At 37.2% G+C, this 1,145,035-nt stretch overlaps 8 protein-coding genes and 6 long non-coding RNA genes across 31 annotated transcripts; 8 read left to right on the top strand and 6 right to left on the bottom strand.

Annotated features, from left to right (window-relative positions):
- Positions 1-8,274: 8,274 nt before the first annotated feature.
- LOC148113134 (uncharacterized) lies at positions 8,275-23,122 on the top strand. The gene is made up of 3 exons (XR_015728342.1): positions 8,275-8,419; positions 20,785-20,863; positions 22,364-23,122. It is a non-coding gene; the product is annotated as an uncharacterized LOC148113134 (long non-coding RNA).
- Positions 23,123-67,307: 44,185 nt separating this feature from the next.
- MKI67 (marker of proliferation Ki-67) lies at positions 67,308-104,310 on the bottom strand. Of its 6 annotated transcripts, none has more exons than XM_087871635.1 (17): positions 104,181-104,310; positions 98,196-98,265; positions 97,172-97,278; positions 96,658-96,739; positions 96,439-96,554; positions 96,080-96,149; positions 94,972-95,050; positions 92,270-93,499; positions 91,451-91,692; positions 89,508-89,775; positions 89,254-89,372; positions 85,005-85,194; positions 78,588-78,683; positions 76,201-77,630; positions 73,260-73,329; positions 69,970-72,885; positions 67,308-68,965 (listed from the first exon to the last, which is right to left on the bottom strand). In XM_087871635.1, the coding sequence occupies exons 3-17, from the start codon at positions 97,261-97,263 to the stop codon at positions 68,856-68,858; spliced, it is 7,110 nt and encodes a 2,369-aa protein (XP_087727761.1). In that variant the 5' UTR covers positions 97,264-97,278; positions 98,196-98,265; positions 104,181-104,310; the 3' UTR covers positions 67,308-68,855. The 6 variants fall into 6 exon arrangements, with proteins under 6 accessions (XP_087727761.1, XP_034292347.2, XP_087727762.1 ...); XM_034436456.3 differs by lacking the exon at positions 104,181-104,310 and adding an exon at positions 99,163-99,283; XM_087871636.1 differs by lacking the exon at positions 104,181-104,310 and adding an exon at positions 98,818-99,190.
- LOC117676732 (uncharacterized) lies at positions 74,541-84,570 on the top strand. Of its 2 annotated transcripts, XR_015728341.1 has the most exons (3): positions 74,541-74,663; positions 78,327-78,439; positions 84,409-84,570. It is a non-coding gene; the product is annotated as an uncharacterized LOC117676732 (long non-coding RNA). The 2 variants fall into 2 exon arrangements; XR_004594482.1 differs by lacking the exon at positions 84,409-84,570 and having other exon boundaries at positions 78,327-78,605.
- LOC117676731 (uncharacterized) lies at positions 97,533-120,906 on the top strand. Its single transcript, XR_004594480.3, has 4 exons — positions 97,533-97,653; positions 98,017-98,152; positions 119,963-120,060; positions 120,769-120,906. It is a non-coding gene; the product is annotated as an uncharacterized LOC117676731 (long non-coding RNA).
- PTPRE (protein tyrosine phosphatase receptor type E) lies at positions 110,059-235,106 on the bottom strand. 5 transcript variants are annotated; one of them, XR_015728340.1, is made up of 22 exons: positions 234,887-235,105; positions 184,838-188,173; positions 163,234-163,340; positions 150,918-151,020; positions 150,521-150,594; positions 148,824-148,960; positions 143,410-143,500; positions 134,503-134,579; positions 134,349-134,385; positions 132,653-132,750; positions 131,599-131,718; positions 130,222-130,385; positions 128,795-128,930; positions 126,675-126,824; positions 125,603-125,696; positions 125,314-125,390; positions 123,986-124,120; positions 122,869-122,994; positions 121,032-121,183; positions 119,331-119,466; positions 112,173-118,525; positions 110,059-111,936 (listed from the first exon to the last, which is right to left on the bottom strand). XR_015728340.1 is itself a non-coding variant. In XM_034436462.3 (21 exons), exons 2-21 carry the CDS (start codon positions 184,864-184,866, stop codon positions 118,451-118,453), a joined length of 2,115 nt encoding a protein of 704 aa, XP_034292353.1. In that variant the 5' UTR covers positions 184,867-188,173; positions 234,887-235,106; the 3' UTR covers positions 110,059-118,450. The 5 variants fall into 5 exon arrangements, 4 of the variants coding, with proteins under 4 accessions (XP_034292353.1, XP_034292352.1, XP_034292354.1 ...); XM_034436462.3 differs by having other exon boundaries at positions 110,059-118,525; positions 130,222-130,382; positions 234,887-235,106; XM_034436461.3 differs by having other exon boundaries at positions 110,059-118,525.
- Positions 235,107-242,110: 7,004 nt separating this feature from the next.
- On the top strand, positions 242,111-261,397 carry CLRN3 (clarin 3). The gene is made up of 3 exons (XM_034436341.3): positions 242,111-242,441; positions 253,681-253,860; positions 257,501-261,397. Exons 1-3 carry the CDS (start codon positions 242,216-242,218, stop codon positions 257,770-257,772), a joined length of 678 nt encoding a protein of 225 aa, XP_034292232.1. The 5' UTR covers positions 242,111-242,215; the 3' UTR covers positions 257,773-261,397.
- A 55,296-nt stretch (positions 261,398-316,693) lies between these two features.
- Positions 316,694-320,690, bottom strand: FOXI2 (forkhead box I2). The gene is made up of 2 exons (XM_034436344.3): positions 320,043-320,690; positions 316,694-318,458 (listed from the first exon to the last, which is right to left on the bottom strand). The coding sequence occupies exons 1-2, from the start codon at positions 320,620-320,622 to the stop codon at positions 317,908-317,910; spliced, it is 1,131 nt and encodes a 376-aa protein (XP_034292235.2). The 5' UTR covers positions 320,623-320,690; the 3' UTR covers positions 316,694-317,907.
- Positions 320,691-467,026: 146,336 nt separating this feature from the next.
- On the bottom strand, positions 467,027-474,136 carry LOC148113133 (uncharacterized). Its single transcript, XR_015728339.1, has 2 exons — positions 468,008-474,136; positions 467,027-467,542 (listed from the first exon to the last, which is right to left on the bottom strand). It is a non-coding gene; the product is annotated as an uncharacterized LOC148113133 (long non-coding RNA).
- Positions 474,137-478,978: 4,842 nt separating this feature from the next.
- On the bottom strand, positions 478,979-906,611 carry DOCK1 (dedicator of cytokinesis 1). 4 transcript variants are annotated; one of them, XM_034436445.3, is made up of 52 exons: positions 905,595-906,611; positions 844,846-844,929; positions 838,217-838,257; positions 832,901-832,956; positions 830,219-830,315; positions 827,968-828,116; positions 824,754-824,889; positions 816,216-816,373; positions 814,983-815,064; positions 813,728-813,866; positions 811,800-811,872; positions 809,699-809,841; positions 807,266-807,391; positions 806,305-806,429; positions 803,997-804,095; positions 800,672-800,744; positions 789,919-790,022; positions 789,216-789,399; positions 786,774-786,871; positions 784,743-784,832; positions 783,454-783,554; positions 781,775-781,900; positions 779,926-780,034; positions 773,223-773,293; positions 771,110-771,216; positions 768,095-768,222; positions 763,911-764,006; positions 654,135-654,236; positions 644,388-644,482; positions 605,399-605,477; positions 602,817-602,917; positions 595,070-595,128; positions 581,370-581,518; positions 567,421-567,506; positions 567,127-567,283; positions 560,676-560,716; positions 557,105-557,195; positions 551,254-551,373; positions 537,571-537,660; positions 535,676-535,780; positions 534,174-534,315; positions 533,592-533,670; positions 531,825-531,909; positions 530,807-530,893; positions 522,604-522,780; positions 517,282-517,365; positions 511,035-511,172; positions 506,182-506,327; positions 504,805-505,003; positions 499,290-499,440; positions 494,432-494,577; positions 478,979-480,046 (listed from the first exon to the last, which is right to left on the bottom strand). In XM_034436445.3, the coding sequence occupies exons 1-52, from the start codon at positions 905,917-905,919 to the stop codon at positions 479,951-479,953; spliced, it is 5,925 nt and encodes a 1,974-aa protein (XP_034292336.2). In that variant the 5' UTR covers positions 905,920-906,611; the 3' UTR covers positions 478,979-479,950. The 4 variants fall into 4 exon arrangements, with proteins under 4 accessions (XP_034292336.2, XP_034292337.2, XP_034292338.2 ...); XM_034436446.3 differs by having other exon boundaries at positions 478,979-480,043; XM_034436447.3 differs by having other exon boundaries at positions 809,699-809,778.
- On the top strand, positions 690,056-746,955 carry INSYN2A (inhibitory synaptic factor 2A). 3 transcript variants are annotated; one of them, XM_034436449.3, is made up of 6 exons: positions 690,056-690,743; positions 706,999-707,081; positions 711,503-712,709; positions 719,042-719,134; positions 733,794-733,865; positions 746,712-746,955. In XM_034436449.3, exons 2-6 carry the CDS (start codon positions 707,012-707,014, stop codon positions 746,893-746,895), a joined length of 1,626 nt encoding a protein of 541 aa, XP_034292340.2. In that variant the 5' UTR covers positions 690,056-690,743; positions 706,999-707,011; the 3' UTR covers positions 746,896-746,955. The 3 variants fall into 3 exon arrangements, with proteins under 3 accessions (XP_034292340.2, XP_034292345.2, XP_087727760.1); XM_087871634.1 differs by having other exon boundaries at positions 690,077-690,743; positions 706,999-707,088; XM_034436454.3 differs by lacking the exon at positions 719,042-719,134.
- A 120-nt stretch (positions 906,612-906,731) lies between the features above and the next one.
- On the top strand, positions 906,732-988,027 carry LOC117676728 (uncharacterized). Its single transcript, XR_004594478.3, has 5 exons — positions 906,732-906,908; positions 922,344-922,412; positions 924,595-924,754; positions 966,143-966,296; positions 983,454-988,027. It is a non-coding gene; the product is annotated as an uncharacterized LOC117676728 (long non-coding RNA).
- Positions 988,028-1,028,084: 40,057 nt separating this feature from the next.
- On the top strand, positions 1,028,085-1,123,140 carry C6H10orf90 (chromosome 6 C10orf90 homolog). 3 transcript variants are annotated; one of them, XM_034436443.3, is made up of 9 exons: positions 1,028,085-1,028,412; positions 1,053,869-1,053,963; positions 1,061,792-1,062,881; positions 1,093,609-1,093,887; positions 1,100,318-1,100,511; positions 1,102,028-1,102,232; positions 1,120,540-1,120,603; positions 1,121,586-1,121,685; positions 1,122,321-1,123,140. In XM_034436443.3, exons 1-9 carry the CDS (start codon positions 1,028,109-1,028,111, stop codon positions 1,122,357-1,122,359), a joined length of 2,370 nt encoding a protein of 789 aa, XP_034292334.2. In that variant the 5' UTR covers positions 1,028,085-1,028,108; the 3' UTR covers positions 1,122,360-1,123,140. The 3 variants fall into 3 exon arrangements, with proteins under 3 accessions (XP_034292334.2, XP_087727759.1, XP_034292335.2); XM_034436444.3 differs by lacking the exon at positions 1,028,085-1,028,412 and adding an exon at positions 1,052,546-1,052,723; XM_087871633.1 differs by lacking the exon at positions 1,053,869-1,053,963 and having other exon boundaries at positions 1,028,350-1,028,412.
- A 10,647-nt stretch (positions 1,123,141-1,133,787) lies between these two features.
- LOC148113132 (uncharacterized) lies at positions 1,133,788-1,137,969 on the bottom strand. The gene is given in 4 exon segments (XM_087872363.1): positions 1,133,788-1,134,304; positions 1,134,920-1,135,754; positions 1,135,865-1,136,001; positions 1,136,003-1,137,969. Coding segments are annotated over 4 exon segments (3,456 nt in total).
- An 837-nt stretch (positions 1,137,970-1,138,806) lies between these two features.
- On the top strand, positions 1,138,807-1,139,988 carry LOC117676669 (uncharacterized). Its single transcript, XR_004594460.2, has 2 exons — positions 1,138,807-1,138,872; positions 1,139,471-1,139,988. It is a non-coding gene; the product is annotated as an uncharacterized LOC117676669 (long non-coding RNA).
- The last annotated feature ends 5,047 nt before the right edge of the window (positions 1,139,989-1,145,035 follow it).

The following is a 1,145,035-nucleotide window of genomic DNA, read 5'->3' as shown; positions in this document are numbered from 1 at the left end:
CTCCTGTGCGAGCTGCATTGGCTTCCGGTGGACTTCCGGGTCGCTTCAAGGTGTTGGTGATCACCTTTAAAGCGCTCCATGGCTTAGGGCCGGGGTACTTACGGGACCGCCTTCTGCCACCAATAGCTTCCCACCGGCCAGTTCGCTCCCACAGAGAGGGCCTCCTCAGGGTGCCGTCGGCTAGACAATGCCGGCTGGCGACCCCCAGGAGGAGAGCCTTCTCTGTGGTGGCACCTACCCTTTGGAACAATCTACCCCCAGAGATACGAGTGATCTCCGACCTCCGGACTTTTCGTCGGGCCCTAAAAACTCATCTCTTTCAGTTAGCCGGTCTCTCTTGATTTTATGATTTTATGGTTGGTTTTAAATTTTGATATGGATTTTAAATTGATAAATTTTAATCTATGGGCCAAATTTAATTATTTTAAATTTATTTTTAATCGTACTTATGTATAAATGTTTTTTATTTTGGCTGTTCACCGCCCTGAGTCCGAAAGGAGAAGGGCGGTATAGAAATTTGAATAATAAATAAATAAATAAATAATAACAGGAAAGACGTGGTCAGGAGGTGAATGTGGAACAAATCACAAAGTACTCCTATGAGGGTTCCCAGACGGACTATAACAGAATAAAAAAGCTAATCAGATTCCACAATAAGAGCTATATAGCCATCATTTTCAACAAAAACGCCATGAACCATAATCCTGATCTCTTTGATGGAAATAAATACTTTTGCCCTGAGTCATTTAAGATTATAAAATTCATCATCAGTCCTTTAAACTGTGCTCAAATGTGAATTAGCCATCAACAAATTTGGGGTGCGTGATTTTATATCCTTTTGTGTTTTAGATTAAATTTATTTTAACTGCCATATGGCAATATTTTGAGCCAAATGTTGCTTCCAAAGTGTTTTCAATAAACAAAATATTATGCCAAAAGGTCTACTCATAGACCTTCAACTCAGTCATTATTTTTCTCTTCTTTCATGACACCAGCTTCCATATATTGCCATGTATGTTCATGCTTTTATCATTAAGAAGTATATTTATATGCATTTCACTTGTAATTGTGCAGTCATGGCCATTATCATTTTGTCCAAATGCTATTCTGCAAAATAAAAAACTAAAATCAACCCCCGACATCACTTTCTTTTTAGTCTTACTGACACAACCTCGTGTGTTTTATCCTGACTTGTTTGGCTTAAAATAGTTCCTTTTTTTCATTTGAGAACTTTATTAAAATCATCACAATATAAAATACAAATGAAAATAACAATGAGAGGAAAGGGAGAAAGAGGAAGGGGAAAGAAAGGTGTAGGCACAGAGGGAAATAAAAGAAAAAGCATATTGACTTCTAACTTTTTTCAGCTCAATAAAATATAGAATAAAATTACTGCCTCAACCTTTTACTTTATCAACTTGAGATTTTCCCCCATTTTAAAGGAAATAATCAACAGAGTACCACAATTATAGAGAGTTTCAGTAATATATCTCTCTTTACTTCTTGCCACAAAGGTATTTTTATAACTAAAGCAGGGTATTTTTTATGGGTCAGATGTTCCTGTCCCATACCACAGTTTGTAGTCTCATGATAGAAAATGTTTGTTCTCTGCTTAATTTTTAATGTATGTATTTGTTTTTATATTAAAATTCAATAAAATTTTAATTATAAAAGATAATATCTCAACGTGAATTATACGTATGTGCAGAGAGATGCAGTTATGGTTTAATGACAGATATGCTTTTTACTCTCCTCTCTATTCTGTACATTTCTGGTGCAGAGTGTACGCCGATTTTAACTTAAATAAAATGTAAGCATGCAAACAACTTGACTGTTTTGAATATTTCAGGCCACTCAGTACAACTTTGCTGGAATATGTTTTAAAACGGCTGATTTCAATATTTCATCTATGAAACATGTGGTACAAGATAAAAGATTCAGGAAAATAGCCATCATTGTCCATTTTCTCAAGCGGAATTGTATTTGCTGATCTAATGCCTTTTTTACAGTTGGAAGATCCCCAGATTTTAGAAAACTTCATTTTCTTATGTTGCTTTTGAGGCCCAAAATTATTCAATTCACCATTTAAAAATACCAGGCTAAATGGGAATGTTGCAGAACTGCCCTGTTTTGAAAACTGACCTCTAATTCTTGCGGCCTGCCTCCTAATCTTCAGACAGTTCCCAAACATAAAAAATGATCTCTCTCTCATCTTACGTCATGTCTGAGAAGAATTTTTTATAAGAAATTTATTAGGAAACTTTGTAAAAGCCATGTGTACATCATCTTGATAGATGCATGTACTAAAAAAAATCAGTGCAAAAGAAATTTGATTCTTTCATACATTAGGTTAGTGTGTGTCTGTTTGTGAGAGAGAGAGGGGGGAGGGAGAGGGAGAGAGAGGGGGAGAGATTATCATTAATTTCTATCAATTTGCCTAAGGCAGCTATCAAATGAACAAGTCTATTGTTTATAGAAATATATAGTATTTTATCCCTATAAAAATATTAAAGTAATTATTAATCAGGTGTTTAATACAGCATAACATATTCTTACCACAACAAATGTCTTTCAAATCTAAAATAATTTTGGCTACAGACTGATATCTCATGATAGCATCTTTGGACTGCACCAAGGTTGAAAATCAATAACTATTAATAATGAAAAACTAAAGAAAAGATTAAAAAATTTCTGATTTTTCTGGACAATATACTTGCATTTTCCAATGTATGTATAAAGAATGTCATTTCATTCATGGTCATGTGTTAATGGGACATTTTAAGTTCTTTGTACAAGTTGTCCTTGACTTACAGTTACAGTTACACTTACAGTTCATTTAGTGACCATTCAAAGTTACAACAGCACTGAAAATAGTGACATGACCAAGAGCTAAAGTGACATAGTGGTTAGAATGCAGTACTGCAGACTACTTCTGCTGACTGCTGATTGACTGCAATTTGGCAGTTCACTATTTCACCAGATGCAGACTGACTCATCCTTCCATCCTTAAGAGGTCAGTAAAATGAGGACCCAGATTGTTGGGGGCAATATGCTGACTCTGTAAACCACTAGGAGCACTGTGAAGCAGTATATAAGTCTAAATGCTATGCTATGCTATGCTATGCTATGCTATGCTATGCTATTTTTCACAGTTACAACATTTGTAGAATCCTCATGATCACATGATCAAAATTTAGATGCTTGGCAACTGGTTCATACTTATGACTGTTGCTTTGTCCCAAGCCATGTGATCCCCTTTTGCCTGATAAGCAAAATCAATGGGCAAGCCAGATTCAAGGAGAGAAAGAGGTAGAGTGAGCCAGGGAAAAGAGGCAATTGGAGGGGAGAGAGGGGTGAGGCATGGGACAGAGGGATGGGACAGGGAGGAGAAAAGTGGGAAGGAACAAATGGGGTGGGTATTAAATGTTTTCATGACTTCATCCATGAAACTTACCAGAGGTAAGGGAAAGGAATGAAGAGGGAGAGGGTGGGAAATAGTGAGGAGCAGGGGTGGGTTCTACTTACCTTTACTACCAGTTTACAACAGGATCGCACGCGCCTTACTTCTGTGCATGCTCAGAAGCTTCTGCGCGTGCGCAGATCACCGATGATGACATCTGGGGCGGTGGGCAGAGCCTCCCACCGGTTTTACTACCGGTTCTTGCGAACCAGTCCGAACCGGGGGCAACCCACTACTGGTGACGAAGGGACAGAGGCAGAATGGGGAGGGGGATAGGTAGGAGGAAGGGGAGGGTGACAAAGTTGGAGTGGGACAGGGAGGAGGTATAGAATAGAATAGAATAGAATAGAATAGAATAGAATAGAATAGAATAGAATAGAATAGAATTAGAATTAGAATTAGAATTAGAATTAGAATTAGAATTAGAATTAGAATTAGAATTAGAATTGACTATAGTTTATGGACCCCACTTCTAATGCACCATTCAGATAGAATGCCTTATTTGCCTTTCTTCTTTGGTGACATTCAATTTCAGAGAATCCTACCTTAGGCAATGTAGAAGGGAAAGGAAAATAATGTTTTAATGTGCTAGTCTTCCTAAATTCCACTCCCTAAAATGTCAGTATTCAGATGTTCCAGAATCTCTAACATCAAGATTGCCATAAATGATCTTATCAGAAAAACTAAATTGGCAGAAGCTGCAATTTTGAACATATACTAAAAACTTTCAAAAGTCTCTTTTCTAAACATTTTTAAGTGAGCTATGTTGTAAAGCTTCTTTAAAAAAAATAAACCTTCTAAACTAGGAATTAATCTGGAATGTTTAAATTCTCCACTGAATAATAAATAAAAACAAAATCTCATAAATTATCCAGAACTTTCTTGGGCTCACTTTCTATGCATGGCCTTGCCCATATTACTGGTAAATGCCAAAATTTCAACGTTAGATTTTTTGCTTTCCACTTTTGCTGTATTTATTCTCATTAAGTTAAAGAATTCAAATTCAGAATTTATTTATTTCTCACTTACCCAAGCATCTCTGATTATGGGAATATCAAAGATGTAGCTGTTTGCTATATATCTACTTTTGGACAAACATGGCTTTGATGTAATATATTAAAAAGGGAGAGTGAACAGTTCTGAAAATATTGAATGTAATTATGGATCAATGAAGGGCAAAGGGAAAAAATAATGATTGTGTACCTGCATATTTCAAATATTCAAATATATTGGTGGCAGAACTTCTAAAAGCATAGTTGAAACAGAGCTGACCTACTGCTGGCTAAGTGGGTTTTCGGTGGCTAGTTTCTTCTTTGTACAGGTAGTCCTCAACTTACGACCACAATTGATCCCAAAATTTATGTTGCTAAGTGAGAAATTTAAGTGAGTTTTGCCCCGTTTTACGACTTTTCTTGCTACATTTGTTAAGTGAATCACTGCAGTCATTAAATTAGTAACATGGTTGTTAAGTGAAACTGGGTTCCCCATTGACTTTGCTTCTCAGGAGGTCGCAAAAGAGGATCACATGATCCCGGGACACTGCAACTGTCATAAATATGAACCAGGTGTCAAACATCTAAATGTAAATGTGAACATGGGGCTGCTGCAAGAGTCATAAGTGTGAAAAATGATCATGTCACTTCTTCCAGTGCAGTTGTAACTTTGAATGGTCACTAAGTGAACTGTTGTAGGTCGAGGACTACCTGTGTGGGTCCAGCCAAATCTGATCTTATGATTTTTGCCTAATCTGTACGATTTTGTTTTCTACAAATGAACTCCAATGTCTTGGTTGATAGAACAAAACGATTGCATGTTTAACTGAGCCTATGAAAACAGCTTCTGGTCTTCATTTGAGACTCATCTGAACATGACCACCAAAGGCGAGCTCAATGAGGAATAATACAGTAACATCTACATCATGGAAAACAAGAGTAGAGCTGTGTGTGCAGGACAGGAGGTCTTCTGATTTTCACAGCAAGGTGGACCGCACATAATACAAAGGGCTGAACATCAGCATGGGTGTTTTCATTGTGCTGCCATCCTGTGGGATAATTCAGCTAGTGTGGGCTTGAGAAGTGGCAGGGCTCAATGGCTACAGAAGAATGCTAATCTATGGATACCAAACGATTTGGATTTCTAACCCCAAAATTCTTGGGACCACACTGAACTACAGTCCTTTTGCATCAGTGCCATTACTATTCCCGCTAAGCAGACAATGTGGGTCTAACCCCCCCCCCAGCCCTCCCTTTAAATCAGGGTGTGAAGCATAAGGGAAAGAAAGATTCAAATTAATAATTCATTCCAAGCAACCCCCTGGAGCAGTTTTACTATGATATGCTATGCAGAATGCTTCAACACACTAATTAATATTTTCAAAGTGTTCCATGAGCTCCTTTTAAAAGCACTTTTGCTTTCTATTGAACGTTCTGCATTGTAAATAAGATCAACCCTGTCTCCAAAACCTATTGATGAGCTATTCCCTGCAGCTGATATTTTACAAATATAGAGAAATTTCCCCTCGCATCAAAAATAACCAAACCACTTTTTTTTTTTTTTTGGCATCATATAGGTAACCTAAACGTCTTTTGTTCCAAAATTAACAGGGATAAATTATGCTCCCTTTGAGAGGCAAGTAACTGCACAACTCAGGTGAGCCCAGGAGATATTCTGTAATTTGCACTTAATGATTGTATTGCAGAGTCCCCATTGCATTGCTCTTTCAGCTAACAGCGAAATAAAGTCACTGTAAATAACTTAATATTTAAACAGAAGCAAATTCTTGTTTTGTTTATAATAACGATTACAATGCTCAGTAACGAATTTGTTCTTAGATGCAGTGACTGAATCAACCTATGTATCTGCCATAATAATTCTCATTCCTACAAGGCTCTTTCTTTTAAGAGGTACCAAGGAATAGATTGATGAATTTTAATAGCCAAAAATGCCCGATATAAGTATCTGAAGACATTTACTTTTTTAGCTTGGAATGCCTGTTTCTTCCTTCAACACCTTGGTGACTACTAGAAGTGGTCAGATTGATGCCAAAGTGGTTAAGATTAGTCTTTTCTTTGGGAAGACAAGTCATTTGGGCTTTCTGACTCCAAGGCTAAAGGATTGTCACGTCTGGCATCGAGAAGGAATTTCTCTTTCTCAGATTTGATTAGTCGAGGATACAAGGGGATTTGTCTTTTCATTGGCTTTTTTTCCAGTTCCCTTAGATCAAGTATTTCTCAACCTTGGCAATTTTAAGATATGTGGACTTCAACTCCCCAAATTCCCCAGCCAGTATGGTGGCTGGGGAATTCTGGGAGTTGAAGTCCATATATCTTAAAGTTGCTAAGGTGGAGAAACACTGCTTTAGTTAATACACCATCACTAATGCAGCCTGCTTGTCAACATGAATCCTACAATGCTGCTACTGTTGGAAATTATAGAGATAAATTGTATACACACATAATAAATGCCAGACAGATTGCAGTATTATGTTGACAGCACTAGTTGCAGTATAAGCTTCCTTATACTGTAATTAAAAGCTGCTGAGCCTATACCTGAACTGTGGCTTGTATTCTTTGCCTGCCATCCTTGAGACCTGCAATGGAACACTTGTTTTATGAGCAAAAGATCCCAGGTACATCCTCAAGCATCTCCAAGTGGGCCTTAGAAAGGCTGCTGTATAAAGCCTTTGAGGTCTCCTGTAAGTTGACATAACTCACACAGAACTAACTAAATCAATGGTTTAAATCAGTATAAGGCAGTCTCCTAAAATGTGCTAAGTATAAGCATTGTGAAGCACCTTCTGTGTTTCTAGTAAGTGTATTCTTTGTCTTAGGTGTGCTTTAGACAGGTGGAGCTCTGCTCCCATCTGTTGCTAATTCTTTCTATTATCTAAATTAACCTATTGAGAATACAGCAATATGGGGGGAGAAATCTCATTATGCAGGGAAGGTTGGTTATTCAGAAACTAAGATCTCTGTGGCTTTCCAAGATACTGTATCTCATGAAGAAAGGTAAAAATGTGAGATCCTTTATCTGTTGTCACTATGTTTGCGATGTGATTTCAGTTCTGGTGGTGTCACTTTTTGGTTTTTCTGTATTCCTATAAAACATAACAGACTGTGAAATTTTACTATCCATTTGGGTTATTTTTTACCCCACTCTGTTCAACTTCTAGGCACTCAAGATAGATTGCATGTAGATGCATAACAGCCAATTTTCATATGTTCATGAAATCTATTTATCAACATTACCTCAAGTTGCACATTTTACATCTGTAGAATGTAGGACTGTAGAACTATTTTTAGTATCTCTGTAGGACTTGCTATATATATGACTGTTGCTCTATATATGACTTGGTTTGACTGAATACACTAGAGTGCTATATTGACAGAAAGAGGACAGAAAATAACCAAACTAATAGCAACAGTTATTATGCCTTCAGGTTATAACAAAGGAATATCTCTATTTAGAAATGGACAAGTGTATCAATATTTCTGAAAGGAACATGAAAACATCTATTTCTTGTCTTGCACAAGCATTTTGTCTCAATTAAGCAGTTTCTTTTCCTGCTTTCCAGGTAACATCTGGCAGATACACAATCAGTTGCAACAAGTCAAACTGTAAGCTGCTAAAATAATGGAATATTACATATATACTTTTCAAGGACTTTATAGCCTGTTTCAGCATGTGTTGCACTGTTATGATTTGTTCATGAATCTTTTTAAAGCATCCTCCAACTTCTGGAAAAGGCTAGGAGAGATTATTATTAAAACATGGACTTTTTCTGTCTCTCTCTGCTCAGAAATAATGCAGCATCAGCTACACGGCCACTTTTCAGTGCCTCTGAATCCACAACCCTCATGCTGATTTGGGCTGCTCACTTAAGAGTGCCTTCTAAATCCAGCAGCATCCGAGGAAGAGCCGAAGCTTCTCTCCGATCTCATTCAAAATTCGTTCTTGGAGGTAATTGCCATTTTCATGCAAGTGCTCTGAGCAGAACAAAGGGATTGCCTTTCAGCTGGAGAGTACCCAGGAACACAGATGGAAAGGGCTGAAAATTGCCAGCCAAGTCTGGAAATCATTGGGCCATTAGGAATGTAGAGAAGCTAACTGTGAAGGAATTAGGAGAGAGATTTGGTCTCAAGAATGTTGTACAAAAATGAGCCCTTGTTACCTTCTCACTGCAAGCTTAGCTGAGAAGATATGTGTGTTTGTGTGTGTGTACCTTGAGGTCAGTTTTTGACTCCTGGCAACTGGCTGGACTGGTCCCTGCAGTTTTCTTGGCAAGAGTTTTAGACCTGCATCCTTTCTGAAGCTGAGAGAGGGACTAGCCCAAGGTCATTCAGTTGGCTTTATGCCTAAAATGGGTCTAGAACTCATTGCCTCCTGGTTTTAACCCTGGTGCTTTAACTACTGCCCCAAACTGGGTCTCTAAGATTTATATTCTCATATTCAATTGTTCATTCATCCATTCATTCCCTTTCTCTCTTTTTTCTTTCTCTCTCTCTTTCTCTCTCCAATTGTTACTGACCCTTTTGCTAAGCACAATTCTTTCACCCAGTAACATAAAAATAAATATTCAAGTTTACCCCAAGTGCTGAGAGAATAATCCTATTCTCCTGATGTTTCATATTATGGAAGTAGCTTCTGGGAAGAAGTCCCTTCTCCTGATAAAAAAGGAACTCCATCAATACAAAATGAGGTAGACTGTTCTCTTGAAGAGGCCCTTGCTATTACTGCTATTCAGAAACATGCTACAACTGACTCTAGAGCTTCTATTTACATATCTTGGAGCAAGCTGTTGGCATAAAACTTAGTTGCTTCATTAATATCTTTTTAAATTGTTTTAAATTTTGTATGCTATGTTTTACGTTGGCTGTTCACCGCCCTGAGTCCTGCTGGAGAAGGGTGGTATAAAAAAAATCAAATAAATAAATAAATAAATTGTTTCTAACATTCTTTCAAAACATGGGAATTAAATGCAGTCCTCAAAACTATGGAGGGGTACAACAGTTCACTGGTTTCCTGATCCCATGGCAGGAAACCAAGTATTAGTAAATAATATTGCTATGCCTAAAAATTACTCACTCACTATCTATGCCATTTTTATTTTAAGTTCAAAGAACCAAACCAGAATACATGAAGGAATAGTACCATATCTTATTTTATTTCTATCTATCTATCCATCCATCCATCATAAATTTATTGCTAAATACAAAGGGCTAACCTTCACAGACATTTACAGGTAAGGTAGAACTCAAGAATGACAATTTGAACTCAAGTAGGCACTATTTGCTTATTAGCTGCTTTGTTTGCAAAGTCTTTTCTACAAATGTAAAGTTCAGTGCCTGAAGCCCCAATCAACAGAAGCCCCAGCAAATGGAATGGAAACCAAGCCAGTCAACTTGGGTGGACAGAGGAAATATTTAAGGATGCGTTATTATTGTTTCTTAAAGCAACTAGTGTGAATATTGCCTTCTGAAATTAAATGGGTTGTAAAGTATCACACTTAACTGCCCTCTATTTGATGTTTTAGCTACTCTATAATGTAATACAAAGCCATGTTTCCAGGATTGGGGTTGGGGGAGAAACCCAAGTGATTTGTCATATCTCTAAAGGCAACATTGGCTCACTGTCACGTATGGTTCTATTGCATTGTCCTTCGATACGTTTTAAACAGTGGGAAAGAGGATGTCAGAGGTTGATCATTTCTTTCATACTAGCCAGTCTGTTATACAGCTCCTGAGATGAAAGAACTTGTTGCAGTTAGAAATCTAACCAGGGCAAAAATGCTCTTTTTCTTCCATGTTGTGAAGCCTAGCTATATACTGTAAATTAATCGTCTACTTAAGTCATTGCATGGTTAATTAATATATGCTTGGTCTAGAGTTTCAATCATATCAACGTTCTACTCAATAAGATATTTACACTTTTCTTCCTGCATTTTGTTGTGTTATATAAATGAGCGTGCACTCATTCCTTTATCTGGATGATAAACTACAATGCTACAGAGAGAAAAAGCTCAGCAAGTGACTGTGGCATTTGCTAGCACAAACGTAGCATGCCCTTATCACCAACATTCACACAAATGCAGTCTAAAATATGTGCTTGGACACTCGTTGAACAATAAACATATGTGGAGAGGTGGCAAACCTGGAAATGATTCTCCACAGCTCCAGCCTTACTGGTGTGCCATGATTGGCAGTCTCGCCCACATATCACTCCTTGAGTGGAAAAGGCCGTTGTAATAACTGATGACAGGAGTGGGTTTTTTTTTTTTAATATATTAAATTTAGATTTTCCTTGTCTGTGAAATGTCTATAATAGCAATAAAGTCTTCAGTTCAGGGGGCCATTGTTGTAAGCTAAAGTTCCGTAATCAACTCATCTGTGTCCTTGCTTGGATAGCCTTGGCATGTAAGCCAATCATTGGCTGATATCTAAGGAGAACATTTTGCTTTGCCTTTCCTTCTTAAAATGTGTTTCTGTTTGTTTTTCCACATCTGGATAATAGAATGTGTGTGTGTTGTTGGTGTTGTTGCTGTGTGTGTATGTCAGTGATCTGATCTAAAGTCAGAGTGATGCTTTCAAATTGAGCAATGGGCTGTGGAAGTTCCAGCCTCCCCAGAATTCAAATTATAATCCACAACACCAATTATATTACTAAAGCCTGAAAGGACCTTCATGTGGTTCTGATCCAGTAGCAATACTGACTAGAATCTTAGCTCAGAGTAAAACTCTAAAGAACATCCCTAGACTTTAAGAAACACAATTTTCCACAGTTAGGAACATCTAGAGAAGTCTAGCTAGCTTTCATGTCCACTTTTCTCTCTTTGCTTTTCCACACACACCCCCTCCATTCCCCCCCCCCCTTAATCCATAATCTTTTCACCCATGCTCTTGTTAGCCTATGGAACTCTTTATAAGAAGCTTAAGACTGCCATCTTGTGGATCAAAATGGTCAATGAGGGAAGGGTGTTTTCCTTTGTTTTATTTATTTATTTTAGGATGTCACTGAAATTTGGGCAGGATTTTTGTTTTGTTTTGTTTGCTTGTTTACTTAGCCTTGTTTAATTAGAGTGGTCATTAGTGATCATGTTCCACTTGGGATTTTCCAAATGGTTTGGGCCCCATTATCTCTTTATGAAGCCAGACTTTAGAAGCCATGAGTGCTGAATAATACAGAAAATTCAGGCTTGAGGTATTTCAGTTTAAAATTGGCAATGGATTTTTGTTTTAATTGTGCCCTTGGTATGGCCTTTTAAGTATATGCCAAAGTGGGGCAACTTCAAAACAAGAAAATGATCAGAAGTGTGATCATCTAATAGACCAAATGAGAAAAATATCCAACAAAATGCAATAATCAACAGCCTTCAGTAGATCTTGGATGTTTTTCCAGTATAGACATATTTCTTTTATTTTCTTAAAATGTCTCTTTTCATTCTTTTTTTAAAATTCTGGTCTATCCATTTTTATTTATAAGATTTTTAATTTTTTTTTTTTTGGTAAAGGTACAGGTATTTTACTATTTAAGATTTTTGTTGTTTTCAATGGCAAAACATTTTGACTATGATAAATTGAGAAAGTCAGCATTTATTTATTTATTAACAAAAAGTGCTTTTACCAAAGGCACCATCTAAAATTATTTTTATTATTTTTTAAACAAATTATGGGAGACAAACATAAGAGATATACTTAATTTCAAGTTCTCTTACTCTTTTTAAGAAAATAATTGACTCTCTTATATTTCTTTTTTTTTCTCCCTCAGAAATATTTTTTAAATCTAAAAATATCTAAATTCTTAGCTAGCTTGTTTGTTTAAAAACATAGTGCAGTACTGTATAATAGATCACAGGAAACCGGTGGACTAAATTACAATGCCTAATTTCTTTTGCTTTTCCTTATTAATAGAAGTAGACCCATTACAGCAAATTTCCCCACTGAATCAAGTTGTATAACGATGTTGCTCTTGTTTTAAATCAGATAACAAGTCTATATATATTTTTGCAATGCAGCATGTCTATTCAAATAGTGTCATTGATGATATTTTTTTCTAGCTGCATATGTATAGGATTTCAAAACTGAATTGTTTCTAATTAATATATTAATATTGTACATTTGTTATAAAAAAACATATACCTTAATTTCAAGCCTATGAGGATTCATATAATTTATTTATTAAAAAATAAATTGTATTTTAATATTTGCTTCTTATTGGAAAAAGAAAAGAAACATGTTCCAGAGATCCATGCAAGGAAGCAGTAATATTTTGTAAATCCCACATGAATATAGTTTTGTTATTCCCTGAACTAATCCTACCACTATCAAATCAATCTCAATGTAAAATCAATCCCAGATAAAAGAAAAAACAGATATCGTAATAATATTACTTTCACTCTGCTTCTTAATATATTTTTTCCTAGCAAAAAGCCCCTTAGATTATTTCACAGGACTTTTGAAAACATCTTTGCAAGTGGAGTTTCTTGAAACGTTCCTCTCTATTTTATTTTATTTTTCTCACTCTCTCTTTCTTGTGTCTTTGTGTTTATACAGAATATCCTGAAAAGATTATCAAAACTCAGAGTCAGTTAAATACTCACAAGTGTCAGAACTTCCCTTGGACTGGTATTTCAGAGCAATTTTGAATACACTCTTAACCACAAACAATTGATAGCGATAGGAGAAGGGAAATGTCAGGGACCATTTAGAATAAAACCTATTCTATCTTAGAAGAAGCTTATTCTCTGGAGTTTACACAGGAATTCTACTGCTTTGTTCAAGTAGGATCCTTGGATTTTATTAGAGAAACATCAACTTCCATTTTAAAAAGCAAGAATATCGTGAGGAAAAAAAAATGATTTTAAACCGCTTAAGGTTCACCTGAAAATAATTCATAACTAAATTTCCTTCATATGCAATTAGGAGCAAAGTGAGTTTCAACTGTGTAAGTTTCAAGTTCTTCTCTACAGCAAAATAAAAAGATTTTTTTTTCAGAAGTTTGCATATTTTTTCTCTCCTTTCAAATCATAATCGCATAAGTGGCCCTTATAAATAATATTGAAAGTAGCCCATGTCTATAAAAGGCAAGTTGTTTTTATTCTTCCTGAAACATCAAAGCATTGGGTGTGTTTTAACATCAAGTTAAATCAGGAAGCATTTTTTTGCAGTTTAGTTCAAAATTTGGGCTCAGACAATTAAGAGATTCCAGAGGAAGTAAGCAAATAGAATCTCCATCTCATTTATAAAGCTAACTGCACCTGAGATTTTGCACTATTTGCTTGTTTATTGAGCATGGAAGATATGTGCTGAAGATAATTTTAAAATATTAAAAATGATCCTCCAATTGTTGCTGTCAATTATATCCGATAAGTACTTTTTCTCCCTTCCCTCCAACCTAAAGATGCAGCTTAAGAATTACTTGCCTGAATTCTTTTCGCTCAAAGAGCTGTACAAAAGTCAATCTGGACATGTTTAAATTAGATTCTTCCCTAGTGAGACTGAATGAAACAATAGGCTTGAGGTCTAACCCAGTTTAAAAGACTACTGTTATAGACTCCAGGTTTTAAAGCAGTGACAATGTCCATCAGCCATCACTCTGTATCTATTTAGCTCCATCTAATGCCCCAAATGTATGGCCATTTAAGGTCTGGAACAAGCCCCATTTAATGGGCATTATTTCTATTACTGTGTTTGTCATCCGTCATAGGATGGTAATAAAATTTGAAGCTCTTTTGCTTACACTAGTGGTGCGATTTACCTAGTCTAATAGACAATGCAAATGCTAAAAGACACATATACATCTTCATTATATAAGCTAGGGCTTGAGTCATGTTCCTCCAGAGACAGTTTTATTCATTTTTATACAATTTGCCTACTGTACAGTACAGATGGTTTCTATTAAATAAAATGTCTATTTACTTCCTCCTTTCTTTCTTTCTTTTTTTTTTTTAGTTTCTGTGATTAAATTGCTTTAAAATGATGGTGTATTGTGTTATCTCATCTCATGACTTAATTTAGCTCTATGAGCACCAGTCATAACTTGAAAACCTGCTTCTGCCTACTTGGAAAACAGATATTTTGACTACATGCTGAGCTTTCTTCTTTTATACTTGCTACTGCATTAGCTAGGCAGCAATTAATGTCAGGAGCCTTAACTATGTAGGTTATTTTCTAAATATGTATTTAAACATAATATAAGGAGCATTGCTGGTTATTAATATCAGGAAAAGATTGCTATATTATTTCTCTTGCTATTTTACATTCATACTGATGTTGACAGGGCAATACCTAACACAATATGGGGAGAAGAGAAAATGTAGACAAAGAGAAATATGCAACTATACTGCCATCAGGTGGCTACAGTAGATATATCTTACAGTTAGTTGATAAAAGTTTCAAAGTTCATTTTTCATTTCTTATTTATATTAAAGCAAAATATTACAGCAGCCAGAAAAATCATAAAGGGCTCATCATAATCAAATATATAACTAAGTCATTGAGTTTATTGGACTTGCAAAGGAAAACTACCCCGAAGAACTTCTACATGATTTGAATGTTTTCAAATCCCTCATTTCCCGATGAAATATATCCTAGAGAACCCAAGAAGAACAAATGTCCTTCTCTTTAAGAAATAAAACATAGGAGCCCAGTAATGATCAACTAGTGAGGCTAACATAGATCCCCAGAAAGCTGTTAGCAGAACATCTTGAAGACAAAGCCATGGTTGCTCGACATAAACAGTTCATTTAGTGACTGTTTAACAGCACTGAAAAAAGTGACTTATGACTGTTTTTCACTGTTACAACCTTTGCAGCAGCCCCACAGTCATGTGATCAAAATTCAGATGTTTGGCAACTGGTTCATATTTATGACGAATGTTGTGTTCTGGGGTCATGCAATCCCTTTTTGCTACCTTCTGATGAACAAAGTCAATGGGGAAGTCAGGTTCAATTAACAACAGGGTGACTAACTTAACAATCACAGTGATTCACTTAACACGTGACAAGAAATATCATAAAATGGGGCAAAAATCACTTAACAACAGAAATTTTGGGCTCAATTGTAGTCGTAAGTCGAGGGCTACCTGTATTGAAGGAACTGGTTAAATAGCTGACCGGACCTCTGCCAGTTACTTTTGAGACGTGCTGAAAAATTGTGGATGTGACAGAGAACCCAAGAAGAACAAATGTCCTTCTCTTTAAGAAATAAAACATAGAAGCCCAGTAATGATCAACTAGTGAGCCTAACATTGATCTCCAGAAAGCTGTTAGCAGAACATCTTGAAAACAAAGCCATGATTGCTAAGGTCCAACATGGTTTTGTAAAAAATAATGTGAAACAAATCTTGTCTTCCTCTTTAACAGGGTAACTACAGTAGGGGCAAGTTCGCAACTAATAACAACAACAACAACAACTGACTAGCATGTGAAGTTTTAAGGACACTTCTGGTATTTTGAGGTTGGCAGCAATTGAAGGCAGCTATGGATTAGTTTCAAACTCCAGTGGTGATCTCGGGGAGTGAAAGTGGTAGCAGCATGCTTATTCCCTTTGAATAAGTGAATCATAGAAGACTAAAAGGAATAGTCTAGCACAGGGGTCCCCAATCCCTAGTCCGTGGATCAGCACTGATCCATGGCATGCCAGCAACCGGGGCACGCAAACAAGTGAAGCGCCATCAGAGGAATGCAGGCAGCATGCAAAACCACATCCCCTCTGGTCCGCAGAAAAACCTTTCTCCACAGAACCGGTCCCTGGTACCCAAAAGGTTGGGGGCCATTGGTCTAGCATTTCACACTTGCTTGCAGCTCACTAGTTTTAGCTAGCTAATCTTCTGTAGGTCAGTCCTACAGTCAACTTATAACATGCTGCAGAAAAGACTAGATGCATTGTTCTAAGTCAGTGTTTCTCAACCTTGGTAGCTTGAAGATGGGTGGACTTCAACTCCCAGAATCCCCCAGCCAGCCAGGTTGAGAAACACTGTTCTAAGTGATGGACCCATCCTTTACCTAACTAATCTTGTTGTATGCATTTTCTTATTAGGAAACATTTATGTATCTATACAGATAGATATATTGAAGTTCAACAAAAGTAGTGACTCTCAAATAGTGATATCAGCAAGTGAGCTCTTAAAGCTTTGAAGCTAAGATCTTGAATGCTGTAAGAAAAATAGCATCTGGAGATAAAGTAGGGACATTATCGATGCTTAAGATTATCTGGGCAACCATGAAGACAAACTTCATTTGAAGAGTCTCTTGGTGTAATAAAAAAAAACAACCCTGAGAAATAGAAATCGACTATAAACTACAAAAATAAATTATGCTTTTGATTTTGAGTTTCTGTATGAAACCTTCCTTTTGCATTTCATATAGCTATAATAATCATTCCCTTAAGTGTAGAATGTTTCCTATGAACTTCTCTCTCTTCATAATGGGACAGGATATTGCAGACGGATGAAATATGATCCCATGACTGAGGTACAGTAAAGAAGAAATGAAGAATTTGGAATGAAAGGTGATCAAAAAGAAAATAAAAGAGTTGTGAGAACAGAATAAAAGAAAAGCACTTATTGATTTTCTGCATTGACTACTCATCATCATCATCATTTTAGCCATTGTCTATTCCCTGCAGGATGAAGGCCTCTTCCACATGTTTCCAACCAATATGGTCCTGAGCTTTCTATTGACAATTGGACCCACAATGCTTGCTGGTGTCATCGACCCATCTTGTTTTAGGTCTTTCACGGATGCTTTTTATCAAGTGGGATCCATTCTATGACAGCCTGGATCCACCAGCAATCAGTTCTTCTTGCTATGTGACCAACCCATTTCCATTTAAATTCTTTTATTCTCTTGATGATATCGTATATTTTCGCTTGTTCTCTAATCCATGTGCAGGTCTTTCAATCTTATCTTGTAATGCTGAGCATGTATCCTTCCATGGCTCTTTGTGCCAATTGAAGCTTTTGTATTGATTGTGAGGTTAGTGTCCATTGACTACTATATATGTGTAAGGTATATGGTATTTGTTCTATATCACATTTCTGCCATGTTGTCTTTCTTAGTAGTCACTTGTTTTTCATCTCTTTGTAGTTGGATAGAAACATCCTGCTAACTCAATTGTTCTTTCCATGGTTTATTATATAAGCAACAATACCTGGATATGTACATTGTACAAGCCTTAAATCATGATTGCCCAAGGCAGTGTCAAATAAGTGGTTTGCAGGTCGGATACAGGTTGTGCAGGCCACGCCCACCCCAGCTCCGTAAGCACAAAAACAATCACAATACGGCCCATGATATGATCGGGTTTGACACCCCTGGCCCAAGGCAATCATTTACCTCCACACTGGATAAGTCTACATAGTATATTGAATGTACAAAATCAAACAAACAGCATTATGGCTTAGCACATAAGATGAATCCAGAGTTCATACATTATACTAATTCTTCATTTGATTAATCATAGTTTTTTGACTCAAAATTGATTGGGTTCATACAATATGCTAAGTCAAAACCAAACAAACCACATTATAATTTAACCAATACCTAAGTAAGACTTCTAGCAAAAGACTACACTATATTACTGATATTGTACTTACTGTAGTGAACAAGTCAATATTTATAAGGCCAGGCAATCCATGGTATCTGATCCCTGGTTATTTTTACAAATCATAATTTCAAGAAACCTGAGCTCCTTGACATGAATTATTGATTATCTTAAATGAAGAAGTGGATATTTCTGATCTTCCACATGCCATGGCACAAAAGATATGTTGTCATACTTGCGTAAGACCACAACTTTTAAAGTTATCACCAAAGTTTTGAAATGGACCAACTACCTGAAAACTAGCACATATCTATGTAGGTGTGTTCTTGCCATCAAATATAGCAATGCGGGCTACTTTGTCATGGAAAACAAATATCACAATGAAAGCAGTAAAATAATGGCATAGTAGCCTACTTACCCATATTGAAAGCTATTCATAATAGTGAAAATTTACTGAGTAGTTTACTTCTGCAAAAAAAATCATATTTACATATCTGTAACAATGTTCCCCTTAGACTAAGGGTAGCAAACTGGCAGTGTCACATTGCTATCACATGACATTTTGCAACATTTTTTCCCTTCGCGGAGCTGGGATGGGCATGGCCTGCATGTGATGCATCCAGTCCGTGAGCCATCAGTTTGACACCCCTGCCTTCGACAGAAGTTATGACTTAAGTAACTGCTACATAATTTCTCAGAAATAGATACACTTAAAGGAAAGAATGTGCCTTATTTACTGTATATCTAGAGTCTAACAAGAAAAAAATATTCTATATTGGCCTGAGGTGAACTAAGAAATAGAAAGAGTTATGAACACTCTTCAAATGCTTTTTCCAACAACTGCAACAGAAAGAAATATGGAAACCTCTCAGTCACAAAATTATCATCATCCCACTCTATACAACATTACCGATGATTCTCCAGCAGCTATCTTATTTAATAGATTATTTAATGGACATTGCAAGTCAAGTTGTCCTCATTATGGCAAACAGGAAAGCTCACAGATAATGCAGCTCTTTTTAGCTGAACCATGGTTTGGGACAAAATGGTGAAGTGACTCTAAGATCATACAATTGGATGATATTCCAAAAGTATAGTGCTTGAGTCAGTCAAATAATTTCAAGATATTTGTTTTTTATTTGTCTTTCTTTGAGGCAAAAAAAACCCCAAACCAAATCAATTTACATGTACAATAAAATAAGGCAATAAATATGCATAACATATGTTTACGGTTATCTAGAATATATCACGTTTAGCAGGCTTTTGCAGATGTTGAACATTTTTCAAGATGAGCCAAGATACAAGAGGGTCTTTCTTTGGGAAGCATGTACCATCTGCAAATAATGAAGAGCAAGTCTAGATTTTATGTTTACACCACATTTACAGATTATGTCAACTTAAATATTTGCAGGATCATGATTGATTTCTAAATGCACATAGAGACAATGAAGAAAATGGACTGATCCCATGAGAAGCTGAACACCTGCAAAGTGCCATTTGCTTTAGAAAGAAAGAGAGGAAATTCAGGCTTTCACGAATCACATGACAAATTCACTTCTAAACAGAGATTAAAATAGTTATGTTGAGCAAATGCCCTTGGGGAAAATTAATTTATATAGCTGGCCAAGAACTTGCAGGGATCTTGTCAATTAAATGGAGGCAAATTGAAAAAGTATTTATTCCTCAAATGATCAGAAATCTTTAAATGGTCATTTAAGCATATAGCTGGTGATACATATGTTATATTCAGTACCAAATCTTAAACAAAACAACTGCGAAAAATGTGCCTCAGTAAGTCAATTCACAAAATTGAGAACAAAGTCTGAAATAAGGTTCTAGCAGTAGTGAAAGGCTACAACTATTCTTTCTAAAAGCATTAAAACTACAATGAGAACAGTAGCAGCTCTTGGTAGTATCCTATTGCATCAGAGCAGTCGTCAGTTAATGTATGAATGAAGATGAAGAAGACTGGATATGTGAGATCAAAAATAAACAGAACAACAGCATTCTTGGTGTGATGTGGTCCAGATTTCTCGAGTATTCCTATGTACCCATTATAAGTTTACATCAGACAATGAGCACTGTTGGTGCTTTCAGTGCTCTATGGGCAAAATCACCCATCTTGTTCATAGATACACATGAGTATATGCGCATTTCACAAGTCAACTGCAAGTTGATAAGGCAGAAGGATATGTTCTATGACATGCTCATCCACAATTAGCTAAATCTTAATTTATTAAATATTATGGATGTATACAACAGACTGAAGCTAAGTTAATCATGAGTTCCCACAATATGCTATGCTAAAATCTGATTGAGTAATTTGTAAATTCTAGTTGAGTGCCTTATAAAAATATAGCCGGTGTCGTGCAGTTCCGGAAGACTGGGTTAATTGAGTTCAATTAGGCAAACTGAACATGTGAGCCACAACCTAAAACTGAAGTTGGTTGGGCTGAAAGATGAAAAAACCTTAAGAGCAATAACTTCGAAGTTGTCGTCAGTAGTTTTAGCTGGACAAGGGCATAAGCAGTCACATTTCACTTACTATAGTAATACATACAGTACTTCATTTAAATATATATGTGTATGTCCTTTCCAGGTTGACTCAGTCTTTCATCCTAAGGTTGGTAAAATGAGGACCCAGATTGTTGGGGGCAATATGCTGACTCTGTAAACCACTTAGAGAGGGCTGGAAAGCACTAGAAAACAGTATATATAAGTCTAAGGGCTATTGCTATCTATCAGAAACAAATACATAACATCTGCCTGTTTGTTTTTCTCTAGGTAAAAGAGTCTAAAGTGCAATCATTGTAACTACTGTCGTAAGAAAAATAGCAGAGTTCAAACTCCAACCATTCAGTAGGTGAGTCAATTCAGAAGCTGACAGACTTGCCATGCCTGTATCCTCTTTATACAATAAAATTTCTGCATTCTGCCTGCACCTACTAAAATTCCCTCAACTTAACAAGTAAACAATGGTGATGTCATATGAAAATGTCCTCTCTATGGCTGTTCAACAGGAACACTATATTGCTATAGTCAACAAATTCCTTGTCTATAGTAACTTCATTTGCTCATTGTAAGCGTAGCCTGATTTGTTGTTTTTGTGTTGATCCCAACTAGTGTGATTTGTGAAAAAATAGTTGTGTGAATCCAGCCAATTGGTCTTTATTTAGAAATAAAGATTGCATAATGCAATCTGTGAACCCAGTCAAAGACTATTAGAAACAAGTAAACATAAAAAGGTTTACTTAATTTGATTAGCTTGCTATAATTGTTACAAGCTATAAAGAGGGAACTTAACAAATGACATTTAATGCAAGTGGGTAAAAGAGAAAAGGTGTTCATTGAATATCATTTGTTAAGATCCTGCTTTATAACTTGTAATAATTCTACTGAATCCGCAAAACATAATTCTGAGCAATCCAGTACAACAGGGTCAATTTTCAATATATTCCAGGATATGCTACTATAAATTAATATTTAAGCAAAATTGAAATCCAGAATCATTAGCTGATCTATAACAGTTTTGGCTTCTTAACACATTCTTGAAAATTAATGTGCAAAACTTTCAGCATTTTAAAATGAGAGATAAATATTGTAACTTACATGCATTCTTAGCTTTCTGTTTAGAGGAAAAGTCTATTCAGTAGGATGATGTACCCATAAAGGATGATAATTCATAGAGGATTGGTTCCAAATAATATGCTTATGTATGTTTCTATGTATCCCATAATGTTTGTGATTAAGGATTTTTCACTATGTGAATAATGAGATATCAATTCATTTGTTAAAATAATTGTGTTATAGAAAGCTTAGATTGTGGTGTGTTGGGAAACTGGGATTTTACTATTATTCATATTAAATTTACTTAATATGAACTGAAAAGTGGATCACTAGGAAAAATACATTCATATATGAAAATTTTACCACAGCCAACATTAATAAGCATCAGAATATCTAATATAAAGTGTGAACTGCAGTGTCCTTAAATGTAAAGGGAAAAAAATATATCTTGGTAAATTAGTTCTCTGGAGGCCAAAGTTAAGAATGAAATGAAAGAGTATCTTCATTTTCAGCAAACACCAATTCTTTTTCATGATAATACTATTAAGCTGTCAGTGGAGTATTTTGAGGGACTGTTCCAAGACAAAAGGACAATTTCCTTTGGGGAGATTTTGTGTTGCCAAGTAATCAATATTTTAGCAGTGCTTTACCCATTTAGCTGAGGCTTTCTGGAGTATCAAAACAATAATTTATTCATTTATGGCAAAGTTCAAGGTAATAGTTTCATTCATTTATTACCGTCTCTTGATGATGTGTCTGCTTTCGCTTTTTCTTCCCTTTTATTTCTCTGTCACAGGTAGAGCATTATGACATGGATAGAGCAACAATTGTCTATGCAGCACTGAGGGATACTTGTATTTTTTTATATAAAATGAAGTTTAATAGAAACATTTCACCACATAACCTATTTTACAATAAATAAAACAGTCTGTACAAAAGTGATATTGGAAGTGCGCTTGACATTCTTCCCATCATCTAGATTATGATTAGAATCAATTAGTTTAGATTACAATCGATCAATTAATTCTTTATAGCAGAACAAAGGAAAAGAGATAACAAAGGGAACAACTAAGATAGGCTGCAGAAAGACCTGTCTTTCTCTAGTTAGTAGGGTGAATTATAGGATGAAATCCAAAAAGGAACAGATAATGCAAAGCAAACTGTAGACCAAGGAAAAGAAGGTATACAAGTAGACAAAGATAGACAGAGATCTATTGGAAGAAAAAGATTTAATGTAACAGAAATGTAGCACCAAGAACTGGCATACATATTGTATGGTGGCACAGAGAAGGAGAAAGAGAGCACCAGGGAGTAGAAATAGAAAAGAAATGGGTTAGTGGAGAAAAGAATGCAACAGTTTCCTTAGGGATAAAGGGAGAAGAATGAATACACTACATGCTACATGAACCGAAAAAGGGAAGTCGTGTATAAGACAACAGATGTAAAAAAAAAAAAAAAAAAAGTGAATTAAAATATTTTTTTTAAAAAAAGAACCTCTTTTCATTGCTTTTAAATTGGTTAAAATATATCAAAGTGCCTTGATATATACATGGCAAAAAAAAAAAAAAGAATCCTGCAAGTTTACAAGATGGATGACATAAGGAACAAAGCTGTTACAGAATCTAGTAGTCCTGTTATAGATACTTAAAAACCTCCTCCCAGAAGGGAGCAACAGAAATAGACTGTGAAGTGGGTATGTGGGGTCTCTAACAACCCTTTGAGCTTTAAGCACATAGCGCTTATAAGCACTATATAAACACTGAATAAAAGAAGCGAGCTTCCTATAATATTCTCAGCTGTCCTTACCACTCTCTGTATGGACTTTCTATCTGAGGCACTGCAGCCACCAAACCAAACAGGGATACACTTTGTTAAAACGCTGTCAGTCGTGTCTCTGTAAAAAGTGGACAGGACACAAGAAAAAAGATGTGCTCTCGTCATCCGACGCAAGAAATGCAGAGTTTGGTTTGCACACTTCACTAAAGAGAGAGAGTCTGCCAACTTCTCATAACCTCCAGGCTGAACTATCTGAAAAATATTTAAAGCTTTAAAGGTAAGAAAAACTCTGAGAATGTGCTGTTTGCGCATGTCAAGGACAGCAACATGTGACCTTTTAGTGGTTGAATTTCAGTTCTATCCAGCCTGGTAAATATAGCCTTGTAGTCCTTCATTTGAAGGAGTACCTCAATATGCTTATTACGTTGCAGTAAAACTTAGATTCAGCAAACTATTCCAGGGAGAAAGAGGGGTCTGTTAAAGCCCACTTTATGTCATTTGTGTCCATTTATGTCATTTGCTTAATCAGGGTAATGTGGCAAATTGATGCAAATACCAATTTAATGTTATTTGAAAAACTGCATAATTATGCAAGTATGCAAATGATATGAATGACCATAAATCATCTGGAATATTTCAGACACAATGAACTTAGTCTATTATTTGGGATGAGGATGCCTGAGCAGAAAATTTGTCCTTGTATCTGACTTCCACTACACTTAGGTCCATTAAATCAAAGGTCTATTGAAGTGGTGGAAGAGCAACATTAGCTACTAAAGACCCTCATTCAAAATCCTGGTCCTCTTCTTTAAAATTCTCCATGGGCTTTTCACAGCATGATGGGGCATTTTTAGAATTGGCTGTGTATTTTTCAGTGAAGACTTTTATGCTTTTTTACTGTATTCATAGAAGCTATGTAACACAGCTATTCATAGCAAATATATACAACATAATCCTAGTGTCAGGTTTACTCCTGAATATCTGTTTCAGAAAATATGTTCCCTCTGGCTCTCTTACTAATTGCTTCACTTCCTCCTCCTTTACTCTGTCACTCTCTCCTGTTTCTGGGCTTATGAGGTGAGTAGAAAGAAAGGGATTTGCTGGATTTGCTGCTTGCATGCTGAACACAACTTGACTCCTTCTCTTGGATCTGCTTATCCAAGCACCTTTTCCTCCGTTGGGGGAAAGAACCTTTCTCGGGGTCTTCTGCTCAGTCCTTTCCCAGAAACCAGGATTTTACTGACAACAGCTAATTCCCACCCCTCCTTCTTAGAAGCCACCAATGAATTATTCTTCTCCTTCTCCAACCAGAAACCAATGACTGCTCCACATATTCCTGTAACTTCACCCGCCACCTTTTTAATCCTCTCCTCTGTTGCCAATTTTTAGTCAGACCAGCAGCATGTCCCCCAGCAACTGAGGAGATGGGTCTCCCTTGCCTACATGTCCACCATATCCTGCATGTCAGGTTGGACCAATGGGATTGCTATTTCTACATCTTCCACAACAGCCCCGGCTTTCAAGGTCAGAACTGAACTGCTTTTCCAGTTTACCTTCCCCATTTTCTGACTCACACTAGCACAGGGCTGCAAACTCAAGGCCCAGGGGCTGGATGTGGCCCGTGGGGTACTTAGATCTGGCCTGCGGGGCTGCCCTAGAAATAGCAAAGGACCAGCCTGAGGTGCTTCTGCCAGTGAAAACGGCCCTCCCCAGCTCCATTTTCACTGGCAGAGGATTGCAGGAGGCTGTGGCAGCCAAAAATGGAGCTTGGGAGCCCATTTTCGCTAGCAGAGTGCTCCGGCCACCACAGGCGCCCTTGACAGGAGTGACGTCGAGCTGGCCATGCCTACCCCACCAGCCTCCCCACCCCCAAGGTCAAACACAACCCTGATGCGGCCCTCAATGAAATCAAGTTTGACACCCCTGCACTAGCACAACAACCATGCGCAGCCATGAAATACTATATGCCACAATGCTTTAAAGCTATTCGGGTAGCATCAGTTCTCTTACCAAGTTAAGATACACAAGGAGGCATTTTCTATTTGCCATCTCCAAATGAATTTTGATTTGCAATCTAAAAACAGGGTCTTTTCTATAGGTGCCTCAACTTTGGTATGCCTTTCAACAGAACGGACAGAGCAGAGCAACAGAGTTGGGAGGGACCTTGGAGGTCTTCTAGTCCAACCCCCTGCTCAAGCAGGAAACCCTATACTTTTTCCGATAAATGATGGTCCATTTGTCTGAAGGCTGCCAAGCTCTAGTAGTGCATTCCTCCATTTGCCAGGCTCAAATATTTGCAAAGGCATTTTTAAAGAAAAGGTTCAGTGATTTGGCTTTAAATCTCCTAATTATGTTTTAAGTTTAGCTTGTTTTCTTCAGCCCATTTTCAAATTACATTTGCTGGGAATATTGCCTTGATATTCTTTCTGGAATGAAGATGCAAATATAAATCTTAAAATAAAATGTTAAAATTTGAAACAGTCCATAAGGGATACATTAAACGTAAGTAATAAAAATATTCGTGATTATTCTTCTTTCAGTAGAACAATAGTGTTTTACTGAATTGTGTATTAAGATTTCTACTATTCCAGTTAGCAAATCTAGCTATTCTGGGACACTCCAACATGGAAAGATCTTGCTCTGCATGAACCTGTATATTTATGAAGACAGAATATTTAATTTTCCGATTTTAGCCACTCTGGTATCTTAAATATTACAAAAGTGTGGGGGCTTTATTAAAAAACTTCAATAAACAGCAGACTTTTTGGACAAAATGAGTATTAAAGGGTAAACGCTAAATGCTACCTCTTAGCAGGACAGTAGTTTAAATTGCAATAGTAAATCATCAAATGGGCTCCATGAAAAATATTCTCATAATTATTTGCTTAATTTTCTCTCATGCTGTTACTATGGGGCCATTATTACACAGATAGTTTTGCCAGCAGTATATCTGTTTTACAGCTAAAATAACTTTTTAAATGTGTGCTAAAATACCCAACACCATTAGGTGACAATATTACTGCAGAAACTGATGATAACAATGCTAAGAACTTAAGGTGACCCAATCTCAGGGCCAGAAAAAAGGCACATTTCGCTTAGCACTCTGTTACCACATTGATCCACAGGTGTTTATGGAAAGCGGGATAAGAATGCTGCCCATGTATGTTTTCCATCGCCTCTGAGCTATTTCGTCTCCAACACAAAGCCATCAAGTAGCTACTAATAGCCTTAAACTCCATAGTCCCTTTTAAAGCTGCCAAGGACACAACAAGAAAGCAGTGTTGCAATGCTGTTGCACAGTTCACAAATAGGAAGAAAACTATGCTGGTTATGCCACCTTCATTGCCAGTCTCTATTCTGCCTCAGTAATGAACCTGGCAAAAGGTGCTATCCTTACAATTTTAATGTGATTCCTCTGGCTTTCCCATCAACTGTGAGCAGCTGGTGGGAAAAACCACCTCTAATCCCTCTTCTTCATATGGGTCAATGCTTCAAGCTAGACCAGACTAGAAAGTCATAGTTACGACTGCTACTACCACTGTTATTATAAGGTTACAGTAACAGAATCTTGCAAGTCTGAATGTGCTTCCTCTCTGGCACACTCCCTTTATCTTCATGAGCTGTGATTCTTTCTCAGATTAGATTTCTGCCCTGGACTTAGATTTCTTTTATCTGACCTTTATCCTGCTTGCAGATTTTCCTCCTCCTTCTCAAGATGATTCCTACTGCATATTACATTTTGTAATAAGATGATAAGTATAGGGTGATGCTTAGCCACCTGTCACACTTCCTAACAGTCACAGGTAGGCGGACGCTTCGTGCCTGATACCATGTCAGTTTGACTATTTATGAGCATGTATCTACTGCTTTTCTCAAAAAACACCAAACCCTTGTCCAAAAATAGTGGGAAAGGTCACAAGGGTGAAGGAGAGGTCAAAGCTGGAAGGCGTGATCAATAATAAATAGGATACATTCTTGACCAATACTGTGTTGTGGGCCGCCAGCGGCTGCGCGGATTGTGGCTGATCCCGACGACAAGGAGTCTGGTGTGGTGTCGCGCCAGCAGCCTGTGCAGCTGGCGCTCAAGTCGGACAGCAAAGAGGCTGAAGAAGATGTGGTGCCAGAGGCAGAGACTCAACCAGGGCCTTCAGAACCTCCAGAGGCTCCTTCAAGTGAAGAGAGTGAAGTGGAGGAGCCTCTTCTCAATGCTCGAGCACGAAGGGCTGCCAAAAGGCAGGAGTGGCTACTCAGGAGGAGGTCTCCTCGAGAGTAAGGCTTGGGATTAATTGGCCACTCTCTTAGCCTATTTAAGTTTGCACACAGATAGCAAATGTTGCTGGAAACAATGTTTGGTCCTACGCAGAGCATTTTGAGAGTGAGTTTTTGTTGTTACAACTTGGTTTCTGGGCTGATTGCCAACCTTGTCGGACTTTGTTTAATCTCTGTAATTCATAGCAGGCTGATAAGGACATTTGTGGTTAAAGCCTGCATTTTGAAAGGGGTCTGTTTGTATTTTAAACGGAGTTTTTGGAGCTGTGTGTGTGTGCTACACTTCTTGGGACCCGTAGCTGGGGCAGAACATACTGCAAGGGACTAGCAGTGCTGACAGTAAATATCTATGGGTATAACATCTGGAAGTAGTCCATGGAGTCCACATACCTTCTTAGGCAGTTTTCTTCAATCTAATTTTATAACAAAGAGAGAGGTTCACTTCTTCATGTAGCCAAATTCCTTGAAAGCTCTCCTCAGCTGGAAGGACTACAGATATAAGAAGAACACAGCAGAGGTATTGGGACTAGCTGGTAGTCCTCAATTTATAACCACAATTGAGCCCAAATTTCTAAGCAAGCTAAACAAGATGGTTGTTAAGTGAGTTTTGCCTCATTTTACAACCTTTCTTGCCACTGCAGGTGTTAAGTTAGTAACATGGTTGTTAAGTGAATCTGGTTTCCCTATTTACTTTGCTTGTCAGAAAGACATAAAAAAGTCATCACATGACCCTGGGACACTGCAACTTTTTAAAATACACGCTAGTTGCCAAGCATTTAAATTTTAATCACATGAACATTGGGATGCGGCAACTGTCTTAAGGGTGAAAAATGTGTAGTTCCCAGTCTGAACGCATATTTATTTATTTATTTATTTATTTATTTATTTATTTATTTATTTATTTATTTATTTATTTATTTATTGCATTTCTATGCCACCCAACTCCCTAGGGACTCTGGGCAGCTCACAGCAAAAAACAATATCCCATAAATTTTTTTTAAAAGAAAACATTAAAAACCCATACACTCCATTCCATGGCCGGGTCTCGCAAGATCGCCGTAGTGAGATCAACGGCCCCAAGCCTGCCGGAAAAACCAGGTCTTCACCGCTTTCCGGAAGGCCAATAGGGTGGGGGCGGTCCAGACCTCAGGAGGTAATTGGTTCCAGATTACCTCAGGAGGTAATTTGTCTTAAAGGCCTGGCTTTTCTCCAAGGCTAGCATGGCTGAAGTTTCTTGCTGGATGAGGGATGCAGGTTGGATTTTGTGCACTGGATTTGCCATTTTGATTCATATTTAAAGTTTTTATCCTATAGTATAGATGTAAGCTGCTCAGGGGTGGTTTAAAGTTGGTTCCATGAAAATAAAGTAAAATAATTCATCTTATTTTCTTTCCTTATTTTCCTTGTTTGTTCACTTTCCTTCCAACTGTATCATGTCCCTTCATGCAACATACTTTTTTATAACTGAAACTACTATTACATTACATTATATTAATATAATAAAAGCACATATGGCACATGTTACTACATTTGTATGTACCAAATAAGTTGTTCTCGGAATGGATCCCTTATAGGAGTTATTGTAAAGCTGTGCAATGATTTGCATTCAGTTCCAAAAGTTGCTTTGAAAATTCTGAGAATATAAATGCAGTATGTATCGGCTATACTCATTAAAATAGCTGAGTTTGTTTCCAGGATCATATGACTGCTCCTTACAACAGCCATATGATCCTGGAAGAAAGCACAGCTGCCTTTGTAAATTGTTTTTCTGCTTACCAACCCTTTAAACTCAAATCTGAAAATATTGCACAGTTTATTTATTAATCAAAAGGTCTCCAGAACTATGTGCAGTCAACAAAGAAAGTCTGATCTATTTCATTCTGATTATTTTCATATGGATTATTAATTGAAATCCATTTTTTTAAAAAAAACTTTCCAGACCAGCAAGATAAATGTTAGCACATTCTTATTCAAACTACTTGTGATTTATAAAATGTGTTGATGTCGTAAACTTTTTAAATGTCATTTACATCTTTGAAAGTAAAGAAATAAGTTTGACTAGCAAAGGTTTCTTTGATGGCCAAGAATTGTATATGTGTGTATATCTAAAGTTGTCAGTGTCACCCTTTTCTTTATTGCAAAATGAACTCATTTCACTTTGTGGTGCCTAATAAACTTAAACCCTTTGGCTTTTATTTGTCCCTGTTGTAAACTATGGAGTGCTACCATGTTTCTTTAACATCTGGGACTTATCACATCTTTTCTAATGACTCACTGGGCTGCAGAAAATGCCTGCTGAGACACAGATGCGTGGTGTCACACAGACTTAATGGGATACAAAGGAGAGAATAAAAGGTGCGCACTGCGGAGACGAAGGTTGGGATGTTTGATCCCAAAGATGGAAAAGCATTTAAGAAGTGAACAGAAAACCAGTAAAAAGAATAAATCAGATCAAAAAATATATTATATGTCTACGACACTTGTCAGAAGGAAATGTGACTGTAACCATGCATTGCTGTAAGCAAGCACATCAAGCACCATTTCCATGAGGTCTTGTGGCATGCTCATCAAGATATTTTGAAATACTAATTCCACAATATTATCCTACAGGCAAGAAATTATCTGTTTGCATATTATAAACTGCTTTATTTTAAAAAATGTATAACCTACCATTTCTGTAATGTCAAACCATGGTGCCTTTGTTGCTAACACAATGGATGTGAACTGCTTTTACGGTTAGTATATACAGTTCAAAAGTGAGGCAAGCAGCAAGAATTGTATAATTTGAAATAGAATATTTTAATTGGGATTGGCAATATGATTGTCTGAGAAAGTATAGGAGTTTTCTCTAATGTTACCAACTAATCTGGAAATAAAATTAAGCCAGATTTGTTCCTCATCCCAGTCATCCCAGGTTTGCCCTGCTGAGCAGCAAGGACGGAAGAACATATAGAAATCTGTTTTTTATCTGATCATAACATACTATGAGATGGGTGAAAATGTTGCATGTGTCATCCCTGACCGCAATCAATTATTGACTTTAGATAAACAAATGAAGGCAGATTCCTTATAAAGCAGCATTCTGGGAGAATTTGGGAGGGGGGGGCAGAGATCCAAAGGGCCCAAATGTCTTTAGAGCCCACAATATATGATAGTTGGATCATAGAGATTTTGTAATGCACATGTAGTTGTGTCCAATTTCCATTAAAAACATGCACCACTTTTTATAGCAGTTTACATATTACAGTTTATGACTACAATTGAGATCTAGATCCTTTAGCGAAAAGTAAGCCATCAGCAGCAGCAAAATGAATGAAGCACATTTACTTATTTATGTTAAATGTTTCTCTTCTATTGCATAGTGATGTTAAACGCAACATTTCTTTCCTGGCATATGAAAGCACTTTCTCACATTAGCAGAGTAGTAGTGGGTTGCCCCCGGTTCGCACCGGTTCTATAGAACCCGTAGTAAAACCAGCAGGAGGCTCTGCCCACCCACCCTGACATCATCAGAATGCTTCTGCGCATGCACAGAAGAGCGTGCATGCGTGCTCGCTTCACTCGCGCGCACGCGCACAGCCCCATTGCAAACCGGGTAGTAAAGGTAAGTAGAACCCACCCCTGTAGCAGAGGTCTTATTCCGTGTGGTTGTAGGGCTTTTATTTTCAAGCGAGCTTTCAAACCTGAGAATGTACTACTTCACAGAAGTTCCCATGTTCTACAGTCATCTGAGAAGCAATCCTAAGAAGAGCTACCAGACTAGTTAGGTCCTCTCTGTATAGTTTTGTGCTGGAGAAGGCATTTTGGTACCCTCCAGATGTTTTACATTGCAACTGTCATAATCTCTGACCATTTTCCAGGTTGGCTGGAGTTAACGGGTCACTACATTTGCTGATGCAATAGACCAAGTACCCTATTTTCCCAGAAGAAAAGCACAGATTTTTAACTTCTCCCCTGTAACTCTTAGCAAAGAGGTTGCAGGCTAATGGGATGAGACATAATAGCCTTTTCTATGCTGCACTTAGCCCATTCATGGCAGTTGCCAGTGGCTGCTATAACCAAGCTGTTGCCTTGTTTCCTGTATCACCCTCCAAGCACCCAGTTTAAAGGTTCTTATGCTCCCCATCTTCATTGTGATTGTTAATCCTTTGTGTAATAATCTAGATACTAATGTGGCACCATGAATGACATATTAATCTATGCATGAAAAGCACATTAGAGTCGAGAAAAATCAGTAGATATTCCTTTAATAAAATAATATTGCTTTAAAAGTGAATGTCAGGAAGAAAAAGAAAAGCAGCCGTAATCAAAAATACAAGGAGATTCAAAACTAGATAGGAAATTATACTTAAGGATGGCTATGTATTAGGATTTTTATTACTAATTCATTTCATTCTTAATCATAAAAATCCTGAAGCGAAACAACTACTTTGGAATTATCGTTAATAATTACTTTGATACCAAATTCCTTTGGATGAATAATACAGACGACTTAGAGATAGGACTCTTTCTAAACCTCCTGAGTGTTTGTATGAAGTTTAATTCATTTCCTATCTTCAAGTCTGCAAATGAAGTGTGAAACAATTCTTTATTTTTACAAGGTTGTCACAATTCATGCACAATGCCTGGTATATACCCAGCTCGATTAATTTAGTGGATTGGAGAGATGTTGTCATCCAGTATAACCTGTGTCATTCATTCAGCCAGTGAGGTCATCCAGGCACAATTAATTATTACAATTTATTGAATGATGACAGGGTGCTTGCTACTGCCATGATGCCCCTGTATCAATTCACAGCAAGTCCTGGTTTTATAACAATTCAGCAACTCATTGGGAAGGAAAGGACATGAGCAGTCACACAGCAGAAAGCAGATAGGGGCACTTAAGGCAGACCTACAAGGGAGAATGAGGTAAGGGCTACATTCCCATCATTAGGAATTCTTTATCTTTTATCTGCACCCCAAGAGATTATCATTAGCTAGGCCCCCCCTCTTGACGTCAAGATGGTTGACTAATGAGACGCTGTGATCCAAAACTAACATCTTTTTGGATTTAGAGCTTGTTAGCAACTACTACAAGGTACCCTGGCATCAAGACTTTTCCCTCACTACTTGTTTAGGATCTGTTTTGCAAAAGCCATGAAGACGCCCCATCTTTCACTCATTTCTATTAATGAGTTCATTAATAATTCTATAATTCTATTTCCCTGAGAAATAGCTATCTAGCTTATAAAATTTTCAAGATCTCTTCATTAGGAATATTTTGTATATTTTATTTTCTTGTTTTCACCATCTATTGAATTGTCATTTTTAATTCATCGTCATTTTTAATTCATTGTGTTTTACTGGAGAGAAAGAGAGACAGAAAAAACTTCGTTCATGAAGCTGCTCAAAAAATAATATGAGCCGCTAGGATTGATGGGTAGCACCCTGCAGGTGAATGTCTTGGCCCCTTATTCAAGAGTCTGGGAAATAATCAATATGACCCAGTCAGAGCATAACACCCAGTGATTGCATGAATAACCAACAATCATTATGGAAATGAAGTATATTTGTACTTGGTTTCCTGTCAGCAGTAACTGGGCCAGCAGTGTGTTGCAACTTTTAATACTTGTTTGGATAGAAGTTAGTAGAAAACAGCAAAGTGGAACAGAACTAACATTTTTTACATACACAATACAGAAGATGGATATGCTGTTGCCTTCAGAACTAGTCAACTAAACATGGAGATTTTGTTATAAATATTGCTTATGGAGACCATTTTTCAGTATTGCCTGTGTGAAATTAATTTTAGAAAGAAAACCAGATTTAAATAAGCAACAAGTCAAAAAAAACAATTTCATTATAATTTCAACAATATTCTGTGTTGTTGGAACATGATACATTTGTAGCCTTGAGCCAAACATCCAACCTCTGTCTGATTTGGTCCTATTTTTTTATATGGGATCTGGACTTCAATTATTGACTATTTTATTCTTATGAAGACTGCCTCTCTTGTTTTTAACCTTTTAAAGAACTTGTTTATATTTTAAAGTATAAGCACATTTTCTTGAACACTGGCCCCTATCTAACAAAACGAAATTCAAAATGGTGAAAAAATCAAGGTTCTACATTTAGGCAAGAAAAACCAAATGCAAGGTTTAGTGTAGGCGGTACCTGGCTCAATAATAGTAAATGTGAGAGTAATCTTGGAGTCCTAATGGATAATCACTTAAATATGAGCCAGCAGTGTGCTGCAGCTACCAAAAAAGCCAACACAGTCCTTGGCTGCATTAATGAAGGGATAGAATCAAGATCACGTGAAGTGTTAGTACCACTTTATAATGCCTTGCTAAGACCACATACGAATACTGCATCCAGCATTTTGGTCACCACATTACAAAAAAGGATATTCAGACTCTAGAAAGAGTACAAAGAAGATAAGTAGGGGACTGGTGGCTAAAACATAAAAAGAGCAGTTGCAGGAATTGGTTATGTCTAGTTTAATGAAAAGAAATACTGGGGTGACATGATAGCAGTGTTCCAATATCTAACAGGCTGCCACAAAGAACAGAAGGTCAATCTATTATCCAAATCACCTGAAGGCAGGACAAGATGCAATGGATGATAAGTCCATCTTAATATGCTATTCCTGGTATGTGATGTTTTGTATACATACAGAGAAAGAAGCACTCTTGTAATCTTTGACTTTTATGGCTTGCTGTCAAACATCAGCCATAATACTAATGACTGTTGAACAATATGCAGGTTGTATTACACGAATGGCTATTTTATATGTGAAATTATGACTGAAATATTTCTGCACCTATATTGGTTCACACTGTCAGGAAGTTTTTCCTTAGTTTTAGGTTGCTTCTCTCTTTGTTCAGTTTCCATCCATTGTTTCTTGTTTTGCCTTCTGGTGCTTTGGAAAATACATTGCCCCCCTCTTCTTTCTGGCAGCCCCTTAAAAGCCTCTTGCCTATCACACTCTTGGGCAAAGCATGTGAGCCATTTCCTCCTTTCAATGGTCCATGAAAGTGCATCTATAGTATGTAGATAATAAAGTTGAAAAAAGGTGAACAACATTTTTACAGAACTATAGATACATTGAGGCTGGGTGTGACAAGGAATGGCTGGGAAGGGAGGGGCCAGGCGAGGCACCCCTTGACATGAGTGACATTGAATGGCCACGCCTACCCAGTCACATGACCATCAAGCCACGCCCACAAAATAAGCCACACCCATAGAACTAGTAGTAAAAAAATTTAGAACTTACCCCTGATGGAAACTAATCAAGAAGAGAAGCAACCTAGAACTAAGGTGAAATTTCCTGAGAGTGAGAACAATAAACAGTGGAAAGGCGTGACTTTGGAAGTTGTGGATACTCCATCGCTGGAAGTTTTCGAGAAGAGCCATTTGTCCAGAAAGCTATAGAGTCTCTTGCCTGAGCAGTGAGTTGGAGTAGAAGACCTCCAAAGTTCCTTCCAACTCTGTTATTCTGTTATTCTATATTTCATATTTCCAAACATTGAGGAGGGAGGACAAGCAATAGTTTTTTCTTCTGCCCAGCAAACTTTAGAAGAAAAGTTTTTAATACAAGCCACTATGTACTTAATAGAATCCAATGTATGTCTGTGAACATTCCAAGATCCACCTTAAAAGTACGTTACTATGGACAAAATCTGATCACCTGTTGTAGTTCTCTCCCTTTTTTTAATAGACTTTTAGTCTAAATAAAAGTTTTTAGCCATTCAAAAAAAATTTAAATATGTGGTAAAACATAAGTTGACCTAATAAAATTATTGTTTTTCAAAGTATTATGGCCCAGTTTTATGCTTTTATGTAAAACAAATTTTACATAAAATTTTAAACTTTACAAAAATTTTAATTTTTTGTTATCTATCTTTCTCACCCATCTGACCACTGCTCTTAGATCAGTTGCACAATAGTGATACCAGCACTTCAAACAAATTTATCTTGAAAGTAGATGCAGAAATATCAGCTGATGTACCAGGACAAATGTTTTCAAACAATACTATCTTAAAGCATGTTAAAATGTTTATTTAGGAATTCCTTATGTTATTAACTTTTAGCTCAGCTTGATCTAGGACACATAGTGGGATGGACAAATATTAAACATGCATAAAATATATTCCAGTAGTGGGCAATCTTAATAAAATGGTTGTACTGTTGTGCAGAACAGCATATTTGTATGCAACATTGACATCAAACTTGAACTCTAAAATTCACTAAATGTCTTGTAGATCTCCTCCCTGGTGATTATTGCCTATCTTTCAATTTCTTCAACACTGAAAAGCTATATGCAGTTACTCAGGAAGTACCCTACGTATTTCTACAAAAAGGTAAAACATATTTCTATATAATACTTAGGATCATTTTTGTATGGTTTAGTTCTAGCAATAAAGAAAGCATTCCTATGAATTTTGCTCAATTAAAAAAAGGATAAAATTCAATGAAGTAGTTCTCACTGGAGTTGCATAAGACTGTACTGTGAAATACACACACACACACACACACACACACACATATATATATATATATATATATATAATTTATATTTTGCTGATAAAGAAAATATAAATTTGGTATAAAATGGTTTGTCGTGAATGCGACTGCTTGAGGGCTCCTGGACTGGAGCTGAAAGGCGAAAGGGAGCAGAATGCCCCCTCCCACATGTTGCGGTAAACCAGGTGTCTCAATAGAAAAACACAAAACCAAGATTTTTATGCAGCCCTAGTTCAGTGAAATTCCAATCCACTAGTTTCTAGGCTTTTTTCAGGCAGCCAGCAAGCACCCTGCTGCCCATTGGGAGACTAAGGAGACTTAGTGCTTGCTGGCTGCCTGAAAAAAAGCCTAGAAACTAGTGGATTGGGATTTCACTGAACTAGGGCTGCATAAAAATCTTGGTTTACATAGGAAGAACCTGGCTAAAGAGAAATACACATAAAGGCCACGAAAAGAAAAGAAGACATATATATATGTGGGTGTGTGGGTGTGGGTGTGTGGGTGTGTGGGTGTGTGCATGCAAGTTTTGGTGTGTTCGGGTCTTTTCCCATGTAAGATTGAGAGTATCTTGGCGACGTTTCGGCTTCGTGCTTGTGCTTTCCTCGCACAAGCACGAAGCCTAAGACACCAGCCTGAAGATGACGAGTGAGACCTTGTCGAAACGTCACCAAGATACTCTCAATCTTACACGGGAAAAGACCCGAACACACCAAAACTTGCATACCTCTACCCGTGAAAATCTATGAAAACATATATATATATAGTATATTTCACAGTATTGAAATATTAGCCACAATAATTCAAGAATAATAAACTGTTCTGGGAATCGAATAGAATCGAATAGAAAAGAGTAGAGTAGAGTAGAGTAGAGTAGAGTAGAGTAGAGTAGAGTAGAGTAGAGTAGAATAGAATAGAATAGAATAGAATAGAATAGAATAGAATAGAATAGAATAGAATAGAATAGAATACTTGGCCAAGTGTAATTGGGCACACAAGGAATTTGTCTTCGATGCATAAACTCTCAGTGTACAATAGTGAAACTATTAACTAAAGTTAATTAAAGTTAACTAAAGTTAATCAATTAATCAGTTTTAAAATAGAAATGTATAGCATATAGCTTTTCAGAAGCATTTGTTTTCTTACAGGAAAAAACCCCACTCACACCCCCACCCATCTCCTCTAATAAGACAGAGCCTTGTAAACAATGAAGAATTTGATATAAGAGTAAAGGTTTTTAATCAAAAATCTTCAGTCAGTTTCTTCTTAATTTCACCAGTAATAGATTCTGTGAGCTTTGTTTGATGTGACATTATATTTTGTAAGTTCATAAAGGTTCTGCTTTCATGTTTTCTGTCATAGCATCTTACGCTTGTCTAAGGTATGGATTTTCTTGGCTTCGTCTCATCTGTCTTCTGTCTTTTATTTTCCATTACACAACAGATGACCTATCAGATATTCTTCTTCTCTGCCAACATACCGTATATTCTGTTGCCAACCATCAATGGGAATAAAACCAGATAGTCTTTTTATCCTCATTCTATTGCAGTTGCCTGCTGAACCACTCTCATTCCTCTGCTGGCCTGCTAAAGATTATTTGCCAGGATTGTTTTCTTAGCGTGTGTTTAAACTAAATGGAACAAGTAGTCCTTTTTGAACTGACAATTTTTACTTCAGGTTGCTTGTAATTTTTTTTTTCAAAGTAATGACAGATACTTCCAGGAAGACATGGCACACCTTTCCAAATAAAGAATTGTGTTAAAACAAAACAAATGAAATGAAACAAAAGTACAGCTCAATGAAGGCCTTTCAAGGAACAAAAGTCATCCGTTCAGGAGTTGGAAGAAAATAAATCCCTTGTGAATATATTTAATTTGATTGGACTTTTTCCATAGCAAATATAATTAGAAATAAGATGTTCTGAACTAAACCAATTCAGAATAATCTTCATTTAACAGACAAACATTCCCTGTAATATTCAGATGCTGAAAATACCCTCAAGTGGTGGATTGGAGATCTGCAACCAAAGCTTGTCACAGATTATTCCTGCTGTTGAAAAGGGACTGAAGGCATTTTAGATAACCTGTTCTTCACAAGTTGTGATCATGTGATGTTTCACTTAACAGCTGCATTAAAGAGTTGCCAATCTCAACTGCAATTGTTAAGTGAGGATTACCTTTATCTAAATAGCCATTCACATATTTTAGCATTAGATCATTGAAACTGCTATCTTCCACAAAAAGGCCACAGGGCATATCTGCTGAGGGGAAAAAAAGCCCTGATCATATTCAAATATTATGACCTGCTTTAGATTATCAATTTAGATTATCACTCAACACACCTTTACTAATAATCATAAAGAGTTCAGAAAATTGAAAAGGATATAATAGATCAGTTATCTCTGGAATATTTGTTTCCTTTTTTCCTATTTTTTTTTTTTAATTTGATTTATATGCCGCCCTTCTCCGGAGACTCAGGGCGGCTTACAGTGCGTTAACAATAGCCTTCATACTTTTGTATATTTATACAAAGTCAGCTTATTGCCCCCACAAACTGGGTCCTCATTTCACCTACCTTAGAAAGGATGGAAGGCTGAGTCAACCTTGAGCCTTGGAGAGATTCGAACCAGCAGTAAATTGCAGGCAGCTGTGTTAATAACAGGGTGCTTTAAACCACTGTAGTACCAAGGCTCTATTCTTTTGTATAGGTACAATAAGTTTCTGATGTGATACAAAAGTCTACAAAAACCTGATTAACAAGACAACAAATGGACAAGAAAGAAAACAAATATGCTCTATAAACAATTATTCTATTAAACACTTGCCCTTTAGAACAGGGGTTTCAAACTCGGGCCCGCGGGCCAGATGTGTCACGTGTTGGCCACACCTACCTGTTTTAGCGAAGGGGAGTCATGACGACGTGACGAGGAGAGTTTGACACCCCTGTTATAGAAGAAAATTGCAGATATCCAGCACTAAATTTGGGTCTGAAATAATAGGTTCCAGAAAGTGAGAAACACTACTTTGAAAGGATCAGTTACAGCTTCAAACCATGTTTAAATTTCTTGACACATTTTTTTGTACTTTTCTTTCCGTCTTAAGATCGTATTTCAACAGCATTTAATCCTGGACCCTTGCATGTCTTCCTAGCATACGACCAAGGTATTTGTACACAAACTGCTTACTGAGAATGACTGCAAATTTGAAGTTATGTAACTTTCACTGCCAGGAGAAAAGCACTGAAAAGCTTTGAACGTACCTCTTAAAACAAAATATTCATTCACTTTATTCAGAGTTCTTTACATGTGTTTATGGATGCATGCCCGATATGCATGTTATGTCAGAAGCAAATCACTCCAAGGAAAGTGACAGCCAATGCAAGAGAGAAAAGCTTTTCCATATCTCCAAGAAAAATCAGTGAAAAACAAGTGATGAATTTGCTTCAAAGGCAGTGCAAAATCAGAGGGTGGAAATTAATTCTTCCCATTCTGCATAGTTCAACTGTTTTGGGCAATGATGTTACATTCACATGCCATAGAGAAAGCCTTTTAGGTAAATCGGATTTAATTAAAGAATAGTTGGGGGGGGGGTACATGGTAAAGTCAAAAAAGTCAAGATGACAACCGTGACAGTGAAATTAAAACTCCACCCTTTTTTTACATGTATCACACATAAAAAGTAGATGGAGCTTTGACTGCACCGTCATGGCCACCATCTTTTCTGTTTTCCTAATACCCTGCAATTGAATGTAAGTTTGCAGTGTTAAAAGACAACATGCAGTTTGGTTGTCTATGCTCCGCTCATTTTTAGAAGTGTTTGTCACTCAGTTTCTTGTACCAGCTTTATTAGGAAGACTTCTCCATCTTGTTTTGCGGAACCATTTTTAAAAAGAATATAGGCTTTTTTCATAGTGTCAGATTCCTGTTTCTGTGTAAGATTATTGTATTCTTTTTCTCACAGTGACTTTTTTTAAACAAAAAATAATGTCTGTAAATGTAATACTTCAGTCTTGAACATTCAGACATTAGTACAGTTGCACTAACCTATATTGCAATTTGAAGATACACAGGTATATATCAACAGAGTCTTAAAGTATCTTCAGCACAACAGGTTCTACAATAGATCAAGATATTTTTCTTATATTTATTAATTAATATAACATTATATTTAGATCAAGACTAGACAATTTGCCCTTACTCCCAGGTTGCATATTGCTTGAGACTATTTACTGACATCCTCAGAATCTTCATTAAACACAATTACTGAAAATCAGCAACATGATACCTCTCCATTTGGGGTAAGAATGTGAAAAATGTAATTAAAGTGAAAAATAACCCATTCATTCAAAAATTCAGGAAAACTAAAAGCAAAATATTGTAACTCCATCTACATATGTAAAAGGCCTTACTCAATCTACATCTCCCTGCAACTCTAGATCTCAAATGCAGCCCCTGGATATTAAAGTCTCCTAGGTAAGTCTAAACTATATTAATTCTTACCTGATCAATCTATTAGGTCTTCATTACTAGAACTGTAACATCATATCTAAGAATGTTCAATAGGAAGCATCGACATAGTCATAAAATATGTCCTTGTAGAAAATAGTATTGTCATTCAATCTTTTATTCTTTCAATGAAAATCAAGGTTATACTACTGGAAACATGAGAGTTAGCACAGCCAGAATTCATTTTAAATCAACTGATGGAAAACACCTTTCCACTTAATCACATTCCTTGGCGTCATTGCTTAGGAAAACACAACTGTATTCAAGTCTCCATTAATGGCAGTGGAGCTTAAGCTTTATTAGTTTAGTTTAAGTTTAGTATAATCATTTGATCAGCATGAGTGTTACACATAATATATAATATACTACAAGCATTTGGCAAAATTTACATTAATCAAGACATGTTGTGTTCCTTAACCTTCTATCAGTGGGTGGTATGTAATAGTGACACTAGCCCAATACTTGACTCCATCGCTAGAGATACTCTAATCAGCTAAGACATAACTGATATAAAAGAAATAGCGGGAGGTCCCCTAAAGAGGATTTATGATTTAGATATGAGTCCCTATAAAAAGGAGAGCACTGTAACACATGACTCACAGAATTAATTTTTCCTTGATCACATAGAAAAACTTTTTTGAGCAAGCAATTTTCTGGAATCTACCAAACAAGAACATGAAAATGTATCACACTAAACTGAGCCATCATTAAAGTCTACTGGTACTTTAAATTTGTAATGAGTTAAATAAGATATTTTTATGAGTTAAATAATTATTTTTTCATAATCTCCATATAGAGATATGTAAGACTAGCCTTAAATTTCTTTGAGGCTTCATATCCTAGATTAATGCATAATCTACCATAACTTTTCTTGCATTCTCATAATTTATCTTTAAGTCTATATTGCTGAAACCTACAAGTTAGAGTTCTTAGCCAAGTAGATTTACAGTTATTAGAGAGTCAAATCCAGCTGGAGCATATGTAAATTCTAGATATAAATTAAACACTGATGTCCAACTTCATTTGTTGTCATAACCTATTTCTAAACGCAGCTAACCTGTATGCTGTATGTATGCTATATTTTATGTTAGATTAATCAGTGGACATTTTATGATTATTAGATGAATAGGTGGATCAGATAGGAAAATACGTCCAAATGTTGCATTTTTAACAAAATACATAAAATAACTCATAAAATTGTCACTGGAAAACATTTTGCCAGTTTGTGAACATTTCTTATCATAGTTGAAATTCAGAAATTAGAAAAGATATTACAGTCATATCATTTGATGACTTGCATAATTAATCCAATTATGCACAGAAAGGGCTTTTACTCTTCACAAATAAATTCACAAATAAAAAGGACATAAGACAGGAGTATAATATAATAATATATTATAGTAGCTATAATAATATAGCCACATTATGTGGTACATCCCTCTCAAATCCTGCTGGGTTTTTAAAAATCTCTTATTGGACAGATTAAGGACATTTTTTCCATGAGTAGATATCATGGATTGGTTCAAGAATTAGAATACATTTTATCTAAATTAAGAATTCAGACTTTTCAGAATTCATAGGTTCCATTTCAAAGCTATCTTTTTTTTAAAGCCATACAGAGAAAAGAAGCAGCTTCTAGCTGACTTTGGCTGCTCTTGAAAAAGTTAAGCTCAACCAGTCCTGATTAGTACTCAGACAGAGTACAGGCTAGCAGGAAACACCAAGACTATATGCTAGACTGAGGAGTTAAAAAAAAAAAAAACTCCTGGAAGATAATAATTACAAAGCACTTCCATAATGTTGCTAAGGAAAATTACATGATATAAGCCAGAGTTGGTATTCAGCAGGTTCTGACTAGTTCTGGAGAACCGGTAGCAGAAATTTTGAGTAGTTTGGAGAACTGGTAAATACGTCTGACTGGCCCTGCCCCCATCTATTCTCTGCCTCCTGAGTTCCAGCTGATCGGGAGGAAATGGGGATTATGCAGTAACCTTCCCCTGGAGTGAGGAGAGAATGGAGATTTTACAGTATCCTTCCCCTGCCACCAAGCCATGCCCACCAAGCCATGCCACGCCCACCAAGCCACGCCCACAGAACCAGTAGTAAAAAAAATTGAATCCCACCACTGCTATAAGCATGTAGTCATCAGGAGTGGAGTTTGATTGAAGGGCTTCTTTATTTTTATTTATTGGTGTAGAAGACAATTCTAAAGGGATTACAGGGTCGTAAAAAAGGAGGTTTTTGTAGAAGACAAATCTAAAATATGATACTGTACACAAACAGTCATATTATCGTATTTATTCTTAATATATACAGTGAGAAAGTTAGCACAAAACTCCTATTCATGCATTATTAACTCATATAAACATCAGGCCTGTACATTCATCCTGGTCTCTACTTAATGCAAATCAATGAGATAAGTATGAATATGTGAAAAATAATCACTAACTGGGATAGCTTTTCTTTAAAAAAAAAAAATCAAATGTCCTACATATGATTAAACATAAGTTACATTCTACTGTCCATTATATGATGTATTTTCAGGACTATCTGTGATTCCTTGTTTCACCTATCTGTGAATTGAGGTCATCTACTAATGCCTTTCTCCAGGTATGTCACCCACAAATGGTGACTTTTGGCTATATTTCCACACTAAACAAGAGAGTCAGCTGATACTAACACTGCCGATATTTAGGTAACATATAAAAATATTATGTTTATTCTAGATTACATAAATTGATCAATAAATTTTGAATTCTGTTTTATTATAATTGTAATGAATATAATAATTATAAGCCATCCTTGTTCCACATTAGAGAGCAGCATGTAAAGAGATTGGGTGGGGCGATGAAGAGAGAAGGTAGACTCTATTTATGTATCTTACTAGGAACTTCCAATTTCTGTTGATCAAACCTTGATCTGCATGCAAATATTTTTAATCATTTTTAGAAAATATGGGAAATTATCTTCTACATACAGTATAGATACATTATTGATTGAAACCTAGCAGTATTCCTATAAAATTGAGTTTGTGTGCTATTTAAATACCCATTGGACACATTTGGACAACATAAACCAGAAGCATAGATTTTCAATGAACCAGGCACTTTTTCTTACTTTCCCTATCTCCAGAAATGCAGCAGTTCCTATATAAAGAGTAAAGAGAATCCATCACACTGTTTTTAATGCTGTAAATAGAAAATAGTACATTATGGATCAGTCAATTAAAGGTTTCTAACTAGAACTCACAAGGAATCGGTGGTTTGTGACACTTTAAAACATCTTCTTATTTCCTTTTCTCATTGGGACATAGATCGGTGTTAACATCTACAGCATCTATTGTATTCATTTTCCATGAATATTATTCAATTCCATTTACAATAACTGGCATGCTCGTGTCTAGATCAGCTTGCAGGATTTACCAAAACAATAAATAACTATGCACAGACCAAATATGATTCTTTCTTTTCTGCTAATGATCCTTTTGTTTTCTGCTAATTTCATATCAGTAGTATAAGTTAAATGGCTGCTAGTGTTAAACAAATAATACTCAGTAATCTATTGCTACTTTCTTCTTTCCCAATAAATAAGTAATTTGGGGGAAGACAAGCAATATCAAATGTTTAGCAAATTCTCTTTATAAAACAAATGGCATGAGTAGGACTCCAATTTATAGAATTCCTCCTTGAATATTTTGCTTGGTAATGCTTTATGAGGGGATATTATTCTCTGCTTATTGGTCCTGCACACATGTAGAAAAGCTTTTGTAGTCCCCTGAACATATTAGTTAAGAACTCTAGTTCAATAGTGTTCTTTGATATGGTTCTCCAATATGCTAACTAGAGCCAATTGCACAACTGACAATCTAATTGAGATTTGGCAGAGTATTTCATATTCAGATAAAGAGGAATTTGAGAGTAGACAAGGGATGCTCGGCCCCAGGCCAATGGGCACTTATTTAGCATGTCTCATAGGTGATTCATTCAGTCATCCAGCAAGGATGCTGCCAATGGTGCTGTCTCAGCATCTCTACTAGCTGATCCACGGAGTTTTACTCTCATCATTTCCAAAAGGAGCCACTTGTGTGTTGTTAAGGACAGCAATAAAGTATGATGTTGACAGCAGTGATTCAGAAAAAGAGAGATGGAGGAAGAACCAATCCAGGACGTTGGCTAGAATATCTGACACATAGCAAAAGAAAGAGAGAGCAAAGCAAACCAAACCTGGGCAATGGCCTTCAGAGGCTGGAAAGAAAACCTTATTGCTGGAAGTTTGAGAAGCAATAAATATATTCTATGCAAAGTATTCACCTATTTTGCATCCATAAGATGAAAGCAATGGGACATGGTTGAGAAAAATCCAAAACAGTGGAATTGGGATATACTTTGATAGTGAAATCCTTGTCAACTAGAGCAACCTAGCAAGAAATCAGAATTTAGCCAGATTGGTTAGAAATAGCTGAAATGTTGAGTAACAAATACAACACATATTCAGGATTAAACTTGGATTATTTTGGACACCCTTGGTTGTGGCAGATATATTTAGGTATTGGGGCAGAGGTATGCTTTTACATGTAGAAGAAACCTAGTCATATAATGATGATTTGATTATTTTGATTTTGATTTGATTTTTTTAAGGTGACCAATCGTCCTCCTTTAGGGAGGACAGTCCTTCTTTTATAAATTCTGCCCTCTCTCGAAAAGTGTCCTCCTACATGTCCTTCGTTTCAATATTTGAAGACTAATCTGTAAATCTCCATATTCGATCGATGCCGATCCGATCCGTTGCGTGTGATGTGACGTATTTGTATTTGACATGACGATTCATCAAGGCTCAGTACGGTGCGGTGAGAGGCGATTATGAGACACATGCGCTCCACACAGGAGAATTCTTTTGAAAGAGTATGCCACGCACAAGAGTGCGCCGCGTGCAAGTGGCTTTGTTTATTTCTTACTGAAACACGACACGGCACACACGCACGTGTCCTCCTTCCCATTGTAAAAAAGTTGGTCACCTTAATTATTTATAACTGAGATGAATAAACACATAAGAAACTCCAGATTTGCAAAAGTATCCCTTGTAGAGCAACAAATACAATGTTTTTTTTTTAAATCTAGAAATCTTTTAGCAGCTTAATAGCAATCCACAGCACCACTTTTCCCATTAAATCAAAAATACTCTCAGCTGGTTTACACAGAGAAAAAATTAAGAAATCCAATCATGGGTCTCCTGTGGCCTGTCCTTTTTGGCCCTTATATTCCAAGCCAGTTTTTCAAACAAAAGGTAGCCTAATGCTAATTGACTATCAAGCAATAGTGGACTCAGGAAGGTTTCTACAGCTTCCCCTGGTGTCTGCCAGTTCTGTTTCCCTTTATTTTCTGTGAATAGATGGATTTCGTGAAAGCAAATATATGGCTTGATTTTTTTCTGCCATAAATTTTTTCCAGGTTATCTCAGAATAGTGGCAATTTGTCACCTAAATAGGAGGGCCAAAGAATAAGTTTTGGGGCTTGGAGCAAAATCCCCACTCTGCCTTGTATCTTGGTTATCAGGCTAGGTATTTTTCTTTTCACCCCATGACATTTTCCCCTCTGGAAAAGTAGTGTGGTGTGTCTGTGCCACAAACTGTAGCAGACTGGATTAAATGTTGTCCCTGCAGACATACCTCAAAATTCCAGATATTTCTACCAACCTAGTCGAGGAATGCTTGAGCATTTATCAGGACTTAGCTGGGGATGGACTTTGCTAAGGTACATAAGCTTTACCCTTTACTCCTTATATGTGAACTGATGACAAAAAAGTTGAACAATTGATTTTGAAAATGCAAAACAACATTTCTCTGGGATTTAATGCACTTGTTGAAAAATGCAACAATCATATCTAAGTGCATGAATATTTAGAAGGGGTCCCAGTTCATAAAGTATCATTTTAGAGGCATATTTGATTGCATTAGATATGAAATTTTTAACAACACTTCAATCTTTATGTGGTATATGTAAAGGTTCAGGTAGACATGCCTAACAGTCTTAAAAATAAACAATAGGAATCCATATTTAACTGAGATTATTTTTAATAAGACACTCATGATTTAAGCCTGAATCACCATCAAGCAGTGGTGGGTTGCCCCCGGTAGTAAAACTGGCAGGAGGTTCCGCCCACTGACCCTGATGTCATAAAAATGCTTCTGCGCATGCACAGAAGCTTCTGCGCTTGTGCGCGAGTGAAACAAGTGCACGCGCACGGCCCCATTGCAAACTGGTAGTAAAGGTAAGTAGAACCCACCCCTGCCATCAACTGATGAAAGACCACACAAAATGCTACAGCTATGACCTCCACTGCAAAGTCCACAAATATCTTGATAGAAAACAATACACACCGCTTCTACACTGTTCCTAAGAAAACTACATGATGATCTCTACATACTTATCAGAAGTCACTTTTCCTTGACAGTTGCGTGAATATTAATGCATTATGAACAGTTCTGCTAGGATATTCTGTTGTAGGCATTCCCTATATACTCATAGCCTTCACAAACATTTTGAACATGTGCATTGTAAGTATTTACCAGGTATGTGAATATGTGTCATCTCACTTACTCTTCCATGGAGCTGATTGCTTCTTGCAAGGACTTGGACAGTTATTCATCATATGAAGGTCAGAAGGGAGAAATGACCCATTCATAAAAATATGTGTAAATACATTATGTGAGCAATTCTAATAAAAAGAATGCTTTGACAAATGCAATGACAAGGTTTCAAAAAGTTTCCTCTAATCAGGAAAGAGAAAACTTTCCTGTAGTTTTATCCACCCTCTGCAACATTTTGCTCCTAGAAACTATCAACTTTCCTACAGTTTTTTTGCACATTAACAATGTGTTCATTTTATATACATATATATATTATTTTATTTACATTCAGATGATGACTTATGACAGCACAGCTGAAATACTAATAATTGTGGCTACGCTGTTTTCTTCTTGCATTTAATTCTACACTTCTATGTATTTTAAGCAAATAATAAACATGTTGGTTCAAAATACTATATCACATACAGCCAAGAAGAAGTTACATTTATTCTTCATCAACCCATTTTTCACTAACTCTTTTTATAATAATTAGACAGGAAATACATTTTTTTAAAAATTCTACTATAGCAACATTAACCATGAATATGGGAAGAGGAACTATTTGATTTTGCCCACTGTGTGGTTTCCAAATGTCCCTTTCTCGGAACCTAACTTGGCTTTAGAGCACAGGTGTCAAATTTGCGGTGTCACGTTGCCGACACTTGATGTATTGTGATGTTTTTTTTCTTTCGTGAAGCTGGAGTGGGTGTGGCCGTCGCATGATGCATCCGGCCCGCAGACAGCCAGTTTGACACCCCTGCTTTAGAAGGAAAAAAAATCTCAGTTCTCAAACAATCATTAGGGAAAATGAATTTAATTTTTATTGCCTTTTCACCATCTTTTTAAATGTATATACACTCTCTTTTGTTTTTAACTACCTCACCTCTTATGACGATATCATGATAAAAAAGAGGTGATGCTTTTTAAAACAAGGTACATTTTTCAATGCCCGTCTTGCAGGAATGCCAGTTAAAAATGGGAGTGCTTGAGAGAATCAGGTTCAAGGTTTGAAAAAGAAAGGGAAAAAGAAAAAGCCTCAGAACTTTCCTAATATATATTCTTGGAGTGGTGTTTAATACTGCTCCTTTTGTTTGTTTCGACAATGGATCTTATCTTTTGGTAAGGACTGTGTTCAAGACTATTATTGCCCTATAGAAAAGGCGCCTCGTCTTTCTTTCCACTTGTTCAGCACACCAGAGTGGCATAGCAAATTTAATCGAAGAACGCAGCTCCAGGGAGGGTCTTTTGAGACTCTTCCCTTTTTCATAATACTGTTATCTCCCCTTCCTTGTGTTGGGGATGCATAAAAATCACAAAAAAAGTCATTCTGAGCATATTCTTCCTGATAATTATTGTCAGACTCCAAGATAAGTACCTACGTGATGTAACGTGTGTCAGAACTGGCTCTCTGAATGCAAATCTAGAAGCACTTATAGACCCAAACAATGGTGGCCCAGATCACCAAAACCTAGTATTTTTCCACAGACAAGAGACAGCTTTGATTTTTGTGTGTGTTTTGATAAGGCACAATCTGGGTGCCTTTATCTCAGCTGTTATATTTAAAGATGACACTCTAGCCTTGCAGCCTAGCCTTTTGTTTTGACCCTGATTATCACCAAATGTTGTTGTTTAGTCAAACTCACCAGCTTAATGAAAGGCCTGCTCCTAATTTAAGGGAAATTATTTAAATGCAGAGTATCCTATACACTGTGGTTTCCAAAAGAACTAGGTGGTTAATCAAAAGTTAATTGTATAATTCTCATGCAGATTAGGGCCTCTTGCAGACGAATCCCAGGTTGTGATTACAAAAAAGAGGGGAGTGTGGTGTAATGCACAAGGGGTCTTCAGGCTGGTAAACAATCAGCAAAGGTTTAATTTGTGGTAAACAAAGTGATGATACTCTGGGGGACTTCAAAGGAGACAAAAAGGTGAAAATAAATTAAAAAAACAACAACACAGAGAGATGATCTTTTTGTTTTTCAACATCTTTCAAAAACATTAGCTAAATGAATAAAAAGTAATCCATTAGTATTTACGGGCAGCATCCTTGCTATAAGCAAATTCAGAGCAATTCTATAATTACACTGCAAAACTCCCAGAACAGGGTGCTGCCAGTAACCTATCCTATTACTCTCTTTACAATAAGAAAGCCGTTACATAATGAGGAGCGAGATGACAAACCACTTTGATATAAGACACCAAGCTGCTCCGGTTGCATTAAAGAATGATTATGGGTTCTAAAACACATAAGTATGTGTGATTTAGAAGCACATGTGATTTAGAAGCACTGAACACATATGAACATTCTCTAGAATCACTCCTGGAGGAAAAAGGGCAGTTTCTAAATATGATATATAAATATACAGTAAATGAGAGTAGATATGTGCATACAATAGGTCAACTAAATCTTAGCTACACAAGCTTTGAACTGTTTGTTCCCCTATCTATGAACATAGTGGCTTATTATTGTAGTTCTGCTTGCTCTTGATTCAATAGGGAACAAATTGTCTGCTCATTAAAAAAGACTGAGTCTAACGCTTGTAAAGGCCCATATTTCAGGTAGGTACTACTTGATATTCTTGTAGAAATTAGCACCCACTCCTTTCCTAGAAGAATGAAATATTTTAGGAAATATTAAAAAGGCAGAATATTATGTTTCCCTGGATGAGAAATGGAGAAGCATGTTTTAAAGATGAAACAGCTTCCATCTTCCTGCCCCCACACTTTGTCAATGGGCCAGAGGCAGAAACTCAATCTTTGTCAATGGACCATCATCTGTAACACAATAGAACCCATCTAGCAACAGAAACTCACCACATGGCACCTGGGAAGATTACATCAGCCAACAAGGCTAGCTAAGAACCCCATCCCCGGGAGTCTGACAACCAATCAGGATACTCTTTCTGGGCCCCAGGAAGTTCAAAGCCAGAGAGGGCATAAAACCGAGAGACTCACTGTGTCTCGCCCCTTTTCTGTTCAGGAACTCAAGCCATGTGATCCTGTCCACCATTAAACCATCTTTCCAAGCAGTCTCCATGTTTCCAGTGTCTTTTTCCCCACTTGGAGCTGAACCCAGAAGGATATTTCTTCTTACATTCCCGAGCCCTGCAGTTTCCCCTCCTTTGCTGTCTTAGCCTGCCTGTCATTACCCACCTTGCTCAAATGAGTAAATCTTGAGAGCTACCTTCTGTTAGTAATAGTGCATTTTTGCAGTTATGCTGTACATCTTTGAAAAGGTTGGTGTTCTTCAAAACGAAAAAAACATCATATATTTATAAAGTGCCTCCTAAGACAGCAGGCCTGTTGTCATTAATCATCCGCGAAGAAATTGCAACTATTTCTTTACTATATTCATTTTTTTTTCTAAATAAATTGTGTATTTTGTGCATACACAAACAACAGAAAGTATATTTTTTTTCTGATCAGAGATTTCACTCCATACTGTCTTTGTAAGAAACTAACATTAAACTTCACAAAATAACTTAAGCTAAATTAATGTTCCTACGTTTGTTATAGGACAAGTCATTTATTTTAAAATTGGTTTTAGATACGCAGTTATAATCAGGATTGCAGAAACTATCCTTTTCCAGCCTTACCTACTAATACTGAAACCGGTCTGGCCATTTATCTTATGTTTAAAACTAAATCTACCATTTTTATCTCTGCAGTGGTGATTCTCCTGTGTGAAATGTATTCTTAGAGCTTTTCCACATGTTCTAACCTTGGAGATATCTCACTATACATATTTAGAGGACACATCTTCATGATATTTCCTTTGCCTAATCCCCAGCTCTGTGTAGATCAGCCTAAATTCATTCTTAGCTGTTCAAGTTCTAAAATAATAAAAACTCAAAAGCTCTCACAAACTCTACATACCTACTCATCCGTATTTCCCAGAAGTCCATTTAAAAATAGCATTTTCTGAATTTTTTTTCAACAGGATTCTTGGTGTATGTGACCTCAGTAACAATGGCCAGCCAATCAAACAGTCCGAAGTCAGACCATGACTCAGAAAAAGCCGAACAAATAACATCCGCACTAATTTGCATCATATAAAAAGGTATTTAAAGACCAGTCCTCTGACAGATGACCACAATTCAAAGCGCACTGATGATGTTTCCTCGAATGGTGATGAAACATTTGTAAACAAATTGCCAAGCTCGGAGCTCAGACCAACAGCCCAGCTACCAACCCAAGCTACTTTTATTCAAATACATTTCAATTAAAAAGGTGCCCATCAGTGTAACTGAGAAAAAGATACATTGCTTGCCTTGTCTCAAATTAGTTGTCTAGCACTGATTTTAGTGCTAGAATCTGGCACTGAATTATAGGAGAGGCTATTTCCCAAGGAGCTATGAAACGAATAAGCACTGAGTCCTTGGCATGCAGAAAGATACCCAGAAGAAATCCTCCCTAAACCTTCACAGACAGACTAGAAGCTTGGTAGACCTAGGTTCATAAGTAGCCTGAGGGGAAAGTCACCAGGGTGAAGCATCTCCAACCAGCATCCTGTCATTCAAGTTTGAAAGGTGCGTAAAACGTCTATTGCAGCTAGCTGCCCATGCTCATTGCTCAACAAAGCTTACTTCACCACAGTTTAAGAAGGCCACTTGGTAGGTAGTCCTTACTTTGGATGGAAGGGCAGAAAAAGCCAGAAAATCTACTAATCACTGGCATTAAATTTTTCCACAGTAAAGATATAAGAAGAGGACCACCCACAAGCTTTGTTACTAAAGCAGATTAAAACTCTGTCCTCAGCATAGTGCAAACTAACTTTTCATTCTAATTGAAGGACTGGAGGGACGCACATTAATATGATTAGCAAAACAGCCATTCCTTTAGTCAGATAATGTGGTATCCCCAGTGAATATTCACACTGTCCAAAATATTTAATGATAGTAACAAGAAGACAGAAACACCCAATAGTCCTGATTCATGAAACAGCCTGGCATCCATCCCTTTGCAATCTTCTCTTGCAATTTGCAAGAAATTGTTGCACTAAAAAATAAGGTATTTTCCCATATTCATTGCTGATTTCTGATTCAGAGAAACAGGATGCCATTATGTGCCACATTGTAGTATTCTAACAAGACATTTCGAACATATGTTAAGGAATCTATCAGCCAACTGTACACTCTATGAAGGAGACTATTAAAGAGTTTAGAAAAATAAATAGCTAGCTGTAAAACTACAAAACCTGGCAGTCCAGCACTTGGAATATTCAGATGCAATATTGTTACGAACCTTTAAAGACTATAAAGTCTTTATATATTCTTTTCCTCCTTTAATATTTGCAGCTTCTGTTCCACATCTTAGGAAGCAGCATTAGTTAGGAACATCTGCACATAGGACTTCAGGTTTTTTTTTTAAGTACAGTTTGGATCCAAATATCTCATTCTCAGTTCTGTTCAAATTAATGAAAAAATGTTTAGCAATATCACTCAGTCCGATTTCTTAAAATATTCTGTGGTCAAATATGCATAATGAAAATCATAGCTGGAACCCAAACTAGTTAAAACATGCATTTCCAGCTTGATGTTTTCCATCAATAAAATCCTCTGTGAATTACAAGCAAGATATTTCAGAAATTAAGTTTGCAAAAGCTTAAGAACGTTGAATAATATGGGATAATTCTTTCCCTCCCTCCCTCCCTCCTTCTTCCCCCCTCCCACTCTCTATCTCTCTCCTACCCCTCCCTCTCCCTCTCCCTCTTCCACTCTCTCATATCCTGGTTTTGGTACACCAAATACAAATACATACCTGTGTCTGGAAATACTGCATGCTAGACTTCAGAATTAATCCTTAAGACTGGAGTGAGTTGTCTATTACATTCAAGTGTTATTTCAGAGTTGATGTAGTCAATGGAGACACTTCAATATATATGTTACACACACACACACACACACACACACACACACACACACACACACACACACATATATAAGACATACATTACACTCATTACGTTTTTGATAATATAACTCCCTCTGTGCCCCAGCCAGAGAATTATAATATGAGCATTCAAAATTATTTTTAGGACTACATCAAGGACTGACGTGCATCACTGCTTCATTTGGCTATGACCTTCTAGGGTACAACATTCTTGCATTACAAAAACTATTGAAAAGTCTTTGAAGTAACAAAATAAATTCTGGCTTTCTTCCTTGATAAAAACTGAATTGCTTATTTAGTACTTGGATGAGAACCACCAGGGAATTCCAGAGCTTTAGGCTAAACTAGGAAGTGAAAAAATAGTCCAGAAGACAAGGCCAAGCCATTATTATACTGTTTACCAAAGAAATGCATGGAAGTGTCCATATTATCAGCAGGAGTTGAATTTGATTCAAGGGCATCTATCTATTCATCCATCTAGCCATCTACCTATCCACCGGTCTATTTACCCACGTCCTTCCTAATCAGCTTGTTAAATTGACCAAGATTTGAATGGAAATATTGGGAAACCTTTCCCAATATTATTAGCTAAGAGTGATTGTCAACAAAATGCACTTAAAATATACTGTAATACTTTAAAGCTTAGAATATGTCAAAGCTTCTATTGGTAATTACTGCTGGAAACTCAAATCAATTGCTTTCATCTTGATCATAAGAAATAGAAAATAAGTACCATCTTGTTGAATTACAATTTCAAAACACTCCAGGTAAAGACACCACAGAGAGAAACATCATAAAAATCGACTATAGCTTGAAATCATGGCAATCCTGTATCTTAAATTTGAATAGGACTATCCATCATTAGGACTAGAGGTAAAATAGGTAGTCCTATTGAATAGGACTACACAAAAAGGGACGTGGTGGCTCAGTGGCTAAGATACTGAGCTTGTCAATCGAAAGGTCGGCAGTTCAGCAGTTCGAATCCCTAGTGCCGTGTCAGAGGGTGAGCTCCCGTTACTTGTCCCAGCTTCTGCCAACCTAGCAGTTCGAAAGCACGTAAAAAATGCAAGTAGAAAAAATAGGGACCACCTTTGGTGGGACAGTAACAGTGTTCTGTGCACATTTAGTCTTGCTGGCCACATGACCACAGAGACGTCTTCGGACAGTGCTGGCTCTTTGGCTTTGAAACGGAGATGAGCACTGCCCCCTAGAGTTGGGAACGACTAGCACATATGTGTGAGGGGAACCTTTACCTTTACCCATCATTTACTATCCCTAATTCTAATGCAATAGGATATCAAATTGCTTGGAATGGTGTACCTTATTCAAGTAAATTAAAATTCACTTTCCATTCAAACCTTGCTCAATGTGAGGAAGCTGAAGAGTGAATTAAGAGTCACAATGCTCAGTCTACCTGGAATGAACATGCAGGTTGTTCCAGCATGACACTCTTCAGTAAGAAGCCCAAGGAAAACCACCTGTGAAAGAGCAGAGGTGGCAAGACATAGAATAGAGGTAGTAAGAATAAATATTAGCCAGATTAGGAGTAGATTGAGACTGCTGTAAAAAACTAGTGCTTTAAGTGCAAAGACTAGTGAAGGATAGTCATAGCCAGGAACAAATTCTGAAAGTGACCCAGTTTTGAGTGACAAATTTTGCTTTCATATATTCATCTAATTTGCTATCAGACCATGTCTTACTCTGGCCAGATAAGCCAGCATGTGGCTTACCCAGGAAAAGTAGGAGTCCCATCAAAGCTCATTTAAAGTTTACTCTGCTAGAAGGCAGCATTGCTATTTAATTTGGGCAGGGGTCTCAACATTTATTATTTTAGAGCATCATGGCACCCAATGTTTGAGAACTCTGGTACTGAAGACTATCCAAGCAATATAAATGTTTTATTGTTACTAGACTTGAGCTGTATATAAATTTAAAAATAAAAAAAATAAAAGTAAATTATTATTATTATTATTATTATTATTATTATTATTATTATTATTATTATTATTATTATTAATTCAATTTATATCCCGCCCTTCTCCTAGTGGACTCAGGGCGGTGCACAGCCAGAACTAAAACACATATCAATACAAAATTTAAAATCATTAAAAGAATTAAATAACTGTGGCCCCAAAATTTAAAACATTGAAAACTAAAACCCATTTGACAATTTAAAAAGCTAAAAAAGACTAAAAAGTTGGGGGGGTTTCACGCCAGCCCTGCTTGATAAAAAAGAAAAGTTTTTAGGGCACGGCGAAAAACCCAGAGATCCGATATCCTTCGTATCTCCAGGGGCAAATCGTTCCAGAGGGCAGGAGCTGCCACAGAGAGGCCCTCCTTCTCTGGGCACTGGTATGATGTTATCAGAAAAATCTTGTAAGCAGTTATGTAAAAATATTTCTATATGATTTTGCTATAGATCTCAAGTGGATGTAGCGAAGTTAACATTCTTTACTGCAGGTAGGGCTATGGACCACATCAAGAAGTTATATAATCACCAACTCAAAAGCACCTCAGAGAAAATATCTGCCGTCTTTTTAATTATTGAACCTCCAAAAGTGATTATTAGATAATCAAACAGTAATATTGCTGTGTAATATTGCTTAAACATTATTGCCCAGTTTTGTTAATCTTCCTGTGGTCCTGTCCCACTATATTTCTGTTCTCTGAGCTTCTGCCCCCTGACACTAACTATGTGATAATCATGCAAAATTGTGTTGTGGTTTTGGATATGAACAAATGGAGACTTGAATGAGACATGAAGTTCATTTTACATTTTGATCATCTGAGCCACAGTCTGAACTGAAGTCGTTAGAAATTTCCATAAATAGGACAGGACCATAGGGGCACACACAGTTGGGCTGAGGCTACAGCTGCAGGGTTTCAGCTGAGATCGAGGCAAGGGCACACAGACAAAAAAGGTCAAATTTATTCTGCAAAAGTTGGAGCAATATTGAAACTAGAAGCATCTGCACCCTTATACATGCTATCTTAATTATTGTATGGATTCATAATATATTCCATTCTGCTATTCTGCTTCAGGACTTAAACTTTACAGTACCAGAAGAATTGCTACAATAGTAATAATAATAATAATAATAATAATAATAATAATAATAATAACAACAACAACAACAACAACAACAACAACAACAACAACAACTTTATTGTCATTGTACGTGTATACACAGTATACCCATACAACGAAATTCACTTAACACCCAAAGACCAGGTCCAACACACATAACAATCCCCAAACATACTCCCACCCACCACAATTCTCCACTGCTAAACCACCCAAACATCCATACAACAGACCAAGTAATACTGTCCAACAGCTCACTGATGGTGGCCCTTTAGTTCATTGTTGAGTGCAATTATAGCTCTGGGATAAAAACTATTCAGAAAACGTGTGTGTACAAATGACTAGTGTGTCTTTAAATAATTGAAGGAAACTTTTTAGTACCTTAACAAAAATCCAAAAGCATCAATAATGAATGTATCTTCTTAAAATAAGCTGAAATAAAAATCAGATTGTAGTGAATAAACTGATTTAAATACTTTGGTGGGGGAGAGGGATTGCCGAATTTGAAATGTAAAAATAAGAAGGAGGAAGACATGAAAGAGAGAGCTGAGCATGGTGAAAATCCCAGGGCCACAGGTCATGATAATTTTAAAATGGATAAAGAAGATGCTGTGAAACGCATGAAGCTCCTTAAAATTGTTGAGGAATAGCTTTCCACAATAAACAGGAAAAGGAGAGCAAAGTAGAATAAAACAGATATAGATAGCAGTGTTTCTCTAATATTTACTCATAAATAAGTGTAATTTTTCCAACAGTCTAGAGCAACTTTAAGCTTCTTCCTTTCAGCTTCTATTTCTAATTTTGTTCTGCTTCAGTGTGGATTATCTTTATTGATGAATTACAGGAATTACGTAGTTAGTTCCTGTACCCCATAGTTCTTTTTTTTGGGGGGAGGAAATCTTACTGGTTTTTACTCATCCTATCTCTAAATTTTCTCTGGTTGTACAATAGCACTCCCCTCTATAATTCAAAACTGACTTTAGGACAATTGAAGCAAATATAATATTAATAATGCCAAACTATACTGGCAGGTGTAAGGAAACGGCAAATGAATATTTTAATTAATAGTGGGTAGATTTTAAACAACTCAGTACTAAATAACAGGTATACAAACTTTTTCTCATTAGATGGAGCAGGATAAGAGTGAAAATCCTGACCTGGGGCTATAAATAATACAATACAGAACATACTGGAATTAAGATTGTGCTAAGGATTCACTCTAATTATGCATTCACAAAAGGTTGAGAAATATTGCTTTAGAGTGCTATTTTAAGACTGGAAATTGTTTCAGAGAATACCTTCCTCTACAATGGTATTAATGCACTTGCAAAATCCTGGCTTTGGACACATTATGAGTCCTACAATCTCTCCCTCTTTGTACAATTTCTGTTTAATAAGTCTACCAAATATTGGCAGCAAATATCTGAAAATCACAAGATGGCAACAAAAAGGCAGAATTGTCTGTATCACTTTCCAGTCATTAGATAATCATATTATATGGCTTTACTTGGTTCAGGTCTGGTAAACCTATTATTTGGGTCATTGTAACAAAGTTTTTTTTTAAAAAAAATTCACTGCAAAAATTTAGTTATTTCCAATTGTCTTTAGCTTAATTAATTTTGAAAAATGTTCTATGAGTTACATATAATAGCCACAAGGATTTTGATTTCACAGCTAACTTCACAGGACCTAAATGTCAAAGTGTTTGTGAATAAAAGTCAGGTTCTCCAGAATTATGGAAGTTTTCATGGTAGGTAACCATCCCCAACATAGCATCTTCTAGATGGGTTTAAGTCTTGGACAACTCAGTGTCACAAACCACCTGCAAAGCATCATATTGGGGACACTCTGGTAAAAGACGCTTTTCCTCTACTTACATCTAGTATAGCCTTTTAGGCTGTCCCAAAGTCTTCTACTTGGCTTGTGTAGTTGAGGTAGAAAGAACCGAAGTCTCTTTTTAATCTAGTACCTTATTAACAGTACCACACTGACTGTACTCCATTCTTCTACTGAGGAGAGCCATGCCTTTCTTCAAGATTCTATATGCCTCTGGCTTCCATTTCTTGCTCATTCAGTCAAGAAGCCTTCAGTAAGCATGTTCAGTCCTCATTAAACTATTTGGGGACCTCCCTCCTCCCAAACACAGGTTTTTGTTTCCTAAATGTTTGCTCTTAGTTTTAAAAACTCATGTCTGTTGAACTACTTGTCTTATGAAGGAATATCTTGTTTTGCTCTAAAAGTTTCTGCAAATGGGAAAGGAGTTTGCTATTAGTTTACAGCTGCCTTCACCAACTAGGAAACCTCCCTATATTTCCCACAACTACAACATGAGCATTGCAGTTTCCATATTTCTGAAAGTTGGAGAGTTCGTGTATAGGTTAAAATAACTGGCGTATATGGAGCAAGCACCATTAGCAGGATTCCTACGTCAAATCTGTACTAAGTTCCCTTTTAAAAAAAAACAAGTTCTGTCATTGTTGCTTTCATAGCAACAAAGAGCCTTGGTGGCGCAGCAGACTAAAGTGCTGTTAAGTAGCACCAGCTGCCTGCAATTACTGCAAGTTCAAATCTCACCAGGCTCAAGGTTGACTCAGCCTTCCATCCTTTCGAGGTAGGTAAAATGAGGACCCGGATTGTGGGGACAATAAGCTGACTTTGTATAAAAAAGAACACCGCTTAGGGGGGCCTGAAAGCCCTACTAAGCAGGTATATATAAAAGTATGAAGGCTATTGCTTAAGGCATTGTAAGCTGCCCTGAGTCTCCGAAGAAGGGCGGCATATAAATCAAACCAATAAATAAATAAATAAATAAATATACATTTCATCTTCCTTCCTTCTTTCCTTCCTTCCTTCCTCTTTTCTTTTCTTTTTTTCTTTTCTTTTTGTATTTGGTCTCAGCATTGTATCTCACACAATATTCTTTTTGTGCTGGGAAATGGGCAGCATGGCATCTAGGAGCAAGAGGATCTTGAATGGTAATTTAATGCTGTATGTGTGAAGCAGAATACATTGCTGGGACAGATTTTATAACAATTTCAGTGGTTGTGTTACTAAAAAACTGATTCAATATTAACAGTTTGATATTATGGCTTTAAATACTGTTTCCAGGAATGTCAATGGATAGGAAATTGCTTGGTATCAGCTTTGGGGGCATAGGGTTTTTTTCCTATTAATTCTTACAATGTTCCATTTTTATTATTGTATGCCACACATAGGTTTTTTGGAGCTTTACATATATACATATAGTACATACAAACATACATTTTAAGAACTACTATATTATTTAAACATTCTTACTATTTTCCTTTTTTTATTTTTTATCACTGTATGCCCACTCATAGACTTTTTGGAACCTACTGGTAGCATTATATACTTTGGAAAGGAAGGAAGGAAGGAAGGAGGGGAGGGAGGGAGGGAGGGAGGGAGGGAGGGAGGGAGGGAGGGAGGGAGGGAGGGAGAGAAGGAAGGAAGACAGATTTGTAAGAATTACTATTCTTTAAAAATATTTTACAACACTTTTCCAGCAGTGTTGGAAAACAGTTTCATTGTTTTATTTATGGTATCATTTCTTCTTTTTCCCCCCTAACAGTTTATTTTCCTAGTTGATCCAGTGCATAGCCTGCTAGGGGAGTGACACGCGTCAGTAAACAAGCCCTATAGTTTGGTTTTGATCTAATCCACATGTATGTATGAATGAAGGTCTTTATTAACAGAGAACAGAGGCAGGGTTCTGGAAGGAGAGCGGCAGTAAAGGAAATAGGGCAGTTCTTGCCTATATATTTAATTTAAGATTTTTTATTAGACTGAAGTATTTTACAGCAACATACTAAGTTTTCCCAGAAAACTGAAGACAACAAAAATTCAAGACAACTCATGTGCACCTTACAGCATATATTTTTGATCGTATAAGAAATGCAAAGTTTCTGTAATGAGAAGCTATGTGTAGGTTAATCATTTTATCTTTTTTTCTATATTCATTAGCAGCAGATGTATGTTAATTTAACATAGTATGTTTTTTTTTCTTTCTAGCTCTAGACTGTATGTGTGGTTCTAGTCCTTAAACATGTACAACAAGGTTTGGTCCTAGGTTTATGACAGAATGCCCAGAATCATCACTAGTGTTAGAAAATGAAGGAGATATTGTGAAGTTTTGTGGGGGAGTGAATAGCTAGAGCAGATGGGTTAGACAGATTAAAGATTTACTTCTAATAACCTATCTATATTTTAAAACTAGAAAACCAGAGTGTTTAATGTACACAAAACAGAGCAGTCCAAAAATATATTTTGTCACATCGTCAGACCTATTTTGGAATAACCTTTCTCCAATCTTCCACCTCAATTACTATTGTGTATTCCGGATAAGGGGTGCCCCAGATTATTTAGCTTACCTCTTCACTTGTGAAGTTAAATAAAGTACCTGATATTATGTCCTATTTTATGAATTCAAAGAGCACTAAGTAGATGTCTGTTTTCTGCTAACACAGGGACATATGCATCTTTCTCAAATTGGAATATGCTTTAAAAACTGCAATTTGTATTTTTACAAACAACTGATGACTTAAAAACGAATCCTTCATTTCTTTTATCCAGAGTCCTCTGAGAGACAGATGAGTCATTTTGCATGCCTAAAGCTCTCTCTTTCACTATATCTAATACTACAAGTCAGAATGGCTTAAACAATTGAAGTCAAACTTCCCTCTCCCTTTTCCTAGTTTTAACTGGTCTATCAAGGGTTAAGTGTAACAAAAAAAAAATTAGAATTATTACAAAATCCAAGTTGTGCTATTAAATGTATATATTAATCGATAGTTTTGAGAACTCTGAGTTTATTTTGAGATAAGTATTCTCAGCATCTTAATTGGTTTACTATGATGTAGTAAATTATGTAGGGATATGGAATAACATCCTTGGAATGTCTAGAGTCATTAGTTCCCAAGACTACATGCAGAATATATTAATATATTAAAATATTATTTTACCTTCTATCTCACTTTTTAGGCTATTTGCATTTAAACATATGTTAGCGATTCAGAACTGAAGGAACTATAGTGCTAATTTGAATAACTTTTAGTAAACAACAAGAGGACAAACAATTGTAACACATCATCAATCCACATAAACCAACCTTTGCAAAAAGATGCTCTCAATAGAGGATACATTTTTTAACCAAATCAAAACAGAAGCAGCAGAAAATTGACATTGTTTATAATCTTGTTCTCCCAGAGACACAATAACTAACTTTAAAAAAAAAAAAAAAAGACTGACAAGGACTCTCTTGAGGGGACAATTTCTTCCTCTATTTGCTAATATACTCAATGGCAAAGAATGACAGTTTAGGAATTTGTGTTTAATTCAGCATCACAAACTCTATTATTTTATCTTGGTTCTTTTTAAAATAGAAAGATAAAATATTGACTATCTTTGAATATTTTTCATAATGATTATTGATATAAACCACTTGGAATCCCTCCAATTCTAAATTGAGAAGATTGTTACTGAATATAAACATTTCATGGATACAAAAAAGATAACAAAAATAAGAATAACACAAGCAGCATTTCATTTAGTAGTTCTAGAAACTTCTACTCTAGTTACTGTGTTTACCACTGCAAACTATGAGTGACAAAAAGTTACAGAGTAAGGGAGGCTTCCACACAACTAATTATGATCCAAACCACACCTGATTCTGTGGGTTGGGGTTTAAATGGGTCCTTTAAAAGAAATCACCAATCTCTGAAAAAAGAAAGAAAAAAAAAGATCACAGAAAAAAATGTTAATGTATATTTTAAAATAATAGCCCTATATAATCTAACTTAATAATACATTTTACTGAACTTAGAGGAACATATATCTGAATTGACAGATTGTAAATGTTGTAACTGGACAGATGCAAACTTTTGCTCTATCCACAAACCAGCAATATGTATTTCAATAAATGTACCACCATTAAAAATAGTATGCTGGGAATGAAGAAAATCTTGCTTAGTCTATTAAATAGTTATAATTCAACTGTTGTTAAATTTTTAATTTAATTATGTAATTTACCAAATTACATTTATAAAATTGTTTAATTATTTAAATCATTGACTATCACATTATTACCAAATTTTAAACATTAAACAAAATAATAAAATATATTTATCCACTTAAAATTAAATAACTTTGAAAGGGAAAGTAGGAAAATGTCTTATCAGTTATTAATTCATGTTACATTTGATTTCTGTTTACAAAATTTAGTTCTTTTTTTAGTATGTAAAACATTCATTAATTTTAAAAGTCAGTTCATCAGTTTATCAATGAAGAAAATTTTCTCCCAACATATTCATGGCTTAGAGCATATAAGTACGACATACTCAGATAATGTACAATAAAACTACAAAAGAAATCTTCTTTAGCAATAAACAAAATATGTCTGCACGGATAGTGCAAGGCAATATGAGCAAAATGTGTCCAAAAGATCAATCACTCCAGATGTTGCTGAAAATACCCTTCCAGAAATGGATGCTTCCTGAAATGCTTCCTATTATGTATGAATTTAATTCCTGTGTATTTTGCTGTTGATTTGGCTTTGAAATGCTTTTTGCGTGTACTCTACATGCTTTTACTATTTATATACAAATATATGTAATAGATGGTTACAACTGCTCTTCTTCCAAAAGAATATGCAATTATTTTTTACCTTAAAAATTATGGTAGGTTTAAAATGAAAGCTTTTTAAAAGCTACGATACCTTCTCTCTTTTTCACAAGGGGGACACTGTTTTAAGAATAGAACAATGAACTTGGGAAATGATAAAAAATTTAAACTTTTTGACCATTATAATTACCATGTTATAAAAGTCTACAGTTGTATCTTCTCTATATACAGGTAAAAATAGAAGTGAAGAGTTGAACTGTTGCCAGCCTATTCATTAAGTTTCCTACATGATAGCGAAAAAATATACTGTTCAAATAAGATTATTTTGTTTTCATATTTGAAACATGTGAACTATATTTTCTCCCAATAATTATAACTTAAAAATCCACACAACCTATGTATCTGTTTTGTTCAATGACTGGTTTAAAATTTTAATAATAAACCCTAGCTAGCTCATTCAAAAAAGAAATTAGTGAGGAAAAAAACTTTGGTAGTCTCTCATCAGTGAAAACTGATTTAGTTATGCAAATTACTGCTATGAATATTAAACCACTGATGAAAGGTTTTAATGAAGGGATCTTTTGTTTTGGAAATGCAAGGGTATATGCTTTAATTTCTTGCTAATTTACTGTTCTTTGATAATGTTCACATTTTCCCCAAAGTGACTTCACGGATGGGTTTAATACAGTGAATAGAACTACAGGCCAACAATACTGGTTTTGACAAGCCTTCCCCTGTGTAACAATAGATCATGATTTGCAGCCCCTTATGCACAATTCTATTAGGGTGAATTTTGTCTACAGGGCTTTCCCTGAAATGAATTCTCATTTTAATGTTAGCCTCCTGCAGTTTTTAATTTTTAATCTGTAATATGAAATTGCAAATTTTACAAACATCATTTGAAAAAGCCACTAGGACAGAACCGAATGCCAAAGTTTACATATTGTCTAATTAGACTGTTATGAGAAGCAGCTTATCAATGTCAAGCCAAAGATCATCAAAAAATCCAATTACTAATTTGAAAAACACATATATTTATAGGTTAATTTTGTTTAATTTGCATCTGATTCACTTAATCATTGTTTAAAAACTGCATTTAGCTTAATAATTTTGGTTGAGTTAGCAACACACCTGGGCTGTGAATATGGCTTAACAGCTTTTTCAGTTGCTTGTGTCATCCACAAAAAAAAAAAAAAAAAAAAAAAAAGCTGTAACCCTCAGCATAAAGCAGAGAAAATACAATAATCAGTAGCAAACCAATGTTGAATATGAAAAAGGCATTAAACCTGTTTACTAATATGATCAGTGTTGTCTATTTTATCCTCTGCTTTTTGCATGCCTTTTACCTGAGTCCAAGAATTAAGGATTTTAAATAGACATGAAAAAATAACACTCATGTAGCATTACATATTATGCAGAAGAAACAATAGTTAATTCTAAAACCTTATTTAAAAATCTGTTTTGCTTTAATAAAATACCTTGTCTTTTAATACTTCCCTATTAACACAAATAAAGGGAAAATTATCTAAATGGGACAATCAGCAGCTTTTTCTGTCTTTCTGCTTTTACCTTGTCCATGCAAAACAGTGTTAAAATTATAGAAGGTTTACTGTGGGTAGCATCAGTTTACAGGAAGCTTTCAAATACCGTATATTGAGACTGAAAGAACAGAGAGCTGCAGTACCCGGAAGTAATTCAATTAAATAATTGCACTGCTCCAAACCCTCTGCGTGGAGTGATACATAAAAAATCCAAAATAAAACCTACATTACACCTATATATTAAGATACCAACATAAGTTACCATCAAACCCAGAAAAATATCTCTAGGAGCAACAGCTTTTAATCAGACTTCACCTTTTATTATTATACTAATGACTACTATGGTTAGGCAAAAACAAACAAACACTAATGTACTAAAAAAAAAATGACTTGATAGTTTCTTTAGAGAATACTGGCTGGGGAATTCTGGGAGTTGAAATCCAGACATTTTAAACCTGCAAGGTTGAGAAACATTGCTTTAGAGTGCTATTTTAGGACTGGAAATTGTTTCAGAGAACACCTTCCTCTACACTGGTATTAATGCACTTGCAAAATAGGCAGACCAAATTGTTTTTCAATGTAAATTAAAGAGTCACATCCATAGTGTATTGTAACATGAATATCATTAACATGAATAGCACAATTTTAAGAACAAAAAGATGTTGGTTGACCAGAAAATTTAAAATGGATTGCCTCATACTTCTATCTCCCAATACTGACTGGCAAATGCCAATTTGCAAGTGATGGCAAACCTATGACATGTGTCAAAGGTGATATGCCAGTGTTCACCAACATCCAATTACTCTTGAAAGTACACTGTTCTCATGCAATTTTCTGGGGAGTGCTGGGCAATCACACTGTTCCCCAAAAAGGCTTGCACCTCTTGAACAGCGTGAGGTGGCATTTTTGATGCCACCAATGGTGCTAGGCCTTAGGTTGAGGCCCAGACCTGTCACCAAATGCTGCAGATTAGGGTGGTTTTGGGGGGGGGGGAGGAAAGAGATTAGAAAATTATTTCTATTGTTTTGGAGTGTGTTAACATGCCAGCGGAGTCAAATTAGGCATTTTCCAAGTTTCCAAGTTTTTGATAGGGCTTGCCATCTTATGAGAAGACAAACAGATGACAATATGACTTACCTATTATACAGTATCCCAGAATGCTCCCTGCCTCCATTTTCCTTTGGAATATACTTCTCAGCAAAACTCTTAGGATACTACAATTTGCCATTTTTTATTATTGAAGAATTCTTATGAAGTATAAGTTCAAAAGGCATTATTAGAAATAATTTGAAAACTGCCATGTCCCTTGCAGTGTTGTTTTTTAAATAAACATTCTTCAAATTGAACACCTTTTCAACATTTTAGGTCAGGTGGGGCACGATGATCAACAAGGCAACAACTGGACAGTGTATGATTGACTCCAGGCCTAGTGCTGATGTTGTGCCTTGATTTTTTTTTTAAAAAAGTAAATAAATATGAAGAACAGATAAGGGCACCTGATATACCAGTTGGTCAAAAATGTCACAAGAGTGGCACAATCACATAACCAAGACAATAAAGGCATACTGGTTCATTCATTCAGCCATCTTGACTTTTCGTGACTCCCTATAAAACTGGGTTTCTGGTTCATCTGCACCCTCTCCAGAGACAATTTTATCTGCTAGTGACGAAATAGTTTTATCTGATAGAAAGACAACTAGTTAGATATTATAAGATTGGTTTCTTCTTTCCAAATAAAATCTGGGAAGAACAGTCAGTTTTTTGACTCCTCAGACAAGCCCAGCTCTTATCTCTTTTGAATTGCCACTTCGATCACCAGCTGTTTTCCTGTTGCAATTTTAAAATAGTCTTTTCAAGTGATCTTCTCCATGTGGGCCAGAGCACTTTACTTTCTTTGCAGGCTAATTCCAGTTCACTGGCTGCTTCCAGAAGGCAGGATCACTATCTCTATTGAGACATATATTAATCTGAAACACTTTGCTTCCTATCCAGCAAGCTTCATCAGTCAAAATAGGAAAAATATTTGGGGAGAAACCCCTGCAATTGGTGAGGCAAGAATTGTATCATTCCAACAACTCCCACCTATTTTTTTCTATTTTGACCAATAAAGCTTCTTGGATGGGAAGCAAAACGTTTCAGATTAATAATTTGGTCCAGTTGTCCTGATTTAACTTTTTAAAAATAGATTGAGATAAACTGTCTTGTTTATCAGCAGAAATTTTGAGCCTCATTTTGGTCATGTCAAGGACTACCTGTATGTGTATGACTATTAAGTGGAAATAGTTAAATCAACAAGAATTCTTAGCCTGGGGCTTCCTTTTATCAATAATGTACAAGAACACATGGAAATAGGAATGGGGTACAAAAATGAATGGGAATAACAAGAGATTAATAAACTGCAGATGTCCAGTAATGCTACTGATTCTCGGAAGTTTTAAACAGTTTTGATATTTATATGCATAGGTAATGCAGCCAAATATCTTTTCTTAAGTTATGTTTAATGAAATGACACTTAAGGGGGAAAAAGAATTACAGAAAGTCTTGAAGAACACTGAGATTTCATATAAAGCCTTGAAGAATTCCTATCTTAAAATTACTCAGATAGACTGTAGTTCTGGCCTACTAAATCCTTGACAATATCAGGCTGATCTATGAGGATCTGAAATCACAAAAATGACTTTTGAAAGATTATTTGACCTAGCACAAAGGCATATAAAACAATTAGTTATTCTGCACAAGCATGTAAAGAAAACGGAAGCTGTCAGTTTAGATCAAGTGTACCAAATGGCACAGTATTGTTAAGAAAGCATGCATGGGACGGTTTATTTTTTCCAATTCTCTCTTTTAGAAGTCAGCATTAAGTTACACAAGTCATCTTCATTAGAATAAATATCCTACACTTAATAATGCAGTGTTTAATTTAATAATTTTATTAGTCCATACTCAGAAACAGCTTGTATTTCAAAGAAAATTAAATAAACCAAAAAATTATATAGTTCCTGATTATAAATTGTGTAGAAGCCTCACATGGAACTACGGTTACTGGTTTAATCTACAAGTAATTATTTCATCAGAAATTAATGGCAATATAGTACTTTTAAAAGACACACAGGTAATAGCCTCCTGAATTTATGGATGAACATCTTAGCAAGTAAAGTTGCTGATGGGTAAAAATGTTAGATTGCGAGTTTACAATTGCCAAGTGCTTCCTAAAGATGTTTGGTAGGTGAGAAGTCAATTCAATGTGATATGTAGAATTTAAATGTCAGATTAAAAAGAGGTAGATAAAATGAAAAATGAAAATAAGAACAAATCCACCAATCACATATACAAAATTTGAATATTAAAATTTTCAAATATCACTTTCTCACTAGCCATTTTATATTAATTGGAAAAAAAGATATTTAAAAAGTGTAATTAAAGAGGTAAGGAATGGAATGAACTAGAGATTCTGGATATGCAAAAATAAGGTTAGGAATGTACAAGTGGTTTCTGGAATATTCTAAGCAGAATTCAGGCACCATCAGGCAGTACCAATACTCATGATGTAACAGTATGTTCAGAGCCTGTAATATTTTCAAATTAGTGAGTATTTCTTAAGAGAACTATCTTTTACCACTTCAGGAGCCCTTAGTAAAACTAAAAACGTTGGGAAGAGTCCCAAGCGAAGGCAATCCAACTGCTGAAATTTCTATAATCTTTTCTTTCAAAAAAGCTTGTGCACAATAAAAAGGTAGGGTAGATGGATAAGCACACTATACTTGAATTTAAAGGCTATGGGGCAGTAAGGTCCTGGGAAGCCCCTGGATTCCCAAGGATCTGGGTTGGCAAAAACTTGGGACTATCTAACTTAATTGCATTTTGCTTTGACAGTATGATAACATGTCCAGCAGTTTATTCAAACTTCCAAACCATGTTTTTTCTAGTTGGGTACATACCCTTCAATAGGATTATGGATCATGCTTCCAACTGCTAATCAAACATCTTCCAGGCTTGCCTTGTACAAAGCAGCAAGACTCTAGGGATAATGTTAAACAAAGAAAACACTGGCCTTGTACAAATTCAGATTTCTATGTTCTGAATAGCTAGTTTTTCACCCTGGTAATCATCAGTTACTGCAGTGTGGAAGCAAATACTTAGCATCAATTGGATCATCATATAAAACAATACTGCTTAAGTATGTTTTTAATTTTGAAACACATAAGTACAGTAACATTAGCATTTTAAAAATTCTAGACAATGCAAATAAAAACAGTTAAAATTTAAATTCCTAATCCTTTAATATTTTAAACAAAAATCTTAAAAATAATTTGAAAAGCTATTTACAAAATATTTGCATCAGATATTATCAATGTCAACGGTTAAGCTGAAGCGAATGTTGAAGCATTTCAATTTCAAAGTTTTAAGGTCGTAATTTTTCAGATTAAAAAATTAACTCAGAGCAAATATTGTAATCTATTTTCTTATTCTTTTGCTTGCTCTCGTCCTGCCTTCGGTTTCTTTAGGCAACTCAGTCATCAGAGTGGTATTTTCTTCTTTCATTTTCCTTTTACCTCTTGTTTGCACTGTATATATGGAAAAACAAAACAAATATGATACCAATATTTACAAGAATTCTTTCTAGAGTAGGTAAATTATTTGGAATACACATACACAAATGGAATTTTGGAATAATTCAAAAGGATTAAAATCAATTAAAATTCAAGAAAATCTTCTGCATATTTTTAAGAAATTACGAAGGATGAATGCACACTATTATTTCTCTAAAGCCCCTATAAATATAAGTTCCAAAATGTACAGAATAGAATAAAGCGCTGAGCAATTAATTTTATATTATTTCATTCAAACTGTGATAGCATTAATTAATCTAATGCCTTTTAGATATATTTTTTGATATATGATAGATAGATATATCAATTAATGATATATAGCACAAAGAATTTTGAAAAGTGTAATCATAACACATCTACAAGTTTTCAGGCTAACAAAGCACATTATTTTAGAGTGTTAACAGAACAGTACATTTCTGGGCAGGACAATTTAGTCTATTCCTATGAGCAAAAAAATAAATTAAAAAATCCTTCAACAGTCAATACTCAATTGAAAAAGATACACAGCACACATGTAACTAAAGACCCATTATTAAAAGAGCTCCTTCAGATTCTTCTGAAAATTCCTGCACCTATGGGGAAATTGGCGTTCTAAATTGCATGCCCATAATCAAGAAAGAAAAACTCTTTTAAGAAAGTGGAATATATATTGATCTGGACTGACTTGAGTTCTCAATGTTACTCTGTGTATATTCTTCTGATGAATTGATACCGAGGACCCAGAGTGAATTTTAAAATGCAAAACCTGTGTATTGATTTGTGCTGGTTTGTGGACCTTTTAGGCTGCACCCTTCTTAAACTGTTGTGCTCTATTGATATTAAGATTCCAGAATAACTGAAAATCCTATTCAAACAGAATTTGGGAGATCAGAAGGAAACCTGTGCTTTACTGGATTATCTATTCAATTCTAAAGAGTAAGAATAAAGCTTACTAGTTTAAGACATAAAAGATAACATACCTGTTTTAGGTACTGTTGATTTATTTTCTGGAATTATATTTTTCACGATGTTAGAAGTGGTAACTGTTTTTGAATTAATTTTTCTTTTTGCACGTTCTGATGAATTCTTTTCCACCAGCATATTTGAGTGCTTAAGATTTTTATTTTGGTCATAATTAGACAAATCATTTTGATTGATGTTTTGCGTCATGGTTTTTAATTCAAGAAATTTCGGTGCCTTGCCCATTAAGGAAACTTTTTTATTTGAAACATTATTTAGAATTTGTCCATTAGGAAAATTATCACTGCCTGCAGATAATGTACATTTTTTTTTGAGGGAAGGAGAAACAGCAGCCTCAAGTTTATTAATTTTTCTTCTACCTCTTCTTTGATTGATCACAGTTGCCGTAGCTGTTTTCTGCAAATCTTTGTTTTGGGTTTCATGAACAAGCTCTTCTTTTGGAATAACATACTTTCGAGAGCGTGTCGTTATATTGTATGTACCTGAAAGTTTTGCTAATTCCTTTTTTCCAACAGAATCTTCGCTGTTTCCACTTTGATTTTCATTAGCAGAAGGTAATGGTGACAAAGTGATGCTTACTTTCAGGGAGGGAGAAGCTAGTGATGCAATATTAGTTTCTTCTCTTTGCTTCTTTGATTGATGCTTTTTTCCAAAATTGTTTTCTAAAGGACCAACATTATCTGTTACTAATGGACTCTTTTTATTGTTAATTCTTAGTTCATCATTATTCTCTGTTGACGTTCCACAAAGTGTTAATAGTTTTCTTTTATTTCTGGATGTATTTTGTTTTGATACAACTTTTGAATCTTTCTTGCCATTTTGTTGAATGTCATTATCAATAAATTCAGATTTTTTACTGGAAAAAACTGAGTTTGCTGAAATTTCACGAACACCTTTCCTTTTTCTACAGTTGTATGTGAAATTCTCATTTGCATTATTTGCTGTCCTCAAATCTTCATTTGGCTGTTCATCTGAATGTTCCCCTCTGTTTGATGACAACAAATGACAAGAAACAGGAGAAAGGATTTTCTGAAATACAACAGTGTTTCTTGTTTTTCTGCCTACTTTTGACTGATCCTCCTTTGCAAGACAAGCATTTTTGCCATCTATATTTTCATCTATTATAGGGGTTATGTGTGTATTGTCAGAATCTGTAGATACATCTCCAGAAATAGTTTTTTTATGTCTGCCTCGCCTGGGTGGATTCTCTTTCACTGTCTTTTGGCTCTTCAGTGAACAGAATTCTTGAGTATTTCTCTTCCCCCTTGTCCTTTTGGACTGATTATCCTCTTGTCTGATGGCCATATTTGGACCTTGGACATCAGCTCCTTTATTACCGGATGGCTCATTGACTTGCTTGCTTCTTCCTCTCCTGGGTGGATTTTCTTTTACTACCCTTTTTGGCGGCATGTGCCCTTCATGATTTTGTACATTTTCTAATGGCAACATTTCAGATTCTTCAAAATTTTCATTTTGAACTTGTGGCAAAGAACATCCGCCTTGGGATGAAGGGCATACGTTCGCTGTTGAATCTCCAGAAGTATTATTTTCTAAAGGAATATATTTGAGGAGCACTTGATCTTTCTTCCTTCCTCTGCCCCTTCTGGGCTGATTTTCTTTTAGACTGACAATCACATCATGATCTTTCCCATCAGAGGCCTGATTGCTTTCACTTTCTACACAAGGGCTGGAAACTGATTTTTTGCCTCTACCTCTGCTAGGCAGATTCTTTTTTGATAGTTTTTCCATTCTGGGCATACTGGCCTCTGCAGGAGTTTGCATGCTTTCCAAGGGAACCTTTGGAATCCCATTACAAATGTGTTCAGTTTGACTTTCTTCTTCTTTATGAATATTACTCTCATATCCAAGTGCACATTTTTTTTCAGAAGCCTTAAAATAATCTTTAAGTAAAAATTGAACTTTTTTTTTCTTCCCCACTAAATTTTCTTCCATTGCTGTTAGATTATTTGCTGAAGCTTCGGTTTTACGTATTTTAGATACTGTACATTTTTGCCTTCCTTTCTTATCTGCATTCAAAGTTGTGATTAATGTTTCTGGGCTTGATTGTATTGCAGCAAACTTTCTTCTTTTATTACTTTCTTCCCCTGATATTATGTCATTTGCTTTACCTTTGGCAAATGTTGTCTTTACGTCACTCGCACACTTTTTTACATTTCTAGACCGTAGCATTGTTTTGACAGTTATATCACTTTCATGTTCTTGAATTGGTCCATTTTCTTCCAAATCCATACTTCTAACAGTTTTTCCTTTTCTTTTAGTTGCCACTTTTCTCCTGTTTACAGACTGTTTTTCCACTGTTTCTTCCTTTAAAGATTTTTCTAATACCTGAGTATGGTTTATGTTGTCAGATCCTATATTCCCATTTGTTTCAACATGCTGCTTCTTTGGTCTTCCTCTCTGAGATAATTTGGTTGTTTCAATTGTTGCAAAATTGCTTTCAGATTTGTGCAATGGATTTAGTTCTTTGTGGCTGTCAAAACTTTCACTGACTTGCTCACAATTAGCTGATGTTGATCTATTCTTTGTAGGCCTCTGAATCATCTTTGTATATACTGCGGAACTACAGTTATTTATTTTCCTTCTAGTTCTAGCCAAAGCAAGTGGTTCAGGTTTTTCTGTTTTTAATGCATCAGAATTTTCAGCTGCTTCCTTTACAAAATCAATTTTGGCTTCATTTTTGGAAATCATTCCATCTGGCTCATAGTTTTCAGAGAGAGAGGTTCTTCTGGTTGTTTTTTTGAACTCTGTTTTCAATTCATTAAATGAATTACATGCAACATGGCCTATATGGTTTGGAACACTACTGTTATTTTCTGTTACTGGAAAATGAGATTCTTTTTCAATTTTAATTTCCAGGTTTGCTTCACAACTTCCAGGCACATTTTCCATGGACTCTGAAATAAAACATGTTCAAATATATGTTTAAGTTCACAATCATTAAGAAAAATGAAGTTTTAAACTGATGTTCTGGGTAACTTTTTTACTTTGGAGAAACATTTATGTAAGTAATTCAGTAATGATATAAAAACTTTTTAGAATACTGTTCTAATATTTATATGCTATAATTTGTACTAATTTTAAATTTACAGAGCAGTTCTCATTAATATTCACTGCAATGAAACAATTTGTATCAAAATTAAAATGTCAAAATTTTAACATTTTTTTTCTGCAGAAATAAATCAAAACCACATCTTCATTCACCTATATTATAGTACACTTTCAAAAGAATATACAAAGCATTTTTTAATGAAATAAACTTTATACTTACCCAGTTTATTTCTGGAACTGATATAAGATCCATTTTCTTCCACAAAATTCAGAGATTCTGGCATTTTAGCCTATAAATATTACAAATTATTAAAATAGCTGACATCAAAATATTTCTCACATAAAAACATTCCAGTACCCTTCCTTGAATGATACAGCTGTGTATTTTGTAAGGCTGGACTTACAGCTGAACATTCCAAATTTCTTTGAGTGCATGCAGACTATACTTGTGCTATAACTGCCAGCAAATCAAAGTAACTGTACTTACAACATGCATGCATACATACGCAAAGCACAGCATTTTAAGAAGCTATGCTTCTCAAGGAAATGTTTTACATAATCCTGTTTTATATTAACAGAGATTGGGTGCTACAGAAATTTATATTATGTATAGTAAAAATATAATCTACAGTATAGCCTTTATTGTCATTGTACATCATGTATACAACGAAATTGGTTTTAGCCTCACTGGTGTAATCCATGACAAAAAATACAAACAACATAAATAGTATAAAGAATAATCCCTATGCAAGTAATTAGGGGAACAAAAGAAAAACTAGTCATATGTTTCCGCGTGTGCGTGGAGTGATTGTGGTTGTGTTTAAGAGTCTGACAGCTAGGATAGAAACTATTTTTAAATCTATTTGTTCGGCTGGCTATGCTTTAATGTATTCTGCCCAATGGTAGAAGTGCGAAGAGACACTGACCAGGGTGTGAATCATCTCCGAGTATCTTTCTTAGTCTGCTAAAGTAGCGAGACCTGGCGATGTCATCTAGTGGTGTTAGAGGGCAACCAATGGTTTCTTGTACTGAATTGATCACTCTCTGTAGTGCCGTCCTGTTCGCAACAGTTAAACCAGCGTACCATACTGTAATGGAGGATGAGGACATTTTCTATCGTTGACCGTGTTGGCCCTTGCCAATCACCAGGGACGTGTTGTTTTTCCAGGTGAGATCTTGACTAATAAACGCTACCAAGATTTTAAAAGAGGAAACCCTCTCCACACAGCCCCCCTCGATATACAGTGGGGCAGGTTCCTCTCTGTGCTTCCAGAAATCTAGCACATCTTTCTTTTACTAGTATTTAGATGTAAGCTGTTTTTTGAGCACCATGCACCTTTTTTGAGCACCTTCTGGACTTCTTCCCTGTATGCTGATTCGTCCCCTCCAGTTATGAGACCCAGCACCATTGTGTTGTCTGCAAACTTTATTATGATGTTGGATAGATCAGAGGGTATGCAGTCATGTGTACACAGCGAGTACAGGTAGGGGCTGAGCACACAGCCCTGAGGGGAGCCGGTGCTGAGCTTCAGGGTGGAAGACGTAAAGAACCAACCCTCACTGTTTGTGGACAATCCGCCAGGAAGTCTTTGATCCAGTCACAAGTGAAGGGAGGGAAATTCAGGTCAGTCAGATTTTCAATAAGAATGCCTGGTAAGATGGTATTAAAGGCCGAGCTATAGTCTATAAAAAGCATTCTGACATAATTCCCAGATTTCTCAAGGTGGCTCAGTGCAATATGTAGAGCAGTGGCAATGGCACCCCTGTCGACCTGTTGCTTCTATAAGCAAACTGGTGTTGATCGAAATTTGGTGGAAGACAGGACCTGAGGTGTTGTAGGACCAATCTCTCAAAGCACTTCATCACTATAGACAGTGCAATGGGTCTATGGTCATTCAGGCTGTTTATGGCTGGTTTCTTTGGACCTGGGATACCGTATTTTTCGGAGTATAAGACACAGCTTAGTTTTTGGGAGGAAAATAAGAAAAAAGAAATCTGCCTACCAGGTATTCATCTGGCTAGCGTCCTTAGTCTGGTCAGCTTCAGCACATTAGTTTGGTTTTTTATCCCCTGCTTGGGGATAAAAAAACAGCTTCTAAAGCACAGCTGAGAGGAAGTAGCAATGAGAAAAACAGGCAAAGCACAGGGGAGATCGCTTCAATCGGCTAACACCTAGTTAGGGCGGAAAAAAAGCTTCTAAAAAACAGCTGAGAGTCGGAGCAAAACATGGAGATCGCTTCACTTGCTAGCGCCTCGTTAAAGCACAATGGAGAGTCGAGGCAGGCAAAACTGGAAAGATCACTTGCTAGTGCCTCGTTAGCATCTCGTTAGGACTGAAAAAAAGCTTTGAAGAAGCTACATTCGGAATATAAGACCCACCCAAATTTTCAGCCTCTTTTAGAGGGGGAAAGATTGAGTCTTATACTCTGAAAAATACGGTAATTGTGGCTGCTTTCAAGCATGATGGGACTCTAGCCTGTTGCAGGAAGATGTTAAAAATCCTTGTCAGGACCCGTTAATTGGTCAGCACAGGTTTTTACCACTTTCCACAGCACCCCGTTTGGACCCGCAGCTTTGTTGGGATTTACAGCCTTCAGCACAGCTCTCACTTGATGTTCATCCAGGGTGAGTGGCTGGAGGTTAGAGGGCCTTTGGGCTAGAGCCACAGAGACAGGTCTTTTGACGTTAAAGTGGGTTAAGAAGCTATTTAGCTCCTCCACCAGCAGGGCATCAGCATTGGGTGTTTTTTTCGTATTGCCCTTATAGTTGGTATGATAATAACACGATGGACTATATGTTCAAATATGAAGTATTACTGCTGGCAGTGACAGCAAGATGCAGAGGAACATTTTTTAAAAATCTGTGTTTTGCAATATTAACAGCTATAATTAAGAATCCAAAATATTGTAATTTTAGTCTAAAATTAGTAGCTACTTACTACAAGATCACACTGTTTAGCCCTAAATCCAAAGACCAAAGTAACTATCGAATTGCTATTTGAGTTTTCTGGGATCAAAATAATTAATCCCAATATTTCCAAATGTTATTATGGAATAAAAATGGATTACGTGAATTTTTTTAGTTACTAAATTATGGGCTACCTAAATAAAAATGAGTACAAATATTTGATATAATAAATACAAATGAATAAATGATAATACCTTATCATTTTCAGTGTCCAACATCTCTTTGACACCTGTATTATCTATATCAGGAATTATAGAACTCTCTCTAGGTTCAATCATAAATTTCTGCAATCCCAAGTAGTCATCAATTGGCAAAGATTTTGATGCTTTCAATGTCTGACTGCTGCCAACCATATTATTTATGGGTTCAAATCTTTCCTTTGGTGACGTCATTTGAATATTTCCGCTATCTTCTATTGGCTTCACAGTTTCCTTAACTTCCTCAGTAATGCCATTAATATCTATATCTTCCATAATTTGTGTTTTATTTTTGGTAACACTTCCAATCATGTCTTTTAATAGTTCTTCAGTAGATAACCTAGTATCATCAGCAAGAGGCTCCATAGTCTGTCTGGGTGTTTTCAATGTCTTGATTCCTGAAAACACTGCCACAGGTTCTGATTTTTGCTCAGGTGTCTCTAAGAGCCTCTTGATCCCTGAAAGGTCCTCAACAGGTTCATATTTTTCCTTAGGTATCTTAAAGAGCCTCTTGACGCCTGAAAAGTCCTCAACAGATTCAAATTTTTTCTTAGGTGATTTAAAGAGCCTCTTAATCCCTGAAAGCCCCTCAACTGGCTCTGACTTTTGCTTTGGTGTCCTCAAAAGCCTCTTGACTCCTGAAAGCGCCTCAATTGGCTCTGACTTTTGCTTAGGTGTCTTCAAGGGCCTCTTGACTGCTGAAAGTGCCTCGACTGGCTCTGACTTTTGCTTTGGTGTCCTCAAAAGTCCCTTGACTCCTGAAAGCGCCTCAATTGGCTCTGACTTTTGCTTTGGTGTCCTCAAAAGCCTCTTGACTCCTGAAAGCGCTTCAATTGGCTCTGACTTTTGCTTAGGTGTCTTCAAGGGCCTCTCGACTTCTGAAAGTGCCTCGACTAGCTCTGACTTTTGCTTTGGTGTCCTCAAAAGCCTCTTGACCCCTGAAAGCATCTCATCAGATTCAGATTTTTCCTTAGGTGTCCTCAACAGTCTGTTGACTCCTGAAAGCGACTCAATTGGCTCTGACTTTTGCTTAGGTGTCTTCATGAACCTCTTGACTGCTGAAAGCGCTTCGACTGGCTCTGACTTTTGCTTTGGTGTCCTCAAAAGCCTCTTGACCCCTGAAAGCACCTCAACAGATTCAGATTTTTCCTTAGGTGTTCTCAAGAGCCTCTTGACTGCTGAAAGCGCTTCAACTGGCTCTGACTTTTGCTTTGGTGTCTTCAAAAGCTTCTTGATTTCCAAAAGCTGTTTGACTGGCTCTGATTCTTGTTGCAGGTTTTCTTCTTCCATTCCCATTATATTTCTTTCATTTCGTGATACCATTAAATTATCATGAATGGGTATTTGTGATACTTCTTCCAATATTACATCTTGATTGTAAGATCTTTTTGGGCTTGAAATATTAACATCCAAAACAGACTTTTTTTCTAATAAAAATAGAAAAATGATACAGTAATGAAACTTCACTGATGGAAATGCACTTAAATGTGAAGAAATATTATTTATAATAATTATGTATTAGACTTTGTTTTAGAATGAAACAAAAAACATAAAAAGCAAATTACACCAAGAATATTAAAAATGAATTAAGTCAAATTAAAGTAACTGTTACTCATAATGGAAATTGTGGAACTTCTCATAATGGAAATTACATATTGTAATTGGGATTGTACGATAAGCAAACTAGTATCTGAAACATGGCAACTTCTAAGTAGCAGAAGGACCAAAATCTACAACCATCTAGGAAACCTTCTACCAATCAGAAGGAGAGTATGTTTATTCCACTAATATAAATTGAGAAATCAAATACAGAAACAGTTTTATGTATTTCTCCAACCCGAGACCTAAATTTGAAGCCATTAAAATTGTTGCACTTTGAATGAATCTAATTATCTCAGCTGGCTAATTAATTTTCCCCTAAAACATCTTACAGGGTAACACAAGAAATGACATATCCTGTTTTCATTATCACATCATCATAAAACTTTATTTGGATAAGACTATATATTTTATTCAGTATTTACAACTTGATGTAGCTCAGTGACTTAATAAAACACCATTATTCTCTGCCTTTGATCATCTGGCTTGTATCTCTAAGTGGATTCTCTTCTTACTTAAAGCAGCACAGTCGTTAAAGCAACACCTGAAATTATGATGGGTACTGCAAGGAAAGAGTGACCTGAAATTTCTACAATAAGGGAAGAGCTCCACATAGCCTTAGCAGTTTCAAAGAGAGGTATTGATGCAGAAGAGGTTTCCTTCCATTCTAAAAACCAAACCTCATTGATTTGTAGTACTTATCTTTGGGATGAATGATAAAAGTAATCTATGCTAAATGGCTGTATGAAAGTCATTATTTAAAATGTATACACAATAAAACATACCAAATTCTTCTGATGCATTTATTTCTGATATCTGAGTTTCTGGTACAAAACTTTTCTGTTTTCCATTTGGTGGACTGCAGAACATTTCAGCCAACCCTGCAAATAGCATTTAAATCTATTAATGTTCAGTTAGCATGTAATTAAATGCAAGAGCAGATATAACTATAAAGAATATATTTTCTTCACTTGATTGCTCCCTAGATTTGTAATGCAATCAGATTCCAGCATTATTTTTAAATATTAATATTCATAGCATATTTAAAGGGAAAGGACTTAACACCATTTACCAGGATAAAAATTCCTCCTTCAAGCTCTTTCAGGAGATTGTGGATACTTTCTATCAAACACCATCTTAAGAGCAAATTCTATTACAAATTATGATGCAAGTAATTAATTTGCCTTGTAAAATAAAGTTAAACTTGTGATTCCTTCTATAGTGATATAACAGTAAGTAGATTTCTGTCAAAATGACTTACGCCTATCAAGTACAATTTGTAACAAATGGTGTGTGCCTATACATGAATGTGTATCTCTCATAAATGTTTAACAGAACAAGGAAGAAAAAAATCTTCCTCTGTTTGAAGTCTAAGATTTATTATGACTGCTGGGGTGGAAGTGCCAGGTTAGCAAGCGCTGCCTCAAACATTTTTCCAGTAAAAACGCAGCCTTGTTTAAAGTGCCATCTTGGCCCATGAGCAATTTATATAGTTTTCCATGGATAAAAAATTGCAATACAGGTAGTCCTCAACTTACAATTGTTAAGTTAGCTGAAGCAGTGAAGGGTTGGACAGCAAGAACAGTTATAGCTAATTGGTTAAAGAGAGCTAGCCACTGCATGAGGCAATCTGAGCTGTGATTGGTTGCTGAGTAAAGGGGGAGTTTCTTTGTTTCCCACCTTTTTCTTCTGTGTGCTTTCCATTGATTTACCTCCTGATCTTCCTACTATGTTGATTTATATGATGCTCCTGTTCTTATTTAACACTACAAATTGGTGTCAGCGTCTCTGACTCCGTTTGGACACTGGCTGCACAATTCCCTGACAACAATTGAGTCCAATATTTCTGTTGCTAAGTGAGACAATTGTTAAGTGAACTTGCCCCATTTTAATAATGCCCCGTTTTACGACGTTTCTTGCCATAGTTGTTAATCACTATTAGTAACATGGTTGTTATAAGAATTTTGTCTGTACCAGAAAACAATTCCTTAATACCTATTTCTTAATTTATACCTAAGAAATAGGTATTTAAGGAATTGTTTCTTGGTACAGACGAAATTCTTTTAAAAAGTGGACTATATTCTCCAGCCACAGCAGAAAATGTCATTCTAAGCCCAGCATTTTCTGGCCAGAGTGCTTTAAAAATCTTATAAAAGCAATCCAAGTAAGTTGGGCATTTCTTTCTAAGTAGATTTAGAAACAAGGCACTATTTGCTGCAAGCCTCTTGTGTCAAATGAAGCATCTGATAAAACCAGTGGTGGGTTGCCCCCGGTTCGCACCGGTTCTATAGAACCGGTAGTAAAACTGGGGGGAGGCTCTGCCCACCGACCCTGATGTCATCAAAATGCTTCTGTGCATGTGCAGAAGCTTCTGCACTTGCGCACAGCCCCGTTGCAAACCGGTAGTAAAGGTAAGTACAACCCACCCCTGGATAAAACTCCTGAATTAAGACTGAATTGTCTCACAAAGGGAAAGGCTTAGGAGCTTGTTGCTACTCTTCACATATACTAAGCAAAGCACTGATGGAAAAGTTGGTTGAACTGCTCACAGGTATATGTAATAGGTCTGTATAAGTTAACTGCAATCTTAAATACATATATCAACACAGGAAGATATCAGAAAAGGAATATCTTAACGCATAGGTGCATATAGATGAAGTCAATGCAAAGAGACAGTCATTTTAATGAGTTGGGTTTCAAACCTGATCCAAACTTATTTTATTAATACATTTATATAGTCATCCATCTTATAACTCGAGACAACTCCCAATTAAGTCTTTTGAGTCCTAGCAATGATCGATATAGATCTTTTATAAAAGACTTTTGAAAGACTTGATTACAAGAGTCTTAATTTCCGAAAAATAGTAAACCTTAATAAACTTAATCTCTTCTCTCTGCTTCAGTAGAAAAAAAGCTATTTTACATATCTAGATCATTGATGTCCTGACACAAGATGTCAGGATAAAAGTGGCATAGAAGTGGGCTTGAAAGGCTTGGCATTCTACTTCCAGGCACCGATTTGTATCTAGGTATAGCTGGACTACTTTGCTAAGGTCCAGATGGCCCACTAATTATATGAAAACAACCCAATGCATCTGGGAACTAGGAATCGGTGGCTGGGTATTAAGCTACTAGAAAACTCTTGACTATTCCTAGGTCCAAAAAGGATTGGATGTTAATTGGAGTAAGAACCTTAAAGACCTGTTTGTTTAAAAAACTGAAATTGCTGTGTGAAAACAGTATCCAGGAATCTGTGGCAGTCAATTCTTAATTGCTATTCTATTTCAATTTCTTTTGTCTAACTGGCACGAGAAGTGAACAATCAACAGTACCAGCAAACTCAAATCTAATGCTAAAGGAATATTCTCTGCAACTCATAAATAATCATCAGTGTAAAATACTCCTTATTTTGCAAGACTCAATTAGATTTGGAGAAAAGAATAAAAATCAACCGAGGAAAAATTGTATTTTCATCTTTGGTATTTGTCAGGGGCAGCCCCTGCGAAATGCTCTGCAAAACATCAAGCACAATGATACTCTCTTCAGCTATGCTTCCCCACAGGGAGAGGAAGTCACTTTTCAAGCTCTTGAGAAAACAAAGTACTTGCATCAGCAGAACAACTTAACAAGAATTGCTTCTCTGATCCAAAAGTATGAGACCACATGTAAGTCTGTCACAGGAGAAAAACAGATGTATTCTATTGTATTCTGTTCTCTATAAAACATTCTAATACTAGGAAAGAGAAGATCAGCTGCAAGGTGAGGGATTCAATTGCAGTGTTGATGAGTGCATTGATGATAGATCAACACGGGGAAAATCTACCTTGTTACTAGGAGTCAAAAATAACTTAGTGGCACATAATCAATATTCTATGTGCTGCTTCATGTCTAGGTCCATGGGTCCCTTGGCTCACTAAAACGAATGATAACCTAATTGTCCCCAACAATGAGGCATGGTAGGTTTCCCTAAACTGACTGCAGACAATAGGGAGGGAGGGTGTAAACTACTTTCTGTTGAAACTGCTGTTGAAAGGAGTATGTCCCAAAAATGGTGACCCAATCACTGGAATAGTTCCCAGTAAATCCAAGGAAAGTGAGATTTCTGGGTCTCAGAGATTAAACTGCCCAAATGTATTAGACAGAAACACAATAAATTAAAAAAGGGAAGAGACACCATTTCTCTCATAGCATGTGATCAGGGGAAGCAAGGCCACTGGTTTCTTTGTATATGCCCCATTATTGTCTAATATTTTACCTCCAATAATTCAATGGCTCCTCCCTAATAGCATATTGGAAAGCAGTTCAAATGTAATTAAATGACTTTTAATTAAAATCTAATTGTGTAGGGAGGGGACAGTTTACATGGATGCTGGATTTAGGCCAGCTTTTATTGTTTTAATTATACTAAATTTAAAATATAATTTTACAAACCAACTAAACTATGTAGATCAATAAAGACAGACTGGTCATCATACAAAAACTATGTCAATCTCACACTGAAAATAATCCATTATTTAGTATGATGTGCAAATGTTTTAGTTCAATCTGGCAATTTTGAGTTCTGATTATGAAACAAAGCTTGGCTTTGTGTACAGGTATCATTTTGAGTGTTTCCTCTGATCTCAGCAATATTAATCAAGCTACTGTTTTACAGGAGGCATTTAAACATATTTCATCCTCAGTAGCAGGAAACTAAGCTCTTGGTTAGTTCTAGGAAAGAAGGAGTTAAACATACAACCCAACAAAAAGTTTGCTCAGAGCTGATCTAGATAATCCTTAAAAGGGGAGGGGGGGTGGGAAAGTTTGCAATAGAACTTGAGAGCACAAATAGCTGGATGAATGGGTTGCATGTGTGTTATACTGCAACTAAGTAATATAAAAATGAGTATGCATGTTTATTTTGCACCAGTTTAAATTATATAAAGACTACTTGTACAATGACTTTTGTTTTGAAATTTTGAAGAACAAGAATATCTGCAAATCTTTCACCAGAAATCTTGATTCTTCCTTCCAAAATGGTCCAAATGTAGGCTGCTAAGGGAGGGAGGGATTTAAGGGTAAGAGTAGTATTGCTTTCAATTCTAAATTTCTAGTTTCCATTACTACTGTTAATACTGCAATATGCACCAAAGCCCCACTACCAACATCATTGCTGATCATGGCCATTCTGCTGAGAATCTCTTATTATATCAGTAAGTATGCTATTATGCTACACCGTACTTTGCTAATGGATTACATTCTTACACAATCATAGCACCATCTGTTGGCAAAGCAAGGAGTTGATATATTGGTAACCTTTAAGAAAATCAATCCACTGCAAATCTAATTTCTCACACATCACAATTTCTTAATCAATAAAATCAACCTTGATTTTATTTCCTCTCTGTAGATAAACACACAGACAATAAGAATGTTCAACTATTTTTTAAAAAACTTAGCAATTGGTTAAATCTGCATACATAGATGCATGGCACCAATGGAATATCTCTTGTTCATGGAAGAAACATTTCTAATTTAACATTAAAGAGTTCTGCAGGAAAACCCCAAATTTACACCTTGAGAGGTTTTTACAACAGATAAGTAGTCCTCTTGGCGAGTCTGGTTTTTCTTTTTCCTAGATTTGAATGCAATGTTTTAAATGCATGTGTTACATAGTTTTATCAAACTTATTCAATTATTTGTACATGTTTATATAATTCAGATTATATATCTATATTCTATTAAATATCCTTTCATTGGTCACTCTCCCTTTATTGATATTTGGCAGGTTTTTCTAAACAATCATCTCTTTGCCAATTTTCTGTATGCTCTTGTTCTCTGCAGACTGTTCAAATGCAACCATATTATTTTAGTTTACAAAGATTCCTGCTCGCCTCAGAAAAAAAAAAAAGGTGTTAATACGTCTGAATTTCTTCTGAACATTATGACAAAACGTAAGAGCACATGCACCGCTATTTTAAAAAAACACTGCAATGTGATATTTCCATTTATATTACCTCAACAGACTTAGAAGCATCTTCATAAAGCAAAGTTATCACATAAATCTATTTATATTATTTGCCCGAAGAACCACAACATTCAGAGCTCACATCATCTATCCGTGAGATGCTTTGAGGGCAAATGTTTCAAGATAACATTTTATATATATTTAAGGGATGTCTCGAGTGTGCAGAATGAAAATAATGCTTTTCTATAACTCTTTAAAGCATCTGCATCATATGGCAGATCAGAAAAGGAACCGCACATTCCCAGGAAAATATACAGCTGCTTTGAAGTGTTGGATATGCAATTATTTTTTCCTGTCGGTTCTAAGGCACTTTTTCTAAATCAGCAAAAAAGCAATTCATAGCGCTACTATATCCATCTATCAACAATTGCTGGGATCAACAGCAAGCAGATATTGCCCCGATGTCCTTTGGAAAGTAGGATAATAGATTATCAGTATGGAATTTATAAAACAATATCTGTACATATTATCTTTCACGCATAGTTCAGTACAAAAAGACCCTCTACCGCACTCTGCTTTTTATCTACGTTATATAATTATCAACCTCTAACTTAGAAGGGGATGGAACATCTCCCTTATTGTTTCTGGCTATCTGGCAGATGTTATTGATGCCATCAATCAAGGAACATCACCTTGTGGGACCCAAGAAATGAACTTTTTCTGTCATAATGCCATTCCTTTAGAACACCATTCCCTCAGAAATTAGATTGGACCTGAACCTGCCAACCTTTCACAAGGCTCTGAAAACATTTCTGTTTCCAGGTATGGGGATTGTCAGTTTGAGCCTATAAGATGGCTATGTTAATTGTTGTTTGATTGCTTTTTAACTTCATTGCTAGTTGTGTATTTTATTTTGCTGTTCTGTTTTTAACTGCTATAAGCTATCCAGAATCACTATGTTGAGATAATGGGAACATACAATAAACTGCAATAAATAAATGACATGCTAGGGTGTAGTAGGACAATTTTTTTGAATCTTTAAAAAGCAATTGCTATTATCATCTGGTTAATTATTATATAATGCTTATATAAATATTATATAATGCTGCACAACTCATAGTGTCAGAGTTATACAAAATAGTTTCATATAACATACAAGGTTTTTTCTGTATGACATATTTAATTTTTAAACAGGAAACATGAACTCATGTCATTTGGCATGCAAACGTATATTAAACAAAGGCCAAAACTTTACCTGTAAAACTTTCATTGAGGTCACAATGCTTTTTCAAAGGATAACTGATTACCACCTTAGGAACTTGTGCAGTTATGTTCAAAATTCCAGAATGAGCTTTTCCAATCACAATTGGAGCAGGAGAATTTGCATGTCCTGTTGAGAAGTAACCGCTGATTTTTCTTTTTGGTGTTTTTAATGAATTGTTATTCTAAAAGCAGAATATATTAAAAATCAGTTTAATGAAACATGCCACTATAGATACAAATATAAATTTAAAAGTCTAGTGATAATAATAGTTTTCTATTTATTTCAGTTCTGGGGAATATGTTATATGATCTTTTGAGAAAAGTCTTAATTGGCCCAATTTGTATAGGCTGAAACTGCACAAGGTTTTCTGGTTTGCTTCAGACAATTCTGGGACAATAAAAATATCCTCTCAATAGGGGCCTGGTGGCTCAGCAGACTAATAGCATTGTGATTAACACCAGCTGTCTGCAATTACTGTAAGTTCGAATCTCACCAGGCTCAAGGTTGACTCAGCCTTCCATCCTTTCTAAGGTAGGTAAATTGAGGACCCAGTTTGTGGGGGCAATAAGCTGACTTTGTATAAATATACAAAAGTATGAAGGCTGTTGCTTAACACAGTGTAAGCCGCCCTGAGTCTCCGGAGAAGGGCGGCATATAAATCAAATTTAAAAAAAAAAAATAGGGAAGAATTCAATAATGTGCAAACATCATTTTGGAGGCAGAACAATCCAGGAAACATTGGAACTTCTTTTTCTCCTTTCCAAATGACACTAGTTTTTTTATCCAATTCAATCCAGTTTTTTAAAAAAATAAAAATTGTCAGAAAGGAACCTGTTTTTTGGATTCATTATATGTCACTTATGGTTTAGAACAGGAGTGTCAAACTCGATTTCAGTGAGGGCCTCATCAGATTGTGTTTGACTTCAGGAGGGCCAGGGGGTATGGCCAGCTCGACGTCACTCATGCCAGGGGCGCCTGAGTGCTCTGCCAGCAAAAATGGGCTCCTGCGATGCATGGTTTTCCCTGCAACCCTCTGCCAGGGAAAAAGGAGCTTGGGAGGGCTGTGGGTGGCTCTCCCAAGCTCCGTTTTTGCTGGCACAGGCAACGCGGGCCGGTCCTTTGCTATTTCTATGACGGCCCTATGGGCCACATCTAAACACACACTCCCAGGCCTGATCCGGGCTTTGAGGGCTTTGAGTTTGACACCCCTGGTTTGGAAGATTCACTTTTTAAAAATTACTAGATCATCTGTAGATCATTTGTCTAAAATGGTATAGGGTCTCCTGCCTGAGCAGGGGGTTGGACTAGAAGACCTCCAAGATTCCTTCCAACTCTGTAATCCAATCCAATCCAATCCAATCCAATTCTATCTCAGGAACAGCCAAGTCAGTGCAATGCAGTGCAGTACATAAGGAAAAAAAGAGAATTTTTCAAAAGAGAAGTTTTAAATATCTGTGAAAGAGGAGTTTGTCCCTACTACTCACTGTTAATATCTCCCATAGCAACATATATCCTGTGACACATATACTCCACATATATCAGAAGTGGAGAGGTGGAGCGGAGGAGTATTAAATTGGGTGCTTGCAATGAAGTAAAACTATTTAGAGTCTTTTTTTATAAGTATTAAAATAGCAAATTGGAGAAGTTGGAAACTGAAAAAAGAACAAAAGTTACAAAGTTCATAGAAAACAAGCACCTCAAGGCTCAGTAGACTTTTCTAGTATATCTGCCAGATCTGATGGGATAGCTAGAATCAGAAAGTGATGGGCTGCAGAAGGAAGGTTGAATTTATGTAGGTGAGACACGAGTAGGGAAGATAGTAGTTCAGCAGACTGAAAGCCTCAGAAGTTCAAGGAAAAGGTGACCTGGGAGAGAAGAGCACTCTTGCATTTCACCCAATACTTTGTTATATATCCATAATACATTATGTGTCCATTAATCAGGACCACAAAGAGGAAGGAAAGCCAGTAAAATAAATTCCCACATATAAAGGAGAGTTCTCACATAGACAGTAAGGACAAGGACAGAGAGAGAGATGGTATCAACAGAAAAAGAGTGATGGCTATTCAAATTTGAGCTCCCAACCTTAAGTCCCTGAAGGGAAAAAATGAAAAATTCAAATTCTTCAAATTCAAATATTCCGGGGGTGGGTGGGGGTGGGGCATGTCGAGATATTCAGAGTGAAAAAAAAATCTAAAAACTAAAGTTAAAAATAGAAGAATCAATAAAGTGTCACCAACAAAGGAATTAAGTTAAAATAAGATAAATGGCAAACCTTTAGAAATGTAAAGGATAAAGTTTAAATTGGGTCCAATAAGAAACCAGTGTTTTTGGTATCGGAAATATATAATTTGAACAATAAAGAAGTCTTGGAATATAAGGTTGATCTGTGTGGTTGCCATTAACTTTTATTAAAAAGGAATCTACATGAATACATAAACATTAAATTCTGAATTATATAAATAAACACATGATCCTTAATTTTTTTTCAAATAATTTTCTTCCAAGACTCAAATCAACCATAAATATTATTGTCAAAAATTTACTAAGTATAAACTTTAAAAATGTTGTCCCAAAAGTGGTTTTCAAAAGGCAACTGGACTTTCTTGGTTTTTTCCTTTGAAAATGTTTTGCTTCTTATCCAAGAAGCTTCTTCAGAATTGAAGTGAAATGTTTTCAAGGAAAAAACCAAGTTCATTTATCTTTTGAAAAGCATTTTTGGCACAACCATGACCTGGGTGATTGACAATCTCTACAGGGATTTTAAAATACCTCATTTAAATTTTCAAATTACAAGTATGTCTAAATTTGTATTTGCAGCTGGCATTCATTATTACTAATTCATTCAGGATGGTTTTCTGCTGAAAAATTAAGCAACATTTTTGGCTTAAAGTTCTCACCCTCATAACAACAAGTTTTCTTCTCCATACATAATACAATTCTTAATGTAGCCCCTCTTTGAAGAAGGGGAACAATGCCATCTTTCATTAGCTGCAGATAAGACAGTCTAAATGTATTGGATAGGCTATAGGTTAGTTGATATAATTGTGTGGAGGCTTGTGCTCTTATTCAACCAAGGTATTTTCAGTTTAATTATGGAGCTAGAGTCACTCCCTAGTATTCTAAATCAAAGTACTGATAATCTCATTGGGCAGTTATATTTGGGCCCTGGTACAGGACGATGTCAGAACATTTTGCCTTGTATTTTACCATGTTACCTACATGTCTTTTTAATCTTTTTTTTTTTTTGCTGCTCAAAAGAAACAACATATACTGAGCCTTTATCTCAGTAGCTATACAGCCAGAGCCTCATTTCTCTCATAATAAACTGAAAAAGTAACTGGAAGGTTATTACAATCATGCTTATTTTTTTTATTATTTCATGACTGAGAAAAATTAAAGCATGTAAGTTCTTATATATAATTTGATAATTATCACATTTAAAAGTATCAAATACATTTCATCAATACATTCGTAATATGATAAAATTTGGCAATATCAATATTTGTTAAACATTTTAATCATTTAATATGCCTTATTTCAGTAACAGTTTTGGAAGGCTGTCTGATGCTAATATATATTCTGGTTAATCTATTTCAGGTGGGGTGGGGTTTTTTTTGCCTCAACTCTTATTACTGTGAAAGCCACGTCTTTCGCCTTCAGCAAATTTTACATCTGTAAAATTTACATTTACTTACATCTACTTCAGCTATTTGTTAGCTGTTTTTAAAGCAATTTTCAAAAATTATTTAACTTACGTTAATCTTTGTTCTGAGTGGCAAGCATGGCTATTTGAAATTGCTACTTTTTGCCGACGAATAATATCCATATCCCACTTATCTTAGATATGCTTTCTTTCAATTGTTTATTACATATAATTCATTCATTATTTTCCCCAATTCTTTTTAATTTTAGAAATATCAGTAGCTAAAATGTGCATTCCTACCTTTATACTTCATCATGGCAATTCAGGTCATTTTCATTCTCCAAAATGATGCACTAATAGAACATACTGCCTTCAATTAAAAGATCTTAAATAGGTTGAAACTACCCTATATTTTCTACTAAAACTGTTGGTGATTTTCCATTAATAAAAGACAATTTTACCTAGAAATACTAGAGACAGAATTTAGAATTAACAAAGTATCAAAAGGATCTCCCCAGTACAATAATCCAGATTCTTTTAGTTGAGCACTTGGAAAAAAGTTATTAATTATACAATTATCTGTTTTGGCTATACCTTTGATGATTTTGAAGCCACTTTCTTCATTGATCTTGTTTTAGGGGCCTGTTTTGAAGCAGACTTCAGTTGCACTTTTGGAACACCTTGTTTCACTACTTCCGCCCAAGACTTCACAACTAAAACATCAATTGTTGAAGATTATTCACCTTAATCATTTTTAATAAAATATCTGTTATATACTGTGTTTGAAACATAAAAGGTTTAATTCTGTTTTTGTAAATTATCTAGCAATAGATACAATTGTAACACACCCATCAAGTTGGCTTCAGAAGCACCACTTCGTCTTTTGGAGTGAATAGTACCCATAGCTCCACTTTTTCCACGTACAGAACTTCTCCTCAAAGCACAGGGTTTGCTCCTTCTTAATGATGAAGTGGCATTAGATACTGTGGTTTCTTCACCCTCTGAAGATTGACTTGCAACATGAGGATCAGAGATACATTGTAGCCTCTGGGGCACACTAGGCGAGTCAGCTTTCTTTAACACAATATTTTCATATTGCTTCTTCTCAAAGGAACCCTGCAGGAAAACAAATAGGTAACACACAAAAAAATCAAACTTTAGATTTTGAACAAACGGCAATCATATCTATTTCCTTCAGAACTTCTCAGAAAAATGAATTGAACAATTAGACATTCATAAAAAAGGCACAATACTTTGTAAGGGGTTGCCTTTGAAGACTATGAGGATATTACAATTAGTCCAGAATGGGGCAACATGTCTTAGGTTTCAATAATGGGAACAGATCACACATACATTGAAGACCCTGCGCTGGTTACCATTTCAGCTCCAACCACAATTTAAAGTGCTGGTGTCAATATTCTTCATAACTTGACGCTTGGGTATCTATGGAAGAGCCTCCTCTAACCAGATTTTATGCAACCTATTGCATCATTTAGGGAGGGGCTCTTTGTTTTTTGCAGCAGCACCAAATTATGGAAAGTGGATCCCTTCGATAGATTTTAGGAAATTATTGAAAATGGAGACTTACTGTAACAGCATTTCAGTAATATCACCAGTACCTCTTGTCATTCTTTTTTCCCACTTCAATTTTGGTTTTCCAATTTGAATTGGAAACAAATGAAAATTTGTTTTCATTCTGTTGTTTTTTTATTGTAACATTCTAACCAATAATAGTCCAAAAGACTGTGATGGTATAAAAACCAAATAAAATCACACAACACTTAGCTCTAAACCCTTTTCACTTGCCAATTTTGTTTAATATAAATTAAAATTAACTTTTCAAATCTATTACTTAGCTACTTTATGAAACTATGAAAAGATGTGAAGCAGTAGATAAAAAAGAAGTCAGAATGGCCAAATCTGTTCATCAGACCACAGAGTTGGCCATTCTGGAGATGGTCTAGCAATTTTTTGGAAGTAAATAATCCAGAGCAAGGAGTGGTTCATAATCTAGCCCTGGAGCGGACTTTCTTGGAACACTATCCCCAGAGACAGAACTTTTTGTATTACTTTCCAGGTATCTACAAATATTTCCAAGCTCTCCACTTTTCTCTGAAATAATTTTATTTCAGAAATTTGCTTTCTCAAATAAATATTTGGTAAGCTTTAAAGATATTATTTTGAAAATGCCCCAATTTAAAAATAAAAGTCAGTAGCATAGATTCTGATTTCAAACATCTTATATAAAGCTAAATGTGTAGGTCATCCACAATAACCAAAGATGGCTACTTGTATCTCTGCTGGAGAGTATTTCATTTTTTTTTAACAGAATGTGAAATATTTACCCAATTTTGTTTTGGGAGTTTCTAACAATAAAATAGGAATAAATATTTTATCAACAGATTTATCAATTTTATTACATTTATTTGCCGTTACATTTCTCTGAAATAAAATCGCCAAATTTTAAAATAGAAAAGAAGCATTCAGGTACAATATATCACCAACTCCTCGCAGAAAGAATTCTAGGGGAATATTTAGGTATACTAAGAAGTGCAGAGCTTATATTCCTCCCCCCAAAAATATTTCTAAATCTTATTTGATTTAAAATTTCTGATCAACTGTTTTAACATATTTGTATAAGTACATTATTTAAAATAAAAAGTTTTCAGTATGAAGAATAGTGAAGTATAGACAAACATATGTATATATATTGTTGTGGGAGTAAGAGCAATTCTTTGGTTAAAATGTAGATATTCCTAGCAATCAGTTGTTCCGTCAATCAATCACATACCTGTGTTACAGACTGCTTTAATTCTGCAGCTTTTTTCAGAACTGCTCGTGGTGAGTTTCCAAATGGCATGCTTAGTCTTGCTGGAATGGCCCCCTTTTTAAGTGGTGAGTTTGGAGGTAAGCGCTTATCAAAGAGTTCTGGACTCAGTTGGCCACCAAAAGACACTCTCTTCCTCTTTCCAAGTGATTGGACTAGAAAATCTAGTTCTGTACCTCTACGCTTTTGAGGTGATTTCTTAACCTCTATAAATGAAGAGTAAATTACAGCAAAGTGAACATAATGCCTTTCAACATTAATACAATTAAAAAGTTTGTGCTGAGAATACAATTGCTTAATTTTTAAAAAATTAAACTTAAATTTATTTACACTTTTTTGTTGTTGTTGTTTCCTAATATGATTTGATTGCTTATTTGTTCCCTACGACTATCATTAAGTGTTGTACCTTATGATTCTTGACGAATGTATCTTTTCTTTTATGTACACTAAGAGCATATGCACCAAGACAAATTCCTTGTGTGTCCAATCACACTTGGCCAATAAAGAATTATTCTATTCTATTCTATTCTATTCTATTCTATTCTATTCTATTCTATTCTATTTCTATTCTATTCTATTCTATTCTATTCTGGTGTCAATATTTTCAATCATAACTAAGGCACTAATATTTCAAATAATTTAACCTCTATTTCTAGTAACAATGTCAAACAAGCCAATTAACTGACAGAAAAAATAAGCTGGTAAATTTTTTTATCTTAACTAGTTACTGGAGACAGCAAATAGCAATTATATAGTTTTGATATAAAAGAAAATTGTATTTACCTGACTTTTTATTAAGTGGACATAACACATTCATTTCAGAAACAGCATTAACCTTGGCTGATGTTTGAACTCTGCTTTCATAACTGGAAAAAGTAGGTATATCGTTTTTGATATTAATGTTCTGCTCACGGTTTTCTGTTCCTATTTTTTTATTTTCATTTGTAGGATACTTTGCTTCCAAGTTTTTTTCAGGAATCTCATTTGCCATTATTTCACTGGTTTGGGAAAGATCTGCAGGGATTATTGATTCTTTATCTATTGCCTCTGTATAAGAATATTCATTTGAAATAGTTTTATTTAGTTCAATGTTGTTATTGCAGTTTTCACTAGTATTAAGATGAAGTGAACTGAAAACAGTACTAGAATTTCCATCTTCTGAATCTTTCAGATTTAGCGCTGTTTCTGTGACCAGTTCTCTATTTTCATTTGTTTTAGAATATATATTTTCAATCAAAATATCAGATTCATGTTCCTGCCCACTAACTTGTACAGGGCACTCTTTCATTTCTCCAGAGCTCTTCATTCTGTTCAGTGAATCTATTTCAACCCCTGTCCTTCTGGACTTGGAAGATCTTCGAGACTTTCTAGAATGTGGACTGGGATAATTTTGAGTACTCTCCTGGTTAGGCTTTGTTTTGGGCAAAGTATTTTCTACAGATGTGAAAGCATCTGTTACGTTAAATTTGTTAAGGCACTTAACCTTTTCTGCATAGTCCAATGACAGTATACATGATTCAGAGAAATGCTGTCCGCTCTGCTGTTTGGCTTTAAAATGTGCATACTTTTCCAGTTCATTATCTTCTATGTTCTTAAAATCTGACTGATTTGCACCCTCACATTCTCGTTTCTGTTGTATACCACAATTTTGAGTGCTTGATAATTTTTCAGAGTTCTTCTCTTCAAATGTTGGTATTGGACTTGCTACAATATCATGCTTTCCTTGAATTTTACTATCTTCAGATTGTTCAACTTTAGTTAACTTTGCTCGACTCATTGCAGACCTCCTAGATCTTGAGCTAAATACATCTTCCAGCAAGTTCTCATTATCAGTATTTTCCTTTACATTGCCTGTGCTATCTTCATGTTTCATTAATTCATAAAGTTTGCTAAAAGGAGACAATTCATTTGCTTTTTCAGTGCTGTGCATTTTGTACTTAAATTCAGATGTGCTGTATTGTTTTTGAAGTCTTTTCTCATTTCTTCTAGGAGAGCAAATTTCAAATTTCTTGCCTACAGGAATATGAAATTGGCAGTTTTTAAAATGTTTTCTTGAATAAAGTTAAAACTATTTTTGAAGCTTTATACAGATAAAGTACTAATCAGAAAGTAATTTTTGAGGAATTAAGCAGACATTTACAAATTCTTAGAAAAAAAGTGCTTCACAGCACACAGGAGTGTGTACAAAGCATCTCTTTTCAAAGGAGTCAATTATTTTTCCCAGCCTCAAGCAACAGCTTTGTAAACTGCTTCCAACAATATTCACATGCTTGCGAATGCCCACTTTGAAACTTTTCTCAATGGCCTAGAAACCGTTTAGGAAGCAACTGCATGAACCTGCAAAAATATATGACTAATTTAGTGATCATAAAAGATGTGCTTTGGACAGATCTGCATACATTACAATTTACCTCCTTCAAAAGACTTGCACAATTCTATTAAGTTCAACAAATCAAAACTTATAGAAGCCAACTTTTATTTATAATTGCCTAACAATATAGTATAAATATATGCAAGATTATTTGTAATTTTCCAAATCACTTTCACTTACCTTAAACATGGTTGTAATCAGCTAATTTTAAGGAATAGATGTGTTCATAAACTATTTTATGAAAGTTACTGAATGGACAGGAAAATATATGGGTCACTCTATAAAATGTAATCAGCTGTGAAATATTATTTCTAATATAATTTTAAGACTAGCCTGTGTCTCAACTCTTAATTATCATGGTTTAGAGTATACTCAGAAACTGGGTCACTAACAGACTCAGAAAACAATTCATCAATTTATGGTGGGACAGGTAACAAATAAAATAAAATAAAATAAAATAAACATGGATCCAGTTAGATAGTCACTGAAGGGCCTTTTTTGTTCTTAATATTGCAAAAGAGAAATTGCTTGCAATTATACTCAGAACACAGACAAGGACATTCTTTGCCAGGATGCTTACTTCAAGGCCTCTCAGTTGTCACAGATAAGAACAGTCTACGTGATTTACACCTTGAGGTTAAAGTGACAGAGATGTCCACTTTGTTGTTTCAACAACAGATAAAAGATATGCTTCAGTAATCTACAAAAAGAATTATGACTGTTTTGCAAAGAAACTCTGTAATTAGGAAATGTCAACTAAAATTGATAAATGTATAGGACCATATGAATTGCTGACCTAACAGAATCCTTTGTCTAGAAGGGTATAAAACCATTGTACCTAATTCCTGTCTTTGTTCAACGCTTCATGTACAGAGCCTTGAACCTATTGCGCAATATATATATATAAAATCTGTCTCTGATTAATCTAAAAGTTGTGTTTGTCTTATTAAATCCACAACAAATTAAACCAAATCCATTCATGTATTTTAACAGCAAATTTCTAGTGGCTGCTTTCATTTGTTTTACCACTCACTAGTAAACACATCCTTTTTATTAATAAAAAGTCATTAATACAATGAAGCATTTATAGAAAAAGAACAAAAAAATTACCAACCAGTAATTGGAGAACTTTTGTAATCTGAGTTGGGTGGGTGCAGCAAATCCATCTGTTGCATATGCTGAACATGAAGAATCTGTAAAATTAAACACAATGCAATAGAACAAGGAATTTAATACTTCTTTTAAGCTTGCCATTTTTCTTGTAAAATAAGTTTCCACTGGTGATTTCTTAGAATAAATGATTGAAAGATAATGCAGTATTACATTCACTTCTTATCTGAAGCCAAGAGTATTAACTATGTGTCAGGACTAACTCAACACTAGAATTTTGAATTGAATTTCAGAATTCAATATGGATATCCATCTATTACTATGCTTTCCAAAACTTATGAGCTTTCCAAAAACTTTCCAAAAGTTCTATGTATAACAACTAATTATTTACAGTGAAAGAAACATATTTACAATAGTTCTCTGAACATTAAGTGCTGTGCAGATACATCATGAAGAATCTAAGGCTGCAATACAGTAATACCACTGATAAAAATTCCAGTTAATATTAGATTCAGTACATACTTTATGAAAATTAATGCCACTGTCAAGATCTCAATGACACATTTCTTGTCTCGCCTTTCAATATTCCACTTATATAAAATCTGTTTAACAGACCTCAACATAAAACATTATGTAACCTATTTAACAAATTATGTAACTGACATAATTTGATTAAAATAATGTAAATCAAGACTTAACAGTCTTCTCCCTCTTCTTAAATGACATTAAACTTTCAATGGATTCATTTTTATACCTATTTTTAAGTTCATCTTAAGATCTTACAGGTTTTCTACTTTCAATTGGATAACCTAACCCATCTCATGATAAAGTAGAGAAACTATTAATAATCTTTCATAGATCGAATGTCAACTTACAGCACTAACTCGCTTTCTTAAATATCTTAATTTTCTAAAGCTCAACACCAATACCAAATTTTGTGTTTCCTCTGAATTATAGTTAAATGTGTGGAATACAATGACTAAAAGTGAAACGTAACTGATAATGGCCAATTACTAAATCAAGCCAAAGAGCAACATTCAATTTATAAATTTCTAAATTTTATTATTGTCCCTTTCCCCAAACTAAGGAAAATGTAATGATTTTTACTTTACCTGTAATGTTTCCTTCTCTTGAGATCTAGAAAGTCTCTTCTGAGGAAGTGATGAAGGTGGATATTCAAATCTATTCAAGTACAAAGATTGCTTAAATTAAAATCAACCCAACTTTAAGTTATTAAGACTTTAAGAAGTTATTAAGTCCACTTGATTCAAAATTATTAGTGTTTTCATCTCCAACTCTAGTAAAGTACAGTTTTAGACTAATAGTTTAGTTACTCTTTACATAATCTGTTTTCCTGTTTGGGGAGTTTTCCTATCAATCAAATTATTTTAAAATTTCCTTGATCTTCAGCTTCTAAAAAGCACTGGCTATTTCTGGCACACCAATATTTGCTTATATTATTGTTACATACCTGAAAGAACGATCAATAATTGTCAGTATATCTCCATGTTTTAAGTGTGTGGGATCTTGAAAGAGATTCCCATTTAGCTGTGTTGGATTTGCAGAACTCAAGTTAAACAGCACTGCCTAAAAATACATAGGAATAAAATATGTATATCCAGATCAATGAATAAAGCACAAGTACCAGAAATATTAGGATTGAGTAAGTACCAAAAGTAATAATACATACCTCTTTATTTTCATTGACTTCAATTTTACAATGTTCTTTAGAAACTTGAGGAAGCTGGATTCGAATATCACATTCTTTTTTCCTTTAAAATATAAAATAATTACAAGATTATTAGTTCAAATTATATAACTACATGTTCTTATATTGACATCTCTTAAAATATATTGTGATCTCTAAATCTCTAATTCATTTCCACCTATTATAAGGCAATGCAGCTGTTGCTGAAGATGCAGACAACCTGATTTTTAGATTGAATTTTAAGAACTTCTAAAATAAATGGTTAGGTTTTTGATTAGATGAATGTCTTGCATAAATAATAATGCACTAAAGCAGATCAAATCCATTATGTAACATACACTGCACAACTAAAGAAATTATATAGAAGACAAATGAAGGAGTCCAGGAAAGTAAGTTATGACACTACCTAAAACTTGTTACAAAAAGGACAGCCCTACATCAAATTACATAATGAAAATCCTACACAAATAAACCCCTTATCAATTTAAAGTCTTACCGTCCAAACAAACAAGAGTTTGCAGTGAGCGGAAAATGAGTTCCATCGGTTCCATTTCTCTTAATAACAACAATTTTCCCCAAAAATGGCATTTTCAATTTCTATATCTAAGGAAAAAATAAAATAAAATTATTGCAGATTTCAACACATCTTGGTATGTGTAAAATATATGGTTGTGGATATTGTTTGCTACCACAACAGGTCACAGATCCTTTTCTATTTTTTTAATAGAAAAAAAATTACATTATAACTACAGGAAAAATGTGTTTTAACTCTATAATGGACTTCCGGCTGTCATAAAGCATTGTGTCACATCCCCTGGTCATGTGATCTGGGTGCTGGGCAATTTATTTGCACTTATGAACAGTTGCCAAGCATCCTGAGAGCCTGTGGTCACCATCTACAATCTTCTGATGGCTTCCCCAGAAAGTCAATGAAGACTTATTTTAACAGTAATTTGTTCATAATTGTTGACTATTTAGGTGAGTAGTACAAGCAAATTTTTAAAAATCCAGAAAATTAAATTGTGAGAAAAATCAAGAGGGAAAAAGAAAAATTACAATAATCCATTAATACAATGTAAAAGGATTAATGCAGTCTACAAAACTTTTCTTCTTTGGAACCCGGAACTTAAATTTATTCATTTTATCTTACATCTTGAATTAGATGTAGATTATATTAGATTACATGGATTAGAATTACCGTTAGCAATCTCAGTTGCTTTAAATATTAGGTGGGTATCCCTATGGCAAATAATCCTCTAAATGTTTTCTGGAATGAGAATGCAACCTAGGACATAGTGGTAGGTAGACTATATGCTGCTTCCCAATGAACTATTTCGATAGACTTTACTGGGCTTGGACCTTGAGAGGCTGAACTACTGACTACGTGAACTTGGATTTCATTCCTCCTGGAGCTGGGAGAATACCTTGTGACATCAGAAAAAGAGCAAGGGAATTGAGAAGCAGGCCAATGTGCAGTGTGAGTAGCAAACTCATGTGTCTGATCTTAAGCCTGACATTACCTGCTTAATTAATGCTAGAGAAGTTTCCTGCATGAACTGCAAGTTTACATTTCTTTACCTACAGCTGTACCTGCAAAAGAAAAAAAACAGATTAACTCATAAACTGAAGCCTTCTGTAACTTCTTAATAGAAAGGAAAAAGCAATAAACCTATTTATTGAAAAACACTAATATTTTTCTTACATCTAAAATGGATCTGTCTCTCAATTTGTACTTAACTCTTCCCTTCAACTAGGTTCACATAGTACAGGCAGAAGACCTACTGTTTTGTTGTGTGTGTTAGATTAAAATAACAAGCCAATCACAGTACCTAAAATATTCCCAGAATGGTTTTATTTTATATGGAAGCTGGTATAAAACCAGTATTGTTCAATGACAGGGTACAAATCTCCTGCAATATGGGCAAATTACCCAAGTTTGCATAACTGACACCAGCTAGTTTCAGCTTTGATTTGAAAAGACGAGTAGCCAAATTCAAGGATAAAGCCATTCAGACCTACCTATAGAATTCTTAAGCTACAGTATTGTGCTGATATCTGCTGGAAAATCTGTCATTACCAATAATCGCATACCACATCATGGACATTGTCCTACATCAAAAACCCTCCTAACAGAGTTCTTACCGAAGCACACCATAACAGAGGAACTGCCATTTATCTTATAAGGCATAAAACCAGTTCGTTCATTTGTTGTTCCTCTTCTGCTTTCGTCTGAAGCCACGATTTAAACTATCCTTTTTAGTTACCAAAAATAAATCCTTTTAAGAGTCTTAAGATCCGTAGGCGTCCTGTCAAGGGCCACGTGCGAGCTAAGCTCCGCTAAACAAACCAAGGAACCAACTAGCCCCCGCTTTCTTTAAATATCCTGCACCCGTCAGTCTATTTCCACCACCCTCCAGCCTCAGCACCACCGCGGACAACAGCCTCCCTCGCACTGGCGCCGTTCTCACCCGGACAAGAGCCCCTCACCTGCCCCGCGCGTTCCCCGTCAACGGCACACCCGGACCCCCTCTCGCCTCAGAGGCAGCACCACCGCGCGCGCGCGCCAAGTCTCCCCTTCCGCTCATTCAAACCGGCCAACTCCTCCCCCGCCCTCTGGGATTGCTGCAGCCTCACGTGTATCCTTCCGCCGACTCTCACGACTGCGCCGGGCGGCCGACAGTTAATTCCTCTCTGTGACGGGACGCATTACCTGAAACCTCGCGCGCTCGTTTGCAGATCCAGACCTTGGTCAGCCCTGGAGCTTAAGCGCAAGCATCGCGCTTCTATCACCACCTGTGAATTTGGGTTTTTCAAAAGCGGTTGGCGGACTCTGATTGGTCACTGTAAAGTGACGTCAGCGCACAAGTAATCCAATGAGGGAGTTCGGACGGACTTCAATTTCTAAACATACCGTACAAGATAGAAGACGGTGGTATACGGCATGGGCAGATACTATTGTTTTAGAGGGTTACGCCCATGAAATTTAAATTTATCCAATAGTAACTCCTGTTGTATTATGGCAGCCTTACTTGCTCTCGGAGTTATATGATATTGCGAAGTGCCTTGTGTTATTAAGGCCAAAATGTCATTCGGAATATTGGCGACATTAAGGAAATAAACTATCTTTCCCTTATTGGACACAACCATCCATTTTTGTTGTCTCAAGAGGGCTTCTTCGACATGGTAGTGAAAGCCAATTAATACAGAATAGGATTAACATGATTTATTTGAGCAAATAAAGCATACAAAAAATGTTCCAGAGCATGCACAATCATTAAGTCTTGGATGTTTTACATCCTATTGTAAAAGTTACAGCATAGTAATAGGAATCTGGAACTAACTTTTCCTTGAGCTTCTCTCTATCCTACAGAAATTGTCTTGTTGCTTTAGCAGTTTCCTCTAGCAGTCCTTATAGTCATCTCCATGTATATTAGCTAAGGTATCTTTGTAACTAAGCCTCTTCTCTGTCCATTTAACTTATCAAAAGCAAACATCAGTTCTCAGCTGGATTCATCCTTTCATACATAATTAAGGCCTCTAATTGGGTGGAAGAATGTTGGATCCAACCAGTAATCAATGCCTTTTTGACTGAGGATTTGGGAGTGACTATGATTTGGGCAGTCTCCTTGGCTTATAGAACCTACTTCAAGAGCAATAGTGGTTATGGCTAAAATCTTTCACACAGATCTTATACATTAATTGCAACCATTATTTGATCGAGCAGCCCCACTCACAATTGTACACGTACTAGTTTACCTCATGTTTATTATATTACCATAACGCACTTTACATGGGTCTGCCCTTGGAAAGCTACAGCTGGTCCAAAATGTGGCAACCTTGACAGTGACCACTGGCTTTGCCCTTGTTTTCTGGATGCAATTCAAGGTAGTTATCACCATTTAAAGCCTTTCAGATTATCTGACATATTGCCTTCTCTTGTATTCATCTACCTGTCCAACTAAATCAAATATAGTCAGCTACTTTGAGGTCCCAGTCCTATAGGATTATCACTTATAATTAATATAATTATATTATTATAATAGAAGGGAAACTTACCAAATTTGCAGATGATACTAAGCTGTCAAGAATAGCTAACACCCTAGAAGATAGGCTCAAGATCCAGATGGATTTTGACAGATGTGAACACTGGACCCTATCTAACAAATGAAATTCAATGTAGAGAAAAGTGAAGTCCTACACTTAGGTAAGAAAAACCAAAAGCACACATATAAACTGGGTGAAACCAGGCTTAATAGCAGTGACTATGAGAGGAATCTTGGAGTCTTAGTGGACAACCAGCTAAATATGAGCCAGCAGTGTGTAGCAGCAGCCAAAAAAGCCAATCCTAAACTGCATCAACCGAGCGATACAATCAAGATCAAATGAAGTACTAATACCACTCTATAAATCCCTAGTAAGACCACACCTAGACTACTGCATCCAGTTTTGGTCACCATACTATAAAAAAGATGTTGAGACTCTAGAAAAAGTGCAGAGGAGAACAACCAAGATGATTAGGGGACAGGAGACTAAAACATATGAAGAACAGTTACAGGAACTGGGCATGACTAGTCTAGTGAAGAGAAGGATCAGGGAGACATGATAGCCGTCTTCCAATATTTGAGGGGCTGTCACAGAGAGGAGGGGGTCAAGCTGTTTTCCAAAGCATCTGAAGGCCAGACAAGGAATAATGGATGGAAACTGACCAAGGAAAGATTCAACCTAGAAATGAGGAGGAACTTTCTGACAGTGAGAACAATCAACCAATGGAACAGCTTGCCTTCAGAAGTTGTGGGAGCTTCATCACTTGAGACTTTCAAAAGATTGAACTGCCACTTGTCAGAAATGGTGTAGGGTCTCCTCCTTGAGCGGGGGTTGGACTAAATGACCTATAAGGTCCCTTCCAACTCTGTTAATCTGTGTATACCTAATAAAGCTTTGGAAGCTGGTATTTTCAGTAATCTCATGACTCCAGGTATTCCCTCCTAGCAGAGATTCACTCAGCCTTGTTCCTTTTCAGCTTTAGGAAAACTTTTTGAGTATTCAGAACTGAGTGATATACAAACTGATTGAATAAATAGAACATTGTGAAACACATGCTCTTATTGTTGCTAAATATTGGCGTAACAATTGTGAATTTTTTGACTTTTAAGTCATTTGAAAAGCAGAGTGTCGTTAGTTGTTGGGAGCATTTGATTTCAGTGTTATCATTAATCTATCTTTACACTCTGCATTACTTACTTTCGCATTCTTTTGCTCATGAAGACTTCTTCAAGCACATTCAAAAATGCAAAAAATATTCTATAATAGCTAATCTTAGGTGACTTTATACTCTGCATATTCTTGGTTCCTACTGATGTGGATGCCCTTCAAATATCATTTGAAGTATCATCTTTAAATGTTATCCAAATTCCTTGCAATCGACTGAACAAAGAATGAATAGAAGGAACATGCAGATCTAAAGTTAGTAATCCATTATCAATATTGCTGTCTCCCTCTCCCACAACCATTCCCGAGTCTATGTTTTTAGTTTTCCACAGGGTTATATCAAGGCATAAACAACAAATTTATTTCAAAACATGTTTATATTATGTATTATGTATTTATGAAATGACTAGAATTTAGCATTTTATGCCAGAAAATATTCCTACTGTGAAAGAAATTGCAAGAGTTGCATCATGTATGAAAAATTAAAACACAGAAAAATTTTACCCTCATATTTTTGTGTGTAGTCCACTGGAACAAAACCTCAATGTCATAAATATTCTAAGCAAATAAACACTAGAAACATTTTATTTTTCCATCATAGCAAATAATGTGAATTTAAAACAAGCCTCCCTGCTATGACTTTACCAGTAGATCAGATATTACTGCTGAATACATTTCCATTCTAATAAAACTTTTGTTTTAATTTGATTTTTAAAAATAGGCAACTTGGAAGAAAGTTTAAAATGTTCAACACAACAGCCACACACAGCCCAGCAAAAAGCAATTTAAATTACACTGACAGAGCTTAAGAATAGTTGGAAGAATTCCTTCTCTCTTGCAATACAGTCCTGTTTCTTGTATTATAGCACTAACATCCATGCAAGCTTTCAAATGTAAAAAAAATCAATTCAGATTCAATTCGGCATAACTGTCTTGAATTGAGGATAAAACAATATATGCAATTTGTTAACAAATGTGTCAGGGTTCCAAGCCATTTTTTTGTTGGATCTTCTGGCCTGCCAAAATGTACAAAAGCAAGCATGTAGCTTTATTTTCAGAACAAAACCTCTATCAACCTCATTAGCAATATTAAAAATGCATAAACAGCACTTTTCATTTTCCATATTTAGACTATGGGGGGGAACGGGGAACCATGAAAATGTACTTTGAAGGAGACAACATCACATTTACCCATGAACTGAAGGTTGCTCTAAATTCTCCATAGCAAGAAATATAAAAAGATGTCTTGTTTACTCACAAGCCAAATGCAACACCTGAAACATCCTTAGTCGTTTTATTTTATGCGGAGTTGATATAAAACCGGCATTAGGACCGGGTAAAACTTTCTACAATATAGGCAAATTAAACTAAGCTTAGAATATGAAATCAGGCAGTTTCAGCTTGGAAATGCTAATTGGAAATTAGGTTTTTATGATTTAATAGACCCCTAGCCAGGATAAAGCCGTTTAAAGCTACATCTGGCATTCTGTAAGCTATGGTGCCGATTTCTGCTGGAGAATTTCATAATAATCGTATACCAGATCACAGAAACTGTCCTACATCAAAACCTCGTCTCCTCCTAACGCAGCGCTCACCGAACAGAATGATTCAAAGAACAGTAAGAATAACTGCCATTAATCTCAAAAGGCACAAAACCAGTTCGTTCATTTGTTGTTCCTCTTCTGCTTTCATCTCAAGCCACGATTTAAATTATCTTTTTTAGATCGTACGTTAGCAAAATAAATAAATAAATCTTTTTCTTAGATACAGTCTTAAGATCTGCTGATGCCCCGTCCATGGGCCATGGAACTGGGCATCTGCAAATGTTGGACTGTATCTAAGAAAAAGATTTACTTTTCCTAACGTACAAGCTAAAAAGAAACAATTTAAATCGCCACGTGCGAGCTAAGCTCCGCTAAACAAACCAAGGAACCAACTATCCCCCCCCCTTTCTTTAAATATCCTGCACCCGTCAGTCTATTTCCACTGCCCTCCAACCTGAGCACCACCGCGGACAACAGCCTCCCTCGCACAGGCGCCGTTCTCACCCGGACAAGAGCCCCTCACCTGCCCCGCGCGTTCCCCGTCAACGGCACACCCGGACCCCCTCTCGCCTCAGAGGCAGCACCACCGCGCGCGCGCGCCAAGTGTCCCCTTCCGCTCATTCAAACCGGCCAACTCCTCCCCCGCCCTCTGAGATCGCTGCAGCCTCACGTGTATCCTTCCGCCGACGCTCAAGACTGCGCCGGGCGGCCGACAGTTAATTCTCCCTTCCTCTCTGTGAGGGGACGCATTACCTGAATCCTCGCGCGCTCGTTTGCAGATCCAGACCTTGGTCAGCCCTGGAGCTTAAGCGCAAGCATCGCACTTCTATCACCACCTGTGAATTTGGTTTTTTCAAAAGCGGTCGGCAGACTCTGATTGGTCATTGTATAGTGATGTCAGCGCACAAGTAATCCAATAGGGAAGGAGTCCGGACGGACTTCAATTTTTAAACATACCGTAGGATAGACTTGAGTGGGGTTTTTTTTCCTTTACCTGCGTGGCGTTACACTTTTACTATTTTGAACGAGAGACTCCATATTGTGGCAATCTATTCCTTTTTTTGTTAAGAATGCTCCACAAAAATTCCCTGAAGCAATTAGTAAAGAGAGATATTATCCGGATTGCATAATACTGAGTATTGGCGCCCCCACGTTTACATTTTAGATAGTGAAAACAAAGTAGTTTTTGAGCACCAATTGTATTTTTTAAAAAATGCCAGTGCTACTGTAAGTTTTAGTGTAGCTGAGTTTCAAAATATCCTCGTCGTAGGTATACCTATTAATACATTTAAAGGAGCCCTTTTGGTCTTTTCCAGTCCCATGGTAACTAGATAACATTTTCCTAGAATGGGTATCCTATGGTGAAATCACAAACTAAATATCATGAGAGGTGGTATTTACAGCAAAGGAGGAAATGGATTTCTTCAAAGTCTAATTTTATAGTCTCTAGATCAGTGATGGCTAACCTTTTCTGGACTGAGTGCCCAAAGCGCGGCCGAACCCCCAAAATGCAATGCACACGAACTCCCATGCATGTGACCCCCCTGCTTGCCTCTGCACATGCGCACGTGCCCCCTCATGTGCCCCATTCCCCCTACTCATGTGCTCGTGGTTACCCGCACACACCCTGCCCCCCCTCCCCCGTGCATGCATGGCAGTGACCCAAAGACCTGCTGGTCAGCGGGAGGCCTGCATGCATGCACGGCAGAGCTGAACTGGGACAATGGCTCGTGTGCCCACAGAGAGGGCACTGTGTGTCACCTCTGGCACGCATGCCATAGGTTCGTCATCACAACTCTAGATTATTGCTTTTATAGCACAATTGTTACTCTTCCCTCCATGTTTCTTCCCCTTTCTCAGCACTGATTTCAGTTGGTAGTAGTTGGGGAGAATAGATGCTGCCTTTGGCCCATCTATGTGGGGAACTGCAGGATTTGGTACTCTCTTATCTTCTATTTAATGTCTGCATGAGGCCTCTGGGTGAGCTTCTTTGCCAAGGGGTGAAGTCCACATTATGCAATTTTCTTCCCTGGAAGAGAGGTTATTTCCAGCCCTTTCAACATTCAGAAGTCTCTTAAAACCCTACTATGCTGTCAGGTCTGGAATTCCAAGAAATCTTGCAATGGTTCGCTGACTGCTGTTAAAGTCATTTCTTTCTTTTGTGCTTTTGTTATAGTATTTGTAGTTTTTATTTTTGTTTTTAACACATTTTCCCCCTTTTAGTACAGTACCCAGTCATTCTGTATTTTTGTGAGTTGGACAGCTATAAAATTATGATAAATCAAATGTGTACTGTTTTAACATCTTACATATGAACACATGGGAAACTTTTGTTTTGGATTTACATATATGAATTTCTTACATGAAAATTGTACTACTTTTCTTTCAGACTTGGAGATTAAAAATTTACTCAGACGTGTTAATAAAACTGTATGACCAAAGATGATCAAGCTCAATGCTTCCAATTAACAGCTCTAATTGCCATTTTAACCAGGAGCTCCCACTAAGACGACTTCAAAATTCCTATCTATTAGCTATAACTGTTTGCTTCCTCACTTATTAACTGTTGTTTTAGGATTTTCTTGCCCTTTTCTCACTTCCTTTTTACAGGTATTGTATTCTCAGTCTTTTAATTGTGTTTGGACTTGGACAATAAATAAATTCAATTTATTTTCTAATTATTTTTGAAGAAAGAGTAAATATAGTATTCAAAGGCAAAGAGGTACCTGTCAGGTTTTACCTCTGTGTGTCATTCATAACAGAAGATGTTATTGGACAGAATCACTTTGGCTATACATAGCAAGTTTGAATTATGCATTCAAATAGTATGCAAAATGAAACACTCAAAGTTTTTCTACATCTATGGGATAAGTTAATTGTAGTGTTATCACATCAAAACAAAAATATTTATATACATTCTTACAAACTGATTTCTTTGGCCTAGAGAGTAGTGAATTGACTTCCAAATATTGTCAACATTGTTTACCATATATTTTTTAAAAAAGAATAGAATTCAATATGAGTGGCATTCTTTTTAATGAGGATAGCTAGGCAGTATGGTATAGTTCAAATATTGGACTAGAGAGACCCAAATTCATATCCATTCCCATCCTTGGAAGCTTATTCTATCACTCTGAGATAGCCAATCTCAGGCCAGATGACCTCATGGGTTCTCGTGAGGAAAATAAAATCTTGTGAGAAACAAATGCTATGTGCACAACCTTGATTTCCTGATTGAACCTTGATTTCATGAATGACAGGCAGGATTAAATCTAGTATCAAAGATATGAATATTAATTATAAATATATTAATGTAAACAATAGTTCCTTCTTCTGAGACTCCAATAATTAACATTTTTATGCAAGTTTGCTGGCACGCCTTCTCTATTTCATATTTACATTTTTGTACTTATAAGAATGAAGAAGTCTAATCACGAGAGAAAATATTTGCATACATTTATGAATGGATTCTATATAAAGATTGCATTGAGATTTAAAGTTCTTCCAAGTAATATCTTTAAAAAGGAGATGGCATTGTAGCAAATAAAAATATCAGAAAGTTTATATACAGTAATAATCTCTCACAGCGCTATATATTAGCATATCAAATAAAATTTTAAAAATCAGGTATGTATTCTGTTCTCTATCTGGAGTCTTATGCTTGTGATAGAAATCAAAAAGCTTTTGATTTGCTCCCCCCCTTCTTTTAACAACCTTCTGATCTGAGGTCAGAGAAGCCCATCTCTCACAAAATGCAATGTTTCCTTAAAGGCAATAAATCACTGACAGGCAGGAATCTGGTGCTGGAGCCAATCAATATTTAAAAACCTTTGAAATTTAATACTGCTGCCTGGCCAGGAAGATCCTTCCTAATGAAGGAGATAAGAGACAAAATATTTTCTAAGTTTCTCTGGCCATAAAAGTATCCCGTGTTTCCTTTTTCTCTGTGGCCAGAAAACTCACTCTTGTGATCTCATGTCTTACACAAAGGGCTCAAAATGATATAAAAACCTTACTGATGTGCCAATCTGTGGTCTGCTGCCTCCAAAAACAAACCTTATATTGTTTTTGGAATAATAATAAAGCATCCTCCTTTCCAAAAGCAGCCAGCCTTTGCATTTCTTAGCTCACAAGGAACCCAGAAATTCTCCTAACAATTGAATGTGGGTTATTTTCTCTTTTCTCTTGTGACCTCTGGGATATTGCATTCTTGTGCATTTCTGGAAGTAAGTTTTCATTTGAGCTGCAAACTTTTGTTTTCGGTAGGCTTCCTCAGTTAGACAAAGGTAGTAGGATTCCAAACCAAGTTTATCCGACATTTCTTTTGCTGTTGGTAATGGGCTCTCTGCTTCTATACTGCCTCAATTTCTCCTGTTGCTTAACTTCAATTCACATTTGGGGAACATTTGCCTTCCTCATTTGATATCACTTCCTGCTATTTATTGTGTATGCGAGAGAGTGAGTGTGAAAGAAAAAATCCTAATACAATGTTTCTCAACCTCAGCTTTTAAGATGGGTGGATTTCAACTTCACAAACTGTTCACAAATTCCACAAGATCACACTTCTTAAAGGTGTTGAAGTTAAGAAACACTGATCTAAATCATAAGTCATTTTCAAGGGTGAATGCTTCAGTAGGCTCAAAGAAGCAGTTTTCCTTCTAATCTCCCTGATCTTCACATGAATGATGCAGTAGGGATCAGAGTTAATGCATACTCAGTGTTCAAACTAATTCTCCCAAATGGGAAAAAAATAATTTTACAACACAAGCATGTTGTAAAGCTCTCTGCCTATCTCCTCAGAAGTAAATGCCATTGATTTTTAAGAAACATTCTCCCAACAGAAGTGTAAGAAAATTATATACTTAAGTGCTTGAAAATTCCCAGACTGAGATTTTTTGTAGTAATTAGAGTTTTCAAATATATACTCACTTAAAGAATCCAATTAACTTTAATATATCATATCCTACTGGAGAAGTTACTGCTGACATATTTGTTTTGAAAATAAATTATAACTCATTTGTGGGCAAAGTAAGTAACATTTAAAATTAACAAACCCAATCATTTCTATCATATAAGATTTCATTCATTGAATACCTAAAGTTTGGATAATTCCATCATTCTGTTCTGTAGGTGTAAACCATAATGGAGTGATGTACCTTTTTGAACTATGTCATAGTTAACAATCATTTAATTAAGACTGCTCTTGGGGGGGCAATGTCAGTTTTCTTGGCAATATTTCAGAAGTGTTTTGTCATTGCTTGTTAGGACTGAGAGTGATTGGCCCAAGGTGTCTAAGGTGAGACTAGACTCATAGTATGGTGCCTTAACCACTATATAAAACTGGCTGTCAGGGTTTCAAACTAAGATTCATAACATTACTTCTCAGAAAAAAATCTTATACACATACCTTATAATTTCCTCCCAACGAAGTGGATCAGCTGCTTGGGAAGCCACATTTGACCAGAGGTCCTCACTCCTTGCCCAATGTGGCTTGTTAATTCTAGTTTGGAAGTTATTATAAGTATCATAATATTACAATTTTTTTGAAGATTTTTGTTTAAAGGAAGCAATGATTGAAACTCTTCTAAAACTTGGAGAGTTTCAGATCTCTTAGGCAAGCCATTGTAATTTACCATAATTAGATAAAACAATCAAAAGTATGGGAGCTTCACTTCAACAAGCAATCTGGAGAAAGCAGGAAACATTATAGCTTGAGTCATTTCAAACTGGTGTCTTTTGACATTATCAACTATGACACATCCTTCTGAATCTCTAGAGTGATTTACAAATAAGAGATTCCGCTTGCTTCCTTTTCTCTCAAACAGATTTGAGATGGTGTTAAGGATAGTTGTTTTTCAGAAAGAGAGCTATTACATAGTGACACTAGTAGTATATAGTAATGCAATGCTTTTTGAAATGAAAGCCTATGACCACACGACAGTATAAATTATAGTGCATTAAAATCCAAGCAGAGGTGTTTACAAGGAGGATTACCGTTCGAAAAAGCTAGTAGAAAGCTTCCTGTTCTGAATAGGTTTATGCTGTCCCAGGAAAAGCAGATATACAGTTTGGGGGATGTTTCTGAATCTCCCAACCCAAGACAATGGCCAGAAGCACTTTTTTTTTTTTTACAACTTTGGCTGATAAATTAACTATGTTTCTCCCTGGAAGAAAATGACCCTAAATTCTATGGTACAAGTGTTGGTAAACTCCAAGTTTGATTATAGTAATACAGTACATGGGGAAAGGTCTCATCCAGAAATCACAGTTAGTGCATAACCTAGGACCACGTTGTCTCTGGAAGAACAATGTATTGTATTAAAAGCACTGCACTGGCTGCCTGTTTGCAAGTGAAATACTAAGTGCTTGATTGTAGTGTTACTGAAAATGCTGCAAGGAGGGGCGATCAAAAATGATTTGCAACAGGAATGGAGAGCCTTTGGCCCACAAACAGAGATAGGGCAAAGAGAATCAGGCCTATCCTTTGCTAAATAAAAGGGGATAAATCCCCGGTCTCTGTTTTGGTGAAATCAAGTAATGGGATAAAAAAACCAAAACAAAAACAAGCTGAAAACTTAAATGGCAGCTTTTTGTACACGTCTGTCACTAAATAAAATCAACTCAAAAATCAAGGAATTATTTATTTATTCAAGTTAGATTTCCCTCTTTCTGTTGATGCAACACCCAGGGCAGTTTACAGTAGTGCTTTAAAATGTGTAATGGTCAACCGTTTCAGGAAAAAAGACCATATGTAGAATTCTGCTGTGGATTTTAAATAAGTGGAACATTAGAGGAACATTAGGTGTGTGGTGTTTGTTGTAAAAAAAAACAAAAAAAACCAACACTGCCCAGAAAGATTACATTAGCATTTGCATAATCCACTGGGATAACTAAGAAAAATGATTACTTTTATTCAGATTTAGAATAAGTATGTGTGTTCTGAATGAATTATTCAACTACCATTTTACATTAAATATTATACCTAAAGTGCTTCATTTAACACTCTTTCTTTTGTCAGAATAGAGGTCTGTGTAAAATAACCAGAATTTGAACAGTTTGGCAAAGTAATTTAAATAAGGGGTTTTACATTCTTTATAAAATTGCAATATTTAGTTTAAATGAGCAAACAGGAGAGGAATTAAATTAAGAGATTTAAGGAAAGAAATACAGCCTGAAAATAAAATGAAGCCTTTGTTCTTGCATTGGAATTATTAGATTTGCGGTCTGCATATACAAATAATTCAGCAACATTCACTGGAATTATAAATACTGTACAGCGAGATCAAATTATAAATGTAATAAAAGAAAATATCACTATATTACATACATAAAATGTCCTTGACATAAATTAAATAGGGTTTAGCATGTACATAAAAAAGGTTCAGTAGCAATACATTACAAATTACAATGCCTAAAGTAAACATTTCAAACTCCTGGAACAAAGATTCAAACTCTTTTTAAAACAGATTCATAAACATCCTTTTCAAAATGATCGATATGATAGGCATTCTTCTTTAGAGCCTTTATAATTCAAGTATTAAGTGTATTTGAAACCATTAACAAGAATCTTTTTTCACGTTAGTTTCTAATGGTTACTGTAGATATGAGCCTATATAAAGCATGTATACCACTGAACCAAGGCTGTCCTCTGAATTTTCTGGGCTGTGTGTCACAGATGGCAGTAGGCTTGTAGATAAATATAAAAGAACCATAGATACACGTAATTATTGTGAAACATTCTCATCAAGCACAAAAAATAGAAAAGCCCCATCCAGGTATTTCACTGCAGTTCGGAAGAGCTATGATGATATAATTGATATGCATGTATGATTTTCAACTTCCTCAAGCACTTGGCTGCTTCCAAATGCATTTGCGTTATGCAGTGATTTGAAATGCTGCGATAAGCAAGCCTATTTTATGTGCTTTGAGTACTTTCTGCAATGTTGGTCATAATCCAACTCACAAGCTGTAGATGTAGTTTTGGATAGGATGATAAATACACTTACAATATGGTAAGCAGGCATACTGTAGCACTTGCTTACACTTCCATGGTCCTCACCAAATTGTTTACTTTACCTATACTTCGAAAAATACCTGCATATAGCTCTACCAATCCTTTCCCGGCATTACTCCAAATAAGACCTAATGCATAATGGAGATACTCAAAAATTAATCTGCAACCTTTGCAAATTCAGGATAAAGTTATGAAGAGAGATTAAATGTCCATCAGTGCAAGAACTTAAAATCTCTCAGAGACTGCTAGGAATAGAGGCCAAAGCGCCAAAGCTTTCCTTAAGACAAAAGTATTCAACAGAACCTTTTTCTTCTTTTTTGGAGTGGGGGAGGGTGCCTTCTATTCATTCTTGATTCCCTGTAGTTTTCTTGGCAACATCTTTTGGAAGTGGTTTGCTACTGTGTTCTTCCTAGGTCTGAAAGTGACTGGCCCAAAGTCATTCAGTTGGCTTTTTGCCTAAGATGGGCCTAGAATTCACAGTCTCTAGCTAGGTGCCTTAGCCCAGTGGTCCCCAACCCCCGGTCTGCGGACCGGTGCCGGGCCGTGGAGTACCTGGCACCGGGCCGCGCAGCGGCCGGGGGACATGAACGCTGCAGCGCAAAGGCTCCTGGGCCGTGCGCAAAAGCTCCTGGGCCGTGCGCAATGGGCCGTGCGCAAAAGCTCCTGGGCCGTGCCCCCACCCCTGCGCGCGCTCAGCGGGCCGCGGCGATAAAAAGGTTGGGGACCACTGCCTTAGCCAATGCACCAGACTGATCCTCTTTCTTCTTCATAAACCATTTCTAGTGTGACTTGGAATAATACCCAATAGAGTTTCTTTCTTAAAGAGAAAACATGTGCTTGTTTAACTTTTCTGCATCAAAGATTAATTGACTGGCTAAAGTGAACTCTGAGTTGGGCTGTCTCTAAGAGACTAGTTAGCAATAGCAATAGCATTTAGACTTATATACAGCTTCACAGTGTTTTACAGCCCTCTCTAAGTGGTTTTCAGAGTCAACATATTGCCCCCAACAATCTGGGTCCTCATTTTACTGACTTCAGAAGGATGGAAGGCTGAGTCAACCTTGAGCCTGGTGAGATTTTAACTGCTAAATTGCAGGCAGCCAGCAGAAATAGCCTGCAGTACTGTTAGTTAGCTCATAACTACCTCTTACCAAGCACAGTCGCCTTTATATAGGAAAATGGAAGAGGACAGGCAGGGCAAATACAGATTTAGGCTATCCAAGTCTCACAACAGTATCCGGACTAATTTAATCTTCAATTAATTTAGTAGCTGACTGGTACAAATCCCATGGCAATATTTATCTGAAGCACATCTGTAAGCAACCAAGTAGTAGCTCAAAACTGGGTCCCTTTGGCATCATGCCAACATGTTTACATACAGATGTGTGTTATGAGAGCTATTCAGCAGTTTTCTAAATAGCAGCTGTTAGTCAAGACTGCCCATCCCTCATCCCAGGCATATGTAGAATATGTCTAACTCCTGTGCTTTGCATTGAAAGGGAATATAAAAAGCAATTTATAATCTTTTATTTTGGTTAGCTAATTGCTTAGTTAATAATTTTCTCCTTAATGAACTTCTGATATATTGATGAATGCAGGATTTTTCTAGAAACATAGTTTGAATTAAATGGCTTTAATATTTCTAGTTGTTCACGTGTTCCAAGTTAAACCGGAACTTAAAACTTTGGTAATCAGTGTCTATTACTGCATAAGACAAAGTCAATCACATAGTGACTGTTATGCAGATCAGAATATATAATTTCTAATCTTTATTTGGCATTTATTAATGATGTTTCATTCAGTGTAAAACAAAGCATGAAAAATATTGTATGCTATATAAAGTATAATAAGTAGCCTGATCTGATTAAAAATTTCTGAACCCCAAATTAAATTCTCTAATGCTTCAATCTTCAACCTTTCTATTACTGGTAGTCCTGGACTTACAACAATTTGTTTAGTCACAGTTCAAAGTTACAATGACACTGAAAAAAGTGACTTATGACCATTTTTCATATTTACAACTGTTGCAGCATCCCTGTGGTCATATGATCAAAATTTAGACACTTGGCAACTGGTTCATATTTATGATGATTACAGTCTCTTGAAATCATATGATCATCTTTTGCAACCTTCTGACAAGCATAGTCAATGGGGAAGACAGATTCATTTAATAACCTTACTACTAACTTAACAACTGCAGTGATTCACTTAACAACTTTGGCAAGAATGGTCGTAAATGAGCCAAAACTCATTTAACAAATGTCTCACTTAACAACAGAAATGTTGGGCTCAATTGTGGTTGTAAGTCTAGGACTACCTGTATTGTTAGATTCAGAATTAATTATTTTATACAGAGAACAAATATTGGCATCAAATGGAATTACACAGAACCAAATATACTGTATAGTATATTTGGGTTTTTTTCTCCTAGAATCCAACATAATTATCAATCAGCTATTGTAGAAGAAATGTTATGTTAGGAGAAGATTATTTGGATTTATATTTTGAATTACTAGTTATATTGCACCAATTCCAAGTATTCAGGTTTCTGAATTTCTCATAGCTTAGCTGTTTGCTTGCAGATGTTTTGTTACCTGATTAGATAACATCTTCAGTTCTAGAATAAGTGAGATTTGCTCTCTACTTATATACAGTAGTTTTCCTGCCATTCAAAAGAGACAATAAAAAAGAAACAAAAAGACCAGAACAGTTCAGTAGCAATCAGCAAGGAAAACACCAGGATTAAAACCAGATAAACAATCAAGCAATAAAAAAAAATACCCTAATCAAGGAACTACCAATTCAGTCAGCAAACAGCCTAATCAAAGAACTACAAGAAAAGAAAAGAAAAATCCTACCAACACTGATTGGGTAAGCTACTGTAAACAGTATAACAGGGAAACTCCACTCCCTTCTAGCACTGAAGATGTTATCTACGTGGTCAAAGAATGAAACATCATCAAGCACACAACTAAATTCAGACAGCATCAAGGACTCCACAGTTGAATCCTAAACTACAGTCTGCTCAGTTGAAATCAGTCCTTTTCATTCATGGACCTTATGTGCATTTTTGACAGGTTTTGTTTCTCTATTATTTTATAGAATAACAGTTCTGTTTTGTTTTGTTTTTAACATTGAAGCATATGTCTACAACAAGCAGGATTTTTCTTGGTTTTTGATGGGTAATTTAAATACAATGTGTAATGCTATCCCTTAAGTGATTCACATAGGTGCAGTTACTTTACAGAACTTTCCAAATGTAGTTTCCTCCAAATGTGTTGGAGTCCCATAATTTTTCCAACAATGATACAATCATTAATCTTTGAGTAGGAGATAAAGTACTATACATCTGGGTGGTGCCAGTTTATATAGTAAGCAGCAAGAACTCACTGGTATGGTACCGATAAAGAAGAATATTGTAGCTCAGGTTGGAATGAGGGGTCTTTGGTGCTCTCTGAGCATGGTTGTTTTCTTGCAGCTGTTTCATTACTTAAATTAGGTATCATCTGCACTAGTAAGAGTAAGGCTCCCTTACTAGCACTGATGTTGTTACCTAGTTTGGGTAATGAAGCGTCTGCCCAAAAACAACCAAGCTCAGAGACCACCAGACACCCCTCACTGTTATGGGCATGGATGAATAAACATCAGCCAGTTGTAGTACCCTGGATTTATCTAGGGATATGGATTAAACTAGTGATTGTTTTATATAAAGTGCAAAGTTGCTACTGTATTTGGATAGATCCTTAGGAAGGAACTGAGGAATCAAGACAGATGAAAGACATGTATTTTGTTCAAAATTTCAAGATGCTTAAAATAATTTCTGATGTTAATCTCAGGTCCGCATCCCATCCACAATCTATATAAAATGACCCTTTTATAGAAAAACAGCTGGGACAAAAAATTGCCAGGGTTAATTTCTACTTAACTCATGTAGAAAATGTTTGATATTTCTAAGGTTGCTAGCAGCATTTTCCAAAGCAGTTTATGGAAATTGTTCAACTTTTGGACTCAATGGATTTTTGTCTATATCAAATTGGAAAATTTATTTTTCTAAAGTTTTTAAAAATTCTATCAGAATTTTCTAATATAGAAAGTTTACTCAATATTTCTTAACATAACATTTTTTTGAGGTTAGAATTGTTAATATCAGTCACTTCATAAAATGATTCCCTATGTGCATACAATTGTATGTACATAGGATTTTTTCCCCAGAAGATGTAAACAGTTGTCCTTAAAAACAATATCTAAGTTGCTAACATAAAATAGTTTAGCAATTAAAAGTAATTGGCCTGATATGGAAATTGTGTTATCTTCTGGGTTAATAAGTATTAATTTTTCTTCTCCTTTCAGAAACAATTTAAATGTATGTAGAATTAAAAAGAACAACATCTAAAGTAGAAAGACCATTTTGCAGTCTACATAATTTTAATAAGGCATTTATAATTCATAAAACAACCAGGCAAGCCAGATATATTGCATATTCTATAGACATTTGTATATAAATTTATATAAATTATGTTTGTGCTTTTAGATATATACCTTTTAAAATATGGGGAAATAAAATGTTCTGTCTATTTTGTTACTTCACTGTCATCCTAGTTTTGTTCAGACTTTAGGTATGATCCATATTTCTGCAGAGCAAAGTTTTTTATCAGTTGCTCCACAGAGGAAGGAATGGGTGGACTTTTCTAAGAATATTTCCATATTTATTCTTATACTATTCCCTACATTGTTCCAGAATAATTTTAAAAATGTATGGGGAATGGAGGGGGTGAAAAACTATAAGATAAAGAGTATAAAAATAATTTATCCTCTTTCTTCTTGTAGCAGCTTCTGCTATTTCCTGAAAACAATGGAGTTAATCATACGTGAATCCAGGTTTATGCTATTTTGTTTTTATTGTTTGTCTGTGCTGGTATCAAGAAAATGTTTCTTCTGTTGTAAGAACTTTGAAATCTTGCAGCAGCCCATAAGATAGAACTATATGGTGCAACTTCTATACAAGTACTATCAAGATGATTGGGTTTTGTGCTTTTTAGTACATGAGTGTTTGCACATGAATAGCTCAACCAGAACACCTATAGGTATTCTGGTATCTGGCTTCTAAGTTCTAGATTCATGTAGGCCACATTACAATAGAAAAAAGACCTTTGCTCATTTTGGAACTAAATGTGCACTCTGGAGAGAAGGAGCAACTGGATATTTGGGAATACAGTGCAGGGAATCATTATTTTTTATGTGCCTTGTGTATCAAAATAACTCAAATAATTAAGGGCTTTACTGTGAATTGAATATTGAATATTTGACATTCAACTAGGTTTAAAAATGATAGCTATTTATTAAGTTTTATTACCTTCTACTAAAGGTGATGCAAGTGATGAATTAATTTAGATTGCTTACTAAAGAGATACATTTTTTCTTTATATAACTGTAGTATCTGGCTTTATAGCTATTTATGACAACAAAACAAAATTTCTTGATACAAAATAGTATCAAATATTGATCAGCTAGTTTATAAATTAAATATATTTTCTCTTAATGCAATAAAATGATAAAATTATATTTTAATACTACTTAAGTAAATTTAAGAAATCCATATTTACACTATGGTATTAATTGAGAACTTGCATTAAAACAGAATTTCCTAGAGTCCTATTTTTAAAAATATACATTTTTTAAAAAGTTAAAATGATATCTTATGTTGTTGCTTATGGAAGATTTGTGTTCCTCTCTATTCTAGTTGTGCTTAACTATAAAGATCAAAACAGTACCAAAAAGGCAAATGATTCTAATTGGTATTGATAAAATAAAAATAAATATTTCGAATATTTTCATATTCTAGCACACTTTGTATATTATCTACTTCAGTGAATTTTCCACATTAATATTAGTGATGTTGTATCAGGATCAAATATGTTAATGATCACAATAGCATCAACATAAGAAAATAAGAAACAGATGTAAATCTTATTGAAATGAAGACTCAAGAACTTTTCTGTCTATTGTAGAAAGCCCACATTCCTTTCAGTCTGGATGGTATAATATCTTTGTGGTGTAGTCATTAAATGATGCTTGCTTTAAATAAAATATTGCTCAATAATAGCAAGATGATTTTTTTAGCTCTAAAAATGTACTCTTTTCCTTATTATTTTTATATAAATAATAGGGACTATATACAATAAATTAAAAATATATAATTTCAAATTTAAGATTAGAGATAATGAATCACAATTTTTCATGTATTTAGGCAAAATATGGGAAAGATTCAGCCAAAATTAAGGAGATTTGGAGTTCTATTAATATATTTTGCTCTTACATGGGCTCAGAGTGATCAGTGGGCTGTCATCCAAGCCACTGATCTGTTTAATTTCAGAATCAGTGCTTTTGAACATTTAGCTGGACTCAAAATCCCATTAATTTCAATGGGAAATATTTAAGCATATGCTTATTAAACCCACTGAAATCAGTGAGTCTTAAATATGCCTAACATAGGCTGAATTGTGCCTGTATTCACAACAGTATATACTGCACTATATTGTACATGGGCCTCAGTTATTTAAAATTAAACGCAACAAAAACACAAAGCAATGACCTAGATAGGGTTGTTACACATGCAGACACAGTTTTTTGCACATATTTCTTCAGCTGAATGAGTAGTCCAACATGCAATTATATTCTGTGTATACCACTTTCCTCCTTTATCAACCAGCTGGGGTGAATATATTAAGTCCTTTCAAAACTATACAAATCCCATAAATCAGCTTTTTCCTTTTGCCACCAAACAGCTGACTAGAAGTTTATTTTATTGTATGAAAAGAGTCTGTGCATACTCCTTTGGATCAGGGTTGAAGCTTATTTGAATCATACATACACCTAAAGAGACATTCAAAGCAAAACATACATAATCATATGTACATTTAGATTTTTTTTTTTAAAAAAAATGGAAATAAATTAACATGATTTACAAATCTTTGTACAGATGATTAAATAAAAAAAATGGCAGGTGTTTTCACTTGAAATTGGCATAATCAGAAAATATATCAATGAAATCTTGTACCACTTTGTAGCAGAATTCATACTGTTCCTGCAGGTGCAAAAAAGAGACATTATTATGTTTGAACTCTGTTGAACCGTATTTAACTTCAGAACTGTAGAATCATGATAAAATATACAGATAAAATGTTTTTCACTTTTTGTTACATGTTTCAGCACAATTATCTATCAAGTGACACTGCCTAGACTAAGACTACTATGTGTAAAACAATGAACAAAACAATTATTTCCTTTGAAGAACTATTTGAATGGGAAATGAATCCTGGTACTTTTGTAAGTTTTCATTAATATGAATGCATTTTCAGTTTATTGACCTACATTTGAGTCTATTAATGCAGTACTCACTTTAGAAAAAGTTTTCATAGAACAAACAAAAGACCAGTTCTAATTTTTGCTGCTGGCCAGAATAAAAACTGAGTAGATGTTTTAATCTTTTGCCTTTCTCTTTTTTTCCTATGCTCTTATTCATAAGTGGTTTCCAGCTCTTTTAGAGCATGCCAGCAAAATAAGGGGACCTGAAAATAAGGGGACCTAACATAACCTCTTAGGCATTCTATAACTGGGTATTTTTACCATTGGGAAGGAATTTTGAAGTAAATTTATATAGATACTCCTCAACTCACAACCGCCATTGGGAATTTCCGTCACTAAATGATATGATCATAATGTGTGACAGCATTGCTTTGCAATCCCTGCAGTCATGGTTGCCATCATCAACTGACGCCCACAGTCACTATGCTTGACCAAACCAATTCTATTGTATGAATATAGATAAAGCCTCTATTTTACTCTCAAAATATTAGTGCCATATTAACAATTGTGGTGAAGCAACATACCAGTGTTTGCACCATATGAGGTCTTTGCAGCCGTAAACTCTTCACAGCTTGAAATACATCTAAGAGCCCCTCAGCTTTGACTCGTTCCAAAATATTGCTGAGTGCTATGAATGTGCCTGTTCTTCCAGCTCCAGCGCTACAAGAAAAATACAAATAAGTTGGCCTATCATATGCAGAAAAATAAAACATACATGTAGAATTGAGCCTCTGCTAATATAAATAGGCTTAGTAGCCTCTATAATTCTTTGCTTCTTCAGCAGTACCAGATATGGCGTTCATTTTGCAGATTTGCTTAAGTCATACAAACAGTATATAGATTTTATAGAACCTTCTTCCTGTTACTGTAAAAATAAGCTTTTTAAAAATTTAAACTTTAAAACTATTCAGGGAATGAATGTTGATGTTGTAGTTACTTCCTTATAAACAAAGTTTCCTCTGGAATAAATTTATCCATCCACCAAGATCCAGAGGAAGTTTCACTTGAAAAAAGGGGAAACAATGATTATTTCAGTGTTGATTCAGAGTGTTCTTCAACTTTGTAGAACAATATAGAATTAGGCATTGGGATATTTCAGAGCAGTTTGAAAAAAATGCCAACTTTCATATACTTCTGCAATTGTGTCTCAATTTAGCTTGTGTAAACTGCTGTGATGGAATGTTTACTAGATCCCAGGAAGATGGAGAGGGAAAGAAGACTCTCACAAATAGAAATCCTTCATCCAGGGGAAACGTAAGCATGAGAAAGAGGCTCAGAATAGCTCCACTGTATTTACATTAGCTATAACTGATCTGGAGAATTGCTTTGGCAAGCTTTCAAGATTCTGTTACATTACAGTACTTTGTTAACAATAAAAATCTTTTCCATTCTTTATTTCAATATTGATAATTTATGAGCCTAAAGCAAAGCGTGAATTATAAATTATAGTGAACAAGATTAAATGAAACACATCTTCAGGAATCTGAACAATTTATCCAGTAGAAGTAAAGGGATGTTAAAGATTTGTTAACAACATAATTTTTTAAATTCATCTGGAGTTCCAAGTGCTCCGGGCTCATGCCCTACAGAATCCTTTATGGAATCATCTGTTAAGACAACTATAGAATTGTGTAGTACTACATCACCACATCATGTGCATTTCATGCTGTGATAGCATGATATATACCATGATAGCTCTTTTTCTACAATTCACTTCTTTCATTTCTGACCAGCAATAGAAGCTTGTGGGGTCAGCTATCCATGCTCTAGTAACTGCCAGATTACTCTGTTTTAATATGGTGCATGTGAGACCACCTCTGGGGAAAAAAATGGAAATTATACATTGTTCACAAAGTAGGAACCAGATCAAAAGTTACATTACATTGTGCTTTTTTGTTAAGTCCATTGACCCTCTTGTCAGTTTTTAGGACCAATTCACTGATGGTTATTTTTATCTCATAGTCTTTTAGGGCTTGGGACCAAATTATCTGAAGCATCATCAGTTTGTGTATACACTTGCCATTATACTCATCTTCATCATTGGCCAAAACCTGCTTTCCTATCCTGCAGCTGTAAATAAAGTAAGCTGGAAGAAAGCTTTCTCAATGTGAAATGTTCTTTCAGGTATCTACTGCCTCTACTACAGAGCGAAAGTCCTTGCTAGCTTTCAACTTTAAAGCTGCAAAAGAATATATGAGGAGAAAAAAATGTAAGAATGTGTTTACCTGCAGTGTACTGTAATGGGATGGTTTCCTGTCTGCTGTTGCTGTTTCTGAACAGCTGCGATGAGGTCAATCATACCTTTCCCTTCAGTCGGAATGCCTATCTCAGGCCATCCATGAAAATGAAACTGTCGAATAACTCTGCCTTGCTTCTCCTGGTTATTCAGAAGTGAGAAATCCACAAGTTTAAAATAATTTTAGTAACAGAAAGAAATAGTTTTAAATACCAAAGCCTCGTCTGCTTTTCTGAGAGTAATTCCATTAGACATAGCAAGATTTACTTTTAAATAGATTCATAAAAGCTTTCAGAGTCTATTACATATTGCAACATTTTTATAAGTAGTGACAAAAATTATGCAATTTATATCAGCTACCTTTTCCTCTTAACTGCCCAATGTAATATTAGAAAATATATTTAAAATACTATATATATATATATATATATATATATATATATATATATATATATGTATGTATGTATGTATATGTATATGTATATGTGTATATATATATATATATATATACGTATACGTATACGTATATATATATGTATACGTATACGTATATGTATGTATGTATGTATGTATATATATATGTATATGTATATGTATATGTATATGTATATGTATATGTATATGTATATATATGTATATGTTTATTTTATTCGGCTTATATGCCGCCCTATCTCACAATGGACTCAGGGCGGCTCACAACAATAAAACACAAGCCACAATAAAAATAAAGACTAAAATCTAAAAAATTTAAAATTAACCCATTAAAACCCTTAAAACCCCGTCATCAGACCAGGTCAAGGGATTTGAAAAGCCAAGTTTTTAATTCCCGGCGGAAGGTGCGAAGGTCAGGCGCTAGTCGGAGCTCCAAGGGGAGTTGATTCCAGAGGGTGGGCGCCCCAACCGAGAAGGCTCTACCCCTGGGGGCCGCCAGCCGCCACTGAGTAGGCCGACGGCACCCTGAGTAGGCCCTCTCTATGGGCGTGAACCGGGCGATGGGATGTTGTTGCTGGCTGTAGGTGGTCCGCCAAATATCCTGATCCTAAACCATGTAGGGCTTTATAGGTCAACACCAGCACCTTGAATCTCACCCGGAGGGCAACCGGTAGCCAATGCAAACCGCGCAGGAGGGGTGTAACATGGGAGTATCGGGACCATGGTACCATATATATATGGTATATATACAATATATATATGTACCCAGAGTTTCCATTTTTAACATTCTCCAGTAATCTGAACACTAAATTGATGAAGAAAAGTTCTTCATTAATTTAAGGATTGAATAGAATCAAATGAAAGAAATATATTGCACACTTCAGGTCAAGGAAACAATAATTCAGATCTGTTGATTTGAAAAGGCTTACAATTTAAACCTTGGTGCTGCCACACCATGCATACAAACATATGTGTGTGTGTGTGTGTGTGTGTGTGTGTGTGTGTGTGTATGGTATATACTGTACTTATATACATATAAGTGTGTATATATGTATGTATGTGTGGTAAGTGCATGTGCATGTATGAAAGATGACTTGATTTCTGAGTTCTGCAGTATACATCTTCTTTCTTGTCTGCAAATTGTAGCCAAGTCAACTTGTGAAACTTGCATTGTTAGCCAATTACAGAAGGGTGGGATTAAATTTCTCAGCAGTGAAAATTTCCCTGTTCTGATATTTGTTCCTTTGCTTATTCCTGATAGAATACATTTGTTAAAATAAGATATTCATAAACATTGACCAGTCTGCTAAATATGAAGTAAAATGTATTTAAGACAGTAAGAAACAGTAAGAAAAAACCTGAAGTTTAAGAAGTAGGGAAATTATGAAGAATACCTGGTTGTGTGTAATCAAAAAGTCCCTTATGCTTATAGTATCAACAAGCAAGTCATTCTTAATATCAATGGTAATATCGCCATAAGAAACAGAACCTTCTGATGGCCAATACTGAAAACATTTTTCCTGTAAAATTTAGAAACAGAAAAAAAAATGGTGCTTTTAGATTTCTTATTGCTATCTAAGCTATGTCAATTATGTCTGGGAATGGTGATTTACAAATTAATTCCAATCTTCCCCACCCACTTATATTGTACCATAACAATATGTACCATGTAATCCGACTAATGAAAAGAATCATACCAAACTGGTTCTGATATCCCAATTAATATAACACCAAATATACAGCATTGTTACTATAAGGAAATTGCAACATAATAATTAAACATAATAAAATCTGAGCAGAGAATCACATTTAATTCCCACTGAATTTCCTGTCATTTGATTGTATCTTCCTCTGAATTATGATGACTTTTTTGGGACTTTGGCTATGGCACAAGGTATGATAATTAGAATTCTACATTTTCTGAAAACATGTGATTGTAAAGTAGTTCAAGCTTTTGCAAACCATCTGTTTGTCTGTGATAGTCATGGTAGCACAGTGGTTAGAATGCAGTATTGCAGGCTAATTCTGCTGATTGCCGGCTGCCAGCAGTTCGAGTCTCACTGGATCAAGGTTGATTCAGCCTTCCATCCTTCCGAGGTCAGTAAAATGAGGAGCCAGATTATTGGGGGCAATAGGCTGATTCTGCAAACTGCTTAGAGAGGGCTGCAAAGCACTGTGAAGTGGTATATAAGTCTAAGTGCTATTGCTACTGCTATAGACAAGTGTTTGCCTCAGCAGCAATTCAAGAGTATCCAGTTTTGCTCCTTCACAGGAGATTTCATTATTTATTGAACAGTTAAAATCCTGGTCAATAACAAAATCATCAATTGTAGTTCCACAGCCTCAGGATTGCAAAACATTTGCTAGGACAAATTCATGCTAGGCCTTTGAGGTACTACATTTTACAGATCAATGTTAATGATGTATAATGAGTTTCCCATACTCTTGTTCTGTTTTTTAAAAAATATTAATAACAAAATATTTACAAGATACAGTACAAAATGCTCATACTTGCTCCCTTTCCAGAACTTCTGTAAGCATAACGATGGTGTGGCATTTCCACTCCCATACCATTCGCCAGAAGTCTTCCACAGTATGAGGAAGAGGTCCTTGAGTTGCAATGAAGTAATCCTTTTGGCGATAACCCTGGACATAAAGAAATATTTCATCCTTTGACAATTGTTATCTAGATTCTCCCCTGTTTGAAAGGAATTTTATATTAAATAGATCTATCCGAATAGATGCTTTCTTTAAAATTCTAAAGGTCCTTCCCAGTCCCATTCACTCTGATCCACAAATCAAAGAAATTAGTTAAGCAAATTTAGCCCAAGTCTTCACTGAGGTTTTTGTATTTTGTCAGTTACAATGACTGAAAAGAAGACATGTTGGAGGGTGGCACCAGAGAAGGCAAGGGTTTGTTAAGTTAATAAATAATGAGCTCTCTTTCATCTGAAAGGAGGATGTGAGAGGAATACCATTATGTTGACTACTTCACTAAACCAAGAAAACACGCAACTTCTTCTCACAATCGTCTGTTGAGCTAGCCACAATGGCCAAATTTAAATGATATGGTTGGAAGCCACAGTTTACAAAACACAATGGTTGGTTTCACAAAAGTCAAAATCAAAGAAATGATATTGTTTACTGCCAATGTGTGTGGCTCTTCTTCTACAGTTGACCTTTGAGAAGAAGATCAGAATCATAGAATAGATGGGACCAGGGCAGTAAATGATTCCTCTCGTGTATATTTACATGTATTTAAATTAATTAAATATAGTTAATATGACATTTCTCAGTCATGTCTGTAATATTTTTTTTGTCCTATTAACAATACAATTAGATGACAAATTTTGGAGATATCTGTGGCTTCAGTCAAAGCACTCTGAGCATCATACACTTTTATGAAGCTTAACATATGCAACTTTGACAATAATGCACTATATGAGTTCAATACTGTGTAATGGACATTCATCTATTGTTGAAACACCAAGAAAGAACATATTCTTCACCAAAATAGAGAAAAGTTTGACAGCAGCAAAGAAAGTTATCTATTTCTATTCTCAATTAAATAAAACAAATCCTGCCACAGTAAAAAGTAAATTAAACATGGTTCTAATAAAAAAGCAAAGATGTTTGCTTCTTTATGTTGATATTTTAAATACAAGGTTTTTTTATTGTTATTATGAGTCTCTGATTCCTTTTAAAAAAATTAACAGGATATTAACATATAGTAATGCTGAAGGTCATGCTCTTTTCTAGATGAATTTTAAACAAATATTCTGGAAAAGATGTGAACATCTCTTACAGTATGTGCATTTTCTGTACAGAAAAGTACTTACATCTATAAAGGAAGCATTGATATAATCTGTGTACTCCTGACCTCTTTTCATTGAAAGAATCACTCTGTTAAAGTCATCTAGGGAACAAAAAAGTAGATTTTGTAAAATTCTAAATATTTTATCATCAATAATAACATAAATTATGGTCAGCAGGCTTTTATAAAATTTAGTTATATTTCAGTTTGCAATGCCACCTGCTGTTGCTTCTAAAATATTACAATATTCTCTTAGGTAAGTTTTTGTCAATTAAATTATACAATTTGTTTGAATATGCAATTTAATTTCTTACAAGGGATTATTTGGATAACTCTGGCTTTCTTCATATTTGCTGGCAGATTACCAGTTCTCATGTTTTCTTTCATTATTCGAACATTTGTTAATTTCTAAAACAAAAGTAAAAATTAGATAATGACTACAAATGAAAATATGAAAACTCAATGTGAGAACAGTAACAAATTCAACCAAAATGTCTTAATCATATTTTCTTCTGAAAAATTCTGCTTGATAAACCAACGTATCATATAATTACATTTGCACAGAAACTTTGTTATATACTTCTATATAAGGAAATTTTAAAACTCATAATATCCACCATATAATGTCTACTTAGTGTTGATTGGTCTATAAGCTGTATGGGAAGTTAAGGACCAGTTTGTTACCATGGTTCCCCAAAAATAAGACCCTGTCTTATATTTTTTTGAACCATGAAATAAACGCTTGTCCTTAATGTCATGCCCTCAAAAATCTGATTGGGCTTATTATCAGGGGATGTCTTATTTTGGGGGAAACAGGGTATATTATACTGGTTACGGTACTTTGGCGGGTGGAGAGAGAAAGAAAAATTGTTTTCTTTTTTTTAATGAAATAGCATCAGCTGAAAAATTCACACATCTATAAGAATCTAAAAGAATGTTTTATTGAAATACTATTTGTTAGTTATGTTAACAGAGTAATTTTTCCTTCACCAATACAAGTTTTTTTTTGGACAGGAATTTTTGAACATGACTATTTTTTCATACTTAACACTATAAATGTACTTATGTACTCCCAATCATTTTTTTCAAATATTTGCTTGGGTGAGGTTTTTGTTTTAATATTTTCTTTATGATCCTGCTTTCATTTCCATAGCACTTAGTTTCAATAAAAAAATTAAAAGCCTAGAAATAAAAAAAACTTTAATTTTAAAATTTTACATAACTTGATATTTTAGGTATAAATAACATGACAGATATTGCAAAAAAAATATCAAATATTTTAGGAGGAAATAATTAATGTATTAAAAAAGAATATTAGGTCAATCACCAAATTACATTTTAAAAATGTACTTTGTTTCATATTTTATAACATTTTTAAAGGCTTACTTTAAACTCTTCTTCCAATCCTATCTTAACAAGATTTGGTGTGGTGCTATTTGATGGCTGCAGGTGTTTTTCTAAGGAGGATACATCCAGTTCTGTGTCACCATAGAGGTAGTATTCAAGTAAGGCTTGATATATGAAGGAATACTGCATCTGTAAAGAAACAGAATACTCTACATCACAACCTTTGAAACATTTGTAGTTAAATAGAATTCAACAACATTGTTTTACAATTAAAGATTTCACTTATTTTTACAATGTGTACAACAATGTGTACACACTCAACATACGACCACAATTGAGTCCAAAATTTATATTACTAAGTGAAACATTTGTTAAGTGAATTTTGTCCCATTTTACGACCTTTCTTACCACAGTTGTCAAAATGAATCATTGCAGTTGTTAATTTAGTAACATAGTTGTTAAATGAATCTGGCTTCCCCATTGATTTTGCTTGTCAGTAGGTCGCAGAAGGTGATCACATGACCCTGGGACACTGCAATCGTGATAAATATACCCTGTTTTCCCCAAAATAAGACATCCCCTGATAATAAGCCCAATCGGGCTTTTGAGCGCATGGCAATAAGGACAAGCGCTTATTTCAGGGTTCAAAAAAATATAAGACAGAGTCTTATTTTCAGGGAAACACGGTAAGCACTTTGATCACATGGCCATGGGGATGCTGCAAAGGTCGTAAATGTGAAAAACAGTCATAAGTCATTTTTTTTCAGTGCCCTTGTAACTTCAAGCAGTAACTAAATGAATTGTTGTTAGTCGAGAACTATGTGTATAGCCTCCCCCAGTCCAAAAATACTCTGGATTTGGAAATAATAAAATAAAGCTGAGAACAGGGCATTACAATCATATTTAGGCAGTAAAATTCAACATATAATTCTGATTCATTAGTGGTGACATTCAATTAAACAGCACTGCTTTCACTAATTTTCAAAATGCCTCTAGAATAGGGGTTATTTGTAATTCAAAGGGGAATTACATCAAATGGGGCTGCCCCCTAGAAGCCTGCCATCTGGCCTACAATCTATGAACTTTATGAGGAGGTGAGACCTGGAAAAGGGTCTCTCTATAGAACTGAAACAGATGAATATATTTCCATTTTCATTAGATATTGCCTGATGTAGTCCAGTATTATGCTGCAACAGGTTTTTAAGGTGATAATTCACACTTTGAATTGAGCCAGGAACCTATTGGTAACCAATGCAACAAGTGCAGGATAGATATATTCTCATTGACAGGACTGATATGTCAAGAGTATTTTTAATTGCCCTGAAGGTATGGGCAGTTTTCAACCTACATATTTCATGCACGCCCACAGTCCTAGTGCACATTGGTGAAATGTACTGTCCAAGCTGCTGTTTGAGGAGCTGAATTTTCTGTAAAAGTTACAAAAGAGGTTAAACTCAAACCTTTCAGAGGTCACTTGGTAGCCTGAAGTCTTAAATGCTACACCTGAGACTTAAAGACGGAGAGTGGTACCTACTTATTACAAAATAGCATCAATGTTCTCGTAACAAAAACAATAAAAAAGGTCAGGTGATATGGTAAAAGCTGCAAAAATCTAACAAAGAAATGAATCTCTCCCATCTCCCATTTGATAATCTTAGATAGAAACAAGAGCATATACAGAGGATTGTATCAATTCTTTTGTGGAAAATATTTTCAGTGAGAAAAAGTGCTGTCCTCTGACTTTTTTAAAAAAAAAACCTTCCTATTTGCTATGAACAGCTAGCTCCTGTTTTAACATCATTTAAATAGATGGTGATTCTTCTAAACACTAGGATATCATCATGTCAGCAGTGAGAAAATGAGATATGTGACAATCTCGCTGTGAATAAATACAACTGCTTTAGGGAACAAGAATGCCTGATGTATTTGAGACAGAATACAATATCAAATTAAGTTGCTATGCAAATTCTTTTTGTTTCTCTGTCATTTCCAAGATTTTAACAGTGAGAAGAAGAAAATGTTCACCAATAAAAAATAACTTTTATTGATGTACATGCAAAAGATTCATATAGAAAAAGGCTTCCTATATTTACTGGAAATAATATGTATGTATGTATGTATGTATGTATGTATGTATGTATGTATGTATGATTACTTACATCTGTCTGAACCATCTGTGGACGTTGGCTACGAATTCTTGCCACAAACTCGAAAACATCAACTTTTTGTTCAGCATGCATCATGTCAATCATGGCATCTATTACTATGAATGTGCCTGTACGACCCACACCAGCACTTGGGGAAAAAACACAGTTGCAACTAAACAAACCACAGTGGAATAATGCATCTTACTACACACTGCAACAATATATCTTACTTCCAATATTATTGGTTTTTCTTTATATTCTACAGCACCTACCTTTTAAATTAATAGTAAGAATACCAGCAGCAGTGATAGAAGCATGAACATCTAGTTCACTGGGAGGTAAAACTCAAAACAAAAAAGTATAAACATATAGATTCAAAGTCTCTTAACTCTAAGTTCAGACATCTAACAGATAGACATGAAATCATGCCTGAAGCACCATTGGACAAAGTGAAAATCCAACTAAACACAAGTGAAAGTCCATATTTGAGCCTCTATTGTGGCAATAAGGGTGGCAAAACATTATTTCTTTGCCTTTATTATATTGCCAATAGCTGGACCAATTTCTGGACCCATTTCTGAAAGGTTTCATATGAGGGTGTTGAGGAGGTACATAATTTAGGGGTCAGTGGGTTCATTGATACATTTGTAAAACCCATGTTATATTTCTATGATTGTTTTGATTGTTTTATTCTAGACTGCCTGTTAATGTGTAAGTAATCTGTTTGTTTGTTGTTTGTTTGTTTATTGGATTTTGTGAGTTGGCAGTTTACTTACTTACTTACTTATTAACTTACTGGATTTTGTAAGCTAACTGAAAGCTCATTACATTCACAGACAATCCTGTTTAACCTCCTGAACAACCACAAGAGGGAGCACAATTATCATAGATTGCTGTTTAAATTGCCATGGCAAATAATCTTCAGCCTTCCTTGAAAAGAAAAAGGCATGGCATCCTGTGCTTGGCAGAGACTTTTCCTATGTGTTACATCGGTTACTTGTTTTTGCTTATGATATCATTGCAACTTCCTCTCTCCCTCTAAATCTGCCACAGCTCATTTTTTTATTGAAAGTTTATTAATGATATGTTTTTATTTCTGAATTTTGAAGCTCAGCTTCCCTGCAATGTTCTTTCTATACATTACTATGCAGAAGACTGTGGAATAAGTTACTAAAATTAGTCTACAGGAGTCTATAATTTCCAAGTATTATTTTTCCTGTATTTTTATATCATATCTAAGCTCACTGTCTTGAAGTTGTATTCAACTATATCTCTTAGAACCACCAGATTTCTGTGAATGGAAAAGTAGGGTAGTTTCTCTTTCTCTTTTACACACCTTCCAACATTTGTTCCATGGAGCATCTTTTGGATTAGCGCTATTAATCCCACACCCTGACACTGGTAAAAATAAACATCTCCAGTTCCACATAGATACGTACCTACAGTGAACCACAATTGGTCCAGCATGTGCAGGATTCAATGATTTGACTTTCTTTAGGAATTTAAGCATTCCAATGGGGGTAAAAGGCACTCCAAAATCAGGCCAGCTGGTGAAATGAAGCTGAGTGACAAGTCTCGGTGCTTTACAGCCATCAGAAACCTGCTGAAGGTCCAGAGACAAAATATGAATACAATCAACTACATTTTAGAATGAAGTCAACCAATAATTTAGTTACTTGTTCCTTGACTTTTTCCTTCCTCTTTATGATCCACATTAAAGAAAAGAATTAAAGCAGATATAAAATCAATCATGCACCAAAAGCATGATGAAGGGTGTGCAATAAACAGATTTATCTTTCCACAATGACATTCCAATCTGGAATATTCTCTGGGTTCAATTTATCAGGCACCAGCATTATACCCAGAGTTTTAAAAAATCATCTGAAATTTTGCATTTTAATATACTGTCAAAACAATCATGATGCTGAACCAGACCAATAGTCAAGCTAATATAACTAAGTGCCCAGAGCAGCAAACCAGATATCAACAGGAAATTATATGAGAGCTATAAATGCAGTATAGCAATAGCAATATAGCAGTAACATTTTGGCTTATATACTGTCCAATAGCACTTTGCAGCACTCTCTGGGCAGTTTACAATGTAAGCATTATTTGCATATTGCCCCCAACAATCTGGGTCCTCATTTTACTGACCTTAGAAGGATGGAAGGCTGAGTCAATTTTGAGCCTTCTCAGGATCGAACTCCAAGCTATGGCCAGAGTTTGCTTGCAATACTGCACTTTAACCACTGTACCACCAAGGGCTCCCTGGTGTATATCACATTCAATAAAATTTCTACAAATTTGTTTGATTAAAGCCATTCAAAAATCTTTCCACCATACAATTCCAGAGCAGGTCAAAATATCTGCCCATAGTTTTGAAATTCTATTGCATCTGATTCTATTCCTCTCATTTTATTGTTTATAACATTCTAAAAACATTACTATTGAAGGAGGCATAATTTATATTGTCATTTCTTATGATGTCAACATAATTTGAATTTTATAGAAAGTATTAACTCAGTACAGCTATCTATAATCAATTACATTTGTTGGAAATCATGAACTCCCAGAAGGGACTCCAAAAAAGATGCTAGTATAACATTGGGCTCAAAGTACGCATAGAATTTCAAATAAAATCTCAGTATGAGCTCTAAAATAATAGTATCAAGAAAATATAACTGAAAGTTAAATAACTGGAGTTTTTATCCTTGAACAAAAACATATACTGTAATTCCAAATATTCCTTATTTTAAAAAGAGTGTGAAAAAACAGTTAATCATATTTTAAAGGAATAATATGAGAAAATGAAATACCGGATGAATACAAAACTTTCGAATGGTGTAATCTACAAGAACTATACAGTCCTCCACACAAACTCGGATGTTTCCATAGGTCCAGCATCCTTGATCAGGCCAATACTGGAAACATTTGTCCTATATAAATGTTAAAACACAAACATAGCACATCAGCATTTTGCATGTTTCACCCAAACGGACAGGTTAAAAACATACAATTGTGTTGCAATGATATGGAAGGAGGATAGGGCTAATTCTGAAATTGAAACCAAACAAAACTATATAGCTTTAAAATATATTCAAAATAAGATCAGGATAAGTTGTGAGGTATCATAGCACTAACATTTGTTGAGATACAATTTTACCATCCACTATGTCTGATTTTTCTACAGACTCATTTCTTCAAGTCTGGGTCTATTTAGAAGGTAAAAGAACTTAATATAGTTTGGAACTAAAGTCAGCACAGACAGGTAATTTCATATTTCTTTCAAAAATATAGCCTACATATACTCTTTTTTCCTCAATTTATGTGCTAGGAGAGGTCATCCTTGAGCAACAAAAAAAAAATCATGCTTCATTTATCGCAAATCAGCATTCACTAGCTACTGCTACTTACTTTTATAGGTGTGCTGCAGGATGCAATTTTCATATTGAATTTAATCAATGCAATAATAATGGTAGAAGGAAAGTTGGACCTTAAGTGTACTACTAATACTTTTTGGACTTATGAAATTGTAAATTTTGTCTCTCAAACAATGCCAGGAAATCAGACAAAGAAAAATGCAGTCAAGTAATTTCAGATCATTTGTTCATATAACACATCAATTATTAAACTTATATATATCTTGTCTGAATGGGGAAAGATTCAGAAAAGAGACAGAGAAGATGTGAGCAATGTGAGAAAAATTATGTTATGGTCAGGTATTAAAATTACTGCAGAGCTGTACTGTATCAAAGACACTGACATTTTACTGACAAGATGATACAGGAAGTGGTTATGTTACTAATAGTTTTGTGGGCTATTGGACTACTCTAAACCTGTTGGAGGGAAATAAACTTTAAAATGTCTTACCTCTTTTCTCTCTTTCACATTTGTTAACATGACAATAGTTGCAGACTTCTGTTCCCATATCATCCTCCAGAAATCATTTACTGTGTCCTGTTTAGGACCTAGATATAGAAAACAACTACAGAATTAACAGCTATACAAAGCACAGAAACATGTTTCTCATCCTATCTATTGAAAAGAATATCAGATTTACAACATTCAGAAAGTCCAAAGAAAAGAAACCAATTTAAAAAATACATATTAAAATTGAAATAAACAGGCAAACTGGGATTGGGATTTGACAATAAAAATGCTTCACTATCTCCATCAAATAAACTATCCCTCTTTTTAGCAACAGAAACTCTACACTATGTTTGTTAATTTAAAACACATTCCTCCTGAAGCTTCAGGCTGAGGTATAAAAAAATGTGCAGTGGCCCTGAATCCAAAGTTTATTCTTGCTAGTGAGGTGAATATATCACAATAAAATTTTAATTGTAAAAACATATCTCCCTAATCCTTTATTCCTTAGAAATATAAAGTTTAATTGGCTCAAGCAAACCACAATTCATGCTTGCGTTCCACTGCATTCTTCTTGCATCTTGATAGAAAAATCTATACACTAGCATAATTGGACAGTTACTTGCCTATTCTTGCTCAAAAAATAAAATGAAACAGAAACAGTAGAATTAAAGAGATTTTGACATCTACTATAAATATATTTATATAATCCTCAACAGTTCATGGGCCACATCAATCCCTTGTGTACATATTTTCAAATTGGAAAATTGGATTAAATACACACGTGCACGCACAATTACCAAAAGTGACACTCCATAGACAATTTATTATATAAATTGCATTAAATATTCAAATATGTTGCCATTTTCCTATTTATCTAGGACCTCCCCTGCCCCCCAAAAAGTCTACATCTTCATTGTTTTCATGCAAACTATAACTTTGATAAACATGGTGATGAAATTATATTTGCCATGTTAAACTTTAACCCTACTCTAAACTTTTCATTTTTACTTTCTAATGATTACTATTAAGAGCCAGATTGTTAGTAGTTAACGAAACAGGCTAGAAACTTGAGAGACTGGATTTTAGTCGTATTTTCAACAGGAAGCCAGAAAACTGCAGTGACTTGTCTAGGCAGTCACCAGTGAGTCAACATTGACGTGAAGGTACACACACATACACATAAACCAGGGGTGGGTTCTACTTACTTTTACTACCGGTTTGCAATGGGGCCGCGCACGCGCTCTCTCTTCTGCACATGCACAAAAGCATCCTGATGATGTCGGGGTTGGTGGGCGGAGCCTCCCGCCAGTTTTACTACCGGTTCTATACCGGGTTGCCCCAGTGCGAACCGGGGGCAACCCACCACTGACATAAACTGATCTCTACTAACTCTCCCTTGGTTCTGTATATATCTAATTTTTATGCCAATGTCATATAAAGAGTTACGTCAAGACAGATTGCCCACTTCTCCCTTTTCCTCTGATACAATGCACCACTGTTTCTCCAAATCAGTTCTTGGTAACTTGTTATTCAATCTAAAGACTCTTCAGAAAAACACTTAGGTGTTTTGGCACACTCATTAACCTTAGACTAAATAAAACCAATCTACAAAATTCTTAAAATCTTACTTCAGTTTAGACAAAACTAAATATTTCTGAAATTGTTAAATTATCAAACAATAGAAATCAAAAGATACCTTGAGCCGCTATAAATTTATTCTTTTCCTTGAAGCCCTATGAGAAAATAAAAATGTGTGTTATTTTTACAAGAATATACATTAAAGATGCTTTTAAAAACATGTAGTTATTTTGAGAAAATAAGTAATTGAAAAAGAAAAGGATTTCACTTACATCTATATATGAAGCATTAATATAGTCTGAACACTGAAATCCATCTATTTGCATTAAAGTTACTCTGGAATGATCATCTGTAAAAAGGAACACAGTTAGAACTATATATTTCTAACATGGATGAAATGTGGATAAAGCTCTAAATGTGTAATTTCCTTCTGGGAAAAGAAGCTAACCTAAAAAAAGTTGATACAGCAATGTATGACGATTTATAAATACTGTATTATAGCTTCTATACTGAATAACACCATGCACTCATCCTACTAAAATAATGATTTTTAAAGCATCAATTTAGCAATGTATCATGAACATAAATGCAAAATCTTAGAAAGAAAGAAAGAGTGATTAATAACAATTAATAGCATTAATTTTACCACTACAAATGGACATAGACCAAGTAATTTAGGGACAACCTCTTTACAAATAAAGCTATGACACTCTTTTTTCTGATAGTGATTCCCGGATTACAAACATAATAAAGTTCTGATGTCCTCACACAACACTCCCCTGTTGATCTTACTCTCCTAGAAATAATTAGTAGATATCAGAATTAGCAACTGGTCTCATGAATGTATCTAATTCCTTTTACAATTATCTAAGGACTCTTTCTCACCCCATGAATGATATGTTATCTCAGGTCTCTGAAACAGAAGGAAAATATATGACATGAAAAGCTGCTGTTCCCGTGGCATTTCTTTTGATGCTCTATTGAAATAAAGCCAGCAACATTGGTACCCTGAGAAGTTGGTGGTGCAGATTATAACCTTGTAATTCTTGTGAAGAGAGAAGATGGCAGGATGACTAGAAGTGGGAGCTCAATATTGGGGAATCTACATCCTTCAGACCCAGTTACCCATCTGTGGTACCCAGGCTGAATCATTGCACCAACTGATGCCACCCTTCCCTATTCCCTGGCCGCACATGGCCTTTCTAATTGGGCATAGCTTCTAATGTAGACAAAAACCTTGTCAATTTGGTCATTACTGAATCTGCTTTGGAATCTCAGGATCAGAAAGAATATTATTGTTTAATACTTCTAGGAGAATCTTGTCACCATCTCAGATAGTATCATCTGGTAAGACCCTCCCATAAGGGAGACAAATAAAGATAAAGCAGCTTTTAATTGTGCCCAAATTAATATAATTAATTACATTTAAATTAATTTAAATTAACTTCCTCCATTGGAAGATTTCCAGATTACCTTACAAATACCTGTAAATACTACTGGATTATATTCTGGATGTTAACACTGGAATATAATCGTCACTTACTACTTTCCATTAAAAGTATTAATCTTGTGGAAGGTTTTCCATTAGATCACTAAAAAGGCTGCAGGCAAGACTTACTTTCAACAGCCAAGGCAGAAATGGCCACGGAAGCACAGAATTTATGGCTGGCTGAAAGGAATGATCTGAAGTAAGATAGATGAAAACCTGTAAGTCACCAACCTACATCAGATTTGTCCACAGCACACAGACTGTTCATATAGGAAGCTTTTACAGAGGTGGTGGTCCTACCAGACGTTCCGGAAAGAGGAAATGGACAGTAGAATGTCCCTCTTTCCCTTAAATACATAGAAGTCTCTATTTCAGGTACATAGTGAAATGTATCCAAATATTTAGTGCACTACATCAGCTAATCTTAAACATTCTATTTAATATCTTGCTCATCCTTGGCATGAAACACTTGTGTACGGTGGCGTGACCCTCTCTATTTTTAACTAGAACCATCTGGAATAAACAAGACATTTCTTGCCTTTGGTGTGGCTTTGTTTTGACACTGCTAACTGAAATCTGTCAAGATAAACGTCGTGTTCTTGGCAAGGTCAGATAGACAAGTTGATATGATATACCTATCATCCCTGTGCTTGGTGTAAATGCATAGGATATACATATATTATTATTTATTTTCTATGACCTGTGTAAATCAATCAGAAGCACCTGCAGTAAAGAACCTCAGTGAAGATCCACCCTGAGAGGTGCTGTATAGTTTTCAGTTTGGAGAAGGGATCACAGACACTAATATTCCAATCTTCATCATTAAAATCAAAAACAATAACAAGTAAAATATAAAATAAAGTCAATACAACAAAACAGAAGTATAGCTGAGACAGAGTATAACAAATACTTTCACAACAAAATAAGATTATCTATCATCTTGGTTCAACACAGGGAGAAAAACATCAATAATTAACACCGTATATTCATGGTAGAAAATTCCATGGTTTATCAGTTTATTTACTGATTTATTCATACATACAGGTAGTTCTTGACTTGTGACCCTTAATTCAGCAACTGTTCAAAGTTACAACTGTGCTGAAAAACTGAACTTACAATCTATGCTGTTCCAGCACCTCCAAGGTAACATCAGAATTTGGGTGCTTGGCAGTCTGCCTGCACTAATGACCACAGGGGCGTGCCAACTCCTCCCCTTCACTTATCTCCCCACATCTCTGTCCTTTGGCTGTCCTGCAACTCTCTGTTGCAGGATGACAAGCAGCAGCACCATTACACAGCTCTGGGGTTATTTGTCATATGCCAAAAAAGCGAACACAGTTCTAGGCTGCATAAACAGAGGGATAGAATCAAGATCACGTGAAGGGTTAATATCACTTTATAATGCCTTGATAGGGCCACGCTTGGAATACTGCATTCAGTTTTGGGTGTAAAAAAGATGTGGAGACTCTAGAAAGAGTGCAGAGAAGAGCAACGAAGATGATTAGGAGACTGGAGGCTAAAACATATAAAGAATGGTTGCAGGAACTGGGTATTTCTAGTTTAATGAAAAGAAGGATTAGGGGAGACATGATAGCAGTGTTCCAATATCTCAGGGGCTGTGTTGTGGCTCCGACCCCCGAGGCCGACTTATCGGAGGGATAAGTCTCCGAACATGAAAGAGAGGAGTTGGCCAGGCCTCCCTCTCCAGGACCCTCCTCTCTGGCAATGCCTCAGGTGTCTCCCGTAGGAGAAGAGATTGGCCAGGAGCCAGGTATTTCCTCACAGTCAGACAATGAAGGGGATAAGTCTTTGCTGGATCCACGCCAGCGTCAGAGAGACAAGCGCACGCAACAGAAAAGAAGGCGTGCCAGAGATTAAGCTGAGTCACAGGGGATATAAGGGGGTGAGGTGGCCATTCAGACTCTGTGATGGACAAAACTAACTACTATCGAGTCACACTGCATCTTTGGAAACAACATTATCTGCCTTGGATTTAATTACGGACTGTACTTGACAATTCGTGAACTGTGTGTATCTTGTTTATGAGTAAAGTTCTTGGCAAGCAGCTACTGGGTTGCTGCCAATTCTCTTATCGAAAGAATTGGTTGTCTGCCAGTTTATTTAACCCGCGGCTGTCTGTTTGTGTGCGTGTGTGAGACGGGGACAGAACAGGCTGCCACAAAGAAGAGGGAATCAAGCTATTTTCCAAAGCACCTGAGGGTAGGATAAGAAGCAATGGGTGGAAACTAATCAAGGAGAGAAGCAATTTAGAACTAAGGAGAAATTTCCTAACAGAACAATTAATCAGTGGAACAACTTGCTTTTAGAAGTTGTGAATGCTCCAACACTGGAAGTTTTTAAGAAGATATTGGATAACCATTTGTCTGAAGTGGTGTAGTTTCCTGCCTAAGCAGGAGGTTGGACTAGAAGACCTCCAAGGTCCCTTCCAACTCTGTTATTCTGTTCTGTTATATCCCGGGAAGCCACAGCTGCCCTATCTCATCTACAGTGTTTGTTTGTTTTTTGCTGTCACTCCTGATGAATTGTGCCCACCCTGGCGCACTGTGATCTAGGTTTTTGAAAAAGACGCATTTTGGCATGCTACCATTCAGGGACTCCTTTTGACTTTTTTTTTCTCCCTGCAGACAAAACCCAGTCCACCCCAGCTAGTCAGGCCAGGCACTCCTTCTAAAGCAGCAAGAATAAAAGAAAAGAAAAAACTGATGAAGATGAGCTGAAAGGATTGAGGCTTTCCAGCTAGACAGTTTCAGGAGTATTTGCTACCTTGCAGTGCAGGAAGAGTGCAGAGCAGAAAAGGGCCAAAGATGGGAGGGGAAGAAAGAGAGGTGCAGGAAGTTGGAAGCAGCCTGCTACATTACTGAAGCTTGGGACGGGAAGAGACCAAGCCTGGAATGGCTTGGATTGGGGTACATTCTTGGCTAATGATTGATGAAATTCATTTAATTGTCAAGATTGTTGTTGCTAAGCAAAGTAGTCATATGACAGCTTGCTTTACAGCCACAATGAACTTATGGTGGCAATCCTGTCCCAACTATGGTCGTTAAGTCAAGGGCTACCTGTCTATGAACACATACATATAGTATAGAATCCACCTGATTCCCAGAAACTCTGAGCAGCTCATAAGAAAAAAAAAAGCAACCAAAAATAAATCATAAACCACCTGACAAAAAATACTTTTTGAAAATCATCTAACCATCACCCTGTCCCAAAGCCTGAGAGTACAGCTAAGTATGTAATAATTTCTTGCATGACCTCATGGTGGAACCATCCAGATCTCTGCAATTATCGAAGGCACCTACCGCAGCACAGAAGGCATGGTTTCTGGGTCCCAGTAGACCATACATAATGATGGGATCCAAAGCATATTGTATGTGCCTGATACCACTGGATGGACAAAAAGAACGGGAAATAGGCAACCCCACAGACAACAACCAGACCCAAGCCCATGAAGGGCTTTATAGCTGATAACCAGGACCTTGAATTGTATTTGTAAGTCAATCAGTAATCAGTACAGCTTATGAAACCGTTGGGTCACCTGAGCATATCAAGGCATGCCTCTTACTACCCATGCCATTGCATTCTCAATGAGCTGTAGCTTCTGAGTGGTTTTCAAGGGTGAGCCATATAGAGCATGTTAAAGGAATCCAATTGTGAAATGATTAAGGCATGAGTGACTATCTGAATGGCGTCCTAGTCCAGGAAAGGGTACAACTGGCATACTAGATGTATCTGTGGAAGGATCCACTTAGCTACATCTTCCATTTGCTCTTCAAGCAGGAACTGTAAATTCAAGATGACCCTCAGATTACATACCAGTCTTGATGAACAAGTCCAATCCCATCCAAAATCAAAGATGGAAGATCCCCAGGCCTAGGGGCTCCAAAGGCTTGGGACAGGATTTAACCTAATTGTGTTCCAGTTGTGCACAACTTCCATATACTGGGACAGAAGCCTGACAGCATCACTTGCTTCTCCTAGAATTCAGATGCATATTTTGGTATATGTACTACACCAGGTGTCAAACTCAATTTCATTGAGGGCCGCATCAGGGTTGTGTTTGACCTGAGGGGGGGGGAGGCAGGTTGGAGGTGGCCAGCTCAACATCACTTGTGTCAGGGTGCCTGTGGTAGCCTGAGCACTCTGCCAGGGAAAATGGGCTCCGTTTTTTGCTGCGACGGCCTCCTGCAACCCTCTGCCAGCAAAAGCAGAGCTCAGGAACTCGTTTTCACTGACAGAGGCACCGCAGGCCAGCCATTTGCTGTTTCCTGGGCAGCCCTGTGGTCCAGATCTAAGCACCCCGTGGGCTGGATATGGCCCCTGGGCCTTGAGTTTGACACCCTTGTACTACACTGATGCACTGATGATACTTTGCTCTGAACTGACAGATGACCTCATGTAGCACTTCTACGTAGATGTTAAACAAAAGGGTGACATTTTGAGATGCCATGGACTGACTGAACTAACCACAAAGAAAAGCATAGCAAAACAGTGCCCCCACTCAAACTTTGCAGCCAGTCTAAAAAAATACCATGATCACCTGTATCAAAAACTAATAAGAAATTAAGAAACAGAAGGATGATTGCACTACCCCTACCCAACCTTGCCACAGGCCATCAACAAGCATCAACAAGCATGTCCAAAGCTATCTTTGTGCTGTAACCTGCCTGAAAAGGGCCCAGACAATCTATCTCTTCCTGGATCCTCTGGAGCTGAAGCCCCACTACCAAGTATACCTTGGTTCTCCAAAGAGCTGCAGGAGATGAAGTGCCAGAAAAGATGCTTGAAGCAGTAATGATGAAAAATTAAAAGCTGGAGACTGGACAGAATCTGTCCAGGGCTTTGATGTTTCTTGAGGAAAAAGACATACCACAGAAAGACCTTCTCTCTCAAAGGAGCAAGTATCACTACATGGACCCAATTGCATGTTACCTCCTAGGCCTTTGACCAACCAGGAAAAATATGAATCTAATTAAGATAGATAGCTGTGCTCAGAGTTCCGGGGACTCTGTCCACTTCATCAGCAGTCACAGAAATCCTATAGAACTCTATCTAAATATTTTCACTGGACCTATCCAACTGGAGTCCAACTCTGAATAAATCTGAATGATTTTATCCGCCAGACAGCAAGAATAGTCCTTAAAACAGCACATTGATTCTTATTCAGGTTAATCCGACTTGCTCCTAATCTTTCACCACTAGTGTTTTAGGGCACCTCTTCTGGAATTTCATCTCCTGCAGCTCCTTGGAAAACTGAGGTGCACTGCAGGAGGGGTACATATAAGAAACTGCAAAGGAGCAATCCAATCCACCTCAGCTATCTACCTATTTCAGTTGAACTACAACCATATCCTCAGAGAAAACCCCAAGATCCCTCTGGAATCTATCCAGGTATTAGAATTTGTGAAAAACTACTTCCTTTTGTCTGTAATTGGAAAACTTCACTTAATTCTACAAGAAGTTTCTGGCAGTTTTATTTCCTATATAATCTCCAGAAACTAATGAATTAAATTGCTGGGCAACCAGCCAAGAAGACCTCAGCAGCAGATTAGAATTTTAAAAGAAATGATCTTTCAAAAGTGTGAATTACCAGCTATGTGGCATACAACATGACAACCTTTTAGAAAAGCAACAGACACATTCCCTTAACAGTCTAGTGCTCTTTTTGATTGTATACACTCTTAAAGCAATACATGATTTTATTGGCTTATATTAATATGAATGACTAGCTGAATACCCATGCTCCGCTATGAAACTATATGATCGGGCTTGATAAATCGACACAGAGTTTAAAAATTAATGAGTAGTTACGATCGGCCTATCCTTTCCCCTTCTCTCCCTCAGGCTGGCCCCACAGAAGCCTCTCCTGTCTTTTCCTCTCCCCTTCTCTCCCTCAGGCTGGCCACATAGATCCTCTCCTCTCTTCTTGTCTCCCTCAGCCTTGCCGCACAGAAACGTTTCCATTCTGTGGAAACGTTTGGATTAGTTTGGGATAGGGGGAGTAGAACGTCTAACTAATTAGCATCAGAGTGTGTTATAATAATATAAGAAATATTAATGCTCTGATGGTCATTTTGAAAAATCCTTTCTTAGTGAGCACCTAAAAGCCAAGAGGAACATATGTGGCAAATTTCAAGTTTGTAGGCTTTACGGTTCTGGAGATTTCGTGATTAATGCGTGAGTGGTTTTTACTTTTATATAGATAGATAGATTACATTTAAAATAATATGTAATTTCTGCAAGTGAACTGGCTTGTTTATTTGCTGACACCAAAGATGAGAAAAAGCAGGTATCATCAGATACAACTTATAAAAGCAATGTTATAAGATAGTTTGATTAGGGAATTGATGGCTAGGCCAGGAGAATGGGATTCTGAGGTTTCCTCTAATTTCATAGTAACTGTAGTTGTTACTTTTATGTCAAACTATTGATAATTTATCTCTTACTAAATATGCAAATATATGTATATTGGCCTGGGTCAGATATATAAGTGAGAATGTTATTATTTTAATTCTTTTGTTATAATGTCTATGGAGATTGTTAGTCATCCAGGTCATGGTTGTTCCAAAGGTGCTTTTTCAAGAGGCAACTGGATTTTCTGATTTTTCTTTGAAGACGTTTTGCTTCTCATCCAAGAAGCTTCCAGAAAAAGCAGAAAATCCCGTTGCCTCTTGAAAAAGCACCTTTGGGACTTTTGTTATAATATATTACATTTTGAATTGCAAACTTCCCAGGGTAAGTATGCATGTATGCATGCATACATGCATACATGTATGTATGTATGTATGTATGTATGTACGGATGATGATGTGCAATTGGGCATATGTATGTATCATATTTCTATGGTCACCCATCTCATTAAATGTGATTCTGGGTAGTATACTATCAAACAATAAAAGCCATTTTTTTAAAAATTGAACAAATAGAAAAATTAAAATTATTATTAAAAAGCTTAGGAGATACTTTCAGATACTACAAGCAATGGAACAACCTCATCAGATCACCACTCCCTTGTGACCCACTGGCCTGTTGACACAACCAGGATTTGAGGATCCCATGGCCTCCAGGCATTGGGATATGACATCAACAACACTGATTAATTTGCTTAAGGGGCAGACATGTATAATTGGATATCATCAGTGTACTGATAATACCTCACCAGAGGGTGACAGGTGAGTTCACTCAGCAGTTTCATGTAGATACTGAATAGGAGAGAATAGAGCACTGAATCTGTGGTACTTGCATAATAAAAGCAGAGGGCAGGATTTCTCCCTCCCCCCAATCATCACCAACTAGCATCAACCCCAGAGGAAGGAAGAGAACAAACACAATAGTGTGCTGCCCATCCCCAATCTCCAGAGCTAGTCCAGAAGAACCCATCAAAAGCTGCTAAGAGGATACTTAGCCACTCCTGTCCAGCTCTTGCTACCAAAAAGCAGGACTAATGCTATTTTCATCCCGTATTCAGATCTGAATGCTGACTAAAAGGATTGAGGTGACTTATAAATATAATTAAACAAATAAACAAACAGATGTTTATATCACCTTAAATTTATCAGACTTGATCTCATAAGACAGTTGCCTATCTTTGTTAGCTGTTTTTAACATGACCAGCTGCCTGGTCATACTGGACTATTTAGAATTTTGAAATATATATATTAGCAATACTTACAAGGTAATATGTTGGGGTATCTGTTTTTTTCTCTATTTTCCTCTTTGTTTGCCATCTCAAGTGTTCCTTGCAAATATCCAGGTGGTAATGACTACAGAAAATATAAATTGTATGACTTAAAACAGCAATCAATAACAAAAAATGGATGGTTAAAATACATTTTAATACTTTATGAAATTTTATATTATCTATATCAGAATATTAATTGTCATACATTCATCCTTAAAGTCATCTGCAAAATTATTGAATGCACCAAGCAAGAACAAGCTCTATTCTTAAACTAGATTTTTTTGCATTATTTTTTCTTGTATGATATAAACCTCTTATTTGAAAATGACTTATGTATTATGGATATCATAAATCTATCCTGAATAAGAGCTGTCTATTTTTACTTAAAATTGTTAAATAACCTTCTTGCTTAGGTTTGTAAGTATTCATATTGGTAAATATAAAATATAACTGAATGCAGAGTTAACATTAATAACTATAGAATTCAACTTCTTAATAGCATGCATTGAAAATAAGAAATTACAAATGCACAAGAGAATGAGCCAATCATGTCTGTGTGACTCTGATAAAAGTGGAAATTAGTAAGGCTGTGCAAAGCTTTGGTTTTTCCACAATGCATCTTAATTGCACACTCAGTAAGGTCAAAAAAATAGGAATCACACAATTGAAGCCTTATGCCTTTACACATACTGTATGTTTGGTATTGATGCAGGTGCAAAAGAGGTACAGCATCACGTATATAAATGGAAGTTGCAAATAGTACTGAATATAAATTTACAGATGACAGTCTAACCCGATCTTGAGCACATCTAGTGAAGGGAATCCATCATTTGTGGATAGTGGCTCCATTTTCAGACCATTTTTCAAAGGACTTAGCATCTTATTCTCTGATAAACATCACTGGTCTTCTCTGTTCATGTTTTTGGAAATATTAAAAGTGTGATGCCCAGAACAAGATTGGACACTTGAGGGACCAGATCTATACAGTATAAGATGGAATGATAAAATTTCCCAGTTTATATATTTTTCCCTATACAATCATATGGACAAGTCCCTGTAGTTTTTTGGACAAGGTTTTTCAGAAACAGTTTGTCATTGATTGCTTTCTAGGGCTAGGAGGAAGTGACCTGCCCAAGGTCACCCAGATGGCTTTGTGTCTAAGGTGGGACTAGAACTCACACTTTCACAGTTTCTAGTATGATGCCTTAACCACTACACAAACTGGCTTTTCCCACTACTATGTTAAAGAGCTACCCATGATCCATGCAGTCTGTAGCCACTGCAATCTTTATCTTGCCTCTAGTTCCAAATCACTGCTGAATGGTGTTGTCCTGAGTGAAGCCAATCCAGACTTCATAGACATGAGAACTGGCTTTATCTTTTGATTTACTGCCAATCCATGTCACCACCAGGCAACAGGAAAAACATCAACGAATCATAACACTAAAACCAGAATGAGGGAGGGCTGATTTCTCAATTCTGACTGGCTTTCTTTGGAGGGTTATTTGTCTGCTCCTCAGCACAGACCCCGTCTGACAATTAGTTCAGTTCATTTTCAAAAATTCAATATTAATTCAATTAATTCAAAATCACACAGAAAGATACCAAAGCAGAAATATCCCTCAAAAGAAGAGAAAGATATTTCCAAGATTCTGCATCTGGTTAGGTCTTATAAAGTGAGAGAACTAAAACTGATAACTTGAAGACTTGAAACTAATTAACAACAAAGGCAATTCTGTCAGAAAATTACTGTGTATAATTTCAGATTTAATTTGCATCTAGTATAGTCCTGGTCAATCCCTATATCCAGATCTGAGCAAACACACAGGCCACTCAGTATAACTAGGGGGGAGAGAGACAGAAAGAGAGAAAGGGGGAGGGGGAGGGAGGGAGGGAGGGAGAGAGAGATTTCACAGATTCTTTTTCTTCATGAGATAAAATAATGGAGCTCTGCTGTCTTTCTGTTGAAGCCTGGAGAGAAACTGATAAAAAAAAAATAGGAGGAGGTATGGATGATTATGAAAGGGACTCAGAAAGAAAATGCTAATGAAAGCAGCAAATTCTGAGAGAAAAAAATAGCTGATCTGAAGCTGGATAGTGGTGGTAGGATGAATTAACATGCCCGTCCCTTCCCAAATGCAACTCTAATGACACCCACAATAAGTCAGCTGACCTTACACATTTTGCACATCTTGAAGCTGCAGCAAGAGAGTGTTAACTTTAAATCTGAGACATCTAATTATAAATTACAGCTATTTCGCTCAGCGAGAGCTTAGGATAAACTGCAGATGAGGATCAAGTTCTATAAATACTTCTTGGTTGTTGAATGGAATAAATTGCACCTCACAACTACTTACTCTATTATTATATATATCTCTCACAGGGATAGAATATATCTTTTGAATTGCATATTTCCAAATTAGACAGGGCAGAATTTATGTTGTATTTCTACAACTAGTAAATTTTAATTTACAAATAAATGTTGTATTCCTACAACTGATTTTAAAAGAAGTTACAGTAGGTTTAGTACTGCAGGCTAACTCACTGCTCACTCCAGGAGTTCGATTCTGAGCGGCTCAAGATTGACTCAGCCTTCTATCCTTCTGAGGGGGGTAAAATGAGGGCTCAAATTGTTGGGGGTAATATGTTGACTCTGTAAACCGCTTAGAGAGGGCTGTAAAACACTATGAAACTGTATATAAGTCTAAGTGCTATTGTTATTTGGATGGAGACTTACATTAATCTACTTTAACCCATTGGCATTACTGCTAAACTGATCAGAAGCTGTCTCTACTGATCATATGCTATTTGCAATATGAAGGAAGATCAGCCTTTTGAGAAGTAACAAAAGTGGGTGTATATGGATGCTTGAAAACCCTAAGAAAATAATAAGGGGAGCAAAGCTTATAACTTATACATATAGATCCCCTCTGTGAGGAAGATGGACAGTTAAGAGTTTGATTGATAAATAAATAAATACATTATGGTCTTAATCATTACTGAGTTTAAATCAGATGTGCACTCTGAAGATTTTTCTTTGAAAACTAGCAAAAACCAGGTTAAACAATTAGTGTTTACTAGCTAATAAGGAAGTCTCTTGTGTAGGTTACATTCTGTTGCCACAACATAAATGTGTCATATTTGTTGCTTCAATATGTATGCTTGCTTTGGCTTTGTAACTTTTTTCTTTAAACAGAACATCACTCTCCCTCCTCCCCACCCCACCCCACCCCTCTCTCTCTCTCACACACACACACACACAAACAAACAAAACAGGAACATAAGTAACTGAAAACTGACCATGAATAACTATAAACTAAATATACTATATATTATTTTTGATACTCTGGTTTTTTTTAAATTTTATTTCAATATATTTGGCAAAAATAAAAGAAAGAAGTGAGCTTTTATGGAAGCTTTTTAAAAAATTACTTTGCCCTTTGAGTACTTTCATCTTCTTTGCATAATCAGACAAATTGTGTAAAACTGGAAAACTGAACTTCCCTTTGTTATGTGGGGCAAGGGAGTTTTTTTTTAAAGACTTGTTTCTATTTTAGTATTTCTCCAGAAAGCCGCTTGAGAAACAAACACAGAACAAGCATAAAATCAACTTTTATACCCGCTTTAAGCATGACCATTTTCATTGGAGATTCGTATTGTTGTCTTTTCCTAACATATTTAACCACACAACTCAATATACCCACATTAATTCAGACTTGAAAAGGCAAGTTTTAAATATGTAATCATAATGGCTGACATACAGTCCTGCCAATTACAAAGCTACACTCTAAAGGGCATGATTCCACTCCTGGGAGTTTAATTGGCAACCTTTTCACTTAAACTTAAAATGAATGTAAGCATGTGATCATCATAGCTACATCAGAGAACTGCTGAAACCCAACCAGAACTGAAGGTAAGTTCATTTTAATGCATCTGGCTTTCAGAAGCTAGGGACAGATTATCTATCAACTATTCACGAGCCCAACAACCCATGCAACCACAATGCAGCAGGAAGCAAAAAATATATTCTGAACTCTAAAGTGAGACACTATATTTAGTTTTAAAGCAATCCTTCTTAACTTGGCGCCCTTGAGATTTGTGGGTCTTCAACATCACTATTTCCAGCCTCAATGAGAGGGAAATTGAAATGGGATAGCTGTTATGATTATCTCTCTTCGTTCTTACTATCCATTTTTTTCTTTGAAAAAAAATCCTGTAAGAAGGTAAAAAATCACAATTCCTACAATTGCTTGTTCTTGGCCTCTCTGGCTAGGGCTGGTGAGAGGCACTTATCAAATGTTCTGCCACAGCTTTAAAAACTGGATGGCTTTTAAAAGGCAGGGTTTATAATTCTGAAAAGAAGAAGGATCTATAAGTATGAAAGAAGCAACATGAAGGAGAGACTAATGTCACATGATGAGCTAACATAGCCATAGCACTTAGACTTATATACGGCTTCACAGTGCTTTTACAGTCCTCTCTAAGCGATTTACAGAGTCACCATATTGCCCCCAACAATCTGGGTCCTCATTTTGCCAACCTCAGAAGGATAGAAGGCTGAGTCAACCTTAAGCCTGGTGAGATTTGATCTGCCAAACTACTGGCAGCCGGTGATCAGCAAAGTAGCCTGCAGTTCTAACCACTGTGTCACCGTGGCTCAATAAAACATCCATGTTTATTGAAATAAACCACAAAGGTTAGGTTTAAAACCATGGTTTTAAAACCAGAATGTTTGGGTCCAAATAACACATTAAGAAAGAAGCAGTCATGTTTCATTATTATTTTAGTATATGAATCTTTCTTTTGTCACCTGGTTTTAAATATTTTGGAATCGTTATGAAGTTCACATAACCCTAATTCCCAAGGCTAAAACTTAAGGATTCTGTAAGATGTAAGAATTGCTGGGAGTCAGGCATCATATATTATTACAGATAGTATTAATATAGATTATTACTCATGATAATGTAAAACATCTAGAAAAATGTCAACGAATTTGCCACTTAGCTCAGGGGTGTCAAACTCGCGGCCCATGGGCCGGATGCGTCATGTGCTGGCCATGCCCATGCCTGGTTTAGCGAAGGAGAAAAAAGTCCCGATACATCACGTAATTCCACCATGACAACACAAGTTTGACACCGCTGACTTAGCTGAACAGCAGCAAGATATAAGATTGGAAATCTCATTTCCAAAAAAAGGTAGAGACCCCTTTAAACTCTGATTTTGTTAATAATAGATATAATAAGAGTTTACACAGCATAGGAGCATACAATATCTGAACAATCCAAAAGCATGAAAGTGATAAATACAAAAGCAATTTTTATTGTTCACTTAAAATTTTGTTCATTTTATTTGCAATCTTTCATTTAAGAAAACCAAAATGAAGTAACAAAATAAGGGCAACTTACATTAAACTCTTCCCGAAACAACTTCCCATCATCAGCTGCTCTTATCCGGATTTCTTCTTCCAAGAACTCTACTGGAATAGGAAAATACTTCTTTGGTCCAGAAGGAGACTGTCTGAGAAGCATCACTCTCTGCTGTTCTGTGAAAAGGAAATGAAAGCACACAGCATGCATTTATGTATTTATATTTCATATTTCTAAACCACCCACCTCTCTCAGACGGGGCTCTGTATTGTGTCAGTATAATCAACATATAGGCAATATATAAAATTAACATTAAAGTGTTAAAATTAATTTAATATTATTTTTAATTATAAGATTACAACATTATAAATTCCAAGATGGCCACTCCATTAGTTAATACAGGCAGGGGGGCCCTCATGGGTCTGGCTGGCCTGTCACACAGGCCCATGGTTTTCTGTGCCCCACCCCCGGCAAAGCCATAGAGCCAAGTTTTGACTCCTTTGCAGAAGGCCAGGAGAGTGGGGCATTGCCTCACCTCTGGGGGCAGATGTTCATAATGCAGCGCTAATACCAGAAAGGCTCTCTTCCCAGTTCCAACTAGCCAAAATCCTTTGACTGATAGGTCTTCAGTACCCTCCATGTTTTATTGAGTGGGATGGGCTGATTTGATGGGCTGAAGTAAATTCTATAGGTAGCCTGGAGTCTATGCCAGGTGATGATCAATACCTTGAACTGCACCTGGAAGCAAACTGGCACCCAGTGCAGTTCATGGAGCAAGAATGTTATGTTTGCCCTTCACTGGGCACCCAATATGGCTCACGCGGCTTCATTCTGTAGCAATTAAAGCTTCCGATATTTTTCAAGGGTAGCCCTACATAGAATGCATTGCAATAATCCAGCTGGCTGTACTATATGCACAGCCAAAAAGCAACATACTTTACTTCCATTGCTCATTTAAAATAAAAACTTAAAATTAAGACCACATCTGTACTGCTACCATAAATGGAAAACTTCACAAGAATTACTAGCTTTACAGTATTTTCAAATCCATTTTTCTGAAAAATGGATTCTGACTGCAAGAATGATGTAATGGATTTACATCTAAAACCAGTTAATGTCTCAATAACTAAGGAGAACATACTAATAAATCAGAAGAATGATTTAGAAAGCTTTCTTATTCTGGATTTACAAAAGGAGTGTCTTAAAGTACTGAAACTGTTAATGCAAGAAATGTATGTGTTATTGTACTGTATTTGTTACATTATGAAGTTATGTAGGTGTTCAGCATGTACAGAAACTCAAATTTCTTTTGACCTTCCTCCTTTATATGTTAATTCATATTTTTTACAGTTCTGTTTATCATATTTGTCATTTAATTCCTTATTTAAAATAATTATGCATGCAGTTCAAAATTGATTCCATGAAAATTTATATATAAAATTAGTTCTACATCTAACACATATTTAAATAGAATTCCTGAAATTATAACTTGATACAATGCAATGTTCTAAAAAAAGATCTTTCTGAACCAAATTGTAATGTAAATGTAAATGTTAATATGTGAAAAAAAATAAGTGAACATAATAGGTGAACAAATCTTCTCTAAAGAGTAACAGTTCTCAGATACACTAACAACTGAATAACCAACCCTGTGAAATCTATTTGCTTCCCTTTTCAACATTACATTGTTTTAAAAAAGTATATCTTTATATACGATTAAATAAAAAAATAATTACCTTGCTCTTCTAAGATTCCATTTGGCATTTTTTTATCAGTGGAATTTACAACCGCTTTTCTGTGTCTTCGGAACCTTAATAAATATAAGAACCATTTAGAAGGCCACAGTATAGGTCTCATGAGATTAAATAAATTACAAAAAATATTCTATATTATGGCTCACAAACCAAGTAACTCTGGAGAAGGTTCTTCTAATCATTGTTTTTTCCAGTTATAAATGTTATATTGTAGCTGATGCACAGAAACGGTGTGTAACATCCTCCATCCACTACACTGATTAATGTGGGAAACTACAGACAGCACAGCTGCAGCTATGCAACTTTCATTTCCTTATGAGATCACATGGTAATAACAAGAAACAACTAGTTTCACATCAAGAGTCTGATTCATACATACCTAAAGAAATAGCCAGCTAAAATAATTAAAATTATGAACACTAAAATCAGGATCAGCACTGAAGTCAGTAAATGCGATGGCTGACCATTTTCTCTTGGAGGATCTAAAAATTAAAAACAGAAACATGAGATGGTGCTAAATCACCCATTGATAACAAATAGAGAATTAGCAAAGCAGAAGCATATGATTTATACAGCGTTTTGTAAGTAATATTTTTCTGTCGCTACCAGATATAAAGAAAATTTATTATGATGAAGATTATTTTAAATATTTTAAAGAAACAAGTTAAAGCACAGAAATATTTTGGAGCTTTTTTTCTCATTAGTACTTATGTGTACTGTACATGTAGGTAGTCCTTGACTTATGACCACAATTGGGCCCAAAATTCCTGTTGCTAAGTGAGACAGTTGTTAAGTAAATTCTATCACATTTTACAACCTTTCTTGCCATGGTTGTTATGTGAATCACTGCAGTTAAATTAGTAAGTGAATCTGGCTTCCCCATTGACTTTGCTTGTCAGAAGGTTGCAAAATGAGATCACATGACTCCGGGACACTGCAACCGTCAAAAATATGAGTCAGTTGCCAATCGTCTGAAAAATGGTCATAAGTCACTTTTTTCTGCATCATTGTAACTTTAGTAACAGTCACTAAATGAACTGCTGTAAATCAAGGATTACCTGTACAATGGCAGATGTCACTCTGCCACTGCTTTTATTGGAATGCATGTAAAATCTGAACAATCCAATGTAATATATGTTTTTATTTATTGCAGGCCGAAGCAGAGGAAGTTGAGGAAATGTGAAGAACTAGAGTGTAAAGGGAACACAACAATAATTCCCTATGCCCTGTTTCTGAATGATTGAAATAAAGAGCCAAGCATTCAATCAAGTGCCCATAAAATATCAATTTTATCAAAATTATAAATAATCAGTTAACCTCAAACTGAAAATTATTTTAAAAAGGGGGGGAATTAATATTTATTTCTAGTATCATACTAAATCATGGTATGGTATATCATGGTATGGTATACATGGTTTTGCTACAAAGGATAACAAAAGTAGATATGGCACAAAACTAGACCGTAATACAGAGGTGGGTTTCAGCAGGTTCTGACCAGTTCTGGAGAACCGGTAGCAGAAATTTTGATTAGTTTGGAAAACCGGTAGTAAAAATTCTGACTGGCCCCACCCCCATCTATTCTTTGCCTCCCAAGTCCCAGCTGATTGGAAGGAAATGGGGATTTTGCAGTAACCTTCCCCTGGATTGGGGAAGGAATGGAGATTTTACGGTATCCTTCCCCTGCCAGGTCCACCAAACCAGGCCCACCAAGCCACACCCACAGACCGGTAGTAAAAAATTTTGAAACCCACCACTGCCGTAGTATAACATTTAAGAGGTTCAATATTGTGAATAATCCCTCATGATATTAACAGCAACTCAAGAAAAAGAAAGCAAAAAATGAGCTATGGCAAAAGGAATAAAAAACAGTATATACTAATAACACATATTTGACACAACACTAACATGTTTTCAAAATACAGTAATCCTCAGAAGATACTCTTCATGCCAAAGTATGTCAGGACTTTTAACCCAACCTAAATATTTAAGTTCAGAAGAAAATGAATTGTTTTAACCTCTATTTATCTTTGTCCTAAGCAATCCCACAAATAATGCTTATTAGAAGAATTTAGCTTAAATATGAAGTTGAAAAAAAGTTTTAGTGCATTGTCAGGTTTTTCCTGAGCATGCTGATGATAACCCTCTTGCTTCACAGAGGTCTTATTTTGGCTGTAATTTTGTCCGTAATCACTAATTTCACAGTTTGGGGGGGATAAACTTTCTTAAATGATGTTTACTGTGGTGAATTTCTTTACTCAGTGATTTTCCTCATTATGCCAAATTACACAAGCCATTGTAAATTATATACTACAAAGAAATCTGTGTGAAAATTGACATTGTTTAATAAGGATTTTACTAACAACAAAGAATATCTTGCTCAATGAAAATGTTGAGATAAAATACCTCTGACCATTTTTTGAACAGCATTGAAAAAATACCCATAAAAATATTTGTAGAGTAGGGATTTTGTGAGATTTATAATTCAACCTCTCAGCCACAGTTCAGCTATTTCACTGAAAATATGCTAAGCGTAAATTTGGAAAAAAGATATATTATCTACCAATTGTATGCAAACTTTGCATTCATAAATTTCCCAATCCATACGAGGCTTTATAGACTTCCTGTTTTAAAGGTAATACAACATAAGGAAATGAATGGTGTTCTCAAAATTACAATTTTCAAGTCTTCATCTCTTGCCAAGATACAAAAGACAAGAATAGTAACAAAGCAACTCTAACTAAAACAAAACTAGATTTACCCAGTTGAATTGGGATCCATCAGATTTAAGAATTATGTTGTGTGACTTCAAATCAAAAGAAGCAAAAGATGAATTGAAATAAAAGTGCAAACTATATAACCCAGTGGAACAGAAAGAGAAAATCAATCAAAGAGCAGAAATATACACTGCTCAAAAAAATAAAGGGAACACTTAAACAACACAATGTAACTCCAAGTCACACACAAATTCTGGAGGCAAGACATTTCACTGATTAATTGTTCTCACTGTTAGGAAATTTCTCCTTAGTTCTAGGTTGGATCACTCTTTAAGGATCTTCCACTCATTACTTCTTGTCCTGCTCCCAAGAACTGAACTCAGAACCAAACTCAGAAATTTCTGCCCACTCCCAAGTCCTTTTTCTATGCCTTCCAGATGAGGCCAATATGAGGGCAGGATGGTATTTGCGCCTGCTGTAGCTGAAGAAGCCAGAAACAAGGAAGGAGAGTCTACCTCTTTTCCACTGTTTGCCTTTCTCTCTCCGCTTCTAACATGGATCCCTTAACTTCTCCCACCATAATCCCTGACCTTACCTGAAGCTAGCAAGCATGGAGATAAGGCAGGCCTAGCATGGTAGGAGGCAACAAATTAATACTCACCATTAGCTCCTAACCACAGGTAAAAGAAAAGGAAGGCCCAGCTGCCTAATGAAGCTTTTCTCTCTAGCATTTAAAGAAACAATAGCAATAGCAATAGCATTTAGACTTATATACCGCTTCATAGTGCTTTACAGCCCTCTCTAAGCGGTTTACAGAGTCAGCATATTGCCCTCTCCCCCCCCCCCCAATCTGGGTACTCATTTTACCGACCTTCGAAGGATGGAAAGCTGAGTCAACCTTGAGCCTGGTGAGATTCAATCTGCCAAACTGCTGGCAGCCGGTGATCAGCAGAAGTGGAGTCCCGTGGCCAGAGGGGAAAGGTGTAATGAACCAATTGAAACTACTGCTCACCAACCTCCTTAGGCTGCCATGTCTATGCAAATCAAATGCTTGTAAAGCAGCTTTTTTGAGATTTTCCACTGGATAACTCAAGTTTCTTACCAGATTAACAAATTGGTAAAGAGACAATCCTAGGGCTGCAACTGGAGTCCGAATGGTGCTTAAAGCTGTGTCCAACACTTCCTGTTTAATTAATCATATGCCCTTGGATCTACCAAATTTCCTACCACTGAGATATAAAACTGTCACTGAATTCAGCCAAGTGTTTATTTCAATAGACTGGAGAAGATAAATCACTCCATATTCTAGTTATTCATATTGCAACAAGGCTCAGAAGGGAATGCCAAAATATCAGCTTATATTTGTAAAGAATCTCCTTGGTCTTTGTACTGCTCAAATACTGCAGTTAAAACTTGTAGATAATTTTTAAAAATTTAATTTAAGATGAAGGTCCATATCATTTCCTTCATCATTCAAAAACCCAGGAAAATGGAATTATTATAATACCAAGATAATACATTGTAAAATTGGATCTAATATTTCAAACCACATAAAATACATTTTCAAATCAGATTCAACCTTAGATTGCAGAGAAAAACAGACTCAAATACCTTGAAGAAGTGTAGCGTTCTCATTTTCCTCACTGGATTTAGAAAGATGTCCAAGTAAAAATGTCTAAACCAAGTACAATCAACAGTTCCACATAATTTTACTGGGACATAGCTGGGAGTGATTCTAATTCAAAAACTAGCATGTGTCAGAATGGGAGTTATACAGTTGTTCCTCATAATAATTAGTCTACATTGTTCTGCAGAAAGATTAGTCTTCATTGTCCCCATCCCCCCTACGTGCCATCGGTTTGGAATCTCCTTGTTCTGCCAATAAAGATATACCCTCTTCTTTCTTCTTTCTTTCTGATCAGGATTTCTTGGCAACATGCCTGTAATTAGCAGGAACATATGCACAGGGATGTTTTTTTAGCTATGTATTTAGTTACTGAATGTCTTATTTAGCATTCAGTAAAGTGGAAATTAAGTGAGAATCATCAAGAACTTCTTTAATAACCTTGGGTAAGATTAGTCAGCTTCTTTTTCAACATCAGTCAATAAAATGCTTCAGAGTTCATACTTCCTTTTAATGCTATTCTAAGAAGAGGAGCTTTTCTTTCTCTAAATTTGAGAATGCTCTATTGTACATTTTACTACACTCAGTAATTGCTTTTCAGAACTGAAATTACATATATTATATACAGTATATGTTCATGTTCCCAATACAGATTGTCCTAAACTTAAGTTTGTTCAGTGACCGTTCAAAGTTACAACACTGAAAAATGTGACTTACGACTATTTTTCAAAGTTGTGACTTTTGCAGTATATCTCCATGATCATGTGATCACCTTTTGTGACCTTCTGACAAGCAAAGTCAATGGATTCACTTAACAACTAGGTTACTGACTTTATCAACTGCAATGATTCACTTAACAACTGTGCCAAGAAAGGTCACAAAATGGGGCAAAACTCACTTAATGTTTCACTTGACAACAGAAATCTTGCACTCAATTGCGGTTGTATGTCGAGGACTACCTGTATATAAACTTAAATTACATTCTTAATATTATGGAAATAGGACAAAGCAAGGTATTTAAAAAAACAAAAATAAAACTGTTTGAGTCATAAATATAACAATATATGTATTTATTAAACATTATAGGAATTTCTGCTACATCATTTATATTTGATATAGACAGTTGTGGGTTGCTACCGGTTTGGTCCAGATCTTCCGAACCGGTAGTAATGGCGGCGGAAGGATCCGCCCACCCACCCAGACGTCATCACGGACACTCTGCACATACACAAAAGCTTCTGCACATGCGCAGAAGTGTTACGCGTGAGCAAAGCAAGCACAAGTGTGCATGCGCTCCCGGTAGCAAAGATAAGTGGAACCCACCCCTGGATATAGAACACATTATATAGCTTAAGTCCAAAGTCGCTAGAGTAATTAACACATGACCAAGCTCAAATATTTTAATTAATATATTGAATAATGCTCTGAATGCAAGGAGCCTAGGAGAAATCAAGTGTAAAGGACCTAGTCAGGAGATGAAACATTAGAAGGAAGAGGAAGTATCGTGTCCAGCTTGTGGTTGATAGGTCTAGGGACTTTTACCTGAGAAGTTATACAAGGAGATATTCAGTAGGCCAAGTTATTGTTCCCTTTTTCTAAGAAATTCCAGTTTTTTTAAAAAATAGTTTTCTTTACCAGATGAAGCAGAGCTGCGTATCAGCAATAGGTTTACTGAAAAGCAGGACATACTCCTGCAATCCCAACACATTTTTTTTGTCCCTTTGAGTCAATTGTTCACTCCTGGCAATTGCCTGAACTAGCTCTTGCAGTTTTGGTCAAGGTTTTTCAGAAGTGGTTTGCCATTGTCTGCTGCCTAGGGCTTTCCTCCACAAAGTTGAGGTTTGGCACAGAAAACCTAATTAATTATTACATTATAGTCCCTCTGGAAGAAAGCTATCTTCCATAATAAATAGCTAATGCTTCCATAAATCAGTGGAGTACAATCCACTCAAGGAGGAAGAAAATAAGAATTTGGTTTTGAAGTTTTAGAAGTAATGAACCGGAAACATCAATTCCTTAAGGTACTAGCAAATTCAGGAATCATCAACATAAACAGGGCATGAAGTTGAGGGAAACTGGAATGTTCTTAGGTATGCAATATTCCATTCTAGTCACAAACCCGATAGTCACTGATAGATTGAGATTCCATGAAATTGCTCAAATCTTTCCATATTTTATCTCTGCCATTTGGAAAACTACGTTTTTTAAAAAAAGAAATAATAAAAAATTAGGCATTTGAAAAATTTAAAAAGTTCCTTTCACATTCACATGATGGTATTATCTGGTAGCACCTTTCTGTCCCATGGAGTTCTTGGTACTCTTTGAGCTTGTTTCCAGACATTTCATTACCCAACTACCATAGGTAATACTGGTACCATCATGTGAGTAAGAGTGGAATCGGTTCCCTCTTTGTTTACAGTAATTTGCCTTGCCAATTTTGGCGGGGTATGATTTTTTTCTTTTTTTTTTTATTGAAAAGTTTTACAAAAAACAAAAATTTTCTTCCCCCCCCATATTCCCCCCACCCTTTCCCTCCCCTCATCCGACCCTCCCCCCCAGACTTCCCAGAGCAAAATACAAGGTGTTTCATTTAACAATCATAAACTAGATTAACCTACTTATCCTCAGACTACTAACTCCCCCCCTGAAACCTTAACTCCACTATAGATAACATAATACTTCTAATACTTAACGTTCATTCATAAGTTATTGGATATTTTCTTGTCTGATACTTATTTTGAATATAGTCAATCCATCTTCTCCATTCCGATACATATCTTTCTTGTGTATAGTCCTTCAAGTACGCTGAGATTTTCACCATTTCTGCTAGGTGATTAACCTAGCAGATTTTTTTTCTTTAATAGTTCCTTGATTAGAATAGTATTTTCAGATAGTTTATTTGTCTGGTGTTTATGCTTATTATGCTTATCTGGCTGCTGGAGAGGATGTGTGCAGGTCTGCTTCCTTTTTACTTTATTTATATTTCATATTTCTTAACTACCCATCTCCCTCAGAAAGGGGGTCTGGGAGATGTACAATTTAATCAATAAAATTAAAATTAAAATTAGAAAAAGAATAATTTAGGATTATTTTTTAAAAAAATTATAAAATAACATCATAACATTTCAAAAAGATGGAAGTTCCAAGATGGGGATGAGTTGTTATTACAGGTGGGGGGAGGGCTCTCATGGGGCCCAACCAGCCCATCTCCCTCAGAATGGGGCTTTGAGCAATGTATAATAGTTGGGTGCTATGGTGATGTTGTATGGTTGTAATCATCTGTTATTTACAAGAAGTTTTTGATGCATGGTAATATTATCCATTTCATATGTCATGTCGGTTGTGCTGCAGTTGATTGAGTGGTCAGGCATTTTTTTTTTTTTATAAAGTTGCATACGTATCCATTTTGTTGGAATGGATAGGTGGTTTGTTTCCTTTTTCTGGTATTCTGAGTTCTGTAGTGAGTTTGTATTTGTCTGAATAATGTTCTTACCCAGCTCCTCTTATGGAGCGTTAGATTGCTACTTTGGTATGGAGGAGTTTGTAAGTGTGAGTTGTTTTTAAATGCATTTCTATTTTGGCATTGTTTCCTTTGCTGATAGGAATAATTTATTGGTAATTAGTAATAACTAAAGAGAAAAGAACAAAAAAAAATGAAAAAGGCCAATAAGAATGTTAAAAAAATAGATGAAATAAGATATCTATTGATTTATCAGTGGCATAAAGAAAGTGAGTCTGGAAGGTGATGTTATGTTATTATGCATTGTTATATACCACTCAACTCCCAGCAACTTTAGTTCACAGATAAACCACACAGAACAGTAAAATAATGCAATGATAAAAACAAAGAACAAAATATGTCCAAACCATATAACAATCAAAGCAAATCGATTTTACCCAGAAGATAATATTCAAATGTTTAATATCTAAACCATTGGCGTTCTAATGATACTAACAAATCCACAAAACTGGCTTATTCTCTTGAGTGCCTCTGAATGCACATCAGGTAAAGGAAGGACAGTTTTTTTCTGTAGACTAGCCAGAACAATTTGACAACAGAGGACTATTAAATCTAAATGTCAAGCTGTATCAAAAAGGCAACACAATAAAAAACAAGTAACAGACTCCATTTCACCCTGCTGGCAAGTAGTAGTCAATCTTGGATTAAGCAGCACCCTTCAGATAGAACAGAAGGGAGGGACATAGGCCTTTCCAAAGAGGAAGTTCTTTGCTGTGATACAGTCAGAATGTTTGTCACATAATCTGCTGGGGTAAAAGGTCTTCCATCTATACCAACCCTGTATGAACCAGGGATATATTCCAGTCATTGTGAAGGTCAATATCAGAAACATTGGCTTTCAATTCTAGGTTGGCTGCTCTAATCTTGATTAATTTAACTATTGAACAGAGAGGCCATGTTTTCTAAATTGAGTTCATTGCCTTTTTTTCAAGCTAAGTAAAAACTACCCAGGAGAGTCAGAACAGCCAAAGAGCTTTCTATTGAAATAAATATAGTTTATTTCAATAGAAATAAATTATGCTCACTGTGGAGTGAGGCCTTACTTGTTGAAGTAAGGCCTCACTCCACAGACAACAAAGATTTGGGAATGTTCTAGGATGCTCAGAAAATAGATATTAATTTTTTTACTGAACTGCTTCAGTGGACATGAGATCTTTATCAAAGCAAATCTGGGAGCTATCATAGTATAGAAAGATAATAATCTTAGCTCTATAGATATTAAGAGCAGTGGGCACATAGTTACTTTCAACCTCTACTTCCTGCAAAATACAGGATTGCGCTGGCAGGTTCATGAGCTAGGAGCTTTTCATTATTCCTTCCAAAATTGCAAATGCCTGAAGGGCTATTCCTAGAAATTTAAAAATCTTAGCTTGCTGAATACTAGTACTGTTTATTTTATAACAATGCCTTTTACTGAAGACCAGAATAATTACAGCAAGTCTTCCCTCTTCAAAATGCAATGCAATGTAATCTGAAAGTTACTTAGGTTAACTTGAGTGTGGAGCAAATCTGCAAAATGGAGAACCGAGAAAGGTTCATCCAATTTGAGTGGACGGAATTCAGTGTGTTTTACAGCTTGGATTATGGAGTATGTAAAAATTAAAAAGGAGAGGAAGAAACAGATAACCATTCTTCACTCATTTTTCATTGGGAATTAGCACCAAGAGACATCCTGGAACGTATTTTCATATGCTTCCATTCAATCAGAGGCTGCCAGAAAGATGCAAAGTCCATCACTCAGAAATAAATCAAACATCACTTTAACAGTGATGAAAAACAGTGTTATATCAGCCTCCTTTTGGATGATATGCATATTTTCCCCATGAAATGTAGTAGAATTATGGGGTGATCAAAAATGAATCTATCTGTTAAAATACAGGTGACTCCTTAATCTGAATCTTATTATGAGCCAGCCAGCAAGCAATTTCAAATGTAGGCACATAGAATACACTTTACTAACTGTAATTAGAAAAATAACTGAGTAGAAATTAGCTGGATCAAAACTTAACTTTTTTTTTTTTTTATGAAACCAATTCTTCAAGATCTAGTAAGCTAAGGTGACCAGACGTCCCGCTTTTGGCGGGACAGTCCCGCTTTTGAGCAATTTGTCCCGCGTCCCGCGGCGTTTCAAAAAAGTCCCAATTTTTCTTGAGCCCCAGCTGATGGCTAGAAGAAAAAAAAAACTGTTTAAACTCTTGCCCGGGGCTTCAAAGGGCCGCCCTACAGGCAATCAGTGTAAAGCAGTTTTTTTTTCCCCTAGCTAAGCTTCAGAAACGAAACCGAAACCAGGGTCTTTGGTGCAGCGTGACAAAATGAGGCAGAGAGAGATTTATTTTTATTTTTATTTTTCCTCCCCAAAAAAGGTAGGTGAAAAACTGCAAACAATGGGAAATTTAGGAGGAGAGTTCAAGATTTTAAAACACAAAGGAAAAAAAGCTGTATTTAACTAGGGAATTGTAATAATTGAGATACTATTAATTGTATATTGTGTTGAAAGCAGAAATGGTTAAGTTGTGGTTCGGAGGAATATATGGGAGAAATTATTTGGTTTATTATTATTGGTAAATATAATTAATCGATTTGTAAGAAATTGGATTGCATGGAAATAATTGGAATATTCATGTTCATATTGATTAATATACAAAAAAGATAGTTTTATAACTAATTGATTTATATTAAAATGTTGAATTTGTATTAAACAACTGTATTACATAATTACATAATTAACCAATGTGAGGATGGATATAAAAATAGATGACAATGGGAAGGGGTATAATATAGAATAGAAGGGAAAAATTGAATTTGATTAAGATTAGAGATGAGGATGAAGGGTAATATTGGTTTTTTTAAAAAATAGATGAGGAATAAATATGGCAAAAAGGAAATATAGAAATTGTAAATTTAATTGAAATGACTAAACGCTGTTTAAATTTGTGAACCAGCCAAATATTCTGTTCAAAGAAAATACATTGTATGTTTGTATGTGTGTTTCTAATTATTGCTATTTATTCATATTTGTTCTCTTTTATTCTTTAAAGTTTAACAATTCATTCTTTATCTTAATATCTTTATATTTGCTTGGGGTTGGCTTTCTTCCCTTTCATCTTTTTTATTGTACAGCAATCTTTCTCCTCAAACCTACCACCTCTCTCTTTTCTTTCCTTCTTACTTTCTCTTCCCCCCACCCTCTTTTTCTCCTCCCTACTTCCTCTTTCTTTCTCCTTCTCCTCCTCTCTTCCTCCCTCTCTTACCCTCACTCCTACTCTAATTTCCATTCCTTCATCCCTCTCTATTGCTGTAATCCTTTAATGCATATGGACTACTCAGAGGGCTGAAAAAGTTATTTTTGACTGGTCCTCACACTTTTGACCAGTCCTCGAACTTACGACTGTCCTCACATTTTACATTTTTGCCCTATCTTGTCACCTTGTGGAAGAGAAGCAGTTGTGAAATGAGTGACATGGTTGTTAAGAATGCTGCACGGGCATAAATGTGAGGATGGTCATAAGTGTGAGGACCAGTCAAAAGTGTGAGGACCTGTCAGAAATGACTTTCCAGCCCTCTGAGTAGTCCCTATACACATAGCCATGGCCACCCGGTCACATGACCAGGTAGCCACGCCCACCCAGTCACATGACCAGCTAGCCACGCCCACAAAATAAGCCACGCCCACAATGTCCCTCTTTACCAATGTTAAAATCTGGTCACCTTATAGTAAGCACAACCTATATAAGTAAACAGCAGGCCCACTAGCTGGGATTTGCCTTTAGTAATTCAGCCACAAACAAATCCTTTCTGAATGCCTTATTATTATTACAGGGGTGTCAAACTGGCGGCCTGCAGGCTATATGCGTCACATGCAAGCCACACCCACCCCAGCTCCGCAAAGCGGAAAAACATCGCAATATGTCATGTGACGGCAACATGATGTTGCAAGTTTGACACCCGTTCCTTACTATGTTACAACTGGAGGATCAGAGTGAATGTCTGCAAGGATTATGAAGGACCAATCTTTAGGATAGCTTTAGAAGGACTGAATTCAGTTAATCACTGAATGAGGAAATGCTTCTAAATGATCGATCTTTAGAATAATTGACCTAGATGCAACTTAACCCTTTAGAAAAGAATAGATTCTCATGCTGAGAGGTTCATAATCATGACTATTTGACCTATTGTACCAATTATAGTACGGCTTTTGTTTTTTCTCCATTTTAAAATAGAATTATAACTTTTTTAAAAAACCAAGTCCTAATTTTTGAACTAATCATCATTATTGGCTAAATAAGCTCTGTAATGTTAACTAACCTAGATTGGCCATAACACAATCTTGATCAAACCATGACTTGAATATGGGTTAGATTCTCATATTCTTCACTGGAGCTTTAGAAATAAATATTTTCTGAATTATGAAGACTATTTGATGAAATCTAAATCATATGTCTGAGACTTTCTTCCCAGTAAAGATAAACTGGCAGAACACAGTGGCTCTAAAATAGCTAAAACTTTATCATAATACTATTTCCAGCTCTTTAGATACTCTAATTTAGCATACTCATTATTGAGACCAATTAGTCATTGATAATAATTAATAGTAACTTTGTGTTTAAAGCATTTTGTTCATTCTCTAATTGCATTTTATATATACTCACACATATGACCTAAGTTCTGTTTCTTTGTGTATTAATATTAAACGAGATGTATTATCATTAAAAACTCTAGTAGTACATAGCTGAATGTTTATGCTTGCTAGAAAACATGGAAATTAAAGTCTAAGTTTGGAAAGAAAAATATATAGATTAACACCATATCAAATCACCAAAACTGAAGTTTTCCCTACCTGTTGTTGTTTCATTATGTGATGCAGTTCCATTGTCATGTAATGCTTCAGAATGTAGAAAACTAATGGAAATTAGTAATATTGAACAAAAATATTCCATCTTGGATCTGCCAAAGAAACAATAAGTAAATAAATAAATAAATTTGAAACAAATATTTTAAAAGTCATATTAACAGTATAATTTCCTCACATCTATCAGAGAATTTAATTTAATTTACTATTAGAATAAAAATTTACTCTGTCTCCGGTGGTCTTTTTACTTTTGTCTAATTGCTAGTTCATCTGCCAGATCTAAAGACTTGTGTTGTTTCATGAAAATATCTGTAAGAGAAAATGCTTTTTTGATGCTGCTTAGTTGATGCTTTTTCTTTAACCATCTCATTTCTCTCTTTTTCATCAGTAAAACACAACTTTCTCAGACTTCTCATTGTCTTGCTCTTCTTTCATGTATTTCTTTGATTTGTTTCTAATCATTCTGTTTATCACATAATCACATCAACATACTTCTTCCTTAGAACATTTCATATCCTACCCTCCATCGTTCTACCAGTATTTGTTCATGAAAAAAAATATTTTCCCATCTTCACTTTTCTCTCCAACATAATTGTTTGAATTAAACATTAAATATGACACTCTACACCAGGGGTCGTCAACACCCAGTCCGTAGACCAGCGCCAGGCTGCGGGATGCCAAAAACCGGGCAGCGCAAACAAGCAAGGCCCCATCTGCAGGATGCAGGCAGCACATGAAACCACACCCCCTCCGGTTCACGGAAAAACCTCTCTCCACAGAACCAGTCCTTGGTGCTCACAAGTCTGGGGGCCACTGATCTACACTGCCTCATTCAAGATATGTAATATTCTCTAGAAACAATTCAAGTTCCCTTGACAAAGGGATTATCCATATGCAGTAGAAAAGTATAGAGATAACTCCAAATTCCTAAATTTATCCCAAGCATTGCTTTTATATGTATACATATAAACATTTAATAGTCAAATCCTTGTCATAGTCCCTGCTTAGTGTTGAAATCTTTTGCTAATCATTCTCATTTTTTGTAAACATATACCACAAACATATAACACATGCAAACAGATCTGTAGTCTCTTTCACTTCATTAATACCATTAAGCATCTTTTTTCTTACTTCTTATTATAGCATGCCTAGACAATTCTCTGGTACTCTGTAATTAATCATTCTATTCCAAGCACCATCTGTATCCTTTTTTTTTTTTACATCCACTTTGCATTCATTAATTCTGTTGGGAAATTATTCTACTCAGTCTTTCACTTTTATAAAGGTAAAGGTTCCCCTCGCACATATATGCTAGTCGTTCGTGACTCTAGGGTGCGGTGCTCATCTCCGTTTCAAAGCCGAAGAGCCAGCACCATCGAAAGACGTCTCCATGGTCATGTGGCCGGCATAACTAAATGCCAAAGACGTACAGAATGCTGTTACCTTCCCACCAAAGGTGGTTCCTATTTTTGTACTTGCATTTTTTACATGCTTTCGAACTGCTAGGTTGGCAGAAGCTGGGATAAGTAACAGGAGCTCACCCCATTACACGGCACTAAGGATTTGAACCGCTGAACTGCTGACCTATCGATCGACAAGCTCAGCGTCTTAGCCCCTGAGCCACCTTGTTCCTCTTTTTCACTTTCATATCTTTTTATTACTAAATTAGCTGGATACCCGTGCTTCGCTACGAAACTATGTGATGGGGCTTGATAAATCAACACTTATAGCTTGAAAATTAATTAGTAGTTATGATCGGTCTTCTCCTCTCCCCTTCTCTCCCTCAGCCTTGCTCACAGAAATGTTTCCTATCCTATCCCCTTCTCTCCCTCAGGCTTGCCCCACAGAAGGCTCCCCTCCCCTAACCCTTACTCTCCCTCAGGCTTGCCCCACAGAATCCACCCCTATCCTATACCCTGGTTGCTGCTGTGAAAGTAAAACTGAAAGTGAAACTCCTCTCCTCTGCTTGTGTTTTGCATTTGGAACAGATTTCTTTTCAGGTGGGGAGGGGGAGTAGAACTCCTTAGCATCAGAGGGCTGTTTGGAAAGTGAAACAGTATTTGCTGTATGTAAAATATCTTTTCCTAGGAAAATAGTGAAAACTAGTTTCCATTTTTATTTGTTCTTGGATGGCCAATCAATTTTTGTGTACTTTCCCATCTCTATGCCACACATTCATTCGTTTCACCTAATTCAATTTCCCCCCCCCCTCTGGAATGCATATACTCAAGAGTGTTGCTATTTTCTCAAAACTCATTACCACTTCCTTCTTTCATACATATCCAAGTAATCTAATTAATGCCAATTCATACCTTGTGCTATATTTTAGCCCTTTCATTCATAATTAAGTCTACATGTCCTATTTTCCACATATATTTATCCACTAAATCACAGCATCTATATGTTGAAGGACCATGCGTCCATGTTTCCATTATCCCTCAGTTTAACAGTGTAGCAAACAATGAAGCAAAGTCAATCAAAAGGAGAGTCAGAACAAAAAGTGGTTGTGATTACAAATGTGCTTCTTACCTTATTCAGAATGCAACTTACATTCATTTTTACTCATTGATATGCCATCCTTTCCACCAGACTCTGGGTGGCTTACAGAATCACATCAATAAACTCTAACTATAAAATTAACATAAAATTATTCAGCCAGTCAGTCACCTAATAGCTAAAGCATATAATTATATATCTTCAGGGACAACAGCAGCTAACCTTCCTTCAACCTATTTTCCAAAGATTCACTTCAAAAGGAAAAGAACAAAGTCAGCACACCTACAGAGAAACCTTGCTTTTATACTGCCATTTCTCAGTCAATCCGGGAACAAAGGATCACTCGTAGACCTTCCCTAAAGCAGTGTTTGTCAACTATAACAACTTAAAGATGTGGGGGACTTTGAGGCCCAGAATTTCCCAGTCAGCATACTTGGAGAAGGCAGTTCTTTTAGAATCAAAAACTGGAGTTATGTCAGGATTTATAATAACAAGTCCTTTGAGTAGTATCTGAAAACTTAATGGCCCTCAATGTAGTCCTAGACTTACGACCACAATTGAGTCCAAAATTTCCAATGCTAAGCAAGACACTTGTTAAGTGAATTTTGCCCCCTTTTACCACCTTTCTTGCCATAGTTGGTAAGTGAATCTCTGCTTGTTGTTGTTAAGATAATTAACATGGTTAAGTGAACCTGGCTTCCCCATTGACTTTGCTGGTCAGAAGCAGTGGTGGGTTGCCCCCGGTTCGCACCTGTTCTATAGAACCGGTAGTAAAACCGGCGGAAGGCTCCGCCCACTGACCCCAACATCATCAAAACGCTTCTGCGCATGCGCAGAAGCTTCTGCGCTTGTGCAGAAGAGCGCACGCGCGTGGCCCCGCTACAAACTGGTAGTAAAGGTAAGTAGAACCCACCCCTGGTCAGAAGCCCTAATAAGCAGGTATATGAGTCTTCGGAGGAGGGCGGCATATAAATTGAACTAATAAATAAATAAATAAATTATATTAATCTAGGTTATACCTTTCAACATCTATTCAAGGAATGGCTGTATCTGGTGCACCAGCCACATTTGAGCATAAGCTCTCTCCACCTGCTGCTTCATGAGACTGGTTTCATTTGGGCAACTGTAGCCCTATCCAGAAAATAACCCTGATATTGGGAAAGATTGAAGACAAAAGAAGTGACAACAGATGATGATATGGTTCAATAGTGTCATCGCTGCAATGAACATGAATTTCAGCAAACTCCAGGAGACAATGGAGAACAGAAGGCCTGGTGAGCTGTGATCCATGTGGTCGCATAGAGACAGATATTGATTTAGGCAACTAAACAACATCAACAACTAATCCCTGTCAAAAATTAAAGAATACACTAAAGATACAGTAGATCTAGTACTTTCTGATTAACTAAAGCATACTCAATGTCTTCCTTGGCTTATGTAGGACCAATTAGTTCTGAGGTCAGAGGACATATAGGCATTGATTAATGGGGATATAGAATGGCACAGTTTGCAAGCCTTCAGACTGAGAGGCCTGAAGATTGATGAGCTAGCCCAGTGTTTCTCAGTATCAGTGACTTAAATATCTTAAAGCTGCTGAAACTGAAAAACATTGGCTTACAGGCTCTCTACTGGTGGCACAGAGTAAAATAGACCAATGTTTTCGACTATTTACTCCATATTCCCAGCCGTCAATTTATCCAAATGAAAAGCCTTGGTACACCCCTAACCACATTTTTAAAAAATCATATCATAAATGTTGGAAATGATTCCGCACACACAAAAAAACTTGGATCGGTAAGAAGAGAATTTTATTTATCAAAAAATAAATACGTAAAATAAAAAAAGGCAGTTTGCAAAGTGCGGTGCGTCTTGGCGGGAAACTTCAACAGGAAGTTCTAAGACAAAAGCCACACCTCTGAATTCAAAAGCAAGACATTTTATACACCCTAACGAGGCGCCCCATTCCCTCCCCTTTGGTCCCATTGGATAGGTCCTCTGGGGTTACAGCTAATCCGAGGTGCCTATTAAGAATACATTAATCCCTTTCCTGTCCTTGTTTGCTTACATGCCATTATTAGCCAAACTTCCTAGCCACGTGCTGTTTTAGTATGACTAATTCCTAATAGTTGATAATACAAAGGATTTTATTTTTGAATTTCATTGTTTCTTACCTAAATATATGGACTTATGGGAAGTGATTTCTATACAAGTAGGTTTCTATGCCTACTTCTTATAGACAATGGATGGATTATGCCTCTTTTTCATGATTCTTGCCTAAACCCTTAAAATAAGAGTTAAGAATAAAGAGTAAAGAGAATTGTATCGCTCAATAATAAAGCAAAAGTTATCCTGCAAACGTGGGGAAGGGGAACCCAGTTGTCCTGGTCCTTAGAGTTTTTTTCTTAAGAGAAAAAATACGGCAAACACAAAGACATGCAAAACCTGACCAGAATATATAAAAGCAGTCTTTAAAGGGAGATTTTGTTTTGTTTTTATAAAAATGGATTTATTTTTAAATCTGAAAGGAGAAGAGAGGATATTTTGAAGGACATTATGGAAAATAATATACCCATGCTCCACTATGGAACTATGTGATCGGGCTTGATAAATCGACACTTAAGAGTTTGAAAATTAATGAGTAGTTACAATCAGCCTTTCCTCTCTATCCCCTTCTCTCCCTCAGGCTTGCCCCATAGATCCTCTCCTCTCCCCTTCTCTCCCTCAGGCTGTCCCCACAAAAGCCTCTCCTCTCCTCTCCTCTCCCTTAGGCTGGCCCCACAAAAGCCTCTCCTCTCCTCTCCTCTCCTCTCCTCTCCTCTCCCTCAGGCTGGCTCCACAGAAGCCTCTCTTATCCTATCCTCTTCTTTACCTCAGGCTGGCCCCATAGACTCTCTCCTCTCCCCTTCTCTCCCTCAGACTGGCCCCATAGATTCTCTCCTATCCTATCCCCTTTTCTCCCTCAGGCTTTCTAGCCCCTTCTCTCCATGAGGCTTGCCCCACAGAAGCCTGTCATATGCTATCCCATTCTCTCCAGAGTTATTTTCAAATTGGGAGGGGGAGTAGAAGTCTAACTAATTAGCACCAGAGCATGTTATAATAATATAGGAAATACTAATACTCTGATGGTCATTTCGAAAAATCCTTTCTTAGTGAGCACTAGAAGCCAAGAGGAACATATGTGGCAAATTTCAAGTTTGTAGGCTTTACGGTTCTGGAGATTTCGTGATTAATGTGTGGGTGGTTTTCGCATATGTATGTTATGTATGTATGTATGTATGTATATGTATATGTATCTCTGTATTATAAATTAATTTATATGCTTATTTTTTACACCTTATTTTTATAAATAATTCAAGGTGGTAATCATACCTAGTACTCCTTCCACCTTCTATTTTTTCCCACAACAACCCTGTGAGGTGAGTTGTCCTGGGACAGAGTGACTGACCCTAAGTCACTCAGTTGGCTTTCAGTTGGCAGAATAAAGCTCACAGTCTCCAGGTTTCTAGCCTGTTGCTTTATCCACTAGACCAAACTGGCTCCATTAATGTCTGTCATTAAATAACTTGCTATATTATATAAAGTCCTAAACACTTAAAACTAATCTGATTTTACTCACACATCAATATAACAACATTTAACTGTACAAAATGAATTCTGGAACAGTGATTACTTTCACAAATAGTCTGGATGTCTCTACATCAATTTCTGGATGGGACAGAATATAAATGCACTAAATTAAAATTGGATAGATATGCTTCTGTCACCTCAGATGCAGTTTCTAAAAATGATAAACATCAAAAGTATAAATACCTACATTGCCTGTTCAATTATACCAATGCATAGCACAAATTTAAAATAATTGTTTATGAAAATCTGTAGAAAATTGTAGGTAGACCTCAATTTATGATAGGAATTGATCCTGAATTACAATCATAAGATTACAGGTAATTAAGGAGGGCACCACATACTGATCTTACTCTTTTGTAGCAGGCATTAAGCAAAACCATTTTCTGCAATGGGCATTTGTTGCTAAAACAAAAGTAAACACTGGTTTCTGACAAAAAAAAAAAAGTTATAAATTATGTTAATGTGAATGTGAGATACTGCAAATGGTTGTGAATACAGGCTAGTTGCTGAACACCCACCCAAAGGGAAATTGGCCATTGGAACTTTGAATCTGGTTGTAAATAGCCGTGTGTGTGTGTGTGTGTGTGTGTGTGTGTGTGTGTGTGTGTGTGTACTATTGTTCCCTCATCACTGTTTTTTTATTGTTGCACAGCAGATGGCGCTATGTCTGCACCATCTAACATATTTTGAGTTAAACCAAATATTGATTTCCTGCTTTTCCTGAAGATTTTTTGAGAAGTAGAAAAAAAAAGGATCACCACCAACTTGAATTTAAAAAATAGTGCTAATGGAACAGGCAACACCTCCCGGAACATTTCTAACAATAATTAGAATAATCTGTAAGATAAATATATACTGTACAGCATTTCTTAGAAGTGTATAAAAGTTTCATTTTCAGGAAACAACCACCCTTTTTATTTTAGTAATCAAAATTAAATGCAGATGATTGGCTGGAATACATATTATAAAGGATAAGGTTCCTCCTGATTCTTGATATAAATTTCAGCCTACTTAATATATGAGTTTTGATCCAGCATAAGCCTTCTGTAAACAGAAGGAGGAAAGAAACTTTGAAAGTTTCTGATTTCAACAGAGGTTTTTTGCTGTTTATATGGAGGGTGAGGCAATATTTACCAGCCTTCCTCCTATTCCAGTTCCTGTTTTATCCCGAAAGCTTCAACTTGCAGTTCCAATTAAATAAAGTTATTATTCTAATATTTATAATCTTTGAATATAGGGTACAGGTTACTACTTAAATAACAAACATAGAAAAATTAACACAAACACAAAAATCTTTATTATCAAACACAATATACAAGAATGCATTGGATGACTGCTTGCAGAAGTCCATTTATTAAGCAAAATGCATTTAATATATACAGTATCTTCTTCTCCTTCGCGTTATCCCCACGCTATGGCAGCTTAATATAATATAATTTATATAATTTAACATATACAGTATACGTATATGTAAAACTTTTTAGAACTTCTTGTACATTCTGTATAAATATGCATCAGAAAATCAATAAAAATTACTCAACTTGAGAACTAAGCCAATAATTATATTTAGTTCAATTATATCTGAAACTACAGTGATAACTCAAATAGAACTCTGAGTTCGCAAATGTACAAACAAATATGGCCTCCATGAGAGAATTTGGTTTAGCAAAATATATTTCACCCACTTTCTCCATATACATCAACTACATGAAATATATCATAGTAGTCTTTAAATAAACAATCTTTATGGCCCTAAAATGCTTTCAGACATTTCGGGTGTGATTAAAATATTCATATACTTTATACCTTCCTTTCATAAACTGGCTAAACTTCTTTATCAAAGTCTAATACAGTATAGAAATATAAGACAATCCAAGATTTTTAACTTAGAAATAAGTTAATATTAAAAACAAAAGTAAAATTAGAGGACAGGAAACTAGAAGTGCATGCCGTCCAGACATTAAAATAAAGAAACTAGATGGGCTAAGTGGCAAATTTCCTTTGCTCTACAATAGTTAAAAGGATCAAAGTACATATTGGTTTAGTTAACGAGAAAACAAGAGTTGTAAATGATATTTTCTCACATACATAACTAGTGTCACTAGCATTCTCCAGTCACACAAACATAAATTTTCATATCTATGAAACACATAGAAACAAATGTTAGTTTCCAGAACTATGGTGATTTAATCCTACAGGTTTAAGTTTTGCATTAATGAATATTGGATGATAGTATATAATTCTAACCTGCAACGGAATAGCACTTAACTCTAATAATAATTCAAATTGTTAACAAATAAAGAATTAGCTCAAACAATAATTTAAATTCAAAAGGGTATGGTTTATTTTACAGATAAATACACAGTTATCCATGTTTCAAAACATGGATACCATATTTTTAGGTGTATAAGATGCACTCCCCCCCCCAAAAAAAGTGGGTGGAAATGTCTGTGTGTCTTATAGAGCGAATATTGCCAAAGCTCTGCCCATCCGCCAGCCCCCACCCTTCGGCCACTGCCTCCCAGCAATTTTCCTCCTTGCAGCAAAGAGCAAACAGCTTGGTCAGCTTCAGCACAGCCTGATTTAGCACGAGCAGCTGATTGGTGATTGGATCTGCCTCCCGGAACACCGCCTATCAGCTTTTCCAGGCTGCGGGTATCGCCACCGCTGTTACCACCATTGCCGCCGCCTATCGCCACCTCTTCATGCCCCATTTTTGGTCTCTGCGTGCCCCATTTTCGGCCTTTACACATCCCGTTTTCGGCCCATTCCAGGCAGCGGCAATCCCCACCACCACTTATCCCCGCCGCCTGGAACAGGCAAAAATGGGGCATGTGGACACCAAAAATGAGGCACGCAGAGACCGAAAATGGGGCACATAGAGGCGGCAATTGGTGGTGACGGCGATGGACGCCAATGGGTGGCGGCGATCCTCGCAGACTGGAACAGCTGATAGGCGGTATTCCGGGAGGCAGATCCAACCGCCAATCAGCTACTCGTGGTAAATCAGGCTGTGCTGAATCTGATCAGGCTCTTTGCTGTTTGCTGCAAGGAGGCAAACTGTTGGGAGGCAGAAGCAGATTTTTGTTTCTTGTTTTCCTCCCCAAAAGCTAGGTGCATCTTATAGTCCAGAGCGTCTTATAGTCTGAAAAATATGGTATCTTGTTAGCAAATTCACTTTCTAGCTAAATACTAAATAAATCATTTTTTAAAATAATGGTGATTTCTATATAACAAATACAAGGCATTATTATTGAATATTATTTAGTGATTTGTTTCACATCAACAGATTACAATTAAGGCATTAAAAAAACTAAAAGTTCAGCTTAAAACATTATTTAGAAACACATTAACAAAATGTAACAAAATGTTTTCAGCTTATCAACTAAGCAACTTATATGTCAAAGGTTATTTGAACAAAAAAGTTCTTGCAAACCAGCAGGAAGGAAACAGAGGAAATCATCTGATCTTCACAGGATCTTCTCTTGAAGGTATTGGAGCCCACACAACTTCATAAAGGGAAAAAACACTTTTAAAAAATAGCCTGATCCCAAGTCACTTTATAAAGCATAACCAGTACTTTGAGTTATGCCAAGCCAATGAATTTATTTTAACAAGGGATATTCATGCTTATTACTTGCTTCATTCAATAATTTGCTTATTATGCTTTGAACTGCCAAAAGGTTTTGAATACCTTTCCAAGGTAACACTACTTAGACTATATTAAGTTGTCCAGACAGGAAACAATTAAAGTAGGTGTTATTGAGGTTAGATCTAATTTCTCCAGTAATGGCATGGCTACTGAATAACCTTTAACTTTATAAATACACTTCTAGGAATTTCACATCATCCAACGCAAAATGAATTTCTTCTCTTTGATCTTTTTTTTTTTACTGACAAGAAAGGATTTCTGTTTCAATTGAGTGTAGGTTCCCTTTCTTGACCTTTCTCAATTTATTACTGACGTTAGAGGCCAATGCTGAATTTCAAGAGCTGCTCTGAATTTAGATGGAAAAAATTATATTGTTACATATATGGATAATAATCTCTGGATACTGTCTTAATGCATTAGTGGCTTAATGCATAAATTCAAGATCATATAGAACAAGATGGAAATACGAAGAATGTTAGGCCAACAACCAGGAGTCACCCAATATGTCCTGTGGGAAGAATTTGTGCCATTGTAATTATCTCTAAATTCCACTGCCATCAGATAGGATTATCAAGTCACTGAAACAACACAAACAACAGGGACAATAATCCTGTGCTTGATTCCCAGAACAGATTGTAGATTAAAGCTATCACTGTTCCATATTCTCTGAAATTTAGACAGCAATTCTCCTGAGATTTTAGTCTTTAACCCGAGTAAGGAGATGGTGGCATTTGGTATCTTGACCAACTGAAGCGATGAAGTGACTTGAGTGATGAGTAGAACACCAACCAGTACGAAGAAAAATCCCATTTGTTGTAAGTATGATTTAAAAATGAGTCTCTTTACCGATACATACTATAATAATGTCTGAAAACCTAGATAGTCATTTATTGGAGATGCTTAAATCTGAATTCCTGCACTAAATAGTGGATTTGGATTTAAGGGCTAAATGGCTTCTTATAATCTTATAATTTCATAACACCATATGGTTAAGCAGAGATATTTAAGATTAATAGTTAGGTAAATCAGTTCTCAGAATACAATATCTTTATAAATTGTTCTTGGTGAGTAATTTTTTGGAAAAATATAGATAATGGCAATAGAGGTAATCCTTGACTTACAATTGGTCACTTAGCGACCATTCAAATGAAAAAAGTTATTCTCAATCCGAATTTGAAGTTTTGCACCCCACCCCGTGGCTATGTGAATGCATTTTGGGCACTCAGCAACTGGCCCACATTTATGCCTGTTGTATTGTCCCACAGTCACATGACCATAATTTACAACATTCTTTTGCTGGAAACTTACATTTACTTCTACTTTCCAGCAAAAAATGCCCATTGGTAATAATGGGTTTGCTTTAACAACATGGCGGCTCCCTAGGTAGCAAAGTGGCTAAGATGCTGAGCTTGCTGATCCAGAAAGGTTGGCGGTTCAAATCCCTAGTATAGGTCTCCTGCATGAGCATGGGGTTGAACTAGATGACCTCCAAGGTCCCTTCCAACTCTGTTGCTGTTACCACCATGGCATTCACTTTACAATGGCTATGTTTGCTTATCAAAATACCACGTAGGTGCCTTGACTAATGATCGTCATGATTTACAACTGAAATTCCTAGCTTCATTATGGTCATAAGTCAAGGACTACACAATCACAATTTTCATTCATTCATTCAAGATGGTGAACATATCAATTACACCTCCTTCCTCCTATTATCCCCACAACAACAATCCTGTGAGGTGAGTTGGTCTGAGTGTGTGTACTGGCCAAGGTCAGCTAGCCAGCTTTTATGTTTAAGGTGGGACTAGAACTCACAGTCAGGGGGTGCAGGGCGATGGCTCAGCAGTTAAAGCTGACAGCCTGGGTTCAAGACCCAAGGGCCATGAAACAGGGTGAGCTCCCGTTCCTGACCAGCTCCTGCCCACCTAGCAATTCCAAAGCATGCAAATGTGACTAGATAAATAGGTATCACTTTTGTGGCATGATAACAGCTCTCTGTGAACCTTGGCATATAGTCATGCTGGCCATATGATCATGGAAATGTCTTCAGACGACACTGGCTCCCACAGCTAAGAAACAGTCAAGCACCACTCACTAGAGTCGGAAATGACTGAACTGACTGAATTGGGAAAACATTTACTTGTATGGTATTTTTTATACACTATTCTGCCTAGAGGATTTGGGCATTTGGCACAATACGAAAATATTTTAAAATGCAGGCTAAACCTTAGTCAGCTGCAACACAAAATAAGATTGATTGATTAGATTTGTTTTACCTTCCATTGACAGTGGGGATTCAGGCTACATCAGAAAGAAAATCCTCATTTTAAATAGAGCAAAATTTTCATTTTAAATAGAACAAGTCAGTAATTTTCCCTCTATCTCAGATCTTCTCTATGGCATAAGGATATTGGCAGAGAATATTAAATTTCTCATTAATATGGGTTAATATGGATTCCTGAGATGTCCTGATTCAGCTTCAATCAGTTAAATTTCCAACTATTCAACCATGGCCTTGGGATACAAGATTAGGATAGACAAAATAGTAGCTGGGTTTGTAATGTTTGTAATGTAATATTTAATGAGTAATCACTGAAGTAAATGTTAAGTCCAGCATTTAAGAGTCCAATTTTTAAGAAAGGTTCACGGGGAATCCAGGAATTTATAGGCCTATCAGCTTAACATCTGGGCTGAGAAAGATAATGGCAGCTGTTATGAAAGATATAATTGCCAAACATCTGGAGATACAGGTCTTTCTCAAGGATACCAAGCATGGGTTCACTAAGGGAAGTCCTGTTTAACTAATCTACTAGAGTTTTTAAAAAGGTGTTAACAAACACGTGGATAAGGATGAACCAGCAGACATCATCAAATAAGATCTTCAAAGAGCCTTTGATAAAGCCCCTCACCAAAGACTTTTCCATAAACTTAACAGCCATGAAATACAAAGGCAGGTCCCCTTGTGAATAAGGAACTGACCCCCCCAAAAAAATAGAAAAAAAAAAGAGAGCAAGACTAAATTGACCTTTAATAAAATAAAGGTTCCCCAGATTTCTGTCCTAGCACTGATGCTTTTAAACGTATTTATAAATGATCTGGAAATGGGCTTGACCAGTGAAATACCCATGTTTGCTGAGGACACTAAATTGCACAGAGTGGTAAAGACAATAATAGTGGAGAAAGAGAAGATTCAGAAGAGGGCAGCTGAGATTATCAAAGGGCTGGAGCAACTTCCCTGTAAGGAAAAGTTGCAACATGTGGGGAAAGAGGCAAATGAGGGGACATTGTTAAGATGTATAAAACTATACATGATGTGGATTAATAGACAAGGAAAAGCTATCCCAAAATACTAGAACCAGAGGTCAGGTCACCAAATGAAACTGAATCTTTGAAGCATTAAGACAGATAAAAGGATCTTTTTTTTCAAAACCAATTGTAGCTTTGGAGTTTGCTACACCAGATGCGATATTCCTTTCTAGCGTGGCTGGCTTCAAAAAAGAAATTGACCAATTCATGTAAATCATAGGGAAAAATGAGTATTAGCCTTAATGGCAGTGTGACTCTTTCTGAAGGCCATCTGCTGGAAGACTAACAGGCTTCCTTGTGCCATTGTGAGAACAAATTGCTGGACTGGATGGGTGAGGAGTCCAATCAGTGTGATACTGCTTATTGTCTCATCACACTTCTAAAATACAAATATCCAAGCCACAGGGGGGAAATATTATTTTTAACTGAATCTCTGCTTGCATTGTGATAAAGGAAATGACAAAAGGAAAAGGAAGGGAACAGAATGGCAAAAATAGGGAAGTTTATCTGTAATAAGACATTTTAATTTGAAAAAAATTATAGTTAGGTCTTTTGCAAATACATAGGTAAAATGCTAAGGTACTTCTAGAATATAACTCATAAAATGCAACATGCAAAAAACATAATTGTTGAAAAACATCCATTTTACCACAGCTTTATCTATGCTGACAAAGCAAGACAGCCAGAATGTTTAAAATGAGGTCACATATTTCATCTGGGAATATTGTAAATTGATTTAGTGATTTTAATACGAAAAAAGTTTAGAAAACTTCAATTAAAAGAAAATAAAATAGAGCAGGGAATCCAAGGGAGGTAGAGCGGGCAGATGGGAGGGAGGGAGGAAGGAAATCATGATGAATGGAGGGAGGGAAGAAGGAAGGAAGGAAGGAAGGAAGGAAGGAAGGAAGGAAGGAAGGAAGGTAGGTAGGTAGGTAGGTAGGTAGGTAATGGAAATGTGTGTTGATCCACAATAGGCCACAAACAGACTCTTTCATAAAGGGTTGTCTTCATAATTATTCTAATAATACATCATGAAGCTTTATCAATATAATGTATCAAAACTTTATCCACTTAATTTAAGAAACAAGTTCCTAAATGCATCGATACCTTAGGATCACTAGACACTGAAAAATATCAATTGATATTACTATATGCAGACATGTGTGCCCTATAGCTGAACATTTATAAAAGGATGAAGAATTAAGCAATAGACATGGCTACCGGATATTTCTGGATTTGGTTTTGTGAACAGGAGATATTGGGTTTATCAAAAAGCTGGTGGAGGATGAATCTGTAGTTGGAGACCCAGCAGAAGCCACCAGGATCCAAAGAAGAGACTAAACTGCTGAGAGGCCTGACTGATGGAGAAGGCTGCAACTTTTGAAAAGCAGCGATTTTGGAAATCACTGACGATATCTAGTCGAAGGTGTTGGAATCAAAGCGGCTTAGAAAATACTTATTCTTCTTCTACCACCTATTTCTCCCTAATCAAGTAGTGAAAGAATTGTGAGAAGTTGTGTGAGTCAAGGAAGGATGGAATGAAACAGATAAAAGAGACTTCTGAAAAGCTCCATTTGGAATGGTCTATCTATTGTGTAAACTATATGTGTAGTTAGCCACTTTATCTGTTGGAAATATACACAAATTATAGCACCACCACACAAAAACTATAATTGAGAAACGAGAAGTGTGTATTTGGAAAGTATCTTCCCTTCAACACTGAACAGCATGGATTAAAATGGGCCCGCCAGCAGGAAAATGGACATAGCAAAAAAGCCCAAAATGCTAAGGAAGTCAAGACTCCAGGCGCTCCAACATGCTACAAATTGGGCAAGGCAGACCTGTTGGATGTCTTTGAACATAAAGAAAATACAACAAATCAAATGAGATAATTTAAACAGAAGACTACTCAGGGACAATCAGAACTCAAGGGCAAATATGCCAACAAGTGAAAAAGAAACTAAAGTGGTTTGTCAGGTACTGTGCCTAATTGCAGAGAGAGGGCAGAGTTCTCACCAAACAATTCTGCAATTTTTAGAATATTCAGACACAGTATGTTTTCCACATACATAACTCATATGTGTAACAGGAAAAAGGTTGTATTGAATAGAGTTTAGTCCTGAAAGAATTCTGGGGTTCTTTTGTTTCCTGATTTTTAAAAAAGCAAATAAATAAACTTTTACACAAGCAACCTTTAATTTTACAAGCTAGTCAAGCTGACATTAGCTTCTCTTTTTATAAGATAACTCATTATAGAGATATCAGCCTCATTGCTGATTGATTTTTAAATTGACATAATTCAAGTTACTAGATTGCAAGGATTATTTCCCATGAGAAATGAACTGAGGCAGCAGCAAAAATCCTTCAAGGGCTAATTCTGGCTAAACAAGTTTACCTTACACAAAAAGGCATTAACATTAACACTTACTACATTCCAAATGTAGAATATAAGTTACAAAAGTAAATAAATAAATCATTTTCTCACTGCAAGAGTAGAACATACTTGAATAATAGAAAAGCCTAAGTTCTCTGCAAATTCCTTCTCTGCTATATTTTTCTAAAAATATTGGTATTAAATGAAATTAACTGATAGACTATTCCTAACATTTATTGAAGGAAGAGCACTTTGGTAGAGGGAAGAAAATAACAGCTAGCAGACAATGAGCAAGAAAATGTTAAGGAACTAGTAATATGGCTTGGGCAGTTTTAATGGCAACAGTAATATGAAGAGCAGAAAGGACATATTTTGTAGGTAGAAAGACCCTACAGGTAGTAAGTTGGACAAGGTAAGTTGGCTGACTTAAATACAGAGATATGAATCAAGCAAAGTTATCAGTGAAATTCTATTCTCCTGCAGTCTTGATCAAGAGCATTGGAGGGAATCTAAATCAAACCTTCCTCTTCCAATCAAGATCATAGAGCAAATAAGTCTTATCATCTCCCACCTTAGTATGCAAATACAATAGTTTTGTCTATTATTTAATTTCCTTGCTTCAAGACAACAAACTTCATTGAGATAGCCAATTCCCTCCTGTTCTTTTCAATAATACTCCATACTTCCAATAATACTTCAACAACACTCCAATAATACTCCAGATAACATATTATTGCAAAATAAAGTAGCATTTTGTGAGCCATATAGACAATATTCAAGGCCTGCAGACTAATCTATCATTCATAGACTAAAAACACTATTAGCACTTTAGTCCCCATGTGAACTCCAAATATATTTCTAAAACCAGCTGAGAAAACAGAATAACTAGCAGTTTTCCAACTAAAGAGGATTCATCATAAATAGAATGGATTCATCGCATAAAATAATAAACAGCTGACCTTGCACTGAACAGAAGCTGTGAACAAAATGGAGATATATATTACCATCTTCAACTCCTAAATACAGAGAAGTGGTAGATGAGGTTGTATAATGTACTAATTAATCTACAAACATCATAAATACACTAAAACAATCTTTCCCAAACCATTGACTTTAAAATAATAATAGCTCAACAAGTGCACAGTACATATTATGAAAATAGATCTCACCCCACAAAGCACCATAAAGTTCTATAAATAGGACTCCTAAGAACACCTAGGAAGAGCTAGCTTATGTACATCCTGAGCTAATGACTAAACTCCCAACATACATAACAACATTAGTATTTGTTTCAGGGAAGGTAGTAATGTGTTCTATCTTTAATCTGTTAAATCCAGCCACGCAGATACTTTAATAATAATAATAATATTAAAAACTATAAATGTTACTAAGTTAGCATTTGTACTAAAATACTAAAAAAAAAACACACAATAAAATTTGCATTATTCTAATGGCAAAGGAAATATATTCATAATATTTAGCACTGATAAATAGCCAAGAGCTTTTGTTTAATCAAGCACATATTCAAGTCTTTCAGCTGTACTCTCTAGAGCTGCTATCAAGTTAACCATAACTTTTGAAAGAGAATTAAAATTCCTATTACTTACTATTTCTATTTAAATAAAATATTATTATATAAAGAAAACTCATGTCTAAAATGAATAAATATGTAATTGTCACTGCATTGAATAACCTTATTGTAGAAACACTGAATTACAGATAAACATGTTCTAAAAAAAATTATGTATTTTTAAAAGAACATTTTTAGCCCTTGCATTATATTGAGAAATCCTTGGAATTCTCAGAATTTTGATAGTAGTTGAATTTTTAGGAATTGCAGTACTAAGACAATCAGGAAGTTGAGGAAGCTTAGTTCAAACATTTCTGGGACTAAACATTTTGCCTTTAATACAATCCTACAATGTATATATGTAGATATGTATGTAGGTATGTATGCATTACATTTGTTTGCCACTTATCTCTCCATAAGGTGACTCTGAGCAGCTTACAACACTAAAAGCAATAAAACCATTAAAATAAATGTTTCTAATAACAATAAAAATACAAATTATAATTAAATTATAATGAAAAGATGGGGAGGGATGAAATAGGATGTGCAGAGGGGAGGAGGTCTTTTGATCCATCAAGCACTTCCAGGATGATATTTTCCCATTGGGGCCCCAAGCCAGCTGGCAGAGCCAAATCTACAAGCTCTTTAACAGAGCATTAACAGCTGAACAGCCAAGATGCTTGGCAGGAGAGGTCATTCAATAAAAAGAGAGTAGCTAATTCCGGCATATATATCATGTGAGAAATATGACCATCTAAATTTTGAACATCTTGAAATCTCTTCCTTTGAATCTGAAGACACTTTGTTCCCTCCAAAATCAGCTAACCATTGTCCTCCGCTTCCATTACATCACGTAGCAGGATTTGACTATGTAGCTACTAATTCCAAGCGTTGTCTAGGGAAAAAAATCTCTCCAATCGTCTGGATTATAAACTAGCAGCTACAATTATTCCTTGTACTGCACATACTAGGTGAGCTAAATTAGATCCAGAAATTGCATATGTATATTTTTGATACTTCTCCATGATATTCCACAGGTTGTTTGATTAAAAAAAAAATCCATGCCTGATTCATGGAAAGAAGCCTATAAGTCTTTGATATCCAAAGAGGGACAGGATTTAACCTCTGAAAAATTGCAGGCCTATTTCTCTTCTTCATAGTGATAATAAATTGTATAAATCACAATTTTAGGTGAGAGATTTAAACAAGATTTTCTGAAGTACATACATGGATGTGGTTTTCTACCCAGAAGAAAATGAAAGGACTATGTTAGAGTAGTATTGGACATAAATGAACATTTACAACAACACAGTGACATACAGCTTTGTAAATTTTTTGGAATGCAGAAAAAGTCTTTGATATTTTGAACAGGGATTTTATGTTTAAAGTAGCTGAAAAGATGAATTTTGGACTCTGTTTTTTATAGGGATTGAAGTCCATTTGCACATTCCAGAAAGCTGGGATCATGGGGAATGGATATTTGACAAAACTATGTGAAATTCAGAAAGGAACAAGACAGGGATGTCCTTTATAAATAATCTTGGTATTGAAATTACTAAACAGGGTCATCAGACAAGACAATAATTTAAAAGGATTACAAATCAAAGCACTTAAGTATAAATTTCATGCTTTTGCCAATGACTTGGTTTTGATTTCTTAAGATCCACTGGAGAATATTGAACATGCTATAAGGATGCTTAAAACATTTGGAGAAATGGAGGGTTTGAAATAAACAAATAAAAGATGACAATACTGACAAAGAATGTGAATGAAGAAGATCAGACAGAGGAAAATTACATACACCAGAGGTCTTCAAACTTGGCAGCTTTAAGACTTGTGGACTTCAGCTCCCAGAATTCTCCAGCCAGGTATGCTATACTGGCTGTAGAATTCTGGGAGCTGAAGTCCACAAGTCTTAAAGCTGCCAAGTTTGGGGACCCCTGACAGACAGTTAGGTACTAGTTTAAAATGAAAAACTTCAGTTACACAACAAAGCCTGAATAAATGTTCTGAATAGCAACATTAATGCCATTGCACTCAGTTTGAACCAAGGGCGGTCTAACTCTTCAGCTCTCAACCCTTTCATGAAGTTTGATTTTTCATTGACCACCAAAGATTTACTAGATAAAAATAATTTTATATGATTTTAACAGTGCTGCAAATAATAGCAACAATAATGGATAGTTTCATTGACCCTGGTTTCTTTGGAGAACTCTGGTTTATACCAAGATACAAGTCAACAAGGAAAATCATTAAAGTAGGATATATGAAGGCATCTTGTTTCCCCCTATTTGGGGAACAAATATAACATTTGGACTTTAATATAGTTTTCCAAATGATTCTTCGAAGTGCAGTTAAAGGATAAAAACTCTCTGAGTCTTAACAATATGTGTTGATGAAAAGATCAATCTTGCAGTCCTAAATAGTTTTAAATTGTTTTGAAAGAGACAAGAATGAATATGATTCTTAATTCACTATCTCAGCATGACAAATAAATCTTCCAGAGACATCTTATTAAATAGTACATAAATTTAAATATTAATAATGCCAATCTAGTCAAGGATGTGTTCCCACTAATCAGTCAAGCTGAGCTGAAGTACATTTTAATCATTGTTCTTCTGATGCTTCCCACAGAATAATATTAAGTTTCAGGATACTCTTTTGTTTTGGTGGACTAAGATCAATCAAACACGTTCTAGCCTTTGTTGGAAGCATCTACATACAACTAAGTCTCCTAAAGCCAGTAATTTGACATTCTTCACTCTGCTTAGTTTGGCAAACTTTATCTTAGACAACCATAATGACATTTAAAGCTCAGTCTCCACCATTGGAGAGAAATGCAGATAAAAATTGTGAATACAGACATAGAACCTGCAAACTTTCTTTTAAACAAATTGCAGTGTGAAAAAGAGAAATATAGAAAAATATAAATTTAAAAAATAAAAGCAATTATCCAACACATTACAGGTAGTTCTTGACTTACAACCATAATTGAGATTATAATTTCTTGCTATCCTCTCTCTTCCACAGTATATTTCTCCTTTTTCATTATTTACTAAACTTTATCTGTTAATATATTGGCTTGCTTTGGTGTTGTCATTTCCCCCCCTGCATTACAGTTCTTTCCTGTACTTTTACAGCAACAACTGCTGTGCTTTTAGCATCTTTTAAACCATTCCATTGTTATGCATCAGTTTTGGGATAAATAAATGAATAAAATAAAAATAAATAAATAAATAAAAGGAGCACAGATCCTCAGGGCCTGGGCCTTCAGCTGATGTTATGCAACGCCAGGTCCGTGGTAAATAAAGCCCCCCTCATTTGCAATCTTGTTCAGGAGGGGGGAGCGGACCTGGCGGGTATTACGGAGACCTGGTTGGGCCAGGAGGTGGGGTCCCCCTTGTTGAAATGTGCCCACCCGTTTTTCGTGCATTTCATCAGCCAAGGTCACATGGGAGGGGCGGGGGGGTGGCAGTTGTCATTAAAGAAGGTCTTGGGCCGAGGGAGGTCACTGTGCCACAGACTGCTGGATGTGAGTCCCTCCTTGTGAAGTGGGGTCATGGGGTACAGATGGGCGTGCTGATCACGTACCTGGCTCCCTGCCACGTGGCAGTAGCCCTGCCCGAGCTGCTCAACGTTATAGCCGCGGTGGCAGTTGATACCCCCAGGGACAATACAGTTGTAATACTGGCTGAACAGCACAAAAACATATAATCTTCACTCCTATTCTGTTTTAAGCATTGCAGATTTTAGCAGATGATCCTAAAGGTACATTACCAAATTCTGGCCATTTGTTTCCAAATTTCAGCAGCAATTATTATTCCTGGAAACTGGAAACCACATGCAGGTATGGGCCACTTGATTGTCCAACTCTATCAGAGATGGGTTTCAGCAGGTTCTGACCAGTTTTGGAGAACCGGTAGCGGAAATTTTGAGTAGTTCGGAGAACTGGTAAATACCACCTCTGACTGGCCCCGCCCCCATCTATTCTCTGCCTCCCAAGTCCCAGCTGATCCAGAGGAAATGGGGATTTTGCAATAACCTTCCCCTGGAGTGGGGTGGGAATGGAGATTTTACAATATCCTTCCCCTGCCACGCCCACCAAGCCATGCCACGCCCAGCAAGCCATGCCCACAGAACCGGTAGTAAAAATTTTTGAAACCCACCACTGAACTCTATGTTAAACATTACTTTCCCAGCTCAGATCAATTAATAAATAGAGTAATGGATACTAGGAAAAAATAGGTGAGCTTTATTTATAATTTTCCTTGTTCAAAATTTATTAGTGTTCCCAATTCTTACAGCACCTATTAGGTGAAGGTATCTACATGTGCTAATAATCTGTTTAGCACCCTTGAATTGTCACCAAACATAACATCAGGTGCACTATATTTTGAATCAGAGCCAATATTCACGAATAGATATTAAATAACAAACTAAGTGCTAAAACATAGTTTACCATAGGTAGTATCTTTCTATTGACTTTTGAATTTTCAACCAGATTTAAGGAACCATAGATTACACAGGATACCCTATAACATATAGGATAACATATTAAAAAACTCACATTTTAAGTCTTTTCAAAACTGTAACCATGTCTCAAACGATCTTCAATCCGAGATTGCAACCTAAGAAAAACTCATTTATACATTTAAGAATAAACTACATCTAACTTTAATATTCCTTATGCTAAAGGCATACATAAAAAAAAATGTGAACAATTACACCATGTATCATAGTATAAGAACAGGCATAAACCTTGAAATATTAAGTATGAGTTAATATATAAATATGCAGAATAATCTATTAAATTATTTGCTTCTTGGATACTTTTCTTGTGTTCTGTTAACTTTAAACTTAGAAACTATTACATACTATTTTATCATATAAAATTAAATCAAACTACTATATTTACCTCCTTTTCATTAATGAAAATTCTTATGAATAACAGCCTGAAGTCCATTTTGCTTCTAATCTGGAAGTAACTCCTTATCAGCAAACTGTTTTTCAGGAAATTCTGGCCAATATGCAATAGAGTTCTTTTTAAAAGGCAGAGTAGTAGTTTCCCCACCTCCTTTTTTCATCCCTTTCCCACCCAATTCCATTCTTATAAATTGAAATCTTGATTTCTGATTTCCACCCAATTCCGTACTTATAAATGGAAATCTTGATTTCTGCACCCTGTAATAGGTTGCTTTGTCATGTGATAAACAATCAAACAGCTTAAGAGGAAAGGAAAGGGCTGTTCTTTTTTAGTGTAAAATATTTCCTCGCCTTACAGGAATAGGAAGCCTTCATTATGATCAGTGATTTAAAAATTACTAGCTTTGCAGCTCACAGTCTCTTCCACGCAGCTGCAGATTCTATGCAATTCTTACTCTTTAAAAAAAAAGTATTAAGAAATGTCTTGAGTCAAGAAAGGCAGGAGAGAATGAGTGCTCTAGAAATACAATATACTATTTGAATTACAAGGACAAAAATTCAGATCTTCGATGTTTTTCAAACACGGCTAGCTGCTTTGCAACAGTTCTTGTCACTTTTATTTTAACCCTGAAATGTGTACATCACTTTTTCCAACAATCACTTCGTACTTGACTAGCTTAACAGCATGGTCAAATTTTAAACTACTGTAACATAGTAGTTTACTAAAACAAATATTTTGATGCAAACAGCAGCATGTACTCTGCATGGAACATGCTGCTCTGAATGGAATATATCATTCAGCTTTCTTATGTATCTCTAAGCACAGAAAGGTTCCTCAATTATTTATTTGTCTTTTCAAAGGGAGAATGAACAAGGCTTAATAAGAGGTTTTAATAATTTTATTCTTCAGAATAAGAGTATTAACTCTCCTTCTTAAAACCTCAGGCAAGATTCTGAAGTCCAGTTCATCACTTGAATTTTCTATGCTTTAGGCTTTCAAACAGTTTCCTTAAAATCCTGGAAACTTAACTACAATTATCAGAAATCCAAACAGAAAGCTTATCGAATGATTCAGGAGTTCTGGGATTGTAGTCCCAAACATCTGGAATGCATTAAAGCTTATGTTAGAGTCAGAATGAGTATTCTCAACCCACCTACTAAAGGAAATTCTGAGTTGCAAATAAGAAAAAAACAAACAAAATACAATTATCAAATTTATCACCAAAACAAAAAATACACACTGAAGCTCCAATAAATGTCACCACACTATTGGCAGAGTTCCATATTTCTTCAATTACACAATGCCATTTATTGGAACTACAAAAGTAGGCCTTCTCTGATAATACCATCAGTGACAAATAATTATCAGTCAATTGCAAAAGGCAGTTTTATTTGGAGAAGTTTACATTCTGTGACAATACCTTTAACACCAACATCTGCATATCCAGTTCCTTGGAAAGGTTTCAATACATGGATAAAAATGCCAAATCCAGTTTAAACATCTGGCTGACTATGCTACCAGCCATAATATTAATGATGCCAGCTCCATCAATATCTTGTTTCCAGTGCCCACATTGAGGGGTGGTGGTGGTGGTCTTAATTGCTTTCCTAAAAACCAGCTGGGTTGGGGTCATATATAATTCCAAAGGAAGGATGAAGAGCCATGTCTTCAGGGCCTTTAGAAATGCATAAACCAAGCACAGAAGCATAAGATAGGCTACACTTCAAAGTTAGGCAAGAGCCACAGCATGCCCACTGTGCCAGATCTATTGGGTTAGAAAGAAACTATTGGAATAACTAGTCCCATAAGCAATTTAGCCTTACAAGAAGGACTTCAAAGGTGATAATCAGCTCCTAGAATTGCATTCAAAAGCCCACTGATTTTCCAGTGGTTGTCCTATATTGGTGTACATTTTTCAAAGAAAGATCTATGTAGAGCCTGTTGCAATAGTCCAGTTGGGAAGTGACTAAGGCATGAGTGAGCACAAACAGTACATCCTGATCTAGGAAACAGAGGAACTGGTTGCCAAAATGTATTTGTGCAAATTTCATGACTATGTCTACCACTTGCTCATGAAACAGGAGCCTTGAGTCCAGAACTGATAGATTAATTCTGACTGGGTGTGTGTGCATCCCAGCCAGAGTTAAAGATGGCAAATCACTAGATAGTCTCTAAAATCCATAGCCACTTATTTGAACAAAAGCTGATTCTTCCCCAAAATACTTTACTGACTTCAGGCACCATGAAAGCATTACTTGGACAGTCTGGGACAGGGATGTACAACTAAGCATCACATAACAGATTAGATCTGCCTCCCCCTTAGGGGTAAGATGGTCCAAAGGGCAGTAGTGATGGTAGAGATGGTAAAGATGGTAAGCTCCTGGATACAGAGAAGATTTCTACCCACAGCCACTCTGTCCAGAGTTCAGCTGAAGCCTGTTGTTCCAGCTATTGTGAAGGGATATCCACAATATCACTTACTTTCTCCAAGATGGAGATATACACCTGGCGTCATCAACATAGTGATGATACTTCATCTGTGTCATATCATATTTTTATACAGAGAGAGAGAGAGGGAGGGAGGGAGAGAGAAAGAGAGAGAGAGAGAGAGAGAGAGAGAGAGAGAGAGTAATGGGCTTCAGATCCCTCAGCTGAGATATATAACACTTTTATTTTTCAGTATATCCTGTTGCATGCTTGGGGGTGTGCATGCATATGTGTGTTTATCCTCAGAATTCACATCTCAAGAAAACTCAATACTGCAGAATCTAGCTTAATGAATACTATCTCCACTTGTGCTGATCTACAAAATTTAAATATAGCCAAACTGCTGTATATAAATATAGCTCCAAGCTGTTAACTTTACATAGCAATATGAGATGTCTTTAAAAATGAAAAACACATTTGAAAGTACAGGTGATTAATTTGTAATTGTTAAATTGAACAATGTACTCACCTAATGGAAGACAATGCTATAGGCTGCAAAAAGAAAGAGAGAATAGTTTAAAATGTTATTGCTTTCTCCCATTTAAAATACAAAATTGTTTTAAACTCATTATGCATACCATTAATTATACATGCAAGTGTTTATCTTCAACTTAATTAGAAGAAACAGTTAATATGCTTTTTTATTTGTGCAACCCAGAAAGAAATAAGAACACCTCACCATGAAATTTGAAACACTTAAAGGTACTAATTAACAAGGAGATATATATTTGGCTGAATGAACTGCAAACATAAATTGACAAAAGAGTTGTTTAGGTAGGGGTGATCACATGATGAAAGGAGGAAATTGAGATTGCATATATCAGCCCCTTTCCTAATCTCACAAAATTGCAGACCACTGGGGCTGAACTTAAAATAGTAGATGTGTTTTGTTTACTAATAGATAAACCGAGAAGTTCTCAGTTCAGCTACACTGAGATCTGAAGCATTTTTGTTGTTTTGCGTTTCAGTTGAAACACATTTTGGTGCGCAATCTTACAGAACAAATAGGGCAAGACTGGTGCATATCTCCCATCCTTTTCTACTCAGATTGTTTACCAGCATGTTGACTAATCTTTCCAGCATTTTTCACCTCCTCTTGGTTACCACAACATAGGGCAGGTCAGATGAACATCTGAAGATTGAGTTAGGTATATTGATGTGGATGATGTTCATACATAGACACCAGGAAACAGTCTTGATATCAGATGGACTTTTTAGCAAAACAAGGTACAGATAGAAACTCTCTCTTCCACTTACAAGAAAGTAGCTATTATTCTGTTAGACTGTGTAGGTAGGAAAAAGATTTGAACTTATTTCACTATAAATAGACTTCCATTCTGATGCAGAGTGGTTGTTGGAATTCTTTTTTTTTCTTAATGACCTCTTTAGGTTTTTCTTTTATTTATTTATTTTTTTACAATAAATCTGCTTAACAGAGTTTTTGTGCCCAGCCACTGAAGTCTTCTGCTGCGGTCTGTTGCTTACCCAAGCAAGACAAATCTGACTTCTAATGAACACATAACAAACCTAGGCCAAGAATAATTTATCCTACCTGAATCCAAAGGATACCACACCTAATTGCATGCACTAAGAAATATTTGGAGTTATACTTCTCAAAATAAGTGCTTCATGATAAGAGTATGAAAAGTAATGTGGTATGCAAAAAAAAAAAAAATCTAATATACAAAGGAAGAGGAAAATCAACATTTTTTTCTGTCCTATGGAACCCACTAGTTCCTAATGTTCTAAAGCAGGAATAACTATGATGTCTGATCCATGACAGATATTGGAAATGTGGAATTATTTTACATAAGTAAGCTTATACCTTCTTTTAAAGAATAGACTATAATATTCCTAAAAGCAGCCACAGAGTACCAGTATTTACAAATAACTCAAAGCAGAAAACATATCCAACACCTATTTTCCCCACAACAACAAACTATGATGAATAGATTGGGTAGATGAATTGTATCAATAATAAACAACTATAAACTTGGTCTAAAAATATAAATTTACTCCCCTTCTTCCAAGATCCCTAGCCTACCATGACGATATGAACAATATACAGGTAGTCCTCAATTTATGACCGCAGTTGAGCCCAAAATTTCTGTTGCTAAGCAAGACAGTTAAGTGAAATTTGCCACATTTTACAACCTTTGTTACAATTGTTAAATGAATCGCTTCACTTATTTAGTTGGTGACATGGTTGTTAAGTGAATCTGGTTTCTCACTGACACTGCTTGTCAGAAGGTCGCAAAAGATGATCACATGACTCAGGGACATAGCAACCATCATGAATACATGCCAGATGCCAAGCTTCCAAATTTTGATAACATGATCATGAAGATGCTGCAATGGTCGTAATTGTGATAAATGGTCAAAAGTCACTTTTTTCTGTGCAGTTGTAACTTTGAATGGTCACTAAACAAATGGTAGTACCAGTACATGTGAACTAAGCTATTCACAGATACAACTCTAAATACCCTTTAGAATATAAAATTCTAAAAAATATCCCTTGTAGTTTTCAAAAGCTACGGCCCTTAATTTCCCTTCATTTCTTAATGCCTTGTGAAAAGTTAGCAATAGGCTAATGTACCGCTTCATAGTGCTTTATAGTCCTCTTTACAGAGAGTTGTAAAGCTATGTTTACAGAATCAGCATATTGCCCTCAACAATCTGAATCCTCATTTTACCAACCTCAGAAGGATGGAAGGCTGAATCAATATTGAGTCGGTCAGGATCGAACTCCTGGCAGTAGGAATGCAGTGTTAGCTGAAGCAATGGCACAAACCACAAGGATTTAAAATTGATAGATGAAGCTATCAAAGTCACAGAGTTTAAGTTGGTTCCAGAATCTGAAGGCATGTGATTCTCAATGTTATTTGATCAAAGATACAAGGAAGATTCCATTTTCACATACCTTACTGTGAGTTTACCAATAGTATCTAAATAATCTCCACGAGACAAAATGATTGACTATACAGATGTTATATCTGATTCAGGTTTTTGGTTGTTGTTGTTGTTGTTGTTGTTTTAGGAATGTTTGTGTGCTTCTCCAAAATGCAGCCTTCAGGATTTATTTGTCCATTTATTTTTCATGGACATAATACTCTAGATTTTTATCTACCTACACTAGTAGAAAAACTTTCAAAACATTGTTTGACAGAAGGATTTTATGCACACCATTTTCCTTCGTATATCCAGATCTGGTTTTATGTGCGAAAGAGTAGCAAAGAATTTTTTTTCAATCTAATGTAATCTCTAATTACATTATCCTTCCTTCCTTCCCTTATAACTCCAACAAAATCTGTACAAAACCCACAAGTTTTTAAAATTATCTAATCCTCCTTTTTCCTCTTTCTACAGAAAATAGGCCAAGAAATTAAGTCACAGAGGTCTGTGGAACTAGGATGATACAAATCCGAACACTAATATAATCTGTAGCAATGTATCTACTTTATTATGAATCTTACAGAATTTATTTATTTTGGAGGTTGTTACTCTGCAGGACACCTGATTCAGTAATTTCAGCTGCATTTGCAGCACACCAAAAGACACAGAGCTAAAGCTCATTTAGCAATCATTCTGTATTATGAAGTTTAACAAGCTGAAAATAGTTCCAGTAACTGGTGAATTGAATGAAATTGATTAGCTCTTCCCTTCCTCTAACACAGCTGCCCTCATTACCTATAGTATTCTCTGAAGTCCCAACGTGCTCTCATCCCTTTGCTAAACCTCTGAGTGACTAACCTTCAATTTGAGAGAAGCAAATGTCCCACATATACAATTATGAAGGCAATTTCTACAGGCCCAAATCATTTAGGTATACAACCGTGTAATTACAGTTGATTGTTATGCAATATATAAAGAACATTTCTATAAAAAATATTGCTTAATATCTCAAGTGAAAATAAATTGCAATAGTCCATTTTTCATTCCACTATTTCTATTAATATTTTAAGTTTTTTTTTTACATACTGTTTAGAAAGCCTGAAATTCCCAGGTATATCAGACATTAATACAATTGAACGAGTCCAGAGGCATTTCACGAGAAGAGTACTCCATTCCTCTTCTCTCAATAGAATACCTTATGCCACCAGGCTTGAAATTTTGGGCCTGGACAATCTAGAACACCGCCGTCTACGGTCTGACCTAATCTTAGTACACAAAATTGTCTGCTACAACGTCCTACCAGTTATACAAACTCATAATAAACCACTCCAAACTCGATTTCAGAAAATACGACTTCAGCAACAGAGTTCTCAACGCCTGGAATGCATTACCTGACTCTTTTGTTATATCCTCAAACCCCCATAACTTTAACCTTAAACTGTCTACCATGGACCTCACCCCATTCCTAAGAGGTCTGTAAGGGGGTATGCATAAGCGCACCAGCATGCCTACCATCCCTGGCCTACTGTTCCCATTTATTCGTACTAATTTCTTATGTTTATACTTATACCTGTTTATACTTATATGTTTATATGTTACATTTATACTTATACTTATTTTCTCATACATGCTTGACAAAAATAAATAAATAAAAGTAGACTAGAAATCCTAGATGCCTGCTAATGGTCCTTTTATAGCATGCAGCAATATAAACCGAATTTCCAGTCCATTATTTATCAGTGCCACTGGTGGTAGATGAGAGCCACTTTGGTGTGGTCCTGGTATAGAAACCAGGAGACTGAGTTCTATTCCTGCACTAGGTATGAAGCCAGTTGTATTCTTTTTTTTTATTCTTTGAAGTACAAAAGAAATCAACAATAATGTTGTCTTTTGATCTCTAATTCTGCAATTTAAAGTATTATGGGGATACAGGGATTTGATATATCATCAGATAAGAACTGACAGGTTAGCAATTAGGCTTAAGTGGAATAAGGAAGAAAAGTTATCCCTGATGTATTGATATCAAAACTAGCCTTTATTTCTAAAATTGAGAAAATATGCAAGGAAACATTTAGTTTTACAGAAAGATTTTTGTTAATATTGCCTTGGAACAACATAGTAAAAATTATGTTCTACAATCTTACATTATTTGGTTTATATAGAGTGATACTAAAAATTAAATTTTGCATGTATAAAATTACAGAGTTCTCTTGACTTACAAGATCATCAAAAATAAACTCAGCTGTTTAATACTTTATCTTGGAGAATTACACATTCTATACAACGTTCCATATCTTTTCTACCCTGTGTCCCTTTCTCAAACATACACATACAGAGGTCAGAAAGAAAGAAAGGAAGTAATTACTAAACTTCCTGATTCCAAGCAGATGTTTCCTGGAACACTAACGTGCATTGAGTCATGATGGCATATAAGTAGCTATATAGGTAAGAACTTAACCTGGTAAAATGTGGTTACAGTGTTCTATGGATACATGTTCCCTAGATCTTATATAAACATATGAATTTAAGTTCACTACAAATAAATACTGAAATTTCATAATTATACTTAAAGCCAGCTATTTACAAATAAACCCAATCCCCCATTCCAGAATTATCCCTCTAGTCTTCAAGTGGGGTGACTTCAATCATTCCTTCATAAAAAAAAAAAATTCCCTCAAGCATCCTCATTCTTTACAGAGTCCAAAGTACTTGCAGGCATTGAAGTCTGACCTCATTCAATAGCTTGGGCTTGTGAGGTTACTGCAAATAGAACTGTTGAAGGAAATGTGGCATATATATGACATTGGTCCTACTAGCAGGGAACACTTGAGTAGCCTTTTAAAGAATAAAATAATCCAATCTGACACAATTTTGTTTTTGCTCATCATTTTTCTTGCATGTTTGCAAGGTCCTCTTGTTTTTGCTCTGTACCCGCCCAGATCTACAGCAAAGCAATCAGTACATGATACAGTGAGTTTTGTTGATCAGGAAGCTTGTTGCAAAACCCGGTAATGAGCATGACTGAGAGGGAATGACTGACCCATAGTTACTCAGCTGGCTTTGTGGGAAGACTAGAACTTGGTTCTTCTCATTCCCCCCACAGCATTCTATCCACTATACCATGCTGGCTCTCCTGATTAGGATTACAGAAGTCTGGAAAAAGATGAACATGTTCTCCATGTGGTAATGATAGCTTAAAATCAAGTATCATCTGACTTTTTTAGTATCTACAAACTATCTCTTCTTGAGCAGTTTTTTTCTCCTGGTGCTGAGCATTCCCCTAATAAATTCTAAATGCAAATTAAGAAGCTCAACTCTGTGACCATAATTTGTTAATTTAGTACCCTCCCACTGGCTTAGCTCTGCCTGAAACTGACAAGACCTCAATCAGTTATACATTTAAGATTTTTGCCTCTTAACCAGCTCAAGCACTATTGAAAAAAACAGCCTTTCTGATGCTAGGGGAAAAATAATTCATCTGAATGTAGATTTAAGTACACGGGGGAGCAGTTTTTCACTATAATTTTTGTTAAAGGTGCCAAGTCCTTTCCCCCCTCCCCTCCAATTATCCATGTCGTCCTTTGCATTTTCAGATATCTGGCAACATAATTCCTGACCCTCCTGAGTTGAAACTTTAAAATCTCTTCCACCTTAAATTCTTCCCCTCCCCCTCCAATATAATAGTGTGGCTTAGCTACCTAAGTCTCAAAGGAATTATTTCAGGATCAGGAAGGAACAGTGGAAAACTGTATTTCTAGAGTTTCTGAAAACAGCCAGCAAGAGGTCATAAGATTGTGCTTATAATTACCAGAAACAGACAAATAAACACTGGAGCTATCTTCTTGGCCATGTTTATTACTAGTCTCTAGCCTGCCCCACTGTACTGATGGCACTAGTGAACATATAAATCACTTCCGACTTGACATTACAGGAATGTCAGCCCTGCAAACTGATCCCATATTCTTGTAACATTAATTATAATAATTATACTAAATTTATAACTTTAATAGAGTTTTTAACATTTTAATTTGTGTAATTTTAATATGTTAATGTATTAATCACTTTTACTTGTTTTATAACTTTTCAGCCTCCCAGAGTCACCTTGGAAGGGGAGAGATGGGTGGCATAGAAATTTAATAAGTAATAAATATATAATTATAATTATATTCATATATATAATTTTTATTCACTGGCTTATTCAGAAAAAGGTTCACAGAAACATCATGGTTGTATTTTTTTGAAAATTGCAGACAAGAATAAAGCTATAGAAGATATATCCATTGTGTTACACATACCGTATTTTTTGGTGTATAAGACGCACCTACCTTTTTTGGTGAGGAAAAGAAGAAAAATAAATCTCCCTTTGCCTCTGAGCAATTCTGCCTTGTTGCAACAAACAGCAAACAGCCTGCTTTGCTTTCATTTTCGTTTTCAGCATAGCTTGATTAGCACAAGGAAAAAAAAATCTGCTCCAGCAATTTACCTCTTTGCAGCAACCAGCAGAGCCTGCGCAAAACAGCTGAGAGCAAATCAGCTGAGAGTCGGGAGGCCGATTCAATCAACTTGTGCTAATTAGGCTGTGCTGAAGCTGAAAGGAGCTGTTTTTTCTTGCTGTTTGCTTGCAAGGAGGTAACTGCTGCGAGGCAGAAGCCAAAGGTTGGGGGCCAGTGGGTGGGCGGGGCTACATTCATTGTATAAGATGCACCTAAATTTTCACCCCCTTTTAGGGGGGAAAAAGGTGCATCTTATACTCCGAAAAATATGGTAAGTCAAAGCCTTTATGTAGGTTTTAGGCAACATCATTTACATTTTTTGCTCCAGCTTTTAAATTTTTGAGGATGTTTCTCCTGGCTTTTTTGATTTTAGCCACTGTTTTATTCAACATAAGAGTCACTTGGTCTTTATTTGTGTCATGGGTCTCTCTAATCTCTGGTCTTCTCTCACTAAGAAATATTAATCTATGTAAGAGTTAATTTCAAGAGATATAAAATTTAATATTACATAAAGTTATGTGCTGTGAACCAAACATAATATTTTTAAAGGGTCCCTAAAACTTCCCAAGATGATAATCATGGAGAAAATGAATGGCTTAGTCACAAAATAGTTACTCAGAGACATACGGCAAGTCATAAAATAACAAAGGTGTAAGTCATATTTTATAAATAAAAATGAATCATCGCAGATCAGTTGCTTGCCAAAACTACCAGGAAGCAATAACAAAAATCCATAGCAAAAAATTCATGTGTCTCTCGTTTTATTCTTAAAACACAGTTTATAAGATTTTCACATTTTTCTAGACAAGCAAAGAACCTACCAATGACAATGTATTATGCAAATAATGGGGAAGGGGAAATGGAACACCCATGATTATCTGTTCCAAATATAAAGTACAGGTTGACAACTCTGAATTACCTAAGCATCACTAACTCCCCCCCACTCCATTTTCCCTGCCAAATAAACACATTAACAAAATACCTACAAACACGATTTCAGAAACAAAAAATTGGGAAACTGTTAATATCCAATTGCTAAATATAGCAGGTAAACTCGGATTTTTTTAAGAAACCAAATTATTTATTTTGATGATACATCAAAGCTATAATGCAAATGCATTGGTAAAAGCATTTCTTTTATAGATCTTTCCACATATGCATTTCAATTCTGAAATAAATTAATTTTAATTAATTGCATAATTGGGGAACTGTTCATGGTGAAGGTTATCAAGGCCAAGCAAAATGCAACACATTTAAAGGGAATTTTAAACAGGCAAAAAATAATTGTACCAATTCATTTTGCAGTAATTTTACAACATTACACCAGCTCCTTTTATTCTTTAGATATAAAAAAGTAATCTGACCAAGATAAATAAAAATGTTTCCCTCTGCACATAGAAAATTAAAAAGCTAAAAAAAGCATTTTCAGAAATGAACCCAAAATGTTACATAGCTTTAACCAAAAAAACCCCACTGTATTTTATTCCAAACTCACATTGTATAAAAAAGACCATACATTCTTTTAAATATTATAAGAAATATGGTACATTTTTAATAGTATTTTCTCCTTTTTCCCTCTGCCACACTCCTGCAATTTTTGCAAGTACGCAAGAGTGATTGTATGAAGAAAGCAATGGCAAGCTGAAATGCTGAAATGAATCAAGAAAACTGCAGGGATTTGTCCAGACAGTTGCCAAGATTCCACACTGACTTAAAGGCATGGGGAAAAAAGAAATTAAAGACCATGAGCTATACAAAAGGCAATGAGATTTCTATGAGGTTTCTAGGATGTCTTGCTATGGTTCTGAAATATGAAATTCTACATTTCCTTTACAGTATCTAGATAGTGTCATGAAGCAAATTAAACTAGGCACAGTTGGACTTTTTAGAGATGAAATCTACATGTGCATGATTTGAACTAGGAATCAACAGTTCTAGAAATTGTTTTAAACAACTAGTCTGCTTCAGTGCCAAATATTCATTAATTTGAAAGAGTATAAGAACAAAGTCATATCAAAACTTATAGCCCTGAAGATGGACTCCAGCACAAGTCCGAAAGTTCGGACGAGAAAAGCTCTGGTCCCGGTGACTGACCCAGATTGGATCCTGCAAAATCATAGTTGTCTTGAGCAGAACTATTATTTTGTCTTCATTATCTGGTAAACAGAATATAAAACAGGATTATTGTTTATGCCCATGTCTCCAGTGAGATGGGCTAAAGATTATATTAAATACCAAAGCTATATCTTCTGGCAGCATATCCTTCGTTGCAGATAATTTTCCTCTTCTGATTGGCAGCTTACACTAATAGGACTAAAAAGTTCCATGAAACAATTAAAGCTTCTATACTTACATGTCAAAATTCCAGAGATATACAAGCCAAAGACAAGTTCTGGGAATTTTGAATTTAAAACATACATTGTATTAACAAGTTATGGGCAACAGTCCTTGAAGTGTATGTTTCACCTTCTAGAGAGCTGTGAGACAAGGGAATGAGGGTCATCAGAAAATGCCTCTTGAAAGTCCTCTTCTAGTAGGCTTGCTAGTTTTATGCAAAGGTATGCTAAATATAAAGCAACATATTGGCTCCAGTGCCCTATATGAAGCCTGAACAGTGTGAGGTTTTGTTGTTATTTTATGTGCATTGTATTTCCTTGTGAAAGGGAGATTAATCATGGCTGGAGGCCATACAATTTCTATGCAAAACTATGACTATCCTATCTGGCACTCTCTCTGCAGAGAAGGGGAAAAGACTATGAGGATGCAGCTGGTAGATAATTGGAAGAGCAAAAGGATTTACAAGCATCAGTCTAGAAAGGAAAGAAGCAATAGACTGTGGCTTTTATGTCAATTCAGCTCTACTGGCAGGGAATGGCAAAGGTAACATACAGCTTGTTAGTGTTTTGCAAGCTTAAGTGTGGTTTAAGATAAGTTGATTTTAAGATAGGAAAAGATCCTTTAACTTTGTGAATGAAAATGTCTGCCTTCATAATGAAATCCAGATTTCAGGAATTATGCAAAAGCAAATAAGGTTATACTTTCCAATTAACAATATGGTTTTATTTTATCTGTCTGCTTATTTCTAGTGAAGAATTTTTTATAATGTTATAAAGTGTATTGTCTTATTTAATATTTAAATTTACATTTAAGTGGCATATTTTAGGAGCCTGAGTGGCGCAGCAGACTAATGCTGTTAAAGGTAGTATTTAGCTTCCAGCTGCCTGCAATTACTGCGAGTTCAATTCTCACCAGGCTCAAGGTTGACTCAGCCTTCCATCCTTTCAAAGGTAGGTAAAATGAGGACCCGGTTTGTAGGGGCAATAAGCTGACTTTGTATAAAATATACAAAAGTATGAAGGCTATTGCTTAACGCCTTATAAGCCACTCTGAGTCTCCAGAGAAGGGCGGCATATAAATCAAAATTTTATATATATATATATTTCTTACCCAAATCTAATTTCAATGACATTAAATTTTATTCATACGGGAAGGGTTCAAATCCACTTTAACTTTTTTAGAATGTTGTGATATTCTAAAATTTGAGAATCCCTGAATTAAGTCTCTCTACTTGCTGTACAAAAAAAATCAGATGTTTTCAACAACAAAAACTATAACATTTCATTTTCCTTCCTAGCTTTAAAAATTAAAGCTGTCGTCTATAATATTCTTAACTTAACTGCTATCTGCAAGTTATGTTGCAATTAATTTACCTTCTGATGTTTTCATATCTTTCTATATTATTCCACTAAGCATTATTTAATCAATATGAACCCCCCTTTTGTATTTCAAGGTCAGTTATTCATGTTATTTACTATTCTATGAATTTTATTTCTATTGCTTCAACTTAATTTGTCATCATATCCATCATGTTCAATTTCTTGATAGCTCTCAATAGTCCTAACATTTTTTGTTGAATTAGGAAAAAAACCTTACTTGAAGTATATACAAAAGTGTCTGAGATATTGATCACTGATTATTATTCTTTTTAATGAACATATCTATAATCTCATACCATGAACTACTTCTTAATTTACATTAGTGTTTTAAATGAATTCATCACATAAGTTATGACATAAAAGAGACGAAACTGGAGAGGAACATTCTTTTAAAAAAATTACAAAATGTATTTTTATTGTTTGTTATATTTATTTTCAGCGTTCTTCAACAAATTATTTCTTTAGTCACAAAAGCTGTTTAAAATGTCTAAATAAAAATATCTTTATTTTGCAAATCATAGATACACCATATCAGCACTATTTGAAGCTAAGGATTATTTTCAATTTGTTAGTAACCAAATCTTACTCATTTTGAATTTCAGTGCAGCCTACTTCCAAGTACACATGGTTTCGATTGCTGCTTAAATTTGACTGATATATATATATAAAAAAGAAAAACGAGCAGCAACAATTGAAACTACAAGTATAAACACATCTGGCATAGTTTGTGACCAAAGTACAGTAGATGTTGTCATTTTGCTGGCATCTTGTCTGAAGTGATGATACACATTGAATTCTATGCAGATGGCAAAGTATTCAAAAGCACAAATACAGTGTGGTTCCCACTACAGATAAATAGGCTAGAGGAATTACACCCTTTCTTAGCTAATGAATCAAGACAAAGCTATTACTTTACTACATTTAATATAAAGACTTATTTTTAATGAATTGTTCAGATTTATTTCAATACACATCCTACCTTGACAACCTTCTTATTTCCAAGTATTAACATTGCATTTGAAGAGAAGTTAATTTAAGACTAAGTTCAGAAGGTGCAAGCAATGGTATTCCCTGTGACACTCTTAGGAACTCAAATTTGGATTCTGAAGAAGTAAGCTAGAAAGAGTATTGATGCTTTTGAAATATTGTGCTGGAGATAACTACTAGGAATACCATGGGCAGCCAAAAAACCAAATAGATCATTGAACAAATCAATTCAGAGTTCTCCTTTAAGGCATAATGACCTATTTTGGACACATTATACAAAGACCTAGCTCTCTGGAAAAGGCACTTAATACTGGGGAAAGTGGAAGACAAGAGAAGATTATCATCAGCAAGGAGGATGGACTCAGTTGCAGTGGTGATGAGTGCATGCTTAGAAGATCTGAAGTATCAAGCTAGGGACAGACCATAATAAAGGCCATAATGGAGAAAATCTATGTAGTTGCTTAGAGTCGATAATGACTTGAGCGTATGTAATCAATCATCATGAAAAATATAAGTGATTGCTAAGAGTTGACACTGGCTTGTTGACCCATAATCAGTCAATCAAGAATAAAAATAGAAGCTCAAGCCTATAAGAAACCATTTATAATGCCTAGTAAAATAATTAAATGTAGCGCATTAAGCAATAGCAGAGATTCAAAATAAAAAGTAGTATCGCAATATATGTACAGTAATAACATGATTACCATAGACTAAGTTCATGTATTGAACAAAATATTTGAAATCAATACTTTAATACTTTCAAAGATGCATTCAAAAGTATTTCTTTGATGAGCATAAGAAGTAAAAGAAGAAATATGCTTCTTTGCTGAGTATATTTAATTTAAATTTTAAAAATGGTTGAGACTTGACTTTTAATACGGTAGGATGTAAGTATTTTTCTATCTCCTGGAGAAAAGTGATGCTTGAAATGTAATATTGCCTGTGAGACAGTCAGCACTGTAGTTGTACCATTATATCTGTTTTGTCAGAATTAATTTGGGTACCTGTTGCTTGGTTAGTTGGTGAATTAAGCATCTGTTGCTATGGCTGAGCATGAATATGGAAAGATGAAGCTTTGGGATATTCAGGATTCTTGGGCTGAAATCAGAGGTGAGTTTCAGCAGGAAACCCTGGAGAACCAGTAGCAGAAATTTTGAGTAGTTCGGAGAACTGGTAGTAAAAATTCTGACTGGTCCTACCCCCATGTATTCTCTGCCTCCCAAATTCCATCTGATTGGGAGGAAATGGGGATTTTGCAGTAACCTTCCCCGGGATTGGGGTGGGAATGGAGATTTTACAGTATCTTTCCCCTGCCACGTCCACCAAGCCACGCCTACCAGGCCATGCCATGCCTACCAAGTCACACCCACAGAACAGTAAAAAAATTTGGAACTCACCACTGGCTGAAATAAGGTACCTCTGTGTGTGTGTGTGTGTGTGTGTCTGTGTGTGTGTGTGTGTGTATACACATCTAATCTTGGATTTCTCCCTCCATAAAAATCAATAATATGTTGGTTTTTAGGGAATAAACATGAAGCCAATTCACTATGACCAGGATGAATTTGGTATTATTTGCAACTTTATCTTATTCAAGAAAGCATAGCTGAAGGATAGTTTAGCGAAATCTGTGAGCTGAACTACTCTATGTGTATTTATTTCCCAATATAAGTTTTTTTGCATGCAAAAGAAAGATACAAAATCCAGTCTCAGTATCAAAGGCAAGAAAGCCTATTATATTACAGGAGATAGTAAATCAAAAGCAAATAAGGTAAAAAAAAAAAAGGATTATTTTCATATAGTATAATTTTAAATAACAGATAGTTAGGTATGGCTCCACATTTCCACAGCACTTGCAAAATCTATTTTTTTAAAAAAAAGTCTTGATCATATATGGCCTAACAACTTTCTAAATTGAAAACATTACACGTACATCTCTTATTCAACTACGGCTTTTGAAAAAAACCAGCAACTTGAACAGATAAATAAGCCTGTTTTCATGTCAACAGTTAATGTAAGCATCTTTTTATCCTCCACCCCGCTGCCTTCTGAGAAACTTCTGTGAACTCAACATGAATGCTTCCTCCACATGAAATAACACAGCTGTATTCATTTATAAAACAAAAACACCACTGTAGGAAAGTATGCTGCTCTTCACTTCGTTGGGTTATCAGTCCAACAAAAGGGTAATGTTAAAAATGGAAGGAACGCTATCTGGAAAGGTCAAGTACTTGTTGAAGTAAATCTCCAGTGCTTTTGTGACATACTAAACTTTAGGTTTGTGGAAGCATTTTAAAGACATGCTTCAAAAGGCACGTTAGCATAAACAAAGCATCTTTTCTTGGAATGTTAATACAACCAGGTTTTCTGGAAGGCTCATGGGCCTGCTTCAAGGCTGAGCATGATCATTTGCATGCGTGTGGCCATGTACAGACAACACTTCCATGGGAATCTGTGTGCGCATGCCACACACAGAAGCACTGAAAGCCATGCAATCTGTCCAAAGGATGCAGTGTCTTTAACATTTGGTTATTATGTTAGCACCAGCCTACTTTGTGAATGAAGCACCATTCAAATACTGGGCACAGTACTACAAAACGTTTCTGAATTATCACAGGATATTAATAGAGATAGCACTGTAAATATGAATATGTTAAATACTGTCTAAAAGTTGTCTTAACTGTTTTAACATTATATCAATGGAAATTGTCATTTCATACATCAAAACATTTTTCCTTTCATAAATATATATTTGTAAATTTGTAGTAGTCATTCAAGAGTGCATTCTACTTTTGTTCTTAAATGGTTAAAGCAAGCATCTACATTTGAAGTCATGAGTGTCAAACTTGCCACGTTTGATGCCACGTTGCCATCACATGATGTTTCACATTTTTCCCATTCACGGAGCTGGGATGAGCATGGCCTGCTTATGACACATCCACTCTGCAAGTCGCCAGTTTGACACCCCTGTTTTAAGCAAGCTGTGCATGTATTGGAAAGAACATACAGTATATATGACAAAGGTAAGTATGCACTTCCTTTATATTCTATTTCAATAAAGGCTAGTATTTTCTACATAAATAACCATGGTAGATATTATAGTTTGGCTTATGATAGAATGTCCTATTATTTATTTTAATTTAATGAAGTTTGTTACCAAGAGACAATAAACCTTCTAAGTTTTCTTCAGACCGTTCCTATATCTGTATATCTTGCTCATCTTTTCAACTTTTAAAAAATTAAAGTTTTAATAAATTTTGTTTACAGGAAAAGTTCTGCAACTTCTTTGTTTTCTACATATTTTCCATTTCAAGGGTGCAACCAACTGTTCACAGACCTGTGTACAATATTATCTCTAGTTTATAAGCTAGTTATAAACTAGTTAAAAGATCAGTCTCCTTTTTGTATTTGTACTCCAAAACTCTTAGAGATATTTTCTGTTTTCCAATTATTGATCAATAAAATAATCAATATACTATATAGTTCTTTTACTAGGAACATTTATCACAAAACACATTTCAGTAATCCATGAAATTGATTCTCCAATAAACGTACAAATTACATTCAATGATCTCACTTTCCTACTCTAGGTTTTCTCAGTGTTAAGAACTATATAAACAGTAATAGGCACATATTTATATTCTTATTAAAACTGCCATCCATAAGATGATTTTCAAGGTTGCCAATATCCTATAGGTACCTTGCATTTAATTCCCATCTGAAGTTTTTATATGTATATTTTAATTAAAAAAATCTCAAAACTACAAATAAATGTGCAGCAAGCTAGGACTGCTAGGACTGCAGAGCGTTTTAGATTCAAAGGATCAAAAGATACTTTGGAGTGCATAGAAGCATAAATGTAACACCTTTCTATAACTCCTTAAACTAAACATTTTTTTTCTCACAAACATATTGTTCCCTTCTGCAACTACAGCAAAATCATCTGAAAAGATGCATTTGGTTTAACGAGATACTGAAAGGGTCTTTTACCAAATGATTCTATTTCACAGCCCCACTGCAAAACTAAGTGCCAGATTTCAGTACCGACTTAGTTTCCAAAAAATTCTTAAGAACTTAAATGGATGTCGTAAGGTTTCCTTAAAAATATACATACAGGATAAGTGAAACCCAGTACTTTCTTTGGAGTAGTCTCATTTGCCCAGGAAAAAAAATGTCAAGAATAAACAGAACTATTCCTTTTAGTTAAAAGTGGTTCTAAATACATAATTCAAATAAGTAGAAAAGTATTATGATTTAAAAAGTGAATTTACCAAAGTTTTTGTGAACTGAAAGGCTTTAAATGAGGCATTGCAAATCATCAGTCAAACTAAAAATTGAAAGAATGGTTTATGAAACAACAGTGTCTAAAATAGAACTGGATGCTTTACGTTAATTTTTTAATAACTATTTTTAAAAAAAGATAAAAGATAAGCAGAAATAGGAAAAAGAAAAATGTAGAAAGAAGTGCAGAAAAGAAAAAAGTAAGGAAAATAGGAAAAAAATATTCTTTGGTACAGATATAGATATAAGAACACAACAAACTCTTATTCTAAAGTTAACATTTGTCTGCATTATTTCTTTTTTTTTAAAAAAAAATTTTTTATTATTAAAATATAAACACAGATATAAAGACAATACAATACAAAGACAAACAAAAAACCCACCACCTACGAACCCACCTAACATTTTACATTTACGCTTTTGTCATCAACAGAATATATGTCATTGAGCTTATATAGTTTAATAAAGAGTAATTATTAAATGTCTAATTCCAATGTTATAACTTTTCACTACCAATTTACATTTCTTATGGGTTCATCTCCTTGTGAAAGTCTTTACCCTAATTTCTGTCCTCTACATTTTTGCTGATTTTCCTTTCCAGCCATTGATACCATTGGTGCCATACAAGATAGTATTCGCTTTCTTCCTTTTCCTGGAGTTCCAGCGTCAATCTGTCCATTTCAGCACACTCTGTTATCTTTGCAACGATTTTGTCTTTGGATGGGAGTTGGTCTGATTTCCAGTTTTGCGCGAACAGTAGTCTTGCTGCTGTCAAGATATGTATGATGAGATATTTCGTTTCCTTAAGATGTTGTGCCGTTATCATGCCAAATAGAAAAAATTCTGGACTGTTTTCTATTTGAATGTTCGTTATTTCTTCGATAATATTTTTTATATCTTGCCAATAGTGTTGGGCTTTCCTACATTTCCACCAAGTGTGATAATATGTCCCCTTTTTTGATTTACATTTCCAACACAACGCCGAAGTGTTTGGGTGTATTTTGGCAAGTCGGGCTGGTGGTAAGTGCCATCTATAAAACATCTTAATGAGGTTCTCCTTGTAAGATGTGGCTCTTGTCATTTTTATGTTCTGCTTCCATAATTTCTCCCAGTCTGCCAATTGAATATTATGTCCTATGTCCCTGGCCCACATTGTCATATTATGTTTAACTGTTTCTTCTATTAATTTGTCTCTCAAAAGGTAGTTATATGTTTTAGTAATCATTTTCTGGTCTGCTCCTAATAAAATTCTGTCCAGTTCGTTCAGATCTTTTGCAATTCCATATTTGATTTTATCCGTATTGTATCTTGAGTGTATTTGAGTGTAGTGCCACCAATCAATATTTATATCGCCATTTTGGAGCTGATGTCTTGGAGTGAGTTCTCCTTCATGATTCAGTAAATCTTGGTATCTCATCATCTTTCCGATTTCAAGGGTATTTGGAAATATCAATGCCTCCATCGGGGACCACCATTTTGGTATTTTAGTATAATAAGTTTTCTTAATTCCCTGCCAAATCTTGAAGAGTGAGGCCCGAATTATGTGTCTTTGGAAGTACATGTGTTGTTTGTCTGGTCCATCCCATAGGAACGCGTGCCATCCTCGTATGAGATCAAAGCCTTCTAGATATAACATTCTTTTGTCATCTAATCTCATCCATTCTTTGATCCAGGTCAATCCGGCTGCTTTATAATATAGCTCCCAGTCTGGTACTGCAAGGCCTCCTCTGTCTCGTGTGTCTTGTAGCGCTTTAATCTTAATTCTGGCCTTCTTTCCCTGCCATATATAGGTCATTGTAATTTTGTTGAGATTTTTGAAGAAGTCCCTTCCTGGATGTAATGGTACTACCTGGTATAGATATAGTACCCTTTGTCTGCATTATTTCAATAATCCATATACTAATCATCAAAACAATATTTTTGAGCTAACAAATAATTAAAAATTCTTTTGAAACTTAAATCTTAGAAATAAGCTGCTTTATGATAACAGAGCAATGCTTCTCCAAAAATTTGACTACTAGTCTGACATGTCCACAGCCCTACTGCTGAATATAGGAAACATAAGTTATACATAAGTTATACTTTAATTTCATTTATTTTAGTGATTTTTTGTTTTATTTTATCTATTTTATTTATGTCTGAATTATCACCCTGTCATCTAAAATGACTATTTGACTAATAAATATGGGTCTAAAATTGTGCCAAATGCCAAGTGGGTAGAATGAAAAATCACTGTTGATGAGACCCAGTTGATAAATGTAAACAGCTTTTAATGCTTTGGACAGCATTAGCTTGAGCAATTTCTTTGGCAAAGAAATTGATTCCATGATCAGCAAGGCCAGCCTGATACTGGGATAGCTGAATATTAGAGTGCTCAATCAACACAACATCTGTAAATCCACACAGCTAAATCTACAGAGCTGTGGTTTATATCTTCTCTCCTATATGAATGTGAGTATTGAACTCTGTACTAAAGGCACATCAAACATCAGGAAAAAAATTCTCATGTGCCTCTCCACTCAACATTCATGTGCCCAACTTGAAAGTCCATCAGTATTGAGTCCCTCCTTATCAAAGCCCAGATGAAATGGGCAGGACATGTCACCACAATGGATCACTGCCGTATGCCTTATCACTTGCTCTATAGTGTACTGGACTCTGAGAAGAGACCCTGAGATTGACCACACAAGAATCACAAAGATGCAGTGAAAGAAATTCTATGCCACTTTGATATCGGCCAAAGAAACTAGGAGCTGCTACCAGAAACCACTACAGGACCTGTGTTATGAAGCCTTCACCAGTCTTGAAGACAGCCACAGAAAAAAAAAGTCAATCCATTCAAATGCTTTTTACAGCTTTTTACACTACAATTAAAAATACTCAAGGAATATCTAGTTAAAAATTCTAGAATTAAAAAAATTACAAATAAAGTCTACATTAAAATCATAATTTGGTATCCTATATGTCATCTGCATGTAAACAAGTCCTTAAGTTGTGAGGGTCTACATTCATTAGATACTAAATGCAACAAGGTGATAATACCAAAATATGTAGTGCAGATAATTGTATAAAATAGCTATAATTGATTATTCATCAGGTTCCAATGAATCTTTAGTGCTGCTGAGCAGAATCTAGCTACCTGTGCTGGGACTACTATCTATTTATCTTTAAGCAACCACTGAAGATAAAGTAAACTGTGTTGGAACAGCCAGGATACCTATTAATTATTGGAAAGATAAATTTTGTTCAAATGTCTCTATAAAAAGACCAGTAAAGACGGATGTGTCCAGAGGTTTTCCCATGTCTCAAAAAGGAACGTTGGTCTTACCTGATATGATCCTTCTCGTTGAGTCGAGGCAGCATCCAGGAATGGGTTGTCCTCATCTGCTAGCCAATAGGACTGAGACTGTCAAAGCTGCGAGGACACGCCTACACCAACGGTCTCCAGCTTTTGGCAAAGGAATAGAAACAGCCTCGACGTATGAACTGTGAAAAAAGAAAACTCCCCCCCCAAAGGACTAAGGGCCAGCCCAGAACAAGGGTGGGGCTGGATGATGCCTCCACTCAACGAGAAGGATTGTATCAGGTAAGACCAATGTTCTTTCTCCATTGTAGTGGAGGCAGCATCCAGGAATGGGACATACCAAAGCAGTTCTGTCCTCACGGGTGGTCACAGCCTGGCCCTAGGTCCCCTCATCAGTATGCACCCGTTGGAGGACCCGTCTCCCAAATGCCGCCTCAGCCAAGGCATATGTGTATCCAATTTATAGTGCCTGATGAATGGTGACGGGGAGGACCAGGTAGCCACCCGGCAAACCTCTTCCAGAGAGGCCTGCGTTGCCCACGCCCACTTGTGGCCACACTCTGAGTGGAGTGTGCCGTAATACTCTTGGGCAGTGGAACGGCTTGCATCTCATAAAATCTGGCGATACACGCCCACAATCGATGGAGTGACCTTGGCCCCCAAGGAGGCCGGCTGGAATGAGACAAAGAGAGAATCCATATTCCTGAAGGAAGAAATTTATTTTATATATATCCAGAGTGCTCTCCGCATGTCTAACATGTGCCATTTCTGCTCCAGCGCATGTACTGGAGTGGGACAAAAATTTGGGAGCACCAGCTCTTGTGCTCTGTGAAACCACGAATTAACTTTTGGAATGAAAGAATGGTCCAAACGTAACACCACCCTGTTGGCATGAAAAACACAAAGGTCCAGACGGACAGAAAGGGCTGCCAACTCCAAAATCCTCCTGGCCGAAGTTATGGCCACCAGGAACACCACCTTGCAAGAAAGGAAGCGTAAGGAGGTCTCTCTCAATGGCTCAAAGAGTTCCCCAGTCAGTGCCTGCAGGACCTTGGTGAGGTCCCAAGTCGGAAAACGGTGAACCACCAGAGGCCTAAGGTTCGTGGCACCCGATGAACCTGCAAATGTTTGGGTGGCGCTGGGAGTTCAGACCCCTGTAGGAAAAATCCGATGACAAAGCTGCCACCTATTGACGTATCGTGTTAAGTGCCAGCCCCTTGTCCAGCCCTGCCTGCAAGAAAGCAACTATCCCAAACTAACGTTGGGTCCAAGTCCGACTCAAAACAACAAGAGCAAAAGGCTCGCCTGGTGGCATCATAAATTCTGTCAGTAGAAGCCCTCCTGGAGGTCTGGATGGTATCAATGACCTTGGAGGAATAGTTGTCCTGGCTCAGAGCCCGCTGCTCAAATGCCAGGAGGTCAATTGGAACCACTGAGGGTCCAAGTGAAGTAAAGCCCCCTGGCTGAGGGAAACTCTGTCCAGCGGTATCCTCCAAAGCCTGGCCACTGAAAGGGCGACCAAGTCGGCAAACCAAGACCTCCTTGGCCAGTGCAGAGCCAGAAGGATCACCTCCGCTCGTTCTGCAAGGATCTTCCTTACCACCCTCGGGATTAGGGGAAGAGGTGGAAAAGCATAGAGCAGTTCTGCCAAGGGCTGCGAAGTGCATCGACTCTCTCCGCTCCCAGAACCGCAAACCTCGTGAAGAACCTGGTCAAGTGAGTGTTGTCCAGGCTGGCAAAGAGGTCCACAGTTGGCTGTCCAAAGTGCTCCGTCAGCTCCTGAAACAAATCCGAATGCAGGCGCCACTCTGCATGGTCAATTGTGGCCCTGCTAAGCCAATCAGCCTGAACATTGGATTTCCGATGGAATTGGGGTAAATGTGGCCTCTGCAGGTAAAACCTTAGATCTGACAGGCTGTTGCCAAGCTGTAGAGGCAGAAAAGGGATCTAGGAGGGAGCCATACAAGGTTTCCCTGTTGCTGGGAAGATTGCCTGCTAAAGGCTGCTCAGCAGCGCCATCTGGTGACAGAGAGCGGTTAGGCCTGCTGCCAGAATCCTGAGGCAGAATAAATTTCCGTTCTGCATAATGGCAGGAAGAATGTGTCCCTGAAGCTTGTTCACAGCCCTCAGGAGGGCTTCTACTGACAGAATTTATGTACCTCCTTATCAATCGCTTTCTGTCTCCTAGCCGCGTCTCTCTGTGCCGCTTTGGATGGCTTAGGGAGCTTCTTCGATCTCTTGGAGATCTTTGCAGCTGCTTTTCTGATTGCAGACCTCGATCCCGAGGTCTCCGCATGCTTTCCTCCCAAAATGCCAATCTCTGAGGTAGCCAAAGTGACAGGCAAATTCCCGCTGATGCAGTTTTCTGCCGCAAGCAAACGGAGCCCTGGGGTTCTTCCGAGCATGCTCAGGCAAGCAGAGGCTTGGGAATTGTGCCCACGTCCGAGGGCTCTTGCTGGCTCCCCTTGAGTATACTCGTAGCGGGCAGGGACCCTTTGAGCGTGGTCTGACGTGGCGGCGGCTGTCACTGACAGCCCAGGCTTACCTATCAGCCTGGCTGTCCTTCGACCAGAAGCGGAACGCTAAGCTTACCGCCAAGCCAGAATGCTTTGGAGCCTTGTCCTCAGGCTCTCGGGTCAGCGCTGCTCAACTGGCTGCCCAGCAGAGTCACCAGCCAGTGACCTGACTTGCCGCAGGGCGCCCTTCAGCGGGCTCGAGCTAAAAGCTCTTCACACTGGAATTAATGGTGGCACAGCAGTACAGTGGTGATATAGCTGCCACAGTCAAATACAAACAACTGTCAGAAATCCAGAAATAGATTGCCCTATGCAAAACACATGTCTGTCTTCAGCTAGGATTGAGACAAAAGCTGGGCGTTGGTGTAGGTGTGTCCTCGCAGCTTTGACAGTCTCAGTCCTATTGGCTAGTAGACAAGGACAACCCATTCCTGGATGCTGTCTCCACTACGATGGAGAATGACAGGGATGGAGCCTTTCAACCAGTAGTATCCCTTTACATTTGCTATCCAGGATAGCTGATGGAAGCATATGGCATTGTGCAAGCAAAAAGGCTTTCCAATATCAAACCCTTTGTCTCAGGGTTTGTTTTGCCTGATAACATCCTCAAAAGTATTGAGGGTGGAGAAAAGCCTAGTTTAACAAGATTGGACTCAACAGCTTTGATTCATGAAGAGTAGAATTTAGCATAGAGGATTAATTATGTAAGGCCCTGAGAGAAAAAAATAAGTTTTAGCCAAAGATTTCAGGAAGCTATACAGATTCTTGCTTCAACTTTTATCAATCTTGTCTCTTGGAGTAGAAGTGCGTTTGAAGCACATTAGAAGAGTGGCATCACAAAATAACACCCATAGTTACAATTATGTTCCTATGACAATATCATCTAGCTAGACCTAGGAAATGTGCTTTCTCTGCCTCTATGGCTGTCTTAAGAAACAGCATCCCAAGACCTGGATAGACCTAACCCCGTTAGCCTTCTGGAAAGCCTTGAAAACCTGGCTTTTCCCACTGGGGTTGGGGCCAGGTTATTAATAGAGCCTGCTGTATTTGCTAAGATTGGACTATAATTATAGGGATCTGTGTTTAATAGCCTAGATTGATATAAATTCCTAGATATAAATTCCATAAATAAATACATTTAACTTTTTAATTTTGTTACCCTAAACACTTTGTATCATCTGCAAATTGTCTTACTCTTCCTTAAACCTAGATTGTATAAACAAATTAAAAGCACTCATCCTTGAGTGCTCTACTTTGAATGTTTTTTCCACTTCAAAAATTGACATTTAATTCTCTTCGTCAGCAAATTATTGATCCATGAAGCACGTGTTGCCTTATTCCACAACTGCCAAGGATCATTGGGGACAGACTTTGTCAAAAGTTCATTAAAAGTCCAAACAATGTGTGTTGGATCTTGCCTATTTGCAATGTTTATTGACATCCTCAAAACTTCTACAATATCATCGAGAATTTTCAGGTGGATACCAACTGTATTCAAAAATATATTTATTTTAAAGTTGTTAATTAGATTTCTCATTTCATTTCATTCCAACAAGTCACTTTCTTGTTCCAAATATATTAATGCTATTTTTCATAATGTTTCCTTGCAACCTGGACTTGATCCTTTAAAAAAACCTAAACAATTCTTTTAAATTATTCTTTAAAAGTCAAACATAATTGCAGTGGACATTTTTTTTAGAATTGCCCACTTTATAAGCATCTTGAACAATAGAATTATTTACACTGTTTTCAGTTGATTGTATCAATTATTATTTAAGGCATAATCTTTAAGTTTGTATTGTTCATGTCCAAAACACAAAATCTCCAGTCTTTTCTAGACCAGTTTGATTTTATTTTCAATTTGAAGAATCACTTTGAGTTTCTTGATAAGTTTCAAAATTCTACCCAAATGGTTGGAACAACTATCCAGATTTTAAGGTGAAGTATTTTGAGTTCAGAATATTTCAGATTCAAAACAGCTTGAACTCCCCTAGTAATATTTACTGTAACCTACATATGGCATTCAGAAGAACGACATGATTTAATTCGTTAAGAGATATTGTTACACAGTATCTGTGCCAAATTAATAGTATATTTTATGGCATTACACAATATGTTAAAGGATCTACTATCATAACAATAAAAGATGAATACCATTATGCTAATCCAAAATATATAAATGAATAGATATAAGAGCACAATTTCCATTTTCTTTAAAATTCCATTAACTAGTCCATCAATTAAGTTCTAAGGCTATGTTAGTGATAATTTTAAAATATATCTAAAAATATGTCTTGTCTACGGACTTACTTCTTCAGAGAGAAATATGTTCCACTGCCTGTCAACAATCCGTTGTAGACCTTGACTTACAACCATTTATTTAGTGACCAGTAAAGTGATTTATGACTGTTTTTCACATGACCTTTGCAGCATCCCTGTGATCAAAATTTGGACACTTGATGATTGGCATGCATTTATGATGGTTGCAGTGTTGTGGAGTCATGTGATTACTTTCTGAATCTGTGGTGGAAGATGAGCTGGAACAAGAACTGACAGCGAGTGAGAGGGCAGCTCCATTGGCCTTGGAGGAAACTGGGGAAGGGCAGTCAGTCCAGGCAAGGCTGTTAGGAATTAGCAGGAGAAGAGGCAGAGCTCAGACGAAGAGGAAGCACCAACCTCTCCTGATCCAAAGCCTCGAAGAGTACAGAGAAGGCATGATCCATGCAGACGGAGCAGGCCACATACGAGGACAGTGCCCCGCCCAGCTTCACCAGGCACACCTGGGGAATGAGACTTAAGGACACGCCATGGGGAGGGGCATTTGTCGTGAACAAACACTGATTTCCTGAAGTGTTCTGTGCCAACATTTGAACCTTGCATAGTAACTTAGTAACTGTAGCAAGGAAGGTCATAAATCAGGGCACAAGTCATTTAACAACTGTCTTGCTTATCAACAGGAATTTTGGGCTCAATTGTGGTTGTAAGTCAAGGATCACCTGTAATGTATAAAGACTACATAAAACACAACACTGAATATTGGTAAAGTTTCAGACAATAGCACAACACTTCAATCTATGAATAGAAATTGCATTATTTTATTTTTGTTTATATTGTTTTGCATGTCACAATCTGAATTACCTCATCTTCAAGCATTCTATTTCTTAAAATCTGTTTCCTATTTGAATTTTGCAAGATCCAGTTTTAACAAGCATAGTACATATCAGCAATATGAAAACTGTGAAGAATTCAAGACCCTTCATTTTTTTCTCTCTCTTTCAAGTTAGTGGTTGCCTATGGATACATAATTATTTTGACAAAAGCTTTCCTACCAGAAAATTAGGGACAAAATTCATTTTGTATGTTAAAATAGGTTATCGCACAGGAATATGTCCAGTGTTTACTTAATTATTAATAACACATAATATACTGCATGTAAGCTAAGATACATCTAAATTCAAAAACAAATAGTTTAATAGTTGGAAAGCAAATAAAAGCCAATTTACACAATGAATCAAATGTCAAAACTCTTGTCAACACATTATGCAATATGTTCTCCAATGAAAAATACTACCTTTCTTGACCTACTGTAATAACTTCATACATATTAATTTGAAAGAAAGTGTTCCCCAGTGCATATGTCTTTGTAGTCTTCTGAAATATCTCATAGAACATTATCTCATATTATAACAACAGGTTTACTATTACTATACTATGGTCATTTACAGTTTTAATCATATATACTGATGAATCTGTTCATTGAAATATCTTATGTCTAATAATCAATTTTCTACTTTATTAACAATTAACAATAGTAATTTGGGCTGAAAAACTAGAGAGAGAATATGTATTTAATCTATATGTTAATTTACAGAAAGAGTTTTCTTAAATTTACAGAAAGAGTTTTCTTAAATAAGGTATAACGGATCCAGAATTAAGACAGGAATGCCTTGAAGTAAATGGTGTTTCTTTTAAATTCAGTAAGGCACTTTTTACTAATACACTGCATATTTTATTGTTTTTCTTTAAATGTAATTCTAATTTTGATAGTCAACTGAAATATGGAAAATGGCTAAGCACATGGTAATAAAAAATATGGTATTGCCTGCTCTAAAAGTAACTCAGTTTCCCCATATAACAGGACACAGAATATTTAACTGTAAAACAATAGACAATTAAACCTGCAACTCATTCTCTTTTCAAATCTTTCACCTTTGTTCTATTATTGTGATAATCAGATGGACTCAAAAATAGTAGCAGGAGAAAAGACTAGGTAATTGGCTATCTTGTATATTATGTTGTGACCTTGAGATGGCCTACTAAAAGTATTGTTCTAATTCGCTTTTCTTATGGGTGACACAGCTATATTACTTTTGTATGAGCTGAAGACTGCAGAACCCTGGATAAAGAGGAATCGTATTGTCAGAGTTAAATTAAACTATTTGCATTCTTTGTTGTTGTTGCTGTTATTTTAAATTAGTACACCATCTAAAATTATCCTTATCTGTGTTTCTATTTTCATCCTATATGAAACTTATGGTTTATAATAAAATATCGCAACATTATTTTTCATTGTCTAAACACTGCCCCAGTTATTTCAGACCCAATAAATTCTCATTTCTCTGGCTTATCAGACTGAAAAGCTTTGTTTCAAGGAATGAACAAAGCCAGCTAAATTAATAGAAAATTTTATCAAGCGGTTCCATGTAATGACATAAATCCGAAAGATGACTGACTACATCTCTTTCTCTCATGCTACATTAAATGCATATTGTTTAAAATATATACAAATCCTCCTTAATTTTTATCACATATATTTCAATATTGGTAAAAGTATTCAAAATTATTTTAAAATGTCAACACAAACTGTAGAATATAACCTGTTGTTTTCAAATTATCAGAAAGGATTATTTGAGAGACCTCCCAGATTATATCTATCTGTTCCATCAGATGCGGAAGGAGGAGCATGCTAGGGGTCCCATTCATCTTGTGGGACCTAGAAAGAGAACCTTTTACACCATGATGCCTAGTCTTTGGATCATTAGAGATTAAATTAACTCATAGTCATGACAATGAGATGGGCAGCCATAACAATTTAACAATTTAACTGAATAAATATTTAATTTTCACATCTTTCCATCAGGATCGTACTTTTGCAAAAGAAAAGTGGAACAGGAACAAAATTATATAATCAAGCTTTATAATCAAACATTTTGGACATTTGCCAAAAAATAGCAAATTTTCATTAATTTATTTTATTTATTTATTTATTTATTTATTAATTAAATTTCTATACCGCCCTTCTCCAATAGGACTCAGGGCGGTGCACAGCCAAGATAAAAACAAAGCATACAAAATTTAAGAACAGTATTAAAATAATTAAATATTTTGGCCGAAATTAAGATAACCCAATTTAAAATCAATTTAAAATTTAACTCAGGCCAGCCCAGCTTGTTGAAATAAATAGGTTTTCAGGGCCCGACGAAAAATCCGGAGGTCTGTTATTATACGTAACTCTGGGGGAAGGTTGTTCCAGAGGGTGGGCGCCGTCACAGAGAAGGCTCTCCCCCTGGGGGTCGCCAGCCGACATTGTCTGGCGGACGGCACCCTGAGGAGGCCCACTCTGTGCGAGCGTACTGGCCGGTGGGAGGCTATTGGTGGCAGAAGGTGGTCTCGTAAATACCCCGGCCCTAAGCCATGGAGCGCTTTAAAGGTGGTCACCAACACCTTGAAGCGCACCCGGAAGACCACTGGGAGCCAGTGCAGCTCGCGCAGGAGAGGTGTCACATGGGAGCGCCTCGTCGCCCCCATAATCCCCCGCGCGGCCGCGTTCTGGACCAGCTGGAGCCTCCGGGTGCACCCCAGGGGGAGCCCCATGTAGAGAGCGTTGCAGTAGTCCAGGCGGGAAATGACTAGTGCCTGAGTGACTGTGCGTAGAGAGTCCCGATCTAGAAAGGGGCGCAGCTGGCGTATCAGGCGAACCTGATAAAAAGCCCCCCTGGCCACGGCCGTCAAATGATCTTCTAAAGACAGCCGTGCGTCCAGGAGGACGCCCAAGTTGCGAGCCCTCTCCGTGGGGGCGAGTGATTCGCCCCCAATAGCCAGCGATGGCGTCAGCTGGCTATATCGGGACGCTGGAAGCCACAGCCACTCGGTCTTGGAGGGGTTGAGTCGGAGCCTGTTTCTCCCCATCCAGGCCCGCACGGCCTCCAGACACTGGGACATCACTTCAAGGGCATCGTTGGGGTGGCCTGGGGTGGAGATGTACAGCTGGGTGTCATCAGCGTACTGATGGAACTCCACCCCAAAGCCACGGATGATCTCACCCAGCGGCTTTACATAAATGTTGAACAGAAGGGGCGAGAGGACCGACCCTTGTGGCACCCCACAAGCAAGGTGCCTCGGGGTCGACCGCTGCCCCCCCGTCAACACAGATTGCGACCGGTCAGAGAGGTAGGAGGAGAACCACCGCAGAACGGTGCCCCCCACCCCCAACCCCGCCAACCGGTGCAACATGATACCATGGTCGATGGTATCAAAAGCCGCTGAGAGGTCTAACAGGACCAGGACAGAGGAGCAACCCCTATCCCGAGCCCTCCAGAGATCATCCACCAACGCGACCAATGCCGTTTCCGTGCTGTACCCAGGCCGGAAGCCGGACTGGAGCGGGTCTAGATAGACAGCTTCATCCAGGTACCGGGGAAGCTGTTGCGCCACCACACTCTCAACAACCTTCGCAACAAAGCGAAGGTTGGAGACTGGACGATAGTTAGCCAAAACAGCCGGATCCAGAGAGGGCTTCTTGAGGAGGGGCCTCACAACCGCTTCTTTCAAAGCGGCCGGCAGGACCCCCTCACTCAAAGAAGCGTTAACAATCTTCTGGAGCCAGCCTCGTGTCACCTCCCGGGAAGCCAGTACCAACCAGGAGGGACACGGGTCCAATAAACATGTGGTCGCGTTCAGCCGTCCCAGGACCCTGTCCATGTCCTCGGGAGCCACAGGATCGAACTCCCCCCAGATAACACTCTCAAGACCTGCCTCAGTCATCCCGTCCGGACATACCCAGTCAGAGGCCAGTCCTTCCCGAATCTGAGCGATTTTGTCATACAGATACTGCACAAAGTCCTCGGCTCGGCCCTGCAAGGGGTCATCCCGCGCTTCCAGATGGAGGAGGGAGCGGGTCACCCTAAACAGGGCGGCCGGGCGATTATCTGATGACGCGATAAGAGCGGCAAAATAACTAGATTTCGCCGCTTTTATCGCCACTAGGTAGGTCTTAATATGAGACCTCGCCAGTGTTCGGTCGGATTCGGAGCGACTGGTCCTCCAACTACTCTCCAGGCGTCTTTTCCGGCGCTTCATCTCCCTGAGCTCCTCGGAGAACCAAGGAGCTAGGTGAGTTCGGTGCCGGGTCAGAGGCCGCAAAGGCACGACACGGTCCAAGGCCCCGGCAGCCGCACTATCCCAGGCGGCCACCAGGTCCTCAGTCGAGTCGTGAGCCAGAGTCTCAGGAAATGGCCCAAGCTCCATCTGGAACCTATCAGGGTCCATCAGGCGCCTGGGGCGGAACCACCTGGTCGGTCCCGCCTCCCTGCGGCGGGGTGCGGCGGTTAGAAAGTCCAGTCGAAGGAGCGAGTGGTCAGACCATGACAAGGGTTCGATGACTATATCCCCTGTATCAAGGCCACTCAACCACTGACCAGAGACAAAAACTAAGTCCAGAGTGTGTCCACCCGTGTGAGTGGGGTCATGAATTAACTGAGTAAGGTCCATGGCCGTCATGGAAGCCATGAACTCTCGAGCCACCTCAGACGTTTCGCCGACAGATGGCAAGTTGAAATCCCCCATGACTAGAAGTCTGGGGGTACCAACCGCCACCTCAGCTATGACGTTGAGCAGCTCGAGCAGGGCCGTTGCCACGCGGCAGGGAGCCAGGTACGTGATCAACAAGCCCATCTGTACTCCACGACCCCACCTCACAAAAAGGGACTCACATCCGGCTATCTGTGGAACAGTGGTCTCCCTCGGATCAAGACTTTCCTTTATAATAACCGCCACCCCCCCGCCCCTGCCCTGAGCTCTCGGCTGATGGAATGCTCGGAAACCTGGTGGGCACATATCCACGAGGGGAACCCCCCCCTCATGGCCCAACCAGGTCTCCGTAATACCTGCCAGGTCCGCTCCCCCCTCCTGAATAAGATCGCAAATGAGGGGGGCTTTATTTACCACGGACCTGGCATTGCACGACAGCAGCCGAAGGCTCGGGCCCTGAGAGTCTGAACAGCCTGGGATACGAGAAGGGCTATGGGGACCGGGGCGTGCCACCGCTCGAAGATAGCGAGTGCGCGCCCCCACTACATGATGCGGCCCCCTGCTCCCACCATATCTGCCCCTCCCACTCAACACATTGATAGAAAAGCCCTCGACAGAATGGACTCTGATGTCCCCCTTACCCCCGGAATCTACACCCTCCGTGGCCCCACTAACAGCTGGGCCGGACCCCTCCCCCCGTGGGTTAACCCCCAAACCCACACAACCCTCCCGCCCCTTAAAATCCCTTAAAAATCTATCAAAAAGTTTCCCTAAAAAACCCCTTAATCCCCTTTTTGCAGCATGCCACCTCTCGGGGTGCCAAAGCCCGTCATAAAGGTAGGCCCTTGATAAAGTGGAGGGCCACACCTGCGAGAGGGGGGAGTCTCGCAGAATAAGAAGTTCTGTTGGCGAATACATCTAATCAATCAATTAATTAATCAATCAATCGGGGGAAAATCAACGGCCTGGGGGTAATCAAGATAGTCCAAAGTCTGGAAAGGGATATTCAATCAATTCCAAGTCAATAAACTCCACTGCTCTCTCACAGCAGTGGATGGAGTCTTAGGCCGCTTCGAGGCCAGATGTTAACACCAGCTGCCCTCTCACGAAAGCTGGGAAGGGCCAGAAACCGCAGTCATCGACCGGCACCATGAAAGACTTGAAATCCGAATATTTCCCTCTTACAATTGGGGGCATTGATAACAAACCACCAATCTACAGGTTCACGGGCCCAGAGAAGACTCTGATAACTCTAGCGGCTGCACCTTAGGCGAGTAGGGAGGCGAATCGGGAGGCTATAGATGTCCATGTCCATGGGAGGCAGGTATCATAACAAGTATCGTATCATATTATTCAGAGGCATCTCCAGATGATAAGTGGCCTCCTGGAGGCTGATAGACCACGTAAGGCATAAAAGCCTGGCCCAAGGTCTTTTGTGACCATCAAACAGCAATGTTTCTAGCTCACCCCCATCCAAATGAGGGAGGGGGGGAGCCTCTGGAAGGACCAGGAGTGGGCCCCCTCCAAGTGGGCCTCCCATCCATAGCTGTAACCGGCAGTTCCAAGAAACAAACATTGATGGTCTGATTCAAATCATGGTCAGGATGCCCCTCGCTCTCCCTATTCAGGCTCCTGTCCCTTTCCGGCCTCTCTGATGTTATCTCTCCCAGCCGTTCGTCCCAGTGTTAAAGCGAGTGCCAATCCCGACGATGCCAGCTCTTAAAACATCCCCGTCCACCGTTGGGTCTAACAGGAAGCCCCTGTCATCCCCTCGGAGTCCCTGAAGCTCCAGGGAGGGGCTGCATCGCCGACGCCGCCACCGCCCGTTCCACTAGCTCGGCAGCTGCGGGGAGATGCCGAGGGCGCTGAGGGCGCTCTCCCCGCTCATAGAGCCGCAGCGCAGCCGTCTCCGTCTCGTTCGTGGCCATCGTGTCCTGGAGAGCTGCCAGCTCTCAAGAAGATGACACAGACTGGTGAGAAGCTCCCCTCACCAGACATGGGGGTCAATTAGCTGGTCGAACCCCCGGAACCCCCAAAACCCGGGGGATATCCCCCGAGTATCGCCGCCGCTCAGCTGGGAGCGGCCATCTTGGACATGCGCAGAGGAAAGAATTATAGTGCAATCAATGAGTATGTGATTTAAAAAATCTGGTGCGAAAAAACCAGTTTCACACATGAAGGTTCAAATTAATTTACTGATTTATTGCGAGAAATCTATCCATCTATAATGGTTAGAACTTGGTTAGGTTCAACCAGGTTAGGGTCCATAAGGTCAACATCAAAGGGATTGAATTTAGTATGTTTGTGGCTACGTAATGACTCTAAACTGATCTATCTTTTTACTCCTTCCCTGGCTCTGCGAGTCTTCCTCCTACATTCTGTCTTGAAGGTCTGCACAATTTTAAAATGGCACAGGTAATATCACTGATCTGCTAAAAGTGTAGAAAGTGACATATATTCTGATCAGAAGAACGTAAAATTTGGAAAGTATAAACATCCTACATATCTGTTTAATTTTCTCTGTTAACATGGAATTTCCCATTAATGGCCTGTTTATCCATAAATAATTATAAAAATAGATGTAAAGAAGAAATATATGTTAAAGATTGAATTGAGTATTGATTTTGTGTATTGTTTAATTTCAGTGACTTAAACAGCACCAGACCATACAGAAAAAAATTTGATTAATTCCACATCAATTAACCTTTCCTAAAAGACGCTCTGTGGTAATTCTATTTTATCATGCACTTTTAAAAAGTCAACACTGGTTTCATTTCAATCCAAAGCGAAAACCAGGGTACTGATCCAAGCTTTTGAAACGTAGGTTTGGTTCACCCCTGATTTCTTAATGATATAAGAAAAAACCCTCAATACATAAAAATATTTCAATAAATAAAGGACAAATATTTGTTTCACTCAATAAAAAACAATAATATCCAATATAGTATGAAACTTATTGTGACTACAACATTGCAGAGCCAAACAGTTAAAGTATCAAAGTGGTAATTAACATATCAAAATGAAACCAATCCATTTCATAAATTTATTACACAACTTTTCCTTAAGAATGGTTCTCTTTTAGAAGATCCAACATCTCTGAAAAAAAAGCCCATAGAGTTGCTCCTTTTATTTCAAATGTTCCATAATATGAGGGCCTCCAATGAGAAAAAAAGAATACATAGCATAACCTAATTTGTTCAGGAGAGATGATCCAGGAAATACATAGATGCCTTACAGAATCTATTGGATGGAAGGCTCTTCGCACAATACAACTTGCACTCAATACCAGTATATAGTAGTATAACTGATAAGTCTTGTTTGTGTGTGTGTGTGTTTACGTAAGAAACATATAAAAGTCAATTTATATGACTTTATATTTTGCAATAATATAATATTGTCTTTAAATTAAAAATGCTGACATAGTTAATATTGGTTATTAACATAGTTACATATGCTTAGATAGCTTATAATGATAAAACAAACATAACGAATATAGCAAGTTATATTTCTATTTAAGAAGTACAATTATGCTTGAAAGATGTAAACATTAAACATTTATCTATTTAGCCATTTATATTATTTACCCTAATTTATATGGCTGCCTATCTCATGTCCTAATATAGCCATAGTTCCTCAAAAACAGATTCCAAAGTTTGCAACATTATTCAACATAACATTAAAGATTAAATGTCTTTAATGTTAAAAGTGTCATCAATGTACAATCTACAGTACAATATTTTAACATCTTAAAGAATGTTCCAAAAAGAGTCCAATAACCCTAACAACCAAACCATAGACCTCTGTTTTTTTAATAATGTCACCCAAAAAATCTGATACCCATCCTTTCAAATGCATTCTTGGCGTGTCTAAAAAACTCAAATTTTTTTGGATGCATTAATTTTAAGTCAATGAAAGTAGTGTAATATGCTTCAGAATATGCAACCAGTGATGTTCCTTTATCAGATATTCCAATTTTTAGTCCATGCATCATAAATCTCAATATCAATTTTGAAAAAGTTCTTTAATTTTTTTCATGCTATGATTTACAATTTCATGTAATTTCTTCCTCTCTTTGAAATGTACAGATACATAACATGTATATTCCTAGTGCAGATTTACTGGAAACCTCCAAACTTAAGAAAATATCAATCAAAAAACAAATGTGTTCAAACTGAAAGAGACAATATCACAAAAGACGGAATTCTACTCTATATTGAAAGTGTTTGCACCTTTTCAATATGATCAAAGTGACTGAACTTAGTAGCATATGAGAAAGCATTTCGTGTAAAATAAATGCAGGTATGAAAAGCAGCAATACTGCTGTTTTTTATGATGCTTTCTTCAAGTTTGTCAAAGGGCTTCTGTTTATTTCGGAGTGAATAGAAAGATCTCCTTTCCTTGAGGGTTAAAGATGTTCCTTGTTTTCTAAGTTCTTTCTAAGTTTGAAATCTCTTTGTAGAATAGCTAAGCTTATATACTGGAAAAGATGCATCGTATTCTTGTCCACCCATTTTATTGCCTCCAGCTCACCAATAAAATATCTCATGTGAGTAGTAACAAATTGTATAATAATATCTTGTGGGGGGTTTTTTTCTATTCTCATAAGTCTAAAGCTGTATATTCTATGGACACACATCTTTCTCAGTAAATTTACTGACAAGTGATTCTTTTATGCATTTTCCCACTACCTTGAATCCTTAAAATGTTCTTTCTGTTTTCTATTAGGAACATTGGTCAAATCCAATTTCATGTTTATAATACTTTGTAAATTGTTCCAATATCTCTCATTTTTACTGCAGTGTCATAAGACTTGCTAGCATCTGAGCAATCTGAAATCTGTTTAGTCATACCTTGAACTGTTTTTTTAATAAACCAGACATGCCTTAAAAGTCTTTACTCATATTGATTTACAGTATTCTAATTTTAATTCCTGTTTAATTTGTTCCATTGTACATTGAATTGTTATATTAGATCAATATCCAATTTCAGTGAGAATGGTATTTGGATTTTAATTATATTGTACTTTCTGGAGATCCTCCTATTCCACCTCCATTTCTTATTTTTTGTTACTGGAAGGGGTGCTGCTTCAACTCTCTTTAATCATTCACACTTTTATTCCGGGGTGAAATCCAGCAGGGTCTGGCAGGTTCTGGAGAACTGGTAGCGGAAATTTTGAGCGGTTCAGAGAACCGGCAAATACCACCTCTGGCTGGCCCCAGAGTGGGGTGGGAATGGAGATTTTGCAATATCCTTCCCCCAAAGTGGGAAGGGAATGGGCATTTTGCAGTATTCTTCCCCTGCCATGCCCACCATGCCACACTACACCCACCACGCCACTCCCACAGAATCGGTAGTAAAAAAATTTGGATTTCACCGCTGTTTTTTTCCTTTGCCTTTACCAATTATTCTTATCAGTCAGTTAAGTTTCAGTCAAAATTAAATAAGATTTTCATATAGCTGATTCAGGATAAGCACAATCAGTTCAGCACCCAATCTTTCTGCTGACTAACCGAAAAATTAGACTGAAAATCAATTGAAAAAAATTGAAGAAACTTTAGCTTTTAATGAAAAACACAGAATGACATTCCTTAATCCTGGTATTTGAAAAAAAAACAAAAAGTTCAAAATACATTCTCTATTGCTCAAAGTGCAAGACATGGAATAATCCAACTAGATGTTAGGAAAAAATTCTTAACAGTAAAAGTAGTTTGATAGTAGAACCAATTATCTACATAGTTGGACCTTCACTGGATTTATTCAAGCAGAAGCTATCAGCTAACTATTTTACAGAGAACAGAACACTGTACTTGGTAGCGAAAATGTTCCCTATCAAGTCTACAAGTACAGACACACAGACAGAGAGAGAGCTATTTCATCCCATTCATGAGAATATGTATTTATTTATTTAAAGCATTTATATAGCCACTTATCTTGTACCAAATGCTGGATGGCTCATAACCAAAAGAAAAAACACCTATTTACAATTTTAAAAATATTAAACCCACAAGTACAGATTTATGATGGCAATTTGGAAAAGTAATTTTTGTCACTAAGTAATGTGGTCAGAAAATGGAACTATATCCCTCAAACCTACAAATTCCACAATTCTTGTTGTTATGGATCAAATTCCACCATCATTAGATGATGCAAATTCCTGCTGGCTTCCCAACCAACTTAATGGGAAAGCTGGAAGGAAGTTGTCAGTCCCAGGTGGCTTGCAAACAGGCCAAGGGGCAGGCAAGTGGCTGCTGCCAATTGGGGGAGGTTGCAAGGACATGCAAGAGGCTGCCATGGTGAGAGTTGGAGAGTGTGCATGAGGGTGTGAGAGACGTGTGATGAGGCTTCAGAGAGAGATACGCAGGAATGCAGGAATATAGTACACACTATACTATATGAGCACTGTGATCTATAACTGAAATAAATTCTCTATCGGGGTCTGATGTTTGGGCATGCCCTGACTACATGTAATATATTGTATATATGGCTACATATTTCACTAAATAGAAGAGGATTTTTTTAAAGATATAAATGCTACCAAGTGTGGGCATTCACCGTGAATTCTACCGTTATCGTAGCATGTTTCAGTTTCTATATCTATACTCTATCTATACTCTAATTCTATATTCTATATAGTATTATCCTACCTATATATAGATATGCACAAGTATGTATATATATACTTTGGCAATTCAGTCATTGAGAAAATTGGAGAACATAGATATTGTAACAAATGCAATAAAGGACTAATATCAGATTTATATTTATTAACTCTGACTAATATCAGAGTTATATGTATTAAGTGTAAACTGCATTTGTACCTATGATCACTTTAAATTCTGATATATACACATATTTAGATGATAACATTGGACTTAAAATATGCAAAATTCAGCAGGACAAATAACATCAGTCAATTAAAATAAATTCATTATTGAGGCTGAAAAAACCCTCAAGGATAGAACTTTAACTTAAATATATTTTGCATTTGAATACAACATTAGCATTAAAAAAGTTTCATGTTTGTTTCAAGTATGAATTGGTTTGCATGGTTTAGAAAGTGGGAGTATTTCATTAAATTTAAAACACAATCTAATTGTTTTTCCTGATGGTACAGATTCAGATTGGAACAAACATGTTTGGCTATTTAGTCTAACTAGTTAAAATAATTAAGAAACTGATTACAGTTTGACTGATACCCTTAGCCTCAAGTCATAACAAGTCCACATTTAACGTAGAAATTAGTTTTCTTTTTCTCTATAAATGTAGCATGATTAGAATTTATAATAACCATAAAATATATGGGATATTCAGTAACAAACCTCTATAAATCAACCAAGTTTATATTTTATAGAAATAATAGTAAGGAAACTGGTTTTGTAAAAGAAATCAGTTTATACAATATTGGCATTAAAACAAAATGCAGTTAGCATAATAACACTGGCCTTGGGCAAATAAACACCTTTATTATAAACAGAAAATAAAACACAGTGCTTTAAAATAGTATGTTTCATTTATGAGACATAAAAAGGCAGCTAACTTTAATCTAGCCTTGCAGAATTTTTGAAATCAATAGGAGAACTGTGACCAAAGAACAATGGTTTGTTCACCACAAATGAAATCTTTCACATTTAGCTACAAATGATCCTCAAAAGGCCCTTTGTGTACCACAGAAACAAGATACAGGCAGATGCAAAAAGCCATATTCCCCACAGGACATATTTTATACTCTGTATAAGAATCTGCAAGCAAGCTGCCTTGTGTCAATATGTAACCCCTGGGGGCAATGAATATAAGAGCCCTGTAATCAAATATACGCAGGGGATAACTATTTATTTTTCAAACACATTCTATTAAGTAACACCCATCAGGGTTAAACTAGATGTGACATTTAGCCTGCAATCCTACACAGACTTTTCTTGGAATAAGACCAAGACTCGTTCAACAACCAAAAGGCCTTTCTGAGTAGATTCATACATTTCTTTTAACATGGAGGCTTTTAAAAAGTGTTAGCATATATTTAGGGATAGGTAAAAATAATTTGGATTGCAGTGCTTAGATCAAAAGGGATTGCAACATTTTCATTTCCTAGTTCTAAAATAAGTATATCTGGAGATACTTTTTTTTTTTAATTGAATTGGTTTTCCTCCCTAGGCCAATATCCATTTTGGATAATAGATTTCTTTCAAAATCATAGCAGTAGAAAAAAGGTTTCATGTTGCCCACCTATTGCCAGTCCAGCAAAGAACCAGTGAGTTGTTTATATATTTTAACAAATGCAATTCAATGCAAGACCATGTTTAGTTTAGTACTATTATGTGTGCATCCTCCAGCTGTAGGCAGTATATTGTTAAATGTGTAAAGCATGTGTTAACTATCCTCATTATTCATGCTTACGTGCATTGAATGCATCCCTACTGGAATCCATTAGACATGTCTCTTTTAATACCAAAGGTATTAAGCACACATTTCTAATATTCAATCCACTGGAGTTGACAATGTGGTACTCATAAGGTAAAGCTCTTATCTCCTACCAGATCCCCATCCCTCTAATTTTTAGTGCTTATTATTGTTTTTTAATCAGCTAGGACAGGGAAGTCAGTCTGTGGGCCGGATGTGTCATGTGCTGGCCACGCCCACTCCAATTTAGCGAACAGGAAAGTCACAATATGTCACGTGACGACAATGTGACGACGTGAGTTTGACACCCCTGAGCTAGGAGGTTGACCTGATGCAAAAGTACCAGCCTACAGGTCTAGAAACTATTTTATTTCCTTGTTGACTCACCTGAGCTTTGGAGATATTCTAGAATATTCTAAAGTGACTACATCCCAGTGCTTTATTTTGACCTATGTGCAGAGTTTCCCACTCTTAAAGAGGAAATCTGGAGCGGTAGAAAGGAGAAGCATGTTGATGGGGTATGGTGATTGCGAAAAGGAACTCAAAGGATGGCAATATCAGCTCTAGATTTTATTCCAGCAGAAGTGTAACATTAAAAAGAGGAATTTGGGAATTACAGATGAGGGAGTCGCAGATTCCATGTTTAGATATACTTCCACCATCAGAGAAAGAGTGATAAGAATAATTTTAGAGCCAGACTAGGCTAGCATTGCACTGCCCTGAATGCATTGAAGATTGTATCTAATCAAGTAACAAAACATCTGCAAGAAAACAAACAAGCTCGGGGAACACCAAGGAGTCCATAGGTTACAATTATGACAGTCTAGGCTATTAACCTGCTAACAAATTATTAAGAGCTTTTGTAAGTCATGAATTCGCTTTAGTCGCAGCTACTTTATTTTAATTACTTTTTCTATGCTTTTGGTTTATATAGCCATTGTTAAGATGACAATTAGTTAACACCTACTTTGACACTTCTCAGAAGAAGCTAAACAGGCTGACCATAAATGCTTGAGTTATTGGAAGTGCTAGTCTAGCTGGCAGATTGTGGATTTGCAACTGTACTGAAGAATTTTGCAAATGGGGCCAATTACTGGAACAAGCAAAGGTAGCATGACATTTTGCTTAAGCTGTGATTAAAAATGTCCTGGCTAAGTTCTGGAGGTTAAACGCTCATCATTAGCATGCTAAAAAAAACACATCCAGAGGTGGAAAGAACAATGCACAACAGATTTTCATCTTGACTTCCTTGCAAATTGTTTTTCTTTAACTTGGCATTTTATCTTATGAGAAATAGGAATTTTGTGCTTGCCTCACCCCCTGTTGCTGCCATTATGTAAGAGCATTTGTCTATCACTCAAACAGTTCTCAAACTATATTTAAATGCTTCATTTTAAAATAGTGACATTTCTCTATATTTGAATTTTTTTATCATTTACAGGCTGCAACCATTTAGTTGACCAGAATAATATCTGGTTTTATGCCACTTGAATTCAAATAATTTTTGATCAGATTTCAGCCCATTATAATCTTATACATTCAAACTGCTAAAATTTACATCCTAAATTTCTTAATCTTTTTTTTCTTCCCATTCTAATAGCAGAAGTGTTTTTATGATAGCAACCACTATGCAAGAATACATCTGTTCCCAAAATGAACCCAATGTGATAGTAAACTTGTTTTATTCCTCCTATAATCACAAGCTGGCTAATTGAGTCGTCTTTCGAAACAGGAAAAGAAGCAATATTACACACTTGACAGATTCCTTTAAAATAACAATTATATTGTGGTAACTGTGAAGTATTGGCTTATTTGCTACAAAACCCTGAGCATTTCTCTTCTTTTGATAAATACAGAATGAAAGATTTCCATAGAAGTTAACCTGAGAACATAAGCATATGTAAGCTGCCCTGAGTCTCCGGAGAAGGGCGGCATATAAATCAAATTTTTTAAAAAAATGACATTTAGTATTCAGAACAGCTCATAAAGTAGCTGCACTGATTATTATAGCTTAATATATATATATTATACACCAAAGATTACAGTCAATATTCAAATTCAAAATTTTACCCAATCCTCATCGTTGCGACCATGAGATGAAAACACACATACAGAATTAAAAATAGTATAAATATATAGAATAGAATATCATATTTCTTCATCCTTGTCTACATTCTGAGTTCTTCCCCACATAAGATCTGGAAATCAAGGTTGTGATCCATCATTACCTACATTTAAGATAGCTAGTTCAGTGACACTCATTTCTAATCAAACATGCACAGTGCAGGCAGTCCTCAACTTACAATCATATCTGAACCTGGCAATTACAGTCATAAGTCATGATGATTGTAAAGCAGGTCATCATGTGACTAGATCTGATTTTACAACCTTTATCGCAGCAATCATTAAGTGAATCCCTCAGTTCTTAAGCAAACCCATTTTTATATGGGGCAGTTTTTGTGGGGAACCGTAAAATATTGCAATCCATTGTAAATCATGGTCATGTGATTGCAGGATGCTGCGAACAGCCATAAAGGGAGTCCAGTTATTTATTTATTTATTTATTGGTTTGATTTATATGCCGCCCTTTTCCAGAGACTCAGGGCAGCTTACAATGTGTTAAGCAATAGCCTTCATACTTTTGTATATACCTGCTTAGTAGGGCTTTCAGCTCCCCCCTAAGCGATGTTCTTTTTTATACAAAGTCATCTTATTGCCCCCACAAACTGGGTCCTCATTTTACCTACCTCGAAAGGATGGAAGGCTGAGTCAATCTTGAGCCTGGTGAGATTTGAACTTGCAGTAATTGCAGGCAGCTGGTGTTATTTTAACAGTGCATTAGTCTGCTGCGCCACAAAGGTTCTTTTTGAGCTGAGTGCCAAACAATTGGTCATGCAATTGGGGAGATAGCAATGTCAGAATTTCGTAATAGGGTCATAAATTCCTTTTGGATGGTTGGTCATAACCTTGAACAGTCGCTTAAGCAACCAGTCATAACTGAAGAACTACCTACAGTAGGTATCTATAGAGATTCTCAGTCATCCAGGTCATGGTTGTCCCAAAGGTGCTTTTTGAAGAGGCAACTGGACTGTGTGGTTTTTCTTTGAAGACGTTTTGCTTTTCATCCTTCTTGGATGAGAAGCAAAACGTCTTCAAAGAAAAACCACAAAATCCAGTTGCCTCTTCAAAAAGCACCTTTGGGACTACCTATAGTAGACTATGCATTTATTTAAAATCTTAAAATGCCATTCAAAGGACCATGATTGCTTACATATACTAAGTTATCCCATTCTGTTCTAAGCTAAACCAGATATCTTTGGCTTTTATTAAACAATGTTTGTGGATCCAAACATTGCATGTTAGAAACCATTGTTTATGACTTAATACTGCATAGGTATTAAGGTGGTGCAGTGAGCCGAGGTGGCACAGTGGTTAGAGTGCAGTACTGCAGCTACTTCAGCAGATCAGTGGATCAAATCTCACCGGCTCAAGATTGACTCAGCCTTCCATCCTTCCAAAGTGGGTAAAATGAGGACCCAGATTGTTGGGGGCAATATGCAATTTAGGATACTGTCTTTGGTATAAGACGCCCAGAGTCCTCAAAGAGTGGGCGGCATAGAAATATGACAAATAAATAAATAAATAAATAAATAAATAAATAAATAAATAAATAAATAAATAAATAAATAAATAAATAAATAAATAAATAAATAAGAGCTGTGGTGGCACAGTAGTTAGAATGCAGTATTATTGTAGGCTACTTCTGCTGATTGCGAGCTGCCTGCAGTTCGGCAATTCAAGGTTGACTCAGTCTTCCATCCTTACAAGGTCGGTAAAATGGGGACCCAGATTGTTGGGGGCAATATGCTGACTAAGCAGTTTACAAACTGCTAAGAGAGGGCTATAAAGCACTGTGAAGCGGTATATAAGTCAAAGTGCTATTGCTATATGAAAGATTTTTGCAATTTCAAAAGTCTTCAGATTATCACGATGTGTGAAGTACAGAGAACAGCATAAAATACATACCCAGCTACTGTAATTTACTGACAAGTACATACTTGCCTGGCACTTGGGGATATCCTGGTAGACCTAATATTATAGAAGGCTGGATTATTCCGTTTAGGTGTTCAGCTGAACATATGGAGGATATTGTCTAAGGGATTATGGGAATAGTCCTGCAATTCTTTTCTAATCTGCATATATTTAGCTGACGCTGAAAATGAATTATATACTCATCTGTTCTCCATGAAAACTGTGACTTTGCTTTTTAGGGTCCTAGATCAAATGGAGAAATGAATTTATGCTCAAATAATCAGAATCCTGGACCTCAACAAGGATGCATTCATGGGCCTCTTTTTTACCCTTCTTAGCCATCTGTTCATTTGGCACTAATAACACTTGAATGCCAAGAACAGAACAGAAATCAATGCAAATTTTTAAAAATGTTCCAGAACAATAATATGTAACTCTGTAATTGTTTTACAGCAATCTTCCCATCTCCATCCCATTCTTTTTAATCTAGATCATGGATGTCAAACTTGCCCATTTGCGGAGCTTGGGCGGGTATGGCATCCGGCCTGCAAGCTGCTAGTTTTATACCCCGATCTAGATGAATCATGAAAATTTCAAATTCAGAACCAATGAGAAAATTGATTTGGGCTTTTCTTAAAGAAGTTGTAAATAGCTACTGCTGCTATTTGACTATTTATTTATGCCCAGGTACTGCAAAGCTCTTAGAATTAAATATTTAATGGAAGCATCACTACTTAAGGCTAAGCCAAAACAGAGAAAGTGAGATTTATTTACAAACACAAAAGATTATATAAAACAGAATTGGCTAGATATATACTGAGATTATAAGCATTTTTTTTTCTTACCAAGATTCTTCATGACACTCTATTATTACACTACAGTATACTATGGCTTGCATAATAAAGGGGTAGAAAAAAACCTTTTAAAATTTGTGTCAGTTATAATCTTGCTGTTACTTGATCCATAAACAAAATGAAACTATAATGTTACACTGGTAAATATAAACTTGTCTTATTTTTTTCCAACCAAGAAAAAACCTGTAATGCTAGCATAAAAATATGTATACATATTAGACATACCCGGCAAGGATACCACTAGATTTAATTAAATTCATTTGTCACATTAATGCCCCTAAGTATCATATGCTATGTACTCAACAGGGTAAGATTATTTAGTGCAGTACTAAGGGAGTTTAAATACTAGGAATTAATGAAATGCAACAATGAACAATTTCCGCTTTCAGTGACCCACACAATAATCTTAATTTTGCTCTACAAGATGTGATTGTAAAATAATCACAGAACTATAAATTGCTCCTTAATTGGACAGCATTCTTAAAATTTATGAATATAAAGATAAAATGTTACTTTAAATTTGTTCCTTTATTTATTCACTTGTTTGTTACCTCAATCATGGAGTCAGGGGCTCACAATAATCAGCATAAAACAAAGGATAGAAATACAAATATATCATAAAAACCATAAAATGTAGATTCCCACTTATTACTGCTCCCACTTTTAACTAGAAATCCATAACATGCATCTAGCAAAATTAGCTACCAGCTTTCAAGTTTTGTACCAACTTCTATCCAGACCATAGATAGCTTTGCAAGTATTGCAAGCATACAATTCTTATAAATCACAAGAAAAACTCATTAAGTAACACTATAACAGATTGCTCAAAACTGATAGTAGTAGATTGCTCTATACTGAAAGATTTAAGCAGCCCTGGAACACAGATGAAAGCTGATATAATATCATTCCTGATTTTCAACAGCAAGTCATAACAGTGGTACATGAACATATTATATTGGCTGACAAAAGTGCCACATAGGTTGGCAATTGTATCTATAATTCTAGATTGTTGCAGCTTACTTTTTCCATATATTGTAATCCTGAAGCCAATTTTCTGTATTCTGTAATATATTACAAAAAGACATATCTAAACCCCAGACTACTATTAAATATTAAAAAATACATGACTACTTCGAAAGCCAACTTCTAGCACCATGTGACATTTACTACTTTGGTTTCTCATCAGGTTATATAAATCTTTCACCTTACAAAATGTATCTCTTTACATCATCACACAATCCTCATGTCTAATCCTATTCCATGCAACTCGCTTCTTCCAATACTGCAGTGTACAAAACCATGCCAAGAGACTGGGTTGCTTTTCAGAGTGAGATGAGTAGCATATAAATTTAATAAGAAGTAACTTTTACCACTGATTCTGGGGGAAATGGCACAGAATAATATAATTTTTTTTTAAAAAATGTTCATTATTGGCAGTCTCAAACTCTTCATAATGTATGGATTCTGTCTTAGAAGTCTATAGCTCTGAATGACACAAACTTCAGTGAGTATGGCCAGCTTCAGGCATAAACATTTATATTGATTCTTAGTTTCTCATTTGCAAACTAGAAATTATGACTGAAGAAGCTCAATATACTTAGCCTTGAGAAAACCAGGAAGAATATGAAAGTGTTTTTCAAGTATCTGAAGATGGTCACATAGAAAAAAAATCCTAACTATAACAACAATAAAGATGAAAAACAATTACCTAAAGAGGTGGTGAGTTAAATAGGGTTCAGACAGAAACTGAGTTACTGAATAACTTGAATACTACATGTTGCTCCCTTTCCCTTTTCTTCAGATTCACTGCTAAAATATTGCTGATTTTTAACAGCAACTTTAAAGTGACCATATTGATGACATGGCTATTGTACTGTTTTAAACCCTCAAAGCTGTAATTATAAAACACACACCAACCTGTTAAGCATTTGGGGACGGCCATATTAATATAAGGTACGAAACACTCATAAACTTACATGAATTCTTCAAGGCTGAATATCTTGTGTACTATAATGCTATATAGAAACACCTAGATTTAATAATCACAAATAAATAGGTTTGGTCTATAAGTCAATCATCTTCAATTTATTTTAGATTTTTGATATGTGGTAATATATATCCATAATGTCTTGTGAGATATATTTATTATAACACAGAATATATTTGAAAATGGCAATTAAATTAACCTGTAGCCATCTAAATGACTCTCTATACAGGAGACCTAAGATCTAACAGAACAATAGTACAGTACTGAATCTCAGCCATTACTCATCTAAACACAGGCTTCTCCATTCCAGAGAAAAGTACTGAGAAAATAAATTCCACAAATCAATATAAAGATTTTTACACATTATGTTCAATACCACTACAAGTAAAGAAATGAAATCAGAGCATATCAAATAGGTGCTTAGCACAGATTCCATTATACCAAATAGTCTAAACTATACGAATAAAATAAAATAAAATATATATTTTAAAAAAATACCTTCCTAGGATGTAAAGAGATAAATAAGAGCTAAAAACTCCAATAAAAAGCCTTGGCCAAAAGCCATACTACAAATGTATCTTTGTTAACTGTCCCCAAAGCTCCCTTGTTTAGCCAAAATGCAAGATATGCTATTAATCAAATGTGGGGCCACCGTTAACCTGGCCATCTCACAGTAGTACAGTAGTTAATCTCTGAGAATTTCAAAGTAATACACTAATTAATCTTGAGAATTAGCCTGCAAGCAAAGCACTCTATAAAATGTGTCATACTGGAGCCAGCATTCACACATCAAAATCTCAGGTGCAGAGACTGAAAGCATTAGGTTGCTAAGTTCCCCAGCCCAAAATCGTATGGATGTATCATCTTCAAGTCACCTAAAAGGGAAACTTCACTACAGAATACAACTATATACTTCTGAGGAAGTGTGCATAGGATGGTGTGCATAGGATGGTGGGGTCAATGTCTCCATTCCAATTTCACACCACCGCCAATCATGTGGACAGGAGTGAACTACCTTAGAAGATTGTAATATTTTTTTTCTCTGCCCTTTACCTAACCTTATCTACCAATAGTTTGATGGATGCATACAAACAGCTAAGCGCTCAAAATGGGGAAACAAAATGCTAGCTGGATGCCAAAGATTATATCCCTCATTGTAGTTTAAATGCAAATTTGCTTTTATTCCTCTTCTCAGGTCTGAGGTAAAGCAGGAGGGAGGAGTCCATGGGAATGTGATGTGACCCTGTTGAAATCCCTAAAAACTTTAATTTTGTTCAAGTAAAGCCAGCTAAAACCAAGAAGGACACCAAGAACATACCCTTCAGACCTGGAAAAAAAAAAGGAGGGGGATAGAGACCTTTCCATTTATCATGGCAGTCCTTCCCCCCCCCCCAGCCCCCACCCAAGCTCACTGCTGCCTAGGCAGCTGACTGGGCTCGCTTTTCATTCGAATTCACCAGGCGACTTTCCTTCCCGGCCACCACCTGCCTGGGAACTGCTTGGCTTCCCTCCTTCATGGCGCTTTCTTTGCCAAGGGAAATGCCATTTCCGTTCCTCACACTCCCACCTCGGGCGGGCAGCCAGCCAAGCAAGCAAGCAAGCAAGCAAAGGCAACGCGGGGCACGGCGCCCCAGCCTCTCCCCGTTCGCCTCCTCAGCAGCCTCCCTGCCAGGGCACGCTTTGCCCCGGGGCAGCCGGAGCCTCTTTGCGGCGAAGGGGAGGAGGGGTCGAGTCGGTCCATGCCTTGGCGCGCCACCGGGCTGGTGGGAGAAACCAGCTCCGCGTCCCGACCTCTGGCTGCGCTGGAGGAAAAAAAAACAAACCAGCCGGAGCTGGCCTTACTCCCGGCGGTGGGGAGAGCTTAGGCGGCGGCTAGCCAGACCCCGTTGCCCCGCTTGGCCACCCGGCCTCGTGTCCCGCCGCCTGCTCGCTTCGCTTACCTTCCAGGGGCTCGCCCAGCTCGGCTCCTCGAGGCACGCCGGCTCCTCATACCCTCCTCACCCCGCCGGTTGCGAACCGAGGCAGCAAGCAGGGGACGCCCAGGCATTCACCCTACCCGACGCGGCTGCAGGAACCCCGTTCGCAACCAAGCAGGAAATTTCCTCCGTTCTCCCTCGCTTGCCTGCCTGCCTGCCTGCCTCTGTGTGCAGCCGAAATTCAGAGGCGGTGCCAGCGGAGCAGAGGAGCCGCCTGCTGTCGGAGAGGCGCCGTTGCAGCAGCAGCTGCAGATACTTTACCTGCTCTGCCTGAGGCACCTGGAGAACAGCAGCAGCCTTTTCGCACCTGTGTCAGGATAGCCAGGAAGAGACTGCACAGAGAGATGGAGGCAGGCCCTACTTCAAAGGCTCTCTGGAAAAGGACAGGTTTCTCTCTTATAACTAGAGGGTGTTGATATTCATCTAAAAATGCTTCCGTGCCTAATATGAAGGAGGGGATATGAAAGAGAAGAGGAGAAAGAATTATTAAAGGGAGTCCTCAATTTACAACTGATGACAGCTGAGACCAAAATTTATGTTGCTAAGTGAGAAATTAGTCAAGTGAATTTTGCCCCCTGTTACCGCTGTTCTTGCCACATTTGTTAACTGAATCCCTGCACTTGTTAAATTAGTAACATGATTGTTAAGTGAATCGGGTTACCCCATTGACTTTGCTCATCAATATGTTGCAAAAGGTGATCACATGACCCCAGGACACTGCAGCAGTCATAAATGTGAGTCAGTTGTCAAGCATCCAAATATAAATCATGTGACCATGGAGATGCTGCAATGGTCGTAAGTGTGGAGAAATGGTCATAAGTCACTTTTTTCAGTGTAGTTGTAACTTCGAACAGTCACTAAATGAACTGTTGTAAGTCAAGGACTACCTGTATTTTTACATTACTCTGACAGCAAGACTTTGGCTGATTTCTGACGCCAAGTCAAGTTTCCCTTGGGTAGCAGTTGGATGGGAAAAATTAAGGCCTAGCTTATTTCCTGGTGCTGACTCCATTCATGGAGTTTTCTTGACAGGAAACAGATGTCATTTGCCACGGCTTTCTTCTGAGAGGCTCATTTGACTTGACAATCCAGCTCTGGCATTTGCTCCTCAAAGTACTAACAAAATTCAGCCCCACTTAGCTTCCAAACCCAGACAAGTTGCTCTATCAGGAATTATTGACTAGACTAGGAAGGTGAAAATTATTCAGAGGAAAAAGCACTGTCAAACCGTGCATATCACCTGGAGTCATACTCAACTTCAGCTCTAGACAATAAGTGATTGTATAAGCTATCATTCAAACCATCAGCTAGTCTATTGCTTTGATCAAAGAATCATGTACATGTATATAATAAACTTGTTTTTACAGTTCTAATGTAAACACTGTCTTTAGCCAATTTGTGTGTTTCATTTTCTGTTATTTTTCTTACATCTTTACATCCCACTGGATACGGATCATATGATCCAGAATGTTGTAAAAAAGTAATTTCCTCTTGTCTATTTATTGTATGAATTAGGCTTTCTTCTGGCCAAGATTCATGGATATAAGTTAAAAGGAAATTGGAAAGAATAATTAGGGAAACTATCTCCATGTCAAAAATTCGCTCATACACATCTTTTCAAGCCCTATTAATAATGTTTTATCAAAAGCATCTTTTGATCTACAACCAACAAATTATGCTTTGATGCTCCCAGCTTAGTTCACATATTGTGCTTTGTAAATAGACTTTGTGGCCTATTTTAAAACTATGGTTACAGAAATCAGGTAATGTTTAAACCCTTTACCTGTGTGTAGATCTAAAGATACAGTAGGTTGGACTGTGCTTAGAAGTGCATAATCAGTGTTGTTCTTTCTCACAATCTAACTCTATCCTTCCACAGTTACTTAAAAATTATGGTTATTTTTAGTATGTTCTTCTCCATTCCCCACTTCAAATTTTAAAGTTACTTTGCAACTCCGTTTTTATTTCTTTTAGCTGAACAAAGTTCTCTATGTCCATTTTTTTTTCTTCATAATGAATTACTTTGTTATTTGTTTCGTCGCTAGGTCATATCCAACTCTTTGCAACCGCATGGACCAAAGTATGCCAAGCCGCCATGTTCTCCACTGACTACTGGAGTTTTTCCAAATTCATATTCATTGTGCCAATGACACTATCTAACCATGTAATCCTCTGCCATTCCGTTCTCTGTCAACCTAAAACTAAGGAAAAATTTCTTGACAGTGAGAACAATTAACCAGTGGAATGGTTTGCTTTCAGAAGTTGTGGTGCTCCATCACTGGAGACATTTAAGAAGAGACTAGCCACTTGTCTCAAATTGTGTAGGTTCTCCTTGAGCAGGGGGTTGGACTGGAAGACCTCAAAGGTCCCTTCCAACTGTGTTATTCTGTTATTCTTTTGCCTTCAATCTTTTCCAACATCAGGGTCTTTTCCAATGATCCAACTGGTCTTTTCCAATACTTTGGCCACCAAATGAGAAAAGAGGACTCATTGGAAAAAAATATTGGACAAGAATTACTTCACAAGTAAAGAAAAGATCAATTGCTTCTTCTCATTAAGTTACTTTTTAGGGTGGATTGAAAGTGGATGGAGTATTTTCAGCAGTTGAGCTATTTCTTTATCACTGTGCCTGTAGCTTACAATCACCGTTATTAATTACTATGAGAATTAAATAAGGGTCGAAGAGATTTCTAGAAGAGTTAAGACTTCTTGGGGAGATGACAAGTTTGTTAATATCTGTTAAAGAGAAACTTAAGCCATTCTATTTCATAACTCTAGTTTTGCTTCTTGCTTTTTCTTTTTCTTTCCTATCATTTTCTTTAGATCAGCTTTTTATTTTGTGAAAAATCCTCAATAAATATACATTTAAAAACCAATACATTAATTATTAATTATATTAAATATTAACTTTTATTGTGTAATGTTTATAAATAGGTCATGGCTATAGCATGTCTTTAGACTATTCCACGAGGCACACCCATCAAAATTTGTTTTGTGTGTGCAAATATTTGGCAACAGAAAAACCAGAGACATTTAATAAATAATTTCATTAACACATTATTCATTTCATGGCCTACATTCTGATGTAGTATCATCTCAGTAAAAACACGTTTATTTTTCAGTCAATTTATCACAGTTTTGGATCTCTTTTTCTGTTCGAGAACATTACTGCCTTGCCCTCTGGCTTGAATAAATTTGATGGATTTTGCACTAATTTTATCCTACCAGATGCAAAACAAACTGGCCTACTGTTCTCCATAGGATGATTTGCAAGTATATTTAACATAATCAGAACACCATTCTCAAAAGTTCTATAAGATTTTCATGCTCATCAGCATTTTAAAAATTGCAGACTGAAGGAATCTAGTCTCTTTTTGTTGTTGTCAATAATTATTGCTAGGAAAGTTTCCAAATAATTAATTATGTTTAGGTGTAGTTTTACAGTGTTCTTATTTCACTCACAAAGAAAACTAGAATGGCTGTTATTAATTTTTTAGAAAAGATCTGGCACTCTGGCTTGCTGAAATATGCACCTGTGAATGTGTGTGTGTGTGTGAGAGAGAGAGAGAGCAGTGGTGGGCTGCAATTTTTTTAAAAACCGGTTCTCTGACCTAATAGCTGGCTGGGGGTGTGTGGCTGGGGAGGTCATGTGACTGAGTGGGTATGGCCAATTCTATGTCACTTGTGTGGGTGGTACTTGTATGGGACAGGCAGGGTTGGGGAGGGAATCCAGGGGTCTCCGGGGGTGGGGGTGGGCAGGGGTGGGTTCTAATTTTTTACTACCGGTTCTGTGGGCATGGCTTATTTTGTGGGTGTGACTTGGAGGTCATGTGACTAGGTGGGCGTGGCTAGCTGGTCAAAGTCATTTCTGGAAGGTCCTCGCACTTACGACCAGTCCTTGCACTTACGACCCAACTCATTTGTTTGCTTTTAACACTGATCAGCTGTAGGACGGCCCTTTGAAGCCCCACGGCAAGAGTTTAAACAGTTTTTTTCCCTCTAGTCATCAGCTGGGACTCAGGAAGCAGCAATAGATTGGGGGTGGGACCAAATAAAAGGTAAGAATAACATGGGGGGGAGAACCGGTTCAGTGACATCATATCGTCACCGCTACCAGCTCGGCCGAACCGGACCAAACCGGGAGGAATCCACCACTGGGGGTGGGGGGCGGGAGGAAAGAACTTGTCCACTGCTTACATGGCCGGGCTCCCCCCGCAGACCGGGAGTTGGGGACCCTTATTTTAAGGATTCAAAAGCTTTAGCAATGTAAAACACAATGAAAACATGAGGAATGCTTGTTACTCTTCACTCATCTTTCTCCTTCAAATCTGACAATCCATACACTTTATATTACATGGGGATATATCTTTGTGCATATGTCATGAGCCCTTCAAAGAATGTGTGATGATAGTCGTGAACTGGTCTTTTTTAAATTAAGATGATGATTGAATCAGCAAAATTATTTGTTGCTATGCCAATAAAATCTATGCAAAATATTATTTTCCATCCATATGTATGATATCAACTCCTACACATACTCTGTGAGTAACTTTATTATGCATAAATGAGATTCTTTACTGCTGCATAGCATTTAATATTATGTTTTGCAAAAAAAAAAAAACCTATTTAAGTTATTCTGATTACTACTAAATTATCTAATATTTGCCTGAACATTGAAGTAAGTGATTGGAAGATGTGAAATCCACTTTGTAAGCTTTGTATCAGCCATGAACTCAAAAGATTTACTGTGGTTAATCATATGCTTTGTTTGAGCCAGTGACTTGAAAAGTCCAAAAATGTCAGAGTAGCTGTTATCTTGGCTTCCTTGATCAAATCCATCTTTTCTATTTGCTCTAATTTTGCGTCTTTCTGATTTAGGCTGAGGCCTGGCACAATAGAAACCATTAGAAGTACCATATTTTTCAGAGTATAAAACACACTTTTTCCCCCTAAAAGAAGGTGAAAATTTAGGTGCGTCTTATACACCAAATGTAGCCCTACCCACCCACTGGCCCTCACCCTTTGGCCTCTGCCTCACAGCCGTTACCTCCTTGCAAGCAAACAGCAAGAAAAAACAGCTCCTTTCAGCTTCAGCACAGCCTAATTAGCACAAGTTGATTGGATCGGCCTCCTGACTCTCAAGTAAAGCAGGCTGTTTGCTGTTTGCTGCAATGAGGCAAAATTGCTCAGAGGCAGAGGGAGATTTCTTTTTCTTCTTTTCCTCACCAAAAAAGGTAGGTGCGTCTTATACTCTGAAAAATACGGTAAGCCAGGAAGCCATAAATAAAACGATACAATCAAGTGATCAAAAACAAACTATGGTTTCATATAGCTTGCTATCCCAATACCAAATAATTCTGTAATCAAGAAAACTACAATAATAGTTAGCATAATCTAAAAATCCAGGTTCAAGGAGGAGATATTAAGAAAATATTTTCTTACATCCATAATCTTATATTTTATTAGTGATTATGTAGAATATTTTAGAATGGTAAAATATTATACCGTAGTATTCAAAAGTAAATCTCACTGTATCCAAGCAATTGATTATACTTAAAGTTTAAAGGTTTCTCCAGTCCAGTTGTGACCAATTCAAGGGGGTGGTGCTCATATTCGATTCTCAGTTAAGGGACTCTGTTTTGTCTATGAGCTGCTTCCATCATCATGTGACCAGCATGAAAGTATGGAATGCAGTCATCTTTCCTGCCAAAGCGATACCTATTTATTTACTCACATTTGCATGCTTTCAAACTGCTAGGTTGGCAGGAGCTAGGGTGAGAATGGGAGTCACCCTATTATGTGGGACTTGGGTTTCAAACCTAGATTCTCAGTTTTCCAGTTGACAAGCCCAGCATTTTAATTGATAAGCTATTGTGCCACTCAGATTATGCTTATTAAAGCAGAAAAATTAGCTATTCTTTATCACTTAAATTTCTGGACTGCTGTCTCGCTGTCTTGGCCCATTGGCCAACTTAGTTTTTTTTGAGAACGACATGTTATATACTGCTTATGTAATTATTGACTAGGTTTCAGAATATGTATGTCATCACTTTTGTGTATGTCATTTTATTTTATGTCTCAAATTTATTCAAAATTTCATTTTGAATAAGTAGGAAAAATGATGATTCAAGTGAATTTCCGAATCATACTTTTTTAGAAGCTTAGTTTAATATATAAGAATACTAATTTCATTATTAATGTTCTACATACATACATTCTAAAATGCATTAAGTCTTGCTATTCCTTTGCGCCTCTCATTTTAATAAGAAGGATTCTGCATTCCAAGAGCTGTGCAATCAATCAACATGCAAGGAAACCCAAAGGATATTTACTGAGGAATTTCCCTAGTGTGACATTATTTTTTATATTTGTATCACTACTTGTACAGTTCAATTTCTAATGATAATTGAAACTGTGGCTACCATGTATCTACAATAGTATACTGACCACCATGTGATCAGTTTTGTCCTTTATTGAGACGCCTAAGACATGGATATCTTAGTTAAGCTACAGTTCAATCTCTCTATTGGGAATTGACCTGACAGAACTTCACAACTTAGATTTTTATGTACAACACATTCCCTTTAGGAACCATCTAAGTACTGGCACTCAGTGGTTGCAGGAAGGTATACAGGGAATCCTTGTTTACTGACTGCCTTGTACAGACCACTGTTGCAGCTACAACAGTGGTGAAAAATTAACTTTGTGAGCAATGAGCAATCCTTGCATTTATGATCTTTATAGACCTATAAAAGCCAAGAAAGCTGAAATAAAGTGGTAAGGGCAGTCATGTTTTCACTTAGCAATCACTTTGCTAAACAACCAGTTCGTCTTAAAAGAGGGTGGAGTGTATATGCCCTTCAGATCTTCCAAAATGAAGCAGTTCTTTATCTTGCCATGTGTTTTTTAAAGCCATGACCTCCCCCACCTCAAAAAATTGTAGAAATATCATGCATTCTGGGTGACACTATAAATAATTGTTTCATCATTCACCTTATGGAGATAAAGATTAACTTTTGAGGCTTCGTTTTGAAAGTCTCAGCATGTCATGAACTGAGAATTTTTCTTGTCACCATGGTAATGTTTTTACTGCAGACCAAAGTTCAGCTTTTTATTTCTTTATTACCATTACTGTTAGTACAAAGTTTATGGTGTAGGCAATGTGCTCTCATTTTTCAGGAAGAGTGGCAAAACCTTCATAGACTGGTATCCTCATCGAAAGAATTGCAGAATTCCGTATTGGTGGAGAAACCTTATTATAATTTAGGAAAACTCTCTTCTCTTTCTAACACAATGCCATCCAGGCAAAAGACCTTGATGTTCACCTCTGCTTTTTTCACCAGCCTGTGCTCTTTTGTTATTGTTTGCATTGTGCTTGCAACTAAAAACTGGGTGTCAAGTACCACTACCAATGTGAAAGAAAATCCAAATATGACACTAATAATTACATATGGACTTTTCCAAGGAGTTTGCTCAGATGTATCCCCTGGAATTAATTCAGCTCACATCGATTTTCAAGGTAAATAACAAGTGAAGGCAATAATGCTGGTCATTGACCAAAATTACTCTCTTTCTTTCTCTTTCTTTCTTTCTTTCTCTCTTTCTCTCCCTCCCTCCCTCCCTCCCTCCTATTGTTGGGAGTAGCTAGGTTTGTTAAACTTTTGACCAAGTATTCATTGTTTATACAATACTGTAAAACATTTACATTTACTTTAAAGTCTTTCACTCAGGAGGAAATTGTTGTACAATAAATAAGCTATAAAAAGTTTTTACAAGCCAAGTTTAAAAACTTGGCAATGTTACTAACTATATCAATAATAGTAGCAAAAAGTAATAATATGAATAAATGTCTTGTATATAATGTACATTATTGTAAATGTTCAGGTAATTACAAAGGTGCATTTCACTAAAGCCCTCTCTATAATTAATCTGTAGAATTCAGTCAAATGCAATGTAGCAATAGCATCGCTTGGATTGTTTTTTTAAAAGAAAATCTTGGAAGATGAAACTACAAATGGTTAATCAAATAGTTCCATATTTCTAGCTATCCAGTAGGAGTAGCAGCAGAAGAAGCAGACTCGGAATATATGAGATGAGGAAAAAATTACTCAAAAGTAAAGAATGTGAGTGTAGATAAAGCTAGGAGAAGTAAAAAAAATAAATGTTTTGTGAGATAAATAATGTTTATTTAAATAAACATTAAATAATAATGATAATAATTTTTGAATAAATAAATGCACTACTTCAACAATTAGATTATCTAGATAACTTTATAAGAAAATTACACACGTTTATGGAAGATAGTTTTTACAGCTGTTAATCAAAGTGCCATACATTGTCTCATATTACTGAGAATATACTTCTGAAGCCTAGTTGCTGTTGAATTATCAGGCTCATCTCCAACTGGTTGATCACTTTGAGAACCTAATCTGTTTTCGACTAGTGGAAGCCCCAATGAAATGTAAAAAAAAAAAAAAAAATAGAAATGGCAGTGATATCAAAGTCCTGCCCATTTTGTAGATGCATATGACAGTCATCTTATCTGCCTCTGGCTGTCTTGTTATTGTCTTATTTTTTAATAAAATGTTTCAAATATCAAAATATATGGGAAAAAAACAGAAAACCTTTGTTGCTGAACAAGCATCAGTGTGAAAGAGTACCTGATCCTCATAGTTTTCAGTTCTATGCAGGGTATTTTCAGATAAAACTGTCATTTATCAATCTATATAGTGTTCCTAAAAGAGACGCAGTGGCTCAGTGGCTAAGACGTTGAGCTTGTCGATCGAAAGTTCAGACGTTCAGTGCCGCGTAATGGGGTGAGCTCCCGTTACTTGTCCCAGCTATTGCCAACTTAGCAGTTTGAAAGCACGTAAAAAAAATATGCAAGTAGAAAAATAGGAACCTCCTTTGGTGGAAAGGTAACAGTATTCCGTGCTCCTTTGGCGCTTAGTCATGCCGGCCACATGACCATGGAGATGTCTTCGGACAGCGCTGGTTCTTTGGCTTTGAAACAGAGATGAGCACTGCCCCCTAGAGTCGGGAACGACTAGCACATATGTGCAAGAGGAACCTTTACCTTTACCTTATAGTGTTCCTACTTGTGATGCTATGATGGTACTTTGATTTTAACTGTTACATTTAGTGAGGCTTTTCTATATTATATTGGCATTTCATACATTATTTTTTTTTTATTGAAAAAGTTTTTCAAATACAAATTTTTCCCCCTTTTTCCCCCCTCCTCCCTAACCCCCCTCACCCCCTCTTCCCCTTTGACTTCTTCATAATAAAACCCAAATTCATAACAGATTATATCATACTTTGCTATCCACTTACTCCATCTCCATATACTGACCCTTTCTTTCTAATAAAATTATCATACCCCCCTTATACTATGCTGTAATATGCATTTCAAAGTGACATTCTATTATAACAATATCTAGTAACTCCTGATTTAACATAATGATATTATTATATCACCCAATTTAACAATTTCCGCTCGTGATCTACCCTTTTACTACCCCCATATGATATAACATTTCAAAGCATACTTCCTCTCTAAAACTATTCAATAAATCCTAAATTAACACTTATTCAATTCAACTAATTTCCTTCCCCCCCTTCATTACATACATTCAGATCTAAACATAATATCCCTTTTCTTTAAACTAAACAATCTGTAACCTATCCTATCTCCACCCACTTTCCTACAAAATTACCATAATTATTCTTAATATCTTTATTCTTCTGCCCACTCCCCTAGAAAAATATTCCCTTATGTAAATAAAATCCTAAAAGGAAAAAAAAACTTTTTGCTTGTAATCCATATAATGTCTTCTGTAATATCCTTCAACTGGATGATAAATTCCATCACCCATATTAGGGTAACATCGCATCCTTATTCCAACAGTATTTTCAGAATCTTCAATTACCATCTGCCCCCATCAGTAACGAATATCTTCATATTGGAAAAAAGAAACAAAAAAAAGCCCCCAACAACCACCCAAGTGACTTTATAATTATATTCCGTATAATGTTTATGGAGGTATCTTTTATCCAGATTATTAATTCCAACCATCGTAATAGGGTAACAACCAGATCTTCTGCGTGCCCCAATCCAGTAAATCTCTTGCCATGTAACTCGACATACACATAATATATTTATCCGGAAATCCAAAAATCAAACAAGATGTTTCCAACCATTCAATTTAAGGCCTTTTTCACATCCCAAAATAATTCAGCACTGCAGAGATCTGCCCTTTCCTCAGGATAAAATAAACCAATACTTTGCCAATTATCTTTTCATATATTCAGTCCTCTCATAAGTAACTGGCATTACTGTTGTTTAGTTTAAAAGTTTTTATGTTTGTGAGACCTACTTCTTCTTTTCTTGACTTTTTGTGGGTTGGATCTCCATCCTAAATTCCTTTCTGTAGATTGTATATCAACTATTTGGTTTTGCTGGTGTATAACTTGATCCTGTTGGGTTTGCTTTTGTGGCTGAGATCTTTCTGGTTCTGTAAATTGTATATCAATTAATTGACTTCCATGCTGGTTTGTGGTTTGACAAATCATTGCAATAGGATCCGGAACCGCCTCTTTTATATTAAATAATCCAGCTGAGACCTCTGAAAGAGAATCCAAAAGCGGCTCATCTGTGGAGACCTCTTTAACTTGTTGTTTCTTCATTGTCTCCATCTCCTTCTGCTTTTCTTGAATTTCTGTCTCTTGTTGATTTTGCTTTTTAAGTACCTTATGATAAAATTCTTCCGCTTTTTCAACAGTATTTATCTGATATCTTATTCCTTGATATCTCAGTATTATACCCACTGGGACATCCCACCTGAATAGAATATTTTGTCTTCTTAACTCAGTCACCAAAAAACCAAATTTCTTTCTATCTCTTACCATCTTAGGTGGCAATTCCTTAAATATCCAGATTTTTCTCCCATTCAGTTGTAAAGTAGAATTAAAAGATTTTTGCACAATATCATTCCTTATCTCTTTATCTGTAAAGTAAATCACCACATCTCTAGGCAGTTGCCTTTGTTTTGCAATCCAGGAATTCACTCTATAAGCCTTATTAATTTTACTGAATACCTCCTCAGGGTGAACCTTTAAGATCCCAGCCAAAACTTGAGCAGATGTTTTTCTTAAATCATCACTATAATTTTCCTGTAAGCCTCTAATTCTGATCACAAATTCTGTGATTCTGTATTGCAGCATTATGACCTCTCTTTCAATTCCTTGCTTTATATCTTCTGCCTTATAAGTCTCGTGACCAGCTTCCTTTTTAGACTTTAGTTCTGAGCTATTATCTCGAATATTTATTAAGTCCTTTTCAATTCTTAGTATTTTATTGTCCAAATTGTCAATTTTCTCCATTTTAGACTCTAACAATTTAATATTTGTATCCAACTTTATAACAATTTCTGAAAAACCATTAGTCACTGTTACAATCTTTTGTTGCAAATTGTCATACTTTTGTTGTATCATTTCTTTAATTTCCTGCCTTAAATTTTCAAATTTCTGGTTCACAGTCTCATAACATTTTGCCATTTCCTCCTGAATAAATTCTTTTAAATTAAAGCCATTCTGCAAAGTCTGTAGGCTCAGAGCTTGCTCAAACAGTTGTGAGTGGGGGAGCACCCCCCCCTTCTTGTCTATCAGATTTCATTAGTAACGCCATCCTTCCAGCAGGCTGTTCTTTTTTACCCCCCAAACAAGATCAAGTACAAATCTCCAAGAAGAGAGGAACTTAAAATAACTCTTTTTCTTTCAAATTGTAGCCAGCAGTATATATTCCGCTATTTTGTATCTGTTATGGAAGGACTCTTAGTTTCAGCTTTCTTCTACTTCTCAAACCTCAGCGGCCATTTTAAAGCTTTTTTTTTTTCCTCTTTCACTTTAAAATGCTTGTAAATTCATTAAGGATACTTGCGATTTAGGGTCCAAAATCCAAGTCTCATCTTTTTTAATAAGTCCATCTGTTAGTTTCGTTAGTTAATCCGGTTCCAGTGCCTAGCTCTGCAAAAAACGCAGATTGCACTCGATGCCTGGAGCGGCGGCAAGGGACAATAGGGAGCTCCAACCCCCCCCCTGTCCCGAAGAGTTAAAAAAAGACTCTGGGGACTTCGCAGAGGGCTCTACCCAACCCCGCCTGCTCAGACTCACATTTCCATCAGGAAATGGAGTTTTTCGAGCCGCCTTTCAGATGTAAAGGCGGCTCTTTTACAGGCAACGGGGCGGCGGTCACAAAGGACCATCTGGCGGCGCCAGAAGCCAGACAGGAAGTCCCTTCATACGTTATTTACAATGTAGAACAAATTGAGCATTCCTATTTATAGATTTGCTAAATAATATGCAAATGAAATTGTGATGGGCCACAGACAAGAATCACCTGTATAAAATTCAAAATAAAATCAGATAATACAATAGGGTTTTTTTTAATGATAAAGGGATAAATGTTAATTAATATGGTTTTATTCTGTTTTACTACTGCAAACCCTAAAAAAGGGTTAAGCAGTAAAACTAAACTAGAATAATAAAGAAACATCAGTATCAACAGAACAATTGAAATAGTACTGTAGTTATGTTATTCAGACAAACTAGTTCAGATCAGAGGCATGCAAATCTGACCATAACTAAAGAATGAATGTCCCTGGCCTAGCTAAATCCAAAAGCACAGATGGATTGCATCTCAGAAGGATTGCATCTCAGTCTTTTTTTTTTTTTTTTTTTGCATCCATAGTCTCATAATGTTTAGCACTAAGACAATGTTCAACTCAGGGTGAAATGCTCCCGGTTCGGACCGGATCGCCTGATCCAGTAGCGATGGAGGCGGGTGGTTTGGAGAACTGGTAGCAAAAATCCCTGCCCCTCCCCCCACCCAGCTGAGCCACACAATCATCAGAGGCTTTTTTTTTTACTTTTAAAAGCATTTTTTCTACAACCTGTTTGGCCAAAAAAATGCTTTTAAAAGTTAAAAAAAAAAAAAGCTTCTGATGATCGCGTGGCTCAGCTGGGATCCTCAAAGGCTTTTAAAAGAAAAAAACCCTTTTTTTCTTTTAAATGCCGCTGACGATCCAAGCTGAGTTGCTTGATCGGCAGAGGCATTTAAAAGAAAAAAAGTCTCTGCCGATCAGGCAACTCAGCTGGGATCGTCAGAGCCTTTAGGAAAGCACTTTTTTACAACCTCTTCGCTGAAGAGGTTGTAGAAAAAATGGTTTTAAAAGTTAAAAAAAAATTGGCCACGCCTACCCAGTCACATTACCCCCACCACCACCAAGCCACGCCCACAGAACCAGTAGTAACAAATTTTAGATTTCACCACTGGTTTCAACTGTATCTCCTGTTTAGGTCAGGGTTGTGTACTGATATAGACAGGATTTTGACTGGCCTTAACTAGGAGGTGACATCTTCCAGTGACTTCAGCTACATACTAAATAGGACGAATGAGAGAGAGCAGAGCCTCAGGCGTTCCACAAAGAAGGACTTTAGGATTCAACATCTCTGTTCCTATTGCCACCAAATGGAACCAACTTGTGAGAAGAGAATGAAATCAATGTAGCACAATATACACCAATTCCAACTGTTAGAAGTGATACAGATAATATCACTGATCACTCACATCAATGAAAGGCGAGATCTAGTTGTATTAGGAGGACCACCCTATTACCTAGGTCCCAACACAGTCATTCTCAAAAGCAGTCAGTACAACCACATTATTAGACATGATAGCTAAGTACAGCCTCCAAACTCAAAGCTAACAGTTGTGAAAAGAAAAGACAATGGGACAAAGGTTATTACGGTCATTATCGCTTACCCTCCACACCATAATGAGCTGTGATAATAACCTTAAGAAGAGGTGCCATAGCCAAGACAATAGTCATGCAAGAGATATCTCAGCCCACAAAAGGAATGGGGCTGGATAAAGCATCTTAGAAGGAACCCTTCCTAGTTCTCTGGAAAATAAAAGCAAGGGAGGGAAGGAGTGCAAGATTATATTATTGTAATTTGCAACAGTGCTAGTTCTCATGGTTTTGTTTGCTTGTCTGGACTACCTCAAAGACCTGACAGCCCCTTCTTCGTCTTTTCAATACATAATATATGGATACCATTATTAAAAGCTGTGTATTAGATTAAATTAAGATGCTTCTCTTTATTGAATGCCACACTGGATTGGATGGCTATGCTGAACCTAATAAATAAGAATGATTCTTACATCAGAACATATATTATTTTTCATTTTTTGTGAGAATACAAAATACATTTTATTATGTACCATAATACAACTGAATACATATCTTCTGCCATTCTTGGTGGAAAAAAGCAAGAGAACTAAATATGCAAAGACCTGTAGTATGAATTATACAGAGGCTATTGTGCATAGCATTTCTTGGGTAGCTTGAAATTTGTTGGCAAGAGCAATTTGCTTGAATATTAAAAGGTCAGTTAATTAGTAGCCTTACCACAAGTAAGGCATCTGATATTATCCTCCAGATTTCTCATGAGCCTTCCTGACTAAACAATAAATTTGATCTCTTACATTTTGCATTCTAAATGCGGAAACCACGACACACAATTAAACTAGCAGACACTTATTAGGCTGCCATTTGTGATTTATGTTGTGTAATAAATGACTGTAGGCTTTCTTGGGCTTTCCAGAAGAATCCTAGAATGAGATGCTGCACTTCATAAGTTATTCCTCACCTCCCAATATTAAAAATGTTTTATTCTTAAATAAATCCCCAATCCATTATGTTTGAAATGTTTAGCCATACATCAAAGGAGACTAACAATTTTGTTCAGTTTAGGTTTGATTTAAAATATGTTGCCAACGTTTAGCCACTTCTAAATAAGCATAAATATTTGACATTCTTATAAAGAAATCAACCCCCTTTACAGACATTTCTGTGTACCAATACAGATGGCCTACTCTCAAGATGAACTTGTCATGATGTGAACAATAGACAATTTAAGAAAATGTATAAGCAGTTTGCTGCATTATGTTTGAATGGGTATATTTGAACAGAAATAGTTATGCCTTCTGCTTTTATTTTAAACATGCATACAATAATATATTTTTGTCTCTTTGTTTTATTTTTTAAAACACAAGATTTTGGCAAAGAATTGTGGGATAAAATACAATCACGTCTTTAAAATATTAAACCACTATATCAAATTATTAGTGCTATACCAAAATGTTCTGGTTTCCTTTTATATGTCAGATAACAAATGGCTTCTATTTTTTTTCCAGAAAAGAAAAATACACTAGTGAAATTTTAATGGGAAGCAAATGCCTTGTTCTTAAGCTTACTTTGATATTATGAGATTGTTGAAACTAGGTGATACGCCTTTCATCATGCAATAATTTCTCCAGCAGATTGCAGCTTCATTGCTGTTCTACTCTACAGATAAATTCCAGAGGAAATTATTATGAGGTTAACTGCTCCCATAGGATTAAAAAAAAAAAAATCAGGAAAAAGAGATAGCCAGAGAGGTTGCGTATTAGAGGAGAGATGTACAGCAGCACCTTATACCTATAAAGTAAGCTCACAAATATCAGAAAATAAAAGAATTATAAAGCACTTCTAATAAGATAAACAAGGAGCAGTTTCTACTACTACGTTCAAGAAATTGGAAATATTAAGAAATAAAATCAAAGACTTTTCTCAGGGTTTTTATACAGGGGTTATATACAGTGAGTAATAAAAGATCAGAAAAGAAGAAGGTTCCTAAGACTGCTAAGAATGATTCCAAATTTCTAGAAGTCCTAATGCTATTCAGATCCAAGAATAACGAATGCATGGCAGGGACCTAACCACATTCTCAAAGATCTCAATAGAGATTAATGAACTGAATGAATTGTACATATATATATATATACATGTAGATTCAGCCATGGCACGATTCTATGGGTTGCCAAAGATCCACAAGACGGAGGTACCCCTACGCCCCATTGTTTCTCTCCGTGGCACCCCCACATTTGGCTTAGCCAAGTGGCTATATGGCCAATTGCAACACCTGGTTGAAGGGACCACCACCATCGTAAGATCTTCTAGGGACTTTTTACAACGGATGAAAGGAGTGGTAGTGGTAGGGGATGAGATAATGGTATCTTTTGACATTGTTTCACTATTCACATCTATCCCCCAGGGGTTAGCAATACAGACCATCCAAGATTTATTATTGACAACAGAACCGAGAAACCCCAAAACCCCCAGCACGGATGACCTCATCCACCTACTGAAATTTTGCCTCAAAACCTATTTTACGTTTAACGACCAAATGTATGAACAAACCAAGGGCACACTGATGGGATCACCAATCTCAGGGGTGATTGCGGAGGCAGTCCTCCAGCGGTTAGAGCAGGAAGTGATGAAAATATACAAACCCAAGTTTTGGGCACGCTACGTTGATAACACATTCACCATCATCAAACAAAAGGATAGTACCAGGTTTATGGGAATCCTCAATTCCATATACCTGGATATCCAGTTCACGATGGAAGAGGAGGCCAGTAATAAACTAGCCTTCCTGGATGTGCAAATCAGCCGCAACCCAGATGGGAGCATTGACACAGAAGTATACCGAAAGACCACAAGCAGGGATTGCATTTTACACAACGAAAGCAATCACCCTAATGTGCACAAAGTTAGCTGCCTTCGGACATTATTTGGCAGGATAGATACCCATTGCAGCACACGGGCAGCCAAAGCAAAAGAATGTGCGCATCTTTACCGGGTCTGCGCTCTCTATGGTTATCCGAGGGATTTTATCCATCAATGTATTACACCCAGGGCCCAGCAGCATGGAGGGCGCATGCGGAACAACAACGTGGAGGGTGCTCCCATACATACAGGGGGTGTCCGAAACTGCAGCACGCATCCTTGCACCACATGGGGTTAGAATGGCACACAGACCTGACCAAACACTGAGGAAGAGAGTAATGCTCCCGAAAGAAGCTTTGCCGAAGGAGGAGACTTCCTCAATAATCTATAATATTAACTGCAGCAATTGCGCAGGTCATTACATAGGAGAAACATCAAAATGACTGAAAACGAGGGTGCATGAGCACAAACTAGCGGTCAGATGTAAGGAACAGTGCTCCCAGATTTGGATGCATATGGAGGAGCATGGTCACGAGTTCAACTCCCAAGAGACCGAAGTCGTTGCCCACGATGAAACAAAAGGAGGACGCCTCTTGAAAGAAGCCTGGTTCTCTAACAACAACTCCCTCAATAGACATATTGACATACCACCGGCATACCAGGCTTTACGGCACCAGGAAAGACTTAAGGAGGACCTATCACTAAGACTGAATGGAGATCGGGGACAAATCTCCTCCTTTAGGCATGGAGAGTGGCCCAATGAAGGTGTGATAAACCCTGATAGAGGGCAAGAGAGTAGGTTAGGGAAACAGCAGAATGAGGAAGATGGAGGGGTAAGGAAGAACAACGCAAACCCATCACAAGATCATGGGTAAAACAAATGGGTTTAGAGGAGGCAATGTGTGTGCCTAAAAGGGAAAGGCATAACAATGAGGGAGAGAGAGCCGGGAGAAATACCTTCAAAGCAATGCCTGATAACCCTGCATTACCCCCCAGGGAGAGAAAGAGGCAACACACAATGGGGAAGGAGGCAGGAGAAAGTGCATCGTCATCAGTCAGCATGACTAAGGCAGAAAAAAAAGATAATTACAGGGGGAAGGCAAGGGTGTGGGCCTGTTACACGCGCAATGACTAAATTGATAAGCATCACATAAAAGCAAGCAGCTCCTCAATGGGGATTTTATACTCTGACGAAGTTGGTAGGAGCCGACGAAAGCTTAGCACAAGTTTTCAAATAAAAAATTTAAAACTTTTAAACGTTCCGGAGATCGTGATGTCTATCGCCTCTTCTATATACATGTATATATATGTACATATATATACACATATTTTCTTGATTTGATCAGAATCTTTATAAAATGAAGCACCATCAGTAACATTGCATACAAAGCTATATGCATTCAATTCTGCACAGATGTGCCCTGTCCAAACAATTAGAAGTATCCATGACTGTATGGAGGAAAGTCCATCTGCAAAATTCCAACTCTTGCTCATAAACTCCCATGCACAATAGTCAGTAAATGTTTTTATAGCGCTAGAACAGTCCTTCCTAATTTAATCAGTGTGTCAGTGTCCTTTTATCTGGACAATATCCATTGGGAAGAGAGAATTCAACATGCACGGTCATATTTGAAAGGAGTCATCATTATAATCAATTGCTTCTACTTTTTTAATTACCTTTACAAAAATCAGTTCATTCATGTGGATATTGTAGAGCAGGGTCCCCAACCCCCGGTCCGTGGACCACCACCGGGCCACAGCATGCCAGCAACCAGACCGAACAAATAAGCAAAGCCCCATCCACAGGGTGCAGACAGCATGTGAAACCATGCCCCCTCCAGTCCATGGAAAAACTCTCTCCATGGAACTGGTACCTGGTGCCCAAAAGCTTGGGGGCGCTATTGTAGAGAGAGTGATGTTAATATATGACAAAAAAATAAAAATAAAATCAGAAGACTGGTAGCTATTTTTCCAACCACCCACTGTAGGCCTCTAATGAATCAAGCTGCAGTTGATGGAAACTAATACTTTTAAATATTTTGCTGGTCAGAAAACGTGATAACAGGTTCTTGTGAAATATGTCTATATCGATATTATTTATATTATCTCTGCATCTTGTCATACTAATTATGAATAATTATGTTTCAGTTGCAGGTACTCTAGAAAATGATACTTTGAACATTTTCCATGGTGTAATTATATTTCTGCTGGTTGTAACTATGCTGAGTTCCTTCCTTAGTTCTGGATTTACCTGTTTCAATGCCATCAGCAACCCATACCAAACATTTTTGGGACCTATTGGAGTTTATACCTGGAATTCTGTGTCTTGTAAGTAATATACATTTGAGCAGATGTTTTCAAATAATGGATAATCTAATATATTTACATTGAGACACCAAACAATTGCAATTCAGAATGAAAAAAACAAAGGCAACCATCTTGATATTTATCAATATTATCAAAATTCTACTAAATTCATTAACTGGAAGTACAAACAGGTTTAAAACACATTAAGCAATCGCAATAAAAATAATCTCTGGTTAACTTCATTTACTAACTTTTAAATTTACAAATGTTCCTCACCTTTAATTACAGACTAGTAGATGATATAAAATAAAAACAAACATTATAGTCCAAATGAATCCAATAAAAATTAAGCATAATAATTAATGTTAAAAGCTTTATGTTTAGATCTTAAGAATACTAATTCTGTGAGCAGTCAGAATGATAACATTTTATGGATTATATTTCTAACAAAAAGACTCATTTTATTCATTTGTAATCAAGGTTCATATATGCCAATTTACGTCTTAAACTATCTTCTGGAATTGCTTTATCATTTATAATATAATCCAAATTACATCCAATATCCGCAAACATCATGGAAACTGGCTTAAAAGTGACACATTATGTGCCTATACAAAATTACTGGAAAAGGTCCATATAAATCTGTAAAATGGGGTAAAAGAAAGGGTACTTATACACATGTCTGATGGTCATATATACTGTTCAGAAGTGACTATATAGATTAATAATATGGGTGTAATAATTATTAGTCACAGTCCAAAGATATGTTTACTGTCGTTATTTAATAAAGCAGCTCAAAGAATAATACTAATTAACTCTTTCTGGAGAGTCTTCTAGTGATCCTCTGCTCTCTCTGAAAACAATCGTCAGAAAATACACATTCCCTCCCCATTACGGCTCAGGTGTTTCTTTCTATCTGGGTTAGAGTGTTTTCATTTTGCTTTAATGCTTCCTTTGCAGAGAAAGGACCACATCTAATGCTTAATGCTACCTCTAGTACCTTTTAGACTTCATTATTTTTTTTTACTGAGGCTGTTACAATATCTCATTCAGTATTGCTTTCACCTTTTAATCCAAAATGTGCTGCTTTGACACCTGGCAGAAAGGGTTGGGTTTTTTTTGTTTTTTGTTTTTAAAAAATCCTGTTTTTCTTTCCAAGCAACCATTTTTGCCACTTTAACTATTTATTTATTTTTCAAACAGAGCAAATTTCACGAATTTTCCCATCTGAGCTAGACTTCTTTTAAATACTCAGCTTTCAACTAGTCCCCCAAAACCTACAAGCTATCTGAGGGCAGGGGAGAAACCAGGGGTAAAATGTAAAATTTGTTACTACCGGTTCTGTGGGCCTGGCTTGGTGGTGTTGAGGGTAATGTGACTGAGTAGGCGTGGCCAACTTTTTTTTTTTAACTTTTCAAAGCATTTTTTCTACAACCTCTTTGGCTGAAGAGGTTGCAGAAAAAAATGCTTTTAAAAGCGTCTGATGATCCCAGCTGAGTTTCCTGATCATCAGAGAGGCTTTTAAAAGCATTTTTTAAAAAGCCTCTCTGACAATGAGGCAACTCAGTTGGGATTGTCAGAGAGGCTTTTCAAAGCATTTTTTTCTGCAACCTCTTCGGCTGAAGACGTTGCAGAAAAAAATGCTTTGAAAAGCCGTTGACGATCCCAGCTGAGCCGCGCGATCATCAGAGATTTTTTTTTAATTTTTAAAAGCATTTTTTCGGTGGAAGAGGTTGTAGAAAAAATGCTTTTAAAAGTAAATTTAAAAAAGCCTCTGATGATCATGCAGAATTTTCATTGTTCTTTGGGTTTTTATTTCTGAATTTTAAATCCAATTGGGGGATAATTAAGTAAGTAATATGCAACTGCTAGAATGCAGGAGGAACAGCAGGAGGAAGAGGAGGAGACAGAGGAAGAGGAGAAAGAGGAGGAAAAAGGGTGAGGAGGAGGAAGAAGAGGAGGGAAATTAAGTCTTTCTTTGCTTTTTGTATTTCTAATCTAAAATCCTTATTCTCTCTCAAATCTACTGGTATATATTTGCTATATACCATATTTTTCAGACTATAAGACGCTCCAGACTATAAGATGCACCTAGCTTTTGGAGAGGAAAACAAGGGGAAAAAATCTGTCTGTTCGCTACTGCTGCCCGTTCGCCGTGGCCCATTTGCCATGGCCCATTCGCTGCGGCTCATTTGCCACCTCCATGACAGTCCATTCACTGTGGCCCATTTGCCACGGCCCATTTGCTGCCACCACTGCACATTTACTGCCACAGCCTATTCGCCATGGCCCATTCACCATGGCCCATTCACCACCCCGGCCCATTCACCACTGCCCGTTTGCTGCCACCACTGCAGCCCGTTCGCTGTTGCCTGTTCACTGCCACCTATTCGCCGCTGCCATCGCAGGCCATTCTAGAATAGTTGATCGGCACCATACCAACCCTCCTCCCCCCCCAGCAATATTCACTGTATAAGATGCACAGACATTTCCATCCACTTTTTGGGAGGGGGGGAAGTGCGTCTTATACTCCGAAAAATATGGTATATGTTTTATACATATATATGTATGTATAACAAAAGGCCCACTGGCTCCTTTCATCACCAAGATAATGGAAATGACACAGAAGAAGAGCCCAAAGTTCCTTAAAAGTTAAAAATCTTAGGCCATCTGATCATTAATCTTTCATATCATGTCTATTTTGGCTCCTTGAGCCAGTAAGAAAAAAATACAAGGTTTCCTTAGTTCTTAGGAGAGCAGCCTGAAGAATGAAATTGCAATAGAGAAAAACATTGCTTAGAGACAAAAAGTAGAAATACACTTGCAGACAAAAACTGTTTTTTATATACATCAAAAGTAGTGAAATGTTATACTGTAAAATGAACTCATTCAGTCATTTCCCTGGAGCTACAACCCTTCAGTCTTCTATTAGACTTACATCAGGTTTCTTTTGATGTACTTTGCTCTCCTTATGATCCTGCTACTAAAATAACTCAATTTCTGATATTGAATTTGTCCCAAGAGATTCCTGCTTTTTAAAACAGGTCTGAAATAATTAGTGCAAGGGAGAAAACTGTATATATAAACGCCCAGCAGAACCTATGCAAAATCCTACCACAACCCAGGCTTTCAATGTGAACTACAAAAACCATTGTTCAAAACCATCACACTGTGATGGCTGGAGTGGCGCGGTGGCCTAGAAGTGGCACTCTCACCTCACAATCAGGAGGCTGTGAGTTCGAGCCTAGGTAGAGGCAGATATTTCTCTCTCTGGGCATACTGAGAATATATCTACTGAACAAAACTCCACATCGGTGATAGGAAGGGCATCCGGCCATTAATACACTCTGCTAGCTCCATTCAGTTGCCCAGTCTCCACCCCGCAAGGAATTATGGGGTGATTTAAAAGAAGATTATGATCACAGTGTGATTGCTGGGGGGGGGGGCTGGGGGTGATGAGAATTATCACCCGACACATGTGAGATATAGAATGTTGTTTTATATTTTGTATGAAGAAATATAACTCCACATGGATGATCCTTGCTATGTATCTCAATTCATTCTGGAAGCAATTGACTGACTTGGCATGTTTTACATTTAAAAGGAACTAAACACAACAGAGAAATGCACAATATCAGCAATCTTTTCTTTTTACTTCTAGGTATCTGCTGTCTCTTAAACCTAATATTGTTTGCAGTGAATGTAGAAGTAAACAAACTGTCTGCTGAGCTGGCCATCAATCATTGCAAAGTTTTCCCAGGCTTTGAACAAAGGAACTCATATGGATATTCATACTGGGTCATGCTTCTTATAATTGCCCTCAATGCTACAACTGTTATCATCATTGTTTTCTACCAACGGGCAAAGTATTCTAAGAAGAAGGAACGAGAGAGACCTTTGGACAGTGCACCCAAGGATGGGATTTTATTTTAATGTGATTATTTCTTCTGCTTTAAGATAAACTAAGCAGTCTCCTATTTCAAGATAAAGTATGGAGTTACGGCCATGTAAGGTTCATTGACTTACAGAGTATCATGAGGTACAAGGAAAAGATAAAGATAAAGATAATATAATAGAGACTATTAGGATTGGCATTTGAAGGGTCAAGCCTTGACCTAACTTGGACCCAATTCAAGGTAAAAGGTAAAATGTCTTTCAGGAAACCAGTATCTAGTATCTGTGCTGACTAGCAAGGAGAATCCTCAAACAGCTATAATGTCTTCATTCATATAACAGAATTAAAAGTTATGTCAGGAGCAGCAGAACATTTTGAGCACATGAGTGGAACCGCATTTGAATGAAAAAGCTACAGAAATTTGGGAAACTAGGTTCCTTTATTTTAAAGAAATAACATGCTGTTTTATTTTATTAATTGATCATATCAGATGATGTCTACAAGTAACAGCTCTGGCTTTGTGAATAAAGCCAGTGATAGAGCAAAGTTTCCACCTCTTCTCTATTTATATTAACTTACAATGGCACCGTTTTATCTTTCCTTCATTAACTCTAATACATTCCCAAATGAGTCATCAGGAGCTCAAGTCCTGAATGAACCAAATGGCAATAGAAAAGAAAACAGATCACTAAAAATACAGCTCTATCCAAGCTATTGTTTTCTTCTCTAGCCTTCTTGCTAGATACCTTTGGGTCTCTTGTCTGAGTTCCAAATAGGATTGAGTAGCATGGTTTTAGTTAAAGGGGGGAAAAAACCCAATAGTTTTTAACTCTATCTGCTGTTATATTCCAGAACTATGAATGTTCCGTCCAAGAAAACTGAGATGTAGCACTTATTAGAGTAGATCAAAAGCTAATTCTTTATTCACAACATAAAGTAAAATTCTGTCTTTCTTCTTTTATACTCTGAATCAAGGTCCTATCCACCATAACACTGTAAAGACCCAGAGGAAAGGGAAAAAATAGAATGTAGGATTATCTATATCAGGGCTGTCAAACTCCTGGCCCACAGGCCAGATGCGTCATGTGCTGGCCACCCCCACCCCCAGTTTAGTGAAGGAGGAAAAAGTCCCAATACGTCACGTGATGCCACCATGATGACGTTTGACACCCCTGATCTATATGGAAATAGGCTGGTACTTTAAGTAGCATGACTCCAGAAATCAGGGTCAATGGATGTTGGGTATCTGGGGGAGAAGACTGGGAGTTTTCTCTGTTTAGTGACTAAACAATGCAGTACAGTGCTGGAATTTGCTGTGACAGCCACATCTTGCTTGCTTTATATTTTATTTCAAGTCCACTCCTTGCCAAAAAAACAGAGGTGATAATGCCTTGTATTTAAAACTTGGCTACTGATACAGATTTGGACTCAATTGAAGTTGGACTAGAATAAGACTATTGCTTTGTCTGAATTGTATTTCTGCTATTGGTTCTCAAATTTTAACTCTACTGGACTCTAATAGGCTAATCTGTTCCTTCTCATTGTTTCTGAACATTGTGGGTAAAATTGCTTCAAAACTGCAACACAGACATCAACCTTAATTTGCTTGCTTTTAATGTGAAACGTGACTAAAGCAGGGAAGAATATATGTAATACTTGGCCTAATTTAATGTAGCCAACTTAATTTCAAAAATCCTTTGTAAGTAAGCTATTATGACCTCAGGCAAATTCAGTTTGTCTTTTCCCCAGTATCCTGTTGTATGAATTGGTTAAGAGAGTTTAAAGAAGTGAGAGAATAGATAGCACTATCTCTTTTGGGCTCTGACTCCTGCCATCCCTTACTTTAATCTTATTCACCATTTGCTTGCAACATGGTTCCCAACAGATGATCTTTGTATTCTACAATAAAAGAAAGGCATAGAACACATCAATTACTCTCATCAAGCATTGTATTCAGGGCATGCAAGTTATTACCGTGTTTCTCTGAAAATAAGACCCTGTCTTATATTTTTTTGAACCCTGGAATAAGTGCTTGGCCTTATTGCCATGCGCTCAAAAGCCCGATTGGGCTTATTATCAGGGGATGTCTTATTTTGGGGAAAACAGGGTATGGAGCAAAGCCAAATGATTAGGGACTGACCTCAGTTCTACATTTCCATTCATGAAAACCCAAGTGCAAATTTCATAGTAGAATCTATCATTAAATTATGATAGACAGTAAAATTTTATCAGCTACTCTGATCCTAAGAGAAAAATTCTGCATGCACAGCACCCAATGTGATCATTTTCTGATCCTGGAATAATTAGCTATCACAGAAACAGTCATGCAAGAAAAAAGAAGAAATCTGACTGTTTGTGCTTTAATTATGGCCTTAACTTAATTGAGTTTGAGGGTTATCTCCCTCAGATCTAAGTTCCATCATGCATGTCTTTTAGGGGCTGATTTTCACTGAACTCAATTGTAAAGTGGTATCAACTGAAAGCTGACCTGTATCTCTGCTTCTCTTCAGAAATCATCAGGTTTCTCTGCATGCCATTTTATATCGAAGTTCTATATCAATAGCACCAAGTATATTTAACTTACTGAAAGCCCCAAGTGCTCAAGGTGATTTCTATATGAAAATGGATAATCTCCTAAAGTTTGTCCAATGCTGATAACAGTTTCCTGCTGCTACATAGCAATTCAACCATGCTGAGGCACTTACTTTCAAAGTCCAAGACATGAGTTCCCTGATAATATAAACACCCTATTTCTATTATAAAGTCTGATTGTAGATTTAATCACGTTGCATGATGGATGTTGGCTCAGCAGAACAGTGACAATGCTCACTGAAGCTCACTGTGAAAATTTCTGCACCTCAAGCAGAATTGATAGTGCCTGTTAAGCCAGTGGGTACAAAATGTCTAATTATTTTAGACTTAAACATTGGTAGTGGTGTAAAGTAATCTATAAACATACCTCCTTATATAAAGGAGGTATGTTTTATAAAGGAGGTATATAATATAAAATTTCTACATCCGGAAGGAGGATGTACTTGTTTTATTAAAGAAATCTATCTTGGTTAGTTCTCATTAACTAACCCCAGAACCTGTTTACTCAATCCTTGTCTTGAGATCATCACCGTATTTGCTTACTGTAGACCACACCATTGAAGGAAATTGTGGTTTCTGAATTAAAACTCAGTTGTTGTATTGGATCTCTATGTCTTTGATGCAATAAATAATATGCAGCATGGAGGATGATTATGCACACAGCAAAGGATTCCCAGGAAGTTGCCACTGCATTACTTTCTGACCTGGAGAGGTAACACTTTTTCTACTTTGAATGTTTAAAATGTACATGAGAGAAGAACTTTGCTTTTTCAGCATAACAAAAACAATTTTTCCTCTGTTCTGGGTACCATATTTGAAGAACAAAAAAAGTAAGCTGAATTTGTCTATTAATCTAAAAAAGAACTTCAATTGTCATATAATATTCATTCTATATTGCTTTTTTCAGCTCATGTCATCTGTAATTTATAAAGAACCTACTGTGACTTCTAATTGTGTAAAGTTATACAATTGCATTGCAGTGGGCTGAAGATGGAATTTGATTTGTCACTATAAAATAATCTAATTCCGGATTAAAAATCACAGCAATAAAAAGAAATAATCCTTTGGCTATATTATGATCAATTGTGTCCTTTTTTTTCTTAGCCGGAATTTTGTCTGTACTCATGACTGTACTCATCACATGTTCTCAAAAATAATTTGCACATGCCTGAAAGTAGTTACTTTGTACTTTTCTTATTGTATTGCAAATTAAATATAACAAACAGCAGCCCAGAAAGTGAATGGGGAAAATCCTTTTAAAACAACCACATCTTTTAATTTCTTTCTTCGTATAATGTAAACAAGAACAATGTTTCCATAAATGTTATTCTTATCATTTTCCTAAAGTGGATTCAGTACTAGTCTTGTCACCAGGTGAGCTCCACTGTAATCAAACAGGATTGTGATCAGGAGCTAATAATTGTGTACAATTTGAACAGCTTTGTGGTGTCAGTGGATGGTGAACTTCACTTTTGAGACATGCTTGTATAAATTGACCTTTTTTCCTCCTTTCTAGCTTTTTCAGAAAAAAAAATCCATATGGTCTATTTGCTCATTAATGCTGGTCAATTATACCCATACTCACTAAATGTGTGTGCAAGAAGAATTGCAAAGAGAAAAGGCAGGGAACAAAACTGAAAACAATTTAAAAATGGTTTAATTCCAGATGGATTTTATGGTGGAATCAGAGAGGTGGTTGTCTGAATGCTTATATATATGACAGGTATTTTCCTGCAGAAAGAATATGACAACTTTAGCTTGAGGATTAGATCTGGAAATCAGTGGAGAACAAGTTAGCTTTAACTAGGTCCCATTCAATTTTCAAACCTACTTTCATTTGAAAACAAAACCCAGGATATCATATCAATGGATGTGTCCTGCCACATCTATATCCACTCTGACAGAAGTTCCCAAATTTGAAAGCCCATGAAAAGAGTATTTATATTGTAGGAGTGTCAACCGTACCAGGTAGACCAGACAGAAAACAGATAAGCTAATTCTACTTTATTGTACAGCTACATTAACAGAATCTTGCAAGTCTGAAAGCAAAACTCTCTTGACAACTGTTTTACAGCCCAATATCTTAGGAAGGATTCATCCTAAGCCTCGTGCTCCATCCACTATCCAGTTGTGGACTACACTCTCTCTTATCTGACCATTTCCTAGGCAACATCTCTTACCTAGTCTTCCAAAGATATTTCTACATACCATTACAAGGACTCTGAAGAACAACTTATCTATTTTTAAATTGTTTGTAAGGCTGTGTGAAGTAGCACAGCTTACTTTCTGGAGTTATCTTAACTACAGGTAATCTCAATTTATGACCATAACTGGGACTAAAGACTTCGTTGCTAGATACAATATCACAAAGTAGAAAATCATGTGATTGTGGTAGGCTTAAGGCATCACTTTTCATTCAGTCATTAAGCAAATCACCAGAGATGTTAAGCAAGGCATCATAGAGTAGAGATTTGCCATTTTATATCCACATTCCCCATTATCCTGCTTTTCGGAAGCTAATGGCGAAGCAGTCCAATGATGGGCATGTGACCACAGGATGCTGTAATTGTCATAAATGCAAAGACTGGTTGCAAAACACTGGTGTAATGGTTGTTAAATTAGGCAGTCAGTAAGTGAGGACTACTTGTATCAGTGCTAGAGCAATCTACCCCAAGGCAGTACCCACATAGCCAGTTGTTCCACCTGTTATATCTCCTGCACCAGATAGCCATCACATTTTCTGGAAAGGACTCTAGATTCAGTGAAATAACAAATTCAGTTAGGTTCAGGGAATTAATAGTTAAAATATTCCTGCCCATTCTTTATTCAGTTCTGCCGTTAGTTATCCTCTACAATAACTCCAGTATAAAATGTGGATTTGGGCACATCTACCTATTATATAAATTAGTCTAGTAGGTCAAGTTTGTAATAGTTTTTGCTTTTGGTAACCTAATGTTTGTTAATAATTGACATACAATGATCATTCTCTGACTAATACATTTTGAAATTTCTGGGGAAAAAAATAACATGAAATAAATACATCTGCTGATATGAAATAAATGCATTTGCTGATATTTAGTAATGATTTGTTATGCATTCTTCATGCTGCGAGATTTTCTTTGACACTTATTGTGAATTCAAATAAATTCTAGTAACCTTACAAACTGCTCTTTTGAGACAGAGATCACACCAGCTTATAAAATTATTCCAGGGAGACAAATAGTTTTAGTGTTTGTCCTAAGTTTATACCAATTACCATACGGATAGCTAAGTAGGAAGAGAGAGAGAAAAAAGACAGAGGGATGGAGTTAGGCAAGTCAAGCAGGTGGTGTGTAATTATAATTTCCCCATGAGCACAGAAACATAGCTCAGAGGTCACTTTGTTTTTAGCCAAACTAGGCATGTATTACCTAAAGTGGAGCATATAGTTTACTTTGAAATGATTAACCTAACCTGGAAATATTTTCTCACATCCCTTTTCCAAGAGGTTGATTTTTTTCAAATATTCTTGAACCTCCACCAGATTTTTGGAAATCCGTATCAGCTATAACTAGAGCTGTATTGCTGTATCTTCTATCCACATGCATATACACGCTTACAAACATACACTCTTTCTTACAGAACCAGGAAATAACAGGCTTCCCTTAGCCATGGTGTGCAATCTAAAGTGCATTGTTAACAGTCTCCGAAGAGCAGAAAATACAAGCTGTGCATCAGAATCTGCTGACTGCAGCGCTTTATAATTGGGAATTTTGTTTCAAAAGGCCATTACTCAGATTCACACATTGTAGTGTCTGTTCTGCCTTCCTGAAGAGGCAAGACAAAGGATCAACATAATTTGAAAAGTGAAAGGACTGGATGGCATCTGTAATATGTACAATAGCTTAGCTTTCTTTTAGTTAGATTATGAACCTAAAAATAAGATGTACCAAAGCTAAAATGAAAACTTTGCAATACAAATGGGACTGTTGGCTGTTCAAAGAAGAAAACATAGAAATTCAATTTTTCCTGTTTGTGGGCATGTGATTGATTGGAGCTGAATGTTTGCTGGCTGGATGCCCTTCCTGATGCCTTGTGTGCATGTGAGTGAGCAATGGCCTACAGGTGGAACTCTCGCCTCACATTCAGGAAATGTGAGTTCAATCCAAGGTGACAGCAGATATTTCTCTCTCTGGGCGCAATGAGAAATTGTCTGCTGCAAACACCACAAATGTATCAGGAAGGGCATCTGGCCAGTAAATGCTCAGCTCCAATCAGATGCCCTGACTCCACTCCAATGCAAAAGATTATAGCAGTGGTTCTCAACCTGTGGGTCGGGACCCCTTTGGGGGTCGAACGACCCTTTCACAGGGGTCGCCTAAGACCATCGGAAAACACATATTTTCAATGGTCTTAGGGATAATTTTATGGTTGGGGTCACCACAACTTGAGGAACTGTATTAAAGGGTTGCGGCATTAGGAAGGTTGAGACCCACTGGATTATAGGGTCATTAAAAGAAAAAGTGTGTGTGTGTGTGTGTGTGTGTGTGTGTGTGTGTGTGTGTGTGAGAGAGAGAGAGAGAGAGAGAGAGAGAGAGAGAGGGAGAGAGAGAGGGAGAGAGGGAGAAAATACAAAACATCATTCTTCCTTAATGGGCAACTCTTTTTATTCAGGCAACTCCACTTTGTCTTGAGAGGTTTTTTTTTCATAAACTTTGGAAATTATAATTTTTATCCTTCTGAAATTCATCTCCACATAATTCAATGTTTTTCCTGAGGTGAAATTTTTACAGAAGGCTAATTCTATCCCTAGGTTTTTCATCTTGAAAAGGTAATCATCATGAAAATTATGAAAATCATGAAAGTTTTTTTAAACAACTTTGTTAAATTTTAAAACAAAAATAAAAACTAAGAAGAATTAATCAAGAGAATAGAAGAATGAAAACATGTTTTGTTCATCAGTCTTAAATGATCTTGTATCTTCATATTTTTTGTTAACATCTTTGTTTATTCATCTTAAAACCAGCTAGTACATTTTATTTTTTTCATTAACAATTCTATCCCTTTCAATGGCTCTTCCAATATCAAAACCGAATCATTTACAAAAACTCTCAAATTTTATGTCTCTTTTTTAATTTTTATACTCATTATGTTTGTAAAATATTTTCAGTCTGTTTTTGCCAATATTGTAAATAATATTATAAACTCTATTATTACCGAATAGTGATCACCTATTACTAAATAATGATTTAGTAATAGGTGATCACTATTCGGTAATAATAGAATAGAGGAATAACAATTTTTAGTTGAGTTTAAATTTGTGGGTTTTAGTATTAGTGCAATATTAGCTTTTTTCGTGATGGCAGCATCCCCTTTCCTAGTAGAATATAGTTCATGTATTCTGAAGGGATTGTGAAATTTCATCTTCAAAATATCTATAATAAGCTCCTGGTAGTCCATCTAGCCCAGGAGTTCTCCTGGCTCAATCTTTTTTATAACTTCCAAGACTTCCATTATTGTTATAGGCCCGTGATGGTGAACCTATGGCACGGGTGCCACAGGTGGCACACAGAGCCATATTGGTGGGCACGCGAGTGTTGCTCTAGCTCAGATCCAGTGTGCATGCACGCACCAGCCAACTGATTTTCAGGCCTTCCGGTTCCACCGGAAGTCGGGAAAGTGGCTGTTTCCAGCCTCCGGAAGGCCTCCGGAAGAATGGGGAAGGCTGTTTTTGCCCTCCCCAGGGTCCTAGAGCGCCTCTGGAGCCTGGGGAGGGGGAAAAATGGGCCTACCGGGCCTACAGTGCCATCACGTGCCAAAAGCAGGGGGAAGTGTGGGGGGGTCACATGCACATGCGCGGGAGAGCAGGGCACATTGAATTATGGATGTGGGCACCCGCACCCGCGACCCCCCACACTCCCCACGCTATTGGCACGTGATGGCAAAAAGGTTAGTCATCACTGTTATAGGCCCATTCAAAATCTGTTTTTATATATTTGTTAATCGTGGTTAATTTTTCATTTTTAGCATTCTATTTTTTTCACAGAAATATCCTGTCCTATATACAAATTTAAATAGTATTGATAAAAAGTTTTTTTATATATTGTCTTTTAAAACAAGAAGAAGAAGAAGAGCCTTGGTAGTACAGTGGTCTAAAGCACCCTGTTATTAAGACCAGCTGCCTGCAATTACTGCAGGTTCGAATCTGCCAGGCTCAAGGTTGACTCAGCCTTCCATCCTTTCTAAGGTAGGTAAATTGAGGACCCAGTTTGTGGGGGCAATAAGATGACTTTGTATAAATATACAAAAGGATGAAGGCTATTGCTTAACGCATTGTAAGCCACCCTGAGTCTCCGGAGAAGGGCGGCATATAAATCAAAATTAAAAAAAACAAAAACAAAAAAAACAAAACAAAAAAACCCATAACTCCTTCTTGAAGCTTTACAATCATTTTCTTTTCTTTCTCTTTTCTTAACTTATAAAAATTCTTCCGTTTAGAGCAGGATTGTCTAACTTTGGAGTGTCCAAACTTGGCAACTTTTAAGACTTGTGGACTTCAACTCCCATAATTCTCCAGCCAGCGGACATGAAGTCCACAAGTCCTAAATTTGCCAAGTTTGGACACCCCTGGTTTAAAGTATAGTTTATTTTAGTTTCCATTTTTCTTACTGTCAACATTGATAGCTAGTCCAAATATAGAATTTTACGAATTAAAATATAGAATTTTAATTTGATATGAAATACATTGGCAACTTTTTTTTTTTTGTTTTCATCACCTATAAAATAGCCTGGGTTTCCCATTGTGCTTTCTTTTTCAATTTGCTATTATATTGTATTAAATAACCCATAATAAAGGTTCTGCGTGTATCCCAAACTGTTCTTAGATCTTTAATTAGATTATTCTCATATAATTCTGTTAATTTCTTTTTATAGTCCTTTCTTTTTTTAATAATATTTCATTTAATCTCCATCTAAAAGTTGTAGGTTTCCTTTTAAGTATCAAGCTCACTCGGTTATGGTGAGAAAAGGTATTTAGTAAAATCCCAATTTTAGAGGTTGTTCCCATACTTGTAAGACTTAATCATTGCTGTTATTACTTGTGAAATTACTATAATTTAAGCAAAGCCTTTTCAAAAGACAGAATTAAGAATGTGTTTCCCAATCCAGAAGTAGAATGTTGTACTTTTTATTCCTTTCTTATATTTCTTTGGCCCCTTTCTCACTATGGGGCTACTCTAGGCGATTTACAACAATAAAAATGAAAAGAAAAAAAAAGAAAGAAGTGTAAACAAAATAGAAGTAAAATAATAGAACAAGAAAATATACAAAGAAAAAGAAAACAATGAGACTACATCAGTATGATACCAAAAACCATATAATTGAAGTATTTAAAATATATCCTATCTTTAAAACAACTGGAATCTGTCATTTGAATTTTAACTTGCCAAAATATTAAGTGATTAAAAAAAGATATTTTGGAAAACAACGAATTGAATATCCACTGAAAAAGTATAGTTTTTATAATAAAAAAGCTATTTGAAAACTGAAAACATACATTTTAATGTAAAACATGTCTGATTAATATTATTTTATAATCATATGTATACAAAATGAATGTTATTCTATGTAATTTTAAGGACCTGTATCTATGTATATGGATTTTTATATTCTTGAGTCAGATTGAGGAAAAGGTGTCAGCCTTCTTTTCATTTAATTGTAGACTTTCGTTCGCTGTTGCTGTAAGAGCTTGACATCTTTGAGTTTGTATGCCTGAAGTCAAGAATGGTTAGGGAAATGAACAGATGGCATAAAACAGTTCTTTTTTTCCCCTGCCAAAGCTATATCGGATGTTCTTTTTTTTAAACCAGAAAGTCTCATATTTATGTCTATCAGAAGTATCAGGAAGGCAGAAAGCATGTGGAATGAATGATAAAAGGATTATCCTTCTTTATGTTTGGTTTATCTAGAAATTATGTTGAACTAGGTTTCTTCTCAGATATGCAGATAATGCCACTCTAATGCAGGGGTGAAATTCACTTACCTTCCCTACTGGTTTGCCAATGTGCGTGTGTACTGCGCACTCACTCCCTCCACTCCCGTGTGCCATAATCTCTGCATGCGCAAAGCCTTCTACCATGCGCAGAGGATTAAAATGTCACAAAAAAGTGATATCATAACATCCGCGCGGGTGGCGGAGTCTTCCACAGCTGGGAGTCTATTGGTCCGCCCGAACGGGTTGAATTTCATCCCTGCTCTAATGGCAGAAAGTGAAGAGGAACTAAAGAGCCTCGATGCGGCTGAAAGAGGAGAGTGCAAAAGTTGGCTTGAAACTCAACATTAAGAAAACTAAGATCATGGCATCCGGCCTTCTCAATTCCTGGCAAAGAGATGGAGAAGAAATGGAGGTAGTGACAGTTTTTATTTTCCTGGGCTCCAAGATAACTGCAGATGGGGACTACAGCTAAGAAATTAAAAGATGCTTGCTCCTGGAGAAAAGCTATGGCAAAGTTAGACAGCATACTAAAAAGCAGAGACATCACCCTGCCAACAAAGGTGCTTATAATCAAGGCTATGGTTCTCCCAGTTGTAATGTATGGCTGTGAAAGTTGGACCATAAGGAAGGCTAATCACAAGAATGGTTCTGGTTAATTGGACTAAGGACTATCTATCTGAGGTAAACATAAAAGTAATTAACATTATATAATCTTCAAATTTATCACCTGATTTTTCATTATTTCCCCTGCTTAAAAATAATTATTTTTCAGTTAATGACATCTTGAGGAAGCTGTAGGAGATTTTATAACAGGTGAAAAATGACATATTATACAAACTTCAGGTTGTATATGCTTAAGATCCTCCATCGAGTACAGATGACTTCTTAAGTGCAATTGAAAATGTTGGTTTTAGCCGATGAAGTTTGGTACCTAAACTTTAGCCTATAAAGTTTGATACCTAAGTATCCATTACTTAAGTACCATTTTCAACTGGAATCAACCTATCCAACAGAATTAAGTAGGAAGAATTTTATGCGATTAAACAAACTGAGATAAGGAGACAGTGCTTTTCTTAATGGAACCAATTTAACAGACTAGCTTATTTTTATATATTAAACTCTAATGTAGGGGTGAAAAGAAATTTGCTTTGGAGAAGTTTTTTTGCAGTTGATGGTAATCTTTAGAGAAGTATGGCTTGATTTTTTAAAAAAGGAATCTCATTTATGATTCTGTGTTGTATTTTGTTTTGAGTTACTGTGGATTATTTTATTGTGGATATTTAATAGGTAATGTTGCAGCTATTGAGATAGTTAAAAATTAATATTTTATCATTTGTGTCTCTTTTTGCATGTTGCTGCTTTTGATTTTTGATTGTAAGTTTCTATAACCCCATCAGATTTGATGGTATACATTTAATTAATAAATTAAACTTTACAAAATAAAAAAAATATTAGAAATTTACATAATTGCAATATTTAATCCAGATATGTGATTCTGTGCATTAGATAAGTAAAACTGGACTAAAACTTGGCTTAAATCTGTCATAAATCTAGTGATTTGGTTAACTCTTTCTATATCGTTATAATGATGTACACAAATATGATGTGCTTATAGGTTACTGCCTAGACTGAAAATCAGTTAAAAATTAAACCTATTTATCTACTATCTTCCTAGTCTCTCACTTGAAGCAATCTTAGTCTGCCTCATTTTCCCTAACTACTTTAGCCTGTGAGGCTCATTTTTCATTTTTTCAGGTGTCACGTTTAATGACCTCCCTCAAAGATTTGCTGTAAGGATCAATATAAGAAAACTTGTAATGACTTTGATGTGCAAAATGTGCTTCGTGAATAATGCTATCAATTTTCCAAGGCAATCATTTTTCAAATATAGTTCATCAGAGATTTTGCAGATTTACGAGTAAGCTCTAGCTGTACAAATTCCCTCTAGACCAACGTTCTCTCTTGTTATTGAAAGCTCTGAACTCCAAAGAGCAGTTGATTATATTATTTCCACAGAGCTATCAGCAACAGCCTTCAAATATTTACAGTATGTTTTCTCATTTGCCTTTAGCTACAACACAAATATGTCCCAAGCAACTTTTTAAATGTTGTATTCTCATGAAGTTGCCTTCCTATGATTGCCACTGTTGCCACGGTTGCAATTTGATTGCTTCAGTGACCATTCTATTGATCAGGTGGGATAAGCCTGGTATCTGTTGAACATTTTATGCTGATGGAGATATACTTCATTCCCTCCAGACTTTATGCTCTTTCTTCCTAGATCATTCTGCTTGGGCAGTTGAAAGTCTAATTCAAAGACTTGAGTTGCCTGAACAGCAGCTGATCAATCGAGGTGATGGGAGCTATAGCCTGCCTGTCAGCTGCTGTTCGGATTGCTATTGAACATGGATTTAGCAGTCATCCGGATCAATGGATTTAATTATTTGATTAATCAAAAATAAAAATAAGTATCTTTGATATTTAAAAAGCAGAGTGCTTTTCTTGTAAAGCCTAAAAGCATAATTGTCACTTCTGCAACTGAAAAGGTTCACCATAAAGGAGATTTTTTTTACAAGGAGACAATAAGAAACATTGCCTTTGAAAACGATCCTTCACCACACGCTGTAAACTAAATTACACTCTAGAAATAATAACTGTAGCAAATTTCCGTTGCTTCTGTATATTTTTTTGAAACCACTTTTTATGAATACGGTAGTGGATTAAAAGGAACCAGCTTGCCTATTATCGTAATCCACCTAGAATAGAACCCCTGTGAGATAGACCCAGCAAATAAATTTAAACAAATAAATAAATAAATAATAAAAATAAACCAGGCTCTGATTTATTAGCTTAGAAGATTTGCTGTTTAGAGGTGTTCAATTTTTTTTTCTGGTCTGCTTTTGACACTGAACCAACTCCCGGACTGAAGAAAGATTATCAGATGTTTTCCCTCAGCTAATGGCAATGGGAACCCAGTTTTGTTTATAATAGTTCTGTTCTAAATCCCTGGATTCTCTTTGACATGTGGCAGCAAACAGCCTCTGATGTAATGCAATTTAATTTCATTGGGCTAAGGGTAAAGTTATGGGACTTTCCTATTTCTTGCAACAATCCTAGCAGGATCCAGGTTCTGATATATGTACTGTATATATGTCCATGTGCACTATCAAGTATCATCAGATAATAGTGCAGTTCTTGGCTCCAAAGACATGCTCATTCATGACAAGGAAGGTTCTTCTAATCATTTCAAGCATCTATACATCAGAACAAATTAGGATTTGTGCAGTTACTGTTACATAACTTATATAAACCAAATTTACATTCATTCAGCAAATTATTTGGTGGTCCAAGGTCATGTTCAACTTTTGGGAGGAGTTCCACAGGGACTGAACTGATTATGAAGATGGGAATGATCAACATTTTAGGTTTCTGTTTCCCTACCTGTCAAGGAAGAATAATGATGTCTTTGTTCCACAGGTTTTTGCCGGGAAGGGGGTCAAAAAAGTCAACCAAAGCCCATCTCTATTTTACATGCATGTAAAATGTATATACCTTTGTGGGAATGTTATTAGTACGTGGACTAATAGTAACTTTAGCTTCTCAGTTACTATCATCTTCCTATTGAGATTTATAAAATAATATCTATTATTGTATATAGATGTTGATTTAATCATCTATACCGGTTTATGAGTTGGGTGGTGTGAAGATTTGATTTAAGAATAAATATAAGTGAATATCTTAAAAGTTGCCACCACAGTTTGATCACTCAGAATACAAGAAAACCATACCACTAAATGTCAGCGATTATAGTTAGAAAGATTCAAGGACCATGTGCAACACAGAGGTCCAGATAATTATCTAGCCACTACATTTACACAGTATAAACTTAGATGGAATTAAGGTTGAAACGGTGTTGTCTCAAACAGGTTCTACTTGATAGAGAACTTAGGTTTTTATTTAAGAACGAAATATTTTAAGCTTCTACAAAAGTTAGAATTCCTGGTAATGGAATAATATGGAGAGAATATGGAAATGGTCTGGGATGTTGTCTCAATTTCTCACATTAGTTTTTAACCCTAGATTCCCTAGTTAATTCTTGGTCAAGGATCTGCAAAGAGAGCAATTCTTGGTTGGCCTTGCCTCCACAAGTTGTAAATGCTCCAACACTGGAAGTTTTTAAGAAGAGATTGGATAACCAATTGTCTGAAGTGGTATAGGGCTGTGATGGTGAACCTATCGCATGCGTGCCACAGGTGGCATGTGTAGCCATATCAATGGACATGCGAGCTTAGCTCCGGCGCACATGTGCGCGCCAGCCAGCTGATTTTCGGGCCTTCTGGGCCCACCAGAAATAGAGAAACAGATTGTTTCCTGCCTCCGGAGGGCCTCGGAGTGGTGGTGGGGAAGGCCCGTTTTTCTCTCTCACCTGACTCCAGAGCCTTTCTAGGAGTCTGGGAAGGGCGAAAACGGCCTTCCCCACCACTCTGGAGGTCCTCCAGAGGCTGAAAATGGCCCATTTGCCAACTTCCAGTCCCACATTTCTGGCCTCTGGAGGGCCTCCGGGGGTGTGGGGAAGGCCGTTTTCACTCTCCCCAGACTCTTAGAGAGGCTCTGAAGCCAGGTGAGAGAGAAAAATGGGCCTACTCGGCCATCATGTGCCAGGAGCGGGGGGAGCAGGGGGGGTTTGCGCACACATGCGTGGGGGTGGGGCACATAGAATTATGGGTGCGTGACCCCCCCACCCCCCCTCCTGGCAAGCGATGGCAAAAAGTTTAGAAGTCAATGGGAGCCATGTTAAAGCATAGATTTCAGTTAATGGGAAAATATACTACTCAGAAGCGATGCAAAGTTTTGGCACAATAATATAAAGATTTTTTCCTAGATTTTGGATTACCAATATGAGTCGGAAATAATCTCCTGCTCTTCACAGACTAGTGTTTCTCAACCTCAGCAACTTTAAGCTGTGTGGACTTCAATTCACCAGCTAGCATAGACAGACATAAATTATGCTGTAAGAATAGAAGAGGTGGTAGAGAAAGTATGTTAAGAGTTGTTGTGAAGTACATTGGCATGGACTTTGGAGGCAAGTATTCTTTGCCAGAGATCTGTTCCTATGAAAAAATTCCCCTAGAAATAAGATCAGCATCTTTGTTAGTTGCTTAGGTGAGTATTTGGGGATTAATAACTTGATATATGTATGAAAAAATGTTGATTTGTCTGAAATTACATTTGGGGTGAATTGCTTAATCTTCCTTTCATATTGTTTGTTTTCTTAGAAGTACTTATCACTTTTTAATTCTTCCATGATTCCTTCAATCATTTTGCTGTCCAGATTTTATTACTTTTTCAAACTTATTTTTATTTTCTTTTTTCAATTTTTTTGTTTTAAATTCTGTAGCTTGCTGGTATCCTTTTAAAATTTATTTATTTTCCACTTTGGCATCTGGCTGGGAGTATACTTCAATGGAGATTGTCTTTGTCTTATACTTTCTTTTACGCATTCCAAACATTTTCTCTAAGCTTCTGTTGATATTCACACAATTGTGGCTATATTTTATTATTCTGAATTATCAGCCCAAAAGGCTGTTTATGTTGACTTTTGTAGCACATTTTTCTTTTATGGTTTTGAAATATTTTCTTTTTAGTTTATTTATTGCTCTACCAATCCATTGAGTTCTTTTTCCACACCTTTTTTTTCTGACTGTGAAATCTCTCTAATCTATAGGTAATTATTCAATGATATCTCATTCCAGAAATTTTATTTTCCATATTTCATACATTCAACTATGAATTAATGGATTTAATTCATCACAGCGTTTTATAATTTCTACTATTTCATTAAGTTTCAAACTTTTTGCAGTTTTTCTAGCCGTTGATTTGCAGTTCCTTGTTCTGTTGCCCAGAAGAAAAACTGAGCATACAATCCACTTGTTACCTGATGCTCAAGAACCCATAGCATTGATTGATCTGGGCAACAGCCTATCTAGTATTGAAGTTTGTTTTCATTTTTCAGGATAAATAATTAGGTCTCTCATGATTCAATCCTAGCAGTTAATGGGAGGTCCAACCCTTATCTACAATACCCCTCAGCTTCATTGAGATCCTTACACATCACCCCCTCAGCTTCATTGAGATCCTTACACATCACCACTATCACCACAACAAGGCAACACTGCATGGTAGTGATACTAACAGTAGTACTAGTAGTATTTTTTGAATTGTGAGTTTTTATCAGTGGTATTTGCAGAAATGAATCAAAGCAGGCCACCCTGCAATCTGAACCCATCTGATTTGTGTGTGTGTGCGTATGTGTGCATGTGTGTGTACACGTTGCATGATGTACAAAGGGATTTGGTTTTGACTGTATTAACATGACTGCCATCATGCCGTTTCTGAAACTCCTGAAGGTGGCCTCGATTTCTATGACTCCTCTGAACACATCTTGCAGTCTTACTTTGATTTTGGTTTTATTGATTCGTTGATTTAAGCAGGATACAACATTAAACCAACAATTACTATTAACTTGTATGAACTTTAATCTGGTGTATATAATTTACCACAATAAAAACAAAATACACCTCATGGTAATATAAAAGGAAAAAAATTAGAAAGACTGTACATATCCATATTGGGTACAACTCACTAATTATATTCATACAATAAATAATGGAAAATCAGCAAAAGTACAATTACTTTGGGTGAAGAAAGGGCATTTCAAACAGTAGGGAAAAAATAGCCACTACCGTATATGGTACTAATGGCACTACAATTAATTGAAAGAGAACCCAAGAGTAATCCAATTAATGATATGTAAAGATGTAGGTTGGTATGTGATCAAAGAGAAAAGAAGTGATTCAGATAAGTCAACAAACCTATGTGGATCTTGGAACTAGAGAGCTGTTTAGGACTCCCCCCCTTCCCAAAGTCTAAGGCAGGGATGAAATCCAGCAGGTTCTGACAGGTTCTGGAGAACCGGTAGCGGAAATTTTGAGCAGTTCGGAGAACCGGTAGCAGAAATTTTGTGTATTTCGGAGAACTGGCAAATACCACCTCTGGTTGGCCTCAGAGTGGGGTGGGAATGGAGTTTTTGCAGTATTCTTCCCCTGCCACACCCACCAAGCCATGCCTACCAAGCCACGCCCACAGAACCGGTAGTATAAAATTTTGGATTTCACCACTGGTCTAAGGCCTCCTAAATGATACTAGTTTAATGGAGGTCAAATAGCTTCTAAGTCAGGAAATAGTTCCCATTACTGGTTTTAACAAAAAAGATTTCCACATTTCTCCAAACTGCCAAAAAATGTGGATATTTAATACGGTTCTCTTTGTAAGCAAGTTCCAGCCTATTATCATTCTTTTAAAAGCAGTTGCAACAAGACCTATGTGTTGCCTTACTGAAAAACTGACTTGTTAAAATTGCAATCATGATTTTAGATTACGTAAGGTTTATTCAATATATTTCTTTTTTTTTATTTTAAATAAGAAGAAACAGTAAGAAAAGAAAATAGAAAAAAAAACCACATCAAGCAGTAGCAAAATATAAGATGTCAGGGTAACTGAAACCAATCACTCATTATTGCATGCATCTTTGAAAGATTGATTATTGGAGGAAGAACTAGTCATCTTAACTGCTGCTCCCCCAAGGGTTCTATAACGAATTCCCACGACAGTATACTGTAACTTTTTTATTCTAATCCAAGACTCTCTGTGTGTGTGTCTGTGTGCACGCGCGCGCACACACACACACGTGCACACACATAAATAATACAGTATTGGGTGTGAATCAAAAATAATATCCCACCAAGTTGTATTCATGTCTGTCACTTTGTATTTGTCCTTTCTTAGTTTTCTCTGTTTTATTTTCCATTCTCTGTGAATTGGTATAGAAACATCTGAGGTTTTGAGTGCCATCTACTGGTACCTCTATTGTTGCATCCTATCAAACTTTAGAGTCTACCTTCTGGCTTTCTGCTTCTCTCTTTGTTCTGCTTTCTAGGCTGTATATTTGGTTCTATGGTTCACTCCCTTTTATCTTTTTTTGTTCTAACTGAAGGCTATACTGCTAAGAAGGCAAGGCACCCGCAAACACTTCCTTTCCACCTTTTGTAATATGAATTGCATCACTTCCAGGAAATCTGGCAAACATAGACCTGGTATATGTCATTGTTGTGGAATCCTAACCCTTCTCAAAGGTTTTTAGTACCCCATTTACTCTTATATCATGATCCTAAAATCAAAGGATTAAAAAAACATTTTGCTCCCAGTTTCTACACTTCCTTGCTCAATATCCCATTGTTTCCAGAGATTCTTCTAAGGGGATCGTGTCATTTATGGACCAAGATATCTGTAGGTTTGAATAGTCTTAAGAACCTCTCTGATACATCAAGTATACAAGAACTGGAAAACAATACCCCTTCCACTACATAATATCAGGTCTGCATGCAGTTGTCTTGATTTGCCTTAGTAGGAAATCACCTTCCACCCCAACAATACTCTTCTTATCCAGGGTAGCTCTTGAATTTCTTCAGTCCATAGGACCCAAGTGTCTTGTATTATCTAGCAAAATTTGCTCAGATGGTTATGATCACCCTCTAGAGCATGGGTGTCAAACTCATGGCGTCACGTTGCCGTTACGTATCGCGACATTTCTTCCCTTCATGGAGCTGGAGTGGGCATGGCCTGTGCATGATGCACCCGGCCTGCAGGCCACCAGTTTGACACCACTGCTCTAGAGGTAGAACCTGGTACTGATTCCTGGATTCCAGTGGCACCAACTGACTCCTGATCTTCTTGCTTCCCTGGGTGACATTTTTTTCCACATTTTTATTTTTGTCTCTGCAAAAAAGGTTCCCCCCTCTTCTCTTATGTCCTCCTGGGTTCTCTGTCCTTCAGGATGACAGATTCAACTGTCTCGTTTAGGAACCTGTTATCTTTCCTGATGCAATTCAGTATAGCAACTTTTTCTTCAAATCCCTTACTCTCTTCTCTACAAAAAATGTAAAATCATTTATGCCCAGATGTATTTTTTTTTCCAGTGTTTCTAAACTATGTAAAGAACATTAAGGGTGCAGTGCTAGAATTACCGGGGATACATGGTGCTGTCCACCAATTGCTACGCAGATTCAGCTTTAAGATGATAATAGTACAGGTTGACAGATGCAAATCAACACTGATTTTGGTTCTCTTTTATGGAAGTTGGGAGCTTGAAATAGCAATAAAATGAAATAAAGATGAAACCAGATGAAATTAAAGCCTTCAACTGGTGTATCCTTAAGAAACAAAAGTGAATGTGAAGAGGTATCTTCTGCCATGCGCTGTCTACTTTCTATCATATTTATGTTCCTGCATAAAAAAAGCCTGCATATATTTTCAAAAAATGCAGAACTGAAGAAGAAATTGACATACTAGAGCAGCAAATGGCTGATTTAGCCAATAACTGTAGCAAGACAGCTTCCATAATTTATCAAGTCCGCTGACAATTATTACTTTCTGTTAATCCAGGGGGATTAATGATTCTGCAAAGAACAGCTACCTCCATGATTCCTTTGAAAGAAGTAACTTTACCATTCTGGAAATTCAGTGATCTTCTTACCCTTCCTTGAAGTCCCTGAAAAAAGGATATGAAATCATGTTTGAAATTTAATGGCAATATAGATGAAAAGCAGAGATGTTTTCTCTGCTACAAAAGAGATTGAAGTTCATAAAGACTGGTAACTATCTGTTAGTCAAAACACAGTGACCTTGATCAGGAATGCTGTAAACTCAGTCTTGTGGGAGCTAGTGATGAAAATCCTGACATAAGTAAGAAGCTCAAATAAAGATTTGTGCAAAAGAAAGTGGGAGCTTTGTTGTTATGGGGCCTGTTAAACCACTCAGTGAAAAATCAGAGTATTGGCTCATAAAGTTCATGGCTTTCATTTTATATACACTGATGCTCTGAATAGAGGGATAAACAAAATGAGCTTGAACTCCTCATATCAGAAAGAAAATATGATTTTATTGTGGAGATCTGGCAGGATGACTCCCATGATTAGAATGTAGCAATTGAAGAAACAATATGTTCAAAAGGAACAAAAGCAGTGGTGAAATCCAATTTTTTTCCTACCGGTTCTGTGGGCGTGGCTTGGTGGGCATGGCAGGGGAAGGACACTGCAAAATCTCCATTCCCACCCCACTCTGAGGCCAGCCAGAGGTGGTATTTGCCAGTTCTCCGAAATACACAAAATTTCTGCTACCGGTTTCCCAAACTGCTCAAAATTTCCGCTACTGGTTTTCCAGAACCTGTCAGAACCTGCTGGATTTCACAAAAGGAAGAGAAAAATATGAGTTACGCTGTATGTAATATGATGTATACTATTCAAAACTGCAAATGAATCAACTTCATAATATTGGACTATAGAGAGCACCTTAATTTAAAAGCTCCTTAGGAATACCTCAGCAGAAATTCCTAAATAGAGAGCTGGCATGGCTTGTTTAGGCTACTTAATTTAACTCAGCCAGAGGTTCTCAATACATCGCACAGGATGGCTATATAAAGTTATTGCCTATTAGGATGAAGCAACATGAAACAAATTATTTGAGGGTATACATTCCCTCTTTGAGGCAGTTAAAAATCCATTGATCCTTTTTCTCTTTGTCATGTGCTTCATGACATTGTTTATGCAACTGACATCTCTACCTGGGAAACATTGCTTTACCTTTCACTCATTATTCTCTCTGTTCTCCATCTCCTCTATCTATATGGTGGAAGAACCAGGAACACCATCTATCTGAGTAACAAGAAGAAAAATATTTCTCCCCTTTTGACCATCGTTTATGACATTTTACCATTTTATAACTCACCATCCTTTCTTCCTCTTTACTCTGGCTATTTGAAAGGAGATTGTCTCTCCCTTATATCCATTTTTATTTCAACTAGAGTTGGTGAGACTCCATCCATTTTCAGGGCTCATTCTCTTTCCTTTGGGTGGAGGTCAGCCTCTGCGTCCTTCTCTTCAATCATAGGAAACTCTGCCTCCTCCCTTCTATCAATTCTCTTTTTCAAAGTCCAAATCGCTTTTTTAAAATAGCCAAATGCAAACTTTTTTTTAATTTAACAAACAAAAATAAAATGGATGGGCAAAGAACATCTAAAGCAGGAGTGAAATTCAGCAGCTTCTGACAGATTCTGGAGAACTGGTAGCGGACATTTTGAGCCGTTCGGAGAACCGGTAGCGGAAATTTTGAGTTCAGAGAACCGGCAAATACTACTTCTGGCTGGCCCCAGAGTGGGTTGGGAATGGAGATTTTGCAGTATCCTTCCCCTGCCATGCCCACCAAGCCACACCATGCCCACCAAGCCATGCCCACAGAACTGGTAATAACAAATTTTACATTTCACCACTGATCTAAAGTAATACTTGGAAACAATCTTGGGACTCAGGAACAAGAGTATAGCCAGGATATCGGTCTGATAAATGAAACCTGAAGTCAAATGGGGAGGCGTGACTAAAACATGCTCAGTTTAGTTTTGGGGTGAATAAAAGTATGGGATAGGAGGGGCTCCTTCAGCCTTGTAAGATTCTGTTAATATAACCTTACAATGAAAATAGAAATAGCAGTCCTGGCTTTGCTTCTTGTCTGGACTCCTTCATACCCGATCTTGAACAGAATATTTTAAGAAGAATCCACAAAATAGGTTTGGAAAATTGCATCCAGGAATAAACTAGATATTAAATCTTATGAAAATGGATTAAAGGAACTAGTTTTGTCTAGCTTTGACAAAAGTCTATGGAGGGAATGATAGAACTCTTCAGATATGTGAAAAGAGTTCCTGGAAGAAGTTAAAATTTATTCTTCACAGTTCCAGAATACAAACATGAAATAATGGATTCAAGTTGTAGAAATGCAGAAAAGAAGAGCTTTCTATCCATAAGAGCAGTTTGATAGTGGCACCGATTATCCAAACAGTTGGTGGACTCTCCCTTTAGTAAATACAGAGCATGTTGACTCTTCCGAATGGGTCCATTTCTGAAGCAGTGTGGAGATATTTGTACACCATCTTTCTACCAAGATAAGCTCAAAGAAGCAAATGGATTCAATTCATTTAGTGGCTGTTCAAAGTTATAACCCTCTGGAATCAATTGCCTCCAGAGATAAGGAGAATCCAAGACCTCAGTGCCTTCCGCCGTGCCCTTAAAACCTTCCTTTTCCAGCAAGCCGGGCTGGCCTAATTTTTTTAAGTGTTTTTAAGTGTTTTGTTTATTGTTTTTAATCAATGGGGCCAAATTTATATATGTATATTTTAACTGTATTTTAATATTTGTATTTGATGTTTTTACTTGGCTGTTCACCGCCCTGAGTCCTCAGGGAGAAGGGCGGTATACAAATTCAAAATAAAATAAAAAAATAAAAATAAAATAACAGTACTGAAAATAATGACTTACCCTTCCAACTGTTACAGCATCCCCATGGTCATATGATCAAAATTTGTGTGGTTGGCAACTGGCATATATTAAGAACAGTTATAGCATCACAGGTTCATGTGATCACATTTATGACTTCCGATAAGCAAAGTCAATAGGGGAAACTGAATTTGTTTAACAACCACATAATTCACATAACAACCATGGCATAAAAAGTCATAAAATCAGGTACACCAGTGGTGGGATTCAAAATTTTTTACTACTGGTTCTGTGGGCATGGCTTGGTGGGTGTGACATGGATTGGTGAGCGTTGCAGGGGAAGGATACTGTAAAATCTCCATTCCCTCCTCACTCCAGGGGAAGGTTACTGCAAAATTCCCATTTCTTTCTGATCAGCTGGGACTCGGGAGGCAGAGAATAGATGAGGGCGGGGCCAGTCAGAGGTGGTATTTACTGGTTCTCAGAACTACTCAAAATTTCCACTACCGGTTCTCCAGAACTGGTCAGAACCTGCTGAATACCTCCTCTGAGGTACACCTCATTTAATAACCGTTTTGCTTAGCAACAAAAATTCTGGTCCCAATTGTGGCTGTATATGGAGCACTGCTTCTAAAAGCCATGTAGTTAAATCATCATTGAAAACAGTGATAAAAGAAAACCAACTCGTATTTATGTCAAAGCCTAGTTTGATACTCAGATACAACAGAGAAGTTTGTGTATGTGGGTGTGTGTCTGTGTCTGTGTATAGAAACAGAGAAATGACCTACCAAGAAACCAATTAATGCTGACTAGATTCCAGGATGTCTAGTAAATCTGCCAACTGACAATGTTTATATCTATTCTGTACATAAACAATGTCAGCTGCCAATGTAGTTGATCGGGGTATTACATATGTCACAAATACTGAGGCCAGCTGAACAGTTAGCAACGTTCTCCTCCTTCAGTGAAAACCTCACCAGCAAGTAGGATTCCTAACAAGATAACCAGATGCAAAAGAAAACAAAGTGTTGACATGTTTAACAGGGCAAATTTTGGAAGCTCTAGTCTAGGTTGTCTTTCCATTTTAGTGGTGATGGCACTAAAGATTACATTTGTAGAAGTAAAATGTGACAGTAAGATTTCCAGACTGCTGTCTAAAAAGGCTGTATACATTTAGGGCCATTTCTCTGAGTCCTTTATAGCACATAGTACAATAATAGTTGCTTGGCAACCATTTGGCTCTGTTTATCAAGCATTATTGCTTACCCTTTATTTCTGAATTTTACACAGAACAGCATAGCTAGAGATCATCTGATTGGGACATTTTGCACTACTGGCCAGACTCTAAAGAATTCAAGGTTTTAAAACAATTTTCCAAGGTACAAATAAATGTATTTTCAATAGCCAGCAATTCATTCATTCATTCATTCATATACTAATAAAAAGTATGACCTGTCATATTTTTATGTTTGTTGTCATACACCTTTATATCTATATCTATATTCACTAATGAAACTGATATTGAAAACAATAATCATGCTCTGATATTATTTAATATTGCCAGCAATTTCTCAATTTCTCCAACAATTTGTATTGTTGCATGACTACTGTTAAAAATGTTGAGATGTAAACATAGTGGAAACCTTTAAAATAGTCTGATTATATACTTATTATTTATTTATACATTGACTTATTACCAAATATGTATCTTGCTATAAGCAACACAGATTCCCAGTAGTTTAGTTAAGTTTAGAATCCAAAGCAGATTCTAAACTTAAAACAGCATAAACATATCAAACTCATAAAAAAGAATAATATAATCAGCCAAAATATGAATACACATAAACATATACATGCATAAAATTTTGGAAGGTGTGGAAGGGATAGAAGCCTGACATAAAATATATGTCCCAAAGATGCTTTTACAAGAAGCAACTGGACTTTCTGATTTTTCTTTGAAGACGTTTCACTTCTCATCCAAGAAGCTTCTTGAAAAAGCACCTTTGGGACAACCATGACCTGGATGACTGGGAATCTCCACAATTGATATGGTTTATCAATTCATCTAAAATGGCAAATTACTGCATAGCCTGGCTACTGCACACATCATTCATGCTGCAATCCACAGTGTAGCTCTTCTTCTATCTCAGAATGGAAGAAATAATGAAGTCCCTAAAGAGATGTGTTTTAAAAAGAACAATGAAGCTTCAATCATAGCTAAACAGAATTATACAGAAGTCACAAACAATTAAGGCTTGTAGAGACTAATAATATATAAATGGGAAATCAAACGACCGAGAGGTGACTAGCCAAAAAAATGCCAATAAAACTATGGCAATGCATCAGTGAACAATCAATTACACAATACAGCTAGTCCTCAATTTACAACAGTTCATTAAGTGACCGCTTGATGTTACAATGTGAGAAAAAGTGACTTATGACCACTTTTCACCCACTTACGACCATTGCAGCATCCCCATGATCACATGGTCAAAATTCAGATGCTTGGCAACTGACTCATATTTATGACGGCTGAAAATGTCAAAAGCAAAGTCAATGGGGAAGCCAGAATCACTTAACAACCATTTTACTAACTTAACAACTGCACTAATTCACTTAACAACTGAAATTTAAGAAATGTTTCACTTAGCAATGGAAATTTTGGGCTCAATTGCAGTCATAGGGAATACCTGTGCCACCAGAACATTGTACTTGTATCTAAGCAATACGGATGAAGTGTTGAAATTCAAAATTAGTTGAATAATTATTATTTTAAATAGAACACTGTATTTTTTGGACTATAATATGCACCGGAGTATAAGATGCACCAAGATTTCAAAGAGGAAAATATGGCCTCTGCATGTCTGGTTTTTGCCCTTCCTGGCCCCCAGGAGCACTCTGCAGGCCTCCCAAACCTTCTGCATATCCCGTTTTTGCAAAAAACGGGCCTGTTTTTAGCCTCTCGAACCCCACACATGTCTCATTTTTGCCCTCCCAAGCCCGCAGGAGCACTCTGCAGGCTTCCCAAACCCTCTGTGTGTCCCATTTTTGTCAAAAAAAGGGCCTGTTTTCATGAAAAACAGGCCTGTTTTTGGCCTTCCGAACCCACCACACATTCCGTTTTTGCCCTCCCCGGCTCCCAGAAGCACTCTGTGCAGGCCTCCCAAACCTTCTGCTTGACCCATTTTTGCAAAAAATGGGATGCACAGGGCAGGGTTTTGGGAAGCCAAAAATGGCCATATTTGGTCTATAAGATGCACCGACATTTCCACCCTCTTTTAGGGGAAGAAAGTCTTATACTCCAAAAAGTACGGTAAGTTGATGATTCTGATATATAAGACCTGGGTACATTTACATCAATGTTTTTAATTCAATTTGATATTTGTTTTAAATTAATTTCTATGTTTGATGCATATACATTTTGCATGATTAAACACTGATATTCAGCTCTCTTTGTCTTGTGCTCCTATGTTGAGTAGTAAAACCATTTAATTTCAAATAGAATAAAATAAATCATGTCTGCAATACACATGTGTAGAATGTTACTATTTTAATTTATCGCATCAGTTTTGACAGCAGCAAAAGTATATTAATTGTTCCCACAATTCCAGAAAGTTGGTTAGAAAATTGCTTCCTTAGCACTGAAAAATCTACAAATCTGCATACGCTCCAATCGTCTATCACAAGTTCATATGTTAACAGCCATAGATAGATTTTCATCTGTATGATGTGTAGATGAACAAGCACCTTGCATTACATATTCTATGTTCTTATGTTGCACCTTAATGAAGTACTTGTGCAAAAGAGAGTAACTGAAATCCTCACTTTTACTGAACATTGGTATATTATATTCATTAGTATGTAACACAGTTATGGAACATGATGAGATCTGTTAGATCATTAGCCGTCTCAAACTCTTTTCCTCCCTCTCCCTCCTTGTAAAAAGAGTAATCCTGAGAGGAGTGATGTTGAGCAGAGGTTTTAGAATAAAAAGGATAGCCCAAAGCAGTATATTGACCATCTGATCCAGAGGGCCCACTGGTTCCAGAGATAAGCATTCTGAATTACAAGTAAAAATTGTCTGGAATTTTTGCCTTAAATAGATTAATGGATTAGAAAAGATTTTTGCCAGGCAAAGCATGCTATAATTTTCAAGGAATCAGAAAGTTCTTTGATATTCTTTGAAAAAAAATATCCAGTTTATTTATTTATTTATTTATTTATTTATTTATTTATTTATTTATTTATTATCAAATTTATTTGCCTCTCATCTTGCAGTTCAGGCAACTCTGAGCGGCCTTATTGGTTTATTCATTTATTTTTATGTGCCTCATAGGCTTCTCCGATCATGAACAAGCTCTAGTGCTGTACAGCCCAGCTCACATAAATCAGATTTTTAAAAACCCACAATACTATCGTATTATTGTAAATGTAATACAAGAAGATTGATTAATCACTTAAGCCAACCTCAAAAATAGATATTCCACTGCCAGAGCAAGTAAGATTATCTTTCATTCCCTTCCCACTGCCATCCCCCAAACTTGCTGGAATACTCATATTTTAATGGATTTCTTGAAAACCAAAATCTGGTTTTAAAATAACTGAAATAAATAAATATCTGCAATCCTTTAAACATTTTACAATTCTGGTTTGTAGTAAATCAGTTCTGAAAAAGTACATTTAAACCAAATTTCCACAAGAGGGTAGCATAACCCTTTTGTTGTAATATTGTATGTACTGTGAAGCAGTAGCCCAGTATATTCTTATTCCTCTATTTCAGAATCTCTTGTCTTCTCTCTAATGTAAATAAAATGGATTTTGTTATAGGCTGCATACTTTAGATCTGATCAAGGGATAATATTCCTAAGGAACATTTGCCCACATATTTTTATGCTTTATTATTTTCTGTTTTTAAGTCTATAATCTTCTAAATCAAAGGAGTTGTTATATTAATCGATTTTTATATTTATTCGATAAAATGTTTGATTTTATCCTATTCTATACAATCCCATAGACTTTCATTCAAGGCACAAACAATCTCATTTGATGGACGAGAATAGATAAAAATAGAGTGCATGTTTTACATGAAATGATCCTTATCAGTTCCAGGTACCGGTGGAAACATTCCCGCATAAAACCTTGGAAAGCCACTGCCATTCATTGATAATGATACTTAGGTAGATGAACCAATCTACCAATAATGAATCAAAGCCTCTTTCTGAATGTCACAGTCATTATTACACACGTAACTAAGGGAATAAGAGAAACTGCACTTTACATGGAACAAAATTGCTTCTCTTTTACAAAAGAAGGAATCAAATTCCAGGCTGTCTCACCCCAAATTTCATTTCAGCATGCAATTGTATGCCATCATAAAATATACAAAAGATAAAAAATAAATTAATAAACTATCAGAATATAAAGAATAATTTCAGCAATAGCAAACAAAGCACTGATTCACAGGGAGATTTCCTTGTCCTTGGATTAAACTCATTGAAATCCTTCAAAAACAAAATATATTCTAATCTCAAAGTGAACCACTCCAAGGTGAAATATTCAGACGAATCAAATCCCTGCCAGATTGCAGACTAACAGATCAGAAATGCTAAAAGAAAAGTGGATACTGTTTTTTTTTCAATTTATATTTTTATCATTTTCCTCACAAAACACTTGTTGAGAGTAAAACGGGAACAGATTTATGGCTGATCTCAGTGTCCTACTAATGTGAGAACCTGATGTACTTGATATTTCTAATGATTTAAGGAAAACAATTCACCAAAGCAATCGTGTTTTTTGGGCAATTTAGTAGGCATTTAAGAAAGGTTGAGTATAATTTTTTATGATGAAGAAGTTACAAATGTTTAGGGAACTTCAAGATGCGTATTTTAAGTTTGCTATATTGTCTTCCCTCTTTAATTGAATGTTCATATTATTGTTAATACAATTTTGGAAAGAACAATCAGTGTTTATGTAATGTTAAATTAAACACTGAAAACTTGGAATGTACAAATTTAAGAAGACTTTCAGACTTATTGAACTTGAAAGATAGCATTTTATCTTTATCTGAAAATAGCATTTTTCATTGTTGAAATAAAGTACAATTCTAGTCTTAAAATCCTGGACTAAAAATTGTGTTCTCTCTATTTCGAACTTACTATCAAAATATTAATTAATATGACATAGAGTGAGAAAAATTCAATTCATTCTTGAAAAACCAACAGAATTACAGAATTGGGTGGAACTTGCATCTAGTTGTACAGGATCTCTAGCACAGAATACAATTTAATGTTCTTAATCAGATAACCCTATGCTTACATTAGACTATCATATCTGAGCTGCAAAAGTCCAAATAATTGCAACAAAGAGATATTATTAAATATTATTCTTAACATTTATTCCTTTACCTAATAGCATTCAGAAATTAGAAAGCTTCTCCAAAATTTAGCCAAATCTACTTCTCCGCAACTTCATTCTATAATATTAAATTATCACATTGCTCTGATATGCAAATGTGAAAAAAATCTTGCACAAGTCAATATTCATGTTACTGTTGGATGTTTGGGGCATGACATCAGATGCATTCTAGAGGCCAAGTTCTTTTTTGGTGGTTGAACTAGTCTCAATAAAACAGTGCTATGAGCTTGATCTTGCCGTATGATGATTATCTGCTGAATTGATCATATTACAAGATTTATTTAGTTGATGATCAATTAACATTTAGCCAACTTTAAATAAAGGAAAGTAAAACTGAATTGTTAAGGAAAAGGTAAAAAGAAATGTGTTACTTAAGGTATAAAATAATATAGATGAATTTCCTTCTAATAAGTGGCATTAATAAACAAATTTTTACATTAAGTTAAACTTCAATTAAAATTTATCAGGTACTCTTTTAAAAGGAACATAATAAAACAACATCCCTTAATTTTAATAGATGGGCAATTTACAATTCACAAGTTTCTCTTCAGGCCAGAAGAGAAACTGCCAATATTTATCTTTATATTGCCAATATAAAGATAAATAAGGAGTTTTATAAAAACACTCTTCAAGTATTTGAAATAATGTTTTGTAGACCAAGGCCAAGATCTGCGTTTCTCATATTAGAATACCAAATAATTGATTTAACCTGTAGGAAGGCAGAAAGCATTTCTTTATAGTATGAACTGTACGATATGTGAAAAATATGCTTGAAGGTTGCTCCTGCATCGGTTATATTCCAATGGAGATAGCAAGATGCTTTCAATTGAATTTTGTGCTTTAAATTTTATATTACATTCTCTTCCACTGCTGTGATTCTGTTATTTAAACTCTCCATTTTAACTACTTTATATCTATCTATCTATCTATCTATCTATCTATCTATCTATCTATCTCTATCTATCTATCTATCTATCTATCTATCTATCTATCTATCATGTTTTCCCGAAAATAAGACCCTGTCTTATATTTTTTTGAACCCTGAAATAAGAACTTTGCCTTATTGCCATTCACTCAACAGACCAATTGGGCTTATTATCAGGGGATGTCTTTTTTGGAGGGAAACAGGGTATCTATCTTCTATCTACCATCTATCTATCTATCTGTCCATCGGTCCATCCATCCATCCATCCATCCATCCATCCATCCATCCATCCATCCTCCATCTAATATGCTGCCCATCTCGTCATTCAAAGTGAGTCTGGGTGGCAATCCAAACCCCCCCCCCCCATAATATAAAAACCATTAAAATCAACTAGAGATAGATAACGACTAAAAACCAAGGGGAAAAATGGTACAGAGGTGTAATCTTCTCTATTACTCCATCAACCACTTCCAGCATAGTCCCCCCCCCAATTAATAGGTCTAATAAGGTTTCCTTTTTAAAGAAGGTAGTTGATTTATCCCTTTCTATTCCAGAAAGAATTACATACAGTAACGAATCCTAGTAAATATTTAAGAATAACATATTTTAGATCCAATAGTGCTCAAGGAATTAAAGTTCAGAGGAAAAAAAATCATTGGCACCCATTGCAAAGACAGAACTGTGGTTTTGTTTTTCTTTGAAATTGAGATGAAGGACACATACAGACATAGCTTTTGGCCCATGTCCAACTGTGAAGCGTAGTTCTCATTAATCTCTAAAGACAGCATTACATCCTGGTCTCAGAGTAATCTTTAAAATATGCAGAGATTGTTTTTTCTTTGTTGGGTTATTGAACATGGCATCTCATGAAATATGGAGTTAACTCATAAGTCAATTTGGCACGAAGGGACTGGAGAACCTTGCCATCCATATTAATAGGCCTTTCACAAATGTAAGATGAGAGAACAATATTAGGAATTCCCTTTCACTGTGCTAAAGTGAATTGATAAACTATTATCAATAAGTGATAATATCTCAGTTTTATCTTGTTTTGATATTTGAATATTGATACACACACTGATGTTAAACATTAGATATTACTATAATAAGATCAAATATTACATTATTTATGGAAAGGACATTTGTGTTTCATTATTACCTTATGATAATGCCATAAACCACAATAAATATCATCAAAATAATAATTTATTATCTAAAAATGCCATTTCAAACAATTTGCAAGGAAAATTAGTTTTTTTTTTAAAGGCTTCTTCTATGCAAGAAAAAATGAGTTTAGGGGATAAAATCAGATATTTACAACCAGTGCTAAAAATTCAGTGACTATTAGGAGGAGGAAAAAAATTGGTTTCTGGATCTCTTTGTTGCTGCTTAGTGGCTGTCATGTTCTTCTTCTTCTTTTTTTTTTTTACCTAAAAGTTGTTTTCTTGAATATATAGCTTGCCTAAGGAGCAATATGCTCATTTTGGCTATTTCAAAGATTTTAAAAAAAAATTATATATCGTGTGTGTGTGTGTGTGTGTGTGTGTGTGTGTGTGTGTGTATTAAATTTATTTGCCATCCATCTTATATATAGACAAACACTTCTAGATCTCTTAAAGATAAACACACTCACACAATCACTCTCACACACACATTGTTCTGTAAAAAATCAATAAAGGTTAACGATGATAAAAACTAAAGTTTGCTGTTGTTAAAAATGAAGTCCAACTTGGCCAGGAACAATATTCAGCAAACAAGATAAGCTCTGAATATGAAACCTTTTTAAAATTGATGTTTAATTCCACGTTCACTCAAGTAACAAGATCCCATTTCTGGAGATCAAGTTTACTCCTGAATGCCAAGCTTTGCCGATAAAAAAGAGAGAAAAATTGGAGAAAGAAGGAAGTTCAAATGCAACTTTGTAAATAGTAGCATGTGAAATTAAGTGGTGCACAATTTGTGTGTGTGTGTGTGTTTGTGTGTGTGTGTGAGTGAGAGAGAGAGAGAGAGAAAATTTTGAAGTGTCTATGTGCCATTGGGGTGAAATCCTCTTCAAACAACCCCGTGTTTCTAAAAGCTTCCATGCTGTAGTTCACAAAAAGATTCCATTTGTGTTAAGTTGATCGATTTTAGCTTGGCAGTGTAGCTTTCTTTCAGTCCCAGAGGCGATCTTACTTGGTTCCTGCTGTCAAATTCTGTTTCCCTCCTCCCCTCCTCATCTTCCATGCAGTGTAGAGAATTTGCCTAAAGCATCCTTGGTCTCTTGAACATTTCTCTCTGGGAGAAGCACTGAGTCATTGACATTCCTATGCAGCCCTGGCAGGCACGTCTTATTTTGCAAATGCACTGCCCCTACACACTCAATTTGTCACTGTCAGGACAGCAGCATCCCTTCCTCCAGAAACAATACCCTTCTAGATCTCTTAAACCAAAATACATACCGTACTCCATTCTGCAGCTAATTTTAAAATATTTTAGAATATTTAAAAGGATTTGTTCAGAAGCAAGTCGTATAGCAGAAGATACCAAACTCATCAGATGGCCTATAATATCTTCAGGAAACAATTTTCTTCTAATTCTTTTCAGGTCTTAAAAGCATCACATGCCTTTCTTTGAATCCATTTCTTGGAATTTTCACCCTGGAAATACGGAATGGGGAAAGAGTTCAATTGCTGTGCCTTGTATGAACTACCAACATCCAAGCAAGAGGGAACTCTTTTCCACGCATTTGGCAAAGCTAAATAATGAAACTATTTGTAAATAGGGCCATGTGTAAATAAAGAGACTTCTATGAAAAATACTTCCTTGACATATAATTACACCCTGCCCAGAGTTGCACTGATGTGGTCTTTAAATTTGATAAATAAAATAAAATGAATAAATATATACAATATACAGTAGATTTGAATTTAAGTCTGCGTTCTCATTCATTGAAACTTCTATGAATGAGCCTAGAAGACATTCATCTGCCTAGTTCAGTATTGTAGACGCTGATCGACAGTTTCCAAATTGAAGATTCCACCCCCCCTTTAAATTTACTTAAAGATGTCAATAATTGATCCTACAACCTTCTGCATGCAATGTCAGTACAATAGATATGAGGAAAATGGGTTAGAAATTGGAATAAATGGAATAGAAATTGTTGGAATGATTAAATGGGAAATATTTCAAACTATACTTCACTGGAACACAAATGATTTACTAATTTTCAATCTAATAACCACATGAGGGCAGCAGATATATATGGAACTAATAATTTAATTTTAAATATGAAGGAATGGATAGCAGTTGCTCAATTGGGAAAAAAAATAATGGTAGCCTCTCAACAGTTGCATCCAGTAGAAACATTTCAGCTATCAGAAAACCCCTAGTTCTATTGATGGCTGGAATAATCCACGGTTGTTTCAAATCTATGAAACTAAGGAACATTCAAAGCCTGCAACCTCTTTATAATATATCCTGAGGAATTATATACATGCTTATCCAATCCATTTCTAGCAATGTGTAGCTAGTCCTGCTAGCTGTGGCAGAGTGGGAGAACCCAAGATTGATAACGTCTCTTTCTTAAACTCATGTAAAATAGTTTTTATTTAGCACATATCTATTGCTTAAACCTTCATGACTTCCATCACTCTTGATGGAATGAAATCTGGGGAAATTGTAGCTGCTTCAGCACTGCCTCATCTTGAACATTCCATGACAGTTTCCCAGCCACTCACATAATCACTTGCTCCCTCCTCCATTCAATAGCAGCCACTTAGCTGCTTATAGGGAAGGGAAGAGAAGAGAAGGGAAGGGAAGGAAAGGAAAGGAAAGGAAAGGAGAGGAGGAAGGGGGAGGGAGAGGGGAAGGCGAAGGGGAAGGGGAAAGGGAAGGGGAGGGGAGGGGAAGGGAGGGGAGGGGACGAGATTTCTGTTGCTCACTGCCAGATTCCTTGAAATAAATTTAATGGGGAATCTGAGAGGAAGTTGGAAGTCGATCCTGCTCCCACTGATATTTTGTCCATTCATAGTCATTCTATTTCTCTGTGTATGTAAGGAAATATTTCTGAAACAATGAGATGTGAACTTCATTTACAAGTTCCAAACACCCTTTCCACAAGTCAGTTGGGAAGCCTAGGAAACCTTCAGGATCAATGGGGATTACATGGCCGTAGCTACTGGTGGGAGCTCATCATAGCACAATGATGAGTTTGGACTTGCAATTACTTCCCGCAAACGTGCCGGGAAAAAGTCAATGGGAAATCTTGTAGGGAAGTTGCAAGTTGCTCAGATAAGTGTTCACAACCTGCACATTCTCCACCAATCCCTTTGTACCACATTGTTCAGCCTTGACCCAACAGGCCATAGATTCTCTAGTAAAAGGGTGTCAAACTTGCATTGTCATGGTGGCGTCATGTAATGTATCGCGACTTTCCCCCCTTTTGCTAAATAGTGTGATTCATCTGCCCCGCGGGCTGCGAGTTTGACAGCCCTGCTCTAGTATTATTTAATTTCCTAAATACATTTTGATCTCGTTTATTCAAAAATTCATTTTGAAACATGAAAATAAATTCACATTATTGCATAGAAGATTAAAAAGCCAACTGAATCATGTAGGGAAATTAATGCATATGAGAGTTTTATGCTGAATTCCTTGAACCCTTATACACTATTATACCTTATAGAAACAACTTTCTAGATTACTTGCCAATATGCAAATTGATTAAGCCAATCTAATGTGTGAATGCAATATACAATTTCTGCTTTCTCATAGTGTTTTTTTAAAAATCACCCAAAGTCTTAGCTTGATTTAGACTCAATCACTTGTATATTTATTATCTTTATACTGGTGACTCGTCTGAATGTAATTAACTAAATTAAAGGTCTAATGCTTCTCTGCAGTCAACTAAGCTCTTATTCATCAATCTGATGGTGCTGAGTTCAATAAGTTAATTACAGAATAGAAGGGGAAAAAAGCCACTAACATTAGAAGTAAGCTACGCCAAGCATAGAAAGAAATCTAATTATATCACTTGTATTCAGAATTTATTTTACTACGGTTCCATAGGAAGAATGGGCAACCTCTGAGAGGACGTTGCAGAAGGCTGAAGAAGAACCTGTTCAATAATTAGCAATATGGAAATGGAAAAGAGATGGCTACAGAGAACTCCCTGTCTCTGAACTTAGAATGTTTGATGAAATTTGGGATCATTAGGCCATACAATATGGAAATTTGGAAATAGTTTGGCAGTTTACTAGAGGAAAATGTTCTAATAGGAAACTGTTTGTGATACTCTGGTTCTGTACTGAAAGCTATACTCCTGGAAAACTTTCAGACCATCTTGAAATAAATTGATTGATATAATCCAGAAGCAGAGCAGAATGTCCCAGAATTCCCAAGAACATTTTGGCTCAGGAAGTTAAATATTTTGCACAAATCAAATGATTATTATAGATTCTTCATTTTATTTATATCTTAGTTTTTCTGAAAAGAGCTGAGCCCAGCTTCAAATTTTAAGTGTTATCCCTTTATTCTCAGAACACATCAGGTTAAGCTAAGTTTTTAGAAGCTAATACACAATAATTAGTGCACCCCATAACAAAATTCCTATGTTTATGCAAGTTGGCTTAAAACTGAACTTTAATGACACTTAGTTCAACATGGCAGACACTCTGATTAGGCAAAAGTCTTGTTCCCATATTGAAAACTTACAGAAAATGAAGGTAGCCATGCAGGGGTGGGTTCTAAATTTTTTTACTACTGGTTCTGTGGGCATGGCTTATTTTGTGGGTGTGGCTTGATGGTCATGTGACAATTATTTAGGATTTAGCAGAGGTACTGGTCTACCAGGCTTTTAACTGCTTGCAGAGCTGTACTGATCTACCCATTTATTTTTGCAGGCACTGGTCTACTCATGTATTTTTGCAGGCACTCATGTATTTTTTGCAGGCACTGATCTACTCATGTATTTTTGCAGGCAACAGTCTACTCACTTGTTTTCTTTTACCACTGATCAGCTGTAGGGCGGCCCTTTGAAGCCCCGCGGCAAGAGTTTAAACAGCTTTTTTCCCTCTAGCCATCAGCTGGGACTCAGGAGGCAGCAATAGATTTGGGGTGGGGCCAAATAAAAGGTAAGAATAACGCAGGGGTGGGGAGGCGGGGCCAGAACTGGTTCGGTGATGTCATATCGTCACCACTACCGGCTCAGCGGAACTGGGCAGAACCAGGAGGAACCCAGCACTGCAGCCATGTTAATATACCAGTCAGAGATTCTTGCATTGCACAATATCAAAAAAAGCAGAATCTGTTTGTTACTTCAGAAGAATATGCCTGAAGAAGGCTTAAGCCTTCCCTTCATCTTTCATAATCATTGATCAGTTTTAGAGATTGAAAATAATTTGTCTTCTTTCATTTAAATGGCCATTGAGATATTGAATTATTTGATACATATTTTAGAAGAATAAGAAATCATACGGAAAGAATAGGAAAGAATTAAAATGAGTGAAGAGAATAAAGATAAGTGCAAGACTAAATTTGTTGAACGCAAATGACAAAAAAAGTTCTCGAGATGATTATTCTTTTTAGATTGTATTTGAAAATTGTCTTTGCACATTGTTTTACAGACAAAAATCACATTGACTGAATAGTAGAACAAAACCTAATAAGAAAACGTTTTTAAAACATTTAGGTATTTTTCCTTAGGAAATTGGTTCTTTGTCGACCTTTCTCAGATTCGTCAGATATCTTTAAACATCACAAAATGCCATGAAGTCACAAATTATATCTTATAATAGATACTATACTATATTAGGACTTTGGGCTGCATATACCATAACAATTTTAGATAGCACTTAAAAACATAAATCAACATCTTCTTCATAGTCCAAATTCATGAGTCAAAGAGGCAAAAGATGAATTTTGATACCAATGTGTGAAAGATAAGAAAAAAAAATGCTGCCTGCATCTTTACTAGGTGCAGTATTAAGGCATCAGACTAGAAAGTGGGAAAGTGGGAGTTCTAGTTCCACCTTGGGGACAAAGCCAGCTGGGTGACTTTATGCCAGTCACTTTCTGTCAGCCAAAGGAAGAAAGCAATGGCAGACCACTTCTGAAAATCCTCGCCGAGAAAACTGCAGAAACTTGTCCAGACAATTGGACACAATTGAATGGAAGGAAAAAAAAAATAGAAAATAAAATAAACTCAACAGTTTTCTTGACAGTAGTTCAGGATGGCAGAAATCCCATGTCAATTCACAGCCATAGGAAGTTGCTCAAGCTGAATATTCAGTTTAAGAACAGTTTATCTGCTTTGTAACAACTCACGCTCCAGCTAATTCCTGTCCCCAGGGAAAAATGAGAAGTGGGTCAGGAATATTCAATGCAAAGTTAAAATTCCTAAGAACACTGGAATAATACCATAGGGAAAATGCTTCACCATAAAGAACAGTTATGAAACTTATTTAACACAAAAGACTGATAAATGCATATATCTACAATATTTATTATCTATATATCTATTTATCATTCATTTATCAGTATACATATATTTACAAAGACTAGAAGCTAAACTCTAGTCAATTCACTTCACAAAATTAGATGACTTGTCTTTGGTTCACATCATTTTATATGAGTGTTAAATGTTGACAGTGAATGCAATCTCAATGAGATAGCATCGAAACCTGACACTCAAGTTGTTTTACCTGTTAGCAGGGCAGGAAAGGCAGGTGTGTCCCCAGGACCCTGTTACTTGAAACAATGCTGTTTGCTTTTGTTTTCCAGAATATAAATATCCTCAATAAGGTGTAAAAGGTGGCTGGAAAAATAAGTCTAATACATGAGGAAGAGAAGAAGAAGAGGAAGAGGAGGAGGAGGAGGAGGAAGAAGAAGAAGAAGAAGAAGAAGAAGAAGAAGAAGAAGAAGAAGAAGAAGAAGAAGAAGAAGAGGAGGAGGAGGAGGAGGAGGAGGAGGAGGAGGAGGAGGAGGAGGAGGAGGAGGAGGAGGAGGAGGAGGAGGAAGAAGAAGAAGAAGAAGAAGAAGAAGAGGAGGAGGAGGAGGAGGAGGAGGAGGAGGAGGAGGAGGAGGAAGAAGAAGAAGAAGAAGAAGAAGAAGAAGAAGAAGAAGAGGAGGAGGAGGAGGAGGAGGAGGAGGAGGAGGAGGAGGAGGAAGAAGAAGAAGAAGAAGAAGAAGAAGAAGAAGAAGAAGAAGAAGAGGAGGAGGAGGAGGAGGAGGAGGAGGAGGAGGAGGAGGAGGAGGAGAAGAAGAAGAAGAAGAAGAAGAAGAAGAAGAAGAAGAAGAAGAAGAAGAAGAAGAAGAAGAAGAAGAAGAAGATTAATGGGGCTTTTATTTTTAGAATTAAGAACAGCAGTGGAATATGAATAAGATCTCTGGCTATCTAATCCTCAGTTAGCTCAAAACTATGGCAAATGCCACCATGAAGAGAAGCTTCCAAGTAGAAATATCAGTCTTGCTCTCCTTGCTGGGAATAATGGAGAGTTAAATTAGAACTATATTTCTAAAGTTAATAAAAAAAGATACAGAAAATGTGATTTCAGTAATTTAAACCTATACAGGAAACCCAGTTTTTGTACTGAAAAAAGTTTCTTTAAATAATTATACAACACGATTTACAATTATCTTCACTTAATCACAATATTTCACTTATCAAAATAATAAAGAAGACATGACTCAGAAGTGTTGTCTCAATACAGATATGGAAGTTTTTGGATGAGGGAAGGAATTGTACGTATAGAAGCATAGTGAGAGAGACAGGGCTATTTAGAAATGAAATAGGAAAAGTGAAATATAAGTTGATGATGATTGATGATGATGGTGATGATGAGTTTAATTTTATTATCAAAGTATGCTAGGCATAGACATCAGTAAAGATACATCGTTTAATTCCTTATATTTAACCAAATTCTCTTGACTAATCTAAAGTCAACCAATACAGGCTTTAAAATGATTTTTTTAGGGCAATAAAGAGCAGGCAGAAAGTAGATCTTTATGAATTTTCCCCTGGTGATTTACTACAAATGTCATTTTTACTGTCTTGTTCTTTAAGGGTAGTAGCATGGCCTTCCTTTAAAAAAAAAATTCAGAACAAGGCCCAACTACTCTACCACTTTTGTTTTAATAGTATTACCCAAGATAGACAAACAAAGAACACAAGTTTAATGGCTGTCCTTTCATGCTTCTGGACACACAAATAAACCAACAAATAAACAGAAATCAGGCAATGTGTCCAACAGTCACATTTTTTTATTTCCTAATTCTCTGAATGCATATTAGATTATCTTGAATAGCAATTCCATGAACTAATTAAAAGAATTAGTTCCACCTTTTGGAAGCATGACCCTTAATGAATACAAATATAAGGTACAGAATGGTTAAATTTTGGGCTCTGCTAATTCATAACAAACCTTCGTATCATTCATGTTTGTTGGAAGATAAATTTCCTGTCGCATGAATGGCTTTAAAAAGGCGTTAATGCAGCCTTTCTCTATCGAGATTCAGTAGAAACCTAGGGTTCTATGAGATGTTGCTGTAGGTCAGTGTTGGCGAACCTTGTGCATGCGCACGCCAGGAAGATGTCTTCCGGGTTTCGGTGCGCACATGCGCACTGGCCAGCTGGTCTTCGTGCATGTATGTGTGCTAGAAACTAGAAGGCCAAGTGGCTGGTGCACATGCAAGCGCCGGAAACCGAAAGAGCAGCTGCCCTGCATGCGCATGTGCACAAGGCAGCTGCGCTTCCTGCGCTCCCGTACACGTGAAGACCAGCTGGCCAGTGCGCCAGAACCTGGAAGAGCAACTGGCGATTGTTTGCATGCCCAGAGAGGTGGCTCTGTATGCCATTTCCCGCATGCGTGCCATAGGTTTGCTTTCATGGCTATAGCAGTGGTGGGTTCCTCCCGGTTCGGTCCAGTTCGGCCGAGCCGGTAGCGGTGACGATATGACATCACCGAACTGGTTCTTCCCCCCTGTCCTCCCACCCCCCCACATTATTCTTACCTTTTATTTGGTCCCACCCCCAATCTATTGCTGCTCCTGAGTCCCAGCTGATGGCTAGAGGAAAAAAACTGTTTAAACTCTTGCCGCGGGGCTTCAAAGGGCTGTCCTACAGCTGATCAGTGTTAAAAGCAAACAAATGAGTTGGGTCGTAAGTGTGAGGACTGGTCGTAAGTGCGAGGACCTTCCAGAAATGACTCTGACCAGCTACTACGCCCACCTAGTCACATGACCTCCAAGCCACACCCACAAAATAAGCCACGCCCACAGAACCGGTAGTAAAAAAATTTAGAACCCACCCCTGGGCTATAGGTTCTATAAGAGATAATGATTTAAAAATAATCTGGATGTTATTCTTTGAACTTCATCCCATGCGAACACTCACAGTGGTGACAACGTTTTTATGTTATGACTTATCTGTTGACCTGCTGCTTTGTTGTGGCCGCAAACATTGTAAAACATTGTTTGGATTAGAAGTGAACTGTATTGTGAGGGTGGGGGTTTTTTTTTGTATCTTTGTAGTTTTATGCAAGGGTTCCCTGAGATCTGAGCATTATTTCAAGGGATTTTTTAGGTTAAAAGGCAGGGAAAGGCTGCCATACTAAGAAAGAGAGACTTCAATTAAATTAGAACACTTTTTGTCCACTGTAGATGTAGGTTTCAGTCTGAAATTGAACAATGCGGATGGGATAGGCGGGTGGGAAGTATCTGACATCTTTTTATTCCTAGAGCCCAGGATGAATCATCACTTCTTGCTATATACTGTACAAGCAACTGCAAAATATGTGAACACTGTTATTTCTAACTTAGTCCTGAAACAAATAGAAATCCCACCAATTTAAAAAATGTTCTGCAATCATTTGCAAAAGAATTGTTGTATTGAAAATTAGATAAATCTGAGAGTAAGATACAACCACAAAAATATTGACATCATCCTACTGGTATTTATGTGTGCCTTACTCATCTAATGTGCCAAAATGATTGAATTGACTGGATTGTATTGGAGACTTGAAAATACTTGGAAATCATCTCTATATCAAAATCCTAACACATTTTAAGAAAATAACTGTTATGGTTCCTTGGCAAACTAAAGCATAAGAACTATAAAGCATACAGACTAATAAGGGTTATAGGGTTATAGAAAGTAAATAAAAGTGTGTTTTTACATTAAAATAAATTATTGCCCGATCTTAAGGGCTTCTTATGACATTAGACATGTATATATGTATTATACGTATATATGTACATCAGGCATGTATATATGTATTATTTATTTCAAATCTGAATGTAACATTTCCAGAATGAATCTTCCAGTTGTATAAGATTACAATCTAAGCAATCCTCTTTTGGTACTTACTGAATAATTAACAAATGAACAATTTAAGCTATTTTAATAGCTAGTCAACAGTCCACTAGCGTATAGAGTCATAAAATTTACTTGCTCTAGGGCTTGCTGGAGGATTAAGGAGTTACATTTATAAAATGAGAAAGTGTTCATACTAGGATTGGAAGATGAAGAATAATAAATCCAGGCAGCACAATATTTATTAAATGAAGGAGCTGAAAACAAAAAGTGAGCAACTTCATGGGGACATTAGAACTCCATGTGTCATTTTTAGACCCACAATACAGGTTGTTCTTAACTTACGACCACAATTGAACCCACATTTATGTTGCTAAGTGAAACATCAGTTAAGTGAGTTTTGCTCCATTTTACGACTTTCCTTGCCACAGTTGCTAAGTGAATCATTACAGATGTTAAATTGGTTGTTAAGTGAGTCTGGCTTCCCCATTGACTTTGCTTATGAGAAGATTGCAGAAGGGGATCACATGACACCGGAACACTGCAACGGTCATAAATATGAGTCAGTTGTCAGGTTCCGGCTCACTCCAGTAAAGAAAACAATTCAAACAGGCTTGCTGTGATGATTCTTTATATAGCGCTCCGGCACGCTCCGACAAACACCCGTGAAGATGAAAACATTGTCAACTCTGTTTGTTCTGTGCTCCCCACCACCTTTTAAAGGTTCTCGCTTCCCTTCTCAGCTCCACCCCATGGCCCCGCCCTCCAGCCACCCCCTGCTTGCAGCCTCCTCATGTCAGCCAGCAATGGTGGTGTGCCATCTCCAATTTCCTGTGGCCTCGTCAGCAATGTTATTTGTATATTGCACCGAACGTCAGCTGGTTGCCTCCCAACAATATATCGGCAGAAGAAATGGCTGCCTTCCATTTTGTCATGGGTCTGCGGCATTTCACAGCATAGCGAGATGGTATTGGGGTTTCAGGGATGATTCCGGTCTGTTCTGTGGGTGGAATGCAGCAACTACATTGGTGTCAGGTTCTTGGTGGCTTTTCCTGTGGCTTCACTAAACCAGGGATGGGCGTGGCCAGCATATGACACATCCGCCCTGAGGGCTGTGAGTTTGACATCCCTGTTCTGAGTCATTTAATGTCACCTTGCATGATACCTTCTATCAGCTGCTGATGTCACAATTAGCTTATTCCATAATAAATCTTAGAATGAGTTTCAGTAGATTGAGAGCTGTAATATATAGGTGCCAGGAATATACTGTAACTGACAAAAATCAAAGACACACTGAAGATACAGATTTGGCTGTATAGATATGCCCCCTTTATTGAATGAATCTAAAGTTTACGAACAACATTTTACATCTTTTCTATTAAAATTCTGATAAGATTTCCTTATATTTAGTATAGACACTTTTATAATGTTGACCGGCAGTTTCTCTAATAAACAAGAAATTATTCCAATGAAGCCAAAGGAAAAGTAATTAAATGCATTCTGCTGGAGAATTGAAATTGGTGATCATTGTACTTTGGCAGATCTTTATGATTCAAATCTCTTTCGCCCTGTAACCTTAAATTGGAGCTTGCAAATTGGAGCTTTTTCTTGCCAATGTTTCACTTTTTAAATATAGTGGACGTATTCAAGTTATCCAGAAGGTTTTACTATTATTTACTTCTGTTTTTATTGATATAATCAGTGATCAAATCATTTTATTTCAGTCAATGACCACTTAAAATCAGTGACGGCTAAGCAGAGAAAGCAAAGGGCTAACAGCTATTCAAAACAGTGAAAATCAACTAAACTCAGGCTTGGCTCAAATGCATTGTCAACATAATAGCGGAATTAGGATACCAATTAGATAGGCATTGCAGTGCATAATCTGACGGTTGTTGAGGTTGATGAAGGATTATTTGTGAATAAGACAATAAGTTGTAAAATAGTAGTAGAAATATGCTTATCAGAATCCAAATGCCCACAGATCGTTTACTTGGGCTTATTCTTAACATATTATTATACAGATCCACTCACTAGTCCCTTATTGATCACATATACACCAGTGGTGGGATTCAAATTTTTTTACTACTGGTTCTGTGGGCGTGGCTTGGTGGGCATGGCTTGGTGGGCATGGCTTAGTTGGCATGCCAGGGGAAGGATACTGTAAAATCTCCATTCCCTCCCCACTCCAGGGGAAGGTTACTGCAAAATCCCCATTTCCTCCTGATCAGCTGGGACTCGGGAGGCAGAGAATAGATGGGGGCGGACCAATCAGAGGTGGTATTTACCGGTTCTCCAAACTACTCAACATTTCTGCTACTGGTTCTCCAGAACTGGACAGAACTTGTTGAATACCACCTCTGATATACACTCTTCAGGAATATCTCTCTGTTGGAACCTCTAAACTGCAGTATACAGATTCAATCCAGCATGTAGTTAAACAAAGAACATCAAAACCTTCTGATTTCTGAATGATCTATTCTTCTCTCCACCCCCCAATCAATTATTGTGCAATCTTGAATGATTCCAGAATGAAATTAAAAGGCAAGTTGGTTTTAAAGGTAAGTGTTGTGTTGGTAGTTAATTTCCTCATACACTTTAACAAACAGGATATGATCTTTTGTAAGAATGTTGAGGACTGCAGATTCATTCACTTTACTGTTTTCTTAATTGAAGAATATTAGAAGCATCTCCTTTGACAAGGTTTTGCCATATATTTCATTTTCTCAATCTAACAGTACTAAGACATAGAAATTATAAACATATTATTTTCCAAAATGAAATTCTTCCAATGGAAGATCCAATGGAACTACTATTTTCTACTAAATTATTTCTACAATTAGAACTTGGTTGATTTTGAAAAATTAGGGAAGGCTGGGCCTGACCAGTATTGATCTGTTGACTATCAGAAAATAAGAAAAGCATCCTACTACTTTACAATTATCAAGAAACTGGTCCATCATATTTATTAAGTTATCAAAAGTGGAGATAAACTCAAAAGAGATTTCATTTTATACCCTATGCATCATACTTATGCTATGCTCAATGTCTATAAATTTTTAATGTTTTGATTCAGCCACGGGTATGATTTCAGTTATTGTTTATTTGACTTAATATATTGACCAAAGTCTTTTGGGAGTTTACAGCTGAGATAACAATTGAAATAACATTAAACTTTAGCAAACAAGTCATAAATTGTTAATAGAAAATAAAAATGGCTAGATGATTTTGCAGTTTGATGTTTTACGACTTTATAGTTACTGCCTTTTTTGTTGTGAGTTGCCCAGATTTGTGTTTAAAGTAGATGGCCATACAAATAGTTTAAATATTTAAACTATTATTTAAGTATTTATTGTGCTTGTGATGCATCTATTCTGGCATAGGAAATCTGCCTGTTCCATTGTTACAGGCCCTTACTGTGTATTCCAAGACAAGATTAACAGTAAAAATACACGTCTCCTAATATTTTAAAAACTGTTTAAAAAGCGGACAATTATCAAAAGGACATTAATTAACACTATGTATGGGTTGAGAATATTTGTACAGAATTACTGTGTATAGCACATTAATTAATTGCATAATGATACCCTCAATGTCTACATATATGCCAAACTAGTCACAAATGCAGTTGTATCAGAAGTATGCTAATCATTTGCATATCAAATGTATCAACTAATCATTTGCATAATCATTTGCGTATCGACTGTATCAACTAAATCTCTTTCTTCAGTAAGAAGAGAAGAATAATGACAAGGATAATATGTATTTTAAATTTCAAAACAACACTATTTTGATATATTTAAATAGAGGTAGTCCTCAATTTAAAACAGTTCACTTAATGACCGTTCAAAGTTACAACGGCACTGGAAAAAGTGAGTCATAACCATTTTTCACAGTTACAACTTTGCAGCCGCCCCATAATCATGTGATCAAAATTCAGGTGCTTGGCAACTAATTCATATTTACAACGGTTAATCTGTCTCGGAGTCATGTGATCACTTTTTGTGATCTTCTGACAAGCAAAATGGAGAAGTCAGATTCAGTGGAGAAGTCAGATTCACTTAACAACCCAGTTACTAACTTAACAACTTCAGTGATTCACTTAACAACTGTAACCAGAAATGTTGTAAAATGGGGCAAAACTCACTTAACAAGGTCTCACTTAACAACAGAAATTTTGGGCTCAATTGTGGTCGTAAGTCGAGGACTACCTATCTAGGGTAACAATTAATTCACGAAAACTTCAACTGAGCACTTGAAGGAATACACATCAAATTATTCAAAATTGCATGTTTCAAACTAAACCTTTGCCATATTCTAATATGTATAAAACAAAACAAAATCCTGTGAAATGTTATATTTACATCAAGGCTCACTTTGACATACCCTTGTTTTTTTTTAAAGGCCAGATAAATTGCAACCAAGTAGGAGAACCACATTGAGTATATTTAAGTAGACCTGCCAGACTCCAAACCTACTATTTAATTTCTTCCCGGCTGTGGGAGAAAAATTAAAGATGTTGAATTTGGCTCTCTCAAAAAATAAAAAATCTTACACGTTTTAGAATGTTGGGGGATACATAGCATGAAATCACATTTCTAGAAGGATGGTCTCCCCATAGTCTAAATTAATGCCAGGAGACACTCCTCTGTGATCTCTTATCATTTATGTTGATTGATGGACTGTATGTGTGTGTTACTAGAATAATAGAAACTTTTTCTTCCAGGGGACAGTTGCTTTTTCAGTCATTGAGAATTGACTAATTTCTTTCCCAGCCTGAAACGAGCCTGGATAGCTCAGCAGACTAATGCATTGTAATTTAACTCCAGCTGTCTGCAATTAGTAAATTCAAATCTTGCCAGGCTCAAGGTTGACTCAGCCTTCCATCCTTTCTAAGGTAGGTAAAATGAGGACCCAGTTTGTGGGGGCAATAAGCTGACTTTGTATAAACATACAAAAGTATGAAGGCTATTGCTTAACGCATTGTAAGCCGCCCTGAGTCTCCAGAGAAGAGATATACATATAACTTCTTGTTCTGTCCTCACTACACGTTACTCTGTAGTGCAGCTTGAGATGCAGCTAAGCCCACCTATCCTCCAATAAAACAGACTGTGTATGTAGATCAGGATGCTTTATTAAAGAAAAAGGATGGGTGAAACAGTGATGCTGTGTGTATGGGATGTAGATTTTTGTCCTCAGATGAACATGTGCCACGGATTAGGCTGGATTCTTCCTGGAGCTTGTTTCCTTCCAAATGCTAAAGGAAATGGAATCTTGCTTCCCAGGATGCCCTTGTTTTGAGAGTGAGCGTTGATGGATAAAGATGACTCTCAAAGGGGCAAGTCAGCTTCCAAACAATACAGATTGATATTCAGCCTCCGACCACTAGATGGGGCCAGAAAACAAAACAGTATAAACACACATTATATGCTGGGACATGACACTTATTTTATAGCAGTGTGAAATGAACTGTTTGTTCTTTATAGAATAGCAAGAATGGCTGCCATTGTTTAAGAAAATTCTAATATTAATTATTCCTACAGACTAGAAACCAGTCCACATTTACTGAAGAAGTCCTGTGGATTTTAGTCCACTAGTCATTGCTGACTCTAGGAGGCCGTGCTCATCTCCGTTTCAAGGCCATTGAGCCAGCCTGTACGAAAACATTTCTATGGTCATGTGGCGAACGCTATTACCTTCCTACCAAAGTGGTACCTATTTATCTACTCACATTTGTGTGATTTCGAATTACTAGGTTGGCAGAAGCTGAGGCAAGGATGGGAATTCAGCACATCGCATGATGCTTGGGTCTTGAGCCTATTCTGCTGGCTTTTCCAGCCGGCAAGCCCAAGGTCTTAACTGCTGAGCCATTGTGCCGCCCCATTTACTGGATGGTAAAATTGAAAACCAAACAGAAATTTCACATAAATGAAAAACAGTCAACTAATATTTGTCCCAGGCTAAGTTGTCAAAACAGTAGATTGAGAATCAAATGTAGATCACTGGAATATAGAAGTTGGTTTACCATATCACTTGCCGCAATTGTAAGGGAATTGTACATAGGGGATCTCAGCATTTTAATTTGGGGAGGGATTTCTACTTGTTTTCAATGTCTAAACCAAACACTATTACAAGCCTCCTGTGGGAAAATGTCTGTGCTCCTGGTGTATGTATAGCCTCCTCCTTTTCTGTAATTTCCCATGACATCTAATAAAAATCATGAGTATACTAGGCTTTCTGACACTATAATCTGTGGCTTTAATTTGTCAAAGTGAACATTGATACAATCTCAGAGTGAAAAAAGGAGAAGAAATCTATGTATTAATTTAATTCCTTCCTAACAATTTATTGTAATCCTTATTATCTTGACAAAATGAACTTGGAACAAATCAGGTAATTTCAAACAGAACCCAAGACAGCCCAGTCAGGTAATGTAAAATTGCATATTATGAGCTGTCTATAAATAATGACATTTAGAATTATGTTGCACCTTGGGGGGACGAAAAAACACCCTTCTCTTATCCACTTTTCTCCCTTCCTTGCATCAATTAAGCATAAAGAATTGTTCCATTTTTAGAATAAGTAAAATCAGTCATTAAAAGCCATTCCCCACTCTTGCAGAGAACACATTTACTATGTAAAAGCTGATTTGGTCCTGAAAGTTCATAGGAAGCAGGAAGGTCTTAAAGAGGAAAATGTATCCTTCAGAAAAAGGGCAAAATTTAAACTGGTGGACTTCTTGGAGATCCAATCTGAGCTTGATTATTTGTTTGTGGACATTTCATTATCCAGATCTGATGAGGTTACTTAGCTGGGTAATGAAACAACTGCAAGCAAGCAAGCCCTGGTAGCGCAGCAGACTAAAGCACTGTTATTAACATCACCTGCCTGCAATTACTGCAAGTTCAAATCTCACCAGGCTCAAGGTTGATTCAGCCTTCCATCCTTTCTAAGGTAGGTAAAATGAGGACCCAGATTGTGGGGGCAATAAGCTGACTTTGTATAAAATATATAAAAGTATGAAGGCTATTTCTTAACGCATTGTAAGCCGCCCTGAGTCTCCGGAGAAGGGCGGCATATAAATTAAAAAAAAAAAAAAAAACCAAGCTCAAAAAGCACCGAGAGTCCATATCCAACCCTGAACTATAGATATTCTTTTCTATTAAAAATAGAAAATGTGAATTTTAAAATGAAAGCTGCAAGAGAAGTCTTAAGAGAGTTTAGCAGTCTATAGCTTTTAAAAAGAGGGATAGGAATTTTTAAAAACATGGATGGGAACACAGAAAACAATGTAGAATAGCAATAGCATCTGCTTGGCCGCTGCAAGAAACATGGTGCTAAATTAGAGTGGGTATTAACCTTACCCAGAAGGTCTATTCTCATGATCTTATGTTGTATATAAACTAAGTGAAGCAAAGATGCCCATTTCAAACTTAATAACTTAAGCTTAATAACTAGCACACATGCGTGCTAGTCATTTCTGGCTCTAGGGGACGGTGCTCATCTCTGTTTCAAAGCCAAAGAGCCAGCACTGTCCGAAGATCTCTCCGTGGTCATTTGGCTGGCATGACTAAACGACGAAGGCACATGGATCGCTGTTGTCTTCCCACCAAAGTGGTCCCTATTTTTCTACTTGCATTTTTTATGTGCTTTCGAATTGCTAGGTTGGCAGAACCTGGGACAAGTAACAGGAGCTCACTCTGTTACACGGTGCTAAGGATTCAAACTGCTGAACTGCTGACCTTCTGATTAACAAGCTCAGCATCTTAGCCACTGAGCTACTGCATCAAACTTAATAGCTAATATCAAAAGAACCAAAAATAATGCACAGAAACTGGAGGAAAAACTTTTATGGGAAGTAAAAGTTACAACTTATGAAACAGATATGAAACTTTGGGAATATTACAGAAGTCACATGAACAACATAATAAGTTAGGTGCCTCTCTTCTCAAAGGAGCAAGTAGAAGCAGCAATAAATAAGAAGGAGGATAAGAATCTAACAATTGAAAGAGGTACTTCTAGGTAATTATCAGTTTCCAGAAAATTTGCCTTTATTTTGTTTCTGGAACTGCACACATGCTAAAAAAAACCACAAACACACCCAAGCTAATACATTTACCTTTAACCAAATGCTATTCCCCACATGACAATAGTACAGCACATACACACATGCAAATGTAACATAAATTTTATTTCCACTATTAATATTTTATGTAAGATCATTCTTTTCTTAACTATAGGCCTAGGTAGTATTGTGTATTATCTCTCCCACCTTCAAATACACTAGGCATGTATAAACTGGTTTTATATAAAAAAATCAATGAGACAAATTTCTTTTTTCTTTTCTTTCAGGATCCTTTGAATCAGACAATCTATTTAATATTACAGGTAGATGTCACTTATCATGTGGCCCATTAGCTACTGTTTGATGGTGCTGAAAAATTAACTTTATGATTGGTTCTCACATTTACAATTTTCATAGCATCCGTGCAGTTTTATGATCAACATTTGAGCATTTCCCAGCCAGTTTCCAACAAGCAAAGACAATGGAGAAACCATTATTAAAATTACAATCATGGTCACATGATGGCTTACTTAATAACTTGCTTAATGATCAAATGGGAAGTGACATTGCAAGTTCATCATGCTCACATGATGTTTCACTTAGTGACTGTGTAAGCAAGGAGTTCTTGATTCTCACTGTTCAACATTGATAAGGGAAAGATGCTAATGCAGTTGAATAATATTAAGAAGGTCATCCATATAGTCCACCCTAGCTTTCCATAAGCATTTATAAACATGATACAGATAGTCCTCAATTTACAACAGTTCATTTAGTGGCCATTCAAAGTTATAATGGCACTGAAAAAAGTGACTTAGGACCATTTTTCAGTTACCACCTTTGCAGCATTCCCATGATCATGTGATCAAAATTCAGAGGCTTGGCAACTGGTTCATACTTATGACGGTTGCAGCATCCTGGGGTCATGTGATCACCTTTTGTAACTTTCTGACAAGCAAACTCAATGAAGAAGCCAGATTCACTTAACAACCAGAATACTAACTTATCAACTGCAATGATTGACTTAAGAGCTGTGGCGAGAAATGTTGTAAAATGGGGCAAAATTCACTTAACAAATGTCTCACTTAACAATAGTAATTTTATTAAATATATAAACATAATAAATATATGCACTTCTCCCTCTTAATATATCTATATAATAGTATAATGGTAATATTAAACATAATCCTAATAGTCATCATCATAGGGTTTACGTCTCTCTGTTAACATATTTTCTATATTTCATTAAACAACTTCTTTTATTTCCCTAATTTCCATTTTTATTTTCTAACCATCAATACAATAATTCCCATATAGTATTCAGTTTTTTCTTTCTCCTTAATTGCAAGTGTTAATCTATTCATTTCTGCATAGTCTAATATTTTCCTAATCACATTCTTGTCTGTAGTGATCTCTTCACTTTCCCAGTTTTGTGCAAATACAATTCTAGCTGCAGTTAATACATGAACAATTAGATAGGAATTCCCCTTACTATAGGTTTCGGGTAAAATCCCCAACAAAAATATTTCTGGTTTTAAATCAATGTGTGGTTCATGATTCTATGATTGTTATAACTATGTTGAATTTATGTGAAAACATTGATTATATAATTTTGATTACTGTTGATTTATTATTACATACAGTATGTACCCTATCCAGTGATGGGTTGCCCCCGGTTCGGACCGGTTCGCAAGAACTGGTAGTACTACTTGTTCACGTGATCCCATTGCGAACTGGTAGTAAAGGTAAGTAGAACCCATCCTTGACCCTATCATATCCATTAAGCTGCTTAAAGTCCTTCATTTTGGTGTGGACACTTGAATACCAAGAACTGATCTCCCTTATGTTTTACCTGCCTGGAAAGGGGAGGATGTCTTGACCATAATGCAAGGGAATTTCCGAAACAGCTTTACAACCAGACATGATCTAACATTTATTGAATTCCAGCAGGTGCCGATTGCAAAGCAAACATTTCCAGGATGGGTCATTTTAATTTCAAATTGCCACTGTGAATCTGAAACCTTCAATTAAAGTATTAGATATACTCCTTCTTCAGGCTATTTCCATCTCCCCAGCAATCCAAGCCAATCTGCCCCAAGGCTCATCTTTGCAAAGACATTTCCCACCAACACTTCAAGGTAAGTCAGTCAAACAGCCAGAGACACCTCAGCTCAGAATGCAAGAGTTAATGCACGCCTTAGGCAGATGAAGGGCATTGAAGCATTCAGGAGTGAAAAGTAGAATGAAGGTGATAAATTACCATAAGTGAGACCTAATGCAAGTCAAAGTATCAGAATAACTTTATTGATTGTATATCACTACCTTCGTCAGAACATATCATTCCTGTTTTCAATTTGGGGAATTTGTTTCATAAATTGGTTCACCGTCTTTCTTCCTTGTAAAGATATTGTATGGTAACTTTGCTCTGCCTATAGCAAAAAGGGCCATCTATTTTTAATTTTCAGCTCCTTTTTTTTTTTTAACGCTCTGGTCTCATAAATGAATCTGAATACTAGATAACTAGTTAGCTTTGGATCAATTGCCCTATAGGATATATTTGGAGGTTTGTGTTCCAGTGATGTGTAGTCTAATTCTGTGCACACGATAATGAAATAGAAACTCATAGGACGACTTTAACAGCTGGGTCAGACAGCAAATTTTGTGCATTGAGAAAGCTAAGAAAACAATTTATTTTGCCTTTTCTATAACTAACATGGGTGGGTGGAAAGTGATTGCAGGAATTTTTTTCCCTTTGTTCTAAATATTTGCATTTTGGATGGACAAGGAAGCAAGGATATCATTTGTTGTTCTGTCTCCTCCCCTGAAAAAATATCTTGGAGAGGGGCTACTCACTAACCAGCCATAGGTCAGATGGTATTCTTTTCAAATGAAAAAGGAATAACTGAATGCCAGGCCAGATTTATGCATATGTGCTTAATTTTTTTGTTGGTCTTGTAGTGGTGAAATAAATACACTCTCCAAACCCACAGCTTTAAAATATGACTTTCTTTTACAGAAATGATGATGTACTAAGCACGTTGCTTGGCTTCTTATTTACTACAATTCATCTTCAAGTCCCTGAAAGATCATGTGATTGTGACTGTAAACATACGTTTGAAGTTTTGTAGGATGGTGAAGTAGTATTTTATCTTCACAGCAACTTGTAAGGTGGCTTCAAAAATGAGCATGACCTCCATAGATTAGGAGCCGTGGTGGCGCAATGGTTAGAATGCGTTATTGCGAGCTAATTCTGCTGACTCCAGGAGTTCGAACCTGATCAGCTCAAGGTTGACTGAGTCTTCCATCGTTCCGTGATTGGTAAAATGAAGATGCAGATTGTTGAGGGTAACATGCTGACTCTGTAAACTGCTTAGAGAGGGCTGTAAGAGCACTGTGAAGTGGTATATAAGTCTAAGTGCTATTGCTATTGCTATTAACCTGGAAAACAATATGAAAGGGCCTTGGTAGTACAGTGGTCTAAAGCACCCTGTTATTAAGAACAGCTGCCTGCAATTACTGCAGGTTCGAATCTCGCCAAGGGTCAAGGTTGACTCAGCCTTCCATCCTTTCTAAGGTAGGTAAATTGAGGACCCAGTTGTGGGGGCAATAAGCTGACTTTGTATAAATATACAAAAGAATGAAGGCTATTGCTTAGCGCATTGTAAGCCGCCCTGAGTCTCCGGAGAAGGGCAACGTATAAATCAATTAAAAAAAAAAAAGTGCCTATAGAATCAACAGGAGTCAATCTTGACTCAAAGGACTTCTTAACTTTATTTTCCAGTGCCTAGTGGTGATTCCACCATTCCCATTTTAAGAGGGAATAGCAGCCCAATTCAATGTTTCAATGTGTGTGTGTGTGTGTGTGTGTGTGTGTGTGTGTGCGTGTGCGTGTGCACATAAACAAATGTCCTCACTTCTACAACAGCATCCTGTTTGCTTGGCAACTGCCGTCTTGAAACTACACAGCCAGAGACAGGCAAGCAAGCAGATCTGCAGCAGCCTGTAGCTCCCTACCCCACCTTTCCTCCTCTAAGAAAATAAGGTCGTCTCCTTCCCCCTTCTTCCCCTCCTCCAGGAAAATGAGCACCTCATTCCCACGTAAGGAGTTTCCATCCTATATAGCTAGATCAGGAGTCTGGGTTCTCTGGCTTGGCTGCTGCTGCATTATCACCTTAATTTCTCACCAGAGCAGATGAAAACAAAGTGGGCTGCTGGGAATCTGTTAGGAAATATTTTACTTAATTTACTTCCGTTGACTTTAGGAAAAATGTTTTCTCTTTTGCAACCTTTCCCCTGCAATTGTAAAACTTTTATTCACCCAGCCCTGAGGCATCACAAAACAAAACTGTTATAATATTGGTTGTACCCACTGCCAATCTCTCCCTTGCACCTGTTCTGAGCCACTGCTAAATGAAATTGTCCTGATTTATCAAAGTTTATTTCCGTAGAGAAAATGTGATTGGCTCTTTCCTCTGTCTTCCCCGACACCCCCTTCAGCATCTCCCCAGCCAATGGGGAAAACATCCACCAATCAGGGCCTTCCTTAGGAATGGAAGGATTGATCTTCAGAATTTTTCCCTCTCCTGTGTTAGAAAATATATATATATATTCTGAGGTTTTTGCGGGTGTAGGTCTTTGGTTATTCGGGTTTTCTCCCGCGTAAAATTGGAAGTGTCTTGGCAAGGTTTCGACGAAGTCTCATTCGTCATCTTCAGGCTGGTGTTTTCGGCTTCGTGCTTGTAGGAGCAATGTGTGATCGCAGCTGTTTCTTCCTTTTAATGGCCAGTGGGGGTGTGAACTGATTGGGTGGGAGCTTGTATGTGTTCTGATTGGGTGGAGGTATGTTCTGATTGGTTGAGGGTTTGGCTGTGCTCTGATTGGATGGGGGGTTGGCTGTGCTCTGATTGGATGGGGGTGTGTTCTGTTTAGGTGGGGGCTTGGTTGTGCTCGTGTTAGTCTGAGTTGCAGGGGGATTAGGTTGGTAAGATTACCAACCTAATCCAAAAAGAAACCCCCACCAAAACCCAAGACAGAGAAAAAGAAAACGGCAAAGCCCTCCTCCCATACATAAAAGGCATCACAGACAGAATCAGCAAGATCCTTCACAAACATAACATCAAGACAGCATTCTGCACAAACCAAAAAATATCCACCATCCTAAGAAACCCCAAAGACAAAATTGAGTTAGAAAATCAAGGAGTATATGAAATCCCATGCACTGCCTGCCCCACCACATACATCGGACAAACAAACAGAAGAATAAGTGCACGCATTGAAGAACACAAGAACTCAGTCAGAAAAGGGGAACCAACTTCTTCCCTGGTCCAACACCTTAAAGCCACAGGACATGATATTGACTTTATGAGATCGCAAAGAGTTGGAGTCAGCTTAGCGACTGAACAATAACTACTACTTGAAAACAAGTTTATCTGATATCAGCTTCAGTCTGGGAATGAGTTGAGGACCTGATCATGTAGCCAAGGACAAGGACTGTGCCTCATATGTCCTTATCAAATCCATAACAGGAGCAACTATTCTGTGCCCACTCAAAAAATACTCCTGGAACCTAAGCCCATTCCATTTCACAGACCTGAATTTTGCATCCTGGTAAGAGGGAGGGGAGGTATTTCTGGCTTCCTTTCTTAAGCTTGATTAGAATTTCCTTTTAGCTCCTTTCAGGATGTTTGCCAAGGAGCTGTGGGATTGCTCTGGAAAAACACCCAAGCATATTGGGTCTTCCTCTGTAACTTCCATAGAAGAATCTGTCAATGATTTCATTTAGAGCGTCAGTCACAGCCGGTTCTTCTGTGGCTGCCTCTCCTGAAGCAGTTTCTCAAGCTCCAACTTCTTAAGGTTTTTCTTAACTGGGAGATTGCATTCCAGACATGGTTAGCAAGATTCTTATTCAGTAACACGATAAAGCACTCCAAACTCCACTGGCAAGATAACTAAACCGAAAAAGGAATCCCTTTGCCCTTTGACCCCCCAGGTGTACATTAGAGGACATAAGTGTTATTTCTTTAAAGGGGAAGGGTGAAATCTGGAGATAAATGGACAGATATGTCTCACCAGGCTCCCACTGAACATCTATTGCGACATTAGAGTAGAATAGTTAGACAAGTAGAATAGTTTCCATACTACATTCTGGTAGAACGAAGATTAGCTTTTGAATCCATTCAGAGTTTCCTGAACTGATTTGGTTAACCTGCTTTTAGTTTTGCTACATTCTGCCTTAAAGCTCTGCTTCTCCACCTTTAAAGTATTGGAAAAGAGATTTATCTCCAGGCTTGTAAAATACTTGAGATTTTGCAAAAAATCTCACATTAATAGGTCCTCAACTAAAGTTCCCATTAAACAGTGAAAAAGCACCCATTCTAAAAGCACTTTCTGCACTTTCATTTTGTTTTATTGCTTTAAAGTGAATGCTCGGAACAACAGCAGGAAGGTAAGTTGCTTTTACAACAGCTTCTTTGGTTTAAAAGTACTCTGCTTGAAGTATCTTGAAACTTCACTGAAGTCTGAGGTGTTAGAATGGTTTTCCCTTCCCTACCGCCCATAACCCTCACAAATGCCCTATAAAGGCATATCCCTGCAAGAAATAAATAGGTTTGGATCTGATGCAGGGGTGAAATCCAGCAGGTTCTGAAAAACAGGTAGTGGAAATTTTGAGCAGTTCGGAGAACTGGCAAATACCATGTCTGGCTGCCCCAGAGTGGGGTGGGAATGGAAATTTTGCAATATCTTTCCCCTGGAGTGGTGTGGGAGTTGAGATTTTGCAGTATCCTTCCTCTGCCACGCCCACCAAGCCACACCACACTACACCCACCAAGCCACACTCACAGAACTGGTAGTAAAAATTTTTGGATTTCACCACTGATCTGACGGGACCCATAGGACCTACCTAATAGGAACCATCTTACCCTTTTCTGACCTATGAGAGTCCCATCAAAGTCCCTGGAAACGGGGACTTCCATAGAACAGGTCGCTGAGGAATCGGCCCCATTTCCCTTCTCTTCCTTAACTGCTGCTTTCCCAAGTTTTTCCACATAAGACAAGGGACTTCCACGGCAACCGTCTCCTTGCTTTTCCACTCCCACAAAGCAGTTAAATTCTGGAAATGGAATGTAAATGCGCTCCCATGTTGAATTCCAAATTCTTCACCCGAATTAAAGTGCAGGTATCTGGAAGGAAGCAAAGACGATCTGATGGATTTGTCCAAAGAAAAGGACGGTGCCAATTGAGAAATCTGCCAATGCTAAATTTGTCCTGAAGTGATGATAAAAAAAAAAAGTGGAACTTTTCCCAAAGACTCAAATTCTCCTGTTAGGTAGAGAAAATGGTTTTCCATCTTTCCAAAGAAGTGTTCGAAATAGTTACCAAGCAGCGGTCGGACAAACAATCCTTTGACAAATAAACCCCAGTGAATCAGCTGTGAGTTACTGTGACTTTTTAGAACAGTGATGGCAAACACCGAGTGCTGAAAAGGTTGCGCGGAAACTTCACACACATGTGCTCGTTGGGGCCATATTCCAGAAAAGCTGAACTTCTGGGTTCTAGTGTGAATGTGCACCCGACGATCAGCTGGCTGGCGCACATGCACAGACTGGTTTTCAGCTCTGCCACATGCGCGAAGGTATCGCGCTCCAGAAAAGCTGAACTTCTGGGTTCTGGCGTGCATGCGCACCCAACAATCAGCTGGTCGGCATGCATGCGCACATTGGTTTTCAGCACTGCCGCACGTGTGAAGGACAGCTGAACATCACGTGTGCATGCAAACCCAGAAGACAAACAGGCAAGGCCGGGCGTGCCGGGTGACATGGGTTCGCATGCCACTTTGGGCACGTGTGCCATAGGTTCGCCATCACAGTTTTAGAGGATCTTTAGGAATGCTTTCAACATTGAAGCATCTGGAGTAAGGAAAAGTGTTCCAACGCAGGAGGCAGCCAAGGTACTTAAGCCTGAAACCCACGCCAGTTATTCCGAAGTCAATTTTGCTATACGATTTACTTCTAAATAAAATCCCTTCTGCTTCGAACCTGCGAGAACCCACCGCTGCATTTAACTGCATTTAAATCAGGAGTGCCTTCTGAATATAGGCTTTCTGGTGCAAAGAACTGCAATTGGAGAGATGCAACTTAACGCACCAGTGACAGGGGTGCTGACTTTGAAGTCCCATAAAGGCACAGCTTTCTTTCAAAAAGAAAGTCATATTGATGTGTGCTTGCAGTTTGTGGCAATTTGTGGCAATTCAGGCAAGAGTTTGGGTTGTAAGATTCTGGTATTTCAGGAGCAAAGTAATGAGATTTACTTTTAAGATAATTTATGCCCTGACTAGTATGTATTAATAACCAGCTAATTCCCAGTAGATGTTCATCTTCAGTTAACTTCCATATGCCTAATATTTATTTGCTGTTATTTCCTGCAAATAAGAGAAATGTAAATAAATCCTATTTGTTTCAAATAAGCTGATTTAAATACAGACCTGATGCCTTTTCTTTTCCATTTATGATTTATGCACAATTTAAGCCTCTTAGCTAATACTGATACTTTTTATGGTTTTCAAATGAGCAAAAGCAATCACTTTTTTCTTTCTGAATACTTATTTCTAGTCTAGTACAACTAACCTCCCAAAAAATTGCATAAAATTAAAGCCCTTAAATGATTTGCCTGCAGGTCATTTCGTTATCAATAGCTTGATGGAGGTGTACCTGGGTTAGAAAAATTAAGCAGCATCTTAATGCTTGGCAGAAGAAAGTATTTACAATTAACTTGTTGAATGGTTTTTCCCATTCTCTGATCATTTCCATTTGTGGCTTCATTTCTTAGTATCAGAACTGTCGTCTTAAAGATGCACCCAAAGCACCTATTTATTTGTAATCATAGGTATATAACAATTGACTTTATTCAGTGGAAAAACAGCCATGGCTATTTTATGTTTATTTAGAAGTTGGCATGATGCAGGTTTTCCTCCAGAGTAAGAATGGTTATAACTGAAGTTTAAGTTTCAAACTTTAATTGTAACTTTATATTTTTTGTAAGATCCAATTATGGCCATGAATGAGGTTCTGGGTTTTAAATACTGTAAGACTTCACTTGAATTGAAGCCCTGGAACAAAATATTCCACAAAACATAGTAAAAAATGTAGCAAAAATTGGGACAAATTAAATTAACACAACATTTTATTTTGTTGACTTTTGGTCAGCAACTTTGATTTAATATACATTTATACATTTAAAAATCTAAAAAATGTCTCCAATATTTCTCAAAATATACCTACTTTCTTAAACTTGATGTCTATATTTGTTATATACAATTTCCAAAATATTTCTGTTATTGGTTAGTGCTTTTTAAAAAAAACAACTGAGGAATTTAGTCCATGATAAGGCACAATATTGAGAAAAGTACTAAATAATTGGGTGCTGGAACATTAAGTGAAATTATAGGATTTTTGCATAGTTCCTTGAAAAAGTCTGAAGTAAACAGCATACACTTTCAAGTATATGTTAAGGATTAGACGGTTGTTGATAAAGATGATGATGATGATGATGATGATGATGATGTGTGTGTGTGTGTGTGTGTGTGTGTGTGTGTGTATGTGTGTGTAAGAGAAAATGAATGGATTGTTAAGACATATTTACCATTCTCACAAGTTTATAATTACATTTAATTTCCAGAAAAGCAGCTGTTATAAGACAGAAAGTTAGTGATCCATAAAGCAAAAACAAAATATTTGGTATGTGATGAAAATCAGAAATGGCATCTCTTGCCACTAATTAGCAGATGATATATTCAGATGGGAGATTATTCTGTGGGAACTCTACTGTGCCATCAAACTGTTTTCTCGATAGATAGTATCCGGTAGATTAGAGCTATCTCACCATTTGAATGACACCCAGATCATGCTTGAAGAAGCTTTTCTGTACTACAGAAAACACTTCATCTTATAAAATGATATATTGGGGACCTAAACTGAACTTATGCCTTAGTCGAAAGTAGGTCTAAGTATACTCCCTTCAGCATTTGCTGCTATTTAGAAATTTACCTTTTGTTTTAAAGGACAAGTGAAAATGAAAGACAGCAGGATGAAAACTGGAGAAGAAAGAAAAAATAACAGAGATGATGCAAAATAAACAAAAGGTACAGGATAAACCTACTAAAGATAAAAATGATTTAAATGTGGATCTCATATCAGATTTAAAGAGGTCAAGACAGAAATGGCCAGGTTCAATGATCCCATTTTGGACATGTTATATGAAGACCTAACTCTCTGAGGAAGAGAAAGAGAAGACTAGGATGACCAGCAGTCAGGTGGAAGGACACAATTACATTGGTAATGAGTGCACTATTTGAAGACCTTTAAAACCATGTTAGGAACAGATCCCCATGGAGAAAAATCTACATGGTCACTGAGAGTCAAGACTCAACCAAACAGAACTGAAAATGCTGAAGGCTGCCTACATAAGGCAACCTGACTAGATGCTGACCCAAAGTTGCTTATGGGGCTAATGTGGAACATCAGCTTTTCAGCATCATTTTAAACTTCTGTCCCTTCTCTGCTATAAATCAGATTGTTCACACTAAAGGTGCTCAGGACAGGACTGTTGAGCCAGCTTGACTGCCCACCAACACCTGCATAGTAATTCATCCTGGAGTGGGACTGGGAACTGAGTTCAAATGCTGAAACCGGGATGCCATTTGAAGGAGAGCAGGAGTTCAAATTGGGTCCGTTCTGCCTTCCGGGTGTGAATTCGGATACTGGCCCACCAGAAAGCTGTCTGGGGAAGCCATTCCGGCCATGGGCCATAACATTCATGGTCGAGACGAATGTGGAGAAACAATGGCTAGAGTCAAGGCTGGGAGATTTGCAGTCATTCCTAGATCCCAGAGAGCACTGCAGCTCGCTGGAGCCCAAGCTGCAAGGTTCAGGACTTGGCTGAACAAGACAACTGTTACTTTTATCCTCCATTTTGTTATGCGCTCCAGGCCCACTGGCTGCATCAGACCGTCTTTTCCTCTTCCTTCTGAAGTTGCCGTTATCAAACATCTTCTCACAGTTGGGATCTAGGGTCCAGTAATTCCCTTTACCTAGGAATCAATGGAGAACATGTGGGTTTAGCAAACTATCTAGAAACCGAGTCGCTTAAATAATCAGAGCAAATGATACTAAAAAGGTTAAAGTAATTGGAGGACACAAGACAAAGGAAGTGGAGCAGACATCACCTAACATTGTCTTAAGAATTCATGGCAGAGCTGACATTCAAGTCCAGGGCTTCCTGATTTATGGGAGTTTTAGTCATGGCATTACACTTGGACCATTTTCTCACTTGTGATTTATATTCTCACCCAGCATGGCTGGGGTGACAAATCACTAACGGAGACAGATTTTCTATCACTATAGCAATGGATCAAGTGACATTATAAGTTGAGATGACCCTTTGATTGCATAGTTCACATTAGTGGCATAAGATAAACTTAACATGTCCTTGGAAGATCCATCAGTTGCTGCGAGGAGGCTTGGAGAAACAGCAAGGCAGAAATGGAGCAAACAATATTTACATTCTTGGCTGCTATGTGATCCACAGTAACTCAAGAGAAATCACCCTTAATTAAAATAGGCTTAGGTAAACAGGTGTAAGATTGCACTGCAAGCAGGTAAGTTACATTCCCCATGTCTAGAATATAACGCTTAGGGTGGCATATACATTCATCGTATCAGTTTTGGGATATCCGTTACATTTGCAACATTGCCATATGCACACAAATCAGGGTGCTTCAAAGGTGTTTTAGAACATGCATTGTTATTTTTACTCTGCTGTAAAAACTAAGTTTATCTATAGGCCCTTTCTCCAAAGTTGGGGGTTCTCCTGGATTTATGACTTCTGCTTGAAGAGGAGGTGGCAGTCGCGGCTAGGACAGCCTCTTTGCAACTTCAGGTTTTGTGCCAGTTGAAGTCTTTCCTGGATAAAGAGTCCCTGCACTCAGTCAACCAGGCCCTAGTCATCTCATGGTCAGACTATTGCAATGTTCTCTATATGGAGCTACATCTGAAGAGCATTGGGAAGCTACAACAGCTTCTTGGATGAGAAGCAAAACGTTTTCAAGGAAAAACAATGAGTTGCCTTTTGAAAAAGCACCTTTGGGACAACCATGACCTGGAGGACTGAGAATCTCTGTAGACATGTAGATGGCCAGACTGATTTCCAAAGAAACAAGCTCCTGAGGCTGCAACCCTCTTAGGTTCCCTCTGACAAGCGTGGAAAGGACAATCAATCAAACACCCAAATGTTTTCCATGCCTCTCAGAGAGAAAACAAGGAGAACCTGGGGATGGAGTTCCAGGGGCCTCCAAAGGTGATTTTTCAAGAGGCAACTGGACTTGGTTTTTCCTTGAAAAGGTTTTGCTTCTCATCCAAGAAACTTCTTCAGCTTTTTTTTTTCTTCTTTGAGCATCAGAGCTGAAGAAGCTTCTTGGATGAGAAGGGAAACACCTTCAAAGAAAAAGCAGGAAGTCCAATCCCCTCTTGAAAAAAAAAAAAAAAAGCACCTTTGGGACAACGGATGACCTGGATGGCTGAGAATCTCCATAGAGAGTTCCATAGGAGGCGCCGCCTGGTTCTCCGCGCCTGCGGTCGGGGCTCCAAGGGCGAGCGGTTCCGCCGGCCTTGCCTACCTGGGTCGTCCTGGAGCCTCGGCACCTTCTTGAAGCAGTCGTTGAGCGAGAGGTTGTGTCGGATGGAGTTCTGCCAGCCGGCTTTGCTCTTCTTGTAGAAAGGGAAGTTGCCGGCCACGTACTGGTAGATCTGGCTCAAAGTCAGCCTCTTGGCCGGCGCGCTCTGGATGGCCATGGCGATCAGCGCCGAGTAGGAATAGGGCGGCCGCACCAGCTTGAAGAAGTCCTGCTGGTGGCCCGTCAGGGACAGCCAGCTGAGCTCGGGGGGCCCCGACGCCGCTTGGGCGGCCAGCAGCTGCCGGGCGCCCGTCCCATAAGCAGCCGAGGGCACGAAGGCGCCGGGCGCACCGTTGGCCAAGTAAGGGCTCGGCGCCCCGTTGAGCCACAGATAAGGGCCGCCGCTTCCGCCGCCGCTCGAATCGCCCAGGCCGTAGCCGCCGTGATGCGGGACTTTGGGCGCCTGAGAGGTCGGGAAGAGGCTCCGGGTGTCGCAGAAAGTGGCCGCCGCATCCAGGAGGTCGCGGGCGCTGAGTGGCGGCTGAACCTCCAGCCCGTTCATCTCGCACGCTTCCCGCACCATCAGGTGGAGCGAGAGAAACCCGCCAGCAACGGGACCCGACCCGCCGGTAGCGGAGAGCCCGGTGGATTGGGAAGGAGGAGGAGGCGCCGTCCCTTTCGCCTGCCCATCTGCCCCTCCCCCCCCCACTCCAGGGCCAGATCTCACCTGTTCCTGCACCGACCCTCAGTGACCTCCTTCCGTCCCCATCATCTCTTGCACACCCCCTCCCCAATCCACATCAACCTTGCCTGGCCCCAAGCCTCGAGGGCCTCCTCTTCACAGAGGTGACCTTTCTCTCCTGCCAGTCTACCCTTTGGGCACCCCGGCCTCGTTTTCCAGGAATGTAATCCAAGAAGATTGGATCGTCCACTGAAAGGCAAGTAACAGCAGGAGTGAGAAATTACAGGTGGACTGTAGTACAGGTAGTCCTCGAGTTATGACCAGCATTGAGCCCAGCATTGAGCCTTAGCAATGTTGCTAGGTGAGACATTTGTTAAGGGCATTTGGCCCATTTTGTGACTTTTCTCGCCACGGTTGTTAAGTGAATCATTGCATTTATTAAGCTGGTAACCCGGTTGTTAAGTGAACCTGGCTTCCCCATTGACTTTGCTTGTCAGAAGGTTGCAAAAGGACAACACATGACCCCGGGACACTGCAACCGTCATAAATATGAACTAGTTGCCAAGTGGATGAATTTTGATCATGTGACCATGGGGATGCTCCAACGGTTGTAAGTGTGAAAAATGGTCATCGGTCACTTTTTTCAGTGTCCTTGTAACTTTGAATGGTCACTAAATGAATTGTTGTAAGTCGAGGACTACCTGTAGTTGGAAGATACAGAGACACTTTGCCATGGCTTAGGACCGGGGTATATACGAGACCGCCTTCTGCCACTAACAGCCTCCCACCGGCTAATATGCTCCCACAGAGAGGGGCTCCTCAGGGTGCCGTCAGCCAAACAATGTCGACTGGCGACACCCAGTGGGGAGACTTTCACCCAGGGGGAGAGCCTTCTCTGTGGGGGCACCCACAGAATGAGCTCCTCCTAGAGCTTCATCTTAGCCCCGACCTGCGCACCTTTCGCTGCGCCCTGAAGACCCTTCTGTTCCAGCAAGCCGGACTGGCCTAATATGAATTTTTAAGGGGTGTGTGTATGTTTTAAATGTTTTAAATTTTTGAACCATTTTATGTATTTGATTTTAATTGGTTTTAAACTTTGTAATTCTATGTATTTTAATATGGCTGTAAACCGCCCTGAGTCCTTCAGGAGAAGGGCAGTATAGAAGTCTAATTATAAATAAATATAAATAAAAATAAGTTCTCAACCTACCAAGGAAGATGATAGTGGGGGTGTTTACTGTGATAAGACAGTCTACTAAGTTTCAAGATCCTTTTATGTCCCCATTATCAGACCACTTTTTGGTCCCATCCACTGTACAAGCTCAGCTGGTGTGTTAACATGAAAATAAAAGTTCCACTGAGACATTTTGAATGATGCTTGTCAATCAATTCATCTCTGGAATTCCTTAAGCACACCTTTAGGAAACTTTTAATGTTTTATCATATATCTACCTAGACTGCGTCTAAGCTACACTTCAAGAACACATCCACAGGTTGAGAACCATCACAGGACTGTGGCTGATATCCATGTTTACATTTGTAAAGTTGTATCAGGCAAGCTTTTATATGAATTCACAATATTTATCAAACAGGTAGAAAACTCATTTGCATATTCGGTCCACAACATGCCAGCGATCAGGCCACACAAACAAAGCCCCATCCATGGGTTGCAGGTACCACGAAACCGGTCCCCGGTGCCCCAAAGGTTGGGGGCCTTGTTCTAGCAGCAATGGAAGATAGTGATTTTTGTAAAAGTCTACCAAATGCACAAACATCTTTTTATTGAAAACTTTTTAAATGTTTTACATAAATAAATCTGCTTTCCTCATCTTTGATACTAGGAATTTGTCACTAAATAATACATGTTCACATTATTTCCAGTGTTTATTGTCTCTCTGCAGTTGTTTGCTGTAACTACTACAAAAGAAAAAGGTGTAAAATTCTATTAACAGCATTCTTTGTCTTCCTTGCTTTGTTTTGTTTTTCTGATGGCTTTGATGAGCAAAAACGTAAACATGAACACATTAAAGGGGAATATCAGAATTTAAACATTGCTCTGTTCTGTTTAAAGCTTTAAAGCAAGACTTCCAATGTACCAAAGGTTGGATTGAATCATTTTATCAGAGCAGAACTGATGCAGAAACCCACTTCAGTGAAATGAATCATGAAGCACCCTGTAGCCTTTTGAAATGCTTCACAGATGCAATGACTTTTCTGTTGTTTCTAGGTTATTACATATGTAATATCACAACTTCACCTGCATATATAAAAAATACTGACACAAGAAACAGAGTGGTGTGATAGGTTCTCTGATATTACACGAGTAGATATCCATGAGTTTTCCCTCCATTAAACTCACAAGTTCTTCTCCCATGGTAACTCTACTCTTACTTTGAGCTTCATTCACTTTCTCAACTTTCAGCTTCCTTAGTGGGGCCAGCCACAAGTCTTAACTTTACCTTGTGCAAATGGAAAGTCACATATCTTACTGGCAATGTCAATATAAGTGGTAGTATAAATAACCTCTTAGCATTACAAACAGGGGCTTAAAGCTAGTCAGTCAAGTAGACAGTGATGTCAAACTGTTAATCTTGTAGGATTGGGGCAGTTTTAAGTGTCTCGGTCATGAGTGAATGTATGCCAGGCTGGCATAGGCGCTGAAATATTTACTGCTGTTAAGAATGGTGGGGAAGATGGCAAAGCTATAAATGCCGCTTTCTTTGTGACAGAACGAAAGTAGTAGCCACTACTGGCTGCCAGCCAACTAGATTGCAAAAGCTGGATCCCTGCCACAATCCAGTGATATACAGTAGGAGCTCAGGCAGAATTGCCTTTTGGAAGAAAGAAGTCCAATATCTTAGGAAGGCATCTATAAACATTGTCAACAGGCCTGGCATAGGTCAAGACCAGGACTCCAGTAAACAAGCGAACTATCCAAGGGGAAAGACATGAGACAGAATGATGTGGAATCGAGAGTTCTAAGCAATGCACAGCAAAGTAATTACAATAAGCTTGAAAATATGTTCTTCATGGGTTTCCCCCTCCCCCCAGGAACTGAAGCCAATAAATAAGCCAAACTAAGTTTCCACCCAAATGTACAGCTGAGGTGCATAACTCTTTAGAGTCTACTGGCCTGCTTCTTGACAAATTTCACCAACCTACATAGCACAGCTCTTTATATCATATGCCAGCGGTCCCCTATCTTTCCAGCTATGTGGGCCAGCAGTGGCAATGGCAGCAGTGGGTGGGAAGAGGGTAGTTGGATGGATTTGCACCTGTGTCTGCCGCTTGCAAAAATGGAGCTTTGCAGACTTGCGTGGCCCAGTTCCCAAGTGGCTACGGACCAGAACTGAGCTGACCAGGGATTGGGGACCCCTGTCATATGCTGCTGCTCACGTCTGAGTGGCTAAACTTCAAAGTTTGAGACACTTTCAGTGGGTACAGGTAGGATGTTCTGTCAGCTTTGGATTCATCTCAGTCAAGTGGAGTCAATGGCTCCAACCCTATGGATTGGCCCAATCCAGTCACTATATACACCTAGACACGACTCTTCCTCCTCAGTTGAAAAATATCCAACAGGCACCACCTTTTTCTTGGTGGCGTGCCTTTGTTGCGTTGTAACAGCAAATTAATTTCAATTACTGCCAACAAGCCCTAATATGACCCAAGCAAGTCATACACATAAGATTCCAACATTGCTAAAGAGTCTGTTTTCAGCCTGCCCTCACTAAAGACACTTATGAGAAGTCCCTAACAGGGTGGCCTAGGTTTGCCAGTCAAGTATGCCAACCTTCCTGGCATTCCACAAAACTCAGTTATTTGAACCAGGAAAGATGCATCACATCATCAATCAGTATTTTTCTAAGCCTTCCCAAAGGAGGACAAACTTTCCTTAATCAAGCTGGTCAGCTAATGATGAGGAAATTCTCCCCAGGGAATTAAAAATGTGCAAAAACTGTACAGTAAAAGGAGCTTCCAACTAGGAGCATTAAAGCTACCAAGATTAATAAGGAACTATAATAAGATTTCCTTTTGTTCTTATGGTTCCTCCTAGAATCACTCAGCCATTGCTGAAGTGATGGAAAACTCATCCAAATTGTTATGTCATCCCCACAATGATTGGATGATTGCAGAAGATACTGTAAATCCTTAGTGGGGATTGTGTTTCCTTTTTTGTTTCTGCTTTTGCTTTCCACGGTTGGAATAATGATTCTCTTAGAGTTTCCCCTCTTGTCTTCTTCCTACATAAAAATAGTCTTTTCTGTGAATTTCCCCAACGCTAAGGAAAAATTCAGAAATTAAGGTTTTACATGTAATTTCTTCAATAAATCTTACTCATCCTTTTAGAACGTAAGCATCTAAATAACTTTAGTGACTTATTTCTATTATGCACCGCTAAGTATAAAATCTGGTGACTGAACTGAAATATTCCAACTACAGTTCCTTCAACATTTATTTGACCTGTAGTTTTGTCAACTTTCATGTTTTTCACAAAATCCACTAGAGCAGGGTGTCAAACTCACGTTGACACGGTGGCATCATGTGTCGTATTGGGATTTTTTCCCCCTTCACTAAACCGGGCATGGGCGTGGCCAGCATGTGACGCATCCGTCCCATAGGCCGGGAGTTTGACAGCCATGCACTAGAGTCAAACAAGCTACATCATCCTACAGAAGCGAGACAGTGTCCATTCTTCAGTATTATGCCAATCCTGGCACTGCAGAAAAGCAGGCACTTTTATATTGGAATAGAGGATTTTCTGCATTGCTTTCAGCACAAATTAGCCATACATTTTTTGCTAGATAATCAGGAGACAGTTGGACTGTCCTTTCTTCAGTTCTGCTATCCCTGACTTTAAAAAGGAGATACAGGAGGAATATTTCAAAATGTTATTGTGGGGAAACTCTTGATGGAATTAGGTTACAACTTTTCTGGATTCAGCCTTCTGAATGGTTTACCAACCCTGCTTTCTTCATTGCATATTGCCAAAAATAAAGCAGTTACATATGTGGGCTGCAGAAACCCACTAGATGGCATGAAAAGATTGAATGCATTCTTTCCTACCATCCAGTGGTTCTCTGGATTTTTGCAGCCCTGATCTGATAAGCTCTAACAGCAATGATTCCATAAATTACTGAAAATGCAGAATCATTTGCTGGAAGGCTAAGCTTTTGTTTGTGTGTATCAAGACCAGCTTGAAATACCTTCTGTGCAGCTAAAAACTGCTGGAAAGGTGTTAGTGGAGCTGCCCCTATTAAACGTGGCTTCCCTTCAAACAAGGAAGATCAAGCCCAGTTTCTCCAAGTAAAAATAAACTAAGACAGTATAATTAAACCAGGGAATAATTCAGTTTCTTTATTATCATCCTCTCTTTTCCATGCAGAGTTAGTTTCCTTAGTGTCTTTGCCTCCTTCTTACAGTTTTTAGTATGGTTTTTATCCCAGATTTGGGACGATAAGTGTTATGCATATGAATGCTTTGCCATTATACCTAAACTAGCCTGCCATTGAATCTCAAATCACAAATTCAAATTGAATCGAATTGCCATTGGATCTTCAATTCAAATTAAATCAGAGCAGATCCCCAGAAGTCTAATTTATATTCAGGATACATTTCTCTCACGAATGAAGATGAATATACGTGTCCCGAATAATCTGGGTGGGTCACCAGGACCAGAGGTTTTGTCCTCCGACCTTTCGGACTCGTGCTGGAGCCCATCCTAGTTAAAGAGAAGTTCCCTGAAGATGGGCTCCAGCATGAGTCCAAAAACTTGGAACACAAAACCTCTGATCCTGGTGACCCACCCAGATTGGATCCTGCCTACATTATTCTTACCTTGACACCCACTAGCATAAAAATAATTACCAGGGCCACATATTTACTATGGGATAGGACTCATAAATAAAAATAACTGTGAAGAATTCAACTTATATGATTTCAGCATTTTTCTGATTTTCACTAAATAGCCTGACTTTTTTCAGGCTTCCCCATGAGCTGGAGGAGACAAAAAGTTACTTTAAGAATTGATTTACTGAAATGAATAGATTCTGAATAATAGGGCATCTTTTTTCCCCAGGATTTTTTTTTTTAAAAAAAGCCAATAGGATATGGCTTCATAGCAGAGAGATGTTTCACTCAGACAAATTTCAAATAAAGTTCAAAGTTTGCACAGGCCTACCATATAAATAAAAATGATAAAATACTTACTTATCCATTTACAATATGGTCCTATGTATGAAAATAAATATAATAACTTCTCTCACTTTAGTTTCCATGAAATTGATGACATCCTAAATATAAGCAAATCGTACTGCATTTTGTGGCTGTAATTCTCTATATATTTCTGTGTCAATAACCCCTTTAAACTCACTGATATTTAATCTAAACAAGCAAGCAAAATATTTCCCTACTTTATATTCCAAATACATTCAGTGAGGTTAGGTTGTTTTCAAATTCCCAAGAGCGTAAAGCCATTAAAATGAAGAGAGAAAAGGAATTTGGGAAATAAATTTTGTTTCCAAGATTGAGTTACTCTTGGTGAATGACATGAAAAGGTATCCAATCACAGATAAGCATCTCAAAATGCCTCTAAGCAGTGTTGATGGGAGCAAGACGGGGATTACATACTTACAAACAATGAGAGCTTCCTGTTTTCTTCTCTGCCTTAAATATATAATGGTTCCACTGGGATTTAGAACTTTAGAGAAAACTGTGAAAATTATTAAGTAACTTAGTTGATTAAAGTCTGCATCTTAAACAATTAAATATCCAAACTTTCTCCTGTCCCATAGATCACAGGTATGTGTTTTGCATCTACCTTTTAAATGGATTAATGAACTAAAAGGGAAGATAAAGAACAAAAAATATGATATTGTACCTAAGCAATTATTTCTTAATGGTCACTAGGCTCTGGCCTCTATCTCACATCAATTTTTCTTAGAATTTAGAATAAACTTAGAATAAACTTTTAAAAAGGAAAGGAAAGGAAAGCAAGGATTGTCCACACTTCACACTCAAAATGCTAATACTTTGCACTTCATTACAATACCTATTTTTTTTAAAAAAATGATCTGCCTGAAAAGATGATTGAAAGATTAAAAGATACCTTAGTTTAATAAGCAGATCCCTTAAAGCAATAGCATCCTTTTTTCAGCCTCACACTGAAACCTGAAAAAAGCTGGATGACGTAAGTAAGCCCAGGGATCCTACAGTGGTGTGATATCAGAAACAATGTTTTTCTGAATCATTTTGGAAGCCTACATAGGCCTAGAAGTTAGCATGCTACAAAGTCAGGTGCTGGGTTCTAATGTCACCTGTATTTCTGAAACTCACAGGTATTCTTAGGGAGAAAAAACTTGTACCAAATTGCAATCTATGCTTTGTCTAGAAATGTGCCCTTTGTTCAGAAACATAAAAGTCAAAAGTAAAACAGGCTGATAGCATGCTGGGACATTGGAGAAATTGCTTTGCCTTTTATTAAATGTATGCTTTCAGGCCAGTCCCTGCTGAGATGGCAGACATTTGAAAACAGTCAAGTCTCCTGGAAATCATTTTGTGAGAATGTCCACAGCATGTTCTCAATATTTCATCTCTGCTACCAACCCACAAAGACTGCCAGTGGCAGAGATGATAATACCATGCTAAACTTTTCATAAATTGGATTCAACCATCAATGGATTCTTGACTCTGGTTTGTAAGCAGGGGGGAAAAAATAGGAAGAAGATGTATCTTAAGTGTGTTTTCTGCTGTTTCACCTTTGGAGGTGCCTATCCAATAAGGCAAAGTTTATCCATGGTTAGATATAAATGTAACCAAACAAAACAAAACAATCAAATGCAGTTCCTCATAAGTTTTAAGGGCTACAGTTTGGAACTGCTTTCTTCTGGAACATACCTTTTATTTCCCTATCTACAAATGCCATAAGCATTGGAGGAATGGCATACAATCATTAACCAGGCCTAAGTCAGCTTAGCTTCCCAGCTCAGACAAGGTTGGCCAAAATGCCACTACTTACTTAAGGTCTTGCTGTTCATCCGAAGGGGTCAGCAGAAAACTCTGGCTGAAATCTACTTCTCCCCTTTCCAGATCAACATGTTGCCTCTGTAATCACCTGACTTCTATCAGGTTCAATCTCAACAACTTTAAGAAGTGAGGACTTCAGTTCCCAGAATTCTCCAGCCAGCGTGCTGAGGATTAAAGTTCAGACATCTACAGGTTGCTGAGGAAACACTGCTTTAAGGTAATGGATGACCAAACGGGTTTTTTTTATGGTATGAAGGGGTCCATAGATAGTATTACTAGAAAGAAAAAACATTACTTTATTGCTAGTAATGTATTTATTTAAAACACCCAAACACCCAAAGACCAGGTCCAACACACATAACAATCCCGAAACACCCACACCCACACAAATTCCCCACTCCTAAACCACCCAAACATCCACACAACAGACCAAGTAATGCTGTCAATAGCTCACTGATGGTGGCCCTTTAGTTCATTGTTGAGTGCAATTATAGCTCTGGGATAAAAACTTTTCAGAAAACATGGGGTCTGAGTTTTAATTGTTCTGTATCTTTGCCAGAAGGCAACAGTCCAAAAAGATTGTGAGCAGGATGGGAAGAGTCTCTGAGAATGTTATGCAACTTCCTCAAACAGCGAGATGCGAAGATGTCATCCAGGGCTGGTAACAAGCTCGATGATATTCTGGGCAGTTTTAATGATTCTCTGTAGAGCTTTTCTGTCCACTACAGAGCTGCTCCCATACCATGCCAGAATGCTGTATTTCAGGACACTCTCAACAGTGCTGCGATAGTAGGACAGAAGTAGATGCTGAGATAGATTTATCTACAAGTAAGAGAAGTTCAATATATGTATTTTTAAAGTAGATTGTAAAAATCCTTACAATGTTGCCCATAGGTCATTTGATAAAGGACTGTGATTAATACAATTATTAAGAATATACCATAAATGAAATTATTTTAACTACATTCTTCTCTACTGCTAAATTACTAGAAAGTTTAAAATGTTAGTCTTGAATTGGCATTATGTATGTGATGCAGTATTGCTTCTCATTTTCTTTAATTGTTTGATTAGAGTGCCATCTAGTGGACTATTATTAATTTGTCTCAGTTGATGGAAATAACCATATTTTTAGCAGTTTAGTTCATCCAGCGATCTTTAGAAATATATGTCTTTTAGTGTTTCTCTGAATACGGCACAAATCTTTTGGGGGAAAAACCTTCATTGGGTATACATTTATTTTTAAGCTTGCCCAGAGGGTGGCAAAATACTTCATTTTTTGGTATTATATTAAAACCTATTTTTTAAACATAGGGGAAGAAGTAAGGATGTGCAGATTTCTTAAAGTCTAAATCACTTGGCTTTGCAGAGTAACTATATTACATGTTGACAGCACTGTGCCCTCTTCTTGGTTGCTGACTTCCTCTGGCTGGGGCATATGGGATTTAAATTCCCATTTTGTACTAGAGTTACAATTCAATCTAGAATTCTGATATAGACCCACTGTGATAGCCAGAGAGGGGAGGTGGGAGAGGAGGACTTTGGTTTATGTGAGAACATAAAACAATCCATATATGGTGGCTTGGGAAGGGAAACATTTCAAGAGACTCCATCTTAATTTGCTTGGGAATTTACTCTTATAGTTTTCAAGATTGTGGTGTTTTTTTGTTTTTTGTTTGTTGACTGGCATTACTGATGACTGTTTGAAGTCTGTGTGATTCTCGCTTTGCTGGCCAGCCATATGGTGCTTGACACCTATGAAGTTCTTCATGGCTTGGCAACCTAACACTTACAGGACATTTATTTCAAACGGAATGGGACTTTTAGTCTCTGACTTTTCATTCTCCTCAGGTGTTTCTCCTCAGGCGATTCTCCCCCGACTTATCTCCTCAGCTGGCATGCCTCCAGTCATTTGCCATGGGGAATAGGCCACCGGCCTCTTCGTCCCAGACCTTTCGACACGGGCCATTCGCAGAAAGAGGATTCGTCCTGGGTGTTCCGCCCTCTGTGACAGTTAGCCCCGAACCAATTGGCTAGAAGGGGCGTAATAGAAATCCAGCCAAAGGAGAGAGGTGTAAAAGAATTTGCGAAAATGCCTTCCTTCCTTCCTTCCTCTCTCACCCTCCCCCCCCCAATACAGGGAGGAAAGTTGGTTTACTCAGAAGTAAGCCTCACTAAATTCAATGCTAGGATTTAAATCCAGCAAAAGGAGAAAGGTGTAAAAGAATTTGCCAAAATGCCGGCCTTCCTCCCTCTCTCTCTCTTCCCCCCCCCCCAACAATACACTGTTACTGAACGGGCTAAAAGCCTTCCTCCCTCCCTCCCTCCCTCCCTTCCTTTCTTCAACCAGTTAGTTAACCAAGTCTGGAAGGGTCCAATAGAAGAGAATTTTTCCTTCCTTCCTTCCTTCCTTCCTTCCTTCCTTCCTTCCTTCCTTCCTTCCTTCCTTCCTTCCTACCTTCCTTCCTTCTTCCTTCCTTCCTTCTTCCATCCATCCATCCATCCATCCATCCATCCATCCATCCATCCACCATAACAGCATAACATGGCAACTAGCCATGTTTGAGGCTCCTCTAGAGGGGTGGAGTTCCAAAAAACAATGTCCATATTCTTTTATTTTATCCTCTCCCCCCCCTCCCCAAATAGCTTGGTCTCCAGTTCAGGAGAGGAACCAACTGCTCTCTGTAGTCTGATCGAGTGAAATGGCCTTTTATCTCTGCACCTTCCTTTCCTTTCCTTTTTCACAGACAGACAGACAGACAGACAGACAGACAGACAGACAGACAGACAGACACACACACACACACACACACACACACACACCCTTTACTAAGCTCCATCCCTCTAGAGGAGCCTCAAACATGGCTAGTTGCCATGTTATGCTGTTATGGTGGATGGATGGATGGATGGATGGATGGATGGATGGATGGATAAGGAGGGAAGAAGGAAGGAAGGAAGGAAGGAAGGAAGGAAGGAAGGAAGGAAGGAAGGAAGGAAGGAAGGAAGGAAGGAAAATTCTCTTCTATTGGACCCTTCCAGACTTGGTTAACTAACTGGTTGAAGGAAGGGAGGGAGGGAGGCTTTTAGCCCGCTCAATAACAGTGTCCCTGTATTGGTTGGGGGGTGGGAGGAGGGAAGAGAGAAAGAGGAAGGAAGGAAGGCATTTTGGCAAATTCTTTTACACCTCTCTCCTTTCGCTGGATTTAAAATCCTAGCATTGAATTTAGTGAGACTTACTTCCGACTAAACCAACTTTCCTCCCTGTATTTGGGGAGTGGAGGGAGAGGAAGGAAGGAAGGAAGGCATTTTGGCAAATTCTTTTACACCTCTCTCTTTTGGCTGGATTTCTATTACACCCCCTCTAGCCAATTGGTTCGGAGCTAACTGTCACAGAAGGCAGAACACCCAGGACGAACCCTCTTTCTGCGAATGGGCCGTGTCAAAGGGTCTGGGATGAAGAGGCTGGTGGCCCATTCCCCACGGCAAATGAATGACTGGAGGCGTGCCAGCTGAGGAGATAAGTCGGGGGAGAATCGCCTGAGGAGATGAAAAGTCAGAGACTAAAAGTCCTAGACCCATTTCAAATGGGTCAAACTCAGTTGCTCATTTCGGTTGCATGCTGTGGGTTTTTTGCCCATAGGAAATTTGGGTGAAGAGCAAGAAATGATTTTTTTTTAATGATAGCAACCACCTTGTGCTTCCACCAGCGATCAGAACAATGTCTTCACTCTGAGCTTTAGGAAGGCTTGAAGACAGAATGATTCAGAAGGGCAGTTGGCAAAAGAGTTGACATCTAGTTGTTAGAATAAAGTCTGTTGTTTCTATCTCTTGCCCCCTCCCCTTCCTTCTGTATAGATTCATGGCATCATCTGGGCAAGAGGTAGTCCTTATTCGCAACATCTGCCTTAGGAAAATAGTAGGGAAGCATGGGAAACCCAGGACAAATGAAAGAAAGTAAATCTTCACAAAGCATATAGTTAAAATATGGAATTTGCTTGCAATGGGACATAGTGACAATGCTAATGCTTTTAAAAGAGCATTAGACAAAATAATGGAGAATAAACCTGTCAAAAATGACCAGTTATGATCATTCTACACTGACCCTTTTAGATGTCCCAAAGCTGCTTTTTCAAGAGGCAACTGGACTTTCTGGTTTTTCTTTGAAGATGTTTCGCTTCTCATCCAAGAAGCTTCTTCAGCTCTGGAGAAGCTTCTGAAGCTCTGGAGAAGCTTCAGAACGGAAGAAGCTTCTTGGATGAGAAGCAAAATGTCTTCAAAGAAAAACCAGAAAGTCCAATTGCCTCTTGAAAAAGCAGCTTTGGGACAACCATGACCTGGATGACTGAGAATCTCCATGGACATGGGTGACAAGCCCCAAACTCTAGAATTGGTTCTGCCATTCCCTTCGATGGAAACCCAAATGTTCTCCAAAGTGATTATACTAACTAGACAAAAGGAATTCTACATAATTTTTATTCTTTATATCCTAAGTATCTTTTGCTTGCTTAACAACAACAGAACCAACATCTTTTCCAAGAGATTTTATAGTTCTTTCCTCTTATTTAATTGATACTGATTGTTCTGCATCTTTGGCAATTGATGAGAATAAAGGCAGATGCATATACCTATTTATTTGTTTATTTACAGTCCACGACCAAGTCACAGCATTTTTAGAAAATGCAACACACTATTAATATATGCACCCCAGTGGTGGGTTCCTCCCAGTTCGGTCTGGTTCGGCCGAGCCGGTAGCGGTGACGATATGACGTCACCGAACTGATTCTCCCCCCCCGCCCTCCCCCCCACGTTATTCTTACCTTTTATTTGGTTCCACCCCCAATCTATTGCTGCCTCCTGAGTCCCAGCTGATGACTAGAGGGAAAAAAACTGTTTAAACTCTTGCCGTGGGGCTTCAAAGGGCTGTCCTACAGCTGATCAGTGTTAAAAGCAAACAAATGAGTTGGGTCGTAAGTGCGAGGACTGGTCATAAGTGCGAGGACCTTCCAGAATGACTGATCAGCTAGCCACACCCACCTAGTCACATGACCTCCAAGCCACACCCACAAAATAAGCCACGCCCACAGAACCGGTAGTAAAAAAATTTAGAACCCACCCCTGATGCACCCTATATACCTGCCACTCTAGTAGGGATAACATCTATAGGGGCTACAGAGCAGTGGTGGGATTCAGCCAGTTTGCACCACTTCGGGAGAACCGGTTGTTAACTTTCTGAGCAGTTTGGTGAACTGGTTGTTGGAAGAAATCATTAGGGCAGAAAACTGGTTGTTAAATTATTTGAATCCCACCACTGCTACAGAGGTATAATTCAGTCTGCCATATCTATCTGTCCAGCTATCTATTTTTCTGTCTGCACACACAGAACATAGATACAAATGCCAATATTCAGAAATTAATTGACAGAATAATTGGGCTTTCTGTAATAAGGAAAAATGCTTCCTCTCTAGAGAAAAAAAACAAACTTCTGAACATCAAATATACAGTCAGGTCCAGAAATATTGGGACATCAACACAATTCTAACATCTTTGGCTCTATACACCACCACAATGGAGTTAGAATGAAACAAACACAATGTGCGTTAACTGCAGACTGTCAGCTTTAATTTGAGGGTATGTACATCCAACTCAGGTGAACGGTGTAGGACTTACAGCAGTTTGTATATGTGCCTCCCACTTGTTAAGGGACCAAAAGTAATGGGACAATTGGCTTCTCAGCTGTTCCATGGCCAGGTGTGTGATATTCCCTCATTACCCCAATTACAATGTGCAGATAAAAGGCCCAGAGTTCATTTCAAGTGTGCTATTTGCATTTAGAATCTGTTGCTGTCAACTCTCAAGATGAGATCCAAAGAGCTGTCACTATCAGTGAAGCAACCCATCATTAGGCTGAAGAAACAAAACATACCCATCAGAGAGATAGCAAGAACATTAGGCGTGGCCAAAACAACTGTTTGAAACATTCTCAAAAAGAAGGAATGCACCGGTGAGCTCAGCAACACCAAAAGACCTGGGAGACCACGGAAAACAAGTGTGGTGGATGACCGAAGAATTCTTTCCCTGGTGAAGAAAACACCCTTCACAACAGTTGGCCATATCAAGAACATTCTCCAGGAGGTAGGTGTATGTGTGTCGAAGTCAACAATCAAGAGAAGACTTCACCAGAGTGAATTCAGAGGGTTCACCACAAGATGTAAACCATTGGTGAGCCTCAAAAACAGGAAGGCCAGATTAGAGTTTGCCAAACAACATCTAACAAAGCCTTCACAGTTCTGGAACAAGATCCTATGGACAGATGAGACCAAGATCAACTTGTTCCAGAGTGATGGGAAGAGAAGAATATGGAGAAGGAAAGGAATTGCTCATGATCCTAAGCATACCACCTCATCAGTGAAGCATGGTGGTGGTAGTGTCATGGCGTGGGCATGTATGGCTGCCAATGGAACTGGTTCTCTTGTATTTATTGATGATGTGACTGCTGACAAAAGCAGCAGGATGAATTCTGAAGTGTTTCGGGCAATATTATCTGCTCACATTCAGCCAAATGCTGCAGAACTCATTGGACGGCGCTTCACAGTGCAGATGGACAATGACCCAAAGCATACTGCAAAAGCAACCAAAGAGTTTTTGAAGGGACAGAAGTGGAATGTTATGCAATGGCCAAGTCAATCACCTGACCTGAATCCCATTGAGCATGCATTTCACTTGCTGAAGACAAAACTGAAGGGAAAATGCCCCAAGAACAAGCAGGAACTGAAGACAGTTGCAGTAGAGGCCTGGCAGAGCATCACCAGGGATGAAACCCAGCGTCTGGTGATGTCTATGCGTTCCAGACTTCAGGCTGTGATTGACTGCAAAGGATTTGCAACCAAGTATTAAGAAGGGAAAGTTTGATTTATGATTATTATTCTGTCCCATTACTTTTGGTCCCTTAACAAGTGGGAGGCACATATGCAAACTGCTGTAAGTCCTACACCGTTCACCTGAGTTGGATGTACATACCCTCAAATTAAAGCTGACAGTCTGCAGTTAATGCACATTGTGTTTGTTTCATTCCAACTCCATTGTGGTGGTGTATAGAGCCAAATATGTTAGAATTGTGTTGATGTCCCAATATTTCTGGACCTGACTGTAGCAGAGTATGTTAGAATTGCTAGAAAGATGATATGTAACTATTATAGCTGGCTCCCATTCACCTGCAAAGGAATAGCAAAGACAACAACCCCGAATAACCATGTTTGGGAATATATGAAGGCAAAACTGGACCAAACTCATTCTCTTACTCCGAAAGATCACCTAATCTTAGAACCTATACAAATATTCCCATTAGAATTTTCCAAATTGGAATAGAAGGCTGAAAAGTTATAGTCCTTGGTTTTCAGACTGACCAAGGTGAGAAAACATGTCATGGGAATGAAAACAAGTAATGGAAAATTGGAAGAGGTTTAAGAGAGCTGCAATTTTCACTGAAATGTGTTCACTTTATGCTTTGATTAAAGTCACTTCTCCTTTGCTTTCCAATACATTTGGTATCGCAAAAGGTTGTGCACCGTAGGCTAGAGCCAGTTCTGCTTAAAAATCAGTATGCTATAAACTGTATCCAGTAGTTCGTTCTCATTGTGATCTCTAGATTTATGAATACAGATATAAAAGCAGAAGATTCCTGGTTAATGAATTAAATTACTATCAGCTTAGACTTGTCCCATTCAGTTATTAGAAAGGGCAAATCTATGTGTTAGCAAATACATTTTTTTTAATCACTCTAGCCCATTTTATTTTATTTTCATTATTAGTTCATTTATTTATTATCGTTTTAATCCTTTTTTAAATTTGTTTCTGTAATACTTGTTTGTTTGTTTTTTTAAATGGTGACTGCAAAGTTCATTTTTTCTCCTTACATTACAAGGAGTTTGAGCAACAGCCCATGTTTCATTTCAAAATGTCTGTTGATCAACTGTTAAATCTGTTACAGTTAAACAGTGGGAATTGTAATTAGCTTATTTCTTGATCTGATATATCACTTTTTTTGCCTTATTCTAAGTTAATTACAGAGATTTGAGTAGAAGCTGGTTACAAATTACAACGTATAGCATGTGGAAGTAATTAAAAATACTTTATGAAGCAATAACGGTCACAAGTCTTACTGGAAGCAAACTTTAAATCAAGACCAAGACAACCAATTTCTGTGTATTCAAGGAGTATTTTCTATTACAAGGTTAAATAGCAAGTGTGTCATTTATGTAAAAGCAAAATATATGTTCAGCCAAGAATCTCTGACAGATTGCTTCAAGGCACTGTAATTCTCAGTCACTTGAGTATCATTGGAGGTGGAAATGTGTGTGTGTGTGTGTGTGTGTGTGTGTGTGTCTCTCTCTCTCTCGTGAGGTAAAAGCATTTGGAAAAAGATTCCCAAGATACTTCCGCTGGAGGGCAAAGAAAGAGAGAAAATGAAGTGACACCTCTTTGCCTTGAGGGAACCGAAGGAACGAGTTATCGAGGGTCTCTCTTCTAAGCCAGCTGAAAAAATAATCACACCAGCTCTAAAGGACTTCACGTTATAAAAGACCGTCACTATGCTGGCATACGGATCTTTCCATCACTGTGTAATTCTATCTCCTTCCTAGCCTCTATAATTGATTAAACACTTGCTCTGAGGCAAAAAGGCTTTTCAACACTGTTCAAACACAGAAGCGTTCTGTACAATTTCAGCAGGGTGACAGGGCATGGATTTCTATCTTTTCCAGGTGATAGAAAGGTAGGTGGGAGCACTTTGTCATGATTAATCACCAATGTGGCTAGGAAGTAAGCCAGAACCTTAATTAAGCTGAAGGTCAGATAGACATGTAACTTTTCCAATGGTTTTGTCTGTGTCCAGGCCTTTTCTCTCCCACACAGTCAAGATTAAATCTTGTCAAGTTGTATATATTGAGACAACAGAATATATTCTGTGATTCAAGAACAAAGAATTACTCTTGCTTGAGCCTTATATGTACATCCTCAGTCATTCAAAGCAGAACTTGGGTAGATTGGAGTATACAGAGCAATGAGCCACTTAAATATATATATATATATTGTGGCCATCTATGTAAGTTTGTTTTACATTGTCATAAATAGAATAATTTAAGATGACACCTTTATTGACACTGCAGTAGGCTAACATATCTGTTTCTCCGGGAATCGAGAATACTGAGAATTCTTAAAAATCTGTACCTACATGAACAATTATAGATGTATCCAATTTCAATCCTTCCAGAAATTTGCATATATGCAAACATTTTTAATCTTGATTGTTCCCCTGGATTTCTAAATGCTTATATAGTTGAACTCTCTTTGGATATAGTACTGTATTTTGTTCCTGATCTATGGATTAGATTGGGAGCACTACTTCAACCAATAATTCTATCTTCTTGAATTTGGCTGTCTGTCTAATGGAATCTTTCTACAGCTATGTACTCTGGATACTCTAGGGCAGGGGTCTGAAATCCCAGTCTGCAGACTGATATTAGTCCATGGTCTGTTGGGAACTGGGCCACACAGGTGGGTGAGTGCACAAAGGGCAGGACAAGAAGCAATGGGTGGAAATTAATCAAGAAGAGAAGCAACCTAGAACTAAGGAGAAATTTCCTGACAGTTAGAACAATTAATTAGTGGAACAACTTGCCAGTGTTGTAAATGCTCCAACACTGGAAGTTTTAAAGAAGAGATTGGATAACCATTTGTCTGAAATGGTATAGAATTTTTGTTTGTATAAAAGTTTGGTATGAAAGTTTGCATAGTAGAGTTCTGGAGGAAAATGATTATAAACTCTTTTGCACCTTTCTCTTAATTTATACTTTTGTGTGCAACTTTAGCTAATACACACTTTTGCAAGCCATTTCCCCCGGGATATCTTTTTAACATCACAATTTATATTATTGTGCAGACACTTATCATTTGTTGAGGTTTGCATAGAAAATTTGAATGTACATACGTTCGCATTAAAATATAGCTGAGTTAATTTTCCCCCATCTATGTTTTACAAGCAGAAGCTCCATAAACATAAATTACATTAATTGAAGAGACATCTGAGCTGATATATATGTCTGGTGGGAAGACCTGTTACTGCTTCTTAATTTAGCACCCCCTTGCCATCATCAACATTTTGTCAGCTACTTAATTTTTTTTAAAAGAAATACTCTGATGTTTCACATTTCAATCTGTTTGAAATAAAAATTATTGTAGCATTAGTCATCACTATGGAAGCACTAATAATGCATGGAATAGAGACAGAATGATATTTTCCACAGATCTTTTCACATCTTTTGAGCTGCTAAACAAAGAAATAGTAGCACTACAATATGGGGATATTCAAACAGCACACATTTATAGAGATGCATTTAGACTTGGGAAAGTCAAGTACTACTAAACCTAGGTAATTTCTGGCTTTTATAATGATTGTGTGTGTATGTCTGCCAGTTAAATGCTTTGGCCACAAATATATTGTATAGATAAGGAACCACGCAGTGCTTAAACAGAAGAGCTCCCAGCTGCAAGAAGAAAGCATTCCATCTTTTTATAGTAGCTGATTTTTCTGATCAACTCCTACAGAAACAAAATATTAGACTTGTAATGTTTGGATTTAGAGACGTGGAGCCCAGCTTGATACCAGCTACCATTCCTAGGAATATCTATGCAATATGTATAATCTCTTTCATCCTTTCTTTTCATCATCTCTTTTCAGGTGAAATGTTCAGCAAAAAGCAAAATCAGGTTATTTTTAAGGCCCTCTGTAGAACCAGATTTCTCAGAACAGCTTTTTTTTTTTAAATCGCATATTTCCAAAGCCTGTGCTACAAAACCCAGCAGTTTTCTCCATTATGCTATTCTTTGAAAGAACTGTCCTGTTCAAATATAATTTTATTTTATGAAACAGCATTCACACAGCTACTTTGATATTCACTGCTATAGTTTCCATTTCAAACTTCACAGCTGATTTGCTGGTATTAGAGTGGCATAAAACCTACTTCTGATGTCCTTCAAATACTCCTGCTTCCAATAGTTTGGGAAAAACTGGGATAAGTTCATCACAGTCTTATTATCACACAGAAGTGTCACCCTTTTTTCCTGTTACACATTTTAAAAGCAGCATATTTCTCTTTCCTTCTCACAGTCAAAAGCCTTTCAGACAACTCAGTAACTCTATTGGTGACAATTATGGGCATTGTAGTTCAACATGCTGGAAGATGCCTAGTTTGAGAGGTCTGCTATGTGCTCTTTACATTGGCACTGTTGCACTTGTATTGATGTATAATGCTTTACTTGTTTGGCTAAGGATATTACAATATAAGTTATAATCATGCTCTAATTTGCTTGAACTTTCTGATTATAATCCTCAGATGGTTTAGGCAGATATTTTCTTCCAAAAGAGGGGAATATATAACTCAGGTTGAACTGTGAAATATTTGGTGCTCTCTCAGCTTGGTTGTTTCCTTGAAGACATTTCATTACCGAACTAAGTAACATCATCAGTATGAGGTAAGATCGTTTAGGTAACATTTTCAATAAGCCGGTTCATTTGCACTGGCAATTGATTTTATTTACCAAATTTCTATACTGCCTATCACACTTGTGGGCCCTACTACCTAGTTAGAAATAAAATGTCTATAAGCAAACAACCAAACTCAGAAAGCACAATTGACATCATAAATATTTTATTCTTCTAAGTGGAAGGAGTAGGATAACCTGATGACACCAGAAAACTGTCTGAATAAAATTGAAAGCCTGGGATGGGTGGGGAATTAGTCTTCATTATGGCATCCAAAATAATGAATGTGTTGGATTTAAAAGAAAAATATGTCCTTTACATCTTTACTTATTTCTTTACTTATGCAGAGTGATTTTATTTAAGATTACAATTTACAACAATGATGACTAATACAAACTAAAAAATAAAATAAAAATAGGTGAAGAAAGAAAAGGTAGGTAAAATGAGGACCCAGATTATGGGGGCAATAAGATGACTTTGTAAAATATACAAAAGTATGAAGGTTATTGCTTAATGCATTGTAAGCTGCCCTGAGTCTCCCTTCTTACAAAACACCTGTGGCCTGTCATTTCCACTGTCAAATCAGTCTCAGTCATGAGGGGTAATACTGGTTTCTGTTCCACAGCATCTTTTAAATATATTCTATCTATGGAGGCAGATACTCTTAAAATTAGTCCATTGTTAGTCAAAAATATCCTTCAATATGTTCAATCTTAAAATATTTTGCTTTGTCCTGTATTAGTAAGTTGAATTTGAGTCTTCTTTTCCTTTAAATTATAATCTTTAGGTTCTTCTAGTTCCTACTGGTGTCCAATTTTTAAAGTCTTAAGGTTTTTTTTAAAAAAAGAATTCAAGTCAAAAGCATTTTCCTGAGGGAAAGATTCTCTATAATTAATTCCAAAATATTATTTCAAATTTATCTATACCCTTAGTCCATTTGTAATCTTCTAAAATGAAAGTTTTAATTACTCCTTTGCTGTTTATTCCAGAGAAAAAAAATGTACTTAATTTTGTATTTAAAACATCTTTCATTAAGGTTTGAAGGATACTGGCCTGGTACTGGAAAAACCTTGTCAACCAAAATGTCCCTAATTGCTGAAAAGCAATTTCCAAAAGTGATTAGAAAAGGAAGTATGCAAATCCAGTGTCCTTCAGATGAATTGATAACTGTTTGAGCAAGATGGCTATTCCCTGTTCTCTAAGCCCACTGGGAACCATTTTCTTGCGGTATCCATGGGAAGAGTAGCTGTCTGGAGCAGTTATGAGTGACCTCCAATTCTTTCCTCGTGTATAGAGGGATTTATGAAAAGCCAATCTATTCACTAGCTTTTTATTCTGCCATGGTTGTCAGTTTCTCTTTTCACAGAGTCATCTTCAGTTCACCTTTCCTTCCCCAGAAGTCCCACTTCTTTGCTTATTCCAAGGGATATCAGCATGTTTGAAATAGTACTAGAATAATGCTACTACTATCTATTGGGCAACAACAGTGGTCTCCCATTTAGTATTAAGGCAACAGGTATATTCGTTCCAGCATTGTATGTGCTTCCAAAACAAAATGGATTCACCCCACTTGAAAATGCAAGAAGTGACGAACTTCCTTCACCAAAGAAGAGCCTTTGTTTTCAACAGATAAGAGTAATAAGAGAAGGATAAGAGAAGGACCAGGAGAGACATGATAGCAGTGTCCCAATATTTGAGGGGCTGCCACAGAGGAGCGGGTCAAGCTATTTTCCAAAGCACCTGAAGGCCAGACAAGCAATAATGGGTGGAAACTGATTAAGGAGAGATTCAACCTAGAAATAAGGTGAAATTTTCTGATGGTAAGAACAATTAACCAACAGCTTGCTTTAGAAGTTGTGGGAACTTCATCACTGGAAGCTTTCAAGTAGAAACTGGACTGCCATTTGTCAGAAATGGTTTAGGGTCTCCTGCTTGGGCGGGAGGTTGGACTAGAAGACCTACAAGGTCCCTTCCAGTGGTGGGATTCAAATTTTTTTACTACCGGTTCTGTGGGTGTGGCTTGGTGGGCGTGGTATGGCTTGGTGTGCATGGCTTAGTAGGCATGGCTTGGTGGACGTGGCAGGGGAAGGATACTGTATAATCTCTTTTCCCTCCCCTTCCCCTTCACTCCAGGGGAAGATTACTGCAAAATCCCCATTTCCTCCTGATCAGTTGGGACTCAGGAGGCAGAGAATAGATGGGGACAGGGCCAGTCAGAGGTAGTATTTACCTGTTCTCCAAACTACTCAAAATTTCCACTACCTGTTCTCCAGAACTGGTCAGAACCTGCTGAATACCACCTCTGGTCCCTTCCAACTCTGTTAATCTGTTAAATCTGTTAATGACACATTGAGGATACTCCATGGCAAAATAAGAAATTAAACGGTGACTCCAAGTTGTCATGAATTCATCAAAATGCTTGAAGAGAGCAGCTTGGGAAATAAATCTTGACAGTTCTTGATGGCTATTTACTTCAAATAGCTATTCAAAGATAATGATACCACCTCTAGTTGATCCAGTAAGTTCCTGTCCCCACTCCATTCACTCACATACCCATCTACCCACATACACAGAAAGAGAGAGTGAAAGAGAAAGAGAGCGAGAGCTCATAAAAGTTCATACATGCTATTTCTCCTATTTATTATCTGAAGTTATACCACTGTTCTCTTCAGAGACTGCATTTTGCAATAAGCTTGCTTATCAAACTAATTTCTTGCCTTTTTATTGTTCATTAAACTTAAGTATTTTGCAACTTCCATTTCCTTATAAAATCGATATAATAAATCTAAAACTTATTCTAACATTAAGTCCCCAAGCTTTTCATTAGAAATGCCACTGCTAAACATATATAATCCCGTTTGAGACAGGACTTTAATTTGATGCATCTTGTAATTTGCTGTTCTCGACATGAATGCTGAAACACAGAATAAACTTGGAACTTATTTCACACGTTCACTGAGTCCATGAACTGATGCTGAACCATATGCTATTTTGCTTGTATATAACTAAGCATACTTTAGTCAGTAGCTGGGTAGACTGATGAGACACTCTGAGCCGAGAGCAACTGGCTGAAGAGCATTGCTTCCTGGGGGAAAAAACATTTTGAAAGAAAATTCATTCTTGGCACAACAAATACTTTGTTTTAATCTCCTTGCTCTCTAAAGAATAATTTTCTTTCTTCAGAACAAAAAACAAAACCTCATTTTGTCCCTAGAAACCATATTTTTTCCCATCAACACATGGACTCATATTATTTTTCCAAAGAAATGTACTAGGCTATATCATAATATAATATAACTTGTTCCCCAAGAGTAGAAATTGTCACAGAATGGCATTTAGTGCGTAACTGAGGGAAACACAAGGCCCCAACTCATATTCTTGGGGGGGGGGGGAGGTTCTTTAGAGGGTTGAAGCATGAACCATAAGGCATATTCTATTCCATGCAATGTCTACTAATGGGAGAAGAGAATGGTTTCCAAATTGATTGGTAGATCAAAACACTTTGCTTTCCAACTTTTTGATAGAATTTTAATGCTGTACCAACTGCTGCCTTAGACAATAACTTTACCTAGAGCAGGAACAAATCCTAAGAGGACAGCTTTGGCAATTCTGGAGTCACTTTTGCTTACTCTTATGATCTTGTGGTTAGTAATAGCGAGGAGCTGTATGTCTGTACCTCTTTCAGCAACAAATGGATCTCTTCATTCTGCATGTCACTGCTCTACTCACCCAGTATTCTCCCAATGGGCAATTTTGAAAAACACCTATCATTATTGGATAGTTACTTCTTCCTTCTACTTTAGGAAAAACTTTTGTCTAGTCCAGTGTTTCTTGCACTTGGCAATATCTGTATGTATGGGCTTCAACTCCTAGACGATTGGGAATTCTGGGCACTGAAGACCATACATGAAGAAGTTGCTATGCATAAAGACTTGCATTTTTGCTATTGAGTCCACATTACTTTATGGTTCTTTCATTCCTGTCCCCATTTGTTCCAGCTTGGTTTCACACACTTCAATTCCAATTGAATTCAATTATTATTATCAACCTTCTTTTACTTCCATACAGGAATGTAGGTTAAAAACATCCTTCGTGTTCTCTCATATTTGTTTTTGTTGAGAAACTTTCATTCTTCATAATGGACCATATATTACTCACTATGTTTCTATCCATCTTAACATTTCTCACTCAATTTTCATATCTTTAGAAAGCATTCTGTCTAGATAGAAAATGCATCTACTGGCATACGTACATATTCAGGTTCATCACCAACTGCATGGCATCACCTGCACGTTTGATGAATGTTGTACAGTATTAAAACATCAAAGTATCTATGCATTCCTACACTGACATAATACCACCTAGAACAATCAGGGTGATACTAAAAGATTCTAACAATTTAGCCCTATATAACAAATCTATTCATGATAAATGTACACCATCATTTACATATGAGTTTTTGAACTCCACTACAACAGATTAGAACAATTCTACCTTTCACTTTTCTTGTAATTTCACAAACACTTCTCTTCTTCCTTTGCTTGCCTTCATTATATACACATCTTACATTCTACATCACAAGCTTTCATATTTCAGATAGGCCCACAGATACTGATCTACACTGCCCATCATAGTTATAATCAATCAATGTTTTCATGTAATGCTTTTTAGTAAGAAAAGCAAAGAATAAAGTAGGTTACCAACTTAATTGTGCCAAATCCCATATTGCATTCCCTGTAATAGTTGAAGGTATGATTACAGCCCATATCGGCATGTTTTGCCCAGTATGCTACAACCTCATGCCAGTTTTAGCCCAATCTTGCTCATGATATTCTATACAAGTTAGGATCTCAAACATATAATTGCTCATATCCCAACAATTGATAGGTACATCTAACGTTATAGACATTTTCAATTCAAACTCCTGGTCCAGACCCTTCCCTTTAAAATGTGGTTCCAAATGTGATATTCCTGCTTTTGAAGCCCTATAACTTTTGCTTTGTAATTTCAAAACTACATGCAGAATTTGCCACCTTCCATTATGAAATTTTTGGCTTTATATACAAATTATTTTTGTCCTACTTTTCTATTAAAATACTGTATTTTTTGGAGTATAAGATGCACTTTTCCCACCCCTAAAAGAAGCTGAAAATTTGGGTGCATCTTATACTCCAAAAATAGCGCTGCCCACCCACCAGCCCTCACCCTTCGGCCTCTGCGCGACCTCTTCCTGCTTGCAGAGATTGCCAACGACAATGGCTTGTGTTTTTGAACTCCTCACGTCGTGTTTTCAGCCTCCAAACACTCCGTTTGAGAGCCCTTCAAGGCTGTGGGGATTGCCAAAGCACATCGCCGCCGATCGCTGCCCCAAAACATGACACATTTGGAGGCTTAAAATGCAGCGCATGGTGCCCAAAATGGCTACCCAGAACAGCTGCTGCCTTCTCATACCCCTTCCGAGCTTCACAGGAGCTCCCTCCAATGATCACCTATGCTTTCCAAGTTTTTTTGAGCCCTAATGAGGTGCTAGCAATCTTCCGTACTTTGCCTGCTTTTCTCATTGCTGTTCCCTCGTACAATCAGCTGTGCTTTAAAAGCTGTTTTTAAGCCCCAACTAGGGCCTTAAAACCAGTGAACTAATGTGCTGAAGCTGTCCAGGCTAAGGACACTAGCCAGATGAATACCTGGTAGGGAAAATATTTTTTCCTACCATGTTTCCTGAAAATAAGACCCTGTCTTATATTTTTTTGAACCCTGAAATAAGTGCTTGGCCTTATTGCCATGCATTCAAAAGCCCGATTGGGCTTATTATCAGGGGATGTCTTATTTTGGGGGAAACGGTATTTTCCTCCCAAAAAACTAAGGTGCGTCTTATATTCCAAAAAATACGGTAATAACAAAAGTGTTAAAAATACTATATAATGTTTTATTATATAACACTTCATTAGAAGACGGCAACAATAGAAGAAGAAGAAAAATAAGCCATGGATGAGTCGGATTTGCTACCTAGCACAGTTTGCAATTTACTGGAGGTCTTTTCCTTCATGATTCATACTTTCAGTATCTCTCATTCTCTGTTCCAACCTCTCTTGCCTATTACTAAGTCTCAGATTTCTATCTCCCTCTTTAGCTATTAATCTTAGGCCTCCAGAAATAATTTTCTTTAATGTTTTCTTCTTTAGAAAACATTCTAAAAAGTTTTCACATTTTTACTTGATGATTGATCAAATATAGATGGCTAATGGTCAACCTGTTAATTAATAACCAATCCATTAATTTTGTTATAAACTTGTGAATGGACTGCAATCCATGGAAAGCTGTGCCAAAATGAAATTGTTAATTCCTATGGTCCAAAAAACCCCCAAACCATTGGTGTTTTACACAGGTCATGCAACTACAACAATAATAACAACAACAACATCAGTGTAACTCAAAATACTCTTAAAAGGATGCCAAGTTTCTTATTTAACCATAATTAATGCCATCCCCTAATCATGCAGGAAAGGAAAGACAAGTCTGTGTTTTTGCTTATATAATTCCTTTCTGCTATGGCACTGGTGTCAAACTCACCAAGTCATGTTGCTGTGACATCACATTTCGTGATGTTTTCCCCCTTTGCTGGGGTAGGCGTGGCCTGCGCCTGACGCATCCAGCCCAGGACCGCCAGTTTGACACCCCTGTGCTATGGCATATGAGCAGTACTAAATCTTTATGTGTATTTAATGAATTGTAAAAGACAACAGGAGAAAAAAAAGCTCCAGCATTTCCCATGTTGAAAAAAAAGAGTCCAAATACCAAAACAAAAAGTGGTTTTTTTCTTCAGGTATGTCTCAGGGGAAAAAAGTGAATTACCCATTTAACACTTTTTGGTTTGGACCCCAATACTTTTTTTACTCACCTGTTAGGCATGAATAACCAGGAACATTCATTGAATTTAGATCAGAGAAGAGTTTATTATTGCTACCTATACACAAGAACCTAGACGACTAACAGTCAAAGCTATATTGGCGCTAGATAAGAGTCAAGAGAATTCAAGGGTGACTGGACTTTGGTCTCCTGTGGTAACGCAATGAGTCCAAACTGATGACATATTTAACCCAGCTTTCTAGGTAAGCCTGCTCTTCTCCTATCCCTTCGCACCATTCTAACCCCAGTATATAGCTCCCAACAGATTTTCCATGAAGATAAACAGCCATTGGGGACTGTTCAGCACCCGCCATTCTTCTACCAATTCCCTGCAGATATCCACTCTAACTGAAACAGAGATACTTAAGGGATAGACATAGTCCAATAGCAAAAACCTATCTCTCTTATAGCAACAGTTTGCTATTTCAAGCTTTAGAAAACTTCTGTCAATCAATCCAGATAATACAACAGAGCTTTGACCCAAGTGATATATAAGCATGATGGAACATTTCCATTCAGTGCATATGGAAATTTCAGACACACTTTCCTACAGTTGCAGAATGTTAAAAATCCAATAGAAAACTTTTTAAAAAATTGTTAACAAGTTTGAAATAATCATGGGTCTAAAAGAGAAAGGAAGTGGGTGATGGTACGAAAAGCAGTTTTTCTCTATTATATCTCTTAATCAATGACTTGATCTATTTCTTCAAAATGAAGGAATAACCCAATCTCTTGCAACTAAACCATACTGAGAAATCTGTCTTTTGATTGTCACTACTCTCACTTTAGGAAAGCAGATGCTATTATATTGTGAATATTGGCTGACTTTATTTCTAGTAAAAGTCAGCCAAAAGGCTGTAATTATGCTGAACAGTTTCCTGGAATCTTACTTCCATAAATGATGGCATTTTTTGAGTAATGTATCATCACTGTGCCTTGCTCAGATTATTACTCTAATATATCATTAGAGGAATAGCTAACTGTAGTGATGGATTAGTCTAATACAACTTTAAAGCAACAGTTTTCACTGATAAATCTAAGATGCTGTCTGACTCTCCTGTGTAAGTACAATGCAATATAATATTGCAAGTGGATACTCTGAAGAGACAGCTTTCATTAAACAGAAGAAAAGCTTTATCTTGAAGTTTCAGTGGACTACTGGATAACCTGTAGCCTATTGGTCATTGTTTCAGGGATAGTAGAATGACCATGGGTGTGCAAAAAAGCAGTGGAAGTGGGAGCAGCTTCCAATTTCCTGCCAGCTTTCCCAATGACTTTATTATTTATTATTTATTTATTTATTATTATTTATTAAATTTATATGCCACCCCTCTCCGGAGACTCAGGACGGCTTTGTAGAAAGCTGGCAGGAAGCACTGGAAATGCCAAATCATGTGACTGCAACTGAATGCTGCAGCATGGCAGCACTGAAGTGGCCACAACTTTGCCAAATTTCAATCCAGTGGAAATAATGGGTGCCGGATTTTGGACATAAACTGTAAGTTATCCGATTTGAGGTACGTTTATTCAAAAATTGTTATCCTGTGCTGAAATGTTTTGCAGAATTGAAGATTATAAACAATCAAGCAGACACAAGAATGAAAATAGTATACAGATTTAGGGTTAGACAAAAAAAAACCTCAAGACACAAAGTAAACTATTGTCATGTGAAATCCATCTTTTACTGTTCCAGGATATCAGTCATATCATCTTACGTGATCTTTTATTAACGTACTTTATTAACGTAACGAAATCCTATTCATATAGATATTTCCTGCTGAATTTTTATTGAAGAACATCTTGGATTTTTTCTAAATCTATCAGTATCTCCTTTCTTTTGTATATAGCAACATTTTGGCTATATTACAATAGTATTGTTTTTGAATCAAAAATAGAAATGCTCCCCCCTCTCTCATCTATCTATCTATCTATCTATCTATCTATCTATCTATCTATCTATCTCAGGTTAATACAAGTAATTCATAATGTACAAACAAGTTTTAATAATGGGCTAAATAGTCCAAAGTGACATAAAATGCAAAATATAGAAAACATTCAACTGTCATGATATGTACTTCTTTTTCCATTATTTTACTATATTAGTCCTATGAAAAGAAAAACTGGAACATCATTTGACTAAGTTATAGAGGCAAACTCTGTTCCCAAACACATTCTGACAATTCTGTCAGATGTCTAATAATCAGTCTACCACTTAAAAACTTGTTTTCTTTGTTCCAATGCCATTTTGCCTTCAATCAAGGACGAATAGGTCAGAGGCATCACAAAAGAATAAATGGCTCAAATCTGACATCAGAAATGGCAATATTTAAAATAAGTAAATGAAAATGTCCATTTCTAATACACTCTGTCCCTTTGAAACATGGAATTCTTTAGTGGAGGAGTTTCAAAAAGGATACTCCAAAATGAAATAATTGAATTAGATATATTGAAGTATAGCAAATTCCTAATCCAGCAAAAACAATGGTTTTTTTATCCTCCTAAAATCATTAATTTACTAAGCTATTCTAAAACAGTGGTTTTATCACCAATTACTGTAGTTTCCAATGGTTGCTGTGTTTTCTTTGCATACATTTAAGTTTTAATTGAATTGTCACAGTCTTAACATCTTGCATTTCATTACCATTCAAATTATCAACATTTCATTTTCCTCTCTGCCCATCTGTGTGCACCTATCTGCCAAATAAAGATTGTGTGCATGTGTACACACACAAACACATACACACATATATACATCTATATCTACATCTACATCTACATGCATCCATTGAGGTAGAGCCTAGCTTTTAAGGTGCCATAAGATCTTTGTTGTATTCAAAGTGTAAGGTGAGTCTTGAGTTAAATTACAAAAAATATTAGAAAGTCAGGTTTATCAGTCTCTATTCTAATTAGCTATGGGGTATTTTGAATATTAGATGGTCATCAGAGTGTTAAGAATCAAGTATTGTTAGACAGTTGTTAGATATTCAAATTTACAGGATTAAATAGAGTGTTGGCCATTTCAAGATAATGGGTAAGAAATAACCAAACGATAACAAGATTTTTTTAACAGTTCTAGACAGATAATTTATGGCAACTCAGCAAATCCATATAAAAGACAACCAAGTTTAAAACTGAAATTTAATATTGAAAACCATTAATCTGGATATTTATTTATTTAAAAGATGAATGTCACCATCCATTTTACATAACTCTGGGTGGCTTACAACATATATATATTTTTATAAAATATAGTTGTAACTCAAAGGAGATTTAATTGGAAGGCAAGTGTGAAATAAAGAAACAAGGATATTTTATGACACCAATACATGAGGCCATGAATAACACAAAATCACCATCATCATAAATTACTTTGCATTTCTGTTATAAAATATTAGTAAAGGATCTCTGTACTGTTCATATATGCCATTTCTTTCCCTCTTTGTTCCTCGTCCATGTAAATTCTGCACCAAATACGTTCCTGGCATCCTTTATTTCTCACATCTATATTAAAAAAGAAAAAATGGTAAGTAGACCAGTTTTCCTAAGTGTTCATTGTAATCAAGCATGTTATTTCCTTTTTCTGGTCCAGTTTTCACAATAGCAATAGTAATAGTACTTAGACTTATATATGACTTCATCATGCTCTACACTACAGCCCTCTCTAAGCAGTTTACAGAGTGAGCATATTGCCCCCAACAATCTGGGTCCTCATTTTACCAACCTCAGAAGGATGGAAGCCTGAGTCAACTTTGAGCTGTCAATCAGGATCGAACTCCTGGCTGTGGACAGAGTTACCCTTCAATACTGCATTCTAACCACTGCGCCACCACGGCTCTTTATATTGTCATTGCTTGAACTATTCCACTCTGATTGCACTCACTGAAATGCCCTTAGCCTTCATTATCCTGTATAAAGTCATATCCCTATTCGCACTTTTAATACAGTAGTATCATGCTCTTTCTGCCCCAATCTTCCCCTTGAATTTACGATGTTGCCCTCTTGTTATGATCATCCTATGAAAAAAAAACAAAACCCAGCATTAAGGCTGCATTAAATCTACAGGGTTTAGAATATTTTCTCCCTTGAGCTGATGTTATCCCATCACAGTTTTGAGATAAATAAGATCTCTAATGCTTTGTTGACTGTTACCTGGAGGTGGAATGAGCTGACCTGTTGTGGATATCATAAGAATGGATGTTTTTACAGCTGAAAAGTAAAATAATCTTTATCTTTTAATACAACAGCTCCACTTTTCCTCATTCTGGGAATTTACCGATATTCTGCAGTTCCCAAGATAAATGGAGGAATGTTAAACTAGACCTTTGTTGCTTATTTGCTACTTTTCCTATATTTGTCAATTTTAATTACTACCCTGTTCCATATAAAACAAGCAGTATAGTTGGCCAGCAGCTGGCCATTTTCAGTTCTCTACTCTAGTGCATCTAGCTATTTGTGCAATTTATGCAGTCTGGCTCCCTTCTCTCTGGGGCTACAGTATTTCACTTACTGGATAATATATATGTGGGCATATGCATAATTTTTAATTTATTTAGTCATGTTTCAGTAGTGTATATCGGAGGTGGTGACCCTTTGAGAGCTGTATGCAACTAAATTTCATTTTAATGTATGCCGATTAGTGTACATTTAAAATAACAATAACGTTATTCTAAGTCTAAATCTATCCCCCTGTAATTTTCTTTATTGTACTTGATTTTTACTTGGGAGGCATTCAAGTGGGAGTGATTTTTACTTGGGAGGCATTCAAGTGGGAGAAGAGGCAGACTATACTAAGCAAAAAAGCTGGGCCATAATTTTGTCATTTGGCCCTCATCGTTCTGGATGTAGTTCCTTGACTAGTAGATTTCTTCCAGGCTGATCAGGCATGTATTTAAAGGGGAGGTAAATAGCAAAGCTAGATCAGGAAATCAATTAACTGGCCTATAATGGACTGGCCCATTCACAAATCAGGGCATGCAGCTTGGCTGTGAGTCACAACAGATGCAAGAAAGAGAGGACAGAGTTTGGCAATGGACACAGCAAATGAAACGCAAGCATGGTTTGGTGTCTACTCCAGTATAGCTGCATAGCATTCACTTACCAGTGAAGAAAGATCCCGTCTGTAATCCTGTTTTTAACTCTGCATAAGATCAAAAGGTAAGGTAACATACGTAGTAAGGGGTAGACTGCAGATAACTGGAAGAATTTTTAGAAAGAGTTCCATTTCTCTTTTCTCAAATAAGATGATCCATATAACTTATCCAAACAATGCATTTCTGCATGTGTTCAACCAAATGATTGCTATTATTATAAAATTCATTTTATGCCCATGTCTTTGAGACCGTTGGTTCATGAGGCTTTCCCCCATTTTTCCCTCCTATCATTTCCTAAACCTTTGCTCATAAATTATTTCTTAAGAGTGATGAAAACATGTTTACACAGTGTGATTATTTTGTGTAATGAAATCTCGTGAAACATACCTAGTGGAAGAGAAAAACAGTTGGTTATGAATTCAACTAGCCTAAAATAATATGCGGGTGATATATTCCAGCATTCTTTATCCTGTTTTCTCCTAATGTTCTGTAGTTATTAGGAAACATTGTGATATTTACAGTAAAATTTTATTTGGCCTTTTTCTAAAAAATTACATTGCTTTAAAATAAATAATTTGTACAAAATGGTAATGTAACAATTTAACACACCAAAGCAATTACAAATTACAATCAATAAAACAAGGTTCACACTATGACAGAAATCCTCCACTCCACTCAGTGAAAGAAGTTTTAGGTAAATGTCTGGAATGTCAATTTATTCCTGGAGAAAATTCTAAATGCCATTGTTTAGTCCTGTGTAAGAGATTTTACTGCCAAAGGTCATGAGTGGGTGTGGCTATGGAGTAATGCTATGGAGAGAGATTGCTATGACCATTAAATTTCAGTCCTATTGTAGGCAATAGTGTGATTCAACCTTGTTCAAATATGATCTCCAAATGTGTTGAACTTCGTCTCTTAGAATTGCCAGCCAGTTGAAAAACATTGTCCTGTTTCTGTCACTATTCAAATTCAGTTCACATGTACTGTGAATGTACTCTATAGTTTACAATATAGTATGAACTATTGGAACTTTTAGCTAAGGATTCTTTTTTTTTTATGATTGGTTCATTGCAAGCTATGAAAATGCAATTATTTGAAACAACTGTGCTTCCTACATTATTTGGCCTTCTATGTTTTCTTTTTGTCACTGCGTTATTTTATTTGCCAGCTGAACTCATCATTTCTGGACTGTCAGACTCTCCGTAGCTTGCCAACTTCTTATCAGTAAGCTACGTATTTCCGTATCCACCCACATTCCTTTCTCACACTCTTTCCTTTGTTCTCTTTCCAGTAAGGTCCGGCTGAGATAGCCGCCAAGAATTACTTTCAAAATGTAGCAATTAACTTTTCTTAGTTAGTGAGGTGTTTTATTTTCTTTATAACAAATAAATGAGTTTTATTAGAAACTTTTCCTCGCGTTTCTTTTTCGGAATATTGCAAACAAGGAGGAGCCTCGATTCATCTCCTCTAATTAAACCAGGGTAATTAGTCCCAGAGCCAAACATGGAATTAATAAATGCCCTGACACTTTTCTTCTTCCAAGTTGCAATGACAGTTTCTGTACAGCTTTACCCAGGGGAATTCAAGATCATGTCTGAAGAATAACATGGATTCAGGATTATGCATTGAAGTTTATGGTTTCTTACGACAGTTTTTCACAGTGATGAAAACATGTTTACACAGTATGATTGTTTTGTGTAAACCTCATAAAATCTCATGAAACATACCTAATGGAAGAGAAAAGCAATTGGTTATGCATTCAACTAGCCTAAAATAATATGTGAGCGATATATTTGAACATTTTTGCTGAATTAGCTAGGAGGATGCCGTTGTGGTTCTAGATTGCATATTGCCTGTGTGGTAAATAGTTTGATATCAGGCTTATATTGTTGCATTGCCATTAAATATTTGCTATTATGAGGTCATTACTAGTACCCAATAGCATGACTGATAGAAATAGGAAAAACATCTGATACAAGTATTACCTTTATAACTCCATAACACTGGTTTACATATTAGAAATTTCCATTATTCCATTTAAAAGCATAAGTGGAAACAGATATATCTCTAAATATTTTTGTCCACTAGCCATTTTACTTCCTCTGGATTTTAATCATCTGGTTTGATGCAGGGGTGGGTTCCACTTACCTTTACTACTGGTTCACAGCGGGATCACACGCGCTCGCGTGCTTTGCTTGCGCATGCACATGCTCTTCTGCGCATACACAGATCATTCATGATGATGTTGTGGCGGATGGGTGGGGCCTCCCACCGGTTTTACTACCAGTTGTATAGAACAGCATAGAATCGGGAGCAACCCACCACTGGTTTGATGGACATATCAGAAGCCTGAGCATTGGTAGCCTAGGAGAATCCAGCATGGTATCCCTAGGAGAACCCAGCATGGAAGCTCTGAGACCTTCTTTTCAGTGTTGTGCTATTATTTATTTTTTTCTTGAGACATCATTGCACAGTCCCCTTTTTTGCTTGGATTATATAGGGTCATATTGATATTGTGCTGATACAAGACATCCTTAGCCATTTGATTGAGTTTTTAAATACCCTATTTATAAAAATGTCCAAACTCTTACTGATTTTAATGGTAGTGGCTAAATGTTTTGAACTAAATACTAGTTTTTAAATCCAAGCTTACCCAGATCAATATTTAGACAAATATAAGTTTGGGAGCGGGGGGGGGAGGGGGGAGGAAGTTTAGCAAACAAATTTTTGAATTTAATCGTCAACAAAATTATACTGCAAATCTACATTATTATTTGGATCTCTATGTTAGAAAACTGCATTTGTCAAGGAGAATTTGTTATATGAGGGATGGTCACACCAGAGAGGCTCAGAAATGTTCATTTAATTTTGCTCATTTAACTGAATTCTAAATACATATTTCACATTTTTTTTTAGAAATGTGTGTTAAGCACATATGGCATATAAATAACTAAATTGCTAATGTTATTAAACTTTTAAAGTGGCCAACTGTGCATGAAAAGCATCTTCTTCAAATGTGTTTATGGTTCCCAGTTCTCATTTTATATGCAGTCTGTTGTTATACAGCAGCGCTTCTGATAATCGTGTCAAGCTGTCTAATTATTGGCCCAACATCTTTATAAATTGATTATCAGACAACAGCACTGACACCTGTTCTCCATATTGACCAGTGACATGAGAGATAGCTAATTAATTCAAGCTTTTTTCTTTTCCAACTAACTGCTATGGAACTATTAGTTATTAGTGGGAAGGTCCATAGGTCCACAAAGGTCAAGATGGCAACCATTACTGTGTGATTAAATGATTACTCATTTTCCATGTATGTTGCATGTAAAAAAGGGTGAGCTTTAATCACACAGACACAGCTGCCATCTTGCCTTTTTTTAGTATGTACCCGCTGCAATTTCCCCTGATTTTAGCTAGCAACTGATTATATCTCTCAAGTGGTTGGTTCCCAGGTATAGTTCCTAATGCTGATCCTGAGTGGTCTATGATGGGAGTGAGCAAACCCCAAATCCCATTTTTACAGTATCGATGGTAGAAAGTCAGCACCCATCCACTCTCCTAGAGAATGAAATATTTTGGGGAATATTAAAAAAAGGCAGGATAGAATATTTCCCCTAAAGGAGAAATGGGGAAAAAAAGTCTTAAGGGAGGCAGAAACCAGCCCCAGTTTCCCAAGCAGAAACTGAGGAGGCCAGCTTTTAGAAATTCAGATTTACTAATCCATTCAGAAAGACTGGATCACACAGAAACTTCAGATAAGCAATGAGCCAAATGTTGACAAGATTAGTTCAGACAAACACGTAGGAGTTGCATTTCCCCTTTTGCCTGTAGAGACAGCCATGAACTCTACACAACCCCGTAGGAATCCAGAGGGTATAAAACCCACCCATTCTAAATTTCATTTTGTCAGCTGTCCCAGAACTGAACATGTGTGTGTGTGTGTGTGTGTGTGTGTGTGTGTGTGTTGGTTCTGTTCACCAATAAACAAAATCTTTCTTTCCAATCAGCCTCCATTTTATTCCCGGCTTGGAACTGGAACTGGATTTTTCTTCCAACATTAGGAGACCTCTAATCACTATTGCTGAACATTATCAGCTCAGATTCCCACTATATTCAGGCAGAAAATGTACAAATTATGGATTGCAAACCCTAAAACAAACTTAATGCCTATCAAAAAATCCTCTTATTCTAATTACAAAACGCAAAGAAAAAAAATGAGAAAATTGGGTTCCCTACTTCTACATATCAAGACATTACTTATTTTCCTCCTTTTTTAAAACCACTCTGGCTTTGGTCCTCTAAAACTGATAATGGCATCTTCCTCTATCAATGATTTTCCATTTCTTTTCTCTGGCCAAGGTGTTTGAAAAAACATAAATCTTTTTGTTGTGCTCATCTTTGGAGTCTGTCCTGTTTCTCTCAATAACCTTTCTCCTGAGAGGCAGCTTTTTAGTCCTGGAAGTCATTTTCCTGGGGGCCTTTATCTTACTGCCTCAAGAACACTTTTCTGACAGTTGTTGAAGTTTTTTTGTTTTTCTTAAGAAGGCTTTGTTTTTGTGGTTTCACTTGCTATTTTATCTAAGCCCTCTTAGGTTGTGGAATGAAATATCCCAGAATGCAGGAAGAAATTAAAAAAAAAAAGAATAGAGACTATGTGCAATGAGTAACTACAAAGCAATGCAAGATTGTGATTTATATTTCTATGTGTTCAGTCTGAGTCTTGTCCAGTTTCCTTCAGAACTATCCTTTCCTTATTCCTAATTCCCATTTTAGATTGTTTTACTTCTTGTTCCTATGTTCATGTTTCCTCTTTGAATTTGAATCCTTTTCTTTAATCCTAATACCTAGTCATGATTTTCTTTGTTATTGTATGCTATTAATAAACTACAGATAATTATTTGAAACAGGAAATTGTTGATGGGAGTAAGGTTGTAATCTGATAAGGTGCCTCAGAAAATCTAGGCTTCTCCAGTTTGATGACTATACACTGAATTTAAGGTGCCTATAGGTTCTTCAAGTAGCAGAAAGTGGAAGTCAGTGTACTTCTTTTGACCTTGTTACTGTAATTATAACCTTGGCTAAGGAATGGCAGACAGATCTGGCCTGCAAAAATGTGACCAAATATGATTTGGCAGCAAAAAAGGCAGGCTTCTTTCCATATTTTTTACTGCCATTAGGTTTTGATGTCCTTACCCATTTCTGGCCTAGAAAAGGTTATTGTGAACCAAGATATGCTATTTAATTATTATTGTTGCTCACATCTAAATAAAAGGAAGATGCCAAAATAGATGGAAATCATACATCTGACTCATCTATGAGCCCTGGTGGCACGGTGGTTAGAATGCAGTATTGCAGGCTAACTCTACTCCTAGTCTGGAGTTCAATCTTGATGGCTTTCGAGGTTGACTCCGCTTTTCATCCTTCTGAGGTTGGTGAAATGAGAACTCAGATTGTTGGGGGGCAATAGGCTGGCATTGTAAACTGCTCAGAGAGTTCTGTAAAGCACTATGTAGAGAGATATAAGACTATTATAGCAAATATGTGATATGTTCACAGTTTTAAATGTAAATTATTGGGGGAGGGGGATGAAATATAGTTTTTCTTTTCAGGTAATCTGGCCCCAGATTGCCTAGCCGTCCACTTTTAACTGACATATTTTGACAATGTGATCATCATTTCTTAGCCCCATAGAGGCAACCTCTAACTTGCCTTTAGCTGGGATTAAAAACAATGCTTTGCATCTCCTAACATAAATTTTCTCATATGAATGATCTATTCACAGTGTTAGTGATAATGTCATCAAGGGTTGGTTTCCACCCAACTGCTATTGACCACTTTAGGCTGCTGCCAGACATGTCCCTTGACTTCTTGTCTCTGGACACTAGACATTGGATTGCTTTAGATAATAAAAAGACTGATTTTTTCAAACAGGACTTTACTCCAGCATCTTCCATATCTCCAATCCCATAGTGTGTATTTGTGGACTCAGAAGTTGAAGAGTTAAATGGGCCATCTTGAAGTTAGTTACGTCTTCTTCCAGCCTGATGGTGGAGTGGTAACAGAAGCAGGACGTATGAGTTATTTTTGTTTTCTACATCAGGTCTTTAATTAGAAGAAGGCAAGGGAAAGTTAGCCATATCAACAAGCCCTGAGAAGGGAGAGGGTGTGATGAAGCAGGAGAAATCCTACTTCACTGCACAGCCCATGTGATGCCTATCAGGTCCTTTGCAATCAGTTTATAAATATTGAGTTATCACTCTTCTGGATGAAAAGTAGCTCAAACTAGGGAGTATTATTTAGGGATGGTCCATGGTCGTAATAAGCACAAGCCAGTTCCATCCACAGTGAGAGCACGGAAGTTCCTTTCCCTGCCTCCACTCATGTTAAGAAGGCTTTAATTGACCATCCACATGACCTTACCCAAGCATCTTTACACTTGACGTCACTCAGAAATCTATGAAAAGTAGGTAAATTCTGGATACATGTGTCCATTGTAAAATAGAAAAGGAAGGTGGGCCCAGCCATAGCAAGCAAGTCCTAGCCAAATGAAGTAAAGACATAACAACCTTATCAACTTCTTCTTCAGATGGGCAAGTAGGCTGAGTTGGCACCCTCATCCTTTTCTTATGGAAGCTTGTTTGCTGTGATCGCTGAGTATGCTTCCAACCAAATTTTCAGTGCATCTCATCTCACCTTGAGAAAGCATCAAGCCAAAATGAAAGAACAAGCAAGATAAGAAAAGCATTTTTTAAACAACCTATTTGGCCAAATAGGTTGTAAAAAAATGCTTTTAAAAGGTAAAAAAAAGGCTCTGATAATCTCAGCTGAGCTGCCTGATTGTCAGAGCCTTTTTTTAACTTTTAAAAGCACTCTTTTACAATCTATTCAGCCAAATAGGTTGTAAAAAATGCTTTGAAAAGTAAAAAAAAAGATCACGCGCCACAGCTAATCACACCACCCTCACGCTGTTCTACTTACCCCATGCCTCCTTTTGGCATGCACTGCATTGGCACATCTCACATTTGGTGCGTGGTGCGCACTGCGCCTCCATATGCGCAGCACGCATGCGCAGCCAGCGAACTGGTAATAAACCGGTTCAGGTTCCACCACTGCTCCAAATCTTTTATTGACTTCTTTCTCAGTTGCAGTCCATTTCAGAAGAATAGCCAGCGACTGTATCTTTTCCCACCTGGAGAAAGCCAAAGGAATCCACTAATCATGCTTCTTAATTTTCTGCAGTAAATATGTAAGGACAACGTTCTAAATCACAGAAGAGGACTCAGTAGCCAGGACAGTATTACAAATGTTAACAAATTTTTATCCTACCTCACGATTTGGAGGAAGTTGAAGTGTGAGAAAATGTTCTTAGTAGCAACAGCTTCTTTCCTGGTGCTTCCTTCACTAGTACTTTATAATTTGTTATATGTATGTATGTATGTATGTATTTCTCTTTAGCCAGGTTCTTCCTATGTAAACCAAGATTTTTATGCAGCCCTAGTTCAGTGAAACAAATATATATATTTGTTTTCTTTCCTTTTCGTAGGCTTTAGGTAGGAAGAACCTGGCTAAAGATCTATCTCTATCTCTATCTCTATCTCTATCTCTATCTCTTTCTCTATCTCTATCTCTATCTCTATCTCTATCTATCTATCTATCTATCTATCTATCTATCTAACTAACTAACTAACTATCTAACTATCTAACTATCTAACTATCTAACTATCTATGTCTTCTTAAGTTTTCGCAGGTGTGTACATGCAAAAAATTAAAATCTTGGGTGTTTTCCCGCGTCATGTTAAATAAGTTAGTTAAAATGTTTAAAATTCTGGTTAAAATCCTAGCTTAAAATCTTCCAAAAATCCTTACAGAGCACTCTGCAAGGTCCTTTAAAACCTTAGCTAAAATCCTACCAGTACCTTAAAAGTTTTTCTTTCTAGCAACATTTCAACAGGCTCACAACCCTGTCATCTTCAGGCTCTTGTTTAGTTTAGAAGCTATGGGTGTGTTGCGAGGTCGGAGCTGTCGCTTTTCTATGTTTGCTGCTGCTGACGTATGCTGGTTAGCTTGTAACTCTGTGTCCTGATTGGAGGACAGCAGTTTTTCTTCCTGCTTCCTAATCCTGGCTGTTTGGCTACGTGTTACAGGCCTAGCTTTCTCAGGTTCTCTATTATTATCTGTCTGCTGTAGAGGGGAAAGGATTCTGGTAGGCATCCCAGCACCCTTGATTGTTAGTTGAGATCTCAGCCTGTCTTCTGGCTTGATCCTCTTTCTCTCCCTATTGCTAGCCACCCTCTGCAAAGAGGGAAAAATTCTGGCAGGCCTTACAACACCAGTGGTTGCTTGTTGGAATCTCTGCCTCTCTTCTGATGTTAACACTTGAATTTCTCTCAGTGCAGGTCCCCAAATACTTGATAACCTAGAGGCGTCGGATTGGATGGGGGGTTGGCTGTGCTCTGATTGGCTGGGGGTGTGTTCTGTGTTCAAATCCCCCTGCAACTCAGACTAACCCGAGCACAACCAAGCCCCTACCTAAACAGAACACACCCCCATCCAATCAGAGCACAGCCAACCCCCCATCCAATCAGAGCACAGCCAAGCCCCCAACCAATCAGAACACACCTCCACCCAATCAGAACACAGCCAAGCTCCCACCCAATCAGTTCACACCCCCACTGGCAGTTAAAAGGAAGAAACAGCTGCGATCACACATTGCTCCTAGAAGCATGAAGCCGAAAACACCAGCCTGAAGATGACAAATGAGACTCTCAAAGTTTTTTGAGTTGTATGTTGTCTTTATTTTTCTTGGGGATACCTAATATAATTTTTTTCTTGCTTTGACACTGGAGAATTCACTCCAAAAGGGTTTGAGATCTTCTGAACTAATTTCAAAGCTGAAAACACATCCAAAACAACCAAAAACCAAATGCTTATGTATAGTGCATATTAACCCCTCCCTCAGATTTCAATTATCAGCCAGAAATAAGGATGCAAGGAATGAATGCACTTTGTCGTTATGGGTGGAACAATGTGTATTTTGTGTAATGTTCTGAACGTTAATCAGTGGATGAAGTACTATGATTTGGAGCCTTTAGAATTATAATTCGCAGGTGGTTAACATTCAATTCCCTATGAAAAAGAAAGATGTGTTCAGAAAATTTCCTTGTCAGCAGACAGGCATGGAAAATGAAAGCTTTTTAGCACTAGTATAATTATTTTTCTTCTAACTAGGAAAATATGCAGCCTTATTCTTTTTATTTGACTGAAATATAAACAAAGAGGGAGGGAAAATTCGGGGAGAACATGAAAAAAGAGCCACTAAATAAATATTGAGCCATTTATCTTATACAGCATGTTCTGCAGTTTGCTGGACAATGGAAATGGACAGTGGAAAACTGTGGTAGAGAATTGTACATTTTTATTACTCTTTCTTAATGAAAGGATATTCGTGCTAGATTCTGTTTGGTAGACCAACTACTCAATCATTCATTAAATGGGTGCCCATTCTCATTTCTTCTCTCACACTTTTGATTCTGTATTTATCTGCCTGGTGTTTTTTTCCTCTCTCTGATGTTCTCATTCATTGAAAAACACAGTTGAAACAGCTTTCTATTGTCAAAGGTGGCAAAGCAGATATGAGTAAGTGACAATGAAGTCAGGAATGTGGGTGAAATCTCCATTTTTAGTTAGTGTGATGGATTCATTACTTTATTTACTTGCTTATCTTAGCTCAGCTTAATAGACCTTAGTTTAACCTCCTTATGAGGTTTCTTTGGGGCATTCTGGAAATAAAAAGAAGATATTGCAAAAGACAGCATACTTCCACAATGTGTACATGGTTGACACAACAATATTGAAGATACTGAAAGACAGCTTAGCATAATTTTAAATACTGATCTGATTTAAATAATTGTTAACTGCATTCTATCCTCCTTTGCCCAATCTTGATTCTCAATCTATTCCCTTGTGCTTTAAATTCTCCTTATAGGAAGGGAAAAGTTGACTGCAGTAAAGGAACACAGTCACCTTTTATTCATGTGGGAATAATGTATGTATAAAAGTAATTTCTACTAAAATATGCTTCTCCAAGTACAATTTTGTTCAACACAGGAAGCATAGTGGCTATATTGTTGCGGGGCTGCTATCTTTGCTAGAATGTACTACCTATTACTAAATTTGAACAGCAAACTGCAAATGCTCCTTGCAGTTATGAATTTAAGCAGCTTAAGCTAGCAGGTGCATGTTGTGTCAACTTACACTAAGTATGAATAAATGAGCAAAAAGTTTAAATAGGCTGAAAAAGGCCAGCATGAGATTCAAGAACAACTGAATGTACACAAAAAGAAATATAATAGAAAAGAACTGCAGGGGATAAGAAAATAACAATCTGGAATGTCAACAGCCATGTAATATCTACTGAGAGAAACATTGGGTTCCTGGAAAAGTACTGATCAGCTCACGATCCAACACAAGAAAGAGGATCTGAACGATTCCTTTGTGGTAGATTCCAGTTAATGATGGACAAGATACCACAACCAGACAGAAGAATAAAAAAGGGCTGTTTCAAATAGTAAAACACAACATAATGGCAATCGTAATAATACCTTGTCCCAGAAAATCTGAACAACCAGTGGATGTGACATCTTAGACATAAAAGCCATAAAGATAGAACAGGTCTTCCTTCCAAGCAAGAGAACGTTCAAAGGGGATAAACAAACAAAACCTTTGTGAGATGACCAATATAAAGGAAATAGCACCTTCAGGCAGTGATTATATCATTATGTAGATGATTATATGATTACCTTCTGTTCAGTTATAGTTCACCTTTGGGTACTCTTTGGATATAAGCTTTCCAAGCTGTCTGTCTCTTGCCAGGTAATGCAGTATTAACAGGCACATCCCTATAATTTTCAGTATTCTATCTTGCCTCCTCCTCCTCCTCCTCCTCCTCCTCCTCCTCCTCCTCCTCCTCGTCACGAGTGTTTTCAGAATTGCTGTGGCTACTTGATCAGTCACAAACAGTATGGATCCAATCAAGCCATCTCCTGTTTGCAATTAACTGCAAGCCTTCCCCGCCTAGTTAATTGCAGGTTAACTCCCCATATAAGCACGGACCTTTCTGCTTGCTATTTGGGCCTAGACGCTGTTTAGGCCTAGATGCAGAGCCAGTGCTAAAGCACCTGGACGCAGAGCTGCAGAAGGGAGGAGACTTCAGCTAAGGAGTCCTGACGGCTGCAGCAGAGATAACAGCAGAAAAGGAGCCGAAGAGCTGTGTAAAGATACTCCCACGGAGCTAGCTGCAACTGTGAGTTGAGATAGCTGGGAGCCTTTTGAAGTCTCCAATTTCAGCTTGCCTTTTGCTGAGTTGAAGCACGCAAGCCAACATCTGAACTGTTGCTGCTGGACAGTTTCCCTCCCAGGAGCTTCAAGCCACGTTTGCTGATTGAATTGTTTTTCACAGGTGACTTTTAGCTGTGAAGCTTACGCTGCTGCCCTTCTACCATCTCGATGATGTATCAACACCGAAGCTGCTTAATGTCATGTTAGTTTTTTCTTATGGACTGTTTCGGTATTGTGGAGAGGAATTTAGGGAGATGGCCTGGCTTCATTTAACCAAGATAAGACTTTGTTGTTAATGTGCTTTTTTAAAGATATAGTGTTTTTTAAACATTTTCAAGTAAAGTATATTTTTATACAAGACTCCTCTGCTAGTTTTATTTCAGTCCTAGTGTGTTTGCTCGTGAGCTGGTTCACGGTTCGGGGACACCCCTCAACCCCATCCTAACACTCCTCCTCCTCCTCCTCCTCCTCCTCCTCCTCTTCCTCCTCCTCCTCCTCCTCCTCCTCCTCCTCTTTTACTTCAATCCATTCAAACCTACATAATAGTTAGAATCCTGAGTTTCAATCAATATTTGGGCTTGAGTTCCCTATATCTAAGAAAGCCAAAAGGATTCTAGTACTAAAAGTACTTGAGTCCTTTTGGCTTTCTTAGATATATACAACCAGATTTCTTCCAAAGGAACTCATTTCTTTCCTCTGGCTCTTGTGGAGAATCCATATCTCACATCCATACATCATAACAGCAACAATAAGCAGTTCATGACTTTCTCTAATCCTTATCGTGTATTTTTGCTCATTCTTCTTCTCCTCAATATCTAGAAATAGTCAACAGTTTGTGCAAGGAATACTCCAGGACCATACCATCTTCAGTTGCAAGGAAAGAAGGAAAGAAAGAATGATCCTTCTTTCCCAGTTACGTCTCATATCCTGTCCCCGCTGCAGCTTCAGTTCTACTGGCTTTTATTCCCTGTTGCCTGACAGAAAGGAAAAATTTGGTGCAGAATCTTCACTCAGGCTTTTTAGGGCTATTTGGGTTTCAGGAACAATCACTGCATTCTACAGTGAAGCCATAGCTGCATACTCACATTACATGATGCAAGACGGGATTAGCATTTCATACAAAATTAGTTGCTAGGATTGCCATAAAAAGTGCCAGCTGTGTAAAAGAATTAAAGAACACATAACTGTGACAAGAACCATGCTCATAAATATTTAACGATTATTACCCATGCCCTCAGTACAAGCATCATATTTCACAGAGAGCCACAGAGCACTGATGATGTTACCTAATTGGGGAATGAAATGTCTGCAAGCAAACAACCAAGCTCAGAGACCATCAAGGGATCTACTGTGTCTTCTGTCAGGCTTCAGTGCTATCTTAAATAAACTTCATTCTCAAACGCAAAGTCTCTAATGAAATTCTTTTATTTAAGAATAGAAAAAACACGACATGCCTAAACTCTGGTTGCAGCCAAACTGGCCCCTCCTTCCAACAACCTCCCCTTCCGCTCTCCAACCCCAATATCCCATTGGGCATCATGCAGATCCATCTCTTCGTCTTGGCACATTCTTTTCACAGGAATTTGCCCCCACCCTCTGTCACCCAGGTAACACTATCTGTTGCATGCAGAAAACTAGGTAAAAGTTCATCTCATCAATAAATCACCACTTCTGCTCTCTGTTTCATTTCATTCATGTCAGCGTTGGAAGAGAGCCTAACTTGGAACGCTGACATCTTCTACACGTGCAAAGGCTGCAATTTCAGGATTTTAGAAATCAGCTGCTGAGCATTTTAAGGTATGTGAACTTCAACTCCCAGAATTCCCCAGCCAGATTTCATGCCACATTTCTGACATCTTGTCTCACAGTTCTTCCTCTCCCCCCACTAATTTGTATTGTGTGTGTTTGTGTGTTTAATCATCCACTTAAAACTAGTCCATGTCACTAAATTTCAACTAATTTAACACCATTCCAGATAAACAGGCTCAGACTTAACCCAGACAAGACCGAGTGGCTGTGAATATTGCCTCCTAAAGACTATGTTGATTGTCCATCCTTGGTTCTGGGGGGGAGAAATTGTCCCCCTCAGAATGGGTTCGCAATTTGGGTGTCCTCCTAGACTCACAGCTAAGATTAGAGCAACATCTGACAGCTGTGGCTAGGGGGACCTTTGCACAGGTTCGCCTGGTGCACCAATTGCGACCCTACTTGGATTGGGAGGTTCTCCTCACGGTCACTCATGCCCTTGTCACCTCACAGTTAGATTATTGCAATGCGCTCTACATGGGGCTACCCTTGAAAAGTGTTCGGAGACTACAGTTGGTCCAGATCGCAGCTGTGCGAGCTGTCGTGGGTGCACCTAGGTACACCCACATTACACCAATTCTCCGCAAGCTGCACTGGCTCCCTATTGGTCTCTGATCACAATTCAAGGTGTTGATTATTACCTGTAAAGCCCTACATGGCTCAGGGCCAGGGTATCTTCGAGACCGCCTTCTACTACATAACTCCCAACGACTGGTAAGATCCCACAGAGTTGCTCTCCTCCGGGTCCTGTCAGCTAAACAATGCCAGCTGGCGGGCCCGCGGGGGAGGGCCTTCTCTGTGGCTGCCCCAGCTCTCTGGAACCAGTTACCTCCTGAGGTCCGGACCATCCCCACCCTATTGGCCTTCCGAAAAGCGGTGAAGACCTGGTTTTTCCAGCAGGCCTGGGGCCATTGATCTCACTCTTGCGATTCGGCGAGATCCGGCCATGAATGGTGTGAATGAGTTTTAATGTTTTTAATTTTTTAATGTTTTTTATAATGATTTTAAATGCATTGTGAGCCGCCCTGAGTCTTCGGAGAGGGGCGGCATACAAATTGAATTAATAAATAATAAATAAATAAATAATAAATTAAGCCAGTTTGTTCCAATGGTTAAGGCACTAGGTTAGAAACTAGGAGATTGTGAGTTCTAGTCCCTCCTTAGGCATGAAACAAGCTGGGTGAAACCAGCTTGTTAAAGGTTTTTTAAAAAACTTTAAAAAAACCAGATATAAATAAAACCATGGGAGAAAAGACTAACAACCTTCACACAACTTTCAGGCTTGCTACTTCCCTGGGATCCCCAAGTCTGTTGAAAGGACCAGGTTTTAAGACATTTTCTAAATGTCATTTGAGTCAGGGTTAATCTTAGTTTGGATTGAGGTAATAGTATTCCAGAGAGTGGTGTCATAACAGAAAAATCCCACCTCCTGAGTCCCATCAGATGGATCTCCTTAGGAGACGGGACCACTAATATGCCACTCTTGTCAGAACCCATTGGATAGGTAGAGGCAGTCTCTCAAATAACCCAGTCCCATGTCATGTAAGGATTTAACGGGCAAAACCAGAACCTTAAAGATAACACCAGAAGCAAACCAGCAACCAATGGCATTTACAGAACAGAAATGTTAACATTTACCATTCTAGGGACATATTGCCCATACCTCTGCATTTTGTACCAGTTGAAGCTTCCAGATGGTATTCAAGGGCAGCTCCATGTATAGTGCATTACACTAGTCTACGGGTGTCAAACTCGCTGCGTCACGTTGCTGTCACGTGATGTTTCACGATGTTTTTTCCCTTTGTGGAACTGGGGTGGGCATGGCCTATGCATGATGCATGACACGGGCCACCACTTTGACACCCCTGTGTCCATACAAGAAGTGACCAAATTATGAGTAACTGTGAGCAGAGCTTTTTGATCCAGGAATGGTCACAACTGGCACAGAACATGAAGTTGTGTAAATTCCTGCATAGGCATGACTGCCATCTATATTTCAAGCAGGAATAGTGAGTCCAAGAGGATGCATACTGGATCTGTTGGGGCAATGCAACCCCGTCCATCACCAGATGATCAAGTCCCAGATCCAGAAGACTCTAAAATCCAAACACATGCTTCAGTTGTAGCCTGTTATTTCCCATACAGGCTCTCACAACCTCCAGGCACCAAGCCAGTACTTTAACAATGTCGCTTAATTTACCATTAAATTAAAACATTATGAAAAAAAAAGTTTAATAATTTAAACAGATAAATAACAGAGAAAGATAAAATACTTTTTTTAAACTCAGAGAATCCCAATGAGTAGGCTGTATCCATACAGCATCCTAACTGGCCAACTCATCTTCTGGAACAAAGATATTTTGCTCTAGAATGGAAGCCATTTTGTGAGTAGACATGAACCCCTACAGGAGCCTTTTGTGAGTCACCTGCTTTTTATGAATCACCTGCTTTTTTGTGAATCACTTACTTTTAAATCCAAGATGTGCAATGTATTCCCAGCACAAAACAGTTGCCAACTATGAAGCAGTAGAGTAGCAGAAAAAATGAATGATGTCAATGTTCTCATTGAAGAAAGAAGTTAATTTATTGGATCATATAAAAATGCAATAAAGAAATGAATAAATAGTAGTGGATCACTTAGAGCTAATTGTTTCCCGTTGAGTCATGGTGTTTTGATCTACCATCTTTGACCACCTCTCAGTTCATTTTTGAAATGTCAGTCTCCTATGATGACAGCATGGGAGAGAGATATTTGCCAAAACTCAGCATGGATGGAGAAGTGGGGAGGCTTGCTCTCTAGCAGTTTGCAAAAGGAAGAATTGTATTCTTTACTTATACATATGGATTCACAGTGTTTGTAAATAACATAAATCCAGCTTCCCGTCAGCAGGCATGAAAATGCCCGAGGTTCATTAAGCCAATTTCTATAGGAAAGGATCAGGAATTACCTAAAAGTTGAAACTAAAGCAAACAAGATTCTTTGTCGTCTTCCTTGCTAGTCCATTTTTGAATTTGGCTGTCCAAACATTTTCTTCCCACAACTTGTTTTTCAAGCCTCAGGACTAAGTAAACAGAGGAGCAAATGGATAAAGGAGGAACAAAAACAGAAAACAAAGAACACTTTAATATTATCAGAGGAACAATACACATTCCCTTCTATTCATTAAATACCTATAAATATATGGTCCTGTTATTTTTTGTCTTCTTTAAAAAACTGAATAGTACTCTTATTTATTTATTTTATTTTATTTTATGAAATTTATATGCCGCCCTTCTCCTGAAGGACTCAGGGCGGCTTACAAAGAATAAAATTCAACAATTTAAATTTAAATATCAATTAAAATCCAGTTAAAATTAATTAAAATTATTACAATGTAAAAGCCCCTAGATGGGTCAGTCCAATTGATGAAAGAGCCACATCTTCAGTTCGCGGCGGAAGGAGAGGAAATTGGGGGCTGTCCTAAGCCCAGTGGGCAAACCATTCCAGAGAACGCTCTCCCCCTGGGGGCCGCCGGCCGACATTGTCTAGCCGCCGGCACCCTGAGGAGGCCCGCTCTGTGAGAGCATACAGGACGATGGGAGGATGGCAGAAGATGCTCCTGCAAGTACCCCGGGCCTAAGCCATGTAGGGCTTTATAGATTAATACCAGCACCTTTAAACAGACCCAGAGGACCACCGGCAGCCAGTGCAGCTTGCGCAGGAGAGGTGTTACACAGGAGTAACGAGAAACTTCTGTAACAACCCACGCGGCCGCATTCTGGACTAGCTGAAGCCTCCGGGTGCATCCCAAGGGCAGCCCATGTAGAGGGCATTACAGTAGTCCAACCGAGAAGTAACAAGGGCATGAGTGACCATGGTGAGGGCATCCCGGTCTAGGAAAGGGCGCAACTGGCGCACCAGGCGTACTTGTGCAAAGGCCCCCCTGGTTACGGCCGTCAAATGATTTTCTAGAGACAGTTGTGAATGCAGGAGGACACCCAGATTGTGAACCCCTTCTGAGGGAGTAAGTACCTCCCCTCCTATCACTAGTGATGGGGTCACTAGATCACAGGATGCTGGCATCCATAGCCACTCAGTCTTGGATGGGTTGAGTCTGATCTGTTTCTTCCCATTCAGGCCCGCACTGCTTCCAGGCAAAGGGACATCATGGAAAGGGCATCCCCAGGGTGGTCTGGGGTGGAGATATAAAGCTGAGTATCATCAGCATATTGATGATACCTCACCCCAAAACCACGAATGATCTCACCCAGTGGCTTCATATAGATGTTAAAGAGCAGGGGGGAGAGAACCGACCCCTGTGGCACTCCACAAGTGAGGGGCCTCGGGGAGGACCTCTGACCCCCCGTCCATACAAACTGCAAGTGACCCGAGAGATAGGAGGAGAACCACCGCAAAACAGTGCCCCCTACCCCCAGCCCCCCAAGTTGCTGCAGTAGGATACCATGGTTGATGGTATCAAAAGCCACTGAGAGGTCAAGTAGGACCAGGATGGAGGAACAACCCCCATCCCGGGCCTGCCAGAGATCATTCACCAGGGTGACCAATGCCGTTTCCATGCTATAACTGTGCCTGAAACCCAATTGGTACGGGTCCAGGTAGTCAGTTTCCCCCAGGAACTGAGGGAGCTGCTGTGCCACCACGGACTCAACAACCTTCACTATAAAGCGAAGGTTGGAGACTGGACAATAGTTGTTAAGAGAGTCTGGATCCAGGGTGGGCTTCTTAAGGAGGGGTCGAACCACTGCCTCTTTAAGTGTGGCAGGGAAGACCCCTTCCTTTAAGGAAGTGTTGACAACTGCTTGAATACAGCCTCCAGTCACCTCTCTGGCTGCAGAGACAAGCCAGGAGGGACAAGGGTCTAATAAACACGTGGAGGCACCCAGCTGACCCATAATTCTGTCCACTTCATCCACCAAAACAGGCTCAAACTCAACCCAGATGTTACCTTCAAGACAAGCCCTTGTCTCCTCGATAGAGTTAGTCTAGATCTGAGAGATTTTATCTTGCAGAAACTGTACAAAATCCTCAGCTCTGCCCTGCAAGGGGTCCTCCCTCACTCCATGATTGAGAAGAGAGCGGATCACTCTCAAACAGGGCTGCTGGGTGGTTTTCTGCAGATGCAATGAGAGCGGCGAAATAATGACATTTCACCGCTTCCATCGCCACAAGATAAGACCTAATATGGGTTCTTAACTGTGTTCGGTCAGATTTGGTCTGGGAGGATCTCCAACCGCCCTCCAGGTGTCTTTTCCGATGCTTCATTTTCCTAAGTTCCACGGTAAACCATGGAGCCACCCGAGATCTGCATCAGGTCAGAGACCGCAAAGGCGTGATTCGATCCAAGGCCCCCACCACAGCCTGTTCCCAGGCCGCCACCAGGGCCTTGGACGAATCATGGGTTAAGGAGGTGGGAAATGGCCCAAGCTCCATCAGGAACCTTTCAGGGTCCATCAGGTGCCTGGGGCGGAACCATCTCACTGGTTCTGCCTCCCAGCGGCGGGGTATGACGGAAAGAAAGTCCAGCCTAAGGAGGGAATGATCAGTCCATGATGACATTATTATGACAAGCAAACCTGTATAGAACTTTTTTGACAACAAACAAGTGTGGCAACTTATTTTATCAGTTGCTGTGTAATATGTCTGATATTAGGGCTATGAATTACCAAAATGTATTACCTAAACATTCTTCTCTAATCTTGACACATATCTCTCTTTGGAGGGCAAGCTTTAAGGAATGCTATCCTATCTGCTCACCTCATTCAGATCAGTTCCTATCTGGGGAACGGAAAGGCGAGGAAGAATGGAGAGAGGAGAGGAGAGGAAAGGAGAGGAGAGGCCCAGTAACTGCCAATGTCAGAAAATTCCTATGATAATTTACCTTTTCTTAACAACCTTGTTGCTTATAGCTAGAAAAGATTAATACAGAGTGGATAAAAAAGATTCCCTTACACTGAAGGTATTTTCTAATCATCCAAACTATTTAAACCTCACAGTCTTATTGACCAATTTATGAAGATGTTTGTGAAATGGTAATCACATACCCCAAGAAACAATGACTGTGGAATAAATTCTCATATGACCTTCTGAAGAAGCAGCATAATTAGATACTTATTTGGTAAAGCTTACAAGGTGGAGCCCAAAGGAGTAGGATTTGTGGCACACTTTATGATCTTTAGGTGACATTGAAATTGAAAGGATTAAACCAATAGTACATTCAACCTTAATAATATAACATCTCTCTGTAACAGAGAGCATAAGGAAACATTAATATGGATGGTTTGGATACTCACTCAAAAGATTTCTGCTGAGTTGAGGGTCACTAATGCACACACATTTTACATTTTACAACTTAGCTAATGAAAGGTGAAAATAAGAGACTCCTCAAAAATAGAATAGTTGATGCATATTTTATTTTGCCACCTATACTTGAGGATTTCAATTTTTGAAAGAGATTACAGTTCTGCTTGCATGTGAGAAGAGCTGTCTTGCACCTTTAAACAATTATGCAAGAAGTAGTTTTTGAAACCTGTTTTAAACTAGGAGCACAATACTTTAGCTTGAATATGGTAAAACCTCAATTTTAATAATGCATTACAAAAAAAGAATTTATTCATATTTTAGACTCTGAGGTTGCATCAAATTCATCTGTCAAGATTTCTTGTGTACAAGGGATCATATTATGTATAAAGTGTGTATGAGCACAGATCCACAGTTAGTTCTTTCAGTGGGTTTATAGAAGGTTCAGAGAAGATGGGGACAAAGAATCATTTTCCTTGATCAAAATAAGCCCCCTCCTGCTCTAATCTGAACAGCTTCTTGAGCAAGAAAGCAAAAATGGATTTTGCATTGCTGTACACAATAAAAATTAGAGGAAGGCGCAAACATGCTTTTATTCAATGACATATCCTTTTGATGTTGCCTTCATCTCAGTCCCATCCTACAGTGGGAACAGTTTAAAGGTATTTTTAGCTGTTCCAGTTTTCAAATAGTATTTTCTGCTCTCTACTGAGTCAATTTTTCTCATGGACACAATTTATGACTCTGCATTTACCATCTGGATGATGACCTTTGACAGATCTGGGATCTGCCCAATTCCATTTTAGGATGCTGTAGGCATGCTCTCTCCCTCCAGTTGCAAGGCCATGCCATCTATTTTGGGTGCAAGAGGGACCTGGGACCACTGAGGCAGCTGCTCTACTCTGTAGACAGTTCTGGGACTGCCAGCACTGTTTTTTTCCTTGCAACACAAGTCAAGGATGAATCAAAGTCATGAACACAACCCCCTCCTCTTGGCTTATGACTATCAGTCAAGCTATTTCTCAGCATGAGTCTTGTGTATTTGTACAAGAATGCTAGATTCATGTTCAGAAATAAAGAATTGTAGGTCACAAATGTAGTACATCCGTATTTGCAAATCATCTGGGTCAGGTACCACCTATGCATATTCAACTACTCCTAAAGCACAAACATATTAAGGGTAGCAGGAGATATATGATAGGAGGGGAAAGATGCCTGGGAAGTCACCAATCATTTCCCTAATTTGTCTTGTATTAAAACTGCAAGGATAGCACCACTCACCCTGTAGGTGTACAATACAGGAGAAGACAATACTGTTTTCTTTTTAATCAAGGATTGAAGAATAATATGTTAACAAAACAATGAAGAAAGAGCCCTTAGACTAAGCAAACGGTATAAGACAAGGTTTTGGGAAAAAAAACCCAACAACTTGAACCATTCTCTTTTGACATTGTTTCTTCATTCAAATGCAACTAATCCATTCCCCTGTAGAGTACGGTTCCTTCTGTCAGGTTACATCAAAGAAAATATTGGTGAGAAATCAGATCATTGTTGAAAGATAGCTAAACTGGGAAATAAATAATTTTAAGTAAACACAGAAATAAAAACTTTAAATCATTGTATACTTGCTTTGAGCTTGGAGCAGCAATTATCTTTAAAATATAAGTATGGATTTTAATGCCAACTTTGTACAAGAAAAACCTACTACTGCAATTAGATAAGAAAAGTCCTAACCATTTCTAAGGTCAATTAAATGGGCTTTTAATTTTCTCATGTAAGTTTCTGTGTCCAATGTAATTTTATAAATAAATCGAGATCTGAAAAGGCTCAATTATGAGCAAAGTATGGTTGCCTAGAGGAAAACAGTATTTTAACATTTCTTAATAATTGGAGAAATGTTAGGATTCCAGGAAGAGCATGAGCAATTAATTTCTTCTTTAGGAGTATACTTCAATCATGCCATAGAGAATCTGTGGTGCACTGAAGTACAAAGCTTGATGCAGCATTTATAAATTAATAAGATAAAAAAGAAAAGTTGAATTGGGCAAAGAAAATCCAAATCCAAAAAAAATGTGATTTATTCCCATTCCCAAACCAGATGAAGGAACAGAGAAACCAACTAGATGAGTATAGGTTCCTTTCTTAAACAAAGCAATCCAAAGGGAATGGGAGAATATGAAAATCATAAGAAAATCAAGAGGGGACTGAAGCAAGACATTGTCTTTTTAAAAGCATTTTCTGTGCTATGGCTCCAATGGGAAGAAAAATATCCATACCAGCTGCAGGGTTAATTTTCCTTAGTTCTGATCAGAGAAAAAGACATACATGCGTTGACTTCCGGGACACTTTTCATGGGCCATAAAACTGCACCTTTAATTTCAGAAAATATATTTTTCTAACCCTCATAATTTTCTTCACATTTTGATGAGAAGTAGCCATTAGGTGACATGTCATGAGGATGTTAGCCTTTTATTCCAGTGAAATCTCCTGCCACAATTTGATCCTGATACTAACATTTTAGAGCAATAGCCAAAGACCTGTCTCCTGTCGGGGATAAAATAAGATGTGAAAGTAACAGTGCCATTTAATGCAATTTGTGCTCATATTTACCAGCTGTTAAATTCTGCATTTTCAAAGCCATTGGAGTATTTTTTTTAATATGTTATTTGTACAAGATGTTCAAGTATAACTTGCCATAATTTATGGCCCACGTTAACTTCCAATGATTTGCTTTCTAGGTGTCCTTAAGACTGCAAGGTTCAAGTCTCCAGTTAGCTAGGTAATGCAGGGATGTTCTAGTTTATGCACCTAGATTTTAACTTCAGACTATGTAATATCCTACGGTGAATTGGAGGGTTGGAATAGAAATTGCTTCCATCCATGAGGAGCATTTTTATTCCTGCGTATGAGGCAGTTAGATCCAAATATATGTATTTCACTTTGGATTTGTAAGACGGACTAATGAACCATAGCCCATCAATCCATGCCCCATCAAGTTCTTTGAAAAAGCCAGTAGAAATTGCCTCTGGTGCAGTGTTAGAGAGTGCAAGGATGGTAGTCTTGGGAGACATTAATACACATTACAAACAACATAGGAGTACAAATTTGGGCCTTTACAACTGTCATGAAACAATAGAGGTCTCTGAGAATGTCATTTTCCCAGCAGATTAAGCGTTCAGATTTTCAGTTGTATGCAGCTGACATTAGGAGAGATGTCTCTGTGATCTCATTGTCATGATAAGCACAATGCTGGGTTTTAGTAGATGATGGCCATTCCCTTCCATAATGCAACAACCAGTGAAGACGGTCTATATCAAGAGACTTAACAGAATGTAAGAGAGTCCTGAATTTTTGGGGAACACCATTTAATATAGCATTAATTTAGCATTGTAATTGAAAAGACCTTTGAGCATTATGATAAAATGGACATATTCTAATGTCATTCCCATATAGTCTTCTGTTGAATCTAGTTAGCTTTCTAGTTTTAGTTCTAGAATTTCATAGGAAATTCTGAGCTATTAGAACATAGAGGTCAACTTCTAGAGTATAGATAAAAACATGAAAATCTCATTTGGGTATAAATGAAATATTTAATATTCCTTCCTAGGTGATAGTACTAATAGCAAAGTAGCTATTTCCAATTTACTGAGTAAGTTGTTAAACCAGATCCAGATAAAGAAATAATTGAACTATTGGGGGCTTAATGTTACAACTTTGCCTTGAACCAAGGACAAAATCATTGCAATGTTCATAGAACATATAAATTTTCAGAACTACAAATTCTCATCATTCCAAACCACTGCAGAGAAAGTGCTTGGAAGAGTACAGCCAGGTACCAATATCCCTGAGAGTTTCTGCTAATACTAACTAGCATTATAACCAATCTCTTGAGGTGATTGACTGAATGAATTCAATAGGACATGTGAGACCTATCCAAGTCCATTGAGAATGCAATTCCTGAATCTCCTCAATGCTGTAAAGCAGCCACAGCCACTCAAAGGTTTGCTATGACAACTTCAGGTTATCCCTGATCCTGAATTGGTCTGGTCAGTAATAGTTCAGTAAATGCCTGGCTGGATTACTATAATGAAGCTGACCCAGGACAATGTAATGGCCAGAACTGCTATCAGTATAGGTAGCAGGAGTCAAAGATATTTCAAAAAAATTACTTTTATAATACTTGGGCTGCAGAAAACATGCTTCATAATTCATTTTATTAAATCAATGATAGCTTTGCTTGTGTCTAAAGCAGGAATCCCTAATCCCTGGGCGAAAACCCACTACTGGGTGTGGCCTATTCAGAATTGGGCTGTGTCATTGGTGGGTTGCCCCCAGTTCACACCGGTTCTATAGAACTGGTAGTAAAACTGGCGGGAGGCTCCGCCCACCGACTCCGATATCATCAAAATGCTTCTGCGCATGCGTAGAAGCTTCTGTGCATGCGCAGAAGAGCACGCGCACACGTGCGAAGCAAATGTGCGTGTGTGGCCCCGCTGCGAACCGGTAGTAAAGGTAAGTAGAACCCACCCCTGGGCTGTGTGAGTGGCTGACCAGAGCACACGCATGTGTGCGCATCTCAACTTGCATCAGCAGTGGGCCAGTAGGCACTTGTGTGCGTGCTAGCCCATTGCTTGCACAAGGGCTGCATATGCATGTGTACCAACCTGCTACTCACGTGTCCCAGTTCCCCTTTCCCCTCCCAGACGGGCCACCAAGCTGCAAAGGTTGAGGACTTTAAAGCATCCTCTTGCATCTTTTGAAAGAAGAAGAGTACCTATCCTCAGAAAAGATTCTCAAATCAATAGTGTCTTCCAGAATTTGGTGGTGGCAGGATATGGCTGTTTTAAGTAGCAATTTGTCTTTACAATTCCAAAAACAAAGGAAACACTGGTATGCTTCTGCAACTCCCAAGGTCATGAATTCAGTTTTAATTAATTATTTTCCTGCCACGTTTAAAATTACTAATGTTATTTTGACTCTTGAAAGCTGCCATGGCTGCTTCTATATAAATGGAAAGATGAAAGATAAATCTGGTAAGTAAATAAACAACAATGAATAAACTGAGAGTGAGTTTAGTGTAGTGGTTCAAGCACCAGGCTAGAAACCAAGAGACTGTGAGGTCTAGTCCCACCTTAGGCACAAAGCCAGCTGGTGACCTCTCTCAGCAAACCACTTCTGAAAACCTTGTCAAAAAAACTACGGGGATTAGTCCAGTTGCCAGGAGTCAAAAATGGACTTCAAGGCATTATGTCCATATCAATACTGTATATCTATAATTATACTGACATTGAAATGAACACCATCTAAGTCTATGTCTATATCTCCTTTGATTGCAGCTCTACTTTGCAGCTCTACATTTGTCGTAGCACTTACCTGAAGAGCAACACAACCACTTTGTGTCCTTGTTAAAGCTTCTGCATAATCTAGAGCAGGGAAGTGAACAGATTGGCTTAAATTTCTGACACTGGGAAGCATCTAAACAGAAAATGTCCATCTTCTTTGCATTTGGCTTTCTCACTTACTAATGGTATTATGTAAGCTCCCTTTGAAACAGCACACATAGGAAAGTTAATTTGAGTATATCAGTGGCTGGGTTTCACACCTGTCTCATATAATTTTTTTTTTCATGGATACCATGCCAAGGGCGATTTTATGTATCTCTTCAAGAACTGAAATGAGGATCACATCACCATAACTTTGCATATGCTGTTATTTTAGCACTTCTGAAGCAAAGGTCCAGGGTTTGTGTCTTATATAACCAAATGAAGAATTGTTTGATATGTATTTCTAAGTAATTCTCTGAAGAGTAGAAACCATATTTCTTTAAATTTAAAACTGGCTTCTGAAGGGATATTTGCAGGAAGGTCTGCATTACAGACAGAAATAAAAGAAAGCTAAAGGCAGTGGCCATTTAAGCAATAGGGAAGGTTAAAATTACCAATAAAGAAACAGAACATGGAGGTAACTGAAAGAAATGGATACCTGTCAGGCTTGACTTTACTCTCCAAAATTTCTTAATTAGCAAAACTGGAAAAAGATTGTCTGATTTTCTCTCTCCCTCCCTCCCTCCCCCTTCCTTTCCCTCTCCCTCTCTCTCCCTTCCCCCCTCCCTATCTCTCTTACACACACACACACACACACACACACACACACACACACACACACACAAATGCGATCTTCAGGGAAATCCTGAAGTGGATTTGAAGCCTAACAATTATGAGCAAATCTAAAACCTTGATTTTAGACAGCAGTGGAGTATCCAGGTTACTGAAGATAGTGATGGCCTGTCCATTCCACTTTCCTTAGCACTTCCTTCCTATCGTTTCAAGAGACATGGCTTTGACACAGCTAAGTACCCTATCACAACTGAGCACACATTCACTGTATGTCTTCTGCCGTAGGGCCACATTTGCCACACACAATCTTGGCTACATTTGTTTTATTTTCGATGTCACATAAATGATCCGTAATAATAGTTTTAGCAATTAGTAAGTAGAGTGGTCATGTAATGTTTTTAAATAGGTGGACTTTAATAAACACTATAGGTATCAATAAAGGAGAATATTTGTAGCTCAGGGTTGAAATGAGGGGTCCTTGGTGCTGTCTGAGCTTGGTTGTTCTCTTGCAGATGTTCCAGTACCCAAACTAGGTAACATCATCCTGCACTGATATTGTTACCTAGTTTGGATAATGAAATGCCTGCAAGAGAACAACCGAGCTCAGAGAGCACCGAGGACCCTTCAAAGAGTATAAGATCATAGCTTTAGCCTTTAGCCTTCTAAAGCTAAATGATAAAGAGTATCCCAACTGCCATATAATGCCTGCCTTGACGGGGTTTTGTGAGGAAAAAATGAAGAGAGCCTGTTACAAATAAAGATATGGCTGCCTGAATCAACCATGAAATTTCTTGAATAAGCCAAGTTGATTGCATAAAAAATGCTTCATCTGGAAATGTTGAAGAGTTGAACAAGGTTATCCTAGAATCTTTCATCTCCAAGTACACTGGCCTCTCTCCAAGAACAGATTGTTTCTTTCTTTCAAGCTCAGGCTACAATTGAAGTGAGATGCTATTAAGACTACAAATGTTTCATAGTAGTCACCTAAACTATCTCACGAAAAACACTCTTGGAAATCACTGTGAGCAAACCAGCCATTCATCCTTCTGCCAGACCTTAACTCCATATTAAAGTAAACCTAGATTCAAGCAAATATTTCCACAGATGGCTGAGCTTCTGATTGCTTTGCAAGGTGAGGCAAACATTTTCTCTTCTTTCTTGCATAAAGAGAGGAAAGAAACACATTTAAAGTAGGTGATGCAAGGTATCAATAACTTCATTACAATAACATAAAAAAGACCCTACAAAGGTTTAGTGTTGATGCCATCACATTCCGTTACTGATTCAGTTTCCTAGTTAATAATTTGCATATCTACATAACCTTTTCTTTTTGGGGGACCACAAATGATGGCACAAAGGATAGGATCATTACCTGTAGGCAAGCTTACATATTTGGTTATCTATTTTAACACTAAGCTGAAGGTCAAAAGAGATCTTTCCCCACCTCTATTTTGGCTGACAAAATTGATTACATGAGTAAATAAAAATATTTATCATCATACTCTGTGTATTCATGAGGTAAATTCATCTCCCCCTAATAAAAAGAAATTTCTCAAGCCAAGCAACCATATATAAAATATAAGTGAATTTCATGTGAAGCTTCACTTCCAAGCTATTTATTATCCAGCTGGTGGCAGTGTTTTCTTTAGGAAAATATTACAAATACTGCCATCATTTCTCCCAGATCCACTTGAAACATTTTAAAGTGGAAGAATCACAAATGCTTGAAAATTCTCACTCAAAGTCTAAGGGCATTCTTATAAGAGGCAAAAACATTTGGTCATTTCTAAGACTGCTGGTATTTTGGAGAGTCATTTAATACCAGGAAAGAAAAAGAAAAGCCAGATGTTTTTTCTAGTTGGGCCTCATTGCTTTTTTATTGTGCGACTGATACAATGCTGTTCAGTTGCAAAGATTTCACTCTGCTTGGATAAGCTAGAACAGAGATATTAAAAAGTACAATGTGGAAAGCATAACAGATTTAATATGGTTTTACATTCTATTGTTTTCATGCACTACAGTTAAGGGGAAATGTATGCTATTAAAGTGGGGAAATGCCTTGCAGCAAATGTTTCTCCCATTCCCACATATTCCCACTGGCCTATTCCCATCACCTCCATAACTTGAGTAGTAAGTGGAACAATAACAAAGGCAGGAGGAGAAATTTATGACAAAGAATGAAACAGTCTAATATTCTTAGCATCCATCACAACTTATTAAAAGAGACAAACAAAAAACATTAATAACTTCGACTTATGTTATCTTTCTGCAGTAACATCGCTTAGATTCCCTTGCTGATTACAGAGGAAAGAACACAAAACATTCTGACTCTGGATTTCAAATCATTCTATTCTATCTGCAAAAATGTGAATGTGCCCATCACAGATATACTGTTTGCATCAATTCCATCTCATAAAAGTTTTACCTCTTTACAATGGCCTTTCTCAAATTTCCATTAATGTCAGATATTTACTTACTTCCTAGATAGACTAATATAGTTGGGAGCCATCAGGTTGAGGAAGGCTATTTTATGCCTAGGATTTTGTCTTGATCTCTTGTTCTACCTTGATCTATCTATTCCCGTCAAATACCCCTGCTGATCAACAAAAAATCTTCTCTATAGCTAAATAGGACAAATCAGTGCTACAACTGAACCAGTTCAGTTCAATTTGAAAGGTAGGAAAAGTAGGATATTCTTCTAGCAAAACACAGTCTAGATGATATAACTTTGAATGAAGGCAAATATACATGTCCCAGGTTAACGTTGCAGGATCCAATCACCACTACTAGGGGTTTTAGTCTTCCAAGGTTTTGGATGCAGTGTGTACTAGAGATAAGTTCACTGAAGATGGGCTCCAGCATGAGTCCGAAAGCTTGGAAGACTAAAATCTCTCGTCTTGGTGACCAACCCAGATTGGATCTATATCCAATAGATATATAATAAATATGCAATCCAGATTGCAATATAACTTTGCTTTTACTTCTGCCAGGTTGGCCCTACCATTTGAAAAAGTGGGACAATCCCTATAGAGAGCCAATTTTTCAGTTGTTACAAAAAGGTAAACAAATTATAGTTAATCTATATTTCTTTTATTTTTATTTCAGGGGAAAAGGATGAGATTACTTGTGGGATTTTTCTGCCTCAATTGCCATAATAATTTAGCTGACTTTGGAAATGTTGCACCAGGAATAGAAAGGGCTTGCTGATATGCCTCTGGAAATATTAGGACCAACTTTGTTCACACTTACTTGATAGCAGTTAATACAATGGACTTGTCAATGTGGAAGCCATCTAGCAATCTTTTGCCTACTTTATTAAGAGCAGGCATCTTAAAAACAAATACATTTTTCCTGTCTTTCCCATCTTCTGTTGATCAATTTTGTTGATTGATTGCCAACCTTCAGGAAAAGACATCTTAATTTATACATTCTCTCTGTTTTTCTACCTTGGACTCTCCCTCTTTAGCACTTAAAATCAGTGAGCTACTATACAAATCTATATAACTAGGACTGTGCAGAACCTCCAAGAGGCGTGTTCCAGAATGCCCCAGGATAGATGTGAAGTGGAAATGGACTCATGTGTGAGTGGAGTCAGCCAGGAGCATTTTCTGAAGTAGCTGTGCAAACGTAGAAAAAAGTCACATCTATTTTAACTTGTTCCTACAAGTTCCAAAGCCCCTCTTTTGAAAGATTTGCACAGCCTACTGAATAATCATCATCCCTTCAATAAATATCAGCAATACATAGGCATGAATGCTATTATAAAAGAATTCCCTCCTTTGAAAAGAATTGCAGATGGAATAAAAGGAAATGCTTGGGCCCATCTGTATCATGGCCTGCTAAGGATAAATATTTTCTGAGGGGGAGTGGTCTGCTTCAGAGATGAGAATTATTCTCTTCAGTAATGTATTCTTGAAGTCTTTAGTGCTATTTGATTACTTCAGAGATAAATTTTAATAATAATAAATAATTTAATAATATTCTCTTTTAATAAGCTAAATAGCAATGGTGGAAAGCAAAGATTTCTGTCTTGTGGGCTAGAATTATTGAAACGACGAATCACAATATGGTAACTAGTGAGGTTGTAGTTTGAAACAATAGGACATTGTTCAAACTAACAATGTTAGACATACTGATGAAGCATAAATCCAACTTCTGCCTGATATGATCATAGCTAGATAGTTTTTTATGTCCAGGTCAAAATATCGTAGCAGCTATCCAGATGTCACACAGAAGTCTCTTTTATCTTCCTGTCTCCTTTTTTTAAAAAAAAAACAGAAGATTATTGACCCTGAATACAAAACAAATTCATGAACTATTTCACCAACTCTAGCAGTTGGTGAACAACTGCTGGTGAACAATCTAGCAGAGATGGGGGAACAATGGCTCCCTTATGACTTGTGGACTTCCAGAATTCCTGAGGCAGCCATCATATGAGCCGCAGTGGCGCAGTGGTTAGGGTGCAGTACTGCAGGCTACTTTTGCTGACTGCTGCCCGCAATTTGGCAGTTCAAATCTCACCAGGCTCAAGGTTGACTCAGCCTTCCATCCTTCCAAGGTCAGTAAAATGAAGACCCAAACTGGTGGGGACAAGATGTTGACTCTGTAAACTGCTTAGAGAGGGCTGTAAAAGCACTGTGAAGTCTAAGTTCACACCCCAGCTATAGAGGAAGAGTGCCAAATATTGGGGGATAAACTGAAGAGACTACCATATGGCTCTTATATTTACTTGAAAGCATATCAGAAGGATGTTGGAGTTCAATACAAAACACTTTCCCTTAAAATTGCTTCCTGAGCCAACAGTGGTGGCTTTACTTCGACTTGTAGAAGCTACTAGAACTGTCGGCCACATAATCGCCAGGGCCCCTCTATAATTCTGTATTCATTGCTATGAGGTTGTAATAAGCAGAAACCTAGAGTGAAATAGTTTCTGGAGTATTTGGCTTGAGGTAACAAGAGATTTTTAACATGGCTTTTAAAAAGTATAATTTAAATCTGGCTTCCTGGGAGGAAGGGGCAAATGACCTCTTTGTTACACTTTATGCAACCGTTCCCACTCTTCATCAGTTTGGTATATAGAAATCAGACTTTTTAGTCTTTTGCTATTGTATAACTCCCACTGCAATTTTTTGTTGCACTCCAGGATAACCTGTAGATTATTAAACACCCTGAAGAAAATGAATGCTTAGGGAAATAGAAAGTCAGTGCATGCTTGCACAGTTCCTGAATATGGTGATTATATATTCAAAGCCCCATATTGCTCACTTGATGGATTCAGCATTTTCAATTTCAGCTTCGTCGTAAGATCTGGAGAGAACACTGCCAACTGGTTGTACTGGGCTTTTCTTGAAGCCCAATTACAATATAGATACCATTGTTCTTAAGTGTCTTTTTTTATTATTTCAAGCCCTAGTTATTTAAGACTCTTTACTTGGAGGTCAGAAACAGGTTAATAACTCTGGCAATCTGCTGACCTCATTCTTCTTGTGAAAATGCAGCTAGTGGATTCAAGAGTGTCTCATCTGGGGATGACTTTGAAACGGCAGCACATGCAATTAACACCCCATGAAGCTTGATGACTATAATTCCCCTCTTAGCATTGCATTTTCATCTAAAGCTGTCTTTCTCCACTTCGGCAAAGATTGTATGAATTTCATACAATGACTGTGTGTGTGTGTATGTCAGTCAGTCCCACTAGGTAGTTCAGACCAGGAAATCAACTCTACACTGACAACAACAAGGCCTGAAGTACCTTTACTGAGATTGGTTATAATATCAGAAACTTGCAAGCCTGATTACATTTTACCTGTTCGCCCCATTTTCTGAACCCAGTGTATTAGGAAGGCGTGTATTTGAGCCATTTCTAAATATTACCTTGTTTCTCATGTTTTAAAAACGGTTTTAGTCCCCTTTGTCTAGGTAACAGTTCTTGCACATTTCTGTCAAAGTCCTCTTCCTCTCTGAAGAACAAGCCATCAAAGCACATTGCAATCCCAAATCACACTTCAGTGAGTCTTATTCTGGAATTAGCTAATTCTAGATGGTATCCAACTATTTCTCTTACAAGAAATTTCTCTTTTACGGAACATATCAAGAAGGAAATTTTCTCTGTTTTATAAATAAAATCAATGTGTTATTCTTGGCATATCTTTAAGGCATTTATTTGGGGATCTATCATTATTATTTTATTTATTTATTTATTTATCAAATTTATATAGCTGCCCATCTCCCAAAAAGTAACTCTGGGCAGAATACAACAAAACATTAAAAACAATAAATACATAAAACAATTATTGTTAAAATGTAAAGCAGACATTATTTTAAAAATTAAAACTAGAAGAAAATAATTATCAGCCAAGTGATGAAGCCATTGTAAGATTTCACCCAGTCCCCTGGAAACCAAGGCCTTGTCAGAAAGCCAGGTTTTGAGGGACGTCCTGAACTTCAGCAGAGATGGAGCTAGCCACACTACATGAAGGAAAGTGGAGAAGAAGAATAAGATAGATTGTCAGCTTCCAAGCTGCCATAAGGACGGAGAGGAGAGGCTTGAACTTTCACCTATTTAATTCCCCTGAAGAACTGTCTCCACGGAGATGGGATTGGGGGGGGACATTCCTGTGAACTGACGGAGATGGGATGAGAAGAGTGACTTGGAAGATGGCCAATGAGACGCAGAGAATTGGGAACTGGAAAGAGAAGTTTGGGGGGGGGCAAAGTTCAGTGCTAACTGCGCATTGAGTCAGGGTCAGTTCGTTATGCTCAATAAAGAGAAAAATTTCCTCAAAGATCGGGCGTTTGGAAATTCATTTATTTGGAGATAACAACGAAGCTTGACATAGATATCATGACAGAGAGGGCCCACATCCTGGGGCACACCAAGTGTAGCTCTCTAGCAGATGGGACCGGATGGGCTGATGTTATTGGGGAGACCCCCTCAGATAGCATAATGAAGATTATCATGCCACGAAGGGCTTTAAAGATTAAAACCAGCCCCTATAATTAGACTCATAAGCAAATTGGCAACCAATGCAGCTTGTGGAACAGAGATATAATATGTGCCATTCTGGAAGCACACATTACTGCTTGCATTACTGCATTCTGTATCAGTTGAAGCTTTCAGATACTTTCAAGGACAGCCCCATGTAGAACATATTATAATTAGTCCAAACAGAAGATATCTAGGGCATGAGTGACTGATCTAGAAACAAGCATAATTGGTGCACAACACAAAGCTATTCAACATGAAGATGTTAAAAAGAAAGAGCATCGAACCACATAAGCACCTCATAAGGAACTATCATCTCAGCAAAAGGAGATTTAGAGATTTTAATCTTAGTTGGAAAAAAAGGTTAACAACTTACTTTTGTCTTATGCTAGAAAACCCACAAAAAAATCATATTAAATATTTATAATAACTAAGGTTAAATCTGGTCTGCTACATTCAGGACTATTGGGAATCAATAGAGGGACCTGAAAGGTTTTTGGTTCACTAGTTAAAATAACAAAAACCACAAATTTTTATATTTGGAATTCAGGCCAGCAACATTCAGTTATGTACTAAAACTGTTACCAGTTTTATGATTTTATATTCAATTATATAAATAGGAGATACCTCTAACTAAAGAACAAATTATTAATTCCTTTGGAAATATTATAATGGAAGGATATCTGAGCAAGAGGGGAGAAACTGGCATAAGAAATAAGAAGAGAAACATAGTTCCCTTCCATTGGAGGGAAACCCTAAACTTGATGGATTTCCTGTTGAATGGTGTAGAACAATGTTTCTCAATCTTGGTGATTTTAAGATGAGTAGAGTTCAACTCCCAGAATTCTGGGAATTGAAGTCCACTCATCTTAAAGTCGTCAAGGTTGAGAAACACTGGTATAGAACTTTATGGAATGCATTGGCACCTATATTGTTAGAGGTTTACTACCAATAATATAATTGTTCTGTATGTAATTCATCATTTTATGAGATGTTAATTATAGTAATATTAAAGCATCACCAGATGTTCAATTTGCAGAATTGTTATATATCTTTCTTTAACATAGGTGCTAAAACATTAACTGCAATACCAGCCAAGAGACTACCAAAAGTAATACTGGGAATAAATCACCCATCTCAGTCTGCATTTATAAAAAAATAGACAAGTATCTGATAATAATGTTTGATGATTAATATTTTGGTCAATGCACCAGATAAATTAGACTTGGCTATTTAATCTCATTGGATGCTGAAAAGATCTTTGGTTTCTTTTTGCATTTGTGAAATATGGTCCAAGAAGATATGGGTTTTCATCATCTTTTGTCCTTTGGATTACAATTTAATATCTTTACCCTATGGCTATAAACATCACAAAGGGATTTTTTTCCTCCAACCAATCAGGTTATCTTGTGGAATGTTCAATGTTCCGCTTTCTCCATTGTGTTGGTGCAAACCACTTGGAAAATTTATTTCATTTATCTGAACTATTTATATTTCTTGAAAAAGCTCAAAGCAATTTCCTGCTCCAGACAGAACAATCCAGAAATGATTACTATTAGAAATGGAAGGATCATCCTATTCTGTGTTTTTGAATGAGTTTAATCATGTCATTTTTATGTATTTTCCCATAACATATATTTTTGTGGGGTTCTTGGTGCTCCCGGATCATGGTTGTTTTCTTACAGATGTTTCACTACCAAACTAGTAACATTACTAACATTGATGATGTTACCTTATTTGATAATGAAACATCTGAAAGACTACAACCAAGCTGAGAGGGTATCAAGGATCCCGCAGTTCAATCCTGAGCTATAAATATTCTCTTCTGTTGGTACATATATTTTTGTATGCATAGTCCTTAAAGAGAAGCACATTGGTTTCTAACTTTTGTACTGATAAATGTGTACTTTGAAAAATAACTCATTTCAATCTGTATTTTAATTTCAGTAAATTAAGTTATTCAAGGAATAAACTGTTCAATCTGATCCAGAGTAAATAGTGTATAGAAAAAGAGAACACCCTTAATTTATATTTAACAAATTCAGATAAATCTAGCAAATGTCAGAAATGTTTTGGGAATGTGAGATGAGGTTATTGTTGAAGAACTGATGTGATATTAGAAAAGATTCTTTTAATATCATGCCATATCATTTAAAAACAGTTAGCAAGATATCCCTCTGGTGCATCATCAGGAAAGAAGACTGAAACCCACAATGCAAGAGCCATTTTTTATAAGAACCTATTGCATAATGCAAAATGCAGCTCTATAAAAGACCTCAAGGAAAACATAATTTATCAAGCAAAGATTCTGCAGTCAGAACATTCCAAGAATGAGGATAAATAATTTCCGATCAGAAACTGTCAGATCTGAGCAACTGAACTGTGTCTTTAAAATCTTCTCACATATGTCAATGGAGCAGATAAATAATTCTGCAGCAAAAAAGAAAAAGAAAAAGAAAAAAGGAAACTACAATTCAACACTGCAGATAAAGCGGTTGGAATATTTCTTTTCATGCTAAAATGAATTCACTCCCTGCATCAATATATCAGTGAAATTAATTGCTCCGCAGCAAGATCTAATCATGTCAAGTGATGTATTTCTCCCCATCATAAAAGTCTGCAGATTTTTGTGTTTCTTTGAATACAAAAGTAGGCTCTTTCTGAAGAAGTGTAATCTATAGAAGCAAGAAAGAAAACTGAAAGAGCTCAGGGGAAAATGTTCAAGCAAGGGAAGAGAAGAAGCTATCTTCTTGCTAGTTGCAGAATTTAATCCCATAAAGACATTGTTCCATATGTTTGCAGAGTTTAATCCCATAAAGCTATACTGGTTGTGGAGCTTAATCCCATAAGGCCATTGTCCATTGATCGGCACTGTGCTCTGGAAAGCAATACAATGTTTGAAAACTGTTCTCTGAGGGAAAGCGATAACAGCCTGTACTGTATTACACCCTTCCTTTCCTTCTGACATCTTAGTGAAGATAAATGCAGTTCATTTCCCAAGTATAGTATATAAATAACACTTTAATTACTGATCATAAGTTGTGATTTGCAGGGTTGCGATATCCTAATGTCTAAACTGCTGTAATACATTGTAAGGCAAGAGAATGGAGCAATCTATTCTTAAGGAAGCTACTTTAAGCCTACCTACAGCTTTCTGTGCATCTTTGGCTTTGAATAACGCCATGTACAAAGATCTAACAATAGTATGTCGAGTCAGCATTTTGAGGTGGAAAAGCCCATTTTGCAGCCGTGTATCTTTTTTAAAAAAAGGAAAACTTAAAAAAGGGACACAAATGCAAAAATGAAAAAGAACTCATAAGTCCCTAAGTATGCTTAACACTATTTAAAAATGAATGAGCAATTACCAAGATCCTGCGAAAACATTCTCCTGAGGCCTTTAATCCTATAGATGTGCTGTGGGGCAGTGGTGAAATCCAAATTTTTTTACTACCGGTTCTGTGGGTGTGGCTTGGTGAGCGTGGTGTGGCTTGGTGGGTATGGCAGGGATGGTGGGCATGCAAAATCTCCATTCCCACCTCACTCCAGAGGAAGGATACTGCAAAATATTCATTCCCTCCCCACTCCTGGGGAAAGGATATTGCAAAATATCCATTCCCACCCCATTCTGGGGCCAGCCAGAAGTGGTATTTGCCAGTTCTTTGAACTACTCAAAATTTCCGCTACCGGTTCTCCGAACTGCTCAGAATTTCCGCTACCGATTCTTCAGAACCTGTCAGAACCTGATGGATTTCTTCCCTGCTGTGGAGACACTCACCCAATCCTCCCATTGCTCTGCTGATGTGCCTCCCGAATTTCCATTTCTTATTGCCTGTGCAGATACACACACACACACTTAGAATATAATATAATATACATATATGTATTATACATAGAGATGCAGTCATACAGAGTCATATTAAATTAAATCTACACGAAGTTAAGTTTAATTTTATGTACCCAAAATTATAGCATCAAAATGCACATATAAGATAGCCCGGCAACCAAACTTAAAGTGCAAATTCCTTTCTTGCATTTCCTCTCAGCTGTTCCTCAAGGGTATTTGCTGATGCTTCTGTGACAGGCCTTTCTCAGTGGTAAAGTGGCTACAATAATTGCTTGATGGGCAGAATATCCTTGGCTTGAGACCTGGCAGGAAGGCGGGCACGAAACCCTTCTATCTCATGGGACTGGAAGAGAAGTGCATCAGCAGCTTTATTTAAAAACTAAAAAGAGCCAAAGGAAAAACAGTTAGCTCAGCTAAAGAAAAATATAATTTTAAGAAAAGTTTCTGCTGGGTTTGAACCAGGGAGAAAGCCATATAATAGAACAACATCAGATTTTCTGGACAAAAGCTGAAAAATGATAGGTTTCATGTCCCAGTAGAGTAGTCAACCAAACCAGAAAGCTCAGCAGGCACATGGGACAGATATATAAGACTACTTTCATCTCTGAGCAGGAAGACATAGGCAGAGGTCACTCCAACTGTGGGCTCAGGGTGAGAAGAAGATAACTTCCAGCGATCCTGGTCTTTAGAAACATTGGGTGGTCCATACTCACAACCAGGCAACTTGGCAGTGCAGAGATGCCCTAGGTTGGGTGCCATATTCATGACCTGCCAAGTTCTGGTCCTGCCCAGCATGAAGTTGTAGAATATAACCCAAGTGGAACAGTTCATGTTTTCTATAAAATAAACAGGACCGCCTGATGCCTTTAGAAGAGAGATGGCTTTACTAGAGCTAGTCTGTAAAAGAACACAGATTTCAAATGGCAGCAAAATAGCAGTCACTGCCAATATGAGCTCAGTAAATGGAAAACAAGGAGTGCAGTTTGCTAATATCCTCGGTGCTCCCAAACCACGAAAGAGGAGAAAGTTTGGGAAAGCTGCCTCGCAGGAAGAACATATCTAAAGTGGAACAGATGTGCTCTGATGTTAAAAAAAGTTTGGGGGAAATCAGCAATCTCCTGTTTAACTTTAAAGTCTTGATTAAATGTTAGTTGGATAGCGGATTTATTTATTTATTCTTAGGCTGACCATTAAGCTTATAACTTTGAATCCATCTCTCATGCACATGCCTCAGACCTATTTGGATAATCAAAATACAGAAAACTGTATTATCCTGCTATACTGACTTCAAGTGCACTAGAAACATACAAACTGTGGTCCTTTTGTTTTGTCACAACCCTTCCCCCCCCCCAAATGTCCAGAAACACATACGCTGTCTTTATACATATAAAACATTGATGGATTATACCGATTCTTTTATTGTATTCCAAACAAATGAATGTTATTTTTCAGTGTCCACATATTTTTACCAATAACATTTCATATTTTTTTTACATTTAAAATAAGTATTGTAATTATTCCATATTTTTTGTATCAAAGAGTGCCACATCAAATAAATGCTTTCATAACATCTCTATGCAAGCATGCTGAGTTTGTGATATCATTTCTCTAAGGAAATGGCCACAAGGTAAAAGTCACACTAATAACGTATTTCAGCAGATGACCTTTCCTTGTTGAAAAAATCTACAATGTTTATGAAGTTTACAGCTATGAAGTTTATACTGCCAAAAAAAAAAAAGACCTTAAGAAAAAAAATAGAATCATTTCTATTCTACAACAGAATGTTTGTAAATAAAAATAAAAACTTATTTGTTAAAATTCATAAGTTTCATGAAATACTTTTGAGGGCACATCTACTACGTGTATCAGTGTTCTAACTGAATGGTCCCCAACCATTTTATTCCATATTACTATAGTAAACTTAGTTTTCGGAAACTCACTTCCTTCCCTTTGTTTTTTTTATCCTACAGTATATAGATCCATTTATGGTTGGACTAGAATTGGGAAAAACTGTTTAGCCTGGCAATCATAAACTTCACTGTAGTCCCTATATTATCTTTCAGCACAAACAACTTCGTAGGACTGTTGCAGAAATGAAATTAGAGGATCAGATAAAGTTTATCTCATCTTGAGATCCTGAAGGCCTTAATTTTGGGGTAAATATAAAATTTATAACAGGCGGAATTAAGCTGAAAATCACTTTTACATAAATGCAAAATTGTACAATATTCTAACTTAGAAATGTTTTTGAATGACCACATTTGTTTCATTTGGCTTCCACCATTTCAAGTAAACATCTGCTTTCATTATGAACAAACTGATACATTTGTTTTATTGGATTCATTCATGCACCACAAACAATTTTAAGCACATCCATTTTAACTTTATAGATTCTGCTTTGTGAATATTTCTTTAGGCAGCTGTTTATGACTTGGCTCTTCGAAAGGATATTTTTTTAATTCCTGATCCAACTCCGTTTCGAAAAGATCTTTTAATATCAGAATTCTCCAGAAAGGAACTGAACAAAGCTAGTTCTTCAGATCCATCCATCTTGGCTAGGCAACCATTCAGAAGCAGCAGGAAAAGGCAATCAGATTTCCTGGGCAGCTGGCAATTCATATAAAGGGGATTATTCCTCTGAAATTAAAAAAATAGATGAGAAAATAAGTTACCAATTTATATGTGTAGGACAGCCATACTCACATGCATAGGCATAGATAAACCTATTTAGGCTGTCAAAGGTATGGATGAATCTGTATTACCACTTGAGCAGGGATACTGAGTGTTGAGTTTTAATATCTGGCGATGCTAGCACAGTTTTTTTTTCCCTGGAATGACTGCATATATTGCAGATTGTAATATAATAATATTGTAAGCAAATGGTGCTCTGTTGTTTGGATTTCCTTGAAAACAGTTGCGGGACAGGAATGGGGAATGCGACTAATAATCTAGCAATAATCTTCTTGCCAAGAACATCAGCTTCACATAGCTACAGCTTTTGAATACAGAACAGGCACTTTCTGTGTGGATCTTTCCACTCTGTCTTTGGGATTTCAGAAAACTCAGGACATATGTATTATTTGTGCACATGCTGTACAACTTCCTGTGATTCAAAACTAGAAATTTATACCCTTTCTTACACACATAGACCTATCTATATCTGCCTAACAGTTTATTATTTCATTTGAGGCCCAAGAGTTTTGAAGGAAAAGCCAACCATTGCCTTCATGTCCAGTCGCCATATTTGGCCTTCTCCTTGGAAGACAAAAAACTAAGAGGTACTAAGATAAAAAGTAATTCTTCCTGGAAGGATGGCTCTTGATTTCAGGGATACGCAGGCAAATTGCAATTTCTTGTGCCTCTTTTTCAAACTTTGAAGTCATATGAGCAACACCAGGAAGATGAGTGTACTAGCCTTTTCATTTCCTAAGGACAAAAGTTGCATGGCATTGGGACATTGAGTGTATAGTTGCAGTGGGGGCTACTGAGAATGCAGTGCAAGCAAGAAGGAAGAAAAAAGAATGTTTAATGAGATCCTGGAAACAGATTGTTTGTTCTCAAGGGTTGCCCAAGAACTGGCCAGAGTATTTCCAATGCAACTCAGAAATATATACAGTATTGAACGAACAGATGGAAGTACTCACATTTCCCTCCCCATGGGGGAAAAAAGGATAAAAGAGAAGATATATTTTGCATACAGAATCAGCCAAGATTAGTCAAAATTTGGACAAAAATGATACTGCAACATTGTGATGAGGCAAACTCTGTTACTTTTATTACATGCACGAGATACCCCAACACATCTATAAAAAGGATGGAGCTTGCATCATAATGATGCAGGATTGCTTTTGTCACCAGCAATCTGCGGAACATGTGGTTGTATATGACAACTTCTTGTGCGCATAAAATCTTTTTCAATCGGCATCCGTCATATAGTTAGAAATGTAATATGAGGAAGATCACAATCAGGTATATCTGAGCCTGAAAGACAAAGTCCAATGTTTCTTCTCCTTATCATTCTTGATGTTTATACAAATGTTGGACCAGGCAACTTCTCAAACAGGAGACTAAATAAAGGAATATCCTTTGTAAAACAGGACACATGGCCATTCAAGCACCTTCAATGTTAATGCTGCAAATGACTAGGATAGTTGTACTCATCATGCTTAGAGATTAGGAGGTTTTATTTACTTACTTACTTACTTATTTACTTACTTGCTCATCTCACTGTCAGGCAATTCTAGGCAGCTTACAACAGTATAAAAACACAATATAAAATGATAAGAATATTTTAAAAAAATTAAAACCTTTAGGATTAAAAATTAAAACATTAATATTAATAAGATTAGGTAAATGGGACTATTATAAAACTGTAACAGTTTATAGATCATCTCCTCCTAATCTATTATCTTCAAAGTGGGATGCCCTTATCAGGGCTACATCTCAGTTGGTAGAACCAGATTTAACTCTGTCATACAATGAAGATAGTTCTGAATTTTTAACTTAAAAGTATAAATTTTGCCCATAGCATATTCATGGGTTCTTCATTGCTGAAGCATTTGGGTCAAACACCTTACTTTGCTTTCAGTGATTTATAATGGGCAGAAGATAAGTAATGCAAATAATTGTGAATCTCTACAGGTATAAGTAATTTAAAACTTTAAAAGTATTGGAGTGTATGGGAAGAATATAATCATGAATTCATTTAATGCTTTTTATTTTTGCAAGGATATCTGGAAATAATGTTGTTTGATCATGAATTCATATGCTGGTTAAAAGAAATATGCTGGTTTAGCTCAACAGACAGAAGCACTGTAATTTAACACCAGCTGTCTGCAATTAAAGTAAGATCGAATCTCGCCAGGCTCAAGGTTGACTCAGCCTTCCATCCTTTCTAAGGTAGGTAAATTGAGGACCCAATTTGTGGGGGCAATAAGCTGACTTTGTATAAATATACAAAAGTATGAAGGCTATTGCTTAACGCACTGTAAGCCGCCCTGAGTCTCCGGAGAAGGGCGGCATATAAATCATTTTTTTTTAAAAAAAAAAAAGAGGGATAATTCTTCCAAATAGAAGACTTTTAAATAAAATTTAATTTCAAAAGTTATATCATGTGAATAGCCAGTTCATTTTATTAATTAAAATATAATGTTCTTTTATGTTTCTAAATTTCTTTTTCTATTTCAGTTTTCAATCTTTTTTATAAACTTGAATTAACCTTAAACAGTCACTCATGTCCTAATAACCTTAGGGTTTGATTATTGCAATGTCTCAATGTGGGGCTACTTTTGAAGACCATCCAGAAGCTTCAATTGGTCCAGAATGCATCACAGTTTATGCATTGATGGGAATGCCTTGGTATGCCCATGGGACACTTCTGCTGCACTGGTTGCCAATTTGCTTTGGGTACCATTCCAGGTACTAGTTATGACATATAAACCCCTATATGTCTAGGGCCTGGTTTTTTGAGGGATCACGTATTTCCCATGATGTCTGCCTGATTGTCTTGAGCTGATAGGATTAGTACGTTCCAGGTTCCTTCAGTTAAACAGTGTCATCTATGATGTCCAGGGAACATCTACTCTGTTGGCCTTCTGGAAGGCCATAAAGACCTGACTGTCCTCTCAGGCTTGCCTGTCTGGAGCACATCTACTGGATATGAGGTAGTGAAATGTTTGCTGAGTTTGCTTGCTCCTTTCCCCCTTTCTCTTCTGTTCTTTTTGTGGCTCGTTTGTTGCTACTTGTTAATTTTTCCCCAAATCATCTAGACTTGTGAGCTGCCCAAATTGAATTCAATAAGTAAATAAATTTCCATAAGATGAAACAAATGAGTTTCTTTTCAAGTATAACAAATTAAGTTAAGATATGTGGTCTATGTCAAAATAATTCTTGGAAGACCCCATTTTAAAACCATTTCCTCCTGATTAGCCGAAAGGAAATGCTGTTGTTCTGGAAATGAGAGATTTCTGATTGTGAGTGTTTGCAAGAGTTCCCACCTGGGAAGATGAAATCCATCACAAACCCAATTCAATTGGGAGCCTGCAGCCTTTCATCCTAGTAATTAGATTTTAAGATAGCATCGTAAAATCAGCATAAATACACAGACAGACTGGAGGTTTAGCAGTAGTTTGCCCTTCATTTTGTTTTCTAAATGTCCCATTTTGAACTCTCAAGAAAAAATACTTCTGTTGTTGCTAAATGCTCCAGCAGTATAATATTTAAGCATTGTCATTTCCATGTGTCTAGACACTATTTTCTATTTTATTATTGGTCAACTAAGATTTTGCTTGAGGAAATTGTCCCTAACTAATTGCTTGTTTCTTCCTAAATTTATTTCATTATTTTATGAAATAATGTTTTTATTGTTTAGCCTGGACCCATTGCTATCATCCCTGGGCTGTAAAATGCCATGAAATGGCAGCAAATGGCTAATGTTTGCTGTCTTGCCCCCTCTTCCACAATAAACAGATCATCTATATTTTTTAAGGTATGGTGTGGTAGCACTATTTAGAGAAAGTGAAATACTGTACAACATCAGTTTTTTGTTTATCTATCTACAATATCTATCTATCTATCTATCTATCTATCTATTTATCTATCTATCTATCTATCTATCTATCTATCTATTTAATAACTTTATCTTTATTTATATTATATTCCATTGCCATTGGGATTAATAGAGTAGAGTAGAGTAGAGTAGAGTAGAGTAGAGTAGAGTAGAGTAGAGTAGAGTAGAGTAGAATAGAATAGAATAGAATACAATACAATAGAATACAATAGAACAGAACAGAACAGAACAGAAAGAACAGAACAGAACAGAACAGAACAGAGTAGAATATTTTATTGTCACTTTGAATGCAAACTAATTGGTATACATTACAATGAAATTACATTGCATACAGCTCTCGAAGGGTCTCCACCTCTAATATAAAGATAAACATAACAATATAAATGAATGAATAAATAAATAAATACAACATTATGCATGTACCCACGTATATTGTCTTATATTTGACACTTAAAGCTTATTTTTACAGGAACATCCTTTCCTCTGATCCTGATTCTTTTTCATGCACATGTCATTATGCCATTGACAGTTTTCCAACATGTGAATGAAAACAGCAATCAACATAATTTCTAGCTTTATCCTTTGGATAAAGGAGCCTTTCCCTGTATCTCCAGGAGATGCCAAGGATTAAATCTGGAACTTTTACATACAAACCAATTTCTGTAAATGGTTTGAGTTATAAGCTTTCTTTTCTGTGATGCCATGTCTTAAACATGACTTCATCTCAAAGGATGAAAATATTTAGCAGAAAACAGCAATGCAAAATTCAATCTTTGTTGCATGTGTAATTAGATTCTGTATAAAATGAGTGATCAACCTCCCTAAAGAAACTATTTTGTTATAATAGTATACATGCCCGGAGACAGCAAGGAACTCTAGATTAAATTTTATAGTAATGGGAAATGAAGAAACAAGCAGAACTTAATTATCATAAAAATATGTTCTAATTGGAAGTTCCAAAGTATTTATGACCATCCTGAATAATGTTTATGCTTTTTAGTGATGATTTCTTTTCATTCATGGATAATTTCCTTATTTCACTCTGTATCCAAAGAAACACACTGTTGTGTGTCAGATAAATTGTATCTGCTGCATGAGGACTAGACCTAATAAACAAATTTCTAGGGATTTGGTCTCACTGTTGCTCTGCTCGTTATTTGCATTACAGATGAAAAGCTGTTATAATATTTGAATTGTGCTAAATAACAACTATTTGAAAAATTAATGCATGGAACCTCCAATTTTCTTGCATTAAAATCATGCTTAAGTATACCTCATGTCACTATGCACAACTCATGTATAAAAGGGTTTTGATCATACAGTTGTAACTACCATCTTGACATTTTTTAATCAATGCACCTGTCCCATGGTTGTCCCTGGAAATATACTGGTGTCATCCACTGAAAACAAGGCTGCATCATGAAAATTGTAAACATTTTCTTGTTGACAATTGGCAGGAAGTGTGAGAAAAACTTGATATGGTTCAAAGGTAGTGATTGGAACATCCCATGTATTTTTCTGACAATTGGCAAAATCGCATAATTTAGATTTCATTATACTGAAAATCAACACTCTGCGACTGAAACCTGTTATAAAACCAGCTGTACCGGTGTCAATCTGAAGCAAGTAGGAAGGCTTTGATACTGAATAAGTCTATGAATTTTAACAATTGAAAGCAAATTAATATAATGTTTATATTTTCTGAAAATCATGACCGTATATAATAATTTGAATCCATTTGGGAAAGAACTAGAAATGTTATACTAATTATTATTTTAATTTTAAATCCACCAATGCAGACTCGTAAGATTAGCAAATAATACCCAATGATGTGCTCTGTTCCCAATGTCATTTGATCATTTATATTGGCATCAACATATCTTCATGCAGTAATTCATTTTTGAAAACTCATCATATATTCAATATGTGTAGATTCCTTTTTTTCAGGAATTTGATCTGCCACCCAACTAATTAGAACATTTGAACATTTTTATTGGAACCTAATATTAATAGTTTAGTTTGATTTTATAGTTTTAAATGTACACATATCATATATGTGCATATTTAAATATTATAGTTTGATTTTATAGTTTTAAATGTACACATACAGTATATATGAGAAGAAGATTTGTTGAAAAAGTATTGACTTAAATTAAATAGGGTTGCAAAAGTTAGATGTACCAAAAAAGTAAAAAGAAACAGTAGTAAAGCAGATATATAGTACTAAATATCTTAATTCCCAGTTTCATGCTTCAGTCACTAGAACAGCATACTTCAGATAAAGTAACTATAATCTACATTGATGGAAATCAATAAGTGCAAGATTAGTACAATTTTTACAGCAATGCAAAAAAAAAAGCTTAATAAAGCAAGGTACATGTAAAGATATATTACGAGTTACATAAAGAGGATTAATACATTTGATAATACTGGAATTTAAAGTAGCTTGACATGATGGTTTTAAAAGTAATAACACACTGCATCTCTAACCACAGAAATTTTCTTACTTACCATAGATGCAACAATTGGATAGCAGCCATTCATATTAATTGTCGAGAGCCAGATAATTAATACAGCATATAGCCTGAAGAGACAATAAGAAAACATGTATTATATTAATTTATTTATCAGTGATTCATGTAGAATGCTAATTTTCCAAAGATGGAAAACACCTATAACTGAGCATGGTTTTTCTTTTATTCTGTTTTATGATACTTCCACGTGGAAAGAAAAATTGACAATTGCACAGCCACATTCCTTATCTTTATCACCAGTCATTTCCTTAACTATCATTTTATACTAAGACTTTAGAAACAAAAATGTCACAGAATCACATTTATATGCGACTAATTGGCCACAGGTTGGCCTTTATTCTTGCAAAGTGGAAAGATGGCAAGGATGCAACTTCATGACCAGCATGGAGTCACCAAGTGATTAAACTGACAACATTTTTATGAAGAGGCCTTTAAAATCATTCAGCTCTGGCCAGTAACTTTGTGTGACCCAAATTGTCAGAAATCTTTTCAGCTCAAATATCTTGCATGCATTCACCACAAATGTTACGTTACTTCTACCTATTATATAAACCGTACCATCTGAAAGAAAAATAATATTCCTAGTTAATCCATTTAATGGGCAGAGCAAGCAATTTTAAAAGAGTTTTATTTCACGGAATTTTGTTTTGTTTCATACAATTCCAGCTTACTTGATAGAAAAAAGCTACTATATATTTCCAATATGTGGTCGGATGAATGGGATTCATGAAGGGAATTCAGTAAGATCAAACACTAGGACAGCGTTTGTACAAAATGTGAGTTGTGGTTTCCTGGAATAACCCAACAGATTGGATTCACAGAATACATTGGACCTTCACCTAACCAGCCTGATTGAGTTTTGCATAACACAAAGCAGCCAATTACAGATAGCAGATTGTGCAAACTCTAGCCAGGTGTCCATGTTAAAAAATCTATCATCAATTTGGTGGTTACTTTCCATAGTGGAATTTTGTATTGGCTTTAAAAATCGTATTTGTCACTGTTGGCTGATTGTAAGACCCTTATAGACTTTTTGCATGAAACAGAAAAAAATATATTTAACACCTGTGGTCTTGATGATTAGAAAAAAAAATGGATAATAGAAAAAAATGAAGTTTTTTGTAGTGTCATCATAAGCTAAGAGATAACTTTGTAATCATTCATGTATTTGCTTCAAAAGAAATCAGAATTTTTTTCTTTTTCTTTTTATCTTTTCTTTTTGCAATTTATCTCTCTCTGTCTCTCTCTCTTTGTCCTTTTTATTCTGTGCTATTTTGTGTTAACTTTTATGTTCTTTTAAAAACTTTTAATAAACTTTATAACAAAACCGATTTATCTGCTCCAAAAATGGTTGCTGAAGCATTTTCAAACTGCATTTATCAGGTCATGTGGAAATGCTCTCAGACAGTTGGGATTCTGCTGGATGTTTCTTCCTCTGAGTTACAGGGTGATGGAAAAGCTGTGACCTTGGCTCAGAAGGGCCTGAATACAAAAATGGAGTACTCCCCCCGGAGCCTTCTGCTGCATCCTGAATGACTCCACAATGGGACTCTCGCTGTGAACAATGAGAGGGATGTTTTTAAAAAGCCAGGAAAGGCGTTCAATGCTGTTCTATCAGACACTTTTGCCTGCTAGGTGATTGTTACCTATTGTCATACCAACTGAAAAAAAATTGCTCTGATGCCACCTAATGGCCATCTAGATTTTTACAGCTCAGCTACGATAGCCATAGTATCGAATTGTTGCAGCATTAGCTTTTTGGAGAGTGGATTTGTGCCTACTTTTTGAAAAAACTCATACTTTCCTCTACCATCCCATCAATCAGAATAGAGCTGGAAGGGACCTTAGAGATCTTTTAGCCCAACCCTCTGCTCAAGCAGGAGAGCCTATGCCCGTGATGGCGAACCTATGACACGAGTGCCACAGGTGGCACGTAGAGCCGTATTGGTGGGCACGCGACTGTTGCCCTAGCTCAGCTCCACCACGCATGTGCATGCTGGCCAGCTGATTTTTGGGCCTTCTGGGTCCACCGTAAGTCAGCAAATGGGCTGTTTCCAGCCTCTGGAGGGCCTCCAGGGGAGTGTGGGGAAGGCTGTTTTCGCTCTCCCCAGGCTCCTAGAAAGCCTCTGGAGCCTGGGGAGGGCGAAAAACGGCCTACCGGGCCCACCGTGGCATCACATGCCAAAACGGGGGGACCATGGGGGGATCACGCATGCTTGCACAGGGGGGGCAGGGTGCATAGAATTATGGGTGTGGCACGCACGTGCGTGACCACCCCCCACTCCCTCCGCTTTTGGCACGTGATGGCAAAAAGGTTAGCTATCACTGGCCTATACCATTTCAGACAAGTGGCTGTCAATCTTTTCTTAAAAACCTCCAGTGATGAAGCACATACAACTTCTGAAGGCAAGATGTTCCACTGGTTAATTGTTCTTACTGTTAGGAAGTTTCTCCTTAATACCAGGTTGCTTCTCTTCTTGAATAGTTTCTATCCATTGTTTCTTGCCTATCTTTCTTCATGAAACATAGGGCTATCCCAAGTGTGTGCTAAATGTGTGATCATTCGATAACAACAAGGAAATCCAGAGATTCTTTGCTGCCATCCAGCTCCTTTCCACATTTTGGCAGCCTATATAAAGATAAATTCTTAATAAAAGATTTAGAGGACTTCTAACTCCTTCCTTGTAACTTCTATTCAGGCTGGAGGGAATAGTCAAAACAGGACATCCTTGTTTTGGGGAAAAAAATATTTTTCCCATTTTGAGTGAAATCTCCCTCTGTGTAAGCAGAAGAGAAAAAGAACATGGACCAACAGAAGAAATAGAAGTCTTTCTAATTTCTCCACAGGGGAATCATGCATCCATACACAATGAAGGCTTAACTGGAGCTTATTCCTATTTCAACTATCCCTGCCCATCCTGAAAGTGAATCTAAGGCTAAATTTCATTTTATTAGAACCATATGTGATATAAGTAATCACAAACTCAGTTTCAATTTGGAATCATTTTTCCAATGATTAGTCATAAATTTCATAATACATAAATGAAAGTGATGTATTTACAGTGATTTCCCATATTTCTACAAGATCAGATATATCCACTGATGTACTATAATAAAGTACGGCTTTTTTAAATGGCCATAGCATAAATAAATATAATGCAATGGCAGAAATATATATTCTGTAGTCTTTTAGGCATGACTTTTTTAGTTCAATTTCTGGTTCATGAATTCATCTACTTCCTACTTTCTTTCTTTGTTTTTTAATATGATTTTTATTGAATCTTTAAAAAAAGAAGATAAAAATAATATAAAACGAGGGGGGGGAAAGAGTAAAAAGTGCAAGAAAGCAAAACGGAGAATTTATTTTTTAAAAAAGATACAAGTGACATACAATTATACTTTAACTTTCTCTAAAGTTACATCATGACATTCTTCTTTCTATCCTATATAATCTTTAAACTCATAAATTACAAATTCGTTTTTTTTCATTTTGTTTTGTTGGAAGCTCCCCCCAGAAGAATGGAATATTTTGGGGAAATATTAAAAGAGGCAAAATATTATATTTCCCCAAAGGAGAAATGGAGAAAAGACAGAAAGCAGCCTCCAGCAGATGCCTGAAGTCTTTAGAGATGGAGATTTTGTGCTCATTAAGAAATCCAGGCCAATCTATTCATAAATAAAATATCTTCAGCTCCAGGTGATGGGATTAAGAAAGACAGAACATGACCTTTAGGACATAATAGGATTAATCCACCACCAATCAAATAATAAAAGCATACAAAGCAAACCCCAAACTTACAAAATACTGTAAACTCTATAAAAATCCTTGCACTCATCAAGCTAATTTGTCAGCTGTCCCAGCACTGCATGCTGTGGTTGGTTCTGCTCATCAATAAACAGAGTCCTTCTTTCCAATTAGCCTCCATTTTATTTCCAGCACCTTTCTCCCGGCTTGGAACCGGACTGGATTTTTCTTCCAAGAGTTCATTTTGCTTCCCCCTCTCTTTCTGAAGCCCTACTACCTTAAAAGTTAATGTTTGAAATCCCTGTTCCTCTGGAATTTAGCCTCACTCTATCTGAGCAAGCATGCAGAAGATTTGTAAATAAATGTTTTCTGTTTCTATGGCATTTGGAGCAATAAAGATCCATTTTTCTTTTTATTACCTTAGTTCTGATAGAGCCTGAGAAGCAGCTTCAGCCGTACAAGCTGTCAGGAGGATTTTGGTCAATTTACATATTCAAACAGTTTAAGCCATATTGAGTGAGAAAATCCCATCATTTTAATAGAACTGAAAGCTGCAACAGGTACACTAAGTTCATTCCTATGAGATAAGTGGATTAACTGGGTGATTCTGGTACAATAGAAAGTTGTATCGGTTTGAGACTGTTTTTGATAAAGTTGAGGTTCAGTTTTAATTGGCTCTGCTTTTACTGAGCTCCATTTTTATGCAAATCCTCTCAGGGTAAGGGTGAAGGCAGCCTTAGCCAACAAGGGGTTGATGGAACAATGACAAGCAATGTCACAGTTCTTTAGGATTCTGCATTTTAGCCTTGCAGGGTGGGGAGACCCCATTTGTAAAGCATTTAGGACTCCTTAATGCATATAATTCTGTCCTCCAAAAGTCCTATGTGACGAACTATAGGTTTATGAAAGAGACAGCACCGTTTTCCTAAGCTCTCTGCTGTCAAAATGGTTCTTGATAGTCAGGCACGACCATTTCCCCAGCTTTCTCCTGCTTGTTATACACTTACTTTAATTGTGTTTTCGGGTCTGATTAAGCAGGTGACTATATGACCCAGTTTACTGTCTTTCACCAGCCTCTATTTCCTTAACAGGCTACCTGTTAAGAGATCCTGTGCAACCATTTCACATATTACTCTCGGTGTTTGGTTAGCATTTAGCAATTTATTTGTGGGTGTTAAAAGATGTATTATATGTGCTACCTTTTGTTATATTCTATTACAGATTGCCTAGTTAGAAGACATGGAGGATGCTTGCAAGTGAGCCATAGCTTTACAGAAGAACTGTAATTTCGCCTATTTTTAAAGGAGGGAGGAAGGGAGGGATAATCCTGGAGAAGGGCAGAGAGAAGATAGTGATATATCTAGGACATATTTACCTATGTCCTATGTATATTTTAATTTCAAATCTAATACTCAATTGCCCAACATATCTGAAAATTGGGAAATCCTCTATTAAACTGTGTAACATTGAAGATTATTGTATTTTCTTAATGTCTCCTTCATTTTTTGCTTTATGGTGAAACAGCCTTTTTCATTCTGTGTACTCATTTAAACTATGCTGGTTTTATTAGACTTTATTCATGGATTCATAGTTCCACTGAAGTAGTTTAAGCTAATTGCCTTCCAAAGATATTTGCTTATAATTGCTGGTCAGAAAATTAACATCTCGGTATTGTTGTGAGTACAACAGCCAGTTAAGGAGCAGGCAGAAGCCTTAACAGCAAGTCGCCTCAACTACACATTGTGATATCCTCCATTGCTCCATAGCTGTGTTCAAAATAATTCCTGTCATTATCTAAGAGAAAAGGAGACTGTAGAGGCTATGTTCTATTTTTCCATGCACGCAATCTAAAAAAATGTTTTGTTATTTGCTTTACTCAAACCCTTGCTTTTACAAAATTTTCTATACACGGTTTATTAATTGAACAGCTACCAAGAGTTTAATTATTAACTGTTTGAATTGCTCTAATGTCTGAGCAAAGTTTTTAGATTGAGGAAGTTCTTGCCCTTCATCTGAGCAGTGCTGAGTCTGATCAAAGGCGTTGCCGATGAATTTTATATGAAATAATCCATACTCCTGATAAGGCCATCTAGCATCTCTCTCTTTCTGCCTCTCCCTCTCCTCCTCTCCCGCTTTCACCCTCTTTCTCTCCCCTGTGCCCCCTCCTCTTTGCCTTTCAATGGGATGGCATCAGTATTTCATAGAGCTGGAAGCGTTGAGATGGTTATTATGCATATTCTTATTTTAAGCTCCGTCAGTACTGATTCAGAGTTGCCCTATTCTTTAATCAGCTTTCTGTCTCCTTTTAAGAGGACTTAGCCAAGGAGGGGAAGCGTGACAATGGTCTCTGAAATGGAAAGAAATGAGTCAGCTAAGATTTTGCCCTGGGATTCAGGGTTTCTTTGTTCGTGTGTGTGTGTGTGTGACTCTCAAAAGAAATGAACAAAATAATTTTCTGGTACATTTTAATTTGCTTTACAAAAACACTTTTATTCTCAACAGCATCGTAACACTTTTGCGATGCACTTGACAGTATGTCCAACCAGATAGTTTTGGAACTGAAATCTGTGTCTAATTTTCATGCTTGTTTTTTTCTTTCTGAAGCATAAGCTGGTACTATCACTAATAGGTCAACAAGAGCAGCAACAATAAATACCATCAAAACAATATGCCTTTCTTTTTACTCGCTAGATAGTGCATTAAATTCATACCCAAGAAATCAATAAAGCAAAACAATTTTGTCACCAGTGGATTAAAGTGAGAAACACAATGTTTTGTCTCCCCATATTGAAAAAAATTAGGTACCTTGATATAAAGATCACTGCACATTTTGTTTTCTTGTATTGAAATAAATACCAAATTAATTACTTGTTTTCTGGAATTTGTTAATAGAAGAAACACAGTTATTTAGATTTGCTAATCATGGTAAATACAAGATGGAAAAGAAACTATCATCGAAAATCACAAATTTTGATTCTTCTTGTTGTTAGTTGCGAAGTCGTGTCCGACCCATTGCGACCCCATGGACAAGGTTCCTCCAAGCCTTCCTGTCCTCTACCATCCCCCATAGTCCATTTAAGCTCACACCGACTGCTTCAGTGACTCCATCCAGCCACCTCGTTCTCTGTTGTCCTCTTCTTCTTTTGCCCTTTCCCAGCATTAGGCTCTTCTCCAGTGAGTCCTTCCTTCTCATTAGGTGACCAAAGTATTTTAGTTTCATCTTCAGGATCTGGCCTTCTAAAAAGTAGTCAGGGTTGATCTCCTCTAGGACTGACTGGTTTGATCCTTACTTGATGGTATTGCAAAATCTCAGTAAGATACAAATACAACAAAGCAATACTGTACAATTCAAGGAATAAGATTAAGCTCATACCTACCAAGCTCTATATTAGAAGTAGGAAGACAAGAATGCTATAATGGGAACATGAAAAATAAGAAACCAAGTCTCTCATTCCTAAATCCTTTACTTACGAGTAATCTGTGACTTCTACAACAGGAAGAAAAAATGCAGCAAGCACCAGGTCATCAAAATCTGGATTTGATAATAAAATATTGTTGTATAAATAATGGAGAATCTTGAGCCAAGATAATTTTATGACTGCATTCTCTTTCACACTTTCAGGTTTATTAAGGTGATAGATGTCTTCTCTGAATTTCAATCTGGCAAACAGAGAGAATTTATAATTCGTGCTCCTAAACTTTTTTCTAGTTCTGTATTCTTCCTCTGTATCTATTTCTATCACTTGTATCTATGCATTTATGTATGATGTTTCAGCTTCTCCTTCTGTCCCAGAGGTCTCTTCTTATGTTTAGGAATGTCCTACTCTAGAAGAAACATGGTAGTTGTATTGACCCCAGTGCTACATTATATTATTTAAAAAAAAAGCATGAAATATAATAAATTCCAAATAGGTTATAATAAAGGTAATATAGTAGATGCAGAAGGATCCTTCCTGTCTTCTTTGTTATACATCACAATGGTTTTAAACAAAACATCTGGTCTAAAAATGGCTGAATTAGAAGATACATGATCTTTACAGTTATATTTTTGGATTTGGTGTAAGCAGATGCAAAAAAATATTGCTTGCTGTTTTGCCATCATTTTCTATTTATAAAATGCAGTTCTTAATATGTGACTATGTACTTTTTTATCTCTATTTCTCCATCCCATTATAATTCAAATATACAGGGAGAGTGTGGGAAGACAAAGTGCAAGGTTTTTTTGCATAATTCTGACAATATCTGTCAATTCTGCCTTCTGTCTCTGAGCAGAAATTGCTAATCATACCAATTGTTAGATTAACAAAATGACTAACACTTGAATGTCTAACACAAATATTCATTGACACATCTCTTGCAGTTTCACAAAAGTAAACAAGCCAACAAACACATTAAAGGATTTCTGAAAGAACAACCCAGTTAGCTGGTTTAGCTCCTCTGACAAATAATAAGAATTTATTTTCTAAGAAAGCATAACAAAGCCAAAAATCCTGGTCTCCGAATAATCTCAAAATTCAAACTGAGGTCTGGCTAAGTTTCTACATGATTTGAACAAAGCTTATTTTGTTTACAAAATTCCAAAATGCAGTTATACTGTATATCGTCAGCTATTGTCAGACCTCCAAGTCTCTACTGCCAAGTCATCACAGAACAATTCAACATGGCCAATTTACCTCAGGGACAACTTGCCACAGGCAACTAGTGCAATAACTGGGTGGATGAGTGGGTGAGCAGAGTGTAGAACAGTGGTTGCAATGGCCAGGGGCTTCCCATTTTCATACTCGCATCCTCTGCTGCCACTGCAGGTCATTCTTCACACCATTTGGTGGTGGCAGCGGTGAGTGGGGCAGGTGGTGGGGAGATGATGGAGGCTGGGCGCATCTCATTTTCACATCTCCTGCTGCTGCTGCCGCCGCCGCTGCAGCAAACAGAAGCTCCATTGCCTGAACACTGCCACTGAACAGCCTGCAGTAGCAATGGTGGTAGCAGGGGATGTGTAAAATGGGAAGTCCCCAGCTGCCACTGCTACTCTGTACTCTGCACTTTGCCTACCCACTCACCTGCCCACCTGCCCATCTCTCTCTACAGCTGCCTGTGGCAAGTTGCCCCATGAAGAATTGGGCAGGTTGAGTTGTCCTGTGACGACTTGGCGGCTGTGAGTTGGCAGAGGTGATTTGGTGGTGGCGAACTGGCCATGCTGGGTTGTCCCATTCCGCCATGAAAGGCAGAGCTGATTACCACAATGGAATGAAGAGCCAGCGAGTAAACTGCCTTTTCAATTATCTCTTTCCAGAAACTAGTGCCCAGGAGGCCAAAGTTTTTTTTTAACCTGAATGCAAAAACAGATTCCAGGATGAAATTCAGGGTGTAATTTCATTCTGAAAAATGGTGTTGCTTGCTGTTTTCAAAAATTGAGCCCTTTGGGTGCCAGGGGAAGAAAATTCCGGATGCCAGGGTCAGGCAGGCAGATGCCCACGAGGCCAAAATTATTTTTAACCCGAATGCAAAAATGGATGCTGGGATGGGATTTGGGATGGAATTCATACTTAAAAATGGTGCTGATTGCTGTTTTTAAAATTGAGTCTTTTTTGCTGCCCGACGAAGAAAATTTCTGATATTAGACTCAGGGACACAAGAGCTGAGGAGGCCATTTTTTTTCCAATTTCAATGCAAAAATGGATGCTGGGAGGAGATTCAGACTGGAATTTCATACTGAAAAGTGGTGCTGATTGATGTTTTTAGAAATTGAGCCTTTTGGGTGCAGTGAGGACTTCAGATTACCCTTAAATGCTCCAGATACTTGTTTCTTGTGAAAAGATAGCAGCTGTCAACTGGTTTAGAGTTCTGAGAGATAAGAGAACAGCCATGTTTCTCAAACATCACCCAGTGTCTTTAAAATGACACTGGGTTCACACACTTTCTTTTCGAATCACTTTCTGAATTGTTAAATTTTCAGCTTTTAGGTACCCTTGGATTAACAGCATTGGGTCAGTTTTACTGCTGACACTCATTTGAACAGTGTAGGAAGAAATATCCTTCTGGGTTCTGCTCCAAGTGGGGAAAAAGACACTGGAAACATGGAGACTGCTTGGAAAGATGGTTTAATGGTGGACAGGATCACATGGCTTGAGTTCCTGAACAGAAAAAAGGGCAGTTACAGCGAATCCTCGGGTTTTTATGCTCTCTCTGGCTTTGAACTTCCTGGGGTCTCGAAAGAGTATCCTGATTGGTTGTCAGACTCCCAAGGAGTGGGGGTTTTAGCTAGCCTTGCTGGCTGATGTAATCTTCCCAGATGCCATGTGGTGAGTTTCGTCCTAGATAGGCCCTAATGTGTTGCAAATGATAGTCCATTGACAAAGATTGAGTTTCAGCCTCTGGCCCATTAACAAAAGGTTGGAGGCAGGAAGGTGGGAACTGCTTTAAAACATGCTTCTCCATTTCTCATCTAGGGAAATATAATATTCTGCCTTTTTAATATTTCCCAAGAATATTCAATTCTTCTAGGAAAGGGGTGGGTGCTAACCTCCTACAAACAGAATAAATATTTTCCTTTGCTAAGGAGAACTCTGCGCATCATAATCTAAGAGATCCAATTATGATTCACTTCCTGTTACATAATCTTGTGGCTTTCAAAGAGTATTTGATAATAAGGAGTCTTTTATTAAACAAAATATTATTTGCAAAAGGAAATGTTGAGCATGACATTCTGGCCACAATTCTTATTGTGAAAGGAGGAAGAGGAGATTATTTTTTGTTTTATTTTTTGCCCTATTATTAACTACCTTTTTCTCTCACTGACATTTTTCTTTGTTCCCGAGCTTCTCCAGTCTGATTTTATTCTGTCCTTTATGTTCTATGAATTTTGGATCCCAGGTTTGATTGTGATCCCTCCCCAGGTATAACATTTTTTTTCTGCCTCCCCACCTCATGTCTGCAATGACAGCTGCAGAAAGGCTTTGAGGAATTTTAAGTGGGCTTTTAACCTGAAGGAAAGTTTCATGGTGAGCAAAAGAAAGGCATCCTTTTAAAAAAAAGTGTGCTGAAAGGATACAAATCAGGCCGTTCCCTGGTCTTCCCATGCAGTGTTCAAGCTGGAAACATAAAGCTGAAAAGCAGAGATTGAGAAAGGAGAGGGTAAAAAGCAAGTAGCAAAAAACTTACACATTTCTGCTCGTCAGTTATCAGATTTTACCCTTTGTTCAATTGATGAGTGACAGCTTAGAGCTTTACTGCCCTTGGAAATGTCAGCACTAGATCATTATTTGATGACTATCACTGCCAGCATAAAGATCCTTGTGAAGAAGGAAGCTAATGTTGCTGTCATACAATTCAGTGGCCAGCTTGACATGCCTTTTGTCTGAGTAGATGCCATGGATCTTCTCCTATCAAAAGATTCAACCACTAATATCATATACAAAAGGGATAGAAGAGACTTAATTTCTCCTTCACAGTTTCCTAGGGTGATGAAATGTTATCATTTTGTAAAGAGACATAATTTCAGAAAGAAGACCAATTCCAAACATTAGCACACCTTGCTTTGTGAAGATCTCTCTTTCCCATTTTTTCCCAGTTAATTCTCTTCACCTTAATGATGATATAAAAGATAGAGAAATCTAGCTCAGGTAATTAACGAAATTACAACAACTTTTGCAAAAGTGGTGGCTCTTTTTTGGCCTCCAAGGCAAACCTTTCAGATGGCTTGTCAATGATCTCAGAGCTCAGGACAATCCCTGCCCAGCTGCAGCAATTGACGATGGGTTGAACAAAGAGTAAAGAAAGCTACCATGGCCACTTTTGCCATGTTACCAATTTAGTGATTGTCTAAAGATTATCCTTCATTAATAAAGGAAAATATTTGTAGCAGCTCAGGGTTGACATGAGAGGTCCTTGGTGCTCTCTGAGCCTGCTTGTTTTCTTGCAGATGTTTCATTACCCAAATTAGGTAACATCATCAGTGCTAGTGAGGAGTGCTGTTTGCTGTCAATTTATATTCTAGTGGCTTGCCTATCAGTGTTGGTGGGGGTGGTCTTAAGAGATTCTTTGGTTGGGCTGTTTGCTGTTGGCTTCTTTGGCAGTTTCTTGATTGAGGTATTGTTTACTTGATTGTTGGTCTGAATTTGACCTTGAAGTTAATCTATGCTGATTTGGGTGCTGATTGCTGGTGGAGAGATGCTTGGGTCTTTCTGCTCCTTTTTGGGCTGGGTGATAGTTCCTTCTGAATAGTCTATAGATGTTGTTAATGTGTCTATGTATGTGTCTATTGATGGCTGGTTTGTCAGAAATTCCCTGGTGTTTTTGGACTTGGCTTGGTCTAAGATGGTCACATTTTCCCAATGCCCAATTCCCAATATCAGTGTTGGAAGGGGTACTCTTAGAGATTCTTTAGTTGGACTGTTTGCTATTGGCTTCTTTGGCAGTTTCTTGATTGAGGTATTGTTTACTTGATTGTTGGTCTGAATTTGACCTTGAAGTTAATCTATGCTGATTTGGGTGCTGATTGCTGGTGGAGAGATGCTTGGGTCTTTCTGCTCCTTTTTGGGCTGGGTGATAGTTCCTTCTGAATAGTCTATAGATGTTGTTAATGTGTCTATGTATGTGTCTATTGATGGCTGGTTTGTCAGAAATTCCCTGGTGTTTTTGGACTTGGCTTGGTCTAAGATGGTCACATTTTCCCAATGCCCAATTCCCAATATCAGTGTTGGAAGGGGTACTCTTAGAGATTCTTTAGTTGGACTGTTTGCTATTGGCTTCTTTGGCAGTTTCTTGATTGGGGTATTGAGAAAATGTGACCATCCTGGACCAAGCCAAGTCCAAAAATACCATGGAATTTTTAGAAGCCTGGCACTCTGACAAATCAGCCATCAATAGACACGTAGACATTCACGTAGACACGCAACACGTTCACTTCCGAACCAGTTGGGAAGGTAAGTAGATTTCACCCCTGCAGGAGTTGTATACGATATTTGAAAGCAGTTAGCTGAAAGTAAAATTTTTGAAAGTGAATCTTACCTGGAAAGAAGCTTTGAAGAAAATGCTATTGGCCAAAGACAAATAAGGTATATATTTGAACTCAGGGAGAGAAATTTGGGACAGATTTGGTATTTTTCTCACAAAATGCTTACCATAATTGAAGTGGCCACCGGGGAAAAAACACCCATTTGCTGGTAGGCAAAATTATTTCCAACTACGTTTCTTTAGTGTCTAGGATTTCACGATTTTGTACAGATAGTCCATAACTTACAACAGCTCATTTAGTGACTGTTTGAAGTTACAACTGCACTGAAAAAATTCTCTTAACCATGTTATTAATTTAACTACTACAGTGCAGTGGTGAAATCCAAACTTTTTTACTACCTGTTCTGTGGGCATGGCTTGGTGGGTGTGGTGTGGCTTGGTGGGCGTGGCAGAGGAAGGATACTGCAAAATCTCCATTCCCATCCCACTCCAGGGGAAGGATACTGCAAAATCTCCATTCCCACCCCACTTGAGGCCAGCCAGAGGTGATATTTGCCAGTTTTCCGAACTACTCAAAATTTCCATTACCAGTTCTCCAAACTGCTCAAAATTTCCGCTACTGGTTCTCCAGAACCTGTCAGAACCTGCTGGATTTCACCCCTGCTACAGTGGCAAGAAAAGTCGTAATGTGGGGCAAAACTCCTTAACAAATTTCCTCACTTAGCTACATAAATTTTGGAGTCAATTGTCGAGGACTACCTGTATATAACCTTTTAATTTTGGAAGAAAAGAGGTAATCTTGGAAATAAAGATGATACTAGAGCTGGATAATTTGATTTTCAGGTTCTGTTTTTAAAAAGTTTAAAGAATCCTGTGGAAGAAGAGCCAGATAAAGGTCTTCTGTATGACTTCTAGGCCTTCAGTTCAACTGAGAACAAATTTCTTGAGAAGAAATATTCTCTTCTTTTGGTATTTCATTCAGCTGAAAACTGAAGACCCCATTCTTCCAGAACTACAGAAGACATCCAAGATGAGCAGCTGTGGTGCCATCAGAAGAGCAAGACAGAAATAAAGCCTATCTATTGGAATAAGAGATTTTTAAAAAGTCAGTAACAAATCCAGATAATTAAATAGAATTAGGAGAAGCAGGAAACCTCATGAATGGACAGAAAGAGGCCCAATGCCATGGATATTGGGATGGCTTCTTTACTGTGACTGATAAGAAACTGAAGTGGGATTATTCCACTTTGTCAATCAATATTCTGTAACCAGTGAATGTGGGCAGTTTTCCACCATCTGCCTGGTGGTGCAATGGACTAAACTACTGTTAAAGTAGTATTTAGCTGCCAGCTGCTTGCAATTACTGCGAGTTCAATTCTCACCAGGCTCAAGGTTGACTCAGCCTTCCATCCTTCCGAGGTAGGTAAAATGAGGACCCGGTTTGTGGGGGCAATAAGCTGACTTTGTATAAAATAGAACACCACTTAGGGGGGCCCAAAAGCCTTACTAAGTAGGTATATACAAAAGTATGAAGGCTATTGCTTAAAAGCATTGTAAGCCACCCTGAGTCTCCAGAGAAGGATGGCATATAAATCAAACTAATAAATAAATAAATAAATCTTTCATCTCTTTATTTTCATATACCTACAAACTGCAGAGACTAATTTTTTTAAGAGGCTGATCTTCTGATTCTGTTCTTGTTAGTATTCACATCCGTATTCACTCCCGTCTTATAGAAAGTGGTTGTAATGTTAATAAAATTATCAGATATTTTTACTGACATGTACATTTTTTTATCCTCCAAGTCTAGATATTTCTTGCAACATATTTTCCTGGAAACCCAACATGTAAAAAAACAATGCTAGTTTAGCATTATGGAATATTTGTTAGTGAATATTGATAATGCTACTGTACATCCTTTCTGCTGTGGTGGCAAATCTTTGAATCTAACTGTTGGAAAAGAGAACATCATGAGATTTATTATGCAAGATAATATGAATGGGATAGAACCAATATAAAATCTCGTAGCCGTTTCAGAAACAAATTTAGATAAGAACATGCTAATGTGCGCAGAAGTGTTGTGTCAGCAAAGATAAAGGTATTGCTTGACAATTTATTAGTTTGTTCTAACTTATCCATTCCAAATTGCATTTTTTTCCCCCCTGCAAACATCTTGAATGAAATCACTTGTAAATCACCTATTTAAGCTTGGAGAGATTAGACGTACAACAAATGGTTTCATAAATTAAGGCCGGATGAAGACAACTGTTTGTGAACATTTTATCTTGCCTAGCAAAGAAGCTCAGCAAAACTAACTTACATATGCAGAACTATATTTTGGACTTCAAAACTGATCAGGGAGATGGCACTGCTATGTTGTGATAGAAATATTTGTTACCACATTTAGTTAGTATTAGTCCTGCTGGCACATCATTGCGTGGACATCAAGTTCTACCTTTTGATAACCACAGTAAGGTTTAATTTTTACATGGAACCAAATGAATTATTTCTGGTTTGGGGGGGTTTACAATTACACAATGTTCTGTATATTTTCCTTTTAATATATTATTGCTAATTGAGAAAAAAACAAAAAAAAATCACTGCAAACCATCAAAAGGACTATGATATTCTTTCACTGATTTTGAAGAAATCAACCACTCAGTATTATAAAACTGACATATTTATTTAAAAGTTTGTTGTTGTTGTTGTTAGTTGCGAAGACGTGTGCGATCCATCGCGACCTCATGGACAACGTTCCTCCAGGCCTTCCTGTCCTCTACCATCCTCTGGAGTCCATTTAAGCTCATGCCTACTGCTTCAGTGACTCTATCCAGCCACCCCGTTCTCTGCTGTCCCTTTCTTCTTTTGCCCTCAATCTTTTCCAGCATTAGGCTCTTCTCCAGTGAGTCCTTCCTTCTCATTAGATAGCTAAAGTATTTGAGTTTCATCTTCAGGATCAGTAAACCCTTCATGGATTACTGTCTTGTCATGGCGAAGGGGCTTGCATAGTTCAATGAAGCTATGAGCTATGCCGTGCAGGGACACCCAAGACAGACAGGTCATAGCAGAGAATATTGTGGTCCACCAGCAGCTTGCAGAGCTGGCAGCAGAGTCGGACAGTGAGGAGGCTGGGAAGGAACATGGGCCAGTCCTGGAGTCTGGGGAAGGCTCAGGTGAGGGCTCTGCATCGGAGGCAGAGATGGGATCAGGGCCATCTGGGATTTATGTGCAGACTCCAGAGCCTCCAGAATCAGACATCAGAGAGGCAGAGGAACAGGGGGACCCTGTTCCTAGTGCGCGCATGCGCAGATCTGCCAGAAGGCAAGAACAGTTAAAACAAAAGGGACAACTTGGGAGTAAGGCTTGGAGATGATTGGCCCCTCCATAAGACATAAAGGAAGAGCAAAGGCATGTGGGCCTTTGCAGGAAGCAACGCTGTGGATGGTGTCAGTTTGTACTTTGAAGCTCCATTTTTGACTCTGTGTTTCCGTGTGGTCTTGCCAAGATAATTGCCAATTAGGTCTTTGGCAGTGTGTCAACGAAGATAAAGGTGGGGTGTTTACCAGCCTTATCCGAAGGACTGTGGCAGACATCTGTTGGACTATTTATAAACTCTTGGTGATTCAGCACATGCTGTGAATGAAAGAAATTCACAGCCGCTAAAATTAAAAAGGGGGGGGGGTTGGGACTAATTATGTGCTTTTTACTATATCAGGAAGCCTAGGGCAGAACAGAGAGTTCTGACAAAATGTGATCCACTGGAGAAGGAAATGGCAACCCACTCCAATATCTTTGCCATGAAAATCTTGGTAGTACAGTGGTCTAAAGCACCCTGTTATTAAGACCAGCTGTCTGCAATTACTGCAGATTCGAATCTCGCCAGGCTCAAGGTTGACTCAGCCTTTCATCCTTTCTAAGGTAGGTAAATTGAGGACCCAGTTGTGGGGGCAATAAGTTGACTTTGTATAAATATACAAAAGGATGAAGGCTATTGCTTAGCACATTGTAAGCCACCCTGAGTCTCCGGAGAAGGGCGGCATATAAATCAAATTTAAAATAATAAAAGAAAAATAAAAAAAACAACCCATGGACAGTACCATGGGATTTTTCCCAAAAGGGGAAAAAAAGTTAGTATATCCACCCAAGTCCAAGTTGTTCGCAACAGCTGTAAATCCAATAACTATAAAACATACTGCAACCATAAAGTAATAAAACAGTAAAATGATGAGACAAAAATAAAAATCATTGCCTTAGGATGCCGCACAGCAAGTTCCAATTACCCTCATTCCATTCTTTCTGGCCTATTTTATCCTATTTAATGCCTTGATAAAAAGCCAGATCTTGATGACCTTTTGAAAGGCTAAAAGGATGTGGACCTGCTTCTGAGAATGCACTAGATGACAGGATTTCAAGAAAGAGATCTGGTCCCTATCTGATCTAGTGGGAATGGGCAAATATTCTTAGGGGCAGGCTGTTCTGCAAATAACCGGATCACGACAGGTACAAAAGATTGGGCCCAGTGGTGGGTTTCTACAGGTTTGCCCCAATTTGGGTGAACCGATAGTGGAAGCAGCAGGAGGCTCCGCCCACCACCCAGATGTCATTATGGATGCTCTGCACATGCGTGTTCACAGTTCTGAACTGGTAGTGAAGGTAAGTGAAAAGCACTACTGATCAGCCCATATGTGAAGGTGCAATTAAACTGATTTATTACTAATCAAGCCTATGCATAGGAATCTTCTCAACTAGCAGCTAGCACCAGCTTGGAATACGATAAGGGTTCATTGAATTCAAGGGAGGTTGGAATTACTTTGCTTGTGGCTACATAGGGATTCTAGGCTGATCCCTCTTTTAACTCTGCCCTCAGGTTCTGCTACTCCTTCTCTACAGATCCTATGCCACATACGGTTTTAGGAGATGATAACCAATACCTTGGATTGCACCTGGGAGGAAACTTGGAGCTGCTTGCACAATAGATGTGTAGCACAGGTAAACCTACAATTCGCAACACTAAGTGTTCTTCTGCATTCTGGGCCATTTGCAAAATGGTCTTTATGGGGAGCCCCATATGAAGTTCACTGCAATAATCCAAATAAGAAATAATTAAGGCATGAATGATCATGAGCAAGACCTTGCAGTCCAGGAAATGGTGCAATTGGCACATAAGGTAGATCTATTCAAAGTCCTATCTTGCTTTTTTTACCTGAACTAACCAAAATGTTTCACAAGTTAAGGAACATAATTTTCGTAGATCCCTCAAAGCACCAGGGACATTGTTGTCACGCATGGTATTATTTTTATGTTACAAATATATATGTTATCCACTTTCAAACAGCTCTCAGTGGCTTACAGTATAATTATATGCATTAAAAATTATGTCAGAATTTAGAAAGATGAGTGAGGTCCATCCAGAATGTATGATCAAAGAAGTTGAGATGAAGTCACGATGGTGCATTTGAAGTTCTGCCTGTTTTTATGTTCTTTATCTTCTTCCAGCGCACTTTTAAAAAGGGCAAAGCTTCAATCGCAGCATCACAGCCTCCATCTCAGCTTTAAAAAAACAAAACAAAAAAAAAACCACCATACTTTGTGGATGCTCCTGAGAGAAGCATAAAATCTTTAAAAAGCTAAAAAGCCTCAGTAAAAGGAAGCTTCCTTCAGTTCTAGCAATGGTTTGTTTTGCAATGAAAGCTCAGTCAGGGTTTAAGTATTATCCTGGGATGCCAACAGTATGGTCTCACTATTCATTGGCTGGCAGAAGCTGAAATGTAACATGTGGTGCCATTATGCTCTATTGGTTGGATGAAAGCCAGAGAGTTTTAGGTTCAAAACCACATTCTTCCAATAGGGTTCATGAGTCATTTGGGACTACTTGTTCTCAGCTACAAACCCTCCTATTGCTGTTATTAAGACAAAATGGGGAAGGGGAAATTTACCTGTCACAAATGTCACCTTGAGCTCCTAGAGGACACATGGAAACAACCAAACTTCTGGTACTCCAATGGCTTATTGTCACTTTTTTTTTCCAGTGGACGTGGCTAATGAGTAAGTACCTCTTAAAGCCCAATTTATTGAAAATAATTTTTAGGAAGCTCTTTGTGATTGCTTACAAATACTGTATATCAATTGATAGCTAAAGTAAGAAGTGAGCCAACATTCAGTTCTTCCATATCCAAGTTTTTTTTTTCTCAAGGGGTTTGGGGTTCAACAAGTTCAACAAGGTTTTTTTTTTCCCTCAAGGGATTTGAGGCTTATTGATTGACAATAATATCCCAAATGCAACAAGGATCCATCAGGACTATTGCACTTGGTTGATTACCACTGAAAAATCCATGCTGACATTGAATCTAAAGCTGATCAGAGGAAAATTCATCCATGAGTTTGGAATGCAAAAACATCTGATACTCTCAACTCATCAGCTCCACCTGAACATAACAGAAAAGCAAGAGCTTGTGCAGAACTAGCTATTAATAAGTCTACATTTGCTAGAATAATATGACATCCCTGAAGAATTTGATTTCTGTGTAGAGCTTACTAGCTTCTTTTCAGAAAAATCTGCTTTTTACTTTGGGAGTTCTGTCCGAGGATGGATTGAGCATTATTATTACAAAAATAAATAGAGAAATCCTACTGCTCTATTACATTATTATTCATTCTGCCTAAAATTGTTTCTACACTACGAATATTCCAGCTTGTTATGCTGATAAATGGTGGTGTAGTATGAACAGCCAGTTGGCATTTCCTGAACTGCAGTAAGATCCTTTTAACAAAATCTGGACAAGGAGTAGTTGAGCATTGGACACATAATTTGATGACAAGGAATGAGAGGAAACATAATGGAAAACAACATTTTATTTCAGCCACTCATGCCAATTTCTGCATTTATGATGGTGGCAAGACACCATCAACAAAGATATGCAAACCGTGAGCCTGGACCCTGGAGATGCAGCTGACCAGGCAAAGTGGAGTTCAATGATCTGAAAAGCGGAGCCTGCATTTGCGGGAATACGCTACGAAGGAGAAGATTTTGGTCCACCTTTAGAATGTTGCTTTTGTGGGGAGATATTCGGTAAGTGTAGAAGAAGACTGCAATAACTTTATATGGTACTAAAATAATGGAGAGGGGAGAAGTAGGAGAAGCATGGCGGGATAGAAAATGGCTTATCATAATTGTGAAAAGGAGAACAATAGGAATAAGAATGTAAAAGGAAGGCTCTCTGTTCCTCCAGATCACTTAAGAATCTATTAGACTTACTCCAAGCTTTGAAGGCAGCTTAGCTGCAGGACAAAGAAGAGCATATTGCTTCAGCCTTGATTGGCAGCAGTCAGGAGTACTTCTCTAGACCATTCCCTCCCCCTTTGCAAAACCTTCTCAACAGAAATTTGACAGGAATTACTGAGATCACGCTGTTAGTCCAGATGAAAAATGGAGAATAAGGTGCTTGAAACTGTGACATTTAATAGGTAATTTGTTTGCCTGTTTGAGGTGCTTTTAGTCAATTTTATACGATTTGCATAAGCCCTTTAACTTCCTGGCACATCACAAACTAGAAAATAGAGTGTGATGCAGGATAATATCTATCAATAAATGTTATCTGCAAGCTTCAAAAAAAAATAACAGGCATTTTTGCATAAGATTAATTTCTTCTTGAGCTGAACCGTATGTTGTTATACTTCGCTAAATGAAATTCTATTGGTTCCAAGCTTGCTGCCACATTCTCATTTTATTATTACAGATGCATTTTGCATTGTGACAATGAGAAAAGGCAGAGCTCCAGAGTGCTAAACATAAGCCAAGGAGATGGGGAATTTAAATCTCTCCTCAGCCTGAGCTCACTTCTATGTTTCCAAGCAAATCATTGTTGCAAAGCCTCACCTTCCTTTAAGCTCCTTGGGTGTATTGGATGGGCTGTGGGAAATGAGATCACCTGCAGGATACCAGGATTCGTAACCTAGATTCATTAACAGTGGGATCTCCTTTGCCTTCTCATCTAAATGAGAGAGCTGCTTTATCATCTCATTGCAATGAGCTGGAAGCTGATGGTGTAGATCAGGGGTCTCCAACCTTGGCAAATTTAAGACTTGTGGACTTCAACTCCCAGAATTCCTCAGCCAGCTGCTGGCTGAGGAATTCTGGGAGTTGAAATCCACAAGTCTTAAAGTTGCCAAGGTTGGAGACCTCTGGCGTAGATAACAGTTTATTTTTATTTTATTTTTTATTTTATATTGGATTTCTATACCGCCCTTCTCCCTGAGGACTCAGGGCGGTGTACAGCCAGATTAAAAAACATGCAGAACAAATATTAAAAACAATTAAAAGATATATAAATTTGGCCCAATTAAAACTCATTTACCAATTAAAAACGTTTAAAACATTTAAAAACAGTTAAAAATTTCATCTTAAGCCAGCCCGGCTTGTTTAAATAAATGGGTTTTAAGGGCGCGACGGAAGGCACTGAGGTCTTGGATTCTCCTTATCTCTGGGGGGAGCTGATTCCAGAGGGTAGGTGCCCCCACAGAGAAGGCTCTCCCCCTGGGGGTCACCAGCCTACATTGTCTGGCTGATGGCACCCCGAGGAGGCCCTCTCTGTGGGAGCGCACGGGTCGATGGGAGGTCGTTGGTAGCAGCAGGCGGTTATCAGGAGACATGTGATAAAAGGAGACTATAGGGTTTAATAAAGATGCTAATTTTGGTATATTAAATGGGGGACATAGTGTCCACCGTTAAATAACTTTTTGTCCATCCAAAACTAATCCTTATATTTTCTCCCTTTCTTTTAAAAAATAATTTCATCAGGTACCTGAGAAGTTTTAAAATCAGTAACAGTAACAGAGTTGGAAAGGACCCTGGAGGTCATCTAGTCCAACCCCCTGCTCATGCAGGAGACCTGTACTAGGGATTCAAACCGCCGAACCGCCGACCTTTCTGATCGACAAGCTCAGTGTCTTAGCCACTGAGCCACCTAGTCAGGCTCAAACTACTCTGGGGTGACTGCATCAAATATTTTCCTTTTCCTGGCCATAAAGTTCAGATAGTCCGATATGGAAATATGCTGACAGAATCAAGATTATTATTGATCAGGATTACTACTCTATCAGGATCAGGATTACTATAGACCCCGTGACCTATTATTCAAAAGGTTACAGATAGATTTAAATGTTCTTGAGAAATATTTTTTAAAGCGGTTGGATGGAAAATGATATAAATTTATCAGAAAGGGCTAAAAAAGAATATCCCAGCAGAAGCATAGGAAAACAATGTGTAATTTGAGTTAACTCTCTTCCCTAATCAATAGTGACAATGGGCAGCTCAACTGTCAGCATTTGCTTTGTTCAAGAGTGGATCAACTGTACCATTCCTGAGCTTTGATTTAGAAGTTACCAGACCAGTGGTGGTATTTAGCTGGTTCTATCTGGTTCGGGCAAACCGGTAGCAGCGGCTGTGGGTGGCTCAGGGGTGGGTTCTACTTACCTTTACTACCGGTTCGCAGCAGGGCCGCGTGCACACGCTCACTTTGCTAACGCACACACTCTTCTGCGCAAACGCAGAAGCGTTTTGATGACGTTGGGGTTGGTGGGCAGAGCCTCCCGCCGGTTTTACTACTGGTTCTATAGAACCGGTGCAAACTGGGAGCAACCCACCACTGGGGATGGCTCCGCCCACCCGCCCAGACGTAATCACATCCCATTTATCCACGTTTTTATCCATGTTTTTGACGCTCTGCGCATGCGTGGAAGGCCTTGCACATGCGTGCGCACTCACATTTGCGAACCGGTAGCAAAGGTAAGTGAATACCACCCCTGTAGCAGATTCATCGTCTTACTGGTGTCCAAAATAGACCTGGGGCACCAGCAGTAGGGTTCAGGGTTATTGACAATAGAGCCAATATGATTGCTGTGGTGGATACTTTGTTAGAAGCTAACAAAACAAAAAGCATGTTCAAGCCTCAGGAACTGTCCCAAGTTGTTCTTCAAGAAAAGACCTAATTCTGAGTGGTGGAACAGATACAGATAGTCCTCGACTTACAACAGTTCATTTAGGGCCGGTTCAAAGTTACAACACCACTGAAAAAAGTGACTTCTGACTGTTTTTCACAATCACAACCATTACAGCATGCCCATGGTCATGTGATTAAAATTCAGACGTTTGGCAACTGACTCATATTTATGATGGTTGCAGTGTCCCAGGGTCATGTGATCACCTTTTGCAACTTCTGACAAGCAAAGTCAATGGGGAAGCCAGATTCACTTAACAACCGTGTTACTAATTTAACAGGTGCAATGATTCACTTAACAGCAGTGGCAAGAGAGGTCGTAAAATGGGACAAAACTCACTTACCAAATGCCTCACTTAACAACTGAAATTTTTGTGGTCATAAATCAAGGACTATATTTTCCAATCCAGTTCCTATTCCAGATTTGAGTCCCAGATTTAGCCTATGCCCTGCATCTGGGGAAGTCCTTTGTACTCAAGGGACACAACTGCTAAAGAAAACCTGGCATAAAATCTTTTAGAAACCCTACACAGTTTCAACAAGCACCCTGGTATTATCATATTTGAATGGCACAAAAAATGTTCAGCCTACCACCCTGTCATTTTACTTAAGTTTTTGGTCCTTCTTCCATTACCATGTTGGAATGTGCCGCCATGTGATGACCAGACAATTGGAAGGTTTGTTTCTAAAATATTCATAGGAATTGTAGATCCTTATTAGGCTAGGAGGTGACCATGTTTATTCTATTCAAAATATGAATGAATTCTTTGGATAATATCAGCTCTTTGAGGTAGGCATTGTGAAGCAACAGATCCCACAGGAAGCAAAATACAGAATAACAGAGCTAGAAAAGGCCTTGGAGGTCTTCTAATCCAACCCCCTGCTCAAACAGAAAAACCTATACCATTTCAGACAAGTGGTTGGCCAATCTCTTCTTAAAAACCTCCAGTGATGGAGCACCCACAACTTCTGGAGGCAAGCCAATAAAGGATTAATTGTTCTAACCCTCAAAAAATTTCTCCCTAGTTCTAGATTGGTTCTCTCCTTAATTAGTTTCCATCCATTGCTTCTTGTTCTGCCTTCAGGTGCTTTTTTTTTTTTTTTTTAATTTGATTTATATGCTGCCCTTCTCCGGAGACTCAGGGCGGCTTACAATGCGTTAAGCAATAGCCTTCATTCTTTTGTATATTTTATACAAAGTCAGCTTATTGCCCCCACAAACTGGGTCCTCATTTCACCTACCTTAGAAAGGATGGAAGGCTGAGTCAACCTTGAGCCTTGGAGAGATTCGAACCAGCAGAAATTGCAGGCAGCTGTGTTAATAACAGGGTGCACTAAACCACTGTACTATCAAGGCTCTCTCTTTGGAGAATAGGTTGACTCCCCTCTTCTTTGTGGCAGCCCTTTAGATATTGGAACACTGCTTTTTTTATTGAAAGTCCTTCTTTTTAAAAAACTACCGGGTTTCCCCCAAAATAAGTCCCTGTCTTATATTTTTTTGAACCCCGAAATAAGCGCTTGGCCCTATTGTCGGGGAGGTCTTATTATTTTGGGGCACGTGGAGCAAGATGGGGCTCCTCTTGCCATCTTACCTGATTTCCAGCTCTGCGTTTAAATATTTTTGGGGAGGCCTTATTTTTGAGGGAGGCTTATTTTAGCGCATGCACTCAAAAGCCCAATTGAGCTTATTATCAGGGGATGTCTTATTTTCGGGGAAACAGGGTAGACATATCCAAGCAGGTTATAAAGGAATTGTGACAGCCTGCTTGTGCTTTACTTCGCCTCCCTTTTATAGCCCACTGAATCAGGGAAGAGCCTGACTGGGTCTCTTCTAAACACTGTTGTTTCCCAGGATTTAAGGAATGTTTCAGCCTTTTTTGCTTATAGAATGGTTCTTGTCTATTTCCCTCAAGGTCATCTCTCTGACTCTGCAGAGAAAGATATGAAAATGTAATAGAGTTGGAATATATTAAACTGAGGAAGGACTGCAAACACAATGCAGAATGTGACCAACTCTCACAATCTCAGATATGCATAGGGAAAATGAAGGGATAAAGTCGATGTCATATTTTTTTAATGAAAAATATAGGGTAACAATGAAAGAATACATAAAGCTATAATATTAAATTACAAAAAAATAAAATGAAAAAGCATCCTCGTGCGCTGTATGATCAGTAAGGCAATTATAAAAACTGTGCTTATTTTAAAATCCATTGGAAGAAAAAATGGAGCAAAGGAAATAATGTTGTGGGACAATGCCGACGGCACAAAGGACTCAAAGCGATAAACACAAAGATTCAAAAATTTCAAAATACAGGAAAGATAGTTTGAAAAAAATCTGATCTATCTTTACTTGGTTTAGATCAGAATTCCCTAACGCAGATTAAGCCTGTGGTCTGCTTGGGAAGTCCTTTGTACACATTAGGAATTTAGTGTCTACATGTTATAGACACTATCACAAAATAATAATTGTGGCCAGTTATAAAACATCAGCTTACTATAAACCCCACTGCCTCTCCCTTGCTTTCGACTGAACATGTGGGCAGACTAAATACTGGAATTGTTTACAATATAACTTTGGTTTAATCAAAAAATATCAATATATAAATTCAGATATTGCATAGAACCTGAGTGGAACAAAGGGAGGTGTCTACAGCTTTATTGGTACCTATGAACCCCGGGTGGGACACACATTCTAGATGGTGGTACAGATTTTGGTGACATTATTCATTTATTTATATCATTTATAGCCACCCATCTCATTAATGTGACTTTAGGTAGCAAGCAACATTTAAAAATACACAATACATACCGTAAAAAAAAATTAAAACCACAAGGTGGTTGCTAAGATACAAAACACTAATAATGTGCCCTCAGGTCAGAGGTGGGTTTCAGCAGGTTCTGACCAGTTCTGGAGAACTGGTAGCGGAAATTTTGAGTAGTTCAGAGAACCTGTAATAAAAATTCTGACTGGTCCCACCCCCATCTATTCTCTGCCTCCCAAGTCCCAGTTGATCGGGAGGAAATGGGGATTTTGCAGTAACCTTCCCCTGGATTGGGGTGGGAATGAAGATTTTACATATCCTTCCCTTGCCACGCCCACCAATCCACACCCACCAAATCACACCACACCCACCAAGCCACACCCGCCAAGCCATGCCACGCCCACCAATCCACACCCACAGAACTAGTAGTAAAATTTTTTGAAACCTACCACTGCCTCAGGTATGCTCCTGACCCCCATGTATATGAAATAATCACACTTCAAGGCTTTATAAAAGGTAACCAGATTCAGAGCCAATTTAACCTTTTCTGGAGGGCTAGTCAAAGCTATGGAAAAGGTTTGTTTATTCGCCTCACTAGAGACAATCCTTGATTGATGGGAATTGAAGCACGCCCATCCTGCCTGAATTAATGCCATGGTTAGAAACAATAGGGATAAGATGGTCCCTCAAATTCACATGCCCCATGCCATGTAAATTGCATCTCAAAGGCAATTGGAAGCCGGTGCAGTTCGCAATGCAAAGGTGTAACAAGGGCATTATGAAGCCCATCCATAATTGCCCTGGCCATCACATTCTGGGCCAATAGAAATTTCTGATGTTCTTTAAGGATAGCTGCATTGTAGGAATCGGCTCAGGAAGAGACAAAAGCAGGAGGGACTATTTGCAGTGCCTTCTGATTCAGGAAGAGGCACAATATGCATAACCCAAAGCTGTGCCACAACACCCCCAATCACATTTGCCACTTGCTCTTTGAACAGGAGCCCTGAGTCCAGGATCCAAGTTGTGCAAATAGTTTTGTTTGGGGTAGTGCAACCCCATCCAGAACTAAATATCTAAGATACTAATTAATTTTAAAAAGTGTAGTTTTTAATATTTTAATTATTTTTTACTTGTTTTATAACATGTAAGCCATCCAGAGTCACCTTGTAGGTGAAATAGAGGGCAAGAAAATGTAATAAATAAAATAAAAAATAGATAAATTCTCCCAAATCCAAAGCCACACCATTTGCTAGGATTGAGTTGAAACTTGTTCTTCCCATTCAGACCTCTACAGCCTCCGGACACCAAAACAGAACCTCCACAATATCACTTAGAAGGCCCAGAGTCCACATTTTGGACAGAGATGACCACTGGTTTGAAAGTGGGGTCAAAGAGGCCATCTATGTGAAAATTGAACAGCTCTCTCTCAACAGAGGGGGAGGGGTACGACATCATCTATCTCCAGTCTACAACACAGTCCTTTCAACGATTCCAAGAAGGCTCCACACCCATTTATATTACTCAGGTGACCCTGAGGATACAGATAAACCTCCAGGTGGTCTCAATGACTCTCTAAAGCAGGGATGTCAAACTTGCAGCCCACAGGCCAGATGTGTCAAGCGCTGGCCATGACCACCCCCATTTTAGTGAAGGGGGAAAAGTCACGATACATGACGTGATGATAACATGACGCCATGAGCTTGACACCCCTGTTCTAAAAGAATGCAAATGACTAGCGGTCTGCAAGGAGTATAAATCCTTCCATTTCCCACCATCCAGTCAGAGCTGAAGAAACTTCTTGGATGAGAAGCGAAACGTCTTTAGAAGAAAAACCAGAAAGTCCAGTTGCCTCTTGAAAAAGCACCTTTGGGACAACTATGAACTGGATGACTGAGAATCTCCATAGACAAAGCCCAGAGTAGAAATATAAAGCAGGCTATTACCAGCATACTGATGAACCTCGCCCTGTGCTATTGAATGAGTTCAATCAGTGACTTCATATAAATGTTTTAATTCCTTCAGGGGGGAGTTGAGCCCCGAGGCACCCCACACAAGAGGAGCCACAGGTACACACATCAACACTAATATTAACCCCAGCAGAAGAAAAAGAACCCGCATAACACGGTGGCCCCAATTCTGAAAACTTGCCAGAAACTGCTAAGAGTTCAAGGAGAGCATGGAATTATGTACTATCCCCATGCGGCTCCCTCCATAGTCATCTATCTCTGTGACCAATCTGCTTCCCTAAAAAAAGGAAGCTTGAACACAGTTTTATCCCAGGCCTAGGGATGGCTTTTTGAGGAGGGGGCAAATCATTACCTTCTTAAAAGATAGGGAACCATCCACTAGTGCGCAGAACCTTCTGTGCATGCTCAGAGTGTCCGTGATGATGTCCGGGTGGGTGGGCGGAGTCTCCCACCGCCGCCACTACCGGTTCACCTGAACTAGGGCAAACCAATAGAAATCCACCACTGAAACCACACCTTCTCTTAAAGAGGCAATTACATTATCTTTGTAATATGATTCTATAAGAAAGGCAGGGTGTCCCAACATTCCAGTATAGGGACTGTCCAGTTCTGAATCATTCAGCTCAAGTATGTGAAGGAAAGCTAACCAAGATGTTAATAGACACAGTGTGGTCTACAAGAAAACATTTTATTTTATGTATTTATTTATTTATTTATTTATTTATTTATTTATTTATTTATTTATTTATTTATTTATCAAGAATGTATTAGGTAAAAGTATAAACATAGATTGAATATATAAAATAGATATAAATAGAATAAACATTAAGACAGGGACGGTAAGCACGCTGGTGCTCTTATGCACGCCCCTTACAGACCTCTAAGGGGGTTTGGGGAAGAAACCACAGAGTCAGGTAGTGCATTCCAGGCATTGACCACTCTGTTGCTGAAGTCGTATTTTCTGCAATCGAGTTTGGATCAGTTTACCTTAAGTTTGTATCTGTTGTGTGCTCATGGATTGTTGTGGTTGAAGCTGAAGCAGTCATTGACAAATAGGACATTGTAGCAGATAATTTTATGAGCTACGCTTAGGTCATACCTAACATATTCCTCCCAAATCATAAAGAGAAAAATTAGACACATGATAAATAAAGTTTGCTATATTAACATTGCTCCCAAATCACTCGTATTATGATATTCTCCTTTACATGCAATCATCTGGGGGGGGGGAGGACTAAGATTTAAACTAAAAAAAACAATTATCTGTGGTATATTGATCCAGTTTTAAATATTTCATCTCTAGCTCTTTCAACATGCCATGATTTAATTGGAAACCTAATACCGGATTCAGTGAAGGGCTTAGAATATCAACTAGATAGAAATAAAAGCATTATTATTTCAGGTAGCAGCAATACAATACAATATTTTAAAGATTCCAGACAGAACAAATGATTTATTTTTTATATTAAAATTAAAAAAAGAATTAAAGCAAAACAAGCACATTACTCCACTCCACTGTATTAAGTTTGTTGGAATCAACTGTAATAGCTAAATACAATTTCTGGGTATAGAAGATTGAAGATACAGGCTTACAATATATAAAAAGGGCTGTTCTAGATGATTGAGATGGACAACCAGCAACTGCAGACAGCATTGGAAAAAAATGAGTTCAACTTAGCATTAGGCAGATATCCAAGTTTTTTAGCTGCTTTTTACTTGGAACTCAAGTTATTTCCAAACAGGTGTATTTATAAGGATCTTGAGGAACACTGCTGGGATGTGCCAAAAATCTGCAGTTGCATTAAAAAATGGTGCAATAAAAAAAGAAGATAAATGTCTGAAATGGCCAGGCTTACTTCGTTCATTTGCATTAATGAAGGATACAGCAATGGGTCACTTTAAAGGAAGAGTTTTATTCATTTAAAAAGCATTATAGTGGTGAGAACTTCATTTTCCAAATTATATATCGGAATGGCTTAAACATTTCTTACTTTTGTTCAGTTCTTTGGATTGCATGCAGAATAGTCAAAGAATTTAAAACAATGCTTTAATCAAAGACAAGACAATGATGTTTATGATCCTAATTAGGTAAAACAGTGCTTGGGTATCTTGCTCACTGCAGTTTGTATTCCTAGTGCACTATATAGTGCAGCAAAAATATACATAAAATATGTATGTCAATAGCTTGATCTTTCCTCAATTACTGTTCAAATGTTTTGTAGAGAAAATATCATGATTTACTTGCATATAGGCATTTTAATTTTTACAGAAAAAATGTATTCTGTAAAACCTCACAGCTTTCTTACTGTTATGATGGCACGCAATTTGAAAAGGAGTGTGTGTATTTCACATGCAGGATAAAACTAGTTTCTTTCCTTTGTGGTTATATTGTCTCCATGGAGATTTATTATATGTGTGTATCTCTCTATTTCTACACATCAGCTCTCTAAAATGACAATAGTTCTGATCTGGATGGAATATTAATCTGATCCAGCAAAGTGGCCCTTGTCTTTGTCAACTCTGTTCCTAAATTTGTCCCTGAGTAAATGTTAAGTTCTAATTAAACACCACACTTGTCAGCTGAGTATATGATCCTTGAAACCCTTTCACCAGGATTCTCATGTTCCCAAGAGGGATGGGGAGAATGGACAGAAACTCAGATAATCTTGTCCTCAAGAGAGAAACTCTGAATTTCTCATTAGAGTTGTCTGTTCTGGTCTTGAGCCTTGGGTTTCACTCCTGAACAGCAGCAAGTGGAATTCCTGAAATGACAACAATAGCAGCTCTATTTTATGTGGGCTGGGCTCAAGGAAGTGGCAAAAGCAATATCTAACAACTAATTTCCCAAGCCTAGTTGACTTCTTGCAGCTAACTTTGCAAGAAGTCTAACTTATTTGTTCTAAAAGGAATCCAGGCTTCAAAATACTTTAGCAGTACAAAGTGGCATATAGAACCTCAGAACCTTGTCCATTTTACTGTACAGATTTTTGTTTAAATTGTTAGAATTAGTTAGGGCTGAAAGAAAGGGTTAAGACTTTCTGAACGCACCTTTGAAGTATTTTCTGTTACAAATATTGATAGCGTACTGCTAAATATTGAATGGAATTTCAAGGTATTAAATCTAGCAACAGATATGAGAGTGCAGCTTTTATTTCTCTGATAATCCCATAACATTTATATTCTCACTGTGGGGACTTCAAATTAATGTTTTAAGATAGTTCAGGATCATCTGCAAACTAGCTTTAACACCATCTATTTTGGAGAGTTGAGTATACTGCTTTTTACTGAAAACTTAGTTTTGAGATTACCTATAAATCCAGAAACTCATCTTTTTGGACAACCCATTTTTCCACTGGTGTGAATTCTTGTTTCACTTCACCCACACTTCCAAGGTTCAAATCAGCTATTACAATAGCAACCATAAGGTAAAGGTAAAGGTTCCCCTCGCACATATGTGCTAGTTGCTCCCAACTCTAGGGGGCAGTGCTCATCTCCGTTTCAAAGCCGAAGAGCCAACGCTGTCCGAAGATGTCTCTGTGGTCATGTAGCCAGCATGACTAAATGCCAAAGGCGCAGGCAACGCTGTTACCTTCCCACCAAAGGTGGTCCCTATTTTTCTACTTGCATTTTTTATGTGCTTTCGAACTGCTAGGTTGGCAGAAGCTGGGACAAGTAACAGGAGCTCAATCCATTATGCAGCAGTACGGATTCGAACTGCTGAACTGCCAACCTTTCGATCGACAAGCTCAGCCACTTGGCCACTGAGCCATCCTGTCTCTAATAGCAACCATAGAATGGATCTTATTTCCATGTCTTCCAAAAATTCCAGTGTTCTCTCTTTGTGTAGTTACTCCTTAGAATTTATCTTCTTCAGTGTTCTCTTCTCTAATCGAGATTTAAATTATGACCATGGCTATTGCGTAAAGTTGAAAGATACTGTGCCATTGTACCATTGTTAGACATTACAAGAACTTTTTAGTTCAACATACTACAGTGAACAGGATGCTTTGAGGGATTTTCATTGTGTTAATCTTTTTTTAAAAAAGATCTTCCTTGTCTACCCAAATCTCTTCTTTATATTTTTTCCCCATTAACATTTTTACTGAGTTATGAAGTATTATAAAATACAAAATACAAAGTAAATAGAAAAGCAGTGGGAGGTGAGGAAAAGGAGAGGTGAGGTAAGATAAAAAGAAAAGAAAAAGAAGCATCGACTTCCATCTCTCTCTGTTACAGTAAAATAAGGAATTAACATCAAATCACAACTTTTTACTTTTTCATAATAATATAAAGCCATTTCTATAAAGATCTATTGGTCTCATCAGTAAAACCCAAAGTCAGAGTTTCATTCTTCTTCACATCAAGCACAAAGTTCAGAAGCAGTTTCCGTGTGGAAACAAAAGTATTTATGTTCTTTTCTTTAATCAAAGTAGTCAGTTTTGCCATTTCAGCCAACTCCATCAGCTTCTGCAACCATTCGTCCATAGTAGGAATCAAAGTGTTCTTCCATTTTTGTGCATATAATAGTCTTGCTGCTGTCAACATATATAATAACAAAGTTCCAATTTTTTTCTCTAATTCTTTTTCATTAAGCCCAAAAAGAAAAGCTCTGGTTTCATTTTTATCTCCATTTTTTTTAAAAAAAATGTATTAAAATATGAATTATACGGCAATTTTTTTTTTGCTTTATCACATGTCCACTATAGATGATAAAAAGTCCCCTCTTTACTTTTACACTTCCAACATTCATTTGACATACTTTTATACATCTTGGATAACTTATCTGGTGTTAAATACCAATGATACATCATCTTATAAACATTTTCTTTTAGATTGTAATTGAATCTGAATTTAAAACCCTTCGTCCACATATTTTCCCATTGTTCAAGCATCACATTATATCCAAAGTTCCTTGCCCACTGGATCTTACAATGTTTACATGTTTATTTTCCAAATTCAATTTCAATAACATTTTATACTGTAGATCTTAGCAATATGTTCATTGTTGCCACATAATAAAATTTCCAGTTCATTTTTAACAAAGTCAAATCCATAACATTTTTTTAATCCAATTTAAACCTTTCTTACAGTTGCTGATAGAAGTAAACCAATGGCAAATATAACCTTCTGATTCGAGTTCTTCCCTCGACTCTTCTTTATGTTTGTAAACATTTTTTGTTTACAAAAAGTGCCACACAGGATCTTGGAGAGGGGAGGGGGAGGTAGGTTGCTGTGCTAGCACTTTTATCTTCATTAATCTACAACTGTGGTAGCTCAGACTGAGGGACATTGATTACATGAATTTTTTTGCACACTCCTATATCTCAACTGGTGAGACAGAGAGTAAATACAAATTGACTTATAATATTCTTTGTGAGCTTGGTACTTGCAAGTGTAATGCAGTGAGTTTTAATGTCAGGAGATAGCTGCAAGTAGAAAAGTGAATTGCAGATTTATTTCAAAACATCATTAACTGCTTGTTAGTGTATGTTCCTATGCAAAGAAACATGGCATGCAAAATAGTGAGCATGCCATTTTGTGGGTAGACTGACTGTTCTGACCTCATCCTTAGACCACTGAATCCACAAGGAAGTAAAGATAATTTTTGGTTAAGCTCTAGGTGATTAACAGCTTTTACAACAGAGAGGAAAAAACAAATGTTTGGGGACAGTAGACAAACTTTCTAAAGTTTTGTGGAAAAGCTTAGCAGGATCCAAGTTTGAGCCCTTTTGGAAAGGGTAGTATATAAATTGTTCACATAATAACTGAATTAAACAGATATACTATTGCAACTCTGAAGTAGCAGCTCTTGTCTTTGCATAGCAAATGGGATGATTTCATCATTCAATTGAATGATTTTCAATTAATCTTTATTGGAAAATGCTACAAAACACTTTAGTTTGTTAAAATAAAGACCTTGCTTTTGTCATTTTAAATCTGGATATTATAGATACATTGGTTAGAGAGCACTCTTAATTGCTACCAAGGAGATGGGATATTCTATCTGCCAAAGAGGTGGCCACATCCAATCCCAAACACGAGCTGATCTAGAGGTTACTTTCTGGCACCATTTCTAATCTTCAAAATACTTTGTATTATCTTGGCTTAGTTAAAAGGATTTGTTCAAAAATAAAAGAAAGTAGGCAGGTTGTACGTCTAATTAGTGACCAGAGGCTTCCTATAGAAGCAGCATTGCCTTGCTCATCTATAGAGGGATATTTTCAATATATCAGGGGCTTTTCTTCATCTATGACAGGGGAGACAAGTGAAAACTGGTAAGAAAGAAATTATAATTTGGCATAGAAACCTTTATTACATAATTGGGGGAAATCTGAAGATGTGGATTGTAATGATGGTGGAAGTGACAGCTGCATATTTAATGATCACATTTCAGAAGCAATAATGAAAGTAGTTAATGCTAAGATCTTGTTCTGGCTAATAATCAAGAAATTGCAAAGAAAGAGCTGTAATGCAAGCGGTTATGGTAAATATGATCCAGCACAGCAGATGTAAAAAAATAATGCCAGAATTAAAAAAGCTTGACTTTAAATTAGGGAGGCCAGATATAAATGGGACTTTAACAAATTAATGGGTCAGGCCAACAGATGAAAAAGATTGTTCTTCATTTTGAAAGTGTTTATTAACATTTGAAGAGACATAATTGCATGTTAACTCCAGTGACTTTCTTAAGAAAGTGAACTAAATAATATTTTATGTTGTCACAATTTAAGTGAATACTCTATCAGTAAAATGCAATGCCAGAGTTGTTGGAGTCCTACAGAATGACTGGTTACCACTGTAGCTCTTGAAGGCTAAAGCAAGATGCTATGTTTCAGAAATAAATAGTAAAAATATCCAAAAGTAATAAAGTACCATTTGCAATTAACTCATTGAACATCAAAGGAAAAAAGAGGATTTTACATCAAATAGAATACTCATCTTTAGTTCTGAGGTGAATTTGAGTTCTGGGCAAGAAAAGCAATGGTAAAATTTTTGGAAGATTCCAAAATCTGGCTGATTTTGGAAGATTCCAAAATTGTCAAAGAGAAAAGTTCCTCTTCTATTGTAGAGCAAATGAAAAATATAGTTGTATTTTTTGCAACTTAAAGGAAGCATATTTTATTCAAAACAGCTGATCAGTTTGCTCCAGGTGTTTCCCCATACTTTCTCCCATTCAAAATATTCAAGAGTTTGCTGTGACTAAAATAACAGCAATATTTTCCAATGATTGTCTACAGTTTTTTTAAAAATGTATATTTTATTTAGGAGAAACTATAAGAGAAAATATATTGCCCAAAGCCCTTAAAACAGCATACTTTTACTTAAAAGTCAAGTCAAAGTCTTCATGAAAACTTAATGGCATGTTGATTGTATCCTGCTGTGCCAAATATGATTCACTTTAAATAAAGTCAAGGATTGTGAAAGCTTTAGATTAGTACCTAAAGGACCAAGCCCATAGCCCAAATTTTTGCTTTTGATGCAATATTTATTTTATTTATATCCCATCTTTATTAGCTGTACAAATAACTCAAGGCAGCAAACATATCCAACACATCTTCTTCCTATTTTCCCACAACAATCCTGTGAGGTGAGTTCAGCTGAGAGAGAGTGACTGGTCCAATTTACCCAGCTAGCTTTCATGGCACAGGTGGGATTTGAACACAGAGCCTCTTGTTTTCTAGCCCTGTGCCTTAAACTAGAGGTCTCCAACCTTGGCGAAGGTTCACTGAGGAACCTTCGGGGAGTGGAAGTCCACAAGTCTTAAAGTTGCCAAGGTCGGAGTCCCCTGCCTTAAACAATAAATCAAACTCGTTCTTAGTTTTTATTTTATGCCTTTATTACCAATATACCGTATTTTCCGGCGTATAAGACGACTGGGCATATAAGACGACCCCCAACTTTTCCTGTTAAAATATAGGGTTTGGGCTATACTCGCCGTATAAGACTACCCCTCTTCCAACGCACACCAAATAAAAATTAAAAAACATCAACTGGTTCACCCACAATGTAAAAGCAGCTGTGCTAGACCCAAAATGGCCCCTGCAACAAGCAGGAACCTCACACAGCCACAAAAAGCCCAAAAAAACAACTTTCACACTTTACACACACAAAATTCCACATACAGCTTTGTGAGATTTTGTGTGTTTGTGTAGTTAGAGTGAAACACTACAGAAACACACTAAATCTCAGAAAGCTGCACAAATATTATTTTATTTTATTTTATTTTATTTTTATTTTTATATGAAAACTAAATTTAAAACTTCCTAAACTTTAAATGGCTAGGTCTAAAAAAGAACAACTAAAAAAACCCCAATTAACTATTTTTTTTAAAGCTCCCAAAGGGGAAAAAAACTTACCCAATAGAACAGGGGTCTCCAACCTTGGCAACTTTAAGACTTGTAGACTTCAACTCCCAGAATTCCTCAGCCAGCTTTGTTTTGCTGGCTGAGGAATTCTGGGAGTTGAAGTCCACAACTCCCTGCCTGCTTGATTGCAGGCAGGGAGTGGCTTGCTGATGGAATGGATTCAGGCAAGTGAAGCAAGGAAAGCGTTGCGACTAGCAGCTAAGGTAAGCAAGCTGGAGGGGGAAAACTTTTTTCGTTTTACATGGCTCTGGCGATCCCAGCTGCGTTGCCTGATTAGCAGGCAAAGCTGGGATTGTCAGAGCTTGGATCGCCAGAGCCATTTAAGGCTCGTCAGAGCCTTTCGGGCTGGTCTGCCTTGTTACAGGAGAACGACACCCAGTGTATAAGATGACCCCCGACTTTTGAGAAGATTTTCATGTGTTAAAAAGTCGTCTTATACGCCGGAAAATACGGTACCTTTATTTTAGATTGTCATTAAAAATTTACTGTTACAACAAAGTATGTAAAAGTTCAGTATTATAAATTGCTTTTCCCATTAATACAAGCAGTTTTTCTCTATCCCTTTCCCAAGCTTAGAACTCGGGGTCATCCATTAAAATCAAACATGGATCAATATATATCAAGATCTATATAAAGAAAATGTTCTTTGAACAACGTATGGTTAAACTCCGAGATTTTCTGCCATCAAATACATTGATGACATTTGGCTTCCAATTTAGATTATTTTAAAAGGGAGTAGACTAATTGAAGGAGTTCAGTGTATCCATCTAATTAAAGGCTATCAGTGTATTTATCTCTCACTTGTCATGCACTTCTTCTGGCACTACCGTAGCAGAATGCTCTTTTCCTAATTTTTCTTGCCTGTAGCCTATTTCTGTGGACCAGAAACAAGTCTCGCTAAATGGTGAACTATCTGCTTTTCTCTGATACATTTACTTCATGAACAGCTCACTCGGTCAATGATTGCATACTTGACATTTTCAAACTTATTCAACATCTAGCCATTGTCCTCTGAGAAAATACTATATTTTGTGTGAGGCCAAATTATTTTCCAGGTTAGCATTTTTTCTCTCTCATTTTTTTTCAAGAATCCGTGACAAGAAAGAACTGAGTGGCAAGAGAGGTCAGTGGAAGACCAGCTATACATACAGAGAAGATGATCTTCTGGCCTCGTGATGTGATTTGTCCCAGCCCAATTCCCTGTTATGAAAGAAGCAAAAGGAAATAGATCCTGAAATGCTGAAGAAACCAACTGCATTTACTTCCATCATTTGCTATGGAGTGCAGATTGTAAAAATGACAGTATCATCTGAAACTTGAGCCTTGGTAGTACAGTGGTTTAAAGCACCCTGTTATTAAGACCAGCTGCCTGCAATTACTGCAGGTTCGAATCTCGCCAGGTTCAAGGTTGACTCAGCCTTCCATCCTTTCTAAGGTAGGTAAATTGAGGATCCAGTTGTGGGGGCAATAAACTGACTTTGTATAAAAAATATACAAAAGGATGAAGGCTATTGCTTAGCACATTGTAAGCCGCCCTGAGTCTCCGGAGAAAGACGGCATATAAATCAAATTTAAAAAAAAAAACTGAATGTAAAATTGTCTTCAGATCGAGGTGTGTGTCAGGGGTGGGTTCTACTTACCTTTACTACTGGATCGAAACGGGGCCGCGTGCTCTTCTGCGATGTCATCATTTTGATGATGTCGGGGTCGGTGGGTGGAGCCTCCCGCCGGTTTTACTGCCAGTTCTATAGATCAGGGGCAACCCACCACTGGTGTGTGTGTGTGTGTGTGTGTGTGTGTGTGTGTGTGTAACCAACCAGAAAGGGTGAAAAACTCAATAACCTTGGAGTTATCCCTGCATATATGTCAGCCTGAATGCTGAGATATAACAAAGGCAGTGTACTAAATAAACTGAAATCAATTTAACTCCAAACATCCTGTAGGTAATTCAGGACATGTTCTGTGCATTATGATTCTTCCTCTGATAACATTCGGAAATGTTTCGCACCTATATAAAGTTGTATCATACTATTTTAATGTTATGCAAAATGTTCACGAAGTCCTGCCAGGGTTCATCTGCCTTGCTCTAGGAAAGGCTGAGATAAGGTATTGCTCCACTTCATATCAGCCAGCAGAACCTTGATAGATTTCTTTCATGCTGCAGAATGATACTGCAGAACTCTGCAGGTGGTATATTGTCAGTATATAAATGAGAGATTACAGATGCATATTTACTGTGCTCAAAATTGTGTGCTAAATTATGCTGGAAATTTACAGGCCTCAACAGCTTGCTAAACTGCAATATTGAAAACAATGCAAACACTATCAGGAAAGCAAAATGAAAAATAATTCATGTATATTAAAAACTCCAGAAGGATCTGATTGGCACAGAGAAACTAGTTAATGCCTTCAATTTCTTAAGAAAATTTAAGGCTGCGATAACAACAAAGCATACATAATTGCTTAGTTTTGATTTGCAGAGAGGCATTGATGGACTGTTCTTTCCAAGCTAATCTTACAAAAGATGTCAGCTTTTGGAATGCAGCATTGGAATCCAGAAAATGGAGAAAGAGCTGGGTCATAACATAAAACAGATGTTATTTATCTGTGGCAAGCCCTCAGTGAATGCATTGTCATAGGTGCACATCAGAGGAATGGCAAGCATAAAGTATCTCTTAAGTGTGATTCAAGAAGTTTGCAGTTCATTACTGAGTTGAATAATTGACACTAATACATGGGAAACCTGGTCTTGGCAGATATAAAAGAAACACCTCAATATATATATATATATATATATATATCAAAAAGTCCGGCAATGCAGAATGGCGTGGAAGCTTTCAGTTTTGTTCGTCACAAGGTTTGACTGGCCACCACGCTCCTTTTATATCCTGTGGGGTGTGGTCCAGTGACTCAGCCTAATCTCAGGCACGCCTTTTCTTCTGTTGCGCCCGCTTATCTCTGCGACGCTGGTGTGGATCCAGCCAAGACTCATTACCCTCATCACTGTCCATCTGTGGCTGCGTGGACGTACTTGGCCCCGGCCCTATCTCTTGCCCTTCGGTGGACACCGAAGGCATTGCCAGAGAGGAGGGTCCTGGAGAGGGAGGCCTTGCCAACTCCTCTCCTTCACTCTTGGAGTCCTCTCCTGCCGATGACACAGACTCAGGTAACGGAGCCACAACAAAGAGATTGGACAAGCATTTGTCTGAAATGGTATAGGGTTTCCTTCCTGAGCAGGGAGATTTGGACCAGAAAACCTCCAAGCTCCCTTCCAAAGCATGTTATTCTGTTACTCTATACTTGCATATATTACCTTAGCAAGCAGGCATGAAGGTTAAAGCCCCTTGGGTCAAGTTGATCCTTGAATCAGGGACTAGACATGTTGATGTTATCCCAATTTTATATCAATGTAATATCCATGTTTTGGGAAAGGGATATTTTGCTGATTCGGGTTAAAATATTAAGCTGCATATTATTTGAGTTCAGATGTCCATTTATGCCAAAAATATTCTCAGTCATCCTCTGAATTCAAACTCCAGGGAGGCAGCAGCATCACTTTTGTACCAATTTTAAAAGAAAAAAAGTATGGAAGATGAAAATTACTAGTAGAATTGCCTTGGTGTGTCTGTCTAGTGAGACACTTGTAATTGGAGGATAGCATTGAAATATATGTAGCAGGAAAACATTGATTAAGTTGTACGGTTAGATAAACAGAAATGTGGATTGCATAGGGCGAAGTGGCAGTATCTTATGTAAGTGACACATATTTAGACATGATTTTGGCCAACTAAATCATGGATAATGTGATTCGCTAGTATAAGGAGCCGTGGTGGCGCAGTGGGAAGAATGCAGTATTGCAGGCTTATTCTGCTGACTGCCAGGGGTTCGATTCTCACCAGCTCAAGGTTGACTCAGCCTTCCATCCTTCTGAGGTCAGTAAAATGAGGACCCAGATTGTTGGGGACAATATGCTGATTCTGTAAACCACTTAGAAACAGCCATAATGCCCTGTGAAGTGGCATATAAGTCAAAGTGCTATTGCTATTGCTAATCTACAATGCTGTAACACAGTGGTGGGCAAATGTGGCCCTTTTACAACCTATGGACTTCAATTCCCAATTCTGGGAATTCTGGGAGTTGAAGTCCACAGGTTGTAAAAGGGCCACAGTTGCCCACCCCTGCTGTTATTAACTGAATGACTTATTTACCCAAACCAGAAAACCATGACACTGAACCCTTGACATGGCAAATCTGCTTTATAATAGTCGATAATGGCAACATTGTAGAGGTATTAAGCATAAGGTCACTGTGAAAGCAACATTATTGAGGCTGATAATTCCTGTTATGGAGTTAAAAAGCAATATTTGTATATTTTCAAATAGAACAAATACTTGCTTGTTACCAGAAACATAAACTGGGCTCAATTCCTTTTATGGAATTAAAAAGTAATAATTGTATATTTCCAAATAGAACAAATACCTGCTTGTTACTGAGCATAGACTATTTGCAAAGTACTTAATGAGCACCATTTAAGCCCTGGATTCATAAGCAAGGAAGAATGATCAAATCTGCTTCAGAAGTAATAACTGGAATTTAAAGGTGTCCCATTTTTCCCCTCTGACACAATGTATTGTGAAGGCATGAGAATCATCTGAGACACAATAGTCTCTCTTGGTTGATAAACTCATGAACCATGAAGAAATAACAAGGTCAAATGATTCAGAGAGTACAGCTCATTCATAATGATCTCTCCAACATTAAGCAGCCAGAAAGCATAACTTGCAAAGGCATCAACACTCAGAACAAAACCTCGGCAAGTGTATATTTGTCATCCAGGTGGAAATGACAAGCCAGGTTGACCTTCCTTTGAACAAAAGCTGCTCAGAGTTTGCTCTACAATCCCAATTCACCATCATGTAAATTATTTCAGTAGGAACTTCCTAAGGCTCCATTTGCAGTGATATTTCTCCAACCAGATTGGTCAAAATACTGTCTAGGTATCTGATCCTGTGTTAGTTAACCATCTAAGCAAACATCAATCTATACTTTCCTTATTTTAAGTTCTCAGGGGAGAAAAATGAGTTATGATATATCATAGCCTCAGACTAGAAGTTCCATAACTCCTCTCCATTCACTCAGCTGGAGTGGAGAAGAAATATAACATACATTTCTCTGCTATTTTAGCTACTTCCTGACCCATCAGACATTTTATATGGGACACATTTTGTTCTTACATCAATATACATAGTCATTGTAGAAAGAGGTTTTTTATGGTCCAGCTTTAGGAAGCTCTTGGATAGAACTTAGTTTAACATAATCTGTTGTGGTAAACCAAACTAAATCAATTTACCACAATCTATTCTTATTTCAGGCATAAATCTTTCTGCCATAGCAGTTTAGGTTAGCCTAATTTGCTGTTCCCAATTGCTTTGGCTGAACATTGGCATTTTTCTTTCATATGTAAACATGTCCAGGTTATAAATATGGTATTATCCCATTTATGCATGCTGCTCCTGTTTACAAACATTTCATTGGAAATAACCATAATAGCCAGTTGTAGTTATACAGCTGCGGCAACAGATGGAAAAATGAGGCAGAAGGAAGCAGCCTGATTCAAATAACCAAGCTTGCTTCATAAGCATAATGCAGCTCTACCACATTACTATCTCTCATAAGTAGAAATTAAAATGTATCTCTGAAGGATCAGAGGCCACTCTTGATAAATGCTTCTCAATAATATAGGAGATATGTGGAAGATGATTAAGTTGTATTAAAACACATGTCTGCCAAGTAATTTATAAATAGTAAAAAAAGATTTATTTAGAGCCTCAAAATAAGTTTACTTGTTACAAAAATTGTTTAAAGACAATCAATGCAATTAATACATAAAAATAATGTTCATTATGCCTTATGTTTGACCTCATCTAAAAGTTCAGATGACAATTGCTTTAACCATTAATGATGTTTTCTTTTGTGTTTATAGTTTAAAAAGCAGAAATGCATTCAATAGAGCAGAGGTGTCAAACTCAAGGTGCTTAGATCTGGTCTGCGGGGCTGCCCTGGAAACAATATGTGGTCCTCCTGAGCTCCGTTTTCGGCTGGGACGGCCTCCTGCAGCTCTCTGCTAGCAAAAACGGAGCTTGAATCACCACAGGTGCCCTTGACATGAGTGATGTTGAGCTGGCAATTCTGCTGTGTCCCTCAATGAAATTGAGTTTGACACTCCTGCAATAGAGGATTGAATTGAAATCTGATTCCTTTCTGTCTTTCTCTGAGACACTGTGATTGTTAAGGATTTCAAAAAGTGGGAGAATCTAATCCCTGAGACTATGGCACTATTGTTCTTGGGACTACCAGATCTGGCTTGCAAAAAAAATGGATGGCCATGAGAGGGCATCAAAGATACACCGAAAAACTAATGCTTTTTTTCCCAAGGATTGTCTGGAGTTTTGCAACCCAGATGGGTCATTCTGCTTATTCCCATATTTAAAGCAGAAGCTCCATTATAATATCTTCTGTCATCTATAATCGGTTCCTTAAGATCCCACACAATTAATTCTGAAATAGGAAGAACAAAGGCCATGAGGGATTAAAACAACCAATTTTTGCATTAAAATGGAGAGGAACAATTTTCCATATTTTTAAAAAATAATAATAATAATAATAACTTTATTGTCATTGTACTGGTATACACAGTATACCCGTACAATGAAATTCACCTAATACCCAAAGACCAGGTCCAACATACATAACAATCCCCAAACACCCACCCACCCACCACAAATTCCCCATCCCTAAACTACCCAAACATCCACACAACAGACCAAGTAATGCTATCCAACAGCTCACTGATTGCGGACCTTTAGTTCATTGCTGACTGCAATTATGAGCCTGTAGTACAGTGGACTAAACACTGTTATTAACATCTGCTCCTTGAAATTACTGCAAGTTCAAATCTCACCAGGCTTAAGGCTGACTCAGCTTTCCATCCTTTCAAAGGTAAGTGAAATGAGGACCCAGATTGTGGGGGCAATAAGCAGACTTTGTATAAATATACAAAAGTATGAAGGCTATTGCTTAATGCATTGTAAGCCGCCCTGAGTCTCCGGAGAAGGGCGGCATATAAATTAAAGGGGAAAAAAAATTATAACTCTGGGATAAAAACTATTCACCAGTAAAGAAAGGGTTGAAAACCTCCCAAGTATTGTGCAATAGTCATATTTCATCATTGTTTTTTCTATACAATTAATAAATAAATGTTGAATTAATTTAACATTCTCAAAAAGGGAAGGCATTTGTAACAATCATTGAATGGTGCTAATGAATAAGATTAACCATGAAGACAAGTCTCATAACCACGGCGGAATCTGTTCATTAGATAATGCTATGCTGATTTTTTTTTCTTCTCCCCATAAATCTGCTATGCACAATGAATTTACAATGTCAGCAGAAATTCATCTAATCCTATAGCAGAGGAAGATAATTTCAAAAGGTAATTGATATCTTTTTAACCTAGAAATGTCAGATTATATTGAGAATAATGGGCCCTGACAAGTCTAAAGTTACTAGAAAAATGGCAAAATTGATCCACGTTGGGTTCTGAATTTTAAACTAAATGAGCACTGCACTCCTACTGAAGCATTATTACAAGAAGATTTCCTCTCAGTTTCTTCCAGAATGAGAGCACATGACTTGTCAAATGTGAAAAAGCAAAAAACAAAAAACAAACCCACCCACTCTCTTCCTGCCTTCCTGACTTTAGTAGGCACTTAAGTCCCTCCCCCCCTTCTCACATCTTTGCTTATTTCCACTATGATTTTATATCACTTCCCTGTGATTTCCTTACGTCATACTTAATTACTTTCCAAAGTGGATGAAGGGAATATGATTCATCATGTATTAAGATACAATTAAGTCCAACGTTTCTTAGCTCACCTGATGTGCAAAGACACCTGGCTCTAACCCCTGACTGGGTGGATAAATTAACCCATCTATCCCATAGTAATAGCTGGGGCATTTAAGAGGGACAATCATGATTAACTACTAACTGAAAGAGATGAGAGTGCCAATTTTGCTCTGTTCTCTGTATTAGATCTTGTATATCAATATAGAACGGAGAGTTATTTTTCTATTGGTTAATAGTAGTTAGAAAGTTGTGTTTGTGTTTGCATTCTTTAAAAAAATATGCTATATTTTCTTCAACCTGGCTGGGCAGTAGTTGGCATCGATTGCCACCTACTTATCATAGCTATGTGGCTTTGGGATGAAAAACAAGGGAGTAAAGAACTTAGATGCTAGTGGTAGATGCCTTTAAAATACATTTTTTGCAAAAGTTTGCCTTCAGTATCTAAGATATTTATCAGATATGGTCTAGCAGTCTGTTTCATAGATAATGCTGTACCAGCTGTAAAAAAAATAATAATCTGCCTGTCAATGATATTAAAATGGGCATAAAAGTTATAAGGAAGAGTTTTTGTAAACAATTGGATGTTTCTAGATATTGAGCCACGGTGGTGCAGTGGTTAGAGTGCAGTACTGCAGGCCACTTCTGCTGACTGCTGGCTGCCTGCAATTTGGCAGTTCAAATCTCACCAGGCTCAAGGTTGACTCAGCCTTCCATCCTTCCAAGGTTGGTAAAATGAGGACCCAAATTGTTGGGGGCAATATGCTGATTCTGTAAACTGCTTAGAGAGAGCTGTAAAGCACTGTTAAGCAGTATATAAATGCTATTGCTATTAAAGAAGCCAAAAGCTTAAAATAAGTTGGCATTTCAGGAAGTGATTTTCACATACTTTGGAGAAAACTTTCTACTACTAGTGGTTTGAATATTAAATGGGAAAGAACACATGCTAGATCAGCCTTTAGTCTAATTCAGAATAACAATAGCAATAGACTTATATACTGCTGCATAGTGCTTTACAGCCATCTCTAAGTGGTTTACAAAGTCATCATATTGCCCCCACAATCTGGGTCCTCATTTTACTGACCTCAGGTAGATGGAAGGCTGAGTCAACCTTGAGCCAGTCAGAATTGAATTGCTGGCAGTTGGAAAAATTAGCCTGCAATACTGCATTCTAACCACTGAGCTACCACAGCAGGTATAATCTATTTTTTAAAATCTCTCTCATCTACCTATTTTGTGGTTATAATTATAAAGTGAATTGTATAGATTTCTGTACATTAAGTATACAGTTGAAATAGTTCAATATATAGGCTAGATTTGGATAAGTGTCAAACATAAGTAAAAGTAAAGGTTCCCCTTGCACATATGTGCTAGTCGTTCCCGACTCTAGAGGGCGGTGCTCATCTCCGTTTCAAAGCCAAAGAGACAGCGCTGTCCGAAGACGTCTCCATGGTCATGTGGCTGGCATGACTAAATGCCAAAGGCACACGGAATGCTGTTACCTTTCCACCAAAGGTGGTCTCTATTTTTCTACTTGCATTTTTTACATGCTTTCGAACTGCTAGGTTGGCAGAAGCTGGGACAAGTAATGGGAGCTCACCCCATTACGCAGCACTAGGGATTTGAACTGCTGAACTGCTGACCTTTCGATCGACAAGCTCAGCCACTGAGCCACCGCGTCCCTTTGTCAAACATAAGCTCCATCATAATAGCTCTCAGTGCATAATTTGAACACTGTTGCAGACAACAAAATAAATAAATAAATAGCAGTCTACAGTAAAACATTTCATTAAGATATTGAATATGCTCTCCATGTCAACCCTAAAACTTGTTCTCTCCCACCCTCCTAATTGAGGAGCATTTATGAATCCCTGATATCAGATAACACCATCAGTTGAGCTTAATGATGACAGAAAGGAAACAGTTGAAAAGATAGAGCATTGCCTCACGTATAAGGAATCAAGAATCAGTTATTTCAAAGAACCCTATGGATTTCAATACTTTTAATTACCATACATGCAAAACAAAATTTGTTATTTATAGATAATCATTGTTTGCAGTAACCACCCAGCAAATTAGAAGTAATTATTGACAATCAATTTCACCGCTCTGCTGCAGAGATAATTTCATATAACATTTAATGATGTCATAATATACTGTTTGGATTTACTGAAGAAAGCAGTTACTAAGATATTTCCTTAGATCTATAGCAATGATTTTTTTTTTTATCCTAAGACCCATTTTGTTATTCCCTATGGCTTTAGATTAATAAATTGTAAATGACAGTCAACTCATAAAACTTTCATGGCAGAAATTCACAGTAGTTGCCCTAAAGAATTATATCACATAAAGACAAAGATCTGAGTAGATCTTGTGCTTTGTGCTCCCCTGCCTATTCAGAAATAATAATCACTGGGCATACATATGCATATATTCATGTACAGGGTTGTAACTTTTCTATATTCTATGCTATAGTACATTGAACACACATGATTCTACTTATTTCACAATTCATTTTAAAATATGAAAAGGTGAACTTGATAATTCATTTCAGATTTGTTGTTATTAACTGAGAACAATGAACAAAGAATAAAGGTAGTCTCAATATATATATTTTTCCTCCGCAATAGTCTGCAATAGATTATTACCAGACTTTGGATACTAGAATCCATTGGAACCCTTAGAGCTCCAGCTGAAAGGGATGAGAAAACCAATTTGTACAGGTAGTCCTCACTTAACAACTAGCAAATGATTAGCAAACATTTGAAGTTATAATGGACCTTTTCAGAGCTACAGGTAGTCCTCAAGTTATGATCACAATTAAGCCCAAAATTTATGTTGGTAGGTGAAACATTTGTTAAGTGAGTTTGCCCCATTTTACAACTTTTCTTGCCAAGTTTGTTAAGTGAATCATTGCATGTTTAAGTCAATAACATGGTTGTTAAGTGAATCTGGATTCCCCATTGACTTTGCTTGTTAGAAGGTTGAAAAAGGTGATCACGTCATCCCGGAACACTGCAACCATCATAAATATGAACCACTTGCCAAGAATCTGAATTTTGATCATCATGGGGATGCAGCAATGGTCATAAGTGTGAAAAACGGTCATAAGTCACTTTTTTCGGTGCCGTTGTAACTTTGACTAAATGAACTGATGTAAATTGAGGACTACCTGTACTTACAACCTGGCTCTGGAGTTGCAATGGTCACATACGCACACACACACACACACACACACCTGCAATCATGTGATCACATTTTTGGAGTTTAGCAACCAGCTCATATTTATGGCCATTTGCAGCATCCCACAATTTCATAACTGCTATTTTCGGGGGATTTTTGCCTGGCAAAAAACACCAATCAAAGAGAATGGGTTTGTTTAACCACCATTGCATTTACTCAATAAGTACAGCATTTGCTTATTGACTGCTTAATGACCCCCAGCGTTTACTTAGTGACTTGCTGCAAAAAATGTTGTAAAATTGGTTATGGTCACATAGTGACTCACTTAATGACTGTCATAACTTTGGACAGTAATTCCAGGCTCAGTTACAGTTGTAAGCCAAGAGTTTTGAAGTGTGACTGAAAAAATTGGAGTTTCTCAGTTATTCCGATAAAGCACCATTTTAACTATGTGGAAAACATTGCAGTAGGCTAATTAAAACCTACTGCCTCATAGCAGGAATTCAACACCACATCACACATTTCCATATACCTTGCAAGGCAGGGTGTCTCTGTAAATAATTACTTATTCTACTTAGACACAGTGACATGCAGTCCATTTTCAGCTATGTTATACTGTATTAGGTAGTCACCTGGATACTATTCGCTGGTGAAAATATACAAAAGAAATTGTAACTTTGACACTGAAAGGGAGATTGCTCTATAGTTGTTCTTTGAGAAATAACCAAAGTAAAAATGAATATTTTAAAACAAATCCATAGGTTATTAAATAAATTTCTACATTGTTACCTGGTCTCAATCAGACAGAATGAATGAATGAATGAATGATCACTTTTTGTGACTTTCTGGCAAGCAAATCAATGGAGAAGCCATATTCACTTAATAACCATGTTACTAACTTAACAACTTCAGTGATTCACTTAACAGAAAGGTAGTAAATGTAAAACCCATTTAACTGTCTCACTTAGTAACAGAAATTTGGGGCTCAATTATGATTATAAGTTGAGAACTATCTGTACTAAAACTCCCATCTCAACTAGGGAAAAAAAAACTTACCCCCAATGACATATGTGAAGTGGCCAGATCCATTCTGCTTCATCTCCAGCCCAGTGCAGTTCTCATCGCCCTCAAACATACTAAGTGTTACCCATGTCAACCAAAAGATTACTCAATATTGCAGTACATAAAAAACAGCATTGTGATTACACAGTTTATATTCCAACCCAAAACTAAAGTTTTATTGGATTCACACACTATAATACTATTTTTTGTTTTGGGGTTACTGTAATGCATAAACTCACAAACCATGACTTAATGAGGTTTGTACGATAATTGTTAGAAACGGTTAAATCACAGCTGGAGATGAGAACTACACTTGGCAATGTCATAGATTTTTTGCATATTTTGCAGTCAATTTTTAAGGAGTTCAACTTCTGTCGTTCTATTGAACACTGGATTTCATTCCTTCAAGATGCTGGATAGAAAATAAATACAATTCTTAGTTATTAATTAAATTTCAATCCCTCTGGTAGTCATGATCCAGGAAAAGGTATAATTTGGATGAAAATCAAATTTTCAATAGGCTCCCCTTAATTAGTTTATGTTCCTCCTTTTCATGAATACTTTGAACTTCAAATTACCATTTATCATCTAATGGCTGGCAGTGATAGGTTTTCTTGAAATAATCCATCATCTTTCTCTTGTCTCTGGATTGCTCTAATTTTTTTGTACTTTGAGTACAAACTAATTACTATGAATTCTAAAATCAATGTTTAATGGTAAAAAAAATACTTTTAAGGTATGATTAGTCTTGGACCATAAACCAACAAATGTTGGGATCAATCTAACATCTAAATCTTTACTCTGAGGCCTAACTCAAAATGTGGGGTCTGTTTCAGGCCTGTTAAACTGGTGGCCCACAGGCTGGATGCGTCACACATGTCACATGCAAGCCACACCCACCCCGGCTCTGCAAAGGCAAAAAAGTCACAATACATCACGATACGTCAAGTGACACGATCAAATTTGATACCCGTGCTCTAGGAAGTACTGCATAAGAGACGAGGTACTAAGAACCTATATAACAAGAACAACTACAAGCAATCCTTGACTTATTATTGTTCCTCTAATGATGCTTTGAAGTTACGATGGCCATGTAGTTATTTACGACCCATCTTTAAAGTTCTAACTGTTGCATCATCATCATAGTTACGTGGTCACAATTCAGGCTCAATTCAAGACTAGCTCCCGTTTACGATAATTGCAGCATCTTGCAGTCACATGATCACAATTTGCCAGTAGGTTTCTGACAAAAAACTTGGGGAAGTTGTGGAAGCCGGATTCAGTTAACAACCATGATTCACTTAATTACCATTTAACAATCATGGTGATTTTCCTAACGACTGCAATAAAATGGTCATAAATCAGGTCCAGTCACATGATGGCTTGTTGAATAACCACCTCACTTAGTGATTGAAATTCCAGTCCCAACTATGAATGTAAGGGAAAAAACAACCAAGAAGGATTTAGCTAAGGATACCAGAAAATGCTGTTAAACCACATAGAATGTGAAATGATGAAATGATTACTGAATCAGTAGACTGATTTATACCAATAGTTCAAGTGACTAAGAAAACTATCCATAAAACAGCTGAATAAAGTCATTTAAAATACATCCTCCCTATCTAAATGACACTGTTCCATGATTTACATGGTAGAACTCTAATTGCCTGATGTTGGTACTGGATTGCGGCAAATCTAGTTAGACTTGGATTGTGCCAAATTACATTTAGCTGGTAGACCTTTTCCCCTTAAATCTACCTTCTAATGTTCTAAAAAGAGATGAATGCAATGATACAACAATTGGAGAACAATTTGCAGTCATGGATGACTTGCTTTATGGCCTTACTATGTAGGGACAGTCAGAAATTGTCTAAAATCCTAGCAACCATACTTACTACGGGTTTAAAATTGAATGAAAATAAATGTTCCTCCTTCTTAAAAGGACTGAATCAGCTTGAACATTACAAAAATGTATACCATGTAAACCCAGATCTAAAGAAGAAGAAAGAAATTCTTGGAATGAATAGATTATACTGTAGTCTATAGGTGAGTTAATTTTTTAAAAAATGAGAATTACAGTACCTGGGAAGTTTGTGTCATAACTGGCGAGGATTCTCCATCCTTTAAATGAACTACTCAAAACTGGCCATGAGGAGATAAGCAAACTGAAGCTTCCAGGAGTGCTAAACGCTTCTATGACAGCAGCTAACATGTTATATATTGCAGCTAACAGCTATGGAATAAGTGTGGTAATATTTCCAGATCACAAAGGAGAGCCAAACGAATAAACAATTGTTCTAGAAAATTCACAGATTCATAAATAGGATATATTGAGAAAAAGAGTCCTACAGCAGTGTGGCATGTTAATGATTCTCAAAATATTTTTATGGACTAAAATCCTTCCAGGTTTATTCCCACCATAAACATTTCCTGATGAACTGCAAAGATTTGGATTAGGCTTCAAAGGGATATCAGACACGTCTCTTCCAGTGATGGGATATAACTCCTGCTGAATACCATTCAGCAAAATATTTATAGTAGGAAAAGCTTCTGTTTAGAAATAGAGATTATGAAGCAGTATAATAGATCTCAAAACTTATTTTTAATAGTTATCTTCAGTATATATGACATATTATTGCTTATGATGCAGAGCTAAAGGCCGTATTAATATAAAATGATTACTGATCACATTTCTGGACCAAACCAATGGCTAAAGCAGCATTTCTCAACTTGGCAACTTCCCCAACATATGCTGTCTGGGGAATTCTGGGAGTTGACGTCCACATGTCTTAAACTTACCAAGGTTGAAAAACACTGGGCTCTATGAGGAACTATGAAATAATACCCAACTGTTCACAGAGAAAGTGATTTCCTTTCATAGAGACTTTTTTTTTTTTTGTGCAATTTTATTATAGTCCAATCAGGCCCTACTAATCCCACACCAATGGAGAAACAAAAAGCTCTTTAAATTAAAAATAAATTCTAACACAGCAAGATCCATCCTTTGCTATATTAAGAACACTGTCTAGAGTCATATGAGGGTGGCGATATACAATAGCAGTGAAGTAAATGAACTATTTTCTATGCCACCAAGTTTAACCCGGCACAGCTAATTATCTGCAGACCGCTCCAATTTTGGAAACTTGCCATATCACTGGCCGGATTACAAGGAACGATTACCTACAAATTCCACTGTGATAACTCTCCCAAGAAGCATCTAGAATTTCAAGTGTAAATTAATAAACTACAGGATAAGAATGGTATGGTGGCCTAGAGGTGGCGCTCTCGCCTTACAATCAGGAGGCTGTGACTTCGATCCTAGGTAGAGGCAGATATTTCTCTTTCTGGGCATGATGAGGATATATCTGCTGAATATAACGCCGCATTGGCGACAGGAAGGGCATCCGGCCAGTAAACATTCAGCTCCATTCAGTTACCCAGGCTCCACCCCGCAAGGGATTATGGGGTCATTAAAAGGAGATTAGATGATGATGACAATGAACAGAAAACCTTACAGCTAATTCCAGAAAGGAATCAGTTCACATCTTCAAAAGGAATTTCCAGAAACAAAGTGAAGTGCAATAAAGATACCAACACAGCCAACCTTTGAGTATCACTGAAGAATGACAACGTCACCAGACTCAGGATCTTCATTGTCAGCCCTGGAGTCTGTCATTTCAAGAGGCAGAGCGATGAAGAGACCGCATATTACATAGACTTGTTTCCAAAGGGGAAAACAGCATCCATTTATTGGAGGAGAAAAATTCCCAATAAGTGCTATTAGAGGCCAATGACTCTTTATCTCAGAAATAGGAAATAGAAAACTCTTCGGCTGCGTATTATTTATGATGCATTGGTAGATTTGTAGATTACCTAGAGCTCATGACTCAGAGAGTGTTCTAGAATATGTGATCTCATGATTTCTTTTCAGGCAAGGACGAAACCAGAAAGAACATAAACAGTTTCTTCCATGGTTTTAAATGGAATTCTTCCATGGAATTAAAATGGGCTAAAGACTATGGCAGTTTATTTATTATTTATTTATTTATTACATGTATTTATATGCCACCATTCTCCCGAAGGACTCAGGGCGGCGAACACAAGTTAAGAAACAAGTACAATAAAATCCCACTTTAAACCAAATAACTAATTAATAGTAAATAATAAAATCCGGAATCAGAGTCAGCCTATTTGTTTGAACAGCCAAGTCTTCAGGTCCCGACGGAAGGAACGGAGATCAGGAGCCGTCCAGAGCTCGGTAGGTAATTCATTCCAGAGGGTGGGAGGACCCACAGAGAACGCCCTACCCCTGGGCACAGCAAGACGACATTGACTCGCCGTCGGAACCCTGAGGAGAGCGGCCCTATGTGAGTGAACATGACGGTGAGAGGCAGGCAGGAGAAAGTCCTGCAAATATCCTGGACCTAAGTCATTTAGGGCCTTATAGATGAGAACTAGCACCTTGAAGCAGACCCTTGAAGTTTATGCATTGTTATTGTGGACAAACTAATTTAGTTTTGTTTAACCGAAAGTCTCTGGTCATTTTGATAAAGAAGAACGCATTCCCCATGAACATGAATAGAAATGCTGCAGACGTGACTTTGACATTTTTTTAAAATCATGATTGTTCCCTTGAAAGGATCTAATTTTGCTTTCCTCGTTCCAATTTTATTCAATAAACAAAAGTCGGATTTTCATGTTACTTGAGTTAATGCCACTTAGACCAAGTGTATATAGTGTTCCTCAACCAAACCATTACTGTCAATAACTACAGTTAAGTGGTACAAATACGGGTAGTTCTTGACTTATGAACACAGTTGGGACTGAAACTTCTGGCGCTAAACAAGGTGTTGCTAAATGAGTTGCACTGTCAGCCTCCGCTTTTTCATTGCTTGCTTGCTCAGCTGCCATGAAACGGGGGGAGGGGGAAGCTATTGGAATGCCTGGGAGGGGGGAAGTGAGCTGGTGGAGAAGAGAAGAGAAAGTTTTCTTCAGTGTTTTCTTTGAAGCTGATAACAATTCAAGGTCGACCATCGTGGCATAGCAGCACCATCGGACGTTGCACCGCATATGATTCCTGGAGGGGAATGTGGATTGGATAATTTTTGCTGGACGGTTGGGGGAAGGATTTTGGGGATGCTTTCTATATGCAGTAATATAGAGAACAGTAATTCTTGTGCCTTTTGCTTCAGACCTTGCTTTTCCTTGGTTGCATTCAGTTCATACTCAGTAAAAGTACCTTTCTCTATGAAAATGGAGTTGGGGTTTTTCTTTCTCGAGTATTGAAAGGAGGCACACCCAATTTTATAACCTCCCCCCCCCCCCGGTGATTGTTAAGTGAATCACATGGTCATTAAATGAATCCAGCTTCCCCCATTGACCTTATTTTCAGAAGCCAGCTGGGAAGATCACAAATGGAGATCATGTGATCTTGAGATGTTACGACTGTTGGAAATACACACTGATTGCTGAATTTTAATCATGTGACTATGGGGATGCTGCAGTCATTGTAACAGTGAAAACCGTGTCAAGATTGAACTACTTTTGAAACATTCAAATATTATCGATGTTCAACTTGCCAAAGAACTGGGGGCAGGGAAGGAAATGCAGAGATAGACTGTGAGATCCAAAAACCCACCAAGGTCACTGTTGCAGGTGTCTGACAAAGAAGTAAACTTTCTCAAAACAAAAGGACAATTCATAATTGGACCATGTGAACATACATGGTTGGGGAAAAGGCAAAGCTATTGTTTAACCATGCAAGCATTGTGTGGGAAAAACCAGATCTGGTTTTGATTCTTCAATACTGTAATGGTGTATCCAATAAAGTTTTGCTTTTGGGATTACAAAGTTCCTGAGAGTGCCTACTTTCATTGGGTCCGCTAGTTGGACCGTTGAAAAACTGGTCATAAGTCACTATGATTTTAAATGGTCACTAAATGAATAGTTGTAAGTCGAGAACTACCTGTATTTATAATTTGGAACCAGTGTGGTATAGTAGTTAAAGTATTGAACTGGCATCTGGGAGACCCATGTTCAAGTCCACCATGACTTCAAATGAACCAGTCACTCTTTTGTCCCAAAGGTGCTTTTTTCAAGAGGTAACTGGACTTTTTGGTTTTTCTCTGAAGACATTTCGCTTCTCATCCAAGAAGCTTCTTCAGCTTCTTCAGCTCTGAGCTTCTTGGGTGAGAAGCAAAATGTCTTCAAAGAAAGTCCAGTTGCCTCTTGAAAAAAAGCACCTTTGGGACATCTATGACCTGTATGACTGAGAATCTCCATAGACAAGTCATTCTTTCCCAGATCAACCTACCTAACAAAGCTGTTGTGATAAAATCCTTGAGGATTTGCCTCAGTTCCTTAAGGAAAAGCTGGATATAAATCCAATGAGTAAATAATACTTAAATTTGATTATGGTAGTTTTCCCCGCACTCCCCACCTAACCTTTCTAATTTCGTGCACAATTCTCAAAAATGTGCCATGTTATTTGGGAATTCTGGGGAAAGCAATCCAAACAGATTAGAAAAGTTCTAGATGAGGAAATGTGAATCAGGGTTTATATCCAAACTGTTAAAAAAACATTTTTATAGTTGAAGGAGGAAAGATTTCAGAAAGAACCTGCATTTGATAACAGTTACAAGCCATATAAACTAAGATTAATGGAGCTACTGTTGAATCTTTTACAGGACTTACATTTGAATAGTAGAACACTCATTTTGGTACTAAATTAAGGATTTTTAATGCTTACTTTGGGCAATAATAGTTGAAGACACAGGTAGGCACACACACAGACATGCACACACGCACACACTAAAAAACAATCTTTGTAAATGAGGATATTAATTTAACTCAAGGTTTTATTAACTTATTTTCACTTAACGCTTAGAAAGGAAATTTACCTGAAAATGATTCAAATTAGATGAGGACATCAAAAAAGAAAGTTTTGCAATTTGCCTTTCCCTTGGGTAACAATGTAAGAGCTCATGTTTGATGGTTTCTTAGTCAAGTACCCTTTATGTTTCTGAAGCAAAGCTCTCTGTTTATTACTAGACCCAAGATATACCACATTATTTCACTAAAAGCACATTGCTAACATATGCTTTATTCTCTTTTTAGCCAGCTCAGTTCTTGCCTGAAGATCCTTTTCTTCCATTCCATCATTTTCTCTTAAAATGAAAGGAAGATGAATACAGAATTAGTCCATTACAGGTAAATTATCACATTATAGTGAGGTACACTTTTTTACCACTCAATTGTTTTATCACAGAAATAAAATACTACAAGCATATTGAGTAATTGCTTCTACAAGATAGACACTAGCTGAAGCCATATCTTTAGCTATTAAAAAAAAATCACTTAATGGACTCCACCTTGCAAACGATTTAAGCAGTCTAGGTTTTAATAGAGTTTGAAATAAAAAGCTGAAAATGGATTAGGAATCCTTTTTCAATTGTAGACAGTAGAAGGGCTTTCTGAGATTTCTTGAAACATAGCTAGATTATTTTTGGGGGCAGGAATGCATTGATACATTTAGATGAATATTTTCTTTCTTTATAATGAGCATATCAAGAATATTTTTTTTAAAATGATCAAAAAGAGAGCAACTTTCTCTGTACTTTTTTAGGAAGTATGAACAACCAGATACTTATCCAGTACAATCATCTCTCTCCTACTGTACATCTACTCCTAGCAAAGATGTAAACCAACTGACTCACAAACAAATAGAAACAAAAATCATTTTAACATTTTTTTTCTTGGCAATCCAGTTCCTGATTGAATACCACCCTTGAAGCGGAGTTATAAACTATAGGTAATAATCCCACTTTGGATGCTTTTATTTTTTAGAATTTTTTTCCTAACATTCAGGTAGAATCTTCCTTCCTTCCTTCCTTCCTTCCTTCCTTCCTTCCTTCCTTCCTTCCTTCCTTCCTTCCTTCCTTAATTTAAGGGTTTTCTGCTCTGCACTTCAGAATAATAAAGACAGCTTTTATCTCCGTCCTCTCTCAGGGATTTGAAATATGTTATCATAGGCATGTGCACAACTGAGCATGAAACAGCACATTTAGGGTAGCCTTTGCCAATGTAATTCCTGGTTTGAATGTCCATGTATGAAAAGAAACATGCTGTTTGTGGTGGATATGTATCACAGCGTGACTGAGTTCTTTTGAAATTGGACATATATATAGGGTTACAAGAATGGCATTTGGCACAGAGAAACCAACACAGCAGAAGCTTTTATGCTTCTTCTTTATTAGTTACATTTACAATAGGTTTTCCAGCAAGATCCTGGCTTCAACTGAGCATTGGTTGTCTTCTTAAATCTCTCTCCCAGAGACTATTCCTCTCTGACTCTTCTCCTAAATGCTTACTTTCCTGTTCACTATCTATTTCTCTCCTATTTCTGGAATTACCAAGGGAGAGTAAAAGGAAGGAATATACTGAATTTACAAATAAGGGTCTTTCATCAATTTTCCTTGAATCCAGTGGTGGGATTCAAGTAATTTAACAACCGGTTCTCTGCCTAATGATTTCTTCCACCAACCAGTTTGCCAAACTGCTCAGAAAGTTAACCGGTTCTCCCAAAGTGGTGCGAACTGGCTGAATCCCACCACTGCTTGAATCCATTCAGTCGATCTTTATCAGCATCTCCTTTATTGGAGGATGAATGTCTCCCAGCAATTTTCTGCCCAATCCTTCTCCAGAGACTCTGACTCTGTATCTGTAGCCATAACCAGCAGTTTCCCTCCTTCCTGTCTTGGTTCAAGATAATGCTTCTCTGGGACTTTGCTTCTCTTACTCCAGAGAAACCATCCATTGACTTTTCGTCTCCTACTGTGAGTTAAGAAATCAACAATTATTCCATATACTTGTGTCAAAAAAACTCTCCAACTTTGTCTCCAGCCATTCTCTGCTAGAAGACTATAGTTTGTTTTAATTACACTGTTGTGGCTGCCATCTTGACCTTTTTGACCTATGAGGATAAGGATAAGGATAATTTTATTTCTATACTGCCCCTCTCCCGAAGGACTCGGGATATCCTGCAGACATCCTGTTCTCTTCCTCATCTTCTCTTGCCAAAATGGCAACTCTCTTTCCAGTTGCATTGTGAGTCACCTTTCAGAATTATAATACTTTCTTATTATACTTTTCCGTATAAAAACATTCATTTTAATACATTTCAAGGATAATTTTTGGAAAAGAAAGCAGTTCAGAAAAGAGGCAACTTTATGTGAACATTCTGTTTATCATTCTTCAACCATTTCCCCTGATTCTTAAGAAACAGCATTGTTAAAAGAATAGAAAAGTACCTCAGATTTCCCTCATTTTCTCCCTGCAAATATCTTCAGGAATGAGAAAGATACTGTTGGGTTTGAAACTTTCAATAAGGCAATTAACAGAATGGGGAAAAATAATTAGCAATGTCATGTGGAAGATGGTAAGAACCAGAAGCATACTCTTTTTTTTTTAATCCCAATTATTAGTGCGTTGTACTATACACTCAGAATCATTACACGGACCTCAAATTATCCAGGAAAGGGGATTATCAGCATCCTTAAATTAGCTTGCAGTGCTCCACTCTCATAGCCTAAATCAACTTATTGGTCTTGTGCTGTTATTCCAACAGTAGTTATGAACCCCACTGTGGCAATCTGCAATCTGTTGGAGGTGGATTATAGAAACAAAGAAGCAAGTGCCTTATAAATATGATTTGAGAAAGAAAGAAGGAAAAACATGCTTCCACCCACACTTTGTCTCTGTGTGTGTTTTTGTGCGCGCACATGTGCACGCACACATTGGTATCTGTGGTTCCTGCTCACTTTCCATTATATTGTTCCATCAGCTAAGGCTTGTTGTCAGCTAGAAACAAAGAGCACCAGAGGGAAACAAAAGTAAGAAATAAAACAAGTTCTAACCGGTGAAATTGTTTCTTTCTGGTACAGTAATGGCCTGAAGTAAAGGAAAACATTCCTACTGAAGTTAACGTAATTATGCGCTCGCTAGCCCTGTCAAAATCCCAGAGGAAGCCTGGCAATGCTGGCTTATTCCTATTAAAAATCAGTGCTCTCTTATATATTACCTGCCACCTTGAGATTATATAGTTGTGGGGACATCCCTTTCCTGAGCTGAAAACAAGCCATCATTTGTGCAGAGACGTCTTCCACAGGAAAGCCTACAGACCAAGGATGAATAGCTTCTGTCAGTTCAGGGGCTTTTCCTGAGATGCCAAAGACCATGTGCCTTAATTTGATGGAATCACTGCTTCTCCTCAATTTTTTCACTAAGCACTCATTTCTACCTTTTACTTTGTTTTTTTGTAGGGCTTTTGGCAATAGGAAATCCCACCCCATCCCACAAATAAGGAACCAGTGGGCTGGTAACATTGAGACACCTCTGTGTTTTAGACACAGTGATAAAAAAGAAAGTGCTGCACCTGTTTTTAACCAGAAGGAAAAGGAAGAGCCATTTTGATGGGTCTGGAATTAGGGAGAAACTGCCTAACAGTGAGAACAATTAACCAGGGGAACAGCTTGCCTTGAGAAGTTGTGGGTGCTTCATCACTGGAAGTTTTGAAGAAGAGATTGGACAGCCACTTGTCTCAAATTGTATAGGGTCCCCTGCTTGAGCAGGGGGTTGGACTAGAAGACCTCTAAGGTCCCTTCCAGCTCTATTCTGATTGATTGATTGATTGATTGATTGGAGGAGGCCATTTTGATCCCCCTATGCTGGTCTGTTATTGTAATAAAAATGAATTTGATTTTTTTTTTTTTACTTTATATGACAAAAAATAAGGTAGGGCTTGAATTGTAGAGTCATGATACCTTCTTTTTTTTTTTTTTTATTGCAAAAGTTTTACAATTACATTTTCACCCCATTTTCCCCCCCCATCCCACCCCCCGCTCCCCACCCTAACCCCCCTCAAACCCCCCCTAACCCTCCCCCCCTGACTTCCATGAAGTATAATCCCATCAAAGTCCCCTTTTTACAAAACTTGAACCCCTCAAACCCCCTTAGAAAAAAAAAAAATTCCCCCCCCCCTCACAGTATTCATACATTTCTATTTTTATATAATACTTTCAATGAAAAGCTATTTGGTATTTCCTAACTTGATATTTGTTCTGCACATAATCTATCCACTTTTTCCATTCCCATTCATAAGTCTCTTGTGAGCGATCTTTTAAAAATGCTGAAATCTTCGCCATCTCCGCAAAACTGGCCATCTTCAAAGTCCATTCTTCAATAGTGGGTAAAGACTCATTTTTCCAATATTTACCTATCAATAACCTCGCTGCTGTGATCATGTACAATATCAACTTAATTTCAGCCAGTGTAAAACCCTTTACTATACCCAATAAGAACAATTGTGGGGAAAATGGAATTTTTCTCTTCAAAACATTCTGCATAACCCACCATATTTTAATCCAAAAAGCCTTAACTTTCTTACAATTCCACCAAACATGATAATATGTAGCATCTAAACAATCACATCTCCAACATTTTGGCTGAACATTAGGATACATACAGGATAATTTCTTGGGATCTAAATGCCATCTGTAAAACATCTTATAAAAATTTTCCCTCAAATTCTGCGATTGTGTAAATTTAACATTCTGAACCCATATCTTTTCCCATGTTTCTAACATCACTGGTTCTTCAAAATTTTGTGCCCACTTAATCATACAATCTTTAACCAATTCAGTTTCTGAATCCCTTTCTAACAAAACATTATAAAGCCTTTTAATATGCATTGGACCTTTCTCTTTTATATGTCTGACCAATTCTTCCTCATGCAACATAATACCAGTTTTTTGGTCCTCTTTCCATCTCAATTGTAGTTGATTATATTGTAACCAAGTTAAATTAATTCCTTCATCCAACAGTGTCTGTAATGTCTTCAACTGCCATCTGCCCGCATCTGTAAAAAGAATCTCTTTATATAAAAACCCCCCGAGTGACATTATATTTGTATTCCACATAGTATGACCAAGATCCAGCCATAACGGTATTTTGTAATCCCATTTGAGTCGGTGCTTCTTCCAAACTCTCATCAAAGAGTCTCTAAGTATATGGCTTTTAAATACTTTATCCACTTTGTTATCATAAAATAAATAAGCATGCCATCCAAATTCAAGATCAAAACTTTCTATATTCAATATTCCAGTCTTTTTCCTTCCAAACCAGTCACTTGCTTGAGTCAAAGCTGCTGCTTCATAATATAACTGTAGGTTTGGAAGTTTAAGACCTCCCCTTTCTGGAACATCTTGCATAATTTTCAATTTCACTCTCGGTTTTTTCTCATTCCAGACAAACTTATTCAGTCCTCTTTGCCACTCTTTCAGTTGTTTATCACTTTTAAGCACCGGAATCATTTGAAACAGAAATAGAAATCTTGGCAAAATATTCATCTTTACTGCTGCTATTCTTCCAAGTAAAGAAAGCTGCAGTTTTTTCCATGTCTCCATGTCTTTTTGCACCTCTTGCCACAAAACCTCATAATTATTTTGAATCAGTTTCATATTAGATTCTGCAACCTGAACTCCTAAATATTTAACCTTTGACACAATCTCAAAACCTGCCCTCCTTTTAAGTTCATATTTTCGTTCTTGTGTCATATTTTTGACTATCATCTTAGTTTTTTTCTGGTTCAGTCTGAATCCTGATACTGCACCATAATCTCTTATAATGTCTTTCATCAGGATTATTGATTCCACCGGTTGTGTTAGGGTAACAACCAGATCATCTGCAAATGCCCTTATTCTGTAATCTTCTTGCCTTATCACTATACCTTTCAAGCTAATCGAATCCCTTATTATATTCAACAAGACTTCTAATGTTAAAATAAAAAGCAATGGGGATAACGGACAACCTTGTCTTGTTCCTTTTTCAATTTTGAAATCTGTTGTCAAACTTCCATTAATAATAATCTGTGCCTTTTGCTCTTGATAAATTGCTGAAACCGCCAATATAAATTGATCCCCAAAGTCCATTTTTTTCAAAGTCTTTAATAGAAAATTCCAATCCACTCTATCAAAGGCTTTCTCCGCATCCAAAAAAGCCAGCACTGCAGGGATCTGTTTATTCTTCTCAAGATATTCCAGTAAATCTATCACTTGCCTTACATTGTCCTTCATATATCTACCCTCTATAAATCCCGCTTGATCTTCATGAATCACCTCTTGAATCACTGGCATCAACCTGTTGGCTAATACTTTTGCATAAATTTTGTAGTCATTATTCAGAAGAGATATTGGCCTATAATTTTCCGGTTTTTTAGGACCCGCTTGCTCTTTTGGTATCAAAGAAATATAAGCTGTTTTCCATGATGGGGGTATTTTACCCCCTTGTTGTATATTACAAAATAAGTCTCTAAGTTGTTCCACCATTTCTGCTTGCAAAGTTTTATAATACACTGCAGTCAAACCATCTGTTCCCGGAGCTTTGGCAGTTTTCAGTTGTTTTATTGCTACAATTATCTCCTCAGCTGTTATAGGGTGATTCAGTCTTTCCTTTTGTAAGTTAGTAACTTTTGTAACTCTTTTATTTTCTAGATATTTTTCTATAAGTCCATTCTGTATGTCATCTTTAGCATATAGTTTAGTATAGTAATCTACAAAAACTTCTTTAATTAATTTTTGTTGATAAATTTCTGTCCCTCCAATGTCAATACAGTCGATGGTCCGCATACTCTGCTTCTTCCTTAGGGTGTAAGCCAGCCATCTGCCCGGTTTATTGGCATTACAAAATGTGTTATGCTTTGCATATTGTAAATTTGTTGCAACCTGGTCCGCCATAAGCATTTGGAATTGGTCTTTCAAGAGTTTTATAGCACTATGTGTTCTTTTATCTGTTGGATTTTTAATAAGTAACTGTTCTTTTTTCTTTATTTCTGCTTCAATTTCAATTCTTTTCTTTTGTCTATTCAATTTGTGCTTAGAGTTCATGTAAATGAGTACCCCTCTCATATATGCTTTACTCGCATCCCATACAATTTCAATAGGGGTACCCTTGTTCAAATTAATTTCAAAAAATTCTTTCATCTGCTTCTTAAGTTCTATTATATTTTTTTCATATCTAAACAGATTTTCATTTAGTCTCCATGATCTTCTCTCAATTTTTGCAGTCTCAATTTCTATCCATACTGGACTATGATCAGATAAAGTTCTTGGAAAAATTTTTGTTCTTTTTGTTTTGACAAGTAAATCATTTGATACTAAAATAAAATCAATCCTTGAAAAAGATCTATGTCTGTCAGAAAAGAAAGTATAATCCAAGTCTTTTAAGTTATGTATTCTCCAGACATCCTTTAGTTCCAAATCTTCTTTCATTTCAAAAAAAGTTTGTGGTAGTCTAATCTTTGACTTCGCCAAACTTCTTTTATCTAGCTTGGAATCAATTACTCCATTCCAATCTCCCATAATCAAAATTGATCTATAGTCCCATTGCAACATTTTAGTATGCAAAGTTTTATAAAAGTGATCCTGCTGTTGGTTGGGAGCATAAAGCCCAATCACAAGAATTTGACCATATGGAGTACACAGTTCAATTGCTACAAATCTACCACCTTCATCCGCTTCTATAATTTTAGCTGAAAATCTTTTGTTTATATAAATAACCACGCCATTCTTTTTTTCCAAATTTGATGCTATGAAATGTATTCCTAACTTTAAGTTTATTAAATATTTTTGATCTTGCGTTCTGATATGAGTTTCTTGTAAACAAATTATATCATTATTAAATTGTTGTAAATATGTAAATATTTTCTTTCTTTTCTGTGGCGAATTCAGTCCATTCACATTCCAAGACAAAAACTTAACCATCATGTATACCTTTTTGAAGCGACGAGCAGAATTGCCGGATGTCTTCCGAGGCCACCGACGTTGCTCTCCCCATGGCTTCCCTTTGATCTGTAGTACTCTTAGCTCCTTTTTTATATTGTTGTGCCGTAGCTCTTTCTTGCAATTGTTTTTCTTTAAGTTGTTTTGAAACTGCACGAGTTATTCGCTGGTCTTTAGCTCCAGCCATACGCTCTAGGTCCAGTGCCACATCTCTTGTAGTCAGAATTGGAGAAGATTCTAACAGGGGCTCATCCAGAAAACCTCCTTCAGCACCCTGCGCTTCCGTTGGATCTAGTTCAATCTGCTTAAGCTGCGCTTCCAATTCTTGCTGGGGTTGCTTCTCCTTCTCACTCTCCTTTATCTCCAGTACAGTAGATGAGCGTGGAGATGGTGACCTCTCTTTAAAAACATTGTAGTAAAAATATTCCGCTTTTTCAACAGTATTCAGTCGGTGTTTTTCCCCCTGGTACTTCAAAATTATACCCGTTGGGGCATCCCACCGAAATGGAATCTGTAATTTGTTTAATTCCTTTGCTAGAAAACCAAAATCTTTTCTATCTTTCAGCATCTTTGGCGGTAACTCTTTATAAATTCCAACTTGAGTTCCCTCAACTTGCACAGAGGAAAGAAAAGATTTTTGCAGAATATCATTTCTCATTCTTCTGTCTGTGAAATAAATCACCACGTCTCTTGGTAATTGCCTTTGTCTGGCCACCCACGAGTTCACTCTGTAAATTTTATCTATTTTGCATAAAATCTCATCAGGATCAATTTTTAACAACACAGCCAAGGCATCAGCACAAACCTGTCTCAGATCTTGCCGGTCACTCTCCTTGATACCTCTAATTCTTATAGCAAATTCCATGGACCGGAATTTCATCATCGTGATTTCATCTTCAACTCTCTGCACTTTATTATCCACATCAGAAATTTTAAAATCAGTATCTTTTATTTTAACATTCACTTCTGATTTAAATTCTTCCAATTTAGAGTCCACTTTAATAATAACTTCTGACAGGCCAGAAACTACATTTGATAATTTATCAGTCACCTTGTCATAATTCTCTTTCACCAAATTTTTCATTTCAGTAATTTCCTGCTTAATTTCCTGTTGGGATTTTTGAAATTTATCATCCAAAGCCTGCGTGATAAATTTTTTTAAACTTTCAAAATCAAACTGCTCTTCAGGCTTATGTGTGGGAGATCCCCCCCCTGCTGCCTTGCTTTCCTGTTTTTTAGAGGCCATTTTACCTCGTGAGTTAGATTTTCTAAAAAAAGAAATCCTTTTTCTTCTTCCAGCACCACAAAGTCCTCTTAGAAAATCCCCCAGTTTTAATCAGGTTAGAAGTAAGTAAATTTAAACTTGAGTGAAGTCAGCTTGTTTTAGAAAGGGATTTTTTTTTTCTCACCCCTCTTCTCCTGTACTCGCAACAAACAACGCTACAATGTAACTTGTTAGAATAGCTTCAAAGAGTCACTTTCCCTTTCAGCTTGTTAACTTGTTAGCGCTGGAGCAGCGCCATCTTTTCAAGCCACTCCCACTCACTTCAGTTTTTAGTCAGATCAAAAAGTCACAAAGAAAGGGAAATACTTGCAATTCCTTGGTTTCAGGGTTCGGGTTTTTTTTTTTTCTCCGTTAATTAGTAAGGTTAAATTCAATCGGCTGTGTTTGCTGCTGCCGGCTTGCTCTGCAGTAAACAGAGTCGTCCCACGCCGCCCGGAGTCTCTGCAAGTTGAAAGGGAACCACACCTGTTTCCTCCCCAGTAGCAAATTCCTGGGGGCTCACAGGGGCTCAACCTGCGCCTTGCCAACTCTCTCCTTCAAATCCTACAGATTCTGGAGTTTTCAAGCCGCTTCTCACGATCGAAGCGGCTCTACAAACGGCGGGGCTGGCGGACCTTAAAAAGGCACCGTCTTCACCGGAGCCAGCAAAACCAAGGGGAGTCATGATACCTTCTTGAGCCCACAGATGCTCCTGATTAAAATTATATGTAGTGAATTCCATTTGTTTATCTGATATAGGAAAAAAAACTTTCTGAGGAAAAGCATGCTGAAATAGATAACAACGTCTATCAAACATAATAACTAGCCCTGTTTATATGTTGAGTTTTGGGCCACTAAAACAGGATCAAATTTTAGCCCAGAATATTTTCTTCCATTTATTATGAACAAAAATGTAGAAATGTGGAAAACACTAAGAATTATAACCCTAAATTAATATGCAGCTTTAAAAAGTTCTGGTCATAATAGCATGCTTCGTCAGATTTTTTTCTTCTTTTCTTTTGCTCTATTTATTTAGATATTTTCTTTTGCGAAAGGAAAATCCATAGCCTCAAAACATTGAGGAATTTGCCTTATGGCCAAAAGCAAATAAACCATGGAAAGGAAAGGAAAAGACTAACATTTCATCTGCATGAGAAATTGTAGATGTAACTGGCACAGAACTACGACTTAAAGGTGTTTTTTTTAATGTGTATTTTGATACTTGGGTACTTTATATTCATTACTAATACATTGATTTAAAACTGGGGTTCAAATCCATGGATTGCATGCCTCCTCCCAGTATCTTTTGTGATCCACAAAGCACTCTGAGATCATGCCACTAAATTGTGGTTACAAAATGTCTACTTTTCCATGGCAATATTTTTCTCGATTCTATCATCTCTATCAGTCATGATGAGAATTCTGAGTAGGCTGAACCATTGCTTAGCTTCATCCAAAATCAGACTTTTTCATACTGTCTGCACTTTCAGAAGCCCTGTGTTTCAGAAATGATCAGAAGCTTTTTAAATCCAGGATCAGCAGCAATCTTCATCCTTCCGAACATTTCAATTGGGGTTTAGACAGGTGAGGGAAAAATAACTCTTATATTAGGACCTTGTAAAGTTGTCTATTGATTTTTCCAAGTTTTTGAAAATGGTTTGTACTGCCTGACTCTAAACCAATCTTATACATGCAATGTGACCTATCCTTAAATATCTTCTAGGACTTTTGGCTAAACATTTAGATTTTACAATGTATGAACATATTTACATATATATCCATCACATTCTTTCTTTTCATGATAAGCATATTAGGCAAAATGCAAACAAGGCATGAGATAAGAAAATGGTTTACTTCTTGAATAGATTCATATCCTGCCTTCATTTTATACAACTCAAGATGGCATACTATATATAATATTTTCTTCACAATACCAACAATCCTCTGAGTTGATGATGGCTGAAACAGAGATTGGCCCAAAATTTCCCCACCAGCTTCCATGCCTAAGGAAAAACTAAATTTCATAGCCTCCCTTAACTACTACACTAAATTTGCTCTCCTGAAATTGTGAAATATAAAACTTTAAAACAGTAAGTATTCCATCAACTCCATCCATTGTGTTGCTTCATATCTTGCTGCCTTTCAAACCATCTTTGCTCCTACTACACTGGTATGTTATCATGTTTTCTTATTATTTAAATTTATTTATTGTCCCCACAAGTTTAGCCTTATACAGCATCTCTTCTTCTGACCACATTCCTGTGGGCTAGGTCGGGTTGAAAGAGTGTGTGATCATCTTAAATGGGTGGCTTTAGGAGGGACTGCATCAAGGATGCTGGAGTTTGGTCTCTTAACTCTATTTCAACAACTTCTCACCTCTTTCTTCTTAGGATCTCATCATCCAGCCACAATTTTCCTAGTCCACCCCTTCTTTTCAACCCATTCACGCTTCCTTCCCAGATATGTTTGCAATTTGATCTCTGTATGACCAACATTTTGTACGTACTTTTACTATTTTTATTTAATTCTATGCTGTCTTGTTCTTCAATAAGCAGTCTATGATGTAAGGCAGCCTTTCCTAACCTTCTGCTGTCTAGAAGTGATGACACTGATCTTGCTGGCTGACAAATCTTAAAATCATAGTGCAACACATTTGGAGGATACCAGATTGAGAAAGGCTGACATCTAAGCTAAGTTTTCTTTATGAGACTTATAGCTATTGATAGGTGTGAACATAATAATCTTCTTATCATCACTGAAAGGCTGATCAAATGACATATTGAAGAGATAACTATCTTACAATTTCACTGGTAACAATCTCTACACTGGCTTCCTCATGCACATATCAGCACATGCTGCTTTTGAACATCACATTAGCAAGGCAATCACTGTACTGGTTGGATTTTTCCAAAGCATTCTTTATGTGCATTATATTTCCGACTATAGTTCCATGCAGAATGGCATTTTAGATTGACCTTCTCTTTCAGTTGGTCAAGGGAGACTGTGGTGATAACAGAAAAGACAAAACAAGGCCTTCATTTTGCATACCTCCTTTTACTAAGTGGATAATAGTACAAGTAGTCCTTGGCTTATGACCATAATTGGAACTGGAATTTCAGTTGTAAGTCACTGAATAAGTCACTGTGGTCATAAATTGAAGCACCATGTGACTGGACCCGATATTTTTAGGGCAGTCATTAAGCAAATCACAGGCTTTTAGGTCTGCATCTATTCTCTTGAATGGGCAAAGCAATAGCAGTAGCAATAGCACTTAGACTTATATACCACTTCTCAGTGCTTTACAGCCCTCTCTAAGCAGTTTACAGAGTCAGCCTATTACCACCAACAATCTGGGTCCTCATTTTACCAATCTCAGAAGGATGGAAGGCTGAGTCAACCTTGAGCTGGTCAAGATCGAACTGCCAAACTGCAGGCAGCTGGCAGTCAGCAGATGTAGCCTGCAATATTGCATTCCAACCACTGGCTACCAAAGCCCATGTGAACTGTCAAAAAATATCTCAAATTGTAGTCACAACCATGAGACAGTGCATCCAGTCATAAATGGGAACCAGTTGCCAAGCCCCTGAATTGCAGCTATGTGATTGTGGGGAGGAGGCTGCACAATGTTTTAGGATGGCCAGAAGTGCTTTACAGGCTTTAAGGGAGCCTTTCAGATGCCATCATAATCTTGAATCATTGTAACTTGACAATCACTTGTAGATGTAACTATTTCAAGAGCTTGTACCATATTATAGAAAAATACTAAAGGAACTACACATCAACAAAAATCCATCATGCCGTATTACTTAATTACCTTGGACAATGGGTGTAAGAGACAGTGTTCTTGCAATGTACATGTGCTCACTGTTTGTGCCTACCACCTCAATCCCAAGTGATGGATCTACATATTCGGACCACATATACTGAATAAAGATTGTTCAATCATGCCTGACTGCAGCACATTTTTTCCATTTTTCCATCTATAATCCATCTATAAATAAGAGTTCAGAACTTGGGATATTTCCATTATTTCTATCTCCATGTCCACCTCTTTTCTTTTCTTTTCTTTTCTTTTCTTTTCTTTTCTTTTCTTTTCTTTTCTTTCTTTCTCTCTCTCTCTCTCTCTCTCTCTCTCTCTCTCTCTCTCTTTCTTTCTTTCTTTCTCTTTCTCCCTCTCTCTCCCCCCCTCTGTGTGTTTGTGTGTGTTTTTAGCCATTTTGAAAATAAATAAAATATTATTGCATAGGATGTAAAAATAAGAATATGTTACAAATTATAGTTCTTCAATAACTTGCTATTTGCTATTGCTAACTTGCTCTTGCTATTTGAACAGCTAATGCCCAAACTGTTCAAACATTACTTCCTCAAAGTTCTTAGGAGGCGTCTCCCTGTAGGATGAAACACAACAGTAGCCTTCACTGCTGGATCACTATAGAGGACAAATTTTCCTAGTGCTCCGTTGAAATTTTCTTCCTTCAAAATGGTGTGGTAAAGGGTGTATAATGGGCACAATTTATGGAACCACATTGGCAAATTAAATATTATAAAATCTCCAATTAAAAGTATCTGGCTACAAAAGTCAATAAAATGAAAGGGCTTTTGAGGTAAAAATGCTGAAAGCTAAATTGAAAGAGAACAAACTGGATTCCTTATTTTTAATCTGATTGTCGTATCTGCTGATACCAATTAGATGAACTCAGAGCAAGGAAGGACCGTGAATGAAGATTCCTTGTGAAGATTCCTAATAAATTCCTTGAGTGGTTCTCATACAAGTGGACCTCCAGAAAATCACACACCAGTTATAAAAGAAGGCAATACAGAGATATTAGACATATTGTTTTATCTTTATACATCTACTTCGGCACTGAATATACTGATATAAATCTGGGAAAGAAGATGGGGTTATCTCTGATTATCGGTTTAACATGAGGGATGAATAAGTAAATATTAGATTAGAGGATATAAAAAGAAAATTGATGTTGAAGTATTTCAACTATCTATAATGGAAAGCTCAGCTGCCTTTCTTAATATGTAGTTCAGGTAGGTCTGTAAAGCAATTACTTTAGAAGCCTTGATATAGAAAAGTAGACTTAATTGTGTGGATGCTTTGCTATGCTTTGTAATCTTTTGGTGCTCTTTCTACCTGTTTGAACTTGTAGTGCATGAGTGTGGGAGAGAAAGGGAAGGAGAGAGAAAGAGACACAGAGAGAAACGGTACTTTTTCTTGAGCATATTTTATAGATAAGGTATTGCACATTCAAAATCCCAAAAAGGAATGTGACCCCAGGGAGTTGTGATGGTATACTTCAAAAACACTTCGTGTGCTCAGTAACTGCTACAGTACTAGCTTGTTAAAAAAGAAGCAGAAAGTTTTTAAACACAGAACAGTTGCTGATAAAAGAAACAAGGCTTTTCAGACAGTCCATCAAGGTCCAGCTTCTTGATCCACTGCAATGCAGCTGATGAAAGTCCCCTTTGGTGATATCAGCAGATAGTACTGTCTTGTTCTCACATATGATCAGTGGTTTAATAAAATATCCCAGTCCACGTATCATTTGCAGATGGCATGATGTGATCTTCATGCCGAAGCAATGCATCAACATCTGAATGCAGAAATGAAACAAATCACTTATATACTAACCTGTAATCTATTTTTGTTTGTCTTCTATCTCCGGTTCTAGGTGAGTCATCTATTCTTCCTTCTGTGTGACATTTCAATGAAATGGTTTTATTGCTGTAATGACATATGGAAGAGCATTTAAAACTACCCAATTTATATTTTACTAAGAAAATTACATGGATAGACAATACAAAGTGATTGACCCTAAATAAACCAGAAGATGATCCGCTCAGCTCAGACAGCACTCAACATACTGTTGAGGCAGAGCTGATGATCTTTCTAAGTACTAATTGTCGAGCGGCACGAAGCACTCGACACCACGACTCCGACCGCTGCAGCATGGGTGGCGTGCCCGATGGGGGGGGTTGGATATGGGCCACTGGGTGATGGTGAAGGGGCTAGAATAACGACTAGGCGTTTCTGCGCACGGGTGTTTAGCGGGGTCGTGTGGGCATAGAGGAGAACCTGCGAGCAACACGGCTCCGCCGAAGACCGGGATGGATGACGCCACCACTGCGCGCCCGGAATGACAGCTGCGGGAACTTTGAATCCCCCCAGCTGAAAGCACTCAGCACTCACTCTTTAAAAGGACTCTGTAGCCGGCTCCCAGCAGCCGCGTCTTTGTTTTGCTTGCAATCCGGTCTCCACCGGGAGCTGTTGTTACCGATTAAACCAAGATACTCCGATTCCTGGTCGAGTGTGTTTCTTGTGCGTTGGTAATCCAATCCAGGGGAGGCTGAGACTAATGGTGTCTATCATGTGGCCAAATTAAAGCATTCTGGATGGCTAGTTGCTGAAATTGTCATGGGGAAAAAAAAATCAGAAGTGTCAAAGAGAGAATTTCAGAGAGAACACGGATCATAAGAATTAGATGTATGAACATTGAAAAACAGATGAAATGACTCATTGACACATTGTTGTCTTGGGCATCAGCAACCTGAAATTAATTGGATACTTTCAGTCAGAATATCATGCTGCTCAAGAAGGAATGGCATTGCTTCCATAGTCAGAAATGACAGTACATGGGTACAATGCAGGCAGTGACCAAGTAATTCACAGACACCATTTTAATATGATGGTTATCTATGTTCATGTCTCAATCACTGATAGAAACGAAGAGGAAGTAGGTTAGGTTACATTAGGTAAGGTTAGAATCAATCTGAAATCAACAGAACATGCAACTAAAGTACGTTGCTTGTAATTGGAGACTGGGATTATTATTATTGTGGTTCATGGTACAGTCAACCAGATTGTAGAGTGGATTTGGCATTTTTGTCCTTCCCAAGGAGCTGGAATGTGGATGTTTGATGGCATTAAAGGTATTGTTGAAAGACGTAAGCTTTTCCAAGTAAAGCTGCCTTTTGCAATGGAATGATGGTAAATTTGTCAAATACCAATGATATTCAAGTGATGCTCCAGTTGTTTTGGGATTGCACCCATAGCTACCACCTTTGCTGTTTTTGGCCATGGATGTTCTATTTCTAGTTGCATATATTTATATTTTGTGATTTTCTTCAGTTCTTCCTCTTCTATTCTGCTGTCTACAGGTACTGCCATCTCCACTACTCAGACTTTTCTGTGGGTCCTTGGTGCTTTTTGAGCTTGGTGGTTTTCATTACCAAATTAGGTAACATCCTCAGTGAACTTTTTTGTCTTTATATTATCGACAGCTGTAAAATCTGGGGTGTTATATGGCAGGTGTCTGTCTGTCTGAATTATAAAATCTTAGAGCACTTTAACGTCTTCATTTTCTGTGGCTATCTATTTTATGGCCCAACATTTTTGCCGGCAGGCAAATAGTATTTCTTGCAGATCTTCCAATTCATCATTGTTGCTAGTTTGTCATGCCATTGTTTGGAATGGGACAACTCACCCTGCCTGGGTCAGCATGGTCAGCTCACCCCAAACTGACTCACCCCGGTTGACCTGCCCTGGCCAACTCATCCTGGTGTACTCATCCCAGGATAATTCACCACAGGATAACTCAATGCAAGTTTACTGTTATCTGCCACTGTTTCTTCACATTATTTTAATTTTTGTTATTCACATTTCATTTTGTTCCTCCTTTAGCATCCTTTAATGATTCTATTCCATCATTTCTTCTATATTATTCTAAATCAGGGGTGTCAAACTCGTGTTGTCACGCTATCATCACGTGATGTATCGTGACTTTTTCCCCCCTTCACTAAAAAGTGGGTGGGAGTGCTAGCACGTGATACATCTGGCCCATAGGCTGCAAGTTTGACACCCCTGTTCTAAATGTTATAAACTCATCCCATGGCAGGTAAGTTATACAACATTCTGCAATAGAAATCTCTGAACACTACAGTAGTATGCTTATCAATAATTACAGAGAAATTGCTAGAGACAATTCTTTAACTAAAATAATCCTCGCAACATTTTCAGTATTCAAGTGTTTGACTATGAACATATACAGAAATAATCTTCTAATTAAAATTTTTAAAGGAGACAAATACAGGGAGGAACCTGTTTCTTGTCTACTTAGACAAAAATGGGGTTTATTTGTTTGTTTCAATCATTTTTTTAAACAGATTAACAGAGTTGGAAGGGACCTTATAGGTCATCTAGTCCAACCCCCCCACTCAAGCAGTTATATATAAATAAAAAATTATTTGCGATAACTGCTTTTCGATAGCAAAAATCTACAAATATTCTCTGGGTTGCCTGCTTCCACATCTGATAAGATTGGGCAAGCTAATTGTGCCAAGCATAACTTGCCATGCTTGTGCTAAACAACAGCAGTTATTTCTGTATGGATGGGAATGAAGACCATATAATTTTCTTCACCCACTTCTACCTTTTGGTGGCTGCTACTATGAAGCAATGAGAGCATCAGGCATCTTTTGATCAAAGGAGAAAAATGGAGAGAAAAAACTGTTATATGCAGAGCAACATTTGGATGAGACCCATGAGGCTTCTGTACGTTTCATTCCTTTGATTGAAACGTCATTCTGTGTCAATGTATCAGGGGATATTGGGTTTTCAAGACGAAAGTTATGAGCATTCACTCTGATCCTTCCAACAGTAGAACTGTAACAACAATGAAAAGAATATCAAATAAGATCTTGTTTAATAGCAAAGCCACTGTCAAAATGTTAGGTTTGCAATGACACAAACCAGGAAGCAAAGCAGATGTTTACCAAACTGTTTTTCTTGAACTTAGAGTGAAATATGGAATCAAGTATACAGAGATAATAGGATTTCAACTGGGTGGACAAAGTATGAAATTTGTCACATTTTTTTTTTTAAAGATATCCATCAAACACATTACAGATAGATTATTTAATACATACCAGTTATTAAATTATTCATCTATTAGACATAAAATAACAAAAGACCAATTAGGTAAGACCAAATTTACCCTGGTCTTGTGCTCTCTTTGCAACCAAAACCACCTTCTGTTACTCTGAGAAGAACTGGTACTTTGCTTCCTCTGATTCTGGGCTTATCACAATTATTGGGATGAATATCCATTTGAAGGCCTTACATTCTGTGAAAGATAGGATTACCTTTCTTAAGCAAAAGTCTAGAATATATTAATTTGTTAAATTGATATCTTACCTTTTGTTGAGGAACTCAGAAGAACGCATTCAAAACTTAGTTTTGTCCCAGGCCTGGAGTTAATGAATTACTGAATGTGTATCTGTGTGAGTTCTTTTGTTTAATTTGTGTTGCTTTTAAGCTTTATGGATTGAGTTGTCTGTGTGGTTTCATGTTTTATCTGTTTTAAGAATATTTTTTTGGTTTTGTATGCTGCCCAACTCATTGTAGTTGGGCAGCTATAATATTGTAAATTTGAATGAAGGAATGAAAATGAATGAATGAATAAATGAATGAATGATGTGTATTATTTTCTCTTCCCATTTCACTTGTGAGAATAATAACCCTTCACAGCTTGAAAATACTGCATGAAGTATTTTGGGCTGAGACAAAGTCACACAGTGAATTTTCATGGATGGTCTCAAACCTGGGTCTCCTCTGAGTCAGTGCAACACCTAATCCCTTATACCACACATAGTAGGTCTCAAAAGAAATCAAGTTTCAATTGATTTAGGTTCTGAATTCTTGCTCTGTACATCTGCATCTCACTGCAGTTAATATTAAATGATATAAGCATGCAGTCATTGTTCATTATTATATAGTTCTTATAACCAATATTATGTTAGAACTGAGTACACTGAGAGAGTTCACATACAGTTACCGCATGCTTTTCAAACAAGCCATAATCCATTCGTTTATCTACATAGCAAACTGTATTGTACTACTAAAATCAATTACATTTTGATTCGCTTGTAAATCAGGCATTTATCTAATATTATTTTTCAGTTCCAATTACTGTTTTAGTACATCTTTTATCAATAACTTTATAATAGTCTATATTTTCTCGCATATACTTTCCTTATTTTTAACATTTCTATCCTCCATTTTAGGGGAAAATCCCTTCTAAGAAGTTTCTAGGAAAAACGAATGTCTACATCTAACAATATCAAAACAGCACTCTTGTCTCAGATGTTAACTTTCAACTATAATACAGGCAATAGGGTTGTGCAATGCACTTGAATCCGATGGTTCTCCTGCATGCTAGTCTGAGTCAAGCCTTCTCTTCCAAGCATTGAAGGAGGCCTCTTTATATCTTATAGATGGTCTGCATGCATAGACAACATTTCTCCTCGGACCAGCAGCAAAGCAAAATGCTTCTGTAGATGCACCTGGGAAGATTTGCAAAGGAGAGAATTGCTTTAATGCTTTGATACGTTACCATGCAGGGTGCAGCAACTGTTTCAAATCTTTTGCTCAAGTTACAGTTGAGCCAGGGGTTCTACTTACCTTTACTACTGGTTTGCAATGGGACCACGTGCACATGCTCTTCTGCGCATGCGCAGAAGTGTTCTGATGACATCGGGGTCGGTGGGCGGAGCCTCCCACCGGTTTTACTACCACTCAGTTGAATATCTTGCAAACAAGGCAGTTCCTTTAATTCAGTGTTTCTAAACCTTGATGAATTGAAGATGGGTGGGTTTCAACTTCCAGAATTCCCCAGCCAACCATGTTGGCTGGAGAATTCTAGAACTTAAAGTCTACACCTCTTCAAGTTCCCCAGGTTGAGAAAAACTGCTTTAATGCTTCAACAAGAACTCTAACCCTAACCTTAAATAGGACTATTATTTCATGCACTACCATGAAAGTATATCAGTCTAAACTCTTATTGTCTTCCGTTTGCAAATTGTAGGCTGAGCATTAAGGAAAACATGTTCAGCAAAAAACAGAAGCTGTGTTGTATTTTCAAAGTTCAGTAAAAAGACATCTTTACTTCTTCATGGGTAAACCTCATTTACTATAATTATTTGAGCCTTATTGAGTTTTTTTTTCTTTTTGCTTCAAGAAACATTTTGTAAGAGTGGGAAAAGTTAAAACTCACCGTCAATGCTATCACAAATAGAATGGCTGCTTTATTATTGTAGCTACCATTCATGTAAATGCTATTTATCCTCAAAAACTACCCGATATCACCCAAAAAATGGCAATTGTAAGACCCAAATTTATTTTAAATCTACCATAAAAAATGGAATGAAAGGAAATTGAAATGTCAGGGCAACTGGACCTTAGAGATAAAATGAAATGAATTAATGCTGATAGTAGAGGATACTCAGGGAAAGAAAACAACTTCAATAAACTGGTGGGGAGGTTTTGCACACAATATTGCAAAAAATGTCTGTCTTTTGTGCATCTCTTAAATGTGCCACAATTTATAGTCTGACCTTGTCCAGGTTTGGAAGCTAAGCAGAGTTAGGCCTGGTCAATTTTTAAATGGGGCACCAGCAGGGAATAGGAGACAGGCTAGACGGTGGCAGTTGAAAAGGCATTTTGAAAGAAAGGTTTGGCAATCCACTTGCCTTTTGCTGCCCAGAAAACTATATATAGGTATGTGGAGCTGAACTCGATGTGTAGGAGACCTGACCTTAAGAAACTAAGTAGAAAATGAAAAATGCATTGTTCTGTAATTCTACATTGGCTTTCCCCAATGTCATATCTAGGTATGTTTTTCCAACCAAAATGAGCACATCTGATAGATTTATGTCACCCCAGTCAATGACAGAAGCATATATCAAAATAATATCTATTCCTTCCCACAGAATAATTAGGACTTGCAAAGAATAAGAAACCAGTCTCTTTAGAGCTGAAAATAAGACCCTATAAAATAATTCAATAGCATACTGGACCAGCGAACACAACACTAGATTTGAACCAGTCTTGGCATTTACAAATTTGGAGAATGCTTGGGAGAAATTGGTTTTACTTAAGAATAATAAATTTATTGATTTAATTTTCCCAAATGATTTTTTTTTTTTTTTTTTACTTCTGCTCAATGAGTTCCAGGAGAGAAGGTAGTCATCTTGTCTCTTCTCCATTTCTTAAGACTTGGAATCCTGCTGGATCTTTTTAAACCTTCATATTAAAAAAAAAAGTATGATTGTTGAGACTATATTTTAATCCCATGAATTACAGATTTCAGCAATTAGGCATTCTGTTTGGCTATCAAAATGCCGCAAGAGGCTTACAAAAACAGTATGACTTCTAACTTAGATGTTGGCCCAATGAACCAGTGGTGGGTTCCTCCCGGTTCGGCCCGGTTCTGCTGATCTGGTAGCGGTGACGATATGATGTCACCGAACCGGTTCTGCCCTCCCGCCCCCCTCCCGCCCCTGCAATGAACATATACAAATATGTACAGGTTATTATAACTGAGCCCGGAATTACGGTCATAAACTGTTGGTCTTTAAGTGGATCGTCATACCTTTTTTGTGGTGGTAGTTAAGTGAACACAGAGGTCATTAAATGAACCCATTGTACTCAATGGGCAGTTCTTCCCAGAAACTGGAAATAAAGACTGGCTTCCAGCAAAAAAAAGTTGTAAATTATGGTCATGTGATAGAAGACAATGCAAACAGTCATAAACGTGGGCCTTCTGTCAAGCATCAAATGCAATCAAATGCAGATGGAACAGTTGTGAGCTCTTTGAAATTGGATCATAAGTAGCTCTAAGGAGATCTGTTGTAATAGTGACTGGTCGTAAGTTAAAGGCAACCTGTTCAGAACATCTGGTTGTGAAGATCATGATATTTTATTTCTGGAATTTAGTTGCTGGAATCAGAATATTCACAATAATCACAATATTATTATTTCCTGTACATCATTGCTTTAAGTATTAAGTATCTAATTAAGACTTAGTAGTAAGTCTTAAGTAGTGGGACTTCTTGAGCATCTCAGATATACTAGAAACTTGCCAGACACAATAAAACCCCTAGCATTGCTTTAATTACAGGCTTGAGGAAAACCAAGTTTACAAGAAATACAGACAGTCCTCAACATATAACAGTTCACTTAATGATCATTCAAAGTTACAATGGTACTGAAAAATGTGACTTAGGACTGTTTTTCCACACTTATGACCGTTGTCCATGGTCACATGATCAAAATTCAGATGCTTGGCATATGACTCATATTTATGACATCACAGTGTCCTAGAGTCATGTGATCCCTTTTTGCAACCTTTTAACCAGCAAAGTCAATGGGAAAGTCAGATTCATCTAACAACTGTGGAAAGTAAAGTCATAAAATGGAGCAAAATTCATTTAACAAATGTCTTACTTAATATAAATTTTGGGTTCAATTGTGGTCGTAAATCGAGGATTACCTGTATCGCCAGCAGCAGAAGGGGTTTCTGATTGCTCCTAAGTATGACTGAAGTCTAAATCTCTTCTTTGCTGGAGGGGAGAATATAGATTTTAAAAATCCCCAATGGGAATTCTTTTGGCCTGGCCTTCTAGTTTCACAGCACAATTTTGACTCCAATCTCGCTGGATGTAAGACTGTCTGCCTTCCTTTCTCATGAACAGTATTTGGATAAGGATCGCCCTTCTCCTTCCTTTTGTGTGACTGTAAGAAGCCAAGGCAAAGAAGATATACAGCTACATATTTACAGAAGGGCTGCTTTGACCCTCACACCTGCTGTGACCAAATGCTTTTAGTACTTTTGCTGTCCTTATTAGTCTATCTTCCAAGCCAGCTACCAATTTACTCCCAATTCTGTGATGTCTATCTTATTCATAGGCTGGGTGCACGTCTCTCTTCCTCCCCTTTCTTATTGCAAGAGTTCAGTGAGGCAAAGAAACTGTATTGGTCACAGTAACCTTTGTTCCGAATACAGAGAATAGTTGAGAAAAATAGCTTAGCTTCTCTGCAGCCTCAGGTTCTCCTCTAATAGAATTTATTCAGTTATCTTAATCATAAGAATATTTTATTTACACAGACAGAAAATGCAGGTAGCCCTCGACTTACAACAGTTCATTTAGTGACCATTCAAAGTTATGACGGCACTGCAAAAAGGGACTTACAACCGTTTTTCACACTTATGACTGTAGCAGCATCTCTGTGGGTATGTGATTAAAATTCAGACGCTTGGCAATTGGCTCGTATTTATGACGGTTGCAGTATTCTGGGGTTGTGTGAAGCTTCTTCAGCTCTGACTGGATGGTGGGGAATGGAAGGATTCATATTCCATTTGTATTCCATTCCCCGCCAACCAGTCAGACGTGAAGAAGCTTCTTGGATGAGTGGTGAAATGTCTTCAAAGAAAAACACGAAAATCCAGTTGTCTCTTGAAAAAGCACCTTTGGGACAAGGTCTGGATGATTGAGTATCTCCATAATCTGGATGATTGAGTATCTTCATAGAAGTTCACACTTGTTCTCCAGTTCGAGAGTGGAACTCTAATAAATGGAAATAATGGAAAGGAGACCCTAAATTCATTATAATGTTTATAATGAGAATTTCATCAGAATGCGATAAATTGGAGAGAAATGTTAAACCATTGTGAGATGTAGCATGCTTAATTTCATAGAATTTGGAAGCAAAAATTTCCAAATTATCTTGATTTTTTAAAGTTTTTTGTTGTTGTTTTGGGATAGAACTGACTGAAATTGGTAGTAAAGAGGGGGTTGTATAATGAGAAATATATGGAGCAAATTTCAGAATCTTGAGTTTTTTGTGCAAAAAAAAAAAAGAGAGGGTATTTTGAGAGATGATTATTCTTCCTTAATATGGAAGATCTAACTATCAGGAACTAAAACATAAATGCTATTTCATGTTTGTATGTTACACAAAGAATATTTAGTAAGATTTGCTGGAGATGCAATTAGATATTGGAATATTTTTATAGGGACTGGTCTTTTCGTATTATTGTAATATTGAGGACTAGGTAGGTCAGAACTTTATGGTGGTAGTGAATGTGATGTCTATTTAGAAAAGAGTAGTTAAATTAATTTGCTTTTCTACAAATAAAGAAAAATCTATTTTTAATTCCCCATTGCATTGATTCATATGTTAGTAGTTAGTAGATATAGCAGTATAATAGTACTATAATAATAGTACCGAATACATAGTGCAATATAGCAGTATGGAGATAAATTCCTTGTGTGTCTAATTACACTTGGCCAAATAAAGTCTTCTCTTCTCTTCTCTTCTCTTCTCTTCTCTTCTCTTCTCTTCTCTTCTCTTCTCTTCCCTTCTCCCCTCCCCTCCCCTCCCCTCCTTTTCCCTCCTCCTCTCTTCTCCTAGTCTAATCTAATCTAGTCTAGTCTGTATTCATGCACATTTAGTAATGTAAATGTATATGGATGCCCATTTCATAGGAATGACTCTGGCAGCATACAAAGAATGAAAACCAAAACAGTAAAACTGAATGAATAATCAACGTAACAAAATTTTAAGGCCAAAAATAATCTTTCCTAATTATAGCACACACACAAAAAATGAATAAAACCAATCTACCAGAAGAGCTTATTTAACCTCCAAATCCAAATCAGAGCCTATAGTAGTAGCATTATAAATAAAACCACTAATAATAATGATGGTTTAGGATTTTTTTTCCCATTAATACCAGATTGTGGGACAGTTGTCAGCAGCAGGTGGAAATGGAAGATTTCTCCCTTGTGTTATCAGCAGAGAGTGAGACTAATTAAAGTTTCTCTCCCCCATTCCTGACCACAGCCAAATATTTCTCAATTAGCCTTGAAAACAAGAGCCATTGATGCCAATGGAACCTTTCTCCCCCTTGAAGATAACTGGAATAGGGAAGAATCTTATGCAATCTATCTGGGTCATAACAAAGAGAGGTTTGTAATTACAGTGGTGAAAGAATTGGTCTACTCAGTTGAACAAAACCCATCAGAACATAATACTTGTTAGATAATTAATACAACATAAACTTGGCCTTGTCAAGTATATATGCAGATATCAACAATCAATAGTCAAGTCTGTGCCTTAACTCTCAAATTGTTCAGACCAAGGAGTCAGTCTTGTCAGCAAGTTTATAACAGTATTAGATATCCTTTTATTTCCTTACCTGAACAGATGATCACAAGCACCCGGTAGCATTGAAGCAGCCACAACTTCCCCAAATGTTATTTCTTCTAGAGTCATAGGTCATTTGGACGCATTCTGTAAGTTAGTCCATTTTAGGTACCCTGATTCAAAACTTGTTGCCATAAGGTGCTCTGTTTTGCTCAGCAATGGCCATTTTCAGAGTATATAGATGGGTAACTTTATTAGATTACATTCTGCTAATCAGTTATCCTCTGTCTATAGTAGTTGAGTGTAAATACAGAATAATCTAGCACAGGGGTGTCAAACTTGATTTTATTGAGGGCCACATCAGGGTTGCCTCGGGTGCCTGGGGTGGAGGGGCCAGGGTGGACATGGCCAGCTCAACGTCACTCCTGTCAGGGGCGCCTGTGATGGCCTGAATGCTCTGCCAGCAAAAACAGAATCCCGAGCTCCGTTTTCACTGGCAGACGATTGCAGGAGGCCATGGCAGCCAAAAATGGAGCTCGGAAGCCCGTTTTCACTGGCAGAAGCACCACGGACCAGTCCTTTCCCGGGTGGCCCCGTGGGCCAGATCTAAGTATCCCATGGGCCGGACCTTGAGTTTGACACCCATGATCTAGCATCATCTTCCTTTGGAAAATTAACCCTCTATTTCCATGTGGTAATATGGGAGATATATGCTTGTTATGTCGCCATTGGCTACATTCCTCATGTAAATATAGGAAATTCATATAATATGCATAGTTCTTTAGTGACTCTTCATTTCTTTCCCCAACAATTTCTTGGCAAGACCCTGTACCAGGGTTTCTTTGTTAAGTATTTGGTGAATTTATACTACTGCCTGTAGATGTATTGAGAATGCGCTTTCTAGACACATTCTGAATAAAACTGAATGCCATTCCTGAATAAAACTGAATGTCATTCCTGAATCAGAGAGTGTCCTGAATCTGGCAGGGTATAGTAATAAAGATTGAGATGGCTCTTTTCAATTGGAGGTCCTTTTCTTAAACCGAGTACATCTTAACAGCTAGCCCTCTCTTTTGATCCAGGCAAACTAAATCCATTTGTAGTTATGTAATAATGTCTAAGAGAGCGGAATTTTAAGAAAATTCATATTAATGATTGTAAGCCAATAAACACAGATTCTAAAGTAACCAGCATTTTTATTTTCTTAGAAAAGGGAAATACTTTAAAAGGATTTCTTTATTTGGCAGAGAAATATTAAAAATGATTGTTAAGATTATAAAATTTGTAGATGATTTTAAAAAGTTATAGAGACATTTTTAAAAAGTTTCTTTTCTGATTCTTATAATATTTCAGAGCGTAATTACTCTGTTAGATTTGTAACATATTTTAAAAGTTATCAATAATTAAAACACAACACATTTGAAGATAAACTATATGCTTATTACTTAAAAGTAAGGAATGAGTGAATCTAAAGACACTGTAAGACCATAATATATACATAATGTCTGTACATAGTGACACAATTGTGAATCAAATACAAAAGGTAAGATTGATTTTGTTGGTTCCAAAAGCATCATTTTTATCCCTATATATTTTTAGACTCCTACATTTGCAGATAAGATACTATTCCCTATAAATTAATGCTGACGCAGGAACCTAAAATATATTCTGCATTAATATATAAGCATAAACTAGCTGAAATTTATTGAACCAATCAATGCATGAGAGAGCATCTGTAATGTAAGCCTAGAGCATGATAAGTGTTTTTCCTAACACTTTAATGTAAAAGATTATACAGCTATAATACTAAACTACATTGCAGGCATTAGGATAATTATTTTCATAAGGCTTATATATGCAAATGCAAAGATAAAGACACAAATGCAATGTCTTAATGATATTTTGATTGTTCTAGAACCCATTTAGAACCATAGTTCAAGCTCCTGGTTGCTTTGGAATGCATTCAGTTGAGTAATTTTGTAACCATACTTAGAGCTATCAATAACTGTTGGAATGTGAGAATCATGGCAACCAAGGTTTCATATTCTTGATTTGGATTGATGTATATAATATTGCAAATATTTTAAACATATTGAAGGCAGAAAACGGAAATTTTACAACTTAATCTCTGACGGTATCTCTTCTTTCTCATTGGACGATCCCAGAATCGACAGAGGCCTGTTTCCGAGTGGTCTTTGGAGGTGGCGGTGGTGGTGTTTTGCTTGGTAAAGGAGGTGGTAGCTGCTAGAAGAAAATTTGGATAAAAGATCTTACTAGAGAATTAACTGTATTGATTCAAATATAATTTCATCTAATGCTTCTTTTGTTATAGCAGGATAAAAACCTATGCCTATTTAATACCACTCCCATCTGAGTCTTACGAACAGGGCTTTCTTTACTAATGACTGTAACTAAATTGAGTATTCAGTAAGGACATCAACTGAAATCTATTACATAGGTAAGTATAATTATTTTACATTGTGGTTGTTAACTAGTTTATCACTCAATAATACCAAACTGAGATATATTCTGGAATACATTCCTCTACCTTTTTTAATAGTTGGATGCCAATTCTCATTTTAGAAAGGCCATGCTATATGAAATGTGTATATTGCTAACTTATAAACAACTTTTCATTTGCCAGCATATACCGTATTGTATTTATGAAGGCTTAATGCCACTATATTATGTTGCTGAGTACTGTTTTGAGTTCTAGAATTTTATTTAATCAAATTAATCAGTAGAAGTACAGTAATTATGCACCAATAAAGATTAAGCTATGCGGCCAATAATAAAAATCCTTGTTATAAGGGTAATGTGCAGCTATTTCACATATGTGTACATGGTACTATTTGATTTTCCATTGCTTCACTAAGAATACAATCATTAAAACCTCCATGGCAGAACCATGAAGTCATTTTGCAATGCTCCATTCAGCAGTTATAACAGAATAACAGAGTTGGAAGGGACCTTGGAGATCTTCTAGTCCAACCCCCTGCACAAGCAGGAAATCCTATACCATTCCAGACAAGTGGCTGTCCAGTCTCTTCTTAAAAGATCCCCATGATGGAGCATCCACAACTTCTGAAGGCAAGATGTTCCACTGGTTAATTGTTCTCACTGTTAGGACATTTAGTTAGTTCTAGGTTACTTCTTTCCTTGACTAGTTTCCATCCATTGTTTCTTGTTATTGCCTTCTGGGGCTTTTGAAAATAGGTTGACCTCCCCCATTCTTTATAGCAGCTCCTCAAATATTGTTCAGTAAATTTTACTTTCTCATTTCCATTTCCATTTTGCAATGTCTTAAGACTTGCTTTTCCACTTGTTGTTTTCCCACATTGTCCTCCCCCCCATTTATTATTACTCTTCAAGTAAATCCATTCCATTTCATATTGTTACTAAACAAGTTATTACAATTTTAGCAATTCTAGGACTCTTCAGTAATGAAAACAAACACATAGAATATATGTCTTTTTTTTCACTATTATCATAGGGAAAGTACAAACTACGAGCTGAAAATATTACCACAGTGTCTATCAATTTATTTCTGAGAAAAATGTGAATATTTTTACAAGTATGGAATGGAACATTATTTGTCCTCTTAAACTTTGATTCTGGCTTTTCAGTTGTCAATTCAACATAAATTTTTTAGAACAAAGAATTTGTCTTGACATCCATTCAGATACATCAGATCCATAGTTTAAATATAACACTTAGATCAGGATAACTTTTTCTTTAGTGGTAGGCAATTCTTTGTGGATAAAAGGGCAATAGGTAATAAGATCATTTCCCAGGAAAGTAATGGTCAGGTCAAATTTCTTGCAGAGTACTTCTAGAGAAATATTTCTGATGTAAACACCTTGCTTCATTGTACAATAGAGCCAAATGAAGTTGTTTTCCATTTATAACCATCTTGTTTTTCTTTTTTTTTTTACACACACAAAAAAAATTACCAAGTATCATTTAAGAGTAGTGCTGTGAACATCTATGCACCACTTTTAATGCATTCAGATCATCTGTGAACTAATACTTAATGATATTTTTCAAGACTTCTCTGTTTTAGCAGCTAGTGCAGCCTGAAGCTCCAGGATTAATGCAAACAGCTTTTCGTGCTTCACAATCCACTTTCAAACAAAATTGCTAGAAAAAAAGGCAGCAATTTCTTACCATTTTGAAATAGCAAAAGTAGACAGTTATTAATGTTAGAGATTCCACAAATCTCTCTTCTACAAAAGGACATGTGCAACAGTTATTATATATTGTATGTACTATAATATAATTTAATAATAATTTATAATATATTAATTATATTTATAGTTGATTTGTTTCATAAATAGGTATTCTCATTGTTTCTGTAGCTGGCTTGTTGAAGTGGAAGAATGGTCTGAAGAAACTCTTGCATCCATGGTCAAAATTTGACCAAAACCCACAGTTATGTAAAAGTCAGGTAATGAAGCCATTTACATGGTGACATATCTTTCAGCTTTTCATTTGAGGTCAGTTCTGTCTCAATATCAGGATAGAACAAGCATTCTGTTTCATCTCTCAGTAAGAATTATATCCTAGAGAATGTAATTATTTTTCTATAGAGAAACTAGCTTTAGTCATGAAGTAGACCATTTGTTCTCTGCATTATTACTTACTGCAAAATCCTTTGCAGACTGTGCACCTTTAGAGTGGCTATGTAACATAATCAATACAATGTCAGGAAATAACGGATGACCGATTTACCATAATATTTTATATTGTGAAGGGCATATGCATAGTAATATGCATTTTTGACTTGATGGATGGATGAATGGGGGAATTAAAAACCCAAAAAATTCAGAGAAAGATACAAATTTAAAGGAAAGGGTTTCTGAAGAATTGAATACAGTTGCTGCATCTTATAAATCTTCACAGGTCAAACAATTTAGGCTAAGGGATAAGATATTAGGACAGTATCAAGCTCAGGGTGGTGAGTTTCACATTAAAGGGGAAGCATTTAAATTTTAAAAGCAACCGTGGAAGGAGAAGGTGGAAAGAAGGTAAACAACCAGAATGATATAAATCTCAGTTTAATAGAAAATATCAATAAAGGAAAAGATAGAGGAACAAGATTCTAATAGATGCCTGTGAGAACAAAGCCTTGTCAATGAAAAGTAGTGCTGCTTCCCCTCAGAGTTAAGGGAAGGTGTGGTTTTGTAGAGTATTTAAACAATAGAAAAATATTACATTGGTCATCACCATCAGCCATTCAGTCATGTCTGACACTCAACCACTCAATCAGCATTATCCAAGCCCCTCTGACTTGCACCACCTCCTTCAGATCTGCATTGGTCATCCTGCTGCCATCCATTAAAATGTTCAGCCAACGGGTACTATAGTGGTCCCTTCTGCTTTTTCTGCTGATCACTCCAATGTAATTGACTTTTTGAGGGAGCCAGCTCATACTAATAGTACTGGAAAGCATCACCAAGAAAGTTGCACTGGAACTTCTTTCTGGAGCAGAACTAATAATGGCTTTTGATTTCATGCATATCAACACTGTATCATTTTGGTTGTCCCCATAATCAAAAAAGCCAAGAATGCAGTCCTAGATTTAACTTCCACTCATGACTTGATAGATCCTAACTGAATAATCTGCTTTAGTGCTGTCTTGATCTCAAAAGAAGATTGCAATAATGACGCCAAAAAATTACAACCTTATGTATAATGAAAAGATGAGATCTGAAGAATGATCTTAGCAATCTAAAATATTAATTATCTCTTGAGATCAAATTCATTTTAACCTATAAAAGACTATATACTTTTTAGAAGAGCAGTAGGACAGGGAAGTATTTTTCTTTTTGCAATTTTTTCGTGTGGGTGGGAAGGATGGTTGGTCATCTACTGCAGATGCTTAATCTCTGCATTTTTTTTTTTTTTACAATAACAGCAAGTTGGATTCCCTGGTTTACACGAACCCTTTAAGATTTGGTAAGATCACCCATATTAACTTTGGAGCTCTAAATCCCAGTATGAACCTGAATTGGCACAATCTCAATATGTTAGATATTCTAATTATACAAAATAATTATCAGAACTATGAAATAATAGTTTTAGTGATTAGAGCTATTCTGATATTTTTTGTGGGGGTGACTAAAGTAATATGGAAATTGATCACTGAAGAAGAAGAAAAGGACCAATAAAGAAGAACATTTATAGCTCAGGGTTCACATGTGAGGTGCTTGGTGCTCTTTGAGCTTGGCTGTTTTCTTGCAGATGTTTCTTTACTTAAGTAGGTAATATCATCATCAGCAACAACAGCACAGATAGTTTGGGTAATGAAATGTCTGCAGGATGCAAGAAAACAACCAAACTCAGTGAAGAAAAGGAATTAACAATATAAATTTCTGCATAATTTTAACAGAAATCCCGAGTTGTGTGATTCCATATTAAGATACTTGAAAAGGATACTAAAATATCTATGTTTGCCCTAAAATGGATTAACTCAGATATGTCATTAAAAAGAAATCTTGTATTTTAATACTATTAAATTAATTGAGTAACATACATATTCAGTAACAGATATGGCTGCAAGTAATGCTTTGATGGCAGAGTAGGTAGAATATAACACATTTTGAGACTGAACTCTTAGATCGATAGTACTTGCAACTTCTTCCTATCTTCTTTCCACTTTTATAAACATGCAGATTGTTCCTCTAGTTTCTGTCTACCTCATTACAATGAAAGAAGGGGGAAAAAACCTATTAGTCCCTGCAGAAAACTTTGACTGCCAATCACAATATTCTTGAAATAGAGATCCAAATTTCCTGGAAAACTGAAAGGTACCTTCCAATTGAGCTTACCCCTAGTGACTTAATTAACACATCCATGTAGTTGTCTTGGCAACAGTACGAAAGTTGGTTGCTGCCTTCTTTCAAGATATTTTGTTGACTTCCAAGTTTAATCTGAGATTCTGGTACTTCTTAATGACCTCCCTTCCAAATATTAAGTGAACCTGACCCTGCTTAGATCCTGGGTCTATTTCAAAATTTATTTCTATATATGTGAAAGTGTACTATTGTTATTCAGCAAATGTCTCAGGCTGGCTAGGTATTTATAAGCAGCTTCTGGCTTGTAAACCTGTACTAGTGAAACTTAATTATAGGCATTGGTAGCGATTACGTTTTTATCTGTAAGTGAAAAACCTTTTACTGCTTTCTTTTCTGTGTCTGTTTTATATTCCTATATTCCTATTAACAGTTTGGCCTTTTTGGATCAATTTAAATTTCATAATTTTAAATCACTTGTAAAGGATAATCAAAATAAATTTTAAAAAAAAGACTCTATTTAAGTTTGAACCTACTGTAGATGAACCAGCAAACCTACTGTAAATGAACCAGCAAATTGCTATCAATAGTTAGGCTATGGACTAATCACATTTAGTAGAAACAGAAAACAGAGACTTATTTATTTTCCAAGCCTAAATAAAGAGGGCCAGGGGCTTTATGTATATTTTATACTTTCGTTAAATAAGGACTGTGTTAGATTTCAACAATGGTAGGTTTTAAGAGAGTGACTGAACTAATGATATGGTCGACCAGAAATTAAAGCCACACTTAGACCAATTTCCTACAGTCATGTGACCTTCAGGAAAAATGGAAGTCTTATTTAAAAGACTTGCATCTTGTCTCCAATTTTGCATTTTGTCTCCAATCACCTCTCTTTAATTTTTTTTTACTATATTAAAAGAAACAGCTGTTGTTTCTCTTGAATTTGCCTTGACAGAAATGGGTGAGATATAAAGGAATGGGAATTTTTCTCCATGAATTAAAAAAAAAAAAAACATCTGGGGTTTGCATTTAAATATTATGGCCAAGAAATTAAAATCACTGTTTAAAAACAAATTGTAGTTCCTTGACTTTCTCTTCCTCTGTTTCTGGCACAAAAGGATATGCAATTGTTTATCCTTATCTACATGCATCTTACTTTATAATTTCCTTATATAGGGCTAATTCTCTCTTTTTCATAAATTATACAATATTTTGAATACACACACACAGTTGATTGCACTGTATGATAATGTAAACAGTAATTCTCACAGCACTATTGAATATTAAACATATGAGACAATATTTATAAGATAGTATAGAAGAACTGAACGCAAACAGTAAATTATAGCATTTCTGTTTCATTTTGCCTTTATTGATTTGAATTCTGTTAATTCATGCTAATAATTAAAGAAATTTCCCTTTGTTGGTGTTATTATTTATTTATAACTAGGACTTCTTATACACATGTATATATTTATACACATATCACTAGAGAAAACATAAAAACAATAAAACAGAAAACAGAAAAACAGAAAAAGATAAAATAAGAAACAATAGTGGCTCAGCTACCATCAAGCTTAAAAATCTACTTAATGTTTACTAATATTACTTATAAAAACCCACTGTTCTAGTTTGGCCTCTATGATCTATTTGTGTCAAATGCCAAATTTCAGATTAATGAAGATATCTGTCATATAATAATTTGATATACTATGGAGGTATTTCATTGTTCTTTTCTTTTCAGTAGTCATAAATGCTTTCTAATTTTGATAAAAATGTATTTCATTACTTTTGTCAAGAACAACATAACTTGTCAAAAAGAAAATCCTTTATTGGTTTGCTAAAGTTCTAAATACAGGTTCAAAAGGCATAGATACTATGAGCAGACAAGATGCATGGATGAGTATAGTTTTCTTGATTCTATTTAGCCTGTGGCTGATTTTGTATTCAGTGGATGGGTGCAATCCTTAGAAAGCAGTATGCAAGGTCTCATGTTAACTTCCAGAGGAAAATATTATAGAAGTATTTTGTAACTTTAGAGCTAAGGACCCTGAACTGAATATGTCATTCTAGTTCTGAATATGTCATTCTCCAGTTCTACTATAGGGTGAGAGTTTATGCTCGTTCAGATGCTACTGAACTGCAGTGCCTTGAATCCTTTATCACTGGCCATGCTGTCCAGGACTACTGAGGTTTTAGTTAAACATTTGAAAAGCTTCAGGATGACCACTCCAATGAGATTATGTTATCTAAAAAACTTCAGTATGTATTTTTATAATGAAAAGTATGGATTCTTCAAATGAAACCAAATGTATAAAGTTGGATCAAATTTAAATGATTATAGTAAATATTGAGGGAGGGCTCGGCACTTGGATATGTCTCTTTACTTCATTTTCCATGTGTATGATGGGATTACTGTCAAGATATATCCTACTTTTAAAATGTGTTAATAAGATACATCTTGCTATCACACAGAAATATTGAACATTGCCTAATAGCGTGCTGATCATGCACATATAAGCCAATTTAATCATGGATCCATAAAATAAGAGACACCCATGCATGATATTCTCCTTGTACAATTGACTACAAATTGCAATTGCATTCTGTCATTTGCAAGGAAAACATTTCTACATAGAAGACAAAAAGTTGATGGAAGATATTAGCTGTGAAAATATTCAGATGCATATACTGTAGCTCTGGATAAATCAGATTTACAAAAGGAAGGTGATTTGAAAGCTGCAGACTCATTGGAAAGTCTGGAAAGAGATATGGACTGTACAGATGCAAACCAACTGAGTTGACTACATACCTCTCTCAGGGGTGGGTTCTAAAATTTTTTACTACCGATTCTGTGGGCGTGGCTTATTTTGTGGGCGTGGCTTGATGGTCATGTGACAATTATTTAGGATTTAGCAGAGGTACTGGTCTACCAGGCTTTTAACTGCTTGCAGAGCTGTACCGGTCTACCCATTTATTTTTGCAGGCACTGGTCTACTCATGTATTTTTGCAGGCACTGGTCTACTCATGTATTTTTGCAGGCACTGGTCTACCCATTTATTTTTGCAGGCACTGGTCTACTCATTTGTTTTTGGAGGCACTGGTCTACCACCAAACTGCCTTTTACCACTGATCAATTGTAGGGCGGCCCTTTAAGCCTCACGGCAAGAGTTTAAACAGTTTTTTTCCTTATAGCCCATCAGCTGGGAATCAGGAGGCAGCAATAGATTGGGGGTGGGGCCAAATAAAAGGTAAGAATAACGCGGGGTGGGGGTGGGGGGGTGGGGTGGGAGAACCGGTTCGGTGACATCATATCATCACCGCTACTGGCTCGGCGGAACTGGGCGGAACCGGGAAGAACCCACCACTGACCTCTCTCTGAAGTTCAAGGCTGCATTCTTTTACAATAGAAGAAGCCTGTCTGAATGGAGAAGTGATAAACTGGTTTTTCCTAGGAGAACTGAAGAATATTGGGAAATGGATTTGTCACATTTAATCAGAAACCACTTTCCTCTGGACTTTGTTGGGAAGATACACCGATTGTGGAGACTGAATTTATTATACTTAATTAGGCAACAATTGATAAGAGATGGTATTAAGACACAAACATAGATATTTGATTCAGGACAAATTATTCTTAATTCTTGGAATGATTTGGGATAGATAAGATGCCATGGTAAATTTTCTACAAATTGATTACAATAAGAGTTTGTTAACAGAGGATTTTGTAACTTTAACATTGCCCTTTTTATTATTGTTGTTTTTCCTGTTAACTATGATGCCATTAATATAGTTATTAATATGGATGACAGGTCAATAATTAGTAGTTTAAAACATTTTTACAAATGTTTTCTGGGCCTGTTTCTCAAGGGACGGGAAACCAATACTGTAGTAATGTATGAATCAGTATTCAATTAGGTGGTATAATACAGTATGTGTATAATATGTGTTAGGTTTTTTCTCATTTTTAATACACTTTTTTCAATGTTTTGTTTGCTTTGTGTTTTTTCTTTTTTAAATTTTTTTTGGAATTTTGTGTTTTAACTTTTTTCAAATAAAATCAAAAAGAGTTTTTTTTAAAAAAAGAAGACATAGACAAGCTATCACAATAGTTTTAGGCTGGTTAACTATATGAGCCACTGTACTGTCAATTAGTTATCAATGAGTCAGGTTCAACCTCTGTTGCCTTCACGGACAAGCAAGTGATGTCTCAACCTGATTTCAGTGATAACGCTCTACTAAGGATGTTCAGAATAGCTTTAATTCTGTCTATCTGCTTAACCATTTCTCAAGTCTTCTTACTCTTGCCAACCATTTTTTTTTCTACTTCATCATCCATTCTCATCACATGTCCAAAATATGTGAATTGTGGCTTGCTTTTTATTGCCTCAAGGAAGCTGCCATTCTCTATTTGGTCCAGGATTGATTGGAACTCCTTACTGTCTCTAAACCCATAATTCAGTGGCATCTGTTTTCTTCCACTCATTCTGTGTATCCATCTTTCAAAGCTTTATCTTTTTACATTGGAAAAAACAAGTATCCAAGCTTGTCATTGCTCTCTAAGATTAATCTCTTTACTTCTGTAGCATGTTGGCCATCTTTATTCTAGAGACCAAGAAAATTCATCTAACTTCATTTTTTTGTAAATTTAGTAAGTATGCAATTGGATGTTACCTTTGTCTATTTCACATTTAACATTAATCTGGATTTTTCATTTTGGATACTTCTAATCTTATTTACTTTTGACTGATAAAATGATCTGTTACCAAATCTAAAATTATATTTTGTCTTCCATTTTGATTCCAGCTATCATATCTTCCAAGTTTAATAATATATTCACTATATAATTTAAACAAATTTGGGGCAGTGTGTGTGTGTGTGTGTGTGTGTGTGTGCGCGTGTGTGTGTGTGAATAAAAGAAAAAAAAGAAGTAATAAAAAAAGTGCATGGGAAGCAAAAAGATTAAGGATAGAAAAGAAAGAAAAAAGTAGCTTCAAACGTTCTTCACAGCAACTATAAGTACAAATATATTTGACCTCTCTCTAAAGATATATTCTCTTACTTTTTTCTACAACCTATCCTGTTTAATCATCAAAACGATAAGTCATAAGTTCCTTTTCCCCCCCCCCATTTTTTACACACAAAGTCCTTAAGCAGATTCTAGTCAGCAATAAATGTAGATAATGCCTTTTCTCTAATCAAATAAGTTGGGGCAATATCCATCTTTATCTGATTGCCTTCCTTATTAAAAATCTCTCTGTTTCCTCGCATTCAATTTTTGCAACAGCTTTTTTAAACTGAAAGGATTCTGCAGAAAAATAATTAGGTGTTCTGGCACATTTATTAGTGATTGTATGATCCACATTCTGACATGATCTTGGCTACAATATGTCAAGGATCTTATTATACTCAATAAAGCAACGGTAAATCTCCATCTTGTACTCTCTTTTTCCATTACCTATCTCTTGTTAGCTATCTTATATACATTTGCCTTTTCTGAAATCTGCCTCTGCATTATTATTATTATTATTATTATTATTATTATTATTATTATTATTATTATTATTCATCGCAGTCAGCCAGATGTTCAACTGGGTTTGGCATTTTTGTCTACCTATTATTATTTAAGATTTAATCTTCAAATTGATTAGCAGTTCAAGTCCTAACCAAGAACCTAAGAGCTATTAAAGTAATGTTTGAGATGATGATGATCATGATGATCATGATCATTATCTATATTCTTTCTTTGTTGAACTGAAATATCTTTCCCTCTCTACCTTGCTTGACATTAGAAAGCACATATCCTTCTTCTTAACCAGGGCTTTCATCTTCCAGCTACCATCATAACTTGTTCTAAAAGCCTCATGGATCTTTTCCTCTTCAAAATACTGGGAATATTTCTCATCTGTTCTTGCATGCACAATATCTCTTATCACAGTCCATGCTTCCTTACCTTGCAGAATGTAAGCCTAGTCAATCCATTCCTTACATTGATTTTATATTCCAACTGCATGTTTTCCAAATCATATCTTGCTGGCCCAACTTCTGTCTTTAATTTTCTGAGTTTAACCTGTATTTTTTACATGAATTATTCATGGGCTGTTCCACAACTTGTAGCAAGAAATGTTCTAACTGACTGGATCACACTTCTTCATCTTTTATGTTCTATTATATAGTCTATACCATGTTTTTAAAGTTGTCCATCCAGTCCAAATGTAAAGATATCCTAACTATAAAGAGGTCTCGAGCTGCTTAGGGCTTTAAGGGCTAATTCAACAGTTTAAATTATTTTCAGCAGGGAACTGGTACCTAATGCAGACCTTTTACTGCAGCTCTGTTTCTTGTTTTGATCAGTCACCTGGTCACTTACATTTTCATTAAAATATCATTTCTGGACAGTTTTCAAGGTAGCCCGTGTGAAACTCACTTCAAGAGTGGGCTGGAAAACAATTGTCAAAATTTGAACAGCTCAGAAAGGAAATGTATCTGGCATACCAATAATAATTGTGTGCAATCACAATTCTTGCCAAGGTGTCCATTTGCAAATCCAGTAACAACTGGGAACCAAAGAGCATACCTAAATTAAGAACTTTCTCTTTCTGTTTTAGTGTAACCTTCTTTACAATAGGTTTCACTTCAATCCTATGTCCTGTTTTATCAACACACCCTTTTTTTTTCTTGGATGTGATTTTTACTTTGTTCTTTGTTCTTCCTCATCCAGTCTATTATTGCTATTAAGGCAGGATTTGACACCCTTAGAGTCTTGAATCTGTATGTCAGCACTAAACTGAAGTGCTCATTTCAAAGCTCCAAATGATCTTCTCCAGGAAGTTTATGTAGATGTTAAATAGCAGAGAATAGCAACAGCAATAGCACTTGTATACCGCTTCACTTATATACTGTTTCACAATCCTTTACAGCCGTCTCTAAGCAGTTTACAGAGTCAGCGTATTGCCCCCCAAAATCTGGGTCCACATTTTACCAACCTCGGAAGGATGGAAGGCTATGTCAACCTTGAATGATCAGAATATACAATAGAACCACAAAGGGGGAAGAGGATAAATAACTACGCAGGCAACAGTTTGGACACTGTCAAAATAGCAGCTTTACTTTGGCAGCAAAAATATTTAACTAAAACATTGGAGACAGAAGGCTGTAAATTAAATACTGTCTTATTGCATTCCAAACATATACAGCAAAACCTGTGTAAGGGGGAAAACAGGAGGGACAGATCTAAGCAACAATTTATTTATTTAAACTGCCTGGATGCTGCATAATTAGCCTTTCAACCTGAGGGCAGAATTAAACAATTTTCCTACCTTTGTTATGAAAAAAAAATCAGGAGCACATATCCTGAAATCCTCTGATTATCTCCCAACATAACATAAGCCTCATGGCAAACGTGATGGCAAAAATTGGATATGAATAGATACATGGAAGAGTCTTGTGAATGAAGAAATGTGACAGAGAAAGCAGAATGACTAAAGAATTACGTTTTACCCAACATTCAGAGGATCTGTAGTTCAACCAAAAGGCACATATTCTTGTTTTTGCAGAGCAGAAGGAAGGACAGTGCATGATGATTCAAATGCCGAACAGTGAGACTTTGTGAGTTAAAGCTCTATTTTGCAGCAAGACAACTGTGAGAAAACTCACAGAGGTTCTAATATAATAATTGAGATAAGGAAGCGAAGTAGAAGCCATAATGAAGTACACACGGAAAGTGAGGGAAAGAGACTTGACAGAGAGGAAAATTAAGTTAAAACCTGATTTCTTATATTTCTCATGCTTTTCTGAACATACTGGTTTTGTAAAGACTATTTTCACAGTATTAGAATAGAATAGGGCTGGAAGGGACCTTGGAGGTCTTCTAGTCCAGCCCCCTGCTCAAGCAGGAGACCCGATACCATTTCAGACAAGTTACTGTCCAGTCTCTTCTTAAAAACTTCCACTGAGGGAGCACCCACGATTTCTGAAGGCAAGCTGTTCCACTGGTTAACTGTCCTCGAACCAATAAATTGAACCAATAAATCCTCACTGTTAGGAAGTTTCTCTTTAATTGTAAGTTGCTTCTCTCCTTGATTATTTTCCATCTATTGTTTCTTCTCTTGTGGTGTTTTGGAGAATAAGATGACTCCTCTTCTTTGTGGCAGCTCCTTAAATACTGGAATACTACTATCATGTCACCCCTAATTCTTCTTTTCTTTAGACTAGTCTAACCCAAAACCTGCAGCCATTCTTCATATGTTTTAGTCTCCAGACCTTTGATTATCTTAGTTGCACTTCTCTGAACTTTTTCCAAGGTCTGTTATATGTTGTGTGTATTAAGTATATATTGAGTATGTTGAACACTAGCCTTGATGCAGGGCCCATTGAGGCTACAGAGGCTGGACCTTGCATGGTTATACAGGAGGAGTTCAAACCTGTCGACCCTGAGGAAGAGGAGAGGGTTTTTGTAGCTGTTAGTTTGGCCATTTCCATGTTAGATCCATACCCGTCTTGGCTGGTCAAGGCTAAATGGAAGTAAATACCGGTAGCTCTTTTACAGTTCGTTTAATGACTGTTTGAAGTTACAATCGGCATGGAAAAAAGTGACTTATGACCACTTTTCACACTTATGACCATTGCAGCATCTCCATGGTTATGTGATTTACATTATCCTCTTGACAACTGACTCGTATTTATGATGGTTGCAGTATTCAAGAGCCACATATCCCCCTTTGTGACCGTCTGACAAGCAAGGTCAATGGAGAAACCACTTTTCTGGTTAGGTTGATACAGATAGATTGGCTGCTATTTATAGGTGGGTATTTTTTTATGATTGTTTGCCTCCCAAAATCATTGGTTTAAGATGGGCAAGTTGAATAAATAAATATAATATTAGGTTGCACTACTTTATTAGCATAGGTATCACAATATCCATAATACAATCCCTTATTTGTTTCAGTATGGCTCCTGACCTACTCTCTGACACTCCCATAGGGTCAAAAAGCCATTTCTCCCATTTCTTTTGCTGAGCTGAGTTACAGCAGAATCTGGAGGGGAAATAGGCCTTTTGGATGCTTGTTATCTCAGCACTAAAAAAATCAACTTCCCTCCCTGGAAAGAAGAAGCAGGAGAAGTTGGTCATTTGTTGTCAGCTCTCAAGTCTCTATAGATTCATGGAACTGGAAGAACAGGAGCCCTACTCTCTCCTTTCTCCTACTAGAAGGAAGGAAAGTGGATGTTTTGGGTGCCAAATATCTTTCCAGTAGCTAAATTAATGGAGGCACTCTGGATTTTGTACTGTGAAATAATTTTCCTCGCAATTGTTTCCAGATGGCATTTCCTTACGTTGCCACAAATCATCTCGCAATATTTTAGGCACTCTGGAAGCTTCAGGAGGAAAGAAAGATGGATAACAGCAGTTCTACAAGCTCCATTTTGTTGACAAATGGACATAGGGAACACCCATATACCTTGTTCTCCACTATATTAGTATACTGATATTACCCATATTTATCATGTTTTATTATCTGTCAGATATAATAATTTTGCCTTCAAAATATTTTGAGGCTGACAATTCAGTTTGTTTGCATGCTTTGGTCTAACATGAAAAAGAATGTTAACTGTGCCTATGTGTCAGAATATAATGAATAGCTTCTAATTACAAACAGCAATATTTTCACTCAATTATTTTGACAAAATTGCATGTTCCAAAAACAAAATATATGATAAAATTGCTGGTCTTAAGATTGATATTTAATTTGTTTCTGTGTATTACCCTATAAAAGTAGTATTTCACCAAGTCAATAAATATTATGTAGACTTACTTCTAGCAACGGTACTTACCCTTTGAGGTACAGGGGGGGAAGTGGCAGTGCTAATAGATTCATGGCTCTCCATGACATTTCCATAATCTGCCATGCCGCCTTTCAGAGGTAATGGGGGAGGAATGTCCATCATTTCCAAATTATTCATGCCATTTAGTTCTGAATCTGAAAATAAGGATGCAGTTAACTTAACAGATTATTCACATTCACAGCTAATCTATAATATTATGAAATAAGAAGAAACATTTTTTAGTTTCACAAATTTCTCCCAACATCTCTTATTTGAAAAATGAGAGAGTAGCAGCAAGAAACATCCAATAGCATAAAGAAAGAGTCTTTTTATCGTAATATGTAATTGCTAATCAAGTTGATCTCTAATTTTGCTCAGAACACATTAGAAATTATAATATATGTCCTTGATTGTGACAAGTATTAGAATGTGTAAGCATTATAAATTGGAGGGGGCCAGAAAGATGTGAAGTTGAAATGCCTCTTCATACATAAATTCAAGGTTAAATTCAACAGAAATAAACAGTGCATTTGTAAAAATATTTGTTATGGTTGCTTTACCACATCCATAATAACCAGAAATGTCAAGAATGGAATGATCACACAGCTGAGAGACTAATCAGCTTTTCTTAAATGATGTTTGATACTGCAGAGTTAGCCATTATTAATCTTTGCCCCCTCTCCAACAAACCATTCTTAATCGAAGTTGAAGTTGTGTACCATTGCTCCTTCTTTGAGAGAGCTGGTTAATATCTATATCTTATCAAGTGGAAAAATTAGGAGCATCTATACTGCAAATGATCCTTTAATAACCAAAATGCATCATCTGAGATGAGAATTCCTAGATATTCATTTACAATATCAGTGATTGAATCTTGGACGATGTATGAGAAGTGGTCTACAAATGCTTTTACATATTATTGTGAATACTACTATGAGGAAAGAGTCCACTAAACCACCTCTTACACTTTTTTACCTATTATTCCTTAGTCACTGATTATAAATGATTCCGTATTTTAATTTTTTCCCTAGGATAAACACAATTTAAAAGGACTCCACAAACAATTTAAAGAATTAAATTTGTAACTATATAATTTTACTAAAATGTTAGAAAATGACTGTAATGTTAAATGAGGTAAATAGCTACGGGTAGTCCTTGATTCACAACCAAACCTGAGCCCTAAGTGAGACAGTTGATAAATGAGTTTTGCTCCATTTTACAACCTTTCTTGCCACAGTTGTTAAGTGATCACTGCAGTTGTTAAGTTAGTATTAACTTAACAACTATTAAGGAAATCCAACTTCTCCATTTACTTTGTTTGTCAGAAGGCTGCAAAAGTGATCATATGACTCAGGAGACTGCAACCGTCATAAGTATGAGTCAGTTGCCAAGTAGCTAAATTTTGATCATATGATCACGGGGATGCTGCAACAATTATAAGCATGAAAAACAGTCATGAGTCACTTTTTTCAGTGCCGTTGTAACTTTGAATGATCACTAAACAAACTCTTGTAAATCGAGAACTACCTATATTGCACAGCTTCAGGTATTAAGAGGAACAATGAATAGATTGCAATATCAATATATGCAATATATCAATAGATATATTCTATTTAAGGCCCTTTTTTTAAATTGCCAGAAGTTTGTTAAAATCTTTAATTCCACATAAGGCAACATTCTGTTACATACAATATGAAATGTGTAATACAGATTCTTGTAAATGAGGCCCTAAAGATTTATTTATTTATTTATTTATTTATTTATTTATTTATTTATTTATTTTCATATTTCTATGCCGCCCACTCTCTGAGGACTCTCGGCGGCTTACACCAAAGACAGTATACTAAATAGCATATTGCCCCCAACAATCTGGGTCCTCATTTTACCCACCCCGGAAGGATGGAAGGCTGAGTCAACCTTGAGCCGGTGAGATTTGATCCACTGATCTGCTGAACTAGCAGTCAGCTGAAGTAGCTGCACTACTGCACTCCAAATTAGATTACAATAGACTTTTAGCCTATTGTATCTCACAAGGTAGTTAGAAAGAAGAAACGGGGATAGGAAAGAATCACATACACTGCCATGAACTCTTTGGAAAGGGGATCAGGTATATGTAGTTAAAGGGAAAAATGTCTTTCACCTGACTACTATTTCATTTTTATTTTCTACCTCAGAAAAGTAGTAAAAATAAACTTCCTGAATTTGTGTTGGGAACCTGCACCATCGAAAAGCAGCCCATCAGACTTTAGCTTCGTGCACATGAAATACATCCATCTCAAACCCTTTAAAGCTTTACTCTTGCAGACAACTGCCTTTCTGCACTATTAAAAGACAGGAACTGATTGTGAGAAGTAGATAGCCCATTAAAGCCTGCCAAAGAGATGAAATCTCAGTCCTCAGATGAGGAAAGCGCACCTAACTGATTCCAAGGGTACCTAGAAGTAGATTCCATATCCAATAAGCAAACAATTTATTTCAGCTTGGTCTGTGCTGCCAGGGGATTCTGGAAATTGTAGTCTGCTTGCAATACTGAATAAGGCAACAGTGACTTTTATAGTTTGAGCCAATTTGGAATTGAGTTCCATATACCTTTGCCACACAATCTCCAGCTGCCCCAAGGCAATATACTCTATTGTTTTTCCCCAAATGGGGCAATTTTAAAACTAACTTTCTAATCTTCCTGACACAAATTTTATTCTTTAATTTTCTTTCTTTTGGGACATTGCAACTTTTCACATGGTCAAAATAATCCTTGCAACTGGGCCTGTTTTTTGTGTTCATGTAGCTCAGTAATGAGACTGCTATGACTTAGCTCCTTTGTTCTTGCTTATTAATAAAAGAATACAGCCCTTATTGGGTACAAAAGAAATATTAAATCTCTGTATCAGAAAAGGAGCAAAAACAAAATATAGGTGAAGTAAAGCATTCAGATGCCTTTAGATAAAAAAGTATACCAATGTTAAGATGTATCCTTTATATCTCATCAAACAGTTTAGAATTATGTTTGTTGGTGCTTCTGTTTTGTAAAAAGGAATCATACAGTTTAATATTTCAACAGACTATCAATCTATTTAGTAAATGTTAACTTCTTTAAGAAATTGTATATACTAATTACTAAATTCTTTTAAGAATTTGTTTTGCTGCTTTACAGTGGTCAAATTATCTTCCCTAATTTCTGGGAAGAGTTAGGAAATCTCTATTTCTGCCCAAGTAATTTTTAATGGTCAAATCCTAGTAATGGCTAGTGCCAGGAAAAAGTGGACAAAATCTGTTTTACCTACCTATTTCTACTGTAACTTTTGCTACAATTTCTCCTTTTTTCCACACTCTTCTATTTCCCTCTCCTCCTCCCCACCCCCTCCATCTTCTCTACTGAGCTGCCTTCCAGGGAACAGATTGCTCTTGTCAGAATTGATCACCTATTGAGGATTTCCTGCCTTAGTTCCTGTGTTCATTTTTGCTATTCTCACTTTTTTCCTTGTTAAAAATCAAAACTGATCACTTGGAAAGGGCTTCTCCCCCTTCCTTCTATTTCTCTATTTAAGCTCCTTCCATTTGCATGAAATAAGGCTACAAATTACCTGCCTTTTTAAAGAGAACAATTGAATAGATCAGGAACCTGCAACAGACCCTCTTTCCCATATATTCTTTACTTCCTGTCTAATAAGCAGTTATTTATTTATTTATATTAAGCACATACTGTATATATAGGAGCATGTGTTAATGAAGAAACTTGGGCAGGTAACCAAAAAACAAGCAGTCAAAAATATAGACATGGCTACCCTTAAAAATTCTGTAAAGCATAAAAACCAAACTTACATAAAGGTCTCCACTAACATCCCTACCATAGTGCCTGGAAGAATAGCCAAATCAAGACCATCTAAATCTCAAGGTGAAACTGTTTCATAGGACAAGTGCCCTGACAGAAAGTTTCGCCAAGCAACATTGCTTCACAAAAGGGAGCGAGAAGCATACCTACCCTGACAGATATAGTAGAATGAGATAAAGCTACTGGAGATGGGAGTAATCATGCCATGTGTGCCTTTAGAGATCACAACCAGCACTTTGAATTGCCCACAAAAAAGCTTTCTTAGCTATGGTGATACTTGGGTGTGCAGAGCTAACCCTAACCCTAACCCTAACCCTAAAGTCAGACACAACTCTAAAGGGGAAACCTTTACCTTTACTTTTACATGGGTATATATGGTGCACCCCAACTTCATGCCCTGCTGAATTTTTGAAGCTGGTGAAAGTGAAGTTCCAAAAAGCTTTTCAAGGGTAGTCCTATGTAGAGTGCATTGCAACAATACAACTGTGAAGTATTTAAAACATGAATGACTGTGAGTGGTAGGAATGGATAAATCTGGCACAAAAGATGGATTTATGCAAAATACCTCCTGGCTACAGCTGCCATTTGCTTCCCAGCCATGAACCTGGGAAGACTCCCAAATTGCATACCAACTTTAAATAGGGAAATGTTATCCAGGCAGAATTAAGAGTAAAAGGTCTCTAGATTTAGGGTGCTAAAACTCATAGCCCCCCAGTCTTGGTAGGATTCATCTGAAGCTTCTTTCTCATCCAGAACTGCACAGCCTCTAGGCAATAGGAAAGGACTTTGGCAGCATGGCCTGGGAGAGATATACAATATGATGATACATAATCCTATGCAAATAGATTACCATTCCCGGAGGCTTCGTGTAGATATTAAATAGGAACAGGAAGACAGTTGTGGCATCTCTCAAAGCAGAGGCACGATACAATTATTTCTTTTCAACCCAAGATCAATATGAGTGTGCCCTTGATGGAAATATTCTATATATTTGTTTATTAAAATAATACATCTAGACATAAAATGTTTTAGACTTACTGGGCTGTAAAGTGAAAGAAAGCTTGGTTCTTGGAGTGATTGGTGGAGGAATACTTTGAGGAGGTGGCAACGGGGAAACAGATAACCGTTTTTCACTTCCCATAACGTTAATAACTTGGCTCTTTGGTCTTTGTGGTCTCAATGGGCTGATCTAATTGGGAAGAAAAAGAGAATGTTAGACCAATTTGAAGTATATTTTACCCTAAAAATGAAAAATAGTGGTCCACAACATACTGCTAAACTATAGTTCTTAGCATCACTTACTACCGGTCATGATGGCTGATAGAGTTGTAATGCAGCAATATGTAGTAAATCAAATTACATACATTTGCCGAGAAATACAATAAAAACTAATTTGATCTTAGAGCATAGCTGTTGGATATAACAGAGAAAACATGAATTTATGAGCTGTCAATATTGTGATAAGTGTGTTCCAATACATACATCATAATGTCATAATGATAAGAAAAAAAGTTTTTCTCTCAAGGCAGCATTACTCAAGTCAAATTAATAAAATAGCATTAATAAAAGGACCTTGGTGTGTCCTTTTTCAAGGATACAATGATAGATTTTTCCCTAGTTTTTTGGATAATAAAATGTTCTGTACAACTAACAGATTAAAAGATAGATGAGGATGAAAAATATTTCTATAATGATTCTAATCTTTATGCTACAATCATCAACATCTTAATGTTGAGTTTTCTCATTCAGGCCACTAAACCACATAATCTTGACTAGTATTTTTAGTTACTGATGGAACATAATACCGGTTGTACTGAATTATCTGTGTTAGGCAGTGGTGGGATTCAGCCAGTTCACCTCACTTCAGGAGAACTGGTTGTTAACTTTCTGAACAGTTTGGTGAACTGGTTGTTGGAAGGACAGAGAATCGGTTGTTAAATTATTTGAATCCCACCACTGGTGTTAGAGAAACTATAAAGCTTCTAATAAGAGTTAGATAGTGACTGATATACAATGGAAATGCACTTATAATTTGTCATGCTTCTTAGGGTAAAACAGTGATACTGCATCCCACCCCACCCCACCCCACCCCCCATTACTAAAAGTCAAAGATATGTTGAACTGGGAGCACTCAGAAATAGTCTTATCACTTCCGGGAAGTTATTTATCCCCCTTGCTTCCAAATCCCATTTCAGAACATCTTCCTGTACATCTACTGTCCCTAAATCTCTATGCTTATGCAGGTCTTTTGTGATTATTTTTCAATGAAATATAGAAAGCTACTATAGGTGCATAGACCTATGTTTTTATACCATAAGTTATATACTTAAAACACCAATCTTTTTTCAGCCGAAAAGATGCAATCCACCGCAGTGGTAGTTAAATAGATTTATTTACTTGCACCTTTCTCAAGCTAAATAATTTCAATAGATGCTTAAATATAATTAAGCATTTTTTAAAAATCTAAAACTATGCTTTCTAATAGAAGAGATTCATCTGCAAACTGTTAGAATCTGAACAACAATCTCTCATCCTCTTTGATGCAGGATGGAAAAGAAAATTGAGAAAAAAAACATTTGCTCTTCGATTATACGTCTGTCCCCCTCTTCTTGATTGTCGGGTATAGAGAAATGGCAGACAAGATAATATTTTTAATTAATACATCTTATCTGCATAAGATTAATATTTTTAGGAAAAGCTGCTTTAAAAAATTATAGTAATATCTGTATTAAAAATAGTATATTGTAAAATAAATTGCTGCCCCATCCAGTTAATGCAGAATTGTCATCAACTGAGATTCAGGTGACTCTGAAGCTGAAGAAGCTGTTTCAGCTGAGCTGGTGGAATGTCAACCTCAGGAGATATCAAGGTAGGAATCCCTTGAGGCTGATCATAAACAGGCATCATCAGAACAATTGAAGCAGTCAGATGATGACTTAAATATGCAAAATATATGAAGAATGCATAGTATAAAATGGCTACTATAAATAGGGAACTGTTTCTTCTGTTTCTTGTATTTGGTGAAGCTCAAGCTAGAGAACATGGTTGCTTGTAACAAAATTAATCAAAAGAGGCAGATTTTTATGAAGTTGTTCAAGATCTAGAATACCAGAATTATTTTCAATTTCCGAGTTAAATTATAGTCTACATTTTGTGGGTGGGTGTTTATGTTTGGACTTTTTGAAATGCAAATTCATGGCCAATTTGATCTCCCTTTTCATCATTAGCTTGATTCATAGCTCATAATAAGTCATATTTATTTAGTAAAATATCACAATTTACTATGTGCATAATTATTGGATTCATATCATATGTTAAACTCTGAACAAATAAGTTACATAATGTGCAATATGGGAACTCAACCTATGTTTGACAAGAGAATATACTGTGTGTGTGTGTGTGTGTGTGTGTGTGTGTGTGTGTGTAACTATGTATATCTATAATATTTCTGATAAAAATTTTATATTATTCATACACCCACAATAATTCCTTTGCATGATTTTAAAATAAGCCAATGAAGAGGGACACATAAAATTATAGACAAGAAGGTATTAGTAAAAAGAATACCATGAAGAACAAAGAATGAAAATAAAATCTGTTAGAAAAAATATGATCAAAAAGCTTAGAATAGCAAACACACACCTCCACACACTTAGATTTTAAACTATTTTATCTCCACAGCCACTTTTGCTTGAAAAATTATGAGGTATCAATAATGAGCCATTGAACTGAATGGCTAAATGGGAAATTTCATTTTTTTATCTCTCTAATTTAGAACTGCCTAGTTCAGAACTATCATACTACCTCCAACTATGTAGATCCATACCAGCTGTAAATGTAATACAGCTGTTTTCTATTTCAGCATATAGAGATAAAGTAACCAATATTTGTTTAATTTAATGGTTTTATGGTTGTTGTATGCTGTCCAGAATTGCTTATGATGGATGGCCATATAAATCTTGTACATAAATAAAGCCCTTCATACCAATTAGCATGAACAGAGAACACTTTCCTAGATTATCTAAGACCTAACAAATTGCTGTTATATAATGAAAATTTGAATTTAAGAACTGCTGTCAAGAAAAACGCATGTTGATGTCCATGCAATCACTTGAAGCTGTACTTAATTCAAGGGACTCTATTAAAACACTTAATAAAAACTCTAATAAAAAAAATTGATACTATGTGAAGAGGTTTCTGATAACACAGCAGGACTTCTGTCACTTTCATCTTTCCCTCTAGTGCTGTGTGCATAAACCACAACCTGGTTTTGGAAGATTTCCTGTCTCTTCAAAGGAAAGGAGGAAACCTTCCCCTGGCCAAATGACATCTATCAATAGAATGGTCTCAAAGCACCAGAGTAATGATGCTTTTCCTTACCCTAATGGCTTTGGAATGTATTTTACCCAAAGACTGAAGGCTCTAAGAAGGAAAAAGGAAAGAGTCGGTACTTCTATATTTTCAAATTATCCTACACTTTATTAATGGCATTATTTTGGTTGATATGTTTGTTATTTATGTTATTAAGAGTAATACAACACAACACAACATTTTACTTATTTTTACCCTTGGTTAACTCTAAGATTTAGGCTCCCTATTTCTGCAGCACACTTCTGGTCCTTAAGTAGTATTCAGAAGGATACCTTAGAATAGATGAGAACACATGCTAGTAATGCATCCATTATAGTTTTACCCAAAACTAGACTTGACATGAAAAAAAATGAGATTTTCCTAGCACAGAACGTGTGACGATCTTCCTAAAGGATACATATCAGGGCTGAAATCCAGCAGGTTCTGACAGGTTCTGGTGAACCAGTAGCGAAAATTTTGAGCAGTTCGGAGAACCGGCAGTGGAAATTTTGAGTAGTTTGGAGAACCGGCAAATACCACCTCTGGCTGGCCCCAGAGTGGGGACGGAATGGGGCAATGGTGAAATCCAAATTTTTTTACTACCAGTTCTGTGGGTGTGGTTTGTGGGTGTAGTATGGCTTGGTGGGCTTGCAAAATCTCCATTCCCACCCCACTCTGGGGTCAGCCAGAGGTGGTATTTAGCGGTTCTCTGAACTACTCAAAAATTTCCGTTACCGGTTCTCCGAACTGCTCAAAATTTCTGCTACTGGTTCTCCAGAACCTGTCAGAACCTGCTGGATTTCACCCCTGGAATGGGGATTTTGCAATATCCTTCCCCCAGGAGTGGGGAGGGAATGGGGATTTTGCAGTATCCTTCCCCTGGAGTGGGGTGGGAATGGAGATTTTGCAGTATCCTTCCCCTGCCACGCCCACCAAGCCACGTCCACAGAACCGGTAGTAAAAAAATTCGATTTCACCACTGATACATATGTTTATAATTGATTTAATCCAGAGGCAATTGTGCATTTAAAACATGGAGAGTATATGGTATTTTACACTACCCTTCATTTGCTTATTTTTATGTATTGTATGCATGAGATATATGCCTTTTATCCTGTCTACCACTCCCTCTCCTATATAGAAAACTAAAAAAAATTAAACAATACAATATTTAAATGAACCAGCAGGTAACTATTTGGAAACAATAAAGCATTTTGTAAAAATAACCCTAAATGCAGTGGTATAGGGCTTCTTGATATTTATGATTTTTCCCTACTTCTTCAGTACAAAAGGCCTCTAAGCAGAGCACAGATACCACTAATAAATTAGTTGGGAAAACATCACAAATGGAGTCCTCTTACTCATTGCCATCCAGTCCAGATTTGACAGGGCTCTCACCAACTGACCTGAGAGCATGGATTAGAAAAATACAATAAAGGCTCCAAGATCCCTTCCAACTCTGTTATTCTGTTGTCCTTTACTACTTAACTTCCAAATCTCATCATAAATTGTAAGCCCAGATTAATGTAAAATATATCTACTGTGCCACAAAGAAGCATAGCAGTTATCCAGTTTGGTGTTTTTAAAGATTCTGTGCTGGTTTCTCTGAACAGTAGACAAGTAGCAGTAGAAAACAGCAGACAAACAGCAGACAAAACTGTACAACTGTAAAATAATTGTTTACAATAGTTAGATGTAACAGTACTTTATTTTAATTCTCTCACTCCCCTATATGGATAGCAATAATTGCAGATTCTTTTGACTGTACTTAGCATATCTCCGTTAAAGACTGAATATAATTTATGATCATTGTAAAGTTTATGATAGGCCTGGAAAAACTTATTGGATACTGATTAATCTCCACTCCCTGATTTCTCTTTAAAATGGCACAGTATAGAATTAAAAATACATATGGGAATAAAGCTGCATAATTTTCCAAATGTCAGCACTTGGGATGCGCTATCTGATCACTTGGCTAAATGATCTAGAGAAGAGGCTTCTTCAAGCGAATATACTAATTATTCTGCTTCCTCTCTACATTCACAAGGATTTATAAGTTTTGAGATATTCAAATCAATCCTAAATGATACAAACTCTTTAGAGATGCCAGATCTTGAGAGTATAACCCCCCTTCCAGCATTTTGACAGAATTCTGATATGCACAAGTTATTTTTAAAATAAAGTATGAGTAAATTATAATTACAGTTTCTGAAAGTATCACTGCTTCAGACTGCTGCAGAGAAATATCAGTTGATTTCAGTTCTTTCTCAAATATTTCTTGGTGCTTGCTGTTTCTCTTTTCTTTCTTTTTTTCTTTCTTATCTTTATCTGAGTCATCTTTATCCAATTTATCTTGTGATCGAGAATGCATCTTCTTTGGCAGAAGGGGCTCAAGCACAAACCTAAACAATATTATTTTTTTTTAATATGCAGTTAGTACCATGAAAGCACAGCTCTTTCAGCATATTCATTCTACTTCAATCAAACAAGGAAATGTGCAAAAACATGTTTGTTTATAGATACCTACTATATGCAAACATACATTTAGAGATTTTCATTCTCTAGGATTATTTTTCCAAACAGTTTTACAATTCAGTATTGCATTTTGTGAATCAAAGAACATTGGAAGGTCTTCTTAGTAAAAATGCAGCTGATGACATCAGTCATCATTATACGTGTTCCTTGTGGCTACTTTTTCTTAAGGAACACAATCACATGCTAATAACACCTACATGGAACTGTAGTTGATAGTTGCTAGTATTACGGGATGTACTCATATTGTCTGCTTTTTAAGGAAAGCAATCACACTAGTAATTGTGGGAAAATTTCTGCTCCAGATTAAGGCATAACAGAACTTTCCTGCCAAAAAATATTTCTCTGCTATCTATTTATAGCAAAATGCAAATAGGCATGTTTGCCTCCCCAAAGAATAGCCAGTTTAAACATACTTTTGCAAATGCACAAGTATCATAACCTGTTCCATTTTTTAAAATTCTGTGTACTTTTACATGCCAAGATAAAGAACATTTCAAAAGCTATTTATAAAGCTAAAGTAAATACTATTGCTAAATGCCTATTTTTATTATGTGAACAATGGCAAGAGTTAGCGATAAAGTGTCTAGGTCAAAATCTTGCATTCCATAAATATGTAGGTAATTACTCCCACTTTCTCTATGCAATGGGACAGGGATCATGGTGTATGCAACATCAAACTAGTGATAAAACAAAACAAACAAAACTAGTATAGAAATTCACCTAACCATTTAATATTTTAACATTAAATAGTTAGGTGAATTTTAAATATTTTAATTTTAAATATTAATATTTAATATTTTAGATAAAGAGGCTGATAAGAATCTTCAAGCTAAATATCTTTTTGCACTGTCTAGCTATAAGACTGATTTTCAATTTGCCTGTATAATTTTATGAAATAAAAGCAAATAGCTCCAGAATGAACTAGAAAAATAGACCTCTTATATCCCACACATCATGATAGACTCTTATAGCTTAGACTTGATTTTCAAAAAGACAAAGAAAAGGGGGCAGAACAAAACTATAGAACACATTATGGTGCATTTACCCATCTGATCCAGGCCTAGAAGGAGCACTGTCAGAAGAGATGGAAGAAATTGAAGCAACAGATAGTGGCCTTGAGGAGGAAGGCATTGTGAACGATCGAACCATAGACCTTGGTCGACTGCCTTGCCGGTCATCTATTGATGAGGGCTACAAAACAAAACAGAAATAAAAATAAAATATAACTTCTTCTGTTACAAAGACATAATAAAAAAATGAAAATGAAAAAAAGTATGGTGACTTCATCGGACCATTATTAAGAGCACTGTTACTAACTGGGGTTCCAAAGATATCACTTATAAGGCTCTATGATAGCCTTTCTTCAAGAAGAATATTTCAAATAACAGTTGTTATAATTATAATTACACTCAAATTTGACAGACATTGGTGTGTGTGTAGAGTACGGAGCTAATCATGAAGAAGAAATACAATAATGGTTAAGTAAACAATGATTTAGCCCTGGAAATAAAGAGGGAATGAGAAAGAAGTTAAATACCTTGGTTGTCTCTAACATAAGTGGAGGTCAAGGGAAACTCTATTAGACTTTAAAATTCTTTAAATATACTCTAAAATCCCCTCAAAAGTTATAGTAGTCTTTGTGGTATTGGTTTCCTGACTTGGCCTACTCCACAGCAAGATAGAATTCCTATTGGCCATTCTAACTCCTCACTTTCCCATCCTATTTGGTTGTACCATGGAGTAGGCTGATGACACAGATTAAGGAGGTATATTCCCTCCTCAGGAAATCACTCCCTCCCCCTAGCAAGATCATTAGCAAATCACCAGCTACATTCAATATTTTATATATAGGATAATAAACATTTGATCAGTAGCTGACTTTATTTGAAGAGCAGCACTTTTGGCCACCTTTACTGTTACTTTGACTTCCTTGGTTGGACTGCAATCTCAAAGGAAAAGAGGACAACCAGCAGCCTGCCCTAATTAGCCAGCAATAACCAAGTTGTACACTCTCATCTTATTTCCCCATGATGATTTTTACTTCAGTGTTTATTCTCAGGCTTCTTTCCATTCCTTGCAAATACATCCCTTATCACCAGATATCATTACAAACCTTACCTCACTTGGTACCTACATTATAAAAAATAAGATGGAGTAGAAATGAGCCAAATCTGAAAGTTGCCTCTCTGGTGGCAACCTCACTGCTCCTGCTCAGCTCTTATTTTAAATACAGGCTCCAAGAAGCTGGTGCAAAAGACAGCATCAGGAATCTCATCCCAAGGAGAGATTCTGTTGTCTGAAATGTAAGGAATTTTGTTGGCAAGGAGTAGGAAAATGGTATGTTCTTTGTCCTCGCACTCTACTTGGAGAGATCTTGGCATCTGCTTCAGCTCACCTCTCCTGGTCTGGGGATTGGCAATTTCCTAGATCAAGAAGGGATCCCATGATTTTCTGTGTGAATGAGATTTTACTTGGTAGTGATCTAACAGTCCATTACATCTATTAAATACTATTACTTAAATGGACCAAAATGTTATAGAAACAAAAATACCAGTACTGAGATTCAATTACCTCTGTTCATAAACAAACAGAGATGGGGATAAACCTATGTAAAATACTTTTAACATAAAATTTTACAGTACTGAATACTAAAGATTTGATAGCTATTGATAAATGATATACACACAAAATATTCGTGCTTTTCTGACAAAAATAAAACTCCTGTGCTCTCTGATCATTGATAAATAGTTCAAACTATTAATTAATAGGAAATGGGTTCTGCACAAGGTACTGATAAAACAGATATAACATTATCTGTTTTAACAAGATCTTTGCTGTGATTAACACAACAGTGATAGGATACCATCTGGGCATAAATAAGGTCATTAATTTTGCCACAATGTTAATAAGTGATTTATAAGTAGAATTTATGTCCCTATATTTCTTTTCATGTGGAAAATATTTAGACTGGGGATGGCCAACTGACAATTACTAAAGCAATTTATCTACCTCCAGCGGACTTTATGAAATAGCTGCCTTGAACTCCACTAGGTAGTACAATAAGTATAATGTTTATACACTGGATATGGAACATATTAGAAGATGACTTACGGAGAAAGGGAGACTTATCTCTTTTCTTGTTATCAGTTTTGTCACTGTTATTTTTAGTAATGATGGTGAATCATATAATTTAAGTAACACTAAACTGAGAAAGCCTTGAGCATTTTCTTAGTCTACAACACTTTTCATTCTCCCATACCTGATTTATCTTCTTTTTAAGGAATTGATTACTCCTAATCAACTACTCCAATTTTATCATTACTGCATAGAAAACAAAGTGAAGATTAAAGTTGTACCAAAGATTAACTATAATACTTATATGTGGTAAAATCTATAGGCAGAAACCTATAAATAAATATAAAATAAAGAAAAATAAATATCAATAGTTTATGTTTTCCTTTTTAAAAGATCAGATACAAATAATGTAACACAAAGCATGACTAAGTCAATCTTACATTTTTTCATATATTAGATTTGTCTTCAAAAAGTTGTAGATTTTACTCTTTCCCATTCTATTATGAAAATTGTATAGTATTATAAGAAACTTAGGTTCATATCCTTTACAACTTTCTGTGCTTGTCAAAAATAATATATATACCATATAATTCACATGACAAAATCAATCACTTTGGAGTATATGAAGACTGTTCACCAAGAACAATTCCCTGAAAATTGTATGTCAGTGTATTTCAATTGCACATACACTGATGAGCAAGTTCAATTTCTGGTTTCCAAAAGTATATACAACTTCTAAATGTAACCCTTAGAAAGAAGTAACAATTAAAATTTAAGTAGGTACCTTAGGAGTTTTTCTGATGTTCCTCTTTTCTCAATAGACTCTCATTTGCCACCAGCATTTTGAAGCATGATTCATGCTTCTAAATTACAGTGGCAAATCATTAGGAAATAATCTCTAATTAGTTATTAGGAAATATCTTTTTTTTTTCTTTGATCCATTTTGTTTTTCCTGGTCATATTCACTTTTGGCTACTACACGAAACTGGATTCAGCCCTTTGCTGAAGATTTTGTAACCAGCAACGAGTTAAGAGAAAATGTTAAGAGTAAATGCAATTATCAATAGCAAATCTCATCACTAGTAATAAAAACATAATCAAATAATTGGCCATCAATAAAAATTAAAGCTGTAGAAATGGAGAAAACCTTAAAGACGATATATACGATACTTTTATTCAAATCAAGAAATCTGACCATGACTATCCAACTTGCATTTAATAATTTTAAGAGTTCCCTCCACAAAACCAATTTTGTTTAATACTGAACTCCCTTTAAAGGGGCTTTTCCTAATATTCACCAAAAAACGATTATGTTATAAAGACTCAAGTATTACTTTTTTCTTGAGAAGCCACTGAAGCAGGTTGAAGCTAGATCAAGATCATATGCCACAAAACTTTATCATTCATATGAAAAAAGGCAAAATAGACATTGGTACCTTGTAGGGTCCAATTAGTCTACTATAAGACTACCCTCTCCCTGGTTATTATCCTTCTCATCTTTCCTATCCCCTATTTCCTTAGCTTCTTATGACTGTAACATGAGGTTTGTGGCTCATGATTTATGTTGATTGCTTTTGTTTAGTATCCTATTATTATTTATAATGATTATTTAGTATCCTATGACTATCACTGAGTGTTGCATCTTATGATTTATGAAGATTGTATTTATGATTATGATCATGAGTTATAACTTGTTGCTTGTATGTACACTTATAACTTATGAACAAATTCCTTGTGTGTCCAATCACACTTGGCCAATAAAGAGTAAAGAATTCTATTCAGTTCTGATTCTGGTTCTGATTCTGGTTCTGGTTCTGGTTCTGGTTCTGGTTCTGGTTCTGGTTCTATTCTATTCTATTCTATTCTATTCTATTCTATTCTATTCTATTCTAGCAGTATTGCGTTTCTTGGGGGAGGGAGTTTCCTTTGATTGCCAGAGATATCAGAACCTCACCCACAATTTTTCTTTTTCTAAATTTTTTTTGCCCTGGTAGCAATACTGATCTTGTGAAAGAGATTTGATGAGATGAATATTCCTATCTGGGAGATCCCCTCTAGACTCACAGGCATCAGGATAGGGATGCAGTGACGTAAACATGCTTGGTGGGAACAATACGATAGTTTGTCTGCAGAAAAGATACTGGTAAATGGTTTTCTTCCCTGCTTCTACTTTTCCTAAAAGCAAGCAGGCAGGCAGGCAGGCAGGAAGAAAGGAAGGAAGAAAGGAAGAAAAAGAAAATGCTGCTAGCAGCCTTTATAGCAAGGCGGTAAACTCACTGCGTCATGTTGATGTCATGTGACATATTGCAACATTTTTTGCCTTCATGGAGCTGGGGTGGGCATGCCTGTGTGTGACACATCTGGCCCGTGGGCCGCCAGTTTGACACCCCTGTTTTATAGGAAAACAACTACTTTGTCTGGCCACAGTGGTGGATGAAAGGCCTTAAATAAAGCAGTTTTGTATAGTCCACATATATTCCATGGATATTTAGGGAGTTCATTTTCATAACATAAACTGCCTCTATAAAATTGGAAATCCACTAATGAACACAAAAATCATCATCTTTTTTATTTTTATTTATATTATTATTATTATCTCTTTTATTCATTAAACATGAAACTCAGTTAACAAATATCACAAATATCATTGACTGGCGCTGATGGTTGATACAGGTTGCTGCCACAATCCTAGGTATCAACCAAGTATCATCATCATCCTCTCCCTCCTCCTCCTCCTTCTCATTATTATTATTATAATCTTTCCATCACTTCACTTTCAAGATGAAGAGTGTTTAAAAATGGCATATTTAAAGAGCTACTCACAAGACTTCTAATTCCATATTGTTTTTCAACTTTTTCTTTCAGTTGTTTAAAACAGGCTTCCATCCTCTCATGAAATGGCCTTAGTGCTTCTGTGACTTTATTCCCATGAATTCGGATACCTTCTGTCAGGAAAGGGATCTGTAATGGACAATTACATTTTATTTCATTTTCTGATCTTCTTTCAAATAAAATAAGAACTCAATGAGAATTTCATCTCAGCTGTATACATAAGAGTTGCCAGCATAAAAATATCTGTAAGAATCTATGCAAAATATCACTGTTCATTATAACAAAATGAAGATTACAATAATTACTGTTACTGTTATTCCACAAAACCTGTATCATTCTAAATATATGCCTTCTTAAAAACATATATTTATCTTGATGAAATTATATACATAAAAACATGGATAATAGAAAAACTGCACATGATACATACATGCAGTTTTTCTATTATCCATGTTTTTATGTATATAATTTCATCAAGATAAATATATGTTTTTAAGAAAGCATATACTTAGAATGATAATGATGAGTCTCATTCACATTATGACAGTCTGAACCACAATATTTCAAGAAACAAAAACATTTTTTAAAAAACACATGCTTTTGGGCTAAAGAGAACTAATTATGACCACTAAAATATTTTATATGAATTTGTATACATCTTTGTGTACTTAAGTGTTTATAAATTAATTTGCTTACTGCTAAACATACATATCTAAACAATGGTTTAAAAAAATTTAAAAACAGAAAAAATAATTCTATTTTATGACTGAAAATAACTACGGCCAAGGCTGCTGTCATAAAATATCTATTTAAGATAATTACCTCACAGTATAGAGATAGGACTGACCTTTAAAATATTTTAAGAAAAACACTTTATTCCCACAGCTACAAACCTTCCTGTTTGTTGTTTCCTCCCTCCCTTCCTCTCTTCCTCCCTCTTTTTCAAACTTAATGGGGTGGTAATAAAATGCGATACATGTTTTCAGTGTTTAGTATTCTTCATAGTAATCAGGCTAAGAGGCTTTTTCTTAATCATTCATAATTAAACCCTAATACTGATTAAAACAATTTTTCCTACCATCCCTAAATATCCACCTAAATTAGCAGATTTTATTATTAAGAAAGAGAAGAAAACAAGCAAACTGCACTTAATGTATTCAAGAAATCTTACAGAATGTAATCTGGAATCTGATTTGAAGTAGAATGCAATTGCCAGTTCATTTGACTTCCAACGAAAAAGACTTGAGAAGTATAATATTTACATATTACAGTATCTGGTATCGTAATTTTTTTTAAAAGTCACTCTTATGCTGCTTCAATTAGAACTACTTCCTTATAATCAAACATTAATTATAACCTATTCCACTATGCTATGGAACTTAAATATAAGGTACCATAATTATAATTACTCTACTTGTTCCTTCTCCCATTTTATTAGGCAGCTAAGGGATAAAAAGCAGACTTTTCCCTTGGTTTATCACATAAAATGTTTTATTTTTCAATAAATGAATAACAAGGAAAAAACAAGCAGAAAAAGGAGAAAGTTTTCAAAAAATATGTTTGCTGATGGTTTTTAGCTACTGAAGTAAAATACGATAAAAATAATCCTGTATATTAAAAGGAAAATATTGTTAAAAGTGATCAGTGGACTCATAAAATAAATTACTCCATAACTTTTTAGTTATGTCACTTCCCAAATCACCATATATTCTGATTATGTGCTCCGAACCACAAAGCCGACTCTATTGAGTTTAGTGGCTCAATAACACCATTCTTGCTCAGTAAGGCCAGGAGAAAATATCAGAGACTTCTTCCCTTATTTTATAATTAATCTATGTTTTCTTACTACCATTTGGACCTATTGAATCCCTTTGCAACTTTCTAGTACTTAGTCAAGGCTTTGCTTTTTTCATTACAGGTAGTCCTCGACTTATAACAGTTTATTTATTGACCATGTGTTTATGTGTTTTATGTGTTTTATTCTGTGGCTGTTCACTGCCCTGAGTCCTTCGGGAGTAGGGCGGTATATAAATCCAACAAAAACAAAAACAAAAACAAAACAAACCATTTGAAGTTATAACGGCACTGAAAAATGTGACTTATGACAGTTTTTCACAGCTACGACCTTTGTAGCACCCCATAATCATGTGATCAAAATACAGATGCTTGGCATTTTGTTTATATTTATGACGTTGCTGTATCTCAAGGTCATGTGATCCCCTTTTGCGACCTTCTCATAAGCAAAGTCAATGGGGAAGGCAGATTCACTTAACAACCAGGTTATTAACTTATCAACTGCAGTGATTCACTTAACAATTGTGGCAAAGAAGGTCGTAAAATGGGGCAAAACTCACTTAACAGATATTTCACTTAACAACAGAAATTTTGGGCTCAATTGTGGTTGTACATCGAGGATTGCCTCTATAGGGTGTGTTTGGGCTCTCCTTTTTTCTCTGCGAGCCTTAAAAAAAGAAAAGCCCTCAAATCCATTTACTCTTGGAGCAACACAATGGATTGGCTGTTTCCAAAACTGTACAAAATATGCTCTATGTGGACCTTGTTACATTCTGGGGAAAAAGATGAGAAAATTTTAACCAAGAGAGACTCCTTTTCACAAAATACAGTAGTAAAGTTACTGTCAGGGGTGTGCTTCTTGATGCGTAAATGCAGTTTCTTGCTATGGACCTTCACCCTGTGAAGGTGATAGTCGATACATTACCATCTTTTCTACTCCTTTTCCTATAAGCCTTTTCCATTCTTGTAATTTATAGCAATTTATAGTATTTTATAGCATCAGCCAGCCTTGCTGTTATGATATAAAGCTTGTCTTCATTATTGATGTATTGCCACAGCAATGGCTGGATGGCTATAAAAAGCTATAAATCATTGGGTGGAATGGCCACTGGGTGTGGCAAGTGACTCCCTGCATACAGTGGTAAAAATATTAGTCAGCTGCTTTCAGAAAACTGGATGGAGATGGATGAAAGGAATACTGCATGGTGCTATCTTGGGAAGGGGTATCTATTTCCTCATAGCTCTATCACCAGCTGTAACAGAATTTATGATATTGGAATTTTTGTATCCTATTTTGAATTGTGTTTTTAACAAAAATAATTTAATTACATTATTTAATTTAAAAACACAATTCAAAATAGGATACAAAAATAGGATATAAAAAAACCCTTCCAATACCATAAATGCATATATTTAATTATGAATAGTTTGTCTGAGAATTGCTCCAAATGGTTCTGAAGAACTAACAGGATGTTTCAAATGCTACGAACGTTCAATCCCCTTTAAAAATTGAAACCACCTCATAGAAAATATTTCAAGTTCTCTTTAGTGGGCTATTTACATAATACATAATAATATTTACATAGATAATAATTTACACTGACTTCCTGCCCTTTACTGCAACATATTTTTTAATGTTATGTTGATTTTCTAGAGAATTAGGCATCCCATTCAATTATATATAATCTGAAAATATCATAAACAATCTCTCTACCTTTTCATTTCGGTCATTAATGAAAATATAGAAGAGTCATGGACCCCAGACCAATCCACCAGGCACTTCAGTGATGAATCAATAATTAATAACAGCGCTTAATTACATCCAGACTATAGCATTAGCACGTCAAAAATGTTGAAATTGAATTACATGCTTAATAGATAATCTATTAAGGCTATTACTCAGTCAAATTGTGAGAAAAGACTGATCTGTAAAGATTAGTTACAAATCCATGGTAATGTCTAGAAATTATTGCATTCTTTTTGATATACTTATGGAGAGACTTCTTCATGATTTTCTCTAGAATCTTCCTAGGGATAAATGTCAGACTGACCATAAGGATTTGCTGGATGTTCCTTTCTCCACTTTTTGAAGATAGAACATTTGCCAATCAGCTGGAATTTCAGTATTCTAGGAATTTTTCAAATGACATCAATATTGATGTCAACTGTTAGTTCCTAGGATGCCATAAATATAGTCTTGAAAACAACACATTCGAAGAAAAGATGTAGTCTATGATCATGTTTTCACAGCCTGTAGCATTTTTTCAGTACTTTGATTCACATAGTCATTCAAACTTCATTTTTCTTCTACAGTTTGATGAATTTGCAAAAGCCCTCTGCCCTCTATTCTTCTTGGCAGCTACAACCTGTTGATGTCACTTCGTGGATGTAAAGCCTGGTACATATTCAAAAGTTTGCACATTTTCCGTTCCAAGTTTTCCAGTTTAGCCAAAGTCCAGTTGATGATTCCAGCTGAGTAGCGTATTATTATTATTATTTCCTATTCTGCTGTATCTTCCCCTAAAAAGGTGGAATCTCCTATATTTACAATGATCTGAAAACAATTTCTGAGTTCCAGTGATACAAAATATCCTCTATGTTTTTGCTTTTGGTCATTAGACACCTCCACAGCTCTTGTTCCTCCATTTCTGTGTCTTCATAATGGAGGATCATCTCCACTGTCTGCAAGCCTTTTTTCTTTGAACAGATAAGCCCTTGTGCTTTTTCATCAACTGAAGTTTGGCCTTGCTGGTTGAATCCTTTGACTTTTTCTGCTATGAGCTTTCAATTGCTGCAAATATATCCTAGTTGATTTTGGACAGGAACATGCCATAAGCCCTGTAGATATTAACTCCCCATTCTTGTACTTTTATCTTCTTTTAATCATTGATGAAAATTTTAATTTTAGCGGCAATTCAATACATAATTATTAACACATGAAAACAGCTGAGTAAACTCACATAAAATACAACTGTTAATAAACCTAAATCTTCATTTTAAATTCTTTGAATAAGAAAGAAATAAACAAAAAAAAAAAAATACAGTGAAACCTCCATTTAGTGGACCTCAATGTAATGGACTTTTTATGCAATGGAGCAAATTTCTGTGGCAATTTACATCATTTTCATCATTTGCATAATGAAATTGGGCATCATCTGTACATTACATAAATCACTATAATGGCATACGTTTATATTTAATAGATATTTTTGAATTACAGATATCCTCTAATGATTTAGTCATTAGAAGGTTTTACTTTTTTCCTTCCATCAATGTTACTTCTTTCTGCAACATCAACTTCATATTTTTCCTGGTTTATAACAGCAAACTTCACATCTGAGATCACTTTTCCCCTTCAGTGGACTTCTTCCCTTTTCTTATTCTGTTTTAATTTATACTAACCTGCTGTCAGCAGTATTTGTAATTAATTTTATAATTAAGTAATTTCTAGTCAAAACTCTCTTTTAAATACAAGAATATATAGGAGAACCATATAATTTCATAAACCCCAGAAAGTTACTAAACCTGGTTTAGAAAAATCATTTAAAAAGCTCAATGAAGTTTAAGCATATTCAATATTTTCTGAAGCCTCAGGCAGGCTGTTTTATGATGCAGAAAGCAGTGATAAAACCTGAAATATACACTTGTTTTCTTACTTTTAGCTACTTTGGAGAACACCGTCTATTAATTCTAGTTTCTTATTTTTAAGATTTTACCTTTTTTGGTTCCCTAACTTGATGCCCACAAGATATATTGGATTAGTTTTCATAATAAACTCAAAAAACATATAAATTCCAAACTTATCATGAGAAATTAAATTAAAGAAATTAAAATACAACTCATTACAAGGGCAGCAAGTTGGAGAAAAGCTGCTCTTTTATTTATTAATTATATCTTCCATATTCTGTACTTTAATCTGGATCTAGCACAACTTTGTCATGATATATTTGTAAGTAAGATTTCTGCTATCCCAATATGATCATTTACAACTGGAACTTATATCTCTATATTATTTTTCATCACTAATGGAATAAATTAGCCCAGGTAATAAACATATGCATTAGAGCAGTGGTGGAATTCACATTTTTTTTACTATTGGTTCTGTGGGGGTGGCTTGGTGGGCATGGCAGGGAAAGGATTCTGCAAAATCTCCATTTCCACCCCACTCCAGGGGAAGGATACTGCAAAATCCCCATTCCCTCCCCAATCCTGGGGGAAGGATATTGCAAAATCTCCACTCCCACCCCACTCTGGGGCCAGCCAGAGGTGGTATTTGCTGGTTCTCCGAACTGCTCAAAATTTCTGCTACCAGTTCTCCAGAACCTGTCAGAACCTGCTGAATAGCACCCTTGCATTAGAGTAAATTTTTTCATGCCTCATTTTTGTCAAAAGTGGCAATAAACTATTTGAGAAAGACATTTGGTTCCTTGTCAATCTGATTTACCTGCCATGCAATTAGATCCTTTAGTTTTTCAATTTTTTCATGATCTTCTGGGTGTTCATATATGTATTTCTCATTAAAGAAAGCCTAATGGGGAAAAAGCCAGCAGTTATTTAGTACAATAGCATTTATACAATGCATAATAATAGGTAAACATAATATTTAACGTTAACAATAGTTCTGAGAAAATTCTTTCTGAGAAGGAGGAAAGTAGACACCTGGTAGATGCCTATTTCACTTGTGCTCTTCTCCCCATTGCCTTAAGGGCCATTGCCACCAACTGAGCTATGGGGGACTTGGAAGGAAAGCTAATGATGGCTATATCAGAGCTTGTTTTATCTCAACTGTCTCTTCCTCCAATAGGGTCACTATTAACAATTGCCTTTTGGAGAACAATATTTCTGTTTTATTAGTGACATGTTGAAATAAATATATATTGGTATAACAGTAAAACTAAAGGTTTCCCTGTCAGTCATGTCTGACACTAGAGTACGGTCCTCATCTCTGTTTCTTGGCTGAGGGAGCCAGACAATTTTCATGGTCATGTGGCCAGCATGGCTATACACCAAAGGCACATGGATGGCTGTTATCTTCCCATGTAAGGGTTACCTATTAAACTATTTGCATTTGCATGCTTTTGAATTGCTATGTGGGCAGGAGCTGGGACAAGTAACGGGAGCCCACTCCATTGCGCGGAACTTGAGTCTCAGACCTGGACTGTCAATTCTCCAGCTGACAAGCTCAGTGTCTTTAGCCACTGAGCCATCATGCCCCCACTATAACTTTTATACCAAGTATAATTTTATATTCGGTATAAAGGCACTAAATAATAAAATACAAATCATATTGTGATTTGCATCATCAAATAAGGTTATCAGTTTATGAAAAAAAAATAAGACCTGTCTCAAATTTGAGTATTCAAAAGTATTAATTGGTATATAAAAAAAATTTATAAGACACTTTAAGAGTTCATGTTTTAACAGATGACATGAGAAACGAAGCAGGAAATGAGGAAAATAGCAGTCTCCCACTTGTGTTTTCCAAAAAAAAAAAGATAAACAGAACCATATTGGAAGTAATATCTCTCATCACGACTAATAGATACTGATGGCCTATTACTTCATAAATGACTCTGCCTTTTATTAAAAAGTTAAGAGCAGTTCTAAAATGATTTTTGGGAAAAAACAAACTTTTTATAGTGGGAAAATAGATTGAATTGTATTTCAATTGTATTTCTAATTGAAAATACTGTTCTGGAATTTTAATATTTCAAAAGGAGGTAAATATCTGAGTAGGCATAGTATTGAATATTACTGTTATAATATTCGATTGATATTGAATATTTGATAATCTTTATTTATCATCATAACAATCATAGAGAATGAAGATTGGAATCATGCATTGTGAAATGTGAGCCTTCTTTCATTTAAAACAGTTAATGATGGGACCATGAGTGGAAATAAATATATAAATGACAACCATCTTTTAAAAGCCCCCTAAAGTGCTTCATGTTGCATTTATAACCTTGCTTCATTTTGGGTTATATTTACTGGTGAGATCTTTGCTAGAACAGTGCCAAATGCTATGATTCTGAGCCACTAAATGATGTAATGTGTACGTTAGAAAGTCACAGAATTATACCTGCACAGATTTTACAGGCCATTTGAGGAAGCATAATTAAATAAAATAATTTTCATCTGGTAAAAATAGCATAATTTTGTCTACTTATCTATCAATCATTAATCATTGCTGCCAAATTTAAGGACAATTTAAGCCTTTTCAATATTAATACATTATTCTAATCAGGGAAGATAAGCCAGCTCTTGGTCTAGCAAGCTGATTCATTTCTTGCCCCCATTACAGGTAACAAAAACCTGCATATGGTGGTTGAATCCAACAACAGCCACCTAAGGCTCCTTGCCTTTAGGACAAACACACCTGGGTCAGAAAAGGTGCTTTTATTGGCTTACTTTATCAGCCATTCACAGCTTTCTACTCTTGTATCTAGCAGCACATAGTCACTGTAATAATGCAGAATCTATATCTAATTTTTTCAGCCTTCTTAATATAATGAGGCCCTGAGCCAGAAATGTACTGGCTATTGTTCTTTTACAGAATTGTATACTATCACATAGATGGATGGAGTTTGAGATTTCCACAACACAGGCAGGCAATCTGAAACACAACTACAAACTGACAATTGTAAACCTGCCAACTGAGTCACAATTTGGGGCTCCCCTGGCCCACTGACTGTTAATAGATTCACATGACATCTGGATTAAGACATGGTAAAAATGTGGCTGAAGGGATCCCCTCAAAGCCTTACTCCTGGCGCCAACTGGCCCAGTGGTAGATTAAATATGGCTTTCAAATCAGATTTAATTCTTCGGGTTGTCTGATAATTTAGAGGGAAGAAGAGGAGAAAGAAACAAGACCACACAAATTCTTCCTTGATTTTCTCTTCTGTCTACTAATCCTCATTACTTATTCATCAAACAATTGTGTTTTTAACAAAAATAATTTAATTACATTATTTAATTTAAAAACACAATTCAAAATAGGATACAAAAATAGGATATATCATCTCCTAATGCTTGGGACTCGGAGCGGTAAATGGTGACTGGTCCGGAGAGCAGCTGGATTTTGCTCTCTAATCCAGATACCAAATCAGCCCCCTGCAAACTCTCATCTCTCGAGGAGCGCTCCCTGAAGCGGGGCTGGAAACTTTGGTTGGACTGCTTGAGAGAGGAAAGCTTGCAGGGGGGCGATCTGATGTCTGCAATGGAGAGCGGCATCCGGCTTTTTCTCTCCGCTTTAAGAGCGCTGTAAGAGTGGCAGCCCTCATCTCCTAATGCTTGGGACTGCAAAATCCAGCTGCTTCCCGGACCAGTCACCATTTACCGCTCCGAGTCCCAAGCATTAGGAGATGAGGGCTGCCACTCTTAGAGCGCTCTTACAGCGGAGAGAAAAAGCCGGATGCCGCTCTCCATTGCAGACACCAAATCGCCCCCCTGCAAGCTCTCCTCTCTCAAGCAGTCCAACCAAAGTTTCCAGCCCTGCTTCAGGGAGCGCTCCTCGAGAGACGAGAGTTTGCAGAGGGCCGATTTGGCATCCGGATTAGAGAGCAAAATCCAGCTGCTCTCCGGATCAGACGCTATTTACCGCTCTGAGTCCCAAGCAGCAGGAAACAAAGGCTGCCTTGCGCCGCAAATATAGCAAGGCAGAATCCTGATGCTGCACTTTCAGCAGACAGATGAGGGCTGCCTTGGCCATCGGCTGGCGCAAATATACCAAGGCGAATGCTCATGCCGCACAAGTTCAAGTAGTGCTTCGCTCCCACACTTCTTTCGGCCCTCAGTCTCTCAGGGAGATGCTTGACTTCCTCTCAGCCCCAAGACACTGGCTGGCCCATGAGATGAGAGAGAGAGAGAATGAGAGAGAAAGAGAGAGAATCAGAATGAGATAGAGAGAGAAAGAGACAAAGAATGAAAGGGAGAATGAGAGAGAGAGAATCAGAGTGAGACAGAGAGAGAAAGAGAGAGAAAGACAGAATGAAAGAGAATGAGAGAAAGAGACAGAGAGAATCAGAGAGAGTGTGAGAGAGAGAATGAGAGACAGAGAAAGAGACAGAATCAAAGAGAATAAAAGAATGAGAGAGAGAATGAGAGAGAGAGAATCAGAGTGAGACAGAGAAAGAGAGAAAAAGACAGAATGAAAGAGAATGAGAGAAAGAGACAGAGACAGAGAGAATCAGAGAGAGAGAGAGAGAGAGAGAATGAGAGACAGAGAAAGAGACAGAGAATCAAAGAGAATCAAAGAATCAGAGAGAGAATGAGAGAGAGAGAGAGAGAAAATGAGAAAGAGGGGGGAGAAAAAGAATGAGGGGGAGAGAGAGAAAGAGTGGGGGAAAGAAAGAATGAGAGAGTGGGAGAGAGAAAGAGAATGAGAGAGGGGGAGAGAGAAAGAGAGAATGAGAAAGAGTGGGAGAGAAAGAAAGAGAGGGAGAGAGAGAGCGCGAAAATGAGAGAGAGAGAAAGAGAGAATGAGAGAGAAAGAGTGGGAGACAGAGAGAGAGAGACAGACAGGAGGGAGAGTGCCTGAAGGACCCCATCCCGTACTGGGAGTCCAGGTGCTTCAGCAAGCGGTGCACTGGATTCGTATTAGTGGTCCGCAAAATTTAAAATTATGAAGTTGGTGGTCCCTGAGGTCCAAAAGGTTGGGGACCCCTGGCCTAAGACCATCGGAAAACACATATTTTTGATGGTTTTAGGAATAACTTTATTGTTGGGGATCACCACAACATGAGGAACTGTATTAAAGGGTCGCAGCATTAGGAAGGTTGAGAACCACTGCCTTAGCTGCTTGCCTTGCTTCGCTTGCCTGAATCCATTCCATCAGTAAGCAACTCCCTGCCTGCAATCAAGCAGGCAGGGAGTTGTGGACTTCAACTCCCAGAATTCCTCAGCCAGCAAAACAAAGCTGGCTGAGGAATTCTGGGAGTTGAAGTCTACAAGTCTTAAAGTTGCCAAGGTTGGAGACCCCTGTTCTATTGGGTAAGTTTTTTTCCCCTTTGGGAAAAAACTGGGGTTTTTTTTAGTTGTTCTTTTTTAGACCTAGCCATTTAAAGTTTAGGAAGTTTTAAATTTAGCTTTCATATAAAAATTAAAATAAAATAAAATAAAATAATATTTGTGCAGCTTTCTGAGATTTAGTGTGTTTCTGTAGTGTTTCACTCTAACTACACAAACACACAAAATCTCACAAAGCTGTATGTGGAATTTTGTGTGTGTAAAGTGTGAAAGTTGGGTTTTTGGGCTTTTTGTGGCTGTGTGAGGTTCCTGCTTGTTGCAGGGGCCATTTTGGGTCTAGCACAGCTGCTTTTACATTGTGGATGAGCCAGTTGTGTTGTGTTGTGTTGTGTGTGTGTAAAGTGTGAAAGTTGTTTTTTGTGGCTTTTTGTGGCTGTGTAAGGTTCCTGCTTGTTTCAGGGGCCATTTTGGGTCTAGCACAGCTGCTTTTACATTGTGGGTGAGCCAGTTGATGTTTTTTTAATTTTTATTTGGTGTGCGTTGGAAGAGGGGTAGTCTTATACGGCGAGTATAGCCCAAACCCTATATTTTAACAGAAAAATTTGGGGGTCGTCTTATACGCCCAGTCGTCTTATACGCCGGAAAATACGGTACCCATTTTTAATATGAAATACATTCTTCTAGTAATGGATACTAATCAGTTTATTAGTAACTTATTCAGTTGTGTCATTGACATTAAGCTCTTTATTTTTCATCTCTATGGCATCACTACTGAGAGAACAAAAACCAACCAAACCTTTTCGTAATTGGTGAAGCCTCCCATGACTGCAGGGTCCACAATGCCATTTAGCAGCATAGACAGAGGGTTAATAGGTAGATTTGGATCATTCAAATGTTGCTGAACCATATTGTTAATTTTATCATTTGCAAACTGCATCGTTTCAATTGCATTTTCAAGTGGACTGATTTCAATCTGAGAAAACAAAAGTTTAATACAAAAAAATGATTACAAGAACTGTAATAGTTTGAATTCAAATATTAACTGAAAGCAAGATATTTTTTTCCTGAAAAAAAAAGTAATGTAGTTTTAAAACGCAATATTGAATAACGATGCTCATGCTCGAAAAGTTGGACCGATAAATACAACAACTTGACAATAAGCAAAAAGTGCATTTGTTTAAATCAACAATCACTCATGTAGAGTAAAAACAGAAACAGAACACATCAAAAGCGGCATGGCAGCTCTTTATACATTTGATGGACAAACTGTTGTCACCTTTTACTATCTGCATTGTATCACAGGGTAGATTCTTTTTGAAATGAAAAAACTGCACGATGAAGAGGACTGAAAGTTAATAAAAAATTCTTTATCTCTAGTGTGTATTTCACGTCACAAAGATTTTTCATTAAATACACAAAATAGTAGGAGTATTGCAATATTTTGAAAGATGTGCCATGCACAGGAGCACAGCAACAGTATTTCTGTTTGAACCTGTAATGCAGTTGTTTCCATTTCCTATCAAATACAGTTGCTTCAGAAGCTGTTCCTATGTATGCAGCGACAGTTTTATAATAATTTTAATTTTATTTTAATAATTTAAAGAGAGATCTCTTTTTCTTCTCCAATCCAACAGACATACCCTTTTGTACAATAATGACATACATTTGAGGTATGCAAAATGGAATTTTATATCTGATTGCTATAATTTTCATAAACTTTGTAGAAAAACACCAGTAGCTTATGATATTTCTGAAAGGCACATAATCAAGTCTTTATAACTGTCACTTACATACACACATTGATTACATTCAACCTGTGTTAATTAACTATCTTAATTAATTACATTTCCAAAATATTTAAATTTTAACTTGGTTATTAATGCTTCCAGCAAGCTGTGTGCTTTTAATTCATCTAGTACTGAATGAGTCTTTTGGTTGAAAGCATTCTTACCAATTTTCTACACTAGTGACTCCCAACCTTTTGGGCACCAGGGACCAGTTCCTTGGAGAGAGGTTTTTACGCGGACCGTAGGGGGCATGGTTTCACATGCTCCCTGCATCCCACAGATGGGGCTTCACTGGTTTGTGTGGCCCAGTTTCTGACATGCAGCATCCTGGTGCCAGTCCTTGGACTGGGGGTTGGGGACCCGTGTTCTATACACTAGAATTTAAAGGGATTTCCCCCCAATTAACTTTCAAAGGGATACATCAGAATTGAAATAGAAGGGCCTTCGGAATATGTATGTTTGTCATCAATGTATTATTTGTGCAATTTTATATATTGTATATACCTGTCATAGTCTTTCTCACAGACATCTCTTTATTTCATGACTACAATCACTATTGTGAATTTTTGACCATAGTCTATTATTACTTCATCTCTATCTATTTGCATTGGACTGGCATTGACATAATCTTAGTTTGTCTAATGTTAATTAGTAGCGGTATAGTGGCTGATGAAGAAGTTTCTCTTTTTTCACCTTCAATAAGAGTTTCAATTTATGTTCTCCTACCTTGCAGCCATCAAAAAAGTATCATCAGCATGTTTTTCAGGTTGTTGTTGTTTCTCCTAGCTATTTTAGTTCCAGTTTTTATTTCTTCTAATCCAGGATTTTTCCTGCATATAACTAAATAAGGCAACAGTTTGGTATTGTCTTGGTACACGAATTTCTTAGATTAGAACTATTTGGTTGCTTCATATTGTATTCTGTTGCTTCTTGATCATTGTAGATCTCTCCCCCCCCCCCAGTAGACAGATAATGTGGCCTGGTACACCCATTTTTTTAAGGGCTGTGGGCAATTTATTGTATCTATAGAGTAAGAACCCTTAGCATAATCAATAAAAAGATGTTTTTCGGGAACTCTAGCCTTCTCCATTATCCAGAAGTGATTAGCAATGTGAGCTGCCTCTTTTGAATCTAGCTTGTACATCTGACAGTGCTTGTTCCATGGATTGTTGAAGCGTGGAATGCAAAACCTTGACCATTTTCTCATTATCAGGTATCTGCAATTGTTTGGTAGCTTCAACAATTTTTAGCACTGAAGTTTTTCTGATGCTGAATTTAAATTGATTTTTTCCACTTCCTTAATCTTGGTGTATTTGCCACATCTGTTTACTAACTGCAAATTAGTCATTATCGTGCAAAGCTTTAAACAGTTGGTATTTCATTTCTGCAGTTTTGTTGTTAGCAATGGTTTTTTTAGTCCTTCATAGGTATCATCAACTTGTAGATTGCGGGGGAAAATTCTTATGTTTATTTATACCATTTTTTAATAGTTTTGTCTCGGAAATATTTATCTTTTTTATTCTTAATTGTGCCCATCTTTGCACAAAAGATTGCCTTGATATCTGAAATTGTTATCAATTCCTTGTTTTGCCTTTAGATATAACTCCTTGTTTCTTCTTTTCTAAAACTCAGTATTTGGTGAGAGTGAAATTTTCCTCTTTCTCTTTTATTATCCGCCTCTCTTTAGCTATTTTCAAGAAGAATAGTTTGGCTTCTTTTTTTTGCAATATTTTTGTTTCCTCTTTAATGATATAATACATTTCAGTCTAGAGTTCTTCAGAGATTTTATCAAACCTAATTCATTAAATCTATTTTTTAAACAATCACTGCATTATCCTACAGAATATTGCTGAGGTTGTATCTTGTCTGCTTACATTATTTGTATTATTTAACTTAATTTTATAAGCGTGCGGGCCTGGATGGGGAGAAACAGGCTCCGACTCAACCCCTCCAAGACCGAGTGGCTGTGGCTTCCGGCGTCCCGATATAGCCAGCTGATGCCATCGCTGGCTATTGGGGGTGAATCACTCGCCCCCACGGAGAGGGCTCGTAACTTGGGTGTCCTCCTGGATGCACGGCTGTCTTTGGAAGATCATTTGATGGCCGTGGCCAGGGGGGCTTTCTATCAGGTTCGCCTGATACGCCAGTTGCGCCCCTTTCTAGATCGGGACTCCCTACGCACAGTCACTCAGGCACTCGTCATTTCCCGCCTGGACTACTGTAACGCTCTCTACATGGGGCTCCCCCTGGGGTGCACCCGGAGGTTCCAGCTGGTCCAGAACGCAGCCGCAGGGGGGATTATGGGGGCGACGAGGCGCTCCCATGTGACACCTCTCCTGCGCGAGCTGCACTGGCTCCCGGTGGTCTTCCGGGTGCGCTTCAAGTGTTGGTGACCACCTTTAAAGCGCTCCATGGCTTAGGGCCAGGGTACTTACGAGACCGCCTTCTGCCACCAATAGCCTCCCACCGGCCAGTGCGCTCACACAGAGTCGGCCTCCTCAGGGTGCCGTCCGCCAGACAATGTCGGCTGGCGACCCCCAGGGGGAGAGCCTTCTCTGTGGTGGCGCCCACCCTCTGGAACAACCTCCCCCCAGAGTTACGTACAATAACAGACCTCCGGATTTTTCGTCGGGCCCTGAAAACCCATTTATTTCAACTAGCTGGGCTGGCTTGAGTCAAATTTTAAACTGATTTTAAATTGGAATTGTTTTAATCACGGCCAAAAGATTTAATTATTTTAATCAGTTTTTAGATTTTGTATGTTTTGTATGTATGTCTTGTTTTTATTTTCGGCTGTTCACCGCCCTGAGTCCTATATTGGAGAAGGGCGGTATAGAAATTTAAACAAATAAATAAATAAATAAATAAATAAATAAATAAATAAATAAGAAAGAATGTGTGATCTGAACCACAATCAGCACCAAGACTTACTTCTGCTGACTAAATAATTTTTTTGCATCTTCAATGATACAGCACCAAAAACACATACTGTATGAGACTCGTTATAGGTTCTCTGAAATCTTTAGTATCAATTTTTCTTTTTATTTCTAGATGCATCAACAGAACTTTCACCTTGGGCATTGTCAAGATCTGGCCATCCACTTTAAAGTGAAACAGGCAAAGTAAAACAAATCTAGAGGAAGACAATGAAGAGACTAGAAACTAAATCTTAGAAAGAGAAATCAAAGGAAGTTTGATAAGAATGATAGGAAATATAACTTTCTTCTAAAAGCATCATAAAAAAGATGGACAAGATCTATTCTCTATTATTTCACAACTCCAGGACATGATATGATGGATTTAAGTTGCATAAAGCCAGATTTCATTTAAATGTTAGAAAAACCTTCTAAAAATAAGATCTGAAGGCAATTACCCAGAGTGGTAGTGAGGTCCCCTTCAGTGCATGCACAAAGGAAGCTAATCAGCTATCATTTGGCATGCTTTAATTTGGATTTTTGTGCAGAGCAGGGAGTTACATCTAATGGCCTAACAATTTCAAACTCTGCTGCTATAGTTCTAATGTTATGCTATCTAACCTGTTCTGATATAGTTTAGGCAACAGAAGACTATACAGATATTTAGATTAACATTTTCAATTTTTAATATATATTTTTGGGGAAAATGTAGAATGTTTCATCTATAATCTTATATTACAGAGATTTTGTATTTTTTCCTCCATAAATATCCTTCACTCTACTTTTCTATTGTTTTACAGCTTATCAACACAGCTATGATCATACTGTTATTTCATACATTCAGTGAACATATGAATCCTCTAATCTCAGTGCCTTATGATCTCTCCTTTTCTCATTGTAAATATATGTGCATATTTCGCTTGAGTTATCCACTGCTTACTCCAATATTTGTGTCAGTCAAGAGGAAACAATTTTTATCAGCACTTCCAACCCTAAAACCCATGATTGAGACTCTTTTCAGAATAAACTATTTTTGTCTGGGAAACTTCAGAGTAAAAATAAATTACTGTAATACAATAAATCAGAAATCTGTTATACCTGTGTATATTCACCAACAGGTATGGAGAGACAGAACAGAGATGGAAACAGAGATAGAAATATATAGAAATGACATTAGATTTTAATGGGATTTATTTGACTCCGTTGGAATAGTTTCTGTTAATTAAATGTTACTGTTTCACCCATAACTCAAAGGTCAGAACTAAATTTGAAGTAATATATTTATTCCTTATTAAGAAATATATTTCAGAAACAATGATGAATCGATGTCAGAACAATGATGAACTCCTAGTCAGAAGAAAGAAACCCAGTTTAGGCAATCTGCTGAGTATATTGTGATCTCAAGCTAGGTAAAAAAACAACCCTGTACATGTTGGATGTGCTCCTTATTCTCCCTCACCATCATGTATATAGTTGGAGATCTGGAAGAAAGTTGTATTTCTTTGAATGAATCAAGACTCTTTCCTTGGTATGGAACCCTAGGTTGTTAGGGCCTGATTCACATAGATAGTTGTGTGAATGTGATACAATTGTGACTACAGACATATCTTAGATCTCCAGGTGAACATCTGGCGATTCGGAAGATAGGTGGGGGCTGCATGAACAATGTGTTTGAATGTTTGAACTTGCTGTGTGTTCAACTGGAGGCCTAAGCAGGTCCTAACTATAAACATAAATAGTCAGGAGGACAAATGTCTAATAAATCATCTATTTCTGTCAAACTGGATAAAACATTTCTACTTCTGATTGTTTTATTTTGTGATTGCTTACAATGCAAATACAGGAGTAATTATAAATTACAAAATCAGTATTTATTTGCGTAGTTTCTTCTTTTATTCTTTGCAAATATATAACTAATAAAATTAATCTGGAGAGCATAATGTTCATAGCATAATATGCTTTTTATTCATTCTATCACAAATACTAAGAAGAGGCTGGTTTTAGACTGAAATTAGCACGATTTCCATTTAGAACTAAAATACTAGCAATACAGCTGATTGCCAAATATTATTTCTGTTTCCAATAACTTACAATACATATAAGTTATTTCATGTTATTTTCTACTTTGGGCATAATATTTGTGTCAAGAATTAAGCATTTTGGAATTATAGAATTCTGGAATACATAATTGTGTTAGTAGCTTTCTATCTTATATGACAGTCTGAACAGGTGCTGTGACTTTGGTGGAACTGTATTAAAAAGTTAAATGCTCTGTTTTGAAATATTAAGATTGGTTGAGGTGATGTATTGATTTCAATTGTGTATCATTATAATCTTTATTTACAAGAAGCTTATAAAAATTAGAAACAATTATGCATAATTATGTGATATGTGTAAAATTGATCTGTTTCATATCGTCATTGCCTATCTAAAGAAAGCTGATTTCATAACAAAGGAATTTTAATCAGATAACATATGACTAAAGTCATCAAATAAACTATATTCCATCAATATCAATGTAAAATTAATGCATCCTTTGAGTTTCCCTGTTTGTTCATTCAGTTTTCAGGGCTGAATTTAACAATGTGGTACAGTTCATTTTAAAACATATTTAATTTGATTTTGAAAAAAACCCCACATTTTAAAATTATATTAACATTAAATTTCTATGCTTCCCTTCATTCCAAAATAACTTTGCAGAATGGCCAAATTCAATTTGGAGAGATAGTATGTAAGCTACATGAATCTCAAATCCAAAAGCCATTCTGCTCTAACAGAAATCCCTTACACAAAAATGCAAACCGATTGCAATGAAAAACTTGTAATTTATTCTCAAACCTGATGTAGGTAGAAATTGTGTTTCACCCTAATATAAAACAATTTCTTTGAATCCATAGTTCATTCATGATAACATTTCAGAATCTTTCATTTCATACTCATAGCACACAAGACTATTTTTAATCATTTCAGATTTCCCAAAATACTTCATAGCAAAGTGAACCTCTGCTGTCCACCATTTTTAAATTCTATAAATGGATCTAGGCCAAAATGATGCCAGATGGAACAATAGGAATGACAAGCCGATGAAGTATTTCACAATGAAACACTTGTTGCCTTCTAAAAAAAATCAGCAAGTATTTCCCAAGGTATTTAAAGTGTAATGTTCTAGTTATCATGAAGATAGAAGGAGAGGAGAAGCATATTTAAACTTGCAAGAATTTATAATAAAAGTAATATTGGCCTGCATGACTTTGGTTTCCTGGTCTAGTCTCCCTAAAACAGGGTTGTCAAACTCAAGGCCCACGGGCCAGATGTGGTCCACGGGGTGCTTAAATCTGGCCCGCGGGGCCAGCTTAGAAATATCAAAGGACCGGCCTGTGGTGCCTCTGCTGGCCAAAACAGGGCACAGGGGGACCATGTGTGCCCCCCCCCGCAGCTCGTTTCTGGCCTCCATGATCTTCAGCAGCTCTCTGCTGTCTGAAAAAAGGCCGTGCGGGGCCTTCACAGGGCCCATTTTTGGCTGGCAGAGTGCTGCAGGAGGACTGGATTGGACTGGATTACAATTATGTGGCCTCAAGTAAGTGCCTGATCTGGATAGAAAACAAGCAACATCCTATGTTAATACTACAGTTTAATGCCAGATTTTACATACTGTTGGTCCATTTAATCTAAAATCAACAATCTATAATTAACAGCCATTTCTATTTACTATCCTGGGAATTTACCTCTGCTATTAGATCTTGTATTATCATGTTATTTATGCTATTGTATTTTATTATTAGTTGAATAATAAAAATACAATAGTATAAATAGCTTTTCTGCCTGGAAAAGCAATTTACTATTAAACAATGGGGTATAAATTTAGAAATAAAAAGTTTAGTGGAGTATGAAGAATAAGTAATAAATGTTTGCCAGTAATATCTGGTAGAAGAGATAGAAAAATGGTTATAGTAAAGAACTGTGGAAAGAAAGAAGAGAAGGGGAAAAATGCATCTTGAGCCTATGTCAAACACCCACCATAGCCATGCCCACTCCGGCCATGCCTACTGTGAACCTCCCACCCCCGGACACACATACCCCGGCCCTCTGAGGTGAAACACAAATTTGATGCGGCTCTCAATGAAATTGACTTTGACACCCCTGCCCTAGAAGGACTGACACAAATATAAATTCATGGAACATTTCTGCAAACATTCAAAATGTAAGCATCAGCAAATTATATACATTTTGATTTGTTTAAAAGCATCACCCATCTAACAAAGTGATCTTATTAAACAATCTTCTGACTAAAACTTACCATAAATACTGATTTGACTTCAAACCATCTTAAAATACCAGGTAGTTTATACGCTGTCACATAAATAGTTCTCTCAATCCACATATTCTGTAATTTAAGAGAAAAGTTTTGAAGTAAAATGCTTATAAACTAATAGACTTATCCTAACCCAAAATTTGTACAAAAGTCCTAGAAGCAAATGTACTAACATCACAGTGGCAACACAACACAAAATCGGTGAAAGAACATTTGTGCATCCAGTTTAATTTATGTTCTTTAAGTTTTGTCATGAGTTTTTGTATTCATATAGAAGACACAAGTGAATTATAACTCCCCTCATTTCAACATGTACATTAACAGTCTATACTCCAAACAATTATTTCATCCTCGAGTGTTCTATAGACAGCTATTTATTGAGGATAAAATTGTAGAGAGCTGTTGCTTAGAAAATGAACGAGATAAAATCCCCAACTGGTACAAATATCAGTTTCAGAAGATGGAGGAAAAGAGTTTAATTTCCTCTCTTTTCCTATTCTGACTCCTTTAATTATTTCTCTCTTCCACCCAGTTGATGCAAGCTGCATATTATGTGCAAAGAAGCATTTAATATTATTTGTAATTTAGCCTCAATAAAGGGTTTATAATCTTTGTTTGCCAATAATGTGATGCATACAGGGAGCCTAACTCAATGGAGCCACTTTAGTTTTTGAGTGAAGAATTTTAAGGCATAAATTAGTTAAACTAAATGAAAAAAAAAAACTGGTATTAATTAAAATAATCCATGCAGGGATTACTGGTAATTTTTCGTGACTAGAATCTTTACATTACTGCAACCACTTTAAAAAAAACTAAACACTAAATGTTTCATATTTTTGTTCATCTTGCATTTGGTAACAAGAAAGTCCATAACACAAGAAACTAAGTATCACATATTCATACAAACTGTAAAGTTTACAGAAAGCGTATTATGCTCTCTCTTACATATTATACAAGCATATTTAAAAGACATTAAGGAAAGTGCATAACATGTTCAAATTACCGCAAATTCATTGTCTGGATTTTTCTCTCCTTTTCGAATGGGTCTTGAATACTCAAACCGCTGAACCTCATTTACCCTATAGAAACTAGAAAGAGAAAAAACATACAAGTGCATTTATATTCTCATATGGCTACAATACCTAAGATAACAACAAATCTTTCAGTATTAAGGATTATAGGGAAGTGATATTTTTATAGGGCTAATATATGTCTAAAATTAGGATTTTCAAACTGAAATATCACAATCCCCTAAAACGATAAATGGAATTGGATCATCCCACCCTCCTGCCAAGAATCTGAGTGTCGAGTTTTCATAAGGAATAAATATATTGCTTATTTTTCATAATTAAATTTTAATCTACATATAGCAAAGCTTTCTGGCTCTGCAATATCACAACTAACCAGTACTGCAGGCCTGTGCAGGCAAAGTAAAAAGCAAAACCTGGAGTCAGGTTTTTCTCATAAAGATATATTAAGAGATTGTGATCAGTCTAGAGCTACTATTGCTGGTAATGGTTGAATGGAAATTCTGCATTAGGACTCTCTCAACTGAGACCTGAGACAGAGGATTCTTTTTCTCAGGGTCTGGGAAAAAGGATGGTAGACTGAAAAATACTATAAGTTCAAAACACACACTCATTATTATATTATCTGGAAAACTGAGAAGTAGCTCATATGTTCATCCTTAAAAAGGTCCCCCCCCCCAAGAGAATGAAAATGAACTCCCTATAAATTGGATTCTAAAAGCATTCAGTTGTTGAGATTTCTATAATCAAGTCCCTTTTCTCTTTTAATAAATCTGGTTAGAGAAGCTTTTTCAAGAGTCTTGTTTTTGGGTGCATTAGGCTGTCAAGAGTTTAATGCTGTTGACACTATCAGTATTCACTACGAATTATTTGGCAAATTGTGTCATGACATCTGTGGCCTATGTGTAATTTGAATCGACTTGGTGATGACATTATGACACATGACATGACTTCGCCCCTTTGCTCCTTTTGAGAATGGCCTATGGCCATATTAGCTTTTCAAATAAATAACAATGCTTTTAAACATAGTTTTCAGAATATGAAGATATGTCCTTTTAATGGTATACCAAGGCCTTAGATCAGGGGTATCAAACTCACGTTGTCACAGCGGAGTCATGTGACATATCGGGACTTTTTTCTCTTCACTAAATAGGGCGCGGGCGTGGCCAGCGCATGACGCATCTGGCCCTTGGGCTGGGAGATTGACAGCCCTGCCTTAGATAGTACTGCCATGATAACTGCTCAGGAAACGTTTCATTTTGGTTACTAATGGAATGTAATATTTAGACCACATTCATTTATTTTATGGAAAACTGTATAGAAGGAATTATAAGGAGGCATTGGTCATTTTGAGTTGCAAAAATTCCTTATTTCGGTTAAGAAATAAGAAAACAAAACCTGATTGAAAGTACTGATCTGTCAGAGGTAATGCCTTGCATGTATGCAGAAGACAGGTAAAACAGAAATTGCACTAACAAAAAGCCAGGCACAAAATTTATCAATATTGAAAAATAAATGAAAACAGAGAATGAGGGACAGAGCAGCCATGAAATCAAAATTATTATTTTTTTCCTGAGATAAATGTAAAAAAGATAATCTCTTGCTGCACCTTAAACTGTCTCTTTCTTTTTGTGTTGATGAATTTAGATGCAGTTCTTCAGGCCATTTAGCAGGTAATACATTTAACCAAGTGCAGTCTACGAAAGCTATTCAGAGTAATTGCTCATTTCGAATGTCTGTACCTTAAAATTTGCTCTGATACAGGCTTGTGAAATTTTGATGGTAAGTCCAGTTTTGGCTTTACTGTAAAGCACTGGATATCTGTGTTACATGTTAAGAATGCAACTAGAATCTCTCTCTCTCTCTCTCTCTCTCTCTCTCTCTCTCTCTCTCTCTCTCTCTCTCTCTCTCTCTCTCTCTCTCTCTCTCTCACACACACACACACACACACACACACACACACACCGAAATACATAAACTGAGTAAAGGTAAAAAATAATTCACTCAAGTTGTGCTTGACTCTTTATGATTCCTTTCACCACCATATGGAAAGGAAGTAGTTTTCCGGCCACTGTTTTTCCCCCCATTTTCCATTCTAATCTATAGTTCTGGGATTTCTTCTTGATCCATCACTCAAGTATGATCCAAACCCAAACCTGTTTAGCTTTCTTAGCTTTCTTAGTTAGGCTAAATCTCACTCTATGTTATCATCTTTGCCTAGATACAATTCATATGTAACAATAAGAGAACATAGGTATAGCAAGAACCCCATAAATTGTTGAGATTCTTATTACAGCAAGGCCATCAAAACGTTTAAAGGATACATTGGCCATGAGAATTTTTAATATCTTCACCAGGAGGTGATGTAGTCTTCATTTTTTCTGCATTAGGAAACTGTGTTAATAATCTTGCTTCAAAATCTTCACGGCGTTCATATTCTTTTCCTCGGTAAATAAAGACTTTGCTCTATAAACAGATATGTATTAAGTTTTTGACAGATTCCACTTAAATATACAAATGCACACAATTTCTGGTTGAGAATATCTTTGATTGCTTCTACATTGTGAAAGTAAACATTTCTAGAAACCAACAGAAAATAAAATTCTACACAAATCAATAGTTTTTTCTTTAAAGCGATCCTGAAACAAGAATATGCTTATACTTCCACATATTTATTTAACATTCACCAATTTTTTATTCTGATACATGTATTTGAATTAAATGATTACATTATAGTTTTTGATTTATGGAATGGAAAAATATTTGTAAAATGAGGTTCTTTTATGATAATGACCATTTTATGGTTAAATTCCCTTAAAAATTTAAGTGCTCTTTATAGATTAAATCTGGATTTACAGAAAAAAACCTACTGACATCTACCAAACCTGTCAATTATAGACTCAACAAAAACAATGTTCCCAAAGATTTTACTGGGTCTATTTTAAGAATTATTTTCTTTGGATTGAACTCTTATGTGTATTTTTATTACTACTATATAAGGATCAAAGTCTTTAGAATGCAAAATGGATAAATATAAAAGCAATAAGCAGGGGAGTAAAAAAAGGGGGGGAAGGGGAGCTAACATAATGTGATTAATATTTTTGTAAACCTAACTTCATTATATTCTGTCTATGAAAAGTTTATTTGTATTTCCCCTTAGCACATAAGTGGATAGCAATTTCTGCTATTATATTTCTACTTTAAAAGAAAGTAAAAGAAAGAAATAATGCATTTAAACATGTGAAAATTGCTCTGTTTCATTTTTTAGGATAACACTGTTATTTCACATTCTACGCCTTACTCAAATTCAAATATTTTGGATAGATTTGCTACCTCCCAAGTGATTCCTCGTGGTTTTCCACAAGGCTGCATTTAGTTACTCAACGTTATTAGCATTTATCTCTATAACTGTGAAGCCAGCAAGGAAATATGAGTCATTTTCTAGCAATATTTTTTAGTAAAACACAGGTGGACTTTATGATTCACTTGGCTTTTCATCCAGCATTCAACCATGGGAAATAAAACATTGGTGAATGACTTACTCAGCCCATAGAAACTAGGGTGGGAAAGTTAAATTAGAGTTAAATTCTAGAGCACCAGAAAATGTCTGAAAATGTATTAGCCAAAATTCAAGAAAAAAACCGAAACGAGTATTCATTATTGTACCATGACCACCCACTGTATCTTCCACTCTATTTTATTCTCAATAAAATGGATTTATGAACATTTGGAATACTGTCTTTCATTCAAAGTATATAGAATACATAATGTGTTTTTCTGGCCTGCAGCAAAATCAAAGTAGAGAAGATTTTTTTTTTTTACTTACCCGTAAAAATGTTGGAAATCCTTGTCCATAATAACCAACTGCAAAGTAATCTGGTTTAGGTCTTATTACTTTCACAATATTTTCATAGAACTGTGCTTGTTTTTTCTGTGTTAAGAAAACATAATTTTTAGAACATTCTTTTTCTGGAGATTGTATTTTCTTTTTCTTCATAAACCTTCCCTATCACAGCTACTTACAAATAAGAAACATTTAATGCATTTCACCCTAGTTCTATAGGATGCTATGGTAACAAGGTAAGTTACTTTGTATGCAAAATCTAACTGATAAATGGAAAAGACCAAATTTCTCTTAATTTGTTTTATTTATGGACTGTACTGAAAGTTTTTTGCAAATGTATCAACTAGTAGTCAAGGGGACAATCTGATGGTCAAATACAGAGAATTACTTGCAGCTTTTATAGCTGAATCAGGTGGAACAAATATACAATGGTATCTTTCCAAACGGGGCAGGCTTTTAACAAGAAGATAAATGAAACTACTATTGGAAATACTTCTTCCACCTCGGTATACTACTCTATGCTTTTGATTGAACTAGGAAAGGGTAACAATCTAATGCTCAACTCTTAATAATCTAATGCTCTACTCTGGCACTACTACTAAGAGTAGTCATAATGCTGCTTTTCTTTTCTAATATATCTTTTCTAATATCCAATACTACTATGTTCAAGCATATTTTTCCTTCTACCCAATTCTTAGATGTGAAACATATCTGCTTCTTCTACAGAAAGATTGAAGCTACAAGAACTGAATGGAAAATTCTGCATCAAGAGGCCCGAAAGCATTTCTTATTTATGATACACTTAATCCAATATGGGATACTGTTTTACCACTTCATAGGTTGCTTTTCGATAGTTCGTTCTTCCATAAGATGTTGACTGCTTGATCCCAAGGGATTCTAGAGACTATTTTATACACATGCATATATATGGGCAACTTTCATGGGATAAATTAGAAACTTTTAATTTAAACTCACTGACATCAAATTTATATCCCACCTTCTTTTCTTTTCTTTTCTTTCTTTTTCTTTTCTTTTTTTTGGTGAGGAGAGCAGTGTATGGGTGTAGGTGCAGTGTCTCTGTGTATGCCATATTAGTCAAGCCCAGCATGATTAGTGACATAGGATTTGGGGATTTTGTATTTTGAATAAAAATAGACAAGCTTTACTTTTCATCAGACTTAACCCTGGGATAGCCAAGACTATAATTATGTTAGGTATAAATTTCTGGTTCTAGTTTGCTGCTTGATTCAATTCAGATATCATAATATTCTTTTACACCAACTTATACGTTGCACTATATAGAAACATTATAAGAGAAGAGAAGGTACTTGAATTTATATCATCACAAAGAACAAGAGAGACCATAATTACATACCCATCTGAAAATATATGCAAAGAAATTTGCTAAAACTTTCTGTGCACAAATTTTCACAAGCTAATTGTTTAATAATAAACATTTCAGTATAACTCTGTGGTAAACTCTCCTTTTAAAACAGGCACAGAGCACTCCTGAAGTCAGTACTCACTTAACAATCCACATGGTCCTTGCTTAACAACAGCAACCAGGAGTGTCAGAATTGCTATTGCTAAGTGATATGATCATGTGACACTGAGTTTTATAACTGCATTACTTAGCAACAGAAATCACAATCCCGATTACCGTCCAAGGACTATCTAAAATCTAAAATCAGTAGCAAATATGCTTTATGTTGAAGGCATACTTCTAATTCAAATGTGTTACTTTCAATATATTGTGAAATATGCTTTGTTCAGATATCAGCACAGTCCTATGTGAATTTGCTTTGTAATTAATACTGAGATACTTATGTTAAGTATCGTGATTAGAGTCATTTACAGTGAATTAAAGACAAACCTACCAGTACTTCACTAAGTTGTTCGTAATCAAACATTTCATTTTCATATTGTTCTGCAAGCTCTTTGCCCAAGACAATGGCTTCTTCCCACATCTGTTAAAAATATAATTAAATTTTAATTAAGTTTAAAAACTTCTTTTAAAATTTCCAGTATTTAAAACTAAAACTCAGTTAATATTTATTCAACAACAGCAATAACAATTTCAATTTTATCTCTGCTTACTGACAGAGTCTAGTTAGCCATTCAAGGTGGCTAATCAGAAAGATAAACATAAAGAGTTAAATAATATAAAGACATTTAAATAATGTAAGTATTAACCAATTCAGATGAAACTGTCCTGGCTAGAAAGAAAAATTCTGATTAATTTCATAAAAGTAGAAGAAGTACAGAGCTAAAGCTATCCTACACTACATTCCACAATGTGGAAGAAGTATACAAGGTGACTTTTTTACAAAAACCTATGACTACATTGATATAATTGTAAGGAAGTTTTAAGCGTATGTATAAATCTTACAACATGCCATTATAATCTCGGGTTGCGGAAATTAGGCAAAATATATTCCTACAAAGCAAGAAGAATCACCGAAGGCTATTGACAGAAACCCCCCCAGATCTATGGGCATGGAAACCCCAAGTTGCCAAAATAGGAGAAAACTAGGAAAAGCCTGGAGAAATGACAGGATATATGTGCACAGCAGAGAGAGAGAGAAAGAGGGAGGGAGGGTGGGAGGGAAGGAGAGAGAGAATAAACATACAATGTCATTATACGGTATTAAAAGACTAGTTTTTACTATCTCATGAAGACTCCATACCGGTAACAATCAACATGCTGACCCCAGAGTAGTTGTTGAGAATACAATCTAACTATCACAAATGTCTCTGGAAACTGAAAACTATTTTTTTAAGTCAATAATGTCCAATCTCAGCTGTTCCTAAAATTTCTTGCTTTGGGGAAAAAAAATCCTCAACATCATTTATAACATGACAAATTTCCAGAAGAATGAGCTACCCTAAGAGAGATATTCAGTAAATAACAGCATTTTCCCATCTAAGTTTTAAATACATGAAAGCAAAAGTTATCTTAAAAAGGCACAAGTGAATAAAGCTGCAGATTCTTTAAAAACGACTCCTTTGAACAAGAAAATTGCAACTTTTTAAAATGAAAGTATAGATCTTGAGATTGGTCAGGGGATCAGAATTTTGGTACTCTTCTTATTGAGAAAGAATCAGATTCTAAAAGAAAACCTCTCTTTTTAATGTTAACCATTTAAAATTCAATTGAAGCAGCTATATACATTTTTTTGTTTTCTTTTGTTTTTGTCTTCAAGTCAATCTTTATTCCTGATGACTGTCTGGCAAATTCCCTGTAATTTTCTTTGCAAAATTTTTCAGAAGTAGTTTGCAATTGCCTCCGTCCTAGGCTGACAAGAATTGTCTACTCTAAAGTCACTCAGCTGTCTTTGTACCTAACATGGTGTCTATAATGCATGGTGTCATGCTTCCTAAACTTGTGTCTTTATCCATAAAAAGAATACATGAAGTCTTAGTGAAGTTATGATACAATGATGGGGAAACTCATACCATAGTTTAGTATGAACTAGTACTATGGTCTAATGGTTAAGGCACCAGGTTATAAATCAGGAGACTGAATTTTAGTCTTGTCTTAGACATGAAGGCTTTGGGCCAGTCACTCTCTCTCAGCCCAGCTCACTTCACAGGGCTGTTGTTGTGAGGAAAATAGGACGTGGAAGGATTAGATATGTTCACCACCTTGAGTTATTTACAAAAATAAAGGTGGGATATAAACCAATAAAAATAAAGCTCATTTCAGTTGTGTATTAAGGATTTCTATTCTGCCTTTCCCTACAAGACAATCTAATCGATAAGAAAATAGCACTTTGTTAACTAATAGTGCCTGGAGTCAAAGCAGAAGAAGTAAGTAGAAAAGGAAAAATTAAAAGGAATATTTCAAAAGGTTCATTTGAGTCAGTACAAAGGGAGATCGGTGAGGAAGAGCAACTGCTTTAATCAAAAAAATGGGATGATATACTCTTAAAAACTTAGAAAATACCTGAAATAACGGAAGCGTTAGCAAAACTTGTGAAGAAACTATTACAATTTGCACATTTTATTGGCAAAGCGTTGGGTTACTTACATGTATCCCTAATTAAAGTAAAAGAACTACATAATTTATTCTGAAAAGATCAGACATCAATGAAATTATTTTTTAAAATGCCAGGAAATCAGAAGAATATATTTAAAAGACCCAACATTCATTTAGCTATTTTATTTCTGTGGTTTAAAGTTTACTTTTATCAAATTTAAATGCAAGTTGGTACCTCCATGATTTCCTTTAAGTGTACATCCTACTGACAAGAGTAGGGAAGAGTGGCTAATTCAATATTTCAAGTGGTTCCCTGCTAAGACCTAGATGAAAATTACCTTTTTAAAACTATGAGTCACATTGGTGAAGTCCTCTCCACCTAGGTTAAAGGAATTACTTTTCTTTGTCATGACTTAATGTAAATAACAGTGATCTAGAAGTAACATTAAATGCATTTTCAAGAATATTTTATTTTTAATTTAGTTTCCTTCATAACTTCTTTAGTCTGTCTTCCCCCCCCACACACACACTTTTTCAATTTCCTTTTCTCCTGTATTCATTTTCTTACCATCCTTTCTTTTATCTGCAGCAGACCCAACTTGAAAAGTGGCCATTTTAGCTTATGTTTCATATAAATAAGTATCGTAGGTATAAAGAAAAATAAATATCTAGTATTTTATTCCAAAATTGTTTATCTAGTCATTAGAAGTAATAATGTTAAAATGGATAGACACATTGCTCTTCTACAGTATACTTGTAATCATCAGTAAAGTACAAGATGTACTTCAGTTGATAATTAGAGAATATCTCAGTGGCTTCCTAATCAACAGGAGTGAAATATGGAATGATGAGCACTCTCAGGACGTCAGTTTTCTAAATATAGGTCTATTTTATCTTTCTCTTATTATCAGTATTTAGATGGAAGATTCCCAAAGGTGTTACCCAAACATGTATATTTCAGTAGTTGAATTTTCTTGATCACTGTACTGATGACAACCTTAGGAAACTAGTGCTGTGTTTTCATTTTTTCATTCCCTACTGAGAAGCTGAGATACTTTCTCATCTTATTTATTTCTGTCCTCTACTGAAAAGATATTCAGAAGCTTCCTTCACTTATTTCTTATAAACGGACATAAATGCTTCGTAGGGTATCATTTAGATCTTTACACAAACTTACACTGACATTTTCTTTAGCTTTACGTGCATGAACTGTGGGAACAATGTATTTGAAATGCTTCAAAGAAAATGTTTTGATAACTCTGAAACTAGCATTGTCAATTTGAATCTTATTAGGAACTGTTTTTATCAAGTGTATATAAAAAAACTTCATAGCACTAATAATATCCTCCTATCTTTTCTTGGATTTACTTCTTTTGCTTCTGGTTTTCTATATATTTGCAGTATACACAGCCCTAATATATGTAGTTATTATTTGAAAGATATATAAGGATCCTCGAGAAAAAGTGAAGCACTCAAGAAATAATGTTATCTGAAATTTCATTTCATTAAACACATTTACAGTCAAATGTCACATATTATCCACTTACTGAATTAATCTGTTTCCTGATTTATACTGACTCACAAGCTAACCCAAAGGTTCAAGTTTGCAGATCACAGGAAGTCACACAAACATACACAAAAACCAACTAAGGTTAAAATTAACAACGGTCACGTGCTATGAAAATATAGAGAATAACATGTTTGGAAGGGAACTTGTCCAACCTCCTGCTTGAGCAGGAAACTTATACTATTCTAGACAAATGGTTGTCCAATCTCTTCTACAATCCTCCAGTGATGGTGTACCCACAATTTCTGGATAAATGTCATACCACTGATTAATTATTCTCACTGTGAAGAAATTTCTAGGTTGGATCTCTCTTTAATGATCTTCTACCTGTTACGTCCTGCCCTCAGATGCTTTGAAGACTAGGTTGACTTCCTCTTTTCTTTGAAAGCTCCTCAAGTACGGGAATATTGCTACCATATCACTCCTCCTCTTCATTAGTCAAGACATACCTAGTTCTCTCAACCCTTTATTGCATGGTTTATCTTGAGATCCCATATAATCTTTGTTGCACTTCTTTGCATTCTTTTATGTTCCCGGCATTTGTTTTGTATTGTGGTGACTAGCACTGGATAGAACATTCCACGTGTGGTTCACTAGTGCAGTTTAAAGTGGCACTATTGCTTTTTCTGATCTTGATTCCATCTTTCTGTTGATTCAGCCTAGGACTGCATTGGCTTTTTTGGCAGATGCAGCACACTGTTGGCTCATACTTAAATGATGGACTATTAGGACACCTAGATCCCTCTGTTGAGTCAGGTACCACTATTCTATACATGTGCATTTGTTGTTGTTGTTTTCTTGCCTAACTGTTAGGCCTTCCTTTTCTCATCACTGAGCTGAATTTTGATGGATAGGCCCAGTATTCAAGTCTGTCAAGATCCTCCTGAACCTTGGTTTTTTTTTGTTTTTTGTTTTATTTGATTTATATGCCGCCCTTCTCCGGAGACTCAGGGCGGCTTACAATGTGTTAAGCAATAGCCTTCATACTTTTGTATATTTATACAAAGTCAGCTTATTGCCCCCACAAACTGGGTCCTCATTTCACCTACCTTAGAAAGGATGGAAGGCTGAGTCAACCTTGAGCCTTGGAGAGATTCGAACCAGCAGTAAATTGCAGGCAGCTGTGTTAATAACAGGGTGCATAGACCACTGTACTATCAAGGCTCTTGAGTTGATCTTCCAAGTGCTAGATATTCTCCCTAGCTTAGTATTGTGTGCAAATTTGATGAGATAAGATAGAACCTTGAAGTACTCCATTGCATACTACCATTCATCTAGATGTAGTTCCGTTGAGGACTACACATTGAGTATGATTGATCAGACAACTATGAATCCATCTGTTGGTTGTAATGTCCACCTCACATTGTGAATCATGTGCTGAATCCATTTTGCTGAGTAACACATATGCAAGTATGAAGACAACCCATGAAGGATTAAAATATATCCCAGATGATATATATTGTAGACCAGATTCTCTTCTTAGAATACTAATTATTGGCTATGCTGTTGGAGATTTGGGCTGTTATACTTCCATAATATATGGGGATTTAAAAATAATTGGAGTAAGCATTTCTCTTACTGCTAGAAAAAAAAATCATCTCAACTTAATAATCATGGTGCCATGGATACTTCACAAAATGCTTTGTTTAAATCAAGATACGCCTACTGCATTTCACATTCTGCTAAGTAAATTACCCAATCAAAAATGAGATTAGGTTACTCTGGCAAGGCTTATTCTTGACAAATTCATACTGACTTCTAGTAGCTATCACATTATTTTCAAGATGCTTACAGATATATCTCTTTATGATCTGTTACAGAATCTTCCCAAGAATTAATATCACACTGAATGATACTGGATCTTTATTTTTCTCTTCCTAAAGGTATGAATAACAACCCCCTCTCCTTTCAATTTTTTGTACTTCACCCTCTTACTATATTTATCACAGATATTAAATAAAGATTCAACCAAAGGATCAGTTATTTCCTTCAGAACGCTAGAATGCAATCATATGGTCAACTAATTCAGAGTAAACAGACATTTCTTGGCCATATTTCTGTCACTCTCCGTCATTCTGCTCTTTATAATTATTTGTGGATCAATTACTCTCCTGAAACTGAATATAAGATGGAACTTGAGTAATTCTGCCTTTCCTTTTCTTTTATTTGTGAGCAGCTGGTATAGAGATTCCTTTCTTCTTCCTTTTGTTTTGAACACACTTGAAGAAGCCCTTTTTATTGTTCTTAACAGGATCCCCCCCCCACAACTTCATGCTCAATCTGAGCCTTAACTTTACTGAAACAATCTTTGTAGTATATACAGGCACTATTCCTTGGTGACCAATATTTTTCCACTTGTTATATGTTGTCAAAGAACTGTACATTCATGTTGACAGAGGGCAATCTACATTTTAGTAGCTTCTTCCTAGTATGCAGTAAAGATTATTATCACCGCAGACAGGGTTGTGAAACCCTGAAGCTGATTTCAAGCCTTGAGCCTAACCAAGCTATGACAAACTGAATGTGTGAGATTTCTTCTAAAGTCATGTCTGAGATTCTGACAATATCCTTCTCCTTTCTCCAGTGCACAAACCGTGGTTCAGGGCTTCCACTGCCAATCATCATCAAGAGGCTATGTTTTGGCCAAACATAATTTATCAGTTTTATCAGATATAATCCATGTTGTCCAATGGCCCATCATCCTGAAAACAGAAGCAATGGTCCTAAAAACCATATCTCCTACCCAATTTTCATAATCAAAGTACTCTTCTTTTCTTTTCTTTTCTGTTCCTTTTCTATCAATGGAAAGGATGCATAAAATATTCTTTCATTTTTTTCATGTTCTATCCTGTACTTATTTTAATATTTTCTTCAAACTGTTTGATAATTTTTTTAAAAATAAAATAAAATAGAAAAAAAGTCAACGTAACTTTTCTCTTGGCTTCTGGCAAGATACAGTTGCATCCTCTCTGCCCTTTTTTCTTTACTGCAAGACTTCTCTGTTCCTCTGAAGTCTCAAGGACTATTTTCTTTTTCTACAGACAGGAGGCTTAAAGCTGTTCCTCAAAGTAGAATATTTATTAATTTAATTTACATGCTGCCTATTTCTTGCAACTCTAGGTAATTTACAATATATAAAAGTCACAACATATAAAACAATTGTTAAAAAAACCTGTGCCAAAATTCATGTTCCAAATTCATGTTCTAAATCTAACAATAATCCTAAATAATCTTAAAATGATTAATGATGTGAACAGTGAGGGGCAAAAGGGCTGGAAATAGAAATGATAAAGGTGAGGGTGCAGGGAAAAATAATTTCTCATCTGCTAGCATAGCAGAACTAGTTTTTTTGTTTCCAAAAAGTAAATTAATATATAAATGAATATCTCACAGATACAAGTGTATAGTCTTGGATGGAACTGGGATCTAAAATATTTTTTATTCAATATTTTATTCAAAAATGTATTGAAATTATATTTCTGTTTGGTGAACTAAGAAATGAGTTGTACATTCAGTTTCTTTTTGCTCGCCTATTATTTTTTTATCCATTCAACATTTTTTGTTTCATTCATTTGAAAAGAAATTGTGAATATTTTGCTCATATGTGTTACTGTGAACAAATCTAGCTGTTGAAACATGTAATTTCTGTATTTATTTATAAAGGAAGTTGAAATTGTATTACCTATTATGAAAGAGCACTAGAATTCTAAAACATGTTATCAGCTGTATTGGATGATTATTGCAAGATGTAGAATCAACTATTAAAAAACCCCACAAGAAAACAAAGTTAAAAATAATAATATATATTTGTCAAAAGAGGTAGTACAATTTATCATAATCATTCAGAAATAATTTGTAAAATTATTTTTATCACAATTATTTTTAAATTCAAGAAATATTTCCTAAGATATAAGCTAGGTGGTCAGTAGCAATCTTTAAAATACTTTTCTAATGTCTCCTAGCCTTTATTTAAGGAAAGTTTGCTTAATGAGATATATAGGTAGTTGTTGACTTATGACTGGTTGCTTAGTGACAGTATGAAGTTATGGCAGAACATCCAAAAGCTTCTTATGACCCGATTCCAAAGCTACAGCTGTTGCATTGCCCTGCACTCATTCACCCTTATGACTGACTATAGGGATGCCGCAGCGCCCCTCCCATCTCCCTCCATTTGCTCTCACAGGTCCCCCCCCCCAGGGTCTTGGGCTGATTTCCCACCCCACTGGACTCCATATCCTATTCCTCACTTACTTTTTGAAGATCTCCAGAACTTCATTTAGAGAAGAAAGACAGGCTGTTCTGTTCTTGGCCTGTGTGGCATGATCCTAGATGCGACCACCATTTTCTGAGAGTCCACAATTCAATGTGTCCTAAATGGCAGTTACTTTGGGATTTCTCCAGAAGGCTCAGGAATGGAGCAGTCTCTGGAGATCTTCAAAAGGTAAATGCACAATGAGTGATGCGAGGTTAGGAAGGTGTGGGGCCTGGTGGGATAGGAAGAAGGCCCAAGATCTGTAGGACTCCAAGGGACAGGAAGCAGACCACAGGATACCTCACTGGAAGGGAAGGATATGCGCTACACCTCCCGGGGCATTCCATACTCTGCTTAATGATCCACAGACTTGTTTAATTACCACATGTGAAAGAGTAGGGAATAGAATAGAATAGAATAGAATAGAATAGAATAGAATAGAATAGAATAGAATAGAATAGAATAGAATAGAATAGAATAGAATAGAATTCTTTATTGGCCAAGTGTGATTGGACACACAAGGAATTTGTCTTGGTGCATATGCTTTTGATGTACATAAAAGAAAACATACATTCGGCAAGAATCATAAGGTACAACCCTTAATGATAGTCATAGGGAACAAATAAGCAATCAAATCATATTAGGAAACAGTCAATATAAATCTTAAGGATACCAGCAACAAGGTTACAGTCATACAGTCATAAGTGGGAGGAGATGGGTGATAGGAAAGATGAGAAGTTTAATAGTAATGCATACTTAGTAACCAGTTTGACAGTGTTGAGGGAATTATTTGTTTAGCAGAGTGATGGCATTCGGGGTTCTTGTGTCTAGTTGTTCTGCTGTGCAGGGCTCTATAGCGTCGTTTTAAGGGTAGGGATGGGGGGGTGTCATAGTGAGATGATCACAAGGGCACTTCAACTGTAATGATTACTTCTGACTGTAATGAGCAAATCCATTACGGTTGGTGGTCAAGGACTATCTGTACATTCACCATCATTTCCCATAAGGTTCATACTTTGAAGTGGCCCATATATTATAATTATATATCCTTAACTAAGTTTCAGGATGGAGAGAGGGGGTCTTGTCTGGAAAATTGGAAACATAAACTATTTTTGGCACATATTAAATATAATAGTTTGTCCAAAAGTGAATTCAAACTTCTCACATGTTTCCTAAATGCGAAGAGCCCAAGAAAGCAAGTTCAAAGTTTCAGACAGAAAATTCAAGGACAATGAAAGAACAATAACATTTGTTACATAAATGCTAATGACTAAGTAAAAAAATTGCTGATCTTTTAAAATGCAAAAGGAAGGAAGCAAAGTAAACACCTAGCAGTGCTCAAACTAGCTGCCTTCTACTGTACTTCCTTTTCCCATTTATGACTACACTACTATACACAATTAGAGCCAAAATAAAAATGAAGTTGTTTGATAAAACAATGTTCTTGCAAACTGTGAATTTCTCGTTTTGTAAAGGTTAGCACAGATTAAGGCATTTTAAACAGATACTTTACCTGTTGTTCATAAACAGCTCATTAATACCATAGTAGCAGAAATGCACAAACCAGTTCTTTAAAAAATATATAGGTATTGCAGTTGTTCTCTCCACAAGCAGCTGAAGCCATTAAAAGTCATTAAATATGCTATAAAAAAAATTCCAGCTTTCTAATTCAGTTTGTTTCACTGCCTGAAAATTCATCTTTAAAAGCTGTCCCTGTTTTTCCTTTTAGAGATAGCTACTGTACATAGAACAGATTGGATACTTTTTCGCTAACCCCCAAGTCTATCATTAATTATTATTTATCACATTTGTACATTATTTTTCTTTTAAGCCTTACAGGAAAGACAGCATACGAATATTTCATATTGTTAATACTAAACATAAAGTAACTCACTGAAAATACATAATTTGTCTACTGGGAAGAGGCGGTGAAAAATGAATTCTAGAACCTGAAGTGTTCAATAACATCTGGTCCATCTTCAGTTTAAAGAACTGATACTGGAGGGAGGTACATCTATCTCCATTATTATTATTTTTTGTCAAGACGATCAGGCAGACAACTTGTACTTATTCTCAATAATACTTGCTAGTCCAATTAGGCAATTTCAGGCTGAATGTTATATTTTTATATTCAGATATACAAAACGGCTCAACATCCAAAATTGTTTTGCTACACTGCCTGGAAGCACTGCAATTTTAAGATGCTTAAGCCTTTCCTTGCCTGAGCAACAGACAGCTATCCTTCCTGTTGTTGTCACCAGTGGGTGACTTAATGACGAGCTAGCAGAAAGAAATCTGCTTCTAAGGTGACTGCATGGTGATTGCTGCAGGGAACAAAGCTGGTTAAGCATTCAAACCAGCTTCTCACCCCCTGAAGACAAAACAGATTTTGGATCTCCTCTATTTCAGGGGTTGTTGTCACTAGCCTGAGGATATAAATCCTCAGATAAAGTCAGAAGAATAAATATAGGTAGTCTTCAGCTTACATGTGATGACCCGAGGCTGGGCACGGAAACAACAAAGCCAGAACGAAGGCTTAACTCCCCTTTATTGTTCCAACTTTCCCCCAAAAGTCCCACTGTTCACTGCAAGTCCAGGAGCCAACCTCTAAACATGCACCCCCAATAGGTGCATATTCTGGCAAATTCTGGCAAATTCTGGCAAATTCTCCCGAAGGACTCAGGGCAGTGAACAGCCAGAAGATAAAACACAGAAATACAAAAATTTAAAATAGATTAAAAACGAATTAAATAATTTGGCTGAATTTAAAATACCCCATAATTTAAACAGATTAAAATTTGTATTTAAAATTTATATTTAAAAGGGGAGAAGATTTAGGCCAGGCCAGCTTGATGAAATAAAAAAGTTTTAACCGCGCGACGTAAGGTGCGCAGATCTGGGATCCTCCATATCTCCGGGGGGAGCTCGTTCCAGATCATAGGTGCCCCCACAGAGAAGGCTCTCCCCCTAGGGGCCACCAGTCGACATTGTTTGGCCGATGGCACCCGGAGGAGCCCCTCTCTATGGGAGCGTACTGGCCGGTGGGAGGCTATTGGTGGTAGTAGGCGGTCCCATAGATAACCAGGTCCTAAGCCATGGAGCGCTTTAAAGGTGATAACCAGAACCTTGAAGCTCACTCGGAAGACCACCGGGAGCCAGTGCAGCTCGCGCAGGAGAGGTGTTACATGGAAGCTCCACGTTGCTCCCATAACCACCCGCGCGGCCGCACTCTGCGCCAGTTGGAGCCTCCGAGTGCACCTCAAGGGGAGCCCCATGTAGAGAGCGTTACAATAGTCCAGACGAGAGGTGACGAGGGCATGAGTGACTGTAGGGAGTCTCAATCTAGAAAGGGACGCAACTGGCGGATCAGGCGGACCTGATGAAAAATCCTCCCGGTCACGGCCGTCAAGAGCTCTTCTAAAGACAGCCGTGAATCCAGGAGAACGCCCAAGTTGCGAGCCCTTTCCGTGGGGGCCAATGATTCACCCCCAATAGTCAGCGATGGCACCAGCTGACTATATCGGGACGTCGGAAACCACAGCCACTCAGTCTTGGATGGGTTGAGCCTGAGCCTGTTCCTCCCCATCCAGATCCGTACGGCCTCCAGGCACCGGGACATCACTTCAAGGGCATCGTTGGGGTGGTCCGGGGTGGAGATGTACAGCTGAGTGTCATCAGCGTACTGATGATACTTCACCCCGAAACCACGGATGATCTCGCCTAGCGGTTTTACATAAATGTTGAACAAAAGGGGCGAGAGGACCGATCCCTGCGGCACCCCATGTATGAGGGGCCTCGGGGTTGACCTCTGCCCCCCTGTCAACACAGACTGCGACCGGTCGGAGAGAAAGGAGGAGAACCACCATAGTACGGTGCCTCCCACCCCCAACTCTTCCAACCGGTGCAGCATGATACCATGGTCGATGGTATCAAAAGCCGCTGAGAGATCTAACAGGACCAAGACAGAGGAGCAACCCCTGTCCCGAGCCCTCCAGAGATCATCAACCAACGCGACCAATGCCGTTTCCGTGCTCTACCCAGGCCTGAAACACGACTGGAACGGATCTAGATACGACGTTTCATCCAGGTACTGGGGAAGCTGTCGCGCAACCACACTCAACAACCTTTGCAACAAAGCGAAGGTTGGAGACTGGACGATAATTAGCCAATGCTGCCAGGTCCAGGGAAGGCTTCTTGAGGAGAGGCCTCACCACCGCCTCCTTCAAGTTATAATGAATTTATTAGCTATTAGTAGAGGAGAAGCACAGTTCTGAGAGCAGCCACAGTTCAAGGAATTTGGTTTCAGAGAGTCCTTGTCACAGGAAGAGTTCCCTGGGAACGCAGCACCACCTGGAGCATAACTGTCACTGCAACCTCGCACGTAGCCAGGTCAGGCAAGCAAGACCAGCATAGCAAACAAGGCAAGCACAGCAAGGTATCCAGACATCGGTAACAGCATGAGAGACTGGAAAAAGCAATGCTTGTTCCCAAGAAACACCCCTACCAACAGCATCTCCCTAAATCTCATTCCTCAGGTAAGCCTTGTGAAGAGGGGCGGGGCGCCCTCCTCCTGAGTCGTCAGGTTGTCCTGTGCTGATCCCGGCTCCTCTCCATTCTTCATGATTGGGGGGAGGTAATTGCTTGTCGCTGAAATTCCATCACTCCTCTGCTCCACTGTTGCCCTGTCCTCCCCCTTCGCCTGGTCCTCCTGCGCCCCCTCTCCCTTGCTGCCGACCCTTCCCAGGCCTGAAGGATCTGGGACTGCCTCATCCTGCTCATCGGTTGTTCCTCCATTGGCCCTAGCTCCATCTCATCCGCCTCCTCAGACTCAGGCTCCGACAGGGCCATGACAGTACAACTATTTGTTTAGCAACTACTCAAAATTACAATGGCACTAAAAAAGGAGACTTATTACCAGCCCTTGCACTTATGACCATGCTAGCATCCCCAAGATCACGTGATCAAAATTCAGAAAGCCAGCATGAATTTAGGATGGTTGCAGCATCCCAGGGTCATATGATCATTATTTGCAATCTTCCCAGATAGTTTCTAACAAGCAAAGTCAATGAAGAAAGCTGGATTTGCTTAACAACTGCATGATTCACTTAACAACTGCACTGACTCACTTAACAACTGTGGCACACAAAAAATCAGATGATAAAATGGGGCAAGACTCACTTAATAAATGTCTCACTTTTATTCAACAACAGGAATGTTGGGCTCAATTGTGGTTGTAAGTCGAGGACAACCTGTATGTATTACTATATAAAAAAAAATGATGTGATTCTCATATAATATCTAATTCAGTTTTTAGTGTCTGTTTAAGGCAGGGAAGAGATAATGTCTTTCATGTTCTCAAAATCCAAAATGAGCAATATCGAATTACTGGTCATTTTGTTTGATATTCTCAGCAAAGAAAAGCAACTCAAGGCCGGATATCTTATCACTCCAGCTCTTAAGGTTCAGAATCAGAAACAATAATTCAGAAGGTTCACTTTTGTAGTAAGGTCACATAGTCTCATAAAAGCAAACTATTTTCTTTAGAGTTAAAACATAGCTTGCTGAGAACTCTTACGAACCCGCAGAGGTTATTCCCATAAATCTCTAATAACTACAACCATTCCTGGCTAATTGGAAATGCCACCTTATTCTTCCTCATGTCTAGAATACTCTTCATAATTATTCGGAACGTACTATTATTTTCACACAGAGTTTGCAACTTTTGGTCAAAGTAAGGTAACTTGTTTTTTTCCCCTTATTACCTTGCCCTTGTCAAAATAATGAATAATTTCTTGATAGAGCTGATCTTTGAGTTGTCCTTGCGTTGCTGCCTGGTAGCCATCTCGTTGAGTAAGATGTGCTGCACATGGTTCTTCAGACCACTATATAAAATGAAAGCCATGAAGAAATTAAACATTAATAATGATTAATGTATGTATAGCTTTATCCTGCTTTAAACAAAACCAAGGAATTTATTAATTTATTTATCAATCAAGTTTATATACCTGCCAATTCACCAAAGGCAATTCTGAGCAGCACGCGTGTCGTGCAACAAACAAATATGAAACCCACAAATATTTAAAAAAAACATTTAAAAATCACATTAACAGTAAATATAGTGGTAACTCGATATTCAACTTCTCTGAAATTTGACAAATTTGCTACTCAACGCATTTTGATTGGAATTTACCCCCCCCCCCCCGGCTACTCATCATTTGTTCGGTACTCTGTGCATAAACTAGAAGTTGTCTGTATCAGCTGCCTTGTGACTCACTACCCTTTCCAGCCAAAACAAAACATCACATGCTAGTCTTTGACACTTATTTTTTCGTTATGCCTCCTGGAACCAATTAATTATGAGTACTGAGGTACCACTGTACTAAAAAACACGGAATTAGTTTGTGAGGAATTTTTTCAGGATGTAGAATATGATATCAGTGCTGGAAGTTTAGAATTCACCTACTAAAGGAGATCAGGAGCTAAATGAAAAGCTATTCTATATAAAAATGCTTCACATAATCATTTATAGAATTGTTCTGTTGTAAATAAGCCTGCAGCACTGATCAGTTTTGAGTAAATAGAATAATGAGACAAGAAAGGGGGAAAAATCAGATATGATTTGGGATTTTAAGAAAAATTAGTATATGTTGGAACCCTTCTTCGGGTTTCCAAAATATCAATTCCTTGAGGGAAGATGAAGGCACATATTCTAGCCCTCTTTCTTCAACCCCGATCCCTCGACTCTGACAGGGAAAACCTGCAAGGAAAAATCAAACTAACCAATCTGCAGTCATATTGGCTGGGGATTCATGTGGCACCATATCAGAACAGGTTGAATTGTAATTGTATTATCAATCCTTGCTATCAAGAGGTAGAAGATAAACACTGAGATTGTTAGAATATGATTAGATTACAATTTAATTTATAAAACATATTCATTAATTAGTTATTTTAAGAGATTCACAAATGAGCATACAGTTGAAAAGACTTGTAAGAGATGGCAAACAATTCAGCCATTGATTACTGTTCCCAGATTTGGGCCAGTACTACAATACATTATTTATAGATGTTCAAAATCAACATATGGAAAATGCAGTTGCATGCCCGTGGATTTCAACACAGCTGATACTAAATGTTATGTGTGGGTCTTTTATCTTACATGGAAGAGATGAGTGAAACTTTCCTGTATTATTGAATTAATACAGAACTAAAATTATAAAATCAAACACAGGGATCCTGCCAAATGTATAAATCAGAGGTAATATATCTTAAAGTATTTTTAATGAAGCTGAATTGAATAAGTATTTATTCAAAAGTATTTATTAAAAGTATTTAAGCTAAAAGAATAATATTGATACTGAAGATATGGAGGCATAGAGAAATCTGTTCTTTCTGTGAATACGTATCTTTAATAATTAACACAAGGAAATCAGAAAATTATTTTGATTTTGAAATGTTATACAATAGTTGTAAGATAATTTTAAAATTTAAAAACTTCAGGCCCCACTACGAGACAATATTATGCTATAATTTTAGTTAAACACAAATGAATGCAGAAAAAGCAGAATAAAAGAACATGTTCACCTTAGCATGGGATGTATCTGATCATATTTTGAATTTTGTCATGCTTTGTTTTTAATACCTTTGTTTGAATTAACTGAAAGAAAAGACTGATTGCAGCAAAGAATGAAAACACAAATAAGCTGAGTAGGTTCTTTTTGAAAACATCATTAAGGTTTGGAGATTTCCTGAATACAGAGTCCTATTCCCTTTTTCCCACTGTGGGTGCAATCAATTCTGGATAGGGTTAATGTCACTTTCTCACTCTTAGTCAGCTTGGCCAAGTAACGATAGGCTTGGGTCTTAATTTACTAATCTTTTCAAGCTTTCCTAAATTCTTAAAAGATAATGTACATCTCAGTTATTGCCCCCTACTCAGATCTTGCCTAATCTCAGCATGACACACTTTTTTGCTCATGATCTTGCTTGTTATTGGAACTTTTCTCCCTTTGTTGTCTGCCTTCATAATGGAAGGCATGGTTACCAAATTAAGTTCCAAGTAGCATCATTGCTGTTTACTGAAGTTTTTTTAAAGCAGCTAAAACTTTTAGAATTCAATCAGTCTTGTTATCTTGCTTGCCCAGGTAGTAGCTGCTGCCGCTGCTCTGTTGAATGTTGAATACTCCAGCATTGCATTCATTTCCTTCGTTACTGTTATTTTTTTCTCACATCTAGCCATATCTTCCCCTCACTAAGTCCTTTTCATCCGAAGAACTTTGAACCATAGATCCAAACAGACTATGGGTAGAGTTGCATTCTTGAAAAGAGGCAATTGACATTGGCAAGGATACAAATAAGGTGGGGCTGCATCCTGGTTTTTGGTAGGAAAGAAGAGATGCCATTTACTTTGGAAGCACTTTTCAATGTTTGTTTGGGAAGTGGCAGCAAAAGAAGGAGAGAGAGAGCCATCTGAGTGAGTGTCAGAGGCTAATTTAGAAGAACCAGTCTTCATCCTCTTGGTTAGACAGACTGGTCTGGCCTCCCCAATATGGGTTTCAAAGGTTGCCTGAGCAGACCTCCACAGCATATCAGAAGTCAAGAAGACTGTCTTTGCAACAGCAACCACTTAAACTGCCAAAATGAGCTGCTTTATCATACTTAGTTGATAATTCAGGTTTGTGTTTGAATGGTACTGAAACGTATAAACACTCTATCTCATGTTTTGGTATTCTAAAGTTTATAGCTCTATCAGGAACTTTAGCTAGGTGGCAGTCCTAAATTTCTAAAAACAGATGGACCACAATTCTGAGGAAATGTGAAATGAAGTACAGTAGATAGGGATCTTCTTATCTGTGATTACCTGCACATTATTGTATTTTCTTTCCTTAAATAATCTAGTTCTCATTAACAATTAGAAAACTCACAGTTTTAATAAAAGCGGTTTGGCAACCGTTTTATCCTTTAAGCCTGACCTTAATGTCATTGACATTTTGTTTTTTATAATAAAATCACAAGAAATTTTAGAGAAGATGGGTACATCGACTAAAAATGTCTCTGCACTGGTCTTACAAATCTATTGTAAACCTTTTCCATTCTTACACTGACATTTTCTTACATTTAACATAATTCAGCAGTCCTTTCATTTTCTTCTTATTTAAGGCGCTCTTTCAATGTCCTATAACCTATCTTTTATCTATTTTTTTTCTGAAACATCTTTCTTATATAATATCAAAACAGATCACAGACTAGCATGGCTCATATCAATGATTTTAAAATGAACCATAAATCCATCAGAAAATCATTTTCATTATTAATATCAGTAACATGATGTTACATATGGATGTTTTTTCCCCCAAATACTGTATGGTATTTGTACATTTTTAACATGGCTTACAAACATTAGGATATTCAAAACTCAGAATATTGCCCAGCTAACAAATATTACATTTAAATGCTGATAGAAAGAAATGGTCTTTCTGCCTCACAGAAATGCACAAATGCCACAGTTAGCTGGTTGCTGGGAAGTTTGAGAACTTGAAATGGAAGAAAGGGATATAACATGGTCCACATGCATTATATCCTTATGTGTGTCACCTCCATTTGCACAAAACTTCCAATTATGTAGCATGAATCCAAAGTCACAAGAGGAGTTCTGTGCTTTACTTGTGCAAATAAGAGTTGAATTCCCTGTCAGAGTCTTGTGATTCAGCATGGATCTGTAAGAAGATCTGAAAGGAATAGAAATGATGCCATCCAATAAGAACCAGTCAGGTGTTTTAAGGCAGATGAAACTGGAGATCCTAAGCTATGTAAGAACATAATCTGGCCTACATATTCATGCAAACAATATTATAGGGACGATTCAGCTTTATACCAGAATGACCCCTTTTGTGATAGATGCACAATGAAAGGTGACTGAAGTATGCAGATTATATGGTGATTCTTAGTCCCTCATCTGGAGTTTTTTGTCCGTTTCCAGATTTAGACTAAAGTTTAGAGAATGCTGAAAGGCTTGAGGAACAGAAGGAAAGGAGAAAAGTTTTCAGATATACTATCCTCCCTGTTCCATTTACAGATGCCTTCAATCAACAAGGAACACTTCTTTTCAGCAAAATAAGATGAACCTCACAACTTCACTTTCTTTATCTTTTCAAAAGGAATTTGTTTACTACTAATTTACCCGAAAGGTTAGTTAGCACATTAGTATATCAATGATCAAAAAAACGCTTAGGAAAATCTACATTCAAATGACCCATCTGATCATTTTAAAAGATAATGAAATTATATTTACTGCTGTATTCAAGTATCTGTCTGTCTGTCTGTCTGTCTGTCTGTCTGTCTGTCTGTCTGTCTCTATCTATCTATCTATCTATCTATCTATCTATCTATCTATCTATCTATCTATCTTGCCATATATATATACATACATACACACCCACACCAGACTGAGAAAAAAAAGGAAGATTTATTTGAAGTAAAGAGAATGTTTCATTATCTTTTAAAACTGTGTGTGTGTCTATGTGTGCATGTGCGTATGGATATCTAACTTGATCTTACTACGAAGTACAAATATTAAAGAATGGGTTTTCTATCTACACATATAAACATTCTTAGAAACATTCAGTTGACTTAATAGCATTGTAAAGTAATTATAAAGGGGTGGAGGGGCGAATTGCAAGAATACAGCTATAACTACAAAGACTTATCTAAATCATCTCCCACCCTTTGATCATTATAGAAACAGGAAAAACTATTATAATTTCTTTTTCTACCAAGTTACATTTAAAGATACTTCAAGGCAAATATCAAGAGATGCTCATGTTGCGAACAGTTTCTCGTATTTTGAAGTATCCATATTCTTTAAAAACTGGGATATTTGGAGAAGGGTACAAAGTTGTAATGAGTCACCCTGCAGGGCTAAAAAGTCTGCTACCTAAAGAAAGAAAGAAAAAAAAAAAAACAATTGGAGAAGAAAACGAAGCAGATACCAATCTACAAAGATAAACTTGGAATATTGCTTATAAGTTTCAATATCTTACTTGCAATATTTGGATCCAAAGTGGGAAAGATGTTTCAGATCTAGCACGGCTGTTTGCTGTACTTGTCAGCATATCCTTAAAGAAGTCTTGACTTTCCCTGGGCTCACATGGTAGCCACTTGATTCAGAAAAACATGCGTTAAGAAGGCATTAAGGGTCAACAGAGCAGTGACATATGATTGCATCATGTCACATCTCCTTAATTCAAACACATATTTTTCGCATAGTTATCACGCAAACCCTGGAAAAAATAAGGCATCTTTAAGGCCACATTAATAAGGATGGTGAAATGTGCCCCATGCTGAATCCAGGACAGATGATAAATCGCATTGTGGTTAACAATCTGTACTGACATTTGTGGTTATTCTCTTGGGGTACTTTGTCTTTGCTTCCACCACAGGTCCTTGGGTGATTCACTTTAAACTAAATTTCAGGTAACAATTCTATACCCAAGCTTTCTGTTTCATTCTTATAAAATATTCAGTGTATTTTGTATGCAGGTAATATTTTTTTCTGGAGAAATTCTGCATCTTAAATTCTAAACCTTCAAGATTAAAAGTATTTGAAGTATATACCTTAAGAAGCTTTGCATGGAGAAGTAATGTGTAGGCGGCTTCAGTGTAGTTATCGCATTCTTTGTGCAGGTCACAAAGTTTGTACAAATACCTAAAGTAATAAAATATAATTTTCAACAATATTACAGAATAATTATGGTTTAAGATCCCATGAATTCTAAATGCTGAAATATGAAATAAAATTAATGTTTTTTTTTTAAATCTCATGTTTCAAATCAAATAATATTTAGTACCTGGCATTCAAAAGAAGTTAGCAATTATATGAATAATGCATTTTATAAAGTTATATTTTCCATGGTTAAAAGATTCATGTTTTAAAAAACACTGATTTTCTGAAAAGGCTTAAAGTATCATTTTGATAAGTATATAACTGATAAATTCTATTTTTGAGCCTAACTTTATTTCCTTTAAAAGTAATTCCAAAGAAACAAAAACTTCTTTGCTACCTTTGAAAATAAATAACAATCCACCCCAACATATAAAAATATTATTTTTATGAAAGTAGCAATTATATTTATGGATTATATTTATTATATTTAGGAGCTATGGTGGCACAATGGTTAGAAAGCAGTATTGCAGGCTAACTCTGCTGACTGCCAGCAGTTCAATCCTGACCGGCTCAAGGTTGACTCAGCCTTCCATCTTTCCGAGATCATTAAAATGAGGAGCTAGATGGTTGGGAGCAATGTGATGACATTTGTGAACCACTAGGAGAGTATTATGAAGTGGTATATAAGTCTAAGTGCTATTGCTATATTTATGCTGACAACATTAATATTGTTGCCTTAGTGTGTGTTATTGTTATTCATATGTTTGATAGTGTTGATAATTTTGAATCAGAGTCAGAGTCAGAATCAGAATAGAGCTGGAAGGGACCTTGGAGGTCTTCTAGTCCAGTCCCCTGCACAAGCAGGAGAGCCTATACCATTTCAGACAAGTGACTGTCCTGTCTCTTCTTAAAAACCTCCAGTGATGAAGCATCCACAATTTCTGAAGGCAAGCTGTTCCACTGGTTAATTATTCTCATGGTTAGGATGTTTCTCCTTAATTCCTGGGTGCTTCTCTCCTTGTTTAGTCTCCATCCATTGTTTCTTATCCTGCCCTCTGGTGCTTTGGAAAATAAATTGGCCCAGTCCTCTTTGTGACAGCCTCTCAAAAACTGGAACACTGCTAGCATGAGGACCCGGATTGTTGGAGGCAATATGCTGACTCTGTATACTGCTTAGAGAGGGCTGTAAAGCACTGTAAAGCAGTATATAAGTCTAAGTGTTATTGTTATTGTTATTGCTATTGCTATTGCTATTGCTATTGCTATTGCTATTGCTATTGCTATTGCTATCAAGAGCCCCATGGTCCTTCTTTTCTCTAGACTAGCCAAACCCAAATCTGGCAACCATTCTTCACATGTTTTAATCTCCAGGCCTTTAATCATTTTAGTTGCTCTTCTTTGCACTTTTTCCTAAAGTCTCAACATCTTTTTTTTTTTTTTTTAATGTGGTGATCAAAACTGGATGCAGTATTTCATGTGTGGTCTTACTAAGGCTTTATAAAGCAGTACTAATACTTCACGTGATTTTGATTCTATGCCTCTGTTTATACAACCAAGGATTATATTAGCTTTTTTGGCTGTTCCGCACACTGCTAACTCATGCTTAAGAGAGCGTCCACTAGGATTCCAAGGTCAAAGTTACAATTTTTGAGCCAGGTTTTGCTTAATCTGTACTTGTACCTTTGGTTTTTCCTGTCCAGGTGTAAAACCTTACTTTTCTCCACATTAAATTTCATTTTGTTTGCCCATTGTTGAAGTCTGTCAAGATTTTTTTGGATCCTGAGTTTGTCTACAGGGGGGTTGGCTATTCCTACCAGCTTAGTGTCATCTGCGAATTTGCTGAATTCCCCTTCTATTCCCTCATCTAAGTCATTTATGAAGATATTGAAAGTAATTGCATTATTTTAATTTTATTTAGCTCCATATGCATTTTATATATCAACCAGAATCATACAATTTGTTTTTTTATTTAATTTGTTTGCCACCCATCTGGCTGTGAGGCAATTCTGGGCGGCTTACAACATTAAAAGCTGTAAAACTATAACAATAAGGATACAAAAGTATAATTATAAGATGGAAGGGGAAGGAGCAAGATGTGCAGGGGATGTGCACCTCCAGCACAGTACTCCCCCTTGGGGCCCCAGGTCACCTGGCAGAGACAGATCTTCAGGCTCTTGTGGAAGGTTGAAGCCCCATAGAAGCTCTTGTAATAAATATATAAAATAAATACATACATATTTATTTAGCTTACTTCGGAGAACTTACATTTCAGAAACATATATAACCCCTTTGTACCTGAGCATGATTGCATATTATATTAGGATCTTGATGGTGACTGTAATGTGGGAGAGCAGGAAAGCATGGAGGGAGCAACTTTAAGACTTTCTATTCAGCTGCACTTGAAAGTCATACAACTCCATATTTCCTTTCAGTGCAGCTATTCACATTTAAGGATTTTTTTTAATGATGCTAATGCATGTTAAAAATAGCAACTTATTGTCATGGGAGTAGAAGTTATAGAAAGAAAGAAAAAAAAACCTTTCTTCCTAATGTAATGAAGTGCTAAATCCACCGTCTTGGCTTCAGTTTTAAACTAATGAAATCTATATAATATGTAGCTTTGTCCTCTTCCACACTGCTACAGAATTACAGAAAATTTCTGTAATTTCTGTCATTCTGAATAGGTTACATTTTGAATTGTAAATGATCAAAATGAAAGCTTCAAATGGAGGAAAGCTACTACCTCAAAGAGGTTCCGTATATTATTAAAGAGTTGCTCAAAAGCAAATAATCAGATGGTACTTTTACAATCTTTTGATAATTAGAATTATAACCTGGGGAAAGAGGGTTTTAATATCCATTGGAGAATGCAAGAATGCAGTTGTGATAATAAAAGATAATAATAATAAAAGGCAATGAGAAATTGTTCTCGCTGCAGAAAGGTGGTTGATAATTAACATCCCCTTTCCCTGTTAAGAAACAAATTAAATCAGTGATAAACAAAAACAAATGAAAGGGCCAGGAGCTAAAAAAAAAATAAGCTCTTGCAACCACAGAAAGGAGCAAAGAAATACCAATCATAAAGTCATTAGAAGAAAGAAAACTTAACCACACATTGATAGTTCAAAAGACAGTGGGAAGTGTTAAAAGAGCAAGACGGATGGGGATGGGTATGGGAGCAAAGGTACATGGTAACCCTGTCAGGAATCAATGTTAATATTTGGAAAAACTAAATGAATAAATTACATCTGCTGAGGAAAAAGAGGTGTGAAAGTAAACCTTGAAATTACACATCTATATATTCTGAATAAGAGTCTCCTCCAACTATGCTGCCTAAAATGTAATTATATGATATAATAATAGGATCCATATTGCACACAGCCCTACTCTAATCAATACTTAGGATTTCATTAGGTGTTTAAAGATATATGAATAAAAGGGTCTGCTTGTGCTGTGTTTGTGTATATGTAAAATTCTGTATTTATTATTAAATAATGCCTAATAAAGTTCATATTTACAAACCTTATGTACATTTCTTCTCTTTCAATCTCCTTGTAGAAATTCTAAGGGGGGAAAAAGAAGTATCAGCCTATTTTAATGAATTTGGTTTTACACACATGTGCAACGGTTTTACACGCACTATATTAGGAATTTATAACTCTATAATATTGTAATGTGATGCTTGCATCAACTCATTTTTTCACGTATGAAATATGAAAGCATTCCTTTTAAAAAACATTTTATTACCAGAACTCCATATGCCCCCAATAGGGCACTTTCAAATCCTACACCATTAGCTCTTCTCACTTTTGCAAAGTACTAGTCATCGTAATGTACTGAAAAACAATTTAAAACTTTAAACAAAAATTAGTGTTAAATCATCCGTTCTTGAAATCTAATAAATTAAAGAGCATACTAAAAATGTAAATAGCTTCAGGTAGGAAGGAGGATGAGTGCTGATAATTATAAGATTACTGGAATAATATATTCCTCCCTTCTGATGCAGAACTAAATAAAACTCCTCCTCTGGAATATATTTTTTCATTAAAAACACAGAAGGACTACATTTTCCCCTTTATGCCTGCTATAATTCCCATAATTAGTACACCCACAGCACTGGTATTGTTATTTGTTAGAAAACTTCACTTTAGCTGGAGAACACATTTGAGGTTGGGTTCAGTTTGTCTCTTCCTTGATTAAAAAAACATGCTTTTAGAACCGAATCATAATCTAAAACATAAAGAATTCTATTAATATAAATGATCAGTCTATTGAGAAAATGTTTCTATGCAGTGATGTTGTCTAAGAAACTGTAAGAAATTGTAATTATGTACAATTATATGCCTGCAGCTTTGAGCACAAATTCTAAGTTGACAGTGTTTCTAAAGGATGGATTATCAAGATTCAAATCATATACTTTTTTAGCCATAAGTGAAAGCATAATATGTTTTAGTTTAGTTTTGTTGGATTAGTGCTTTGATACCACTGATGGCGATTTCTTTTGGTCAGTAGCATCATTTTGTATCAGCTCTGCTTGTTTCCATTTTCCTGTTTAGCATAACGAATTGATAAATTGCTCTGGATTTAATAACACAGTGCGATAAATATATTGATGCCACTCAGTTTTATTTCTATTTCATCAAATCCAGGAATGATACCTAACTTTTCTCCATGAATTTTTTTTTTAAATCAATAGCTGACTTGATGAGGGTGAAGCTACTTATATCAAACACAGGTAAGAAGGATGATGATCAGAGGCCTGAATGGACTGCATAATTGAGTAATTTTCTCTCAAGATAGGAATATATAGTTTCTATTAACAGACACAGAACACCACCACATGTGAATTGCCAATAGGAACATGATTATGTGAGCCTATTATCTCAGTGTTGGGAAAGACTGACTAATACAAAAATATTTGCTCTTTCTGGACAATTATTATTCTGAATTGTGTCCAATATAACTTTTTTTTAATCATGAGATTCTAGAGCAGTGGTTCTCAACCTGTGGGTTGGGACCCCTTTGGGGGTCGAACAACCCTTTCACAGGGGTCGCCTAAGACCATCGGAAAACACATATTTTCAATGGTTTTAGGAATAATTTTATGATTGAGGGTCACCACAACATGAGGAACTATATTAAAGGGTTGCGGCATTAGGAAGGTTGAGAACTACTGAGTATGTGGTCAATCTGTGGGCCATGTGTAACTCTTCAGCCCCAAGTTTGCAGATTCCAGAGCATTTTGCAAAATCAAGCACCGCAGATGTTGCCATCCAATGGAGTCATTGAAGATGACTGAATTAAGAAGCTGTTGATGGATCCAATAATTTTGGGCAATTTTCATACAGGCTGGCAGGTGGCTGGATAAGAAGGAACAGAATCAAGGTCAACCAAGTGGCTTTGGGTGCTTGGACCACTTGTAACTGAAACCTCACTTCCTTATTTGAGACTGATGTGCAATTTGACGGTTATCCTAGACCCCCAGCTCCTGTAGTAGTGGCCAGAGGGGCCTTCATTCAGATTCATGGTATATATCACCTGCACCCAATTTTAGATCTGAAAGACACTCCAAACAATTATTAATGCTTTCATCACTTTGCACAAGGACAATTGCAATGTTCACTATAGAGGGCTGCCCTTGAGGACCATTTGAAGCTGCAGCTTGTGCAGAATGCAATGGAATAAGAAACGATGATCATGCCACAATGTGACTGTGTAACATTGCTGCTTTGTGAGCTACATTGGTTACTAGTACATTCAGGTGCATTTCAAAGTGCTGGTTATCATCTTCACAACCTTTCATGGCCATAGGCCTGGACAATTGAGGGACCATCCTATCTCCTGTAGCATCTGCCCATTATATCTTGTAGACTTGGCATGCTTTGGGTCCCATCAATGAAATAGCTTTATAGGGTGAAAAAAATATTTTAATTAAATTAAATTTTGTAAAGCGGCCCGATTTATAGCAACTCTGAGTGGTATGCGATAGAAAGAACAAAATTAATAGCAACTATAAAACAAAGATAGTGAATCATGGAGAAGGATTAAAAAACAACACTCTCAACATGCAGCATTTTACCAGCCAACCAGCCAACTCAAAGTCTGAAGGAAGAGCCAGTTTTCAAGAGCGTATTTGAATGAAATGAGCCCTGGTACATATAAATCTCAAGCAGGATATTACAATGGCATGTGCCATGACAGAAAAGGTATTTCTAATCCTAACCCTAACCTTAACCCCCTTCTCTCACTCATTTGTTTCCCTCTCTCTCATTCTTTCCCTCCAGCACTCTCTCATTTTTCTCTCCCTCTCCCCCTTTTCTGTCTCAATTGTTTCTCTCTTTTTCTTCTCTCTCATTCTCTCCCTCCATCATTTTCACATTTCTCTCTCTTATTCTCTCTTTTTCTCCCCTTTTGTATCTCTCATTTCTCTCTCTCTCCCTCTCATCTCTCATCTCTCCCTCCCTCTCTCTCTTTCTTTCCCCTTCTCTCTCTCTCTCATTTGTTTTTCTCTTTCCTCTCTCATTCTCTCCCTCCATCATTTTGTCATTTCTCTTTCTCTTTCTCCCCTTTTCTGTCATCTTTCTTACATGTGCACATGCACACGTGCACAAGCAGGATACCCTTCTGGGCAGGGATCATGGCGGCCACTGTGGCGGCTACGGTGGTGACTCCTCCTCCCCCTGCTGCCACTGTGTGCTCAAGTGTGTAGCCAGCAACGCTGCGCATGAGAGCCAGAACTCTTCCCTCCCTGCATACGGCAGCAGCTGCTCCTCCCCGTTCCCCTCCTTCCTGAGCCAAAATGAAGGGGACCATGCTGGTACTGAGCTGGTGCTGAGCTGCCCATGAAGGACACGGAAAAAGCAGCCAGTTGTGGGCAGTGAGGAAAAAACACTGGGGCTCTTGAGCTGTGCGGCTCTGTGGAGAGGCTCGTGCCTTTTCGGGGCAGAGAGGAGGTTTGCGACTGGGTTGAGCCAATATTTTGGGACAGAGAGCAGGTTGCGTGACAGGGTCAGCAGGCAGCCAAAGAGGGGTCAAAGAGCCACATGCAGCTCCAGAGCCGCGGGTTGCTGACACCTGGCCTATAATCAAATCTGCCCAATCCTAGTCTCCTTTCATTAAATATTTTATAAACATGGTGTCCCCCTTTATTTTTCTGTTTTGAAATCATGATATTAAAAATAAATAAATTCATGCAGGTAATGCACATGCAGGAGGCAGTTACACAAATCCAGCCATTTCCCCCCCTAAAGAATGAAAAACTTTTTGATGCTTATAAAATTAATTTTCAATCATTTCATCCTTCAACACCTGTCTTCTCTATAAGTTTTAAATGTGAGTGCCTATTAAGCTGATGATTCCCCAGGGTTTCTAAATGTTCGTGCGCAAATAAATTTCCTTGTGAGTTAAAAATAGTTATTCCGCAAATTAGAGAAATAGTGCACTAATCTACAGCATACATAATGTACTTCTATGAAAGCACATACATTGCACATAAGTAAGTTTGCTGGTGCTCAGAGGATGTCTACCACAATTACAAAAAAAGTAATCCATAGTCCATATTTTCTAATGAAACAACAAAGGGGCTCCAGTAGCATTTAAAGAATCCAGACAGAATATTTTTTCATTTCTTTTCCAGGCTGGATTCTGATCTCCACAATGGGTCAATTTGTACGTTAGAGGTGAAATTAAGTAACTTTTGGGGAAGCAATCCAGATACGTGGAGTAAAGGACTAATAAAAATTAGGAATTACCATGTTTCCCCAAAAATAAGACCCTGTCTTATATTTTTTTGAACCCTGAAATAAGCGCTTGGTCTTATTGCCATGCGCTCAAAAGCCCGATTGGGCTTATTATCAGGGGATGTCTTATTTTGGGAGAAACAGGGTAGATTTTCTTTTTTATGAAGCAAAGCAGCAAAACAGGAAGATAAACTACCAAATACATGTTTATAATAAAAGAAATAAGCCCTCATTAATAATAATCCCTTTTATGGAACTGAATCTGCCAATAAAATACTTCAAGCAATGAGTCCAGAGGCCGAAAAAGCAAATAAATCATTTTTATATGCCCATCCTCACAGAAAGAGAGAGAAAGAGAGGGAGGGAGGAGGGGGGGAGAGACAGAGTGGGGGATGGGGGAGGGAAAGAGGGAGAGAGACCTATTCTACAAATAGAAAGGGTTATGCAAAAGATCTACTGCAGAAGTCTGAAGGATCAAGGGAGTTCTGAGAATTTATGTATCTGAACTCAATGCAAGATAGGGATTGAGCAACCAAAATAAATGTATTAGCTGTTTCCGATGTTTGAGAACTGCAAATTTATATAAGGAAATTCAGGATCTCTCCCTACTAGAATATAATTTTAATTAAAAACGCAAAATAAATTAAAATTAATTTTAAATCTCTTTTAAAGTGGTTTATATTGACATAATGGCATAGGGCCTAGATACTGGAGAGACCAATAGTTTCTGCCCATCCAGTGCCTTCCATCAGAGTGGGGTGCATTCCAGCTCTGTTCCATTAAATATTGCCAGCTTGTGGGACCTAGGAAGTATGTCTGCTCAGGTGCAACCCCACCCTCTACGAGAGCATTCCTCCAGAGATAAGGGTGGAGCCCTCCTGGGTTACAAGGAAGCTTTGAAAACCTGGCTCTGGTGACAGATATATATAGTATATTTTCTGGGGAGCCAAGCTGTAATAGTGGTTAAGGTTCTAGACTAGAAGTGAAAATATCCAGATTTTTGTCCAGTCCTTATCTCTGTTCAAGAGTAAGAAGTAAAAAAACGTTCTCTATGGAAACAGTGTAGCAGATTACTGTCCATAACCTTCACCAAAGAGACTTGATTTAGGAATAATAATGATGATAGTGATGTGGTAAATGGCTGGAACTATAAAAGTTGTAAAATTTAATAATGTATACTCCTAACTTTTGCTTAGAGTTCTTTCTTGAAAAAAGAATAATCCCAAATCCCAAATCCCAAATCCCAAATCCCAAATCCAAAGGATGGGGTTTTTTTCTATTTTTCTTGTTTAAATTAGCTTTATGCTCTCTTTTTCCCCCCAACTGATGCATAACCCACAAGAGGGATGAGAAGTAAAGAGCTTTCGAAGCTGTCTGGCCCCATGAGTTTATGACTGTTTGCAGGGATTTAGTAGCCTAATTCCTGGAAGACCATTATAAATGATCCCGGCAGATATTCCATGTCAATAAGAGCCAACAGACTTTCTTAAAAACTTCATGCCCGGTTTAGTTTGTATTTTATAAAGGTACTGAGGTTTCTGTTTCATTCTGTATAGGTATATTTATGAATCGTTTTCCTGTATTATTGCAGCCTTGAGACACCAAGGAAAAGGATTTTTGACTTGGCAGTTAAATGCAGAGGTGATACTTTAATTAAATCAACAATATATCTGATTACCATGCTATCTGATTTTTTTAAAAAGTTTTAATTGTCAGGTTTATTCTGGTTTGAAGTCATGCTTTCCGTTTATATTCTTAAATTTATCTTTTATTTTTATTTTCTAGAAAATTGCAGTAAACCAAGGCATTAACGGTTTACATTCCCATCAACCTATCAGACTCGTTAGTCCCCTAAATCCACCTTACAAAATTGACTACAAAGGCTAATGTACTTTTAAGATGCAGCATTATTTACCAATCAAGCTCTTTTGCCAAAGTTAGAGTTTATCATCCTACATTTCCCCTTTTATTTGTAGCTTACTTAGATGAATTATGATAGTGTAAACAGAATCATATATTTAGTTTAGGCTTGGTTTGCCTAATCCTGATTTCTAAAGTAAACACCAGTTTTAAAGAAGAAGAAAAAGAAGTTCTCAAGTTTTACTTTTTTGTGAAATATCCGGTGGGCAGAATCTTATCCATTTAAATTGTAGTCATAAGTTTAGTCAGCCTAAGAAAAAAAGAGATTGTATAGAATTCTTCTTTATCCCACATATAACCATCTCATTTCTCACCAGAACATTGACTGTACAGCTCATGCGGTTTTCCTTGTTTTCATCATGCATAATAGTTCTGTAATCTAGAAGTCTCTCCATCAGCCGTACCACAAGTTTAACAAAAGTTTCACCATTTTTGGCAAGGTACTTATGTTTTCTGCAGTGTTCTAAAAGACTGAAAAGGTGATAGTTAAAAAAAAAATCTTATTAGTCAAACTTGGGAACATATTTTTCATGAAAGACTAATTTGAAATATTTTGTATCAACAAATGTTAATTAATCGTTATAAATCCAGCTGTTATGAGCACTTACATTTTGTCAAATAACACTTTATATTGTTCATCTCCTCTTCCACCTTCCACTTCATGATCCAGTTTTGTGATTATCTCATTTTCAAACTGTAATTAAACAGAACACACATAAATAATTAACACTCCAAATATGTCATCACAGAAATGCTCAGGTTATAAAGTTGTTTGGCTTTACAATAAATGCAATATTTGATTGAATTTTAATAGTTTGACATCTCCAGTACTACCTCCAGCTTGCATGTAATGATCTGTTGCCATATGAGCATTTGGGAAATGTTTGGCCATATTGTTAAATGGGGCTTAGGTGATTTTTTTTTTAAAGCAAATCTAAATAAGATGGTTAATTACAGTAATAAGAGACAAGAAATCATATTCAAGGCAGGCACACTCTATCTTTCACAATAATTATAATAGCTACAAATGCAAGCAAATTGAAAGCATTGTTATGGACGATATATTAGGCTGCACTACCAATTGCATCGTTTGGTTAGATGAAATACATTCACATTTATTTAGAAGACTACAGAACTTGGCTCACTTCAGATACATCAAACAAGGAACTTCAAAGTCATTGCATTAGGGGAGGGAGACAAGGCAGAAAACAGCTAGTAATGAGGTTAAAAATAAGGCTTTAACATGATCTTAATTTGAAAACGACCTTATACAATCAGTTCAACAGATTGTCAGAAACTTATTCCAGAAGATGAGGATGATTACTGTTATTGTTATTGTTATTGCTTTGCAATGAACATCAGTGTGTATGAAGCACCTCCCTTAAAATCAATAAAACAGCCAAATCTTTTTCCAGACTTACACAGTTTTTTCTATGTAATGCCTTTTACAGAAAAGGCTTTTCTGCAGGCACAACCCATTTTCTTAATTTCCTCCCTCTTCTGTTTTCCATCCCACCCTTTCTTCCTGGCTATTAGTAGTGGAAAGTGGCTGTGAGCTACCTGTAGTCTGAGAGTTATACATGCGCTTCCTAAAGCAATCAATTGTATGTACCTTCATTTGGAAAATGTCACTAGAGTATCAAAACAATTGAATGGCCATAAAATGATAGTGAGGTGTATTTTGTGGATAGTTGCGGGAAGAGATGCAGAAAGAGTTAATAAATGCTTCCAATAAATGGAAGCATAGGAATTTAAGGTACAAAAACTAACAGCCACCTAGAATTATTTATTTATTTTACAGTGTTTTACAGACCAACTCAAAACAACTGCAACATAGCAATAAAAAAAAAATCAGTATTATAAAAAAATAGCAGTACAATAATTCAATAGTAATAAAGCAACCCTCTTGTGAGAAGGATGCCAATAAACTTAGCTAGGGTTGGAAATCCTGGGAATAAAGATGTCTTTAAAGATCTTCTATAAGCCATGAGGAATAAATCTAAATGATTAGAATGGCTTTCTGTGGTGACACTGTGGTTAGAACGCAGTATTGCAGGCTAATACTGCCAACTGCCAGCAGTTCAATTCTGACCGGCTCAAGGTTGACTCAGCCTTCCATCTTTCCAAAGTTGGTAAAACGAGGACTCAGATTGTTGGGGACAATATGCTGACTCTGTAAACTTCTTAGAGAGGGCCGTAAAGCACTATGAAGAGGTATATGTCCAGGTGCTATTGCTATGGCTATCTGAATTACTGAATTTTTCTTGCTTCTAATTCTCATCTCTGCCCTCCCAATATCTGTACTAAGACACAATGATTGCAACCACATTCAACCTTTTCTGTACCCCCACTTGTTTTTTTTTTCTTTTGATATCTCTTCCACTGACAAAGAAAGTTTCATCTTCATACTGTAATAAAAGATCAAGTACACGTAAAATAAGAAAGTATGCAAATTGTATATAATGTATATAGCTCAAAATGATTAGAGGTTTGGGGTATACTTATCACCGAGACAGTTTGTGCATTAGAAGTATGAATGACATAAAGTAATCTTGCACCAGTGGTGGGTTGCTCCCGTTTCGGTCCAGTTCTTGCGAACCAATAGTAAAGGCGGCGGGAGGCTCCGCCCACCTGCCCGGACGTCATCATGAAAGATCTGCACATGCGCAGAAGCTTCTGCGCATATGCATGCTCCCATTGTGAACCAGTAGTGGAGGTAAGTAACCGGTAGTGGAGGTAAGTAACCTACCCCTGTCCTGCATTATAGTACTTTGACAATGCAAAATCACTTTTACTTGAGCAGATAACCAAAACCAAACTGATAGAAGCACCAATGTGGTAGAAAAAGATGGTAATACCATGAATTATGGATAAATGCAATGGGACAATAGGCATTAGCAATGAAATTATATTGTAAGTACATCAATTCTTAATTCCTAATTATAGGACAAAATGAATGTGCCTGTATGTGTACCCTAAAAACACCTGCAACATCAACAGGTTTCAAAGCTGTTATATATTGGACACTGCAGGAGAGAAAAACACAAGCACATAAATGCATGTCATAAATGTGCCTTTAGCACAATGCAAACATATATCTAACCCACAGGAACCCACTTAACTGAAAGAATTCATTTTCATTTCATTTGCAAATGAAATGACCTGGAATAATCTTTTCCAAAATCCACAAGCTGACAATTCTCTTAAAATGTAATTTTGTATGGCATATACTTGCAGTATGCCACTCATTTTGACGGTTAGGAAAAAAGAATAGGGTCTGCTCTGCGAGCTGACAATACTGAAGGTTCACAATATTGTTGTATGTATTCCTAGGTAAGCTAGTGAGAAATGATTTTGCAACAACCAGTTGTATTCCTGCATACCTAGGTCATCCATGAAGTTCACACACCAAAACTGGGCTGCAAAAATCCAGATAATCACGAGATGACAGCAATGAGTTACCCATTTCCTAGATCTTAACATTAACAGATTAACAGAGTTGGAAGGGACCTTATAGGTAATCTAGTCCAACCCCCTGCTCAAGCAGGAGACCCTAAACCATTTCTGACAAATGGCAGTCCAATCTTTTCTTGAAAGTCTCAAGTGATGATGCTCCCACAACTTCCGAAGGCAAGCTGTTCCACAGGTTGATTGTTCTCACGGTCAGAAAGTTCCTCCTCATTTCTAGGTTGAAGCTCTCCTTGGTCAGTTTCCATCCATTATTCCTTGTCTGGTTTTCAGGTGCTTGGAGAACAGCTTGACCCCCTCCTCTCTGTGGCAGCTCCTCAAGTATTGGAAGATGGCTATCATGTCTCCCTTGGTCCTTCTCTTTTCTGTCATCTAATGGTTGTCTGGATTTTGGAGCCAGATTTGATATTTTAGCATTAGATGGTTGCATAATGTAAATGCTTAACCCAGTGATCCCTGGTGTCTGTATTGGAGCAAAATGCACTCCCTCAGACATACCATGTGAATGCCATGAACTGCTCAAAAGGAAGACAATAGGGTTCCTCCCACCTAGTTAGTCCTCCAAAAAAAAGAAGCTGGGGCGACAGGCAGCTGAAAAAACCAAGTTTGCAGTATCTGAGTCCTGATAGCACTGAATTCATCTCTCTGCTGATATTCCCTGCAGGCTGCTTAAGGATATTTCTGCAAGCAATTGCACCAGCAATATGCTCAATTGATCAAAAATTCTCAGTGGAGCCTATTACATCTAAGCTCATAAAATTTTTAAATATCTGCCTCATATCCCATGTATAAACAAACAATATCCAGACCGCACATGTGTCTTGGGAGACACCAAACAGCACCAGGTATCTTTCTGTGACTTTATGTCAACTCATGCAGCTTATCAGAGAAAGGAGGCTTTTTTCCATCCTTGCCAGAGTCCACAATCAAAATGCATATACTGTATGCCTCAATTTGGATGAAGTTTGTGAGAGTTCTTGTATAATGGGTGGCTAGGAGCACACACCCCTCTCCATTTGTTCTCTTCCATATGGTCTGCTGCTTGCCTACCCAATAGGAAGGTTGTTAGTCCTTTTACGGTGCAAAGGCACATCCGATTCCAGTTATTTGGATTTTGTCTGCCAGAACCCATGGTAAAGAGATCTGACTGTGTTAACTAAATAGCCATAGGAACTGTAAATCTGATCCCCTTACTTAGTTTTAAGGCATTCCTTGGAAAGGCTAATAATTCTAAAGTCGGATGGAACATATCTTTTTTTTTTTTTACAATTTAAATAAAACCCAGTGTTTTTCATGTACTTTTCTGTTCTACTTTGTTTTGTTTTCTTTCCTCTTGCAGGTTTGCCGTTGCATTCTGCACTTTTCTTTATTTGATTTATCATAGTATAAGTTTTGTGTCATTATTGTTATTACATTCCCTTCTTTTGGAATAGTTTTCTCCCCCCCACCACCTTTTAAGAAATCATCACTCTCCTCTTCCCAGGTATCCTTTCTCCCTTACTATATTGTTTGCAAAGAAATAATAATAACAAGAACAATAATTGCTGTATATCGGTTTTGTAAGGTTCACAATCTGGGAACTGCTGATCCATGAATATGTTTGTGTGTGCATGTGGTGAAGTTGTAAGTCACTTCACTGAGTGATAATGTAAAATAGAAATGCTTAAAATATACAAGGTATCTTCTTCAGTGATCAGAGTCCACTGATAATTGAAATTTTATTCACTACCTCAGCATTTTAGGCTGCTCTTAACAGCTGGATATAGTTTGATTTCCATAATATTACCAAATTTAATGATGTTCTGTAACCTTGTAGGACATTTCAAAGGTGTGAGGCCCAACTATACAAACCTACTTGTCCAATTTACTACTCCTAAGTGACACTCCAACAGAAGATGGGATTTACTACAAAATTCTTTGCCCAAGGTTCATCAATATTTGGAACTGTTTCTAAATATAAATGTTGAAAAGTTCATGGGTAAGTTGACTTGACATACTTGCTCCTACTGACTTAACTCAAATTTTAATTAAAGAAAGCAAACTTAATTATGGAGCACTGAAACATTTCTAAAACATTCCTTTTGTATAAATGATAGCTAACGATAAAGTTTGACAAGATGGTAAGAGGGGCAATTGCTAACTTTGAAAATAATAGGGGGAAAACCCCTTCTGACTGTATTAAAGAGAGTAGAAAGAATGAAAGTAATATTTTAGAATTCCCGTAGTAGATTTCAAAAAGAATATTAAAAATCTTTTCCCACTGCAAGCAATCCATTAGCAATGATTACACTCCAAGCAAAGCATTTTCTGGCTCAAATTTTGCATTTTAGGAGAAAATTAAAATGTGAGGCAAAGAGGGAAATGTCAAATAAGATGAATGTCAGGAAATACTATTCACAATAAATATTATTTTACATTGAGATTTTTAAAAGTTAATTACAAATTGTTTTGCTCAAGGAATTATTATTATTATTTTTGCATTATTCAGCAATAGATTTTCAATTTCAAAAGCAAAACAAACCCAGAGGTAAAAGGGGAATGAATTTTGTTTCAAGTATCGCTTATGTTCCAAGCAAAAAAATACAAGCACAACACACATCCAATAATATTTTAGAGCAAACAAACAAATGAATAAACTTGGATAGATACACTGATCTCTATCAAAGAAGACTGATACCTTATTACAACATAAAACTGATCCTGTACAAGAGAAAGGACAATCAGGAAACTTTTCTATTTATATAACAAGAGATCCAGCTGCTACGCAAATAAATTATCACAAGTAAAATGACACTTGAAATACACTGGACTTTGTTCTTCAATGCCATCAAATTTGCTACACCTATCAAATCTAACACAAGGCAGATACTGATCTATTTATTCTTTTGTCTTTGTGGTGGTGGTCAGAACTTGATTGCCAGATTTTTATCTATTACATGATTAAATCACCATTTGGCTAGTACTAAATATGTACAGCAACTTATCAAAAGCATATGTGAAGCTGAGCTCTAAAATAAAAATAACTGGTATGGTCTCTCACAAATTGCTTTTGTATTGTGCATTTAATAATTAATGGCAGATAAATACACGATGTGCCATCATGACTAGTCATTATTGTAGCAATAGCTTATAAAATAATTACACCCATGATTTGATTCAACAGGATGTATCGAATTCTTGCTGCTATAAGATTTGGATTATCTCATCATATTTAATTTTTTTTTCTTTTTACCAGTGATTTTCAATCTATTTTTGTAATTTATTTGTTCAATCAGAAATGAGTCAAGAATACATAAACAGTTGTCTGAGTGTTACTTAATGTACAGCTATGTCTTAGCATTGGTTACAGTTCACGTATTAAAGCTGTCCTGACTTTTTACTAAACTTCCAAAAAAGAAAGTACACCATTGCGATTTTTAATTAGATATTAAACATGTGGTTGTTTTAGCAAAGGTAAAATAACTATGTATGTGTCACATTTATGTATGTATTTACATATATAATATACATATGTGAAATCCTTTTAAATCTGTAAGATGAGGACCAGATTGTAGGGGGCAATATGCTGACTCTGTAAACGGCTTAGAGAGGGCTGTAAAAGCACTATGAAGCAGTACATAAGTCTAAGTGCTATTGCTAAGTGCTATCGCTATTTTCCCCAGGTCTCATGAGGAAACTGTGATGCATGACCTATGGAAGAAAGCCTTGTGTGGCCAGCAGCTATCTGCTAAAGAGTCAGGGTGGGTCAGGGGTGGGTTCTAAAATTGTTTACTACCAGTTCTGTGGGCGTGGCTTATTTTGTGGACATGGCTTGATGGTCATGTGACAATTCTTTAGGATTTAGCAGAGGTACTGGTCTACCAGGCTTTTAATTGCTTGCAGAGCTGTACCAGTCTACTCATTTGTTCTTGGAGCGTCCTGGTCTACCCATTTGTTTTTCGAGCGTCCCGGTCTACCCATTTGTTTTTCAAGCATACCGGTCTAACCATTTGTTTTTGGAGGCACCGGTCTACCACCACACTGCCTTTTAACACTGATCAGCTTTAGGGCGGCCCTTTGAAGCCCCGCGGCAAGAGTTTAAACAGTTTTTTTCCCTCTAGCCATCAGCTGGGACTTGGGAGGCAGAGAATAGATCGGGGGTGGGGCCAAATAAAAGATAAGAATAACACGGGCGTGGCGGGAGGGCCCAGCTCTGGAACAAAGAGAACCGGTTTGGTGACGTCATATCATCACCGCTACCGGCTCGGTGAAACTGGGCCGAACCAGGAGGAATCCATCACTGAGGTGGATATACTGTGGAGTGCAGAAGGACAAGATGGCATTGATGGAGGAAGATAGACTGGTGGGGGAGGAATTGGCCCCCTGTGGTGATAAGTGTGGGAGGGCTGCTAAGTGCCCAAATTTTAATCCCATGACTGGAAACACTGCAATGGCTGTAACTTCAGGGACCAATATTAGGTCCTTTTGTTCAGCACTGCCATGACTTCAAACAGTTGCTGAATCAATGGTGGTAAGTTGAGGTCTACCTACATACTGTACATACTTCTGTGGGAGTAAGTTTTTCCTTTCTTTTGGTGATGGGATGGAGTTGTTTTTGTTTGTTTCGCTTCTTCTTTTGCAATGACTGTGGTTTTTATGGGAAGCTCTTTTCTTTTATTGAGTCTTAATTTTGTTAGCTTTATCTCTTACATTCTCTGCCTAAGTGATTAGTGTTTCCATGGTTGTACAGGGAGCTGTTTCGCTGAACAATATCTTTTAGATATGCATTCTCTTGCCTGCAGATGTAAAGAAGAATTGCCTTGGGTTTGGTTCTGGCTAGCAAAGCCTGCAAAGAACCTTTAATAATCCAAGCTATAGGAGCTTTTATCAGCAAAAGGAGCCACAAACATAAGTGGAAATGAGTCTCTTCTATTCAGTGATAAATATGAGGAGTTAAACCAGCCAGGGCTAGAGAGACAGTATGATATTTTTGCCTCACCTCTCTTATTGCAATGTGGCATAGTGGCACAGTTACAGCAAAATGAAGAATTGTCAATATTGGATACAGCCTCTAAATTACCCTGGGCAGTGTTCAATTCTGACACCCTGATGGGTCAAACAGTATATATTAACTCTGAAAACAAAGCTATGATTTTTCAAGAGCTGTCTGAAATCACAGAGACATTAGACAAGCTCCATAGCTCCTTGATCCATCTTGCTAGGTCTCTGAAACAGAGGGTTAAGTTTGAAGTAAGCAGAAAGGGCTTATTCCTTTCTTTAAAATCTGGATATAAATTAGAAGGCAGTATTCAAAGTTGCTATTGAAGAAAGCCTCAAAGTACTTTCAGCTCTTGTGTTTTACTACCTGTTCATTGCTCCTCATTAAGAATAATAATATAAGCAAGAGAATATCTGTTGCATTCTTTGAGTGAACCATTATGCTTCCAAATGTACCAAATATATGAAGGAGGAGCCACGTGGCTACCCAAAAGCAGCAATGGTAATAGAATTTTGCTAAAACTTAGCAACACAATTATCCCTTTAAATCTCTGTAAAAGGAGGATGTTTTTGACTCTGTTCCAAGTGTATCCATGTCTTTCAAGATTAGATGTGAAGATTTTTCACATTTCAAGATTAGATGTGAAGATTTTTCAATGTGAAAAATCAGCTTAAAACCAATCCTTCCAGATGTACAAAAAAAAATGTGAATTTAAGGACTAATAAAGCAGCCTTGAAACTTAGAAGAAATTGGCACCCTCTTTAACAACTCTCAAGAATATCATTTATTCATTCAAAACACCAAGAAGCAGGAGGAAATTCTCAAAAAATTAGTCAACTGAAAAGTTTAGCTATCATTTATATAACACCTTGTAAAATGAAATAAGATTCACTCTGGCTTACAGGATATACCTAGAGGTAATCTGCCTAATGTCTACTGGAAGAAGCTCGTGCTGCTCCCTTAATTGTCTGGATGGCATCTCCTTTGCCCAATGCAAACTTTTCTCAAATTCAGTTGCCTTCTGTACAAGCAACCACTCTAAAAGGAAAGAGTTAGGATGACACTATTTGCATGAAGAAAATATTCAGTTGACATAAAGAGGAAATGTTATTAACTCTTATGCTGGCGCATCTGCTGTGTTTGCAATGTCATGTCTTAATTTTGAAAAAACTCTTATATTAAATCAAGTCTTTTATTAGATCAGTATGATGTCCAGCTCAAATGCGTGAAGACATGGAAAGTCATGTCAAGTCTACTATCATTTGCTCAATGTTTTTTTTTTTTCAAGAGAAATAGAAATGTGAATCACAGAAACTTGAAAGTTTAATGCTGGCGTCATGGTGGGCATCTACAAGTACCAAGAAGGGGTACCACTGAAGGCCATTAGATAATTGACTCCAACATGTATGCATAGTCCCTGCCCCCAATCTCATTTTGAATCTGTCAGTAGGCATTCAATATATATAATGATGTATGGGACCTCATTGAGGACTGCATCTAAAACCAGTCTCTATTGTTTTCTGATGTGATTATCTTAATGGTCGGAAGCTTAAACACAAGACTTGAGTCGAATGTTGAATTGCTGCTTACATATTTTAATAATGTTGCCTTCATTGAGATGCTTCTACCTCCACTTATTTTCACTACTATAAAGACTATGAAATAATTGATTCTCACTGTTTTCCAAATAGCAATCAAATACTATCTTTTTTAACCTAAACAGATCTGCTGAGTTAAATATGATGGAGAGCCTACCTGTTTGGGTTAATGTAGAGATGGTTCTATTGACTTTTAAATGGTTTCTTCAATTCTATCTTTGAACCTTAAATCCTTATAGATTAATAGCAGCCTATCTGCTTCTAGTCACCAAACTAGAAGATCAATGAACTCTTCTGTTCACCACAACTCTCCAGGTAAAGTAAATTCTCGCTTGGTAAAGGATATGAGAATGGAAGCTGTAGTATTCTGTGGGTTCAAATAAAGCAACACATCTCAGGCACTCCATCTATAATGGACTGTCTACTATCTAATGCTATCTACTATCTACTAGTACTACTATCTACAGTATTTCAAGCCCAAGTATTACATTATGTTATTATTCAACAGTACATGTAACCAGAGTTAGCGCAAAATTAGTTAGAAAAAACCCAAGGCTCTTACAGCTACTAATTTTAATTAAATTCATATATATTAGGAAGAAAAACATATAGAGTAAATCCCTGTTAAAAAGAGAGAGGAAGATCAGAACGATAACTGGAAACCTTTACTTTGGTACTTTGTCTTACCTGCCTTCCCAAAAGACATTACTGGTTCATTTAGTATCATTCCTCAGAGGAAGATCAGCATGATTAGCACTGTCATGTTCTATTTAGCAATGATGTTAGTTCTATACCTATACTAGACATTTGTCTTACAATATTCTCAGCTGGACCTCTTGTGCCTGTTTCTAATGCTGCTAAACTTATTTCTCAGTTAAAACAAGGCAAAACTGTAGAGGTGACCTACTTCTGATAGAATTATTTAAGGCAAACATTAACTAGCGGGCACTCATCCTGGCTAATCTATTTATGCATATTTATGTTCATTCCAGATGCCAGCAGACTGGAATAAATTTATCACTGTCCTGTTGCATAAAAAAAAGGAGACAAAAGCATTCTATCTCACGCTACTGCTCAATCAGTCTGGTGACTACATAAATATGTTGTATAACAAATGCCTTATGGAATATGGTTGAAGGGAATGTCATGGGATAAATTTTTAACAGAAGAATAGCCAGCTTTAGGAAAGATAGGTGAACTTTAGATCATTGCTGTTCTTCTGAATCTAGTCGTAAAGTATGCTGCTCCACCTGGGAAAAATTATATGTTGACTTCACAAATTTAAAGGCAGCTTCTGAAGCAGTCCTCAGAAACAAGTCCTGGAGGAAATTGATCACCTTCTTCACTGACTGTTGTGTCCACATTTAATTACTTAACTCCATGAGAACAATATAGTGTAAGTCTGATGTGGCTTTCAAGGATATTCTATAGTTTCCCCTTCCCTATTTATTCAGAAAGGAGTGAAGTAGTGCTGTATTTTTGGAACCTTCTTTTTTAATTTGTATATCAACTGTGTTTGGTGCAAGACCTCTCAAGATCAAATTTTTTCCTCTACATTTTGATTGGGAGAACCATTTTATTGTATGCAGATGACTCAGCCATTTCACCTATATTTTAATAAGCCAGAAACAGTGCCTCAGAAATCTTGCTTTTTAGTGGAGAAAGGCCTCATCACCAATCCTAATAAAACAATAGTAATTTTATTCTCTAAAATACCCTATCACCCTTGGAAAATGGAAGGCACCAGTATTATTTAAACTAAGTCATTCAAATATCTCAGTGTCTCTTTTTTCTGCCTCAACATCTTTAAAAGACAAAAAAGAACTTCCTTCTGGTGAGGGTCGTTTATGAATCCCACTTTACAATTTGCTACTCACAATCATAATAAACCTATGTTTATCATAATAAACATAATAAACATATGGCAGCAATTAGGATATATAAAGCAGTCATAAGAACTTGAACCATATCTAGTGTGTAGACCTCCAAATGTTGTACAATGGCTCCTCGAGAAATTGTTCAGTTGAAGTTCTTGTGTCTCTTCTATCTATGCCCTGCTATGTAGCTAACAATTTATTATAGCTGGAATTTAGCAAGATTTCAAAAGGAGCTCACACATGACGTTGCCTCCAAAATACTAGATTACTTTGAGAATTATCTGGGCATTGATCCTTTGGAATAATGTAATATCTTTATGGATCACTGAGAGAAATTCAGATTTGATGTCTGTAGCCTTTCCATTTATGAGCTTGACAATCACCACCATCAAACTTAATTGAATTCAGTTACAATTATTTATCTCTAAATTGGCTGGCCAGGCCTGTACCAAATGTTTTGTTCAGCTTTCTGTTTTATACAACACAAGTGACAATTATTAATTTTAAATTTTTAGTAAAAATAGAAGTTAAACCACCCACTGACAACTATGTCAGAAAATGCTGTCTTGTTGATATTATAATTTAACGCCAACCTTAAGAAATGAATAAAAATATCCTCTGTTCTCGCTGGCAGCTTCAACTCAATTACCTGCTTTGTATACCTAAGCCAGAGATTCTTATTTGCATCAGTAGTTTTGCATTAGCAATCATATGTATTATCCATTTGTTTATTTTACAGTTATTTGTGATGTTTCTCTCTTGTTTTATAGGCATCTAGAAATAAGATGCATCTTATTTCTATGTTTAAGTTCAAGTATATATTGTATATTAGATAATATTAATAAACAGATTGGCAAGAGTAGCTAGATGGAAGCCTCTCCTCAGTGCAAAACACAGGAAAGCCCACTTGGAGCTTGCAAAAAAGCACCTGAAGGACTCACAGACTTGAAGAACAAACTCTAAGCAGGCTTTCATGTGTTTTCCACTGAGGAGAGTTCCATCTAGCCACTCTTCCATAAAGCACAGATTGGTAGAGGGCTGCAGTGATGGTTATGCTTCTGGAGCTCTGTCCCATCTCCATACAGGATCTCTGGAGCTCAATCAGAGAGACCATCAGGTTTTTGGTCACTTCATTGTCACCCCGATTGCTCAGTTTGATCGGGTGACCAGCTCTTGGAAGAGTCCTAGTTGTGCCAAACTTGTTCCATTTGAGAGTTATGGAGGCCACTGTGCAGCAGAAATTTTATTGTAGCCTTCCTCATGGCTTTTGCTCTGCTACAGTATGCATTGTCAGCTGTGACACCTTCTATAGAGAGATGTGTGCCTTTCCAAATCATGTCCAAGCAATTTAATTTACCACAGGTCAATTCCATTCAAGGTATAGAAACATGTCAGCAACAATCAAGAGAAATGGGAAGCACTATAGCTAAATTTTACGTGTTGTTGCAAAGGGTCTGAATACTTATGCCAATGTGATATTTCAGTTTTTTCTTTTTAATAAATTTTCAGACATTTCTAAAATTCTGTTTTCACTTTGTCATTATGGACTACTGAAGGTAGATTAATGAGAAAAAAAATGAATTTCAACAACTGTAAAATCAGGCTGCAGCACAACAGAATTTACAAAAGTGAAGCAGGTCTGAATACTTTCTGAATGGACTGTAAGTCTATTGTACTACTGTAAGTGCTATTGCTATTCTATACAATTAAGGATTTTTCTATTCTCAAAATAAAACCAAGATTGAAAATTTCAATTAGGTCTATATGATCGCTCCTTAATTTTTTTTGTCCAAAACATTCAGCTCATAAACATTTCAGATGATATGTATCCCCACTTACATGACTGGAGATTATGTTAAAGTAGGAAAGTCATGATAGTTTCCAAATGAGCTAAAATGGCGATAATACAGGATTCACACTTATTCGAAAGCCAACATAGCCCAAAGTCTCCATTGCCTAAAATACCCAATGTCATCAAAATGATGTCAACATAGAGTGCAAGATTAGCTAAAGCAAATAGATGGTAGGAAATTAATAACATCCAAGTTTTTGCATTGGCACTTTAGCAAAATTATGATAGAGATACACCAAATATAGAAAAGTGTCCAGCATGAAGGTTGAATCCAATCAAACAAATCTCCCTAACCAATCCTCAGGGCCTCTAGAGAGCTCGCTTAACCTTTTAAACACTCTGTCCCTCTCAGAAACAGTCATTTCAAGGGCTATTAATTCCTACACATACCATATTCACACACATAAACACACTGAATACAGAAATTGAATCACTATAAGCCATGATTTCAGGTGTTCCAAGTACTGTTTTCCTAGTTGGGAAAACAGAAGAAGCACAAAGCTGAGTCTGAAAGTCCTCAGTCAAAGCAGGCTTGCCCAGAAGTGACAATCCCCTCTTGAGTTTCATGACATTCATGGATAGGGAGGCAGTGATATTATCTGTCTCCCCCCTCCCTCAAAAAACAACAACCTTAGAAAAAAAATTTATTGCAAAATTGAGTTTGCTAGACACAACTGTGGATTTACAAGTTGTGCAGACCTATTTTAAACAAGTGATATTAAACGTGTTGTTCACATTCATCTTGATTATAGCAAACACATTTTCTTAAGAAAACAGCTCTTACCATCTGAAAACTTCTAGTAGAATGAAACTCACACTGCATCATATCAAAGAATATGGGAATTGTAGCTTTTCTCAGCTCAGTTTCGGGAATCAGAGTCATTTCTAACATGGGCCCCACCATCTCAGGAATGAACTTGATTTTATGCTGCCCTGTTGGGAGAAAAAAACTGAATGTAAGAGGGAAAATTACTTTCTTATTTCTAGCATAGTAAATAGATCAATTCTAGTCTATGTAGAGATCATACATTTGTTATGTATGAAAAGTGCAACCCGTGATTATAAGCAGTAGGCCTTTCATGCAAAAGGATGAATCTCAATTATATTAGGCCATTCTTTTTATAGCTAAAAAAAATTAAAATACAATTAAAATTAATATTTTTTCCTTAGAAGATGCATTTCTTGATCACAGAACAAACATGATCTATCATAAAAAGAGAAAAAAAGTGTATGTATTATTTCAGACCTGATCTTTATATTAATTCTGTATAGATGCTGAGGCAGGGAGAACAACCTTGTTGCTATTGTAGGTAATAATTGTGTACATTATTGAACTTCGATGCATTCGTACATCATTGATGTAAGGTACAGTGCAGAATTCTGTTCCATTACCAATGTTGAAATAAATTTCAGAGGTATTCCATTATGTGAAATTTGTGTGGTACGTACGTGTGTATGTTTGTATTAGAAAGAATTTCTAGCTTTCATGGTGGCATAGTGGTTATTTATTTATTTATTTATTATCAAATTTATATACCGCCCTTCTCCCGAAGGACTCAGGGCGATGTACAGCCAAAGTTAAAAACATAGATACAAACATTAAAAACAATTTAAAAAGATATATATATGTTTGGCCCCATAATTAAAAGAACAATAACAAACCTATTAAAAACATTTTTAAAAAGTGTTAAGCCAGCCCGGCTTGCTGAAAAAGAAAGGTCTTCAGGGCACGGCGGAAGGCACCGAGGTCTTGAATTCTTCGTATCTCTGGGGGCAGTTGATTCCAGAGGGCAGGTGCCCCCACAGAGAAGGCCCTCCCCCTGGGGGCCACCAGTCTACATTGCTTGGCCGATGGCACCCTGAGGAGGCCCTCTCTGTGGGAGCGCACAGGTTGGTGGGAGGCCATTGGTGGCAGCAGGCAGTCTCAAAGATATCCAGGTCCTATGCCATGGAGTGCTTTAAAGGTGATAACCAACACCTTGAAGCGCACCCGGAAAACCACTGGGAGCCAGTGCAGCTCACGCAGGAGGGGTGTTATGTGGGAGCGCCATGCAGCTCCTGTAACTACCCGCGCGGCCGCATTCTGGACTAGCTGGAGTCTCCGGGTGCTCTTCAAGGGGAGCCCCATGTAGAGACCATTGCCGTAGTCCAGGCGAGAGGTGACGAGGGCATGAGTGACTGTGCACAAGGAATCCCGATCTAGGAAGGGCTGCAACTGGCGGATCAGGTGAACCTGATAAAAGGTCCCCCTGGCTACAATCATCAGATGTTCCTCCAAGGACAGCTGTGTATCCAGGAGGATGCCAAAATTGCGAGCCCTCTCCGTAGGGGCCAAGTACTTGCCCCCAATAGTCAGTGATGGAGTCAACTGACTATATCGGAATGCTGGAAACCACAGCCACTCAGTCTTGGATGGGTTGAGCCTGAGCCTGTTCCTCCTGGTTAGAATGCAGTAATGCAGGTTAACTGTACTCAATGCCAAGAGTTCGATTCTGACCGGCTCATGGGTGACTCAGCCTTCCATCCTTCCAAGGTCTGTAAAATGAGGACCCCAGATTGTTGGGAGCAATATGGTGACTCTGTAAACTGCTTAAAGAGGCTGTAAAGCACTGTGAAGCGGGATATAAATCTAAGTGCTATTGCTATTGCTATTCCAGTTCACAACAATAGAGAATTTTCTTGGCTCAGCACTGTAATACTATCATACATAGATTGCTTTTAACATTGGCACGCTTTGCTTTAATGCTTTAAATGTGGCACACTTTCTACAAATATACAGAAAAGTTTACCTCTGAATTTCTAATGGCACTTTAAAGAATTCTTATGTTTATTTTACTGAACATCCTAGCTAGCAATCTCAGCATCCTCAGTGAGGAGCCTTCAAGTAAATTAGGAAGTGCTTTTAAAAATATGAGAGAATTGTAAGGATTTATTTCTGAAACTTCATTGTTATAACCAAGTCTCCTGGACCCTGCCTAAGAACTCTGATAGAAAACACATTATGAGGTCACCACATTATTTGATAGGGCCACTATCCATGCCAGGAAGTTACTCATATTTCACAAAGATTTACGTTTAATAATGGAATTTCAGAGAGAACAGAAAATTGAGCAGTTTGAAGTAAATCTGCTAAAGAAATATGCTCCTGTAATATGTGCCTCATATTACTCTTTTTCATTCTTTAGGCACTTCATCTAAAACTATTTCAGAAGCTTTCTTATTCACACAATTGAAATGCTCCAATTTCATTAAAGAGGCAAAGTGAGAAAAAAACAAGCGGACAAGCCACAATCATTAGGAGTTGGTGCATTAAGGAACAAGAAGGGTATGTTTGCAATGGATATATGTACAGAGAACTAAAAAAATAATTAAATTCAATTTCAAAATGTATTTAGATCCAAGTAAACTTGTGGGTCTTTTGGGGCATGTTCTAAACCTAATCCTTTTTTAATATTTAACTGAAGCAAAATGAGAATCAATGAAGGAAAGGTCATCTTTCTATGAAGACATGGTGGCACAGTAGTTAGAATGTAGTATTGCAGGCTAATTCTGCTAACTGCCGACTGCCAGCTGTTCAGCAGTTCAAGTCTCACTGGCTCAAGGTTGACTCAGCCTTCCATCCTTCCAAGGTCGGTAAAATGAGCATCCAGATTGTTGGGAGCAATATGCTGATGCTGTAAACTGCTTAGAGAAGACTGTAAAGCACTATGAAGCAGTATATAAGTCTAAGTGATATTGCTAATATAATGTACAAAAATAGTACACCATGAATAGTAAAACAGAAAGGGTAATTGGAACAGATTAGAGCCAGAGGTGGGTTCTACTTACCTTTACTGTCGGTTGGCATCGGGAGTGGGCGTGCGCTTCTGTGCATGCGCAGATCACCTATGATGACATCCAGGTTGGTGGGCAAAGCCTCCCGCCAGTTTTACTACCAGTTCTTGTGAACCAGTCCCAAGCCAGGGTAACCCACCACTGATTAGAATGTATATAATCGCATTAAAATCCCTTCTTCCTGAAGGTTATTTACATGATCAGTTCACAATCTCACCATATTTTGCACTTCAAACATTATGGCAAAAACCAATCATGTTCAGACTGTAGGAAAAAATTGTTCTAACCGGGAAGGAGATGGTTAGATTTAGCTGTAGATAATTAAGTTTTGCTACTCTTATCCCAAGTTCTAATCAGAATCTAAATCAAGCTTTATACATCAATACTGTGTTTCTGGTTGTCTTTACCCTTTTATTTGGAATGGCTATCTGTTTCAAATAGTTCGCCAAGAAGATCTTGTGTAATGCTGATCAGGATTTTAATTTATTTTGAGCAGAATATTTATATGTTTTACATTTCTTGAAGTCAGACAAACTAATTTATTCTTGGAAAGGTGCTGAAAGAAATGTATATTATAAATATGGATATTACATGCTCAAACAGTATAGTCAATATTTAGCATTACTACAAACTCTGAATAGGAAATCAAAAAATTATTCAAGCTTTATATGCTCATAAGAGAAGATATCTTGAGTAAACAGGGAAAAGAAGGGATAAGGGAAAGAGAATAGAATGATTAGAATCTTGCAAACGTTTGGTTGCAGATTCCATTTGTATGTTTTTTCTTAAAATATATCATGATTCCAAAGATAGAAATGTAATTTTTCAATCATTATAATAAAACTCTGATACTGATATCTTTCATCTTGCTAACAATGGTTAAATTTCTGCAATATATGAATAATTGGGAATACATATGTCTGTAATCCCTCATTTTGTGGAACTGAATGGTTTGGAATCCAATGTGACAGAAATCATATAGTATATATACATATATGATTTTTACTGTATTTTCTTGGCATCTATTGTTTTTGATTAAAATTTATTTGTAGTAAAAGACAAAAATAATAAGTTCAATACAGTCAAGGGAAAATAGGAAATTAACAAATAATTAAAATGGCTTTTTAAATCTAATTTAAGATCAGGGGACAACACAAAAAACAAACATTTTTTTTTTACTCAGGTATCATCTAAGAGGAAACATGTAATCTTTTTGTCCCATCTTGCATGATTATGAGTCAGAAAATGATTTATCTGTTCAATGCACCATGTGGTATACCAGGGGCAAACCTCCTACCACGGAGGATGAGCAAAATTTATTCTGGACTGGACCAATCTGAAATTTTCTACAACAGACAAAGGCAAAAGTCGGGCAAACTTCTGGGCAAAAGTAAAGGCTCTCCCATGAGATGAATTAAAGATACTTGGTTAAGTATTTGCATGAGAGAATTGTCTTCCAAATAGCCTCACAGCATGCCAAACAGGAATTTTGTACAAAAAAAAAAAAAAATCCAACTGAACTTCAGTATCAAAATCCAAATGTTTCCAATTTAACCAGGTTCTTCCTGGGTAAGAGTCAAAATAGTAAATAGTGGAGGGAGATAAAATAATACATTTTTTAAAGAAATAGATTGGCCAAGATCTCTTTCTTAAAATGTGGGGATGTAGTTGTTTTCAGCAACAGCACGGAGACCTAGGTATTATCAGAGAGGTGTTAAGGATTTTAGCAGACATAATTACATATGAGTCTACAAAGGAGTTAGACCGGTAATGGAATTTAGGGAATGAGAGTAGCAAATCTATCCTCCATATAAGAGGCATTGAATGACCTTGACTCTAAAGACTTTTATGGCTATTGAGATATGGTTATTTCCAGTCTGATGTGCAAAATGAAAGATAGCTTTTGAAAGCCTGTGGGCTTAAACAGAAATGACCCTAAGTACTTTTATTTATTTACTAGACAACCTATCACCCTTTGGGTCATCCTTTCAGAGATATTCCCTTACCAGATTCTTCAACGTCTTCAACAGCAGTGACAGAACTTCTAATGTACTGCCTTGCCTGGGATATATTCAGAAAATGTTATCTGCCCATGTTGAAAATAGCTCATGGTATAGCACAAATCATGTTTATGGCATTTTGCATTATGTTACAAACTGTTTTAATATAATGTTTATATCATAAATGTTTTCTAACATTTGCCAAAATTCAATTCCACAAGAGCAATCGCTCCTTGATCTTGGATGAATTCTGTCAGTTAGCCCATTTGAAGTACCTAAGGTTTTGCCTTATGGTACACTATTTCACCCAGTTAAAAATTATAGGAACCATAGTTTTAATAGCACCCCCCCTTCTCTCTCACACACACACATATCTATCTATCTATCTATCTATCTATCTATCTATCTATCTATCTATCTATCTATCATCTATGTATCTATCATCTTATTTGTATGGAAAGCATACAGCACTTGATTAGAAAATCATAAATGTATAAAACAATCACACTAAAAATAACTATTAAAAGACACACAAAACAGGAGGCTATGATACTAACCACGTCAGATGATTATAATTATCATTTGACAAAACAGTTTGAGGGGTGAAAGAAGAAGATCAAAACAATATACATATTCTGGATAAGGCTTTGAATGAGGAAGCTGGATTATAAAAAACTGCTGATTTTGAACTGTTCTTTTTTAGTGGATTTAATACTGGAGGCTATATAAAGCTGACACAAACTTAGAGATAAATTGTAAAGGTGTATTGATGAATTAATTAAGAGGATATATGGTACAGTAAGAAAACCATCACAAAATCTTCCAAGTTCCCTGGGACCCCCATGTCAGCTAACATAGACAGGTTTTAAGGGATTTGTGAATGTTGAAAGGGATAGAACTAGCCTCACTTTCCAGGGGAATATTCATTCAAGTTCATTCAAGGCTTAGAATTATCTTAAGGTAATTAAATACACTTAGTTGTTTACTGGATGCTGAGGGAATTAATTTTCCAGGAATGCTGGAAAATTTTCCAGTGGAGAGTTCATTTGGAGGAAGTGACTATTTTGATTTTATTATTATAACGATGCCGAGTTCCTTCTGTCTGAAACATTAGGCAGGAACACAAAGGCCATTTTATCAGTTCATAATTTACCCTTATCCTGACAGAAGTCAGAGATATTCAATTTATATCATCATTACGACATTGTGGCTTTCTTTATGAATAAAAACACAGTAGTTTAAATTCACAAGTTACAATCCTGCAATTCATTACCTCTGCACATCAGTGGGCATTGTATGTGTTCATATGTGCCAGATGACTACTTTAATTTAAACATTAAAATGAAATAATTTTCTATGGCAGTTGACATTTTCTTTCTACTGTACTGCTAGTTATTTTAAAACATTCAGATTCCAATATCTGTGCAGTAATATTTTTAATGCATCTTGCAGAGTTCCTCTCCCTAATTCTGTTTTGCCTTTACATAAAGCCACTGGGAGAGATCATTCACTGACATGGGATTAAATATCATCAGTATGCTGATGATGATACTTATACATCTGCCCCACACACCAGCTAGGTGATGTTATCTCAATCCTGTCCCAATGTTGGGAGGCCATGGGACTCTTGAAGGGAGTCTGGTTCAACCTGCCAAGACTTAGTGGTTTTGAGTTTTGCCCATGCCATCCCCTATATCCATTTCTGGGATTTTTTTCATCCTTGGCTCTAGATAGGATTATACTTCCCTACTGAATCTTATATTTAATCTGGAAGTTCTCCTGAGTTGCGGCTCCTGTTGGAAAGCAGGTGGCAATTGTGGCTAGAAGGACCTTTATAAAACTTTTGTGGATTTTTTTGTGCATCAGTTGCACCTGTTTCTGTATTAGGAATATCTGTCCGCTGTTACTCATTCCTTAGTCATCTCCTGGTTGGATTTTTGCAATACATTCTGCATGGGGCTGCTCTTGAAGACCATCTGAAAACTGCAGCTGGTCCAGGATATGTTTCAGGGCACCCAGATAACATCACTACTTTGCAGCTACACTGGCTCCCAATAAGCTTCTGGGGGCAATTCAAGGATTGATTCTTTTCCTGTGCACTCAGCAAAAATGGAATAAATGAATAAATAGATAAAGAAATAGTCTTGTATTGATGTGGCATGGTACCTGTTTTCGTTTTTCTATTTTGGATCTTTATTTTCTTTTTCTTTTTATTATTGTATATCAGACAGAGTCAAATTGTGAGAGGGCTGGCTTATAAATGTTGATGTAAATAAAAATCAGAATTGTCAGCATTTTTTAGCTTTATTTTCCAAGTATGTTGGAATACCTTTACTACCAGTTTCCTACTTGGTAACCTGTAAGGCATAATGATGAAAAAACATCCTGATTGGTTTAAGCGTTAAGTGCATCTTCTCCATAAGTGCCTGTTTATCTATAAGTGCTGGAGGGTGGTCATCAGTGGTGGGTTTCAAAAATTTTTACTACCGGTTCTGTGGGTGTGGCATGGCTTGGTGGGCGTGACAGGGGATGGTTACTGTAAAATCTCTGTTCCCACCCTACTACAGGGGAAGGTTACTGCAAAATCCCCATTTCCTCCCGATCAGCTAGGACTTGGGAGACAGAGAATAGATGGGGGCGGGGCCAGTCACCATTTTTACTACCGGTTCTCCGAACTACTCAAAATTTCTGCTACCGGTTCTCCAGAACTGGTCAGAACCTGCTGAAACCCACCTCTGGTGGTCATGTGCTGACTTGAGAGATATTATCTTTTTGTTTAGTTATGGGGAGCTCTGGGATAAACAAAAACTTAATTGTGATCTGGTCTGGTCCTGTTGTGCAATGTTTTAGAATTTTTAAGAATTATTTTTATTTGGTTATTAAATGTGTGTGCCTCCTGATTGCCAACAACTCCCACATATAATTTTGAATATATTTTAAGTTTTTAATGAATTATTTCATTGCTTTTATTTTATTTTATTGTATTATTGTGTTTAATGATACTATTTTGCTTGTGAAGAAAAAAATGCTGGTTAGGAACAGTATGGATAAATAAATAAATCCATCACACACACACACACCTACATGCAATGTAAATATGCCTATTGGTCTTAGTTATGGGAGACTAGAAAATCCAAAAGACTTGAAAAAAACCATGTTGGAGTAGAGTTCTTATATATAGTCCTTAGGCACAGTCATTCAATTGTGACAGTAAGATAAACTCCTCCTTGTCTTTTACAGTACTCTAGTGTCAGTTCATAACACTGTACCTTATTAATCTTGGACATGTTCAGATGACATATACTGTTAGGCTTCAAGGCTACATAGATACCACCATTCAATAATTTGCACTAAGAATTATATACAGTCAATGCTAGACTATTCCTCTATTCCCAGAAGCCAGGCATAGCCTAAAAACAACTAATTTTGTATTCACATTCCTCCTACACACTTTAAAAAAAAAGTGACAGGCACAGCAGCAAATTTAACACTCAATCTTTTGCAACCAGCAGTAATATCCAATTACCTATAGTGGCTGTGAATTTTAAATTTCTTCCAGAATGTCTTTTTCCAACTTACTAATTATGAATTTGACAGTATTAAGGCAGAGAAGTTGTAGTTCAAATGTCAATAATTAGTTCACAGCACTCTTTCATCGATTACTTTAGTAGGATTATTCAACTGTATTTCCGTGACTATTGAAAATAGTGATACTGCCTCTGTCTGAAAAATAGATTTATATAATATCATCAACTTGATATTATGTCAAATCTATTAGGTCAACACTTTGGAAACTGAAGTTCTGGTTGAAGAAGAGTAATAATCTGAGTACAAAATTAAGATAGAAACCCATGAGGGCATAATAGACCTACGGATGATGTTACTAGACATTTGATGATTAGGTGCAGAAATAATGTCATGCTCTCCCTAAAAAAAGAGAAAACATGAAAGATAAACTCATATGGTTTTCTTGTTGAAATCAGTGATAAATGAAACCGCTAATGTTTGCAAAAGATTTTGATGAAAAATAAAAATATCCACAAACAGTGCCATGTATGTATATCTTTGTATATGCAATTTATTTTATCACTTGTCTTATAACAATGACTCTGGATAGTGTACAAGAATTAAAACCAAAATAATAAGAATCCAAATAACAATTGTTCAAAATCACAAAAAATAATCTGATTCCTATTTAAAATACCAATAGCAGCTGAGCTCATTTAACCTTTCAGCACTCATACAAGACTTGTTCTTCATAAAAAGTAATGCTGGGGATAAACTTTGTGAAGGGCAATAGTCTTATAATGAATTAGAGAGATTGCCTTTGAAAAATGCCAAGCTGAAGTGAACGGAAGGACATTTACAAAATCCTGTGCTCTTCTGCCAAAGGAAGGTTCCTGAACAAAACTGAAGAGAAATTATTATAGGAAGAGAAGCCATCTGAAGCCCCAGATATCCCAAATTCAGTATTAACTGACATAATATAATTAAAAAGGAATGAATGACATTAAAATCCTGCTGTATTCTGCACTTCAAGTAAATCATAGAACTCATACTTTACAAAGTAAATTACAGAACTCCTGCTTAGACTCCTCCAGTGCAGCTTAGAGAGGTTCAGCATTTTGAATAACTAAAAGCTTATAATTGGATGAAACCTCAAATATAAATTCATTCAGTACAAATCAGGAAATCCTGATAGCTTACCAACTAGACTGTTTAAAAACTCTGGCAAATGAGAACTCAAAGCGTGTTCCATAAATTAATAACTTGCACCATCAGGAAGTTGTGTTTCCTTCCTTCCTTCCTTCCTTCCTTCCTTCCTTCCTTCCTTCCTTCCTTCCTTCCTTCCTTCCTCCCTCCCTCCCTCCCTCCCTCCCTCCCTCCCTCCCTCCCTCCCTAATCTTGACCCTACTTTCTTTTTCTTTTTGCCCGTTCCTGAACTTTTTGGGAAGTTCCCAAAGAGGCAATTAGTCTGGACTCCTGGTGACTGCTTGGACTACTCCTTGCAAGGTTTTTTTTAGCAGGATTGTGAGAAGTTGTGTGCATTTGCCTTTTACTTACGGTTGAGGAGAGAGACTGGCCCAAAATTACCCAATTGGCTTCATGTCTAAGGCAGGATAAGAACTCATGGTCTCCCAATTTCTAGCTGAGAGCTTTAACCAAACTGTTCTCAAGTTCGTATCATAAATGTAATTAATTGTACAATATAACAACTCTGTTATATAACAAACTAAAGATGGCTATCATATTTTATCTTAAAATCATGTACAGTAAGTATACCTAACACCTAACAAAAAAACCAAGGTGTATCCCACTCTTCAGAAAGAAAGAAAAAAATAAGCAGCTATCAACTGTCAGCTTTTTAGGAATATTTTATAAGAGTGACAGAACATATCAATGAACAATCTGTTTCATGTCCATTCTTCTGCTTCAAAACAAGCCCACACTTTCCTCTTTCCAAGGCACTGTACTTTTCCACATTTCTGAACATTAGCAAACCTCCCCCATATCTATTTTTGTGTATTTCTTATTGTTTACTTATGTGAACCTGATCTCCTGAACAGGTTTGATTCATACAATCAAAAATCTTAACTCTAAGCAATGTACTTAGTACATTGTAACCAGTAACAACAAATAGCATCAGGATAGGAATAGTTGCAGTAATTTTCTATGAAATTTATCTGAAAGGTTTTGTAATTTGTAATTTATGGTTTCAAGATCAGAATTCATATAAGGGTGTTTCAATTCAATACTATGTACTGTATTTTGCTTTATTCTTGATTCAAGCCATTAACACATTGAAGTAAAGAAAATAATTCAGAACTTTCTGAAGAGGCAGTATCTACTGTCATTTTCTTTACCACATAACTGTTCTAGCAAATTGTATTTCTAACTCATAGAATTACTATTAAATTAATTTTCTTTCTTATTACATATATGAATTCACATAATAATCAGGAGATATATCGGAACATTGACTGCTTTACTACACTGAACATTATACAACCCTGACTAAGAATTATTCATAAAATTGGTATTTTATATTCAACACTTTTCCACTGTGGTACTTTAAAAATATAATAGATATGATTCAATCAACATTTAGGTAAATGTCGATTTAAAAAGCAAATAGTTACATTTACAATATCTTTAGAGATTTCAGATATTTCAATCTACAATATTTGCACTGACATTTGATGGAAGCGATTGTCCTGATCTGATGTTAATTACTCCATAAAACAAAGATTGTAAGAAAATGGCCACAATAAATTACAAAAAAATATGCCTAATATTTTAAATATATTATAAACTATTTTATTAACAATACAGTGAATTGTGTTTTGTTCCATCTTGTACCCTTTCAAAATTGCTCCATACATCAATTTTAGCTTTAATCGTAAGTTTCTATGGGTCATTCATTATACGTTACAAATAAGCATTTCTGGAGAAGTATCAGTGCTACAATATGTATTACAGCAAAAGTACAAAAAATATGCAGATTTAACAAGATATAACTGTAGACCGAAATTCACTTAATCAGATTAAAGACGTATTGTCCTAAATTATAGAAACTATCAATCTCTTGGCAGCCCATTTCAACAGAAAGCAAGGCTCTCCACTGGTTTAATAAGATTTATTGAAGAGAATAAATTCAAGTTACAAAAATCTGAACCTGGACAACTTTCACTTTTAGAGTTCCATCTATCTCTCAGCTAGTTAAAGTGGAAACTTTTTCAGTCTATTGACAGATTGTGTGTGAAGCCTCAAGGGGGCCATCCTCTTAACTGATAAGAGAGGAATGTCCAAGGGCCAGATAGTTCTCCATGTATTTTGGGCTACAAATTCCACAATCTATACTACTGTGGTTGATAGGAGTTATATTTCAAAGTATCTAGAACAGTGATGGCTAACCTTTTTGCAATCGCGTGCCAGGAGAGGGGGGGCGGGGGAGGTTCGCATGCGCATGCAACCCCACCCACCCCCGCTCCTGGCACATGATGGCCTGGTAGGCCCGTATTTCTTTCTTACCTGGTTCCAGATCCTCTCTATGCATCTGGGAAGGGAGAAAACAGCCTTTCCCACTCCCTTGGAGGCCATATGGAGGCTGAAAGGGCCCATTTCTCAACTCTCGGTGGGACAGGAAGTGACATTTTTTGCTGTCCCCAGCCTCCAGAACCTCTCTAGGAGTCTCTAGGAGCCTCTCTAGGAGTCTCTAGGAGCCTCTCTAGGAGTCTCTAGGAGCCTCTCTAGGAGTCTCTGGAGGCTGGGGACAGGAAAAAATGTCACTTCCTGTCCCACTGGGAGTCGGGAAATGGGCCCTTTCAGCCTCCGTAGGGCCTCCAAGGGAGTGGGAAAGGCTGTTTTTGCCCTTCCCAGATGCATAGAGAGGATCTGGAGCCAGGTAAGAAAGAAAAACGGGTCTTACCCACCCACCCCAGGCCCTCCAGAGGCAGGAAACAGCCTGTTTCCCTACTTCTGGTGTGCCCAGAAGGCCCGAAAATCAGCTGGCCGGTGCACGCATGCGCCCCAGAGCTGAGCTGGCGTGCCCACTAATATGGCTCCGCGTGCCATTGTGGCATGCGTGCCATAGGTTCGCCATCACGGATCTAGAAGAAACCATGTTGCCTACTTCTGCACAAAAGTTGTTCTTCTTCTAGAGATACATTCAAGTTATAAAAGAAGTATATTCCAGGTAGTGAGTAAAAAAAATAAAGAACATTATAAGAAAAATGTATTAGAACAAAGCCTTTTTATCAAAATCTATAAAGTAATTTAAATATTGTTTCCTTTAAGTACTATGTCCTTTCTATAATATTTATAAATGGTATGGTCATTCACTTGACCAGGGGTCAAACTCAAGGCCCGTGGGCCGGATCTGGCCCACGGGGCTGGCCTGGAAATATCAAAGGACTGGCTTGCCGTGCCTCTGCTGGCCGAAAACAGGCTGCATGGGCCCGTTTTTGGCCAGCAGAGTGCTGCAGGAGGCCATGGAGGGCAAAACCGAGGTGTGGGGGAGCTGCATGCAGTCCCCTTGCACCCTGTTTTGGCCGATAAAGTGTTGCAAGAGGCTATTCAGGCTGAAAACGGGGCAGAGGGGGCTGTACACGCCCCTCACACCCTGTTTTGGTTGGCAGGGTGCTACAGGAGGCATCTATCCTTTCTCACCCCCACCGGCCCACGGAGGAGAACTACAATGTTGATCCAGCCCTTGAAGAAATCCAGTTTGACACCCCTGCACTAGACTTAAGGATAGCAATGAATTTGAAGCAACAAAGATAAATAAAGAAACAGTTACATATTTCAAATACTTAAAAACAAAACCAAAATTAGTATTAGACTGCAAACTCCTACTTTCAAAAGAACTGTTCATGCTGTATACTAATGAATAAATTTCAGGAAAGATAATTCCTGAAATGAGTTAGTTTATGGGTATAAACTAATCTTTCACACAAAAATTTCTGACAATGGCTTTGTTGAACAAGCCATAATAATAAAAAGTCTATTGTATGTATATTTTCTATTTGTCAACTACATCATTACAAAGTAATACAGAAATAAATATACAATTATATGTCCACAAAATTTGCAAATCAGGCATAAATTCACACAAGCAGTATAAGTAAAGATCAAATATTGGGATTCTTACCCAGATTGTACCACATATCCCGAATCTCAAAACCAATTTGTCTTCTCATATCACCATACCTAGAGAAAGTGCAAATTTTTATTAAAATTCTTTTAATACTTTTTATTGAAATTCTTTAATACCTTTAATAGTTTTGATAGGGGCTAAGTCCCTATCAAAACAAGAAGCATTTAGAACTAAATTTCATTTTATAACTTTGAATAATGGCAGCTTTTTCAATTTGTTAAGTAATATTTCCACTGTTAACCACAGGAAAAATGTAAGCAAACAATACATTGACATTCATAAACCATACAGAAAGGAAATGATTTAAATAATAAATTTGAAAAATTCTAAACTCATGCATCCTAGCTCCTACTTTAGTATTTCACAACTTTTCTTAAAGGGAAAAAGAATTCCAGTGGGCATTATTTTTTTTATAAACATTTCACCTGTGGGATTTTCACTGACATATTGCATAACTGTCCCTTGTGAATCTAAGGTGGCTGTGTAGATTAATGAAAGGATTTTTCACTTCTCAGCCTCTGATATCAGTACTCTTAGGAATATTTTATGTTTAACTTATTTTAGCACATATGGAATATAGAAAATGACAAACGATAAATAGCCCGAATCAAGAACATCCAATCACATTAATTATAAAGTTATTTTTTAAATCAACCATAACACCTGCTGAGATAGTACAATTAAATTAAAGGTACAGTATGGTGTCTGGAAAGCTATCAGAAAATAAACAAAAATTGAATATAATTTTATTAGATGTTGCATTTTTTAGAAAAAAAGATGGATATGCAGTGACACTTAAAAGTTTCTGAACCCTTTTGAAAGTTCAATATTTCTCCATACATATCATATTATATTATATTATATTATATTATATTATATTATATTATATTATATTATATTATATTATATTACATTACATTACATTACATTACATTACATTACATTACATTATATTATATTATATTATGGTAAGTTATTTTCACACGTCCTAAAAACAGATATAGAGAACCCAATTAAAGAAATGAGTAAAAATATACGTGCTCAATTATTTAGTGAGGAAAGTTACATATTTCCATAGGGCAAAATTATATGAACCTCCAGGACTATAATTTATATGAAAGAGAAATTAGATTCAGGTGAACCCTGAACACATCCTGTGTTCAGCTTTTGGCTGTCTCAGACTAAGTGATGGCTGACTGTTCGCAACCTTAAACTTACAGATGACATTTAGAGCATTAGTTCTTAAACTAGGGATAATTATGCCCAAGGGATAATCTGGGCATAGCCTGTGGGTAAAGTGCAATTTGTAATTGCTAGTTTGTGAATCTGGGATCTAGTTTGGAACTACTCCTGCCAAAACACTGGTATAAAACAACCAAATCTGGTTTGTTGGGGAAATGACATTTGAATATGGAAAAAATAATTTGGGACAAACAGTTTCAAAATATAGATTTCAAGTTTCAGATGAGTAACGGTAATGATTAATGTTGAAAAATTTTTGAAATGTTTTGGGAATCACTAGAAAATGAAAAGTTGATGATTTCTCCTAGAAGATAGCTATGCTTCTGGAGAAATAAGATTATAAATATGGTAGTAAGATCATTAGTATAAAAATACTGATGAAAAAAATCTGAAAAACAACAGGTAAATCATAAAATTGTCAAAAGTGCCTTTTCCCATTAATTTAGGGACATTTAATTTAATTTCCTGGGCTCAAAATTCAGAATGAAAATAATCTATCATCAAATAATCTATCATCAAATATCATGGTATTTATACATTGTAGAAACCCTCAGGGTGTTCAGCATTTACATGAAATCTCTGAATAAGATCACTCAGCGTATTGTTATCTATAGCAGATGATCTGTACATTAGAGTTTATGAATTCTCTATAGGAATTCTCTAAATCCATGTATTACATGAAGTATACATCACCCCTCTTTTATGGGTAACTTAACCACCAATGCAATAGGAAGACATAGTTACTGATAATCATGACTAAGCAAGATATTTATATTGAATTAATGAAAAACAAAACAAATTATATTTTAGGCCTAATGCATACCTATTTTACTTCAATTGTGTTTTGTTTTAAAAAAGGCATGGTAACCTCGATTTGTCAAACCAGAAAGTTAAGGCATAACGGGTGGGTTGTTGCACAGATTGTTAGGTTCTGGGTATAATTCAAAGTGTTGCTTATCACCTGCAAAGCCCTAGCACTGGGTTATATCGGGATTCATTTTGCTTTGACAAACATTATCTGTGATTGTCCCAAACAGTGACACTACCCCCTTGCTTCTGATAATCTGGAAAGCTCTAGGATCTCTTCTTTTTAAGATCACACTTGAACTGACAATGAGTTAATAACCATTTTTACTTATGGCATGGTGGTTCAAAAGGGACCATCTACAGGTTGTATATTCCCCACACTCCCTATGTGAGGAAGGTGGGCAGTTCAGAAATGTAATAAATAAATTTTAAAAACCTCTTTTTCTACAACCCTGTACTCCCTTTATTTGGGGTAGAGTTGGACGACTGGATGGAGTTCAATGTTTATTGGCCAGATGCCACATGGAGTTCACAACATATATTTTTTTCTTTGTGTTCTGGAGAGAAACATCTGCCGCTACCTAGGATTGAACTCTCAACCTTCGGAGTGGGAGGTGAGCATCTTTATCACTAGGCCACCATGTCACTCACGATAGATAGATAGATAGATAGAGAGATAGACAGACAGACAGACAGACAGACAGACAGACAGACAGACAAACAGACAGACAGACAGACAGACAGACAGCATTCTATGTGAAATGGGTCAATCTCTTATAGGAGAAAAAAATATAGAACTATATTTCAATGAGAGCTAGTAAAGTTCCTCATTTGGACTTTGATAACTTTGATTTTATGTTTCAAGTATTTATTTGTACAACTCAATTGATATTATAAAGATTAATAATGCTAAAACTTATATTTTATACAGACAGAAACTAAAACATTTCCTATAAAACATTTTGGCATTTTATGTTTATGAAAAGAAAAAAATTCAAAATAAAAATTTAAAATTTAATTTTAACTAAATAAGAGCATTTGATATTGAATAAATAAGAGCATTTGATGATTTAAATCAAAATGATGTAGTATAGGTGTTTTCCTCATAAAAATATATAAATTTTGCTTTAACCACATGCTTTTATAGCTTTCCTTAATTAACTTTCTTAATTCATTGCTTATAGATATCTGCTTTTAATACCTTTTTATTCTTAGTTGCAAATATAATCACTTGCAATACCCAATTATTTATCAAATAATCACTCATTTATCACTTTCAAACAAATAACCACTTATTTATTTATTTAGGTATTGCATGCCATCTTATTATTCCGGTCTTCTCCAATTCCTGTATTGTACTGGAAATGTTTATTAAAAAATAATTCTATGTGGAAGTTTATATAACCCAAATGCAACAATTTGAAGAAGGTAATTAGGATACTATAAACAATTCAAATTAAACCAAATAATTTGTTCTGTTTGATTTTAGAAGACAACACTGCAATCTAGATAATTTATATTTTATGGCATAAGCTTGAATTAAACCAATTCAGATTAAATACATGGATCATGACCCTGAGCTTGAACCAGAAACATCGGACGAACCCTCAATCAGAACTAAACCAGAACAAGAAAAGCATTTTAATTTTCAAACTGAATCTAGCCATATTTTCTTAGCTATAAGCACTTTTTGTGGATATTCTCTTTGCTGTAGACTCTTTACTGTAATTTATGGGTCTGCTTTTATTTTTATGCACACATAAACACACCTGCCAACTGTTCTCAATTGGCTGAGAAAGTCAGGGCAGTGGGAATCATTCTGTTTGAAAAATTCATCATAAGAGATCCAGACATGGCAACAGAGAGGACAAAGCATAGCAACAGAGAGAACTGGAAGTGCACTCAAGAGCCAAATTAGTTGGACTCTGTGGCACAGTGATGAAACACGGACTTCCTTATTGTAAGTCTCTAGGCAGAGAGAAAGGAATTGGAAGCAACCAAGTGGGGTACTTTGAGGGCCTTGATACAGAGACGCCAGTTTTCCTATAATACTAACCATGTAAGGTCAGCTGCTGTAACTGGCATATTTATATTATATTAAGAATACTAGTTCAAGGATTTTTATTTTTAATGGAAATATAGAATTTGCCACTTTGAATAAAAAACAGCTATACAGTACATGGTGTTCTAGATCTTGTTAGAAGAATAAGGCCTAAATTAAGAAATTACAATAACAGGAAGAAAATATAACGATTAATACTCTACCAGTAAAAACCAGATATAGCAATTTATATTAGCCTATGATTATAAGGTGGCTGAATATGTCAACTCAAGCATTGGTGTTTATGTGTTGGAAGGGTACAGACCAGAAGAAAGGATCCTGATTTCCTGAGAGGATAAAGGATCTTCACTCTATTTATTTATGCATTTATTACATTTATATGGCACCCATCTCATTGACAAGTAACTCTGGGTAGAAATTTGAAGGGATTTCACCATCAACTGCCACCATGATTAGAGTTCTCCTACTAAGCACTTCCCTGCATTTCCCATGATAAACCTGATTTCTAGTTCAATAAGCAATTCAACTAGAATTTGCCACTTTGAATAAAAACAGCTATACAGTATATGGTGTTCTTAGAAATTACTAGTAATCGAATGCATCTTGTATCCGAAACCAGAAATTATTTTTAGCTTCTGTGTTTTTACTTTACTTGCTTGTTACTTAGGAAAATAAAAATTTCCCACTGAATTTTGATTTAGTGATTAAAGCTATGTGGTAAAATATACTGAGGAAACCTCCTATGTTTAGAAAAGAAATAAGGAAGGAAAACAGCATGCTGACAGCTGAGCATCAACTCCCTGAAGCTGTCATCTTAGCAACTGGCAGGAAATGAAAGTTGCCATCTGTGATTGAGAGCCTCGGAGTGTTATCTAAATTAAACAGGTACTGGATATGAGGATAAGTACTTTGAATGTCCTGTTATAGTCTAGGTTTGGGTGGAAACTGAAGTGTAATCTAGAAGGTTAATGAGAAAAGTAATAGAGTTTATTTGTAACAATGTCTCTTATTCAGAAGAATATTGTATTTTTAATCTATTTAAATACGCTAATCATAAGACTTGTTAATTTTAAAATAGTATGTTATTTTCAAAATTATATATTTATCTTTTGGTCAAACAAAAATCTAAGCAAAAACATTATGGAACTATATTCTCAGACCATTTAGACATACATGCTTGCATTTTCTGGATCCAATCTTCAGAAATCAGCAACAAAGTGGGAAACACCAAAGCTAGTTACTTGCTTGGTATGGGACCGTCCATTCGTCTTTCTGAATTTATTTTGTGCAATTTGTATAAAGACATGAATGGTAGAACACAGGAGAGCCATAGGGGGATTGTTCTCAAAAGTTGTGCTTATGTAGAATGTGGAAACATAGCAAAATTGAAGCCTCTGTAAAGAGTCAATTCATTCTCTCTCAAAAAAAGATTGTTCCCATGAGAATTGCTTGAGGTAATGGCAGTCAAATAAAAACATGCCAGGAAAAGTTACCAGACAAAGCTGGGGCTTGCCAAGGCTTGTTAGAAAATACAACAGTGAACGGGAACTTGTACTTTGGAGCCATCAAACCAAACGAGGTACTCTACACAGTGGGCTTCCTGCTTCAAATTTTCTGGAACTGAAATACTGGTTTGTTAAAATCTGAGCTTCATAAATGTGTGAATAAGTGAAGCTTTTAATCCAGAAAGTAACCAACAGAAGTTGTAAGCCTGAATTTGTTTCTACACAGCCTGAGTTTTTGGGTAAACAAAAACAAATAGTGCTTGTGGTGTTACAAAGGCCTTTGCTACATCATCCCATTTAATAACTCCACTGTTTTAAGCTTAGGAAAAGGCTGCCTTCATCACAGAAAATACTACTTCAGTTCCAATTATTAATATCTCATTGGGTTAGATTTTTACTTTTCTAAAGCTGTAACGAGCTGCATCAATAAGTCAATATGGACGTTTGTAATGAATTATGAATAAGACATTATGCAAACATGTATCTCTACAATATGTTTGTATCTCTGATGCTGGCAAATTGGCATCACTACTATAAAAACGGTTACTGTTATAAGCATATGCTTATATGCGAATTCATAAACATCTCTTTATTTAACATTTTTGTACTCTATTATTATTCTCTATTAGAATTATTGTTTGGATCCAAAAACCAGTCAATCAATCAGTCAGTCAGTCAGTCAGTCAGTCTGTCTGTCTGTCATCTATCTAATCTCATTTCAACTTAATTCAGTGAGGCACATATCTCCTCCTATTTTTCCAACAATAACAATTCTGAGAGAATATAGGATTGAGAGGGCTGGACTGAAAGAATGGATTAAACATGGATGAAGTTCCATGTTGTTCACTTCTAAAAGTAAAAAGAAGGGTAGTATAATTCTATTATTTACAACCACTCTAAAAATCTACGAAGAGAATAGGGAAAGAGAGAGGAAGGGAAACAGTGGAAATAATGTGCAACACAGTATGAATATAGACCTTACTATATCAAAATTCTTTGCATTCACAAAATCCTATTGGAAATGGAAAGACGTATTGTCTCTGTGGACATTCTCCTCCTGGAGTTAAGGTGGGCTCCCACTCTGAGGCCTTGCTTAGGGTGCATGGAGAAGCACGCAACCATAGAGTAGGTTACTGTCCTGAAAACCGTGCCACCACCTTTTAATTCATTTTTTAAATCACTTGATTCTTTTAAAATTTTATATTAATGGTTAGGGTTAAATGGTTTAAATATTTATTTGTACATCACCCAAAGTCGGAATGTGAGGTAGAGGAACAATTTAAAAATTTGATAAATTAAAAAGAAAATGAATAAATGTTTAAATTCAATGCACTGTAATTTATATGACTTTTAAAATTATGAAATTTTAAATAAAATCTGTAAACTACTCCTCTAAAGCTAGAAAAAGCAAAGGCATGACAAATGTCTGAGATTTATTCATGGAATTCACATTAAAATTAATCTCAAAATTAGCTACAAGAACTTTTATTATATATATTTTTGTTGCAAGCTTTACAAAGAACATAAAAACGAACACAAACTAATAAAGAGTAAAAGCAGTAAATATATTTGCAGCAAATATAAGTACAATTATACAATTATCTCTTGCTTTATGATTATAAAAGAAAGGGTTTTTTTCTAATCATCAAACCAATAATAAATATTTCATTTTCTCTTTTATGTAAAAAATTATAAGGAGTTTTTAATCAGCGATAAATATAGATCTTGTTTTCCTCTAATCAAAGAGTTTAATGTAGCCATCATACAAAATTTCCATTATCTCCATACAAGATCTTATAGCAATATAATATTAAACTACTGTTAAAAGGAGATTAAAATGAACAGAAAAATTAGAGAATTAAAATCGTGATTTCTAACGGTAATTTTGAAGCATTTTTACTATATTGATATGACATAAGGTGAATGTTTGCTTTATACTTTAATTTTTGATTCTAACTTGATGCTAAAAATATGATAAATACTTGAATCATAGTTTCAAATCTAACCTTTCATCATACTATGATTACTTGTCAACCTGTCTTGAGTTTTCTGAGCATCTCAAGTAATATTATGCTAATAAACTTTTAAGTTCCTATTCATGGTTTTTATCTGATATATAACTTACTTGTTAAGTATTTTGCATCTTTTAGTACTTGAAAAATTCTCCAGTTGTAATGATTCTTGGGTAAGAAAAGCAACAGCAAGATGAAAATAGTTGTTCCAAAGCTGGAAATTACAAAAAATACAAAACCGTCAACATTTTAATACTGAAATATATTGATACAGGTAAGTTAGCAAAGATGTAATTTATATTGTGTATATTAATGTCAAGAAAACATCAAGCTACTTTATATTTATTAACAGAATCTTTGTGTATTGTTGCATCTGGGGACTTCCATGCTGGAGGTCGCTGCTAAACTGATGGTAGATTCTACCTCCCCACTTGCTCTCTGCTCTCTACTGTCCATCTTTTGTTATCAACTTCTAATTGGTTTACACTTCTGTTCATTTCTTCCTTTAGGACATATAGTGACTCCACAAGTTTGGTTTTTGAGCAAAACTTGGCTTTGCAAAAATTATTCAATGAAGCATCTGAGCAAATTATATGACATAAAACAAGTGACCTTATGTTTGCTTGATTAAAATAAAGAAATCCCAACTGGCTCCTGTATTATGGAACCAAGTTGCCTTAATGATGTCCTCTTGAGTTTAAATCGGTTCCTGATTCCATTCTAATCGATGATTATTATTGGGTTTTTTTTTTAAATTCAAGACTACAACCCTAAAGATCAATTTGCTAACATACAAAGCTGCCTACTCTCTCTGAGTCGATTTGATGAAAATAGGCAGTTTGACCCATCAGTATTTGGATCTTGTCTGGTAGAAATATTCAACAGAATTTTCAAGATGAAGCTACAGATTTTTGGGATGTCTTGGCTTGCAAAATCCAGTTGGTGATTTTTGCACTTCATTAAATGCCTTATCTATTGAGAAAAAAACCCTGAGATACAGCAATGTAAATTTCTTACGAAGCCAAAAATATAAAAAAGCTTGAAATTATAGCATGGAGGAATTCTAGGAAAGGGAAAGGAAAGCTTGAAGTAGAACCTGTTATATGAACATTAATGTGGAGAAAAGACTTGAGGAAGGCCACAAAATAACCATACAGTCAAATATTCTTGTCTTAGAAATAAAATGTGTAAAGATCAATGAACTATCACTAATATGCCAGTACAAAAATATGGCAACCTGGTTTTTAAAAAAACAGATTAGAAAAGCCAATTAAGTTCTTCTGAAATTTGGTTTATGGTATAATAACGTTTCAGAATTTTTCTTCTTAAATAATAAATGTGAAGCAACTGTATGGAGAACAGCTTGGGTGATCTCACATCCTCTCTTTATCCAGATAGGATTGAAGGAGCCAATCTACTTGTCAGCTCTCTGTCTTTTGCTGCAAACATCAGCTCTACTTTTGGTGGAGCTATCTTCAATCCACCATTCTTCCCCAGAAGCAGCAATTCCTGGAGGGTGAAAGAATCAGGAGCTGAGGCATTTTGTCATACTTGCTCCAGCCACAAATGGAGCTTTGTGTATAATCTGGTAGTATTTGAACTGGTTTTGTACTTAAATGTCTTCCATTTAAAGTAAGGAATTTTTGTGAGTTTGTTTTCTTTAAAGGAGAAATTATCTCCCTTTGTCATGTTAAATTTTAGAATATTGTTTATCTTAGAATCCTGGAATTTCTTTATGTTTCCTAAATGTGGTTTTTAATATAGTTAAAAATTGGGGTGATTCTCTTTGGATTTAACTGACATCTGGAAAGGAAAAAAACATGTTATGGCTTTGATTACAATTGACATGATATTTAAGCTTTTTTCCCTACATTTATTTTATGTATTCTATCATTTAAATTGGCTTCATATTTAATTGTCTTTCTATTTAAAGTGAAGGCAGTGGTGAGATTCAGCCAGTTCGCACCACTTCGGGAGAACCAGTTGTTAACTTTCTGAGCTGTTTGGCAAAGTGGTTGTTGGAAGAAATCATTAGGGCAGAGAACCGGTTGTTAAATTACTTGAATCCCACCACTGAGTGAAGGGTATCTATGATCTTAAAAAGTGAAACCACTTTTTAAATGTTGGTTTGTCTACAGTTAAGAGTTGAAATATGGAATATTGAGTTGAATACATGTTAATCTAATTATCAGCAAAGAGTTCAACTCCTTGCTGATAGCTGGATTGGAGATGTTATTTATTGGTAACCATGAGTAAGAGATGAGCTATGGGATGAAGACAAGGGGAAGAGATAGTGAACTTTTTTATACTTGTCATGAAAAAAGTGGGGATTGATTTTTTTTAAGGGGATATTTTTCTACTTTTTTCCCCCTTGCTTTTTTGCATCTTCTTTCTCTTTTAGTCTGTATTATCTTTTATTATTGTAATCAAAACTTTTAATAACATTATTATAAAAAGAACTTAAATAATATAGATAAGTAAAATACAGATTGTCATTATATCCAAATATGTATAAACTCTATATATCTATAATACACAATTTATCAGTCTATCATAAATAATTACATACATATCATATCTTATGCCACATATAAATAGCACATTCAATGAGAATCTTTAAAAAAGAGGACCACAGAAATATATATTGAGAAGGACTTTTAGAAATAAGGAAGACAATATTCGGTGTATGTTTTACCTGTAGCTCAAAGCTGGTTTGATCAAGGAATTTTTTGTTCAGCATATCTGCATACTGATTAATTGCTCGCAAAAAGACTCTGAAAGATCAGGAGAAAATTACATAATTACACATTTAAGACTTTAGTACCTTTGTAAGTTTGGCATTCCAATTAGTCATAAATCTAAAAGTGCCAGGAAAATAGATGCCATAGCAATAATTTCAAAATATGTGCAATTTTACCATTATTAAGTATACAGAATTATATGCAGATATTTCAGAATCAATCAAGAAAATTAACATATGTAGAATCTGATAAACAACAAGAAGCCTTTGGATGAATTCATTTCTCTTTACCATAAGATCAAGAAAAGATAATTAACAATTCTGCGTACATATAAAGCAAAAAATATTTATTCCATAAAGTCTTCATTGTTAAGAATCAATAGCTGATGAACAGTGCTTTGAAAATTCTACTTGTCAAAAGCTTTTATCTTTCTGTATAATTTATGCATAGTTCATCAAAAAGAGTATAATTGGATAAAAACCTTCAGAAAAGGATTTGCTTACAGCAAGAACAAATCTTACTATTCAGTAACATAATGTTAAGTGTAACTCCCTGGCCCTCAAATTGAAGCTTTCAGATCTCCTTCACCACCATGATGAGAAAACTGAAGTCCTAAACCCAAAGCAAGACTGCAACAAGTGAAGGGAATATTAGCAAGGGTAGATCACATTTCTACCTCTTCCTCACTACTGCTGTGACAGGTCTGAATTTCCCTGAGGCAGAATGGGAGAATTAGCCACAACCAACTTGCTGCAGCCAATTCGCCACGGCCAACTTGCTGTAGCCAATTCATCACAGCCAACTCACTCCAGGACAACTTGCCATGGAACAATTTAACTATTCTATTTAATTATTTAAAATAAATTTTAAAAATATTTTAATTTTTGTCATTCACATTTCATTATGTCCATTCTTTTATATCCTTTCTTTAATGATTCAATTCCACCATTTCTTTGATATTAGTATAATTCTTGTCCTGCGGCAAATTGGCTGTAGTACATTGGTCATGGTGAGTTGGCTGTGGCGAGTTGGCTGCAGCAAATTGTCATAGACCTCCCCCCAAGGACTTACCCTAACCTATCCAGATTCAGCAAAACATCCATTCTGCTAAGAAGAAAAAGCTGACAATGTCAGTAGAGAAGGGGGTATTGCAATACCCTCTCCCTTTCTTTTTAAAGATCAAAGATATAAAGTGAAAGTGCCGAAACCTTTGCTTTCAAATGTTTCATCAGCAGATTGTTCAAATTGATGTTATTAACATGCCAATTAATGTCTTGGTAAACTATCCTGACTTACTTTTTAAAAGGTATAAATAATACAACTCAGGAGTGAAATGCTCCTGGTTCAGACCGGATTGGACGATCTGGTAGCGATCATGGTATGTGGTTCGGTGATCTGGTAGCGATGGCGGAGCAAAGCTCCACCCACCCACCTCAGTGTCATTACTTCCTGGTTTTAACCAGGAAGTAATGTGTTTTTTACCTTCTGTGCATGAGCAGAATTCTGGTTCGCGGCGTGTGCACTTCCAAACCGGTAAGGAAGGTAAGTAGATTTCACCCCTATTACAATTCCTTGACATTATCTGAAAGCTTTGCAATCATAAAGGGCAGACTCTAAAATTCTTTCTGAATTATCTATCTGGTTTGTATAACAACCAACAGGGTACAGAGGAACCCACATTAGGATAGAAATAATAAACTTAATTACTCCTAATACATTTCAATATTAATTAATGAAGTTTAGAAACTGAAAATATGTGGCACTTCATAGTCTTTTGAAGAGAGGGGAACTCTTCCTATAGAGCAACCAGGAATTATTAGGTACATTTAAAAATTACCATATCTCTTAGTATACTAAAACTAATACAACTATTTCTCTTCCATTTTGATTCTTTTCTTTTAATATTTTGAAGAGGATCCTTAGTCAAAGATTTTACTTTTTTAAAAATGTCCTTGGAAAGTTATTTCTGAATCTGTTAAATCACTAGAGAAATCTACTTAATTAAAAACTAGGTAATTTTTTTAAAAAAACACTTCCTTTTCATCTAGTTCATTATTTTTGAAAAAAGCATAATTATACATATATATCACTGTTCAACAAAATTTTATTCTACTAATAAAAAATTATTAAGATGCAAAGCAGCCATACTAAGTTGAACAATTGCTGGATTCATGTATCACTCTTAAGTAAAAGCAAGTCAGGATTTGTATGTACAATATGTAGCACAATAAATCATGGCTTATAAATGACAACTTCTTAGTACATGTAGCATACTAAGCCATGACCAAGAAATACTATGAGATATAGTATAAAATAGTGGTACATAATAGTATAAAGTAGTATAGCATAGTCCATGTTGGCATATTATTTCTCGTCATGAGGATGGCACACACAGAAGAAACTTACCTAAAGTATAGCTGAGTATTTGAAATTATCAGGTGGAAACTTCTACAAAACTAATCCTTTAAATACAATCATAGATGATATTCCTAAGATTGTCTTGAGTTTACTCACATATTCCTATTTAGTAGACAGCTGACTTTAGAGGAGAACAGCAGGCTTGGTATCTAATTCATAATCAGATACAATTAGTCCTCAACTTACCCCAGTCATTTTATACAACAGCCTCAGAATGGGTGTATTACGGCCCATAAAGTACTTCCGGCCATTGTAAAATGTCACACATATCTCCACAATCATGTGAAGACATTTCAGGCACTTGGCAACTGCTTGCATTTATGACCGGTTGCAGATTCCTATGGCCACATGACCATGTGAATTCGTGATTATTTATTTTTTTCCACTAGAAACCATAAAAAAACACTCATTCAGAATAATGGGATCACTTTATGACCGTTGTAAAAAATGAGAGAAAAATGGGTCCAGTGACATGGATGCCTTGACTTACAACTGCAATGATCAAATTTCTGGTCCCAATTGTGATGCTAAATTTAAGATGAAAAGTTAAAGTTAATTATAATACATCAATACCTGATAGACAATTTCTCCAAAACATATAGACACACATACACACACAAAATGAAGCTTTGATTTTCATTCTGTTTCTGCCACTTTTGTTCTTGATTAAGCCCCAAAATATAAACAAAACTCATTGCCCAGAGGAGAAATGGTTGAAAGTGAAGAAAAAAAAAAGAACTTGCTCTTTCTACTCTAGCATTATAATCAAAATTATAATACAGGTGTAGAATCTGTTCTGCTACATTAGTCTTAGAATACTTGTGTGGCAGACACTGCTGGAAATGGATGACTAATGCCTGGAAAAAGAAAAAAATCTTCTGAAGCTTTAGGTAATCTTCTGACTGAGCCACGCAAAAGCTGACATATTTTCATACTTTAACAGGAGGGAGAACATAGTTTTTTAGAAGCAAGAAAGGGTATGTTAAAGTAATTCTGGAGAGAAAGTATTCTAGCACCTAGTGGGGAGTTGGGTCCACACAGCAGTATCTGCTTTTTCAGGGAAAGAATGCATGTGCTCCTTCCTGAAGAAGCTTGTAATAGTCCAATTGTTTCATCTATTTTCCAACCCTTTCTTTCTAGGTGCTGGGAAGCATTACAGTAGGGCAGCGGTGAAATCCTCTGAAGTCTGCTACCAGTTCTGTGAGTCTGCTACCGAGTGAGCGTGCCTGCGTGCCGGAGGTGCACCCACACAGTGCTAAAAAAGGAACATTTTGAAGCCTTCTGAGTCTGCAAAGGTAAGTACAACAGTGAGGGGGGGATCCACGGTGCCACGCAATTTAATTAGCTAGAAAGTAGGAAATCTGACAATTCTAGCTAATATAAATCGCACATCACAGCTGATCGTCACCCAGCTGATCGTCGGAAATATCGGTTCACCTGAACCAGTAGTATTTTTTACTACCATTTCGGGAAAACCAGTCTGAACCGGCAACATTTCACCCCTGCAGCAGGGGTCCTGGAAGATAGAGATTATCTAGACTAGGGTTCCCAACCCCCAGGCTGCGGCCCACTACCAGGCCATGGCCTTATTCAGAATTGGACTGCGTGAGTGGCTGGTCAGAGTGCGTGCATGCATAACTCAACTTGCGCAAGTGGCGGGGCCCCTGTGCATGCATGCAAGGACTGTGTGTGTGTGCTGGCCCACCATTCTCATGGCCCAATTCCCTCTCCTTCTGCTGGTCCACCAAGCTACAAATGTTGGGCACTGCTGATCTAGACCATTCAGACTAGTTTCAGACTGGGGCATAATAACAAGGCAGCATTGATGAGTTTTGATGGCGTTGGAACAGAAGCCAACCATTCTGGTTCTGCTTACCTTTCTCAATATTATTGATCATGGTAATTTTCTGGACCATCCATGAGATTAGGAATAGGGGAATCCCAATGTTCTGTAGCACTTCTTTCTCTATGATTGGGACCAATCAGTTTTGATAGGGATAGCAGATCAAGTGAAAACTTTGTCCTACGTAAGGTATTTCAAAGCTTGACACTCTCAGCCCTCTTATTTAAAATCCTCCCAAAGCTGCCGAGGGAGATCATCCATCAATTTAGTATCCAATATCATCAGATGAGATCCAGATGTACTATATATCTGGCCCCAGGCTGATCAGGTAATGCTGTAAGGTCTTGCCTGTGCAGATTTGGATTTGGAAGAACAGGCTCAGTCCTGTAAGTCTAATGGCTGTGCTTGTTTAGATTGTCACATATTGAGAGGTCCATGACATGATAGCAGTGTCCCAATATCTCACAGGTTGCCACAAAGAAGAGGGAGTCAAGCTATTCTCCAAAGCACCTGAGGGCAGGACAAGAAGCAGTGGATGGAAACTAATCAAGGAGAGAAGCAACCTAGAACTAAGGAGAAAATTCCTAACCATGAGGATAATTAACCAGTGGACACCTTACCTTCAGAAATTGTGAGTGCTGCAACACTGGAAGTTTTAAAGAAGAGATTGAACAACCATTTGCCTGAAATGGTTTCCTGCCTGAGCAGGGGGTTGGACTAGAAGACCTCCAAAGTCCCTTCCAACTCTGTTATTCTATTCTATTCTATTCTATTCTATTCTATTCTATTCTATTCTAGTCTAGTCTAGTCTAGTCTAGTCTAGTCTAGTCTAGTCTAGTCTAGTCTAGTCTAGTCCCATTTTTAGGTCAGAAGAGGGTTGTGCTTTCTCTTTCAGGGCTGGTGCACAATTTAGGAATTAGCAGTTATAGTTAATAATATAATTGCACAAGTTCATCTAGTGTCAATTGTGACAATACCTGGACCAGGAGAGTTTTACAACAGTCACTCATGTGTTGGTTGTCCCAAAGGTGCTTTTCAGGAGGCAACTAGACTTGTTTTTTCTTTTGAAGACGTTTTGCTTCTCATCCAAGATGAGAAGAAAAATGTCTTCAAAAGAAAAAACAAGTCCAGTTGCCTCCTGAAAAAGCACCTTTGAACAATCATAACCTGCATGACTGAGAATCTCTATAGAAATCATGTGTTGGTTCCTTACATTTGCTCTCTACATGGCACAGCCCTTGAAAGTACTTGCCCACTGCAGCTGATCCAAAATACAGAAGCATTTAATACCTTTGCTTCCTCATCCCTATTAGTAAGCTCCATGGTACAATTCAAAATGCTAGTTATTACCTATATAAATAATATAATACCTAAGTATTTGAGGGATTATTTATCCCCAGAACTTTTGGACAGATTTGATATAGTTGATTAAACAGTATTTAAGACCCAAGGATTATAGAAAAGCTTTCTATTAGGTCAATTCTGTGAATATGTAAGATGTTCTTATAAAAATAAGAATCCCTGAGCATTTAATTATTGTCATGAAAAGTTTATACACTGGACAGGAAGTCACAGTCCAGATAGAATATGGCAGAAGATACTACTCTAAGTTGGCAAAAGAGTAAGATAAGGTTACATACTGTCTTCTGATTGATTCAACCAATAAGCTAAATGCATATCAAGGGATGCTGAATTGGAAGAATATGACAAAGGTTTTAAAATTGGAGAAAGAAACATCAATAATCTAGATATCTTAGTTCAGATCAGTAGCATTTCTGACTACTAAAAAACTGAAATTTAATTTGGATCAATATGTTGTTACTCCTCAAGAGAAAAAAAATCAATAAAATTTATAAGTCTTGTAATTTAAAATGCATACATGCATTTAGATCACACAAGAGACATAACACACAATAGTCAGGATGAAGTACTAATAGTCAAGTGCTTTCTGAGGGTCTCTTTTCCCAAACATTCATGTCATTCAACTTTGCTATTAAAAAACAGTAACCCTGTATATTTGTCTATCATCCTTCTTAAGAGAAGATACAAATAGATTGAACATATTAGACTGATATAAATTTAATAAATTAATTATAGTGATATAATAATGATATTCCGTTAGCATAAAAAGGAGCAAATTTAAGCCTTGCTATCTTCCACATTAAAGAAACTGAAAGCTGAGAAGATGAATGAAATTCAAGCAATATTTGATTTGTTACTATATTTCTTTTTTGTATCTCTTTACTGACATCTAGCAATCATCTGTATTTTTGTCCAGATATGTTGATTAGACAGGTTTTCAGATTTTTATTCAAATCAAAATTTTCCAAGTATGTTGATCCTATCTTATCAGTCCACAGAAGTCTCATAATTAATTTGAGTTTAATACACTCAAATGTATATTAATTTTAAAGAAGATTGTTCTTATTTTTTCAACAAAATATATTTCTTGGATGAAAAAATACAATTGTTTTTAAGCAAAAAAATATTAAATTGTTTGTTGTCACTTGTATGACCAAGTGTTCCTTTTATATCTTATTAGGCAAAAAAAAAACAAATACTTTCTGACACTTATCATGACAAAGTGAATGCTATTTTTATGTGTTCCAGTTCTTAAATATGCCCAGCAATCACATCATAGAATTCCAATTGCCAGGAATTGATAATTGTCTATCATCTTTGTAAATATGTCATATTATTTGATACATCTATCAATAATACTTTAATTATAACTGCAACAAAAATATAAACCATGAAGAGCTAATTAGATTTTTAAAAATGAAAAGACTATAATCATCTTTAAATTTTATTTCTTTTCTGTCTTTTTTTCCCCTCCTTGAAATAAAATCTAACAAGTGATAAATCTGCCAACTTGCTCGGGTCATTAGGAGATTGAAGCATTATATTTTGCATGTTTATTGAAGCTTATAATTTTGTTTCACAAGTGGGTTCAGCATGCTCTTAAATCATAAAGTCAGTTGACTCTTTCTGCTCTGTGGCTGTTGCTGTGTTTTTGAAGCCCAGTATGTAGAATCACTCTTTATGATAGCTTTTGTAGCTACAAGCAAAGCAATTTAGAAAACACTTTTATAGTAGCAATTTCTATATACTGCCTGCAACAAATTGCTTTGCCATGGAAATGTTTACAAAACAGTTTAAGTAATACAAATAAATTATCAAATGATCATCACATAGACAAATACAATACTAGTTTTGCATCAACAAATTCACTTCAAGTTAGAAAAAAAACCAGACTGATTTATAGGTAGTCTTTACGACCCCAAGAGGGACTGGAAAATTCATTGTTAAGTGTTATGGTTATTAAATGTTAGGGTTGTTAAGTGGAGCAACACATGACCACACCTAATTTTTATGACCATTTTTTGCTGCGGCCATCAAGTGAGACACCATGTGAATTTCACTTGAGACCTCCTGCTGGCTTCCCTAAGGACTTGATTTGTTGGAAGCTGCCTGACCAGCTCACAAATGGCAACCACATGAGTGTAGGATGTCATAAGTGTGAGCTGATTGCCAAGCATCCAGATCACAATCATTTGGCCACAGGGACATTGTGATGATCCTAAGTGCAAAGGTTTGTAAGTAAGTTACTTTTTTCAGTTACTATGGAGATTCTCAAGTCATCCAGGTCATGGTTGTCCCATAGGTGCTTTTTCAAGAAGCAGTTGGACTTTCTGGTTTTTCTTTGAAGATGTTTCGTTTCTCATCCAAAAAGCTTCTTCAGCTGTTCACTATTTTCAGTGCTGTCCTAACTTTGAATGATTGCTAAATGAATGGTTGTTAAGAGACGACTACTATGGTCAGCATCTATTCATTTCTTTTAATCTAGGTAGGAGCCAAGAAAACAAGATCTAACCTGTGGACACTTTCTTGTGTGTCAGGCCCTCCATGACATATGGCAGATCCATGGGGATCAGTTAGCCATGAATTCCCAAGCTGCTTCCATTTCTGTACCCAGATTAAAGTCTCCCAGGACCATGAATCTGGGAAATTCCACTGCCAAGCCACCACAGCTTTGAGCAGTTGTGAAACAGAAGCTGCTATGCAGCAGGGAGGCTAAACGCAAAGTGGTTATCCCATCTGTCCTTCAATTTTATAAATAGGGTCTAGCTAAGTGTAGAGTAATGCTTTTGAAAGCTTCCAAAATGTCCCAGGACCTAGATGACATTCCCTGCTTCTGCCTCTAACCCAGAGTCACAGTTGATGTCATAATATCTAGGTGGGTCCATTGCCAAGAGAGGCACCCCTTTCCCTCCATGCCCATCCAGGTCTCAATAATTATACATAGGTTTAGTCCTCTCATCCATGGAAAAGTAGTGTTTAATACAGGATGATCTGACATTGAATAGCAAGAGCCTGAGTCCAGAGAGTTACAAGGTGGAATTGATAAAAGACACTGAATATAGGTAGTTCTCAAGATATGAATAGTCATTTAACAGCCATGGCAGATCTCTCAATGGCTATATGAACCTATTTTGAAGTTACGATTGCCGCCAGCACCTGCGTGATCATTTGCCCTTACAACTGAGCACAGTGCCTGACCACTTCTCCATCTCCAATCCCACCCATCTGGGACTTTAGTTTGGCAAAGTTCTATTATATATAAGCAAATAAAGGATTTAACGTCTCTAGGTCGGGCACGAGACTACATGCAGGAAATCTTATGGGAATTTACAATAATGACTACAGATTTATTTTAAATTAATTGGGAAAATAATGTGACAGGACAGTAAAAGCTATGAGAAAAGAGCACTGGGAATAATATCTGCTTGAAGTAATATTTTGTATTTTTTTCTGAATATATACAATAATTGCATTGGAATAATTCAAAATTTAAAACACAGTCTGACTCTGCCTACTCAGAAATACAGTAAGTTCCTTGAAACTCATGAGAGCTACTTTCAGAGAAGTACGTAGCTTTTTCCACTTGAAAACTGTAAAAGAAAGATGGAATGAAATTAAAGTTCAGAGAAAGAGGTAAGGTTTGGAAATTCCAGATACTGTGAATATGAAAGGACATTTCTACTGAATTAAGTGGAATTTGTTAGGCAGTGGATAAGACTCTCATACAATGATCCATTTGACGGTTTTTGTTTGGGATTGAACACTAGTTTCCTGCTATTTCTTGTACTCTTTACTGTAACTGTAAATATATAATGTGTTTCCTTGAAAATAAGACCCAACCAGAAAATAAGCCCTAGGATGATTTTTCATGATGCTCATAATATAAGCCCTATTCCTAAAATAAGCCCCGGTTAAGATTGTCAGCCAGGCGGGTGCATTTTAGTACAGTATTTCCCTGAAAATAAAACCTAACTGGAAAATAAGCCATAGTGCATCTTTTGGAGCAAAAATTAATATAAAACCCAGTCTTATTTTCGGGGGAACACGGTAATAGGAGTTGTTAATCTGTAAAATATATCTTACAAGCAAAAATTATATAGAATGTGACTGTCTGAGCTGTTAGGATTGATAAGAGATGGAACATGTTCAGATATTGTACATATTTAAGGAGGATTACAAACCAGTTGCCCACAAAGCAAAAGGAGGCTGCCATAGGCAGACAGAAGGCAATAGATAGAAAAACAGCATTTTCTTTAGTCTTGCAAATTACTTCTTACATGCTTTATCTAATCTAATCCATATTTAATTAATGTCTTCTATGAAGTAGTTTGATAGACATTCACATCACTATGTAGAACCGTATAATGATTTCAGTCCTCAGCATTTGAAAAAAAAAACGTGTTAATTGCAACCTACTGTCATGCATATTAATGTTTCATATATTACCATGAAAAATGTTAACAGATATCATTAGCTTTTAACTACTACTATGTAGGATTGGGTGAAAATAATATAGCTTTCCAGCTTCCTCATAGTTGGGAAGTTTGCTGTGAATACTCTCTCATTCAAAGTCTCACCTATTTCAAGGATAGGAACTGAAGAAGAGTGCCAACTCCCTTCTTCTATGTTAGTACTGTCACTCCAAAGTGGCTATTTCACAAATATATTTCATATAGAAGGAGAAAAAAAGCCCCTATGCTTTGCTCCAGCAAAACACCTAGCATCTAAGGAAGAAGTGTCTTCCCTTATCAATGATTCTCATTGGAGCAAATTTTTGGTGCAAGCCGTTCTTCCTTCATCTTCCTCTCTCTTTTCCATTCTTCAGCTGAATGAAGCCTTTTTTCCCCATTTATGTAAAACGTGGGAAGTATTGTTGAGAAAAATAGCTAAGATGGAGAAACTCACCAAGAGCTAAGAACTTCAATTTTTCCTTTTCTGACTTGGTACAAAAGGACTGAAGTCCATAGACCTCTTCTCCATTCTACTCCAGACAGCTTTTGAGAAGACAAAATCTGCTTCATGAAAAGAATTGAATAATAATTCATTTCACTTAAATATAGAGAGAAATGATTACGGTGCTTTTAAAAATTGAGAATCCCTGCAGTTTAGTTGCACAGATGCTTTCACCAAGAGAAAGATACTCCTAATGTTAATAAAATATTTATAAAATAAGCAGAAAAATGCACAATTTCTAATATTAAGAAGGAAAGTTGTCAAAAGATCAGTAATTCCTATTTTTCTAAAGGAATGGTTAAAATCTCTACCTCAATTCTCTTTCTGCACTATCATATTCAAAGACAGGTGAATGTTTTAATAATTTCTTCACAAAGCTTTATATACAACACTTCTATATTCTAATTTTTAATTATTTTTAAATTTTTAGTAATTATTGTCTATATTTTGCAGTGATTGTTTTTATATTGTGATCCTGATTGTTGTACGCTGCCCAGAATCACTTCTGGTGGGAGGGGCAGCTATATAAATTTGATGAATAAATAAATAAATAATAAAAGCTTTTATAAACCCAATAAATAAAATAATAAATATTGCATTCTTGATATATCAAGACATAAATAATTTTTAGAATGAGCCATGCTTCCCTTGTTTTGATACCAACCAGAGCTGGTATTCAGCCGGTTTGGACCAGTTCGGGCAAACCAGTAGTGGAAATTTTGAGTAGTTCGGAGAACCGGCAAATACCACCTCTGGTTGGCCCCGCCCCTGCCCACCCACTCACTGGCTTGCCACTCATCCCACCCGGTCATCGCCCACCACCATCTGCCCACTTGCCCCGCCTTGCGTCACCCCACCCTGCCCTATATATCTTGCCTTTGCCATGTGGCCCAGCTAATCTCTGCGCCTCACCTGCTCTGCTCACCAAAGGTAAGCATGCCGCCCACTCGCCCTTCGCCTCGGGTTGAGGCCCAGGGATGTGCCATTTCGCAGCTCCAGCCTTGCCCAGAGCCTCCTCCACCCACTCACCATCCGCCTTGACCGGGTTGGGTAACATGCCATTCCCTGGCTCCGGCCTTGCCCTGGAGCCTCCGCCCAATTGCTGTTCGCTTCTAACCCCTCTGGCCTCAAACTACAGCCCCCCAGGCTGAAGCAATTTATTTGGCCTACTGCCTGCCGCACTAAGCCGAATGGCCATCGGTGGGGGGGGGCGCACAGGAGGGAATGGACCAGAGTCCCATCCAGAAAGCGCTGCAGCGGAGATCTTGCAGCCATTTCTTCCATCAGTCGCTCAGTCGCTCGGAGAGACGTCCATGTGCTCTCCAGGTTGGCAGCTGCTGCTCTTGCTGGGAGAGCATCTTATGCAATTTAGCAGCTGTGAGCCACCGCTTTCTTCTAAATCCCATCGGAAAACGCTGCAGCTGAGAGAAACAGCAGCCATGTTGAATGCTGCTTCTCTCAGCCACTGCGCTTTCCAGATGGGACTCAGAGGAAAGCGGCAGCTTACAGCTGCTAAATTGAACAAGACACTCTCCCAGCAGTGCAGAGAGAAGCAGCTGCTGCCCTGGAGATCAGAGATGGAGGGAAGCAGGCCCCGAAAGGTTGCTCGATTGAGCCTCGCACATGGCAGAAGCCGTGCATGCACGGAAGCTGTGCACAGTTTCTGTGTACACATGCCTGCGCAGAAGCCTCATGCATGCCTGCACAGAAGCTGCATGCATGTGAATGTGCACACTCACATTTTTGGCAAACCGGTGGTGGAATTATTTGAATCCCACCACTGATACCAATCTGAGTTTTGCTGTCAATATATTACTTTTTACTGAGAAATGTAGCAACTCAAATGTTTCCTTAGTCTAGTATTGTATGACATGGTGTCTGACACTTTTCTGCCAAACAAGTCTTATCACATAGATGCACAAGTAAATTTTTCAGTCACAATGTAAATAGCTCAGGCTCGTTAATTATTTAGTTTCACTCACTCCTAAAGTCAAGCACAAGAGTATCCTATAGTATTATTGTTCAAAATGTACTGTCAAAAAGTCTTGAAAGTACTGATTTACAAATAGATCTTCCTACAAGATTTTGCTGGTTAAATTTTTACATACAGACTTGAAAATGCTTCTGTGTATCCCACATTAAAATGTATTAGTATAGAGAAGAAACCTAGGTATCATCTCTCCAAATGAATAAGCCTAAATCATATGTTTTATATATGAAATGAATGAAATATCATGTGGATCACCACATTTTCAGTTGATTTAATATCTCAAGGTGATAGAATAGAATAGAATTCTTTATTGGCCAAGTGTGATTGGACACACAAGGAATTTGTCTTGGTGTATACGCTCTCAGTGTACATAAAAGAAAAGATACATTCGTCAAGAATCATAAGGTTCAACACTTAATGATAATCATAGGAAAACAGTCAATATAAATCTTAAGGATACCAGCAACAAGGTAGGAACAGAACCTATATAATTGCTCAAATCCAGATAAATATCAGGGAGCGTCTACTATATACCTGCAGTCTGATATTTATATTTCATATTTGAACTATAAATTTCCACGCTTCATTAAGAAGCTGTTTCTAAATTTCAAATTCCATCCAGGCTTTAGAAATAACATTAAAATGGAGGTACTGATAAACAGTGGCAGGAAAAAACTTGTCACAACAAACTCTTAAAATGCTAGTTAGAATGGTCCCAATGTGTGAAATTCATATCACCTCTTCTATTGATTTAGAATCCCAAATGCTCCAAAGTATTGATTGCATCTTTTTATGTGATATTAGGAGCCAGTTGGTTTATAGCAAAAAATAATAACCTTCACTAAATAGATTTATAAACAGAAACTTCTTATACTGAATAAGTTATATATATATTTGTTATATTTGGAAAATAATGATGCACACATGCACATGCACACACAGAAACATTCCAAATTCTTTCTATTATTAACCATCAAAATGTTATTGGAAGTCTTTTTCGTGTCCTCCTTAAGCAACCAGTTTCTCTGCCAGATTCACTCAATACTGTAATGTCATATTTCATTTTTCTCAACAAAACTGTTTCAGCTGAAATGAAGTGAGATGTGTAATAAACTGACCAACTGAACCGGCCCTAAAAAGAAAGCAGTAAGCAAAAGTAAAAGATTGTAGAGTGTGGAAAATATCCCTATTCTTGTTTGTTTGTTTTTTGATCAGATAGATACATCTATCCTCATCATACAGTTCTCTTTTTAATTAAGCAGTGTTATGCAAAGCATAATCCAAGGGCATCTGATAGTCCCATAGATACTGACCACTATTGGTTATCATCAGGGGTGGGTTCTAATTTTTTTTACTACCGGTTCTGTGGGCGTGGCTTATTTTGTGGGTGTGGCTTGGAGGTCATGTGACTAGGTGGGCGTAGCTAATTGGTCAGAGTCATTTCTGGAAGGTCCTTGCACTTACAACCAGTCCTTGCACTTACGACCCGACTCATTTGTTTGCTTTTAACACTGATCAGCTGTAGGACGGCCCTTTGAAGCCCCGTGGCAAGAGTTTAAACAGTTTTTTTCCCTCTAGTCATCAGCTGGGACTCAGGAGGCAGCAATAGATTGGGGGTGGGACCAAATAAAAGGTAAGAATAACGTGGATGGGGGGGTGGGCAGGGGGGAGAACCGGTTCGGTGATGTCATATCGTCACCGCTACCGGCTCGGCCGAACCAGACCAAACCGGGAGGAACCCACCACTGGTTATCATGACTTTGCCAATCAAGCCTTTCACATACAGAAACCACATAGACGAGGTGTGCAAACCAGGTGTACAAGTACCAATTTTGACACATTTTGACTACTATACCACAAGGGTGATGAAAGCCCAGTTTTACCCCAGATATGCTCCTGCTATTTTATGCAAGTCAACATACTAATGCTGGAATTCCATCAGTTCAGAAGTTCATGCAGTAACATAAAATACAGATGATGCATTTACTCAGGAAGGCTTGTTTAAAGATTTCCTAAAATCTTTTGAATCAGATGGATCCTACGAACTTTGTTGATATTCTTTCTATAATAATTACTGGTCTCTCTGATTGAACTACTACTTAAAATGAATACAGGAGATGATTAAGGAGGCGGGTGGTATAAATAGACATATTACTTGCCTTTCACAGGCTGTGAGCCGTTACCTTCCCAGAGAGGTCTATGACAATTTGGCACAGCCAACTCGCCATGGTTAACTCGCTACGGCCAACTCGCTGCAGGACAAGAGTTACAGTAATATCAAAGAATTGGTGGAATAGAATCACTAAAGAAAGGATGCGAAGGGAGGGACAGAATGAAATGTGAATGGCAAAAAAGAATTTTTTAAAGTAAATATTTTAAATAATTAAGTAGAATTATTAAATTGTCCCGCAGCAAGTTGTCCCATGATGAGTTGGCCATGGCGAGTTGTTCTGCAGTGAGCTGGCCGTAGCGAGTTGGCCACAGCAAGTTGGCTGTGGCAAGTTGCCCCATTCTGTTCCCAGACTTTGATCATCTGCAGATTTTCCCATTCGTCAGGAAGGAAAGACCCATTTCAAAACAAATAGCAGAATTGCTAGAAAAGGAAAAGCACATAATCCCAAAATAACAGTTTGACAAGTTTGGAAAGCTGACAATCTATTTTTAAAAACAAAATACAGTGAGTGATATGCAGCTATATCATGCCATCATTCATTGTCATCATTCCATTTTGAGAACAATTTATACACCATAAGTCTGATTCCTTATGAACCCTGTCATTCTAGATTTATTCCACCTATTGGAAGACCATCATTTGATGGCATTTTTAAAATAATTGTTTAAATAGGACTTAAGTTTTTAATAATTATTTCCCTATTATCTCATTCATTTTCATCAATATATTAAGCTGAAAAAAATTGGAACTTCTCAGTTTCACAATGTAGTTTGGCAGAGAAAAAACAAATTTGTGAATTTGTGCAAAGTTATCTCCTGTGCTAATCTTCTACAGCTATCGTTTATGGTTTTGCATTTTCTTTATGATTATAGAGAGTAGAAATGAATGGGAAATGCTGAAAGTGAAAGCGGTGGTGCTTTAGATTTTTATAGACTAACAATATTTAAAATTTTCAGAAGGTAGTTTTAAACTTTGTTTATGATTCAAGGAATTGAGATTAGAATGAAGATTTGCAAAATTAACTAACATTAGTTATAATCATAAAGAATGTTTAAAACAATCTTCTGAAAATTTTAAATATTCTTCTCTCTATAACCAATAAAACAAATACAAAACCATAATCCAAACTAATCAACATGACAATTAAGGATTATAGCTATCAAATCTCACCAGGCTCAAGGTTGACTCAGCCTTCCATCCTTCCAAGGTTGGTAAAATGAGGACCCAGATTGTTGGGGCCAATATGTTGACTCTGTAAACCTCTTAGAGAGGGCTGTAAAGCACTGTGAAGTGGTATATAAGTCTAAGTGCTATTGAGATAGCTATAGAAGATTAGCACAGGAGGTAACTTTGCAATTCGTTTTCTTTTATGTAGATACATTTTTACCCATCTTATTTATGATCTTACATAGTTAAGTACTAAGAAATAGATTTATTTTAATATAAAGGCTTGACTTAAAATATTTTAGCATTTAAAAAATCCTATCGTAATGTAGTATCTATCCTATACTACTTTTGCTGATTATCTTATCTCTTTTTTGGTTCATTAAATAATCATTTTAATTTTATTGTGAGCTTAACATACTAATGTCAACTAACAGGATATTTTTAATTTTAGGACCACATTAAGTTTAAATCTAATAATGAGTCATATAAAAATTGTCCCTAGGCAGAATGTTCCCATGAAAAGCAAGCGAAAAAGCACAATTTAAACTTGGTTTATCCTTTTCTAAAGACTTGTTTAGGCTTAAAAAGGAAATGGAAGTTTGTGCATTTAATTAAAAAGGAGTCATATGCCTGAGCAGAATAGGTAGGGTAGTATTACTGATAATAGCTCCTATACTCAGCAGCCAAATGTGGTATCAACAATTGAGGGAAGGATTAGTAAAAAATGCTGAGGACTAGGGTTTTAAGGAATTTTGCTGGCTTTTAATCATTTAGTTTGAAAATGTATTAAATCATAATGTTGCTTTACTTGATTTTGGCTCAATGTTATGTGTGAAGCTAAAAAAAAAAATGGTTTATTCAATAAATCCATATTGGTTAACCAAACCATGATTTGCTGCATGAATATAATCAATAATTCATTTTGAAACTAGGGAGATAATTCTAATTGCCTCCCTTGCTCTCCTGGACAAAATTAACATGTTGGCCATGGTATGTATACTTAATCACAGTGGCTAAGTGTACACTGAAATATCACTGTATAAGTGCCACCCTTTCGTACTTGCATCATAAGTTTGCATGCAAGAGAATTTTTTTATATCATAACAGACATTTCCTAACTTGCCTCCTTGGTCCCTGTGTTACCTACGATGCAGGCTTAAAGATCTTAGGTTGTTAAATGAACATACACTCTGACTTCCTATTCTAAATAAATCCCACACTCCAATTCAGATGGATCTATTTCTTTAATTTCCTTTTCAATGTAAAATAATAATTATAGGTAATCCTCAATGTACAACCACAATTGAGCCCAAATTTTCTTCTGCTAAGTGAGACATTTGTTAAGTGAATTTTGCCCTATTTTATGACCTTTCTTGCCACAGTTGTTAAGTTAGTGACACAGTTGTTAAGTGAATCTGGCTTCCCCATTGACTTTGCTTGTCAGAAGGTCACAAAGGTGATCACATGACTCCACACTATTACAACCATCATAAAGATGAGTCAGTTGCCAAGCGTCTGAATTTTGATCAGATGTCCATGGGGATCCTGCAACATTTGTAAGTATGAAAAACGGTCATATGTCACTTTTTTCAGTGCCGTTGTAACCTTGAAGGGTCACTAAAAAAAACTGTTGTAAGTTGAGGCCTACCTGTACTAGTAAACAGTAGAAATAATGTGTGGCTGATCTATAAACTTATTCTGATTTTAAAAACAAACTTTAACATTTGACAATCTAAATGTCAAAAGTTACTTACATCTCCAATGCCACTATCGCTAATTATTTGGAAATATGTTTTTGAATAAACAATAAAATTCCAATATTCACACAACTGAAATTGGCATTGGAAAAATAAGGAAAGTATTACATCCTCTTTTCAAAAATAGCTGTTACACGATAATGACTTATGACAAACTTTGTGAAGCACTCCTATTTTAATTTAACACTTCTACTTCTACTTAATTACTTAGTTCACACCAAAGCTTTTCTAAGTAACAAACACATCTACATGTTCTTGCTCCTGACACTTGTTAAAAGAGAGTGAAACATAGCAACACTTCAAATGTGACTAACACCAGTTCGGTGATTTGTTTTAAATAAGTAAAGAAGAAATTCTTATAAAGCCTCACTCAAGGCTGAAGTATTCAAGGTGTTATTCAAAAAGCATAGTCCATAGAGTCTGTGGAAAATAGCTTGTTTATTTCTTTCTTATCACTGTCATATTCATTTTGGGGGAAAAATATCTAAGTAGAACATATGAAACTTAATTTTAATTCATTTTAATATCACCGCATATCAGTTTTTCAGTAATATATTTCAAGTCATTTTTATAATGCCTGCTCCTTAAAAATTCATAAACATTTTTATGCAGGTAAAAATCAGTGTATTAAAACAAATTTCATAAGGTTTAAAAATCCCATCCCTCTTTTTGCCAGCAACAGAAATCTTTAATTCTTTCTCCAAAACCTACATTCTTAAAATATCCACAATATGATATTGTTAAGCATCTGCTAAAGTATAATGTTGTTTTGCCCTCATTTTTACAGTTGTTTTGGTGAATAAATTGGAGAGACAGAGAAGAAAAAGAAATAACTAATAAGCATTAATCCCCCTAAAGAAATTTATGTTTTGATTATATTCCTGAGCCTTTGGGTCCATTTGCACTTGGAAAATTTTCCTTGGGCAGGGGTGGTACCAGGAGTGAAATGCTCCCGGTTTGGACCGGATCGCCCAATCTGGTAGCGATGGCAGCGGGTGGCTTGGAGAACCAGTAGCAAAAATCCCTGCCCACCCCCCATGCCCAGCTGAGCCGCAAAATCATCAGAGGCTTTTTAAAAAAAAATTCAAAGCATTTTTTCTACAACCTCTTCGGCTGAAAAAATGCTTTTAATTGTTTTTTAAAAAGCCTCTGATGATTGCCCGGCTCAGCTGGGATCGTCAGAAGCTTTTAAAAGCATTTTTTTTACAACTTCTTTGGCTGAAGAGGTTGTAGAAAAAATGGTTTTAAAAGTAAAAAAAAAAAAAAGTTGGCCACACCCACCCAGTCACATTACTCCCCCCTCCCCAGCAAGCCATGCCCACAGAACCGGTAGTAACAAATTTTATATTCCACCACTGGGTGGTACTTACATGTTATTAGAATTTCAGGAATACAGTACAAAACCATTAAGTATTGAACATTTTATTTGTAGCAATGGGAAAACTTTATTTCAGTATAACATTTGAGTTTTACCAAATTAGATACTTTGGAATAAAATAAAGCTCATACTTCAAAATCTATCTTATCATACATCAGCATGGACAGAGCATCTGGCTTGCCATTAAAGAAGAATATAGACTAACAAGCTCAATGAAATTAAAGCTACTGTATATGTAAAATGGAAGGTGTTGCCATACTTGCATGCTATAAAACAGTGTTTCTCAGCCGGTGACATGAATATTACAAGCAATACACAAAGACCCTGAATATAACATGAGTCAAGTCCATTCAGGGGAAGGGAGGGCAAGGGAGGGGAGGGGACGAGATGAGGACAGAACAACATCTCCAGTCCAATAGACTGAGGCAAATTGGATTACTGATCATAGCTATGGCAGTTTTCCAATGGCAGGAAAATCCAGGGCAGAGATTCTCCAATATATTTGCTAGGAAAAATGCCTTACTCCATGACCTCTCTTCAACATGTTAGGATTAATACCACTTTATAATTCCTTGGTAAAGCCACACTTGGAATACTGCATTCAGTTTTTGTCACCACGATGTAAAAAAGATGTTGGGACTTTAGAAAGAGTGCAGAGAAGAGCAACCAAAATGATTAGGGGACTAGAGGCTAAACATATGAAGAACGGTTGCTGGAATTGGGTATGTCTAGTTTAATGAAAAGAAGTATTGGGGTGACATGATAGCAGTGTTTCAATATCTCAAGGGTTGCCACAAAGAAGAGGGAGTTAAGCTATTCTCCAAAGCATCTGAAGGCAGGACAAAGAAGCAATGGGTAGAAACTAATCAAGGAGAGAAGCAACCTAGAACTAAGAAGAAATTTCCTGACAGTTAGAAACATTAACCAGAGGAACAACTTGCCTCCAGAAGTTGTGAATTCTCCAACACTGGAAATTTTTAAGAAGATATTGGACAACCATTTGTCTAAAATGGTATAGGATTTCCTGCCTGAGCAGGGGGTTGGACTAGAAGACTTCCAAGGTCCCTTCCAACTCTGTTATGCTATTCTATTCTAACATTTACTGCAGAGAGCATTGGGCAGAGAATAGGATTGTAACACACAAAATCCCACACACAACACAAACAAATAGATGGGGATGAAAAGTTTCACGTAACAAATAGGGAAACCTGGCTAATAATATTTGAAACCATATAGGTAGTCCTCAACTTACGACCACAATTGAGCCTAAAATTTATTTTGTTAAGTGACATATTTGTTAAGTGAATTTTGCCCCATTTTACCACCTTTCTTGCCTCAGTTGTTAAGTGAATCACTGCAGTTGATAAGTCAGTAACCTGTGTCAGTGTTCCATGCTGCCAACCTGGTTGTTAACTGAATCTGGCTTTCCCATTGACTTTGCTTGTCAGAAAGTCGCAAAAGATGATCACATGCTCTTGGGACCCAACAACGGTCATAAATATGAATCACTTGTCAAACATCTGAATTTTGATCACATGATCATAGGGATGCTGAAAAGCTCATAACTGAAAAACAGTCATAGGTCATTTTTTCAGTGCTGTTGCAACTTTGAATGGTCACTAAACTGTTCAAAATGGCTGCGCACATGGAGGCTGTGGCTGGGTGTTTTTTCACCTGTGGTGTGGATGATTCTGTGTGTGTTTTGGATTTTTTCCTTGATTCAAACCTGTGGGGGCAAGGAGCATGTATAGTCTGCAAGCCTTGTTACAAATTGGACTGAAACGTGAAAAGGCTATTACGGACGATTTTATACGTTCTCATAACATACCGGAGGAGAGAAGTTTTAAATAGAAATATTAGGCGAAATGAAGAGATAAAAGGGATGAAAATTAAAAAAGAAGAGTACAAATTGCAAGCTTTTGCAGATGATTTAGTATTCATCATAGAGGAACCACAAATAACAAGCCCTAAATTACTAGAACAAATAGAGAGTTACAGAAAGGTGTCTGGTCTAAAAATAAATAAAGATAAAACATAAATCTTGATGAAAAGTATCATAGAAAAACAAAAAAGAGAGATAAAAGAGAATTTAGACATACAACTGGTGAAGAGTTAAATACTTAGGAATAGACTTAACTTCAAGATGTGTAACGGTAAAAGAGGACAATTATTATAGATTAAAACAACAAATTGAGAAAGAATTGGAGAAGTGGAAGAATCTTCAATTATCACTTATGGGAAGGATTGCAATAATAAAGATGAATATATTACCAAGATTATTATTTCTATTCCAGATAGTATCGATAAAAATTGAAAAGACTTATTTTCAACATCTTAACAAGATAACAAGGACATTTATATGGCATATAAGTATAAGAAAAATAAATAAAAATAAATAAGAGAAAAAAGCAAGAATAAGCATAAAAATGCTTCAAGACACAAGACACATGGTGGATTTGGACTGCCGAATTGGGAATTATATCACCAGGCATTGACTTGGATGAAGGAATGGGTTGAATTAAGAAATATAAGACTATTAACATTGGAAGGCCATGATCTACAACTTGGATGGCATGCATTTTTATGATATGGTAGAAATAAGATACATATGTACTTTCATAGACATTATATAAGGAACGCACTGTTTTTGGTATGGGAGAAGGTTAGAGACAAATATTATGGGAAAATGTCAATATAGTTATCAACAATGGAAGCTTTAATACACCCAAACGTTTTTAATTTTGGAAATATTGTTAGATACAAGGATTTATTAACAGATAAGTGGGAATTGAAAGGGAAACGAGAATTGGAAGAACAGGGGATTGAGACGGATTGGTATATGTATATGCAGATACAAACAAGATATGAAAAAGATGCTAAATTATATGGTTTTTATTTAGAAAAGACAGAGCTGGATAGGATACTCACAGGAACAGAGGATAAATTAAAAAAAGCAAACTTTATAATTTCTTACTAGGTATTGAACTGGAGGAGGAGCAAGTAAAGAAAACTATGATAGCCTGGGCAAAAAATTTTGGATATTCAATTGACTTAGTGAAATGGCAACAGTTATGGGAAAGGAATGATAAATTAACAATGTCTACTGCATATAAGGAAAATCAATATAAAATGTTTTATAGATGGCACATGTCACCTGAGAAACTGGCAAAAATGTTTAAAGATAATAATAATAATAATAATAATAATAATAATAATAATAATAATAATAATAATAATAATAATAATAATAATAATAATTTTATTTCTATACCGCCCTTCTCCCGAAGGACTCAGGGCGGTGTACAGCCTATTTAAAAACACAGACAAAACAATGATATAAAATTTAAAATAATTAAATAAGTGGCTCAAATTTAAAACCCCAATAAATTTAAATACCCCAATTTAAAACTATTGTGTTGATAGTCCGGCCTGCCGGAACAACAGGGTCTTCAATGCGCAGCGAAACACCCGGAGGTCGGAGATCTTACGAATTTCCGGGGGCAGTTCATTCCACAGGGCTGGGGCTCCCACAGAGAAGGCCCTCCCCCTGGGCGTCGCGAGCCGACATAACTTGGCTGATGGCACCCTGAGGAGGCCCTCTCTGTGGGAACGAACTGGTCGGTGGGAGGCTATTGGTGGCAGAAGACGGTCTCGGAGGTACCCGGGTCCTATGCCATGGAGCGCTTTAAAGGTGGTAACCAACACCTTGAATCGCACCTGGAAGACCACAAGATAAATCAGCCAAATGTTGGAAATGTCACCAGTTACCAGGTTCATATTACCATATGTGGTGGACATGTTCAGAAGCTAAAAACTATTGGAATAAAATTAATATATGGCTGGAAGAAATGATACAGCAACGTACTGATTTTAAACCAGAGCTGTTCCTACTGGGTATCCTTCCAGAAAAAATTAGTAAAGAAAATATTTATTTGATTATACTTGTAGTAACAGCTGCACAAAATGTTTTAACTACTTCTCCTTCCAAATCAGAGAAAATACCTTTGGAAGGAGAAGTAGTTAAAAAACTTTTAGACTGTGCAGAAATGAATAGATTGACTTTGATGACTAAAGAAAGAGAAGATTCAGAATACTTTAAGATATGGAATCAATTTTACCATTGGTTAGAAAAGAGATACAAATAACTAAATTAATAATTATGTATAAAAAGTGCTACAATTAGAATATTGTGTTAGTGATGAAGTGTTGTAATGGACTTGGCGAGAATGAAGATAGAAGAAACAACAAAAAGAAGAATTTTTGGAGACAACACCGAAATGTCACATGGAAGGAATGACTGATGTATTAAATGTTTGTTTGCTTAAAAAAAAAAAAAAAACTTTTAAAAAACATACCGGAGGAGGCAGCTAGGACCCTGGGGGAGCCATGGATTATTATCCCTACAGGAAGGAGGAGGAAGTGGAGAAAATGGAGGGACAGGAAGAAAAAGAGAGGATGTTGTGCAGGTGTTCTTTTTAAACTGAGTAAGTTTCCACACAAGCCTTCAATTCCAAATATATTTCTTACCAATGCAAGATCTCTTACTAACAAAATGGATGAATTAAGGCTACATATTGCAAAGACCAAATTAATCAAGAACTGCTGTGTTTTGCTGATCATAGAAACTTGGCTTCATTCACTCATTCCGGATGCAGCTGTTGAGCTGGAAGGCTACATAGCTCATCGGCAGGACAGGAGTAGAGAATCCAGCAAGAGCAAAAGGGGAGGTTTAAACCTTTATGTGAACAAGAGCTGGTGTATCAATATAAAGACTGTAGACAGCCACTGCTCCATGGATCTGGAGTATATGACACTTAAATGTAGACCCATATATCTTCCATGGGAGTTCAGTGTGGTTTTGATTACTGCAGTCTATATCCCACCTGATGCCAATACTACCATAGCTTTTCGATTCTTGTACAACATTGTTAGTAATCAGCAGAATAAGCATTCTGATGTTGTATTATATTATAGTGGGGGATTTTAATTAGACTGATTTAAAAGCAGTGCTCCCTAAATTCTATCAGCATGTTAATTGTGCTACTAGAGGAGCACAAACATATTGGACAAAGTATATACTAACATTAAACATGTCTATAAGGTTATACAATTACCACCTTTGGGACAATCAGACCATATGTCACGACTTTTAGCACCAGCATACATCCCTCTTAGGAGACGGGCTTTGCCTATAATAAAGACATTGAAATCATGGCCAGAAGATGCTTCCCAACAACTTCAAGATTGTTTTGAGAACACAGATTGGGACATCTTTTACCACCCTGACCTAGAGGAGCACACTGCAACTGTTCTGTGCTATATCAAACACTACACAGATACTATCACTGTGGATAAACATATTAGGATTTATCCCAATCAGAAGCCCTGGATGACCAAGGAAGTGCAGTGCCTCTTGCATGAGAGGACCAAGGCCTTTAGGTCTGGTGATGGGGCAAGCTTGCCAGAGCTAGTCTAAAGAAAGGTATTCAGAAGGCCATGACTAATTATAAGAGGAAGATTAAGGATAATTTTTATAGTAACAACATGAGGCAGGTGTCGTGAGGGATTAAACAAATTACCAACCATCAACCGACCAATGTCATCCCTGCTGAAGGGAACGCTTCGTTGCAGAGGAGCTGAATCATTTCTTTGCTCGCTTTGAAGTGGAGACATCAGAGACAGCTAAAATATAGCCACCAGCCCATTGTAGCCCCCACCTCATTGTGGAGGAACAGGAGGTGAGGAACATTCTGAGGGCTGTGGATCCTAGAAAGGCTGCCAGTCCTGATGGTATCTCTGGCCGAGTGCTTAAAGACACTGCTGATCAGTTGGCTGGAGTCTTTACCAGAATCTTCAAACGGTCTTTATTCCAGTCCACTATTCCATCTTGTTTGAAGGCTTCCATCATTGTTCCACTGCCAAAGAAGTTCCCTATCAATAACCTCAACGATTACAGACCAGTGGCACTCACTCCTATCATCATGAAGTACTTTGAGAAATTGGTCTGCCGGCACATCATTTCTGGTCTTCCGCATACATCTGATAAACACCAGTTTGCATAGAGAAGAAATAGATCTACAGAGGATGGTATAGCCACCACTCTTCACACTGCTCTGACTCATTTGGAACAGCGGGCTATGCGAGGATGCTTTTTGTAGATTTTAGCTCTGAATTTAACACAATACTTCCACATAGACTAGTGTCTAAACTTATAGATCTTGGACTTTCTTATTCAATCTGCCTTTGGATTATGGATTTCCTGTCTGGCCACCCTCAGAGGATCAGATTAGGTAATCATATCTCTTCAACCCTTATTCTTAACATTGGTACACCACAGGGTTGTGTGTTGAATCCCTTACTCTATATTCTTTATGTGCATGACTGCATTCCCACTCATGCTAGCAATACTATTATTACATTTGCAGATGATACAATAGTGGTGGGACTCATCTCCAGGGGGGATGAGTCTGCCTATCGAGATGAGGTGGACCGGTTGCTTTCGTGGTGTGGAGACAATAACTTGGTCATTAATACCAATAAGACCAAGGAGCTTATAGTGGACTATAGAAGGAATAGATCAGACATCCAGCCCTTGTTATCAACGGAGACCGAATGGAACAAGTGGCCAGTTTTAAGTTTCTTGGTGTTCTCATAAAAGAGGACCTGACCTGGGGCACTCACATTGCAGCACTGGTCAAAAGGGCCCAGCAGAGATTATACTACCTGAGACTTCTAAGGAAACAACAATGAAAAACTGCTGGTGACCTTCTACCGCTGTACCATAGAGAGTATTTTAACTTACTGCACCTGTGTATGGTTTGCCAACTGCACAGTGGCAGATAGGACAGCACTCCAGAGGGTTAACGTCATTGCCCAGAGGATCATTGGTTGCCCTCTCGTCTCTTTGGAAGACCTTTATAGCTCCCACTGCCTTAAGAAAGTTCAAAACATTCTTAAAGATCCATCTCATTCTGGACACCCTTTTTTTGAACTATTACCATCTGGCAGATGGTACAGGATAATAAAAATAAGGACAAATAGGCTGAAAAACAGCTTCTATCCCAGGGCAGTAACTATATTGAATTCTACTGTATAGTGCAATATTAATGCAATATCGGGTTTTCAATTCAATTTTATAGAATGTGAAGGATGTGTGTTTGTGTTTTATTTTTATAGTTATAATGTACACTGAAGATGGCATTTAATTTTGTTGTACAAGATGCAATGACAATAAACTAAACTAAACTAAACTAAACTAAACTAAACTAAACTAAACTAAACTAAACTAAACTAAACTAAACTAAACTAAACTGTTGCAAGTCAAGGACTATCTGTATTAGCAGCCAGGCAGGCAGAACAGTTCGAGGAAGAGAATTTTCAAAGAATAATGATCGTTCTGATAGAACAACAATGTTTAGTAAAAAAAAATAATATGAAGAATGAGGTCCAAACAGGCCCAAGCAATACTTAAGCTTTCAATATACAGAAACAAGTTTATACATAAAGGAAAAAATCATTTGCACGGGAAGATGACTAGCCTAAAAAATGCTACAATAAATCTCATTACAGTTCTCATGCTTCACACGATAGGTTTAACATTCAAAAGATCTTAAACCAATTACATCTTTATAAATTATTTCAAAGGTATTCACGAATACGCAGATAACTTTCATCTCTTGCTACAGTATCACTGTACTAGTTAATCTTGGCAGACACAGTATTTTATTAAAAAACATGTTCTTTTACATTTTAGGTTCTATAAATCCATTTTTTTCTTTCCTGTAAAATATCAGAGGCCTAGAAGGACCAAGGTCTGATGCAAGGAGCTGAGACTAAACACGTCTATTGCCAATAATACTCCAATGTCAGCTGAGTCCCACCCACAGATACACAGGGAAGGGTGTACACTAACCCTGATTTTATGCTCTAATTATGTCTTTTCTTGTACTGAAAATAAAGCCAGCTTGCACTTTGAATGTTTGCCTGCTAGCTTTTGAGTTTGAGTGAAGTCTGACAAGCTTAATTTTATTTTCCGTATTTAAATCTATATTTACTCAAAAGGAAAGTTGTCTTCCTGCCTCCCAATAATTACCCATGGGTAGGGTTAATTTCATACAACTTTTGTAGAGAATCATCCTCTTTCCTTCTTGTAAACAAATAAGTTCAGTAAACTTATTTTACTGAAGTTTATTCAGTAAACTTCTTGCAAAAAAATGTTCAGTAAAGACAGATTACTTAAAATATTAGAGGCCTAGAAATAGAGACAGATTATTTAAAACAAGGGTGTCAAACTTGCGGCTCGGGGGCCAGATGCGTCACATGCTGGCCCTGCCCCTGCCCAGTCTAGTAAAGGGGGGGAAAGTCACGATATGTCACATGACACTGCCGTGATGATGCAAGTTTGACACCCCTGATTTAAAATATTAGAAGCCTAGAAGGACAAGGAGCTGTCTTGTTGTCCTTAAGTAGAGACAGATTTCTTAGATATAATGGTGATTCTTTCATCATATATGTATCATATATGTAGTTTTTTCATCATATATGGCTCACAAACAAGGACTTTTCTCCTACAGTCATCTGCAGAAGGTTCAAGAGCAGACTGACTTTTTAGAAGAAAACACCTACTGCTGTTTACATAGTTTCTTCACTACTCCCAAAAATGCTTAAAAAGAAAATACATCATGCCTCATAGGAAAATGAATATTCAGGTGACTGCTCAAAGAACCTCAGTAAACATATAGGCAAGCAACTTGTTCTTTATTATTGTGGTCTCATCACACTGTACTTCTGGATGACTTGCAATCCAGACTCATTGACTGTGGGACCATCAACTTGATCTGGAAGTATTTAATAAAGATCAAAGACTGAGATGAAGTCACAATGTCTATAGCTACAGCTGAAGAGTTTATAGACCATAAAGGTGGGCTCCCCAAAAAGGGGATGAGGATGATGTGGCTATTATTCTTATGGAATATGCCATAAATATGCCATATGCCTTTGGTAAGGGAGTTTTGTAATTATAGAATCCAAAATGACTTATTTCTGTGAAGAGCTGGTGACCTTTCTTTTTGACACTCATAGCACTCCAGTAACTGAGGTGTTTTTCTAATCAGTGTGTCCTACAAACATAAAAAGACAAAACTAATTGAACATTTAATGAATGCAATGATGACATATTCACTGAAGAAGAAAACAAAGACAGCGACATAATATCCTGACTGAAGCAGAACTAGTTATTACCTTCAGAAGCAATGTGGCAGCTGGAATTTATTCTTTTTTTCCCCATGGCACTTAGGTAGCTGTTTTAGCTAGCTAAAGATCATTTTGTTTTCTGAATGTTTTGGAAGGGAGACTTTTGTGGAATAACGGATGAGAAAGGGAAATATGTGAAAAAAGAATATGTGAGTTTTACTAGAAAGCTACATGATGTTAAGAGGATATATGATTGGCTATGCAAGAAGGCAGGTCAGTAAGAAGCAGAATAAGGAAAAAGGACATTTTTGGAAGGGAAGTGAAAATAGGAATGGCAGTTGATTAGGTCCAGAGCTTGAGCCACCCAATCTTTAGATACCCATGGAACTAGTAAAACTGATTTGTACATAGAGGATAAAGGCAAATTACTACTGGAAGATGACAAAGCAGCAGTAAATGTCACACTCAGTTGGACACCTGTAGAAAAAATAATGGTGACTGAATAGTGGAGCTGTAGAAGAATCCAATTCTCCTAGGTCGGTTGTTTTTTTTTAATATATAAGATGTGATCTGAATATTGCAGGCATTGACAATTATTCTTTACTTTGGTCAGATCACTTTCTGTTCAAACTGCAGGTTGTGATTATATTGGACCCCTGTCAGGGTGAAGGATCCATTAAGATGGTCCACCACAGACACCTGATGTAACTGGATGGCTTTCAGACGTACTTGAGGATTTTCCAGATGATTTGGCAAAATGTTATGCCTTGTGGATCTTTGGAATACAAAGACCACTTGATGAATTTGCTTCTGCAAGGCCTCTTCCCTGTCATTTTAGGGCTTCCTGGAACACCGAATATGGAAGACGACACGAAGAAAAAGGTACTTCAAGTGGCTGTATTGCAAGTAAGTGTGAACTGACTGAGAATTGGCATGAGCTTGTATTTGTGTCTCTAGGGTGGTCATAAAAAACAGAGGAGCTTCTGTTAGATTGCATCTGTGAGTTCCCAGCCAGTAATGCAGCCCAGGATGACCCAGAGCCTTTTAGGGAAGAAGAAAGGGAGAAACCACTCTTAGGCCATCCAAATAAATCTGAAGGCTTTCCTTCAAGTATATAATGCATATTGATTCTGGTCTAGATGCCAGTTGACTAGAGATTGTGAAAACTAATAAAATGGGTATAATTTCTGTAGCATGAATTCTGTCACAAAAGAAATTCTGTTTTTATCTAGTAAGAGATATTAAAAATAAAATTAACTCAGAATGTCCAAATTATGGGTTGAATGAGAGTTCCAGTGAAGAGTTTTTGAGATCTTTATAAAAATTGTGAAATAGCAGGACACGATCCAAAGATTCTACAGATTAACAACAATAACAACAATAACAATAATAATTCCACTGACAATAATCCTATGAAACACAAAACTGGGATATCAAATCTCAAGCAAACATGGCAAGATAAACCATCTGCTATACATAAATGACTTAAAAATGTATGTGAAAAACCCCACTGAACTTAAATCAATATTCAACACAGTTCAACTGTTCAGCAGCGACATCAAAATGAACTTTGGACTTGAAAAATGGCTATATTATCCATGCTGTGAGGAAAATGGAAAAAATAGAAGGAATAGAACTAGGAAATGGAAGCATAGTGAAAGCATTAACAAAGAATGACGGTTATAAATCCCTAGGCATATTGGAAGCAGATAACATCTTGAATGGAAAAGAGTTAATGCAAAAGGAATATATCAGGAGAGTCCGCAAAATATTAAAATCAAAGCTGAATGCTGGAAACATAATTAAAGCTATTAATATATAGGCAGTTCTAGTGATACGCTACCCAGCTTGAATCATCAACTGGACTTTGGCTAAACTGGAAAACTTGGATCAGAAAACGAGCAAACTTTTGAATATGTACCACGCTTTACATCCATGAAGTGACATCGACAGGTTGTAGGTGCCAAGAGGAATAAGGGGCAAAGGGCTTTTGCAAATTCATCAAACTGTAGAAGAAGAAAAATGAAGTTTGAATGACTATGGGAATCAAAGTGCAGAAAAATTGCTACAGACTGTGAAAATGGAGAACATTATAAAAACAACAGAAACAAAGGCAGAATATAAGGAAAAACAGCTGGATGACAGATTAAATGGATGGAAAACCAAAGCTTTACATGGACAGCACTTGAAAAACATTGAAAGAAAATGTGATAACAACTTGACGTGGACATGGCTTAAGATGGGAACCATCAAGAAAGAAACAGAAGGTTTAATACTTGTTCAAGAACAAGCACTACAAACTAATGCCATGAAAGCGAAGATACAAAAATCCACTGACAATCCAAACTGCCAACTTTGCAATGACAAAGTTGAAACTGTTTCACATTTAATATGTGAGTGCAGCAAAATTGCACAAACTGATTACAAAGCTAGACACAACCGAGTTGCTAAATTAATCCACTGGTCATTATGTAAAAAATATGACTTACCTGTATTCAAAATGTCATGGGAACACAAAGTGGAAAAAGTTACTGAAAATGAGAAAGTGAAGATCTTGTGGGACTTTCAAATACAGACGGATCGTCATTTGGAACACAACACGCCAGATATCACAGTTGTTGAAAACAGAAGCATACAATTTATTGATATAGCTGTACCAGGAGATGCCAGAGTCGAAGAAAAAATCATGAAATATCACGACCTGGCCATCGAAACTACACGATTATGGATGAAACATGTAACAGTGATACCCATTGTTATCGGGGCACTTGGTACCATGTCCAAGAATTTTATAAAATGCATCAATAAATTGCAACTTCCTGCAATAACACCAGTGGAACTGCAAAAAACTGCGCTACTTGGAACATTGTACATCTTAAAAAGGTACTTGGTCGATATCTAAGATGCTGGCAGGAACCCGTATCAACTATCGACACCAGTCAATAATATTTCTGATGCATTTTTAAATGTTCAGTTGACTGAGTTTCATGTTTAATCAATAAAAGTTAATAATAATAATAATAACAACAACAACAAAAACAAAAACAACAACAACAACAACTGTTGAAAAAGAAATTGTGTGTTGTCCCAATTGTAATTGGAGTCCTTGGAGCAATACCCAAAGGGCTACCTCGCTATTTAGAAATTCTAAATTTGCCAGACTTGAACATTTTGATTCTACAAAAAACCACCTTACTCGGAACAGCTTACATCCTCCGACGATACCTTAACAGTTCCTAGGTCCTTGGTTAGGACTCGAGCTGCTGAGCTATTAACCAGCCTCAAAGGCTGTGAATCTCACTAAAGATTAAATAATAATAATAATAATAATAATAATAATAATAATAATAATACCATCTAATTAGCTGCTGCAAAAATATCGCACACACTGACTACAAACAATGGCACGACAAAATAGCAACAATGGTTCTATTGGAAGATCTGCAAGAAATACCATTTGCCTGCAAGCAAGAACTGGTGAGACTATAAAACAAAGTCATAGAAGAGAAAGAAGCTAAAGTGCTCTGGGACTTTAGAATTCAAACAGATAGGCACCTTCCACATAACACTCCAAGCTTAATAATTGTTGTAGAAAAAAGAGAAAAAAGTGCACTGATGAAGTTACCTAGTTTGGTAATGAAACGTCTAGAAGAATAATTTTAATTGTCTATAGAAATATACAAAAGAAATGTTAATTTTTAAGAGTTTACTGTAAATTAATTTTTTCTTCATTCATTAGTATTGCTGTGGCAACCGTCAGTCAGAACTTAACAACTACTGCCTAATTCAATGAGAAGAAAAACAAGGGGAAAATGAGAAAATATTTTTTTTAATCGAGGGATAGACAGTTTACTGAAATTGGCCCTATTCATTAAAAAAGAGCATCATTTATTTCCAAAAATTTCTTATCATTCACAAAGAAGGGTATACACACAGCACTGAAAAATAAACAAATAGTTAATCATGTTAAAAGCATTGTAATTTGGCTTTGACTCATTCATCAATAGAAATTATACACTAGAGGACAGAAATCTAAACAAGTATTGCAGCATAAACTATGATGAATGCTCAGCTTATTTTCAGCCCTAGACAGATTGTAATGTTATTTCTACACATGGCTGAAGCTTTTCCTAAATTACATTACTGTAAAATAAAGCAACTCAATATAGACTAAATACTCTAAGGAGGAATTGCCATACAAAATAAAATAAAAGAAAGCTATCTAATTGATTAGGGTTAGTAACATTACAATATTATCACTATTAACATAATAATATTAAACAAAATTTAAGAAGTGTTTTTAATGTATATCTGTTAATATTGAACATGTAAGAAAAAGTGTTATAAAGCTTAAGAAATATCATAGACCAGTGATCCAAACCGTTAATCCATCTGTTCAGTTCTATACAGATTTTTTTCTATGTAAGGGAATAATATATTCCTAAATGCTAGAAAATCAGCACCCATAAATTCAATATTCCTAAGTGAATTACATCACTGTGTATCTTAAAAGCAAGTACCTAAAAGATACATAAAGTACGTGTTTCATTTAATAGTTGACTATTGGTATGGACAATTTATCAAGGAAACAGCCCCTTTTTGTAAACCATCAAATCACTTTCATTTTAGGCAAAGCTAGAAACAATTAGGCTAATTTAATCTCCCCGATTTTCTTTTCAGTTCATTGGGTTAACAGCATTTTTAATCATTTCCTGACTAAATTTGGACAGCCATCATTATATCTAGCTAGTACTTTTAGAAGTGCTAAAAATCAGTCTTGCAAACAGCTAGAAGAATACTGCATGAAAGGCCATATCATACTTGAGTTTGCGCAAGTCAAAAGGATTCAAACACAATTTACTGCTTATAAAGGGATGCCCAACCAACAAGGTGTATAGAACAGATGGCAAGAATATACAGAAGAGCTGTATGCCAGCAATAATGAAGTCTATCCTCCTCAGGATCAGAAAACAGAAACAGAAATAGAACGAGTCATCCTTCGGAAAGGTCATATGGGCAATGAGTTAACTGCCAAATAGTAAGGCTCCATATGTTGATATCATCAAGATAGAGAAAGAAGTGTGGCAAAGTTGAATATTTTTCCCACCCTTCTTATTCAACCTGTAAAGTTGAAGTGAACATGAGGAATCTGGAACTTGAAGAATAAAAAAGAATTGGAGTAAAGACTGGAAGAAGGAACGTCAAAAGTCTTTGATATGTTGATGACATAACTCTCCTCTCAGAAATCAACGAAACATAAAACATCTGATCAAAAGGATTAAAGAAGAAAGCGAGAAATTTGGCCTCTTTGTGAACATCAGAAAGACCAAGCTCATGACCACAACGAGAAATGTAAATGTAAAAATACCAATTGACGGTAAACAGATTGCATGTGCAAGAATTCATTTTCCTAGAATTGCAGATTGATCAAAGTGGTGAATGAAGTCTAGAAATAAAGCATCAACATGCACTGGGTTGTACAGCAATGATGAACATTAAGAATAGAGTATGAAAAAGCAAAGTCTGGCGACTGAAAGCAGATTAATCGACACTATAGTGTTTCCCATAGCTACCTATGGTTGCAAAACTTGAATCATGAAGAAACTAGACAGGAGGAAAATCGATTTGTTTAAGTTGTGGTGTTAGAGAAGGCTCCTGTGCATTCCTTGGACAATAAAGGTGACAAACAAGCAAGTTTGTGTGTAAAACAAAACATTGCTGGAAGGCCATATCACAAAATTCTGCCTTACTTATTTCAGCCATATCATGCACTCCAGTACTCCAGTTATGCTCCAAATGGTCAGCGGTAAAAGGAAACAAGGTCACCAAAAACCAGAGTGGTGAGACACCATCAAAGCCAGATCATAAAATAACTGAAATAAGCCATAAAGATTGGAAAGTGTGGAGAGCTGATCCACAGAATTGCTGAGATTGAAAGGATAGCATCTTTAATTTTAGAATGTCCTTCTAAAAAAAAAAAAAAAGTTCAGCACAATAATAACTCATGCAAGGTGGTAATTAATAAATGTCCTCCCTCCTCTATTTTTTGCACATGTACTGCTGGTACCTGTAAAAGGAATCTATCAAGCAGACTGTCTATAGTCTGGTTGATAGATGCCATGAGGTGTCAAACTCATGGCATCATGTTGCCGTCACATCACATTTTGCGATGTTTTTTCCCTTTACTGGGGGGGCGTGGCCTGCATCTGGCCCATGGGCCGCCAGTTTGACACCCCTGGTCTATAGCATTAGGCAGAATGAGAAGATTACATTAGTTGGTACACACAATAAGTAATGGGGCATTAGTGAAGTGCTGGAATTTCAAAAATCTTCATTGCAAGTTTTGTTTTGCACTATTCCACAGTAGCCACATTTTGTACAATTATTGAAGCTTCAAAGTGATCTTTAATGATAATCCCTCAAAAAAGTGCTCAAATAGAGCATATATACTGTAAATAAAGCAAAGCAAAACAAAGTAAAACAATGAGTTATATAAAGCATTACTGTAATCCAGGTAGGTGATTATCAGAGCATGATGACAATTGACAACCATTGAAAACAGTAATAGCTGTAGCAGGTGAAGTGACTAAAGTCATGTGGCCCTCAAACTGCTGTAGTAAAATAACTATTCGTTTCTTATATCATGGAAGGAGCAACCCTCTCTAAAAAGACAGCATAGTAGTAATACATGAGGAAAAACTAACATAAAAATACTTTTAAATTCAAGATTTCTGAAAATTCAGCATTCATTGCATGTTTAGAAAACATTAGTTCTCTTAACATATTTTGAAGGTTGCCAAAGGCAGTGTTTTTCCCTTCTCCCAAAGAATAAATACGACGGACTTCAAGCACAGGAACACAAAGTTTTTTTTAAAATTTTTGGAAGCAAATAGCATTTAATAGGGGCCATGAGAATAAAATTTAATTGGATTTGCAAAAATCTTCAACAGATTCCCCCAAACACCAGAAAGAGCTAGACTGAGAATTAAGTTTAGAAAATTAAAATGTAGAAAAGAATCTTGAAGTATAATATCTCTTAGGACAAAATATTCAAAATAATTATGCAGAGGACTTTACCTAACAGTATGCTGGCAGAAACTGCTCCTTTCAATGATGATATGTGGTTTGATTTTTTTTCTGGGTCAACCCGCCACCAAATCAACATTTTGTACTACAGCGACTACACACAACCAGTGAAAAAAAAAGCCAGAGAAAGTCAGTTACATCCCACATGAATACAATGGTTAAACCAGATGATGCTAATTAGATTTGCAAGCATTGTATTTATCAAATTCACGTGGAGAGAAAGCAGAATCTAGGCTGTGCGCTGTATGTGCTGCATGTACTAAGAAACAACTTCATTGCAAAATTAAAAATTATTCCACCTTTATGTCTCAGTAGGTGGCAGCATCTAGCTGATCTCATCTAAGTTTGGAAGCTAGGGAAGATCAGACTACTAGGCCAAACTTGAAAGTTAAAAAAAATAGAATACCATAAAAGAATATTAGAAATATAGGTTAGATTGGGAATGTGAAATAGCTCCTGGAAGGCAGCAGTTGCAAAAAGGTAATGGATTGCACTTCCTGAAATTAGATGTTTTTTTCCATGTAGTTGCTGGGAATATTGACCTAAGGGTGTCTTTACATTTTTATAATAGTATATTATAATATTATAATAGCACAGGCTATTAAATATACTATTCATTTAGATAGTCACCCTGAATTCAATTTAGCATGGATGGCTATATAAATGTTTTAAATCAGTCAATCAATCAATCACAAGTTTTATGAGTTATAATCCAAAGCCATCACTAAAGCTATCTACTTGCACTATTATCTTCTTCCATTTTCTCAGTTATTATTCAAATCCTTACACTAATCAATCAGAATGCTACTTTCCAATCCAAAAGACAGCACTAATTTTCTGAAATATACAATACTGTGGAGTTTTTTTTTTTTTTAATGATTGTTTCTACATGGAAGCTTTTAGGGTTTATCATTTCATAGATGCATCAGAGAACAAATGAGAGAATATTCAAAATATCAAATTCTTTTTCAAAGAAACCTAGAATTATTTCTATTTCTGGGGAACTAATTAGTAAATAATGTACAATGAAGAGGCATTGTTATCAGCATTTGGGAAAAAGAAGAATGTTATATTACTCATTCTACTTGAACTGACAAAGAATTGAAAAGATCTCCTGTCCAGTTCCAGAACTGCTACTCATTATTATTAAAAACAAAATAAATTCTGGACATCACACTCTTTTTTCAAAGAACCATGGAAACATAATTGAGCATAGAAACTGCAATGCACAATTTTGTACCAGTCAATATGCGCACAGCTCAATGATTTTATTCTGTGCACATCTCCTTCTTGAGAACAGAATCATCTCTTTAAAAAAAAATATTGCAACAACTCCCCTCCCAAAAATCCAAGAAATAATGAATAATATATATTATTCATTATTGTCACTTTCTTTATAAAGTGATATAGGATGACCAAGAGTATGAAAACCTTTCCTAGTTATTTGCATTTTTTAACTTCACGGGGATACCAGCAAAATAGGATTCTCTTACGCCTAACCCACATCAAATTACAAACAGTACATCACATGCAATTAAATGTCAACAATTTTAATAGGATTGGAGGATCAGATGATGCAAAGAATCTACTTTAAAATAAATTATCATGCACAAATTTAAAGCTGATTGTTTGTTGTAAATCATAGGAACTAAGTTCCCGAAAAAAACATTTTTAAAAAAATGCTTGTCAATAGTAACTAAATGTACAATTTAAAGACCCATTCCTTAATTTTAATTGCAATCTATAGACACAAAAATTCATCTTAGAGAAAATTTTATATCAAAAGATATTTTCTGCCAGGACATAATACTTCAGATCTTGACATAAGTATAGCTGAATACTAGAGCATTTTTAAAAAAGCTCTTTACTGAAGCTGTATTGCCGAAATGATTTGAAGTTACAGATTTAAACCCTTAATGAAAAAAAATGAAAATGAAAAGCTGCTTAGACCTCTGTGCAAGGAATGACTTAAGGAAGATAATTCTACACTCACAGTCAGACCAGTATGATTATTTCCATTGCTCAGGTACATACAGAACATGCAGGACCTTAATGGATGCTTTTAAGGAAGCTATTTTTAATAGTCTACCTGCAAAAGCATACTTTGATTAAACATGCTGATATTTGATGGAAACACATGTCAAACTATGGCCACAAAATAGGCACTAAAGTGTGGTAGCACAATTTCATTAGAATGTAAGCTGCAGTGCATCTGATGAAGAGAGCTGCTGATTGCTGGGAAATACAATTCACAGTAATATAATTTAAACTTCAATGTAATATGGACAAATGATAGGAGAAGAAAAGTAGTAAAAATCATTTCTATTAAACTGATGAGTCGAAAAACTTTTTCATGTATGAACTTACTCCAAAAGGTTTTTCAAGGAACTTTTCTATCTCTGCTGGAATTATTCATTTCATTTTTTCATTTTTCATTTTATTAAATTTGTATACCGCCCTACTCCCGAAGGACTCAGGGCGGTGAACAGGCACGAAATAAAACACATAAATACAAAAGTTAAAACATGATTAAAACCTAATTAAATAATTTTTGCCCGAGACAATTTAAAACTCCCAATAATTTAAAACAAATTAAAATTTGAGTTTAAAAATTTAAAAGAAGGGGAAAAATTAGGCCAGGCCGGCCTGCTGGAATAGGAGTGTCTTCAAAGCACGGCGGAAAGTGCCCAGATCCGGGATCCTCCGTATCTCCGGGGAGAGCTCGTTCCAGATAGTAGGTGCCCCCACAGAGAAGGCCCTCCCCTAGGGGCCGCCAGTCGACATTGTTTGGCTGACGGCACCTGGAGGAGCCCCTCTCTATGAGAGCGTACCGGCCGGTGGGAGGCTGTTTGTGGTAGTAGGTGGTCCCGTAAGTAGCCAGGTCCTAAGCCATGGAGCGCTCTAAAGGTGGTGACCAAAACCTTGAAGCGCATCCGGAAGACCACCGGGAGCCAGTGCAGCTCGCGCAGGAGAGGTGTCACACGGGAGCGCCATGTTGCTCCCATAACCACCCGCGCGGCCGCACTCTGCGCCAGTTGGAGCCTCCGGGTGCTCCTCAAGGGGAGCCCCATGTAGAGACCGTTACAATAGTCCAGGCGGGAGGTAACGAGGGCATGAGTGACTGTGTGTAGGGAGTCCCGATCCAGAAAGGGACGCAACTGGCGTCCCTTTATTATAAAAGGAAGAATACTTAATAAATATTATAGATTGTAATTACAACAGAAAGCTTTATAAGTCAAGAAGAAGGCAATTTCTGTTCACTGATCTGCTAGCCAGGAGAAAGCATTTGCTTTCTCCTGGCTAGCAATTAGCTAATTTTTAACTAAACAATTAGTTCAAAATGGTTTACTAATTCAAAGTTTACTAATTGAAACAAAAGGCAAGGAGCAAAATCAGTGGTATTGCCATGTCTGAATGAGATCATTGGCAATTTTATTAGTTATTATTTAAAATCTCTTTTATAACTCTGGTTAGCAAAATATTTAGCTTAACCAACAACAACAACAAAAGCTTTCCTCTGTGTGAGAAACAATGTTGATTATGAAATTGGGTAAAGATAAAGGTTTAATGATGCATGTGACAAAATAATATCTAAGAAAATGTATTGATTTTTTTTGTACTTACTTATTCTGCATCATGTTCATTATAACCCAGTCAGAAGGATAGACATTCTTCCCAATAAGATTTTTGAACATGATGAATGTTTCCATAAGGAAGTCCTAAAAATAAAAAGCAAAACATACGACTATTTTACATAAAGAATAAAATTAAAATTACTTTCATTTGCAAGCATAATAGGAATAATGGAAGAAAAGTCTCAATTCTTCAATTAAATTGAAGAAACTATATCTTGTTGAACAAATAAATGTAACTGATCTCCTCTAAACAACATTGTATCATATCATGCAGCAATACCCCCAAGAATCATATCATAATACATTTTTATTAGTAATGCCAGCTCCAAGCAAAGCCGATTTGTAACAAAACTAATACTGTAGGAATAAACAGCCTTTAAATGTCTCAGACTAGTTCCAAAGTTCCAAATCCCTCACTACAGAGAAATATTGCTGTTGTTTTTTACTGTACATTGGGTTTTATATCAACTGACATCAAGTTGTTTTTGTATTGGGTTTTCATATATTGTCAATCACCCAGATTAATTATGGATGGATGGATGGATGGATGGATGGAGATAGATAGATAGATAGGTAGATAGATAGATAGATAGATAGATAGATAGATAGATAGATAGATAGATAGAAAGATAGATAATAGTAAGCACAACTAGCATAGTCAATGATTGGGAATTGAAAGATTCAATTCAAAACATCTGAAGAGCATGTGCAATCAAGAATGTTTCATCATATTATAAATTAATTTATTTTAATTTGGCATAGGGTTTCATTGGCACAGCATGATAGCTGTCCAAAACCTTCTACATTCAGAAATATGAAATAAAGTATTGATTTTCAGTCAGATTCCCAAATTCAAAGAGAGCTTAAATATGCTGCTATAATATTTTTAGCAAGTATCAATGAAAATCAGTATTTTGACATCAACAGTATACCTTCCATATTTCAAAATTGTTAAGTGGCTGTTATTAACATACATTGCTAGCACTACAAAAAGTAAATATTTCATTTCATACACATAACATATTTGGTGTCCCCCTATTTGAATGAATACATTAGTTTTCTGTTTTCTGCCATCATGGTGAAGCTTGATGGTTTTTCCAGAGCAACCCTATTATTTTTCTGACTTAATTATCATATTACCACTTTTTTTTCAATCAGATGGATGCTTCACTTTTTAATGAAATGCTTGATTTCCTTGTTTTACAATTTAATAATTGTACAGCCATAATCTTAACAGGATTTCTACTCAAGTACTGAGGGACTGAATTGAACTTGTGGAATTTATCCTTGAATATTTTATTTTTCCAGGTGCATACTTTATTAAAGGTCCTGTTTCTTTCAACTATTGGGTTTACGTATCTTTCCTAAATTTGCAGACTGAATTTTCACATACTTTGAAAAGGGTGCCTTTATAAAAAAAAAATCCTTTATTAACTGCAGAGCAAGAACATCACTGACAGTCATGTACTGTCACACTTACGTATATTTAAACAATGTACTTTATGATATACACTCTAATATTAGAAGCAGAAACACTAACGACTCTGGCAATTCAAGAGAGAAAATTATTGAAAAAGAAGAGTTACTCCATTAGCATCAAGTCCATTTTGCCACTCTGTTTCTGGACTATTTTAATTAAGATTAATGGTTATAAGAGCTCATACTTAATTGCCTAAACAATTTTTTTCTGTTCTTTTCTCCTCCATGTTGTTATGGCCTGTAAGCTTATAGTAGTTTATCAGTCTTATGAAGGCTGTTCAGAGAGGGTGGGTTTTTTTTTTCTTCCAGATGAAGACTAATTAGAGTGCCTTTAAAGAAAGAGTAGCTAAGTGGTTTCTAGCACACTACCATGGGATACATGAATACTGTTCTTTGACCTCTCACCATCACTACTTTTTCTCCTTCTTCCCCTAACAGCTTGCAATAAGTAGTTGGATAGAGACAATAAGACTCAAGTAGTTAAATTAAGGACAACTTATCTATTCTTTCTCGTCACTTTCCTTTCAAGAGAAAGACTGTATAGTATCAAGAAAAAAAGAAGACCTGGAATGTTACTTCCTGAATGCTTCCAATCTTCTATCCAGTAGCCAGAGTAAGTAAGCTATATAGAACATGGATTCTTCTTTCTTAGTGATATTATTTGTTGATTTATTTTACAAAGGTAAATGCTACAGGAAGGCCAGAGGGTGCAGGGTGTGGTTGGGTGCAAGCTCTGGATGGTTGGGCCATCGATATGACAGGCGTAAGTGCAGAAAAACCGAGGCAAGGATAGCGCAGCAGGACATAAGCTCAGGAAAGCCAAAGGATGGACAGCACAAGGGGTTGTGAACTAAGGAAGGCCAGAGAACTTACCAGAGTGACTTGCAACTTTCCTGCCAGATTCCCTAGCAATAGCAATAGCACTTAGACTTATATACTGCTTCACAGTGCTTTACAGCTCTGTCTAAGCGGTTTACAGAGTCAGCATATTGGCCCCAACAATCCGGGTCCCCATTTTACCGAACTTGGAAGGATGGAAGGTTGAGTCAACCTTGAGCTGGTGAGACTCGAACTGCTGAACTGTTGGCACTCAGCAGAATTAGCCTGCAATACTGCATTATAACCACTGCGCTACCACAGCTCTTTACTTTACTTAATGGAAAGCTGGCAGGGAAGATCACAAATGTTGATTATGTGACTGAAGGTTGCAGCTGTTGTAAGTGCAAACCACTTGGGAAACATTAGTATTTTGGTAGTAGAAAGTGACGTCTGTATATGATTTGTCTCAATAGTTTCCTTCCCATGATTTACTTAAGCCTGGTTTACTTTAATATTTTCAATTCCCTGGGGTGCGCACGGCACACAATTATACTATAAAATGTAATTAACTATTTTGCAATTTACCATGACATGTAAATACTGCCTAGAATGTAGACAAGTTGCAATTCCAGCAAGGGCCTGAGATTTCACACCTTTGCCTTAATGTTTTTGGAAACAAATTTAAAGAACTACTGTCACCTCCTTCAGCCTGACCAACCTTTTAAGATTAGCAGGCAAACTCTTTTCAAGCTTTTGATAAAGAGAACAATTATTCTGGTGGGCACAAGGGACCGGATTATTTCAGTTTAAGCATTATGGGTTTAAAAATGCTTAAAGACTACTTTAAGTCTTAAAGTAGTCAGCATATAAATCTTTTAAATTAATTAATCCAAACCAAGACACAACTGATAACATGTGCTAAAAACAAGGTATTGGTTTAAAAATCTTCCCTTGGAAGATAAAATAGGACTTCGAAAAGAAAAAACAAAATTACAGAGTATGTTAGCTACAGAACTTCTGTAAAGTATTATCAGTTACAATTTAATTATTTAAATAAAGTACATTTTGCTGTATATACAGTGTTTAAAAATAATAAAGCAGTTTAACATAGCATTCAATTAACTATGCTTTTTCCAGAGGAGTATGGTAAGCAGTCAGCGCAAAACAGCAAGGCTATGAAAAGATTGACACAATATGCATCAGTTTCTACTACACTGTATACAATTTCTATTATATTTTTATGTAATATTATGTAATTATTATGTTTATTTATTTATTTATTTATATTTATTATTTATTTCTTTAACTACTACATTTATATATTAAAGCCTTGTATCGGATGGGCATTAAATTATTATGTCACTAAGTATAGTGAATAAAGAAGCTGGCTTTGAAGGATACAAGGAAGACCCACCGCTAAAGCAACAAGTCAGATCAATGAAACTTCAGCCTAGGCCAAGAAAATAATTTATAAAAAGGCTCAGAAGCAATGCCCTCTCTCTTCCCAATTCTCATGAAGACAAAAGGAGGAAAAGTAGCACATTCACACTTGAAAATGTTTGCATAATTGTTGCAATATATGTAAGTTTACTTGTCTGAACAATGTCTGTTTCTTAGTATGGTCTACCTGATAGGGCCAACACAAAGTTTAAAGCTTTTGTGAAAGTATTTACCATCTCTTAGAAGAGACTAATCCTCCTTTCTCTTTCCTCTAGACCATGGGTGTCAAACTCAATTTCATGACGGCCACATCAAGGTTGTGTTTGACTTCGGGGGGCTAGGGTGGGCCAGGGTGGGTATAGCCAGCTCGACATCACTTATGTTGGGGGCGTCTGTGGTGACCCAAGCGCTCTGCCAGAGAAAATGGGCTCCCGAGCTCCGTTTTCGGCTGCGACGGCCTCCTGCAAACCTCTGCCAGCGAAAATGGAGCTTCATTTTTGCTGGCAGAGGCACCGCAGACCAGTGCTTTGCTGCTTTCAGGGCGGCCCCACAATCCACAGGCCGGATCCGGCCCCCGGGCCTTGAATTTGACATCCCTGGTCTAGACATTTGAAGCAAAAGGGACAAGGTTTAAGCATACAAGTAATTATCTGGACTTTGGCTATCAACTTGATCAGGTTTGCACATCTTAAATGTTAAGAGTTAAACATGTATTATGTATAAATTATGCTGCCTGTGTTATAATAGCTGTGATTGGCTTTCTCAAAAAAAAAGTATCACGATAGAAATATAGGCTGTATGAGGGAAGAAATGAAAACAAGCAAACATTAGGAAGAAATACATTTCCTCCCACTATCAAGTTCCAGTGTTCTGTTTAGATCCTTCCTACATTTCCTTAGAGATAATTTTATCCACTGCTTTTCTCCTAAGGCAATTGTAGCAGCTTATAAGCAAACAACCATTTTTTTTCTCAGAGCGCTGTCTCTTTAAAAGGTGATAACAGTGACTTGAATTTGATTTTTTTTTTACTAACAACCTTCAGTCATCCCCAGGTAATGTGGATTTCTCAGGAAATTGGCAGCATACTTAGAAGCTGAAAACTGAAACAGGCAGATTTGATATTTTACTTATCTTCTTGTCCCATAAATAATTTCCATTCAAACAGCTGTACAGACAGTAACCAACATTCCCCACAGACAGACATCATCATCCTGAGATGAGGAACAAGAACAAGATGAGGCATCTAGATCTGCTGCTCAAAAGAAAGGACTCAGCATCAGGAATAGCATTATTAGATTTACAGCCCTTTCTAAGTGGTTTACAGAGTAAGCATATTGCCCCCAACAATTTGGGCCCTCATTTTACCAACCTCAAAAAGATGGAAGGCTGATTCAACCTTCAGCTGGTCAGAATCAAACTCCTGGCAGTAGGAATGAAGAGTTAGCCTGCAATATTGCATTCTAACCACTGTGCCACCGTGGCTCTATAAGGCAGACATTTGCTTTTCTGTGTTGTGACATAGGCTTGTTGAGTCATTACAATACACAATTTATTTATTTATTGGTTCGATTTATATGCCGCCCTTTTCTGGAGACTCAGGGCGGCTTACAATGCGTTAAGCAATAGCCTTCATACTTTTGTATATACCTGCTTAGTAGGGCTTTCGCCCCCCACCCCAAGCAGTGTTCTTTTTTATACAAAGTCAGCTTATTGCCCCCACAAACCGGGTCCTCAATTACTAATTGAGACAATTAGTCTCAAACAAACCTATTTTATTGTAACAGCTGAGAAATGCAATTTATTCCTAGCTGAATCCCAATTAGTTGCAAAACAAGTCCTTCGGAAGAAGTCCTTTGGGATAATCACCAACCTTTATCTTCTTTGACACCCTGCCAAAGGTCTTACTTGGCAAAGCCCCATGAAGTTCAGAAACAAACAAGAGATGCTGACTGGAAACAGAGTTAGCAATGTTGCTTTTTTGCAAAAAGGCCCAGGTGCCTTTGTTTCTCTTTTAAGCCTTATGGGAGGGGCCAATCATCTCTTGGACTTACTCCTGAGTTGTCCCTTTTGCTTTAACTGCTCTTGCCTTCTGGCAGCTCTGCGCATGTGTGCACTAGGAACAGGCTCCTCCTGTTCCTCTGCCTCTCTGCTGTCCGACTCTGGGGACTCCAGAGTCCGTGCATCAGTCCCAGATGGCCATGGCCCCATCTCTGCCTCCGACGCAGATCCCTCGTCTGGGCCTTCCCTAGAATCCAGGACTGGCCAATGTTCCTCCCCAGCCCCCTCACTGTCCGACTCTGCTGCCAGCTCCGCAGGTTGCTGGAGGACCACAACACTCTGCTTGTGGAGACTCAGAGTTGCAGCCTAATGAAGTAGAACAGTGTGGCCTGCAGACTGGTGCCAATCCATGAATTGTTTGTTACTGGATTGCAACAAGATAAGCCCAGAATTTGAGAGTGTTTAGAAAAAAGTATAGCAGTTTGTCCTTGTTGTAATATCCAAGTGCATAATCAGCAGACTTATTTCACTGACCAAGACATAGACTTGCTCAGATGTTGTCAAACTTGCACGGGGACTTACACATAGCACAAGCTGCACTCTTGTCATGTTCAATAGGATGATATTGCAATGTGTGATATTTTAGGGTTAGTTTGTCAGCTGTAATCCAAAAATGTATAAACATCTGAGAAATGTAGGCATTTATTTTTGTAACTTGTTATTCTTACAATTATTTTAATTTTTAATCAAGCCTGTTTTTAATTTATAGTTTAACATAATTAGCTAAATTAGGGAAGTAACATGTGTATTATTTATTTTTATCCCTAATTTCTCCCATCAAAAGATGATTTAAATTGAATTATAACTTTACAGGATAAATTGTTAAAAGTGATAAAGCATCACTTCGTGTATTTTGGATAAAAGTTAGAAATGAATACTCTTGAGATTTCTAAAATTGATTTAAAGCATCTTCTTGTCAACATAACTTTGTAAGATTGGTTTCCCTGCTCTGAGTGTTACTAAAACAAAACACAGAAACAGTTTAGATGTATATTATCCTCTGTGAGCAGCACTGTCATCAATCTAATCTAGATTAGATAAATTTACAAGCAAGAGGCAAACTAACTTGTCACATTAAAACTTTAAATGTAGATATATGTAGTGTTTTTTTCTAAATTTATATAAAGATAAAGGTAAAGGAGTCCTGGTTGATTATACTCAGCTAGTCATTGCTGACTATATGGGGTGCTGCTCATCTCCCTTTCAAGGCCATTGAGCCAGCACTGTCTGAAGACATTTCCATGGTCATGTGACCAACATGACATCACGGAGCACTGTTACCCTCCCATCAAAATGGTACTTATTTATCTACTCCCATTTGCATGCTTTCAAACTGCTAGGAGGAGGTAGGGCGAGGATGGGAGCTCACCTCTTCATATGGCACTCGGGTTTTGAACGTGGGCTGCCAGCTTTCCAGGTGACAAGACCAGTGTCTTAACCACTGAGCTATCATTCTGCCCCTCAAAGTTTATGTAAAGGTATTTAATGTGGAGAATTGCTACTTCACTTGTAACTATCCTATTCCTACTGCAGAAAAACAAAAAGTTTCAAGTGTAATATTGGATCTTTATATTAATTACCTATAATATACAATACCCTTTCAATGAATAATCAGTTTCTGTTCTCTTTTTTCCTAAGTAGTGTTTGTCCTGATTATATTTGTTGAAATGTAACTTTATGTCTGCCAAATCTAATTTAAAAAGTCTGCATTTTGCATCTTTTTAAATTTATTTTTCCAACACTTTATATTATATTTTATAAAAGTATTTATCTACAACATACTGTATTGGAGATAATAAACCTTGATTCTTCGTTACCGATAGTTTGAGAAGTGCTGATCTAGATCACAAAAAACAGGGATCACGCAGATTGGAAAATGAGACCCAGTTTTGTGTAACCTGCAGGCACCAGGCTAGAAACCTGGAGCCTGTGAGTTCTAGTCTTTGCTTTAGGCATAAAAGCTGGATGGGAGAGGTTGGGCCAATCACTCTCTTTCAGCCCAATTCACCTCATGGGATACTTGTGAGGGAAACAGGAGGAAGGAATATGTTTTCCGCCTTGGATTTTTTATTAAAATAAAAAGATGGGGTAAAAAAATCTTTAAAAATGATTTTGTAGGACAAGATATGAGGCACGATTTTACATGGGTATACTGTGCTATTCACTTGTAATCAAAGCTGACTGTAATTGGATGTGCTTAGATATAAAGCAGGGGTGTAAAACTCGCAGCCTGTGGGCCAGGTGGTTATGTCGTTTTGCTGTGTTTTTTAATTTTCTTTATGGGTTAAATATGAGGTGCTTGCTTGTGTAATAGGTGTAGAAATCACTACCTTTTGAATCATACAATGATACTAAAATAGTTCTGACCTGCTGTAGTTAAATTACTGAACTGAGAAGTGACAAAAATGACAAAAAAAATAAGCTCACGCCTTCCTTCCTTCCTTCCTTCCTTCCTTCCTTCCTTCCTTCCTTCCTTCCTTCCTTCCTTCCTTCCTTCCTTCCTTCCCACTATGACCAAACTGAGATGAATATCATTAAATGAGCCAACCACTTATTTCCAAGCATATTTCTAAATTGAGAAATCTGTTTTCTCACTTTTGCCTCTATCTGCAGTCAGATTTTTTCCCCCTCATACTGTCTGAAATGCTGTACCACAGAATCTAACTTCCCTAGCAACAAAATCTGTATCTAGCACCATAGTATGGACATCATGTTATCTGTTAATTAATAGATCTCAACTAATACATGTGGGTTTGCCTTTGCAGAATGCATTTGCCAGAGGGCTACAATAGTGCCAGGTCATTAGAGATATCCACCCTTAACTATTAATTCCATTCTATCATACCTTAATTAAGTAGTACTACATAAACAGAAATATAGACTAGAAAGAATCTTGAGGACCTTGATATATTGTGCCTATTAATAATCAAATCTATCTTTAAATCTATGCATATTTAATAATAGGTCACCCATCACCCATAATGATTAGGGTGCCTACTACATCAATAATCTAAGAGTTGCTTGAACAAATTAAATGATTTTAGTATATACGTCAGGGGTGGGTTCTAAATTTTTTTACTACCAGTTCTGTTGGCGTGGCTTATTTTGTGGGCATGGCTTGATGGTCATATGACAATTATTTAGGATTTAGCAGAGGTACTGGTCTACCAGACTTTTAACTGCTTGCAGAGTTGTACCGATCTACTCATGTATTTTTGCAGGCACTGGTCTACCCATTTATTTTTGCAGGCACTGATCTATTCATGTATTTTTGCAGGCACTGATCTACTCATTTGTTTTCTTTTAACACTGATCAGCTGCGGGGCGGCCCTTTGAAGCCCCACAGCAAGAGTTTAAACATTTTTTTCCCCTCTAGCCATCAGCTGGGACTCAGGAGGCAGCAATAAATTTGGGATGGGGCCAAATAAAAGGAAAGAATAACGCGGGGGGAGGGGCTGGGGCAGAACCGGTTCGGTGATGTCATATTGTCACCGCTACCGGCTCGGGAGAACCGGGCCGAACCGGGAGGAGCCCACCACTGATATACATCAAGATAGAACATACATACAATAAACCTGTTAGTGGAATAAAATAAAGCTCCAGTATAGTACCGTATATCATAAATGATTCGTTTATGAGTGGGATTCAAATATATAAATTATTAATGACACAAAATGAAATGTTATATATTTGACTCCAGCCTAAAAACCTGATTCAGTATGCTTCCAATTTTTAATTTGCCTTAAGAATCATTATTTAATATAAGGATAATGACACATTTTTTTGTTCTTGGAATGGAAGGCAAACAGCAACAGATATACCACTGATTTTCATGTCTGGTCATAAGTTGCTCAGCTTTGTAATGTTTTATCATATAATTTATTTATTTTTTAAAAAAGAAATAGTGTAAAAATGGAACAATGTTTCAGTTTAAACTTACAACGACGTCAGTTCTCATCTTCCCCAAAGTCTTGATTAAATGAGCATAATGATAATCTTCCATTTGCCTTAAAATAGCTGTCATGCTTGCAACAAAATTTCCCTGAAAATAAAGCAAAATAAACAAAGATGTCACACAATATGCAAATTATCAGCAATTCCAGGCAAATCGCAAGTTATATAAACATTTCTTTAAAAAAAAAAATTAATAAAAATATGAATTTACTGCTGTTACTTCTTAAGACCCTATAATTTTCTGAGCACTATATTGTTCCACGTATATGCTTTGTAAAACTCTTGGCTCTTACTATCTTTTAATAATTGTTCAAAAACATTTTTCATCTCTCTAAAATACAATTAATTATATGAGTTACTGTACCATAATTTTTTAATGAGTGAATTGGATCAGAAAATAGGAATTTGTATATTGTGCCCTGAAGACATGAATCCTAAATTCAGTAAATCCTGCAAAGTATTATTTTGGCGCTCTGTGTGTGTGTGTGTGTGTGTGTGTGTGTATACACATACAACTGTCCATTTGGTTCCTGATCAATGCAAAGTATATTTTGCTTCATTTACCTACAAGGTAAAGGAAAAGGTTTCCCCTGTTCAGTCGTGTCCGACTCTAGAGAGCAGAGCTCATTTCTGTTTCTTAGCCAACATTGTCTGAAGACATTTTCGTGATGATGTGACCAGCATGACTATACACGCCGAGATGCACAGAATGCTGTTAACTTCCCATTGAAGTGGTACCTATATATCTACTCACAATTGCATGTTTTCGGACTGCTAGGTGGGCAGAAGCTTATTTAGCTTCATGTCTAAGGTGAGACTAGAATTCATGGTCTCCTGGTTTTTAGCCTTATGCCTTAATTATCATATAAAACTTGATCTCAGCTGCATTAAATAATGTATTGTATAATATTTTAAATCTTCTTTTAAATGCCGCTACAACATCTAATGGGAATGGCACTGAACTCTACCTTATGTAAATATTGTGCTTCAGCATGTGTGGAATATGAATGTAGCTTAAAGCAGCTGTACCCACTTCCACTGCACGTCCCTAATAACTACATTGAAATAATATATTCTTTTGCACAGATCTATACAGATGTTCTTTTGCATGCGTTTATACAGATGTTCATAAAAATGCATAAATACGCAACCATTATCATTAAGTCCTGACTATAGGCAAAATAAGGAATTGAAAGGCCCTTGTTTCTTCTTTTATAGCAATCATTATCTACACAAAATAATGAAAACATGGAGGGAGACAAGACTACTTACATTGAAATTAGATATTGTAAGGGACAAATTTTCTAAACCAGATAAACATATTCAAACATTTACCAGCATCTGCAACATCCTCTAAAATATTATTCTTTTATGTTGTAATCTCATGATAATGTACGATTTGACTGTTTTCTCCAAGGTATTTTTTATCTGTTAAAATACTGAAGTTCGCAGATGACACAACAGTGATCGGTCTCATTCAAGACAATGATGAATCCGCATACAGACGGGAGGTTGAACAACTAGCCTCGTGGTGCGACCAGAACAATCTGGAACTGAACACACTCAAAACTGTAGAAATGGTGGTGGACTTTAGGAGAAACCCTCCCATACTACCACCTCTTACAATAGTAGACAACACAGTATCAACAGTAGAGATCTTCAAATTTCTAGATTCTACCATATCTCAAGACCTAAAATGGACACTTAACATCAAAAACGTCATCAAAAAAGCACAACAAAGAATGTTCTTTCTGCGCCAACTCAGAAAGCTCAAACTGCCCAAGGAGCTGCTGATACAGTTCTACAGATGAATTATTGAGTCTGTCATCTGCACCTCCATAACTGTCTGGTTTGGCTCTGCAACCCAACAAGATGGACACAGCCTTCAGAGGATAATTAGAACTGCAGAAAAAACAATTACTACCAACCTGCCTTCCATTGAGGACCTGTATACTGCATGAGTCAAAAAGAGGGCTATGAAAATATTTACAGACCCCTCGCATCCTGGACATAAACTGTTTCAACTCCTACCGTCAAAACGATGCTATAGAGCACTGCACACCAGAACAACTAGACACAAGAACAGTTTTTTCCCAAATGCCATCACTCTGCTAAACAAATAATTCCCTCAACACTGTCAAACTAGTTATTAATTCTGCATTACTATTAATCTTCTCATCATTCCTATCACCCATCTCCTCCCACTTATGACTATATGACTGTAACCTTGTTGCTTACGATTTATATTGACTGTTTCCTAATATTTATTTTATTTATTTATTTTTTATTTTATTTTTTAAATTTTTATACCGCCCCCTCTCCCAAAGGACTTGGGGCGGTGAAAAGCCAAAATTAAAAAACATACAATATAATCATTAAAATACTATAAAACAAAATTAAATTTATCTTTGGCTTCCCCCAATTTAAAACCCCTTACCCATAAAATTCACCAATTAAAAATTTTTAACCCAGCCCGGCTTGCTGAAATAAAAAAGTCTTCAGAGTCCGGCAGAAGGTCCGGAGGTCCGGGATCAGTCGTATCCCTGATTTGATTGCTTATTTGTTCCCTATGACTATTATTAAGTGTTGAATCTTATGATTCTTGATGAATGTATCTTTTCTTTTATGTACACTGAGAGCATATGCACCAAAGAAGAATTCCTTGTGTGTCCAATCACACTTGGCCAATAAAGAATTCTATTCTATTCTATTCTATTCTATTCTATTCTATTCTATTCTATTCTATTCTATTCTATTCTATTCTATTCTATGGGCCATGGTGGTGCAGTAGTTAGAGTGCAGTATTGCAGGCAAATTCTGCTGACTGATGCCTGCTACCAGTTCGGCAGTTCGAGTCTCACCAGCTCAAGAATGACCTTCTATTATTCTGAGGTTGGTAAAATGAGGACCCAGATTGTAGGGGGCAATATGCTGACTCTGTAAACTGCTTAGAGAGGGCTGTAAAGCACTGTGGAGTGGTATATAATTCTAAGTGCTACTGCTATTTTAAAAAACCTTAGCCTCAAACTCATACATGCATTTTAATTCTGATTAAAAGATTTCGTAATTAATTTTCTAGTTAATGTTTTAGAATGTGGTCCTCAGGTTATGGCCATTTGTTCCATGACCATTCAAAGTTATGACAACATTGAATGGGGAGTGAGGAGATTGGTGTTCTGTCCCCGTCTCACACACGCACACAAACAGTCAGCCAGGAGTTAATAAAACCAGCAGTCAGGAATTCCTTTGAGATAACAGAATTGGCAGCAACCCAGTAGCTGCCTGCCAAAGACTTTACTCACAAAGGGAGGTTTTTCTCCTCTGTCCAAGACACCAAAATAAATCCACAAAGCCAAAGAATTGTCAAGTTCAGTCCATAATAAATCCGAGGAGGGCATATAACAAAGTTCCAGAAACGCAGTATGACTTGCGAGCTATTCAGTTTTGTCCGTCACAAGGCCTGAATGGCCACCACACCCGCTTTTATCCCCTGTGGGATGTGGTCCAGTGACTCAGCTTAATCTCTGGCACGCCTCTTTCTCTGCTGCGCGCGTTTATCTTTCCGACGCTGTCAGGGATCCAGCCAAGACTCATCTCCGTCGCTGTCTAACTGTGGCTGCTCGGAAGTGCCTGGCTCCTGGCTTATCTCTTGGCCTTCGGAGGACACCTGAGGCATTGCCAGAGAGGAGGGTTCTGGAGAGGGAGGCCTTGCCAACTCCTCTCCTTCACTCTTCTCCCTCTGATAATATGGGCTCGGGGGTCGGAGTCACAACAATTGGTGACCTGTACTTGAAGTTGTGATTGTTACAGTGTCCCTATGGTCACATGATTGTAATTCAGGTGCTTGGCAACCAGCTAGCAATTACAATGGTTGCAATGCTCTGCATTCATATTATCACCATTTGTGACCTTCCCTGCCACTTCCCATAAGTAAGGTCAATGTGGGGGGACCCAGCAGAAAGTTACAAGTCATCCCCACTGCTTTTCTGTCCACCCATCATCTGTAGTACCCATCTAGCAACTACCCATGGCACCCACCCAACCTCCATACCAGTCCCCCATAGCACCTGTCTGCTTGCCTGTACTCCATGGCATTTACTCGTGGCACTTGTCTGCCCACTCACAGCTATCACCTGCCAGCTTGGTTGCCTGAGATTCTTGCCTCTTCCCATGTCATGGTCATGTGAGGTCCTCACTTAACAACCTACACAGTCCTGAGATTATGATGGCAACTAGGACTGCTGGGATTGCTATCACTAAGTGAGGCAGTCATATGACATCACTCTTTATGACACATCACTTGCCAATGGAAATTCTGGTCACAATTGCCATTGTAACTCAAGGACTACTTATAGAACATACTCATTCAGTAGGAATTCTTAAGGTAATAATTCTAAATAATGATGAAAAAGGAAAACATTCACCTTGGTGGTGCAGTGGACTAAAGTGCTGTTAAGTAGCACTTAGCTGCCAGCTGCCTGCAATTACAATGCCTGGCGAGTTCAAATCTCACCAGGTTCAAGGTTGACTCAGCCTTCCATCCTTCCAAGGTAGGTAAAATGAGGACCCGGATTGTGGGGGCAATAAGCTGACTTTGTATAAAAAAGAACACCGCTTGGGGGGGGCGAAAGCCGTAGTAAGCAGGTATATACAAAAGTATGAAGGCTATTGCTTAACACATTGTAAGCCACCCTGAGTCTCTAGGATCAAGGGATCCTAATCCTCTCTTTGTAATTGTACAGAATTACTTTATGTGAATTACTAAAATAATGTTGATCAGTAAATAAAAAAAACTAATCATTGCACGAATTGAAGTCTACATAAAATCATTTCATGAATTATCATTATGAGAATTTCTTTAGCATTATATTTTTAAAAAATTAAGAAATCATGTTAAAAAATTCTAAATTATGAAGCAGCCAAAAGTGGAATAGTAGATGTGCTGTGGGAACAGGAATAACTTCCAGCCAGCTTCCCAATTGATTTTGCTTGTGGGAGACCACAGGTAATGTCAGAAATTGTGATCACATGCCTGCAGGAATATTGTGATGGATCAGTGGTGGGTTACTATTGATTCGCCCTGGATCGAGCGAACTCGATCCAGGTAGTGGCCGGATGTGATGTATGTTGCAAATAGTTGCAACTTCACAGCCAAATATAAGTCCCCCTTGTTCAGTGCCATCATAACTTTGAATGGTTGTTGAATGAGTGGTTGTAACCTACTGGACTTCCAGTATATCCAGTGAATATCAATAACATGAATTATGGTTTCTTTTTTTTTCTTTGCTGATTTGGTTCATACAATACATTTCATTTAACTACTGTATGTCTTTGCTTTGACTTAGCATGATATGTGAACCCAGCCACTATGATTTGTAAACCATGGTTGATGGATAGATTGATCAACATTTTTGTAGTTGGAAGGATACATTTTTTAAAGTTTTTATTCTGTCATTGATGGGTGACATGGATTAGGTAGTTACATGACAAATTCTAATGGATTTAGATGATTAATTTTATTAATTTATTATATTTTCTTATCACCATATCCTTACAAATCAAGATGTGCATACACTGTGATGCTTGATTTTACCAAACTATAATGTTAACATTAAAAAAAATTCTCTACTACATTTCAAATGATGGATGCATAGCATACAGAAAATAATATAGTTCACTCTAATTTCTACATGGTGAAGAATAATCGAATGGGATATTCACTCAAACATTTGTTTTTAAAAAATAGGTTTACGAATTTAGGAATGTATACTTCATGTGTGGAAAATAAATTCTGAATTTTATTTTTTAGTAAATATTTTAAAAACAATAGTAAAAGCAAATACAAATTAAATTCAAAAAGAAAAACTGCGCAGAAAAAGAAAAATATGTTGAGAAGGGAATTCTAGTCTTTATTACAACAAGGAAAAACAAATTGATAACTCATCACCAAACATGTCTTCTTCCTATATAACCCATCCCTTCTATATGCAAAACCTTAAACCATAAACTTTTTAGTCCTGGTATCATCAAAAACTCTGTAAAGGATTACCAGAGCTTTATAAATATATCTATGTCTTGTTATAACCTTGGTCAAATATCAACTTTGTATTTTTCTTTTATGTCTAACAATCTTGATCTTTAATTTGTTCAGAATGTTGTCTTATTCCCACTCAAAGACTTCATCAGAGCTTTAAAAGAGCTTTTTTGTAAACCCTGTATAAGTCTTTATGCAGTGTTGGTTTCTTTTTGTACTTCCCCTTTGATTTTCAAAACCTTTGTGTATCCAGTAAAAAGTCCTTATCACAGTAGTTCTCTTGGTTCTTCTCTATCTTGTAATCCACAATTTTTTCTATCATTATTATTTCCAATTTGAAAGATTTATGTATGTTGTAATCCAAAAATTTATTCATTATTTCTGATTCTACTATTTCTTCATCAAGCAACTTTTGTTTCACATCTATCATTCCTTTATTAACATATTTTAGATATTTTTTATTTTATTTATTTTATTTTTTTATTTTGATTTATATGCCGCCCTTCTCCAGAGACTCAGGACAGCTTACAAGGCATTAAGCAATAGCCTTCATACTTTTGTATATTTTTTATACAAAGTCAGCTTATTGCCCCACAAACCAGGTCCTCATTTTACCTACCTTAGAAAGGATGGAAGGCTGAGTCAACCTTGAGCCTGGTGAGAATTGAACTCGCAGTAATTGCAGGCAGCTGGAAGCTAAATACTACCTTTAACAGTAGCATTAGTCTGCTGCGCCACTCAGATATAATGTTAGATGTTAATATTGTAGCCACTAATTTCTGGGCCCCTTCTTCAAAGATCTTTAATATTTCAAGTGTTCTAGCATTTTGTGTAATTTGGTAAAATGCCAATTCTAAAATGTAATGGTAAAGAGGAATGACCTTTGGAGACTGAATGAAGAGTTGTAGCCTAGGGAACGGTTTTGACAGGCAAGATAGGGATGAATTATACTTTCATATTTGCAAGATTCTGTTAATGTAGCTTTACAATAATGTAGAGTTAGCTTATCTAGTCATTTCTTTTGGTCTACCTGGTAAGGCTCTTATGCTGAAGTACAAAACAAAACTATATAAATTTCTTCTGCATTGCAATCGATTGATAATAACAAACAGGAAACCTTAATACTGAATCATATATTTGTCAAAAATTCACAACTCGGGTCTTGCAAAAACAAAACCTATGGATTTCTTTTTTAAGGGTCTGCCCCCTATATTGGTCTTTTGAAAACACTTCCTTCCAAAGAATACAGAAATGTACTTCTTGCATATCAAGTCACAAAAAACACTTACCATAATAAATTTTCTAATCCAGAATAAAAATCTAATTTGAAATTTTCTCCTAAAAAAACTTTTAATTGATCAATATAAATTATTTATACATTATTTACTATTTATCTTGTATTTAATTTTATTTCTCTAAAAATTGCTTTTAACTGTAATATTAAATTCCAAATAGATCTAAAGCTAGGGTGTCTAAGTACAGTGCAACTGAATAATTTATAGATATATTTTGCATAAAAGTCCAATCTGTGTCAATACAGAAATTATGAGTGCAGTTTATGACTGAAGGTTAGTTTGCAAAGCAAAAATCACTCTTTGTATAATAGTAATGATCTATGAAGCTTTTCTAATTTAATTGTTATGGTACTTCTTTAAAGTCTTACAAAGGAAGCAATGTGAAGAGAGGAGGTTTTATAATTTATATATTTGAATTACATTCTATCAAAAAATCCATTTCAAATAAATGGAAGAATCCAGGTTATAATAGAATCTTTTATGGACAGAAGTCAACATAAAAAAGAGAGAGAATAGTCTGAGATATTGATCTTTTCCCACCACAGAAAACTTATTAAGACTGAATTGCTCCTGCCTCTATTAAGATCTGGTTGAAAGCCCAGTACATCACAGAATACAATTGAGGTAATCTTGAGATTTCAGTTATCTCAGTTGGGGTGAAAGTTATTTAGCTGCTTCATCTGCTTCTTTATCATTAAAGATGCAGGGCACATTGTTAACTATAGGATGAATTGCATATGGTATACAATAACTATGTATTATAATATGGGGGTTCATTTACTGGCTCAGTTGTTCCTGTCTTTCTTGTTGCATGTATGTTAAACATGTGATTAAGAACATTTCTGAAGAACTTCTATTTTTATTTATAGATTAAAAAAGAGAGATGAATAATCATAAAGGGAACACAGATCAATTTGCTGACTTTGCTATAGTTATATAAATGTAGCTTTACAATTACTCTTAGTATAAAATTGAAATTGATTTTTCAAAAATCACATTTCTCTTTTTCTGCACGGAACGTTACGCTATATTAGGGATGCAGAGATGAAACAGTAAAACATGCAACTGATTGCACACTAAAAGCTAACCCAGCATTTTTCAAAACATTTTATAAAAATCAATTACTTCCTGTTGCTTAATATTTGGTTAGCTTACATTTAGTAAGTCTAACTACTGTAGTGTTAAGTAGACAAGGGCTGCGCTAGCTAATTTCAGGTCTTAAAATTATAGAACATACTGGTATATATCACCATGAATAAAGATTAATTTGATCTGAAATTGAAGCATTTCACGGCAGGTTTACCTAGCCATCAAGTTTATCCTTCTTATCTTTTGTTTCAGTCTCATTCTTACTTCCAGGAAGGAAATAATGATTATCTAGATGGCCAATGGGGAAACTCAGGAGTCCAATCAATGACCTATTTTCCTCATTTCGTTACTTCATTTCAATTGAATAACGTGTAAGGAAATTTGACTCATACAGAATAGAGATGAGTAATGGGTAATGGGGGGAATGCTGTTCTGCTACCATGCCTTCTCACTTACTGGGAGAAGAGAATGTAGGAGCTGGAAGGCAGGAGTTACTGCAAACCTAGAGGAATGTGCTGCAAATATTTTCTAAAGCTGAACCAATACAGTTAGTGTCCACTTAGCAAAATATTCAAAGTTATGATGGAACCTCCACATGGGTATGAATAACCCAGTTCTGAAGTTCTGATGGCCATTCCAACCGTGGTCATGTGACTACATATCAGGCACTCAGCAAGCAGTTTGTGCTGATCCCCCACTCAAGCCCCAAGTCAACTGGCACAGCCATGTCTTTAGGCCCTTACAAAAAGATAGAAGGATTGGGGCCAACCTCACATCAGGAGGCAAGATGTTCCAGAGGACAGGAGCAACAGCAGAGAAGGCTGTCCCCTGGACCCCGCCAACCAGAGTACTCCCGCTCCTCCTCTGCCAACATGAGTGCTACGGGCCAATCCCAGTGGGGTGAGACGGCCCCTCAAGTAACCTGGACCTAGCCATGAAGGGCTTTAAAGGTGATCACCAACACCTTGAATTGCATCCAGAAGCAGACCGATAACCAGTGCAACTCAAGGAGCAGTAGTCTCACAGGGGCCATTTTTTGGGGGGCCAAAAACTACCTGTGCCACCGCACTTTGCATCAGCTGTAGCTTCCAAATGCTCTTCAAGGCTAGAATGCATTACAGTAGTCCACTCATGAGATGACTAGCCTGAATGACTGAGCAGAGAGAATCTTGGTTTTTATAAAATTTTGTTATTTATTATTTTTTATAAATAACTCAAGGCAGTGAACATACAAAATCTTCTTTTATTTCCTCCTCAACAACAACCCTGTGAACTGAGTTGGGCATAGAGAGAGTGACTGGCCCAAAGTCACTCAGCCTGCTTTCATGCTATCAGTATGGTCTAGTGATTAAGGCACCAGGCTAATAAGCAAAAGTAATAACATATTCCTGTTTATTAGCCTGGTGCTTTAATCACTAGACCAGTGGCTCCCAATCTTTTGGGCACCAGGGACCAGTTCCATGGAGAAAGGTTTTTCTGCAGACCGAAAGGGGCATGGTTTTGTATGCTGTCTGCATCCTGCAGATGGGGCTTTGCTTGTTTGCGTGGACCGGTTGCTGGCAGGCTGCAGATCGGTGCCAGTCCAGAGACTGGAGGTTGGGGACCCCTGCACTAAACCATACTGGATTTGCACTTTGAAAATGACTCAGAAGTGCCAGCAATCTCTTCTGAGGCCATATAACAGTGAACATCAAACTGCACTGGCATTATATTCCATCACAGCAGTTAAATATACAAATGAGTGACTTGTAGGAAAAAAGTAGTAACATTTGGTGACATAGAGTAGAATAGCAAAGATAATATATGAAGAAAAACTTGAACATTTGTTAAAAAAACAAAAACAAAATAGGAGGTTAAGGTGCAGAAGTGATTCCTTAAGTTGGGATTCATTCAGTTAGCTCCAACAAATACTGAATACACAATACATTTAAGTTTATGTTTATACAACTAAAATTATATATTTTTTAATTTAAGAAAATCTGTACCCACATTAAATGCTACTTGTTTTATGATTCTGAATGTTCTCTGAGTCATAAACTTATATTAGATTTCTTTTACAACCCAGCTACCCTCTGATATATTAGTATTACCGTAGTAATATTTATATTTTCATAGTGTTTGGTTTGTATGTGTTTAGGTTTCCTACAATTTTATCCTTTTAATATTGTAAGCCGTACAGAGTTACCCTGTGGTAACATGGATGATCAATAAATTTAATAAAATAAATAAAAATAAATAAATTTGATTCTGACAAAACAGTTAAGTAAAATGACTTCTGATTAATATTATTCTTTTGTTTAAAAAAACCTATTTTCTGTCTCATTTTTAAAACCCTTTTTCAAGCTTCTTTTTAACAATCCCATTGGGCATTTTTCTAAACAGCTAACCAGCTTTACAAGCACTTCAAGCAAACTGTGAAGCAGCAGTATTTGTAGAGTTGCCTATGGTGCACAACTATTTTTAATGTCAAAAAAATGAGATTTTATACAAGTCTAGAACTGCATGAAACCATGAGCAGTATTTTCTTATCAACACCCCTTTATAACTTTGCTGGCCCTATATCCCTGGCATCAGATATATAAAGCAAAGGGCTAATATGATATATATTGGGTGGTACATGAGCATGAAAGAAAATGCGGGGATGGAGGGGGGGAATGAGCAAGCAATCTGAAACTGCCTGATGATCCTGGAGGGAGAAATTATTATTTTTCCCTTGAATTGAAGGGATACTATTTGGGTGTAATAAATTTCATTTTTGTGGCAGATGGCACTAATTGGGAGGTAGGGAAACAGAAATCACCACTGCTAATTTAGAAAACAAATTTACAATTAGGAAAGTTGTTTAGGGTCTTCTGGGAGATAGCAGGAAGTTGGAACCACGCAATAGTCAATGCCTCAATGAACAAGGTGGGGTTTTTGTCACTTCTAAAGAAGCAGATGATGAGGCCCCAACTCAAGGAGCCTTCACTCTCTCTCTCTCTTCCTTTTCATGAAAAGGCTGTGGAGAAAGTAGCAGCCCTGAAACTGCATTGGACCTCTTCTGATCATTGGTCATGTAAATGGCTGCAATGGATCCTAGAGGAAGGAGATTATTTGGAGCCTTGGACATCAGGTATCAGGCTGCTTGCAGCCCAGCAACACCATTTATGGATGATCTTTGGAGATCTTAGGACAACAACCCTCCAGCTCCTTCTTGATCTCCAGAAATTTCCCACTTGCTTCCTAAAATGTTGGTTCTATTTGGTAGTAGAAAATGAGGATAAATCTTTCTGGTGACCTCTACTTTGTACAGTGCCCGAGAGATACAGTAGAGTATCTCTCTTCTCTCCAGTCCTTTTTAACATCTGTATGAAGATGCTAGGGGATATCACCTGCTGATACAGGGCTCAGTATCATTACGCTATTGATAAATATCTTGTCCTTAGTTCAAACAGGTGATATAGCAATAGCACTTATATACCACACCATAGTGCTTTACAGCACTCTCTGGACAGTTTACAATGTAAGCATTATTTGCATATTCCCCGCTCCAACAATCTGGGTCCTCATTTTACCGACCTCGGAAGATGGAAGAATGAGTCAATCTTGAGCCCCATCAGGATCAAACTCCAAACTGTGGCCAAGGTTTCCCTGCAATACTACACTTTAAACACTGCGCCACCACAGCCGTTATAGTAGAAGCGTTAATACACTGGAGTGGCTTTCGGTTTTTGAGCCTGATGATTCCAGGGATATTCAATCTCAAGGCTGAGCAAGGGTGTACTCCTGTATTTAGAGTTTGTCAGCAATTTGGGGCTTCCAGTAACTCCTGCCTGAGGAGAAAGTATAGCTATGGCTATGAACACTTTTTACAGCTAAATCTTATATGACAACTGTGACATTTTCTGGATCAGGAGGCCCTGTTCACAGTCTCTTGCAGAAGAAAATATGGCACTATACATTACAGTTAATTACCACATCCCCAAATATATTTTTCAAGGAGAAATGTACTATCAGATCAGCCATGAAACACTTAGATTCAAAGGAATACTAATTCAGATACTAATGGATAGTTATGCTCAGATGCATGAATTTGTAGGAATATGCACCATTCAAGAATTTTAAATAAAAAAAAAAGACATTGGAAATGTAGTACAGTCATTTTTTAAAATCTTTGTGTCATTAGTTGTTGTGTGACATTTTAGATAAATACATATAGGTCTGTGAAAAAGTTTTCACATCCTTTTAGATTTAAATGTTTGGGTATCTGTGCTGCAGAATATGAGCTACATATATCACCGGTAGTAATACAAAAAGAAAGCTTGAACGAATACTTTATAGTGACATTGATGTATATTTCATTTACTTCATAAACAAAAACATTCCACATTATGGAAACAATGTGCCATTGTTTCCATAATTTCAGTAAATTCAAATAAAAAGATAACTAGAGGCAATTGTATGAACATTTAGTTTAAAAGGCAAGGCTGATTTGGGTCAACCATGCCCTATAGATTACTAAAAACTATGACACTATTTCAGTAAATTCTCACTATTTTATTATTTGTTTATTTGTATCATGCAATTTATTATTTTTACAAATAACTTAAGGTGGTGAACAGATTCAACGCATCTTCCTCTTCCTATTTTCCCCACAACAATCACCGTGTTAGGTGAGGTGAGGTGAGCTGAGAGACAGTGACTGGCCCAAAGTCACCCAGCTGGCTTTCATAACTAAGGCGGGACTTGAACTCACTGACTCTTGTTTTCTATACAGATTCTGCCTGCTCAAAATAAATTTTGGATAAAAATAAATAAACATGAAATTTATGCCCATCAATCAGGAAGGAGTATAAAACATTTCTAAAGTTGTTAGGCTCCATCAAGCCACATTCTAAAGATGGTATCTTGAAACAGAGACGATTTGAGACAATAGTGAATCTTTGCAAGACCGGTTTACCATTAAAATATAAAATCATCCTGGAAGTCACAAAAATCCCGGAACAAAAATCCCTGGATCTGTAGCTCTTTTTTGTTTTGGCTAAAGTCAGTATTCATGATTTCACCAACAGAAAAGCATTAACTAGATAAAAATGGGTTTCATGGGCCTGTATCTTTGTAGAAGCTACTGCTCATTTCAATTTTGCAAAATGGCATCTAGATATCGCTCCAGACTTCTGAAGGAATGTTGTACGGACAGTTGAGTCAAAAACAGAACTTTTCAGGTCACATGGATATTGTATCTAGTGGAACCAAACACTATGTTTCACCATAAGAATCCTATATTGAGGTAAAAACAGGAGTAAATAATGTGATGGATTAGGGGTGCTGTGTTCTTCAAGGCCCAGACAACTTTCCAAATTGCATTGTGAATTGGATCAGAGAATTCTACTCAAAAATATCTGCTGAAGTGGAAGTGGGTCATGCAGCAAGACAACAATTTCAACATACAAGCAAATCTATAAGACAATAAATGAAGAACAAATTTTCTGGAATGGTCAAATCAAAGTCCAGAGCTAAACACCTCATAACTGCTGCGACAGGAACGAAAGCAAGCACTTTGTGCTAGAAAGCCCCCCAATGTTTTTGATTTAATACATTTGCCATAGAGGAATGGAACAAATTTTCTACACAAGTATATGAGAGGCTGATCACCAATAATAGGAAAGTTGGTTGCTGTTAAGGCAAATAAACCAGATATTGAATCTTAGGAAATTATCACACAAGCACATTATTTTTGAAATAAAGAAAGTAAAACCCTAATGTTAGTATTTTGTCACTGATAACATTTAGTAGTTTAAAATATGCAAAAATTAAATAAATCTGAAAAGGATTAATACTTTTCACAGCACTGCATATTAGGTATGATGATTCAACCTTTCTTCCTCATTCATTAATACATACTAACAAAACTATTGTTTCATACACTTCACCTTCTATAAACAGCAAACACACACAACGCCACATGTTTTAAAATGTAAGAAACACGAATGTTTAAATGTGATTATTTAAACTTCAAAATTGCTAAATTGTCTTGGTGGAAGAAAAAGACAAACATTTACCATATTTTTCAGACTATAAAATACACTTCCCCCCCCACACACACACACCCAAAAAAGTGGGTGGAATTGTCTGTGCGTCTTATACAGTGAATAGGGGCCTGTTTTTGGCCTCCTGAACCCTCCGCACCAGGGGTGGGTTCTACTTACCTTTACTACCAATTTGCAGCGGGGCCGCGCGCGCACTCGCACTCTTCTGCGCATGTGCAGAAGCATTTTTATGATGTCGGGGTTGGTAGGTGGGGCCTCCTGCCAGTTTTACTACCGGTTCTATAGAACCGATGCGAACCAGGGGCAACCCACCACTGCTCCGCACATCCCATTTTTGTTTTCCCCAGGTCCAGGAGCACTCTGCAGTCTAAAAACAGTCCTGTTTTTCGCCTGCGAGTGCTTCTGGATGCGGGGAGGGCAAAAACAGGACCCACGGAAGCAAAAAACTAATTTTTTCTTGTTTTTTTCCTCTAAACCTAGGTGTTTAGTCCGAAAAATACGATACCTTTCAAGTCCATCTTATGGTATATTTTGATACCTGACTGATTTGGAAGGAAAGCACCATTGTCATTTGAAATATAAATGAAAAATGGACAGCTACCTATTCACCTGTGAGTTATTTCCATATTGTCAGCTCAGGGCAGCAGGATGCAGTATAGTGAAATTAAATGTCAACAGCACTGCTTCTCCATGTAGATTTCAGATGAGTTCTTTCTACCCAGCAACGATCTTCTGATATTATAAACCAGAAACTTGTTACTTGGGGATCAAAATTTCGATCAAGTTGGCTTTTTCCAGCAGTTACTAATTTTATAACAACTTTTGGAAGGTTACTGTATTTGAGGAATTTAAAGAGAAGTTTTGCAAACTAGATTGCACTTTTTTTAAAAAAAAATATGTTTGGACAGAATGTATGCCTTTGGAGAAGATAGCTTAGATTTACATAACCAACCTGTTTTAGTACAGATGTATATGCTTATGTATATGCACATGTATGTAATTGTACCTTACATATATACCTTTGGACATTTAAGATTCATATATAAATACTGTAGGGATATAACAAGTAGAAAATCACATCTTTCACTGCAGATATAAAACAACATTTCAAAGTTATAATGCAAGGCAGAATTTACATTAAACATTACTACAGATTTACAATGATACTTTGATGAGCAGTAAACTCTTCACAGTGGAGTCATCTTACTGTTTTGATGTGCAGTTTCTTAATATACAAAATCTGCAAACAATTTCACAATCGTGTCACAGTTTGAAGTCAATTCTTTTGGAATATATCCATATCTCTATCTATCTATCTATCTATCTATCTATCTATCTATCTATCTATCTATCTATCTATGTATGTAGGTCTTTGGTTATTCGGGTTTTCTCCCGTGTAAAATTGGAAGTGTCTTGGTGACGTTTCGACGAAGTCTCATTTGTCATCTTCAGGCTGGTGTTTTCGGCTTCGTGCTTCTAGGAACAAATGAAGCCGAAAACACCAGCCTGAAGATGACGAATGAGACTTCATTGAAACGTTGCCAAGACACTTCCAATTTTACACGGGAGAAAACCCGAATAACCAAAGACCTACATACAAACACCCGCAAAAACCTCAGAAAACACACACACACACACACACATATATATGTATGTATATGTATATGTATATGTATATGTATATGTATATGTATATGTATATGTATATGTATATGTATATGTATATAATTTAAAATAAATTTTAATTTGGGATTAGCATATCTGTTATGAAATTGGAATCTCTCTTGCTCTGGAAAACATAACAGCCTAGAATTGTGTACCAATACAATAATTTTAAAATTGATAACATGGAAATCTAATTTTGCTATTGACATTTTTCTAACAGATGCTAAGAGAGCATCATTTATGGTGTTATTAGAGAAGCATTTTCAGTTTATTACATTAAAGAACACAAAATAAGAAGCCAGCTAGTTTGATCACAGAACAAAAACAAAATATTGAAAACCTGAACTGAGATGGTACCATGATGCTTTGCCTATATAATAATAGAGAAATAAAAGTTGTAGCATTTTTGAATTTCTATACAGTACTGAACATGCATTATTATGCTACATAAAACAGCTGAGAGCTGATTCAGAACCAGTATGGTAATGTGTTGTGGACCATACTGGATTTCAATAATTAATTAAGAATTAATTATCTGTAGGAAGTGAGTTTTTATTTGTCGCTTGCTAGATGGGATGTAGCAAATAGTAATGTTGTAGGCTAGCTTCTTTAACCACCAATCCAGATTTTAAAGTAGATACAAGTAAATTTGTCCTACATAACTAAACCTAACAATGACCTACACAATTTCCCCAGAAATGTAGCAATAACAGCACCAAGATTAAAGTAAATATCATGGAATTATACAGTTGGAAAGGACCTCTGAGCACATTTAGTCCAAATGATTTCAGCCTTAAAATAATGATTTCAGCCTTTAAATAAACATGTTGCAAATCTCCAATGGCTTCATTATAAGATTTCCAAAGTCTAAGAATAATATATCTGAAAAATGTGAACAGTTGTGCTGGATGTACATCTATTTGAGAATGCAGTAGTAGTAGTAAAATAAATGTGTTGATATGCATGTACAAACATTTACATGCATTCCTGCATTTACACAAATAATGTCCTACTCTTAAGCAGCTACTCAGCTGCTTTTACACATATTTTTCAGCAGCAAGGTACACAGAAAACTTAGCATTATAATCTATGACAAGCACAGCTACCAATTTTCTACAAATAAGTATCAGCAGGAAACCTGTATAAAGAGAACTGTACTTAGTGTAGTATAATTTAGGTAGCAACTAGCAACATGTACTACAACTAGCCTGAATATGCTTCTAGCATTGCTTCGAGGTTTCATTTTATTAACAGAAACAGAAATATAGAGAAACAGAAATCTTATGCTCTCATTTACAATGTACACAGAGAAATACATGTAAACTCAAATCTAACACCATAGATACAAAGGGAAACCTCAAAATATCTATCTGCATAGACAGCATTAAGCCTACAACTTTTACATTCTAAGCCTAAAAGGAACATTTCTCTTTTAGCCGTAGGCCAGTGTTTATGTTCTCTGTCTTCTCTATCTTAAGATTCCACATAAAACCATTAGGACTGCTACTTCAACTTACAGTGTTAAATAAATATAGTGTGTGCACACAACTTCAAAGTAAAGTCATTGTATAAATCAATGCTAATAGCTAATCCTAAAGGAATCCTACAGAAAATAATGCAGACTATAATTCAAAATGTCAGTACTCTGAAGAAGCTGTAATGTAACATTTACCAAGATACAATGAAATCATCCAAATGGGACCATCAAATATGTAAGAGATACCTGTGTATATGCAGTATACGCAGGTATATGGTGGCGCAGCAAACTAAACTGTTGCTGTTAAAGCAGCGCTTAGCTGCCAGCTGCCTGCAATTACTGCGAGTTCAATTCTCACCAGGCTCAAGGTTGACTCAGCCTTCCATCCTTCCGAGGTAGGTAAAATGAGGACCCGGTTTGTGGGGGCAATAAGCTGACTTTGTATAAAATAGAACACTGCTTCGGGTGGGCCAAAAAGCCCTACTAAGCAGGTATATACAAAAGTATGAAGGCTATTGCTTAATGCATTGTAAACTGCCCTGAGTCTCCGGAGAAGGGCGGCATATAAATCGAACTAATAAATAAGTAAATAAATAAATAAGTTGGCACAACAAAAAGTTCTGCACTAGCACTTGTACTGGATTTCAAAATATTTATTATAGCATCGCAGTTATATGGATGTCACATCATCTGGGACTTAACAGAAATTTTTGTCAACCAAGAATTTTGCAAGGATTGTTCTTAGTCTTTCACTCATACTTCCACAGAGACCTCGGTAAGCTTTCTATTCACTTTGAGGAAAGCATATAAACGTGGCTGTAATTTACTGCCCTAATATTACTTGCTAGTCTATATATACAATGACTGCATGCATTGTTATAATGAAAATGTAGGAAAGGAAAATTCAGGTCATCATAGTTTTGGAATGCATTTTAATTTATTCTTAAATTGATCCAGTGGATGGTATGAAATTGGAAACAGATTTACATGCATTTAATTCTACACCAAAAACTATGTGCTTTTCCATATATACAATGTATGACTGCATGCATATATGCAAACTTCAAACAAGCTACCCTGTTTCCCCCAAAATAAGACATCCCCTGACAATAAGCCCAATCGGGCTTTTGAGCACATGGCAATAAGGCCAAGCACTTATTTCAGGGTTCAAAAAAATATAAGACAGGGTCTTATTTTCAGGGAAACACGGTATTTTTTATAACTGCTATATTTAATATGACCAGATTAGCTGGCATAGTATCTATATCTCTAATAAGATTATAGTATCTATCTATAAGGAGACTGGAATTTATTCAATATGTGTTCATCTAGGTATTTAAATGTCTCTACATATACAGCTATATTATCTACCGTGTTTCCCCAAAAATAAGACCCTGTCTTATATTTTTTTGAACCCTGAAATAAGCGCTTGACCTTATTGCCATGCGCTCAAAAGCCTGATTGGGCTTATTATCAGGGGATGTCTTATTTTGGGGAAAACAGGGTAGCTACACCCACACATATTTTAATGTATAACCATTTTAGGATGACTATATTTTTTTTTAAAAAAAGATAATTATAGTACACTCAAAGCTGATTATGAGTTTTCTGTACTATATTTAAAAAATTCTACTATAATTCAAAATTATTAAACACCACCTCAAGATTTTGGAATACTAATGCCAAAATTCTGAGAATCTACCATTACTTGAACATAGAATATTGTGAATATGATCCTATTTATGGATCAAATAATAAAGAAAACTCAATAAATGTTTGAACTTCTGCCTTCTTAAGCTGTTTTGAAATAATACTTTGTAGTCAATAGGGCTTTGAGAAAACATCATCATAATTCATCATTTTAGCCATTGTCTATCCTCTTCCACATGTTTCCAACCAATACTGTCCTGAGCTTTCTTTGGACAATTGGGCCTGCAATACTTGCTGATGTCACTGATCCATCTTATTTTAGGTCTCTTTTGTGGACGCAAAGAGCCATCGAAAGATACATGCTTGGCAGATAGAAAGTCCTGTATAGTAGAACCTCTGGTCTTGAACGAGTCTGACCACGATCAAATCGGCTTCCGACCAAAAAATTCACAATTTTTTTTCCACGTCCGATTTCCCCTTCTGCGCCATTTGTTTTGTAAGCACCAAATTTCCAAAATTAGGTTCGGGTTACGACCAAATACGGGTTGCAACCAAAGTTATGGAGCGAATTATGGTCATGACAAGAGGTTCTACTGTACATGGATTAGAGAACAAAGGTAAGTATACGATATCATCAAGAGAGTAAAGGAATTGAAATGGAAATGGGTTGGTCACACATCAAGAAGAACTGATGGCAGGTAGACCAAGGCAGTCATAGAATTGTGGGAAGCCCCCCCCCCAAGAGAATGAAATATTTTGGAGAATATTAAAAGAGGCAGAATGTTATATTTCCCCAAAGGAGAAACAGAGAAACATGCTCTTAAAGGCAGAAAGCAGCCCCAATCTTCCCACTATAAGAAAATTCAAGCTGCCTCAAGAAGAACCCTGAAGTCTTTAGAGATGGATATTTTTTGCCCCTTAAAAAAGACCAGCCAGAGACTTCCGGTTGACGGAAGCTTCTGGTTGACATCGCAGTGAGATCAGACATGAGGAGTGGTCCCATGCCGAGTTCTCCCCGTTGGTGGGCTCCAAAAGGAGCCAAAGCTGCCCTGTGAGGGCAGTGAAGCAAAGAGGGGTGCCCTGTGAGGTCGTGGAGAGTCGCAACTCTCCTGTCTGACCCGGGGTTCTTTTTACCTCTCAGCAACAGCAAGGAGAAGAGCCAGCCTAAAGTTGGCTGCCACAAAGCTGGGACAATTGAGGAACAACTAAGACTGGTGCTAGATTGAAGGTTAACAGTGACTGGAACTGGGAGAGAGGATTCCTTTTCACATAAAACCTAACCCCAAGGAATAATTTCGAACTATGTGCTCAGAATTATTTGTTAAGTGACGATTAAGCACTCTGAGAAAAATACCAGACCGGAAGGAAAAGATTTAGAGAGAGAAAAACAATAAATCTCTAAAAATACAGAAAATTGGTCTCTTAAACTGGGAAAACGTGGTAATGGGAAGGCATTTTAAAACTCTGGAATTATTTACTATCCTGCTTCTATAATTGAATTACAGTTAAAACTATGATCAAAATAATTAAGATTAGACTGATTAGTGGCAACACTGAAATTTAAGTTAAGAGTGCTGACAAAAGGAAAATAAAGAAGTCTGAGAATACTTATATGAAGGATTGTGAAAATATTTACTGGGTTATATCTAACTACCCCACAACTACTGGAGATTCAAATATGAGAAGAAGGAAGTTATTTAATTAAAGGGACCCCTGAATGTTATGCTAGAAGATTGAAATTGTAAAGAGGATGTAAAGAGGTTTTTGATAATTTCTGGGACTATTTAAACAGAACTGATTGATTACCTATGAGATACAAAGAAATGTGATTAGTGTACTACTTGAAGGGAAATTTTAGGTCTGAATAAATGGTTCTTGGACTACTTATTTTTAAAACAAAATAAGATGTTTCATAAGGAAAAGAAAGCCTTCTCGCTTTCGAGAAGTTAGAGATGTTTGATTGAACTTGCAAGAAGGCTTTCTTTTACAGCGTGTTTCCCTGGACACAATGGCGAGGAACGTGACGGAGCTGGAAAGGTAAGACGCATGTCCCACTTCCAACCCGCCCTACCTGCCACCCCCAAATTGCATCCCTAAAGGGGGCGGGTGGCTAAGTGAGGGACAGGAGCCCTGTCATGCCCAGCAAGGGGGGGGAGAAGAGACGGCAAGGGGAGCCACGTCTCACTCCACGTGTCTTGCTTCTCCCCCACACCACCTGCCACCCCTCTCGATAAAGAGACGGCAGGGAAGGGAAACAGCTGTTGCCATTGGGGTGGGGTGGGACATGTTGGGCTGCTCGGCATGAAAAACAGGGAAGGGAGACGATGGCAGCAATGGGACATCCAGTCCCATGCTCACCGCCTCCTGAACCCCCCAAAAATAAGACCCCCTGATAATAAAGCCAAGCCCTTATTTGAGGGGTCAAAAGAAAATAACACGGTAACAGAAGGAATGGATAAAAAGATAGAACTGAAGAACCGGTGAAGAAAAGAAGAAGAGAAGGAGGAGATAATAATAAAAGTAACAGTGATTGATGAATTAAACTGGTGGGGAGGGAATATTTTAAGAGAGTTGAAAAAAGAGAGTTGAAAAAAGAGATACAGGATGATACTTTTGAACAGGATATAGGGGTTTGGGCAGATACTTTGGAAGCTAGGCAGTGAAGACAGTAGATATGGGAGAAATACTTAGATTGAATAGCCAAGAAGTAGATGCTGACAGAGATAAAGATCCAAGAGAGGAATATGGGAGATAAGTCAAAAAAAGCATAGCAACTCGAGTACTGAAGTGGACAAGAGACAATGGATAGAAAGGAATGGGTTTCTCTCTTCTTCTTCTTCTTCTTCTTCTTCTTCTTCTTCTTCTTCTTCTTCTTCTTCTTCTTCTTCTTCTTCTTCTTGATGTTTAGATTTGCTTTTTTTTTTCTCTTTCTTTCTCTTCTTTTTTAGAATGGTGGCATGATTAGAAGTTAGGTAGAGAAACATTGAGCAATTAAATAATGAAAGAACATACTTTAATATAAACGTGTATTACTTTCAGAATTATATAAATTTGATGATTGTAAAGAATATAATTAGAATAACTTTGTATGTCTAGATAATATTGAGATTGGTATTAGAATTGTGTATTGAAACATTGAATAATGAATGATTGTATCTTAATACAAATAGATGTAAAGAGTGAAATATGGGAAGTAAGTTAAAAATGAACAGCATTCAAAGCACCAAAGTGGGCAAGAGATGTTGGATAGAAAGAAAACGTCTTTTACTAAAAGGGTGACATGATTAAAAGTTAGAATAGAGATAGAAATAAGAGAAAGGTGGAATATTAGTGTATACATTTTTACATAATAAAATAAAAGCAATAACAAGAGGGAAGCTTAGAAATTGAATGGCAGTATTATTATGTATCATCAAATAATATGGTGAGTGGCATTAGAGCAATATATTAAAACATGGAATAATTAAATAATGATACACTATAATTTAACATAAATGTGTAGTATTATTAGAAATATATAAGTTGGTTGAATGTAATAACTATGATTAATTTTACTAGTTTTATTTGTATTAGAATGTATGACACCCAGGTGCCACACTGTTCACTGTTTACATATGTATATGTAAAATAAAATAAAAAACTTAGGGGGGAAAAATAAATCTAGGCCAGCCTATTCATAAACAAAATGCCTTCAGCCCAGCTCTCCCAGGCTGCAGTTGATGGGATTAAGAATTTACATTCCCCCACCCAAATTCTAAGGACAGGACAGGACTTTTGGGGCATAACAGATTAACCCACCACCATTGGTGGAAAAGTTGGGGAGAAAAACATTATTAACAGTTTTATTTAAAAAAAGGCATCTATCAATAGTAGATGCCTTTTACCTCTTGCAAGTTTTGGGGGGAATCAGTAGCTCTGCTGCAATTTCTTAATTGTATTTTTAAAGTATTATATCATTTCAGATTTTAAAATTATACCCAGGATTCACCCAAACACTAAATTCAAGCTATGAAAACCCTCCTCCAGTAGTTCCTAAAGTATTCATTGTTATCGTTTCCATAATTAAATTCAATTTTGTAACTAAAATAAACAGAGGGATGGTTTTAATCAACTTGCAATACTTGTTCTAACATAATCAACAAAATATGCTGACTGATAAATTATGAGCAATCTTTTCTTGCATTTTTCTATTTATCATTTTCAAATACATTTTGCATAAAGATGGATTAGATAAAGAAACCCAATTCAGTAAAAATGTTTGTGTTTCTTTCTTTTTCTTGTTTTTCAGATAGGTATTATTTTTAATTTAAAAAAAAAACATTTTTCAATGTACTAATTTATTTCCTCAATATTCAAATCAAGACCCATCTCCACTACAGGGATGAATATAAATTGAATTTAAAGAATGATCAGCAAATTCAATATAAACCCATGTCATATTATGGGAACATGTTCTTCCTAGTACCTTTTCAGGGCAATACATCACTGGGATTTATTATTGGTATTTTTTTATAGAAAAATCATACATGAGAAAGGTTAGGAGGCAAATGCACCAAATTATTTCCAAGGAGAATATTCATTCGATTTGAGTTTGTATAATCCTATTTCCTAATATAATATTTAAATATTTCATATTTAAATAAATAGTTTATGACTCTTCAGGAATTCTTTCTGCATGTAAGACTGACCATAACATGGGTAACTGCATCCTGTAACTGAGAAACAACTCTGTCAATCTTCCTCCATAACCCATTAACTTAATATTTCGCAACTTCATGCATCAGCGTCCTTTGTTAGCACTTCCATTGCTAAGAGGGAGAGGGGAAAATGCAATATACTTAGCACCTAGACCACTAGAGATTTGCAAAGTTTAATGAACTAGCACTAAACCACAAAGATAATTTTCTCCTTGAGTGATAAAGAATTCTTCCTGAAAGTTTCAAATGACAATATAAAAGTTTCTTTGTAATGTATGAAATAGCTTATTTGCTGAAATACACAGGATTAATTTTCCTACACCTGCTAATTATTCTAAAATCTACTGCAAGGGTCAGCAACCTACGGGCAAAGGCAGGATGTCCCTCACCATCCAAAATCATCTGGTCCATAATCCTCAAAAATTTTATCAACCTGTACAACAGAAGATAAGAACAATTGCCCGTTCAGTTGCTCTTATGAGTGTTCACTGTCTCCTTGGGCAGCCACTTTAGTGATTGTTTTACCAACTTTTTCAATATGGGCAGAACAAAAATCCCTCACCCAGTGACAGTGAAATTAAGAATAAACTCTGAGCCTGAGGAGGAGGAAATAGCAATTGCGGTGGGGTGCCCTATGGTCCCTAGGGGAAAGAAGATTGCCAGTTTTTAACCCCAATACAGCTGCAAAGTTTGCAAAGAGGGAAGTAAAGTTTAGATACCACATATTGGATACACAATGGTATGTCGTGTAGAAGATGTCAGGAACATAGGATCAGAAATAATAGGTAGAATTTGTAGCTACAAAGATATTGCTTACATATAAGGAAAAGGCTCCTGATGATAAGACCTGTTCAAGAATGAGCACCCTATGGACATTGCAGAGTCTCCATCTTTTACAGTTTTAAAGAAGAGCCTGGCAGTCATACTTAAGGATGGTTTAATTGCAGAGTTGCATTAGATAACTTTCATGATCATTTCTAACTAAACTACTCTGTCTTTGCAAAATTAGGTGTGACATTCCTCTGAATGCTTTGAATATTCTAGGAATGAAGTTACAAAATCTGTAATCTAAAGAAAAATCTGTAATTACCTTAATTTATAGTGCTGCCCTAATTACCACTGAAATTTAAACATATTTTAAAGGGGAAAAATACAATTTATATAGTTTCCTTTGAATAAAAGCATCAGCGATGCAGAACCTTATTTTTGTACATATTATTTATAGGTAGAATAGTCCCTTTTTAAAACACATTCTACAGAATTCACTGAACAGTAATATCCCCAAGCTCTACCAAAATCATTCCTTTTAATACAATAATTTGAGATTAGAGAAGAAATTGTTAATAGATTGCTAACAGATATTAAGCCTATGAGGGTGTTTACATGTTCGTACATCTGTACCAAAGACAAAATTTACCATGGACAAGATGCTGCAGGAAGAAATCACTAGATAAAAAGTACTCGATGCTGTGAATACTTCAGCTGGCAAGTTTAAGAACCATCTGCATGATTTTAAACTTAAGACTATAATATACTGTATGTACAGAATGGTTAACAATATACTTAAGGAAATAAATCAGACATTCTTAAATCCTGGATCAGAACTTCCAAGTCAGAGGGAGATACGATTTAAAAAAAAAAAACCTGACCAGGCTGGCACAGGCAAAATGGGAGCATTTCAAAAGCTGCTGTTGACTTCTCATTTTTCCTTCACATACCAACATTGTGTGGTTGTAGTTTGAGAACCTATATGATATATAAATTAAATACTGATTAAACGTAGTATATTTATTTCTGCCTCTAACACTAAGGAAATCATTCATCTAAACTCGCAAATATTTATCATTTTAAAGGCATGTAGAACTGCAAAATTTAAGAATGACTGATATAAATAAAGATATACGGTATGTTTTTAAAAAGCAAAAAGGAAGAGGAAATATATTTTTGCCTGTGCTGCAAAACAACTGTAAGACACTGAAGTGTTCTATGTGTTCAACTGACATTTAACTAAATATGAAAGCTACATAACAAATGGAAGTTTGTTCTTGATCTCGGAAAGCAACAACTACCTAACACATTTCATGGCTGCAAGAACAGAAAATACTCTATTGAGTCTTTTCAACAGTCTTGTATATTTTATTTGTCTGGAACAAAACAGCAAATCTGAAAAAAGTTATGTTATTTTCCAACTCACATACCATTGCATTAGTCAATTTCATATTTTAAATACTAATATTAAAATATACTGCCCCTAGTCCAGGGGCAGTAACTCAACATTACAAAGAACTTGAGGAGAAACTTTTAAAATAATTGACATCACAATGAATGAAATTACAGAAACAAAGACAATACCATCAATATGGGAAGAAGAATGTTCTATAATCAGGCATAACCATCATTTATAAAGAAGGGAAATGACCAAAGGAAACCACAACTAAATATATACTGCTAAAAAGAATAAAGGGAACACAAGCGAAGACATCCGAGATCTGAATGAATGAAATAGCCTTATTAAATACTTTGTTCATTACATACAGTAGTTTATACACTGCTCAAACAACTAAAGGGAACACAAAACTACTGTATGTAATGAACAAAGTATTTAATAAGGCTATTTCATTCATTCAGGTCTCGGATGTCTTCTGCTTGTGTTCCCTTTATTTTTTTGAGCAGTGTATTAATCTTGCTGCTGAATATAGATTATAAATTTTTACAACAATACTACAACTGTTGATGGGGTTACTCTAGAGCCCATTGATTCGATGGTTGGAATGATGCAAAAGAGACTCTGTTTTTCTAGATTTCGCCGTTCTCCTAATATAGATCCGGAGAGCCCTCCGTAACATCTAAATTATGCCATTGTTTCTCCAGAGCATGGGAAGGCCCTGGACAGAAGTTAGGCAGGACAATCTCCAGGGCTGCATCGCTAGTGCACACCAACGGTGCAGTCAATAAAGGGCGGGAATCTGCAGGAGCTGTCAAAGAGTGATCTGACAGTTTCTTTCGCTCTGCCTCAGTCCTGGAGATTTGTTTTTCCAGGGCTTTTTGCCTTCTCCTGTCAGCCTTTTCGTCAGCCTTCGAAGGCTTTTTGGTGGAAGGGGCTTTTGATCCCCATTTCCAGGCAGCAGCTGCTCTAGCTGCTTTTGCCTTGTCAGATTTTTTTATTAGGAGGCTCAGAACGCTCCTCCATTTTGTTCCCTTGTTGCAGCCCTCCCAGGCAGCTCGATTCTCAGGAAAATACTGTTATTGCTGCCGCGGTTTTAGGAGTATTCCTAGGACCCCCGAGGCAGGGACTCTCACCGCTTTACCAGCAATTAGGACTGGAGGCGGTGGCGGCTGCGCCGGCGAGCCAGGTAAGCCAGCACACACACCGGAGGCTTCGGAGATGCTCGCAGCTCAGGCGGAAATGCTGGGGCAAGCTCAGGGTGCCAGCCAAGGCGGGATAGCCTGGAGCCCTAAGGCAATCAGTGGCTGTGACACAGCCCTGGATTAGTCAACAAGTTCTGCCCCAAGAAATCTGGAATGCACGGTGGTGAGCAGCCACTCCGCCGCGATCTCCCGAAGCACTTTAAATATATCCAATGCTTTTCCTGTCCGGAGAGTCCAAGAAAGATTAACAATGTCCAATCTGTTGACCAGCAAGTTTAAATGTCTCTATTGGGCTAGACTGAGTTGAAAACTGGAGCCAGAAGAGAGGCAACGGGGCATGGTTTCAGTTTGATGACTCAGTCTCTGGGCAGAAAGGACATTGTCAATACCCATTCTTGGACCCTCCCGCTATCCTGTTACTAGAAGCAATTTTGCCATCTATCTAGCTCTACGCTTTCATGCTTTCTCACTCCTGACTATGAGCTTGACCCCAGAATATTCCTGACCAGGCCTATGGCTTTTCTCATTGCACTTTGTGTGTTTTCAGATTATGGACTGTTCAACTTGGCTTTGCATCTCCTTCGCCGCCAGTAGTAATTATGCGAATGAACACTCTTCATTCTCCTTTCCCAACTCTGTTTGTTTTTTCTACACCCGTACTCTTCTCATGCCTCTACATCATTCTCCCGCTGCAGCTTTTCAATCAAGCAATGTGTCTTCTATGTGCCCAGCTCCTGTTGTTTCCATAAGCCTCACTGCAATTGCACCACTCCATTAGCTCCAGTGCTCTCCTTGAAGTTCTCCCTCACTTCGCCACTGCTACCAAACCCTCAACCAAGTGTGTGCGCAACTCTATACATAATCCAATTCACTGCAATGTATCTTTTTTGGGGGAGTGGGGGTTGCATGGACATTTGGTCCATTTGCTGAAGCCAGGCCATGAAAGGCAGAGCCTTCTATAATGTGTGAATTGGAGAGGAGGAGGCTCATTTTATAATGTATAAGTAGCAGGGGCTTATTTAAAATATCATCTCCTTGAATCATAATCAGGCTGAGAACTAACCCTTATAGTACTACACATTAAGCATTCAAACACTGATAATGGCAAAGCTTGGGAGGTCATTAGCCTGGGGAATTGTGAAGCAAAGGAAACTTTGTATCACATTGTGATCTAGCTGAAAAAAAGGTCCATGACCGTCTTCAAAGAGTACAACAGAAATAACAATAACATTCTCTGACAAACTGGCAAAAAACCTGGAATCTGTCAAAGAACAACGCAAAATGTGTTCACATGACTGTGGGGTGTTGTAACCAGTCATAAGTGTAAACTGGTTGCCAAGTGCCTGAATGCAGTCATGAGACCAGAGGGCTGGGAAGGACATTTTTTGATGGCTGGAAGTGCTTTATGGACTATAGAGTACCCTTTTCAAGTCCTTTAGAATTTAGAACAGTCATTAATCTTCCGAAATAATGTTTTCTTCTTTAAATATCCTCCAATTCAGATGAAATAAGTTAGGAAAGGTCTGATCTATTGTATAACAACAATATTAAGAAGGCACATGAAAATTGGAATCTGTTTTAGTAATTACATTTCTACTTTTGGATGGAGAAACATCATTAAATCTCTGTCTCACTGCTAAGTGTATAGATCAAGTCTTCTTCCTGAATTCCCAATTTGTAGAGCTATCTTCTAATTAGAATACTAGTTATGACAGGAAACCCTTTCATATTTGTTATCACAACTTTAAAAAAATATGAATTAAGAAAGAAAGAGGAAAAAGGAAAAAGAGAAAAGGGTTAGAAAAAGAGGAGAAAGAGAAAAGGGGAGGGAGGAGTGTAGTTTATTATGCAATGTAAATTGGCAACCTTTTCAGCTTGAATGGATTACTGAGCACCTCATTCCTGCAAGTAACTACAAATGAAGAAATCATTATAATGGTGGCAAACTATATGCTTCTTCGAATATCCAACATGAATCTTATATACTGTATTATTATAGTTCTAAATTCTATAGATCTTTTAATAATTTTGACCTATACAGACTACATAATAATTGGGAATGTGTGGCATTTTACTTCTGTCCTGAAACTTTTTCATATGTTTTCTTCAACCTTTTAAATATGCTCTACTTTTATACAGAACAAAGGCTTTTATATCTGTCATATTTTAAATCAAAAACATTTAAAATAACAAAATGCTTCAAATACTGTTTCTCTTTTACTATCTTGTTCCAGTCTTTCAAATAAATACCTAGACATGCCTATTATGATATAAATTGTTGTTGTTGTTGTTGTTGTTAGTTGCGAAGTCGTGTCCGACCCATCACGACCCCATGGACAATGTTCCTCCAGGCCTTCCTGTCCTCTACCATCCTCTGGAGTCCATTTAAGCTCATGATATAAATTACCAAAAAGTTAAACTGAAACTGGATTTTCTTTTTTTAAAAAAACCAAAGCCAAAGAAACTAAAGAGACAGCAGTTTACTTTAATCATTGTTCAGTACTTAAACCTACTCCTGTCTGCTGTCCTGCACCAGTTTGAGAGGGGGCCCTGTTGGTTGCTTCCTTTATTGACCATGGCTTTTTCCAGCTTCTATGTCAGACTCTGATATCTGCAACTATAAAATTAAAACAGGCATCAAAACAGAAGTGTAGAATCTCTGGATCAAAGGCTGTGTGGAGCCCTTCTTAATAACCCAAAAGAAGAATTGCCACTGAGTTTTGGAAGTGGTGATAACTAGCGGAACATATATTTTAACAACAAACTGATATTTCCTTTTCAAGTGAGCAATGTCACCAGTGTAACACAAAGGCTTTAAAATTGGTATGTCTTAGTTGTAATAGTAACCATTCAATATGCCTTCTTGATGAAAACTAAAGGTAAAGGTAAAGGTTCCCCTCGCACATATGTGCTAGTCATTCCCGACTCTAGGGGGTGGTGCTCATCCCCATTTCAAAGCCGAAGAGCCAGCGCTGTCCGAAGACTAGTGTGTTTTAAAAACTGAAATATTATTTTAAATCCAAAATGTAAACATACCGTATTTCCCTGAAAATAAGACCCTGTCTTATATTTTTTTGAACCCTGAAATAAGGGCTTGGCCTTATTGCCATGTGCTCAAAAGCCCAATTTGACTTATTATCAGAGGATGTCTTATTTTGGGGAAAACAGGGTAGTAATATTGTACACTTAAAGAATTTGTCAACCATTTATTCACTAATTAAATGGGTGGCCCTGATTTTAGTGTAATTAAACTTTAATACTCTCAAGAAATACTATATACTTTAAATGTAATTCCATTATGGACCTTTATTTTGTCCGAACAAGGTTCTAGGTTCAGTTTTGTCCCAATTCTTGATATTTTTGAAAATACTGTGCTAGATAGACTAATGATCTGTTTTAGAGTATTAAGAAACTTCTTATGTTCCAATGTATTTCCCATTAAGTACGGTAAATAAACTACTATCTCAACAGTAGCACTGTAGATGAACGAACACTATTATTCTCCATCAGAAAAGACTAAATATTCCTCCTTTAGCAACTGGCTTTGGGACTGGCAACCTGGTGATTAAACAAAGAGGTTGCTTAAGAGCAACTGTGCTAATGATTTTACACAGGACAATGCATACTGACTAAATGTAATGGCAAACACATGACTGACAGAGACACCATGAAAATTATAAATGCAGGCATTGGTCACAATTATTTTTTCAGCACCATTGTAACTGTGAGCTATTGCTGTCCAAGGCAATTGCTAAGCGAGGACTACCTGTAATTGCTTTGTGTCTTATTGCTAGGATTTTAAATTAGATTTTTAGATATTCAGTCTGTTCCGAAGCTGACAATATCTGATAATTAGTGAAAATTCCAAATGCTGACTGTGTATTTAATACACTAGTTAGAAATCAACCAATCAGATTACTGATAACTTATTGAAATGCAATATAATTAACTGTGAATGAATTAGATCATAGCTATCTCTCTCCAGTTGAGGAAAGTATCCAGAATAACATGTTATTCTCAATTCTAAGGCAGGGAGACTGCAATAATGTAAAACAAGAAACTGCAACTACATTTGCACAGCAGACAAACCAAGAGTTTATTTAACAGCAACAATTCAGTAATATGAAAATAATTACTTTCAACAAAACATCTAATAAAGTTGCTGATCCCAGATGATTGCAGAAATGAACAGCCAAACACAGTTAATATCTGAAAGAAATTCTCTCCTTCCAATTTAACAAAGCCAAAAATCTTGACATGAAATCAGAATAGCCCAGTGGTGGATTGCCCCCGGTTCTGACCAGTTCACAAGAACCAGTAGTAAAACCAGCGGGAGGCTCCGCCCACCACCCTGGATGTCATCATCGGCGATCTGCACATGTGCAGAAGCAAGGCATGCACACGAGCAAAGCGAGCACACATGCATAATTCTGTTGCGAACCAGTAGTAAAGGTAAGTAGAACCCACCCCTGGAATGGCCCTAGTGAAACTGGAGCAATCTTGATAATATTTTTATGCCTATAATTACATCCCAGTGAAAGCTACTTAAAATTGTAGTAGATGGAAAGTACTAAGTGGTCAAAATAATATTTAAATGCACATCATTTGTAAGAAAGAAAAATATATTGTTAGCATTTGATTTTGACGGCTTTCTAATTTAAAGTAAATAGAAAACAAACAAAAACTCTTATCAATCTATAGCAGAAACATAGATATTAATGCCTTTAGGTTAGACCTCCACAAGTACAAGAGTGATTCATTATTGGAATGATACCTTTGATTGGGTTGTTGTTTACTGTCAGTTTTTTTGGCAGTTTCTTGATTGGAGTATTGTTTGCTTCTTGACTGTTGGTCTAATGTTTCTCTTTGATATTAATCTCTACTCATCTGGTGTTGATTGCTGGTGAGACGCATTTTGGTATTTTTGTTTTCTTTTTGGCATTTTGATTGTCTCTTTTAAATGGTGTATAGATGTATGTAAACTGAAGGAATTCTCCAGCGTTTTTGGACTTGGCTTGGATGCTTAGATTCCCATTTGAAACTATATGGCAGGGGTGTCAAACTCACATCATCACAGTGTCATCACATGATGTATCGCGACTTTTCCTCCTTTGTTAAACCGGATTTGGGCATGGCCAGCATATGACTCATCCAGCCCACAGGCTGTGAGTTTAACATTCCCTGCTATATGGTATCCCAGTTGTAACTATATGTTTCCAAATTTAAGATACATTCACATGCACAGAAAGAGAGATTGGTCACCAAATAAATAGAGATTTGCTATCTTTGCTTGTTAGTCCATGATGTATAGTGAGCCTCCAGTTATGACACAGTAAAACAAAACTAAGTAACTTCACAGGTTCTTCACTATGGAAATGAACACTCCAACAAAATTAGCCTGTACATTAAGCAAGATGGCTGCTAATATAGCAATGCATGAACAATAGATCAGTATAGATGGGTTATAAACAAACTGAATTCTGACACTGCACAGTTAGAGTTATGATACTAAAATTTAACTATTAAAACTATCACTAATTGCATAATCCCTTCTGGACAAACATACCACATTGCTAACTCTACTTTTTCATATGAATGTAGGTTTTAATTAAATTAAACATCACTTTTCAGATCTAGCAGCCTGACTGCAAATGAAGACAATAGATAACTAATTATTCATGATATAATTGCAATGGAAAACATTTTCAAGCACTGACAATGTAAAAAGCTTTCTTTTATTGTTCACCCATGGTAAACACTGAAGGTTAACATAATATCTTTGAACCATGATATCAGCTACTTTTATGACTGCATCATTTAGTTCCTTGCAAAATAAATATAGCTCTGTCTTGTCTTATTGCTAGAATGAGGCAATAATGACAATGTATGCTTTGCAGAGATTTAATAAACAGATTATAATAGGATAGCTGTTATCCTACTCATCCATAATTTAATTGATCAGTGCATGATATTACAGCAATCATCAGAGAAATTATGAGGAGGTTGCATCAAAGCTAGCATAAACTATGAGTCGTGCTCATATAAAAGTCATGAAAACTAACCACTTAGAAAACATTAGTCAACCAATAGTTCAGGCCAAAAAATTATTCCATAGATCTCCCATTCTAAAAAAAGGCGGATTTTTCCTGCTTCCTATTTAATGGTGCAGGAAAACTGTTTACTGGTTATGATTGATGCAGTGAAAAGTCTGAGTAGTTTTAGCACAAGAGTAAAGAAAACATGATAGCCAGTTTGGTGTATTGGTTAAGACAGGGGTCTGCAACCTTAAATACTCAAAGAGCCATTTGGACCCGCTTCCCACAGAAAACACTGGGAGCCACAAAACTTGGGTGGGCATGGCCAACTCAACGTCACTCACTTCCACCCAGTCACATGACAACCCCCCCCCCCAGCCACACCTACCCAGGTTTTGTGGCTCTTGGTGTTTTCTGTGGGAAACAGGTCTCTCTCTCTCTCTTTCTCTCTAGCATTCTCTCTCTTTCTCCACCCCTCTCTCTCATCTCTTTCTCCCTCTTTCTCTGTCTCTCTCTTTCTCCCTGTCTCCCTCTGTCTCCGTCTCTCTCATCTTTCTCCCTCTTTCTCTCTGTCTCTTTCTCCCTCCCTATTTCTCCCTCTGTCTCTTTCTCCATCTCATGCTTTCTCCCTCTTTCCCCCTTTCCCTCTCTTTCTATCTCTCTCTCTCTCTCATGTGTGTGTGTGTGTGTTTCCTCTTAAACCATTTCCAAAAACAGGTGAGGGTTGTTTTTTTTTTTTTTTTTTTTTGCTGATGTTGTTCTTTCTTCTTCTTTGGGTGCTTTTTATCATGATTTAAATCAAGAGTCATTTCAGGTTCCCAGATAAATAAAGCTCTTTTGTCCCCCTGCTGTAGCTCTCTGTTGGCTGGCCCCACCCCTCACCCTCCCCTCCCAATCACTCCTTCTTCTTCTGGCCCTTGGTGCTGCGTGCACCTCGGTTGCTCAGAGAGACGCACGACTTGATCTCCACCCCAAGATACTGGCTGGGCCTGGCTGCGGCCAATGCTCTGCATCGTAATGAGCTCCAGGAGGAGGATGGGATACATTTAGCGTGCTTCACAATGGGGGAAGATGGCATTCCATCCCCCGCCGTTGCCCTTACCTTCTCAGGCCAGGTGAGGTGTGACTGGGAGGGGAGAGTGAGGGGCAGGGCCAGCCAGTGATGGGTTCAGTCGACAGGGGGCCACAGCTGGGGGACAAAAGAGCCGCATGTGGCTCCGGAGCCGCAGGTTGCCGACACCTGGGTTAAGACATCAGGCTACCAAAAGTCAAGCCCTGCCTTAGGCACAAAGCCAGCTGGGTGACCTTGTGCCAGTCACTTTATCTCAGTCCTAGGAAGGAAGCAATGGAAAACTATTTATGAAAAACCTTGCCAAGAAAACTGTAGGGGACTGATCCAGGCAGTTTCTGATAATTATAATTCTAACATGGGACAAAGAAAACAATTGGTTTATTTTCCTGACTGTGCTTCTCCTACCACGGAGAATCACTTGCTAGCAGTAAGACAGGCATCAGTTGCTATCGGTATGTGGTTAAGGAAGACTTGGTAGTTGGATGGGGGCCTGGGACAGGAGATTTAACCACTTGTGTCTAAAAATTGTCAGCAGACTAAGTCATGTATAAAAAACAGATCAAAACACGCACAATAGGGAAGCCTCCTAAGATCTAATAAGTGTTGGATCTCGCTGGTGAGTTTAACCACTGCAGTGCATTGTAATCCTTCCAAATTATTCAAAATACGCTGTCCATGCTACTTCCATCCACACAAGTTCAATATTTCCTGCAAAACCAAATGCAGTTTATAAAAGTTACATGGAACTGGTCCAACCAGAGTGGAAATTTCTGCAGCTTTCGGATAGTGGCACAGAAATAAAATTTCAAGAAATAAACAAGGGAACCAGGAGACACAATACAAAACTAAACGTAACTCGGGTGTATAGATTTTAGTACAGTTAAGTGGAGAGGTTCCGTTGCTTTCCGTTCCACTGTTCATTCCCTTGCATACTTATTGGTCAAGAACCCAAATGATCCTTGCCCCTATTTCCACGGAGCCCCAAAACGTACTTTGGTTATATTTTGTGTTACCGACAAACAATAACACAGGTTGTCTATGGAGATTCTCAGTCATCCAGGTCATGGTTGTCCTAAAGGTGTTTTATTTTTTTTTTCTCAAGAAGCAACTGGACTTTCTGGTTTTTCTTTGAAGACGTTTCGCTTCTAATCCACGAGAAGCGAAACCAGAAAGTCCAATTGCCTCTAGAAAAAAACACCTTTGGGACAATAACACTGGTTTTTTTGGTGGGTGGCTGGGTGGGGGGATCAGAGTCAAGAGTTTTGTGCCGCTTGTGCCGTCGCTGGTGTGGCATGGCTGTTTTCGACGGCTCTCCGCTCCCAAAGAGTCGTCGCTTGAAGGACCTTGTTTGCCCCAACCTCAACAAGTCCGCCGCTCGCGGTCTGCCGGCGTCGGAGGAAGGCGCCAACTCTCCCTAGCGGAGAAGCAGAGGCAGTTCCCCCGTCCCTTTTTTTCCGGCGCGAGGCGGCGGCGGCGGCGGCGGCGGCGCGCGCGCATTCGCACAGCCTCTACTCCCGCTCGGCACCAAACCGACAGGCTGGCAGCACGCGCTCTCCTTCCTCTCGTGCATTGCCTAAAGTAGGAGGAAAGCCAGCTTCCCCGAGCGCCCGGTCTGCGAAACCGGGAGGGAGGGTGGGGGTGGGGTGGGGAGAAAACGACAGAAAATGCTTCAAAGTGAACAGCTTTGGGAGCCAGGTTTGAAACCGGGACTGGCGAAAGCGGCAACCCCGCCGCCACCCACCCGCCTTTTCTCCGCCTTTCTCCCTACAACAGCCTTCCGCCCTCGTTTTATTTATTTTTTAATCAGATCTGAGATCCCATTGGAGGGAGTTCAGTAAATGAGGACATTTCCAGGACTGCGTGGCTTCTGCTGTTACTCTGGCATTGAATTGCCTCCGCGACTCACGAATGAATTAATGTTGGACTGCGAAATCTAACGAGGAGGAAGAAGAGAGAGAGAGAGAGAGAAAGCAGGCGTTGATAGTGGTTAGGGGTCTCCGGGAAGATTTTTGTTTCTTTTTCTTTCTTCTTTTTTAAAAAAATCTCCTTGGTGTTATCTTGCAGCAGATGCTCTTGAGAGAGTGGCTCGTTCCTCTGCAAGCTTGCAGAAGTGAGCCGGTAGAGATGCATCATCGCAAAGGAACTGCACTGACCTTTACTTATTTCTAAGGAAACGCTGTAAGGTAAGCAACCTCGCGCTACAGATCAGCCGAAATTTCTGGGGAAACTGCAGACGGTGCCCCCCAGATTCCCCGAGGATCAAGAGCGCCTTGACACAAGCCTCAGCATCATGCCGGAATGAGGCTTCGGGAGAACAGTGAGTTACCATGGCTGCCTAATTAAAACTTCACAGGGAGAGAAGTATGAGCATGCATATACGAGGCGCGTAACATTTCAAGGGGGGGGGCGAAGGAGAGAGAAAGCGGTTTTTGTTATGCAATAGGACGTGGCTCCCCTTCACATCCAACGGTGGCACCTTACAAGTTTCACGGGAAATAAGGGCGACGGGCGCTGGGGGGGGGGCCGGGGGGAGAAGCTGAGGGAATACTACTCCACATGTCCTCGAATTGCGCTCTCCTAGAAAAAAAAAATGCCCACAAATCGGGTAGCTCGCTATTCATTTTACATCAAGCGCTGAGGCGGACGGGGTTGCTCCTTTCCCCGGGCGTAGATTTGGCAACTAATCTCTCCCGCTGGCTCTGAAGATTTTTCGCCGCCGCCGTTACTACTACTCGCTTTTCGTCCAGAAAATGATATTGTAAATGAGGTCCGCCCTTGGTGTGTGTGTGTGGGGGGGGGGGGACGACTGCGTGAGTTACACGGAGACTTATCCCAATTCAAATAAACGTGCCGCTAAGTTGAAGTGCGGTAGAGAACTTCCCACAGAAAGATACACCGCGGACCTTGGTGTGATTATTATCTATGGCTTTGAAGCCGGGGCTGTATGAGGAGAACCGCTCTCCGGAAAATCCTTCTCCCCTTTAAAGCCCACTAAGCAGGTAAATCCCATTGAGATGCGCCAGGTTAAAAGGAAAATAAAGTGAGCAAAAAGCGCGTATCGGGATCCAAAGTCACAGCGGCCAGCTCGCCGGGACCTTGCGTCCTGCTGCCTCATGCTGACAGGGAGGGGGGGGAGAGGTGTCCGCCTTGCGTCTTTAGCACTCGAATAAAAATCCTCTCCTGTGACCTCAGCTTCTCCACTTCATAAAACGCTACAGCGAGCTCCAATAATAACAGGGCGCAAAGATTGCAGCTAGAAAAGCTGGCTTTTGGAGGAGGGGGAATAGAAAAGGCTGGAGAGTTCAAATGTCTTTTTTACACGCCCGGGAAGCCCTGGAACGAAATGCTGTGTTACTCTGAATGGTTGTCTCCAAAGATTCTGTCCCAAAGGAACAGCAACCTCCTTAGCACTGCAAAGCTAGAGCAGGCAGTGAAGTGGTAGAATTTCGACCTTGGCCAGTTGAAATGGGTGAGATCTGACAGGCACATAGGAGATTATTTAACTCATTAGTAGCTGGAAAAGAGATTAGAAAGATCATTCATTGCATCCCAATTCTGGAAAGTAAATGTGTGCTGTAGTAAAATAACCATAGGAGGTATACAAACAAAATGCTACAAAGTATTGTCCATGGGTTCCTTTCCTTTCTGCATTCTGAAGTTCATACTTCTCATACGTTCTGTAATCTCTGATTCTGAAGGTATGTAGGTTAGGATCAAGCTTATGGATGAAAAATTACTAGGCAGACATCACATGATGTGGCCATTCCATCATCATGCATTTCATAATTTCACTATTTTAAGTTTTTAATAGAGATGTTACAACTAGAAAGATAAACTAATAGCTGCATATGTGTGTGTATGTGTGCAGATGATACTTCCATGTTACAGGTAGATGAGTGTCTATTACTAAAATTTAAAATAAATTTTAGTTTTTGTTATATTTATGTTCATCTTATAATCAGCAAAAATGCAGGTGTGCTGAATTCGGCTATATAGATTAATCATTACTAGTAGATACATTACAGCATTTTTCAACAATCTGCACAATTTTCTCTTAAAGTATTTTAGTGTGAATTCATGTGTCAAAAATTAACTTCATATTGGTTTAATCATAGCAGCATGAATTTTAAATAGGTTTTAAAGTGGGATCAATATTCTAGTTTCAAATGAATTTTATCTAAAATATTGTGAACAGTTTTAATACCTGAAAATTGCTATTTCTTACAAATCAGTTAATTACAAAAATGATAATGAAATAAACCACTGATCAAAGGTTTAAAAATTTAAAGTGCTTAAAGTACACTAGTTTCTTCATTAAGTTAAAAGGGCAATCCTTAGAGAAACACCTTCAAACGTTGCAAGTGAGCAATTTTGTTGAAAGGGATAGATATCAAACTGGAAAAGACTGAATCAAAATAATCCAGTAGTAAACTATTAACAGTAGAATTATGTGAGCAACCATGAAATGTGAAGTAATTGCTACTGCATATGAGAAAAAGAAAGTGGAGCTGTTAATTCCCTCACCCAAAGAAATTTAGGGCTGAGAAATAAAATACATAGCATTGTTATTTTTGTATCAAACATAACAAAGCAATCCTAAAGATATATTCACAATAAATCCTATTGAATTCAATGATACTTTATTCGAAACACTGGATGAAGGATTGCAATCTAATTTAAAAAGTTCTTAAATATGCCTTGAGTCAGAAGCAGCAACTATAACCACTAACAGAAAACCATCTGCTGTCCAGATGTGATAGGATTAATATTCAAACTTAGTCTACATGGAGAGGAACAGTTTAGAGAAAATTTGAACTAAAAGAAGAGTTTTTTCTTCTAAAAACAAGTGTAGGACCCAATATTAACACATACACAGAACTTTATGAAAGACTGCAAAAACTAAAAAAAAAAAGTTTTTTCCCTATACTTTAAGAGTGATCATAAATTTGGAACTTGTTTCATAATTAAACTAAATATACAGTTCACTGCTGAATGGAAGTCATTTATTATTGTGCATGATAAATGCCATAGTTGCTGTAGATAAATAAGAAAAAATACCTGTATTCTCAAATCTAGAAAATAATATAACTTGAAAATAGCATGACTGAAAAAAATACAAAATAGTAGTTTTTAATTATGATTCTGTCCCTAAACTTTACAGAATGCAATAAAACTTTTCAACTCAATGTATTTGACACTTTAAAGAAACTAGTGACATTGCCTGACCAATATGCTAGACTGCCAAATTGCATTGCCAAAGATGTTCTATAGCTCTGAAATTACTTTCTAGTTTTCATTTATAAATGATGCTTCTACAGGGCTCTGTGGGTCTTGCTCATAATGGTATTAAATGACAAATCCCAAGTTTAAGGGTCACTTTGTTAGAATTGATTAATAATAATATAACTAGTCTTCTCATTATTGACATTATTGTTTTGGCATTTATCAGATCTCTTTTTCCTAAGGCATATCTGCATTTGCAACTTGAGAAAGGTTTTCAGACTACATTATGTATAAAACATACTGCTAATTAATAGCCTTTTAAAATGTTAATGTCTTATAAACAAGCTATGAATGTAACATACAAATGTTTCATAGGCACATTCATTTTATGTACAAAATATTCTCTCTTCTATTAATCTCACTGAGATTAAGACATGTAACTGGGAAAGTTCATATCCTTTTGCATACGTTTTACAGATCAATCAGTTAAGAGTGCAGTTGGTTAATATCTATAGTTAACATCACTGCATGTGATATCACCAGTGAAGTAGAACATACCCAGATGATTTGGACTAATAACTAATAAAACTAATGAAATTTTGCCATATCACTTGAAAGTAGTTTTGGGACAAATGATTTATACCAGCATATGATGCAATTGACACTGCATTAAATGATGAGTCACGTAGCATGTTTTCCTTTAAAATGTAAAAATACTTATATAAAACATGGTGATTCTGTTTGTTTATGATGGGTTAATATGACTCTAGTTTATGTGATAACTTCATCAAAAGCATATATCTGTGAAAAAAATGAACAGCTCAGTAAACTGTTTTCAGTACACAATTCAGTAAACTGTTTTCAGTACACAATTCTCAAAGAGAATTCTATATAAATTAGCTTCACAGTTCAACTGTAAAGTTTCAAACAGATTTATGTCAAGACACTGTCAGTGTGAATAATTACAGCATAGGGTTTAACATTTTTAGATAACCTCATTCATGAATCATTACAAGTGATTAATGCTCCAGTGTACATTCATGAATAATTTAATTCACAGAACCTGGGGCTAAGGGCATAACAAAAATTCAAAGACTACAGTAACCTACATCTAGTCTTGGGTATTCAGAAAACCCAGAAGACTATACAAATTAGATTTTAATATTATTATTATTATTATTATTATTATTATTATTATTATTATTATTATTATTATTATTATTATCCAAAGAATCAATGTATTAGTTTTAAGATAATAAGTGCTTGGGTTCCCCCCCCCAAACATTTTGCAGTTTACCATTTTTCAAATTGTTTTATAAACTCTGGCATTCAAGTTCTATTTACTTTTAGTTCTGCAGGCCAACCAAATTATTGGCACAGTGAATTTGTAAAATGCAGGAAGACAGATATGATATATAACCAAGAAGAGAGGGGCCTTAAATTCTATGTGAGCAGCTGGAACAATCAAAAAGAGAAAAAACAATCTCAAAACTGTATAGTAGTATCAAAGCATTTAACTAGGACATAGTGTAATTATACAATAACATTGTTATTCCTGTCCACTCCTACTTTCTTACCTTTCAGACTCTGTCCTTTATGCAGCAAAGCTAAAGAGGTACTCAAGTAAGTTAGGCAAGTAAAGAGATAAGGCCATGCCTGTTTCTGTGCAGTTAAATGTCCTGACTAGGATTTAGGATTATGCCAAGTGGAACTATTAGATGCAGTGATGACCATCAACATGGATAATTTTAAGTAGAGGATTGAACCAAAAAATGCACTATAAATTAAATCAATACATCTATAGGAGATAAAGACTGTTGGACTACTAGTTTTTATGGTTCAGTTACCTCTGATATCAGAGCTAATATGGATGAATGAATTCTCAGTACCAGGTGGGTTTGTGTTTTTGCCAATTTTTCACAATCTTTTCATAGCCATAAAGGGAGTAGAGTGCCAGATTAAATTTGTCCTTCATCTGATCCTGCACAGCTTTTCTTAGCCTGTTTTCATTGCACCTCACTTACATATTTGATGGTTCTTTGGCATCAGGTTAGGGAAGGCTGACCATAATGTTCCTTTTAAGTAAATGTACTGTCTCAAAATGTTTACATTAGGAAATGCAGGAATGTTACTAAAGTGGTTATATAACTTTATAATTTTATTTATTTATGTACTTCCACATTCCACATATATATACATACATATGTACTACATGTTTCTTTCAGCATAAATTGCATTTTCCTATCACATATGAAAAACTTCGACATTTAATTCTACATTCGGGTCATTTAGTGAGTTATTTAGTAAACAATGAGTTGTGTACACAATGAGTTCAAACAAAACATGTCTACAGTAAAATATATAAAATTGCTATTGCATATAAAGTTTTATCAGAAGAACATGACAGTTACGTTTCTGCAACATAGCTAAGTTACTATGTCTCAAGAAGTGATAATGTCTTGATGACAGAGTTCAAGTTGAACAAAATACCTTCCCTAATCTTCAGATCCTTTTTTCTGTGCCAAATATCTGGGAAGTAGCATCATAACTCAGAAGGGCATGTACAAAGAACAAGTTACAACTAAGATTCAAATGCAGTGCTGATTTTATCTCTTCTATGTTCATACTTTGCTATTTACATGAATCCTGTTTTTGTTTTGATCTAAACAGTATTATTTACTCTCCAAGTGTAAACAGTACAGACTTCTGCAAACAATATATTTTCTTGAAGTAGCAACCCTTTTTTATAAGTTTTTGTTCGTTTTTTTGAGATTTTCCTTGTTTCTGCCAATCACTGAGCATATTAAAATCTATATTGTTCATTAAACCTCTTAAACTTTAAAAAAAACCTTTAGTGTCAGTATTGTTTATACATTTATGCATTTAACAACTGAAATTGAATTTCTAGATAGTCTCAAATCAGATGCATTTATCCCTTCCACACATAAACTGGGTCTTCTGTGGTTAGACTGTTCCAGTTTTAACCACCCAGTATTTGCCAGGATCATCATAACTAGCTTAGGTTGCCTACTATTATAGTCCTCCTTAAACGCTGGAATAGCATCTGACAATCAATCTGGGCTATTTCATAATGCAATGTTGAATTTTATATTCCTTTGGTAAAGGAAATTGTTTATTTGATTAACAAATGAAACACTGAAATATATTTGTAAGATATATGGCAGCAGTGATTTCTTCATAGCATTCATAGAACTGCATGGCAATATGACTTCATATACATTGCTGAATATTTTCTCTTCCCCTTTTCCTATTGACTAATTATTTCTCATATTTGTGCAATGGTAAATTCAGATGAGAGACCAACCCATAAATGATTACTGTACTTATGTACTTCACTAAAACACTTTGATGGATTTTCATTTCCATATACACGCAGATGCGTGCATACACAGACACCCACACAGTCACACACATTGTCATACATATATATCTTGGAATAAAAGCTTGTAATCAGTGGCTACCATGCATGGAAATAGTTTACCATAAAGAACGCAAGCCATTTGTTCTCATTGCTGTGAGATACCTTTCAATTCATCCACCATCTGAAAACATACAGTGATAGTATTACTGTTTTGTCATATTCTATTTCAGTTTTTAGTTTCAGTAATATGGTAATCATTATTTCTGAGATGACATAATCATGTTTATACACTTGCTTCCTTATGATGAGACTGATCTCTTTCATAAAATGTTTTATATCATAGGTAACACTTCATTGTTGCTTCCTTTTACTTTTGAGGACTGACACTCTTTTCCACCAGATTGAATTAGTGGAAGTGTCAGGGATTATTAGAATGTTGGGGCACTCTCAGTAAGAATGCTTTCTTTCATGTGTCACTATCCTGTCACTAAGCATATATTAAATTGTTTCCTTATAAAGCAATTATCAACCACAACTACCTGTTGTATCATTAATAGACCACTGGCATGCTTATCTTTGTTCAGCACAGTTAACATTAGAATCACTGTTCTAGTTTTTTTTTTTTTTTAATTTTGATTTATATGCCACCCTTCTCCAGAGACTCAGGGCAGCTTACAATGCGTTAAGCAATAGCCTTCATACTTTTATATATTTATACAAAGTCAGCTTATTGCCCCCACAAACTGGGTCCTCATTTACCTACCTTAGAAAGGATGGAAGGCTGAGTCAACCTTGAGCCTGGTGAGATTTGAACTTACAGTAATTGCAGACAGCTGGTGTTAATCACAATGCTATCAGTCTGCTGAGCCACCAGGCCCTTAACAGCTTAGTTCCTTTTGGTTCATTAGCCATACTGCTAATGCCTTTTGCCATAGTGGTTAAGAAAAATGTTTGTATATGCAAAAAAAAACAAAACAAAAAAAAAACAAACCCAAACACCTAATAATTTTTGTTCATTGTGACTCCTCTGCCCAAAGAGGATGAATCCAAGAGGAATATTTGTCAGATATTACACCACAGAACACTAGGCAAAAATTTATTGGAAACTGTAGCAGATTTCAGAATAGCTGAAAATAACCCTTTATATATCAGTAATTAATATAGTTCAGGGAAAGAGCAGTGATGAAACAGATTCTTATAGTAACACAAACCAGTTGGGCTCTAGGTACTACTGTGAAATTGGACTATAGGCTCCAATTGCTACTAGTCCTAGACTCTTATGTCCATGTTATGAAAAGAACTTATTAATGTATTGATATGGAGTTCAACATCATCAAGCTTATATTGGACAAATTGACTTGCACCTTTTGTTGAATCAAAGAAGGAATGGTATACTTCTTATGTTCCAGTACATGAAGAAGAGAAGCCATGATGAAATAAACTAATCAGTTGGAATACCTAAAGTAAAATAACATTGCTAGACATTTATGAAAATGCACAATTTTACAGTAATTTGTCTTTGGTTGCTTGTGTGATAGTTATGGCAACTACTGAGAAAACACTTTTTATCTCTGTTGTGTAGTGAGAGTTCTGAAAGTTCTGCAGTATAAACATTGTTTTTCTTCTGCAGATGTTATTTATTCAATCAGATGCTTCAAACATCTTCACATAATTCTTAATTAGTTTAGTTGCTGTTGCTGTGATTTCTACATCAGCACTTTTTTCCTTCAGGCTTACTATAGTGTTATAGGAGAAAAGACTGAAACATTTTTGAATATTGCCTCTATTTCTTCTACCTGCTAAATCAGTGATTGCAATCTTATTATTGAGCTGTTCTAGAACTTTATTATTTGAGTGCTATCCTGAATATCATCAGAAAGTGCTCAGATCTTCCTTGTTCTTTTTAACCGAATGTGGTATGATTTTTTTTTGTTCCTCAACAGTATACTCAAATTATTTACACGTTTATTCCTCTTTGCTTGGCTCCTTTTGTAACTGCCACATTTTAGCTGAAATTTAATTAATCAGCATTGAAGCTATGTGAAAGTATTTTTTGAGTCCTGAAATTAACCTGGCATTATTTATGCATGCTTATAGATTATATATTTTGGTGGGGGAAAGTCACCCCTGTACACTATGATTTTAGTTTTAATTTCTGATGCTGCAAAAGCCTTGTATATTAATGAAAAATTAAGTTAAATGGCAATTAACTCCTCTCCACTAATTTTTTTGACATGGCTCCCTGACCACAAGTAAATGTGTTTAACAGAAGAAAAATACTTATCTACATAGTTTGAACTGTTTTAACATTTATCAGCAATGCTCTTATCACTTCTGCATTATATCTTCTGGCTTCAGTTAAATAATTAATGCCATTATCCCCCCCCCCCGCTGCCCCAATATTACTGTCGATTCTTTGTACGGATTCTTATGACAAATCTGGACATCAACGTTTGGCATCATGTAGAAGTGAAAGATTCACACTGTCCAAATTATTTTTAATGGGTATTTTTTCTGACTCTGAAATACAGCTATCAAATAATGGGCTAATTTCAGTTAGCCCATTATTCAGCTCTTAATAAATGGAATACGGGACTCACAGAATACTTGACACCTTAAACTAGAAGCATACAATCAGTTTACTACCGTAGATTATGGCTTGCGCTATGTTACAGGTTCAATAGCCTTTTTCTCCCTTTTAAAAAAATTATAGTAAAAAGCCCCCTAAAGAATTTCAAATCAATCTTTATCTCCTTTTGTACTTCTGTTATTTTTTTATTCATATTGCTGGTAGTTAAAATGGATTTTCCTGTACATTCTAAAGTGGGTGGAGTGTGTGTGTGTGTATACGCACATATTTTGCACTCATTTAAGTCCTTAAATGCAGAATCAATTTGTTGACAGTCAGTGGTGTAGTGAGCACGACATTGACTACAAATCAGGAGACGGCGAGTTCTAGTCCTGCCTTAGGCACAAAGCCAACTGGCTGATCTTCAACCAGTCTCTCTCTCAGCCTTAGGAAGGAGACAGTGGAAAACCACTTTTGAAAAACCTTGCCAAGAAAACTGCATGGACTTGTTCAGACAAAAACTGATTCAAAGGCACATACACACAAACACAATTCCTTGTGAATTGGTGTGAGAATGATATACAAGTAGTCCTCAACTTACAACAGTTCTTTTAGTGACGGTTCAAAGTTACATCAGCACTGAAAAACGTTGACATCAATTTTCACACTTATGACCAGAGCATCCCTATAGTCATGTGATCAAAATTCAGATGCTGGCAATTCTCATATTTATGACAGTTACAGTGTCCTGGGGTCATGCGATCCCCTTTTGCGACCTGTTGACAAGCAAAGTCAATGGGGAAGGTAGATTCATTTAACAACTGTGTTACTAACAACTACAGTGATTCACTTAACAAACTTCAAGATAGTAAAATGGGGCAAACTCACTTAACAAATGTTTCATTTAACAGAAATTTTGGACTCAATTGTTGTCATAAATTGATGACTACCTATACTAACCCTATTATGTACTGATTAACAGTCTGGCTGCCATATATTTCAGTCATTAAAAGTTGTGCAAATCTTTTTGACGCTCAGGAAAGCGGCGTTGGTCTTACTTGAATGCCTTTTCTCAGTGGCTGCGGAACAGTCCAGGAATGTGTTGCTACAGTTGGATCTGCCCAGAGACTGAGTCATAAATCTTTAGACATGCCCTCCTGCCCCTCTCTCTCTCTCTCTCTCTCTCTCTCTCTCTCTCTCTCTCTCTCTCTCTCTCTCTCTCTCGTTTTTCAGCAATATTGCAGCTGAAAGAGAGGCTTTCCAAGAAATTAGTGACCGCTGGCTCCAGATCCCACACTCCTTAGGGCGGGGCTGGATTATTCCGCAACCACCGAGAAAAGGCATTCAGGTAAGACCAACGCCCCTTCTCCAGTGGAGCTGCGGAATAGTCCCAGAATGGGACATACCAAAGTCTGGCTATCCTAAGGGAGGGTAGCCATTGGGTCTGGAGCCCCCAAGGCCAAATGCACCTCCTGCCAAAAGATGCCTCCGCAGATGCAAAGACATCCAATTTATAATGGCGAATGAAAGGCGAGGGAGTAGTCCAGGTAGCCGCCCTGCAAATCTCCTCAAGGGAGGCTTGCATTAACCACGCAGCGGTGGTGGCTGCACTTCTAGTTGAGCGTGCAGTTATCCATCTAGGTACAGGAATTGCCTGCATCTCGTATGTTTTGGCGATACACATCTTTATCCAACGACCAATGGTTGAAGATGACACCTTGGTGCCTAACGATGTTGGCTGGAAGGAGACAAACAGTGCCTCAGATTTCCTGGTGGGCGCGGTTCTTTTAATATATATCCAGAGAGTCCTCCTTATATCCAAGGTATGCCACCTCCTCTCCAGGGCATGGGATGGCCCTAGACAGAAGTTTGGCAATATGATCTCCTGGGCCCTGTGGAACTAGGAGTTTACCTTAGGGATGAAGGAGGGATCTAGTCTTAGGATCACTTTATCCAGATGAAAAATGCAGAGATCAGCCCTAACAGATAGTGCTGCTATCTGAGATATATGCCTAGCTGATGTAACAGCAACCAGGAAGGCCACTTTAAGAGTCAAATATCTGAGGCTCGTTGTCCACAGAGGCTCAAAGGGTGGTGTCATAAGTGCCTGCAACACCCTGGGCAAGTCCCAAGTGGGATATCTGTGGATGGTAGGTGGTCGCAAATTAGTCGCCCCATGAATGAACCTGCGGATTACAGGGTGACGTGCAAGAGGGCCCTAATCGCCTCCTGTCAGCATGGTAGATAAGGCCGCTACTTGTCGTCGAATGGTACTGTGTGACAACCCCTTGTCCAGACCCTCCTGCAGGAAATCCAGTAACTGCAGAAAAACAGCGGAAGTAGGAGCGATGTGATTCATGGTACACCATCTGACAAACCCAGCCCAGGTGGCGTAGATTCTGATGGTCTCCTGGCTGCCTGGATAGTCCATATGACCTTGTCAGAATACTTGTCCTTCCTCAGGTGGACCCCCTCAAGTGCCAGGCAGTCAGTTGGAGCTACTGTGACTCCAGGTGTTCCAAGACCCCCTGACTGAGAGACATCCTCTCCGGAGGGATTCTCCAGGGCCGTGATGCAGACAGACTGACTTAAGTCTGCAAACCACGAACTCCTGGGCCAATGAGGGGCGACCAGGAGAACCTCTGCCTCCTCCAAAATCACTTTCTGTATCACCCCCCGGCATTAGGAGAGGAGGAGGGAATGCGTATAGGAGACCGGGAAGCCACGCGTAGCAGAGTGTTGGTCCCCTCCCTCCTTGAGTTGGAAACCTTGTAAAGAAGCGAGGAAGTTGGAAATTTGTCTGTGAGGCAAACAGGTCTACAGTCGGCTGCCTGAACCTGTCTCAAATGTCCCGGAAAATCTGCCTGAGGCATGCAAAGTTGCATCCACAGAGAATTGAGTTGCTGCAATGATCTTATTAAGGTCTTGATGCAAGCAAGCCTCCTGGGGAGCTACCCTTGATTGAAGTTGGTGGAGCCAAATGAAGGAGGTGCAGTTAAAGAACTATGCCTCTGTAGGAGCACTAATTGCCCAGGCTGCGGCCTGATGGGTTTTCCTTAAAATCAATTTGGATTTTTTGTCCTTCGCCCTGAAGCCATTGGCAATATCTCCTGCCAAATATGGTGAAGGGGAAGACAGGGCCAGAATGGGACCGTCCACTGATGGCAGTTGCAAAGCCTGGGACAAGTTTGGTGCCATGCCATAGAACCTTTTGTTGTTCCCACTGGGAGTGGGGAGCAATGCTGGGCTTGTCCATTATTTCTGGGCAACATCCAGAAACAATTGGGGAGCCGGAATGAACTGCTGCTCTGCTATGGGCTCAGAAAACAGACCTTGACTATGGTCCAGGCAGGGCGCCCCCCGGCTCCGTTGCAGGTAAATCCTTTGATAAGTGGGCTGTAGTCTTTCCTTTATGCAGCCCCAGAGGAAACAGTCCTGTAAAGGCTGGGGTGTCAGGGATATCCCCTCATCGTCAGAGAGGTCTAGGTCTCTGGGATTCCACACCCAAGAAGGAGTCATCACTATCTATGGAATGACCGGGAGATTGATATGGGAGCTCATTTAAATTCATAGTAAGCGAAACCTGTCACAAGTGAGCAGATGATTCTGAAACCAGTGAAGCAGGACGCTGCTGGTTTAATCCAGCTGCAATGCCCTTAGTTATTGCCTGAGAAATTAATTGTTTCAAGTTATCGGGCAAATCTGACAGGTGGGCATCAGCTGAAGGCAAACCAGTTGCTGGGGGCATGTGAGAGGCCCCTGGGGCATAAGCCCTGGCATAAGTGGGCTGAGACCCTGCTTCTGCTATTTGGCAAGCAAATGGATCATTCTCTGGTTCCCTGTCCCTGTTAACCAGCAAGGCTGAAGATGAGAATAACTTGCCAGTTCCCTCTGGTGACAAAGCCTGAGGAGCCGAAGGAGAGTGATTTGCCTGTTCTGAAACAAAAGGGCAGGAAACAGAGGGCTCAATTGAGTGAGTCAGTTTCCCAAATTTGACTGTTGTTTCTCAGCTATGGAGACCTGCTTTTCCAGAGTTCTCTGCCTCTGTTCCCTGTCCTTTAACTCTGCCTTTGAGATCTGCTTGTCTTTCCTTTCCCTGGAAGATTTGCAGGTACCTTTGTGCTCACTGAGGCTTCAGCACTCTGTTTGGAAGCCTTTGCAAGGCGCCCCTCCCTCACCCTGGAGCGATCCGCTATTTTAACTGTGGGAACAGTTAATGCAGGAGTCTGTGGATGATGGACGTTAAGCTGTGCCCCCCAGGAATGGGTAATGCCCAGGTATAAGAGGGCAGAGACCCTTGTCTTCAATCACAGTCTCAGGGCAGGGAGTGTGGTAGCGGCAGTGCTGGAGAGCCTCCGGATTAGTCAGCATACTTGCGAGCATTCTAGGCATTCCTAGGGCGAACCTAGGGGTAGCCAGCACCCAACGCTGCTTCTTCACCCTGGGAAGATCAGGGACTGGCGGCCCACCATGGTAGCTCCACGCACCGCTGTGCAATATTGTTCCACAATAGGGATGGATCTACAGTTTCTTCCTATTTAACTTAAGTAAATAACTTAAACTTGTTTAATCATTGAACCCAAAAGAACTTTAAATAAGTAGCCGTTTCCATATACAATGGGATGGGATGTTTTGTCTTGAGATTGATATTGTTATTTAATTTGTGGTGTTTTCTCCCAGTACGGCCATAAAAAAATCCCAACAACTTCTGATTACAAAATTAATTATAATTCTTGTAAACTGTTCACAAGAATTGTGAACAAGTCAAAGGCTGTAGAAAATACAAATAATGAACAATTGTAAAACCAAATGCCTTACCTTCATTCATGTAAAACCAAAGTCATATTTCTACTGTTTCCTCAGATAACATCTCAGCATAGTTGAAACATCTGTTTTTATAAACATATTTATAAAACCTCATTCCAAAGCCCAGGTTACATTTGTATGTTGACACAATAGTACAAAACAGATCTGTGTGACAAAGCATAAGCCAAGATGGTCAGTTTTTGGCTGCAATCGCATAGCTCTCCTACAAATAGATAGTGCAGATTTGCTCACTTCATTGGATTGGGTTAGTCCTTACGAGAACAGAGTTAGGGCATAACTTCTCCAATCAGATCGTGAACTTTCTCCATATTGAAGGAGAGTTTTTTAAAAGCATTCTTATAATTTCCTCTTTGGTGTGTAACTCTAATTGTAAAACTAAAAACTAAATCTTTTAAATAGTAAATCGAATCTTCAGAAAATAATTTATTATCACCTTAATTGTGAGATCCGTTAGCTCTGGGCCTAATTTAATTAGAATGTAGGGGCAAAGATTGAAGAAACAAAAGGTAACCCAAATCATTTCAAACACCTTGTAAGTATTATAATTAACTTCCTAGTTAGAATCCAGAATAGCTGGACAAACAATTGCCAATTTGATCTATTAATCTCATATTTTCTGTTGTTGATCTACAAATTTTACAAAGGTATTTATCAACTATTTTGGTTCATATCTGAATCCTAGCAAAGGCAGAGGTTTTCATCACTGCCCTTACAACTTTAGTGAAGTTCTCCAAATGGATGATCTCCACATGGACTTTAATCCAGATTTAAATGATTTATTTATTGGTTGATTTCAACATTTGTATATTGTAACTGTCCATCTTAAATCAACTCTGGGTGGCTTCCAACCAATAAAACAATACAGGTAGTCCTCAACTTACAACAGTTTATTTAGTGACCATTCAAAATCACAATGGCAATGAAAAAAGTGACATGTTTTCTACAGTTATGACAGTTATAGCATCCCTATGATGACATAATCAAAATTCAGAGGCCCGTGGTGCCTCTGGCAACCAAAACAGGGCGTGAGGGGCCATGTGAGGCCCCCTGCACCCGTTCTCGACCTGACAGCCTCCTGCAGCATTATGCCAGCCAAAACAGCCCTGTTTTGGCCGGCAGGGTGCTGCAGGAGGCGTCCGTCCTGTCTCACCTCTACCCCCCAGCTGACCTGTGGAGGAGAACTATAATGCTGATCAGGCCCTCAAAGAAATCCAGTTTGACACTCCTGCTGTAGAGCATAAAGATACAGTTGCATTTTTGAAAACTACAAGATGGATAGGAAAATAAAATTCTGTTAAGAAGTACAAGACAAAAATAAAAAACTAACAGAGGTAGAAATAAAAACTGATACATTACAGAATGGACTTGGGCATTTGGCAGTATTTTTGGAATTAGTTTGACATATGGTATAATGATAGGGTCTTATTCCTTAAATAAAAACTACCTACAAACAGGTATTCTTTGACTTACAGCAGCAACTGGGACTGCAGGGATTGCTGTCAGTAAGTGATGTGGTCATAAAGCACAGCTGCAGTGTTTAGTGACAACAATCCCTGCAGTCTCAGTTGCCGTTGTAACTGATTATCAGATTTGTTAAGCGAGGCAACCCTCTCAGGCTTCCTACAACCAAAGTCAGTGGAGAAGCTGGTGGGAAGTTAAGAGTCCCAGGTCTGCAGGCAAATAAATGGTTACTACTGGGTGGGAGAGGGAGTGAAGTTGGGCGGGAGTGTGTGCAAGAGGTGCGGTGCAAAGGTGTGCACAAGAGAAGCTGAGAGAGTACACGAGAGCTGTGGGTCGGGTGTGCAACTAGGTTGGGGAAGGTGTACAAGGGGCATCCCACAGGTTTGGAAGGTGCAGGTTGGGTATGTGTGCAGGGATGTGCAAGTGGCTGGCACACGCACAGAGGGACTGGTGTGTGTGTCTGGAGAGGGAATAGACATGCAACCTTCCCTGCTGGTTTCCATATCCATATTGCCTTTCTGAGGAAGCCAACAGTGGAAAGTTGCAAATGGAGATCAGGCAATGGGATGTTGGGATGGCCAGAATTCTGAGAATCGGTTGTTAGCCATCATTTGTTCAACGCTATTGTAACGATCACTGAACAAATGGTCATAGGTCAAGAACTATGTTACCTGTTACAAGCTCAAGCATAAAGCGTCTGTCTAATAGCAATAAGAAAACCATGTGAACATATACTTAAGTTTTCACTAAACAAATGTCTTAAAATCTGATTGGTGCTTGATATTCTGAACTGCTAGATATTTTTTCTGTTTGACTACAGTTAGATTGCCAACACTTCTGAAAGTATGTATTCAAGCATCATTTGTGATGCTTTCGGTGTTTCCAAAAACACAAAGATTTATTGAAGTTAAAAAGGGGTTTTATTTTCCAGTATCGTCTACAATCAATTAGTAATAGTATATTTGTTATATTTTAGGCTAAGTAACACGATGGCCAAAGGAACTGATCATGAGATGAGGAATCTTTCATCTCCAGCTTCACAATCCCTCAATGATGAAAGTAAGTGGTATGTCCCTGGATTTCTGTTGGTTTTATTTAATAGAACTTTTATACACACAGTGTGAAATACAGTAGTTTATATAAAAATATTTATGTAACTTGTTTAAGAAACCTCATATAAATTAAATATTGACCAGAGAAGAAAAATAATTCAAACTACAGGGATTAAACAAGTGACTCATCATATAGATAAATTTATTTGAGAATTAGTTTCCATTTACTGTGTTTGTAAAGATTAGGGTTTTTTGTTTCTGTATTTATTTATAGTTGGTTTATACATCCCCACATCTAAAAAATAGTGATTCTGGGCAGTAAACACATAATTAAAGTCAGTAAAACAAAAGGAATAAGTAACAGGAATTGTAAGCATAGACACAATTACAGCACAGTGGCACCCAAAGGCAATCAGAATCCAGCCACACTTACGTGAGAAAGCTGCAATGATGACATTACCCAACCTACAGGACCCAATATCCAGGTTTTCAAGGCTTTACAAAACACCAACAGGGTTGAGTATTACCACTATTAATCTCACATTTCTTTCTAGAAGGTACCGGTATTATCCCATAGTATTTAATTTTCAAAATTACTATCTAAGCAAATAAGTAAGCCCATTGGCTGTTTCTGAACCATAAAATTAACAAAAAACAGCATGGGGATATCAGCAATTTAATACTAAAATATGATCTTGTTCCCAATTCCCTATTTAGTATTTTTATTTGGTACCTACTTGTATCTAAGTATAGTGCTATATGTTTTCTCATCCTGTGAGATAGGTAAACAATTATTGTGTTCTATATTTAATTAAATTTAATTTTAGTTCCTGATACTTATTAGGCAGGACAAATTAAAGAATCCCATGATTTTAGAGTGAACTGGTAGAGAAATTAATAAATTAAAATCGGTAAACCCATTTCATTTTCTAAAAAGAAAGAGCAAATACAACTCATGCACTTAAGAGTCTTAGCAAAGAAGAATTCATCCATCAAATTACTGTCCTAAAGTCCTTTGTATCCCAGATATATTTAGTTCAGTGTTGTAATACACATATTTACTTGTATTGAAGCATATCAAATTCTTATTCACTAACCAATTTTACTCATAGTTGCACCAAAGTAATGAATGTATATAAATATTAAAGATGGACAGATTTTTGTATTTGTCTTTTAAACAGTACCTTTAGTTCGTTCAGAGTAGCTAAAAAGAATGATGTTTGTGAACTATTTTGAATTTATTTTCTTGGCTGATGGAGTGAAATTGAATGCACAATTCATTTTCAAGGTAACAATGTTGCTATTTCAGTATTCAGAAACTATAACCTATTAGTATACTTACTGATAGCCTTCATCTTGTGATCACTATTTTCCTTTTCTCATGCTACCAAATGATTTTATATATTACTCCTGTTTTATGCAAAAGTAGTATTTCCTTCTCCATAATGCTATTTAACACCTTGGCTATTGGGTACCTAAAGTATCATCATTTTTATTTCTAACCTCTAAATTCCTACAAATCCTTCTTAATTATTTTTTAATAAATTCCTGCAAATCCTTCTTAATTATTTTTTAAGACTTTGATACTTTGTTTTGTTTCATTTTGTCTTACTCATTTATTTTAAGTGACCAAATTTACACTGGCCTTTTTTTATTATTCAATTATGTCTGATTCTCTGAGACTGCCTGGACAAGTACTTACAGTTTTCTAGCACGGGGTTTCATAAGTGGCTTGCCATTGCTTCCTTCCTATGGTGGAGAGAAAGTGACTATCCCAAGGCTACTCAACTGACTTCATGGCCAAGGTGGACTAGAATGCATGGTCCCTTAGTTTCTAGCCAGATGCCTTCACCACTACACCAAATTGTATTGGTGTATATATAAGTGCAAATAATATTTGTTATTCCACTTTAAATGTGTTTTTTCTGGTTTGTTGCTTCAGTTTATTCTATAAACTGTTACTCATAACAAGATAGCAAGTTTTAATTTTAAAAAAAATTCCCTCACATAATGAAAAAAGGGAGCTATGGTGGCTCAGCAGACTAATTAACATCCACTTACATCTGCTGCCTGCAATTACTGCAAGTTCAAATCTCACCAAGCTCAAAGTTTACTCAGCCTTCCATCCTTTCTAAAATAGGTAAAATCAGGACCCAGATTATGGGGGTAATAAGATGACTTTGTATAAATATACAAAAGTATGAAGGCTATTGCTTAATGCATTGTAAGCCGCCCTGAGTCTCCGGAGAAGGGCGGCATATAAACCAATTTTTTTTAAAAAAATGGATAAAAATTAACCATAGTTATGCTCTCTTTTCATGCAATTTGGCATTATTCTTCAGAATATAACTTATTTTTCCTGTCTTAGCAATCAGGCTAAATGTTTAAAACATATATAAAGCAAGGTAATAAACTAAGATGTGATTCTTCTCCCTAAGTGGAAGAAAACTGCCCCCTGCAACAGCTTAGTTACATTTAACAATTGGACACAGTAGGTATGTTAAATAGGTAGTACAAATTCTAATATTTTGCTATTTAAAATTAACATTTCCTTATTTCTGTATGAATATTCTATAAAAGTATAGCTTTGGTGCATTATATTAAAAGTAAGGTAATGTTTTTCTTCTAGAATATTGATTTTGTGGTAATTTGAAACCCAATAAATGTGGGTGGTTCCATTGCCAAGCAGTTAAGGGCTACATTTTCAGGAGTATTAACTTTGCCTATAAAGAAATAGGAGCACTTTTAAAACAAATGGCTGTTTATACACATTGACATTTGCCTTAAACATTATTCTTAAAAATAACGAGTATCATCCAATTTGCAATCAGTTCCAGTTCCAAAATGAGTAGTAATAAATGCAGATCTGTTTGTCCTAAAAAAAATTTAATTGAGGCTTCTTCACTGAGGAGATTTAATCTCATGGCCTAAATTTATGATTTTAAGTTTACAGTAAGTTATTTCTATCTATAATCTCTTCAAGAGTTAATTATGCTGTCATCAAACAAATGTAGCAAATCAAATGAAGAACCTCCTAGTAAAAGGTAAATTATAAGGAAGCATATGTTAGTTACCAAAATTATTCAGTGACAATCAGTCTGCAGAATGAAAATATCTACTGTATAGCATTAAAACATCAATAATATATAACATTTTTAATAACTGTTTCAGCTGCTTTTTCCCCTCCCACCTCTCCTCACTATGGAAATAATGATTTCTGCATAAATATAGAGAGCATTCAGCCAATAGTTGTTGTCCATTTGGCCAGGTTTGAATATTCTTAATGATATACGTTTAAGTAAGAACCTTTAAACATCATGGAGAACATAATCTTTTATATGCATAATGCATTTCTGAGGGCTTACTGTCTCATTTACATCTGGAGGGCAGTGATATTACACTAAGTCATAATGTCAGAATAAAACAATTTAATGCAGCATTATCTTTCCTAAGATAAGTACATAAATACTTTTTGTAAATAACATATAAATATATTTTGAATACACTTCCCTATCTAAGACCACAGATAGTTCTTGCTTAATGACTGTTGCATAGTAACTATTCAAAATTATGACAGGGCCACCTAAAAGATACTCATGACACCGTTCCAAAGTTCTGATGGCTAGACACATCATTTTTCAGGTACTTGGCAGCTAGCTCACCTTTATGGATGATTGCAGCATTCCATGATCATGTGAGTATGATTTATGACATTTTTTTTTTTGCCAGTTTCCAGCCTTATTTGGCTGGTTTCCAATAAAAAATGTCCATAGGGATACACTAATTTGTATTTAGTCACTTGTTAATGACTACCATATTCACTTAACCATGGTGTTTGTTTAACAAGTGGAGCAAAAAAAATAATAATCAAAAAATCAGGTTCAGTCTGTGCATACAGTCTGTGGATTGATTTATGATGGATATTCTGGGTTCCACTATACTCATAAATGAAGGACTATCTGTGTATTTTTTTTGCCAAAGAAAAGCAGAGAAAATAAGGGAGAAGGAACTCACCCCTTATTTGTTTGTATTAGGATGTAATCTGATATCTACAACTATTCAGGAATACTATATATATAATTTTAGTATGTAGTCTAAACTAACTTAGACGCCAAAGAATCTAGTCTAATTGTTATATCATCCTATCCGACAGGAATTTTGGGTAACTTGAAAACCTGCACATATTTAGCTAGAGGGTCCTAAACTATCTATCTATCTATCTATCTATCTATCTATCTATCTATCTATCTATCTATCTTACTTTCTTTTTCTCTCTCTCTCTCTCTCTCTCTCTCTCTCTCTCTCTCTTTCTTTCTCTTTCCTTCCATCCATCCATCCATTCATCCTTACAAGAAATTACACCATTGGAATAAAAACATCCATACCTAGGGTAGTAACAGTCTTCCTAATATTGCTTTTTGATTTCAGGTACCACAGGAAGTGAGGAACCCAGCAAATGCTTGCTTGCAGTTTCTGAGAGTGACGTTGATTCAGCAACATCACTTGCCTTAGAAATGAAATATGCATTGGATCCCAACCGACAAATCAAGAAGAGAAACAAAGCCCTACAGGTGAGATTCAAAGACATCTGCGAGGCTCAGAATGAGCAAAGGGAAAAACAACTCTCTTTGTTACAGCAGACTGACCAAAAGGAAGCAAAACCCATCTCTTACAGAGCAGCTTACCGAAAATACATGACAGTGCCTGCCCGAAGATCAATCCCTAATGTTACTAAAAGTACAGGAGTTCAGACTTCGCCTGAACTTAAAAAGTGTTACCAGACCTTCCCTTTGGACCGGAAAAAGGGAAATGTAATCAAAAGCATAGCTTCAGTTGACACTTTTCCAAGTCAAAACAACGGATTCCTAATTGATGTTAAAGAGAAAGACAGCAAAATCTCAGGAGAGGCTGTTCAGTGCAGCAAGAAAGTCACTGGATTTGTGACAGCTGAATTTATTTCACATACTAATGAACGCATGAACGCAATAGATCTGCTTTCTAAGGACAACTGTTTGGAGACATGTATAAGCACTGATTTGCACAGCTGTAGTAAAGAACCTCCTTCTCTACAGGACTCAGCAGCTTCAGTTTTAGAAGAGCCTGATTACCAGCTGCATGACAAAGCAAAACACCACACTGGGCCATTGAGGTATGAGGAAGCTAATCCAGCCAGCCAAGGAAAAGTGTTCAAGACCGAAGTAGCTTCTGTCTACTTGCCCGCATCTGGTTCACACACCTCACTGGCTGACCAGCAACATTCGGCAGCAACAGGGAACGACTGGTCCCTGTGTCCAGCCGAGGAGGAGGACAGAAAAAGAACTCTGCATCTTAATGGTCTGCAGTCACAAGCTGTAAGTACAGCTCAGGCCTGTCCCACGCAGGCACAGTGCCAGTCTACCCAATGTAACGAACAGACCCTTCAGGTAAATGTTTCACCTATGGAAGGAAAACAGCCTTGTCAGACAGCAGTTGCTGTGAGTGAAGGATGTCAACAAATTGTGCCTCACACTGAAGTGGTAGATTTGAAAGCACAGCTACAGATGATGGAGAATCTGATCAGCTCCAGTCAGGAAACCATAAAGGTCTTGTTGGGTGTTATTCAGGAGTTGGAAAAGGGAGAAGCTCATAGAGAAGGGTAAGTTGATTTTTATTAAATTTTATTTTATTTTATTTTTTTGGATATGTGCAAGAATCTCATTGGGGGGGGGAATCATTTGCATGAATTCTGCTGAACAATTTACATGTTTCTGTTTATTCAGAAGGTGTTAGAATTGCTCAAAAAGCATGTGCAACATATGTGTCACCTTTCTTTATTAATATGGATTACTTTAATGAATAATTATTCCTGACTTGCAGTACTTGAAAATTATAATTTAGCATCTAACTCCACAGTAATGTATTAATGCTTTAGATGACCTTTCTATTTCATTGTGTCTCTAATGATCTTATAATATATAGTACTGCTTTCAAAGAATATTAAAATTAAAATATATTGCTTATATATATTTGTCATAAAACAAAGGGTCATGTTAAAGCTAATAATATCTGCTATATGATTACCCAAGAACTCTTTCATTAATTATTTAAAAACAGAATAGACTAGGAGGCAACAGAAAACATTATTTAGAATGCTGAAACTGCCCACAAGAAAAGCATTAGTTTATAAAAATGAAGTACAGAATATATTGTTCTGCGTTCTATAATTTTTTTTAAAGCATTGCTCACAAGATACTTAACAAGCACAGCTATTTACTAAGACTTCTATAATTACATCTTTATTTGATAATTGCAACTTCTGTTCTTTGGCATCTCACTTACCCTTCTAAAAGATATAATGCCTGTATTTCCTAGTTAATTCAGTGATTGTATTCTAACAAATGCAACTTTCTGTCTCCAACTTCCTGTTTTGTGTAGCTCATGCTTCCCCCCACTTCAGTAAATGTTCCCTCTTTCATTCCTTTCATCATACCAAAATTACTAATATGTGTCTTTTTCATTTGTGGCTTTAGAAGTTGCTTTCACCCAAAACAAGCCACTGATTAATTAAAGATGCAATAATTATAAACATGGTAATTGTTCTATGTAATAATTTTGCTTAGCCAAAATGATTTACAGCACTTATTTAAATTTAAACTATATCTATGTCACAAGGACACGCTATACATTTCAAGTACAGCAGAATGGTTTTCAATGTTTGTAGATTTAACTGATCATTTATTTTGTGCATGCTCTTTGACATCTAATGGCATAATTCATCCCTTTAACTATGTGTATTGAAACTCTTTAAGCTTTTCATATCTGTATTTCCATTATATCATGGCATTAATGTTTTGTTGACTCAGAAAGTCTGAATGTGGGAGGAAATACAAGTATGGCACTGAAGAGGCTCTGTGGCTTGTGACTATCAAAGCAACAGACCTTAATGTTGACCTACTAGCAGAGATCCTATGGCTGATGATTTAGATTGATTTAGCGATTTAAATTACAAACATGCAAAGTTAAAAGGTTTTGTGTGCATATTTTTTCAGGAAGTAATCAGGAAACTACTGATGGCAACAGTACAACCCAGTTGGCATATATAAATAAGGATTTAGGGCTTCCTTCTTTTCTCTTCCTGATGGAATTTAAACAGTGAAGTCTTAAAACTAACTTGTAAAAAGAACTAAGATTCAGAATACACAGTTTAACATATAAAATGTAGCCTAACCAGACTTATTCTCTAATAGTACTTCAATTAGCAGTTTCTACTTCTCCTTAAAGATGCTTGTAGTGAGGAAAACATTATTTGACATGTTAGTTTATTGGTTGTTGTTATTCTGATGCAAAAGACCAATTCCTTTTGCATCAGACCCATTGCAAACTATCATTTAAAAAAAAGTTTTAGTACCCTGTTTCCCTGAAAATAAGACCTCCCCGATAATAAGCCCAATCAGGCTTCTGAGCGTATGTACTAAAATAAGCCTTCCCCAAAAATATTTAACCGCATGCGCAGCCAGTCCCCACCATTTCCTCTGGTTGCTTGCTGTACAAACAACACGAGGTGAGGCGAGGCTGGAGGGGGGAAGGGAGGGGGGAACATGCCCCACGCTCCCCACATGCCTTTACCTAATGGCCGCTCCCGCAACCCTAGCTACTGCACCCCTTCTGTCACGCTAATGGCCACCGCAAAAGCCATTAGTGAAGAACAGGGAGGCAGCAGCAGCAACGGGACCTCCGGTTGCAGCGGCGTGGTCAGGCCGACAGCATGGTACAGAGTCCTGGGAAGCAAGGCTGGAAGCGCATGCACGGCCTCAGGCAAACAGCTGACAAGCAGTTGTGTCAGCAGCTGCCATGAGGTGACCACGTTCGTTGCCTCCTGTACCTCAAAAATAATAAGACCTTTCCAAAAATAAGGCCAAGCGCTTATTTCGAGGGTCAAAAGAAAATAAGACCCTGTCTTATTTTTGGGGAAACAGTATATTCCTGGAAAGGATGGAACTATATCCTTTGCCCCATTGGGGGAAAAGGGGGATATTTATTTATAACTCACTGTAGTATACAAATTTGAGGGGAAATGTCATTGAGATTCAGAATGCAGACCAGGGCCCTAGAAACATAAAAACACTAGAACAGATAAACAGGAATACCAATGATTCATAACCACGAAGCATTATGTATCGTCAGAGGTTCATAAATGTTTTCACCATTCATAGCTATGACTAGGCTGCTCATGAATAGTGGTTTAGAGTTCTTTTTTTTCCTTTCAGCATAGAGAAGAACAAAGACCTACTTCCCTTGTTTAGACTTAAATGATATTCAGAAACCAGGAAGTCTTAAAAGTAATTGCAGGCTCTCACATAGTTAGTTTTGAATATATTTGCTTATATCTCAAATAAAGTGAACAAATTTACATATTATACAGAGAGAGAGAGAAAGCAGCAACAACAACAAAAACAACAAATTGGTATAAATGTCAATAGTTTTTAATTGACATTAATTATAAAAAAACATTAAAATGACTGTGGAAACTAAAACATGTAGGCTCTTTTAAAAAATATTTACACTTGTATACATTTTATACCTATTTAAATAGTTACATGAATCTCTTATGTGATATATAGTATTATGCATTCATCTCAGCAAGGACACATTGATTACTCACTTTCCTGATGAGAAGCATCTTATTTAGAGATTGCTGAAAAACCAGACTCTAGTAGATGTTTGTGAACACTAGAGTATGAGTGGGCAAATACTCTAATTTAATAGCATCTATGTCTGACATGAACTAAAACATTCTAAACTCAATAGATGAGTTATATACTGCAGATGTAAATGTGGCCATATAGTTAAAATAAATTAAACTATATATACTTTAGCCTAGAAGCTTCTACTCAAACCTATTCCTGATTATCATAAACTTTGATTATAAATTGAATTGGTTTGCCTGTAGAAGATGACCAACCACTAAAATGACTCTAATAAAATCTTGCATTTTTCCTTCCCAGAATATATAGCCACAGCCTCTTTTTCAACACATTTTATATTCCTATACCTAAAACATTAGAAGAAGAAATTGCAGGCAGCCAATGGTTTACGGTTTAATTCATTTCGTTCTTTTGCTTAAATGAACAAAAATAAATTTCTTCAACATTTTATGTTACTATAGCATTTTTACACTAGAAGAACTTATTGTGATTTTTCTAATTTCAAAACTATTTCAGTATCTAGGTACTTTTGAAAAGATAAGAATTTTAGGAGAATCAAATCATATGGAAAAGAATAAATTGGCTGAGAACAGTATTAAACAAAATCTCTCTTTGAAAGTAATAAGACTTAACCTTTGTTGTTTTAAAAATACTTTTATTAATATATGATTTGTTACAAATATAGGCTCTATTTCTAATAAAGAAAAAGATAACTTTGAAACTAAAAGATTTAAATATTATGAAATGTAATGCAACAGAGAAAAATATAATTCCTGCTACTAAACACAGTCATAATAAAGCCTGCATAGGCTTCTGAAAGGATTATTTAGTAACAGCAATTTATGTATTTATTGGATTTAAATCCTAACTTTCTTACTTAGCTTCCATTACCACTTCTAGATAATGTATGTAATCAGGATTTTAAATTCATCAGAATCCATTTAAAAAAATAGAAATTGAATTCAATATTTAAAAAGTCTGAAACTAACCTTAGTTAGTTTAATTCTTAGTTTAATTCTTAGGGAATCAATAATATTATTATAAAAATGGTACTATATACCAAAGATAAGCAGTGCTTACCACTATAAATAGACAATGAAAAACAACAAAATGCAGCCAATTTGTCTTCTCTTTTCACTCTAGACCATATTTTTCCTCTTCGTATGGTTTTCAGTGTTCACTCAAAATAAAATAAACAATGAATAATCCAGATCATCACTGATGCTGGATCCTGACTTGCTTTTTTCTCATGGGCCTATCTATTTATTTATTTAAAATACTTTTTTTTTTTTGCAGACCTTAGAATGAATGCTGATAACTTGGTTGTTTTCATTGACAATGCTGTTTCAATAGAATAAGGGTAGATAATCAGCTTGTATGTGTATTAATATCATTTATTTAATGAGACTCCATTAATATATGCTGAAATAATAACATTTGTAGATAAGGAAGGAGAGAGGGTTTAATGTGCTATATCACTTTCAAATTCTAATAAATTTTCAAGTCTAATTAAAAGTCTTACGGTTTCCTTATTAAGACTCTATATGGCTTGGTTCCTTTTTATTTTTAGGATTGTCTCTTCCAATACAATCAACCCATTCAATGAAATATTCATGAGAGATCAGGGGTGCAGACCAGTAAGTTGCAATTATGGAATATCTCGGTGATGTTAGCTTGGTCCTTGATGGTATTTCAAAAGGCTTTGAAGACTTGTCTTCTTTTAAATACTAGTTATTCAGTCAGTTTACCACTTTAATTTTGTTCTTTTACTGGCTTTGGATAATGTTTATGCTGGTGCTATTCATATATCTAATCTATAATATCATTAATATATAATATGATATATATATGTGTGTGTGTGTGTATTTATATGTATATGTATGTATGTGTATATATATATGTGTGTGTGTGTGTGTGTGTGTATAATAGTCACAGTTTTAAGGAAGCTCAAAGGGGACTTTTAAAATATTTTTTCTTCTAAATTTCAAGTTGATTTGATTGGTTAGTAAATCTATTTCTTAGTAAATAATAATTAGAAAGTAATAATAATATACTAAATTTATATGTTCTGCAACTCCCATGATTCTGGGATGTATAGAATATATACTTTGGGCCAGTGGTTTTTTTTACTACCGGTTCTGTGGGCGTGGCTTGATGGGCATGGTGTGGTTTGGTGGGTGTGGCAGGGGAAGGATACTGCAAAATCCCCATTCCCTCCCCACTCCTGGGAGAAGGATATTGCAAAATCTCCATTCCCATTCCACTCTGGGGCCAGCCAGAGGTGGTATTTGCCTGTTCTCCGAACTACTCAAAATTTCCGATACCAATTCTCCAGAACCTGCTGGATTTTACTCCTGCTTTGGGCAATATATAGTATATAAGTGTATGCTGTAAATAAATATCAAACACCATCAAATACAGTTTTTTCCTTCATTTTTTTATAAACTAACCTTGTGAAAGCAAACATATCTTATTTCATCTATTGTAAACAGCAAGAATAAAATTGAAAGAGAAATATACTTTTTTTTAAAAAAAAAAAGAAAGCTAACCAATATATTATTTACAGTAACCAGGCCTCCTTTTTTTGAAATCCAGTCTATAACTAGCAAAATAATAGGGAGATAAACCAGAAACCCTATCATATATGAAAGCTCTCATGCAGAGGAAAACATATTTTGAAGTGCTCTGTAATTCAGATGAATCCTAGTTTTAAATGTATTGTCATATTTAATATATCAGTTGGCTTCTGTCAGAAAGTAAGTCTCTTTTCAGGAAACTAAATAAGCCATTCCTTTCAAACTTTCAAATTCTTTCCATACTTATTACACCTATTATCTGATTAAATATCAAATCTGTTTGATCTCTGTTCCAGGGCAATAAACTCAACCTTTGATTTTTATTTTGAGTTGGGAAGGGTGCATGTGACATAATTTAAAATCATTCTCTAATTCTACATCTTAAACTCAGAGAAAAATGTTCGCAACACAATTATGCAATTACAAGTACACTTAATCTTGCATTTTCCATTACATATCTGAAACGTTACGCTTCTTAAAAGAACAGCTATTAACTGTAACAATTAACTGATCAGCTATTAACACTTTTGTCCCAGTCAGTATTTCTCTTCTACATAAATTATGTACAGCAAAATATCTGTGAAAAACGTTACATAGGTCTACAAAAATCAGATTTCTGCTTTTTGCTGTCCCATTTCCCCCTGCAAAATCCAGCTGGATTTTGAATCCTAATCCTACATAATTTTTTCACATGTATTTTTTCACAGATATTGTTCCAAGGGGAAAAACTTTATGTCGAAATCGGACCTTGACTATGTAATGAAAGCTTCTTCTCATTTGTTGAGACTTGACCCATTAAAGTAAGTCTTCTACTATCAGTGCTTTCGGACTGTTATAAATAATAAATTATTTCATCCTAGTTCACGTATTAGAAATAATAAGAAAAGTCCATTATGTATAAGAGAACTAGCAATATAAGACTGTCTTAAACAACTAAGGGAAAATATAAAACTGAATACAACTACTGTTAGAAAATCAAAGAAAGTAAACGGATTGCTGAATTTTGCACAAAATTCAATACAATACAGAATGCTCTAGTTATAATTCACTGAAAAATGACATAGTAATATTGCTAAATTATACACTTGTTGCCTTTTGCACAACTTTACTGAACCAGGAAGAACCCCATTTGGATATTAAGGTATAACATGCACAGGGAACAATAGTATACTCCTGGATATATCATACAGCATGGACTGATTGTACTTGTCCATGTTTTCAGTTGATTATGACAGCTAGACTCATGGATATGGGTAGCCCATCAAATCTCAGTAAATTGTTCCTTGTTTTTAGCCAGAATCTATCCTATAACATTGTTTGTCTATTCATTCTGGTAATTCGGATAGAGAGAGGGGGAATTATTTCCTGAAAAATCCTGAAAGGCATCCAAAAGAAAAAAACGCTTCTTCAAAAAATAGAAACTGGGAGATGAAAGCTACAAGCTGACGTATATTTAATGAATATTTATTATACTTCAATAAGAAGTAGCGAATGTAGGTTACATTGTTTTTATTTTTTTTCTCCTTCCTTTGCTTTCACCCATTTTTGCATTTAATTAGATAAAGATACATATAAAGAACATACTTTTTAACATACTAAAGTCAAGACTTCTTTTTCACAATTACAGCTTGGCTGTAATTCTGTAGATGTGTTTTTAATAGATTTTTCATGAATGTTTTAAAGTTTCTTAGAGCTTGAAACAATTCACCATTCTAGACAGTAAATACTGCAAGTATATTTTGACATATTGTTGTCAAGATATAACTACCATAGAAGTCAATTTTCTGTTGACTTTTGCCTGCAATGGCTGCTTGTTTGACTGTTCTTTCAGTTATGCTGTCTCTTTTATTTTTATCACGAACCTTTGTCCTAGGAGTTTATTTCTCATGGGAAAAAAGCAGAACTTTTTTTAAAAAAATGTTATTGTTTCAAAACAAAAATGTTAAGAACAGACCTTCCCAAAAAACATTTATTATCCTTGTACTATTAAAAAGATTATTGGAAGTTTTAGAGGCTTTAATGAACTAGTTAAAACTAGCACATGTCTCAGAATTGTTTTCTCCCTTTATATTTAAACCATGAAATCATTCAGTTCTGTATATCAGTCTGAAAATCTGGGTATCAGCTTGCCTAACTTAAGCCAAGCTATTCTGGAATTCCATTATTTTATATTATGGTTTGGTTCTTGTTTTTTTCCCCTTGTGCAATCGCTCTGCTGAACACCTAATTCCCACAGTACTCTCTTATTTACTGTCTTTAAGTATATTTACTCGTAGGCTATGGCTGTAGTATTAATATTATCCTTCTCTACTATTTCCTCTTATTGGTATCATTATTATGATTATTATTACTCTGTTGTTTTGCATGTACACTGAGCTTCTGCACTGGAGACAAATTTCTTGTAGGTCTAATTATACTTGGCCCAAATGAAGTATTCGAATAATGTACTGTATATTTGTCTTAAAGTAAAGAACAATCTCTTTCATTTTATGAAACCATGGTTTTAAATAATTGTCCTGTACCTTGTAAATTACATTAGCTAGCACTATCTGGGAGTAAGGTTTGTATAAAGCATAATGTTTAGTTTGCCAAGAGTGTTTTGAACAAAAATAGCTATCAAGCAATAAGTAGCTTGGGTCAACTGAGCATTTTTTGAACAGAACTTTAAAGACCATTGTTTCTGCCGCATTAGTTCAATTACACATTGATTACTAGGATTATGCAGTTTTCAGAAGGAGTAAAAATGGTTCATAACATGCATGGGCACATATCAACAACTCCTTATACCCACACTATCTTTTCCTAAAAACTACAGCCATATCGTTGCAGTTAAACATGAAAATATTTTAATTAATTGCTGATAGATGCTACATGAGCACATGTGTACCCTAAAACATCTTTGTTCCTTCAGTGTTCATGTTTGTTCAAACCAAATCTACATCACCATATGTTTACTGTGAGACAAAAATGGACTCCTTGACAGGATACAAGTGTAATAAATATACTATATACTCATGAATAGATCTGAGAACAAGTACTTCTAGCAGGAAAGCAAGATAGAAAATTGTTCCATGAAATTAATGAAGTAGTTAGGAACTACAAGTCAGGTTCCATAAACTTGCCATCTTCATATACATTTATTTATTATTGTTTCAAATGAAAACTCAAACTTTATATATTTCCAGATCTGATTAATGTTTACGGTCCATGGCCTTCTTTGCAACCATCTTCAAAATTCATAATTTGAGAGTTCCTACTTTGTTTCTCTAATTCTGTGATGGCGAACCTATGGCATGCGTGCCACTGGTGGCATGCAGAGCCCTCTCTGCAGGCATGCCAGCCGTCGCCCTAGCCCACCTCCACTGTGCATGTGTGTGTACCTCTTGGCGGCTAGTTGGTCGAGTCTCTGCCGTGCATGTGCGAGACACATGAGATGCACATGTGCATACATGGGGCGTATGCACGGGGGCACTCGCATTGCATTTTGGGAGTTCAAGTGTACCCCCTATGCCCCGTTTTGGGCCTGGAAGGCCTCCTGCACCAACCTGGAAGCCAGAACGGGATGGGGGGCAGGGCACATGCGCAGGGGATGTACACACATGCTTTGGGTGGGGCACATGCACAGGGGTGCTCACATTGCACTTTGGGGGTCCGGGCACACACGTGTGCATTTGCACTTGTGTGCACGCGCTTTGGGCACTCGGCATCAAAAAGGTTAAACATCACTGCTCTAATTCTTTCTCAGTGTCCAGCTTTCATAGCCATACATTACCATTAGAAAGCCTTAAATATTTTGATCTTTATCTTTATTCTTCATGCTCTTGTTTAAGCCCTCCTCCCTAGAATTAATTTCCTCTTTACTTCTCCCACACAAACTTCATCTTTACCCATGAACCCAAGAAAACAGCATTATAGCAGAGATTTTTGTGGGGGTTTTGCTCATATATCTCTTAACTTTTTAAAGAACAACATTTTAACTATTGTGTGAGGAGCTGGGGACTCACTATAAAAATGTGATCTAAGGTTTAATATATCATTATTTTCACCTCATCTTGTTTTTAAATCTGCTTGTGTATCCCCCTCCCATTTTTCAGTTGTAATTTACACCATGGCATAACTCACATTTAACATTTGATGGCATAACTGAAGATGTATATACCTATCTTACATAATTTGATGTTTTTCTATAAACATAATCATCTAGTTAGGAATTTGAAATTTTCATTTGGAATTGAAATAAATGTATGTTTGTTCTTTATTTCTCTGCAAGTATAATCCCGTGAAGTATAGAACACTGGCTTTATGTTCTTAACAAGAAGTCTGTCCCCAGAATTCCTCAAGGAAAAAAATGTAATTTCCAAAATTTAGAGAAATTTGACTAGTGAAACAACCATTGGCAACATGGTACTTTGAATGCAGAGCAGGTTTTTTTCCCCTAGTCATATAAAGTATGTTTAACCTTGGTAGGAAAAAAATACTGATTTTTAGTTTATATACAGTATCTGATGGCTATGTTGCCATTGTAAATTCTGATATCAGAGTAGAGATCTGTGGTATACCATAAATATCTGAACAAACCTGGTATCTTTTAATTTCAGATTGAAGGTCATATGGGCCACTAGATGGCGAAAATAAAGCATAAACCAAAGAAATTATTACTGTAATGAGAATTCACTGAACTTCTCTTAAATGAGACACTGCAAAACTATTGTGGGTTTTGTTCTTAATCATTTGGAATACTGATTAATTATTGGGATATGTAAACAGAATACATTTGTATAGAGAATACACTTAGCCAAAAGTAAAGGTCTTCTATTTCCTTTTGTTTCATTTTGTAATGGAAGAAGTAATCACTGAGCCAAAATAGAAATAGAAACCACTGTGTAATTAATGCTGAGAAGAGCTTGGTCAGAGATGAACATCAATGTAAAATTTTTCTATCATATAGTTCAAATATTTGTGTCTAAAATTATTGGAATTTACAGATAGTTCTCGGCTTACAACCATTCGTTTAGTGACCATTTAAAATTACAACAGCAATGAAAAAAGTGACTAATGACAGGTTTTCACACTTACGACCATTGCAGCATCTCCATGGACACATTATCAAAATTCAGATGCTTGGCAACCAATTCATATTTATGATGGTTACAGTGTCTTGGGATCATGTGATCACTATTGCGACCTTCAGACGAGCAAAGTCAATCGGGAAGCCACTTTACAAGCATATTACTAATTTAACAACATTTAACAACTGTGGCCAGAAAGATCATAAAATGGGGCAAAACCCACTTAACAATTGTCTCGGTTAACAACATAAATTTTGGGCTTAATTGTGGTTTGAAATCAAGGATTATCTGTACCTATTTTTGAAACTGGACTTGCTCCAAAATAGCTTCACCCTAAGGAATAGATCTGATAGCTGAAGCACCCAAACTAAATTCTCACCTTCAGAAATGTCAAAATAAATTTAATGAATTTGTGGGGGGAGGGAGACAAAAGAATCAGGACATCTTTAAATATATCTTAACCAGAAAACCTGGTAGAGAAGTGGTTAGACATTTAGTCAACAAAAGAATTTTAAAAATGTTCAAGGTGGATATAGAGGCAAGAGAAAAAGTGAATAAATTGTACACAGAACACTTTATTACGAAAGAGATAGACAGATCCAGCAAATATAACTTTGCCTTACCCCTCATCAAAGGTTCTTAAGTAAATTTAGCAGTCTTGAGACAAGAGAACCTGTTTTATGGATTAATTGATTAAAACAGAAAGAAAAAGAAAAGAGAAATATCCTGAATGCTGAGAAAGAATATGTGTCCCTCAAGGATCTGTTCTGGGATTGGTGCCTTTTAATTTATTCTTAAATGATTTTGAGTTGGGTACAAGCTTTTGCTGATCAAATTTGCAGATAATAAGCTACTTTATTCTAGGTGGTTAAATGTATGATTGTAAAGAGCTCTGTAAGGCACTTTTTGAACTGAGTGAATGATTAATCAAATAGTAATTTAAGTAAAGTAAATTGGGCACGTGGAAGCAAAAGTTTCTAATTTTATGTTTTCAGTTGTGGGTTTGAGATGTTTATAACCAGCAAGGGGGAAAACTATAATAGCTAAATGAAGGATAAAATGTTTAGAACATAGGAGGAAGGATATGATGAAGAGGGAATCTTAAATCATGCATTGTATGGATAAAGTGAACAGAGAAACATATTTATCCTTTTGAACAGAGAAACATATTTATCCTTTAGATATCAGGACCAAGTGCCAGCTATTTAAATTGATTAAAACAATTTCTAAGCAAACATTACATAGCACATAAGTGGAAGTCATAACCAAGACATAGTGAAGGCCACTAACTTCGATGCATAAATTCATAGACCCTATGTATTACAAGAGATAATAGTTTTGAGATTCAGTGATTACTCCATACTGGGGATGCCTTCAAATGCCAGAGGGGTAGCTCTTCACCTTATGCTTGAGAATATTTGAGAAACATCAGGATGGTCATTGTGAAAAACAAAATTATGAAATATGACAGGCTTTGGCCTGATCCAGCTGAGCTATTATTATGAACTGTAAATACTTCACTAAATGGATTATTGTACCTATTCCTGATTCTTGACAAATTCAATAACAAAATCAGTGATGCTATAGGCAGCCTCTTGATGACAGTAATTAATGCTTCAATTGTGGAAATGTGTAGTTAGCTTCTATTAAAAATTGGGGTTACAAAGTAAGCCTTACATATTTGAAGAGGATAATATGAATCTTTGTTTACTTTTCTTTATGAAAAAGTAGCTATTTTCCCCCCTTCGACATCAACTATAGGAAGATAATAATCTTTGCATTTCCTGGCAATTTTTGTAACCATGCCAAAAACGCAAACTATTTCCATTTCAGAAATAGTAATAAAAAATGGAATTCCCAAATCAATATATTACATAAGCAATCCGGATCCACCATCTGTTGAAAAAACATATTAATAATGTTCCAAAAAGTAGGCAAAATGGGTTGCCCTCCAGGCCAGTGGTGAAATTCAAATTTTTTTACTACCGGTTCTGTGGGAGTGGTGTGGCTTAGTGGGCGTGGCAGGGGAAGGATACTGCTAAATCCCCATTCCCTCCCCACTCCTGGGAGAAGGATATTGCAAAATCTCCATTCCCTCCCCACTCTGGGACCAGCCAGAGGTGGTATTTGCCGGTTCTCTGAACTACTCATAAATTCCGCTACCAGTTCTCCAGAACTTATCAGAACCTACTGGATTTCACCCCTGCTTCAGGAATCTCTCTCTTTACCTTGCAAGGGATAAAATGTTCAGCAATAATTTTTAGGATGGGCACACAGGTAAAGCTGATCCTAATAGGAAAGATGATTTGAGGACTTGTAGTACCAAGCCATGGAGGGCTTTAAAGATTAAAAACCAGAACTCTGAATAAGGCACTATTGAAAGCAATGCTACATTGAAGAAGACTACTTTTATTATAATTGCTATAGTAAGTCCTGCAAGTATTAATGTGTTTCCTCCTTTCTCACTTTATGTGAACTAGGGAAGGGCTCTTCTGGGATGGTTTCTAAAATTAGTTTCTTGGCCCAGGCTCAAACTTTATCTAACCATTGAGTTAGTAAAAGCTCTTCCTCCTGCCTTCAAGGACATTCCCTGTGGCCTATATAATAATCAACGCAGTGACCTCAACAAAGATGTAACTTTACTAAATCCACTTCATGTTGCTAGCAATCAGGTCACTATAATTTGAACCCATTACAACTAAATAATTTTCAAGGAACCCATGTAAGATACATTGCTTTAATTTACTTGTAAATTGATAAAAACTTATTGATGCATGATTATCTAGGTTAGAAAGGCCAGCTGGAGCGCTTGGTGAAATTGGGTAAAACCTTCATGATCAGGTTTCCACCTTATACTTAAAGAATAATAATCCATGTCCAAGGCCCCCGTTTGCATACTTGCTTCTCCAGAGGAGTATAACCCTGTCTGCAGCCAACTTTGGGACTGTTCAAGTTGGAACCTTCATCTAAACTTTATACCAGTTTTAAAATTAGCTCTAGACAGGACTACACTCCTCTTAAGGATATTTGAGATATGCACCTATTATTCACTTCTTTTATTCAACTTTGTCTTGCAAGGAATTAATATGAGCTTGTTTTGTCCCCTCACAGCCTCCAAATACAGAGTCAATACTTCCATAGCTTGCTTAGAACAGACTGAAGTTGTATTGTAGAGTTCATCATCATCATCATCCTGCTGATATCTCATCCCGCTCCTAGCAATTTCATGAAGATGCTGAATAACATGTTGGGTTTGGCTAGAGATTCGCTTGCATAGGAGGGTTTAGTTCCCCTTTCTCTTAGAGTTCTACTGGAATATATAAAATAATCTAAGTGCTGGGGAAAGAAACTCTGCAGAGGAAATTTTGAGAGGAAGATTGAGTTACATAGGGGATGCTATTGCCCTTGTCCCTTTCTGTAGACAGAATCAACTTCTGCTGGTATATTACGGAATTCCACACAAAGTATGAAAACATTCATGAGATATTCATATAATCTCAATACCCCAATATGGTAATTAAATGTGACAAAAAGTAAACTGAAATTTAAAACAACTATCTGGATGTTCAAACTTTTACACTGTGCAAAATTGATACCTATTTCATTAGAGTGGATATGTGACGTAGATGTGGTATACAAAATTATGTAGTTTTTCATCAAATCTAATAAACTGAAAAGAAGTTGCATATAAGTAATATTTTCTAAAATGTATTCAGATTTATTCAATGGCTGTTGATGTATCATTCATGACTGATTTACAAAGCAATACTGTAGTCAAATATACTAAATCTAGAGTTTTAGAAAGATTTTTGACATCTTCCTTTTTTTTGTTGGCAGAGTATTTTATTATTATTCTAATTCATTTTGAATAATGTGGAGTTTATAGATGCATTTATTTTGTATACACTTTTTCGGACAAAATATTCATCTATCTATGAAAGAGCAAACATTTATGGTCGCTTTCAGTTTCATATTGTTCTGATCTATCTTCTTAATGTTTATATGTGTACAAACTGAAATCTATAACTACACTGAAGCATCAATTAGAAGAATTTATAGCCAAAGTAGATATTCCTATTGGGAATGTAATTTCACATTCTAAAATCTTTTTTTTAAATGGTAATATGTAGCAGTGGTAACCATTCTGCCTACTCTAGTACAGAGAGAGAATGTTAACTATGTAATTCACCAAAGTTGTTTTGCATATTTTTTAAATCCCACTTTTATTATTTCTATAAATAACTAATGGCAGGAATGCCTAATACTCCTTCCTCTTCCTATTTTCCCCACAATAGCAACCCTGTGGAGTAGGGTGGGCTGAGGGAGCATGACTGGTCTAAAACAGGACTAACAGTCAGAGTCTTCTGGTTTCTAGCCTGATAGAACTGCAGCTATAGAAATCATTTTGTTGAATTAAATGGAAGCTATGTTTAAAAACTTTGCTAATGCTTTGCAATGAAATGCTGCACTCAGTCAAGAGTACGGTGTTCTGGTTCAGAGTAACAAGTGTTTGCTTATTGGTACATTACGCTGAACGGTGTTTACCATCACTTTCTAAGTATCGGTCAATAGTATCACTTAAATACAGGTAGGCCTTGACTTACATCCACAATTTCAACTTGGAATTTAGATCGTAAATTGTTGCAGGTGTTAAATGGACGGACAGAAAATTGCCCGCCAAAGAGGGATAGGCAGCTCCTTCCACATGCAGAAGTGAACTGAAGCACTGGGGCTGGAGAAAACCTTTGTTTCCCGAGTTTCTTTTCTCCATTCCAGAGCTGCAATTTTCTTCCTGCCTGCCAGAGAAATGCCATCCCACACAGGCGAAGGGTCAGGCGGGCAGCTTTTGCTCTCAAGGATGGTGGCTGAAATAAGTCCATCTCAAAATGCAAGCAAAAATCCAAGCTTGGATTTCAAGACAGACTTTTTCAGTCAGGAACCAGATAGCAGTCTGTGTCTTACCTGCAGGGAAGATTGCAAAAGCTGTTTGGCAATCTGCTATAAGTGTGAGCTGGTTGACAAGGGCCAGATCACAATCACGTGACTGTGGGAGTACAGCAACAGCTGTAAGTTCAGGCACAGATCATAAGTTCCTTCGTTCAACACTTTTGTAATTTTGAACAGTGACTGAACAAATGGTTGTTAAGTGAGAACTACCTGCAATTTTTTCCCGTCATTTTCCTTGCCATTGTGTCCAGGGAAACATGCTGTAAAAGAAAATCTCACAAGTTCAAGAAGTTTGATTGAACTCGCGAGAAGGTTTTCTTTTACAGCCTGTTTCCCTGGACACAACGACGAGGAAACCGATGGAGCTTGAAAGGTAAGACCTGCATCCCGCTTCTCGCTGGCCCCAACTGCCACCCCCAAATTGCATCCCTAAAGGGTGCGAGTGGCTAAGCAAGGGGCAGGAGCCCTGCCATGCCCAGCAAGGAGGGGAGAGAAGAGACGGCAAGGGGAGCAACATCTCGCTCCATGTGTCTTGCTTCTCCCTGTCCCACCTCCCACCCCTCTTGGTAAAGAGATGGCATAGAAGGGAAGGAACCAGGCTGCTGTTGCCGGTGGGGTGGGGTGGGGTGGGATGTGTCGGGCCGCTCGGCTGATGCGAAGAACAGGGAGGGAAGGGCATGTTCCCCCCCTTCCTCGCCTCAACTAATTTTGGTTGTGCGGCAAGCAACCAAAGGAAATGGCGGGACCGGCTGCCCATGCATGTAAATAGGTGGGGGGGGGCTTATTTTGGCTTTTATTATTGCATGCACTGAAAAGCCCGATTGGGCTTATTATCCGGACATGTCTTATTTTCGGGGAAACACGGTAGTGAAACTAAAAACATATCATTTAAATAATTCTATTTTTCCAACTCATATGAGATAAGAGGTAGTAATATTTATAATCATACTTAAAATGAGATGTTCATTGTAGCAAACTGTAATTAGAACTAAATAAATCATAATTTATGGTTTAGCATTACTGACCCCAAAGTGGGCCACGTTATGATATTCTCTAGAATCTGATTGGACAAAAAAGTTTTCCTTTATGTAATTAGGGTGTTATTAATTTCTGTATTTGGGCAGGAGCTTTTAGTCACAGTTTATGAAATAAAATCTCTGAACAGCTAAGAACTAATTCAGCTGCGGATTCTCACCAATAATGTATTTCTGAAGGTTGAAACTTATCTCAAATTGCTGTATAAGTTATACCATTGATATTATCATTCTACTTAACCTTTGAAAATAATTTCTGTTAAAATTAATTTGGCTAGGATTCAATAGAATATGTTGCACAACCATTTCTTCTTGGGTAAGACCTGAGTGATTGTAATTACATTGTTCAGTTTCTGGCTAATTACTGATAAAGTCTGAGAAAATATTACTCTAAAAGTTTATTAGCCAGAGACAAAGTTATTAGAAACTTTCCTATATTAAATATATTATCATGCACAGCAATGGTCCAGTAAATGTTCTTAATTTCAGGTGTCCAGGAAAAGCAAATAGAGCCCTAAGATCCTTTAGAATCAATCCTGAATATGAAAGTTTATACTAGACCAGAGTGGGGATTTCATCAGAGACAGGTTTTTTTTATGACAAGCATGCTTTTTATTCAGCTGACTGTTCATTGAAAATGACATTTCAATTTGGTAGATGACTCAGAAAGCCTTGTCACTGGGTTCAGCTTCTGAAGGAAATAATCCTATTCTGGACCTAGTTCTTCACACAATATGAATTGTTATACTAAAAGAAAGACTACAGAAAGACTATTTTCCTACGATTCAAGACTCGGTTCTTTTTCTTTTTCAACTGGCTATACAATTATATAAAAAAGGAGAAGCTTGTATTTCTGGCCCTAAGGGAGGCTGTTTCCTTTTAAAGAACTAAAGCTACGTTTTCATTAATTCATGTGTACTTCTTTCAGAACATTAAAAGAACATATAAAATCCTCATATTAATCGGGAATAGCTATCCATTAAGCCTCATATCGGTTAAATAATAATTTACATTGTAGGCCATCAATGTTATGTCACCATATATATATATATATATATATATATATATATATATATATATATATATATATATATAAAAAAAATTTGATTTATATGCCGCCCTTCTCCGGAGACTCAGGGCGGCTTACAATGCGCTAAGCAATAGCCTTCATCCTTTTGTATATTTATACAAAGTCAGCTTATTGCCCCCACAACTGGGTCCTCAATTTACCTACCTTAGAAAGGATGGAAGGCTGAGTCAACCTTGAGCCTGGGGAGATTCGAACCTGCAGTAATTGCAGGCAGCTGGTCTTAATAACAGGGTGTTTTAGACCACTGTACTACCAAAGCTCTTGGTAATTTACAATTATGTAAATGATTTAAGTTCATCCAATTGTCAGTTGTGATGTTATGATAAAAACTGACATGAATCACCCAGATTAATTTGACTAAAGCACATTGGGGTGTATGGGGTGCCTGGACAGAAATTTTGCCCCTTGTTTCTGAAGTGAAGTCTGCTAAACTATTCGTCAAATAGAAAGTTCAATAGATTTAGGAAAACGTGTAGCATGATACTCGATATTGTGAACTATTAGTGGGAATCCCTGGTGCTGGTTAGTTTGAGGTTATACCAGTTGTCTGAAAGATTTGATCTTAAGCCACACAATATCTTTGGAATGTAAAACATGCAGAAGATCTTTCGTACAGCATTATGCATCTTCAGTTAGAATTAGAAAATATTTCTCTGATTGAACTAGTCTGTGGCCATAATAAAATTATCTGAATGTATCTGAACTCAGGACAACCACTAGTAATTACTGTGTATTGTAAGCCAGAAAGGCAAATGATCCAAGTTGTAAAGTTAGTTTTCTAATTTTCTATTTCACAGCAAATACACTATTGAAACATTATCTACTTTCACAAGAAAAGAAAGGGCTACCTGCAGCAATTGAATGTATATGCATTCCCCCGTTTTCCCCAAATAAAAATTCAGAGCTTTAGGGGCAAGGGACTATTTCATTTTCCCTGCAGTTGTAAATCTGACAGCTCTGCGCAAATAAAAGGATAATTTATGGCTGCATAAATTGGGAAATTTGAGGAAAGCAAATTTAAAGGTCATTTTTGTTCCTGGTACCACATTTAAACTTCTTTGGATTCTTAACTGGATTTAAAATAATGCAACCTCTAACGTACTTACAAATAAAAGTCAAAGCAAGACTATATAAATATGCATGAAATTATTGAGACAGCCAAGAATATTAAGCATGGCTTCTTTGTTTCAGAGTCTCTCATATTTCAAGGCCACATAATATAATACATGCACATAAGTATTTTGCCTTTTCTTACTCTGAAATAAGGCTTAAATTAAAGATTACATCCTGATTAATGTAACAAAGGTGGGACTTTTGGTGGTGGGTGGGTTATATTTTGTTTATTATCCACGTATATATTCCTCTTGGTCTGAAAAATGATACCATGATATAATGAAAGCAGGAATATTAAAAAAATTGCAGCCCAGTATTGGGGAAGAGCTGTTAAGAACCTCTTACCAGTACAGATAATAATGCCTGGACATCATATTTCTAGCCTTTAAAATTATATTTTATTTGTCTTGCCATAATTAGAACTAGTGCTGCTTCTTTCACCTAAATGTTTGTGCAGCTAAGAGAAATTTGTGTAAATAAAAGTTTTGTAGTTATGGAAATGACCAATATAATGTTCATTTGAAACAGATGTGACATACCGATACTGGGTGATGATGTTTTATATAGGGAAAGGGGAAGAGGCACATTTTTGACAAACTCCATGGATGAAATTTATGATATCCAATCTGCCATAAATAAGACCCAAATTTCATTTTCTATCTTGGACATCCAGTAGCTCATCCCTATCATTTATACCTTCTAAGTATATTATTTTGTTTCAACCAGAACAGCTTTAGTATCACAACTGAAAGTATATGTACAGGGACAGCCCAAGAAAGTTGACATTAAATGAGGACCTGTTCTGTCCTGCTAAGTACTCTCCTATACCAATTTTTCCCTAGTAGCAGCAGCACTACTAGTCTGTATGTAACTGGCCACTACCCCATAGATACCACTGAGGGGTTCATCAGTTCTGATGTCACAATTCATTACTCCAATGACTCCTATGGAGTGACCCTCATACCACAACCAAAAAGCCTATATTTCTCTTTTCTTTGGGGGCAGTGAAGCAACAGCTCTGGTAAGGGACTTGGGACACTTCACTGGCCATCCTGATTAGTCAGTCACAGAAGATTATTGATTTTACCTAATAGTTGGTATAGCACTGTCATGCAGTTTTCAATACAAGCATAAAGTGGAAAAAGATAGTCATAAAATTATTGTAAAATTATGGAGAAAGATAGATGTTGCTTTGTATTCTGAAACAACAGATATGAATTTACCTGTAATCAAAGTGCAACACAAATATTTAATTTCAGATTATTAGAATCTCTTGCTGTATGATTTTTACATTGTTGAAATAACATTAAATGATTTCTCTATTCATATTGTAATAAATTTACATGGAAATTAGGCACACAGAACATTTATAAGACAGTTATATGTGGGCAATAGACTAATTATAGATGGTATTACATCTTACAGTATGCTTTAAATTTTGTGAACCCTTTTGAATTTTCAGAATTTCTGCATAAATATGATCTGAAACTAGATAGAGTGCCCAATTAAACATATTTGAAATATTTGACTCTAATTTCCCTTTCAAATGAACTGATGATCACATACTTTGTGATATGTAGCTTTCAATCATTTTTTTCAATAAAGATATGAAAAATATAATGCTTTTGACCTAGGTTTTTACCAAACTTGTAAACTATTATCAGAGCTCTGTTTTAGGCAATTACTGTTCATTTCAAAATGACCAATTTATTGCCTTAAGGTAAGCTGCACTCTACTTTTAGGTTATATGTGTAATAATTCAAGAAATAATGCTGGAAGCACAAAGGCTGTGAATGCAAGTTACAAGAGCAACCTGTTTGTCTTCCCTGACAATGAAATGTGTTTATTGGATGACTTCTAAAATTTAGCAATTATATCATTCTTCTTGCTTATTGCATGTGACTCCAGCATTCCCTTATGGACAATATGTATCACTTGAATAGAGAAAATCTAATAAAAACATTGTGACAGGCATGTACCATCTACAGTAAGTAAATCATGCTTAGGCAATTTGATTTCAATTGTCAATATATTAACAAACTGTGTTTCCTGAATATCAAAATGTGTAAGTATTCTTATGTGCCTAAATGCAGGTACAAAACTGACAATCAATCCAATGAGAAGTTAAAATTAGGTTTCATCCCTCCACCCACTTAAACAATGAAGAAGCAATTCTTTCAACTATATAATGTTTTTATATTTTCAGGCTTTCATATCGGACTGGTCAAGACACATCCAATTGTGACACATGTAGGAACAGTGCGTGTATAATCTATAGGTAAATAACTTTTCATGTTTCCGCTTTTCAAATTGGATAAAAATGATTTTATTCAGTAATAGAACCTGCATGCAAGCCACTGTTTTAAATTGGTATTTCAGCATGAATGCTCTTAAGAACAGGAAATTAATGTTTACTGTACTATAAAGCCAATTTATAAGGTATTTTAAGTACTAGAAAGAAGAGAAATGAGATGAGGATAGTGGTGTGCATTAACTTGTACAATAATAGAATAGAAATTTGCAGCAAGTACTTCATCAAAATATCTTTTTTTTCATTTAAATAACGTATTGATATCTACAATAATAAATTTGAAAACAAGTAACAGTGGAAATTATGCATACTCTGAACATTATCTTTTTTAAAAAGTACACATCATATACTTGCAATGTATACAGCCTAAAAATGGAATGTCTTAAATGAATGTGTGCAGAACTGGTTAACAAAGTTCCAGAAACATATTCCCCATGGTCACACAATTGCCATTTGGAACTTACGCTGCCAGCTACTGACAAGCAAAGTCAATGTGAGAAGCTGGCAGAAGGTCACAAAAGGGGGTCATGTGATGTCATTGCAGGATTTGCTTAATGACAGCATCCAGAAGTGCCATAACAACCATCACTTAAGCAGCACTGTCATGTGACATTGTGCTTCAAAACTGTGTTGTTTAGCAACAAATTCTGATCCCAATTTACATAGTTAACTGAAGACTACCTGTAATAGATTGTGTATCGACATGCCTTTGTAAATAATACCCACCTCCAGAAATCGGAAAAGTAGCAAGCTGGTAAAAGCATAGTTTTTAATTATTCTTCACAGAACTAGAATAAGTTGATAAATGTACCTAAATATGTATACATATATTGCCTAAGTAGCATTTAAATTACCTCATAGCGGTATATATTGTTATGTTTTATCATCTTTATAAGTGATGAGAATGCCGCACGTTATATTTGTTGAACAGTTTTCTGGAATAATTAGTGATTAAAATTTGTTATATTAACTGGGTAACTTATGGAGTAGTTGTTGCCAGAAATAATGTAGGATGTTTTAGGATACAAGGACTACATTTCTGAGTATTTTTGTGCCACATCTTGTGCTGTCTGTTTGCATAATCCATCAAGTATAAATTGGTGCAGTATCGATTGAGCTGCAGAGTCTAATGCCATCCTATTCATTCTCCTGTGTAATGCATGCCATTAATGAGATGAGGTGTTTGACTTCAAAAATTCTTAGGGAATAAATTGGCTTTAGATGAATTTTACTCCATACTTTTCAATTGTGTATAAGCAACTAACGTTTTGGACTATACAACTGTCCTTTAGCAACTAAGTGTTGCATAAAGGTTTTTTAACTGATACAAGCTAAATACTGTGATTGTAAGAATCCTGAAATATTGTGCATGGAAAGCCATACATGTAATCCTCATGTTACAATGGCAGTTGGGGCTGGATGTGTCATTGCTAAGTGATGCAGTTATAAAATACATCATGGGTCCACATTGTTTAGCAATAACAGTTCTTGTTACTGAAACCAAGATGTGCAGGTCATTATGCAGGAAGTGGTAGACGTGGTAAAAGTAGCAAGGTTAGGAGGGCTTGTGGGGGGTGGGCTACAGGGAGTAGGGGAGGCCCTGGAAAATAGGTGCAGGCTATCTGAGCACAGGAAAGCCAAGAGAGTGAATGGCATAGCGGCACACGAGTCCAGAAATCCTGGAGTGGATGGCACAGCAGGGCATGAGCACAAGGATGGGGCGTGTAGGGCTTGGTATAAGCACAGTAAAGCGAGGGGACTTACAGTAGTGATTTGGAACCTTCCCTGATGGTTTCCTCATTGACTTTACTTGTGGGAAGCCAGCAAGGAAGGATTTAGTTGACAATCCTGCAAGACTCTGCAACTGTTGTGAGTATGACCAGTTGCCAAGAACCTAAATCAAGATAAAATGACTGCAAGGGTTCTGTGACAATGAGAACTTTGTGAATCAGTCTTAAGATATCACTCATTTAGCACTGTTGCAACTTCAAATGGTTGCTGAACAGAGGGTCAGTAAGAAAGGACTACCTATATTTATCGATAGATGTTCATCAGTGTTTCAAAATTCAGGAAGGAGTGAGTCCTTATCCTTGTCCTTTTAAAGAACTATCATTCCATGGACCCTATTTCCATCTTTCAGCAGCCTAAGATACTACATAGCTAAATTTTAGTGATATACTGTAGTTACTGTCAGTTTGTGGGCATGGGTGTGTTTTAAACAAAGATAGAAACAGAAAGGTTGATTCTTAGAGTTATTATTTTTTTCCATTTCTGTATAATTTCTGGAAAATGCTCCCATCTGCCCCTAAGTTCCCCATTTTGGTATGTTTTAAAGGTGGAACTGGGAATAGACCTTGGGAAGCAAATTGTTCTCATCTTCTTTTTACTCTCAGATAGTATTTAGACTTGTTGGGAGGAATTTAAGAGTAAAATGGATGCAGTTTACCTTCCAGAGACTTCCTGTTGCTATTCTTGTCCTAAAAAACCCATAAAACGGGATTGGAAAAATCAGCTCTTCCCTTTCAATAATGTTTCATATTTTCTGGAGGACCTTTGGAAAGTCAGGAAGCTGATGTGACTCCCAATCTCTCCAGTTTTGTGCAGCTATGCCCCACAAATGAGTCAAATCCTGTGCTACTTTAATAGCAAGTATTTTTTTTTCTTTACTCTGGAATAGCGACTATAATGATTTATACACTAGGTTCCTCTGTAACTATTTTCTGGCTTATACCAATTCTTTCCTCTTCCATTTCCATAGCATTTTCTTGGCAGATGCCATCCTCAGAAGTGATGTACTGATCCATTTGCTAGGGGATAGAATACACTAATCAAGCAGTTTTCTTTGTTGCTACATGTTCTTGTGTGAATGCTAAAAATAAACTTTTGACTTGAATGGTTGCTTGCGATCATTCATCTTCACTTTAGAAGTGACAATTCTTCACTTATTGAATGAAGGACAGTCCATAAATTCATTATATGCATTTCTTTACCTCTGGAAAAGGCCCTCTTTCTAATGTCTAATGTCATAATGTCCACAAGTATATATTAAGGCTGTTGCAATATATTTCATTCACTGATTTTATCCATTCCTTTTTTCTCATTTTCTTTCCTACTATTTTATATGCTTAATAGTTTAAAGTTTCATTACAATAAAATCTTTGACATTTTATCCCAGTCTGAAAGTGACTTACATAAACTATACTGTAAATAAATTCAGAAATATACCCCATCCATGCAAGCTCTTAGGTTTATTTATTCAGATAATTATGTTTTAAAAATAGGTAAAATTCTTGGTGCATTATTTTTATACATTGAAATAATAATTATAAATTAAACATAGGGCAGAATGATTGGCAGACACAATTAGCTGACCCAACCGTATTGGAAATTCATAGTACGCAAGTAAATGTAACCATATCCTAATTAAGTTGGGAATTCAAATATTTCCTTAACAAACCTATTTCCTTTTTCTATCAAGCAGTGGGAGTTAAAAACTGATTGAGGAAGCTCAAACTTTGCGGTTCAAACTTTATCCTACTGGAAGAATCTGTTTCACCCTATATATATATATATATATCAGCCATCTCTCATGTCTATTTTCCCTGCTTTTTTCATTTAGACAGTGTTTTCTCTGGCTAGGAATATGTAAACACATCTAAATTTGATCCACATTAGCATCAAACATATTCTTTCTGCATGTTTTTTCATACAAAATCTTTTAAAAAATATGCTGTTCACTTTATCCTAACTGCTTGTTTTTAAAGCATATTTTAATAGATGACAATAATTAGCAACCTCCATTCACGGCTGCCAGAGCAGGCCATTGTTTATATCCTTGCATCACCTTATCCATGCTTTTCCTAGGAATATATTCATTGTCACGTCTCCTTTATGATCATAATTGCACAACTGCTGAAAGGAAAGTATCTTTCCTTTGGCATTGTAATATTAAGGAAAGCATTAAAGAGGAAGATGGGCTATGAGGGTGGGGAGTTGTTCCCCCCAAAACAGTTGCTTTTCTCCTTTTTACTCTCACTCTTCTATACACATGTGTACATGCACACATGTTAAGAAAAGTATATTCATTCAGCAGAAGAAAAGTAGAGATCCAGGAAGAAATGTAATAATATACTTCCTTGCCTTAATGAAAAATAGATGGTGAGGTAGCATAAAGCATGGAATAAGTCTGTAGAACTACTGTTTGCCAACAACTACCGGTATTATATTTCAAGCCAAGTCAGTTACATTGAAGCCCATAAGCAATAACATTCTTGAAAGATCGTATGTAGGAATTCCTACATAGAACAGAGGTAGTATATGTTTATAAGTCATGTAAGTGAACCCCTTTAAACTGATTTTAATGAAACACAGGTACACATAAAAAACCCAAACATCCTAGGCTAATAAAACTTTTACTTTCAGAACTATCCAACTATATCTTCATGCCATGAACAGCATAACTGAGGAAGTGGAATTCAGAAATCATTACATGCAATTATTTTTAAATCAAGATGGCATCATGGATTCCTCATTCATGTTACATGGAACAGTAGCTAAAGTCCAATTAAAGTGCATAATTGATAGAATATTGGGATTTCAAGTATTTAAATTTTTATAGTAATATCCTATTATTTGGGTAAAATGTTATTTTTTTTTTATACGGGAACTCTTGTTTTCTGCTTTTCCTGAAAATTAGTTGGCAATTATGGTTTTGGATGCTGCTACTGAGAGAGGGAGAGAAAGGCACGTCAAAATTGTGGATTTGGTGGGGTATATTGCTGGAGTTCAGTGTTTAGTGGTTTCTAAGGTATAAAAAATATAGTACAATAAAGTAATTAAAACTAAACATGGGGTGGAAGAATCTGGAGTTTTCAACAGTTCGTTAAATTACCAATGATGGTTAAATGATGTCTGTATGACCAATAGCGAGTGATAATAGATTTATGGTTCAGCAACATCCGAGGGTCGCTCAAGTTTTCCACTTCTGTATAGGATCCACCCATAAGAGACCAAGGAAGTTGGGCTTGTGCTGAGTATACATTGATATCAACACTTTGCTCTCCAGTTAATCCTTCTCTAACAAAGTAATTTATTTTCCTGTTAGCCTGCCTGGTTTGTTGCATTTTTATTTCTTGTCAGGTATTGGCTGTAGGTCTTTGTAACAAGTCTTTCTTTACAAATTTACCACTCTCATAGGTAATCAAAGACTGAAAATACAAGCTGCCCTACTTGCAGTGAGTAGTAACTTGCACATAGGCCATGGAATAGCAAGAGAGGACGAGAAACCCCAAGGTTTCAATTCTGAGTATATTTCCCTTGGTATTTGGTAGTAACAGATTGCTTGCAGTCTATTTCTCATGCTAGCTGATTGGCTGCACCTGGCCTGTGTTAATCACATTATTGTGAATAAAACATTATAGGGACTCATATGATTTCATATGATAATATTTCTACTGACAAAAAGGCAGGGGGAGAATTTCCTGAAAATATTCTTAGTTTCTGCTCTACCAGGTCAAGTACCTTGCCCATTTAACTTTACATCAATATTCTAAATTTTGAAATTTTGAAAATATTTATGCAGAATGCAGTAAAGTACACATGGCATGGGTAATATTTTCTATAAATAATTTTATTAAGCATTACAAATAGAATATAAACCAATGCAAACTACAAAAATGTAGAGATACAAAAAGTAAATGAAAAATGTGTAAAGAAGAAAATAAAGTAACTTCCCCTTTCACCCCAGCAAAGTAAAAACAATTTTAATATCAACATCTTCTATATAACATATAATCCTTTTACTCCCATCACTCACCTCTTAACTCTAAAATCCCAAAAACAAAACTATCATCATTTATTCTTTATGAGCAAAATCTATATAATTATGGAAAATCCAGATATAATTAATTCTTTAAGCTGGATCTATCAAACTAGCTCTGTATTTCTCACCTGAATTTTTAACAAACTTAATTTTTAACCCCATCAAATATAGTCCCATAGCTTGTTTTCTATTTTGGGGGGGGGGGGGCAGGGAGTAATTTTTCAAAATTTACAGACCTCTTTTGTAATCCAGTAAGAAAAAGTTATCTGGATCACTTTTCTGATTAAATGTCTGTACATCTCCTTTAAGCAGTGGAATATCCATCAGTTTCATTTGAACATCCAGAAGAGAATATCCTTCTCTTCGACATATTTAAATCCACATTCAAATTAATTTCAAACTTATCAATTGTACTTGTGCTTGTGACTTGTTGATGCAGAATCTATTTATATCAAATAATTTTAAAGACCAAAATTAAAAAATGTCCCTCAAAGTTTTTTGTTTCATTTTCTTAATTAGATGAATTGATTGTTTTCTACCTCCCTCTAGTGTCTCAAACCTTCAAGATCTCATTATCATGTTTTCTCTTAAAATAAACAAACCAAATAATCACCATTCATCTAATGAATTCAAAACTATAATTCCAAGTATACTTGATTCCTCAGTCTTTTAACTTTTTAAAATCCATATTCTAAGCACCTTTTTAGTGTTTAATCTAAAAGTTAGTTTAAAAAAAAAAAACCTTTAAAATCACATTTAAAGCTCTTCGTCCAAGTGGGAGGTATCTCTTGGGAGATCAGTCATACAGAAAAAATCTTTTTGGTCTGAAGTGTCTTAATATTTCCAATTCAGTAAAAAAAAAAAAAATTGATCTCCAAAAAGTGATAAAGAAATGAGGCACAATCTTTCATCCTTAAAAAAATTATGTTATAAGCTTGAAGTTGATATCCCTCGAGTAAGAACTAGTCAACTCAAAAGTCCATTGCAGAATAATGATTCCTGCTATCTACATATGGGGATTGGCTGTCCAGAGTCACATAGGTGCTAATCTTTCTTACACATACAGGTGAAACTCGAACAATTAGAATATCGTGCAAAAGTTCATTTATTTCAGTAATGCAACTTAAAAGGTGAAACTAATATATGAGAGAGACTCATTATATGCAAAGCAAGATAGTTCAAGCCTTGATTTGTCATACTTTTGATGATTATGGTTTACAGTTCATGAAAACCCCAAATTCACAATCTCAGAAAATTATAATATTGTGAAAAGGTTCAATATTCTAGGCTCAAAGGGTCCCACTCTAATCAGCTAATTAAGCCATAACACCTGCAAAGGGTTCCTGAGCCTTTAATGTTCTCTCAGTCTGGTTCAGTAGGAATCAAAATCATGGGAAAGACCGCTGACCTGAAAACCATCATTGACACCCTCCATAAGGAGGGAAAGCCTCAAAAGATAATTGCAAAAGAAGTTGGATGTTCCCAAAGTGCTGTATCAAAGCACATTAATAGAAAGTTATGTGGAAGGGAAAAGTGTGGAAGAAAAAGGTGCACAAGCAGCAGGGATGACCGCAATCTGGAGAGGATTGTCAGGAAAAGGCCATTCAAAAGTGTGGGGACTTTCACAAGGAGTGGACTGAGGCTGGAGTCAGTGCATCAAGAGCCACCACACAGAGGGATCCTGGACATGGGCTTCAAATATCGTATTCCTCTTGTCAAGCCGCTCCTGAACAACAAACAACGTCAGAAGCGTCTTACTGGGCTAAAGAAAAAAAGAACTGGTCTGTTGCTCAGTGGTCCAAAGTCCTCTTTTCTGATGAGAGCAACTTTTGCATCTCATTTGGAATCCAAGGACCCAGAGTCTAGAGGAAGAATGCAAGATGATTGAAGTCAAGTGTGAAGTTTCCACAGTCTGTGTTGATTTGGGGAGCCATGTCATCTGCTGGTGTTGGTCTACTGTGCTTCATTAAGTCCACGGTCAACGCAGCTATCTACCAGATTTTGGAGCACTTCAGGCTTCCTTCCATAGACGAGCTTTATGGGGATGCTGACTTCATTTTCCAGCAGGACGGCACCTGCTCACACTGCCAAAAGTACCAAAACTGGTTCAGTGACCATGGGATTACTGTGCTTAATTGGCCAGCAAACACACCTGACCTGAACTCCATAGAGAATCTATGGGTCATTGCCAAGAGAAAGATGAGAGACATGAGACTGAACAATGCAGAAGAGCTGAAGGCCGCTATTAAAGCATCCTGGTCTTCCATAACACCTCAGCAGTGTCACGGGCTGATAGCATCCATGCCATGCCGCATTGAGGCAGTAATTGATGCAAAAAGGGCCCAAACCAAGTACTGAGTACATATGCATGCTTATACTTTTCAGAGGTCCAATATTGTTCTATGTACAATCCTTGTTTTATTGATTTCATGTAATATTCTAATTTTCTGAGATTGTGAATTTGGGGTTTTCATGAGCTGTAAGCCATAATCATCAAAATTATGACAAATCAAGGCTTGAGCTATCTCACTTTGCATGTAATGAGTCTATTTCATATATTAGTTTCACCTTTTAATTTGCATTACTGAAATAAATGAACTTTTGCACGATATTCTAATTTTTCGAGTTTCACCTGTATATTCCAGTAATTTGTAGCAAAAATAAAAATACTGCATCATTTGTCAAATTAGAATATATTAATGTCACTGAAGATAATAGAAATACAATTAAGACCTTCACCTTGTAATTTTAGTCAATCTGTATCCTTAAAAATGCCACAGATTCAAAGGATTCTGGGTTAATAGTTCATTTTAATGTATTAATAAGGGAAGAAAAAGTAGACCCCCCAAAAAACTTTGTGATTATTACATGGATTATTACCATTTCCCCCAAAATAAGACATCCCCTGATAACAAGCCCAATCGGTCTTTTGAACACATGGCAACAAGGCCAAGCGCTTATTTCAGGGTTCAAAAAAATATAAGACAGGGTCTTATTTTCAGGGAAACACAGTATTTTGTGTGCATTGTTCAGTCAGACCAAATAGATCCTCTTAGAATAAAAAATCAGATCATGTATATCTTTCATTCAGAATCATCTATATATTTTATAAAACCAGAAAATAAACTTATCATTGAATAAAATAAACATATAAAAATATTAAATATTTTAATATTATTAAAATAAATATTAATATTAAAAATAATAAAAACAAGGACAAATAGGCAGAAAAACAGCTTCTATCCCAGGGCAATAACCATATTGAATTCTACGGTATAGTGCAATATCAGGTTTTCAATTTCAATTATATAGAATGTAAAGGATGTATGTTTGTGTTTTTATTTTTATAGTTATAATGTACATTGAAGATGGCATTTAATTTCCTTGTACCATGTGCAGTGACAATAAAGTAAACTAAATTAAACTAAACTATTAGTATTGTTAGTATTATTAAAGTACTCTTAAGTACACATACATTTCTGCCTTAGCAACATGATTCAGACAACTGCATGTGTGCAGACGTTATATTAATCTTATCTTGTTCTAAGTAATTTGATAAAATAAGTGAGAATATATTCCTTCTATAGTTATTTCCGAAGAGACTTGCCCTTTACACTCTTCCTTAAAAGTTTTTTGTTTAATATTTTGTACATTGATCCATAAGCTGTTACCATGAAATGATTTTAAGGACATAAACATTGAAAGCTATTACAACAGTTTTCAATTTATTTAGGAAACTTGAATGCTCTGTAAGCTAATTCAAGGTTATTTCAGGTTCAGTGAAAAAATTATCTGAAATCTACCATGATTAATTTCTGCAATGAAAAATTGATTAAAACACACTATAAAATTGAAGATCTGGAATAATGCTAGCAAAAGCCAAACGGACCTATCATTTGTTTTTGTTTTTTTCTTGGACTTCAAAAAAACATACTACTTATTTTAATTTCATCCTAAATATTATGGTTCTCCTAATACCCAATTCTGAGATCAATTGAAAACAAATTATAACTTAAGCATTCAGTCCCAAATTTCAAATAAATAAATATTAAGAGCACCGGAGTAGATGAAAGCTGATATAAATTCAGCATCAATTTAGGTGTGAATAGATATGTGTTATCACAAAATGAGAGGATCTGCATTTGAAACTCTCCAAGATAAACACAGTAAGTCTTGAAGCAATGTGTGTTTAATTAATTTTGTAATGAACAGTGTGGGTGCTGTGTACAGTCAGTTAAGCCTGTTTGCAGCCAGTTTTTCACTCAACAAATAGCCTAAATGCACTTTCTGATCCAAACTGGTTCATCAGATTATGTATAATTCTGACTTGTGAAGTAGGGGAAATAGAGCCCTGTCCTCTTGTAACATATTATGGGTGGAAAACAAAATTAGTTTTATTTAATCAGAAGTTGAAATGTAGAAGATACTATAGGAGAATAGTTGTGCAAAAAAAAAAAAAAATCAGGATTCTGATGCACCTTTTCCCACCAAATTTTATTAAAAGACAAACACTTGTGAGTGGCAGCTCAAATCAGATTCACAGTGTGGCTAGATTGATGCAGGGTTTAAATATGGGTAAGACAGAATGGAGGGACAGTTTGCAGGTTATGGAGATGTAGATTATATGCATCTAACCTTTCGGGTTTTTGGGAGTGATTGTCAACATTATGTTCTTTAGAAAAACTAATGATTTTTCACAAAGACTCTTGAAGAATGTTCTTGGTTTGAATAAACTTTGCAGTCATAGAGTACTTGCCTTTGTATGGCTAATTTGTTACAAAAGCAAAGAGTAGGAAAAATGAACTATTATGCAATGAAGAGAAGGAAAAAATATTCAGAATTTATGTTGGAATTGTTGCTTTTTAAATTATTGCTGTAAATGATCTTGATTTAGGAGTAGGAGTTGGGTTGACTAGGTTTGCAGATGCTACTAAACTAATGAGGGTGGAAAATTCTAAACATAGTCATCAAAAGCTGGAGAATGTTTTTTGAAGATACAGTGATATATATGGCGGCAAAAAAACCTTAAAATATATTAGATTTGTATTTACTGATATTAACTGAAAGACATTCACAAATAAATCTGTACTTCCTGGAAATAGGGAGATGTTCCAGAACTGTGTGGGATGTAGTGCAGGTGGTTACAGAAATCTGAAAGGAAAAAAATAAACTTTCCTATAGTTTCTTAGCTTAGAAACCAAGTTCAGTTTTAGACTGTTATCTCCAGCAGACCTCCAAATTCATTCTGGTCTTTGTTGTTGTTGTTATTTAAAAAGGAGGTTCAGGAAAGGAAGGGAAAGGAGGGAAGCAGTGTTTCTATGAATACTAGTAGGTTTATTTGTAGAGTGAGAAAACGTTAAACCACACTAAAAATTTCCCTCAGTTTTGAACCATATCCAGATTATTCCCTTGCCTTTATTCTTGCCTTCCTAGATCTATACTCAGGTGAGGAAACTTGTTTCATAACCCCTACATTTCACTTTAAGATGAAAAAATTATTTTCAAAGCAATTTGTTTTACAATTATCTTTTCTAAATCACTGTGCATTACCATTACTAATTACCTTTCTGTTACAGCTTGAAATCAGGTATCTTTGTTTTTATAAATTAAACCCGAAACATATTTTAGGAATGGTATCTATGAGCTATAATTTCTTCTGGATCCTTCCCACCCCCCTTTGATTGCAGAGCAGTCATTAGGGTATACTCATCTGTTTGAAATACACTTACAATTTGGAATAAATATTTTATGAGTGTAACTTTACTTTTACATAGAAATTTTAATCTTCAAATGACTAAGAGATGTAGCCTTGTAGTCTATGTTTTGAGATTATGTTTAGTGGCATAATGTTCTACAGCTGTTTTAATAGTTTTAACTTTATAATTAGCGGAGATCAGGTTTACATTCAGCAAGGATCTAGTTTCACAGAGATAATAGAAATAGAAGAGTCATTATTTCAACAACTTTATGAAGTACATAAAATATACCAAAATCAAGATTATATTATGTGAATATATGGATAAGCACTGCAACAACATATTTACAGTCCTGAAACCACTCATGTTTAGAATTAAGAATGGGCTCGTTTACACATTAATTATGGGTGAATCAATAGGCCTTGGTTACTAGAATTATTTTATTTATCTCTTTGGTACTATCAAGCTTACTTCTTAAACACTGTATAAAAAAATAACTGAATAACAGCCAAGAAATAACTGCAATGTAATGGGAGGAATGATTGCAGTTATATTGGGATAAAACTAATTTTTCTTGTTCCAGATGTACACAGAGGCTCTAAGTATAGGAGTAAACATTGTATGCCTTTATTATCTCCTATTCTAGCGGGATTTTTATATCCTCATCCTGATCCCTCTTAATATTTTTTTGTTGAATAACCAATTTGTAATGATGAACTAATATAAGATATAAACATAAATTTATATTGAAGATAACCTTACAAGGAAAAACATATCCTCTACAGCTCAGAGATAAATGTTAACTTTCCAGCCACCAAGATATTTATCCCATTTGGATGAAAAGGAAGCCAAATCTTCAACCAAAATCCAGTATCACATTTCCACAGCAAGCAACCTTTTCACAAGAGTGTCCTAGGAAGTACTACAATTTAGTACTTGAGTGGCAGAATAGATCTGTCTAGACCAGGAAATTCACAGGCTAAATCCAGAAAATCTGCTGCCATCCACGGTAGACAACTTGGATTAATTGGGTTAAGGGTCTGACTTAGTTTAAGAAAGCTTTTTGTCATCTTAGTGGGGTAACAGTTCCATGCTACAATTAATATATTTAAATATTGTTTCACATTTCAGATGTTACTTGTTTTGCAATACAGTATTTCTTGTCAGTATGTTGTGTTAGAGGAATGCAGAATCTGGTTTTTTTTCACATATCAAATTCATTTTCAATGTTAATTTAACGGAAACCTCTATCTTGACAACTGATTGTGGTTCTCTTTTTTTCCTTCCACTATTTAGTGTGGAATTAGATTTTAAGCAGCAAGAAGACAAACTTCAGCCAGTTCTGAGAAAACTTCACCCTATTGAGGAAACTCAGGTTGCACCTTTGCCTTATTCTCAGGAGAGTTACTCCTCAACTCCCAAGCAAAAATCCAAAACTGAATCAAAAAAGCATGGAAGATGGAAACTCTGGTTTCTTTAACTAAATCCGTATTATATGGAATTTAAGGTCGCCTTCATTAAAAACAAAAACAAAAAACTACATCCACATGAACTTGTGGAGTTTTTAAAAAAGGATCATAGTAATTTGAACAGGTGACTGTCAGCAAGTGTTACTCTGACAATATTAAGAAAGCATTCTTTCTCACCATATGTACCAAAAAAGGCCTTTGTACCTATGAATGAACTTTCAGGAGTAAGGCATTCAAATTGCATACCTTGTCAACTTTTTATTTGAATTTCACCAATGTGGGATGTTAAAGAATTTTTAAAGCCAGGATAGAAATTCATGTTAGCAAAAGGAAAAAGTATAATTACTTGCCCACCGTTCCTTTGTTAAAAATAACATGTTAATGTTATTTTTCAAAGTCTAGATTTTGTTTCAATTCTTTGGTTTCTTTCTTGTAAAAGAAAGGGCAGAATGTTTTCCCCTGAAGTCGTTCACTGTATATTTAATTTTCCACATATGATGCTGGGGTGGGTAGAACCATTTTCAGCACATAGATATCCTGAGGAAAGCACAATATTTTCAATGGTCTGAGACCATGAATAATCTTTAAGACATGATTATGTGTATACTTGCCTTTATGTGCTGTAGCATTATGCCAAGTGATTGCACCTCAGTGAAATGCTGGCACCTTTAATTTACTGTCATTTTCATCACATAACCTACTGCTCACTTTAAATGGTGAGCAGTCAAAAGCCACCTAAAGTCAGGGCATGCCTTTAATTACTGGCAGTTGACAGGGTCAAAGCTAAGGACACTAAGCTCTCTTAGATATTATTTTTAATCTGTTGGTACCCAACAGCTAAAACTGTATGTTCTGGCACCATATTTGGAATGAGGGAAAGAGGGAAGGGAAGAGATGCATAATAGTAAGTAACAGATCATTGGCAGCTGCCACAATTTAATACACTTTTGTAATTTAGTCTCAAGAAAACACTATACTCTCTTGACACACTGTGCCAGAAATTTTATAATATATTGTGTTTTGCTTTTTAAGAGTTCACAAGAGCCTGGCAGTTTTGCACATTAAAGGAAGATACTGAACCATCCTAATCCTTCTACTAAAATAGTATTAGCAAATGAGAACGTTGAATGAAAATGTGCAATTAACAGTTTAAGAGTAATTACACATATTGAACAAAAACTCTATTAGTTATTTTTAGACACTTTTAATTCCATCAGTTTCAGTGGCAGGAGATCAAGCACATAATTAACTGTCCACTATTTCCTGTATTTAGACAATATCTCTGAAAAATAAATCTGTAAGCTTTCTTTTGAGATTTTTTTTTTAATACTTCCAATTTCAATAAGGTATCTGGGAAGTTCTAGGTACATAGTTTATCTCAAATTATACAGGTTCTTTTTTCATAACTAGAAAGCAGAATAAAGTGAGAAATAGTGGTGGAAATCTCCAGTGAAAAAATGAATGCAGATGTGCTACAATCACTTACTTTAATATTTAAACCACTTTCATGTTATATAGTTTATATTGAGTTTTATTAAAAATATAATTTGGTTGTTTTATGGAAAAATACCTGAGATGTGCATATGAATACAATTGAAACATGAATTATGATCAACTTCAAAATCTCCCCATTATTCTATAACTCATTTTCTACTAATATTCCAAGAGGGCTACCAATTGTAAGGAAGTATTTCTGAGTTTTATTTTTAGTATTACTTTTAAGTGATTTTTCAGAAAGTACAAGGCTCAGAAAGTCATTATGATGCTGCTGGAAAAGTGTGAATATTTATATTGGAAAGGAATGGAATTAAACATAATAAATTTAAATCTTTTAAATTAAAGTTCATAACTTTAATCGATCCCAACATACATTAGAACTTAATCCCAAATATCTTAGATAATTGTATGGTATTGTTCTTACTAATCCCAAAACACATTTTCAAAAAATACATACGTAGATTAAGCTGAGATGTTGATTGTGATCCTACAGATAACATCACATACATATACAGTAGAGTCAACATGCAATGGAACATATTTGGGCTTGCATTTTCTACATGCTTTTCTTGGCTTGACACAGCTGCCCTCTGCAATTGACATGTGATTGCAGGAAAATATACTTGGTTAAAGAATTTCTGGCAGATTCTATATAACACTTTAGGTTTTCTAAATCACATTTCACCTTTTGAATCTGGATCACTGCACATAGTCTTAATAAGCAACCTAGCTATTATGACCATTTATTCATGATCATACCGGTAGTACGTATCATGGCCATCTTAACAAGAGAAATGCAGATAGTAAATTCTAGTCTTCAGATTTATAGTAACTTATTAAATTCTCCCAAGTCCAAAAATAAATTAAAAAGCCATCAAAAAGACACAGATCAGAAACAGCTATAAACATGTGCTGTCTCATGTAACAGTGAATTTCCCTGCCTCACAAATTGATAATCTGCATGTTAAAAACTGCACATACATACATGTGTTTTCCTGATTTTCTTCTAACAAATTTTAATGATTCTCCTAATCACATAACCCAGCTGCAACTTCACTCATGACTTAATAGCTTGGAAATAATTATGAAGAAATGCACCAGAAACCTGGGCAATTATAGGGTGCATGTCTGCGGGTTTACAGACTATATCCTGCTTTTTTCCCCTTTTCTTTAAATCTGGGCTAAATCAAACATATACATCAAGTATGCATATTATAAATATGCTGCTCTGAGATTCTTAGCATATGACCTGTGTATTTCAGAAATAGCCCATATTCTCTTGGGCTTCCATCAACCCACAAAATTTCCTAAAATATATTTGCTGGTTGCCAAGTAACACACATTCCATTATATAGGAATCAAATGAGGAAAAAAAAATATCAAGAAACCGTTTTGGAGTTGAGAAACAAATTGATTCAGTATTCTTAATACATGAACAGAGTGTTTTCCTAAACCGCTTGCAAATATTAATTTTTACATTTCCTCTTTCAAAAAATAAAATACATATTCTTGCTGAAAGCTACATATTGTGTTATCGTACCATACTATGTAACTTGTAATAAAAATTTTTTACAAGTGTGTAAAACGTATCATATTGTATTACAGTTAGGATCACTCAGGCAAAATTTAGAATTCTGTGGCGAGAAGGTTAAAATCTGTAGTAAAGCATAATATTTAACTGACATGAAATGAAAATACTTTTATTGGAATTTGTTGTTTTAAAAAACCAGGTAGGAAATCCAAAATGTGTATCATTATTCCAATTTGTGTATTCCTTAATTTGCTGCTAAATTCATTAGCAATATCATGTGGTTTCAACCACTCGTTTACTCAAACACACTTCCATGTCATGCTTTAATTCCATTTCTAAATAATAAATGCTGCAGTAATTTTATATTACTTGCTATTTTCATACTATAAGGACAGTATTTTCTAAGTTTGCATAATTCCCATAAAGCAGCAATGACATAGATATTTGTTTTGAAATTAATGGGAAACAATACATGTAAATATCACTTTTTTTCTTAAAAAACAGACCACTGTAATATACTTTATGTAGTCAAGATAAAATTGAAAATATTAATGTTAAAAATGCTGAGTATATGAATTGTTTGCTTTGCTTACATTATTTTGATTATTTTTGCCTCTGAAAACACTTTTGTACAACAAATACTGGCTGAGTGTCTCTCTACTTTTTCTTCAACATTTAATTGCTATACCAAGTTTTAAAACCCAAGGGATTTTTTTATGAATGTTTTAAAATGAAATTAGAGTTTACATAGCACTAGTTCAGCAACATCTGTGTAATAGCAATGAGTTGATACTACACTATATGTAAACTTGAGCTATTAAGATATCTCATATTTCACTACAATGAAATTGGATTTCCAACATCTCTCTCAGCATTATTTCCCTCTCAATGAGTACAAATAATTTAAATATAAGATACTCAAAGTATCCCTCCATTTATTTGAAATGTTCTTCAAAAAACTTAGTTTATTTGTACTATCTCACCTTTACAAGGAGAATTGAAAGTAAAAGTAACAATGAAAATGAATTTATTGCAATTACAGCATACAGAAATTTGTTATTTATTACAGGTAGTCCTCAACTTACGACCATAATTGAGCCCAAAATTTTTGTTGTTTAGTGAGAAATTTGTTAAGTGAGTTTTGCCACATTTATGACTTTCCTTGGGACATTTGTTAAGTGAATCACTGAAGTTGTTAATTAGTAATATGGTTGTTAAATGAATCTGGCTTCCTCGTTATCTTTGCTTGTCAGAAGGTTGCAAGAAGTGATCACATACCCCGGAACACTGCAGCCATCATAATTATGAACCAGTTGTCAAGCATCCAAATGTAAATCATGTGATCATGGGGATGCTGCAATGGTCATAAGTGTGAAAAATGGACATAAGTCACTTTTTCCAGTGCTGTTGTAACTTTGAACAGTCATTAAATGAACTGTTGTAAATTGAAGACTACCTGTATTATGTATTTGACTTACTGATTAATCTAAAAACAATTATCAAGAATCTTTGAAAATGTCCATAAAAATGTAATTTTAAAAAACAACATGGTAATTCAACTTGAGAGATGGTATCAAAATGTTAACATATTTTGGAATAGAGAAGACAATGTTCTCAAAAGCCAGGATTCAAAAAGACGAAGCTATAGATAAATACCTTATACCTTATCACTTGAAGTGATCAAGACAATGAGCTTTTCAACATGAGGTTATGATATAAACTCACAATTCAACTAGAATTATCAGACCTATGTTACCTTTCTATGGTAACCAGAAATATCAGCCAAGAAAGAGCTTATGAAGGAAGAAGCAAGGATCATAGTAAAAAAACCAATAATGAACTCCAGGTTGAGGAAGCAACTATTTGCCTTCTAGTAACATATTTGTATTTCTTGCCTCTGGATTCTACTTTTGTTGATTCTTGCAACAAAAGCAAGCCTCTTTTTCCTTGCAGAAATTAAAAGAGTTGAAGCAAATTCCAGGGCCTACTTTTGCAGTGGTGTGACTCTTGCATGATAGCTAAGCATCCGATGAAAAAACTGATACACAAGATCCCAGGAAAGACAAGCCAGTGATATGCTTGAAGAGTTTCACAGTCTCCCTTACAATAGAACACAGATTTCCCATCCAAAGCATTTGCTTTCTGAGAAGAATGCTATCCCTCCGGTAGATAATATATAGATGCTGGAACTAGACCAAGGATTGGACAGTTTTATCAAGATTGCTGCTAAAAGAGTACATATTCTACTGAAGAGTTAACAAAAATAATTTTCTATTTTAAAGTACCAGTGATAAAGATTTACCAGCACTGGTTCTGATTAATTCATTGCTGATATTAGAATTCAGTAAGATAAAGTAGTTTTAAATCTAGAAAGAACATTTACAAAAAGCTTAATGGTTCACTATGTTGTGAATTACCTATTACTAGTGATTACATACTACTAGAATTACAGATGTTTTGACCCCATATACATCAGCTGTGAGATTCCAGGAAATTCAACTGTTCTCTGTTGGAACAAGGACTGCACTGGTCAGGCCTTCCTTTTATCCTACCAATCCAGGTCTAATTTGTTAAGGGAGGGAGGGAGGTTCAACAGAAGAAGAGGCAATAATGGTGAAGCAATCATCTATTTAAAAAATCATTTGCAAATAAATAAATAGCTATATCCCACTTCTATGCTGAAGAACTGAATCATTCTTCTCTACTGTATATTAAATGGGCTGCACTTAAAATATTGCATCCAATTCTGGGCAGTGCCCTTTAGGAAGGAAAATAGCAAATGAGTGTACTCAGAAGAGAACCACCAAAATTACAGACGGCTTGGGAAGAAAATAAGCCTATGAGGAATGGTTGAAGTTATTGGATATGTTTAGACAGGAAAAGAAAAATAAGGGGAAACAATACAGTATATGTTTCCATATATCTGGAGGGCTGTCTTGCAGAAGCTGTTCAGAATTATTCCAGAAGATAGAATAAGACATAATGGCTGTATAAGGAAGTAGACTTTATTCAGATAGCAGGAGAAAAATATTAACTGTAAGAGCAGCTGCCTTAAGAATCTGTAACACGAAACGATGTACACAGGCAGTCCCCAGGTTATGAACAAAATCTGTTTCTAAGTCTCTCTTTAACTTGCTGTATATTAAAAACATGCAGCTTCAGCAATTCATGAAAACATTGTGCAGCTTCAGCAATTCAGCTCAAGGAAGGAAAATGCCATTCACTAGTTTTAGTAGTAGGCAGCCAATTCATAAGTGTAAATTATCTGTAAGTTGGATGTTCTTATCCTGGGGACTTCCTGATAGTTAAAAACTGAGATGACATTCATCAGGCCCTAATCCATGGTTAATGTCAATTGTTAAAATTCCCAGAATATGGGAATTCAATCAGCAGATGCAGTAGGCAATCCTGGAAGAAGATTGAGGGGTGAGGTGAACAGTTAGCATTGGTTTCTGACTCTGATGAACTCTGTTCAACAGGGGTATCAAACTGGCGGCCCGTGGGCTGGCTGTATCACATGTAGTCCACGCCCACTCCAGCTCCACAAATGGGAAAAACGTGAAATGTCATGGGACGCGGTGAGTTTGACACCCTTGCTGTTCCACAATAGCTTGTGAGAAAAATACACCAAACAATTTCATGGGTACAATAGAGCTGTGATTCTCAGTACTGGTTGTATGTTAAATTTCATCAAATTGCAATAGACAAAAAGTCAGCTTCATCTGCCAAAGACCCTCTCCTTGAGCTGACTATTATGGATTAGGAGGAAATCCATAATAGTCTCAAAGTTTCAGCTTTGGGCACTTCAGCCTAAACCTAAGAAGAGACAGAGAGATATGATGAAGGAAATCTGATACTAATTCTTTTGAATGACTCTGACATTCAAAATGAGAAATTGAAATTACGGAACATATGGAGATTATGCTTTAAAATTATGTCTTTCTTAATAGATTATGTACTAGTTCTCAAATTTTCCTACAGAAGATTTAGGAATGAGAATCCCCACAATAAATGGCCACATATCAGCTATATTATGGAAACCAAAGGTAGGTTGATTCCAAAGTAGTGTTAGTAATTTACTTAATTTAATTTAATTTAATATTTTAAAATGCTTTTTAGCTATTTGGTTAAAAAGTATTAACCGTTCCATAGAAAATGAAGTAATTTACTAGATAATTATTTTCCCTATTCTATAAAGCAAAATCTCTCTGCTGAAAAAACAACTGAACAAACTAGCTGGTGAAGATATTATTACTATTTATTTTATTTACACCCTGCCTTTATTATTTTTATAAATAATTCAAGGCAATGAACATATTTAATACTTCTTCCTCCTTCCAGTTTCCCCACAAAAACCACCCTGTGAGATGGGGTGGGCTGAGAAAGAGTAACTGGCCCAATGTTACTCAGCCATCTTTTTATGCCTAAATTAGGATTTATTTTATTTGAAATAAAGCTTAGAAAAATTAGACACCTAGAGTCAAAGCACACTTACACCCAAGCTAAGAAGAAAACAAAAAGATCAGAACACAGGATCTGCAGCAACCAACACCCAGATAAGCAGAGATTAACATCAGATAAACAATCAAATAGAAAACAATATCCAAATCAAGGAACTGCCAAGTAGAAAACTACAACTCCACCAATTTTGGCAGGCAAGCTCTTGCATATAAATAGGGAGCAAACTTCACATTCATTAGCATTGATGATGTTAACCAGTTGGATAATGAAATATCTGCAAGCAAACAACCAAACTTGGAGAGCACTAAGGATTTCATAGTTCAATCCTAAACTACATGCATTTTCTGCTACTGAAAGATTAGAAATAATATCCATACATTTTAATGAATGTTCATTTCTAACATTTAGCTAGGTGACCTTTCTAATCTGAATCCTATCCTTATTTCTTGGAGTTCAATAGTGAAAAATTATTAAGTTATTTTACCTGCATATAGATAAATTGAATACATGAACTTTTAATCAGCATCAGTATCATTAATTTCTATAATCCCAATATATATCCCGCAGACTAACTGTAACATATGCATAAACACCATGTGTAGTATCTAAATAAAAACCTGCACAGCTCAGCAGTGTACTAAAAGTCACATAAGATTGTGTTAAATAGCAGTACTGTAACCCGAACAGAGTTACTGCCGTCCGATAAACAGTATATTATATATTCATGTACTGTTAAAATGCCATCCAGAAAATATTTCAATGAGAAAAAATATAAAACAATTATAGCCAACCTAGTCTTTAATACAGTAATTGTCAGTATATTAGAAAACACATGCAGAATTGCAATTTAATCTTGAGACTGTTAATTTTATAAATTAATTAAATTAACATAACTCCATAAAAGAAATCTAGAGATTTATACAATCTGTTCTTCTCCCTAGCATGAAGTAGCAAGTTAAGATTTTAATGAATGATAAAATCTGAATTAAAAAATAAACTAAGATGAGGAAATGTAATTTAATTGTGAACAGATCAAGTATGGCACAATAGAAGGAGTATTGAATGATTAAAAGATTATAGTTCAAATCTTCAGCCACAAAGATTACTGAATTAGCTTGTCTTCCTTACATTTTCTTCATATGATTTTGCAAGGTTAAAGGGCCAGAACTATATTCACAACCCTAAATATGTTGGAGATGTGCCATCAAACCAAAAATAATATCTAACTTCTACAGAAAGTTAAACCAAAATTGAAGGGAAATGTGAGCTTCCAGATATTGTTGAAATTCGTTATAAGAAATAGAGAGATGTAGAAACTTGGTTTCTATCTCCCTAATGTTAACATAAACTAAATTTAAAGAGATGGCACTATATTTTTGGCAGGGAATTTTGAGTACACTTTGTCACCTAGACTGCATACACTGCAACTCAGGAAAATTTAAATGGCTATTATGTCCAATGGTTAACACTGTACAAGCCACATTGCTTCTATTTTAGTGAATCAACTTGGTTCATTCAACTCATCAAGTATACAGGTTAAAAAAATGTAATTCTCATGAGAAAGGTGCCTTGCCTAAAAACATACTTCAGGACAAGCAAAATACAGTTCCATGGAATTAATGCAATCAAATGCAATGCATAACAAAAAGGTGTTTCTTTTAAAATATTGTGCTTTAGCAGAAAATACAAAGCATATACATGTGGGTATGCAAGTTCAGGATCCAAAGGACAGTTTGGCACAACCCATCAGTGATATTCCAAATAATAATTTTACTAACAGCATACTTGTATTCTAAATGTGAAAAAACCTTCCATCTTAAAGGTTACTGTGGAGTGACTTAATCAGATATGCTCAAATATGCAAGCACCTCTGCTGAAATAACAGCAAGTAAGTGGGGAAAAAAATTCAGACCCCCCACATCTTATCTACTAACACGATATTCCTTAAGGATAGTAAGCTAGTTGTGTGTTGTGTCCTGAAAAATGCTACAGTGCTGTCAACATTTATGGAGTTGGATGCAAAGCCTAAAATTGCCAAAACAAGTGATACAGAAGACCACTGGCTACCTGGGAGATGGCATAGATTTAATATTGCCAATCTGAAATTGAAGTAAAGAAATCTCTGTTGATTTCAACATGTGATTAAGTTTGGAGAGGGAAGTGTCAAAATAAAGGGCCAGAAAAGTTGAATTTTCCAAAGATAAATTTAAGGATGTAATTCCTAAGAAAATTGCATATTCTACAGAAATGTTTAGTAGCAATGTTGAAAACTGAAACTATTACTGTATCACTGCACTAGCAAGAAAAATTCAGCAGTAGCAGTGACAGACGTATAGGACAAAATTAGGACAAATCTGTATGGTGTGTGACCCTCAGGGAAGGCCTCAGCCTTGGGGATTATATTTAGAACTTTTCAATGCCAAATTTATTAACTTGTCTATGACTTTGCAATAAGTGTGTGAACAAAAGTATTGTATGTGATTAGATTTCTGATTTAGTTTTGAGAAAAATATTCATCGCTAAATCTTGAGTCACACTATTTCAGTCTTCCTTTATGAACAGCCCTCAATTTGAACAGCAATAAAGTACAACAATTAATAATTTAAGATTTCTTAACCAATCCTCTGAATTATATATGTCTTCTTGGATCAGTAAATGCTGTATGCAGCACCACTGCAATCTATGATAATTTAAATTTCTGTATCAAGGGGAAAATTACACTATTGAAATCTGCATAGTGTTTTGAAAAAACTATTTCATTTCCTATCCTGAAGTAGCAGCAAAGAAATGTCTTCTGGTTTCTCAACTTTTTGTGCTTTTAGCATAATGACTGAAGATTTGCTCCTATGTACTTGTTTTGTCCATTGGTGTTACTATCTTGCCCTATCAAACTCAGTTAGCCTTGGAATATAACATGATTGGAAGAGAACTAGAATTTCATGAAATAACTGATTTAAACCAAAAGTGCAATGTCTGGCCACATCTATAATATTCATGTTAAAGTTTCTTTATTCCAACTACCTGAATTTATGTATTTATGCCTGAAATTTCCAGATTTAGGTTGTCACAACTTTTTTTGTTGTTGATTTAATTTAAAGTACAGGGAATAATCAGTTCATCTTTCAATCATATTTTCCTAAATAGTTACTTTCCTTTAATTTTTAAGTATTACCTAGCCATTATCTAGAAGTATGGAGCTAGCCATAAACTGTGAGGTCAAACACTGGGAAAAGCAACTCCTGTCTTTAAGATGATTATAAAACAATTTGATCAATGTAAAAATAGAGAATCAGCAATTTTACAAAATGTATTATTCTAAACATGAACTCACCTAAATCTTTTCAGCTGTATTTTCTTTGAAAAAATAACTAGCATTATGAACAAAGACAGGTTTATAGTAGCTCACATTTGTGTAAGAACTACTCCAGTGGTGGGTTGCCCCCGGTTTGGACCGGTTCACAAGAACCGGTAGTAAATCTGGAAGGAGTCTCCGCCCACTGACCGGGCCATCATCATATGTGATCTGCGTGCGTGCGATGCGAACCAGTAGTAAAGGTAAGTAGAACCCACCTCTGGACTACTCATAAGTATACACTTGCCACATCATGATGCTAAGGTTTTAACACTAAGCTTATTTTCCTGGGAGAAATTCTTGTAGAATTGAGAATTAAGATCTTCAAAAGATCTAGATTAAGGTATCAGTTTTGAGAATGCTGCTCTTTTCTTATTCATTTTAATTTTCACAAGACTATTCTAAGTCAATCAAATGTGTGTGGAGGGCAAAAAGGTCTGTCCTTAGCTATTAAGAATTAAGTGTTACTTTTTATAACCATTTTTTACTATCATGTAGTACTGGAGTACCTTCATATCAATTTCAAATCCTGATGATTTAAGGAGTGACCTACATATAGTTTTAGGGGCAATAGTACAGGAATGGTACTGTTGCTTTCTTCTGGAATAGTTTTTTAGTTTGCCAGTTTAGTCTACAGATCTTGTGTCTCCTGGATGTCTCCCATCCACTACTAACCAGTGCTTATTTTCTAAGCTCAGAGAAGATCAGTCAAGTGTTGCCACCTGTTGATTCAGTGTCAAATCCATACTCTTATCAGTTTCAGGAGGAATAAAAAGCATAATAATTAATTTGACATGAATCCGTGGAAGGTCAGAAGATACATGCTAAAGTATATTTGCAATGAAAAACTGTTATTACATAATTGCTTGTATAAAAGTGAATCATCACTGATTTTGCCAGAATGAATTCCATTCAGAAATGCATTGAATCATAAAAGGTAAGTGCTCCTCTAAAATTCTTGGTGCTGTCAGCATTCATTAAATACTTATGGTCTGTTCAACTGTACTGCTTTCTCAGTTATTGCTCATTTTCCAAATGCACATATTTAATAAGGGTACTTGGTGATAAATGTCTACTGAAAGCTAATATTTCAAATAAAATTTACTAGATTTCAGGCAACAGAAGACAAGCCTGTGCAAAATCTATCAAATCAAATCTTAAATGTATCTTGGTTTATAAAGCTATAAATCACAAAGGAAAATAAATTACATAGCATAATATTAAAATATAGAATAAGGATAACAAATAACTAATTAGCTTCTCAGCAATGCACAAGATTATTAAGGAAAGGTCACACTGATTTTCACAATTTCTTCAAAAACCTTGAGAAAAAGAAACAAGATGGTAACAGGCATACAATCCTATTTGGTTTATCATTTCATCAAGTTAATTTTACTGGAATGCAATGGCATCCATGGATGACCTCATTGCTCATTTTTTGATGATTGGTTGAAATGAATTTGACAGAAATTCTGTGCCACAAAGAGTTCAAATCTCAAATGCTCTTCCCAGGAATATGCTATGCCCAGTATAATAGCTTGAAGTGTTCCATTATAATACTTCTGAAACAGTATCAATGGCAGTTAATTGAATTTTTGATAACACAAAAAAACCTAAATAAGTGTGATATGTATGTGTGTGTGTGTGTGCGCGCACGCACATGTACGGGTTCAAAAATTAGACCTTCTCTGGCGACTTTTTCAGATCAGTGAAATTTTTGAGATTAGGTGCTAGCTACTTGATAATTCTGTCTAACCTGAGAACTGGTGGTTCTTTTTTTTAAAGACATTAGTCCTTATACATGGCAATGCTTGTCTGCTATTAAAAAAAAAGTTTAAAGAGCAGGTTCATGTATACAGTTCATGGTTTGCTTCAAAATTCATCATTGGCTAGTGTCTCACTGTACTGAGCCATAAACAATGAGTTGCAAGCCACAATGTCTGTGTTAATACAATACAATAACTTGTAAATATAAAACAGAGATTATTGTTTAGCACAGTCTGTGAATCTAATTTGGTGACTGCTGCTTTCTAATTCTTCTGAATGAAGGTAAGGGTTATAGAAGATCACATATTCTGAACTTGCTCTGGTGGAATAAATTCAACCACTGCTAGAAAATACATAGTTTACTTTTCCAGCGCATTATCCAATTGGTTTTATTTTTCAAATATATGACAGTGATCTTGTATTACCAATGATTACATCTTGAGTGCAGCTAACACCATTTGTAATTAAACTTTTTGAACTTCAAACCCAATCAACATACAAGACAGTCTAAAAATGTTATGTTTATAGCATAAAATATCAATGAAACTAACTTTTAATTTCCAGACAGTGTTAATTTATCAGTCATTAACTTCAAACTTTATCCAAAAGAAATTATAAAGGATTGTTTCATCTCAAAATGATTGAAACTTGCTGGCATATTGCTTTTTTCCCTTCTTTCCATCCAAAGGGAATCATTAAAATACTGCTCTAAATGAGCCCATTTTCCTCCTGCTAACAGGGATTTAAAGTTACCAGCCTGCTGCTTAAAAGAATAGAAAGATCACATGTTATTTCCCTCCAAAAAGCATCAACAAAACTTCTAAGCAGCAAGACAAAACTGTACAAACAAATATTACTAGACAAGGATCCAAACATTAAAAAGCTCAATCAGTGCCAATAATATCTTCAAGGAAACAGAAATTAAAGCATCTAGACAATTTCAAGTACTGTTAAACCAGGCAAAGATAACAAATTAACACTAAAATGGCTATAATTTGGATAGAATCAGAAAACTTTTATACAAAATTGAAAGAGAACAAAAACATTCTTTCTCCTTTGATAGTTTTAACTTATAGCCAAACATTTTATTTATTTTCTTTCTTACTTAACAATTAGTGCTTATATGCCCAAGGACTCTGAGAGGCTTCTATTCCCTTTTCTTGTTTAGAAGTTTAAAACAACAATAACAGTAAAACAAATAACTACTTGACAATTAAGATTTCGAAAAGTTTTAGCACCCAAGAAGACTCATTAAAATACAAACAATAAAAGGGAGGGGGCTGTTTCATTCCCCAACATTTCTTTAAAATATAAGTTTTAATTTTTCTAGTGCTAAAACATATATGCCACAGTAAAGTTCAGTTAATGGACTAATTATATAATAATATTTCCATATTCACGATTATTTTGTATTATTTAATTGAAACTAATATAAATAATTGAAGAAACAAGAATCATGTCATGTCAGTAAAGTCAGTCTTGTACTCTTGTATTCTATGAGAGCAATAGAAAAAAGGGTCCTAATAAAAAAATCTGTTCTGAACAGTTCTAGACTAAAAATGGAAATGTTTTGAGGGGTTGCTTCATACAAAGCTTCACTGAAGAAAGGTTCTTTTCAGCAAAACTTTGTTGAAAATTAAAAATTCAGAGCTTCCACAGTAGTACATATCATACTTTCCTTTATGCTTAAATATTTTCATTAAAGGATGCTTACATTGCAAAAGGATATGCAAGAATGAAAATTTAATATAATTTCTTTTTATCGGAATTTATATAATTTTGTCATTGATTATGCTTTAATTTCTGATTTATCATGTAAAGTTTACGGTTTTTAATCATTTACATTGCAACTTCATCTGATTACTCATTTTACACTGATTACTAGCTGATTACATTAGTTATATTGTAATATTTATTATGCTTTTATTTTTGTGAAATGTATAGATTATTTAATACCATCTTTTCCTTCATTTTTTTATGTACTTGCTACCAGTTTATTTGACATCTACATCTTTAAAATCTTAGTTACACTTTTACAGCTTTCCAATACCAGCATCTTTGGTAATATCCATTTTATCCTTTGGCCAATTAGATACATATGCATTTTGTTTGTTATATACTTATTCATATAATTCATATAATCACTACATTATATACATACCTACTACACATTGAATAATGCATTTTCACTATAATTTCTTCTCTTAACAGTCATTATACATTGATTTTAGATTTCTTTTCCAGACAATTATACCATCTGTTCCATGTTTCGTAATAAATCGTTTCCTCTCTGTCTTTGAGTTTCATTGTTAATTTATCTGATTCTGCACACTCTAGTACCTTTTTTATGATCATCATGTTTGATAGAGCATGTTGTTTCCAATTTTGGGCAAATGAAATTCTGGCGGCAGTGATTATGTGAAGCATGTGGTATTGAATATCTTTACTCATTTTTTCTTTTATAATCCCCAAAAGGAATAGTTCTGGTTTCATGTCAATTTTTTGCTAAGTGATTTCTTCCAACCACTTTTTAATTTTTAACCAGTAATCTCTGGTTTTGGGACATGTCCACCACATGTGGTAGTATGTCCCTTGTTGATGGTTACATTTCTAACAGTGCGGTGGGTTATTTGGAAACATCTTAGCCAATCTCGCCGGGGGTAAATGCCACCTATAAAACATTCTCTAGATATTCTCTTTATAGGCAGCTGACAACGTCATTTTATAATTTGCTCCCCATACTTTTTCTCAATGCTCTAATTCTATATTATATCCAAAATTTTTCGCCCAAATTATCATTGTTTCTTTCACCATTTCCTCCTCCATTTTAAATTTGAGAAGACAATTATACTGGTAATTATTTTCTCATCAGTCCCTATTAATATTTTATCCATTTCTTGTGGTTCATTTTGGAATCCATATAGTTCTAAATCTTTTTTGTATCTTGTTTGGATCTGTAGATAAGGCCACCAATCTATTTTAATTCTTTGTTCTAATAATTTTTGTTTAGATTTCAAATTTCCTTGGCCGTCCAACAACTCTTTATAGGTTACTATTTTGTTTAAGTCAATTAAACTGGGGTAAATCAAGGCTTCCATCATTGATACCCATCTGGGAACTTCTGTATAAAAATTTCTTTTAAACTTCCACCAAATTTCTAATAGGACTTCTCTCACCTGATGTCTCTGGAAGTACTTGTGGGCTTTGTTCTTTCTCTCCCAGATAAAGGCGTGCCAACACCTCTGTAAATCATGTCCCTCAATCATTAGTATTCTTCCATTTTTTAAATTCATCCACTCTTTGAGGCATGATATTACTGCCTCCTGATAGTAGAGTTCCCAATCCGGGAGACCAAAGCCACCTTTAATTCTAGAATCTTGTAGAAGTTTTAGTTTAATTCTGAGCTTTTTCCCCAACCACATAAATTTAAGAATTATTTTGTTCAGTTTTCCAAAAAAGTTTTCCCCTAATTTTATGGGTACCGTTTGAAATAAATATAGGATTTTTGGTAGGATGTTCATCATAGAAATTGAATAATAAATAAATAAATCTTTATAGTTGCAATTCTTCCAATCAATGATATTTGTAATTTCACCCAACTCTCTAAGTCTTTTTGAATTTGTTGCAATAATTTTAAATAATTATCTTCCTTTATTGAAGATGTTCTTGCTGTTAGCCAAATGCCCAGGTACTTTGCTTTTTTTACTACTTGAATTCCTAATTTCTCTTCTAATTTCTTATTTTGGCCTTGCGTAAGATTTTTGGTAATTATCTTCATTTTGTTTTTATTTATTTTTAAGCCAGCAACTATACCAAATTTCTCTATCTCCTGCAATAGCAATTCTCCCGTTTCCAGAGGATCCTCTATTATTATTTTTTTTTTAATTCATTAGTCACTCTCTATAAACTAACCCTTCAATCTTAATTCAGTGGTCATCCTCCATCAGCTCACAGAAGGAACCCAGAATAAAAATAACTCTGAAGATAGATACAAGTGAGACAGATGGAAGAAATCCTAAAGAAAAATATTTTTAATACAGATAAAAATAATGTAATAAAAAATAAATAAATTCAATGCAAATAATAATATATACTGTATCATGGCCTTTATTATTGTATCAATAGTTCCTATTTTAGGAAGATTTCTTAATTTAATCTTTAGACATTATAAAGTGAAAATGCATAAATGCAAAAGTGTTATTTATTTATTGGAATGAACAAAGAGTTCAATTTCATACCTTTCAGAGCATCTGAAATGTGAAATTGCTTAGTATAAATCCCAATAAAATTAAACGGGCAATTTGGATTTTTCCAAAATATTGTTAACATATTGGGTCCTATAGGAGGAAACTCTAGTGGATTATGCATTTTCCTATATTATAAAACTATTTTTTGTATATTTATCGAAAAGTACTTACTATGAGTTCTGAGTCACGTCCCATTGATATGACTGTTCTGTTTACAGTCCTCAATAGCTTTTCCATAATTATTTGCACATGTCGTTGTGTTGGTCCCTAAAAATAAAACACAAAAAGAAATAGCCCAAAGCCAAGAAGATTAAATAGCTTTATGTATACAGCAAACAATTTTGAAAACTTGTTTCAGTTTCACTATAAATCAATGCTCAAATGTACTGATTGTCTAAAGCAGCATTCAAATATGGGAATTCTATTAAAATTATTCAGCTCTATGGCCATCTCTAAATCATGTAGGTAGGATAAACTAAAAGGGACAAGCATACATCCCCAAATATATGCAATATGTATTTTCTTTTCTTTTGACAGTTCAACCATGGCAACTGGATATCTTTTCTCGTTGCTTCGAAATGTTTTATTGCTTATCCAAGTAGCTTCTTCAGTCTGAGCAAGTTGGTTAATTGTAGATTTTCTTTGATTGTGATCTTAAATATATAATTTTCAAAATACATCTTTTTTTCCTATTGATGTTTATAATCAGGGCCCAAAAACTGATGTATTCCATGCTAAGGACATGTATAAATAGTAACTACAGGTGATACTCCTAAACTCAACTGGTATATCTGTATTCAGGTGTTGTATCTAGGAGTATTTCAAACAAACAGCAAAGTGAAGCCCTACTTGAAAAATTGAGGACTGGCCTCACTTTCTCATGCAGTATATATGAGTTGTAGCTGCTAAAAAGGGAATTCTGATTCTCACATCAGAGAAAACCATTATTAAAAAGGGACAGATGGCAGCAACTCTCAAGAGTGGAAGTGCACAGCTGCACAGATACCAATTCAAAAAGGTGACAGTAAAACGCCCAGGAATTAAACCTGGGGACTAACATATATGGAGGACAAGGTTCCAAGATGCTCTTAAATGACAAATTTCTCTATGTAGATGACTTCCTAATTCTCTGCCATAAATCTACTTTTCAAACCCTATATTATATTATCTGATTGAGAATGCAAAGCAGGAAGAGAATTTAATCACTCTAATTGGTACAAAGAATGTACCCAACTGCCCTACACAGTGCTTACTTCCAAATGGTACTACTATAGTGTACTTTATATAGAGAAGCTTCTAAAGACATTTCAATAATTGAAATTGCAACAAAATAACTCCAACCAGTCTCCCACAGTTGTAGGGGAGGTGGGTAGCATAGAAATTTAATAAATGAATAGTAAAATAAACCAGTTGCTGTTGAGAGCTAAGAAATCAACAATTGTAACTAATTTAGTCCAACCGTACTTTCCAATAATAATAGTGAACTTAAAAGTTTAAATAAATGGAGCTATTAGAATAATATTGCTATTCCTTATTAAATGCTTGCAATAAAACACACACACACACATATAGAATTCCCTTTTTTACTGATGCACACCTATTAAAACTTGCAATTGAATTTTGTTAATATTGTCTTATGATGGCTGTTGCAGTTTTTTGCACATTACTTTATGAAGATGTTCTTCAAACGATTATTTTACCATTTGCTAATAAATTACATTTTTTAAAAACAAAAATTACAAACGGAAAAGCTTCAGTACTGTGCAAGTATTTGTTTTTGTATTCAAGAAACAACGAATTGGTTTCCTTGTCTTGATCACCAGTGCTTGTTAATAGGTTTTCTTTTTGCTCCCTGACCCTCATAATTAAATTTGTCACCAATAAATATTCTCTTCCATTTCCCAATAATTCCTTAGGAAGTGGTCTTTTGTCACCATTCAAAAATGAGTTCCCTCAGTTCAGCCTATTCATCTTTTACCTACTCTGCCTTCTCAGCAGGTCTGCTGGCACCTTCCTAAGCAAAAAGTCTTCAACTTTGCTAATCTCAGCAGGTAAAGAAACTAGAAGATAATTGCTTATGCCCCAAGGTGCACAGCAACCAACTTTTTTTTTTTTTTTTTTTGGTAAATATTAAACTGCACCACTGGATTGTATTACCAATCAAAATCACATTTCGCAAAGAGCGCAGGGAGGTTTAAAACATAGGCCACTGTTATATATCTTGCATGTTAAAAAGCAGGTTTCAGGAGAGTTTGCTTGCTTAATCCTTTCAGTGTATAAAAGAAACTTGGTCAAAACAAGCACAAAAGTGTTATCATGCTGATGAAGTTACATATTGAGATTAGGAACAATGGAAATATAGTGCAGTAATAAATTCAGTTACTGACAACCACACAAAAGAATTGCCATGCCGGGTGTGTCAAATTCACACTTTTTGGTAGGATATAACAATGCCTTAAAAAGTATCTGCTTAATAAACCCTATGCTGAGAGGCTGAATAGATAGAATTCATATTTTATTTCCCAAACAGCTTCTCTCACATAATATTTTTATACAACAGCACTACTGGTGAACACTAGTCAGTGTCTTTATCATTCAATTTCAGCATCATAATTGTCAGATCTGGCCAATTAATGCAAGATTTCAGAGATGGAAATTTTGCATTAGTTTGTTGGTTTATTTACCAGTGACTTTCATTAATCTTCTCTACGTTAGAAAACTGGGACAATATTGTTAGAAAAGAAAGAAAAAAAGAAATTAAGAACTCCCTAACTTCTAGAACTCCCTAGGATGGAATATGCTGAGACCCTAGTTAGCCTGAGTGGTTGCAACTATCGTAATTATTCTTTTAGGAGAAAGGGATTGCCGGAAAGCTTTAAAATTCTTCTCCTAATCGGTGACATCTGGGAAATGTTATGTATTAGTAACAAAGGGACAACCATCTTTAGATTATCATGTAATTCTCAGAGAAGCATTCTCTATTCTTTTTAGTGAGATAATCAATACGATATACACCGTTTTAAGAAGTTAAAACAATTTTATGATTTGATATGCATTTTAAATTCACATTCCCAATAAAATAAAGCTCTGAGACCTGAGGTTCCTCAAAGTTCCAATTTATTAGAGATGTCATGTTGGCACATCTGGGAAAACATGAATCTGAAAGCTTCCAGGTTTCTCCCACCCAGCTAAGAGTTCACAGCCCTGCCCCACACCCACAAGTTCATCACATTGTTCAATCAACTCTTCACACTCCACCAGATACAATCTTAATGCAGTTTGATTTAATTGATTTAAACATCAATGCTTATAAATAATCAAAAAAGAAAACCAGTTTGGTCTAGTGGTTGGTTAACTTACTGGGAGACTGTGAGTTCTAATCCTACCCTAGACTTGAAGTCCTACTCTCAGCCTATACTATGTCACAGGATTGTTATTATGAGGAAAGGAGGAAGGGGAAGAAGTATATTTGCTGTCTTAAGTTTTTTATAAAAATAATAAAGGTGGAATTAAAATAAATAAATAAAAATAAATAAAAAGCCTTCTTCAAAAGATTATGGCATGAAAATCTAAAGTTCTCCTTGTAGAATAGCAGACAAACGGTAAGACAGAGCAGCAATCACAAGGCCACACTGTCTAATTCTGTATTACTGTGCTCACTGAAATGAGGAATATTGTTAAGAAGCCCCTTAATTTCTAGATGTAATTCATCCATCCCTCCATCCCTATCCCTTGTTCAATTTGTATGGCAGCCCATTCACCTAAGCTACTCTGCGTGCCTCTGAGCTTATTAAACAAGTTCCCTCTGGGTTTTCTTGTTATTTCTTTTAGGAATTTAAGCATGTCAGGAATTGTAATCTGAAGGCAGCAACAAACAATCAGCCCTTAAACTGAATAAAAAAAAAAAAAAGTGGTCATCTATACAAATCTGGTCTATGGGTAAAAATACCAGAGCTCAATTCTGCTGAACTATAAAACAGAGATTACACTTTTATCACAGCATCTTTACTGAATAGTACATCATAGACCATCTTGAAGCGTAGTGCTTCACTGCAGACTCTAAGAGAAAGTCTAAAGTTCTCCATCAAGCTATCACAACTGCAAACAGAACTAAAATGCTTGCATTCCAGTCGTTCTGGATCTTTTAGTGCCTAAACAAATTATATATCTGATAAAATAAGGATCAAATAATGCATGCCATAATGCCAGCTTTTCACTTTTTCCGTTCAAAGCAAAAATCTAGGTGAATGGCATTATTACAAAAACAAATGTTCCATTTTTTAAGCCTCAATTTTATTCATAACATTTTTAAACATTCATAATGTCAGAGTTAAATATATATAATGGGTACTAACCACATCTTTCCTATAAAGAACTTCAAGAATATTACTGAGCAATCGGCAACAGGCATCCAGGTCTTCTTGCCTTTCCAAATGATACTTCAATTGATCCGTCATCATTGGCATCAGAATCTCCCTACAGTCTATATATCAGGGAAGATTGGGGGTTGTGGGGGGTGTGGATAGATGGGAAAGAAATAGAATCAAATAGTATCTATGAAATTGCTTTATTTATGACAAAACTTCAAAGTAAAGGTAATTATCTCAAAATCTATCTAACAAAACCCAGAAAATCACAAATTCAATGTCACATTTTTAAAATAGCAATTTGGTTTTATGAATATATCTGCTACAGAGTTTCTAATCTCCAAATACATCCATGTAGTCTCTTATTTTCATCTATAAGAATATATAAAACTTAGTATATAGCACTTTATGGAACTTATCACTCAACCAAAAGATCCAAGTATATTATTATTATATTATTTTGTTTTAATATTTTTAATTTTAATATTTAATAATTAAATATTACCATACAACAATACATAAAACAGGCAATATAAAATAGATAAGGATGTTCCATAAGCTGGCCACCACAGCAAAGGAAGCATATTTACTGGGACCCACTAGACAAAGATCACTAGCCAACAGCACCCGCAGCATGCCTTCTTTACTAGCTCTAATGGTGGGCTAATGTAACTGAGAAGAACTGCCCCCTCCCAGATAATCTGGACCCATGCTATGAAAGAGGGCATTGTTCTCAAGACATATAAGACCATTAGAATCAATATGGTAATGACACCCTATTCTCCACTATAACATTTGAACTAAGAGATAATACAAGTACTAAAGGATATAGTAGCAGTAGCAATAGCACCTAGGCTTATATACCGCTTCACGGTGCTTTACAGCCCCCTCTAAGCAGTTTACAGGGTCAGCATATTGCTCCCAACAATCTGAGTCCTCATTTTACTGACTTCGGAAGGACAGAAGGCTGAGTCAACCTTGAGCTTGGTGAGATTCGAACTGCCAAATTGCAGGCAGCCGGCAGGCAACAGAAGTAGCCTGCAGTACTGCATTCTAACCACTGTGCCACCGCAATATAGTATTTCATTGGATCATTTAAAATGGATATGGTGGGAGATCTCCAGATAATGGAGTTTGCATACTCTAAATGGATTTGTATTCTTCATAAAATGAACTACATAATTTGAGAGTGACTTCCATAGACATCATTGTCATTCGTGTGATTTATGTTTTGAATTATTGGGGCTTACATGTCTGAGAAATAATGGGCATAAAGACAAATAGAGCCTTTTGTATACTGGGAAACAGATTATTGACCTGTATCTGGACACAAAAGCTTTGAGAAAACATTTTGACTCTAAGTATTGCAAACCTCACTACAAACAAGTTTACATTCAGAAAGCCAAGCTGAAACATTAGCAGATGGAGAACTGGCTTACTGAGATTCAATTTCAACCACTTGATAGAGGCCTTGCTTAGCCAAGCCACTACATTACTAGAGACTCCTATAGATATCCCACATTTATTAGCTGCAAGTTTATTTCACTTTGTTGAGAACCCTGGAATGTGTCTTTTCTTGCTTACTCAGATAAGCTTTTACATACTGTAAACATTATTTATTTTCATCAGTATATTATTTCCCGTCCATTCTTTAATGCCAAACAAAAATTGCATTAAGCTCCAGAAAACCGACATCTGTCTTGAACAACATGATGTCGCAAATTTCTTTCTTGGCATCTAAGCAAATTCCTAAACAGAACCTTTGGCTATTGCCTCCCACGAAGTCCAATAACCTTCAGTGGCATTGGCACCAGATTAAACAGGCACATTTGTTTTGTTTGTCAACTTTGGAAAACTAAACAACATTCATTAAAGTGAATGAGTCTTGCTTGAAATTCTTGATGTTCCAGATCATCTGGATCTGAAATGTTCTTGAAATGTCTCACTACACATCAGTTGATCTGAAAAGACCTTCTGTTTTTTGTTTGCCCATAGGAAAGAAAATATTTTGTTATATGCTGCAACCAAGTAACATTTGGAATATTTCCCAAAAAGCTTTATCTCTACAAAAAGGAACTGATTCAAAACAAGTTTGTGTACCTATATCCTGGTGCTAACTGTATGCTAGACAGTTCTTCTAGCTTCAAGGTTTGTTGCCATAACAGCAGGGCTCAAAAGCAAAGAATCTGCCAGAAGACGAGCTGTTCAAGAAATGTTCTTGTACATCTTCCATCAGTTTAGGGATATTATCTATGTCTGCCATTTCCTCTATTCAGACAGACGTTGCTGTAACAAGGCATTGGTAGCTGCTGTGTGAATAGCAGGTAACTGAAGCTTTGAATTGCCTGTGAAGGGCCATTTCTGTTCTCTTGCTGGCTATGAAGGATGTGAGGGTTGCAATAGGTGTATCAACCAAAGGAACATTTGATTGTTATTGTCGGAGATGACAGTTCCATTATATTAGGGACGATCATTCCTGTATCTATAACACTGCTTGATTCTGGCTGGAGTGCCCATTCTATCCTCCATATTTTCCTGAACAAATTGGGAAAAAGAACCGTCAAGATTTTGGTTGATCCTTTAAAAAAAAATACTTTCTAGGCAAGCGGAAGAAAAGACAAGATCTTCCTCTCTCTGTTGCCTGTTGTGCATATCAGCTAGAAGAAGTAGCCTAAACTATTTTGAATAGAAGAAAAAAGAAGATATGTCTCTTGTTTTGGGGAATCTCTAGCTCCTGTTAAAAAGTTCCGTTCCTTCAAAAATCTCCAGATTGGGGGAAAAAGGAAGGACATTATGTTTTAAACTAATTTACCGTTGTTTGTTGTTGTTTAATAATTAGCTTCTATCTATCTATAGGTTTACCCAATTGTACAGGTGAGGAAGTGATGTCTCTCAGCTATTGTACGGAGTATGGAACATCAGGGCATGACAGAAATTGACAAATAATAAATCATGTAGTAATTTAAGTCCTTTTAAAACCTATTTAAAGATTTTTTGTCTTACCATGTTGTATGAAAAGATCACTGTGAACTATTTCAATCAAACAGTACAACTTCTGAATTGTGAGACGACCCACTGGAACATTCAGTATAAAATCTGTAAATAGTTTGCTACCCAAACAGGAAAGAATAAGACATTTTTTATTTATTTAGAAATATTGAGACCTAAGTTTAAAAATCCAATATATTTGATTGAATATTGAATATTGAATTCATGTGATCCCGTTATTCTGATCTGTATTAACTCCTTATACATTTTTAAGACTTATGTAAAACCATCAAATTTATTTCTTACTTCTGAGCGTTAATTTAATCTGAAAAATAAACATCTTGGTTTTCTGTTAACTACCTTTTTCATCAAATGTTTATGATTTTTTCATTCCTGTTTTTTAAATAGTGTATTAAAAATAATCAGTGAAATATGTTTTGTATAACCTTTACAAGTATTCAATTCACTCCTTCAGGATTTAACTATCTGCAACTAATCATCAACAGATAATAAGATGAATTGAAACTCTGCTATGTAATTAATGCATGCCTCCTCTATAGTTTAATGCAAAGATTGCCTGTAGAAGGTAGCAGTTGGATAATTATTTTTGCTCTTCCAAGTGCCCATGTGCATTGGGAATAGAAGCATGCAAATATTTCAAATTCACATTTTTATTTAATCATTTACCATTTATCTGACCACTTGAAACCACCAAACTCTAAGCACCTTACAGAATTTACATAATAAACACAGACTACAAAATTAGAATAAAATTGATTAAAATAGTGACTGGCAATAAAAGGCTAGAAATACTGAATTATTTAAAAAAATGGCATTGCTGTATAAAATTAATGCTCCAGAAAAGGTTTGCATTAATTGCTTTTGGAAGGCCACAACAATGGAGGCGTTCTATGTTTTGGAAAACATGCAGTTCAGAGGGGGGAGGCTGCTACAGCGAAACACAAAGCTCTTTAAGAAAGCTGGTTCATAAATATACATCATTATGTAATTGCAAGCACACTCACATATTTACTTTGAGTAAGACTCACTGAGTTCAACTATTTATTTAGCTGTGAAATGTAATGACCCTGCCGTGCCGATCTGTTCGAACACAGAGTAGCTTACAAAATAATTATAAAAACAAAGCAAAAAGAAAGAATTATGTGATCAAAAGAGAAAACCCCAAAAGATAATAACAATCGGTTAAAAAAAGGAAACCAAAATTTCACTTAAGGGGTCCATCACATTCCTTGTGTCTCAAAGTCTGGGGATGAGAAAAAGGCTTTAATCCCTTAAACTCCAGAAGAAGGCAACTGCAAAATATGGGGACATGGCTATGAAATGCTATGATGTAGAGCTCCATTTGAAGGAGGCTTTACCATTAATAAAATAACAGCCTAGCAAATGTTTCCAACACAATCCTAAACTTAAGCATAGGACCATCTCACCTTCGAAGAGAATTATTATTAAGTAGGAAAAAAACGTAGTCTTTGGCATATACTTAATGCGGCCACGCGGGTGGTTATGGGCACAACTCGTTGTGCCCGTGTGACACCCCTCCTGCGCGAGCTGCACTGGCTCCCAGTGGTCTTCCGGGTGCGATTCAAGGTGCTGGTTACCACCTTTAAAGCGCTCCATGGCATAGGACCCGGGTACCTTCGAGACCGACTTCTGCCACCAGTAGCCTCCCACCGGCCAGTCCGCTCCCACAGAGAGGGTCTCCTCAGGGTGCCATCGGCCAAGTTATGTCGGCTGGCGACACCCAGGGGGAGGGCCTTCTCTGTGGGAGCCCCAGCCCTGTGGAATGAACTGCCCCCGGAAATACGTAAGATCTCCGACCTCTGGGTGTTTCGTTGCGCTTTGAAGACACCATTGTTCCGCCAGGCCGGGCTATCAACATAATGATTTTAAATTGGGGTATTTTAAATTTTTGGGGTTTTAAACCGGCCAAATCTATTTAATTATTTTAATTTTTAATCATTGTTGTGTCTTGTGTTTTTAAATTGGCTGTACACCGCCCTGAGTTCTTCGGGAGAAGGGCGGTATAGAAATAAAATTATTATTATTATTATTATTATTATTATTATTATTATTATTATTATTATTATTACAGATGTCACATACGTACCTAAGTTCTTTGGAATCAAAAACAAGCTTTACATCATTCACAATTGTTGGCAAGTATTTAAGAGCAGCTCCCTAAAAATAAGCAGAATAATTCATTTAAAGAAGAATTAAATCATACAGCTGAATTCCTTAAAGCACTCCTTGTCACTGCTTCTCTGATACCCTTTCCAATAATAGCTTCCCAACAGCTTTATGCAATTACTTTCTTTGCTACCTCCTATGTTACTCTCTGGACTTAAAGAATGAGACTACCATGCGGAAAACTTCCTGACTCACAATTCTCTTTCACATTCCTCCACTGTCATTTTAGCCTTTTCCATTTGTTTCAATTTCCGCTACTGATGTTCTTTAGTCCTTCTTTATCTCCAGTTGTGAACCACTGTACTGCAGTTATCCTCTTTCAATTTATCAAATAAAACCTTCAGTACAGCAATTTTAGGATAGAGCTTTATTTTCTTCCACTTTTATAGTTGATTATATCATTAGTTCCTATGCATTTATTTCTATCTTTGTAGCATCAGAAGATTTTTAAAAATCATAGGTAATATTGTACAGTTTCTATCTATTTTATGTAATACTTAGACACAATTGACTTGAAATAAATGTTAGCAGCTTTTGAACAGTTTTCATACCAGAATTACAATGCTGTTATTTTATACCAACTGTACAAGACAGAATTTTACACAATGAGATAATTCAGTATTATTTTTAAACATGCTACCAGGAAGAAATAAGATAACTTGACTTAAATCTATTCTGGATGAAAAATTATCATTTTCTAAGATGTCATATTCTTCATTTTTATAAACATGAGCTTCATGATGCCAACTGTTTGGAGCAAGAAGGACAAAATCTAACAACAACAACAAAATCTTTACGATTAAAATACCTTTTAAAAATAAAGGAAAGAATTTTATACTATATTATTTTGCAAGATATAGATTCATTGAAATGAATTTTCTTTCTTCCTGTAACATTATATGAGGTTCCCTAAATTCTGAGGAGCTCAGCTTTTTGCTGTATCACACCACTTGCATTATTTTAATCTGCCTACAGTTTTAATAGAATAAGTCCATTGCACTTGATTTTTCTTCCTTGCCTCTTTGCTTTAAAGATTTCGTTCACATGAGAATACGAATGTACTAAGCAGACTACACTATTCTTCTAGTTGAAACCAGAGTCTAACTCAGAACTAAGGCAGTTCTATTTGCAGCTTTAGAATGAGTTAATCAGGCCCCAAGTTTGTTATCTATTAACCATCAAATTTATAACTGTCTTTGTGACTAAAGTATAGTTATGTCTGATGATTAATATGAAGTACTTTGGGGTAAAGTTCAGGGTACATTATTCAGTGTAATTATTTTAATTAAACCATTAGCATATCTTTACATAAGATAAGAGCTATCAATGATACAAAATAAGCTTTTTTGAATAATGCATGAAGTAATTTTTAATTTACATATTTCTCGAGATGATGCCTATTACACTGATTTCAGTTAGCAAAGTATGAAGTAAAAATTCAAGCAACCATAAATATAGCTATTCTTTCTCAGAAAGAACAGAACTAATTCCATAAATATTCTACATGTTCAACACAATTAAACATGCCTAGAATTACCTCCTTTGTACCACTGTAATACTTTTCTGTTTCTAAAGAAACAGCACCTAAATCCCTAGAGACAACAATATAATCAATATATTATCATATGTTGCTCGTACCTGACCTTCATTAACCTCTAAATGTTAAATTGAGTCACACCAAGTTATAGTATCTCAATGGGAATCACGAAAAAATACCAAGATTGTACACTAGAATGTGAAGGATTAAAAATATCCTAGAAGGAGGTATAGTAAACCTTTTCTATATTGTTGCCAAAAAACTACATGGTTATTTTTCATGTATAAACAAAAAGTGGGAGGAAGGGAAATAAAAAGACCTAAAAAAACATGAATTTGTTTCCAATTAGAAAGTTTTTTCAAATTCTGCAAGCAACTTTATCAGTATTATCTTACTGTTGGACATTATATCCTACCAATATTAGTAATAGCTTTGAGATAAATGTTCTTGCAAATTTCATTTTGAATTTTGAAAATCTGAATACTCTAATAATAATTTTGAAGTTCTGAGATAAAACAAATGCCTCTTAATTTGAAAGAAATTGTTCAAACATTATGTGAACCAGCAAAAAAAAAAAGTTTTTTTCCCTTTGAGAATTACTACAATTTTATTAGAAAAAATTGATAGCGTATTTAAAAAAAGGCACCTGAGCTTTGGATAAATATTTCTCTAAAATTGTTGTTTTAATGTAACCTGCATATAAGCTAATGTCCTATTACATATACATCAGGACTGAAATTGATTCCTATCACTGTTCTAAAATAATTTGCCTTTCAGTTTAGCTTTGATAAATTAACAATTAGTATATTTGTTAATAATTAGCATTTTATGCTAATTATCTTTATGGGTTTTTTTTTAAAATTCTACTACAGGAAGTCTTCGGTGGATTTGAAATAAATAGCACTTACTTTTATAAAATAAATTAATGATGACAATACAGACAGATGACTAATGTCTCAAATTGTAATTAAAATATTTAATTATCTGAATTATGGCTTAGTTTAAAAAGTAAAAGAAAATAGAGAGACTCTAGAATAATTTAAATTAGAAAGCTGATTAACTTTATACAAGGTCAAAGCTAAGTCTTACAAAAGCCAAATAGCAAATGCGACCTATACTCTATTTGCAAGCTATAGCTGAAATGAGATCCTGCATGATTAGTGGCATCATTACTATGTTGGCTATTCCCAGATGCTGATATACGTAAAAAGAGGGAATATTAATTTCAGGCAATAGTTATCAGATATCAACGGAACATCAGGAACAATTACCAACAATTAAACAGTTTGTTAACTTCTTAAATTAACATTATGAATTAAAATTATTAATTAACATACTTGCACATCACTGAGCCAAGGTTCATATCCCTGTTCCCATAACAGCAAGGACAACAGAATTTAATCAGCCTAATGACAACACACATTTTCATAATCATATCAATACAGAACAAAAAGCTAATCCTTCATTACACTTGGGTAGCCTTTTAAAAATTACCAAATTCCTATTCTACATTACTGTTCATGCTTGTTAGATATCAGTCTCCCATACTACAATTACTACTGTCTTGTGATTTCATCTAAACAGGAATATGAACTTGGATGTTCTAACTGCCTCTTAGTGTCTGTAATTGACATACTATTAGTTTGGGACTGTCAACCAACAAACAAAGCCAACTGACCTTCCTCAGAAATATAAGGGTGAGAACAAGCAATAAATTCATATGCACTGATTTTATGTACAAACATACTCATCATGCTATTCTCTTTCACAACAAATAACATGAAAATTGCACAAAAGGAAGTAAGAAATACTAAGATAAAGGAATGGAATAAGTGAAAGAAAAAATATAGTTGAATTTATTTTCCATTATTAGGCTTTGAACTTTTCATTAACTCCATCCAATCACAACCTTCTTGGTTTTCCTCTACCTCTTAATCCATTCACTCTTTCTTCATATACTGTTTATGCGATTTGGTCCTCATTTGCTCACTTATATTTACATACATACCAATTGTTCCACTTTCTTTCAGGGTAAGCTATGTTTTTCAGAATACAGAAGAAAAGTATTTGTAATAAAATAAAAAACCGTAACATAAGAAAAAGAATACCATTATAATAAAAGGAACACATCAGTATCAGTCACATATTGCTCCATATCGTTCTATCTTGCAAATCATCATTCATTACAAAATATTCATATATCCATTCCATACAGAGCCTTTCGTTCTTTAAATTTCTTATCTCACCTCTTTCTCTATCCAATTATAACTTTTGTAGTGTTTCATTTTGACCCATTCAGCCTTTATTTACTTATTTGCAATTGAATCATTCATTATGATTACATGGTCAAATCACCATAATGTAAAACTTTCATAACGGTCATTCATGTTTGTGTTTAATCCATTTGAATTCATTCAAATTCATTTGAAATCATGTGATGTTTGTATAGATGTTTTTTACCTGGCTGTTCACCGCCCTGAGTCCGAAAGGAGAAGGGCGGTATAGAAATTCAAATAATAAATAAATAAATAATAAATAAATTCATGACTTTTTCTGTTTCTTTTACCATATCTATACTCTTATACCAGGGATCTGCAACCTTAAATACTCAAAGAGCCATTTGGACCTGTTTCCCACAGAAAAGAAAACACCGGGAGCCACAAAACCTGGGTGGGTGTGGCCAGCTCGATGTCACTCACTTCTACCAGTCACATGACCCCCTAGCCATGCCTACCTAGCCAGTCATTAGGGCAGAGAATCAGTTGTTAAAAAACACTGGGAACAACAAAATCCTTTTAACGTATTTCTCTCTTCCCTCCCTCTTCCCTTCCCCTCTCCCCCTCTCTCTGTATCTCTCTGTCTCTGCCATGGCCGCTTTTCCATCCCCCGCCGTCACCCTTACCTTCTCAGGCCAGGCGAGGACTGACTGTGAGGGGAGGGCAAGGGGCGGGGCCAGCCAGTGGTGGGATCACCTGACAGGGAGCCACAGCAGAGGGCCCAAAGAGCCGCAGGTTGCTGACCCCTGTCTTATACACAACCACTTTCTCCAGAGAGCCAACTTGATACAATGGCATCATTCTAGACACTGGGGGACCACGGCTTTCAGTCATGCTTAAGCCCCAAGCTACCCAAGTGACTTTGTGTTAAACCAGACTCTCTACAGACTACAGGAAGTCACCAAGTGTAATACTGACCAGAAGGCAAACACACATACACAAATTTATTTCTCCATCTTTTCCTATAGCAAACTATAGCAAACTACCAAGTTATATAAATTTGGCTACTTGCTCTTATTTTTGCTATTTACATATGACAGGCAATCATTCAACTCATTTTGACATACAATCTTGGTCTTTGCTACCTTGGTCTTCAGATCAATATTCTGTTGCATCATAAAATCTAACAATTCCTGCAAATCATTCAGATAAATAGACAACATAGTAATATGTCCTTGAAAAATATCATGAATACTAACACATTTATTCATAAACACATTAAACAGCCAAGAAACATCGCACTCTCTTATTTTATGCCTTGTTCGTGTTGAAACAATCTTTTATCCCATTTATTTTCATGTATGCTTTACTTCCATTATATATCACTCTTCTCACATTCAGCAACTAATTTTCAACTCCACATTTATGAAAAATATTTCCTAACTCAAGCCTATTTGCTTCATAATATACTAGGAATTACTTTTCATAGAAGTAGGGTAAAAATAAATAAAAATACAAATATTAAATATATTAAATCCAGATAGGATACCCTAACCCAGCGGTGTGCAATTGTGGCTCTTTTACAACCTGTGGACTTCAACTCCCAGAATTCCTGAGACAGCCAAGCTGTCAGGAATTCTGGGAATTGAAGTCCACAGGTTATAAAAGAGCCACAATTGCCCACCCCTGCCCTAACCTCACAGTAAGCATGTGGTTGTGTGTGAGGGAGAAGATATATAATGAAAAGAATAAGATGCGATGCCCCCCCCCCACAAAACATGTTCAAAATTTACCTGGCTTTTCAATTAAATGGTCTCTTTTCTGATCAATAAGTAAACTATATGCCATGATTACACAAACTTATTAATTGGACAAACATACATTGGTATGAGGTTATCTATTCTCAAATCTTATTTTGTGTTCTGTTAAGTGATGACTATATATTTGCTATATGTTTTTTTCTATAGTATGACTGGAGATTCAGCCACCATAAAGTTAATTATATTTTAATGAAAATGACCCAGTTCACAAGCAGAATTATTATAAGAAAAAAAATTCTCATTTATTTCAGTAAGAATACAAAAGGACTATTTTCTAGACTGATATGAATTAATAGAATTGTAATTTCATAAATCATCAATTGCTCCAAGATACCCCTCCCTCCCTCCCTCCCCCTCTCCCTCTCCCTCTCTCTGTTGCATTGTTTCTGATAACATGAGACAGGAAAAATAAAAAGCCATACCCCTCTCTCCCTCTCTCTCTCTCTCTCTCACACACACACACAAATAAATATACATCCCTAAACAAATCTGTTCCAAATCCAAGGAGCAGGGTATGCTGGGAGGGAACAAAAAAAGCAAATAGAAAAAATCCTATTCTTGGCTGGCTCTGCTATTTTATACTATCATCGAACTCCCCATAACTCCAACACTCTTCAAAATTATTAAGTATAGTCTCAGCCGGTATCCATTTGTTTTGCCTTCTGTTTCTAAGATGATTTTGTTTTGATGTTTTTTTGTGTGTAAGAGAATACAGGACTTAAGAAGATATAATTAACTCACTTGAGTTCATACAAAGCAATAGCATAACAAAATCAGAGCTGTGCCACAGCAATGTTGTCAATTCAGAAGAAACATTAATTCATATGGACAAATTTCCTACTTCCATACTAACACACTAGAGTATTAATTTCAGCAACAAATACATCTGCAGAAAAAGTTTCATTACAAATTTCAGGCTCCTGAAAATTCTCTGGATACATTTTTAACTTCATTTTTCAAATAAAGTAAAATATAAAATTTCCTGCAATGTGTAAAACTGAATATTTTTTATAGATAAAATAAAAAGGGCCTTCTATTTCCAAAACATACCTTTACTGTAACAGTCTGGTCGGAGGCACTGTTCATCATTTCATTAATAGACTTAAAGAGTTGAAGCAAGGATTCCATAAAGTCAGCTTCCCCTTTATTCTCATACAATCTGAGAAAACAAATAACCAAACATTTTAAAAGAATACAATAATTTAAATTAATTAATGAGTACTTCTTTCACTAAACACCCTCCTTTACCAGTCTTCTTATTCTTCTACCATGTCAAGAATAGAAAAAATGCACACTAATTCTGGCTATGGTGGATTACACTGACATACAAACCTTTCTCTAGGATGTCACATGGTTCCCCTACAACTATTGTATGGAGGCTGCAACAGCAATGTGTGAAAGAAAAAGGCTTAAGAATCTTGGCTTGAGGGAGTCAGTGGAGCTCCCCATACATCTTTTACAAGCACTACTTGTCTTCTGAATAAATTTTATATGTAACATCATAACACTGTTTTTTAAAGAGCATCACACATTGCTAAAGAGAAAACCAGGATACATTTTTTATTTATACTACCCTTAAAAACATATCATTATTCTCTACTGTTTGTATTAACACCTAGTCCAAAATTCAGAGTCATATTGTACTGGATATAAATATTAGCCTTTTTTGTTTAGAATTGACTTTTTTAAGCGTTGGACATAAAGTAGTGTGAACAATGGATAGAGTATGGAAATTATTGTCACTTAACAAATTATTCTCATCTATTCCAAAGAACCTCTAGGCCTCATCCAGTATATTATATAAACTGCCACAAACTAGGTTTAAATGGTCCAGTAACTGACAAAAATCAGCCTATTATTTTTAATAAAAACATGATAATCATAAACTTTAGAGATCTAAAACTGAAATATCTCCCTCCCCCATGGACTTAGAGAACCGAAATAAACAGCCAAATGGAAGAGACTAATTTAGATATGAATCAGTATGAAAATCCTCCTGCTGAGTCTGAATTTTTTTGAATAGATATGTTTTGACAAGAACATATCTTTACCAATAAATCTTTATACATCTCATCTGTAAATCTGTTTTTAAAAATCACATCTGTCTTACTACTATTTTTCCTCTTTAATTAGTGGTATTATTATACAAATTACTTCTATATAGTAATTAAAAGTATCAGATAATAATTACCAAAACTAGGGTAGCATAACTATGTTTTTAGATTTTTTTAAAATTCCACTTTCATTATTTTTATTAATGACTCAAGGTGACAAATGTATCTAATTCTCCTCCCTTCTCCTATTTTCCCTCAAAAACCCTGTGAGATAAATGGGACTGAGAGAGAGTAACTGCCCAAAGTTACCAAACCATCTTTCATGTTTAAGGCAAAACTAGAACTCATATTCTCCTTCATTCTGGCCTGGTGCATTACTGGATCAAACTGGACCAACTTTTCTAAGTATTCATATGATCAAGTAAAATTAAATTGCAACAATACTGTATTAGTACATTGCTGGGATGAATACTTAATTTTTGGACATTTTGTCTACTAATTCAAACAAGATGCACACGGCTTTGCCAAATAAGCAGTACACACACTGAGTTAACAATTTATTTATTTAGTGTATGCCATATAATGTCAGGGAAATCTATAAATGCTAGATACAATGTAGTTCTGACAGCTTAACAGTTAACAATTAGTCAGCAAGAAAAGAACTGACCAACATCCAATGCTAAATATTCAGTGTTCTTTTCATCTACAACTAATAAAACTGGTAGTGACTACTGTATATCTCAAAAGAATACTTCACATCTTATATTATTTAATATAAAACCATCACTATAAAAACTAAAGTATTTTGAAGGATGCATTATGGACAAAGATGTTATAATACTTACTGGTTGAACAAAATTCTTGATCGCACAATAAATTTAAAGATATATTCTAAAGATCTCATAGCCTTAAATAGTTGATCAGTGACACCAGCATTGTCCACATAAGTCCTTAAAACTTTTGTCAGTTTTCTGAGAAAAAGAAAAATATAGATCATACATACAATGAGATGTACTAGCATACAGCATAATCATGAATTGTATTTAGAGAACTTTCACAGACAACAAAAGAAAATAAAGAATAAAAAGATACGCTAAAAATAATAAAGGCAGGATAAAAAAAATCATTTTAAAAAAGAGAAAGTGAAAGAAAATATAAAAAGGAAGACCTTCACTAGAGAATCAAAAGACTTATAAAAAGATGCCGGAAGGTGTTAACCCGTTAGTGACCGGCGGACCCACTATCAATGAGAATAAACTTCTCCATGACACAGACTGCAATTTTTTCACATTTTGACAAGCCAATAAATGTAGTATGAAGACCTGTTTTCATCGTTTTCTCTGTTTATTGTGAAGACATTTCTAGATATACTACAAATGGTTTTAAAATATTCTTCTTTATTCAGGTTTTCTAAACAAAGGTTTTAGAATAATGCAACAAATATTTATGTGTAATCAAATGAAGTATATTTCTGTATCTGTCCATACTCATAGAGAGTTTATTTAAAAATAAAATGGCACAAACGGCTTCATAGGAAGATTACAACCACACCGCTTAGCAATAGAGTGCCAGTCTCTATTGCAGTTGGTAAGTGAGAACTATCTTTATCTCATTTTCTTACACTAAAGACATATTTTGCTACTGATCTTCACATACTTTCTTGAAGGATATCTTTATGGTTCTCTACAGTTGTCATAGGCCAAAACTCAAATGTTGAGTCTGAATTTTAATTTGAAGAAACTGGTCAAGCAGATCTTATGGAATGTCAATCTCAGGAGACACAAAGCTAACAATCACCATAGGCTGATCAAATGCAGGTATCACCTGAAAACTGGAGGAATTGGGTGATGATGACAGCAGGCCTCCCAGCACCCATACCAAGCAAGCAAAGCAAAGATATTCAATGAGGCTTCTTGCCAATCAAAGGAATAAATCGCTTGTTTAGAGGCAAGAAAGTAAATCTCTTGAGTTCTATAGCAACTATGTGTAACTGTAACCAGGAACAGCTCTTAAGTGCTATTCAAGATTATTCTTACAATATGCAAGAGCCTAGACAATTTAAATATAGGATTCATCACAAACCACTTTCATCCTTAACATATGTGGTTGATTACTAAGATCAGAGGAGGTTCAGCGGCATGTGCCAATGCAGTACCATCTTCTAGTTACTCATGGAAAGCCTTTCTCTTTTATCATACCTGCAATCTATGATTGCAATCTATCATACCTGCATATATGAACTACTTAGCTATGGACACAAAAATATCTCTCAGATAAGAAGCCCAGAATGAAACAAAAAAAGATTTAATTCTGAGATCTCTCAAATGGTCCAGAAAGTAAGACTGTTAGAGAATTGGATGGACATCTTTTACTAATAGTCTAAGAGGCCCTCAGAATAGTAAGTTTTACAACAAGCTGGCCTAGTCAACCTACAAAACAATGTAAGCATGTATGATAATGACTTGCTCTACCTCCTATTTAAATAACTAATTTTCAGCCATGCCATAGTTATTTAACCACTTACGTATAAGCCAAAGTAGCACTGAAATGTTTCTTAATGTAGGTTTCTAAAACAGGATTGAAATGCTGGAACTTTCGGTCAGCAATTAGTCCAATGATAAAAACCTGTTCAATGGGAAAGGGTATTCATTATCTTGAAAGGACAATGTTTCAAATATTTACATTTTTAGTGAAAAAAATTAGAAGAGAGCTCCATCTGTAAAACATAATTTGCTGATAGGATTTCACTTCCATATATTAAATTTAAGGGGAGGAGATTAAAGTACAATTTTGAATAGACCTAAACTGAGAGTAACAATGAGGCCTTACCAATTGTCTTCAAATACAGAATAGGTTGCTGAAACATTGACCTATGAAGGTCACCTGTAATTGCCAGCACAACAGAATTCTTGCTATCTTAAAATCCATGGCATTTGACTTTAGTGTGTCTCTTGATAGCTAAGGAAATTTATCCCTTTGGACACTTTTTTTCTCACTAAGCTTGCTTTTGTTTTAGGACCTGGAATGGAATTATGTACAGGAATAACTTGACAAATTTATACATTGATAATTTGGGTTAACAATCTGCTCTTTTGGAAGCCATAACAGGCCTTTCCTCTGCAGGCAATACTGGTTGGGTTCATAGTTCTTGCTAATTCATACTTTGTTGAGTAAGTCCTTGTGTCATAAAACTACACCATAATCCATAGTTTAACATTCAAAGTAGTTGGTTTTGCATACCATCTAAACCCAAACCAGACATATGATGGCTTGCCATGTTGTTATCAATCCTTCCATCAAGGAATCTAAATGAAATAATCGCAGCAAAAGTTGTGATTAAAAATCTATATTTTTAATATAGCTATAAATATACCAGAGGCTTTTCAGCCTTGCTGAATCTTGCTGATCTGTCCCCAAGTGATGCTAATGGGTGCTAAGAAATATGTCTGGATTCACATAAGTGCCCTAAGGCAGTGTGTCAGGGAGCCTAAGAAGTAGCATACACTGAAGATTCAGTCTTTATGGGTTTCTCAGCCTGTTACTATTTATTTTATTTAGGCGAATGTTTTCACAAAACTTGTGTGTTTAAGATTACTTCTATGGTATAAAGTCCAAAACAGTATTTCATGTTGTCAATAATACCATAAGTCCTTGGAAAGTAGTATGATTGCACTGGCGCAAAAGAGTTGTGATTCATAGAAGTTTCACTGCTTACAGACGACAAATATTAAATGAAATAAAACACTACAAAGCAATATATGTTTCTGTATGTTTGTGTATACATATATAATATATAATATGCATATATATTACCAAAGCATCAAACACCAATGTGTCAAATGTTTCACTTTCTGAATTCTCCATCATAATGTTAAACAATGCATCCAGTGTATCTTGAAGGAACTGAAAAAAAATATTATGGTCAATATTATAACAGATATTCAAAACTAAATTTTATCTAAAAAGTAATTAAATACCTACTGGTTCAACAGTGGTGGTTATATTAATTTTTTACAGTGGAAAATAAAACAAAAAATGCTTTAGTCACACTGTCCCAAGAAAAGTATGTATATGGATACATTTTATGTTCATATATAGAGAAATGTAACTATAAAAATCATAGCCAAAAGAAAATGAAATTAAGGAGGTACACTGAAAGTGATGAACTCAAACCATATACCATCAGCCTCCAAGGTGTTTCAAGGACATTGTACTTTTCTTGAATAATGAATCTATCTTTGGCTGTTTTTGAGGAAACCCAGACCTGACCGTGTAGATTTTGAAATTCTTTATAGCAATGTCTACCACAAGGATGTAGATCATATATGCTGCAAATCAGCATACGTAACTACCACATTCTGCATACTTGATATATGTTCTGACTTCATTTTTAAAGAGAAAAAAGTATTCTGGATTAATGACAGCCACGGGCATTCATATCTAATATGTATGATTTCTTACATTCTGTTCCTAATAGTATCTTCTTTACTTGAGCTATTTTTATCATATCAAATGAGGTATTGGCAACATTCCACCAAGGAGTCAATAACTTACGATCTCAATAGCAGGGTTTGCAAGGTGTGAGAATGTGGCACAGTTCAGGGAAGGTATGAGGGGGTGCACAAGAGGTGTGGCCAGGTCAGGGAGGATGTGTATGAGGGACTGACATAAACATAGTGGATTGCAAAAGAATGCATAGGTGTGGGAGACTTGCAACCTTCCCTGTCGGCTTCCCAACTGAAGAAGCGGGCAGAGAAGGTTACAAATGATGATAAGGTGACCGTTGAGTGCTACAATCAGTCGTAAGTGTGAAACAGTTGCCAAGGATCCAGATTGCAATTATGTGATCATTGGGTTGCTGGGACGGCTAAAATTCCGAGGACCAGTCATAGCCACCATTTATTCAGCACCATCATACTTTTAACAAGGTTGCTGAAAGAATGATGATAGGTCGTAAAGTTGCCTGTATGACTGAGTATACATACTTGTAGAATTGTAGAGTTGGAAGAATTGTAGAGACTGGTGTCTCTAGCCCCATGTTCAGTGCAGGAATTCAAATTCAGCATTCCCCATAGATGGCTTATACCTTCTGCTGATGGGGATTTCACCATTTTTCTGTGCAATTAGTTTCACTGTCAAAATGCCTTTATGATTAGGCAATTAACATTCAGTTGTAATCTGGTTTCCTTTATACACACACACACACATACCCACACACACAGCTGGCAAGGAGAGCTCCGTCACTGCAGGAAGCAATGGCTGAGCAGCACAGCATCATCCAATACTGCATTTCCAAAAGCCCACCTCCTCAGTTCACACTTGCAGGGCTCCCCGTATGCATGCCCATGCACAATCCTTACCCTTATCCAGATTCTGCACACTCTTCAGCCTGTTTTCAGTAGTTCATAGTAAACCAAGCTAATTAAATAATCTGTATTGCATTGGATATAAATTTGGCCTAAGAACAGACTTAGGAATGGAAGTTGTTCTTAACCTGGCAACTTGCTGTAACTTAAATCCATGATTTCATGTTTTAAAATTGTGGGATAACAGAAAACAAGTCTATGCAGAGTAAGATGCTTTCATTTCATTCAGTAAAAGTGGACTGGTTGCCAAATGCCCAAAATGCAACCATGGGGTGGGGGAGCATCCATCAGAACTTTGGAACTGGGTCATAATTACTTTTGGGGAAATCCAGCATAAACTTCAAGACCACCTGTAGGAAATTTCATTTTACTAGCAACAAGAAGCAGGATATTTTCATACAATAAAGATAAAAAATGCTGCTCCTTCCATATCAATAATCCTTGCTGATTACCCCCACCAAGCAAAAAGATTTCTTACTTTAACAACTTCACCTCCATCAACTTTCATCAGTTGCCTTAAATTCTGTTGCAGTATATTTGTGTTGGATCGCCACTTCAAAAGCCCCAGTAAGTCCACTAAAAAGGAGGGAGAAAAGTTGGATAATGCATAAAATACAACAGCAGAAAAAGACTGGAACAACTCTTACCAGCTGCTATCTTACATATGTTAATCTGAATCTAATAATGTTTATCGACTGACAAAAAGGGATACAATCTTTTCCCATGCCATCCCACAAATCCACTGCAGAATGTTAAAGGAACTCTCCAAAATACATTTTCAGTATGTTATCATTGGAGAGGATAAGTACTATATGTAGCCCAAGAATTAATAAGTCTAGTTATCAGATTTTAGACATATATAACGCATATATGAATACAGAAATCATCTATATCATCTATATCACCCATCTCTTCTGAAATAGAAAGAAAACATGCAAGCAGGCCATTTCACATGTTGATTCTGAATTCCTGCAATCCAATGTCATACTAATCAAATAAATAAATGAGATACATTTAAATAAAAGCAATTCATAATCTAATGATTTGCTTCCTTTATCCTGTTCCAGAGAAACTAAAAAAGAACTTAAAAACAATTTTAGCACACAATATAAAACATCAAAAATAAAGAAATAATTCTCTAAAATCAATATGATTTTGCCTACCAATAAAAGCATTATCACTATGGAGTTATTATCAGCTTTAGTACACTAAGGGGAACTGCAAAGCTATAATTAGTTAAGATTTGCATTTCCTACAAATCATTCTGGAGATGAAATTAAAAATTTTTTTTAAATTAAATGTCGATATAAATAGCAGATACTATGATCAGTTCCAAAGAAGATGTTCCAATATGAAATTCCTTCCTCCTTCCATTACTTAAGTGTTCAATTTGTCCAGGTAATAACATTGTATATCCATTTCCAAATACTTGTTATATTGAACAACTTAAAACTATTCCCTAATTTATTAAAATGATTTTTAATGATTTCCCCCCAGATTTTCCTGTTTCTATGATGTCATTTCAAGCTTATCAGAGAGGCAACAGGACTCCTTTTACTCCACCTCCTTAATTCATTATCTCTGAAGCAAATGTGTTTTCTATAATGAACCCAACAAGCCAGGAGAAAATAAAATAATGAATAATATTCAAAAAATAATAATGGGGGTGAACTATCACCAAGAAAGAAATCATCAACAGTGACACTAATATGGAGCTGAAAGAAATGCACTATAATATTTGGGACATTTCAGGTGTATAGCATTTCTCCACTATCCTTCCATCTTTATTGATCTATATCACTCCTCAAGAGGCATGTGCCAAGTAGGAATAGAAAACATGATATTTTATCTAACAATTTCCAGTTATGGATACATTAGGATTGAACCCTTCATTTGGAATGTTAATGTGTTCCGAAGGCTGAATTTCCTCAATGGCCAATCTTAGATGACGGGTTTTAGAAAGAGCTGAAAGCTCTGTCTAACATAAATTGTAGACACCCCTCTGTTTTTTTATTTAAAAAAAAAGGGGGGGAGAAACCTCTTTTTGTGCAAGCAGCTGCTGCTTGAACTCTTGCTGAGAGTTATTCTCTAGCTGGGAAGACAGTGCAAGGCCTGTGGAAAGAGTGTGAAACTCGCAGGTTAGAACGGAAATGCCATGAGCTGCATCTCTACTGTGAACTAGAAATTTCCCATCCCTACTGCTTCCTGACAACAAACCACACTTCCAGTCAATTTAACCTAAAATCTGAAAAAAAAATAGATTTAGCCACAGAAATAATAAGTTTTCTAAAGCTATATAAAAGTAAGAGAACTTAGAATTTCTAAGATATTAACTTTTATGATTAATGGCTTCATAATTTTATGGGAAATTACTGATAAATGGTTTAAAGAAAGCATACATATGATCTTCAAAACAAGAAAACTCACATGCGTTTTATAGAGCAAAATATGAATAGTCATTTTTTTTCCTTCTATTTTTCTTATAGATGTGGAGATACCTAAACTCTGGCATCTCTAACACAATGTATTCATATTTGTTTTATTTTGAAGCCACAGATAGCATCTAATCTCCATCATTTCCTCCTTCTGTTCATTGGTATTTGTATTAATTGTGTAGTTCTTCATCAATCCCACCAGCATGACCAATGGCCAGGTATGATGCAAGTCCAAAATTATTAGAAGGGTCATACATTCTCTATTTATTTATTTTTTAATGCTTCAAATAAGGTTCTGTCAAAAAGCATTCCAAAAGGTTGACCAGATTGCATAAAATATGCAACACTTAGTATTTTATTTCTGAATGCCTTCTGTGCCCAAAAATGAAAGGGTGACTCAGAACTGAAATTGTCAGTATTAATCCTTACAACACACAAACTACGCCAAATGACTTTTTTTCCTAGAACTGTATTATCATCCCTACCATTTTGAGTTAGTTTTGTTGAGCAGACAAGAGTAGAGATCTGGAATGAATCTTTACTGATGGTACAGCTTCCAAGATTTTGCATGCCCTTGCCAGCCATGGAGTGACCTTTTTCTTCCAATTCCAGTTTAGTAGAGGGCAAGCTTAAATATGTTGAAAAATCTTCCAGCTTCTTTGCTTCTGCCTGCAATATTATTCCAGAACAAAATATGTATTCATTTTTACAGTACTCACATCTCACTATACTTAAACACTGACACCTTTAAATGTTTATTTCATTTTTAATAGTGTCATAGTTGATTGCACGTCTTCTTCACTGCCTTCACTACCTTGAAAAGTAGATCAAAATGTCACAGACCAATATTAACACTGTTTCAACTCCAGTGGCAAATCACCAACATTATAACATACTAAGTCTGGAGGGAACAAGGAAGAGAAATACTTCACTTACTGAACAGTATGTAGTTTAAACATTCCAAAAACTTTAAATCATAAAAACTTGAATTATTTAATGCGATGTGTGATTTTTACTGAAATACCTATATTTTTTCACTTTTGCTATTTCTTCTAATACATGGATCTGATGAGGTAACAAAATTTAATCACATGTGCAAAATTATTCTTCTATATTACTTTGAACCAAAAAAAAACCCCTTAAACTGTTGGCTCCTCAAAGTGCTATAGCATATACTTAAGATAATACCTTGTATACTATAAGATCATGTTCTCCATCTCGTAGAGTTGTTCCATCATATCGCATTAATTTAACAAATGCCAGAGCAAATATTTTCTCAGATTTATCTTTGGCTGTTCAAAAGAAAACAAATGAGTATACTGTAAAACAACTAATAAAGATGAATATAGCGCTGGTAAAATACAAGATGTATATGTTAATGAAGATTTAAAAATTATTAGGTGCTTTGTATCAAAAAAAGACATCTGAAATGTAGGCTGAAATGAAAGAGAGAGAAAATGAAAAAGATTGTGAGATTCAGTTTATAGTGCAAGTCAGTCATAAAAATACATCAAACTCTCTCTGTATTGTGTGTGTGTGTGTTTGTTTGTGTATGCATACAAACACACATACAGAGAGAGACAGAGAGATTGGTATGTAAAACTTTGAGAATTCTTTTGAATATTCAATCTTTCTGCGTATAATGATCTAAAATGGTATCTGTTCTCCACACAAATCATAAAACTAGAAAAAGAGAACCCATTTAAGCAAATGAGTCAAAATATTATTTATTTATTTATTGAGGAAAATATCCCAAAGCTAACAACAATGTTCAGATCCTGCTGTACAAGGAGGCATTCCCAGGAGGAATAAACAAAGAACATGGCACATGGATTCCAGGAGTATTTATTCCCATCTGAGCCACTCAAGTTATCCCATCTGCCTAGTGAAGTACACAGGCACTTACAGTATATTGGACAGCAGCAATACGGCAAGATACTAGAAGTGGATTACCAGTTTAAGGAAAAGAGCAAAGCATCAGTTTGTACTGAGCAAGAAAAGGCAATAGTAAACCATTTCTGTATTTTTACCAACAAAAATACTACATGTATAGAAAATATAAAATGATTGAAGATATAGTGCTGGATTGATGGGCCTCTCAGATTGAATTGCAGTCAACTTTCTACCGAAGAACGAAGGATCTTTTAGAGTGCTAATGATATTTATGAGATAGCTTGATTGAAGCCTTTGGGAAGATCCACACCTGCAGGCAGAATTACAGTGGGAAGTTGGAATGTAAAAACATGAACACAGTAAAGTTCAGCACTGTGAAAGATGAAGGAATCAACTATACATTGATATATTCAGTATCAGCAAATTTGTTGGACTAGAATTGGATCCTTTTGGTCAGAAGATGACATACTGCTTACTATTCAGGACATGAATAACAAAGAAAGAAAAGGATTGCTTTTATAGTTATGTAGTAAGAGTAATACTTGAATACAATACAATCAATGATTGAATAATATCATATAGACTGTGTGGACAACTGTTCAATGTAACAATGATCTAAGATAAAACATTGATCCAGGGAAAAAAACAAACCTGATGGATTTGATAATCCAATTTGAAATTGATAGAATATGCATGATGTGTTATCCAAGACTGGAATGCCAACATTGGAAATGTAAAGGAGAAAATGTTTTGGGATTAGATGATTTAGGAATTGAAATGAAGAAGGCAAGCTTATCAAATTCTGAAAATTCAGTTATTTCTTCAAAGCTAACACTTTAGTCATACATCTAAAATGGTGACTATATACATGGACATCATTGGATGCAATACATAGAAATCAAATTGACTTCATTATTGCCAAAAAGAGGTGAAGGAACTCAGTTATAACATCAAAGGCATGGCCAAGAGGGGCTAAGGAAAAGATCACAGACTGTTCAATTGCAAATTTCATCTTAAGCTAAAGAACAAGATGAAAGCCAACCAGTCTACAATATGATACTCAGCATATATTTACTTTTTTTCAAAGAGAATATAAAAATTGCTTAAAAGTCTGGAACCTCACTGAGAACTAGAACCAGAGGAACTGTGCAAACAGAGTAAATAACTTGTTAAGAATGATTATGAAAAGGGACTGCCAAAGATGAAGAAACAAAGAAAGCTCATTGGAAACTTCCAGGTGAGAAATGGTGAGCTAGCAGGTCCCCAAATGAGCCAATTGAGCCAAATGAAAAGTATTGGGCAGTGAAGAGGTGGGGGAAGGCTTGCCTTTTGTCAGCATTGGGACAACATGACACAAAATGGTATAACATTTTAAATATCCAGGAGATATTTGAAGAATGGGGACAGAAATCAGCAGCTATCAAGTCAGCAATGAGGTTTGTTTGTATGGATAGACTATTTCCAAAAGATGTCAAAGAGGAAATGACAGATGAGGAAAAAATAGCCTGGCAGATCTACAGGATTAAAAAAGCCTGATACTCATCTGATACAAAAATATTAGAAAATAAATTGTTGAAATATTGAAAAAATTTGAAAAATTGTAGATTCTAAGAGATGACATTTAAAGCATAAATTCACTTTTAGTGATAAGCCAATAGAATGACCTGGATAATGACTCCTTACTGCATTTATAAAAATGGTTTGCTAAAGCATTGGAGTTGCTTTTGAGATGGGGGGAAAAAAACTGAAGAGAAAGCAAGTCCTATGACAACAATTGAATGAATTAAAGATCAAGATTATTAGAAACTGAAAAACAAGTTGGCTTGCATGACTATGGTTAACATACAGTAAAACATGTTTCTATAAACTTTTGGTTACTTTTTATGAATTTTTGCTGAAATCAGGACTAAATATTATGTATGATTCTGGGTTTGTGTATGGATAAGGACTGCGTTATAAAAAGAAGAGATATTTTCATGTAATCTTATAGAGGTGAAGAATCACATTTGTACTTGTGATGAAGATCAGAAGTCACTTCTTTAAAGATTCCTTTTCATTTTTTCTTATTTTTCTCTTTTTTCTTTTCTTGTACTTTTTATTCTTTCTTTTTCTTTTATTAACTTAAGTTTATATTAACTTTTATTATTTCTTTTAAAAAAAGGTTTCAAATAAAAATATTTTAAAAAATAGAAATCAAACTAGATGTCAGAACAAATTGTGAAAATTGCCAAGAGAAGCCAGAGACAAAAAAGATAAATATCTCAAGAAGAAACTTATAAAAGATTTCAAAGAACTGTTAGAAAAAATAAAAAGCAGTATTACAACTACATATATAATATATAAAGATAGTAACTAACTCAAAGATCAAAGATGGAAAGAATATACTGAAGTTCTGTATAGCAAAGATGACAGCATCCAAAGAAGAATCAGTAACTGTTCTAGCTGAGCTACACCAGCAAAACTGGAGAATGACAGAGTGGATAATAGACTGGAAGATTTTAGTCTACATTCTAATATCAAAAAAAAAAAGAACATAGTGAGCAAATTATCATATAATATCCTTAATTTCACATGCTAGTAAAAAAAGGTTTAGGATCATCCAACACAGATTAGAGTTTACCTAGAAAAAGAGATGCCAGATATTCAAGCGGGCTTTAGAAAAGGCCGAGGAATACATGATATTATTTCATATGCATGCTGGGTAATTGAGAAAGCAAAAGAATACCAAAAAGAAATCAGAATGTGCTTCATAGATACAGAAAGGCCATTATTATAATGATCATGTCAAGATGTGGAATGTGCTTAGAAAAATGAGAATCTCAGAAACTCTTGTCCTCATGCAAAATCTTTATTCAGGTCATGAAACCCTTATGGGTACAATATGGTGCAAAAAAGAAGGGGGTGAGAAAGGGAGAGACTGTCTTGGCAAAGGAACGAGACAAAACTCTATCTCCTTACTTACTCAACCTATATGATAAAATATAGCACGAGTTAGATATAACAAAGCTGGCTATCTTACTGCAGACATTCCAATCTGCTGTGGCATGAAACAGGGATGCAATTTAGCTCCTCTACGGTTTAATATTTAAATAAATTTAGGTATGGCTTTTACAAAAAAAAAGAATTTAAGGTCTGTGCCACTTAAGGAAATGGAACAGGAACAGACACTTGGCAATGCTTTGTATGCCAACGATGCAGCAATTCTCTCACACAGGTTGGAAAAGTTTGCAGGCAGTAACAGAATTCTGCAAGAAGGAAGGTGTTAGTATTAATTACACCAAACTAAAATTATGGGAAGACCTAGCTGCCATAAATTCCATGATGAATAGAAGCTCATAAAATAGAACAATTTCTACTTTTAAATATCTTGGGAGTAATTTTTCAAGCCTCTGGAATTTGGCAGGAACAATCTAGAATTCTCTTTGCCAAAGCCAATAATGGTGCCAAGATAATCTTGGTCTTTTTTCACTCTAGGGGAGGTAGAGGCATACCTGCTGGCTTAAAACAAAATCTACATCCCATATGCTGTCTGGCCAATAGAGATGCACCTACAATTATCTGAAGCCCTCGGACCAAGCCCTTGGATCGATCCATCTTTTGCAAGCACTTTTCTAGATTCCATATTATCTGCCAAATGTTATAATTCACATGGAAACAAAATGATCCCACTGGAAATGAGACTCCATGTTTGCCTACTCTCTCATTCTATTATTATTTTCTTCTTCTCAGAATGAAAAGTAAAAATCATAGCTGACTTGTGTTATTGCAGCCTTTCTATCCACTCTTTGAGACCGCTAGGCCTACAGAAAAACGAAAGCAGAAATTTGTCAAAGAAACTTCCATATTAGATGTCAGACAGACTAGAGCACTGCAATTAGCAAGAGTGGGTTCCTTTCTGGAAATTTTTTAGATCTGCAAACTATTTGTTCAAACTAAATTATTCAAATTGTAGAGCCTTTGGGGAGGGGGTTCTGATTGCAATGTTCCCTCTAATTTCTAATGTGCCATCTGTGGAAAGAAAATGTTTGGGGCAGCTTTTTTCAAATCAAGTACAAATTTGGATGCCACAAGTATATGAGTAAATTGCAAATACAGGTAAAAACAACATGAAAAAATATTTACATATTTATTGCCTAAAACATAGAAACTAGAAAATATAACTGTATGCCACATACGTACTTGAAAAGTTATGCTTTCGAATTATATTCTTGGAAGCATTTTTCAGAAGTGAGTTGCCAGTTCCTTCTTCCTACGACTGAGAAAAGAGAAAAAAGCTGCCTTTTGCAATTGACTGATAGTAATTTTGTCAATGGTAAGCACCAAATGTTCTTGGATTGCACCAAAGGCGCTTATTACTACTGATACTTTCTTTGCTTTCCTTTGTCACAGTCATTCTACTTCTATTTCAAACCATTGTATTTTGTGATTTTCTCCAGCCCCTTTCTCTTCTATTCTGATGTCTCCAGCTACTGCCATGTCTACTATGCATACTTTTGTATCTTTATCATCAGCAATTGTTAAATATGGAGTATTATGCAGCGGGTACTATTCTGTTTCAATTCAAATGTCCCAGAGCACTTTAACTTCTTCATATTCCATTACCTTGTCTACTTTGTGATGCTATTAATTCTTGCTTGCAGGCAAATGATGTTTCTTGCACATATTCTCATGCACCATTGGTGCTACTTTGTTATGCCATTGTTTGTAGTCTGTGCAATCTTCTTTGGACAGCTAACTAAATAGTCCACTGTTTTTTCAGCTTCTTTGCAGAGGTGGGCATCTGTACCTATCTTCTCAATTCTGGCTTTATATGCACTTCTTAATGCTTGGTCTTGTGCAGCCAGAATTACCCTCTTAAGTTTCTTTCTTCAAATTTCCTGCTCTTAGCCATTGCCAGATCTTGTTATCTGCTTTGCCTCCTGGCTCTTTTATGTACTGGCCATGTTATACCTTGCCCTGCCATATATAAGGCTAAGTAAGCCTTCATGAAGTTCTAGCTTCAGTACATCTTCTTCACTGTCCTTCAGATATTCTTCCAATGCCCTTTTTCTTCTTCAACTGTCTGACATACTTGCAACATTCCAGGTCCACCTATGTTCCTTGGTAAGCAGAGATTGGAACGGCCCAGGGTTAATTGCCTTGACGGTATTTCTTCAACTAAATTTGGACTTTACAATATTCTTCACTCTCATAATGTATTCGCTTCTAACTTTCTTCTTGAATTGAGTTGAACTTGATGTTATTTAGCTACTGTGAATTAATGATATTCACATACCGAAAAATCCAGGCAATAATCCTTCAAAGGGTTAATTGCAGTAACAGACTTTATCAGTTCCTTGAAATAATTGCCAGGCCGGAAGCTTCCAACTGCAAGGTTGTAAATTAAGTTCTGGCAAGCAGTCTCTGAGGCATGAACCATGATGAGCAAATCTTCTGAAAGAAATCCAAACGGTTGTCGCCGGCAACCATCCCTCCCCTTTCCTTCTATTTATTCCCCAGGCCAGGGAGGGGCCATTCAGCATCCATATGTGCCTTTCTTCCCGAGTCGGGTCCTTGGCCTCAGTTGTTCTCCTCTCCTAACAGCTCTGTGCATGCGCACATCTGGAACAGGCCCCAGCTGTTCTTCCTCCCCACTTATCTCCGCCTCCGAAGGCAGCTGGGAAATGTCGGACTGCCCTGGCTCTTTCTCTGCTTCCAACACAGAGTATCCATCAAAGTCTTCCCCAGACTCCAGGACTGGGCCAAGTTCTTCCTCCCCAACCTCCTCATCATCTGAGTCTGCCACCAGCTTTGCTGGCGGCTGGCAGGCCACAACACAGATAGAAAAAGTATTGCTATTTTTGAATTTTAGCGTTTAAGAAGACTCGAGAATACCATGGACAGCCAAGGAAAGAAACAAATAAACCAACCCACAGTTCTCATTTGAGGTATAAATGACCAGGTTCAATTTATCTTACTTCAGACAAATTATGTGAAGATCTAGCTGTGGAGAAAGTTCTAATGATGGAAAAGGTGGAATGAAAAGAAGATGACCAAGCACAAATTGAATAGACAGTTACAGTGACAATGAATGTACCATTGGAAGACCTGAAGGATCAGGTTAGGGATATTTCTTCATGGAAAAAAAATGATCTATGTGGTCAATAGGATTGACACCAACTTGATGGCATCTTGTCTGTCTGTCTGTCTGTCTGTCTGTCTGTCTGTCTGTCTGTCTATCTATCTATCTATCTATCTATCTATCTATCTATCAACAAATATATACAGTTAGTAATACAAAAAGTCACCAAACAACTTCTACAAACCAAAGCTATTGATAGAAATTTTGTGATCATTTTGGAAGGGTTTTTTTGGCACTGATCATATAAAAGGAGACCGTGAACCTTATGATCATAAGAAAAGGTACATTTTTCTAGCAGTAGAAGATCTGTTCCCCATTGAATGTATACTGGGCGTTTTAACAGTACGTATGATACATATTCAAGATACATATTAGAGCATACAAATAAGTATGCTTTTATAAGGGAAGTGATATCTCCGCTCACCATCACACTAATGGGTACCAATCAGGCTAGGGAGAAAAGTCTTATGTGTGGAATATATAAAATGCTTTAAAAAAGATATAGGAATAATTCAGGTGGAGGAGAAAATTCTACTATAGTAGAGATGGGAATCTCCGGCTTTATTAGTTTACATGAGTTGGACCCAAATTGTAGGCATAAATTCATCTGAGGTTTTATCAAGGCCAAGACTGGATAGTGCTGGAACCAAAAAGAGATAACATCCAGATATATTTATCTGGATGTTGAATACTATTAAAATAATACATATATTCATATGTGTGAAAGCATTATATAAATGCTATTAAAGTCAACATGACTTTACTTTTGACCACATATTGTGCTTCAAAATACAAAAGGTCAAAATTCTACTGCTTATTTGCACACACTGAAAATATACACAAAATCTACCTTCCACTGAAGTGCCTATGCTGAAAGCTTGTATATCTTAACAGGCCCTGATTATAATTCTAAGAGGCTGCAAACATGCAAGGCCTAGACCATAGTCATCCAACATGCATAATTACCCAGAAAACTGAGAAACAGATATTAATAGTCCTTTACTTTTGCCTCAAAGGCATCTTGCTTCAGGCACAGTCACACAAGCTACTCATGAGATCACTTAAAAGCTTTGGCCAGAGCAGTGAGTTAAGTCAAAAACCTTATTAATGACAATAAGAATAAGAGATGGATGAAGAAAAAGAAATGTCCAGGCTCCATTGGCCCTACTGGCAACTGACTATGAGCTGAAGTCTTTACTTGTTGTTAGTAATTCCCATTCCAAAATCTGAATTGGTAGGAACATGGCATTTCATGTACCTTTTAGGTACTAATCTCTTGCTATTAATTATTCTAGCATCACAGTTTGATCAATAATAAACTATAATATTAATAGCCAGGGACTTTTATATCCTCATGAAAAAATCCTTTCAGAGCGCATACATGAACAAAAATGTTGACATCCTGTATAATTTCCTGATAATTCCACCAGAAATAATCATTTCAAAACAGTGATTCTTTTACCTTAAGGAACTATTCATGTTCATATTAAAATAACAGAATTGTATGGTAATAAATCACACGTTAGTTATTTATCAAGCAATAAATAATGTTGATAAAGTTGCCCTCTCACAATCTTGTTAATTAAAGAGCATGCAATTCATAATGATAATAAACAGTAAACTGTGATAATTTGCATGCAGATCAGGAGTGCCACAGCTATTTTACAGAAGCCTAAACCTTTCTGCAGTTGCTTCTCCAGTCCATTATTTCCAAACCTCTTCTGTCTTGTCAAGGTAGCCTACAGAGACTTGCAATAATTCTCTTTAGAACACAGCAGACTCACAGGAAATCATATAGGGTGTCAAACTTGTCTACTGCAGTTATATGCATTCATATATAGTTATCAATGGCAAATAGGGCTGGAATTTCCAATACTAAGTTGTGTAATAATAAAGTATGACATCACATGACTGTACTGCTTAGTGATTACAATCTTAACATTGCTGTTGTTAAGCAAGTCATTAAGCCAGTCATTAACCAAGAACCTCTTCCTAACTTCCTGCTAGCTTCCTATAAGCAAAATAAATAGGAAACCAACAGGAAGTCACAACTCCTGGGCAACTCACAAGAAGCCTGCTAGATTGTCCACGTGACAGCAACCATGCAGCAATAGCACAGCTGTGCTGGGTTGGGCTGCTGCCAGGGTGGGAGATGCACAAGCAACTTCTGTGGCACCATCCAAGCACAGTTGGATCAAGGGTGGCTGCTGCCAGGGTAGAAGCATGTGCCCTGTGCCCCAAATGACCTGCATCTCCTTCTTCCTCCCACCTGACGAGACACACCCAGGCTGGGCATTTGCAAGGAAAGTGCAAAGGAGACAGCATAGCACACAATGACAAATGTAGTGAAGCTCAAGGTGGCAGGGACAGCAGAATACACAGCAGCCAAAAGGGCAGAGATAGGGAGAAATAGGTGGGGGAACTGAAGTGCACCCTGCAATCATAAATGTGGATAGGTTGCCCAATGCCTGAATTTTGATCTTCTGACAGCCAAGGTACTGCAATGGCTGTAAATTCAAGAAGTGAATGTAAGTACCATTCATTCAGCACTAGCATAACCTCAAACAATCACTGAACAAGTGGTTGTTAAGCAAGGACTATCTATAGTGTTTTCATAAATAATTTATCTATTCCCAACCTTCCTTCTTCCCACCTTCTAACCTTCAACCCTGATATGTGTCTATGGAATTAGTTCCCCACTTAAACCTCCATCCTCTGTACATTGAATAGGACCTGTAAGTTTACTTTAGTATAATAAAGATCAACTTCTGCTATGAAGTCTGATTTCCATTACCAGAATATTTTAATATTTATGTAAAGCAGGATTAACACCTTGTTAATTCATCAAATTAACATCCTGTCACAATTGCAGGAGTCTCAGTGGTTCATTAAATAAGTCTATACAACAACAAAATAAAAACATAAAACAATTAAAACATATGGTCCCAGGCCCAGAAAAAAAAATCCCAGGAAAATTCTTCATCTTTTTTCAGAAGGCAAACAAATTGCAGTGCAAACAAAAATGGGAAGGAGAATTTGAATGACAACCTGGATCAACCCAGTGGCCATTTAAAAGATGTATAAGAAAGCACTGTAGCAGCAGTCCTAAATCCTATAGCATGAAGATTATAATAATCTGAAGTATAATCACTCTGGCCACCCCCTGTCTGCTTCAACTTAATTCAAATGCTTCCTACTAAAACAATTTGTAGTTAATGGTCATAAATACATCAGTAAATTACTGTGTCTTGTTTTCATTAGTAAAATTGTTAAATTTTCTGTTAAAATTATTGCTTTCATTCAATGATTAATTTTACAGCAAAAGCAGCAGCTCTTTAATTACATAAGCACTAAACATTATGAAGATGTCAAATCTTACAAGTTCTAAATATAAACACTGAAGATTACATGATTAAAACTTTGATTTTTCTGCCAATATTACAATAAAAATTGAAGCTAGGTTTTTAATGGATTCAGTAACATAAGTTAGATCAGCTGTAATCTTATTACAAACTAGTAAGGCGTTATTAACTGCATTAATAATAAACATGAAACAAGCTAAATACCAGTTTATCTTACTGAAACATAGTAACTTTAAACAGCAACATTAACAAGTGAAGTCAATACTTGGCTTGTAAGTAAAATGCTAACAAGCTAGACTTCATGACTAAGGAAATTCGCAGCAACCCATTAACAGTATAAGCAAGTTAAGGTTGCTTATAAAACGTTGTAAATACCCAAATGTCAGCCTCTAAGAAGCATACACACAATATTATCAATTCGCTTTACCTAAAGAAGTGTAAAGAAGAAGAAACTATAGGAAAAGGCATCAAGACAAGATGTCAAAAGAACAGGGGTTCAAATTAGAAAAAAATATCTTCTTTAAAGTAGCTTTAAAAAAAATAACAGTGGGTGTGAATTACTCACAATCCTGTGATGATCTGTGCCGGAATGTAAACCTTAGGTGACTGCGGTTTACATCTTCAATGGGGATTGCAACCTTCACAAAACAAAAGATAAAGTTATGGATATCCAACATTTTACTGAGATATAATATTTTGCATGTTTTTATTTTTTAATTGTTAATCAGCCAGAGTTGCTCTGAGAGTGAGATGGGCAGTATTTAAATTTGCTCAATCAATACATAAACTAGACAGCTATTATATGTTTCTGTGTTTGTACACACACACAAATACACAAATTATACATACACACACACAGACAAAAATATACTAGCCTAAAAACCTGTTCTCTAATCCAGAAGAGTAACAGTCAATTCAACACTGACAGTACTTAATAGTATTTAAGTTTAAAAGAACCAGCAAATGAATATTGTCACAAGAACTTCCCTTCCTGATTAATTGTAGCCCACTTCTCCTTTATCCAGATTTGAAGTTATAAAGGTGATATGACAACAGCAAAACCATATTTTCAAAAGTATGTTGTTTTAAACAACATTTACTGAAGTATTTGAAACCATAGGATCAGCTGGAACACTTCTTTAATAAGAAAACTTATTTCTCCAGAGATTCAACAGCCAAGTACTCAAAAGAGAATCAGTACTTTTTCAGAAAGCAGAATAGTATGGAATAAAACACTAAATAATTTCTCTTTTTGTTCTGTAACCCAGACTGATTTTTCAGTTAGGCTGGAATTAAGCTGCCAAGAACTCCTCAGATGAGTAATTCAGTGTGTTAGTATGTCATTCAGTAGACCTTTACTGAACTAATGTGAGAGTTTGCACACTGAAAGGAATTACAATGATCAAAGCAGGGACCCCTGCTTCAGAAAAAAGGCAAGCTTCTAGCCCCCATATATTGAAAGAGTTTTGCCATCTAAATTATGTCTAGTATAATGTAACATTAAGTATATTTCTTCTAATAATACTCTTAAATGAGAGCATTTCTGTTCTTGCTCCTTATTTAACTATTCCTAGTCCAAACTTCAAGAAGAGAAGATTGAGAGTTAACAGTTTGCCCATGAACGGAACCTCTGGGCATCTTTTTTATATAGCATATGGTAAAAATATTTTTTGCTCAACCTTCCTTTGTTACTGTAGCCCAATAATAATTACTCATACCTAAGTATGAGTAATTATTACAATTACTCATTCAAGTAACTGTAAGATTACAATTCAGAAATATGAAATAAATCTCCTTCTCTATTTAACTAGTAACAGAGGAAAGTGAAATTGTACTATTGAGAGCAAAAATTTAGAACAGCTAAAAGGTGGCCAGATTCTGGTGTTCGGTGTTTTTCCCAGTAAAAGATTTTTCATCTTCTTTACAAAGGATGTTACCACATCATGTTTATTCTGTTAAAGGATGCTTTCATTTATGATCCAGGTGTTTAATCTTATTGTTATCAAGAAACATCAGATCTCCCAATTGTGGTTTTTCTGTCATTGTTCAGCCTTTTAAATGTTCTGTCAACTTTTAAATAAACTCTCTTGGTCACTTCCTACTTCATATCACATTCTTCTCCCAAAAATTTCACAACAGAGAACTACTGCTGCCATGTTATTCTTAATATTTTAACAATTTTGCATATTTACGTTATCTAACAGAAATTATCTGTACAATCCATTAAAAGTCTTATTGAAGGCTAAATCAATATAAAAGCATTATACTGTTTTTAGCAATACATTATATTAACCTTGCATAGGAAATGGCAACTACATAGATGTAGCAGTACTGATAGTGTGTACAAAATACCTTCACTGTAGATCATCAAATTAATTCCCCGATTTGGTAAAATAAAAATGTCTTTATTATGATATAGAAAACACCACAACAGTGTTCCCTCTAAAGGGAAAATACTGCATGGCTGGGACTTCACTACCAGAAAAGGCCTTTTTCTGAAAGCTACTCATCGTCTCTCATTCAGCAGGAGTATCTAGAGAAGCACTTCAAGTGCAAATCCTATCATCCCAATAGTAAATATGGCAGGTGATGCCTCTTTCAGACAGCCTGGCCTTAAGCACTATTCTCTCCAAATTGCATCTAGAACTGACTCACACCAGAAAACACAGCAAAACACTGACATAATATGCTCATATCAACCATTTTGTCAGTTGCCTAATCACCCTATTCTGAGCTATCTGAAGTTTCTGAACCAATTTCAAAGGCATCCCTTGCTCCTTGCAATAGTCCAAAGAAGAAGATATCAGATGTAAGTAACTGCTGCAAAGCACAAATCTCCCTGACTTTGTTGAAAACAAGTGTATTCCAAGCTATTCAACAAACCCTTTTAGGAAAAGAGCAACCTGTTGTGAAATGAAACAACCACCACGTAACCGGAGAGGTAAATATAGACATATCTGGATTCAATCTCATGTTACTAATCCACATGTATTCCACTACCCAAAAAGGCAGTGCTTGAGTAACTGACCACCTTGCTGTGTTAGATAAGAAGGAAAGTTAAAAGAAAGGTAAAGGTGGAAGTCTTGTGAATTTTGGTGATACTTCATCCCAAATACATTGATAAACTTTCCAGTGGCTTCCTCTAGGTTTAAAAAAAATCAGAGGTACTTTCATATTTGGAATTTCATCCCATAATTACCACAGAACAGGATAATAAAATAATCTTTATTGTCATTTTTTTTTCCTGTGGGACTCTGGCACACATTAAAAATGAAATTCTGTAACCCGTTCTTAAGTGAATCTAGCTTCCCCATTGATTTTGCTTGTCAGAAGGTTGCAGAAGGGGATCACATGACCCTAGGACACTGCAACCGTCATAAATATGGATCAGTTGCCAAGTATCTGAGTTTTGATCACATGACCATAGTTATGCTGCAACACTTGTAAGTGTGAAAAACAGTCATGTCACTTTTTTCAGTGCCATTATAACTGAACGGCCACTAAATGAATTGTTGTTAGTCAAGGACTATCTGTAATGTACATGGAAATTTTGTGGCTAAAATACAGGTAGTTTTTGATTTACAACAGTTCATTTAGTAACCATTCAAAGTTACAATAGTACTGAAAAAAAGTGACCTTCTGACCATTTTTCACACTTGCAACCGTGGCAGCATCTCCATGGTCAGATGACCAAAATTCAGAGCAAAGATATCCAAGTTGCCTAGACTGGAAGATGAAAAGAGACAGAGACAGAGAGAATGTGATCAGTAAAGGACTTCATCTATACTACTCCTTAGCAACACAGAAAGATTATTCTGGCATGGATACCAAGAGGTTCTATATCTCTCTTATCCATTTCTTTTAAAAATAAAGTTTAATGCCAAGCATACCTTTATAGTTTCAAACCAGCGGGGTTGCTTTACTTGATAATATATAACAGATTTATATTCTGAAAGAGCTTCATCTCCGGCCCCAGGAAAAATCACATTCTTAAAACAAGGAAAGAAAGCAAAAATCAATGTTGCAGTTGCAGGTATAAGCAAATGCTATCACTATATTTAAGAGACAATCAGAATAAAAATTAACTTTTAATTCAAATATAATAGTATTTTTGTAATACAGGCAAGTGAAATCTTAAAAATATGTAACAATATGAATATTTGAGAGGTCCTTGGGACTATGAGCTTGCTTGTTTTCTTGCAGACGTTTCATTACCCTACCTAAATAACATCATCAGTGCTAGGAATGAGTGCTGTTTGCTGTCAGTTTATATTCTGGTGTCTTGCCAGTCTATGTGGGTGAGGACGGTCTTAGGGATTGTTTGGTTGGGCTGTCTGCTGTTGGCTTCTTTGGCAGTTTCTTGATTGGGGTATTGCTTATTTGATTGTTGGTCTGAAGTTATTATTATTATTATTTTATTATTATTTATTATTTTATTAGTTTGATTTATATGCCGCCCTTCTCCGGAGACTCAGGGCGGCTTACATTGCTTTTAAGCAATAGCCTTCATACTTTTGTATATACCTGCTTATTAGGGCTTTTGCCCCCCCCCAAGCGGTGTTCTATTTTATACAGTCAGTTTATTGCCCCCACAAACCGGGTCCTCATTTTACCTACCTTGGAAGGATGGAAGGCTGAGTCAACCTTGAGCCTGGTGAGAATTGAACTCGCAGTAATTGCAGGCAGCTGGTAGCTAAATACTACTTTAACAGTAGTTTAGTCCACTGCACCACTAGGCTCCTACCACCAGGCTCCTCCAGTTAACCCTGGAGTTAATCTATGCTGACCTGGGTGCTGATTGCTGGTGGGAAGGTGCTGGAGTCCTTTTGTTCTCTTTTGGGCTGGTTGATGGTCTCTTTTGCATAGTCTATAGATGTTATTAATGTCTATGTGTCTATCGATGGCTGATTTGTCAGAGTCAAATTTTTCTAGAAGCCTGGCACTCAGACAAATCAGCCATCAATAGACACGTAGACAATACAACATGTATAGATTAACTTCAGACCAACAATCAAGTAAGCAATACCCCAATCAAGAAACTGCCAAAGAAGCCAACAGTAAACAGCCCAACCAAAGAATATCTAAGAGCACCCCCACCCACACAGATAGGCAAGTCTCTAGAGTATAAACTGACAGCAAACAGCACTCCACACTAGCACTGATGATGTTACTTAGTTAGGGTAATGAAACGTCTACAAGAAAACAAGTAAGTTCAGAGAGCACCAAGGACCCCTCATTTCAACCCTAAGCTACAAATATTCTCCTTTATTAATATGAATATTTATACAGGTAGTCCTTGATGTACAAGCATTTATTTAGCAATGGTTTAGTTACAACAGCACTGAAAAAAGTGACCTATGATTGGTCCTTGCACTTGGCAACTGGCATGCATTTACAACAGTTGCAATGTCCTTGGGTCATGTGATCAGCCTTCAACTTTCCCAGCTGGCTTCTGATGAGCAGTCAATGAGGGAAGCCAGACTCACTTAACAATTCAGTTAACAATTGCAATGATTTGCTTAGCCATCATGTCAAGAAAAGCATTTTCAAGGCATGACTCACTTAACAATCTCTTTATTTAGCAATGGAAATTCTGATGTCAGTTGTGGTTGTAAGTCGAGGACTACATATAACGCTTTCTTACACATTCAAATGCTTTCTCAAATTTTTTTGACCCAGTCAAATGTCATAAATACAGTAACAATGATTTGATTGTAGGCATATATTGAAAAATATACCAAGAATTCAAGTATTCATCTTTAACTACTATATAATTAGTTAATAAGGAAAAGAATGAAGGAAATTTGTTTTCTAATACTGGAGCACTGGGAGAAAATCAAATAGATTTGTGAAGCATCTTTGCAGTCATCTACAGTTATCTTTAAAGATGCCAAAGAATGAAGAATACCACTGATGATAAATGCAATTATCATTACACCTAGTAGGAAATCAAATAATGTAATGTAATTTCAGATGATTCTCAATTTCTGGATTCAAGTTGTAAAATTATTATTCTTGAAATATATGGCAGCATGGGAAAAGTGTGGCATTAAATTATCCAGTAAATGTTCAGGAGAAAAAAGGGGGGAGGGGTTCATGCTTTAAAAATATTTAACCATGATTTAATAAGTATCTGACTAATCAATCACATCATTTTGAACCAACCCAAAATCAGATTTCAACTTTTTACAAAAATACCTCTAATTTTTTTCCATCTTCATCATAAACAGATACTGTAACCTCTACATTCTTTGCTGTAGTTTTGTTGCCTTTGTCAAAATCTCCTTGAAGTAATGTTACATAAATATCATTACGGACATCACCTAGAAACAAAAGAGAAGAACAATTCACTGATTTAATATATTATAATTAACTTAACCAATATCCTAAAAAACAGAAAGCAAATTTTAAGAATTATAGTGGCTTATGATTTGTTTATCTGTTTTTTCTTACACTTTCCTCTAAGCTATAATAATTTCAATACTACATTTATAGAGAATGCATTCTAGAATAGCAGCAATTATTTAACTTTTTCTGAGCCTGTGTTTTAGAGTGTTGAATGTACAGAAATTTTCAAGACTATCATCTAACCCAAAATAATACTTCAAAAATAACTCATAATTTACACTTCACATATAACAAGAATAGCAATAGCACTTATATACCGCTTCATAGTGCTTTACAGCCCTGTCTAAGCGGTTTATAGAGTCAGCATATTGGCCCCAACAATCTGGGTCCTCATTTTACCAACCTAAGAAGGATGGAAGGCTCAGTCAACCTTGAGCCAGTCAGGATCGAACTGCTGGCAGTCAGCAGAATTAGTCTGCAATACTGCATTTTATCCACTGTGCCATCATGACTCTTCTAAAGAATTATCTGCACTGTGAATAAGTGACAGTCTGCTATGCATGACAAATGAAAATGATTCCTATTGATGCAGCACATTCATAAACAAATATTTCTTTTACCTCAAAGAAAAAATAGAACTTAACTAGATCTTGTTTATGCTAAACAATCCAAATAAAGTTAAAATATGTTCAGACTTCATATTTTTGACAACAACTTTTAATCCCTCCGAATACTATTTAATACAAGTTCATGACTTAACCTATGCCTATGTTGTACCAACATCTTTAATTTTATCACTGTATAGTCTTACCAGGCATAATAATTTCTGGAAAGCCCATTTTCCGTGCCACAGCTGTGGTTCTATCAACTAAGTGAGGAAATTCTTTCCGTATCTGATGTATGTCTCCTGGAAGAAGTTTCAGTGTCACCCACAGACCTGTAGAATTTAGTAAAAAAATATTATTTCGTAAACTGGGGGTTTCACATACAGTCTAACACATTGGGTTTGGTTTTTTTTAATTTTAATATGATGGGAAAATGTAAGACTAAAAACAGAATTCAGAGAAAGAAGAAACTACAGGTACTTCTCAACTTATAACCACAATGAAGCCCAAAATTTTCACTGTTAAGCAAGATAGTTGTTATGTGACTCGTGTCCCATTTTATGACCTTTCTGCAAACAGATGTTAAGCAAATCACTGCAAACATTAAGCAAATCTGGCTTCCCCATTGACTTGGCTTGTCGAAAGCTGGCTCAGAAGTTACAAATAGTGATCACATGACAGTAAAACTGTCATAAATACATGCCAGTTGCCAAGCTCTTGAATTTATTACATTACTATAGGGATGCTACAGCAATCTACATGTGAAAAACAGTCAAAAGCACTTTTTTTCAGTGCCATTCAAATAGTCACTAAACAAATGGATGTGAATTGAAGACTACCTGTGTTAATTTTAAGTAGTCAAATAATCTCATTCCATATTTGACAGCTATTTCTTACTAACTAAACCAAAGATATACAGATATATATATAGATATATATATATTAAGTGTTTTCCTATCAAGACACCTAGTCTACCCCAGCATGTGGGAGGGAACGTGCTGCATCTCGATAGGAAAACACTTAATCTCTTCCCTGGCTGAAGCTGATGAAGGGAGAAGAATTTGTGGCTAAGAGGTTAATACAACTGCCTAACATGCAGGGAGCCCAACTTCGAATCCAAGTAAGGGTATGGCTAGCTGATGAGAGCTAAATAGCTTGAAATAGATCTATACTAGTCTCCCTTTATTTATCAGCAAAATATACATTTGATATAAAATGGTTTGTCGTGAATGCGACTGCTTGAGGGCTCCTGGATTGGAGCTGAAAGGCAAAAGGGATGCAATATGCTCCCTCCCACATGCTGGGGCAGACTGGGTGTCTCGATAGAAAAACACTTATATATATATAATTTGGTTTAGTTAGTAAGAAATAGCAGTCAAATATGGAATGAGATTATTTGACTACTTAAAATTAACACAGGTAGTCTTCGATTCACATCCATTCGTTTAGTGACCATTTGAACGGCGCATATACACATACACACATATAGTGCCTCCTTTTGTTTGAGAACTCTGTATTTTCCATCATCCATATTAATATAGAAAGAAGAAAACAATGCCATCTTTGAAAAATGTAATTACTATGCAGAGAAAAATGAACCAAAATAACTGAACACAGACTATGCAATATAAATAAATCTTACCATAAGAATACCTGGGGCCAATGAAATGAGTAAAACTGTAGTAATTACTTAAGTATAGCTCTTTAAACATTATGTACACAAATATTTTAAATATTTATGAACAATTCAAGCTGAGATTCTAAACTAAAAAGCAGCATTTCTAATGTAATGGTGGTGCTAAAAAATATTGATCAAATGTCCCTATTCAAACTCCCCCCCTTTTTTTTATGACTCTGTAATCCCTTAATTCAGAGTAGAATCAGGGTGACTGGATGGAGCTGAACGTTAGCGGCTGGATACCCTTCCTGACATCATGTGGAATTTGTAGCAGATATTTTCTGCTACATCTGCTGCTACCTAGGATTGATCTCTCAACTTTCCAAGTGAGAGGTGATCTTATAAGATTACTTTACCTCTTTTTTTTTAAATCCATATTAGTTTATTTTACACATTAATAAATTGCAGCAGTGATACACAGACAAATGAAGATAAGCCTTTTGTTTTCTTAAAAACAATCTTTAAGACAAAAACAAAAAGAAGCCTTTTATCAAACTTTTAAATAATTTTTGCAAGAAGCACACAGCTATTTCTAAAATATCTTGAAAAGGGTTTCTACATCCATATCCAGTTTCTATTAAGGCAGCAAGAGAACTAAATAATAAACTGAATAACAAAAAGCATGTAGCAAATATATGTATGCAAAGCTCAGATAGATTTATTATTTTTGATATAGCCAACTAACCATGATCTCAAATTAAGATTTTTTTACAGTAAAAAACTGAAAAGCACATTAATAAGATGATGAATGTTAGATGTCAGTGAAAGATGCAAAAATGATAAATGCGTATTTTAAAACAGGGCTTCAGAATGATCGTCATTCTTCATGAAGCAAAAAAGGAGCAAATCAGAAACAAGAAACCTTTTCCATGCTAAGAACAACCCAATAGTTTTAGTACAAAACTGATTACTTTCCTAATCATTGCTAATGCTAACAACCTAAGGAAAGGAAAATACCTACCTTGACCCTTATGATTAACTTCTTTAGCAGCAATCACTTTGTTTATTACAGTCTGAAGAAAATCATTCTCCCCTGCCACCCTGGGTGAAAAACGGGATGATATGTTCAACTGCTTGTGTCGAATGGTGTTATCCAATGCTAGCCTGGAGAATGCACATGACGACCAACACCAAAAGGTAACAAAGATGGAAGGGGCAGAAAACCAGAAGTCATAGAACAAAGACGTAACAGAGAGTATCACACAGGTGACAAAGAGTATTTGTTAGTCGGCACAAGACAAAGAAAAAAAAAGGAAGACACAGAAAGATAATCAATCAGGAAACTAATAAGGAGAAATGAATTTATGATTTCAGAAAAAAACATAATCCAGATTTATCATGGAGGTATGTAGAATAGAGATGGAAAGCCTGAAAAAAGTTACATATAAAATAACAACACCAAAATGTAAAGCATACCACCCCCATGGACCAGTGAAGTCCAGTTTCAGGGATGAAATGAATTGACTACAATTCTAATAACAAATAACAAAAAGCAGAAAGCTACTACAAATAAAAGTAGCTTAGTGGGGTTGGAAAACAATCAAGAAAATCCATGAAACGATTTTGCTACATGATGGAAAGGATGAAAATATTGAAGTAACAAATGAAATGTAGTATTTAGAAAAATGTCATCCACCATCCCAGAACAATTTGGCCCCATGTTTAATGACAGCTGTTATATTTTTTCAATGGTGTCCAAAATTCAACACATGGAAAGAAAAATACCAAGTAACACAAGAAAGATACAATACAAAATAAATAAGTAACAGGAAGTTCTTCATAAATTGCATATAACTCACTTTTGATAAAAGTTTTTTCTAAAGAATAATTTAATTAACCATAATATAAAAAAGAAAGCTACAAAACATGAATGGAAAATATTTTATTTCAGAAATTCAGATCCATGAAATATCTCATTTCATTTTTAACCAGAATGCTTTTAGAAATATATAGCAGACAATTCATAATATAACACAAAATAATACTATTGGGATCATTTGAGAAATATCACCAAGAAAATATTAATTAAGCAAGTGGATCTTTGTTTCATTTATCTCAAGCCCAATTTTATTCTCTCATTGAGGCTTTCATTTTATACCAGGAGTGCCACCCTTGGCAAATTTTAGACTTATGGACTTCAATTCCCAGAGCTGGCTGGGGTATTCTGGGAGTTGAAGTCCATAAATTTGCCATTTTATACTAATTTATGCTATTTAATTTTCTTCTTTTTATTTAAACAGCATATGCTGTATTATAGATGCACCCAAATAATGTTCATTTGTTTGTGTTTATTATATAACTTTTTATATAAATTTATGTTTGCATATATGAAAACCAAAAAATGCAAACACATTCAACATTAAGCTTATTGGAACAAATGATGCTCTTCTACTCAATCACTATCATTAGCCACTAATCATAGAGCAGTCTGTATTCTGGTTTTAGAAATTTGATAAATAGATTTGATAAATAAATTTCATTATACTCTGAGGATTATTGTTCTGTTACTTCTACTACAAGATCTAAACAATTCACATTCATGTATCATGTTTTTTCTTTAAATTTAAAATACTGTATTTTATCTTAGTCCAAATATTTTATGCACACATATCTTATTTCATTGAAACAAAACAAAACAAAACAGATAAGTTCTAAAATGTACATATTTGAAACTATTAATATTCTAATACCCACATCTCTGATTCTTATCTAAGAATGGTACTAACAATTCAAGATTTTGAACTGCAAAGTTAAATAGAAAATGTATTCACAATACAGAGGACTTTATCTGCAGGCAGGTTGTGCCTATAGAAACACTGAAATTATTTTAGCTTTACAAAAAAAAATTCAGAGCTGGCTATTTAATTCTTTGGGAAGAGACTGTTTAATCACATTGGTTAGTTCCAAAGTAAATCATTTTTTCTTCCAAAACTGTCCTGTCCATTTATTTTTTTTATTCTTCACATTTTCAAAACTGAGAGAGTTTATTTTTAACAAAGAATCATAACCCATCTATTCCTGATATCAGTCCTGATTACTTTTCTGTATTAATTTGCACTTACGGTTGAAATGGAATGAAGTGCTGCTTGTCTTCATCATCTACTTTCCCATTAATTATGTCAGTTATATCCATCACTGAATTCAAAGAGAAACAAGCCTCATTAAGGATTAAGTTATAATGGAAAAGAGTGGCAAACAGTGATGATAACAGACTGCTTGGAATTATTTTCTATCAAGAAGTGTTACTCTGCTGAAAGACAAACTTGCTTCACTCGTATCAGTAAAACAAGGTGAAATCTTCTGGTGGTAATATTGGGTATTTATTGGCATTAACCAATGAATATACAGTATCTATATCAACATCTACATCCATATCCTAAATTGATACAAAATGATTTTTAAAACTTAAAGCATTAAATTGATAGCAATCATCCAAAGCCAAGAAAAGAAAACCATGGTTGTGTTTCACAAGATAGGCAGGCACCTTGTCCAAGGGCTCTTGAAATGTTCTTACCTCTTTTCTATTATCCTTCAAACTAAATAACAATGGGTTGAGCCAGAATGAATCCCATTACCATGACACTCTACTTTGGAAACAGAGGATTTGGCCAGTCTTCTGTTCAATGTCAAAGGCCACAGTTTTGTCCCCTTGAAGTCTACCTCAAAGCTTTCTTTCTGGGAGGAAGGGCAGAAACTACCTCACTGTATTTTTTTTTCTGGGCCCAATGAATTGAGCTAACTGGTCTTCCCATTGTCATTATTGTAGGTTCCTTTGGATAGCAAGTCACCTCACAATGAGCTGGTCACTCTTGCACCCCTTAGGATCCAGGGGTGAAATGCTCCTGGTTCGGACCGGATCGCTTGATCCGGTAGCAATGGAGGCGGGTGGTTCGGAGAACCGATAGCAAAAATATCTGGGCCTCCCCATGCTCATCTGAACCGCACAATCACCAGAGGCTTTTTTTTTTTACTTTTAAAAGCATTTTTTCTATAACCTCTTCGGCCAAAAAATGCTTTTAAAAGTTAAAAAAAAAGCCTCTGATGATAGTGCAGCTCAGCTGGGATCGTCGAAGGCTTTTAAAAGAAAGAAACCCTTTTTTTCTTTTAAATGCTTCTGACGATCCAAGCTGAGCTGCCTGATTGGCAGAAGCTTTTTAAAAAACCGATCCAACCGATCAGCTTGGATTGTCAGAGGCATTTAAAAGAAAAAAAGGGGGTTTTTTTTCTTTTAAAAGTCTGTGACAATCCCAGCTGAGTTACCTGATTGGCAGAGGCGTTTTAAAAAAAGCCTCTGCCAATCAAGCAACTCAGCTGGGATCATCAGAGCCTTTTGAAAGCATTCTTTTACAGCCTCTTCGCCGAAGAGGTTGTAGAAAAAATGGTTTTAAAAGTAAAAAAAAAAATATTGGCCATGCCCACCCAGTCACATTACCCCCCACCACCAAGCCACGTCCACAGAACCAGTAGTAACAAATTTTAGATTTCACCATTGTTAGGAGCGCTGTGCACCCACTGTGAAGCACTTCTCATATATACCCTCGCACCTTCCTGACCCATGCAGCACCTCTTCCTTCGCATCACCACTTCAATCCACACAGCAATTCTCACACATATCCTGCCTCCCTCCCCCATCCTTGTAACCCTTTACTACCTGCAGGTCTGGAACTTGCAACTTCTTGCCAACTTCTCCACTGACTTTGGTCAGGTTGGGGAACTAAGAGGAAGTTTCCTTGCCTAATGACTGTGGGATTCAGTTAATCATGGCAACTGGAACTGCAGGGATTGCCATCGCTAAGCGAGGCAATCATGCTTTACAACCACGTCACTTAGTGATAGAAATTTCAGTCCCAATTACTACTATAAGTTGAGGACTTCCTGCATGCAAAAAATATGTTACAAAAAGATTGAACAAAACTATAGTAGGTCAAATCACTTCAATCCCCAGCAGCTGCTATTATTGGCAAAATATTCTGACAATGTACTGTATTACCTGCTACACCAAAAGGTCGCCGTAGCCCAGAAGTTAGTTTCCTTGTGTTGTTCTCTCTTTGTTCCATTCTGCCAACTCGTACAATCTGACACACAAAACTGATCTTCTCTCTCTTCCGGTCTTTACTGCTGCCAAGGTCCTAGAAATGTGAATTTTTTTCCTTATAAAATCATCTCACACAGCTATTTTACAATTCATACTGAAGTTTTACTATTTAGCCTGTCATTTCTTCATTTTTACAATCATTTTTACACAGCTAAATGTTCATACGGCTAGTTAAGGGATATATTTACTTGGATCTGTTAAAAGCTGTTATATAGAATCTTGAATAATTTTGCTAGATTTAAAGGCTATTTTCCCTCTAACTGTGAAAAGGATTCAAATCTGTTTATTTTAGAGAGAGGACGAAGAAATGTTATTTTAATAACACCATAGGGAAATCCATGTAGATTTTAAATGCATTAACAAAGAGTAAACAAAACTTATGAAGCACATCTGCTTAAAACAGTCTTTTTTCCCAGTCCTGAAAAAGCAAGCAGAACTCCATCAAGGACCAATGATCGTACATATGCAGATATCAGAAAGAACACTTGCAGGAATAGAAAGAAGCCCTCTTCTACCATCAAACCATTTGTCTACCTCTTTATCGTTTATGTCACGTTTTACCAAAGCTTCTAGCTTTGAGCCTTGGTGGAGCAGCAGACTAAAGCACTATTAAGTAACACTAGCTGCCTGCAATTACTGCAAGTTCAAATCTCACCAGGCTCAAGGTTGACTCAGCCTTCCATCCTTTCGAGGTACGTAAAATGAGGACCCGGTTTGTGGGGGCAATAAGCTGACTTTGTATAAAAAAGAACACCGCTTGGGGGGGGCCGAAAGCCCTACTAAGCAGGTATATACAAAAAGTATGAAGGCTATTGCTTAACGCATTGTAAGCCGCCCTAAGTCTTCGGAAAAGGGCGGCACATAAATCGAACCAATCAATCAATCAATCAATATTAAGAACAGATATATTTGGACCCAAAATTCCTAGCTATCACAGCCATTGAAATTTTCTAGTGTTGGCTTTCTTCTAATTTATGCTAGAATGCCAGAATGGAAGGCTCAGCTCCGTAATATTTAAAGGACTCTTTCCCATTTCTAGAGTTACCAAAAAATTAACTTAAGGCTCTTTGTATATATATTCTGATACGACATGGAAAATACTGAAGCAACCGGATAATGTAAGTATCACTAAGATAAAAAGAATATTTACCGTAAAGACTGCTCGAAGATTATGTAATTTATCTATGTCTTTTGGTAGACCAGAACTTGACCATCTCACCAGATAATTCTCACTATGTAAATAAAAATAAAATTTGACTGTCTTATTCATTATGAAAGCAAAAGCAGTTTTACGTTCAAGTATGTTAACATTATATTTAAACAAACACACTGAAGGGTATTCAGAGTTTGATGCAAACCAGATTTATTTATTTGCACAATTTATAGGTTGCCCAATGCTTCTAAGTAGTTTACAATTAATAAAATAAAAATGTATAAACATTTCTTTAAGTATATCTCTCTATAGATAGATAGATAGATAGATCAGATAGATAAATGATAGATAGATAGATAGATAGATAGATAGATAGATAGACAAACACAAATATCTCAGATATAAATAAAAAATGGAAATAAGTCAAAGTATGTATTTTCTTCTAATTGTTACTGAATAAAATTATCTCGGAGTGTAAGGAAGAGCTCATTTTTTTCACCATAACACACCAACAAAAAGAGATTAGCAACATGCTATGTCTAAAGCAAAATAAATTCAAAACAGCTTTCTCAAATTCATTTTCTAGTGATGTGTCAGCTTACTATGTGAATTTTTTAAAATACAGATTGTAAACAAAAAGCATTATACTTATTTTAATAATCATTTATATTTGTAATGTATCATTTGTTTCAGAGCTTTCATCCTGTCTGATCTCAAAGCAGACCTGTGATGTTGACTATTATCATTCTGTTCTAGGATGAGAAAACATCCATCTCTTTCAGAAAAAGAATCCATAGAAGATTTTTTGATGGGTTTTATTCTTTCATGTGAAGCTATATGGACATGCAAAAACAAAGGATACTGAATATCCATTATAAAAGTTCTAAACCTTTTAGCATTGCATTTTTAATGTCTCATATTATACAAATTGGGAAACCCACAAGAAAAGTTATTTGTCTTCTTGTTATTGTAAAAGGTAATAGCACAACAGGACCAGAAGGTCCCAATAATGCCACAAACTATATAAATGGTAATTAACACTACAACCTTTCATAGAGACCCGATGATTTAGAAAATTTCCACAGACAATTTGCGGCTAATGACTAATAGCAGTATTTCTCAGATAGCCTCTTTGTCCTTCCCATGTTAATACATATTACATAAAATCTGTTTTATGCCTTTGATATTTTGAAGTTCTAAAGCAAGCATGGGAGCAGTTAAAGCACTGACCTTATAAACTTGGATTCCAAAGGATCATACAAAGACATAAGGACTTCAGCATCTTCTCCAATTTTGCAAACAACATTTTTCAGATTTACAAATAATGCAAATGAAGGTGTTGCAGCAAATTTTGCTTCTCTACTAATGTCAAGGTTCTGCTTTTGAGACTACAATCCAAGAGAGAAAAGAAAAAAATATATACAATATTCTGCAATTACTATCGTTATATAGTAATACAATCAATTACATAAATCTACTTTTGTAAGTGCATATGGATTGGGGTATAATTGTACAATTAACTAATCCCTAGTCACCTTCATTCCATTTATGTCTGCTCTGCTAAATGTAGAACTGTTCTGAGAGATGTGGAAATGTAAAAAGTGAAAGAACCCGAATAGATTTTGCAGGACTACCTTCAAAGTAAGTGAAAGCACAATTCACTATTTCTATGTGCCTGAATAAACAGACTAATTACATATTTGCAAATCCACACAAATCCTGGCGAAGCATAGAATTTATCATTTATGAATGCAAATTTCAGATTCTGCCTACAATATTCCCCAAAAGTCTAGAAAAAGGTGTAATACTACTACAGCCAGATAAATCAAATAATGTATTTTTGAAAATATAAATGTGAAGAACATTTTTGACTGAGCATTGTGCCCAAACTTTTTTGTAAGTGTACAAAAGATTCAGTGCATGAGTTCTCTTTTACAAAGCAAAATTGGTTTCAGATGATCCAAGGCAGTGGTCCCCAATCTTTCTGTCACCAGGGATCAGTTCTGTGGAAGACAATTTTTCCCTGGGCCGGGGGTGGGGGGATGCTTTCACACACAACCTAGATCCCATGCATGCTAGATAAAGCTTTGCTCTTTCCCACTGCTTGTGCAGCCCAGTTCCCAATAGGCCATGGCCCAGTATCTGTCCATGGCCCAGAGATTGGGGACCCTGATCTAAGACCTAATCAAATTGTGCCTGTTTCAGGTGTTTAGGTTCCATGCATGGAACAAGATGTGGCAGTTTTGCTTTGGGCAGAAATGGTTGATGAGAACAAGAAGAGAAAATGCCAAGATTATAAGTGGCTGAAAGAAGCTAGGACATGGATAAAAGGGGAGGGGGGCTTGGAACACTGAGAACAGAGAGACATCATAAGATATAACATACAGACAAACTGAGGTATTCTGGGCAGTAAATAAGAATGTGAGGGCAAGGAGCGGTGACCTAAAACCATTAGTTTTTGAAAGAAAGAGAAAGAATTACAAAGATTGGAGGCTCCCTTGTTTATACAGAAATGGTTAAGGGGAACAAGAGAACAGTCAAGGACAAAAGCAAATGAGGAAAAGGAGCAGAGGGTGGGGAAGGAGCTTGGGCTATTAGAAGTGGACAGGCCAGTGGGATATGACATACTGGAAGCTGAACAGACTAGAGAGGGGTAACTTAAACAGTAGAGAAGGATATCTATTTACCGAACAATATTTTGTTTTCTTCAAACCAGAAAAAAACAAATCATTATAAGGAAATCTTCAACCTACAATTACAATTGGAACCGGGAATGGGGAAGTCAGGGAAACCACAGGAGATTCCGCTCTGGCACTGAAAATGCTACCTGCAAGCAGGGTTTTCAATGTCAAACCAGAGAGATAGCCTGGTCAGGCCTCTCACACTTGCCTGCAGCAGCCCCGCATACCTTATGTTATCACTGCTTCCAAGTATATAATTACTTAGGAGTGACAGGAATTTGCTGAAATAACTTTGGAAAGGAGCCTAGTCTCCTAGCAAGAATCTGGGGGCGGGAGGGGGGGCTTGCTCTGTTGCAATATTTCCAGGATCAGACTCAATAAAGATAATAGAAGTTAAAGCTTTAAATATATTTCTTTTTAATTATGATAGGCGTTCTATATTCACTGAATATTCAAGGTAGAAGCAGAGAGAATGGTGAGGGTGGCTCCTTATATATACAAGGGGTGGAGCTAGGAATGGGAGTGGTAAGTTATGAATACATTAAAGTCCAAAGAATAAGTTAACCTCTGATGTTCCATATATACATTATTTACACATTGGAGAATAAGGCATTTACATCTGACAAATCCCCCTCTAAATGCCGGTTCGTTACACAACACCAATTACATTCTGATTCAGGACAATATAATACATATAATTTAGAAGTTAAATATTTGTGTTGTTTAGAAGGTAAGGGTTTTGTTAATATGTCAGCTAATTGTTCAGAAGTATCGCAATGTATTGCTTTAATGAATCCGTCTTGAGACAGTTGTCTCACATGCTTAAACTTTATATCAATATGCCTGGACCTTTGTCCAATTGCATCGGATCTGGATATTTCAATGGCCGCTTTATTGTCTTCATGCATAATAAATGGTAAGGTGGGTTTCTTCCAAACATCAGTGATCAGATCATTGAACCATACAAGGTTATTTGCAGCTTTGGACAAACAAACATATTCCGCTTCTGTAGTAGAAGTGGCTACTAGTTCTTGTTTACCAGTATACCAGTAAACTGAACAATCATTCAATAGAAAAACATAACCAGAAGTACTCTTTCTGCATGATGTATCACCAGCCCAATCTGCATCAGCATAACAAGTAATTTTTGGTTCTCTGTCATTATTGGGTTCCAACATTAAACAAAAATCTAATGTACCCTTCAGATATCTTAGAATTCTTTTGACAGCTTCCCAATGATACAAGGTTGGTTTACTAACATATCTTGACAATAGATTGAGAGGTAATGCAATATCTGGCCTAGTCCAATTAGATATATAAAGGAGTGAACCTATAACTGATCTGTAAAATGTGTTGTCTTTAAACTCAGGGGAAGATTCATCAGTGTTTCTAAGAAAATCAGTTTGCATAGGGGTGTCACAGGTTTTAGCATTATTTAAGTTACATTTGTTTAGGAGTTCGATGATTTTATCTTTCTGTGTAAGTTTGAATCCCCTTTTAGTTTTGTTAATTTGCACACCAAGGTATTTATTCACTTTACCCAGAGATTTCAGTGAGAAGTGTTCATTTAACTTATTTACAAAGATTTCCCTGCTCTCTTTATGCTTTCCAATGTATAAAATATCGTCCACGTAAATTAATACAAATTCAATATGATCATTACTCTTTTTTACAAAGAAACAGTTATCAGCAGTGGTGGCGTTGAAATCCATGGTCTTAAGTACTTTTACCAAGCAATCGTACCATCTTTTGCCGGATTGCTTTAATCCGTACAGACTCTTATTTAATAACCAAATTTCGTTCTTATTAGTGTATTGACTGTGTGGTGCTCTTACATATATTTCCTTATCTAATTTTGCATGTAAGTATGCGGTCTGTATGTCATATTGGAATACGTCCAGATTGAGTGCAGATGCTACTACAAGGGCTGTTTTGACACTCTCTGTTCTCACTGTGGGTGAATATGTATCAGTATAGTCTTCTGGATATTTTTGTGCATAGCCTTGTGCAACTAGTCTAGCCTTGTATAAGGTATTGCCTCCTTCTAAGTTCTTAATTTTATAAATCCACCTGGTACCTATAATTGTTTTATCCTTAGGTGCGATCGCAGGTGTGAATACATTTAATCCTTGTAAACTTTCCATCTCTTTTTCCATAGCTAGTTCCCATTTTTCTCTTTCTTCATGTGGAAGTTTCAATACTTCTTCATATGTATTAGGTGTTATTTGTTCTCCATTCATATGCATTATGTAATCTTTGTATTTATTTGGTATTTGGTTTCTATTGTTTCTAATAGTTCTTTCAGGCTTGCTATGGTTATCATGCAAATATCTAGCTTCCTTTTTTGTTAATGTGTCTGTCTTTATTTTATGCTGACTATTAGTCCAAGTTTTGGTTTTGTTTTTACTTTTGTTAATATTTTGATTTTCTGTTGTTCCTTCCTCGCAAGATATCGTATCTTTACATTTATTAGGAAATATTTCATTAAGGTGCAATTTTGACCAATTGGCCTGTTCATGGAACACAGCTGTTCTGGATACTATAAATTTGTTATTACTATCAATAAATCTGTACCCTTTGGTTCCAGTTTCGTATCCCATGAATCTTAATCTCCTGGATACGTTTTCTCCCTTTCTCCTCAATTGTTTAGGTATGTGTACGTCTGCAGTGACTCCAAATATGTGCATGTGTGATAATTTGGGTTTTCTATTGTACATCACCTCATATGGTGTCTTATTCACAATACTGGACCAGGTTCTATTTTGAGTGTAATTCGAATAATGTAATGCCTCTGACCAAAATTGTTTGCCTAAACCAGCATCCTCTAATGTGCACCTAATCATGGTTTGTAGTGTGGAATTTTTCCTCTCTGCAACTCCATTTTGAAATGCAGAAAAAGGATTGGACGTGAAATGTAACATTCCTCTATCCTTTAACCATTGGGAGAATTCTTTAGACATGAACTCACATCCCCTATCTGTCATAATTTGCTTTATTCTGATATTATGTTGTGTTTCTATACGTTTGTAGAATTCCTTAAATTTCTGAAATGTTTCATCCTTGTGCTTTAATGTGTAAACAAAGCCATATCGGCTGTAGTCATCCACTATTGTTAGGAAGTAACGTTTTCTATAGGTAATTGAGGGACTTAATGGACCAACTAAGTCCATATGTACCAAATCAAAAATATTGTTAGTTGATCTGTTAGATTTTTTTGGTCTGGGACTGGTTTTTAGTTTGGTGGACTTACATACTGAGCATTCCAAATAATTTTCACAATTTTTTATTTTGACACCTTCTGCGTGTTCAGTCATTTTTTGTACTACAGGAAAGCTTGCATGTCCTAACTTCCTGTGTAAGATGTGAGCACACTCATCATGAATTGGTTTACCTATTTTTGGTTTCTTTTCCTTGTATGTGTTTTTGTGATCATGAGTTATTCTACACTCATCATTGTCACTGTTACTGACATTTTCATCATCTGCTTCAATATAATCTTCCATATTTGAATCAATGTTATGTAAACATCTTTCTTTAGTTATCAGATAGGGTAGACCTCCTTTTATCATTATAGTACCTACATTTGTTTTGTTCTTTTCTATAGTTGCTTTCCCCTTTGAGAAAACTATATTGATATCAGATTCTCTGCTTAATTTTATGGCACTTAGTATATTGTGAGGTATTTCTGGGATTAATAATACCCCCTCTATTTTCCCTAGACCAGGCAAGGTCACATTTCCTTTGCCTAGTACTTGAACCTTTTCTTGATTAGCTACCTTTATCACAAACTTATCTTCTATAAATGAAGATAATATACTTTTGTTGTTGGTGGTGTGATTTGTTGCACCAGAATCAATAAGCCAATTGTTATTCTCATCCTGCTGTGTTCTGGTGCTGTCTTGTTTATTTAGCCCATTCAGTGACCCAGATTTCCTCTCTTTTGAATTTTCTCTACCCCCTCTACCTTCTTTGTAATTTGGTGGGCTTCTATATTTGTGTCTATCTGTGGAAGATTGTCTGTAATTATATTTGCTCCTATATTCTGGTCTATGTCTCTCTCTTGAGACTTTGGGGCAGTCTCTTCTACTATGTTCCCTGGATCCACAATTGTAGCATCTAAAGGCCTCATTATGTTTATCTTGAAAGACTACTTTCCTAAAAGGTTTGTGGTCTGTTTGGTTACTGGATCGATTTTTTCTTGAATTGTCTTCTGCTATCAATTTGTTAGATAGACTTTCTATGGATAAATATCCCAAATTAATGGTATCTAAGTGTGACATAAAGCTATCCCATGATGGATCAAGTGAATTGATAATAACACTTTTCATTGTTTGATCTGAAATCACTTCCCCCCTCAATTGTAGCTCAGCTCTTATTTTGTTTAGATTTATCAAATGCTCACTTATAGAAACCCCTGGTTTTACTCTAGAGAAAAAGAAATCCTTAGACATTCTTGTGGTTGTAGCTACGCTATCGCTGTGAAATAGATTAAACATGCATTGAATTATTTCTGATACAGTTAGGTTTGGTTTGATGCTATGATACATTGCAGGAGACACGCTAGATATTATTATGAAAAATGCTCTATGATGTAAACAATCTATTTTTAAAGTCCAAGGTCTTCTTGGAGGGCTAGTTATAAAGAATAGTAAATTTTCTTTCATGAAAATAACCTGAAGCTGTTGATACCACTCTTGTAAATTAATGCCATCAATTCTAAGTTTTGGGAAGTCACTGGGTAAGTTACCTACATTATTCTGTCCATTACTTACAACCTGGGGCAGTCCGTGATCTCTCAAGTGCAGGAAATTACAGAACGGCATTGGGATGCTTGCAATGAGTCTGCGCGGTTCTCTGGCCAGTTCAAGTCCTTCTGGGTCGTCTACGTAGTTTCGCACATGCGCGTTGTTCATTTCTTCTTTGGTGGCGTCGTGGAAGGTTCTCTCCCTTTCAGCTCTCTCGATCCGCTCCTCCTCAGATGAGTCGGTCTCTGGCTCGGTTTTTGGGGTTCTGGTGGTGGTGACGGTTCTTTTCTTCTTTTTGTGTGCGTTGGTATTCGATTTTGTCTGTGGTGTAGGGCGAAATCGGCATGGCTCTCTGGGCTCGGGCGTCGTCGCTTTCGAAGTCAGGATGGGAGCGTGCAGGTCTTGAGTCGCCGGTTTGATTTCTTGCTTCTTCGTAGATGTCTTGGTAATTTTCAGTCTTGGCCCAAAAGCAGCAAAAAGCGTTTTCATTGCTGATTTTACTTGAGATTTTGTTAAATCGTCTTCACTTTCTGATTTTGGATCATCTGAAGAGTTTGAGACTTCTTTCTCACTTTCTTCGTCTGATAGTGTTTTTCGCGCCAGAAATTTTGAACTGAGCGTTTTGATTGGCTCTGCTCCATTCTCTTTTGAAGTTCGTTGAAACCAAGATGGCTGCCATTCAAAATTTCGCGCGGGATCACATCTTTTCTTTTTAACAACTATTTTCTCAGTAGTCATCTCACTTACGATTTTTTGATCTTTGGGTTTTTCTTTAATGACGTTTTTCTCTCTCGCTGCTCCGCTGTTCTTCAGCATCTCCTGGAGGTCCGCGATGAGACTTTCATCATTCTTTTGGCTTTTTAGTATCTTTAATATCTCTGACCTGAGTTCGTTATTTTCTATTTCGATTTCTTTCTGGTCATTATTTTCACTCATTAGTTCTTCTTCTTCAGTGGTGTATTCTTCGGATTCTCTCGAAATCGCATTGGTGGATTCGTTGATCATCTCTTGATCAGTTTCTATTTCTTTGCTGTAGGCCCTGGTGTTGGGCCTATCTTTCTTGGACATTTTTAATTACTTATTGAGTCAATTAACCATCCTCTGCTACCAGCTTGTTGCAATATTTCCAGGATCAGACTCAATAAAGATAATAGAAGTTAAAGCTTTAAATATATTTCTTTTTAATTATGATAGGCGTTCTATATTCACTGAATATTCAAGGTAGAAGCAGAGAGAATGGTGAGGGTGGCTCCTTATATATACAAGGGGTGGAGCTAGGAATGGGAGTGGTAAGTTATGAATACATTAAAGTCCAAAGAATAAGTTAACCTCTGATGTTCCATATATACATTATTTACACATTGGAGAATAAGGCATTTACATCTGACATGCTCTTTCCAAAAGTCCGGCCACTGCTGTTGCACGATGCCAACTTCTCTCCTCATCAGGAACAGCATGTGTATCTTTGGTAGGAAAGGCACATCAGAGCAGGAGGTAGCCAGAGAGGAACAGAACAACAAAGCACACTCCCTCCTCCTTCCTTTTCCTCTCCTGTTTTTTCTCTTTGTCCTCCTAATGGCCTCCGTCCGTTCTACCTACTATTCCTCCAACCCCACTTTTTTCTGCTCTTCTTATGATCAAGCAGATTGGCTTTGGCTTGGCTTCTTGAGGGTTGAAACCATCAAGCATATTCCTTAAAGCGGAGGATGTGCTTCCTCTCTCGGAATCTGATTGATGGATCTGATTCCTCTCTAGGACTCTGCACAGGAGTGGGAAGAAGAGTATTTGTGTGTGTGTAAAAGAGGGAGAAGGAGCGCGTTTGAGAGTGAGCAAGAAGAGGCTCCTTTGTAAACTTATTACTGCAAATTCCTATTGCTCCTAAACAGAACAGAGAGTAGTAGCTCAATCAGAAAGCATTTGCTTTCCAGGAAAGCCAACAACGAAGATTGTAAATGGTGATCTCATGATTGTGGGGCATTTGGCAACTAGTCATAAGTGCAAATGGGTTGCCAAGTGTCCAGATTTCAATCACAGGACAGTGTGTGCATGAGATGTTTTGCATCTTTCCAAAGCCATCACAAGATTGAACAATTGTTAAACAAACTATGGTAAATTGAGAACTACCTGTAATTTCCAGTTCTGCCAAACAATGGCTGACTCACAACAGTTTTCCGAAACCTCCAGAACACAATTGCTTGACTTGAGTTCAAAACAAAACAGTTTCTTTTAGTATGTATGTATGTATGTGAACACATGTGCACGCACATACATGTGCATATTCATAGTTTACAGTCACTTATATTGTCATAATATCAGTTGAGAGAAATAATTTTGTATCTCACTTTTTCTTCCAGCAGTCTTTCTTCTACTTGTTTGGAAGTTGTTTCATGAGCTCTGAATAGGCTAATTGTGCTGGTTTGATCTGGATCTAATATGTTACCATCTTCATCCCTTACCACTAGATCCAAATCAAGAATTCTGTATGGAACAGAAAAAAACCCAAAACAATACCATGATTAACATAAAATCTGCTCAAAAACTCTGCTATCAAGTCCCTCTGCCTGCAATCCAAATAGTTATAAAATATAATATTCAATTTGGAATAGGGGAAAGAGTGATCAAAAGTCCTTTTTAGTACTCTTCTATCAGACAAAATAAAACAATACATTTTGAAACTCAGGCTTTTGGTAGAATATACATAAACTACCCAAAACAATACAGGCATTCCTTGATGTATGACCACAAATGAGCCCAAAATTTCTGTTGTGGTGAGACATTTGTTAAGTGAAATTTGACCCATTTTAAACCTTTTTTGTCACAGTTGTTAAGCAAATCACTGCAATTGTTAAGTTAGTGACATGATTGTTAAGTGAATCGGGTTCCCCATTGATTTTGCTTGTCAGAAGGGTACAAAGGGGATCACACGACCCCAAAACACTGCAACAGTCATAAATATGAATCAGTTGTCAAGCGTCTGAATTTTGATCACCTGACCATGGGGATGCTGCAGTGGTCATAAGTATGAAAAATGGTCATAAGTTATTTTTTTTTCAGTGCCATTCTAACTGTGAACACTCATTAAATGAACTGTTGTAAGTCGAAGACTACCTGTATTTTACAAAATTGCCTCACAGTATTTCTGAAAAAGAACGAGAGGGAAAGGCTGGTCTGTATTTTTCACATAGCATTTACTAAAGACATTATAAATTTTTTATGTCTAGAAATAGCCAAACTGAAATTCTCATATTGGATTCATTATGGGAAAGCATTAATGCATATTTGCACTAAACAAGAATGGTAGTATTTTATCTACGTAATATGCACAGAAATTCAAACTCAGTTGTCTCAATTCTAAAGGATACATAGCAATCATTTAATTATTCCATCAAAACAATAATGAAAAAAAGATGCATGTAATGTTTTAACATTTAGCACCTGGAAGTTGAATAGCTAGTTCCTTATCCAGATGGCTAAATAATATAGCCAACAAATAATGCTGACAACTTCTGGTAAATTGTATGAAAAAGAAAAGATTGAATCTTGACTGTAAATGTTCTACAACATAATGGTGTTAGCAGAATTTTTTATAACCATTTATGGAATGGAAAACAGAAAAGCAACAATTTCCATGATCTCCAGAAAGCCAAATAAATAAATAAACAAACACAAACAAAGCAGCTTCTGATACTCTCCACCACTTTTCATGTGATCATTATAAAGCAAAATGTTTAAAATACTTAAATTCTCCTTCCATTTATTTGCCTTAAGGTAAGTCTTTCTCCATTATTTTTTCCCCTCACAATAAAAACTTTTCCGAGCCTCACAGAAAACACAAAGACCTCTAAAAGCATGTAAAAATGTAGTTCATGCAAGGTATTGACTAGGCCTGCTGAATCTTAATGTTGCCTTGGATAAATTCAAACTGTCATCTCAAATGTATCTCAAAATCTCACTTATTTGAGTGCAACTATGGAAAATCTAGGGGTAAAGAAAGGAAAGAGGCTGCTTTTGAAGGAAACATGTTCAATGACCATTCTCATTTCACTAGAAACTTCCACAGGCCAACACATTCTGAATACCACTGCTATTTCCAAAGTTTCCAAATTTGGCTATGTGAAACAATTTACTTTTCTCCTAAGCAGCCAGAAGAATAGCTTATATCCGTGATGGCGAACCTATGGCACGTATGCCACAGGTGGCACGCGTAGCCATATCGGTGGGCATGCAAGCTCAGTTCCAGTGCGCGCCAGCTGATTTTCAGGCCTTCTGGGCCCACCAGAAGTAGTGAAACAGGCTGTTTCCTGCCTTCGGAGGGCTCGGGGGTGGGGAAGGCCCGTTTTTCTCTCTCCCCAGGCTCCAGAGCCTTTCTAAGAGTCTGGGGAGGGCAAAAACGGCCTTCTCCACCCCCCCGGAGGCTGGAAACGGCTCATTTGCAAACTTCTGGTGAGACCAGAAGGCCCATTTTTTGCTATCCCCAGACTCCAGAGCCTTTCTAGGAGTCTAGGGAGGGCGAAAACGGCCTTCTCTACCTCCCCGGAGGCCCTCCGGCCCATTTGCCAACTTCTGGTTCTACTAGAAGGCCTCCAGGGCGGGGTGCGGAAGGCCGTTTTCACCCTCCCCAACTCCTAGAAAGGCTCTGGAGCCTAGGGAGAGAGAAAAACGGACCTACCTGGCCATCGCGTGCCAGAAGCGTGGGAGGATCGCGCACGCATAGAATTATGGGTGTGGGGACGTGCACCCGCAAACCCCCCCCCTGCTCCTGGCACGCAATGGCAAAAAGGTTAGCCATCACTGGAATATATTATACTGGTCATTGATTTGTGTGTGTGTGTGTATGTGTACATTCTGTATCCATACAATCTGCATACATTCTGTACATATGTATACAGTTACATGTTGAGAAAGTTTCTCTTCTGATTGTGACATACTGTTTAGCATAGCTGGATGTGCCAGTTATTTATAGATGTTCGAAGAAATGACTGCCAAGCAGGTGATTAAGTTTATTGTAGAATTTGTATTATGATTTTTTAACTTGACATGGGTCATCCTGAAAGTGGTTAAAATCTTTTTTGCAAATTGGTCAGTTAAAGTTAATAGATTTTATTACTTTTCAAGCATTTATGAAATCTATTTAGAGTTATCTTATCTAAATGCCAATTATAGTTTATTACTGAAGCTGGAGATCTTAACTAATTAATTGGTTACATGCATATTATCTTAGCACATATTACTTAAATCAAAAATCATTGCATAGTTGTAGTTTTGAACTGACCACAATTTTGGATACCCAAGTAACAAATAAAAATTATTTACGTATTATTTTTGCTGAGTTCTGAACAAAAATACATTTGGAAAATTATATCTTAAAACACTTTCTCTAATCAATCAAAAAAGAGGATACTATGAGTCTGTAAATAATATTTATATTGCCGTATAAATGTTTTTAATGGACATATAATATATGGTACATAAACAGAAGCCTGGAAGATCATCAAAACAAAAAACAAAAATAAAAATAAGGAAATATATGCATGTTTCAAGCTAGTCATCACCAACCTGTTTCCATAATCAATCTTTGCTGTGACTTTCTTCTTTAGCTCTTTGAGCTCATCTTGGGGAAGTGTTCCAGACAGTATTTGTGATCGCCATTCAATAAGATCATATATCATATGTCTTACATTATGAAACATTTCTCTGTTGTCTTGCTGTGTAATAAGAATAACATGTTAGTTCTCTCCTTGATTGTATGTCTTTCTTTATGTAGAAATATACACTTATAAACAATATAAGTAAAAGGTAAGTATGGAAGCAAGTCATCACTTCTTATCCCAAACCATTGGTATTTCCTCAGATGGGGAAGTATTACATGTGAAATCAACCACAAGTAACTCATCTGTGATTCAAGAATCAGTAGTCTAGTAAAAATTAAAACTATTCATTTGCTAGAAAACTATAAATGAACATTTTGAATTAAATCTTCAGAAGAAGATAGATTTAGGTTCAAGTACTGCATTCTATCACGAGAAGGAATTTTAAGTGGGCTACTTAAAAAGCTGTGACTTTTTTATTCTACATTCCTCATTTATATTTATAACCTTTTAACTTGTTTTTCTTCTGCAAGGGATGACATCTTAGCAAGATATTTGACATACAGGTTTGCAATAATCTTCATAAAACTAGAAAGGACAAAATTATTATCTTAGTCATGATCAAAAGATCCTCAGCTGGACCAGCTAATTTGAAGGTCAAGAATTAACTGGGCTGGCTTGAGTTAAATTTTAAATTGATTTTAAATTGGGTTGTTTTAATTTACGGCCAAAATATTTAATTATTTTAATACTGTTTTTTAAATTTTGTATGCTCTGTTTTTTACTTTGGCTGTTCACCGCCCTGAGTCCTATTTGGAGAAGGGCGGTATAGAAATGGAAACAAATAATAAATAAATAAATAAATAACTGCATTAAAATGAAAATCAGCAGTATGGATTTAAATAGCATATAAAATATAGTTCTCTGACAGTGGTTTAATATTTGGTCCAAAGGGACCAGTTCTTACCGCGGACATCCATCCCTCACAATAGAATCAGACAGAACAAGCGCTCACTGACAGTTGGAATTCTGTTACAATTAGCTGGGCTGCCTGATGTAAGACCTAATATTCGTTGACTGTCAGTTTAAGCAAATCTAGGTTATATAATTAATTATTAATAGTGGAATGCCTTCCAAGTCATATATAGATGATACACATCACAGCATAAAACTAAGCAACAGTAAGAAAAGAAGAAAGCAAGTTAACTGATTCATTCTCTTCACCTTAACTGGAAAGGGAAAAGAATGTTTGGTAAAAAAATATTTTTATGCAAGATCCAGCAATAAAATTACACATACAAGGTGTGATATATATGGAAATCCAGAAATAAAGACTGCCTTGGCTATATCTGGATGGCTTTATCCTCTGGGTATTTTTGACATTAACACAAGTTACAGAATTAAATTCACAAATTAACTTCAGGTCTTTTTAATCTACTATAATCCCCTCTCTATTTCTCTATATTCTGTATTGATCAGAATGCCCTAAAAATATTGTGTCCTGTTCCAAACACTATATATATATATATATATATATATATACACACATACATACATACATACATACATACATACATACATACATAGGCATGTCCAGAAGAGACCAACCAAAATAATAAAGTTTGGCAGGGAAAAAAAAAGGAATGACTAAAAGCTTTGAATATGCTTAGCATGGGAAAAAAAGGCTATGGGGACTCATAATAGCTATATTCAAGTATTTGTAAATATGTCACGTAAAAGACAAGGCTAAATTGTTCAGTGTTGTTCCAGAAGATGAAACAAAGAATTTGAATTCCATGGAAGTAGATTTCAATTGGACATAATGAAAAGAAATGTTAATGGTAAGAGTAGTTCAATAATGAACCAGGATGACACAGAAGATGGTGGCTTCTTCTATTCTGTCCACTAGTTCCATTCTTCAAAGCAAATTAAACTTATCTAAAGACAATCCACAGATCTTTTTACCTATTACAACTGTAGGACAGTAGTCAGATTTGAGTAGTTGTGATTTACAGGCCTGCAGTACGGATTGTCTTTTTAATAGGGAATAAAAGAGTTTCTACTTGGGAAAGTTAATATGCAAAGCATATTCCTTTTCTTTAGCAATTATTTCAAATCACTGGCATGTACTTAATTGGTTTCTTTAGCTTGGCTGGTTTATAGATTATGCTCCTTGGTTATCCTACAAAGAGCATTCTAAATAAACCTACAATACTTACAATATAAAGCTGTCGCCATATTGTGGACCATTCCCGTAGCGTAGAGGTAACCTCCTGAATAAGTGGTAGTTCACTTGGTATAACAGTTTCATGTTGTCTAAGAATATGGGAATACCAAGAAGTGGGGGATGGGGGGTGGGGGACAGAAAACATAAGACAATGTATTAATTATCAATATATTAAATGTATTTAAAATATTATCATGTATAGTATTCTAGATTATTTTTACTTAACAATTCATAAACATGGCTTGCAAAAATATGATTCTAATGTTTAAAATATTAATAAGTAAGAGATATTATTTGGTATTATTTATTATAATATAAATATTAAAACTGTATGAAATAGGACTTTTTGTCTTAAAACATTAGCATTCCAGTAAGCTAAATCCCCAAAGAATAAAGTTTTCTATATTTTTTTGAATTGTATATGGAATAAAAATCTCAAAATTGTTGTCCCATAGGGAGAACTGAAGGAGAATTGAAACAAACTTTTTGGTCCCTCATTTTTCTCCAAAACCACTCAATTAGCTTGGTCGTATTCTACTCTGCGAATTCTGTATGACTTAACCTACAGAAAAACTATCTCATGTTGTGGCTAATTTTTTTTTAAAAGGCAACTTAAAAAATACTGACAAAAATAATGAAAATATAATTCCAAGTGCATTCTTTCTACTCTTCTTATACAAACCACCACTGAATTCCAATAAAGAAGGATATCTTGTGGATTCACTTCTTCACAGCCTACGAACAACAACAACACAAACATTCTCTTCCTACTGCATAAGTACAATGTACACTTTTTAATTTGGCAGCATTTAACAAATTAAAGTAACACAGTCTGTCTATTTAACACCTTACAATCTGTAAAACCACAAGACAATCAGACAGGTGAAGCCACTTTTTATCACTTTTCATGCTTAGGATCATTTGTCCAGTATTGTCTCTAATTGCAAGCAAGACACTGATTAACTGGCCCAGACTTATCAACAAATGGAACCCAAAATCAACGTATCTCCTTCTGAGCAAATGCTTAAATAATTGCTGCGATTGCTGTCATTCCCTTCTCCTTTCAATTAGTCTTATCCAACAGTAGCAGGTAGGAACTAAATAAAGAACTATAGTGGCCAACTAACAATGTGTGTATATATTAAAAATGGGGGGAAAAGTCAATCACAACTTAAGAAACAAAGAACAAAACAGAATGTGAAAGTTGAGTTAAAAATGGTGTAGTCCCAAAATTAAAGCAGTGGGTTTTATTTCAAGGTAAGAAGAAAATTCTTTGAATACCAACATTTTGAACTCAATACCTACTCCACTCCAGGCATTTCAATTGTGCATATTCCTTCTAAGCATCTTTAGCATTGTAAAGGACTTGGCTCAGTCCCAAATGCTGAACAAAATCCTTTGTAGTTTTAAAGATAAAGGAACTTATTTTGCAAGATTCTATCATTTCACCTCTGCAAATTTTCACTCAAATAATGCACCATTAGAGCTCTATATAATTACTATATTACACATATATGAGAAATATAACATTAATTAAAAAGTTTTGCAATCAATCAAGAAAGCACTATTATACAGTAATCAAATGATTTGCATTTTCATAATTTGGATATATAAAGACTATAAAAATAAATCAGACTAGCTCTTTTATCAAACCATCTTCCTAACTTTTTTAATATATACACACATTGTTAGTTGGCCACTATAGTTCTTTATCAAATGTCATTTAACTATAAATGAATTTTGTTATGAATTTAATAAAAATAAATAAAATATCATCTGAACATGAAAGATAGTGCTTCGTTACAGAAAAATAACATGTGGGAAAGACACGGTTTTATAAGTGATCATTGCTATTTGAGGGTAGATGTTTGATGTCTGACTTTGACATGACCAGACTCTGAAATTGTGTATCCTGTGGAACAGCAGCCTGCCTCAGAGAGCTCTTGGAGCCGATTTGACCACAGAGCCCGTGGAGCAACTGGAATTAGTAGAAGATGAAGGGTTTGATCCAAGGCCTTCTCTCAATTCTACAGCAGGTAGTGCTAAGGGAAGGACAGGACAAGGGAGGTCTGTGCAACTCTGCTCTGTGAGGCAAGGGTGTTCCCACTGGTGACTGTTTGCACCTGCTGGGATTCAATTTTAGGGTAATCACTAGCAAGCGATCCTTCACTGGGAACAGCCACTCTATTTATTTGAACCTTGGTCTGTTATGTCCTGAATTCTTCCCTCTGGAAACTCCAGGCTTATAGCTAGAATTATTAAATAAGATTAAGATTCTCCAAAAATTACCAATCAGTAGATCCATTACTATCAAATAATTATATCTCAATACTGCCCCATGTAAATAGATAAACTAAAGACCAATCTCATAAACATTGGCATGTATTGTACATAGGTTTTCAGGGAATATCAACTAGGGAAATTAAACTTTCACACTGATGGTTTACTTAACTAAAGTATCTTAATATTTTATAACAAAACATAGGGGAAAAATGCAAATCAAGCTTTTGATGTCTCTCATTATTCCTCTTGTCATTTGGGTTACCACAATATTCATAATTAGAAAATAAATTTCAGACTTCATTTTTTCTGCACACTAATATTTACATTCAAAATGTATTAAAAATCATACAATTGATATTTTCATCTATTATTTTTAAGCCCCCAAACTTACCCTTTTCCTTCAACTATTGCTTCTTTAAGTTGTATATAGGAAGAAGGAAAGATGCCCTTTTAAATAAGAAAAATAAATTTATTATTATTTATTTACAATATGCCTAGTAGAGTTTTTAATTATAATCTTTTTCTAGTGATCCATTTTAGAATATAAATACCACCAGAACAATTGGCCCAAATGATAAGAAATATAATCTGAAATATCAGGAGAATCTCAAATAAAACCATTCCATTCTAAGTGTTGGTCTTTGTTGATCCATTATACTATCTTTCTAATTTTTGGATGGTCTATGAAAAGTGTTCAATAAGATTTTATTTTTAAAAAAAACAACAACCTTACTGACCCTTTGGTCATAATTGTAAAGAATGTTTCATTGATAATAGCCAATTTCAGAAGCTAGTAATAGTTTAGCTCCAAAAAATTTGCAGTAGTCTTAAACAGTGAGCCCAAACAAACCTTGTATTCTACCCCATCAACTTTCCTTCTGCTATGTATGTGGGAAAACAGTTTGGAATTTTTAATTCCACTTTAGATTACCTACTGTTGAACTGATGCATTGTAGCACTGAATAAAAACTTATATCACATTGACAAGCCTTCATTCTATAAACTCTTCCTCCTTAGCTTTATAAACTGTAAGTTATCTTCTAATATATTTTAATAATTATCTAATTTAAGAAGGAAGCACTTTCAATTAAACATGTTCATTTACATTGAAACCCAGAACTTCAAATTATTTTTAAAGCAAAACGTAGGTACAAATAAAGGCTAGTACTCAATCTTATTTGTTTTGAAGAGAGATGTAAAACGGGCTCCTTCTCGTTGAGTGGAGATAGCATCCAGGAATGGGTTGTCCTCGTCTGCTAGCCAATAGGATTGAGTCTATCAAAGTTGTGAGGACACGCCTACCCCAACGGTCCCCAGCTTTTGGAAAAGTCAGAGAGACAGATCTGACGTGCTACGGTCAGAAGTTCTTCCCCCGAGAGACTGAGGCCAGCCCGGCATCAGGGTGGGGCTGGATGCTATCTCCACTCAACGAGAAGGAGCGTATCAGGTAAGACCAATGCTCCTTCTTCCTTGCAGTGGCGATAGCATCCAGGAATGGGACATACCAAAGCGGTCTTGTCCTTACGGGTGGGCCGCAGCTTCATCCGAGGTCCCCTCATCTGCATGTACCCTCTGTAGAACCCGCCTACCAAAGGCTGCCTCAGCCGAGGCATAGCTATCCAGCCACATTATCGGTCAGTATTAAGACATGCCTGCCTGACTCTATAGTCTGGAACTGCCAATGGGCCAGATGGACTGCCCTGAGTTCCAACCAGTTTATGTTGTGGCTCAGGTCAGCTTATGACCATCTTCCTTGGGCCATTCTATCCTGGAGATGCACACCCCAGCCAAGGCATCTATTGTAACCGTCAGATGCTCTGGCTCTTTAAAGAAACATCCCTTAGTGATTGCTGGGGAATCCCACCATTCCAGGAGCACATCTGGTGGTAACCTAACTTTAGATGAGGAATTGCTCCTGCCTGCCCGCTGGTGAGAGAGGAGGAACCATTGGAGAGACCTGGCATGCAGACGTGCCCAAAGCACGATCGAAATGCAGGACACCATCTTATCCAAAAGCTGTGAAAGTGTGGCTAGGGGCACCGTATGGTCCCTCCGGATCTGGCCCACCCAGTCCTTAATGTTCATCTGTCACTCCCAAGAGAGGTGCATCTTGCATGCCAAGGTGTTGATCTCCGCTCCTAAATGCAGCAACTGGTTAGTCGGTGCTAAATGGATCTTGGCAGTGTTAATAGAAAACCCGTGGTTCTGAAGCACCTGGATGGTGATTCTGAGATCCTCCCGTGCCCGGGGTTCAAAGGCCGACTGGATCAGAATATCATCCAGGTAGCACTGGTCCTGTACAGGAAGAGCCTGTAGGTGCACGGCCAGGGCCGCAGGTAAGTTAGTGAACGCCCTAGGTGCTGAAGAGAGGCCAAATGGCAGTGCCGTATACTGATAATGACGGCCCACATTAAAAAATCTTAGGTATTGCCTATGGCTTGGAAAAATCGGGACATGGAGAAAAGCCCCTATGAGATCAATAGAGGTAAGGAAGTTGCCCTATCTGATGCCATCCAAGATGGAGTGAAGCGAATGCATTTTGAACTGCTTGTAGATGACAAGATGGATCAGCCTTTTCAGGTCTAGAATTGCCCTGTATCCCCCCAAGGGTTTCAAATTTACAAAGAGGGTGGAATAGAACCCATCTCCTATTGGTCCCCAGGAACCGGCTGTATCACTTGGATCTCCAACAGATGTTGCATAGCAGTTTCCATGAGACCCCGTTTGACCCTGTTCCCTAAAATGGGGCAGGGAATAAAAAACCTCTGGGGTGTGGAGAGGAATTCCAAGGAAAGGCCCAACCGGACCGTCTCCCAAACCCATGCATCCATAGTAGTGCTCTCCCATTGTCTGGCAAACAAGGCCAGGTGTCCCCCAATAGGAGAGTCGGGAATGGAATTGTGTCTGATGCCTGAAAGAACGGCTTCCTCCCCCTCAAAAAGGCCATTTAGGGGGGAACTGCTTATACCTTCCTGCCCTGTCCTGCACAAAGGGGCGCAGTGGTCTTTGTGGCCCAAACCCGCTATCTGGCCCTCTAAAGAACTGGTGGCGGAAATAAGGCTATGGGTGGAAATCTGTCTGCTGGGAAGGGGAAGGGAGGACCTTATGTTTGTCCCTCAATTCAACGAGTATCGGACCCAAGGCATCTCCGAACAACTGATCCCCGGAGAATGGGGCGGAGGTTAGTCTCCACTTATGTTTGGCATCTGCCTGCCACTGGTGGAGCCACAGGAGTTGTCTGAAAGTCACCATAGAGGCAATGACCTTGGACGCGAACCGTGCCACCTTGAGCATGGCGTCCGCGGAGAATTCCATGGCAGCTGACAATTTGTTCAGGTCCTGATGAGACCATACATCAGTCGCAGGAATTCTGTCCTGCAGTTGCCTCAGCCAAATTAATGATGCCATATTAAAGAAGGACAACGCAGTGGAGGCTTTCACAGCCCAAGCAGCGGATTGGTGGGCCTTCCTCAGGGACTACTCTGGCCATCTATCCTCTGGCCAGAGGCTATCCTCTGGTGAATCAGCCATTATGGATGGCACAGCCAACGCTGCCACCGGGGCATCCATTGTAGGCACCTACAGTACCTTGGACAATTCTGGGCCCATATTGTAGAACCGCTTGTACAGGGTGCTGGGATTTCCTCCCCCCCAGGAGAGGCCACTGCCTCTGCACCACACCTAAAATTAATCTGGGGGAAGGAACCACCTCCATCTCTTCTATCAGTTCCGAAAAAAGCAAGCCCACAACTTCCGAAGTGCTTGGTAGTAGCTCCTGAGCCAGCAAGTGGCCAGCTAGGTGAGCCTGTTTCTGGCCTTGTACAGTAAGGATTTGAACAAGGCTGGCCTGAAAAGGCCAGCAAAGGTGGGCTGGTCAGGTGTTAAGCCCTCATCTTCTAACAGGTCTAACTCCCTGGGCATCTCCTCCTAAGAAGATTGATTGGAGGAAGCAGGGGAGTATGGCTCCTGTAATGGTAAAAAATCCTCTGAAGCTTGGGGCCCTAGAGCAGTGGTTCTCAACCTTCCTAATGTTGTGACCCTTTAATACAGTTCCTCATGTTGTGGTGACCCCCAACCATAAAATTATTCCTAAGACCATTGAAAATATGTTTTTTCTGATGGTCTTAGGCGACCCCTGTGAAAGGGTCGTTCGACCCCCAAAGGGGTCCCAACCCACAGGTTGAGAACCACTGCCCTAGAGGGAAATACAGAGGCAAGGAATTTTCAGATCTAATTGAAGCAACTCTCTGGCTTTGCTGCAAGCCGGTTGCTATTCCTTGCTTTATAGCCTCTGATATCAAGGCTTCTATGCTAGAAGGAAATTGCAGTGGCTGAGGTTCCCCTGAGCAGATCCCCACTGAAATCGGGGTAAAGCTTGCCTCAATAGATGAACCCCTTTGCCCTGAAGGCTGTTGCCAGGCAGATAAGGCAGAGAAAGGGTCTGGACATGAGCCAATCTATGATTCACTGTTGCTCGGCAAAATGAGATCAGCCTGTAAATGCTGCTCTCCAGCGCCATCTGGGGATAGAGCCTGTGGAGGCCGATTGTCACAGGCCTCAGGCTGTCCCAATGGTTGCCCTGCATTTTGGCGGGAAACAGCCTGACTGGGGGCTTGAGGCTCTTTTCTGCTATCAGAAGCCTTTAAAGCCTTGGCTACCTCTCTCTCTATGGATTTCTGGTGCCTGGTAGCCTCTCGCTCCACTGCCTTGGAGGTGGAAGCCAAGGTCCTGGAGCTCTTGCTTTGCTGATGCCTTCTGGCTTGCAGGCCTCGATCCGGAGGCCCCAGAAGCGGACTTGCCCTTCCTAGCCCTGTCCAGGCTTCTCCCTGTCAAAGCGGCTTCTCCGCTTAAAGTGGCAGCCATGGCTTCCATTTTAAATCTTCTGCCGCACAGACATGCTACAAGGGTTCCGCTGCAAAGAAAACGGGGACAGGCAACAGCGGAGAGTATGCCCAGCAACCAGGCAAGGACTCTATCCTCGGGGCTCATTCCGGGAGGGGGCGGCTGTCAAACGACAGTCCAAGGTTTACCAGTCTGCTGGCCACCCTCTGTAAGCGGTGGAGAGCCGAAACTCTCACTGCTGCAAAGCGCTGGAGCGACTGCCCCGGCTGATTCTGCGAACAATGCTCAACTGGCCGCCTTGTCAGGATCACCTCCTGGTGACTTGACTGCTGCAGAGCAGCCCTCAGCGGGCTCAAGCTGAAAGCTCTTCACGCTGGAATCAATTGGTGGTATAGCTATCAAAGTCAAAGGAATTGACCCATTGGAAGTATATCTGTCAAAGAAGTGGAATGGTATCCAGGAATAGGTTGCACTAGTAAAAAGCACGTCTGTCTTTAGCTAGGACTGAGTCAAAAGCTGGGGACTGTTGGGGTAGGCGTGTCCTCACAGCTTTGACAGACTCAGTCCTATTGGCTAGCAGATGAGGACAGACAACCCATTTCTGGATGCTATCTCCACTGCAAGAGAGAATATAATGGATCTATCTACTACTTTTCAAGAAGTAAAGACAACAAAAATGTTATTTATTTGTTTGGAAAAAAAAGTAATGTTAAAATAGCATTAGCCGATTAAAAGTTTTATTTCATCAACATTTCTGCTTTAATCTAAAAAGTTTCAGACTATAATAAAACACTTTGGAGGTTACTATAAATGCCTATGCTTTTTTAAAAAAGTGATGTCATTAATACAGAAACAAAATACTTACTTTTTTTGATTTTTTCCTCAAAGTATAACCTCTGTACCAACCTAAAAAATAAAATGTCTTAATAAGTTTTATAACTAATTGGGAAATAAAAATGCCCATATATATTATCCTTCATAATTGTGTCGTATCTTTGTAATATAAGAGCATTTTATTAATAGTTACTAATTTCCTGGTTTCTGGTTCCTTACTGAAAAAATATAGATTGACAAGTATCTGAGAAAATTCCTTTATTATAAGTTAAATTATTCAACATAATTTTATTCAATATAAACATAGAAAAATTAAACTTCACCTCTCCAAGGACAATAATCCCCATTGTCCAGCATTTGTCTACAACCTAGTAGAAAACTAAAGATGGCAGTATATATTAATATATCTTGTGACACGTCCCTAAAACTTAAAACACCATATAATTTCAAGGTTCCTCATAAATTCAGGTAAGAAACATTAAGCCAAGCAAATCCAACCCACAGCCCATGGGCCATATACAGCCCTGGGCAGCTAGTAATCAGCCTCACAAGATCATAATTTTTTAACATTATTATATGATTTGTATAAACTAACTATATTATTTATTTTATATGCAGCTCAGCACAATTCCTCTTCACTCCATGTGGCCCAGGCAAGCCAAAAGATTAGACACCCTTGCATTAAGCCTTATATCCCTTGAAGAAATATAACATTCTCACTATATCTTAGACTGCAATTTCCACAGCAATTTTCCCCAATCTAGATTCCTTCATATAGTGAAGGCTATACATCCTTTTAATTTCAAAAGGAAGAAATCCAGATTAGAATGATTGTACTACTTTTTTTTTTTTTTACATAAATGCATTCTCAATCAGAAAAAAGAACTGGATCACTGTGATCATTCAGATTATTATTTGGTTTGTTTTTACACTGCTTCAGCAAACTTCCACACCTTGAACATCAACATCTATAGAAAAAGTCTACTTATTTCTCATTAGGTAGACAGTTCCATTTCCATTAAAGCAAAGCATAAAATAATTGGAACTACTCCATTCTCCTGTTTGTTTATATCAGTGGTCCCCAATCTCCGGCTGCAGACTGGCAGTGGGGGTAGACTGGCAGTGGGGGCAGACTGGGGGTTTTGTACGTGTGCGTGTGCTGCTTGTGCAAATTCAGCTTTACACAGTCGCATGCCAGTTACACGGCCCGGTTCCCAACAGGCCATGGACTGGTATTGGGACACAGATCAGGGGTTGTGGACCCGTGGTTTATAGCAAGTTATTTAAAATCTATACAAGTTGTAAACTGAAATATTTTGCTCAAAAATAAATGTGTTACCCAATTTAGATTCTACTTCTACTTTCCTCATATCTTTCTGCATGAATAAGGCCTTTCCCTCTCCCAATTTTAATTCTACAGTGGTACCTGAGATATTTTTCAGATTGCCTTCAGTGACTATATATTGTAGTATAATTTCAGTATATTAAAACTTTTTTCACATTTGAGGAAACAACATGCCGTACTCTAGAAATAAAATGGTAATGTCTCATTTACTATGTCCCAATCTGCAACACATCTGCAAGTGATCAGCATCATGTGTTTTTATTGCTAACAAGCCCATTCTGGTTTAGGATGAGTTTTTAATTAAAATAAAATCTCACAAACAATAAACATTCAGAATCATGGTGCTATGTCAGACAAATTGGGAGATTTTTCACACAAAATGTATCCATTCAGCACAGATTTGGCAGGAAACCTTGCACTGCACACTGTTATATATGCCAGGCTAAGGCTCAGGGAGTTCAAACAAATGAGGGTTTACTGTACTTGGGGCCCATTCTGTAATCATTGCTATAGTTTTTGAAATTTGCTTGCTGTTTCATTTCCATATTCTCCTCTATCTCTGATTTTATCCTTTTATTTTTTTTTCTTTCCAATATTTCTATCTTTTCATTCTCTTCTCTTTCTTTTATTCCTTTTTAATTGGTAAAATTCTTGATAGAATTCTTGATAGGAATTCTACATTTAATGTATTGTCTAGTTTTCTCTGCCATGACTCAGGCTCAGGACTCAGATTCTGAATCTGAAGAAGCTACTCAAGCTAAATCGGTGGAATGTCAGTCTCAGGAGACACCAAGCCAATAATCACATAAGGCTGATTAGAACAGGCACCATCCGGACAACTTGAAACCTACTGCTATCAGTCTTACTAAATGCTAACATTATGGTTATCAGAATTAATTAGCTGAGGAAGAATATATTTTCTCACAGCCCTAGACTGCCTTCCTCTTATTTCACAGTTACAACCTACAGGTGGGTGGGGGGAGCTGAATACAGAATTAAGCTCAAATCAGAATCACACACACAAAAAAAACCTGAGCCATAGTCTCTATTATATGTAGCTATATAAATTAATCAGTTCCAGAAATTCAGTTGTGCATTATAAATGGGAACTCTATATATGAATCAACTATATCCAACCACTGACTGAAGCAAGTAACTAAATTACTTACCTTTATTAAAGGATAAAGAATTTATAATGGCAAATAACCACTTTGCTACATGTTACAAACCAATATCAATTTCAATTTTGCATACAGATGATTTTTTAAGAAGGACGACATTATTTAAACCATAGTCTGTGATGTAACTTCCATACTGAGATTATTTTTTCAAGTGTTTAAATCCATATATAAATGACTGACATACAACCAGTTAAAACTCATCAAGCTAAATTACTAAAATAATTCATCCCTTCAACATTAAAATATGTATAAGCTTCACAGAACCATGTAATTCATAATTTCACTAAATATCATTTAAAATAATTCTTAATGTATTCAACTGGGACAAACGTTTAGCGTGAGCATTTTCTCAAGTGCCGAGATCTTCAAAAGCATAACTAACCAAAATTAATGGCTGTAATTTTACTGCTTTAAACATATTTAAATATTTCTAAATATTTAGCTATCAGTTAGTATTTAGTTATGCAGGAAGCAAAACCATACCAAAACTATTAAAAAAGACATTCCTTAATTATCAGTTGATACTACAGCTAACATAAAAAAAAACCTGCATGCATGCATTGTCCTTTCTAGATAGGAAAATATTATTGTGAATTTTATCATCTTGATTAAATGCCATATATTAAAGTTGATTTACAAATATTTTATTAACTAATCAATAAAAAGAAAAAATATTACATAATTAAAAACATTAATGTTAGCTAGAATTATTAAATAAGATTAAGATTCTCAAAAAATTACCTATCAATAGATCCATTACTATCAAATTATCATATTTTATCAACTATCAACCTCCCTGATAAATAATATTCAAGCATCAGACACTTAGATAATATACAGCTTCAACAAAAGCTGCATTATTTCTCTAGATTAAATGAAAATTTCTAGTACTTGATCTGAAAAAAAAGATGCAGAAGTGGCTGTTTCCTAAACAAACTTTTAAACTTAGTAACATTTATTACTTGAATTCAAAATCCTCATGAAGTAATAAATATCATTACATTTTAAATGTGTACGTTTTCAATTGTGGTTTTTTACTGCTATATGCCACCCAAAGTAATTGTGTGTCAGTTGGATGACCATTTAAATTTGTTTAATGAATAGCAAAAGTTTATTTAGAAAATAGTCATTTCTTCTTCTTGATTAATGCATTTGTCATTTATTTTGTGGAGATGTTTTACACTTTGATATGTTTATGCTAAAACATATAGGCATTATGTATTACAAAGAAATGAATTGCAAGTGTTTTATCAGATTGGCAAATTTAATTTTAAAGCTCCACCTAAATTGAGAAGTGAATAATTCTGCAAATAATGCAAAATACATATAGCCATCTGAAAGCCAAAGTCCAAAAGAGTAATACTTTTTCAGAAAATAGAATATACTACTTTAATGTTGTAGAGACAATACTCAGAAAATTAAATCCTCAAGCAGACCTTAAGAATAGAAATAGCACTTAGACTTACATACCGCTTCGAAGTACTTTACAGCCCTCTCTAAGCGGTTTTACAGTCAACATATTACAATCTGGGTCCTCATTTTACCAACCTCGGAAGGTTGGAAGGCTGAGTCAACCCTGAGTTGGTCAGGAGGAAACTCCTGGCTGCGGGCAGAGTGAGTCTACAATACTGCATTCTAATCACTGCCCACCACGGTTCATAATAGCGAACAACTTCTTTGCTTTAGAGAAGTTCAGACATTAATATTGCACAGTGCTATCTTAAAACAGTTGATATTTGACAACATCTGTAAAACTAAAAACTTTTCTCTACTTTAACAGCCTGATTTGAGCTTAATTCTGCATTCAGCTTTTTTTAGATTTAATGTACAATCTACCTGTCTTCCTTAACATAAAAAGGAAGGGAATTCTGAATATGACCTCTAAACCCAAGTATTGTATTTTTTGGAGTATAAGACACGGACTATAAGACGCACCTACCTTTTTTGGTGAAGAAAACAAGAAAAAGAAATCTGCCTCTGCCTCCCAGAAATTTTGCCTTGTTGCAGCAAACAGCAAACTGCCTGCTTTACTTTCATTTTCGTTTTCAGCATAGCTTGATTAGCACAAGAAAAAAAAAATCTGCTCCCAGCAATTTACCTCCTTGCAGCAGGCAGCAGAGGCCCGCGCAAAACAGCTGAGAGCAAAACTGCTGAGAGTCGGGAGGCCGATCCAATCAACTTGTGCTAATTAGGCAGTATTGAAGCTGAAACAAGCTGTTTCTTCTTGCTGCTTGCTGCAAGGAGGTAAACTGCTGGGAGGCAGAGGCCAAAGGGTGGGGGCCAGTGGGTGGGCGGGGCTACATTTGGTGGATAAGACACACCTAAATTTTCACCCCTTTTAGGGGGAAAAAGGTGCATCTTATACTCCGAAAAATACGGTAGTTCATTCACACAAAGTTTATCTGGCTAATTTCAAAAACTAAACAGATCAGGTTAGATCAGGATACAAATAGAATAGGATACATCAAGAAATACTGGGCCTATAAGCTAGAATGAGAAGTTGAAAAAATATAAGACAATAGCAAAACACTGCCACACTATTTCAAAAAAAAATGACATGTCATGTCCACAAAGTCATGAATTGAGCTAAAACACAAAATATTTTCTCTTATTGTACTTTAGAAATAGTATAAAGAAATAATTAAATTAAAACAGAGTTGCATAGGTCCACTTATACACATAAAAGTTGACACATCCTTCCATCCTTCCAAGGTCAGTAAAATGAGGACCCAGATTGTTGGGGGCAATATGCTGACTCTGAAAACCACTTAGAGAGGGCTGTAAAAGCACTGTGAAGGTGTATATAAGTCTAAATGCTATTGCTATAAAACCATTAGAATGACATAGAATCCATGAGTGTAAAACATCATTCAGAATCAAATTTATGCTGCCACTCAGTTAGCATACAACTATCATCATTATCCAGCAATGAAGCTTGACTTTTAGAAAAAAAAACATATAGAAAATGAAAGTAGGAATACATATCATTTGCCACTGAAAAGACATATTACTATGCATATTATAAACAAGCAGTCTTTCCTAGCTTACACAGTACTGTATCAGTGGTGGGCTGCTACCGGTTCGCCCCGGATCAGGCGAACTGGTAACGGTGGCCGGAGGCTCCACCCACCCACCTGGACACTTCTGCACATGCCAACAAGCGAACCGGTAGCAACAGGTTTTGAAACCCGCCCCAGTACTGTATCAATGGAAACATCTTCCATTTATGTCTAAAAGTTAGAGAAAAAGGAATAAAGGAAGAGCAAGCAAATGTATATATTGATGAGAAAGAAAATAATTCTAGCAAGAGCTTACTGGGAAGGGGTAGTAGGGTAGTAGGGGAGAATTGATAACATTGTAAAAGGAGTGCAGCATTGTATTTGCAGATACAAGGAGACTGAAAACATAATGCATTCAAAGGTAGGCAAGCACAGTTGGATGCAAGAGAAAGAATGAAGAGATTGTCTCCTATCTTACTGTACTGAAAATTCCTGGGTACAAATCCCTATTCAAGAATGGAGATTTTAACTTGGCAAATTACTTTCACCTTAACTGATTTCACAGAGCTGCTAAGAAAACAAAATGGAGAGGCCTCTGTATACATTTCATTAATTAAACATCTACAATAGTAAACATTCCTGCTGCTTTAATTTATGATGAAGAAAACGCATATAAAAGGTTATTTCTGAAATAGCTGATCACCATGTAAAAGCATTGCTGGTTTTTTTTACAAAGGAGTATAAGTAATTTAGAAGATAAGTATCTTTTATATTTTCAGCATTTAAGATGGATTTTATTTATTATCTGCAAGGGTACCAAGAACATCTATCACCTTTCTTAACAGATACCACCAGAGATCCATACAAATTAAGGTACACTAACCTTAACCTTGGGGGGTTTTTTCAGAAAAAGAAAAAAAAGACATTTGCATCTCACAAAGGTTATTCATCGATTATAACATGCTTGTTTAATGTGTAGTGACTGTTAATTTTAGTGCCCATTTAAATGTTTCAATATTTCATTAGGTCTCAAAATAGAACCGGTTTTCCAAAATAAGCAAGACACACTAAGTCAAAATGCTAATAATAATGATTGCGAGAATAATGATTAGGAAGAAACATTTATTCCACTTGCCTTCATGTGTTTCTAGTATGTGCATGGTGTCTCCTATTTGTAGTGACAGCTCATCTGGACCCCGGGCATCATAATTATAGAATGCTAAAAGGGAAAAGAAGAAAAAAGGTCATTATTTCATTTTTAAAAATGCCAGAAAGAAAAACTCCAAATGAGCAAAAATTTGAGACACACACACACACACACACACACACACACTTTGTAGTCATTCTTGTGCTGACATGGTTGAAAGCAGTTTAATCAAATCAAAGTCCTTCAAACATTTATTTATTGAATTTATACACCGCCCTTTTCACTACCTTAGTAACTTTGTAAAACAAAGCTTAACGAAAGCAAAGGATAATGAAGTTGTACATATCCGTCCTGGGTAATGGTGTGGTTGCACTGTCCACTCAGTGGATAATGTGAAATAGGCTCATGGCCACCATGGTAGTCATGAACTCTCTAGCTGTTTCCAAGATTCACCCTAGAGATGGCAAATTGAAGTCCACAACCAATCCTGAGCTGGCCTCCAGCAGCAGCATAGCTTCAAAAACAGGATTTCACACCAACAATTTGTGGAGCAGCATTACTGACGATCAACCGATTCCCAAATGACTGCTGCTCTGCCCCTCCTGCCCTGAGGTCTTGGCTGGTGTCATACACACAATCCAGCTGGGCACATTTCAGAGTGGAGATATACTGACAGTATATCAAGCTTAACTTTCTGTATAGATGAATTCAGCCTAATATACTAACAGTGATATATGTTTATACAAAAATAAGTTCTATTAAGTATCAGGTAAATAGATATGTGAGATCGAATTTGGATTGGTCATCCGGACCAGAGATTTACTCCTGAGGCACGTATATTTGCCTTCATTCATGAAACAGATATGTATTCTCTATGATTGTAGGATTTTTTAAAAATTATAGAAGTGCTTTTTGAAGCTATGCTGCTGCTGGAGGCCAGCTCAGGATTGGTTGTGGACTTCAATTTGCCATCTCTAGGGTGAATCTTGGAAACAGCTAGAGAGTTCATGATTACCATGGTGGCCATATAAGAAAAATCTGAAAGGTGTATAAATTGGTACAATATAAATAAATAACTCTTATATCTGATCACACATCCATAACAAAAACTGACAGTACAAAGCTTGAACGTGATTTGTAGACTCCAACATAAAATGTTAGTCTCATAAATGAGTCAGTATAAACAGACATATTTGACTGAGATTCTAGATTATCTTTATGCAGATATCTCTTTCTGTAGTGTTCTGTATTACTGGATACTTAATGGTTCTGCTTTTTGTACAAAGCAGCTATGTTCAAAACATCAAAATCTGTAATATTTTAAGCTTGAAATTATCATATCAATATTTTGAGCTTAAAACAAATATGTATAACTTGAAACCTTTTTGGGGGGGAGGGCTTTAAACATTTTTTAAGTTGCCTCTTATAATTTTGTTTTTTATAATTTTTAAAACTTTTGCTTGTACATTGCTTTTGTTTTTTTCCTCCTCAGATTTACCTGAGTGACTCACAGTTCATACCCAAAAATTGCAAGCGATTAATCTGCATCCCACTAATGATTCTGTCAATAATTGCCCAATTGGACATAAGAAAAAAATGACAAAGTAGTGTATTTTTCCCAGGACCCTATCAGGGAAAAGTCTTTTCTGACTATAAGGTCAATAAAGATTGACAGCTTTGTATATCCATATATCCCGCTATCAAATTACCAAAGTGAGGGGCCTGAAAACTAAAACATATGAAGAACGGTTGCAGGAACCAAGGCTAGTCTAATGAAGAGAAGGACCAGAGGTGACATGATAGCAGTGTTTCAATATTTGATGGGCTGTCACAGACAGGAGGGGGACAATCTATTTTCCAAAGCACCCAAAGGCCAGACAAGGAACAATGGATGGAAACTGATCATGGAGAGATTCAACCTAGGAATAAGGGGAAATTTTCTGAATTTGGTTGAGAACAATCAACCAATGGAACAGCTTGCCTTGACAAGTTGTGGGTGTTTCATCACTGGAAGCAGTCAAGAAGAGACTGGACAGCCACTTGTCAGAAATTGTATAGGGCCTCCTGCTTGAGTAGGGTGTTGGACTAGATGACCTACAAAGCGCCTTCCAACTGTTATTCTGTATTCTATTCTGTATTTCTGGATGCCAGTTTTGTTATGAAAGAACTACAGAATGTACACTGTAGGGAAGATGACTATTACTAGAGATGAATCACAATCACTTGACTAAATTACTTTCTTTGGGACCAGTTTCAGTCAGTGTAGGTTTAAGGGTAGACCCTGCTCTGTAGACCTCTGCTTTGTGGACTGCCATGGGGCTCTCTGTCGGTCTCTCTCTTCTCCGTTCAACATCTACACGAAACTGTTGAGTGAGGTCATCCAACAGCATATGGTTCAGAATCATCAGTATTCTAATGATAACTAATTATTTATTTCAACTCCAGACCAAACAAGTAGGATTCTCAAAGTCCAACCCCTACACCTACAAGTTGTGTCGAGATAGATAGGAGAAACAATACCCTACAGGGGTGGGCAACTATGGCCCTTTTATGACTTGTGGACTGCAACTCCCAGAATTCCTGAGCCAGCCATGTTAGCTCAGGAATTCTGGGAATTGAAGTCCACAAGTCATAAAAGGGCCATAATTGCCCACCTCTGCCCTACTATCATTTGTACCTACACTAGGTAGTCGGTACAGGTAGTTCCCAACTTACAACAACTTGTTCAAGGATTGTTCAAGGTTACAGCAGTGTTGAATGAAGCAACTTATGACTAATCCCCAAAGATGGATTTCCCTAACCGTATGATCAGGCAACACTGGAATGTTTTTCCAAATTATCTAGGGTGATTTGTTTCACCAAATTAATTGCGTAGCTCATCACCAATCCTTCTCTAATTTGGTCAGAGATAAAGCTTTCCATCCCATATTTCTGGCAAATATTTAAAATCCAATATATATGCTGACATTCTATGCTAATCATGCTTAAGTTTGCAAATTTCATGGTTGATGGTCATGTGTCTTATATGGTTATCAAAGAACTTTTAAATTTTGACTAACATTTTGATAATTATCCAGTACTGGTTCAACATCCTCAATAATAGGTGGGCCATTTAGCTCCAACCTTCTCTTTCTACCTTGTCTGAAGAAATTTTGGTATGGAAGGCTACTTCTATATGCAGTAGTGATCACATATACCAACTAATTGGCTTCTGAAATGATACACAACCCATTATCAAGCCTTAATTCTCTCTAATATAAACACATTTGTCATATTTTTTAAATAAACAGGTTATCTAAGAAAAATGAGAATAAACAAAGCACAAAAGTCTGCTTCTTGGAAAAACAACTTCAAAGATATATACAATGAATACAAAATATTCAGAACATAAAAACCTTCTATGGATAGTTTTTGACAGCATTCATCTTCATTTTCTTAATGGCTTTTTAAAAAAGCTACGTCAGCATTTTCTCCAGTCATTCTCTTCAATTCCTCTCTCTTATCTTCTCACAAAATCATGAAAAGTATGGCCTGCCAACACAGCTTTAAATTAACATTTGAAATGGTACTTTCTCCCTTTAAAACAAAAATTCTCTCTTCTTAGATCATTTTTAGAGAAGCACAAAATTGCTACAGATGTATTTTCAACTGAGTCACTTCCTCATTACATGCACATTGTAACAGAACTGTCTTAATAGAATTTCATTCTATACATGTCTTCTCTGGAGCAAGGCATTACTTGCTTCAGAGTACTCTGAATTAAAAGTAGTTATTCCAAATACAAGTTTGACTCAAAGCAAGTCCTGTTAAATTCCTTGGGGCCAACTTTTGATAAGGCATGTACAAGATTTCACATTAATATACCAGCAAACCTCTATGAAAGCGTGACATTAATGCCTTTCTTACTTACTATAATAAAAAAAAAAAACTTCTGCTCATAACACAATAAATCTTACTAAACATTTTTTTCAAAATATAATATTTAAAAGCCATCACAAAAACCAAAGGCCTACTATACAGTTAAATATGTTGAAACAAACAAAAATATAATACAGAGGACAATCTAATCTACCTTTGTTCAACTTGGTCCCTTTTTTGGTGTGTTGAATCATGTTCTGCAACTCTCAATTATCCTGGCTTGTTCCTTTTGGTTAGAGATTATGGAAGATAAAGTCCAGCACATTTAGAAGGTGCTAGACTTTACAAAGCTAATTTAGCTAACAGGAAATGTCAGGAAGATACACTATTTTATACAGTAATTCTAGAAAATGATAATACTGGACAATTTTTTAGGATGTACATTATTCAATAACATATCGCTGGTCAAAAACCTTCTCTGCTGCCTATCCATAGGGATTATATTGAAGCACTGCAGAATGTTGCAATTTTTGATTATGTGTCCAAGCATTCTATACTTTCCTAAATTATAATACATAAGAAGTACTGTACACTATAGTGTCCATGGTATTTGGAAGTTGGCAGAAATGTTCCATTTTCAACCTAGACTCTATTTCTAACTCTAATATTATTATTTCCAACACAATGTATTCCACTGAAAAGCTGGCTGGAAAGGGGCATTGGTCTTACCTCAAAGCCCTTTCTCGGGATGGTGGGACCAGCAGCCAGGAATGGGTTAACTCTGTTATCCGATAGGACTGAGTCTGCAAACTGTTAAGCTCCGCCCCTTCCTCTTGCTTCCCAGCTTTTGACGAGGATGATACTGCAGACTGACGTGCTGAGCTTGAGAAAAAAAGGTTAGTCCCCTTCCCGGATCCCAGGACCAGAAGGCACACTGGGTGGGGCTTACTGCTGGTCACACCATCCCGAGAAAGGATATTCAGGTAAGACCAACGCCCTTTCTCCATAAAGGTGGGACCAGCAGCCAGGAATGGGACATAACAAAGTAGTCTGTCCTAATGGGAGGGAGCCAACTGGCCTGGTGTCCCCTGCTCTGTATGAACCCATTGGAGCACCCTCCAGCCAAAGACCACCTCTGCCGAGGCATAAACATCTAGCTTATAGTGGCGGATAAATGGTGAAGGGGATGACCAGATTGCGGCCCAACAGACCTCCTCCAAGGATGCTTGCATAGTCCACGCGGCCGAGGTGGCCGCGCCCCTGGTTGAGTGAGTGGTGATACGTCTAGGGACGGCCAAGGCCCGGGCCTCATAGGCCTTAGTAATACAAGCCCTAATCCACCTCCCCAGAGTAGAGGATGTAACCCTATGATCTACGGTGGCAGATTGGAAGGAGATGAAAAAAGACTCCGTCCTCTGCAGGGTGGAGGCCCTCTTTATATATATATATATATATGGAGAGCTCTCCAGACATCCAAGGTATGCCACGTACATTCTAGGTGGTGGACTGGTTCAGGACAGAAATTGGGGAATATTGATTCCTGAGACCTGTGGAACGTAGTGTTAATATTTGGAATGAATGTAGGGTCCAGATATAGGAGGACTCTGTCGGAACGGAAGACACAAAGGTCATTCTTAATCGAAAGAGATACTCAGATATTCAGTGGGCCAATGTTACGGCCACTAGAAATGCCACCTTAAATAATAGGAATCTGAGGCTGGCCTCCCTCAGGAGTTCGAAGGGGCCCCAGGTAAGGGAAGTTAAGACCTTAGTAAGATCCCAAGTGGGGTAACGGTGGACCACGGGGGGATGAAGATTGGTGGCACCCCTGAGGAACTGTCTAATCAGTGGTTGTTGGGAAAGGGAGCCCCTGGAACCACAAGTCAAAATGGAGGAAAGGGCTGCTACCTGTCTCCGAAGAGTGTTTGATGACAATTCCCCATCGAGGCTGTCTTGCAGGAAGTCCAAGACATGAGCTGTGGACACCTCCATGGGAACCAGGCCCATCTTGGCACACCAGCTGCAAAAAGCCCGACAGGAAGCATTGTAGATACGGTTGGTGGAAGCCAGTCACAAGGCCTGAATAGTGTTGATGACCCTGGAGGACAACTTGTCCTGCCTCAGCAGGCTCCGCTGACGACAATCAGTTGGAACCACTGAGGGTCCGGGTGGACCAATGCCCCCTAGCTGAGGGAGATCCTGTCCTGGGGGATCCTCCAGGGTTGAGCCACCAAAAGGGCCACCAGGTCCGCAGACCAGGTCCGCCTGGGCCAATGAGGAGCCAGCAGCAGAAGCTCTGCTCCCTCCTCCAGCAGTTTGCGGATGACTTTGGGGATCAGAGGGAAAGGGGGAAAGGCATAAAGCAGTCCTGGAGGCAATGGGCTGCGCAGGGCATCCACTCCCTCTGCCCCTGGTGTCAGGAACCTGGCAAAGAATCTCAGTATTTGGCAGTTGTCCCAGGTGGCAAACAGGTCGACTGTCGGGAGGCCAAAGCGGCCCGATTGTTCCCGAAACAGGTCCAGGTGCAGGCGCCACTCTGCATGGTCGACTGAGGGTCAGCTGAGCCAGTCCGCCTGCACGTTTTCCCCCCGATATATGTGCAGCCCATATGGACCACAGATGAGTCTCTGCTCAGAGACTCAACTGTTCGGCTTCCTGCATGAGGAGCCGAGAGTGGGTTCCTCCGAGGTGGTTGATGTGTGCCTTGGCGGCCACATTGTCCATAAGAACTAAAATGTCTTGATCCTCGACCACAGTCTCAAAAGTCCTGAGGGCCAGGCAAATCACTCAGAGCTCTAACCAATTGATGTTGTGACTCAGGTCCTCCTGAGTCCACTGGCCCAGGGCCATGTGTGTTTCAAGGTGAGCTCCCCAACTGTAAAGGCTGGTCTCCATTGTCAGGACTAGGCGATGCGGTTCTCTGAACTCTTGTCCCCTGGCTATGGTGTGGGAGGTCCACCATTTGAGGGAGAGACGGTCCCAGATGAAGTATTCGTCGGAATTAAGTGGCTCTTGGCCAGGTATACGGAAAAACCGTGGTCTCGTAAAACCTGAATTATGGTATCCAGGTCCTTCCTCGCCAGAGGCTCCGAACTGGACTGGATAAGGATATCATCTAAATAGAACTGGATCCTTATCGGCCACTTCTGGAGGTGACCCGGCAGTGCGGCCATCAGTTTGGTGAACACTCTGGGAGTGGAAGAGAGACCAAATGGCAGGGCATGATACTGATAATGTTTCCCCGCGTAATAAAAGCGGAGAAACTTCCTATGGGCTGGAAGGATGGGGACATGGAGGTATGCCTCCATCAGGTCCACTGACGTGAGGAAGTCGCCCTCTCTGACGCTCTTCAAGATGGTCTGGAGAGACTGCATCTTGAACCATCATTAACAATACGACGGTTCAGAGACTTGAGATTGAGAATTGCCTTCCATCTCCCCAAGGATTTCTGTATCACGAACAGGAGGGAATAAAACCCCTGTCCATGTTGCTCCAGTGGAACCAGCTGTATGGCCTGAATGTCCAGAAGATGTTTTATGGCCAATTCCATGAGGAGCCATTTTGTCTGATCCCGTGATAGAGGGCAATGTACGAAAAGACTTGGGGGCCTGGAGAGGAATTCCAGGGAGAGGCATGACCTGACCGTCTCCCTGACCCAAGCATCCGTGGTGGTGCCCTCCCACTGGCTGGCAAATAGCACCAGGCAGCCCCCAATGGGAGGGTTGGATGCGCTGTCAGCGTGGGTGTCAGAAGGAATGACCCCTCCCACCCCAAAAGGGTCGTTTGGGAGGGTACCTCTGTCTGTGACCATCCTGTCTATCCTGAGATCGCCCCTGTCTGGGGGAAATGATCTGTGTGATCGTGTTTCTGCAAACCCACTGTCTGAACCCTGAAAGGGACAAAAATAAGGGGTCGGCCTGGACTCTGCCCGATGGGACATGTTCGGCAGGAACTTATGTTTATCCCTGGATTCCATCAGAAGGGGGCTGAACAATTTGTCCCCAGCATACGGGGCAGATGCCAGACTCCATTTGTTTCTGGCATCAGCATGCCACTGGCAGAGCCAAAGGAGTCGGTGAGATGCTATTGTGGAGCCGATGGATTTGACTGCAAATCTGGAGGCGTTCAGTGTAGTGTCTGCCAAGAACTCTAAGGCAGCCACAATCTTATTCAGATCCTGCTGTGATCTGGTGTCTGTAGCTGGCAGACGGTCTTGCAACTGTCTGAGCCAGAGCAGGAATGCTCTATTAAAAAATGAAGCAACCAAGGAAGCCTTAATGGCCAATGCTGCAGACTGGTGAGCCTTCACTAGCGACTGCTCAAACCTCTTGTCCTCAAGATGGAGGATTTCCTCCGGAGGACCTGTTAGACAGAGGGAGTGGACAGTGCTGCCACTGGAGAGTCAACGGTGGGAATTTGGAGGGAGTTAGCCAACTCTGTGCCCAAATTGTAGAGATATCTGTTGAGGTTATTAGGAGAGGGGCCGGAGACAGGTGTAGACCACTGTCTTCATACGACAGCCAGAAATAATCTAGGGACAGGCACCTCCTCTGCCTCAAAGGAAGGTTCTGCAAATAGAGGGTCATAACAAGGCTGCAATCAAGCAAGCCTCATTATAGCGTCACGTGGCAGGCCGCAGATGAGGCAGAAGCCTTTTGTCCCAGTCCGGTGGATCTAAAGGAGCTAAGCAGCGTTTTTGTCTTGGATACTGTGAGCGGCAAGCGAAGCATTCCTCCAAGCCTCTGGGACAAGCGTCGTGGAGCCCAGCTCATGAACGCTAGCCCCGGGAATCCCTTATGACCATGGGGCTGTAGTCGCCCACAACACAGTGAAAGGAATGATCTTACCGAGCGCTGGAAGAAACTGCCTTTGAAGTTCTTCTCCTTCGTGCTGAACAGCTGAGTCGTGCTTGACAGGCTAGTGCCATGGAGACTCGCTCGTGAGCACTGCCGTGGACTATTTTAAATTCCGATCGGTCAATAGGGCTGGAAGCCTCCAAAAGCCCTTCGGTCCTGGGATAGGCGGTTTGGGGCCAGGCTCATGAGCACCTCCCTTAAGAACTGCCAGCCGGCAGCCTTCACGCCATCAAGTGGCCTTCAGCGGGCTCAGGCTGGATTGCCTTTCACACTGGAATGCAGGGCTCAACAAGCAGACCTGGGAGTTCTCTGAGATGGTGTGCCGAGAAGCGGCCTTCAGCGAGCTCAGGCTGGATCACCCTTCTTTCTGGTAAATAGCAGGCTCAACCAGAGAACTAGGAGCTAAAGTTGTTGTTAGAAGTAAAGCAGTCAGGAATACTTAGCTCAGATAAACACATCTGTCCAAGTCAGACTGAGTCTAAAAGCTGGGAAGCAAGAAAAAGGGGCGGAGCTTAACAGTTTGCAGATTCCGTCCTATCGGATAACAGAAAGAGTTAACCCATTCCTGGCTGCTGGTCCCATCTTTATGGAGAATTACAGAAGCTGTAATAATGTAACTTGGAGACAGTGTTTCCTTAGCATACAGAATAGTAGGACATACATGTAACAAGAGTTCTTCTACAGTACTTCCAAGACCATGCAACATCTCTCAATTCTGGTTCAGTCTACAAGCCTATGAGAAAACTGCTAATCAGTCTAGGACAATTTGACATTGACAGTCATTACAACACAGTGTCTATACAACAATCTACTCCTTAAATACAATAAGCTAAATAGGCATCTGATAGGAACTGTCATTCACATTGCACACTGACCTCTGATGAATTAGAAGCATTGATCCACAGTACTTTGTGATAGGATTTTAATTAAATTTCTTTTTTTTAAACCAACTTGTTGGAGAGATAGCCTGAAGCATGCAGCTCTGCATAGCTTTCTTTAAGCATTCTCCAAAGAGACAATAATGTTAAAATCCAATTCCTTTTGGGGAACAAAAAAATAAACACTATAACAACTGTTCGTGTGTGTGTGTGTGTGTGTGTGTGTGTGTGTGTGAGAGAGAGAGAGAGAGAGAGAGAGAGAGAGAGAGAGAGAGAGAGAGAGAATCCATCATGCTAAGCTAAACAAAATTAAGGATGAAATGTAGTGAGCAAAGAAATTAATGTCAGAAGTTAAAATTAAATTTAAATAAGCCCAGTTTACACCAAAACTATTTTTTAGATCCGTATTTTTCTATCCTTGAAAGTCATACCTGATTCTACCCTGTCAGTATAGAAAGAGACCATCTGAGAAAGAGAAAGAAATACCAGATTTTGAATATTAAGAAAAATGTTGGTGGAGAAGTGAAATTCTAAACAGTGCCTTTTGCACTGGCATCGGTCCTAACTTCGCTCACTACATTTTTCCTTCATATACAACACCTTGATCTCTGACACATGTTTTTTTAAAAGCCATGCTGTAAATTACATCATACAAGGTACTAATTTACTGAAACCCATTTGGATTCTTCACCAACAGCCTAGCATCAATTACAATAAACTGAGAAATGTATATTTGCCTTAATTCAAAACTGAAAAAATTCAGGACAAAATAAGGTAGGCCCAGATAGGCAAGAAGCACATAGCCTTCTTTAGCTGATCTCAAAAAAATTAAGCACAATTTAAGCATAGTTAATACTTAAATAGAAGTCCACTAAAATCTATAACTGGAAGTTAGATAAGGAAGCCATGGAGAACTGTTTCTAGGAGACCTTGATCCATTTCCAAGGACATTCAGCATAGTATAGATAGGGGGAAAACATTTTGGAGTTTTCTATAATATTGTGTTCTGAACTTCCAAATTTGTATACCCCCTACTGGGAACTTATTTGAAAAAAAACATTACAGAAGGAGAAAATTACAAGCCATTCTTACTATTGTCAAGAACACAATGTTGACTATGATATGAAGTCACTATAAAATTTGGTAGGTTGCTTTTTAATACCAAATAATATTATGCAAAATCATTTTCAAGCTGGAATCTTAGACAGATAAGATCATGTTGTTTTAACTGGTGCTTAACTTATGTCATGAGTCAAATACTTTCTTTAAAATTAGTTCTTGGAACAATGACTGAAGTTCTTTTTGTTCCCTTCCAAATATTTACAAGTAGTCCTCGACTTACAACAGTTCATTTAGTGACCGTTCAAAGTTACAACACTGAAAAAAATTACTTCTGACCGTTTTTTACAGTTACGACCTTTGCAGCATCCCCATAGTCACGTGGTCAAAATTCAGACGCTTGGAAACAGACTCATATTTATGACAGTTGCAGTGTCTGGGGTCATGTGATTCCCTTTTGCGACCTTCTGACAAGCAAAGTTTCACTTAACAACCGAGTTACTAACTTATCAACTGCAGTGATTCACTTAACAACTGAGGCAAGAAAGGTTGTAAAGCGGCACAAACTGACTTAACAAATGTCTCACTTAACATCAGAAATTTTGGGCTCAATTGTGGTCATAAATTGAGGACTACCTGTATTCACTTTGCTTCTAATTCACTTAAAGAGCATTTTCAAAAGTATGTTTTAAATTTATACATAATGCAAGCTGGCTTCAATGCGTCAAAGTTCTTTTTTGCAATATATTATCACTTCTTGGCTATTATTAACAGCACAAGGAGTAAGAAATATTAATACTAACCTTGATTTTATTTTTAAACCTTATCAAACTGAACTATTGGTTTCATTTAATCACTGCATCTCTTAGGAATCCTAAAATTACAGGTATTTTGCAGGCTGCTAGAGCCTTGAGGCCATACTGTTTAATTAGTACACATTTCAATTGTATATATCAACTGAGGCAAATGTTACAGATAAATTATATTCAACATGCAAATCTATCAACATCTTTAAAATAACAATTAGAAGAATTTATTCCTTATTTAGACCAATCATTCTGGCAAAACATCTTCTATGCTATTTTCAAATACAGGTGGTTCTCAATTAATGAAGTTAATAAATCCCATGAAATGGCCACATTATTCAGATTTGCATTATTTGAAGTGATATGTCTAAGGAAAATATGATAATTGTTCTAGCTGGATGGAACTAGGCTATGAAAATGTTTAAACCTAAATGTTTAAATATATATTAATGAAAGCAAACAATTAAAAGAAAATACTTAAATATATTGTTAACAACGTCCCAGAGTAGTTACCGAAAACAAAATAAAAATAAAAAATTCTAAATATGATCCATAAAGGTAAGCTTACAGACAAAAAAGATATTGGCTTCATATGGTTTAAACATATGAAGAATGACTGCAGGATTTTGGTATGTCTAGTTTAATGAAAAGAAGGACTGGGTTGACATGATATAAATGTTCCAATATCTAAGGAGCTGCCACAAAGAAGAGTGGATTAGTCTATTCTCCAAAGCATCTGAAGGCAGCTGACAAGAAGCAATGGATGGAAACTAATCAAGGAGAGAACCAACCTAGAAACAAAGAGAAATTTCCTGTCAGTTAGCACAATTAATCACTGGTGCAATTTGCCTGCAGAAGTTGTGGGTGCTCCAACACTGGAGGTTTTTAAGAAGAGACTGGACAACCATGAAATGAGCGTTGGTACCTACCTGATACGCTCCTTCTCGGGCTGGTGGTCACGGCAGTCAGGATGGGAGGCGACACGGGTGCGAGTTGTTTAGGACCGAGTCTGCAGAGGAAACGAAGCCCCGCCTCCCTGCTCTACGCGTCAGTTTTGAGACGAGGAATCCTGTGCAGACTGGCGTGTCTAGAGGACAAAAACATGAAGAGAGGTAAGTAAACCCTCCCCCCCAGCCTTCCCTTCAGAGGTTACCACCAGCCCGGGGCGGCCAAAGGGAGGGGCTGACTGCCGTGACCACCAGCCCGAGAAGGAGCGTATCAGGTAGGTACCAACACTCATTCTCCAGTCAGGGTGGTCACGGCAGTCAGGATGGGACATACCCAAGTCCTGTGTCCTGTCGGGAGGGAGAAGGCCGGCCCCGGTCCTAGGATGCCTGATGGACCTGCTGGAGCACTCTCCTGCCAAAGGCTGCATCCGAAGAGGCATAAGCATCCAGACGATAGTGTCTGATGAAGGCGTTAGGAGAGGCCCACGTGGCCGCCCGGCAGATCTCCTCTACTGGGGCCCTGGTTGACCAGGCCGCCGAGGTTGCGGCGCTTCTCGTTGAGTGGGCCGTAATGCCCCGGGGAACCAGCAGGGAAAGTGAAATATAGGCTGTAGAGATGCATGCCCGAATCCATCAGCCCAAGGTCGCTGATGAGATCTTGGTCCCCAATGAAGAAGGAAGGAAGGAAACGAAGAAAGCATCCGTCCGCCTGATCGAGGACGTACGAGCCAGATAGACCTTGACAGCACGGCGAACGTCTAACTTATGCCAATTTTCTTCCAAACGATGACGCGGTTGGGGACAAAAGTTTGGTAAGACCAACTCCTGGGACCTGTGGAACAAGGAGTTTACCTTCGGGACGAAGGAAGGGTCCAGTCTGAGGACCACCCTGTCCGGGTAGAGGATACAGAGTTCCCTGCGGACCGATAGAGAAGTCATCTCTGAGATTCTTCGAGCGGAGGTGACCGCCACTAGAAAGGCCACTTTCAGAGAGAGAAGTCGAAGGGATACCTCCCTCAAGGGCTCGAAGGGAGCTTTCGTTAGGGCTGAAAGGACTCTAGGAAGGTCCCATGTAGGAAAACGACGTACCGGAGGTGGGCGGACATTGGTGGCACCTCGTAAGAACTGGCGAACGAGCGGATGATGAGACATTGTGTGCGTCGAGCCGCAGGAAAGAACCGAAGAAAGTGCCGCCACTTGACGCCGTAGGGTGTTAGGTGATAGTCCCGCTAGAAACCCTTCATGAAGAAACTCTAAGACATGTTCCACCGAGGCTGAGGGCGGTAATATTTGACGCTTTTGACACCACGCAGAGAAAGACTGCCAGGTAGCCTCGTAAATCCTGGTAGTAGAGCCCCTCCTAGAAGCTTGTATGAGGTCGATGACACCAGACGAAAGAGGAATGTCCCTCATAATGAGCCGCTCAGTCTCCACGCGGTTAAGCGAAGCCAGTGTGGATCCGGATGAGACAGGGATCCCTGCAGGAGAACCATCCGATCGTCCGGAATCTGCCAGGGTGGTTGAACCGAGAGAGCTCGTAGATCCGCGAACCAAGGGCGACGGCTCCAAAAGGGTGCAATCAGGACGAGCTCCGCCCGATCCTGAAGGAGCTTCCTGATGACTAGAGGAATGAGAGGAAGCGGAGGAAATGCATACAGGAGGATATTTGACGGCCAACTGCAACGGAGAGCGTCTACTGCTTCGGCTCCTGGAGTTGGGAACCTGGAGAAGAACCGAGGTGTCTGATGGTTGGACCCCGAGGCAAAAAGGTCGATGGCCGGAAGACCGAATCGAACCACCAGTTCCTGAAAGAGATCCGGGTGGAGACTCCACTCCGCTGGGTCGATCGTGGACCGGCTGAGGGCATCCGCCGTCCGATTCTCGATCCCGGAGATGTGTGCCGCTTTGATGGAGGACAGATTGGTTTCCGACCAGGAGCCCAGCCTGTGAGCTTCGCGCATGAGAGCTCGGGACCGCGTCCCCCCTTGCCTGTTGACATGGGCTTTCGCCGAGACGTTGTCCGTTAGGACGAGGATGTCCCGGCCCTGCACCAGGGTCTGGAAATGTTGCAGAGCGAGGAAGATGGCCCGAAGCTCCAGGACGTTGATGCTCAACTCCGACTCCTGGGAGGACCACTGTCCCTGAGTCAGGTGACTCCCCAGATGAGCGCCCCAACCGGTTAAGCTGGCGTCCGTTGTGACAAGTAAGCGTTGAGGCTCGCGGAAGGCGCTTCCCCTGCTGATGTTGTCGGAGATCCACCAATCCAGCGACTGCAGCACGTGCTGGGGAACTATTACTCGTAGGAGGGATGAAGCCCGGCGGGACCGCTGAAATGGCAGCAGGAACCACTGGAGGTCCCTGCTGTGTAGCCTGGACCAAGGGACGATCCCAAACGAAGACACCATTTTGCCAAGGAGACAAGACAAGGTGAGGAGAGAGGTTGAGCGTTGTCGCTGTACCTTGGCTGCCAGTGATCTCAAACTTAAGATACGGTCCGGAGAAAGGAAAACTTCCGAGGAGACCGTGTCTATAATAGCTCCTAGGTGTTGGAGCCTAGTGGCAGGGACTAAGTGGCTCTTCTTCCAATTAATGGAAAAGCCGTGTTCTTGTAAAATCCTAAGGGTCAAGGCTAAATCTCGATGGGCCTGCTCAGAGGAACGAGATAACACTAAAATATCATCGAGATAAAAGAGAACCCTCACAGGGAGGTTAGAAACAAAGGCCATAAGGGCCACCATAATCTTAGTGAAAACCCTGGGGGCTGAGGAAAGGCCAAAGGGGAGGGCACGGTATTGATAATGTTTCCCATTATAACAAAAACGAAGGTACCTACGGTGCTCGGGAAGGATAGGGACATGAAGGTAGGCGTCTGTCAAGTCAATAGATGACATGAAATCCCCAACTTGCAGGGAAAGCAAAATCGTCTGAAGGGATTGCATCTTGAACCGGTGATATGTTATATGCCGGTTCAAGGCTTTAAGGTCGAGGATGGGGCGCCAATCCCCGGAGGACTTTTGAACTAGAAATAAACGGGAGTAAAACCCCTTCCCAAATTCCGAAGTCGGAACAGGCTGAATGGACCTGGAGGCCAGCAGATGGTAAATGGCAGCCTCCACCCGGGCTCTTTTGGCCCCAATAAGGGAAACAGGGCAACGCAAAAATAACTGAGGAGGGGTAGACCTAAACTCTAGGGGAAGGCCGAATTTAACTACATCCTTGACCCAATTGTCAGAAACTGTGGACTCCCATTTGGAGGCAAAAAGGGCTAAACGACCTCCAATCCCAGAAGTCTGGGGCAAGTTAACGAGACCTGCGAAAGGGCCTGCCACGGCCCCCACGTTGGTTTCGCCTGGAGGGGAACCGGGGCCCTTGTCTGACCTGGTGATCCTGGAGAGGAGCTCCCCTGGACTGGAAAGGACGTTGGTAACGTTGGTAAGAAGGAGTGGAGTCCGAGGAACGAAAGGATGAAGGACGAAAGGAATTCGCCGGACGATACTCAGATCTACGCGAAAGAGCTGGTAGCACCTTGCGGTGGTCCCAGGTTTCAATAAGAAGTGGTTCCAGAGGAGCCCCGAACAAGTTGGATCCAGCATACGGAGAGGATGCTAAGCGCCATTTGTGGCGGATGTCGGCCTGCCAGTTCTTCAACCAAAGCAACCTTCGGGAAGTAATCGTAGAACCAATGGACTTGGCCGAAAAGCGTGAAGCGTTCAAGGTGGCGTCGGCCGAGAATTCAACCGCGGCCAGAATCTTGGTTATGTCCTGTTGTGAGCGGACATCCGAGCTAGGAATGCGTTTTTGCAACTGCTTCAGCCAGAGGATAGAGGCTCTATTAAAAAAAGAAGCCGCCGAGGAAGCCTGAGCAGACCAGGCTGCTGACTGATGGGCTTTAATCAAAGATCTTTCCACTTTCCGATCCTCTGGTCGCAGAGATTCCTCCGAGGGACCTGACAAGGGGGTTGGAGAAGCCAGTGCGACTATTGGAGGGTCCACTGCCGGGACCTGTAACAAATCCGCGAATTCTGAAGCTAGATGGTAAAACCTTCGATCTAAAGAATTAGGAGCGGGACCCGAGCTCGGGAATTTCCATTGCCGTTGCAATACGTCCGAGAACAACTTGGGAGCCGGTATAGTCTCAGTCATAACCGATGGTTCTTCAAACAAGGCCGAGGCAGGATCAGAAGACGAAGCTTGACCGGAAGACTTAGCTCCGGGGATGCCCAAGCGGGTGGTAGTCTGGGCCTTAAATAAGAGAGACCGGAACATCTGTGGTCTGAAGAGACCCACAAAGGAGGGTTGGTCGGGTTCCAAACCCTCATCTTCAGATAAGTCTTGGTCGACCAAAATTTCACCCTCTTCTTCCTCAGACAAGGAACCCTGGCTGACCTTGGAAGGTGAACCTGCCCGTTCCGGAGGAAGATGGCTTGTGTCCATGGGAACTGAGCGCAGGGAGAGGGCCTGCTCATCCAAATAGTCAGAGACACGAAATGAGGCTCTCTCTTGCAGTCCTTGGGCGATGCCTTGTCTTATGGAAAGAGCTATCAAATTTGCCAAGTCGGGAGAAATATTCTGCCCTTGGGTATTAATAGCTGAGGCCAGAGGAATAGTCTGACCTTGAGGCAGAGAGTCCTCGGCCTGGGGAGAGGGATCAGGGCCTGAGGTTCCAGTAGACACCCCATGATCCCCTTGGAAAACGGCCACTGCCTCAGAAATGGAGACATTGTCCTCCTGGTTAGAATGGTCAGGGGAGAGAGGAGGAGGAGGAAGAGGGGCCTCAGGAGCGCGAGGCGAGAGCCCAGCCGGGCGAATCTCCCTCGACGCCGAAGTTGCGGGAGGACCCTTGTCCCGGGCCACTGAGGAAGAGGAGGCCCTGTTAAAGGCCTTCTCCATAGCCTTATGACGACGCTCCTCATCCTTAGTAGATCTCGAGGAAGATGTGGAGCGGATCCCTGATGGCCTAGGGATATCCTGGTGCTTACTCTTCTTGGCCCTGTGGCCCCCGGAGGTCCCCTCCCCTGGATCGGGCTCATGGGCCCGCTTTCCCCTGGCCTTCTTCTGGCGGGAAGCCGCGCTCAAAGTGGCGTCCGCCATCTTGAATTTAGTCCAAAGGCGCGCGGAGACTCAAATGAGGGCAAAACCGACCTCTGTAGGGCAGACGGGCTCCCAGCGCCGAAATCGGCGATCCGGTCGTGAAGGGGAGGTCGGAACGGCGCGCGGTCCAAGGAGGCCAGTAGGGTGGCGCGGAATGGGCGTCGCGCTTACCAGCTGCAGGGCTGAGCCCGAGTCGCAGCTACCGTCAAATGGGAAAAGGGCCGAAATTGCTGCCGCGCGGCAGAGCAGAAACCGCTCGTGCGCGCCGAAGGGTCTGTCAGCCGACAGCCCTACCGACAAGCGGTCTTCAGCGGAATCCTCCGTTCACGCTGGGATTGAGATCAGCGAGGCCGGGCCTACAGAAGAAACTTGAGACACGCCTGTCCTACTCTACCGAGTCGAAAAAACTGACGCGTAGAGCAGGGAGGCGGGGCTTCGTTTCCTCTGCAGACTCGGTCCTAAACAGCTCGCACCCGTGTCGCCTCCCATCCTGACTGCCGTGACCACCCTGACTGGAGAATGGTATAGGGTTTCCTGCTTTACCAGGAGGTTAGAGTAGGAGACCTTCAAGGACTCTTCCAACTCTGTTATTCTGTTTATTGTCTTCCAAAGTATTTTAGAAGTATAAATTGAACTTTCTCTTTCTCTTTCATTGAATCTTCATAAGTATATTGCTAGAAGCAGAATATTTTATCTGCATCCAAAATGCATGCTTCAACTGAGGTTAGGGGTTTTTGTTGTTGTTTCATGCCTTCTACAGCTCAAACAGTATCTTCAAATTCCTTGGTAGTGAACTCTTTTACCTGCACATTACTGTTTCTTCTGATGCACTCTTCCTTTTCTCCATTTTGCACACATAAAAATTAACAGTATTTATAACCCCAATGGTACCTCATGTGTACAACCCTCAACGGCACACTTGCTAGCCTCACATTAACTGAATTTTGGTTTGCATTAAACACAATCTGGTATCAATTTACAATTCACACTAAATCAAATATCTTTATAATTTGTAAAGTATCCAATTAAAAGGTAACATTGGAATCCCTCTTAGAATATACATGAATTCAATGTATTATTCATTTTGATAACATTAACCTTGCTCTAAAAACTTTATTGGAGATTTAGATATTGAGTTATATCTACTGAAAGGGGCGTTGGTCCTACCTGATACGCTCCTTCTCGTTGAGTGGAGACAGCAGCCAGGATGGGTAGCAGCAGCCAATCAGCATGAAGGACTGGGTCTATCAATAATATTAAGTCCCGCCCTTGTTGCCGGGCAGACCCGCTTTAGGCGAAGGACTGAAGAGATAGACTCGGCGTGTGGGAGACGAAGAAACCAAGTTCCAGAAGAAAAAACAAGAGGAGAGCAACACCAGACTGGCCAAAAAACAAAGGGAGGGTCTGGCTGCTGTCTCCACTCAACGAGAAGGAGCGTATCAGGTAGGACCAACGCCCCTTCTCCATTGAGAGTGGAGACAGCAGCCAGGATGGGACATACCCCAGTTCACTGTCCTGAAGGAAGGGCGGGGCCAGACTGGTGAGAAACATCCTCCCCCGCAACCACCTGTTGCAACACCTGTCTACCAAACGCAGCCTCAGCGGAAGCAAATGTATCGATCTTGTAGTGCCGAATGAATGGAACGGGCGAAGACCACGTAGCCGCCCGGCATATTTCTAATAGCGAAGCTTGAGTAGACCAGGCCGCCGACGTGGACGCACTGCGAGTGGAATGTGCTGTTACATGAGCCGGTCGCGGGAGAGAGCGGAAGTCGTAGGCCGATGCGATGGTTTGCCGGATCCAACGGCCAACTGTAGATGCTGTCACACGAAGACCCAGAGAAACGGGTAAGAAGGATACAAACAAGGCCTCCGAACGGCGGACCCCAGCCGTTCTCTTTAGGTAAATACGCAGTGCCCGCCGAACGTCTAAGGTGTGCCAACGACGTTCCCGAGGATGAGATGGTCTGGGGCAGAAATTAGGTAGTATGAGTTCCTGGGACCGATGAAACACTGAGTTGACCTTCGGAAGGAAGGTGGGATCCAGACGGAGCACCACACGGTCAGCATGAAAAACACACAGATCCGAGCGAATTGACAAGGCGGCTATCTCCGAGATACGTCGGGCCGAAGTTATGGCCACTAGGAAGGCGACCTTGCAGGATAACAACCGGAGACTCGTTGTCCGCAACGGTTCATAAGGAGGGCCCATAAGAGAGTTCAACACCAATGGCAAGTCCCAGGTTGGATAGCGATGCAACACCGGGGGAGATATGTTAGCAGCACCCCGGAGGAATCGTCGAATTAGAGGATGCTGTGCCAAGGACGAGAGAGAACCACAGCGAAGAACCGAAGAGATAGCCGCCACCTGGCGTCTCAAGGTGTTAGGAGAAAGACCCTCCGAGAAACCCTTCCGAAGGAACACCAACACGTCCACAATAGATGCTTGAAGGGGTGAAACATCATCACTGGCACAATAAGAGCAGAAGGCCCGCCAGGTAGCCGAGTAAATCCGGTTAGTCGAAGGACGACGAGAGGCTAGGATAATCTGGATCACATCGCCAGGAATGTTTGCGGCACTCAGACATTGCCGCTCAACCGCCAAGCGGTCAAACTGAGCCAAGGCAGGTCTGGATGAAATACGGCACCCTGAGTGAGGACGTCCTGATCGGGTGGGAGACGCCAAGGCGGGGCGATTGAAAGAGACACAAGGTCCGCAAACCAAGGCCTCCGAGGCCAGTGAGGGGCTAACAATATTACTTCCGCCCGCTCTATCAATATCTTCCGGATGACCTTGGAAATCAGAGAGGTAGGAGGGAAGGCATACAATAGGCCCCGAGGCCAAGGGGATCGCAGGGCATCGGCGGCAACGGCTTGAGGTTCTGGGTAACGGGCGATGAAGAGAGGAAGTTGGGCATTCAGATGCGTGGCGAAGAGATCGATCACAGGAGAGCCGAACCGAAGAATCAGAGCTCGAAAAATGCGGGGATGAAGCCGCCACTCCGCAGCATCTACTTGTTGACGGCTCAGCCAGTCCGCCTGAGTATTGTTGATCCCTGAAATGTACTCTGCATGAAGAGAGCTGAGATGACGTTCCGCCCAGAGGCCTATCGCCAGAGCCACGGACAGCAGGGACTTCGACCTGGTGCCTCCCAGTTTGTTGAGGTGAGCCTTTGCAGTGACGTTGTCCGTGAGGACCAGCACGTGTGCCCCGGTCACCAGGTGACGGAATGCCCGGAGGGCCAGGAAGACAGCCCGCAGTTCCAGCCAGTTGATCGGGCGGGAAACATCCCGCCCCGTCCAAGTTCCTTGAGCTATCTGCCCTTGACAATGAGCCCCCCAACCGTGGAGACTGGCATCCGAGGTGATCACCACCCGTTGAGGTTCGAAGAAGAGGGAGCCGGCTGACAGAGCTGGAGATTTCCACCACTTGAGGGACCTGCGAACTGCTGGGGGAACAGGAATCGGCTTCGCTGAGGTGGCTCTTCCCGCCTTCTGCAAGGGCAAAAGAAACCATTGGAGCTCCCGAGTGTGGAGCTGAGCCCAGGGAACAATGGCTATGGCGGAAATCATTTTCCCTAGGAGCTGGGAAAGAACAAAAGGGGAGACAGTACGACACCTCTCAATCCTATCAATCAGGCCCTTCAGGCTATCCTGTCTTTCTGATGATAGAAATACCCTCCCTTGGACAGAATCAATAAGAGCCCCTAAATGGACCAGGGAGGTACAGGGAACCAAGTGGCTCTTTTCAAGGTTAATCGAAAAACCATGAGAAGCCAAAGTCTCCAGAGTCAGCTGGAGATCCCGAACAGCCTGTTGGGGAGAAGAGGACAAAACAAGAATATCGTCCAGGTAACAAAGTAACCTAACTGAACGAACCCTGAGGTAGGCCGCCAAGGCCGCTAACACTTTAGTAAAGGTACGGGGAGCAGAGGAAAGTCCAAAGGGCAAGGCCCTGTACTGATAATGGACCCCCCCGTAACAAAATCTCAAATAACGTCTATGAGAACGACAAATTGGAACATGCAAATAGGCCTCCGTTAGATCAATAGAGGATAGGAGATCACCCCTCCTAACACCGTCAAGAATTGATTTTAAAGATTGCATCTTGAATTTCCGGTATACCACATACCGATTCAATCTCTTAAGGTCCAGAATGGGTCTCCACCCCCCCGAGGATTTGGGCACCAGAAACACCCGGGAATAGAAACCCGTACCCCGTTGGTCGGGGGGAACAATTTGGATAGCACGGATGGAAAGGAGATGCTGAACCGCAGAGTCCATAAGGACCCGTTTCTCCGGGTTACGAGAAATTGGACAGCAAACAAAGGCACTCGGAGGAGGGGAAAGAAATTCGATGGCCAAACCCGATTTTAAAGTGGCCAGGACCCATTTATCAGAGGTTGATCTCTCCCAGGAAGCGGCAAAGAGGGCCAACCTGCCGCCAATGGGAGGATCTGAGATGCAACTAACGACGGCGTCGGTAGGGACGACCTCCTCCCCCCCGAAAGGGCCGTTTCGAGACAAAGGACCGACCCCGAGCCGATCTATCCTGCGCACTCCGGAACCTATTAAGGTTAGGAGGTGGCCGAGAGGGCCCAAAGGAGGAAGAACCACCCATATCGTTACCTCTAAATTGAGAACGAGGGGCATAAGGCGAAAAACGGGACTCCCCCCTGCGGAAGATAGGGGCCAAGATTTTCTTTTTGTCTCTCGTTTCCGTGAGAAACGGGTCCAACGCATCCCCAAATAATTTGGTACCCCCAAAGGGAACGGAAGCCAGACGCCATTTATGTCTGGCATCAGCCTGCCAGTGACGCAACCACACTAAACGGCGGGCGGCCACAGAGGAGGCCAGAGCCTTGGAAGCGAAACGGGAGGCGATTAGGGAAGAGTCCGCCGAAAATTGCAGGGCAGCAACAATTTTGTTCAGGTCCTGCTTGATCCGTGAATCCTCTGGTGATAATTTCTCCTGCAACTGTCGTAACCAGAGCAGAGTAGTCCTGTTAAAAAATGAGGCCGTAGTAGCGGCTCGAATAGCCCAGGCGGATCCTTGAAAGGCCCGTTGCAGGACTAAGTCCGATCGCCGTTCATCAGGACGTAAAGCTTCATCCGGCTCCCCTGGAACGTTGACGTTAGGCAGTAAGGCGGCAATAGGAGTGTCGACAGAAGGAATTTGGAGGATGGAGTCCAATTCCGTAGCCACATTAAAATTTCGTCGATCGTTAGCCGAAGGCAGGACAGCCGAAGTTGGAGAGGACCATTGTCGTTTAACCGTATCTAAGAAGAGGGGTGGAGTAGGCACCGATGTAGTTGGCCTAGCCGGCTCGGCAAACATGGGGTCCAGCGCGTCAGCTGAAGAGGAATGCACAGGATCAACAATTGGAGAAGACATGCGGGCCGTGGAAACAGCCTTAAATAGCAATGATTTGAATAATGATTGCGGAAACAACCCCGTAAAGGAAGGCTGGTCCGGCGGAAGGTTGTCATCGTCGGAAAGGCCTGAATCGCTGAGCTCAGCATCCGTCATAGTCGAAAAATGACTAGAGTGGGAGCAGGATGGAGAGCCAGAGGCTCTGCGATGGACTCTCTCAGAGGCAGGACGTTCAGGTGGGCCCGGAGAAACCGACCTCACTGACCCCGCACGGCTGGAAACACAGGAACGGGCGTCCAGGGACCTCTGCACCGCAGCCTCAATCATACGTTGGATCTGCTCCGGAGAAAGTTGGCCAGGAAACTGTCCGGGCACAAACTGAGGTTCAGAGACTGCAGGTGGAGGAGGCAATGACAGAGGCTCAGGAGCAGAGGAAGCAGGAGGGTCAGGCAAGGAAGGACTTTGTAAAGGCTCCGGCTGAGAGAAAACGGGCTGGGCAGAGACCTCAGATCCCCAGAGATCTGTAGCAGATATGGTTACAGGACAGTCCTGGAGAGACATCTGGTCCGGAGTGATGGAACGAGGGACCGTTGCTCGACTTGAGGTCTCGCCCGTTGAAGAAGCCTGATTGCCAGCACAGGTAAGATTTGCGCAGGCCTTGTCGCACAATTTCTTTAACACTTTATCCCTCCTTCGCTCAGCTCTGGATATATGGCCATGTTTGTCAGGCCTATTACGGGCGCAAGGCGCATGTGAGACTGGGGATGGCTCCTGAGAGGCCTCCCGAGCCAAAGGTGGAGCAGCAGGCAGAGGGTCTGGGCCATGATTGTCAGAGGAACCGGCCCTGCGGCCGTGTTTTGATTTTGTGAGCGCTTTGGGCATAATGCTGGCAAAGGTCCCCTAAGGGAGCACAGATGATCTCAACAAGCCCACAAGTCCAAAGGGCGCAGGTTAACAACAATATGGGAGTGATAGCCTCCACTCAACCGCCCTTAGAAATGTCACAGTTCAAATGAGGCAGGGGGCGTGAAAGCTCCACAAAACCTGCTGTGCTGGGTGACAGAGCTCCACAATGCCTGCTGTGCTGGTGAAGGGCTGTAGAGGACAATGCAGTCTGTCAGAAGCAGAATCAAAGATGATATACAAAAGGGTCCAAGTTCTCAAGGCCACGGAGAAAGGACTGAATCCACGATGCAGAAAAAATAAAAAATAAAATTGGGTAAACAAAATGTCCGCCGCCCAAGGGTTGAAGCCAAAGCCTACTGAGGGCAGAGAGTTCTCCTATGGCAACACGTTGAAGCAAGTGGCAAATTAGTATTCAAAATGGATGCCGCCCTCACAATGAAGCCAAACCTCCTGAGGGCAGGCAAAATGGCCGCTCGCTAGTCCGAAAGCTGCAAAGGGCGGCAAGGAATCCAAAACGGAGAAAAATGGCCACCGCGACTTGAAACGGGCAATCCGAGCCGAACCCAGCCAAAGGAGGCAAACTAAGCCGAACGAAGCAGTCCTTTGTACAACGCTGAGCGCCAAACAGCGATTTATCGCCGCCCCCCCCCCCCAGGGGCGAACGGGAGCGAAGCAAACGGCCCGTGAATGGGAGAAGTGCTAAATATCACAATACCACCAAGAAACGTTGTAAACAGTCCGAGAGTCAGCCAACCGATCAGGGATGCAATGAATAATACGTAGTCGAGGAATCCGAAGTCAAAACCAGAAGGAACCATGCAAACAGAGCGAAAAAGCCAGAAAAGGATAGGAGCTGAAGACCCACACGCCAGATCAAGCTGAAGGACTGAGTCTAAAGCGGGTCTGCCCGGCAACAAGGGCGGGACTTAATATTATTGATAGACCCAGTCCTTCATGCTGATTGGCTGCTGCTACCCATCCTGGCTGCTGTCTCCACTCTCAATGGAGAATTACACCTATGCATTTAGACATGTTTAATTCAATATATTTGAATTAAATATTATATTTAATATTTCAGGGAAAAAATATAAAGCCAAATACTTTATGAAATCTCTAATATTACTTTTACAATAATCTATAAGTATAGTAGATCTCAAAAGCAGGTTCAGATCTACTGTATTTGTTCCAATTTTTGTAAATCCAGATAAAATGAATAAATTACAGATTATATTACTTTCTGTAACCTCCTAGCTAGTATCTATAAAGATTCTCTATCATCTAGATCATGATTGTCCCAAAGGTGCTTTCCAAAAGGCAACTGGACTTTCTTAAGTTTTTTTTTTCCCTTGAAAACTTTTGCTTCTCACCCAAGAAGCTTCTTCAGTTTATAGCTAGTACTATAGTTAATATATTATATTAACATTAAGCAAAAATATTGGTTTACAGCTTGCACATCTTTAAGGATCTTTCTCAGATTTTAACATTACGGTAATATAAATTTCATAATAAAGGAGATATATAAAGATTAAATGAGACACAAGAGATTTTCAATAAATCTGTAAAGTACCGTTTAACTGGTAGTTCATTTGGACTGAAGGCTTTCCCTATTTTTTTTTTTAAATTGCAGCGTTTTTGTTCTTTCTTGAAATACTACTGTTTGTGCCAATTTAGTTTTATCTTCTTGTGAAATCTCTTCCATTTCAATATACTCCCAAAAATTGATAAGGTGCTCTGAAGTTACAGAGGTACAGATGGTCGTCGACTTACAACAGTTCACTTAGTGACCATTCAAACTTACAACGGCCCTGAAAAAAGTGACTTATGACTATTTTTCATGCTTATGACTGTTGTGGCATCCCCATGGTCATGTGATTTACATCTGGATGCTTGACAACTGACTCACATTTATGATGGTTGCAGTGTCCCGGAGTCATGTGATCACCTTTTGCAACCTTCTGACAACCAAAGTCAATGGGGAAGCCAGATTCATTTAACAATCATGTTACTAATTTAACAACGGCAAGGATTCACTTAACAAATGTGGCAAGAAAAGTCGTAAAATGGAGCAAAACTCAACAAATTGCTCACTTAGAATCAGAAATTTTGGGGTCAATTATGGTTGTAAGTTAAGGACTACCTGTACAAAATTTATCTGAGTATCAGATAAAGGTGATAATTAATAGTTCCTGTTTCAATAAAGGCCATCATTAATCTGAAATCCAAAAGAAAAATTTATTGTTTTTGTTATTTCAATAATTTTCCACACTGAATGATGCTAACAATACAGTAGGTATAAAACACAAGTGATAAGATTGGGACATGAAATGAATACATCTTGCTTATTTCAGTCACTCACCGCAAAACTAATACTTGTACTTTTGTGATCACTAGAGTTTGTTCACCCATTGTCAATTATTCACAAATTCAATTGCAAATGGGTATGCCAATATCAAGCCTAATGTTTGTTATACGAGTTGCAGTTGCACAATAAAATACATTTGTAAAATTGACAGGCCACCATTTGTGGCATCAGAGTTTTTAAAATATCAACGAAGAACCTGAATAGTATATTGTTATTCCTGATAAATTCAGAGTGTATTTTCAGTGGCCACTAAATTGAGTAAGAAATTCATGTCCTTGTAACCCATTGTCACAGGTGAGTATAAGAAATACTAAAAAAATGATTTAAGAAGAAAGAAACTACTCACAATTCTCTACTAACACAGATGTAAAAGAGGGAGAGAGAGGAGATAACAATATAAACATGGTACCCTGACTACAAATTACATTTTATAAGCTCTCCAATGGTTAATGCAACTGAATTCACTTTATTGGGTTTCTATCTCAAGTGCCTCAAATGCATAACAGTTCCAACAGTTCTTCACCATGCTAATTAATATAAAGTGACATTTTATAGATGAAGGAATTAAACAGGGGAAATATGGAATTTACCAGCTCCATTATGTAACCAGTGCCTGGCTCTCATTGCTGTTTTATTATTCATACTCTTCCAATTTTCCAACCTGTTCTCCATATAGTTGAACATAACTGTTAGTTTATATAAAGCTACACACAGACATCCCCCTCCCACTACAAAAGAGCATTTTACTAGAGCTACATGAAATATTAGCAGGAAAAGATAGCAGTGACCTTCTAACTGCTCCAAGCATTTATTTATTCCAACAATACATTCATTTAAAACATTTTTTAACCAGTATATCTTTCATTAACCATAATTTCAAGCCTTTGTTCGCACATTCAATGAGCTAAGACATATTTTCAGTCACACCCAAAAAAAGTTCATTAATAAAGCAATTAGTAAAATATTCAATACTACTATATAGAACTGTGGCAAAAGGAACAATGGACTTTTTTTGTGGAGGGGAAACCAAAAATAGAATAGCTATCTATCCTTTTAGATGTTCAAAATCACGCCACTTCTAACAAGTAGTACAAATAAAGAAATCTGCCCTAGCAATCCCTCTGGCTCTCCTTTTCACTTAAGCCAACTGTTGGAGAGAAACTTTCTGCCAACAGCTGCAGTTTGTGCCACTAATGTTTTCTCAAGCAGTTGAAGAATAAGAACTCACATTGCTTTCCTGCCCAATAGCATTTTAACCTTCAGAAATGTAACCAGACACTTAAACAAGAGGCATTGTCAGTAAACCTTTAAAAAGAAACTATTGTTGTTGATGAAGGAGGAGGAAGAGGAAAGGTGTTTACTCGAAACCAAAAATATATTTGCTTCCTCAACAGGAAAGTATCAGTTTTAGTAACCACCTCTAACAAGGAGTGACTCCATTCCATAATCAATGCTTCTGAGCATCCTTGCTATATGACAATCCACTTTTCTTTCACATGCAGTGTCCTCTAATTTTGCCCTTCATAAAATTCCTGTTTTAGGCACCACTGACAAGCAAAATATAATTCAAGTCAGGCAGACTGAATGCATCTTTCATGATCTTACTCTCCACAAATCAAATACACGTCCAGCCAAAATTAATGTCTCCAAGAGACTATTCTTGGAGACTTCAAGAGACTCTATTCATTTCAAACCAAGAAATCTGAACACACACATAAATCCTGAAAATGCTGAATCTGTCAAGAATGTGCACCTACTGGCTAAAATTTACAATGCACATCCTTAAGTTTTGATGTAATAGAACAAATTTTCTTGAAACAACATTTATCTCGGATATTATATTCCATGCCAGTTTCAGACATTATGCCTTATGCTTTCAAGCAAACCCTCAGCACCATATGCTTTTTCAGGTATCCTCTATAGATTTCTATAGTGAAAACTATTACTTATTATTCAAATAAGTAGTCTTTAGTCTGGCACAGCAGACTAAAGCACTGTTATTAACATCAGCTGCCTGCAATTACTGCAAGTTCAAATCTCACCAGGCTCACCAGGCTCAAGGTTGACTCAGCCTTCCATCCTTTCTAAGGTAGGTAAAATGAGGACCCAGATTGTGGGGGCAATAAACTGACTTTGTATAAATATACAAAAGTATGAAGGCTATTGCTTAATGCATTGTAAGCCGCCCTGAGTCTCCGGAGAAGGGCGGCGTATAAATCAAATTTTTTAAAAAAATATTCACAAGAGATATGAAACAAATCCAGAGACTTGCAAACTGTCAATACTGTAAACTCTGCTAATTGTTGGGTTTTCCTTTCTCTATCAGCTATACATCATTCAAAAGCTGTATGTCAACAAGCTATCAAAGGAAAATGTTTCTAATTCCTATCTTCATCTAAGAGGCGTAGGACCATAACAGCAGTAATACCATTCAAATCAGGCAGAGCAAGCATAACAAATTAACAAGCTAGTTAGTTAGTTAGTTAGTTAGTTAGTAAATTTATTTGCCGCCCATCTTGTAGCCAACGACTCTTACTAATAAACTACTATTAAGAGACGTGGTGATGCAATTGTTAGAATGCAGTATTCCAGGCTAATTCTGCTGACTGTCAACAGTTCGATCCTGACTGGCTCAAGGTTGACTGAGTCTTCCATCTTCCCAGGTCACTAAAATGAGGACCCAGATTGTTGGGGCAGTATGCTGACTCTGAAAACCACTTAGAGAGGGCTGTAAAGCATTGTGAAGTGGTATATACATCTAAGTGCTATTGCTATTGCTACTAATAATAGGGGTATGAAAATGCTAAAGTGGAAGAAAGCTTTTGCCTTTTAGAATTATCAACAGTAAGGAAATAAGAAGTCAAGAAACATGCCATATGCTAGCTGTATTGGTATGTGAGAATGACCTCTGGAGATGAAGGAAGAACCACAGCCAGGGGGAATGGTCCAATAAGAGGCAGCTTAGCCCACAGAAGGATAGAGGCCCACCAGTGGCCAGCAGAGCTGGCAGCAGATTCGGACAGTAAGGAGGTTGGGGAGGAACGTGGGCCAGTCCTGGAGTCTGGGGAAAGCTCAGACGAGGGCTCTGCATCAGATGCAGAGAGGGGGGCAGAGCCATCTGGTAGTTATGTGCTGCCTCCGGAGTCTCTGGAATCTGACATCAGCAAGGCAGAAGAACAGTGTGAGCCTGTTCCCAGTGTGCATATGCACAGAGCTGCCAGAAGGCAAGAACGATTAAGAAAAAAAAGGGCAACTCAGGAGTAAGGCTTGGAGATGATTGGCCCCTCCCATAAGACATAAAAGAGGAGCAAACGGACGTGAGCCTTTGCAGGAAGCAATTAGTTCATATACTCAATTCAAGCCCTGAGAAGTCAGTTTGACTCTGTGCTCCATTTGGCTTTGCAAAACTAATTGGCAATTAGGTCTCTGGCAGCGTTTCAAGGGAGATAAAGGTGGGTGCTTATCAACATTACCCTGAAAGACTGTGTCAACTTGAGCAGACATCTGTCAGAATCTTCACAGACTGTTTATGAATCATTACGGGCTGTGAATGACCATAATTCACAGCCATCTCAATAAAAGAGGTTTTTGGGACTAAGATTGTGATTTATGCTTTCTCAGGAAGCCTACGTCAGAACAAGAGGGTGAAAAACATCGTCCTAGTTGGGCTGTAAGACAACAGGGGAGAAATCTACTTTCAGACTTGTAAGATTTTGTTAATATAATCTTACAATAAAGTAGGATTAGTTCATCTCAATATGCTTTAAAGGCTGACACTAGCACTTTGTATGATAGCAATGAAAGCTTTGAAAAAGATATTCAAATGATATTCTGGCATGTTTATATCTATAAATGAAAATGGCTGATCTCACTGAGCTAAACTGGATTGGGCCCACTCAAAACCTAGACAAAAAAACTTGGGGAACATCCACACTATTGTTATAATGTATGTCAAGAAAGCATTTTATATCATGACTAAAAAAAAAGTATGTGGCCATGAATTTATCAGGAATTCAAGTTGATCTCAGATAGACGTTTTTAATGTATACTTTATGATATATGGATGAGAAATATCCTATTCTGTGAGGTTAAAAGAGTACACTAATTCCAGGATATTACAGACAGGAAAATAATTTGGTGAGCATGAAGCCTTTTATCAAATTCATCACAAGTCTCATTTTGGCATTATTGTTCTCAAGCATTCAACATGTGAAAAAGCCCATTTAACACTCAAAGGATGTCAGTTCATGCAAGTACAGTAATTGTGCATATTCTGTACAAATTCTAGCTTTTGAATGAGTCAGACACTGCACTAGAAGATTCTGATTCATGAGGAAACAAACCTGATAACTGTCCTTCCAAAAGACTGGGAAGTATTTTTTCAAAGGGCCCTTGATAATTCATTAAATATTGGGAATCCTACAATTTGAAAAAGTACTTTTTGAGTCTACATAACATGTTAACTCAGATGAAGAAGTAAGGGGATACTGTAGATCAGTGGCTTCCAGCCTTTTCGGCGCCAGGGACCAGTTGTCTGGACAGCGGTTTTTCCTTGGATCTGGGGAGCAAGATTTCATGCACTGCCTGCATCCTGTGTGTGCACGGATGGGCCTCCACTCGGTTGTGTGGTCCAGTTCCTGGTAGGCTGCAGGCCCAGGTGTGTGGACCAGGGGTTAGGGACACCTGCTGTAAATAACTCTTTCATTCTTATGTAGTTGCTGTCAATCTACAATATTTCCAGTTTTCTCTGGTGAAAAAAATGGAAATTTGTAATCTACTTTCCAATATTTCATTCCAGCTGTTACTTCATGAGTTTAACATCTATGCTTGGAATGATTTTGGGGCTTTAAAACTTTCCAGTTTTGGAGCATTCTGAACCCAAGCAGGGGTTGGAACCCACTCAAATCTGTCAAGAGAGATCCACTGCCAAAGATGAAAGCAAGTTGCCAATATCGGAGATGCGATATTTTGCCAATTTCTGTGGAAAACAAAAGGAATATATTGCATTCAATTTTTAGGGCAAGCTTAATATATATATATATTAAAATCCTACCCATTTAAAAAATAAGAACTCAAGACACTTGCCCATTTGTTTGGCAGCTTCAGGCTGCCAAAAATAATAAATGTTTAAAAGTTCAACTCCAGCTGATAAAAAGTCTCATAGAAAATGGCATTATGTAAGCTTGACACATAAGTAAATGATTAATGTAAAACTAAGCTTTCAGTCATTATGACATCCTTATAAAAAGACTAGTATATGTCCAGATTTTATCAAAAACAAAAATCTCTCCTGTGCTAACCATCCATATTAATAGAAAAGGTATTAAATATAATCAGTATGTCAAAATGGTATATACTTAAAATAGAAATGTGAATATTTTGAAAACATTATTTTGGTGAATATTGAAAAGAGGGAGAAGTTTTTGAAGCTATTGTGAGAATGCTGATATTAAGACTACAGTGATCTAGATGTGAAGGAGAAGATACAGAACACACATGAGGACACAAGTAGCACCTGCTGACTTTTCCGTAAAGAACAAACTTCTTTTGCTAGAATTGGGCAGAAAAACATTTGGTATAAGAAGCGCTGATAGGTGCTGTGTGTACACCTGTGCAAACTTCAAACCATTTTTTCTCCTTTGAACCTCAACTGTTGCACAGTCTAGTACAATGATGGCAAACCTCTGACATGTATGTGAAAGGTGGCATACCGCAATGTTTTAGATGACAAGCCAGTGTTCAGCAATACCCAACAACTATTCCCCAAAACATCACCCTGTTATTTCATCATTTTCAGAAGTCACACAAGAATGAGGTGTGCTCTGGACTCTTCAAAGTCGCATAAAACTCATACAAGAAGGCTAAGTTCTCTACAGCCTCTGAAAACTGTGTGAGAATGGGATGTACTTTTGCACAATTTTCAGCGGCTGCAGAGGCCACAAAAGAGCATTCTCCAAAGTCACCTCAAGAATGAAGGCCTCATGTGATCCGGATCAGCCTCAGATAGGCCACAGGGGCCTTTAAACAGAAAGAGAACAGTGTCTAAAGGTATTGGTACAGCAGAGGCTATGAAGTGCTGTTCACAGGCAATAACACTGTTCCCCAAGGCTCACACTTCTTGGGGATGACACAAGGTGGCCTTTTTGAGTGGCGGTAGGGCTCAGGTCAAGGACCAGGCCTTTATTTCAGGCCAAGCTTTGGCATTGCGGTTGACTGTTGCTGTTCAGGGTTGCCTATATAGGAACAAGAGAGGGCATTGTTTCTCTTTTGTTCAGGATGACATACCAGCAGAGTCAAAGTAGGCATTTTCTGGTTTTTTGAAATGCCAGGCTGCAAAGATTCACCTTTGATTCACCAGGCTGGCCTAATCCTATACTGTATAATCCACTTGTATATGCTTCAGACATCTAATTTGGTAAGAGGCACTATTTTTATTCTTCACCTTCTGTTAGGAGACTTTTTTCTTAAAGCAAGATTGTTTAAGGACCCTGAGGCAGTGGCAAACAGACTTTCCCTAACACAAGCTTCTGTGCCTAAAAAAAAGAAATTAACCCAACTCTTCAAATCTCAACATTTTTATTTTAATGAAAAGCTAAATTACCACTTAACAATGAGGGTCCCTCACCCTTTTCATTCTCAACTGCCTCCAGTTTTACATCATATAGTCAAATCACAGGGGGAGGGAAACCATCTGCACGGAGATAAAACTAGTTATTTAGCAACTCTGAAAGCTTTGGGCTACTATGCTATACTTGCAGTGATAGCAGACAATTAAAATGTAATGACTAGAATTTGCAAATGTTTTAAAATGTCTTTGTAATATTATTTTAAGTGTCAGGCCACTTTCAAATGACTTAGATCCTAGTGTGCATCCAGAGTGGGAAATGTGTCTTCAGCTCACACATGTATAGAGTTGTTGGTTAAGGGGCAATACTTTTTGGAGGCAATAGCTTCAATCAAGCATTTTCTGTAGCTCTGAATAAGACTTCTCCATTTCTCAACTTGCAATTTGTCCCAGACTTCTTGTGCAAATTGTTTCAGTTGCCTTAAGTTTGATGGGCTCCTTCTCCCACCTATAAGTTTCACCGCTTTTCATAAATGTTTTGTTATACTGACATCAGGATTCATGGCAGGCTCTTTCAGAATAATTCAATGTTTACTTTTCACCATTTTGGTTCTCTTGGACATATATTGTGTATTATTATCCTGATGGAAGACCCTTGCCCTGCAACTGAGGCATATTGGGCATTATGTTTCACTTCAGAACATCTTGATAGTCTTCTGATTTTATTGTGCCCATACAGATTCAAGGCATCTGATTCTGGAGGCAGCAAAGCAATGGCATTACATTATAGAGCCTCTTCCATGTTGTAAGGATTTTCTTTAAACTATTGGTTTTTATTTTGTGAACATAGAGCAAGTGTGACTTATCAACAAGTTCTAGTTTTGTTTCATCTGTCCAGATATAGTCTCCCAGAAGGACTGCTGCTTGACAACATATATTCTAGTAAACTCCAATCTGAGTTTTTTGTGTCTGTTTTTCAGAAGTGGGATCTTCTACTGTGGAAGCCGTTTTCAGTAAGACAGTGATGTATGGTACAACTTGTTATTGTTGTACCTTGATTTTGGAGGTCAGCCAGGATCTTTATTGAAGCTTTGTTTTTGTTTTTCATTTTTCCACCATTCAAACTTTCTTCCTGTTCTGTCTGGGGTTAATTTTCCTCTTGTGGCCACATCCAGGCTGGCTATGGTCTTTTAATAACAGTAGCGACTGTGGTCACAGGAACATGAAGCTTTAGAGAAATGGTAACAGCAAAGGCTACAAAAGGCCTTCTTCCTTTCCTCTTCAGACAATTCTCTGCTGTTCCTTCTCTTATCTATATTCACTGTACTGAATGCAATGACAGAAAATGCCTGAGTGAGGTACTTTATTCCATTCAAATAGGCTGAGTGACTGATAATGCGATTAAAGACACTTGTGATACTAATTAATGTAAACAGTATGCTTGAGAGAACAATGAAATCCAATAAAGTTTTTGAACATCTAATTGTTACCAATAATTACATCCATGCCATTTCAATTTGTTTTATTATTTACAAGAATATGTTAAGTCATACATCAAAACAAAATGTCTGCTTTATGGACTATGAAATAAAAAAATGATGACTGCCATTTGCTTGTATCGGTTTCAACTTATTTCACAGCAAATTGGGAATCTTTGGGGGGAAAGTAGAAAGGTAAATACTTGTAGCTGTGTCTATATTTTAGATATTATTAGTATGACATATTTTATCATGCAACCTTTCAAATTCGCTGGGATTACAGTTCCCAGAATTCCCAGCCAGTGGTCCAACATTTCAATGGGAGAATATAAAAGAGGGTTTATAATTTCAAATTCAAAACAAAATCACAACCAAATCACAAATCTGCAATAATTTCTAATTTTAAATACCATTTCAAGTCTTTTATCAAACTTCCTCTCCCTCTGCTTTAATGTGTTCTATTCAAAGCAGAATTAAATCAGGATAAGTGCAGCCAAAGTAGCCTATTCAGGATAAACTACTAAGTTATTTTGTGAATTGATTGTATCAATATATCAAGAAAACATTTCTTTTAGTAACCAATATTACCTAATACATAGAATGTGAGTTTGGAAATTTTAGAAATAATGTTTCAAAATAAGAAACACTGTTTTTATTACTTCAGTTTCCCATTTGTAATCCACAGGGTCATTAGGGACATAGTTATCACACCACTGTAAAGTCTTAACACAGCTCTATCAAACTTCATGCAGTTATAGAGAGGAAAATAGATTATGATGTTGCTGCCAGCGAATGGAAAAAGCGAACTGCTCTCTAGAAAAGGTCGTAGAATCGATCACTTGAAATTTACAGACACATCAATACAATGTTACAACAGGGAGATTTTCTTGAAAACTTTCAAACCATCTTGTCCTCCCAAGTAATAGCTGTGAAAATTGCTACAAAAATATGAATAAACTACATCACCAGCTGGCAAATAAGAGGGCATGCAGTATAATTGCTTATGTTTTTATAAAACCAAGCAGTGGCGGAATGTTTCCTAAAAGTTATACAAAAAACATAAACTTTAACCAGCTAGATGCCATTGCCGCTTTGTAGATCTAGTAGCACAGCTAACTCAGTAAATAGCTAACTCAAACACAAACTGCACAAACAGACAAAAACTATCAGGGTTGTATTCATTAGCATTCTACTCACAGTAACAGAAACATCAATATAACTGCTTTTTTCAGTGCACTGCATGGCACATAAGAAGCAATATCACAGGATTTTTCAACTGCTTCAATGCCATGCTGAATCACTTTGATTAGCACAAAATCTTGCCAAAGCATTTTGCTTAAGTATCTTAACCAATATGCGGTTTATGACTGATAGTATATAAAATATGGCAGTTCTCAAGGGAAATTATCAGTAGTTAACAAGAACATTACAGGTTTGCTGAGAAATACATGACATATAAGACAATCAGAATGGGCACATAAATAAAACTCTACCAATATTGTAGTTTAATTGCTCCCACCTCAGCAAATAGTACAGAATAAGCAAAAATAAAGTGTGAGCTTTTTTTCTCAAGTAAAAATACTTTGTGATTTGCAAAGAAATGTATCTTTATAACTATACAGAAAAGCCTAACTGAAAGAACACAACAAACATTTAAATTATTAAATAATGCCTTGATTTTGTACAGGCAGATCCATGGAGTTTTTTAAATGTATAAATTAACAAGATAATATCAACTGTGTACATTATGTATTAACTATGTAAGGGTATATGTGTGTGAATATACCATTTCATGGCATTTAAAAAAGAAGGAAGTGCGTATTTGATTTTTAAAATTGGTTTTATAAATTATTGCGGAACATTCTATTACAATTATAAATTAACAATATTCACAAGGAATTTTAGCTTCCAAGAAGAAAAATGGAAAATGTTTTCCTTAAGTCCTTCTCCTATGATATTCTTGAGTCACTACTTAATCTTTTTCTTACTGAACGAAATCATAAACTCAGTTTCTATCACTGGCTGAATTAAATGATATCTATTTTATCATCACAGGATTCAACATTCAGATTTTACTGAAGACAGGAACTAGGCCTAGGTTTTCAAATCTGAAATCTCTCTGGCTTCAAAGTAGGACAACAAAATTTCTAATAACTTCAACGAAACCTGCTGGACTGCAACATTAGAGACTTCTTTACATACAGTACATATTAATGATACTTCTTTTGTAAAAATTGTTGGGTGTTTTGCAATTGGCATATACCAATGGAAGGGAATTATACAGATTAGATATGGTGAAGGGTAAACTGTAGGGAAGGGTCATTGCTTAATATCAGAAGATAGAATATATGACTATTCACATAAGTGCACTCCACAGGACAGATTAACAGCTCCAATTATAACTGTAATCAGTTTTAAAACTTTAATTAGGAAAGCAGGGGGAGAAAACTCCCTGGTGAGAGTTATATATATATATATCTTTTCTTTTTTAAATGACTAGCCAATCCAGTTTTCATTTCCCTATCTAGTATATATTTAATAGCTACCAACTTCCATATTTGGTCACCATCTATGTATTTTTTAAAGTTCCAAGCATTCTAACAACAAAATCAGCTACGTCCATCTGGGCCAGCACTTTAACATATTTCCTGTTTTAAATTCCGTTGTGAGACAAGTATTTCTTTCATTTATTTGAACATTTATGATATTTCAATCATTGTGACTCTAAGTGGGTTCCAAGCAAAAACAATATCGTACAAAACCCCAATAATGATAAAACAAGTACAAATTAATTATCACTCTAATCATCCTAATAAGCATTAATCAAGCATATTCTTAATACCCTTAATCATCCCAAGTACAAAAACAAACAGCCTCCATTGAACAATGAGAAAGACTGATGCTCAACAAAAAAGATCAAGTTCAAATCTTCTTCCCACCCAAGTGCTCTGACTAACAAAAGCTATTTCAAATACAACTCCTAAGAAATATCTGTTCTTTTTCCTGCCACAAAATTGCCACAGCAGAGTGATTTATAAAAATGTTTCTGTAACAGGGAGTTAGGACCTTTGCTCCTGTGAGTAGACTTCCAATGTTTTACTCCTTCTATATTTTCACTTCAAGAAATCTAATTTAATCATTGCTCTCTCCTTACAGAAAAACCTGTTAAGATTACAAACAGGCTAGCCATGTACCTCTCTGTAGCAGCAAAGCAAGACATTTATAGCTAAACCATGGAAACCACACAGTGTTAACATGCTCAATATAGATTGAGGGAGGCGAAAACCTAAGCAAGACAGATTCTTGAGGAACAAATGTAGTTGAAAAAGCCTTCCATAATATTGTGATTTTAGGAGATTTTTTCTAGGATGGGGACTGGCTTGTGACTAACAAAACAGGTCCATTAAATAATCAAGTGAAACTGAAAGCATTAAGTTAATGTTTAACAATAGTGAACTATATGTAAGTACAGGACAACTCATAATCTAAGTTTAAGAGTCTCAGCAACTATCTGTAAGCTAAAAGAACGCAACTAACACGACCATGGACGCTGGGTCCCTTGGCTAGGAAATACAGATCAACGCCATCCCTAGAGTTTGACACAACTGGACAGGGGAAACCTTTACTTCTTTTTTTAAAAAAAACATTTAATTTATGAAATAATCCCTTGATTTTAGCACAGGCAGATCCATTTTTTTTACTTCTAATTAACAGATAATATAAACTGATTCTTTCTGATTATCTCCCCCCACCCCCACCCTGTTTATTATGGACTATGTTATAATGGAGTCAATAATTTACTGAAGAGATCCTGTCACATTATAATCCATATATTCCCCAGAATTTAGCATTTTGCCTCGGGGCAGCTGTCTATTATCTGAATACCAGCTGCTCTTAAATTAAATTTGTACATTATTTAAAAAGACATAGGTGCACATATGCATATAAAAGAATAATTCAATTGTTAAGAAACTATTATTGTGGTGAATAAGATAAATGGACAGAGATTTAAAAATGTGCTTTTAATCCATTTTAAACCAGTCAATTTAATCCTTTCTAAGAGTTCTGGATAATGCTGAGAAACATGAGGAATTTGTGACCTGAATGAAAAGATGAATAATAATAATTAACAGCTTGTGCAGAGATCAGTCATAGGCTATCACCTTGAAGGTTTATGAAAAACGTATTTCTGTATCATTCCCATCACAATGCAATGAACTATATAATTTAAGAATCCACCAATCCTCTTCATTTAAATTATTCCTTTCTTTTTTTAACTGAAGCAAGATTGTCAAATACTGCAATTACTATAAGTAGAAATTATATGTACATAATAAAATGGCTATTTATTAATTTGAAATATACAGGTAATTCAAGCAAATCAATGGAACCAAAAAGGCCAGAAATGAAATCCTCTATGTAATTACCAAAGAAATATTGTATGAAAATGAATATTTATTTGATTTACTTGTTTCTATTCTGCTATAGCAGACCATTATAATTAATCAGAGTTTATTATGAATCCTTATTGTTGTGATATATATATTGAATTTATATTCTGAAAGCTAGATGTGAAACTCAAATCAAATTCTTATGTTAAGTCTTACATAAATAAGGCCTTATTGAAGACCAAAACAATAATGAAAAAATCCAGTAATTACATGGTTTGGGGTATATGTAGGCACAGAATTCAAAAACTATATGGTACATCAATCTGAACTATGATGTTTTTTTACAAATTAATTACAGAATAGACCGCAATTGGTTGGATTTGCAGAACACACTAAAATAAAACCAAACAAATCATATTATGGTTTAGTACAACCACGAATCCAGTCTAGACATGGCTACAAAGGAGTCCATTTTCTCTCTTCCTTCCTTAGAGATAATTAAAGCATTTGAATTGACCTAAGCTTAAAACTATCATTATAATTAACTAGGTGCCCTCAAGATTAGTGCAACTTCGGAGACTATATGGACAATATTCATTATTCTAATTAATTAACATGAGATTGTATTTATTTATTTATTAGATTTATATCCCACGTTTTCATTTTGGAGTTCAAGGTAATATACATAATGCTCCTATTTTTTTCTATAACCACCTTGTGAGGTGTGCTTATTCAAAGAAGGAATGCTTAATGTCCAATCCACCAAGAGGCAGGGGAGGGGTTGCAGAGGCTATGCTCCTTTGTTTTAGACCTTTTGCTTTAGAATAATTTTTCCCTGAATAGTTGTTTTACTTTCTCATTGCTCATTTTCAGGGAGGCTATAAAATCACTATTATTCAACAGATCATTTTGTCTCTGACCATAGCTAACTGGTGCAATGTTATTTATCATTTGGTTAATAATAGTATTTTTATTGTTTTGCAGGTAGCCCCAACTATAAGAATAAATTCCATTCCTAAGGTCTGCTCTTCAGTTGAATTTTTATGTAAGCTAGAACAGTATTACTCTATTGTATGATAGTGCATAAGTAGTATTGTGTAATGAACTGTGTGTATTCAACTTGAAATTTGCTACAAAAGCTTCCATTTTTAACTATGGGTCATTCTTAAACTAGGGTGTGCTTAACTCAGGAACTTACTACATTATAATTCTTTTAATCATCAGGAATAGTGAAATATAGAAACATGTATATGTAGACCTTGACTTACAACTATTCATTCAGCAATTATTACAGAGGTGCTGAATGAAGGGACATACAACCAGTCCCCTAAAATACAGCCATTGCAACAGCCCTGGGTCACATGATCAAAATTCAGGCACTTGGCAACCAGCCAGCACTCACAACTGCAGGGGCACTTCAACTTCTCCACCCACCTATCTTCCCCCACCATGCACTCCATGGCCTTTGCCATCCTACTGATCTTTGCTGCTGACCCAGCATGCCTACCTTGGCCCTTTTCAAGGCAGCTGCTGACTGCATGAGGCTTTCTTCCCAAGACCCAGCACACTGGTTTCCTTGCACGGCCTGTGGAAGATGGCCTCACAGCCAGAAGCTGCCTTCTAAAGGGCCAGGACAGGCACATATTGACAGCAATGGGAGCAAGAAGACAGCAAAGATCTCTACTAATGCTACTAATATAATATTAACCTTGAAGAAGGAAAAGTACAAAGAATAACAAATGCATGCTTTCACAATTACTGCATTTCTGTAATTGTCATATATACACAGGTAAGTCATATTATGTTTTACAAAGAGACAAAAATGTCTCACAAAACAGAATATTGGGGCATATTTGCTTGGCAGGCTTTAATAAGAATTTTATCACATTAGTATGGTTATGTTGTTTTTGGAGTCTTTGATGGTACTCATCCTGTTAAGAAACAATGCATTTCCCCCATTAAAACAATTTTTGGCTCATCTATATTCCTGCATGAAATACTCCAGGATATGAAGCTGAGTCACCCTTACAACTGCATTTTGCGATAATATTTATAAAACGAATTACAATGCTTTTTGTTCCAAGGCAGTAATTTTCCTTTATATCTGCAATGAATATTCAGGGTGATTTATAAATCTAACCCTAAAGATTGGTTTCACAGAAGGAAAACAGCTTTTCAGGAACATTTATACACCATATAGTGTCACACTGAAAACAAAGCGTTACAGATATGGAAAATAAGTTATTGAGATACATATCACAAGCAGTAACTCTTTTGAACTAAAGAGATTAGAAAAAAAAACAGTCTTGAATAGGAATGTATAGCTCAAAAGAAAAGACTCAACTCTTTTCTTTTGCTCAACTCTTAAAACTGCCGTATAAATTTAAAAAAAACAATGAATATATTCAAAGATTTATATACAGAAGTTCTGCTACAAAATGATACTCCTACTTTAAGTTAGATATACACTTAAAAGATTAAGATTGCAAATGAATTGACTTTAAGTCATAGCTTTCGAGTGAATTAAAGTAAGTACAATCTATTATGTGGGGATATAAAATCAGCACTTGACTAATTGACAAGCTAATCCATGATATCAGACTAGCGGAGAAGTATGGATTATTCTTACAGATAGCTAAGTAACATAAGAAAATATATAACATTTAGAAGCAGGCTTTTATCTACAAAACAAGATTATGGCTATGACTGTAGTAATGATACACTATCAATTACTGATACATTAATTCACACTAATTTCTTCAATGTGGCAACATGGATACACTTTCATAGATTACTAGCATTGCAAATTGGAAGAATGCTATAGACCGTTTCTCTGGACCTCAGCAAAGCCTTTAACATAAAATGGTAATGCATGGGCAATCTAGTACTTATATGTTTGCCAAAAGGTGAAAAATAGCAAGTACAGAGTGAATGTCACCCTAGTGTACATCACATAAACATCTAGTGAATATAGGAGATAGATAGATAGATAGATAGATAGATAGATAGATAGATAGATAGATAAAGATTATATACAGTATATATAGTATATATAGTGTATATAGTATATATACAGGTGAAACTCAAAAAATTAGAATATCGTGCAAAAGTTCATTTATTTCAGTAATGCAACTTAAAAGATGAAAATAATATATGAGATAGACTCATTACATGCAAAGCGAGATACTTCAAGCCTTGATTTGTCATACTTTTGATGATTATGGTTTACAGCTCATGAAAACCCCAAATTCACAGTCTCAGAAAATTAGAATATTGTGAAAAGGTTCAATATTCTAGGCTCAAAGGGTCCCACTCTAATCAGCTAAGTAAGCCATAACACCTGCAAAGGGTTCCTGAGCCTTTAAATGGTCTCTCAGTCTGGTTCAGTAGGAATCACAAACATGGGAAAGACTGCTGACCTGACAGTTGTGCAGAAAACCATCACTGACACCCTCCATAAGGAGGGAAAGCCTCAAAAGGTAATTGCAAAAGAAGTTGCATGTTCCCAAAGTGCTGTATCAAAGCACATTAATAGAAAGTTATGTGGAAGGGAAAAGTGTGGAAGAAAAAGGTGCACAAGCAGCAGGGATGACCGCAGCCTGGAGAGGATTGTCAAGAAAAGGCCATTCAAAAGTGTTGGGACATTCACAAGGAGTGGACTGAGGTTGGAGTCAGTGCATCAAGAGCCACCACACACAGACGGATCCTGGACATGGGTTTCAAATGTCGTATTCCTCTTGTCAAGCCGCTCCTGAACAACAAACAACGTCAGAAGCATCTTACCTGGGCTAAAGAAAAAAAGAACTGGTCTGTTGCTCAGTTGTCCAAAGTCCTCTTTTCTGATGAGAGCAACTTTTGCATCTCATTTGGAATCAAAGGACCCAGAGTCTGGAGGAAGAATGGAGAAGCAAGATGATTGAAGTCCAGTGTGTGGTCCACAGTCTGTGTTGATTTGGGGAGCCATGTCATCTGCTGGTGTTGGTCCACTTTGCTTCATTAAGTCCAGGGTCAACGCAGATGTCTACCAGGAGATTTTGGAGCACTTCATGCTTCCTTCTGCAGCATTTCTCCTGCATAGTGTCCCAGCCCCAACTCACTTACACTGACTTCCTCAGTTCAGACGAATCTGTTCCTTCTATTGTGACACCAGTTAAAGGGAAAAGACTGTCTTTCTGCTGCCCAGAAGTACAATGGATGCTTCAAAAAGAGATCTTTTGGAGCCAGAGAGGTAAAGGAGGGAAATTTTATGCCAACATTCAAAGTGCAGGGGCAGGTCTACCACAGGATAGTGAGTATTATGGCGGGGCCCCAGCAGCAGCCTTCATTTCTCCAGATATACTTTGTTGGTGATGATGACAATGAGAGTTTGTCAAGACCATGGGGATGCTACAATGGTCATAAGTGTGAAAAATGGTCATAAGTAGCGAAGCATGGGTATCCAGCTAGTACAGTATATATACATACATACTTATCTATGATAAATGTATATGTATGATAAATGTCTCCATGATAAATGTTTGGAGATTCACTGGAAAAAATCTGATAGGCTCTTATCCCAATCAAAGGAGAATGCTAGCCAGTTACTCCAGAATTATGCTGAGCTGTTTACAGCTCAGCTCAGATTTAGTCATATGATCAGCTGTTGCTCAGATCAATCATATTATTCTATACTGCCATTTTCATATATGTGATTCAATGGAAGCCAGATGACCACCATTGGAATCCTTCAATGAATAGATAAATTTCCCTAATGTCTAAATTAGTTAATAAACTTACGATCAGTAAGTTAATATGTATTGTCAAGAGCTGATGTATTGGCAAGTCTGGAAGGGTGTACAAGGGGTGTCACACAAGTCAGGGAGGTGCAAGGGTTGCCACACAGGTCAAAAAGAAGGCATGGGATGCAGAAGAGATGTCACACAGGTCGGCATGGGAGCACAGGGGTACACAAATGGTTGGCATGACATGAGCACAGAGTGGCAGAAGAAGTTGTGCATGTGAAAGAAGCATACCTGATCAACTTGCAACATTTCCTACTGGCTTCCTCATTCCCTACTGGCTTTCCTACTAACTTGTGGGAAACTGTCAGAGAAAACTGGAAATGCAGATCACATGACTACCACTGACTACAGCAGCACAGTGGCACTGAAAGCAGCCATAATAAATTTCATTCCCATGGAAATAATGAATCCTGGCATTCTGTATGTCTGTCCATTTGAGGTACTTGGGTCAATAATTATTGCCATATGATACACCATTTGGTGAGGCTAGGTGAATCAAAAACTGGAATTAAGTTTGCCGGGAGAAATATCAACAACCTCAGATATGCAGATGATACCACTTTAATGGCAGAAAGTGAAGAGGAACTAAAGAGCCTAAAGAGCGGGTGAAGGAGAGTGCAAAAGTTGGCTTGAAACTCAACACTAAGAAAACTAAGATCATGGCATCCGGCCCTCTCAATTCCTGGCAAAAAGATGGGGAAGAAATGGAGGTAGTGACAGATTTTATTTTCCTGGCCTCCAAGATCACTGTAGATGGGGACTGCAGCCAAGAAATTAAAAGACGCTTGCTCCTGGGGAGGAAAGCTATGGCAAATCTAGACAGCATATAGCATAGAAGTGGAGACATCACCCTGTCAACAAAAGTACGTATAGTCAAGGCTATGGTTTTCCCAGTTGCAATGTATGGCTGTGAAAGTTGGACCATAAGGAAAACTGAGTGCCAAAGAAGTGAGGCCTTTAAACTATGGTGCTGGAGAAGACTCCTGCAAGCCCCTTGGACTGAAAGCCGATCAAACCAGTCAGGCCTAGAGCGGATCAACCCTGACTGCTCTTTAGAAGGCAAGATCCTGAAGATGAAACTCAAATACTTTGGCCACCTAATGAGAAGGAAGGACTCACTGGAGAAGAGCCTAATGCTAGGAAAGATTGAGGGCAAAAGAAGAAGGGCACAACAGAGAATGAGGTGGCTGGATGGAGTCACTGAAGCAGTAGGCGTGAGCTTAAATGGATTCCAGAGGATGGTAGAGGACAGGAGGAATGTTATCCATGGGGTCACAATGGGTCGGATACGACTTTGCAACTAACAAACATTACCAGCACAACCCTATATACCTTTACACAGAAGTAAGTCTTTCTGAGTCACTCTTAAAAAAAAAAAACCCCAATGAGGCAGAAAACAGATTTCAAAACGATCAGTTGCAGGAAAATGATATCTATATTCACTTCGTTCTTCTCCCTTCTGTTAGCAACAATATATTTATTTTCAACTCCCACACCCTTGAAATTCATTAGAGGCATGCCACATTGTTGGACATGATCATCATTCACAGCTATTGTAAAAAAAAAACAAAAAAAAAACTATTATAATGAGTGCTACTTTTTTCAAGATCACTGGACAATAGACAAAATTTCCATTACAATAAAAGAATAAACACTGAACTATTCTGTTGCAAGCTTAACATTGTTTTTAAGTGAAACAACCCAACTGTACTTAGTTTTAATGACAAATTATTCAAATTCCATACAGCTAAATTTTCTTTCTTTTTCTAAAGCATGGTACATGTCTCAATTCATATCCAAAAAAATGATCCTACTGAAACTCTGATACTATTTTAAAGCATAGTATATATCACACAATCTATATCCAATAAAAATGATGCTACTGAAATTCTGATATTATTTTATGCCGGACTTTAATATTTCTGTCCTTCTCGCCCATGTCTATTCCCCATATATATTCAATTTAAAAAATCTACTTAACCTCAGGACCTGATTGAATAAAACAATAACGTTGTCCAAATATTTTTATACAACATTGTAGAATTCTAGGATTGGAAAGAGATCTTGGAGGACTTTTGGTCCAATGCCCTACCCAGGGCTGGAATCCTCACATCATCCCAAATTACTCTCCAACAAAGTCTCTTTGAAATCTTCCAGTTACAGAGCATCAACAATTCCAGGAGACAGGCTGTTCCACTGCTTAACAGTTCTTGCTGTCAGGAAATTATTCCTTATTTAGAGTTTGGAGCTCTTTCTGTAAAGCTGCTGCCCACTGGTTCTATCCTCGAGCACTACAGAGAACAAATCTACATCCTCTTCTCTGTGACAGTCATTCAAGTATGGAAGATTGCTATTATGTCTCCCCTTAGCGTTTTCTTCTTTAGCTAAACATAACTACTTCCTTTAACGATTCTTCACAGGTTTCAGCCTCCAAGCTTTTAGAGAACCACAGAGATAACCTTTGATAAACAAAGTAGTGGTAGTGGTTAGCAAAATATGAATTAAATCAATGAAAGAAAGAAGACATTAGTGGGAAAAAAACAAAGTGACCCCACTTTGACTTTCTTTCATACAAGAGAAGGAAAGAGAAATGCTGTGATGTTTTTAAGATTCTGTTACTCTAGCCCAGTGGTTGGCAAACCTCAACCCTAACTATAACTTTTTGTACAGGTACCGTGTTTTCCCAAAAATACGACCTATTCAAAAAGTAAGGCCTAGCCCAATCTTTGGGGGGGGGGTAATATACGCCCTACCCCAAAAATAAGCCCTAGTGAAGGGGGTAGGCATGGCCAGCACAGGAGGCAGCCCTTCCCTTCCACGGTCATCTCATGGCTAACCAGTGGATCAGCTGATCCAGCGAGGGCTGGGGGTTCTGTCTCTCCAGCGCACTCTTGCTAGCCCCAGCCCTGCCCATGGCGCCAGGCAACCTTGTGGCTATGGAGCAGGCAGTGACCACGGTTTGAAAGGGTTTCCTCTGCACCGTTTCTCTTCTCCGCTCCACCCGCCTGCCTACCACACCTGGGCCTGCCAGACACTATCCACCCCAAACCAAGCAGCAGGGAAGCTTCGGGACAGTGCCCTTCTAGCACCCACCGCCCTGGCAAAGGCAAAGCTGAAGCTGTTCAATCAATTAATTCCAACGTCTCACAAGAAATTTCTTTTTATGGTAGTCCCACAAACTTGTCTCCCTGCACACAACAGTGAGAAACGCGACGGAGCTGAAAATCAAATACCGGTAGGCAAAGAAAGGCTTGGAGGAAGTGAGGGCACCTGGTGATGATGGGTGGGAAAAGATTTTCTGCCCAGAAAATCCTCATTTTTGACGGCTGACGCTGAAAGGCAGAGAAAGAGATACCGCAAAGAAGCCAGTCGGTCTGGCAGTTGGGAATACCCTTTCTCTCCCACCCCACCCCTCCTCACCTGCCACCCCCCTCAATAAAGGGGGCAGGTGGCTACGTGAGGGGAAGGAAGCCCTGCCATGCCTGGCGAGGGAGAGAGAAGAGATGGCAAGAGGAGCCCCATCTTGCTCCATGTGTCTCGCTTCTTCCCCGCCCCACCCCTCGATAAATGGGGTGGGTGGCTAAACGAGGGGCAGTAAGCCCTGCCATGCCCAGCAAGGGAGGGAGTAGAGACAGCAAGAGGAGCCCTGTCTCGCTCCATGTGCCCCAATGAAAAGCAACAGCAGCCTGGCTGCTTCCCTTCTCTGCCCTCTCTGGGGCTAGAAGCCAACTGACAGGCACATGATCACTCGCTCGTTCATCCCTCTCTCTCTCCCTCTCCCCCTCGCCAGCCGAGATCAGCAGGCCAGATTCAGTAAGCTGAATGCGCCACCGCTGCCTGGGAGGAGAACGTGAGAAATGGGCTCTCTCACAGCGTCTCCTCTCCCTCTTTTCCTCCCAGGCGGCGGCAGTGCGACCGGCTCACCAAATCTGGCCTGCTGATCTCGGGCAACAAGGGGGAGAGGGGGGGGATAAACGAGCGACTGACTCTTCTCCTCCTCCCACCCTTGTGACACCCTGGCTGGCTGTGGCTGAGCCGGGAGCGTGTCCACACGCAGGGAGACCCTCCTCAAGCAAGTGCCAAAGCTCAGGAAAGGTGCACGCAGGGCAGGCAGCAGCTTGCTTAAGGGTCTCCCCACATATGATTTTTCATCAGGTTCGCCTGATTCGCCAGTTGCGTCCCTATCTAGATCGGGACTCCCTACGCACGGTCACTCATGCCCTCGTTACTTCTCGTCTGGACTACTGCAACGCTCTCTACATGGGGCTCCCCTTGAGGTGCACTCGGAGGCTCCAACTGGCGCAAAGTGCGGCCGCGCGGGTGGTGATGGGAGCGACATGGAGTTCCCATGTGACACCCCTCCTGCGCGAGCTGCACTGGCTCCCGGTGGTCTTCCGAGTGCGCTTCAAGGTTCTGGTTATCACCTTTAAAGCGCTCCATGGCTTAGGACCTGGTTATTTACGGGACCGCCTGCTACCACCAATAACCTCCCACCGGCCAGTACGCTCCCATAGAGAGGGGCTCCTCCGGGTGCCGTCGGCCAAACAATGTCGGCTGTCGGCCCCTAGGGGGAGAGCCTTCTCTGTGGGGGCACCTACGATTTGGAACGAGCTCCCCCCGGAGATACGTAGGATTCCGGATCTGCGCACCTTCCGCCGCGCGCTTAAGACTTTTCTATTTTATCAAGCTGGCCTGGCCTAAATCTTCCCCCTTTTTAAATGTGGAAATTTTAAATTTTTAAATTTTAAATTCGTCTTATTTATAGGGGTATGGGTAAGGCGTTTTAAATTGAGGAGCCATTTTAGATTTAATTCTGTTTTAAACGTATTTTAAATTGTTTATATTGTATGTTTTTAATTTTGGCTGTTCACCGCCCCGAGTCCTTCGGGAGAGGGGGCGGTATAAAAATCTAATAAATAAATAAATAAATAAATAAAATATGTGCATGCTCCCGGCTCAGCCACAGCCGGCCAGGGTGTCACGAGAGTGGGAGGAGGAGGCGAGTGCAGGAGAGAAGCTGCCCTGTACCTGCCTTTGAGCCACATTTGCACGTAAGGCAGCCTTTGCTTCCTGCCGCTGCATGCTGGAGTTTGCACCCTCCACACTCGGCCGAAGAGCTGCCGGGGGTGGGGGATGAAACACCAAGGTGACGGCCGGAGCATTAGTGCAGGAAAGAAGCCGCATCCTGTTAAGACCCTCCCCATGGATGGCTTTGCTGTGCTTTGGTGCTCGCTTGGGGAGGGTCATCCCGCCTGTAAACACACTCCCAGCTCAGCCACAGGCAACCAGGGCATCACGAGAGGAGTGGGAGGAGAAAGATGGTAACCCTAAGGAAGGGGGAGAGACACAGAGAGAGAGAGAGAGAGAGAGAGAGAGAGAGAGAGAGAGAGAGAGAGAGAGAGAGAGATGGGGGGAGAGAGAGCGACAGAGACACATACAGAGTGATACATAGAGAGGGGTGAGAGGGGAAGAGAGGGAGAGATACAGAGAGAGAGACATGAGGGGAGAGAGGGGGAGATAGGGAGAGGGGAGAGAGACAGAATGGTTTTGTGGCTGGGTAGGCATGGCTAGGAGGGGTCATGTGACTGGGTGAGTGACATCGAGTTGGCCACGCCCACCCAGGTTTTGCGGCTCCGGTGTGCCTTCCATTTGTTTTAAAATAGACCATTTCATTTCTCAATTTCTTAGAGGGATCATTATGCAAATATACCAGTCTCATTAAATACCTTTCTTCCCTTTTTTTTTCTGTGGGAAATGGGTCCAAGTGGCTCTTTGAGTGTTTAAGGTTGCCGACCCCTGGTCTAGATGTTCAACATCCACAGCATTCTCTTGTCTACTAATGTATTCACTTTGTCTACTAATAAACTCACTTTGACAAAAAGCCATAACAAAAAAAATAAAAAAGATTAGTCTGGCACAACCTATTCTTAAGAAACTCATGCCAACTTCTAGTTTGTTTGTCCCTTGTTTCTCTCTAAGGGCTTGCAAACCCACTGTTTAATTATCTTTTCTAGTATTTTTCCAGGTACCAACATCAAGCTGACTGATTTGCAATTTCCTGTTTTTTCCCCTTTTTAAAAGACTGAAAGCCAACTCTTCTACCCCTTCTCCAGTATCCAGAAATAGTTCTCAAAATATTACACTTAATAATTTTGAGATCAAACCACTTCCTTGCCTATTTTCATCTGCATTTCTTTTCTGCTCATTATGACACAGTTTCTGACAGATTGGACCACTTTTCCTTCAGCAAAAAGACTGATGCAAAATAGAAATTACGCAATTCAGTCTTCTCCCTGTTGTCCATCACCATATTGCTATCTTCTCCAGCCAGTATACCAAGATCTTCCTATTGTTTCACACCTAAACAAATAAACTGTTTTGTTATTTTTGGCATTCATTGAAAGCCTCATCTTATTCTGAGCCATAGTCTTCCAGCTCTTATCCTTATAGATTAGGGCTACTTCTTAATTTTCTTTTGTTGCATGCCTTCCATTTGTTTTAAAATAGACCGTTTCATTTCTCAATTTCTTAGAGGGATCATTATGCAATTATACCAGTCTCATTAAATACCTTTCTTCCCTTTTCTCTTTGGTATTTATGTTTGGAACTTAATTATCTCATTTTTCAGGATGCCCACTCCCACCACACACACACACACACACACTATTTTTCCCCTCAGGATTTCAAGGTACTGAAACCTTCCTACTATCCAATTATTAAAGTCAGTTCTTTTGAAATGTAGAATACTTACCAGATTATATTCAGTTGTTTCTTTTGGAAAAAAAAATCCCTATATAGTTCAGTACTATATTCCAACCATGAATTCCAGTTCACCTGATTTTAGCAATATTTGATTTGCCACCTTTTACCACAACCTGGAACTTTTTCTGTTGGTTCCCCCTACTCTGAACAGTAATGTAAAGGATCTAAATTCTTTAGTGTCATCCTTCTTAGGCTTGCCTGTTGCATCTCCTGAGGCATTTGTGAGCATTCCTTCCTTCTTACTACTTCCTTCCTGCTGTAAGGTTTACTGCCTTTGGCCTAATGCTTTGAGTATGGTTCTGAATATTGGTCTCCCGCCTCCTCCTGATTAAAGCCTGACTCTTTGTGAGATGCTGCCCACTCTGCATATAAAATAGTGGTTTACTATGGGATCCTTGTCTGCTCCTCTTTAATGCATTTCATTCAAATAAAGGCAAAAAAATGGATTCTTTTTTCATTCTTGCAGATGGTACAGTGACTTGTTTATCTGGATTGACTGAAATGATTTTACACTAATAATCTGGAATTCCACATTAAATACCTAACTAACTCATATTCAAATTTTACCATAAAAGACACTAATAATACAGCAATTCTCCCATGTCAAAGAATCATGACAAGTATAACAACAAAGTGTTATTTTAAATCAAGAATCTCTTTCTGGGATTTAAATGATTTATAGAACAGAAATTATGTATATACACTATAGCATCAGGGCAAAATGCTCCATATACAATTCTGAGATGCACAAATCATGCAGAATACTTCTTGTAAAGTAGAACAGACACTACTTGTAAATTATTTTGAATAAAAAGTTGTTTGTTTTATATGAGACTGGAGCCTCACATGTTCAGGACTAGGAAGAATATCCCAACTGAGATTGCAATGACTGCCATGAAAACAGCCCTATAACATCCCCTACAATAAGAAGCAGTTTATCAATAAGCTTCCATGAATTCCATATTATAATTTAATATATATTAATTGTCCATCTGTCAAGATACATTGGTCTAATTCTTACTGTGCTAAGCCATGGTTTCTTTAATCAAATGTATTGAATAAATCACAATTATCTGCTTTTGCATAATACGCAAAGTCAAAATCAAACAAACCACATTATAGCTCAAGTATAAAACATGGTCCTGCTTTCCAACACTGCATACCTATGTAGTTTGGAAGTTGGATTGGCTTCAGACATCACACTATTGTTTGTTTTGGATTTAACACAGTGTCTTAACCCATCAAGTTGAGGTTTGTAAAGCACTAAATAACCCCTCCCTCTCTCACACCCAATTCTATTTCTGAATTTTCCTATCACACTAAACAATATAACATTTTTTAAAAAAAAAAACTCAACTGGTGGCATTCATACATGATGCTAAGCAATAACTCAGGATTTCCAAATCACAATGCCAAGCATACATATCATACTAAGTCAAAAACAAGCAAAACAATCACAGCAATAACACCAAGTAATAGTGTTACAAGGAGTAATGCCCAATATATTGCACTGTCTTACTAAGATTTCATTCTACAAAGAAAATTTCTTTCTCATTTTCATACTAGTTAATTAGAATATATTTGGATATATATATTCTATTTGTTTCAGAAAGAACTTACATGCAAATGAATATAAACTGATTCAGGTATATTAAATGAAGTGAAAAATATTTCTTCAAAAACAGCATCACTGCAGAATATAAATTTCACAAATCTCTCACTTTTTCTATCAAACACTAATTAAATTTTAATAGAGAAGCTGTGAACATTATTGAATAGTCAAGACAAAAACATGAAAGGCTGTTAAAATATTCAATATATTTTGGAATATAATCTGTATCAACTACATGTGTCTGTCATCATAGAAATCAAGTCCAATTTAAGAGAATTTTGCATTAGAGCTGTGTAGTTTCCTCCATTAGAGCTGTGCAATCTGGGGAAAATACAACTGCTTTAATGGATTATAGACAGGTGCTATCTGTAGACTCCTGTATACTCCAAAGCACCCTTTTCTTTCATATACAAAGCATTGTGCACTGTACTCTCTCAATTCCAGATAATCCACCATCTTGTTTCTTGGATACCAGTGTACAAGTGGTGTTCATTTAATAACCATTTGTTCAATGATGTTCAAACCTGCAACAGTGCCGAAAAAGTGATAATTGTTTTTGGGCTAGCCCAGCCCAAGTATGACATAGAACCAATTCAGCCAAAGTTCAGTTCTTTATTTGCTCACACCAGTAGACAGAATCTTGCCAGACTAAAACAATACTACTCTCACCCTAAAGGCTATATCCTGGGAGTTTCTAGGGAGTGGCTACCCTAACACTCTTCCTCTGTATCCGATCCAGCTCTAGGTGGGATAAAAGACTGTGTTGCCTTTTATCATCCCCTCCTCCTTGGAATGTGCTTCTTTCCTGGGAAACTGCAACTTCACCATAGTCCATCATACCACCTCCCCTTCCATAGCCACCATCCCTTACATCAGATTTCTAATTACAACAGTGTTCCTCGATCACATAATTGTGATTTGCAGCATTTTCTGCCAGCTTCAGTCAAGCAAAGTCAAAGGGGAAGTGGGCAGGGAGTCGGAAGTTGTGATCGTATGAGGTCATCACTTAATGATCCATGCAGTTCTCACTTAACAACAGTAACCAGGGATTTCCAGGTCTGCAGTTGCTAAGTAGTGCAGTCATATAATGTCATACTTTAAGACCACCTTGCTTAGAGTTTGAAGGGATGATAGAAAATTTCACTCAACTTTTTTCTCCACAACACAAATGATTTTATGCACCTCAGTCATATATCCCCTCAATCACCTACTTTTCCAAGCAAGAATCTCAAATGTCCTTTTCTTATGGAAGAAAAAAAGACTGAGCCCTCTGATTATTTTTACTGCCTTGTTCTGTGTTGTTTCCAAGTCTATTTATATTTTTCAAATGTAGGAACAAGAACTATTTTTATATTACAAAGATGACATTTTGTATCAACTATTTTCCTAATAACCCCTAAAATTAAATTTGCCTTTTTCACAACTGCCACGCCCCCCAGTTTACATCTTCACTATCCACTATTCCCCAAGATCTTTTTACTGGTTTGTGAGACAGCTCAAGCCCCATCAGTGTTTGTTTGTATCTAATGACCCAATATGAATAATGTTGCATTTATTTAAAATGAACCATATTTGTCTTTTGATCATTCTTCCACCTTAAAAAGATCATAACCATTTGATTTTTGCAATACTGAGCTTAGTATCATCCATAAACTCAATAAGGTGACAGCTTATGTCTAACTCAAAATACCAATCACAATACAATTTCAACTGCATTTTAAAAAACTGAAAGATAGCTACAATCAAAATCTTGTTTGGAAGTATACTTATATTCCCAGGAAAAAATGACAACAGTAACCTGATAATTAACTACAGTTACCAGGGTAATCAATGTGTCTGATTAGTTACAATGTGCTCTCTAATGGGTCTATTGGCTCACAAAAATGTGGGACCCTTCGTTTTGCCTGATGAAGAATTCTCAGATACTCTAAAGGTGGCAGAATATTTTCTAAAAATATTGCTTCAAAATGAATTCTGGATAGATACTGTATGATACAAGCAACAAATACCACAAAAACCAAACCTGGTAGTATATGTACAAGTAAGTAAAATTTTCTGTCAATAATCAGAAAACAATGTCAGTGTATAACTAATTCTTTATTTAATCAAGTGAAAGCAGTAACAGACACCTGAACCTCAGAAATACTGAATTTAAATTGGATAATCAAGGTTCAGACCTAGCAATTACCAGCAGTTAGAGCATATGAAATGAAGCCTATGTTACTAGTATCCCTTAATCGTTCACAACCAAGAAGATAATAGGAGGAATGTACCAAGATAAATCAGAAACAGGAGTTCTTTAATGACATTATTTAGAGAACCAGCCCGTTCACAGATCATCAGGGTATCTTATTGCCTTATAACAGTACTACATTACAAGCAGATGAATGTCTCCATCACTTAAAGTACAGGTAGTCTTCGACTTATCATAATTAGCACTTGAATTACCATCTCTAAAAAATGGAATTGTAAAGCAAGACATCACATGACTGCATTGCTTAGTAACAGCAATTGTGGCATTGGCATTAAGTAAATTCCACCAGTCAATAGCTGAGACCCACTTCAAACCAAGCCTTTTGGGTCTCTCCCAACCATGAGACTCAGTAAGGTAAGGGACTGCCTTCTCTTCAATCCCCCCCCCCGTCTATTCCCCCGTCTCTGCCCTTTTGGCCGTCCTGCATCCTGCCTTGTGGGACAGCAAGCAGCCCCAGAGCACATAGCTGTGTGTGTACTTGCCACATTGTGGCATAGGGGCTTCCTGGCACACTGCTGCTCTGGGACTGCAAGAAGCCCCTAAACTGCAGCACAAAATCCAGTCTTAGTCCATCCCAGCAGTGTGAAGGGGCTTCTTGGTACACCACAGCTCTGAGGCTGCAAGAAGCCCCTGAACAACAACTTAGAATGAACCCTTTGCCATATGAAATCCAGTCCCAAGAGTGCAGCCAGAGCCACAGCCAGCCCAGCCCAGCCACTCTCTACACCCTGCGCTCCATCTGACCATCTCCATCTTGTTGCTCCTGCTGTTGACTGAGTTGTGCCCAGCTTTACAAGGCAGATTCTGGCCACATGAGGCTCACTTTCCTCATGAAGAAACCACATGCATGACCTGGGGAAGAAAGTGTGTAGCCAGCACCTGCATGTTCAAGGGCTGGCATGTTTGGTCAGCAGCAGGAGCAACAAGATGGCAAAGTAGAGCTAGGATGGCAGGGGACAAAAGGGCATAGATGGGGGAGATAGGTGGGTGGTAAGGAGTTGAAGCTCCCAAGGTGAATTTTGATCACAATTGCTACGATGGCTATAACTCTGGGCCATTCTTCTGGTCAGAGAATTAAGAACTGAAGGTCATTCATAGTTTATTTAAGCAAGTCAATATTTTGGGTTCACACAATAGAATGAACTATAGACTACTCACATGGACACATGGGTTCAAGGAAAAAAGTAGATTAAAATATGGGTAATAAGCTATGAAAGTACTTAAGAGGCAGCACTTGCACTTTGATACCAAGATGCATACATTCTTCAGAGGCCCCTGCCCTTGCAGTTGGATAATTAAAGTATGTTTCCTGGTGCATATGAGCCATTCAATGTAGTTTCACCTATCATATAGTAACAGTGATGTAATTTGTTTCATCTAAACTTGACAAGAATACATTTTCCAAGTGTGGCTTATTCCATATAATGTGGGTTATCATAGCATGTGGGCCCATTTGCTCTTTGGTTTGCTTAATGATAATGTATTAAATAAACTATAGATGATTTACAAAGCATGTGATTGCATAAATAATACTTTAAATACAGCATGCACAATATTTTAAGTCAATTACTACCGTATAACCACAATTATTTTTAGGGTAATCAGATCTGTGCCTAAAACCATTAGACAGAGTTAGAATTTTCAAGGGGGGGGGGGTTGCTCTATTAATTCTCTATTAGTTTGCAGTCCAGATCTCACACCACTAATAATAGCTTAACTTGGTGAACCGGGTTAGAGAAAAGCAACAAATAGGGTTTTTTCCTGCACAAGACAGGTATTACATGAAACAAAACTACAAGTGATGCACTATTTTATTTATTTATTTTTTATTTTTTTATTTATTAGATTTCTATACCGCCCTACTCCCGAAGGACTCAGGGCGGTGCACAGCCAAACAATAAAAACACATACAATACAAAATTTAAAAAATAGAATAAAATCAAATTAAATAATTTTGGCCCCGACAAATTTAAAACCCCAAACTTTTAAAACCAATTTAAAATTGAATATATAAATACTAAAAAATATTTAAAATTTTAAAAATCTTTTATAAAAGAGGGGGAAAATTAGGCCAGGCCGGCCTGGTGAAATAGTAAGGTCTTTAAGGCGCGGCGGAAGGTGCGCAGATCCGGGATCCTCCGTATCTCTGGGGGGAGCTCGTTCCAGATAGTAGGTGCCCCCACAGAGAAGGCTCTCCCCCTGGGGGCCGCCAGTCGGCATTGTTTGGCTGACGGCACCCGGAGGAGCCCCTCTCTATGGGAGCGTACCGGCCGGTGGGAGGCTATTGGTGGTAGTAGGCGGTCCCGCAAGTACCCGGGTCCTAAGCCATGGAGCGCTTTAAAGGTGGTAACCAAAACCTTGAAGCGCACCCGGAAGACCACCGGGAGCCAGTGCAGCTCGCGCAGGAGAGGTGTTACATGGGAACGCCATGTCGCTCCCATTACCACCCGCGCGGCCGCACTCTGCGCCAGTTGGAGCCTCCGGGTGCTCCTCAAGGGGAGCCCCATGTAGAGAGCGTTGCAATAGTCCAGGCGGGAGGTGACGAGGGCATGAGTGACCGTGCGTAACGAGTCCCGATCCAGAAAGGGACGCAACTGGCGAATCAGGCGAACCTGATGAAAAATCCTCCCGGTCACGGCCGTCAAGTGCTCTTCTAAAGACAGCCGTGAATCCAGGAGGACGCCCAAGTTGCGAGCCCTCTCCGTGGGGGCCAATGATTCGCCCCCAATAGTCAGTGATGGCGTCAACTGCCTATATCGGGACGTCGGAAACCACAGCCACTCGGTCTTGGATGGGTTGAGCCTGAGCCTGTTCCTCCCCATCCAGATCCGTACGGCCTCCAGGCACCGGGACATCACTTCAAGGGCATCGTTGGGGTGATCCGGGGTGGAGATGTACAGCTGGGTGTCGTCAGCGTACTGATGGTACTCCACCCCGAAACCACGGATGATCTCGCCCAGCGGCTTCACATAAATGTTGAACAGGAGAGGCGAGAGGACCGACCCTTGCGGCACCCCACATATGAGGGGCCTCGGGGTCGACCTCTGTCCCCCTGTCAACACAGACTGCGACCGGTCAGAGAGAAAGGAGGAGAACCACCGCAACACAGTGCCTCCCACCCCCAACTCTTCCAACTGGTGCAGCATGATACCATGGTCGATGGTATCAAAAGCCGCTGAGAGATCTAACAGGACCAGGACAGAGGAGCACCCCCTGTCCCGAGCCCTCCAGAGATCATCAACCAACGCGACCAATGCCGTTTCCGTGCTGTACCCGGGCCTGAAGCCCGACTGGAACGGATCCAGATACGTCGTTTCATCCAGGTGCTGGGGGAGCTGTTGCGCGACCACACTCTCAACAACCTTCGCAACAAAGCGAAGATTGGAGACCGGACGATAATTTACCAACATTGCCGGGTCCAGGGAAGGCTTCTTGAGGAGAGGCCTCACCACCGCCTCTTTCAAGGCGGCGGGAAAGTCACCCTCACTCAACGAAGCGTTTATAATCCCCTGGAGCCAGCCTCGTGTCACTTCCCGGGAAGCCAGTACTAACCAGGAAGGACACGGGTCCAATAAACAAGTGGTCGCGTTCAGTCTACCCAGAATCCTGTCCACGTCCTCAGGGGTCACAGGATCAAACTCATCCCAGATAACATTCTCAAGACCTGCCCCTGTCTCTCCCCCTGAGACTACCCAGTCGGAGTCCAAATCCTCCCGAATCTGAGTGATTTTGTCATACAGATACTGAACAAAATCCTCGGCTCTACCCTCCAAGGGGTCCTCCCGCGCTTCCTGGTGGAGCAGGGAGCGGGTCACCCTAAAGAGGGCGGCCGGGCGATTATCTGATGACGCAATAAGAGCAGCAAAATAACTACATTTCGCTGCTTTTATCGCCACTAAGTAATTCCTAATGTGGGATCTTACTAGTGTCCGGTCAGATTCAAGAAGACTGGCCCTCCAACTACTCTCTAGGCATCTTTTCCGGCGCTTCAACTCCCTCAGCTCCTCGGTAAACCAAGGAGCCAATTGAGATCGGCGCCGGGTCAGAGGCCGCAAAGGCACGACCCGATCCAGAGCACCAGCAGCCGCCCTATCCCAGGCGGCCACCAGGTCTCCAGTCGAGGCGTGTGCCAGAACCTCAGGAAATGGCCCAAGCTCCGTCTGGAATCTGTCAGGTTCCATCAGGCGCCTGGGGCGGAACCATCTGACCGGCTCCGCCTCCCTGCGGCGGGGTGCAGCGGTTCGAAAGTCGAGACGAAGGAGAGAGTGATCTGACCATGACAAGGGTTCAGTAACTATATCCCCTATATCAAGATCCCTCAACCACTGTCCAGAGACAAAAACCAGATCCAGCGTGTTTCCCCCTGTGTGGGTAGGGCCATGAATTAACTGGGTCAGGTCCATAGCTGTCATGGAAGCCATGAACTCCCGAGCCATCTCTGACGTCTCACCCACGGACGGCAGGTTGAAATCCCCCATAACCATAAGCTTAGGGGTATCAACCGCCACCGCGGCGATGACGTTGAGTAGCTCGGGCAGGGCTGTTGCCACGTGGCAGGGAGCCAGGTACGTGATCAGCAAACCCATCTGAACCCCATGACCCCATTTCACAAAAAGGGATTCACAGCCGGCCGTCTGAGGAACAGTGGCCTCCCTCGGTCTCAGACCTTCTTTAATGATAACCGCTACCCCCCCACCCCTCCCCTGTGACCTTGGCTGATGGAATGCTTGGAAACCTGGCGGGCACATTTCAACGAGGGGAACCCCCCCCTCCTGGCCCAACCAGGTCTCCGTAATACTATGAAAGTTTATTTAGCAGTATCTGCTATTTTTACTAATATATATACTTAATACTATTGCATGATTTCATGTTCATTATTTCAATACTTTCCAACAGTCCTAATATGGATAAAATTAGATACTATACAGATAATGCATATTGTTAAAACAAGCACTAAACATCAGATTTTGAAGCTATTAATAGGATACAACAGCTATGTTTCTTTCCTACCATGGATTCATTCAAAATCCACACAAATAAAGCAGACATATGGCAGAGAAAGAAGGGGGAGGGGGGGAGAGAAGAGCCTGAGTAAGTGCAAATGTTTCATGAGAATAGAAGAATAAAGAATTTTGTACTTCTCTTTCCTCAACTCCATCATCCAATGCTGTTATTTTTCTACTTAGTTTGGAAAAAGCATCAGAAACTAAGAATAGCTTCTTTATTGGGTAATTGAATATATCACAGGGGTGGGCACAATTTGCATTTCTTCAAAAGTTGATAAGTATGGCAATAGTGAAAAAAACTTTTAAAAATGTAGCACACTCACATCTAGAAAACCACAAGCTATGCTCTCAAGGTATATTTGTTTTTTGTGAATGTAACTGTGATTTAATAAATTATCCAATATTCTGGATGCAACACATTTATTAACTGCACAAATTGAAAATACATGTCGACCTAATTATTGCTCACTAGTTTGTTATTCAGACTACAAACAACAGTATTCTGAAACCTGAAATAAATCAGGGTTGTAAACCTAGATTATTCAACAAACTATGGCTTAGTATGATCTATGCACACAGCTATGGGAATAATAATGTACTCTTGCACTGCCAGATTTAAAACTCTGCATCTGGCAAGTCCTTTCTTAAATGAAACATTCCTTCTTTTTTCACACCTAGCTGAAAATGGTACCTCTGACGTAATTTCTGATGTAACCATCATCTTAATAGAAGATATCCATTTCATTCAGATTTATTATTTTATTTTCCCCATTACTTAAATCATGCAATAAATCAACTAAGGTTTCACTAATCTGGTAAGAATTTCAATTTTGTTTATTTCTGCATACCTATCCTCAAGACAATATAATTGCATGTTCATGACAACATTGAACACTAACAAGACAGGCTGAGTTCCTATAATGCAAGATATTAGTGTGTCCTGAAATGGGACTCAATTATAATTCCATCAGGAAATTTGCAGAGAAGAATATTTTTTAAAAAAATTCTGGCTCCATATTCAATTTATGGCACCAATCACTAGCCAGATTTCCAGAAAAAAAGGAATATCCAACAGGATATCATTCCTACTTGTGTATTCTATATCAAAGTAAGTCTGAGGAAGGAAGATTTAAAAAACAGTAGACACAAAATTTCCACTTCCTTTCTTTTGAAAGGAGAATTCAGCAGGTAATGGGAAAAGAGGGTGTTGGGAGATACTTGAGTCCTGTTCTGCAGGTTAGAAAAGTGCAGCTCAGTTGGACCTCGTTTCCCTAACGAAGTCGTGGAAGACATGGGGGGCGTGTAAATTAAAAGCAACAAAAAGGGAAAATAACGAAAGGACTAAGATATCAAAGAAGAGATAACTCCAAACTTCGCTAGAAAGACTCGGAACGAAAGGAGATAGGAAATAGAAGCCTCTCTCGGCCGAGGAAATGTAAAGTGAAGCGAAACTAGAGCCCCTCAATCCCCACCTCCCAACCCCTCATCAGCGCGGGCCTTTTGAGAAGGGATGAAGCCGCTTTCTCTCGCCAGCCTCGACCCTTCCTCAAAAGCGCCCCAGTGAGGCGTCGGGTAGGAAAGGGATAAAGGACGAGTCACTTGCTCGTCAGGGGCGGGGAGGATTTCGCTTTGGCTGCGAGACCCGCTTCTCAGCCGCGCAGCCTCAACTTCTGAGGAAGTTCACCGGGAGCCGCACCAGGAGCGAAGGATCCCCGCGGAGGGGCGGGAGAGAGGAAAGGGAAAGCGCTCACCCACGCCGTATTTCTCTTCGCGCTTGGTGGGTATCCAACGCGTCATAGCTGAGGGGAGCCCGAGCCCGCCAGCCGTCGGGGAAAGCCGGGGAGGAGAGGCGGGGACTGACGCGGCGGCGCCGGCGACGCTGCTAAGCCGCCATTTTCCAGCCTCGATCGCGGCCGCCCCGGGACAAGGAGAAGAAAAAAGTTTGCAGGCAACGGAGCGGTCATGTGGTGCAGGCGGAGCCAGGGATTGGGAGGCCCTGCCTGGATAGGAAACCCAGGCGGTCGCTGCGGACGGGAAGGAGGTTCCCTCGGCGGCACCGTCACCGCCGTTAAGCATCCTTCCTCGGGCTGGCGGGGCCCGTTTCCCCTCCTCTTGAAAAGTCGCTTCCCTTCCTGAGAATGACACTTCCCGGTTCTGAAACCGCCCCGCGTTGCTTCACCTTTCCGTGCCTTTAGCCACAAGTAGCCGCGCTATCCTCTCCCAAGGGATTCATCTAAGTAAGGGCAGAGGGTCCCGGGAACCTAGGAAATAGGTTACACGGAAAATGAATCCTGTAGCCAGGAATATAGAGGGTTCCGTTGCTTCCCCCAAAACCCTGCATGGAGAGAGTTCATGTAATGCAAGAGGCTGAGCCAGTAGAAAAAAGGAGTTGCTAGATGTGGTGTTAAGTTTTTTCAGCCAAATATCTTCAGGTGTACTTATTTTTTACAGCCTTATTATTGAAACACCTCCTCTTGTGTCTGGTTTTATGAAAAGGAAAAGCATTTTCTTCATCTGGATTTCTAATGAATACAATTCTATGGCAGACAAAGCAACCAATTTTATTAGCTCTCTTCATTATAGTGTGCTTGGTAGGTTCATCCTTTCTAATGCTGAAGATCTTTCACCGACTCTGCATGATATAGGATGTCCAAATTGGGTCCTGGTCCTTTTCATTTTGGGCAAGGGAGTTTTGACCCGACAGTAATAGTTGCACAGGTAGTTGTTGACTTAAATTAAGCAAAAGTTACAACAGACTGAAAAAGCCCTCTTACAACCACACCAGTCCTAGCAATTATGACCATTGCAGCATCACCACAGCCACATAATCAAAATTCAGGCACTTGGCAACCAGCATGTATTTACAATGGCTGCAGGGTCCTGAAGTCATGTGATTACCATTCCCAGCTAGCCAAGTCAATGCGGGAAGCCAGATTCACTTAACTACTGAGTGATTAAACTGTGGCAAAATGGTTGGGTGTGATTCACTTAACAGCCTTGCTTAGTAACAGAAAGTCTAGTCCCAATTGTGGTCATATGTCGAGGACTATATTTCGGCTATGGAGGTAAGTGTGAAACAGGATATTTTGCAGTACTAGAATCACACAGCCTAATGGTAAATGCAGGCGTGAGGACAGAAAGAGATTTGACAGGAAAGTGTGGAAGCATTTTGGCAGAAGGCTTGGCATATTTCCAAACTTTTCATGCAAATTGATTATGCATAAATTGCATAACCTTTTTTTGCCTAAAATGATCCTTGGACAAAAATGATAAGTCACATAAAATCAATTGTTATGAAGGAACGGAAACCTGTGTTTGGTATGGCTTCATGCTTGTGTCCTATTTTCTAAATCAATTTGTGGAAAATAATGCTTATTAATTGAATTACTACCTTTTATCACATGACTTGTATCTTCTTAGTTTGGATTTCTTCTAGGGATAAAAGTTGTTATTTTCAGTTACTGCAAGATTTAAACCAAACCTCGCCCAAAATGCATGAATGCCACTCCCACAGGTGTTCTATGGCAACCAGGAAACTTCCAGATGTCTATGACCAAAATAATGCATATGGAAGGCAACCGAAAGACGAAAAACAATCCTACTTTGAGATTTTAATGAAAAAATACAGCCTTTGCCATATTTAAGAAAATCAGCATGTGAATTTTCTAGATTTATAAAATATGCTAAGCCATAAATGTTTTTATGGAAACTTATTATATGTTTTATTATGTGCGCCATGTGAAACATATACTATATAAATCTAGCAAATAAATATAAACTAATGTTTTGCGTTCAAACAATGTGCTCAACGTACTTTCAATAGAGATGTCCAAAATAGAGTTGGGCTGCATCTGGAACACCATACATCACTTCCTATTCTGGACAATACATTTACATAAAGACAAAACCCATTCTTTGAATTCTTCATCTGGTTTGTTTAAACTAAAGTCAGAATGCTCCTGGGTTGAAATGTTCTTTGTATTTGATTAAAGTTTAATAGAATTGGATTGAGTAAAGCATGGAGATATACTGTGCATGAGTATTCTAGTGCTTGGTTTTGAATGGAGTGGCACTTTCCCATATATAACAGTGTGCAATTTTGGTTTTCCTGGGTTCACAGCTCCTACTCAAAGAAAGAAAGACTTTGCTCAGATTCATTACCAATTTTCCTGGACTGGAAATACCTTCACATGTGTTTCAATCAACTGCCACCACTCCTAGGCAGTGGTGGGATTCAGCCAGTTTGCACCTATTCGGGAGAACCGGTTGTTAACTTTCTAAGCAGTTCAGAGAACTGGTTGTTGAAAGAAATCTTATTTTGTTTTTTTCCACTTTACAGGGCTAATCCTGTAAGGAAGGCAGAAAGGAAACATTCTGGTGTCTTTTCTAGCCTAATCTTTATTGCCCTGCTTACAGAAACTGCCTCTCTGGTTAACCCTTATTACACTGTAACAGCTAAGGCGAAGCGCCATCGAACATGAGTGACGTCCCCCTCGTAGAAATGTACCCACCGGATTTCCCGCATTTCATCAGCCGAGGGCCCAGGGTAGGGGTGGGGGGATGGCGGTTATTGTAAAGGAAGGTCTTGATCCTAGGGTGGCCACTGTACCTCAGATAGCCGGTTGTGAGTCTCTCCTTGTGAAGTGGGGCCATGGGAGGCAGATGGGCCTGCTGATTGCATACCTTGCTCCTTGCTGCATGGCAGCGGCCCTGCCCGAGCTCCTCAACGTTATAGCCGGGGTGGCGGTTGATACCCCCAGGCTTTTAGTCATGGGGGATTTCCACCTGCCGTCCATCGGTGAAACGTCTGAGGTGGCTCGGGAGTTCATGGCTTCCATGACGGCCATGGACCTGACCCAGTTAATTCAGGTCCCCACTCACACAGGAGGAAACATGCTGGACTTGGTTTTCGTCTCTGGTCAGTGGTTGAATGACCTAGATACAGGGGATATAGTTATTGAACCCTTGTCATGGTCAGACCATTCCCTCCTTAGACTTGACTTTCTGACCGCTACACCCCACTGCAGGGAGGCGGAACCGATTAGATGGTTCCGCCCCAGGCGCCTGATGGATCCTGATAGGTTCCAAATGGAGCTTGGGCCATTTCCTGAGACTCTGGCTCACGACTTAACGGAAGACCTGGTGGCCGCCTGGGATAAGGCGGCCGCTGGTGCTTTAGATCGGGTCGTGCCTTTGCAGCCTCTGATCTGGCGCTGAATCTGCCCAGTTCCTTGGTTCTCCGAGGAGCTGAGGGAGATGAAGCACCGGAAAAGATGCCTAGAGAGTAGTTGGATGGCTAGTCGTTCCGAATCTGACCGTACACTAGTGAGGTCTTATATCAAGACCTACTTAGTGGCAATAAAAGTGGTGAAGTGTAAGTACTTTTCCGCTCTTATTGCGTCAGCAGATAATCGCCCAGCCGCCTTGTTTAGGGTGCTCCCTTCTCCATCTGGGAGCGCGGGAAGACCCCTTGCAAGGGCGTGCTGAAGATTTTGCGCATTATCTGCACGATAAAGTCACTCAAATTCGGGAAGGCTTGGACTCTGACTAGGTGGGTTCAGGCAGGTTGTCCGAGGTGTGTCTTGAGAATGTTATCTGGGATGAGCTCGACCCTGTGACCCCCGAGGACATGGACAGGATGCTGGGGAGGTTGAAAGCAACCTGGGAGGTTACACGAGGCTGGCTCCAGAGGATTATAAACGCTTCCTTGAGTGAGGGTTTCTTGCCTCCCACCTTGAAAAAGGCGGTGATGAGGTCCCTCCTCAAGAAGCCCTCTCTGGACCCAGCTGTTTTGGCAAACTATCGTCCAGTTTCCAACCTTCGCTTTTTGGTGGCGCGACAGCTCCCGCAGTACCTGGATGAAACCGTCTATCTAGATCCGTTCTAGTCCAGCTTCAGCACGGAAACGGCATTGGTCGCGTTGGTTGATGATCTCTGGAGGGCTCGGGACAAGGGTTGCTCCTCTGTTCTGGTCCTATTAGACCTCTCAGCGGCTTTTGATACCATTGACCATGGTATCATGCTGCACCGGCTGGAGGGGTTGGGAATGGGAGGCACTGTTTTACGGTGGTTCTACTCCTATTTCTCCGACGGTCACAGTCCATGTTGGCTGGGGGGCAGAGGTCAACCTCAAGGCACCTGGTTTGTGGGGTGCCGCAAGGGTCAGTCCTCTTGTCTCTCCTGTTCAACATTTATGTGAAGCTGCTGGGTGAGATCATCCGTGGTTTTGGGGTGCAGTGCCATCTGTACGCTGACGACACTCAGCTGTACATCTCCACCCCCGACTACCCCAATGATGCCCTTGAAGTGATGTCCCGGTGCCTGGAGGCCGTGCGGGTCTGGATGGGGAGGAACAGGTTCCGACTCAACCCCTCCAAGACTGAGTGGCTGTGGTTGCCGGCGTCCCGATATAGCCAGCTGGTGCCATCGCTGGCTATTGGGGGCAAGACATTGGCCCCCACGGAGAGGGCGCATAACTTGGGTGTCCTCCTGGATGCATGGCTGTCTTTAGAAGAGCATATGACGACTGTGGCCAGGGGGGCTTTCTATCAGGTTCGCCTGATACGCCAGTTGCGCCCCTTTCTGGATCGGGACTCCTTATGCACGGTCACTCATGCCCTTGTCACTTCCCGCCTGGACTACTGCAATGCTCTCTACATGGGGCTCTCCTTGAGGAGCACCCGGAGGCTCCAGCTGGTGCAGAATGCAGCCGCGCGGGTACTTATGAGGGCGACATGGCGCTCCCACGTAACACCTCTCCTGCGTGAGCTGCATTGGCTTCCGATGGTCTTCCGGGTGCGCTTCAAGGTATTGGTTCTCATTTTCAAAGCACTCCATAGCTTAGGGCCCAGTTATTTACGAGACCACCTTCTGCCACCGATAACCTCCCACCAGCCAATACGCTCCCACAGAGAGGGTCTCCTCAGGGTGCTGTCAGTCAGGCAATGTCAGCTGGCGACCCCCAGGGGAAGAGCCTTCTCTGTGGGGGCACCCGCCTTCTGGAATGAGCTACCCCCAGGGATACGACTGATCCCGGACCTCCGGACTTTTCGCCGGGCTCTGAAGACTTTTTTATTTCAGCAAGCCGAGCTGGCTTAAAATTTTTAATTGGTTAATTTTATGGGTTAAATTGGGGGAAGCCAATATAGATTTAATTATGTTTTAAAGTATTTTAATGTTTATATTGTATGTTTTTAATCCTGGCTGTTCACTGCCCCGAGTCCTTCAGGAGAGGGGCAGTATAAAAATTTAATAAATGAAATGAAATGAATAGGCCACACCTACATGGTCACATGACCACCAAGCCACGCCTACCAGCTGGTCATTAGGGCAGAGAATCGGTTGTTAAATTATTTGAATCCCACCACTGCTCCTAGGCCTCTACTTTCATCCATTGACTTGCCACTGCCATTAATGAAATGTCACATCAGGCCCCACACCATGGCCCTCCATGCTAGCATCATTCCATAAAGCCCCATTTGTGCCACTTCTCTATGTTCCATAAGATCTTTCAGAACACACTTGCCTTTTTCTCCAGATGCTGACAGTTGCACCCAGCCTGTGTGAGGCAGCTGCTGGCTGTGCCAAGCCTTCTTACCAAGGACATTTTGAGCCGATCTCCAAGCTGGCATCTCATTCTTGCAATTCATTGAAAGCCTCATTTTCCCAAACCCCAAATAGAGATCTAGAGGATTGCTCAACAGACTACTTCAGCTCCAGACCCTGTGCTGCTGCCACCAACAAGTGCTGTTACGTGGGGTCGCTAACAGGACATAAATTGGAAGGGAGAGTTAGGTGGGGAGAGTTGCAGAGTCCCTGCAGTCATAAATGCAAGTGGCTGCCAAATACCAGATCATATAACTTCAGGCACAGGTTGTAAGTCCATTGTTTCAGCACCATTATAATTTCAAACATTCACTGAATGAATTGTCATAAATCAAGGACTACCTGTATTTCAGCTCTCTCTTATGTTTATAGTTATACTTTATTTTTTGCATTACATCTGTTTTTAATTTGTTTACTGCCCAGAGTGTTGAACTGTGGGGCATTATAAACCTAAATTTTAAATAAATAATGCTGAACTTAATTATAGTTTAGATATTCAATCATGAGCACTACAATTTCCTTTTTTGCAATAAAATTATTAAGAAATGACAGTATTCCCTAAGTTTCTTAAATAAATTTAAAGTGTATATTTCATTAATTTATAATGAGATATTGTCAATATCATTGTTGGGTTATTGTTTTATCACTCAATTTTCCAATAGCTTCAGCTTTTATTTTTTTTGGCTGTGACTGGTAATACAGCTAACCTTCAGAATCTGAAATCTAGAATCTACAACTTAATAACGGGGAGAAGCACAATAAATACATAAAGGTTATATTCTCTTTTAAGAAGAGGAACAAATGAATGAAAATTCCACATTTCAGACATTTTCTAAAGGTCACACACACACACACATCAACATTTTCATCTGGTAAGTTTCCCTGGTGTTTTGGAATGAAGTTAATTGCAGAATCAAATCACTTATAGGAGGTGTAAAATATATAATGATGATAAACTTGTTTTAGTTCTTCCTACAACTATTGGAGGAGAAGCATGAAAAAATTAAAAAGTAATCTGGTGAAGTATGTAAAATAATATTTTATGTATATATCTTTAAATGCTTATGGGTCACCAGACTGACAGAAAACTGAAACCTGAGTATGATTGTCAGTTATTAATAAAACATGAATAACAGCAAATTCAAAAAGAAAAGTGCAAATACAATAGTAAGATTAAAGTACTGAATTTAATATAAATATTAAAATTAATAATAATTTAAAACAATTTATATTCAGTAGTTCAATAAAATATTTAGGAGACAATCCATTGAGGATAAATACATATTTTAAGAGCATGCCTTACCCAGTGTTATCTCCATAATGAGTTTCACAGGCATGGGGTTATTGTCAGCCTCAGAACAACAACCTAATTATTCTCAGGAAGGAATATTTAAGTAGAGCTTTGGCAACCTCAAAGCATGATCAGATTGCCTGAACGAAAGTAGAAATTCAATCAGATTAACTGGTTAATATTTAAAGTTTTAAATCTTAAAACTAAGACTTGATTTAATTTCAATTAAACTTTAAAACACACTGGCAAAAATGTCCATGGAGATTCTCCATCATTCAGATCATGGTTGTTCCAAAGGTGCTTTTCCAAAAAGCAACTGGACTTTCTTACCAAGAGAACGTCTTTTGGAAAAGCATCTTGGGACACACTGGCAAGAAGAACAGGTTGCATAGTATTGGAATCACTTGATTCCTTGAATTTCTTATACCTACTAAGAGTTGGATGGACAGATTCTTACTTCGCTGAAGATAGTAAAGTAGCCTCCCGGAGAACTAATCAACCTCCTATATATGGATTGCTAGATAAAGATTAACCTTGTGAGAAAACAACCACCAAATTTAATTTTTAGTATTTAATATTTGAATTTGTTTCTGTTAATATTAGACTAAAATCTGTTTTGAAACATGAGTTGTCATAGCAAACATAGCCTTAGTATGTTCAGCGTGGAACTAATATGGACTATAATAATGTGATTTATGTACATGCAGGCTTTCTATTAAATTGTTTATGTCACCTACTTTGCATCACTGAACTGCCAGTAAAATAACAATATAACATACCCACTCTTTATAAATTAACATATGTTTGTTTCAGTTCAAAAAATCAATGAGATATATTGAATTAATTATGTTTGCATTAGGGAAATGTTTATCAATCATCTGCTACTATATTTCAATGATTTCAGTTCTAAAAACACAAGGAATATCAAAGTATTTATTTATTTAGAAAATTTATTTGCCACCCATCTCTTATCCAACGATTCTCGGGGGCTTAATTTAATCAGTGTGAAAGATAAACTGTGAACCTGACACCAATTCTCCCAAGTCATTTTCTCAGTAGCACCTGCAGAAAAGGAGCATCTAGGATGAAATACTTTGAGAATCAAACTAATATTTACAGCAAAGCTGGAGCCCACATCACTCTGAATCTAGGGTTTGTACCAACTTACATGAACCTGGAGGAGAACCAGGTATTAAACATCCCTGGGAATGAAGGCAAGTAGCACAATCTTTGGATGGCAGCCAAAATTCATTCAAAGATGTCAAGGGAAAGTATTGGAATGTGAGAATGACCTTGGATGAGGGTGAGGGAGATGCTGCCTAGGGGATAAGTGAGGGGAGAGCAGGGGTGAAATCTACTTACCTTCCTTACTGGTTCAGAAGCGCATGCACCGCCCACGCACGCATACGTCACATGTGCACGCAGACCTGTGCATGCGCAGAAGGTAAAGAACATTACTTCCTGGTTTTAACCAGGAAGTAATGACACCCAGGCGGGTGGGTGGAGCTTTGCTCCACCATGCTACGGGATCGCCAAACCACCGGCCATGATTGCTACTGGACCAGGCAATCCATTCCGATCCAGGAGCATTTCACCCCTGGGGGACAGCCTATGTTTGTATAATAGACAAGAAAAACTTAGAAAGGATCCACCCTTCTCATTCGAGAAGTGAAACATCTTCAAAGAAAAACCAGAAAGTCCAGCTGCCTCTTGAAAAAGCACCTTTGGGACAATCATGATCTGGATGACTGAGAATTTCCATAGACATTCTGAAGGGATATCATTCCAGATGCAGGCTTAATGGCACTGACATTAGATGTCATTATTTCAGTATGGGACATGAACCTGATGGATTTTACAAAATGGGAAGAAGTGATGGAAGAAAGGTGATCTTCAAATCATCTTCAAATAATCACCACCCATGCCATGAAGGTCTTTACAGGTTACCACCAGCACCTTGACTAACATTCTGAAGCACACCAGCAACCAATGCAGCTTCCACTGAGGGCATTATGCAGCTACATTCTGAACCAGTGATTTTTTAGGGGCAGTCCCATATAGAACGCAATGTATTAGTTCAAACACGAAGTGATTAATGCATGAACCTCTGTGAGAAAAGAGTCATGGCCAGGTAAACGACCAGTTGGGGCAATGGCTCTCTTGGCCAGAGCTGCCACATTTCCCAGGAGGTGGTATCTAGTTGGATCCATGAGGTGATGAATGCTTCCATATCTGAAGGGAGTGGTACCATCTGCCTTCATCTTTCAAGTGGTATGTCCCTCTCCTAAAAAAGACATTGCTAGACTTTTCTCAACATTCAGCCAGTGTACAAACTTGCTTTCTTTGGAAGGATGATCCCACACACATCACATCAAATCAAATCTACAAGAATTGCTTGTGTAATCTACAACTGTAGAGATTTATTTGGTTCTGGAATTAGACGTCTTGTTTCCTACACAAGTGAAAAGCATGACGTGTCACCCTTTAGGCCGCTCCACCGGGAGAGGATAGCGCGGCTACTTGTGGCTAAAGGCACGGAAAGGTGAAGCAACGCGGGGCGGTTTCAGAACCGGGAAGTGTCATTCTCAGGAAGGGAAGCGACTTTTCAAGAGGAGGGGAAACGGGCCCCGCCAGCCCGAGGAAGGATGCTTAACGGCGGTGACGGTGCCGCCGAGGGAACCTCCTTCCCGTCCGCAGCGACCGCCTGGGTTTCCTATCCAGGCAGGGCCTCCCAATCCCTGGCTCCGCCTGCACCACATGACCGCTCCGTTGCCTGCAAACTTTCTTCTTTTCCTTGTCCCGGGGTGGCCGCAACAGAGGCTGGAAAATGGCGGCTTAGCAGCGTTGCTCTTGCATCACTCTTCGCCTCGGCTTTTCTCGACGGCTGGCAGGCTCGGGCTCCCCTCAACTATGACCCATTGGATACCCACCAAGCGCGAGGAGAAAGGGGGTGAGCCCTTTCCTGGCCGCGGGGATCCGTCGCTCGTGATGCGGCTGTTTGGCTGCCCCCGGCAAACTCCCTCAGGCTGCGCGGCTGAGAATAGGGTATCTCAGCCAAAGCGAAATCCTCCCAGCCCCCGGCGGGCATCCCGCCCGATTTCTCGGCTGGGTCTGGCAGGCGGGAGAAGACAATGGCCAGGAGCCAAGAGTGAATCGAATGTACCCCACCAATCACCCATCCACCCACATACAAACCTCCTACCATCCTTCTGGTCAAGCAACACTTGAACCCCTGGCACGTCCTCCAGGTCTTCCCCTTTTTTCTTCTTCTTCTTGCTCAGATCCTCCACCACTACCCCTCGGCTAAATTTGAATGAAAGTACTGCTTGAGAATAAATATATGAATATAGTGGGGATCTTCTCTCAAGTCTATTTTTTTTCTTCATTAAACTGGTGAGTTTGGCGTTTTGTTTCTTAAGAAAACCTTCCTACATCCTTAGTTTGTAGAGCAATCTGCCCACCTCCAACCTCATTAGAGGAGCCTGGCTGCACTCTTATCAAGATTAAAAGGGTGAAATGGAGTCACCATTACCTGGTTTATTTTCCCTGATGGTATTCATCACCCTAAGGCTTTCAGATGCAATGCTTTGACCCAGAATATTTAACAACTCAGAAACAGGAGAAATACACTTCTCTCTTCACTGAATTTTAAGCTTATTAAAACAAGGCCTAGCCAGTAAAAGTCATCTCAAAAAATATCAATGCAGGTCATGGTTTGATCAAGTACATATTATACTGAAATAAACATCTTTTCATTTAGGAGTTTCAAGAATAATTCCTTCCTTGATGCCCATCAAATTTTAATTTGAAAAAGTATTAAAAGAAAAGCAACTTTCCAAAAATTTTGGTAGCAAATGGGTAATACCATTAGAACAAACTGTAATTATTTTTTAGTGGGTTTTTTTTTTTTTCCTGGTGCTGGCTATTTCAGTTTCCCATTTCAATTGCCATATACCTGTAGTACTTTAAGAAATCTATATGAATGTTTTGTGTGGTTCACTGGACACACTCCTTTCAACACTGCTTCAGATCCATCAATGCCCTCCCTCACTTTCGGCTATTGAAATCCCAAAGATTATAAAGTATTTGTGAGCAGAGAAGATACTAGAGAATTATCACTCAAGAGATATTTAAGACAAATATGCAGTTCTGGGCTCACTGTTTGTAAACAGAACAGCCTAATCCACTATTGTTTCCATCTACGAGAAAGGCAATAGAGATGATCCATCAAATTATAGGTCTATTATTTTACTCACTATGATCACTAAAGTGTACCTAGTCCTTAAACTGGAGGATTAGATTATCCAGGAGCAAAAGTAGTAAAAAAGCAAGTAGGCTTTAGATTGAGTTAGCAACTCAGTACTACTTAGTCCTCCACATCTTGTTGAAAAATAGATATCTAAATACCGTGTTTAGGAAGTATTTGTTGATTTATAGTGTCTTTACATTCCTTATCATGCAGTTTGCTATGGATCAAGTTAACATTTCTGTTGACAAACACCTATTGATTCTGATATCCTTGCATAAGAGATTTTTTTTATAACTTAGACCCAGTCTTGCAAGACACTTTATTACTCTCTCTCACACACACATACACCTGCAGACTATGTATGTATACAAATTCACTTCTATAGCAATTTAAATCTAGACATTCATGCTTCTAAATTAACCCACAAACCTTTTTTTATTATATGCAGAAGATGCCACTAGTTTATTTGTAACACATGTGGGTTTTAGCCTAGCAATGATAAACCTAACCATCAATATCTGAGGATTAATTGTAATTCCCCTTACATGTACCTTTCATCAGCTAACCATTCTGTCTTCGTCTCACTTTTCCTTCCCGCCTATTCATCTTTCCTTTCACATACCTATTGAGCTTAGCTTGAAGGAAAATTGCAAGCATCGCCTATATCTCTTATATACAGCACTTATACTTTGTTTTTTTAGCATCTGTTTTCTTTAATAAAACAAATTATTTTATTTTAACTGTTTCAAACTTTTGATTCCAATGGCAAATTCATTATACAATTCTATCTTTTACATTTTCTATGGGAGATTGTTTTGCAATTATGAAATTATAGTTTTCTTTCCCAAACTCTTGTACAATATAACATCAAGCTTTTAAAAGTTATTTTTACAAGGCCCAGTTTACTTACCCATTTAATATTCAGGGGAAATGGACAGAGGACATGTAGGAGCTGGTGATTTCTATTCTTGAGCCTCTTCAGAATTATTCTGTTCTAATTGTGAATAAAATCTAGTTAACTTTTCAATTAAAATTGTAGTAGTTGTCCTGAATATTGGGCAAAGTCCATAAAATACCCCACCCCCCAAATAGCTGGCATTAAATAAAGTAAAATGAGTTCTTTGTTAATCTTTTAATGTGAAAATATTACCATTCTTGTTTCTTCAGTTTATCAGTCCTAACTGTCTTAAGCATTTAGCTTATTTACTTAACACACACCATATATTTAGAAAAATGGCATGTTGGAACTAAATATCAACATTTTAGCAGCAAGAATTTTTGAATTGTTAAAAAGTTTGTATACTGTCTTATCAGTATCAAGCGATATCCCAGGAAGGTACGGATTTTATAATTTATGGCCTTGAAAAATATTGCATAATCTATTAAAGGTTTATTGGAATGGTAATTTTCAACCACTTTGGTATATATGAATTAGTTAAAAATGTGGGGAAAAATTAATGTTGGACTGATTGTTGTGAAATCAGATAGCAAAAATATATGTTCTCAATGTTCTCTCTCAGTTAGGAAATTTTTTAAAAAGTTTTTTTGAAATGGTGAGGAGCAACAGTATTTTTGTAACGAGAGCAATAAACACTTTCATAAGCTCCAACACTGAGAAAAATAATCATCTTGGGAAAACAAGTAATACCCTTGTTTGTCAGAGAGAGAAAGAAACAGTCCTGCAACTACTCCTTAAACCAGAGTGGATTACCATTTTAGATAGCATATTTCTAGCATACGTTGGCTATAACCAGTGGTTATTCAACCAAAAGAAAAGATAAGACCTAGTGATTATTCAGCATTGTATCCCATTCATGAATAACCATTAGAATAAAATTAAATAAATTCTCATCATGCAAATTTCAGAAATTACTAAAAAGCCAGCTCCTTGATAGTATCATCTTTGCATGATTTTTTTGAAATTACAATCAATGTATTAATGAGGGAGATGTTTAATATTAAAATTACAAAAATGTATTAGCTACAATTAGTGTTTGAAAATCCCCTAGTTGTTGGAAATATATCTGCAGCAAGGTAAAGTGAAACTCAGCTATCTGGATGAAAGATCTTTTGTAATAAACACAGAAAATACATCATCTCAATGAAAAGGTTATTTTAAAACATGAAATGTGCAATACAGAATTTTGTTTTATCTGACTTTGATCAAATAATTGTTCCTAGTTTTTACTTTGAATCTGATGCATGAGGAAGGAATTCAAATCAGATTTGGATGCAGAAGTTTGGATTGCAAAAGGAAGGATTCAGAGTTGCTTTTAACAATTTCTTAAAGAGTTGTTCTTTTAATGTCTTAAAGCGTTTATGCTATTTATGGAAAACTAATCATGTAGAAGCTTCTGCTTGAGAAATAAGATTATTTCTGCCATTTCTTCTTACTGTATCTCCAAGCTCTACTTTTGACATTGTTCCAGAGGAACTCCTAATTCTTTGAGGTCTCAGAGAAATTTCTTTACAAATCACTTTCAGCTGTTCTCTGTCAAAAGCATTTTTACAAGTAGGATTCTGATAATAGATCTGATATAGTAACGCATATTTCCTTTTCTAGGATAAAATCTTTCCAATCTCAAATCTTCTTCATTTGACAATTTCAGCATTTCAGAAAGACTGTACTACATTTTAATGCCTTTTGCCACTAGGATGGTTTAATCAACAGAGTATAATATAGTTATCAAGAATAAGAACTCTACTATTTTGTCTTTAAAATATATTGGATTTAAATTTAAAGGTACTACAATTCCAAAACTACTGCAAGTTAGAGCACATCTTACTGCCTGCACCATATGGATATTTATGTACATGCATACACATGTAACAATATTTAGTTATTTAAAATTTATATACAACTTTATATATGTAAACATATATTTTATAAAACATAAAAACAGAGAGACTGATGGGAATATACACAAAATAGAATGCTCTTTTCAAAGTTTTTTATTAAATCCAAAGAGCTATAAACTTAAAATGAAAAAATGAATTATTTCTATACTATAGTTGACAATTTATACTCTCAAAACACTATAAATATAACTATTATTTTCAAAGAATCCTTAAGAGATAGTAGCATATTTACATTTTACATTTTAAAATTTAATTTATATGACAATTATTCCACATAATTAAACATTGCACAAATAAAATGAACATTGATCATAAAAAAATAACTTCAGAGATTCTTCCAAATTATACTCTTTGTTCAAAAAAGCATGGAGTAAATACTGAATTATAGGAAAATGACAATGGGTTATTAGCCTCTACTATACGTCAATATTTAATAGAATCCATTCTTCCATCTGTATAATATTTCCTCTAACATGGGCTACCCCAGAAAATAACAGAGCCACCAATAGTTAAAAATTGTCTTAAAGTTCAAATGCTTCAGTTTTTCCTCACATATATCTTGTGTGGTTGTGGTCAAACAGTCCTTTAAAGGTATTTGATTAATATAGCTGAAGTCATTAAGGGAGAGAGAAAGAAAATCTATAACTGATAAATCTATCACTTTTTGTCTGAAAAGATTGAACAGCCATTTGTCTCAAATGAGTTTCCTGCCTGAGCAGAGAGTTGGATTTAGAAGACCTCCAAGGTCCCTTCCAACTCTGTTATTTGTTAAATAATACATTAAGACAACACTGTAAATTCTATGGAGATTATATGTCAAGTTAAAATATAAATTTTAAAACCCGCATTTTGGATGTAGAAAAATTATGTATATAAAATTGTAGTCTAAAAATGGTTTCCAAATAGAATTGAATTCTATATCAGATTTACTTTTTAAAAATGAAGTTATTTGTTTAAGTGTACATCCACAGTTTGGTTAGCCATTCTGTCGACTCTGAAGCGAACCTGGCTGAAGCCATCTTTTGCTGCCCCATAGTTGCCGTGAACCCTGAGAGAGGGAAGGGAGGGGGGAAGTAGATAGACCGTCTAACCGTCAAAACAAAAAGTTTTCCTGTGGGAACCAAGATCATCTTAACAGGTAACTGTGAGAGGAGGAGAAGAGTGACCAAGCAGCCTGCCAGCTACTTCCATTGGACAATGTGACCACTGGGAGGGGGAAATTTTGCTCTTTTAATTAGACGAAAACCACGGGAACTTTTAGAGTTGGATTTCACCAGCTGTGCCAAAATGATGTATCCAATAAACATGTTATTTGAGGAATCTACCTGCCTCGGAGTTCTGCTTTCAATGGATGTGTTACTCGGAATGCTGACACATTCTTCCATCCAATAAAAAAACATATGAAATCCTTCCATTCATTAACATATACAATGCCAATTTAGTATATTTTGAAAGAATGGGTGATTTTGTGAAGTTAATAAAACTATCTCAGAATAAAATAGAATTATGACTTCTCAAATTTGTTATATTCTATAATAGATGAGTTCCACCATGCAATTACTTTTTTTTAACCATGTATCTATCTCACAGTGCAAATAGCCAGCTATATGCATTTTTGTGTATATTTTCCTTGCTTTGTAAGAGCAAATTATCTTCATTTTCAATATCTGACAGCTGCTTAAAGAAATTCTTAGTAAGTGTGGGTAGACAGAATAATAACCATAGTCTGAAAAGTTAAAAGTATTTGTTCCCCTTTCAAATTGTCATGACCTTGTTAATTTCCTTTTGGGTGTAGTTAATTTCTTAACAGTAAAAACAAAAATAAAAATGAAACAACTGCAGCAGTGTCCAAGCTTCTTCACTTGCCATTATCACTGTTTTATCATTCTATGCATTCAGGTTTGCAGAAAAATGCCATGTTTAACATTGTACCATGAGCCTGTTGCAGCATGTGTTCCCTTGAGGATTAATTGAAACACACAATCTGATCAGGATGCTTAACTAACTGAAAAAATTGCTTGACAGATACAAGCATGCAGCATGGTTCAACGGTGCCTATTTTATAAACTGCTAGAAGCTAGATAATGGCCACTGCTTACAGAGACCTTGGGAACAGTTATTATATTTTACTGTGACCTAAACTAATATAATGGGATTTATAAGCACACAAATAGATAGTGCCTTTTTTTACAGCCCAATTTTATGGATGTTTATTCAGAAGGATGTATTATATTGATAATATTCAATATATACTTATTACAATGAAACAGATGCTGCCTGATCCATCAGACTAAATCAGCATTAATTTTATGGCATAAATTGTCCCTTTATTTAGCATCCTCTCACCTGTCCCCTTTGTATCTGTTGCTATGGAAATTATAGTCATACAATAACATGTAATTCAAAGTCCTATTCAGAAAACATTCTTCAAAAATTGTTTGTGTGTCCTTCTCTCTCTTTCTAAATGCACTCACATAAACATGTTTTATATTTCAGAACAGACAACTAACCTAAGAAGTGTTTTGAGAAATTGTAATTTCTCTGGAATAAGAAATTCACTGGAAGGTAATATTCACAAAGGTTGTGTGGTGTTAATTTTTCCTTCATGCTGTGCCTTTTTGTCTCTTGATTGTAGAAATGTGTTCCTTTGAATTAGAAGTAAATATTATCTAGAGTGTTTGAAGTGCCAAGATTTCTGCTCTTCCTCTATATTGGTTTTGTTCATTTGCATTATAAGACAAAAGACTTTTAAAAGTAAAATTGGGCCTGGGGGGAAAAAAACTTGTTCGCCATAGAACTGAAATTGTTGCTGTGTCAACTCATATCCATTTAAGAAAAAGGAAGTGCTCGTGGTAACATGCAGTATTTGTAAATCATAATTTTAAAGTTTTTACAGCAATTATTAAGTCATAAAGGGCAAGGAATGCATATGCTTCTGTAATTTCTTTTTTACAAGATTTGAAATTATATATTAAAATGCAGCAAAGAAGAAGCAAATTAATCCTTATATCTTCGTACTTTCATTGTTATCCAAGAGAAGAGGCTACTTACACGTATGCATGCAAATTGCATACATAGCCAATCTGGATTCTGCAGTAAACAACTCCATTGTTTATTCTTAGACTCTGGGCAAAAAACACCTACATATTCCTAGGCTCTGTGCAAAATCTATTTGATGACATGCCTGATTAGGGCTTTTATACATAAGAAGCAAAGGACATTGTGTCATCTCACAACTAACATTTTCCTATGTTAAGCAGGATGTTCAAGAGGTCAAGACATTACCACAAGCCTAGACAGGGTTTTTTTTCTGTCTTAAGAGGGATGATCACAGAGCCACTTTTATTCATCCAGCATCAGCTTTTATATATTTACATGGAATTTCCTATCTTCCTAGACATCACCAATTATTCAGTTAAAAATCCATCAAATGCATGTTTAGAGCACATTTGTTCATTTTCTAAAGGGGGAAAAAAGCAACATTTCTCACAATTTTTTTTTTAGTTTCTTGTTACAGTTTTTAGTAAAGCAGAAAAAAAAAGCTACTTCCTTTTTGGAGAACAATTTCTCTGTGGTTTCTTTGACTTAATGACCTTATCAACGTTTTTAATCTTGGAACTGTTTGAACCACAAAGTAAAGAATGACCTGCCAGTTTTATTATATGGAACTGAGGTACATGATTCCTATGTTGGTGAGCCTGATTCCATGAAACTGAGGGATCTTAATGAATGGAGGGCTCCAAATCTCCTGTAAAAAAGGAGGATATGGGAACAAAAAGCGCCAAAACAAAAAAGCTCCAGCCCACTAAACCACCTCTAATTTCAGCAGAACATTTTAAAACAAAATCAAACTAAACCAGTGCCTATATTAGTGCAAAATATCTGTCACCTGGCCTGCCACTTTTAATTTGCAGGTATATAATCCCAGGGCAATACTGACAATCAGCCCTGAAAGAATGTACTTCCCCAGTAAACTCTGCTGTCCCTTAGGAAGTTTACAACTTCAGTAATCCTATTTTACGCTATGTAATAGGTCTCCGTCACCAGTTTTAGGGTTTCACCAGGGTATATTTATTTCTCCAGGGCATAAATATATAAAACTGACAGTGTCCTACATAAAAGATGTCAATCATGGAAAGACTTGCTGGCTGTCTTCTTCCACTCTTTGAGTGTCACGGAGCCCAGTATGCAAACGGGGCAATGCTGCTTAGGAAACAGTCATTGCTTCTTTTTCAAAGAATCATTAACTGACACTATTTAAGCCTACTAAAATGAAATTGGCTCTCTGTTAATCTGAGGCTACTACTGAGTCATGGAAAAATCCTGGGATAGACACAGTTTAATATATTGTATCACCTCGACCATGGATCAAAGCTGACAGCTTCTATTTAATTTGAATAGTCTGATTTTTTTGGTAGCATTCCTCTTGGAAGTGGTTTTTTTTTTTAATTTGATGCTAATTTGTCCAAATAATATTGTACGGCAGATGTTCAAATTATTGCTAGTGGAAATATTAGAACATAAAAGTTTATAGTATTTTAATAGATTGCTGTTTGCCTTATATATTATTGCACAACTGTATTTCATTAGTTTGTAATGCAGAAGAATTTTCATTCAATAAGGGAAAAAAATCCATTACAGTTTTTGAAAGAGGGACTTTATTTAATGCTATCCCACTTCTGTTTACAGGTTGCAGAAAAAGAGTAGGATTGGATTAATTCTCTTCACTTTCTCTGTCCTCAAATAGGTGATAAGTGATCTGAATGGGATGCTTGCTGCTGGATGAGGAAGTGTGCATAGCAGCTTTCTGCTATTCTGTAAAAATGGATTGAAGCCACAGAATGCAATCAACCCAAACAGCTGCTGTTCAGTCTACTGGGCCTCCGTGAAATAAATGCTGATTGTAGGTAAGCAGTGCTTGTGGAGTAACTCTGAATAAAGCTAAAATGAAACCTCCATTAAAATATAACAGAATAACAGACAAAATAACAAAGTTGGAAGCTCAAATTTGGGCATTTGGAGAACTTCTAATCCAATTCCTTTTTCAGGCAGGAAACCCTACACCATTTCAGACAAATGGTTGTCCAATTTCGTCTTAAAAACTTCCAGTGTTGAAGCATTCACAACCTCTGGAGGCAAGTCATTCTGCCAATTGTTGGCAGAATGTTCTAACTGTCAGGAAATTTCTCCTTGGTTCTAGGTTGGTTCTCTCCTTGATTAGTATCTACCCATTGCTTCTTGTCCTGCCTTCAGATGCTTTGGAGAATAGCTTGACTCCCTCTTCTTTGTGGCAACCCCTCAGTTACTGGAACACTGCTATCATGTCATCCCTAGTTATTCTTTCTGGTAGTCAGAGGGTATGTACTTGGTAGCATGGCATGAAAACATTTTTGTTTAAAAATAATGCTAACTTATTTTTAAAAATGGAAAACTGTCTAATCTCAAATGCTTGCTTAATTGAATTGCCTATAGCACTAGCTCCATTATAGTACATTAGAGTAAGTATTACCAAGTTCCATATCATTATCAGCTTCTCTTTTGATATGAGTAATTTGAAAAATCACACTTCCATTCTTAACAAGGCAAATGAAATGAAACCAAGCAATGCTCGCTGTTTTATTGCAGCTCAACCTGGTTTCAGCGAAGGAGGTAGAAGACAGTAATCACAACCATATAAAACCCATCACTTTACATGCTTCACATGACACAGGTAATGTTGTAAGCCATTCAGTTGCCTTGTGGCAAGATGGGGGGCAAATAAATGTAATAAATACATTAAATAATAAATAATTAAAAAGGGGAATAACTTTGATTATGTCCTTGAGGCTTAATTTTTTTTAACAGTTTATTTATATATGTTCACATTACATACATAAGTGTTTAGTGAATAGCTTAATGTCTGGATCAATTTATTTATATATAGTAGTACTTTTTCCACTCCTAATTTCTAACTCTACTATCCAGCCATTTATAAAACAAGTCCTTGAGGCTTAATTTTGTGGATATCATCTTGCCTTTTTTATAACTTCAAACAACTTGCTGAAATCACCAAAAAGACACATTTATCTGTATCTGAAAAAAGTCTCTCTTCAACTGAAGAAGAAATTACAATCTGAAAAGTGCATTAGAAACAAGGAAGGTTGGTTCTATGTCCATATATTTAGGCTGCATCACAGCTGCAAACTTGGTGGAAGACCCCGCCTCTCTGTTACTTAACCCACCAATCAAGATTTTTATGTGTTGCTTGTGATGAACCACAATCCAGACGAAGATCCTGATTTTAGGTTTCCTCAAATCTGGAAGAAGAAAAAGGCCTTCCCCAGTTACTGCGGATGAAACAAGCTATAATGCAAACTCCCTTTGGAGATGGTTGAACTGCCATTTTCCCCTCTGAAAGAAAAATATTTCAAATAATTGAAAAAGTCATTCTGCCTCTGAGTAAATATAGTTATATAAGGTCACTTTAGAGACAGCAGCAGCAAACAGTGACAGATTTCAAAAGTGCTAATTTGAAAAGTAATAATTCTATGTAGGATTATAGAGAAATCATGCTAGACAAAATTAATTGCTTTTTAAATTGAATTATATGATTAGCCAATGGAATAAATGGTCTGCAAGTTAAATGTATAAACTTTGATATAGTTTTTCACACAATGTCACATGGAATCTTGCTTGGAAACTGGGATTAAATTTGAAAGTCCTTGATATAACTGTTTGGCCCTTAATATAGCGTTCTGAGAGAGAAAATATTTGGTTTGCATGATTTACTCATGCAAATTCATGCAAATTTATTCATGCAAATTTATTTTTGCAAATTAGAAGTTGATTCTTCGACTTCTAACAGGTTTTTTTGTTGTTGTTTTTTAAATTTGATTTATATGCCACCCTTCTCCGGAGACTCAGGGCGGCTTACAATGCGTTAAGCAATAGCCTTCATACTTTTGTATATTTATACAAAGTCAGCTTATTGCCCCCATAAACTGGGTCCTCAATTTACCTACCTTAGAAAGGATGGAAGGCTGAGTCAACCTTGAGCCTGGTGAAATACAAATTTACAGATGGCTAATTGCAGACAGCTGGTGTTAATCACAATGCTATCAGTCTGCTGAGCCACCAGGCCCAGTTCATTTAGTGACTGTTCAAAGCTACAACAACACTGAAAGAAAATGATTTATGATTGTTTTTCACACTTATGACCATTGCGGCATCTTCATGATCAAAATTAAGAAGACATTTGGGAATTGATTCACACTTATGATCGTTGCAATGTCCTGAGGTCATGTGATCACCTTTTGTGACCTTCTGACAAGCAAAGCCAATGGGAAAGCCAGATTCACTTAATAGCTGTGTTACTAACTTCACAGCTGTAGCAATTCACTTAACTGTGGCAAGAAAGGTCATAAAATGGACAAAATTAACTTAACAAATGTCTCACTTAGCAACAAAAAATTTGGGCTCAATTATGATCGTAAGTTGATGATTACCTGTACTATATTGTTATCAACCAACCTGTGCCTGATGAAAAACATATACATACTTTTAAAGAATTCTGTTTAAGAACTAGGCTGAACTCTTGAACTGCCTGGATTCACAGTGTTTTTGAAGTCCATTATTGGATCAGTCCAGATTCTTACAAAATTAAGAGAGAAGAGTTATTTTATTGGAGGAAGAGGAGGAGAATGCTGCCAGTCTAGTGCAAATCTGATTTTCCAGTTAGGGGATCTGGTTATGGATAATGAGTAGTCCAGACCATGTTGAGAATACCAATGTGGCAAAGGCTCACCTAGAGCATGGTTCTATGTTTCCCTTACTATATGCATTAATCTGCTTTGCTATTGTACTCCCTTACTCACTCTTTCTAATTTGACAGCTAAATGGCCCCACAGATAGTCCTCACTTCTCAACCACTTGTTCAGCAACAGTTCAGATAGGTACTTATTTATTTATTTATTTATTTATTAATTTAATTTGTATACCGCCCTTCTCCCAGAAGGGAGTCAGGGCGGTGAACAGCCAAAATTAAAAAACATACAAATGCAAAAATTAAGATAATTAAAAGAATTAAATCATTGGCTACCCAAATTTAAAACCCCAAATCCATAAAATTTAAAATCCCAATTAAAAACCATTTAGGCTAGGCCGGCTTGATGAAATAAAAACGTCTTCAGGGCTTTACGGAAGGTCCGGAGGTCCGGGATCAATCGTATTCCAGGAGGCAGCTCATTCCACAGGGTGGGTGCCCCCACAGAGAAGGCTCTTCCCCTGGGGGCCGCCAGCCGACATTGCCTGACCGACGGCACCCCGAGGAGGCCCTCTCTGTGAGAGCGTATTGGCCGGTGGGAGGTTTTTGGTAGCAGCAGGCGGTCTCGCAAATACCCTGGCCCTAAGCCATGGAGCGCTTTAAAGATGAGAACCAACACCTTAAAGCGCACCCGGAAGACCACCGGGAGCCAATGCAGCTCGCGCAGGAGAGGTGTTACGTGGGAGCGCCACGTCGCTCCCATAATCACCCGCGCGGCCGCATTCTGCACCAGCTGGAGCCTCCGGGTGCTCCTCAGGGGGAGCCCCATGTAGAGAGCGTTACAGTAGTCCAGGCGTGACGTAACCAAGGCATGAGTGACTGTGCACAAGGAGTCCCGATCCAGAAAGGGGCGCAACTGGCGTATCAGGCGAACCTGATAAAAAGCCCCCCTGGCCACGGCTGTCATATGCTCTTCTAAAGACAGCCGTGTGTCCAGGAGGACGCCCAAGTTGCGAGCCCCCTCTGTGGGGGTCAGTGACTCGCCCCCAATAGCCAGCGATGGCACCAGCTGGCTATACCGGGACGCCGGCATCCACAGCCACTCGGTCTTGGAAGGGTTGAGCCGAAGCCTGTTCCTCCCCATCCAGACCCGCACGGCCTCCAGACACTGGGACATCACTTCGAGGGCATCATTGGGTTGGTCTGGGGTGGAAATGTACAGCTGAGTATCATCAGCGTACAGATGGCATCGCACCCCAAAACCACGGATGATCTCACCCAGCGGCTTCACATAAATGTTGAACAGGAGCGGTGAGAGGACCGACCCTTGCGGCACCCCGCAAGCAAGGCGCCTCGAGGTCGACCTCTGCCCCCCTGCCAACACAGACTGCGACCGGTCAGAGAGATAGGAGGAGAACTACCGCAACACGGTGCCTCCCACCCCCAGTCCCTCCAGCCGGCGCAGCATGATACCATGGTTGATGGTATCAAAAGCCGCTGAGAGGTCTAACAGGACCAGAACAGAGGAACAACCCCTGTCCCGAGCCCTCCAGAGATCATCCACCAATGCGACCAATGCCGTCTCCGTGCTGTACCCAGGCCTGAAGCCGGACTGGCACGGATCTAGATAGACGGTTTCATCCAGGAACTGTGGGAGCTGTTGCGCAACCACACTCTCCACAACCTTCGCAACAAAGCGAAGGTTGGAGACCGGACGATAGTTTGCCAAAACGGCCGGGTCCAGAGAAGGCTTCTTGAGGAGGGGCCTCACCACTGCCTCTTTCAAGGCGGGAGGCAAGAAACCCTCTCTCAGAGAAGCATTTATGATCCTCTGGAGCCAGCCTCGTGTTACCTCCCGGGTGGCCAGTACCAGCCAGGAGGGGCACGGGTCCAATAAACATGTGGTTGCGTTTAATCTCCCCAGGATCCTGTCCACGTCCTCAGGAGTCACAGGGTCGAACTCATCCCAGGTAACATTCTCAAGACCAGCCTCAGTCACCCCGCCGGGATCTACCCAGTCAGAGTCCAAGCCTTCCCGAATCTGAGCGATTTTATCGTGCAGATACTGTGCAAAATCCTCAGCCTGCCCTTGCAAGGGGTCCTCCCGTGCTCCCTGATGTAGGAGGGAGCGGGACACCCTAAACAAGGCGGCTGGGCGGTTATCTGCCGATGCAATAAGAGCGGAAAAGTGGTTACGCTTTGCCGCTTTTATCGCCACTAGATAGGTCTTAATATGAGACCTAACTAGTGTTCGGTCGGATTCGGAGCGACTCGCCCTCCAACCACTCTCTAGGCGTCTTTTCCGGCGCTTCATCTCCCTCAGCTCCTCGGAAAACCAAGGGGCCGGGCAGGTTCGGCGTCGGGTCAGAGGCCGCAAAGGCACGACTCGGTCCAGAGCACCAGCGGCTGTCCTATCCCAGGCAGCCACCAGATCTTCAGCCGAGTCGTGTGCCAGAGTTTCAGGAACTGGCCCAAGCTCCCTCTGGAACCTATCAGGATCCATCAGGCGCCTGGGGCGGAACCACCTGGTCGGTTCCGCCTCCCTGCAGTGGGGTGCAGCGGTCGAAAGGTCCAGTCTCAGGAGAGAATGGTCCGACCATGACAGGGGTTCAATAACTATATCCCCTATATCCAGACCACTCCGCCACTGACCAGAGATAAAAACCAAGTCCAGAGTGTGTCCTCCCGCGTGAGTGGGGCCATGAATTAATTGTGTCAGGTCCATGGCTGTCATGGAAGCCATAAACTCCCGAGCCATCCCAGACGCCCCACCGGTAGATGGCAGGTTGAAATCCCCCATGACCAAAAGTCTGGGGGTATCAACCGCCACCCCGGCAATAACGTTGAGAAGCTCGGGCAGGGCCGCTGTCACGTGGCAGGGAGCCAGGTACGCGATCAGCAGGCCCACCTGCATCCCATGGCCCCACTTCACCAGGAGAGACTCACATCCGGCTATCTGAGGTACAGTGGCCTCCTTCGGATCAAGACCTTCCTTTATAATGACCGCCACCCCCCCACCCCTGCCCTGGGCCCTTGGCTGATGGAATGCGTGGAAACCTGGTGGGCACATCTCTACGAGGGGGACCCCCCCCTCTTGGCCCAACCAGGTCTCTGTAATACCTGCCAGGTCCGCACCCCCCTCCTGTATTAGCTCACAAATGAGGGGGGCCTTATTAACCACGGACCTGGCGTTGCACAACATCAGTCTAAGGCCTGGGCTCTGAGACTCTGGACAGCCGGGGAAACGAGAAGAGTCATGGGGGCCGAGGCATGCCACCGCTTGGAGATAGCGGGTGCGTGCCCCCACCACCTGATGTGGCCCCCTACTCCCGCCATATCTGCCCCTCCCAACCACGGTCCTGATAGAACTGCCCTTCACCCTATCCACACTGAGCTCCTCCACACCCCGCTCCCCGCCTTCCGTTCCGTGCCCCTGTAACGGGCCTGACCTATGCCCCTCCCTCCCCACCCCCCGCCCTAAGCCCCTTAAAAGATTACAAAAAGACAATTTTAAAAAACCCCACAACCCCCTCTTTGTGGCATGCCATCTCTCGGGGTTCCAAAGCCCGTCATCGAGGTAGGCCCTCGATAGAGTGGAGGGCCAAGCCTGCGAGAGGGGGGAGTCTCGCAGACCAAGAAGCTCCGCTGCGGAATACATCTTAACCACAGAGGATGGGAGCAACCATATCCTAGGGGTCCATATAGAAGGTCCAGGGGAGAGACATGGAATGGGACTTATGACTAGTCCTTGAAGTTTCGGCTGTTGCAGCATTCCCAAGATCAAATTTGGGCAATCGGCCACCAATTCACATTTACCATAATTACAACAAAGTCAATGAGTAAGCTGGGTAAGTTCCTTTGGCTTTCCTGCACACAGGCCATGCTGCACCATTCATCCCCATCCCCCTGCCTTCCTGTCATTGCACTGTGCCTCATCATCCTTTCCCTATCTTTCTTGCACTCACACTCTGCTGTACCATTCATCCCCAGTCTTCTTGCACTTACATGACACCTGGAAGACTCCCATCTCTTCCGACTTAAAGACTCATGCGTCTTAGGGTTATAACTGGGAGTGCTGAGATTGTCATTATTAAGCAATGTGATCACAAAACATCACAAAATGTCTCACTTTACGGTCACATCATTTAGCAATGACTATCCCAGCCCCAATTGCTATTGTAAACCAAGAACTACCTGTAAATCTTTTCAGCTACTGTGTTTTCCCAAAAATAAGACCCTGTCTTATATTTTTTTGAACCCTGAAATAAGTGCTTGGCCTTATTGCCATGTGCTCAAAAGCCCGATTGGGCTTATTATCAGGGGATGTCTTATTTTGGGGGAAATAGGGTAGTACTTACACTATTTAATTGTGATGCCCCACTTAATTAGCTTGCTAAAAGAAATTATCAGATCAAAATATGAAGTAACATTAGTTTACCTAGGCCTGTTCTTGGAAAATTCATGCCAATTTATGCTAATTACTTCATTGTTTTTAAGATTTTTAAGGGATCAATCTTTTAGAATCAGTTATAATCTCCCATCGTATTAATGTCAGATTCACTGATCTATAATTTTCCTTTCCCTTCTTTCAAGAAATAGAGACAATATTTGCTATTTTCCCATCATCTAGAATTTTATTGTAGGGTTTCTCAAAGATAAAATGAAAGTGTCAGTAACCTGGCATTTTAGCCAGATCATTAGCTTCTTCCAGAAATACTATGGGATACTTTTCTTTTTTTCTTTTGCATCTTGACCATGCTATGTATCTTAATCTAGTGCTGAGTCTATTAAGTGTGTGTGTGTATGTACATATATACACACACACATTTTACCTTCAATTTCTTAATTTTTCTTATTTTTTAAATATACAAATTACAAATTCCAGATTTGGTTCAAGATTTGTTGTTGACATAGCAGCTACAAACAAGCCTTAACTCCAGTGATTTGATATAGCCTTTTCATTTCGGTATATTGTTTTGTATTTAATTCTATTTACCTTGAGGCCCATTATCAGTAGGAAGGAGATACCAGATGATAAAATTCTCACTAAATCTGGAAGAATCAAGACATATTAACATGTTGAAATGAGAACAATTACTATTAATAACTTCACATTTTACATTTATTATGCAGTAATTTTTAATTCCACTTGTGCGAGGAAGCTGTTTTTGTTAAATCTATGTGTAAAATTTGCAACTTCCTAATATAATTACAGTTCCCAGACTTCCTTGAAGTTGGCCTACTCACATAATTTAAATAATGGATAGTAACTGTCTGGATCCAAACTGATCTCTTTTAAATAGATTGGCCCCAAATTCCTATTGTATATTAGAGATATGTTTACATATATCTGTCCAAATATAGATTTCATGACTGAAAAAAAAGGAACAATAAGGCTAATGATTATTACTGGCGGTGAGGCATGGCCAGTGAAACCTCATGATCCTCACAGATAGCATGAACATGTGAGGACATGTGTACTCCCCATATAATTGTATAGAAAAAGAAATATTCTACACAAAGTTTGGGTAGAATAAACAAATTTTACTTGTCACATTCATATTTGACTTTCATTCAGGAGCTGAAGGCAACACAATTTGTATTGCAGTATGATTCTTCTTTTTAATGGCAAATTTTGTTGCTGATAAATGCAGCATATGTAATCAAGCTTTTTAAAATTCTTCTAAGATATTTTTGCCATTTATATATTGCTTTGTGTTGATTAGGATCTATTATTCTCACTGCAGTTGTTACTTATCTTTCACCTTTCTGATAAACTGCCCTCTGTAGAGATATTTGCAGTCTTGTATGATTGCTGAAAACATTTTTAAGTCAACAACAGCACAGCCTATTAAAAATTCATTGCAAAAAATTAAATGTGCACCATCCACTCTGTTAAAAATAATATGCAAAAATAAACTACGGAGGCAATGGTCCTGCTGCAGGCTTCAGCCACATATACGCACACACAATTTCTCCGATGATTGTCATTTTTACTACTAAGCCGAAGAATTTACAGTGAAACAAAGAAATGTAAATGAAGCACAGGAATGTAAACAAAGCCAAGGCTTGCCTGTAAAGTTGGGTTTGAGAGTGGGAGCATGCTGAATTCTTTAGAGTCAGTCCAACGTTTCAGAGCCGGGTCAAGGTTGTCAGCCAACAGCTCCAAGAAGCCGAATTCACACACAAATGTCACACACAAGCTGGCTATTGGGTGTTTCCAGCAAAGAAAAGAAGCAGAGCAGATTCTGCAGGCAGCTGACATTAATGAGAAGGTTTACTTCTTTGCTTGGTGAGGAGTTTAATAGATCCTCTTTATTCCGCTCTCCTTTCTACTTGTCAGTTGTGTGGGCTGGGAGGTTTTAGGTTGTCATCCTCTGACTCTTCCAGTTGCTCAGGTGTTTCCTATGTTTGATCAGCCTCTTATGTTTCCGCCTAAGGTTGACATATCACAGATTCAATTGGAGCTGGGTCTTCAGAGTCAGATTCAAACTCAAAATCTGAGTCCTAAGCCAGAGTAAATGTCTATGAAGATTCTCAGTCATCCAAGTCATGGTTGTCCCAAAGGTGCTTTTTCAAGAGGCAGTTGGACTTTCCAGAAACTTTTGAAAAAGCACCTTTGGGACAAGCCAGGGCAATGACATCACTTTAGATTGGTAAATAAGTTTATTTTTGTCAGTTATGTAACTACAATTAATTATAATTGTGGGCATTTCTTTAGATAAATAACTAATGTCTGTTGATATGTTTGGCCATGAAAGAATTAAAGTAGGGCCTAATAATATCCTAAGAGAAAATATTCCTCTCTCTGCAAATTCTGATCTTGTTTACTTGACCGAGCACAATAGTTCCTGATTCTCCTCTAGACTTCACAGCACAGAAATAATTCCAGCTAAAATTGAGGTGAGGACCCTTTTTGAAACTGCTGGGATACATTTTCCCTATTTTTCATTACCTGTTCCATCTCTTGTCCCTCTGTTCTGAATTTAATTTATAAAGATCTTTGGGCAGGGACTCAACCTCAGTAGATGCAACCATCTCCTAAGTTTCTGTTGACATCATGCCCTAACAGGAAGAACAAAAATAGGCCCAATCACACCTATTTTTAACGAAGAAATTGTAAAAAATAATGAGAAATTCTGCTGTTAGGTGCAACTCTCTGCAAATATTAGAGCTGTAGTGGGCCAAAAGAATTATATTATTAAGACACAGTACCTATTAGCATATGTAACACGTTTACACACCTGGTTTTCTAAATGCTAAAGAGAACATACAAGTGACTTTGTTCATGGCAATTATCCTTGCTCTGACTTCTAAGAAAATCACGACCTTTTTAAGTTCATGCTGCAAATACTCCATATAGCAAAGGGACCACAAGCCAGAACAGAAGAAAATGGAGCTAAAGAATGTGTGTTGTGCTGATTGGGTGTTACAGGTATCACTCAAAATATGGCAATGCAAAGGAACTCCTCCAGTTTATACTCCAGAGGTTGGTTAGTGGAGAAGAATACAAAACATGTAGGTGAAAGATGGCTAGAAAAATAGGGCATGAATACATTTGGTGCTAGGGAATACAAGTATTGACCAAGTATAGGTATTCTGTAATATTAAAGGAAATTATGTTAGAACCCATGCATTAATAAATGTTAATTCAATTGCATAAACCGTAATGAAGTGTCTGTGCTTCACTACTTCTTCCTCGTGTCCCACTTAGCCATGTTACCTCAGATACATGTAAAAAATTGAGATTTTTTGGGGGGAAATTTGGAAGAGGTTTGGTGGTAGATCAAGGTCTACTCCTGAGAGGGAGGGAGAGAAGGAGAGAGAGAAGGAGGGAGGGAGGGAGGGAGGGAGGGAGGAAGGAAGGAAGGAAGGAAGGAAGGAAGGAAGGAAGGAAGGAACTCTCACAGAAAGAGTATGTGATGCAAACTTGGAATAGTCCACCAGCTCTATTAGTAGAGAGAACCTGTGTTCCATATTTCTGAGTAGGTTTTCCTTCATCTCTATGAGAGATCACTAGATTTTAACAAGAAAGTCTCTTGTTTCCCTGAAATGGCAGCTGCCTGAATGTTGATGCATCTGGTGTGGTTAATGTGAGTCATGGAGGTTTCAGTTGCCCTTCCCTGGATAAGTACTATGGTCAAATGAAGCAATCTGGATTTCTGTTGGACTGGATAGTCTTAGTTTTTGTTAGACTCTGCTTTGGGGAATGATAGGCATATTTTCTCTCTATTTTCTCTTTATTCCCTAGCAGAAATGGTCTGAAGTATTTTTTTTTTAAGCAAAGCAGTCTTTTTAGTAGGTCATTCTCTTTTCCAACTGCTGCAGGAAAATAAAACACTCTTCTCACGAATTGATTTTTTAATTAAATCTTTTTATACTAATATCTTTGGCATGCCTTCATGAATATGCATGACAGCAATAGATGTAATTTTTCCATGGCTCATTGTTCATTTCGAAAAGCCATGAGCAGCCTACTAGCAAAATATGATATTTTGCTTTTCATCTTAAAATAAGAATAACTTGTTTTTTGCTTTGAAATTTGCTTCAGACCAGCACAGTGGGTTATATCTTGAGGAAACCACCTTGATAGCTTCTAAAGATTGTGCACCGTTGTTGCATTTACTTCATCCTTTCATTTTGAAGAAACATTTAAAGCTCTTCCTGCTTTTATCACACCTTCACATTCTTTCAGAACAAAGGCAAATATATATATATATATGTCCCTATGTAACAGATGTAGTAAAGAGGCTTTTTTAAAAAAAATAGTAGTTACAATATAGATGCATAACACTTTATTTTGGAAATGTAGGCCTCCTAATATTTAACACAAAAGGAATTTTGGGAAACAGAAGTTGAAATATTTTTGCTGTTTCCCTCCTTTTGTTAATGAACATAATTGAGAAAATCCATAGATTTTATTCTAAAAGCAGCCAAACTATGAAGACATCAGTCTGAAAAAAGTTACTTTTTCTAAAGTTTTGAATTAAGAAAATCTTCATGAACAGAAAAGTTTCCCTGCTGTCGACCTCAAGATAACCCTAAAAAAAAATAAGGCATGGTGAAGTGTTTCGTGGAGAAAAAGTGGAGTTGGGACACATTTCTCTGCCTTTATTATGTGTAGCCTTAAGGAAGAATGATAATTAAACGATAATTTTGTGGCCTGTTCTTCAAGGAAGGGAGATGAGGAAGAAGCAGTGTGCTGGCTCCGAGAGAAGAAAGCAAGGATGACTTTTGCTCCCAATTAAGAGTTGGAAGTATCCAAAAAACCCAAAAAAGTCAGGTAAAGTGAAATCAGAAGAATGAAAATCTGATTCAATGGTGTGTTTTTCTACTAGAAATATATTACGCCGCATTTAAAGTTTGATGACCTTTTGTGACCTTTTGACAAGCAAGAGAAGTCAGATTCATTTAACAACCATGTTACTAACTTAACAAATGCAGTGATTCACTTAACATCCCTTTCAACAGCAATTGGTATGAAACATAAATGGTAGGCTCCCAAGGTATATCTTTTTTCAATCATTTTATTAAATATTATACCAGTAAAAAATTTTGCAACTATGGAACAAAGGAAGACATTAAAATGTGTGTGTGTGTGTGTGTGTGTGTGTGTGTGTGTGTGTGTGTGTGATTTTGTAGATTGTTTAAAAAAGGATGCAGAAAAAGAAAAAAGGAAGAAAAAAAAAGAAGAAAACCCTCCTCCTTCATTCCCAGCAAATGCAGGTAGCACTTGCAAGGGGAATGAAAATATAATTGAATATCATTTACACAATATTGGAAACTTATTATCTATTTTCTTTGCAATCATGGCAAATGCTTGAAACAACATATAGTAGAAAAAGTGTTTTATTATGTGTGCAGTGAGAAATCCTTGGGAGGTATCAGGACAGGGGGTGAAATTCAGCCGGTTCTATCCAGCTCGGGTGAACCGCTAGCGGCAGCTGTGGGAGGCTCCGCCTACCCACACGGATGTCATAGCGTCGCTTTTTTGTGACATTTTAAGCCTCTGTGCATGCGCAGAAGGCTTTGCGCATGTGCAGACGATGGCGTGAATGACCGAAGCGAGCATATTTGCAAACCAGTAGGGAAGGTAAGTGAATTTCACCCCTGTATGAGGGCATACTATAGATTAAGTTTTGATAATGAGACTCATCAATGTTTAATATACAGGATAGCTCTGATGTTATCAGCTCTCTCCTTCTACTACAGTAGTCCTTGACTTAACATCCATAATGGAACCTGTCCAAAAAGTGTGATAGGATCCATTTTTACAATCTTTCTTGTGATGGTCATCAAGCAAAAGCCACAGTCGTAAAGTGAACACCATCTTTGCAAAACAAACACTGTGTCTGTAAAGCACATGCCACAGTTGTAAAGCTGTTTTTGCCAAAGAAAATGCTGGGCTTTGGTAAGATGTCTTACAACATTATCACGTGACAGTAGGATGCTATAAAACATCATAAACGTAGGTCGGTTACTGAACATCCATCATACAGTCACAAGACTGAAAAGGGGCGGCCATTCGAACTTTGGAAATTAATACCTTTGGGAAGATTCTTCAGAACTTCAAATGGTTGCTAAGCAACCGGTTGTAAATTGAGGACTATTTATAATACTGGGATAAATATTGGGATAAATTATTTGTAATAGCACATAAGAAAGGAGGAGTATTGCATAGAACAATAAGGTTAGAAGCGACGTTTTGGCTATGGCATCCAATGTCCTTCTTAGTACAGGAATCCAGATTAAAACATCCCTGACAGATTGCTGTCTAATGTCTGCATGAACACAGTCAGTGAATGGGAACCCACCACCTATATCTAGTTAATTGGTTCCACTGTTGAGTTTTATTATCATTAGGTTTTTTTCCTAGCAATCATTGGAATGTGCCTCCCTGCAACTTAAATCCATTATTTTGAATCCTGTCCTTTGAAACAATTGAGGTCTTAACCTTATTCTGTGTGAAATCTTTTAAAATAGATGAAGAGTGTTATCATATCTGCCCCTCTTAGGTACATTTAGTCTTTTTTCTTAATTTATAGATAGCTAGGTAATGAAGGAATTATTAATATACCGTGTTAGTAATAAACTAGCACAAGCTGAGATTTCCATTCTCAGAAGACATTCAGCTGTATGTGACTCTTCCCATTATTCACTGATGTCTTTCCCCTGGTATCTCATTGTATAAGCTGAGACCTGGAGGTAATAATTCCAGAATCGCTCCAGCCACTACCTTGTTTACATATTCAAGAGGTGACTCAGATTAAAGTGAGCCAAAAGAGACCAGGTTGAAAACAAGCAGCTTTTTAATTGGAAAACCTCATGAATTATTTAATGCTTTCAATTGTAAATCAATATTTAAATATGCTAGGTTATATATCAGGAGCCTGTTATTGGTCCCGGTTCTACAATAATGGGAAACTTGCTAGAAACCATTTGAAATTACAGATAACCTCATTTGGATCTTCTTTCATAAGTAATATTGTTCTTCAAAGTTTCTAAGATTGCACTTTAGGGAATCATCATTCAGGAGAAACACATACCTTGCATTTCTTGCTAATTCACCAAGATAGTTATTTACCCCTTGTATTTATTTCAGAAGCTAATCTTTCTATCATATTTATAATAGTAATCCTGTTCAATTTAAGAATTGACATAAAGATTCATTATAAGCCTAATATAGTGTTTGTAAAGTCTCTTCCCTTCTTGCGCTAAAGGAATAACTATAAACCATAGTGATTTTCAGAAGACAAAAGCCCAAAACTGAATATACTGAATATACGTTAGGTGAGGTGAGGCAGGAAGAAATGGTTATTAGAAACCTCATTAATTTGATTGTATAATAGATAATCTGATATGTACAGCTGAATATACAGGAAAATGTTTTTAATTTATTGTTCTATTTATGTACAAGAAACATTCTTTGTAACCTTTGGATCTCTGGAGACTTAATTCACCAGCTAAGAATGGTTCAATAGCTGTCCAGTGTAAGTCCATTTATATAATAAAGTTAGGCAACATACTGTCTACAGTAGATTCACGAAAGTCCAAATTGCCTATATATTAAGTGGTAGGAAATATAAAAGATTCCAACTATGTACTAGCTAGAACAGTGACAAAATATCCCTGACATATGATCATATTTCAAAAATAAGTGACTATTTTTCTCATTATTGATGATAGTTTCCTTTATGCATCTTTTGGTCTGACAAAGAATCCATAGGCTATCCTGATGATTGAATTATTCAAAAAATATACTTGACAGACATAACAGCAAAACATGAAAACTATAATCCAACTACCAGAAGCCATGCGAAAGAATATTACAAATCTATGTCTCTAACGCTAACATAGTGTACTAATTCTTCTCAAAATAGTACACAATAATTCAAATTCTTACTAGTAGAATAAAAGCACTATTCTCACTAAGAAAATGGGAATCGTTTTGATAATTCGTCATAGGAAAGAGAGGAATTTAAATTTCTAGGATTAAAAAAAAGATTTGATCATGTGTATCTTTAAGAAACTTTCAGACAATCTGAGACAAATGTAATAGAACGTAAGAAAATGAACATTAAGTTCTACAATAATGGCTATTCTTGTTGTACCAGGCTTTGCATAGTACTTCAAAGACTACATTCCAAAAGTGGACAGAGAAGTGGCGTCAGGAACTTTGACCACTGCAGTGCTTGAAACATTCCTTTTGCTACATAAAAGCTGGTAAATTGGATGTAAAAAATATAATAAAGGGTCCAAATTATAGTCCCATACACTTTAGAGGATTCTTTGGAATTCTCAAAAGAGTTGCTGGCAAGTATCATGCAGGTTATACTTATCCTAGAAGGAGAGATTGAGAAAACAAGGCATGTTAATTTTAAGAACTATCTAATGTTAGAATTTGTTATATTGTTCTTAAATTAAAGGCAGATTATTGCTAAATGTTAAGAGTATTCAGAACACTAGTATTTCTCAAACTTGGCATCTTTAAGGTATGTGGACTTCAACTCCCAGAATTCCTTAGCAGTCACGGTCTAAACAATCCTTTTCAACTTTATGATTTTATGACTCCATCCTTGTCAAGTATTAGAAAACAGTATATTATGATATAACATTTTATTTAAAATTCACTTTTTAACTGTATGGGTCTTTGTAGGGGTTTTGTTTTGTTTTGTTTTGTTATTTATGAAGTTTTTAGAATAAGACTGAATTATGCATCATTATGATAAGCAGAAGATATGATTTTTTAAAAATATAGTAATAATAGAAGTATTCATGTTTTTACTGAAAAGCATACTTCAGTTTCACTATGATTGCACCCAGAATACAATTCCACTGTATATCACTGTAATCTTGCAGATTAGTCCAAAAAGTGTGAATGCTGCTCAAATTGGTAACAGCTTTCAGAGTTAATGTCCAACTTAGCTTTGATAAACATTATAGAGAGGTTAGGGTTAGGCTCAGGGGTGGGTTCTACTTACCTTTACTACCGGTTCGCAACAGGGCCGCGCTCTCTCTCTCACTTTACTCGCACATGTGCATACTCTTCTGTGCATGCACAGAAGCTTTTTCATGATGTCAGGGTCAGTGGGTGGGGCCTCCCGCCAGTTTTACTACTGGTTCTATAGAAACAATGCGAACTGGGGGCAACCCACCACTGGTTAGGGTTAGGGTTTTCAGTATCTGTAAACAGTATATGGGAAAGATCTTGGGAGACAGGGAGAAGAAATACTACACAGGGAATGGCCAGATAAGAGACAGCATAGCCTGCAGATGGATATTGGGTAGATCAAGAGGTTCAAAAGTGAACCTCCCTACTTTCTCAGGATGTAAAGGAAGTGGTAGGAGAATTGTATTTTCAGACTTGCAAGATTCTGTTAACATAGGTTTACCATAAGGTAGAATTAACTTATCTGGCTTTGTTTGCTGTCTAGTCTACCTGGTAAGACTGACAGTGCCACAATTATACTACAAAATGAGAAGCCTTATCTTTACAGCGTGTTTGTAACAACTAACTGCTGTTGTCAATATGGAGATTCATGTGCATTTAGAAATTGCTTTTCAGTGCCTTCCCTCATTTGTGTCAAGCATATGATTGCCTTTTATCACTGACAGCTCAGCATACAGTATTATCTACTGAGTTGTCAACCAACTCTAGTACTATTCTGTGCTTTGTATGTGAGATGCAGCTATTTACTAGTCTTGTGTGGCATTTCTACATTGCAAAAGACTCAAGAATAAGTCTAAATGTAGTTGCAATTTGGCCTAAAACCATATTTAATCACAGTTTAATCAGTAAATTATTACTGTATAAGAACATAACCATTTTCTTACATGGATTCTGGAATATATACAGCTGAACATATACATCCTTACAAAGAACCATTGACAGACAATATAGATTTTTCAGTTCTTAGGAATCATTTTCTGAATAAGAAAGACACTGTCTATTGATATCATAACTGCATTTCTTTTTCAAATGTATGGTTGAATGCCTCCTTGTGAATGATATTGTTCTTGTGCACTCAGTATATATTTTGATCCAAAACTATATAATAAACCTTAGCAGGAAATATGAACCTGAATGAAGACAAACTGTTGTTTGGGGGAGGGGAGCGAATCAGAGGGATCAGGTAAGGTTGCTAGGAAACAGACCTAACCAAAGCTTTAAGAGATTTTCATTTATTGTTTTTTCATATTATTTGGGGCAATGTTTAATTTGACTGCATCAGTGGTGGGTTGTCCCTGGTTCAGACTGGTTTGCAAGAACCGGTAGTAAAACCGGCAGGAGGCTCTGCCCACCGACCCGGACGTCATCAGGAAGTTTCTGCGCATGCGGTCCCGTTGTGAATCGGTAGTAAAGGTAAGTAGAACCCACCCCTGGACTGCATGTCAAAGACTCTTTATAGTAAAAAATGTAACTGATATGCCCCTCAGACTTTCTTAAGATCACACCACAGCTTGAAAGACGGATAGTATGAATCCATGTGCATGTACAGGTTCACTATTATTTCTGAGTATATTTTTAAATAGTCACAAGTAATGTCAGTTTGGCTAGTTGAAATGTGATTCCGCTTGATTTCATATTGAATTCTACTCTGCTTCTGTATCTCCTCCCTAATCCAGAACTGAGCAGGGTTACCAACTGGGTTGCAAAAATCCAGGCCACCACTAGTAACACCAAGGAGACTTTTAAAAAAATATTCTAGACTTATGGTAGATAATATATCTAATAGGTCTGTTCAAGTTGTTGGGATAACAAGATAGGTCAGGTTTCCTGTTGGTGTGTGTATGGCCTTGTATATAATTTTCCTAATGCAACCAAGGAAAATCATGTGGGTATACAATGAAGCAAGGGTCCTAACCCCCAGTCCAAGGCATGCCAGAAACCAGGTCGTGCAAACAAGCGAAGCCCCATCTGCGGGCAGCAAACGAAACCAGGCTCCTCTGGTCCACAGAAAAAGCTCTCTCCACTGAACCGGTCCCTGGTGCCCAAAAGATTGGCAGCCACTGCAATGAAGGATGTCACAGAATTATAGGCAAAAGTCTAACAAGGATAATACTTTTGCAGAATATTGATCAGAGCAAAATGTCCAAGTAAATGTGTTCTGTGTCATCTATTGGTAAAAGCAAAACCTAAAAAACTGTAATTTATTGTAAAATGTATAATTAATTCAGTGTTCCCAGCCTGGTGCTTTTAGAGGTATTTTATTTATTTAGCACATTCACGTGCATTGGATTACATGGAGTGGCAATCCAATAAGGAGAGCACCAGATTGGGGAAGCAGCCTTGTTTCTTAAAATGAGTTGAATGAAGAATTACATACCACCAGAGGTCACCAGCATCTTATGCTGAATATATTAGAATGGCTAATTAAATCTGGCTTGCTTTCTAGCAGAGGGGTCAGAAGGGGAGATGATATTCCAGTGCCACAAATCTATTCTCAACATTATCAAAAAAATATTGGATGCACAAGACTGTTTTTTTCCTAGATCTGATATCCTCCAGATATGTTAAATTATCACTTTCTTAAATCCTAGACATTATGGTTAATTGACAAACTGTCTAAATATGGTAGATATCTTAGACAAATGTATTTTTGGAACACCAAGATGGGAAAAGTTATAGTAGATTAATTGAATAGTGTATGTACTGTCTTTGCCAGGAGAACATATTAATCAGAATTGTTTATGGATGATGGCACCTTATCATATTATCTGAAAATCTAGCCTCTGGATGACATTAGTTAAATTTTGCAGAATGACAGTTCACATATTGAGCTGACATTGATCATGGAATGAATAATGACAGGATTTCTTTCAGGCATTATACATGTGTGAATAGAATAGAATAGAATAGAATAGAATAGAATAGAATAGAATAGAATAGAATAGAATTTTGTAAATGTATCAAATCTTATTTTTGTATGCATCAAAGAATCAATTTCATAATGACAGAAATCTGCTTGGAGGGACAGAGAGAAAGAAAGAAGGAAGGAAGGAAGGGAGGAGGGAGGGAGGGAGGGAGGAAGGAAATCAGGATGCAAATATTTGGAATAATCCTCTCATTCCAAAATCATGCTGTGAACATCTAATCTGCAAAAGCATCCATGCGTAGTAAAGTTCAAACTCAATCTTCACTGGTACCTCTGCAACTAAGACATCATCAGCACCTTTGGAGAAGGGGGGGTCTCTCACATGATAAGTTTTTATCTTTCATGTAATGCCTAAATTGAGCTAGAGAATATAGTGTTCAGAATTACCCTTTTTAAAAAAAAAATAAATCAACAGCCGCCATATCAAATCTGAAGTATAACATGAACATGCTTTCCTGTGTATTTTTCAGATTAAACATTGCATGCATGCAACTGCTATTTTCTGTATTGAGAAAAACATAGTGGCTGATTCATATGGTAATTAGAACATTTGTGCAATTTACTGTAAAGGCAGATGCAGTTTCAAGTGGTCTTCATGAGACAACCTTATTGTCCTCAGGGAGCCTCATTTACCAAAAGTATTTTCTGCCCAGTTTAGTTATTGCTTTAACTTGTGTATAATGAAGTTTTCACATATTGCATATATGAGGTAATGTAAAATGGAAATCAGATATAAACTAGATGTGGTGGAGATAAAATTAAAATAGGCCACCTGTGCTGGATTTCACAGCCGCATAAGAAAAGACATATAATGTGATATATTTGTGTACTGGAGATCTAATATTTATATATTTGCAAGCTGAGTGTATAAAACATTATGGCTCTCCCATATTCAAGAATGAAAATTGAATTCTGCAAATGTGTGTCTGCATTACATGACTGTGTGCTTCAGCGAATGCGTAGTTGTGACTGCATTTCATGATCTTTTAGAAGGGTTGATTTCTAAGGGAAGAGTGGATACGGCACAGAAGGGACATTTATGTATGGAATGTCTGATAGATTATATTAAGCAAGATGCATACAACTACTGCCATTATTTTTGTACTCCTAGAATTTTTTGTTATTGTTGTATAGTTTGAAATATTGTGCCCAAACTGGTTCATAATTCGTTCTCGTCACAAAACCTGGTCTTGCATTCATTAAATGTGTGATACAAGAAGGGGGCACTAATTGCCCATTATTTATTTATTTAATTCAACTTATACACTGTCCAACTTTCAGTGATTCTGGGCAGGTCATGAGAAAAAAAACCCCACAAAAATAAAAAATTAAAAAACCCCAACAACATAAAAAACATTGGTCAAGCAGTTGATGTTGATAGCTTCACCTTCATCTTTGGGTTTCTTATTCATTGGTGTGATTCTGCTGTCTTCTCATTCATCATGAATAATATGCTTTATAAAAATAGCACTCTAATTTTGAAAGTCAACAGTTCCCCTTCTTACCTACATATGAACTCACATAAATCATTCTAAATTTTCTCCCTATCAGATTTATCTCAAAGTATTGAAAGAAAAACTACCAATTTTTTCAGTTTTCCTTAATATAATCACTTTATATGCAACTTTCCTGTTTTTTTATGTAAACCTAATTTCCAAACTCAACCTAGGATAGTCAACTATATTTCCAAAAATTAAAATATTCATCACAGTGTGTTAAAATGAAAATCAGTTCAAAATGAAACAATAAACATGAATAATAACAATACATAATGAATGTCCAAATTAGATTCCAAATGGAATCTGTCTTTGCTATCTTTCAAAACAACAACAGCAACAACAACAACAATCCTAGACACCATTGGAAGACCTGAAAAACCAAGTGGAGAAAATATATCAATGGGGTCACTAAGAGATTATACTAACTTCTTCACACATATCCAATGAATCAATTTTACTAGGAGCATCTTCTTGACCATTGTAAGAAACAAATGCTGGACTGAAATAGGCCTTGGCCTGATCCAGGAGGGCTGTAAGTACAACTATGTACAAATATCAGAGTGTTTAGGAATCCAAGAATAAAACTAAAAATATAAGCCAAATATAATTTTGGAGTTGCTATTTTCTGCCCCAATTTCCCTTAATTCCCACATACAAAGCTGGGCCTGAAAACTCTACCCTATAACAATGTGCAACAGAATATTTCAACACTGTAAATTTTGTGAGCAATAGATGAAGCATATATATCATCTTCCAGCATTTGGCAGAAAAAGCAAATGTATACTTGATTCATATGCAGTAGGCATACTGTAATTGGAAGATTCTGTCCATGGGAAAGAGTCAATGGGGAGAAATCTTTAATCAGGCCATCTTTGAAGCTTTCAGTTACACCAGGATTACTTAACCTTCCAGGTTGCTAATGGGTATAACACATCATTAGACCCAGTAGGGAACATCATAAGGTTAATTAATTTTTACTTATTCTACTTTCTATTCAAGTTGATGAATAATAACTTTGAATGTTTCAGATTCTGTTTCTCAAAGTGATTCACTCAGGCTTTATATACTGTAGAGCCACTTTGCAATTAACATGCAGATTTTAAAAAATATAAACAGCATCTGGTTGATATATGTTTGCATGTGGAAATAATTAGGATCTCAGCAACAATAGAGGATGAAATGTAACATTTTATTTATTCCTGTAGCTCTGGAGAAAACTTCATTTCCAGTGATGCCTTTTGAATTGAAAGGAAAATCACTCTTCAAAGCAAATAATAGAAGAGGATTCTTTTCAGGACAGTAGTACATAAGGAAAAGGTTAATATTGATTGGTTGATTGATTGATTTCATTCTGCCTTACTCCAAGGCAACTCTGGACAGGACACAATAAATAAACTTACATGTAGGACAACTGGATATAGGGAGAATAGAAAAATATTTTGGCTCTACTTCTCCTATTTTTGTATCTGATTAATCTTGTTTTCTTATACTTATATGTTGAGCATGAATGGGAAGACAATTGGAGAGAGCATTTGCTGTATGTCTTTCCCCACTTTTCATTTATAATTGCGTAAATCATTTGTTTAAACAATTTTATATACCTAAGTTTATATCAAAGTTCTAGAGAAATATTAGCAGCAAATCTATTAGTGCTTGATTGAAATTTAAAGTTGAAAATTGAACATGCTGATCTCTAAACTCATTGATCATTACAGGAAAATAACATAGAGGATAGGGATCTGTTCATGTTTTCCCTTCTCTAGCATTTTCCCCACATGGTCTGGTTTCAGGTTTTTTTCAAATCAATTGTTTATGCATTGGTTACGACAGAAATTGATCGACCAGCTTGTCATCTGAGCATTATGTGACTGGTCCAAAGTCGCCCAGCTGGCTTTCATGACTAAGGTGGGATTAGAACTCTCAATTTCCTGGTTTCTAGCCTGGTGCCTTAGCCACTAAACCAACCTCTCTTCTGCTTCTCTGTTCAGTCTGATACCATAAATACTGTATTCCTACTGATTCTATTAATTCTTGCTGCAACTCAAAGACTGATACTTTCATAGAAGGCTAGGATCTCAGAAGAATCAAATGTTAGATGCATCCAAGTTAATGCTCTATGTGTTAAAGTTATAAAATCCAGTTCAACTCAGTTCATATTTTAAACAGAGAATGAGAAGATGCAGATTCTTTTTGTCACATGAACAGAAAGATAGAAACAACAGTGAACAGCATTACCTCAAAGCTACCTCAGGAAAAATGAGAACTGAAAATTAATTGGGAAGGATTGGGAAGATGTAAACAAATAAAACATTTTTATACAGTACTGCTGTAGGCTTTCATGGCTAGTGTGTCAACCAAGAACAGTTTTTTTGAGACTCCCTTGATATGGACTAATCAGAGATCTGCTTGTCTGGTGTAAGAATCCAATCAATCCCCTTTCATTGCTTGAGAGCTGCCAAGACGTACACTACAAAGCAGCTTACACTGCATCTGAAAATGGCAGCCAAATAAATGGCCAAATTCAGATATTGCACATATGCAATCCCTATGTTGTCTGTGATTGTTTTGAGTTTGTGGATAAGGATGAAGAGAATTTGGTACTCAGTATGAGTGCCAGTTGTGGGTAGGGCTATGCCTCTTCAGTCAGCAGGATTTGGAAGGTAGTCAATGACTCTTTAGGGTAGAGTGTACCCTTCCCCTTCTTGAAGCAGCTGTCTTTCAAAGCAGCCATATCAAAACTTCCACCCTTCCCTTCGAGGCTGTTAAGCAGATTGTATTAATTCAACTACAGAAGATTCTAAGAGAACATGTTAGTGACGATATCACTTCAATAACATCATTTTTAAAATTTATAGATAGTATTTCTTTCCCTTCAGTGCAGAACAATTTGAACTAGATGTTTAAAAAGCAAACCACCTTTATATTTCCTGTTAAATTGGAGTTCATTGATTTTTACATATAAAATTAAAAGGGTTACTAGATACTTTATAATATTAACAAAGGCACCAATGAAAAAATAAAATGTAAGACTCCCCTTTTTATTTGTAGCAGATAAATGTAACTGTATAAACCACTAATTAATCAGATTAAATAATTTAAAATAAAATAATATCTTCCAGCTAACAGAGATAATAAAATACATATATACTATATGGATTTACTAATATTGCCTTCACTAAGACAAGGAAGAAGACTCAATGGGCAATTAAAAGAAAGATCACTGTTTTAAAACCATTAAGAATCCCCATGTCATAATATCAATGAGCAGACAGAAATTAAGATAAAGATAGTGCATAATTTTATGCAGCTATGTTCCCATTAGTGCATCAGATTTAATATCCTGCAAAAAGAAAATGAAATTATAGTTCTTCATATTCCTACAGTGTGAAGATGAAGCCATTACATAAAATGCTCTTTTTTAAAGTGCTAAAATCTGTTCAGCATAATATATCATATAAGCCAAATTATCCAGGATGCATATAATTCACCTAGCAAAGTGCAGCCCACCAGCTATCTCTAATGGGCCAAAAGGAGCTAAAAAAAAAAAAAATCAGCCACATGCTTAGGATTCCAAAAACCAAGAGAAGTATTAGATAGCATTACACAGGCAGTACCTACTTAAGCTTCATTTTTGTTTTTTAAGGCACTACAGGTAGAAAAAAATATTTCTTCTTGTACCCTTTGTAAACTCTTAGCCAAGTAGACACTATATAGCAGAGGTGGCTGGAGAATTCTGGGAGTTGAAGTCCACAAGTCTTAAGGCTGGTTTGAAGACCTCTGCTGTATAGTCTGAAAGAAGATTTATTAAGATATCCCCTTAAACTCTTTTTACCAACAAACTCCTGTTAGCTTTCTCTGTTCACTCAGGGAATGAGTTCATACTCCACAATATAGCTGCTAAATTTTCCACATAAATTCTTAAAAACAAAATGGCCATTGCTTTGGAAATGGAAAAGGATGTAGAAGTTATTAAAGACAGCGCTAATGTTACCAGACTGGAGATGACTAAAAATAGAGTATGTTAATTGGGAGACTTTGAGAAGTTTGTGGGTACATTTATAAAAGAGAATATTTGTAGCTCAGGGTTGAACTGTGAAGTCGCTGTTGCTCTCTGAGCTTGGTTGTTTTCTTGGCAGATGTTTCATTACCCAATTAGGTAACATCATTAGTGCTAGAAGGAGGTGGCATTTCCTCTCTGTTTATATACTACTGGCTTGCCCTGTCAGTGTTGGTGGCAGTGTTCTTGATGGTTTCCTTGATTAGGCTGTTAATTGTTAACTTGTGTGTCTGAGTTGGTAGTTCCTTATCAACAATTGTCATTGGTAAATAATCTGATCATAAAGCACAATATCATGTGATTGCATTGCTTAGGAAGGGCAGTCCTGGCAGCCATCATAATCCTAAAATGTGGGGGTTGTTAGGAAGGAAATCCAAGTGGCAATCATATGATCACAGAACACTGTAACAATTGTAAGTGTGAGCCGGTTGCCAAGTGCCAAAATCACAACAGTGCTACAACAGCTGGAACTTTGAGGACCAATCCATAAGTAATACTTGCTCAATCCCTTCACAATTTCAAATGGTCACTGAAAAGTGGGCAGTAAATGAAGACTACCTATATTAACAATACTATTCACCATTATTATTTTATTAATATGAGTTGGGATTACTATCTTTTGTCAGTGTTTGGCTACCACGGGTTGGGAAGTACAGAGTCAATATTTAATTTTAGCATTTTAAATGTGCAAGAATATTGCAACTTTGATTAACATATTTTCTGTGATAATTATTGGAGAAGAAAACAGATGGGGACAGCTGATTTTAAATATTGTTTGTCAGGATTGGGTGATCCTTATTATATTGCTCGAGAACAAATACATAATTGCTTGCAGCAGTTGTACATTATTGTTAATCAGTGAACCATATAATAGTAGAGGCTCTAAATCCAGCCCTGGATCCTTTTATAGCTAGAACAACCTACCCCCTCATAGTATATATTCTGATGTTTAATTTTTTGCAAGATTACTTTTTTGAATTAATGTTTAATTTATGAATTTAATTTGCTGTAGTGTTATATTAATCCTTCCAAACGTAAATGTGCTTTCCTTTCCTCTGTTCATAGAAACAATTTTCATTTGGATTGTTTTCTGATGTCTTATTTCTTGGTATCTAACTTTAAAACATGCACTTACAATATTATACCATAGTCCTATGAACTTTCTTTCTTTCTTTCTTTCTTTCTTTCTTTCTTTCTTTCTCTCTTTCTCTCTTTCTCTCTTTCTCTCTTTCTTTCCTTCCTTCCTTCCTTCCTTCCTCAGCCACCCAACCCACACATGGTGACTCTTTTATTTGACAGTAAGTTAAATATATGTTTTAGGTAGCCCTTGACTATTGTACTATTGCTGAAAGATAAAGGTTTTATTAAGCCTTTATTAAGGCTTATTAAGTAAGAAGAAATGTTAGGGATTTTCTTGTAAGGACTTCAGTTTACTTTGGTTTGGAACAGCTCAAGCCATAGTTCAAAGCTGAATTACTGCCTGGGCTTCTTACAAAAAGAAACAGCAATTAATTAATATTAAATCCTAGAGGAGATGTTTAAAGTACTATTAACTCTGTACACTACATCAATCTTGTCAGACTCTTCTCTAAGACATGGAGAGATGACACTACTTAATTGAAGGGACTCAATTAAGTATGCCAACCCTGTTGAGTTATATTGGTTAGGCCAGGGGTGTCAAACTTGTGATGAGATGTTATTGTCACGTGACATATCACAACTTTCCCCCCTTCACTAAAATGGGGGTGGGCATGGCCAGCATGTGATGCATCTGGCCCACGGCCTGCGAGTTTGACACCCCTTGGTTAGGCAGTCACCATGGACATTTTCCTTCCATCTTTCTGAGATACTGGATGTTTTGTGGATTCCTTCATGGCCATAAGAGGGAGATGCACATTAAAGATATTTACATAACAATTCTCCCTGGGTAGAGAATCATGACAGTTTTAAGCCTGACACATCTCCTGAGTAACACAGAAGTTTGATCCATCTCTAAACATAAATTTATTTGCATTTCTATCCTGCCATTCCTTCAGGAGCTCATAGCAGTTTTATATGTCACTACAGCTTTTCATTTTGCCTCACAACAGTCCAATTACATAGGTCAGGCAGAGACAAAGTATCGGACCAATTGACCCAGTCAAATTAACCCATGGCTGAGAAAGGACTTGAGGTTAGATTTCCCCAGTTACTACACTTCACTTAACCAACATTACTATATGTATATGAAACAGATTTATCATACCAGGGTTCCTTAGCCAGAAACATACAGTTTTATCGTAAGTTCCTTGTTTAACCTGTCCCTCTCTAATATTTTTTATCTTGTATCTTAATAAATTTATGATGCTATATAAAAAGTTACTTAACACACATCTTATAGGTATATTCAGATTGAATAAATTTATGAATTAGGTTCTTGTCTTTTTTACCTTCTTTTATCAGGCTGATTGACAAGTGCATGGGGTGGGTTGTGATTCATCGCAGGGTAGAAAGATATAATAAGGATTTGTCTTGATTACATACAAAGTAATACAAATATACCTCTTAGAAACCTGCTAAATATTTCTATTCTTGATAGAACTTAATGAATTCATATCTGTAATATATATTTTTGTATTGTGCACCTTCGTCATTGTAGACCAGCAGTTGAATATAGTTTGCTTATAAGTTTGTTTAATTATGATCAAACTCCAGCAAGTTTTTTTTTAAAAGCCTCAAAAGCAACAAGGAAAATATAACAGTCATATAAAACCTAAATTAAGACTTAAAAACCAGATAATGAGAAGCATTGAATAAAATAGAATAGAACACTATACAGCCAAGCATAAGAAAAATTAGAAATATATTGAACTTAAACTACATTAAAATGAAACAGGAGGAAAAAGCCTTTATAAGGTTATCCCTTTGAGTTTAGGATATTTTAGGTGTTCTTAGGGAAATTGTGGTAGATATTAACTTAACAACTCTATTGGAAATGGTAGGGTTCTGTCCCGAAAGTAATAAATGGGCTTTATTATAGATTGGGTGTTTGTTAAGTGGTAAGAATATACCTCCATGTAAATTGGCACAGAAAGGGCAGTGGAAAATATAAGTGAAAGGGTCTCAGGTTAAATCTGACCACAAGGACAGCATCTCTTGGTGAATGGAGTCTTACTGGACCTGCCATTTAATAGTGCAGAGGGTGAGACATTGGAAGAAGCTAAAGAAAAGCCTCTACAACAAGTAATTTGTTAAATAAGTAATTTGTGGGTATAAAAGATTTTCAGTTGAAACTCATCATGGAAGAGGTCTAAACCAGGGGTCTCCAATCTTGGCAACTTTAAGACTTGTGGACTTCAACTCTCAGAATTCGTCAGCCAGCAAAGCTGGTCTAGAGCGCCCAAATTTGTCTGCTGTCATCAAAGGTTCTGATGGATTTCAGGCTTAGCTGTCTTTAAACTTAAGGGCAGGAGAAACTAGATACAGCAACACAGGTCATCTACATTCATTCATTCCACTTTGATTAAATGTCCTTAAGAATAAATTAATGGGTCCAATGACCTTTTAAAAAACCAGAAGTTGAAGGCAGAAAGTGACTCAGTAAACAGGGACTCTTGGCTCTAGTGGAATCATACCAGTTTCCATATGGATTAAAGCACTTAAAGCCCAGCATGGGATGTGGAAGAGCACTCGTAATTTGTGAAAACAGAAAAATAATGTAGAACATTACACAGGTAATATATTTGCTCTAAAATATATACAGGGTAATACAGCTTTAAGATCTAGAGTAGTTTGATTCTGCTGAATTCAATATCTAAACCTACATGCCTTTTTAAGACTGAAAATGGTATAGACTCTTATGAATTTAATAATATTTTCCCATTGTTTATGGCTTTTAATGAATTTTAATGTGCTGAACTAGACAATGTATTATCAAAACAATTGATTGATTCTGAAGTTATGAACATTCCAATCCCAGTAAATCATTATTTCATATTTTCTTTCACTCCCTATAATGTCCTGCTCCTTTTTGGCACTCAAAGAAGATGAAACTGCCACAAGTTTCACAATTACCTCTACACAGAGAGAGGGCAGGTAGGCAGCTCCACTGAGCTTCTATGCAGCCATACTTCGAAGCTCTAACTTCCACCAGTTGGAAAATTATTATACTCTAGTGCCTCAGTATTGAAGTGCTCTTTGTAATAGTGCATAGAGGCCATAGTTACTCAAAATGAATGTAATAGAGATTATTGGAGAAAACCCACATATTGAAGGGGAATAGAATCAGAGGAATGTTGGGGATGATATATCATGTTCCTTCCAAGTAAGGTATTACATTGCAGGACAAAATTCTTGGGTAAATTGGCTCCCTGTACCTTCCAAAGTCATTGGATTACAATTCCAATCAACTCTAGCCAAAATGGGAATAATAAGGATTACTATTTGAGGAAAGCCTGCTTTAATTCATAATAATGATACTAAGGATTAATAATGCTTTATTGATTTATTCAGCATTGGCTTTTAGTGAACAAATACAGCAGGTTTGGGTCAAGGTACGTTTGGATTAAGAAGTAATGATCACAGCAAAATTTAATTTAATTTAATTTAATTTAATTTAATTTAATTTAATTTAATTTAATTTAATTTAATTTAATTTAATTTAATTTAATTTAATTTAATTTAATTTAATTTAATTTAATTTAATTTAATTTAATTTAATTTAATTTAATTAATTCAATTTATATGCCGCCCCTCTCCAAAGACTCAGGGCGGTTCACAATACATTTTAAAAAATCATTATAAAAAACATTTAAAAATAAAAAACATTAAAAACTCATTCACGCCATTCATGGCCAGATCTCTCCAGATCACAAGAGTGAGATCAACAGCCCCAGGCCTGCCGGAAAAGCCAGGTCTTTACCGCTTTTCGGAAGGCCAATAGGGTGGGGATGGTCCGGACCTCAGGAGATAACTGGTTCCAGAGAGCTGGGGCAGCCACAGAGAAGGCCCTCCCCCGTGGGCCTGCCAGCCGGCATTCTTTAGCTGACGGGACCCGGAGGAGACCAACTCTGTGGGATCTTACCGGTCGCTAGGAACTATGTGGCAGAAGGCGGTCTCGAAGATAACCGCCTTAAATATGAGTATTTAAGGCTTTATTCTAAGGCAGGATAAGTAATAACAAAAGATAGCAATGAAAGAATACTCAAACTATACATAGGCTCCAAACTATAATTAATCTTTGATTTTTCATGGCCTCATTCCACTTGGCTTTGCCAAGGAGAAAGAGAATACAGTAAATTTTTCTTAGTCTATTCTTTGTTTTGCCTATTTCTCCCAAAATCAAACAGTGTTTCTTTATATCAAGTGATGGTGAAGCCATCTCAAAAGGTTTTAGACTGAAGATGAGAAAGATTACAGTTACCTCAACTCAAGAATAGCCAAAACATTTGGTAATTAAAATAAATGGTTGCTTATGTCCGTACTACCTATTCAACCATTACACAGGAATAGAAGGTTTCATGTATCATGCACCTGAGGGAAAGAGGTATTCAAAACTATGCCAATCTTCCAATGAAACCCCTATCACTAGAGGAGCCTAAGGCTGTTTTTTGTTCATTCGAAACTCAGAATGAAAATCAGGACCACTGCATGTAAGGTACAGAAGTTTAAAACAGCTGCTTTCTTCTCAAAACTTGTATACAGAAATGCGGAAGACAAAGAAGAAAATATTTTTGTTAGAAAAAAATGTGTACATGTGAAGGAATTTCAGACACTAATGAGAGGCCAAATTAATATAACAAGACTTGGATTCCTTTACTAGTTCATTCCTTTAAAAAGCAGAAAATGAGGAAGATGATATATAGGTCGGTGTGACCTATAAAAATAGGAAGAATATTTTCAAAGGAATAATGAAAGTAATTAAAAGCAGGATAGAAAGTGATTTGTGATACAAAAATCCATGTTTTAAGAAGTTTATTGGCTCAATTACAGTAGTGCACTGCCAACTAGTTATAAAGAATTCAGCAATTTCAAAGTTGGAGTTGGATTTTCTTAATAGTTTTGTTCTGATATTCCTTCAACCAACTGAAATATAAGGCCCTACACAGTAATGAAGCTGCATTTTTCTCATTTCAGATAAGAGGAGCGCAATTCAATATTGCAGGTATTGTAACTGAAAGAAAATTTGGAAATATAAAACCATAAGATTCTGGAGTGTGTTGATTGAGGCTCATAGTTACATTTGGGAGAATTCTCAGAACTCTTTATTAAAAATAGTTTGATAAAAATTTAATATTACAGCCATGACGAATGGTGAAATAAGGTGGAGAGGAGCAATGAGGAAAAATCCACTAATAGTAGCATGGACATATCTGCAAGGATAAGAAAATAAAGGCAGGTGCTCAGTTCAGAGATCTCTGAGTACTGGAGAAAGACTGAAAAGAGTGGGACATTTATCACTCTTGTTCCTCTTAATTTCATTACAGACAAACATCACAAAATAGAAGATTATTCTCTCTCTCTCTCTCTCTCTCTCTCTCTCTCTCTCTCTCTCTCTCTCTCTCTCTCTCTCTCCCTCCCTCCCTCCCTCCCTCCCTCCCTCCCTCCCCTGTCTTTATTAATTTTATAAATAACTTGGGGCAGTAAACATACTTAACATTCTTCCCTCCTCCTATTTTCTCCACAATAACCCAGTGAATTGAACTGGGTTGAGAGAGAGTGACTAGCCCAGAGTCATTCAGCTGGCTTTCATACCTAAGGCGGGACTAAATCTCACCATTTCCTGGTTCCTATCTTGGTGCCTTAACCACTACATTGTGATGGCAAACGTATGGCACACATGTCGGAAGTGACACGCAAAGCCATCTCTCCTGGCACACCAGCCATCACCCATTGTTCTTCTGGGTTCTGCTGCGCTGGCCACCTGGTCTTCACATGCGCAGGAGTGCCAGAAACTAAAAGTGTAGCCGCCTGGTGCGCATGTGGGTGCCAGGAAAATGATCTTCCGGTTTCCAGCGTGTACATGTGTGCTGGCCACCTGGTCTTCTGGTTTTTGGCACGCATGCATACACAAAGACCAGCTGCCCAGTGCGCATGCATGCACCAGAAACTGGAAGTCCATCTTCCTGGTGTGCTCATGTGCACCAGGTGCTGCTCTTCCGGTGCTCCTGTGCACATGAAGACCAGGTGGCCAGTGTGCCGGAATCCAGAAGAGCAAGAGGAGCAGAGTTGCCAGCCAGGATGGGTGGGCTTGGGCTTCCCTCCCTCACCGCCTGAGTGGGCTTCTCGCGCAGTCTCAGCCCTCCAATCGACAGCTCCTATGCATGTCCTCGATCCAGAGCGCCTGGCCAGCTCAAGCACATGGGGCAGTGGGTAGCATTTGCTGGCTGGGCAGCTGCCCACCCCGCCCACTGTTCTTGCCACCACAAGGGGAGGAAAAGGAGGAGGAACTGCTGTCAGGGTGGCGAGCTGCCCCAGGAGGGCCAGAGAGGACTGCAGCTTCTCATGCATGGAGATGCCGCCGAGGTAAGAGGCACGCCTCTTACCTCGGAAGGGAGGGGCTGCGCTGGCTTGTTCTCAGTGGCGGGCTGGGGGGCGCTTCATCCCAGCCATAGTTGGGGGCAAAGCTCTCCCACCTGCTGGCCCCCAACCCAAGCCCCGGAATGTCAACACCCCTTACCTCCAAGGCCGGGAAGAGGCTCCAGCTTTCCAGTGGAGGGAGGCGGCATTCCCCACCCAACTTTCTCTCCCTGTCCAGGGCTGCAGAACTGGCTCATCATTGGGGATGTCCTACCACCCCGACGGGGACCAGGGGCAGTGGACGGGGTGGGGCAGGGAGATGCAAAGAGCCCTGAAAGGCCAGGCGGAGCCGGCGCATGCGTACCGGACAGCTAGTATTTGCGTGTGCATGCTTGCCAGAAACTGGAAGACAGGTGGCTGGCGTGCATGTGCACACTGGAAACTGGAAGATCATCTCCTCTTCTGGTTTCCGGTGCACACGCTCCCCTTTTCAGCCCTCAGTGCCAAAAAGGTTCACCAACACTGCACTAGACCAACTGGCTCTCTTTAGCATGTCTTTGTGTCACCAGAATACAAGTAAATACTTGTTTTGTCTCTTTTCCCCACCAAAAAGTGGCAGCATATACCCTTGGTCAAGGCCTACATTCACATGAGCTATGATTCCTCAGAGTTTAAGTTTTGATTCTTTTGTTGTTGTTGTTGTCAATATTGTTTGGATATTGTTCCATTTCAAGTTTCTTTTAAATAGCAATTAAAAGAACCCATCAGTCAAAATGAAACAAACCTGTTACAATTCTTTTAATGTATACTTTCTTCAATTAATTCAAGTAATACATCCTCTATCAGACATTATTTTCATTCTTTTTTTGTCTTCTCAATTTAATGCGTATTTAGCCTCCCAGTCCATGGCACGGTATTTGGAACCTGCCCCTGGTTTTATAGTATAAAATATTAAACATGTCATGACCTTTTATTTGCATAGTGGAATCCCAATCAGGAAAGATAAAATAAATATATGAAAGTCTTAGGGATGGAATTAGGTAAACGATACTAAAACTGGAATAGAACTGCAAGATTTTTTTTCATGATACTGAGCCAGCATTGGGTTAAAAGTTCAATCTAACCTTTCTCTGAACTGAGAACTTCTGCTTAGTAAACTAGACTTCCCACTACTTGGACAGGTATATTCCTTGACACCCATGTCAGTTCTATTTCTAAGCTACTAGTTTTAAATGTTTGGAAAAGTTTCAGATTCCTTAAAGTACCTACTTCAAAATATGCACCAATAAGCAGTACATACTCAGCCTTACCTCTTGACCAATCAAAGGAACATGTTGTATTCATTCTCTAGTCATTCTTTTGAGTCAATGAGGAATAATTGTTATCTTCAATATTTTAGATGCATCCAAAAATTATTAAAACAGGTATAAAAAATTCTCCCTTTTTACGACCCAGTAATCTCTTATTTCAGGGTAGAGTTAGAGCGACTGTATGGAGTTGAGCGTTTACTGGATGGATGCCTTTCCTGATGCCCCGTGGAGTTCACAGCAGATTTTTTTTTTTCTCTGAGCCCTAGGAGAGAAACATCTGCCTCTACCTAGGACTGAACTCTCAACCTTCTGAGTCGGAGATGAGCATCTTCATCACTAGGCTACCATGCCACTCTATTAAAACATGTATAAAGTTGGTTTATTCAAGATAAGCTGTATTAAAGTGAAATCAACACCACTATAATATATAGTGCTTTTTATAAAAGTTGATAGGGCTTCTGTCATAATTGAGCAGAAAGATCATCTCAACAGTTATGGCTTGACTTGCAACAAACTGTACTTTCTTAAATGGGCTCTTCTGCCAAGTTCTTAAAAATGCAGGCATCATTTTTCCTTACCAGCTGGGTAACATATTTATTCTACTAGGACAACCTTCCCTAAGATTGAGAATCTCAACACCCAGAATTCTCAGCAATAGCAATGGGTTGCATAGATATCTGATAGAAGCCATGAGGAGGTCAGGTACATCATGGCAACATTGGTCAAATGATGCAAATTATGTAATGTACAGTATGTGTCTCATGTCATTTGCATGATGACATCCTTGCACACCTGATGTCATCTGCTGTCCATTGTCCATGGCTAGTTGGGAAATTTTAGGAGTTGAAGGTCACTCATCTAGAAGGAACCCAGGCCTTGTACGGAACAAAAAGATTTCTTATCCCACACGATTCAGATATGGAAGAATTAAAGGGAAATATAACTCTGAACTGTCTATCGAATCTAGGCCTGTCAATCCAGATCAGGGGTCTAAAATTCAGCCTATTATAATGCCTCAATGGAGGGCTAGAAATGCAGCTGCTTCTCAGGCTGTCCTGCCGTGGTACAGAGCATATCTTCTCAGCTGAGGATCTCCAGGCCTAAAGAGATTGACAAGCTGCTGCCTTGCTTCCGGCAGTCGTTCTCCTGCTGTGCAAGCAGTGAGTGAGGTGTTTTTGCTTTTCTCTCTTCCTTGTCACCATCAATCACCTATATTACCTCTGTAAACTTGCACTTGATTTGCCTCTGGGTAAGTTGGCGTCTAAAAAACAGCTCTTAAGTTTTCAATTCTTTTTATGCAGCTTCCTTTTTAAAAAAATCTTGAGCTTTATGGAATTTACATACTCTAAATAATCTGCTACGATGTATGTGATAAATCAAAACCCAGGATCTTGCCACTTGGTGGGGGGTTGTTTGTGTGTATAGGTGTGTGTGTGTGTTATATTAACTGCATATATATTATATTAAGCCCATGTTTTCTGAAAGGACTTTAATACATTTCAGTGTAGGCTAAGCTATTGAGAATACTCAGAGGAAGTTTATCATTTTATTCCTCACAAATTAAACCTGTGAAAAGAGGAATGGGATAGACTGAATAGATTGAACTATGGTAGCATATCAAAGGGGCTTTCCCAAGGGGGTCTAGGACAACTCGCCATGGGCAACTCACTGTGCATAACTCGCCACAGACAACTCACCATGGCAAACTTGTCATGGCCAACTCGTCATGGGACAACTCACTGCAGGACAATTCAATGCTATATTAATTATTTCACTCAGTTACTTTGATCACCACGTTTTCGTTGAATTATTGTAGCTCTTGTGTTTCTGGATTGACATTATTTTATTATTATTGGTCATAGTTCCATTGAAATTAATTTAACTTTTGTATTCGTTTAATCGTCTTGCGGTGAGTTGTCCTGTGGCAAGTTGGCTGTGGTGAGTAGGCTAAGGCGAGTTGTCTCATTCTGCTCCCAAAGAGTGTGAGAGGTTGTAGCAGGAAGACTGTAAATGGAGAATCCTCCCAATTCCTATGCAGTGTGCCAGCCCAATTCACATTAGAAGGCAACACTATTTAAGTCTTAGGGACAAACTATGCTGACTGCCAAAGCCAGAACTTGGCATGTCTTGATTTTACAAAGATTGCATCAGTGAGAGTAGTAAAGCATCTTTTATTTATTCAGTAAATGGACCAGTACATTTAACTGCTGTGTAATTGTGGGATACCCCATGAATGTTATAGAAAAGTGTGATTTTTTTAAAAATCCTTTCTTTCTGATTCATTTACCCATGTGACAGTGGATTTATCCTGCATCTGTAAATCTGATGTTTAACATGGTATTTCATACAAGTGATATAACAGGTGTGTTCTGAGACAAGAGGCAGTTTTATGTGGTCCTTAGCAGCCTATTTAATTTTAATTGAGAATCATAAAAGTTTCCCCACATTTCTATTTGGAAGAAAAATATTTTTGAAGATCGGAGACATTCCACATTTTAACTTAATTTTAAGCATCATTTTGAATTTTGTAGTGTTCTTACAGCTGAGTGCATATACACTGCTTTTCTAAGTCTCTTATTTCCAGCTTATTATTGAGTCTGGCCATTCATGAGGGAAACCAATTTCTCTGGCAACAGAGATATCTGGAAAATAAAAATACTCTTGAGAATAAATATGTAGACTGTTGCTACTCCATTATTTTCCATCTCTGATGGAAGACTTTCTTTGCCATAAATAAACCAGTGATAGGTCAGTGCAGAGCAAACATGGATGCTTTGATTAAATTAAACAATTCAGCAGCTCCATTACTGTTGGAAAATTACTGTAGATAATTTCCAGTTTAGTTTGCAGCCATTACACTCTCGACTTCAATCCCTTCATATACAACAGGGGTGTCAAACTGGCGGCCCGTGAGCCGGATGAGTCACGCCTACCCCAGCTCTGCAAAGGGGAAAAAGTCGCAATACGTCACGTGACAGCAACGTGATGCGGTGAGTTTGACATCTGTGATGTACAAAATAGCAGCCAAATACTGTAGAGTGAAAAGTAGGACATGACATAAGCCGTTTTACCAATTAAAAAAAAATATTAGAAAATGGTTTCTAACAGCCAGTCTCCATTGCAGTTGCATTTTAACTGGCTTCTCTTACAGATTAATAATGCACTAGGTTATAAATGCACCATTAAAGCAATGAGTTTTCTGTGATAATGTCAGGTAAGCAGTCAAGATTAACGCTAATATCTTGCTGGCTTCAGATGCCCTGCAATCTTTTGTTTGACTTTCATTATTAATTACTGTATGATCTCGAGTTACTTTTCCAAGATAGTGGTATGTGTAGATTTCCTGAGTGGTCAATCTTCTAAGATGCTCCTGAAGCACAACACAAGAAATGGTAAGCAGAAAGAGTTTGCAACAAAGACTGTATAAAGCATTCTGGATTCTGTATATAAGCTGTGGCCACTTTGAGAGATTTCATACCAGTACGAATGGTATGTATTGATATATATTGAAATCTTATATTTTTTTTCAAGAAATATTAAACATTTTATTTGATCTGGTCCATGTACTAGGAGGAAGTGCCACAAACTACTGCTCAAGTGGGTTCACAATCTTGGATTGTGGAGAACTTAACAAATAAAATCAGCAGAAGCTGTTTTCTAAATTCAGCAGTAGCTGCCTTGTGCACATTTTTTCTGATTTACACCTATCTTCAGGAATATGCATGTTTATATCCATTTGAGATGAAGATTTGGATGTTGTGCTAACTGCTAGGCACTCTGATTAACTGGAAGATTACACATCTCTTCAGTATTCATATTCTGTTTAAGTCAGCTAACTTCTGTTGTGTTAGGATATCAGCCCTCCAGTACTATGCTAACTGACCATGTTGCCTATGGGCTATGGTATTTGGGATTTCTGGAGCAATTGTTCCAAAACACCTGAAAGTTATGGTTTAAGAAAATGTACTTTAGTTAAAGTTTCAAATCAATATTTTAAAGCTGGTGAACACTTTTAGAATTTTGAGAGCATTTCATGGGCATTTTCATAACATAGCTTCTGTTCTAGGCATGACACGTTATATAACAGTCATTTGTTACAAGGTAAATTGATGCTGTTTTTCACTATTTTTTCTACTCTCTCAGGATGTTCTCCTACCATTTCAGTTTACCTTTGCCAGTTTCTTTCTGGGCACGTGGGCTCACTACAGACAGCATTGAGATGCTGACTATTGTCACAGTTATTTTCTAAGAGTGCTCCTGGGGTATATGTGAGACTCAGAAACACCCTTTAAAATAAAGTTTATACTTGCGATTTATGTTTTCTTTGGTAGCATAATAGATTCTTATTTAATTTTACTTACATTGAAAGAAAATAATTAGAATAGAGTAGGGTAGGGTAGGGTAGGGTAGAGTAGAACGGAACAGAACAGAACAGAACAGAACAGAACAGAACAGAACAGAACAGAACAGAACTGAACTGAACTGAACTGAACTGATCCGAACCAAGAAAAATATTTGCAGATGCCACTATGGGAATCCTGAGTCACTTTTGTAGAGCATAGTACAGTGTACTTATTCAATAAATTATGCTAGGTGGCCTACTCTTCCATGTATTTTCTCTGATAGTATAAGGCCTATGCAGAACTTTTATAAATCTGAAATAATTATACAGGTATGTATGTTAAATAATTATAGAGGTATGTATGAAAGGTTTCACACTATTTATGTTTAACACTTGTTAAATTACTTACTGGAGTTCTGTTTCACAAACAGTAATGTATCCTTTCTATTGTAACAATCTTTTTACGGATGAGAGATTTCACTGATTCCAGCTTTGCAAAGAAGATCAGGGAATGATTCCAGAGCTCCAGAGATATTTTCTTATTACCACAAGTGGAAGCATATGAGCAAGCCCTTACAACATACTTCTCAGACATTATATTTGGAAGTAATCCTCTTAAAATCAATGGGACTGCTTCTGAAATAATAGCGTAGATAACTGAAGCCACATCTTATAAATCACTTGTATACTTGAAAAAGGTATCCTTAATCATTATTTGTCTTGTGTGAAATAAATTAATGTTGCTTGTGGCCCAGTGCTTACTACCCTTCTTGTTAAATCATTTCAATAATTTATCTCTTTGATAGTAAAGACTGAGTACAATCTGTTACTATGTATGCTACACTCTGGATTCTGTTTCATGTCTAAGGTAAAGTACAATACACTAGACTGAACTGGCAGAAAGCTATGACAATAGTGGTTGGCCTCACTGCCAATCACTATTCTGCCATAATATGATAATACAAAATGGATCTAAATGTAGGTGTCCAAAACATATTAAGGGAAACATTGTTCCAGTTTTTGCTCCTTTGTTCTCACCAAACATCACCAGCTGCTAGGAAAACATCCACCAATCTAATGTGGAATGGGAATGAGGTTGGGGTGAATTTTGACATATTTATTTATTTTATTTATTTGAATGTACTAGGAGCAACTAAGACTGATGCTGGAGCGAAGTAGGTGAACGGTGACTGGAACTGGGGGAGAGGATTTCGGTTTACTTAAAACCTAACCCCAAGGAACAATTTAGAATTATCTGCTCAGAATTGCTTGTTAAAGCAGTTAAAGTGATTAAGCATTCTGAGAAAAATATCAGACCGGAAGGAGAAGACCTAAAGAGAGGAAACAATAAATTTCTAAAAATACAGAAGATTGGACCTGCCCCAATCTTGAAGTTCAAACTAAAATTAATCTATCCGAGTTTGTTATTTGTCAGAATAATGAACATGGCATCCAGCCTTTGACTGTTCCATTGCTCAAATATCTTTATGATGGGAGATATTGTACACAGCTGAAAAGCATTACTGGTCTGTTCTGTCCACTCACAGTGCAACAGGAAATTAAACCCTCTTTACTGCTTGTAGAGCCACTAACTGAGGTTTTAGATTGGCTTTAAAAAAAAGACCCACTCTCTGTTCAATCCTATTCATCCAAAGAGTTCTTTCATTTGCAATCCAGCTGCATTACATGCCCGATCAATATTTTAATCCAAGATTATATTCTGGATAATAGATGTTTTTACTAGCGACAGACCTAATCATTAAATAGCTGGATTTATTCTGCTAAACACGTTACATGGGTTTATCACCACGACAGGATACTAGTCACAAAACCTTGACAGAGCTGTTAAAAATATTGAGAAAATCCAATATTGGTCAGGTCTTGGAGCTGGCCTTGTAGACACTTATTTGCTGTAGGTTCATTTTTTATTTTAAAAAAAAACATTTTTATTGAAGTTTTTCAACAGAATTAATAAGAATACAAATGTTGAATTAAAGAAAAATGAAGAAAAGTCATAATAAAGTGAAAAAGAAATATAGAAAACAAAATAAAGAAGCAAAAGAAAAGGAGCAGCTTCCGATCATCTTAATAGAAATTATAGATAGATTTATATCATACCCTCTCTCTAAGGTTACATCATATTCTCGTTCTTTCCAGAAGCTACCTTTTCTAATCTTCAGACCCATAAATCACAAATTCATTTTTCTATTTTTTTCAGCAAAAAGTCCATAAGGGTTTTCCAGAGTACTAATAAATGTAGTTATTGATCTTCCTCTAATCAAACACATTAATTTTGCCATCTCTGCTATTTCTGTCATCTTCACCAACTAATCCTGTGATATGGATATTTCAGTCCTTCCATTCCAAATAAAGTTCTAATTTCTCTTGAATGTTGATCTTTAACATTCTTTGTATCATTATAAGTATTTGAACCCCAAAATTTCTTTCTTTTTTCAAAACCAGCAGACATGATAAAATGACGCTTACATGTTGTCCACATTTCCAACATAAATTGGAAGTATCTTCATACATTCTAGACAAATCTTCTGGAGTCAACTGTCAATGGTGTATCATTTTGTATAACTTTTCTTTTAAGTTACAGCAATGTAAATATCAGTCCTTTTAACCACATATTTTTCCACTGTTCCATCAATATGTTCCCACTGTTCCATCAATATGTTCCATCAAAATTCTTAGCTCATTTGTCATATAGTCTTGCACTTTTTCTTCTTCTGTTTCACAGTTCAATAAAAGTTTATACATATTAGCAATTACGTGTTCACAATTTGTATATAGATCAAATTTTGTCTGTTGCTCAGTTCTGTGCCCTAAGCCACCTCGAATCTTTCTCTTAAACTGCGCATATGAAAACTATTGAAAATTGAATCCCTATGCAGCAGTGGTGAAATCCAAATTTTTTTACTACTGGTTTTGTGGGTGTGGGTTGGGCATGGTGTGGCTTGGTGGGCATGGTTTCATGGGCGTGGCAGGGGAAGGATACTGCAAAATCTCCATTCCCACCCCAGTTCAGGGAAAGGATACTGCAAAATCTCCATTCCCACCCCACTCTGGGGCCAGCCAGAGGTGGTATTTGCCAGTTCTCTGAACTGCTCAAAATTTCCGCTATCTGTTCTCCGAACTGCTCAAAATTTCTGCTACTGGTTCTCCAGAACCTGTCAGTACCTGCTGGATTTCACCCCTGCTTTGCAGCCAGTTGCTCTCTTGATTTCATTTTATACTCTCCATGTTCTAATAACTCTGGATAAACCATTTGTCTTTATCTACTGTTACTTTCCTATAAAATGGTTCTTGTGCTGAAACCCATGAGGTTTATATTTGTCTGAAAATACATTTTCCCCGTCCCCTTTACAATCCAAGAAACTAGGGAGGGTCCCTTCTGAGCTGTTTGCACTGCCCAGTTGCTTTTTAGCTGTCCATTCTCTTGACTTTATCTCTTCTCCCTGTATCCCAAGGTCATTCTCAGATACCATTACATGGCGACCCTTGAAGAGCATTTGGAAGCTGCAGTTGGTACAAAAAGAAACAGCACAAGCAGTTATGGTTATTGGCAGGATTGCTTCTTCATGATAATGTCTATCCATCCTATCCCATTACCTGGAAGAGGAGGTATGGTATCATTCTTATCCTTTAAAGAGTGCCATCTAGTGGGAGATAGAAGACAACCTTTTCTGTTGCAGTGCCTTCCCTGTGGCACCTCATTCTCATGGAGATCAGATTGGCCCTGACCTTGTTGGCGTTTTGCAGTGCCCTGAAGACATGATTGTGTTCCTAGAACTGAGGGCTAGTGTGTCTGGTAGAGCCTACGTATTAGCTTTCTTAAAAGATTTGTAATGTTCTTATATTGATGATTGTTTTCAATTTCTTATGTTTCTTATCTTGGCTGCCAATTCTCTAGAAAATCAGAATGTGTTTTTTGTAATGTTTACAAATTGCTGAATTGAGGACATTGTTAGTTATTGTATACCTGTCTACTTCAGTCTTAATTTTACATCTGGCTATAATTAATTAATCTCAGGATCCCAATTAAAAAAAGTAGATCCTTACAGGCTTAAAGTCAAGCCTACACTGATGTAAACAGTTCGAGTTCTCATCAAGCTTCTAAAAAAAAAAAAACGTATTTGAAACAGACATCAATGATCCATTCCCTGCATCATTATTCCAATAGAGAGAGAGACAAACACGCAGAGAGAAAGAGAGAGGGAGGAAGTGTTAATCTTTGAAATCTGCATTGTGATTGTTTTAAATCTACAAGGAGCTCTCAATCCCCAAATTCTCTTTTGGCTTAACAAAACTGTAAGGCACAAAGAAACTCAGCACATCAATTCTGCTTTAAAAAGGCCCATTTTGGATCCTTGGGTACAGGGAGCTAAAGATTCACATTTGAAGCATACTTAAAAAGCAGAACCCATAAGAAAAAGAAAACAATATATCATCTCTCAAGGGAAACTAGGTTCATGAATTCATTGTAATCTGTTTTATTGCTACTGAATGCTTTATTGGATCTGTGCAACCCTCTGAAGATAAATTCAAAAGCACTGTGTAACCTACAATGGAACATCTTTCATAGCTGTAAATATTAATCTCATTATAAAGCATATTAAGAATTAACACATATGAAATACAGGCATCTTGTACCTCTGGTTCCTTTTCTTTTGAGAGTTCATAAACACGTAACTGCATATCATCAACAGCATATCTAAATGCATTGTGCACCAGAAAAATCAATTCCTTAGACATTAAAAGAGAGTGATTGGAGCTCATTTATGTTAATTATCTACCTAACAGCTACAATTACTAACAATACAATTGTTTTATGAAAGCATTCAACCTCCAGTTCTTAGGAAATTTAGAACTCAGCCAGGCAGAAGTAGTAATATGACAATGTTTTCTCTGTGTTTCTTTCTGGTTATTTGTCCTAGAACTGCCCTTCCCAATTTTTCTCACAATATTTTTTTATGAAGATGATTCATTTCACAAATTGACTGGCCATGGATAAGAAATGCAGGCAGTTTGCTAACAATTCTAATGAAACTAATGCCAGAAAATGAAAGACTACAGGCTACAAATTTTAGTACGCATGTTTTAAAACTCTGGGATCAATGGAACTTACTCTTATATAAATGTTTTTGGCATCAAATTCATATTATCATCAACATATTCATCAATTAATACTATCCTATCATTTCCATCCGTCCCTCAATTCTTGTTGAAAAATGGTTGAAGTCAGGGACAGTGATTTCATAATAAAATTGTGAAGCATAATAAGTGATTTGTGTCATCATATTAGCAACTAGAGCAATCTAGTATCTGGCTCAACAGTTGCTGCTCAATGTTCCAAAGAGTTGCCAAAAAGATAACAGGAGTAAGTTACAATGAGATCTTTAATATCTTATTTGTTAAATTTATATGCCGCCCGGAATCTCATTGTAGTGTGAGATGAGCAGCATGTAAATTTAAGAAATAAATATGGTTGTAAGACCCATTGAAGTCAGGAGGGTTATTCTGAGTTGGCAAGGCCAGGATGGTTGCTCAGAAACAGTAACTGTGAGAGGGACCTCGGAGTTCTAGTGGAAGATCACTTGAATATGAGCCAGCAGTCTGCAGCAGCAGCCAAAAAGCTAATACAATCTTGGGTTGTATAAACAGAGGCATAGAATCAAAATAACCCCGAAAATAAGACCCTGTCTTATATTTTTTTGAACCCCAAAATAAGCTCTTGGCCTTATTTTTGGGGAGGTCTTATTATTTTGGGGCGCATGGAGCAAGATGGGGCTACTCTTGCTGTCTTACCTGATTTCCAGCTCTGCATTTAAATATTTTTGGGGAGGGCTTATTTTCAGGGGAGGTTTATTTTAGCATTCAAAAACCTGATTGGGCTTATTATCAGGGGATGTCTTATTTTTGGGGAAACGGTATCGCTTTATAAAGCCCTAGTAAGACCACACCTGGAATACAGCAACCAATTTTGGTTACCATACTACAAAAAGACTGTTGAGACTTTGGAAAAAGTTCAGAGAAGAGCAACTAATATGATCAAAGGCCTGGGGACTAAAACATATGAAGAACGGCGCAGGATTTGAGTTTGACTAATCTAAAAAAAAGAAGGACTAGTGGGGACATGGTAGCAGTATTCCAGTATTTGAGGGGCTGATAGAAAGAAGAGGGGGTCAAATTATTCTACAAAGCACCAAAGGGAGGACAAACTGAAACAGCATGCCTTCAGAAATTGTGGGTGCTCCATCACTGTAGTTTTTTAATAAGAGACTAGACCATCACTTATCTGAAATAGTATAGGTTCTCCTGCTTGAACAGGGGGCTGGATTAGAAGACCTCCAAGGTCCCTCCCAGCTCTATTCTATGCAAATATTCAAACCTTCCCATCTCTCTATCCCATTTAATGGACTTGGATGCAGTGGATGAAATTTGCCCCTGGACTTCACAGTCAACATGATAAGCAAGTCTATTAATTGCAAGGTCTGTCTGGACAGTAAAAGGTTTGGCCACACAAAACCTCATGTTACTTGAGGCTAGGTAAATTAAAGCATCTAATGTTGACAGAACCAGCATCACAGGTGGTAAAACTTGGATATCTTTCCTAGTTTAAGTTGATCCTGATCCAGTTCAGAATTAGTACCGTCAGAAAAAAAATGTTAATTTAGTCCTCAAAAGAGCACCATACTTTGTTTACAAGAAGTTTATTTAAGACTCTAACAAGCACTTTTGGAAGCTTTGCATTGAGCAGATGCTTCTTCCAAAAGCCACGGAGCCAAAATGGCCATAGAGAACATTTCCCAGTAATAGGACAGAAAGGAAAATACCCATAGCAGCCTAAACTTGCCAGTAATATTCAGGCAGATCTCAATTCCTGATTGAACCAATAACCATTTAATCAGTGAAGGGTGCTAAATTGTATCCATGACAAAAAAAAGAAATATGATGAACAAAGAGGGAAACTGCTTTAAAAGTGAAACTGTTAAAAGATGACTTTAAGCTTCCTCAGCTATGGCCTGAGGCTGAGATGAAAATGGTATCATGAATACATGGCAGAAAAAGCGATTATGCCTTTGTTAGGAAGATGCAAACATGAGTTCACAAACCAGGCATCTAATTGGCAAGATAGAAAAGAACTATTGCTAATTCCAACACTTTTCTTTTTAGGTATTTTAGAGTTCACCAAGTCATATGGAAAAATGATCATATTCACTTGAATAAAGAGTGTGGAATAGTTTTAACATACCTAATACTCCTTCTGATTTTCCTGACAACAGCAACACTGTGAAGTGGATTGGGCTGAAAGAGTTCTCATACTTTGTAGGATAGTTCTCTTTCACATTTTAGAAAACTTGATGGAAGGTTCTAGACCAGTGTTGGTGAACCTTTTTGGCACCGAGTGCCGAAATGGGAGCACCCATGTGTGTGTGTGCCAGGAACTGGAAGAACAGCCACCCAGCGTGCATGCATGTGCCAAGAAGATGATCTTCCAGTTTCTGGTGCATGCATGTGCACCAGCCAGCTCGTCTTCATGCGCACATGCGTGCCAGAAACTGTAAGACCAGGTGGGCAGTGGGCATGCATGTGCCAGAAACCAGAAGAGCAATGGGCAACAGCTTGTATGCCCAGAGAGATGGCTCTGCATGCCACTTCCGGCACACATGCCATAGGTTTACCATCATGGTTCTAGACTGTGATGAAGATGGCAATACATCACTGATTTTGACCTGGCAATGAATGAAATTCTCTTCCTTTTTCAAAGCCAGATCAACTTTATTGACTTCACTTCCAGGTTCCAGCCAAGAAGCACAAGGGGGGATATCCCGTCACTCATGCCCTTGATAGATATAGTTTCAGATCACTAAACATGCCAGATGTGTGTATTATGTGTACGATTCTGCAGGCTTCTATTATCAGGAATTACTCATCCTGGAATATTTTACGAGGGTCATCCTACAAGCTAATATATAAATGACTTTCACCCACTCCCTTTTTTTTCTACTTCCTCATGAAAAATTCAGAATTCAGTTATGAATATCCTTTAAATGATTTGAATCCAATCATTCAGGGTGCTGATTTCAAAGTACTTTGAAAGTATTTTTTATTCAGTTCTGAAGCACTTTGAAATCAGAGATTAATTTCCAGTTACTTGATAGCCTGGCAACAATGAGACTTGACTGAAAAGGATCAGATGAAATGCGAACATATCCAGTTCCGAAAGACTTCGTAGAATACCTTAGTAATGTTGCAGCTGAGGCTTTTCATATTGAATATTCACTTTCATATAGTTTTTGGATTTAACAGAGCAAAGGACATCACAGGCTGAAATTTTTCGGGAGAGATGAAAGTTTGAACAGCAGCAGCTTTTTAAATAGCTTTCAGCACCCAAAGTGAGAACAAAGAAGCGTCTGTTCAAGCAGCTGTCCTTTTAACAACAAGATCCATAGTGCTATGCGCTATCCAGGAAACAATGCCAATGGCAAGAAATACCTCGCACGACATGCGGTCAAAAAGTGTCAGATAAAAAACTTTTCTGCTGGAGCTAGAGAACATGTGATAATAAAGGATATCGTGGGAAGGAACTGGCTCCCCACACAAAACATAGCCCAACGATCCTTCATCTTGATTTGCAAAGGGGAGAAAGAAAAGCACCCAAATAGGCAACATCAGGTAAGTACCACATCCGCTTTGCAGATGTGGCTGTAAGGCCTGCTTTTAGGAATAATGTTGAGTTGGTGGAAAATTTCTGGGGGGAGAGAGGAGATAAACATAGTCGTCTTATAGCTTTTCCCAAAGCTTTCCTCAACTTGACAGGTGAAATGGTTTCAAAACCAGAAAGTAAGAATTTCAGGCAGCAGAATGAGTGACATTGGTCCTAGGATTACCCAGTAACTGCTGTTGGATTGTCTTCTGGATTAGGAATGGTAAAGAGGCCAGTGTTTCTCAGAATAAATATGAAATGACTCTGATTTTTTGTTACGTTTTGAGTTAAGAATTTTTGAAATAGTAATAACTTGGGTGCCCCCTAACTCATTTAAATATTAATGTAGTCTTATCTGTGACCAAAAGATTTAAAATGTCACTGCTTACAATGGCTAAAGTTGTGTAGTCCTATATCACTGGTTCAAGGCTAGGGGCTGCTAACAAATCTATGAATTCAGATTAAGAATCAGATGGTTCTGCATAAGTATGCTTGCCTTGTTTAAATGGACTCATGCACTCCTTGAAGAATATTGAGTGCAACTTTATTTTCTGATGGACACATTCTTGGTATATCCAGGAATAATCCTCCCACTCTCCATTCTCCTCCTCCTCCATTTCTGTCTGTCTGGCTTCATATGATATCTTGGAAAACAAGAAGCTTATCTCTTATTTTAAATATTACGTAATCTATTATCATAATAGAATGCTTTAAAACTTCCCAAAGCTATATAGTAGTAAGAATGGGAACAATATTCAAGTATTAGACAAAGGGAACAAATGTCACCACTCTCACCCAATGAATCTTTTATCAGTCTGCTTCCAGGCACAACTCAGCTTACTGGCACTGATCATAATGCTCTAAATAATATGGATCCAGTATGCTTAAGGGGGGGAAAAGAGCTATTCTTCCTGAACCTTTCTTTACTCTCTGCTAAGCAGAACTGTTTCAGGTTTTCCCTCTTTATCAGTTTGTTAGATTTATCTCTCTCTTTGCATTCAGAAGTGCAAGGCAGCATACATTCATACCCCTACCTGGCATTTTTCCCAGCTTTAAAAAGCAGCTTTAAAGATAAGCTCGGCTAAGAAAAAAAGGACTGTCCCAGGGTCGCCCAGTGAGCTTCTGCTGAACTTCAACCTGGTCCCCTGACTGCTAGTTGAGTACCTAAATCACTACACTATTCTAGCTCTTTTTATAGTATGTGAGGTTATGGGAGAAACACAAGGCATTCATTAAGAGATTTTCAGTGAAATATCGTCTGTGAAAAACCTTGGGTTGTTTTAGGAAGGCAATAACCTTCCTAGCCAACTTTTTTTTTTAATTCTGTATCTTCCTAACTCACACCCCCTTCTATCATTTAGTAGAGCTCTTTATGAATCACATCTACCTGTGAGAAATTAAAAGTGAATACTACTGTTCAATTTCTGTTGATGCTGTAAGCTATTTAGAAGCAGGGGGAAATATCTATTCTGGTTTACTGATTAAATTTAACTGACCAAAGTTATAAGGCTAGATGTAAAAGACCAGAAAGAAACAAACTGAGGCATCAGAAAAGTAATAAATACATGGAGCTCAATGCTTACATTAAGAATCTGCAATTGCCATACTTTCTTTTGCTGTGAATGTCTCTGTTGTCCTAATGGTACTAGAATTTATGTGGAAGTTTTAATCTTATGTAAAGTATGTTTAATATACACAATACTCTTAAGTACCACATTTCACCTCATGTTCAAATGAGGTTATTATCTTCCAAATCCAATCTGCTTTGTAAAGGTTAGAAGAAAAGGAGATTTAAAGATTAAAATGTCAAGTAGAGAAACACATTATTCTGAACTGTACAGTATTTGTAATCTGCAGGTCACTCAAACAGGCAGGCAGTTGTCTTTCATAAAGTAAACTCTCATGAAATTTGAACAGTTTGTCATGACACATGCAGTAAATTATTCAAGACATTGGATAAGGTTCTTATCTAGCCATTCTCCATTTTTTCCTGATCAATGCTATTTGCAGAATTTTAACGTTTTGTGAAACACATAATAGCCTGTTGACTCTGGCTGTGAAATTTAAGAGGCAATCAAGAATGCTTCTTTCAGGTTTTGGGGAAAAAGTCTGATTTAGAAACAGGACAGGAATTAGTGTAATGTACTGAAACAATGCAATGATAAGGGCTCAAATGTTTAAACATGGTTCAGACAGAACTAAATGGTATAAGAATATTTTACATTTCAAGGCCAATTGGAAAATACTTTATAGAAACAGGGATATGTGCGATTTATAAAGAAATGTTTTAGGAATAATTTTAGAAAGTTTCATAGCTACAGGACTATCATTTTCCCATAAAGAATGGGAGAATCATAGGGCAAATCTTCTCACTGGTAAGAATATATATTCCTCACTGCAGAGCTGAAACAGCTACCACTGGCATAAACAATGTCTTTATGATATCTCCGTTCCTATTTGTTCTTCTTTCAAATTTAGAGACTCAGAAACAAATGCAGATTTACAACTTGTGCTGTTCACTTTCTGAACTAAAACACAGTGATGCATTCACAGCAGCATGCATAACAACCCAATTTAAAGTCCAGTGGGTCATTTTAGGCTTGGCCTCCAGAAGAATTGAGGTAGGATGCATGATACCTTATTCTATATGATATCTCCAAAGGACTACAGTCCCCATATATATCTAATAACAAGACTTCAGCAGCCCACCCAGCTTAGCAAATCTTTTCTTAGAACTTTTCTCACACTCAACTATTCTACCAGAATGCCATTTCCTCATCCACTTCTTATGAGAACCACCTTTTGGTTTGGAAAATATTTTTGTTGTTCAAACCTTATCTTGTTGTGTCTTCATAAATCATTCTGATAGTTTTTAATACACCCCATAAGAAAACATCTTATGTTCTTAAACATCTCACTCAGTGGTGGGATTCAAATTTTTTTACTACCGGTTCTGTGGGCATGGTTTGGTGGGTGTGGCATGGCTTGGTGGAGGTGGCTTGGTGGGCGTGGCAGGGGAAGGATACTGCAAAATCCCCATTTCCTCCCAATCAGCTGAGATTCAGGAGGCAGAGAATAGATGGGGGCGGGGCCAGTCAGAGGTGGTATTTGCCGGTTCTCTGAACTACTCAAAATTTCCACTACCGGTTCTCCAGGACTGGTCAGAACCTGCTGAATACCACCTCTGATCTTACTGCATATGAAAACATCCGGAAGAAACTTTCTGCCTCTATAGCCTGCTTTGAATGGGCCTCATATACTCCATTTTTCACATATATCCAATCACACAAATATAGGGTACCAAGCAAAACATTATCACTATGCCATGGCATTATGAATGTATCACAGGCCACTGACAATATTTCAGGATATTATACAGTTAATTTAACATCCTCTACTTTTGTTGGTAGGATGTTGAGTATGTAGGACATGTGAGATATATTCAGGGATGACAGAGGTGTTCACTGTGCAAAAGGAACAAAGTACTTCTCAGATTGTATCTTCTCATGAGAAAATAGAACTAAGAATTTATTTATCAGCTTGGTTTTTATATATACAGTAGTCAGAGGGAAGGGAACATTTTGCTCTTATTAAATTAGTTTTCTATCCCATAGATATAGGGCTGGTCATATAAAGTGCATGTTTTAGAATGAGAATTGGAGAAACCAAATATAAAAGCCAGATTCTATTATAAGTCACCTGATTTATTAAGGAATTTTAATTTAGCAACACATAATTTGTATTTTAAAATATTTATTCTAAATAATTCTTATTGCCAAGAATTATGAAAAATGTACAGTTATATTCAATTGGGCAGTGTGGTGGCTCAACAGTTAAAATGCTGGGTTTTTTAGTTGGAAAGCCAGCAGCCAGGTTAGAGACCAAAGCATCATGCAATGGGGTGAGCTCCTGTCCTTGCTCCAGTTCCTGCCAACCTATCAGTTTAAAGGCATGCAAATGCGAATAGATAAATAGATACCACTTTGGTGGGAAGATAACAGTGCTCTGTGGCATCATGCTAGCCACAAGACTGCAGAGATGTCTTTGGACAGCGCTGGCTCAATGGCTTTGGAACAGAGATGAGTACACACACACACCCCATATTCATCAACAACTAGCAGAGTAAAAATCCACAGGGACTCCTTTGCTGTTAAATGAATTCAATTTACTGAATAATTAAAAGTTATAGTTTTATAGTACTTTAGAACAGTTTCTTTCTTAAGTGAGTGTATTTTTTAAAAAGCAAGAATTTAGAAAACCAGTTTGGAATATTTCAGTTTATGTGTAAATATTCAACTGAATGTAGGTGGAGTTGCAACTTAAATACTGCAACTGACAGGTAAGTTTGCATCTTATGTCTTGAGAGATAAATCATTACTGCTGACAGCTTATATTCTGATCCCTGAAAAACACAACACACTGTGCAAGTAGAGGAACCCCAGCTGGCACTTTTGCCTCCCAGATGATTTTAGTTGGCGCCTGAGGCCAACTTCCGTGTTTGTAATATTGATCAAAGGATAGGACTGAAATGTTCCCTTCTGTCTGTAGTGTAAGATTCTGGGGTTTTCTTTTTTTCTTGTTGTTAAGGGGTATTGCCCTTAAATAAGGACCACACTAATTAGCCATGGCAGAACTTGCTTGCCATCTTAAAAATGCAGGACTGAACCAGAACGTTTTAAAACAGCAATCAAATAGTGGTTCTCTGTGTTGAAGGTGATCCTTATTTACATCACCCCTTTTCTCTGCTCTTATTTGTTTAAGCATTCTAAGCATATGCTTGTCATTTCCTTTCCTTTCAGTGTTTAACATATTAAAGTACAATCTCTTCTCTCCTTGATCATAAATAGGGATTTCAAAATTCACCTTGGCAGGGTGGGGGCATCGGAGATGAATTTGATCAAAGTCCAGATGTTTTGTGGCTTCTTGTAGCAAGGACCACATTAGCACTTTTAGTTGGAAATCTAGATGAAGACCATGGAACCTACCTCTGTGTAAAGAGGTTACCAGTTTCCTGCACATTGCCAGAAGCATAATATAATTTCTTTGCAAGGTAACTGTCAGCTTTGGAAGCCATATTAGGCTGGAAGCTCCAATGCTCCACCTTCTCATGTGTGGGAAAGTAGGAGGGGGGATTTAGGAGAGGGGGTTAGTAGACATAATAGCATTCTTCCTGTCGGTCAAGGTCAGGGCGATCCAACATCTGGAGAAGGAGTGGTCAGGAGGCTGGATCGGGATGGAACAGACGTTGATTTGAGCATGTGACCGACTGGGTGGAAAAGGGGATGGTTTTGGGAGCTTTGATTTACTGAAGGAAAACCTGGGCTTTTCAGATTCGGGTTTCCCCAGATGTGCCAGTTTGCCTATTCTAGTAAAGAGAATTTTGGAAAATGCTTGCTTCTGCGTCTTTACTTGGAGTTGGGTTTTTTTCTGGAACGCTGACCGTAACTTGAGGAAGGTTGTCTACACATAGTCTGATTGCCATCCCAATCATACCTATGGAACTTACTTGGACTGTGCCATCCTTACATCAGTCCTCATAAATAACTTAGCTAGTCATGTAGGAGGTAAAAGTACTAAGACTGTCTTTTTCATCTCTTTGTGATAGTGACAAAAGGAAACAATAGGGAGCATGCTCTCCTTGGAATGTAGTGTTTGATTGATGATGTGCCATAAAGTCAGTGTTGGCTTTTAGCAACCATATAGATGCCCCAGTCTGGTTCGTCAGGTCTTCCAACAATACACCAATCCCCTCGGTAAATGATTTTATCCATCTTATTGCTGGTCATCATCTTCTTCTCCAGCATTATAGATTTCTCCAAAGCGTTAGGTGTTCGCATACTGTAATTGTTTGAAGGATGATCATTTGAGCCTAGTGATTTGTTCATCAAATAAGAAATACTGTATGGGTTGTTAGATTCATGAGCTTTTCCCCCCTTGTTTATTCATGGTATTCTCAATAAACTTCTCCAACACCAAAGTTCAAAGCATCAACAGTATTTCTATTCTGCTTCTTCATAATCCAACTTTTACTTCCATAGAGTGTCTCAGGGTAAGTTTATTGCCTGCATGATTCTGATTTTTACAGGTAGAGAGACATTCTGGCATTGGAATATCTTTTCTAACCCTTCATTACCACTCTACCAATTAGATGGCTCAGTGGCTAAGACACTGAGCTTGTCGATCAGAATGATCGGCAGTTCGGCAGTTCAAATCCCTAGTACAGGTCTCCTGCATGTGCAGGGTTTGGGCTAGATGACCTCCAAGGTCCCTTCCACTTTGTTACTGCTACTATTACTTGTCAGCAGCATATTTCTTGGCTGCTGATTCCTTTACTATTAATAGTAAAAGGCAAAAGCTATCTACTTCTTCAGTATCTTTATTGTAACCTTTACTGTAAAGCATTCATCTTCATTTTTATCTTGGAATCACTTACTATTTGTCAATTAGCATCCTTTAGCAAATCAATTTGAGATTAGCACTTCTCTTTGTAGTCAGGTATCTTTTAGAACAGCGGCCCCCAAACTTTTGGCCACCAGGGACTGGTTCTGTGGAGAGAGGTTTTTCCGTGGGGACTGGGGGGGGGCATGGTTTCACATGCTGCCTGCACATGCCGTGGTCCGATGCCAGTCCACAGACCTGGGGTTGGGAACCCCTATTTTAGAAGACTTTCCTTGTTATTTTGTTTCTTCCATCTTAATTGTCTTTTCAGATGTATCCTTCTTATCACTTCTAACAGCTACCTGAAATTATTTGCTAAGTTGTGAAAATTCTCTGAGCTATAAATCAAATCTGAATCTTTAGGAATATACTATTTTTTCCTCTGCAGCTCTCAATAAACATTGTGTATAAAAATGTCTGAGAGAATATCATTGATTTTTTTTAAGATGACTATTTTTTTAAGCAGGAATGAAAGTAATTACTCTGGTAATTAAAAATCTTATTCAACTGTCTTTATCTGCAAACCTCCAAGGTCTCTTCCAGCCCTATGATTCTGTGATTTAAACATCTTATGAAAAATATGCTTATATGGAAAAGGTGCTCTCCTAATCTTTGTAACAGTTTCAGAAATGCAGTTGCACCCTAACTATATTTATGTATCTTTATAAATTATAAAATAAAGTTTTCCCTTAACTAAGCAATTACTTATTGTCCTCTGTATTCAAAAGCTACCTAACAAAAGTAGCATGCTTGCCACATATACATTTCATTGTGCTTGTAGATCTGCCATTCCCCCTAAAATGGAGCATATGCTAGAGCTCTAAGCACTCATGAGAATAATTAATTTCATGCATACTGGCTTTATTTTGGATGCCTAAAGGGTGACTTTGCATGTTGTTTAATTATTGCTAAGAAAGAAGGAAAACTTTTTCCCCCATAATGCTAGAGCAAGGAAGAGGTACCTTATAGAAGTAATGTTGATGAATATAATTCTTTTTGGTTTCTTTTAATATGCATCAGTTGATGATAAGACGCACTTATTATTTTAATGGAAGAGAAATAACTTTTCCTTGCAGTATATAAAATAGATCTATCTGAATTATGAAATGCATCATCTTTGTTAGTTTTGTTTAGACACATATCAAAGTTGAGATCTTGGCTTTTTCTAATGCAGAGAATTATTGCTTATGTTTAAAGAATTATTTCATAAAAGAGTGGTTTAAAAGCCTCCAAGTGTTTTCTGTGCCATTTGCGCAACACAAATTTAAGCTGTAATCATTGCTATAATTTATTTCAGCCTATTGCTAACTAAACAGAGCAAAGTATTGAAGGGTAGTCCTAATCCTCCTCTATGTACTCTGGAGTTAGTTTAACTTCAGATCATACGTTAACAGTAGTAGAGCTACCAGAATTGCACTGCAGAAATGTGTACAACCACTAGATGGCAGCAAACAGCCATTGTTTTCTGTATTATTTTGATGCCATTTTGCAAGCCAGATCTGGTAACTCTAGTTTAGTGGCACATCTTTGTATGAATAAAAAACCTTTTAAGTAAATTAAAATGTCTTAAAACATCCCAATTAATTAAAAATGATTAATTTTCTCCATTGTCTCCTCCTCAAAGACAGGATATTTTGTGTCCAGTTTTGCTGAGCTCTGGAAAACACATATTCTTCACAGCCTAACAGCAGCATATTTTTAATGCCAATTTAAGACATATCAAAGTGTCTGCTTGAACATGAAATAATTCTGGAATTACAGTAATAATTTACATTGTGTTTTGCTGACTTAAAAATATAGGATCACAAATGTCATAAACCACTAAAATGCAAAGAGGCCCAAAAGATGAAAGAACCAAAACATTCATATCAAAATTAGACAATTTTACCATTTTATTCTCAGCAAAGACATTATCTCTGAGATAAAAAGCTGCTTTTTATTTCAGATAAAATCTAGTTGAAAATCTAAATGAAGTATTTAATGCTTTTTCCTTGCTTATTTTAGATTGATAATATTAAGTAAGATATAAGCATGACTCAGAAACAGAATTACTGTTCAGAAACAGAATTACTGTTAATTTGTATTACTAGGGGATTGATCACATCAGATTCCATAGCAATACTGATGATTCACTCCTGATCATATATTGTACTGCTTATGACTATTTAGATAAAATGCACAAATATGTTAATGTTCTGCTATCATATCGGAAATTCACAATATTTCTGCAGTAAAGTCACATTTCCCATTATTGCAATAATAGCATTATTGTGGAAGAAAGAAAATACTAGTCATGATATTAGTAACACCAAAATAAGCTCATTTATTAACGGAAAAGAATCTTTACAAAGTAAAAGTAGTTAAAAATATCCTTGAAATGTAATTGGAACATGATATCCATAAAGTTTAGATTTTCAGAAAAGGCTTCAGTAATTTGTCAAAGATTATTTCCAAAAAAAAGCATTTCATATATTCAAGTCAAGTTCTTACACAGAGCTTGATGAGGATAAAATTATGTAGGCTGCACAACAGTCAACTCTTCTGAAAAGTTCACTTTATCTATGACACAGGTATGCCACTTATAACTCCTGCTTTCTGAAGGTCAGCTCCATTCAGAGTGACAAATTTGGAATTCTTATGCTTTGCTGGTTTTTTTTTTTTTTTTTTAATCTTTGGCCAGTCTTTGAGATTAGATTTAACATGATACTTGCCCAGAGCTTGCAAAAAAAAACAAACATTTGTAATATGATTTTCTTTGGTTAGGATCTTGATTATGCAAATTAAACTACCTATGTATTATTGATGAAAATGGCACTGTATGCATGTGACAAAACAACTATGCTACCTATGTTCATTTTTTAAAATATTGATAGTGATGGATTAGTTTGTGCAAACATACTGATTAGTTATGGCTATTTGCAGTTTATTTTCTAATTGATTAGTTAATTGTGATTAACTAATCATTGTATAAAGTGACTCTCATATATTTATTATCTGGATTGTTTTAACATTTTGTTTTTGTAAGCAAACAACAATTAAAACAACCCAAATAATAAATTTGGGGTCAACAAGCAAAACCACCCTAACAAGCAGAGCATGCTGAATCTCCTGGCCCAAAAAAACCTGGGGACACAGCCAGTCTTCAGTTCCTTGAGAAAGGCAAATGCAATGTTTTTCAAACTTTAAGATATGTGGAATGGGGGGGGTGGCTGGGGAATTCTGGGAGCTGCACACCTTAAAAGTTGTGAAAGCTTGAGAAAACTGGGCCAACAGATTTGGGGCCATTGGATCTCTGAAGGGATGCCATTCCAAGGGCAGCCACTACCACAGAGAAGGCACAACTCCTCGTTCCAACAGGATGGCAATGCTTAATAAGAAAGTACCTGGAGTATGCCGATGTGGTATAACGCCATATGGATTCCCAGGAGGGATGGTGTACATTCCAGAGGAGCAAAAGACAGCAAAATTTAGATAGTTCGTGTGGGAGGAAGTTCATCCTTAAGAGTTTTCAGTATATATGTTTAATGGTGCAAGTAGACTGTTTTAGTTTGACAAGAATTCTGTCTATAGGTGAGGAGCAATAAAGTAAAACTATTATACTTAGTAGAGTTTCTACTTGTCTTTCTCAGTTATTGAAGCCTGACACCCTCTCTGCAAGATCTTCTGCGATGAGCAGACCACGGTGACATGTGTTCCTGCAAAAAGCCTGGCTCAGTGCCATGCGGTTTTATAGGTGATAAGCAGCATCTTGAATTGCAACTAGAAGCCTAGTTTTTTGTGCCCCCCCCCATTTTAGGTTACCATTTTAAAGTTTATGCTGCCTGGATTCCTAATTTTAATCGCCCTTTTCTTTTGTCAGACGTGTGTAGTCTGAGCAATTATCTTAGCATTCTTTGCTTTCAATATTATTTTTAGCCACATTTCTTTGCATGTATTTTTCTTAATTACTGTGATATTGCCAATTCAGTTTTGGATATTTGCCTACCGATTTGGTTAATGACTGCAATAAAGTTGTTCTATTTCAATATGTGAGAAAGTCTTTCCAATTAATCAAAAATGAGCTGGTAGATTATATTTGCCTCATATGTAAGCTGAATCTAAATAGCCAGCCTATCTCCCCTTCACTTTCCAATCCCCTCTCCCCCAATTTAAATCCTACTATGTATCATTCTAGCTATTTTATCTATTTTATGAAGTGAGGTGCAGCTCACGGAAGCTTATGCCTTTTAATAAAATGTCTTGATTCGAAAAAGCACTACCTGACTTCTGATTTTTTTCCCCACCATAAACTAATATAGATCTCTTTCAACAATTTCCCGGATAAATAACTCTCAATAACTTTTTCCTTGAGATGGATTATTTTATAGTTTCAAGGATACTTGATATGGTCAGACATTGATTGAAGCTTTCTGATGCCTGCCTGAAGCTGCCCCACTACCAACAGTTCTCTTTTCTTCACCACCGGCCCTGATCTTTAGATCTTCTCCTATCAGTGTTTTCTTGAACTGAAACCCTTATTGCATTCTGTATTTTGCTCCCTCAGCAACCAACATTAGTCATTCTACAATCAACAATAAACCTATTCAGTTTTTTTAAAGTCAGTTTGAAGGTTCATTGTCATGGCAACCGTATGACTGCCATGTTAGCCTTGTGCTAATAAATTTTAACAAAAGCATCCTTATACTTTATTTGATTTTATTCTTACTCAATACTTGCTTACAGAATATAAATATTGTATTACAATGCATAAGCAGATAAAATAATATTTCTTGCTTTGCTGATGAATATAACCAGGAAGTTTTGGGTTGCTTGTGCATTCCAGTTCAATAATGTTTACTAAATTTGGCATTCCACAATAAAGATATGCCTTGGTCAAGTCAGATAGTAAGTCCATTTAGCTCAATACTGTCTGGTTTGTTTGTTTTTTCTGAATAGCAATTATTTTACAGATTCTGACTGCGAAAGCAATGTTTTCTAACTGCATAGTCCAAGGGCTTTGATAATCTTCAATTTAAAATTTACCTAAACCGTGATCCATGCTAACTCAGTATCTCCCTCAGTACATATTACTGAGGGAGATACTTGGTTAGCATAGCAAATTTTACATTCATAATATCTAGTGAGAAATGGGAATAAATGAATGTGCCATACTGATATCCCCACTTTTACAGTATGAGCTTCATCCGAATGCAGTTACAAACTTCCTTATACTTTGTAGAAAAAAAGGCAAGCATTTCAAAGATTTTGCCTTCATTACAGTGGAAACATTTCCATTTCAGGGTATTTAAACTTATTGCTTGATAGCAGTATGTTATTTAGTCTTTACACTTCCTTTGAAGTCATCAGTATCCCAATTTCCTTTTCTGACAAAATTGGCTCTGGGGGGAAAGAAGGAATACTTCACTCATTTTATTTCTCAGCCACATGCTTTCTTTGGGTCTGATCCTGTTGTGCTTAATGCTTAAAAGCTTCCAAACAGTAATGTGTTTTGGGACTGGTGTTACATACGCCCTGAGTCTTCCAAGAGGGGCGGCATACAAATTGAATTAATAAATATTTTTTTTTCAAATGTGAATAGGCTTGATACTAAGCCACTGGTAAATAAAAAACATGTTATTTTGTTTTGTTTACAGATTTGTAATAGCTTTTTTTCATTATCAAAAGATCAGTTTCTCTGGAGAGCAAAAGAAAGACTTTCTAATTCAGGTAAAGTAATCATTTTTAATCTTTGCAATGGGGAAGGAATCTTAACATTTATTTTATCTCTCTTTTTATACACAATTAATAATGAGACACGTTCTCCGAAAAACAGTCTATCTCCTAATACTGTGCTAGCGAGGGACAAAGCAGATTAGAATTTCTGAGCCAAGGCAGAAAGCTTTGAAACAAGAAAGAAAGGAAAAGTATATTAAAGAAAATTATAGCTAGCCCATAGGTTTTATAAAACCTATCTGAACATTGACTTCATTCAGATGAGAGTACCCTAATGTACGATGTCTCACACTATTCTCCAGACTGTGATCCTCCCTAGGGAGTTGCATTACTAATAAAGTACAGGAAGTCCCTGTTTAAGGATGGCAGTTGGGATGGCGATTTCTGTTGCTAAATGATGTGGTTATACAATACAGTCACATAATGGCGCTGCTTAATGATGGCAGTTCCAGCAGTTCCAGTTGTTGTCATTTAATGAATCATGTGATGTTATTAATGTTGCCACATCATACCATCCCTTCCCATCCCATCCCATCCCATGCAAATTCCAGATTTCTCTATAATCTGCTCAGGAGGCATTAATGGCAAGGATATTCCCCTGTTATTTCAGCCTTTTGCTTCTGTTAAGAGCTGTAGAGTTTAAAGTCCTGCAGACTGACCAGCATATTGCTATTGCATAATTCTGAAAGAGTACCAGCACGGCATGGCATGGCACAGCATAGCAATGCTGTATCCAGGTGCTTATAGAGAGAATAACAAAATTGTGGCACAGGAGACTTATCTGAAACTGGACAGGAGGGCAGATGCCTTCATTAGCCTGAAGCAACTGTGACTCCAGTCTTTGCTTATGCAATGAAAGGGGAAGCATAACATAAGCTTGGTTTAGACTTATCCACAACTGTGTGTAGGTGTCAATGCATACCAATCTGTGAAGGAATAGATAGGTAAGTGTAGGGTGCAGATGGTTACAGGCGGGCTGATGTGCACATCTCCCAAATCTGAATTACATGTTGTGTGGAGATATGTGTCCTGCATGCTAATTGGTGGATCTGACTTTCTATTAGGATATTTTCTGTGCTTCATTGTTTCAACATGTTCCGTTCCCCCTCCAGTCAGAGTGTTAGCATTCACAGAAGTATGAATGCAGCACTATGCAACCATCTCCGAATAATACATACATACTTTCTCTGACATGCAGAAGTCTAATTCCCACAATAGTCCATGCGGGTTGTAACTCTGCTTGCATACTGTTGGGAAAAAAAAACATTATATAAACACCAGTAGGGGAAAACACTATTTTAGCCCCAGTACAATTAAGGTTGATTTAAAGCTGTCTTATTCATGGACCAGGGATAAGATGGCAACCTCACTGGCAGAAAATAATATGTTGCCAGGGCATGTTTGTATTGCAAGATGTAAGTGAGCAAGTCCTACTTCAGGTTGGTGGCCTCTTTGCATAATGCATTTGGTCTCAGAATTATCCCATGGCTGTAGTACATTAGAATACAACCAATGTATTCTTTTAAACTAGGAGCCATAGCTTCTTTCTCTTTTTTCTTTTGCCATATGGATGGAAAAGAAAGCAAAACGGCCTCAATATGTTTATAAAAACACTACTTTCTTCTGGTTGACTAGAATTAGGTTCTATAAACTGCTATACCAAATCTCAGTGTAATCAATAATAGAGGAATTATAATAACTTTTGGACCCGTTGCAAATCTGTGAAATATTATACAGGTAGTCCTCAACTTATGACCAAAATTGATCCCAAAATTTATGTTGCTGAGCGAGACATTCGTTAAGTGAGTTTTGTCCCATTTTATGACCTTTCTTTCCACAGTTGTTAAGTGAATCATTGCAGTTGTGAAGTTAGTAACACAGTTGTTAAGTCAATCTAGTTTCCCCATTGGCTTTGCTGGTCAGAAAGCCACAAAAGGCAATCACAGGACCCTGAGACACTGCCACCATCATAAATATGAACCAGATGGCAAGCATTTTAATTTTGGTCACATGACCATGGGGATGCTGCAACATTCGTAAGTGTGAAACACAGTCATAAGTCATTTTTTCAAGGGCCGTTGTAACTTTGAACAGTCACTAAATGAACTGAAAGACAAGATGTCATGATCCCATTGGAGCCTTGGTCTGAGGAGGAGGATGAGACAGAGCTGGGGCTGATGGAGGAATGACTGGAGGAGCAAGATGAGGCAGTCCCGGGTCCCTAGGGCCTGGGAAGGGTCGCCAGTGAAGGAGAAAGGGTGCAGGATGAGCAAGCGAGGGGAGAGGAGAGGGCAGGCAGTGGAACAGAAGAGCAACAGAGCTCCGGCGATGAGCAATTACCTGCCCCCCCATCCCCAAGTACGGAGAATGGAGAGGCGGGATAAGTGCAGGGCGACCCAACAACTGAGGAGGAGGGTGCCCTGCTTCTCTTCATAAGGCTTACCTGGGGAAGGAGATTTAAAGAGACGCCATTGGGAGGGGCACCTGTCGGGAACAAGTGTTGCCTTCTCCAGTCTCACATGCTGTTACCGACGTCTGGATATTTTGCTGTGCCTTGCCCTGCTTGTCTTGTCCTGTTTGCCTTGCTTGCCTGGCCTGGCTATGTGCGAGTTTGCAGTGACACAGTTCTGCTCCGGGTTGTGCTGCAGTCCCATTGAACACTTCCTGTGACGAGGACTCCCTGGAACCAAATTTCTTGAACTGCGGCTGCTCTCAGAACTGTGCTCCTCCTCTGGACTAATAGCAGCCAGGAACTATTGCAGGTGCATGTTTAGAGCTTTGCTCCTGTACTTGCAGTGAATGGTGGGACTTTTGGGGGAAAGTTGGAGCAATAAAGGGGAATTAAGCCTTCGTTCTGGCTGTGTTGCTTCCGTGCCAGCCCCGGGTCATCCCATAAGGATTACCTGTAGATCTCTTTTGACCTGGGCATGTTATCATCTGTTTTCTCTCTCTTTGCTCTTTCTTGTCCCTCCCTAGATTGCTTTGAGTTCCTATACTAAAACCATTTCTGCACAACACAGCAGGGCATGTTCCCTACCCCATGGCTTCGCCTGCAGACTTTCCCAGCTTTCCTCAAAACCACCAGTACTATTCTCTTCTTCTCATCTGCCTTACGGGTTGTATAATCACCTCAGTTTTCCCCTCTGACTTACAATTTCTGCCTTGTTGGTTTTCAATTATGGTACCAATGTCAAGATTTCCTTATCTCCTACTCCACAAGTTGTCAGCTGGTGAATTTTCAGGCTGAATTATGTTATCATTGGATTCAAAGACATTACATATTCTGCCAGCTGATTTAGCACTTAGTGAAGTGGCCCAAGGATCTAATGGGAACTACAGTTGACTCTATAAATCTAAAAATTGCACTTCAGTTTGAGGAACTGTTCTCCTGAATCTGGCTTGTTTTATATTATTTCTTATTACAGTGGTCTAATTATAATGGTCTTAGGAAGCTGACCTCTGTATATTTATAGCACACAACTTTATCCTGCCACAGGGATCTAATGGTAGATCTTGATATACAGTACTACCCTGATATACTATCCATTTTTGAGCATGTATACCTGATGTAGCAATCTTATAGCCATACAAAAATAGCCCAGTTTTCCCATAAAATCTTGTAAACGATCAGTCCATGAGTTATGTTTTATGAAATAGTGATGGAAGGCTTCTGTCGCCTGGAATATATTTTATTAAATCTGGACATGGCTTTAACGTTACTGAACTCCTGAAATATTGTAGTCTCAGTAAAATCCAACTTTGGAATATTCTGATTTTTAGGAATGCACTACTTTGTGCCCCTTTCCATCTGCTAAATTCCAAAAGAAAAGACCTGCACATTAAATAATGAGTAAATTCTGACCTATTTTCCATTGCATGTAATGTATTCCACAGATTAACATTTTGAGAAATGCTACTTTCCATTCAGGAAATACAGAATCCAGGTTTTACTAGGCAGGTTTATTGTCATTGCCATTGTTATGACAGATAGTCCTTGTTTAGCTACTACAATTGAGACTAGAAACTCTTTAAGTGAAACATCATGTGACTGCAATGGGATTATGATTCCACTTCAATTAAATGTATTATTGCAAATTGTTAAACTGAGATATCATATGGCCACGACTTGTAGTTTTACTGCCAATTTGACAGTGCTTGTCAAGTAAATACAGTCAAGCCAGTTGTGAAGTATGCAAATTGTGATTATGCAACTGCAGGACACTATGATGGTTGTAAATGCCCACCAGTTCCAAAACTATCAATCACATGACCATAGGATCACCACAATGTTTATAAATTCAAGGACTGCTTATAAAGTTATTTTTTTCACGCTGTTGTAACTTCAAACAGTCCCTAAACGGAGCAGTTATTAAGTGAGTTCTATATATTATTTACATATTCAGAAAACAAAGTAAACCATTAAATAGGTACTATATTTTTCTGTCTGTAAGATGCCCTCATGTATAGGCTGCATCCCCACTTTTCTTACCCAAAATTCAGAAATCAGAAATCAAAAATTGTCTCAGGTGGCAGGGGTGGGGCCTGTGCATAAGGCGGCAGCCCAGGGCCAAAGCACCGGAGGAACACCAGAGGGTTGGGGAGTGGGTGGGCATCTTGCCTGCAACACCCATGCCAGCTGCCCCTTCCTGGCCAGAGCTGGAATGCTTCCATGTTTAAGTGCTGGTAGATGCTGGCCTTCCCTCTGGTGGGCCTGGGCCAGGGGTGAATTTCACTTACCTTCCCTATCGGTTCGCAAATGTGCATGCACCGTCGTCCGCGCATGCACAAAGCCTTCTGCGCATGTACAGAGGCTTAAAATCGTTGCAAAGAAGTGACATCATGATATCTGTGCAGGTGGGCGGAGCCTCTCACAGCCACCGCTACCCGTTCACCTGAGCCGGTTAGAACCGGCTGAATTTCACCCCTGGCCTGGGCACCTGCTGGAGAGATATGGGCCTGTTTCAGTGCCTGGTGCCCAGATGCCCTCGCTTCCTCCAAGCATTTCATTGTCTACCTGATTTCCAGCTCCATAACGTTTCTCTGTTGCATTTCTCGCCATCATGTGCAGGGAAACAAATGTTTGTGGGATTTTAAAAAAAGTTAAATCAATAAATTCCAACTTCTCAAGATTTTTGTTGTTGTTGTTGTTGAGAAGTTGGAATTGATTGATTGAAGGTTTTTTTTGGCTCACAAATTTGTTTCCCTGCAGATGAGGTGAGAAATGTGACGGAGCTGGAAATCAGGGAGGCAAAGAAATGCTTGTGGGAAGCGAGGGCATCTGGGCGGTGGTGGGTAGAGCAAGCTCTGCAGTGTGGCATTGCGCTGCAATTGAGAAATGGGAAACTGAGTCGCAGCGCAAGGGAAGGGAAGGAGGAGGCCGCTTTCCCTCTTTCTTCTCCCTTCTCCTCCTTCCCTTGTGCCAGCTGCTCCATTTCCCATTTCTCCATTGTAGCGCAGCACCCAGGATCCACTTTGATAGCGGGAGAGGATAATTTAAGAACCGGTTCACCCAAGATCAGGTTGGCTGTTGTAGGAGGCTTGTCCTGAATCTGCGACAGAGCTAGAAGATGGAGATTGGCCACGCCTCCCACGACAGCTAACCTGACCCTGGGTGAACTGTGGTTCTTCTCTCAGCCCCCTTGTATAAGATGCCCCTCCATTTTTAGGTAAATATTTTTTAAAAAAAGTATCGTCTTATACAGAGAAAAATACAGTAATCGGCCCTCACAGCCTTTATGCTGAATGTATGGCTCATTTGTCAGCCTTACCAGTAGGCCAGGGAGGAAACATGACTAGATAAATTAATTATACTTTATTGTAAAGGTACATTAACAGAAACTTGGCAGTCTGTAAGTACTATTCTCCCACTGTCATCTTTACAGCCTGAGAACTGAGGGAGAGTCCCTTCTGTGCCTCTTGTCCCACCCACTATGCAGCTGTCTTTATCTGACCATTCCCCGGAGCATCTCTTCTCCCCGTTTCTCAAGGTCTTTTCCAGATACCATCACATATTTTATAGTCTGTATTCCTTAAAGTTCCTTAAACATATTGAAGCCCAACAGCAGTTGCATTTATGTACTTATTTGTGTTCTATTTTATACTTTCCCTTTAATTCAGAAGCTGAAAATGGCATACATAATGCTCCCCTCTCTTGTTAATCCACCTAACAACAACCCTGTCCGTTGGATGGGTTAAGAGTGTGTGACTAGCCCAATGTCATCTAATGAGTTTATCCTATGACTGATGATGGACAATATCCCTGCTCCTAATCCAATACTTTAATAATCTACTATAATAGCTCTCTTTAATAGCTGTTTTAATATTTAATAACATCATATTTAATATTTAATCAGATTTAATAGCTGGCAACTTCCCAGATTATCAAGTTTACCATTTATTTCTGAAAACAGTAGTGGGAATTATTTACATAATTCCTATTTAACTAGTCAACAGCAATGACTTATCTCATTTGACACCAGGAATTAATTTTGTCCCATATTAAGACATTTGGTGAGCATAATTGGTTCTTTCCTTTCCAGGGTGCAGCAAAGCTTGTTTGAGTCCCTGAGTTTTTCCTTAAATAGTAAATCAGAACATATTTTTGGCATTCATCCAGCATGTAAGTGAAACCTTGTAGATAGTTTGCCAATAAAAGGATATGTTATTCTAGTACGGATCAGAATAATATCTGGATATTCTTTTGTTACAATTGCTAAAGTGGAGGAGGTTCCATCCAATTACTTTTCCTACCATATTCATCTCCAGAGAAATTGATCTGACCCTTACAATCATATTGGGGGAACACAAACTTTTAAACACTAAGATAAACATTGTGTTAGAGAACTTTTGCAGAGTTAGATAAATTAACAAGATCAGATAATTTTTTCCTGTTTGAGGAAAAGTTGCAATATATTAATATCTTTTACCCAAAAGTTCAGAATGACATTGTTAGTTATATATTTAAAGAAAATGACTAGGTATTCGGATTATCCTTGCTGTTTCTGGCACTAGACTTCTTCTAACCTGACTTCTGGCCAATCCGTATTATCATTTTTAATAGACTGTTGTGGCATAATGGAAAAAAGGGATTACTAACACTGTAAATATTTTGACACATGTTATCAGAATGCCGCTTGAACCATTTATTATGTGAGTGGATCCTGGGATAAGGTTACTGGTTACTCTGCAAATATATTACTCAACTATCAAAGTGCATATGGATATCTAGGGGGAGTCTGAACGCACCCATTAAGAGAAAGCAAATGAAAACATCAAGGATGGATTCAAGAAATATTATGAAGTTATGGATTTTTTTGCTGAGGAGAAGAGATATAGGCCATACCAATAAAAGCAAAAGCACTAAAACAAAAGTTTCAGAGATATGTGTTTCTTCCCCTGTCAATCAACAGGGAATAAAAACGCTTTACCAAAATTCCATCACAAAAGTAGAAGAAGCTTCATGAGATGAAGAACAAGCTACAGACTTTTTGGGATAATCCGTCCTTCCACAATTCAGGCCTACAAGCTAGTCTTCCAAAATTCAATCATGTTCCGCAAACATTTAGAGTACGTGATGCCCATCTCATTATTGCAGTGACTCTGGACAGCTTACAGAATGATTAAAAGGTTTAAAGGGTAATAAAAATAATCAAAATTAAGAAGATTAAATAAGAAACTAAAAACCAAGAAGACAAGCAAAATGGAGGTGAGTATCTTCTTTCTACTCCATCAGTCACCCTCAGCTTAGAGTGCTCCTATCAGGTCCCCAGGCCAGCCAGCAGAGCCAGATTTTAAGGCTGTTCCATGAATATATGGGCTGCTGATCTCACTTCCAGCAAGAGAATATTCTAAAGTTAGGGGCCGTAGCAGAAAAAGCTCTTTTCCTGTTCCTGCCAGTTGAAATTTTTTGGAAGATGGGATCTGAAGTAAGCTTCTGCCACCAAACACCTTGAGTTGAACCTAGAAGGAACCTGGCAACCAAGGCAACTCACACAACAGTGATCTGTGCCCTAGGAAACTCTAGAACTTTCCATACCACTGTGTTCCATACTAGTTGTAACTTCCAAATACTCTTCAAGGGTAGCCCCATGTAGAATATGTTGCAGTAATCCAACCAAGAAATGACCAGGGGCATGAGTGACTTATAACAATAGAATTGCAGTAGCCTTTGCATTGTCTGTTCCTTGGCTTTGTTTGCCTCAAAAGTCTAACAACATACTTGAAAGGCAGTATGATAGCAATAGCACTTAGACTTATATACCACTTCACAGTGTTTTACAGCCCTCTCTAAGTAGTTTAAAGAGTCAGCATATTTCCCCCAAGAATCTGGGTCCTCATTTTACCAATCTCGGAAGGATGGAAGTGTCAGGGTTCCAAGGAACACCCCCAACAAAATAAAGCTCAAAGTTCCAATTTATTAGAGATGTCATGTTGGCACATCTGGGAATACCCGAATCTGAAAGCTTCCAGGTTTTCTCCATCCAGCTAACAGTTCACAGCCCTGCCCCACACCCACAAGTTCATCACATTGTGATGAACAACTCTTCACACTCAACTGGATACAATCTTCCGGCAGTCTCCATCAGACACAGGCAGAAGTCCTTGAATACGGAATGTTGTTATGACTAACTTTCTACTGCTCCAACAACAGCCCCCTCCCAACTTCCCCAGCTAAAATATGTGGCAATTAAGAAGCAAAAAAGAAAATTGCCTTCCAAAACTGACAGGAAGGCTGAGTCAACCTCAAACCTGGTGAGATTCGAACTGCCAAATTGTAGGCAGCCCGCAGTCAGCAGAAGTAGTCTGCAGTACTGCATTCTAACCACTGCGCCATGATGATCATTAATATAACTTTATAGTTGCCAATGAAGAATCTGTATATTACCAAAACTCTTATTCCCAGAACCTTTAATTGGATGAAACAATGCATCATAAGGCAACAATTTTTGAACGAAGGTACCTCAGAAGGGCTAACGTAGAGAATGAGTCCAAAATCCAAGGCACATGACTCCAGTGGAATTGAAATTTGGCAAATTTTATAAAACAATTTATGACATAAAAATTATCACAAAACATTTTATAACATAATACTAAATGTCATAAAATATTTCCTGCGATCAGCTTCTGATAATTGACTATTCTACAGCAGGACATAGGCTACTTTTCAACGCAGATAAAATCTCCAGATGTCTCCCTGAGTTTTTAAGATTTCCCCCCCCCCCCACCCCCAACTACATTAGAAGCTCTGCCATCGTTGAAGGCATTGAGAAATCTGTTAAGGAAATATCTCTGAAATAATGACCCAATGGATCATGGGTTGTCTAATTCACTTTAAAATTAAAGCCTTAATTTTTAGAGTCTAATTTTACTCTATTGCAGATGTTAACATCCCCAGAATATTATAGTGTCTAATTTAAAGGGTGTGGGTATTTTGGGCTCAGCATAAGACATCTGTTACTAGGATATATAACTGATCTTTTTAACTTTATGTAAAATATTCTAAATCCTCATAGGCTGAATGGTTTATGGTAAGATATACTTAAAGGTACATGTGGAAATCTGTCCTAGAGGTTTGAAAATCTAATTCAAGGTGATTATCGGAAATGACTGATTTAATTCTAGAAATATTTTTGGGAAGGGAATTATTCTACCCAAGTCATTAAAATCTCCCATTATTTACAGCTTGATTGCTTGTTTTAATGACATGTTAATAATATTGAGCTGCTTGAAAAGAGATGCTGATGAGCTGATGTTGTGTTTTTTGGGGACTAGCATGGCAAAATGCTCATTTCATGAGTGATTATTCCAAAACAAGCATCATCCTATCAGTTTCATACAACACAAGCCACTGAACTAAAAAAAATGTTGCTTCTGAAAAATAGCGCTGCCTACATGAAATGTTTCACAAATGAGCTTTTTGTCAAACAATAGACTTTTTCCTTCTCTCCCTTCATTCAATCCAACAGTTTGGCTCTAGAAATTGCTGAACTCTTTAGATCTCTTTTTTTCCAGAGGAAAGGATGCATTGGCATCCTTCAGTCTCAAGAGACTATGGTATCGTGTTCTGGAAAGAGGTCCTAAAACAGCATCTAGTATGACTAAAAAGGCCAATTTGAGAGTGGCAATCTCTTCCACACTGAGGGCAGATGCATTCTGTCCCCTGCCCAGCCCCCAGATTTCACTGGTACCGGGACTGCCTCTTTCCCTCAGCCTGCCGAACAAGTGTCTCTTCGAATTGGAGAAGGCCATGCTGCGTCTTTAGCCTCTAAGCTGAACAATCGAAGGTCAAGGTTTCCCAGTTGTTAATGTCCGTTCCCAGGGCCTTTAGGTCTCTCTTGCAGATATCCTTATATCGCAGCTGTGGTCTCCCTCTGAGGCGCTTTCCTTGCATTAGTTCTCCATACAGGAGATCTTTCGGAATCTGACCATCAGCCATTCTCATGACATACCCCAGCCAGCGTAGACGTCACTGTTTCAATAGTGTATACATGCTAGAAATTCCAGCACGTTCCAAAACTGCGCTATTTGGAACTTTGTCTTGCTAGGTGATGCCAAGAATTTGTTGGAGACAGCGCATATGAAAGGTGTTCAACTTTCTCTGCTGCCATGTGTAAAAGGTCCAAGACTCACTGCAATACAAGAGTGTGCTCAGGACACAGGCTCTATAGACCTGGATCTTTGTATGTTCCGTCAGCTTCTTATTAAGCCATACTCTCTTTGTAAGTCTGGAAAATGTGGTGGCCGCTTTACCAATACATTTATTCAGCTCAGTATCTAAAGAGAGAGTGTCAGAGATAGTTGAGCTGAGGTACACAAAGTCATGGACGACCTCCAGTTTTTGTGCAGAGATTGTAATACAGGGAGGTGAATCCACGTCCTGACCCATGACTTGTGTTTTTTTCTGGCTGATTGTTAGTCCAAAGTCTTGGCAGGCCTTGCTAAAACTGTCCATAAGTTGTTGAAGGTCTTCAGCAGAGTGAACAGTGATGGCAGCATTGTCAGCGAAGTGGAAATCCTGTAAGCATTTCAGCTGGACTTTAGACTTTGCTCTCAATCTAGAGAGATTAAAGAGTTTTCTGTCTGATCTGGTCCGGAGGTAAATATCCTCTGTTGCAGTTCCAAAAGCATGTTTCAGCATGACAGCAAAAGAGATCCCGAATAAAGTTGGCACGAGGACACAGCCCTGCTTCACTCACTTTGAATATCAAAGGAATCTGAAGTTAAGCCATCAAAAACTACAGTGCCCTTCATTTCCTCATGAAAGGACCTGATGATGTTGAGGAGCTGAGGTGGACATCCAATCTTGGGGAGAATTTTATAAAGGCCATCCCTGCTAACCAAGTCAAAAGCCTTCATAAGATCTATGAAGGCTATGAAAAGTGGCTGTCTTTGTTCCCTGCATTTCTCCTGCAACTGTCTAAGATAGCTTAGACTGCTCACTCTGCTGAAGACCTTCAACAATTTATAGACAGTTTTAGCATGTCAGTAGTGGACCTGTTGGCTCAAAATCTACACTGTCATTCTGGATAGACTCTCTCTGCAAGCACCTGGAGCCTCTTCAGTACAACACGGGCAAACAGCTTTCCTACAACACTAAGAAGAGAGATGCCAGGGTAGTTGTTACAGTCACCCCTGTCAGCTTTGTTCTTGTACAGTGTGACGATATTTGCATCCTTCATGTCCTGTGGTACTCCATCTTCCCTCCAACAAAGACAGAAGATTTCATGCAGTTCAGTGGAGATGTTCTCTTTGCAGCACTTCAGAACTTCAGCAGGGATGTTATCTTTCCTGGGTGCCTTGCCAGAAGCAAGGGAGTCTAGGGCCGCATTTAGTTCTTCTAAAGTTGGTTCACTGTCAAGCTCCTCCAAGTCAGGCAGGCACTCAATGTTATTTAATGCTTCTTCAGTTACCACATTTTCTGTGGAATATAACTTAGAGTAGTGCTGCACCCAGCGTGCCATCTGCTGTGCTCGATCCTGGATAACTTCACCTGAAGTCTGTAGCAGACTTCAGAGGGGCAGATTTCTTCTGTGTTGGACCTAAGATCTGCTTGATGCTATCATACATCCCCTTGATGTTGCCTGTGTCAGCTGCTATCTGGATCCGAGAACAAAGCTGCAGCCAATAATCATTAGCACATCTCCTGGCGGTCTGTTGGACTTTGCTATGAGCAGCTCGCAGAACCTGTAGGTTGCGCTCACTGGAACAGGCTTTATATGTAATTAGAGCTCTTCTTTTTTCCTTGATGGCTGGCATCAACTCCTCCGAATGGGCTTCAAATCAATCTGCTGTCTTTCTGATCTCCTTATCAAATACTGACAAGGTGGTGTTATAAACAGCATTCTTGAAATATTCCCATCATTCAGATGCATTTACTTCAGCTGGGCCTGGGAGAGTTTCCTTGAGTGCTTGTGCAAATTCCTCCACTTTGCCCTGATGGCGGGTCTTGTTGATGTCAATTCGTGGTCTTCCTTCCTTCTTCGAGTGATGCAATCTCTTTGTCTGCAGTTTTATTCTGCTGCACACCAAGGGGTGGTCTGTATCACAATCAGCACCCTGTTAGCTGCGTGTGATTGTAATATTGGGGAGGTTGGAGCGCCTGGTAAGAATCAAGTCGAGCTGGTGCCAATGCTTCGATCTTGGATGTCTCCAAGAGACTCTGTGTTGAGGCTTTGTTTTAAAGTATGTATTGCTAATGCAAAGACCATAGTAGCAGCAAAATTCCAGCAGTCGTTGGCCATTTTCGTTCGTCTTTCTGAAGCCGAACTGACCTAAACAAGAGGAGCCAAGAACTATAATCAGCTCCAACTCTGGCATTAAAATCTCCAAGGATAAACAGTGGTTCTTTCTCAGGGATTTTCTTGATAGTAGCAGCCAGATCGTCATAGAATTTGTTTTTGGATTCTACCTAAGCAGGGGGTTGGACTAGAAGACCTCTAAAGTCCCTTCCAACTCTGTTATTCTATTCTATTCTAAGATAAAGTTTGGTCATGTAATAACAGCTGCTTAGAAAGAGAATGTAACCTTTAAAATTTGTTTCATTCTATAATACAAAGATTTTAAAATTTGTTCAGATTGCAGAAGTTGTTGGTTAAACCTCCCCCCCAAAAAAACTCTTGATCAAAATGCAAAGAATTGTAGCGAGAAAAAGTCACAATGAAATAAAACTTGTGCTCGCTATAATTTATTTATGCAAATTTATATATTCTTCTTATTTGAATTCCACAAAACAGGATGCCTGAATTACAGCATTGGAATCTGTTTTACTTTTTCTGTTGTATGGTTTTATATTATATTAAAATATATTTATATTTTTGAAGATTATGAATAATTATTTCAAACAAATATTTTTTGTTAAATAAATGTTCATGTATCCAATCTTTTTAACAGTAATGTTAAACCCCCTTATTTGCTGCAGGTACTGCTATTCATCTCTACATAAATTTTATGTGATCATTTATATCTTCTGTTTTAATTCAATATCCTAATACCTATTGCCCTAGGTATTCCATTATCAATTCTAAAGCAATCTTTAGGTGAGTAACTGCAAGTACAACTTCATTGACATATATTTTTCATTCATGTTCTTGGTTTGCTACGGCAACAAGCTGGTCGGTCAATCCCTATCACAATCAATGGATTGACATTTGGCTGATCCCTCCCCTCTCTCCCCAAAAGCAGACCCTGCACTTGTGGAGAAACTGTAGGAAGACAAAAGATAAAAAGAAAAAAGAATCTGAGATCACAACTTGAAAAATGCTCCTTTTGCTTTGAAAGAAGTTATGAATACTGACTAAACATTGGTACAATTTTCACCGTCCAATGTATGTACTTGCAAAAGGCAAGTTTTAAGAAGTCTCTAAAGGCACTCATATATTTCACCTGCAATAAGCCATTACCAGGAACAGGGCTTCTGCTCAAAGGGGATGTAGAGTCACCAGTTTCTTTAATTGCTCGTATGAAATGATAGCTAGCTGCCCCCGGCAGCCGTTGCATAGCTTCAAATAATATGTTTATTGATTCTGGTGAATCGTTTTTTTGCTTCCAGTCATCAGTCTGTTCATTTAACGGTTCAGCACAGTGGTTCAAGAATCAATCAACCTTTCTTCCTCCTAATCCATTTGAATTGGTATATCAAAGCTAGAATAATCTTCACGTAAGTAAAGAAGATATAAAGCTAGGTTGACATAGTGTGATAAAATGCAGAGGTGCTTTGACATGCAGATATCAAGGATGAGTAAACTCTGCTCTAATCCCATAAAGGGTCCTAAAAATAAGCAGCTACTGTAATACTAGGATCAGTTTAAGCTCTTGTATTAGAAGCAATTCGATAACTAAAAGGAAATTTGCTCTCTAAACTTCAACCCACCCACTCATCCCCACTCACTTTTTGGCAGCATCTGAGAATAAGGTGGCATGCTGTCTCCAAAGCAGAGAAAAACTCAAAATAGGTGATTTAATTTCACAATTTCCATTTTGTTCTGCCAGTATTACTCTAACAAGTTAGCCCAGATTTGATACAAACTCGACCTTTCGCCTTAGATCACGTGTCGCACATGTGATTATGAATTTAAGTATAGTTCAATTTAAATCTTCATACTGCAGAACCGTTATCAACTTGAAAGGCAGTTTCCTAGCAGCAGTGTTCCATATTTTTTAAGAATATAAAATCTCCAAGTCCCAAAGGTGCTTTTTCAAGAGGCAACTGGACTTTCTGGTTTTTCTTTGAAGACGTTTCACTTCTTATCCAAGAAGCTCTGAGCTGAAGACGCTTCTTGGATGAGAAGCAAAAGGTCTTCAAAGAAAAACCAGAAACTCCAGTTGCCTCTTGAAAAAGCACCTTTGGGACAAACCATGTGACCTGGATGACTGAGAATCTCCATAGACAATATGTCCAAATGTTTTTCAAATTTGGCATAAAGATGAACCATGATATTCTCCAGAGCGATTGAAAGCTATCTTCTTGCTCATCTATCTTTATTGATTATAGCAGTTAATATGTCTCAGATATCTGAATGTGAGTACAAAACAATGGTTGTTGTAAGTCATATCTGTCCTGTTGTGGTATTACGCTTCAGTCAAAGGAGTGGTCTAGGCCATGCCCAAACACTGTCTGCAAGCTGCTCCCATCCTTTGCTCATTCTAGCTTTGATCTAAACCAGTTTAAGAACATCTGATCTGGACTGAGACGATTTGCCAACATGATGCAAGAAATTGAGGCTGAACTGCAAGATGCCGTGTTCTCCCATTGACCAATTCCCTTGCTGTTATGTTGTCCTGAGTTTAATTCCGGCAGATTGCTTTCCTTCTGGGATGTCTGGGTGTGTTTGTGTGTGTGTCAGTCTGTCTTTATGCCTTATTTGACATGCATACTTTTATGCATACACACATGCATACATAGATACAAAAATGGCACACAGAAGCAAAGGTAGGGCAACAACATATATGTATACACAACAGGTACAACCTGCGTTAAAATAGAAATTTCTTGCTTGCTTTTTCCCTGCTTGAATAGCATTGGGAGTGTTTTACACATAAGGCAATATCTGTTGTGCTAATAAGAAAGACCTGCTGTAACAGAATCAACACTAGGTGTTCACTAGTTTCAAAATAGAGCAGAAAATGTGCCAAGAGTTTGCATTTGTGGTGGGTGAGTCCAGTGGGAGATCAGTCGTTCCTGTTGTTCCTATCCTCCCAAAAATAATTGCCAGCCCATCCTGCGAATTGAAAAACCTAGCAGTGAAAAGAACTCAAGGAGAAAGAAGATACAGAATATTACAAAGTGTGATGTAGATGGTATAAATGGTTGGAGAATAGGAAAATGAGAAAGAGGAATAAAGGAGAGAGGGGGAAAAATGTTGAAGATCAAGGTACAATGTAGACGAAATAAAGAAAGAGCCTCGGTAGCGCAGCAGACTAAAGCACTGTTAAGTAACACCAGCTGCCTGCAATTACTGCAAGTTCAAATCTCACCAGGCTCAAGGTTGACTCAGCCTTCCATCCTTTTGAGGTAGGTAAAATGAGGACCCGGATTGTGGGGGGCAATAAGCTGACTTTATATAAATAAGCTGACTTTTGTATAAAAAAGGACACCGCTTGGGGGGGGGGGCGAAAGCCCTACTAAGCAGGTATATTCAAAAGTATGAAGGCTATTGCTTAACGCATTGTAAGCCACCCTGAGTATCCGGAAATGGGCGGCATATACATTGAACCAATAAATAAATAAATAAATAAAGATGGAAAACAATTGTTGAATAAGACAAAGTTAAAATATGTGTAAATAGATGTAAATAGCAAGAAAGGATCACTTCGAAGCAGCTGTAGGAAAAAGTGATATGTATATAAATGTTGTGTGTTTGTGTCTTGTTTTAATGTATTCAAAATAAAAAACTTTTTTTTAAAAAAAAAGAAGAAGGAAAAACCTAGCAGTGTGGATAAACCTTCTGAATGCTTGAAATACTACTTGAGCCTGTCTCAATATGAATTGACTGTAATCAATGTCACATCCTGGAATTCAAGATCGCAATGGTTATATTAAAAGGCCTGGGTTTTCCAGCCTTCGGCATTTCAGCACTGCAGCCTTCAGCTTGCTGTCACCCATGCACACACTAACTGGAAATGAAGCTGACCCAAGAAATCGTCTTCTGGATGCCCTCTCTTTTGTTTATTTTGTTTATGATGATAGCCAGGTGTTGTTTCAATGGCAGTTCATAAGGCCTATTCAGAGGCATCAGTGGAAGAAGTTCAGAAAAGTCCACATGAGAGTCATAGTCTCATGTTTGAAACTCTGCCAGAATTTAAATGTGTAAAAATGGGTGGGGCTTTGATTGTGCAGCTGTGGTCACTATTTTCACTTAGGAGAAATTTCCTAACAGTGAGAACAATTAACCAGTGGAATGCCTGGCCTTCAAAAGTTGTGGATGCCCCATCACTGTGGGCTTTTAAGAAGAGACTGGACAGCCACCTGTCTGAATGGAATAAGGTCTTCTCCTTAAGCAGGGGGTTGCCCTAGAAGACCTCCAAAGTCCCTTTCAACTCTGTTATTCTGCCAGGCGATAGTACAGAATGCAAGCATTGGGCTTTGCTTAAGGGTTGTTTGCCATTCGTGAAAGCTGCATTGTTCATCTCCTCATTATCAAATGATTTTTGTTGGAAGCAGATCATTTAAAATGTGAGGGATGGCTACCAATTGTAGCAGAAATCTTTTTACGTATTGGACCATGTCACAGAATCTCCTTAAATCTATTACTGATTCTGAGGGATTAAACAGATCCCATCTCCTTTAAATCTGGGCTCACTCCATCTTTATTTATGCAGGCTGACTTTCAGTTAGCGTAGAAGTGCAGACTGCACTTTGGAGCAATGCAGGAGGGATAGGAATCCTAAAAGGCATTTTTAAAAGAAAAACCTATCAAATCTCTAATAGATACAGCTCATTGTAGATACATCTGTATCATTCAGTCAGTATAAATTCATATATATATATTGTCCCATCCATGCCCTTTTTTTTGGGGAATGTAACTTTTGGATAGTGGGTATATATACACACATTCCTCTCTCTCTCTCTCTCTCTCTCTCTCTCTCTCTCTCTCTCTCTCTCTCTCTCTCTCTCTCTCTCTCTCTCTATATATATATATATATATATATATAGAGAGAGAGAGAGAGAGAGAGAGAGAGAGAGAGAGAGAGAGATGTATTACTAGCATATATTTATTTAGATAAAAACAAGTCTTTGTGATGGGTTTTAGCAGAAGTTGGCAACCTTAGATTTTAATATTGTTCAAATGCTAGGCCATAGATTTTAGATAGCATTGTAAGAGTGATGGCTTAGCAGTTAAAGATGGTGAGCTTGTCAGCTGAAGAGCTACAGCCCGGATTGAACATCCAAGCTCCTTGCAATGGGGTGAGCTCCCATCGCTTGCTCCAGCTCCTGCCAACCTAGCAGTTTGAAAGCATGCAAATGCAAGTAGATTAATAGGTACCACTTTGGTGGCAAGGTAACAGTGTCCCATGCACCTTTGGTATATAGCCATGCTGGCCACATGAGCACAAAAATTGTCTTCGGACAATGCTGGCTCCCTTGGCCAAGAAACAGAGATGAGCACTGTGTCCTAGATTCAGATATGACTGGACAGGGAAATCTTTATTTTTATAGGAGCAACACTATGGTAATTTCTAACCACAAACTATGCCCTTTTGCAAAACTCCAAACTTGCTTTTTAATCCTAAATTTGAGATGGAGCTATGTTAGGTGTATTTAAGAAGTATACCAGAAGCGTCATAGATTAAAATGGGTTTGACAGCCAAGTGAAAAAGACAAAATGCTCATTCCTCACAGTGGTTGTTTCAACAACACCAGGCAATATTAGGTGATCTTATGTCAGTCCAGCAGTGAAATGAGGTCATGCTGCACACAGGTGCTATCTGACAGCGGGTCAGGAGACTTGGAAGATAAAGGTGCACTAAAAAACAAAGGCAGTAGCACAATAAGAAAGGGTTGACTGGCACAATTGCAATGATTGATGAAAGGAATAAACAGAAAAAAGTGGGAGGGGGATGAGGTGGGAGAGAAAATATAATTAGTTTACTTTCTCCTGAAGAGGTATTCTTTTCTGCTAGAAGGAAGAAGGGAGGTACAGAAGCTGTTTCTCCATTATATACTGTAAGAGCTTTTTTTGTATATAAAAAAATAAAGGAAAAATATATTCCAAAGTCTAAATGTTATGAAATGCTTTTGAATGGAGGGGAATATGTCTTATCTCTGCCCTAGGCTGTCATTCTCATTAAAACTGTTAAAATCTAAACAGTTAGGTCAGTTGGAGAGGCCCAATCAGTCTCATTGCAAAAAATTGCCTGCAAAAAGTAACAACAAAATCATTTTCTTTCAGGTTGCTGGAAAGGTCAGATTCAGATCTACAGTATTACAGGCTGCCAGTGATAGGATATGTCAGATAGACCAAATTTTACAAGAACACATTTAATTAAGATTAGTATTAAAAGCATCAACTGTATTAATAGACACACATATCCATAAGCAGTGCTTTTTGTATTAAACTGAAAAATCTTCTGTTCAACACATTTTTGGCAATGTCACCAAGCTAAAAAGTGGGAGACCATGAGTTCTAGTTCTTAGTCCCACCTTAGCTATGAAAGCAGCTGGGTGACCTTGGGCCAGTCACTCTCATTCAGACCAACTCGCCTTACAGGGTTGTTGTGTAAGAAAATAGGAGGAGAAAAGTGTGTTGGATATGTTCCCCGGCTTGAGTTATTTGTAAAAATAATAAAGGCAGGATACAAACAAATAAACAGATCTATCTGTAGTAGTAAAATGTTGATCCACATTTTAGTGGATCAAATAGAAGATCGAGCTAGACAGAAAGAGAGAGGAAAAACAATCTATTGAATTATGACAGTGAGCTCCCAAGCTGTTCTTCTGGAATCTGCTCTCAGCATCGAAATAACTTTTCTGTAGGTGTAGTACCCAGGATAGTAGATGCTCGCTATCTTATCTTCTGTATCATTTGATGTTCTTATAACTGCTTTAAGCAGATTTCAGTGTTTAACTCTGATGTTGCGTGAAGGGTTGACTTTACACATTATCCTAAATGATAATGCGGTTGGTTTGGTTTCAATTTAACAAATTGGGTGAATTTAGATATTGTGATTTATGCCAATGACTTATGGCAGGGAATGGAGAAATCTTGCTCTGTCTGCTGCTTTGAACGAATGCTCTTCCTTGAAGCTGCACCTTACCAGCCTTGGGAATTGCAGATTTCATTTAGAGGGTGATATTGTTTGTCTTTGGGAAAGGAAGAGGTTGTTAACTGTATCCCGTAATATTGCTTTGCTTGCTAGGTGATCTGGAAAGCTGGAAGTGGACCCAGAATGAAGCTAATTCATAGCCTTGCTTTATGTTGTAATATGTTTTGTGTTTCCAGTCAGCTGATAGACCTTTATCGAACTACAATCAAACCAAAATTGGTTTACCATGTAAATTATTTAGCAAACTTTGATTCAACTGCATCAAATAGCTATAGATTATTTAACTAACTTTGATTTAAGAAACTATGTCTTAGCATGATATGTGACTGAAGTCAAGAATTCCTTTCATATGAACTAAATTTCCCATTATTCAGATTTAGTGGATCACCCTGCAATCTGCATTACAAGGGAGAAAAAAAAATGGCTTTATTTACTTTTGCCACTCCTTAGGAAAATAATGTAATCATTAATAATGTAATCAACTAAAATAATAATAATAATAATAAATAATGTAATCAACTAAAAAACTCTGAAATTCCAGATTAATGGCCTTGTTCCAATGTCTTGATCACTCTTTTTTTCCTGCACATTTTAAAGTTTTATTTATTTATATCCCGCCTTTATTATTTTTAGAAATAATAAGCTAATATATACTAATCTTCTGAAAAGCTGTGATCAGAGTGGTAATTCAACATTATTGTAATAGATCTGTAAACATATTTATTTATTGTAAAAAGGTGTATTTATTTTGTCAGATTATTTATGTATTAGTGTATATCCCTCCTTTAATTCAAGAGCCCAACATAGTGTATACATAGTGTTCCCTTCTCCTTGTTCTTTCTCACAACAGCAACTCTCTATGTTAATCTGGGCTTTATACTAGTGTTTGTGTTTGCATTTTTTTTTTCTAATCCCCAAAATGGTTTTCCCTCCCTGCTATCACAGCAGCACTACAGTGGAGTTAATATAAATATTCCTTTCCTGTTCAATAAATACATTAATATATTTGGAGTTAGGAATTTTTGCCCCAATGTACATGTACATATGTACTTATATTGTAATCACATTGCAATTTTAATGCCAATTCTTCCTGATTTAAGTAGGACTATGTAGCAACCCACATTTGAAGAGGGAAGATGGTTTGAACTATATATGTGTATGTACATTCCACCTGCAAGCACCTTCTTACATCAAATTCATCTCTTCGTGGGGCAATACATAGTCCTTCTAAAATGATTTTTCAGGTCTTGGCTGTTCCTTTTTATTTAATTTGCTTATGTCAAGAGACCTGGCTTATCTCTAACTTCAGTTCATTTCTGTCCAAAATAAAAAGCTTGTTCCAATAATGATGCTCAGAGACTTTCTATTTGCATACTTTTGGTTGCCAATACTGGCCATTCATTTCTACTCTTCGCTTTTTAGTATTTGAACATATGTTAATTAAAAAGAAGTTCTCTTCTCTAACCTCATGAGTGATAAGTCTGCTCAAGAATTGTAAGTGAAAGTTTTGGGGCACTTTCATATTTCCCTTTTCTCTCCCAAAACCTTTAATAGCAGTTTGAAACCAAATCCCAATTCAGATCCTTTCTTCATTTATTGTAGGAGATGACTAGGCTGACCCATAGGGAGGAGTCAAATGGGTCATCAGTCTTGATTCCCTTCATGCCCATAAGACATCTAAGTCCAGCCCACCTTGAATTTCATTGATTCTTATCTACTTCCAATTTGCTTTGACCGTCAGTAGTTCAGATTCTTGTAGAGAGCATGAGCTTGCAATAAATCTTTATATTCATTTTAAACTGCCCAAACTTCCTGATTTTCCTGCATTTGACATTTATTGATTAATCTATTTATTTATTAATCAAATTTAGCCATCTCATGAAAAGTGATAGCCTACAATAATAATTTCTCCTAAATCCAACATACTGTGAACAGACAGAAAACACCATGACCCAGTCAGTGCTCCTTCCAACTGATAATAGGAGAATGCACTATTAATGTACCCCAAAGGTTAATAAATTGTCAAATTTTATATCCTTTATTCTGTTACATTTTGTTGCACTTTATTGAATTTTGTTTGTGCTACCATAGTTTTCAGGGGGAAAAAACCCCTCTAATTATATTCCCTTGTTTTATTCATGGCCATGTTGGGTTTTAGAAAAAAAGTATCTCTCTATTTTCATATGTTCTCCCTTTTCCTTCCTCTGCCCTTGAAACTCCCTCCCTGCTTTTCCACTGTTCTTCCAATGCATCTATTACTAGATCTTTTCCCCATCACTGAGGAAATGAAGTCTCTCTGACGATGCTTAGCTAAGACTGACCACAAACATACATGGCTTAACTCTTTCTGCTTACCCTCTTCAAAACATTTGTTTATTTAAAGCTCAGCTCAATGACCACGTCAGCTCATCAAGATAGTCTCTACACCATTATTGCTATGTTTTCTTCTCCTTTAATCTTAAGAAATGTACAAAGGGAGAGAAGTGTAGCAAGGTGAAGAGAGAGAGAGGCCTGCATTATATTTCTCCCAATTCTGTAGCTTTCCCTGGCTCTCTTTTAAATGGCTACATACGGAATTTATTTTCATAGAGATAAACAAGAGTGATCTTTTATCCAGAGCTAGGATGTTGCCATGGCATCTCAAGATGCATATCAGTAAGGCTAGAAGTTCAAGGACATTGTGCACAGAGCCGCAAAGTGAGGGTAGAAATAGCTAGTTGCTTAGCCTATTATTATAGTCATAGGGCTCTTTCTGTATGTAAAAAAAAAATTCAATAATTAAGAGGAAGCTATGGAAAGCAAGGAGACTCTTCAAAACATGTAATGCCACCATTTAACCTGGAAAAGTTGTACTTTGTATTTTAGCTTTCTGTCATCTACCTGGCAGGACACAGTTTTCCATAAATCCAACTTTAATTATTCTCGTAATAAAGGGAGGCTCCTTAGAGCAGAATAAAGTTGACCTCGATACAAAGAAGCAGCATGTTTCTCTAAAAAGAGGATTTTTTAATGCTTATATGTCAGTAGCTGTATAAGAAGATAAGAATAACATTTTAGACTTAAATGTGTTTTATAACTCATTGATGTGCATATGCACTATAGGAGAATGTATTTTATTTTAAATAGTAATACTTACACATCTGTCTAAGGAAGACACATTGCTCAGGAAACACTAATATTTCATATTATGTTGATCTGAAAAGTACAGCAATTCTACTTTGCTTGGTTTCTGTGCCACAGACCCATTCTGTGGGTAAAGATAGTTTTGTGTCCCAATTTGTTACTATAAGACAATTATTTATTTTAGTAATAGCAATAGTACTTAAATTTACATACCGCTTCACAGTGCTTTACAGCCCTCTCTAAACTGTTCACAGGTTGCCAGGTGTCCACTATTTGAGCGGACAGTCCACTTTTTTCACATTAAATAGTGGACATTTTTTTTATTCAAAAGCTTTATGATGAAATGGTACGTAATCTAAAGCTGTACAGTCTAAGAGAATAAGGATAGGAGAATCGCATTTTGTCTTTTTTTTCATAAGTTAGAATGAGACAAAGATCGAATATCCATTGAACTCGATTCTCCAAAAAAATTAATGATGAGATTAAAATAAAAATATATTATAAAATTAGGTACAGTTCACATTTTTAAAATGTATTGTAGCTTGTATCGACTGACCTAAAATGGCGTGTTAAAATGTTTGTAAGAAAATATATAATTTAATTGTATTTTTTTTTATTTTTTTAACTACTTAACACCCCCCCCCCGCTTGTCCGCTATTTTTTGGAAGCAGACCTGGCAACCCTATTCACAGAGTCAGCATATTGCCCTCAACAATCTGGCTCCTCATTTTACCAACCGCGGAAGGATGGGAGGCTGAGTCAACCTTGAGCCTGGTGAGGATCAAACCCCTGGCAATGGGCAGAGTTAGCCTGCAATGCTGCATTCTAACCACTGCACCACCATGGCTTTATTTTATAACATTAAGTTATTATAACATTATTCAGATAATATATATGAAATAGGTCCTTGCACTGTTTTAGAATATAAAAAAGAAAAGTTTCAGCCATGTTAAAAAAAGCATTATGTCTGTGACTCCCCCCTCCCCCCCTTTTTTAAAAAATTTGATTTATATGCCGCCCTTCTCCAGAGACTCAGGGCGGCTTACAATGCATTAAGCAATAGCCTTCATACTTTTGTATATTTATACAAAGTCAGCTTATTGCCCCCACAAACCGGGTCCTCATTTTACCTACCTTAGAAAGGATAGAAGTCTGTGTCAACCTTGAGCCTGGTGAGATTCGAACTTACAGTAATTGCAGACAGCTGGTGTTAATCACAATGCTTTTAGTCTGCTGAGCCACCAGGCCTTTGTGCTCCAAAGCACTTTTTTTTCTTTGAATCTTTTGAACTTTTTTCAAAAGCACATTAAAATGCTGTGCGTGGCTTATATCATCTGGTGTGAGGGAGTCACATAACTAAATGGCAAAGAATTTTATGCTTTTAATGTAGGAGCGGAGAACTTGTGTTTTGAGAACTGCATACAACTTCTACCTGGACCCCCTTTTCATAGTTTCTCTCAGGATTTGAGTGGAATTACAGTGTTAGAAATATGCTTTGACAACATTTGCATTCCATGTTACAAGTTAATGTTCAGCTGCTAGACCTAAAGAATAAAAATTTATATAAAACATATCAAGGAATTTAATTTTGATTTCAAATGATTGAACATGGGATTACCAGATAGGAATATATCATATGCTTATGGATTTTATTTGTTTCAGAATATCTCTTCCTCCCTCCCTCCCTCTGTGTGTCTCTCTCCCTCCCTCCCTCTGTGTGTATGTATTTTTGTGTGTGTATAGTTATAATTTTTATCTGCCAGAAGGCAAAATCTATATTTTTAATCAAGTATGAACATGTTTATACAGTTTAGTCCAAAATCTGGTTTTTATTGAAAAAACCACAGATACATGTTTAAAGGAATTTATGAATGTTACATACCTCCTTAGGGGATATAACTGAAAAGCAATGATGAGTCAGAACAGAAGCAATATATTGTTTAGAGAAAAGGAATAAAGATCTGTGTCTCTTATACAACTGTTCTAGCCTTGATTTTTTGTTGTCTGAGGTAAAATAGCAAATGATAATCTTATTCAGGTCAATTTTCATTGAATCCAAGACCAGTTTTCCAGTACCTCATTAATAATAATCCCAAGCACTACTATTCATTGTTATGGTCCTGAAATATTCCTCTTTCTTTTACAAATACATTGCCAAATTTTTTTCTTTAAACTTTTCAAAGCATTTTTTCTACAACCTCTTCGGCCGAAGAGGTTGCAGAAAAAAATGCTTTAAAAAGCCTCTGCTGATCAGGCAACACACCTGGGATCATTAGAGGCTTTTCAAAGCATTTTTTTTACCACCTCTTTGGCCGAAGAGGTTGCAAAAAAATGCTTTGAAAAGCCTCTGCCGATCAGGCAACTCAACTGGAATCGTCAGAGGCTTTTCAAAGCATTTTTTTAACCACCTCTTTGGCCGAAGAGGTTGCAAAAAAATGCTTTGAAAAGCCTCTGCCGATCAGGCAACTCAGCTGGAATCGTCAGAGGCTTTTCAAAGCATTTTTTTTACCACCTCTTCGGCCAAAGAGGTTGCAGAAAAAAAATGCTTTGAAAAGCCTCTGATGATCCCAGCTGAACCGCGTGATCATCAGAGCAAAGCATTTTTTCGGCGGAAGAAGTTGTAGAAAAAATGCTTTTAAAAGTAAAAAAAAAAAAGCCTCCGATGATCGTGAGGCTCAGCTGGGCATGATGGGGGGGCACAGGGATTTTTGCTACCAGTTCTCCGAACCACCCGCCGCCATCACTACTGGATCGGGCGATCCGGTCTGAACCAAGAGCATTTCACCCCTGGTGATATCTCTAGATCAAACTTGCAAACCATGGGCTGGATGCACTGTGCACTGGCAATGCCCACCCCTGGCCTAGTGAAGGGGAAAAAAGTTGCAATATGTGACATGACAACATGTCGTTGTGAGTTTGACATCCCTGCTCTAGATAATCTCCTGCCATTTTCTTCTTCTTCTTCTTCTTCTTCTTCTTCTTCTTCTTCTTCTTCTTCTTCTTCTTCTTCTTCTCCTTCTCCTTCTCCTTCTCCTCCTTCCTCTTCCTCTTCCTCCTCCTCCTCCTCCTCCTCCTCCTCCTCCTCCTCCTCCTCCCAAATGCTACTTTTAACTGACAATTTTCTCAGCATATGGAGAAGCTAAGCAATAAAATGGGAGAATGGACTCTATTACACAGCTGCCAAACAACTGTTGGCAACTTATTTTAATGCTTCCTCAGAAGAAGAACTAATTCTGTGTTTACAACACAGTCTCTGAATAGTGACCTGCAGCTGGGGAAAGTCAGTTGTTTGGCAGGCTTATTTTGAGCCTGGGTTTTGTGGTGTCACAATAATCATCTGGATGGCTGATCAGGAACTGCTTGATAAAGCAGGAGAGGTGACCCTCACAAAACGTGGTAATTCTTGCTGTAGGTTTTCAGAAAACCAGTTCTGCTTGATTACCGCCTCTCTCACTTTTGATAAGTAAATTCTTCTGTTTGGTCTGTGTGGTATAGATGAAAGAGAGAATCAGCTACCTGCCACAATCTCCCAGCCCTACTTTGCATCAATATCAGAAAAGGTACAAAATACCGGAAGGCAAGATTTCACTATTCAGTTTTTCTCAACACATCTTGACCATGTGACTGGACCATCTCACCAGTCAACAGCAAGTTAAAAAACCAGAAACAATAGATGCAAAATTTGGCATTGCCTTCAAAAATAGCAGAGCTTCTAATCTCTTGCCTTCACAGGAAAAGTTTTTTTTAATTTTAATTGTATATAGATAGATAAATTTCTGCTAACCAAAGAATGATTGGATAGTACTTAAACAGAAGTAGAGAAAGACCCAGTAATTTGAAAATGATCTATATTGCTGTATACCTTCTTGCCTTCAAAATTTAGAAGATAGACAGTATATTTATTTGATTCAACAACTGTTTAAAATATAAAAAGTATATATATGAACTTTAGATATACAAAGCAAAGCAACGTAACAGTTAACCAGTTCAAAAGAATAAGACTGTTGATAACCTGCACAAAATGCCACAATACTTTAGATGTCATGCACTGGCATGCAAAGTACAAAAAGTAATAGGCAATGATTTATGCTATCTGCATATGAATGCTGCAAGGAACATCTTACTTGTTCTCTTTGTTAAAGCTAAAATTACAAGTCTCTGTGTCTTTTCTATGTACATATGCAAATACATTATTTAAAAAGTATATTAAAAACTTAAATATACATGTTCTTATATTAAAAAGCATAGCAGTATAAAAGAATGCATGTTGCTTTTGCTTAAGCAGAGTGCTGATTTTAAGCTTTTTTTTCCAACAAGAGTTGAGGACTATGTGGTAAATTTTGTACTCAAGAGGGAGGGGGGCAGAGAGAGAGAGAGAGAGAGAGAGAGAGAGGGAGAGAGAACATGGTTAGGTTCATACATTATTGTAAGCCACAATTATATCAACCTTGGTTTGTGTTGTGCTCACTTTGGCAGCACATATGTCACTAGTGATAGGAGGGGAGGTACTTACTCCCTCAGAAGTGGATCGCAATCTGGGTGTCCTCCTGGATTCACGGCTGTCTCTAGAAGATCATTTGATGACTGTAACCAGGGGGGCCTTTGCAGAAGTACGCCTGGTGCGCCACTTGCGCCCTTTCCTAGTCCAGGATGCCCTCGCCATGGTCACTCATGCCCTTGTTACTTCTCGGTTGGACTACTGTAACAGCTTCTACATGGGGCTGCCCTTGTGATACACCCGGAGGCTTCGGCTAGTCCAGAATGCGGCCGCGCGGGTTGTTATGGGAGCTTCTCGTTACTCCTGTGTGACACCTCTCCTGCGCAAGCTGCACTGGCTGCTGGTGGTCCTCCGGGTCCGTTTCAAGGTGCTGGTATTAACCTATAAAGCCCTACATAGCTTAGGCCCAGAGTACTTGCAGGAGCATCTTCTGCCATCCTCCCATCGTCCTGTACGCTCTCACAGAGCGGGCCTCCTCAGGGTGCTGTCGGCTAGACAATGTCGGCTGGCGGCCCCCAGGGGGAGAGCGTTCTCTGTGGGAGCGCCAACCCTCTGGAATGGTTTGCCCACCAGGCTTAGGACAGCCCCCGACCTCCTCTCTTCTGCCGCAAACTGAAGACCTGGCTCTTTCATCAATTGGACTGACCGTCTAGGGGCTTTTACATTGTAATAATTTAAATTAATTTTAACTGGATTTTAATTTACATTTAAATTTAAACTGTTGAATTTTATTCTTTGTAAGCTGCCCTGAGTCCTTTGGGAGAAGGGCGGCATATAAATTGCCTAAAATAAATAAATAAATAAATAAACAAACAAACAAACAAACAAATAAATAAATAAATAAATAAATAAATAAATAAATAAATAAATATGTAAGCTTAAACTGGAATGATAGAACAATAATTTTTTGGATATAGGCATCACACTAAATCAGGAACAAGCAAGGCATGTGATGACTTTGTACACCATGTTAACCAAATCTAAATGTGAATGTAAGCATCATAATGAATTAATTCTCAATATAAATTATAATTAAATTGTTATTAGTTTGGGGATTGAAAAGAGAACTGATTACAGAGATAAGATTTCATTGCTTTGTACCTCTTTTTCTGAATGTTAAAGGATGTAGCAAAGTAATTAATTTTCACTCATTTTTGACATATAACTTATAACTTCTTCAGTTTAGAAATGACACAGCTGAATAAACACATCTTTGCATTTATGATTGCTCTCTTCAAACTCACAGTCTGATGTGCCAGTTCTAACTGAAACAGTACACCAAAAGGAAGCACTTAATTAAATAAGTGGTTGAAAGGTGATGTGAATCTATGTTTAAACAGCAATCACTTGTTCAGAAATCAAAAGGATGTTTAAATGAGTGATCATATAAAAGTAGTGCTTAAAAAAAATGTATGTAAGGGGATGACAAGTACACAGTCAAGGGTGAAATTGACAACTTTCTTGCTAATGTTGAAGCCAAACTCATTCTAATATTCCATAGACCTACAAGGCATCCAAAAAACCCAGATTAACTGGGATTTTGAAGTCCCGAAGGCATCCAGAAGAGAATGGGATTTCCAAATTAAGCTGACATTCTGATTCTTCTAGATCTTCTACAGTCTGGACCTGTTTTTGCTCACATTTGGTTTATCAGATGTCTCTGTGCTGCCAGTCTGGGGAGAAGCATCCTTGATGAAGGCCTGTGCCAACTTCCCAAACTAGGACAATATCTTGTTTTCCAGATGCCCATCCCAATCACCTAGTAGCAGCAGCATGACAGCAGGAGCCTCATCTTCTGAAAGCAGCAAGGTATTGAAGGGTATTATAAAATGATTCGAGAAACAACTTACTGTAGCCATAGCTGGAGCATGGAGAAAAACTTATCTCACATTGGTGCACATAAGATAAATCTCATTCATTTAGAGATAAAGAAACAATTTTCAGTATGAGAATTATGCATGGAAAAACATTAGAAACTACTTAATTTGTTACAACTTTTTCCACATGTAAACTGCTCATTAACATCCTAAAATCTAACTAAAATTAGGTGAAATAAAATAATTAAATAGATGAACAACAAAAGATTTAATGTGGCAACATTAATACATGCATGTATGGATTATGGTGGGTTGGCCTTCTCACTCCCAAGAGCGAGTATTTTTAAGTCCTTCCCTCACAATTCCAAGTGCACGTCGCTGACTCCCAGAGAGATGTTATTTTGAAAATTTTCTACCCGCCAGTTTTCCCCATAGAAATTCTCACTGGCATCCAAATAACATTGGAATGCATAAAATGGTAACCTTTTCCTCTGTTTTACTTCCTTTCTGTAGCTTAACCAAAATTAAAAATCCTTTCAAAATGAGACTCCCTGCTTCAGTGAAAATTCAAGTCTTTATTATGTATATTAAGATTCAAGACCTAAAGAGTAGACCCACTCAAAATGACCCCACCCTTTCTAAGTCAGGAGAGATCACTGGATTATCTGAAGGGACGCTGTGAGGACAGTTCTTGGTACCTGGTGGTTCAAATTGCTTGGATTTGTTCAGATTTGGACTCCAGTTGCAAACTATTGATGTCATTCAGGCATAATCTTACGGTGCTGCCTGAGATGAGTTAAGGCCTATCAGTCCTGAAGCAGTAGACAGAGTTCTCAAAGATGTGGATACAGCCACCTGTATGTCATTCATTCATTCACTCACTCACTCCTCACTCACTCATTCATTCAATTTATTGGCCACCCATCTCTTGGACCTGTGGATATATCCACCTGTATGTCATTCAATCATTCATTCGTTCATTTGTTCGTTTGTTCGTTCATTCAATTTATTGGCCAGCCATCTTACCACAGGATACTTCTTATAATTGGCAGTTTATAATTTTAAAATGTTAGATCAGACCTGGGCATTTTATAGGCCCTGGGCCACATCCAATCCTTTGTTGTCTGAAAATGGATAGCCAATTGGAATAAACTTTTATTGAAACGCAAAAAAAAAAAATACTTTTGAAGGACTAGGGTGACATGATAGCAATACTTTTTATTGAAAGTGAAAGGGTTCCAATCAGGGGTGAAATCCAGCAGGTTCTGACAGGTTCTAGAGAACAGGTAGCAGAAATTTTGAGTAGTTTGGAGAACCAGCAAATACCGCCTCTGGCTGGGCCCAGAGTGGGGTGGGAATGGAGATTTTGCAGTATCCTTCCCCTGGAGTGGGGTGGGAATGGAGATTTTGCATTATCCTTCCCCTGCCATGCCCACCAAGCAATACCACTTCTACCAAGCCACGCCCACAGAACTGGTAGTAAAAAAATTTGGATTTCACCACTGGTTCCAACCCTAATGGGGCTGAAACCCCGAAGGATAGCAAAGCAGGATCTTTTATACAGATGTTTATACAAATTTGTTGCAATATTTTCAGGATCAGACTCAATAAGATTAGTAGGAGTTAAAGGTTTAAATATATTTCCTTTTATTTACAATAGGCATTCTATATTCACTGAATATTCACAGATAGAAGCAAGGAAAAGGGTGCATATAGCTCCTTATATATACAATGGGTGGAGCTATATGTGGGAGTGGTGAATTATGAATACATTAACAAGTGAAGAATAAGTTAACCCCTGATACCCCGTTCATATACTATTTACACATTAGAGAATAAGGCATTTACATCTGACAAAATTTTATACAAATCCTCCTTGAATCTGGCTGATCTGGACACTTTTAATTCAGTCTCTAACCTTCCCATTTGAGCTAAAGTGTGGGCAGTTATGGACACAACATATTACATCCATGTGATACTGCTACTCCATGAGCTTCACTGACTTCCAATAAGCTTCTGGATACAATTAAAGGTGTTGGTTAGCCCCTTTAAAACTCTCCATGGCATAGAACTGGGTTGGTTGGAGTACTACCTTCTCCCAAAAAACATCTGCTTGCCCTATACATTCCCTTAGGGAAGGCGTGTTTTGGTTCCTTCCTTTTTGGCCTTAGGACATCTGTCTTTTAAGTGACTGATCCTGTGCTCTGGAATGATCTGCCCACCCCAACATGTGACAGGCCCAACTCTGGCTTTTAAGGCTTGGCTTTTTCCCCAGATGTTTAGATCCAGCTGACTGGAGTCCCCTTTTGCTTGTCTAAGTATCTTATTTGATCATCATTGAACATTTTATGCACAGGGTAGTTCTTTTTTAAAAAAAAATTGCATAGTAATTTTTATTTGTTTATGGTTTGTTTCTGTTATGCGCCAGAATCACATTGTTTGAGTTGGATGGGGCTAAAAATCTATCAAATCCATCAAACAAACAAAACCAAAAATGATTTCTAAACAAAATGTTTCAGCTGCTGCTCTTTCAGGCAAAAACATACACTTATAACCCCTCAAACAGAACAAAATAAGGCAAAACAACAAATTGTGGAAAAGTACAACCAATGTCCACTGTATCACCTATCATTGCTGAGTATAAAGATTACTCTGAAGACTCATCACTGCTTTCACAAATTTTGTTTGAGGCCAGCTAATTCCTACAGTTTAAAAAAAGTTTAGTTTATTGATAACCAGAGATATAGACCAAATTCTAATAGTCATTTTGTCTATATGGGAAAAAAAGGTTGTTACTCTTGTCTTTCTTTTAATGGTTTTTTTGTGTTTATTGTTTGTGTTGGAAAATAATAAATTTGTTCTTCTCATATATACCTCAATATTTACTTATAGCTTATGTCTTGCTTTTGTAGTTAATCGCAGATCATATACCTTAGTGCCAAAGGGACACAATAAACACTGCAGGTAGTACTTGTTTAGTGACCACAATTGGGACAGGTGTCTCAGTCATTAAGTATAACAAAGAGGTCGTTAAGTGAAAGTCATGTGTTTTGCAGTCAGAAGGATATGACTCCCAATGACCAGGTGAGTCCAAATGATGAAGATTTTCGAAACCTGACTCAGGAAGAAGCCAGTAAAAGGGCAAATGTTACAGTCCTTTTCCCCTACTCTCCCTCCCTTTGGAATGCTCATCCTGCCCCTAGGATAATTAGCAAGAAGGGAATTAATGTTTATATTTACATTCATTGGAGAGGAAGGGATTACAAGAGAGTGAGCACACACAATTGGGGAATATTCATTAAAAAGAATGTGCTACCTTTATAATGGCTTGGTAAGGCCACACTTGGAATATTGCATCCAGTTTTGGTTGCCACAATATAAACAGATGTTGAGACTCTAGAAAGAGTGTGAAGAAGAGCAACAAAGATGATTAGGGGACAGGAGGCTAAAACATATGAAAAATGGTTGCAGGAATTGGGTATGTCTAGTTAAATGAAAAGAAGGACTAGGGTGACATGATAGCAGTGTTCCAGTATCTGGCCACTGGGAGGAGGGAGTCAACCTATTCTTCAAAGCAACGATTATTTGAGCACCAGGGATCGGTTCCATGGAGGCTAGTTTTTCTGTGGACCGGGGAAGTGTGTGTGTGATTGGGTGGGGCTTCACTCAGTTACGTGGACTGGTGTGGGTCCATGGGCCAAGGATTGGGGATCCCTGTTCCAAAGCACCTGAAGGCAGAACAAGAAATAATGAATGGAAACCAAACAAAGAGAGGTCCAACCCAGAAGCAAAGAGAATTTTCTGTTATTCTGTAAAAACCTTTAATATGAAACCTATTAGATTCTTATCAATGTCAGGCAGCAACACCAAGAGGCCAAGGACTGTCATCAACTAATTAAGGTTACAGAGTGGAGCTTGTTAGCTTGCAATTATCAGATTTAGAAGTGCAGTGTGCTATGGAGAAAAGCAGCTCAGGAAGAGATAGATTGTTCAGATAATATATCTGCCCCAGGGAGAGTGGGGAATAAAAAAAGAAAAGAAAAAAACAGGGTTATGTGTAGTGATTGTAATGGCAATGGACAGTCACTTATCTGAAATGGCATAGGGTTTCCAACTGAGCAGGCAATTGGACTAGAAGACTCCAGGTTCCCTTCCAAATCTGTTATTCTGTTAAATTCTGTCATAAATGCAGGGATTGGTCACAAAAGTACCATATTTTTCAGACTATAAAACACACTTTTATAAAACACACAGCCTGGGTTTTTTTTGGAAAAAAATGGTCTGGAAAAAGCCTCCAAAATATGCTGAAAAAAGCCTAAAAAACGGGCCAAAGAAGCCTTGAAAATGGGCCAAAAAAAAAAAAAGCCTCGAAAATGGCCCTAAAAATGGCACAAAAAGCTTCAAAAACAGCCTCCCCAAAACCTTGAAAACGGCCCCAAAAGCCTCAAAAACGGGTCCAAAAAGCCTCAAAAACAGACCAAAAAAAGCTCCCAAAATGGGCCAAAAAAAGTCTCGAAAATGGGCTGAAAAAAGCCCCAGAAACAAGCTGAAAAAAGACTGGAAAAGGCCTGAAAAAAGGTAAGCCAAATTTTTTTGTCGTTGTTTTCCTATTCTAAATTTAGGTGCATCTTATAGTCAGGTGCGTTTTATAGTCCCAAAAATACGGTACTTTTTTTTATCATTGTCACATTTTTCAATTAGGCTGTCTGATAATAACATGATGAGTTGTCCATGGAGATTCTCAGTCATCCAGGTGATGGTTGTCCGAAATCTGCTTTTTCCAGAGGCAACTGGGCTTCCTTTGTTTTTCCTTGAAGATGTTTTGCTTCTCATTCAAGAAGCTTTCTCGGTTCTATCCATCCCAGGCGGAACCGAAATAGCTTCTTGGATGAGAAGAGAAACATCTTCAAGGAAAAACAAAGGAAACCCAGTTGCCGCTTGAAAAAGCATCATTGGGACAACATGATGAATTATGAATATGTGAAAAATATAAACGTAGTATTACAGAACATCCAAAAGGAGATGTAGGCTTAAAGATAGAATAAAAGTCTCTGATTAAGTATGGGATCCCACTGAAAAAAATGGAAAGAAATGTTTTGATCATCTGCACATCAGTAAGGAGGAATTTGTCCTTCTGCTATTCTGTACACTACCAGCAGCTTGTATAAAGCAGGCATATTTGTACATGTGTTTCAGAGTAGCATACTGTTATGAAAGGAAAATGACTTGAAATTCAAATTAACTAGCTGTAGCGGTGGTAATCACAATCATGTATTATCCTCTAAACTGCTGCTTTGTTTTTCTACATCTCAGCACAAAATCCTATCGCTCAGGCTAATTGACCTATTTCTTATTTTTTTCTTTTTTTAAAATTTACAACAGGCCTTCCAGCTATCTAAACTCCAATGAAAGCTGTTCTCTACCTAGCAACATTCATGGCAACAGCTGAGCCTTTGTAATCTTTCTTACTTTCTTCCCTCCTTTTTCCTCCACACCCCACCAGTTAGCGGTTTCAGAGGTCAAACTGCCAAGGCACCTAAGGCCAACAGAGATCTGCCCACAGTTCTTTCAGAATTCTATGAATATAATGTAAGAATGTCAAGAAATAGGTCTTCAGTCAAAATGGAAATAGGACTAAGCTGGCGTACTGAATAGTGTAGCTTCTTTTCTCCTTCAAAAATATTATGTAACCTGTAAATTGCACTCCACAGAACAGGATGTCAGAAGGTGACAAGTTACATAGGCTATAACACAAAACTTTCCAACTCCAAATACTTGTCTGAATCTGAGAAGGTTAATCCAGTTTTTTTTTTAAAAAAAATGAGGAAATCTCCATATAAAATATTTTTGCACAGTATGTGATAAGACACATGTTGGCTTTTGCATTAGCCACCAGAGAAAAAGACAACTTGAAATTAACTCAAGCTATCAAAAAGTGTTGATTGAAACTTACTGATTGTGTTCAATGGCTGCTTGGTCACTTAGCTTTTCAGTGGTTTCAGAACTAGATAAAACTGATAAAACTGATTTTGCAGTTGCAATGCATATGAAAAATTAAAAGTCAATATTTCAGAAGCTGAAGAAATGAGAGACTGATTTTCAAAATACTATCTTTATTTATAAAGCCAACATGCTACTTTGATAATTTATCCAAAGGCAAAGACTATACAGATCTTACCGTGTTTTACAGCTTATTATTAGCAAGGAATATATAGTCAAGAGTATTTGAAACCCAAACTTAGTTCATCATTTTGCATAGGCCTGTCCGTTTCTTTCATTTGTTCCCCTTTCCCATTTGTCCCTACACATCTAACCAGTGGTGGGATTCAAATAATTTAACAACCGGTTCCCTACCCTAATGATTTCTTCCAACTACCAGTTCACCAAACTGCTCAGAAAGTTAACAACCAGTTCTCCCAAAATGGTGCGAACTGGCTGAATCCCAGCACTGCATCTAACAGATAAAATGAGGAAGTGTTGGTTTCTTTAAAAAAAGATTTTTCCATGCAAACCTTTTTATGTAATACTTTTAACAAATTAAAAAGTTGTCAGTACCTATATATTATTTAATCATGGGTCATAGGAAAGGTGGATTTAATTGCCTGATAATTTTCTGATTTGCATGCAGGACATCAGAAGTAAATGTTTAGACTGTGAAAAGCAATAGACATTCTCTTCACAGAGGCTGGCTTTGGTTTCCTTGGACAGTAATAAGGAAAAGGAACATTAACCGTCTAATACGTTCAGAAGAGAAGGTCCAAGTGATTGTTTTCTGTAAAGAACCATGAACTAAACCTCAGAATCTTATCCAAATAGGTAGTAAAAAATTCTAATTTTGGCTTATCCCAGAAACTAAACTGGATTGCCTCTAGTTCAGGTGACTGGGGAATTCTGGGAGTTGAAGTCCACATATCTTAAAATTGCCAAGGTTGAGAAATATTGCTGTAGTTAATATTTGGATGGAGGACTTCCTATGTACTCTACAGCTGTGGTTAAATTGAAAACTACACTAGAAGAAGCCAGTGGCAAACTAGGCTAGCAGTCCTGTCAGGAAAACTGCAATGGATGCAGTTGCTATGAGGCGGCCATAAGAACTTAGTTACCAATAAATAACTGGTTCAACTGTATTAAACTGTAAGTTTTATTTGGAATTCTATGTGAAGACTGTTTTCCACTCTATTTCTATTTTTGTTTTTCAGTTAGATCCTTTTTATATCTAGAGATTTCGCAAAATTGCACATGGACACAGATATTCCTTACATTTTAGGACTTGCACAAAATTTGTTAAATTCTATAATTATGTAACATCTGCTTATCAGTTTTCCTAGTAAACTGTATTCCAGAATCTGGTATGCAACTGCATTTTCTATTCTGCATAATGTATCCATTATATTGGAGAAATAAAAGGCAGATAGTTTGACCAGTCTCTTTGTAACTGGCTAAACATGCATCTCTGTTTAAAGTAAATATTCAGAAGGGATCCAGAAACACACAAGTATTTCTTAGCATTAAATTGTGCCGATGAGTCTCTATTTGGATCAATGACACATGTTTCAGGAATTGAATTATTTAACTTACCTGTTATTTTAGTAAGTAGGGGATGCCCTAACCATCAAAAGCAAATTAGTTTTATTGAACAATGTGAGAAAACAAAATATCATCATCATAGTGAAACTCATAGCTCTCAGGACTTTGGGACAATTAGTTCTGTTAATATCAATTCAATTCAATTCAAATCAAATCTTTATTGTCAGTGCACAACATATGTAAAATGAGATGAGTTGAGCTCCCTCAGTGCATGCCCCCAACAAAATACAACTCACAGAAAAACCATAACCCAATAAATCATATTAACAAAACAACCAGTCCTATTGCACCAGTGTGAACATGTTACACATTGCACCATCCCTGCAGTCCATCATACTACATAGTTATGATGTTATTTCTCATTCAGGAGTCTGATAGCCCACGGATAAAAACTGTTCTTCAGCATATATGTGCGGCTGGCTATACTTCTATATCTCCTTCCTGATGATAGGAGGATAAAGAAGTGATGACCAGGGTGAGAGTCGTCCCTGAGAATTTTCCTCACTCTTCTAAGGCAACGAGCCCTAGCAATCTCATCTAGTGGTATCAGGGGACAGCCCACAATGTTTTGTGCTGTGCTCGCCACCCTCTGTAATGTTTTTCTATCCATGGCTGTCAGACCAGCATGCCATACCATGGTGCAATAAGTGAGGACGCTTTCTATTGTGGACTGGTAAAAGGAGGTCATCAGTTGTTGTTCCACCTTGTTTTTACACAAGATCCTAAGGAAATGGAGTCTCTGTTGGGCCTTCCTGGCCACCTGGATCATGTTGTTTTTCCAGGTGAGGTCTTCGCTGAGATGGACATTTGCACATTTATAATACGCACATTTTTAAAAGAAATCCTTCCAGTGTGCAAAGTATATTACAGCCTTCTTCAGTCTGGGTTTCTCCAGAGAGGTTTGTTTGAGCTTGCTGGGAATTATGGATTGAGAAAAGCTAGTAGAGTGTCAAAATCAAAGAATTTTGTTTTGGTCACTGATGAACCTTAGCTAGTGTAGTGGATCCTGCCCTGCAGCAGCAATTCAACTTCTAATGAATACCATTGTTATTTCAATAATGAATGAATACCAAATGTTATTTCAATAACATTTCAAGTATGAAAATGTAACACAAGACCCAAAAACTGAGCTATCTCTTAATGGCCTTAGCACAATTCCAGAAACTTAATGTGATAAATGTATGTATGTATGTATGTATGTATGTGTGTGTGTATGTATGTATGTATGTATTATGTATGTATATGAAGTTTGTGACTCTGAAACACAGCATGTAAATAACAAAATAGTTCATGGAGGTCATTGAATTAAATAACAATGAACACCTCATTAATAATACTAAGGGCAGAAACTATCAAATGGAAGGAAATGAGAAATAGGCACCTTGGGCCATATTTTTGTTCTATTTGTTGAACCACATGTATCATAAGTGGAAATTAATACCCTAATTTAACACTTATGTAGTAGCGATACGAGTCATACGACTGAAATAAAAGTGTAATTTGCACAAGATGGAAATAAATACCCTAATTTAACACTCATGCATCGGAGGTATTGCTGAAATAAAAGTGTAATTTTCACAAAATTATATTATCCTTTTTGCCTTCACACTTAGCCACTTTGTTTATAATACATTTTTGCAGCAAGATAAAGGAACTGTTTCTGTTGGCATAATGACTAGGGAGAAGAATAAATGAATATTCTGTATTTAAATACAAAATATTCATTTGTGTCTGATTCTCAGATATTGCCTTGATAAAGTCCTTGCAATTTTCTTAGGAAGGGTTATCAGAAGTGGTTGCCATTGGCTTCTTACTAGGACTGAAAGATAGTGTTTGGCCCAAGATCACCCAGCTGCCTTGGGCCTAAAGCAGGATTAGAACTCACAGTCTCCTGGCTTCTTGCCTGGTACTTAAACCAACCACACCAAATTGCAAAACTACATAGGAGTTGAAATAGGAAACTGCAAAATCTAGAGTCACATCATATTCATCTAACACAACAGGGTCAACAAAACCGGCTTCAGTTCAAGTTTTCAGACAAAGTTTTCTCTGATCCAACATAGATATGTTGAGGGTTTAATTTAGGACCTGCTGCATACAAAGCATTTATTCTAAGTTACAGCAAATTTTTGAACTGAAAGTGATAACAGATGGCCAAATCCATGTGTTTGTTTTAGACAATAGAATGTCTTAATTCTATATAAAAAAAAGTATGGCATCACCCTTTTTAATAAAGCATCTCCTTATTTTGCCAGCTTAGCACAGGGTTTCATTGACATTTTGCATGGTAATAACATGTAACAATACTTTTCCAAAATAACTTGTTGGATTATATCTTAATATAATCTGTTTTAAATGTGCATTTGTGTGTAGGAGACAAACAATAAATGAGTCATAGGCTCATTTGTGGATAATACAAACAATAGCAGACTGATGAGGAATGTATTTCACCCTTAGGGGACTTATTTTCCGCTTAATAGTTACAGAAATAAAGCTTTCATTTTACTATGATAAAATCCTAAACCTATTATATTCCCTATGTTATAAATAACTTTTTTTATTTCCCAATCTGTAGGCTTATTCCCATTGATCAGTTTCCTGCTTTGAATTACAAATGGCCCTTGCTTATTCAGATTTCTCTTTGAGGTAGACAGGAGATGCAACCGCCATTCAGTGAAGCTACTACTTTGACAAACTGGTGATAAATTCTGCTGTTAGGCCTGCTGTATTCACTTCAGGTATCCTATTTATTCTCACACAACCTTTTACCTTGACAGCTCTTTTCCACTGCTCTGTTTTGCTGTGCCTTGAACATTTCTGTTCTGTCTGCTAGAAGACACAAATGTCCATTCTTGGACTGACCGTTGCTTCTTTGCAGCTTTGTTTTGTTGCAAGATCTCTGCCTGTCTTCTTCTCATTGTCCTGACATTTCAGCTACTTCTCTTCTTCACTGTCACATTTCTTGTCATCTTCCACTTTCAATTTGAATCTTCTTCCTTTCTTCTGATAAATCTATAATGTATACCCCGACGCCCCACCACACATGGAGAGAGACAGACAGACTTGAAAGAGGGAGGGAGGGAGGGAGGGAGGAAGAGAAAGAAATTGTTTTAAAGAAGAACTGCCATTTTCTTTGTTTGCCTCACTGTGAACTCTTTATCAGTTGTCTGGCTGCCAGGATTGAGAAAGTACTGGAATGTCTGTCACTTTTGGAACAATTGTGAACCAACCTGAGAGGAACTGCTTGAACCTTCCATAAATTTTGCTTCTAACAAAAAATACTTGGGGTGGTAGAAATAGTGATGGAAGAGTTGTCATCTTCCAGACTTTTGTATGTGAGCTTCTTCCCTCATATATATTTGTATTCCTTGGGAAGCTTTTACTTTGTTCCTGGTCACCATATGAATCCAATTTTAATAAGTGTATCAGACATAACATCATTAAAAAAACATTCTATATTGGCTTGCATTGTACGTATGAAGCAAGGGATAAAATTTGGTACACTAGCCTAGCCGTTTATACATATAACCTCTAGTGAGTCCAGACTGGCAACAATATACATGTATTTCTCTGTTATAACATATGACAATGATTTTCTGAGTGCTGTGATGTCTAAGTATACGTCATCTATAAAAGATTTATCTTGTTATGTAAGAGAAAGTGACCCTTTTCAGACCTAAATATACCCATGCTATAAATGAATTCTAGCATTCATTTTAGTTTTTATTTGAGGCATATCTTTTTTGATAAATTTCTGTGGGCAAATTAGAAATAGAACATTTATTAAATACTTAAATATCTGGTTAAATTCAGGAGCTCTGAGAAAAAAACCTACCATTATCTTTTCTGACAATAAATGCTGACTTGATTTATTTATTTTTCTCCCATTTATTATGAACTGTAAGACCGAAAGGAATTGTTATCTTCTTTTGTACAAACAGTCTAAGAGCATAATCATTAATTTTTAGTTAGGCACATCTCTTTGTAAAAACATTCTATATGGCCAATAGGTTGTTAGACTCCTGGAAGATTGCAGCTTGCTTAATTATTTATATTTAGGCAAAGATTTTTAACAGGTTGCAAATGTTTGTATTTTAAAGCCTTCCCAGGCATGAACACTGCTCAGCAAGAGACCTTGTGTTCAGAAATACCGTATAACCCAAAATATTAATCTAACCAGAGGAAATGGTGGGAACCGGCTGTGCATGCATTTAAATATTTTCAGGGAGGGCTTTTTTGAGGGGGAGGCTTATTTTAGCACATGCGCTCAAAAGCCCGATTGAGCTTATTATCAGGGGGTGTCTTATTTTAGGGGAAACAGGGTATGCAAATATGTATTACAGCTAAATAATGTTTTGATGATTTGTACTATTTTTGTGAAGTAGTATTGTGCTTTTGCTCTCCAGTTTAGAGCTTCCAAATCACTTTCCCTCAGTTTGCTTAGCCATTAACATTTAATCGATTTTTAAACCAGTCTGTAGGACATGATTAGGCAGAGTCTGGGTCAAACACATCAGTTTGGAGTTGCTATGGTTCCACCAGAGAGTCCAGCCTCCCGTGAACTCTGTTGACTCTTATCTACCACCAATTTTTCCTTGACCATTCTGAGATCAGACTCTTGGGTATAGATAGCATGTAATAAACTTGAAATGCTTTGAACTAAACTCCTGTTCCTGGTTACTTGTGCCCAACATAGACTACCTAAATTTGGGAAGTCTTTGTCTACTGAGTTGTCTTTTCTACTCTTGGACAGAAACACTGTCTGTACTGAAGGATAATTGTATAATTTACAGATTCACAATGATCCATATTTTCCCCTTCATTAGAATTCAATATTTAAATTAAGAAAATACATGCATACACCTGCTTGATGGGAATTTTGTGTCAAATTCTGCAACCTGCTAAAGTACTAAAGTGCTAAAGCCTGATTTTCTGAGACTTGGAATTATTTTTCCTTCTTCTTGTGTATTTGGCTTTTACTACTGTAGGCATTGCTTCACATTTCATGTATTTTTTGGTAGTCTTAAGAACAAGGAACCTTGAAAAGAAATGTGTATGTATCTGTGTGTGTGTGTGTGTGTGTGTGTGTGTGTGTGTGTGTGTATTTGAAAGGTGGAAATCAACATAGAATGAGGTGTATGACAAGGCGATACAATATCACCTATCCTTTTCTCAGCCTGCCTTGAAGAAATATTTCGCAAACTAGTCTGGGCAAAAGATGGAATAAAAATCAATGGTGCCTATTTAAATCACTTATGATTTGCAGATGATATTGTTATCTTCTCATAAGACTCAGAAGAAACACAACAAGAGCTGCACAAGGCAGGAGAACCATTTGGCTTAAAAATATACACATACATATACATATACATATACATAATTTATATTTCACTGATAAAGAAATAAAGGGAGACTAGTATAGATCTATTTCTATTGAGACATTAAGGTGTCTTGATAGAAAAACACTTAATCTCTCCCCTGGCTCAAGCTGATGAAGGGAGGAGAACTTGTGGCTCAGAGGTTAATGTACCAGGGGAGATTAAATGGGTTTTCTATCGAAGCAACCTAATCTACCCAAATATAGGAAGGAGCATACTGCTTCCTTTATATATATATGGAGAATTGCTAGAAATAGTAGACCAAGAAGATTGGATCAACCTATTCTCCAAAGCAACTAAAGGCAGTTCAAGAAGCAATGGATGGAAACTAATCAAGGAGGGAAGCAACCTAGAATTAACTAAGTGTGGGAGTAGGAATGGATTTCCAGAGCGAAAAAAAAAATGCAGACTACAGGAACCAGCAGCATTACTCAGGTGACCCTGAGGATAAACCTTCAAGTGCTTCAATGACCCTCTAAAACACAGATGTCAAACTTACTGTGTCATGTTGCCATCACATGACGTTTTGTGATGTTTTTCCCATTCGTGGAGCTGAGGTGGGTGTGGCTTGCAGGCTACCAGTTTGACACCCCTGCTCTAAAAGGATGCAAATGACCAGCTGTTTGCAAGGAATATAAATCCTTCTTGGATGAGAAGTGAAACATCTTCAAAGAAAAATAAGAAAGTCCAGTTGCCTCCTGAAAAAGCATCTTTGGGACAACCATGATCTGGATGACTGAGAATCTCTACAAACCTAGAATTAAGGAGAAATTTCCTGACAGTTAGAACAATTAATCAGCAGAACACTTGACCAATGGATCTCAATGGAAGGTGATACAATAAAGGAAATGGAACGAGTGGCACAAAGAGCTATGGAAAGATACATGCTTGGCATTACAAGACAAGATAGAAAGACCTGCACATGGATTAGAGAACAAACAAAAGTGTACAATACAATCAAGAGTGTAAAAGAATTGAAATGAAAATGGACTAGTCACATAAAAAGAAGAGCTGATGGCAGGTGGACCAATGCAGTCATAGAATGGATTCCACTTGACAAAAAGCGTCTACAAAAGAGACCTAAAACAAGATGGATCGATGGCATCAGCAAGTATTGCAGGCCCAATTGGCAAAAGAAAGCTCAGGTCCATGTGGATTGGAAACATGGGGTAGGGGCCTTCATCCTGCAGTGATAGACAATGGCTAAAATGATGATAAATGATGGTAGATATATTCATTAAACTAAAAATCTTGTTAAAACCTTTTTCTTTATACATCTTCCTGAAATGCAAGCATTGTGACATAGCTATTTTTAAAAAGTCAGCCTAGAAAATTGTGTCATTCTCTGTGAAAACAAGATTTTTCTAGGATTTGACCCTAATCTCCTGGATTCTGCACAGCTTTCACTGTTGATCTACTCAGTTCTTCCCTGGTGTTGTTCCATCATAATATCTGAATATCTCCAAATTTGTGCTCATTCTCCAAGTGTGGCTATTGATGGTTGGGTGCTCTTCTAATTCTCAACAAATGTTCTTGTACTTTACTCATATGGCAATGAAATCAAATATCTGTTAGAACTTTATCCAGGGCAAAGAAATAAATTTTCTAAAAACTCAGCCAGCAGTCAAGAGGTAACAAGATCAAGGACAAATCTCTGATAAATACATTACTTTTATTACCTATGCTGTCTCCTTTATCAAAGTCAGCTACTCTGGAATCAAGTCCACTATTTATATTATGGTTTAAAGTGTACATCTCTTTCTCTCAACTATATGTGGTAATAGACTTCTTGCTGCTTGCCTTATGCTTTGATAATAGTCCTGTCTAGTCTTGGGCTTTTTGCTTCTGATCTTGCCAGCTTCACGAAGTCATCAGCAGATCTGCTGTGCCTTTACAGAGACATCATTATTGCCTTGGGCAGCTCTCCTATTCATTAACCTGAGATGATGCAGAAGTTTCTGAGAAACCGTGTCATCTGTGCAGATCAATCTTTTTGGCCAAGAGGCTGTAGTGCTACAAAGCATGACAGACATTTTGGGGCTAGATATTTCTCTAACAGAGCCCTAACAAAGCTCCTAACAGCAGAGAAGATCCTCTACTTAAATATTTCAAATGCTGGCATGAAAGAGTCTTACAGTTTTTACCCTGATAGGTATTCTTGATGGCTGAATGTACAATCTCCTGCTGTCAGAAGAGAGGAAGGGATGGAATAAGAGAAAGGAAGCAGCCAAAATTGATATGCAGCATTGAGGGCCCCTGCATTTAGAGGCACAGATTGTAAGCAATCAGGCTAAATGAAATTCTCAGACCCAGGCCTTATCTTCCTAGATAACCCTCATTCATCCTGTGAGTTTCTGAGGACAAAAAAAAAAAAATAGAAATGAATGGATTCATTTGTGCTGCCTGAATAGAATGCTAATGAAAGGAGGTAGGGAAAAAATTATTTGTGCCGTGCAGCTGAAAAGACGGCACTTCCTGACTTTCCCTGTTACTACTGCAACAAGTGACTGGCAGCCTAGTAAGGGCAAAGCAAGGGAATATTGTGTAACTGAAAAGAAAAAGACAAGAAAGATGCCTTCCCAGGAAAAGAAAACAATGTTCTTTAGATGCATGGCATACAACCAGATAGAGACCCCTACTGTAACATGGAAGCCAGAAAGAACAGCCTTTATATCTCAAATTAACTATTCCTCATGGGTGAAGCCATGTTGTCTTGGTAAGTTTTATGGACATTTTTCAAGACTTTGCCTAGTTGAAATGTAGTTGAAATGCATGGGTGGGTGTTTTGTGCTGTTTGTATAGTTGGAAAACGTTTGAAAAAACAGTGGACCAATGGATGGTATGGCTACTTTCTGTGCCTAGAGTGTAAATTTCTACTCAGAAGTAAACTTTATTGAATTCAATGAGGCTTAGTATAAGCAAGTATGCAGAGATATACATGCAGCCTTAATCGTTCTTGTCATTGTAATGACCATTGGTTTTATAAACGTAGCTTGAATTAAAACATATTTCTAAATTATTCTTCCTCTTGGTATCAAAAGCTCATAAATCTTGATGCAATTGCTTACATTTTGGGGGTGGGATTTTGGATCTTATTAGTTTTATTGTTTTCTGGGTTTTTTAAATAATTCAGTTTAGTTTCATCTTCTTTGAACTAAAATGGTGTAAAGTGGTGTACTATTAAAAATACAAATAAGGGAAAATATAATTCATATCAAAATACAGAAAAATCTTGTAGATATAGAAACTATATTAATTCAGCTATATTTTTTTAAAGGAATTTGTTTATTTTCTCTGATAGATGTATGTTGATATGTGTATGAATTGTCACATGCATATTCATGCTATTTGCAGCTTAACATGTATTTATATTAAATACCAGAAGTAGATATTCAATATTATTCAAGATTTTTCAGTATTTGCAATGATATTTTTATGCAATCTAATTATTGCTTTCTAGAAGAATTGTCTGCAGGACACAGGATCTGCTATGCGTTTTTTTGGAAAACAATGTTATTCATGAATTTTGTTTTTCCAGTGGCAAAAAAGACAGATGCTGGGGCTGTGAGACACAAAACAGTAGGAAAGAGCAATGCTAAACATCCATCTCCATTAGTCAGGGTGGAAAAAAATCCTGAAAGTTTTGATTTGTTAGTCAACATTAGATAAATGGTTAACATTTTCTATATGCCTTGGTACAGCAAAGACAATGATCTCAAAATGTAAATAATGGCTTTGCATTAATTTAGTATAACTCACATGCCAACTTGCAAAATAGATTTCACTCCATTAAAAAGAAAAGATTGAAATGAATAACTCCCAAATAAGAAGATAAATGGAGACAGGCCTAATTATCTTTTGCGATAACACCCTTAGCATGCAGCATGCTTAAAATTTGCTTATTTTCACTCAGCTTTTATGATCTATGATAATCTTATTCATATTTTTAAAAAACACCATTTGTTTTTATATGGATGGCTGTATTTGGAGAGTGGGAATTCTCCTAATCCTGACTAAGTTCTGTGGGATGAAGGAACGGGAACATGAAGCAATCATAAACAAAACTACTGTATGTGTGCCTTGCATGTTATTTGTGTTATGTATCGAATAGATTTTGAATTAGTTTGTCTTACATTATGGATAATGTGGAAAGGTGGTACTTTATAATAGAGTCCTACAATTGAAATGTTTGAGTGGATTTAGTTACTTTTGGTAAAGTGCCTAGTTTATTTCCTTTAGGATAAGGGGGGGAAAGTATACAATAAAACATAAAGCAGAAAACATTTGGCACATAAGAAACAAGTTCTATTATTAGCAATTACAAATAGGCTAAGAAGGATGAGCAAAAGGTTTCAAATTTTAAAACTGGCAACACTTTTTAGAACAATTAATTTGAGCTTCATTGGATTGTTTTGATTACTTTGAATGGTTATTTAAATATTGAAACACTCCCAGAAACAACTGTTTTCAGTTTAACATGTTTTGAGCTTGAAAGATTAACAGTTCAAATTATTTTATACATCATTAGTGAATAGGATGGTTATTGAAAATGTGAGAAAGTTACTTCTCACAGATCAGATGGAAAATGATTACTGTATAATATAGCCCCTTACCCTGTTTTATTAGAGATGTCAGCTCTTCAAAATAGACCTGGTCAGGAAACAGACACCACTAGAACAACTATAATGGTACTTTTTAAATCATAGAATCTTGAAAGCCTGACTTAGTCTGACTTAGGCCAGATTCCTTTTTCTCTGGACAAGCATGAGTAATTTCCTCACCTTCTCCTGTCTGTCATAGTTTAGCTGATATTCACATAAAGGTTGTGAATTCTTTTTGAAGGCCAGCTTTGTACTCCTCTACAGACAGCAAGTAGCTGAACTAAATTTTTTATTTATTTAATCATATCTATATAGAAAAACATAACCCTGCATGGCATACAATCAAAACAATCCATACAACATTCCACAATTAAAAACATCACTATTATTGAAAGACCAGGAGAGAGCCTATTCAGTGTTACAGGCAATCTAACTACCTCACTAGTTCAGGATTCACTTTATATTCTTGTTTGGATTAGATGACCATGTTGCGGTGATATTCATTTAACTGTAATCATATTATAGAAATAGAATTATTTCTTACTTTCTTTAATGCTATTTTTATGACAATGGTCAGAGGTCAATTCTTTATGCTGATTTTATTTGGTATTTTAGTACCTTTACGTATGGTCAATCATGACATTCTACTGAATTGCCTGTAGGTCCTTGCAAAAAAACTTTCCTTTTTGGTAGGTGAAGTAAGAAATTCTCCATTTTCATAAAAGCAAACACCATGAAGCACAGTTAATTATGCATTTCAAGAGTGTTCATACTTTTGAAAAGTTTGTAAATAAACATATATGGATGCTATGTCTTCTCTACATACTTTTAAAAAGAGATTTTAACTTTCACATGACAGGGTTGATTTTATGCCCCTTTTGGAATTTAAACTATTAGTTTTCCAAGGCCTCCTTTAAAGTAATGATGAAGTTTATTGTATTGAGAAAAATATCCTGATGCTTCCCAATTATGATAGGAAAATAACTGAAAAATTAAATGTAGCTTGCTCCATTAGCAGCATTCCCTGGTTGCCAACCAGGGAATGCCAAGGTTGGCTGGCTGGTTGGGGCTTTGTCCCTTGAATTAAGACAGGAAAGGGCCCTGGAGGAGATTTCTGGGAAATGTAGTTCCCAGCGGGAGGAGTAAAATCAGAGTGCTGGGAGTAGGAGGGCAGAATTGACCAGCTGAGGACTGAGAGAGAATGAAAAGGAAGCTGCTAGGAGGAAAAGAGGCTACACTCCTTTGGAAAGAGAGAAAGATTGTCACCCCAAGGAAGAAAGGATGTCCATATCTTGACCTAGAGACTGTATTCTGGCTGTCATGAGAGGAAAACTCCATAGGCCTCTCACTGGGCCTGCAGAGGCCGTGTTTATGAGGCAACAGGTTTAGTGAGGGGCCATTTGGCCAAAGAGGACAGTCTTTGGGTCATTTTTAGCTTGAGCAACATTGCTCACCATCAGATTTAGTGTTTTATATTATTGTGTTGTTTAATCTGATTTTATCTTAATGGACATTTTTAATTAAAGCCCATAACTCCCTCCAATGTGTTAAAGGGATGGAAGGGCCCAATTGCTAGCGGCCCTTTCGGGGGCAGCACTACATAAATACGGTAATATAAGAATGGAACTTGTCCATTGCAAATCCCTCACAATTTGTTAATACTGGGGGGGGAGGGTGTTTTTTGTTTTTTTTTTGGTATCTTTTTGCCCAAAGTAGTTTAATGGTAGTTTACAAATGTAACTTATATGATAGATGACAGGAGTTGCACGTTTGGATGTTGTACATTGCCTTCTCCTGGTCTGTGATGTAACTTAATAGCGAATAGTATTAGAATTTAGTAAATTGTTGCTATTTCAAGTGGAAGTATGACCCAGAGGCCTTAAGACTTTATTGTATGAAAAAATCTATTCGTGCTGCCTCTGAATTAAGTACAAAGTGAAAATATAGTATATCAAAATCCCTTACAGAAAAATAAGATATGTTTTTTTTCAGGTAGCAGGAGCAAGACTTAACTTGTGAGAGGTTGGAATTGGCCCTGCTTGGTGCAGGAGTAATAAAACCTGACCACATTCCTGATTTGAATTGCTTGCTCATTATGTAGGGTTGGTAGTAGAGACCATGCAAAAAGAAGCTATCAGAAGAACTTTGTGATGTGACAGTATAGACAGGGAAATTATTTGTTTTCTATTGCAGTTGATTCTATCTAGAGCATTATTTAGTCTTTTGGCAGTCAGTTTTTGCTGAGGAAACAGTAAGAAGGTCAGAATCAATGAGAATAGATGGGAGTCGTAAAAAATGAAATATGTATTCTTGAAACACAACATATTGCTGCATCTAAAATTGTAAATGCTGCTTGTGTAATTATGATAAAACAAGCTTACTGGTTATCTCTTACTCATCTCTCTCTCTTTCTGTTAAGTAGTGTTTTTCTTTCTCACACTACTTATTCTATGATTTTTTGGAGATTTTATTAAAAAAGAGCAATATGTAACTTCCTGAAAATGGTTTAAATTTATCAGCACTATATGTAAATATTTTTGTGGGGTTTTTTCCTAAATAGTTTAATTAATCCTTGTAATTAATTTCATCTCTGGTTTTTCATTTTTGTTCTCATTTTTATGTCTGTTGTTTCTATTGGCTGCTGGACGACTTTGAATTTAGCAGAAGCAAGAATTTCAAAGAATTTCTTAAAAAATTTTGCTGCTCCGGTGTTTGACATTGTACAAGTCTCATTGGTCTAGATTTCTTTTCTGTACCTTGCATATTGTAGACAGAATTTAATCAGGGCCCTTGGTGTTTTAAAATACTTCAGAATATTTTCTTTAGCAAATTAGAATAAATTCAGCACCAGTGTCTGACACAGTGATCAAAAGTAATTGCCTACAATTTCACACCCACGAGATCTTTAACTGACTTCAAAATTCCTCATATGCTGGACATTTCACAGTTTCATTATCATAGAATTCTTCTCTCAGAGCAGCAATCAAGCTTTTAATGCAACCGAATATAAAGGTATATACTTGAGTTTATAAATATGTAGTGTATATATAGAGAGATATAGATATATAAATACATGAGAAATTAGACATGCAGATATAAAACACCAGAATAATCAAGATAAAATGATCTTCAATTGATCCAAGATCTTTTACAGAATGGTTTTGTCCAACCTAATGCCATTTCAAATGTGTTGGAATATAATTCCCATCATCCAATTGATATTGATCCATCAAAACACAGCTGTTACTGGAAGGAAGGATACTATGCAAGCTTACCTTGAGTTAGTTCTTCCTCACCTCACATGTACGTATACAGACTTCTATTTTCTGACTTCTGAAAGGGTTTGAACTCAGCATAAGACATATACATATATGTTGGGAGTCTCCAAATGTCTTCCCTTGTCCCATGTCTCCACTTAACCATGGTTGGGTCTAACCCTTTACCAATATAACTCCACTTTTGCCTTTTTGAATTGTGTTCTCTGTTTCTTTTCCCACTGCGTTTATTTCTTTGATCCCCTATATTTCTATATTTGGAAGCCATAGCAGAAAGTACTGAGCTTGAAAGCAATATTTCCCCTGTAATGGTAGGAAAGACTTTCAGTGAACTAAGAATTTACTTGCACAAACCAGAGTACATGATTATACTCCTGAGGAACAGCAGGAGCTAGTAGTCCTTTTTACATCAGTATCTTAGAAAAAGATAAAGTGGCACGTACAGTTGTGTCTTTGATCCTCCTGAAGGTCTAAAGAAAACAGATACAAAGACAGATTACTTTACATGTCTCTTGCTACGCCTTATTGGTGAAACAGTTTTATGCTTTGCCTTGCTGCTAAAATGTTCTTGAAATAATGTGAAAAGCACTGCTCTGTGTCTCATTTAACTTAGTTTCCAGCTATGTTTGTGGAGTAATTTGAAACATTTCACTTGGAACAGAGGATGTCTTGTTAATTATATGACACAAATATTGTCTTTAAAATGTCTTGGCAGGGAGAATTGTTACTGCAAAAAGCAGGTGAATGAGTTAACAGACTTGATATGTGATATTTGCAGACCCTGGAAGTACTGCCAGTCAGAGTCAACTATATAAGGCAGTTTGTATATTGCTATATATAAGTCCATACTTGTTAACTCGTATGGACATCCTGTATATTCATTTAGATTTCTATCATAAAAATCTTAATATGATGTACTTTGCAAGCATTTTAGAGCTGAAATAGGAAATAGTAATCTTCTCAAGACTTGAGAACATGTGTGTGTGTGTGTGTGTGTGTGTGTGTGTGTGTGTGTGTGTGTGTGTACACACATTTATCCAAAAAAGTATGATGGCTCAGCGTTTAAAGATGCTGAGCTTGTCAGCTGGAAAGCTGACAGTCCGGATTCAAGACCTGTGCACCATGATTTGACATCTTTAACTCCGGCTGGGATGACACCCCCCAATCAGAGCTGGTACATGGTCTGGAAGTTCTCCTGGACTCTGTGTTCCTGCTCAAAGAGCAGGAGTCCATATTTGTATGAATATATCTTGTGTACCAGTTGTATCTTTTCCTAGATCTAGGGTCTCTGCTTGCACCATTCATGCCTTAACTATCTCCCACTTGGATTACTGCAATGGACTGCCCTTGAACAGCATTTGGAAATTGTAATGGTGGTACAGACAGTAATAGGTGCACAATGATATATCTATGTAACACCACTGCTACATGGGCTGCACTGGCTGCCAGTAGGCTTCTGGGTGCAATTAAAAGTACTTGTTGTTACCTTTAAATCCTTACATGACCTCAGGCAGGTTACCTGAGGGACCACCTATCCACATGATTTCTGCCCATTCTACTAGATTAGGCAGAGTGAACCTACTTCATATTCTGTTGGTGAAAACAGTGTCACCTGGTGGAGCTTTGGCAGTGTTATGGCTACCTGATGGAACAGCCTCTCCCCAGAAATACAAAAGCCCCTGACCTGTCAGGAATACAGTTTTCTCCTAGGCACTGGGACCAGGATGTTGATAGAGCAGGCACAGGATGGTTGATGCATAGATGTCAATTTTTATTGAGGTCTGAACACAGTTTATTGTTTTATATGATTGCTTTTACCCTAAAGTGTTTTTATTTTGTTTACAACCCTGAGGTACTTTTGTTAGATAGATCGCTCTTTAAATTTGTATAACCGTCACTATCATTATTATCTGACATTGTTTCAATCAATATGAAGTTCCTTTACCACATGAAGCTGATTGAGTTTCAAACATAGAGAATGTATTCCATTGCCAGACAGGACAGAATATAATCAATTAGTCTATCAAATTCACTCTTTGGGGATTTTATAATAGGAATTATCAACATCTTCTGTGATTTTACACTGTAGTGACTTTTCCACAGATCTCTTTGCTTTTGCTTTAAGTTGAACACTCTCCAGCGTGACTCAAGACAATTAGTTTTCAGAGTTATTGTATAAATAAAGTAAAATCCAGCTGTCAAAATGGATGGTCTTTTACACCTAAAGTGGTTTGGAATATACTACAGTTTTCTATACTTCACATTTTCTCTATCCGTAACTGTACTTAGAAGTGAGATATTTTAAAAAACGAATAGTTCAGAGTTTGGAGGGGACTATGTTTAGCTATCCTAGTTATCCTATTGTTTATTCACATCTTGAGTAGCATTAATAACTTAGTTTTGTTTAAGCAAAGTGATATAATTCTCTGTAATTCAGAATAATTAGATCCAGTATTTATCAGTCCATTCAGATATTCCAAAGGCTTTTGGTTGCAAAGATGAGAGCATCTCTGTGTCTAAATGATTCTGTATTCACACTAATTAAGGAGGCCTAGTTATGGTCTGGCTATTTTGATATCAGGAAAACTCAAGATCTCCTATTTCAATCATACAGCAGCACTATACAGATTGTTCAAATTAAAGTTTATTTTTAGACTATTGTTCTGTATTAATATATGTATTTCCCTTGTATTCTGTCTTAATATCTGTATTCCCCCAACTCCTTGTATGCTCATCAAATGGCATACTATAGAAAATTTGGCTACAGAGTTAGAAATAATGGAAAGGGTTTTCTCAGATTCCATTTTTAGTATCTCTGGGAACTTCAAAGCCAGTGTAGCTTCTTCAGGATAGCAAAAAGAGTTACTAGATTACTTTGCCACATGGGGATCTTAAATTTTTTTTTTTAAAAAAATGGAAAATCTTTGGTGGACATCAAAGTTCAATGCCAGCTATTAAGTGTACAGGACACAAATTTGGATCAGTCTGCAGGAATTTATATGTCTAACACAAATACTAGAGTATAGATTATGTTCCCAATTACTACAGGACATTTTGCAGTACAGAGAAGAAAGCAATTACCTTGTTTACTTAATTTTTGGCACTGTTATCAGCCATTAGACCAAGAACTGAGAAATGTTATGTACTTGGGAGAAGATAGAATTAAATATCTACGAAGGCAAATTGTTTGCTAGATATAGTTTTGAATAATAATCATATTTTGGTATTAAGTCACCAAGCAATTTCATCTAATGTAAATAATATAGGTTGTTATAATCAAGTTGTATTCAGTTTGAAACCAATATATTAATTCATGTGGGTCCTTATAAACAAAAATATTGCACAATACATGATTCAATCAAGACTGCAGACAAACAAGAAAGGATGTACTGCACAAATTCTGTATCCAGTGATCTCAAGAAATACTAATGATTCATTTATAAAGCTTTTTAAAATTAAAAAAAGAAATTGCTTACTATGGGGGAACTGTATTGTGTGATTCCAAAAGAAGAGAATATATGTACCATCCAAGCTCAGAGAGCATCAATCCTGAGCTATAGACAGTATATTCTTTTCTATGGAACCACATATGGCTTTCAAACACTTCAGAAAACATACAAATGGAGGAAATTTGCATGTAGGCAAACCTCCATCAAGGAACAATTATTTTTTTCTGCATAAATGCCTATAACAATATGTCATGCTCACCAGTTATTGTGCAGTATCGGATAAGGAGACCTATTCTGAGAACTGGTCACATGTGGAGAGTAATTATAGACATCTCATTGAAGCAAGATTCCATTGGAGATCCAGATTTTGTATTTCAACCACAGATAGTCCCAACTTACAACAGTTCATTTCGTGATTGTTCAAAGTTATAATGGCACTGAAAAAGGTGACATATGACCGTTTTTGTCACTAATCACATGGTCATGTCACTTTTTTCAGTGCCATTGTAACTGATCAAAATTCAGATGCTTGGAAACTGGTTCATATTTATGACAGTTGCCATGTCCCAGGGTCATGTGATCTCCTTTTGCAACCTTTTGATAAGCAAAGTCAATGGGGAAGCCAGATTCAATTAACAACCATGTTCTCAATTTAACAACTTCAGTGATTCACTTAACAACTGTGGCAAGAAAGGTCATAAAATGGGTCAAAATTCACTTAACAACTGTCTCAATAACATAAATTTTGGGCTCAATTGTAGTTGTAAGTCGAGGACTACCTATACACCTTTGGTAAAACCTTTACAGTCAATGAGCCCCTAATCATCCTGTTTACATCAGTGCAAATTTTGGCCAATAATGTCAACATTTGCTGCCTCTTTGATCTTTAGTAATGCTCTGGGTGAAGATATTCTCTGAGTAGAAGTGTATGAATGCTATGTCATTTGGTAGCCATCTCTGCCTATTAAACTTGCTCATGTTAACAAATAAGTTGTTGATGGAACTTTTTTTTTTTATTATTTATTTTTTTTATTTGATTTATATGCTGCCCTTCTCCGGAGACTCAGGGCGGCTTACAATGCGTTAAGCAATAGCCTTCATACTTTTGTATATTTATACAAAGTCAGCTTATTGCCCCCACAAACTGGGTCCTCATTTCACCTACCTTAGAAAGGATGGAAGGCTGAGTCAACCTTGAGCCTTGGAGAGATTTGAACCAGCAGTAAATTGCAGGCAGCTGTGTTAATAACAGGGTGCGTAGACCACTGTACTATCAAGGCTCTTAGAAAACTTCAGCCATAGAAAAAATGCTATTATGGCCGAAGTTCAGTCTTCCTATTATGTCTATTTGTTGCAGCTTTTGCCAAATAATATGTTATTCTGGTATGAAATGATGCATTCTCAGAACTGATAATAGTTGAATGTGATAAAGCTTGAAAAATAGCCAGTTAAGTGCTAAGACTTCCCTGTTTTTACTCTAGTAGGGCAGTCACATTATTTGAACTTGCCCTTATGTTTAATTAAAATTCAAGTAATGCCTGAACTTTAGGTTAATTCCCTTAAGATGGCAATAATTAGTAGAAATTTAATTTGCAATCTAGTTTGCAATAAATATTGTCACTGCAGAACCCAAAGCTTGATGTCCAGTTTTTAAAGCAAGTCCATATTTATAAAGATCAATGTTGGAGATTTGTTGTTGTTGTTACAAAACAGTTACAGAACTAAGAATATATTTCACCACAGCATGCAATCCAATGGAAAGCAAATAATCTGTCTTACATTATCCTTATATTAACTTATATTATCCATTTTATTCAAATACTTTGTGAGGTTGGAGGATGCTGCCACCTAGAATCCATTAAGAATACAATGCACGAAACTAAATATATACTTAATAAAACCTGAACCATGAGGTAAAATGCAATGATGGCTAATTCTACACGTATTTATTTAGTTATTTAACAGTAATAAGCTTTTTGAATGTCAAGGCTAAATTTTGAGGCTTATGAAGTAATCAACTACAATAAATGTAATTTATTAGTAATTGCTACAATTTTTCCATATCCTTCATTTGCTTTAAGCTTTTGTTAAGTATTCATTTCAATCATTCATAATGTAATAGAAAGGAATATTTACTTATCATCCATGGTTTACAGTCATATACCAGAGGAGGAGCATTGCCCCATAACTATTTTTCATTAACACTGATACGTACTGATCGTCAGAAGCTTCTAAAAACATTTTTTTCTGCAACCTCTTAAGGTTGTAGAAAAATGCTTTTAAAAGTAAAAAAAAAAAAAGTTGGCCACACCCACCCAGTCACATTACCCCCCACAAGCCACGCGCACAGAATAAGCCACACCCAGAGAACCGGTAGTAAAAAAATTTAGAACCCACCCCTGAACTAAAGATCAAATAAGGTATAAAATTGTGTTTGGGTCATTGATAAATAAAACAATTTTAGCAAAATAGCGTAGTTCTATGTGGTGGGAAAGTTATCAAAAATTCTGCTTTCATTTCTACCTTTTCAAAGACTTTCCTCCAATGTACCAACATGTAGTTTTACTAGCCAAGCTAAATGTTGTATTTTCTGCAATTATGTAAGATAAAATTTGTAAATATCACCCATTCAAAAGGGCTATACTCTTGTCTCTCAAGATCTGTTGAGTCAGTGATGCACATTTTATTAGTTTGTTCCTTCTGTAAAGATTCCCAACATCTAGTAATAACATCTCTTTTAAGTAACTTCCTAGGCAGATCTAATTCATTTTATGTTTTTTTTAAAAAAAAAACATTAAATCCAAACATTATTTACAAAGTAGCAAAATTGGTTTCTGGAACTATGCTTACTATGAACCAGATGGTATCACAGATAATGAAGATTGATCCATAAATTTGTGTCAAAACATACTGTATTTTAAATTGCACCATTTTCTTCCATAGCTGCTCTCCAGCATTGAGACCCATTAGTGTTGTTTTCTCTCAACAGGGTATGTCAGCCATTTCTCAACCTCCAGAAACAGCTCAGGGGCCCAAAACAAGTATCACGCACCCACCCCAAATACACTCCAACACATTCTAATAAAATCTAATACTCAGATCTTTCCAAATAAAACCGCTGAGCCACAGCATGCCAAAACACCCGTTTGCAAAATGCCTCTTCCTCATCCATGATTTAATGTTGTAGGAGGGAGTATTACTGAGGCAAAAATGAGAGGAGAGAATAGCATTCCCCTCTTGGAAATCTGCCCAACTAGATTTTGAGTTTAGTTCCAGCTATGCTTCCTGGATAGGGGAGAGTGGATGTCATCATCTGCTGGCATTCAGAAGTGCTACCCTCTAAGTAGCAAGATATATTATCTATACATTTGGACCTGATTGTTGGATTGTTGGTGGACCTTCCCTGAATGATGTACTGGGGGACTTCATCCTGCTTTCACTTGAGCAGAAGGTATTAAAGACCCTCATGACAACTGTGGACCTGTTCCAATTTTTGGAGGGGCCAACTCAATTGAAAAGTGATGCAGTAGATTTGTTCTCAGTTTGGGAACAGATGGAACATCATCCAAAAGCAGTGGGCATTGAATTTCACCCTTTGTCAGGTCTTGTCAGATCACTCTCTGATTGCTATGGAATTTGGCTGAGTGAAGCTTTCACTGAATCCAACAATCTTATACAATTTTGGAACTGTCTCTCACCATCTGCTTTTAGGAAAGGCTGTGAAGAAACTGAATCAGAGAGTTCTAGAGGAAGTAGATTATTTGAACTGTTGAGAATCAGGGTTCAAGCCAGAAAATTGCATTTGTTGTGCTTGTTGATGATCTGTGAAGAATGGGGGAGTGCATCCATCCTAGTTCTCCGTGATCTCTCTGTAACGTTTGATACTATTAAATATAATATCCTTCTGGACTGCCTCTGAGGGATTTGAGTGGAGAGCATTGATAGATTTGTTGGACTGGAAGTTAATTTGCATGACACTAAAACTCTGATATTGGGAATTTATGCCTCAAATAAAGATAAAGTACTGATATATAAAGGACTTATTGAGAGAATAATGGCTTTTTCATATGAACATTGGTATTTGACTGGGGATTGGAATAGAGTGATCTTCTGGAAAAATATTAAAATATTTTTAAATATTGAACTTGCTACAGTTTATGTATTTTATCACTTAAACTCTAATCTTTCCTCAATATTTTCTGAGAAAATATTACAATATGAAAAGTTTTCTTTGATTTGATGGACAATTTATGGCTTGTTGATATATAGAGACAGAAAAAAATGGCAATTCAAGAGATTACACATACTTTTCTCAAAGACATATATTCTTTTCAAGAATAAATTTGATTTCAAAGAATTTAGCTACTAAATTTTCAGATTATTACCAAAGATTTTTTTAGATCATAATCCTGTGACTTATAAAAGGAAATCCTATTCTTTTAGACGGAGACTAAATGAAATATCTGTTGTAAAAAAAAAGCAGTAGTAGATGATTGTAAAAAGATTTTTTTTGGAAAATAATGTAAATAAAAGTATCACTTTAAGAATAATTTGAAACACAAATAAAGCTTTTATTAGAGGTTATTTCATACAACAGAATAGTGAATTTAAAAAAGAAGAGTCAAGAGAAAACACAAGCTACTGTGGATGAGATAAAGAGAAAAAAAATAAAGAAATTTCCAAAGATAAGTATTTTTCAACAAATTAAGCTTCTACAATGGCAGTTATCTATGTTAAGAGTAAAAGAAATGGAAATAAAAATGTGAAGCAAAAAACCTTTGAGTTTGCAAACAAGGGAAGTGGTTGGTGTATAATATTATGAAAAGAAAAAGAAAAAATGATATTGAAATTACAAGAGGCAGCTAGTTTGTTAACAGTGTGGCTATGCAAAAAGCATTTTATCAACATTATTACAACTTGTATAAAGGAAGTGACATCTCTCCAGAGAAAATAGATGAATACTTAAAGAAATAAAACTTACCAAGGATTACAGAGAAACAGAAACAGATTATAAATAGACTAAATTGTCTAAATCTTGCCACGATGTCAACCAGAAGTCCTGATGTTTTTGTTTCAGATAATACCTGTTTTGTCAAGTGATGTACCATTTAAACAGTGTCAAAAGAATATTCTAAGTTTGTGTGGTGGTGGGGGGACACTACATGTTAAATATAAGGAAAGATGAGTATTTTGTTTACCTGATTTGATCATTTATATGGAATTTAGGTTTTAAAAATTCTTTATTGTTAGCTGCCTAGAACTTCTGGGACTGTGGCATAGAACTATATGCCACAGTCGTTATTTATGATGCAACTGTGTAAGGTCGTTCATCAAATAATTCTGGGTAGCAAACAAGTAGAAAAATAGTAATATCCACATAAAACATAGAAAAAGAATCTAACATGCTGACTAAAAATGTCCTCAATCAACGAAGGCAAAAACACAAACTTAACTCCATTAACATCCTGGCCTTAAGGCATTTGGGGAAAGTCTTCAGACTTTCAGAAAAACCAGCATGGCCAGAATTTTAAAGGAAAGGTTGTTCCACAGGGCAGGCATTGTGGTAGAAAAATAAATAAACCATTTTTATACTCATGCTAATATTATTTATTAAATTTCAGAGAAATTTGGAATCAAATTTGAAAATAATTGTCTACATCCTTAATAACTCATGTGGTTTCTAAGATCATCTTCACATGCTCTCTTCAGTTATTAAATATCAAGATCAGGGATTTTTTCAGTGATGGCCCCATAGTTTCTATGCATATTGTGTAATCCAAGAACTCCTCTTAGTCACTTTTGTTTTTCAAATGAAACAGAAGATTTCTGCTTTTCACTCTTTGTTCCTTTGCCTTCTTTTATATAATCCAGTTTTTTAGACTAGCAATTAAGCAACCATTGGGCGTCTGGCAATATAAAATTGAATTAATTAATTATGACTTTAGCTTTCCTGGAAAATGTGAAATGATAATATTTTGCCATTTCCATTTCATTAAAAATATAAGTTGTGAGATTTCTTCTAAATGCCAGGGTAGAAGTATATTAAGCAATAAGAAATGATGAATATGTAAAAAATATAAATTCATAGCTTTTTAAAAATGTAAAACAAAGGAAAATTCTTAACATTCTGTTAGTGTCATAGTACTTGCTTATTATTTGACACAATGAAAATATTATGAAATATAGACAACTAAAAATAATGATTTCAGGTAATTCTAAGAAACATCTGCAATAAAAAATAGTTATATCTTCCAAATTATGTCATAAAGGAATTCTTCCCAAGATTAGAATTTTGAACTGTTAACAAACATTAATGAGATATTAGTATTTTTGGTATATTTAAAATTGCCTTTTAGTAGTTAATTTATGTAAAGTCAGGTTCCATTTACATTAGCAAAAAATAAATAAAAACAGAAGCAAAAAAATAACTAAAGGCTCATATGACATCATTAAAATATTCATAGTTGGATACTGGTAGTCTTTAGCAAATCGTTTTGAAAATATTAGCTTGTATAAGAAGCTATAATAGATGTATAATTCATGACAAAGCATTCATTCCACCAGATTTATCAGTGCTCAAAGACTATACAATAAGGACGCTCTTCATCTTCAATTTTATTTTATGTGTATAACTTTGAATCATTCCTTATTCCTGGACTAATCCATGCATTTATTTTTCATCCAGTGGTCTTCATATTTAAGGCAGTTGTAGAGCTTTTGAATCTCCTGGTTTCAAGCCTGGAATTTTTAACCATTACACCAGACTACTTGTCTTTACTTGCAATTATCAAACATGCTATCGTAAAATCATTGCAGGGAGACATTAGCTGCCCATTGGGCACCATTTTGAAAATGGTTACAAACTGGTTCATCCCTGTTTTAAGCCAGTGACTCTTAGACTTTCAATTGTGGAGTACTGAATAAATATTTGGAAAAAGTAACCAATAAAACATTTAAACTTTAAGAACCTGGAAGTTCACTTTTTGGGTGTGTGTGTGCGTGCGTGTATGTGTGCATGCATGCTCATGCCTTCAAATCAGACTTGACTCCTAGTGACTGTCTGGATTAGTCTGTAGATTTTTTTAGCAACATTTTCAGAAGTGGATCAACATTACCTTCTTCCTGAGGGTAAGAGAGAGTGACTGGCCAAAGTCACGCAACTGATGCATCCTCTCCCTGTTTTCAGTCTGGTGCCTTAACTACTACAAGTAGTCCTCGACTGATCACTTCATGACCATTTGAAATTACAATAGACTTGAAAAAAGTCACTTATGAGCCATCCTCAAAGTTATGACTGCCACACCACCTCTACATTTTGGGTACTTGGTAACCAACTTACATTTACAACCGGTGCAGGGCCCTGAATTCATGCGATCACATTTTGATATATTTTTGTGAATTTTTTTTTTGCAAAAAACACTTCCTAGATATGCTGGATTTGGACTTACAACTATGCGATTCACATAATGACCAAGTGATTCACTCAATGACTGTGGTGACTCAATTAATGACTATTATAAAAATAGTCATAAAATCAAGTCCAGTCATGTGATTTATGGCCACAATAACTGACAACTAAAATTGTAGGCTCAGTTGCGGTATAAGTCAAAACTGGGTCTCTTCAAATTTTGTAGTAAATAATTTAACAATTGTTGAACTTGCTTCCATTGCCTTCCTTTCTGTTCCATTTTTAAATAACTTTTAAAATTAAATTTTGTACTAAAATCTTTAAATCCTAAATTAAATTCATTTGAATTCTTTTATATGCCCTTTATCTTAATAATTGTTGGTCAAGAATATCCTTCAACAGAAATCTCTGGGTATTAAATGGCGAGAAGCAAGTGAATCTCCTCCTCTAACACAACTACCCCAAAATCCATGTTTATAACTTTACAATTATATTTCCTATTCTCACTTTTCTTTTGAGGTTGAGTATGCAAGATCACAGTTTCACTTAAAACAGTACATATAGGTTCACAATCAAGAATGATATTTGAGACCTGTTCACTAGTTTCTGCATGTTAGTACTCAAAAACAAACCAGGACTCATTGGGTCATTGTTTCAGAGATGTTTCCTTATCTAAACAGAGAACCAGAATGACCAAGGGCAAAAAAGCAGTGTGAGAAGGAGCAACTTCCAACTTTCTGTCACCTTGACCACAGCTGATTCCAGCAGCTGATGGTGAGACAAGTCTCTCTGGCCTCTGGAGGGCTAAGGTAGGACCAATAGTGAAATTCTGGGTAGTGACATAGTAGTGTGGCAGCACTGAAGCAACCACAAATTTGCCAATTTTTAATTCAATTGTAGTCATGGACCTCAGATTTTGGATGCATCCTCTAAATTACTCCATACTGCCCTTTAGCAGCATCTTTGCACCTTGGGATATGTCAAAAATGAACTTTATAAAACAATTAAAAGAATACAAATAAATTTATATGGGATAAAGACCTTCTGAGATGGATGGGCCAAGATATGAAAACAGTAGCATCAAAACCTTTAAAAAAAGCAGAGGAGAGAATGCCTATAAAATGAAGAATAATGAAGAAGAGTCTGCACATAGAAGGACACCAGAAAAATCTTAAGAATTTTTTCTTCTGTTGTACTTCCCCCATTTCCTTCCCCTTAGACTAGGATGCTGAACTTCATAGTTTATCAATTTATCAATTCTGTAACTTTTTTCTTTTCTCCCAATTTTTATTTCTTCTTTCTCTCTTTTTTACCTCTGAGTTTAGTTTGTATTTGCTTTTGCTATTGTAGTCAAAATTTTCAATAAAAATACTTAAAAAGAATGAATAAAGTCAAACCAGTTCAAAGCCCTACAAATATGAGTCAAAACTGATATTCATCCATCTATACATTTACTGTATTATGAATGTTAATTTACTGATATATAGCCCTACATCTTTGCATAAAGCTTTTAATTGTAAACATTGAAATTCAGTTGATATTTCACTGAAAAAGGTAGGTAGCTGATATAATTAGTCCTACTCCATGATAGAATGCCTGACATTTTAATTAAAATATAGAAGTTAGTAACAAATCCATAAATCTGGACACTTCACTAAAAATTAGATGCCAAATGGTCTAATGGCCAAATAAAACTGAACTTTTATTGTTGAGTTATCTGCATTCTGTATCTTGAAGGTGAATTTGAGGGCAAAGTTAAAAGTAACCAAAGTAAACCAAATACATCTTACTAGGCAAAATAAAGCACTGGTTGTAGGGCAACAACAGTATCATTACAAAAACATTTTGCCAGAGAAACCAAAACTGTCAGCTCAGCCATAAGGACATTTAGAAGTTTAAGGAATGCTGATAAACTGGGAACATATACCAGGAAGTGAAAGAAAGGAATTCCCTAAAATAAACAACATTCCTTATCTCATAGTTACATCTAGTGGCCTGGGTAGCTAACAAGCAGAAAAACAGTAATATCCATATAAAAATAATAGAAAAAATATGCCAAATACAAAATCTCAATCTAGGCTCATAAAGTACTATAGAGGTGACATGACTCAGTGGCTTAATGAAGCTGGAGATGGTCTCTGCTCCAATGATTCGAATTTAGCGCTGCATGTTGGTGTGAGATCACTCACCTCAATTTCTGCCCACCTAGCAGTTTGAAAGTATGTTCTATGCAAGTAGATAAATAGGTAGCACTTCGGTGGGGAAAAGATTTGATGCTCTGTGCAGACAGTCAGATTTCTGCCGCTCTGAACCTTCCTGGTTGCAGCGCCCATTTATGAGGTGGCTCTGGAGAAGGGAGGAAGCCTAGGATGATGCTTCAGGAAAAGCCGCTTATCTTTCTTTCTGGTGCAAAGCCAGCTCGCCCTTCTGAGGTGCACCTTGAGAAGTGCCCAAGCATGTCCTACAACAGAACTGATGAAATGGCAGCCAAACTACTACTCTGCAATAAGCATTGTGGTCTCCTGTCTAATATAACAACGCCATGCGCTAATAACAATAGTAATGTACTATATCCCATGAAATGCCTGGCTGCTCTATTCAATCATATGAATGTTCTAATTTGCATAAATCTATGAAAAGGGACAGTAATCCTTCCCCTTCTTACGCCAATGTGTCTTGGCTTCCAGTTCAAACAAATCTCTTTGATGGAAATATTTTCTATTCCATCTCAGTACAAATGAGTTAATGTGTGTTTGCAGTAAAGAGTGATCTAATGACAAAGAATTAGGTATAACCAATTTTTAAAGTTTAATTTAATAAATCTGATAAGAGATTTAGGCTTTTAACTTGTTTTTCTATGAAATATTTCACAAGAAAGTCTCAAAAAACTGTGGCACTGCTATATTTAGGGTATGTAAATATAGTCCTGAACATTCATAAATACCTTTTATTTTGCATCTGTTTATTGCTCTTGCATCTGATCAGAAAACAGCTGATCCCCTAATCCATGTTTTGAATGTTATTTGTTCTTGTATTCCCTTCCCTTCCCTTCCCTTCCCTTCCCTTCCCTTCCCTTCCCTTCCCTTCCCATTCCAACAAATCTCTTTATTCAGATGATAAATAGAATAAATTTCCAAAAATATGCTCAACAAAGATCTGCAAAAATTTAGAGATGATTGAAGAGTTGGTCTGCATTCAGCAGTGAATTAACTGGGTTCATACTTGAAAGTGTATTTATATAAAGTCACCCAGCTTCAAATTATGTGATAGTCATTGTCAGTACAAATGTATTATGGTGGACATTATGAAAAAATATTTTAAAAATACAACTTGACATTCTTAAAAAAATAAATTGGTATGAAACTCAATGAAAAGGATTTATGAATTAATTTCTGTGAAATTGAAAATAAATTGCCCTATACAATCTAATTTAGTCTCAGTTGTGTTCTATATGTTAATAGGGTTATGGCTTGGATTGGTCCCTTCTGGATTACTAGCTCCCCAAAATTTACACTTCCCTCCTTGGATTCTGTGTAGAAGAGAAGCTAATTACATTACAAATACTCAGTGTCTTTACATGATAGTAGCTTCTGACTTCATCAGCTCTCTCTTTCTCTCTCTCTCTCTCTCTCCCTCTCTCCCATTCCCTCCCTTCTTCCCTCCCTTCCCCCTCTCTCTCCTCTTGCATATGGGAGAGAATACACAATTGTGAGGGCTTTTTGTTGCTAAGCAACAGGTTTCTGATTTCTTGAATAAACTAGAGTGGCTGCCTAGCCTATTCTGTCCATAGAAAGAATACATAAACATTTTCACTACATTTATTTATTTTGATTATATTTGCAGATAATGAACCAGGTATGATTTTGTATTTGCTGCTTCCATTATTACTTTATGAATCTTGTCTCTGCATTGTGCTATGCGTGTACATATAAATACATATACAAAAGTGATTACTTTTTTCACCAAGGAAATAAAAATACAATTTAGTATTTAAGATTTAATGCTAAGTTTTTCTGCCCTCTTTAAATCTAAATGTAAAATTCAATTTATAAAAAAAAGTTACAAGTCATCTTCTGCTGAAATTAATGATAGGTACAACCTCTTACTATTAGGCTTACTATTTATTTTCCTGCCACACAACTGTGGTTTGTTTATACTTACAAAATCAATCTACAATTTTGTATTGCATCTTGAAAGTAAAGTTCACAGGGTTGTTGTGAGGAACATAGTAGGAGCAAGGAGTATTGGGTATGTTTATCATCTTGAGTTACTTGTAAAAACTAGTAAAAATTGCATAAATAAATACAAATAAGTATGTTGCAAAGAAAAATAATGGTCGGTTCTGTCATGTGAATATATTCAATAATTCACTCCATCATTCATTCCTTCACCTGGATTTGAGATCTAAGCATTGTACAACGGGATGAGCTCCCATTCCTGCCCCAGCTCCTGCCTACCAGTTCGAAAACATGTGAATGTGAGTAGATTAATAGGTACCACTTCAGTGGGAAGGTAACAGCGTTCTGTGCGCCTTTGAAATATAGTGATGTTGGCCACATGGGAGGACACAGACAAAAGGCATGAATATTTTCAGAGACATACAATCAGACACACCAAACATGGCAGGGTATTAAAAAGGCACATTATTACAAAATCCCGGAGTGGTTGTCAACGATGGAAGCCCAGATCTATCCAAATGCCATGGACTATAGAAAATGAAAACTTATAAAGATCTGTTAAACAATCAGGGGGAACTAAGAACGAGGCAAGAATTAAAAGAGATGGGTACAGACATTGACTGGTGACCGTATATACAAATAAAATCAAGATACAATAAAGATTTGGCTCAATTTGAATTTCAAAAAGGTCAAACAGAATTAGATAAAATTTTGCAAGGGACACAGGACAAACTGATCAAAAAAATTTACAATTACTTATGAGGATATAAATTAGAAGAAGAGATAGTGAAAGAAAATATGATAACCTGGGCAAAAAATTTTGGTTATAGTATTCAATTAGACAAATGGGAAAAACTATGGAAAATAAATTATAAAATGACAATGTCTATATCCTATAAAGAAAATCTCTATAAAATGTTTTATAGGTGGCACTTGCCACCAGCCAGATGGGCAAGAATGTTCCCCGGCACGCCATCAACATGTTGGAAATGCAACCACCACAAAGGCACCTATTACCATATGTGGTGGACCTGCCCAATGGCAAAACAATATTGGCAAAGGATCAAAATACAAATAGAGGAAATAACACACCAAAAGATAGAACTAAGACCAGAAAGCTTCTTATTAGGCATAGTGAATGGATACTATGAAAAAGAAACAATCTATTTAATTATACATATGATAACAGCAGCACGAATACTATACGTGCAACACTGGAAGAGTAGTGATATACCAACACCAGATAAAGTAATCAATAAAATTATGGAATGTGCGGAATTAGATAGACTCACAAAGGAATTACAAAATAGGGAAGAACATGACTTTTATTTAGTATGGGAAAAGTGGTATAGTTGGCTGAAAGATAGGAAAGAGATGAAGCAATAGGAAGTAAATAAAATGACCAAATATAATATGATGGAAACAAAGAACAGACATAGGTCAACAAAGATCAATATTAGATAGATAAAAGGGAATGACCAAATAAGGAAGAGTCAAAATGCAAAGAGAAATGTATATTATAGTTGCGACAAACTGGACATGTATTGAAATGGATGTTTATATGTTTTTATGTTTTGTACGTTTCATTGTTCTGTTTAGTTTATACTTATAAATAAAAATTGGAGGAAAAAAAAGAAAAAAAAGAAAACTTAAAAAAAAGAAAGAAAGAAATAAAGTGATGTTGGCCACATGATCACAGAAAATGTCTTCAGACAACGCTGGCTCTCTCAGCCAAGAAACAGAGATGAGCACTGCTCCCTAGAGTCAGAAACAATTGGACAAGGTTTGAAACCTTTACCGTTATATGGCAACACTCAGTACTGTCTTAATATTTGCAATAGTGGTGAATATCTGCAGCTCGGGTGTAGGATGAGGGTGAAGGTTCATTCTACAAGCTTCTGGGTTGGTTTCTGAACATTTCATTACCAGCCTGGTAATGAAATGTTCAGAAACTAGCCCACAAGCTCGGAGAACAAACCTTCACCCTCACTGTCTTAATATGTGTGGGATAGCAGTCTGTAATAGATCATCATAATGTATCCTATTCTGCAAGTCTTTGGGTCCAAACTATTTATTATACTCTTCTCTGCAGCTGTATTCATTTTTACTTAAAAAAATATTTTTGGAATATAAAATGGATATAAATCAGTGCAGAAGGCAATCTTTGTTTGCATTGCCCTTTATTACAAAGTAACCTAAGGCATACTTTCCCGGTAGCTAAATCAGAACATAATTACTTTTTATTATTTAACATATCTCTGAATTTGGCAACACAGAACTCGATACAAGAAACAGGGTAGCAAAAGTATGTGTTAGGAAAATGTCTGTGCACACAAAACCATATCTCATGGAAGCATTTTTTCCCCAAAAAACAGAATATGGATGGAAAACTACATACTTGAACAAATATTAATTTTATGCCGGCTTTAAAAAAAAGATTTATAAACTCATGTGCAAAGGGGAAGAATAAACCTTTGTCTGAAAAGAATGTATTTTATAGTAAGCTAAACAGACTTATCCAACCTTAAAATCTTTTTCCTCATGTACATTTTCTTCTTTAAAAAGTCGCTTGCAGAATGACAGAAATAGGAGAAACAACTGATGACAAAAGGAATAAGCATTACTCCTTGTTTTCCTTGTTCATTGTATTCTTTTAGTTATCTTTTCTTGAAATGAACAAAAGGCAACAAAGCTTCTTTTTTTTGTATAACTTCTGGTTCATCCCTATTTCCTATGAGCTAGAGAATTACTAAATTTTGCTACTGAACAAGTAACCCATTTCTTCCTTGAAATCCAACATGCTCCATGTTATATTTAATTTTAGGTTAATCAAGATTACACTATTTTCTGAATAATTTAAGGACTGAGTAAAAAAGAGTAGTAACCATATTAAGAATTACAAATGCAACCATGAAAAATAAATGTTTATTTATTTTTACTAGGTATTGTAGAGTTTGTAATAAATTGCTCATTATTAAAATATATATTATAGTATTTGTAAAGAAACATTCATCTTAAATAAAGAGGACTGCTTTATGTGAAAAAAACTGTGTCAGATTCTCGTGAGTTTCTAGTGAGTTTCAGAATGAAACAAAATTTGAGCCAGACATTTCCGTATTTAAAGCTCATATTTCATTGCTTCTTTCTTACTACAAAAATAGTAAGAGAGAAAAAATGCATTGAAGGGGAATACCAGTCCCAACTTTGAGAAAGAGTTGCACCCCTAATTCTAGATGGCAAAACCTTGGCAAGAAATCCCCTTTTCAGGTTTTTGTTAACCACTGCCTTGTTTACAGCCTCACAGTTAAGCTGGTGATGAAAAAGTAACTGTGCAACCAGTCCTCAAATGTATGACCTTTGCAGATATGTTAAGCAAACGATAGCTGAAATAGGCTCCATTTTCTTAGCTAACTAGCAAATGATCTTCATTAATGCATACTGAAACCTGTTCATGGGGTTATTTACATAATCAGTGTGGTACTTTGTGCTATCTAGAACTTTACAAGTCAGTAGTATTATTCGCTATTTGAAGCTTTAGAATACTTTCCAAAGGCAAGTCTATGTGGAAACATTTTAAGGGAGCTTAAATCAAAAGTAAAGCACTGATCACCATCATTAGACTTACCTTGCCATGCAATTCTTTATATAATTATTTGGAAATAATGGCATTTAATCCTAAATATTGATAAAGTTATAGGGTATTACATTAATTTATGATATAACCTTAATCTACTAATTAATTCAATTAATATGTTAATCTACTAAATGTTTTGGTCCTGAAGGAAAAGATAAGTCAGATATCGGTTCTGTTTTAGTTTTATTTCCATACTTGGAGGATCATCTGCTTTAAAAGTTTCCTGACATAAATCAACACAAAATGATGGTTCCTTGTTGTTCAGGATAGAATGGTATCACAAGTGTCATGGTAACATATAAACATTCCATCTTCTGTTAGGCAATTTCTGGCATTGTAGTAAAAGTGTAAAAATCAGTTTTGCCTGCTTAGAAAGTTTAAGACTGTTAACAGGGAACCCAGCTTCCTTTGAAAGCACGAATTATTTATCTTGTATGGCATCTAAATCTTTAGTGAAATCTGATCCATGACATTTGTTTATGGTAAGACTTTTTGTCTTGTTTTATTTTCTTGTTTAACTTATGTAGAAGACATATAAACTGGTAATGTCCATGGAGGATAGTGTCAAAAAGTAGTGGTCAGAGCACACAGTTAGAAACCTATATGCATGCAACCTTGTTGCTGACACAAACTGTTTAAAACTACATTACAATCTGAAAAATAAATGTTATCTCTTGGAGTATTGGCCACTATCCTTAAATATTTGCAGTTTCAAGACATTAATAAGTTGTTTTAGGGGAACGACGACAAAAAAAGTGATAAATTGATAAGGTAAATTGTTTAGCTTTTTGTACTTTGCAGAAAATAATGTATAAAGTGTATAAACATTATGTGTAGCATCACTTCCCATAGTAATTTTCTTATACTTTAATTTAATTTATTTTTAAATTTAATCTATATCTCAGACTTTTAAAAGTACTGTATTTATCTAATAAGACAAATAATTTTATTTACACAAACACACAAAAAAAAGTCTTACAAACTGGACGATAGCTGATAAGTATATAGAAGACGCTATTGAGGACAGCTGAATAAGATAAAGTGCAGACAACTGAGGACAACCCACCTCAGCTGAAAAACATGGTTCCCTCTGCCTGAAGATTATTCTTCTAAGGATAGCTTTCTTGTGAATTTGACCCTTTCTGTGGTGCTTAAGCACAGTTTCTCCCCTTCCCTTTATTATGCCTGTTGACGTGGTGTGATGATTGCCACTTTTGACTTTAATGTCTGGGATGGGTAAGATTTAAAATTGAAAGCTGCAACTGATCATCCTGACCTTACAAAAGGCTGCAGGAAGCCATTGGTAATGCTATTAGAGACTGGGTGTTGCTGAATTTCTTTCACTTAAGTTTTAACAAGTTTTAAGGATAGGAATGTGAGTTGAAGTTTCCCCAAGGTTAAACTGCTCCCATTTATCTCAGGAAACTCATACAAAATTGCAGATTAATTTGATAGAAAGCACATTTGCTTTCATTTCTAATTATTGTATTAGTAAACAAAGATAATATTTAATGTTTTAGGCCCTGACATCTTTAATAGTGGTTCTTTGATGTATATAAATGAACTTTATTTTACTGTATGATCATCTGATGGTAAGTAACCTTTTATTTTTTACCCTTTTCTCTAGAGATAAGAGAAAATTGCTATGGAGTTAAAAATGGGAGAAAATGCAAAGTTATTCAATTTAATAAAGCAACAAATAAAGAATCAACTTTGACACAGGTACAAAATGCTGTTTCAATTCAATCTTCTAATTAGTGAATGGTATACAAGGATATTTTGAAAATTGATATTTATATGTCTATAGCATGTTGCTCTTTGCTTTGTGTTTATTCAAAATTCACTTAATTAGCAGAAAAGTCATATAAATTGATGGCTAAGATATTACTATTGTTTGCAATGTATTTGTTAATTCATATTCTTAGAAAAGTCTTATGCATCTTTAAAGAAAAATGCTTTCTTGAAAAGCATTCTTGGTCCAAGGTTAGATGTTCGGAGACTTGGCAGGGTTTTTTTCAGAATATGGATTACATTTCAGAAAACATAAGTCCATGGGGCTTACCATATTTCATAGAAGTTGCTGTAGTTCACCTGATAAATGCCAAATATTTTATTTGACCTTAGAATGTTACTAACTTCTCAAGGCTTTTTGTGATGTAATTTTAAAGCTGAGTCCCATGGCCAAGAACCTGTATTATGCAGGATAAAAGACTATGTCATTATACACTATAGAGGCCTATATGATACTATATAGTGTAATAAAACTCCTATAATAGTATAATAAAAAGTGCATAAAATCCACCTGGTGGTATTAGGCCTCTCCTCTCCGCACAGAAGTAATAGGAGCCAACAGAACCAATGAAACAACAGAGGAGAAACAAACCAGCACTGCTTCTTCATGTGTAGATGGGTCTTTTCTCCTTTCATAGAGACTATTATAAGGAGACTCAAAGGTGCTTTTTCAGGAGACAACTGGACTTCCTTGTTTTTTCTTTTGAAGATGTTTTGCTTCTCATCCAAGAAACTTCTTCAGCTCTGACTGGATAGTGGGGAATGGAAGTTTTATATTCCTTGTAGACAGCTGGTCATTTGCATCCTTTTAGAGGGTCATTGAAGCACTTGGTGAGGACACCAAGTGCCCTGAGGACAGTTTATCTGTGACCTCAGGGTCACCTGAATAGTGCAGCTGGTTCCTGTAGTCTGCAATTTTTCATCTGGAAATCCATTCCTACTCTCACACCATTCAAAGGGTGTTCATCCCAAATTGTATAGCTAAAGGTCTGTAGAGTTTCTCAGTCATCCATGAGTCATGGATGTCCGAAAGGTGCTTTTTCAGGAGGCAACTGGACTTCCTTGTTTTTTCTTTTGAAGACCTTTCGCTTCTCATCCAAGAAGCTTCTTCAGCTCTGACAAAATAGTGGGGAGTGCTTCAATGACCCTCTAAAAGGATGCAAATGACCAGCTGCCTGCAAGGAATAAAAATCCTTCCATTCCCACTATCCTGTCAGAGCTAAAGAAGCTTCTTGGATGAGAAGGGAAACGTCTTCAAAAATAAAAACGAGAAAGTCCAGTTGCCTCCTGAAAAAGCACCTTCGGGACAACCACAACCTGGATGACTGAGAATCTCTACAGACTATTATAAGGAGAGGAAGAAGATTAAAAGTGCTATTACCATAGTTTACTGGATTTTTTTTCCTCCCCACACCATCTTATTTTTATTACTGCTCACATGCAAGCTGCTAGGACAAGCTTATTCCCTCAAAACTGGGAGTAGTGGCTTTAAAACATTACTCCCATGAAATAATTTGTAGCAGGGCAACTTTTTTTAAAGCTACCAAGCAGTGAGGGATTATCCTATCATGATTCTGTTGTTCTCTTTTTTGTCTCAAAGCCTTTCAGGGTGGAAATCTTTATGGGCCCACTCTTAACCTAATGGCCAAAACTATTGTTTATTGTAAAAACCGCTGACAGACAGCAGGCAGTATAAATATTGGACAAAATAAAATAACTAAACATGCGGGGACAAACGTGGGTGGATAGGATAGGATATCAGCTTTTTACTCTTGTGTTCTTCAAGTAATAATTTCTAAGAGTCAAAGCTGAATGGCAAAATTTGTTTTATTTACTCATTTTCTTACCTGGTGCTGAGTGTGTGAGTTTTGAAGCAGTGATTTGCTGGCAATCTCAGAGGAGGTATTGATGGGACAGTAAAACATCCACACAATTTTCTTGGCAAAAGTACAAAATAGGTTGCCACTGCCTTCTTCCAGGAATTGGAGAGAGAGAGAAAATATACTTTCCAATCTAGCCTGTGGTCCTGGAATTCCCATTTATGTTTTAACTAGGCCCGATTTGTTTTTGAGCCAGGATGAAATTAGTTCTATGTTGTTACTTGCTGAGGTCATTGCTAATAAGATTGTGTTCTGAGTAAGATAGAGAAGATGATAGCAATGGGCCATTTCTGCATGATGTTGATTCAATAACTGCATAGTACAGAGACTGAAACTATTCTCTTACTTTTACTGCTACCTTATAAATTCTGTCTATAAGTCTGTTGTCATCTTGCAGCATGGTAGTACTGGGTCTTATTATGGGCCACATAGATGGCACATCAACCCCCCAAAAAGAGCAACCCATGGCAATTCAAAGTTTTGCCACTGCCACTGCCACTCTGGATTATTTTACTGTGCTGGGAATTCTTTACTTCCAACATTAGATCTCAGTATGAATTGTACATCTATGGGTGCATAAAAACATTTTGTGATGTGGGTTAATCACTGAAACTTCTTGTAAGTAATGCATTATTTGTATATGTGCCTTCTGGGCTTATATGCCATTCCAATTATTCCTGCTTCTGACCATTTACATATTCTATTTGATAACTAAAGTTTAAAAATACCTAAGCACATCATCCTACACATACACACACCAGTGACAATTAAAAAACTCAAATAAAATTCTAAACTAGAAGAAGGGGAAAAATTATAACATGCCGACCTTCATGGTCTGTTGGGAAAATAAACTTTTAATTGCTTTCCTGAAATCTAGCAGGGTTGGGCTGTATACAGGTAGTCCTCAAGTTATGGCCATAATAGAGCCTGCCCATTATGGTTACATGATGGTTATTAAGTGAGGCACCTGCGTGGTCACCTCACTTAATGACTCCAAACTCCACTCTCCCCAATGCAGACATTAAGTGACTGTATTGATAATTAAGCAAAGCACAGACTATCTCAGGGGTAGGGCAGACCCTGGGAGACCTAGAATAGATCCAGGCTTCCCTGCCCCTGGTTTCCCAAGTCCTCCTCTACCCCCTGAGGCACCCCATGCTCTGTTTCTCACCCCTCGAGGTCCCCACAGGCCTTGGGCCTGCTTCAGTCCCCCCCCCCGTTCCTTAGGCTTTGGGCTTGCTTCTCACCCAGCCACTCAGCCACCTAAGGAGCCTCAAGCTAATTACAAAAGTTACCGCCACACACAAGGCTGTTGCAGCTGGCAGGCTTTGGGCCTACTTCACACTCAGCCACTCAACCACACTGAGATTCGTGGGACTCGGCCTGTTACTCAGCCTGTTCCTTCAGGCCCCAGCAGCACCCAGCTTAACCTTTCTGATTTTTAAGCTTGAGAGACAGGTATCTGGCTGATGTGATGCAAAATTCAGCTTTTTTACAGAGGTAGCTTTGTGACAACCTTGTGCTATTCTGCAAGCAGGTGGTAAACCTGTATAGTGGCTCTATTTTTAAGAGGCTCCATGTTTCTTTTCTTAAATGGGAAAAGTGTTAGAAGCTACCTGTACAGTGACACATACATGTCCTGGGTATAGAATATAAAATAATTCCTCTGTACATGACAATCACAAGTATATACAAATAAAATTGACTTTATTACTGCTAAAAGGAGATGGAGAAACTGAATTCAAAGCCATGGGTAAGTGATGACTGTGAAACAGAACAGTAAGCTGTTCATGTGCCAGTTCCAAGTTAAGGTAAATAAGCAGACTAGGAAAAGTATTGGTGCCTTTGAACTTTGATGTTGGAGGAGATTCCTTAGAATACAGTGGACAGGCAAGAAAACTGTTGGATCATTGAACAAATCAATCCAGAGTTCTCACCTGATACATGACCAAGCTCAGATTAGCCTATTTCAGACACATGGTTAACAATGGTTAATAATGAACAAATGGGAAATAATTTGACAACCTGAATTATTACATTTTTATTGCAGGACAATCAGATTTTTATTGCAATCACATTTTTATTGCAGGACAATCAGATTAAGCAATCTGCCTTCCATGTTGGTTAACTTTGCAGAATTCTAATTTTTTTTCCCCATAAGGAATCCTGCTTGCTTTGGAAAGCAGTGTTGTTGCAACTTTTAAAAGTTTGCTATCCCATAATGACATTTCTTGTCCATACTGGGTAACAGAAAAAAAAATCACAATGAACTCATAACCAATGAGCCTTCTTATACAGGTGCATACCTCTACGCGTACGCAGCAGGATTTGCTGCTGCCTTTTCCCACATGTCTCTTTCCTTGATTGCACTGCATCACTTTTAAATGTATTTTATGCTGATTTCTTTGAACAAGTAAGTTTAGAATAATCTCTACAATTTGCTAAGGAAAAGATGATAACATTCATGAAGGACAAATAAATCCCCTCTTGAATATGTTTTTTCTCACTTTAGTTCTCTAGGGATCATAGCCCCTGGGCATAACCCACTGAGGAATTCTCAAGAATAAGTCCTAACAGAGTAAATTGGGCTGACCTCATTTTTTCACTGGATTGTACTATATGGGAGAAAACTGGAGCTGTATAATTTAACATGAGGATTATTCCATTTTTTCCTCACTATCTGGCTGTTACATAGAACAAAAGTGTATTCTCATTCTAAGATTTCTTATTCAAAAAAATTCTTTGCAACCAATTTTGATGTTGATTATTCTCCAGCAAATTTATGATTAATCCAACAGTCAATATTTTATAATCTGTACTTGGCACACATTGATATTTCATTTTATTTGGCCTTTTTCTTATAACTTTATGTAATTCTATGGTTTTCACACTTGTATGTTTAATGGTGGTGCTATGGTGCTCTGTTCATGTGTTAGCTAAGTTATTTTCTGAACCCAAAACTTCTGTTGCTAAGCAAGACTGTTAAGTGAATTTTGCCCCATTTTGCAACATTCTTGCCACAGTTGTTAAGTGAATCAAAACAGTTGTTCATAACATAACTGTTAAGTGAATCTCGCTGCTCCATTGGCTTTGCTTATCAGATGGTCACAAAAGGTGATCACATGACACTGGGACATGCAACCGTCATAAATATGAGTCTGTTGCCAAGCACCTGAATTTTGATTACATGATCATGGGGATGCTGTAATGGTAGTAAGTGTGAAAAACGATCATGTCATTTTTTTCAGTGCCATTGTAACTTCAAACGGTCACTAAATGAACTGTTGTAAGTCAAGGACTACCTGTAACTATTGAACTAGATAGTCTATTAAATAGCCAATCAAATCTCCATATCTGCTTACCAACAATCCAAAACTTTGTTCCAAAAGATTGTTCTAACTAAGAGTGTCATATCATCTTTAATTGGTGGATTCTTTAGAGTAACAGCATGTTTTTATGACTCTCGACAAAGCTTGAAAAACATTAGATTACTTTAAAAATTAGAGAAGTTCTGTATTATATGGGAACTGAAGCATTTATTTGAAGTAATTTTAAAAGAACCAAAAAAGTTTTCACCTAGATTTTATTCTAGGGCACACAATTACTTTAAACAAAGCATTGCTGAATTTTAAATCTTCATAGAAAACAGTGAACGACTCCTAAAAATTCATTTTCCCATTTTTAAAATTTTTTTTATTGCTTTGTTCTTAGATTAGTCCGGAGTCTAATGGTATAATTCTGGATTGGGGGGGATATATAAATATTTAGTACTAGCTGACCAACAGAAATTGAAAATTGGCATGGCACAAATAAGCATACCAACCTGTACAATATACATTTAAATAAAGGCTAGTATTCTAATAATAGACTCTGTTGCTGTTGTAAATGTCTATGTCACATTCCGGCATTTAGCAGACAAGAAATGCAGACAAGAAAGTTAATTGAGTACTTTTTATCTGGCAATCTGGAAACCCAGCACAGAGTGACAAAAAATAAGGAAAACAAAAGTCAGTACTACTGTGGTTTAACCCTCCATCCCTTAAATACCCTTTACTCCACCCCTGCAGTTCCACTCCCTGGGCCTCACCCCATATAATTCCCACTCTTCACGTGCCGCCACTTTGCCAGTGTCCTTGCAGCTGCAGAGCTTTCCATCCGGCACACCATGCTTGTTTCCGGTGTGCCTGCGTGTGCTCCACCACCCATCTGTTCTGCCGCGCATCAGCTGTTTATGAAGACCATGGCCCATCTGGCTGCCTTCAGGCTCCGTAGATGCGGCATGCTGTTCGGGGATGTGCTTGGCCTCCCCAGAGCTCAGCAGAGGGCCCATGGCATGAAATGTGCAGCTCAGCTGTGCAGCTTGCGATCTGTCGGGCATTCGGCGGGTGTGGTCTTCAGCAGGCGTGGACACACGTCCCAGCTGGCAGCTCTCCTTCCCTGCCTGAATGGCAGCCCCGGCGCAGCAGGCAACCCAGGGGCTGACATGTGGCCCCCCTACCACGGGGATGACACCTGAAGGCAAAGGACATCATGAGACATCTCCTGGGTAGCAGCCCCCGCTCCGCCTGGTTTGCCTGGGTTTTGTCGATGAAACTATTTCACCAACCGGGATACTCTTACATCCTCGCTTCTCACCCACAAGGCTTCTGACAGGGGGTACTCCTTCCACTGCACCAAATACTGTAGTAGGCCTCTGGACCTCTGGGAGTCCAAGAGTGGACGGCTCTCCTTCCCCGCCCTAATGGCAGCCACGGCATGGCTGGCGACTCAGGGGCTGACATGCTATGGAGATTCTCAGTCATCCAGGTCATGGTTGTCCCAAAGGTGCTTTTTCAAAAGGCAACTGGACTTTCTGGTTTTTCTGTGGAGACATTTCACTTCTGATCCAAGAGCTGAAGAAGCTTCTTGGATGAGAATTGAAATGTCTTCAAAGAAAAAACAGAAAGTCCAGTTGCCTCTTGAAAAAGGCACCTTTCGGATTGCTGTTGTAGAAATTTTAATTTATACTCCATAAAAAGAATTCTTCAATTTGAGTTTGTATTAATCCTAGTTGGATGAAATTTGATGTTATACCCAGTTAACTTTATTTTCCATTGCAGGACAAATGTGTGCAGCTCATGAAAATATAGAAAAATACAGAAAATAGTTTTAAAGTAATTTGCTTTGTTTAGATCAAGCACGGGGGTTGTCATAGTTAGAAAACTGATTTTAAATCATGTTAAAAAGGTTTGGGGCATATATCCCCCTGCTCATCATTTGTGTGCGATAAATGTGATAAACAGTAAAGGATCTATATATTTTTACAAGCACAATAGAAGAACTGTATCTCTTTCTTCCTCTGCGAGTCATTCTTGATGCTTTTATGCAACTGCATTGAACCAGCTTCCATAAAAATGCTGCATTGAAAACAGCAGCCCACCTACGTACGTAATTCATTTTGTAAGGCACTTGGAGCTGTAAGTGCTTAAAGTGCTTTAATATTTCAGTACATCGGCATGAAAACACAGGGTGGTATAGATTATAATCTGCAATTGACAGTTACTATTGGCATTTACATTGTTAAACAAACACAGGGCTGCATATCCAACTGAACGGATCAATTAATCATTCAAAATAACAGTTCTATGAAATGTGTAATTTGCACATAAAATTGTATTTTCATTCTTCCTTTCATAGGCCTCTGTAAGTGGGTTTTGCACATTTCTGTTTTAGAAATTACATAAAACGAACTGGGGGAAGAAATATATAACGAGGCACAATGTAAAACTAGTGTAGATTTTATCAAAATTCTTTTCTAGGTATTTTTTTTTCTATGTACATTTTTTCCTCTATGTTTCCAGTTTATAGCATGTTACTTATTTGGATCTTTTCCTCTGCAGGGCTCCTTTCCATTACAAAATGCAAAAATGATTTCATCTATTCTCATTTCACAAACGATTGATGAAAATAAATCAAGAGAAAATAAGACTGCTTTCCCTATGCAGTCTGTAATCACCCAATCTGATGTTTATCACATGAACCAATCTTTGGCTAATCATAACTCAGTCAACATTAATACAGCATTCATATTTCTTCCAAGAAAATTAGGATTTCAGACAACTTCAGAGGACAATGTATTTAATAGCAAAGAAGAGAAATCATGGCATAACCAGAAGAAAGGTTTTGCTTCCATTACAATCACTGCTAAGCGAGTTGTTCCACCTTCAAACAATAACATTCAGGCAAATACTTTTGACCCTTCTTGCTTGGAGTGCCAGGAAAATAAGCAGCTAATAACAACGGTTCCCACTTCAGGTGTAACTGGCTTACGTAAACTCTCCCAGTCTTTGCATTCTCAAGCAAATGACCAAAATCGAAGTGTCAATGAAATAACAGATTCTGAGTCTCGTCTGCAGAGCTGCAAGAGGCAATCTGACTGGATTTCTAACCCCCCAAAGAGAATGATCCCTTCAGATAACACCCATAAGAAGCAGACACCTCTTTCTTTCACGTCAAGTGTTCACCTCACTATTTCCCAACAGTGTCCAAAAACAATATATTATGTAGACAAGTCTCTTTTGGTACCTGTTGATCAACTTCAGACTAATACTCAAAAAATGCATCGGTCAGTAGTGTCTTTTCATATAAATTGCAGTTCTCAAAATACAACACCAGATGGAGTGGATAGTTTAGCTAATGGGAAGTTAATCACAAAAGTAGTTAAGTTCCCAGAGGATCATAAGGCATCATTCAAAGCAATTTGGAATGCAGATCTCCAAGATATCTACTTGGATAAAAAACAGAGACTGGAAATTGAAACTTTAGGAACCGAAGATTTCTGGAAAAATGCCTCTCCATCTGAAACTCTGTCAGTTTTGACCAATCCTCAGGAAGTTGATAATTTAAGACAAATAAAGAACAATGATATACCTTCAAGTGAAAATCCCATGACATTATCTGGTTACTTTCCTCACTGGACTTACTATGAAGGTAAGTAGGTTAAAGGGATCCTAACATAACGTATGAGATATCAAAGGCTGTCTAAACATTTATTTATTATGGGTTTATTGTGGCAGAAGCTAATTTTTCCTACAGTTTCTCCCAAGAAAATAAACATTACCGTGTTATGAAAGGTACAGGGTTTTTTGGTATCTTGTTCATCCTCCTGTTCCATACAGAAATAAACATTTCTGACAGGTGGTTCTCCCTTATCTGATAATCTCCAGGAAAAGGGAATTCACTATTGGTCAAGGCACTTTAAAAGGCATCTGGAAATTCTTTCTAATGTTCATCTTAGATCTCCTTTCTTTTAATTTCAACTTGATTGATTCCCCTTTGGAATCTAGATTTCTTATCATCCTGGAAGCTCTCTTTTGAACTCTCGCTAGCTTCTCGTTGTTCTTTTTAAAATGCAGTGCCCAGAATTGGAAATGCTACTCTACATGGGGTATGATAAATGCAAAGTACAAAGAACCAATTGCTTTTGTTAATGCAGCCCACTGGTTTTATTTGCTTGGATATTATGAATCTGACAGCCATTCAGGAAATCTTACGTTTGCTATTTAATTATTGATTCATTAGTATTCCAACATTACCTTTATTTGAGAATTTCTTTTCTATCTACAAATACTGGGGTGTCCAAATGTACAGGCAGTTTTCAACTTACAACCACAGTTGAGCCCAAAATTTCTGTTGCTGTGAAACATTTGTTAAGTGAGTCCCATTTTATGACCTTTCTTGCCACAGATGTTAAGTGAATCACTGCAGTTGTTAATAATATGGATTTTAATTGGTTCTAGCATCCCCATGGGCTTTGCTTGTCAGAAGGTCACAAAAGTTGATCACATGATCCCAGGACATTGCAACTATCATAAATATGAATCATCCAAGCATCCAAATGTTGATCACGTAATCATGGGGATCCTGTAACGGTTGTAAGTGTAAAAAATGTAAGTCCCCTTTTTCAGTGCTGTTGTAACTTCGAATAGACACCAAACAAACTGTTGTAAGTCGGGGACTACCTGTACAAGGGAGTAGGTTCCCAGAATCAAAGCACTAAAATATAAAGCGGTCCTAATGTTATTATGCAAGGTCTATTGATGCAAATACAAGTTATGTAGCCACAGCTGCTAATACAGCAACTAGTGAGGAATAATAATCCTAAAATTTAAAGATAGCAAATGTTCCCATGTCTGGAGAAAGTTTGTACAATTGTATGTGGGAATGATCTTGGGAGACAGGAAGAAGAGCTGCAGATTAGACAACCATCATGCAAAAGCTATCCCAATCCACAGAAGCAGAGGGAAACATTTTCTGGAGAGTAAGAGTAAAGGAGAGAGGCTTGCAAGATTGATATTAGCTCTTTGAGATAGGCCAGAAAAGAAGCGCACCAATGAATATTAGCTCTATTTTTATTGTAAGTATACATTAAGAGAATCTTTCAACTCTTCTCCTTTTTTACCTTCACTCTCCAGAAAACTAGAAAGGGTCCCTTCTGAAACACTTCCCATGCCCCCCCCTCTGCTTCTGCGGACTGAGATACCACTTACACTATAGTTTTCTAGTCTGTGGGTTTTTTTTTTCCTCCAAGGTCATTCCCACATATTACTACACTTGGGCAGAACAATGACCCCTTGCACTCTTCCTGCCCAGTCAGAATAAGCTCTAAAAAGTTGGGGAATTCAACAGAAATGCATAATTGCATACAAAAATAAATGAACATTTAATACCGTTCAACAAAATGTGTCACGGAATACGAGAGGCCCATATTTAGTGTAGAAATGGGGATTTCAATATTTTGGGTACTCTAGTTAATGTCACGATCCAGCATTCTATTATGTATTTACATTTTACATCAGCTCATGCTCCCTTTAGCTATTTTCCCATCTGAAAGCCAAAATTAGCTAAATTTGCTTGGATTTTCTGTGGCTGTGGTACTTCTATCTATGTACTACTAAAACACTTGTGTCTGTAACCTTTAACTATGCGAAATGGTGCACTTGTAGGGCAAAATCAAGGTACCTCAAATGGGCTAATTTACATAATGCATCCAAAATCTGTGACTCAGGTCTCCCATGGATTGAAATTTGTCAAATAGTGTAAACCATTTTATGACACAAAAAATGATCATGAAGCATTTTATGATGTAATACAAAGTGTCATAAAACATATCCTGTGATCAACTCCTGATGTTGGGCTATGCTATATAATTCAACATGAGCTGAGTATTTTCCTGAATTTTAAGACCTCTCCAAGTACACTTAGGAGCTCTGCAATTGGTGAAGACGCTGAGGAATCTGGTAAGGAAATTTCTCTGAAACAGTGACCCAACATTGTTTGTCTATTATATCTAAAAATGAAAGTCAAAGTATTGCTCTTAGCACAATACTTACCAGGCATTTGGAAATATGTCCATAAGGAACTAACCCACAACATGCCTATGAAACAAACCAAAAAGGATCACAGCTAGTAGATAATCTCATTACTTTCAGTTATCTTTGTGTTACTTACAACAGTTCAACCAGCTTTTGAAAAATGAGGCATGAAGCAAACATATAAAGAATAGTTTGATGGAAAAATAGAAAACATGCAGAATGAATTTAGGTAGGTAATTCAGTATTGACTTTCACAGGAAGTAAAAAAAAAAATGTGCAAGGGAAATCAAAAAGCAAGCCATGTTCTTTCTTTCCTGAGTTAGAAACAGTCTGAATAGGATGATTGGTCAGCTATATTATTTATAGGTTCCCTACAGTGATCAGTATCAGTTTGTCTACCCTGTAATTCTTTTGTTTGTAGCTGTGTTTGAAAGAACCATATGTTTATTATTTGTTTTAACAATGTTGACACAATGTTGCAACTATAAATCCTTGCTGCAGCCCATCATATAACTGCTGAACTTGTATCTCAGTGGTTGTTCCCTTTGGCCCCAAATGTTAAACATTGTTAAAAGAAATCTTGTGACTGCAGAACTATTTCTTCCCCGTAAGCATAGTTTTGGAAGTTTTAAAAAGATTTTGCTTTTTGCTTTTTTCCTTTCCTTTTTTAAAAATCTTACTTTATTTGGGAGGTTGCCATTAAAAAACAAGCAGTAATGAAACAATAATTAAAGACAGGAGTTTTAGTTCTTCAAGAAATGTTTGCTGCTTAAAAAACTAATTCCATAATGGAATGGATTAGAAGATAGTTCTTCTAAACTTGATTCACAATAAAATTTATTAAAAGAAGCTGTTATGGTCTTTTAGAGAATTGAATTATGTAGTTAATCTGGGGCTGTATTTGTCTCCAAATTTGTAAATTCTGCAAATTCAAAATAACCAAATAAAAAAACATTTCTGCAATGCCAATACCATTTTTCTTTTTCAGACAAAATCATAGGCATCATATTGCCATCATGCAAAAGATGTAAATTATGCAATACACATGAGTCATGCCATGTGTTAAGAAATAGGCATGGCAGGTCTAGGAATGTTTTTATTGTTATAGGGTAGAATAAAGCCTGCCCCAATTTTTATCTGCACTATCTGATACCAAACAGAATCAAGGTAGGTTTATCTTGAGTTTCTTTCTCATGCTTTTTTATTTTTCACGATGGAGTAATCTTTTCTACCAGTCCTTTTTTAAAGATTCACTCATCCCTTTCTCATTTCCAAAGCCATTCCTTCATATCAACTCCGGTACCATAGTCACATCCTGCTGCTGCACTTTGCAAAATTCATCGTAAAGTGATCCCTGTCCTGTTTTTGTTTGGCAACTACCACTGGATGGTAGTTTGCCAAGCTAATGTGCGAAGTCCAATGTGCAGGAAGCAAAGAATCTTTTGCATCCTGGAATTTATTGTACGTCAATATTGGCAGCAGTTTAGGAAACAGAGATGTAGAGGGCAGGGGGAACAGCACTGAAGGAATGCTTTTCTCATTCTCAGTGCTGAATAATCTTTTCTGTATCTCCCTTAACAATTTGCTGATTTCTTCCCCTTTCTCCTAAAGCCAGATTTACATTCCTTCAGGTTGCAACTGATGCAACTGAATTACATAATTACTCTAATTTGCACAATTATGCTGGGGCAGAGGTATCAAACTCAAGGCCTAATGGGCTGGATCCGGCCCATGGGATGCTTAGATCTGGCCCACCGGGCCCATCTGGAAATAGCAAAGGACCGGCCCGCGGTGCCTCTGCTAGCAAAAATGGGGCGCGTGTGGGGCGCGTGCCTCCCCGCAACCATTTTTGGCCCCCGGAGTTGTCCAGGAGGCCTTCCAGGCCCAAAATGGGGCTTTTGGAGTGGTCCAGGAGGCTTTCCAGGGCCAAAATTGGGCCTCCAGAGTGGTCCAGGAGGCCTTCCAGGCCCAACATGGGCTCCACAGTGGTCCAGGTGGCCTTCCATGCCCAAAACGGGGCCTCCAGAGTAGTCCAGCAGCCCATCCTTGACTAAGAAGGTTATAAAAGGGAGGAAAAATAAAATATTTTACCTTTCAGGCATGCAGGATTTTGTTACTATAGCCTATATCAATAATTTATAGTTCTAGTCTTCCTATGGAGTCAGTTTCTTGATCTGGTCTCATAAGGTGATCAAGTAGATCAAGTAAGTATTAAAAAAAACAAAATCACAGAAATGTATGCCTCCCTATTTTTATAAGTTTATAAAACCATGTCTGTGGATGTGCAGTCCTGTGTCACGCCCACCATGGCCACATCCCCACCCGGCCCTCCAAAGTCAAACCCAATCCTGATGTGGCCTTCAATGAAGTTGAGTTTGACATCCCTGTGCCTAGGGGCACATATTTATATTTATCAAATTTAGAAACCATATAAATATTATAATAGAAAGCAGATTAAAACAAGAATAAAATATTCAAAGTTCAAAATTAAAAGGCAGGTGAGGGCCTTCAAGCTACTAACCAGTCCCATGGCTCTGTGTATCTCTGTGAGTCAGCAGAGCTGGGTCTTCAGATATTTCCAGAAGGCCAAGCAAGTGGGGACCCATCTTGTCTTTGTGGGAGAATGTTCCAGAAGATAGGGGGAACCACAAAGGAGGCCCACTCCCATGGCTGCCTTTAACTGTCAAAAGCTGCTCCATGTTCTACTTCTCACTTCATCTAGTTGGTCATTTTAGTGATTTCAGCTGCTGGAGTAGCTATTGCTTTAGTATATGGATACAAATTTATCAAAGTGATATGGTAGCTCCAGAAAATATCATATCAGTCACTTTTTCTAGGGTAATGGTTCTGGAGCTCTGGACAATTATTCCAAAAGGGCATATCCTGGGAGTAATAGGGCAATTTATAATTGTAATTCAAGGATCCAGTTAGGACTGCCATTGCTGAGGTGCTTATATAGAACAATAGACTAGGTTTCTGTCAGGGTAATAACATTATTTAAGACTGGGAAAAGAGTAATTGGTCAGAGAGTTAACAAATCACTGATGTAGGGAATTGGCCATTCTATAATAAATTTCACCTTGAATGCTAACAAAGATATGTTACATCATCTGACATCTTCATATATTAAACACTAGAGCAAACATCATCCTACCTTGTAAATTAAATATGTAATCTGGTTAAGACCAATTGTTCCTTTGTGCCGTTATTAGTAAATATGGCCTCTGATGCCTTACAGCATTTTCTAGAGATGTCCTACATGGTATTTCCAGATACTATAGAACAATGATGGTGAACCTTTTCGGCACCGAGTGTTTTAGAATGTTGAGTAATATATTTGTAACTCATAATCCCCATAGTTCCATTAAATTTTTCAGCTAGGCAGTTTGCCTTGAAATGTTAAGGGACAGACACCAATTCTTCTATTCTGGATATTTTGCATAATTGTATCATCACTTCTGACATTTAGTTTATGGCAGATTCATTGATCATTTCAGTTAGGCATTCTATCCCAGCATGTCTGTTAAGGCTTGAAGCATACACTTGGCATCAGCGTAGCTTAGAGTCATCACATCCATTCGCTTTGTCAGCCTTTTGAGACAACACAAGGACTACTGGAAATCTATTTTATTGCTGTAGAAGTATAATTACAGAATCTTGAACTCCTGTCAGACTTTCTTTCTACCCTTTCTTTTACCAAACAGAATGAAGGCAAGGTTATGCTGATTTTCCTTCTCACCCTTCTTTCCCAGGGTTAAGTTGATGTTTATTTAACAATTCTTGCTTGTTTTCTTAAGGGCTATCTCTATACTTCTCTGCACATGGGATAGCATCATCTTCATATATACAACTTGTTCCTGGGTATCTTCAGGTGCATTTATCCCTAATATATTTTGTTACCCTGTTTCCCCCAAAATAAGACATCCCCTGATAATAAGCCCAATCGGGCTTTTGAGCACATGGCAATACGCCAAGCGCTTATTTCAGGGTTCAAAAAATATAAGACAGGGTCTTATTTTGGGGAAACATGGTATATGGGTAGTCCTTGACTTACAAGTTCATTTAGTGACCGTTCAAATTTACAATGGCACTGAAAAAAGTAAAATACAGTTTTCCACAGTTACAACCTTTGCATCTTCCCCATGATCATGTGATCAAAAGTCAGATGCTTGGCAACTAGTTCATATTTATGTGTGTTGCAGTGCCCCAAGGTCATGTGATCACCTTTTGTGACTTTCTAACAAGCAAAGTCAATAGGGAAGCCTTAACACTTAACAAGGGTTACTAACTTATCAGCTGCACTGATTCACTGTGGCACTATGGCAACTGTGGCAAGAAAGATCATAAAATGGGGGCAAAACTCATTTAACAAATGTCTTGCTTAATAACAGAAATTTTGGGCTCAATTGTGGTCGTAAGTCAAGGACTACCTGTACTTTGAAAAAGTATTTATCAGTAAGAAATATAAATGGACTTTAAGTAAGGGCAATTCTTCATGAACTAGCATATGTTACAGGATTTCTCATTTTTCCAACAAACCCCCCTTCCATTGGAAGTTTGGAACCAATCTATGTTATAGATTATACCTGTTCTCACATATCTATCTGGATAACTCAGTATCCTTAAGGGAATAGATGGATACCAAAGGGCTGGCGGGCTGCGGCTACTGCTAGACACCACTGGCCCCTACATACTCACCACCTGTGCTGGCCATGCCCACCCCCCACCTCCAAGGTCTGATGATTTTCACTGGGGCTTATTTTGGAGGGTCTTATATTACGGGCCTATATGACGAGCATCCTGAAAAATCATGCTAGGGCTTATTTTCTGGTTGGGTCTTATTTTCAGGGAAACATGGTACCTTGCATGTTACTCTTGCATAGAGCAAGATGAGGTATTGTTTTCTGGCTCATTTGTGGAATAATGCTTTGTTTGTTTGTTTATTAAATTTATATGTCACCCATCTTGCTGCCTACTATAAGGCATATATTTCTTTAATTGCATTCTTTGTATATTTCTACATTGCATTCTTTGCAGAGACTGTCTTTAGTGATTTAGTATTATAGACAAAATTAAAATAAATAAAAAGTTAACATATTGATATTGTTAGTATGCTAACTAACTATTGCGTCCTATATATTCTTATAAACCTATCCCGATCTAACTTGTTTATTCTGTCTATAATCACTATTACATAAACAAACCTATTTTGTGCAAATTTTGATAAATCCATTTAAGTCAGTGTCTCTTCCAATTTTCATATTCTAGCCCAAGCCGTGGAATTCCTCTGATCTGCAAACAAACAGCTGTTAATGCCTTTAAAATCACTTCAGTGTATTATAGCCATCATGGCATTTCATTTGTATTTTCTCAATTGCTGACTTTTTCTTTCAGTAGGCTAAGCTGGGAAACTGATAGGATTGTTTACCCTTTTGTTTGAATGGATCTATCTGACACTGTTTTTGAAATTATTTAGCTGAAGTTTTTCATATGTGTAAGGATCAACATCTGCTTTTTGAGTTACCAATGCCATACGTATGCAACTATTTATTTCTGTGTATGTTTATTGTTATTTTGTTATGAAGGTGTAAATATAGTATTTAAACCAAAACTTTCCATGTTTTAAGGCACAAAGAATTAAACTGAATGTCAGTCTTCCCTACAGATATCACAGTATCACTGTCCATGATAATTGACATTGTTCTTCCAGTCTGAAATTATTTTGAGAACCAATAAATCAAATTTCTTTTCACCTGCTTATAATTCTTCATATGGATAAGTAGCTACCTACTTAATCTAGAATCAGACAGCTTTTCTTCTTTAAATGTTTTTTTCATAGCATATCTCACTTTCCCCTCCCCCTCTGTGTCCTTAACACTGGCATTGTCTTGCCCCAACTAAAATTTAGGTGGCTTTATTCGGCCATTTTCCAAACTGCAACATACTTGATAGCTGCAAAATATTTAAGAGAGCAAACAGAGTCATTATAAGATATCATTATGCTGGCAGCTCTTTCTATTGCCACAGCAAGAACTGAATTTCACTAAATATTGTTGCAGCACTTTTGTTGCTGATTCAGGCGATCCCAGTTTGTTAGCAACTAAATATCTAAAACTTCAGCATCCCTCAGGGCTTAGCTGTTTCTGTAATAATAACAGTAATCAAGATTCCCTAGATATTGCACCAACTGGTAACTCAAAAGCAATTAGATTTCTAGAAACTCAAGTCAATTGTTGATCATGACACTGAAAGGATGTTTCAAAAATAAACGCCCAGAAATGAGTAATTCTTGTTTTTATTTTCTCAAATTAAAAAGTTCATTTTTAATAATAGACGTTTAGGAACCTTTTTAATGCTTCGGTTGAGTAATACTGGATCAAAACTTTTCCTTAGAAAGTGTAAATAATGATCAGATACTGAAATAAAATTGCTTTAATCTTAGAAAACCTTTAAGAAAATTAAAGAAAACCTGTAATAGATATTGGAATAGATTGTAATAGATATTACAGAAAACCTGTAATAGATATTGGAGGGCACGCAACTGTGGGCAAACATGAGTATCCCCAACATTGCTCATTATTGGTTGTGATGGGAAAAAGGAATATTAGGGGTTACAGTTCTACAACATCCAGAAGGCCACGGCATCCTATATCTATCTGATTAAGAAAAATAGTCAAAAATAATTTAGGTGCCTACAATAGTGAGTTACTCTGAAACTATTAAAGGCCAATCAATTTGGACTCTCAGCTTCATCTTCAACAACATTTTCATTTTATTTAGGATACCATAAATGGACTGCAAAATTTCAGATGACCACTAATGGCAGCAAAGAAGTGTTGAGAACGTCTTTGCCCAGATACAACAGATATAGTATAATGCAAGGGTCTCCAACCCTTGTGGACTTCAATTTCAGCAAAGACTTGTGGACTTTGTGGACGACTTGTGGACTTCAATTTCAGCAAAGCTGGCTGAGGAACTCTGGGAGTTGAAGTCCACAAGTCTTCAAGTTGCTAAGGTTGGAGACCCCTGGTATAGTGCATCGTATACGGTACATCTCTAAAGTCTTTTCTGCCCTCCCAGACCACTTTTAAAAGGCAGGAGTAAACGATATCACTTTATACTCAGTTCCTTTCCCCTTTGTAAATGCCCCTCTGACATTTGAGCACATTTTCTTGCTGCAATTTTGAAGTACGCTTTCCCTTCTTATGTTGCCTCGAGCAGTCTTGTCCGTTTTGACTAGTGCACTTTATTTTGCTCCAGGCTATCCTTAGCACTTTATTGGCTGCTCTGCAGAAGCAGAAATGGCCCTTCAACTTGAGCCACGGTGACCAAAGTCTTTAATGTCTTCTAGAGCTACATTTACCAGGAATGCTATGGTAGCTCAATGGTTATATTTGCTTTGTAAAGAGAAAGTTGTTTGTTTGAATTTCAATGCCACCATCATGGGTCCCTAATTGTGGACACATTCTGTTAGCTCATTTGAGGTACCTTGTTTCAAAACTTTTTGATCCATGGTGCACTATTTCATCCAATTAAAGGTTACCGAATCAGAGTTTTATATGTGGCAATGTTGGGGTTAAGAACAATGGCAATGTTCTTTGCCATTGATGAAAATATTACAAATATTTGGAAAGAATATTATTTTCTTTCTCTCTATTTTCAAACCAACTGTGGCCCTAGTTTCAAGTAAACAAAGATAATGTAACAAACATCCTTATACATTAGGAATGCTAACTCTTTTAAATCCTGTGCCTTAGTTGTATGTTCCTGGATTCCAACTTTAAAGTCTCCCTTCAAAGATTTCATCAATACTTTACCATCATCATCATCATCATCATCATCCTTTATTGCGGTCATATACCAAAATTCCAAAACATCCAAGGCACATAGCTGGCACACGACCAGGCTGAAGTGAAGTACAGCAACAAGATCAGTGGTGGAAACCACTCCGTCAAACTCACAGTTCATGTATTTTAAATTTTTAGCTCCAATCTATATGGACTATAGTCGATTAAAATTGTACATAGGTAGAAAATACTATATTGCAATTTGCATAAAATCCACACATTGGCACTTTATACAACCACCAGCTAACACATCGCTGGCGATCAATAAAGCTAACCTCAGTCAATGGGTCCAGCCCATCCCTTCCCCCGGCTCTTACATCCCAAGACTGCAGCAAAAAAATTTGCTACCTTTAATGTAATCTTAGAATCAGTATCTTGGAGTAAGAAGCGAAGACTAAGATTCCCAAATAATCCAGGAAATCTTTGGCAAATGGGAGAGATAAGTTCTGACCTTACCTCCCGATAATGGGGGCCTGTAAATACGATGTGAGCCAACGATTCCGGAGATCGACCATCACATGAACAGTGGGTGGATTTCACACACCCCAAGCACCTGCTATCTAGGACATTCGAGGGGATCACATTAAAACGTGCCTTTAGAAAGGCCAAGCTGTATTTAACAAAGGATAGCATAGAGAGATATTTGGGGGGGGGGTGCATTCGGGGAGTAATACTGAGAGAAAACAGAGAACATACTCCCTCACCAAGTGCCAGATTCTGTTGTCTTTCAATATCATCCAATCACTGAAATATCAGCGATTTGGCTGGTCAATACTTTATTATGGTTTTAAAATTAAAATTCAGGCATACCTAAAATGAAACCTTAAACTAAATTTCATGTGATACACTGGTCCTGTAATAAACAAATGGGCCCTACTGGAAATACCATAAAACAACAGGTCGTAAGATCCTAGAGCGCAGAAATTTGCCCCCATGTCACCTTTATGATTCTGTCATCCAAATACACACACAAACACTTTGTCTGGGTGATCAGAGATTTTATCTCCTGTAGTAACCTTAGCTAGATATCAGTATAAAAATCTACATTGTAAGAATATGCACTCTAGCATTTCAACCTCCCTAGATTTGCACGGCAAAGTCTTTTGATGCCTGAAGGACTGTAAAATCTGCCTTCTAAAACAGCTGAAGGAAAAGCATGAAAACAGGTTCTGGAGAAGGCCCAGGGATAGTGATTTCAGATAATCCCCGTACTGTTTCAGACTGGCTGTAATAGCCTGACTGAATTCATGTTCTACCCAGTGTTTCCAATCTGCTTAATCATCTTCTTAACCTTGTCACAACTGGATCTTAAGAAGGAAGTCTGTGTTCTTGCATAAGTAGGAAGGGTGGGAAAGGGCTCTCTGATTGCAGTCCACCAGAGTTGAGCAACTGTTTTTGCAGAAAATAACTAAATTGAAGCAGGAATATGTTTACATTCCCAGCAGATTATTAAAATTACTGGTGTAGTCTTTTGGGCTAGAAAGGAAGCATTTTTCAATTTAGAGGGTTTTTTTTTTTTTTTTGAGGATTGAAAGATTCCTTGAAATTTGAAGCACCTAATTTTTTTTAAATGATTATCCATATTTCAACCATGAGTTTTGATGCTATTAGGAAAGATCACACATTTGATAGTCTGCTGCTTTTTCTTGTGGTGTCATACCAGAGCCTTTATTAAGCCTTGAGTTGAAGAATAAGATACAATTTCAACACTATCTACAGCACAGGTGTCAAACTCGTGGTGTCACATTGATGTTTTGCAATGTTTGTTCCCTTCACGGAGCTGGGGTGGGTGTGGCTTGTGCGTGACACATCCTGCCCGTGGGCTGCCAGTTTGATTCCCCTGATACAGAGCAACATTCGGAGGTGCTTTTTTTCTGAGATGCAATCCTGCAGTTTTTCATAAACTTACAGAGAAGAGGCCTCTTTGTAACGAATATCATTTAGTGGAAAACATATTTCAAACAGCCTCCTTGGATGAAATATTTGGATGTTAGAGTTCATATGTAGGATATTATCCTTAGACTACCACATTATAAAAGCCTAGCACCATGCAAGATATTTTTCTCCAAAGCAATTACTTCTTTTCATATGAGTTATCATAAAAAAACATCAAGGACTTCCTGGTAATCTGGTTTAATGAAATGTACGATCGAGGTAATTCCTTCATCTGCTAAAATTTGCATGATTTAAGATTATTTGAAGGTGATGGTTCCTAGAGCTCATCGATTTATCTCAAGTCTTGGGGAAAAAGAATTGCTGATTTTTCTATTATATTAGTATTTGTCCATAATTTGAACTGATAAATAATGGTTTTAAACCTGTATGGCTTCCACTAGAAGCCATATAGTTTATTTCTGTTTGCTCAGAACCTTGATTGACTACTATAATATTAGTTGGAATGCTTGTCATCAACTTAATGGCTAGGGTCAGCTGCTATCCAATAAGCAGCAGCTGGGCAAGATCAGGAAAGCAAGATTTACACAGGCTTTTGTAAGGTATCTTTATATTACTAGTGCAAAGAAGAATTATCAACTTCTATTTATACTGGTGAGTCTGTTAAGGCAGAGTTTTTTCAAATGATCTGAAGGATTACTTCTCAGGTTTCTTGGACTTGCTGTTTGTGAATTTAGATACCAGTGTCTATTTCTTAGTTGTTTATTTTTCTTCTGTTATTTCTCAACCATCATATGATGCCTCACAGGTTGGGTATCCTCTACTGCATGCATAGTAGACTCCAAACAGGATATAGTATCTGTCTTGTTATTTGCTAATGAAACTCCAGAGTGAGCAGAAAGTCTAGTAGAAAATGCAGTATTTTGTCTGCCCTTGACTTATTGGATACACAATTCTTACTGCTTAAAATAGTAGATTTCAAAGGCAGCATGGGGACTGGTTTGGTATTATCTTCCAAGTTATTCACTAGCATACTATAGAGGGAGATTCCAGAGGTCCATAGAATCTATTAGAAAATGCAGTGCCTTTGTTATATGGTAGTCACTTTTGAATTGAATTTGCACACAAAGAAACACAAAAATTTTATTTCTCTTCACAAGGATTAGTCTGTTGTCTCAAAATGGCCAACACCTTTTTAAAAATTAAAGATGTGCATTTCTTAATTTAAAAGAGTTGTAGTTCTCCTTCATGTGGAAATAGGATAGGATCAAAAACAAAAGCATACTAATTGTGTTTTAGATCCTGAAATGCAAGAGCTCAGATTAAGATCAGCCTCCAGATTAGTAAACAGTAAACTTCTAAGCATGAAAACAGTAAACATTAAAAGTTGAAAAAACACTAAGTTTTAATATCTTTCTTTGAATATTTGACAACATAGCTATCTAAAAATGTATTTGTAATGGCCTTTTAGAAATTCCTCAATTTTTAAAAATTCTTTTAAATGTTATGCTGCTATCTCAGAAAGGTAATTTTGAAGTGTGAATGAGGCTATGTTCGTATGAATTTTACATAATTTAGAAAATAACTATGAAATAATATAATTTAGAATAGTGTGAGACTACATTTAGGGCCGGTACACAATCCTGCCTCATTATTTTAATTTTTTCAGTCCCATTGGAAAAAGTGTTGTGTGTTTATTAATTAATGCTAGATATTATGGTGAAGTCTTTTTATGTAATCCTTATCTGTTATCAGTTTACTCACAGTTTATCCTGGGTGGATTTCAGTTATAGAGATAGTCTTCACAGGTTTTGGGTGGCATTATTGCAATATGATAGTGTGTTGTGTGCTGTATATAGCAGAAGACTGTGACTGAACTGAATGATGTCCAAATGATTTCTATGTTCATTCTTATTTTATAAATAAGTGATTTTAGTGTTGATACATTTATCAGTGGTAGAAAGAAATATGTTTTCTACCACTTATCAGTGTGTCACCTTTGTTCTGTATTCAGGATTAGAGCAATACAAAATTGGAATTTTTCAGCTATTAAAATATATTTGTATTTAAATGAATCCAGTTTAAAATTGAGTAAATACAAATATATAAAAATTTGCCTACCTTTTTAAATATGTCAAGACTATAACAGTAATACTGTAAAGAACCCTGATTTGAATAATAATATTTCTGCCAAATGTTTACAGGACTTTGGTATTTCATTATTAAGGTGCATTTTGTGCATGACATCACAAACTCTTTTAGCCCCATTCTCATGGATACTATATTGACATCATCATCCTTTATGCCATAATCTTGCTCCAAATGGGTAATATTCAGTTTTTAAAAAATGTATCAGTGTCTTTTATTAACCTACCTTCAGTTAGCAGTGTGATGTTTGCCAGTTGTGTGATTATATTTGTCAGATGTCTTGTAAATATTGGGTAAGCTGTAACTTCTCTAAAACTTTCCCCCTAAAATTGTGTTAATGATATTTTTAGAATTATTTTGTTTAAATCATGTTAGGTAACTTGAGACATTATACTTTATATTAAACACTATCTCAACAATAGAATCAAAAGTCAGAATATTTTGTTTATGTATCTTTTAATCAACTAGCAAAGATTTCTTCCTAAAAATGTAATTGCTAGGTATAGCTAAAGTTTTGAAATCTTGGAGCCTTTAAAATAATGTTTATTTAGTTCTTCTGAAACACAATAATATTGAAGATTTAATAATAGGGAATTTAATCTGGCATTCTTTGCAAAAAGGATGTGAATATTACATTTGTAACTTTTGAGGATAACTCTTGTCTTACAAGGATGAGCTAGATCTTGTTATAATTGGAGATTAAAGCCCTGTTTTATTAAAGACATGTTTCAGAACTATAATAAAAACAATCCTATGAAACAGTTTCTCTTTCAGAAATTATTTTGAATATTACAAATAGAATAGAAATATAATTATTATTTAAACCATAAGTGGGATCTCAGCTTACATTGTCACCAAACTAATTGTCTGAATCTATCATAACATTAGGGTTGTTTTTACGTTCAAGCAAATTTGGGACACCTAATTGTAACATTCATGGAAAGCTCTGTTTGATATAAATATATATTTCCTCTGCTGTTGCTATTTTTTTCTAGTTCAAACTTTTAATGGTGGAAAAACAGAATTATCAAAACTGTTCTCTAGACATGGGCAATTAGAGAAAATCACATCCATTTGCTCATTCACAAAATTACTGCAATATTAAGTGTGACCAGCAACAAAACAGAAGTGATAAAACACAAATTATCAGAAGTCTGAACTGATAATCTGTTCCATATCTTCCTCCATAGGCTCCAGGCAAACCTGTTTTTTTCCAGCAACATATATCCTACAATGATTTTAAAGTGTATGTGTTAGCATGTGACACTCCATAAAATAATACAATTCTGTAGTCAACACTTTCCTTTGCAGTATGCTAATTTTCTTTTGCTTAATATTGAAATAATCATTAAAAATGTTGAAACTGTAGAGAGGCTCGGGGCTCAGCAGATACCAAGTGAGTTGCCCCTAGACAGGCTGAGTGCAATGTAGATATCTCAGAATTAACATAATTCAGCAGGTAAGGAAAACAGAAATATCGTCCTTTAAACAATGTGAACCAATCTGCTTTTAACTAAGGTTGGCAGATACCGGCAGTGATGAAGATGTTGGCAGGCATAAAAAGTATAAAAGGATGCAACTAGAATTCATCTAAAATATTATTTACTGTGAAATTTATTTATTTATTTACTTACCACAATTATTTATATACTGCCTGATTCACACATTCTAAGAAATATAAACATTTTGCAATGAGCACTTTGGCAAAACCAAATAAGTTCTGGGATTCCCCAGTCTACAACTACCATAATATCATTACTGGAGCTACAATTAATTCAAAAGATGGAAATTGAAGAGAATATAGATATTTTATCCATGGTTATGGTATGCTACAGTGGTGGGTTGCTACCGGTTCGCCCCATATTAGGCAAACCGGTAGTGGCGGTGATGGGAAGCTCTGCCCACCCACCCAGATGCTTCTGTGCATGCGCAGAAGCGTCGTGCACATGTGTGAGCACGCACGCGCCCATGAGCAAACTGGTAGCAACGGGTTTTGAAACCCGCTCCTGGTATGCTGGTAGAATATTCAGTGATCCAGATATCAGAGTTGATATTAAAATATCTATTCTTGGCTTCAATCTTTTTTTGCACTTTCCTTTGTGCTTCAACATTTGCCTTTATGTTTCTACTGCTATTCGTAATGTCAATATCTAAAAGGCATTCTCTCTGTGTATAAACATATATATTTTAAATCTTAAAAGGATAGCAGCACAGGGCCAAATTGAAGTCAGAAACTAATAATGGAGACAATCCCACAAAGGAGAGAACAACTTTTGAGCTACTATGGCAAAGATCGTAATAGTTTGAGACCAAAACTATATAGTACTAGAAATAACGGTTGTGAAAAGAGTAGATATCTGTATAATCAAGCTTCAGTTTACCTTCACCTTACAAAATTGTTGAATTATGTGAATAACCTGTATAATTCAATGTTCTGTTCTTGCAATAGCCAGCCAAAAGGAAGCAGGGCATAAATGTAGTAATATAAACCTATTTATTTGAATATACATATACCTGAATACATATTCCCCAATACAAACCCAAATAAAAAATGTTGCAATTCTCCAACATGAGTTTGCTCTGGAGAGTCCCCAAATTATGTATACTAATATACCGTAAAGTTGAACTAAGTGGAAATTCTTGTATCCCAGTTACTTTGTGCGACTGGATTCTACAGTGGGATTCTAGTTCAGGAGATGATGTGATGTGAATCCAGACTGCATGACTATCAATTTGGCAATATGGTTCTTATAATTGCAACTGCGCTACTTCAAAAGTAGGGTCACTGCTTAACAGCTTATTTATTATATGTTTAGATATTTCACATTAGCAGGCTATTGCTCTAATATGCTTTAGATTTGAATCAATGTTTGTAACTTCCTTTTACTTAACACAGATATACATCAAATCAAGAATAATTATAAGATTTTTTAAATCAACTATTCAACACAAAGCTGTTGACTCACACTCTTGGCACAAATTTATGTTAGGTGTGCAAACAAGTTAATAGGGCTGTTAAATAACTTTTTGATTTGGTATGAAGAGGAAAACAAGATTAACAGCAAACTTAATCCATTTGAGGGGACATTTGAAATGTGTGTTTGACATGATATTGGGCTAAAAAAATGTTCTGTGTGTGGTATTCAAACTGAAATAAGCTCATTCCTATTTCACAATCAAAATTAGAACTTGCGCTCGTAAACCAGTCCTAGTTCTCCACATTGTTCTGGTTCTTTTCACAAGCATGGCCAGTAATCAAGGTCATGATGAGCCTGAGCTTGCAGATGTTTTTGGGATCCTTATATTGCTCTTCTCTGCACAAATGTCATTTTTTACTTTTACAGCACATGAGATACAACACAGAAAACATAAACGTAGAAGCTTGTCACATTTGTCAGTCACATATGCAGATTTTACAGGAGGCTCAAACTGAGTCTTATATGTTTGGAAGGTTGACAGTCTCTTTCCTGGAAGTCCTATAGATCTTCACATTCAGAACCTACCTCTGGCATTGAGGTAATGGCATGGTAATTCCCCTTGTCACCACCAGTCTTCCATTGTAGATTTTATCTGTTATCCCCTTGTCATCCTGATATGTGAGAGACAGAACTTTCACAATCTGTGCTGCCTTTCTGGTGATTAAAATTCCAAAAGAAAAAGAAAAAAGAGAAAGGGAGGGAAGGGAAGGGAAGGGAAGGGAAGGGAAGGGAAGGGAAGGGAAGGGAAGGGAGGAAACTTCTATAGCATCATTTCTTTAATAAAAGTATCGAGTTGTTTTCCCCTCTATTCTCCAAATCCTCCTTTCACAGCTTGGGAGACAGACCAATATCAAAAGAGATAAATAAAATGAGATGTCATTTAAAAAGAAAATGATAGAAATAAAGTACATAGCTTTTCAAATGGTTAAAAAAGAGAATTTACAAATATAATGATCCCCCAGATTCCAAGATGCCACTGGCCTATTACAAAACCTTCCCAAAGTTGTCATAAAAAAGACTCATGACAGAATTCCAAAATAATGTTACACTTTGTTAAGTGAGTTTTGCCACATTTTATGACTTTTCTTGCCACGTTAAGTGAATCACTGTAGAAGTTAAATTAATAACATAGTTGTTATGTTATTAATCTGGCTTCCCCAATGACTTTGCTTATCAGAATATCTCAAAAGGGGATCACATGACCCCAGGACACTGCAATGGTCATAAATATGAGTCAGTTGCCAAGCATTTGAATCTTGATCATGTGATCATGAGGATGCTGCAACAGTCATAAGTTGAAAAATGGTCCTAAATCATTTTTTCAGTGCCGTTGTAACTTTGAACAGTCATTAAATGGACTGTTGTAAATTGGAGACTACCTGTATAGCATAACAAACCTGAAATTAAATCAACTGCAGATTTCTGGGTAAATTGTTACCTTTTTGTCATGGAATAGCAGTTTTCTGAACCAAACGTTTTCCTCGGCTTCACATTTTCAGGATTCCTTCTAATTTTCTGAAATTCCAGCTGTTTTTTCAGAAAGTATTTCAGAAGATGCTAAACCCTATTATTCCAGCCTGAATTCAACCATTTCTATTGCTTTTTAAAGCCCCCTCCTTTTTTCCTTAACTAAGGGAGAGATTAGAATAATTTGCCCTTATCTATATGACAGATGTGGGGTTTGGGAATGGCTGCAGGATTGGATTTGCCTGAGTTACAGACTGTACATCCACAATTCCATACTTCATCCATTTCAGCTAATCAAGACACATAAAAAACATATACAGACAACAAAGGCTGGCCTTTTGATTTTTTTTTTTTATTCTTGCTTGAGACCTGCAAATGTTTTTAGAACCAACCTAAATGTCCAACCTTGACAACTTTAAGACTTGTGGACTTGTGAACTTTGAAGTTCAGCCATCAGACAACAAAGCCACAACTTCCAGCCTCATCAAGAAGAGGGTTTAAGCGATGGCTCTGGGGGGCCCTACAATAAAGACCCATTTTCCTTTTGCCGAAAAAAAAAAGACTTTGTGGACTTTAGCTCCCAGAATTCCCCAAACTAGCCCTGTTGGCTGGGGAATTTTGGGACTTGAAGTTCTCCAGTCAAAGTTGCCAAGGTTGGACACCTTTTTAGGAATAAATACTACCTCTTAGCTAAAGTTGTTACAAGGACAGAAGATGAAAAGATTTTGGTGCCTAGAGATCTTCAAAACCATACATGAAAAGTGGATCAATTGTGTCAAAATAAAGCAAACTTTGGAAATAACCTTAGAAGGAACAGCAAAAGGCAAATATAAATGCAATTTTCATGATTTTTCAAATCAATGCCTTGGCCGTATATATGCAGAGTAACATCTTTGTGTAGCCATACATGTGCAACCTTCCTCTATTTGGGAATGGGTTGCACCGTGAGATATGATTGACTGAGCAGGCTTTTCTGCACAGGTACTTCACAAATGTCAAATAAAGGGCACAGAGAAAGTACAGTACCTTCAAAGAGATTCAACTATTTCTTCTACAAATTACTTGTAAAATACACTGGCTTATAGAGGCAGGATGAATAGATCGCCCTTCAGTGTAAAAGAACTACAGTAAATGAAATAATACATGCTATTATTACTCCCCATCTAATCTCCCCCTTTTAAATCTAGGGTGCAAATAGAATTACATAGTTGCAGCTAACTTGTTTTTAATTAAGAACTGCCATAAATAAGCTTATTAATATTAGCAACATCCATATTGTTGCTGAATAGTATCTGGTTAACTGCTTCATTGTCTCTCGTTCGTAGATATCAGGCATATAATGCAGCCCATTGAATGGAAAGAGTGACAGAAATGCAAAGCAAATTCTGATGTTTATCAAGGGACAGAATTTGTAAATAGGTAATTTGAAACAAGATGTTATAGAGACACCTTGAAACTTAAAAGGATGGAAGTTGCAAAAAAAAAGTATCTTGGAGATTACAATTTAAAAACATAAATATCCCTAAAAAAATATACAGCCTGGAATACTGAGGTTCTAGATTTGAACAAGCCATTAAGATATTAATTTGCTTGTCCTCTTTGCATTGAAGATAAAGGAAGACACCTAGTCATGTGACTTGCTATGTATAGTTGGTCTGGGGGAGGGTATTTTCATTTTTTAAAGTTTTTTTTCCCAATATGCCAGATCTAGAGGTGCTTTTTCAAAAGGCATCTAGACTTTGTTTTTCCTTGGAGATGTTTCGCTTCTCATCCAAGAAGCTTCTTCAGCTTCTTTTTAGATGAGAAGAGAAATGTATCCAAGGAAAAACAAAACCTTTTGAAAAAGCACCTTTGGGGCAACCATGACCTGTACGACTGAGAATCTCCATCGACATTTTTTTCCATTAGTTTTTGTTTGGTTCTACTTCTCCAAATGTTGTTCTCTAACGTTTCAGCCTTCTGTTACTAATGTGGCTACACTCACAATCAATATATAGGATTCTTAACACAGCAGGAAGATCCTTGTATTGTGGTCTGCCATCAATGCAGTGCATAATATAAGGTTGAATTGTTCTGTTTCATGCTAACGTTTTCTTATACATGGATATCAGTTTTAGTAATATTTTGAGAAAACTGATTTATTTTTTCCTGTCTGGTAAAACAAAAGCAGTACACTTTCATGTTCTCGATAGGCATCTTAGCCACAGAATCAGCCATATTAAATCTAAAAAAAAAAGTTTTACCCCAATATATATTATATATAATCAATATATAATATCTGCATATTTGGCGCAAGATGTACACAAGTTTTAAGTTGTATAAAACTGTTCACTTGAGTGGATAGCATGATGACAATTGCAATCATAGGGATTAAAACATTTCTGGTACAGAATTGTTGTTTCAGCTTTAAAACCTAATGCATATTTTAGTATTTTCTGACTTAAATCACAATACTTTAGAATATTCAGTTCCAGGATGAATTAATTTAGATAAGATTATAAAAGTAGAGGGTTTTATTTTTCCAGCTGTTTCAGCATGTATAATCAACCTGCGTTTGTAAATAAAACATTACTTTAGGATCAGCACTAGTACTAACATGCTGGCCATGATGTTTAACTTCCTTGCTATCCTGGCTTCATTGAGTGTGGAGGTGATTTAGAACAAAATGAAGCAATACAGTAATATTCTTCTCTTACTCTATGGTTTTCTTTTGGACAGTTGCATACATTGGAAAGGCACTACCCCAATTTACAGCTCTATACTGGAAGGTCTGAAAAGAGCTTATGGGGATTGGGAGTTGAGTTCTCCCAACATGCAATATAAGACAATATATAAAGGGATTGCGTGTTGCTACTGCCACAGTACAGCCTCTCCTCTTTATGCACACTTTTATATGTGTTCATATCTAAAATTGAGGATGGGGAACTTTGGGGATTTAGACTCATTAGTGATCGTCTCATGTATGCTTTGTCCTTAACCAAGTATTTTCCTTCAAAAAATTTAACAGAAACCTATCCAGACTACCCACCAGCTGCATGATACTGTTTGCTTTATAAAAGAGATTGCTTTTCCACAGCATGAACAAAAAGCCATCTAGGGAAAGGCAACAAAGATGGTTCAAGGTATGGCTAGTTTATTTTGGTCAAAAGGGGAAGTAACATTTGAATGAAAAGTTAAACAGAAGGAATGTTAAGTTTAAGTTGGAAAACTGTAACTCGCTCTATCAACTCATCATAAAGATTGTGCTTTGTACAGCGTATAGAGGGAGAGTCTGTGTGAATGTTATTAATGGAAGTATCTTGCTTGCTTGCTTTCTTAGCTATTTGTTCTCTTGTTTTCCCCACTGCATTAGATTTTCATGTCTTTTTTCATTAGCTTTTAAGTCTTTTTTTCAACTAGGATAATAGCTAAACTCTATTTCCATCCAATTGCCATTCTAGCTGTTCTCTGTGGGTTGCATATATTTTCAGTTTGTTGTTTGGAAAGCTAGAAATACTATTCTAGATATCCTTAATGAGAGATACATGTTTGAATCTCCAAACAATACTCTGAAAATGTTCCCAGAATATGAAAAGTGGCTTGCATTATCTCATCTTTTAAAGTGCTTTTCTCTTGTTTTGTCTCTTGTCCAGTACTTGCTTCTACATACCCTGTAAGAAATAATTGACAGCTGTTTGTATTTTATTTTGGCCCATCTATGAGTCCTTGTACAAAAACATGAGGCAGCCTTTGGAAAGATTTATTGTGTAATGCTAAAAGAAAATGTTTACCAAATGCAGTTCCAGAGATTATTTAATACTTTCATATATTTGCCAACTAAATAGCATCAAATGCCAAAGGTCTGATTTTAGATTTTGTTTCCAACACATGCTTAAAATTGTTACAGTTGTGTCTAAGTCCACATTACAATTGATTTTTTTAAAAGGTAATTCACCAGTCTTACATTATTGCTCAGTGTCTAAACAATCAAGGTATATAAATGCTGCTTTGTTGCTAGCCATGAATGCAACTTGTATATTTTTTTGTACCAGAAATTATCCCTTGTAAATGTGGGAGGTTGCATTCCTGTGGTTTAATAATTTGCTAGAGAGGGTAAGACATAAATCAAGTATCTGCTAGCAATCCTCTATATGGAAAGGTAATCCTTGACATACAACCACTCATATAGCGACTGTTCAAAGTTACACCACCACTGAAAAAAGTGACTTACAACCAGTCCTCATACAACTGTTGCAGCATCCCCATGGTCACATGATCAAAATTGGCAACCAGCATGTTTTTACAATGGTCGCAGCATTCCAGGATTATGTGATTGCTATTTGTAACCTTCCCAGCTGACTTCTGACAAGCAAAATTGAAGGGGGAAGCCAGATTTCAGAATCAGAATAGAGCTGGAAGAGATCTTGGAGGTCTTCTAGTCCAGCCCACTGCTCAAGCAGGAGTTCTATACCATTTCAGACTCTTCTTAAAAACCTCCAGTGATGAAGCACCCACAACGTCTGAAGGCAAATTGCTCCACTGATTAATTGTCCTCACTGTTAGGAAGTTTCTCCTCAATTCTAGGTTGCTTCTCTTCTTGATTAGTTTCCATCCATTGTTTCTTGTCCTGCCCTCTGGTGCTTTGGAAAATAAATTCCCCCCTCCTCTTTGTGGCAGCCTCTCAAATACTGGAATACTACTATCATGTCCCCCTAATCCTTTTTTTCTCTATACTAGCCAAACTCAAATTCTGCAACCGTTCTTCATATGTTTTAGTCTCCAGGCCTTTAATCATCTTAGTTGCTCTTCTTTGCACTTTTCCCAAAGTCTCAACATCTGTTTTGTAATGTGGTGACCAAAATTGGATGCAATATTCCAGATGTGATCTTACTAAGGCTTTATGAAGCGATTCTAATACTTCACGTGCTTTTGATTCTATGCTTCTGTTTATACAACCAAGGATTATATTAGCTTTTTTGACTCCTGCCACATACTGCTGACTCATGCTTAAGAGATTGTCCACTAGGACTCAAAGGTCCCTCTCAAAGTTACTGTATGTGAGCCAGATTTCACCTAATCTGTACTTGTCCCAGGAGTAAAATCTTGCTTTTCTGCACATTAAATTTCATTGTGTTGGATAGGGCCCATTGTTCAAGTCTGTCAAGATCTTTTTGGATCCTTAGTTTGTGTTCTGGGGTGTTGGCTATTCCTGCCAGTTTAGTGTTATCTGCAAATTTGATGAGTTCCCCTTCTGTTCCCTCATCTAAGTCATTTGTGAAGATATTGAAGAGTATTGGGTCTAAGAGGAAACCTTGTGCTACCCCATTGCTTACTTCCATCCATGTAGATGTACTACCCTTAAGGACTACTCATTGAGTATGGTTTCTCAGCAAGTTACAAATCCATCTGGTGGTGATGCTGTCTATCCCACATTTTTCTAGTTTACCAAGAAGTACGTTGTTGTCTACTTTGTCAAATGCCTTGCTGAAGTGTAAATATACTATTTCCACAACATTTCGCTGGTCTACTAATTTAGTCTTTGACAGAGAATGAAATAAAATTGGTTTAGCATGGTCTGTTTTTAACAAACCCATGCTAGTTACTATAGCTTTATATGTTTCTAGATGTTCACAGATGTGTTTTTTGATTATTTTTTCCAGTATTTTCACAGGTATTAATGTTAGGCTGATTGGTCTGTAGCTTCCTGGATCTGTTCCCCTCACTTTTTTTTGTTTTGAAGATGGGAACTTCATCAGCTGTTTTCCAATCCTCTGGTAGTTCCCCAGTGCTCCAAGATTTTTTAACTAATAAATGGTTCTGAGATAACATCTGCCATCTTCTTCAGAACTCTGGGATGTAATCTATCAGGTCCCTGTGACCTATATTCATCAAAGTCAGGCAGGTGTTCTCTTACCATTTTCTTATTTTAATTTTTATTTCTAGCCTGACTTTTTTTAACAAATTGGCAAAAAGGTTGTAAAATTGGATATGACTCCCTTAACCACCACCTTGCTTATCAATGTAAATTCTAATCTCAATTGTGGTCTTATGTTGAGGACTACCTGTATGCTTCCCTGTTTTCCCCAAAATAAGACATCCCCTGATAATAAGCCCAATTGGGCTTTTGAGCGCATGCACTAAAATAAACCTCCCTCCTAACATAAGCCGCCCTCGAAAATATTTAAGCATAGAGCTAGAAATCAGGTAAGATAGCAAGAGAAGCCCCATCTTGCTCCATGTCCCAAAATAATAAGACCTCCCTGAAAATAAGGCCAAGCACTGATTTCGAAGTTGAAAAAAATATAAGACAGGGACTTATTTTCGGGGAAACACAGTTTTAATATAATAAAGTCTTCTCTTTTTGTTCATTGAAAAGATATAGATGTGTTTACCATTAGGCCACTTTTTTAAAAAATACTGCTTCAATTTATTTTTGATTTGGATTTAAACAAGTCAGTTCCAATTAGCCAGACAGCTAGATTTGTCTTATGCTTTTAATGCTGAGGAAATCTGGATAATCCATTTATTTGTCTCTGCATGTAACCTTCCATAATGTGCCAGAGAATCCTATCTTTAGACAGCATGCAGGGGACATCTTTGGGATCTTCCGTAAAATACAAATGTACCCTTAGAATATTGCTAATGCATCGTTATCAGAGCCAGGCCAAGAAATTTTGCAGCGTAAGACAAAAGAGACTTTCCCTATTTCCATAGTCAGTAACTGACCAGATTGATAAATGAAATTTTCTTCAATACTGCAGAGTGGAAAATGTGCTTCATTTCAGATGAGGGCAGCAGGTTAGCATAGGGCGTGCAGAGCTTGCTGTGTAGAAGCTACAGTTCTGTCCTGCAGCAAAGGAACAGCTCTGGTTCAGTTACTGCTGTTCCTCCCACACAACCGACAGCTGAGGCAAACATCTCATTCGGCTTAGCAGCACGGCAGGCCCTGATCCTCACTCCTTTAAAACAATTACTTTATTCAGGGCAGCAGCAGCCAGTCAGAATAGGTGGGGGGGGGGGTTGACTATATTGTTCAGATCTCATGGGGAAAAGGAAAGTGTAGTTTTGTTCTTCTCCCCTCTTATCTGTAAATTAGCTTTCCCCTGCTGTGCTGCATAGTGCTAAATTGGTTCCAACCTGCAATCTGAGCTTTTATAGCTTTATGGTGAGAAACTCAAGGAAAAAGGGAAGGATATTACCTCTCCTATCCTCTCTCTTAAAACATTGTAGAAAGCAGAAAGATTAAAAACACACCCACACTCAAACCTACCATGATATACATTCTTTGTCTACAAACACTTCTACCTCTAATGGTTTCCCCCAGGATTACTAATTAAAACTGTATAAAGTAGTACATCATTTTTTGTAATATTCACTGTTAGATGCCTATGTGAAACATGCAGTGTATATGATATAGTGCGGGATCCTGGATAAGATGCTTTTTAAACCAGATATATCACAATCTGACCTATATATAATCATATTAAGTACCCTGTTTCCCCCCAAATAAGACACTCCCTGATAATAAGCCCAATTGGGCTTTTGAGCACATGGCAATAAGGCCAAGCGCTTATTTCAAGGTTCAAAAAAATATAAGACAGGGTCTTATTTTCGGGAAAACACGGTACATGTTACTATGAGGAGTCCTTGGTGCTCTCTGAGTTTAGTTGTTTTTCTTGCAGATGTATCTTTACCCAAACTAGGTAACACCATCAGTGCTAGTCCCAGTGCTAGTTTGGGTAATGAAACTTCTGCAAGAAAACAACCAAGCTCAGACAGCCCTCCAACCCGCCCCCCCATTTCACCCTGAGCTACAAATATTCTCCTTTATTGGTACTTACGTTGTATATCTAAACTGTCCTTCATCCTTGCTTTTACCAGGAATATGTATAAACTTAAGAAACAAAACTTAATGGAATAAAAGTAACAACACAAGAAATAGAAAATATACTACTGTACAGAACAGAAATATTGGATTTCTATATTTGTCTAATTTACTGTTATCAGAACTAGCAAAAATGAAAGGGTTTGGGGTAGTCTGTATCAACTGGTATTAAAAATCCCCAAACTTAAAAGTGTTTTTATCCACAGTGGTGAGTGATCATTATATACCTGGTCTGGTATGCAGAGTATATGCAGGGAGCCACTAGGTTGTGTTAGTGATTTGGATTGTTGTTTCTTGGCTATTTGTATTTCAACTTTTGTAGCGTTTGTAATAGGCAGCAGGCAGAAGTCATGGGAAATAGATAGTGGAGGCAAGGGTGAAAAGAGGATGAAGCTGCAAATTGAAACAGACAAGGTCATCAAAAGCTAGAGGCTGCTTTTTTAGAAACAGTTATAAATTAGGAAGATCAAAAACCTGAAATTTGACTCAGGTAGAACCATCCTTAATTATTCTTTGTCATTTTGAATTCTTCTCTAGAATGTTATTAAATTTTTAAAAAATTGTAGTACTGCCAGTACTACATGCCAGTTCAGAGATTAAACAATGTCTGAGTTTGAATGCACTTCTAGAATTCCACTTCTCGGGGTCTGATGAAAACACTGCATATATTTTCAAACCACATTTAATATATCTTTTAGAGTTTCTTTTTAATTAAGCTTGATTTTGTTCATTTCTTATGAGTTTGTTTTGTTTTCAAAAAGGAGTGAAGAAAAATAGCTAAAATCTCTAGAAAACACCACCATGATACAGAGCCAGATAGTTTCTATGGAACGTTTTTAATTTTATTTTTCATTTTTTAATCTTTGTATTTGCCAGAATGGCAGTACAGATTGTGGAAACGCTATCATTCTCACAGATGAGATTTATACATTGTAACTTAAATTGCTGTGTTAATATAGAAGATTATCTAAGTATGGTAAGCTACCTGTGAATTTTGTTAAGCTAATAAATGCTCACAAAAGAGTATTTACCTCTTATCTCATGGTACATCTATTCTATAACAATTTCTTTTCCACAGTTCCTTAACAAGAGTTTGCAAATGGCCCAGAATTACAGTACCTTCATTATTGTAGGCTTTGCAGCACCAAGCACAAGACAAAAATACTTGAGGTAACACAGGTCCTCTAGTAACAAAAATCCTTCCTCAAAAGGGGAAGGTTTTACTCAAAAGGTTTGACTCAAAAAAGGTTTTACTCAAAAGGGAAAAACTAAAAATCCAAGCAATCTGGGCTAGGTCCCCTGCTGAATATTAAAAGAAAATTTGCAGGAATCTTGTTGCTTTTAATTCTACATGTTTATTTGGGTCTTAAGGCCTTTAAAGGACGTGCTACTGTAGCTAAAATTCAGGAATCACAAGAAAGGGTGAAGAAATCATGGTTTCCATTGTTTCTACTGACTAACTTCCACAGAGTTCTAGGGTTTACCAGATAAACCTGACTTCACAGCAATTAATTCTGTACTACAACAAAGTTGGAAATAACCAACCAAACCCCTGCCCTCCAAAAGCAACATTTGGGGATTGTAAGAAGAGAAGCAGATATGGGAGTGGCACAAACACTAGGTGGAAATGTTCCGAGTGGAATGTAGGGAAGTACACAATGCCAGATCGTGCCATTCTGGCACAGCACCCTCTGTACATCTCTCGTTTCAAAGGAATTTTTCCAATTTGCCACTACATTATAGATTAGGTTATATTGTTGTTTCCATGGCATTTTGTGGCTGCTTGTTGTTTTCTGTCCCTCCCTACAGCATACTACTTTCTTCTATTGCCTGTTTATTTCTCATAAAAAGCCACTCTACAAGGCCTCTATGCATTGATATCCAAAATGCATTATCTTTTATAGTTTTGCAAACCATATGGATTGCGCAGTCTTAATTTTAGACTTGTCTTACATAGGGACAGGAAAATGAATGATTATTTAGAATGAGGGTTCCAGCTGAGTGGGCCCAGAAAACTTGAACCCATTCTGATTGTAGAGTCTGTAGCGAAACCATCGAAGTTTAATAGAAATCACAGCTGGAGAGAAATCTTCTTGCCAAATAGGATGAGCTTCTTCACTTTTTTTCCTTGCAAAAAATTGTTTTATTTTAGCTTCACTGCTGTAATTAAGGGGCAGCTTACTCTAATTCCATTACCAAAAAGGTCATTGAACTAGCTAGAGTCTCCTTGTAGTCCCACTGGGAGTGTATGAAAGAGACAATATATTAAGTATGTTTAAGAAATTAGGAGAGATGGGCTAGGAAAAAGAAAAAAATGTTTGGAAGGAGAGAAACCCAATCTCTATTACAGGAACAATATTGTAGCAATTTAAGAAATACCTTCCTAGTGTCAACTGAGGTACGATCAGCTTGGTATTTTATATCATAATGAGCAGATCGAGATGTGTGATCTACTTCTGTTTTCCAGCAGACTCCTGAGATTCACTATCAGAAACAAGTGCAAATTAATCATTCTGGGAATAGACAAAATTGTAGAAAAGAGCATATCTGAACTTGAGCTCAGCCTAAGAATGTATTTTCAGTTCCAGAACAGATGTCTGTTTATGTCTTTACACATAAAAACACATGCTAATTTTTTCTCAACCACCTTCATTTTAGCAGCTTGAGTATTATGTTATTGGTATGAGAGAAAGCTAATTTGTTATAACAGTGGATCCAAATTTATTTTCTGCCCATTCATTATAGTTAATAATAGCAAATGTTATTTGAGCTCCATTCTTTATTAAACCAAATTAGCACCATTAGCACTAAATTTATAGTTTTGGAAAGTTATTCTTTAATTTGTCATATTTTTTATTATCAAATTAGGGAGGAACGATCTTTTTCTCTCATACAATGTATTAAAATAACTTGGCTGGCAAAATGCCTTTGGGTTGCCTTGATTGATAGGAAAGACACCATGTTGATGGATTTTCAGGTCTTTTAGGTGAGCAATTCAACACACCCAAACAGTACAATCAAATAATTCCTTAATTCCCATACCTATTCAAAGTTATACAAGAATAAGCATGCATAAGTACTAACATAAGGTTAGAGCAGGGCAGTTAAATCTGATTATTCCAATTTACTTAGAAAAGTACTGTACAAGTGAACTTCAAAGTTTATTATAGAAAAGGGAAGCCAAGACAGTTTTAGGTGATTGATACTTCTTGATAAGGAATAGCATAAATGTTGGTTGAATAGGTTTTTTTAAAAAAAATCCTCAAATTTAAGCATATGACTTTGACAAGTTTTAATTAAATTACATGTTAAAATAGTTTGAGATTGCCACCAGTGTCACCTTCAGCTCCTTGTGTTTCTAAGTAGCATGAAGCCAGTTCTGGACTTGATTGGGTAATATGTATTTTGCCAAATACATATATCTTTTGACAAGAAGGCCAGCTGCTTTTTCCTAGGTAAACCCTACAGAAGAGTCTCAGTTCCAAGGATTTAGGTTTATTCATCCGTTTTACATTGGAATCTCAATAATCAGTCATTTGGGCTAATGGCCTTTTATTAATTTGTCTTTTGTTCTGAATCAGATTACATCGTTCACTAATCATCTCACATTTCCACTCCAAGAAGCTTAACAGAAAGATACATAAATTGCAATAAATTTCTGCCCCAAAAATAGAGAAAGCCTATCTGTAGTCGAATGTCTGAGTCAAACAGTGAGCCACTGCAATATGTTTATGAAATAAATTATACCAATAATGTATCTTTTATGAAGCGTACCTTAATTCTTGACAATTATTTCCCCAGTGGCTTTCTTAAAGTTGTAGCATGTACAATCTTGTACTGTGGAAATGGAAATGAAATGCCGTTGCTGCTTAGGAAAGCATTAATTTGTAATCACAGGTAGTCTTGTTAGAAAAAAAAATAACATGATTAAAAGCAGTTTAGGGAGCAAGCAAGTGAAGAGGCTAATGATCGTACACAGTTTTTTGGCCATGGTGAGACAGCACTACTTCTTTGAAATGTAAAAGTATATTAATGAATTAGATCCTTCAATTTAAAAAAATGCTGTTTTGTAAATGACACAAGGAGTGTGAAATGGTATATCATGCATGGTTTGCAATTGATTTCCCTTTTCTTAATTTTTAATAGATGCACATGGATTCTCAGGAAGCAACAGAAAGCAAAGCAGGAGAGACAAATACCACGAACTTGCATCTGCTTCCTTTCTGGAGCAATCATCTAAAAAAGAATCAATAATAGATGGTAGGATTTCTTTGAAAGACAAACATCTACCCAAAGGTACATCAGAGTCCAAAGTTCAAGCTTTCCAAAACCAAAAGTTTTCTGATCTTGCACACCACATCAAGATATCATCAAAATCATTACTGGATGAAAATGATTGTAATAGGAAAGTTCTGTGCTCCAAAGGTAAGCATAGCTTAAGTTATAAGGAGTTAAATTTTACATTATAATTAAATGGCACAATATTGTGCTAGGAGGTTTGTCTGCAACTGTCTGCTTTGAAAGATTTGCATTGGATTGCAATCGATTCCCATGCATTTATATAAAATCAGGAAGTTGTCCATGGTCTTTAGCAGATGTCCCCAAACTCCTATCAACTCCTTCATAAAGTATCAGTTTGTTCATTGATCTACATCAGTTGTATGAAAATAATTTAATAAATGCTACTTTAAGTACTACTACTACTATTATTATTACTACTACCACTACCACTACTACACTACTACTACTACTACTACTACTACTACTACTACTAATAATAATAATAATAATAATAATAATAATAAATGATACTCTAGAAAGAGTGCACAGAAGAGCAGCAGACTGGAGGCTAAAACATATGAAGAACAGCTGCAGTAATTGGGTATGTCTAGTGTAATGAAAAGAAGGTTTAGGGGTGACATGATAATAGTGTTCCTCTATCTAAGGGACTGACACAAAGAAGAGGGGGATCAACCTATTCTCAAAGCATCTGAGGGCAAGAAATAAAAGCAAGGGATGGAAACTAATCAAAGAGAGAACCAACCTAGAACTAAGGAGAGATTTCCTGACAGTTAGAACAATTAATCAGTGGAATGACTTGCCTCCAGAAATTGGGTTCCAACACTAGAGGTTGTTAAGAAGGGATTGGACAATGATTTGTCTGAAATACTATATGGTTTCCTGATTGAGCAGGGGATTGGAAACCTCCAAAGTCTCTTCTGACTCTGTTATTCTGTTAATACCCCACCGAGGCATTACCTTGACATGGTTGCAAGAGGTTCAGCTATACTGGACAGTGGACAGGTCTCATCAGAGGTCCTTTCAGAGAAACCATACAAAGAATGTATGTCTTATAAACAATATGGTGAAAGGAAATTTACAGTAACCCATACTGGATGAGCTATTGCATAAGTCAGCAAGGACCATGCTAGATGTTGGATTCTATGGACATCTGGTGACAAATGGTCTAAAGGGATCAGGAGAATTGGCTGAGCAACCAGGGCCAGCAGCTGCAGCACTATTGAAATAAAAGCTGTTTACCCATTGCAAATACAGAAATATACAAAGATTGAAAACAAAGAAATAATCATTTCTTATCACAAACCAAATATAACACTAAGAGGATATCTGAAAACAATGTACCAGTTCTGGAAATAACAACATCCAGAATCAGAAATAACAGAACAAGGCTAGCAGATCAATATCGATTTATACAAATAAAGTATTCACTGAAACAGAATTGGAAGAACTGCAAAAGTCTATCCAGAGTGAAGAAAAGAAAGCCTTGCCAGAAGTAACTCAGACTGTAGAGGCAAACTAGGGGAAGTTAGCAGTAGAAGAAGTTAGCACATTACCAAACCAGGCACCCTGATCTCTGCTTTCTCCTCAGAAAGAATAAAACCCTCTAAAAAAAGATTTGAAACAAAGAATAATTGAACAACTAGAACAGAATTCCCCAACCTTTCCAGCTTTGCAGACCGGTGGGCGGGAGGGGATGGCTCCAGGAGAGCAGCGAGCAGTGGGCAAATGGAGCTGTGTGTGCACAGCTCCATTTACGTGAGTGGCAAGCATGCATGCCCACTGTCTGCACAAATGGAGCACATGTATGCTTGCCCCCTGCTTATGGCAAATGATGCATGCACACTCGCCTGCCACTTCAGGCCTGGTTCTGAACAAGTCTCAGACTGGTAGTGGGCCATGGCCTAAGGGTTGGGGATCCCTGATCTAGAACAGCACAAAAGGACAGAAAGAGATTGTCTGCATTGAAGTTTGTTCCAAAGAAATAGCTAGCACAATTATTAAATGATGCCAATACCATAATATCAAATATAAGAATCAGCTCACTGCAAAGAATAACACAAGTAATGTATAGCACAGCTGCTGTTATAATGGAATATCTTGGATACAAAATCAAGAAGAGCCATACAGTGCACCACAAACATGGAAAATCAGGCATTTAGTTGAAAATAAGCTCTTTCCATCTGAGCAAAATGGAAATTGCCCGAAGAGCAGAGAAACAAAATATCAATTCCTAATTGATAAGATGATTTTGGAAAATTGCAAGAGGAAGGAGACCAACTTAAATGTAGCTTGGACTGATTATAACCATGATGGTGAACCTATGGCATGCGTGCCAGAAGTATATGTGCGCCAGGGAGCTGCTCTTCCAGTTTCCAGCACTCCTGCACATGGGAAGACCAATTGGCCGGCGCGCACACCAGCCATCGCCCGTTGCTTTTCAGGTTCCGGCCTGCACATGCGCGCTAGCCAATTGGTCTTCACACATGCAAGAGTGCCGGAAACTGGAAGAGCAGCTCCCTGGCGCCCATACATGCACAGGGAAGCTGAGCTTCCGGTTTGCTGGTCTTTGTGAGCACATGCATGCCAGAAACGGAAGACCAGGTGACTGGCACACATGCTTACGCAAGAAACCGGAAGCTCAGCACACACCGAGGAACTGCTCTTCCAGTTTCCGGTGTTCCCGCGTGCGCACACACGCACACTCCCGTTTTGGCACTTGGTGCCGAAAAGATTTGCCAACACTGGATTATAACAAAGTATTTGACTCCTTACCACATGACTGGATACTCAAGTACCTAAAATAATAGAAGTCAGTAGAAATAACAAAAAAATTGTGTAAAGTTCAGAACAGCCAAGATATTGCAGTGGAGTTTGGATTTGACAAATATGCCATCCTTACCATCAACCAGGGAAACAATGGCGTCTGGAATCAAGATGCCTTATGGAAATAATATCAAGGGTCTGGATGAAGAAACTACAAATATCTGGCCTTCCTTCAAGCTGACAACATCAAGGATACTGAAGTTAGGAAGGTTAGTAGTGAATATATCATGAGAGTGAAGAAGATATTAAAGTCCAAACTCAGTGGAGGAAACACTATCAAGCAATTAACACCTGGGCAATTCCATTCATTAGATACACAGCTGGAGTTATGGACTGGGCTCAAGCAGAACTAAAAACCCTGGATAGGAAGACCAGAAAAAATAATTACAATGAATCATGCCTTTCATCCCCGCAGCAATGTTGGCAGACTCTACTTACCAAGGAAAATAGGTAGGCAATGGAATGTTGCAAGTACACCAGTGAAATAAAGATATTAGAAGAGTATCTGAGGTGAAGAAGCTGCACTGAAGCTAGTATACCGTGAAGGTTGATTGAGTACTGGAGAGACCAAACTGGCCTAGAAGAAAGACCAAGTGAAGAATGGAATATAGAAATGGCAAGCAAAACATTACATGGCCAGTACATTAAAAAAATAATAGCAGGCAAAGCAAATAATAAGGCCTGGCAATGGATAAGAGCATGAAAGTTTAAGAAAGAGCCTGAGGGCTAATTCTGCCTTTACAAGACAAAGCCTTAAGAACAAAAGCATACAGAGAATGCATCCCAGAATTGAGAAGACAGTAAATGCAACTTCTGCAAAGAAGCTGAAGAAATAGTTGACCATCTTTTTAGCTGCTGCAAGAAGACAGAACAGACAAACAGTGGCATGATAAAGTAGCAAACGGTGCATTGGAAGAACTGCAAGAAATACCATTTGCCTGCAAGCAATAACTAGTGGGACCACAAAATAATCCAAGCAATAATCAATAAAGTATTTGGTACTGTTCCCAAAAAGCTGCAGAACACATAGTTTGCTTATTTGCTGGTCTGAAAAAGTTTCTAGCATGCACAAAATAATTTCTTTGCTGCAACTGACTCTTGTGTTAGGTTTATTGTCAGCGTGGCAAGAAAGGCATTAATGATGCTTTATTTGTTATTCTAATTAAACCTGCATTTTTAGTGAGAAGCTCATATCGTATTTTGTAAATGGCTATTTGAATTTCAGATACAACTTCCTCTCTGAATTAATAAATTAAGCGAGAAAATGTTGATCATAAAAGAACTGTTAATCAGGATAATAAATAATGAAAACAACTTAAAAATCTGACTAGATTAATTTATAATGAATTAGTATCATGTTTTAATATTTATTTTATTAGTTTCTCATCTATTAGTAATAGCACTTTAGGGGGTATAATTGCCAGAGAAAGAATAATCCAGAATATAAATATATTCTATCCATCATTAGTGAAGCAACTAAAGTTAGATCAAAACATTCCATATATGATGTTATGAGTAGAAATGTGTAATTGGTGTAGACATATGCCATAAACTCTGTTGAATTCTTTGAGGATTTTGAGAATGCTCCACCACACTGACCACCTCACTGACTTTGCAGTAGATGAACATTAGTATTAAGTACAGTTACTGAAAGTATACTGGTGAATGTTGCATGCAACATGGCCCTTGCTTTTACAATGAGCTTCCATCAGAGGAATTCAAATTTTAAAAACTGGATAAAATTATGTACTGTATGTCAAAGGATTAAAGTAAAATTATCTGCATCAAAATAAGTTGTTGCAATTTTCATTAGTTGTTACATAAATTAGAGGTTGGATATAAATCCCTAGTGCTGCATAACAGGGTGAGCTCCTATTACTTGTCCCAGCTTCTGCCAACCTAGCAGTTCGAAAGCACATAAAAAATGCAAGTAGGAAAATAGGGCCCATCTTTGGTGGGAAGGTAACAGCATTCTGTGCACCTTTGGTGTTTAGTCATGTCAGCCACATGACCACAGAGAAGTCTTCGGACAGCTCTGGCTCTTTGGCTTTGAAACGGAGATGAGCACTGCCCCCTAGAGTTGGGAACAACTAGTACATATGTGCGAGAGGAACCTTTACCTTTTTATAAAGCTTTTAAATTACAAGAATTTGCAAACATAAATCATTAGGACAATTTACAGTTCAAAACAAATGAGAACTTCCAGTCTAGGATATTGCCTAACTAATGTGAAATGGGTAGTAAAATAAATAGGATTTTTAGCACTTCTCACATTTCTTGTTAGAAATGATTAAAAGTAGCTGTCAAAAGTATGAACTGCAGGCTGAACTTTCTGATTCACATCTCTTCCTCCAAGAATTTTCTGAGGGGACCCAGCATTATTACTTCTTCCTTCTTTGGTTGGTTAGAGGATTTCAGCCCCAAGGGGTCCCAGAATATAAGGAGACAAGAATCTAAAATTGGCCGTGCTGGGTTAAGTCCCATCATTGTAGTTTGGATGCCTCTGCAGTGGCCCCAACCAGGAGACAGAAGTACATACCTTTGATGTTATTATCCTCCAGCAATTTATACCTGAATTTTGCAAGTTAATTATTTGCTATATGAAGAAGTGCTTTCTTTGCCTGCCCTTTATCTCCTTCTAAAGAGGTTCATTGGACAATAATTCTTCAGTCTGAATGTTCTGAAGAACAAAGGAGAACTTCTCCCTCTTTGCTGTCTCCATTCATGCATGGTTTTATACATCTTGATCGTATACCACACTCCCACCTGACATCTTTCAGGCTAGATAGTAGCACAGAAAAGGCACTTAATGTGTCTTTGTTTTTTTTTAATCTGGAGACCTGAACTGTATGCAGCAATTTATATATGAACATATCATAAAGACATTACAGTGTTGGCATTTTTATTTTCAGTCACTTTCCTAATGATCCATAGCATGCAGTTTGCCTTCTTCACAGCTGCTGCATATAGAATTGGCATCTCCTGGGTGCTAGTCACCATAACATACCAATTTTTTTTTCCTGGGTAGTTACAGACGTCTCAGAAGCTAGAGGTTTTTTGCCCTAATCTGTCATCTGCCATCAGGGTGACTGTTCATCCAGTTTAAAGAGGTCTTTCTACAGCTATTTTGGAGAGGCTTTGTGATCAATAAAGTAACATGATAGCATCTGCCTTTAGACTCGCTATTTAAAAGATGTAATATGCAGCCTACAAAAAAAAAGTACTGGGGAGGAAGAAAACAATAAAAAAGACAAATGAAAATTACACTTCTTATAATGGCTCGATAGGAACAAGTCAATAGGTCTGAGTGAATGCTTTGAGTGGAGACTAGTAGAATCTGGCCTCAGCAAACAGATGGAAAACTACTTCTTCTATTGCCTCTCCTTCCTGCGCTCAGAAATAACCTGGAAGGATTTGAAATATACAATATATCTGTCTTTTCAGTTTTCTCCTGGTGTATAATTAGTTAAATATAATAGCCCTGGTATACACCCAGATTTAGTGGATCTCCAGCTGAAGGAAAACTTTCGTAATACTTTTTGCTTATTTATGAAACTTTGTATGATTTGACTTCCAGGGTTAAACAAGCACAAAACTCTACATTCTCTACTCAAGAACGTCAAGTATATATTTCTTTTATAGATGCCTCCTGGGTTTGAAAATATCTAGAAGAATCGAAAAACAAATTGGCTATCATCCCTTAATAAATAAGCCTTTCTGTCTTTCTTAGGTGATTACAAATTATATGGGTCAGCCAGCCAGTCCAAAGAACATAAGATAAATGTGAATAAAGAGATGGTCAATAGGTTAACCACCTCTGCAGCCCATGAACCAGATGTTCATCATGAGAAATATGAAGCTTTCCAACTTTCAGAGGTCTGCTTTGAGCCTGAGAAAATTCCTGCAAGCCCACTGACTCTCAGGGTAAAATATCCACATTCCCTGCTAACTCTTCATATGGTTATTGATATGATTATTTCCTTGGAAATCCACTAGGGGTAAAAAGACATTTATTGCTCCTATATCTTTTTAAAAGCAGCAAAACAATAGTTTTATGAACGTGCTCTTATTGCTGAGAAGCAATTTGCTTACATGATACACTGAGAACTGAATTTGGAAGTGACTTATCTAGTATCCTGGTTAATTATGCTAAATATTATGCTAATATTTGCATATGTTGTATACTTTTTCTTACCATCTCCCTCAGGGGTGGGTTCTACTTACCTTTACTACCGGTTCGCAGTGGGACTGCGCGTGCGTGCTTGCTTTGCTTGCACATGCGCTATTCTGCACACACGCTATCTGCGCATGCACAGAAGTGTTTTGATGACGTTGGGGTCAGTGGGCGGAGCCTCCCGCCGATTTTATTACTGGTTCTATAGAACCAGTACGAACCGGGGGCAACCCACCACTGATCTCCCTCCTCATTATTTACAATTATTATTAATCTGGTAATTCCCCTTAACTGCAGAAGATTAGGTGAATACAACTAGCTCTGGGAAAATATCTCTCTTTCTCAAATTCAGAATACTGAATTTTTCAGAGGCCAGAGCAATTATGTAAAGAAGATGGATGCACATGTGGTTGCAGCCATAATCTGCCCCACTGAGGTTGGAGGGGTGGGGTTTTTTTTGGCTTTTGAATTATATTAAGTATATTTAAGTGTTTACATTACAATTCCTGGGTATTTTTTTATCCTCAAAATAGCAGAAAACCAACTTATTTTCAGTAATAGAGGTTGAAGTAGGCTCAGGGGATTATTTTATGTGTGGTCCTGGGAATTTGAGCTGTCCATCCTGGTTTTAAATAACACATGCAAAATATAGTCCATTCAAGTATTAGACTTGCGTAAGATATGCAAGATTGAATAAAGGGATCGGGTCTTGTATGCCCACCTGTTCCTTATTTCTTTATATATAGTGGTCTTTCACCCAGTCTACCATTTTTTTGAGTTCTGTAATGAGTTTTTACTTGCACTTACTTCAGGAAAACCATGTTGGTTATACACAGGCTTCTATTCAAATTCCCAATGTAAGTAATATTGGAACATAGGAAATTGAAGACATTTCACGTCCTCTTCAATTCTTTATTATTACATTCTTATTTTATTGTAAGACAGCCGGAATTGCTTTGGATAGTGAGATGGGCAGCATAATAAATAAATAAATAAATAAAATACCCTACTAGAACAAAATGAACAAATTTGATTAAGGAATATGTGCACAGCACTAGTTATCTGCTCTCATACATTTGGTAAAAGCCAGTACCCATTTGTTCTATGAAGTTGCACAGTCTACATTGCCAAAAGTTGCCCCATTACAGCCACTACATCTAGTTTCAAATGATTTGAAAAGAAAACTTCCTGATCCTTTCCTGGGAGAATAGAAAAATATCACTACGGGTGACTGAATGATGTCCTTTTTATTTCTGCTTATTTCAGGAGGCACTGGAAGTTCACAAGCCTCATTTTATTTCCCGCTCACAAGAACGATTAAAAAAACTTGAACACATAGTACAATTGAGGAAAGCACAATGTGAAAGTGAGAATTTGGGGAAAAAACAAGGAACTGATCTATCCTGCAAGCTTTCCTCAACTTCCATTACAAGTAAGAAGAAACAATATACAGTTCCTCATCCACTGAGTGGTAAGTTGAGTTATGTAAACTCCATTCAGCCTGCTGCAAAATTTGTCTTTTGTCTTATGCTACTCTTACTCAAAAATGCTACATTTTTGAAACTGTGCATCATTGCTTTCACTATTGGTGATATGGCTAAATATCACGTTCATATTTATTTACTTATTTGCTCTTTTATGTATTGGCAAATTTAAATGGTAGCAGTTTCCAATGTAATAAATGTACTGTAAAATCCCCCCCCCAAAAAAAATCAGTTTAAAAAAAATCAAAATAAGGGAGTTGTTGGTTTATATTGATGTATTAATCTATAATCCCTTCGATTCTTTGCAACAAATTGATTCTGCTCTCCTTTTCCCACCCATTGTTTCTAAAAGGGGGAATTATTTTTCCTAGTATATTTTGGGGTAGGATAGGCAGTATGGTACTTTTAGGTTTCAGTGTGCTCAAGGATATTTCCCTGTCCCCGCCCATTTTAATTAGAATTTGTCTAATGAAATGGAGGAGGAAATTGAAATAGATCACAAGTCTGTAGCGTCATTTGTATTGACAAAAATGTCAATATAGGATACACTCGTACCCACATGCTGTAGGTCCCATAAACATTGGTTGAATGGAAATGATTGATTGTTGCAGTCCAGACATTTGTTTAGAAATAGGTCCATCTTCCTGGGGGGAAACAGACAAAGGCAAACAGGGCAATCAAGTCTATAGTGGGAGTGAGGAGGAGCTCAAGAGACTGATAAGGACACCCTCATCAGATGTGATGATATGTGGGAATGATCCTGGGAGATAGGGGGAAGCTTTAGCAGTGGTTGGATAAGAGGCAGCTCAGTCCTCACTTGGGAAAAGCATAGGAAATGTTTTGGAAGACACTCTTCCTGATTTTCTAGAAACTAAAAAGAGCGAAAGGGAGAAATATTTTCAATCTTGCGAGATTCTGTTTAATGTAACCTTAAAATAAAATGTTCCCAGTTTTGCTTGTTGTCTGGACTATCCTGAAAGATAACATCCATCTTACGAAGTATTTCTCCCCTCCTCTCATTTTAGTCTGTCTTAGATGCATTTCAAGTAGAAATACTCTGAAGGCTGATTTACTAGGGATGGTCTCTTCTAAAACACTTCCTGTGGGGACTCTTATCAGACTATTGCCTAGGCTGGAGACCTTCCTCCTGCCTCTTAAGATCATTCCCACATACCATTACACCAGGTAAATCCCCTTCAGGTCAATTGTTATACTGTGATTGGCCTCATTCCCCAGGGCAGCCATTTTGTGAGAGTGTCTATAACATTCTTCTAAAATTCCAGATACCTGCATGGCCCATTAAAATTGTTTGTCCCCAGCATATTTGGACAAATTAACTATCTTTAACCTACCTAGCTCTTGTGTGTTGACATGATAGTTAATTATTGTTATCTGGAAGGTGTCTTATAATTTGTATATTCATTAAAGTGTTAGAAACATGTTTTAAAAATACTTATTTTAAAACAAAGTAGAAGAACAGCCTTTCATTCCTTAACAGCTCAACAACAGACATAGAAAGGATAGAATCTTAAAATGGTTATTATTCAGATTTTCTTACAATCTGAAAAGATTCTTCTACTTTCCCCTGGAATCCGGGTAAATATTCACTGATGTGACTTGTAGTTATAACTTCGAAATTCTGTTCTTGCTGGGTAAAAAAAGAGAAAAGACATGGATAAAAGGATGGTAAGAATGCTTGAATATTGAATATTTGTTTCTTACATTTAGGAGCTCTGATAATTATGGTTTCATCTGGTGAGTCCTGAGCAGTTTTAGATTAATTGATCTTGTTGCTTTAAATTGTAACTGTTGTTTTTGAAAGCTTTTGTTTTGAAAGTTATTTAAATGGATAGATTGTTCAGTGGAGAATAAACCACATGCTGGCTGGAGGTAATGGACGTTGAAGCCATATCAGGTCAAGCTGTTGATGGATTAGCTAGAAATCACCTTATAAGGGCATCTTGTCTCTGTTCAGCAGCTGAACCAATAAGTTTCGCCTTAGATGCTGTTCAAGTTGAAATACTCTGAAGGCTGATTTTCAGCTGGCAACGCTGGAGCTTTGTAGTATTCGTGGGCAAGCTGCTTCCCCATAGAAAGAAACTCTTATTTCATTGCTCCTTCCTGTTCCTGATTCTGCATCTCTTAGGTCCTGTAGGTTGCATGCTGACTTGTCAATATTCCATTTTCTCCTCAGCAGTCTTAGCAGATCCAACCCATGAGAAATTGCCAGTATCCTCTTTCTCTATTGCAGGGGAACAGCTTTATGTAAATCAAGGCTTTTTCTATTATTATGGTTGGTCACACTATCAGTCAGATGTTGAGACTGGGTTTGGTACCTTTATTTACCTATCAAATCTTTCCCAAGGACCTGAGAGAGGCAGATGTTGTTGTTTGATGGTGTTAAAGGTATTGTTGCAGGATGTACCCTATTTTCGGAATATAAGACTCCAAAAAATCTTATACTCCGGTGTGAGTATAAGACACACCTTAGTTTTTGGGGAGGAAAATAAGAAAAAAGCTGATTGGCAGGTGGATTGGCCTCCGGAATACCCCCAATCAGCTGTTCTCAGAGGTGAATTTTAGCAACAGGCTCCTTGGTTGTGAGCTCTGTGCCTTGCTTTTTTTTTTTTTTTTTTTTTGGCTTTTTTTTCCTGCCTCTGAAAGCCTCCGAAACAGAGCTTCAGAAAAAAAGCCTCTGAAGCTCTGTTTGGGGGCTTCTTTTCTGAAGCATCGTTTCTGATGCTTTTTTCAGCCTCTGAAACCTCTGTTTGAGAAGCTGGCCGGGGCTACATTTGTAGTATAAGATGCACCCAGATTTTCACCCTCTTTTTGGGGCGGGGAAAGTGTGTCTTATACTCTGAAAAATACAGTAAGCTGTTCCAACTAAAGGTGCCTTTTGCAATCGACTGATGGTGATTTTGTCAATGCCAGTTGTGTTCAAGTGGTGCTCCAGATGTTTGAGATTGCACCCAAGATGTCCATTACTTACTGCGTTTGCTTTCTTTTGCCACAGCCATTCTATTTGCAGGTCTTTAGTATTTTGTGATTTTTCTCCAGTTTGTTCTCTTGTCTTCTGCTGTCTCCAGCAGAACATCCAATATCCGAATTTTTTTGTCTTTCTTATCAACAATTGTTGAATCTGTGGTGTTATGAGGCAGGTTCTGGCCTGTTTGAATTGTACAGTATATGTGATCGGCTGGATGGTATAGATTTAAATAAAAGATATCATTTCATGAGTTCAGGAAACCTTTGAGTTCTATAGAACATTTTGTTTTGTAACAGTAAAGAAACTAGACAATAAAGAGATGCAGAGCAGGTTCCAGCTGGATCAAATCCAGTAAATCTATTTCATAAAAATAATGAACATATTAATTCAGACAGGCATGTTTACTAAAAAAATGGACTATTTGAGACTTTCTTCTTCTCTGTCTTTGGCGGAGATTAGGGAGGGGATTTAATGGTTGCAGGATCTGAAAAGAGCAGGGCAGTTATTTTTGTTCCTTGTTTTCAGAAAATTATTCAGAAAATTATTCTCAAACTGTTTTTAAGAATAGGGGAGTGGAATTGGCAGTAAAGTAAAAATTCCCTAGGAATCTTGCTTCAGCATTTTTCTTCCAGTTTCAAGTACTGTAGATTGGCTCATCTAAAAGCATCTCTCTCATCTAAACAGAACATCCAGATAATCTGTCTGTTTCCTAGAGGAGGACCATTCAGACATTATTCCTATGTCAGAAAACCATTACTGGGTGTGCCCTAGAGATAAACAACCCATCTCCAGGAAATCCGTAATATTTAAATTCCCCTTACATTTAAGGAGTATTTTGGATATTCTCTGCCATTTATTCTGTGGCCAGGACTAATATTCTTAGAGAAATAGAAATGTCTTTGGCTAAAATATTAAATGAGCAAATACTTAAATTGTTTTTTAAAAAGAGAAAGTCTTGCTTGGCCCTATTTTTCTGGATTGCTGGATCTGTTGTGGCTTTCCCAACATTGTAGGATACTACTTCATGGATGAATAACATGGGTGATCTCCCTCAGTTATCATGAATTATGATGTCACAATATAGATAAATATATATATATATACAGATAATGAAAATTCAAACAAGAAAATGAGCAGTTTTGTAAGAAACCTAAAACATAACCAAAAAATATGAAGACTGCCGAATACTAAACTAAGTGAATACTTTCATTAAGATTTCCTCTATAACTTCACTGTATGTGCAGGTTTGCATTCAATTGCTACATGTCTCAGGTACATCAGTTCTGCTAAGTAAAATTCATGATTATGATAAGAATTTTAAACATAAATTTTTACTTTGGCTCACAAAAGCTTTTGATGGAGCTAATGTTGTAGTGGAAATGTCTAAACTAGATATCCAAATGTTTTTCTCTTAAGAATTAAGTTCCTGAAAATACTGGGAAGTAGCAACATGTTTTAAATAATTTATGTTGACAAGCAAACACTTTTAAATTAAAAATGATTCTGCATAGCGCTAGACTATATCATAAAGGAAATATTTAAATCATGGTACCATCTTCCATACAGTTTAAAAAGCATCAGCAAACTATTTCTTGCTTCACTAATAATATCTGTCAGAAGAAATCTGTTCGGGCAGGAAAGGGCAACATTAATATATGAATTAATCTCTCAGATTTATTTGTGTAAAATTAATCTTGTCAGATTAATTAGTTTAAAAACCAATCATGTCAGTTGACTGACCCTCCCAGTCCATTCATAAATGCAGTGTGGGATTCAGCTGCATGGAAGCAAGGCCATGTAATTTAGGTTTAAGCATAAGATCAAACAGAACACATTTTTGGGTTCATGTTGTCTTTGGACTATGGTTGTAGGCTAAAAGAGTACTTTCTGTACCTCAAATAATAGTAATTTAACAAATCATGCTACATTCTTAGAAAAATTGGGAGTCCTATGTGTGATTTTTGAACCAATATGAAATGGAATCCTAATGTAGGAGAAGAAAAATTCAGTAGGATATTTATTCCTCTATAAGAGAGGTATCAAACTCGCAGCCCTCAGTCCAGATGCATCACGCACTGGCCACGCCCACCCTTGATTTAGTGAAGAGGAAAAAGTCATGATATGTCACGTGATGACAACATGATGCTGCAAGTTTGATACCCCTGCTCTATAATGACAATATTAGTCCATAGAATTGCAAAGAATTCTCATTCTCTCTCTCTCTCTCTCTCTCTCTCTCTCTCTCTCTCTCTCTCTCTCTCTCTCTCTTTCTCCCTCCCTCCCTCTCTCCCTCCCTCCCTCCCTCCCTCTCTCTCTATTATGGGTATTTGCATTAAAGGAAATATCTTTTGCAAAATACATTTTCTGGCTTATATATTTGGTTAGATTCAAATTGCAGTATGAAAGATTGGTATATGTTTGATTAGATTATCTTTGTATTTATATATTTCATTAGATTGTCTTTGTGCCTTTTAGTCTGTTTACAGTGCTCTTGATTTCTGAAACTAACGTTTATACAAAGTAAGAAATAAAACTCATTAAGGAGTATAACTCTACATCTAAACCTAACAAAAGAAACCTTTGTGGCAATTTCTGGGTTTGCACAGTGTGATGTGGAGGTTAAAACACAAATTTGTTTGAATGCATGGAGACAGGATGTCTAAAGGAAGAAATGAACAGAAGATGATTCAGGATCTCTTGAATTCCCAATCATTCTAACAGTCGCGGCAATGTTTTAACTTTTCCCATTAAACTAGACTGCTGAAATGGGGGGTGGTGGTGGTTAAGGAAAATAGAAGTTGGATCTGCTTTCAGTGTAATGAGGTCAGTTCAATTCTGTGTACTTCCACAATACATAGTTTTCACCAACCAGTTCTTCATAAAGCAATTTAAATCTAATTTTCACTTCTGATTGCAAAACATAATGTTCAGGGAACAACATAAACCAACCAATGATCACACCCAGCTAGCCAGTAACAGAATACTCCAAAATCTAATTCAGTCAAGGCCACAATCCATGAAATATTTTAGGTTTTGGAGCCACAGACTTCTCTATCACATTTCATAGAAAATGAGAATTCTATGGAATAATATTGTCATTATAGAGCAGGGGTGTGAATATAAATACATTAGAAGCATCTTCCACATACAGCCTCCGTGCCCTCTCCCCCCCCCCCCGTTTTCAGCTCTTTTTGAGTGTGCTTGTCTAATTATTTGGAAATAAATTGTGAGCAGTTGCTAGGAAGGGCTGTTCTGTTACATTTAAAAGCCTCTTGCCAACAATGGTCTTGAAATGATAGCAAGCTGGCATTTTTATAAGGAATGAGGAATCAAGAGGTAAAGTCTCCATTTATTTACACATAACTCTGATGACTACATGCACATGTCCTCGTAGTTTACTTGGCAGCAATATGGCATTGGCTTCCCATTGGGTCTCTTTTTCACTGTAGTTTAGGCCTTTGATATTTGCTGTACTTCCCATAGATCGTAAGTACTGACAAAGTTTGATATTGCTTAGTTTCAGTGGTGGGATTCAAATAATTTAACAACCGGTTCTCTGCCCTAATGATTTCTTCCAACAACCAGTTCAGCAAACTGCTCAGAAAGTTAACAACCGGTTCTCCCAAAGTGGTGCGAACTGGCTGAATCCCACCACGGCTTAGTTTTTCAATCATCCAAGCTCAACTCAAAGCTACTAAATACGCAATAAAGTTATTTATTTATATTCAAAGTTTATGGGCTGTTCTAACTGCTACATACAATTCCCTTAATAAAATATTTATTTTTAATCAAATATTTTAATAAAACATTTTAATAAAATGTAAAATATGTTTTCATTTATAAAATTTCTTTTATAAACATAATATTTATACATATATTTTTTTTCTAATTTGATTTATATGCAGCCCTTCTCCGGAGACCCAGGGCGGCTTACAATGCGCTAAGCAATAGCCTTCATTCTTTTGTATATTTATACAAAGTCAGCTTATTGCCCCAACAAACTGGGTCCTCAATTTACCTACCTTAGAAAGGATGGAAGGCTGAGTCAACCTTGAGCCTTGGCGAGATTCGAACTGCAGTAATTGCAGGCAGCTGGTCTTAATAACCAGCTTAATAACAGGGTGCCTTAGACCACTGTACTACCAAGGCTCAATTGATTAATTGTATGACCAATGAGAAAGTCTAAGACCTTTTTTATATTCATATTTAAACTTTAGTTTGTTTATTGCAATTCTGCCTTGACTGAAATGCAAGGGTTCCAGCACCCAGGATTCCTGCTTCAACAACCATGTGGGGCATGCTGGACTGAAGAATCATGAGTGAATCAAAATGTTCATGCAGTTTCATTCTGAGGTCTCCCCAATCCAATCCAATTCAACTGCTCCATTGTGGTTCTTGATGGCTTGGATACAGTACTGCCTGCAGGTTTAAATACAAGTGCAGACTATTTTCATAGAACCATAGCATTGAAAGGGACTATAGAGGTCATCTAGTTCAAACTTCTTTTCAGTGCATGATTAACATTCCTTTGCCAGCTGACCAACCTCTGTTTGAAGATTTTTAATGAAGAACTCACTACATCATGTGGCAGCTTGTTCCACTGGCTGGTAGTGTATATAATCTAGACCAGGGGTGTCAGACTCATGTTATTATAGCGGCATCACATGACGTATTGGGACTCCCCCCCTTTGCTAAACTAGGCGTGGTGGTGGCCAGCGCATGACACATCCGGCCCATGGGCCGGGAGTTTGACAGCCCTGATCTAGACATTCTATTGACCTGTAGTATTTACTTGCTTCCTGATAGTTTTAAGCAATTTTGGCTCTGATTGCGCCTTTTGGAGAACAGAGAATATGTCTATGTCTTCTTCTGTGACCGTCCTTAAGATATTTGAAGCCTGCTTGCTATAATTTTTCTCATTCTCCAGAAAGGATAAATAATCTGTCATTTGGAGAAAAAAATTTTTTACTTTTGAGGAAAGAAGAGTAAATGACACAATTTGGAAATTTTTTAATGCATAAACTCATAGCTTCTTACATTAAAAGGAAAGAAAATCTATTTTGCTGTACTTGACTTTGTAACTTCAGTAAATCCTTGTTCATTTGTAATTCAGCAGAAAAGAGAGGAGTAGTCACTGAATCTTTATTTCTCCGCTGATGGAATGTGGCAGGAGAAATCCCTATAGGAAAGAGTTTCAAGGTGCCCCTGCTATAGTTACAAATTGACAGAATTCTAGAGATGATTCACCTTCTGTTTCAAAGACTCTATTGCTAACTCTTTGATTAAGCAAAGACAGATACAGTACTGGGAAAGTCACTTCTTTGTCCCCTTTATTCCAGCAGTCGACTAATCCTCAAAATATTGAGAGCTTAATTGGGAAAAATGTTATTGTTTATCCTGCTACCATTGTAAGCAGAGCGTAAAGAAAATGATGCGAGGAATAATGGCTTGGATCTTATGGGGGAAAAAATGCCATAGGAATTTTCAGTATTGTCCTTGCCTTTGTCCCTAAAGGTTCTCTAGATAAAGTATAAATATATTTTAGAATTGAGTCTCTATTGGTTGGTTGATCAATTGATTAATTATGTACCATCAAGTTGTGTTCAACATTTAGCAACTATATGGATAGATTTTATCTTTCAAAGCCTTATATGGCTTGGGACCAGGTTATTTGAAGGGCCATCCTTTCTCAGTTGCATCTATCTGACCCCCTGAATGAGAAGGCAGGATATGTTATGGGTCCCCTTTCTTAAGGAGATTCATCTAGTGGGACCAAGAAGAAGGGTCTTTTCTGGTGGCTCCTTCCTTGTGGAACATCATCCCCACAGAGATAAGATTGACCCTCACCTTGATACCCTTTGGAAAGGACCTGAAGGCATGGTTTTGCCAGCAGGGCTTGAAGATCCCAGGATGATACAAGTCAATTGCGAGATTGTTGTCACAAAATGAATTGTTCTTAGTTTAACTGCAAAGCCAGCAGAATCCACATTTTGAAAGTTTTTTTTTAAAAGAACAGCTAATTCTCCTGCACTATTACTGAAGATAATATTTCTGTCACTTAATATCTTTATTAATCAAAGAACAATAGCCTACCGTCTCTCCTGAATGATAAATACCTTTACTTTAACTTTTGTTCATACTTCAATGGTTGTCATCTTATTTGTGTGGATTTAAAATATTCTAGAGAGTATAGAAACTATCAGATTTTATAATGGTTTTCTAATCTTCAAAACTCATGCTTTGTAAGTGGCTTTTTTTTTAGCAGTTACAGTTCGTTTTATTATATGATTCCTTGTGATATGGTGCAAGAAGAAGTCAAAAGTAGGCAAAGTAAAACTGATTTCTGGAGAGACAAAGAAAACAACATAGAAGCTTGAAGTTCACTCGGAAACAATTCTGCTTGTGCAAATAACATTAAACTATAGCTTAATATTATGCATCAAATTTTCTCATCTAGGTAAAGAGACTCATGTTCATACGAACTGAACTCTTTCAGATGCAACTTAATGAATTTAACTTCGTATTTCATGTTTGTCTTTTTCATTTTTCCATTGTCTAACCTGACTTTTAAAGGCCAAATCATGACCTAAATACAACTGAGATTTTGAGTTATTTTAAAAACATACATATATTTGTCCTTGTCATTTTTTTCTTCCCAAAGCCTCCTTTAGGTTGTTCCTTTTTATATTCAGTTTGGCTGCTCAGCTGGGATATGAGAACCAATGGTTTCATGATTTGACTTCTACTATGCCTGCTGAGCAGGGGGGAAAAAAAACCTTGAAAGCACCTCTTCTCTCAGAGTTATCTTGGAAACAAATATACTGCTGCAGAAATTTTAAACCTTAGTAGCAAAGTTTTAGTTGTAAAAATGCAGATCGTGAAGGTGAAGGCACTCAAACATTGTGAGACTCAATCGTGGGTGAGATCAACCATGTAGGAAATAGAGATAATGTGAATTCTCTAGCTATTCCTTTCCTTGTATCAATTTTGATCACAACTTAGAAAAACTATAAGAGGGCCAAAAAAATGACTTGTCTGCAAGTTTCTTGATCTATGGGGAGTTATATGTTTATTTAAACATGAAAAACAGAAAATCTTAGAGGATATAATGATGTGATAGAAATTGGCTCGCTCCATATACTGAACATTTGTTTAACAAAATGAAAACAAACCTATAGAGTTTCAGCATTGAACCTTTGTCACTATGTACATCAATTTATATCTGATAAAATGAATAGAATAATAGTTTGAAGAGGCCATTTTAGACAAACTGAGTCTAGTCCCCTTACTTAGTATAGGAATCTATATATCTGAGTTGCAGCCTGTGCTTGAAAATATCCAACAAAGGAAGAGCCCAAGAGCTCCTTACATAATTGGTTCAAGGTCAAAAAGCTCTTACAATTAGGAATTTAATTTTTGTTATGTTCCTTTGGAATGTCCTTCCCTGTAATGTTATTAATAAAATTGTTTTAATGTTTAACATTAAAAACAAGAGTTAAATTGGAAGACCATTATATCTGGAAAGACAGAATAGGCCATAGTCTTTATCTGATCGCTTCTGATGACATCAGGGTCAGTGGGTGCAACCTCCCACTGGTTTTACTACCGGTTCTATAGAACCGGTCCAAACCAGGGGCAACCCACCACTGGACTGGTCCCTGAAGTTACAGCCATTGCAGTGCCCTGATGGCCATGTAATCAAAATTTAGGTGCTTGGCAGTTGCCCATGCTTATGACCTCAGGGGCATTTCAACTGCCTCCACCTACATATCTTCCTCCCCATTTATGTGCTTTTGGTTGCTCAGCCCAGCTTCATTCCTTGGTGACTGGGTTGGGACTGAAGTAGAGGCCTGGGGCTTTTCTCATCCAAGAAGTTTCTTCAGCTCTGACTGGATGGTGGAGAATGGACATCCAGTCAGAGCTGAAGAAGCTTCTTGGATGAGAAGCGAAATGTCTTCAAAAAAAACCCAGAAAGTCTAATTGCCTTTTAGAAAAAACATGTTTGGGACAACCATGACCTGGATGACTGAGAATCTCCATAGATATTCTGCAAATAGTGTGCTCACATTCAGGATGCTTCTGAAGACCTTTGGAAAGCTTTTGAGGTTTTCTGAAGCATCATGAAAATGAGATATCTGCCAATTTCCAAACAATTTGCCTGTTCTCACACCATTTTTTCCTGGTCGTCTTGAGCTTGTGCCACACTGCAGCATTCCCCAATTTACACTGCAACATCTCCCGCCCCCTACACTTTTACCTGGGACTCCCTCCACTTCCAGTTTAACAATCCATGCATCTGGAATTACAACAGAAATGGGGAATGCCAGGATTCCTGTTGCTAAGCAATACTATCACATGATGTTACACTTTATAGTCACATGATGTAATGTTAATGATGGAAATTCTGGCTCCATTTGTAGTCGTAAATCGAGGACTATCTGTATTCTATAAACCATAGGGGACAGGGCAAAAATTAAATTTAATGTGGTTTAAATCTAATTATGGTTACATTAATGAAACAATTACTTTGATCACACCTCATGTATTTAATAATTTTCTCTTCTGTCACATTAAAAATGACAGTTCAGTGGCAACTTGGAAACGGTTAAATTGATAAATGGTGAGTCTCAATTTGACTGCAACCTGTTCCCCTTGACAAAGCAGTTTTCACACATCCCCTTCTTTGCTTCCGGGTTGGTTGAGTTCTTCAATTGTCAGGATCGACAGCTTAAGACATTGTGCTGCCTGAGGTGAAGGGGGAAATGTCCCCTTTTATTCTTCAGCAGTGGTGAAGAGACAGCATACTTGATCAAGTCTGAAGTTGCAGGTCAACTGAGAGTGCAGGTCAAACTATATAGCATGCAGCCTCCTCCACTGAATCCTTCTCCTACACAGCTGCTAGTCTGACTCCATGCAAAGGCCTGGTCAACCATGTTAATTGCTCTCTGGAAACCAAAAGGAGCTAGAAATGCTAGACGGGCTTAGATTTCCAGCACTTTGACTAACTCAATTACCTTATTGCATGTTTCCTGGTTTTAATCCTCATTCACTGTCTCCTTATAATTATGCTAAATCGATGCACATAGTCAGCCTTCAGAGACTTCTTGGCAAGTCAACCTGTGCTGGATATACTGAAGTGCTCTTGATACTGCAGTAAAGGTGATGACTGCTTTTTCTAAGCATGAATAAAACTGGATTCAGATGAGCATTTTTCATAGTAATGCTGTCTCAGCTGCAATTCCAGAGTTGCCGTGACACCAAAACAATGAACAGTGAAGATTATTCCCTATCTGTTTCACGGGTGAAATAGGATTTTGACTGAATAGAAGAGCATTAGACCCCTCCTCAATTATTGGTGGAGTTCCTATTTACATATTCCACCCCGAGATGCTTATTAGCTGTAGTTATATTATATGCAAGTGATGCCAATTTTTTTAAAGAAAGGAATGTTATATAGCTGATGCTATCATCAAACCACCTTTATGCCAAACAGTATAAAACTCATTTTTATTAACCTTTGTGTTGTATAATTTTAATGTTTCATTTCAAGAAAACTAATTAATGTAAGACAAACTACTTGCTGTGGACAATACTGGATACATTAGAGATCTCACTGTGATGAACTGAATAAAAATGATGTTGAAATAACGATTTAAATCTCAAAAACGATGATGTATTTATTTTAATGACAAGGATACCAGCTATTTATAATACTTTAAATCTACATAATGAACAGTCCTGGGGATTTAATGTAAAAATATATAACTATGAGTGTTTGTGTAATGTGCAAAAGTATATGTCTTTGTTATTTTATATGTTAATGTAAGTTCCCTTTCCCTTCCGAAGTTATTTTCCCCAAAAAATCACAGCTTAGAGAATTGTAAAGCTGATGTCCATCTCTGCATCTAATACTTGTTTGTTTCTGTTGGCATTTTATAGATTTATGTTACAGAGGGCTTCTGAAATCCATATTTTCACAAGTACTTAGAAATAAGAAAATTGACAGTCTCCCTTAGTGTTTTCAAGTAATTACTTCTGTGCTGGTTTGGAAGACATTCAGAGACACCCTTCAGCGGAGTAATAATTGTTTAGAGCTTACGAATACATTCTTTTTAGCAAAAGGAGCCAATTTTCTGTCTCTTCCTAATTTTTTAATGCTTTAGGAAGGTTGTAAATGCTAACATCAGGATCTGGAATTAGGGGCTTTGAACAAAGACTTTGGACATTTATTTCATCTGCAGTACTGTTTCATGCTTTGCTTTATGGCTTATGAATTCTCTTTTCTTATTAGAGTGTTTATATTTTGCTATTGTATTGAGAATGCTCCATTTACCCAAAATATAATTATCCTGATGATACCAATATTCTTCAGTATAAAGCTCAGTATTTGTATTGCAAAAAGCTTTCCTCCGCCCCGAAAACTGTCCTATTCATGCTGTTATTCAGACATCTGAATGCATCATAACACATCTTCATTGCTGAAGGGCAATGTTTTTGTGACATTTTTTTTTCTAAGGGAATGTTTTCCTTGTGCTGCAGTTCAGATTCATCCACGGGCGCTCATTCAATTCTATTCCTCAACTTGCTATCATTTCCTCGTTTAGACATCAATTTTGAATCCCTTGCCTGGGTTTCAAAAGCTTCCACTTAAAATCCAGAACTTCTTGGCTCTTCTCACTTCCCAGAAATCACTAGCAGCTGTTCCCTGCAAGATCTGACAGATTGGGCCCATAGAGCTGGGAAAAGGTGGTCCTGTAAATTCTCAGGAGCAAAGCTGTGAAGACCATTATAAATTAATCCCAGCATCTTTAATTTATGAGTAAGAGAATGCAGGGGCCACATTTTTGCCACTGTTGTTTCCCAGGAGTCAAAATATGCAACGTATGGAAGCAGCAGCATCCTGGGCCAGTTGTAGTTTCTGAATATTCTTCAAAGGAAGTTTCCACATGAAGCACGTTGCAATAATACAGTAAGGCGGTGATGAGGTAACGTATCACTGTAGTTGGGTCCTTTGCACCTGTTTGGGTCAGAATTGGTGCAGCAACCAAAACCAGACAAAGCTTAGTTATGGCTTCTACCTGCCTTTTAAAAGAAGCTGAGTCCAAGAGGAGCCGTGGGCCATGAATCTGCTTGTTCAAGGGTGGCAGATAACACTGCCATTGACAGATAATCCCAGTATCTAAACAGTAATTCTGTTAGTATTAGGCTTCAGCTTTAATCTGTTCTCTTTCATTTAGATCCTTATAGCTTGCAAGCAGCTGGATTTGTCATCAGTAGCATCTTCCCAAAGGCCAGGGATGGCAATATAAAACTAAGTGCAGTATTGATGATTAACGTACCTCAAACTGTCAGATCACTTCACCCAGTCACATTAGCTATTAAGAAGCAAGGGACAGAGGGGTTCCTCTGTAACGCTCCACATGTCAGAGTCACTGGACTGACCTCTTCTTCCCACTCCTACAACATCAATATGTAGGGAACAATTGCGCATTGACTCAGTAAATGATATCACTTTGAAACTAAAAACAGTTTTTGTTCTCTTAAGTAAATACTAAAGGATACATAGAGTACTTGGGTTCATGAATTGCTTGAAGAAACTTACATAAATATATATAAAATACACATAGCACCTTTAGAACAGAAGAAGAGAATGTGAATGGGGAAGATCTTGTTTCAGAGCACTGGAAAATGGTTATCATGTACATATATCATACTAAGCTGAATTGTGATATATACTGCTTATAACATACAATATTTTAAGCCAGTATGGTGCATCAAAAGAAGGCAACAAAAACAGTCTGACAGATTTACAGGTCAATTCTACTTACATGTAGTAGGAAGTAAGTCTCAATAGTTATCTCTCTGGCTCTTATTTCGAAAGAGCATCAGCAATTGAGTCTCTGCTTCTTTGGAGACATCTGTCATCACAGTTTTTTGGAGCCAAAAGTGTATTTAGGATTAGACTGCAAGTGGCAGAATAAGTAAAAAAAGCTTGGAAATAAATTGATTTCATTAGATTTTAAGGCTGCCGTCCTATGGTACCTGTGTGATCTAGAGATCAAAAGATCCATCAGAGCATTTCCTCCAGAGCCCGGAGAGTCAGCTCAGAATTTCAGAGACAGGGAAAGGAGTCACACATGAGATAAATGTATTTTAATATTAGCGTGTAAAGCAGTAGTGGGTTCCACTTAGCTTCGCTACTGGTTCAGAACTGGGAGCGTGTGCGTGTGTGTGCTCGCTTTGCTTGTGCATGGTGCTTCTGCACATGCGCAGAACCTTCTGTGTATGCGCAGAGCATCTGTGATGATGTCCTGGCCGTTGGGCGGAGCCTCCTGCTGCCACCACTACCAGTTCGCCCAAACTGGGGCGAACCGGTAGAAACCCACCACTGATGTAAGCTATACAACTCTTGCATGTGGTATAGATTTCTTTCCTCTACATTCAATGGAAGGGAATTTAGGCTTGTATGTAAGGGGAAGTTGTGCTAGAATTGGATACCTCAAACAGGAAAGATCCACAGCCTTGGAATCATTTCTGTAAATCCTCAAACTTTTTAGATTCATTAGTGATAGAAAGCAAAAGAATAGTATAAGAAACCCATCCCATTCCCATAGGATTTTCAGGGGTTTCACAAAAATACAAGCATTTAAGAATTCGCAATTCAGTACAATCCAAATGCATCAGACAGGCCAGGACATTAAAAAAGAAAATCCAGGAAAAACCATCCAGAAAAGACTGGGGTGCCAATTGGAAGAGTTTCATCTTTCACTTCTTTTGGAAGGTTGTTAAAATTAAGCATAATCCCATTTTCAGTGGAAGGCATTTCCAGAGGGATAACACTACTATAGAGAAGCAGGATCTCTGTGTCTTGGCTCATCGTATTTTCCCCGAAGCAAGGGAATCACCAGCTGCTTTTCCTGCCAAAATCAACCCTTTGGCATCCTATAAAAGAGCACCAACCAAACTAGCTATGGAGTCACTGTAAAATAGTGCCCCCCTCCCATTTCCCAAGGTTTGCTAAGAAGGATACCATGATCAATGGGATTAAAAGCTGCCTAAAAAAGACCATCCAGATTCTAAGATCATCCACTGGTATAACTAAAGGGGGTCTCCACAATAGAACAAGGGATGAATCCTGATCACAAAATTACACAGAATTCCATTCTTTAAGGTAGGAGGTTCTTCACCATCTTCTCAACAATCTTCACTAAAAAGGAGAAGATTGGAGACTGTGCAACAGTTATCCAATATCTCTGGATACAGTGAGGATACCTTAAAATGGGGAGCTTACCACTTCCTCCTGCCTACCTGCCTTTACAAATGTGATTGTTTATGAGAAATCTGAAGCATGTGTGCAATGTAGCAATTGTAGCAAGTGGTACTGTCCTAAATTTCTTCAATGGGACTTAAGTAGGTGAACACAGGATGCTACCTTGATTATTAGGCAGATCTCTTACAGATATACACACAAATATACTGTGCAAGTTGAAAAATGAAGAAGGTGGGAGGGACCGCAGTTGCTCTTGCAGAATTAAAAATATTTGTCAAGGTAGAGTGGATAGTTGAGTGAATTAGATATGTCTATGATTGTCTATGCATATGTACAGTGTTTGAACGTCCAGGTAGATGCATCTCAGTGCTTTGTTTGGAAGTAAACTGAGTGTAATTTATATGGAGATTGCACTGGAGCTGAGAAAGAGGGAGGTCTATCTCTAAACACAAATGATCAGCAGATGGGTTCTGCGATCAGATTATCAAATAAATGGATATTTACTTTGTCATGCAACATTCAGAGAAAGGTGATTCAGAACATGTTACTCAAGAAGGACAGGATTAAACTAATTCAGTTCTCCAGAATCAATATTCTAAAACCTAACTCCTGGAATTAGAACTCATTAAAGAAAATCTGTATGAGTTTTGCTTCCTTGATTGTATGCTGCAGTTAAGAGGCTTGGCAATAGGAAACACCTGGTAAGGGGGAGTTGAAACTGTGTGGAACAGAATCCTTACTAGTTGGCCTTCTGGAAAATCAGTGCTTTACAACTTCTCATGCCCAGCATGGTAGCCATTTTGCAAGAGAACCATAATGTGGTCAGAATACCAAATGTGCCTACCATTCAAAGATTTTAAGAATTCTCAGACAACACCTGTAAGATATTGTTATATAATTGAGATATATGGAGATGTATAGAGAGCCAATATGGTCTAGTGGTTAAGACACTAAGCTAGAATGCAAGAGACTATGAGTTCAAGTCTCAGTTTAGCCATGAAGGACAGCTGGGTGACCTTGGGCCAGTCACTCTTTATTCATCCAACTCACTTCACAGGTTGTGGGGAGAATAGGAGGAGGAAAGTGTGTTAGATATGTTCACTGACTTCAGTAATGGTCAGTAATGGTTAACCTTTTTAGTGCCGAGTGCCCAAAGAATGCGCACTTGTGAGCAAATGCTCACATGTGTGTCCGAACCCCCAAAATGCAATGCAAGTGCCCCCCTATGCATGCACCCCACCCCCGTGTATGCACATGTGTCAATCGCGCATGCGCCCCAGGTCCCCCCTTACCCGTTTTGGCTTCCAGATTGGTGCAGCAGGCTTTCCAGGCCCAAAATGAGGCACCGGGGGTGGGGGCAGAGACACACCCTATTTTGGGCCTGGAAAGCCTCCTGCACCAACCTGCACCCCTGCACATGTGCTCCACCCCCCGTGCATGAGCGTGCATCCCCTGCATGCACCCCACCCCCCATGCATGCACGGCAGAGATCCTAAGACCAGCTGGCCAGTGGGAGGCATGCGTGCATGTGCGGTGGAGCTGGGCTGGGGCGGCAGCTGGAGTGCCAGCAGAGAGGACTCTGGGTGTCACCTGTGGCACGTATGCCATACGTTTGCCATCACAGCCCTAAATTATTTCTAAAAATAATAAAGGCAGGATATAAATAGATAAATAAAAATAAAACACCTTGCTATTCCTAATCATCCTAATTTTGCCAGGCATAATGCTATTATAAAAAGTATATTGGTATAAAATAGTGGTTGAATTCAGCAGTCTACCTAGAAAAACTAAACTTGAATTAGGAGAAATGGGAAGCAAAGCAAGAGTAATAAGTAGGAGGGAGTTTTGTCTATACCCCCCACTTCCTTCTTCAAAGAAGCAGCTAGAATTTGTGTGATGCTGGATCAGAAAAATGGCCATTGTAGCTCTTGCAGTCTTAATGTATGCTAAAAGCAAAAGCAAAACAGCTACTTGTCTCATGGAAGTTTGCTAATATTACTACCGGTAGTACAATGTAACTTTTGTTTCTAATTATTAGATAACCTGTTCAAACCAAAGGAACGGTACATTTCAGAAAAGGAGATGCATATGCGATCAAAAAGGTAGGAGCATCCTAAACGGCATAGAGGTTTTTCCATCATGAACTTGATTATTTTCCCTTCATCTTCTCCTTTCCTCATAAGCAATCATGAATCCTCAGGTTTGGTCTGGTTTACTTTATAGCTTGATGCAAATTAAATCCATCATTTTATTGTATGGCATATTGAACGTAATCATGGGACAGTGCAATAAACGATATTAATTTCTTGGGATACAGTTTGTATTTTCTTAGTTTCATTTGAATGTGTATCACATCTATGTTATTTTGCCTTTTGTTGGGCAGCTGATGGGGATCAGAATGTTCTTGGCTGTGTTCTTAGACTGCCTGGGAGATCATCTTAGCCACTGGCTGAGATGATTCCTTTAGGTACCTTCTATCAAAATGCAAACAGCAGCTAGCATACCTAGAGCAAAAATACAATTTGATAATAGCCAATATCTAAATACTTTCATGGGCAGGTGTGTGTTTCTGGCAGATCTACATTTTGTATTTCAAGGTGGGCAGAAAGGAGAGATGGGTACAAGAGATTCTTCTCAGATAAGACATCCATGAGAATTATCTTTTACAAAAAATAAGATGAGAAGTGCTGGATCCTTTATATATCATTATTATATATTATATATATTTGGTTCTCCCCAAAAGTCATTAAAAAGGCACAATCCACAGTCAGTATTACATTCTGAAAATGTTGACATATTTAGAATAGATACCATAACATAAACCATAGTAGAGGGCATTATGGTTTTAGTAGAACAACGTAAGTAACTGAAATGATAGAAGGTAATATTTTTAAAACATGTAGATTTACTTATTTGCCTTATTGTTCTGAACAGTTTTTACCTGCCATGCTGTCTTAACATGTGGCATATTAGATATATTAAAAAACAATTAGAGCATATTTTGAAATGCATCGTATCAAAAGCCAATTGAGAGCTGCATTCTAGAATAATTAAAGATAATTACACTATGTTTAATTGTTGCAGAATTTATAACAATCTTCCTGAAGTGAAGAAGAAACAAGAAGAGAAACAGAAACGGATAATCATACAGAGCAATAGAAAGCGGGTTGAAATATTCAAAAAGGTAAAAGATTTACATTCGATTGTTACAATACAACCCCTCCCCCAACTTATTATACAGCAAAACAGGAAGCTGAATCCTCAACATTCTCATTCTATTTTTTTCTTATAGCTGACCTACAGCTTTAGCATAATAAAGCAGAAATTTCATATCCTCCATTCCTCCATTTGTGCTTTGAACATGAATGGGGAATGTAAATGAGATGACGAAATTATACTGACATTTTGCCTATAAGTGTGAAATCTTATTGCCCAGAAGGAGCATGCTCAAATTTAATAATGGGCTCAAAAACTATATGTAACAGAATTGTGTTAGATCTTCCATTGTGAGATTTGTAGAGATGGACAATTAGCCAGCTTTATAAAATTCATTTCTGAGGAAGTACTGAACAAAATAAATCTGTGTATCTCTAAAGAAAGTAAGCTCTTATCACAATGAAGAAAAAATGTTTGTAATAAGAATACATGGTTTCTATTGTTATAAATATTATCTGTTACACTGTAATTATATTATGCATCATTATTTTTACATTGTACATGTAAATTGCTTATATTATGATTCTAAGATGTTCATCCTTTGTCCTTAAAATGTTTAATGTTACAGCTTTTATATTTGCCTTTATATTTGTTTTCCTTCAGCAATTATTGGACCAACTTCTTCAAAGAAATACAGAATGAATAAAAGATTCCTGGATACAACACATCATTCTTCTTGGAACTCCAAGGCCTTTGAAAATTAAAAAGCCATATAAATCTAGAATGACCTTTAATCACAAAGCAACCTTATTTGTTTATAGACAAAGAAAATAGCTTGTGTGTTTTTTTAAAAAAATAAGTAATTCTGGAAAGTTACTGGATTAGATTCCAGTGAGACAGCTTTAAAATGGTTTTATGCAATTGTTAAGGTAAACATATTATTTATTTTCTGTCTTTTAAACCACAAAGACAACTTTTAAATTATGACTGCAGGATATTTAAGCTTAACATTAATATATGTATTCCATTTATACACTGCATCAAGTTTATAACTTTTAAATAAAAGGGGAAATGAATATTATTATGGTTAGAAACAAACCTATAATAGCAAGGATGACTATTTATTTGAACTTCAAATTTAAATTAATGGCTAATATAACAGGCAAATATTTTAATTTACAAAAAACTGTATTTCTGTTTCATATAATGAATAGGATACCAGTTTAAAATAATATTTAATATCTAGTTATTATAATCAAACATGTTATTTACTAAGCCATGTAATTTTGCCTTGTTCTATATTTATTCGAAGCGATATATTTAAAAACTTGGTTATTTTGATCAGTCAGCATGAAAGGTTATACAATTCAAAACAACAAATGTATGCTCCACAAATGTTTCAAATTTTTATTTGTATATTTTGTGATAAAGAAAGCTAAACTTCATTCAAATAAATAAAGCAGACCAAGCTCTATTAATTTTATTAATCTCAAAACTATTATTAAAATGCAAAATAACATTCATATATTTGTATCAGTATAATATCAGTTCTGAAGTCAGAACTGAAGAAGCTTCTTGGATGAGAAGTGAAATGTCTTCAAAGAAAAACCAGAAACTCCAGTTGCCTATTGAAAAAGCACTTTTGGGACAACATCTTTAATAGCTTACACTTTCGAACAATGTTAGATAACCCACACATAATAGGTTTTTCAGATTTAAGGATATGCCCCATACCTGATTGCTACTAAAAAAAGGAAGGAAGGAAGGAAAACCTTTGCTACCCAAATGGACAAACAACTCATCCTCACCCATCCCCACATGCTTTCTGGTGGTGGGTGAAGGAAAGTTATTGATGTTGATATTAGTAATTGCTTAGTTGTCTAAGGCAACATCTGCAAGAAAACCACTGAACTTATAGAGCACTTCACAAGGACTTCACAGTTCAACCCTGCACTACATATATTATCTTCTATTGATATCAGTCAAAGGAACAAGCCAGCCAATTGCCTCAAAGAATCTGACCAACTGGCACTAGTAAGTAAGTAAGTAAGTAAGTAAGTAAGTAAGTAAGTAAGTTAAGTAAGTAAGTAAGTAAGTAAGTAAGTAAGTAAGTAAGTAAGTAAGTAAGTAAGAATATTGTTGAAGGACAGGCAAATTAATAAAAGAGTTAACTTTTTATTGATCTTTTTAATGACCTTCTCATTCCTGACACAGCTGATTGTGATTTAGTTTCCGACAGTTAAAATTGTTCAAACAAATAGTTTAAATAGTTTAATTTTAAACAAAACTTGAATTGTTTGGGATTAAAACAAATTAAGACCTTCCCCTCACCTCAGTGTGTTTGTTCAGCGTGCTCTATCCCGCTCTTCTACTGATCCAGTTAAATATATAATGCCTACAGAATTGGTTCACACAGACTTGTGGGGTCGACTCTACATTGATGAGACTGTGTTTGTAAAAAGACAAAGACATATGACGTTTTATACACACCGATGCAGAAACCTGAGTAAAAATGTCTGGCTTAAAAATTAATAGATTGCCAGAGTTGATGTAGAAATGCTGGGCTCAACCTCATCAGAAAGCTGAACTCAATGACTTCAATTGGGCTAAATAATTTACCACCATAGGGATCAATACAGTGACTGCAATGTTTATATTAAAAAAAAAATGTGTCTGATCCTTTAAAAAATAATATCTAGTAATTTTGTTTAGTGGACTGTTACTATAATCTCTTTCCTCTGCGTAGAACGTTTTTATGCTGCTTATAGCCTGACCATTGACCTGAATCTTTCTAAACAATCATGCTACATTTATTCTACTGATACCAGAAATGGCATAACATTTGGAAGACAGTTTTGAATTTGTTCAAAACTGCTTTTTGGCATTTAAAATGTATTCATCTCATTTCTTTTGTATTCATAGATACACACACACTAATTTTCCAAGAATGAAGATAAAATATATAGCAAATCTCAAAAAAAGCATCAAATACAGTTGTTAGCAAATAGCAAATAGGATGCCTGAGGCAAATCATTGGCAGGAAACAACGGTAATTATACACACACACATGTATACACACTGTTGTGTATATGACAATCTTTGGAAAAAATCTGGATGTTTAAGAAGTCATTGAATACTTCTGCATTTTTTATTTTTTTGAAATTAATATTTGTTTTGGGAAAACAAAGGTTAGGCAGTAAGTACTTAAATATTGTTTCAGCTGCAATTCCAGCATACCTGCTCACATGATATTATTTCAAAGTTCCAAGTTTCATAACCTTAGTATGATATTGTGGTACAAATAACATTTTTCAAAGATCAACAAAGAATGTAAATTGTAATTGCATTCTTATTCAGTGTGAGATGAGAAACTGATTTGTAATTGCAACTATTGCAATATTGTATTGTATTTTTATAGTGTTTCCTTTATAGATATTATATGTATAGAACTGCTTGTTTATAAAAATGTTTATACATAACAGTTGAAGAAATGACCCATATGATTTAAAAATATTGTATGTTCTTATTACAATACTTTATTTAGCTTTTGATTCAATGATTTGAATAATATCCAAGATTTTATTTTAATATCCAAGATTTTCCTAGAATTATTTGGAGGCCCTTGATTAGAAGCAGGCTCCTAAACAAATTGTAATTCAGAATCTGAATTTTACATTAAATGTCTTGGACATCAACAAAGGGCGATGGCACTATTTTTTTTTCCTATTTGTTGTAACTGGATTGTTACAAACAACTAACTCTAGAAAGGCATACATAACCCTTAGCAGTAAGTGGAAGTTGAGGCTTAAGAATATTGCTGTCCATAAACTGGTAAATTAGATATCTATTTGTGTTTTATTTTTTTTCTCCTCTGACTTTTTATGTTGCTTCCACAGATGACAGTCTATTGCTAATACTATTGACTTGGTCTCTCTCCCATTATATTTCTCATTTAAAATGGGTCTCTTGGCACTCACTGATTTCTAGCTGCACCTGACTACATTTTGAAAAACATGCTTTCAATTTTCTAAAATAAGACATACAGGAAAGCTTCAGTTCCCAGAATCATCTTTTTTGCCATAATTCTAGGCCCCAGCTGGACCCCTTAAGCTTTCATAGAAAAATTAAAATAATTGACAACCAATGGTTTAGTCTGGAAATGTGACCTTCTACCCCAGAAATAAAAGAAGCAAATGGGAATAATTGGGACCATACCTGTAGAAGGGGGGGGGAAGTGTATGAAGGATGATAGGTAACATTAATGTTTTATAACTTGTTTTCCTTGTTTCCATGGCAGTCCTAAATATCTGGCTAGAATTGGGGACAATCAACTGCTAATGCATGTGTGGCAGTGGTGGGTTGCCCCCGGTTCACACCGGTTCTATAGAACTGGTAGTAAAACCGGCGGGAGGCTCCGCCCACCGACCCCATCATCATCAAAACGCTTCTGCGCTTGCACAGAAGAGTGTGTGTGCACGCAGCCCCACTGCAAACTGGTAGTAAAGGTAAGCAGAACCCACCCTGATGTGTGGACTCTGAAATATTATGTAAGACTCACAACCTATACAAAACCAAAAAATATTCTCTCTTGCTAACTCCATTACTGATAGTAGTTAATCTCAAAATTCATATTGACATTGTTGTGACCTGTTGATCATTAAGTCTTCTTTTCCAATGAGATATTTTAGACAAGCAGCATCAAAATAATTGATTTAAATTTATCCTGGTGCAACTCCTGCAGCAAGGTCATCTTCAGTGTATTTGAATAGCATTTTGAAAGGAAAAAACTTCACATTCCTTTTTTTTAATTGGAAGAAATTTGAACTGCCCATTTGCTTCCTGAAAGTAAACATCTGCCCTATATTTCCTTAATCAATTCAGGCTTTGACATGAATCATAATGCAGCCCTTTAAATTACTTTTAATATAATTTTGAGATTAATTACCATGCTTCCCTCCGATCATATTACTTATTGAAAAGAAATCTAGTGTTTGGAAGTTCTCTTTCAAAATAACTACACTTTTGCAAGATTAACACATTTAGCAAGTATTAAATCTTCTAGATTTTTTAAAAGCTTGGATAACAAATTGAATTTCTTCTTTCCTAACTGGATTTGGCATTTTACCAAAACTGTAGGAGGGAAAATGGTTCAGTAACCATCTTCAGTGACTTATGAAGTTGGATAGCAAAGAATATCATCTGTCTACCAGATGCAAAACTGGCATGAAGAAAAAAAATGCTCACACAGATGATAGCGTAAGCAATTATATAGAGAAGGGATCCAAGGTTAAGAAGTAGAGAAGTGTTATCAATAACTGAGAAAAATAGTTCCATTTCCTTAATAGAAGCCAATAATGCTGATGGATTAATATCTCAAAATGGATTTATTGCTCTATTAAGAGAACTTTATTAGTTTCTTTGTAACATGCTTATTTAGAACATTTTACAGTAGCTTCATATTCATTATTGGATCTGATATTTTGCTAATTATAATAAACGGGATTATTTCATGGTTGTAGTGTAAAGTCTCAAATAAAGGACAATAAAGTAAGGAACTCTAGTCTCGAGAGACACAGGCAGAGAGACAAGTCATTCAAGAATAAAATTTTACATTGATTCAGAAATATTTATTCAGAAATAAATATTTAAGGTTGGCTGAAACAGTTCTCTAGATATATTTATTTATTTATTAAATTTATATGCTGCCCATCTCACTATCCAGAATTTTATTTTTTGCCTTTCAGAGCTGCACTTTAATTGAAATTTGTAACTGGTATTTTAAAATACTGAATTGTTACTGATGTTAATCTTTGATACTATTTATCTTTGATATTTTTTATCTGGTTTCCATTTACCATAGCAGCAAAAGGTTAACACTGCAATTTCTAAAACTGATTTTGAACAATAAACCAAATTATTTAAAATTATTTCTTCATTTCTTATATTTTCATTTTAAAAGAAATATCAAGTAGTTAGTAATATCTAATCAAATCATGTTTATTCTTTGTAGCATATACAAAAACAACACAAAGCAAATTACTGTTTATTTACTTAGATTGTTTTTGCATTGCTTTTCAAATGCAACAAGGGAGAAATGTACTTTCAGATTTGCAAGATTCTGTTAACGTAATCTTATAATAAGGTAAAATTAGAGATAGTCCTCGACTTATGGCCACAATTGAGCCCAAGGTTTCTGTTGTTAAATGAGACATTTGTTAAATGAGTTTTGCCCCATTTTACAATCTTTCTTGCCTCAGTTGTTAAGTAAATCATTGCAAGTTGAAAAGTTAGTAAGTGAATCTGGCTTCTCCATTGACTTTGCTTGTCAGAAGGTCACAAAAGTCGATCACATGCCCTTGGGACATAGCAACGGTCATAAATATGAGTCAGTTGCCAAGCATCTGAATTTTGATCACATGATCATGGGGATGTTGCAAAGATTGTAACTGTGAAAAACGGTCATAAGTCACTTTTTTCAATGCTGTTGTAATTTTGAAGAGTCACTAAATGTAAGTCTAGGACTATCTGTAGTGCTTCTGGGCATGCTTTCTGGCTGCACTACCTTGCAAGACTGACATAACTTTTCCCTATCTAAATCCAACATCTTAACAAAATTCATGTATGTCGCTTTCTTTTGCAGATTTTTTTTTTAATTGGAATCATACAGTGTTTTAGATTTAATTCCCAAAAAAGTGATTTACAGGACATGGTTAAATTGAATTGATTTTAATTGGGTTGTTTTAAATTCTGGCCAAAAATATTTAATTATTTTTTAAACTGTTTTTAAATTTTGTATGTTCTGTTTTTATTTTGGCTGTTCACCGCCCTGAGTCCTGCTGGAGAAGGGCGGTATACAAATTAAAACAAACAAATAAATAAATAAATGGAAACTTAAGTGCAGCAGCGGTAAGCAACTCATTAAAGCTTCTATATGCAGGTAGTCCTCGAGTTACAACCATAATTGAGCCCAAAATTTATGTTAAGTGAAACATTTCTTAAGTGAGTTTGCCCCATTTTACGACTTTTCTTGCCACAGTTGTTACGTGAATTGTTGCATTGGTTAAGTAGCATTGTTGTTAAGTGAATCTGGAATTCCCATTGATTTTGCTTGTCAGAAGGTGATCACATGACCCTGGGACACTGCAGCCATCATAAATATGAACTAGACGCCAAATGTCTGAATTTTGATCATGTGACCATGGGGATGCTGCAACGGTTGTAAGTATGAAAAATGGTCCTAAATCACTTTTTTCAGTTCCATTGTAACTTTGAACGGTCACTAAACGAATTGTTGTAAGTCAAGGACTACCTGTATGTTTGTATTAAACATGTTAATACTATGCTGAGCAATACTTGAAAATGACACAGCTGCTTTAATGAGTTGTCTTGCTCTAAAATAACTTTTTTTTTAATTGAATATAAAGCATTCTACAGCCATGTTTTCTATATACTATTGATAGTGAACATTCCAGGCCCAACTCCATCATTAAATTTAAAAAATTCAAAATTTCATGAAAAATATGGTCTATTATATATGTTACAGCAAATATTTAAATGGCATCAGCTGTATGGTGATGTTTTCAATTTTTCTTCTCAATTACAAAGCATAGATAGAGGTTTTTGGTTTTTTAAATTCTAATGCTAATTTATTTTTCTAACATTCATATCTTTACAAAAGCAGCTGGAATTGCAAGATGCAAACACACAGTAATTGGCAACATAATTTTTTGATAAGAAACAGCACAGGAAACAGTCCTTAAAAAGGATATAAATTAAGGCAATTAAAGATCTCAAAAAGTATTTGAGAATAAATGCACAGATGTGTCCAAAAATGCTAAACCATAACATGCTTCAAATGATAAAACAGTATGTTTTCCAGTAAAAGGTAGGCTGAGAAGAGCAAAACTCATTTTATTTCTTGTATATAATACAATAGATTATGGTTTGTGTGAAATAGTTACAGTAGAGTCTGGTACTCTAGAAATGGAAAATGGATAGCAAAAGAACAATCACAACATCTGAGTGCAAAATAGAAGAAACTGTAGATGCAACTTTCAAGATTTCATCTGCTCCTGAGCTTTAGAGTTATTGTAACCTTCCAGACATTGCATAAAACTGCACCTATTTGAAGGAAGTCTTTGAAATTAAACATGCAAAGCACTATTGATTAATTGTATACCATCAAGCTGGTATTGATTCTCTGTTACCACTGTTCCAGGATAATCTTTCCTCTATTTATGCTCTTCAAGTTTTCCAATAGTGAACCCATCAATACTATAACTGAATTTGTCTGCCTTGCATAGAATGTCACAGTAAAAGCAACTTCCTGTACAGTTCTGATCTCTGTATATTTAAATATGTATCTTTTTAAAGGCCTTAATCACATGTATTGCTGTTTTGTAGTGTATTTCTTGACTGCTGGTTCTTTAACTATTGAAAGCCCATCCCAAAAAATGGAAGCTATCCATTACTTCAATTTCTTCGTTGTCAATTCTAAAGCTGTTTTCTATATCAGTTGTCATTAGTTAGGTATACTTTATATTTAATCATAGTCTCTTTTTTATTATAATTCTTGACTTTCATTATTAAATAAGGTGACCAGATTTTAACATTGGTAAAGAGGGACATTGTGGGCGTGGCTTATTTTGTGGGCGTGGCTATCTGGTCATGTGACTGGGTGGGCGTGGCTATCTGGTCATGTGACTGGGTGTGCGTGGCTAGCTGGTCATGTGACCGGGTGGCCATGGCTATGTGTATAGGGTAAGGTGAACAGATTTTAACATTGGTAAGAAGGACACCATTGTGGGCGTGACTTATTGTGTGGGCGTGGCTTGGAGGCCATGTGACTGGGTGGGCGTGGCTAGCTGGTCATGTAACCGGGTGGCCATGGCTATGTGTATAGGGACTACTCAGAGGGCTGAAAAGTCATTTCTGACAGGTCCTCACACTTTTGACTGGTCCTCACACTTATGACCATCCTCACATTTATGCCCGTGCAGTATTCTTAACAACCATGTCACTCATTTCACAACTGCTTCTCTTCAACATGGTGACAAGATAGGGCAAAAACGTAAAATGTGAGGACAGTCGTAAGTTCGAGGACTGGTCAAAAGTGTGAGGACCAGTTAAAATAACTTTTTCAGCCCTCTGAGTAGTCCATATGCACAAAAGGATTAACCAGAGGGCTGAAAAAAGTCATTTCTGACAGGTCCTCGCACTTTTGACTGGTCCTCACACTTATGACCATCCTCACATTTATGCCCATGCAGCATTCTTAACAACCATGTCACTCATTTCACAACTGCTTCTCTTCAACATGGTGACAAGATAGGGCAAAAATGTAAAATGTGAGGACAGTCATAAATTCAAGGACTGGTCAAAAGTGTGAGGACCAGTCAAAAATAACTTTTTCAGCCCTCTGAGTAGTCCATATGCATTAAAGGATACAGCAATAGAGAGGGATGAAGGAATGGAAATTAGAGTAGGAGTGAGGGTAAGAGAGGGAGGAAGAGAGGAGGAGAAGGAGAAAGGAAGAGGAAGTAGGGAGGAGAAAAAGAGGGTGGGGGGAAGAGAAAGTAAGAAGGAAAGAAAAGAGAGTGGTGGTAGGTTTGAGGAGAAAGATTGCTGTACAATAAAAAAGATGAAAGGGAAGAAAGCCAACCCCAAGCAAATATAAAGATATTAAGATTAAGAATGAATTGTTAAACTTTAAAGAATAAAAAAGAACAAATATGAATAAATAGCAATAATTAGAAACACACATACAAACATACAATGTATTTTCTTTGAACAGAATATTTGGCTGGTTCACAAATTTAAACAGCGTTTAGTCATTTCAATTAAATTTACAATTTCTATATTTCCTTTTTGCCATATTTATTCCTCATCTATTTTTTTAAAAAAACAATATTACCCTTCATCCTCATCTCTAATCTTAATCAAATTCAATTTTTCCCTTCTATTCTATATTATACCCCTTCCCATTGTCATCTATTTTTATATCCATCCTCACATTGGTTAATTATGTAATTATGTAATACAGTTGTTTAATACAAATTCAACATTTTAATATAAATCAATTAGTTATATAACTATCTTTTTTGTATATTAATCAATATGAACATGAATATTCCAATTATTTCCATGCAATCCAATTTCTTACAAATCAATTAATTATATTTACCAATAATAATAAACCAAATAATTTCCCCCATATATTCCTCCAAACCACAACTTAACCATTTCTGCTTTCAACACAATATACAATTATTAATAGTATCTCAATTATTACAATTCCCTAGTTAAATAGAGCTTTTTTTCTTTTGTGTTTTAAAATCTTAAACTCTCCTCTTTTGCCCAAAATTTCCCATTGTTTGCAGTTTTGTACCTACCTTTTTTGGTGAGGAAAAAGAAAAAGAAAAAGAAAGAAATCTCTCTCTGCCTCATTTTGTCACCTTGCAGGTTTAGTTTCGCTTTCGCCTTTGTTTTCAGTATAGCTAGGGGGGGGGAAATCTGCTCCAGGAACTTTTTGCAGCTTTTTGCAGCTAATTAACCTAGCGGAAGCTGTTAACAGGGGCTGTTTTTTCTATTTTTGCAGACATGGGTCTATTCATTTTTTTTTAACACTGATCAGCTGTAGGTCGGCCCTTTGAAGCCCCGCGGCAAGAGTTTAAAGACTTTTTTTTCCCTCTAGCCATCAGCGGGGATTCAGGAGGCAGCCGGGAGTCAGGAGCAGAATGAAAAATCGGGACTTTTTTAAAACGCCGCGGGACGCGGGACAAATTGCTCAAAAGCGGGACTGTCCCGCCAAAAGCGGGACGTCTGGTCACCTTATTATTAAAGCTTGCAGATCATTTGCATTTTCAGCTTTTAGAATAGAGGTATAGCATAGGTCCATGATGGCGAACCTATGGTACGGGTACCACAGGTGGCACGCGGAGCCATATCGGTGGGCATGCGAGCTCAGCTCTGATTTCCAGGCCTTCTGGGCCCACCAGAAGTAGGGAAACAGGCTGTTTCCTGCCTCTGGAGGGCCTGGGGGAGTGGGGAAGGCCCGAATTTTGCTCTTCCCTCTCTAGGAGCCTGGGAGGGGGCAAAAACTCATTTTCTTCCAATCTAATTTTGTCCAACACATATTCAACATAAATAAATATGGAGACAGTAAAGAGCTTCCTCTCACTTAGTTGCTGAGTTGCTGCCAATCTTTTCCGCTATATTCTTTCTGGACTGTAACTTCCTGTCCTACGTATAGATTTTGCATTAAGGTGTATATAGATTTTACATTGAGATGTTCTCGGTTCCCATTTTCCTAAGAACATTTTGACAGCATGACATGGCCAACTAAATCAAAGGCCTTTCAATAATCAATAAGCACATGTTGCTTTCTTTTTTGTATTCATCACAGCAATGGGGCTTCTGTTACTTGGTTTTTGACAATCTCTTTTCACATTCTTCTTTAACAGCTGCTTCAATTTTAATCCTCAGTTCTTCTGCTTCTCTGTCTATGAAGTTTAGAACTTGAAGTTATTGATATTCTCATTTTAAATGGTGGGTGTATGTTCAAAATCATAATCTGTTTTATATTGATTTAAAACCTGCATATGAACAGTTTGCAATCTGTTAGACAGTCAGCCCCTGGTCATATGTTCAGCCCCACTAAGTAGGCCAGACCAAGAATTCAACACCATAGGAAGGTTCAAATTACTTTTATTGAGCTTGACCTTAATAAGAATATCTTGTTCTGTACACTTTCCTCCTTCTTACAACTGTGAATTAGAAAAGTGTCTGCCTAAGCCACTTCTGAATATTATCTTTTTTCTGTATTTAAAAAAAATGTTTCAGCCCCTTTTGCCTTAGTAATGTCAGGTGCAAGTTACCAGTGTTAAATCGTGGGCGATTGAAGGAAGACTCGAAACAATGTAACTGTAACTCTTTATTTAACTCCAGAAACAGCAATGGCAATTCAAACCCCGGGCAACCCTTTATATAGGAAGGGGCTGTCCCCGGCTGCAACCACTGACGTGCCTTCTAATTTCCCGCTCTCAGGACTAATTCCTGATTGGCTCATTTGAACTGTACTTGATATCTAACACTCCTCCCCCCTAGTTCAGTGTCCGCCCGTCCGGGGTCTCTATGCTACGTAGTCGCGTAAGTAGGCGGGTCGCTTGGAGGTTCGACTGGACCTGCGCAGTTCAGTCGTTCTGGTGCCTTCGGGTTGAGAGGTTGAGGTCCGCTGCTCCCTCTGTGTGGGCTCCGGAACTCTCTCGAACTCGGTCTCCAGCGTGGATTCGCCTCCTTCTCCCACTTTACTTGGCTGTCCCCGCCGGCTCCTTTCGGCGCCTGTCGCCTCCTCCGTGGACTCAGGTACATGCTCGCTGTTATCTTCTTCCGGGCTGGTGTTAGGCGTGTCCAGAACTGGCGTTTGTGTATTGGCCCGCTCTGGTACCGCTTGCGTGTCTTTTCCTTCCCCCTGGTTGTTGTGCTGGGGTTCACTCTCGACTCTCGTTAATCTTCCCCTTAGCTGGTCGATGTGCCTTTTCCAGTGCTGGCCGTCTGTTGTCTGGACCCGGTAGGACAGGGGCCCCGTCACCTGGGTTATTGTTGCTGGTACCCAGAGTGGGTTTCCGCTCAGGTTTTTTGCGTAGACTCTGTCCCCTGGCTGGAACTCCCGGATTCTGCTCGTGGAGTTGGTTGGCTTCTCTGTGCTGTACTGCGGGTGCAGTCTGTCCAAAGGGGATCTCAGCTTACGGCCCATTAATAATTCTGCTGGGCTTCGGTGGGTCGTGGCGCTTGGTGTAATGTGCTGGATGGCTAATAGTTTATCTAATTTGGCCTGAATGTCCCCTGGGCCTAATCTCATAAGCGTCTCCTTTGTAGATCTCACCATCCGTTCCGCCAAACTGTTCGTCGAAGGTTTTTTGGGGGCCGATAAGGCGTGCCTTATTCCTTGGTCAGCGAGGAACATCTCGAAGGTGTTTGATGTGAACGGCGGCCCGTTGTCGGAGACTATGAGGTCGGGAATCCCATGTGTGGCGAATAGGCGTCTCAATACTTTAATCACTGCATCTGCTGTGGTCGTCGACATGAGCACTACTTTGAGCCACTTTGAATATGCGTCCACGATGACTAGGAACGTATTCCCTTTGCATGGCCCTGCGAAGTCGATGTGCAATCTGGCCCATGGTGTTCCCGGGTTTTCCCAGTCGTGGACGGGGGCTGAGTTTGGTGCCGCCCTCGACTCTTGGCAGTTTGCGCAGGAGGACACCCACGTCTCGATTTCCTTGTCCATCCCGGGCCACCACACGTAGCTTCTGGCCAGGGCTTTCATCCTCACGATCCCCGGGTGCCCGTCGTGGAGTAATCTGAGTGTCTGTTGTCTTAGTGTGTTTGGAACAATGACTCTATCCCCCCACAACACGCACCCCCTTAGTCCTGACAGTTCATTTTGCCTCCGTTTGTATGGCAGGAACTCTGTGCTTATGTCTTTTTCCTCCGGCCACCCCTTCCAGATCCAATTTAAAATTCGCGCCAGTATTTTGTCCTTTGCGGTGGCCCTCGCGATGTCGGCTGCAGAAATTCGGGCTTCCTCCATCGTCTCGATTAGCAGCGTGGTCATCGCTGGCGCTGGATCCTCCCCCGTTTCTGGAAGTGGGCACCTGCTGTGGGCGTCTGCATGGTCGATTGATTTTCCCGGGTGGTGGAGCAGTGTGTAGTTGTAGGCTGCCAGAAACTCCACCCATCTTAGCATTCTGGGCGACAAAACGGGGGGTGTTGGTTTGTCCCCTGCTATGATGCCTAACAATGGCTTGTGGTCGGTTATTAGTTCAAAACTCCGACCGTAGAGATACTCATGGAACCTTTTTATTCCGGCTACTGCGGCTAACGCCTCTTTGTCCAATTGGCTATAGTTCCGTTCGGGTTTTGACAAAGTCCGGGAGAAAAATGCAATGGGGGCCTCTGTTCCGTTAGGCATCTTGTGGCTCAATACAGCTCCGATGCCGAAAGGGGATGCATCGCAAGTTAGTCTTATGGGTAATGTCCCGCTGTATTGCACTAAAACTCTGTCTGACGTTAAAAGGTTCTTTATGTCTTCGAATGCTTTCCTCTCTCGCTCCCCCCATTTCCATTCTGCCTTCCTGTCCAGTAGCCGGTGGAGTGGTTCAGCAGTGGTAGCTTTCTGCGGTAGGAAGATATTATAAAAGTTAAGCAACCCCAAAAATGCCTGCAGTTCGGTTTTATTTTTGGGGGGGGGGGTGCTTCCTTGATCGCTCTCAGCTTCCCGGGGGTGGGTCTAATTCCCGACTCATCTATCAAGTATCCCAGGAACTCGACCTGAGTCTCTGCTAGTCTTGTCCCTTTTAACTTTGAGTCCCACTTTCTGGAACCTTGTCAGCACCTCCCTCAGTCGCTGCTTCAATTGAGTCGTGTCCCTTGCTGATATTAATACATCGTCGAAATATGGGACGACTCCCTCGATTCCCTGTAGGAGTCGTTCCATCAGGCTTTGGAAAAGCCCGGGCGCTACACTCACCCCAAATTGCAGTCTCTTACATTTGAATGCGCCCCTGTGTGTAACGATGGTTTGTGCTTCCGCGGTGGCTTCATCTACGGGCAGCTGCTGGTATGCTTGTGCTAAATCCAATTTTGCGAAGATTCTTCCCCTCCCCAAGGAATGCAAGAGGTGTTGGACTACTGGTACAGGGTATGCGCTTTGTTGGAGCGCCTTATTTAATGTACTTTTATAGTCTCCGCACAAGCGTACTGACCCGTCCGGTTTAATCAGTGTCACGATGGGGGTTTCCCATCTCGCGTGGTCTATTGGCTCTAACACTCCCTGTGCGACCAGTTTATCTAATTGTTCGTCTATTTTTGGCCGTAGCGCAAAAGGGACTCTCCGGGGTTTGATTCGGATTGGGGCTACCTGGGGGTCTAAATTGAATGAGATTGGGGACCCTTTGTACTTGCCTAGTTCGTTGTTAAAGACCTCTGCGAACTCCCTCATCAGGTCCTCCTCCCAGGTGTCGTTTCCGATGTGATCGACGCCGGTGATGGCTAGCCCCAATGGCTCGAACCACTCCATGCCCAGCAGGCTGGGCCGGTCTCTGTCCACAATCGTGAGGGGTAGCGTGGCTTTGAATGTCTTGTAGGCTACGTTGAACTTGCCAATGCCTACCACAGGAATTCGGTTCCCTTGGTAGTCGATGAGGGTGAGGCGCTGTCGTTTGAGGTCGCGGGCTTTGATGTGTGGCAGGAGCTTCTTGATTGTTCTCCAGGATACCATCGATAGGCTGGATCCCGAGTCCACCTCCATTCTGCAGGGTCTCCCCTCGATCAAGACTGTTGCCGCCATCTTATTTGCCCTTCCTGCGCTGGCATGGCCGATCACGATGGTTTGATGGGTCTCACCTCGATCCGCCCGATGGTCATCGTTTCTTTGTCCTCGCCCAAACAGTTGTCTCTTCCCACTTGTCTGGAATTTTCTGTTGTTTGTTGGCGATCGGGGGGGTCTGGTCTTCCTTGAGGCTGGCTGGGATGCCCTGCAGACCCTCGCTATGTGCCCTTTCTTTTCGCATCTTTGGCAGATAGCGTCCCGAAATCTGCATTCGGCTCTCGGGTGGTTCCCTTCGCATCCCGAGCACCAGGCCTCTCTCTTCCCCTGTTGTCTCTCCTTGCGATCGGCTCGGAGGTGATGGACTTCATCCTCCTCGTCCTCTTCCTCCGAACCCGATTCCACTCTTTCATAGTGCACGGCCGCCTCCTCCTTTACGGGCGGCCTGCTTTTCATTTTCTTCATAGCCGCCGCCGATTTCTGGGAAGCTTCGGTTGCGGATGCTTCTTCCAAGGCCTCCTTGAATGTAATTTGAGGCCGGGCCAGCAACCTACTCTGTAACGTGAGGTCCCTCAGTCCCAGTACTAGACGGTCCCTCATGGCCTCTTCTAGATTCAGGAAATCGCATGCAGCAGCTATTTCCCGCAAGGTCGCCACGAACGCACTGATTGTCTCTCCCTCTCTTTGGTCCCTCCGATAAAACTCATGCCTTCTTACCAGGGATGATGCTTGCGGTGCGTAGTGTGCCTTGAGTATTTCTTGCAACGTTGTCCAGGTCATGGTCTTCAGATCGGCTGGGGCGGCAAGCGCTTTTGCCATTTTAAAAACTGCCGGGTCGCAATGGGTGAGGAAAAGGGCCCTCTTCCTCTGCTCTGATAAGCTCAGCAGATCGTTCGCCTCCATGAACATATAGAATCGCTCCATGTAAGCTTCCCAATCTTCCCCGGTTGGGTTGAATGGAGCGGGCGGTGTGATTGTAGACATCACGATAGCCGATGATCTGACCGGTGTTTCGGTGGATCGGATGGGTGGCTGATGATTGCTTGGAGATTGATGTGCAGTCCTGTTCCTTCAGATCCCACCTTCGTCGCCAATGTTAAATCGTGGGCGATTGAAGGAAGACTCGAAACAATGTAACTGTAACTCTTTATTTAACTCCAGAAACAGCAATGGCAATTCAAACCCCGGGCAACCCTTTATATAGGAAGGGGCTGTCCCCGGCTGCAACCACTGACGTGCCTTCTAATTTCCCGCTCTCAGGACTAATTCCTGATTGGCTCATTTGAACTGTACTTGATATCTAACAACCAGGAATAGGAGTTGAATTCAAAACACTGAAAGTTTATTACATGCTACCTCTACACAAAAATCTGACTTATGAATGGTCAAGCCAAATTGGCATTAGATAAGAGTCAATAGAATTAGCAGAGGCTGGACTTTTGTGGGGGCACAGCAACTCCAAACTGATGGGCATCTGACCCTGCCTTTGAGCTCCACCTGGTCCTATGAGTAATGGTTCCTGCATATGTTCCTGAGCTCCCACTGAGAATGTTAAAAATAGATTTGTACCTACTGGAAATCTTTCCTTAATGCCACTCTTAAAGAAACCCTCTCTTCAGAACACATGGTAAAAGTGCTCCTTGATGCTTTATAGAACCATGTTTCAGACATTCCTTCATATTTTCATTTGGAAATTCAAAGATTTTGAACATGCATATTTATGGAAAATGTTTCCTTAAAAGTATTCTTTCCCAATTCCATTTGCAGATGACTTATAATAAAAGAGACTCATTACACTGTCTGTTTGAGCTTCTTCTGAATATTATCGTGATGTTCCGGAGTTACGAAATATGAAAAGAACATTCCTTGGTTTTTCACATGTAAATAGTAAGCAGTATGTTCTTTACGACTATCACTTTGTTGTTTGTACCTTATGATTTATACTGATTGTTTTTATTTAGTATCTTATGACCAGGGGTGAAAGCCAGCAGGTTCTGGAGAACTGGTAGCGGAAATTTTGAGCAGTTCGGAAAACCAGTAGCAGAAATTTTGAGTAGTTTGGCAAACTGGCAAATACCACCTCTGGCTGGCCCCAGGAGTGGGGAGGGAATGGGGATTTTGCAGTATTCCTCCCCTGCCACACCCACCAAGCCACGCCCACAGAACCGGTAGTAAAAAAAATTGGATTTCACCACTGCTTATGACTATCTTATGTTATATCTTATGTTTCATGATAATTGTATTATGATTATGATCATGATTTACCACTTGTTGCTTGTATGAACACCGAGAGCTTATGTACCAGACAAAAATTCTTTGTGTATCCAATCACACTTGGGCAATAAAGAATTCTATTCTATTCCATTAAAAAGAGCCCAAATCCAACCCATTTTAAATAGCTGACGCCTAAAATATTTCACTGTGTTGACCATTCTCATGTTAATGCTTCTTAGGTTTCACTATAATTCTGTGTTTGCAATTTCAGATTCTCTTTTCTTTTCCTGCATGGCAATATCAGTCACGAGATGTCTTGAAGACTTTAATCTAGTCAAGTCATAAATACCATTAGTATTCCAAAAAAGCCTCAGCTTTTCCTCAGTAGCTGTAGAAAAAGAATAAGAGACAATTTTGACAATGCAATGCAAGAAGAGTTATATTCTTGCTAATGCAGCTCAGCCCTGAAAAAAGGAACTCTACCTTGATTTTTCCATGGTATAAGAGGAAGAAGAAAGAAATTCTGTCAGGTTTTCATGATTCTTCTATCATAATTTGTAACAGTAAAATAGATTTCCAGTGTTTCCTGACTCTGGTTTTGAAGACCTGATAATAGCTTGTAGAATGCTGTCTCATCTGATGGGTCCATTATCCAATACCATATTGTCAATCACTTCAGACTCTCTTTCCATTCGGTTTTCTTGAAAAATGTAGGTGTGGTTTACTATTGCCTTCTCTCATGCAGTTGACATGTTGCCTTTGCAATTCTCAATAAAGTGATTATCTGCCTCCAGCATCTTTGATTATTTCTGTTGCCCAACATAGGTGGCATACTTGCTTTACCTGGCTAGCTGGGATAACCAGACTTTGGGTGACCTTACTATGAGTATGGGCCCTTGGCAGATGTTCTTTGTTCATCCCTCCCAAGAGCATCCCCCTCCCACCACAATGAGTAGCATAACAGCACTTGATGGGATTATACTGCCAGAAAAATAGCCATGGAAGTCCATTGCAACAAAACTGTAATTTTAGTACATTTTGCCCAGAGACTCAACATACACCAGCAAACCTTCATGCTGTGAAATCCAATTAGACAAAAAAAAAGTGAAACAACATTAATGCATGGCAGAATCGTTTATAACTGTAACTGAGTGTCAACTAGAATATTCCTTATGACCACTTTTCTAAGGAGCTTTCTGGTTTGGAAATCTTCCCTAAATTCTATTGCTACTTACTAACAATGTTTTATATGTTTCATAGTAAGTTAAGTTGGCATGTTTACTGCAGTCTCAGTATCTCAATCCCTTATTGAAATATGTGCTCTCTTCTCTGATTAGAAAGTGTAGTTATTCAAGTTGTACTTCATACCGTAGAAGTATAAGGACTTGCCTAGAAATATTTGTTAATATAACTTTTCTAGTTAAAAAGTAAATATTAGAAAAGAATTTATATTTGAGCTTGAAGCAAAACTGAACAATCACTTCATAAGGAAGCATGTGGGTGATGGAAACAAAGTATGGCAGGTAACAGACATTGAACAAGCAGAAACCGGCAATATTTCAGAAGCATACAAATACAAAATAAGGGGCTCAACAAGCAATAAAAAAAAGGGGGGGAGGTCAGACTGAAGTCCAAAAGGGTTGTTTTTAAGTTATTGTATTATCTTTAGGCTATAAAGTATTTTACAGAACAAGTACTTCATGACGTAAAGTTTTAACCTATTCAGAATCTCTATGTCAAGGTTCCAAGTAACACCCCCAATGAAAGAAGACTCCAAGGCTAGAGCTTCCTCAAAGTTCCATTTTATTAGAGATGTCATATTGGCACATCTGGGAAAACCCGAATCTGAAAGCTTCCAGGTTTTCCCCACCCAAAAGATATCTCCACCACTCCATGCAATCCCCCCTCCCAGTTTCCCACAGCACTAAATGTGGCAGCCCTGAAGATCCAAAGAAAAAGATAGCTTCTAGGGCTGACACCCTAGGAGAGAATGGGAAGGCATCAATGGGGGGATTCTACCATTTATACCCAATTCGGACAAACCGGTAGCGGCGGTGGGAGGCTCCGCCCACCCACTCAGATGTCATCACGGACACTCTGCGCATGTGCAGAGGTGGTGCGCGTACTCACAGTTCCAAACCGGTAGCAAAGGTAAGTGAATACCACTATTGAAAGGCATGCTATTATTAGTTTATTATAGGACTTTCCCATCCCAACCCATGGATTCAGTGAGAGATAATCTTTCTTTTGGCCATTGAGCCTACCATGGAATAAAGAAATGATAAGATATGAAATATGTGCCTATAATCTTCAAAACATATGCTGAGGTTCTCAAAAAAAGAATTAAATATGCTAAAAATGGATATAAGGGAACACAGACTTTTAAACCATGATGATTGTTGAAGGTAAACAGATGTGGATCAGTAAACTACCTGTACTGAAACTTTTTTGGGGGGGAAGGAGTAACTATTGAAGAAAACATTTAAATTATCTGTACTCATGAGTATCCTCCAGATGGTTTGAATATCATATTTCATCAAATCCAACTTGCTTGGCCAATGGCAATGAATTGTGGAAGCTGCAATCCATAACATCTGGAGGTCATCAAGTGGTCCATGCCTGCCCCATTATATATAAAAATATTAATTTGGACAAACTCCATTATAATCTAATCTGAAGTAAGAGAAAAAAGCCAACAACAAAAGCCTGTACTTAAAATACAGATTCTCAATCAAACAGGCTGCTCAGTAGTAGAGGTGTTGAAAATGACATTTTCACAATGTATGTGCTATTCCCTTTCTTAACTGAATAATTTAAATTATGCTTGGTGGCATTCTAGAAGTTCTACTTAATGATTTTTAATATTCATTTCAAATGTGATTTTATTTTCGGAAGGACTTACAAAAGGCTATAAATGCATTATCTTTTTTTCATAATGTTTCATGGCGGAGCTGTTACATTTATATATTTATACAAAATTTTACACTGCTTTATCATTCTAATATGAAACAGTGGTTTGGCAAAATATCCCTACAAAGCCTCCAAGCCTCTATCATTCCAGAGCATGAATCATTCTTTCTGAGATATAGAGCAATTGCTTTCATTATTGATAATGGAATCTTATAGTTGTCTATGAAGAAGTCAGACCTCATCAATACTATTGATGCTAGCTGAATGTAAGATTGCAGCCAATTTATATTGATATCTTTAAAGCATGCATAATCTTGGGTTATCTAGGCACAGCTCCACTCTTCTATAAAACAAAGGGAACAGTTTAATAAACATGCAAGTCAAATAAGGTGTGATGAATGGAATGGAATGGAATGGAATGGAATGGAATGGAATGGAATGGAATGGAATAGAGTAGAGTAGAGTAGAGTAGAATAGAATAGAATAGAATAGAATAGAATAGAATAGAATAGAATAGAATAGAATAGAATAGAATAGAGCAGAGCAGAGCAGAGCAGAGCAGAGCAGAGCAGAGCAGAGCAGAATTCTTTATTGGCCAAGTGTGATTGGACACACAAGGAATTTGTGTTTGGTGCATAACTTGTCATTGTACATAAAAGTCAGTGGTGGGTTCCTACTGGTTTGCCCCGGTTTGGGCGAACCGGTAGTGGCAGAGGGAGGCTCCGCCCATCTGCCCGGACGTCATCACGAATGCTCTGCGCATGCGCAGAAGCGCCGCGCTTGAGTGAAGCAAGGACACGCGTGCTCACAGTTCTGAACTGGTAGCGAAGGTAAGTGGAACCCACTACTGATAAAAGCTGTAAGTGATAAATCATGATCATAGTTATCATAAAAATACATTCATCATAAATCATAAGATTAGTGACTAATCTTATCATAAGATTAGAACACTTAGTGATAGTCATAGGATACTAAATAAACAATCAACACAAATCGTACTAGGAAACCAAATAAAACAATATAAATTATAAAGATTTAAATAAAGATTAGTCTTAAAAAATTAATTTCTAATTGATAGGAATCTTCCAGAAATTTTCTATACTCAAAGACTGATATAATGCAATGGTCTGGCTCAGACATAAAAATACTGGATTAAGATCTGGGGTTTATTAGATGAGAGTAAATCCTTTGTCCAAACACTTTCTTTCCATTTATGTTTCCTCTCGCTTTTCCAGTAGAATGAGGACTTCCAAGGGGAAGTATTGAACCATAATTTGAATTGTAAAATGATACATTAACTTTATAGACTGCAATATATAAGCATCTGCAAACAGCATGATTCTTTTACCTTCTATTCCCCTTTGAAATAATTCTCAGTAAATTAAGAAAGGACTTTTTTTTTAGCCTTAGGCATGGATATAATTCAAACTCTTCCCTCTGCAATACTTAGCTTACTAAAGTCTCATGTACTATAACCTTAGAATGCACAACTTCTTTACCTCCTGGAATCTGTTTGGCAATCTCATTTCATCTATCTATCTATGAAACACAGAAAGTTATTTAAAAGAGAAAAAAACCAGAACCAAATAAATATTAAAAAGGAACATAAACATAAATAGGCATGAAATATATTAACAGATTCATGTACACATAAAAAGATTTGGGTAAGCATTTCAGTGAATAGCCATAATCAGCTACAAGAGAAATGGATACAATGAATAGCCATATTTCATTATAATTATAGCTAATCTATATTAATAAGTGAATTGTTTAAAGTTGCTAAAACATCAATTTTGCAAACCACCGAGTAGTTGGGACCATATATTTATCTTTCCAGTGCTGAATAAGCCTATCATCTCTAAGTAGGTCAGTGAAAATCAAATTTCATTTGTCCAGGTATCATTTTTCATCAATAGCAATATATTTCAAAGGAATGTGTGCATCTGAAAATATTAAATCTTATCATAAAGTTCAAACTTCATTTTTTAAAAAATAATAGATGGAAATTATTCTGTCAGTGAATCTTCATTTTAGATACTCTTGATTGACATTAATTTTATTTTGCATATGAAAGTATCACTGGAAAAATAAGTATGAATTATGATACCAGAGTATTGAGTAACAATGTGATAATTCTAGTTAAATTGGTGAGGAAGAAAAGCAAACCTATTGGAGAAAATAATAAAACAATTCAAACTTGCCTTATCAGATTTGGCATCCATGCTGGTCAAAGGCAGAAAAAAAATATTCTATATTCATTGATTTGGTATTTCAACTTACCAAATGAAATGATTCACAGAGACATTATGACACTTCTGGTAACTTGTAATTATTTCAGAAATATACTATAGTGTTATTGATAACATTAAAAGAAATGATGGGATTGATATATTAAAACCTACTTGAATTTGGTCACATGTTGTTCGATTAACCCAAATGAACTGAAAAAAGTTGTATGGCTTCCTAAATGAAATGGCTTTAAGAGGCTAAATTACATGAAGAATGACTGAGAGAACAATCCATTTTATTTTATTATTTATTATTATTTTTATTTTATTATTTTATTTTTACATGGCCCGTCTTCCCTTTAAGGTGACTCTGGAATCTTTATCCTTTAAGCATGAGATCAGTCAGCTATTCTAGTCCATGGGAAAACACCATAGTACATTTCCCATTGCTTACTGTTATAATACAGGTAATCCTTAATTTATGAGGTCCTCATAAGTTAAGGTCCTCAACTGAACCCAACATTTCTGTTGTTCAGTGAGACATTTGTTAAGTGAGTTTTGCCCCATTTTATGATCTTTCTTGCTGGAGTTGCTTCAGTGAATCACTGAAGTTGATAACTTAGTAACCTGGTTGTTAAGTGAATCTGCCTTTCCCATTGACATTGCTTGTCGGAAGGTCACAAAAGGGGATCACATGA

This window comes from Pantherophis guttatus, chromosome 6, assembly GCF_059756535.1.
Source record: "Pantherophis guttatus breed Tessera chromosome 6, ASM5975653v1, whole genome shotgun sequence".
NCBI lineage: Eukaryota > Metazoa > Chordata > Lepidosauria > Squamata > Colubridae > Pantherophis > Pantherophis guttatus.
This window is presented reverse-complemented; position numbering and strand designations above follow the sequence as displayed.

What these genes read in the sequence shown, in the direction of transcription:
- MKI67 (XM_087871635.1), bottom strand. Translation starts at nt 97,263, where the DNA reads ATGCCATTTTTGGGGAAAATTGTTGTTATTAAGAGAAATGGAACCGAT. An exon ending in TGGCTTCAAAATCATCAAAG is followed by an intron (nt 85,195 to 89,253) that starts GTATAGCCAAAA and finishes TTCTGCTTTTAG; the next exon opens with AATAACAATTCATTAAAAAC. An exon ending in CCTCAATGAAAGTTTTACAG is followed by an intron (nt 78,684 to 85,004) that starts GTAAAGTTTTGG and finishes TGCTATTTGCAG; the next exon opens with GGTTGGCTGAAATGTTCTGC.
- PTPRE (XM_034436461.3), bottom strand. Translation starts at nt 184,866, where the DNA reads ATGGTTACAGTTTTGAAAAGACTTAAAAT. An exon ending in CCCATTACAGTACACTGCAG is followed by an intron (nt 119,467 to 121,031) that starts GTAAACACATTC and finishes TTTTTCTTGTAG; the next exon opens with CGCTGGAGCTGGAAGAACAG. An exon ending in CTCATATGGTGCAAACACTG is followed by an intron (nt 118,526 to 119,330) that starts GTATGTTGCTTC and finishes TTGCACCTGCAG; the next exon opens with GAACAGTATGAATTCTGCTA.
- CLRN3 (XM_034436341.3), top strand. Translation starts at nt 242,216, where the DNA reads ATGCCATCCAGGCAAAAGACCTTGATGTTCACCTCTGCTTTTTTCACC. An exon ending in AGCTCACATCGATTTTCAAG is followed by an intron (nt 242,442 to 253,680) that starts GTAAATAACAAG and finishes ATTATGTTTCAG; the next exon opens with TTGCAGGTACTCTAGAAAAT. An exon ending in TACCTGGAATTCTGTGTCTT is followed by an intron (nt 253,861 to 257,500) that starts GTAAGTAATATA and finishes TTTTACTTCTAG; the next exon opens with GTATCTGCTGTCTCTTAAAC.
- FOXI2 (XM_034436344.3), bottom strand. Translation starts at nt 320,622, where the DNA reads ATGGTGCGGGAAGCGTGCGAGATGAACGGGCTGGAGGTTCAGCCGCCA. An exon ending in GAGGCTCCAGGACGACCCAG is followed by an intron (nt 318,459 to 320,042) that starts GTAGGCAAGGCC and finishes ATTGATTCCTAG; the next exon opens with GTAAAGGGAATTACTGGACC.
- INSYN2A (XM_034436449.3), top strand. Translation starts at nt 707,012, where the DNA reads ATGGCCAAAGGAACTGATCATGAGATGAGGAATCTTTCATCTCCAGCT. An exon ending in GGAGAAGCTCATAGAGAAGG is followed by an intron (nt 712,710 to 719,041) that starts GTAAGTTGATTT and finishes ATTTTTTCACAG; the next exon opens with ATATTGTTCCAAGGGGAAAA. An exon ending in TTGAGACTTGACCCATTAAA is followed by an intron (nt 719,135 to 733,793) that starts GTAAGTCTTCTA and finishes TTATATTTTCAG; the next exon opens with GCTTTCATATCGGACTGGTC.
- DOCK1 (XM_034436445.3), bottom strand. Translation starts at nt 905,919, where the DNA reads ATGCTTAACGGCGGTGACGGTGCCGCCGAGGGAACCTCCTTCCCGTCC. An exon ending in AGATGCAAAATACTTAACAA is followed by an intron (nt 595,129 to 602,816) that starts GTAAGTTATATA and finishes CACTTTCTCTAG; the next exon opens with GTATGGTGATATGAGAAGAC. An exon ending in AAGTCAAATCAGTATTTATG is followed by an intron (nt 522,781 to 530,806) that starts GTAAGTTTTAGT and finishes TTGTTTTCTCAG; the next exon opens with ATTGAAATCAGTCCACTTGA.
- C6H10orf90 (XM_034436443.3), top strand. Translation starts at nt 1,028,109, where the DNA reads ATGCTAATGAAAGGAGGTAGGGAAAAAATTATTTGTGCCGTGCAGCTG. An exon ending in AAGAATCAACTTTGACACAG is followed by an intron (nt 1,053,964 to 1,061,791) that starts GTACAAAATGCT and finishes TTTCCTCTGCAG; the next exon opens with GGCTCCTTTCCATTACAAAA. An exon ending in TCACTGGACTTACTATGAAG is followed by an intron (nt 1,062,882 to 1,093,608) that starts GTAAGTAGGTTA and finishes AATTTTTAATAG; the next exon opens with ATGCACATGGATTCTCAGGA.